Below are 1,153,433 nucleotides of genomic sequence, written 5' to 3' on the forward strand. Positions count from 1 at the left end.
GGTAAGTTATAGCATTTAATGCTTGAATTAAGAAAGAAGAAAGTTTCCAAATCAATAATCTAAGCTTCTACCTTAATTAGCAAAAATAAGAATTAGAATAACAACAAAGCATGCAACAAAAAGGAAAAAAAATTAGAAGAGCATTAATTAATGAAAATTATAACTTTTAAAGGAAATGACCATTAATATTGATAAAACTTTAGCCAGGCAGACAAAGCAAATATAGAGACACTAAAACAACATCAGGAACGAAACAAAAGCCATCACTACAGACATTGTAAACATTGAAAGGACAAAAAGAAATATGTAGAGCAAATCCATGCACATAAATTAAAGAATTTAGATGAAATTGAACAATGTCTCATACAAGATGATATGGATAACCCGAATAGTACTATATATGTTGAATAAATTCATTTCATCATTGAAAACTTTTGAGAAAAGAAATTTCTAGAGCCAGATAGGTGCACTTGAGAATTCTCCCAAACATTTAAAGAAGAATTAACAGCAATTTACACAATCTCTTCCAGAAATATAAAGAGAAGGAAGCATTTCCCAATTCATTTCATGTGGGTAGCATTACCCCAATGTTAAAACCAGGAAGTACAGAACAAAATAAAATTTTAAAATGACAACTACAGACTAATAAACCTATGATCATAGAAGCACGATACCCAACAAAACATTGTCAAATACAATAATAAGTAATATATAAAATGTATAAAATACAATAATAAGTAATATATAAAAATAATATATAATACCATATGAGCAAGCGGGGTATATCTGAGAAATGCCAGACTGGTTCTATATTTGATAATCAATCAATATACTCCACCATATAAAAAGACAAATAATTTTATCATTATCTCAATTGAAGAAGAAAAAAATATTTGAGGAAATTCAACATCCATTCATGTTAAAAACTCTCAGAGAATGAGAAATAAAAATGGACTTAATCTGATAATAAGCATCTCCAAAAATCCACATCTTATATCAAATTTTATAGTGAAAGACAATACTTTTCTCACAAAATCAAAAACAAGGTAACATGTCTATTATCACTACTCCTAGTCAGCACTGTATTGAATTTCTTATGATTGGAATAAGGCAAAATAAATTAATAAAAGGCATATGAATTGGAATACCATATTCCAATGCTATGTTCATACACTGGCATATTCAAGAATGAATATGTTATTTTTTTTGCCAAATTTAACTACAGATGTAAAAAATACCAATAAAAATCACAGCAAGAATTCTGTAGATACACAAAACTGATTTAAGGAGTTTATGGAAGGACAAAGGGAATTGAAGGAATATAAATACAGATCAATGGAACATAATAGAGAGCCCAGAAATAGAGCCACTCAAATACGGCCCAGGGAGTTTTTACAAAGGTCCAAAGACTATTCAATTGAGAAATTTTGTCTTTTTCCCTAAATAGTTTTGGATCCTAGATCAAAATTGTAAATGAAAACCTGTAAAGCCTTTACAAGGAAACATAGGATAGCATATGGCCTGCAGTTAAGCAAAGATGTATTATATATGGCACTTGGAGCATGATTCATAAAAGAAAAAATTATATATTTTAACTCCTCATTATTAAAAGCTTTTGCTTTAAAAAATACCATTAAGAGAATAAAATTTCAAGCTATGGATTGGAAGAAAATACTTGCAAATCATATATATGTATATTATATCCAGAATATATATAAAGGACTCTCAACACTCAAAATTAGAAAAAGTACCAGATTTTTTAAACAGGCACAAAACATCAATATACACTTCACCAAAGTTGATATATAGATGACAAATAAGCACATGAAAAATTATGCCATATCATTAGCCACTAGAAAAATGCAAATTAAAAGTGCAAGACACTATAACATAGATTTGAGAATGGGTAAAGTCTTAAAGCATATACCTCAGCAAGGATGACAAACAACTTAAAACTCTCATGAATTGCTGGTGTGAATGTAAAATTGTACAGCCACAGTGGGGAATAATTTGGTAATTTCTCATAAGCATACACTTAGCATGTGGCTCAGCAATCCCTTTTCCTGGGAGAAAAAGAAAATTACATTCCTACAAAACCTATAAATTAATGTTAATATTTGCCAAAACCTGGAAACAACCCAATATTCTCCCGTGGATAAATGGATAAACAAACTCTGGTGCATCCATACAGTAGAATATTACTCAGCAATAAAAAGGATTGAAGTTGTTATACACAACTTCGATGAATTTCAAAGGCATTTTGCTGAGTGAAAGAAGCCAATCTCAACAAGATGCATATGGTGTTACTCCATTTATACAAGGCATTCTTAAAAAGACAAAGCTGTAGTGAAGGAGATCAGATGAGTGGTTGTCAGGGTTAGGTGTGGGGGAAGGATATGACAATAAATGAATAGCATATGGAGTCTTTTTGTGGGGATAGGGTAAGGGAACTGTTCTATATCCTGATTGTAGTGGTAGTTACAATAATTTATGTATGGTTTTAAATGCCTAGAATTGTACACCAAGAGATTAAAAAAAAACGGTTTTAGTATGTGTTAATATAAAATCATAAAATTAAAAAATAAAGCTGGAGTAATTATAATGTCATAAAAATGATTTCTTAAGAAGGAACATTACCATGGCTAAAGAGGGGTAAAAGAAACAATTCACCAAGAAGTCATAACAATCCTAAATATGTATGAACTCAAATGCTGAGCTCAAAAATATATGAAATAAAACTGATAGGAGAGATAGTCAAAACTACAATTATATATGGGGAGGTTAACACTCCTTTCTGAGTAAATTATCAACAAATTAGAAACTCTGCAAGGATACAGACAGAACTAAAAGACTCTGTCAACTTGATTTAATTGGCATTTTCAGAATATTTAATACAACAACAGCAGAATGTATATTATTTTAAGTTGCACATGGAATATTCACCAAGATAAATCATAATAAAACTCTTAACATTTTTAAAATAATTGAAATTATATAAAGTATATTCTATACCCATAGTGGAATTAAACTAAAGTATATATAACAAAAGAGATATCTATATAGTCCCAAATATTTGGAATTAAATAACATATTTTACTAATCTATGTTTCAAAAGAAATTATTAAGGCAAATTAATAAATATTTCACTCTGAATGAAAATGGCAATACAATATAACAGAATTTGTGAAATTCAACTAAAGCATTGCTCAAAGGGTAATTTATGTGATTAAATGCTTACATTAAAAAGAAAAAAAGGACTCAAATTAATAATCTAAGCTTCCGGCTTAAAAAAGCTATAAGAAAAAAAAACCCAAGCTGAGCAGGATGGGCATGATATAAGTAAGAGTTGACATCGATGGGATTGAAACTAAAATAACAAAATTAATGAAGCCAAACTGTTTTTTTGAAAAGAAGCTTAAATTTCTGATGCCAGTGTGAGAAATCAAAAACAAACAAACAAACAAAAAAGGTGACTGAGAAGCAATTGCTTTTGGACACAACTTAACATATGGGAAACTATGCATATAGAGATAGGGATATATGATATAGGAGTTTACAGTAAGGGCTAAAATAACAGAACACATAATCAGGTTATTGGCAGGAAAGTCTGGTAATAAATCTAGGATTCAGTGCATTGTACAGATTGACATCCACACATATAGATAAATGTTTGTGCAAGGAGCATGGTGAAGTCCACATTTGAGGAAAAGTCTTCAGGCACAAAGTTTTCTTAATGGTGCTTATGGAGGACTCTAGAGTTCTTGTGGTTGGGTGTCAGGACCAACTGCCTTGACAGGAATTAAAGCGTGCTGAGGGGCAGGACTCTCAGTTTGCAATCCTCACTTCAACCAGACTGCTCTGCCTTCCTATGTTCATGGATTGGATTTCTGTAGAACGCAGAAGTTGGAATAAGAGGTTATATATCTAAAAATTTGGCAACCACTGCTCACCAGGTAGATACAGGATGCATGATGGAGAGCCAGCCTACAGGTTCATGGACCTAAGATTGTCTCCTAGGCCCTTGCTCTGTTTATCATGAGAAACTTTAGTTACCGCAGAACATTCAGCTGCCTAAACCAGAGATACTAGATTAGAGAAGAGAAGTTTCAAGTTATTGGTGGGTGTGAGCTCAGCTTTTGACAAAGGATGTCAAAAGTATAATCCTAAAAGTAATTTGTGGTAGTAGAAGCTAGATTGCAAACTCACAATATATATCTGTTCATAGAAAATGAGCCGCAACTATACAGGCATGGATAGAGGCGTGTATATATATATTTAAAGAAACACAGGAAAACTTTCCTTGACTGGTAGATTTCTAGGTGAGTAATTTCTAACTTTAATCTTTACTGGACTAATTAAGCTTTGTTTGACAACTGCATTTGCAGAAGAGGAAAAGCATGTAGACTGCTATCTACAGAAACACTTGAATTCACATAAACTTATGGGCTTGGATAGCCTTTATTGATTCAGAGTAACCTAATTAATCTCCAGCCCAGGCCTCTCTCCTGATAGTTCAGACACAGGTTTCCTACTGCCCACTGCACAGCTCCACCTGGGCAACTCATAGAACGTCACTGTTACATGACTCACACTGATCTCATCCATACCACCCTTTCTCATCTCTATTCCTAACTCACATCACCACTATCTCTCCTCCTTTTATCCTCAACCTCAGCTAAGAGGAACAGCATATACTTAGTCCAACTTTCAGAACTCGCAATAATTCCCCACCAATTTGCCATTCATAACACCTAAATCTCCCTCAAGTTTGTCTCTTCCTCACCTTCTACCCACAGCAGGAACAGAATCCCTTATCCTTTTATTTTATTTTCCTTACCAAATGTCCAATAAATGTTCGCTGAAAGAATGAACAAATGAGTGAAAGAAGGGAAGAGTAAAATACAAGAGTGTCACATTTGCTGTTTCAAAATGTGGCGCCTGACACTGCCTGGGCCTTGCGCTTTCATGGAAGAAACCCAAGGTGGTTCAACAACTCACCTAACTCCTAAATTTCCAGGGAAACTATCACTTTGAGTGTCATTAGGGACATTTTTCTTCTCAGGTCCAAACATTGTCTTGGAGCTGGGGATACTGACAACTAGATGGTATATGATGGGTCCTGCTTTGGACCACATACAGCCCCATCAGTTTAACAAGGAAGTGTACAATTTCCCCGGGCTTTCCAACCACCCTGTAAATATCTGTACCTTGGGTCATCCTGATATCCCAGATAGTAACTGTTGGCAACATGGCCAGAAACCTTAACATGGGACACCCACACTCTTGTATGCCAGGAGGGTATGAGGCAGCCTTAGGTGAGGACCACATCTTGCTCATTTTTCAAGACACCTGCCCCCAACCCTCTATCTGCAGAATCACTGAAGTCATTAGTCCCAGGGCATTCCCTCTCCAATTTTGTCCTCCTTGTAGCTGCACACTCCTTTCCATTCATTGCTTATTTGTGTTCCTGGCTTGTCTCCATTGTCAGTCAACAGTCACCAATCCACTCACATAGCCCTGACCTCTATGGAGGGTATCCAATGTACTCCAGGGAGAAATACCAACTTCCAGCAGGTACACAATTATGAGACACTGGCAAACATGCACTGGACCACTAGAGTAGTCAAGAGAGGTGGCTCACCCAGAATGAGGCAGGGAAGCCAGCTATACTCTTCCTGCCAGTAGGTTGGATGAATTCTAAAGTAGGGTGGAAAGTCTGACATGCTGCAGCTCCATTCATACAAATTTGCCTAATCAGACTACCCTGTAACTTGTGGCTGAAAATGACCATTCGGAATTTTCCCAAGCGTATTCATGCAAGCTATCTTGTACTAACCCTCTGCCCTCATATTCCTCAACTTTTCTCCCTTTGGTTCATTCTCCCAATGAATGTGTTATGATGAAGTGTGGATTCAGAGGTCTAGGTGGCAGCCTGCCTTAGGCTCCCTTGACTCAGTTTTGCATCTTTCTTTCATGGGGCATCTCATGGACTCTGGCAATTGCTCTTGCCTAGATCCTCCTAGTGCCACTCATTAGCTGTGGGTGTCCATCTGACCCTGTTACCTGGCTCTTGGTAATACCATAAAGTAGAAATCTTGAAGTAGGAATCTGGTTGACATTTCAGAATTTTAATTCCCATCCAGAAGAATCCTGTTACTCAGGGCAACACTGCATAAATCCAGCTTTATATGGCTGAGGGATTAAGTTACATTTCTGCATAACCTAGTTAGAAAACAGGGAAATAAGTAAACTAACAGTGAGATACATCTTTTCACCCATAATTTTGACTAAAATTTAAAATATTTAAAATTTTAAATTTTAGCAAAAAGTTTGTGAAAATGTAGAATATTCACAAACATTCAATTGTGAAAAGATTAAATGGCTCAGTATTTTTCGAATAAAATTTCAGCAATATTTATAAAATACATATATATATCCACATCCTGTCCACTAATCCAATTTCCACATTAACATAACTTTCCTACAAAATTATGCACATTTCTCCAAGATATTAAGTTCAAAGATGTTAATTTCAGTTCTATTATTCATAGCAACAGATGGGAAACAAATTCTGTATTCATTACAGGGAGAACAGTTTAAGTGATTATGGCACATACATACTTTAGAATTCTAGTCAGGAGTTACAAAAATGTGATAGATATGTATAAGCTATCATGGAAAGATCCTGCAAAGAATTTATTAAGTGGCAAAGGCAAGTGAGAGAGCTATGTGTATATCATGGCCCATTATATTTTTATAGATATATCTATGGAAAAGGCTAAATAGAATCATCTTTAAAATAAATACAACAGATATGCAATTGTGGTTAACTCTGAAGAGAGAGATGAGTTTTGGAGGAACGTTTTAACGGGTAGAATTTTTATTTATCTGTAATGTTAGAATTTTTTTTTTTGCAATAAGAATATATGCACCATTACTTTCTAATTAAAATGTTCAATACATCTAACAACAAAAATAGTATCAATGTATTAGTCAATTAAAGTAACTGCCAGCTGTTGGAACAGACAAAACCTGAAATTTGACTAGCTTAGCACAGCAAAAGTTTATTTTGCGTGCGCATAAATTCTGATGAGGTTTGGCAGGGTATCTCCACTAACAGGTGGCCCAAGGACCCAGGCTGCTTCCATTTTGTAATTTCACCATCTTAATATGAGGATGCTATGTCTACTGCTGAATGGAAGAGAAAGTATGAGAATGGCATTCAGAATGGCATTCTTGTTCCTTCCTGAGTACAAGTGGACTGGCGATGTAGTCTTCCCTTGTGGCCAGGAAGGAGAGGAAGACAAGATACGGGTGAGAATTTAGACTCTTTCCCATACACTTTACATAGTAGATGCTCAATAAAGAGTAACTATAATAATGCGTTATAACAAAACCCGTCCTCATTCTTGGAGAAGTTTTTGATAAGGCCAAATTTGCCTTGAAATTCTCCAAAAATTTCAAGTGCCTGCTATGCAGCAAATGATTCCAAATACAGGGTAATGTCTAATATTCAAGGACCGCTGTAAATCTTAGCAGGGAGAGTAAATCTTGCTTCATACAATAACATTTTTCTGCACTGTCTTTGCAATAAATTCTATAATCTCAGAAGGCTGAAGAATATTTTTCCTTTTAATATGTGGTCAAAATCTTAACTTGTGAGTCTCCACTACCCTCCACATGACAGAATATACCTGCTCACCTGTACAGGTTCCTTTTTCAGAAAACCAGCATTTTGCTGTGGGGCAGGTTCATAAACAATAGACAGTGGAAGTAAATTATTATTATTTTAATACATTAGTATATTTTCTAAGGAATCTGTATTCACCTCCTTGACGGATTTTAGGAATTCAGCTTCTATAGATGTTTACTTATACAGTGATTTCTATGATCTTTCCTCATCTATCCCTTATTAGCAAGGCTTTAGACTACCTAGCTTATTCAATCTGGGTATATGTTCAATGACTAGTTTTAAAGAAGTCAGTCTATTAAAATCTTACTCCAAATATCGGTATTTTCAAAAACCACTCTCTAACTTCAGGGTTACATCCCAAAAGCCTGTAGTGCATCTGAAAAATCAGATTCTACTCACCATCTATTCTGGTTTAAAACTGTTTTATACCCCAGAAAAGTCATATTCTTTCAATCCTGATCCAATCTTGTGGAGACAGCCATGCTCTATAATTATGATTCTTTATTGTAATGTGGAAACTTTTGATTAGGTTGTTTCACGGAGATGTGACACACCAAGTTGTGGGTGTGACTTTTTGATTAACTGGAGATTTGACTCTTCTTTTTCAAGGTGGGTCTTGATTAGTTTACTGGAGTCCTTTAAATGGGGAAATGTTTTGGGGAAAGCACAGTCAACATAGATACAAGCGTTTGGAAATCAAGACAGAAGTAACCTGGGTGCTAAGCAAGGACTCACAGAAATAGCCAGTATCTGACAGAAGAAATCTCCCGGCCTGGGAAATGCTAAGCTAAGAGATGGAACCTGAAGTTTTGCCCCATAGCAGCTAAATGTGGACCCACAGATGCTTAGAGAGGAAATCATTAGAATCAGAAGTTAGAAGCAACGAAACCAGGAACAAGGACAAGTAGCCACCAGTCACATGCCTTCCCAAGGGATAAGCATCACCGTTTCTTGTGAGTCAAGGTATCATTCTCTGGATGCCTTTGCTTGGACATTTTTTAAGGTTTTAGAAGTGTAATCTTGTAAGTTAATAAATCCCCTTAATAAAAGCCATTCTATTTCAGTTATATTGCATTCTGGCAGCATTAACAAACTAAAACACCATCTTATTTGGAACATACTTTAAGCATGTGTTGAAGACGCCCTGGGATGGAGTGAGCAGGTGCCTAAATGCCATTGTATGATTTTAACTTTTACTTTAAAGTGTCTGTTGCTACCAGGAAAGTTCCAATGTGAGACATGGGACAGCCAGGTGTCTTCTGTAGAATAAAATTATGGTCTATTCCAGGGGGAGTGCAGGTGATTCTGGGCTCTTCCTCTGGGAGCAGGACACAGAGGAGGAAGGCACGTTCCAGAATTGGATAGGAGGGTACTCTGGGGTAAACCAGAGGAAGGGCACTGTTATGCAGGAAAGTGCTGGGAGTGGATAAAAATGCCTACTCATGGGAAAATTCACTTCCCAAGGAACCATGGGTCTCTGAAAAGTACCCCAAGAAAATAAAGTCCACAGACAATCCAAAAATGGTGTTTTATTCTCATTTTCACATTCCTTCTTTAGGCCATCTTCTAATACCCTGGCTACAGGGTGGCCACATAATGGAATAGTAGGGAGTAAAATTAAGAAACAGAAGGTCTGCCTCAGGCTAGGGGTGTGAACAGCATGAACTTTAGTTGAACTCAAACCAGGAAGCTAGTCTCAGCTCTGTCACTGTCACCATGATCTTGGACAAATTTCTAAGTGTTATGAGCTTTAGATTCTTCATCTGTGAAATGGGTTTGATAGACCTCGTCTTGTAGGATTGTTGGAATATATGTTATGCATGTAAAACACTTGACGCACTGCCTGAATATGCTAAGGATTTTAATGATTGGCAGTTGTTTCTAACATTATTTTGATTCCACCCATGCCCGCCCCCCCCCACCTGCCACACACACACACACACACACACACACACACACACACACACACACACACCGCCGCTCTCTCTCCTCTGGACTTTTTTGGCATTTTTTATCTAGGACATCTCAGATGATATATTATATATTATATCCTCTTAAATGACTTATTGAGTGTGGGGGAGTCCTCCTTGTCTGGCTACAAAACAAAGCTCCTAGAACTTGAGTCAAGAACCAGCTGCTTCCCTCCTTCCCAGCTGCTCTTCCATTCAAACCACTATTTCCATTCATTTCACGTCCAACAACAATCTAGTCCTTCTGAGAGTTATTAAAATGGCTTTTTAATGGAATGTACTCTGGCTTTCCCAGGCCAGGGAAAAACCTGTCAGCCTAGTGGCTTGGGTGTCATTTCAAGAGACTATCACCATCATTTCTCAGGAAAGACTTGCAGATGATGTGTATAAATACCTAATTCCTGTACTGTCAACTTCCCTGGGACAAAAGTGCAGGGCATCTTCCATATCTACCATAAGTGGAGATTTCTCTCTGGCTTAGCTATGAGCTGAAAGTACGTGACTGCTAAGAGTGGTTTTTCACTCCAAGTTGTTCTCTCACCTCTAAGTCACACCACCTGAGAGTGGCCCCTGCCACTTAAGTTCAAAGTAACTCCCAACGAAGAAACTACAGTTTCCTAAAACTGCAAACCACCTTGGCTCAGGACATTTACACTTGAATGCACTCACCTGGAGCTCCTATCTCCTCAGTCCTTCATTCTACTTGTTTTTTGTGTCTTAAAGGATATCTCACCACCTTCCTTATCTGATTGCTGTTCCTAGAGTCTACCATGCTATGGGCAAGGGGGTGTGTCCTGCTTGTACTGTTTCTACACCCAGTCCCTCAAAAAACCAAAACAAAACAAAACAGTGTTTTCCAAGGAGCAGATGTTCAATTAAGGTCTAGGGAATAAATAAGCCAGTGATCACGGGCTTTAATTTATGAATATTTCACTTCACCTACATTCTTGAATAAGTCAAGTAATGCCAGGTTATGTATATTTAATTTTAAAGAAAAACAGACACAAAGAAATATGAAAGCTCAAAAGTCAGCCATTAAAAATATTTTGCCCCAATTTCTTGTACCCCTTTATTTTACTGCTGGGGACTACCAATTTCCAAGGATATTCCTATTCCAATGCAATCTTATCTTGTTTCAGATCTCAAAATGAGATGGAAGGTTTCCAATGTCCATCTTTACAACTTGGCAAAACTATTAAACTTGATATACATCAATAAATATGCAACTAAAATCTGATATAAATTTTGAGTCTCAAGATAATGAACCTTCTATTAAAAGGAACATTTGAAAAATACCAAAAAAAAAAAAAGATAAACCTTCAAGTTACCTATAGAGAAGAGGGAAATTCAGTGTTATACACTGTGTTCCACAGGCCCTACCTTGACCCTCCTTAGAAAGATGACTGCCTTCTTCAAAAACAGAGTGAAGAATATGCTTCAGGCTTTACTTGTGCCTGGAGAAGCTGCTGGCCAACACAGAGCAACAAACACAGCAGCAGTACTAACTGCGGGGGCAATTCTAGCCTGGGCTCTCTCTTTCACAACTTCAAAGCCTCCTTATACCAGGCAGAGAATATACTGGGGTAAGTCCCACTGATCTTGGTGAAAAACCCCAGGACCTTCATCTTGTTGATTTCTGCGTGGGCCCTGGGACCCCACAGGAACTCATAGAGAGGAGGATCACTGCCAGGCGTCTGCTGGTACTCCAGGCAATTTTCCTGCACCAAATCTCTGGTGAGGAGTTTCCTGGACTCTCAATAGATGAAATGCTCCCTCCCTGCATACACTCTTAGCATATTCAGTAAATCCCAGACCTCCTCCTCAGGGGCGCAATTGCCCTCCATGAAGATCACACCCAGGACAATTATAAGAAGGCCATTCAGCATCTCATTGTAGGTGAGGTCCAGTGAGTTGAGGAAGATGTAGGAGTGCATGGTAGGGTCTAATTTCTTCATGTCAAAGCCATAGGCTACCTCCATGAACTTAGAAGCTTTCTTGAAGATCATAGGGAATTGGTTCTTGTACTTTTGGAGGACAAACTTCAGCATTTCTTCTTTTGTGACAGGCAACTTCAGTCATACTTGATGAGGAGGAACCTCACCAAATCAGTCACTTCCTCATCTAGAGGGTCTTTTATTGATGATGCAGCATATGTTGATTCTTTACTTCTTAAGCTCTCATCTGATGTGTTCAATAAAGTGTTGGAGAAGAAGGAAGAGGGGAAGAAAGAGGTTGTCTGAAGACTCTGAGGAGTACTTGATATCACAGCAGCTGGCTCCTCCATTTCCTTAGGGGTGTCTAGAATCAAAGAAGAGGGAGAGGAAGAGGAGGTGGACAGAAAGGAGAAGTGAAAGGAGGAAGTGGGAGAAGAGGAGCCCTCCTCCTCCTCAGCTGCCAGGTCCTGTGCAGCTATCAAGTCTTATATCTCGATTTGGATCTGTAAGTCTTTCTCAAACATGTACTGTGGATGCTTTGGAGAATGAGACATGATGACTCTTGTCAGTTCAGCATGCAAGAGTATGGGCAGGAGGGTGGGAAATGGGGACCCACAGGTCTGAGAGAGAGAGAATATGTGAGAAGTGTGAGTAGATCAACTCAACGTTCTGACAAACGCTGACTTACAGGTCTTTTCTTTAAGTGATGCTCGAGGGCCTTATAGGGCTCCTGTGTACCTGGTTGGCCTGCACCTAAGAATCAGAAAGAGGAAGTGAGAGGACTCTTGAGAGTTCAGCCTGTGGCATATCCCATGGCTTACAGGGCTGACAGTAAGATGAGTGGGGATTGGGTTCTGTGGGGCCACCTGTATTCCGGGGTAGGTGTTGGCTGTGGAAGACATTCAGGGTGCTCACCTTGACTCCTGGCAGTGCCTGAGCCTCTTTCACTTTTCTGACCTAAGGATGAGTGCTACAGATCAAGGCTATCTTCTTCCAGTTCCTTGAGCTCCTAAATGAGGAACTGAGGGGCACTTCATGCTGCAGATTGCAAACCCAGTCCTGGGTCGCCCAGTACTGACATGAGTGGCAGGAGCAAACTCTGTGAAGTCTGTACTGCTCTGGGGTGGATGGTCCCTTCAGTCCTCACTCAGTGTCTTTACCTTTCCCCTTGTAGGTTTTGGTCCCCACCCCTCTGCTGACCTGAGGCAAAACTCTTGGAAAAAGAGCTGACATTCTTAAGATCAATGAAGAAGGAGTGAAGGGATACCACACCCTGCCAATGTGCCCAGGGCCTCCCAAAGCTGAAATCAAAGGCTCTCTTAACTCTGTAAGGGGACCATCTGTATTCGAATTTGGAGGGGGTTCCCCTAAGACCTTACAATGATGCTTGGCAGAGTCTGGGACTCTTTGCTCTATTAACCTGATGTGACTCCCTCAGACCAAGCTCTAACCTCCCTGAGACATACATCTTCACCTTGTGAGTCACAGCTATGTGGGAAGTAAGGGATTGTCACAATTGGCCAACCCTGCGTGGGTTCTCCCAGGGCTAAGAAGAAGAACCAGTTAAACTCTGTTGTGTCCCTTCTTTTCTGGGGTATGGGATGTGGCTTTAGTCCTCAGCAAGGGTCCTTACCCTAACTCCAGGCCAAATCTTGGACTTCACCCTCTTAATGACATGTTATCAGCTCTTTAGGCCAAGGACATTACCTTACTAAGAACCTCCCCATACCCTATTCCTCAGTGTCCTCACGTTGACTCTTGGCAGTGCTTGTAACTATTCTCTCACTTGGCAAGTCCTAGGGTTGACATTTGCCACTAGGGCCCGTTTGGATTGGGGCTCAATATAACTTAAGGGCAAGACTGATGACCTTTCTACCTGAGATAAGAGATCCTTTCAACATTCCCACAATGTCCTTTCCCTGTCATCTGGGAGGACCTTGGAATCCTCTAATGATCTGGGACTGAGAGTTCAGAACAAGGCCCTCACTTCCCTTATATGCCCCCCAGGCTACCCATACATGAGGTTTCCCAGTACTAACAAGAGGAGCAAGAAAAGGATGTGTTCTAGGTTGCTAGCTTCCAGAATGCAATATACCAGAAATGGAATGGCTTTTAAAAGGGAAATTTAATAAGTTGATAGTTTACAGTTCTAAGGCCAAGAAAATGTCCCAATTAAACAAGTCTATAGAAATGTCCAATCCAAGACATCTGGGGAAAGATACCTTGGTTCAAGAAGGCTGATGAAGTTCAGGGTTTCTCTCTGAAGTGGAAGGGCACATGGCGAACACAGTCACAGTTTCTGTCTCATTTGGAAAGGCACATGGTAAACACAATCAGGGTTCCTCTCTCATCTGGAAGGGCACATGGCAAGCATGGCATCATCTGCTAGCTTCTTCTCCTGGCTTCCTTGTTTCATGAAGCACCTCAGGAGGCATTTTTTTTCTTCATCTCCAAAGGTCACTGGCTGGTGGACTCTGCTTCTTGTGGCTATGTCATTCTGTTCTGCTCTCTCTGAATTTCCTTCATTCTCCAAAATGTCTTCTCTTTTATAGGACTCCAGAAACTTATCAAGACCCACCCAAATAGGTGGAGACATGTCGTCACTTAATCCAGTTTAACAACCCTCTTGATTAAATCACATCTCCAGGGAGATAATCTGATTATAGCTTCAAACGTACAGTATTGAATAGGGATTATTCTGCCTTTACGAAATGGGATTTAGATTAAAACATGGCTTTTATAGGGGACATACATCCTTTCAAACCAGCACAGATAGGGTGCCTTTCACCAACAATCTTGCCTGGGGTTTTCAGAGCTGACAGCATGGGCAGCTTTCTATGTGTCCCTTAAAGGGCTGACATGAAGATGGGCTCATTCAACAAAACCTCATCTCCCCCAGTCTCCTAAAGCATAAGTCAGGATATACCATATCAGGCTTCCTGCCCAGTGCTTCTCCAGGCTAAGAAGGGGAAGGATAGCAGGAGGAGGGCCTTCCACTTGTGATGGGAAGACCCACAACCCACTGACTCCTGGTACTACTGGGCCTACTCCTTCAGAATGAGATGCAGGCCCTTCAGACCAAGCAACTTGCTACCCTGAGACAACGAAGGCAGGAGGAAGGGCCCACCACTCCAGTCCACCCTTGCATGGTACCTCCCAGAACTGACAGCATGGGCCGGGTAGTTTCAGGGGAGTTCCCACTGTGGGAGGTAGGGGTATCTTCATTCACTCTCAAGGTATTCATGATTTCTAACGGCCTGGGACAGCTTCCTTTCCGCCAATCAAAGAACACCTTTAGGTCCAAGGCCCCTATCTGCATGAGATCAGTGAAGGGGAAATGAGGGGGAAAGGCAACTCTAACTGAGAATCTTGTGCAGGACCTTCCAGGGCTGAAGGCACAGGTGGATTTCCATGGGTTTCTCTCTGGGGGTACAATAAGATCCAGCTTATGGCCTCACCTCGATGCCTGTCAAAGCCTGGGACTCTTCCTTCTGCTGACCTGAGTCTGTCCCATCAGACAAAGCCTCACCTTCCTCATACCCTAAGGCTGAGACAGGAACCCGAACATCTGGGGATCCTGTCTGGGCCCTCGTGGGGCTGACAACAAGGGCCAGTTTCTCTGAGGTCCCTTCTGTCCGGGTGGAAAGCCCTTTCAATCCTCCCTCAAAGTCCTGGGGCCCTACCTCTACTCATCTGAGTCAGTCCGCTCAGAGGAAGCCTCAAATCAATAAGACCCCAAGGCGGAAGTCAGGATCCGTCACTTCCGGTGTCTTTTTCCAGAACCACCCAGGCTGACAACAGGGGAGAGGGGAGCTGGAACCTGTGGGATCCCTGTGCTCTGGGGTGGGGTGGGGGCGGGGGGGTGAGGGAAGGGGGGGGCGGGGGTGAGGGAACATCATTTCTCCTCAAGGTATGCACATTTACTCCTGACAAGGCTGGTCCCCCGTCCCTCAGACCAAGACCGTCATCTCTATGAGTCCCTGTCGCAGAAGTGTGTGCGCCTGGGGGTGCCTCTGCCAGAAAGCCCCAACCTAGATTCCCAGCACCGACAGAAATGGTGGATCTTGGTGGTGCCCCTTCTCTGTCTGGGTCCTCTCAGCCCCCCCAAAGGGGTCCTCACCTTGATGCCTGTCAGGGCCTGGGACTCTTCCCACTGCTGACCGGAGTCAGTCCGGTCTGAGGAAGCCTCAAATCAATAAGTCCCCAAGGCGGAAGTCAGGATCCGCCACTTCCGGTGTCTTTTTCCAGAACCACCGAGGCTGACAACAGGGGAGAGGGGAGCTGGAACCTGTGGGATCCCTGTGCTCTGGGGCGGGCGGGGGGGGGGGTGGGGGGTGGGGGGGTGGGGGCGGGTGGGTGAGGGAAGGGGGCAGGGGGGGCGGGGGGGCGGGGGGGGCGGGGAGGCGGGGGGGGGCAGGGGCGGCGGGGGGGCGGGGGGGTGAAGGAAGGGGGCGGGGGGGGGGCGGGGGGTGAGGGAAGGGGGCGGGGGGGGGGTGAGGGAAGGGGGCGGGGGGGGTGAGGGAAGGTGGGAGGGGCGCGAGGGAACATCATTTCTACTCAAGGTATGCACATTTACTCCTGACAGGGCTGGTCCCCCGTCCCTCAGACCAAGACCGCCATCTCTATGAGTCCCTGTTGCAGAATTGTGTGCGCCTGGGGGTGCCTCTGCCAGAAAGCCCCAACCTAGATTCCCAGCACCGACAGAAATGGTGGATCTTGGTGGTGCCACTTCTCTGTCTGGGTCCTCTCAGCCCCCCCAAAGGGGTCCTCACCTTGATGCCTGTCAGGGCCTGGAACTCTTCCCACTGCTGACCCGAGTCAGTCCGCTCAGAGGAAGCCTCAAATCAATAAGACCCCAAGGCAGAAGTCAGGATCCGTCACTTCCGGTGTCTTTTTCCAGAACCACCCAGGCTGACAACAGGGGAGAGGGGAGCTGGAACCTGTGGGATCCCTGTGCTCTGGGGGGGGGGGGGGGGCGGGGGGGTGAGGGAAGGGGGAAGGGGCGCGAGGGAACATCATTTCTCCTCAAAGTATGCACGTTTACTCCTGACAAGGCTGGTCCCCCGTCCCTCAGGCCAAGACCGCCATCTCTATGAGTCCCTGTCGCAGAAGTGTGTGCGCCTGGGGGTGCCTCTGCCAGAAAGCCCCAACCTAGATTCCCAGCACCGACAGAAATGATGGATCTTGGTGGTGCCCCTTCTCTGTCTGGGTCCTCTCAGCCCTCCCAAAGGGGTCCTCACCTTGATGCCTGTCAGGGCCTGGGACTCTTCCCACTGCTGACCTGAGTCAGTCTGCTCAGAGGAAGCCTCAAAGCAATAAGACCCCAAGGCGGAAGTCAGGATCCGTCACTTCCGGTGTCTTTTTCCAGAACCACCCAGGCTGACAACAGGGGAGAGGGGAGCTGGAACCTGTGGGATCCCTGTGCTCTGGGGTGGGGGGGGGGCGGGGGGGCGGGGGGAGGGGCGCGAGGGAACATCATTTCTCCTTAAGGTATGCATATTTACTCCTGATAGGGCTGGTCCCCCGTTCCTCAGACCAAGGCCGCCATCTCTATGAGTTCCTGACATGGAAGTGTGCATGCGTGCGGGTGCCTCTGCCAGAAAGCTCCAACCTAGACCCCCAGCACTGACAGAAGAGGTGACTGTAAGTGGCGCCCCTTCTCTGTCTGGGTGCGAGGTCCTCTCAGCCCCCCTGCCCCCCCAAAGGGTTCTCACCAAGACGCCTGAAGGGCTTGGAACCTCTCCCTCTCTGACCTGAGTCTGTTCCCCTAGAAGAAGCCTCACCTTCCTCACACCCCAAGGGTGAAGTCAGGAAACATTACATCCCAGGACCTTCTCCAAAACGACAGAGTGTGGGCAAAGTTTGGGTGAGAGGGAAACTCAGCCTTCCTCAATGTCTTTATGTTTGCTCCTAATAAGGCTTATAACCTAAGATTGTCAGTCTTTGTCTTGACCAACTTTCATGCCTTGCTCTCGGTGTGCCTCTCTCTGCTACCTCCTCCACCTTAACTATGTTGAAATTAATTTTGCAACCGTTAGTCAGCCAGAAAATAAAAAGGTAAAAAAGACAATTTTAGATCCTAGCTATTCCCAGTTATCAATTTCCCCTTGACCTCACCCTCCCCCCTTTTGCCAGATAGCTTACTGGTGTTTTTCCGTTGTCCTTACCCTGACCATAAAACTTATCCAGTAGTCTTCGTTCCTTAGAGTTGAGTTCTACTCTCTCTCCCTATCAGGGTAGCGATAAAATCATGCTTGCCTGTTTCATAGTGATAGGTGCGGTTTTTCTTTGACAGAGCCTTTCCTTATTCTGGTCTGAGGATGCTTCCCAGTGGCCACATCTCCCATATTCTTGTGATCCCCAAAAAGGAAATGATGGGCAATGGCACCTGTGACTGAGAATCCTGTTAGGGGCTTGCCAGGGCTGACAACAGGGCAATTTCTACGGAGGCCCCCTCTGTCTAGGGTGAGAACTCCCTTAGAGCTTCCTCAAGGTCCTCTCCTTGACACCTGGCAAATGTAATGACTTTCTTATGACCCGAGCCTTGCCATTCCAATCAAGGCACTTACCCCTCTTGGACCATCTACTTGGAAGTCAGGGGACACTGCACCCAGCCACCCTGCCCGAAGGGCTGGCAGCAGGTAGGAAGCTGGATTCTGCAGGATGTCCTTTTTCTGAGTTTGGGGTCTCCTTAGTGTTCTCCATCAGAATCCTCACTGTGACAGCTTGCAGTGCCCAGGACTCATCTCTCTGCTGACCTAAGTCTACCCTGTGCAGACCAAAGCCCAAATCTTCCTGAAATTTTGAGTAGAAATAAGGCATGTGTGCTCAGTCTCATTGTTCTGTCTGGATTCTCCAAGGACAAAAGTAGGTTGGAACTGGATTCTCTTCTGTTTTGGATTGAAGGGACCTCACAGTCTGCACGCTTGAAAGTCCTCCTCTTGGCTCCTGGTACACTGATTAAATACTATCAGGGAGATTCCACTTTCCTGCTAACTCTAAGCATTGCCATCTGCAACGCTTGCAAAGAACGATTTAAAATCTTTCCTCCTTCCTATCCTGTCATCAGCCCTCTATTACAGCTTAGGGACCTTGCTAATTTCACTTTGCTTCCTACCTTAAACACAAGTATCTCCCCAATATTCATTCTCCCCCAGGGGTTTTTCATGTTTTGTTGCTTAGATTTTATTGTTGAGATATATATATATATATTTCATTCTCCTTTCTTTCCTTTTCCAGGCTTGATTTTGAGAGCAGAGGCAACAGTCTGAATTTTATTCTCCTTTTGTCAGCGACAGGTAATGTAAATCTGTAAACAATTTAATAAGAGTTGACATCTTTCAATATTTACTTCCCCAATGAAGAATAGCATGTGCTGCTTCCCTATCTGAGAATATGGTACACTGCTCTATTTATCTAAGACTTCTTTTACCTAAACGAATCCGTAAACTTTTGTGGTTGTCTCCATTAGGTAATTTTTTGATTCTGTTGGTATTGTGAATGGAGTGATTCTATTACATATTCTAATTAGATATTGCTTTTGTCTGGCAAGGCTTTTGATTTTGTTATAGTGTCCTTCCGTATATTAACTTTCTCAAGTCTCATTCATTTGATATTCCATATGCCTTTTCTTAGAATTTTCTGCAGAGGTGTTTATGTTATCACCAAATATCATCTTTGTCTTTTCATCTTTGTGTTCTCATTTGGTTTTTGAATGCAGAAAAGCTAGCCTCAAAAAATGTTGAATAATTTTCCATATTTTTGCTTTCTTTGGTTTTGTAAGGGTTTATATAAGATGGTATTTAATTCTTTCTGACCTTTTGATCTAACTGGCCTTCAAAAATGCCTTGCTGTGTAAGGATAGTTTGAGCTTTGAATACAGCTTGTATTTGATTAAATTTTTCTGTTTCTTTATGGAGCTATTTGGTCATTGACTTGTTTTTTCAAATTTAATAGCATTACATTTATAATAAAATATTTTTATTACAGAAATTCTAAAGCATATCCATAAGTAGACAAAACATTATAATTATAATAAACCAAATATACTGACGCTCAGCATCAAGAATCATCAAAACATGGCTGATCTGGTTCCAGTTATACCTCTACTTACACCTCCCCCCACACACCATTTTTTTTCTTTTCTTTTTTTTCCTCATCTCCTGATTCCCAGGCTGGTTTAATTTTCTCCCTCAGATCATACTAATTAATCTAAAAACTAGGAATATACACATGAAAAAAAAACCAATTAGAGTTGATAAGTCACACAAAAACTAGAAAATAATAAAAAAACATAAAAGGAAATTGGTAAGTGGCATTATGCCAACAATCTAAACTTAGCTAAAGACAAAAAAACTTAGTTGCTTTACCAAAGCTGCAGGTATTTTAGAAAATACCAAAGAAATTAACAGCTTATACAAATAGATTAAAAACTGTTTAGATGGAAGCATAAAATTAAAACTATTTCATTTCCTGTCAAAGAGTTCTTCCAAAATGCCAAATCTGCTAGAACTCATGTTTTGCAAAACTGTTTTAAGGTTGAATCAAATGTGATATCATTTTTAGACTGATCCATGTTGCTCTTTGTTTGTTTGTTTGTTTTTTTAAAATCAGGTTTGCTTCATAGGTGCAGGGATATTAGCAGATGCCTGCTCAAGGTACGCCAAGGACCCTTGAGGGATTTCAGCAGGCTTTTTGTGCTGTCCACTAATGCCATCCAGCACTTGCTGCCAATGCCTCAGTTTTGTCAAATGTTTCTGAACCAAGGCATCTTTCCACTGTAATTCATTCCCTAATTCTGAGACATCCTCTTTGATGACTTGTTCTGGTTTCTGGACAGATAACTGTAATCTTTTTTGTAGGAAAAAACATTCTGTCTGTCTCACAATATCCAGAAATTTCTGGATACACTGATCAACAGCAGTTTCAATTTCCTCCTGATCAGTGCCATTGACATAGTCCTGACTCACCAGAGAAGCAAAACAAGCCTCCAATTCATCCACCAAGGTACTGTTAGAGATTCTCGGAGCCCCTGGCATAGTCTGAAGAAGCAAAGCCCGGCCCAGGAGTCCTGGCAGGGGCGCCAGGGGCACGGGTGGCTGCCCAGAGAACATGCCACCTAGCTGAGCCGCCATTTCTGGAATGACTAAGAAGAGACCAACTACAAACCATTTCTGACTTCAGAAAAATGTAAGGCAAATCCAAGACATCTCTAAGAATTTTAATATGCATTTCTAAAAGATAAAGATTCTCTTATACATCATAAACCCAATAAAATTATAAGTACTAAAAATTTAAGTAAATAAGTCATCACTATAATCAAATGTCCAGCTATTTTTAAGATTTACCTGAAATTCTTATACTTTTTTTATTAGGGAAGTTGTGGATTTATACAACCCACATGCATAGCATATAAGATTCCCATATACTACCTTATTATTAACAACTTGCATTGGTGTGGAACATTTGTTACAACTGATGATAGCACACTTTTATAATTGTACTGTTAACTACAGTCCATTGTTGAGCCTAAGGTTCAATGTTCCTGTTGTGCATTTCCATGGATTTTTAAATACCTTTTTGTTAAACATTTTTTTATTGTGTAGCATATCATATATGCAGAAAAGTGACAGATTTCAAAGTACATTTTTTTCCATGGGTACCTTTTAATAAGTAGTTTTAGAGCAAAATTGAAAGTAGGGTGTGGGTTATGTTCCACAATTTCAGGTATTTCCTTCTAGCTGCTCTAATACATTGGGGACTAAAAAGAAATACCAATGTAGTAATACAGTAGTCATACTCATTTGTTAAATCCAGTCTTCTCTGTAACACCTCCTCCATCTTATTTGATCTTTTTCATTTTTTAGAGTTATCTAGGCAATGACCATTCTAACTTCCTCATGATGAAAAAAGGTGTTGATATTATGGGGTAAGGGAATGTGTTCAGTGATCAACAATTTGTTGATGTTCTGGGATAGAATGGTACCTCTGGGTTTCAGGGTTTCTCTGGCATCGGAAAATTCTGGAGGTTTTAGGTTTCTGAAAAATAAACTGAGTGAAATTTTGAAATCTTTATAACATCTCAGAGAGATCCCTGGAGTTTTTTTTAGGGTTTTCAGGAATACTATTGGTTGGGGCTTGGCATGCATAGCAGTTTGCAGTATCTAGTGGAAGCTTGCATAAAAGTAACCTTCAGAGTAACTTCTTAACTCTATTTGGAATCTCTTAGCCATGGATACCTTATTTTGCTTCATTTCTTTTCCCTCTTTTTTTTTTTTTTTTTTTTACATGGAAGGCACAGGGAATTGAAACTGGGTCTCCGGCATGGCAAATGAGAATTCTACCACTAAGGCATTGTCACGCCTCCCTTTTCCCTCTTTTTTTAAGAAGGCACTGTTAATCCCATGATGCCAGGGCCAGACTCATTCCTGGGAGTCAGGTCTCATGTTGTCAGGGAAACTTATATACCTGGATGTTATGTCCCACACAGCAGGGGAGAGTAATGATTTTATTTGCAGAGCTCGGATTAAAGAGAGAAAACCCATATCTGAGCCACAGAGAGGTTCTTTGGAAGTGACTCTTAGGCTAATTATAGGTAGGCTCAGCTTACCCATTACAGAAATGAATTTCATAAGTGGAAGCTTCAAGATTTATGGCTTCACCTATTAATTTAGGAGTCTCTAATGCTTGAGAGAGTATAAGAAATTTCCCAAGTGGGGAAGTTTAATAGTTCCATATTTTTATTCTCCAGTCCTCTAGGAACTTTGCAAATGCTTTTAAATTATCTGTCCAACATGTTTTGGAATGTAGCAGGGTATTACATTAATCTATACAGCATTACAAGATCTCATTCCCTATTCTAGGCTCCATGTAATTAGGTTGTTTAAATGGATTGGCCAAACAGGTAAAAGTGTGTTATAGAAATTTTACACTTTTGACAAAATAATCATGACTTCTTTGGTCTCACACAGAGGGTGAAGTTTTAGAATAACGACATTATCATCCTATGCCCTATATTCTGATTTACCTTAGTCTCAACCAGATCATCTTTGTCCTCATCTCTAATTGAATTCTGATACCTTTTTCGGTTTATTTGACAGTTGCTGTATGGATTAATGCTGACTCTCAGAGCTGCAGAACTCCAACTCTAAGTCTTAGTTGTTACACAAGTATCTAAAGTTCCAGGGAAATACCAAGTTATACATGTTGAACACAGCATCTCAGAATTTAGAAGTGACACTTAAAATTTAGGAATAAATGTGACTGCTGTAAGAGCTTACAATCTAGGCCCTAATTTTCATATAAGTATTTTCTAAATGAGACCGTGCAATATTTGTTCTTTTGTTTCTGGCTTATTTTGATCAACATAATGTCCTCAGAGTTCATTTACCTTATTGCATACCCCATGACTTCATTCCTTTCTGTAGCTGCACAATATTCCATCTTATGTATATAACATAGTTCAACCTTTCACTCTTCAGTCGATGTACCCTTTTGGCCACCTCCATCCATTGGCAATTGTGAATAATGCCGCCATAAACATCAGTGTGCAAATGTCTATTCAAGTCCTTGCTTTCAGTTCTTTCAAGCACATTCCTAGTAACAGGATTGCCTAATCACATGGTGACCCTATGTCTAACCTCCCATGATTTTACTGCATTGTACTAATTTATGTATATGATTTTACTACATTGTACTCCCATGATTTACTACATTGTGCTAAGGACTGCACCATTCTGCTACCCTACCAGTATTGAAAAGTTATACCTCTTTCTCCACATTCTCTCTAGCACTTGAGTCTTTCTGTTTGTTTATTTATTTAGTATCTGCAGATTTTGTTCAAATATATTCACATAGCATATATTCCATCTAAAATAAGCAGTCAGTGTATCACAGTATCCTCACTTAGTTGTACAATCATCCCTCCCAATTTTAGGCAATTTTTATTGCTCAAAAGAGAAAAATACACCCACACCAAACAGAAAACCCAAAACTCCCCTTAAATCTTATCAACCCCTAAATATTTACCCTTATTATTTTTGTTTCACTGGGAAGGTATTCCTGTGAAATATAGGTCATAACATGCAATAGGTAGTTTTCCCCTATACTCGTCTATTATTAAATCTTTGTACAAGTGTCATACCTTTGAACTTGTTCATACAAAAATTTATTTATATCAGTAGTGTTAAGTGGTGAAATACATGGCTATAAACAACCCCTTTTAAACATATTCATCTGACCTGCAGCAGTATTACTTATAATCCTAATAATTTTCTCAGCATTTGCTTGTCTGAAAATTTTAATATCTCTCACTTTTGAAGGACAAAATTGCTGCATTAAATGTTCTTGCCTTGCAATTTTTCTCTTTCAGAATCATAAATATATCATGCCACTGCCTCCTCACCTCCAATGTACCTGTTGAGTAGTCTGAACTTAGTCTTGTGTGACTTCTGTTGTATGTGTTGAATCACTTTACTCTTACTGCTTTCAGAACTTTCTGCTTCTGTTCTGCATTTGACAGGCTGAATTATATGGAGAGGGTCTGTTCGGATTTATTCTATTTGAACTTCCATGGGGTTCTTTGAGTTCCATAATTATGTCTTTTATAAGGATTGGGAAGTTTTCCCCTATCATCTCCTCAGAAATCTTTGCAGCCCTTTATTCTTCTGTTCTCCTTCTGGAACACGAATGGTTGTTTTATTTGTGCACTTCATCCTGTCCATCATTTCTCCAAAATCCATTTCAAAGTTTTCCATCTTTACACCATTTGTTCTTTTGTGCATTTGCATTCATTTGCCTTGACCTCTCTTTTGCTCAGTCTTTCTTCCACCTCTTCATACTGCTGTTGAGTGTCTGTAGTATATTTTTAATTTGATCTACAATATCTTTCATTCCCATAAGACCTGCTATTTTTTCTATTTATTCTTTCAATTTCTTTTTTATTCTCTTCTGGTGTTTTATTGTTTTCCTTTATGCCTTTAGCCAACTATTGATGGTATTTAGGAAATCATGTTCATACAAATCAGATTAGTTCATATAAAACAGATTAGTTGTTCCAAATTATGTGTTTCCTCCAATGTTTTAATTTGGTTATTTGGCTTGTTCATATTTTCTTGCATCTTCAGAAGCCTAGTGATTTTTTTCTTGGTATCTCGGCATTTGATTATTTTGATAAGATTATTTTGAAAGTCGATTTCTATTGCTTGTCTAAGATTTCAAATTTGCTTAGGCTTTCATTGAAAGTCTCCTTTTGCCCTTCGTTTGTCAGTGACATCAAATCTCAGCAGGGAGCTCATGCAAGAGGTGCCATTTTAATTGAAAACATGAGAGAAAGGCAGCAGATGATGTCCTTGGGCCCCCTTCTTCCTTCAGGATCCCCTCTCCCTGACTGCGTCAGCTGGCTGAGATTGATCAAGATCATTTGCAAATCCAATCAAGGCTACAGGTCTCCATACACACTGAAAGCCACCAACCCTGGGCATAGGGAATGAGAGCTGGACAATGTGTACCTCTGTGGAAAACTCACTTGTGGGAATGGTGGGTCTGGTGATTCCCAGTCTTCTGCATGGAATGCTCTTGGGCTGTGGTTGTGGGTTTCAAGTTCCCCCACCCTTAGCCAGCCTGGGAGTGCTTGGCTTTGTGACATGGCTCAACCCCTCATCCCCACCTCTTTGTCTGTGCACACCGTGGGTGCTGCAGGCTTCCGTGGAGAAACAATAGAGGCAGTGGGACCAAGAGTGCTTCTTTTGCTGGTCAATTGCCAGATCAACTCTGTTCTACGTATCCCTCCTCCTGAGGGAAGAGCCCCCCAGTTTCACCAAAACCAGGCTCCTACAGCCACTTGCCTCAGAAATTGGGGACAGGCATAATATCCCACAGCAAGGTCTCTGCGAACGTAAACCAAGACTGTTGGCTTCTGGGTTCTCACAGGGGATTTTCCAGTTACTGAGCTTTGAGAGAAGATCACCTAAGCTAATACAGAGGTGGGAGAATGGGAGTGCACCATTCCTTTGGAACCCGCTCCATCCTGCCCAAGATGCAGTCATGACTGAGTAAACTCAATCCATCCTTTCAGTCCTAATTTGTCTGCTTTTTCATCCAGGTCATCCTTATCTAATGTCGAAGTGCCTCTTTGGTCATTCATACCCTGGAACTGTTGTCTTGGTCATTCTCTGTCTTTTTTCCAGTCATTCCATGGAGCAGGGGTGAACTCAGCCTATCTTATTCTGCCATATTTCTGAAAGTCTCCCTTCATGGATTTTGTACAAATTTTTATTCAGTCACCCTATACACAACTGAACATTTCCCCTTTAAATCATTTACAGATATATTTATATATATATATATATATTCATTTACAGATATATATTTTGATGTTGTTAATTATGTGCACAATATTGTGCTACCAAGACCACTATCAATTACCAGAATATTTCCTTCATTGCAAATAGGAACCTTGCACAATTTAAGCCTTAACTACCCATTCCCTATCCTCACCCCATTCTCTGGTGACCTATATTCTAGTTTCTGGCTCCATGACTTTGCGTATTCTAATTATTTTGTATCTATGAGATTATGCAATATCTGTCTTTTTGTGACTGACATATTTCACTCAACATGATGTCTACAAGATTCATCCCTGTTGTCACATGTATCAGGACTTCATTCCTTTTCCATGGTTGAACAATAGTCCATTGTATGTATGCATGGCATTTTGCTTATCCATTCTTTGGTTGATGGACACTTGGGTTGCTTCCATCTTTTGGCAATTGTGAATAATGCCGCTATGAATATCAGTGTGCAAACATCTGTTCAAATCCCTACTTCAAGTTATTTTTGGTATATAGAAGTGGGATTGGGATTGTCAGGTCATATGGTGTTTCTATACTTTCTGAGAAACCACCTGACTGTCTTCCACAGTGGCTACCACCATGTTACATTACCACCATCAGTGAATTGCTATATCAGTTTTCACACATCCTTTCCAGCTCTTGCAACCTTTTTTTTTAATAGCAGCCATTCAAATGGGTATGAAAACTGGCATCTCATTGTGGTTTTGATTTGCATTTCCCTGATGGCTAATGATGTTGAGTGTCTTTTCGTGTGCTTTCAGTTCGTTTGAGAAATGTCTATTGAAGTATTTTGCTCACATTTTAAATGGATTGTTTGTGTTTTTGTTGTTAAGTTCAAGAACTGCTTTTTTATTTTTTGGATAGTAAACCTTTATTGAATATATGATTTCCAAATATCTACTCCTGTTGTATAGATTTTACTTTTAGTTTCATGATGAAGTCTTTTGAGAAACGAAAGTTTTTAGTTTTGATAAAGTCCCATTTGTCTATTTTTTCTTTTGATTTGGGTGTAAAGCCTAAGAACCATTGCCTAACACAAAGACCCAAGGTCCTGAAGATTCTTCCCTACAATTTCTTCTAGGAGTTCGATGTTTTGGCTCTCATATTCAGTTTTTTTGAGTGATTTTGGAATCAGGTATAAAGTGGGATTCCTCCTTCTATGTTTTCTGCAAATGGAGATACAGTTTTCCAGGCAACATTTGTTGAAGAGACTATTCTTTCTTGTTTGAGTGGTCTTTGGCACTCAACAGTCAGTTGGTCATAAATGTGATGATTAATATCTGAGTTCTCAGCTGGATTCCATTGGTCTATGTGCCTGCCCTTGTGCCAGTACCATGTTTCTTTGACTACAGTGACTTTGTAAAAAGTCTTAAGATCAGGCGTTGAGTGTCCTCCAACTTCATTCTTCTTTTTCAAGATGTTTTTAGCTATTTGGGGTCCCTTATCCTTTCATATAAGTTTGATTATTGGCTTTTCCATTTCTGCAAAGAAGTTTGTTGGAATTTTAGTCAGCGTTGCCTTGAATCTGTAAATTGCTTTGGGTAGGATTAGTATCTTCATGACAGTCTTCCATCCATGAACATGGGATGTCCTTCCATTTATTTAGGTCTTTAAAAATTTCTTTTAGCAATGTTTTGCTGTTTTCTTACATCTGTTGCTAGATTTATTCCCCCATATTTAGCTACTTTTGTTGCTATTGTAGATGGAATTTTTTCTTGAATTATTTTTCAGTTCATTCATTGCTTATATAAAGAAACTTTACTGATTTTTATTGTTTTGTTGAACCTTGACACTTTGCTGAATTCACTTATTAGCTCTAGGAGCTTTGATGCAGATTTTTTGGTACTTTGGCATATGGGCTCACGTCATCTGAAAAAGGTCAAAATTTTACTTATTCCTTTTCAAATTGAATGTCTTTATTTCTTTTTCTTGACTAATTGTCCTGGCAAGAACTTTCAGTACTATGTTGTATAACTGTGTGACAGTGGACATCCTTGTCTTTTCTTGATGTGATGGAAACTAGGTCCAGGACAAGCATGCCACATTGACATATTAAACTAGGCAAATTGATACAGGAAAATGTTTATTAACAATAAGCATCCTGATTAAAAAATGAATAAAAGAATAAAATTGAATAAAGAATAAATGAACAAAGAATGAAATGAAAAACCACAGAAGCATAGTGATATAAATAAATGATTGAATAAATGGAATATAATAAAAAAGTCTCCAGTGCAGAATATCACATTGTCTACTGAGTTACTTCATCCTCAAAGAACCTCAAAGAGCCAGAGCCTAACTCCTCATTCCTTAAGTTTGGGCTGCACATATGACTTCCTTCTAAAGATTACAGTATGAAAAGGTGGAAAAAGAGTAACTTTACTTTTTAGAAATCTGTTAAGCACTATCTCATACAGATGATGAAGTTAACATCAACAATGACAAATCATATTCACACTTTGTACCCTGGATATGCTCTGATAAAAATGAGATTTACCTTTGTGGTATTCTTCCACTACCCCAGTCTAATCATGGTAAAAAGATCATGCAAATCCAACAAGAGGGTTCTTCTCCAAAATATGTTACCAGTCGTCTTCAAATCTCTCAAGGTAATCAGAAAAAAAGGATATTCCAAGAAAGTCACAACTAAGAAGATCATCAGGGTGAATGATGTCTAAATTTATTATGGTATTCTGGAGGAAACCCTAAGACAGAAAAAGGAAAGTTGATAAAAAAAATGAGGGTATTTTGAATAAAGTGTGCTTTTTGTTAATAATAAAGCATCAATATTGGTTCAATTGTTGTAGTAAGTCAAACATATTATGACAATTTTCACCCTCTCCGGACCCAAACCCTATTTTCCTGCCACTTTGTTCTATTTAGTATTTATTTATTTATTTTAACTTTTAAAAAATTGTATAATATAATGCATATGCAAAGCAAAGAAAGAAAAAAGCACTAGTTTTCAAAGCACTCTTCAACAAGTAGTTACAGGACATATGCCAGCGTTTCTCATGGACTTCCATACCATCATCTCAGATTTTTCCTTCTAGCTGCTCCAGAATATTGGAGGTTAGAAAGAATAAATATTTTTCTCTCATAACAATCGACTTGTTTTTTTCTTTTTTTTTGTGGAAAATAACATATATACAAAAAAGCAATAAATTTCAAAGTGCAGCACAACAATTAGTTGTAGAAGAGATTTCAGAGTTTGGTACCACAATTTTAGGTTTTTACTTCTAGCTGCACTAAGATACTAGAGACTAAGAGAAATATCAATATAATCATTCAGCAATTTGTTAAACCGGACCTTCTCTTTAGAACTACATCATCACTTTAAATCTTTCTCCAACTCTTTAAGGGTATTTGGGCTGTGCTTATTCTAAAATTTTCATGTTGGAAGAGCTGTCAAAAGTAAGGGGTAGGGAGATGCAACTATCTGATGTTCTGGAATGGCTGGCACCTCTAGGTTTCAGGACTTATCTAGTCCAAGGACCCATCTGGAGGTTGTAGGTTTCTGGAAAGTTACACTAGTGCATGGAACATGTGTAGAATCTTCTCTCTTGTCCTAGGTATTCCTTATGACAGGCTGTAATGATTTTGGTTAAGGTTTGGCAAGTTATGATAGGTAGCAATGTCTAACCTCCAGAGTAGCCTCTCAACTATATTTTAACTCTACTGATACTTTATTAGTTATACTTCTTGTCCCCCTGTGGGTCAGGATGGCATTGTTGATCCCATGGTGCCAGGGCCAGACTAACTCCTGGGAGTCATCTCCCATGCCACCCGGGGGACTTTCACCCCTAGATGTCAAGTCCCACATAGGGGTTAGGGGAATGATTTCACTTGCAGAGTTGGGCTAAGAGAGAATGAGACCACATCTGAGCAACAAAGAAGGTCTTCTGGAAGTAACTCTTAGGCAAAGCTACAGATAGGCTAAGCTTCTCTGCTACACATATAAGCTTAACCAGTGCAAGCCCCAAGATTAAGGGCTTGGCCTATTGATATGGATGTCCCTAATGTTTGACACAGTATGAGGGGTTTCCCAGGTGGTAAAGTTTAATAGTGCCATATTTTTTCTCACATTTCTCAAGGCACTTTGCCAATAAGTTTTTCTTTTTTAAAACATGGGCAGGCACTGAGAATCGAATCTGGATCTCTGGCATGGCAGGCAAGAACTCTACCACTGAGCCATCATTGCTCACCTTGCCGATATTTTTTGATTATCTGTTTATATTCCTGGGATATATCCAGGAATTACATTAAGCTATACAGGATTAAAGGCCTTCATTCTTATTCTGGGCTCCCTGTGTTTTGATTGTTTAAATGGGCTATCTAGACAGGTTGAGAAGATTATGTGCTACAGAAAATGTAGGTTCTGGACAAAATAAACCTTTCTTTCTTTGGTGTCAAAGAGTAGGTGAAGTTCTAAAATATGTACAATGTCTTCTTTAACCTTGTGCTCTGAATTACCTTAATCCTAACCTGATCACCTTCATTCTTATCTCTGAATACCAGGTTATTCATATATAAAACGGCCTCTAAAAATCCAGAAATAATAATTACTATTCTGGACAATATGTGACTGCTACAAAAGTTTGCAGTCTAGGGCCCTGTTGTCTTATAAGCATTTTCTAAGTGAGACCATACAATAATTGCTCCTTTGTTTCTGGCTAATTTTGCCTCACCAGTGTCCCATAGGTTCATTCACAATGTTTCATGCCTCACAACTTTGTTCCTCTTGTAGCAGCACAACATTCGATCATATGTATACACCATCATTTGCCAATCTACATCACAGTTAGTGCATCCTTCAGCCACCTTTACCATGGTCATAAATGTGGAGTCATACAGCATCTATCCTTCTGTGTCTGGTTTATTTCACTCAGTATTATGTCCTCAAGGCTCATCCACCTTGTCCTGTGCTTCAGGATGTCATTTCATCTTACTGCTGCATAATATTCCATCATATGTATATACCACATTTTGTTAATTCACTCGTCTGTTGATGGGCACTTGGATTGTATCCATTTTGGGGGGATTATGAACAATGCTGCTATGAACATTAGTCTGCAAATGCCTGTTTGTGTCACTGCTTTCAGCTCTTCTGCGTAATATACTGAGTAGTGCTATCACCAGGTCATAAGGCAACTCAATACTTAGTTTCTTAATGAACCGCCAAACTGTCCTCTATAGCAGTTATACATTATACATTCCCACCAGCAGTGGACAAGTGTCCCAATTTCTCCACATCCTCTCCAACATTTGTGGTTTCCTGTTTGTTTAATAGCAGCCATTCTCATAGGTGTGAGGTGGTGTCTCATTGTAGTCTTGATTTGCATTTCCTTTTTAGCTAATGAAAATGAGCATCTCTTCTAGTGCTTTTGAGTCATTTGCATTTGCTCTTCAGAAAAATGCCTATTCATATCTTTAGCCCATTTTATAAATGGTTTTTTTGTTCTTTTGTTGTTGAGTTGCATGATTTCTTTATGTATATAGGATTTCAGACCTTTGTCTGATGTGTGATTTCCAAATGTTTTCTCCCACTGAGTTGGATGCCTCTTCACCTTTTTAGCAAAGTCTTTTGAGGTGCAAAAGCATTTGAGTTTGAGGAGTTCCCATTTATCTATTTTTTCTTCTGTTGCTTGTGCTTTGGGCGTAAAGTTTAAGAACTTACCTCCTATTACAATGTCTTGAAGATGTGTCCCTACATTTTCTTCTAAAAGTTTAATGGTACTAGTTCTTATATTTAGGTGTTTGATCAGTTTTTCTTTCTTTCTTTCTTTCCTTTTTTCTCTTTCTTTCTTTCTTTCTTTCTTTTTTCTTTCTTTCTTTTTCTTTCTTTCTTTCATTCTTTCTTCCTTTCTTCCTTGCTTCCTTTCTTTCTCTCTGTCTCTCTCTCTCTCTTCCTCCCTCCCTCCCTCCTTTCCTTCCTTCCTTTCCCCTTTCTTTCTTATTTATTTTATTTTTTTTTTACTTTTTATTGTGTAGAATAGCATATACACAAAGAAAGAAATTTAAAAAGCGATAGCTTTCGAAGCACTCTTCAACAAGTAGTTTCAAAACAGATCCCAGAGTTTGCCACGGGCTATCATATGATCCTCTCAGGTTTTCCCTTCTAGCTGTTCCAGGATATAGGAGGTTAGATGGCTTAAATATTTTTTATCACCACAACTGTTTTGTTGTTGTTTCTTTTTTGTGAAAAATAACATGTATACAAAAAAACAATAAATTTCAAAAACAGCACCACAGTTAGTTGTAGAACATATTTCAGAGTTTGGTCTGGGTTACTATTCCACATTTTTAGGTTCTTACTTCTAGCTGCTCTAAAATACTAGAGTCTGAAAGAAATATCAATATAATGATTCAACAATCATATTCACTTGTTAAATCCTATGTTCTCTGTATAACTCCACTATCACCTTTGATCTTTCCATCCCTCTCTTTAGGGTTGTTTGCACTATGGTCATTCTAACTTTTTCAAATTGGAAGGGTCTGTCACTAATATTGGGTAGGGAGATGGAACTATCTGATGTTCAGAGAGGCTGGGCCCTCTAGGTTTCAGGACATATCTCGTCCAGGGACCCATCTTTAGCTTGTAGGTTTCTGGAAAGTTACACTAGTAGAGGAAACCCTTGTGGAATGTTATATAGTGGCCTAGGTGTTCTTTAGGATTGGCTGGAATGGTCCTGGTTGGGATTTGGCAAGTTATGATAGGTAGCAATATCTAATTGAAGCTTGCATCCTGAGTAGCCTCTTGACTATTTGAACTCTCTCTGAAACTGATACTTTACTAGTTACACTTCTTTTCCCCTTTTTGGTCAGGATGGAATTATTGATCCCGTAGTGCCAGGGCTGAATTCATCCCTGAGAGTCATCTCCCACGTTGCCAGGGAGACTTTCACCCCTGGATGTCATGTCCCACATAGTGGGGAGGGCAATGATTTACTAACTGAGTTGGACTTAGAGAGAATGAGACCATATCTGAGCAACAAAAGTGGTCTTCCAGAACTAACTCTGAGGCATACTTATAGGTAAGCTAAGCTTCTCTGCTACATACATAAGCTTCACTCAATTAAGCCTTAAGATCAAGGGCATGTCCTATTGATTTGTGTGTCCCTAAAGTTTGACACAGTATCAGGGGATTCCTTAAGGGTAAAGTTTAATAGTTCCATGTTTTTTCTTCCATCCCTTTGGGACTTTGCTAGTACTTTTTGATTATCTGCTTAATATACCCTAAAATGTATCCAGCCATTACATTAAGCTATACAGGATTAAAGGACTTCTTTATTTTTCTGGGCTTGCTGTGTTTCAGTTGTCCAAATGAGCTATACAGATAGATTGAGTTAGATTATGTGCTACAGATAATTTTGGCTCCAGACCAAATAAACCTTTCTTCCTTTGGTCTCAAAGAGTATGTGTGGTTCAAAAATATAGACATTGTCTTTTTTACCCTGAGTTCTGAATTACTTTAACCCCAGCCTGATCAGCTTCATTCTCTATATATCAATTTATATATATATATAAAATAGCCTCTTAAAATCCAGAAATAAAAATTACCACTCCAGACTAAATGTATCTGCTATAAAAACTTACAATCTAGGCCCCTGTTTTTTTTAAGCATTTTCTAAAATAAGCCATACCATTGTTCTTCTTTTGATTTCTGATTTATTTTGCCTCATCAAACATCCCACAGATTCATTTACATTGTTGCTTACCTCATGACTTTTTTCCTTTTTTGTAGCAGCACAACATTCGTTCATAAGTATACGCCATTGGTCGACAATTTATTTCTCAGTCAGTGCGTCCTTCAGCCACTTGCGTTCATCAGGGATCATGTATCATGCCCAAAGCCCACAGTCCATCAACACTGTCAATTATAAATAATTTCATTGTTCCCAAGAGGAAGAAAACCAAGAAACACACCCTCACCAAATAGGAAATCTAAACCTCCTCTTAACTCTTATCCTTCTCCCATTATTTACCTTTGCTGTTTCTGTGGTAGTGCTGATGTTTTCCTTGTAAACATAGCCCATAGCATGCAATAACAGCTTTCCCCTGGTACCCTGGACTTAAACACTCTTTGTTCCTAAACAGGTCTAGTTTATATTTGATCAGTGGGACACGTAGGTCTATACAACCCCTTTCAACCTTGTTAATCTTCAATATGGTTATATTACTTATAGATATACTAGAGAACCATATTCACTTTTATCTATTCCCTTACATTGGAGGTCAGCCTCATTAGCTAACCGTTCACCCATCTCTAGCTCATATGTATCTCTAAGTCCCTTATATTCTGTATTATGAGCCTTTATTTTACCTTTTCCATGGTCATAAAAGTGGATTCATGCAGTATCTATCCTTTTGTGTAAGGTTTATTTCAATCCACATTATATCCTCAAGGTTCATCCCTCTTGTCTTGTGTTTCAGAACATCATTTCATCTTACTGTTGCATAATATTAATTAATATGTAGTGTCTTTCTTTGTCACTTATGATGTCTTTACATTTAAATTCTATTTTGTATGATATTGGTACAACTTCTCCTGATTTCTTTTGGTTACAACTTCTGTGGAAAATCTTTTTCTGTTCTTTCACTTTCAATCTATTCGTATCCTTGTGTCTAAGATGAATCTCTTGTAAGCAGCATATAGCTGGATTATATTTCTTAATCCATTCTGCCAATCTGTACCTTTTAATTGGTAAACTTAGTCCGTTAACATTCAACATGATTACTGAAAAGGCATTTCTTGAATCTTTTCTTATCTTTTTAATTTTGTTTATCAGAAATATATATTCTTTTCCCTCTTTCTTTTTTTATCCTTTAAGTTACCTTTACTGGTCCTCTTCAATTCTGTGCCCTCCTCCAGACCTCTCTCTCCTGTCTTTTTTTTTTCAACGGACAGAACTAACTTTAATATTTCTTGTAGGGCCAGTCTCTTGTTGACAAATTCTTCCAGGGTTTGTTTATCTATGAAAATTTTAATCTCTCCTTCAGTTTTGAAGGACAAATTGGCTGGGTAAAAAATTCTTGGCTGGAAGTCTTTCTCTTTCAGGATCTTAAATATATCATTCCACTGCCTTCTCGCCTTCATGGTGCTAGTTGAGTAGTCTGAACTCAGTCCTATGTTGTTTCCCTTCTGGATGGCAGATTGTTTTTCTCTTACTGCTTTCAGAATTTTCTGTTTCTCTTCAACATTTGACAGACTGATTAGTATGTGTCTTGGGAAAGGCCTACTTGGAAATGTTCTGTTTGGAATTTGTTGGGATTCTTTGACTTGTATATTTATGACCTTTATAAGGGTTGGGCAGCTTTCCCCCATTATACCCTCAACTACTCTTCCTACCCCTTTACTCCTCTCTTCTCCTTCTGGAACACAAAAGATTCTTACATTTTGTGCTTTGTTTTGTCTATTATTTCCCTGAGATGGAATTCAAATTTTTCTTTCTTTTTTGCCATTGAATGTTTGAACATTCAAAATCAGTTATCTTGTCCTCTATATCGCTTATTCTTTTTCTGTCTCTTCAAATCTGCTGCTGTGTGCTTCTGATATGTTTTTTGTTTGGTCAACAGAGTCTTTAATGTCTGTGATATCTGCAATGTTTCTATTTATTCTTTCAAATTTCCCTTTCTGTTCTTCTTGATCTCCTTTATGTCATTAGCCAATCCACTTATTTTATTAAGTAGAGTTATAAGAACAACATTGATTAGTTGTTCCAACGTCTGTGTCTCCATTAGCATTTTAATTTGCTCATTAGGCTATGCTTTATCTGTCTGCATTGTGATGTTCTATTGTTTTTGTCACATGTAAATATCTTGATTGATTTACTTTGGGAATTGATTTCCTTTAATAGTCTAAAGCCTTGTGTTTGCAGGGTGGATGTGTAGCCGGGGCGGGACATAACAGTGCGGTGAAGCATTGCAGCACAAGTATAGTCACAGGTTGGGTAGGCTGGTGCTTGTGTACATGGGTGTCCAGCAGCCAGGAAGGATGTAGCTGTGTAGGTGCACAGGGCTGGGGGTCATAAACCTGGTGGGCACTGGTCTAGGATGTGGGGCCCTTTGTGTGTATGCACGGAGCTATGGCAGTGAGTCGGCATTAAACCTTCATAGGCAGGGGGCGGATGTAACTTGGCTGCGCAGGTCAGCGCTTTCTCAGAGCTGGGAAGTATGACTGAGGGTTATGCACATATGCATGTCTAGGAGTACTGTAAACTGATGTTCCCAGAGCTGAGGGGCATGACTTGTTCTGCACGCATGCACAGGTCTAGGAGTGCTATAACCTGATGCGCAGAGTTCGGCGGGTGGGAGGGAGTTTGGGGTGGGGCTGTGTGACACTATAGGCAGGAGCGGGTGTAGCCTGGGTATGGAAGTATGTTCCCACAGCCTTTATGCACTGGTGACAGCTTGCAGGGGGCTGGGAGGGGGAAAGAGTCTTCGGGAGGGGTGCTGGAAAGGTGGGTTGGGCTGCACTTGGGGTGGGGGTGGGGGATGAGTACATGTGCTCAGGGTTGGTGGGGTGGGGGCACTTGGAGCGTGGGGAGTGGGGGCGGGTGATGGGATTCAGGTGCCTGGGGTGTGGGTTGGGTCGCAGATCATGCATGGGGCTGCACTGATGAGCGTAGTGTGTTCAAGGAACATGGCTTGGCTTACTTTCCAGTTCTCATCTTCCCACCCGTGCACTCTTGTGGGCTCTGGGCTTCCACATTAGGTTCCAGTCCTTTGCTTCTCAATTCTTCAGCGCCTGCAACCAGGGCTGCCCTATGTGTTGCAGAAGGCTCTCCCAGGTCAGCTGCACTCCTGAATAGCCATCTCAGTCACCCTCCCATCCCTTCTCCAACTTTTCCTTGGAGCAGGGCTGAACTTGATCTACCCTGTTTAGCCATCTTCCTGGAACCCCTGTCTAATCAGTTTTATTGATTCTTCCTGTTTTTTTTTTTGTTGTTGTTGTTTTCTCCAATTCATTTATTTCTGCTTTAATCTCTGTTATTTTTCTTCTACTTTGCTGTTCTTTCTCTAATTCCTCCAGGTGATCAATTGAATCCTCAATTTTGTTCTTTCTTCTTTTTTAGTATAGGTATTTAAGGCAATAGATTTTCTGGTCATCACTGCCTTTGCTACCCCTCATAAGTTCTGATATGTTGTATTCTCATTTTCATTTATCTCCAGATATTTGCTGATTTCTCTTGCAATTTCTTCTTTGACCCACTGATTAATATTTTAATCTCCATATATTTGTGAAGTTCTGGTTCTTTAGTGGTTCTTGATTTCCAGCTTCATTCCATTTATTAAAACCTGTTTTGTGCCCCACTATATTATCTATACTGGAGAATGTTCCATGAGCACTAGAGAAGAATTTATATCCCGGTGGTTTGTCATATTATATATATATAATATATATATAATATAATATATATATCTGTTAGCTCTAATTCATTTATCACTTTGTTTAGGTTCTGTTTCCTTATTGATCCTCTGTCTGGTTGTTTTATCTATAGATGAAAGTGGTGCATTGAAGGCTCCCACTATTTTTGTTGAAACATCTATTGCTCCCTTCTGTTTTGCCAATGTTTGCCTCATGTGCTTTGGAGCTCCTTCTTTGGGAGAATAAACGTTTTTTTTTTTTTTAATTTTCATTTCTTGTTAGTGAATTGTCTCTTTTATTAATATGTAGTGTTCTTCTTTGTCTCTCATGGCATCTTTACATTTAAAGTTTATTTTCTCTGATATTAGTATAGCTACCCCTGCTTTCTTTTGGTTACAACTTGCATGGAACATCTTTTTCTATCCTTCCACTTTCAATCTAATTGTATTCTTTGGTCTAAGATGAGTCTTTTGAAATAGCATATAGATGGATCATATGTTTTAATCTATTCTGACAATTTGTATTTTTAATTGATGTATTTAGTCTTTTATTTAAAGTTATTACATTGAAGGCAGTTCTTGAATCTACCATCTTATCCTTTGGTTTTGATTTGTCAGAGCTGTGTATTATTTTCTCTTTCTCTTTCTTTTTATCCTTTAAGTTTCCCATATTGGTACTCTTCAATTGTGTGCCCTCCTCTAGACCTCCTTTTCCTGACTGGTTTTTTCAGCCAACAGGACTCCCTTTAGTATTTCTTGTAGGAAAAGTTTCTTATTAACAGATTGTATTAGTTAGGGTTCTCTAGAGAAACAGAATCAACAGGGAACACTCGCAAATATAAAATTTATAAAAGTGGCTCACGTGACTGTGGGAACACAGAGTCCAAAATCCACAAGGCATGCTGTGAAGCTGACGATTCTGATGGAGGGTCTGGATGAACTTCACAAGAGAGGCTCACTGGCTGAAGCAGGAAGAGAGCTTGTCTCTTCTGAATCCTCCTTAAAAGTTTCCCATGATTAGATTAAGCATCACTCATTGCAGAAGACACTCCCCTTTGGCTGATTACAAATGGAATCATCTGTGGATGCAGCTGATGTGATCATAATCTAATTCTATGAAATGCCCTCATTGCAACAGACAGGCCAGAACTTGCCCAACCAGCCAAACAGGTACCACCACTTGGCCAAGTTGACACATGAACCTGACCATGACACAGATTCTATCATTTGTCTTGACATTTTAATCTCTTCTTCACTTTGGAATGATGACTTCACAGCTTTTGTTTGAACATTTAAATATTTTATGAAGTGCTCAAAATAGATAATTAATACCCCTAAAATACTAATTCATCCCAATCAGTACTACTTCCTCACACTAATCATAAGTAATGCATTCATTCATTAATCATTCATTTATTTTTGTCAATACATATATGTTAAGAACCCAGCATGTGCTAGACTTTGTTCTAGGTACTCAGGATAAAGAAACCGTGCCCTTTTGGATTGTATATTCTAATGGATGAGAAATGCAAGAAAAAGAAACCAAATAATTATAAGTTTTATGAAGAGCACTGAGGTGAGGAAAATCCAGATGGTTTGAGTCATTGTAGAGCCTATTTTAGATAGGTTGTCAAAGAATGCCACTCTGCATAGATGACATTTGAGCAGATACTTGAATGAAGTGGGGGAAAGAGCCATCTGAGATTTAAGGGAAGAAGATTTTAGGCAGAGAGAGTAGCAAGGATAAAAGCCCTGAAGCAAGAACAAACTTGACATGTTCAAGGGAATGTATGCTGTTTAGTATGACTAGAGCAACATGGAATAGGTAGGGAGTAGGAGTTGATAACTCAGGAAATAGAGAGGAAATGAATAAATAGGGGCTTGTAGGACATGGAAGGAGTTTGGATTATAGTCCATGTGTTGTAGGAAGCCACCAGGGAGCCATGAAAAGGGAAATGAACTAGAGAGACTTACATTACAAAAATAACATTTTCTAAAAACGCATCAAAATTCAATTAAGAATTCATCATTGGGATTCCCTTTGGATTATGCATCACATTCATAGTTACATTTCTACCAATATAAATTCTTTGTTCTTTGATGGTAAATTTGATGTTTGAAAAATATTTTATGGTTAAGGCTTCTGAACCAGATATTACCATTTGATGGGGAACATTTATTTTAAATATGAAGAATATTTTAAGGTGATTATTGTAGCCAACTCTAACAGTGATATGGAATTAAAGTCATTTTGGCAGCTAGTTATTGTATGTTTTCTAAGTACCAGACATTGTGCTGTTGTGCGATACAGGAAAGAAGGTGCATGAGATACAAAAGTACACAAATACATAAATCACAGGGCAGAAACTATGTGTACAGTAGAGGTACAAGGAAATACCTGTTTTCCTAAAAGGAAGAAGTTAGAGCTTTCTGTATCAGGATAGGTTCTATGATGAGACAGAACTTTGGCATAAATCTTTAAGGCTGGTGGGGGGAAATGGAAATGGCAGGAAGATAGATAGGTATAGAGGCAGGAATCCACAAGGTCTATGTGGGCACAAAGATTAGTCCCAGTGGTCAAATTACAATGCTAATGGAGAGAGGGAAACATACTTGGTAAGATAGTTGGGAATCTTGCTATGAAGTACTTTTAATATGTGAAATGATCCCTTCTTAATTTCTTAGGCAATGGAAAACCATTGAACTTTTTTGAAAAAAAGAGGCAGCAAAATTAGAATGTTGCTTTGAAAAAAGAAATATCATTGTATAAACTGGATTAAAGCAAGAAGAGTGCAGATAAGAAATCATTGTTGTAGACCAGAATGAAGTAGCATGGGCTTGAGCTAGAATGTTGCTAGCAAGAAAGGAAAGGAGGCATAAGTAGCAAAAGATAACACAATTACTGATAATTGGACCAGAAGGAGGGAAATGAAGCTCTCAAAATACTTGAAAACTTGAACCTGAAATAAGATTTAAATCTGGAAGCATCATGATAGTCTTAACATATATAGGATTTTAGTGGAGGCTGTGTTATTCAGTGATGTGATGGTTAATTTCGTGTGTCAGCTTGCCCAGATTATGGTATCCAGTTGTTTGGTCAAGCAAGAACTGGCTTGATTACAACTGAGAATATTCTGTGGATTTAAATCATCAATAAAAGTTGATCGCATCTATGGCTAATAACATCTAAATTCAACTGATGAGAGATGTCTCATCCAATCAGGTGAAGGCCTTAAAGGGAAAAGTAATGATCTCAGCAGTCAGAAGAGAGAATTTCAACATCTACTTCAGCCAGCCAGCTTCTCCCAGGAAAGTCACTGAAAACTACCATCAAAATTTCAAGCTTATAGCCTTCCCTGTGGAATTTGGACTTGTCCAACCCCACAGTCATATGAGATAATTCTTATAAAAATCTCATTATATGGATGTGGATACATAGCTCCTATTGGTTCTGTTTCCCTAGAAAATCCTGATTAATATAGTTTTTGTTCTGGGAATGGTTCTCAAGAAACAGATTTTACGGATAAGATTGGTTCTGGGGTTTTTAGAATTAGTTCCCTAATCTGATAGACACAAAGGGACTAATGACTCTATTTCTAACAATGAAGATGGCATTGATAGTCCATGGGGTGATTTGGAATGGAGATATGCAAAATATCACCACTGGATATGGCTACTCAAATACCCAGACAAGGCTCTGGGTGAGTGTTGTTGACACTATAACAGTGTTTTGTAGAGTCAAAAGTTATAAGGATGTTGGCTGCTTGTTACTAAGTATACTAGATACAATTGTTAAAGAAAAGGATGAGCTCAAGGTTTCACATTCCAACTTAAGTGCCACATGAAGGATGTGAAAATTTCTGTGTGCACTGAAAGAAAATCTTACTTATGGTAGCTGCAGACTTAAGATTTCTGAAATCCAGGCCCAAAGTCTCATTATGTAAGTGGCTAAATTGCAATGTAAATTAAATTCCCAACTTTTTGTAGTATCTACTTTAAAACGAGGTATTGATGGAAAGGAATGGGATTCTGAAAATTGGAATAAGGACATATAGATTGATAATGATGGTTCTAGAGATACCGAAACCCTAGATTTTGCTGAGTATTTGCCAGATTAACCTTTAATGGTCTGCCCTGAAGAATCAGCCTCCCAGCATCCAGTTTGACCTGATGAGCCAGCCCCCTGGTCTCCAGTCTTCTATGACGAATCTGCCATCAAACCTCCACCTGAAGAAATTAACCCTTCTGTGCCTGATAAATCTGTAACTACCTCCCTTGAGCTAACCTCCCTCCACTCCCTTGTCTGGAGAGATTAATCCTCTTTCATCAGATGAAACTTCCATGTAATACCCTGAAGTAGTTGTTTCCCAATATACTTCTAATTCTTCTAATGATCCAACCCACCACGCTTCTTTTCTTCCAGACCTATAATAGACTAAATTTGCAGCAGACCCCAAAAGGTAAGTTGCAAAGTGTGACCCATGAGGAGGTAAGATACACTCCAAAAGAACTGCATGCTTTTTCCAATTTATATAGACAGAAATTGAAATACGTGTGGGAATGATACTAAGAATGTGAGAAAATGGTGGGGTGAACATAAAGCTGGATAAGGATGAATTTATTGATATGGGCCTACTAAGCAGAGATTCTGCATTCAATACTTTAGCTTGAGGGGTTAGAAAGGGCATTGACAGTTCCTTTGTGTGACTTGCTGAAGCATGGATCAAAAGGTGGCTGGCATTATCTGAGGTAAAAATGCCAGAACTGTCCTGATATAATGCAGATGAGGAGATCCAGAGGCTTAAACAGATTGAATGTTAGATGGGACTATTCATGAAAGACCTGTTCACATACCCCAGGAATGTCCAGAGGACACATTTTTTATTGGAATTTTGAGAAATAAATGAATGAGATTAGTTCCGTCATCCTTGAAGAGCTCTGTAGTCACCCTTCTTTATAGGACAGATACTACTGTAAGAACAACGACACATCCCCTGGTACCTGATATGTAGCTATTTACCTGTCAAATGCTTTTTTTCTTAATTGCTGTTATTAAGAGCACCAGAAACAGTGCTTTTGGCTAGCAACGCCAGCAGTATGCATTCACTCACTGTCCTACCTCAAGGGTGTATTAACTCCCTAGCCTTGTGTCTTCTTGGGAAATAGTTTTTGGTCTGATATTGGGCCTTAGGCAAGACTGAACACTTACTCATGAGCCACCAAGTTACTATGAGAGTTGCCTGTCTTTAACCGGGTGTTGTCTGACCCATTAAGCCATAAAGTTGGACACACACAGCAGCGCTCCATCATAAAATGGATGTGGTATGAATAAGATAAGGCTCAAACAGGTACAGAAGGGACAAATAAATTTCATAAGGAAGTGGCCGATATGCTCATAGCTCCCTCTCCTGTCACATGATTTTCTCTTTCTTAGCCTACATCTATGGCCTCTTAGAGAGTTTCCTACGTTCAGCTGACTAGAAAACTGAGGCCTGGTTTACAGATAATTCTGCATGATATCACCTGAAGGAGTATAGCTGCAGCACTATAGCCCCTTTCTGGAACATACTTGAAGGACAGTAGTTAGGGAAACTCCTCTGATCAAGAAACCCACTTCACAGGAACTGAAAGGGGAATGGGTACATGCTCATGCAATTCACCGGTCTTACCATGTTTCTTACCACAAACTTCCTGAGTAAAGGATTGGGTTACCTCACCAGATAAAGAACCATGGCTAGGTGAGCTGCTTGCAGAGGATAATGAGAATTTGAAATCGGTAATAGAAGAGAGTAGTTATTAATATGAACTACGACTATGTGACTATTACAGAAATGGGGACTGTAACGGTTATGAATATTTTTTCCTTGTTTTGTTTTTAGTGTGTTTGTATACCTTCTTAAAGCAATTATTTTTGTTTTCTTCCCACTCTTATATGGCAAAAGTTGCATTAACTTCATGTCATAGTAATTAAGTTATGGGATATCAAGTTTAAGAGTGAATATTACCCTAAGACTGGACTTATTCTGTATCCTGGGGAAAGTTAGTGCCTTTCAGATTGTATGCAGGACAGTTGAGTATTGTTAAGCGAAAATTTGAATGTTGCTGTTTTTATTTAGAGTTTAAGTATGGTTTAAGGAGATGTGCATGGGTGCTGAGTAAACAAGGGGTGGACTATGATGATTAAGTTCACATGTCAAGTGGGCCAGATTATGGTGTCCAGTTGTTTAGTCAAGCAAGTACTGGCCTGATAGTTACTGTGAGACTATTTCGTGGATTTAAATCATCAGGAAGTTAATTGCAACTATGGCTGATTACATCTACTGAGGAGATTCCCTTGAACAATGAGAGAAGTCTCCTCTAATCAGCTGAAGGCCTTAAAAAGAGAAATGATGATTTCAGCAATCAGAAGAGAGAACTTCCATCTCTATTTCAGCCAGCCAGCATCTCCTGGGAAATTCGTCAAAAACTTTCACCAGAATTCCCAGCTTGTGGCCTGCCTTACAGAATTTGAACTTGTCCATTTCCACAGTACCTGAAGAAAATTCTTATAAAAATTTCATAATATTTATATATGTATTTACCTCCTGCCAGTTCTTTTCCCCTAGAGAACCCTGAATAATACAAGGGAAGAAAAGCCTTCAGTTTTGAAAACAATGTCTCTGATGCAAAGGCAGACCATCTGCTATCTCTTGCTGTGTTTTGCTGCAGAAATTTAATCTGCGGTGTAGAATAGCATAGCTAAGAGCTTGGACTCTTTACTCTGATTACATAAGTTTGGATTCTGGGTCATCCACTTACCAGCTGTATGGTATTGGGAAAGTTGGCTTGCTTCTCTGTGCCTCAGTGTCTGGATCTTAAAAAATTGGGAAAATAATTGCATATATTGTGGTTGTTGTGAGGACCAAATGTTTATGTGTGCATATATATCTCTATACATACATACTATTTATATCTATTGTATGTCTATTATGTGTAAACTTCACATGTGTGTTCTAATTTAACACACATACTTGATCCTCATACAAAATCTCCATACTTAAAACAGGGCCTGGCACATGGTAAATATTTTTATAGTTTTTGCTATTATTTGTTATTTTTGGTCCTCATATCGTCAACTACATAGTATTATAACACTCATAGGAGTGGGAGGAAGAAAGGTTGTCATTAAAGGAGGAAGAGAAAGCATAGTTAAAGAGAAGAATAAAACCAAATGAGAAGAGCAGTACAAATGCTACAAAAAATTACAGGCACATGAGGAGAGAATAAAGGATCCTGGATTTGGAAATCAGAGAAAGCGCTTGGTGACATTAAATAGTTCAGTTTCAATAGAGTGATGTTGGTAAAAGTCATATTTCAAAAGGTTAAGGACAACAACTGCATTCAAGAAGTAGAGAAAAGAAAGCACAGTACACCTTTTCATAAATTTGAACCCAAGAATATAGATGCATCTAGGGATATTTTGTATTATTTAGAAGACAAAAAGAGAGTTAATTATGATTTTAGGAAGAAGAGAAGAAGGTATTGACATAAGAAAAATTGAAGAAAAGGGGAATGCGGTGGTTTGAAGCTACATGCTCCTTAGAAAATCATGCTCTTAATTTTAATTCATTCTTGCGGGTATGGATCCACTGTAAGTAGGACCTTTTAATGAAGTTACTTCTGTTAAGAAGGTGTGGGCCACTTGAATTAGAATGGGTCTTAATCCTATTACTTGCGTCCCTTATAAACAGAAATTCCGACAGAAAAAGTCATAATAAGTAAGTGGCTGGATATTAACAGAAACCAAAAGAGAGGGAAGAGACCAGAAGATGCTGCCATGTGTCTTGCCATGTGATAGAGGAGACAAGGAATTGTTGGCAGCCAGCTCCAGAACTCCACAATCTCTGGAGAGAAAGCATCACCTTGATGAAGCCTTGATTTGGACTTTCTTTTAGCTTAAAACTGAACTCTAATAAATTCCCATTGTTTGAGCCAACCCATTGCATGGCATTTGCTTGAGCAGCCTAGGAAACTAAAACAGATTGTGAGAATAGAGAGAGTGGGGACAAAGACAGAACAACGAGACATTATCAGATAGTGAACTTAAATTTGAAAAAACAGGAAAATGGAATTTCCTCAAAAAATGAAGGTGAAGAAAGAGGGGAGAGGTACTTGATGGCTTGATTTTGAGAATGAGGTGGGCTAGGGACTTCAGAAGACAGACAGAAGTTTGGCAACAATTGCTGAGGGACAGGGGAGAAATACTCAGAGATAGAACTAAAGTCTGGCCAAGGGACAGGAAGAGGTTAACTCATATTTAATACCAGCAATTCTAAAATGTCTTAGGCAAAAGAAAGCATTAATGGAAAGAGTGTACATTGTCCCAAGTATGCTGCTTTGGAAAAGTAACAATTCAATACTCAATTTTTAAAATATTGCTTTGACAAAGTCACGTTGCTTTATGTTTTCACCAGATGCTAAAGAAAGTATATCAGAGTTATAAAGAAACAGACTGTTTTCTTTTACTCATTCTAGTGAAAAATCATGTATCATGCTAATGAAGAAAGCAAACTGTGGGAGTTCTTATCCTGGAGTCTGTGGATAGAATACAAAGACTCCATGAACTTGGGTGAGAAGAAAAAAAGGCTTCTTTAGCTCTATTAACCTTTAACAGAAATTCAGCATCTCCTTCCAATATGAATGTAAGCAACAAGTGCAGTCATATTAGCAGAATGTGTGTCATTTTCATTAAAATAAATCACAGCAATTTTCATATCACCTTACAGTTATTACAGATATCTCAAAATATTTATATTCACTATTATTTTGGACTTGTGGTAGTTATTAGATTCATCACTAGATACTGTTATTTAAAGCATTAATAAAGAAGTGGAAGTTACTATAGCATATATTTATTTTTTAATAGGTTGGTAACTGAAATTAAATAGATTTTTTTCCTTTGGAATCATATGTATCTTATTTTATTTACTCAATAATATTCTTCTGAGAAGCCTTCACCAGACTACCACAGAAAAAGGGTAAGAAGACCTCGATTACTCAAACAGACCTAGCTGGCAACGCTGGTTCTTCTTCTTCCTAACTGTGTGAAATTGTGCAAGTCATTTAATCTTCTTTTATCCCTTTTCCCTCATATATTAAACAGACGGCAGCATCACAAAACTGCCTGCTTCTCAGATTTGTTCAGAGGCTTACATGAGCATCTATATACTAAGTGCTTCACACGTAAAAAGTGCTCAAGGGTTGTTGCTATTTTTTTTTTTGCGTTTTTAAAATTAGTGTAGTAGGTTTACAGAAAAAATATGCATAATATAGCATTCCCATATACTACCCCCATTATTAACACCTTGCATTAGTGTGCCACATTTGTTACAACTGATGAAAGAATATTATGATTTTACTATTAACTGCAGTCCATACTTTACATTAGGGTTCACTGTTTGTGTTGTACACAATACTTTTCATTACTGCTTATGCTGGAGCAGTGGTTGTTGAGTGTTGGTGCACAGACTACTGGATGATTTCAGACTGATGTGGAGTACACGTTAAACACATAGTTTCCTCTTCTCCAGTCCACCATTTCTGAATCAGAATATGATCACCATGAGGGTGGCTAGATTCGTTCTTTGGAAAGTGGACTGGAGAACATTGCCCAATAACCATTTCCACTGAGGTGGGCCCATTTTTCATAGTCACTGGGTATGGGGACCTCCGTTTATTGGAGCTACAAGTACTTAATGATCCAACAATATGATGAGCAGGGAGGGAGAAGAATAGATGGTAGTGGAGAACTGAGATGGAAATATGGATATTGGACAGTTGTTTGGAGAGCTGGAGTGGTCCAGTTTGGCCTGGAAGCTGAGTTAAACCTGTAAAGATAATCAACAATGTAAAGCAGCTTCAGCTCAGCTCACAAAGTTTCCCTAGCAGGCAATAACCTGAGGAGTATATGACAGTGATTACAGATAAGCAGGTATAAATTCATCTGGTGGATTTTAGTTCTGCAGCTTAGCTTCCTCATAAATGCCAAGTTCTCTAAGCTTTGCTTTTTCACAGCTTCATTTGTTATTTAAACCAAGGTAATATAAGCACACTTCAAGAGTCTGTGATTCCCCTGAAATTATTTGCAAAATTCAGTGTAAGAACTATTCATTGCTTGAGCATGAATTTTTTCTCACCAGAGGGTCCATGCCTTTCTTGCTATTCTCCAAGGAACTCCTGACCTACCACATCAGGTCCGCTTAAGTATTCTCAGGGTCAGGGTGTTTGCATTTGCATTCACTTTTCTTTCTCCCTGGCATAGCTATGACAGCAATGAGAGTCAAATTGTAGTATAATTTTTGTTTAAAATTGCTCTCTTGCTGGTGTTCAGTGAATTCAGAATTAAAGTATAGGTAAGGATTCTGTCATCTTCTTCAAATATATTAACATTTTTACTTTGGAAAGAAAGTTTTCGAAGTTTTAGTAGAAACATTTTGAAATATTATAGAAAGGCCTTCTAAATTAGGCAGCACTAAATTTGCCTCACCAGTGGCCTGGATCAGCTCTATTCAATCACTTCAACTCCCTCTCAAAGCTGTGCCCCAATGTCCAGCATTGTATTATGTATGCTATTGGGGTTTTTAAACTTATTTTTCCTTTCTCAATTCTGAAAAAACAAAGCCAACTAATAAAAATGGATTCATCCAGCCACAAGGTCATGGGTGCATCTCTCAGAAAGGCTGGGCAAATGGCCGGGCCTGATGTCCAGCTATCATATCTTGGATCTCTTGAATGCCCTCTGGAGTGCTTTGCTGAGTGCCTATCAATACTATCATTGGTTCGGAGAGTCTCTTAGAGATGTGAAAACCCTCCAAAGACATTCTAATAGCTTACTTGGATGCACTGTCTTATCTTTTTATTCAACCTCTCCTATAGTTCTATTTCAAATGTACTTATAAAACCACATTTAAAACATGGATGGCAAAATAAATAGGATGATGATACACCAAAAATTCTCCCTCAAGCACAGATTTTAGAGAATAAAAGAAACTAAAATTAATTATTTTCTATTTGACTGCAGGTTTTATACATGGTCCATGAAATAGATATAGAGCATATAAACATCAACTTCATGTGGCTAGTTACACTTTGTTCCTGTGTGTAGTCACAGACAACATGTTGGTATCATCCACACCAATTGTAGTGCCTTACGCACATTATGAGATTAAAAAGCTGTTGAACTACCAGTATGACTAGGTTGTTTCAATTAGATGCGCCTCTTACACTCAGCCCTCTCCCAGAAAGAAAGGATACTACTCTCTTTGCCCCCAAGGATTCTTCTTTTTTAAAAAATATTCATTGCAGATGGGTATTTTGTCTTATATAGTTAATATCCAATTTTATTTTTTAAAGTACATTAGTCAGGACCCAATTACAGCTCTGTAAGACCAAAGAAAATGTATATTGTCTTCAGTATAGTTCCAGTTCCCAGCTACTTTTTATTAATTCAATATTTATTTAATAAATATTTGGGGAACAAATGAATGAAACAATGGATGAACGATAATTCATTTTCCATATCTCCATGAAAGGATGTTCTAGAAACAAAAGTTCTCTAATGAGAGGTATTAAAACATCTCTCCAATCAACCTTAAGGTCACTCAATGAATTTCAGCTTCTAAATCTTTCAGTTGAGGACATTGTACCTACCTAATCAAATGGGAAAAAGATGCACAGAACACAAAGATAATATAATGATCAATAAATAAAACCCATCTCATGGTCACAGACATCTTGCCCTGTCCAGCTAGTCTCAACTGTACACTGCTGGATTAGCAGACAATTACAGGATGTGGATGTTTCAATATTACCTGTCTTGTCATCTATTAAAACTGTATATCTCCTCTGTACCATAAGAAATCTCAAAATCTAGACTTTCTTAATACAGGACATTATGGAATACTGAAAACCAGGTTCCAACATCTGAAGAGTTCAACTAGGGAAAGAAAGAAATGGGCTCTGAAACTCTTGAATAGCTACCATTTTCCATGCAAGAAAAAATATTTTTTAAAAATCTTTAACATGGTTTGTGTGAGCTAGGGCCTACCGTATCTTTAGCTGTAGATCTCCTTCTTACTTATCATGCTCTAGCCCTTGGTGCTTTTAATTATTGTAAACAAAGAAGCTCCTTGCCAGTTCAGGGCTTGTGTTCTTGTATATGCTTCTCAGTGTTCCTGTATAGGCTTCTCACTAACATTCATCACCTGGGTAACTCCTATGAGATTTCAGGTCCAAGCTTTAAATTACTACCTCAGAAATTAGTTCCTTGACCACTCTCATCTTCTTAACTTCGACCTGGCATGCTTATCTATCATAACTCCCTGTACTTTCTCTTCAAAGAACTTATCACTAACTGTAATCATCCCTGTGCTTGAGTGTATAGTTCAGTATTTTCTTTCTTAGGCTGTAAATTCCATGAAATCAGGGGCCATAACTGTTTTATTCACACAGCATCTAGCACACTGCCTGAAACACAATTGGTTTTTAATAATTATTTAAGTTAATGAGTGAATAAATTATCTGACTCATGCAAACCAGATTCAAAAGCTACTGTCTCTGTCAGTTCATCTCTACAGAAAACCAAATTCAAATCTATCCCTGTGGGATGGATGTGGAATATTAATATAAACTGATACTCTTGTTGTTCAAATTTGGATAGTCTTTTAGCTAAATACACCTATCCCAGTGCCCAAAAGAAAATAGAATTCTTTACCTTTATTTCCTAGGAAATATAATAATAAGGGGTAGAATTCAATATACCCCATTTCTCCCATTCTTTTAGCTCTCCCTATGTCTTTTGTTTTTGCATGCTGTATGACAGGGTCACGTCTCATTATTTTTCCATGTGAGTATTCCATTATTGCAGCATCATTTCTTGAATTTTTGTTTGTTTGTTTTTTGTTTGTTTGTTTTGCTTGTTTCTTCTGTTTTGGAGGAAGTGCATGGACCAGGAATTGAACCCAGGTCTCCCACATGGCAGGCTATAATTCTACCACTGAGCTACCCTTGCACCCCCTTCTCCCTATGTTTTACCTCTTAAAACCTCACCAGAAAACACTCTCAAAACACAGCCTGAATAGTGCTTTTCCTTCACTCTTCTCTTATTTATTCCTATAGCTCTTTTTTTGTGTGTCTCCTAATCTCCCAATTCTTCAAACCAATAGTTCAGAAATATGGTTTCCAAAGACAGGTCTCTCAGAAAGAAGGGGGGAAGAAGAGTTTAGCAGCAAATAAATTTTCTTCAGCAGGAAGAATCCAAGGATTACCCTTGCCATATGAGTTCAAATGTACACCAGTAGATAAGAGGCAATATTAATAACATTATAAAAACCTGACCTCCAGATGTAGAACAAATAACCCAAACTGGGTTGAATTAAAATTTTCACAAGATGATCATATCTTGTGAAATATCTGCACAAATATATTGTCCAGAGGTTGGTTTACCAGTAGACTTTTGCTTCAAAGCCCCTAAATTTCACTAAAGGTTTTAGGTCATGTAATTGTATACTCAGACTTAAGAGAGAGGGTATATATAGTATTAATCAAGTCTGTGGAAGGCAGTGTGATGCAGTGGGAATTGACATAGCTATTTGAGTCAGACTGACCAAAATCCCATATATGCCAGTTACTATCTTGGAAAAATTGAGCAAGAAATTTAATCTCTGTTTCTTCCTCTTTAAAGGGTCATAATGCTACATACCTCAATAATTACCTTGGAGTTAAAAATAATGTGAAAATCTCACATATTTAAAAATATTAGTAAATTGAATCCAGCAACATATAAAATTAATTATACACCATGACCCAGTGATATATGTCCCAGGAATGCAAGATTGGTATTACATTGAAAAATAAATTGATGTAATATACTATATAAATAGATTAAAGAGAAAAATACATCATCAGTTTTATAGGCACAGTAAAGAGCCTATAAATATTTATTTATGATGTCTCAATAAAATAGGAGTAAAAGGAAATTTCTTTATCTTGACAAATGGCATCTATGAAATACCTACAGCTAACATCATACTTAATGATGGAAGACTGAAAGCTGTCCTCCTAAGATCAGGAACATGACAAAGATGCCTACTCTTGCCAATTCTCTTCAACCTTGTGCTGGAGTTTGTAACCAGAGGGACAATTAAGCAAGAAAAAGAAAGAAAATAGGCATCTAGTTTGAAAAGTAAGAATTTAAAGTACCTCTACTTGCTGGTGATATTATCTTATGTACAGAAAACCCTAAAGAATCATTAATATCATAAGGTTAATAAATGAGTCCAGTGAGGTTGTTAATACAAGATCAATATATATAATTCAATTGTATTTCTATACACTAGCAAAGAACAATCAAAAAACAAGATTAAGAAAACAATTTAATGTGTAATAGAAACCAAGAATGTAAACACTTAGGAACAAATTTAATCAAAGTGGTACAAAATTTGTACAATGAAAACTACAAAATATTATTGAAAAAATTTAAAGACCTAAGTAAATGGAAAGATACTCCATGTTCATTGATTGGAAACATTAAGATTGTTAAGATAATAAGCCTCTCCAAATTGATATACGTATTCAATGTAATCCTTATCAAAATTCCAATTCCAATTTTTGTAGAGATGGACAAGTTGATCCTAAAATTCATGTGGAAATGCAGCGAATCCAGCATAGCCAAAACAAAATTGAAAAAGAAGAACAAATTTGAAAGACTCACACTTCCAAATATTAGAACTTACCTCAAAGCTACAGTAATCAAGACTACATGTTACAACCATAAGAATAGACATATAAATCAATGGAATAGATTTATTCAGAGTAAACTTATACATCTCTTTTCATTTGCTGAAGCTTTTTGAATGCAATATACCATAAATGGGTTGGCTTTTACAATGGAGATTTATTAATTTAAAATTTACAGTTCTTAAGCCATGAAAATGTCCAACTCAAGGCATCAATAGATTGATACCTGGACTCTGAAGAGAGACTGCTGGCATCTGGGACACCTCTGTCACATGGGAAGGCACATGACTGGTGTCTGCTGGTCCTTTCTGCCTGGTTTCATTGCTTTCAGCTTCTTGTTCCAGTGGCTTTCTCTCTAAATTTCTGTGGGTTCTCTCTTAAATTCTCTAGGGATTTTCTCCCTGAGCTTCTCTTGGGCTTCTCTGAGTTCTCTGGGCTTTTACTGTGTGTCCTTTATCCTCTTATAAAGGACTCCAATAAGGGGATTGGGACCCACTTTGGAGTTAAAAATAATATGTGAAACTCTCATATATTTAAAAATATTAGCAAATTGAATCCAGCAACATATGAATGAGGTGGGTCACATCTCAATTTCAATAGCCTAATCAAAAGGTTTCACCCACAATACGTCTCCACTCCCAGGAATGGATTAAAAGTACATGACCTTTCCTGGGGCATATAACAGCTTCAAACCAACACAGCGTCTCTGATCCATTGACTTCAGGCAAGGTTGACAAGGATTGTTGAATGGGGAAAGAATAGTCTTTTCAAGAAATGGTGTTGGAATACTTGCACACCTACAAGTTAAAAGAATGAGTTTGGACACCTTTTATGGTATAAAAATAATCCCAAATATATGAAAGACTTAAATATAAGCACTAAAGTATATAAAGGTTTTAGAATAAAACGCAGGTTTAAATTTTTTCATGTCAGACTAAAGGACAGTGTTTAGATATGACAACAAGCAATCAAAAAAAGAAATTGGAGTGTATCAAAATTAAAATGCTTTGTATGTCAAAGAATAGTGTCAAGAAAGTGAACAGAAAAATGGGAGAAAATATTTGTAAATCCTATGTCTGCTTAGGGTCTAATATAGAGAAGATATAATGAACCTGAACTAATCAGCAATAAAAATGAAAATAAACTAATTAAAAATGGGCAGTGGATTTGAGTAGACATGTCTCCAAAAAAGATATGCAGATGGCCAATAAGCACATAAAAAAAATCTTGGCCTTATTGCTCATTAGAGAAATGCAACTCAAAGCCACAGTGACATACCACTTCACACCAACAAAGATTGGTATAATCAAAAAATGCAGAGGATAAAAAGTGTTGTCCAAGATTTGGAGAAATAGAAATTCTAATATATTGCTGTTGGTAGTGTAAAATGGTCTAGACTTTGTACATATATGATTTGGAAGATCCTTCAAACAGAGTTACCATATGACTCAACAATCCCATTGCTAGGCATACGCCTAAGTCATTTCAAAGCAAGTGCTCAAGGAAAAACTTGTACATGACTGTTTACAGCAGAAGTATTTGTATTAGCCAAAATTGGCTATTTGAAGGCCTCTGTTTTTATTTGCAAATGAGTTTTAAGAATGTCTTGTCAATTTCTATAATTAGTCTGTCATTACTTTGATAAGGGTTGCTTTTGATCTATAGATCAGTTTGGGTTGAGTTGCCATGTTATCAGTTCTGAGTCTTCCAAATCATCAACTTTGTAAGTTTTTATTTTTAATGATTTTGGATTTTTTTTTACATTCAAGATCGTGCCTATAAAACATAGCAGGTTTAAGACATTTCTTGGAGATATTGTGAGCTTATTTCCAGACCACTTCAGTAAAGCAAACATCACAAGAAATTGAGCTACACAATTTTTTTGGTTTCCTGGCATGTAATAGTTATGTCTACACTACACCATAATCTTTTAAGTGTCCAATAGCACTATGTCTAAAAATTAACGTAACAATTAAGAAGTAATTTATTGTTAACAAATGCTAACCAATCTGTTTGTCTTTAATTAGTTTTTATTGTCTTATTGTACTGGTTAAAAGCTCCAGCAAAATATTGAATAAAAGTGGTTAGAACAGACATCTTTTCTTTGCTCCTGATTTTATGAGGAAAAATATTCAGTCTCTAACCATTAAGTATCATATTAGCTGTAGGATTTTTTGTAGATACACTTTATCAGGTTGAGGAAGTTCCCTTGTATTCCTACTTTGCTGCACATTTTTGTCATGCAGGGATGTTGAATTTGTCAAATGATGTTTCTGCATCTGTTGAAATGATCATGTGGTTTTTGTACTTTATTATATTTGTGTGGAGTACTGAATAAATTAATTTTCAGATGTTAAACCAATCTGCTTTCCTAGAATAAATCCAACTTGATCATGATATACAATTCATTGTATTTGTTGCTGGATTGTTTTTGCTAGTATTTTAAAATATTTTCAATTTTTATTCATATGAGGTATTAGTCTATAACTTTCTTTCTTTGTGATGTCTTTGTCTGGTTTTGTTATCAGGATAATATTGGCCTCATGGTGTGAGGTGGGAAGTATTTGTGCCTGTTTGAAAGTATTATCATGCACCCTAGAAAAGCCATGCTTTAACCCTGATCCAACCTCATAGGAGAAGCCATTTGTTTTAATCCTGATTCAGTACTGTAGGTTGGAATCTTTTGATTAGATTTTCTCCAGGGAAATGTGACACACCCAATTGTGGGTATGAACTTTGATTAGATGTGACTCTACCTATTTCAGGTGGATCTTGACTAGCTTGCTGGAGTCCTTTAAAAGAGGAAACATTTTGGAGAGAGAGCCAGAATCAACAGAAAGAACAGAGCCTAGGGAAAGGAGAGAAACTACAGAAGCCTCAGAGCCAAGAGAATTCACGGCAGAGCTGATAGATATGGACACGTGGAGAACAGAGACCTGGATGTTTGGAGATGCTTGGGGCCCAGCAGGCATTGCCACGAGATGTTCAGCAAACCAGAACCTGGAGACAGCCATGGGAAGCCAAAAGAAGGAAGCCAGCCCTGGGGAAGTAAAGTGAGGAAACTCCGCAAGAACAGAGTTTGAAAGCAATGGATCCTAGAAGCCAGAGACCAGTAGATTCTAGCTACGTGACTACCCAAATGCCAGAGGTGTTTCTGATCCATCGGACATTCTTGAGAAATGGTAACCTCTTGTGGGTATCTTAATTTGGACACTTTCATTTCCTTAGAACTGTTAACTTGTAACTTATTAACTTTCCCTTTTGTAAAAGCCATTCCAGTTCGGGTATATCGCATTCTGGCAGCTAGCAAACTAACACACTCCTCTTCTATTGTTTTTTTTTCTGGATGAGTTTGTGATGAATTGATGCTTCATTAAATTGATTAATTTGATTGATTGAAATTTCCTTAATTATTTGGCAGTATTTGCCATTGAGGTAATCCATGCTTGGCCTTTCCTTTGTGAATATTATTTTGATTACTAATTCAATCACTTCACTTGGTGTAGGTCTATTCACATTGTTTCTTCATAAGTCAAATTTCAGTAGTTTGTGACCTTTTATGGATTTTTCAACTTCATCTAAATGTCCGAATTTGTTGGCATAAAATCGTTCACAGTATTCTCTTATAATACTTTTAATTTCTCAAAGATCATTAGTGATGTCCTCTCTTTTAGAACTGATTTTAGTAATTTACTTTGGCTCTGTTTTTCTTGATCCCTCTATTTTGTTGCTTTTTGCAAAGAACTAACCTTTCATTTAATCAATTTTATCTGTTTTATATTTTTCATTTCATTGATGACCGTTGTGATTTTATTTTCTTATTTCTCTTTACCATGGGTTTAGTTAACATTTTTTCTAATTTGCAAGGTAGATGCTTAGCTTATTGGATTGTTAAAGATTTCCATCTTTTTTAATATGGCTACTACAGCCATACATTTACCTCTAATCACTGCTTTAGCCATACTCTATCTATCCTGATGTTTTGCTTTTGTTTTTATTCATATTAAAATATTTTCTCATTTCCCTTGTGATCTTCTAAGGCCCATGGTTTATTTAGATAGGTGTTGCTCCTCTGAATCATCACATTAATATTCAAAACCATTTATGGACTGTTGCAGTGACTTATGGTCTATTCAAAATGACCTATGAATATCTTCAGAATGTGTCATGTTGCAGTGGTGGGTTATCTCTGATTTTGTCATGCATTAAGAATTGAGTGAGGTAAATCAGCCCAATGGCATGTTCTATAAAGTAATGAAGTTATGATGTGAAAGAAACCTACAAACCCCAATATACTGTTTTGTTTAAAATAGATGGGCAATGTATCCAAAAAGGGTTTAATATCCAGAATATATTAAAAATCATACAACTCAACAATAAAAAGACAGACAATCCATTTTAAAAATGGGCAAAAACTTGAACAGGGATTTATCCAAAGAGAATATACAAATGGCCAAGAAGCATATGAAAATATTTTTAGCATCATTAAATATTAAGGACAAATCAAAACCTCAATGAGATGTCATTTCACAGTCATTAGAATGACTACTATTAAAATTAAAAAACAGAAAATCACAAGAGTTTGAGAGGATTTGGAAAAATAAGAACACTTATTCTTTGCTCATGGCAATGTAAAACATTGCAGCTGCTGCGGAAGACAGTTTGGCAGAATTACCATGCGACAGTTTGGCAGAATTACCATATGGTCCGGCAAAATCTTGCTGCTAGGTATAAACACAGAATAAATGAAAGCAGGGACTCGAACAGATATTTTTTCATTGATATTTTATTTACAATTGCCAAAAGATAGAAGCAACCCAAGTGTCCATAAACTGATGAATGAATAAACAAAATGTGCTGTATACATGTGTGCCAGTTTGAAATTGATATGTACCCCAGAAAAGCCATGTTCCTCTTATCCGGATTCAATGTTGTAGGATGGAATTTTTGGTTAGGTTGTTTCCATGGAGATGTGGCACATCCAATTGTGGGTGTGACCTTTTGACCAGACTGAGATGTCTAATCATGGTGGGTCTTGTTTAGTTTACTGGAGTCCTCTAAAAAGGTAGACATTTTGGGAAAGCACAGTTGCTTCAGGGCCAACATGGTTGCAGACACGGCTACAGATGTTTGGAAATGAAGAAGCCCCAGGAGATGCCAGGAGCTAAGAAAGCAAACAGAAGCTAGATAAGAACTAGACCCAACAGAGACTCAGAGGTTTTAAGATTCAGAAGAAAAGGCCAGAAGAACTCACAGAATCCGCTAGAGCCAGTTGAAACCAGAAACCAGGAGAGGAGCCCAGCAGATGTTGCCATGTATCTTCCCATGAAATGCTAAGCAAGCCAGAACCCAGAGTTTGCCCTGGAGAAGCTAAGTGAAGGGCCCTCAGTTGTTTAGAGAAGAAACCACTAGAATCAGAAGCACAAATGAACGGGAAGCAAGGACCTCAAATACCGGCCATGTCCTTCCCAGCTGATAGAAAAATTCCAGATGCCATTCAGCCTTTCTTTGTAGTCAAGATATCATACTCTGGATGTCTTAGTTTGGATATTTTTAAGGCCTTAGAACTGTAAACTTGTAACTTAAAAAATCCCCATTGAAAAACCATTTCATTTCTGGTATATAGCATTCCAGCAGCATTAGCAAACTAAAACAACATACTATGTAATATTATTCAGCCTTAAAAAAGAATGGAGTTCTAATTCATGTGACAAATAGAATGAACCTATAAGACATCATGTTGAGTAAAATAAGCCAGGTACAAAAGGAAAAATAATTTATGATCTCACTGATTTGGAATAATTAGAAAAAACAAAGTCATAGTGTCAAAATCTAGAATATTGGTTACCAGGGACTGGGTTGGGAGTAGGGGATGGGGATTTAATACTTAAATTGCATAGAATTTTTTGGGGGGTTGATTTTAAAGTTTTGGACATGGATGGGGCTGATGGTAATGCAACATAGTAAATGCAATTAACAGCACTGAATTACATATGTGAATGTGGTTAAAAGGGGAAATTTAAAGTCAGATGTATATTACTAGAATAAAATTTAAAAGAAAAAGCATAAGACTATACATCAAAGTGAATCCTATTGTAAATGATGGATGATAGTTAATAGTTCAATTATAAAAATGTTATATCATGAATTATAACAAATGTACAACATTGATACAAGGTGCTAATAGCAGGGTGGTATATGGAAAAATAATACACCCTAATGTAAAATATGGACTATAGGAATGATAGAATTATAATATTCTATCATCAATTTTTAAAAAAGCACCATGCTAATGCAAAGTGTCAATGACAGGGTTAGTATATGGGAATTCTGCATTTTCTGCATGATTTTTCTGTAAACCTACAACTTCTCTAATAAAAAATAAATAAAAATAAATTGGTTGGGAATGGTAACAAGGTCTGTGCCCCTCCTATACAACAGCCTCAGAAACCAAAGAGTGTGTTAAAACACACTTGGGAATCCAATAGAAAGAGAGGGTGACCAAAATACTGTCTTTTCCATAAATTTTATGACATGGGTGAAAGAGACTTTTTAAATGATTTTTTTATTGTGAGATATAACATACGTACAAAGAAAAGGAAAAAAGCAATAGTTTTCAAAGTGCACTTCAACAAACAGTTACAGAACAGATTTAAAGGTTTGTTATGGTTCACCATTCTGCTATTTCAGATTTTTACTTCTAACTGCTCCAAAACACTGGAGGCTAGAACAAATATCAGTATAGTGATTGAGCAGTTGTACTCGTTTGCTCAGTCCTATTTTCTCTGTTATAACTCCTCCTTCTCTTTGATTCTTCTCCCAATCTATAGGGATCTTTAGGCAATGACCATTGTGACTTTTTGATGTTCTGAAGGGGTGTCAACACTAACGGATAAGGGATAGAATTAGTTGATAACTTTGGTGTATTAGTCAGGGTCTCTAGAGAAATGGAACCAAAAAGAGAGATATGCAAAATATGAGATTTATGAAAGTGTCCCATGCAACCATGGGAATGGGAGAGTTCACTATCTGTAGTGCAGCCTGTGAAGATGGAAGCTCTAATGAAGGGTCTGGAGGAACTCCAAATGAGAGGCTTGCTGGCTAAAGAAACAACAAAAGAATCTCTTATTCCCCTTAAAAACATCTAACTGATTGGATTATGACATTGCTGTAGGCATGCCTTAGTTAATAGCAGATATAATCACAGAGTGTCAATCAACTGACTCATGATTCAATAAACAAGCCATGAAATATTCTTGGAGTAAAGGGTAGGTAGTGCTTGCCTAACCAGACAACTGTGCATAGTCATTTGGCCAAGTTGACACCAAAACCTAACCATCACTTCCACCCCTTGCCAATTTGGCAGCTATACATATTACCTAGAAACATGCATCATTTCCAAATAGAACACAATAACAAAGCTATGTTTCACCTAACAATACTCAACAGTCCTGCGTAAAATTGGAAATGTACTACATCCAGTTTAAGGGTGCATGTCCGTAGGTAATATTTACTCTTAAACTTCATATCTTATGACTTAAATATTACAGCATGAACAATACAACTTATGTCATATGATAAGATGAAAACAACAGATTTCCTTATGTACAAATGCAAACACACTCATAACAAAACAGGGAGAAAATATTCATACAATCACATCCGCAATTTTGTAACTGGTCATGCAGCCATAGTTTATCACTACCTTCTTCTACTACCCATTTCATGTTCCCCTTTAGCCTCAGTAAGCACTTCAGCTGAACATCATTCTTTGTCAGGTGGGGTGACCCAGATCTTCATTCCTGAAGTTTCTGGGACATTGGTAATGCTGCCTGGATTGGGTGGTTGAAGTATTCCATTGAATTTAATCACAGGGCATGGTAGTACTAAGAGATGCCTTAGGGGTCTCCTGTATTTCAGGAAACCCCTTCTTTATCTCCATTGTATAGTTGAAGTCCTGTTTCCCTTTAACAATAAGGTTCAATCACCCCTGACAAAACAATACTCCTCTTTTCTGCCTGTAGATTCAGGGGCATGAGAAGCCCAAAATGACCAGGTGGCATTAATAATTTCCAGATCAATGAAATTGTTGTGTCTCCTGGAAGGAGTGCTCCTATTTTTGGAAGTAAGACCTGTAGACCAGCAGAGCTTAAGGTTTAAAGGACAGTAAGCAAAATTTTTCCGAATGGATCACTAGGGGTGATAGTATGTGCTGTCATTCCCATTTCCACCCCTTGATTCTTGGACGTGTGAATCCTGACTATGGGAGAAACAGCACCATAGAGTGGAGGCTAATTCAGAGCCTACCCAGCCTCCTGGAGAACATCGTCCCAGGCCTACAAAGTATTGCCAACTAGTTGGCACTATAATTGGGTCTTCAAAAGGCCATTCCACCATTCTATTAATCCAGCTGTCGCTGGATCATAGGGAAAATGGTAAGACCAGAGAAATGATGAGCATGTCTGTGCCCATTCCTATGTTTCATATGCTGTGAAACGGGTTCCTTGATCAGAAGCGAAACTGTGTGGAATACCATGACAGTAGATAAGGCATTCTGTAAGTCCGTGTACGATAGTTTTTGCAGAAGCATTGAATGCAGAGAATGCAAACCCATGTCCAGAGTATGTGTCTATTCCAATTAGAAAAAAGTGCTGCCCCTTCCATGATGACACTGGTCCAATGTAATCAACCTGCCACCAGATAGCAGGCAGATCACCTCAAAAAATGGTGCCATATCAGGGCCTGAGTGTGGGTTTCACTGCTGGCAGATTGGGCACTCAGCAGTGACTGTGGTCAGGAAGGCCTTGGTGAGTGAAAATGCATGTTGCTGAACCCATGTGTAAGCTCCATCCTTACCACCATGCCCACTTAGTTCAGGAGATGATTGGGCAATGGCAGAAGTAGCTGAGGAAAGAGGCTGACTGGTATCCACAGGATGGATCATCTTATCCACTTGATTATTAAAACTTTTCTCTGCTGAAATCACCTTCTGGTGAACATTAACATGGGCCAGAAATATCTTCAAGTTCCTTGCTCACTCAGAAAGGTGTGTCCACATACCTCTTCCCCAGACCTCTGTCAACAATTTTCCAATCATGCCCTTTTCAAATTCCTGAGCAACCAGGCAAACCATTAGCAACAGCCCATGAGTCAGTATACAAACGTACCTCTGGCCAGTTCTCCTTCGAAGCAAAATGAACAACCAGGTGCAGTGCTCAAAGTTCTGCCCACTGGAAGGATTTCCTCTCACCACTGTTCTTTAAGGAAACCCCAGAAAAGGGTTATAGTGCTTCTGCTGTCCACTTCCAGATGGTCCCGCATATACCATCTGTAAACCAGGCCCAAGTTTTCTCTTCCTCAGTCAACTTAATGTAGGGAACTCCCCATGAGGCCATAGCTCTGGTCTGGGAAATAGAAGGTAATGTGGCAGCAATGGGGACCATAGGTATTTGAACCACTTCTTAATGTAATTTATTTGTGCTTTCAGAACCTGCCTGAGCTCTATCTCTAATATCCATTTCCATTTTATGATGGAATGTTGCTGGGCATGCCCAACTTTATGGCTTAGTGGTTCAGACAATACACAGCTGATGACTGCAGCTCAGTTCTCATGATAACTTGGTGGCCCATGGTTAAGCATTCCATCTCTACTAGTGCCAAGTAGCAGTCTAAAAGCTGTTTCTCAAAAGGTGAGCAGTTTTTTGCAGTGGATGTTAAGGCTTTGCTCCAAAATCCTAAGGGTCTGCATTGTGATTCTCATATAGGGTACTGCCAAAGACCCCAGACAGCATCCTTATTTGCGACTGATACTTCCAGCACCATTGGATCTACTCGAATATATGACCCAGATGACAGAGCAGCTTGCATAGCAGCCTGGACATGTCGCAGACCCTCCTCTAGTTCTGGTACTGACTCAGAACTACATCCACTGTTATCCTCCAAGTCCCTATCTATTTTCTGCACAGGCCAAATAGGAGAGTTGAAAGGGGATTTAATGGGAATCACCACCCTTCTTCCTGCATTTCCTTAAGAGAGGCACTAATCTCTGCAGTCCCTCCAGGAGTATGGTATCGCTTCTGGCTCACTAGTTTGCTAGCTAGGAGCAGTTCTTGTGACTTCCACTTGGCCTTTCCTACCATAATAGCCCTCACTCCACCATTCACAGAGCTGTTGTTGGGATTCTACCAGTTGCTGGGTATGTCAATTAAAATTATGCATTCTGGAACTGGGGAAATGACCACAGAATGAGTCCAGGGACCCCCTGGATTCATTGTGTGACAGACTTGAGCTAAATCTCCATGGACCATCTAACCTCCTGTTTTTATTTGCAAGCTGCTATAGTGTGATATACCAGAAATGGAACAGCTTTTAAAAAAGGGAATTTATGAAGTTGCTACTTTACCGTTCTAAGGTTGTGAAAATGCCCAATCTAAGGCATCCAAGAAAGATAACTTGGTTTAGGAAGACTGTTGATATTCAGAGTTTCTCTCTCAGCTGGAAATGTACATGACAAGATCTGCTAGGTTTTTCTTCAACAGCTTCCTTGGGACTCTGTCCGTTCTGTTGACTCTGTAGTTTCTGGTGGCTCTTATGGCTCTGCTGGCTCTCTAGATTTTTCCAAAATGGTTCTCTCTTAAAAGGCTCTAGCAAGCAACCTCACTTTGAATGGGTGGAGACACATCTGAATGGAAACCATCTAATCAGAAGTTACCACCCACAATTGTGTGGGTCACATTTCCATGAAAACAATAAAAATGATACCACTCAGCAATATTGAATGAGAATTAAAGGACATGGTTTCTTCGGGGGTACACAATAGATTTAAATCGACACACCTCCATAAACCCTTCTCTGACTGTTGGGCCAGAGTGACATTTTGGGTCTCCTGGAATTAGTGTCACTTCTGAGCCAGGATCTAATAATCCCCAAAATATCTGATAATTCCCCTTTCCCCAGTGCACAGTTACCCTGGTAAAAGGCCATAGGTTTCTTTGGGGAAGGTTTGGAGGAAGATTAACAGTATAAATTTTAGGTAATGTCAACGAGTCCTTCCCCAAGGATACTTGGCCCTCCACTCATCTGAGGGACTCTGGGTCTATAAATTGTCTCAAGGTCTGGGAATTAATTAAGAAGGCATGACTCTCTGCTTTTGTAATTCAAGCTAGACTTCTGTTCACTTGACCTAGAATATTTCTGCTTATACAGCTCAAACAAGAATTTGGTAGACTTCCCCTCTATTTTACTTCTAGGTACCCCATGATCTACTGAAAGTCAGGTTATTCTGATTGCTGCTTTGAGTCTGCTGTTCATTCTGGTGGCCACATCAACCTTGTCTATGGTGACCAACTGTTGCCACATGGCTTCTGCAAACTCGAGTTCCAATCATTCCCATTCTGTTTGAGGATTCCAACTCAGTGATGGCAGTTCCCACAATAATATCTGACCTACAGAGAAGGGTGACTACAGAGCTCTTCAGGGATGATGGAGCTAGTTTCTGAATTTATTTCTCAAGGCTTGGGTGAAAGATGTGTCCTCTGGACATTCCTGGGGTTGGTGAGCATATCTTCCATTATAAATCTACTCTAACATTCCTAACTCTCTAAGCCTCTAGATCCCTTCATCTATATTATACCAGGGCAGTTCTGGCATCTACCTCAGGTAATGTTGGTCAACTTTGGATCCATGTTTCAGCCAACTGTCCAAGCAAACTGTTAATGCCCTTTCTAACCCCTTGAGCTAAAATATTGAATGCAGAATCTCTGCTTAGTGGGCCCATATCAATAAACTTCTCTTGATCTAATTTTATTCCACACTCTTAATGTCCATTCCCACACATGTTTCCCTGATTTATGTCTATATGGACTGAGAAACTCATGCAATCCTTTTGGAGCATAGTGTACCTCCTCATGGGTCACACTATGTACCTCAACTTTCAGAGCCTGTTCAGACTTTAGTCTAGTGACAGGTCTTGGAGACAAGAAAGGTATTGAGAGTGGGTCATGAAAAGAAATAGTAGTGTCTCTTAAGCAATTATGTCAAGGCTTTTCATTGCAGTTTCATCTGGTCGAACAGGATTAGTCACTTATAGAGAAATGAGGACTCTCTCCCCAGGGGAGGTGGTTACAGGGATAGCATGCAGTGATGGATTAATTTCATTAAGTAGAGGCTGGATGGCAGACTACTCTGAGGAGACTTGAGGTCAGAAAGCTACTTCCTGAAGGTAGACTGGATGTCAGGAAGCTTTTTCCTCAGGGCAGTCCATTACACACTAACAAAATTCTGTTAAGGTGTCAAAAACACCCTCACTGGGAGCTTTGCATTGTATAAGTGTACAATTAACAAAATCAAATGGTGATGTTTTGCATATCTGTGTTGACAACTCACTCCATGGACTGTCAGTGCTATTTTGCTTATTGGAAATAGAGTCATTAGTGCATTTGAATCTAATCAGAGTAGAAAATCAATTGCAAAAACCCATTTTTAAGATTTTGTTTCTCAAGAACCACTCCCAATTCCAAGCTGTATTAGTCAGGGTTCTCTAGAGAAACAGAACCAACAGGAGATATCTGTAAATATTAAATCTCTCTTAGCCATTACAGGTGGTAAGAGAGATCAAATACAATCAAGAGGCTATTCTGGAGGCTACTCTTATGCAAGCTTCAATTAGACAGTGCTAATTGCGATGGTTTGCTAAACCTCAACCAGCATTACTCCTGTCAACTTTTATGAATATCTGAGGCTCTATCTGAGACCCTATAAAAGTTTCATACACTAGGTTTACTTTCCTGGAACCTACAATTTCCAGAGGGACCCAGGCCAGATAAAGCTGGAAACCCAGAAAGATCAGCCCCTCCAAGTGTGTTGCTTATGTTCTGGTGTCAACTTGGCCAAATGATTATGCCCCGTTGTCTGGTCAGTCAACTGCTGGCCTGACCATTGCTGTAAGGATATTTCATGGACGGTTGATTAAATTATCAGTGAGTTGATCTCACCTGTGGATGATCACATCTACGATCAACTAAGACACGCCTCCCACAACTAAGATAAGCCAATCAGTTGAACATTTTAAAGCAAGAAGAGAGATTCTTTCAGTGCTTCTTCAGCCAGTGAGCTTCTCCTGTGGAGTTTGTCCAGATCATTCATCAGAGTCACCGGCTTCACAGCTTGCCCTAGAGATTTTGGACTCTTTCATTCCCATGGCTGTGTGAGATGCCTTTATTATAAACCTCATATTTACAGATATCTCCTGTTGGATCTGTTTCTCTAGGCAACCCTGACTAATGCAGCTTGGTTCTAGGAGTGGCTCTTGAGATATAGAATCTAAAACATGTGCTTTTACAATTGATTTTATACTTTGAATAGAGTCAGAGGCACTGATGACTCTATTTCTAATACTCAAGATAGCACTAATAGTCCATGGGGTGAGTTGGCAAAAAGAGATACTCAAAATATCACCATTTATTACTGATTCTATATGTAGAATGAAATGATCATATGGTAAGAATGTTTGTGTTTGTTTGTTGGTATGTTTAATAAATAAAATAAATTTAAAAAATGTATCACTATTAGATTCTGCTAATTGTTCACTTGAATGAGGCAAGGCTCTAGGTGATAATGTTTTGACACCTTTACAGAGACTTGTGGAAGTAAGAGATCAAGTGATGTTGGCTGGTTGTTGTCAGATATGCTGGATACAGTGATGAGGAAAATGGATGAAGCTTCAGCAACATATGAATGATTTAAAATTTCCATGTGTGCCCTGACAGAAAATCTTACTTCCTGTGGTCGCAGACTTGAGATCTCTGAAAATGAAGCACAAAGCCTCTTTGTGCAAGTAGCAGATTTTCAATATAAACCAAAATCTCAACCTTGCATGGTGTCTGCTGTTAAAATAAGGGTTTTGATTGGAAAAGAATGAAATCCTAACATGTGGGATGGGGTCGTATGGCTTGATAATGATGGCAATGGGGGCATAGAAACCTTGGAATCTCCTTAGTCTTTGAAAGATATACCAGTAATGGACTTTCTTGAGGAAACAGCTGTCCATCTTCCAGCCTGCCCTGAGGAAACAGCCAACCAGTCTCCACCCTGACCTGAAGAAAGAGCTTCCTGACCTCCAGGCTGCCTTGATGAAACAGATTCCTGGCCTCCAGTCTGCCCAGAGGAGTCTGCCATCCAACCTCCAACTAAAAAGTTGAACCCTCCAATACCTGCTAAGCCTGTAACCACCTCCCCTGGGAAAACAGCCCTCACTCCTCTGTCTGGAGCTACTAATCCTGTATCACCAGATGAAATTGGAATGAAATACCCTGAAGTAATTTGCTTGAAAGACATTATTAATTCTTTTCATGACCCAGCCCATCACCCCTCTTTTCTTCAAAACCTATGACCAAACTAAAGTCCCCAGAGATCAAAGGATCTGGAAAAGTGAGGTACAATGTGTGATCCATGGGGAGGTGCATAATACTCGAAAAGAATTGCATGAGTTTTCCAATCTGTATAGACTGAAATTGGCAGAATATGAATAGGAATCGATATGAAGGGTGTGGGATAGTGGTGGAAGGAATATGAAGTTGGATCAAACTGAATTTATTGATATGGGCCCACTAAGCAAACCTTTCACATTCAGGGTTGTAGCTTGAGTGTTAGAAAGGGCATTAACAGTGTATTTGGATGGTTGGCAGAAATATGGATCAACAGGTGGTCAACATTACCTGAGGTAGAAATGCCAGAACTGCCTGGTATAATGTTGATGGGGGGATCCAGAAGCATAGAGGAATTGGAATGTTAGAGTGAATTTATGATGAAAGACCCAGGAATGTCCAGAGGACACATTTTCACCAAAATATTGAGAAATACATTCAGAAACTAGCTCCATCATCCCTGAAGAGCTTTGTAGTCACCCTTCTCTGTAGGTCAGATATTACTACAGGAACGGTCACCGAGCTGGAATCCTTAAACAGGATGGGGATGATTGGATCCTGAGTTGGAAGAAGCCCTGTGGCTACTACTAATCACCATAGGCAAGGTGGGAGTGACCACCATAATAGACAGCAGAATCTAAGCAGCATTTAAAATAATCCGACTCGCAGAGACTTGTAGCATTGGCTAGCAGATCATGGGGTACCTAGAAGTAAGATATATGAACAGACTACTAAATTCTTATTTGCAGTGTATAAGCAGAAGAATCCTAGGTCAAGTGAACAGAAGTCTAACTTGAATTACATAAACAGAGGATCATGACCCCATAATCAATTCCAAGCCTTGAGATAGTTTACAGGCCCAAAGCCCCATAATTGAGGGGAAGGCCAGGCACCCTTTGGACAAGACTCTGAACACTGCCAAAAATTTACACTTTTACCTTCCCTACCAGCCTTTCCCAAGGAGACATAGGACCTTTTACCTGGGTGACTGTGCACAGGGGAAAAAGAAATGATAAGATATTTTGAAGATTATTAGACAATGGCTCAGAAGAGACTCTAATTCTGGTTCATTAGTCAGAGCAGGGGCTTATGGAGGTCAGGTGATCAATGGAGTTTTAGCTCAGGTCCAGTGGGTCCCTGGACTCATTCTGTGGTCACTTCCCCAGTTCTGGAAAGTATAATTGGAATAAAAATAATTAGCAACTGGTAAAATGCCCATATTGGTTCTCTGACTCATGGAGTGAATGCTATTATGGTAGGAAAGGCCAAGTGGAAGCCACTAGAACCCTCCCTACCTTGCAAAGCAGTGAATCAGAGGAAATACTGTATTCCCAGAGTGACTGCAGAGAGTAGTGCCACTATTAAGGACTTGAAGGATGAAGGGATGGTGATTCCCACAACACTCCAATTCAATTCTTCTATTTGGCTAGTGCAGAAAACAGATGGTTCTTGGAGAATGAAAGTGGATTCTCATAAACTTAACCAGGTGATGACTCCACTTGCAGCTGCTATTCCAGATGGGGTATCATTGCTTGAGCAAATCAACACACCCCCCTGGTACCTGATATGCACTCTTGATCTGGCAATGCTTTTTTTTCAATACTTGTCAATAAGGGCCACCAGAACAGTTTTCATTCAGCTGACAAAGCCAGGAGTAATGCGTCACTGTCCTGTCACAGGTGCATATCAGCTCTCCAGCCCTATGTCATCATCTTGTTAGCAGGGACCTTGATCATTTCTCCCTCCCACAAGACATCACACTGGTCCATTATATAGATGATATCATCTTGATTGGGCCTAGTGAGAAAGAAGTAACAACTACTCTAGAAATATTGGAAAGGCATTTGCATGTCAGGATGGGAGATGTATCTAACAGAAATATAAGGGCCTTCAACCTCAGTGAAATTTCTATGTGTCCAGTGGTATGGGGCATGTCTAAATATTCTTCTTAAGGTGAAGGATACATGGTTGCATTTGGCCCTCCTATGACAAAAAAAGAGGCACAAGGCCTAGTTGAACTCTTTGGTTTTCAGAGACTACTTATTCTTCATTTTGGTGTGCTTCTCAAGCTCATTTTCCATGTGACCACAACACCTGCTAGTTTTGAGTGGGGGGTGGAACAAGAGGAGGCTCTATGACAAGTACAGGCTGCTGTGAGAGCTGCTCTGCCAACTTGGTCCATATGAACCAGCAGATCCAATGGTGTTGGAAATGTCAGTGACAAATAGAGATGCCATCTAGTACCTTTGGTAGGCTCAAAGAGAATCCCAATGTATACTCTTGGGATTTTGGAGTAAATCCTTCCCATCCACTGTAGATAACTACTCTCCTTTTGAGAAAAAGATTTTAGCCTGTGGCTGGGCCTTAGTAGAGACTGAATTCTTAACCACAGGCCACTAAGTTACCATGAGACCTCAGTTGCCAATCATATGCTGTATGTTGTTTGAACAATTAAGCTATAAAGTTAGGAATGCCTAGCAACACTCTATGATAAAATGGAAATGGTATATTAGAGATAGGGCTTGAGCACTTCCTGAAGGCAAAAGTAAGTTACATTAGGAAGTGGTTCAAATACCCAGGGTCCCCACCACTGCCACATTATCTTCTCTTTCCCAGACCAGAACCAGAACAGAGCTATGGTCTCTTGGGAAGTCCCTTTTAATTAGTTGACTGAGGAAGAGAAAGCACAGGCCAGGTTTACAGATGGTTCTGAGCGATATGCAGGGACCACCTGGAAGTGGACAGTTGCAGCACTATAACCCCTCTCTGGAATGTCCTCAAAGGACAGTGGTGAGGGAGAACTGGGAAGAGGTGTCTTTGTATACTAACTCCTGGGCTGTTGGTAATGGTCTGGTGGGATGGTCAGGGACTTGGAAGGTGCATGACTGTTAAACTGAAGACAAAGGTCTAGGGAAGAGGTATGTGGATCGACCTTTCTGAGTGAGCAAAGAACGTGAAGATATTTGTGGCCCATGTGAATGTTCACCAGAAGGTGACTTCAGCAGAGGAAGGTTTTAATAATCAAGTGGATAAGATGCTCATGGTGGGGATAAAAGTCTTCCTCTTTTCCTAGGCACTCTTGTCATTCCTCAATGGGCTCATGAACAAAGTGGACATGGTGACAGGGATGGAGATTATACGTGGGCTCAGCAACATGGAGTTCCACTTACTAAGGCCAACCTGACTATATAACCACTGCTGAATGCCCAGTCTGCCAGCAGCAGAGACCCGCACTTAGTCCCTGATATGGCACCATTCCCCAAGGTGATCTGCCTGCTCTCTGGTGACAGGTTGATTATATTGGACCGCTTCCATCATGGAAGGGGCAGTGATTTGTTTTAACTGGAATAGACACATACTCTGGATTTGGGTTTGCCTTCCTTGCATGCAATGCTTCTGCAAAAACTACCATCTGTGGACTTTTGATATGCCTTATCCACCGTCATGGTATTCCACACAGTATTGCTTTTGATCAAGGAACCTATTTCACAGCAAATGAAGTGTGGGAATGGGCACATGTTCATGGAATTCTCTGGTCTTACCACGTTCTCCATCATCCAGAGGCAGCTGGGTTGATAGAATGATGGAATGGCCTTCTGAAGTTCCATTTATGGTGACAAGTATGTGGCAATACCTTGCGGTGTTGGGGCAGTGTTCTCCAGGAGGTTCTGCAGGCTCTGAATCAGCATCTGTTTTACAGTATTGCTTCTCCCAAAGCCAGGATTCATGGGTCCAGAAAGTAATGCACACTATCACCCCTAGTGATTCACTTATAGCATTCCTTCTCCCAAAGCCAGGATTTGCTTTCTGTCTCTGAAACCTTACATTCTGTTAGTCTACAGGTTTTAGTTCCAAAAGGAGGAGTGCCCCTTCAAAGAGACACAATGATGGTTCTATTGAACTGGTAGTTAGGACTGCCACCTGGCCACTTTGGGCTTTTCATGGCTCTGGATCAACAGGCAAGGAAGGGGATTACCATACTGTCTGGGTGATTCATCCTGACTGTCAAGGGGAAATAAAACTGCAACTACTCAATGGAGGTAAAGAAGACTTTTTCTGGAATACAGGATATCGATCCTCTAAGTACTATCATGCATTGTGATTAAAGTCAATGGAAAACTGCAACAACCCAATCTAGGCAGGACTAACAATAGTTCAGAAATTTCAGGAATATACATTTAGGTCATGCCACCACGGAAGGAACTGCATCTGGCCTTGCTGAAGGTAAAGGAAGCATGGAATGGGTAGTGGAAGAAGGTAGTGATAAACATGAACTGTGACCATGTAACAAGCTACAGAAATGAGGACACTGATGATACTATGTTTCTCTCCTTGTTTCATTATGAATATGTTTGCATTTATATGTAAAGGAAATATCTCATTTTTCTCTTACCATATGACATAAGTTGTTTTGTTAATGTTATAATATTCAAATTAAGAGTAGATGTTACCTAAGGACTTGCACTGTAATCTGGAGAGATGTAATATATTTCCAGTTGTATGCAGGACAGTTGAATATTATTAGGGGAAACATATGTCTGTTATTCTGTCGTATTTAAAATTTAAGCATGTTTCAAGGTGATGTGTATAGCTGCCAAGTGGACAAGGGGTGAACTGTGATGGTTAGGTTCTGGTGTCAACTTGTCCAGGTCATGGTTTCCAGTTGTCTGCTCAGGGAAGTACTGGCTTAACCACTGTTGCAAGACTATTTCAGGACTGCTTGATAAACCGGAATGCTGGTTTATTAATCATCAGTGAGTTGATTGCAGCTCACTGTGTCCCATAAATGTGATAATTTAATCAGTTAAAGGCTTTTAAGGAAGGATATAGAATTTTCCCTGCTTCTTCAACAAGTAAGCCTCTCCTGTGAAATTCTTTGAGACCTTCATTGAAGATGTCAGCTTTGCAGCCTGTCCTTTGGATTTGGGATTCTTCTATTCCCCTGGTTGTGTGATACAACTTCATAAATCTCATATTAACAGATATCTCCTGTTGGTTCTGTTTCTCCAGAGAACTCTTACTGACACACTACTGATGCCTTATTTTATTATACTTCTTTTCCCACATTTGTTCAGGAATATGTCGATCCTAAAGTGCTAGGGCCTGACTCATTCCCAGGAGCCACATCCCACAATGTCAGACAGACTTTCACCCCTATGTCATGTCTCATGTAGGGGGAAGGGTAAAAATGCAGAGTTGGACTCAGAGAGACACAGGCCACACACAGTTGAGCAAAAAAAGGAAAGAGGTTTCCTGGAAGCAACTCTTAGCCTTCATATAGATAATCTTAGCTTCTCTGCTAGAGAAATAATTTTCGTAAGGGCAACCCTCAAAGTAAAGGGCTTGGCCTAATTTCTTGCGAGTCCACAATGGTTGAGAGGGTGCCTGGTGTTTCCCAGCTGGGGAAGTTTAATTGTCCCATATTTTTTTACCTTAGATTCTCAAGGGACTCTACAAATACTTTTTAATTATCAGCCCACCGTAGTCTGAGTTTTATCCTGGTATCACATTAAGCTATTACAGAATTACAAGATCTCATTTTCATCCTGGACTCCAGGAGTTTGGTTTGTTTAAATGAGCTATCAGCAGGTCAATTTAGATTACGTGTTACATAAAATAGAGGTTCTAGACATAAAAACCTTTCTGCCTTTGGTCTCATAGAGTAGGTGAGGGTCTATCATATTTTACCCTGTGTCCTGATTTACCTTAGACCCAGCCAGAGTTGCTTTGTTTTTATCTCTAATTGAGACCTGATCTCTTTTTTCATTACTTTAACTGATATTTTGTATAGATCTGTTTTCAGGGCTGTAGCCATCCATTTCTTGGTTTTAGGGGTGAGAGAGTTGTTCAAAGTTCCAGGGAAATATCAGCTGATACACATATGGCTCACTGTCTCAGAATCTAACAATACAATCACATTTTCAGCTTCAATACAAAAAGTATTTGTCCTTTTGTGTCTGACATTTCACTCAGCATTATGTCTTCAGGGTTTATCCATGTTGTCAAATTCTTCTTGTGGCTCCTAGACAAACAATCTAGGCTCCAATTTTAAGTATTTTTCTGAAAGAGACCTTAGCATATTTATTCTTCTGTTTTTTGGCTGATTTTTCACAACACATAGTTCGGTTTGCTTAGCTCATTGCATGCTTCTCAACATCCTTCCTTTTTGTAGCCACACTATATTCCATTATATAAATGCAACACAGTTCACCATTCTGATTCTTAGTCTTTGTAAACTTTGGCTCCCTCCACTTATTGGGCATATCGGATAATGTTCAAAATAAACAAAGCATTTCTTACAGTATCTTCACTTGGTTTTACAATCAGCAACACTCTCAATTTTAGACAATTTTCATTGGCCCATAGTGATAAAGAACCAATAAGCAAGTCATCAGATATCAAGTCAAAACTATCCCTTATCACTTAGGTGTCCCTGGGAGTGTGGTGGTACTGTTGATGTCTTTCTCTTAGCTACTTGCCGTAGCATGCATTTTTTGTTTTCCAGTATCTTTGTCCAGTATCAACCTTTGAAATAGTTCATATAAGAACTTATTTATAATTGTAGATTTAATCAGTGGGATGAAACAAGATGCCTGGAGAGAAACCTAGCAGATATCTCCATGTTTGCCATGTGCGTTTCCAGTTGGGAGAGAAACCCTGAACTCCGTCGGCCTTCTTGAACCAAGGTGTCTTTCCCTGGGTGTCTTAACTTGGACATTTTCATAGCCATGCCTTAATTTGGACATTTCTATAGACTTGCTTCAATTTGGACATATTCACAGCCTAGAACTGTAAACTTTCAACTTAATAAATTCTCCGTTTTGAAAGCCATTCCATTTCTGGTATATTGTTTCCTAGCAGCTTGAAAATTAGCAAAGACATCTATAGCTTGCTTCAGTTTTGCCAGTGTTTGCCTCATGTACTTTGGAGCTTCTTGATTGGGAGTATCAACCTTTCTGATTGTTATTTCCCTTGGTGAATTGTCCCTTTTATTAATATGTAATGTCTTTTTTGTCTCTTATAGCATCTTTACATTTAGGGTCTATTTTATCTGATGTTAACATAGCTACTGCCACTTTCTTTTATTATAGCTTGCATAGAACATATTTTCCATCCTTTTATTTTCAATCTATTTGTGTCTTTGGGTCTAAGATGTGTCTATTATAAAAGAATATAGATGGATTATATTTTTAAATTCATTCTGCAAATCTGTTTCTTTTGATTAGTGAAGATTATTCCATTAATGTTCAAAGTTATTATAGTAAAAGCAATTCTTGAATCTGCCATCTTCTCCCTTAGTTTTTGTCAGATCTATATATTCTTTTCCTTCTCTGTCTTTTTATCCTTTAAATTAGCTTTACTGATGCTCTTGAATTCTATGCCTTCCACCAGACCTCCCTCTTCTGTCTTTTTTTGCAGCTTACAGGATTCCCGTTAGTATTTCTTGTAAGGCAGGTCTGTTGTTGACTAGTTCTCAGTCTTTTTTTTTTTTTTAAGATTTTAATACCTCTCTCAATTTTGAGGCATAACTTGGGTGAATAAATAATTCTTACTTGGAAACCTTTCTTATTCAGGATCTACATGTATCATATCACTACCTTCTTGGCTCCCTGGTGCCTCTAGAGTAATCTGAACTCAGTCTTAAGTTTTTACCCTTGTATTTAGTAGATTGCTTTTCTCATGGTGCTTTCAGAACTTTCTGCTTCTCTTCAACATTTGACAGTTTGATTAATTTGTATCTTTGAGTAAGTCTATTTGGATTTATTCTATTTGGGGTTCATTGGACCGCTTTCATTTGCATATTTTTGTTTTATATAAGGGTTGGGAATTTTTCACCAATTATATCATCAACTAATCTTCCCAGCCTTTTACTATACTCTTCTCCTTAGGTGAAGCCAATGATTCTTGTATCTGCATGCCTTTTATTGTCTGTCATTTCCCTAAGATCTATTTCCATTTTGTTCTGTTTTTCTTGTCATTTGTTCTTTTGTGCACTCTAGTTCAATTGTTCTGTCTGCTAGCCCACTTATTCTTCCTTCTGCTTTTTCAAATCTGCTATTGTGTGTCTGTAGTGTATTTCTACTTTATCTTTCATCTCTGTGAGATTTACCATTTTTATATTTAATCTTTCAAATTCTTCTTTCTGCTTTTCTAATGTCATTTTGATATTTATTTATATTTATTTCTTTATAAATATCCTTATGTTGTTCTGTATGTTCCAGTTTTCTAGTTGCTGGAATGCAATATACAAGAAACAGAATGGCTTTTAAAAAGGGGAATTTAATAAGTTGCTAGTTTACAGTTCCAGGGCTGAGAAAATCCCCCAATTAAAACAAGTCTACAAAAATGTCCAATCAAAGGCATCCATTCAGGGAAACATACTTTGTTTCAAGAAGGCCAATGTAGTTCAGGATTTCACTTTCAAGTGGAAGGGCACATGGCGAACACAGTCAGAGTTTCTCTCTCATCTGGAAAGGCACATGGTGAACACTGTGTCATCTGCTAGCTTCTTCTCCTGGCTTCCTGTTTCATGAAGCTCACCAGGAAGAATTTCCCTTCTTCATCTCAAAGGTTGCTGGCTGGTGGACTTCTGCTTCTCGTGGCTATGTTGCTCTGCCCTGCTTTCTCTGAATGTCTCATTCTCCAAAATGTGTCCTCTTTTATAGGCCTCCAGAAACTTATCAAGACCCACCCAAATGGGTGGAGACATGTCATCACCTAATCCAGTTTAACAACCACTCTAGATAAAATCACATCTCCAGTGAGATGATCTGATTACAGTTTCAAACATACAGTATTGAATTGAGATTATTCTGCCTGTATGAAATGGGATTTAGATTAAAACATGGCTTCTCTAGGGGACATACATCCTTTCAAACCAGCACACCGTATTCTGTCTTCCATCCTGTATTTTGATTTGGTCATTTCTTTAGGTCATTTCTGCTTGGATTTCCACATACTTTGTGATTTTTGTTGCTTTAGAGCATTTGATTATCTTAATAAGGTTATTTTGCAAGTTGGTGTCCTTCACTCCTCTAAGTTTGAATTTATTTGGTTTTCTGTTGAAGGTTCCCTTTTGTACTTCATTTGTTAGTAATTCCCCACCAAACCATGGCTTGGATCTCATGGAGGGGATATAATTCTATGTTAGGGTCTATTAAAAGCTAGGCAGGGGCAGATTTCTCCTGCTATGCTGAAGACCTGGATTCAATTCCTGGTGCGTGTCCATGCAAAAAAAAAAAAAGAAAAAGAAAAAGCTAGGCAGGTGTGCACTGGTAGTTCAGTGGCAGAATGCTGCTGCCACATGGGAGACATGGTCTCAATTCACAGCCCATGCATCCCCCTCAAAAATGATAGTAATAATAAATATGAAAAATAAGTAAATAAATAAAGACACTTCAATAGTAGTAGACCTCAAAGTCAAAAGGATAGACCCCAAGACATATTGGGAAGTACCTCAGACAGTGCCCACAGAAGAGAGAGAAAAATTTTAAAAATAAATTAATAAAAAGTAAAAAATATAAATGAAACATCAATAAAATATAAATATATAAAACTATGAAAAAAGAAAAATTAAAATAAAAATAATAAAAATATATAGAAAAATATAATACAAATAAAAACTAGGTGTATAGGGAGGGCAGACTGCATTTATGACCTCTTTCTAGCAGGTGGCGCTCCTGAGGAACCTCCTTCCTCAGGCCCTCCCCTCCCTGACTGCAGCAGCAGGTTAGGGAGATGGTGTGCATGGCACAGGAGGTGGTCCCAGCCCTCAGCAGCAGAACAGGGGAGCTGACAGCAGTGCCCGGGGGAACAGCTGATTTGTAAGACCCAGCAGATCTGCTGGTAACCGTGCCAGATGGTTATTTGAAGTGCCTGGCAGATGACAGCTTCCAATGTCCAGGGGCACAGATTTTCATGACAGATTGCTAAGGCACACCTTCAGGTTCCCCGTGGGTGCTCTTGGTTGCAGAACTGTGCAGTGATGTTTCACCAGGCTGGAATAGAGGTTTAGTTAGCAACCTCGGATTTGCTCTTCCCCATGTGCTGCAGGCTACCCCAAGGGGTGATCATGGCCAATTAGACCCACCCTGCTCTCCCCATCCTGATTCCCTCTCCTTTTTCTTCCCCCCAAAACCCTGAAGACCTTCTTAGATTACTCACTCCCCAGGACCAGTCATTCTCTCCTTATCCCTTATCTTGTCCCATGGACCAAGGATGAAATCAGTCTACTTCACTTCACCATCTTTCCAGAAGTCTCAGTGAATCAGATTTTATTCAGTGATTTACTTCTATGAGAAATCACCATTTATTGAGTGCTAGTATATACTGCACAGTGGTCATCGTTTTTTTTATTCTATTTAATCCCCACAAGCCAATGAGTCATAAATCATTACCATTCTATTATGTATGAGTAAGTGAAGCATAGTAATTTGTCCAATGTAAATGAACTTCAGCTTCTCATGCAATGAGGATGCAGCAACCAAATTCAGAGGAAAAACTAAAGATAGCAACAACAGAAACTGCCTATAATTTAATAGCAGAAAACTACCAAGTCATGCACCAAGTCAGTGTAAAAATTTTAGTACACAGGCCTAGATTTCTGCTTTCCCTAGTAACTAATGCACTCATTTTTGGGTTGTTAAGATATTATTGAACCAGAGTAGAACAAATGTTTTGTAAAAGTAAATTATGAGGTGTATTCAGTGGTGTTATGGTCTTGGAGGAGAAGCAATTCTAGAGAAGTCATGGTAAATCAGTGTAAGAGAGGCTGTGTGTTAAGTGAGGTGTTCCAAACCTTCTGGAAGCTTACTTGGATATATGTTTATGAATTTTCATCTAATTGTCCCTTCATGAGCTCACAGGAAGGCAAGACTGCTAAGAAAATGGGTCTCATCATTCACAGAGTACTGCTAAGCACAGATATACGCATATAGTAACAACTCACTTTTTGTTAGTTCCTGTCACTCAGATTCTCTCAATTGCCAGGGAGTTTAGGTTTGCAACAAAGTATGATAGAAAATCACTGTAGATTTCTGAATCGACGAATGCATTCTCATATCAGTTAAGAAAAGAATGGGAAGTAACTGGAACACATTTGTGCAGGCACTAGTAAGAGAGAAACAAAGATTTAAAATTTTTGGAAATTCACTACTGATTAAGTATTTAAATATGAATCTGAAATGGTATAAGGGCCAAAAACCATAAAATAGGTGGAAATCTACTTACCCATTATGTGCTATGAGCTATGAGACTTCTCTGTTTCTCAGCATGTAGCAGAATCATTGAAGTATATATTTTCAATATATGCTTGTTAAATGAATATGTCAGGCACTGTCATGAATATTTTAAATTTCTTACCTCATTTAATTGCTTTGATATGCCTGTCATGTATGTATTTTCATCATCATTTGACAAATGAGAAAACTGAAGCACAGAAAAGATTTTTGGTCATTCACATAGTTAATGGCAGGGCCATAATATGACAATGAATATGATTGACTATAAATGCTCTTTCAACTAAATAATTCTATCACCCAGAGTCTTTTCTCTCCCTATAAATGCTTAATACAGCAACAACAAAATAACTCAGACATAGTCACTAATCCCATTAGTTTCTAAGAAATATTACACTATACACCATAACATCTACAACATGGCATTAAGTTAAGGAAATTTGTGTGTTTAACCTGCATTTTTTTTTTTTTTTAGTATTTGAAGGTTAGCATCTAGAAACTGAATGTCAGTAGTGATATATACACTTGGATACATTTTCCCCTCAAACATAACTAAAATTTTGTCAATATATAAATTTTTATAGGAAATAATGACAATCTGAAATAAAAGTATCTGATAATGTCCGCTCAGCAAAACTAAAAGTTTAATATTCAGATAAAGAATGTTAAAGATAATTTATTATGTGTTTTATACCAAAGCACTCTAAAAGGCTTTGCTTTTCTTTCTGGGTTCTTTTTGTTTATTCATCATAAAACTCTTCTCATTTATCACCATAACCATATTTGTACACAACCAAAATCTGTATGCAAGTTTTGCACTCAAAAGAAAATAAGCTTTTCAGTTTCAGTTTAATTTAGTTCTTTATTTGTATCTAAATCAAATTATAAATACATTTATAAAATGTCACTGGCATTAAGTGCAAAATTTTGGAAAATTATTTTTAAAATTTCCTACAAATCATCACTTTATATTTTTCATAGATAAATTGAACTATTTATGAAAAAGCACCTCAAGCCACTTTTTTCCCCTGAAATGCTGATGCAGAAGAACTTGCAGTGGAAATATTAACGAGTAAAATATTACATCAGTGAACATATAATATGACACAAAAGGGGTGAGATGGTTAGCAATTTTAAAGCTTACCAATAACTTTGGAGCAATAAAATTTTTAGTGAGCTAATGTGTAAATAATATTCAGATATATTAAGGGTATGTTTCTAAAACTTTCCTGGGATACTCAACTTTATACTTGAAAATACTGAAATTGGTTTATGTTACTTCTAAATTAAAGCTCCTAAGTAATATAAATACTATGTAGGTATTTAAAGGTAGAAAAATCATCCAAATAGTTATCCAGAATTGCCTAATAAATCAGAGATTGAAAATATGAAGGATAAATTAATAGACATGGTGGGTTGAGTGAGAACACCTGATACATGTGTAATTAAGGTCCCAATAGATAATAGAGAATGGAGTCAAGGAAATTGTCAAAGAGATAATAAAACTTTTCCATAATTTTTTAAAGACTCCCAACTTCAGATTGATGATCTCCACACATACTAACCAGAATGCTGTAAATGAAAATAAATCCACACCTTGACACATTATAGTGAAACAGCAGTATATCGGACACACTGATATCAAAACATTCAAAGAGGAAAGAGAATTGACTTGTAGCAATTAGATTGAGTTATGACTTTTCAAAAGCAAGAGAACAGAAAGGTAGTGTAACTGTCAACCTACAGTCATATACCAAGTTTAAATATTTTTCAAGAATCAGGGTCAAATAATGGCATATTTGTATAAACAAAAGTGAAAGAATTTTCTGCCAAATAACCTAAATGCCATTGAAACGATATTGATAAATGATTTGTGGTGTACTCATAAAACTGAATATTGTACCACAGTGAAAATGAATGAACTACATGCATCCAGATGACTAAATTTTAAAATCATAATATTGGAAGAAAAAATAATATTACGTATTGGTTTATTGATTTGCTAATGCTGCTGGAATGCTGTATACCAGAAATGGAGGAATTTTTATAAAGGGAATTTATTAAGTTGCAGGTTTACAATTCTAAGGCATAGAGTTGCCCAAACTAAGACATCCAGATAACAGTACCTTGACTCAAGAAAAGTCAATGGGTCCAGAACACCTCTGTCAACTGGGAAGACACGTGGCTGGTGTCTGCTGGTCCTTTGGTTTCTGATTTCAAAAGCTTCCCTGGGAATATTTTTTTTTGCATCTCCAGACATCTGGGTCTCCTGTTGGCTCTGAGCTTTTCCAAAATTCTTCCCCTTTTAAAAGATTCCATTAAACTAATTAAGATGCACCTTAAATGATCAGAGTTACTTCATCTAATCAAAGGTCACACCCACAATGCTGAATCAGGATTAAAGGATCATGGCTGTCCCCACAAGATTGTATAAGGATAAATGACATGGCTCTCTGGGTTACATAACAGCTTCAAACTGGCAGATATGGTATGATTTAATTTATACAAAGTTCAAAATTAAGGTCAACTAAACAATATATTGTTGAGAGGTAATGACGTTGTAAATTCCACAGAGAAGAGCAAGGAAACAAGTAATATACAGCTCATGATGAAGGTTACCTCTGCATGGGGAAAAGAGGGGATGACACTGGGGAGGCACATAGTGGGCTTCCCATGTACTGGCAATGTATTTAAGAGTTCTTAATGGGTTTGTTTGTTTATATTGTATATTTATGTGGTATACACTCTTTAAAATGTATATTTAAAAATTAGGACAAACTAATGACCAAAAAAGCTGGTAGAGAATTCCTTCTATGTGGGCAAGGTTTATTAATCAGTGAATTTGGGGTTTGGATGATTGGGCAAGGAGCATGCTGGGATTGTTCTAAATGGAAGAATGTTGCGTTTTTGCTCTTGAGTCATTCCCTTTTATGAGAGAAACTCTAATTTTTCTATTGGAGGTGTAAGTCACTGGTAAGAGTATTCTGTACATAGAGTGAGATGGGGTTGGAAGGAAGCTTATTTTCCCATACAATTTTTTTTTTATTAACGGAAAAAAAAAAGAAATTAACACAACATTTAGAAATCATACCATTCTACATATGCACTCAGTAATTCTTAACATCATCACATAGATGCATGATCATCGTTTCTTAGTACATTTGCATCGGTTTAGAGGAACTAGCAACACAACAGAAAAAGATATAAAATGTTAATATAGAGAAAAGAAATAATTACCTTCATTTTATTCTAATACCACATTCTTGCCTTAGGTTGTTTCTAGCATTTCTGAGTTACAGGTCTCTCAGGTATTCTTTTTTGTGAGGGGAGGGGGAGAGATTTTATTTATTTATTTTTAAAAATATGTTTATTGATAAAATTTAACATATAAACATTCTTAACATGCAAACATTCTGTACCTAATATACAATCAATAGCTGATAATATCATCACATAGTTATGCATTCATCACCATGATCATTTTTGAACATTTGCATGACTCCTGAAAAAGAAATAAAAAGGAAAAAAGAAAAAACTCATACATACCATACCCCTTACCCCTTCTTCTCATTGACCACCAGTATTTCAATCTACTCAATTTATTTTTTAATTTTTTAAAATTTTTTTACATGGGCAGGCACCGGGAATCAAACCCGGGTCTCTGGCATGGCAGGCGAGAACTCTGCCTGCTGAGCCACCATGGTCCTACTCAATTTATTTTAACCTTTGTTTCCCTATTATTTGTTTATTTTTTATCCATATATTTTACTCATCTGTCCATACCCTAGATAAAAGGAGCATCAGGAACAAAATTTTCACAATCACATGGTCACATTGTAAAAACTATATCATTATACAATCATCTGCAAGAAATAAGACTACTGGGACACAGCTCTACAGTTTCAGGTACTTCCCTCTAGCCACTCCAATACACCACAAACTAAAAAGGGATATCTATATAATGCATAAGAATAACTTCGAGGGATAACCTCTTGACTCTGTTTGAAATCTCTCAGCCACTGACACTCTATTTTTCCTCATTTCTCTCTTCCCCCTTTTGGTCGAGAAGGTTTTCTCAATCTGTTGTTGCTGGGTCCCAGCTCATGCCAGGATTTCTGTCCCATGTTTCCAGGGAGGTTTACACCCCTGGAAGTCGTGTCCCAGGTAGAGGGGTGAGGGCAGTGAGTTCACCTTCTGGTTTGGCTTAGAGAGAGAGAGAGGCCACCATCTGAGCAACAAAAGAGGTTTTCTGGGGGTGACTCTTAGGCCTAATTTTAAGCAGGCTTAGCCTATCCTTTGCAGGAATAAGTTTCATAAGGGCGAACCCCAAGATCGAGGGCCTGGCCTATTGATTTGCTTGTCCCCACTACTTGCAGGAATATCAGAAATTCTCCAAATGGGAAAGCTGAATTTTCCCCCTTTCTCTCCATTCCCCCAAGGGAACTTTGCAAATACTTCATTATTCACTTTCCAAATCACTTATTTTAGGTATTCTTGAGGCAAGATGAGCTCTTTCCTTGTCTCAGTGTTGCTCTAGTTGGATGATGTATACACAGTGCATGTATTCACGTATGAAACAAAGGAAAAATGTGTAGCTAGCTACTAATAATGAAGGATTTCAGTTGTTCGAATTGGCTGATGGTAAGTCATTCCTCTGTGTGCACATAAAAATATGTACCACAGCCTAGCAGCTTTACATCCCAGATTGATGGATGACCTGACTTCTCTGGAGAGGTCAGCCTGCAGGGGTCATAAATTCATACATCAGATTCAGATCACCCTTCCAACTATATTCCTCTAAGTCTCTAAAAAAATTCTATGTATAAACCTGGAACTTTTGTTTTTTCTGTCTCTCCAGCCACCTTGTGAACTAGACACTTGCTATCATTCATTTAGATGATAAAGCCTATTCATGAATCAAATGCTGCATTTCTCTATGCTTCTCAAAATGCATGTGCAATGGATGTCAAGAAAAATAATTTACTCTCAAAATTATAAATGGTAGAGAAGAGGCAATAATTTAATACACTCCACAATGTGCATGTCAAATAAATCTAGCTTTTAAAAATGAACTCAGAATGACTTTCTTTGCCACCTATAGTAGTAACAATCAAACATTTAAGACTTTTAGTCTAATAAACTTAGAACATTCATTATATATCTACTACTCTAGAATAGAGGAAATGTCTTAGAGATGTTTATGAAGTCTAAGAGTGTAAATTGAAGGGTTTCTATTCCCAGATTTGCCAGTGATTCACTGTGTGAACTGGAAGAAGTCACTTTCATGGGAGTAATTTAAGTCTTTATTTATATTTCTGGAGCGTGATACGCTGAAAGGAGAATCTAGATATGGAATACATTAGACACATAAGGAATCTCAAAGTCCACAAATAATAGTGAATGTATTTCCTCCTTCAACAAAGGTGACTCTTCTACCAGCCTGTCTCCTGAGGTTGTTGAAATTATTGTCCACTTTAGATTGTTAGTTTTTAAATTCGTAAAAGATTAAGTGCTATAGAGAATTTGGAAACGAAAGAACAAAATGTCCATAATCCCAATGAATTATTGTCTTGCCTTATTTACTTATAAAAAACATTTCATGCTTTTTTATTTTTATAATTTCAACTTGTAATCTAACTTTAATGGCTATATAGCATTCAATCAAGTAATTTTACCATATATAAGTCATTCCCCTATTTCTGGACATTTGTATGATTTTCCATTTTTGAATCACTTTAGGATCACTGTGTTTCTGTTGAACTACCAGACCAAGCATCAAAACGCAACTACAGTCTTTAGCACAAATCCGTACATATATTCATACAATAGCAAGCCTCTATTCACTACTTCATCATCACATAGTATATTGGCATGTTACCAGACAAAAAAATAACACTTCCCTTTTATTCAGTATTTTTCAGCCTTCTTAAACACGGGGTTCAATTAATTCTCCCACACTGAAATCCAAATTCAGTCAGTTTTCTCTTTTAGTTACTATGCTGGTAGCAGACCCTGTCCTCAGCATGATCACATCCCATTGGAGAGTTAGCAAAGGAGATAAAAAAGGAATTGTGCAATCTCAAAAACCAAGAAGTGAGCATCTTAGGCAAATACTACAGAGAGGTCACATCAAAGAAAAACTGATCAGTACCAGACAATTAATATATAGTTATTGAATTTGTTAAGATTAGTTTAGGGGTTGGGGGTATTGTAGTGAACAAAGTAGAGTCCCTATACTCAATGAACTTATATTCTAATTGGGGCAGAAATAAAATAAACATGCAAAAAATAAATTTAAATGATTTTAAGTATTAAGGGCTACAAAGAAAGCGAGTTGAACTTTACCTCGGGTGGTCAAGAAAGACCTCTTCAGAAAGGTGCATTTTGCTTTGAGACCTGAAGATGGATTTGACAATTAGGTGGTCCTTGCTGATCTTTCAAAGTAAAGTTTAAGCTAAGTGGTAAGGATAGAAGTCAGAAAGGAGTATGTCGAAGAAAGAGTGATTGGTATAGAATAAGAAACAAAGATTTGAAACTTCATTCTAGAAACTTATCTGGGAAGGAAAAACAAGCTAGTGGAGAAAGTAAAGTTAAAGGAGTCTTTTGTTGTAGTCGTTATTTCAATTTTAAATCTTTATTTAAATTGTCTGTGAACCATGTGAAATAAGCAGTAGAAAGTAGATGTTGAATACACAGAAGAGGAAAAATAACCAGTGAAGCAAGGGCCATTCTCAAACCCATTGAATAGAATGACTCATTTATTAAATATTTACTGAATATTTTTTGTTATTTATTTGTTTTGTTCCTTGTGTTGTTTTATTAGGTAAAATCATGTTACTTCCCATTCATTCATTTTGCAGGAGAACTCCTGCTGACATATTAGGCTGAATTACAACCAGGAATGCGAAACAAAAAAATGCTGAACAGTCAGTTTAGATGTGAAGATTTGGGATGGGGTAGGCAATCTCTAAAAAGAGGCATAAGAAAGGATTACTTCTACGGAAATCTTTTTAAAATGGAAATGTAAGTAACAATACCAAATTTGTGAAATGTTCTTAAAGAAGTCTGGACAAAATTTGCTACATTGAACAAATTCCAAGTAGTATGTTTTTACACATTTTCCTAAGATTGTATTCTTTTAACAGAAGAATTTTTAGTCTGATGTTTGACAGCCAAGAAATACCAAACTTGGAAATTATTCATTTGTAGTATCGTAAACCACTAAAGAAAAATGATCTTTCACCTCTGAGAAAATTAGTAGCTAAAAAAATATCTTTCTTTATTAGCTTTTAGTTTGTGATCCAACAAGTGATAAGCTAATTACTAACTGACAATCACATTGTAAAATCTCATTTAATTTTCAAGAAAACATCTTCATGAAATTATCAACACTAGGAATGATTTAAGAAGGACAAAGTTACATGTACTATAAGACTAAAACATCAGTGGGGTTTTGGCCAGCTTTATTTCAATCCCTTAACCTTACCACCAATCATTCAACAGTAAAGGAATGAGTTTCCCGCACAAGTCCTTCAGTAGAAGTTTTAGAATGCACATTCTAATCAGATTAATCTATGCATTATATTTTTGAGAAGATAAAATCATTTTTATTGTTCTGAGTACAATATGTTAAAAGTCGGAGTTTCTTAACAATAAAACAATAAAAATGACTTTTTTATATTCTGAGTACAATATATTAAAAGTCAGCATTTCTTAATCTCACCACCATTGACATTTAGGGCAGGATAATATTTGTTCTGCCCTGTGCATTACAATATGCTTAGCAGCGTCCCTGACCTATATTCATTAGATGTCAGTAGCATCCCCCCCAACAGCCATTTAAGGCAACCAATAACGTTTCCAAACATTACCTAATGTCCCCTAGAGGGCAAAACTGCTCACATTTAAGAACCACTGGGTGAAAAGGAGGCATTAATCCTCTATGGGAGATGTTGCTAAAGACATTAAAATGCTAGTACAGTATTTTATATATTAGAAATTCACATAAAAAACTCATATTTACAAAATAAAATGTACAGAAGATATAATGAATGAATGTTTGCTTTTTTTGGATAATGGATATGTTTAATCAACACCATGGGGGGTTGGAGGCTTAACTCCTTCCCTGTAATTAGAGAAAAGATTCATTAAATTCTCTTTAAAATGGAAATGTGTTATCTAGCATATATTTGCAAAATATTAGCGTAAGAGCCATTCCTACTTGAAGAACTCATCAGAATCACTCAGAAGTTTCCACTTGCAATAACAAGATTATCCAACGACTCAGTCAAGGCCTCTGCGTGCCCACCCTATAAGGTACACAGATATGAAACCCAGGTTCACACTGTAAGCATCAGACCATTTCTCCACCAATTTTATCACAAATCAGTAGTAAAGTTAACAAACTAGATGATATTTAATAATTCATAGGCAGCAAGTCTTGGACTCCAAAAGAGTCAGGAAACAGGAGATAAATATTGCTGCCCAATTACTCTAAGAATGATTAACCTATTACTAATTGTCAAAGGTCAGGAAGAATGTATGAGCTTTCCAGATAAATAAAGGAATCTAGCTACATTTTCCCAGCTGCTCATTAAGCATTCTGCCCAAAGAGGAGGTTTAATTAGCCTAACAACATATGGGTTTTCTGAAGGCTGTTTTAAAGAAGGAAACAAGGCTGTTGTGACTCAGAGCAGTAAAGACCATGCAGCCTACAAAGGGCCCTATAATCAATTCATTTTATATGAGCTGTTTCTGCCAGATAGTGACTGTGGCTGCCTTCATTCGTTGTGACTACCAATGTTCCCATCAGATTTGCCAGCTCTATGAGAAGATGGTAAATATAGAACATCAGGTGCAGTGAGCTTCATGGGGCTGTGTTATATACATGCAGGAAGCTGGGGAGCTGTATGAGGCTGTCAAAGTAAATGCTTCTAAAAAGGTTTGTTACCAATCCCCACAAGCCAGCCAACCACAGGCCAGAGATTTAGCTCTCTAAGGAAGTGCTGATGCAATTAAAATGCTTACACAGATATACCTGTATCAACCTGCCAAGTGTGTGCAAATTACAAGCCTCCTGGGTCTCCAGTGCTTTTCAAATGCAGTGACATATGGCCCCTAGCATGGGTCCAGCAAACTGACTCTTGGTATGCTTTGGTGGATGTTGGATACAAGCACATTGTTTCAGCTTTAGCTCAGGCAACTGTAACCTGTACCTTTCTTCCATGCTACTCAGGTGTATCTCCACTGGGCCTTCGTATCATTCTAAGCACATTCTCCTATCAAAGTTCCTGATACCCATAATTGTAGCTGTTTATACACCCACTTAACTGTGAACTCTGTGAGGGCAGAACTGTTGTCATACTTCACTTCTGGTACCTTTCACCAGGTCTGATACATAGTAGGCTGTCTAAAAGTGATGATTGAAATATCTAACTGAACTGCATTTTTATGTCTGGGTCCTCTAGCACATTCAAGACTTTCTGTTTTATACATCCCATTTTATGTCTCAGTTCACAAACTCTAGGGGACAAGAAATATAATCTTCATTATTTTCTACAATTCACCTCATAACTACCATTCTGCTAGGGTGGCAGAAAGTCAATTCAGAGATTTCTACCTCTTTCCCAGGGCTTGGAGATTTATATAGAGTGAAGTTTTGTGTGTGTGTGTGCGTGTTTTGTCTTACTAATTATTTGCCTGGCATCTTTTAAGACATAAATCATTCTATCCATTCCCCAGCTGCAAAAGATGTATCCCTAGTGTCTATCCCATGGCTGTCTATTGTCCAGGAGCTCTCTTTTCAACTTCTAGTGAACTCACAGGAACACAGAAATACTGCCTTCCATGATATTTTTTGCATGGGCAGGCACCGGGAAATGAACTCCATGCTATTTTTATTTTGGGCGGTGAAATTCCCTGAAGTGTCTAAGCATAGTTTCTCTGGAGTCATTCTGTCTCTACAATAATGGAGCATAGCTTTGACCACCATACCTTTACCTCCTGGCTCTTTTGTCCCATAAAACAATCTGAGGATTTTGCCCTCTCTCTTATATTTTGCCTGGATAGCAGGAGGCATGACTCCTCTCTGAGAGCCACTAATATTTATACCTTCACTGATTGCCATCAACTGGTTTCTTCTGCTAGGCTGAAAAATTCATTTCTGGTTTGATAACACAGGAGCTTTGCATTTACTCAACCTAAATTTCAGAAAAATGTAAGGGATGATTCAGGTTTCACAATGTGTAAGTGGCAGAGCAGAAACTTATCAGACTGAATGACTCCAGAGTTGATGCCATCACCAGTGTACCCTAGACTCAAAAGGGATATCTCCCAATTCATTGATCTTTTACCCTCAAGAATTACCTTTTGTAGAGATTTTGCTTTATTCTAATGGAATGTCAAGTGTGGAAGTGTGACATCAACACAGTATACTGCATAGTTATATTTCCTCAGAAAATCTCCCATGTAAAGAATGAGCAGCAAGACTTTCTAAGAAAGCAGGCAGACATAGTGCAGACTCGTACAATCTCTTACAACAAAACAGTTCAAAATTGACAGAAATAATTCACATCAATATTAAAACTTGGGAAAAATTGGAGTCTCATTCAATACAATACATACATCTAGAGGTATGATTCAGATACAAAATAATTTGGATTAGGTTGAAAGAAGACTCAAGAAATCATGTATGGCCCCTACTACCACCTTGATCCAGATCTCCTAGTTAGAGATGGACATAAATTCACCTTGAGCAGTCCTGGGAAAATGCATAATGTATTGTGTGGAACCCTTTTCCTTACTACAAGTCACAAGCACTACACGGCCAAATGCTGCAAGAAATGCAAATCCATACAACCTCTGAGATTGCCTACCTACCTACCTTCCTACCAACTACCTACTTGCTTACCTATACTTCCTTTTCCTTCTGGCCAGATAGAATGTCCAAGAGAAATAGAAATAATCTCCCGAGAACAAGAGCCATAACCAGAGCTTTCTGAAGAGGAGAAATACATAAGTATACACAAAACAAAAACCCAGTCAACTCTGTACTTTTCTCAGAAAATTGGATTCCTTAACAGAACCATGAAGGGGACTCTCCAACAACAGATCAGATTATTCTCCCTAGCATCGAGTAGCTGACCTCAGTTCTAGGACGCCAACAAAATGAGAGAAACCAGCAACTAAGGAAAAAATATCTCTAACTGAAACTCCATATGCCCCAGAACCCCCCAAATTGCCTTTCAACAGCCCTTCTCATAAAAGGGCTGAAAGACCGAACAAAGGATACAAACAGCAAATCAGAGCTATTCAAAATGTGTACCAAGGCGCTAGTAGATAAATGCAGAGCTACAGACCAGTTTTGGAAGCTGGGATATGTTTGAAGCCCCTGAGAAACTGATAAAAGACAGATTCCAAGTCTCCAACCTGAATATTTATTTGGTAGTTCTGAGTGGGGATTTCTGTACACCCATATTTGCAAGCAACTTTTCAAAATGAAGGGAAGGAGTGAAGCCAACTGTTGGCCTATAAACCAGCAAAGGTGTCAAGAATAATGTGTGCACACTATATGGGGTCTAATAAATGATCCCCATTCAAACTAAATCAGAAGAAAAGCAAATAATAACAGCATGTGACCTATGTGCAAAATTTTTTACAGTGGGGGAGTGCAGAAATCAGGAATATAGCAAGCACAGGTGGCTAAATGGTATTTTTTTTTTACCAGCTTCTACAGTGGTGGCTGAAGGAATAAAAAGATCATAGATGATATTTAACAAGCAGATAAAATGAAAAAGGTAACTCTAGAATAAATCAGAAAGAATAAGGAACATTATTAATCCTGCAAGAAGTTGAATCAGTGGCATAAAGTTTAGGTTTGGAAAGCTTTAAAACAATGTAAAACAAAAAGGCCAAAGAGATGAGCATGTTAGCTATAGAAGAAAAAGAAAGCACGCCCAACTTTAGGATCACTGGTTTAAATTGGCCTACTAACTGTGGAAATAGACTGAAATTGGGAAGATGTTGAAGTGCAATGACTTCTTCAATTTAACATATTATGTTTCTTGGCTGTTAGACTCAATCAAAACTTATTTTGAATATAGATTTAACAAGAAGTAGTTACAAGATCCTGATCCAATAATTGACTACTCTCAACCTCAGCTTTTTTGCCTGCAAATTGGAGATCAGAAGAGTGCTCATTTCACAGGGTTCTTGTGAGGGTTGAATGAGACGTGTATGTAAAACACTGAGCAATTTCAAAGAAAGGTCTCAATGGTTGTCAGCTAAATGCTTTTATACCTAAAAGTGATCCTTGAACATTTTAAGTTGAATATACTATTTACAGGTATAAAACGCAAACCTAGTAGAACGAAAAAATAGTTGAAACCTTTAGTTTCACTCAGATGGAAAACAAATGAAACATAAAAGGGCAAATAAAATTTTAAAAAATAAAGTGAAGTGAGTGAAAACAAACATGCAAGTCTTAATCAGCACTACCATTTAATTAGACAGATTTGCATTTAGGTAAATTAATATCCAATAGTATTCTGTTTATACAGCTAAACACAAAACTCGTAAAGTAAAGTGACTCAGATAGGTTGAAAATAAAGGACTTTGGCAAAAGTTTACCAGATAATATAAACAAGAGTGGAGACAGACACCAGTTTCTTTAAAGGGCAAGATCTGGAAATGGCATAGTTCTATTTACATCCCTTTAGAACTCAGTCAAATGGCCATATCCAGTTGCAAATAGGCTATGGAATGTCTTGGCAAACATAAGAGCCAGAGAAAATACAAGAGTTCAGGTGGTAGAGAAAGAATGGTAAGGTGGACAACTAGTGTCTCTCACTCACGTGTATTGCCATTAAATTGGGAATAAAACAAGGGTGTTTTAGGAACTAGTACTTCTCATTATTGTGGAAGTACCATTCAATGAAATATAATCAGGGCTCAGTATAGTAGACACGGGTAACAGAAAGTAGAAGAAAACAACATCACTATTTATAGATGCTATAACATTACACCTGGAGAACTCTAAGAGAATCAACTGAAGAAATGTTAGAATCAGTAAAAGAGGGAAGTAAAATAGCAGAATACGTTTTTTGAAAAGAACTATAATTTATTCTAATTAAACAATAATGACTTAGAGAATATATAGGCATACCTAAGAGGTAATGCAGGTTTGCTTCCAGAATACCTCAATAAAGTGAATATCAAAATAAAATGAGTCACACGAATTTTTTTCTGTTTCCCAGTGCATATAAAAGTTATGTTTATACTATATTGTAGTCCATTAAGTATGCAATAACATTATGTCTAAAAGCACAATGTGCATACCTTAATTAAAAATACTTTGTTTTTAAATCCTAACTATCATCAGAGCCTTCGGCGAGTTCTTAACTTTTATTTATTTATTTATCTAATCTATTTATTTTTACCATCACAATCAACTTTTTTTCTTTTTTTGTGAAAAATAACATATACACAAAAAAGCAATGGGTTTCAAAGCACATCAAAACAATTAGTTGTAGAACAGATTTCAGTGTTTGGTTTGGGTTACAGTTTCACAATTTTAGGTTTTTACTTCTAGCTGCCCTAAGATACTAGAGATAAAAAGAAATATCAATATAATGATTCAGTAGTCAAATTCACTTGTTAAACCCTTCTCTGTATAACTTCACCATCATCTTTGATCTCTCTTACACTCTTCAGGGGTATTTGGGCTATGCCCGTTCTTACTTTTCATGTTGGAAGGGGCTGTTGATCATATGGGATGGGAGATGGAACTAGCTGATATTCTGGAGTGGTTGGCCCCTTTGAATTTCAGGATTTATCTGATCCAGGGACCCATCTGGAGATTGTAGGTATCTGGAAAGTTGCCCTCATGCATGGAGCCTTTGTAGAATCTTATATAACACCCTAGGTGTTCTTTTAAAAAAAATATTGAGAAATTTTCACACACATACTTTCTATACATGGTGCACAATTAATGGCTCACAATATCATCACATAGCTGTACATTCATCACCATGGTCATTTTTTAGGACATTTCTATCACTCAATAAAAAGAAAAAAAAGAAAAAAGAAAAAACTCGTACATACCATACACCATATCCATCCTTCTCATTGATGACTAGTGTTTCCATCTACCCAATTTATTTTAGGCTCTGTCCCCTCTATTATTAGTTTATTTATTTTACATATTTTTTACTCAACTGTCCATACTCTGTATATAAGAAGTATCAGAAACAACGTTCGCACAATCATACAATTACATTGCAAATGTTATAGCTTTATACAATCATCTTCAAGAACCTAGGCTAGTGGAACACAGCTCACCGGTTTCAGGTACTTCCCTCTAGCCGCTCTGATACACTATAAACTAAAAAGGGTTATCTATATGATGCATAAGAATAACCTCCAGGTTAACTTCTAGACTCTGATACCCAGCCACTAAAACTTCATTTTGTCTCATTTCTTTCTTTCCTCTTTTGGTCAAGAAGCTTTTCTCAATCTCTCGATGCCAGATCCTGGCTTATCCCAGGCTTTCTGATGCACATCACCAGGGAGATTTATACCCCTGGTAGTCATGTCCCACGTGGAAGAGAAAGCAGTGATTTCACATGCTAAGTTGGATTAGAGAAAGAGGCCACATCTGAGTAACAAAAGAAGTTCTCTGGGGATGACTCTTAGGCCTAATTTTAAGTAGGCTTAGCCTATCTTTTGCAGGAATAGGTTTCATAGGGGGAATCCCAAGATCGAGGGCTCGGCTTATTGATTTGGTGGTCTCCACTGCCTGTGAGAGTATTAGAAATTCTCCAAATGGGGAAATTGAATATCAACTCCATTCTCCCCATTCCCCCAAAAGGACTTTGCAAATACTTCTTTATTCACTGCCCAAATAGCTCTGGAATTTATTGGGACATCACACTAACTTGGACAAACCAACAAAATCTCATCCGCTATTCAAGATTCCATGTACTTAAACTGACCATAAAAGTTAAGTTAGCAAATGCACTAACCAAAATAAAAATTTTGCACCAAATAACCATCTCTCCCTTTAGTCTCACCCAGAAGTTGAGGTTTTAAAATATGGATGATAGCATCCTTTACCCAGTCTTCTGGTATACTTTAATCCTACCCAGATCAGCTTCATTCACATCCCTAGTTGAAATCTGATCCTTTTTTCAAGTTTTGAAGCAGTTCCTGTATGGGTTACTGGTCACTTTCATAGCTTCAAAGCTCTAACTCTGAGTCTCAGGTATCACATAAGTGCCCAAAGTTTCTGGGAAACTCAGTATCTCAGAATTTAAAATTAGCAGTTACACCTCAAGAATATATGTGGCTGCCATAAAAGCTTACAGTCTAGGACCCTCTACAATAAGCCCCAATTTGATGATCCATGCTCTCAAGTTTAGTTCACTGAATTTTAATTTTTTTGGTTTTTTTTCCCTTTTCTTTTTGAATTTTTATATTATAGTTAGGCCATATGATTGAAGTATGATAATATTTGTCTTTTTTTCCTGACATTTCATTCAACATACTGCTGTTAAGGTTCATTCACCTAGTTCATGCCTACAACTTCATTCTTCTTGTGGCTGCTCATCAGTCCATTGGATGTATACACCATACTTCCAATTCCTCAACCTTTTCTATTCCTCAATTGTTATACCCTTAGGTCACCTTCATTCATTGTGGATCAGGAACACTGCCATCATAAACACCAGTGTGTAAATGTCCATTTGTGTCTCCACATTCAGTTCAGCTGGGTATACACAGAGTAAACGGGTTTCAGGATCATATGGCAAATCCACCCTTAGTCTCCTGTGGAACCACCACACTGCCATCCAAGGGGCTGCACATCTCATTTCCCTACTGACAGTGAATAGAAGCACCTCTTTCTCTGCATTTTCTCCAGACCTTCTCTTTGTTCATTTTTAAACAGTTTTATTCACACATCACACAAGCCTGACTAAGTGTATTGACATACCTTCATCACGATATTCTATCTGAAGACATTTCCTTTCCTTCCACAAAGAATCCATACCCCTTTCCCAATCACCCCACCTGCCTGTTAACATTTAATTTGGCATAATGCCTTTGTTACATTCAGTGGAAGCATATTACAATATCACTGTTGAATATAGGCCCTAGCTTACATTGATTGTACTTTTCCCCATATACCATCTATTTTCAACACCCTGCAATAATAGCATTCACTTGTTCTCCCTCATGCACAAACATTTTTAATTTGTACATTGAATCACTATTATTGTGCACTCTAGGCATTTCTAAATTATAACATCTCAGTCTCAATCTCTATCTTTCCTTCTGGTTTCATACATGTCACCAACCCTTCTCCCTCTATCATACTAACATTCAGTTTCATTTAGTATGTTTATATTATAGTGCTACTGTCAGATAGTGTTATGCTATACATTTCTAAATTTTTTCACTCAGTCTTGTTGCACAATCTGCATTCCTTCTGCACCCAATTGTCCAATCTTTACCCTGTACCTATCTCCTGCTAACCTGTGTTCTTAATTTTGATTATCCAAGATCACTCATTAATGTTAGTTCATATTAGTGAGACCATACTATATTTGTCCTTTTGTTTTTGGCTAACTTCACTCAGCATAATGTCTTCAAGGTCCATCCATGTTGTTACATGCTTCATGACTTTATTCTCTCTTACAGCTGTGCAATATTCCATTATATGTATATATCACAGATTGTTTCGACACTCATCCATTGCGTTGATTTGAAAGGATGTATGTACCCTAGAAAAGCCATGTTTTAATCCTAATCCCATTTTGTAAAGGCAGCCATGTCTTCTAATGCATATTCCGTATCGTATGTTTGAAACTGTAATCAGGTCATCTCCATGGAGATGTGATTTAATCAAGATTGCTTGTTAAGATGGATTAGGTGGAGGTGTGTCTCCACCCATTTGGGTGGGTCTTGATTAGTCTACTGGAATCCTGTAAAAGAGGAAACATTTTGGAGAAAAAGAGATTCTGAGAGAGCAGAATGATGTAGCCATGAGAAACAGAGTCCACCAGTCAGTGCTATTTGGAGATGAAGAAGGAAAATGCCTCCTAGGGAGCTTCATGAAACAGGAATCCAGGAGAGAAAGTTAGCAGATGACACCGTGTTTGCCACATGCCTTTCCAGATGAGCGAGAAACCCTGACCTTGTTTTCCATGTGCCTTCTCACTTGAGAGAGAAACCCTGAACTTCATCAGCCTTTTTGAACCAAGGTATCTTTCCCTGAATGTCTCAGATTGGACATTTTTATAAACTTGCTTTAATTGGGACATTTTCTTGGCCTTAGAACTGTAAACTAGCAACTTATTAAACTCTCAGTTAGCAAACTAGAACATATATTGATGGGCATTTGGGCTATTTCTAAGTCTTGGCAGTTGTAAATAATGCTGCTATTAACATAGGTGTGAAAATGTCCGCTTGTGTCCTTGCCCTCATGTCCTCTGAATAGATACCTAGCAATGGGACTGCTGGGTCATATGGCAAATCTATACTTAGCTTCCTGAGGAACCACCAAACTACCTTCCAGAGCAGTCATAACATTTTACATTCACACCAACAATGGATAAATGTGCCTTTTTCTCCACATCCTCTCCACGCTTGTCGTTTTCTGCTATTTTTTTATAATGACCATTCTAGTGGGTGTCAGATGCTATCTCATTGTCATTTTCATTTACAGTTCCATAATAGCCAGTGAAGTTCAGCATCTTTTCATGTGCCTATTAGCCATTTGTATTTCCTCTTCTGAGAAGTATCTATTCATGTCTTCTGCCCATTTCTAAATTGGGTTGTTTGTCTTTTTGTTGTTGAGTTGAAGAATCTCTTCATATATTCTGGATACTATACCCTTATCTGATATGTGGTTTCCAAATATTGTCTCCCATTGTATAGGTCGCCTTTTTACTTTCTTTATTTTTTTTTCAACAAAAAAGATACATGGAACTACATCAAAATTAAAAACGTTTGTGCATCTAAGGACTTAATCAAGAAAGTAGAAAGACAACCTACAGAATGGGAGAAAATATTTGGAAATCAAATACTGATGAGGGTTTCATATCCGGAATTTATTAAAAAAAAACTTATACAGCACAATAACAAAAAGACACATAATTCAGTTTAAAAATGGGTAAAAAAGACCTGAATAGACATTCCTCCAAAGAAGATCTACAAAGACCAATAAGTACATAAAAAGATGCTCAAAATCATTAGTCATAAGCAAAATGCAAATAAAATGTATGGTGAGATACTGTGATTGTTAAGTTCATTTGTCAATTTGCCTAGGTAATGGTGTCCAGTTTGGTCAAGCAAGCACTGGCCTGATTGTTCCTGTGAGGACATTTCATGGATTTATAGCATCAGTAAGTTGATTTATTCTATGGCAGTTCTCCTTTTAAGACCTTCTACTGATTAGATGAGGCTTCTCTATTGCAGAAGGCAATCTCCTCAGTTTTTTGTAGATGCACACAGCCTTTTAATTTTCTTGAGAAATGTCTTTAATGCACTAAAGTGTTTAATTTTGAGGAGTTCCCATTTATTTATTTATTTCTTCAATGTTCATGCTTTGGATATAAAAGCCAGGAAACTATCTCTTATTATAAGTTTTATAAGATATTTCCCTTTATTTTCTTCCAAAAGTTTTATGGTCTTAGCTCTAATATTTAAGTTTTGGATCCATTTTGAGTTACTATTGTACAAGGTGTTAGATATGGATCTTATTTCATTCTTTTGCCTATAGATATCCAGTTCTCCAAGCACCATTTACTGAAGAGGCTTCTGGGTCCCAGGTGATTTGGCTTGACTGCCATATCAAAGATCAAGTTTCCATAGAAGAAAGGATCTATATCTGAACACTCTATGCGATTCCGTTGGTCAGTATATCTATCTTTATGCCAGTTCCATGATTTTTGACCACTGTAGCTTTATAATATGCTTTAAAGTCAGGTAATGTGAAGCCCCCCACCTCATTTTTCTTTCTCAAGTTATTTTCAGCTATTCAGGCCACCCTGCCCTTCCAAATAAATCTGGTTATTGGTTTTTCTATTTCTGCAAAGTAAGTTTTTGGGATTTTAATTGGTATTACATTGAATCTATAAATCAATTTGGATAGACTTGACATTTTAACTATATTTTGTTTTCCAATCCATGAACATAGTATGTCCTTCCATTTATTTAGGTCTTCTATGATTTCCTTAATCAGTTTCTTGTAGTTTTCTGTGTATAAATCTTTTAAATCCTTAGTTAAATTTATTCCAAAATATTTTATTCATTTGGTTGTTATTGTAAATGGATATTTTTTCTTGATTTCCTCCTTAAATTGCTCTTTACTAGTGTATAGAAGTGCTTTTGTTTTTTGGGTGTTGCTCTCGTATCATGCCACTTTGCTGCAATCATTTGCTGTTCTAGTAGCTTTGCTGTGGATTTTTTGGGATTTTTGACATATGGCTTCTTATCATCTGCAAACATCAGAGTTGTATTTATTCCATTCCAATTTGGAAGCTTTTTACTTCTTTGCCTTGTCTAATTGCTCTGGCTTGAACTTCTAGCACAATATTGAATAACCATGGTATTAGTGGACATCCTTGTTTTGTTCCTGATCTTAGGGGGAAAGCTTTCAGTCTTTCCCATTGAGGATGATGTTAGCTGTGGGCGTTCATATATTCCCTTTATCATGTTGAGGACATTCCCTTTTATTCCTATCCTTTGAAGTGTTTTCATCAAGAAAGGATGCTGAATTTTGTCAAATGCCTTCTCTGCATCAATCGAGATGATAATGTGTTGTTCTGCTTTGATTTGTTGATATGTTGTGTTACATTAATTGATTTTCTTATGATGAACCATCCTTGCATATGTGGAATAAATTCCACTTGGTCATGGTGTATAATTATTTTAATGTGGTGCTAGATTCTATTTGTAAGTATTTTTTTGAGGATTTCTGTATCTATATTCATTAGAGAAATTGGTCTGCAATTTTCTTTTCTCATAGTATCTTTGTCTGGCTTTGGTATAAGGTTGATGTTGGCTTCACAGAATGAATTAGGTTGCTTTCTATCCTCTTCAATTTTTTTGAAGAGTTTGAGCATGATTGATATTAGTACTTTCTTGAATGTTTGGTAGAATTCACATATGAAGCCATCTATCTGGACTTGAAATTTTCTTTTCTGGGAGCTTCTTGATGACTGATTCAATCTCTTTATATGTGATTGGTTTATTGAGGTCGTTTATTTCTTCTTGAGTCAATGTTGGTTATCATGTCTTTCTAGGAAGTTGTCCATTTCATCTACTTGGTCTAGTTTTTAGCATATAGTTGCTCATAGTATCCTCTCATTATGTCATTTATTTCTGTGAGGTCAGTGGTTATGTCTTCTCTTCCATTTCTGATTTTATTTATATGCATCCTCTCTTTTTCTTTTTGTCAACCTAGCTAAAGGTTCATCTATTTGATTGATTTCCTGAAATAACCAAATACTGTTTTTGTTGATGTTTTCTACTTTTTTCATGTTCTCAATTTCATTTATTTCTACTCTAATCTTCATTATTTCTTTACATTTGTTTACTTTGGAGTTAGTTTGCTGCTGTTTCTCTGTTTTTTCCAAGTGAACAGCTGATTTCCTGATTCTTGCTCTTTCTTTTTTTGAAATACTGGCATTTAAGGCAATAAATTTCTGTCTTAACACTGTCTTTGCTGCATCCCATAAAAATTTTAATATGTTGTGTTTTCATTTTCATTTGCCTCAAGATATTTACTAATTTCTCTTGCATTTTCTTCCTTTACCCACTGGTGGTTTAAGAGTGTGTTGTTTAGCCTCCATATGTTTGTGAATTTTCTGGCCCTTTGCCTGTTCTTGATTTCCAACTTCATTCCATTATGATGTGAGAAAGTGTGTTGCATTATTTCAATATTTTAAAATTTATTTACACTTGTTTTGTGACCCAGCCTATGGTCTATCCTTGAGAATGATACAGGTGCACTTGAGATAAATGTGTATCCTGCTGTTGTGGGATGTAATGTTCTGTAAATATCTGTTAAGACTAATTCATTTATTGTATTATTCAAATTCTCTGTTTCCTTATTGATTCTCTGTCTAGAAGTTACATCCATTGATGAGAGTGGGGAACTGAAGTCTCCAACTATTATGGTAGAAGTGTCTACTTATCCCTTCAGTGTTGTTAGTGTTTGTCTCATGCATTTTGGAGGACTCTGGCTCAGAGCATAAATATTTATGATTGTTATGTCTTTTTGTTGAATTGTTCCTTTCATTAAACATAGTGTTCTTCTTTGACTCTTTTAATTGCTTTACATTTGAAGTCTAATTTGTCAGATATTAGTATAGCTACTCCTGCTCTGTTCTGATTGTTGTTTGCATGAAATATATTTTCCCAAACTTTCACTTTCAACATATTTTTGTCCTTGGTCTAAATTGAGTCTTCTGTAGGTAGCATATAGATGGATCCTCTTTTTTAATCCATTCTGCCAGTCTGTGTCTTTTGATTGGGGAGATTAATTCATTAAAATTTAGTGTTATTACTGTAAAGGCAGGACCTTTTTCTACCGTTTTGTGTTTTGGATTTTTGTGGCATAATTTTATTCTTGGCCTGGTGGCTTAGTCTCTTTCTCTCCCTCCCTCGCCATTTTGGCACGTCCGGTTCTTCTATGCCTCTGAATTACAAGCCTCACCGGCAACTAGTGATGATGCAGCCTTGTCTCTTTAACCCTATTGGTCTTCTCCGTAGTCCTCCACCTACCCAACATCCTCTGCTATGGGTACACTCAGGAACAGCATCTGTATGGTCACAGTCACTCATCCGTCCTCCCTGTGTGATTGGCTACCCTCCCCTGGAGGCCACGCCCTAACTCCACCTCTCCTCAAACTGTATATAATCCAGGGCTCGCCGAGCCTCATGGTCTTTAGCTACTGGCGGCCCTGGCATAAGCGTCTACCAACAATAAAGCTACCTTGCTTCATGCCTTAATTGACTTGGCCTCCAGTCCTTTAGACCCGCAGCGAGGTCTCCTGCGCACGCCCCTTGGACCCAGACCCCCGGCTCGAGCCCCTTTTCTGCGTGTGGCAGTGTCGTCTAGCAAGCAGTGAGAAGCTGAGGAGTAGAGGGTCCCCGATAGTTTAGCAGTTAAGCCAAACCGCAGATTTTATGTGTCATACCTATGTTTTCCTCTTTTTATCTTTATTGCTATTGTTCATTTCTACACTGTTCTCCAGACCTCTCTCTCGCACCTTTTCCTGTCTATTGTTGTGCTCCCTTTAGTATTTCTTGCAGTGCCAGTCTCTTGCTCACAAATACTCTCAATGATTATTTTTCTGAAAATGTTTTAATTTCCCCCTCATTTTTGAAGGACAATTTTGCTGGGTATATACTTCTTGGTTGGCAGTTCTCTTTTAGAATGTTAAAAATATCATACCTCTGCCTTCTTGCCTGCATGGTTACTGCTGAGAAATCCACACATAGTCTTATTGGGCTCCCCTTGTATGTGATCGATTGGTTTTCTCTTGCTGCTTTCAAAATTCTCTCTTTCTCTTTGACATCTGATGGTCTGATTAGTATGTCTTGGAATATGTCTATTTGGATCTATTCTGTTTGGGGTACACTGCAATTCTTGAATCTGTAATGTTATGCCTTTCATAAGAGATGGGAAATTCTCAGTGACTATTTCCTCCATTAGTGTTTCTCCTCCTTTTCCCTTCTCATCTCCTCCTGGGACACCCAGAACACGTATATTCATGTGCTTCATGTTGTTATTCATTTCCCTGAGACCCTCCTCATATTTTTCCATTCTTTTTCCTATATTTTCTTTTGTGTGTTGGATTTCATATATCCAGTCTGCTGTTTCACTTATCCTTTCTTCTGCCTCTCCAAATCTGTTGTTGTAGGTTTACATTGGTAATTTTTTTTTTATCTCTTCTACATGCCTTTCATTCTCATAAATTCTGTGATTTGTTTTTTTAAACTTCCAATTTCTTCTTTTGTTCACCCATAGCCTTCTTTATATACTTCCTCAACTCGATGGTTTGATTTTTGATGAAGTTTTCCGTGTCTGTTTGAACATCTTGGATTAGTCATTTCAACTCCCATATCTCATCTGAATTGTTGGTTTTTGCCTTTGACTGGGGCCATATCTTTGATTTCCCAAATATGATTCATTATTTTTTGCTGGCATCTAGGCATTTGATTTCCTTAATTAATTTATTTTGGAGGTTGTTTTCACCCTTTTACCTAGGATTTTCTTGTTGCATGTCTCTGTTCTTTATCTGTTCTTTGGCATTCAGTTCAACTTATTATAGATTTCTGGCATAAGTTCTGTTTAACTTTCAGAGTTTTTCAGTTTTTGTTTTTCTGTTACTTCCCTGCCTATAAGTTGCCTTTGTTTTTGAGAAGGGTCTCCTCAGATATTATAGACCCCAGTCAGATTTTCCCAGACCAGACTGGCCTCCTATCTGGAGGAAAGAGTCACCAGCATCAGTTTTCCCTGAGGCTGAGATGCAGCATGTTTTCAGACTTTCCTAAGGAGCCTCTGGGTGATGTTTTTCCTATCTTGCCCAGGATGTGCACTTTTCTGCCTGTTATCTTCCCACCAGTGAAATGTGATGCAGTAGTTTTAATTTCATCAGACTCTCCATGCCAGGGGGACATTGAAATAGAGAAGAGGTTATAGGTTGGCATTAATTGCTTCAGTTTTCCAGGCCCTGGGGCCTGAATTCCTTGAGGGAGGGATTCCACATGAACTGAGTCCCATCTGTTTTCTTAGGAAAAGTGGTACAGCCTTTAAGACGTTAAATCCTTTCACCTGACTGGTTACTTTGTCTCTCAGAGGAAGTTAATTCTGCCCTTGCCTGGGGCAGAGATGGTGACTGAGAAGGCTTCCAGTTTTATTGAATGAGCTGTTAAATTATAGAAACAAAGCAAACAAAGCAAATCCTTTTCAGAGTAGGACCCCTGATCCTGACTGGTCAATCAAGAGCTTAAGTTGCTATGTGGCTTTATGTATCTCCAGGCTCTATGTGCCCCTCCCCCACCTTATTAGGGTCCAGTCCTTTTCCATTATTTTGTGCTGTCTGACTCATGAAGCCTCAGGTTTATTTTTTCCTTTTCCGTCAGCCCTCACCCTTCTCTGCTGCGGCAAAAAGTCCTTGTACCTTTAGTGCTTATTCCAGGTTTATCTGTGCTGAGGGCCTATTTTCAGTAGTCAGAATTTGTTACTTAGTTTCACAATTGAAACTTAGTTGAACTAAGACTTTGCTGCTAGTAAAGTCTATTTTCTTAGTTCTTGAGGAACCAGGATGCCATGCCCATGGGGGAGGGTGCTGGCCTCCATGGCTTAGGGGACATACAGTTCTGAGTGGGGTCTCAGCTGGTCCAACTTGTCTAGAGTGCTGTACAATGTGTGTCCAGTCACTGATGTAGCCCGAGCAGCTGTTCTGTATTATTCCTAGCAATTTACTAGTTGCTCTGGAGGACGAACTAAATTCCACACCTCCCTAAGCTGCTATCTTGCCCCACCCTACTGGTGATCCCTAGGTGTTCTTTAGGATTGGCAGGAATGGTTTTGGTTGGAGTTTGACAAGTTATGATAGGTAGCAATGTCTAACTGAAGCTGTCATAATAATAACCTACAGAGTAGCCTCTCAGTTCTATTTGAACTCTCTCAACCACTGATACCTTATTTGTTACACATCTTTTCCCCCTTTTGGTTAGGATGGCATTGTTAATCCCATAGTGCCAGGGCCAGACTCATCCCTTGGAGTCATCTCCCATACCACCAGGGAGACTGTCATTTCTGGGTGTCATGTCCCATGTAGGGGGAAAGGCAATGATTTCACTTGCAGAGTTGGGCTTAGAGAGAGAGAAACCATGTCTGAGCAAAAAAAAAAAAAAGAGGTCCTCTGGAAGTAACTTTTGGGCATACCTATAAGTAGGCTAAGCTTCTCTGCTATATACATAAGCTTCACAAGAGCAAGCCTTAAGATCAAAGGTTTGACTTATTGATTTGGGTGCCTTTAATGTTTAACACAGTATCAGGGGTTTCCCTGGTGGTAAAGTTTAATAGTTCCATACATTTTCTCCCACCTCTCAAGGATCTATGCTAATATTTTTTGATTATCTGCTTAATATACTCTGGGATGTATACAGGCATTACATTAAGATATACAGGATTAAAGGCCCTGATCCTTATTCTGGGTTCCTTGTGTTTGGATTGTTTAAATGATCTATCCAGACAGGTTGACACATTACATGCTATAGAAAATTTAGGTTCTGGACAAACTAAACATTTCTTCCTTTGGTCTCAAAGAGTACATGAGGTTCTAAAATATAGATAATATCTTCTTTATCCCTGTATCCTGAATTACCATAATCCCAACCTTATCAGCATCATTCTTATGTCTAAATACCAGTTTATATACATATAAAATAGCCTCTGAAAATCCAGAATTAACAACTACCACTCCAGACTAGATGTGACTGCTATAAAAGCTTACAATCTAGGTACCTGTTTCCTACAAATATTTTCTAAATGAGAGCATGCAACATTTGCTCTTTTATTTCTGGCTTATTTTGCCTCACCACATGTCCCATAGGTACATTCACAATATTGCATGCCTCACAACTTCATTCTTTTTTGCAGAAGCACAATATTCATTCATAGATACACACCATCATTTGTGTATCTACTTCTCAATCAATGCATCCTTCTGCCACCTCCATCTATTGGGCATCATATGTAATGTCCAAAGTCAACAGTCCATCAACACTCTCAATTTTAGATAATTTCTTTGTTCCAAAATGAAAGATAACCAATAAACAAACCCTCACCTAATAGGAAATCTAAACTTCACCTTAACTCATGCCCCTACTCCCCTTATTTACCCCTGGTGTTATTGTGGTACTGTTAATGTTTCCTGTTAAACATAGTCCATAGCATGCAATAGCAGTGTTCCCCCTATACCCTGAACTTATATCTCTTTGTACAAGATTCGTACCTTTTTAGTATTTCATGCAAGAAGTTATTTATATTTGAAGTGTTAATCAGTGGGGCACATGGGTCTATACAACTCCTTTCAATCATGTTCACCTTCAGTATGCTAGTATTACTAATAGACCCACTAGTGAACCCCCTTCACTTCTATCTACTCCCTTACATTTAAGTCACCACATGAGCTAACCATTCACCAATCTCTAGCTTCCGTGTATCCCTAGGTCCCCTATACTCTATATTATAAGCCTCTGATTTTACCTTTACCATGGTCATAAAAGGAAATCATACAGTATCTATCCTTTTGTGTCTGGCTTATTTCATTCAGCATTATGTCCTCAAGGTTCATTCATATTGTTATGTGTTTCAAGACGTCATTTCATCTTACCACTGCATAATATTCCATGATTTTGTATATACCAAATTTTGTTAATCTACTAGTCTGTTGATGGGCATTTGGATTGTTTCCATCTTTTGGGAGTTATGAGTAATGCTGCTATGGACATCGGTGTACAAATGTCTATTTGTGTCACTGCTTTCAGCTCTGCTGGGTATATACCGACTAGTGGTATTGCCGGTCAAAGGAAAATCCGATATTTAATTTCCTAAGGAAACACAAAAGTGTCTTACATAGCATAAGTGTTCCACCAGCAGTGGATAAGTGTCCCAATTTCCCCACATCCTCTCCAACATTTGTAGTTTTCTGTTTGTTTAATAATAGCCATTCTTATAGATTAAGTGGTATCTCATTGTAGTCTTGATCTGCATTTCCCTTATAGCTCATGAGAATGAGCATCTCTTTATGTGCTTTTTAGCTTTCTGTATTTGCTCTTCATAAAAATGCTTATTCATATCTTTAACCCATTTTATACTTGGGTTGCTTGTTCTTTTGTTCTTAAATTGTATGATTTCTTTATGTATACAGGATATCAAACATTTATCTGATGTGTGATTTCCAAATATTTTCTCTCATTGAGTTGGCTGCCTCTTCACGTTTTTGACAGTCTTTTGAGGCACAAAATTATTTGATTCTGAGGAGTTCCCATTTATCCATATTTTCTTTTATTGCTTGTGCTTTATGTGTCATTTATTAAGCTATCTCTTATTATCAAGTCTTGAAGATATTTCCTTACATTTTCTTCTAGGAGCTTTATGGTACTGATTTTCTTACATTAGGTGTTTCATCCACTTTGATTTAATTTTTGCATATTCTGTAAGGTAAGGGCCTTCTTTCATTTTTTGGTTATTGATATCCAGTCCTCCCATGCCTATTTATTGAAAAGACTGTTTTGTCCCAGGTCTGTGGATTTGGGGACCTTGTCAAAGATTAGCCAAACATACATTTGGTGGTCTATATCTGCACTCTCAATTCAATTCCATTGGACAATAGTTCTATCTTTGTTCCAATACAATGCTGTTTTGACCACTGTGGCTTTATAATAAGTTTTAAAATCAGAAAGTGTTAATTGTACCAATTTGTTCTTCTTTTCTCAGATGCTTTTAGCTATTCGGTGTCTCTTTCCCTTCCAGATGAATTTGGTAACTTGCTTTGACAAATTTCAAAGTTCGTTGTCAGACGTTTGTTCGTTACTGCATTGAATTTATGGATCAATTTAGGTGGAATTGACAACTTAACTATATTTAGCTTTCCTATTCATGAGCAGGAAAGGTCTTTCCATGTATTTAGATCTTTTTTTTTAAATTTCTTATAGCAATGCTATATAGTTTTCTGTGTACAAGTCCTTTAGATCCCTATTTAAGTTCATTCCTAGATACTTGATTAATTTAGCTATTATTTTGAGTGGAATTTTTCCCTTAATTGACTCCTCAGTTTGGTCACTGCTTGTGTATAAAAACGTTACTGATTTTTGCACATTAATTTTATATCCTGCCAACTTGCTGAATTTATTTATTAGCTCAAGCAACTTTGGTGTAGATTTCTCAGGATTTTCCAAGTACAGTATGATGTCACCTGAAAATAATGAAAGTTCTACTTCTTCCTTTCCAATTTGGATACCTTTTATTTCCTTTTCCTACCTGATTATTCTAACTAGAGCTTCTAGTACAATGTTGAGTAATAGTGGTGGCAGAGGGCTTCCTTGTCTCATTCCTCATCTTAGGAGGAAAGATTTCAGTTTCTCCCCATTGAATACAATACTGGCTATGGGTTTGTCATATATGTCCTTTCTCATATTGAGGAAGTTACCTTTGATTAATACCTTTTCAAGTAGTTTTACAGAAAGAATGTTTAATGTTTTTCTGCATCAATCAGGATATCCAAATGAGTTTTTCTCTTTCAATTTCTTAATGTGCTCTATTATATTAATTGATTTTCTTATGTTGTGCCACCCTTGAATTCCTGGAATAAACTCCATTTGGTCATGGTGCATGATATTTTTAGTGTGTTGTTGGATTCTATTTGCTAGTATTTTGAAAAGAATTTTTGCATCTATGTTCATTCGGTAGATTGGCCTGTAGTTTTCTTTACTTATAGCATCTTTAACTGATTTTGGTATCAAAGTGATGTTAGCTTCATAAAATTTGTTAGGTAGTGTTCCTTTTCCTCAATTTTTTAGAAAAGTTTAAGCAGAATTGGTGTAGTTCTCTTAGGAAAGTTTGATAATATTCCCTTGTGAGACAATCTGGCCCTGGGCTTTTATTTGTAGGAAGATTTTTGATGACTGCTGAAATCTCTTTACTTAGGATTGGTTTGTTGAGATCTTCTATTTCTTCTTGAGTCGGTGTAGCTTGTTAATATGTTTCCAGGAATGTGTCCATTTCATCTCAGTAGTCTAGTTGGTTGCATATAGTTGTTCACAATATCTTCTTACAATTGTTTTTTTGTTTCTTCAAGTTCTGGGTAATGACCCCCCTTTCATTTCTGATTTTGCTTATTTGCGCCCTCCCTATTTTTTTCTTCATCAACCTTGCTAGTGGCCAATCAATTTTATTGATTTTCTCAAAGACCCAACTTTCAGTTTTATTGATTCTCTCTATTGTTCTTTTGTTCTCACATTCATTTGACTCTGCTTTAATCTTTGTTATTTCTCTTCTTCTATTTGCTTTAAGGTTAGTTCGCTGTTCTTTCTCAAGTTTCTCCAAGTGAGTAGTTAAGTCCTCTATTTTTGCTCTTTCTTCTTTTCTAATTTTGGCATTTAGGGCAGTAAATTTCACTCTCAGCACAGCCTTTGCCACATCCCTTGAGTTCTGATATGTGTATTCTCATTTTCCTTCATCTCCAGGTAGCTACTGACTTCTGCAGCAATTTCTTCTTTAACCCACTGTTTGTTGAAAAGTGTGTTATTTAATCTCCATATATTTCTGTAAGTTCTCATTCTTTGGTGATTATTGATTTCCTGCTTCATTTCATTGTGGACAGAGAAAGTGCTTTGAATAATTTCAATGTTTTTAAATTTATAAAAACTTGTTTTGTGCCCCAGCATATGATTTATCCTGAAGAATGTTCAATGAGCTCTAGAGAAGAATGTATATCCTTGTATTTTGGGGTGTAACATCCTATATATGTCTGTTAGGACTGGTTCATTTATCAAATAGTTTAAGTTCTCTACTTCCTTGTTGATCCTCTGTCTGGTTGTTCTATCTATACAGGAGTGGGGTTTTGATGTCTCCTACTGTTGTAGTTGAAATGTCTATCGCTCCCTTCTGTTTTGCCGATATCTGTCTCATGTACCTTGGAGCTCCTTCATTGAGAGCATAAACATTTATGATTGTTGGTTCTCCTTGGTGAATTGTTACTTTTATGAATATACAGTATCTTTCTTTGACTCTTATGATGTCTTTATATTTAGAGTCTATTTTGTCTTGAATTAGTAATAGCTACTCCTGCTTTCCTTTTGTTACAGCTAGTGTGAAACATCTTTTTCCATCCTTTCACTTTCAATCTATTTGTATCCTTGCTCCTAAGATGAGTCTCATATAAGCAGCACATAGCTGGATTGTATTTCATAATCCATTATGCCAATCTGTATCTTTTAATTGGTAAATTTAGTCTGTTAGTATTCAAAGTTATTATTGTAAAGGAGTTTCTTGAATCCACCAGCTTATCCTTTTATTTATTTATTTTTTGTTATGTCCTTTATAAGAGTTGGGTAGTTTCTTCCCATTATGTCCTCAGCTAATCTTCTTAGCCTTTTACTCGTTTCTTCTCCTTCTGGGATACAGATGATTCTATTTCTGTGTTTTGCTTTGTCCATCATTTACCTGACAGGCAGCTCAAATTTTTCCATCTTTTTTGCCTTTTGCTGTTTTGTGTGTTTGAAATCAGTGGTTCTCTCCCTTAGTTCACTTAATTATTTCTTCTGCCTCTTCAAATCTGCTGCTGTATATCTCTCAGATATTTTTAATTTGGTCTACAACATCTTTAATCTCTGTGATACCGGCTGTTTTTCTATTTAGTGTTTCAAATTCCTCTTTATGCTCTTCTAGTGTCTTCTGGTTCTCCTTTATGTCATTACCCATCCTGTCAGTTTTTTTCTTCTTTTTAATTTTCCATCAATTTTATTTAATATTTGATGAACATCTTTGATTAGTTGTTCCAAAATCTAATGGACTATAACTTGGTCATATAGCCCAAAATAAGATGGGCTATAATTTGATCGTACAGCCTATCTGCGTTTTCATATGCTCAGTGATCTTCTCTTGCCTTTGAGGGCTGTAAACATCTTGATAGGATTACATTGGAAGTTGATTTCACTCAATTGTCCAAAGTTTAGCATTTTCAGCATGAATGTAAACCAAGATGTGGGGCATGTGGAGGTATATCTGTGCAGTGACGGATTTTGGCGCAGGTATAGGCATGGGTTCGAGATGCTATGCTGATACTTGTGAGCATGGGTTGCAGGCGCACAGTTTTGGAGGTGCAGTGCAAGGCCTGTGGAGGCGGGGTGCAGCTCAGGCAGGCCTTGGAGTGCAGGAGCAGGGTGCAGCATGGAGGATACAGAGGTAGGGCACAGTGGGATGTGACTGGGAGGGGGGCTGTGCAGATGCATGGGGGCCGGTTTGCAGGCAGGCCATGGGTGGGCACATGGAGCTTGGGAGTTATCAGTATCAGGATATGGGGTACGGGTCACTGAAGTCGGGGCACAAGGTGACAGGCAAGGATGCGTCCTTGTGCAGGGGGAGGAGTCCAGGGGTTCAGGATGCAGTTGCGTGAGCATGTAGACCTGAGTCACAGGTTGCAGGGATTGTAGGACGTGGGTCGGGGGTGGTGATGATGGGTGGGCCAGGCCTTGGCATGGGTGTACAAGTGTAGGGAAGATGGAAGGGGTGAACACGTTTCCTTGGCAGGGGCTACGTAGCATAGTGGTACACATGAGCACCTGCAAGTTGTGGGAGCAGGGCACTTGTGCAGGAGGTGGGGCAAGGGTGTGCACGTGTGTGGAACAAGGGACTGGGGTGCAGAGGTCAAGAAGTCAGATTGCACACAGGCATAGGCTCCTGGCACGGATGACGTGGCTTTGAATATGTCTGGTGGGTGGAGCACTGGTGTGTGGGGGTGCACAGAGCTCAGGGGCAGCAGGCCAAGGTCAATCTGTGTAGGCTGGGGGCAGATTGACCCAGATGCTCAGGCCAGTGCTTGTCCAGAGCTGGAGGGCGTGACAGGGGTACGCGCATGCGTGCACAGATATGGTGGGGCTGGATGCTGATGTACTTATTCGCAGAACTCAGTAGGGTGGGATGGGATTGCATGACTGTATGGGCTGGGGCAGGAGGTGGCCCAAGCATGACAGTGAGCACCCCCGCAGCTGGGATTTGTAAGCAATGGCCTGCAGGAGACAGGGCGGGGGAGGTGGTATTGTGTGGGCATCTTGGGAAGAGTAGGTCAAGACTGTGTGCTTGCGCTGGAGAGGTGGGTCAGACTGCCCCAGCAGACCCTTGGACGGGGCAGGTGTGTGTGATGAGAATGCATGGTGGGGAGTTGGGGCGGGGGTGCTTGGAGCATGATGGGGGGTGGGTGATGGAGTTCATTTTTGTGGGTTGTGGGGGAGTCGTGGATCACATGGTGGGGTCCCTCGTGTGAAGGGTAGCATGTTCAAAGAACACAGCTTGGCTTACTTCCTTGTCCCAATCTCCCTATCCATGATCTCCTGAGGGCTCTGGACTTCTGTTTCAAAAGGGTGCATTAGGCTGCTTGCACTAGCTGGATGGTCTCAGGGTCTGTACATCTCAAATTCTTCAGCTTTTGCAACCAGGGCCTCCCTATGTTGTGTAGAAGACCTTCATAAGTCACTTACTCCCTAGAATCTCTGTCCCAGTCCCCTTCCCATCATTTCTCTAGCTGTTCCTTGGAGCAGGGGTGAACTTGACCCATTTTATTTTGCCGTCTTCCTGGAATTCTGTAATCTTTTTACTTGTAGACGGTCTCACCTCAGTGTTGATGGATGCTGACTGATTAGGATGGTGATTATTGAAGACTGGGATGGCTGTGGCAATCTCTTAAAATAAAGTAACAGTGAAGATTGCTACATTGATTGACTCTTTGTTTCATGAAAGATTTCTCTGTAGTATGCCATGCTGTTTGATAGCATTTTACCCACAGTAGAACTTCTTTCAAAATTGGACTCAATCCTCTCAAACCCTGCTGCTGCTTTATCAACTAAGTTTATGTAATATTCTGAATCCATTGTTGTTATTCCAATAATGTTTATAGCATCTTCACCAGAAGTAGAGTCCCTCTTAAAAAAATTACCTTCTTTGCTCATCCATAAGTAAGGACTCTTCATCCATTATTGTTTTATTGTGAGATTGAAAAAAGTCAGTCACTTCATCAAGCTCCACTTCTAATTCTAGTTCTCTTGCTACCTCCACCACATCTGCAGGCTTCAGCTACTTCCTCCATTGATATCTTGAACCCTCAAAGTCATTCATGAAAGTTGAAATCAACTTCTTCCAATCTGCTTTAATATTGATATTTTGACCTCTCCCATGAGTCATGAATATTCTTAATGGCATCATGGACAGTGAATCCTTTCCAGAAAGTTTTCAGTTTCCTTTTCCCAAATCCATCAGAGGAATCACTATCTATGGCAACTATAGCCTTACAAAATGTATTTATTAAATAACAAGTCTTGAAAGTCAAAATGACACTTTGATCCATGGCTGCAGAATGGATGTTGTGTTAACAGGCCTGAAAACACTAATCTCATCATACAGCTCCATCAGAATTGTTGGATTACCAGGCACATTGTCAATGAGCAGTAATATTTTGAAAATAATATTTTTCTCAGTGCAGGAGGTCTCAACAGTAGGCTTAAAATATTCAGTAACCATGTTGAAAACAGATGTTCTGTCTTCCAGGTTTTGTTGTTCCATTTGTAGAGCACAGGCAGAGTAGACTTAACATAATTCTTAAAGTCCCTAAGATTTTCAGAATGCTAAGTAAGCATTGGGTGCAACTTACAATCACCAGCTGCATTAGCCTTAAACCAGAAGTCAGTGTGTCCTTTGCAGTTTTGAAGCCTGCCATTGACTTCTCCTTTATAGCTATGAAAGTCTTAGATGGAATTTACTTCCAATATAAGGCTGTTTCATCTATGTTGAAAATCTGTTGTTTAATGTAGCCACCTTCATAGATTATTTTAGCTGGATCTTCTGGATAACTTGCTGCAGCTTCTACATCAGCACTTGCTATTTCACCTTATGCTTCTATTTTATGGAGTCAGCTTCTTTCCTTAAATCTCACAAGTTCTGGAGATAAAGATGTGGACATCTTTAGGGGGGTATTTTTCAGCCCACCATAGAAAATGACATTTAACAAAGAGACTTGGCAAATCCTACATGGCTGTGAAGAGACAGAGCCTTTCCCAGACCCAGGCCTTGTCCGCAGTTAGTGTTGAAAAATTGTAGTAAAGGACAGAGTTGCAAAGCTTTGGACCCTGTTCTAGTTTGCTAGCTGTTGGAATGTAATATATAAGAAACAGAATGGCTTTTTAAAAAGGGGAATTTAATAAGTTGCAAGTTGACAGTTTTTAAGCCATGGAAATGTCCCAGTTAAAGCAAGTTTATAGAAATGTCCAATCTAAGGCATCCAAGGAAAGATACCTTGATTCAAGAAGACCGATGAAGTTCAGGGTTTCTCTCTCAAGTGGAAAGGCACATGGAAAACATGGTCAGGGTTTCTCTCTCATCTGGAAAGGCACATGGCAGACATGACATCATCTGCTAGCTTCCTCTCTAGCTCCCCAGGAGGTGTTTTCTTTCTTCATCTCCAAAAGTCACTGGCTGGTGGACTCTCTGCTTCATGGTTCTGTGGCATTCTGAAACTTCTTGCAAAATAGTTCTTCTATTATAGGATTCCATTAAACTAATCAAAACTCTTATAGAATGGGTAGAGACACATCTCCATCTAATCAAGTTTAATGCACACGGTTGATTAAGTCACATCTCCATGGAGATAACCTAACTAAGTTTCCAAACTATGGTACTGAATTGGAACTAGAAGAAACCTTTGTTCACACAAGATTGATTAGGATTAAGACATGGCTTGTTTATACAAACCTTTTCAAATGAGCAAGAGCCCAAACTCATTTATTAAGGCCCTGATAAATGGCCCTGATCTGGCCAGAAGCCTTTATTTCCTTAAGCTGAGTGGCAATATAACTTCATGGTTAAAAACCATGAAGCTCTGGAGTCAGATAAATCTTGTTTTGATGCCCAGATCTGCCATTTATTAGATGAGAGACCTTGGTCAAAATACATGATTTCTCTGTGTCTCAGGTTCCTAATCTGTGAAGTGGGAAAATAATAACACCTACACTTAACAGATTAATTGTAAAGAGTCAATGAAATATTGCCTATATAGCATAAATTAGTATATATATTTTCAAAAAGCTGCAGCTTTTTGTTTATTTATCCTTAAATTTTGTACATTTGCCTTTTAAATCCTGTAGTAAATAAGAGTAAGATCCTGAAGGAGTTACAAATAAAAAATACAATAGTACTGGTATTTATATTTACCTATGTGATTATCTTTAACTGAGACCTTTATTTCTTCAGATAGTTTCAGTCAATTGTCTAATGTCCTTTCCTCTCAACCTATAGAACTCCTTTTAGCAGTTCTTGTAGGGCCAGTCTAGTGATGATAATGTCCTTAAGCTTTTGCTTATCTAGGAATGTCTTAATACCTCCCTCATTTATTTTTATTCTCACCATACAGTCCATCCAAAGTGTACAATCAGTGGCTTTTGGCATAATCACACAAATATATATTCACCACTACATTCAATATGAGAACATTCTTATATCTTCCAAAGAAAAAAAAATCACCTATTCTTTATATTCCCCTTGTGCCAGTTTGAAGGTATTATATACCCCCCAAAAGCCATGTTTTCATCCTAAGTCAATCTTGGGGACCAGCCATTTCTTTTAATCCTGAGTCAATAAATTAGGTTCAAATCTTTTGATTAATTATCTCCATGGAAATATGACACACCCAATTATAGGCATTAACATTTACTTAAATGGAGATGTGAACACACACATTCCATGTGAGTCTTGATTAGATTACTGAAAATCTTTAAAAGAAGAAACATTTTGGAAAGAGTCAGAAACAAACGAGGCTAGAGAAATGAAAGAAGCCTCATAACTGACGGAAACTTCACAGCAGAGCTGACACAGATGTGGACACATGAAGAACAGAGACAGGGATGTTTGGAGATACTTGGAGGAGCCCAAAAAATGTCACCATGAAATGTTAATCAAGCCAGAACCTGGAGAGACCCAAGGGAAGCCAAGAAATGAAAGCCAGTCCCAGAGAAGTAAAATGAGGAACCTTCACAGGGCCTGAGGCTAAAAGCAATGGAGCCAAGGAACAAGGAACCAGCATGCTTTCCCAGCTGACAGAGGTGTTCCAGATGCACTAGCCTTTCTTGAATTAAGGCATCTTAAGGTTCCCTTAGTTCAGATATTTCCATAGATTTATAACTGTAAAATCGTAACTTATTATATTCCTCTTTATAGAAGCTGGTCCATTTCTGGCATACTGCATTCTGGCAGCTAGCAAACTAACACACTCCTGTTATTGACATTCAGCTTTGCTATAGTGCTTTTGCTACAATTAATGAAAGAATATCACAGTGTTACTGTTTACTATAAACCTTTGTTTGCATTAATTGTAGTTTTCCTAAATAACACCCTATTATTAATACCTTGAAATAATGATGTATGTTTGTCCTAGTTCATGTAAGAACTCCCTTATATTTATACAATCAACCAACATCATTTTCTACTCTAGGTTTTGCTAAGTTATGCAGTCCAAGGTTTTATCCTCTAGCTTTGCTTCTGGTGAAACGCTACTCTAACCTCCTTATTTCAATCATACTCACACTTTGCTTTGTTAATTACACTTACAGTATTGTGCTACCATCACACAGTGTTGTGCTATTCATTTTTGAACATTTATGATTAACCTTATTGAATAATCTCTATTCTTTAATCATCGATTGCAAAATTTCTGTTCACTTTCTATCCCCTGGTTACCTATGCTCTTGATTTTAATTCTGAAAATTTGCTTATTATAATTAGTTTATATTAGGGAACCAATACAGTATTTGGCCATTTGTTTCTGGATTATTTCACTCAACGTACTGTCCTCAAGTTTCATTCACCTTGTTGCATGTCTCACGACTTCATTTCTTTCTGCAGCTGCACAATATTAGAACATATGTGTACACCAGTTTGCCCTCCCACTCATCGATCAATGGGCACTTGGGCCACCACCCTCCATCAGCAATCATGGATACTGCCACCATAAACATTGGAGTGCAAATGTCTATTCATATCCCTGCTTTCAGTACTTCTGAGTATATGCCTACTAATGGCATTGTGAGATCATATGACAATCATATATTTATCCTCCTGTGGAACTGCCTCATGCCCTCCAGAGGAGTTGCACTATTCTACTTCCCCACTTACAGTGAATGGATATAGTTCTTTCTTCACATCTTCTCTAACATTTGTAGCTTTCTGTCTATTAAAAAAAAACAGTTTATTCACACACTATTCAATCCATCCTACGTGTACAGTCAATGACTCCTGGTATAATTACATAGTTATGTATTCACGGCCACAATCTATATGAGAACATTTCCATTTCTTTTGAAAAGAAAGAAGAAAAAAGTTCCATACACTTCCTTTATAGTCCCCTCTTATTGATATTTAGCTTTGGTATATTGACTTTAATTACAATTAATGAAAGAATATTACTGCAGTTATTCTTAATGGGCTATTTCACTCAGTTTTGCAGCTAAAAATGTTAAATCAATGTCCATTTTTCATTAAACATTTTATAATCTGGTGTTTTTCTTTCAAGATAAGAAATCAAAGAGACCATACACAATAAGAATGATCATGTTTTTTGAGCCTAATTTAGAGGTAGGATTTTCATTTTTGTAGCCTATAAAAAAATCACCTCCTTAACAAAAGAGTTCTTTCTCATTACTATAATCCTGTGAAAAAGGTATTTTTTATCATGAGGTTGCTTCTGTGGAACAAAAATATTATAACTTGTTCTCAGTTACTTAAATTCCGGGAAGAGAAATGACCCAGACTATGCAGCAATTCAATGATTCACTCAAAACAATTTTAATTAGTAGATTTCAAAACGTATTCTTAGAATTTGGGGTCCCTTTCAGTTTTTAATGGTCTCTTTTTAAATCTTTGTACATACTTGTTTTCACCAAGAACTGGACAAGCAATGATTAAAGCCTCTTTGTTCTCCTTATGGTCGCATTATCTCATGTATAAAGTTATATTCAAAAAATATTTAAGCACTTTTTTTGCATAAAATAGCCAGGAGTGAGAATACAAATCTCTATGCAGTAAATTGAATTAGAATTCCTTCTATTTGTATTACTATATACATCTCAAGAAGCATATCAGGACATAGTACCTTCACAATCACAATCACCCACTTTCTTCAGGGTAATTAATGCAGGACAGACACATGGCATACACAAGTCAGACTTACCTTTGGTGCTGTTTTACATTGTCTCTTTCTAGTTATTCAGTCACTTTCCACGTCTCTTCTGCATTTGGTGCAACCTACATCCTGAGCTTGGCTCTACCATAGTTTAGACTGTAAAGAAAGCTCCTGGATGGGTGGAATGTTGTTTTAGAATTAAATTGTTCTTGGCTTGTAGGATTTCACTTTGATTGTTTTGACTTTGGGTTCTATTCTTTTCAGGCTATTGAACCACATTTATCATGTTGTTTTTTCAGAATTACCTTGACTTTCATAAACATATCAATTTACATTTTGACTCCAGGTTTCCTTTAAATGTGGAATTGCAGTAGCCTCTCATTTGGCATGACATTTAGATTTCTGAGTCTCACCCTGAAATTTGTTTCTTATGGGCTTTTGACTCCCTGGCTGATTTCTGGCCTTTCTTTTATACAAGAACTCATATTTTTGTTCCGTATCTGCTTTATGCTTCAATTTGGCTATCCAGATTCACAAAAAGTCCTCAACCATGTGCTCAGGCACCCAATAATACACCAATCACAGATAGGTAGTTTCAGAATAGAATCACATAGGTTTCAGTGACTTAACTAAAGCTAAAAGGAAATCTATCCTCCTCACAATATTTCTCCAAACCTTAGATGGAGGGGTTGTATAGATCTATGTATCCCAATGATTAACACTAGAAATATGAGTTAATTCTTGCAAGAATTACTTCAAAGATATGAATCTTATATAAAGAGTGTTTAAGTCTAGGGTACAGGGAAAGAAAACTGCTATTGCACGTTATGAGCTATGTTCAAAAAGAAACCATCAGCACTACCACAGCAACAGCAGAGGTAAATAAAGGGGGAAGGGACAAGGGTTATGAGGAGGTTTAGATTTCCTACTTGGCAAGATTGTATTTATTGGTTTTCTTTCTCCTGGGAATAATGAAAGTATCTAAAATTGAGAATGCTGATGGACTGTAGACTTTGGGCCCTCTACATGATGTCTGATGAATGCAGGTGGCTAAAGGATGCACTGATAGAGAAGTAGATTGGAGAAGGATGGTGTATACTTATGAATGAAGATTGTGCTGCTACAAAAAAGAACAAAGTTGTGAGGTACACAACGATGTGAATGAACATGTGGGGCATTTGGTGAGACAAAACAAGCCAGAAACAGAAGAACAGGAATGGTATGGTCACCTTTAGAAAATGCTCATAAGAAAACTGGCCTAGATTGCAAGCTTTTAGAGCAGACACAATAAGTCCAGAGTGGTGATTATTATTTCTAGATTTTGAGAGGCTGTTATATATATATAACCTGATATTTAGAGATAAGAATGAAGCCGACCAGGTTGGGTTTAAAGTAATTCAGAACATAGGGGTAAGGAAGACAGTGTCTATATTTTAGAATCACACATACTCTTTGAGCCAATGGAAGAAAGGTTTATTTGGTCTTGAACTGAAATTTTCTGTATTTCATAATCTAATTCAACCTATCTGTATAGCTCATTCAAACTATTGAAACACAGGGAGCACAGAACAAGAAAGGTCCTTTAATCCTTTATAGATTATGTAATGCCTGGATACATCCTAGAGTATATTAAGCAGAAAATCAAAAAATATTGGCAAAGTCCCCTGAGAATGGAAGAAAGAATATGGAACTATTAAACTTTACCATCAGGGAATCCCCTGATAATGTGTCAAACTTTAGGTACACCCAAATCAACAGGCCATGACTTCTATCACGAGGTTCACTCTTGTGAATCTTATGTAAGTAGCATAGAAGCTTATACTACCTACAGGCATGCCTAAGAATTACTTCTGGAGGACCTCTTTTGTTGCTCAGATTTGGCCTCAGTCTCTCTAAGCCCAACTCTGCACGTGAAATCATTGCCCTCCTCCCTATGTGGGACATGACATCCAGGGGTTAAAGTCTCCTTGGTGAAATGGGAGATGACTCTTAGGGATGAATCCAGACTGGGCACCATGGGATCAACAATTCCATCCTGACCAAAAGGAAGGAAAAGAAGTGTAATTAATAAAGTATCAGTGGCAGAGAGAGTTCAAATAGACTCGAGAAGCTACTCTGGAGGTTGCTCTTATGCAAACTTCAGGTTGACCTTGGTGCCTATCATAACCAGCCAACTCCAAACCAGGACCATTTCAGCCAATCCTAAAGAACATCTTTGACAATATACAAGATTTCAGAAGGGTTCTATGCACTAGTGTAACTTTCCAGAAACCTACAACATCCAGATGGGTCCATGATCCAGATAAGTCCTGAAACCTAGCCCAGCCTCTCCAGAACATCAGATAGTTCCATCTCCCTACCCTATATTAGTGATAGACCCTTCCAATATGAAAAATTTAGAATTACCATAGCCCAAACACCCCTAAAAAGAGCTATGGAAAGATCAAGGTGATGGTGAAGTTATACAGAGAAGATAGGATTTAGCAAATGAATATGAATGCTGAATCATGATATCTCTTTTAGTCTCCAGTATTTTAGAGCAGCTGGAAGTAAAAACCTAAAATTGTGAAATTATAACCCATGTCAAACTCTGAAATTTGTTCTACAACTAATTGTGGTGCTGTGCTTTGAAATTTATAGCTTTTTTTGCATGTTATTTTTCAAAAAAATGAAGGAAAAAAGTAGATTGTGATGATAAAAAATAAAATATTTAAGCCCTCTAGCTTCCTATATTCTGGAGCAGTTAGAAGGAAAATTATGAGAGGATCGTTTGGTAGCACATGACAAACTCTGGCATCTGTCTTGTAACTATTTTTGAAGAGTGCTTTGAAAACTATTGCTTTTTAATTTCTTTGCTTTGTATAAATGTTATACTATACAGTAAAAAAAAGGTAAAAATTTAAAAAAGAAGAAAATCTTACGTGATCTTCCTGCATTCCGTTATCTCTTTCACCTCATCTCTTATATCTTGCCGCCTTACTTACTATGATACAGAGGCATTGGCCTTTTTCTAGTCTTGACGTGGCAGCTGTTTTTTGCTTTGGGACCTTTGTGCTCACTACTCTTTCTGTCTAAGAGGCATTTCCAGCAGAATTTTCTATCGCCTATTTCTTCTTATTTTTTCAGGACTCTGCAAAACTGATAGCTCTTCAGAGAGGCCTTCTTTGACTACCCAGTATAAAGTATTGTCTTAGTTTGCCAGGGCATATATGCCAAATATCATACACAGGTTGTCTTAGCAACACAAATTTATTGGTTCACAGTTGTGGAGTCTAGAAATCCAAAATCAAGATCTTGACAGGCCATGCTTTCTCTTGGAGTCTGTAATGTGTATGTGATATTAAATAATAATAATGATAAATAAAATTAAAGAGTAACAAAGGAAAATTTCCCCAAGGGAAAAACACTTAATCTGAGAATACTTATGAGTTAAGAGTTAATCAGGTAAAGTAGGGAGATGGTATAGCATGCCAGGTAGCACATAACAAGTGCAAATTCCCCAAAGTAGCAGGAAAGCTCCAGCACATTCAAGTAACTGAAAAGACTTGTGTGGTAAGTGGGAAGGGGGATGGCATGGCAGCAGATGAGCTTGGAGATTTACTTATGTGACAGATCATTTCACTTCCTATTTAGAATATTCTGGCTTATGTTCCTGTTTAGTATAAATGCAGTAGCAAAATTCACACTTGTTACAACAATAAGACTCCATTCTGGCAAAGGTGCAGTGAACAGGCATACGCATTCATTACTCTGTGTGTTCATTCTCTGCACTACATTATCTTCCTCACCTACCTTACCTACTAAGCCTTTTCTCAGAGCTCATATCTTTAATGAAGTCTACCTTGGTCTCTCTATTTCATTCTGCAACCATTCAAATCATTCTCCCGGCACTGCCAACACCCCCCTACACACACACACATCTTGCTCTAGTTTTATTGTAATTTCTTTGCTTTCATTGCATTTATCACCCTCCGGTAGACTCTAAGCAGTGATTACTTATTATTATTGATGCTTCTTTATCTGGCACCTCCCATTGGAATGCGAGCTCCAAGACTCCAAGAGGGTAGGGAGTTTTGTCCCTGTCTATTTTGTAAATATTTGTGAAGTAAATGAATGAATGAATGTATGAGTGAATTTGACCAAGAAATTCTGCCTCTTTGGATAATTCTAAATAGAAAATGTAAAATACAAAGCAGTTGTATAGAAAGATTATAACACAGTTGGTTGTAATTGTGAAAATGTGGAAACAAATGTCTAATGTTAAGAAAATTCAAGGTAAACAGTGCTTGAAATGCTATTTAGACATTGCAGTTGTTTTACTTTGGGTCTTTAATGAAATAATGCCATGGATATCTTCTTATAAAAAATAGCAAGATAAGCAATCATACATTCAAATGGTTCCTAAATGTATTCATTCACTCAAAAGCTTTTTTTTTTTATTGGGCATCTCACTATAGGTGCTGGTGATATGATAGGGAAAGAAACAGACATAACTTCCAGCTATTGTGGATCTTACATTGTAGTGTAGGGAAGCAGCCAATAAACAAACAAACAAAAATGTGGCATAAAAGCAGAAATCGTAAGTTTAATGAAGAAAACTAAGTGCCCTTTAATAGTAGAAAGTGATAAGGTGTGCTGTTTTAGATAAGATGGTCAGAGAAAGCTTCTCTGTGGAAGAGTAGTCACTGAAATAATGTAGGGAGTGTGACAGAAACCTCTAAGAGGAAAGCAATCCAGAATGAAGAAATAAGAAGTACAAAGACTCTAGGGTTGAGAACAAGCTTGGCATGTTCAAAGAATCACAAGAAAGCATTTATAGCTGGACCAGAGACCAAGTTAGAAAGTGGTAGAAAATGAATTTGTAAAGATAAGCAGGGGCCAGATCATGTATAACTTTGTACACCATGATGGATAATTTTGGATTTCATTGTAGTTGCAATGGGTATCCAACAGTGGGCTTTGTGCAGGGGAGTAAAGTGAACTGACTTATGATTTAACATTTATGATATGTAAGTCTGACAATCTGCATTGAAAATTAGGGGCAAGAGAAGAGCAAGGAGACTAGTTCAGGCTATTGCCTAATATAGCCATGTTGTGATGCTTGCTTGGACAGGGAAGATAGTCATAAAAAACTGTGGCAAATAAGATTTGGGATATTTTTTTGAAGATGGAAACAACAGGACTTGATAATGGAATGGCTATAGGAGGTTAATAAAAGAGAATTATCAAAGACCAATTCTGGTCTCTGAGCTGAGCAACTGGGTGAATAATTGTTCCGTTTTCAATTAATGGTGGCAATGAAAAGTGTAAAAATAGGTTGTCTATGGTTAGAGGGACAGTAATGGAGTTCTACTTCAGGGAATTGTCAGAAACCTCTTAGTCATCCAAGTGGATTTTTCAAAGAGGTAGTTGAATTTGAGGGCCTGAATTTAAGAAGATAACTCTGATCTAGATTTATAAATGTGGGAGTCATCAGTAAATTGGTGACATTTAAAACTGGGAGACTGGATGAGATCACCAAGGGAGTGAGTAGAGATGGAGAAAATGTCTGATGGCTAAGACATGGGGTCCTTCAACAGTTAAAGTATGGGCAGAAGAGAAGGAGCCCAAAATGGAGATGGAGAAACAGCCAGTAAGGTAGGAGGAAATACAAGAGGATAGAGTATACTGAAAGTCAAGTAAAGAAAGCATTTTGAAACAGAGGAAGTGACTAAATGTGTCAAGTGCTGCTAGTAGCTTAAATAAGATGAAGAATGGAAATTGTCCTTTTTATTTCAGCAATGTGAAGCTTACTGTATATCCTTGACAATGAGCAGATTTGACTAGTGATGTTCCTGTGAGAATTGCTGAATGAGTTCAAAGGAAAATGAGAGGACAAGAAATGCACACAGGAGAAAAATGGGATTATAGCTGGAAATGGATGTAGATTCAAGAAAAGATTGTTTTGCAATGGAAGATAGTACAACATATTTCTTACTGATTAGAATGACCTGTAGTGAAGGAGAAAATAATAGTGTAGACGAATGGAGCTAATTTCAAAAGAAAAGTCCATAAATAAGGGAGATGGGATGGAATCCAATGCATAAGTGGAGAGTGTTCATCATTGATAGGAATAAGGTCAGTACATCTATTGTAATAGGAAAAAGGCAGAGTAGTTGAGTGGATTTGGGGGCAAGCATATGCAGAAGTTCTCTCTTTTAACAGCTCCATTGAAATATAATTAAAATACTATAAAATTCATCCATTTAAGGTGTACACTTCAAAAGTCTTTAGTATATTCACAGAGCTGGGCAACCATCAGCACAACCCAACTTTAGAAAAGTTTCATCACTCTAATTAGAAGCCCCATACCCATTAACAGTCACTGAAATTCTCTCCTCTCCAATCTCTGGTTATCATTAACCTACTCTGTCACTATGTATTTATCTATTCTGGATATTTCATAGAACTGGAATTATATAATATGTGGCCGTTTGTGTCTGACTTCTTTCATTTATCATAAGGTTTTCAAGGATCATCCATATTGGAGCATGAATCAGTACCTCATTCCTTTTATGGCAGATTAATTTTCCATTGCATGGATGTCATGGTCAGGTTCATGTGTCAACTTGACCAGGTGGTGGTAACCGTTTGTCTGGTTGGGTAAGCACTGGCCTGTCTGCTGCTATGAGGACATTTCATGGACTTAAATCAGGACCACATTGGCTGCATCTACAGCTGGTTGCATTTGCAATCAGCTAAGGAAAGTGTCTTCTGCAATGAGTCATACATACTTAATCTAATCTAATCTTTCCAGAAGGCTTTCAAGGAAAACTCAGAAGAGACGATTACTCTTCCTACTTCAGCCAGCAAGCCTCTCTTGAAAGTCTGTTGAAGACCTTCATTGGAGCTGGCAGTTCGTGGCCTGCCCTAAAAACCTTGGACTCTGTATCCCCACAGTTATGTGAAACATTTTTATACATTTTATATTTACAGATATCTCCTGCTGATTCTGTTTCTCTAGAGAACTCTAGTTAACGCAACTTGTTACCAGGAGTGTTTCTTAAGAAACATAATCTTAATAATGGGTTTTTACTATTGGTTTTCTACTCTGACTGTACTCAAAGGCACTAAAGACTCTGTTTGCTGTAGTCAGAATGACACTGCTAATCCATGCAATGAGCTGGCAAAAGAGATAGTCAAAATATCACCATTGGATTCTGGTAATGCTTCGCTTATATGAAGCCAGGATATGGGGGATAATGTTTTTGACACCTTTATGGAGTTTTGTGGAATTAGGAGGTATAGAGATGTCAAGTGGTTGTTGTTAGATATGCTATATACACTGATGAGGGAAAGGAATGAGCTGAAGGCTTCAAATGAGAATCTTACGCCCCATATGACAGATGTAAAACTTTCAATGAGTGCCCTGAAGGAAAATCTTATTTCCTATAGCTGCAGATTTGAGATCTCTGAAAATCAGACTCAGTGTCTCATTGTTAGGGTAGCAACTTTACAACATAAGCTGAAATCTCAACTTCGCTGATGTTTGCTGTTAAAGTCAGGGCATTGATCGGAAAGCAGTGGGAGCCTGAAAAATGGGATGGCAACATGTGGATTGATAATGATGGCCACAGAGAGGTAGAAATCGTATATCGTGCTAAGTCTTTTCTAGATAACCCTATAATAGTCCATCATGAGGACATAGCTCTAGACAGCCCTGAGGAGTTGGCCACCCAACCTCCACCTGAAGCGATTAACCCTGAAGTGATTACTCCTGGTTCACCAGACAAAATTGTAAATTAATGCCTTGAAGCAATTGGTTTGGAAGATACTTCCAATTCTTTTCATAACCCACCCCCACCACCCCTCATTTCTTCCAGACATATAACTAAGCTAAAATCCTAACAGATCCCTAAAGGTGAGGTACAAAGTGTCACCCATGAGGAGGTACGCTATACTCTAAAATAACTGCGTGAGTTTTCCAATTTGTATAGACAGAAAACAGGAGAATATGTGTGGCAATGGATTTTAAGGATGTGGGATAATGGTGGGAAGAATATAAAGCTGGATGAAGCTGAATTAATTGATATGGGACCACTAAGCAGAGATTCTACATTCAATATTATTGCCTGAAGGGTTGAAAACGGCATTAGCAGTTTGTTTGGATGGTTGGTTGAAACATGGATCAAAGGGTGGCCGACATTACCCGAAGTTGAAATGTCAGAACTGCCCTGGTATAATGTAGATGAGGGGATCCAGAGACTTAGAGAGATTGGAATGTTAGAGTGGATTTATCACGGAAAATCTGCTCATACACCCCAGGGATGTCTGGAGATGAACCATTTACAAGAACAGTGAGAAATAAATTTGTGAGACTACTCCATCATCCCTGAAGAGTTCTGTAGTTGTCCTTCTCTGTAATCAGAAATTACTGTGAGAACTGCTGTCACTGAATAGAATCCTTAAACACGATGGGAATAATCAGAACTCAAGTTGGCAGAAGCCAGGTGGCAACACTTAATTGCCAAAGACAAAGTGGACGTGGCTATCATAATGGACAGCAGACTCAAAGCAGGAGTCAGAATAATCTGACTCTCAGAGATTGTGGCACTGGCTAGTCAATCATGGGGTACCTAGAAGTACAATAGATGAGCAGTCTACTAAATTTATATTTGAGCTGTATAAACAAAAGAGTTCTAGGTCAGGTGAACAGAAGTTTAACTTGAATTATGAAAACAAAGAGCCATGGCCCCTTAATCTATTTCCAGGCTTGAGGCAGTTTGCAGACCCAGAGGTCCTTGAAGGAGGGGGAGGCCAGGTCCCTTTGGGGGAGGACCCTGTTACATTGCCACAGAGTTATACTGTTAATCTTCCTCCAAACCTTACCCAAGGAGACTGATGGCATTTTGCCAGGGTAACTGTGCATTGGGAAAAGGAAATAATCAGATGTTTGGGGGATTATTAGACAGTGGTTCAGAAGTGACAATTCCAGGGGTCCCAAAATGTCACTCTGGGCCATCAGTCAGAATGGAGGCTTATGTAGGTCAGGTGATCAATGGCGTTTTAGCTCTGGTCCATCTCACATTCTGTAATTATTTCCCCAGTTCCAGAATGCATAAGTGGAATAGACACTTTAAGCAACTGGCAGAATCCCAACACTGGCTCTCTGACTCATGGAATGAGGGCTACTATGTCAAGAAAGGGTAGGTGAAAGCCACTGGAACTGCCCCTACATAGCAAATAGCAAATCAGAAGCAATATCAGACACCTGGAGAGATTGCAGAGATTAGCGCCACTCTTAAGGACTTGAAGGATGGAGAAATTACGTTTCCCACCACATCCCCATTCAACTCTCCTATTTGGCCTGTGCAGAAAACAGATGGGTCTTAGAGGATGATAGTGGATTATTGTAAACTCAACCAGGTGGTGACTCCACTTGCTAAGCTGCTGTTCTGGACATGGTATCATTGCTTGAGCAAATAAATACATGCCCTGGTACCCAGTACGCAGCTATTGATCTTGTAAACACTTTTTTCTCCATAGCTGTTACTAAGGACCACCAGAAACAGTTTGCTTTCAACTGGCAAGGTCAGCAATATACTTTCACTCTCCCACCTCAGCAGTATATCAACTCTCCAGCCCCTGTCCACAGGGAACTTGATCATTTCTTCCTCCCACAAGACATCACACTGGCCCATTATGTTGATGATATCATGTTGATTGGACCTAGTGAGCAAGAAGCAACTACTGTAGACTTACTGGTAAGGCATTTGTGTGTCAGAGGATGGGAGATAAATCCAACAAAAATACTGAGGAATTCCACCTCAGTGAAACTTCTAGGTGTCCAGTGGTGTGAGGTATGTAGAGATATCCATTCTAAGGTGAAGGGTAAGTTGTTGCACCAGGCACCTCCTATGACTGAAAAAGAGGCACAATGCCTAGTTGATCTCTTTTGATTTTGGTGACTACATATTTCTCATTTGGGTGTACTACTACAGCCCATTTATTGAGTGACCAGAAAAGCAGCTAAATTTCAGTGGGGACTTGAACAAGAGGAGGCTCTGTGACAGGTCCAGGTTGCTGTAGAAGTTGTTCTGCCACTTGCACCACATGATCCAGTCAATCCAATGGTGCTGAATGTTTCAGTGGCAAACAAAGATGCTGTCTGGAGTCTTTGGCAGTTCCCTATAGGAGAATCAGAAGGCAGACCGTTAGGATTTTGGAGCAAAGCCTTACCATCTCCTGCAGATAACTACTCTCCTTTTGAAAAACAGCTTTTGGCCTGCTGCTGGGCCTTAGTAGAGATTGAACGCTTGACCATGGGCCACCAAGTTGCCGTGAGACCTGAGTTGCCTATCATGAGCTAGGTGTTGTCTGACCCATGAAGCCATAAAGTTGGGCATGCACAGCAGCATTCATCATAAAATGGAATGGTATATATGAGATAGGGGCCAGAAAAGATCCTGAAGGCACACTTAAGTTACATGAGGAAGTTGCCCAAATGTCCATGGTCTGCACTCCTAGCACATTACCTTCTCCTTCCCAGACCAGAGCTATGGACTCTTGGGGAGCTCGTTACAGTGAATTGACTGAGTAAAATTCAGGTCTGGTTTACCAATGGTTCTGCATAATATGCAGGTACCACCTGAAAGTGGACAGCTGCAGCACTACAACCCCTTTCTAGGATGTCTCTGAAGGTCAGTGGTGAAGGGAAATGCTCCCAGTGGGCAGAGCCTTGAGCAGTGCACCCGGTTATTCATTTTGGGCGGGAGGAGAACTGACCAGAGGTGAATTTGTATACTGATTCATGGGTTGTTTCTAGTAGTTTGCCTGGATGATCAGGGACTTGGAAAGACCAAAATTGGAAAATTGGTGACAAAGAGGTCTGGCGAAGAAGTATGTGGATAGACCTGTCTGAGTGGGCTAGAAACATGAAGATGTTTGTGTGCCATGTGAATGCACACCAGAAGGTGAATTCAGCAGAGGGAGGTTTTAATAACCGGGTGGATAAGATGACCCTTTCTGTGGATACCAGTGAATATCTTACCCCAGCAACTCCTGTCATTGCCCATTTGGCTTATGAACAAAGTGGCCAGGGTGGTATGCATGGGCTCAGCAACATGGACTTCCACTCACCAAGGCTGACCTGGCTACAGCCTCAGCTGAGTGCTCAATCTGTCAGTATCAGAGACCCACACTTAACCCCTGATATGGCAGCCATTGTCCAAGTTGATCAGCCCACTACGTATTAGCAGATTGATTACATTGAACCACTCCCATCATGGAAAGGGCAGTGATTTGTTGTAACTGGAATAGACACATACTCTGGATATGGGTTTGCTTTCCTTGCACACAGTGCTTCTGCCAAAACTACCATCCGTGCATTACAGAATGCCTTACCCATCATCATGCTATTCCACACAGCATTACTTCTGATCAAAGAACCCACCTCACAGCAAATGAAGTGCGGGAAGGGGCACATGCTTATGGAGTTATCTGGTCTTACTATATTCCCCATCATCCAGAAGCAGCTGGATTGATAAAATTGTGGAATGGCCTTTTGAAAACTCAATTAGAGTGCCTATTATGTGGCTATTATTTGCAAGGCTGGTGTGATGTTCTCCAGGAGGCTGTGTATGTTCTAAATCAGCATCCACTGTATATTCCTGTTTCTCCCATAGCCAAGATCCATGGATCCAGGAATCAAAGGATGGAAATGGGAGTGGCAACACTCTCTATTACCCCTAGTGATCCACTAGAAAAATGTTTGCTTCTTATCCCTGCAGGCTTGAGCTTGGTCTATAGATTTTAATTCCAGAAGGGGAAGTGCTTCCACTAGGAGAAACAACAATGAATCCATTGAACTGGAATCTAAGACTGCCACCTGGTTACTTTGAGCTACTCATGCCCTTGGATCAACAAACCAAGAAGGGGATTACTTTACTGACTGGGGTGATTGACCCTGACTATTAGGGGGAATTAGGACTGCAACTACACAGTGGAGGTAAAGATGAGTTTTATTGGAATTCAGGAGATCCTCTAGGATGTCTCTTAGTACTATCATGCCCTGTGATTCTGCCGGCACTGCCAACACCCCCCTACACACACACACATCTTGCTCTAGTTTTATTTTAATTTCTTTGCTTTCATTGCATTTATCACCCTCCAGTAGACTCTAAGCGGTAATTACTTATTATTATTGATGCTTCTTTATCTGGCACCTCCCATTAGAATGCGAGCTCCAAGACTCCAAGAGGGTAGGGAGTTTTGTCCCTGTCTATTTTGTAAATATTGTGAAGTGGGATATTATTTCGAGAAGTTCTCTTTCTATTACCTCTACTTTTTCTGTGAATTTAGGAATCAATATCATCAGCTGAGAGAGAAGGGGGGAAGGAGTTATTAGGAAGTCAGCAGACAAATGAGAAAGCATGACATAGAATTATTTGAGAATGGAAGAGTGAATGTATTAGGGATACATGTTAGGATTATAGGCATTTTTAACAGCCCAGTCGAAATGTGTGATCATGTATATAAAGAAAGACTGGTCAATATGTTTCCTATTTTTTTCCAGCCACTTTTCAGTAGCAGGCATGATCATAATGTCTGTTAGGATAAAGTTTTCACCATTCTTTAACAAGATAAGAAAAAAAAAAGGACAATATTGACAGTTTCTCATGTACTTTTATTGTATTGAAATGTTTTTTAATCTGAGATTATATAAACCATTTCTACACTATAGTGTTAAAGTTTCTTTTTATAAAATGACAGTGATAGAAGATGATAGATTTTTTTCATTACTGTTGATATACAAATGTTTATTTCTGTTTTGTTTTTACTTGGCAAATGAAAAGTTGGTGATTTTATGCTGGCTCTCCTATGTTTTAAGTTGTCTGAGAAATCTAAAATCTCATATCACAATTATAGCCAACTTACACTGGCTATATAAAAAATATGAACAGAATACCAATTGAATAAAAAAACAGTGAAATTTTAGCAGTGGTTATCTCTGTGTGATGATTTTATGGGTGATTTTTAGTTTCTTCTCTATGTTTTAATGTGAAATTTTACTTCTCTATAAAGACCACATTTTATGAAAAATTAAGTGTTTTCTTCAGAATCAGGAGTAGCTAGAAAATTTAACGGGCTAAACACATTATGAAAAATACCTAATGATATTTTGAATAGTTAATTAGCCTTAAATTTTGTCTCCTTTTCTAAAATTTAATGTAGCATAGTGTCTAATATTTTTCTGTCAATTCTACTGTAGTTCAAAATTCAGGTTGCTTTCTCTATGCACTGCTTAATTATCTAGTGTCTTAAATTTCATTTACACTTAATGGCTGCCTTGTTGTTGGAAGAATACATGCTAACTTGAGAATATGCTAGTAATATAATAGATGACCATCAAAAGTTTTCTGCAAAAATAATTCCCCGACTTGATATAAGCAGCGTTAGAAACGTTTTAGCAAAGACATGTTGCAACTAAAATAAAAGGAAAGTTATTAGAGGCTAGCAAATGGTAGTTTGAAAGAGTTTGCATACTGAAAATAATCTTTCAGAGTTCTGAAGTTTGGAGAAAAATAAGATTGAACTATAGGAAAGAATAATTGAAGAATTAGACAAACCGACTCTAAAAATAGGGCAAATTGGTCACTTTATTCATTTTGCTTTAATGCTCAAAGACACAGAGCCATGTCCTCATCATTACTTACTGATGTGACCAATTTAAAAATTCTTGTTGGATAACAACTAAGGAGGTATATAGTTCACAAGGTTATTTAATTAACTGTGAACAATAAAGACATAAATTAAGACTTTGGGAGACAGGGGTCAGTGAAATACTCTTCAAATGAAAGGTAACTTACTCTTGTCATTGCTTTGCTCATCATTGAGTGGAAAATAACCAAAGAAAGATGAAAATTATCATGCCCAACAAAGCAAGTAAGATATGACCTGACAAAATGATGAGGTCAATAAACTTAATATTCAATTCCAGTTAGAAAGATCTTATCATTCTCTCATTCATTGTTTTATTAAGTTTTGAAAATAATCTGCCAGACCAATATTCTTGGGCAATTAATGTTTAAAAATCTTTGTGTTAACTTCTAAGTCACCATCCTCCATTTGGTGGAAACACTTTCATCTATACTCTCTTCCTCATTCCTTATGCCCAATTGGTTGCCAGTTTCTGATGATTAAATCCATGCGATATATCTCACAAATCCAGCTCTTCAATTTAGTATATCTTCACCAGCTCACATACTCATTACACCTCTCTGAGAATACATCAACTAAATTATTCCCTGTTTCTCTTATACCTTCTAAACACTCCATCTTACACATACTGATTCTCCTCATTTTACAGTAGAAATGATCTTATTTCCATCAAGAGAAAACTACTCATCATATACTATGGATACACTCTACTCCCAATTTCTCAATGAGTCTGTTCCTACAGTTTTTACATCTTCTTGCTGAAGATCTCCTCTACTGGATTATTGTCATCAGACTGTCATCACACTCAAGTAACTTCTCCTTCAACAAAACTCCCATAATCCAACAGCTACCTCCAGCTACTATCTCCTTTTTTACTTACCCATTTTCTAAAGAGTTATCGTCACTTTATATCACAATTCCAATTCCAATTCCAACTATGGTTCTATTATCACCATCAACAAGAACTATATATTTTTAAAGCTTACAAACAACCTTCTTTTTATTTGGGTAGGTAGCAAATGAAAGATGCCATGAAAGACTCCACATTCACCTTGAGTTTTTCCTTCTTTATTGCCCATTTCTTTTCCATTGTCTTTCCTAGTTCCTTGGACTCACTATATATGGAATTTTTTAGGTCTGAATCCTGAGGCCTGTTTTCTACACATTAATCCTTGGTCTCATTCGTTTTCATGCATTTGAATGCCACCTACATCCCAATGAATTTCAAATTTATTTCTGAATTGCTGACCTCTCCTGAGCTGCAGTCTTATACAAAAATTGATTTGCTGTCTCCTCTTGGAAATTTCATGGACGTCTCAAATTTAATATGTGTAAAAGATTAAATCTTGATTTTTTATCCCAATATCCCCACACAGTCTTTCTTATCTTAGTAAATGATCCCATCAACCAGTCAGTTGTTCAAGCCAGAAACTGTATGTCATTCTCAATTTTTCCATTTCCTCCATCCATCATATCCCACAAAATCGATCATCCACTTATCCCCTTCTGCACTGCTCTTGCTCTGGACTAAGTCATCAACATTTGATATCAGGAACCCTAAAATAACCCATGCATCTATCTTCAGCCCTGACTTATCTTCTGAGACAAATTACTAAACATCAAAATAAATATGTGCTGCTGATTGTCGTTTTATTGTGGCTCTATAGACATCGTTTAAAAAGAACACACCCTAGTACCTGTAAATTTAGTCATTTTACGTGAATTAGATGTACATACTCCTGAAGAACATAGTAAAACTTCTCAAAAATTTAGAAAATTGCATTCTACTAGGTATACATGTGACCTGTAAACAAAGGGCAGTTTAGAACCTTGTCTGAAGTATTTGCGCCTCTCAGAAAATTAGTATTTTCAATTCTTAGAGAACTGTTTACTTATTGAGACTAAACCTGTGTGATGATGTTTATGTTCATTGTAAGGGAAGTACTTTTGAAATTGGCTCAGTGTTTATTTAAACCTCATATGATGGATCACAACTGTATTCATATATTTCTTGTTAATTTTTAAAAATTTTTATTTTGAAGTAACTATAGATTCACATACAGTTGTAATAAATTCTTCACAGAAGTTTCATGTTTTACCCAGTTCTCCCAAATAGTAACAACTTCCAGAACTATAGCACAAATATCATGGACTGCATTATGTTGATATGGTCAAGACACAGAACAGTTCCATCAACAGAAGGATCCTTCATGCTGTCTATTTATAACCACATCCACTTTGCTCTAACTCTCACCTCCTCCAAAACCCATGGAAATCATTACTCTGGTCTCCATTTATATAATTTAGTCATTTAAATAATAAACAAATGAAATTATATAATAAATAAATAAATAACCTTTTGGTTTTCACTTTGTTTCACTCACATTATTCTCTGGAGACTCGTCAACATTGTTGCATGTATCATGGTTAATTCATTTCTATTGCTGAGTAATATTCTGAGGAGTGGAGTGGATCTACCAGTTTGTTGACCCATTTACCCATTGAAGGACATTTGAGTTGTCTCCTGTTTGGGCTATTATAGCATCTATGAATGTTCCTTTACAGATTTTGTGGGAATATAGATTTCATTTCCCTTGAATAAATGTCAAAGAGTGTAAGGTGTAATTGCTGGGTTGTATAGTAGTTGCATGTTTAGTTTTGATGCTGTTGTTGTTTGTTTGTTTTTAAGAAACTGCCAAACTCTTTTCTATGATAGTCATACCATCTTACATTCCTGCTAACAATGTATTAGTTATTAGCTTCTCCACATCCTCGCCATCATTTGGTGGTGTCACTATTTTTTATTTTAGCAATTCTGATAGGTTTTTAGTGCTATCTTATTATGATTTTAATTTGTATTTCCCCAGTGGTTAATGATGTTGAACATCTTCTCACGTGCTTATTTGCCATCTGCATTTTTCTCTGTAATTTTGTATTTTGAATCCTCCTGCGAACAAGCTAAGTTTGCAATATGTCTAGATTTTGAACTTGAATTATGACTTTGGAATCATAAGGTGTCTGAGAGGCCAAAAGAGCTTTAATTTAGCTTTTTCTTCACAGAGTTGTAGTATCAGTTTATCAAGTCCTTCAGTAGATACTACCTCGGTCAAATTAATGGTAGAAAATCTTTATATAAGAAAATTTCAGGTCAAAATATTTTCTGTGGGTAAAAAGTAATTCAAGCACCATTTGCAATTTTTTCTCTGCTTTTAAAATGACTTAATTAGAGGGCCATGAAGGTAAAATGATAACATATTGTTAGGCAGTTCCAAAAGTTTAGGGAAATGGTTTTAAATAACATGAATCAATGATAATCCATCATTAGCACAGAAATGGAGTGGGAAAACTTAGCCATGAGCATATTTGCTCATGGATAGCTTGTGAAAATGTTCCCAGCAAGATGTCTGTGAGTTAGTGCATAAAACATTGATCTTCTGTTAATGGGTGGTTAGTATTCTTATCTTCTGGGATGGTGGTTGAATGAATGGTATGATTTAGCAAATTCAGATTTCACCCATTTCCTCTGTACTACATAGCTTCTGCAAGATCTATATGAAATACTAATAGGTGAGACAGGAGAAAGGCAAAAAGAACATCATTCCACTTTTTCTAAAACTCATAAAAAACCTTATAAGTCGTCTGTTTTCCAATCTGCTGACCCACCTGTATTTCCTAAATCTCATTTCAATCCATTTACATAAGAATTTTCTCTTCTGAGTATTATTTGTAGCACTACCAGTAAAGCCTATAGTCCATTGTTTACAATCAAGTTTCTTTGTAAGCAAAAGACTGCATATCAGCACCAAAAATCTGGTATAAAAATATCTTACTAAGCTTTGACTACCATAGCCTGTGTAGTTAAATGGTTTTCACTAGGAGTCATTGTCTAAAGACCTCTTTGAGCATTAGATGCTAGGTGAACAGTTGAGTTGAAGATATTTTAATCATTTGTATCTAGTTATTTTTAACAGTAAGCTTAGATAACATTTACTGAATAATATTCTCCCTGCTAGGCAATGTGTTGATGACTATATAGACATCATATTTACTCACCACCTCAATCCTATGAGATCAAAATTATTATCTCAATTTTATACATGAGAAACCCAAGGCCCTGAAAGATGGTTATTTTTCCAGGGTCACACATTTGGAAAGTAAAAAAGCTAGTCTTGACTGCCTTTCTCCAAGTCCATACTTTGGTTTGCTCTGATTAATGATGAGTAGTTATCCCAACAAACTCCCCAAGTCTGGATGGGTGGGTGGAGACCGTTGCACAAAATCAACTTTAAAGTCAATTCCGTATTCTTCACCAAGTGGAAACCCCACAGAAAATTCAAATGTCTATCTCATGTCTCCCTAAAAAACAGACATTTTACCTCCTCCTGGATTTGTTGATATTTACCTTGGAGAAAAAGAATTTGTTTTTGTCTAAGACTGGATAAATCTAAAACAATGTAAATGGTAAATCCTCCATTAACACACATGCACACACACATGTATACAACCAACAAATATATGTTTCATATTTATTCACAGATGTTGTTCTCAAACTGCCTCCCCCCAAATCAGTCATCTGTTGTTAAAACAAAGTGTGGGTGTGGTGTTTTATAATAGTTTTTGAAGGGACGCAACCTCTTCCTAGAAAGCTATCATTTAATACATAGTGAGGGATTCTGCAGATCTGTGTAAGAGTGAAGAAAGGGGTAAAGAAGGCCAACTATGCCTTACTTTCAGAGAATTTTGCTAACAATGTGATTAACTGTTTTATTCCTTTGACTAAAGGTCATCATTACCTTGAAACTTCTATACGTGATGCATACACGTTCCATAAAGATTTTATTTAGTTCAGAAAGATTCACCCCAATAAATCAGTGCTAGAAACCAATAATAATGCAGTAAAATCTTACCAAAGGCCAGTAAGATGTAGTAATCTTAAGATACACACCCAAGCCCACACAGCTCAGGGGCTCAGCAGAAATACGAACTGAGGCATCCTGACAGCAGAGCACTGATACTTCTTCCCCTCCCTGCCCTACTATGTGTGTGTGTGTGTGTGTGTGTGTGTGTCCCCACTGATTTATAAATAAAAGAAGAACCCCAAATGCAGACTAACACAGTGCAGAAGAACATAGTAAATCCATATCCTCTGTCTTAAAATCACAACCCGGTCTCAACCAAACATTTTACATGGCCACTGCCATATGTTTATATGGCCAATGTGTTCCTTTTTGCAGACGGTTCATGAAACACATATTCACTGCCTATGAAAGCCCTGTGAAGAGGAAAGCTGACACTTAGCAAAACAATAACCGGAACAGTCAATAAGAGCCCCCATGATAATAAAAATGGGTAAATGTTGCAGAATTTATGAGGAAAAAGTATTCAGAATCCAATTGAGTTTAAAAACACTGGTCTTATAGTTCCTCCAGAGGTCTGTAGGGTATCTGTTATTGATATTAGTTGTTCCTGCTGAGGAAAGAAAAAATACATTCTGTTGCAATTTCCTAGTTGTGTATCATAAATATGATACACTGGGTTGGCATAAACAGTGGGAATTTATTTGTTCATGGCTTCTGGGCTAAAAAGCCACTTCCTCACAAGGTGAGTATCTTCTGGCTGGCCAGAAATTTTGGGGTTTTTGACTTTTCCATCATATGGCAGTGCACATGGCAGTGTCATTTCCTTTCTCTTCTGGGTTGCATTGACTTCCAACTTATGGCTGTTCCCTGCCACTTCTCTTTCTGTGTCCAATTTACTTGGGTTATGAAGATTTCAGCCATACTGGATGTAGGTCCACCCTCATTCAGTTTGGGCACCCCTTAACTGATAAGATCTTCAAAGATTTGTTTACAAATGGGTTCACATCCATAGAACCAGGGTTTGTGACCTGAACATGCCTTTTGTAGGGGACAGTATTCAATCCCAACAGTCCTCTCTCTGAATTCCATACTGATGTTCTTCTTGCTTGCAGAATACATTAACTCCATCAAAACACTCCGAAAGCTTGAAGTTATTTTAATAGCAATTCTAAGTACAAAGTCTCTTCAAAATCATTTATGAGCAGAGTTCATCCTGGGGCAAAATTCCACTCTCTCTGTGGTCCTGAGAAACCTAGACAACAAGTTATCTGCTTCTAAAATACAATGGTTAGATTGGCTTAAGATAAACTTCTCTGTTCTGGAAGGGAATAACTGGAAGGAAAACAGGGGTTACAGGTACCAAACAAGTCTGAGACCCAGCAGACAAACTTCATTAGATCTCAAGATCTGAGAGCAATTTGTGATTTGATTCTTTGTCCTCTGGGCTTGTTGGAGCTGCAGTCTCACCCCTTTCAAGAGGCTATGCGGTGACCATGCGCCCCTAAATACTGGAGTGTATGTCCTGCTTTCTCCAAGCAATTAGAACAGTGGCCAGGCTCTGAAAATTGCCTGAACAATGGGGTGCAATGCTTGCCCCCTCCAGGTGCCAGGGCATATGGCAGATGTTCTGCCTCCTTCAAGTGTAGAGGCAGAGTTACCCTTTCCACACACATGAGTGGGCCTGCTCTCATGGCCCAAGGAGATCTCTCGAGTCCCTTCCTCGGTCTCCATGATTCTGCCCTCAAAGTTACTCTTTGAATTCTTTGATCTTCTTTGTCCTTTTCAGGCATTGCTTCTGCTCACAAAAATTTCACAAAAAAACTTGTTGGCTTGAGTGTAGTTCTAGGAGTTCCAAACCATCAACCAATAGAATGTTCCAAAAATCCTTCCTGAATAACTTAATTTCCAATCTTGATTTTCACAGAAATGGCCTACTAAATCTGATTTTAGCCACACCTTCTTAAACAAAGGATAGATAAATTAAGCCCTCATATGGAACCCTGTTCTCTGAAGAGTAACTTTCTGAAAGCTTGACGAGGTCTCTAATAGAGCCATTTCTAGCCTTTGTCTCAAAGCACACAATTTGGATAGGTTCAGAACTTTCAAAATCATCAAATGCTGATTCCTTTGTTCTTAAGAGATTAATCTTCAGCTTATCCTTTTTTTTTCTTCATTTTACTATAAGCTGCAAGGAGAAGCCAGGCTGCACCTTCCATACGTTTTACAATCCCCTCAACTGAATATACAAGTTCATTGCTTATAAGTACCACTTTCAGTATGATATCAGAATAAAATTGCATCAAGTTTTCTGCCACTTTATAACAAGAATCACCTTTCTTCCAATTTCTGATAACACGTTCATCATTTCCTGCTAAGGCCTCAATGAAAGTATCTTTAATGTCCATGTTTCTACCAATAGCTTCTTCAAAGAACTCTTGGCTTTTTCTATCAAGTGCTTCACAATTCTTTCAGCCTCTGTCCATTTATCCATTACCCCAATTCCATAGCCCTTTTCAAAATTTCAGGTATTTTAAAGAGCAGCGCTCTATTTTCCAGTACCAAAAACTGTTTTAGGTTCCTATGCTGTTAAAACCAATACCATAGAGTGGGTTGGCTTAAACTGAGAATTTATTGGCTCATAGTTTCAGAGGCTATAGGGCTAACTTCCTTCTGGCAGAATGGCAATGTTCCTTGGCATTTCTGCCAGATGACCATGCACATGGTGATATCTTCTCCTTTCCCTTCTAGGTTCAACTGACTTCCAGCTCTGGCTGCTTCCTGTGGCCTCTGTCTCTGTTTCTATGTTCTTTGTTTATATAGACTTCACCCATATTGGGTTAAAGCTTACCCTCCTTCAGTTTGGGTGCACCTTAACCAAAACAATCTTCAAAAGTCTTATTTACAAGTGGGCTCACACACACAGGACAAGGGGTTGAGAACTGGAGATGCTATTCACTCTCCAACAATTCCCTTTTAAAACAAAGAGGGAATAAAAAGAACTTCATAAAAGGGAACATGCAAATATAGATGTATGTTAAAAGGAAAAACAAACTGGCTTTGGCTGAATGGCCTGATTTTGTGTTTTAACAGATGCTATCCAAGGTTATCATTACATCTGCTTTAAGTAACCACTTGGGGATAGTAAGATTTCAAGAGCTGTAGTATGATTTAAACTATGTATACAAGCATTTGTCCCAAGTATGTTGACCTTATTTTCTGGGGCATGTGGTCTGATCAGTCCAAATATATTTCTGAAGATGACAAGAAAAAATATCCACTTGAGTTTGACCTCTTGCAAAAAATCTAACCTGCATAGACATGGTGCCTGTGTGGTAGAGGGATATATGAAGTAGAGTTTGAGGATTTGGGCAAGCTATCTATATTTATGATTTTGCTGTAAAGGCCCTCCATAAAGAAGGAAAAGATAATGATAAGCCCAATACAGAAGGAAAGGAGAGAAAGGTAGATTTAGATTGGTTAATTTGAGTTATGCTCCAGATATGTACTGTCTTAAATGCCTACCCTTTTTCATAAGTGACTTAATGTGATACGGAGCTATGTTCTGAATACAGAAAGTCCAAAGAGTCAGATTTGAGGAATAGGGAGAGAAAGGATCAGTATTGGCAGGGATGAATTTTCTTTAGTGCTTACCTCTTAGTATTCTTTGAGTAATATAATATTCTCCACTTTCTAGATAGAAAAATTAAGGCTTTGAATTTGTGTGAAATCTTTCTGTAACCAAGGAGAAGTTTCAGGATTTTTGCAAAAAGGAACAACAGGTACTTCTGGCAGTGATGTGTACAGATTGACTTCAAATACTTCCAACTTATTCCCAGATTGGATTATATCATTTTCTAAAATGCTTTCATAAGTTCCTGTTCTCTTACCTATGAACAGAAGATTAATTAATAGTAATAATATTTTAATGCTCATTTTCTCCTAGGAGACTAGCTTGTAAATTTTGTGCAGGTGGGGCATTGTCTGTCTTATTCATTATTGTATCAGTAGTACTCAGTACGGTTACTGGCACAAAATAGACACTCAATAAATATTTGCTGAAGTAATTAATGGGAGCAATAGATTGAATGTCAGACTGGGGGTAAAAGGAGAAGGAGTTATGTAGTTTCCCCATCTTGTTTGCTCTCAAAAAATGAACTCATCATGTCCCTGCCAACTGATTCCACCATCTCTACCACTCACCCGAATAGCAGACATTCCTGGGTTCCTTTCTCATTAAATACCATCACTAGCCACTCACTCAATCTAGAAACTTTGAAATCTTGCTTGATTTCTCCATTAAATCCTATAATGGTTCATCCTCCAAGTCATGTCAGATCTAACCATCCTTCAAGATCAAACACCAATACCACATCTTCCGTGAAGTTTTATACACGAAGGCAGAGAATGCAGGAAAAAATATTACTATGGTTATTTAATTCTCATGATATATAGTATTTACTCCATGGTATATATTATGTACATTATATGCATATACATGTATGTGTGTGTGTCTGTCAGTCTAGATATATATATCATCTGTCTTTATAAAGCACTCCTCCCAGAAAAAGTTCCTTGGATGCAAGAAAAATTATTGACATACATAATTAATTATCCAATCCCCAATTATAGCTAACACTTAAGAAAGTGTTTTACACATAACTAATCACTAAATAAATATGTATTGAGTATATTTTTGTTTATTTTTATTTTATTTTTTGTTTTGAGTATTTTGATTTGTTAAATTACTTAACAAAGATCAAGTTTATTTTCAATACAAATCACTGTTAATGTTCAGTAAGAGGACTGTCAGTCCTTCATTATTCTTCATTGTAGAGAGAACATCTTTCATTCGCATTATGATTAAATTAGAGATCCAGAAATATTGAGTAGGGCCTTGAGTCATATAAAGAAATATTTATCTCACCTAGGCCTCAGATTTCCAGTGGAGTCCTAGGATGACTCCCTTGGGAAAAGTTTCAAAGATGACTCAGTGTTCAGTGTTCACAACACATTTGAACATTAATAGATGAGACTGAGGGCCTGTAGAAACATGGTACATTCCTGAAATTCCCTAAAAGTAGAAAGAGTTTGCCAGTTGCAATAGTTCATTTGTCTTTACTGCATGTGCTCAATTACTCTTCTTTATGAACTCATCAATAATGTACCAATTCTAGAAAAGCCAACTGTGGTTTTTTGTTTGTTTGTTTTTATTTTGCTTAAACACCTTGGTTTAAAGACCTAGCATTCAAAAGACCCTCATTGGATACCTTTGAAGATATCTAAGGTATGATTTTCTATCATGAAAATTGGCACTTAAATGGAAAGAGCCAAGTGAGTGGGCAATGGTAGTGCAGTGGCAGAGTTTTCACCTGCCATGCCAGAGACCTGGACTCGATTCCTGGTGCCTGCCCAGGCAATCAACAAAAAAAGGAAAGAGCCAAGCAGTCATTCTACCTTTCCTGTATGAACTGTATTTCAAAGTAACTAAATCCTCCTAATCGTGGAAAGAAAGCTCTTCTTACACAGGACAATTTGAACTAAGAAATATGGAAGGAACAATAAAATTAGAAAATCATCATTTTACAACCCTGAGTGAAATAATTGATTCAGATAACATGCTAAAACCATTGCATGACAACTTGATGAGGAAATTTTACAATGGAGCCATCAGGGTACAGCCCTGGAACCGGCTGATCAGTGTTAGCTTCACTAACAGTGGGACAGCCAATCATTGTGTGATTCCTGCTTTGATGCAATAATGTGCCCACAGCAGCACCAATGAAGTATTCTTACCAAAAATCTCAAACCGAAATCTAATTAAACTTCTAGGGATAATTTCCATAAGCAGTCAATATGGAAGCTGAAATACAACTTCAAAGATAACACACAGAAGCAAACAGTCAAACCAAGAATATTCAACATTGTACAGGGTAAGTACCCGTTTCTGCAGTGGGTCATTTTGTTGACCTCTTTGCTTTTGTGTATGTGTGAACATTTTTTAAACAAAAATATTTTCAAAGTACAGGTTATGTCTAGATAGAACGCAATGCAAAAGAAACAGTTGAGATAATTTTTCTCATTTATTTATCAAGCTATTAAAAGGTACAAAATCTGGCATAGAAGATAGACAGACCTTGGAAACCATGTAGGCCATGCTTGAATTCGAAGATTACTTAAGTTTCCCACTTGCTGATATTTTGTATGTTGAGTTTCTGCAGTGGCGAACCCTCTCTTTTCAACTCATGTTAGAAGCCTATTGGAAACCAGAAGATGGAACTGCTGGTCAACTGAAACCACCTCCACTTGTGCATGGGATGAGCTTACAATCTCATTGGACACAAATGAGGCCATGGTCTTTGGGCATATTATTTCATTTAATACTGAAAAAATCAAGACACTACTAAAGGGATCACATCAGGATGAGAAATTAAACAGATTAACAGCTAGGTTAATTGCTAATAGAACCCAAACTACTGTAAAGGTTAGATCCCCAAAAGAGTGTATCACCAAAAGTGTAACAGTGAGATTTTATGCTAAAATTACACTGATAAATGCTGCCTATGAATGTAAAGCTTCTTGTGGATTTATATCCAGCAACTTGTTTTCAGACAACATACAAAGAATATTATCTACTTCAAAATTGTTTCCTGTTGCTGAGAAGATAGAAGAGTGACTGCTGGATGTAATTAGAGGTTGTGTGAAAATTGTACAAGACAAATCTGCTTACTTGGAGAATGACTGGGGGTAATGTGAAGGATTTTCCTCTGCTTGTCTACATCCAAAAGGCCAGGTGAGTAGGAAAAATGAAGTCAAAGAATCCATGCCACTCTCTTCCCAGCCCACTTAGCTATGGACTGATGCTTCCAATTCAGTTCATGAACCCAAATCAACACATTCTAGCAGATCACCGGATATCCTATTGACAGTTGATGCTGAGATCTAGAACTTGCCTTCCTATCTTAGGCCCTTGTCATTCAGTCAAGAAGGCTTACTGAGAACTGTTAGATATTAGGTGCTGTAAGCCTGGAAGTGAACTCTGATCATGCAGATGCTTACTACTGTGACCACCGGATATCTACCTCAGGACCTAAGCCATCATGTCTTCTGGGCCTAGAGGCCTGCACAAATCCTCCTATCCAGCCATATCCACTTGGATAGGACTGCTAGTTATTTGGTCCCTCAATACTCTGCTGAATGATCTCATCTTGTCACCAAGGCCTTCTTTGACCAAAGCCCTGGCTCCATGTCACTCCTATCCCACTCCCCTATTTTATTTGTCTCCATAGCTTTTGCAATCACCTAAAACACTATATGCTTTACTTATTTATTCATCATCTGTCTCCTCCTACTAGAATATAAACTATATGAGGGTAGGGAGTTGTATCTCTTTTGTACCCAAATGTATCTCCTTTGATTGCCACAAAGTAAGCATTCAATAAATAAAAAGTCAAATGATCACATCATAAAAAACATTAACTGGAAAGAAAATTGGAAAGAAGGAAAAGGGGTACAGAACCATCAAGGAGAAATGAGAGGGGAGAATTTATGCTATCTTTTCTTTGTAAGAAGCAATCACTCTAGTATCATGAGTGAAAATATAAGCTCTGGGGCCAGCCAGATTTGGTTTGGACTTACAGCTCTGTCTCATAAATTAGGTGGTTAAGGCTTTCTGAGCTTCAGACCTTCAAATTCTTCAAATTCTTCTTCCTACTTCTCTGCCTCTTCTTTATCTTTCTGTTTTTCCCTCCAATTGATGTTTTCTATAATTGGATTAGCTATAACATTCATTAATTCAATTTGGGGTTATTTTCAGGATTACCTGAGAACACATTCGGGTATCACTTATAATGAGTTCCTGGCACATAATAACTAATCAAGAATTAATGGCTTTCATCATCATTATCACCTTTGTGGGGATATCTAGGAATCAAATTGAAAGAAAAATATGACTCTGGGCAGTGCTGAGGAAAAATAGCAAGGAAAAAGGCACAGCACCACCAAGAAAAACTGAAAAAATTGTGAAAAGACGTAGAAATTAAAAAGGCTTTTGTTCTGAGAAGCATTTCTTTACATGCACAGCCTTTATAAACTTCATTCAACAGGAACATGACAAAACACATGAAGGATTATAGCGGAGTTAACGGAAATATCACAGATTTATTGAGAGCCATAATTTAGTTTCAGAAGCAATTGGCAGTTAGGTGTGGTGTGATGACCTCACAATTGTAAGCAATACCAAGTGCTATCATTTGACTTGCTCACAAACCATCCATTATAAACTTGGTTAGTATAAAATTTCCCCTTACTCTTGTTAGCTTTGTAATAACAATAACTGTCTTGATAAATTACTTATGGCATTATTCAAGTTCATGGACTTCCATTTGTTTCCATGATTCTAGCAAAACTATGACACAAGAAACAAATTATTCTAATTGCTTCTTGGAGCCCAGATGACACATTTTTTGTATACTATAACTAATAACTCCACTCTATTGTTTTTCCAATCACCAAGGCCATGAACTTTTATTTTCTATGATGCATATTTTTAAGAAGCAAGGAAATTGAAAGAATCTTAAGAAATCTGCATATATATATATATATATATATATATATATATAGACAGGGAGAGAGATAGAGAGAGCAATAAGGTATGTGCTTGTTTGAAACCGTTATGTACCCCAGAAAAGTCATGTTCATTTAATTCTAATCCAGTCTTGTGGGGACAGACCTATTGTTTGGTGGGACCTTTTGATTAGGTTGTTTCCATGGAGATTTGACCTTGCCTATTCAAAGTGGTCTTAATTCACTTACTGGTGTCCCTTAAGAGAGGTACATTTTGGAAAGCACACAGACGTTTGGAGATGCAGAAGGAAAAATGCTCCAAGAGATGCCAGAAGCTGAGAGAACCATTTGAAAACAGAAGCTGCAGGAGAAAAAGACAGCAGAGATCACCTTGTGCCTTCCCATGTGACAGAGGAACCTGGATGCCAGCTGCCTTTCCTACAAGAAGATATCCTATTGTTGGTGCCTTAATTTGGACATTTCCACATCCTCAGAATTATAACTTGTAACTTAATAAATTCCCTTTATAAAAACCAATCTGTTTCTAGTACATTGCATTCTGGCAGCATTAGCAAGCCAAAACAAAGGGTAAACATTTATTTCTGAAAGTCCTTTCAGAATTAATTGCAGCAAGTAATTCTTCCAGACCAAATTATAACAGTAAAACATTAGCTTGCAATAATTTCTCATACAATATTTTTTCAAGTTTATTGCTTGTGGGTGCCTAGAAAATGGAGAAAAGCAATAGGAGAGGCTGAGTCAACAAGGGAGGAAGTGTAAGGATGGCAAAGTGGGAATAGTGAAAAAGTAAGTAACGAAGGAAGGAAAAAAGGTAAATAAAAAGGAATTGGAAAAGGCTAAGTGGACAGGGACAGTGAGGGCCAGCTCCCAGGATTCAATCACTCATCCATTCTTCCAATACTAAGTCACTCCTATATATGAGGTAATGTAAGTACTACAGAGATGCCTCCTTGTGAGAAGGATCAAGCCCGTATACAACTAGGATATAATAAAGAACATGAGGAACTCAAGAGAGGTTTAGGGTATATCTCTGGGATACAAAGGAGGGGCAGATCACAAAAACTGCAAAAGATAAAGTGTCTCTTTTTGAAAGAAGTGACATTTTAGTTGAACTTTGATGTTTGGGCTTCGGACTTACAAGTACTGACAGAACGTAGCAGGGACTGCTAGGTAGAGGATACAGTAAGACCATTGTTATAGAAGTAAAATATACAGGAAACAGTATGCTCAGAGGAGAGGGGGTGAATGAAAGCTCATAGTAGGAAGACACTAAGATTGGAAAAGTGCACTGGGGCAAAATATAGGGGATCTCAAACACGAAAACCATATTTTTTATTCTTTCAGGAGTCACTGCTTTTGAAAGAGGACCTGGAGTGGGATACGAAGATAAAAGATTAACTATACTTGAATTAGTTTTCTATTGCTACAAAAAAGTTATCACAAATTTAGTAGCTTAAAACAACACAGATTTAGTAACTTAGTTTTCTGGGACAGGAGTCTGGGTATGGCTTAGCTGGATTCTCTTCTCAGGGTATCATTAGGCTGAAATTAAGGTATAGCCTAGGGCTGCAGTCTATTTGAGGCTCAGGATCTTCTCTCAATATTATTCAGGTTTAGGCAGAATCCAGTGGTCACAGGACTGAGGACCCCATTTTCATGTGGACTGTCGACCAAGGGCTCCTCTCAGTTCTATGAAGCTGCCCACATTCTTGCCTCCAACTTTCAGCCAACAACATCGAACTTTTTGCAAACTGAAACTCCCTGTCAAATCTCTGAATTCCTTAATCTCTGACCTCTAGGCCCAGATAAAAGCCTCTGATTAGTCTGGCCCACTCAATTATTCTTCCATCTTAAGGTCAACTGATTAAGGACTTTAAATAGATCTGCAAATTCCTTCACAGCAGCACGTAGGTTAGTGTTTGACTCACTGGGAAAAGCAGAACCTTGATGAGGCATCTCAGAATTCTGCCCACCACAGTATCCAAATCAGCCATTTATTGTCACTTGTTTTCACACTGTTAAATAGATCATGACAGTTTGTACACACATGTACACACCTTAAAACTGTTCATTGTAATTGCAACTACTTCTGATACAAAGACATTTCAATAAAAGAAAATGCATGCCATCATTCAGGTTATAGTTTCTATCAGATTTAAATTAAGTAAAATTTTGAACATTTAGATTGAGGTGATTCATAATTGCTAGAGTATCTCAAATTAATCGAAATATGTTCAGCAATATGTTACTTGAGAAATTAAAAATATGGCATGCTGAATGCAAAAAAGGAACTAGATTTTATTGGCTTGAAAATCAAATACTGTACAAAACAAAGATGGATAGATTGTATGAGGTCATTTTTGGGCTTGTCAGAGTGCAAAAATGTGATATGCCTCAATAATAAGTATAGGATTATATCATAATATGAACAATTGCCCAAAAGCAGTAAGTATATGTTACTTGCAAATTAGTTTCCCCGAAAGCGATATACCACTTTCCATTGTGCCTATTTATGGTGTCATATGAATTCATATTTATCACCTAAATGATCTTCAGTTATTTCTTATAAGATCAGTTGTTCTGTGATATTCCTGTTTACTGAGGAAAAATTGAGTTGGAAAGCAAATATGTATAGAGGCGCCCAACTCTCCATGGCACACGTGATTAGAAAATGAGTGGCCATGTGTATTTCTTAGGCAGTGCTACATTGTTTCTTAGATGGTTTTTCTTCTTCACAGATTTTTGATTCATGAGTGAATAGCTGATTTTAGATACATTTAATTTACAAAACAGGCTGTATGATATTACATGCACTTCCCCAGCAAAACGAAATTTGCCTCGTGAGCAAAAAAATAGTGAATGCATATGGAATCATTAATTTCAGTTCATCTCTCCAATCTGGATCTTTGAAATGTTCATGTCATTTGTCTTCCTAATAAATAGTAATCACTGTGGCCTGACCAATCAAGCAGAAATTAATATCACCCATGAAAATCAGCAATCTGATAAATGGAACTATATTCCATAGCTTTTACGTGTGGACATAGCTTATAGCTCATTAGTAGTTAAATTTTAATATCTATTAAAAAGATCATTGGTGTTTATATGACTATACTTCCTCATATTTTTAATAGAAGATTTTAAAATTTGATGCTATTATTTAACACTCACAGACTTATGACTGTAATTATACTCTTAACAGAGAAAAAATGTGGCCCTAGCTCAGGTTTCAAATATTTTCTTAAGTGTATGTATATCTATTTCTGTGATCACTGATTAAATTAGACTATTGCCTGCAGTGGTGGCCAGACTGGGTTTTTAAACCTTATAACAAGAGACCTTGAGATATTGATAGTGAGAGCATAGGTATTATAGAAAAACCAACATACAAGAAACAAAACAAAGCAATAATAACAAACAATGGATTTGGAAGCTTACAAAATAAATAAACATGGGTTTATTTCACTGATATAATTATATTGAAAAGAATGAGATTTTGGACAACTATTTCATTCGAGCTTCATGAGGATGTCTACCCTGCCTTCTTGATGGAATTGTGAGGTCAAAATGAAAACATATGTTGAAATTGTCTATAGTTATTTATGTGCTTCATGGAGAGATCATATTATATCATATACTTGACACATACATCAAAGATAATTTTTCAAATAAAAAAAATAATTGGCCACGATTCCAAACTTAATGGATATGAATATGGTGCTCTGAACTAAGTTTGAATTATAAAATATGGACACACTGGTAAGCAGTGGAACAGAGGAGGTGAGAGAGGGTCAACGGCGCACACTTAACATGGTTCATGATCATTTTCTGGACCTTAAAACAAAGCTATCAGATGATCAAATAAGCAGCCACATATTAAATTCATTTTTTGCTGATTTCTGAACTTGTTGTGTTCCATTAATTAGCTTCCCATTCTTGTTCGCTGATATAATTTTAAGATGTTGAAATCCATTATTTGGCTTAATGCATAACAATTTATTTTTGGTTTGGGAATGGTAAGATGCCAGTGACACTTGATTAGCTACTTCATTTGAATAGCCTTAAAATAGATGTGCTAACTCCACAAAGTATTTCATACATCTCAAACTCTTGAGATGAGTTGGATCGCTTAGTTTTAAAACTTCAGCTATATTGAATTAAGGCTCACCCTCATTCAGTTTGGGTACAATGTAACTAATAACATCTTCAAAGGTCCTATTTATAAATGGATTCACACCCACAGGACCAGGGGTTGTGACCTGAACATGCCTTTTGTATGGGACATGATTCAATCCCCAACAGTCCTTGAAATAATTCTTCCATTTGAGCAGAAGATGGGGCAAAGAATGCCTTAGGACCAAGTGGTTAACTTAAGACAAAGTAGTCATACTCACAACAGCAAATTTCAGTCTTGTTATGCCAGTAGAGTTACAGGACCAAATTATACATTTCTCCTCCATCAAAACTGTCTCAAGAGAAGGATTAGAATAGGATTGGTATGGTGCTGCCTAATTTAAATGATTATCAGAGAATATCTGGGCTTTCAAATCACTCCAAACTATGTAGTAATAAAATTGTGGATTAGATGTCAAACCCCAGGGAAACTTATAATGAAATGCCAAGAATTAGAGAACATTTTTTAATATTTTCTAGGTTAAAGACACTGAAAATAAATGTGTGTTCTCTCCAGACTTGAGACGACACAGAGGCTTAAAAGGAAGAATAGGGTTCAATATTACCATTTTTCCTATGATCCTTTATAGAAAATTTCTACTATATCTTATTGTCTCAAATATATTTGGCTAAGAAGGTTGAACAGAATATTGAATGTGAATTTTAATAGCTTTCTATTTTTAAAAAAGAAGCAGGTAATGTATGCTGAATTTTTGGAGAAACATACAGAAATAAAGGCCAACAGTACACTCACTTTTGGAGGTGTTTTTCAAAGTTTTCAACAGAGAGTGCTCTGAGAATTAATTTGCTCTCCCAGCTCTCTCTTTAGGCATGAATACTTCTGAAATTTCTGTGAGAATGAGATGCAGTGGGAGAAAAATCAATCATAGGAAAGAGTGATTTTGTCTTTGATTTCTAACACTTTTGTAACATGTGCATTATTTTTCACAAATATTTAAATTAGAAACAAAGACTTTGCTCACTTTGGATTCAGTCAGCTATCATTTTATTCATATATAGTGGATTATATATTATGGCAACTTATTTGCATCTCTCAAAAACACTAAAGGACCAAATATGCGGATCCTCTTTTATAGGTAACTAATTGAGGTGAGACTTCTGTTTTTATTATGACTTAAGAGAAAGAAAAACCTAAGGTACAAATGTACAGCATTGTTCATACAAAAACAAAAATATTTCCATGAATAGTGTGCCAATTTGAAAAGATTTATGTACCCTAGAAAAGCCATGTTTGATCCTAATCAATCTCGTGAGAGCAAGTTACTTCTAATCCTTATTCTGTACTATAGGTTGGAAATGATTAGCTTATCTCCACAGAGATGTAACTCAATCAATTGTGAGTACTAAACTTGATTAGATGAAGATGTGTCTCTACCCATTCTTTGTGAGATTTGATTAGTTTACTGGGATCTTATAAAAGTGGAGACATTTTTGGAGAGAACGTTTTTTGGGAATGACGAGAAAGCCACAGCAGAGCCGAGCAGAGCCACAAGGCTGACAGAACCAGAGTCCACCAGCCAGTGACCTTTGGAGATTCTGAGAGCCACGAAGCGGAATCCACCAACTGGCAATCTTTGGAGATGAAGGAGAATTCCCCTGGGGGACCTTCATGAAGCAAGAAGCCTGCAGAGAAAGCTAGCAGTGACACCATGCTCACCACATGCCTTTCCAGATGAGAGAGAAACCCTGACAGTCTTTGTCATGTGCCCTTCCAGCTGAGAGAGAAGTCCTGAACTTCATGGGCCTACTTGAATCAAGATATCTTTCCCTGGATTCCTTAGATTGGACATTTCTATTGACTTGCTTTAACTGGGACATTTTCATGGCCTTAGAACTGTAAATCTGTAACTTATTAAATTCCCCATTTTAAAAGTCATTCCATTTCTAGTATATTGCATTTTGGCAGCTAGCAAACTAGAACAGGCAGTAACACCCTTGAGAGAAGAAAATTAGGTATTATCTTTAGCTGTATTATCATGTTCCTAACTTCACTTTAATTAAAATTAATACTACTTCTTAGGTAGACAGACATTTGTAAAGATCTGGAATTTAAGAATGAAATTAGAGACAGAAAAGGAAGTTAATATTGCTTAATGGTTAAAATCATGTGGTCTGAACCCAGGCAGCTTATATTCAAAATCCACTTCTGCCGCTCAGTCAATGCATGACTTTGAAAAGATGCTTAGCTCACTGTGCCTCACTTTCACTTTTGTGAAGTGAGGAAAAACAGGTAGAGAGGAAACTGAGGGAATTGGGTTGAAAAGGTAATCATGGGTTTATTTCACTGATATAATTATATTGAAAAGAATGAGATTTTGGACAACTATTTCATTCGAGCTTCATGAGGATGTCTACCCTGCCTTCTTGATGGAATTGTGAGGTCAAAATGAAAACATATGTTGAAATTGTCTATAGTTATTTATGTGCTTCATGGAGAGATCATATTATATCATATACTTGACACATACATCAAAGATAATTTTTCAAATAAAAAAAATAATTGGCCACGATTCCAAACTTAATGGATATGAATATGGTGCTCTGAACTAAGTTTGAATTATAAAATATGGACACACTGGTAAGCAGTGGAACAGAGGAAATGGTACAGGGGAAAATATGTCACAAAAGTAAAGGGAAAAAATAGGAAAGACCATAGGATGTCTTAGGTTTTTTAAATGGTAGATTCCAGAGGAGGGGAGTACTGATGATATTTTAGGGCACCAAAGCAAGTTACCCTCTGTCTACTTTTCCACTTCTCTCTGTTTCTGTTAGGGAGTAACCAACAAAGATGTATAGCCCAAGGAAGGGGCAGTGCATATACACTTTGAGTCAAATAGCAGGAAGACTGGCAATATCCTGAGAGACAGGGAATACTCCAGAAATCAACACATCCAGAAACACATCCACCTCCTCAACACTATCTTGAGATAGGCAGTATTTACCAGAGAAATCATACAAAGGCTATCAGAGATGCTCAAATGCAAAGATTAACACTCAATTACACATCAAATATTTGAAGAAATACAGCAACATGAAAGGAAAGACCAGTGTCACTGAGAAGGATATTGTATAGCTAAGAAAAGAAAGTTAAGGACACAAATAGAATAATACTTTAGATAAAATATAATTATTATGTATGGAGATATTTAAGAATATATTTTAACTAAAGTAGGGCAAGATGGCAGTATAGGAAAGTGTGGAATTTAATAAGTCCTCTAGAACAGCTCATAAATAGATAAAAACTGCCTGGAACAACTGTTTGGGTGATGTCTGTGACTGGATCCCAGTCTGGGATGCATGGAAAGGCTGAGATCACAGCACAGAACTGTAAGTGAAGCAGCCAAACTGCAGAGGCTATCACACCTCTTGCACTGGCATGGCAGGCTCTGTTGGAGACACTTTCCCATGAGAAAAAGAAGTAGTCTCTAGTAAGATCAAGGGAAGACAGCTCAAACAAGCTCCAACTGTGGTTTTAATGAACATATTTGGACTACTGAATACCAGCTCTGGGCACAGATAAACCATTAGCAAGCAGGAAAAGAAACTAGAGGTCTCTCCCAGCAGAGAGGAAGCAGGGCAAATGGAAAAAAACACAGAGACACTTGGAGTCAGCCAAGCTCAGAATACTGGAAAAGAGCTGTGCCCCCCCAAAAGGGGCACAAAGAGCTGGGTACCAACTTTGGCTCTTCACTGGGGGCTGGGACTGGTTCTGAAAAGTTATTTCATTTTGTTTTTTAACTATTCTAAGTAGCTCATTACAGAAAACTTCAAATATTTTCAATTGTCAACACTGACCCAGGCAAGCCTGGAGTTAAGAAGTTCTGAGAGACCAAATAACTAGTCAAGTAAAAGAGATAATTTCCTAAAGATTATATCTTCCCCAAGAAAAGGAGAGTAGGCCCAGCTGAAGTGGTGGTCCTCAGTCAGAGAATTCAGACTATAGGGGCTGGAAAAGAGAAACAACTTAAGCCTGACTTCTACCTCAGCCTCTGTTTCAACCATGCCTCTGGCAGGGACAGGGTCTTCTAAGAATTAAATGCACTGCACCACTTTATTCTGGTGGGGAGCTGCAGGCTAACAAGTGCCTCCTGCTGGTAAACATAGGAAAAACACACATGGTAGAAGCTGCACAGTAAAGTCTGACAACCTCCTGCATCTTATGCTCATGGAATCTTGATACTGATTACACCCTCTTCCCCCTGAGCCCTGGGTCAGCCTGGTCTGTGAAAATAGATTGGGTTCAATCATATATGGGGAGATCCTCCTTTAAGAAAGGCTCCATATAGGCACAGCAAGAACCAGACAAACAAGAGCTGAAAAATTCTGATCAGTTAAACAGAAGCTATGTTACAGGTCTAGAATAAGTCGAATTAAATGCCAAAGCACAGATAGAGAACAAAGCCAACCAAAAAGAGAACCCTACAAAAATAACTTCCAGAATAAATTAATGAAATCAGATGCCTGACACCAGAAAAAACTTATGAGTCATACTAGGAAAAATGAGGATATGGCCCAGTCAAAGGAACAAACTGACACTTTAAACAAGGTACAGGAGTTGAAACAATTAATGAAACATCTTCAAACAAGCATGACAAAGCAATTAAAAGCCAAATCAACAGGTTGAAGGAAGATAAGGCAAAAGAGATGGAGGATATAAAGAAGATATTGAGTGACGATAAAAAAGAACTCGAATGCTTGAAGGAACACATGACAGAATTTATGGGAATGAAAGACACAATAGACGAGATGAAAAACACTTTGGAGTCCGACAACAGCAGATTTAAAGAGGCAGATGAAGAAGGCAGGGCACCTGAAATTTTACAACACAAAATAGCACATGGGGGAAAGAATGGGAAGATATCACCAGGGTCTCAGGGAATGGAATAACAACATGAAGCATACAAATATACATGTTTTAAGTGTCCCAGAAGGACCAGAGAAGGGAAAAAGAGCAGAATGAATAATGAAGGAAATGCCCTTACAGACTAGGGGCATGCATAACACCAGAAGGAAAGATAGAAGATAAAGACTGGTACTGTATAACTTAACAAAACCTAGAGTTGACAAAAATGGTGATTAAATGTACAAATATAAGAATGTTATTACATGAGGGAGAATGAATAATGTCAAGGGTTCAAGGTGTTGAAAATGGGATGGCATACAAAAAACATACAATCAATGAAAACTAGAGTATACTTTTCAGTAACATTGCAATATGCATCTATTAAATGTAACAAAGAAAATGAACCAAAGCTAAATGTCAATAAGAGGGAAGTATAAGGGAGGGATATGGGATTCTCGTCGTTGTGTTTTTTTCTCCTTATTTTATTTTTTAAACTTTTTATTGTTTTTTCATCTTCTTTCCTTGTGGATGAAATAGAACTGTCATCATATATAGATTGTGGTTGTGAACGCATAGCCATGTGATTATACTGGGAACCATTGATTTTTTAGGATGGATTGCATGGATTGTGAATAAAACTGTTTAAAATAAACAGAAAGATAAAAGTGCCATAGAAAACATGGAAAGAAAGATATATTTATTCACTGTTGGTATGGAGTAGAATGGTGCAGCCCCTTTGGAGGGCAGTGTGGTGTTTCCACAGGAAGCTAAGCATAGAGTTGCCATATGATCCTGCAACCCCATCGTGTCGATTAAAAATTATTATGTTCCCCAGAAAAGCTATGTTTCAATCCTAATCCAATCTTGTAGGGGCAGGCATTTCTTATACTGATTCAATATTGTAGGGTGGAAAGTTTTGATTAAATTATCTCCACAGAGATACGACTTGCCCGATTGTGGGTGTGAACGTTTGATTAGTTGGAGCTGTGATACCACCCATTCCAAATGGGCCTTGATTCATTTATCAGAATCCTTTAGAAATGAAATATTTTGGAGAGAGAGCAGAGAGCAGAGCCAACAGAAACACTTGGAAAGAAGTTGTTTCAGAGCAGAGATACAGATATTTGGAGATACCTAAGTCCAGCAAGCATTGCAGTGTGCCTTCCCATGAGATGATAAGCAAGCCAGAACCTGGAGAGAGCCAAGGGAAGCCAACAGATGAAAGCCAGCCCTAGAGAAGCAAAGTGAGGAACCCCCACAGGAACAGAGGCTGAAAGCAACAGAGCCCAGGAAGCACGGAATCAGCAAATGCCAGCCATGACCCTTCTCAGCTGAGAGAGGTGTTCCAGATGGCATTAGCCTTTCTTGAGGGAAGGTAACCTCTTGTTCGTGTCTTAATTTGGAATTCTCTCAGTTTAGAACAATGAATTTGTAATTTATTAAACTCTCTTTTTAAAAGCCATTCCATTTCTGATATATTGCATTCTGGCAGCTTAACAAATGAATACACCCATTATTAGGCATACACGTGGTATAGCTGAAGGCAGGGAGATGAATGGACATTTGTACTCTAGTGTTTGTGGTAGCAGTATTTTCAATTTGGAATGGATAGAGGTGGCTTAAGGATACATCGAAAAAAGGGCAAACTGTGGTGTACAAATACAATGGAATATTGAGTGGCTACAAGAAAGAAGGAATGAAGTTGTGTGCATGCAACTAGGTGAACGAACCTTGAGGAGAGTATGTTGAGTGAAATAAGTCAGAAACCAAGATGCAGAATATAATGCCTCACTGATAGGAACTAACTATAATTGTGCAAACTCTGAAGATTGAATCTGAGAGCGTAGGCTATCAGACAAAATCTTATTGTAAAAGTTCCTAGATTGTAAACTCTTACAACAGTTCCCTCTATTTCTGAGTTGTAATGGTTATTTCTAAATGCTGTGATGCTGAACTCTTAGTGTATGGCTTGGTCATCCTCTGGAACTCCAGCTATCTTGGTGACATCTGAGACTCAGAGCTAAGGTTATGCAGCTATTTAAGTCAGCATTACCCCATAAAGCAACTGTTTAAAATACTGAAAAAGAGATCAGGCTTCAATTAAAATATTAATTAACCAGATCTGGTTATGTCTAGCATAAATTAGAATACAGGGTAAAGGATGATATTGACCGTGTTTTAAAACTTCAGCTTCTGAGTGAGACCACAGAAAGAGATGCTTATTTGGTGCAAAATTTATAATTTCTGTAGCATACTGTATAAATTAACTTGTATGCTCAGTTTATTCAAACAACACAGTTACATGGAAAATTGAATAAGGAGTGAGATCACGTTGTTTTGTATAGGTTAGTGTGATGCCCCAATACATCCCAGAGAAATCTGAGCAAAAGATGAAAATATGCATATTTTCAAATTCCCAGTGAGGGACTGGATGAAAATGTGGAAATATTAAACTTCCCCAACTGGGAGAGACTAGATATTCTCATAAGCACTGGGAAATACTGTATTAGTTAGGGTTCTCTAAAGAAACAGAATCAACGGAGAACACTCGCAAATATAAAATTTATAAAATGTGTCACGTGACCTCAGGAATGCAGAGTTCAAAATCCGCAGGGCAGGCTGTGAAACCGATCATTTTGATGGAGGATCTGGTCTAAATCCACAGGAGAGGGTCGCCAGCCGGAGCAGGAAGAGAGACTGTCTCTTCTGAATCCTCCTTTAAAGGCTTCCAGTGATTAGACTGAACATCACTCATTGCAGAAGACATTCCCCTTGGCTGGTTACAAATGGAATCAGCTGTGGATGCAGCTGACATGTTCATGATTTAATTCTATAAAATGTCCTCATCGCAAAAGACAGGCCAACACTTGCCCAACCAGACAAACAGGTACCACCACCTGGCCAAGTTGACACATGAACCTGACCATGATAGTCCACTCTTGTCAACTTGGCAGCTATAGAAATCACATTAAACCATACCAAATTTCTAAATAAAAAACATTAAAACTGGTATGTTTTTCTTTCACCTAATAATATTCAACTGTCCTGCATACAACTGGAAACAAATTAACGCTCTCCAGAATAGGGTGCAAGTCTTTGGGTAATATTCATTCTTAAACTTGATATCTTACAATTTAAATAGTATAACATAAACAAAACAGCATTACAGTCCTTGTTTCTGTAACTGATCATGTGGTCATAGTTCATGTTTATCACTACCTTCTTCCACTACCCATTCCATGTTTCCTTTACCCTTAGCAAGCACTTCAGCTGGCTGTGAATCTTTGCTTGGTGGAGTGACCCAAACCTTCATTCCTGAAGTTTCAGAGCCACAGGTAGTCCTACCTGGACTGGGTTGTTGTAGCTTTCCACTGATTTTAATCACAGGGCATGGTAGTACTAAAAGATGCCCTAGGGGATCTCCTATATTCAAAGAAAATTCTTCTTACCTCCATTTTGTAGTTGCAGTCCTATTTCCCCCTCATAGTCAGGGTTAATCACCCCAGCCAGTAATGTAAACCCCTTCTTTGCTTGATCATCCAGGGTTATGAGTAGCCCAAAGTGACCAGGTGGCGGTCTTAGATTCCAGTTCAATGGAATCATTCTTGTTCCTCCTGGTGGAAGTCATCCCCCTTTTGGAACTAAACCTGTAGGCCAGCAGAGCTCAGGGTGGTGGGGACAGGAAGCAAAAATGTTCCTAGTGGATCACTAAGGGAAATACTGAGTGGTACCTCTCCCATTTCCACCCCTTGGTTCTTGGATCCATGGATCCTGGCTATAGGAGAAGCAGCACCATACAGCGGATGCTGATTCAGAGCAAACATGCTTCCTGGAGAACATTACCCCAGCCCTTCAAGGTATTGCCACCTAGTTGGCATCATAATTGAGTTTTCAAAAGACTATCCCACCGTTCTATCAATCCAGCTGCTTCTGGATGATGGGAAACATGGTAAGACCAGAGAATTCCATGAGCATGTGCCCATTCCCACACTTCATTTGTTGTGAAGTATGTTCCTTGATCATATGCAATACTATGTGGAATACCATGACAATGGATTAGGCATTCTGTAAGCACATGGATGGTAGTTTAGGCAGAAGCCTCACATGCAGGGAAAGCTAACCCATATCCAGAGTATGTGTCTATTCCAGTTAGAACAAATCGCTGCCCCTTCCATGAAGGGAGTGGTCCAATGTAATCAACCTGCCACTATGTAGGGAATGGTGCCATATTGGGGGCTGAGTGTGGGTCTCTGCTGCTGGCAGATTGGGCACTCAGCAGTAGCTGTAGCCAGGTCAGCCTTGGTGAGTGGAAGTCCATGTTGCTGGGCCCATGTATAACCTCCAACCCTACCACCATGATCACTATGTTCATGAGCCCACTGGGCAATGGCAGGAGTTGCTGGGGAAAGAGGCTGCCTGGTATTCACAGAACAGGTGATCTTATCCACTTGGTTATTAAAACATTCCTCTGCTGAATTCACCTTCTGGTGTGCATTCACATGGCACACAAATATCTTCATGTTTTTAACCCACTCAGAATGGTCTATCCACATACTTATTCCCCAGACATCTTTGTCACCAATTTTCCAATTATGGTCTTTCCAAGTCCCTGACCATCCAGCCAAACAATTAACAGCAGTCCATGAGTCAGTATACAAATGCACCTCTGGCCATTTTTCTTTCCAAGCAAAATGAACAACCAGGTGCACTGCTTGAAGTTATGCCCACTGGGAGGCTTTCCCCTCACCAGTGTCCTTCAAGGACAAACCAGAAAGAGCTTGTAGTGCTGCAACTGTCCACTTTCAGGTGGTATCTGCATTTCATGCTGAACCATCTATAAACCAGGCCCGAGTTTTCTCTTCCTCAGTCAATTCACTGTAAGGGACTCCCCAAGAGGCCATAGCTCTGGTCTGGAAAAGAGAAGATAATGTGGCAGGAGTGGAGACCATGGGCACTTGGGTCACTTCTTCATGTAACTTACTTGTGCCTTCAGGATCTGCTCTGGACCTATCTCGTATATACCATTTCCATTTTACAATAGAGTGTTGCTGCACATGCCCAACTTTATGGCTTGGTGGGTCAGACAACACGCAGCTCAGGATAGGCTATCCAGGTCTCATGGTAACTTGATGACCCATGGTTAAGCGTTCAGTCTCTACTAAGGCCCAGTAGCAGGCCAAAAGCTGTTTCTCAAAAGGAGAGTAGTTATCTGCAGCAGATGGTAAGGCTTTGCTCCAAAATCCTAAGGGTCTGCATTGTGATCCTCCTATAGGGGCCTGCCAAAGACTCCAGACAGCATCTGTATTTGCCACTGACACTTCCAGCACCATTGGATCTGCTGGATCATACGGCCCAAGTGGCAAGGCAGCTTGTACAACAGCCTAGACCTGTTGCAGAGCCTCCTCTTGCTCAGGTCCCCACACAAAATGAGCAGCTTTTCTGGTCACTCAATAAATAGATCAGAATAGCACACCCAAATCAGGAATACATTGTTGCCAAAATTTAAAGAGACCAACTAGGCATTGTGCCTCTTTTTTGGTCATAGTAGGGGCCAGATGTAGCAACTTGTCCTTCACCTTAGAAAGGATATCTCGACATACCCCACATCACTAGATACCTAGAAATTTCACTGATGTGGAAGGCTCCTGTATTTTTGTTTGATTTATCTCCCATCCTCTGACACCTAAATGCCTTACCAGTAAGTCTAGAGTGGTTTCTACTTCTTACTCACTAGGTCCAATCAACATGATATCATCAATAGAGTGGACCAGTGTGATGTCTTGTGGGAGGGAGAAATGATCAAGGTCTCTGCGGACAAGATTATGTCATAGGGCTGGAGAGTTGATATGCCCCGAGGTAGGACAGTGAAAGTACATTGCTGACCTTGGCAGCTGAAAGCAAACTGTTTCTGGTGGTCCTTACTAATAGCTATTGAGAAAAAGCATTTGCCAGATCAACAGCTGCATACCAGGTACCAGGGGATGTATTGATTTGCTCAAGCCAGGATTCCACATCTGGAGCAGCAGTTGCAATTGGAGTTAACACCTGTTTGAGCTTACGATTATCCAATGTAATCCTCTAAGACCCATCTGTTTTCTGCACAGGCCAAATACGAGAGTTGAATGGAGATGTGGTGAGAATCACCACCCCTGCATCCTTCAAGTCCTTAAGAGTGGCAGTAATCTCTGCAATCCTTCCAGAAATCCAGTGTTGCTTCTGATTTACTATTTTGAAAGGTAGGGGCAGTTCTAGTGGCTTCCACTTGGCTTTTCCCACCATAATAGTGCTCACTGTGCGAGTTAGAGACCCAATGTGGGATTCTGCCAGTTGTTCAGTATGTTTATACCAATTATACATTCTGGAACTGGGGAAATAACAACAGAATGGGTCCAAGGGTCCACTGGACCCACTTTGAGATGGACCTGAGCTAAAACACCATTGATCACCTGACCTCCATAAGCCCCCACTCTGACTGGTGGACCACAGTGACACTTTGCGTCCCCTGGAATTAATGTCACTTCTGAGCCAGTGTCTAATAATTGCTGATCATTTCCTTTTCCCCAGTGCACGGTTATCAGGGTAAAAAGCCACCGGTCTCCTTGGGGAAGGCTTGGAGGAAGATTAACAGTATAAATTTGTGGCAGTGTAACAGGATTCTCCCCCAAAGGAATCTGGCCTCCCCTTCATTTAAGGGGTTCTGGGTCTGTAAGCTGTCTCATATCTGGAAATTGATTAGAGGCCATGACTCTGTGTCTTTGTAATTCAGGTTAGACTTCTGTTCACTTGACCTAGAACTCTTTTGTTTATACAGCTCCAACAAGAATTTAGTAGACTGCCCTTCTATTGTATTTCTAGGTACCCCATGATTTACTAGCCAATGCCACAAATCTCTGCATGTCATATAATTTTGACGCCTCCTTTTAGTTTGCTGTCTATTATAATAGCCACATCTACCCTGTCTTTGATGATTAAGTGCTGTCACCTGGCTTCTGCCAACTCGGGATCCTGTCATCCCCATTGTGTTTAAGGATTCCAGCTCAGTGACAGCAGTTCCTACAGTAATATCTGACCTACAGAGAAGTGCAACTACAGAGTTCTTCAGGGATGATGGCACTAGTCTCACAAATTTATTTCTCACTGTTCTGGTAAAAGGTGCATCCTCTGGACATTCCTGGGGTGTAAGAGCAGGCTTTGCATGACAAATCCACTCTAACATTCCAATCTCTCTAAGCTCTGCATCCCCTCATCTACATTATGCCAGGGCAGTTCTGACATTTCAACCTCAGGTAATGTCGGCACCTTTTGATCCAGGTTTCAACCAACCATCCAAACACACTGTTAATACCTTTTCTAACCCTTCAAGCTATAACATTGAAGGCAGAATCTCTGCTTAGTGGGCCCATATCAGTAAATTCAGCCTGATCCAGCCTTATATTCCTCCCACCATTATCCCACACTCTTAAAATCCATTGCCACACATATTCCCCTGATTTCTGTCTATATAAATTGGAAAACTCACACAGTTCTTTTGAAGTATAATGTACTTCCTCATGTGTGATACTTTGTACCTCCCCTTTAGGTGCCTGTTGGGACTTAAGTCTCGCTATAGGTCTGGAAGAATGAGGTGTGGTGAGGGTAGGTCATGAAAATAATTAGGAATATTTTCCAAGTCATTTACTTCAGGATATTCATTTGCAGTTTCATCTGGTGAAACAGGATTAATTACTCTGGGACTAATCCGTTCAGGAAGAGGTTGGGTGGCCAATTCTTCAAGGCAGGCTGGAGGTGGAGTGGCTATGTCCTCAGGGCAGACTATTACAGGGTTATCCAGAGAAGACTCAGCACGACCTAGGATTTCAACCTCACCCCGACATCATTATCAATCCATATGTCACCATCCCATCTCTCAGGGTCCCACTCCTTTCCAGTCAATGCCCTCACTTTAATGGCAGACACCATGCAGCATCGAGACTTCAGTTTACACTGTAAAATTGCTATTCTAACAATAAGATTCTGAGTCTGATTTTCAGAGATCTCAAGTCTACAACTACAGGAAATAAGATTTTCTTTCAGGATACTCATAGAAGCTTCTACATCTGTCAGATGGCACTTAAGCTTCTCGTTTGAAGACTTAAGCCCATCCCTTTCACTCCTTAATGTAGCCAGTGTATTTAACAACAACCAGCCAGCATCTCTATACCTCTTATTTCTACAAAACTCTGTAAAGGTGTCAAAAACATTATCCCCCAGAACCTGCCTTTCTACAATCAAAGCATTAGGAGAATCGAATGGTGATATTTTGACTATCTGTTTTGCCAACTCACTCCATGGATTGGGAGTGTCATTCTGATTACGGGAATCAGAGTCCTTAGTGCATCTGAGTCCAGTCAGAGTAGAAAACCATTCATAAAAACCCATTTTTAAGATTCTGTTTCTTAAGAGCCACTCCTGGTACCAAGATGTATTAGTTAGGGTTCTCTAGAGAAACAGAATCGACAGGGAACACTTGCAAATATAAAATTTATAAAAGTGTCTCACGTGACCATAGGAACGCAGAGTCCAAAATCCACAGGGCAGGCTGTGAAGCCGATGACTCCAATGGATGGCCTGGATGAACTCCACAGGAGAGGCTCACCAGCCAAAGCAGGAATGGGACCTGTCTCCTCTGAGTCCTCCTTAAAAGGCTTCCCATGATTAGATTTAGCATCACTAATTGCAGGAGACACTCCCCATTGGCTGATTACAAATGGAATCAGCTGTGGATGTAGCTGACGTGATCATGACCTAATCCTATGAAATGTCCTCATTGCAACAGACAGCCCAGCGCTTGCCCAATCAGATAAACAGGTACCACAACTTGGCCAAGTTGACACCTGTCCCTAACCATGACAGTCATCATCATCACAGGTTGAAAAGAAGTAACACCCTAGTAAATGTGTACTTTCTTACTTGAAGGATATTGGGTGCTATTAAGTATATACTTATGTTTGTAAAACAATAGTCATTCCTCCCATTAGTGAAAGCTAAAAGTAGCTGTATACACAATTAAAATTACTTGAACAAAAGCTGTTCTATACAGAAACACTGCTTAAAATAGATAGAAAAGAGGTTCCAATGAAAAGTTTGTTTCAGCATTGGTTTGAATCTGTTGTGAACCCCAGAAAAGCCATGTCCATTAATCCTTATTCAATATTGCTGGGTGGTATCTTTTTTATTGTTTCCATAGAGAAGTGACCCACCCAATTGTGTGTGGTAACTTTTGATTAGATGGTTTCCATGGAGATGTGTCTCCACCCATTCAAGGTGGAGTTGCTTTCTGGAGCCCTTTAAGAGGGAACTATTTTGGAAAAAGCTTCACAGCCACCATAACCGACAGAGCTAACAGAACAGACAGAGCCCCAGGGAAACTGTTGAAGAGAAAGCTAGCAGATGTCACCATGTGCCTTTTCAGCTGAGAGAGAAACCCTGAACGTTATTGGCCTTCTTGAGCCAAGGTATCTTCCCCTAGATGCCTTAGAGCAGACATTTTTATAGCTTTGCTTAATTTGGACATTTTCATGACCTTAGAACTGTAAACTTGCAACTTAATAAATTCCCCCTTTCAAAAGTTGTTCTGTTTCTGGTATATTGCATTTCAACAGCTTGCAAACTAGAACATTGTCTAACACATAATATATGTTATTCATATAAGAATAGAGGAGAAAAACATATACCTAGAGAAGTCAGAAATAAAAAAAAAAGAAGCGAGACTAGACTGCAAAGTCTGTGTAAGCAAGTATAAACTTAATCCCCACCAAATCCCTAGCTCCCTTATTTCATCTGTCTCCTAGTCTTAGTCAAAGCATCTCTTTCTTACTATGTAGAAAATCTGAATTCCTGACACAGATTGCAAACATCACTATGCTATTTCGTTGAAAGAAGAGTGGCTGCACTTTTCTGAATAAATCATTCATTTATTGCATCAATATGTGTAGTACTATAATGAAAAGAAATAATGGGGCAATTTTGGATTGCATTTCATAAATTCAAATTTTCTATATTCCATTTGATGTATCTTTTAGGTATAGCATATGCTATATCATAATCCCTCCACATTTTAATACGTGGGATGCTACTTTCATTTTTCTTTATGTCTGGAATAAAATAAAACAAAAACAAAGAGTTAGTGTTGGTATAAATTGAATAAAAGAGCAACAGATAATAAGTATATCATATATTCATTTTTTAAATCTGACAATTTTGAGTTTATTGTTCATCACCCCGCCCTTTGCTTTCCCTCACTTCTGCCCCTTCATTGGTATAGATTGAGGTGGTTCAGCCCCATTAGAGTTGAAAAATGCCCCAGTGGTCCTGATGTCAATACTAAGGGAGCATGATATGATGAAAATAACATGAACTGTAGAAGTCAGGTATAGTAAAATGTTTAATTTTAGTATCTAGATGATGAGTATAGGAGTGTGCAAAGTACAGTTCTTTCAATTTTTCTGTACATTTGAAAATGCCCATAATAAAATATTAGATCAATAAGGTACATGGTTCAGGTAAGATTAGAACTCAGAATTGACTATGGAGGGGCAATGTGGAGGTAATTTGAGACCTCAGAAAGGAAAACTTTGGTGAAGTGGTGGGAATGCATGCCTGGTTGGAACTGATTCATGAGAGAAGGGGGGAAAAGGAAATTTAGATAGCAAATTTTGGCAACTTTTTTGAGGAGCTTAACTGTAAAGGGGGGCAGAGAAATGGGGCATTAGCTGGAGGTGCTGAGGGAGAAAGATGATGGGAGAAATGACAGGATGTTTAGATGCTAATGGGAATAATGCAGTAGAAACATAAAGTATGATGATATAGGAAAGGAAAAGAATTGCCCCTGAGTTGGCATTGGTGGATAGAATTTTGTGTGTAGGTAGAGGAATCGCATTTAACCTGGAAAGTTCATCTATATCAGTAGAAGGGAAGCAGAGAATATGGATACAGATTCGGGTAGATGGAGGAATGAAGTGGTGGGAGCTTGTGAAAGTCCTCCTTTGATTACTTGTATTTTATCAATGAAAGAGGAAACACAATCATCGATTGAGGGTGAGGCTGGCAGGGTGGGGGATGGATATTTTTAGGATTTGTGACAAGAGGAAAACATGAAATAGTCTTCTTGGAGAATGGGAGACTTGATGGACTAGGAAAATGGAAAAGAGTTTTTTAGGAAACATCCTAGAAGTTGAATTGCTGGGTTAAACAGTATGCACATACTTTTATTTAGATTTGCCAACTGACCTCTATAGAAGTTGTATTCATTCATACTTCTACAAATAATATATGAGCGTATAGGTTTCCCTGCTTTTTTGCCAACACGCTGTATGTTATCAAGCATTTTGATATCTTTCAATTTGACAGTTGAAAACCCATATTTTTGCTTATTTTTAATTTGCATTTCTCTTATTATGGAGAAGGTAAGCATCTTTTCATATGATTAAGTCAAAGGTTGCCCAAGAAAATTGGATATTTCCAGGTAATCACCTCTCAGTCTGATTAGGGAAAAATTCTCCCTTCTTCATCCATGACTAAACCTACACTGGGACCTAAAGCCAGTGTCAGAGAAGCATGGGGGTGGAAAAGGTCTTAGAAGAAGTCTAAGAGGAGGTCATAGGTTTTGCTTAAGTTCACACACACACACACACACACACACACACACACACACACACAGACACACTCAAAGAAGCAAGTTAGTGATAGATTAAGAATTGTAACCCAGGGCTTCTGATACCCACCCAGGCCCAGGAGCTGTTCTCAATGCTTGTTAAAGACACAGGCTTTGGAGCAGGCAAGAGAAACATTCATACCTGAGCTGCAGGAAGATGAATGAGCCCATGGGTTTGTGATGGATGGGAATGAATGAGGAGTGGTATGGTCCTACCAGGTGTTTATTAAATATGGGAAGGAGAAAGAAAGGGACTCTTTCTAGGAGGGATGGAAGCTGAAAGACACAGTGATGACCTTCTGGTTGATAGAGTTTTGATTCAAGTGGTCTTCCCAGTTACAGGAGAGAAAGCCAAAACAGAGGAAAAAACTGCTAGAAATGCTGCACACAGGACTCCATGTGTGATTGTACAATTTATGGATGGCAGTGGGTAATATGGACTGCACTTCAGCTTGTGTTCTGGTTGCTGAGCCATGAGACCACAAGAGAGGGTTCTCATTTCTAATATGTCCCATGAAAAGTTAACATAATTTGTTAACATAGAGGGGTATCTTTTCCTAATCCCTCACTCCAGAGGGACCTCCTTTATTTAATGTGCACAAAGATGCTCTGTAGGCTATGGTAACCCCATTGGTGCCCTCTGGAACCAGGCCACACAATGTCCCTGGCATTAGCAATGGGATCTCATCCCCTCCTAGATCTTCAACTTCACAGCCAAAGTCATATAGTCATGTTTGGACGATATGGTTGGAATCAAGGTTTTCAGTTGTGCCAACCAAAATGAAAAGAAAGCAGCAATCCCTAAAGAGAAAGTTCAGTTTACAGAGATGGAAGAGTATAGTATTTAATTTTGGAGCAAATGCTCCTTTAATTATTGTGCTTTATGGACATGGTTGATAATCCACAATCAAAGACATTCACACAGTGTACAAAAGGAGCCCTGGCCTGCATTTTCCTTTGAAAACATTCTAATCTCATTGAATGTGAGTGAAAAATGTCAGTAATGCATCATTTACCTGAGTGTTTTGAAGAATATCCTTGTTTTCGTTGCTCTCCATTTTTACTATTTGCCTTGGTTAGTGATCCATTGATGTTTATGGGTTCTGCAAAATATTTGTGAATATTTGTTATTTCTAAAAAGAGACTTGTAACAGTGAAATCCGAGTACCTCAGGATGAAACTTTGTCTTCCCCAAAGGTTAACATTCTCTTAAGCCCCTTAGTTTTCATGTTACTTTTCACTTACCTAAATAAACCAAGTGAAAATGAAGTTGGCATTCCATTAAAAATACACAAATAAAAAAATAAAAGAACTTTGGGATCTTGTCCATTATTCAAATATTTTTAGCGCTTTTGTCATACATATAAAAACAGATGTTTAGCTTGTGTGGCTAACAGCCTTGTCTATCCGTTGAACCAAAATGCACTGCTTCCTTCAGAATTCTTAAGATGAGCTTCTAATATGAAGTCAGCACCTGTCACCATGATGATATTATGTCATAGACCAAGGCAGCCAATGGGTGATGAAAAAAATGAGAGGGAACTACAGGGTTGTTTGGGGGGGGGCTGTGTATTTAAGGAGGAGTGTTACTAGGTCTTTGCTTTCAGGGAGACTACAGTTCAGTAATTGGAGGCAGTCAGAAAACTGATCATTCAGAGTGACACAAATCACAAGAAGCAAATAGAGGAAGCCGTAGAATGTAAAGAGTGGGGGCGTTCTGTTCAAAATTCCAGTCCTCGCTCTCCCACTTTAGTTGTTGTTCATGAGCATGTTACTAGCTCTCAGAGCCTCAGTTTTTTAATCAGTTTTTTATCTGATAGTACCTCTCTCATGGGGTTATTGTGATTGTTACATAAGACAATTGAAGTCAAGTTTATAGAGCAATGTCTGGCACTGAACAAATGGTAGCTTGCTATTATATATGGTAATATTTTTATCTTAATAAAGTAACAACTCAGTATACATGTAACCTCTGAGATGCTATCCTGAGACCTAGACCCAAGTGGCTGCCTCCCAGAGTTTCCTTTAAAGAGACAAATAAAAGAATCCAAAACTGTGAAAATGAGAATAAAAGGTAGATGACATAGAAAGAGGTTGCTAGCCCTTAAGCTTGTTCCTGTCCCATCCAGAAATTCTGACTGTACACAAGGCTGTTTCAAGCTGCCCCTCTTCCACAACCACTTAGAAGACTGTGGAGCAGTAAATGTTTAGACCCTTCCAAAATCTACTGAGATTAGGTAGAACACCAAAAGTCAAGTCTATTCTGCAGAATGTAGGGATGGTCAGTATAGGATCCACCTGACAGTTGAATATGGAAGCTTCCTGCTTTATTCCTGCTACACCCTATTCCTGGTTTCCTCCCATCTTCTTTTAACTGTGAAGGACCCATGTTAAACTTGGTCCTCACTCTGTTTTTGCCCTGAATTCTCAGAGTTCTATCTCTGTCCCACTCCTTCAGATTTCTTTGTCTTAAGACTTGGAACGTCCTTGCTGTTTCTTGTCCTTTCTTTTTGACTTGGTTTTGGATTGGTGATCTGCCCATGGGTGCAACCAAAGAAACCGAATATATGTATGTAATTGTGTGTGTGTGTGTGTGTGTGTGTGTGTGTATACACAATTTTAAGGAATTGGTTCACATGATTGTGATGATTGTCGGAGCTGGCAAGTCTGAAATCTTCAGGGCAGGCTCGCAGGCTGGAAACTCATGCAGGAGCTGACTCTGCAGTCTGCAGGTTTCTTCCTCAGGAAAACCTCAGTTTTGCTCTTAATGCCTTTCAACTAGTTGGATGAGGCCTACCCAGATTATCAAGGTTAATCTCCCTTTCTTAAAGTCAACTGATTATACATGCTAATCACATCTTCAGAGCAACATGTATATTAGTGTTCAATTAATTAACTGGGTACTGTAGCCTAGCCAAGTTGTCAAATAAAACTAGCCATCACATCCAGTTTCCTAAAATTATCCCAAAGTCTAATGAGAACCTTGCTCTCTTCGACCTGATCATTCCCTTGGATCTAATATGCTATGCACCCAGCCTAGCTGACTATCTCTACCAACACACAAGGATATAGCTCTGTATTAATGAGGTTGATAGAGATGTAGAGAGTGGGATGTGTCAGGGACCATTTAACCTTAGTCTCTTATTTTATAATCCCTCTGGAGTTAGAGATAAAGCTTAAGTAAACAGTTGGGCTTGAGATGAGGTAATTAACGCCCTACTGACGATGCACTGTTGATGTATTTCAGATAATCAAATGTTGGGAATCTTCTAGTCTAGTCATTTCTAAACCTGCCTATATATCCTAATCCCTTATGGAATTTAAAAACACAGAATTTCCAGGGACCATCCCCCAATATTCCATATCAATAAAGTGAATACTGAGTATCTGTCTTTTATTTTTCCAAATTTTAACTTTTTAATTATGAAATATATATATGAAAAAGCAATAAATTTTCAAGTACACTTTTTAACAAGTAGTTATAGAACAGATTTTAAAGTTTGATAGTTTGGTATGGGTTACAGTTCCAAGATTTTTTGTTTTTTCTTCTGACTACTTCAAGACACTGGAGACCAACAGAAATATCAATGTAATGTGCATATCTGTCTTTTTAAGAAGCTCCCCCAGGTGATTTTGATGCATAAGCAGCTTTAGGAATTGCTGATATAGTCTTCCCCCCTTATGTGACTGAAAAGGAAATTGTTACAAGAATCTTTCAACGGACCTGTACTGTTTATCCATTTTGTCTTTCAAAGTGCTTCCCTTATACCTGAGAAAGGGCTTCCTTTAGGATTGTTTCTCTGCCATAAGATTGATTATGCATTTCACTTTTCTTTACTTCCTCTAGTGAGGCTACAACCTCCCAGAGACTGGCTCAGTCTCATTCCAGAATCTGGGACCAGTCCTGCCCCCATATATAACACTGCCTTGCTACAATCCTGATTTTTCCCATAACCCCTAGTCACTTTAACTGAGTGCTTCACTTACCTTATGCCTTCTATGACTAACAGAATCCTTGTGTAGTGTAATGTCACTGGAGGCTATGTTTGGATAGAAGCAATGGTTGGAAAATTCAATTGATAGCTCTTGTATGCAATGAAAATTACATATAGGTATTATATTCTTAGATTTCATAGGCATTAGCTTGCAAACTCCCCACCTCATCTCCTACCTTCTTTTTTTATCATTTGATTTAAAAGAAATTAGAGTTAGTTTTCTTACAACACCAGGCATGGTAACATCAATAGCTCGTGATACAACTTCCAAGAAATGTGGCTCCAGTTCATATTTTCTGAGTGGACTCTTCATTTTATCAGTACTTCTCCAGACATTAGCTTTTCTTTTCCCAGGACTCTGAAATGAGTCCTGGGAATCTCACCACGCTGTAGGAGTGGCAATTGTGGCGATGCCATTGAATCTGTTAGTATGTCCATTGTTGCTGTTCTCTTTGCTCCAAATGAAGATCCAAGGAACAGCTCCAAGTCCCTGTCACTATTTCTAAGGAGGACCAAGTGTTCTCAGACCAACAGTTCCTTTAATGTCCTGCCTTAACAGTCCAGTCTCTGATTACTGTCTTTGAGGGCTTTCCTAAAGAGTTTATGGGCTTCAAGTATTTCATTTAAAGTGGATTGTATTTTCATTTTGGAATGATTTATGTCACATGTAGAATAGAGTCATTCTTTCCAGAACTCTCCAATGAAACTATTCAAATCTTAGTTGGAAATGGTGGCACAGTCTATCTAGAACATGAGAGTAGGTTTTTCTTCTCCTGCTGTCCTTTCACAGAATTGGCATCACAATTACACTAGTATTGGGAAGTTTCTTAACTCATTATAATAGTTCATGAAAGAACTTATTTCATATTTGGACCGTTAATCATGAACACTGTCCACCACAAGATTCACTGTGTTATACATTCTCATTTTTAACTTCCATCTTTCCCTCTGGTGACATACATGACTTTGAGCATCCCCTTTTCACCACACTCACACATCATTCAGCACTGTTAATTATTCTCATGATAAAATGCCACTGTCACCTCTGACATATCCAAAGTTTTAAGTTCAACTTAGTTAAGCATTCTGCACATATTAAGTAACTGTTCCCCATTCTTTAGCCTCATTCTAATCCTGATAGCTGTTTTCTATATTTAATGTCTATGAGTTCACATATTATAATTAGCTCATATCAGTGAGATCATAAAATATTTGTCCTTTTGTGTCTGACTTATGTCACTTAGCATAATGTCTTCAAATTCATCCATGTTGCTGCATACTACAGGACTTCATTCCTTCTTATGGCTAAATAATATTCCATTGAGTATATGTATATCATTTTGTTTATCCATTCATCTGCTGATGGACCACTGGGTTGTTTCCATCTTTTTGCCACCATGAACACTGGTGTGCAAATGTCTATATTTGCTCCTGCTTTCAGATCTTCCTGGTAGATCCCAAGTAACAGAATTACGGGGTCATAAGGCAACTTTATACTTAGCTTCCTGAGGAATTGCCAAACCATCCTCCACAGCAGCTGTACCTTTTTATATTCCCACCAATGGTGAATAAGTGTCCCAATTTCTTCACATCCTTTCCAACACTTGGGGTTCCCTGTTTGATTAATAGCGGACATTCTAGTAGGTGTGAAATGATATCTCATTGTGGTTTTAATTTGCATTTTCCTAATAGCTAGTGAAGCTAACCATCTTTTAATGTGCATGTTAGCCATATGTATTTCTTCTTTGGAGAAATGTCTATCATGCCTTTTCCCTTTTTTAACTTGGGCTGTTTGTCTTTTTGTTGTTGAGTTGTAGGATTTCTTCATATATACTGGATATCAAACACTTATCAGATATGTGGTTTTCAAATATTTTCTCACATTGATTTGGTTGCCTTTTTACCCTTTTGACAAATTCCTTTGAAGTACTGAGGTATTCAATTTTGAGGAGTTCCATTGACCTATTTTTTTCTTTCATTGCTTATGCTTTGGGTGTAAAGTCTGAGAAACTACCACCTATCACTATATCCTGAAGGTGTTTCTCCACATTTTCTTCTAAGAGTTTTATAGAACTGGTTCTTATATTTAGGATTTGATCCACTTTGAGTTAATTTTTTAATAATGTGTGAGATAGGGATACTTTTTCATTCTTTTGGCTATAGATATACAGTTCTCCCAACACCATTTGTTGAAGAGACTGTTGAGTCCCAGTTGAGTGTGATTGGGAGCTGTATCAAAATTTAGTTAGGGAATGGTGGCATAGAGAGGTGTGGAATTTAGCTAATCCTCTAGTAAATAGCCAGGAACTGCCTGGAACAACAGTTTAGGAGACTTCAAACAGTGGAATGGCTCAGAATTGTAAGTCTCTCAAGGCATGCAGGCTGGCACCCCTCCCCAACTGGCAAGAAAGACTGTCTTGGAGTTGGTTCATTAAAGGGAAAAAGAAGTCCTCTCTACTAGAAGCAAGGAAGGTAGCTTAATGAAGTTCCAAGTGTGGAATTAATTAACAAATTCAGAGTGCTGCCTATAAGCTCCAAGCACAGATAAACCTTGAGCAGGCACAAAAGCAACCGGCAGGTTTTGCCCTGGAAAGAGGAGGAAGGGTTGACAGCAAAAAAAAACAATAAACAAAAAAAACAGCAGTCTTTTGGAGTTGGACAAGCTAAAATACTGGAAAAGTGCTGGGCCCCAAGAAGAGGGGCACATAGAGCTGGGTACCAACTCTGGCTCCTTATTGGCAAAACTAGAGGTTGGATTCCTGCTCTGAAAAGGATTTTTTTTAACTTCTTAATGACCCTTTAGCTAGAACAGTGGGGATTCTCAGGCTTCAGCACTGCCTTAGGCAAGGGCAGATCCAAGGTACTACTGAGAGACAAAGTAACTAGTCAGGGGAAGGAGATAATACATTAAAGGGCATATCTTTAAGTAGTCTTTACTGGATACAAAAGAAGGTAGGTCAGCCAAGCTCTGATTGTGGTTATAATCCAAGAAGAGAGGAGGAAGGGCTGATAGGAAAAAAAAAAAGAAATAAAAAAAGAACAAAGATGGAGGGTATCAGAGATGGCCAAGCTCAGAGTCCTGAAAATGGGCTGAAACCCAAGATGGGGGCACATAGAGCTAGGTACCAACTCTGGCTCTTGATTGGCAAAATTTGGGGGCTGGGGACTGGCTCCAAAAAGGGATTTTTTTCTTTTCTTTTCACCTTTTTCAAAACTATTCTAAGTAGCTCACTAGAGAAAGCCTCAAGCATTTTCAATTGTCATTGAGACCCAGGCAAGGGCTGAGTTAAGATTGATCTGAGAGAAAAAGTAATGAGTTTAGTGGGGGAGATAGTCCCCTAAAGGGCATGTCTTCTGTAAGGAAAGGGAGGTGAGGCCCAGCTCAAGTGCCAACTCTCTTTCAGAGAATTCAGGCCCCAGGTTCTGGGAATCAGAAACAACTTAAGCTTGCTTTCTAACTCCCCCTCTGTCTCACTCTAATACCTGGCAAGGACAGGGCCTACTGAGAATTAAACACAATGCATCACTTTATGCTAGTGGAATCTGTGGCCTGGCAAGCACCACCTGCTGGACAGGATAGAAAAAATACAGTCTCGAGGCTTCATAGGGAAGTTTAACAACCTGCTGGTTCTCACCCTCAGGGAAACTTGATGCTAATTGTAACCTCCTCCTGAGACCTGGGCCTTTCTGGTCTAAGAAAATCTGATTGGGGTTGATCACATCTGGGGAGACTGTCCTCCAAAAATGTTCTATATAGGCAAAGCAAGAACCAGAAAAACAAGAGGTCAAAAATTCTGATCATTTTAAGAGAAGCTATGCTAAAGATCTGGAATAAGTTGAACTGAACACCAAAGAACAGATAGAGAACAAAGTCAACCAACATGAAAACCCTAGGTGAGAGACTGAAAATGACCTCCAGAATAAACTAATCAAGGAAATCAGATGCCTGGACACCAGTAAAAAATTATGACTCATACTATGAAAAACAAAAATATGGCCCACTCAAGGAACAAACACCTAAAATGAGATACACTAGTTAAAATAAACAATCAAACAAGTTCAAACAGACATGCAAAATCAGTTCAAAAATCAAATAAACAAGTTAAGGGAAGTTATGGCAAAAGAGATGAAGGATAAAAAGAAGACATTGGCTGAACATGAAGAAGAACTTGAAAGTGAAAAAAAAAACAAATGGCAGAACTTATGGGAATGAAAGGTGCACTCGAAGAGATGAAAAAGAAAATGGAGACCAACAACAGGAAATATGAAGAGGCAGAGCAAAAGATTAGTAAACCATAGGACAGGACTTCTGAAATCTAGCACACAAATAACAGGTAGGGAAAAGAATGGAAAAATGTGAGCAGCCTCCCAGGGAATTGAATGACAACATGAATGCACAAATATATGTGTTATGGGTGTCCCAGAAGATGAAGAGAAAGGAAAAGGGGTAGAAAGAGTAATGAAGGAAATAGTCACTGATAATTTTCCATCTTTTATGAAAGACATAAAATTACAGATCCAAGAACATAGCATAGCTCAAACAGAATAGATCCAAATGGATCTACTCCAAGACACTTACTAATCAGATTACCAAATATCAAGACAAAAAATTCTAAAATCAGCAAGCAAAGAAAAAGTCCATCACATACAGGGGAATCTCAATAAGACTATATGTGTGGATTTCTCAGCTGAAACCATGGAGGTGAGAGGCAGTGGTAGGATATATTTAAGATACTGCAAGAAAAACTGCCATCTAAGAATTCTATATCCAGCAAAACTGTCCTACAAAAGTGAAGTAGAGTTTAAAATATTTTTAGACAAACACTGACAGAGTTTGTGAACTAAGAGACCTGCTCTATAAGAAATACTAAAAGAAACAGTACAGGCAGATAGGAAAAGATAGGAGAGAGAGGTTAGGAGAAGAGTGTAAAACTGAAGACTATTAGGAAGTTAAAAACAGAGAGGGAGAGAAAAAAAACGATATGACAAAAAATCCAAAAGACAGAATAGTAGAAAAAAGTACTGCCTTTACAGTAATAGCATTGAATATAAATGGATTAAAATCCCCAATCAAAAGACGTAGAGTGGCAGTATGGATAAAAAACAAGACCTGTCCATATACTATCTACAAGAGACTCACTTCAGACCGAAGGACAGTAATAGGTTGAAAGTGAAAGGCTAGAAAAAGATATTTCATACAAACAACACCAAGAAAAGAGCTGGGGTAGCTATGCTCATATCAGACAAATTAGACTTCAAATGTAAAACAATTAAAAGAGACAAAGAAGGACACTATGTATTAATAAAAGGAACAATTAACCAAGATTAAATAACAATCATAAATATTTATCCACCAAGCCATAGTGCTCCAAAATGTATAAGGAACACACTGGCAACACTAAAGGGAGAAATAGACACCTCTATAATAATGGGTGGAGACTCAAATATACCACTCTTATCAATGGCTAGAACATCTAGACAGAGGCTCAATAAGGAAACAGAGATGTTGAATAGTACAATAAATGAACTAGACTCAAATGACAATTATAGAGCACTATACCTCACAAGAGCAGGATACATATCTTTCTGAAGGAATCATGCATCCTTCTCCAAGATAGAACATGTGTCAGGTCACAAAGCAGATCTCAATAAATTTGAAACCCTTGAAATTATACAAAACACTTTCTTGGATCATAATTTAATGCAGTTGGAAATCAATAACAGGAGGAAAATTGGAAAATTCACAAATATATGGAGGCTAAACAACACACTCTTAAACAACCAGTGGGTCAAGGAAGAAATTACAAGAGAAATCAGTAAATATCTTAAGACAAATGAAAATGAAAACACAACATGTAAAACCTTATGGGATGCCACAAAGGTAGTACTAAGAGGGATTTTTTTTTGCCCTAAATGCTTATATTAAAAAAGGAGAGGAAAAATCAAGGAATTAACTGCTCACATGGAGGAACTAGAGAAAAAAACAGCAAACTAACTCCAAAGAAAGAGGGGAATGAATAACAAAGATTAGAGAAGAAATAAATGAAAACAAAAAAGAGAATCAACAAAACAAGAAGTTGGTTCTTTGAGAAAATCAATAAAATTGATGGACCTTTACATAGGCTGACAAAAGAGAGAAGATGCAAATAAGTAAAAGCAGAAATGGAAGAGAGGGGACATAACTACTGATGCCACAGAAATAAAGTTGATAATAAGAAGATACTGTGAGCAACTACATGCTAACAAACTAGAAAACTTAGACAAAATTGACAACTTCCTAGAAAAGCATGAACAACCAACATGGATTTGAGAAGAAATAGATGACATCAACAAACCAATCACAAGTAAAGAGATTGAATCAGTCATCAAAAAGCTCCTCTCAAGGGATACAAGGGCAGTTCAGTAGTAGAAATCTCGCCTGCCTTGTGGGACACCCGAGTTCGATTCCCAGTCCATGCACTTCCGCAAAAAACAAACAAGCAAAACAAAACAAATGAAAAACAAACAAATTCAACAAATGGTGCTGCAATAATAGGATACCCACAGGGAAAAATAATGAAATATGACCCCACTATGCAGCATACAAAAAAAGCCCCCCCCACAAAATTCCAGGACCAGATGGCTTCACGTGTGAATTCTTCCAAGCATTCAAGAAAGAATTAGTATAATTTCTGCAGAAATTCTTCCAAAAAGTTGAAGCAAAGGGAAAAGTACCTAACTCATTCTAAGCAGACAACATCACCCTAATACCAAAGCCAGACAAAGATACTACAAGAAAAGAAAATTACAGACCAAATCCATTTAATGAATATAGGTGCAAATATCCTTAAAAAGATATGGAAATAGAATCCAGCAACACATTAAAAGAATTATGCACCATGACGAGGTAGAATTTCTTCCAGGTATGCATGAGTGGTTCTATAAAAGAAAATCAATTAATGTAATAAATCAAAGCAGAAAAATCACATGATCATCTCAGTGGTTGCATAAAATGCATTTGACAAAATTCAACATCCTTTCTTAATGAAAGCACTTCAAAAGGTAGGAATAGAAAGAAACCTCCTCAACATATAGAGGGAATATATGAAAACCCACAGCCAACATCATCCTCAATGGGTAAAGACTGAAAGCTTTCCCAAGAAAAACAGGTTCAAGACAAGGATGCCCACTGTCACCATTGTTGGGCAACATTGTGCTGGAACTTCCAGCTAGAGGAATTAAATAAAAAGCAATAAAATGCATCCTAATTGGAAAGGGAGAAGTAAAACTTTCAATGTTTGCACATGATATGGTGTAGTGTATGTAGAAAATACCAAAAAATATACAGCAAAACTACTAGAACTAATAAATGAATAAAGCAAAGTGGCAGGACACAAGATCAATACACAAAAATCAGCAGTGTTTCCCTATACACTACTAAACAAATAATGAGTAGTCTGAGGCAGAAATCAAGAAATAAATCCATTTTCAATAGCAACCCCAAAAGAATAAAATATTTATGAATTAATTTAACCAAAGCCACAGAAGACCTATACACAGAAATCTAGAAGAAATTGCTAAAAGAAATCAATGAACACCTAAATAAATGGAAGGACTTACTGTGTTCATGAATTGGAGGAGTAAATAGTTAACATGTCAATTCTACCCAAATTGGTTTATAGATTCAATGCAATATAAATTAAAATCCCAACAACTTACTTTTCAGAAATGGAAAAACCAATTATTGAATTTATTTGAAAGGGTATGTTGCCCTTAATAGCTAAATACATCTTGATGTAGAAGAATGAAGTTGGAGGCCCCATGCTATCTAACTTTAAAGAATATTAGAAAGCTACAATGGTCAAAATAGCATGGTACTGGCATAAAGATAGATATACTGACCAGTGGAATTGAATTAAGTGTTTAGAAATAGGCCCTCTCATCTATGGACAATCGACCTTTGATAGAGCAGTCAAGCCAACTCAGCTGGTACAGAGCAATCTCTTCAATAAATGGTGCTTGGAGAACTGGATAGCTATATCCAAAAGAATGAAAGAGGACCCATGTATCACACCTTATACAGAAATGAACTCAAAATAGATCAAAGACATAAACATTAGAGTAAGAGGATAAAACATTTAGAAGAAAATATAGGGAAATATTTTAAAGATTTTGTGATAGGAGGTGGTTTCTTGGACCTTACACCCAGAGCACGAGCAATGAAAAAAGAAATAGACAAATGGGATGTCCTCAAAACTGAACACTTTTGTGCATCAAAGGACTTTGTCAGAAGAGTAAAAAGGTAGCTTATGCAATGGGAGACAATATTTGGAAACCACATATCAGATAAGCGTTTAATATCCAGAATATATAAAGAGAACCTACAACTCAACAGCAAAGGACAAACAGCCCATTAAACAATGGGAAAAAGACATGCACAGACACATTTCTGAAAGAGGAAAAACAAATGGCGAAAAACATATGAAAAAATGCTCAACCTCACTGGCTGTTTAAGGAAATGCAAATAAAAACCACAGTGAGATATCATCTTAACCTACTAGAATGACCATTATAAAAAAAAAAAACAGAGAATTACAATTACTGGAGAGGATTGGAGAAAGAGGCACACTTTTTCACTGTTGGTGGGACTGTAGAATGGTGCAACCACTCTGGAGGGCAGTTTGGCAGTTCTTCAGCAAGCTGAGGTTAGAATTGCCATATGATGCAGCAATCTCATTAATAGTTATTTATTCGGAGGAACTGAAGACAGGGCCATGGACATTTGCATACTGATGTTTATAGCAACATTATTCACAATTGCCAAAGGATGGAATTAGCACAAGTGCCCTCGAAGGGATGAGTAAATAAACAAGGTGTGGCATAGACATATGAAGGAATATTACATGGTAGTAAGACAGAATAAATCATGAAGCATGCACCAATGTGGATGAAACTTAAGCACATTATGTTGAGTGAAATTAGCCAGAAACAAAAGGACAAATACTGTATGGTCTCACTTATATGAACTAATAATAATGGGTGAAATTTGAGAGTTAAAGTTGAGAACACATGTTTTCAGGAGTAGAAAGAGGGTAGAGATCAGGCATTTAATCCTGAAGGAGTGCAGAATGTTTAACAGAATTGATTTTATAGATCCAGAAATGGATAGCACAATACTATCTGATAGTAGCACAATATTGTAAGTACAGTGAACAAAGATGAGTGTGAATATGGTTGAAAGAGGAAGACTAGGGGCATGTATGATACCAGAAGGAGAGAGAGAAGATAAAGACTGGAACTGTTTAATTTAGCAAAACCCAGAGTGGTCAATGATGGTGATTAAATTTACAAATACAAGAATGCTTTTACATGAGTGAGAACAAATGCATGTCAACATTGCAAGGTGTTGAAAATGGCATAGTATGTGGAAAAATACAATCAATACAAACTAGGGTCTCTAGTTAACAGTAACATTGTAATATGCTTCCACATGTATGTGGGAAAAATATAGTCAAGGCAAACTAGAGTCTACAGTTAAAAGTAACATGATAACATGTAACATTGTAGCAGAAACATTGTAATATCCTTTAACAAAGGCAATATACCAAAGCTAAATTTTAACAAGAGGGGTATATAAGGGAGGGGTATGGAATTGTTGGTGTTGGTGGTGTTGTTTCATCTTTTTATTTTATTTTATTATTTATTATTTATTTTTTATTTGCCCTTTGTTTTTTCTTCCTCTTCCTCTTTCTTTGCAGAAGAAATGTAAATGTCCTCATATAAACTTTGGTGGTGAAGTCATGGCTATGTGATTATACCTGGAACCATTGATTGTTTACTTAGGATGGATGGCATGGTGTATGAAAAAAGTAATTTAAAAAATAAACAGATACAAGTGGCAGTGAAAATTTGGAGAGAGGGATGTACTCTTACTTATTTACTATTAGTAGGGAAGCAGAATGGTGCAGTCCATCTAGATGGCAGTATAGTGGCTCCACAGGAGGCTAAGTATAGGTTACCCTATTATCCTCATTATCAGGTATATATATTTATATATATTTGGAAGAACCGAAAGCAGGGACATGAATGGACATTTGCACACTAGTGTTTATGACAGCAATGTTCACAATTTGCAATGGATGGAGGTGGCCTAAGCATACATCAATTGGTGAATGAAGGGAGAAGTGTGACTACAACTAGGTGAATGGAACCTGAGGACAGTATGTTGACTGAAATAATTCAGAAACAAAAAGACAAACATTATAATCCCTCACTCATATTGGCTAACTATAATGTGCAAATTTTGAGAATTGAATCTGAGAGCATAGTTTATCAGGTGAAGGTTTATTGTATAGGTTCTAAGATTGTAAGCTTTTACAGCAGGCACTTCTACTCCTGAGTTTTAGCAGTTATTTCTAAATTCTGAGATGCTGAGCTCTTTGTGTATAACCTCATCATTCCTTGGAACTTTGTGTATCTCTGTGACAACTGAGACTCAGAGCTAGAGTTCTGCATCTTTGAAATCCCATACAGCAACTGTTAAAAAGCTGAAAAGGAGATCAGACTTCAGTAAGAGATATAAAGGAAACAGATCTGGGTAGGGCTAATGCAAATTAAGCTAAGGGGTAAAGGAAGATTTTAACTGTTTTATAAAACTTTAACTTCTATGTGTAACCAAAGGAAGCAATGTTTATTTGGTGCAAAATTTATATTTTCTCTAGCACATTAATTTATCTTGCATAATCAGTTTATTCGAACACCATACATGGAACCTTGAATAGGGAGTGAGACCTTGCTGGTTTGTACAGATTACTGTGATGCCAAAATACAACCCAGAGTAATTTGGAAAGAGAATAAAAAGTATTTGCAAAGCCCCTCTGAGGGACTCAAAAAAAAAAGGTGGAAATATTAAACTTCTTCACCTGGGGAATCCCTGATATTCTTCCAAGCACTGGGGACTACCAGTTTGATAAACCAAGCCCTTAATCCCGGCCTTGCCATTATGAAATTTATTCCTGCAAAGGAGAAGTTAAGCCTATTTATAATTATGCCTAAAAGTCACATTCAGGGAACCTCTTTTGTTGATCAGATTTGGCCTCTCTCCAAGTCAACTCTGCAAATAAACTCACTACCTTCCCCCCATGTAGGACATGATTCCCAGGGATGTAAATATCCCTGGCAATGTGGGACATATTTCCCAGGGATGATCCTTAATGTGGCATCATGGGATTATGAAAGCCTTCTTGACCAATATGGGTAAGAGAAATGAAACAAAATTTAGTTTCTGTGGCTGAGAGACTTCAAATAAAGTTGAGAGGTCATTCTGGTAGTTATTCTTATGCATTATATAGATACCCCTCTTTAATTTTTTTAGTATATTAAAATAGTTACAAAGAAATATCTTAAACTGTTAAAATGTAATCCAGTGGCCCTGATTCTTGAAGACAATTGTATAACTGTATAACTTTTACACTGTGACTGTGTAACTGTGAAAATCTTGTATGGCTGACACTCCCTTTATCCAGGGATGAGTAAAAAATAAGGACAAATAAATAAATAATAGGAGGGATAAGGGACATGGGATGTTTGGATATTCTTTTTCATTTTAATTTTTATTCTTACATGTATTTTTTTGAGTAATGAAAATGTTCAGAAATTGATTGTAGTGATGAATGCCCAACTATATGATGATACTATGAACTACTGATTGTTTACTTTGGATAATTATATGGTATGTGAACATATCTCAAAAAATTGCATTAAAAATCACTTGACTGTAGATCTGAAGTCTATGACTGAGATCTCAATTTGATTTCGTTCATCAATATGTTTTTCTTTATGCCAGTAAAATGCTGTTTTGACTACTGGCTTTATAATATGCTTTAAAGTCAGAAAGCACGATTCCTCCCACTTCATTCAATGACTCCCACTTCATTCTTCTTTTTCAAGACGTTTTTGGCTATTCAAGGCCCATAACCTTTCCAAATAAAATTGGTAATTAGGTCCTCCATTTCTGCAAAGGATTTTGTTGGAATTTTGATTGGTATTGCATTCAATCTGTAGATCAATTTAACAACATTTAGCCTTCCAGTCCATGAACACAGAATGCATTTCCATTTATTCAGAACTTTTGATATCTTTTAACAATGTTTTGTAGTTTTGTGTGTACAGATACTTGGTTAGGTTTGTTCCTAGAGCTTTGATTCTTTTAGGTACTACTGTAAATGGATTTTTTTTCTTAATTACCTCCTTCAATAGCTCATTACTAGTGTATAAAAACACTACTGCTGTTTGTGTGTTGATCTTGTATTCTCCTACTTTGCTGAATTCACTTATTAATTCAGGTAGTTTTGCAGTCATTTTCTCTGGTTTTATATATATAGGATCATGTGATATGCAAGTAGTCACAGTTTTACTCTTCCTTTCCGATTTGGATGCCTTTTATTTATTTTTCTTGCCTAGTTTTTCCAGCTAGAACTTCTAGCATAATGTCAAATAACAGTGGTGATAGTGGGCATCCTTGTCCTCTTCTAGATTTTAAAGGGAAAGCTTTCAGTCTCTCACCACTGAGCATATCAGCTGTGGGTTTTTCATATATGCCCTTTGTCATGTTGATGATATTTCCTTCAGTTTCTGACTTTTGAAGTGTTTTTATCATGAAAGGATGCTGAATTGTGTCAAATACCTTTTCTGCAACAACTGAGTTGATCATGTAGATTTTCCTTTCTGTTAATATTGTGTATCACATTCATTGATTTCCTTGTGCTGAACCACCCTTGGAACCTGGAATAAAGCTCACATAGTAATGGCGTATATGCTGTTGGATTCTATTCACAAGTATTTTGTTGAGGATTTTTGTATCTATATTATTTTCAGAGGTTGGTCTGAAGTTTTTTTCTTGTAGTATCTTTATCCAGCTTTGGTATCAGGGGTAATGTTGGCTTCAAAGAATGAGTTAAGTAGCTATTTTAGTTTGTTAAATGCTGATAGAATGCAATAAACCAGAAATAGAAAGGCTTTTAAAAAGGGAATTTATTGGTTACAAGTTTACAGCTCGAAGGCCATAAAAATTTTCACACTAAGGCACCCAGAGAAAGATACTTTGACTCAAGAAAAGCCAATGTCTGTCACATGGGAAGACATGTGGCTAGTGTCTGCTCATCTTTCTTCCTGGTTTCATTGTTTTCAGCTTTGGATGCCACTTGTTTCCTCTTCAAGTGTCTGTTGGCTTCCACATAGCTCCTCTGGGGCACAACTCTGGGTTCTGGCTTGCTTAGATTTCATGGGAAGGCACATTGTGATGTCTGCTGGGCTCTGTATCTCCAAATGTCAGTGTCTAGGCATCTTCTCTCTCTGTCAGCATGCCAAGCATCTCCAAATGTCTGTACCTTTGACAGCTCTGAAACAACTGTGTTTTCTCCAACATGTCTCCCCTTTTTAAAGGACTCCAGTAAACCGATGAAGACCCACCTCAGATGGGCAGAGTCACATCTCCATCTAATCAAAAAGTTTCACCCACAATTGAATGGGTCAATCTCCATGGAAACAGTCTAATAAAAAGTTTCCACCCTTTAACCCTGAATCAGAACTAAAAGGCATGGCTTTTCTGGATGTAGAAAACACTTTCAAACCAACACAGTTGTTTTCCTCTTCTTCAATTTTATGGAAGTGTTGAACAGGAATTGCATTAGTTCTTCTTGGAATGCTTGGTAAAATTTGCCTATGAAGCCATAGTCCTTGGTTTTTCTTTGTAGGCTTTTGATGACTCATTTTATCTCTGTACTTGTGATTGGTTTTTTCAAAGTCTCTTATTTCTTCTCAAATCAATGTAAGTTCTCCAGGTGTTTGTAGGAAGTTGTCCATTTCATCTATGTTGTCCAGATTACTGGCACACAGATGTTCATAGTAATGACTTATGATCTTTTAAAAAGATATTTTAATTGAGAACTCTTCACAGACATATAGTTCATACATGGTATACAGTCAATGGCTCATAATATCATCACATAGCTATGTATTAATCACCATGATCATTTTTAGAACATTTGCATCATTCCAGAAAAAGAAATAAAAAGAAAAAAAACCTCATAAATCCCATACCTCTTACCCTTTCCTCTTTGACCACTAGTATTTCCCATAAACCATAAACTAAAAAGGAATATGTGTATAATGTATAAGAAATGACCTCCAGGATAATCTCTTGACTCTGTTTGAAGTAACTGAAACTTTATTTTCTCTCATTTCTCTCTTCTCCCTTTTCATCAAGAAGACTTTCTCTGTTCCTTGATGCCAGGTCCCAGCTCATCCTGGGAGTTCTCTCCCACATTGACAGGGAGATTTACAACCCTTGGAGTTATGTCTGACATAGGGGAGAGGGCAGTGAGTTCACTTGCTTAAATGGCTTAGAGTGAAAGGCCACATCTAAATGGCAAAAGAGGTTTTCTGGGTGTGACTCTTAGGGATAATTATAAGTAGGATTAGCTTCTCCTTTTTGAGAATGTTTCATAAGGGCACATCCCAAGATCAAGGGCTCAGCTTACTGAATTGGTTGTCACCACTGTTTGTGAGAATATCAGGAATTCCCCAGATGGGGAAATTGAATATTTACTCCTTTCTCCCCAGTCCCCCAGAGAGGCTTTGCAAACACTTTTTTTATTCTCTGCCCAAATTACTCTGAGATATATCATGGCATCACACTAACCTATACAAATCAACAGGATCTCATGCCCTGTTCAAGATTCCATGTAATTATGGTGTTCAAGTAAACTAATCATATGAGTTAAATTAAATAATGCACTACACAAAATACAATTTTGCATCAAATAAACATGCCTTTCTTTAGTCTCAGAAGTTGAAGTTTTAAAATATGGACCATATCATCCTTTACCTTGTATTCTGATTTACCTTAGAACTATCCAGATCAGCTTCATTCATATGTCTAGTTGAAGTTTCATCATGTCTTTTTTATTTCTTTGGGGTCTGTGGTAATGCCCTTGTCATGGTCAGGTTCATATGTCAACTTGGCCAGGTGATGGTACTTGTTTGTCTGGTTGGGCAAGTGCTGGCCTGTCTGTGGCTATGAGGACATTTCATAGAATTAAATCATGATCACGTTGGCTACATCCACAGCTGATTTCATTTGTAATCAGCCAAGGGGAGTGTCTATTTTAATGAGTGATGCTTAATCTAATCACAGGAAACCTTTTAGGGAGGGTTCAGAAGAGAGAATCTCTCCTCCCACTTCAGCCAGTGAGCCTCTCCTGTGGAGTTTGTCCAGACCCTCCATCAGAATCATCAGCTTCACAGCCTGCCCTATGGATTTTGGACTCTATGTTCCTACAATTACATGAGACAGTTTTATAAATTTTATATTTATGAATATTTCCTGTTGATTCTGTTTCTCTAGAGAACCCTAACTAATACAGCCCCCTTCTTGTTGCTGAGTTTATTTATTTGCAGCTTCTCCCTTTTTGTCTTTCACAGCATAGCTAAGGGTTTATTGATTTTATTGGTCTTGTGAAAGAACCAACTTTTGGTTTTATTGATTCTCCTTATTGTTTTTTTCCTCCCCATCTCATTTATTTCTGCTCTAATCTTTGTTATTTCTTTCCTTCTGCTTGCTTTGAGATTAGTTTGCTTTTTTTTTCCAATTTCTCCACTTGTTCAATTAGGCTGTTTATTTTAATTCATTCCTCCTTTTTAATGTAGGCATTTAGGGCTATAGATTCCCTTTCACTACTGCTTTCACTGCATCCAATAAATTTTGGTATGTTGTGTTCTCATTTTCATTTCTCTTGAGATATTTACTGATTTCTCTAGCAATTTCATCTTTGCCCACTGATTTTTTAAGTGGGTATTGTTTAACTTACATATATTTATGTATTTTCCAGTTCTCCATTTGTGGTTGATTTCCAACTTCATTCCATTATGATCAGAGAAAGTACTTTGTATAATTCCAATCTTCTAAAAATTATGAGGATCTATTTTGTGCCCCAGCACACAGTCTATCCTTGAGATTGTTCAATAAGCACTTGAGATTACGTGTATCCTGCTGTTTTGGGATGCAGAGTTCTATGTGTGTCTGTTGGGTCTAGTTCATTTTTCATATTATTTGGGTTTTCTGTTTCTTTACTGATCCTGTATTTACTTGTTCTATCTGTTAGAATGAGTGGTGTGTTGAAGTCTCCTGCTATAATAGTAGAACCATGTATTCCTTCCTTCAATTTGGCCAGTGTTTGCCTTGTGTACTTTGGGGTAGTTCGATTAGGAGCATAGATATTTATGATTATCATTTCTTCTTGTTCAATTGCCCCTTTTATTATTACTTTTTAAAATTTTTATTGTGAAAAATAGCATATATACTAAAAGCAATAAATTTTAAAACACACCAAAACAATTAGTTATAGAACAGATTCCAGAGTTTGGTATGGGTTACTGTTCCACAATTTTAGGTTTTACCTTCTGATGGCTCCAGGACACTGAAGACTGACAGAAATTTCAATATTATGATGCAATAGTCATCCTTATTTGTTAAAACTTATCTTCTCTGTTATAACTCTACCTTCTTCTTTGATCTTTCTCCTAATCTTTAGGGGTGTTTGGGCTATGCCCATTCTAACTTTTTCATGTTGGGAAAGGGTGTTCATAATATGAGATAAGGGCATGGAACTAGTTCGTATTCTGGAGAGACTGGCCCCTAGGGGTTTCAGGACTTATATGGTCTAGGAACCCATCTGGAGGGTGTAGGTTTCTGGAAAGTAATAGTACATGGAGCCTTTGTTGAACCTCAGATAAAGCCCTAGATGATTTTTAAGGTTGGAAAGAATGGTTTTGATTGGGGTTTAGCAAACCATGATAAACAACAATATCTAGATGAAGCTTGTATTAAGAGTTGCCTCCACAGTAGCCTCTCAACTCGATTTGAATGCTCTCAATCACTGATACCTTACTTGTTACAATTCTTTTCCTCCTTTTGGTCAGGAAGGCATTGTCAGTACCATGGTGCCAGGGCCAGGCTCATCCCTAGGAGTCATATGCCATGCTTCCATGGAGACTTTCATCCCTGGATGTCATGTACAGGTGAAGGTAAGGATTTTACTTGCACAGTTGGGCATAGAGAGAGAACTTATCTGGAAACAAAGGAAGTCCACTGAAGGAGCTCTTAGGCATAACTAAACCTTAGCTTCTCCACTTCATAAATAAGCTTCGCAAGAGTAAGCTTCAAAATTAAGGACTTGGACTATTGTCTTGGGAGTTCCTGATATTTGAGACAGTGTCAGGCATTTCCCCAGTGGTAAAGTTTAATATTTCAACGTTTTTTTCCCATCTTCAAGGGATTTTGCCAATACTTCTAAATTATCTTTTTAACATACTCTGGGACGCATCCAAGCATTACATTACATTAAGCTATGCAGAATTACAAGCCCCTATTCCCATTCTGGGCTCCCTGTGTTTGGATTGTTTAAATCATCTACCCAGACTGGTCAAATTATATTATGTGCTACAGAAAATTTAGTTTTGGACAAAATTAACCTCTCTTTCTTTGGTCTCATACAGTAGGTGAAGTTCTAAAATACAGACAATGTCCTCCTTACACCTGTATTCTGATTTACCTTAGTCCTGATCCAATCAGCTTTGTTCTTATCTCTAATTAAAGAGTGTTCTCATTTTCAATTTCATTAACAGTTGTTGTGTGTGGCAATGCTGACTTTCAGAACTGTACAACTCCTACTCTGAACCTTATGTGACACACAGATAACCAAAGTTCCAGGGAAATACCAGGTTGTACCTATATAGCACAGCCTCTCAAAATCTAGAAATAACAATTACAGCTCCAGACTTAATGTCACTGATATAAGGGCTTACAATCAGGCTCCAATATTCTTATAAGCATTTTCTTAACGAGACCGTACAATATTTGCAGTCTGGCTTATTTTGCATCACATCATGTCCCACAGGTTCATTCCCCTCATTGCATGCCTCATGGCATCATTCCTTTCTTTAGCAGCACAATATCTGATCATATGTATACATCACAGTTCAACATTCTACTTCTCAGTGAGTACATCCTTCACCCACCTCCATCTATTGGACATCATGTATAATGTTCAAAGTCAATAGTCCATAATCTCACATCATCCTCATTTAGTGGTGTAATCATCAACACTCTCAATTTTAGACAATTTTCATTGCTGCTGACAGAAAAATAACTGAAAAATACACTCTCACCAAATAGACAATCCAAACCTCCCACTAAATCTTGTCCCTACCCCCACCATTATTTACCCCTGGCATCGCTGTGGTACCATTGATGTCTTCCTGTTAAACACAGCCCGTACCATGCCATAGTATTTTCCCCCATACCCCAATATTATAAACTATTTGATTACGATTTATACTTTTGAAGTGGTTCATGCAAGAATTTATATTTGTAGTGTAAATTGGTGGGATATATAACTCTATAAAACCCTTTTCAATCATTTCACCTTCAATATGGCAGTATTACTTGTAGACCCGCTCATGAACTGCCTTCACGGCTATTCATTCCTTTACATGTAAATTCAATCTCACTAGCTAACCATTCCTCCTTTTGTTATTATATAGTGTCCTTTGTCTCATAACATTTTTGTATTTAAAATCTATTTTCTCTAGTAGCAGTATAGCTATATCAGCTTTCTTTTGGTTAGTACTACGTGGGATATCTTTTTCCATCCTTTCACTTTCAACCTATTTACATCTTTGGGTGTATGATGAGTCTCTTTAAACAGTGTGCCAGATTGAATCTGTGGTGGACCCCAAAAAGCTATTTCCTTTAATCTTTATTCATTATTGCTGGCGGGGAGCTTTTTGATTGTTAACATGGAGATGTGACTCACCTGATTGTGGGTATTAACTTTTGATTAAAGGAAGATGTGACTCCACCCATTCCAGGTGGGCCTTGACTAGAATTCTTTAAAAGAGGAAAAATTTTGGAGAAAGTCATTATTTTTAGAGCCATGAGAACTACAGAGCCCATGCAGCCAGAGACCTTTGGAGGTGAAGAAGGAAAATGCCTGTGGGGGAGCTTCATGAAACAAGAAGCCGGGGGAGAATGCTAGCAGATGCTGCCATGTTTGCCGTGTGCCTTTCCAATTGAGAGAGAAACCCTGAATGCTGTCAGCCTTCTTGAACCAAGGTATCTTTCCATGGATGCCTTAGATTGGACATTTCTATAACCTTGCTTTAGTTGGGATATTTTCACAGCCTTAGAACTATGGATTTGCAACTTAATAAATTCCCCCCTTTAAAAGCTGTTCTGTTTCTGGTGTGTTGTGTTATGGCAGCTGACAAAATAGAACAAACAGCATATAGAAGGATTATATTTTTAAATCCATTCTGCTAGGGAGTTTAATTCAATAACATTTAAAGTTATTATTGTAAAGGCAGTTCTTGATTCAACCATCTTTTGTTTTTTTTAAATACATTATTTTTATTTAAGAAAACAAACAATACACTTAGAGCCACAAAAATGGATATCTTAATTAGCTTAGCTATTGGCATATTTAAATGAAGTATCCAAACAATCATTGTAAAATCTTGCTGTTTGCGCAGTAAGTTTTATAAATCAATTTAAAATTAAGGCAACAAGGAAAAAAATCTACAAACGCAGATGCCAAAGTTCTTAAGCTCTAAATATTAAACACTAATTTAAATACTATTTGATCAGAGGTCAAAACTGTGAATGTTCTCAAAATACCAAGTAGAAAGTTATTGCAAATATCTACATTGCTATAGTAATGCCAATGTTACTAAACATTTTCCTGATTTCAGAAAAATACGAAGATACAATTATTTTTATAATTAACATATGAAAATCTTAAACACCTAAAATGGATGTCTTATTTAGCTTATCCATAGGCATATTTAAATAAAACAGCTAAGTAATCACTGTAAAGCCTGTTTGTACAATATGTTTCATAAACAATTTAAAAATTAAAGCAAGGAAGGAAAAAAAATCTATAGATACAGAAATCAAAATTTCTTAGAGTCTAAATATTAAATGCTATTCTATATACTATTTAATTAACTATAAAAACTGTGTGTGTTCTCAAAATATCAGGTAGAATGTTATTGCAAATATCAGATTTGCTATAATAATGACCTATGTTACCAAGCATTTTCAAATTTTTTACTCCAGGAATTCATTTTATCTAATATTACTATAGCTGCCTATAGTTTTTATTTTACCTTTTTTTGTTGTAAAGTATAACATATACAAAGGAAAGAAAGAAAAAAACAGTAATTTTCAAAGCACACTTCAACAAGCCGCTACAGGATAGGTCCCAGTGTTTGTCATGGGCTAGCATTCCTTCCTCTTAGATTTTTCTTTCTAGCTCCTCCAAACACTGGAGTCTTTACCAGAGTCATATAATGGAATCATAAAATATCTGTCCTTTTGTGTCTGTCTTATTTCTCTCAGCATTATGTCCTCAACGTTCATCCACATTGTCATATGTTTCAAGACATTATTTTGTCTAAATGCTGTATAATTTTCCATCATATCTATATACCACATTTTGTTTATCAACTTGTCCAATTGATGGGCACCTGGGTGGTTTCCATCTCAGCCATTGTGAATAGTGTCACTATGAACATCGGTGTGCAAATGTCTGTTCATGCCACTGCCCTCGACTTTTCTGGGAATATACCGAGTATTGGTATTGCTGGTTCATGGGACAACTCAATATTTAGTTTTCTGAGGAATCACCAAACTGACTCCCCAGCCGCTGAACCATTATGCAGTCCCACCAGCAGTGAATACATGTTCCAGTTTCTCAAAATCCTCTCCAACATTTATAGTTTCCTGTTTGTTTAATAGCAGCCATTCTTATAGGTATGAGGTGATATCTCATTGTCATCTTAATTGGCATCTCCCTTATAGCCAATGAAGAAGAACAGCTCTTCATGGCTTTTCAGCCATCTATATTTGCTCTTCAGAAAAATACCCATTCATTTCCTCTGCCCATTTTATAATTGGCTTGTTTGTTCTTTTGTTCTTGAGCTGTCAATTTATTTGTGTACACAGGATATCAAGCCTTTATCCGATATGTGGTTTCCAAATATTTTCTCCCATTGAGTTGACTGCCTCGTCATCTTTTTAACAAAGTCCTTTGAGGCACAGAAGCTCTTGATCTTAAGGAGTTCCCATTTGTCTATTTGTTCTTTCACAGTTTGTGTGTTAGGTATAAAGTTTAAGAAGCTGCCTCCTATATCATATCTTGAAGATGTTTCCCTACATTTTTTCTAGAAGTTTTATGGTTCTGGCTCTTACATTTAGGTCTTTAATCCATTTTGAATTAATTTTTGTATACGGTGTAAGGTAGGGGTCCTTTTTCATTCTTTTGGCTATTGAAATCCAGTTCTCCCATGCCCATTTATTGAAAAGAATATTCTGCCCCACTTCAGTGGATTTGGGGACCTTATCGAAGATCAAATGTCCATAAATCTGGTCATCAATCTCTGCACTCTCAATTCTACTTCACTGGTTAGTCCTATCTTTGTGCCAATACCATGCTGTTTTGACCACTGTGGCTTTATAGTAAGCTTTAAAGTCAGTAAGTGAGAGTCCTCTCACTTCACTCTTCTTTTTAAGGATATCTTCAGCTATTCAGTGTCTCTTTCCCTTCCATATAAATGTGATAACCAGCTTCTCCAAGTCTTCAAAGTAGGTTGTTGGGATTTTGATTGGTATTGCATTGAATCTGTAGGTCAGTTTGAGTAGAACTGACATCTTGACGATGTTCAACCTTTATATCCATGAGCATGGAATGTCTTTCCATCTATTTAGGTCATTTTTATTTCTTTTAGAAATTTCTTGCAATTTTCTGTGTATAAGTCCTTGACATTCCTGTTTAAGCTTATTCCTAGGTACCTGATTCTTTTTTTTTGTATGCTGTATGGCGGGGGCCACACTTCGCTCTTTTTCCTTGTGAGTATCCCATCATTGCAGTACCATTTTGTTCAATTTTTGTTTTATTTTTCTTTGTTTGCTAACATCTCTATAGCTCTTATTTCTACAAAACTCTGTAATGGTGTCAAAAGCATTATCCCTCAGAGCCTGGTTTCATACAAGCAAAGCATTAGGAGAATTGAATGGTGATATTTTGACTATCTCTTTTGCCAACTCACTCCATGGATTGGGAGTGTCATTCTGATTATGGGAATCAGAGTCCTTAGTGCTTTTGAGTCTAGTCGGAGTAGAAAACCACTCATAAAAACCAATTTTTAAAAATTCTGCTTCTTAAGAACCGCTCCTGGTACAAAGTTGTATTAGTTAGGGTTCTCTAGAGAAATAAAATCAACAGGGAACACTTGCAAATATAAAATTTATAAAAGTGTCTTACATGACCATGAAAATGCGGAGTCCAAAATCTGCAGGGCAGGTTGTGAAGTGGGTGATTCTGATGGAGGGTCTGGATGAACTCCTACGAGAGTCTCGCAAGCGAAAGCAGGGAGAGAGCCTGTCTCTTCTAAATCCTCCTTAAAATGCTTCTGGTGATTAGATTGAGCATCACTCATTGCAGAAGACACCCCCCTTGGCTGATTACAAATGGAATCAGTTGTGGATGCATCTGATGTGATCATGATTTAATTCTTTGAAATGTCCTCATCGCGACACACAGGCCAGCACTTGCCCAACCAGAGAAACAGGTACTACCACTTGGCCAAGTTGACACATGAACCTGAACATGACAACTACCAATTTAATAGTCTGAGCCATTGATATTGCAGCCTTTATGAAACTTATTCCTGCAGAAAAGAAGCTAGGACTAACTAATTATATCTGAGTCCCCCTCAGAAACCTCTTTTGTGGCTCAGATGTGGCATCTCTCTCTAAGCCAACTCTGCAGGTAAATTTACTGCCTTCCCCACTGCGTGAGACATGATTCCCAGGGGTGTAAATCTCCCTGGCAATGTGGGACATGACTCCTGGGATGAGCCAGGACCTAGCATCATGGAATTGAGAAAGCCTCTTTGACCAAAAGGGAGAAAAAAATATGAAACAAAATAAAGTTTCAGTGGTTGAGAGATTTGAAATCAAGAGGTCATTGTGGAGGTTATTCTTATGCTTTCTTTTATGGTTTGACCATGTGATTGTGAAAACGGTGTGACTGCAACTCCCTTTATCCACTGTATGGACAGAAAAGTAAGAAAATAAAGACAAAAAATAAATGTATAATAGGGGGGCATGGGGGTATAAAATATTTTGGTTGTTATTTTTATATTTACTTTTATTTTTAATCTTACTTTTATTGTTTTTGGCATAATAAAAATGTTTAAAAATCTATTGTGATGGTGAATGCACAACTATATACTATGAACCACTGATTGTATATTTTAAATGATTATATGGCATGTGAATATATCTAAATAAAATTGCCTTAAAAATAGCAAAATGAAACTAGGAAAAGTCCTGAAATTTTGTGCCAGAAGATGTGGGATTCTAATCTGGGCCCCACAGTCCTAATTTTTAGCTTCTTTTAGTCACATTAGCTTTCTCTCTTTTAAATTTCTGGAAAAAATTTTGACATGTTTGGTCTCTACAATTTTTTTCACTCTCTTTTCTTTTTTCTACCTTCTACTCATCTAACTAAAATATTTAAAAAATAAAAGTTAAACTACATTTAAAAAGAGTATACTGTATCTGGAAAAAGGAATCAATTTATGATTTTGTAAACTAGAATACTGATAAAAAACACAGACCGCAGGTAAGAGGTTTAATAGACAAGAAGCAAAAGCACACAAAGTGAAGAAGTACATATATAAGAAAAGGCATAAGTATATAAAACAAGATGATGGATCCAGAATTTCTGATTTGACCATGGGATTCTAGAAAGGAGAGATTGTCAAAAATCAGGAGAAATGAAGGTATGAAAAGAAGCAAATATTATAAATAATAACAGACGTAAAGGTCCCCATAATAAAGAAATGAGGCTATAAAATGAAAGAGCATAATACTTCCAAGCAGGTGAACTGAAAAGTGCCCCCTCTTTTCTTCCCATAGCAGTGAGACTTCAGAATACCAAGAATTCACAAAACCCCAGGCAATCTGCCAGAGAGGAAAAATACTTATCTATAAATAATGAAACTATTTTCAATTTATGCTTCTCACTGGCAACTTAGCAAGAAGTCCATAGAAGAAAGCATTCAAGTTTTTAAAGAAATAAAATTGAAGTGTATCTATACATTCAGCCCATCAATAGTTCAATAATTAAGGCGAAATAAAGGTATTTCCAGACATGCAAACATCTCAAGTTAACAACTCACAGGTCTTCTCTGAAATAATTGCTAGAGCTAAAGGAAAATAAATCTAGGAAAATGTTTTGTTCGATGAAGCTGCTGGAATTCAATATACCAGGAATGGGTTGGTTTTTACAATGGAGATTTATTAACTTACAATTTAGAATTTGTAGGCTATGAAAATGTTCAACCCAAGGCATCAATAGTATGATAGCTGGACTCTGAATACAGGTTGTCAGCTTCCAGGAAACTATCACACTGTAGACACATGGCTAACTATCTGCTGCTCCTTCTCCCCTGGATTTCATTTTTTTCAGCTTCTGGCTTCAGTGGCTTCTTGCCTGTTTTTTCTGGGACCTCTCTTAACTTATCTGGGGATTTTTTCCTCCAAACCTCTCTGGGGCCTTTTTTGTGTTTCTTTTATCTTTTTATACAAGTTTCCAATGAGAAGATTAAGACCCACCTTGAATGAGGTGGGTCACATGTCAATTGAAATAACCTAATGTAAAAATCCTACCCACCCACAGTAGGTCTACACCCACAGGAATGGATTAAAAGAACATGATCTTTTCTGGGCTATATATCAGCTTCAAACCATCACAGAGAAATAAGTAGGAATGAAGAAGCAATAGTGGCCAACAAAACCAATACATCTGTGTTATGTCTAAATAAGTATTGATTTTAAAATACTCAAGCCTAAATAAGTATTGATTTTAAAATAGTCATAATAGTGTAAAAATAAAATATCAAATAATATCAGCATGGAATAAAACAGAGAAAGTAGAAGAAATGTAAGGAAGTAAAAGTATATATGCGTTCTAGCATTGTTACAAGGGGGATATAGGTATTTATTAAATCTAGATTGTAGAAAATTACACAAGGTCATATATGTGTATTGAAGTTAAAGGATAAACACTGGAAGAATATAAATATAACTCTCAAGCCATTGATTAAATGGGAAGTGAATAACAAAAACCTGAAACCAACTAAAGGCTTTGAAAGAGGAAAATGGAACATATTGAAAGCACTGTAACAAGAGGACACAAGTAAGCTTGCAAGAATATGTCCCAGCATGTTAATAATCAGAAAAAACTTAATACTAAGTTTAGTTAGTAAAATATATAGACACTCAGATGAGATTAGGAAAATAAAATCAAACTATGACTTTTATAACACAAATAAATCATTAGACAAAATAAATTCAAGGTAAAATCATTTAAAGGACCTAAGAGATATTTCAAATTTATAGATTTTAAAAAATTTTAATCTACCAAGGAGAGTTTTAAGAGCCATGAATCTTTATGCACGTAACATTATAGCTTTGGAATACATCTAGGAACATCTAATAGAAATAGAATGTGAAATATTGAGAAAGTAATAATTGCAGTGGGAGACTTGAATGCATCCTTCTTCGAAACCAGTAAATCAAGTAAAGAAACATAAGTATGTAGAGAATTTGTATAACTGAGTTAGAAATTTAAATTTATAGAGATACGGAGAATTTTGTGTCACGCAAACAGAGTGTACATATTCATTTTAAACAAATATGGAACAGTCACTAAAGTTAGCTGTTTGACTACTAGTATCTCTTCAACAAAATTCAAAAGACAATATCATGCAGGTCCTCTTCAGCAATCACATTTAAATAAAATTATAAAGTGATACCAAAGAGGTAGCCAAGATAAATCTATGTATTTTTAAATTGTCAAATAAATAATAACTCAATATACATATATGCATTCACATGCATGCACATGTATTTCAAAAAACTCTAAGTTAAGAGAAAATGGGAAAAATATAAAGTATTTAAAGTAAATAAAATGGAAGTATTATATTTCAAAAGAGAAGGGATAAGGGGTAATTAGAGGTTCCTTATTTAGACTTAAATGCTTTTTTGGACACGAAAACAAATTAAAAATAAATCAACTAAAATTTCAACTAGGCAAGATAGTAAAATAGTTTAAAAAGCAATCTAATGAAGGTAGAGAAATTAGTGAACAGACTACAGAAGGAAAATAGTAGAACTGATGAATAAAATTAGACTGTTTATTGAAAATAACCAATAAAACAGACAAAACTCTGAGAAATAGAAAACAGAGAAAGGCATACATAACCAGCATTAGTGATAAAAGCAGAATCTTAATTATTGGTAGAGAAGGAATATGAAAAAATTTGAAAATCATTTAAAGAGCATTGTGTCCACCCTTAAAGAAACAAAATGGTTATTTATGAAAAAACTAAGATCAGGTATAAAATCAGTTTCATCTCGAATTAAATCCTGACTTTACCATGAAGTAACCTTGAGTGAGTAACTAGACTCTCCAAATCTCAGCTTTCATTATCTATAAAGTGGATATAATAAGGCACCTATATTTTTCTATTGCTGTCAAACAAATTACCACAAATTTAGCATCTTTAAACAATGCAAATATATTACTTCACAGTTCTGTAAGTGAGAAATATGGGAGGACTTAGCTGGTTTCTTTACTCTAAATCTCATAAGGCCAAAATCCCGGTGTGAACCAGCCTGGACTCTTTATCTGGAAGCTCTAAAGCAGAATCTGCTCCAAATTCATTCAAGAGGTTGTCAGGATTCAGCTTATGAGATTGGGGACTCTGTTTCCCTGTTGGCTGTCAGCCAGGAACTTCTTTCAGCTCCTTAACTCTGCCTGCACTCCCTATCATATTTCCCTTTGTATCCTCAAAACCATTAAATATGTTGAGTATGTTGAGATTGTTCATTACTAGTGTATAGAAACACTGATGATTATTGGATGTTGATCTTATACCCTGCCACTTTGGTGAATTTGTTTATTAGCTCTAGTAGCTTTGTTGTGGACTTTTAAAAATTCCCTGTGTGTAGGATCCTGTCATCTGCAAATATGGAGAGTTTTGCTTTTCTCTTTATTATTCTAATGTATTTTATTTCTTTTTCTTGCCTAATTACTCTGGCTAGAACTTCTAGCACAATGTTGACTGACAACGTTGGCAGTGGGCATTCTTGCATCATTCCTGACCTTAGAGGGAAAAAAATCAGTATTTCACCTTTAAATACGATGTTATCTGTGTTTTTTTTTTAATATATATGCACTTTATCATGTTCAGAAGTTTCCTTCCATTCCTAGTTTTCTAAGTGTTTTGACCAAGAATGGGTGTTGGGTTTTGTTAAATGCCTTTTCCGTGTTAATTGAGATTACATTGTAGCTTTTTTATTTCTTCTATTAATGTGATGAATTATATTAAATGATATTTTTATGTCATACAACCCTTGCATACCTGGGATAAATCATACTTGATCATCATGTATAATTTTTAGTATGCTATTGCATTCTGTTTCGGGTATTTTCTTGAGACTTTTGCATCTGTATTCATGATGGATAGAGGCGTTGATTTTCTTTTCTTGCAGTATCTTTATGTGGCTTTGGTATTAGGGTAATGTTGGCATCATTGAATGAGTTGCAAATTGTTCTCTTGTTCAGTTTTTTGGAAGAGTTTGAGCACTATTGGTGTTAATTCTTTGAATGTTCAGTGGAATTCATCAGGGAAGCTATCTGGTGCTGGGTTTTTCTTTTTGGGGAGGTTTTAATTACTGATTCAGTCTTTTAACTTGGTCTGTTGGGAGCTTCTATTTCTTCTTGAGTAGGTAGTTTGTGTTTTTCCAAAAATTTATCCATCTCATCTAGGTTATCTAATTTGCTGGCATATAATTTTTCATAGCATACTTTTATAATTTTTTTTTGTTTCTTTGGGGACAATAACAGTTTATCTCTTTTAATTTCTGATTTTAGTTATTTGTATCTTTTCTTTTTTTTTGTCCTTGCCAGTTTAGCTGAATATTTATTGATTTCATTGATTTTTTAAAGAACCAACTTTTCGTTTTGTTGATTCCCTCTATTGTTTTTTAAATTCCCCATTTCAATTATTTCTGCCTTAATCTTTATTTCCTTCTTGTTGCTTACTTTGGGTTTTTTTTTTTTCTAGTTCTTCCAGATGTGAGGTCATTCTTCCTGTCCTTTTTTCCCTTCTTCTGTTTTCCTGGAACTCCTATATAATTGGAACTCTTTCTTCATTTTAATGTAAGCATTTAGAGCTTTTCTATCCTTCTAAGAACTGCCTTTGATGTATCACATAAATTCTGATATATTGTGTGTTCATTTTCATTCCTCTCAAGATTTTTTTCCTGATTTCCCTTGGATTTCTTCTTTTTACCCATTGATTAAGGGTATGTTGCTTAACTTCCACATATTTGTGGATTTTCCAGTTCTTGCTCTGTTATTGATTTCTATCTTCATTTAATTGTGGTACAAGAATATACCATGCATGATTTTTTCCCATCTTTTCACATTCTGCTTACTTATGCCTTTGTATTTAAGATGAATCTCTTACAGACAGTATATAGTTGGGTCATGCTTTTTGAAAATCCACCCCACCAATCTCAAAGCTTAATCCATTTACATTTAAAGTCACTAATGATAATGCAGGATTTTCTTCTGCCATTTTTCTATTTAGTCTTTGTGAGTCTTATACCTTTTTTGCCCCTCAATTCTTCCATTAATGCTTATATATTTATTTATTTATTGTATTGCCCCATATTGAGTCTCTTCTCATTTCTGCCTGCCTATATTTTTCAAATATTTTACTTGTTGTTACCATGCGGTTAAAATTTAATGTCATTAATATAGAACAATTATATTTCCTTTGATACCAACTTGTCTTCACAAGCATGCACATACACTGCTTAATGCCCCTCCATTCCCCACACCTTTTCTTGTACTTGTTACAAATCATACCTTTGTACACTGTACGTCCAAAATCATACATTTGATCAACACTTTCATGTACTTTAATTTTAGCACCTGAGGGAAATAAGAAGTGGAGTCATACACCAAAAATGCAATAAAATACTACTGGCATTTATAATTATCCAAGTGATTACTTTTGCTGGAAGTCTTTCTTTCTTTCTTTGTGCAATGTTAAACCACTCTTTAATGCCCTTTCCTTTCATTCTGAAGAATTCTCTAACATTGCTTGTAGGGCATGTTTAACATGCTTTTAGTAGTAGCATGTCTAGTGGTGATGGAGTCTATCAACTTTTGTCTATCTGAGAATGTCTTAATCTCTCACTCATTTTTGAAATAGTCTCATTGGATATAAAATTCTGGGCTGGCAATTGTTTTCATGCATTATTTCCACTGCTTCAATATTTCCATCCATTGCTTTTTTGTCTCCATGGTTTATGATGAGAAATCGGCACTCAATAGACTTGGGACCCCCTTGTATATTTTACTTTTCTCTTGCGGTTTTCAGAACTCTCTCCTTGTCTTTTGCATCTGATAACACAATCAATATATTTCAAGCATCTTGTCTTCAAATTCACTGATTCTTTCTTCTGCCAGCTCCAATCTGCTTTTGAAATCCTCCTGGGCATTTTCCATTTCAGTTATTGTGGTCTTAAACCTAAGTAGTTCTGTTGGATTCCTTTATACAGTGTCTATCTCTTGTTTAGACTCTCGTATTATTCATTCATGTTTTCCTGATATGCTTTAGTTCTTTCTCTGGATCTCACTTCATCTCATTGAGCATACTGAGTATTTTTATAGCATCTTTATCTGGCATGCTCACAATCTAGTCTTCTTCATTGATGTTTTCTGGATTTTTCTCTCTTCCTTTGGATGGGCTGCCATTTCCTTTTTCTTTGTTTGTATTATAGTGCTTGGTTGCACACTGTACATTCTAATATTTTATAATATTAACTCCTGTTTATTTCCTGAGATGCCTAATTGTTGAGCTTGTAAAAAGCACTTGATATGACAGAGTGTTTTTGAGTGTCAGGAACTAACAAAACCACGCAAACCTAACAAAACCCACCATTGCAGTCTTACTCTCTGATGTTCTCCATCAGAGTTCAGCTCTCCTATCAGGAAGGTCAGCCCAGGTCAAATGCCAAGTGAATTGTCCTCCCTGTCTTTTCTAGGCCTGTGTCTTGCCCTGGTCTTGTGCTTTTAGTAGACTTAGGAGTTCCCCTATTTACATTGATTTGAATGCCCTCTTTTCCTCCCAGGAGACAGACTTTCTCCCTTTCCTGGGTGTTCCACTGTTGGATTTAAAGCAGTTAAGCCTTTGCCACATGATGCCTGCCTCAATTATTTCTTACATTGCTTTAGTTGGCTCAAGCTGCTCTTGCCTGAAAGGCAAATTCTGGGAGTGGAGGTACATCAGAGAGGAGTTTCCGAAGTCACTCTTTCCTAAACAGAACAAGGCCAGGGAACCACAAAATGAACCCTGGCAAGCTCCAAGCAGGAGAGGGGATGGATGAGAAGCCAGGAAGAGGGCCAGGATCTTCTTCCACCGCTCCCCAAAGCTGTACATTCTTAATCTGACTGCCAATGCAGCCATTCAACTGTCCTCGGCAGCTGGGAGGAAAGATACCATTTTTAAACCTCCTCTGCTGCCTTTGGTAGAGGTTGGAATAATGGCTGTCATCCAGTGATTCAAAGTATCTAATCAAAAGCAGTGATCAGCAATAAGTTTGTGCCCCCAACTGGAGAACTGGATTTTTATGTTCCTTTCTGGCACCAACAATTTATGCCAAGGATTGAACCCCACTGATGTCTCCTGTGAGAAAGTAAGGGATAGGTGATACTAACTGCCATTCTGAGAGGGCAATTTACTGGTATTTGCTGAAATTTTCAAGCCTCTTCCTCCCTCACTTTCTTGGATGCTTTGCATTGTTTTACTGAACCCTAGAGTTTAGAAATAGTTGATTCAAACAGTTCCTACCTGTTTAATAGTTGTTCTTATGGAGAAATTGTTTCCTGGAGTTCCTTACTTTGCCACCTTCCACAGTTCTTCTTGATTATTTTTCATTCAATTTTATTCTAAATCTTATAATAAATAAAGAATGGAGTTAAACACTGAGCATAACATTCCAATGGGTTTTGCATTCACCTTTGCTGGTGATCTTCCTTTCCTCATGCTGCTCCCAAAGTCCTATTCCTGTCCTTTCCTTTGCACCTATATAACTCCCCTTAGCATTTCTTATAGGGCAGTTCTCTTGGTGACAAATTCTTGTAATTTTTGTTTATCTGTGAATGCCTTAAACTCTTCTTCAGTTTTGAAAGGCAGTTTTCCCAGATAAATAATTTTTTGCTAACTGTTTTTCTCTTTCAGTACCATAAATATATTGTCTGATTGTCTTCTCACCTCCTTGGATTCTGATGAGAAATTGGCACTTAGTCTTACGGAGGATCGCTTATGTGTGACTAATCGTGTTTCTCTGGCTGCTTTCAGAATTTTCTTTTTATCTTTGGCATTTGACACTTTGATTAGTATCAAATTAGTCTTTGAGTTGTTCTATTAGGGCTTATCCTGTTAGGAATTTGTTGCGATTATTGGGCATTACATTTATTTCTTTCATAAGATTTGAGAAATTTAGGCCATTATTCCTCAATTATTCTTTCTGCACCCTTTTTTCCCTTTTCCTCTTCTCCTAGGACTCCCATAATGCATATGCTGGTAGCTTTAGATTTTCCCACAGGTCCCTTGGCCTCTGCCTATTTTCTTCATTCTTATCCTTATCTGTTCTTCTGACTATATGATGTTGATTATCCTGTCTTCTAGTTTGCTGATATTTTCTTCTGCCTATTCAAATCTGCTGCTGTTTAGTGAATTTTAAATCTCCAATATTATGTTTTTCATCCTCATAAGTGCTGAGTGCTTCTCTTTAAATTTTTCAATTGTTCTTTTTGTTCACACATCATCTTCCTTATAATCTTTAGTTCTGCATCTAAATTTAGTTTATCTATTTTTTCTTTAGATCTTTGGACTGAACATCTTTGACTAGTTGTTCCACTCTCTGTATTTTCTTTGAAGTTTAAATTTGCTTCCTTGAATGAGCCATCTCTTCCTATTTTTTTTATAGCTTGTGATGATTTCTTGATGTCTGGCATTTGATTATTTTGATGTCTTAACTCTGGAAGTCAGTTTTTCCCTCTTGCCTAATGCTTTAGTGTAGGTTGGCTGTATGATCAATCTTTGATCCAGCCTCAGACCTTCTGAATAACTAATTTTAATTTTGGGAATCCTGGAAGGAGAAAATTTTGTAAAAATAAAATATATTTCCTACTTTTCAGAGGGTTCTACATAGAAACTTTAGGTTCAAATATAACCACTGTTGTACTATTTAATGGCAAGAAACTAGATCAACCACAAAATATTTAAAAATATAGAAGTGGATAAATAACTGCCAGACATATGGAATTTCCAACCATTAAATTTTGTATCATGAAGACTTTAATGACATTACAAATAAATTATTTTGAGATAATGTTAACTGAAATGTATAATGCTGTCTAAAAAGGTAAAAAAAAACTACATGTATGTATATACATACAATTTCTATTCCCTAGATATATATACATGCATACAGATAAAGATAGATAGATAGAAAGATGATAGGTAGAGTAGAAATTATACATGCATTAGCCAGGAAGTAAATGTTTAAAATTACTTAAGATGGTTATCTCTGGGATAGGATATTGGTGAATTTTTTTCTTGTTCTTTATACTTTTGATGTATTTTAATTCATTTTCAAGGCACATGTATTATTTTATCCTAAAATTTAACTTTTGCGTTCAACAAAATGAATGAATCTCAAAGGCATTATGCTAAATGAAAGAAGCCAGATACAAAATGCTATATACTGCATGATCCAAATCACATGAAATTCTGGAAGAGGCTAACTTATAGGAATGAAGATAGATCTCAGACTTCCAGGGACTGGACATAGAAAGAGGGAACTGAATACAAAGGGACATGAAAGAAATTTTTGGTGTGATAGAAATGTTGTAAAAGTGGATTGTACACTGCTTTTTAAAATTTACAGAATGGTAAATTCATATAGGGTGAATTAACTGGGTGTAAATTATACCTCAATAACTAAAACTAAAGCTAAAATATTGCTTTGATTTGTTTTAGTGGCTCAAATATAGAATATTTAAATGTCAAAGAACACATCAACCCTACTTACAGCTTAACAATACTTATTATTTAACAGATTCTTTAATATTACAACTCTATTTTTGGTATTTTCCAATTAAGGAACTTGGCTAAACCTAACCAATCAACCAGTTATACAGCCAACAGAGGCAATAAGACATAGAAGAATGATGCTATCCCCAGGCAGTGTCCTTCAGAGACTTGGTATAACCTGTCTCTGTCTGTTGTTGGCTGTTCCTTCACTCTGTTCTTTGTTCTTATACCACAGTGCTTCTATCTCACTCTCTCTCCCTCTCCCTCTTCCTCTATTTCTATCTCTATCTCTATCTCTATATCTCTATCTCTATCTCTATCTCTTTCACTCTACCTCTTGTTCTGCACATCCTTCAGTAAGTCACCCATCCCAGGTGACCATTTGTTGCATTGCACTTTCTGGGCTCTTTAATATAACCCATTTGAAACATACACATTTGGACTGCCTGAAGTGCATTCATCTGTAAACATTTTATCCACCTGCACAAGAGATAAAACACAAAGAGAGCAGCCCAAAGGGCATCTCATTAGAGGTTTAATCACATAGAATTGAGGACACTCAGTTCACTAAAAGGAAGTCAAATGTTGTCTCCACCAACATCCCTATTGCTTGTCACCACTATAATTCCAACGAATGCATTAAGTCCCTTCTCTTTGCTGGCAAATAACTTTATCTTAGGTGCATGGTAACCTACACTGTTCTCAATTTCTTACCATCTACAGATAGCAGTGTTTGCTCTTCTCTGGGAGACTGGAAAGCGCTCAAAGGATTATAACCTAATAAGAGAAAGTAGAAAAGGTAAGGGTGCTCAGCTTACCTGTACAACAATCTAGAGCACTAATGAAGAGTCAAACTGCTCATATATTTCTCATTTGAATGGTTAATTAAGAAAATGGTAAGGGAAGAGATACATGAACCTCATATGACAAATTAAAACTCCAACTTAGTGCTGACATTAATTTACCATTGCTTTTTCAGCAATATGAAAACATTACACTATATTACTAATATTTTAAATTCGTTTTCATGATAAATTTCATATTTAGGCCTAAAATCCATATATAGAATTTATTTTCGCCATAAAACTAAATGCTAGGCTTAAAAAATAAAGTTTTAAAAGAGTGTTTTAAAAAACCAGTGCCATTTTTCAAGTCAGAATGAATGCATTAATTGTATTCCACTATGCACAATTCAACAAATTTCAGTTTGAAAATGTCAAGGATAAATAGTCTTCAAATGCTTCCATTAAATAGACAATAACCATAGCAGCAGTGTATAGTTTAACTCTACCTATATTTCTGAACTTATTTCTTAAAAGTAAAATGGTATTCAAAATGAAATTAGAAATGTGAAACACATAAGCTTACTATACACTATTCATAGAGAGATAAGAGTATTTAAAACAAATACATAATATACCTCCTAATGCATTGCATTAGCGATACCTCCTATAACTGCAACGGTTTGCAAAACCCCAAATGACATCGTTCCTGTTAACCCTAAAGAACATCCAGGGCTCTATCTGTGAACCTACAAAAGTTTCACACGTTAAGTTTACTTTTCAGAAACCTAAAGCCTTTGCTGATTCTCAGACCAGATGAGTCCTGAAACCCAGGGTTGCCAGTATCTCCAAGACCAGCAACCAGTTCCATTGCCTTATTCCAAATCATCAACACCCCTTTTCAACATGAAAAAAGTTAGAATGGGCATAACCTAAATATCCCCAAAGATTGGGAGAAGGATCAAGGGAGAAGGAGGGGTTGTAATAGAGAAGACAGAATTTAACAAATGAGTATGGTTAGTGAATCATATTGATATTTCTTTTAAATCTCCTGTGTCTTGGAGCAGCTAGAAGGAAAAATCTGAAATTGTGAAACTGTAATCCACACCAACCTTTGAAATCTGTTCTATAACTACTTGTTACAATACACTTTGAAATTCATTTTGGTATGTATATTCTATTTCACAATAACAACATTAAAATGCAAAAAATGGCTTTTACTATAGCTTTTATTGTTGTAACATTTTATACCTTGAAATTAACTGTCTCCTAATTTACAAAGTTCGGGTCCACAGCCCTTTAAATCCACAAAATATTATCTATATTTTACGAATGCATATTGAGGAAAATATAGAAAAGACTAAAATGTCGTCTAGCTCTACCACATAAATTTGAAGTGGGACGAGAACTTACAGATCATCAAATCCTACATTGTGATTTTACAGTTAGTTCCATCAGCCAGGATTTTTAATGGTTTACTGAAGCCCCTTCTCAAATACCAGTAGAGATGATTAGCTTATGTGGGAAATATTTTAATTGAAGTGAAGTTTTTTCTTCCTCTACTCCAACCCCAAGATGAAGCTAAAAAATTTGCCACAGGAGAAGTTTGAAATTTTGAAATAAGAGAATTTACCAAACAAGAGGTCCCAAATCCCTGAGAAATAGTTTGACTTTATGAAAGCACTTTATCAGATCAGATGATATGTAGAACATATGGAAGGTACTACACGAAATGGCAGTACCACTAAAGGCAGACAGACACATCTCACATTCAAAAACCCGTCCTTTTGAGAAGAAAAAAATCATACACTAAACTGAAGCCACCTGGTTGGGATCATTATTTTTTAGCCCCACTGTCTGAAAAATTAAACAGTCTACCCATGAGTTCTTTTCTCTATTTCTCTAGAAAACTACAGTACATATTGTCATGGATAAAAGCCCTAATTTTTCAGTAACTAAAAACCCACATTTGGTCACAGGGAAAGTCACATTAAGAGATTTTGATAACTGGGTCTAGCCTATCTCATAAAGCATTGGTAGAGAATACAGAAAGCCTGACAGGGTTCCAAAAGAATACCCTATTGCAACTAATAACTATTATTTAAGCCATATTATTTTAATTAATTAATTTTATTTTCAAAGCAATGAAAAGAAAAGGGAATTCTGGAGCCATATCTTATGGACAGGGTCAAGAATGTTATCCTCACTTTCACCATAACAACAGTAATTGAGAGGCCAGAGGCACAGCAGACTGTAAGGAAGAGAAAGTTAAAATGTGAACAGGCACCTCAGTTTTTAGTGTCAACCTGTTGTGTTTGGGTTCTCAGCACCATTTCCCACAATTTCATCCTGGATGTACCAAGTTTCAGCATATATCTAAAAATGTATGTGAAAACCTTTGCCAGTTTTCTTTCTATAATGTTTTTTGCATATTAAAATTCATGCCTGAGACTGAATTATCAAGCAAACAGTTCTCTAAAACATGAAATTATCAGCACAATTATATTCTAAACAACTGCATTTAAATATGTCATTTATAAGTCAAAAAGAGCATTTGTGTACCCATAGTAGTTGATCAGTAAAAGTTCTTCCTTCTGAGAATTTGGCACAACAGGCATAGGCTGGGCGAGAATAACCATTGTGCAGTGGTAGAAATAACCCCGGAGTGACATCCCAGAGGCCTGGGGAGTCTGAGTTCTGTGGATAACTTGTTTGTAACCCTGGTCGAGTCACTTCCCCTTTCTGAACCACAGATTTCTAACTTTAGAAATAATAAAGTCAGACTGTCTTTGAAAAGTAATGATTGTCAAATTTTCTTTTACATCAGATCATTCAGGGAGCTTGTTAAGCAAGCATTTCCCTGGGCCCTGCTTAAGATTAAGTCAGAATGGAGTATGGCCCAAGGATCTGCATCGTTATAAGAGGCAAGAATCCTCAGATAACACTAAGCAAAATACTGTTCTAAATTCTTTTCTTGATTAAAAATTCCTTAACTCAATGAAGGATAGATGGGAAGTGATGACTTTTGAAGAAAGGAAGAAAGTGTTATTGCGATTTACGGTAGTCGGTCATAATTAGTTGGTAGAAGCCATATATACAAAGTGTATTTATCAGCAATACTAAATCCTAATGACAATTGACAATACATTTATATGAAAGATCTCCTGATGCATTAAACTACTACCAATTTTCTGGCACTGGTGGCTGAATGTAAATATATTGACCAAGAAAACAGTTCAAACTGTTGACCTGTGCAACAGCATAGGATTAAATGTGATATTCATTGTATGTGATTATGATACTACACAGCCATCCATGCCATCCACATGATTGAGGGTTCTAATTTTATTCAGTAAGGGAGATTCTCCTTATGAGTTTCTCTATGACTAGTAGGATAATTCTGAGAGGCTTCTGCATGGTGAGGCTGCCCAAAACCACAGGACAGAATGCAACCACCTACACTTAATTTGGGATCTTGACCTCAAAAGTTCTACAAAATGGTGGTTAGCGTGACTCAGCATATATAGATGTCAGTGTCCTTGAAGTGTCTTATTTATGAAAGAGATCAAGGTAAGAATTCACAGTTCATACTCCCAAGAGCAGGAGAATTCATATCATGTTTTACAGCATTACTTTGATCTGAGTTAAAATAAATCTGGTCTTCTTACCTCTGTGCCTTGGTTAACCCTCTTCTCTTAACTGAGAATATCTTTCACCAATTTTTACTTGTGTTAGTCCATCTCCTTATAGATGGTCCAACTTCTCAAGACCCTGTTATAACTTGCAAGGTAGAAATAACCTCTACCATTAAACTTCTATAACACTGTGATTGCACTCTCTCATGAAACTGTTACCCTTTGTGGGCTTTAGTTTATTCATCTGCGGAAGACTTTTAAGATCTAGCTCTTTGGCCATTTGTTGTTTTATGATTTTTTTCGTAAGGCTATAGTTATAACTTTGTATTAGTGTTATTGATTTATTTCTTATTTCCCTCACCATATTCTTAGCTCAATAAAAGCAGGCTCTGTTTTTTATTTGTTGCTATATCTACAGCAATTCACTTAAAATCTGGATTATAATAGGTACTTAACCAATGCATACTGAATGATGGATGGATGGATAGAGTAACTGGACCCCAATGATAAGAGGTAAAAATCTTCCTAGGATTTTTCTTTGACTAGAAAGTTACCAATTTGAATTTAAGATTTTTTCCACTCAGTTATATGGGATGAAAATCCTGTTCAGAGATGAGGCTGTCATGAAATAAGCATGCTATTGGCAAAAATACAGACTAAGAAATTAATGGCTTCTCCACAAGATTGAATCCTGAGTGCTGAGAAGGAGTTTGTGATTCCAAATACAAGCACGGGAATAGTTTCCAAAGTTAAATGCACAAGTTGAAAGTCAAGCAATTTAACTGCCGTCTGATTGTTCTTCAAACCCTCTCTGCAGCGGCAGTTCTATTGCACTGAGGTATTGTGTAGCACGTGGTGAAGCCTGCAGTGAATATGCCTACAATTGTCCTGCTTCCCAAGGGGGTAAAAGTGAATTCACCTGGGACCCAGTTAACTGCCAAACAGTTAAACCCATCCCAGTATGATGCTGGCAAAGTCCTTCAAGTATACTACTCAATTTTATAGCTTGGGTTAGAACTGTTATGATTTTCACGGGTACATTTATGTTTGGTAAAGCATAAAATGTTCAAGTATTGATTATATATATATATATATATATATATATATATATATATACATCTCACCAAGAGTGATGAACTCATTGATGTATTTAGTTTTCTTTGCCAAATAGCAAATAAAAATACTTTGGCAAGATGAAAAGAAAAATCCTACCATTAAAGCATCATTTTTATATGGTTTGTTTAAAGAAGAAAAAATGTTAATCTCTATTTCCATCTGTCTCCCTCTCTCTCCTTTATTTCTCTCTACCTCTCTGTTTTTTTCTCTGTCTCTCTCCTCCACACACACAAATATGCATGCACACACACTAGCACACACACATGCACTCAAAATTGGGTAGATTTTGAGGTGTATGAAACCAAAAATAAGTTTGGAGATATTGGTTTACAATTTATTATCCAAATTGTGAGATCTGAAAGAGATTAGACAATGAAATGTCAATCATCTTATATTTGATATACATTTATGAGCCTAAACATAGAAATTATTCAAAAGGATGTGCTTTAGACATTGTAGATTTATATTCTGCTTTTCACAGATATAGACTGTGGTTGTTTTTTATTTTTTTTTTGCATGGGCAGGTACCAGGAATTGAACCTGGATCTCTGGCATGGCAAGCGAAAATTCTGCCACTGAGCCATCATTGCCCCCCCCGGACTGTGGTTGTTAATGATCTTGTTATTTTACAAAAAGCAGTTAAATTGAAGATGAAATATAATTTATTGCTGCCTTTATTTATAAGGTATTAATAAATACCAAAAACATATTTGTATGGAAATATATATGTGTATATATTCACACATATTCTACACAATCCTTTTTACAGAATTCATTCTTAATGCTCTTTAGTATAAGTGGGAAGATTCAATTTTTTAATTTACCACTAAATATGATAGGTAAATACAGTGTAACTAACTTAGGTACCTAACATACTGCTAAAGCCTAGGCAGATTATTCCCTGAAATTAGCTATTAGTAGAAAGTTACTTCAGATCTCTGTATATATGATTGCTAATATAAATTCAATGGAAATTCAATTTTATTATGAGTTTTATATTATAGTGAAGATTTTTTTGATTGATCAGACTGGGGAACCTCATTAGGAAAATTACCTTGGAATCTCAGGGAGAAGTACAAGCCCGAGGATCTGAACCAGGGGTAATTAGTGGGTTTAAATCAGCCACCAGCACTAAATTAGATTGGATTACAACAAAACTTTAATCACTTAACTTTCTATTCATCTCTGGGTTGGTAATTTCCCGTGCATGAAATACCTACTTAAGTATACATGTTTTCAAATTATTAAGGACAGTATTCTGCTTAAAGTATCATACTGTGGGCATTTAGTGTTATAAGGATTAGCATTTGGATTCACTGAAAAGTAATAAGTTACTGTGCTACTACTACCTCATCCTAAGTGATGTGAAGAATATACATTGATGTTTTATTGTGCACCTAAATGTCTGACATTATGGCAGGAGCTGGGAGGTTTATGGTGGGAATTATGAATCTATCAATCAAAAATTAGTATATACATATATATATAGTACATGTAGATACAAACATATATAATTACTGTAATCAGTATTAAATACTTTTTGGTTCCGCACTGTGATAGATGCACACAACAGACTCACTCGTGAGGAAAACCAACATGTGCTTGGCTCTTATGGAATTTTCTGTATTTGGGGAGGGTAGATGTTTAATCAAATGTTAGAAAGGATTTTTCCAGAAGAGCAGGGGAATATAATAAAAGCAGTGATATTTGAGGTGTTTATGAATTGCATGTACATTTTTAATCTTGTATACAGAAACATGCTATTCTTTATATACAACCCTATTACTGACCTGCAGTCATAAATGGGGTACACACATAAGGATTGTTTTTCTACAGCTGAGATCAACATTGAATTACTGCTCAACTTCAGGTACTTTCTTACATAAGTAGACACATATATTTACAGAGTAACTGGACTAAATTAAGGCCATGACAAAGTGTGAAGCCAGAGATTAAATAAGCAACCTGTGCCCCTTTGGTTCACTTTAATCAAGCTAATTACCAAATAGCTGAGTATGTGGTCGAGTGGGACATGCAGTGGGTTAACGAACTTTCATGCATTATCACTTTTTATTCTCTAAACAAAGCTTAAAAGTAAGGAATGCTGGTGCTATAAATCCTATTTTATAGGCGAGGACTCAAACTCAGAGTAAGTAGTACATTCAAGGGCTAACCACATGAGTTATTTGCAAAACTTGAAGCACAAGTCTTCTGCCTGTGATCCCTGCTCTCGTATAACCCAAATTGCTATTCATGTACTTTGCATCACTGCATAAAAATGCTAAGTTTTATGTATGTTAAGCCTTTTTAGGTGCGTTCTATCACAGAAATCACAGGATGAGAGTGCTTCAACACAAAAATAAAAATTCCATTAAAATTCCTAAGCTTGAAATATTTATTTGGTAGTGCTCAGGACTGGGTAAGATAAGAAATAATGCAATACATGCTTGTCAGAGATATTATTTACTAGAAAGTAATGAAATGATACTTTCTTGGATAAAATTCTATTCTCGGTTCTACAGAGTAAATGTCAGTCAGAATCTTTTTTCCTGCTTGCTACTATAGGCAAAAAAAACTTGCATGTTTAAGTAACAAATTCAGTAACCTTCGGGTTATATAAGTTTATGCCCCAAATGAATGAGAGAATCAATTTGCATATATCCCTTCTGAGAGTGGAAACTAGATAACTAAAAACATATATTCTGTGGTTCAGATATCCATAATACAGAAGAGCAAATGGGAAGTAGTAGGTTTACCACAAAGACAGAAGGACCACCTGCTTAATAGCAACTCAATGAAGATAACTGTTGTCATTCTGGATATAATTCACATTTAGTATAACTAAGCCAAGTAACTCTAGAAAATGGTTCTTAAGTGTGCATGTGTGCACGAATGCATGTACACATATTTGTTTTTGTTTTTACATATAATAAAAGTAACACTCATTAGAAATATTTGGAAACTAAAGTTAAAGAACAAATAGCAATTCTACCATTAAAAAATAACTGCTACTGACTTTTCACTGTATTTCCTTCCAGATCACCAATTATGTATCTGACATTTCTCATGTATTTCATAATGATTATTTCCTTGCTATTACATATTCTTTAGAACACATACTCTAGCATATTTTAAGTATGCCGATATTGTAGGATGTTATGAATTTGTCCAGTTTAAAGAAATATTTGCCTAATTGATAGGTTGTGGCAATTATCAAAGTGATTTACATTTAATTCTTTGATTAATAGTGAAGGGGAACATGCTTCCAGATGTTTGCTGATTATTTACATCTATTTTTGTTAAAAATGTTCTTAATCTGTTTTAAGTATATTTTATTCTCTATATCAAGAAACAAAATTTGCTTCTTATAGATTTTGTCTAGAAACAAAATAAAAACTTAATTATTGAGAAAATATATTTGTAACATATTTAGTAGATAAACTATAAAGATGGTCTCATGACAAAACTTCCAGCTTGATGATTTATGAATTTTGTTTCTTTGCAGCTAATTTGTATAACAAAGGCCACCTTTCCAAACTCAGCTTCAGAGTTTAATAGTTATAATAGGGATGCTGTTGAAACCAAAGGTTGCGAGAAGAACCATTGTACCCAGCTACTGTAGGCAGACAATATCAGCTACTGAAATCCATGTGCAAAACTTGAATCTTTTTCCCCATCAAAGATGCAGACTGCTGTTCTTTCTTACTCAGATTAACATTTAAATGTCTCCAAAAAGGACCTATGAATCAGAACGTGATCTTTATACCAGTGATTCATCTTAGAAATTTATTTCTGACACCACAAGATTGATGTTTTGTAAAATGAATGAATTAAAAATTCTTCATGTGGCATATATACAAAAATCTTTAAATGATGCAAATTTTTCTATATTATCATTGTTTCTGTCAGTGATCATTATATTAATTATTAACATTTAATATAGCATTTGTTTTGTTTGAATCTCACAGCAACCCAGAGAACTTAATAGGGGAAGTGTTTTTATATTTCTTTTATAAATAATGAAATTGAGGTCCAAATGATATGATGTAAAATCCCAAGATCATTCAGTTATTAGTAGCTGAGAAGAGGCTCAAATAAAGTCCTCTGACTGCAAATCATTTGCTGCTTTTTCTTTGGCACTATTGTCCCAGCCTCCATACTACTAAATCATTGTTAGGTTATTATAACTATCACATTTGGCTTATAGGTGATTAAGTGTCCTTCTCTGTTTACCGCCAATCTATGAAAGCCATCAATCTTTATTAAGACATAGAAGGTGGCTGTTTTCTTTAGGAAACATCTTAAGGGAACTAAGAGGGCAGAGATATCCTTTCAAAGGAAAAATGCAGAGGACGAGTCTCTGGATTAGTCTGACTTGTCATATTTTTCAATCTAATGGTTTCATGGCATTGTTCATTCAGTTGCCTGTCCTGGAAAGTGCTCTCTCTTTCTCTCTCTCTCTTTCTCTCTCTCCTCCTTTATCTTTCTTTCCCCATCTCTTCTCTCTCTCTCTCTCTCTCTCTCTCTCTCTCTCTCTCTCTCTCTCTCTCTCTCTCTCTCTCTCTCTCTCTCTCATCTCTATCTCTTCTACTCCCCACTATATTACTTATTCTCCAAGACCCACTTCATACTCTGCCAACATTTCCTATCATCTGCCAGAAATCGAATGTGTTATTTCCTGCCTCTGAACCCATACAACAGTTAATGAGTATTATTTGTATTAAAGACCTATATGAGTGTGTTATTTCCTTATCTAATTGTAAAATATTTGAGGGGTGAAGACTAGTATATGTAAATGCTCAATATTATTAAGGAAAATAATAATTTAAGGACCTCCTGGCATAAATAACTGAAACAGGCATCTGGTACCGTAAAATGAGTTACAGTTATAGCCCTAGAACTTCCCATAAGCATTAAAGTACCTCCTACATGTGTAATGTTAGTACAGAGCTGAGAACAACCTCCAAAGATATTTATAAACTGTAGCGGGGGCCCTTGAGAATATTATTACATTTCTAAACTGCATCCAACCTTGACTTCATGACTTCTTCAATTCTTATTTCTCTAAATCTAGTGGTGGCAATGTGTGCCGTTGCCTTTTTTTTTTTTTTAAGATTACAGTGTTTAATGCTTATCAAGGTAAATTTCTACACTTAGTAAGATAGCAGATGAGTTAGGAAAAATATGGAACGCTTCACGAATTTGTGTGTCATCCTTGCGCAGGGGCCATACTAATCCTCCCTGTATCATTCCAATTTTAGTATATGTGCTGCCAAAGCGAGCACACTGTTGACTTTTAATTTGACCTTTCTGGCCTCTTAAATGTGTGCAACAACATATGTTTTGTAGATAGCAGCAATAGAAGCAGGAAAACACAGTTCACAAGTTGCTTTATGATTTACACTAGAACACTGTGCTGCTTTTCTGACTTCCCCAACATACATCTTCCACACCATGAAGCACCAATTTGAAATACACAGTAATAGTGTTGGAGTTGTTAATAACTGCTTGAAAAGTTGATTGCAGTGTGACTTGACTGCCTAAGCAAGAAATTATATAGAAGAACAAGATTTCTTCCCCTTCCTAGGCCGCTATTAATTCATCTGTAAAAGTGAGGAGTTTTATTAGATCCAGGGTTTCCAAGCCTTTCTGTAAAGCAGAATAACCTAGGGCAATTTTTTAAAAATACAGGCTTTTATCCTCTCCCCATTCTCACAGAATGAAAATCTCCAGATTATTTTAATGTAGGGTTCACAGATCCCCGTTGAGAAACACTGGACTTAATGATCTCTAAGGTCTCAGACATCCCTATTGTTTTATGATTTATAATATGTATTGTTGAAGTCCAAATTATAGTAAAATCCTCTTTTATCCATCTAGAATCATCAAACAAGGGAAAGTATTTAACTGAGCATCAGGAGACATGAAATCATGGATTTCCATGACTCTTTATGACCTTGAAGAAATGCTGCCTTTCCACGGCTTCAGTTCTCTCGTCTTTAAAATAAAATATTTGGATTGCATGATAATCAAATCTGTGGAGACATCCAAGTTATACCTGAACACAATAAGTGGGGATGAATCCAAAATAAAGACTTGTGTCACCAGGGGAAGGCTGCTGACTACCTCCCAGGGGTACATTTCCTACAATCATTCCAGAGTCTAGCACCTGGACCTTAACCTTACCAACTCAGAGATCTGAGTCTTAAGCACCATTAGAGTGATCTGTTGCTCGATGCATGCATTCTCATTGTCCCAGTTCACAAGACTTAGCAGAAAACCAAATTGCTAATTTGGAGTGAAGACTAACAGGACACTTTAGTTGAAGTATTCTTCCCTATAGACTTTCCCTATATTCTTTCCATATACTCTATGCAAAGGCTGTATTAGGAAAACCAACCTCTAAAGAGAAAATCAGGAACTCGATTATCATGAGAAATATAATTTAAAAATGACTCTGATGGCAGTTTCTTCTTGAAAGCTTGACACTTCTATTAGACCTAACAAAGACAGCTAGATGAATTGACAAAAAGTTCAAATTCTTCCATGCTTTGATTTTAAATTCTATTTAACCTTTCCAAAATTAGCTCAGAAACTAACATTAACTTTAACTTGAAGGTGGGATCCAATGTAGTTGGATTTTCAGAAGCTGAGGAAGACAAACACAGGGGCAAGAGTAGTAAGAAATGAGTCTGAAGGCTCTAGGTTCCAAAACAATGAATGTAGACTGAATTTCTAGGCAACGGAGGTCTGTTGAATATCAAATTTCAGTTAAGTGTCATGTCCGTGATATAATTGAATCAGAGTCCATTGGGGCGTCTTGGAATGTTAGTCAATGAATACTTCCAAATGTGCGGCTGGTAAGCATTCAAAGGGTTTTCAGGTAATATCCTGGCGGAGTATAGTAGCAAAATATAAAATCTAAAAATGAGTAGATCTAGCAGTGATTAAAATTCAAAGAGAGAAACTATTTCAAGTTAAGTAAAACTTGAATATGGAAGTCAATTTAAGTTACTCTCACTGACCAAAATGTGGTGCAATTTTAGCAATGGACCAAAAACACTTCAATTATATAAAAATACATGAATTCATAATGGTGAAAAACCCATTAGTTTCCACTGGTAGTTGTTAAAGTAGTAGCCTTTTATTCTGAAAATGGATAAATAACAGAAAAATCAATCATTTATCCTCCCTGCTTGGATGGTCAGCATATCAGGAGAACCATTTAATTTATAAGGAAGAGTTCTTCTTTACAGAAGAGCTTATGGGAAATACCAGGGATAGACGAACACATTAAATGAGATCATGAGGAAGCATTCTGCCAAATCCAAAATGTGAGTTAATCTGTAGGACAAATAACCTGGTTTCTCCCTCAATAAATTGGATGGCAAGCAAGGGAGAATAGTTAGAGAATAAAAGATTCTTATGAAACATAAAAATGAAATATAATATCTAGATCTTTTTTGGATCTTGATTCAAACAAACCAACTCTAAAGGGGTATATGTATTTTACACAATTGGGGAAATTTGACTATAGATGATATTAAGGAATTCAATTAAATTCTGAAGTTAATTTTGGTAATGTTAGGTATGATAATGGCATGGTAATTATATAAAATATTCTTAATATTCATATCAGAGATATACATTTAAGTATTTTCTGATAAAATGACATAATACTAAGATCTACTTTAAAGTTCTCTTGAAACTAAAATTTAAAAGAATAGTAGGGGATAAATGAGTTGTGTCCCATATAGTGATAATTGTTGAGGATATATGATGGGTATGTGGTGCTTAATTATACAGCTCTCTTTACTTTTGCATATATTTTCAAATTTCCATAATAAAATTTCAAAAATTATTGAATAGGAAGCAGAGATGAATCTGACTAGACCAAAACAGGTGGGGACTTTGTCCCAGAGATGTGGCAGAACAGCAAATCACAGGTAACGGATAAGATTGTGAGAAAAGGAAGTTTGGTTGCTGACCTGATCTCGAAGTTAATGGTTGTTTTCAAGTCTTTCGGAAATACTCTGTTCCTCTAGTCAGTTTCCTATATATTTCTCAAGGTTATTTCAAACCCTTTCCAGTTCATAGAGTACTTATCACTTTTATTTTCAGGGCAGGAGCTTATCTTTTATTTCACACAAAGAAATAGAAGTTTTACATAGGAAGTATCTTAACTTCCTGGCCTCAAATTTATAAAAACTAGTGATCAGTACATATACTTCTGTTGTTCTGTTTGTTATAATACGTAGATGTGTTCCTTATTTTATGAAAGGCCAATATTTTGACTTATATTTTTTATTCCAACTAGCTCTCACTTTCTTCTTCTCAGAACCTTTCAATTAGAGCATTAATCTTATTTGCAGATGTCCATCTTTTCCATAAGTGTTTGAACACACATCCTATCCTTCATATATATATGAATTATATATATATATACATATAGTTTCTCTTTGGACTCCATATTGCCTATAAATATCACTTCTTTCTATATTTAACTTGGTACTCATAACTGTTGAATTAGTTTTCTATACACATTTTCTCCCCTTCTTTAACTCCCATTCTCTCCTCAACTATAGGGAATACTTATGTTTTTTACTTCTAACATCTCTCCCTCAATCTACAAATTCAGTTATCTTCATCTTCAATCCATTGTATTTATGGAGTATCTCTAAATCCAACTAATTTATCTGTATCCCTCGGATAATTCCTCAGTATAAGCCAACATTATTTCTTACCCGGATGATTGGAAAAGCCTATTCTTTACAATGCTGCTGTAGTGATCTTCATAAGAGATATTTGATCATATCAGTTCTTTATTTCAAATACTTTCTACTGCCCTTAAGTTAAAATCCAAACCCCATAACACGGCTTTCACATCAATTCATAATATGGTTCCTACTTACCCCTAAGCCTTATCTCTCAATAATTCTCTCTTTATTATATACTATAGTCTCATTGATCTCATTTTTTGAACCACTCCTCACGTTACTCTTTACTATAAGTTCTTCTCATCATTCAAATTTTATATTAAATATAGATTATTTTGGAGAAAACATTCTGACTTTCCCTAACTCCCACTGTTACCCTTTCTAAATATTTGCATGGAATGCAGTACTTTCTCTATCACAGCACTTGTCACTCTGTATAATGCTTGTGTACTTAAATGCCACTTTTCCTATGTTGTGTACTGTTAATTCTCTCTTTGCCAGTGTCGACTCATTCTCTATCCCTTTCCATTTTATTCTGTATTTCAAAAAGTTGACCTGTATGCACTGTATTGCTTGAGTTTCCTTGCCCTGCAACATTCAGCTGGGCTTGGCCAATATAAAGTGTAACCTTCATCACAGCTTGGAAATTCTCTTTCTGTCTTTTGTTCATTGTGCTATCTACAAATATATAATACATGACAGTCTGACAACAAATGGACACAAAATAAACGTTATTTAAAGGAAAACAAAGAATAATAGATGGAAAGACTTGAACACAATTTAACATTCATCCCTCATTTTAAAAGCAGAAAATGAAAATTCTAACAATATATGCATATAACGTGTTTTAGAATGCCCATTCTTTAGCCAGCTTCATTGTGAAAGTGAAAAATTAGGCACATTTTTATCTTAAAAGTAATGTAGAAAAAAAGAGTGCCTACTGTTACCAATGTCATTTAACTTGTTCTAGCAAAATAAATGATATAAAAATTGGGAAGGGGGAATATTATCATTTTACTAGTAAAACTGTAATATAAAAATGTCATATCTCCCTAAATAACTTAATACATCAATGTAATTCTATTCTATAGCTTGACAAAATAATTCTAAGGAATAAACATATGAGAATTGACATATGAGAATAGGTCAATTATGAAATAAGAGGTGCAGAATTTGCCTTGATAAACCATAATATATAGTTAAAAATGCATAGTTATTAGGATAATTTCATGGCTAATAATAGTGTACTATGTAATTTGGTACAAACTTCCTGCTAGAACCAACTACAAATTGTGTACTATGTGTATGTATATACATTAAAGGAAACACTAAAGGGTTATTAATTTCAGTAGAAAATAATCCCATATGAGAGCTCAGATTTGCAAGAAGGAATGGAGTGCAAATAAAAGGTAAATAGTTGAGTATACCTAAATGAATTTTGACTGTCTAAATATTTATTGTTATATTTTGTGCCATTTAAAATAAATTATACATATATATGATAAAGATAGAAATGATAGATGACAGATAGAAAGGAACACATAAGGCAATAAAGGCAAAGAATTTAGGGGGGAATACGTGGAGTTAAGTGTTTAAATGCAAAGTGTTTTTTTACTATCCAGGAAAATACACTGGATATTTCAGCAGTGCATTTTGTAATTTCTAGACTAATCCCCCCCGAATTATAAAAGGATATAAAGGAGAAAATGAAATGATAAAGTATACTTGATAAATTTTAAAAAGCAAGAAAAATAAAAGAAGAGCATAGTAAAGGTAAGACAATTATAAAGCAAATAGTGAGCAAAAAAAATCCCAAATATTTAATTTCATTAAATGTAAGCAAAATGAATATTTCAAATAAAAATCAAAGACAGACAGGATATAAAGAATCAAACAATAACTAAATGGTGGTTTATATTTAAAAATATAAAGATACAGAAAGTTGATAGTAAAAAGACAGTAAAAGATAAATTATGTGAGCATACAATATATATTAATATATATTACTGAAGTACATAATAAGTAGATTTTAGGAAAAATTCATTATTCAATAATTCTAAGTGGATACATCCAATAACACCCTCAAAATATAAGAGCAAACATGACATGATTGAAAGAGGTATAGGAAAACACATAATCTTTGTCAGATGTTTTTAAACACCTTTCAGTAACTGTTACAACTAACAGAAAAAAATATTAAGAACATGGAAGATCTGAACAACTTAATTGACAAACGTGACTTAATTGCCCTATATAGAACACTGAACCCAACAATTTCAGGGTAAATATTCTCTTTACTGTATATTTGCCAAAACTATACATATACTGGGCTATCTTGCAAGTCTCAGCAAATATCAAAGGAATACAATTATATAGAATATATTCTGTTACTACAGTGACATTAATCAAGAAATAGATAATTAAAAGATCAATGTAAATGTATGAAATATAGGTAGTGTACTTCTAAGTAACCCATTGTTTAATGAAGAAGTCAAAATGAAATTTAGAAAATATTTGGAACTGAATGATAATAAAAATGCTAAATATCAAAACTTGTGGGATGAAGCTAAAGCTAATCTTGGGGGGTGGGGGTGGAATTTAAACCTTAAATGCATACAATAGAAAAAAGACCTAAATGTTAACGACTTAAGTATTCATCACAAGAAGTAAAATAAACATCAAGTACACTCTCAAATCAAATTAGAGAGGATGTAAGTAAACTTTTCCTTTTGTCCTGGAATTGATGACTGGAACTCAAAGCTGAGGACAAAGGTTCTAATTGATTCACATTCTAAAGAGAGGTCAAAATTTAAGTAAGCCATCAACTCGGAGACCTTACTAATGAGTAGCAGTATAGGCCCTATAGAAACAATTGCCCACCTAACCCTTGCAAGTACCCTGACATCTCTAAAAGAGGAATGGAGAGGGTAAAGGGAAAGAGTCAATGGTGTCATTGGCTTTGTGAAGAATGAGGAGCTCATGGCTAGAGTTTCTGTCCTTTCCCTCCTCAGGGATGAGGAAGGACAGTTGAATGATCTTCTCCTGGAAGTTAACAGAAGTTACAAGAAACTCAATCATAGACACTGATATGTGCAGTAAGGTAAGACTGCCACTTCTTTGACCAGAGGAGTTCTGCTGAGCTGCAGAATCTTCAGGCACATATGGTGCTGTTAAATGAGCGAAATCAATGTTCTAGGGGGATACTTGATAGAATTCATCACATGTCCCCTGAAATTTGAGGATGCACCTGAATATGGAAAGTTATACCCACTTCTTGTCTGGAAATTTATGAACTGAAAGGATTGGTAGAGTCGTAATCCACATCAACTTGGCAAGGAAGACTTCGGGGTAATAGGCTAGAATAGAAAACTGTATTTGGCTTGCTGAGACAACATTGAAGAGGATGCCAGTAGCTTCCATGGCTGTAGGTGAATGAGTATAGAGGTTAGAGGTGGGACAGAAGCTGTTGGGTTACCCAAGCAGGTACTGATTTGAGAGATGCCCCAACTGGAGAGAGGACTAATGCTGATAGGTGTCAAAGGGATACAGGGATGTCTCTCTCTGAAGAAATCCTAAGTGACCAAGGAACATGGATAAAGCTGAAGAACATCCAAAGGCACACATTGACTATGGGAAGACTACAACACAAGAGTCGGCCACCAGCAGATAAAGGTAAACCAAACAAAAGCAAAACCAAGGATGCTTCTCGTGAACCTACAGATGAGTCCTGGCCAACTGGTCCCTCCCTGAGTTTTTCACCCTAGAAAAGCCAGGCTCATAGAACAGAGGAGGAAGTGGTGTCCCTAAGCAAGTCCAAAGATGGTATGGAGAGCAGGGTACTCTCTAGTCTCCACATCTGGCACCTCAGAGCAATGGTAGGGCCTGTTTTGTGGCAAAGAATTGAGATAAAATTAAATTTAAATTGAGTTTCAGATTGAAATGATAAAATCTATTGGCCAATACCAACCAGAGAGTAGTAAAATTTACCAAAGACATCATTTATGGGTGGGAACAAAAACTTCAAAAGCAGTGATTGAGAAACACAAAATTATTTCAACTCTATCATCTCTAAGAGTTCTCAATAAATTGGGTACAATAATTATACTTAGTGCAAAGAAAACTTGCCATGTATAAACACAAGCGCACTAAGTTTCAATAAGTCCTTGGCATGAGCAAATAAATATCTATGTATTTATGACTATCCACCCATAATCTATCTGTTTCTATCTATCATTTATCTATTTATCTATCTATTTATCTTTCTCTCTATCAGAGTATATAATCATTAGCAGACAGAACATATTTATAAATACAGAATAAGGAGAAGTATGACATTACCATTTAGTGATCACTTACCATGGTGCCAGGCACTGGGCTAAATACTTATGCAATCTTTACCACAACCGTATGGGGTAGTTATTACTTTGTAGCAATGAGAACAGAGGTTCAGGTTGGTACAGTGATTCATTTGAGGGCCAAAAGTTTGTATGTGATAGAAGCTGGGCCTGAGTCCAGGATTATCTGATTCCAAAGCCGATAGGACCAACCACTTGAAAATGGAGGATGGCTTCTGAGTATTTAGTTGTCTGCCTGGAAAACATACAGCCATAACTGAGTGTACCTTATCCTCATCCCCCTTTCCCTTAAGGAAGCCAGGAGAAACACTGATAAGAAGAATGCCGTTTGATTTTTTGCAGTATCACAAAAACAAGAAGTCAGTTAATATTGCAGGAAAATTTGTCAAGCTTGGGGAATAGTTAAGATATGTGTCTTTTCCAAAATAGAATGCATCTTTATAGGGGAAAGAATCACAGTCTGCATAACCCAGTACCTCTTTCCCCTAGATTCAGGGATTAGAAAACTAGGGCTCAGACACCTAATCCTGCCCACCACCTGTTTTTGTAGAGCCCGAAAGCTAAGAATGTTTTTACATGTTTAAATGGCTGAAAAAAAATAGAAAGCTGAATAACATTTAATTAGTCAAAAATATATGAGATTCAAATTTCAGAGTCTATAAATAAAGATTTTGTAAGAACACAGCCACAGCCGTTCTTCTGTACATTGTGTATGGCTGCTTGTGCACTACAACGGAAGAGTTACATAGCTGTGACAGGGATCAAGTGGCCTGAAAGTGTAATGTTTACTATTTGACAGATTACAGAATATGTGCATGAACCCCTGCTCTAGACAGTTCCTTGAAAATAGTTGACAAATGCTCCATTTCTCACTTACTGTTTCATATATATTAGCATTGTAAAGGCTCAGGAAAGTCCTACAATTTTTATGAACTTCTGCCATGGACGTCCTTTATTTCTTTTCTTTTTCTTTTTTTTTAATTGACACTTCTTATCTTCCCATAAAATAGAATCTGAGGAATACCACTGTGAGAAATTCTGAATTAATCACTGACAAATTCTTATCCTTTGGCTCTTTTTTTTTCTTATAAAGTCAACACAGAACATTTCTCTACTCTTATGACATTACTTTAAATAAAATAAATGTCACAGCTTACTTTGCATTGATTTTGTGTGTTCCTTCTGATTTTTTATTAAAAAAGTAAATGAAATCAACTTACACAATGATAAATAAGGTCCAACTGTCTATTAATAAGAAATTGGAAAGGTTTTCTCAGATGTTACAAAAACTCTATTTAGTTCATTTGCCACAAATGGGACAACTGCAATGAAAGGCTGAAATTATAAAGTTCTCAATATTTTTTAAAAAGTGCTTATCAAATTCAAATGTGGATTACCCTGATCTTTTATTGTATCAGGATGTTCATTTTTATGAACTGTGTATAAGATTGGTTCATTACATGCAGTGATGGAAAGAATAATAAAGAATATTAATTTTCATTTTTCTTCTGCCCTCAAGCAAATTTAGTTTATGAAGTAATTGAAAAAAATTAAAGCAAAATATGGAAACTTTATTGCAATGAAATCAAATACCTAGCTTATGGAAAACTTTTGCAGAAATTAATTTTGCTCCCCTTCAGTTCAATAACAACTTTGGAAAGAACAACTTCTGAGACATCAACCTTGTGAGACCATTAATGGCACTTTATCAGGATGTTATCTGGAACAATCACATTGGAAATTCTCCTAAATTGACAATAAACTCCCTGAAGTCAGGTTTCATGCTTTATAGAGCCTTGTAGCACTTTTGGTACTTAGCACAGCGCTAAATGCAGGGAAAAGTACTTGGTCACTTGGGTATTTAACAAAATCGATTTCCTTTATATGCCAATTATATATTGAAATTATCATGACATCAGATTTAAGGAAAAATAACTTGCTATGTAATTACAGAATCCTGATTCTTAGAAATATTCAACAAATTTATGTTGCCTAGTAAGATATTGTATAAGTATTTTCCTGAAAGTGAGTTTTACTTTTATTTTGTAAATAAAAGGCCAATAATCTCTCTGCAGCTTTCATTTTCCATTATTAATGGGGGAGGGTGGAGGTCGAAGAGTACATAAGGCACTCAGTGGCATTTGTAATGTTTTACATCTCAAATATCAGAGAGATCTGAAGCAAATGTGGTTTAATGATAAGATCTGATAAAACTACACAAACAATATAAAATAGAAAGTAAAATAAAAATAAACTAAAGACAACAGCCACAAAATCCAGAAAAACTTCTTCTCCATACCCTCTTACTTGAAAAAAAAAACCTTTACCTTGTATGTATGTGTGTATATATATCTTCTTTTATAAAGAAAGAAAAAATAATACATAGCTAAAAATAGCTTTTGTATTTTACTGTTTGATAGGTTTTAATTTTTCTTGGTACCACATTTTTAGGAATTTGTATAGGAGACATTTCTGATGTGTGACTCAATCAACAAATAGTGTATTATCATACAGACACCAAAGTATTGTAGAGGTTTTTGGGTCAGTTTACAAATCCTTCCATATGTGTTATTCTAAATGAACAAAGACAAAAATGAACAAACAGCTGAATATTATGTCCCTTATGCAATTTTGATTTGCAATTAATGTCTAATCAGTGTAATTTTAGAGGCCATAGCAAATACATTAATGAAATTATTTTAACTTTACTGTTCCTCTCCAGAATGTTTTAATAGTAATTTCTATGAAGAAAACCATATATGTTTATTATGCTTTATCTGGAATTTTCATATTTGAAACTGTCTACACAAGGGAAGAACTTTCTTGACTAGAACTGCTAGCACATGTGAGAATGGTAGGCAATGTCTCAATTAGAACAATTCTCATTGTGGTGGCTTGGAGTTATGTACCTGAGAAAAACATGTTCTTAAACATCATCCATTTCTGTGGGTATGAACTCTTCTAAATAGGACATTTTGATGATGTTACTTCAGTTAGAAGGCGGCCCTATGAATCAGTCTGAGTCTTATAGGAAAAGGCACAGAGAGGGAGAGAAAGACAGAGAGAGCAGCTAGAAGCTGAATGTCTCTGAAACCCGAAAGAGAAAGGAGAAGCCAGGAGAGACCACCATGTGCATTGCCATGTGACAGAAAAGCCAAGGACCAGGGATCACCAGCAGCCAATGCCAGAATGCCAGGGTATTCGGGAATAAATCATCTCCTTGATGACACACTAATTTTGGACTTCTTTCTAATCTCAAAATTGTGAGCTGATAAATTCCCATCGTTTAAGCCAATCCATTGCATGGTATTTGTTTCGGCAGCAGCTAGGAAACTACAACATTTACCTAAGGAAATCACGTGTCAAAATGTTGTCTGAAAGACACTGGATTCAGATGTCTGGAAAAAGGCAATTCAGGCAAAATGGTCAATTCATACCATATGAAGACTGATATGAATATGGGCCATGTTCTTTGTGAGGTGATCATAACTATATTAAAATTGGCAAATAGCTTAAGAAAATCTTGTTTAACTGATAGCTTTTGGTTATCTGTGGGCCACAGGTCAGGTGACAGTAGTTCAGTGGGAAGCTACAGGCTTCTTTGCACAAATTGCTTTAGGGAAGGGTTTTAGAAAAGTCATTCCTGAACCGCAGCTCTTGCCCAACAGTGGGACCCTCTGACACCAATACCTGTATATGGCACACTCAGATCTTGTGTCAAACGTTTGGATGCATTTTCATTTGTTTTTGTAGAAAACTAGTATCATTAATGGTAAGTGGCATGTAAAGACACTGCAAATGGACAGGAGAGAAATTTAAAACTGGAATTGAAAGCCAGAAAGTGTCAAACAAGGACCGCCCAGATATAGGCATAGGTGTGATTAGTTAAGGAGACTATTAAAGCTGGACCATATTTCTAGCTCAGCAACTTTCATGATCTCTCACACCCAGGTGAAAATGTTGACAATCGCTTAGGAGAATAATTGAGTTATCTTCTCATATGGAAGAAAAGACAGCACCCTGTGCTTCTGAAGACTTGGCTTCTATTCCCATCTCTGCAATAGACAAGCTGTATGAAATAATGCAAGTCAGTCTCCCAGATATCCATTTCCCCACATGTGAGGCTTGTGAAGTTGAAAAGGTGATCTCAAACATCCTTTATGTTCATGTTCTAACCTGTTTCTCAGGGCTTACTTTGTGAGCAGTTTCTGATCTTACAGGTCAATGGCTAGTACAGAAGTGAACTTATAACAAGCAATGATTAACTAATAATAATAATAAGAAGAAGAATGAATGAATGAATGAAATATATACTAACTGTAAGTACAAGGCAAGTTCTAAAGGCACATATAGTATAAAGAGATCTTTAATTTGGGTTATTGTGGGACAGAAAGGAAGTGCTCAACATTTGACAAGAATCTGAAGAATTAAAATATGTGAAGATTTTGATCTGTACATAAGGAACATTAATGTGTCTAAAGGTGGGAAAAAAGAGACCAGCAAATATATGGACATTTTAGGCAATGATATTTAGGATATGGTATGTGTCTGGTCTGGCCTGGCTATCAAAACTATGGGAGCTAATCAGACAGAACTTGAGTGTGAACCCTGGCTATGAAACATATTGGCTACATTTTTTGTAGCCTCAAATATTCATTCTCAAAAATGGAGGTAATACCATGAAACTCAAAGAACGGGTCTTGTAAAGAATAGGTAATATATGTAAGAGACTGAGAAGGGCTCATGGCACATAGTAAGTAAGCAAAACATATATTATCATCATTAATTTTATCACTATTAATTTTATTTAGAAGGATAATATTGAAAAAATAGTTTGGAACCAAATATAGTTATTTTTATTAATGCTATAATAAATGACATGACTTCTATACAATAAGGAGCTATTGAGTGTTTTGAGTAGCAGACCAAGAGAAATATAAATTGACAAGATTTAAAAAAGGAAAATTGTATACCTCTGCTGAAAATTCGGTCATCAGTGAAGTAGAAACACTCTATTCTTTAAAAGAGTCAACCAATCTAAAAAAGTCTCCAGTGATAAATATTAATAGAACACATCTCAACTGTCATTCAAGTCCCTTTCCTTTTTTTCCCAGTTACAACCTCTGTTGTACCAACTTTTGCAACATTCATTCATGGTTCATCCATGGTAGTTCCTTTGCAGTATGCAAAAGGTAAAGTGATGAGAGAAAAATTTATGATTGGCAGTCAAATTCAAAGTGAAGAATCCATAGCAACCTCAAGAGATCACCTCGAGAATTGTAGTTTTGTTTTACTGTGGCCATCATAAACACAAAGTTTGATAACAAGAGCATTTGCATAAAAAGATTATGTATTTTTTCAGTAGTCATTCTAGCAAAGAAAAGATAATACATAAGTACTCCGTGCTTCAATCTGCTTTGAAAAGTCCTTTCTTTGTTGACCTATCCCAAATATACTGACATTTATTAAACTCTTCAAGTATGTTTTCTTAAAAAAGAATCAAAATGAAGAGAGATCACAAAAAAGATTAATGTATTTCACTGAATAACAACTGTCATGGTCAGGCTCATGTGTCAACTTGGCCAAGTGGTGGTACCTGTTTGTCTGGTTGGACAAGTGCTGGCCTGTCTGTTGCGATGAGGACATTTCATAGAATTAGATCATGATCACGTCAGCTGCATCCACAGCTGATTCCATTTGGAATCAGCCAAAGGGGAGTGCCGTCTGCAATGAGTGATGCTTAATCTGATCACTGGAAGCCTTTTAAGGAGGATTCAGAAGAGACGGGCTCTTCCTGCTTCGGCTGGTGAGCCTCTCCTGTGGAGCTCGTCCAGACCCTCCATCGGAATCATCAGATTCACAGCCTGCCCTGTGGATTTTGGACTCTGGGTTCCAGCAGTCATGTGAGACACTTTTATAAATTTTGTACTTGCGAGTGTTCCCTGTTGATTCTGTTTCTCTAGAGAACCCTAACTAATACAACAACTAAACTACTTTGAACTTATTTTGAAAACAAATAAAATTAAATGGCAAATAATAAAGTCAACTACATTTTCATTTCATAAGAACTGATAAGAGAAAGACAAACCTGCAAACAAATAAATGAGGAACATGAAATGAACAGCTAATTGAACAAAGTGAAGTAATGTGTTGTCAGTTATTTAAGAAAATATTCAGCTTCACCAATGGTAAGCATACTTGTTTAATGTGCATAGCAACTGCACAATGTTTCTTGTTATACATTTTATATTGACCAAAATCTACATCCTTGTTCCTATCCTTGTTTATTTTCTCAGTCAAAATGGAGGACTAAGTTCATCATAAAACCTCCTGCCTTATTGCAAATACAGAAATATGTTTTCTTTCTTTTTTCTTTTAAAATTTCTCACTGCATTGAATTACAGGGTAAACTATCAGTGAGCTAGAGAGAAGGCAAACCCACAGCACAAAATGGTAGTTAAAGCTGAAAGATCTCGGAGTCAGCATGCACCGGGGACCAGATTTTGAATGTCCTGAAGGAACACAGAGTGAACTCACCCCTCAAGTTGTTGGATAGCAAGACCAGTCTCCTTTAAATGAATACAGGATCTAGAAGCCCACTTTCTTCTCATGCTAAGGAGCAGACATACTTGTCCATGTATCCAAGGTTTTTGGTGCACAAGAAGGAGTCTGAGACACTGCCAAGAGATTAGGAACCCAGTTTGTGCTTCACACATAAAGGATGACTAGAATTGTTTTTTATCAACAAAAAGAACTCCAAGTTGCTAATGTAACACCTTGTTTAGAGTCTTAAAATACAAAACATGAACTGAAGCAACAAAGACACCACCTAATGTGGAGGCGTATATATGAATTAAAATAAAATCAAAACAACCCAGTCCAATAGGACCTCCATCAAATATTAAAGGATAGTGACTTTTGGTCAACCAAGCCAGTGTCATAATACTCCAGAGTGTCATTTCCCCACAGAAACTTTAAGCAACTAGCAAAACAAGCAGACATATCATTGTTAAAGCTCTAGAAAACAATTAAAGAGTAGCGTTAACTGAGTGAGTCTGAATCAAGAAAATGCAGCTTAAAAACAGTAGGAGAGGGGATGTAAGGGTAGTTCAGTTGTAGAATTCTCGTCTGCCATGTGGGAGACCTGGGTTTGAGTCCCAGTCCATGCACTTCCCTCCAAAATAAACAAACAAACAAAACAAATAAAAATTGAACAAATGGTGCTGCAATAATGGGATACTCACATGGAAAAATAATGAAATATGATCCCGCCATGCAGCATACAAACAAATAAGAAAAAACATAGGAGAGGTTCACAGCACCCTTGACATTGCCTCCCCCACCCCTTCCCCAGCATGATTTGTAACCAGCTTGTGCTTTCATTGTGGGTCCCTGACCCTGAGAGCATAGAGCAACCCTTATGCACACACTGGGGTGCTTGTATGTTTATGCCAGTCTATTGGGTGGCAGCCTGAAAGGCTGAACCAGGAAAACACTTCTCTGTCTTACCCTCTCAAAGCTTGCCCTCCAGTCAGAAGCAGCTTGCAAACAACTAAAACAGTATAAGAAACAATTGAGTCAAAGCATCCCGGAGCAAAGGAGTAAAAGCTTTAAGATATATAATACAGCAGCCTGGATGAAGTGAAAGCCTATTTCAAAGCAAGTAAGGACACATACCATTCCAATAAAATGGGAAATTTCTTAAGACTATAAGCAAGCCCAAAGCCAAGGCAAGATACTGGCTCAGGAGAGGACCCTGCACTTCACTTTTGACTCAGGTTGCTATTATTGAAATCAAGGCTAAATTCTGAAAGAGAGCATCAGTAAATGCAAAGACAATTTACAAAGACTGCAAAAGGTGTTTTTTATACTGGTTTGTTTGTTTTTGTTAGCTCCTGGCACTAGAGAAAATTTCTGTCATATCATCAATAGTAACAAACTTCAGAAACATGCAGTTTAGGGACTAAATCCCAGAGTCAGAACTCGATATATTATAAATGTACAGTGTTCAACAAAAGATTAGAAGACAAAGAAAGAAACAAGAAATGATGGTTCATTCAAAGGAAAAAGAAAAAAAAATTCAGAAACCATTAACAAAGACTTTGGAAAAACTAGACAAAGACTTAAAAAAAAGATCTTCAATATTAAGAAGATAAAGGAAAACACAGAGAAGAATTAAGGATACCAGGAAAATAATGAATGAATTATATGAGGATCTTAATACAGACAGACATTTTAAAAGTAAACAAGCAGAAATCCTGGATTTGAAGATCACAGTAACTCAAATGAAAAATTCCTTAGAGGGTTTCAATAGTAGAATGGAGTTTGCAGAAGAAAGAATAAGTGAACTCAAAGACAGGACAAAAGAAATTATATAGGCTGAGGAAAAAAATGAAAAAATATATAGTGAACAGAACCTGAGAGACATGTGGGACACACCGTCAAGTGTACCAATATATATACTGTGAGAGTCCAAGGAAGAAAAGAAGAGGAAGAAGGAATATTCAAAGAAATAGTAAGAGAACTTTCCAAACTAAAGGAAAGACATGAAGACTTCTGGGGAAGGTGGCAGAGTGAGAAACTCCATCACTTAGTCCTCCCACCAAAACAACTATTAGGCAGGAACTGTCTGCAACAACTATTTTTTAACTCCAGAGGCCAGAAGACCACCGTACAGCATGCAGGGAAGAGCAGGAGGAAGAGGCAGATAAATTATGGTAAAGAGCTGTAAATTTCTCTCTCTCCATACCGTGGCTAAAATGCCAGTCCCACTCTTGTGGCAGGCCATTAGAGGGTCCAGTACCTGGCTAGCTCATTAGTGACAGAAAGGGATATAAAATTCCTCTTTCCTAAGAACAGAGGTGGGCATGGCTAATTGCTGATCATCACTTTTGATTAGCAAATTTGGATGGCTGGATCCTGGCTCTGAGAGCAACTCTTGTTTAAATCCACCCCAGCCAAGGACAGTGGCAGCTATTGTTTCAAACTTCCCAGGACAGGGGCAGAGGTAGTAGAGATTTAGACACAACATTTCCTCAGGGTGCAAGGAACAGTAAATGCAACAGGGCTGCACTTACTAAACAGCCAAGGAAAGCTCATATTTTGTGAGCCATCAGAGAAGCTTTTGGAGCCCTTTTTTATCCCCTCCCCAGGGTACTTTGAATCTAGTCTACCCTTCATGGGTCCCTGGCCCTGTTGTGGCTGGGAAAAACTGACTTGTGAAAACCACCTCCAGGGTGACCTTCCAACCAGAATTTAGCTTCCAGCAAAAAGCAGTATGTGGCAAGGTAAGGAGTGCAAAAACGACACTGGAGGACAGTCTGGGGCAAAGACCTGCCAGCTCAGAGAGGGAGAGCTGTCTCCTGGGAAGCAGAGGGGACAACTAAACTCTTGAAAATGGGAACTCCAAAGCAACTAACAAGCAAAAACCCAGGACAAGACAGAGGCCCAGAACGACAGAAAAACTCACCACACTGCATTCCCCTGGGCAGACATTCCTGATGGGAGAGTTGAAGCTCATGAAAATCTGTCTTATCACCAGCTGGAAAAAAAAAGCAAGAAAGAGACATCTCAGGGAATAAATACTATAGTTAATATTTTTAAATATTAAAATATACAGCATACAACAAAAGAATACAAGACAAAGAAATAGTAAATGATGACCCATCCATAGAAGACCTTAAAGATTCAGAAAGCACCAATGAAGAAGAAAAGAATGTGGACATGCAGAACAAAGTCTTTAAGAAATTATCTTAAAAGTGCTCAAAGAGAAGAAGGAAATATAGAGAAAGAATTAAAGGACATTAGGAAAACAACTAATGAATAATATGTGAATGTAAGTAAAAAAAAAGAACCAAATGGAACTAGTGGAGTTGAAGACCACAATAACCGAAATGAAAAATGCCCAGTAGGATTTCAAAAGCATATTGGAGGGTTGGCCATGGTGGCTCACTGGCAGAATTCTTGCCTACCATGCCGGCGCAAGCCCATGTAAAAGAAAAAAAAAAAAAAACAGATTGGAGCTGGCAGAAGAAAGAATCAGTGAATTTGAAGACAAGGAACTTGAAATGGGTCAGGCTGAGGAGCAGAAAGAAAAAAGAAATATTAAAAGAGAAAATATCCTTAGACAGCTATGGGACACCATCAAGTATGCCAATATATGCTTTATGAGAGTCTCAGAAGGAGAAAAAGGGTAAAAACTGGCAGAAGGAATAGTCAAAGAAATAATAGAGAACTTCCCAAACATATCAAAATACATGAATATGCACATCTAAGAAGCTCAGAAAACACCAAACAGGATAAATATGAAGAAAAATGCAAGCCATCATATAATGATTATGCTATGGATGCAAAAGATAAGGAGAGAGTTCTGAAAGCTGCAAAAGAAAAATCAAAATGTTACATACAGGAAAATCCTGTATTATCTGTAATTATTTTAAATGTAAGTGGATTAAATGCTCCATTCAAAAGACAGAGATTGGAAGAATGGATAAAAAAGCACGGCCCAACTATATGCTGTCTGCAAAAGACTCACCTTAAACTCAAAGACACAAGTAGCTTGAGAGTGAAAGAATTGAAAATATATATACCATGCAATTAGTAACTAAAAGAGAGTTAGGTGGCTATAGTAATATTGGATAAAATAGATTTAAGTCAAATAATTGGGATCCACATTGGAACGGAAGATGTAAGGCTTTCTCTATTTGCAGATGACATGATCCTAGATATAGAAAATCCTGAAAAGCTCACAATAAAGTTATTGGATCTAGCAAACGAATTCAGCCAAGTGATGGGTTTATAAGTTTAATATGCAAAAATCAGTCATGTTTTTATATACTAGTAATAAAGAATCTGAAGAGGAAATCAAGAAAAATATTCTATTTACAGTGCCAACCAAAATAATCGAGTATCTCAGAGTAAATCTAAGCAAGGATGCAAAGAACATGTATGTGGAAATCTATAAAACTGCCAAAAATAAAGTCAAAGACCGAAATAAATGTAAACATGTTCCCTTCATGAATTAGAAGACCAAATACTGTTAAGACGTCAGTTCTACACAAATTAATTCACAAATTCAACACAATCCAGGTAAGATTCCAACAGCCATGTTTGCAGAAATGGAAAACTCTGTCAACAAATGTAAATTGAATGGTGAGGGGTATCAAGTAGCCCAAACCACTCTGAAATAGAAAACAGAGTTGTAGGACTCAGAAGTTCCAATTTTAAAACGTATTACAAAGCTACAGTAATCAAAACAGCATGGTACTATACAATAGACAGAAATATATTATTCCATGAAATCAAATTGAAAGCTTAGAATTAAACTCTCACAACTATAGCTAGTTGATATTTCACAAGGGGACCTAGTCCACTCATTGGGAAATTAAGTCTCTTCAACAAATGTTGCTGTGGAAACTGGTTATCCACATGCAAAAGAATGACAGCAGACCCCTATCTCACACCATATGCAAAAATTAACTCAAAATGGATTAAATAATAAATATAAGAAGCACAACTATAAAACTCCTAGAAGATGACATAGAGAAGCATCCAGAGGACTTTGTGTTAGGCAATAGTTTCTTAGATATTACTGCAAAAGCATGAGTAACAAAGGAAAAATAGATAAATTGGACTTCATCAAAATTCAAAACTTGCGCATCAAAGGACTAAATCATGAAAGTAAAATGACAACCTACAGAATGGGAGAAAATATTTGGAAACCACATATCCGATAGTGGTTTAATATCCAGAATATATAAAGAAATCCTACAAATAAACAATAAAAGACAACCTTATTTTTTAAATGGGCAAATGTCTTCAATAGACATTTCTTCAAAGAAGATATGCAGATGGCCAGTAAGTACATGAAAAGATATTCAACACCTACTGGTGTACTTAGCACTTGTTTTTTTTTAATTCAACAAATGGTGCTACAATAATGGATAGTCACATGGAAAAAGAACGAAATGTGACCCCCACCATATAGCATCCATAAAAAAATACTCAGCATCTTTAACTTAGGAAAATGCAAGTGAAAACTACATCCATATAATGGCTATTATTAAAAAATGGAAAATGACAACTGTTATAAATGGTGTGGAGAAAAATGAGCACTTATTCATTGCTTGTGGGAATGTAAAGGATGCAGTAAATGATGCAGCTGCTGTGGAAAACAGTTTGGCAGTTCTTCAGAAAGCTATTACATATTGCCACATAATTCAGCAATCCTGTTAATTGGTATATACTCCAAAAAAATTAAAGCAGGGCCTCAAATGGATATATGCAAACCGATGTTCATAGTGGCATTTTCACAATTTACAGAAGGTGGAGACAACCAAAGTGTCCATCAACTCTTGAATGGATAAGCAAAATGTGATATATATACACACCATGGAATATTATTCAGCTGTAAAAACGAATCTGATACATGCATCTGTCATATCTGATACATGTAACAGCAGTGAAGGAGGCACCATTTTTTAAATGTCATGTTGAATGAAATAATCCAGGCACAGAGGATAAATATTTTAGGATTTAGCTTATATGAAATACTTAGAACAAGCAAATTTATAAAGTCAGAAACTAAGACAGAGTTTACCAGCAATCAGGTGGTGGTAAGGAAGTGGGAGTTAATGCTTAATTGGTACAGAGCTTCTGTTTTAGAGGGTGGAAGACTTTTGGTAATGGATAATGGTTGTAGGGTACAACATAGTTAATGTGTTTAACAACACTCAATTATATATTTGAATGTGATTAAAAGGGGAAATTTTAGGTTATCTTAATGTTATTAGAATAAAAATGTAAAAAAATGCATAAGACTGACAACACAGTGAATATTAATGTAAATTATGAACTATAATTCATACCACAATTATAATAATATTGTTTCATCAATTCTAACAAAATTACCACACTAATGCAAAGTGTTAACCATAGGAAAAGCTGTGTATGTGAGGAGGGGTATATGCGTACTCTGTATTCTGCTTGCTTTTTCTTTAAACCTACAACTTCTTGTTATTGTCTCCTTTTCATTATATCTATCGTATTAGGCTTGAAGCATTATCTTATTGTTTTTATTTGTATTTCCCTAATGACTAATGATATTGAGAATCTTTTCATATGACTGTTGGTCATCTACATACCTTGTTGGAGTAAGTATTCAAATCCTTTGCCCATTTTTAAATTGGGGTATTTATTTTGTTATTTTGAGTTTTAATTGTTTTTTTTTTATATTCTAGATCCAAGTCCCTTATCAGATATATGATTTATAAATATGTCTCCCATTCTGCAGGTTGTCTTTTCACTTTCTTGATGACATCCTTTGAAGTACAAACTTTTTTTATTTTTGATAAAGTCCAATTTACCTAATTTTTCTTTTGATGCATGTGTGTTTGTGATTTTGTCATACTTAAGATGTTGATGCCTAATCCAAAGTCTGGAAGACTTACACCTATTTTCTCATAAAATTTTTAGAGTTTTAGTTCTTACATTTCGGTCTATGACCAATTTTGAGCTAATTTTTGCGTATGATTTTAGATAGGGATCCAACTTCATTCATTTGTGTGTAGATTTCAAGCTGTTACAGTCATTTTAAATTTCTGTTTGAGCTAATTTTTGCATATGATTTTAGATAGGGATCCAACTTCATTCATTTGTGTGTAGATTTCAAGCTGTTACAGTCATTTTAAATTTCTGTTTGAATGGTAAAAGTTAAGGGAAACTAGTTAAAGAATAGAATGAGGAAGGGTATCTTCCTATCTAATAGAGAGGGAAATGGAATAAAGCTCATCAATCTAATATGAAATGGGAAAAGAGAACAGAAGTGATGAAGAAGCATGATAAATAAAAGCACAAATTAAAATATCTCAGTAATCTCAGTAAAGGGAAAGAAATTACGCATGCCTCTTAAAAGATCTATATTCAAATTTGAACAAAAATAATTAGGTTATAGATTATGCACGAGAGTCAGAATAAAACAAAATGACAGGTTTACAGTAAAATATTTCAGGAAATTACTAACAAAAGAAAGCAGAGAAATTTTAATATCAACAAAACAGAGCTGAAGATGAAAAGCATTAAAAAAGGAAGATATTCCATACTGATAGAGGAACAATCCACTAAGAATATAATAATAATGGATTGGTATGGGGCACATAACACAGACTTGAAAATATAAAACAAAAAGTGAAAGAACTGCTATAATTAATATCATATGTGTTTATATATACTCAACTTTATATTACAATAAAATAAGGGGGCTTCAAAATCATACTGAAAAATGGCAAAATGGTGTGAAATACATCAGAGATGCTATTTTCTCTCTGCAATTTAACAGTCTTAAAAATAGTTACTAATACAGGTGTTTCCAAATTTGGGAACAGGTGGGTGTTTTAGTTTCCCTGCTTCTAAAACAAATACCATAGAATGGGTTTGCCTAAACAACATGAATTTATTTGCTCATGAGTTTTGAGGCTAGAAGTCCAAAGTCTAGGTGTCAGCAAAAGAATGCTTTCTCCCTGAAGACTGTGGGATTCTGGGGCTTGCTGCTGTATATCCACTGTCCTTAGCTTTTCTGTCAGATGGTAATCTACACTGTGGCATCTTTTCCTTTCTCTTCTGGGTTCCATTGACTTCCAGCTTTTAGCTGCTTCCTGTGGCTTCTCCTTCTGTGTCCAATTATTTTTGTTATGAGTACTTCAGCCATATTGGATTACGGCCCACCCTCATTCAATTAAGCCACATTTGAAATAACAACATCTTCCAAAATCCTATTTACAAATGCAGTCACAGCCATAGAGTCAAGAGTTGGGACCTGAACATGCCTTTTGTGGGACACATGATTCAATCCCTAACAGTGGGAGAGGAATGCAAGAGATTCACCTAGAGAGCATGCAAAGGCTACAAATTTTGAAATTAAATGTGGGGCGATGGTATCTATATTTTTAAATAGCTCTGTTGAGGGTTCATATGCAGTCAGCCTGGCATTGGACATTTGGGAACTATGATTTAGGGTAAAATTTGGTCAGGCATTAATTACTTCCTAGAAGTTTGTAAATTTGACAACTTAAAAATATATCATTTCACAATGAGAAAATTGAATCCCAGAATGATATAGTGAGCTGTTCAATCTTATAAATAAAAAAACAGAAAAGTAATGTAAGATTCGTGTTTATGAGCTCTATTAGGCCTTGACAGATTTTTTCTGACCATGACGATCATCACTAGACTGAAAATATTACAACTCAACCAAATTTTTAATTCACATTTTTATAACTTGGATCTACATAAATTGGGGCAAACCTTTATTAATTTAAACCTACATTCCATTTAGAAAAACAGCATATAATGCTTCCCAGTTTTCCATAAGAATTGAAAGTGAAGTCATTCAAAAAGATTTTTGTTCAAAATCCATATACTCAGTAGCTGTTAATAACGTACAGCTTCCTTTAAAACTTTTTATAATGAAAAGCTTTTAAAATGATTAAAATGGTCTCTTGATTCAGACAGCTAAAAATGAAATCACAGGATGTTTTCCAGAACATCTGCACATCAGTGAACACACAAATGGAATACTTAAAATGGCTCTCCTATATTGGTAATTGCATCCACCGTGTATGAACATTCTGTCTGTTATCCTATCTCATTCCAGCTGACCCTATAAAATTGCCTACCAACTCCTACTTGCATCTGCTGATATACATGACAGAAATTTTATTGAACAAAGGACAAAGGATGACTCACAATCAGAAAATACTTTTAGACATGATAGACCACATTCAAGACTTCAGGGATCACAGTTTAATAGAAAAAAAAAAACATACCCTGGGAAAAGTATGATAAGTGGCTCACCTTTATGGCACTGAGAAATGTTATATACAAACTATGTGTGTGATTCTGAATCATTGAAGGAACTTTTTAAAATTACAAGTCCTCCCCTAGATAAATTCTAGGTACAGCCATGCCACCTGTTGAACACTGCTGCTATAGAGCAAGATATTCTGGGTCTTTTATTTCCTTGATAGCACACAATTGATATGCACCCATTAGTGACTGCTGAAAAATAATTATCCACTAATGTATTCATTTAATAAATATTCACTGAGTGCCCACCCTTTGCCAGTACTGTTTGAGCAACTTCAGCTGCAATAGTAAACAAACATGCAAAAATCCTTGCCTTAATCTAGTTCACAATTAGTGTTATGGCTATAAATATCTCTTATTCTAAGTGGAATATAATATTTAATTTCACAAAATGTGCATTGTATTGTTTTAATTTTCAAACAAATATAAATTTTCCATTCATACAGATCTGAAATCATACTAAACACTCTGTGACACTCAATGGTAGCTGTGCTGGTTTGAAATTATTATGTATACCCAGAAATGCCATGTTCTTTGAATATAAATTTTGGGGGGCAGACTTATTGTTGGGTGGCACCTTTTGATTAGGTTGTTTCCATGGATATATGATGATTGTGTGTGGGATCTTATAATTAGGCTGTTTCCATGGAGATGTGACCCTACCCATCCAAGGTGGGTCTTAATGCACTTACTGGAGTACTTTAAGATGGAGACATTTTGGAGAGAACACAGATGCTTGGAGAACCAACACAGGCATTTGGAAGTGCTAAGAGAGTTGTTTGAAACCAGAAGCCAGGAGAGAAGGACAGCAGACTTTGCCATATGCCTTCCCATGTGACAGAGAAACCCTGGACATGATTAGCCTTTCTTGAGAGAAGGTATCTTCTTGTTGGTGCCTTAATTTGGACTTTTTCATGGCCTTAGAATTGTAACTTTTAAATTCATATATCCCTTTTATAAAAGAAATCCATTTCTGGTATATTGCATTTCAGCAGTGTTAACAAACTGAAGCAGCAGCCGCTAGAAAAATCAATAAGATGACGCCAACCTTAATAAATTTAATCACAAAAGCTATAATTGCTCACTAAATTAATGAATTCTCAGTCTTTACTTTAGACTAAAACAACCAGGATTTTAACCACCTTTATGTAGTGCCTACAATTTAATTATATGTCTGGGTGCACTTATTATGCTAAAGGAACATCTTTGAAAAGTGGCATAAAGCATATTCATGTTCATTTAATCTTATTTCAATGGAAGCTGAGAATGAGGCATTTTTGAAAAGTGCATATCCTTCTGAAATAAGTACCTATTTTGAAGTTTGTGAAATATCTGTATTAGGGAAGACTGACAGTTATAATGAGACATGTCTGCACACTAGGAATCTTAAGAATTAGGCAATAGGAATTGCAGTTATTGACTTCTGTTGCCTTGATGGGAAAAGAAGTTTGAAAGCAAATTTTCCAGAGCCTTCAGAAATAATAAATTGGCTAGTTTGGTTGTCATTAATTGATAATATTTAGCATGTCTTGGAGTCATTTGACACCAATTTTTATTCTTTAACTGGAATTTGGAACATATGCTTCTAAAAAATTCCCACTTTTTTTCTGCATCTCAAAATGTAAACTACCTGGGCCCAAAGTACACTTTCACCATTTTACTAGCTGCATGACCTTAACCAAGTTACTTAAATGGAGAGTCTCAGTTCCCTGGGATCACTTAAAAGGCTTATGGATGAAACAATTGTTTTATAGGCATACAGAAAATACATAGCTACTTGCATATCATGGATGATTTTTTAAAAACATGATGTTGAGCACAAGTTGCAGAAAAATATATATGATTTCAATTGTATAAAATCAAATGCAGGCAGGTGGTGCGATTGTGGCTCAGTGGCAGAATTCCTGCCTGCCATGCCAGAGACCCAACCAAGTTTGATTTTTAAGATTCTATTTCTTAAGAACCACCCCACTTCTGGTACCAAGCTATCTTAGCTAGGGTTCTCTAGAGAAACAGAATTAGCAGGAAATATCTGTAGGTTTATAAAAATCTAAAATTTATAAAAGTGTCTCATGTAACCATGGGAACATACAGTACAAAATCTATAGGGCAGGCTGTGAAGCTGACAACTCTGATGAAGGGTCTGGATAAACTCCACAGGAGAGGCTAAATCAGGAAGACAGACTCTCTTCTGATTCATCCTTAAAAGCTTTCCAGTGATTAGACTAAGTGTCACTCATTGCAGAAGATCTTCCCCTTGGCTGATTACAAATGGAATCAAGTATGGATGCAGCCTATGTGATCATGATTTAATTCTATGAAATGTCCTCACAGCAACAGATAGGCCAGCACTTGTCCATACAGACACATGGGCACCACCACCTAGCCAAGTTGACACATGAACCTCACCATGACAACAGTTAAACATGAAATTCATGTTAACAGCTCAATTCTGATCAAGCACAAATTAGACTGATTCCTGGCATCAGTGCAATGTGATGACATCACGCTAAATATCCTCTCAGCAATAGTGTTTGAGCATGGAATACTTAGAATTTTATTTCTTAACAACAGCAGATTTTCACATTTGTAGGAATAATTTCTAGGTCTCCAAGCATGTCCATCTACTTTATATCCATAGGCTTGCGTGGGTAGACCAGCTGTTGGTCAGTCAGATCCTTTATACCTATAAATTCATCATAAGTGCTATCCATGTGCATCCTTTTTAAACACTCTAATATGCATTGGATATTATCATAATTTAAACCTCTCTTTCACAGAGAAAATAATTTTAAAGCACAGATGAAAGTACAACTTATAAAATCGGATTTGGGGTTTCCCTCCCTTGGGCATGCCCACATTAACCTCTCTACCGTGTACTTTTTCTTTTTAATAAAAACTTTACTATTTATTCCTACTGGCCCTCTCATCTGTAAATTCTTTCACTTTTGAGACCATAGAACCTGGATCAGGGCTCAGCTAACACCATTGCCAGCAGGGCACGGTTACATATTCTGGGAGCCTGCCAGGAGTGATTTCAAAAGATCCCAGGAGAGCAGCATGTTCCACATAAGACACTGGCTCTTGAGACCTGCATTTCAGTTACAGAGGAGAAAGCAGGGAGAGACTGAAATAAGCCATAGTCCTAGGTTTGGCTATGAATGGTAAGCCCCCTTGGGGCCACTCAGGGAAGAAGCCACTGAGAAACTGTCATTGATCTGGAGAGTTGGGGCACTGGAAGTGGGAGTGTCCCCAAAGAGCAAAGGAGCCTGAAGATGGAGAGAGCTTCCAGGGCCCTGTCAATGAAGCAGAAAGCAGGACATTGGGTCCCAAAGTGTGTCAAGCCCCCAAGGAGGGGGTGAAGTCTCTTCAAGAGCCCTGTTGGCCTCCCCTGACCAGGACTGCAGGGACCTGGATCCAACAGCTCTCCCAGGATCTCACCAAAGAATATTGAAATCGCAGAGCCCCAGGTGTCTCTAGACTGAGTACATCTAAACAAGTCTGTCCATCTGTGACATATGTTTGAAACAGCTCAATCTGGATAACTTCTAAAAGTGGCATCCTGATTCAACTGCACAACAGGACATAGGATGGCTGTGCTCTCCATATTCTAGTGTCACAGGGACATCATTATATGACAAAATAAATAAACAGGGGGGCAAAGCAGCTCTAAGTGAGCCAGAACATACTTGCCTTCCTCCAAGTGCTATTGTTTTCTCATTTCTCAACATTGCAAGCTGCAAACCTGTAACCTCCCATTCTCATGCTCAATGACTTATGCAGAAGAGGCAATGGAAAGATTGTAAGAGTGGTTGGATGGGATAAATTATAACATAACAATATGTTTGTATTTTCCAATATCCTCCAACCCTTCCAACATTGTGAGCAATTATGCATATTCCTACATGTACTCTCTCAACTTTGAAGATATAAAAAATTCATCCCAAACTCCCTTTAAGATTAAAGAGATTCTTGCCTGCCATGTGGGAGACCTGGGCTCGATTTCCAGCCCATGAACTTCTCCCCCCCAAAAAATCAACAAATGGTGCTGGAATAATGGGATAGCCACATGGACAAAGAATGAAATGCGACCCCCGACACAGTTTACAAAAAAAAAAAAAAAGAGTAAAGAGATTGAACTTGTTCAGGGAGGGATTGAAGCAGGATAAAATAGTACTACTGGAAGTTCCTGGTTTCCTATTTAGCTCTGAAAGAGTTAATATACAACTCCTAGCCCCTTGTTTCTTATCTACCTCCAAAGGAACTAATGCAGAGCTGCAAACTTTCTGGGACAACAAAAAGTTTCCCTAAAGTCCCCCATCTGTAAATAATTGAATCCTCCCCAAAACATAAAAGCATGTAAAATTCTGGGCCCAAAGCAAATTCTTAGTTAATAATAAGAAGCCTAGGGTCATGAAGATTGTGAACCATTTGCCCAAAGACAAATTTCAGGTATGTGGCAAAAAACCTTGAATTCTGCTAGCTATCTTCTCCTAGAACAAAGAAGACACCTAGTATTCTAAGGTTGTTATAGAAACCTGCCAGTGGTAAAACTTTCCTATAAAACAAGCAGGTGGATTCCATTCAGTGTGTGCCCCCACCTTGGGCCTGCCTGCGGTAACCTCTCTAATGTGTACTCTCTCTTTTTAATAAACTTATTTAAAAAAAAACTTTGCTACTTATTCTTAAAAAAAATGGATTTGGATTCCTAATAATTTATAGTTTTAATAAATAAATTGAGAAGATGCTCTTTACCACCCTTTTCTGGTGATGTTGTTTTGAGTTTTGAAGCAGTCTTATTTCCAAAAAAAAATTAATCCCTTTTTTGCGGTATGATTTTTTGTAACAGCCTATTCATAACATTTGAGAATGCAGGTGCAGTCAATTCATCTTTTCTAAGCTTCTGGTGGCCTCTTCAGAGCTCTCCAATTTTGGAGAAATAGCATATAAATTTTCTTTTTGTCTTCTTTTTTCCTTCATTTTAACCCTTAATGTATTACCAAATTAGACAAGGACAGTTTACTTATGCCACACTTTCAAAATTTGATTGACTCCAAGACAGGTCAACATTTTAGTATCTGGCAGCAATGATAGCCATCTGTAGGCATATGTCTAAGAATGGTAATGATAGCCATCTGTTCTAGTTTGCTAGCTGCAGGAATGCAACACACCAGAGATGGATTGGCTTTTAATAAAAGGGGATTTATTTCATTAATTCTTCAGAGGAAAGACAGCTAACTTTCAACTGACGTTCTTTCTTACGTGGGAAGGCACAGGGTGATCTCAGCAGGTCTTCTCTCCAGGCCCCTGGGTTCCAACAACTTTCCCGAGGTGATTCCTTTCTGCATCTCCAAAGGCCTGGGCTGAGCTGTGAGTGCTGAGATGAGGTATGCTGAGCTGCTTGGACTGTACTATGTTGCACCAACCAATTAAATCAAACATCATTCATTGCAGCAGGCACATCTCCTAGCCAACTGCAGATGTAATCAACAACAGATGAGGTTCACATGCCACTGGCTCATGTCCGCAGCAATAGAACTAAGCACATTCACCTAGCCAAGTGGACACCTGAATCTAACTACCACACCATCCTTAGCTACACATGTAGGCATATGTTTAAGGAGGCTGGCTCCTTCAGTTTCTATAGAGTAAAAAATCACATCAAGTTCTTCTGCACATTTTGGGGAAACTGAAAAGTGACCCAAAACTTGCATTACGAAAGCCTCAGTATCACAGGCAAATCACATCCCTTTATAGCAGGGTCATGTTCAAGTTGAGTAGGATGTGTAAAATATAGATCTTTTAATTTTCTTTGGTAAGAAGTTTATAACAGAAAGGAATTTGCAAAAATTTACCTTTGCACTGTCTGCTGACTATGCAGATAGACGAGCAAAGCCTAACTTGTATCTTTTGTTTCATGCTTTCTGCACTTTTATTAGAATCTTCTTAGAAATCAAGAAGACATTTAGTGTTGTCATGATTTGAGACTGCAATTGATATGCTGCAGATGTCATGGTCATTGGTTAAAAACTGGCAGAATCATCTCTACACTGTAAGGGACCAACATACCCACTCCCAAACTCCTTAGTTTGTCCACAGGACTCTTTAATTGCAACCTCTAAATTAAGAAATATAACTTTACTTAGAGTTATAGAGCCACCATGGGAGTGATACAATAATAGGAATTCATTCATATAGTATGTCCAGGTTAATTCACTAGCCATTGTGTTTGACAAAGCATTGGTGTCTTTTTGGGAGACTAAAAACTTCGTAGTGATTTCAAAGTATTTGACTGCCTCATTTCAGACTTGTGAGATTCAGTCTCCATATGTGCTTTCACACCTTGTTCCCACCATGCCCAATCCCAATTTTTTTCCTGCATATTTCCCAGTATATTCTGCTTTGGTTATTTACCACTCTCATCTAGTTGCTTGAGTCCTTCCATCTGTTATTAAGATAATAGTCATTTAGCCTTCTTTTTCAATGATGTCTGCATCATGACAGTGGTAATACTGTAATAATCCCATTGTCATTATCAGAACTCTTAGAAAACACGGTCCGACTAGGCACAATGTTAAAAGTTAAACTAGGGAGGGCCACGGTAGCTCAGTGGCAGAGTTATCGCCTGCCAGGCCGGAGACCCAAATCAGATTCCTGGTGCCTGCCCATGCAAAAAAAAAAAAAAAAAAAAAATCAAACTAATGCAATCTGGCTACAGAACACTGCAGGTAATTTACAGATAAAAGTCAAGGATGGACTGTTAGTGTTCATGATGACCATGAATTTTGCCCACATAAGTCATTTCAATGGTTGAATGAGACAAGAATGCATGATCCATTATTGTGAACCGCAGTTCATAGTTGTCAACATCAGTGGTCAGAGGAAAGAAAAAAAAGGAAAAAAAACAAAACAAAACAACAGCAGCAGAGACCATGGAAGGCAGGGAATTTATTCCTTAGCCACTTAAAACTAGAAAAAGTGTTACATTCAGCCCCTATTTTTTAACTGCCATAATGGTTTTGTTCTTTTTCCTTCACCTATCTCCACCCATAGGAAACTGGGACTTTTCACATCTTGGAGAAGAGGTTCCCCAGTAGGCAGAACCTTTAGAGAACCAGGACAGTCCAGGGCAAACCAGGAAAATAGTCTCCCAAGTGACAAGTTAAAATAAGCATTGCTCGCTTCAACCACATTTCTTTTCTAGTGAGGTAAGTGAGACTTAGAAAGAGCAAGAAAAAGTTAAACAAGAAATTAGTGCCAAATCTAGCACTGTTTACCCTATATTACTGGATCCCAGGTTAAAGCTCTTGGCAATATTCTAACTACGTAGATTTGATTGATCCAAACCTGGCGGCTGGCTGAACAAAATTGAGGGGTAGAGTAAAAAAATAATGGCTATATAGGCAAATAATTGCGATCTGGAGAATTAATTTCTGTTCACCTTTATAGAGGGATATAAAATTAGAATGGAACATAACAAGTAAGTTCCTGTTGAACAATTATTTGAAAATGTTTGAGGCTTTTGACCAGCATTAGTGTAAAAATTCACTATATACATATTCCATATATTTAAAGCAAAATATTATTCTTACCAAATATTTAATACTAGCTACCTACCACTGCTAGCAAAGATAAACTACATTTTTAGGGGAGTAAATGGCATAAAATATTAGATAATAATTTCCACTTTGAATATAGTGAAAAACATTTTTAAACTACTCCTAAGAGAAAAGTAGTGTGAGAATTTTTTATTAATGTATATGTGTGTGTATGCATGTATGTGTGCTGATTTGACGTATTAGCTATATATTCAGATTAATACATAACTATTTCTTTACTGCCATGTTTTGGCAGCCTTCCCATTCCTTCCAACTTTCACCTGCATGAAATCGTTTTTCCCTCAGGCCTTGAGCTCCTACTAATCTGGCCTCAGAAATGCAATTAATTTGGAAGCATGAATTGGAACAGCCTGGATCCTTATTCCTCCACTAGTTGAACTCTCCCGTGCGGTGGTCACGTTGATACAGTCTCAATTCCCCTCGCCAGCCCACTGGGTTATGGCTGTACACCTTCCCTAACCCGTCACATGACCACTTCATCCATACCAGGGCACACCGCAGCATTCCAGAACATTCTTTCCTGGCCCCATTTCCCTCGCTACACACATTTCAGCCCTACTTTCACACCCATACAAACATAACGGTGCAGTCATCATGCTATGATATTCTTTCCCTTAAACCTCCTTTTTAAAAAATGAAACCCCTGCTCTGCCATCCATTCACTCTCTCTTTGCTCTCCCAAAATCACAATTTCCTCTTTTCCAAATCTCTTACTAACAATCAGATTTTGAAGCCCTTGGTTCTGACCCTAGATTGCTCTGCACTTCAACTGAGCCATTCTTAGCTGCAATCATTCATTGAGGTTATAGAGCATGTGGATTAATAATATAGACCAGATCTATGCTACTTGGGTTCAGATTCCTTCTTCTCCAACTTCCTAGTTCCAAGACCTTTGTCAAAGTTACTTCACTTATCTCTATGCTTTATTTTCCCCATTTATAAAGTGATGATTATATCAGCTGTCATGTTAGGCTGTGGTGAGGATTAAATGAGATAATCCATGCAAATCACTCATGTACCTAGTACATAATAAGTGATGAATAAATTGTAGCTATTAATAATTTGTTCTTTCTACTCTTTCCATGCTACAGTGCTAGGTGACACAGGTCATCTTTGTAATTTGAAGGTTTTGCATGGTTGGGTTGCAGCACTTTAGAAATATGCTCTAATCTATTCATTCTCTGGAATACATTGCCAACAATATTTCATAAAACGAAGTTAAATCCGAGTCACATTGATTGAAGCAATATCATAAGAACTGCACTAATCCAGGACATCTTTAAAAATAATACAATTGAATCAGTAAGACTTGAGTTCTAATAATAGGGCTATCAATATCTGTATGAACTTGAACAAGTCACTTAAACAAAATGAGTTGCAAGTTCCTCATTTGATAATATGAGGAAATTGAAATCATTTCCATAAATCTTTATCAAGCATTTGCTATGTGCCACTGTCTGCAATAGATGATTTATATACATTACAACATTTATCCTTATAGCAGTTCTGTGTAATAGGAGTGGCTGTCCCCATTTCATAGCTGACAAAGTTGAGGCTCTGCCTATCTTTCTGGGTTAAGAGGATCAAGAGCAAAATGTGAAAGTACTTTATAAACTAAAAAGCACATCCCAAATAAAGTATTCCTTTAAAACCAATGCATTTGTTTTGACAAAGCTCATCATTTCAAAAATTAAATTCTTGTCTGCCCTTTCTCCCAGTGTTTTGATGGGAAGTAAGAATAATCAAAACCATTGAAAATTGTTTCCGGAACAATTGTTTCATCATATCAAAATGATCAAATTATAGTTTTTACAAGACCTTTAGTGAAATATTTTTAAAAGCTTTGAAAAAAATTAGTTTTATTTTAGATAAACGTCACTATTTTAGAAACCTATATATACCATTCAACCTTTATACCAGAAACTAAAACAGTTAATGTTTAAATATATTTCAAATTTTGAGAACTTTTCTTCTGATGTGAAAAGAAAAGAGATCTTTGAAACCTGTTAATTAAATTTAAGTAATTTTTAAAAACAGATGTCGGTAAAGATTCATGCAAAATTGTTTTACCTGGGATACAGCCACATGCTCATTATTTACCACGTGGGGATTTCCCCTTAGAAGAAGCTTATGAAATAGATAGCAATCCAAAAGTGACGTCTCTTTGCCAAGGATATTCAGCTATTTCTATTGAATGTGTCACTTTTAAATTTGATGAATAGCAAATATGAAGTAATAATATCTAATGTGGGAAAATGAAGCCACCCAAGGAACAAAAATGATAACTATGTGTTTTTTTTTAATATCCTAAAGAGTTCATAATTGGGAATATTTTTGATGATGCCTCAATTCTGAGTTGTGACCTGTAATTCCAGTATGCCATTTCAGATTGACCCTCCTTTATGATGAAATAAAAAGTAATAAATCTCAGTTATAAATTTTCCATCCTGAAAATACCAACATGAATATGTAAGTATATATTTATGGGCAATTGGAATACATTTCCTACTAATACCATTTAAAACTCTACAGAGGTCCACTGGGACTTGGGATTTGGCCTGCAGAAATCTGTGATAGCAAGTTTAAGCACTTGTAGGATAATGAGAAAATTTAAGCATTATCAATAATATCATTCAAAGCAGTATATTACCAATTCTTTAATAAAAAAGGAAATTCCTGCTGATCAAGTGTTATATAGCTTAAGGCTCATTTGGTGGGGATGTAATGGCGAACTCCTAATTTATGCTCTTAAGAGTTCGTTTCAATATTAACCTTTTATGATTTCAATGAGGTCAGAGTCTTAGTAGAATGAGGTGAAGTTATTAAAACTTATAACTTTGTAATATACACATCTCACTATGTATCTCACTGTTCCCCCCCAGAATTGAAATTTCTTTCAATCTGAAATGGTTTCCCAGTTCATATTTATCTTTAATATGAACTTTGGCAATTAGTTTACTTTCATAATTAATGACATTTTCTTCCAGAAATAATTGATGTCAATCTATGCAAAATAATACAAAAATACCTTTCTATATTAGCAACCCAGAGGCCTTGTAGGAGTATGTGAGTGTGTTTTACAATTTCTGTGTAGTTTTAGTATCACAAACCATAACTTCTTTTCCCAGTGTTAATTATTAAAGGAAGTTTTGCAGGAATGCTGCCAGTACTTTCTGAAGGTCAACTGAGAGTGAGTCTGTGGCATGGCCAGATAAGAGAACACTGCCTAGAGCTGTGCTATTCACATCATTAATCAGAAGGTAAGGAACTTAGAAGAAGCAAGCATGAAAATATGAGTTATATGGGTTAGAGAAGAATGCACAATCCCGTTTAGTAGAGTATGAATATTTCCATACATCTGCTACTCCTAAATCAGTAATAGCTGAGGATAAAGCTTGATGAGCTTTTTAAATAAAATGGTATTCTTGTTAATATATGCCAAATCTTTCTGAAGCAGGATCCGAGGCCACAGTAAGTCACCACTCCAAATAGTTTTAGGAAAGGCATTACTTTGAATTTTGAGAAACTATATGGGTTGGCACATAAATTTATTTAAAGATGACTCACCATGAAAGAAATAACACACCACCAAAAATTTCATGTTCCTCTGAACTCTCATATAACTTTAGCTATTTAGGGGGTTCGGATGGTTGAGTAATTGCTATGTGGAAATATAGTGAAGTTCTACTATATCCCAGGTTGCTTTGTTTACTAATTAATTTGTTCATCACACATACATAGAAGCTACTGAGGTAGGGTTTGCCAATTATTTCCATTTAACAGATGGGGAGAATTGAAGAATTTAAAATAACTTGTCCAACATCACAAAATCTTTAAGTCACTTTCACTAGAGTAAAGTGAGGGAGTTATATGATCTTGAAGATCATTTTTGATTCTCACCAAATACACCTTTATACAAGTTCTTCCCTCTACTGCTGTTCCTGGTCTCACCTTTTCTATATACCTTGCAATCCCTTGCCTGTTTTCATATCTCAACTTTCACCTTCTCTGACTAACCTTTCCTATGTAAGTGTTCCTTTCCCTATGTCTCAATTGTAATTGTACTTGGAATTTACCTCCAAATGTTGTAAAACTAAGTTTCTGCATGCCTAGGAAATAACTGAGCTGGTTTTGAATTCTGGTTTTACCATTATCATTAAGAAAATCCTACTGCCCTATATATTGCATGTTGTCACCTGTAAAGAAAGGGATTGATCCAACTGACCTCTAAGACCAAAGATTGTCAAGCTTAGAAGTTATTGAGGTAGAACAGTCTATGTCCATAGAAAGTTCTTATGGGCACATGGCTTGCATTGGGTTTTGTTGGTGTACATTTGCTGTAATCCTAAGACATGATGCCTTTAAGGATAGAGGAAACAATTTCCAAGTTAGTGTAACACTGTATTATTACAAGAGAACCCTTCTGGTTAACAAATGGAGAGAAAATTTTTAGACACAGCAATCCAAACAGCCTCTTGATGGGGTCTTCCTTCTTCTATGTTCAGATCAGTGCAGCCAGCAGCCAGAGGAAGCCATCAGATGGATTTGGAAGGCCTACACCACCGGTAGTTTTGCCTCAACCTGGTCAGGCTGCCCTACTTGCTCCAGGGATTAGATAATTTTCTTAATGTTATCATACTGATTTGCCTCTTTAGAACAGATATCTATCCAGAGCTCATATTTGCTACCTTTGAGTTCTGCCTCTCTAATTGTAATCAAATTTGGCAGGGCCTTGGTGGTACAATTTTAAAAGGAATCTAAACAAGATATGGACATTGTTTTTAAAGAATTAAATGTTTTGAGAAGAAGAAATATGCAAGTTTATACAAAAGAGCTTTAAGTTTTACAGGCTGATCATTTTTAAAATGTTCATTTTATCGTTTCTTCTATATTTTACACATGATAAGAAAGAGAAAAAGACAGTATATGACTTCCAAGCTGGGGTAAAGGAGTCCTACTTCTCTACCTTTGGTTTTCCAAATGTTTCACCATGACTGACATGCAATTACAATTGCACTGGAAAAATATTCACACGTCGCTATGTGTGCTGAGCCATCTGACATAAATCCTACAAAGGAAAATGTAGTTTAACAGCTAAACAGATGTTTTCAATCCTAGTTGTGCATTAGAATCACTTGTGGGTCTATTCAAAACATTCCAATGCAGAAACCCCGGTTCTTAACTATTTTATCAGAATTTCCTGAGATGGGACTCCAAACATCAAAATTTTGGTGGATCTTTCCAACCTGGAGTTTTCAGTTCCTTAGCTCTTGTATCATTATTTCTTTGATAATCCTGCCTCTCCATTATCTCTGCTTTCTCTTTCAACCTGTTGTCTACACTGTATCTGGCTTTCTGGAATGCCTGATGCTCTTTGAGGTGCCTGCTCATATTCAAGAGTAAAACCAAATGCATGCTGATTGTGAGCTGTTTGCAAAGATGAAATTACATGATGGTCAAGTGGTAAATTGACCTTTTCACTGGAGGACCACTGAATATCAGTATCTGGAGATCTTTTTCATGGGGTCAGTTTCTTAAGAACATAATTCATCATTATGCAGGAGTGACATAACGTGATGTTTTAGGAGGAGGAAAGAGAGAGAGAGAGCTGGGAGCCTCATCATTCAGTATGTACATTTCACTTAATTAGTTTGCTTTTCACTTAGTTTCTCAACACTACGCTTTAGATATTAGATATTGCATTAGATATCCTAAAGTCTGGAGCCTCTTGAGTTCAATTTTCAGGAATAAAAATTTGGTCTCTAACTTGGGCGGTGGGTGAGCAGAATGTAGATAGTGTACGGCTATGGCAAGGGGAGTGGAGGCCTGGATAGTCATCAGCTCTAACCATAGACTTTCAACAAGTCCTTCTGTTTCCAGTCCATCTCCTTATCTTTGCCTTCTGCAATATCGGATACCTCTAAGATCTGATCTTTTCTGCATTCTGTGTGGCAAATCACCTCACCTCTTTTTAGGTCTGCTCCATGTTGGCATTTTTATTAGTTCTTCCACTTAAAAAATCAATCACCACTCTTCTATCCACATGTAGGCTTCTTTTGAATTTGATCTTCCTCCATTAGAATATAAGCTACACAGATAATCAAAAAGTATTGGCTAATATAACTTATGTGGAGAGCTTAATTGAACACTGTAAGTATATGGAACCTTGAATAAGGCATGAAATTTTGTAGGTTTGTCCAGAATGATGCCCTGATAAATCCCAGAGTGATTTAAACAGTGAATAAAAAAGTTTTTATCTTGCATCTATGTGATGATGTTAAGAATTACTGATTGCATATGTAGAATGGTATGATTTCTAAAAAAAAAAAAAATGGACAACACAATACTACCTAATTGTAATGTAATTATGTTAAAACACTGAATGAAGCTGCATCTGAGCTATAGTTTTTTTTCTTATATATTTTTGTATTTTTATTTTTATTTTTATTTTTTCTCTATATTATCGTTTTATTTCTTTTTCTGTTGTCCTGCTATTTCTTTTTCTAAATTGATGCATATGTACTAAGAAATGATGATCATACATCTATGTGATGATATTAAGAATTACTGATTGCATATGTAGAATGGAATGATTTCTAAATGTTGTGTTAGTTAATTTTTTTTAATTAATAAAAAAAAAAAAAGTTTTTGCACAGCTCCCTTGGAGGAATGGCGAGAAAGGAGGAAATCTCAACTTCCCCAAGTGGAGAATTCTTGATATTCTCACAAGCAGTGGGGACAACCAAAGCAACAGGCAGAGCCCTTGATCTGGGAGTTTGTTCATATGAAACTTAACCCCACAAAAGATAGGCTAAGCCTACTTAAAATTAGGCCTAAGAGTCACCCCCAGAGAACCTCTTGTTGCTCAAATGTAGCCTCTCTCTCTCTCAGCCAACACTACAAGCAAACTCACTGCCCTCCCCTTCTCTATGTGGGACACGACTCCCAGGGTGTGGACCTTCCTGGCAACGTGGGACAAAAATCCTAGAATGAGCTGGGACTCAGCATCAAGGGATTGAGAAAATCTTCTCGACCAAAAGGGGGACGAGCGAAATGAGACAAAATAAAATGTCAATGGCTGAGAGATTCCAAACAGAGTTGAGAGGTTATCCTGGAGGTTATTGTTATGCATTATATAGATATCACCTTTTTAGTTGAGGTGTAATGGAGAGGCTGAAGGGAAGTGCCTGAAAATGTAGAGCTGTGTTCCAGTAGCCATGTTTCTTGAAGATGATTGCATAATGATATAGCTTTCACAATGTGACTGTGTGATTGTAAAAACCTAGTGTCTGATGCTCCTTCTATCTACCTTATCGACAGATGAGTAAAGCATATGGATTAAAAATAAATAAATAATAGTGGAAACAAATGTTAAAATAAATTTAGTAGATTGAAGTGCTAGTGATCAATGAAAGGGAGGGCTAAGGGGTATGGTATGCATGAATTTTTTTCTGTTTTCTTCTTATTTTTTTTCTGAATTGATGCAAATGTTCTAAGAAATGATCATGATGATGAATATACAACTATGTTATGATATTGAGTTATTGATTATATATCAGGAATGGAATGATCATATGGTAAGAATATTTGTGTTTATATATTGTTATGTTGAATAAAAAATGCAAAAAAAATAAGAAACACAAAGAAAAAAATAGAAGTATTGGCAGGGTAGTGTAATGGTGGCTCAGTGGCAGAATTCTCACCTGCCACGCCGGAGACCTGGGTTCATTTCCCAATTCCTGCCCATGTTAAAGAAACAAAAAACAAAAATGTATTGGCAAAGCCCCTTGAGGAATGGGAGAAAACATATGGAACTATTAAACCTTACCATCAGGAAATCCCCTGATACTGTGTCAAACTTTAGGGACACCCAAATCAATAGACCATGCCCTCGATCATGAGGCTTACTCTTGTGAAGCTTATATAGGTAGCAAAGAAGCTTAGCCTACCTATAGATATGCCTAAGAGCTACTTTTGAAGGACCTCTTTTGTGGCTCAGATGTGGCCTCACTCTCTCTAAGCCCAACTCTGCAAGTGAAATCATTGCCCTCCCCCTATGTGGGACATGACATCCATGGTGAATGTCTCTCTGGTGGCATGGGTGATAACTTCCAGGGATGAATCTGGCCCTTGCTCCATGGAATGAACAATTTCATCCTGACCAAAAGGAGGAAAAGAAGTGTAACTAATAAAGTATCAGTATCAGAGAGAGTTCAAATAGAGTTGAGAGGCTACTCTGGAGGTTGCTATTATGCAAGCTTCAGTTAGACATTGCTATCTATCATAACCTGCCAAACCCCAATAAGGACCATTCCAGCCAATCCTAAAAAATACCTAGGGAAATATATAAGCTTCCACAAGTGTTCCATGCACTAGAGTAACTTTCCAGAAACCTACAACTTCTAGATGGGTTCCTGGACCAGATGAGTCCTGAAACCTAGAGGGCTCACCGTCTCCAGAACATAAGCTAGTTCCATCTCCCTACCCCATAGTAATGACAGACCCTTCCAACATGAAAAAGTTAGAATGGCCATAGCCCAAATACCCCTAAACAGAGAGATAGAGAGATCAAAGTTGATGTTGGAGTTATACAGAGAAGGTGAAGTTTAACAAATAAATATGATTGCTGAATCATTAAATTGATATCTCTTTTAGTCTCTCATATCTTAGAACAGCTAGAGGTAAAAATTCTAAAATAGTGGAATTGTAATCCATGTCAAACTCTGAAATATGTTCTACAACTAATTGTGGTGCCGTGCTTTGAAATTTATTGCTTTTGTGTTATTTTATTTTTTGTGTTATTTTTCACAAAAAAAAAAAGAAAGAGAAAGTCGATTTTGGTGATAAAAAATATTTAAGCCTTCTAGCCTCCTATATTCTGGATCAGCTAGAAGGAAAACTCTGAGATAATCTTATGGTAGCCCATGACAAACTCTGGGATCTGTCCTGTAACTACTTATTGAAGAGTGCTTTGAAAACTATTGCTCTTTTTATTTCTTTGCTTTGTATGTATGTTGTACTATACAATAAAAAAGTTACAAAAAACAAAGAATATAAGCTTCATTATGGCAGCAACTTTTGACTATTCTGCCCACTGAATTATTCACAGGTCCTTGAAAAGTGCCTGGCACATAGCAGGCATTTAGTATGTATTTTCGGAATGAATGAATGAATGAATGTTGAAATCTCTTTTTTTGTTGCTATCACCTCTTATAGTCTCTTTGTCCTTGGGTTTTATGCAATTTTTATTCCTTTACTGTCATTTTAGCATTGTTTCTGAAGAGAGATATGGTAAACATGAGAGTTAGTCTACCATGCTTAAGTTTTGCTCTTTTTCCAAGGTGATTAAATTAGACTTCCTGAATATTCTCTGGGAGATCATCAAAAGGCTTCATTTCTTTGACTCCCTATTAGTTATATCCTTAACCGAGTATAGCCTTTGCTGATTTCCCATACATCCCAGTTTATTTTCTTAGTACTATATTCATCAAATAATTCATTCATTTATCTACTTATCTATCTATCCATTTATCCCTTTGCAGACTCATTTATTTATTCAGTTTAAAAACATTCAATGAGGGCGGGCCACGGTGGCTCAGCAGACAAGAATGCTTGCCTGCCATGCCAGATGACCCGGGTTCGATTCCCGTTGCCTGCCCATGTAGAAACATTCGATGAGCACCTATTCTGTCAAATATCTTTGCCAAGCACCAGGAATACAGTAATGCACCCAATATAGGCCATGCCCTTGAGATGCTCACACTTCCTGAAAAGCAGTCTGTATTGTAGTTGAGAGGAGAGACCCTTCAGCACTGTATTTCTAGCTAGCACATGCCTAGCCCCCTGCTTCTAATGATAGAATCAATGCTTTGTCCAGATCCCCATCCACTAAAGGGCTCTCAGTGGGTAAAAGGGAAGGAGCACGCCCCGCCCCACCATCTAAGCATGTACATGCACACACACGCACACACACCCAGATCAAAAGAAACTTTCCACCATTATTGCAGATAAAAGCTACTTTTTAGACCAAGAAAATACTTTTCCTTAAATTGCCATTCCTTCATCTCTATTTCTTGATAGAGGAAGCAAAAATAGGTACCATGTTCTAGTTTGCTAGCTGCCGGAATGCAACACACCAGAGACAGATTGGCTTTTAATAAAAGGGGATTTATTTTGTTGATTCTTCAGAGGAAAGGCAGGTAACTTTCCACTGAGGTTCTTTCTTACGTGGAAGGCACAGGATGGTCTCTGCTGGTATTCTCTCCAGGCCCCTGGGTTTCAACAACTTTCCCCGGGGTGACTTCTTTCTGCACCTCCAAAGGCCTGGGTTGAGCTGCGAGCGCTGAGATGAGGAATGCCGAGCTGCTAGGCTGTGCTACGTTGCGCTCTCTCATTTAAGCACCAGCCAATTAAGTCAAACGTCACTCATTGCAGCAGACACGCCTCCTAGCTGACTGCAGATGTAATTAGCAACAGATGAGATTCACGTACCATTGGTTTGTGTCCGCAGCAACAGAACTAGGTATGCTCACCTGGCCAAGTTGACAACTGAATCTAATTAACACATATGATAACACAAAAGCAAGTTGTTACAAAGTAATGGATTCAAATTCTTACAGCAAATAATGAGCAATGTTTCTTAGTTGTACACCCAAGCAGTCTCCTGCCTGGCCACTTCACCCCAGCTTCCCTATCATGAGGTTGAAGCTTCCAAAAAAGCAACAGAGAGCCAGCCGGAAGAAAATCAACAGACCATTTGGAAAGCATTTTTTTCTTGTTGTAAAGGATTAGAGAACAACATTTAGAGCAGTTTAAACTGAAATGAGAATAGTGCTTCTACAATGATAGCTTTTCATAAAAAAACCTATCTCCTCATCTGCAAAGATGCTCTAAAAGGCCCAGAACCACAACAAACCACAGATTTGATAGACCTTATGCTAAGTAGAGTGCTGATACACGAAAACCAGACTTTTAATAACAGGGAAAAGCCTGCTGGGTAACCCCAGTCTGAATATTTCACCAAACAAATAAGAAGAACCCCAAACAGAAGTTACTAACTCTGAAACTAAACACTGAATATTCCTGTAACCAACTATTCATTTATGTATTCATCAACAAACCTTTAGGGGGGTTCCTTGCTGAAACAGGGTAGGGAAATGGGAGAAAAAGAAATTTAGAATCAGACAAATGTGTATTCAAACCCTGTTCTTTCACTTACTAGTGTGTGACTTGGAGTAGTCATTTAACCTCTCTAAACCTTGATTTTCTCTTATATTAACATGGGGATTATGATAGCTTTGTTACTTCACTCGGTTGTTATAAGGTTTAAATGAGATAATGTATTAAAGAGGGTCAACAGTAAATATATTTGCAGATAATAACCTGAATACACAGCTGGTTCAATCAATCTGCAAATATAGTTACCAAACGCTAAAGTCATATATACAAAAAAGAGAGATTTAGGCCATATCTAAACTTCAAGCTTAAACCTGTAAAGTGGAATTGCCATCTTTACTCTGTGGGTGTTCTGCAGAATATATTACCTTTGAGAACATAATCATTTTGGTCTTATTGTATCATTTATCATATAAAAGTTCTATGCCTGCTCAGGATTTGCCTTGGCTCTGAACTCTGCTCACTGTTACTCACAGGAATTCCTCATACTTTCCGTCATTGATGTCCTATATTTCCTTCAGGCTCCCAAACTTTGTCTCTTTATTAATGTTTTATTGAGGCTTTTTTCTTCCAAAGGCTGGCAGGTTTTGTGAAAGAGATTCAGCCAAGCATTCAGTTAAAACAGAAAGCTAAGGAAAGCAGCTCTGATCAAGGGATGGGGCCAAAGAGATGAAGGTCATCAGGGATGCTGGTTGCTCTGGGATAAGAAGTAGAATAGGGCGGGCCGCGGTGGCTCAGCGGGCAAAGTGCTTGCCTGCTATGCCGGAGGACCTCGGTTCGATTCCCGGCCCCAGCCCATGTAACAAAAACGGAGAAACAGAATACAATAAAACAAGAAAATGTTTAAAAATGTTTCCCTTTCTTCCTTCCCTTCCTTCCTTCTCTCTGTCTTTCCTTTAAAAAAAAAAAAAAAAAGAAGTAGAATAAAGAACTGAGAGTGAAGAAGAGGAAATAAGCTGTCAATAAAAGAGCACTCAAAGAACTCTATTCCAATTATGGAGTACTTGTTATATGTAAAAGATTATGGGAGCCATTTACAGTCAAAACTGACCTATGAAAGACGTAGCGGCATTATGTATCTGAACTATTTCCATGTGAGAAATAACCCTCTATAATCAAACACCAGGTGGTAGATATATGAAAGGCAAAGCATGTAGCAAGAGGTAGTATAATGAAATACTAAGAACAATAAACTTTTCAGGAGACCTTACTTTTAGCACTGTTTTGTCATTTTTGATGTTATAATGCTATTTTGGACGAGCCCCTGTCCTCTCTCAATTTTAGGTTCTGAACTGGAGAATCTGGATAATGAGCCCTGCTTATCTCACACAGCCATGGTCATTACGTATAAGATATACGCTATAGTAGTTAAAGCTATGGGCTCTAGAATTATGGGCTTGGCCTCCAAACCGGGATAACCAGCTGTGCAATCTTGGGCAAGTTATCCACATTTTCAATCTTTCAGTCCCTTTGTTTATAAAATGGGGATAATAGAAGAAATCTCATTAAGTTTGTGGAAGAATTAAATGAATACATGCAATGTTTTTGGATTGTCTAGCTTATATTGTTCTATTCATTTTTCTTATAATAGCTTATTTAGCTAATAGTGGGAAAGAATGTTTGAAACACCATATAAACACTGTATAAGTGTAAGGGATAATGCTTATTAAAATTAAGCTAAATTTTACATATTTAATTAATGATTGTTATTCTTTTCTGTAGCATTTTATATTGTGAACGTAGTTAACATTCACATTGATAATTGAGAACCCCTTAATTTTGGCTTGCTATTGCTGCAGAATGCAATATACCAGAAATGGATTGGCTTTTACAAAGGGGATTTATTAGGTTACAAATTTAATTTAAAGTTCTAAGGCCATGAAAATGTCCAAATTAAGGCATCAACAAGAGGATACTTTCACTCAAAAAGGGCTGAATGCTTCCAGGGTTTTGCTGTCACGTGGGAAGCCACATGACAATGTCTCTTAGTCCTTCTCTTCTGGGCTGGTTTCCAAAAGGGCTCTCTCAGCTCCTGTGGGTCCTTCTGGATTCTCCTGGGGATTTTTCCCTCTCTAAGCCTCTTTGGGACCTCTCTTAATTTCTCCAGGGCAAATTCTGGATTTCATATCGTAGCTTAGCATCTCCTCCAGCATTTTCTGTCCCCAAGCCTCCTTCACTTGGTCTCATCTCTCTCTGCTCTCTGTATTGGTTCTTCAATCACCTGTATTTTCTCCAATGTATTTCCCTCCTAAAGGACTCCAGTAAATGGATTAACACCCACCTTCAGTGGATGGGTTCACATCTCCACGGAAACAACCTAATCAAAAGTTCCCACCCAATAATAGGTCTGCCTCCACAAGATTGAATTGAAAGAATGTGGTTCTCCTGAGGTACATAACAGTTTCAAACTAGCATACCCTAACCACAGAAAAATATGAATTCACTCAAATTTTTGGGTAGATATATTAAGCATCATTCCATTGTCTTTAAACATGAGTTATTATTATTTTTTAAATTGTTTTTTGCTAATTTTAATTTTTAAATATTTTATTGTGGTCACATAATAACATAAAATTTGACACTTCAATCTTTTTAAGTATACCATTCAATGACACTGCTTACAATGTTATGCAACCATCACCACCATCCATTACCAAAACTTTTTCATCACTCCAAACCAAAATTTTCTTTCTGAACAGACTCCCTGATTTTCTGCTTTCCTCAATCTCAGCCCCTGCTAACCTCTAATCAACTTTCTGTCTCTTGAATTTGCCTGTTCTAGTTAACCCATATAAACTGAATAATACAATATTTGTTCTTTTATGTCTGGTTTATTTCACATAGCATAATGTTTTCAAGGTTCATCCATGTTGTAAGATGTATCAGAACTTTATTCCTTTATATGGCTGAATACTATTCCATTGCATAGATAGACCACATTTAGTTTATTCACTCATCTGTTGATGGATACTTGGGTTGTTTCCACCTTTTGGCTATTGTGAATAATGCTGCTGTGTGGTTTATGAGTATATGTCTGAGTCCTTGTTTTCACTTCTTTTGGGTATATACCTAGGAGTGGATTTCATTACCTTTTCTACTTAGCTGAACCTGCCCATACTTCAGGACTGAGTGCTTGCTTAGTAGCAGGGGTATAGGAAATAGCTAGGCATGTTTTCTAAGTATTCTCCAGAACTTCTGGGAAAGTTGGTGACATACAAGCAGACTAATTGGATCTCCTACCCAATAACCATTAAAAGGTACAAAACAAAGAAATCCCTACAGAGACCAGGAAAAGTCGCATGCCCATTCTACAAACTTCAGATAATACTGGTCGGTATAACACAATATGGACCAAATAGAGCGAGTATACCAGCATCCATACCAGACTCTCCAGTTCTTGAACACCATATAGTACTTTTGTGGAGTAAGTGGAAAAAGTCCTTAAAACTTCCAATCATAGCTCCCATTTTGAGGTATGGGGACTGGAGGCAAGGACAGTTTGCAAGAAATACTGAGTACAACCCACTTGGATTTTATTCCTTGACTTCAGCTCTTTAGAGCTAGGGCTAGAGAAACAGCCATATGATAAACATGTCACCATTTTCCCCTTACCCAACTTCTTAAATGAAAGTGGTTAATCTTGAGGCAAGCTCCTTTAGAGCCATAGGTCTTAAAGTATTGTACAGAGAAAAGTATGTACTGACCCTTTAAAAATTTATAATTTTGGGATATATATATATGTGTTATATTTCTTAAAAATGAGAAAAATATTTACAAATATAATTATAATGGGACAAACACCTCTAAAATGACAAAATAAAAGTGCGAGATATTGGGGATCAGCAAGGAGAGGCAAATATGAGTGTATGTGCATAGGTAGCAATCCATTCTTCCTTCAATGCCTTATAAGGGAGGAGCTGCCTCTCCTAACTCTGTCTCAGATCTCTTTCCCCTTCCACCTTCCAAGGCAATTAACTTGTAAAATATCCACTCTTCTATACTTTCAATTATATCATTGATCTGTCACATCTACTTTTAAATATGTTAACACATCTTTTTCCATCCTAACCTTTGTCTCATCCTAATTCTGCCCCCCTCACCTCTGCCTCACTTGCAAATCATTCCACAGCTCACTTCTCACTGCAATTGGGGGTGTGTTCCTACCAGTTCTCTGAAATTGCTTTCGTAAGCTCATGAGTAATCTTACATTTCTCAGTCTTCTGACCTAGCCACTTCTCATTGTTCCCTGAGCAAACTTATCCACTCCAATGAATTCAATTATCATTCATGACATCAGTTCTCAGTAAGATCCCCACAGGGAGCTATCAGAATATCCATAAGTGCATGGTGGGGAGAATGTGTAGTTTGAAAATGCACATTTTAAATAGCAATCTCTTTTTAATACAGACTACTGAATATAAGGTCCAAAAATATTGGATAGTAGGGAAATTTAAAGGATAGAGTAAGAAAGCATTGCAGGGGTTATGTGTTTAGAAATGATGGAAAACACTGATATTAATGAGAAAGAATCTCAAATCAGTACCATTCATTTAGACCACTCTTTTTACTTCCAGTGCTAATACTGAGCAGCCTAACAGACGTCCATTTGGAAATCTCAATGACACTGCCAATTCAACTGTTCAACATGCATGTATTTTTCCTGGATCTCATTTTTCTTCCTCTGTTCTGCAGCACAGTGAATTGCAAGACTGTGCAACCTCTCCACCCGTTACGCAAGCCAGAGCTCTGGATATTATGGTAGGGTACTTTCCCTCCCCTCTCTCCCACATAAAGTCACCAAATATACCACTGCTTTTTTTTTCCCTTTCATAAATTGACTTACATACTTTCTTGGCTCTTCTTTAACAACTGTATGGAAGTATAATTTATAAACCATAAAATTCACCATTTTGTAACTGACTTTTAGTAAGTTTACATAGTCATGCAATTGAGAACAGAAATCTAGTACTAGAAAATTTCAGTCACCCCTCACCAAAATCCCTTGTGTCCATTTGCAATTATTTCCTATTGTTCCTGACCTTAGCCCTAGGCAAAAAATAACGTGATTTGTCTCCATAGATTTGTCTTTTCTGGGCATCTCATATAAATGAAATCGTACAAAATACAATCTTTAGAGCCTAGTTGCTTTCCTACAGTGTAACATTGTTGAGGTTTCTCTATATTGTGCTGTGTATCGTCTAGTTAAAAGTTTTATTAATTTTACTGATCTTTTAAAAAACCAACTTTTGATTTCATTGATTTTCTCTATTCATTTGTTCTGCCATTCATTTAACTCTGCTTTAAACTTTGTTATTTACCTCCTTGTATTTGCTTTGGGATTTGTTTGCTGTTCTTTCTGGAGTTCCTCAAGGTGAGCAGTTAAGTCTTCAATTTTTGCGCTTTCTTGTATTTTTTTGTTGTTGTTTTTTATTTGTTTGTTTTTGCAAGGGCAGGCACTGGGAATCGCACATGGGTCTCCAGCATGGCAGGCAAGAATTCTGCCACTGAGCTACCATTGCACTGCCACTTTCTTGCTTTTTAATACGGGCATTTAAACAATAAATTTCCCTCTCAGTGCAGCCTTTGCCACACCCATACATTCTGATATATTGTACTCTCATTTTCATTCATCTCCAGATAGCTACTGATTTCTCTAGCAATTTCTTTTTTCATTTCTTTAGTTTTTTTCTTTTATTTCTTCAGGGTCTCTGGTAACACATCTTTTCTCATTTCTGACTTTGTTTATTTCCATCCTCTCTATTTTCTTTGTCAGTCTTGCTAGTGGCCCATCAATTTTGTTCATTTTCTCAAAGAACTAATTTTTGGTTTTAGTGATTATTTCTATTGCTGTTTTGTTCTCCCATTCATTTATCTCTGCTTTAATCTTTGTTATTTCTCTTCTTCTATTTTCTTTGGTGTTAGTTTGCTGTTCTTTCTCAAGTTCCTCCAGGTGTTCTGTTAAGTCCTTGATTTTTGCTCTTTCTCATTTTCTAATATAGGAATTTAGGGCACTAAATTTCCCTCTCAGAACAGCCTTTGCCATATCTCATAAGTTCTAATAAGTTGTTTTCTCATCTTCATTCATCTCCAGACAGCTACTGATTTCTCTAGCAATTTCTTCTTTGATCCACTGGGTGCTTAAGAATATGCTATTTCATATCCATATATTTGTGAAAGTTCTCATTCTGTGGTGGTTAGTGATATACAACTCCATTCCATTATGATCAGAGGAAGCACTTTGAGTAATTTCAATGTTTTTAAATTTATAAAGACCTGTTTTGTGCTCCAGCATATGATCTATCATAGATAATGTTCCATAAGCACTAAAGCAAAATGCATATCCTTGTGTTTTGATGTATAATGACCTATATATGTCTGTTAGGTCTAATTCATTTATCAAGATGTTTAACTTTTCTATTTCCTTGTTGATATTCTGTCTGGTTGTTTTATCTATAGAGGAGAATGGTGTATTGATGTTTCCTACTATTATTGTTGAAACATCTATGGCTCCCTTCATTTTTGCCAATGTCTGTCTCACGTACTTTGGAGCTCCTTGATTGATAGCATAAATATTTATGGTTGTTACATCTCCTTGGCAAATTCACTCTTTTATTGATATGTAGCGGTCTTCTTTGTCTCTTATGATTGCTTTACATTTAAGGTCTGTTTTGTCCAATATTAGTATAGCCACTCCTGTTTTCCTTTGGTTACAACTTGCATGGAACACCTTTTTCCATCCCTTCACTTTCAATCTGTTTGTATCCTTGTGTCTAAGATGAGTCTCTTGTAAGCATCTAGCTGGATTATATTTCTTAATACATTCTGCAAATCTGTAGCTTTTAACTGATAAATTCAGTCAGTTAAAATTCAAAGTTATTACTAAAAAGGCATTTCTTGAATCTACCATCTTATCTTTTGGATTTTATTTTTCAGAGCTCTATATTCTTTCCCCTCTTTCTCTTTTTATCCTTAAGACAGATAATCTAATCAGAGAAAATGGTAAGGAAAAAAAAAAACTTTAACCTGCATTTCACAAAAGAGACTAACAAATGGCTTATAAATATATGAAAAAATGTTCAACATTGTTATTCATCAAAGACATGCAAGTTACTGCCATGATAAGATACCACTCTACACCTGTCAGAATGGTTAAAATTAAAAAGACTCAAGATATCTAGTGTTAGCAAGGATATAGAGCAGCAGGAATTCTCATATTTGGCTGTTGGGGAGGTAATTTATTGCAACCACTTTGGATAACTCTGGTGTATCTACTTAAATTGAACATGTACTTCCTGTCTTCTCTCCTGTTGTCTTCTCTTCCAGAAACTGCTGATTTACACTTCTCTGGCTTATTTCTTTTAATAAGGCCTCCACTAATATAAGGCCCATTCTGATTCGGTTTGACCATACTTAAAACAGTATCATAGAAGATCCTATTCAGAAGTGCAAAGAGGCCTATTTATAAATGAGCTCACAATCTCTGGGATACAGTTAAGATTTTGAACATGTTATTTTTTGGGGTACATCATTCAGTCTACCACACAATCCAAATGTCTACCAACAGTAGAATGGATAAATCAATTGTGGTATGTTCATATAACACAGCAATGAAAATGAATGGATCACTACTTTAAAAAATAATATGGATGCATGTCACAAATATAATTTGAGTAAAAGCAGCAAGTTACAAAAAGAAAATTTTATATAAAGTTCAAAGTAGGTAAAATTCATCTATTATATTGGAAATTAACGTAGTGATTAACCTGACAGAGGAACGTGAAGGTAGTAACTGGGGAGATCACAAAAAGGACCTTGGGTCTGCTGGTAGACTTCTATTTCTTTACTTGGGTCGAGATTTAATAGATATGGTCAATGTGTGATGATTAATCATCAGTTTGTCCACTTATTTGTGTACTTTTCTGTATGAGTACTACACTTCAATAAAAATTATTAAAAAAAACACTGGACAGGTTTAAAAGAACATTAAACATAACAAAAGATAATTTATTTAATTTATTATAAATTTAGAATGAATTACTTAGAACAAAGCATAGAAAGTGTGAAAAAGGCTAACAGACATGCAAAGAATTTGAAAACCGACTTATGTCCAATAAACAAAACAGAAAGGAAGCAGCATGGAAAAATTAATAAGACTTTCCTTGAATTGAATCCTTTTATTCAGAAATCATAGGCACTGCCACATAGGATGAATAAAAATGAAACATTAAGATATATATCAGGGAAATTTTAGAAGACTAAAGACAATGAAACCAAAGAGAAAACAGAGATTACCTCCAAATCACAATAGATTACTTAACAGCAACATTTAAGAGCCAGATAAGGATTTCCAGACAATAAAACTCCGAGAAGCATTAAGACTAGCAGATTCCTACTCAAAGAAATACTAAAAGATTCAATTCAAAAGGGGGGAAGTAAACCAAGATGGAAGAGCTGAGAAGAGAGAAGTAACGAGGAGCAAAGCAATTTAAATATATGCGGATTATACAAAACAAGAATGAATTGTTTTAAATAACAATATTTATATTAATAATGATTACTTTGGACCTAAGGAATTTTCAAAAAAGTAAATACTGAAAAGTAGAAGATAAACAGAAAATTTGAACAGACCAAAATTCATTATAAGAATTGAATTACCAGATAAAAAACAAACAAACAAACAAACAAACAACTGTTTCTCCCTCAAACAAAAGCTCTGGGAGTTTTAAACACATGGACTTCCAAATATTGAAGGATTAGATAATCTTTTCTTTTAGAAACTGATCTACAAGGTTTTAAACGACAAAATGCTCTCCAAATTTTATGAGGCCTTGATTAAAAAAAACAGTTAAAAGTAGTACACAGATATAATCAGTAATTCACAATATCATCACTATAGGAATGTTTGCATTTATTTGGTGTTTTTTGTATTTAAAAAAATAAATTAAAAAATGTTAATTTCAGAAAAAGAAAAAAAAAAGAAATTTACCCATGCAGAAGCAAACAGGAGAAAAGATTGCAAAAGGGGAAAAAAAAAGATGTTTTTAACAACGAAGCAGGATTGTCCTTATTTAAAATGCAATATAGGAGTAAGAAACTAAAATTGTGGAATTGTAACCCATACCAAACTCTAAAATCTGTTCTACAACTAATTGCTGTGCTATGCTTTGAAATTTATATATTTTTTGCATATATGTTATTTTTCACAAAAAAAGAGAAAAAAGTGATGATAAGAATATATATATTCCTTCTAGCCTCCAGTGTTCTAGAGCAGCTGGAAGGAAAAATCTGAGATGATGTATACCATTTCAGATGTATGGTAGCCCATGACACACTCTGGGATCTGTCCTATAACTACTTGTTGAAGAGTGCTTTGAAAATTATATTTCTTTCCTTTCTTTTCTTTGCATATATATATTATACAATAAAAAAGTTTTTAAAAAAAGTAGTACACAGAAATAAATCTTTAAGTCAATTGCATTTATGGACGCTGAAAGTAAAACACTAAGCATATTATAATCAAGCCAAATTCCTCAAAATATATGCATACCCCAAAATAATATGTACATATAATTATAGAAATCATGTGTTTCTTATACCAAGGTGGCTTTATCTCATGAATATAGCATTTAAATTAAGTAAATCATTTAACTTAACTCAGTATGCTAATATATTAAAAGAGAGTAATCACAGAATCATCTCATTAAGTTAAGAAAAGCATTTTGTAACTTTCAACACCAATTCCTTTTACAATGGTAAGAAAACTAGGAACAGAAAGCAAGCTCCTTAACATGATAAAGGGTAACAACCAAAAGCCTTCAGTGAACATCATACTTAATGAAGAAGTGTTAGATGTGTTCTCTTTAACATCAAGGATAAGAAAAGAGCATCTGGTGACATTTTCTGTATTCAACATTGTACAGGAGGTCATAGCCATGACTGTAAGATGAGAAAAATAACTAAAATACATAAGGATTTGAAAAGAAAACAAACCTCAGTGTTCCCCAACAGCGTGATTATTTCTGAGGAAAATAAAAGAAAATCTGCTATGAAACCATAAGTTCCAGTGAGAAAGTTACAAGAATATAATGAAAAATAAATTGCAACCCTAAACATCCCAGAGTATACAGATAATACAAAAGTATTGGCAACATCTCTTGAGGAATGGGAGAAAAAATATGGAACTTTTAAACTTTACCACTGGGGAAACTCCTGATACTGTGTAAAACATTAGGGACACCCAAATCAAGACCAAGCCCTTTATCTTGAGACTTGCTCTTGTGACGCTTATGTATAGAGCAGAGAGGCTTAGCCTATCTATAGGTATGCATTAGAATTACTTTGGGAGGACCTCATCTGTTGCTCAGATGTGGCCCCTCTCTCTCTAATCCCAACTCTGCAAATGAAATCATTGTCCTCCCCTCTACGTGGGACATGACATCCAGGGGTGAAAGTCTCCCTGGCAACATGGGAGATGACTCCCAGGGATAAACCTGGCCCTGGCACTGTGGGGATCAACAATGCCATCCGGACCAAAAAGGGGAAAGGAAATGTAAAAATTAAAATATCATTGGCTGAGAGAGTTCAAATAGAGTCAAGAGGCTACTCTGGAGTTCATTCGTAGACAAGCTTCAGTTAAACATTGCTGTCTATAACAGCTTGCCAAACCCCAACCCAAACCATTAGTGCCAATCTTAAAGAACACCTAGGGTATTATATAAGATTGTACAAAGGTTCCATGCACTAGGATAACTTTCCAGAAACCCACAACCTCTGCATAGGCCAGATAATTCCTGAAATGCAGAGGGGCCAGTTTTTCCAGAACATCAACTAGTTCTAGCCTCCTATCCCATATTATTGACAACCCCTTCCAATGTGAAAAATTAGGATGGACATAGCCCTAATACCCTAAGGAATGGGAGAAAGATCAAAGGTAATGGTGGAGTTATACAGAAAAGTCAGGGTTTAACAAATGAGTATGATTGCTGAATCCTTATATTGATACTTATTTTAGTCTCCAGTATCTTAGAGCAGTTAGAAGTTAAAACCTAAAACTGTGGAATTGTAACTAATACCAAAATCTGAAATCTGTTCTACAGCTAATCGTTTTCATGTGCTTTGAAATTTATTGCTTTTTCATATATATATATTATTCTTCACAAAAAATTACATGATATATGAATATATAATATGTATCAATTAAAAATTAAAAAACAACCAGAAAACATACCTTTGTAAAAGATGCTGTTAGCACATGTATAAAAAAACACTATAAGATACATAGGAAAAAATTAATAGAAAATAGGCAAGTTCTTTATGGAGAAACCTATAAAATATTATATGAAATTATAAATTATACCTGAAAAAAAAGGAAATATATACCATACATTAGGATGAAAAGATTCAGTATACTAAAGGCATAAATTGTCCATTAAAATATACATTCAATGCAATCTTATTCCAGATTACAGTGGGGAAGTTTTCATAGAACTTGAGAATAACAAGCAAAAAGCCAAGTATAAAGCAAGACAATTTTAGAAAATTAGAAAGTAAACAAATAAAATAAAGGGCTTTCTTTATCAGAGGGCAAGTTTTATTGTAAAGTTATAGCACCCAAGACAGTAAGGAACGGGGACAAAGCAGACAAAGAGCCCATTGGATCATAGTAGAGATCAGGAGCAAACTCATGTATGTATGATGCCTTGATATGTGATAGGTGAATGTTACAAACCAAGGAGAATTAATGGAGCATTCAATAAATGGTGTTGTACAACTGGTTGCCCATGTGGGGAGAAAAACAGATCCCTACCTCAAAACCATGTGCAAATGTCAACTCCTGATGGATTACAGATGTGAAAAGAGATGTGAAAAGTAAACTACTTAATTTATAGGAGTAAACAAAAGACTATACCTTTATGGTCTCATGGTAGGAAAAAATTTCTTATAAAAGGCAAAGAAAAATTCAAAGCATAAAGAAATATATTGATATATAGTGCTGGACAGCTTTGAAATTAAAAAATGTTGAGTACAAGGGATGTCAGGATAGTACAGTGGTAGAATTGTCACCTGCCATGCTGGAGACTGGGGTTTGATTGCTTGTCCATGCACTTCCCCAAAAAATAAACAAGCAAGCAAAACGAACAAAAACAAACATATAAACAAAAAAAAAAAATCAATAAATGGTGCTGCAATAACGGGATAGTCACATAATAAAATGTGACCCCACCATAGAGCATACAGAAATAAAAAGAAAAGTTGAGTACAACTAAATCCAGCATAAACAAAATGAAAAAAACAAGCCACAGACTCAGAGCAGATATTTGCAATGCACGTAACTGGCAAAGGCATTCTTAAAATTCATTCAAAACAATGCAAGTTAAAAATGACAAAGGCTATGTAGAGGCAAATGATGTGAGACCCAAATGGAAAATAAGCATATGAAATGATGCTCAACTACACTAGAAATCAGGGAATTGTAAATTAACATTATAAATAAGATAGGACAAAAATAAGAATGCCTGACAAAATCAAAGTATTTGCAGGATGTAAAGGAATTTGCATGTACTGCTGGTAGAGGTATAGATTTCTATAAACAATAGGAGAGAAGTTTTTGACAAGACCTACTAATGCTAAAGATGCATTCATACTATGCTCTAACAAGTTGTACTCCTGTAAAATTATCTAATGCAAGCATTAAATATAAAAGAATGTTCATTGCAGCATTGTTATTAACAATGTAAAATTTCAACTAATAGAAGAATGAGTAAATTCATTGTCGTTCAACCACAGACTAGTCAGTAAGTGCCATCCTGTCATATGCCCAGAAGTCTGGAAATATTTGGTGAATAGAATTGATTATCAAATTGGGTATAGGTAGTTACCATATTCAGGATACTACTATGCAGAATGGAAGGGGAAGTGAACAAAGGAGGGGTACAAAGAGGGCTTCAATCTATCTTCAATGTATTATTTTTTGAAATGAAAAAGGGAAGCCTGAATATAATATAGCAAATATTGAGAGTTAACAAAACTGGATGGTAATTACCCAGGAGTTCATTTTACTTTTTTATGTAGTTGTCTAAATGCTTGGATAACTTAAGACATTTTAAAATATGAAAAGAAAATTTTTTTAAATTAAAAGCTAATTACTGTATTCAAGAAGAAAGAAAAAATACTAAGAAACATAAAGGTGAAATAATCTCAGGCACAAAGATCATTGAAATAATTATGAGTACAGTTCTAATGTGTTTTAAAACCTGAAAATCACCCATATTCTCCAGAAAATATAAATTTCCTATGTTAAGTAAAATAAATCAACCATCTAAAATGGTATCTCCAGGAGTGACCTACTTTTATGAGAAGCAATAGGAAATTTCTAAAGAGTTAAAAATACAAGTGGGGCTTTCGGGGGAAAAAAAAAAGGTGCTTTGCAAAAGTTCCAGTTTAAGCCACATTTGGGAACAAGTTGTTTTCTGACCAATAGCAGTAACCTATCAAAACAGAAAAGCCTGCTGTAATAACCAATCTATGATCATTTCCTACTTTATAAGACCCTCCTTTATAATAAGGAATCTAAATATCAACCAATTACTGTGAGTTCCCCTTTCAAAATCCCTTAATTCCCTTTATAAACCAATGTAACTTGCTAATTATTTTGAGACTACTCTTAACTTCAGTTTGAGATCCCCCACTCAAGCAGTTTCTCTTTCAAAAAGCTCATTGTATTGAATTTTGATTATTGTCAGTGACTCAATGTCGCTTGACACCAAAAATAAGAGACAGAAAAAAGAAATTGACTAATTACCACAGCATTAACTGATGAAAATATGAGAGATACATTTTCTTAATTCCCCAAAATTGTTAACACCAGATGATTTCACAGGCAAAACTACAATTTTGAAATCTGGATACTATCATTTTCATACATTCAGTGCCTTGAAAAGGAATATGTTAAGGGTTTTACATTGTTATCATGCCCACTTTGTAAATGTTGAAACAAAGACCAAATTTTTATCCATCTTTCTCTAGCTACAGAGTTCATCCTTTAATCCCTATATTTGCCTTGTAACTTTCACACATTTTAAACTGTTTCAGAGTATGGAATGACAAGGAAGCATTTCCAGAGTATGGAATGACAAGGAAGCATTTCCAATTGACCAGGATTTCCTGGTCTTCTCTTTTCTCTTTTGGATTCTTGCTGACTTCCTGCTTCTGGCTCTTCCCCATGGCTCTTCTCTATAAAGCCTCCAGCAACCGTATTATGACCCACCCTCATTCAGTTGGGCTTTACTAAACTAAAAATGACATCTTTAAAAGGACCTATTAACATGGATTCATACTCACAGGGACACAGATTTAGAGCAAGAACATGTCTAAATCAGGGCATATAAGCAAACTACTACAATCACTATTATTTAAAAATGTTTTAAAAGTGCTATACATTTAGCCAAAAGAAGAAAATAAGATTTTACAATTTTGAAATGAAGGTCATGGTAAAATTAATATGTAATGATTAATGTCATTACTTTATACCAATAAAGCAAAGTTAAAATATAATGGAAAAAATTCCATTTACAAAAGCAATCAAAAAGAAAAAGGAAAGGAAAAAATATATATCAGTGAATAAATTTAACAAGCACTGCAAAAGTACTAAATGAAGAAAACCACAATATAAAACTTTGCTGAGGGAGATTTAAAGCCAAAGACTTGAATAAAAATAGGAAAACATAGAAAAGGCAGTAATCTAAAGATGCCAGTTTTCCCTATCTCTATAAAAAATATTGATTCAAATGAGATTTTTTTTTCACTTTTCACAAATACATCCAGGAAAAATATTAGCAAAGAGCATGAGGAAGCTCACTGTCGGGAAGCGTGTGGGAGGTGGCCATGTTGATGTGCAATGTTGGAAATGCAAATTGTGCCAGCTTTTTAAAAGGGCAATTAAGCATCGTGCTTTCTTAACAAATTCAATATGTGACTCAAACTAAAAGCTCCATGTTTAACAGTAAAAACATTTAAAATATCAAAATTAATTTAAGAAAGAAAAGAAGGATGCTTTTTATTTTTAATTGTTTTGAAAGTAATAAATAATGTTTTTGGACAAGACAACAAAGTAAAAGTTTTAAATACCAACAATGAATGTGACAAAAAAGAACGTGGCAGATGGAAAAATTATTATATCATTAATAAAACGTTTATAGAACTAAAACAAGCTAATATAATTGACTGGGTTTTTTTTTTGTGGGGGGGGAATCTTGATTTAGATTCTAAAGTTCATCTGGAAGGGAATGAATGATATTAGACAGATAAATTCTGGGTAAAAAGAGTAAAGGTATGGGATTTGCCCTGCCTGGTGTTAAAATCTATTCTAATGCTACTGCAATTGAAATACTGTTATGAAAATGCACAGAAAGAACAATGCAACAGGCTAAAATATTTAGAAATATATCCAATCATATTCTATAACTAAGTACATGACAAATTCCAGAAGCTTTGATGAAAAGGTGTAAACAGTAAACCATTTGGGGGGCAAATGTTTATCTTCTTGGAACAGTAATAGTAATAAAACTAAGGACAACTGATATTCATTATATACTTAATATTTTCCAGTTTCTGTGCTACATTTTTTGAATGGATTATTTCATTTTCATATCAAGCCTATGAGTTATGGAGTCTTATTACTTTCTTTATACTGGTGAAAAAACTGTTTCCTAGAGGTTGAGTCTTTACTCAAGGTCACTCTGTTATTACGTGGTAGAGCCCAGAACTTAATACAATTCTTTCTTACCACAATGCCTAAGCATTAGCTGCTAAGCTCAATTACTACCTCACTCCAAAGCCCTCAAATAAATTCCTGGAGGATCAAGTGTTTAGATGTTAAAAATAAAATTGTAGTAGGAGATATGTGTGATTTTTTTATGATCTTGATATAGGCAATGTCTTCTAAGCCTAACTACTATATTTAGAAGTCATAAAAATTTGATAAACGTGACTACATAAAAATGTAAAGCTCCTTTTCTGCTAAAATAGCATTAAAAAATCAAAAGACAATCTGGAGGAAAGTATTTGTAATGCAGTTGGAAGAATAATTTCCTTAATATTCAAAGAGCTTGTGAAAATCTAAACTAAAAATAAATGAATAACATTATCTAAATATGGAGAAAGAACATGAAATACCAAATCAAAAGTAGGAATTGAAAAAGGTTATTTAAAATGACAAGATGTTCACTTTCACTCATCAAAAATGTGGATTAAAATGGAATATTTTTCACCCTTCAGATTTTTCTTTTTTTTTGTTTCACATGGACGGGCACCGGGAATCGAACCCAGGTCCTCTGGCATGGCAGGCAAGTGTTCTTGCCTGCTGAGCCACCGTGGCCCCCCCCTTCAGATTTTTAATGAAGAAAAATATCAACAGCAATGGAAGAACATGAGGAAAACCCACTCTTAGAAAAGGTATAGGATATGGGCATATTTATGGTGTGATGATGGGAAAAGAACTTATTTCAGATTTTCTGGAAGGGCAATTAGTGTTGTGCCTCAAAATTTCAAATTTTACATATTCTTTAGCTCAGCAGATCTTCTAGGAACATCTCCTAAGAGGATGGTAGCAAAAAAAAAAAAAAAAAAAAGGCATAAAGTGCATGTCCACACCAGAATTGGTTTAAATAGGGAGAATTAGGTAACAAACAACCTCAATAAAAAATCAAGAGAAGATTGGCTTCGTAAAATCTAAAGCTATGAAAGAAAATGCTTGGCAGCTCCAAAAAGGGTACTGTAAAGGGGCATGAAAATGGGTCTACATTACTTTGTTGAGTGAAAAAAACAAGATACAAAATAGCATGCATGGCATGCCCACATTTGTGTAAAACTGTATGTAGGTGTGTATACACGTGTTTCTATATGTGAATATGTGACCCACCCAAATTGTGACCTTCTTCTTCCCTTGTTAAAGCCTATTTCCACAGGGTGTCACAGTCAAAGAAACAACAGGACTGTTATCATATCAAATATTTCAAAACCAATTTTAATCTTTATCTCCTTTATCTCCTACTTTGGGAAAAATGCCATAGTAGAGAATACATTCATAATGCATAGCAAAACTTACTACATACCTCTGCTTCCTCTTTTTATCTCTGTTTTCCTCTAGTCTCCGTTGCTTCTTCAATTCACATATATGGAAATACAGCTTTAGAAATCACTGGTACCTCCTGTGTTACAGGCTTATGAAAGAGAGAGAGAGAGAGAGAGAGAAAGAAAGAGAATTTTCATTCTCAGTTTCTTTCCCCACGTTTCCAAGAGGCAGGCTCATAATGCATTAATATGGCAGCTCTTCTATTAATCAGTTGGAGGTGGTAAAGAGATAGGACAGGGTAGGGAAGGCCTGGGCAGATAAAACCACAAATATAGCTACAAAAATAAATAAAACACATAATCTCAGCCATAGCTTCCTTGTTATTTCCAAAGGAAGAAACCACTTATTTGGGGGATATTGCAAGGCTTTGTACTTTACAGTGTTCTTAATACAACAGTCAGTTCTACAGCATTAGAAAAAGCTTCAAGCTATCGCTTTTCTGGGAGACTTTCTTATATATACCATAAACAGTCATGGTAGGTTAAGGAACTGTGACTTCATGTGGAATTACTTCAATTATATGTGGATATTTCTATGTGTTTTTTACAAGATCAAAATGTCTTAAGCTTGGCTATTGACATTTTGGGCTGGCTAATTCCTTGTTATGAAGGGCTGCCCTGTTAATTGTAGGGTACATAGCATCACCCTAACTTCCATTTATTAGATAACAGTAGCACCACCCACCATCACCACTACCAGGTCATGACAATCAAAAATGTCTGGCAACATTGCTGAATTTGACCTGCGGAGCAAAATTGTGCCCCTCTGAGAACCACTGGAACTGACACAGGTCTTTTGGTGCTCATCTTTTTACGGTGCATAAGACTATATATATATATAAAACCTTTTTTTCTTGTACCATGTTAAATTATGTTTCTAATTTGTAAAATAATGAAAGCAGATCATGTCAAATGTACGTTAATGCTGCAGTTTATTCAATAGGTACACATTCATGTTTAAAATTCATAAAAAGCTGATAGATAAAAATCATAAGAAAAATGTCATTACAAGAAAAAGCTGTACTAATAAAAATGTTATATACAACTGAAACATTTAAATATCAGGATTGTGGAACTGGCAGAGGTCAGCTAAAACCTATTTAGAAATATTCTACAGGGAAAATGGAGGGCTATTCAATTTATTTTTCAAACCTTTAGTTGTTTCTTTCTTTCTTCAAGGCAGAATATGCCTAAATTCATAGTGGGCTTTTTTTCCTGTACTATTCTACACTGATGGAATGAATAAGAGAATTGCATTAAGTCCCTAGTGAATTCACCATCTGCCCAGGTCCTCTGAATATTTTCTAAGATGGATTTCACTGAACAGGTAAAGTTGAAGGCATTGCCGAATAGAGAGAATCATTGAGAATATGAAATAAAGAGAACACACTAAACTTGCTAGTTTAGAAGCCTGTACTGAAAGGCTTGCTTTGGGGGAATTCTTCAATGTACCCAAAGCCTTCCTCTTGCTTTTAGAACTTCTTACTGTGAAGAAAATCTTTGGTGACACACTGGCACCTAGTTCATCTTCAGCACTGTAAGCCACTAGATTTATTCAACAACAAAACTACAGAAAAGTGTCGAGTCTTATGGTAATCCCCTCATTGGTGGCAGTGGACATGACATCCATAAGGAAATCTTGCAGTATACGGACTCAAAGCTAAGCCTTAGTTGAATAGTTGTGACAGGGTTCATCTTCGTCTGATTTCTAGGATACTTTCATGAGACTGTTGCATAACCCAATCAAATATTCCAGACAGGCGATTTGTCCATCTGTTATCTGTAGCAATGCATGAGAGTTCTTCATTCCCTTCTGCCTCCCACCTTTTATAAAGTATTCTCTTTTAAGCAAAAAATCTTCTTGAAAATCTTTGTGAATTTCAGAAAAAATCAATGAGTTTGATTACTTAAAATGTAATCCAAAGTAGATTTTGATGCATGCATATATACATATTGGCCGAGATGCTATGGTTGGGACACACAGTTAATTAACATGAGGCTCAGGAGTGTGTTCTCTTTGTTAAAGCTGCATTAAAATTGTAACAAATGGACAAGAATAGGAATTTAAATCTATCCTACTATAAAATTTTTAATCATTAAGGCTTTTTTCTGTTTCTATCACATTCATTATAGTTATATATTTAAATAGCCATTGCTGTTCTTAATAAGCTGCTGCCAAAAGTCCACCCATTTGTTTCTTCAAATTCTCAGCTTAATTGAGATGATAAAGATTGAACGAAGCAGATAAACTCTGCTTCAGTAAAGAGACATCTTTGGGCTGAACATGTGCAAAATATATTTCTTAGTATATTGGTTTAAACAAGAGAGGAGAAAGTATTGACCTGCCACCACCCCACACAAGCGTCCTTCTGTGTTGCATAATAGAGACAAGAGGTTAGCAAGCTTGATCCATGGGCAAAATCAAGCCACCTCCTGTTTTGGTAAATGAAATTTTATTGGAATTCAGACATGCCCATTCATTTACATATTGCCTACTGCTCCTTTTTCTCTGTAAAAGCAAAGATGAGTAGTTAAGACAGAGCCCAGGTGGCCTCCAAAGCCTAAAATATTTACTATCACTCCTTTGCAGAAAAAGGTTACCCGCTCCTGGTATAGACTATTCAATGGAAGGGCCAGAAGGATAATCCAATCCCCTTATTTTATGGCGGGGAAGATAATTGAGGCCCAGAGGGAGTTCATGGCCTAACTAAAGTCACACAGTTTATCAATAGCAAAGTAGTTCCTAGAAATCATCCTTCTCAGTGCCCTTTGACAAAAAAGAGTACTGCCTCAAAGAATTATAACTAAGGTCCACAGTTCTCCAGAATTCACACTTCTGCCTCTTAGACATCATAAAATTTTTGGCTTTTAGATAGATGAACAACAATAAAACATCTCTAAGCTAATGCTCTCTCGCTTTTTTTTCTGGAGATTAAATGAGACAACGAACATATGTGTGTAGCCCAGAACCTGCCATGAGTCAATTTCCTTTCTACTTTCATTTTTCTAGATGAGGAAATGAAGGGCTCACAGGTATTGTGACCTGTTTTGAAGCTAAACTTGCAGTGAGTGTTAAAGATAGTCACCCTCAAGACTTAGGATTCCAAGTGCAGTCTTCCATCTACAGTGCCAAAATTAATAATTCAAGCACTGGATCAATGGGCCTTAAGAATCAGTTGGTGTAACTGTCTTTTATACCTGTTGATAAGCTATCTAGAAATATCAAGATAATAATTATGGTTTCCTCATTGGCCCTCTTCAATTAGAGTGAATAGCTTCCCAAAGGCCACCACATACAGCTCTCCTTCAAAAGTAGACACCAGCAGCTGTGTGTGCACTTAACTGGGAGTATGAAAAGTAATCTGCCACTTGTACTGTAATAGCCTATGGTAAGTAAGAACAGGAAATAACAATCTTGTTTCCAGATGGGATAATTGTTTCCCAGTGGGAAGCTGCAACTATTGCAGAGCACAGCACAGTACATGTTCATCACAATTGACAGTCATCTGAGCTGAATAGTGCAGAGAAAGTGGTAGTCTTGAATACTGCTGGTAAAGTATAAATTCACAGGATATTTCAAGACAGCAAATTGGTGCTATTTGTCAAGAGCTTGAAGTATCCATTGTTGGTGACCAAGTAATTTCACTTATAGGAATTTATAAGCTCTCTGACTATTCTAAGGGAATAATCAAAGAAATGCCAAAGGAGTCATGCACAACATTGCTAAAATAACTGCATTATTTATAAATACAAGAATGTAGAAACAAAATGCCATTCAGATGAGAGCAGCTAAATAAGATATGGCACATCTATATAATGAAACACAGTGTGAGCATTATACACCGTAATTTCAAAGCATATTTCATAGTATGGACAAATTATCAAACGTAATGTAAGTCATAAAAGTGGTATACAAAACTCAACATGCAACATGACTCTAGTTTTGTCTTAAAACTGTAAAGATAAAATAATAAAATGTTAACACTGGCTATATCTTGGAGGCAGAATTATAGGTGAATTTTAGCACCTTTTCTGTATTTTTTCAAATGTTTCTAAAAATATATTTGTGCCATTATCATGATTTTTCAACTTTGTACTTAAATATAATACATGTACAGAAAAGAGAGCACATCAGAAAGTTTTGACAAATTGAAGGTAACTGGCGTCATGATCAATAATCAGAGCGTCACCAGTTCTGTAAAAGCTCCCTTGAGGTCCTTATCACTGACTAACCTCACCTCCCCAGAGTAGCATTATCCTGACTATTATCTACCCATAAAAAAGTTTTTCCTATGTTTCACAGTTCGCATGAATGGAATCATACGGCATGTACTCTTTTGTGTCTGGTTTCTTTGGCTCAACTATTTAAATTGGATGTTTCTATTTATGTCTCAGTACAAAAAAGAGGGAAAAAATTCAAGTTGAATATAGCAATTTACCCTTCCTGTTTGATGCAATGTTCTTTGTAAATGAGTAGTTCACACCACGGCTACTCTTTCTGAAAAAATGTTAGCATTATGCACTTAATGGTGAAATACTCTTCGCATCATTCTAAGTGGCTAAATTAAAAACCGATACTAATAACAGGAACAACAATAAGTAAGCCATAAAGTTTTATAAAGGAAAAAAAATCTGTGGAAATTTATTTCAAACTTGTGCATTAGAGTCTAAGTGAAGATAAATTGGTTGAAAATAAGGTAAATCAATATATTGAATTTAGTAGCTATTGTTATTATATGCTTTTTATATGCTACACATTTTACGTATGCTGTCTAATTATTTAACCTGCACAATAAGCATGGAAGTAGATGTTATCATTCCCCTAGTACAGATAAGAAAACTGGATCTCTGGGAGGTTTTCCACCCAAAGTTGCTCAAATAGTAAATGGAGTGTCCAGTGTTTAAACCCAAATTTGTCTGATTTCAAAGTACGGGCTCTATCTACTATGATGCTTACTATTAGCTATGTCAGAAAAATGTATTTTTGCATCACAAGCTTGCCACTACTGATATTCTGAGCCAGATAACTGTTAGTTGGTGCTGAAGGCCTGTCCTGTGCAGTTCATGATGTTTAGCAGCCTCTCTGGACTCTACACATTAGATTCTAATAGTACCCTTCTCCCCAGCTGTAGCAATCAAAAACATGTCCAGACATTGTTAAATGTCCTTGAGGGATGTTTTAATTTGCTAAAACTGACAAAATGCAAAATATAAGAAATGGGTTGGCTTTTACAATGGGGATTTATTAGCATACAAGTTCACACTTTGGAGACTGTAAAAATGTTCAAATCAAGGCATCAACAGGATAATACCTTCTGCTCAAAAATCAGCTACTGGCACTCCTCAGCACTTCTGTCACATGGCCAGGCCCATGGTGACATCTGCTGGTCTCTCCCTTCTCTCTTGGGTTTTGTTGCTTCCCACCTCTGGCTTCAGTGGTTTCCTCTCTGACTTTCTGTGTGTCCTTGTCACTCAGCTTCTCTGGCTTTTCTCTCTTTTTACTTTTCTGCTTGTTTCTTTTAATTTCATTTAAAAGTTTTTCCAGGGCCTTTTTTTTCCCTGTGTCTTCACTTTGTCTTTTATCCTCTTATAAAGGTCTCCAGTAAGAAGATTAAGATCCACACTCTGAATGAGGTGGGTCGTTTCTCAACTTAATATCTTACCCACCAAAAGATCCTACTTAAAATGGGTCCACACTCTCAAGAATTAATTAGCCTGAGGAACATAATCTTTTCTGGGGTATATTCAGCGTCAAACCACTATAGGGGCTGTGCAATATCACCCTCAGTTGATAACCATTCCTCTGGAGCAAGGATGACTAGGGTTAAGCAACTAAAAGAACTATGGAAGGTAAATGATTAGTGAAATGATTTTCTTTCATTGAATATTGAACAAATCCTGGTAAATCTTGACTAACTATGATTAAAGGGAGAAAGTGCCCCAGATTAGCCAAGTCAATGGCATATGTGTTATCTATATTCAGCAATTGTGCTCCTTTTTAAAAATACTGCCTTCCTTTCCTACATTCCTTTGTGAATTCTAAGGTTTAGTTAGTCCTTGAAGGATTATCTAATTTGGGGTGAGTAGAAAGTTGAGGGTGAGATACAGCTGATGCATTGGTGCTGCTCTGGCTAAAGAAGTCCATCTTAACTCAGTGGATCTTTCACTAACTTGAAGACAAGTTAATGTTTTGCAGAAAGATTCATAGCTGCGACCATATTGTTGACACATGTCCTGACTACAACCAGACTGACACAATAAGAGACATGGACTTTGGATAAAGTGAGGATAAAATGTGTTAAAATGTTTAAAGTAATTAACACAGTGCCTTGCTAACAGTAAGTGCTCAATAAATGCTGCTGGTTTCTGTGAATGCTCCGTAACTATGGTAGGCTATGGCCAGGACAGCTGATTTAACCCTTGAGGATGCCCTCTGGCACAGAAAAAAACTGAATAGGTTAATTATGTCATGGGCCTATCAGGGATCTCTCTATAGGATAATAGCATAGACTCTTGAGTACTGAAGTGCTCCACTTCCCTTCTGTGCCCTCAAGTCAAAGTTTAAGCAGTGTTAGAAGTAGTGAACCTGCAGTCGTGCACTCCTCTGGCCTGGCTGATTCTTCAATTGTTACAGGCTACTGAGTCTACCATGCCCAAGTTTGCTTTTCTTAGAAACAGGGTCCTTGACTTGTACCCTTGATCTTCTGTATATCTTAAGTGTTGCTTGTCTGCTGGTTCAGTAGTAAACTGATGTGAAGGTAGCATGAGCCATGTTTGAGTTGTTATTCTCACCAGACTTTGAAAATTCAGCCCTTGTGGTTTTGCCTAGCTCCATCCATGGGGTCTTAAAATAACTTGCTCTCACTGGCAGAAAGCAGAATCAATATAACTAGGGGGAAAACATGTCAAAGTCAGCCCTTTGGAGCTATCTGAATGACAAAGGCTTAAGATGTGTTAGCCTGTACAAGTATCTTTGCTTTTTGTTATATAATTCTTACTTTGTTAGCTCCTTTGATTTATCTGTTTGTTTGTTTTTATTTGTTTTTGGAGTGAAAGTGGGGGCAGAATTTTTATTTTAATAGCTAAATTGTTCCACTGGGTTTTAAGTGATCATTGTTTGTCCATTTCTATGATGGAGGAACAGAGATGAACTCCGTCCTGTAACATTATTTATTTTCTTAAAATTGTTTTGCTTTTTCTTGGATTAATCCAGTTATCCTTGTGGCCAGCCTGATTGTTCCACCTGGGTTAGGGTAGCAAGACTAGAAAGCACACTTCAGTAGGCTGGATGGATTTGGGTTCCCAATTTATTATGAGCCAGAAATCTAGCTTGTCCTGCAGTACTTTTTTGCCACTATTATGACATTCTTGGCATAGCCCTTCAACCCCTAATTCATATGGCCATTAGTTATCTTTCCTTGTTCCCAGCAGCAACTAAACCAACTCTATAAAAAATTGCTTTACTCATAGATAAGGGCAAGATGGCAGCTTAGTGAGGTGTATGTGGGATTTAGTTCATCTTCCAGAGCAGCTAGTAAAAAGCCAGAAACAGTACAGAACAACTGCTAGGGCTACATTAGTGATGGAACAAACAGCATACACCAGTCTGGACAAGCTGGACTGGCTGAGACCACAGGCAGAATTGTAAGTCCCCCAATCCACAGAGTTCAATGCCCCTCCCCAATGGTTGTAGTGGCCTGGCTCCCCGAGAGGAAAGGAAACAGGATTTATTAGCAGCAAGGGCTTAGCTCAATCAAGCCTCACTTGTAGAATTAATTAACAAATTCTGACTAGTAAAAATAGGCCCCAAGCACAGAGAAACCTTAAGTAAGCATTAAAGGTACTAGGAGGTTTTGCCCCAGCAGAGAGGAGGAAGGGCTGATGAAAAAAAAGTGAGGGTTTTTTTATTCAGACAGCACAAAATACTGTAAAAGGGCTGGACCCAGGGTTCTGGGAAGATGATGGATTAGAGGGTTCCAGGAAGATGGCAGAATAGTCATCTATTGGTCGAGTTGAACCCTACTCCAAGGAACAGATAGAGAAAGGATGGGAAGTTGACTGAGATGGCAACTCCAGGGCATCCATGACCTGGGAGGGAATTCTACATCACATAGGGAGGTCGTGGTTAGAAAAGCTGAAGAACTGAGATGCCGAGAAGTGGATACTATCCAGGTGGTTCCAACAGCCTAATGCACCCCTTACCAAAAGGAAGGCCTGAGCGCTCAGGAATGTGCGGATGGGGAGAATGGGACTAGGAATGCTCTACCTCTGTGTCTCCACCACATACCCATGGCCCTACATCGCACTTTTGCAACCCTGTGACCTGCACCCATGCTCAAAGACACCAGTGTAAAACCCACAACCTGTGCCTATACCTATGCTGCAAGGAATCACTACACTTTTGTGCCCCGCCCCATGCCCAGCATCCTGTTCCACATCCATCCCACAAATACAAAGCTTTAGACTACTGAAGGAAATCAACTTACAAAGTGAACTAATCAAGATATTTACATGCCATGAAGACAACAGATCACTGAGTATATCAAGATCCAGACAGATATAGTACAGCCTAATGACCAAATTAAAACACCAGAGGAGATACAGATTTTCGAACAACTAATCAAAGATGTTCATGTAACTGCTAAATCAAATAAATGTGACAGCTAATGACATAAAGGAAATCTGGAAACACTAAAAAAGTATAAGAGGAATTTGAAAGGATAGACAGAAAAAAACTAGCAGATATCGCAGAAATTAAAGATGTGGTAGACCAAATAAAAAATACACTAGAGACACACAAGAGCAGATTTGAAGAAGCAGAAGAATGAAGAAGCGAACTAGAGGACAGGATGACTGATTTCAAACACTCAAAACAGCAAATGGCAGAAAAAATGGAAAAATTTGAATTGGATCTCAGGGAGATGATGGACAAAAAAAAATGCACAAATATAAGAACCATTGATGTCCCAGAAGGAGAAGAGAAGAGTAAAGGTGTAGGAAGATTAGGAAAAGATATAATGGGGGAAACTTCACAACTCTTATAAAGGACATAAATATGCAAATTTTAAAAAAGCCTAGTGAACTCCAAACAGAATAAATCCAAATAGGCCTTTCCCAAGATACATACTAATCAGCCTGTCAAATGTTGAAGAAAAGCAGAAAATCCTGAAAACAAGAGAAAAACAGTCTACTTCACACAAGGGAAACCACATAAGACTGAGTTCAGACTACTCAACTGGCAATACAAAAGCAAGAAGGCAGTGGTATGATATATTTAAGATCCTGAAAGAGAAAGACTTCCAGCCAAGAATTCTGTACCCAGCCAAATTGTCATTCCAAATTGAGACAGAGATTAAAATTTTCACAGACAAATAAATCCTGAAAGAATTTGTCAACAAGACACCGGCCAGAGAAGAAATACTAAAGGGAATTCTGCCAGTTGAAAAGAAAGACAAAAGAGAGGAGGGCAGATAATTGAAGTGTACCAGAAAGATAACTTAAAGGATAAAAAGAGGTGGAAGGCAATGAATGCATTTATATGAAAAACAAAATCCAAAGGATAAAATGATAGATATAAAACATGACTTTTCAACAATAACTTTGAATGTTAACAGATTAAATTTATGCATTAAAATATACAGATTGGCAGAATGGATTAAGAAATATAATTCAACTCTAGTCTGCTTACAGGAGACTCATCTTAGACATAAGGATACAAATAGATTGAAAGTGAAAGGATGGAAAAAGATGTTCCATGCAAGCTGTAACCAGAAGAAAGCAGGGTAACTATACTAACATCAGACAAAATAGACTTTAAATGTAAAGACATCATAAGAGACAGAGAGGGACACTATATTTTAATAAAAGGGATAATATACCAAGAATAAATAACAATCATAAATGTTTATGATATGTATCATAAAATGTTTATGTATGTGATAGATATACTACCATATTAAAGGTATACGTAGTTGAAGGGGGTTGTACAGACTTATGGGTCCCACTTATTAACACTACAAATATAAATAAGTTCTTGCATGAACTACTTCAAAGGTATGAATCTTGGACAAAGAGTGAATAAGTTTGGGGTATGGGGGGAACGGCTATTGCATGCTATGGGATATGTTTAACAGGAAAAAATCAACAGTGCCACAGAAACACCAAGGGACAAGAGTTAAGGGGAGGTTTAGCTTTTCTATTTGGTGAAGGTGTGTTTATTGGTTAGCTTTCTCTTGGGAACAATAAGATTATCTAAAATTTTAGAGTGTTGATGGACTGCGGACTTTGGACATTATACATCATGCTTAATGAACACAGGTGGCTGAAAGACTGAGAAGTAGATTGGTGAATGATGTTGTATACATATGATTGAATATTGTGCTGCTACAAAAGGTAACAAAGTTGTGAGGCATGCGACACTATAAATGAGACTTCTGATGAGGCAAAATAAGCCAGAATCAAAACAGCAATTATTGTATAGTCTCCTTTAGAAAATGCTAATAAGAAAACAGCTCTTTTGCAATCACATTTTGTCTGGAGGGGTAATTATTATTTCTGGACTTTTAGAGGCTATTTTATTTATGCATAACACAGTATTCAGAGATAAAAATGAAGGCAATCAGGTCAGAATTAAAGAAATTCAGAACATAGGGGTAAGGAAGATATTGTATATATTTTAGAACGTTACCTACTCTTTGAGAAGAAAAGAAGAAAGGTTTATTTTGTCCAGAACCAAAATTTTCTGTAGCACATAATCTAACTCAACCTGTCTAGATAGCTCATTTAAACATTTGAAGCACAGGGAGCCTAGAATAAAAATGAGAACCTTTAATCCTATATAGTGTAAAGTAATATCTGGATATATCCCAGAATATATTAAGCAGATAATCAAAACGTATTGGCAAAGTTACTTGAGGTATGGGAGAAAAAATATGAAACTATTAAACTTTACTACTGGGGAAATACTTAATAGTTTGTCAAACATTAGGGACACCAAAATCAGTAGGCCAGCCCTTTGATCTTGTGGCTTGCTCTTGAGAAGCTTATGTAGGTAACAGAGAAGCTTAGCTACCTAGAGGTATGCCTAAGAGTCGCCTCCAGAGGACCTCTTTTATTGCTCAGATGTGGCCTCAATATTTTCTCTGCAAGTGAAATCATTGCTATCCACCCTACCTGGGAGATGACATTTAGGGGTGAACGTCTCCTTAGTGGCATGGGTGATGACTCCCAGGGATGAGTCTGGTCCTGCCACCATGGGATCAACAATGCCATCCTGACCAAAAGGGGGGAAAGGAGTATAACGAATAAGATATCAGTGGCTGAGGGAGTTCAAATAGAATTGAGAAGTTTCTCTGGAAATTGCTTTTATGCAAACTTCAGTTAGACATCGCTATTTATCATAACTTGCCCAACTCCAACCAAAACCATTCCAACCAATCCAGAAGAACACCTAGGGCAATATAAAGACTCTACAAAGGTTCCATGCACTAGTGTAACTTTCCAGAAACTATAACCTCCAGATGGGTCCCTGGATCAGGTAAATTGTGAAATCTAGAGGGGCAGCTAGTTCCATATCCCTACCCTTTATTACTGACAGCCCTTCCAACATGAAAAAAGTTAGAATGGGCATAGCCCAAATACTCCTAAAGAGTGGAAGAAAGATCAAAGATGATGGTGGAGTTATACAGTGAAGGTATGATTTAACATCCAGTATGATTGGTAAATGATTATAGTGATATTTCTTTTAGTCTCCAATATCTTACAGCAGCTAGAAGTAAAAACCTAAAATTGTGGAATTGCAACCCATACCATACCAAACTCTGAAATCTGTTCTACAACTAATTGTTGCAATGCGCTTTGAAATTTATTATTTTTTTGTATATATATTATTTTTTTACAAGTAAAGAAAAAAGAGTTAATTGTAATGACAAAATATATTTATTCTAGGTAGCCTCCAATGTTCTGGAGTAGGTAGAGGAAAAAATCTGAGATGATGGTAGGTAGCCTATTTCAATCTCTTGGATCTGTCCTGTAACTACTTGTTGAAGAGTGCTTTGGAAACTATTGCTTTTTTCTTTCTTTGCTGTATATATGTTATATCATATAATAAAAAAGTTTTTATAAATGCCCCCCCCAAATATATCTATTCTTACATTTCGGTGTTTTTTATTTGTTTTGTTTTCACTGAGAATTATCTAACAGATCTATCGCTGCTAGGTAACCATCCATTGTGAATACATTTTGTATATTATGAACGATTTGGACCATTTCACCAATAGATATTAGTTCAGTCAATTTAAGATTTTGATTTTAGTTCTCCCCATTCATCCAAATCAATTTGACTGATTAGACCTCTCTGTAGACTGCCTGCCTTTTGGCTTCCTGATTCATCAGAATGCTGCAAACAGCTACATCCTGCCATGCCCCTTGCCCACCACCATAAGAACATAACTGATCTTTTGGCCTCCAAAATGGTAGGACTATATATGCAATAATATACCATCACACTCACTTCACTTTGGAAGTGTAATATAGATAGCACCAATTCCATATTCTTAAAGGAGAAAGGGGGGACCAGACAGGTACCAAGCCAGAGAGATAAGATAGAGGAAGAGATTGAGAAACTCTAAGGCAGATGCTATTAAGTTGTCTTTTACCAGGGAGAAAGAGTATAAAGAGCTTGAAGTTGCCAGGAAAGAAGAGAGCTAGGTAATGTTTGTGAGATTAGGTCCTTCTTTTTTGCTCCTCTTTGTACATTACTCTATGTTACAATCATTTCCTCTGTAGCAACAGCTTCTCTTTGGCCCCTGTTGTACCAGGAAACGATTCCTGCAGGTTTTGCCACCCTCTTCCTCTAACAGTAATACACAAGGGAAGGGAAATCTGCTTAGCTCTTCTTAAACCAGTTACCTTCTGACACTCCTGGGCTTCAACCTCAGACCGATAACTCAAGTGTTAGCTATTGCCACTCAGGATTTTGTGCATCCTAAAAGACCTGAGGCAATTTAACCCACCCCCACCTCGAGCCCAAGCTAATTTTGGGCAGGTTGCAGTTATATCAGGGTTTCCAAGCTCAGCATTAGTGACCTTTGGGGTTGGATAATTCTTTGTTGTGGTGTTGGGGCTGTCTTGTGCACTGAAGGATGTTTAGCAGTACCCCTAGTCTCTACCCACTACATTCCAGGAACACCCGTGCCCATGTTGTGAGAACCAATGATATCTCTAGATATTGACAAATGTCCCCTGGGGTTCAAAACCATCTCTGTTAGAAAAACACTGGCATATATTGATGGAAAGACAGCAAGGATGAGGCACGAGTGGTGGGTGTGGTGAGGGGCCCTTTTGTCCTCTGCACTCATGGAATCAGGATCCCATGTGTACAGCTGGAAGTGCATATCCTGGATGCAGTGTGACTGAGAACTAGGTAATGGCTGCCCCTAGAGTGAATTGCTGAGAGGAGGCTGAGCCATGGCCTGCACTTTTTTTGGCTTCCACAATTACAGCTGTTGCTAAATTCAAGGACAAGTTGACCGGCCTTGTCTGGTTGCTCCATGTTTCCTGATTAATTAATAACTGTATTTCATCAAAACTATCAAATATTTCCCCAGTGTGGTATTGTGGCAAACACGACATTTCAACATTAAAAATTGAATCAACTTTTAAGTAAATTAGCTATGTGCTGAGATGTGGATGCACTAGAAGGTCTATTTAATTTTTTTATTGAGAAGTTATGGGTTTATTAAACATTTGTGTATAAAATATATGATTCCAACAAACCACCCACCACCGACACCTTGCATTGGTGTGGAACATTTGTTATAATTGATGATAGCACTTTTCTATAATTGTATTATTTTTTCTAACAGCAGTTACCCTTGTTACAATTGATTAAAGATTACTGAAATAAAATTATTGACTATTGTCCACAGTTTATAGTAGATGTCTTTTCTCTCATAAAACACACTATTATTAACACCTTGAATTAGTGTTATACATTTATGATAATTCATAAAAGAACATACTTGCACATTAAATGTGGTCCATCATCTACAACAGAGTTTACTGTGCTGCACAGACCTATGTTTTACCTTATAATTTTTATTCTAGTGACATATACGATCTAAGATTTCCCTTTGTAACCATTTAAACTATATAATTCAGTGCTGTTAATTATACTCTCAATAATGTGCTACCATAACCACCGTCCATTTCCAAATCTTTACAATACACCAAGTAGAAATTCTGTACAAATTAGTTTGCATCCGCTCTTTATTCTCTAACCCCAGTCTACCTCCTGTTGGCCTATACTCTAGATTTTAACTCTATGAGTTTGCTTTTTCTAATTAGTTCATATCAGTGATATTATACAATATCTGTCCTTTTCTGCATGACTTATCTTACTCAGCATAATGTCCTCAAGATTCATCCATGTTCACCTACATCAGGACTTCATTCCTTCTTAATGCTGCATAACATTCCATCCTGTTTATATAGCACATTTTTTAATCCATTCATCAGGCAATGGGCAACTTAAGTTATTTCCATCTTTTGGAAATTGTGGATAATGTCTCTATGAACATTGGTGTGTTGGTTTGGAAGCTGCAGGAATGTGATATGCCAGAACTGGAACAACTTCCAAAAAATGGAATATTGTAAGTTACAAGTTTACAGTTGTAAGGAAGGAAATGTGTCCAAATTAAGGCAACAACAAGAGGTTACCTTCACTCAAGAAGTACTGATGGGTCAGCACCACCTCTGTCAGCTGGTAAGTCACGTGGCTAGCATCTGCTGGTCCCTTGCTCCTGGGCTCCATTGCTTTCTCTGTCAGCTTTAAGGCTCTTTCTGCTCAGTCATTTCTGACCCTCTCCAAAATATTTCCTCTTTTAAAGGATTCCAGTAAAATAATCAAGAACCACCTGGAATAGGTTTAGTCACAACTCCATCTAATCAAGAGATCACACCCACAATTGGGGGTGTCACATCTCCTTGGAGATAATCAAATTGAAAGTTTCCAACCTACAGTATTGTATCAGGATTAAAAGAAACAGCTGCTCCCACAGGTTTGGAACAGGATTAAAACATAGCTTTTCTGGGGTATATAATACTTTCAAACCAGCACAATTGGTGTTCAAAAATTTGTTCAAATCCCTGTTTTGAATTCTTCTGTGTATATATTTAGCTGCAGAAGTGCTGGGTAATATGATAATTCTATACTCAGCTTACTGACAAAGTGCCAAACTGTCTTCCACAGCAGCTTCAGCATTTTGCATTCCCATCAACAATGAAATAGTGTTGCTATTTCATCACATCCTCTTCAGCATTTGTAGTTCACAGTTTTTTTTAATAGTAACCATTCTACTAGGTGTGATCTTACAGCTCCCTTGTAATTTTGATCTGCTAGTAGCCATTCTAATGGGTGTGAACTTGTATCTCATTGTCATTTTGATTTGCATTTCCCCAATAGCTAGTGATGTTAAGCATCTTTTCACGTATTTTTTAGCCATTTGTATATCTTCTTTAAAAAAATGTCAATACAAGTCTTTTGCCCATTTTTAAATTGTGTTGTCTTTTTGTTGTTAAGTTGTATGATTTCTTTATATATTTTGGATATTAAAGAATTATCAGACATGTGATTTCCAAATAATTTCTCCCATTGAGTAACTTGCCTTTTCACTTTCATGGCAAAGTCCTTTGAGGTATAAAAGTTTTTTATTTAATTTTGAGGAGGCCCCATTTATCTTTCCTTTCTTTTTTGCTTGAATTTTTGTGGAAAGTTGAAAAGCATTGCATAAATCAAGATCCTGAAGATACTTTCATACAATTTCTTCCAGGAGTTTTATAGTCCTGGTTCTTACATGTAGGTCTTTGATCATGTTGACTTAATTTTGTAATATCATGTGAGATAGGGGTCCTCTTTTATTCTTTTGCATACAATATCCAGTTCTCTCAGCATCATTTGTCAAAGACACTATTCTGTCCCAGTTGAATGGACACAGCAGCCTTGACAAAAATCAGTTGGCCATAAGTGTAAAGGTCTATTTCTGAAGTCTCAATTTGATTCCATTGATCAATATATTTGTCCTTGGGCTAAAACAGGGCTGTTTTACCACTCTACCTTTGTGATGTGCTTTAAAATCAGGAAGAGTGAGTAGTTAAACTTTGTTCTTCAGTTTCAAGATGTTTTTGGCTATTCTGTGCTCATTATCCTAGGAAATAAATTTGATAATTGCCTTTTCCATTTCTGGAAAGTGGGCTATTGGAATTTTGACTGAGATTATATTGAATCTGTAAATCATTTTAGTTAAAATGACAGTTTAACAATATTCATTCTTCCAAATCATGAACTCACAATGTGCTTTCACTTCTTTAGATTATCTTATTTCTTTTAGCAATATTTTGTAGTTTTCTGTGTACAAGTCCTTTACATCCTTGATTAAATTTATTCCCAGATAGTTGCTTCTATTCGTTGGTATTGCAGATGGATTTTTTTCTTGATTTCCTCCTCAGATTGCTCATTACTAGTGTGTAGAACACTATTGATTATTTATATGTTGGTCTTGTATTCTGCCACTATGCTAAAGTCATTCACAAGCTCAGGTAGCTTTGTTGTAAATTTTCGGGAATTTGTGTGTATAGAATCATGTCATGAGCAAATAGTGAAAGTTTTAATCTTCTTTCCAATTTGCATACCTTTTCTTTCTTTCTTTCTTTCTTTCTTTCTTTCTTTCTTTCTTTCTTTCTTTCTTTCTTTCATCTCTCTCTCCCTCCCTCCCTCCCTCCCTCCCTCCCCCTCCCTCCCCCCTCCCTCTTCTCTCTCTCTTTCTCTCTCTCTCTCTCTCTCTCTCTCTCTCTCTCTCTCTCTCTCTCTCTCTCTCTCTCTCTCTCTCTCTCTTTCTCTTTGCCTAACTGCTCTGGCTAGAACTTTCTTGAAAATGTTGAGTAAGAGTGGTGATAGTGGGTTTGTTTTTTTCCTTGTTCGAAAACAGGTTTTCAGTCTTTCACCATTGATTATTGTGTTAAATATGGATTTTGCATATATGCCCTTTATCATGTTGAGGAAGTTTGTTGCTACTTCTATTTTTCTAAGTGTTTTCATTAAGAAAGGATGCTGGATTTTGTCAAATGCCATTTCTGTGTAAATGGAGATGATCAGAGAGTTTTTCCCTTCATTCTATTAATGTGGTGATTTTCTTAAATGTAACCACCCTTGCATAGCTGGAATAAAACCCACTTGGTCATGGTGTGTAATTTTTTTAATGTTCTTTTGGACATGATTGCAAGTATTGGGTGGAGGATTTCTGCTTCCATATTCATAAGATAAATTTCTTTCCTTGTAGTATCTTTATCTGGGTTGGGTATTAGAATGATGTTTGGGTCATAGAATGAATTAGGTAGTTGTATTAGTTAGGGTTGTATAGAGAAAACAGAATCAACAGGGAACACTGGCAAATATAGAATTTATAGAAGTGTATCACGTAACCACCAGAATGCAGAGTCCAAAATCTGCAGGGCAGGCTGTGAAGCTGATAATTCTGATGGAGGATCTGGATGAACTACACAGGAGAGGCTTGCCATCCAAAGCAGGAAGGAAGAGAGCCTGTCTCTTCTGAATTTTCCTTAAAAGGTTTCCAGAGATTAGACTGAGCATAACTCATTGAAGAAGACACTTCCCTTGGGTGATTACAAATGGAATTAGCTGTGGATGCAGCTGACGTGATCATGATCTAATTCTATGAAATGTCCTCATTGCAACAGACAGGCCAGCACTTGCCCAATGAGACAAACAGGTACCGCCACTTGGCCAAGTTGACCCATGAACCTGACCATGACAGTCCACCCCTTGTCAACTTGGCTGCTATATATATATATATATGTCACCCTAAACCATACCTAATTTCTAAATAAAAAACATAAAAGCACACATTTTTCTCTTTCACCTAACAATGCTCAACTGTCCTGCATATAACTGGAAACACAGTAACTCTGTCCAGAATAGAGTGCAAGTCCTTGGGTAATATTCATTCTTAAATGTGATATCTTACAACTTAAATAGTATAACAGGAACAAAACAGCATCACAGGCTTCATTTCTGTAACTGATCATGTGGTCATAGTTCATATTTATCACTACCTTCTTCCACTACCCATTCCATGTTCCCTTTACCCTCAGCAAGAACTTCAGCTGGTCATGGTTCTTTTCCTGAAGTTTCAGACACATTGGCAGTCCTGCCTGAATTGGGCTGTTGCAGTTTTTCATTGATTTTAATCTCAGGGCATGGTAATACTAAAAGATGCCCTAGGGGATCTCCTATATTCCAAGAAAACTCTTCTTTAACTCCATTGTATAGTTGTAGTTCTATTTTCCCCGATAGTCAGGGTCAGTCACTCCAGAAAATAAAGCAATCCCTTTCTTGATTTGTTGATCCAGGGGCATGAGTAGCCCAAAGTGGCCAGGTGGCAGTTTTAAATTCCAGTTCAATGGAATCATTGTTGTTTCTCCTGGTGGAAGCACTCCACCTTTTGGAATTAAAACCTGTAGAACAGCAGAGCTTAGGGTCGCAGGGAGAGGAAGCAAAAATTTTCCTAGTGGATCACTAGGGATAATAGTTAATGGTGCCACTCCCATTTCCACCCCTTAGTTCCTGGACCCATGGATCCTGGCTATAGGAGAAACAGCACCATACAGCGGACGCTGATTCAGAGCATACACAGCTTCCTGGAGAACATTACCCCAGCCTTTCAAGTTTTTGCCACCTAGTTGGCACCACAATTGAGTTTTCAAAAGGCCATTCCACTGTTCTATCAATCCAGCTGCTTCTGGATGATGGGGAACATGATATGACAAGAGAATTCCATGAGCATGTGCCCATTCCCGCACTTCATTTGCTGTGAAGTGTGTTCCTTGATCCGAAGCAATGCTATGTGGAATACCATGAAGATAGATAAGACATTCTGTAAGCACACAGATGGTAGTTTTGGTGGAAGCATTGTGTGCAGGGAAAGCAAACCCATATACACAGTATGTGTCTCTTCCAGTTAGAACAAATCACTTCCCCTTCCATGACGGAAGTGGTCCAATGTAATCAACCTGCCACCATGTAGCTGGTTGGTCAACTCAGGGAATGATGCTACATTGGGAGCTGTATATGGGTCTCTGCTGCTGGCAGATTGGGCACTCAGCAGTGGCTAAAGTCAAGTCAGCCTTGGTGAGTGGAAGTCCATGTTGCTGAGTCGATGTATAACCTCCATCCCCACCACCATGACCACTTTGTTCATGAGCCCATTGGACAATGACAGGAGTTGCTGGGGAAAGAAGCTGAGTGGTATCCACAGAACAGGTCATCTTATCCACTTGGTTATTAAAACCTTCCTCTGCTGAAGTCACACTCTGGTGCACATTCATATGGCACACAAATATCTTCATGTTTTTAGCCCATTACGAATGGTCTATCCACATACTTCTTCCCAAGACCTCTTTGTCACCAATTTTCCAATTATGGTCTTTCCAAGTCCCTGACCATTCAGCCAAACCATTAGCAACAGCCCATAAGTCAGTATACAAACGCACCTCTGGCCAGTTTTCCTTCAAAGCAAAATGAACAACAAAGTACGCTGCTTGAAGTTCTGCCCACTGGGAGGATTTCCCCTCACCACTGTCCTTCAACGACACCCCACAAAGGGGTTGTAATGCTGCAGCTGTCCACTTTTGGGTGGTACCTGTATATCATTCTGAACCATCTGTAAACCAAGCCTGAGTTTTCTGTTCCTCAGTCAATTCACTGTAAGGAACTCCCCAAGAGGCCATAGCTCTGGTCTGGGAAAGAGAAGATAATGTGGCAGGAGTGGAGACCATGGGCATTTGGGCCACTTCTTCAAGTAACATACTTGTGCCTTCAGGACCTGCTCTGGCCCTATCTCGTGTATACCATTTCCATTTTACAATAGAGTGCTGCTGTACACGCCCAACTTTATGGCTTGGTGGGTCAGACAACACCCAGTTCTGGATAGGCAACTCAGGTCTCATGGTAACTTGGTGGCCCATGGTTAAGCGTTCAGTCTCTACTAAGGCCCAGTTGCAGGCCTAAAGCTGTTTCTCAAAAGGAGAGTAGTTATCTGCAGCAGATGGCAAGGCCTTGCTCCAAAATCCTAAGGGTCTGGATTGTGATTCTCGTATAGGGGCCTGCCAAAGGCTCCAGACAGCACCTCTATTTGCCTCTGACACTTCCAGCACCATTGGATCTGCTGGATCATATGGTCCAAGTGGCAGAGCAGCTTGTACAGTGGCCTGGACCTGTCACAGAGCCTCCTCTTGCTCAGGTCCCCACTCAAAATTAGCAGCTTTTCTGGGCACTTGATAAATGGGCTGGAGTAGCACACCCAAATGAGGAATATGTTGTCACCAAAAACCAACTAGGCATTGTGCCTCTTTTTTGGTCATAGAAGGGGCCAAATGCAGCAACTTATCCTTCACCTTAAGAGGGATATCTCGACATACCCCACACTACTGGACACCTAGAAATTTCATTGAGGTGGAAGGCCCCTGTATTTTTGTTGGATTTATCTCCCATCCTCTGACACACAAATGCCTTACCAGTAAGTCTAGAGTAGTTGCTACTTTTTGCTCACTAGGTCCAATCAACATGGTATCATAAATTTAATGGACCAGTGTGATGTCTTGTGGGAGGAAGAAGCGATCAAGTTCCCTGCGGACAGGATTATGACATAGGGCTGGAGAGTTGATATACCCCTGAGGCAGGACAGTGAAAGTACATTGTTGATCTTATCAGCTGAAAGCAAACTGTTTCTGGTGGTCCTTACTAATAGCTATTGAGAAAAAGCATTTGCCAGATCAATAGATGCATACCAGGTACCAGGGGATGTATTGATTTGCTCAAGCCATGATTCCACATCTGGAGCAGCAGCTGCAATTGGAGTTACCACCTGGTTGAGTTTACGATTATCCAGTGTCATCCTCTAAGACCCATCTGTTTTCTGCACAGGCCAAATAGGAGAGTTGAATGGAGATGTGGTGAGAATCACCACCCCTGCATCCTTCAAGTCCTTAAGAGTGGCAGTAATCTCTGCAATCCCTCCAGGAATTTGGTATTGCTTCTGATTTACTATTTTTATATGTAGGGGCAGTTCTAGTGGCTTCCATTGGCCTTTCACACCGTAGTAGCCCGCACTGCATGAGTTAGAGAGCCAATGTGGGGATTCTGCCAGTTGCTCAGTATGTCTATATCAATTATACATTCTGGAACTGGGGAAATAACTACAGAATGGGTCTGGGGGCACAGTAGACCCACTTTGAGACAGACCTGAGCTAAAGCTCCATTGATCACCTGGCCTCCATAAGCCCCTACTCTGACTGGTGGACCAGAGTGATGTTTTGTGTCCCTTGGAATTAATGTCACTTCTGAATCAGTGTCTAATAATACCGAAATATCTGATCATTTCCTTTTCCCCAATGCACAGTTACCCTGGTAAAAGGTCGTCAGTCTCCTTGGGGAAGGCTTGGAGGAAGATAAACGGTATAAATTTGTGGCAGTGTAATAGGGTTCTCCCCCAAAGGACCCGGCCTCCCTTTCATTCAAGGGCCTCTGGGTCTGCAAACTGTCTCGAGTCTGGAAATTGATTAAGAGTCCGTGACTCTGTGTTTTTGTAATTCAGGTTAGACTTTTGTTCACTTGACCAGGAACTCTTTTGTTTATACAGCTCAAACAAGAATTTAGTAGACTGCCCTTCTATTGCATTTCTAGGTACCCCATGATTTACTAGCCAATGCTGCAAATCTCTGCAAGTCATATAATTTTGACTCTTGCTTTGAGTTTGCTGTCTATTATGATAACCACGTCCACTCTGTCTTTGGCGATTAATTGCTGCCGCCTGGCTTCTGCCAACTGGGGATCCCATTGTCCCCATTGTGTTTAAGTATTCCAGCTCAGTGACAGCAGTTCCTACAATAATACCTGACCTACAGAGAAGTGCAACTACAGAGCTCTTCAGGGATGACGGTGCTAGTCTCACAAATTTATGTCTCAGTGTTCTGGTAAAAGGTGCATCCTCCGGACATTTCTGGGGTGTAAGAGCAGGCTTTGCATGATAAATCCACTTTAGCATTTGTATCTCTCTAAGCCTCTGCATCCCCTCATATACATTATACCAGGGCAGTTCTGACATTTCAACCTCAGGTAACATTGGTCACCTTTTGATCCGTGTTTCAACCAACCATCCAAACAAACTGTTAATGCCCCTTCTAACCCCTTGAGCTATAACATTGAATGCAGAATCTCTGCTTAGTGGGCCCATATCAATAAATTCAGCCTGATCCAGCCTTATATTCCTCCCACCATCATCCCACACCCTTAAAATCCATTGCCACACATATTTCCCTGATTTCTGTCTGTATAAACTGAAAAACTCACACAGTTCTTTTGGAGTATAACGTACCTCCTCATGTGTGATACTTTGTACCTTACGTTTAGGGGTCTGTTGAGACTTTAGTCTAGTTATAGGTCTGGAAGAAATGAGGGGTGGTGAGGATGGGTCATGAAAAGAATTAGAACTATCTTCCAAGCCATTTGTTTCAGGGCATTCATTTGCAGTTTCATCTGGTGAAACAGGATTAATCATTCTAGGGCTAATCACTTCAGGAAGAGGTTGGATGGCCAACTCTTCAAGGCAGGTTGGAGGTAGGGTGGCTATGTCCTCAAGGAAAGCTATTACAGGGTTATCTAGAGAAGACTCAGCATGACCTAGGGTTTCAACCTCACCCCCGAGATCATTCACAATCCATATGTCACGATCCCATTTCTCAGGGTCCCACTCCTTTCCGATCAATACCTTCACTTTAATGGCAGACACCATGCAACATTGAAATTTCAGTTTACATTGTAAAGTTGCTACTCTACCAATAGGATTCTGAGTCTGAGTTTCAGAGATCTCAAGTCTACAGCTACAGGAAATAAGAATTTCCTTCAGGATACTCATAGAAATTTTTACATCTGTCAGACGGCGCTTAAGCTTCTCATTTGAAGACTTAAGCCTATCCCTTTCACTCTTTAATGTATCCAGTGTATCTAACAACAAACAGTCAAAATCTGTATACCTCTTATTTCCATAAAACTCTGTAATGATGTCAAAAACATTATCTCCAGAGCCTGGCTTTGTACAAGCAAACATTAGGAGAATCGAATGGTGATATTTTGACTATCTCTTTTGCCAACTCACTCCATGGATTGAGAGTGTCATTCTGATTATGGGAATCAGAGTCCTTAGTACCTCTGAGTCCAGTCAGAGTAGAAAACCATTCAAAGAAACCCATTTTTAGGATTCTGTTTCTTAAGAACCACTCTTGGTACCAAGATGTATTAGCTAGGGTTCTCTAGAGAAACAGATTCAACAGGACTCAGTTATATTCTGACTCATGTAGGAATTAAACAGTATAGTTTTTTTTAACAGTAGAGTTTTATATTGAGGCTACATTACTAATAGGTTTTGCATTTACCCTTTTAGTTACCTTACTGAATATCATTATTTCTTCATACTATTCCCAGCCATTTTCTCCTGTTTTTTCCTTTCATCTCGCAGAACTCCTTTAGTAATTCTTGTAGGGCAGGTCTTTTGTTGAAAAACACTTTCAAATTTCTGTATATCTGTGAACATTTTAAACTCTTCCTCAGTTGTGAAGGATAGTCTTGCCAGATAAAAAAATGATTGGCTGGTAGTTTTATCTTTCAATACTTTAAATATATCATAACATTACCTTCTCACTGCCATGGTTTCTATTGGGAAATCAGAATATAATCTTATTGAGAATCAGTTGCATATGATGAATCTCTTTTCTCTTGATGTTTTCATAATTCCTTCCTTATCTTGGCTTTTCACACTGTAATTGGTATATTTGTCAGAGTAGGTCTTTTTGGATTTATTCTGTTTGAAGTATGTTATGCTTCTTGGACATGTATATTTATGTCTTTCATAAGATTTGGGAAATTTTCAACCATTATTTCATCAAATAGTCTTTCTGCCCCTTTTCTCCTCTCTTGACCTTCTGGGACACTCACGTGCTCACATTTGTGAGCTTTGAGATGTCACTCAAATCCCTGAGTACCTGCCCAATTTTTTCTATTCTGTTCTCTATCTTTTTTTCTGAATGTATGATTTTAATTGTCCTGTCTTCTAGTTTACTGATTCTTTCTTCTGCCTGTTCAGATCTGCTTTTTATGCCTCTAGTGAATTTTAATGTCTAATATTGTGCCTTACATCCCCATAATTTCTGTTACGTTTCTTTCTATATTGTGCCTTACGTCCCCATAATTTCTGTTATGTTTCTTTCTATACTTTCAGATTCTTCTTTATTCTCACCCAGTGTCTTCTCAATATCTTTTATCTCTTTACCCATATTTTCACTCATCTCCTTAATTTTATTTAGGGTATTTATTTGAAGTTCATTGATTAGCTGTTTCAAATTTTGCATTTCCTCTGAAATTTTAATTTATTCCCTTGACTGAGTGTATCACTCAGTTTCTTAGTATGGCTTGTAATTTTTTTTGTGTGAATGTCCAAGCATCTAATTTTCTTGATGAGTTAACTCTGAATGTCATTTCTCCTTCTTGTCTAGGGTTTTGTTGTTGATTGTTTTGATGTTAAAACTCTTCTTTAATGCTTAGTCCAACTTATCCTGGACATTTAAGTATAGCTCTTGTTTAGTTGATCAGATTTTCTCAACTCTTTTTCACCTGACTCTTGGCCTGGATATGTAGTACATTTTTTAAGATTGCACTTCTGTGTAATTATTTCACCTCCTGGAAGGAGATTCCTACCTTTGTTTTTACCCCAAGAATCTCAATCTCTTCTGTTTGTTTTTGTGAAGAATTTTCTCCCCTGATCCTGTGATATGTTTAAATTCTGTCACTCACTCTGTGCCTATTTTCCTTATACTTTGCAGTTCTGGACTCTCTTATCTTATAGCAGTTCAGTTTACCCTCCCATAATTTTTCCTCTTTGAAATTTTCTACTTCTACTTTCTTCCCTGTTAAGGTATTCCACCCTAGTGAGCCAGGTGGGATCAATCCATGAAGGTGGGTCACTCCAGAAAAATTCGTTTTGTATTTGGGTGGTCCAGCTGACAGTAACTGTATTAAGTAAGTACACCACTTGGCAACCAATGTCTCACTATTGTCTTTCTCTCTTAATTTTTCCCTTGCCCTGGGGGCCCTATTGTATGCAGCACACTTCAGTGGCTTGTGTTCTCCCCTGGGTCTCTTCTGTACCTAGATATACCTGGGGTTTTAACATCCTGCTGTGAAAGTTTTTATAGCTTGTGTTCCTGATGGTAGGTTGAAAGGCCCCACATCACTGACTCTGTGAATTTTCTAAGTTTCCCGGGACTGAGTGAGTGGGATGGAAGAGGAACAGTGGTCTGGAATGGGAGTTTCTTACCTGACATTTTTTCTTTCTTTAAGTCAACATTTGTGGAGTCCTTCTCTAGTTTCTACTGTCCTCCAGAGATTTAAGCAAATGGGATTTTCCTTTTCTTTACTGAATCTCTGAGGAAAGTTTTTCAGGGGATGTCTTAGGTCACCACATTGATCCTTGCATCTATAAGGTCTATTTTTAAATTTAGCCAAGTTAGATTTTGTTTGTAGTGTCCCATGTAGAGCATTAATGGAGTTTTGGAGGATCCCAGGATCTTGCAGAGGGGAAAAATGAAATAACTTTGGTAAGTTTACACCTCTTGGGGCCTGTTAGCATCACCCTTGCTGTCTCAGTAGCCACATACAGCTCTGACTACTCTGCTCACACAAACATAGTCATCTTTTTTCTCATGGATCCCAGAACATGGTTTTGGCATCCTTTCTTTAATCCAGCATTGTGACTTTTTTTTAGAGAGTCAAAGGTCATGAGGTAACAAAAGTGAGTTTCTACAAGGAGGTCTTAGCATGACAGAAACCTTCATTTAAGTTATGGCTCTCTTTTCACTTTTGCTTTAGACAAGGCTCTTAGTCTCACTGAGCTTTACAGAACCCATCTACAAAAAGATATGGCTATGCATGCTCTATCTATGTAACAAGGTTTCCAGAAACAGCAAATAAAATATTTTGTTAGTGGTAAAGCACTAGGTAATTTCCAGGTGTTCCTTGTTATTACTCTAAGGTGTTATGTTTGATGTGAGGAATATAAGAAAAAAATTCATACCTTACAGGAGGCTTGCTCTTTCTGAAAGCACTTTTAAAGACAGGTGTGGCTCTGCTTTTACCTTTGGAATGCTATGATCTTCTCAATCATGTGAGAAATTAGCTTTTTAGGCCAGTATGAAATTATAAAGTATGATAATTGAAAGATAATCTAGTCCAATAGGAGCTAAATGAAGTTCAAAAAAGTAAATAGCATATTTACGCCCTCACACTTAATTAGTGACAGATGCAGTACCTGAACTGCATCAATATTCCCTGGTGGATTCTAATGTGGACCGTATCATTTCTACCTAGGTCAAGTCTCATCTGATCACCTTAAGGCACTTGCTGATCCACTTGAAAAATAAAGAAAAATAAAGGGAAAATATTTCTAAATATAATCACCAATTGGCATTGTTGACAAGGCAGAACACTTAAATCAATTCCTGAACCCTGTGATGTCTTCTCAGTGTATGAATTCTAACCCAAAGGATGAGAATTGATCTCAGAGGCTTGTAAGCATCACTCCCAATTTTCCTATTTAGGATTAATCAGGAATTGGATAGCAGTAGGATGGGGCATGGTTTAAAGACACATTTAATCTTGGCTTTGCTTTTTGGTTTCCAAAGTGTTCTTCATTCATGATTGGCTCTACTACCTGTCAGGGGCATAGAAGAAAGCCACTGCTGCACAAGCATTCAGGCTAAGATCTTACCTAATGTCCCATCAGTTCTCTGGCTCCTGACTTCTCAATTTCAAATGAGCTAAATTTTATTATTGTTCACAATTCAAAGATGAGCAATAGAGGTTTAAAAAGGCTGTCACCTAACAAGAAAGCTAGGAAGTGGCAGAACCAGACAGAATTCAAACTCCAATATTCCTGACTCTAGAGCCTAAAACAGATAGATTACATAGATAGATGAGAGTTAGAGAGATAATAGATACACTAATATATATATATATGCAAATAAATATGATATAATTCTAAATCCTAAAATTATGAAACTACTGAAAAAGTAGAGAAAAATGGGCAAAAGGAAAGAGCCTGTGACAGGGCATAGAAACACATCCACAAAAAGTACTTGTTGAGTTCTGGGAACACCAAGAAGATTGGGGAGGTGGAATATCATAGTGGGCTCTGGAGTCAGACTAACTGGATTCAATTCCATACCTTTTCATTTACTGATGAATAGTAACTTGGCAAATTGCTTCATCACTTTGAGCCTTGTTCATCCTATACGTAAAATAATAATAGTAATAATTCCTTAGGTTTTGTGAGAATTAAATAAGATAATCTTACTACATTTCCCTAGTTCAGGGAAGGCTTTTCAGCCTTGGCTTCACATTAGACTCCACCAGGGAATATTGATTAAAGTGCCTATAATATCACCCCTGGCCCAGAGAGCCTGATTGAACTGAACATTTTACTGTTCTGAAATAACATTCATAACATATATAATTTCCAAAAAATCAGTGCAATGCATTAAATTTAAAATAAAGGACACCTAAAAAACGCAATTATATTTTTAAATGTATTTTGATATGCAGATGTTCTGGCATAACCAGACTAGAAAATAAAAGATGATATCATAACATTTTTAAAATTCCCCTTGGGAGAATCATGACCACTTATGGGACCTACATTCCTAAATAAATGATCTGTGTTGCATACATTAGATTGCATTCCCTTGGAGATATTCAAGGACTTGGGATGAGAAATTATCTTCATTCTCTACTACATCATCAAGTTATCCCTCTTGAGTATATCATTTCTATCAGCAAAGAGGTATACTATTATTTCTTCTACTCTAAAGAAAAAAAAAACACCTCTATTGAACCCACAATCCTCAGAGTTACTGCATCTTTTCTGTATCCTCCATAAATGAAAAGCTCTTGGGAAAAAATTCAATACCTCCTGTTCCTAATTAGTCTCTCTTATTTCTCTCTCAGGCCTTACTCCAATCAGGTCTTCACCTCTTCCTCTCTCCATAGAAACTGCTCTTGTCAAGGTTTCTAAATCCACTGTTCAATACTCAGATCCCATTGTTTTTGACCTATCAGCAACAGTTAACCCATATTTCTCCCTTCTCCTTGAAATACATTCTTCACTATGCCTTCAGAATACCACACTCTCTTGGTTTTTCTCCTATCACTTGGCTAGTCTTTTGTCAGTTTTCTTTGTTGATTCCACCTCATCTTCCAGAACTATAGATGCTGGCATTTCCTGGGGTTCAGTCTTCTCCATGTACACCCATTCCATAGGTGTTTTCAATCTGCCTGAGTAGAGTTTTGACTCCAAAATTTATATCTCCAGTTTTCCATCTTTCTGTCTGCTCCAATAAAAACTTTGGAATCATCAAACAAATCCTCACCTAGCAGTTAAAAGCATGGACACTGTTTAAATCCTGGGTCCACTACTTACTAGCTGTGTAACATGGGCAAATTACTTATCTTCTCTGTGCTTCCATCAACAAACATTTATTTAACAACACCCTCATCAGTTTCAATGGCTAAATGAGCTAATATTTACAAAAACTTCAATAGTATTGGATATATAATAAGTGCATTATACGTCAGCTACTATTGTTATCATTATTGTCCTTAACTTCTTTCCTGTTATCACACTTCAAATGTAATTCATCAACAAATTCTGTAGTCTCTTTATCAAAATACTTCTAGAACTGGCCAACATCTTAACACCTGTACCACTACCATCCTTGCCCAAATTATCATTTTTTTCTCACCTGTATTATTTTGATAGATTCCTAATTGATTTATCTGCCTCCATCCCTACCTATCTGCAGTTTATTCTGCACATGGCCTCCAAAACAATTCTTAAAAATTCATCACAACACTCTTCAACTAAAAAATTTGCAATGGTTTTCCAGCTCACTCAAAGCAAAAGCCATTATCTATGTGATCTGAACCATGCCATCTCTGTGACCTTAACTTCTAATATTGTGCCTTTTTAAACTCTCTTCTCCAACCAATAAGTCCTCCTCATAGTTCAAGTATATTGCTGCCTCAGGACCTCTGCACTTGTTGTCCATTATTTGTGGAGAGCTCTTTCCTTAAATATCCACGTGACTTATTCCTCATCCCCTCCAATTTTTTCTCAAATATCAACTTATATGTGAGGTTTCCTTTGAATTGAAGTTTAGTTAATAAAATGTTAATTAACTATAATTCAATTTAATTTGAATTAAATTTTAATTAATAATTCCTTGAATTATTTAAAACAGCAACCTCTCAGCACTCTTTGCCACCTCCAACTTTATGCCTTATCTCCTCTAAGTATGATGTAGTATGTAGTTGGCTTATTTATTTTGCTTTTTACTTGCCATCCCCTGATTAGAATGTAAGTTACAGGAGGGCAAAGAGTTTAGTGTGTATGGTTCACTGCTCTACCCTTTATGCCTAAAACAGCATATGATCCCAAGTAGGAATTTGTAATTATCTGTTGGATGGATGAATGAATGAATGAATAAACAATGCATGGAAATCACTACAATTGTTCCTGGAACATAGCAAATATATATAGGCTAACAGAATTATTAATAACAGGTTTATGAGTGAAGCTGGAACATGGGCTATATGTGTGAAGGGGTAGATGGAAATTTTAAGTAGGAGAAAGATGTGATGACATTCAATTTTTAGAAATGAGAACTAAAATTTATTGAATACTAATCTATTATCTCAGTTAATCTTTCAAACAACCCTGTGGTACAAATAATTCCATTCCCAATTCACAAATCAGAAAAATAAGTCACGTATCATTACAGTCACAACATAGGTGGCAGAGATAAAATTTTAACCCCAGGAGTTTGTGTCCATGCCCCTATGTTTAATCATTATTTGTTTACTGCCTCTGCACTGTAGCTTGAGTACCAGATGGGTAGGTGTCTATTTTATGGGAGACAAGAGAAAATAGATACAGTGGCTTTGAAGTTACACCTTACTGAGTAATCATTTATCTATTCCATAAGCACTAAGAAAATACCGATGAATACAGCCTTTTTACTGCCCTCCTGACCCAAGGTTTGGCAAGGGGAAAGAAAAACGTAAATAATTTTTGATGAGCTATGTGATAAATGGTGTTTTACATGTATTTATGAGTCTCTAAAGAAATGTAAAGAAGAACTTAACTAATGACCAGCTAAGTCAAGGTGGCTTTTCTAAAAGAATGACATTTGAGCTGTATTTATAGGATAATTAAGAGTTTATATTGACAAAGATGGTAATAGCATTCCAAGGAAAAGACAAACAGCATGTGCAAGTAGTGGAACTGATAAAGATCATGGCCAACTCAAGAACTTAAATAATTCATCTTTCTTAATAACAAGGTTTTCTTGTCATTTCTCAGTGAAGGAATTTACATAGGAAAATAGCGTAATCAGATTGGCAATGTTGAAAGATCCTGCTGGGGTTGGTGTAGCATTTAGATTGAAAGGGAACGAGATTACAGGCGGGACCAGTTAATTTCCTTCTGTGCTATATTAACAGGAAGGAAATTTGAAGGCCAGAATTGTGTGAGTAGCAGAAGAGATATAGAGTTAGGGCTAGCATTTAAGAAATGTCAAGGATGTTGCAGCAATATGATGACTTAATGGACATGGTAATAAGGGGAAAGAAGGAATAATGGGTGATGCTAGGGGAAATTACATAAATGGTATTGCCATTCCCTGAGGTTGGAAATGCAGGAAAAGGTTGGGATTGAGAAAGAGGTATTTCCTTTAGACATAATGAACTTGAAATGCCTCTGAGATCTCTTGGTAGAGATAACCAGAAAACTGCTTTAATATTACAAAATATGTAAACATATTACATGAATCTCTACCTTATATCAATAGTCAATATCATAGGCACTTGAGAAACACTACATGGTGAATGATAGAACTAGAAAATGACCATTTTATATCCTCTATGGAAATGTTCAATCTAGACAAGGATCATTATTGAATGTTAATTAGATAAAAAAATCAATAGGAAATTGGAGTTCTTATGGTACCCAATTGTCACCTCCTCAGATTTTGACCACTTTCTGGTCAAAAAGTGGAAAATGCACCTTTACAGTGGAGGAATCAGGATGTGACTACCTTAACCCAGTAATCAAACTTAACATCTCTAAAAGTGAGAAAATTAGATGGCACATGCCTACCAATGTGATGTTTGGCAGCCAGTGAAGTGTGTTTCTCAGATCACCCTTCAAGAGAGAATCTGCTGTGGCTGACGATTTCCAGCTGACAAACTTTCAGAGTTCACCAGAGTGTTTACACTGAGATCATATGCTCCCTGGTCTACTTCTAGCCAACATCTGGACAAGACAAGGATGCTAGAGCCAGGCCATTTCTGTACAACACAAGACTCCTCTAATAGGCAATATTTTCTCAGGGGAGACCAATCACTGTAGTCTAGCCAAGGCATTCTCAGAGCCATACTGCATACCTGAGAATGTTCCTAGCCCAACCTCCTTTCTTCCCTTTCTCCCTTCAATGATGTCAGATCTGCACAGGGATCTGAGGTTCTCTCCACCTACTCTCATTCTCTCTTTCCTCTATTTTCTTCATAAGCATTTTCCCCAATAAATCTTTTGCACTTCTAATTCTTCATTGACTTTGATTCCAAGAGGACCCCAAATGTCACATGATACAATATAAAGTACTCTTCTTCAAATTTTTTACAACTAGAATCCAATAAAACCTCTAGACTGAATGACTGGTTTACAAAAAATCTAAAAGAGGAACAAGGCAAAAGCCACCATGAGGAAACAATCCCAGACAAACCCAGAAGGTGGAACATTTTTTCCAATGTTATTTAAAGATGAGTCTTGAGAGATTTAGCAACTAGATATAATGCATGGTCATTGGCTAGATGTATGTTTGAACATACCATCTATAAAAGACATTTGAAGCAAATTTAAATATGAACTGGATATTAGAAGTTATTAAGGAATTATTTTTACTTTCATTATCTGTCTTAATATTATTGTGACATGTGGAGAAAATACAAATTTTTAGAGATGCATGCCAAATTTAGGTACAAAATATGAAAATGTCTATAATTTTCTTTAAAATACTTCAGAAGATAAAAATATAGATTAGGCAAATATGGAAAAATCTCTATGGGATATTGTCCTTAAAATAATTAGAAAAATAAACATGCCTGCACTGCTATTAGTTAGCTTTACTTGAGAAATTGTAGCCAATAAAATAAAACTAATGTTAACAGCAATAAAAAACTGTTTATAGTGCTTACTAGGTGTCAGGCACTCTTCTAAGCATTTTGTGTAGACTGCTTTATTTGATCTTTAAAACTAACTTATGATGTAGGTAATTGTATCCAAATTTTGCAGAAAGCTGAGGTAAAGAATGTAAAGCAATTTGTACCAATTAGCTGTGTTGGTTAGGTTCATGTGTCAACTTAGCCAGGTTTTGGTGTCCACTTGCTTGGTCAAGCAAGCACTGGCCTGAATGTTACTGTGAGGACATTTCATGGGTTTAAATCATCAGTAAGTTGATTGCATCTATGGCTGATTACATTTAAGATCAACTGAGGAGACTGCCTTAAGCAATGAGAGATGTCTCATCCAATCAGTTGAAGTCTTTAAAAGAAGAAGTGATGATTTCAGAAGCCAGAAGAGAGAATTTCCATCTCTGCTTCAGCCAGCCAGCTTCTCCTGGGGAATTCATGGAAAACCTTCATTGGAGTTGCCAGCTTACAGCCTTCCCTAAGGACTTTGGACTTGCCCATGCCCACAGTTGCATTAAACAATTCCTATAAAAATCTCATAATATTTACAGATATCTTCTGTCAGTACTATTTCCCTAGAGAATCCTGACTAAAATTAGCACAGCAGGTAAGTGAAGAAGTCATATTCAAACACATGTACTCTGGCTCCCAAAAATGAATGAATGAATTAATAAATGAACAAACAGTGGTGCTTAATTTACCATGTCAACTTGACTCGGTTATGGTGTGCCATTTTTTGGTCAAACACTGGCCGAGATGTTGCTATGGAGGTATTTTATAGATAGGGTATCTATGTGTTTTTTTTTGTTTTTTTTAATATAATTTTATATCTCTATGCACCATACAATCAATCCAAAGTATGCAATCAATGGGTCACAGTATAATGATATAGATGTGTATTCATCACTGTGATCATTTTTAGAAAATTTGTATTACTCCATGAAAAGAAATAAAAAGAAATATGAAAAATCCCATAAATCCCATGCCCCTTATCCCTCCCTCTTATTGACCACTAGTATTGCAGTCTACCTAATTTTAAGACTTACAATAGAGGTAGGTCAACTAGGACAGTGTAGTATTGACACATATATATGTACATATTAGTTGTTCAAAACAAAACATCCCAAAGTAGATCCATATAAACACAGGCAACCAACCTTTTTTTTTTTGCAATATAGTTATAAAATCATGCAATCATTATCAAAGATCAGGGCTACTGTATTACAGTTCAACAACTTCATGTATTCCCTTCTGACTACTCTAAAACACTAGACACTGAAAAGAAATATCTATATTTTGAGTCAGTAGTCACAGTCATTTGTTAAGTCTTAATTCTCACTTACACCTCTTTCTTATTGATCTTTCTCTCCATCTTCATGGATACCTGGACAATGACCATTTAACTTCTTTGTTCTGGAAAGGGGGTTGACCATCTGCAGTAGAGGAATAAACCTGGTTTTTGTTCTTGGAGAGGCTGGTACCTCTGGGATTCAGGATTTAAGTGACTCAGGATCATTTTGGAGGCTTTAAGTTTCTGAAAAAATGAACTTACTAAGAAAAACTTTTATAGAGATTTAGATAGAGCCCAGGGCAGTCCCCAGGGTTTTTAGGAATACTGTTGGTTGGGTCTTGGCATACTGTGATAGTCTGCAACATCTGGTTAAAGCTTGCATAAGAATAATCTCCAGGATGACCTCTTAACTCTATTTGAAATCTTTTAGTCACTGAAACTTTATTTTGATCCATTTCTTTGACCCTTTTTGGTCATTCTCGGTCCCATGAGGCCAGGGCCAGACTCATCCCTAGGAGTCATGCCTCACGTGGCCAAGCAGACTTAGATACCTGGGAGTCATACATGTCCCTTGCCTTCCTCTTTCAACCATACTTACCTACAGCTTTGTTCATTATTCTTACAATACTATGAAACCATCACATAGTATTGTGGTATCCATTTCTGGACCTTTACAATCAATCCTCTTGAACGTTCTGTACTCCGTCAACATCATCAAGTGCCCAAAGTTTACCCTCTTTCTATCTCCTGATAACATGTATTCTCACCTTTAACTCATAGAGTCTGCTCATTATAATTAATTCATGTTAGTGAGCCCATACAGTTTTTGTTCTTTTGTTTCTTGATTATTTCACTCAACATAATGTCCTCAAGTTTCATTTCAGCTGTTGCATGCTTCATGACTTTATTCTGTCTTACAACTGTGTAATATTCCATCATATGTATATAACACAATTTGTTTATCCACTTATTTGTCGATGAACAATTGGACTGTTTCCATCTCTTGGCAATCGTGACTAATGCTGCTATAAACATCTGTGTGAAAATGTCCATTTGTGTGCATGCTTTCAGTTCTTCTTAATATATACCTAGTAATGAGATTGCTAGATCATACATCAATTCTATATTAGCTTCCTGAGGAACCACCAAACTCCTTTCTACAGTGGTTGCACCATTCTACATTCCAACCAATAGTGAATGAGTGTAACTTTTTCTCCACATCTTCTCCAGCACTTGTATTTTTCTGTTTTTCTGATAATCACCATTCAGAAGGTGTGAGGTGATATCTCATTGTGGTTTTGATTTGCATTCCCCTAATTGTTAATGAAGTTGAGTATGCTTTCATATGTTTTTGAGCCATTTGTATTTCCTCTTTGGAAAAGTGCCTGTCCATGACTTTTGCTCATTTTTTAGTTAGGCTGTTCATCTTTTTGTTGTTGTGTTGTAGGATCTCTTTATGTATTCTGTATATTAAACCCTTGTCTGATATGTGGTTCCCAAATATTGTCTCTCATTATGTAGGCTTCCTTTCTACTTTCCTGACAAAGTCCTTTGATGCAGAAAAATGTTCCATTTTGAGGAGATCCCATTTATCTATTTCTTTTTTCATTGCCTGTGCTTTGAGTGAAAGGTCTATTCTACTTAAAATACCACCTCTTATCATAAGATATTTAAGATGTTTCCCTACATTTTCTTCTAAATGTTTTATGGTCTTAGCGCTAATGTTAAGGCCTTCAATCCATTTTGAGTTAATTTTTGTATAAGGTGTGAGATAGGGGTCCTCTTTCATTCTTTTGAATATGGTTGTCCAGTTCTCCAAGCACTATTTGTTGGAGAGGCTGCTTTGTCCCAGTTGAGTTGACTTGGTTTATATATATATATATATATACACACACATATAATTTTACTTGTAGATTATGCTTTTACAAACCAACAAACTATAAAATTAACTGTGTGTCTTTTTGAACATACGGTTCTGTATGTTAAAATGGTTATGTCTACCATAGTAAACAACAAAACATTTAGGAATAACCTCAGTTAAATTTTACATTTCTTGTAAGGTAATGTATAATTTTCAATTTTTTCCAATCAAACTTCCATTTAACAATATTTTTTCTATAACTCACAACATCTCTAATAAAAAACTATAAACAAGAGATTGGCAAAAATTATTCAAATATATACATCTGGAAGAATATGTGATAATAACAAAGATAATTTTGATAAAGAAGGTTGATCTTAACAGACATCAAAAAGTATTGTAAAGATACAAAAAACAGTTTGGTACTAGCAGAGGAATATCCAGCTGATAGGAGCACAATACAGAATCTTGATTTAAAAATAATAATATGTAATTTAATATGCAATAATGTAGCATTTAACATCAACATGAAAAAGATGATTTATTCAATAGGTGTGTTTTGATTACTGGTTAGCCATTCGGAAAAAATAAAAATGTTTTTTTAACTCACCCCTTACCCCAAAATAAATGCTTTAATCTAAATAATTAAACCAAAGAATTAGGAGGAATAAATATAAGTGATTGACCACTGATTATCTTTGGGTAGAGAAGATATTTCTAAGCTTATAATGAAAATCAAAAAGCATAAATAAGGTTAACGTATTTAAATATAAAAATAAAACCTCTATTATAAAAAACAGAATACAGTGAGTGAAGCTATAAATAGCAAAATGAGGGAATATTTGCAAAACCAGTAACAGACAAAGTGTTAGTATCCCCAATGCATAAAAACATTTTCCTTTAGGGTATGATTACCCCATGAGGATACTGGCAAAAGCAATTTATAAAAGAAAAAAAAAGGAAAACAAATACGAAAATTTTACAAACTATAAGGTAATTGAAGATAATTTCTCATTTATGACACAATTGCTGAGCACCTTATTGTTCCTACTTGCTGGTCCCTCTATCTGGAATATGCTTTCCCCATATTGTCCCTTGGCTTGCTCTTTCTGAAGATAAAGTATCACATTCTTACTTAAGAATTCCCTGACCATAAGCCCAATTTAAATATGTCCCCTAAAATGATCCTACTTAATCTCTTCTTTACAAATTATCACTATCTGAGTTTATTTTGCTCACTTATTTATTTCTTATCTATATCCTCCAGCTTCCCAAGAGCAGATCAACATCCCCAATGCCTGAAATATGGCCTGGATCATAGCAGATGCTCAATAAATATGTGAAAAATCACCAAATGAATATTGGCTATCCAAGATTCCTTCTAACTGTAAGATTTGTTGTTAATAGTAAGTAGAAATATGAAAAGTATGGAAAACAAGCTGGGGTAAGATTTGCCAAAATATCTGCTTCACGTACATTAACAGAGTACACACAAAACAAAGAGTACTTGGGAATTTCTCTGCAAAAGGAAATATTTTCCGAAAATTAGCAAAATTTTAAAGGGTACTTTTTACGTGATTTATTTCACCCTTGTTATACATGAGCCCCTCTCTTCTAGTTTAGCCAAATATTCATTATCCAAGCAACAATTTCGAACATTTGATGGGAAATTTTGAGCAATATCTTCAAAATCAAACCTATTTGACAGATTAGGAGACACAAATTTCCGTGGTTGTATATGGAATCATGTGACAACATTTATCAAATTAAATTTTTAAATATTTCTTGGTAGATAAATGGACACTTAGGGCTTTTGTCTGATAGAACTAGAAAAAAATATGAATGTTTTCTATGGAAACCTTGGGGGAACTGTGGTGGGGTAGATGATTTCACCATGTTAACAAATGGAAAAGCACTGACTAATGTTATTTTCTGTGTTCTAGTGAGATAACACAATTGCAATCCAGTGGGTTTTAATGAGTTTTCACTTATGATGCAAGTGGGTACATTTGCATGCCAACTAACAGAGACCAAAAATATATTTTATGTCATCATGTAGGAGGAGAAATGCCTTCTGTACTGCATAAAGAAGAAGGAAAGTAGGTTTATGGACTACTTTCTTCATTAAAGAAAAATGATTGAGTTCAGTTAGCATATTCTTAATACGATCTGAGAATGAAGAACTGAGTCCAGCGGCTCCAATTTTATAAGAGTTTGCTTTTTCCCCTAGGTTGAGCTGAAGCTAAAAGTTATGATGGTTGAGACTTAGTTCATAAATTCATCGCCAGAAAGAATGGCAAATAAATTGAATTTAGAGACTTTTCTTGATAATTATATTCAGACATATGAAAATTTACCTATATTTTGTTTCAAGTGATGGTTTGCATGTCACCATGCACCTTTCCTTTTATACATCTTTTTAGAGTTTCATTTGTGAGTAATAGAAATTTTGCTTTCAGCTACAAAAGCTTAAAAGAAAGAGGATTATGGCTGTGTTAAGAGTAAACGTTTAAGAAATCCTACTTGCAAAGTCAATAAGAAAACCTAAAAGATTTATAGTGGATTCTGTAGTCTTTGCAATGCCTTCAGAACTGCAGGTCCCAAAACTTCTTTTGGAATCCTAATCTCTGCAAACTTCTAACAAAAACACAAGGTCATTATAATTAAAATATAAGCCAGAGTATTCATTAATACTTTGTAATTGCATAGAATTCAGAAAAAGATGGATCTTTCTTGGATTTATTCTAAGAGGATTTGGTTATTCAAGCATCACAAGGACTTTTGGTTGCTGTTTTCTTCTACCTGGCTGGTGATCTTACAGCAAGAATCCCAATGTCATTGCTACAGTGAGACTCTGGTATATTGTGAAAATATAAAAGCATTGTGCTTGGTTTTTTCTTTCAGTATTAGAAATGCTCATCATGCTTTTCAGTGTATAATCAGTTGGTGTCAGATTTATACATTTAGCCCAAACAAGCAAATAGTACTTGGTTTAGATAACTGTAGTACTTCTGAAAAGATGGTGTGGTGATGATTTATTATAATTAGAATTATATATTATGTTGTGCTAAGTAAGATCTCAATTTCAAGGAAGCATCCTTCCATAAAGATAAGCCTTGCTTATTTGTTTATATATTTAATTTTAGTTTGCATTTGAATAGCTACGTTTTCCTTAAAACAGGACTCCTATAAAATGTGGCTAATAACCTTCTATTCTCCAACTTGATGACTATACTTGATAAGTATGCTTAATAATTATGTCATTGCCCTTATTAGATCCCTTCCATGCCTGCAGCTCCACCCCTCTCCCTGACTCCCTGCGTCACTATCACCTGTGGGATAAAGTTCAATTTCCTTAGCATGTACTACCAAGACCTTTCTTAACTCACACCATCTTTCTGACCTAATCCCTTGCAACTTTCTCCCTTGATGTTACATGCTACTGTCCACTCTTTGGATCCTACTCTGATTTTTAATTCAAGTCTGCTTTCCTTTGCGTAAACTTCCTCCTCTACTCAGGTACCCAACACCAATGTCTTCTCTTCAGTGAAAACCTTCCTAACTAAAGTGCACCTTGTACCAGACAGTACTAGTTGCTCTTCCTTCTGATAGCTCTAAGCATTTTCTACAGGTCTCTGCTACTGCATTTCTCCCATTGTGCTTTTAATTCATTTAACATATCTGCTTCTCCAGCCAGAATGTAAACACCTTAAATTTCAGACAAGAAATATGTCCTTAGCCATCTTTTAATCCCCTAGTGTGGGTGCCACAGAACTGGCACCTAGTGGGAGTAAGGTTTGCTGACTGATTGGCTGAATGAATGAAATGCTGTTCCTTAACCCACTTTAATCAAAAGAGTGGATTCCTGGAGTGGGAACTAGAGTAAGTGAGGCAGTGCCTTGGGAAATGCATAGATATGATTGGTTTCATTTATCTGGTGGATCAAGAGGCAGCAAAGGTAAAAGGGGAATGTTTTGGAAAGAGGAAAGCACACATTGACAAATTCTGCGATGTCTAAGTGCCCTCACTCCGTAATAACTTCCCCACTGCACACCAAGATATGCTTTGGAAAACTATTGTGTTGATACTTGAAATAAAAAATGTTCTCAACTTGCCATCCAATTTCTATCAGCATCTCTCTCAGTTTTTGTCTTTGTTTCAGTCTTATCCCATTCAGGATTAAGTTCATATTTTGTGTCTCCAGAGCACTCTGGAATAGGCATACTATCTCACTGCTCACATTCATCCACTTATTCAAGAAATCTCTCTTTCCTATCACTCTATGAGAGTAGGGCCCTCTTAAGGTCAGGAATCTGTCTTTTATCTCCTTTAATGGGTCCAGGACAAGGTATTACACAATATAGGGACTCATCATATAAACACTTAATTACAATGATCAGTGTGATCTGGTTAGCATGTTAGTTAAAGGTTTGTTCAACCCCTTTGTTGTAAATTCCACTTTTCTCTGTCAGTAAGCTGGGAAATGAAAGACGGCATGGATGAAGGTGAAATTTGGTTATAAGGGCTATAATGGAATGACATAATTACATAGACCAACAATATGGAACTATCGCCATTGAGAGCAAATGTGTATACTGATTATTAATGACACAGTGAACATTTGCATGTCACTCAGAAGGAATTCAGTCCACACATCATTTTCCTCTAGTCAGAATGATTGATACAGGGTTCAGCACATAATCTAGGCAGATACAATCAAATAAATCTTGTGACATTTGCTGGAACTGCTTGCACAAAGATGTGTACCATTTCCCACTAGATAGGAATTTGGAGTATGCAGTCCTGGGGACTGGAAATCCTGGAAGCTGTCTTGCAAGCACCTGATCATGGAGCCAACATAGAGGAATGGGGCCAAGAAGCAGGAGAGATCTTGAAGACATAATTTAAGATCCTTTATCCAGGCACACCAGAAGGCAGATATAACCTAGAATTGGATTATTTGTAACAATAAGTTCCATGTTTACTTAAGTTTGAGACAAATTTTCAGTAACTTTTTGGAAATTGAGACAACAGCTCAATAACTTTCGGTAAAATGGGTCCTATCATGCACATAAGTATAATTTTGATATTAATGACCATTGATTAATATGCACATATAACACAGATTATGTTAAATAGCTTGCTTTAAATCTCAGTTAATACTGTCAACCCTATTAGTCAAGTTCTAGTGTTCCTGTATGAGATAAATAAATTATTTTATAAGTGCTACTTCTGCTAATAATAATAATAGCAGCTATCACTTATTGAGCATATAGAGTTTCCCAGCCATTACACTAAGATACGCAAATACACGCATACACGTACACACACACATATATATGCATATACATATTACTTGATCATTATAGAGCTAACTGAGGTGGACGTTATCATTTCATCAAGGAAATGGAAACTCAGAGAGTTTAAATGACTTGTCCAAGGTGACACAGCTAGTAAGTGATAGATGAGAAACTGAAATATTGCGTGATTAACCTTTATTTGAAAGCTATATTCATATTCAGGAGAATTAGATTCCATTCCTATGTCCAACCCTTATTAATTCTTCAAGTCACTTCATTTCTCTGGGCCCTACTTTCTTTATAGTAAAATGGGCTAATAACGCAATACATTTTTTACCTTCCACAGATGTTACATTGCTCAAATAGGAAAGTGAATATAAAAGCAAAACATAATACCCCATATAAATTTAATTTGCTCTGATTTTTTAAATTTAATAGTAAAAATGGAATTCACATTTAGATCACTAAGCATATCAAATCAAGCAATAACCGTTAATAATAACTTTTATTACTGTTTGGATGTTTTAACATTTGAGCTAGAGTTTCAGTGACAAAATAAGAAATTCACATTTTTCCTCCCAGTTTTCTATTGTTTGTCAATAGGGGATCTCCAGCCCATCACTTAATGTTAGACATGTGTACACATTTAAATTAGTATAATTCAGTTTCTCACAGAATGGTGCCATACTGTGCTACTTGGTATCAATTATTTCTTCTTTTAAAATTCTTTATTCCGCAAAGGCTTCATACCACAGGGACACAGATTAAGACAAAAAACATGTCTAAATTTGGGTACAAAATTCAGTCTGCACATACCACGTCCCCTACCCCTTCTACCCTGTTCTATCATCTTTTTGTTTTTCCACAGTATTTATGACATTTTAACATGCTGTATAATTTAGTGACTAAGTTTATTGTTTATTTTCTAATTCTTGTCCCAGAAAGGGCAGAGATACTATTTTTGCTTTGTGTACTGATGCACCACAAATGTCTAGTAGTGAGAAAGAGAAAACCAGTTCATGATATTGAGGACCTGGCATGGTACTCATAGCTCGGGCTTGGTATTCTCCTGTTGAACATAAATAGTTTCACAAAACAGCAACCTCAGACAAGGACAATCTGTGAGTATGATGAATAGGACAAAATCAAGACTTCTCTGTAATTACATCTAAGCCCAAACAAAACATGAACATTGTGCAAGTCATAACAATAAGCAAACATCCCCTTCATTTTGGCTGATATGAGTGGAAGCTGCTTTTCCATCAATTACACTTTGCCCTTGCTCTAATCTGCCCTTGTTCTCTATAAGATGTATTACGACATGCAATCATAGAATTTCCCCTGCTTTTTTACAGGAGACTATTATACTAGGTGCACAAAAAAAAATCACTGAAAGAATAGTCTGTTCTCCCCACCTAAGTAATAAAGGTCTAAAGTCATGACTGCTCCAGATATGGACAAAGTTTTAACCCTTACCATTCTGCATGAAGCAATGTTAGAGCTCTTTGGCCTTGAAGATCGTATTTCCTCATCTAGTGAACACAGTGAATTAGTGACAATACCCTTTTCACTGCCTCAAAATACTTTTCAACTTTCTTGTAGCTTATATATATGTATCCAAGTCATGGTATGCACAAGCTGAGATACTGATGCTGGAACTGAAGACCCAAACACCAAGCTATCTTATGAGCCAGGACCCTTCAGTGTATATGGGGAATACTGAAGATCATAAGCTCAGAAGGGCTCAGGAAGAGGCAAATAAATGGTGCAGAAGATATGATACAAAAGACAAAGGAAGGGGGGGTGGGTGCGAGGGTAGTTCAGTAATAGAATTCTCACCTGCCATGCGGGAGACCCGGGTTCGATTCCTGGCCCACGCACTTCCCCAAACAAACAAACGAAATAAACCAATAAAAACAAAAAAAACAAAAAATTCGACAAATGGTGCTGTAATAATGGGATACTCACATGGAAAAAAGAATGAAATTTGACCCTGCAATACAACATACAAAAAATCAAAGGAATATGATGATGGTAGATGGTTTATTCCACCTTTCTTAATAACATTTTCTTCAAACTGGGGATATTTAGACTCTGAATGGGAATATGTAGATTTATTGACATCTACAGTTAGGAGGTGCCTGATGCAGGGACAATATTTATAAGACTGTGCCAAAAGGTATCGTTTTTTGGCGTATAAAAATATATCAAAGATTGATGACTTGGAGTGGATGAATGAATAGGTGAATAAATGAATAAATGCCTGGATCCAGAGCTTACACTTGACTAACATCAAATGTTAGCCTCTCAAACACAAAAGCATGGTAGTAGAATCTGGAGGCATACAATGACTGTCTAAATCTGATACATCTTTAAGGACAGGCTTGATAGCAAAATCTAATGTATCATTGAACTGGGTCAAAATTATCTGGATACTTACCTCAATTATGTATATTTTTTATTATGTTTGTATTAACTCATAATTATAGTTGGATGGAGAAGGAAAATCCATGAGTAGTAAGAGAACTTCTTATACATGTTAGATTGACTGATATTTTAAAAGAAAGAAGGCACTATGAGGCCTCAAGAGGCAAGATCAGGACCCTGGGAGGGTACCTATGGAGCGTGCTTTGGGGTCATTGAAGGAAGAAGTTACTCACAGATATGTCTGTTCCAAGCTGGTCTAGGCAGCCCTCTGAACACTGTGGGCTCTCTGTCCCTGGAAGGAATTAAACTGAGGCAATGTATTCCACTTGGCAGGGAGTGACCTAGAGGAGGTTCAAACACTAGAGCTAGAGTGGAGGAAGATGGCACTTCATGCCTCCTTCCTAGCCTGGAAATCTATGAGACTTAAGAACAAAATGAAAAGTAGCACCAATTGAAAAGAAGTGAAGCGATTACACTTTGTACTTGACCTCATGCAATTAAGAAAAATGACTTTGAGCAGAGCAGCTATTTTTTCAGTTTCTTTGGCAGTTCTCAGGTACCTAATGGCCAGAAGGTAAGGACTATTAAAAATGCCTACTTCACCATGGAGTTAAAAGAAACTTCCTTAAAATGAGTCACCTCTGTAATGTTCTTTTGCCTGGGAGCACAACTGCTATTTGGCAACTTTTCATCTTTACTTTTCATTGATTTGTTGGACTTGATTTAAAATTACCAATTTAAAGATGATAGTTTAAAAAATTGTAGCATATTGACTAATACCCAAATGTAAAAATGCATAATGAAAAGTAGTCTTCAAATTAGACAAGAAAGGGTGGGATGGGAGGGTGTTGGTGGGGGATGGGACTCCTTTCTGACTGCCCATCTTGTGCCAAGCCCCATGCTAGGCATTCCTCATACAGGATCTAATGCTCATGGTGATGCTGTAATATCAATATGTTTAATTCCATCCAATAGAAACATACACTGGTACAAAAATAATGTAGCTCACATTTATTGCATTCTAACTCCCTGCTGGACCCTGGCCTAAGCACATTGCACACCTTACCATATTTTATTCTCGTGGCAACAGCAGAGGAGAGGGATGATTTTCACAGCCCCATTTTACAGATAAGGGACTAAGATCAAGAGAGATTAGACAGCTTGGCCATGACCACACAGATAGTAAGCAGAATTTGAATTTGAATCCAAATTTCAGAATTTGAGTCCAAATTTCTTTTGTTCTAAAGTTTATTATTGAAGGCTTAAAATGGATGGAATCAGAGTTTTAAATCTTGCTATTTTCATGATTGATTTGAACGTTGGGATGGAGGAGAAAAGAAGGCCATAGGTGAAGTAAAGTAGTGAAGTACCAAAGGCCAATGCTCAAGAAACGACATCTGCTATGGTTTGCTAAAGCTGGTGAAAGGCAATGTACCAGAAATGGGATGACTTTTAACAATGAGGATTTATCAGCTTACAAATTTACAGTTCTAAGGCCATGAACAATGTCCCACCTTAATGCATCAACAGGACAATACCTTCTTTGAAGACCGTTACTGGCTAGCTTGGGCTCCTTTTTCAGATAGCAAGGCACCTGGTAATATCTGCTGGTCCTTCTCTCCCTAGTTTCATTGCTTCAGCTTCTGGATTCAGTGGTTTCCCCTCAGCTGCCCTGTGTGTGCTTCTCTGAATTCATCTCTTAGCTTCTATATGTTTTATCCTCTTATAAAGGACTCTAGGAAGGAGATTAAGACCACGCTTCACATCTCTATTGAAAAAAACTAATAAAAGGTCCCACTTGAAACAGACACCTACAGGAAAGGACTAAAAGAACATGACCTTTTCTGGGGTGCATAACAGCTTCAAACTCCAAACATCTATTGCAAAATCACCCAAAGCAAAGAGGCATCTGAGTATGAAAATGAATACCTTACAGCTGGGTCCTAGATGAAATTGAGACGGCACTTGCAAAAATTTCCTAAGCATTGTAGTTTCTTTTTGATGTCAGCTTGAGAACCAGAGAAAACTATTGAGGATTCAGAGCAAAGTGTAGATTTGAGGGTGAAAAATAGCCTGGAATGAGGCCAGATTCCTCTTCTGCCTCAGAGCTGACTGAAGTGAGCATTAGGAAGGTTCCTACTTCCTGTTTTTGATAGCACACAGATTAGGATTTGTGAGAAAAACCCTTTTATCCTGTTCCTATGTTGTTCTTTAAAAAATCATCATAAAGAAAAAAAAATCCCTAATTACGACACAAATAAAAAAGCTGGCTCTATGTTTGGTCCTATGAATTACATGGAAAATCATTTGCAAAGGAATCCTACCAGCAACCACAGCTATAGATTATAGGGCATGGGAGATGCAAGGTGGGTGTTTAAAGAAGCAGTAATATGGCATGTGCAAGGTGGCTGAAAATGTTCTCCCACTAAGAGAGCACATCCTTAGGGGCTGTGAGCTATCTTCAATTAAATCACCAGGCCTACATGGAGTACTTGCTCCAGCACCTTCTCTACTAAGAACAAACAGGACTTTGGTAAAATTAAGGCTCAGAGTAGAGCAGTTAAAATGATTAAAGTCCCCGTGGCTAAAGTTGAAGAATTCAAGCCGAGCTTTAATGCCCCAGCCCTCAAACAGCAAGAGCAGCTGGAGAAAGCAAATCAAAATTGCAGGAGCCTTGTTAAACCGTGAATAAACAAGCTCTCAGAGGCCAGAAGAAAAAGCAGGATAAGGTAAGCCACAAAATTGAGTGAGCTACCTTGTCATTATAAACAGAAATAGAATCAGATTGCACTAAGTGGAGTTTTCACCTCAGGCTACTCAAGCCCATCTCTGGGTTTGGTCTCATTGTCAGTAGAAGTATTATAACACGTCTTCTCTATAGAGTTGTTAGGTACAAATGAAAGTGTGTGTTTAAAGTGCTTTAAAAATTGTGAAGTGTGTTAACATGGTTGTGAAAAACACTTGATCCTTATAGCTCTGATCTATTGATTTCTTCTCAAAATAACATTTTCTTTAAGGCATAATCTGTACAGAACAGCCAAAATTAAATGCTTGGATTATTTTGTTAACGCTTACATCCTCATAAATTCAATAAGGGAGTGGTTAAATTTGTATTGGAGAGAGTCACTCAGTGAAAGCTCTGTTCTTGAATGCTAGGAGAGGGTAGAACTGAACTCTGAAGCTGTTGCACCCCTGGCACTGGGGCACAGCCTTCAGCCAATCGGCTTCCAAAACAGGACACAACACCAGAGGTCAGGCTGCAATCATTTTATTGTGCTGCACACTAGGGCACAAAGCTTAATGAATGCCTTTGCAAGGCGGGACCAAAGGAGGTACAAACAGCCGCAAGTTTTATACATAGCAGGATGAGGAAACGCTCAGGTAAGAGATCATGGACCAATCATAAAACAAGTTAGAAACGATAACCGTAATTGGGGCTAACTGCAGACAAGTTGTTACTGAGTTATTGACCTTTATACTGCGCAGGCGTGAGGGGTTTTCCAGCTGGCGTTCGAGACTGCCTCGTTTGGGGTTAATGGCTGCCAGCTGACTATAGCTCATTTTGGTCGCCTCTTGCAGACTCCACAAAGCAGACACTGAGATATCCAAGTGGAGGACTCTGTTGACTGAAAAGGGGAGGAAAAACCAGAGAACCCAGGACACCCATGAGGAGATCAAGGCAGTAGGGGGAGAGGGGATGGAGGCAGGTTCCTAACTAGCTAAATAGATATATATATGGTGCCCTATCTATAATATGTACATCAGTATGCTAAAGAAAGCTAAGAACATAGCTTTCAAAGAACATAAGAAATTTTCGTAGATCAGTATGAAAGACCCAAGATCTATACCAGTAATTCAATGTGCTAAGGTCAGAAACAAGTTGAACTATCTATTTAGTTTAACTTTCACTCCCTCAGACAAGTCTTTTCTGAATTCTTATTCCACCCAATCTTAATCATGCTCCCTTGCTATCTCGCATTGCGCCCTTTCCTTTTGCTTCACATTGTCAATCAGTGTGTAATGATGTTTTCATATGATTATTCATTTAATATCTTCCCTCCTCCTCCATTAACCTATAAGCTCCTTGAAAGCCCATAATGGATTTGTTGAATGAATAAATGGACTAAATAATATGGCCAATATCAGACCATGTACAAGGGCTCTATATTGAATTGACAGCTCAAGGTTAGCTGGGGCTTCCATTAAAACATGGTGAGGAGCTTAACAATGCAAAGGGAAAACAGTATACTTCCCGGTGCAATTGATGCATAGTTACTAGTCACAATGCTTGCCTAGATCAGTGTTTCAAAACTTTTCTGATGAAATGAATCACCTACAGGTACATGTTAAACATGCAGATTTCCAGACCCAAAGCTCACTAAAAACCACTAGAGGCCAAAGATTCAGTTTATCTCTCATCTCCACACTGCTCTAAATCCGCAGAAACTTCCGTTGTATATCCTGGAATGCACTGTCACTAGTGACATCTACTTTGTTCTCAGTTTCCTCTCTGAGTGTTTATTTTGTAATCCAAAATATATGTGTTATATGCTGCAACCCAAATTTAGATAACCCTTCAGATTCCTCATTTCCCTTTAGCTCTGTAACTGAAAGCTGTTCTCTTCCTCACATGTCTCATGTTCTAGTTTGCCAGCTGCCGGAATGTGATATACCAGAAATAGAACAGTTTTTAAAAAGGGAAATTTAATAAGTTACAAGTTTACAGTTCTAAGTCCATGAAAATGTCCCAATTAAAGGAAATCTATAAAAATGTCCAAATTAAAGCACCATAAAGAAGTTACCGTCACTCAAGAAAGACCGATGAAGTTCAGGGTTTCTCTCTCAACTGGAAAGGCACATGGTGAACATGGTGACATCTGCTAGCTTTCTCTCTAGGCTTCATGTTTCATGAAGCTCCAGCAGGGGTGTTTTTCTTCCTCATCTCCAAAGGTCTCTGGCTGCATGGGCTCCACTGCTTCTTGTAACACTGCTCTGTTGCTCTTTCGTTGTTCTGAAGCTTTCTCCAAAATGCTTCCTTTTTAAAAGGATTCCAGTAAACTAATCAAGCCCCACCTGGAATGGCTGGAGTCATATCACCCTCTATTCAAAAGATAATACCCACAATTGGGTGAGTATTATCTCCATGGAGATAATCTAATCAAGCTTCCAACATACAGTGCTGGATAGAGTTTAAAAGAAACGTCTGCCTCTGCAAGATTGGATTAGGATTAAGTCATGGCTTTTCTAGGGTGCATAAATCTTTTCAAACCAGCACACCTCATATCCATGGACTTGGAATAGTTGTCCTTCTTATTAACTGCCATTGGCAAACTGTTTATTCTGCCTCTCATTTCAAAACTCCTGGCTTCCATAAAGTGCAAGCCATCAAATCACACCAATTCAATTCCTATCCTTGCTATAAACATAAAGGTCTTCTCAGTCCTTGTCATGGTTAGGGACAGGTGTCAACTTGGCCAAGTTGTGGTACCTGTTCATCTGATTGGGCAAGCACTGGCCTGTCTGTTGCAATGAGGACATTTCATAGGATTAAGTCATGATCACGTCAGCTACATCCACAGCTGATTCCATTTGTAATCAGTCAAAGGGGAGTGTCTTCTGCAATTAGTGATGCTAAATCCAATCATGGGAAGCCTTTTAAGGAGGACTCAGAGCAGACAGGTTCCATTCCTGCTTTGGCTGGTGAGCCTCTCCTGTGGAGTTCATCCAGGACATCCATTGGAGTCATCGGCTTCGCAGCCTGCCCTGTGGATTTTGGACTCTGCATTCCTACGGTCACGTGAGACACTTTCATAAATTTTATATTTGCAAGTGTTCCCTGTTGATTCTGTTTCTCTAGAGAACCCTAACTAATACATCTTGGTACCAGGAGTGGTTCTTAAGGAACAGAATCTTAAAAATGGGTTTTTATGAATGGTTTTCTACTCTGACTGGGCTCAGAGACACTAAGGACTCTGATTCCCGTAATCAGAATGACACTCCCAATCCGTGGACTGAGTTGGCAAAGGAGATAGTCAAAATATCATCATTTGATTCTCCTAATGCTTCGCTTGTACGAAGCCAGACTCTGGGGGATAATGTTTTTGACACCTTTACAGAGTTTGGTAGAAATAAGAGTTATACAGATGTTGGTTGGGTGTTGTTAGATGCACTGTCTACATTAAAGGGTGAAAGGGATGGGCTTAAGGCTTCAAACAAGAAGCTTAAGTGCCGTCTGAAAGATGTAGAGGTTTCTATGAGTATCTTGAAGGAAAATTTTATTTCCTGTAGCCGTAGACTTGAGATCTCTGAAAATCAGACTCAGAATCTTATTGTTAGAGTAGCAACTTTACAACGTAAACTGAAATCTCAGTCTTGCATGGTGTCTGCTGTTAAAGTGAGGGCATTGATTGGAAAGGAGTGGGACCCTGAAACATGGGATGGTGACATATGGATTGATAATGATGTTGGGGGTGAGTTTGAAACCCTAGACCATGCTGAGCCTTCTTTAGATAACCCTGTAATACTCTGCCCTGAGGACATAGCCGCCCCACCTCCAGCCTGCCTTGAGGAATTGGCCACCCAACCTCCTCCTGAAGGGATTAGCCCTAGAGTTATTAATCCTGTTTCACCAGATGAAACTGCAAATGAAAGCCCTGAAGCAAATGGCTTGGAAGATATTTCTAATTCTTTTCATGACCCACCCCCACCACCCCTCATTTCTTCTAGACCTATAACTAGACTAAAGTCCCAACAGACCCCTAAAGGTGAGGTACAAAGTATCACACATGAGGAGGTACGTTATACTCCAAAAGAACTGTGTGAGTTTTCCAATTTATATAGACAGAAATCAGGGGAATATGTGTGCCAATGGATTTTAAGAGTGTGGGATAATGGTGGGAGGAATATAAGGCTGGATCAGGCTGAATTTATTGATATGGGCCCACTAAGCAGAGATTCTGCATTCAATGTTATAGCTAGAGCAGTTAGAAAAGGTGTTAACAGCTTGTTTGGGTGGTTGGTTGAAACATGGATCAAAAGGTGGCCAACATTACCTGAGGTTGAAATGCCAGAACTGCCCTGGTATAATGTAGATGAGGGGATCCAGAGGCTTAGAGAGATTGGGATGTTAGAGTGGATTTATCATGCAAAGCCTGCTCTTACACCCCAGGAATGTCCAGAGGATGTACCTTTTACCAGAACAGTGAGAAATAAATTTGTGAGACTAGCACCATCATCCCTCAAGAGCTCTGTGGTTGCACTTCTCTGTAGGTCAGATATTACTGTAGGAACTGCTGTCACTGAGCTGGAATCCTTAAACATAATGGGGATGACAGGATCCCGAGTTGGCAGAAGCCAGGTGGCAGCACTTAATCACCAAAGACAGGGTAGACGTGGGTATTATAATAGACAACAAACTCAAAGGAGGCATCAAAATTATATGACACGCAGAGATTTGTGGCATTGGCTAGTAAATCATGGGGTGCCTAGAAATACAATAGAAGGGCAGTCTACTAAATTCTTGTTGGAGCTGTATAAACAAAAGAGTTCTAGGTCAAGGGAACAGAAGTCTAACCTGAATTACAAAAACACAGAGTCACGGCCCCTTAACCAATTTCCAGACTTGAAACAGTTTACAGACCCTAAGCCCCTTGATTGAAGGGGAGGCCAGGTCCCTATGGGGGAGAAACCTGTTACACTGCCACAAATTTATACTGTTAACCTTCCTCTAAGTCTTCCCCAAGGAGACCGACGGCCTTTTACCAGGGTAACTGTGCATTGGGGAAAAGGAAATGATCAGATATTTCAGGGATTATTAGACACTGGTTCAGAAGTGACATTAATTCCAGGGGACCCAAAACGTCACTCTGGACCACCAGTCAGAGTGGGGGCTTATGGAGGCCAGGTGATCAATGGAGTTTTAGCTCAGGTCCGTCTCACAGTGGGTCCAGTGGGCCCCCGGACCCATCCTGTAGTTATTTCCCCAGTTCCAGAATGTATAATTGGCATAGACATACTGAGCAACTGGCAGAATCCCCACGTTGGTTCTCTAACTCGTGCAGTGAAGGCTATTATGGTAGGAAAGGCCAAGTGGAAGCCACTAGAACTGCCCCTACCAAGCAAAATAGTAAATCAAAAGCAATACCGTATTCCTGGAGGGATTGCAGAAATTACTGCCACTCTTAAGGACTTGAAAGATGCAGAGGTGGTGATTCCCACCACATCCCCATTCAACTCTCCTATTTGGCCTGTGCAGAAAACAGATGGGTCTTGGAGAATGACAGTGGATTATCGTAAACTCAACCAGGTGGTAACTCCAATTGCAGCTGCTGTTCCAGATGTAGTATCATTGCTTGAGCAAATCAATACATCCCCTGGTACCTGGTATGTAGCTATTGATCTGGCAAATGCTTTTTTCTCAATAGCTATTAGTAAGGACCACCAGAAACAGTTTGCTTTCAGCTGGCAAGGTCAGCAATATACTTTCACTGACCTACCTCAGGGGTATATTAACTCTCCAGCCCTATGTCATAATCTTGTTCGCAGAGACCTTGATCGTTTCTCCCTCCCACAAGATATCACACTGGTCCATTATATTGATGATATCATGTTGATTGGACCTAGTGAGCAAGAAGTAGCAACTACTCTAGATTTACTGGTAAGGCATTTGCGTGTTAGAGGATGGGAGATAAATCCAACAAAAATACAGGGGCCTTCCACCTCAGTAAAATTTTTACGTGTCCAGTGGTGTGGGGCATGTCGAGATATCCCTTCTAAGGTGAAGGATAAATTGCTGCATCTGGCCCCTCCCACATCCAAAAAAGAGGCACAACGCCTAGTTGGTCTTTTTGGATTTTGGCAACAACATATTCCTCATTTGGGTGTGCTACTCCGGCCCATTTATCGAGTGACCAGAAAAGCTGCTAATTTTGAGTGGGGACCAGAACAAGAGGAGGCTCTGCGACAGGTCCAGGCTGCTGTGCAAGCTGCTCTGCCACTTGGGCCATATGATCCAGCAGATCCAATGGTGCTGGAAGTGTCAGTGGCAAATAGAGATGCTGTCTGGAGCCTTTGGCAGGCCCCTATAGGAGAATCACAACGCAGACCCTTAGGATTTTGGAGCAAAGCCTTACCATCTGCTGCAGATAACTACTCTCCTTTTGAGAAACAGCTTTTGGCCTGCTATTGGGCCTTAGTAGAGACTGAACGCTTAACCATGGGCCACCAAGTTACCATGAGACCTGAGTTGCCTATCATGAGTTGGGTGTTGTCTGACCCACCGAGCCATAAAGTTGGGCGTGCACAGCAGCACTCTATTGTAAAGTGGAAATGGTATACACGAGATAGGGCCAGAGCAGGTCCTGAAGGCACAAGTAAGTTACATGAAGAAGTGGCACAAATGCCCATGGTTTCCACTCCTGCTGCCACATTACCTTCTCTTTCCCAGACCAGAGCTATGGCCTCTTGGGGTGTTCCTTACAGTGAATTGACTGAGGAAGAGAAAACTCGGGCCTGGTTTACAGATGGTTCAGCACGATATGCAGGTACCACCCGAAAGTGGACAGCTGCAGCATTACAACCCCTTTCTGGGGTGTCCTTGAAGAACAGTGGTGAGGGGAAATCCTCCCAGTGGGCAGAACTTCGAGCAGTGCACCTGGTTGTTCATTTTGCTTGGAAGGAAAACTGGCCAGAGGTGCGTTTGTATACTGACTCATGGGCTGTTGCTAATGGTTTGGCTGGATGGTCAGGGACTTGGAAAGACCATAATTGGAAAATTGGTGACAAAGAGGTCTGGGGAAGAAGTATGTGGATAGACCTTTCTGAGTGGGCTAAAAACATGAAGATATTTGTGTCCCATGTGAATGCACACCAGAGGGTGACTTCAGCAGAGGAAGATTTTAATAATCAAGTGGATAAGATGACCCGTTCTATGGATACCAGTCAGCCTCTTTCCTCAGCAACTCCTGTTATTGCCCAATGGGCTCATGAACAAAGTGGTCATGGTGGTAGGGATGGAGGTTATGCATGGGCTCAGCAACATGGACTTCCACTCACCAAGGCTGACCTGACTACAGCCACTGCTGAGTGCCCAATCTGCCAGCAGCAGAGACCACACTCAGCCCCCGATATGGCACCATTCCCCGAGGTGACCAGCCAGCTACATGGTGGCAGGTTGATTACATTGGACCACTCCCTTCATGGAAGGGGCAGCGATTTGTTCTAACTGGAATAGATACATACTCTGGATATGGGTTTGCTTTCCCTGCACGCAATGCTTCTGCCAAAACTACTATCCGTGGGCTTACAGAATGCCTTATCCATCATCATGGTATTCCACATAGCATTGCTTCGGATCAAGGAACACACTTCACAGCAAATGAAGTGCGGGAATGGGCACATGCTCATGGAATTCTCTGGTCTTACCATGTTCCCCATCATCCAGAAGCAGTTGAATTGATAGAACGGTGGAATGGCCTTTTGAAAACTCAATTATGGTGCCAACTAGGTGGCAAAAACTTGAAAGGCTGGGGTAATGTTCTCCAGGAAGCTGTGTATGCTCTGAATCAGCGTCCGCTGTATGGTGCTGTTTCTCCCATAGCCAGGGTCCATGGGTCCAGGAACCAAGGGGTGGAAATGGGTGTGGTGCCACTCACTATTACTCCTAGTGATCCACTAGGAAAATTTTTGCTTCCTGTCCCTGCTAACCTGAGTTCTGCTGGCCTACAGGTTTTAGTTCCAAAACGGGGTGTGCTTTCTCCAGGAGAAACAACAGTGATACCACTGAACTGGAAGTTAAGATTGCCACCTGGCCACTTTGGGCTACTTATGCCTCTGGATCAACACACCAAGAAGGGGATTACATTATTGTCTGGGGTAATTGACCCTGACTATCAGAAGGAAGTAGGACTGAAACTACATAATGGAGGTAAAGAAGAGTTTTCTTGGAATATAGGAGATCCCCTGGGGCGTCTATTAGTACTACCATGCCCTGTGATTAAAATCAATGGAAAACTGCAACAACACAATCCAGGCAGGACTACTAATGGCTCTGAAACTTCAGGAATGAAGGTTTGGGTCACCCCACCAGGCAAAGAACCACGGCCAGCTGAAGTGCTTGCTGAGGGGAAAGGGAACATGGAATGGGTAGTGGAAGAAGGTAGTGATAAAAATGAACTTCGACCATGTGATCAGTTACAGAAACGAGGACTGTAATGCTGTTTTGTTTGTGTTATATTATTTAAGTTGTAAGATATCAAGTTTAAGAATGAATGTTGCCCAAGGATTTGCACCCTATTCTGGAGAGATTTAATGTGCTTCCAGTTATATGCAGGACATGTTGAGTATTGTCAGGTAAAAGAAAAAATGTGTGCTTATTTGTTTTCATTTGGAAATTAAGTATGGTCTAAGGTGATATATATATATATATATATATATATATATATATATATATATATGTGCCAAGTTGACAAGGGGTGGACTGTCATGGTTAGGGACAGGTGTCAACTTGGCTAAGTTGTGGTACCTGTTTGTCTCATTGGGCAAGCGCTGGCCTGTCTGTTGCAATGAGGACATTTCATAGGATTAAGTCATGATCACGTCAGCTACATCCACAGCTGATTCCATTTGTAATCAGTCAAAGGGGAGTGTCTTCTGCAATTAGTGATGCTAAATCCAATCATGGGAAGCCTTTTAAGGAGGATTCAGAGCAGACAGGTTCCATTCCTGCTTTGGCTGGTGAGCCTCTCCTGTGGAGTTCATCCAGGCCATCCATTGGAGTCATCGGCTTCGCAGCCTGCCCTGTGGATTTTGGACTCTGCATTCCTACGGTCACGTGAGACACTTTCATAAATTTTATATTTGCAAGTGTTCCCTGTTGATTCTGTTTCTCTAGAGAACCCTAACTAATACAGTCCTTCTTTCCATTTATTGTGAAATTTGGCCCATTTCTAAGCATGTAACCATTCTTTGTGACATCTACTTCCATACCTTAGACAATTTCTCCAAAAAATGTGATCTTTCTGTTCTAATGTCTTCAACTCAAATGAGCTTCTCATTCATCTCACTTCAATCATATATGTCTATGGTCATTCCTTAGACATTGGCATTACTTATATGTACCCCTCTTCAAAATATCAATTTTAAATGTCTCATTATCTGGCACTTCCTATCCTTCTAAGTACTCTCTCTAGAGCCCTGAAAATAATAATTATTCAACCACTGGGACTGCCAATCCGTTGATTCTATTAATGATTCATCATTAAAGTCACTTCCTAGTATTCAACCTCAAGGTTCCACCACTGTACTGCCTTCCCCCATCCTACTTCTGTTTACAGCAAAGCCCTTCAAAAATGCTCTCTGTATCTGTTATCTCTATTAATCTCTTGAGTTCACTTCAGTCAGGCTTTTGTTACCATCATTCCAATGGAACACTTCTTGTTAAGGAGGCCAATAACCTCCCTCTTATCAAATCCAATGCTCAAGTCTCATTTCTCAGCATATTCAACCAGCAGTGGTATTTGACATAAAGGACCACACCCTCTTTCTTGAAACACTTCTGCCATTTGAATTCTGGGCCACAACTCTCTTGTTTCTCTATAATATAATTCTACTCCAGAAATTTCTCCTAAATTCCAATGTGTATATCAAACTTTCTACTTGACTTCTCTATTTTTATGCTTTATAAGTTTCTGAAGCCAAACGTGGTCCAAACCTGATCCCTCTGTGGTAACTCCCCAAAACAAGCTGCTCCTCCCATGATCTTCTTCATTTCATTAAATGCCAATTCCATGCTTGTTATGGATTGAATTGTACCCACTAAAAGATATGTTCAAAGTCCTAACTCCTACTCTTATGCATGTGTTCCTATTTGGATCTAGAATATTTGAAGATGTTTTTAATTAAAGGAGGCCAAACTGGACATTAGGGTGGGCCCTAATCCAATATGATTGGTGTCTGTGCCAGTTTGAATCTGTTGATGTACCCCAGAAAAGTCATGTCCTTTAATCTTCATTCAGTATTGCTTGGTGGGAGATTTTTTTATTGTTCCCACAAAGATGTGACCCACCCCATTGTGGGTGGTAACTTTTGGTTAGATGGTTTCCATGGAGATGTGTCTCCACCCATTCAAGGTGGGGTTGATTACCAGAGCCCTTTACGAAGGAACCATTTTGGAAAAAGCTTTAGAACCACTAGAACTGAAAGAGCCAACAAAACAGACAGAGCCCCAGGGAAGCCATTGAAGATTCCTGGAGAGAAAGCTAGCAGATGCCACCATGTACGTTTCCAGCAGAGAGAAAAATGCTGAACATCATCGGCCTTCTTGAACCGTGGTATGTTTTCCTGGACGCTTAATTTGGACATTTTCTTAGCCTTTCCTGAATTTGGACATTTTCAGTCTTAATTTGCAACATAATTAAGTTCCCTTTTTAAAAAACTATTTTGTTTCTAGTATCTTGCATTCTGGAAGCTTTTTCAAACTAGAACAATGTCCTTATATGGAGAGGAAATTTGGACACAGATAAAGAGAGAAAGGCAGAGAATATAATTATGTGGTAAAGGCAGGGACTGAGTTATGCCAAAGAATGCCATGGATTGCCAGCAAACCACTGCCAGAACCCTTCAGAGTAAACATGGCCCTACTGATACCTTGTTTAGGACTTCAAGCCTCTATAACTGCAAGACAATAATTCACGCTGTTTTAAGACACCTAGTTTGTGTCACTTTTGTATGGCAGCCATAGCAAACTAAGACATATGCTTCCAAGTGCATTGGCTAAAAACTTGGAATCATCTTTAACTTTCCTCTTTCTCTTACACTCCACACTCAATCCATCAGCATATCCTGCCAGGAAGACCTTCAAAACACGTTCAGAATCTGATGACTACCACCATGACCCTGGTTCAAACCATCATCATACCCTACTTGAATTACTTACTGTAACAATCCCCCAATTTGCCTTCCTGATGCCACCATCTGACACCACCACCCCCTAATCTATTTTACACATTTTAGTCAGAGTTTTCTTCTTGGATTAATAGGAGATATGATCCCTCTCCATGCTCAAATCCATCAAATGTCTTATCATACCAAGAATAAAATTCAAAGCCCTTAACTTAGGCTGTAAGACCCTCCATGAAAAATGGCACCTGAATAAATCCCTACTACTTATCTCTTACAATGCTCCTCCTCATTCACTTTGTTCATATAGCAGCGGACTCCTTGCTGTCGATTGAATGAACCCAGTACACACTTTTATCGAGGGCTGTGCAATTACTGGTCCTTCTGCCTGAGACTCCCCTCCCCTAAGTAACCACATGGTTTGCTCGAGATTTCCTCACATCATTAAGGTGTCTGCTCTAAAAGCACATTTTTTGAGAGAATTTTCCCAATGCCCCTATGTTAAAATAACCCTTGTCATTTTTTATCCCCTTAACCCATTCTATTATACTTCAGGCATTGATAACCACCTGACATATTATGTACTTGTTTGTGTACTGTTTCCCAACTCTCTAAAGAATGTAAGTACTATGTAGGCATGCATTTTTTTGCCTGCCTTGTTCATTCCTATGTTTGGTACATAGTAGCCATCCAATAAATATCATTAAATGAATGCATAAATAAAAGATCAAAGAAGATATCTTTCAATTGAAAAAATATATTGCAGCAAAATAATTATGCAAATAATAAAATTATAGTGTGTAATAGATTTAATTGGTAAATTAGTTTAAAATGCACAAATTTTTTTTAAAGAATCCAAGGGTAAAATTGTAGAGCTAATAGCACAAAATGTAAAAAGTCAGTATAAATTCTGAAAGGTTGATAGTTGACATTGGTAAGCAGAGTTTTAGTGCGAATTCTTATTCCTAAAGACTGATGAATATTAGCTCTATTCCAAGCGAGTTAGTGGAAGTTAGATGTTATACAGCATAACTGAATTACTCCAGAAAATATAACACACTTGTCAAAAGACAATGTGGTTTCTACATGGGGAATCATGTTCAGCTAATCAGAGTGAGTTTTTGGTGTGGATAACTAATAATATGAACAAAATAGAACAAACATATATCAGTTATTTTTATTTTCAAAGTGCTTTTACATAATCTTCAAATGAAATTATCATAAAGTTGAGAAGAGTACTTTCATCATGAATTCAGAATTACCTTAGAGACAAGAAACATAGATGGGGAAAATTGCACTGTACAGGAGCTACAAATAGAAAAATTACCCAGGGATCAGCCTAATCCCATTGCTTTATAAATAAATTGAAGGAAAGAATGCAATTAACACTAGGCCCTTCCGGTGGCAGTGAGATGCCAAATTGGCAGGGGAAAAATACAGAAAAATTGCATGAGGCCGTATAAAAAGGAAAAAAAATTTATGGATAAATTTCCACATGGACAAGAGCACAGAAAAAATTCACACTACCTTATTTCAAGCTTTGAGTTAAGATATTTTTACTATAAGAGCACTTATGGGCCTTTGGATCCTGTTCCATAGAGCCAAAATATGCCTAGAAAATAGTAGGTTTTATTAGAAAATGTATTAGAATGAAACAAAATCTGACATTCTACTGACATATAGAATTCTGGTGTGTTCACACCAGGATCATATCGTTGAAGTCACTAAAATCTTGAACGGGGTGGAAAACTAGGTTGTGGCCATGTTCACCACTTTGTAGTATGTCAAAGTCACTGGGTACCTTGATGCTTGAAAACAGTTTAGGGCAAAGTAAAGGGAATTGTGCTATAGATAGCAGGTAACAAATCTGTTCATATATTTGATGATTTTTTTTTACATGGGCAGGCACCGGGAATCGAACCCAGGTCCTCTGGCATGGCAGGTAAGCATTCTTGCCTGCTGAGCCACCGTGGCCCACCCTATCTGATGATTTAATGAATGTCTTCCATGTACCAGATACCCCAAGTTATAGGAAAATATTTTTCACTGAATATTTCCATCCAGGAGGGGAAATACAGAAATGAACATGACATAGTCCCTCTCTTCACAGGCCACCAGGTTAGGAGGGTCACAGAGTAAACATGTAATTATAACATTATCCTGCCAAATATGTCTGCAGATATTTTTTTGAACCCATCCATTTATAGTTCCACTGCCACTATACTAGATTAGGTCACCCTGCTAACAGTTGCCATCACTGAAAGAGCCTCATAAGAAACATCTTCCTCCTTAAACTCTTTTCTCCTTCTTATACGTTTTGCTTACAATATCCACAATAATATAAGAATTAAATTATAATCATGACTCTCTCCTGCTTTCAATATCATCCTACTTCTACACCCTGATTTACAATAACCTGCATAATATGGGTTCTTGCCCTTCTCTCCTGTATCATCTTATGCTATTCTCACATTTAAGAAAAAATACTGGCCTTTTCTTTGCTACTCTAATATATACCAATCTCTTTCCCACCTCAGGGTGTTTTCACATACTGTTTCCTCTGCCCCGAATTGTTTTTTGAATCCCTCTCATCCTTCCAATCTCAGTTTACATGATACCTCTTCAAAGAGTACTTTTCTGTCCACTCAGCCTAAACTGGCTGCCCTGTCCCTGTTGGTCTCTATCATGGCACTGTTGCCTCCTTTCATTGACCATAGTGCAATATATGTGTTCATTTACTTGTAACTGAACCGAAGATCCACTGGGCCAGATACCACATGTGTCTTGCTCAATTTTTTTTTTAACCCCTAGAATGTACCATTAATACCTACACTTGAAAAGTTCTATATAACTTGTAATAGGAAAATGAATAAGTGAATATGATAACTTCTATAATAATGATGTAGTGCCTCTCAGTTTAAAGAGCATAATTCATGGAATATCTTTATGTATTTATATATTTTGAATAGAATTTCACATTAAATTAACTCTAAACACAGGAAAACAGAGAAAGGTGGAAATTGACCATCATATGACTCTTTATTACCTTAACAAGTTAAGACAGCTGAAAAAATGCTTAGCTAACTCCATGGATAAGTAATGAGAATGGATTATTAATGGAAATGGAGATGTAATCCTAGCCTTTGTGCTATGCTATTAGGGAGAGAGATATACTCTTGAATAGCATATCTCTTAGTTCCCCCATTGGTCTGAAATTGGGCAGGAAAGAATCTTTTTTATGATCCTATAGTCATTATATTTTCTACCTTTGCTTCCAATTTTCCATAATGTCTAACATACTTGTAAACATTTACATCTACAATCAAGGACATGTTTATTTAAAGGTAACTGTCCAGTGAAGAAATCTAAAGAGTCTAAGATTTAGAAGAATTATGTTTCATTTCATTGTTTTTATTTATGACAGTCATATTAAAATCTTAAGCATACTGTTTCAATATTGCACTAAATCAGACAAACCTCTATCACAATTCCAGTTGCAATCCCTCTGAGCAAGAAAGAGTTTCTCAATTTGGTGTCTCCCAGATTATTTGTGCATTCCTATCTTATGAATTCCATTCATTCAGAAAATATTTAGTAAGTTTCTACTATGGTCAGGCCCCATATTCAGCATATTTTAGACTTTTATATAGACAGCCTAACTCTGTGTCTACTCTCCTTGATTGAAGAGCTTGTAGCTAATCTTCTTTTCCTGCATTTCTATCTGACAGAACTCCTTACTTAGTGCTTGACATATATGAAGTGCCCGATAAAGCAAAGTTGTTTGAATCAAAGCAGTTCCTGTAAGAAAACTCCCATGAGTTTTGTTTTCTTCAGGATTGCCGCTGTGCTTAAACTCTAAAATCACCTGAAAAAAAAAAAAGTAAAACCACTACTGGTGAGTGTCTAGCCTCACACTCACTGCTCAGTAAAACGCATCTAGAAGCAGATTTAATAAATATAGGATCCTCACACTGACATTTCAAATTAGGAATTCGGTCAAAATAACCTTTATGATGTCTTCTAAAACCATTATTCTAGCACAGCAAAATTGCATTTCTGAATAACTGCTCTCTTTTAACCTGGAAAATGTGCTGAACCTAATTAGACTCTATTGTAGCAAATTAAAATGGCAGAGAAAAACAGCTTTTAAAGGCCCTTAATATATATTTGTATAATAGTTGTTAATGGCTCCTAAGGTTCTGCTAGAGAATTTCAAAGTACATTTAATGCTTAAAATGACCCAAGATTTGGATTTACATAATAAAGCTTAACAGATCACATGGGGAAATTAAAATCCTCTAGGTAAACTATGAATTTTAAAAGTCTCTTATTAAAAGTGGATTCAAAGGCCAGACAAACACTTTAATGACTGACGTGGTGATTTGGGCCACCAGGTGCTTTTTAACAAGTACACCTTAATTGTTCAATCTCTGCTATAATTCATTTAGTTTTAATTTCACCAAAAAATGTAAAAGAAGATTGCCAACGTATTCTAAAACTATAGAGTACACCCAGTTTGGGCAAAACGGATGAACAAATTCTAATCAGTCACAGAGGCAATGTGTTATAAAGGAAACAAATATAAGGTGATTTTCCCTTTACCATTTAAAAAAAATCATGTGTATGTGTGTATTTTCAGAAACAATTTTATTTAAATTAAGGTGATCAGATAATTAGGTATAAAGGGACTTGTTGCATTGATGTTGTATGCATAAAGCTGGCTTTATTTAGGCTATCTACTGTTTCTTAAGACTCTGGCTTCATTTCCACTATTTTGAATGCTTTGTCACAGCTGTAAAATGAAGTCTTTATACCCCCAACACAAGAACTGTTAGTTTCCTCTTTTTTTAATGTAACCACCAAAACTCAGCTATGTAGAAAATGCAGCATACTTCATCTTATGTTTTCTGTTTAAAAGGCAATTATTCAACTTTTATATACCTACTTTGAATAGAATTTACCATCGATTACTTGACTAATGGGGTGAAACATCCTTCTGTTTTAATTACACGATTTCTGATTACTAAATATTCAGTTCCTTCCAGTCACTGTGAACCTGAGTACCCAACTCTACAGAGAGGCATCCTGTTTAGAAATATTAAATATCTCAGAGCTTGAACACGACTTGCACTCTAAAACATCCCGCTAGATTAATCCAGAGAATTCTGCATCTCTAAATTCACAGCAGGATTTTGTTTCATCTTTTAAATACAGGTTGTACTATCTATAGTATTACTTTCCAGAGGTCTCTGACCAAGTAATAAGCCAGTGAGGAATTGTAATTGCATACTAGGAAACATATCTCCTTGTAAGATCTATGCTGAGCCAATTTAAAAATCACTTTTGCTCTCCGTAGAAGTTTTGCAAACAAAACTTTCTCAGGCACTCACACTCAAGAAGTTACTCTTATGTGAAAAGAGAATGAGACTCTGGGAATCCTGAAAAAATTTCTGGAATGAGCGTGTTGATGGGGCCAGAACTTCTTGGGACCGCATTCATAATCCATCCTGATCAGTTCCTGACGACACACCATAAATAGCCAGATCGATTGGTTACATTATGGAATTTCCTTTACCTGTCTGCCCTTGCATTTATGGAATGGGCTCAAGGTAACGGAACAAGACTTTAAGTAAAGGTATCATCACTGATTAAGGAAAATGAAGTGGTCTGATGTTTTCTCACCAGCCTGCTAAAGATTTGCAAATGCTGAAAATGAAGAAAAGTGTACAGCCTCCGAAGAGACTATGTATGCAATGTTTTCTGGTTGTCTATAAAAAGGCAAATATAAAGAATTTATTTTACTTAAAAAACAAATCCCTGCTTAGCAATTTGGGAATGGGGATTCCCAAATCCTCATTTGAGAATGGGGCGAATGTAATTTGAGAGTGGAGGGAATGAATACTTGCTATAATGAGTTACATGAAAAGGATTAAACTTGTGACTGTCCAAGGTTTTCAGGTAGTTGCCCTTGAGAAATGAGAGAAGCTTTGTTACATGATATGATTCAAAATGAATTAAAATTGTAGTTCTCTAGAAATTTTGTAGAAATTAATGTTACTTACAGAGTTTGGGAGATGTGCATGTATGTGTGCATCATGAGATTTACCACACCTGATTCTCAGTCTAAATATAGCACTTAGGTTATGTGACTATCCTGGTTTTAAAATATAAATTCTTGCGTCCCGGGAATTCCCTCAGTCCCAGGGAAACTGAGACTGCTGGTCATCCCACCCATGGAATACATCGGTTATGGAAATGGCGATACTACATTAAGTTAAAAGCCCACCATGTTTTTGAAGTATAAGAAGAATATTTTAGAAATTTCACAAAAATATATGCCCAGTAAAACTGAGAGAAGGGACGTCAACAGACATTGTGCATTATTCACAGCTGCCAAAGCTGTGTCCATCAACTGATGAATGGATAAACAAAATTTAGCATATACATACCATAGAATATTATTCAGCTGTAAGAAGAAATGAAGTTCCGATGCAGGCGAAAACATGGATGAATCTTGAGGGCATTATGTTGAGTGAAATAAGCCAGACACAGAAGGACAAATATTGTATGATCTCACTGATACGAAATAATTAGAATAAGCCAACTCATAGAGTCAAAACCTAGAATATCAGTTACCAGGGCATATGTTTTCACCTTCATTCTCTGCTTGGATAACCAACATTTCAGGAATACTATATCAGCATCAACCTCGTGCTGGTTCTGCCAAAACCCTGGTTTAAAATCACCTTTTTTGGGGTTCAGAAAGAATAAACCACAAGAGATTTTAAAAGCTCCTCTAGCAGAATTCACTAACATAATTCTTCTCAATAATTCCTGATGTACAATAAACCTTCAATAAGTATTTGTTGAATACAATAACTTAATGTTCCCACTTCAAACGACTCAATTTGTAGCAACCACAACATGGTTGATCCACATAATCTGATTTATTTTTAAAATACGTTTTTGTAATTACTAGCATTCATTCCATGTTCCTTTTTCCTGGTTGTGCCTGGCACTTTGTCTGATATATATAATAATAATAAACTCCTTCCTTAAGCACTTACTACTCTAAACAATGTGCTTGAAGTTTTATACACATTCTCTAATGCACACAAGAACGCCAGAAAGAAAGCACGATTTTTATTACCACTTTTACAAATAAGGAAACTGAGGCCCAGAAAGATGAAATAACTTGTTCACGTTTACTTGGAAGAAGTTAAATTTAGCTCATCTATATTCTCCTAAATACATAGATACATTGTCTCTCCAATATATTTCTTAGATTCATTCATTCATACAACAAATATTAGTTGAGCACCTATGTTCCAAACACTGAGCATTTAACAGTCAATTCTATAGATACAGGGGAGGTTTTTTTGTATGCTATATGACAGGGTCACATTTCATTATTTTTCCATGTGAGTATCCCTTTATTGCACCAGCATTTGTTGAATTGTTTGCTTGTTTGTTTTTGTTGGTTTCTTTGTTTATTTTGGGGGAAGTGCATGGACCGAGAATCAAACTCGGGTCTCCTGCATGAGATAAAGCTTTTTCCACATAGAGTCAGAACTCTGATAGTGGGACTGACAATATATACTTATGCCGTATCATAGCAGTCAATGATAGGGGCCATGAAGGCAGATTACATTAAAATAATTGAGAGTTCTGAGGTAGAGGGCACTGGTGTAGATTAGGTTGTTTAGGAAGATCTCTCTGTGGATGTGATATTTGAGCAGAGGAAAGAACTGAACAAACGAAGGTGTGAAAAGCATCCCAGGCACAGAGAACAACAGAGATGTGGGTCACCAAGTGAGAACACATTTGGTAAGTTCAAGGAACAATAAGAAGGTCAATGTGACTAAAACCCAGTGAGTAAGGAGAAGAGTGGTAGGAGTCAGTCATAATGTAGACATCAGTGTTAGGACAGGATGCTTTTCTTGATAATGATATGTTCCGATAAGGCATACAGGCAAATTTTCCTGAGTAATGTTAATGTGAAGGAATTTAAATAAATTAATGTTCCGATTGAACAGACTCATTTAAAACCACAAATGAGAATAGTAGAAGAGGAAAGGAATTTAAAAGGAATTATGGAGGAAGTACATTAAACTTATCAATATATGAAGACTGGTGAGTGAATGTGGAGGGGATTATATGAGCCAATGTAGATTAACATTTTTGTTCAGGGATCAGCAAAGTTTTTCTTTAAAGGACTTGATAGTAAATTTTTTGGGTTTTGTGGGTTATACAGTCTCTTTTGCAGCCACTCAACTCTGTCCCTTCAAGGCAAAAGCAATCATAGATGATAAGTAAATGAATGGGTGTCATTGTGTTCAATAAAACTTTATTGACAAAAGCATGTGGGACAGCAATATTGTAAGTCCACTGAACAAAGCTGACTATGAGTATGGTTGAAAGAAAAAGGTGGTGTATGTCACCAAAAGGAAAGCTAGAGGATAAAAACTGGGACTGTGTAACTTAGTCAAACCTACGGTGGACAATGATGGTGGTTAAATAAACAAATATAGGGGGTGTACAGGTGGTTCAGTGGTAGAATGCTCGCTTTCCATGCAGGAGACCTGGGTTCAATTTGTAGACCATGCACCCCAACCCCCAAAAAACACAAATATGGGGGAATTCTGGGAAGATGGCAGAATAGCTAGGTCAAGTTCACCCCTGCTCCAAAGTACAGCTAGAGAAGTGATGGAAAAAAGACTGGGAGAGTGATTCTAGGGTGTAAGTGACTGGGAGGGCCTTCTACACCACATAGGGAGGGCTGGTTGAAAAAGCAGAAAAATCGAGACACAAAGAACAAGAGATCGACCAGCCCACTTCCAGACAGAGGCCTGGAGCCCTCAGGAGTGCATGGATGAGGAGGCAGGGACAAGGAAGTAAGCCAAACTGCTTTCCTTGAATGTGCCACCCTCATGCACGTTGCCCTTGCGCTGTGAGCCATGACTCCCCTCACACCCCATGAAACTGAGCCCTGTCACCCGCCCCCCACCAAACTCCGAGCATCCCTGCCTGACCTTCGCCTCACACCCCTACCCCAAGCATATGCACAAGCCTGTTCCAGCCAGACCCACCTCCCCTGGACCCCCACCTCCCACTTCCTGTCCCTTGCAGGCAGTCACCCACACAATGGGGCTGCAAGCACTCATGTTCATACACAGGCCACATCCGTATCCAGTCGATACAGTCCCTAAACCCTGCCCAGCCCCCAAGCTCTAACACACTTACATGGACAACAGGCCCCCCAGAAATGTGCACGTGCATGTGCTCACTCATACTATGCCCCCTCAGTTCTGGGCAAGTGTTGACCTGCATATTTGGACCACACCCACCCCCAACCCATGCAGGCACAATCCAACCCCACTGCCCTGAGATCTGCTCACATGCACACCAGGCCCCTGCCCCCTATACTTGTGCACTGTAACAACCATATCCTCTCTGCTGGGCACCCACATATCTGTGCATGGACATCTTGACCCCTGTACTCCACTCCCCATGCCCCACACAAGTGCACAATTTTGCCCCGCCACATAGCACAAGTGTCCTTCTCCCACACATGGTGTGCTCTGTTGCACTTCTGTGCTACATAACCTCTGCTCTGCACAAGCAGGCACCCTTATACTAACCCATGCCTATACCTATGGCCCTGCCCAAGGGCCCAGCCCTTGAAGAAAGAGCAAAAATAGAGGACTTAACTGCTCACCTGTAGGAACTTGAAAAAGAACAGCAAACTAACCCCAAAGGAAATCGAAGAAAAGAAATAACAAAAATTAAAGCAGTCTTAAATGAATGCATGAACAAAAGAACTATAGAAAGAATAAATAAAACCAAAAGTTGGTTCTTCAATTAAATTAACATGCCACTAACTAACAATGCTGATGAAGAAAAAAAAAGAGGGAGGATGCAAATAAACAAAATCAGAAACGGGAGGTGGGTCATTAACACAGACCCTGAAGAAATTTTAAAAAAATCATAAGAGGATACTATGAACAGCTATATGCCAAGAAACTAGACAATTTAGATGAAATGGACAAATTCCTGAAAACACACAAACAAGCTATAATGATTCAAGAAGAAATAGAAGATCTCCACAAACAAGTCACAAGTAGAGATTCAATCAGTCACCAAAAATCTTCCTACAAAGAAAATCCCAGGGCCAGAGGGCTTCACAGGGGAATTTTATCAAACATTCCAAGAGGAACTAACACCAATCCTAATCAAACTGTTCCCAAAAAATGAGGAAAAAAAGAACACTACCTAACTCATTTTATGTAGCTACAATCACCTTAATACCAAAACGGGTAAAAAATCTACAAGAAAGGAAAAGTACAGAATGATGTCTCTAATGAACATAGATGGAAAAATTCTCAACAAAATATTAGCAAATCGAGTCCACAGTACATTAAAAGAATTAGACACTACTCCCCTATGGGGTTTATACCAGGAACTCAGGGATGGTTCAACACAAGGAAAACAGTTAATGTAATACAGCACGTTAACAAATCTGAAGGGAAAATTCGTATGGTCCTATCTATTGATGCTGAAAAAGCATTTGACAAAATTCAACATCCTTTTTTTTATAAAAGCACTTCAAAAGGTAGGAATCAAAGTTAACTTCCTCAACATGGTAAAACACATATATGGAAAACCCACAGCCAGCATCAAACTCAATGGTGAGAGGCCGAAAGCTTTACCCCTAAGATCAGGAATGGGGCAAGGACGCCATCTATCACCACTATTATTCAACATTGTATTAGAAGTTCTAGTGAGAGGAATTAGGCAGGAAAAAGAAATAAAAGGCATCCAAATTGGAAAGGAAGAAGCAAAACTTTCATTATTTGCAGATGACATGATACTATACTTGGAAAATCCTTGATTACTTGAGCTAATGTATTCAGCAGTGTGGCAGGTTATAAAATTAATGTACAAAAATCAATAATGTTTCTACACACAAAGAAAGACCTAACTGATGAGGCAATTAAGGAGAAAATTCCATTCAAAATAATAACTAAAAGAAGCAAGTATCTAGGAATGAACTTAACTAGGATGTAAAGGACTTATACACAGAAAACTATATAGTATTCTTAAAATAGATCAAAGATTTAAATAGGTAGAAAGATATTCCTTGCTTATGGATATGAAGGTTAAATGTAGTTAAGATGTAGATTCTACCCAAATTGACCCAACAGATTCAATGCAGTATCAATCAAAATCCTAAGAACCTACTTTGAAGACATGGAAAAGCTAGTTACCAAATTCATCTGAAAGGAAAAGATACCCCAAATAGCTAATAGCATTCAAAAAGAGAAGAATGAAGGGAGGATTAACACTCCTCAATTTTAAGACATATTATAAGGCCACAGTGATCAAAACAGCATGGTACTGGCACAAAGATAGAAGAATTGACCAATGGAATCGAATTGAGAGCCCAGAAATAGACCACCAAATCTATGGTAAACTATCTTCAGCAAGGCCCACCAATCCACTGAACTGTGACAAAACAGTTTTTTCAATAAATGGGCATGAGAAAACTGGATATCCATAGCCAAAAGAATGAAGGAGGACCCTTACCTTACACTGTGTACAAAAATTCACTCAAAGCAGATCAAACACCTAAATATAAGAACTAGTACCATAAAGCTTCTAGAAGAAAATGTAGAGAAATGTCTTTAAGATCTAGTAATAGAAGATAATTTCCTAAACTTTATACCCAAAGCACAAGCAACAAAAGAAAACATAGATAAATGGGAACTCCTCAAAATCAAATGCCTTTGCACATCAAAAAACTTGGTCAAAAAGTTGAAAAGGCAGCCAAATCAATGGTAGAAAATATTTGGAAATCACACATCAGATAAAGGTTTGATATTCTGTATGCATAAAGTAATCATACAACTCAACAACAAAAGAACAAACAACCCATTTATAAAATGGGCTAAGCATATGAATAGACTTTTTTTTCTGTAGAGAAAACACAGATAGCTAAAAAGCACATGAAGAGATGCTCATTCTCATTAGCTATAAGGGCAATGCAGATCAAGACTACAATGAGAAACCACCTCACACCTATAAGAATGGCAGCTATTAAACAAACAGAAAACTACAAATGGACAGGATGTGGAGAAATTAGGACACTTATGCACTGCTGGCAGGAATGTATAATGCTACAGCTGTTTTGGAAGATAGTTTGGTGATTCCTCAGAAAACTAAATATTGAGTTTTCCTATTGCCTGGCAATATCACTAGTTGGTATATACCCAGAAGAGCTGAAAGCAGTGACACAGAGATTTGCACACCGATGTTCATAGCAGAACTATTGACAATTGCCAAAAGATGGAAACAATCCAAATGCCCATCAACAGATGAGTCAATTAACAAAACATGGTATATACATAGGATGGAATATTATGCAGCAGTAAAATTAAATAATGTACTGAACCACAGGACAAGATGGATGAGCCTTGAAGATTTAATGTTGAGTGAAATAAGCCAGACACAAAGGATAGATACTGTATGATTCGACTTTTATAACCATGGTTAAAGTAAATTCAGAGACATAATATGGAATATAGGGGACCTAGAGTTACACAGAAGCGTGAGATAGGTGAACAGTTAGCTAATGAAGTTGAACTTAATTGTAAGGGAATAGATAGAAGTGAAGGCAGTTCACTAGTGGGTTTATAAGTAATGCTATCATATTGAAGGAGAACATGATTGAAAGTGGTTGTATATATTCATATGTCCTACCAATTAACACTACAAATATAAATAAATTCATGCACAAACTACTGCAAACGTATGGATCTTGTACAAAGAGTGCATAACTTTGGAGAAAAAATGCTATTGCATGCCATGGGCTATGTGGAACAAGAAAATATCAACAGTACTGCAGCAATACCAGGGGTAAATTATGGGGGCAAGGACAAAAGTTAGGGGGAGGTTTGAATTTTCTATTTGATGAGGGTGTGTTTATTGGCTATTTCTCTCTTGAGAGTAATGAAATTATCTAAAATTGAGAGTGTGGATGGACTGTTAACTTTGGACATTTTTCATGAGGCCCAGTAGATGGAGGTGGCTGAAAGATGCGCTGACTAAGAAGTGGATTGGTGAACAATGGTATAAACATATGACTGAACATGGTGGTGCTACAAAAAGAAACAAAGTTGTTAGGCATGCAACGATGTGACTGAACTTGTGGGACTTTTGGTGAGGCAAAGTAAGCCAGAAACAAAAGAGTAAATATTGTATGATCTCATTTAGAAAATACTTATAAGAAAACTGGGGCCCAGATTGTAATCTCTTACAGCAGTCACATTTACTTCATAGTGGTAATTGTTATTTCTGGATTTTGAGAGGCTGTTTTATATATGTGTAGCCTGGTATTTAGATATAAGAATGAAGCTGATCAGTTCGGGACTAAGGTAATTCAGAATATAGAGTTAAGGAAGACATTACCTGTATTTTAGAACTTCACCTACTCTTTGAGACCAAAGGAAGAAAGTTTTATTATGTCCAGAGCATAGGTTTTCTGTAGCACATAATCTAACTCAACCTGTTTAGATAGATCATTTAACAATCCAAACACAGGGAACCCAGGATAAGAATGAGAGTGTTTAATCCTGCATAACTTAATATAATGCCTGGATACATCCCAGCGTATATTAAGCAGATAATAAAAAAAAAGTACTGACAAAGTACCTTGAAGGATGGGAGAAAAATTATGGAACTATTAAACTTTACCACTGGGGAAACCCTGGATACTGTGCTGAATATTAGGGACACCCAGGTCAATAGCCCAACTCCATGATCTTGAGACTTGCTCTTGTGAGGCTTATGTATATAGTGGAAACACTTAGCCTACCTATAGGTATGCCTAAGAGTCACCTTCGGAGGACCTCTTTTGTTGCTCAGATGTGGCTCTCTCTCTCTAAGCCCAACACTGCAAGTGAAATTGTTGCCCTCCCCCCTATGTGGGACATGATGTCCAGGGATGAAAGTCTCCTTCGTGGCGTGGGAGAGAACTCCCAGGGATGAGTCTGGTCCTGGAACCATGGGATCAACAATGTCATCCTGACCAAAAGGGGGAAAAGAGGTGTAACAAAAAAGGTATCAGTGTCTGAGAGAGTTTAAATAGAGTTGTGATGCTACACTGGAGGTGACTCATATATGTTTCAGTTATACATTGCTACCTATCATAACTTGCCAAACTCCAACCAAAACCATTCCTGCCATTCCTAAAGAATTTCTTGGGCATTATATAAGATTCTACAAAGTTTCCATGCACTAGAGTAACTTTTCAGACACCTACAACCTCCAGATGGATTCCTGGACCAAATACTTTCTGAAATGCAGCCCTTCCAGAATATAAATTAGTTCTATCCCCCTATCCTATATTATTGAGAGTCTCTTCCAACGTGAAAAATTTAGAATGGGCATAGCCCAAATACTCCTAAAGAGTGGGAGAAAGATCAAAGTTGATGGTGGGGTTATATGGAGAAGATTGAGTTTAACAAATGAGTATGATTGCTGAATCATTATACTGGCATTTCTTTTAGTCTCCAGTACCTTAGAGCAGCTAGAAATAAAAACATAAAATTGTGGAATTGTAGCCCGTACCAAATTCTGGCATCTGTTCTACAACTAATTGTTCGATGTACTTTGAAATTCATTGCTTTTATGTTTATATGTTATTTAAAGAGAAGGAGGAGTATAATAGAGAAGATAGGATTTAATAAATGAGTATGACTGCTGAATTATTAAATTGATATTTCTGTTGGTCTCCTTTGTGCTCGAGGAACTAGAAGAAATTATGAAAAAATCATGGAACTGCAACCCATATCAAACTGTTCTGTAACTACTTGTTAAAAATCACTTGGAAATTTATTGCTTTTTTGTATATATGTTTTATTTCACAATAAAAAATTTATAAAAATATACAAATATAAGAAACTTTTTACATGAATGAAAACAAATATATGTCACTGCTAGAAGGTGTTAATAATGGGGTGGAATATGTGAAAATACAATTAACGCAAACTAAGGTCTATAGTTAACAGTAAGATTGTGATAATCCTGCATTAAATTAACAAAGGCACTATATCAAAGCTAAATGTCAATAACAGGGGATGTAAGGGAATTGATTCTTTTTTTTTATTTTTATGGAGGAAATGGGAATGCTCTCATATTGACTGTAGTGGTAAATGTATAACTACATGATTATACCAGGAGCCTTTGATTGTCCACTTTGGATGGATTCTATAGGGTGTGACTAAAACTGTTTTTTAAAAAACAAAACCAGTGGGGGGAAGCAAGTGACAAGCCAAATTTCACCCATGGGCTATAATTTGCTGGTTCCTGCTGCAGTTGGAAGATATAGTTCCATCAGAAACTCTTTCCTTCTCTGCTGCATCAGATCTTTACTTATTCCCTCCCTTGACAAAGAGAAGTATGGCACAAAGTTGAAGAAAATCGAAAAATGAATGGCTCCAAAAGAGTATCTTGTATGAGATCGTGTCAGAGGGCAGAAATGTGGTTTGACTAAGCTTTGTATCCTCCCAACTAGCATAGAATCCAGAACCTGTATATATTCATTCACTTTTAGTAGAATGTAATTGCCTATTTCTGTCTTTAATTGGCCACTTTAATTTTGCCCGCATCACTTCCATCATTATCATTGTCAAGACAGCATTTAATGAGTGCATGTGAAGGTGTTGTGCTATAAGCTGTGCCACACACAATAAACAGATAATTTCTGCTTCAGCTGTTGGCAAAAAGACAAAGCATCTTACAAAGGTAATATTGATATTCTTGAAGTTCCATCAGATGGTGTCCCATTCTTAATCTTGCAGACGGAAGAAACAGCTCCCCGTCTGAGGAAAATGCTTAGCCACTTAACCAAGGTCTACCTTTTACCTTTTAGGTTTGACCCAAAGCACTGAGGCCTCTCTCACCATGGTTTACCTGGATGGCCTGGGCCTGGATATATTTATGTTTTCACCCCCTCTACTTATTTAGCCCTAAGATAGCCTCTGGAAAAGCATGCCTAAATTCTGCATCTAAATCCATTTCCTTCCATTCTATAAAATGATATGCTTCTTTCTTGAGGGATGAAAGAAGCAAGAAACTAAGTAGTATCTTCAGGCCCTACTCATATTGTAAAAAAAGCAATGTTGATTCATATTTAAAAAAATATATTTCCATTAAACTGAAAGTGTTTTAACTAGAGAGAAAGGCTTTAGTTAGCAGCAAGCTTGAAACTAGTCCGTGCCCAATGGTGGGGGTTTGAACAAGTGACAGTTCTGGTGAGTCAGGAAGAACCAGAAAGAAGAAGCATTTAACATCCTTAATTTAGTTTGCATGAGGGCATTATTTATTAGCAGAAATAAGAGAAGAATTTAGTGTTCTTAATACAGTTTTTAAAAAGGACTCTATGAAAAAACAAATGAAGATAAGGCAAGTCAAAAGACTGAGAAATGGATCCTCCTTTTGGGTAAATGGAAATTAAAGGGAGGTAAGTAGAATAAATAACAAATATTTTAAAAACCCAAATTTGGATGTCAACATAAAAATCTTTCCTTGGTTTGGTAAGGAGGAGATTGAATACATCATAGAATAGCAAAGTGAATGGCATGTTTAAGAAATTTTACCACAATGTAGGGGCAGAGGATGAAGAAATGAAAATGATGAGAGAGTTTTGCGGATAAGGGCATATACAGGTAAGGGGTATTCCAGAAGGAGAGATCAGAACTAATAGAACAGAAGCAAACTAATCAAGGACAACTTTTGTGAAGTGATGAAAGAACTAAATAACTACTTTGAATGTTCTCATCAGGTACCCAAGAAAGTTCAATGAAAATATGACTATATGAAAACATATACTGTCAAAATTTTTGAGGCACAAGCATTTAAAAAATCCTACAATCAGTATAGCAGGAATACAAGCTATCCTCAAAGGAAAATAAATCAGGCTTTTTTCAAATGTCTCATCTGAAACACTAAATGGAGAAAATGATGAAACAATGTCTACAGAGATGTAAATACTGCAATCCAGGACCTTTATATACAATTAGAACCCCAATAAGATTTTCTGAAATTACATGAAATTTATGCAAAATAATTGTTATATTAAGCAAAATTTTAAATTGCATGAAGGAGAAAAAATGGAATAAAATGACTGGCAGTGAGCACTTAAATATTTAAGCCTATATATTTCCCTTGTAAACATTGTCACAATAACAAAGACAAGTACATTTTAAATATTATTGAAAGAATAGATACATAGTGTAAAATAATGACTAATTAACAATAACATGGATCAAAAAATCTTCTGAATTATATTAACAAAGATAAAAGACAAGTTGAGTGAAGCAATGTGGTGCAAATGTGCATCAAATTCTGTAATTTAATTATGAAAGATATGAGTCCACTTTGGACTATAACAATGAAAGAAAATGGATTAAATAAAGGTTTTGGAAAAAGTAAAGGTAACATCTAGCAGCATTTTAGAAGTAGATAGTCCATTGAAAATCCTGGAGAATATTAAAAGGAAATAAATTTTAACAGGTAAAAGGCTGAGAGTAGTGAAAAGAACAAGGTGGAAGAACAAAGCACAAAATAAGAGGAGGTAATTAAGTCAAAAATAAAATCACATCCCCTTGATTTTCAAATTTACCTATTTATAAAATAATAATTAAGATTAATCTGGATTACATTAATGCAAGGATTTGAATTAAGGATCTGGCCATTAGAGAAAATTCACTTGAAATAAAACCCATTTGTTCTGGCTGTTTCTCCACCTATTCCTCCATAAGCCCAAGATGCTCCACCTAGACGTTAAATTATTGAGACTTTAAGACTTTATTTCAGCCCTTCTCTCTTTGCCATATGTAACTTCTCCCTATATGATCTTGTCTACATTCACAGCTTCTATATATTTAAAACTATGAATTACCAAAAGAAAATAATTATAAATTTGACTACATTACATAGCAGAAAATCTGTTCGTAAACAGATCTCATAAAGACAATTAAGAGACAACACACAAAATGGTAGAAGATATTTTCAATGCATAAAATAGAAAAAGGATTATTATCCAAGATATTATAAAACAGCATCAAGAAACCAGTAAGGAATAGGCAAACAACTTGGTAGAAGAAAGACTCAGGAGAAAATGTGCACAGTCATTTCACAAAATAGGAAATCCAAAGACATGTTCAATATTATTCATTGCAGCACTGTTTGTAATACTGGAAATATTTTAAAAATTCTAAATGCCGCCAAGTAGAGCAATGAATAAATACAGTGAGGTACACACACAATATAGAGCAATGTACACAAGTTGCATAAAAATGAAATTATATATACTAACATGGTTTGTTACGCAAGAATATATTGTGTGTATTTAAAAAAGAACCCACAGTAAATGAAAAACTCTATATTTTCTACATGTATACACACATACACAAACACATATATTAATAGAAAAGAAGAGGGGATAGGGATGAGTGTGATAGTGAAAGCTGCCCTTAATTCTATCTTTAATTTTTCAATATCTTACAAAGTAAATGTAGTGATAAATTTAAAAAAGAAACAACTTTAAGGAAAATGTGATTTCAACGAATTTCCCAAAATAAAGTATGAAGTTTTATGATAATGTAGAGATAGCTTAAAAGTATAAATAACTGGGATAAAGGGATGTAATATCCATCAAGCAAAACTAGGTTTTGCATGGAAAAGAACAATTTCAAAATTTTTAAATAAAAATTATGATCGCTGAAATAAAAATAAATTTGTTTAGTATACTGCAACAATAGCTCAGTGGCAGAGTTCTTGCCTGCCATTTCAGAGACCCAGGTTCAATTCCCAGTGCCTGCCCATGCAAAACAAAACAAAAAAAAAAACAAATTAGATTTTATAGGCTAAATAGAAAAATAGATGTACCTAAAACATAATTTAATTAACCAAACGATTAAACAGTAGGGTTTTCCCAATGTACAAAAACAAAGGGTACTGGAGTGTTAATTGTTATTTCTGGATTTTGAGGGGTTGTTTTCTATATGTATAACCTGATATTTAGAGAAAGAGTGAAACTGATCAGGTTGGGGTTAAGGTAATTCAGAATACAGAGTTAAGGAAGACATTGCCTATACTTTAGAACTTCACATATTCTTTCAGACCAAAGGAAGAAAATAATCTAACTCAACCTGTCTGGATAGGTCATTTAAACAACCCAAACACAGGGAGCCCCGAATGAGAATGTGATCCTTTAACCTGGATAGCTCAATGTAATGGTTGCATACATCCCAGAATATATTAAGCAGATAATCAAAAGGTATTGGCAAAATCCCTTGAGGGATGGGAGTAAAATTATGGAACTATTAAACCATGACAGGGGATACTCCAGATACCGTGCCAAACATTAGGGACACCCAAATCAATAGGCAAAGTCCTTGATCTTGAGACTTGCTCTTATGAAGCTTATGTAGGTGGCAGAAAAGTTTAGCCTATCTATAGGTATGCCTAAGAGTCAATTCCAGAGGACCTCTTTTATTGCTCAGACATGGCCTCACTCTCTCTAAACCCAACTCTGCAAATGAAATTGTTGCCCTCCCCTCTACAAGAGACATGACTTCCAGGGATGAATATCTCCCTGGTAGCGTGGGAGATGACTCCCAGGGATGAGCCAGGCCCTGGCACCATGGGATCAAGAATGCCATCCTGACCAAAAGGGGGGAAAGAGGTATAACGAAAATGGTTTCAGCGTTTGAAAGAGTTCAAATACAGTCGCGAGGCTACACTGGATGGCACTCTTACACAAGCTTCAGTTAGACATTGCTACGTATCCTAACTTACCAAACCCCAACCAAAACCATTCCTGCCAACCCTAAACAATTCCTAGGACATTATATAAGATTCTACAAAGGTTCCATGCACTAGGGTAGCTTTCCAAAATCTACAACCTCCAGATGGGTCCCTGAAACAGATAAATCCTGAAATACAGAGGGGCCAGCCTCTCCAGAACATCAACTAGTTCCATTCCCCTGCCCGATATTATTGACAGCCCTTTCCAACATGAAAAAGTTAGGATGGGCATAGCCCAAGTATCCCTCAAGACTGGGAGAAAGATCAAAGGTGGAGGTGGATGTAGAGAAAGTCAGTTTAACAAATCAATATGATTACTGAAACATTATATTGATTTTTCTTTTAGCCTCCAGCACCTTAGAGCAGCTAGAAATAAAAATATAAAATTTTGGAATTGTAACCCATACCAAACTCTGACATCTGTTCTGCAGCTAATTGTTGTGATGCACTTTGAAATTTATTACTTTTATGTTTATATGTTATGTAAAGAGAAGAAGGAATATAACAGCAAAGATAGAATTTAATGAATGAGTATGACTGCTCAATCATTTTATTTATATTCCTGTTGTCTCCAGTGTCTTGGAGCAACTAGAAGAAAAAGCAAGAAATCATGAAACTGTAACCCATACAAAACTCTAAACTCTGTTCTATAACTACTTGTTAAAATGTACTTGGAAATATATTGCTTTTTTGTATATATGCTATATTTCATAATAAAAAAAACTTAAGAAAAAAACAAAGAGTAAACACGTAGAAAAATTACTACAAAAGTTTAGACATTCATGACAGATCCAGAAGTGTCAACATCCATCCTTACTGGTCAGAAAGAACAAAAGAAGTTATAATTTTAAAAAAGTCATAGAATTGGATACAGACATGAGTCTGGAGTGAAACAGGTGACCCTGTTGTAGGATGAAAAGAAACTTTCACAGAAGGTTTCTATCATATTTTACAGAGTGAAACATAGAGATGATTTGTCCTTGAAACATCTGGGCCTGTTGTCATCATTTTCTAATTATTGATCTGTATGTTACATCTAGCCCTGGTTAGGCATAATATATTTCCCAGAAATAAAAGGAACTTTGACCAATAAATTAATTTACTAATTTCCTCACCCAGTCTTCCCCATCTCAGTAAACACCACCACCATGACACTATTTGCTCAAGCAAGCAATTTAGCTATCTCTTGAATTCTCCATTTTTGTTATCCATAACATCCCAACCACTTGCAGCTCCCATTGACTCTACCTACAAAATATTTGTCATATCTACTTCTTTCTGCTTCCAGAATTAACAACCTGTTTGAAGCCATCATTACCCACCTGCAATAGTGCTATACACTTCTAACTGGTCTCTGTTTCCGTTCTTGCTCCCTACGGTCAATGTTCCCTAATGGGCCAGAAGATTATTTTTTTAAGTGGTAAAGATTATGTTACCCCTCTGCCTAAAACTTTCTAATGACTGCCTGTTGCCCTTAAAATAAAATTGAAATATCTTACCATAAACTGCTCTGTCTCTCTGACTTTATATCATAATTCTCCCCCTTGCTCCCCAAACAACACAAACATTGGCCTACATTTCATTCCTCAAATGCACACACACACACACACACACACACACACACACAAAAGAACACTGTTCTTATTATCCTGGCTGTTCTTGCTGCCCGGAATGGCTTTACCTTGCTCATTTGTCCTTCAGTTCCTAGCTCAAAGTTCATCTTATAGAAAGGTAATCCTTGGCAACTTAAGATAAAATTGCTCCCACTTACTGCCTTAATTATCTAGCCCTTTGTAGATTTTTTTTTTTGCTTTCATAGCACTATCATTTAGAATGTTTAATAATTTTGCTTTCTTTTTTATATTTTCCTCTTGAGTGGAAGTTAATCGAGAAGCAAAACATTATTCTTTAGCTTTGAACATATATCAGTCCTCACATAACCGAATTTCAGAAAACAGGTGTTGTGTTCTTTTTCAGTCTTCCTTATCCAGTTTAGACAATCCCTATTACTTCAACCAGTCTGAAATTTGTTCTAAACTGAACAGTTTTTATTTTTCATTATTCATCTCAGACATTTGCACACCCCCAAACTGAGAAGATTGCTAGTTACTGTTGAATAGAATGAAGTACTGTCTATCTCATTTTAGGCTCTATACTTTTATTTATGAAGCTGAAGATAGCATTCGCTTTTTGAGAAAATGACATAAATTGTACTGTGACTCAGACTGAGTTTACCGTTGACATTAAGACCAGATGTCTTCTACAAAGTACTGCTACTAAATGTTGCCTCACAATATGAATGCATGCATTTTTTTTATCCCAAGGCTGTGGATATATATTAATTTTTGTTAAATGTCATCTTGAATTATTTGGTCCACCTGACCTGTCAGTGGACCTGTCAGTGTATTTTTGAATTATGATTCACTCACATAAACTAATTGTTCTCCCTTATAATTTCCCATTATCCAGGGATTTTATGAACAAAGACTCAACTTCTTTATCTAAGTCACTGATACTAATTATGTCCAGGATAAGGTTTTGGCTATTGTCCAGTGGCATGCAAATAAAAACCTCTGTTCTGTTGGATTGCAATCCAATCAGCTTTATTCAACCAGATGGAAACCTAATCATGCTTATATTTCTTTATGTTGTCTGCAGATGAGAAAGCTTTTCTGAATGAGCTGCAGAGGTCTATATGTATTTTGTTTTCTGTATAAACATCATCTAAAATGCCATTGAAATATCTGATCATCATTATAATTAACAGCAGTTTACATTTGTGGAGGACTTATAATGTGCTTTGCAGTATGCTAAACATTTTAGATACTATGTTTGTTTTAATCCTCCCCAAGCCCTGCCATATATGAATTTTTCTCACATTAAAGATGGCAGAACCAAGGCTCATGGAAATTAAGTACAAAAGAATTACAATTAATCCAAAATAACTTATTTTTTAACTTAAATGTATTTTCATTGATTGTAAGCTGTGTGCCCTTATATTCTTAAAGCAATGTTTTGTTATATAGCTCACTCTCAAAATACTTTGAAAATCCAAATTATACTTCCTAAATCAACAGTTTTATCTACAATTAAATGTCAAAGTACTGAGGAATAATACCATGAAACATATAGACATGTTAAAGGAGATATGTTGCTGCTTCATTCTAGAGGAAGTCTCTTGCCATTTGCATAAGCTCATAAAAATCACCACCCCGCTACTTCAAGAGAACCAATAAGGAATCTATAGTACCTCCTGATTTAATGTTTGTGACTCCATGAAGCAGATGTTCACTTTTTATGGGACTTAAGTGCAAATCTTATCTCCTGCTATTTACTGACACTAGCTCAGATTTTTTTTAAAGGGCAGCCTCTTTTTCATCAGCCATCAGAACTGAGAGCTTTATCAATGGTTTACTGATCCACACAAAGCATGGAAGGAATGAATGAGCTCCAGTTGCAAGATGAGCAGAGTGTGAGGATTGAGTCAAATGGAACTAGCAAGAATTGTGCTTTCAGAGCATTAAAAAATGTAGAAATACTGCTTTGCCAAACCCCTGTTTTATTAACCTTTATCAACCACTGATAAACTAGGACATGATGGAATTTTTTAACTTTCCTGTCAGCAGCAAAAGGGTAATGCTTGTTGTGATTGCTATTTAGCAAAAACCTGGCCTCTCATTCCAAAAGGTCTCAAATTAGTTTCATTCATGACTGATTAGAAAGCACAAAGATTACAGCATTTTTATTTAACACCTGTGTCATACATAGGTGAGGAATGTTACTTGCTCTTGATACAGAGTGATTTATGAATGTTGGTAAATAGTTGGCACATTATTTATTACAACTGAGTTAATGTAGAAAGTTACAGGGCAGTCATTGAGAATGCATTAGAGTCTAAATGAAAATGATGAAATTCTGCTTTTCCCTGCTTGACTCCTTATTAATAGTTTCTGACATTTCCTTACATGGTTATTTCTTTTTAAACCCTATGAATGAGAACTATTATTTTACTCCAGTGACAGCATAATCCAACATGTGAGGGTGCAAACAAACATACCACTTTGTATAGGCCTAAAGGAATTTTTTTTTCAGAAAAGATCGAAGGCAAATTTCTATTTCAGACTTGAAAGCTTCCCAAGCTGCAGGCTTTAGTGAGATATATTATAGCAGTGTCTAGAACTCCAGGTTTACAGCCAGTCTTCCAGGATTTGACTTCTAGCTCCACTGATTGTTAACTTTTCATCTTTTGCCTTGATTTTCTCAATAACAATATTATACCTACATATAAGGCTGTTGGGAGGAAATTAAATATTTTAATTAATGGCATTCATCAGAGTGTTCATTGTTACTGTCACTAAGGAGAGACCACAGGAATGAGTGATCTAGATCCTAGTTCTGGCTTAGCTTTAACATTTTTAACCTAGTTGACCTGAGCAAAGCATCTTACCGGGTCTCAGGCTCCCCATCTGTAGCTTGGGGATAATAATGCATATCTCATAATGTTGTTTGAAATTTACATGAAATAATTCAGGTAAAGTACTTAGCATAGAATCTGGATTCAAGCAAGACTAGGTAGTAGCATAAACAGAATTTTTTTTCATATGAACCACTTAAATGTTTGCCAACATGAATGAAAAAAAGATTGCATTTCCTGGATTACATTGAATTAAGTACCATGGGGATAAATTTACCAGTCATTTCATGCTTCTTCCCTGAATCATCTGTTATAGCCTTTGTTTCTTTATTAGCTTATTTTTGTTTTCATCTCGATTTTAAGATTAAATTTATATGTATGTAAAAATATGTGTGTGTGTCTATATGAAACTTTTGCCCATTGAATGTTGTTCAAAATACTTTTTCCCTTAATTTGCTATGTTTTGTAATCTAGAGATGTGTGTTTATTTAATGAAGACAAACCTATCCACTTTTTGCTTTACAGCTCCAGGGGGCTTTTTTTGTCATCCTCAGGAATGTCAAGAGTTAAAACACTCATGTCCTAGATTTTCAAGTACATTAATGGTTTTCAATTTTTGTGCTTTGGTCTTTAATCAATCCAGAATCTATTCTTATATTTTGTGAAAATGCTAACTACAATACTTTTACCATAACATGGGAAAACAATTTCTCCAGTACATTGGATGCACAGATAATTGTTTAACATTTTGGGGTTTTTTTTTTTGCATGGCCAGGCACAAGAAATTGAACCTGGGTCTCCAGCAGGGCAGGTGAGAATTCTGCCACTGAGTCACCATTGCCCGCCCAACATTGTTTTTTAAATTCAACTTTATTATAAAAGAAATATATTAAAGTCACTATCTGAATTCTTGGATACCACAAATAGTTTGTTCTAATAGGCCATTTTTTGCTACTGTTTATCTATTTTATTTTGGGTAGAGCAAGTTCCCATTCAAAGTTCTTTAATATATCCTATCTTCATCAATTGATTCTTCCAGATGAATATTATTTTTAGTTTATACATTTTCCAGTGACTTTTCAAATAGTCAAGGAATTTAAAAATTATTAAAACTCATAGTATACAGTAACAAATAAGAAAATGTTAAAATACTGACTTCATTTATTTAGTCCACATAAAGGCATCATGGTGGCTACTTAGTTTCCAAGATGATATTATATAATAACCACCATAGTATAAGTATGAAGTTCAGAGTCACATTGCCTACATTCAAATTCCAGTTCTGCCATTTATAAATGTGGATGCACAGAAAAATTATTGATGATTCAGTTTCCTTGTCTATAAAATAGTATTTATAGTAGTACCTTTGTCTCAAGGTATATTAAATGAATTGGCACATGGAAATACCTTAGGAAAAATTACTACAAAGAGTAAGATTGATTGTAAATGTTGGTCAAATGAAATAACTGCTTAGACAATTTATTTTTCCTTCCTATATATAAAATGAGAAATGCTCTCTAAAGGCACTTAACGTTGATTGGAAATTCTAACCTGGAGTTTAACAATTTTGCCACTGAATGTATTTGGGGTGTGAGGGAGACTCAAATTGAGGCCCTTTGGTTGAGTTTCCTCAGGACATATAGAACAAAATGTTCCTTTAAAATATTGTCTGGAGATTTAGAGCCTCAAACATGTTTCCCCCCCAAGTCATCACATTTATTAACTAATATCTCTGTTATATTTATAGAGGCAGGAGCTTCTAGAAAAGTTCTTGCCCTGCAAAGGGATGAATTTCTGTGTGCGCTATTTCCAGGTCACCTTAGTCTGTCCTCTAATGCTGACCACAGATTCACATTCTGCTTGATAATATCTTTGAGGCCAACTTCCTGAAATGGTATTTTTTAACTTTAGGAGCATTATAGAATAGAGTTACTTTTAAAAGCACAAGACCAAAGTGTGCCATTATGTACAACATAATTTGGCTACTCACCATCCCCAAGGGTGTTCAAGGCAAAAGTATTTCAGAGGGAAGTAAATAATAGCCATCATAGTTGTCATTTGTTGACTTCTGACTGTATTCTAGTCACTGTACATGATATACATTATCTAATTTAATTCTCCTAGATTCTGTCATGTCGACATTATCATCTCCTTTATACGAATGAGGAAAGTGAATTTCTTAGGGCAACAACCAGCAAGTTTCCTAACTAGGTTTGACTTTAGACCAAAATTTTGTTTTGATTTGTTCCTTTGTCTTTTGACTCTTGTTTTTTTTTATTTTCTCTTAAATAAGACCCAGTATATTTATTATCCATATTTATTAGAAAGCAAAAAATAAGTTTGGATCCTTATACCATACAACATAAAAGTACAAGTCTGCATGGATTAAAGATGTAGTTATTAAACTACTACTATTAAGATATACAATTTTTAAAAGACCTGTATAAGCTAGGCGTTAAGAAGACTTTAGTGAAAATAGAAAATTTAGAAACAGTAGAGTAAAGAAGGACATATTTGAATACCTAAAACTTAAAATATAATCATGTGACAAAAGTTAATATAAAACCAAAAGACAAATAATATATAAAGGAAAATATATTTGCATCACACATCACAGGCAAAAGTTTCATATCTACAGTATGTAAAATTGTTCATTCTTATTTCTATTAAAAACAATTAAAAATTATATAAAAGGGCTGTACATAGAGGGAGAAATCAGCCTGATCAATGAACAAGGGAAGTTACCAATCTCACTAACAGTCTTGGGCTTTGAAATTGAAATAACAAAGGAGGATCACTTTAAGGCCACTAAATATGGTATCACATATTGCTGAGAAGTAGTGGGATTAACATTTATTCTCATACATTTGCTGAGGAAAATCTGAAGAATTATACCCATTTTGGAACTCAATCTGTCAACATCTATTAAGATTAAACATCCATGTAAATTTCTATTTAGCCAAGACATTTCTGAGACACTATCCCTTAGAACTAAAATATATACATATAACTATGAATATGAATGTAAAAAGAAACATATCTAAAGCATGATTTTTCTGGAAACATATACCTTCTTTAATAAAAATAATAGACAAGAGTAACATATATGTGAGTGTATATTAAAAATCAATTGGAACATTATTCATCATATGGTCAAAACACTGGAATCAACCTGAATGGTCTCAATAGGGGAATGATTTAATAAATTATGGCTCATTCAGATCACTGAATTTTATATAGCTACTTTAAAAGTGTGTTAAGTCTATACCAGATGATAGGGATTTCTATAATGTATTGCTAAATGAGATAACACAAGATGCAATAAATGGTATAATAATGTCACCTATAAGTTTTCATGCATTTTTACATGATCATGGCAAAAGATATCAAAAGACATATCAGGCATTTAACATACCAGGCTTTTAACATTGAGCTTCCAGTGGAGGAGGGGTTAAGGAAATGCAAAAATACTGTAGAAGAAAACATTTGCTCTATATATTTAAAAATAAAATATAATATGATCCAATTTATGTAAATGCATATATACATGTTTATATGTGTGTACAGCCATTTATGAAAAAATAATTTCAAAAATCATGCTTTTCATGGGGTGATTTATGTGTTTTAGGTATTTCTTTCTACTTTCTTATAAAAAGTTTTTAATGAGAAAACTTTTAAAGGACTTTAACATTTTCTAAAGAAAATATTATGGTGCAGGCTAGTGAAATGATCCAGTATGCTATACAATGATTTAGTCATTTACTCCTCCAATCATTCATCAAACACAAACTAAGTAGCCACCATGTTGCAGAAATTTTATTAGGTGTTTTAAGGTGGTTGGCCTTACAAAGATAAGTGAAATGTTCTCCTTGCTCTGTATTATTATATACTGGGGAGACAAACATGTAAATACAAGTATTATTCTAATACTTGTTCTAATACAAGTATTGGTAAGACCATAAGAGCAACTAACTCTGCCAAGTTGGGGAGTCAACATTTAAGCTTAGCCTTTAAGAATGAGTAAGCATTCATCAGTCACCATCTCTAAGTGGAGAAGAGAAAAGTAATTCTTTCAAACAGGAGAAAACAAAATCTATTCTTATTTCACATGTTCATCAGGGATGTGCAGGAGGCAGTAAACAGCTTGTTAATTATAATTCTAAATGATGATAATGTGTAAAGATGTTCAAATACAAAAAGAGGGAAAAAAGCATCAAGAGACTCGGAGATTTGGGGAGAGTTCTGATCAGGAAATAATAAAATTAAAAACCTGCGTGGAAAATGCAAGCATATTTGTCTAGGGGAAGAAATACTCACAACTGCATTTAACGGAAGGAAGCAATCATCAAAGCAATCTGACTAAGCTCAGTAGGTTATGTTTGCAGTTAGGAAAGAAATATAGATTGTTACTCATTTAGACCCCTGTGGAACAAGGTTGGAAGGGAGAGGATTGGTGTTCACGTGACAATTCACTGTGTAGAAATAGAGAATGCTAGAGTTCAGCCACTTCCACCAATTTGCTTTGTAAACTAAGTGTAAACCATACAGAGCCTCTAATTATGATACATCTAAAGGCCCCAATATGCCTGAGCATTGAGCATAGGTACACAAAATTATTCGTGAAAAATATTTCAAGAAAAGCAAGCAAGGGTGCAGTAGTCATGGGTTAAGAGCAGCTCACATAAGACATGCTAGTTCTTTGTGAATGAAGGAGAAAGAAGAAAGAAGGAGCTTTTATTTATTTTTTGTTACTAATGACAATAACAGCAGCTGTGTTATCAAATGCCTATTTTAAGTCTAATATAGTGCCAGAGGTTTTAGACAAATTATCCCATTCAATCCTCAGAATAACTCTAAGCTATATATGCCATCATCATTCCCACTTTACAAATTAGGAAACTAACACTCAAGAAGTTACATAAATTTCTCAAGGTCAAATAGCTTGTAGGTGGTGAAGCTTTTAATTGAGATCTGTCTTCGAAGCCTATAGGCTCTTAACTGCTATCCCTGACACGCAAAATTGACCAGTCCTTGAGTTAAATATTCTCTTTACAACCCTAGTCTCAGCCTCTCTGTCACCTCTCTGATCCTACATAGTCTCAGAACATCCAATAATCTTTCTAAAGAATACATTAGATTATATCACATCTTTTCTTCAAACTGTCCAATCACTCCTTACTACACATAAAATCTATCCAAATTTTTACCCTGCTTGGCTCTAGGTGATGTGATTTCTGCCTGCCTCTCCCATAGTATTTATCTGTCACCATTTTTTCTCTTCTCTTACTGTGCCCCAGTCATACTCTCCCTTCTGTTCTTCCTGAACACATTGTTGGTTTTGTTCTTACCTCACAACATTGCTCTTTGCTATCCCTTCTACCCAAAATGCCTTCTTTGAAATCATGACACAGCTGACTCATTCTCATTGCACAGGTCTTAAATTAAAATCAACTCCTCTGAGTGAATTTTCCCATACCTGGGCAGAGGCTTGCATGATTTGAACTTTCTGCTGGCCCCAAAAAAGATAGCATCAATAGTTCCTTTTCAACTTACACAGATGTGGGCCATAAGGGGAGGAGGAAGTGGTGGAGAGTAGTCAAAGATCAACAATGAAGTCAGATACTTTATTATCATTCACCCCTGATGTCTGACTTTTGATTGAAATGTGGCATGTTTCATTTAATTGAATTTGAACTTGCTTAAGCCATTTATAGCTCTCTCTCTCTATGAGGCCTACAGCTTGAGACAAGAAAGAGAGTTGAAAGTTCCACTGAATGCCTTGTTCAAGAATTCAGCATTATATATTTTAAGAGAAATGAACTTAGCATTATATACTTTAAGATAAATGAGTGCCCTTAGCACTTTGTGAGACTGTGTTATTACTTTAATGTGTTCAAAGCATGTGTGGTCATGATTTATGTTTTAGGTATCTATGATGCATGAGATGTTCAGAGTTCTTTACCTCAAAAGGGTCAAACTGGGATACAGAATCATTATTGCTGCCATTTCCCAGACCAGACTGCTAGACCATTGGAAGTGGCTCAAAAGTCAGTAAATACTTACACATGAAGTCAATTCTTGGGCAAGGTATACAGTGCTAATATAACCACCTGAAGTTCGACCGGGTGTTCTTATTCTTTATCAGGAATATTACAATTAAGGGATGCAAAGCAGCAGATCTACTGTGAGTTCAATCATGTGAAAAAGGCATTGGTGTTAGTCAAGGTTCTCTAGAGAAACAGCACCAACAGAAGAGATCTGTAAATGTGAGATTTATGTGTCGCATGCAAGCATGGGACTGAAAGAGTCCAAAATCTATAGGGCAGCTCTAATGAAGGGTCTGGACAAACTCCACAGGAGAGGCTCACTGGCTGAAGAAACAGTAAAAGAGTCTCTCTTCTTCCTTAAAAATTTCAACTGACTGGATTAACTCATTGTAGGAGACACACCTTAGTTGATCGCAGATGTGATAAGCCACAGATGCAATCAATTGACCAATGACTTAATATACCAGCTTTCTGGTTTAGCAACCAGTCATGAAATATCCTTGCAGCAATGGTCAGGCCAGTGCTTGTCTGACTGGATGCCTGGGTGTAATCATATGGTCAAGTTGACACCAAAACCTAACCATCACAGTCCACCCTTTGTCAACTTGGCCACTATACACATTACCTTAAAACACACAATCTCCAAATAGAACACAATAAGAGACATCTGTTTTGCCTAACAATACTCAAATGTCCTGCATAAAACTGGAAACGCACAATATCTCCCCAGAATAGGGTACAAGTCCTTAGGTAATATTTAACCTTAAATTTCATATCCTATGACCTAAACACTATAACATGAACAATACAACTTGTGTCATATGATAAGAGAAAAATAAGATATCTGCTTATGTACAAATGTAAGCATATTTATAACAAAACAAAAGAAATATTCATAAATCACAATCCTCATTTCTGTAACTGATTGCATGGTTATAGTTCATATTTATCACTTCCTTCTTCTACTACCCATTCCATGTTCCCTTTACCTTCAGCAAAAAGTTCAGCTTGCCATGGTCCTTGCCATGTGAGATGACCAAGACCTTCATTCCTGAAGTTTTTGAGTCGTTGGTAGTCCTGCCTGGATTGGGTTCTTGCAGTTTTCTCTTGACTTTAATCACAGGCGTGGTAATACTAACAGACACCCTAGGGTATCTCCTGTATTCAAGGAAAACTCTTCTTTACCTCCATTGTGTAGTTGCAGTCCTATTTCCCCTTGATAATCAGGGATCAGTCACCCCAGACAGAATAGTAATCTTTCATTCCTGAGGATTCAGTGGCATGAGAAGCCCAAAGTGGCCAGAAGGCACTCTTAATTCCCAGTTCAATGGAATCATAGTTATGTCTCCTGGAAAGAGCACTCCTCCTTTTGGAATTAAGACCTGCAGACCAGCAGAGCTGAAGGTTTCAGGGACAGAAAGCAAAAATTTTCCTAAGGGATCACTAAGGGTGATAATGGTGCCACTCCAATTTCCACCCCTTGATTCCTGGATGTGTGAATCTTAACTATGGGAGAAACAACAGCATAGAGTGGGTGCTCGCTCAGAGCATACACAGCACTCTGGAGAACACTGCTGCAGCCCTGCAAGGTATTGCCACCTTTGGAACTTTAATTGGGTCTTCAAAAGACCAGTCCACCATTTTATCAACCCAGCTGCCTTTGAATGATGGGGAACATGGTAAGACCAGTGACTTCCATGAGCGTGTGCACATTCCCCCACTTTATTTACTGAGAAGTACACTCTTTGATCAGAAGAAATGCTGTGTGGAATACCATGACTGTGGACAAGACATTCTGTAAGTCCACATATGGTAGTTTTGGAAGAAGCATTGCATGCAAGGAAGGCACACCCATATCTGGAATATGTGTCTATCCCATTTAGATTAAATTGCTGCCCCCTCCATGGTGGAAGTGGTCCAATGTAATCAAGCTGCCACCAGGTAGCAGGCTGATCACGTTGAGAAGTGGTGCCATATAACGGACTGAGTGCGGTTGTCTCTGCTGGCAGATTGGGCACTCGGCAGTGGCCTTAGCCAGGTCAGCCTTGGTGAGTGGAAGTCCATGTTGCTGAGCCCATGCATAAACTACATCCCTACCATCATGCCCAGTTTGTTCATGAGTCCATTGTGCAACGATAGGAGTGACTGAGGAAAGAGGATGACTTGTATCCACAGGACAGGACATTTTATTCACTTGTTTATTAAAACCTTCTGTTGAAGCCATCCACTGGTGAGCAGTCACATGAGTCATAAATATCTTCAAGTTCTTTGCCCACTCAGAAAGGTCTCTCCATATACCTCTTCCTCAAACCTCTTTGTCACCAATTTCCCAGTCATATTACTTCCATGTCCCTGACTGTGCTGGTGTGAAAGGATTATGTGCCCTAGAAAAGCCATGTTTAATCCTGATCCAATCTCATGAAAACAACCATTTCTTTTAATCCTTATTCAGTACTATAGGTTGGAAGCTTGATTAGGTTATCGCTACAGAGATGAGATTCACCCAACTATGGGTATTAACTTTTGATTAGGGGACATGTGACTCCACCCATTCCAAATGGGTCTTAATTACTTTACTGGAACCCTTTAAAAGAAGAAGCATTTTAGAGAAAGCTTCTAAGTCTTGAGAAAGCCATGAGAACTGCAAAGCCAGAGCCATGAGAACCACAAGAGCCCATAGGGGAGCTTCATGAAACAAGAAGTCTGGAGAGAAAGCTAGTAGATATCACCATGTTCACCATGTGCCTTTCCAATTGAGAGGGAAACCCTGAACTTCATCAACTTTTCTTAAGTGAAGTTTCTTCTTCGTGCCTTAATTTGGACATTTTTATAGACTTTCTTTAATTGGAACATTTTCATGGCCTTAGAACATAAACTTGCAAGTTAAGAAATCCCCCCTTTTGAAAGCTATTCTGTTTCTGGCATATTGCAGTCTGGCAGCTAGCAAAGTAGAACACTGATCATCCAGCCAAACTATCGGCAACAGCCCATGAGTTAGTATATAAGCACATCAGCACCTCTCTGGCCAGTTCGTCTTCCAAGCAAAATGAAAAACCAGATGCACTGCTCAAAGTTCTGCCAACTGGGAAGATTCTCTTTCACCACCGTCCTTCAAGGACATCCCAGAAGGGGGCTGTAGTGCTGCAGTTGCCCATATCTGCGTGGGCCCTGCGTATCATTCAGAACTGTCTATAAAGAAGGTCCGAGTTTTCTCTTCTTCAGTCAGCTAACTCTAAGGAGTTCCCCAAGAGACCATAACTCTTGGGGAGAAAGAGAAGGTAATGTGGCAGGAGTGGCAGCCATGGGCATTTGGGGCACTTCTTCAGGTAACTTACTATGCCTTCATGACCTGCTCAAGGCCTCTCTCTAATAAACTGTTTCCATTTTATGATAGAGTGATGCTGTGCATGCCCTAATTTATTACTTGGTTCATCAGACAACACCCAGCTCCTGATAGGCAACTCAGGTCTCATGGCAACTTGATGGCCCGTGGTTAAGTGTGCAGTCTCTACTATGTCCCTCACTGAAAGATATTGAGAAAAAAAAGCATTTGCCATATCAATAGCTGTATACCAAGTATCAAGCAATGTGTTGATTTGCTTAAGCAATGATACCACATCTGGGATAGTAACTGCAATTGAAATCACCACCTGTTTAAGTATTATCACAAAGTTGGAGTATCATAAATCCACTCTCTGCCTCTAAGACTCATCTATTTTCTGCACATACTGAACAAGAGAGTTGAATGGGGATGTGGTATGAATAACCACTCTTACATCCTTAAAGTACTTAAGAGTGTCACTAACTTTGCAATCTCTCCAGGAATACAGTATTACTTCTAACTTACAATGTTGCTAGGTAGTGGCAGTTCTAGTGGCTTCCACTTGGCTTTTCCTAACATAAACTTCACTTCACAAGTCAGAGAACCAAAATAGGGATTCTGTTAGGTGCTGAGTATGTCAATTGCAAATATGCCTTCTGGAACTAGGGAAATGACCACAGAATGGGTTCTGGACCCCACTGGAGCCAACTGTGATTTGGACCTGAGCTAAAACTCCAGTGACCATCTGACCTCCATAAGCCTACACTTTAACTGGTGGACCAGAGTGATGCTTTTGGTCCCCTGGTATTAGTGTCACTTCTGAACCAGTGTCTAATAGTCTCCCAAATATCTGATCATTTCCTTTTCCCCAGTACACAATTACCCTGGTAAAAGGCCATAGGTCTCCATGCGGAAGGCTAGGAAGAAGTTTAACATGTAAATTTTAGGTAGTTCAAAGGGGTCCTTCCCCAAAGATACCTAGCCCTTCCCTCATTCGAGGGGCCCTGGGTCTGTAAACCGACTCAAGTCTGGGAAATGATTAAAGGGTCATGATTCTCTGTTTTTGTAATTCAAGGCAGACTTCTGTATACTTGACCTTAAATTCTTCGGCTTATACACCTCAAACAAGAATTTGGTAGACTGCCCAACTATTTTACTTGTAGGTACCACATTATCTACTAGCCAATGCCACAAGTCTCTGTGACTCAAATTATTTGGACTGCTGTTTTGAGTCTGCTGTCTATTATGGTGGCCACACCCACCTATTCTATTGTGACTGACTGTTGCCACCTGACTTCCACCAACTCCAGATCCAGTCATCCCCATTGTGTTTAAGGATTCCAGTTCAGTGACAGCAGTTCCCCACAGTAATATCTGACCTACAGAGAAGTGCAACTGCAGAGCTCTTCAAGGATGATGGTGCTAGTTTCACAAATTTATTTCTGACTGTTCTGGTAAAAGGTGCATCCTCCAGACATTCCTGGGGTGTAAGAGCAGGCTTTGCATGATAAATCCACTCTAACATTCCAATATCTCTAAGCCTCTGCATCCGCTTATATACATTATACCAAGGGAATTCTAGCATTTCAACCTCAGGTACTGTAGGCCACCTTTGATCTATTTTTCAGCCAACATCTAAACAAACTCTTAATACCCTTTCTAGCTCCTTGAGCTACAACACTGAATGCAGAATCACTGCTTAGTGAGCCCGTATCAATAAATTCACCTTGATCCAACTTTATATTCCTTTCACCATTATCCCACACCCTTAATATCCATTTACACACATATTCCCCTGAATTTTGTCTATATAGACTGGAAAACTCATGGAGTTAGTTTGGAGTATAGCATACCTCCTCATGGGTCACACTTCGTACCTCATCTTTCAGGGCCCTTTGGAACTTTGGTCTAGTTAAAGGTCTTGAAGAACAGAGGGGTGGTGAGAGTGGGTCATGAAAAGAAATAGAAGTGTCTTTCTACCAATTACATGGGTGGGAACTTCTGATTAGATTGTCTCCATGGAGATGTGACCCACCCACATTCTATTTATTAAGAGAATAAAAACAGAAAACGCAGAGATACAGATACAGAGAGCAGAGAGATGAAACTAAATGAAGGATGCAGAGTGAAAAACAGCCCAAGGATGTTAAGAGAAAACCCACAAGACACAGACAACTCAGAGAAGTGTGCCCGGAGAAGTAAGCATGGACACACAGAAGCTGTAAGCAAAGAAACATGGGAGCAAAGGACATGCAGATACCTTCCTAAGTGACAGAGGAACCCCAGAGGCCACTGGCCTTTATTTCATGAAGGTATCTTGTTGATGCCTTAATTTGTATGGGTTCACTGCCATAAAACAGCAAAATTTGTAACCCAATGCATTTGTATTGAAAAAGCTAACCCATTTCTGGTATATTGCATTCCTGCAGGTTTAGAAAACTGAAACACCTGGCAAGGGATGGAGGAGGGGGAAGACCAGTATATTTTGGAAGGTACAGATTTTGTTTCTTCCTTAACAAGGAGTCTTCAGTAGCTTTTCTGAGCTTTCAGGGCACTGTTTCCATGATGAGAGGCATAATGGGCAGCTGGGTACAGAGGGTCATTGGTTCATGGCTTATAAAAGCCTCTATTTCTAGAAAGCCCTGGTATGTGGTCAGAAACTTATATTACAGTGACATATATTGTGGGGCTTGGGAGGTACAGTTTCTTCTATTAGAAGCCTCAAAGCAACTTATGCTATTATGGGTGGTACAGAGACTCCAGAAAGCATTGAGAATAGGGAACTAAAGCCTCTACACTGAAGAATTCTCAGGGTGACATTAATGATAGTGCTTGTTGTATTCCAGTTTGGACAGATTCTAGAACCTTTTGTTGGAGGAACCCCACTCAAGGTGGGCCAATTTGCAAGAAAAAGCATAAATGGGCTTTAATAAATTTCGTAAGTGAAGAACATGTTGCCACCAGAATCCAGAAATGCCTAAAATGTATTGGGCTGGCTTTAATGATATGGGTTTTGAGACAGTTAATAGCTTTTTCATGATGGTGTCAGGGATGTAGCAGCTCTTTGTCAACCAAATAATTTTCAGGTACTTAACTGAGATGATGGTGGGACTTTGAACTATGTGTGGGCCAATGGTTCACCCCCTTTGCCTGAGCTCTCTTGTGAATGTTTGTATGTCCTGAATAAGTGCATCAAATTAATGTCCACAGTGAAGGATGTCATCACTGCAATGTCACACCTATGCCCCCAGAGAAAGTTATATACAGTGAAAATCTTTCCTGCAAAGATTGAGCAATGACATGGGGTTGCAAGTTATGCCATGCATAGCCAGTTAAGGTGTACTGTGTCCCTTTGAAGGTGAAAGTAAACAGACTGAGAAGCTGTTGAAATAAGCAGTGAGCATAACATATTAGACAAATCCATGACTGCGAAGTATGTACTAGTTAATGATTGGATTGCCAATAATTTCAATAATATTGGATACGGGCCTTAATGGGTGGGACCATGAGATTAAGGTTATGGTAATATAATGGGAGGCACTGTTCCTTCTTCCTAGTTTTAAGAACAGGTCAAAGTGGAGTATTAAATGAGAAGCAGTGAATATAAACCACTTCTCTAAATAGGTCTTGTATAATGGGTTTCAGTCTTTGAAGACCCAGGTTTAATTTAGGTTTGGTATTTTTCTAACTCGGGAGAAAGGTCCATGGGCTCACTTTTCAAGGCATTTGCAAGTGCTAAAAGCTTAATTTAATACTCATTGGATCAAAGAATTCATGCCCACTATCAGATATTTTAGGACAATGGATACTAGGGCTATGGGGAAAGTAGGCAAGGCAATAGTTCTGATGGCTAAGATTAGGTACATCACCTGATTGTGGCACAATAATGTAAGTACACTAAATGAAGCTGACTGTGAGAATGATAGAGGAAGAAGGGTTGGGGACATGTATGAAACCAGAAGGAAAGATAGAAAATAAAGACTGAGATGGTATAATTAGAGGAATGCCTAGAGTGTACAATGATAGTGATTAAATGTACAAATTAAAAAATGTTTTTGCATGAGGAAGAACAAAGGAATGTCAGTATTGCAGGGTGATGAAAATAGATGATTATTCATATTTTAAAACTTCAACTTCTGTGTGAGACTAAATGGAGAAATGTTTATTTGGTGCAAAATTTACATTTTGACTATTGCATTTCTTAATGTAACTTATATAGTCAGTTTAATTGAACCCCACAATACATGGAACATTGAATAGGGCATGAGATTTTGGGGGGTATTCCAGGTTAGTGTGATGCCCTGATAAATCCCAGAATGATTTGAACAGTGAATAAGGAAGTACTTGCAAAGTCCCCTTGGGGGGATGGAGAAAAAAAGGGAAAAATTCAAATTCCCTATTTGGAGAATTCCTGATATTCTTACAAGCAGTGGAGACAACCAAATTAATAGGCTGAGCACTCAATCTTGGGGTTTGCCCCAGTGAAAGTTATCCCTGTAAAGGATGGATTAAGCCTACTTAAAATTATGCCCAAGAGTCCCCCATAGAGAACCTCTTCTGTTGTTCAGATGTGGCCTCTTTCTCTCTAACCTGGCACAGCACGTGAACTCACTGCCCTCCCCTCCACATGGGACATGACTCCTGGGGTGTAAACCTCCCTGGCAATGTGGGACAGAAATCCTGGGATGAGCTGGGACTTGGCAACAAGGGATTGAGAAAATTTTCTCAACCAAAATTGGGAAGAGATAAATTAGACAAAACAAAGTGTCAGTGGCTGAGAGATTTCAAACAGAATCTAGAGGGTATCCTAGAGGTTATTCTTATGCATTATATAGATATCCCCTTTTTGGTTTATGGTGTATTGGAGTGGCTGGAGGGACATACCCGAAACTGTAGAGCTGTGTTCCAGTAGCCATGTTTCTTGAAGGTGATAATATAATGATATAGCTTTTGTAGTGTGATTGTGTGACTGTGAAAGCCTTGTGTCTGATGCTCCTTTTATCTATAGTATGGATGGATGAGTAAAAAATATGGGTAAAAAATAAATAATAGAAGGAACAAAGGTGAAAATGAATTGAGTAGATTGAAATACTAACAGTCAATGAGAGGGAAGAGTAAGGGACATGGTGTGTAAGAATTTTTTCTTTTTTCTCTCTTTTACTGGAGAGATGCAAATGTTCATAAAAATGATCATGGTAATGAATACACAACTATGTGAGGATATTGTGAACCATTGATTGTTCACCATATGTAAAATGTTTGTATGTCAAGAATATTTATATGTTTGTTGTGTACAATAAAAATATTTTTAAAATTCGGTACATATATTTGTCTCTATTTCATGTTCAGCAATTATTCTCGTGTTTTTATCAGTTTGCCTAGATATGGAGCAAAAGGGGGGGGCGAGAAAGCCATGTCTTAAAAGCTATCAGCAGGGGCTGCCAGTGTAGTTCAGTGGTAGAATTCCCACTTGCTATGCAGGAGAACTGGGTTTGATTCCCAGTCCATGTACTTCCCTAAAACAAATAAATCAGAAAAAAAAAATTCAACAAAAGGTTTCTGCTACAATGGGATATGCACCTGGAAAAATAATGAAATGTAGCTCTGCCAAATAGGATTTTTACAAAAAGGTATCAGCAGCCAAACAAAAAATGGAGTCAGAATCCTTTTGCACACTGCTACCCCACACGCCTCACACCTTTCCCAAAATGAGTCTCCTTACTACACACACACACACACACACACACACACACATGCACACACACAGAGAAGCAAGTCATTTTCCTCCTTGCCTGTAGGATAAAGTGTCAAGGAGGGAAATTTGTCTTCAATAGACAATCCTCACCCGGCCCTGAATCCCAGTGCCTGGCTAATTGTGGACCTGCTGGTCTGGACTCCAACCCTGAAGGACTCCCCTTTTTTCCCTCTTCACACATTTGCCTCTTCCCTTCCTTCCTCCTTCCCTCCCCACAATCAGAGAACTCAGACACACACACACATATCACCTTTTCACAAAATTTTCATTTTATTTTAATCATTCCCATTTATATGTCTTGGTGCTATAAGATTTGGGCTATTTCTCTGGAGACAGAATACGCAGCTTGAGATCTCTGGGTCTTGCTCTGTCTAAGGTGTTACTTGGAGTAGCGGTTTTCTCTAGGCTTTCTTGTTCTTGATCTGGCTGATTTTGATGCATTTGCATTCTTTTTCTGGTAACTGCCTAATATTTTTGACTTCTTTGCTCTCTTCGGCTTTCCTGAACTATGTTGAACGGCAAATTTTATCTTCGTGACAAGTTCCTTTAACTGGAAGGGAAACAGAGTGATATGAGAAAGACATTAGTTTGGAGGGAGTGAATGGGGGCTGGATGAGAATAAGGGCTTTACAAGAAGAGCTGGGGCTTATGATGGTTTTTTTTTGAAGTTAAGCCAAGATCTTTTATTAATTCATTTATTTTACTTTAAAGCTTTAGCACATAAAAGTAATTAAGTTTTACTTTTAAAAACAGTTGGTCAAACTGATGGGGAGAGAGAGAGAGATGGAAAGGGGGAGAGACAGAGAGAGAGAGAAATGGATAAAGAGAGAGACAGAGAGATGTAACACAGAAAGAGAGACAGAGAGAGAGAGACCGAGAGAGGCAGAGAGGGAGAGAGCAATGGAGAGAGAAAGAGATAGAGAGAGCGACAAAGAGAGAAAGAGAGAGAGGAAGACAGAACGAGAGACAGACAGAGAGAGTGAGAGATATAAAGAGAGACAGAGAGATGAAGACAGAGACAGAGAGAGAGATAAAGAGAGAGACAGAAAGAAAGAGACATACACAGAGAGACAGAGAGAGAGGAAGTTAGGATGGGTTTTTGCTAGGCAAGGGCAAGTAGGAAGTTTGGATTAAGTCAATGAGAAAGAAAAGGATTAAAAATGGTAAAGTTATCTGACCTTTTCACTGTCCCTGATATTCCTGGAATCAGGTTGACAGAGGTTATTCACCTCTTCTTCTTTGATGTTTGAAGTTGGTTGTTCCACATTCCTGCTTCGATCCTGTGGCTTCTCAGTCACCTCTTCCATTTTGTACCAACAATGGTCTACTCCCTGGTCTGCTGACCTCCTTATATATACTCTCTCAGGACAATAACTGGCCACACCCTTCACTTTGTTTGGTCACTAGTCCACTACTCATAGCCAATAGTAGCCCTCAAGTGGCTTAGACATCACAAAGAACCACTCCTGACAATTCTTTGCAGAGGGTGGTATGTAGGGAAGGCCAAAATTTTCTGGTTAGAGATAATAGGTATTTTCTCAACATCTGCCTAAACAGTCTTCTCAAAATTGAACTTTCACCCCTCTTCACCTCCACATGTTCAATTCTGATGTTTCACATGGCAGGGATAGGGTACTTCCTCTAATCTATTCACCATGGCCGCCCCTATTCATTGGTTCATTCCATTGTCTCCCAGTCCTCACCAATACCTGCATGTCTTACCTAAAATTCCTCCAAGTTAATATGATCATATTTAAGTCTCAACAGAGATATGAATCACCCCACTTACCTTTAACAATGGTCTTGAAGACCATTCACTACTTGTCAATTACCCAGACAACTTTCCCAGAGTGTGTTTATATGTGTATGTTTGTTTATATACATATGTGCAAAGTCCTCTCTACACTGATCATATTTTCAAGTTTCTTCTTTCAGAGAACCTCAAATGAGCATCATCAGGATTATACTCTCTCTTATATATACTCTCTCAGGACAATAACTGGCCACACCCTTCATTGTATTGGGCCTCCCCAATGACAATGGTTGAGTTAACCCTTGGTCTCTGCCAAATGAGTTTCTCTCAGTAACCCTAAGGATCAAGTTATTTTTTAGTGACAGAGGCATAACATACGTAGCAGCAACAGAAGCATTTTGTAAAGTGCTATAGTGAGTCACCCCCTTTTAGGAGTGTGAGTTCAGCATACCACATTGTAACTTGTTCTTCTTCAACACAATTGACCATATGGTAGGCCTGCATATTGCAGACTTATCAGTCTTTCCTTTGTACTCTTTATAGAATGGAACTCAACCTCTGGTCAATTCAACACCACGAATTGTCACAAGGCAACAGTTGTTCTCTTGGGCCTAGTGTCAGTCACAGCTTATGCTGAAATCAAGACATTCAATTCAATCTGATACACACTGATAGGTAACAACTAAGACACATAATCCAGGGCACGTTAAAGAGGGCTGCAATCCCATAATCTTCTCCCTAAATACTAATATCTAAACTTCCAATTTAAGTCAGTTAAATCTATAAAAGAGGCTCAGTATAACATGGCAAATGTAGCAAAAAAAGCTCAGCTCAAAGCACAAGCTAGCCAGCAGGCAGTACCTCAAATTATATGTGCACCAGCAGGCTGAAAAGTCAGTTAGCAAGCCAAATACAAAGAAAGACCCCCCAGTGGTGGTGGAGAGTACCTAGATATCCTGTTTACGGCACTAATTATTGCATCACTCCACAGAGGTAGATGGATCCCACCCAAAATTTTATTTGGATGTCAGGATTGATAATGTTGCACATACACACCAAGAGAGTATGAAAAGGTTTATTTGTTACTCACTGTCATCGTTTGCTAAAGATGCTAGAATGCAATATACAAGAAATTGATTAGTTTTTACAGTGGGGATTTATTACGTTAAAATGTACAGTTCTAAGGCCATGAAAATGTCTAAATTAAGGCATCAACAAGAGGATACCTTAACTGAAAAAAGGCTGATGGCATCTGGGATTCCTCTGTCACATGGGAAGGTGTCTGCTTGTCCTTCACTCCCAGGTTCCAATGCTTTCAGGTCCTGTGTGTCCATTCTTGCTTTTCTGGGCACACATCTCTGAGCAATTTATGCCCTGCTGGTCTTCTTTTAGCATCTCTAGGACATTTTTCTCTCTTTGGGCCTTCAGTTTTTTTATCTCTCTGTTGGGGCCCAGGTCAAGTTTTTCATGAAGCAGGCCTCTGACTACTGGCAAGGTCACATCAGAGTAATCTTGGAGGCACAGCCCCTTGGTCACCAGTCAGATGAGGTCCGGCCTGGGTTGTGCCTTATCTAATCTAGTCTTACTGTGAGAAAGTTCTGCCTCTGCAGTTTCAAGCAAGCTAATTAATATTCACTCTGTTCTCAAGAAAATTCTGTATCCCTATTCATTATGTCAAAAACCTCCTCATGTACTGTACTGCCTTATCTAGATTTCTGTTGTTAAACAATATAATATAAACTTGTGCTGGCTTCTTGTGGTCATTTTCATTGAGCTCAGTCAAGCAATGAACCACCTAGCCCCCGCTTTCTCTTAAACTATGTGTTGTGTTTTTACTCAATCTCCCATTGACCCTACTGACCTTGTTTGAACAGTTGCTTGAACTGGACTTGGCAATTGGAGCCCGAACAGGGACCTGATAGGGGAACTCTTAAAGAACCAAGTAAGGCGACTCTCAAGGGAAGTCCACGACAAATACTACAAAGAGGTACTAAGAGCTACAAAAAGGTAAGGAGTGAATTGAAGGTATTTTAAGCTAGGTGTAAAAAATGGGGAATTCAGGTTCAGCAGAAAAGAAACACTATACTCAGATGAGAAAATCTATGCTGTCTACTAGGAGAATCCAATTTTCTCAGTCTCAGTTAGAAACTTTTCTTAGTCACGTACAGGATTGCTGCCCACGGTTTCTAGAAGAAGGTACAGTTAATCCTCAAACTTGGGCAAAAGTAGGAGAACAATTAAAAAGCAGATAAGACCATTTTAGTCCTAAACATACTCCTATATGTACTTTTACTTTGTGGATGTTAATTCGTTATCTGCTTTCTTCAGATCATGAAAGTGTCAAAATGGCAGTCAGTGCAAGAATCTTTATCCTCTGTTGCCATTATTGACCCTCCTAATTCTAGAACAGATGATAAAATGGGGAAAGATGGTAAGGCAGGAATAGATGATGCCCTTCCTCTGGCACCTCCTTTTCTTCCTTCAGCATTTCCTGGTCCACCTTTAATGACTTATCCTGATTTGGCCATGCTTTCTATGAAGGAGATACCACCTAATTTATGTTATGATACTGCTCCCCTGAATGTGGGCCCTTCTCATATGAGAACGCAGTGACCCAGGGGAAAAGACATTACCTTTTTTAATGAATATCATGGCCCCTTTGTAACTGCTCCTATATTTCCCACTCCTCCTCCTCTGGAGAAAAAAATTTACTCCTTTAGAAAGCATTTTACATGCAGCTAGAGAGAAAGGGGAAGACACAGTCAATTTTCAAATGTTTCTTATATTTGAAGGACTTCATTCTCAGATCCAGAGTCAGGGTCAAAGATATCATGAACTTATTTCCATTTAAAACTTTAAAGGAATTAAAAAATGCATGTACCCAATATGAAGCAACACCACCATTTTCTTTGGCTCTTTTAGACTCTCTGCTCAATGGCAATCCCTTAACTCCTAAAGGTTGGACTATTTTGCCAAAGCCTGTCTAAATGGAGGAAACTATTTATTAAGGAAATCTGATTGATATGATAAATGTCAACAACAGGCTTATAGAAATAGGACAAATAATATTCCCATAACAGTGGAAATGTTAGTAGGGACTGGTCAATATGAACAGTTAAATCAACAGCTTCAATTTGAAATTCAGTGTTATGAACAGTCTGCCCAAGCAGTGGTTATCGCTTGGAAACATTTGCCTACTAGAAGAATAAAAACAATAGATATTAGCAAGGTTACACAGGGCCCAGAGGAACCATATGAAGACTTTGTTTCAAGGTTTTTTCAAAATGTAAGCAGAATTGTAGAGGACCCTGAGGCTGCAGATGCTCTAGTCAAACAATTGGCCTTTGAAAATGCAAATAAAGCCTGTCAAGTTGCTATTCCTCCTTATAAGAAAACTGGAACTATCTCAGACTATATCAGGCTATGTTCTGAAATTGGACCCTCTTACATACAGGGTATAACTTTGGCTGCAGCCTTGAAAGGGTCCTGTTATCTAATTGGCATCAGAGAGGGGAATGTGAAAGAGCTCGTTTCAATTGTGGTAAACCAGGACATTTTGCTCTGGGAATGTAAGGATAAAATTCCTGATCTTTGTCCCCCAGTGTGGAAAAGGAAAACTTTGGGCTAATGAGTGTTGATCTCTAACTTGCTTCTCTGGTCGGCCTGTTACTCCTCAGCAGGGAAACTTGCAGAGGGGCCTGCCTTGGCCCCACCAGACAGCAAGGGCTGTAACAATAAATCCACTTGCAATGAGGCCAACTTATACCATGCCAAAGGGAGCCCCTCCTCTGATAAACTCTCCACCAAACTCTGCATCACAGACCTTTTCTGCACAACCACTGGAAGTGCAGGATTGGACCTCAGTCCCTCCTCCCAAGTCTTACTCCTCAAATGGGGCCTCAGGTGATTCCTATAGGAATTTATGGCCTTATTCCAAAAGGAACAGTGGGATTAATTTTAGGAAGGAGAAGTATGTCTGCTTGCGGTTTGCAAGTCTATCCAGGAGTTATAGATGCTGATTAGGTAGGGGAAATTAAAGTAATAGCCCAGGCTAATTACGAAATTGTGCAATTGCTAACGGATACCTGTTTTGCACAAATTGTTTTAGTTCCTCTTATCAAAACCTCAAATAAAATTCTATCTCAAAGGCAAAGAGGATCAAATGGTTTTGGATCTTCAAATTCAGTTTATTTGGCACAAATAATTAAATCAGAAAAGCCAGAACTAGAGCTCTTTATAGCAGGAAAGCCTTTCAAAGGCCGTTTGGACACTGGAGCTGATCTTTCAGTAATATCTGAGCAACACTGGCCTTCTTCATGGCACAAAGAAGAAATGGCTGCCAATTTATAAGGCATTGGAGCTGTTACTAACCCTAGTCAAAGCTCTAAACTTCTAAAATGGCAAGACCCAGATGGACAGCAAGAATGGTTCCAACCATATATTCTTAAAGATATTCCTTTAAATTTGTGGGGACAAGATGTGCTTGGAGGCATGCATGTATTACTTGTTAGTCCAAACAATGCTGTCATAACTATGATTGTTAAAACAAGGATTTATTCCTGCCCAAAGTCTAGGAAAACATCAACAAGGTCAACTTTATCCCATTCTGGTCTCACAGAAATGTGATCAATCTGGCATAGGGTTTTCTTCTCCCTCTACTCCATTACAGCCTTTTTAGAGGCGGCCTTGATCAAAACCCCTACTCAAAGGAATGCTGATAAAATTACATGGCTTTCAGATAGTGCAGTTTAGATAGATCAATGGCCACTAAGAGGGGAAAAATTACAAGCAGTCCATGCCTTAGTAAAAGAACAATTATCAGCAGGGTATATAAAAGAAAATAACAGTCCTTGGAACTCTCCAATTTTTGTTATTAAAAAGAAATCAGGAAAGTGGAGATTACTTCAAGACCTTAGAGCAGTTAATGCAACTATGCAACCCACGGGGTCATTACAATCAGGCCTACCTTCACCAAACATGATATCTTGGGACTTTCATTTGATAATTATAGACTTAAAAGGTGCCTTTTATAGCATTCCCTTGCATCCAGCAGACACTGAAAGATTTGTTTTTTCAGTGCCGCAACTTAATTTTCAAGCTCCTGTTATAAGATATTGTTGGCAGGTGTTGCCTCAGGGCATGACTAATAGTCCAACTTTATGTCAAAAATATGTGGCAGCTGTTATTTTACCTATTAGAGAACAATTTCCAGATTCTTATATTATCCATTATATGGATGATATCTTGGTGTTTTGTAAAGAGCCAAATCAATTATTAATTATATTTAGGTATCTGGAAGAGAACTTGAAACAATCTCATTTATTGATAGTACCTGAAAAGATTTTTAAAAAATGGCACCTTACCAAAACTTAGGTTATATAGTGGATGGCCAAAAATTAAACCTCAAAGATTACAAATCAGGACTGCTTCTCTTATTACATTAAATGACTTGCAGAAACTTTTGGGAGATATTAATTGGCTCCGGCCATCCTTAAAGTTAACTACCTCAGACTTAAGTCCTTTATTTGAAATTCTCGTGGGTGGCATAGATCCCAGTTCTCCTAGACAGATTACCCCAGAGGCAGAAGCCTCTCTCTCTCAAGTTAATCAGGCTATTCAATCAGCACAATTAATCCCTGTGAATCCACAACAACCTTGTTTTTTAATTATTCTCAAAACTCCATATCTACCTACAGTGGTGTTATAGAAAATCTGAGGCCCTCTTGAATGGATTTATTTACAATACATTCCGCATAAATCTTTATTATCTTATTTTGAGGTTGTAGCTATTTTAATTGCGAAGTGCCGACAGCACTTTGCACAGTTCAATATCAAAGAGCCTGATAAAATTATTGTACCTTATGGTTCTCAACAACAACCTTGGCTTTGGGAAAATTCTGATCCTTGGCAAATCAGTCTAGCCAACTATCCTAATAGTATTGATAATTATTACCTACCAGATAAATTACTCCAATTTTCTCAACATCGTAATTATATTTTTCCAAAAATTGTTCAAACTCTCCCTATACCTGCTGCTTTAATAGTATTCACTGATGGCTCTCGAACAGCAGCAGGATTTTACAGTGTAGAAGGCTCTCAAAAACAAAATGTGTCTTTTTCTTCTGCCCAGGAAGCTGAATTTTATGCTATTTGCATGGCTTTAAATTATTTTCCTTCATGACCATTAAACATATATAGTGATGGCCAATGCTCAGTACATGTTTTCACTTCTATTGAAACTGCTACATTAGGTCATGCATCTTCACCTCAAATATTTACATTATTTACTACATTACAAAAGCTTCTACATGCCCAAACTTCTTCAGTTTTCATTGGACTCATTCATTCTCATACTCAACTGCTGGGGACCCTCGCTGCTGGGAATGCTATGGTTGATCATATGTTAGCAAATGTCATTTTTATTGAAGTAAACAATTAAAAAGCTGCTCAACATTCACATTCTAAATTTTGTCAAAATTCTGAAGCATTAAGAAAGGAATTTAAAATTACTAAAGACCAAGTACAGTCCATTGTAAAAAATTGTTATTCTTACATTCCTTTTCAGTCAGTTCCTCATTTTGGAATTAATTCTCACGGCTTAGGGCCTAAACAATTATGGCAAATGGACGTAACTCATTTTGCAGAATTTAGTTGCGTGTAATGGGTACATGTTACTATTGACACTTACTCTGCCTTCATTTTTGCTACCTGCCAATCTGGGGAAAGCTCAAAACATGTTATTTCACATGGCTTATCTGCATTTCCCATTATGGGAAAACTGACAGCACTCAAGACTGATAATTGCTCGGCTTATGCAAGTCATGGTTTTAAACAATTTTGTATAAATTTTCATATCTCTCATACCATAGGAATTCCACATAATCTACGAGGACAAGCCATTATTGAATGAGCTCATCGTTCTCTTAAATCAATGCTTGAAAAACAAAAAGGGGGAGAATACCTTCCTTCCCCTCAACGAAGATTAGCTTTAGCCCTTTATACTTTAAAATTTGTAAATCTTAATAACTCCCTCACACCAGCTGAAACTCATTTCCAGGGAACACTCACACATCCCACAGCATTAGTACGGTAGAAAGATTTACAGGCAGTTCAATGGGAAGGACCTGATCCTGCTTTAATGTGGGGAAGAGGTTATGTTTGTATTTTAGAGAAGATGCAGAGCAACCATTTTGGGTCCAAGAATGCTGTGTGAGACAGGAATCTGGAGCAGCAGAACAAGCCATTGATAACATGGATGGAGAAGTTGACACTAACTGTCCAGAACCAGCAGAAACACTGCCACCCAGCTGATGATTAATATTTAAGTTCCTTTTAGCCAAAAAGTTTTAATCCTCTGCCCTGTACTTATATAAAATATATATGTATAAACTACATTTATCCAAAAATAACCATGACTTGTATTGGGAGCAGATCTGATTGTAAGAGCCGAATGCAAGGGAAAGACGCATTTGTGGAGTCTGTTCTGTTTACCTGATGTTGCCATTGCATGCGACTGATGTTTTTGTGTGACCTTGGTAAGAAACAGTTAAAATATGCACTCTAGCTAGGAGGACTGGCTACCCTCCTGGAAGGAGGTGTACTTTGATAAAGACATTTAGGTCCCAGGAAACTCCTCTCGGTCCCTAGCCAATTCCCAGAGAACCAAACTGGGCCCAGTCACATAAGCTAATTGGAATTTGGCCACTATTGTATGAAGATATTATAAAAAATACATGATCTCTTAAATTTAGAATTAATCAAACTGGTTATACATATTTTAGCAGGAACAATTGTTTTTAATTCATCCTCACCAGAAATGTGATGTTCTAATTGTCAATTATTTACCTGTCTTAGTTTTTCTATTTCTAAAAATCAGACTTTTCTTCTTTTGAGAAAGTATCTTGGAGTATGGCTTCCTGTGAACCAAATTTGACCATGGCAATCTTCATGTAATATATATGTTTTACCCAAAGCTTTGCAATATGTGTTTAAATACAGTAAAAGATTTATTGGTACTTTAATTATGGTAGTCTTGGGAATCATAAACCTCACTACTACAGCTGCAGTAGCTGGAGTGGCTGTAACAAAAAAAATTTAAACTGAACCTTATGTGCAAAAATTGCATGAGAATGCAACAGCACTTGTTGTGCAATTGAGATATCATCCTGCTTGGCCCCAAAAAGATGACTGGTTAGCCAAAGATGGGTAAGATTCCTCAGAGGAAGAACAACCTAAGATAGGCACAGTTGCAAAGGGGTCATCAGGAGAAAATTTGGGAAAGCCCCAAAAGATGGCTAGTTAACCAAAGAGGGTAAGATTCCTCAGAGCAGGTATAATCTAAGACAGGTACACAGCTTCAAAGGGGCCATCAGGAGATAACTTGGGACTCTTCTTAAAGAATAAAAAAGGGGGAGATGTTGGAGCCCAGGTCAGGTGTTTCATGAAGCCGGCCTCTGACTGCTGGCAAGGCCATATCAGAGTAATCTTGGAGGCATGGCCCCTTGGTCGTCAGTGGGATGAGGTCTGGCCTGGGCTGCACTTTATCTAATCCGGCCTTACTGTTAGAAAGTTCTGCCTCTGCGGTTTCAAGCAAGCTAATTAATGTTCACTCTGTTCAAGAAAATTCTGTATCCTTATTCGTTATTTCAAACACCTCCTCAGGTACTGCACTGCCTCATCTAGATTTCTGCTGTTAAACAGCGTAAAATAAACTTGCACTGACTTCTCGAGGTCATTGTCATTGAACTCAGTCAAGTAATGAACCACCTAGCCCCCACTTTCTCTTGAACTATGTGTTGTGTTTTCTCTCAATCTCCCACTGCCCCTTCTGACCCTGTTCGAACATCTGCTTGAGCTGAACTTGGCATCTCTCTGTACACTGTATCTGTCCCTCTGAGTTTCCTGTTTTGTTTTTTTTTTTCTTTTCAGAGGACGCTGGTAAAAGGATTAAGACCCACCTTGAATTAGGTGTGTCACATCTCCATGGAAACAACCTAATCGAAAGATCCTCCCCACAATGGGTTTTCACTCACAAGAATGGATTAAAAGAACATGGCTTTTGTGGGGTGCATAACAGCTTGAAATGAGCACACTCATATGATGACATTTTCTAAGGAGAACAGGGCTACCACCCAAGAATGCTCAAGAATAGCTTGAAAGAGCAGGGAAATGAGACTGGCTTGGTTTTTGTGGCAGTTGGGGGCAAAACTTGGGTAAGTGTTCCTACAAGTGGGTCAGGATTTGTGTAATTACATTTTCTTTCAGCCCCAAAGGAGGGAGCCCCTGGAGTTCCTTTCCCACTTGCCCAGATGTGAAGCAAAATGAGCAGAATAAGTGGTGGGACTTGAGAGTTCTCAACATACAAACATCAGGAATGGAGGCAGACTCTTCATTACACATCCCTTTTGCAGAACACTGTTATATAAGTGCAAGATGTTCTAGCACAGTCTAGAAATTTCATAACAATTATAACCAAGCTTCTCATTTTGTTCCGGGTTTAAACTGCATTTTTCTAGATCAGCATTTTCACAGCTATAATCCTTTCAATATTCAAGTGGCTTAGAATTATCTTGATTCATCAGCAAAGAAAAGTCTGAAGAAAGAGAAAAGACTGCAGGCATCAGCAGTTCCAAAACTCTGTCTTCAGGAACCCAGACCTTATTGCACTATATCCTGAATTATATGGGACTTCTTATATATCTCCCACTCAGCTGGAGCTTTTAAAAGCCATAATAATTACAAAAACTAACATTTATTAACCAACAACTAAATGCAGAAATTATACTAAGTATTTACATACATATTTAATCCTCAACACATTCCTATTGAAGTAAGTGGCAAAAGAGCACTTTTTGACAGCTTTGCTCATACTACTGAGGCCATATCCATTCCAACTGTAGAAGCAAAAAAGAAACAGAGGAGGGAACATAGTAAATACTTACAAGCCAGACTTGGAAGGGCCATAGATTACTTCTGCCCATATTTCATTGGCAAGAATTCAATAGCAAGACCTAACTGCAAGGGAGGCTGAAAGATGTAGGTTACTCAGAAGAGCAGACCCTTAATGTTGGAACATGACTAGCAATCTCTACCACACACTTTATCCCCAGTACTTAGAATAAAACTTGAAACATAGTGCATGGTCACAAAGTTATAAAGTTTATGCTTTATACAAAAATATTAAGTACCTCTTGATAAGAGATATGAAGAGCAAAAAAACAAGAAACTAAGGTAAGCAATGGTTTCATAAATAAGATACTACAAGTATAAGCAACAACAAAAGAATAAATTGGACCATACCAAAATTTAAAACTTTTGTTCTGCAAATGACACCATCATGAAAGAGGAAAGACAGCCCAACAAAATGGAATGGAATATTTGAAAAACCACATATCTCCTAAGAGACTTGTATAAAGAATATCTATTCTTTCAATTCAACAATAGAAAGAAAATGACTCAATTTTTTTTAAATGGGCAAAGAATTTGAATAGTCATGTGCTCGTTTGAAAGGATTATGTACTCTAGAAAAGCCATGCTTTAACCTGATCCAATCTTGTGGGAGCAGCTGTTTCTTTTAATCCCTATTCAATAATGTAAGTTGGAATCTTTTGATTAGCTTTTCTCCATGGAGATGTGACACACTCAATTTTGGGTATTAACTTTTGATTGGAGGGAGATGTGACTCCACCCATTAGAGGTGAGCCTTGATTAGTTTACTGGAATCCTTTAAAAGAGGAAACATTTTGTAGAAAGAGACAAAGTTGCAAGAAAGCCCTGAGAATCACAATAGCCCACACAGCCAGAGCCCTATGGCGATGAAGAAGGAAAATGCCCTTGGGGGAGCTTCATGAAACAAGAAGCCTGAAAAGAAAGCTAGTAGATGTCACCATGTTCACTATGTGCCTTTCCAGTTGAGAGAGAAACCCTGAACTTCATTGGCCTTTCTTGAATGAAAGCAACCTTTTGTGAGGTGCCTTAATTTGGACAGTGTTGGAAACACTGAACATTATCGGCCTTCTTGAACTTTTCCCTGCTGCCTTAGATTGGGCATTTTTATAGCCTTGCTTTAATTTGAACATTTTCAGGGGCTTAATACTGTAAACTAGCAACTTGATTAATTTCCTCTTTTAAAAGCCATTCTATATCTGGTATACTGCATTCTGGCAGCTAACAAGCTAGAACAAGTCATGTCTCAAAAAAACATATACAAAAGGCCAATAAGCAAATGAAAAGACACTCAACATCATTAGTCATTAAAGAAATGCAAATAAAATTCACAAGGATCTGCCACTTTCCACCCACTAGGATGACAAGGAAAAAATAAAGCAAAAATAAGTGTTGGCATGGATGTGGAGAAATTGGAACCCTCCTGCAAAAATAGTGGTAATGTAAAATGCTTCAGCTTCTGTGTAATATATTTTGTGAGTTCCTCAGTAAGTTCAACATAGAATTACCATATAACCCAGAATTCAATTCCTAAGTATGCACACAAAAGAACTGAAAGAGGTGATCACAAAATACTTACACATACGTGTCCATAGCAGCACTATTCACAATATCAAAATATGGAAACTAACCAAATGTTCATCAATAGGTGAACGGACAAATGAAATGCTGTGTACCCATACTCATATCCATATTATTCAACCATGAAAGGAAATGAAGTATTGATACATGCTTCAGCATGGCTGAACCTTGTACATATCACGCAAAGTGAGTGAAGCCAGCCACAAATGATTATATGTTGCGTGATACCATTTAAATGAAATTTCCAAAATAGCGAATTCTATAGATAGAGAAAGAAAGATTAATGCTTGCCTAAGGACTGGGAGTAGGGAAAATGAAATGATAGCTAATGAGTATGGGATTTCTATTGGGGGGTGGAGCTAAAGTACTCTAAAATGACAAACCTGATAATAAACTTAAAAAAAAAATTGAATTATACACTTTAAATGGGTGAGTTACCTGTTGTATATTTCAATAAAGATTTTAGCAGAAATTTTTAAAAGAATGAAAATTAACATATGGAATTGATTTGCAAAGACTTGGTAATAGTCCAGTCATGAATTTCTTACCAATATCTGTAAATCTGTTCAGGAGAGATTTTATGAGAATCTGGGCATCACCTAAGTTACCTGGACATTGGCGGAAGTTGTGAAAGAGTGCTAAAGCAACATTTTATGGCACCATGTTTAGAAGATAGACATCGTCCCTGCTTTTGTACCCAGGAAACCCCAAAGCTGTAGGCTTTGCTGAATATCCTTAGTATAGGCATTGCAGGTCACATGATGGACAGTAAACTGGATGAGTTAGCAGTACAGAAACAAAGAGTCAGACTAGGAAAGGAAGAACAGGGAAAAGATAGTTATAATGTATTGGCTGTGACTGAGAGACTAATTTGTGGGCACATAATTGAGACAAAGGGAACACTTTGAGGGTTTCCAGCAAAGAAACCAAGGTCTGGCAATAACACCATTGAGGAACATGATATTTTGGGGTTTAAAAAAGGAGTAATCATAATGACAACTAACCTGTCTAGACAGCTCATTTAAATAGTCAAAACACAGGAAACCCAGAATAAGAATGAGGGTCTTTAATCCTGTATAGCTTAATGTAATGACTGGATGCATCCCAGAATATATGAAGCAGATGATCAAAAAGTATTGGCAAAGTTCTTTGAGGGATGGGAGAAAAAATATGGCACTACTAAATTTTATCATCAGGAACTCCCCTGATACTGTGTCGAACATTAAGGACACCCAAATCCATAGGCCAAGCCCTTGATCTTGAGGCTTGTTATTGGGAAGCTTATGTATGCAGTGGAAAAGCTTAGCCTACCAACATGTGTGCCTGAAAGTCAACTCTGGAGGATCTCTTGTGTTGCTCAAATGTGGCCTCACTCTCTCTAAGCCCAACTCTGCAAATGAAATTGTTGCTCCTGTAACTGGGACATGACATCCAGGGGTGAAAGTCTCCCTGGCATCATGGGAGATGACTCCCAGGGATGAGTCTGGCTCTGGCACTGTGGAATGAACAATGCCATCCTGACATAAAGGGGGAAAAGAACTGTAACAAATGAGGTATCAGTGGCTGAGAAATTTCAAATAAAGGTGAGAGGCTACTTGGAGGTTGCGCTTATGCAAACTTCTCTTAGACATTGCTACCTATCATAACTTACCAAGACCAATCCAGCCAATCCTAAAGAGCACCTAAGGCAATATATAAGATTCTGCAACAGTTCCATGCTCTAGGGTAACTTTCCAGAAACTTACAACCTCCAGATGGGTCCCTGGACTAGTTAAGTCCTGAAACCTAGAGGCACCAGCCTTTCCAGAACATTAGATAGTTCCATCTCCTGACCCCTTATTATTGACAACCCTTCCAACATGCAAAAGGTAGAATTGGCATATCCCAAATGCCCCTGAAGAGAGGGAGAAAGATCAAAGCTGATTGCAGAGTTATACAGGGAAAGTAGGGTTTAACAACTGAATATGATTGCTGAATCATTATATTAATATTTCTTTTAGTCTCCAGTATCTTAGAGCACCTAGGAGTAGAAGCCTAAAATTGGGGAATGAAACTATGAAATCTGTTCTGAAACTATTTGTTGCACTGTATTTTGAAATTTAGTGCTTTTTTGAATATATGTTATTTTTCACAAAAAATAAAAGTGATGATTTTATATTTATATATTCCTTCTAGCCTCCAATGTTCTGGAGCAGCTAGAAGGAAAAATATGAGATGATGGTATGGTAGCCCATGCCAAACTCTGGGATCTGTCTTATAACTACACGTTGAAGAGTGCTTTGAAAACTATTGTTTTTTAATCCCTTTTTATATATTTTATATTATACAATAAAAAAGTTAAAAAATAATAATGACAACTAATATTTTATATAAGCTTGCACTGGGGCAAGCACTCTTCAAGACATGTCACATATGCTTCCTTAATCCTCTTAACAACTTTATGATATTGATAATTGTCACCATTTTAAGCATGAGGGAAATGAAGTGCAGAAAGGTGAATAAACATGGCTAACAACATTTAGAGAGCAAATGGAGGACATGGGATTCAAATCCATACATTCCAGTCTCAAAATCTGTACTCTTAAACCCATACATATGTGGTAGTCACAGACTGAGTGGGATTGTCTATGTGTGATACATTTGGCAATGAGTTTAGGGAGGAGAAAACCACACTGCTTAGAACGGGTTGATGGAAATACAGAATGAGGAGGCTGTTAAAGCCAATAAGGGTCTAAACCACGATTGCTGAATAATGATTTAGGTAATAGCAGTTTTTACAGATATTTTCTTAGCATTTATTCATATTAGTCATGATTTAGGCCCAGGGGTTCAGCAGTGAAAAAAGAAACATGGCCTCTCTTCTCATGTACTTCACATTTTCCTTGGCAATACAGACAATATATAAGTAAATCATGAAATGTACAAGATAATTTCAGATAGTGTAAAAATGATGAACAAAGAAAAAGATGTTAAAATCGTCTTGGAGGAGAGGCTAATTTAAATCAAGCAGTCCAGAAAGGGTACTCTGGTGAGAATATATTGCAGTGAATTCTTGAATGTTTTAAAAGGTAAAGCCATGTGAATTTCTGTAGGAAAGGTTTTCCAGGTACAGATTGCTCCATGTTAAAATAAGCCTGACATGCTTAATAAATAGAAGAAACCCAATATGGCCAGAGTGGAGTGAATAAGAGGAAGAATAACACGTAATATGAAATAAAGTAGGAGAAGAAGGCAGGGCCCAGCTCATTCATGGATTTATAATCTCAAGTTAAGAGTTTGGATTTCATTTATTTATTTTCTTAAGCATTTTTATTTTGAAATAATTTGAAACTTACCAGGCAGTTGTAAAATAATACAAAAACCCATACAGGGAACTCCAATACACCTTCACCCCTAGATGCCCAGGTCTACCAATTTTAACATTTGCCCTATTGTCTCTCAATCTATTTATCTATCTGTCTATCTACTTTCTAAGAATATGAGATTAAGCTGTATACTTCATGTTCCTTGAACACATAATATTTCCATGTGCATTTACTATGAAAAGGATATGCGCTTATGCAACCACTTCAGGTGCAGTTATCAACTTTGTATTCATCAGGGTTCTCTAGGGAAACAGAACAAACAGGAGATATCTGTAGTTATGAGATTTTATAAAAGTATCTCATACAGCTGTAGGGATACAAGGGTCCAAATTCCATAGAGCAGGCTGCAAGCTGGCCACTCCAAAAACAATTTTCAGTGAACTCCCCAGAAGAAGTGACTGGCTGAGTTAGAAATGAAAGTTATAATGAAAGTGTCTTTTGTCTGCTGAAGTCAACACTTCTCCTTCAAAGCCTTCAACTGATTGGATTAACATCTCTCATTGCTGAATATACTCTCCTTAGCTGATTGGAGATGCAATCAGCCATAGATGCAGTCAACTTATTGATGATTTAAGTCCATGAAATGTCTTAACAGAACAGTTAGACCAGTGTTTCCATGACCAGAAAACTGGATAGCATTACCTGGACAAGTTGACATATGAACTTAACCACCACAAAGTTCAAGAAATTTAACATTGATATGAATCTGCAAGTTTCGAATCCATTTTTTTCACATGTCCCAATAATATTCTTTTGGGCCTATTCTCCTCCATTTTTAGATCCACTCCAAGATGATGTTGTATTTTACTTTAATTCCATGGATAAACCACTGGAATCAGTGACTTACTTATTAAATAAGGAAGCTAAGTCATCAAAGTCTTGAAAAAGAACGCACTGGCCACTATGGAATGGTGGGAAGAAGTTAGAAACAGAAATGGCAATTTAGAGGCTTTGCAATAATCAAGGCCACATTATATTTTGAGTTGGTTTAGGGTTATAATATAGGAACTTTAAAAAGTTTTCCTATTTTGGTATCTATGGCAGACTTGGAAATGGTCCTTCAGAAGATATCTAAGTCTTAATCACTGGAAATGTACTATTAACTTATTTGGAAAAAGATTCTTTGCAGATACGTTTAGGTTAGTAATCATGAGATGGTGAGATTATCTCACATTTCTGGGTGGGCCCTTAATGTAATCAAATGTATCATTCTAAGAGGAAAGCAGAGAGCTATTCAATAAGAGGAGAAAGCCAAGTGAAGATGGAGTGTAAAAAGTTTGATTATGCTGGCCTTGAAGATTGGAGTTATGGGGCACAAGCCAAGAATGCTGGCAACCACCAGAAGCTGGAAGAGGAAAGGTACGATTCTTCCCCTAGAACCTCTAGAAGGAGCATGTCCTCAAAAATATCTTGATTTTAGCAGAATGATATTGATTTGGACCTTCTGGCCTCCAAACCTATGAGAACTTTCTGTTGTTTTAAGTCATCAAGTTTGTGGTGTTCGATTATGGCAGCTGTAGACACCTAAGAAAACTAATACTCACCTAAGAGGACTCCATGGGCACCAAATACCTCACGGCAGAGCCATATTTCAGTGAAAGCAAGAAGATTTAAGTTAACATTGAGAGAAAAAATGAGAAGTTTTTTGAGAGTTTCTTAATGGTAGCCTATGAGTTTCAGAGGGCAGAAGAGAAGGTTTTATGGTGCTGGGGAGAGGGTTGGGTCTAATTTGTTATGTGTAGAAATATATGGGAATAAGGGTGCAGGTAATGATGGTTGATCTGTGGGGTCTTGACAAGTAAAATTGTTGAGCTAAGATGAAATTAATTCTGATAGTCTCAGAAGCAGGTGACTAACTAGCTCAAACTACATATTAGAGTATCTGGAAAAAAGAACTAGTTAGGATTGTTCTTTTCTGCAAACTTGGGCTGATATAAAATTCTTGGAGGTGAGTAAAGCCCTCCTTCTTGGGGATTGCTCATTTAAAACTGACCTAAAGATCTGAATAAGCCAGAACCAGCAATAGAAACATACCTGGTCTAAATGCCGTGGATTCTGCATGATGACCCAGCTTTCCAAAGATGAACTAATAAGGACATCAAAGATGGCAAATTTGAAGGAAAGGACTATCTGTCCTCAGGAGTGAGCATGTGTATGAGAAATATCAGCAGCATATTCTAAAGTCAGTGGGTTGCTATTATAGGTAAATGGAGCTATGCACTATTCTCAGACAAACCAACATAACTTCAGATATGTGGCACAGAGGTAGGTTCCAGCACTTACTGGGAACTTGCAAAGCCAAAGTTAAGTAAGCAGGGCAGTGAAAAGAGGACATTATTCCAAAGCAGGAATAAATTAACTTAAGCTTTCAAAATGGCAAGGAGGAAAAAATGGAAAAGAAGTAAATGAGATGTTTTTTTTCCTAACTTTGTCTCCAGGAAGAAGCACTTGGAGCTTTATTTCCTACGTAAATTTACTTGCTAAACCTCCGGGGAGCGCCTCAATGGGAAGATGTTCTCACCTGAGTATAGTTATCCACAAACATTTAATCAAAATCATTGCTTCATGTTGCTTACATTAAAAGGTTTTTCTTTGTCATTGTCTTTTAAAAGAAAAATTCTTCACACTTATAAATCTTGACTCAGAACATCAATTTCAACCTGCCTAAGGAAGTTTGGGGCTACACCTCCCTTCTGGGAATCATCAATGCCCCAGAGAATCAATTTGAGGACTGTTGTGAAAGTGTTTTTCTTTCCAGTGTTTATCTAATGGAATATCTAAGAATGGAGAGCAGACGGGGGCAATGCAATCTTATGATTCATTTTCTTCCATCAAATGCATCAAGTGTGCATAAGTATGAAGGCAAGGGGATGGAGAGCTTTAATTAAACTCCCAATAGAGATCTAAGCCCAAATTCTGGATAATTCCCTTAAAAACATTTCAAGTTAGGCAGGATATTTAACCACTCTTACCTGTGTCCTTGTCTCTAAAACATAGAATAATGCTTCAAAAGCCTGTTGTAAAGATCCAATGCCATGACACATGTAGAGGGCACAGCACAGTGCCTAGAACAAAGTAAATGCTCATTAGGGGCTATTATTATTATTTGCTATTCATTTACTACATTACTTTAGTCTATTAAAAACCAATGCAGGACAAATAATTGAATTACAAGCAAGGAATTGAATATGACCAATAAATCATATTGTTTAAAAGCATAATTTCTGCCAATAGATAACAATATGACTTTGAACACATTCACTTCTCAGTTTCCTCATCTGTAAGACAGAGATAATAATAGCACCTACCTCATATATTGTTAAGTGTATGTGAAATAAGCTATTTGACTAAGCCAGTCCAATGACTGACACATAGAACTTTTCAGTAAAAGACAGTTATCACTAGGGCTATCAAATGACAGAATAAGATGCTCTAATGTGGTATTTCCAAATAAAATCATTGCGCAAATAATAAAAACTGGCAGAGCCATCATCCTCAAAAATTCAGTAAAGGGCTAAAGATTTTCAGTGAGTTAGTGAGTGTTAAATCAGGAAAAGACAGGTTCAAAAAGAGTAAGAGAAGCCCATGGTGCCACCCTAGCCCTTCCACAACAACTTCCTCACCATGTGCAGAACCAGCCTGCACTTCCATTGTGGGTCCCTTGCCCTATTACAGCGGGATCCGAGTAACCACTATGTGCATACTGGGTGTTGCATGTTAGTGAAAATCTATCAGGTAACATCCTGAAACAATGGACAAAGAAATTCTGGTTTTAGAAAACTCTGGCTCACCCTCCCAGAACATGCCTTAGAGGCATAATTAGCTTGCTTGCAGGTAAAGCAGTGTAAGAAACAAGCCAAAGTGGCTTGGAACAAACTATTACCTGTTTTAAGAAATACAGTAGAGCACCAAGGAGGGAAGGAAAATATATTTCATAAGGAAAATAGAAGGCATTGGAATTCCTGTAAGGCCACTAGCTGCCATAAGCCCAGGACAAGACACAGGCTCAGTAAGGAACTTCACTTTCACTTTGGGCTTATCTTCATGATAGGAGGGCTAAACTCTGAAGGAAAGCATGAGCAAATGCAGAATCAATGTATAAAAACTGGGGAAGGTGTGTTTTACCATTTTTGTTTGCTTTGTTGGTTACATAAAGAAATCTTTGTCATATCACTAGCTAGATACAAACTCAAGGAACAGACAGCTCAGAGACTAAATCTCAGAGTTAGCACATTATATATTATATATATTTAAGACTTCATATATTATATATACACAAAGTGTAGCAAGAGATCACAAGACAAACATAAAAGATGGCCCATCTGAAGGAACAATACAAAAATTCAGAAACCATCAATGGTTTATTTGAATACACTGCACAAAGACTTTTAAGAACATAATTCTCAATATATTCAATCAGGTAAAAGAAAACATAGAGAAAGAACTGGAGGATATCAGGAAGAAAATGATGAATGAACAGTATGAGACTCTAAATAAAGATGTAGAAATTTTAAAAAGGAACCAAACAGAAATAATGGAAGGAAGACCACAGTAATTGAAATGAAAAATTCCCTTGATGGTTTCAACAGCAGATCGGAAGTGGCAGAAGAAAGAATCAGTGAAATTGATAATAAAATAATCGAATTGATTTGAGATAAGGAGAAAAAAGAAACAAAGAATTTTAAAAACTGAACAGAGTGTAAAAGATCTGTGGAACACTAGCAAGTGTGTCAATAAATCAATAAATGCATTATAGGAGTTCCAGAAGTAGAAAAAGAGAGAAAGGTGCAGGAAGACTACTCAAACTTTAATTAAAGAAAGGAATGTATACATTCAAGACCCTAATGTATCCCAAACAGGATAAACTCATAAAAACCCATACCTAGACTCATAGTAGTCAAACTGTCAAACACAAAGAACAAGAAAGAGAGTTCCAAAATTTGTAAGATAAAAGCAACATGTTACATACAGGAGAGCACCAGTAAGAATAGTTTCTGGTTTCTCATCAGAAATCATGAATACAAGTAGGGATTTGGGGCAGTATTTAAAGTACTGAAAGAAAGAAATTGCCAACCAAGATTTAATATCTGCTGATACTGTTTGTTCAAAAATGAGAGACAGATTAAGACATTACCTACTAAAAAAAAATCTGAAGGAGTTCATCACTATTAAACCTCTCTACTCGCAATGCAAAAGGGAGTTCTTCACACTGAACCAAAATGACAGTGAATTGAAATGCCTAAAAAAAAGAAAATCTCTTGTAAAGGTAACCATATAGTTAGTTATAAAAGCCTATAGTATTTTATTATATATTTTTAAATCTCTTTGGAGATTCAAAGTATAACAATATAATTTGTAACAAAAACCACAGAAAGGTGGGCTGAGTGGAGGGCTATAACAGGTGTATGATATTGAAGTTATCAAATAAAAAGTAATTGTTAAAGATTTACAATGTTAAATTTAAGCCCCATGGGCACTCCAAAGAAAATATCCTAAAATATTTACAGCAGAAGATGACACATTACAAAAAACCAAATAAACATAAATGTAGGCATCAATGGAAAATGGAAGGATAAATATGGTATAAGGCTTGCAATGACCAAATGGCAAAATGGTTGAAGAAAGTCCTGTAACATCAGTAGTTAATTCATACAAAAAAGGATTAAACTCTCCAGTCAAAAGATAGAAATTGGCAGAGTGGCTATAAAAGCATACCCCACTTGTCAGCCTTTTTTCAGTCAACGAATCTATCTCTGGATTCCTTAGTTTGGACATTCTTATGGCCTTAGAACCGTAAACTTCCAACTTAATAAATTCCCTTTTTAAAAACCAAAAAAGCATAGCCAACAATATGTTATTGACATGAGAGTTATCTTAAATTCAGTGACACAAGTGGGTTGAAAGTGAAAGTATGGGGGAAAATACACTAGCAAATGTATCCAAAAGAGAGCTTGGGTAACTATATTAATATCAGATAAAATAGACTTTATGCCAAAAACTCTTATGAGACACAAGCCAGGTCATTATATACTGATAAAGGAGTCAAATAAAAAAGAAGACATAGCAATTATAAATATATCTGCCCCTCACGGCAGAATTCCAAAATATATGAAGCAAATATTTGTTCATGTATTTGAAGGGAGACTAGAAAGTTCTAACTTAAGAGTACTAAACATCAATACACCACTTTCAATAATAGACAGAACATCTTGACAAAAGATCAATAAGGAAATAAAAAACTTGAGCACTACTATAAATCAACGAGATCTGACCAACATATATAGAAATATAGAACACTTAAAACAACAGAAGCATATGTAATATCAAAAAACAAGTGTTGATAAAGTTAAAAATATTGAAATCATGCTATATATTTCTTCTAACATAGGGGAGATATATAACAGAAGGATAACTGGAAAATTTATAAATATGGGAAATTAAACAAGACACTATTATACAACCAATGTGTCAAAGAAGAAATCACAAAGGAAATGAGGAAATATCTTTAGGTGGTTGAAAATGAAAACACAACATACCCAAACTTATGGGATGTAGCATAGACAGGGCTGAGAGGAAAATTTATGGCCCTAAATGCTTATGTTTATGTTTTATGCTTATGTTAAAAAAGAATAAAGGGTGGTGCAATGGTGGCTCAGTGGCAGAATTCTTGCCTGACGCATCGGAGACCCGGATTCAACTCTCAGAGCCTGCCCATGCAAAATAAATAAATTATTAATTAAAGAGATCTAAAATCAGAGATCTAATCTCACAATGGAAGGATCCAGAAAAAAAAAGCAAACTAATCTAAAGGGAGCAGATAGAAAAAAAGATTTGAGGTGAAAATAAATGAAATAGAGAATGAAAAAGCAACAAAGAATCAATGAAACCAAAAGTTCATTCTTTGAACAAATCAATATGATTAACCAACCTTCAGCTAGACTGAGAAAGATAAAAGGAGAGGAGATGCAAAAAATAAACATCAGAAATGTTTACTCTCAGCTATTAATTATAATATAAATATAAGTATAAAATAAAATATATTTTATTATAAAATAAAATAAATGTTTACACTCAGCTATTAATTGAGATTTAAGTATACATCTATTATTAGTAAAACTTTATTTTCTTGATCAGGAAATGTCTCTTTTAAGCATCAGTAAATTATTAAAAAAAAAAAATGAAAGGAAGGACTTTACTATCGACTCCATAGGGAAAAAAGAAAGATCATAGGAGAACACTATAAACAAGTGTACAATAACCTAGATGAGACAGACAAATTCCTAGAAACAGATTGCATGTTTCTTAGACACCTACTACATGCACTGACTGAAACAGTAGATCTCAACAGACCAATAACAAATAATGTGATTGAATCAGTAATCAAAAACCTCCCAACAAAGAATAGCCCATATTTATACGAGTTTACTGCTGAATTATATCAAACATTCCAAGAAGATTTAACACCAATCCTTATCAAATTCTTACAAAAATTGAAGAAGAGGAAACACTTCCAGACTTTCTTTGAAGTCAACACCATTCAAATAACAAAGCCAAAGACATCATAGGAAAAGAAAATTACAGATCAAATCCTTTATTAATACAGATGCAAAAATCCTCAATAAAATCATAGAAGGCCAAATCTAACAGCACACAAAAATTATACACCATGATCAAGTGAAATTTATCCCTGGTATGCAGATGTGGTTCAATATAACAAAATTAATGTGACACACAATACTAAGAGAATGAAAGGGAATGACATAATCAACATGGAGACATAAACAGCTACTGAAAAATCTCTTCTCAGAAATTTATCAATAAAAAAAGAACAGTTCTGAATTATCCAGAAATCTGGAGGAAGATATGGGTGGGAGATGGGCCCTACAGATTCCAAGTTGAAGAAGTAGAAGAATATCAGGCAGGAAATTTCCATACTAGACAGGCCAGTCTTTTTCCCTCCCCCTCACTATGTCTCACAGCATGGGATGAGCAGAGAAATAGCAGTAGGGACTCCTCCCAATGGGAACACACAACATGTACTCTCTCAGAGCTTTGGGAGAGACCCTTACCTGTTGGAGACCTGGGGGACAGGGGAGAGTATTTCAAGGCTCAGGTAAAGGCAGAGCGTCTGAGATAATGTGTACAGAAGCCAACTCTGGGTCTGAATGTTCTCACCCCACCCCTGTGAGAAATGGCAGCGAGAGACCTGATCTCTGCCTAGGGGAAGGCTAAAGACTGACACAGCTGGGGGTCTACTCTGCCACAAATAAAATGAGGGTCACAGACCAGTACTGAGTTAGATTTTGGCTGGCAAACAGAGGGAAAACTGCAGTTTCAGTCAGACCTGGAGAAACCAAACCAGCTCTCTGAGGACAATTACATTATCAAACAGTGCCATCTGCTGGGAAGAATAAAAAGTGCAAAAAAATTCAATGGCTTTTTCAGAGACTACCCAGAAAATTATTTCAGGCCAACTGAAGGGGGTCTAGATTGCCTGTAGGGGAACCTCCCCACCTCTTTTAGGCTGAAAAGTACACGTGAGCCTATTGTTAAAGCAGTGTTCTAAAACAAACCCAAGACTTGCAAGACAGTGAAAAATACAGCCCCAGTGGAAGACAGCAGATTTGTTTTACCCACAGGGAGATTGCTGTGGTGCCCATCTCTGAGTAGGTGCCTGGTTTGGGGCATGAATCTAACAATGGCCAGTGAGTAGATGAACAGATGAAGAACAAAGCCAAACAACAAGGAAACCCTGGTCAAAAGAGATAAAATGAGCTCTAGAATAATCACTAAGCAAAAAAATAAGCCTCAACACCTATAGAAAATCATAACAGATCTTGTAAATCAGTTCAACAATTTGGAGGAAAATATGGAAAAATTTGACCACGGTCTCACGTTACTGAATGACAATATGAAGTGCATGAATGTATGTGTCATGGGTGTCCCAGAAGGAGAAGAGAAGGAAAAAAGGGCCGAAAGAATAATGGAGGAAATAATCAATGAAAATTTCACAACTGTTATGAAAGATGTAAAATTATATGTCTAAGAAGCACAATATACCCCAAACAGAATAGATCCAAATAGACCTATGCCAAGACACTTACTAATCAGATTGTCAAATGTCAAAAACAAAGAGAGAATTCTGAAAGCAGCAAGAGAATAGCAATCCATCACATACAAGAGGTAGATCATAAGATTAGGGGCAGATCTCTCAGCAGAAATCATACATGCAAGAAAGTGTGGGATGACATATTTAAGATACTGAAATAGAAAAACTGCTAACGAAGAATTCTATCTGACAAAACTGTCCTTCAAAAGGGAGGGAGGAAAAAAAAAAAAGAAAATAGGTGAGGGAGAGGGCAGTGTGACTGTGGCTCAGTGGCAGAATTCTTCTCCGCTGTGCCACAGACCCTGGTTTGATTCCCGGTGCCTGCACATGAAAAAAAAAGTGAGGGACAGTTTTAAATATTTACAGACAAAAAGACACAGAGAGCTCTGAACAAGGGACCTGTTTGCTCTACAAGAAATACTAAAGGGAGCCCTACAAGCAGATAGGAATAGCCAGGAGACAGAGGTTTGGAGAATAATGTAGAAATGAAGATTAGCTGGAAAGGTAATGAATAGAGTTAAAAGAGACAGAAAAATAAGATGTGCAAAATTTATCCTAAAAGGAAAAATGGTTGAAGAAAGTACAGCCTTTGCTGTAGTAATATTACATGTTGTATTATTTTGCAAGATGTTGGAATGTGATATACCAGAACTGGAATGGCTTTTAAAAATGGAATTTAATGTTACATGTTTACAGTTCTAAGCCTATAAGATGCTCAAATTAAGGTATCCAAGGAAAGATAGCTTAGTTCAAGGAAGGTTGATGGGTCAGGAGCATCTCTGTCCACTGGATAGTCATGTGGTTGGCATCTGTTGGTCCCTTGCTCCTGGTCTCAGTGCTTTCAGCCTCTGTTCTTATGAGCGTTACTAACTCTGCTTCTCCAGGGCTGGCTTTCATCTCTTGGTTTCCATTGGCGCTCTACAGGTCCTGGTTTGCTTAACATCTCAATACAATGTCTGCTTGGCTTGAAGCATGTATCTCTGGTCTCCATGTGTCAGCATCTGTATCAGCTCTACTCTGTCAGATCTGAACCCTCTCTGAAATACTTCCTCTTTTAAAGACTCTAGCAAATTAATCCAGACCCACCTGGAATGGTTGGAGTCACATTCCCACGTTATCAAAAGGTCCACCCACAATTAATTGTGGTCTGTCACATCTCTGTGGGGATAATTTAATCAAAAGTTTCCAACCTATAGTATCAAATCAGAATGAAAATAAATGGCTGCCCCACAAGTTGAATCAAGATTAAAACATGGCTTTTCTGGGGTACACAGATGCTGATGGATTAAACTCCCCAATCAAAGGGCATAAATTGGCAGAATGATTAAAAAACCCTTATCCTGTACATACTGTCTACAAGACTCACTTAAGATTCAAGGACAAAAAAGGTCAAAAGTGAAAGGCTGGAAAATGACAAGTGCTGGAGAGGATGTGGAGAAAGAGGCACACTTATCCACTGTTAGTGGGAATGTCAAGTGGTACAACCACTGGGGAAGGCAGTTTGGCGGTTCCTCAAAAAACTGAATATAGAATTGCCATATGACCCAGCAGTACCATTGCTAGGTATCTACTCAGAGGACTTAAGGGCAAAGACACAAATGGACATTTGCACACCAATGTTTATAGCAGCATTATTTACAATTGCAAAGAGATGGAAACAGCCAAAATGTCCATCAACAGAAGAATGGCTAAACAAACTGTGGTATATACATACGATGGAATATTATGCAGCTTTAAGACAGAATAAACTTATGAAGCATGTAATAACATGGATGGACCTAGAGAACATTATGCTGAGTGACACTAGCCAAAAACTAAAGGACAAATACTCTATGGTCCCACTGATGTGACCCGACATTAGAGAATAAACTTGGAATATGTCATTGGTAACAGAGACTATCAGGAGATAGAAATAGGGTAAGATAATGGGTAATTGGAGCTGAAGGGATACAGACTGTGCAACAGGACTGGATACAAAAACTCAGAAATGGACAGCACAATAATACCTAATTGTAATGTAATTATGTTAAAACACTGAATGAAGCTGCATCTGAGGTATAGTTTTTTGTTTATTTGTTTGTTTATTTTTATTTCTTTCTCTCTATTATCATTTTATTTCTTTTTCTGTTGTCTTTTTATTTCTTTTTCTAAATCAGTGCAAATGTACTAAGAAATGATGAATATGCATCTATATGATGATATTGGGAATTACTGATTGTATATGTAGAATGGAATGATTTCTAAATGTTATGTTAGTTAATTTTTTAATGAATAAAAAAAATAATTTTTGAATATCCCTTTAAAGCGAACTCCTAAAGTTGAGGTACCATGACTTTTAAACAGTCTGTATATGGGTATCAAATCTGTATAGCTACATTAAAAATCTTTTCAAGTTAAAAAAAAAAAGCGAAAGGTTGGAAAAAGATATTCCATACAAACAACAACCAAAAAAGCTTCAGGGTAGCTTTATTAATATCAGGCAAATTGGACTTCAAATACAAAACAATTAAAATAGACAAAGAAAGGCACCACATATAAATAAAAGGGACAAATCATCAGGAAGGCATAACAATCATAAATACTGATACACCGAGCCAGAGTTTCCCAAAATACATCAGGTGAACACTGAAAACCCTGAATGAAGAAGTAGATACTTTTACAATATTCGTTGGAGAATTCAAAACACTACTCTCATCAATGGATAGAACATCTAGAAAGAGGATTAATAAGGAAACAGAGATCTTGAATAATATGATAGATGAATTAGATTTAACAGATGTTTACAAACAATGTGCTCAACAACAGCAGAATATACATTCTTCTCAAGTGCCCATGGATCATTCTTCAGGATACACCACAATTTGGGGCACAAAGCAGGTCTCAGTAAATTTGAGAATATTGAAAAAAAAAAGCATTTTCTCTGATCATAATGGAATTACATCGGAAATCAATAACAGGTAGAAATGTAGGAAATTCACAAATTTATGGAGGCAAAGCAACACACTCTTAAGCAATCAGTAGGTCAAGGAAGAAATTACAAGAGACATCAGTAAATAGCTAGAGGCAAATGAAAATGCAAACACAACATATCAGAAGTTATGGGATGCAGCAAAGTCAGTGCTGAAAAGGAAGTTTTTTGCCCTCAATGCCTATATTAAAAAAGAAGAAAAAGGAAAAATTGAGGAATTAGCTGCTCACCTGTAGGAACTAGAGAAAGAATATCTAACCAACCCCATAGCAACAGAAGGAAGAAATAACAAAGATTGGAGCAGAAATAAATGAAGTTGAGAATAAGAAAACAATAGAAAGAATCAATAAAACCAGAAGTTGGTGTTTTGGGAAAGTCAATAAAATTGATGGATCCTTAATTAAGCTGAAAAAGAAACAAAGAGAGAGGATGTAAATAAATACAATTTTAAATGAGAGAGGGGACATAACTATTAACCATGCAGAAATAAAGGAGAAAATGAGAGGGTACAATAAACAACCATATGCTAACAAACTAGTCAACTTAGACCAAATCAACAACTTCCTAGAAAAGCAAAAGCAACAAACATTGATTTGAGAAGAAATAGACCTCAACAAACAATCACGAGTAAAGAGATTGAGTCAGTCAAAAAAAAGAAAGCTCCCAAAAAGAAAATTCCAGGACCAGATGGCTTCACATGTGAATTTTACCAAATATTCAAGAAATAATTAGTACCAATCCTGCTCAAGCTCTTCAAGAAATTTGAAGAGGAGGGAAAGCTACCTAACTCATTCTGTGAACCAAACATGACAGAAATACCAAAGCCAGGCAGAGATACTAAAAGAAAAGAAAATTACAGACCCATCACTTTAATGAATATGGATGCAAAAAATCCTCAACAAAATACTTGCAAATCACATCCAGTAGCACATTAGTAGAATTATACACCATGACAAAGTGGGTTTTATTGCAGATATGCAAGGGTGGTTTGACACAAGAAAATCAATTAATCTAATATACCACATCAATGCATTAAAGAGAAAAAACAGCATGATCATTTCTATTGATGCAAAAAAGGCATTTGGCAAAATTCAGCAGACCTATATTGATGAAAACACATCAAAGGATAGGAATAGAAGGAAACTTCATCAAAATTATAGAGAATATATGAAAAACCCACAGTTAACATCATACTCGATGGAGAAAGACTGAAATCTTTCCCTGTATGATCAGGAATAAAAAAAGAATGCCAATTGGCACCATTATCTTTCAAAATTGTGTTAGAAGTTCTAGCTAGAGAAAGGTCATCCAAACTGGAAAGGAAGAAGAAAAGCTTTCACTGTTTGCAGATGGCATGATACTATATGAAGAAAATCCTGAAAGTACAAAGTACAAGTATAGCAAAATGTCAGAATACAAGATAAACACATGAAAATCTGTAATGTTTCTATACACCAGCAATGAGCAATCTGAAGAGTAAGTCAAGAAAAGTTTCCATTTATAATAGCGACGCAATTAATCCAACATTTAAGAATAAATTTAACCAAGGACATAAAAGATTTATACACAAAACAGTACTAATGTTTTCTAAAAGAAATCAAGGAAGACCTAAATAAATGGAAGGACATTCTGTGTTCATGGATTGGAAAACTAAATAAGATTAAGATGCCAATTCTGTTCAAATTGATTTATAGATTCAATGCAATAGCAATTAAATTCACACAACAACTTACCTTACAGAAACAGAAAAACGAATAATCAAATTTATTTGAAAAAGTAGGTTGCCCTGAATAACTCAAAATATCTTGAGAAAGAAAAATGAAGTGGGAGGTCTTGCACTACATGACTTTAAAACATGTTACAAAGCTTCAGTAGTCAAAACAGCATGGTACTGGCATAAAGATAAATGTACACCAGTGGAATAGAATCGAATGTTCAGAAGTGGACCTCCCATCTATGTCCAATTGATCTTTGATAAGGTAGTCAAGTCAACTCAACTGGGAAAAAGGGTTCTCTTCAACAAATAGTGCTTGGAAAACTGGATATCCATATCCAAAAGAATGAAAGAGGATCTTACACCTTATACAAAAATTAACTCAAAATGGAACAAAGACCTAAACATTAGAACTCAGAACACAAAACGTTTAGAGCAACTAGATAAATAGGATCACTTCAAAATTGAATTTTTGTGCACCAAAAAACTTTGTCAGGAAAGTAAAAGGGAAGCCTATGCCATCGGATACAATCTTTTGGAACCACATATCAGATAAGGGTTTAATTTCCAGAATCTATAAAGTTATCCTACAAGTCAACAACAAAAAAGACAAACAATGCAATTAAAAATGGACGGACACTTTTCCAAAGATGAAATACAAATGGCCCCAAAACACATGAAAATTTGCTCAATGTCACCAGCCATTCAGGAAATGCAAATCAAAGCCACAATTAGATATCATCTTATCATCTCACACCTACCATGATTTAAAAAAAAAAAACAGAAAATAACAAGTGCTGGAAAGGATGTGGAGAATAAGACATTATTCACTGTTGGTGGGAATGTGGAATGGTGCAACTACTCTGGAAAGCAGTTTGGCGACTCCGCAAGAAGCTAAGTATAGAATTGCCATATGATCCATACCATTACTAGGTATATTTTTCCAGAGGAACTGAAGGCAAGGACACAAATGGACATTTGAAAACTGATGTTTATAGTGGCATTATTCACAGTTGGTAACAGATGAAAACAGCCTAAATGTCCATCAACAGACAAGTGGTTAACAAACTGTAGTATATATATATAATGGAATATTACACAGCTGTTAGACAGAATAAAGTCTTGAAGCATGTAACAATGTGGATGAATCTTGAGGACATTAAGCTGAGGGAAATTAGCCAGAAACAAAAGAACAAATACTGTATGGTCTCACTAATATGAAGTAACATTGATGAATGAACTTTGAGAGTTAATGTTGAGAACACAGATTGTCAGGAGGCAGAAAAAGAGAAGATTCTGGGGATTTGATGCCAAAGGAGTACACAGTGTTCAACAAGACTGATCGCAAAGACCCAGAAATAGATAACACAATACAATATGATTGTAGCACAATATTCTAAGTACACTGAATGAAGCTGAGTGGGAGTATGGTTCAGGGAGGAGGTTTGGGGGCATGTGTTGCACAAGAAGGGACAAATGAGGGTAAAAACTGTGATGATATAACTTAGTGATGACCAGAGTGAACAATGAATGTAATAAAATGTCTCATTTAGATTGTGGTTGTGAAGACATGGCTATGTGATTATATCAGGAACCACTGAATTTTTTTACTTAGGTTGTATTGTATCATGTATGGATAAAACTGTTTAAAAATGAAAAAGATATTATCTCTACTGAATGCACGGGTGGTTCAGTGGTAGAATGCTCACCTTCCATGCAGGAAACTTGGGTTTGATTCCTGGACCATTCACTCACCCAAAAAAATGAATAGAGAGATACAAGAGCTGGAGAAAATGTGGAGATAGAGATTTACCTATCCACTGTTGGTAGAAAACTAGGGTGGTGCAGATTTTCTGGAGGGCAATATTGTGGCTCCAGATGAGTCTCAACATGGTTGCCATATAATCCTGCAGCTCCATAGTTAGGTGTATACTTGGAGGAACTGAGAGCAGGGACATGAATGGACATTTGCACACTGCTGTTAATGGTGACAGTGTCCATGAATTGCAATGGATGGAGGTGACCTAATGGTACATCAACTGAGGAATAGAAGGGAGACCTGTGGTATATACATATAATCGACTATTTCGTAGCTGCAAGAAGGAATGGAGTTGTGAGACGCAACTCAGTGAATGAACCTTGAGAATAGTAACTTCTATGAAACAAATCAGAAATGAAAAGACAAGTATTGTAAATACCACACTAATGTGAAATAACTATAATATGCATACTCTGCAAATTGAATTTGAAAGTATAGGTTATCAGGTGAAGTCCTCTTGCAAAGGTTCCTAGATTGTAAGCTCTTACAGCAGTCACATCGATTCTGGAGTATAACTGTTATTTCTAAATTCTGAAATGCGGAGCTTTTTGTGTATAACCTGGTCATTCCATGGAGCATTGGGTATCTGTGAAATACCTGAGTTCAAAGCTAGAGTTCTACAGCTATGAAAGTCAGCTTATCCCATGCAAGAACTGTTAAAAACACCAAAAACTGGCCAGTGTGATGGTGGCTCAGTGGCAGAATTCTCACCTGCCATGCCAGAGACCTGGGTTCGATTCCCGAAGCCTGCCCATGCAAAAACAAACAAAATCAACAAAAAAGTGATCAGACTTCAGTTAGAGATATGAATGAAGCTGATCTGGGGAAGACTAAGGTAAATCAGACTTAAAGGGTAAAGTACGATATTGACTGTATATTTTATCTTCAACTTCTGTGTGAGGCCATGGGAAGGGATGTTTATTTGGTGCAAAATGTTTTCTTCTGGTAGTACACTATCTAATTTAACTTCTGTGCTTAGCTTATTCAAACACTATAATTATATAGAATCATGAATAGGGAGTGAGATCTTGTTAGTTTGTATAAGTTTGTTTGATGCCCCAATATATCCAAGAGTAAACTGGGCTAGAACTTTAAAAACTGTTTGCAAAGTCCCCTTAGGGACTGGGGGAAATGGTGGAAATATTAACCTTTCTTGCTTGGGGAAGACTTGATATTCTTGCAAGTATTGGGGCTTTCCCTTATGAAACTTATTCCTAGAAAGGAGAAACTAAGCCTACTTCTGCACCATTTGGCATTCCCACCAACAGTGGACAGATTTTTGAATGTTGATCTTGTAACCTGCTACTTTGCTGTAGCAAACTGTAGCCAGTTTCCATGGCTGAGATATTTCAAATAGAGTCGAGAGGTCTTTCTGGAAGTTATTCTTATGCAGTATATAGATATCTATTTTCAGTTTTTGGTGTATTGCAGTAACTAGAGGAAAATATGTGAAACTGTAATCCAATAACCTTGATTCTTAAAGATGACTGAATAACTATAGAGTTTTTAAGGTATGAATGTGTAATTCAATGAAGACCTTGTGACTGACACTCACTTTATCCAGTGTATGGACAGATGAGTAGGAAAAAGAAGATAAAAATAAAAATATAAACAACATGGATGGTTGGAGGTATGGGATGTTTTGGGTGTTCATTTTTACTGTTTTTTTCGATTTATTCTTATATTTATTGTTTTTAGAGTAATAAAAGTGTTCAAAATTGAATTGTAATGATGAATGCACAGCTTTACGATGATACTGTGAACCACTGATTGCATACGTTGGATGATTATATCTCAGTAAAAAATGATTGAAGAAAAAGAAAAAAAAATGAACACTCCTGAACATGACAAAGGACATATAAGAAAAACCCACTGCTAACATCATACACAATGATGAAATACTGTAAATTTTCCTTCTAAAATCAGGAAGACAAGGACCAGCCCACTGTCACCACTGTTATTCGACGTTGTACTGGATTTTCTAGCTAGAGTAATTAGACAAGTAAAAGGAATAAAAGGCACCCAAATAGAAAAGGAAGAAGTGAAATTTCCCTATTTGCAAATGACTTTTCCTATATACAGAACACCCTGAAAAATCTACAACAAACAACTAAATTTAATAAACAAATTAAGAAAATTGATGGAGTACAATATCAACATGCAAAATTCAGTATTATTTCTATACACTAATATTGAACAATTCGAAGAGGAAATGAAGAGAAAATTTTAAATTACAATAACAAATAAGAGAATTAAACATTTAGGAATAAATTAACAAATTAAATTAATAAATAAAGGATGTAGAGGGCTTGTGTATGTAAAACTACAAAAGATCGGTGAAATTAATCAAAGAAGACCTAAATAAGTGTAAGGACATTCCATGTACATGGATCAGAAAACTAAATATTGTTAAGATGTCAATTCTACACAAAGCAATGTACAGATTCAATAAAATTCAAATAAAAATTATAACAGCATTCTTTACAGGAATGGAACAGCCAATCATTAAATTCATAAGGAAGGATAAGGGGCCCTGAGTAGAAAAAAACATCTTGAATAAGAAGAATGAAGTTGGAGGACACAGACATCCTAATTGTAAAGTATGTTAGAAGTCTACAGTGTTCAAAACAGCATAGTGCTTGCATAAGGACAGACATATAGACCACTAGGATTAAATAGAGAGTTCAGAAATAAAGCCATACATCTAAGGCACCCTTGACAAAGGTGCCAAGTCCACTCAATGTTGAAAGAATAGTCTCTTCAACAAATGGTACAGGAAAAAATAGATATCCATATGCAAAAAGAATGAAGGTGAACACCTATCTCACACCATATACCCAAATTAACACAATATGTATAAAAGACCTAGATATAAGAACATATACTGCAAAATTCCTAGAAGAAAACATAGGAATTATTTCAAGGCCTTGTGTTAGGTAATATTTTTTTAGCCTTTACACCAAAAGCACAAACAAGAAAAGAAAAAAAAAAAGATAAATGGAACTAACTCAAAATTACAAACTATTGTGCATCAAAAGTTCTTCATCATGAAAGTGAAAAGACAACCTATAGGATGTGAGAAAAGATTTTGAAATTATATACCTGATAATCATTTGATATCCAGGATATATAAAGAAATCCTACAACTCAACAACAAAAAGACAAACAACCCAATTAAAAAATGGACAAAAGACTTAAATAGATATTTCTCCAAACAAAAAGGGGCTATATGGGTATTATGTATTTTCTAAATGATTTTTCTGTAAATTCACAACTTCTTTAATAAAAAGAAACAAAAATAAAAAGTTAGTTTTTCCTATCTTAAACCAAATTTCCCACATTTTCTAATCCCCACAAAAAGTCACTTGAAATCTTTATATGTTAACTATTTTTATTTAAAATGTCCAAATTTTCCTGGAAGTTGCTTTCAGTAGTGTTTCACTGAATATTGTAAGCTGCTATAATGTCAATTATTTCAAAAGGCTGCATTTTTATTTCCACTGCTATCTATCAGTAACTTTTTTAATGTTATAAGCCATTGAAGCTGATTTATTCAGTAGGTTTTCCCTTTTTCTAATCAGCCATTGGTACATCTTTACCCCTCTCTTTGCCTACCAGTAAAGAAAATTATTCATTGAAAAGTGAGTGGAACAACTATGATTCAATTAATATGGCTGAAAAAGATGGAAATTTCTACCAACTCCTTCAAGATTGTATTATTGTGAAGTCTGCCAGTCTCTTGGGTTTTTTTTTCCAGATTTGCTCAAAATCGGTGACCTTAAATAAGTAAAGAAAATATAAAAACAAGGTGTTAAAGAACATGTCAAGATTTGCTTGGAAATCAATACACAGTTGCTTTCGATATAAAGAAAGGAAGATAAAACCTGCACATAACCCTTGCTAGAACAAATCCATTTATTTTCCCCGGGATTAAACAGAAGAACAATCGTAACACAGCTATTTATCATCCATCTAGATGTGTGATTCTATTATAAAAATATATGAATCCTGCTATTTCATCCTACAAATAGAAACACATTCAATGAATTTAAATATAACCATATGAACTTTTATAATCAAGTTTAAACTATATTATAGTGGAATAAAATGCATTTTTATATTCTGCAACTTTATTGAAAAGCCAGCACAGAGGTGACCATCAAAGTCTCTGACTTCACAGGCAGCTTTCAAATTGCACTTTGGCTTGGAATTTTAACTGCCTTTAATTTAACAAAAACATTCACACAAGCAAAACATAAATTATAGGTTATTTCAAGGGAAGCTGTGCCCTGTAGCAAGTCTCTACATAGGGAAAAGTACAGGCCAAGTGGATTGCCTTCTTGGCCAAGTGTTGCTGCGTGACAGACCACTATGAGAATTTTAACCCTCAGAAGACATGTCATGTTGGTGCTTCTGGAAACAAGCCAAATTGAAGGTCACAGAAGTTGCTCCTGAGAGGAGAATCTCTGAATTTTAAAGACTCACCTTGGTCTAGAAAACCCAGTAGCATTATTTCTTCCCATCCTTCCTGTATTCCATGTTAAATCATCAGGCTGCAGCAGCCCTGGGTCCACCCTACTGCCTCCTTGGCATTGCCTCCTCTGAAATGCCTCTCGTCTGTTCTTTTGCTGGGCCGTGCCAATATCAATGTCGTGCTGCTAGCTTCTCTCTGAGTCCTCAGGACCACCTCATCATGCCCCCAACACCATACAATTACCCCGAACACTTTCTTCATGCTAATTAGAAAGAGCTAACATACACTGAGCTCTTAGCATGTGTCAGTCACTATTCTAAGCACTTCACATGTATCAGCTTAACTGATCTTCTTAACGACCCTAAGAAGAATGTTTTATTATTAGCGCTATTTTAAAAATAAGAAAACTGAAGCTCACAGAAGTTGATTTCCCAGAGGACACAGAATGAGAAGGTAGCAGAGTTGGTACTTGTAATCAGAATTTATGGCTCACAATTGCATGCAACACTGTCTCATTCTTTTTTACCCCTGATTGTCAAATGATCCTTGAGCGAAATATTATCCTTTGTAGTTTTACCTAGCAGGGCACTCCACTCCACCAGAGCTGATGTCATCCACGGTGTCATGAGGGTGGTGGCCGTTAACATTGCAGCCCAGACTGGGCTGAATCATTTTCACTTTCACAGAGCGTTCTCTGAGTAAAGATCAGTGCTGTATCTGTTGGGCAATTTGACAACCTCATCAGAAAGTGATATTGCCTTTGTGCTTAATTTTTTTCAGCTTCTTTCTGTTTCTGGGTGATTGCTTATGGGTGTTGATAATCAGGGCGGAGACAGAAGACACCACCTCAATTTGGGCTGTCTGTTATGGTCAATTTCACCATAATGAGAAAAAATTTAACAAGTCATTTGTGAGTAATTAATCCAACTATATTACTAACTAGAATATTTATCTGAGGTTCAATAGTCAGTTACACTTTCAGTTTTGGGAGTTGCCTATTAAAATCTTTGACACATTTCCTATTCAGATATTTGTTTTGTTTTTTTTTAACAGTTTTGTACTTTTATTAAAGAAGTTGTAGTTGTGGATTTACAGAATATCATAATAAAACATAGAATTCCCATATACCAACTTATTATTAACATCTTGCATTGGTGTGGAACATTTGTTGCAATTGATGTTAGCAGATTTTTCTAATTTAATTTTAACTGTAGTCAGTGGTCTAACTTAGGGTTTACTGTTTGTGTACATAGTTCCATAGATTTTTTAAAAATTGTATTGTATTGTTACTGTATATACAAAATAACATTTCCCCTTTTAATCACATTCAGATATATATTTCAGCATTGTTAATTACATTCATAATTTTTGTGCTGCTGTCACCATAATCTGTAACCCATTATGAAAATATTTCCATCAATCCAAATAAGAACCTTGTACATTTTAAGCCTAAATTTTGCATTCTCTATACTCACTCTGGTAACCTTTATTTTAGATTCTGACTTTATGAATTTTCTTATTCTAATTATTTCAATTAATTGAGGTAATACAATATTTGACCTTTTGCGTCTGGTTTGGTTTACTCAACATAATGTCCCCAAAATTCATCCATGTTTCTGCATGTATTAGGATATAGTTCCTTTTTATGACTCAATCATATTCCATCATGTGTACATATCACATTTTGTTTATCCATTCACTGGTCAACGGACACTCGGGTTGTTTCCATCTTTTGGAAATTGTGAATAATGCTGTTATGAACATCAGTGTGAAATGTTTTGTGCTCATGTCACTGCTGTCAATTCTGGGGTGGATACCTAACAGAGGGATTGCCAGATCATATGATAGTTCTATATTTAGCTTTCTGAGGCACATCTGTCTTCCAAATCAGCTACACTATTTCATATTGCCAATAGCAGTGAATGAATGTTTCTATTTCTCCGCATCCTCTCCAAACTTGTTATTTTCAATTGTATTAATAGGAGTCATTCAAGTGGGTGTGAAGAGGAATTTCATTGTGGGTTTGATTTGCATTTCCCTGATGCCTAATGATGCTAAGAATCTTTTCATGTGGTTTCTGGCCATTTATATGCCTTCTTTGGATAGATGTCTATTCAAGACTTTTGTCCATTATTAAATTGGGTTGTTGACCTTTTTGTTGTTATGGTAAAGGTGTTCTTTATATATTCTGGGTATGAAACCTTTGTCTAATATATGATTTCAAAATATCTTCTTCCATTGTGTAAGTTGGTATTTTAATTTCATGATAAAATCCTTTGAGGTGCAAAAGCGTTCAATTTTGATGATATCCCATTTATCTGTTTTTTCTTTTGTTGCTTGTGCTTTGGGTATAAAATCTAAGAAAGCATTGCCTGACACAAGGTCCTAAACATGCTTTCTTACTTTTTCTTCTAGAAATTTAATAGTTCTAGTTCTTATATTATGGTCTTTGATCCTTTTAAGTTGATTTTTGTATAGGGTGGGAGGTAGGGGTCTTTCTTTATTTTCCTTTTCCTTTTTTTATTTTTTTTTCTAACCGAGATCCAATTTTACAAGCACCATATTTGGAGGAGACTATTCTTTCTCAATTGAGAGGTCTTGGCCCCCTTGTCAAAAATCAACTGGCCATAAATGTAAGGGCTGATTTCTGAGCTCTCAATTCTATTCCTCTAGTCTATATGTCTGTCCTTGTGCCAATACTATGATGTTTTTATTAAAGTTGCTTTGTAATAGGTTTTAAAGTAGGGAAATGTGTGTCCTCCAACTTTGCTCTTTTTCAGCATGGCTTTAGTTATTCTAAAGGTATTAAGGGTATTAAGGGCCCCTTAGTTTTCCATATGAGTTTGATGATTGGCTTTTACAATTCTGAAAAGAAGGTTGTTCGAATTTTGATAGAAATTGCATTGAATGTATACATTGCTTTGGGCAGAATTGACATCTTAATGATATTGAGTCTTCCAATCCATGAACATGGAATGACGCTCCATATGTTTAAGCCTTCTTTGTTAGTTTGGCAACATTTTGTATTTTACTATGTACAAGTCCATTACATAGTTTAGAATTATTGTTAGATATTTGATTATTTAGTTCCTGTTGTTAATGGATTTTTTCTTGATTTTTTCTTCTGTTTGTTCATTGCTTCTCTATGTTAACACCACTGATTTTGGAGTATTGATCTTGTACCCCACCAGTTTGCTGAAATCATTTATTAGCTACAGGAGTACTTTATTGTGGATTTTTCAGGATTTTCTGTACACAGAATTGTGTCATCTACAAATAAGGAAAGTTCTTTTTTTCGTTTCTTTCTTTCAAAGTTGGATGCTTTTATTTCTTTTTCTTGTGTAATTGCTCGGAAAAGAACTTCCAGTACAATGTTGAATAACAGTGATGACACTGGGCATCCTTGTCTTGTTCCTTATCTCAGAGAGAAACTGTGGTTCCTTATCTCAGAGAGAAACTTGGCCAGGTGATGGGGCCTGGTCGTCTTGTCAAGTAAGCACTGGCCTATCTGTTCCTATGAGTACATTTCATGAACTTAAATCATGAGCACACTGATTACATCTGCATTTGGCCAATGGGAGGGTCTTCTGCAGTGAATGATGCTTAATCTAATCACTTGAAGTCTTTTAGGAGAATTCAGAAGACAGAATATCTCTTCAGTTCAGCCTGCCAGTCTCTCCTGGGAAGTTCATGAGGTCCTTCATTGAAGCTGTCAGTTCATAGGCCTGCCCTATAGATTTTGGACTCTTCTATCCTCATGGTTGTATGAGACACTTTTATATAACCCATATTTACAGATGTCTCCTGTTGGTTCTGTTTTCTTGAGAACATTATCTAATACAGCTTGGTAGCAGGAGTGGTTCTTGAGAGACAAAATTCTAAAAATGGGTTTTAACAATTGGCTTTCTACACTTAAAAGTACTAATGATTCTATTTTCAGGAATCAAGAAATTATCAGATATTTGGAGGATTATTGGACACTGGTTCAGAATTGACATTAATTCCCGCAGACCGAAAATGTGACTCTGGTCCTCCAGTTAGAGTTGGGGCTTATGGAGGTAAGGTGATTGATGGAGTTTAAATCGTGCCCATCTCATAGTGGGTCCACTGGGTGGCCAATTCAGTGATTACTTTTCCAGTTCCAATGATTCCATAATTGGAATCAAGATACTCAGTAACTCGCAGAATCCCCACATTGGTTCCCTGACACGTAGAGTCATAGCTATAATGGTAGGAAAGGCCAAGTAGAAGCCACGAGAACTGCTCTTACCTAATGAAATAGCAAATCAGAAGCAATACCATATTCCTGGAGGGATTGCAAAAATTGGTGCCACTCTTAAGGACTTAAAGGATGCAGGAATGGTAATTTCCACCACATCCCCCTTAAGTTCTCCTATTTTGCTTGTGCAGAAAATAGATGGGTCCTGGAGGATAACAATGGATTATTGTAAACTTAGCCAGATTTAACTCCAATTGAAGCTGCTGTTCTAGATGTGGTATCATTGCTTGAGCAAATCAACACATCCTCTGTTACCGGGTATGTAGATACTGATCTAGAAAATGCTTTTTTCTCAGTAGCTCTCAGTAAGGACAGAAATAGTTTGGACCACCAGAAATAGTTTGCTTTCAGCTGGCAAGGCCAGCAATATGTCTTTACTGTCCTGCTTCAGGGATATATCAATTCTCCAGCCCTATATCATAATCTTGTTCACAGGGATCTTGATCAATTCTCCCTTCCACAAGACATCACACTTGTGGTCACACCATAACTTGATGATATCATATTTGAACTTAGTAGCAGCTACTTTACACTTATTGGTAAGGCATTTCTGTGTCAGAGAATGGGAGATAAATCCAATAAAAATACAAGGGCCTTAGTGAAATTTCTAGGTGTCCAGTGGTGTAGGGCATGCTGAGATATCCCTTTTAAGGTTAAGGATAAGTTACTGCATCTGACCTCTCCTACAACCAAAAAATAAGAACAACTAGTTGGTCTCTTTGGATTTTGGAAACAATATATTGCCCATTTGGTTGTGTTCCTCTGGCCCATTTACCTAGTGACCAGAAAAGCTGATAGTTTTGTGTGTGGACCTAAACAAGCAGAGGCTTTGTGATGTATCCAAGCTGCTCTGCAAGTTGTTCTACCATTTTGACTACATGATCCAACAAATCCAATGCTGCTGGAAGTGTCAATAACAAATAGAGATGATGTCTAGAGACTTTGGCAGGCCCCTATAAGAAAAGCACAGTGCAAACCCTTAGGATTTGGGAGGAAGCCCTTATCATCCTCTGCAGGTAACTGCTCCTCTTTGGGGAAATAGCTTTTGGCCTGTGTTTATTTTGTAAGCTGCCGGTATGTGATATGCAAGAACTGAAATGGCTTTTTAAAAAGGTGAATGTAATAAGTTACAAGTTTGCAGTTCTGATCTTATAAACATGTCCAAACTAAGGCATCCACTGAAAGATACCATAATTCAAGGAAGGTTGATTGGTCAAGAACACCTCTTTTCAGCTAGATAGTCACATGGCTGGCATCTGCTGGTCCCTTGCTCCTAGGCTTCATTGTTTTCAGCCTCTGCTCCTGTGGGGTTCCTCACTTTGCTTCTCCAGGGCTGGCTTTCATTTGTTGGCTTTCCTTGTCTCTCTACAGGTTCTGGCTTGCTTAACACATCATGGTGATGGCTTCTGGGATCCAAGCATCTTCAAACATTCGTGTCTCTGTTCTCCAGTTGTTGGAATCTGTGTCATCTCTGCTCTGAAGATTCTATCGGCTCTTTCTGTAGGTTCTGACTCCCTCCAAAATGTTTCCTCTTTTAAAGGATTCCAGTAAACTAATCAAGACCCACCTGAAATGGGTGGTGTCACACCTCCATCTAATGAAATGTTCACACCCACAATAGGCATGCCATATCTCTGTGGAGATAATATAATCAAGCATTTCATCTTACATGATTGAATCATGATTGAAAGAAATGGCTGCTCTTCCAAAATTGGATCAGGATTAAAACATGGATTTTCTGGGATACATAATACTTTCAAATCAACACAGCATGCTACTGTGACTTAGTAGAGACTGAACACTTAACCACGGCCACCAAGTTACCATGAGTCTTGAGTTTTCTATCATGAGCTGGGTGTTGTCTGACCCACCAGCCATAAACTGGGTGTGCACATCAGCAGTTCATCATAAAATGGAAATGATATACACAAAATAGGGCCTGAGCAGTTCCTAAAGCCACAAGTAGGTTAGAAGAGGAAGTGGCCCAAATGCCCATGGCTCCCACTCCTGCCACGTTATCTTCTCTTTCCCAGCCTAGAGCTATGGCCTCTTGGCAAATTCCTTAAAGTGAGTTGACTGAGAAGGAGGAACCTTGGATTTGGTTTACAAGTGATTCTGCAAGATATGCAACTACCACCCAAAAGAAGACAGCTGCAATACTGCAGCCCCTTTCTGGGATGCCCTTAAAGGACACTGGTGAGTGGAAATCTCCCTTTGGGCAGAACTTTGAGCACTGCACCAGGTTGTTCATTTTGCATGGAAAGAGAACTGGCCAGAGGTGCATTTGTGTACTGACTCATGGGCTGTTGCTAATGGTTTTGCTGCATGGTCAGGGACTTGAAAGGAGCATGATTAGAAGATTGGTGCCATAGTGGTCTGGAGAGGAAGTATGTGGACAGACTTTCTCAGTGGGCAAAACATGAAGACATTTGTGTCCCATGTGAATATGCACCAGCAGATGACTTCAGGAAAGGTTTTAATGATCAAGTGGATAAGATGACCCATTCTGTGGATATCAGTTCGCCTCTTTCCCCAGCCACTCCTCTCATTGCCCAATGGGCTCATGAACAAAGTGATCATGGTCGTAGGGATGGAGGTTATACATGGGCTCAACAACATGGACTTCCATTCAACAAGGCCCACCTGGCTACAGCCATTTCTGAGCACCAGCAGCAGAGACCCACTCTCAGCCCCTCCATGTGGTACCATCTCCTGAGGTGATCAACCTGCTATGTACTGGCAGGTTGATTACATTGGAACACTTCCATCATGGAAGGGGCAGTGAATTCTTCTAACTGGAATAGACACATGCTCTGGATATGGATTTGCCTTCTTTGCACACAGTCCTTCTGCCAAAACTACCATCCATGGACTTACAGAATGCCTTATCCACACAGCATTTCTTCTGATCAAAAGAACTCACTTCACAGCTATTAAACTGTGGGAATGGGCACATACTCATGGAATTCTCTGATTTTACCATGTTCCCCATCATCCTGAAGCATCTGGGTTGATAGAATGCTGGAATGGCCTCTTGAGGGCTCATTTACAACCCCAACTAGGTGGCAATACCTTGTGGGGCTGAGGCAGTGTTCTTCAGGAGGCTGTGTATGCTCTGAATCAGTATCCCTTTGTTGTTTTTTCCCTTTGCCATAATTCCTTAATCCAGGAATCTAGGAGTGAAAGTGGGAGAGGCACCACTCACTATCACCTGTAGTGATCCATTATGAAAATATTTGTTTCCTGGCCCTACAACTTTGAGCTCTGCTTGTCTATAAGTCTTAGTTCCAGAAGGAGGAGTGCTTCCACCAGGAGACAAAACAATGATTCCATTGAACTGGAAACTCAGATGGCCACCTGACAGTTTGGGCTTCTCATACCCCTGAATCAACAGGCAAAGGAGGTGATTACTTTATCTGTTGGGGTGATTGATTCTGACCATCAAGGGGAAATAGGATGGCAACTACACAATGGAGGTAAAGAAGAGTTTTGCTGGAATACAAGAGATCCCCTAGGTATCTCTTAGTACTACCATGCCCTGTGATTAATGTCAAAAGGAAATTGCAACAACCCAATCCAGGCAGGATTTCCAATGGTCTAGAAATTTCAGAAATGAAGGTTTGGGTCACTCCACCAGGAAAAGAACTATAGCTGGTGGAGGTGCTTGCTGAGGGTAAAGGGAACATAGAATGGGTAATGCAAGAAGGTAATAAAAAATATAAACTATGACCACGTGACCTGTTACAGAAACAGGGGCTGTAGTGGTATGACTAATTCTTCCTTGCTTGTAATAAATATGTTTGTATTTTTACAGAAAGCAAATGTCTTTGTTTCCCTTTGTATCTTAACCCCTTTATCATATGACATAAGTTGTATTGTTCACGCTATAATATTTAAGTATAGGATATCATGTTTAAGATTGAATATTACCCAAAGACTTGCACCCTATTCTGGAGAGATTTCGTGCATTTCTGGTTGTGGACAGGACCATCGAGTATTGTTAGGTGGAAAAAAAGTGTCTATATTGTTTTATATTTAGAGATTAAGTATGGTTTGAAGTGATATGTGTAGCTGCCAAGTTGACAGGGGGTGGACTGTGATGGCTAGGTCCATGTGTCAATTTGGCCAAGTGATGCTGCCTAGTTGTCTTGTTGAGCAAATACTGGCTTATCTGTTGCTGTGAGGACATTTCATGGACCTAAATCATGAGCATGTTAGTTGCATCCATGGCTGATTACACCTGTAGTGGGCAATGGGGTGTGTCTTCTGTAATGAGTGATGCTAAATCTAATCACATGAAGGCTTTTAAGAAGAATTCAGAAAAGGATATAGCTCTGTTTCTGCTTCAGCCAGAGAGCAGTTTTTCTCCTGGGAAATTTATTGAGGGCCTCCTTCATCAAAACTGCTAGCTCATGGTTTGTGCTACATATTTTGAATTCTTCCACCCCCAAAGCTGCATGAGACACTTTTACATGTCTCATATTTACAGATATATCCTGCTGATTCTGTTTCCTGAGAATTCTAACTAAAACAGAAATCTTTCAGTTTTTAACCTCAAATAGATGTTTCCTGTGGGTTTTTCAAATATGTCCTTTATCATGTTGAGGAAGTTTCCTTCTAGTTCTATTTTTCTAAGTGTTTTTATCAACATGGATGCTGGATTTTGACAAATGACTTTTCTGTATTATTGGAGATGGCCACATGTTTCTTTCACTTCACATTGTTAATATGGTGTAGTACATTAATCGATTTTTGTGTGTTGATCATCCTCGCATAATTGGGGCAACATCCATTTCATCATGATATGTAATTTTTTGATGAACTGTTGGATTCAGTTTTAAAATATTTTGTTGAGGATTTTTACCTTTATATTCATTAGAGAAATTGTTCTGTAATTTCCTTTTCTTGTAGTATCTTTATATGGTCATCAGGGTGATGGCCTCATAGAATGACTTAGGTAGTGATCCCTCTTCTTCCATTTTTGGAAGAATTTTGGCAGGGTTGGCATTAATTCTTCTTAAAATGACTGGTAGTATTCACCTGCAAAGCCATCTCTCCCTGATTTTTCTTTGTTGGGAGGCTTTTTATGTGATATACCAAAAATGGAACAGCTTTTAAAAGAGGGAATTTATTAATTGCAAGTTTACAGTTCCAAAGCTTTGAAAATTTCTAAATTAAAGCAATTATATAGAAATGTTCAATCTAAGGAATCCAGGGAAAGATACCTTGTTTCAAGAAGGCCAATGACATTCAGGGTTTCTCTCTCAACTGGAAAGTCACTTGGTGAACATGGCTATGTATTCTAGCTTTCTCTCCAGGGTTCTTGTTTCATGAAGCTCTCCCAGGGGTGTTTTCCTTCTTCATTTCCAAAGGTCTCTGGCTGTGTGGGCTCTTGTGATTCTCATCATTCTTTCCAAAATACTTCCTCTTTGAAAGGATTCCAGTAAACTAATCAAGACCCACCTGTAATTGGTTGAGTCACATCTCCTTCTAACCAAAAGTTACTACCCACAATCGGGTATGTCACGGAGGTAATCTAATCAAAAGATTCTAACCTACATTATTGAATAGGGATTAAAAGTAACAGTTGCTCTTACAAGATTGGATCAGGATTGAAACATCTCTTTTCTGGGGTTCATAATCTTTTCAAACCAGCAGAGTGTGTTTCTAGCAATTTGTTCATTTCATTTAAGCTTTAAAATTTGTTGGCATAAAGTTGTTCATAACATCTTATAATCATTTTTTGCTGTGGGGGTCACTGGTAATGTTCCCCTCTCATTTCTGATGTTATTTATTTGCATCTTCTCTCTCTCTTTTTCTTTCCTTGGCAGTCTAAATAAGGGTTGGTCAAGTTTATTGAATTTTCAAAAGATTCAAATTTTGGTTTTGTTAATTCTCTCTACTGTTTTTATTTTCAATTTTATTTATTTGTGTTCTAATTTGTTTTTTTTAATCCTTCTGCTTGCTTTTGGGTTTGTTTGATGTACTTATTTTTAGTTCCTCAATGTATGCAGCTAAGTCTTTGATTTTAGCTTTCTTTTTTTTGGGGGGTGCATGGTCCAGGAATCGAACCCAGGTCTCCTGCATGAAAAGCAGGCATCTAACCACTGAACTACCATCGCCGTTTTCTTTTTTTAATGTAAGTATTTAGGTCAATAATTTTTCCTTCCAGCACTGCTTTCATGGAAATCCATATGTTTTGATATTTTTTGTTTTCTTCTTCAAGATATTTACTGCTTTCCCTTACAATTGCTTCTTTCATCCACTGATTAAGAGACTGTTTTTAACTGACATATATTTGTGGATTTTTCAGTTCTCTGACAGTTACTTGTTTCCAGTTCCATCCCCTTATGATCAGAGAAGATGCTTTGTATATTTTAGAATCTGTATAAATAAATTGAGTCTTGTTTTGTGACCCGGTCTATCCTGGAGAACGTTCCATGAGCCCTTGAGAAGAATGTATGTCCTGCAGTTGTGGAGTGCAATGTTTTGTAAATGTTTCTTAGGTCAGGTTCATTTATTTTTAATTCAATTTTTCTGTTTCCCTATTTATCTGCAGTCAAGATGTGCTAACGATCAACAAAAGTTGTTTATTGAACTCTCCAACTATTATTGTACCAATGTGTATTTCTCCCTTCAGTTTTTCCAGTGTTTGTCTCATGTATTTTGGGACATCGTGTTTAGTGCATAAATATTTATGATTATTATTTCTTCTTGGTGGATTTGTCCTTTTATTTATATATGGTGTCCTTCTTTGTCGTCTATAATGGTTTTTTATTTAAAGTCTATTTTTTCTGAAATTAGTATAGCTATACCCTGACTTGATTATAACCTGCCAGGAATTTCTTTTCCAACCTTTCACTTACAACCTATTTCTGTCTTTGGGCCAAAGGGGAGTCTTTTGTGAGCAACATATAATTGGATCATGACTTTTTTATCCATTCTTCCAACCTGTGTCTTTTGATTGGTGGGTTTAATCCGTTAACATTCAGTGTTTTTACAGTAAAGGCAGTACTTACTTCAGCCATTTTGTTATTTGGCTTTTATATGTCATCTCTTTATTTTGTCTTTTTTTCCTTTATTGCAACCTCCTTTTCTCCATAGTTAATTTTTTCTGATGCATCCAACTGATTATCTCATTTCTGATTCTGTATATTTTAGAAATACTTTCTTTGTGGCTACCCTAGGGTTTATATTACACAACCTATATCTAAAACCTACCAATTTGAAAAGATACCAACTTAGCTTCAATAACATGCATGTTCTCAGCTCTCATATCCCTCTGTAGGTTGTTTTTGTTACACTTTACCTCTTTATATTTTGTAAGTCCTTTATCAAGAAATATGCCTTTTTCTGTTTAATTTTATTCTGACTCTTATATGAATTAAAGATTAGAGTTGTACATTGAGGGTACAGTACTGATGAGTATTGCATTTGCCCTTTTAGTTACCCTTATTGAAAATCTCCATTTCTTCTTCACCATACTGCAAACTTATCTCTCTTGTCTTTTCTTTACAACTTGAAGAACTCCCTATAGCAATTCTTGTACAGAAGTTCATTTGTTGACAAACTCTCTCAGTTTCTGTCATTTGTAAATATTTAAAGCTCTCCCTCATCTTTGAAGGACAGTTTTTTTCAGGTAAAGTGTTCTTGACTGGTACTTTTTCTCCTTCAGTACCTTAAATATATCATATGGCTGCCTTCTCACTTCCATGATAGCTGATGAGAAATTTTGGAACTTAGTCTTATTTAAGTTCTCTTTATTGTGATGAATCACTTTTCTGTTGTTGCTGACAGAATTCTCTCCTTATCTCTATCATTTGACATTATGATTAGCATATGTCTCAGAGTACGTCTATCAAGGATTTACTCTGTTTAGAGTACACTGCATTTCTTAGTTAGGTATATTTATGTCTTTCATTAGAGTTGAAAAATATTTGGTCATTATTTCCTCAAATAGTCTTTCTACCACCTCTCCGTTCTCTTCTTCTGGGACACCTGTGTAGCATATGTTCATGCACTCCATGCTGTCACTCAAATCCCTCTGATATTGCTGAGTTTTCTCAATTATTTTCTGTTTTTCTGACTCTATGATTTTGATTGTCCTGTCTTCTGGTTTGCTGACTGCTTCTTCTACCTGTTCAAATCTGCTGTTGTATGACTTTAATGTATTTTTAATCTTTACTATTGTGACTTTCATCCCCCAATCTCTGTTATGTTTATTTTTATTCTTTCAAATTCTTCTTTATGCTCACACATTATCTTCAAAATATCACTTACCTCCATATGCATATTTTCCTTCATCTCCTTGAAGTGATTTAGAAAGTTTGTCTGAAATTCTTTGACAATTTGTTCCAAATTCTGTATCCCCTTGAAGTTTTGATTTGTTACCTTGACTGAGATGTCTTTTACTTGGTTTTGTAACCAGGTGGTGATAAGAAAGATTTTCTTTCACTTCAGCTCTCTTCTCTGGAAGGTCTGCCTAAGTACAATGCAATCTGAAGTTTTCTCTCTCTCTGGGTCTATGCCTTGTCCTAGGCTTTTTCTTGTTAGTCATTTTAGAATTCTCCTGTTTTAGGAGTTTGGTTGTCCACTCTGTTTCCCAGAAGGTATAATTCCCCCTCTCCTAAGTTTGAGATCAGCAGACCTTTGCCCCAATACCCTCTGCCTCTATACATTACTTATCTCAAGCTGCTTTTGCCTGGAAGGCAAATTTTGGTAAGTGGGGCACACCAGATATGACTTTCCCAAAGCAGTCTTTCCCATCTAAAACAGGCCAGTGAACTTTCCTCATCATCCCCCAAAGCTGAGACAACTGTCCTGTGCAGCCCTGAGGAATCATAGTGACCCCAATCTCTTCTGGCATGGGCTTTGTCCCAGATTGGTTGGGTGCCCTCAGAACCAGGCCCCCAGTGACCTGAAGTTGCTAATCAAAAGTTGTCATCAGTGATCAGCCACGCCCACTCCTAGTCTTGAGAAAGAGGATTGTTATGTCCATTTCTGTCACCAGTGAGCTAGACAGAGACTGGACCCCATGGCCGCTGTTGATAGAATAGGGGATGGGCACTGGTAACTGCTATGTGGAGAGACAAATTTGCAGTTCTTTACTATAATTTATCAACCTCTTTCTCCTGCTCTTCCTGGATGTTGTACAGTATTTTTCTGGTCTCCATAGTTTCAATCAGACAGTTCCTGCTTGTTGAACATAGACATTTATGTTTATCTTATTGTTTTCTAAAAGATCTTTATATATTAATCAATACTAGTATGATCCATACATCACAATTTTTTCTGGTTATGTACATTTCCATTTTACCTACGCTTTTATAGAGAGAAGTTATAATTGTTTTATGCAAGAAAGGACTTGCAGTTTTGAAGCACACTTAATCCACAATGAGAAGAAAATAATAATATCAATAGATTTTTTTAATTCCTTTTTGACTTTCAGTACCCTTGTGGACAATAGTAACAGTAATGAGAAGAATCTAAGCAGCAGGCTGCTTGGAATGCCCTCATTATAGGTCACTTCATGAAGGGCACAAAGAGAGTGGATTTCTACCTTTTTCCCAATAGTTCCTTCCAGATGCCGAAAGGTGGAACAGGTGATATAATATATATTTATAAACATAAAATTCTATAATAATTTAACCCAAGTCAGTAGAAGAATAGGCAGGCCTTGGGACCCAGATTCTTCATCTGAAGCCAGCAGAATCAAGCTAATTCTTGTATATAAAACCCCAATTGTTTTTATGAGGGTCTCATTGCTTTGCCAGTGGCACAAATTACACCAAACTTCCTCCTTATATCATGCCCCAAAGTGGAGTTAATTTTACCAAGGGTTGCTTTGCCTCATTACTGTTTACTTCAGGGCCCAGCAAACTTTTTCTGTAAAGGATCAGAGAACAAGTACTTTACCCTTTGGGGGACATATGGCCTCCTTCGTTGCTGCTGCTACAAATGGTTTCTTCCCTCCTCCTCCTACCCCTCCATACCTTTCTTTCCACTCTCTTTCTCTTTTTTTTCACATTTTAAAATATTTAAAACAACTTCTTAGCCCAAGAGCCATACAAACAGCCCAAAGACTAAGCCTCTGGCTTACTTTATTTACTTGTGATTTTTCATCATTTAATTCCATTAACCTGGAGAGTGGAGCATGATCAAGTATATAAATATTTTTACTCATGGTCATTTCTATTCACCACATGGCCACCTACATGTTCACTGCTTTTATAGGCAGTTCAGGTTACATGTGACCTGTGGACTCTCAGACAGTGGTGTGCTGTGCCAACTCAAACTACTTTGAGAGGACAGATTGTGCACATGATTCCCCAAACAGATGTATAGTAATAACATGTTAGTACCTTGAAATCTGCCACAGTGGCCATATTTACAAGATAGAAATAGGTGAATGCTACAAATCACAGATTTATTTATTTCCAGAGAAATTATTCCATTTATTTAAATGTTGTTAGACCAGAATACTACTGTTCATAGGCCTGAGATCACTCTCTTTTTCAATTAAGACTCCATAAAGGGCTGGGAGGCAAGCAGGTTTAAGCAGAAAGGCAAACAGCTGATGACCATAAATACCTGGTGAGAATAGATGATTCTCTCTTGACCTAAGGTATGAAAGAAAATTCAGAATTCATAGATAAAATTCTCCCAGAACATAAGAGAGGATTACCTAGGAGCACATTATGCATTTCTGAGCACAGGCCAGAAAGCATTACTACAATTTCTGTGAGATTAAAATAGCTGGTGGCCCTTCATCCAGACCTGATTTCAGTTGAGAGTGTACAAGAATTAAATGAATAATATTGATTAAATTCTTGGGCACTTCAAACTGAGTGAACAAGTGTTGACTAGTGCTTGGCACTTAGTTGATAACCAATAAGCACTTTGAATAATCCAATCAATTGATCAAGCAAGGATTTTATTAGTAAAATAGTAGAACTTTACTAAATGTGAAGAGTAATAATGACATCATAGCGGTATAACCATCGGAGCCTAAATTGGGTCAATTTAGCTATAAACATAAAAAAATTAAGAAAAAAATAAATGTAAATGGTTATTTAATGGCTACCATGTGATTTTCTGCTTTTAAACCAATTATTTTGATGCCACATTGCCATGATAAGACTTCAATACATGCTACCTAGTAGAATGAGAAAGGGTGGAACTTGCAAGGAAGGGGCATGGGCAGACCTCATTCACAGCTAAATTGATTTTTTTAGAATAAGTGACTGAGCAAAGTGATATAAGCTTGCTGTGGCAGCAGAGAGCCTTAAATAACTTTAATGAGCAAAACAAAGGCCTCAGTGTGCCCCTCCAAAGTCATAGGTATTTATTTTTTCTGAAAGCAGCCTCTAAGGTTTATGACAGATACTGTGTAAAAGCTCTGGGGCCATGTTCAGATAGCTAACAGCAATTTACTTTTCCCTTTGTGTTGCTTAAAAACACATGGTCCTCAGGTATTTCCTGAATGCTATTTGTTTGATACACCTTACTGCAATTTAGGAAAATACATTTTCTTGTACTCAAAGCTAAGACAAAACCTCCGATGGCCAGATAAATGGGACAGGTTTGGTTTAAAATCTAGCTGGTCAAAAATGGTTTGACTAAACTCATTAACAAAACTAGCCCAAGCATATGCAATGTTATTTTATCTCATCATTTGGAATAGGCACTTAGTAAATGGGCCACAATGTGTCATCAACTACCCAGTCATTTTGGTCATTAGAAACATCACCAAGGAAATTTCCAGGATCTCAGTGAGGACTGTAAGACTCACAAAGAAGCCAAACAGGGTTTATGTGTATTTTCTCTCTCATCCTCCTTTCCTTACATAGTGCTTAGCACTTAGTTCAAAACCAATAAGCATTTTGAATAAATCAATCAGCCAATCAAGCAAGCAGTCACAAAACACTCACTAATGGCTTGCTTTGGTGTCACTGTCATGGGAAAGCTTTCTTTCATTCCTGCAGTCACCCTTCAACTCTTGGTTCTTTGATTATACAGACAAGACAAAAAGAAAAAGGAGAAAGAGGTAGGTTATTGTATCATTATAGAAGCATTTATTCTAACAAAGTAAAAAATCATAATGTAAACTCAGAAATGGTTCTACCATAATTTATTTTGGTAGTCAAAACACACAATGTTAGTCAATGTAAAGGTAAATTGTATATTGTTTATAGATAATGTCACATGCAATTTCTCTTTGCTAGCAGGAATTAAAAATGTCATATTTAATTCACATATTCTTATTCATTCAGGCCTTTCTGATGAGCAATTCCAACTTCTGTCTCCAAATACATTAATCACCTTTTATGTGTTCTTTGGCACAGTGACATGCCTAAAGCAAGTAGGTGGAAACAGATTTTGCAAATGTCATTGGGATGTGTTTTGCCAAGCTCTGAATGTATTACTTAATGGCAATACTAAGACAGATGATATAAGTGTTTTAGCTGAAAGGAATTCCTTCCACTCAACTATAAATAATTAAAAGTGTAGTCAACTCTGTTTCCATAGGTATATAATACCTGTGAAATGTTATCGCTATTCTGCACCCAGCTGTGTTCTCTAACATTCTTTTTTCAGTACTGGAGAAACAGACTTGTACAACTTCATAAGTACATTATATTATGCCTTGTTAGTGATTGTGATAGATAACATAATTACTCCTCAAAGATCTCCACATCCTATATCCTAGAACCTGTGAAATGAGGTGATTATTCCTGATTTATCTAGGTGAGTTCAATGTAATCACAAGTATCCTTAAATGGTGAAGAGGGAGACAGAGAGATGGCATCATGAGAAAGACCCAACTGCCTTTACTGGCTTTGAATATGGAAGAGGCCTAGAACAGAGGCAGCTTCCAGACAGTGGAAAAAGCAAGGAAAGAGATTCTCCATTAGAACCTCCAAAAAGAAATTCAGGACTGTTGACACTTTGATTTTAGTCCAGTACAAACCCATTTCAGACTTCTGAACTCCAGAACTGTAAGATAACAAAATTTTTTAAGGCACAAAGGTTGTAGCAATTTGTTACAGCAGACGTAAGAAACTAATACAGTGACCCACTTAGATTCCCAATGAGAGTGTGGATAAAGAGAAAAAGAAAGAAAATGACACTGTAAATTTTCTCTGTAATGAATTCTAGGTTACAAAATCATTAACCAACTAGGGATGCTATTTTGTTTAATCAAAGGAGACCTTAAAGCTATGGAGGATGGTAAACATGATTTCTCATCCGTTAAGAAAAATAGCTATACCATTACTTCTGACTATGTTTGGGGAAGAAATTGAAGTGCAGTTGCAGTAGGATGAGCCCTCATGCCAAAATAGTACATTTAATGGAGCATTTCCTCGTAAAAGAAAAAGTAGCTCTTTGAGGAAAAGATCTTCTGTAGAGGCAGTGTGTACCAACATGAGCATAGGTTAGATTTTACTAATTTAGATTAGACATATATTAGTTTAGATTAATATTAGTTTAGCCAAATTCAGCTCAAGTTACATAAACAATTCCATGAAAATCAAGCAAAATAAAGCTTTAAATCAGTGTATTCCTTGAAGCTATGATGGATATGAAAACAGGAGTTTACATGTCCAGTGTTTCAGTCTACCAAAGCTTCCAGAACGTAACACATCAGAGATGGATTGGCTTATAATTAAAGGGGATTTATTTAGTTGAAAGCATAGTTCTTCATCTGGCTGGTGCAAACAGCCTAACGTGGAAGCCCAGAACCTTTAGGAGTGCATGGATGGGCAGACTGAGACTAGGAAGTAAGCCAAGCTGCATTCCTTGAATGCGCTACCTCACCAGCACAGAACTGCAACCCGCGACTCAGCCCACACCCCAAACACCTGAACCCGGTCATCTGCCCACTCCCCACACTCCAAGCAGTCCCACCCCACCAACCTCTCACGGGTGGATCGCCCCACAACCTGAAGCCCAACCCAACTCTCCTGCATAAGTACAGTCCCACCCCATGCCCTCCTGAGCCCTACATCCCAGTCCCTGCCCCTGCAGTTGGTCGCCAGTGCATAAAGGCTGCTGGTGTTTACCTCCATACCCTGGCTACACTTGCTCCCAGCCCCATCTTGCCCCCCTGAGTTCTGTGGCCCTCCCAGATCTGCGCATGCACATGGTCTCCAGTCATGCCCCGTCCCCAGCTCTGGGAAAGCACTGACCTGTGCAGCGGGATCAAATCTGCCCCCAGCCCATGCAGGCATAACAGGGATCTATTGTCCTAGCTCTATGCATGCACACAAAGAGCCCTGCACCATAGAGCAGCACACACCAAGGCCCTGCCACCCAAACCCATGCACTTGCCCAGCCACATCTTCCCCTGTCACTGGCACCCATTCTTACAGGCACCAGCATAGCACCCCAACCTGTGCCAATACCTCTGTGCTGCACAAATCATGGCACTGTTGTGCCCCACCCCAAACCCTGCATCCTGCTACACACACCCTGCAAATACAAGGTTTTAGACTACTGAAAGAAATCAACTCCAGAGTAATCCAACCAAGATTTTAAATGCCATGAAAACAACAGAAGATCACTAAGCATATCGTGATGCAGACAGAAATATTCTAGCCTAACCATCAAAGTAAAACACCAGAGGAGACACGGACATTGGAACAACTCATCAAAGATGTTCATATAACTCTACTAAATAAAATAAATGGGATGGCTAATGCCATAAAGGAGATCAAGAAAACAGAAGAAGGGCATAAATAAGAATTTGAAAGAATAAATAGAAAAATAGCAGATATCACAGAGATTAAGGATCCTGTAGACCAAATAAAAAACATACTAGAGACACACAACAGCAGATTTGACATGGCAGAAGAAAGAATAAGCAAACTAGAGGACAGGACAACTGTTTTTGAACACTCAAAACAGCAAATGGCAAAAAAGATGGAAAAATTGAATTGGATCTCAGGAAAATGATGGACAAAACAAAGTATAAGAATATAAGAATCATTGGTATCCCAGACAGAGAGCAGAGTTAAGGGCTAGGAAGAATAGTTGAGGGTCTAATTGGGGAAAACTTCCCAACCCTTAAAAAGGACATAAATATAGTCAAAGAAGTGCAACAAACTCCAAATAGAATAAATCCAAATAGGCCTTCCCCAAGACACATACTAATCAGTCTGTCAAATGTTGAAGAGAAGCAGAAAATCCTGAAAGTTGGAAGAGAAAAACAAATCTGCTACATACAAGGGAAACTACATAAGACTGAATTCCGACTACTCAACTGGCACCATGGAAGTGAGAAGGCAGTGGTATGATATATTTAAGATCCTGAAAGAGAAAGACTTCCAGCCACGAATTCTGTACCCAGTCAAATTGTCCTTCAAAACTGAGGGAGAGATTAAAATTTTCACAAACAAATCCTGAAAGAGTTTGTCAACAAAAAACTGTCCCTACAAGAAGTACTAAAGGGAGTTCTGCCAGTTGAAAAACAAGACAGGAGAGAGAGGTCTGGAGGAGGACACAGAATTGAAGAGTACTAATTAGGGTAAATTAAAGGATAAAAACAGAAAGCTGGAAAAGAAAAAAAACTTATAATTCTTCAGAGGAAAGGCAGCTAATTTTTATCTGAGGTTCGCTCTGTCACATGGGAAGGTGCAGGGTGATATCTGCTGGCCTTCCCATCTGGCTTCTGGATTCCAACAGCTTTCCTGGAGCGATTGTTTTCTGCATCTCCAAACATCTGGGCTGAGCTGTAAGTGCTGAGATGAGGCTTACTAAGTTGCTTGGGCTGTTCTATGTTGGGCTCCCTTCAGACCTCACTGTCTTTTCAGCCTCCAGCTAATTAAATTAAACATCACTCATTGCAGTAGGTACTCCCCTTAGCCAGCTGCAGATATAATCAGCCATAGACGAGTTTCACAAGCTAATGGTTCAAGTCCACAGCAACAGAGCTAGACACTATCATCTGGCCAAGCTGACACCTGAACCTAGTTACTACACCCAGATGGAGATGTGTATGAAATCAATACCTCTTTAAATGTGCTAAGGAAGCCTTCATGGAAGTGAGAAAGAGGGTATCCATTAGGCTAAAAGAAAAGTGTAGTAGTCATTATAGTTATAAAAGAAGCAGGAATGAAATGATTGCTACCAAAATAAAGACTTGGAAAGCAACTCATAGTTTTGAAATATGGATCCATTCAAATATTCTAGACCTGTGAGAAGAAGTCATTAAATTCTAGGAAAGGAACAGAAGTGAGGTGATATACAAGGCAGTCCTAAGAAAGATAGTACATTGGAGGAAAAAAAAGCACACTGAAACCCATCACCTGAGTGAGATACTACATCTCAGTCCCTGCAAAAGACACTTGCTTCTATGTTCTAGGTGAAGAAACAAGCCTCAGATATTCCTCTATTCATGTAAGAAAAGATTTGAGGAATTTAGGGAGCTCCTTGATAGTAACCTCATTCAAAGTGGCAGAGAGGTAACCTAACGCTTGACTTTATGCTCAAAGTCAGAAAGTGTTTAACTAGAGACAGTACAGTAAATGGAAAGAACATCTGGGTATGAAGCAGAAGACCTGGGTTCTTGTTCTGACTCTGCCACCAACTGGCTGTGTAATTGTCGGTAAGTCACTTCTTTCTGGATCTCACTTCCCTCTTCTGGGACTCAGATCTTGTATCTGGAAAGTGAGGGGTGTTACGATAAACTGAGAAAAGGTATATATGGAGAAAACATGCTTCCACTAGCCTCTGTCCTAAACACAGCAGATACTAATAATGGATCTTATGGCACCCTTTTCCCTGAGTCCAGAGATGAATCTTCAAAATACTTAATTCAGCAATCCAGGCAGCTGCCACCAGGCCAGCAGAGTCAGCATGCACAGTGAAACCCATTTGCCTTCCTTGGAAAGGATCTCTAAACTGCCTTCCAGTTCCAAGAACATATGTTTCTATAATTTTCTGTTTTAATGACTCCAATCCTAGCTGTTAATAGTAGACTTGATAAAGATTGACCCTCTCGGGCAATTTCATTGACTCATTTCTCCTAAGAGTCCTTTTACAAGTTCTTTTGAAAATGAGGAATGGACGAATATTTTGAAGTGAGAATAGTGGATATGGTTTATAGGGTTTCTCGAGTTAATGAGAAAGAAGACAATCCACAAAGAATCATGAGACCAGTGATTGTTTAATGTTGGTACATCTGGCCTAAATCTGCCTCTGTTGTGCTACAGAAAAAGGCAGCTATTGAACAATAAACATAGAGATAACTACAGACCTAAGAAAGAGAGAAAATGAGCAAGAGCGTTGATATTTAGTTGTACTCTAAACTTAATTAGAAGTAGGAGAGCTGCTTATGTCCAAGAAATAAGGAGGCAGCACAGTGTGGTGGGAAAAGCAGAGGTTTTGGAATCAGACAGAATTAAATTCAAAAGCAGCACTGCCATTTGCTTTCTGTGTGAACTTAGGCAAGTCACTGAGCCTTTCCCACTTTAGGTCATCATATTTAAAAGTGGGACATAATAGCTACCTTGTAGGGTTGCTAGGAAGATTAAAAATGATCATGATGTTATTAATGTCCATAAAAAACTTCCAGCACCCTGTTCACTACATAATAAGTGCTCAATAAATGTCAGTTTTCTTCTTTCTTCCCTTCCTTCCTTCTAAAGTGAAAACATTGTTTGAAGAGCCTTTACTTATGTAAACATGTAGCTCTAAAGACTGCTGAGATGGATTTTTTAAATTTACTAATAACTTTAGAAACTACTTTTTTTTTGATGTAAAGAAATCACTGTCAGATTAACTGCTGCCTATAGAGCCTTTCTGCATATTTCTCCCAAGGTGAAGATTAAAAATTGGAATAAGCTACAAAAATGTAGCTCAGCCCTGAGAAAATTTGATTGAGCTGGGATTTTCTGATTAGGTCGGTAACATAAAAATGTTATTTGATGTCATATAAAATCTCTGGTAGTATTTCTACATCACGCTGAATTTAAAAGGCAAATAATAGTTCATATTAACCAACTAAAGTGGGGCAGGAGTTTGAAAATGTGACTTGCAGACTTTGTGGGTTAGATGGTCAGAGAAGGAGCAGAACACAGTATCTGTCCTTAGAATTATGGACTTGTCACAGGATACACTGCAGCATTGGCCAACAGGACCACTGGTAGTTTCCAAGACACATAGTGATGTCCCAGGAATTTACTATACAAATACAGGAACACAAGCAAAGAATAAAAAATGATGTCTCATGAAATCCCTTAATTCTTGATAAGAAATGGAAAAATGCAATCCCCAGCATGGCATAGCCTGTATTAATAAGAATCGCATCAGAGGCCAACTAGAGTAGCTTAAGATTAACCCTGCTCCAGGGAAAATTAGAGAAGGGACAGGAAGGCTACTGAGGCAGCAGTTCAAGAGTGTGGCTAACCTGGGAGAGCCTTCTGTACCATATGCAGCAGTCCTGGCTGCAGAGGACAAGGAACTGAGAGACAGAAAGCTGAAACCTTGTGCTGAGGCACGGGAGTACATGGACTGGAGCTCAGGAATAAGAAGTAAGTCAAGCCGCATTTCTCGGGCATGCTACCCTCACCACCGCAGCCCAGTGACCGGTGACTCACTCCACACGCCCATGCACCTGAACCCCATCACCCCCTCCCATTCCCCATATACCAGGCGACCCCACCTCACCAGCCCCACAACCCCACCACGAGTCCAGCCCAATCCACCTCTCCTGCACATCTCCAGAGCACTACCTCCGCCTTCCTATTCCCTGCAGGCTGTTGCCAGTGCATAAAGGTTGCAGGCACTAACCTCCATACCTAGGCTACCCCTGCCCCATATCCATAGTGTCACATAGTGTCACCCCACCCTCCCTGAGCACAGCATATCCCTTATGGCACTCTCAGGCCTGCACATGTGCATGGGCCCCCAATCATGTCATTCGGCTTTAGGAACCACACTTTACAGCAGACTTAGAACCATGCATGTGCACAACCCTCAACCTCACTTCCCAGCACTGAGAAAGTGTCAACCTACACAGCCAGGTCACATCTGCCCCCAATCCATGAAATCCAGGTCACATCTGCCGACCTGTGGACACAGCTCTATGCATGTGCACAAAGCGTCCTATGCTTTAGACCAATGCACACCAGGGTTACACACCCCAGACTAGGGCACCCGCACAGCTACATCCTCCCTGGCCACTGGACACCCATGTCCACAAGCATCAGCATGACATCCCCAACCTGCACCCATACCTGCCCTGAAACAAATCACCATACTGAGTGCTCCACCCCATGCCCTGTTCCTGCTGTAAAATCATCCCATAAACACAAAGCCTTAGACTACTGAAAGAAATCAATTCCCAAAGTAAATCAGTCAAGATATTTACATGTGATGAAAACAGCAGATCACCAAGCATATTACAATACAGACAGATATAGCCCTGCCTAATGACCAAATTAAAACACCAGAGGAGACACAGGCATTGGAATAACTAATCAAAGATGTTCATACAACTCTACTTAATAAAATAAGTGGGATAGCAAATGACAAAAAGGAAATCAAGAAGACAGTAGAAGAACACAAAGTAGAATTTGAAAGAATAAATAGGAAAAAAATAGGATTAGGATTAAAACATGGCTTTTCTAGGTCACATGCATCATTTCAAACCAGCGCACATGCATATCAGGTCTAATTCATTTATTCCATTGTTTAGGTTCTTTATTTCCTTGTTGATTCTCTGTCTGGTTGCTCAATCTATAATGGAGTTTGGTGTATTGAAATCTCCCGCTATTATTGTTGATATGTCTATAGCTCCCTTCAATTTTTCCAATGTTTACCTTGTGTACTTTGGAGCTCCTTGATTGGGAGCATACACAACTATGATTGTTATTTTTTCTTGGTGAATTGCTCCTTTTATTAATATGTAGTGTCCTTCTTGGTCTCTTATGGCATCTTTACATTCAAAGTCTATTTTGTCTGATATTAGTATAGCTATTTCTGCTATCTTTTGGTTACAGCTTGTGTAGAAGATCTTTTTTACATCCTTTCAATTTCAATCCTTGAGTCTAAGATGTGTCTCTTGTAAACAGCATAGAGATGGATAGACTGACAGTTGCTTTTCATGAAAATACATTGAAACATTGGGTTTATATTAGAACCTAGTGATGAAATGAAAATAATATGCTCTATATCTTGATCTCATCAAATCATATTTAATTTGAATCAAATTCCATGGAGCCATGATTTAATCTAGGTTCAAATATTTTGGAGAATAGTGCAAGTATCTATACAGATGATATCAAAGAGCCAGTTGGTATTATGGGCTCTACTGACAAGTTTATTCACTGACATAGTTGAATAAAACATGTCACCAGAGACTGTTTTTATATTAAAAAGCTTTGGAACAGTCCTAGCAGCAACAAAATGCCTTAACTGCTGTTATTTATAAAATCATGAATTTTTGTGCTCCTTTTGGATAGAACAACAACAACAAAAGAAAATGGTTTTATGTAACACATATTGTACCTCATTCTTCTTCTTAGATCATGGGAAATATGAAAGTTAGTTCAAGATTATAGAAACAAGGTGTGTGGCTTGGAGATAGTACCCAAGAAAAACATGTTCTTAATCTGAATTCATTCTTGGGTGTGTGAACCCATCCTATATAAGACATTGTGATGAAGTAAGTACAGTTAAGATGTTGATCAATTGAATCAGGATGGATCTTAATCCTATTATTGGAGTCCTTTATAAGCAGAATGAAATTCAAACACAGAAAGAGAGTCATGGGAAGAAGTTGGAAGTCAACAGAACTCATTGAAGGCTGGAGAGGCCACTGTGTGCATTGCTATGTGACGAAAAGGCTAAGGATCTAAGATCACTGGCAACCAGGCACAGAATGTCACAGTTGTTTGGGAGAAAGCATTGCCTTACTAGTGCTTTGATCTTGGACTTTTTCTCTTAGTCACAAAATCTTGAACCAATAGATTTCATTGTTTGAGCCAATCCTTTGTATCATATTTGTTTCAGCAGCCAGGAAATTAAAACAGAAGATATGAATACTATTAGTAATGAAAGATTATGTCCTGGAACTGGTCCAAAAGAGAGTCAAAGCAAATTTACTTGCAGGGCTGAGTATAAAATTCACACACTATTCATAAGAAAAAAATGAGAATAATTTATAAGAAAATGTTGGTCTTATAGCATAAATAACAAAAATATTTACAATAAAGAAATTTGAAATAAGAAGTTGTCTAGCTCTTTTTAATGAATGTGTGTTCTACATCCCTAAATTTCACATTTGGGACAGATATCAAACTGATTTTCACTTAGCTCGGAAAATGAAGTTTTTATTTAGCTTGAAAGACTTTAGTAGTACAAGACAGACTTTTAGCTATTTTGCCTTTTTCCACATATGTCCCCTGGCCCATCCCTCAAAAAAGACTGCTCATGATACTTTCCTATTTAAAATCTTCCAAGAATTAGCCATAACCTTCCAGACCAATTCAACAAATTTTAGGAGGGCATTCAAAATTTTTTAGCATGACATTCAAGGTCTTCCAGTATTTGGCCCTAGCACAGTTCCTGCCATTTCACATTCAATTCACCACAAATAGTGAACGTTTTAAAGTTCCCAAGTAGATCTTATTCTCTCTTGTTTCTTTAGAACTGTGCATGTGCCAAGAAAGCCCTCTCCCTTTGAGCTAATTCCTACTAGTCTTAAAAGTTTATGCTCAAACAAGAATCTCTGTTACTCCTTCTGAAAAACTTTCTCTATTCTCCAGTTCTGGGTTAAGTGCTGCACATGTGCTCCCAGATCAAGAATGGAAACAAATTTTATTCCATAAGTACAAGGGAAAGTCTCTATCATTGGAACTTAAAAAAAGCTAACTGTACACATAATTAAATACTATGACTTCCTAGTGGAATGGAAAAAGCTTCCATTGGAATTGCATTTCAATGTGTCACCTACTCAGTGAGGTTGTAGTGAAGAAAATTTACTCCCTCTTGTAAGATGACCACTTACAGAGGGGTGATATGTTTTGAAAAGTCAAAATTAGAGTTCATCATCTGTATAAGTAAACAGAATATAAGTCTCCTCAATAGTAAGAGCAAGTACTGATGATTCAATCAACAAGACTAAGAGATCATAATGGTAGTAAATGTTTTTGCTGTAAACACACTGCATGTGTTATGAGACTCTGAAGCATTGAATTTAAAATAAGAATGACTCTTTTCTCTTTTCTTGGGAGACTCAACACCTAATTTCGAATTTTTGCTCATCCCAGTTCTAGTCTCACTCCTCACTATCACTTAAAAATGGAAATAGCATGTAAATCAGCCTACAACTATCACACTATTTTCCTCTTGTGAGAATGCATCACTACCATTTCATTTCTATTCAGTTTTTCAAAATCCTATGTGTCTCATAAAATATAAAATTTCTGTAAATGAGGCAGGCCACAGTAGCTCAGCAGGCAGAGTTCTTGCCTGCCTGGAGATTCGGGTTTGGTTCCTCGTGCCTGCCCATGCCAAGAAAAAAAAAAAATCTTTAAATGATTTACTCTTGAAATTAGACTGAAATTTCTACTCCATGCATATAAGTGAAATCAATATGGACAGTTGCACATGTAGAATTCTTATATGTGAAGAGTTTGATATCAAAAATTGGTTGAAGACACATAGGAAAGGGCTAAAAGACTTACCCTAGGCTAAATTTGCAAAGATACGCTTATTTGGTGAGTGCTTTATCAGGAAATGGAATTAATATTATGGGTGTTCTAAACTCCTAAAGTTTTGACATCACCACTGATTAGAAAGTCTAGGCCAAGCTTGATATACAGCTTCAGGATGGAAGAATCAACATATTTCCAAGGGTTAAGATCTGGATTCTAGCCTAAATTACATACTAATTAGTTGGCTGAATCCACTCTTTGGATCTCAATTTTTCTTCTATAGCACAAAAGCATTGGGTTCTACAATCTCTATGGTCACTTGTAGCTTTAATACCCTATGCTAGAAATATAGTTGCTCTTCAACACCTTCTATTTTGTAAAAATGTAAACATTGATCAAGGGTGTTCAAAGTCATGAATTTCTACATACTAGCATACTAACTACTAACAGATAAAAATTACCAGGCACATGCTGTGTGTAACACACTCTGCTAAGAGCTTTACACATATTAATTCGTTTCCCACAATAACCCTGGGAGGTATGTGCTAGAATTAACTCTAAGAAATTTGATCTAGATCACCCAATTAGGAAGTGGAAGAGTCAAGATTATCAAAAGTTAATTTACTTTTTATTTGAGAAGTTTTAGGTTTGCAGGAAAATCATGCAGAAAACACAGAGATCCCATATATCCCTCCATCCCCCCACACAGTTTGTCTATTAGTAACACTTTCAATTAATGTGGTAATTTTGTTACAACTGATGAAACAATATTATTAAAATTATAATATTAACTATAGTCCATAGTTGACATTAGGGTTCACTGTTCTGTATACTTTCTAAAATTATTATTCTATGAACATATACACAACCTAAAATTTCCCTTTCAATTGCATTCTAATATATAATAAAATGGAATTAATTCCATTCGCAACATTGTGCTACTATCACTACCATGCATTACCCAAAGTTTTTAGTACCAACAGAAATTCTGTACTGATTAAATATTAATTCCCTATTCCTTATTTCCACCCCAGACCCTGGTAACCTGTATTCTTTTTTCTAACCTCATGAATTTATTTATATAAATTATTTCATACCAGTGAGTTCATATAATTTTTATCCTTTTGTCTCTGGCTTGTTTCATTCTCTATGATCCCTTCAAAGTCCACCCATGTTGTCACACATATCAGGGCTTCATTTCTTTTTATAGTTGAACAATATCCCATTATCTTTTTATATACTGCATTGTGTTTATCCATTAATCTGTTGATGGATACTTTGGTTGTTTCCATCTTTTGGCAGTTGTGAATAATGCCATTGTGGTCATCATTGTGTAAATATCTGTTTTAGTCCCTGCTATCAATTCTTTTGAGAATATATCTAGAAGTGGCACTGCCAGACCACAGGATTATTCTATATTTAATTTTCTGGGGAACTGCAGAAATGTTTTCCATCACAACTGCACCATTTTTCTTTCCTTTCAACTATGAAGGAATATTCCTAATTCTTCACAAACTGTCCAACACTTGTTATTTTACATCTGTTTTTTTTACAGTAACCACACTATTGGATGTGAAATGGTATCTCATTGTGGTTTTAACTTGCATTTACCTAATGGCTAACGATATTGAGCATCTTTTCATTGCTTATTTGGCCATATGTGTATCTTATTTAAAGAAATGTTTATCCAAGTCTTTTGTTTAATTTTATTCAGTTGTTTGTCTTTTTCTTGTTGTGTACAAATGTTTTTTAATACACTCTGGGAACTTATCAGATATGTGGTTTCCAAATATTTTCTCCTATTCTATAGTGTTTTTTTTTACTTTCATGATGAAGTCCTTTGAGGCACATAAGTTTTTAGCATTGATGAGGTCCCATTTACCTAGTTTTTCTTTTGTTGTTCGTATTTTTCGTGTAAAGTCTAAGAAACCGTTACCTAAAACAAGTTTCTGATTATGTTTCCCTATTATTTATTCTAGCAGATTTATAGTTTTGGTTCTTATATTTAGGTCTTTGGTCCATTTTGAGTTAATTTTTGTACATGGTGTGTGCAGGGATTCAAATTTATTTTCTACATATGAATATCCAGTTTTTCAAGCAGCACTGGTAAAGAGACTATTCCTGTCCCAATAGCTGAACTTGATACCCTTGTAAAAAATCAATTGGCCATAAGACATAAGGGCTTATTTCTGAACTGCCAACTTGATTCCATTAGTTTAAATGTCTAACCTTATGTTCTGATTACTCTAGATTTGCAATAAATTAAAAAATTTGTAAGTGTGAGTCCTCCAACTTTGTTCTTTTTCAAGATGTTTTTGGCTATTTGGGGCCCATTACCCTTCCATCTAAATTGAAAGATCAGCTTTTCCATTTCTGCAAAGAAGACTGTGGAAATGTCAATTGGTATTGCATTGAATCTGCAAACTATTTTGAGTAAAATTGATATCTTACCAATAATTAGTCTTCCAATCCATGAATACAGAATTTCCTTCCATTTATTTAACTCTTCTTTGATTTTGTTCAGTAATGTTTTGTTTTTTCCATGTACTGTTCCTTTATTGCCTGTGGTAAATTTATCCCTGGACATTTTTTCTTTAACTAGCTATTGTAAATATATTTTTTCCTTATTTACATTCAGCTTGTCAATTATTGGTGTATAGAAACACTACCAATTTTTGAGGGTTGCCTTGAATCCTGCTACTTTGTTGAATTTGTTTATTAGCTGTAGTAATTCTGCTCTGGACTTTTTTGTCAAATGCCTCTTCTGCATCTATTGAGGTGATCAAGTGGTTTCTGTCCTTCATTCTATTAATGTGGTTCATTACATTAATTTATTTTCTTCTGTTGATCTACCATTGTATGCTTGAGATAAATTCTACTTAACAGTGGCATATAATTCTTTTAATATGCTGGTGCATTCAGTTTGCTAGTATTTTCTTGAGGATTTTTCCATAAATATGAATGTCTATAATTTTATTTTTGGTAATATCTTTATTTGTTTTGGTATTTGGATGATGTTGGCCTCATAGAAAGAGTCAGGATGTTTTCCCTCCTCTTTAATTTCTTGGAAGAGTTTGAGGAGGATTGTTATTAATTCTTCTTGGAATTTTTGGTAAAATTCACCAATGAAGCCATCTGGTCCTGGGTCTTTCTTTGTTGGGAGGTTTTTTATTACTGATTTAATCTCTTTACTTCTTATTACTCTGTTAGTTCTTCTATTTCTTCTTCAGTCAGCATAGATAGTTTGCATGCTTCTAGGAATTAGTGTATGTCATCTAGATAATTTAACTTGTTGGCATACAGTTCCTCACAGTATCCTCTTATAATTAATTTATTTTTGTGGGCTTAGTAATAATGTCTCTCTTTTCAATTCTGATTTTAGTTATTTGTGTACTACCTCTTTTTATCAGTCTAATTGATCTTTTCAAAGAACCAACTTTTGGTTTCACCGATTCTCTCTATTGTCTTTTTTAAAAATTGCCTGTTATTTATATTCACACTACTATTTCCTATTTATTCCCTTCCTTCTGCTCATGTTCATTTATGCTCCTTTTCTAGATCCACCAACTGTAAGGTTAGGCCTCTGGTTTGAGGTCTTTATTCTTTTTCTTAATGTAAGCACTTCAAACTACACATTTACCTCTCTGTTATGCATTTTGTTTTGCTATGCTGTGTTTTTGTTTTCTTTATTTCAAGATTTTTTCCTAATTTCCTCTGTGATTTCTTCTTTCAACCATGGGGTGTTTAAGAATGTCTTGTTTAATTTGCACATATTTCTGAATTTTCAAGTCATGTTTTACATATTGATTTCTAGCTGCAGCCCATTGAGGTAGGAGAAGATACGTTGTATGATTTCAATATTTGTACATTTCTTGAGTCTTGTTTTGTGACTAATATGTAGTTAGATTTATTTTTTAAGCTGTCAGAATGCAATATACCAGAAATAGAATGGCTTTTATAAAGGGAATTTAATAAGTCACAAGTTTACACTTCTAAGCCTATGAAAATGTTCAGACTAAGGCATCCAGGGAAAGATATCTTAATTCAAGAAAGGCTGGTAGGTCTAGAACACCTATGTCAGCTGAGAGGGCATGTGGCTGGCATCTACTGGTCCCTTACTCCTGGGCTCAGTACTTTCAGCCTGTGTTCCTGCAGGGACTCCTCACTTTGCTTCTCAGGGGCTGGCCTTCATCTCTTGGCTTTCCTTGGCTCTCTCCACGTTCTGGCTTGCTTAACATCTTATGGGAAAACAGAAGGCAGTGTCTGCTTGGTTCCAAACATCTCCAAACATCTGTGTGTCTGTTCTCTGAAACAACTGTTCTCCAAGTGTCTACATCTGCTTTCTCTATTGGCTCTGTCACCTCTCTCCAAAAGGTTTCCTCTTTTAAAAGACTCCAGTAAACTAATCAAGACCCACCTGGATAGGGTAGAGTCACATCTCCATCTAATCAAAAGGTCACACCCCCAACTGGGTATGCCACAGTTCCATGAATATAATCTAATCTAAAGTTTCCGCCTAATAGTATTGAATCAGGATTAAAAGAAACAGCTGCTCCCACAAGATTGGGTCAAGATTAAAACATGGGTTTTCTAAGGTACATAATACTTTCAAACTGGCACAGTTGTCTATCTTGGAGAATGACCCATGTTCACTAGAGAACTATATGTATTTTTCTTCTGTTGGGTGAAGTTCTATATATGTGTGTTAGGTCTTATTGGTTTATACCATTCTTCAAATATTTTATATCCTCTTTAATATTCTGTCTAGATGTTTTATCCATTACTCAAAGTGGTGTATTAAAGTCTCTTATTCTTAAATTAGAATTATCTATTCTGCTTTCTAGTCTGTCAAAGTTTGCTTCAGATATTTTGAGGCTCAGCAATTAGGAGCATATATATGTATTTATAATTTTATGTATTCTTGTTGAATTAACTCCTTTTCAGCAAATAGTGTCCTTTCTGTCCCTAAAAGCAGTTTTAACTTATATTAATTTAGTTACCCCAGATTTCTTTAATTTACATTTTTCATAGTACATTGTAACGTATTTTTTGTTGTGTAACACTGCTTTTTCTTTCTTACAGGTTCCAAAATGTAAATAAATAGAAAACAATAATAAATCTGTTTTTGTAAATGCAGTGAATAAATATATAATTTGTAACAAGTACAACAAAAAGGTAGCAGGATGGTGGAGTATAGGAACAGTGTATGTATATGTTGACATTAAATTGTCAAATGAAATTGCAGATTTAGGATGTTTAATTTATACCTCATGGTAACCAAAAAGAAAATATCCAAAAAATATGTATGGAAAGATATGAGAAGGAGAACAAAATGGTAAAATGGAAAAAATCAAATAAATATGAAATTAGGCATAATGAAATAATTGAGGGTTAAAAAATATATCAGAACGTATAAGACCAAATAGAAAAAAAATGGCAGAAGAAAGTCTTGTATCATCAATAGTTACTTTAAATGTGAATGGATTAAACTCTCTAACCAAAGGGTAAAGAATGGCAGAGTGAATTAAAAAGTATGACCCAACTATATGCTGTTTACAAAAGTTTCGCTTAAATTCAAAGACTCAAGCAAGCTGAAAGTGAAAGGATGGAAAACACGCATCATGCAAATAGTAACCAAAAGAAGTTGGGGATCATTCACTTTATGCATTGTGCTTGTGTCTGGGCCTATGCTTGCTTTTGACATTAAGAAGTCCCCCATTTACAAAAATACAAATGTCCCCTCTACTCCACATTAAGTAGACCCCCATCCAGGTGTTCTTTTATATATCTTGAAGCCAGTAATACTTTCCCTTAGGTCCTCTTGACTTCATAACTTTCACACTGCTTTAGCTGTCCACAAACTGCTTCTGTCTGCTGGACAAGTTCTGGTAAGGTGTGCCTGCAATGAGTTTCCTGGTTCATTCTTTCAGGCTGCCTGCCACTTGATAGGTTGGCACCAATATCCAGTCACCTTAATATAAACATGGTGTTATTTTGTTCTATCTGGAACAATGCCAGGGATCCATAATGGGAACAAAGGCCAGTTCACACTGTGCTAGGGAGAGATGGGGGAGAGTCCAGCAAGTGTACCATGAGCTTCTCCTATTGATTCTAAGCGGTTTTCTTGACTAAGCACTTGTTTCTGACTGGAAACTTTTAACTGTTTACTGGAGGTTTGAAGATGATGGCTCTTCCAGCTTTTGCTGGATGGTGAAATATTTTGTGGTGCACAGTCCTCTGGAGCATCTTGCACTGTCTTCTTGGTCCCAAGACTCCAGATTTTAACCTGGTCCATGATCTTTCCTTTATGCAATATTGTCTCTAATGAAGTTAACAGGGCAAATACTAATATGTGCCATATTAAATAGTCAGAGTTGTGCTACACTTGACAATTTAATGAGTTTTCCACAAGTGTGTGAAATAAGTAGAATAGATAATATTATATCCACTTTAAAGATGTGGAATTGACACTGAAAGTGTTAATGATTTCCCAAATGTTACTCCCCGGCATTTCAGCCTTCTTTCCTCTACCTCTCTATGCTTTCTAATAAAGGAGGCTGCAATGTTAAGTTCAGGTTAACAGGTATTCATACAACAAATATTTCTGGAAAGCTTACATGTTCCAGGCACTCTACTAAGTGTAAACTTAATAAATTGGTCATTTTTATCAGCAGAAATGCATGTACTGTTTCACCAATACTCATCACAGATGGGTTTCCAGTAAAGTGACTTCTGAGTAGACACCTGACAAAAATGAGAATACACATATGGTACCTTGGGGAAAAAAAATCCTTCCACACAGAAGAATGCAAGGGAACTGAAATGGGCTCATGCATTTCATTATTAGGATTTCAGGTTGGCCAATGTGATTGGAACAGAGTGATCCAGGAGAAGAATTCAAGCACTGAGGTCAGAGCCATGATATGTGATCAGCTCAGGTACAGCCTTGTCAGAAATTGAGATTTTACTCTCTAATCAATTTTACTTATGGAGTTTTCATGAAAGGAAAGACATGATCTGGCATAAAACATACTGTCACAGATCAAGGGTAAAGGAAATAATCTATTGTCATTATTATTTTTCCAATTATTCTGCAAAAGCATTTTACTGTTGCCCCAATGCTTTTTCTCAAACTTTTTAGCTACTTGAATTTATAACAACTTTTTTTTAACAGTTGTCAATACTTAGACTTGTAAAGTTTCTACCAGTTCAGGTTTAGAGATAGTTTTTCTTTATTTTTTCTCTTTCTCTTCTCTTCTCCTCTACTCTTCTCTCTTTTTATCTCACATCCATACTCTTTTGTCCTTTCTTCTTTCCTTCTTTCTTATTTCTTTCTTTTCTTCCCTCCTTTCTTTCTTTTTTGTAATTTTTAGATTCATCCTGGGACATGAGATGATAAAGTACCAGGTCTGATATCTGAAAACAGGAATCCAAGACCCCTGTTGCAATAAGGGTTGAAGAACATGATAGCCTACAATCAAAATCTAAAAATATAGGTTGTTTAAACTAACGCTCAGGATTATGGTATAGTGGGCTGTAGGTAGTCTCCAGAATCTATATTTTAATCAATGGCAATGTATTTCTATACACTAGTTCTAAAATGGGATAATGGCTTTGATCAGTGGTTCCCAATGTTTTTGGCCATATGACAAATGATGCACTCACATAAAATATAAATAAAGGGCCTTTGTGTAGAATAAATAGGATGCAACATATGTGCATTTCTCAGCAACCTGGTTATAAGTACATCCATTCCTCTTCCACTAATACAAGCATATTGGAATGCAAGTGGGTGTGAGAGAGTGACATTTTATTGGTATAGTGGATATGCTAATATACTTGGCCCAAATACCTGCCTGAATGAGAAATGGTATGCCATTTTTCCATAATTGAACTTAATCTCCATATGACAAAAACTGAACTAAATCAATTTAAGATCTCTGTCATACCCTCTAGGGCTGTTACCATCTGTCATCTCCTGAGATGTGCATCATCCCATATGCTCTTTAATGGTTGATTTACCCAGAACACTGCTGTGTTATGCCTCAACCCCAACCCCAGAGTTCTCCGGTTCCAACTCTAATACACTTCCATTTTCCTCTTATGGCCATGGGAAACATTTAACTACTTTCCTGCTCCATTATGATTCCTTAAGAAACAAAATAGGGATTTTAGAGGCCCTTTATTGCCTGTGTGTGATTCTCGGGCAGCACTGCAACTGCTCTGTACCAAAATTTAGTTCATAGAAACTCTGTAAGACTGTCTCAGGTCCATCTTCCCAGATATATCATTTGGTTTTTCTTCAACTCCTCACAAATCTGAGCTGGAGGAAATTTTGCCTCTTTCATCCTCTCAGGCATACGAACTAATTTTCATTTCTGATTCCTAAACTTATTATGGGTTTCTATCATACTGTTATTTCCCACCTATCCCAATACTCAGTATGGACATGGGTTGGGGGCTCAGGGCTTAAGACTCCATCTAAAGGACCAACAATATAGATTTACTAATCATAGATTACTGTATATAAACCTTCATTCCATATTTCATGGCTGGATCTTTATATGATATAATCAAAACATGCATATCCATTAGGATAGTCTAGTTTATACAGCAAAAGCAAACAAATCCAAAATCTTAGAACTTAATATGACAAAGATTTGATTTTTAATTACAGTAAATATAGAGGGTTAGCTGAGGGATCTGCCCCATGTCATCAATTTGGTAGCCAACTAGTAGGATAGGCACTATCTAAATTACATTCTAGTAAGTGTGGCCAAGGAAAAACAGAGCTATGGAGGTATTACATTGGAAATTTAATATTTTGGCCAAGAAATAACAAGTGTCATTTCTTCTAGAACTCATTGACCTGAACAAGTCAGGACACTCATTGTACTTTTCTACTCAATTGGTATCACACTTGACATGTCCAGTGAAATGTAAGTGGAAATAACATAGCAAAAATTGTAAAAGCCACTGCATGTGTCTTCGTGTTCTAATTCTCTTCTGTCACAAAGCTGGAAATACCCTATTTCCTCTTTCAGCCTGAATCCTAGAATGAAGTTATTATTGATAAACCTTTACTTTTCTAAGCTATAGATGTTTGGGTTATTACTGTGATATAACTTGTCCTAAGCTAACTGATGCAGCCTGTAAGGGAGGAGAACTGAAATATTTGGTGAACAACATTAATGACTTCCACAGCAATAAAGGTTATCTCTGAGTTATCATAAATTTTCTATGCTCTGAGCACCTGGATAGAGTAATTGCGGCCTTGGAAAACCTACTTAAACAATCAACTGGATATGAATCAAAGAATTGATTTTATAGGTAGTAAAACATAAATGGTGTTTATATAATTATGATTCTTAAATATTGTTCACTGTGGGACAATAGTGTGATTAATTAAATTTCTTTCACTGTGGGCCCAATATCAGATTATCAGTGTCACTCTCAGGAGCATATTTCTAGCATTAGGTTCAAAGAGATTCTCCCTTTTTGTACTTCACCAATTGATTCTACCATAGATTCAACCACTTCAGTCAGCTTTTTAGCGATAGTGGTCAACCTTGAAAAATAATCTAAATGTTAGTACTTAAGTACTTTGGTGGTGGAAAGGGGTAAGAATTGGCACAGGAAGGATGCAAGATAAAGGAAAGCGGAATTGTGCCAATTTGAATCTGTTATGTATCCTGGAAAAGCATGTTCTTTAATCCTCATTTAATATTGTTGGATGGGATTTTTTTATTGTTTCCATGGAGATGTTACCCACTCAATTGTGGATGGTAACTCTTGATTAAATGGCTTCCATGGAGATGTGTCTCCACCCATTCAAGGTGGGGTTGCTTACTGGAGTCCTTCAAGAGGGAACCATTTTGGAGAAAGCTTTAGGGCTGTCAGAACCAACAGAGCCCACTGAGCTGGAGACCTTTGTAGATGCATAAAGAAAATGCCCCTTGGGAAGCCTTATGAAATCAGGAGAAAAAGTTAGTTGATGTTGCCTTGTGCCCTCCCAAATGAGAGAGCAACCCCAAACTTCATCAGCCTACCTTTGGAGTTAAGGTATCTTTCTCTCTATGCCTTAATGTGGACATTTTCATAGCCTTACAACAGTAAACTTGCAACTTAAAAATTCCTTTTTTAAAAGCCATTCCATTTTTGTTATATTGCATTCTGGCAACTTTTACAAATAAAAGAGGAATTACTAATGCTCAGTGGAGGATCTCAAAATAATGATGTATTAGTTACAATGTGCCAAGTCATGGGACTTTTAGCACAATTGAATAGTTGCAATGAGACCTACAGCCTGCAAATTGAAAATCTTTACTATCTATTATCTGTACAGAAAATGTTTGCTGAGTCTTGCACTAAATTGCGACATAAAAATTAATCATAAAAATTAGCCCCAGGATAGAAGTCATCTAATGAAAGAAACAAAGGATGTTTTCTTCCTCATAATATATGTTCATCATGGGACTTGGCTCCATTTTATCACTCAAAACAACTAAGCTACCTAAGTATCCACCATCTTATGATGCCTCCATATTAACACAAGCTTTCAGGGTTTGTTTCTAGAAGAAGAGAGCACATGGAAAAATTTCATGTGTCCTTTTCCATGCTTTGGGCTGGAAGTGAAACATTACTTCTGCTATAAACCTTCAGCCAGTGCTATTCACATGGCCATGACTAACTGCAAAGTGGGTCAGAAGCACAGTCTTCCAATGGTTCCATAATGATCCTTGAAGTATAAGAGAAGCATATAATAGTGATCACAAGCACTACCTACCACAAGTGAAATAACGACATTGGGAGGAAGGTGGAGGGACAGGAATGGGAGGCTGCCAAAAATCTAAATGCATATTGTTCATTGCTGGAATTCAATAGATGATATCTCAAGTTGTTAAATAGCAGTGTAGCGATATTATGTACGGATAAAAACTCAGCATTCAGAAGTAATAAAAATAGAAAGTCAAGAAAGGGGTTTCTTCTGAGGCAGAGGATTGGGGGAGGAGAGGTGTGGGCATAGCATCATTGTATTTCATTACAAACCTTTCTATAGACATTTAGGGTTTTCCTTGTTTCTTAACTAAAAGCACGTATAATTGATGTTTTGTTTAAATTGCATCATGCTGCACAGTAATATACAATCTGTCCATGTTGGGTCATTGTCCATTTAAATTGCATCACATCTGATAAGATTTACTTCACTGGTCTACTAACAATCTTCTCTTTTCTCATATTGCTCCCTCTAATTAATCACCCACACTTTTGCCAGAATGATCTTTGTACAGGGCAATTTAATTAATTCCCTCACTTCCTTAAATTTTTTTCTAGATGCTCTGGAAGAATAAAATAAACTCAGTGGTATGTTGACAAATGTTTAACAACTAGCTCTCAGAAGAAAAAAAAGAAGCCTGAACTTCTAGTGTTTGCTTGTATGAGTGGTGTAAATACTCTCACCATGACAGATCTCTAATTACCAAAGTGATGTTACTAAACACAGAATTGAGAAGACATGCACAGTAGCACACCATGCTGCAGTACTTCCACCATGCAAATATAATAGATATATTATTTGTCTATAACACAGTCAATAGTAAAGTGGACTAAAATAATTGGAAGTCATTAGTTTTAAGTAATTAACTTTCTTTTAATATGCTTAGCTCAATTGTAATTTTTTAAAAAAGTCAATTTTAATTATTAAATTATTAAAATTGATAATTATATTATTGATAAACTAGCTTATGCAATTCCAGCACTTCACTGTAAATCCTTTTAATGTGAGCTGCAAGAACCTTTATGATCCACCCCACCTTACCTTTAGAGTCAATTTCATTCTGTATTTATATTGTAAAGAATGATTAGTGGTTCCCTAAGGATGTCAGGATTTTTTTTTTATTCTGTGAATTTATTGTTTCCTTTGCCAGGACTGCCTCCCTCAGTTTATTATGATAATGGAAAAGTCCTAATAAGTATCTGGGATTCAACCAATGAGTGATGTCAATGAAAATGACAGGAAAGGACCTCCAAAAATTAACTCCTCTATAAAAGCAATGGGAGGCCAGTGCAACACTGGCTCAGTGGCAGTATTCTCGCCTGTCATGCTGGAGACCCGGGTTCAATTCCCAGAGCCTACCCATGCCAAAAAAAGAAAAGAAAAGAAAGAAAAACAATGAGAAAACTGGCCAAAATTGATAAGAATCAAGTTTTTAAAAAATCTGGAAATTAACCAGGTTCTATAAGAATCTGGAATGTGAGGAGCATTTAATCAAGATAAATGGTTGAATCTTGGTAAGAAAAGCAAGATTCGTGGTGTTTTATCTTGCCCTATTCCCATACACCACTCTTCAGATCTGCAGGAAGATTAAAAACTAACAGCCTGCATTCACAGTAAAAACCTGCAGCTTGTATTTGATCTAACCTGGAACACACCTGTAAGAAAAGCTTCTTCCCAGGGGATGTTTGTAGGAAACCATTGTAGGAAATTGTTTAACTTCAAGACTGCCTGAGGAGGTAGATAATAGTTGGGGTGAACAATAGATTATCTAAAAAGTGTAAAAGGAAAAGGTGGGGTGTGAGATATTCATAGTGATTTCAGAAAGGTCTGACATGTTCCTGGGAATCTAGGAGATCAAGCACATGCCAGAGCTCTATGTATAGCCAGGGTTATATGCATGCACAGGAAATACCTGAGACAGCCCTAAGCAACTGTGCCTGAACTTGATTGAGGCTTTGTGAAAAGAGGAAGTGCATGTAGGCTAAAGCACACACAGACACACACATATACACAGCCCCTCAGCAAAGTCTGGTTCAGTGCATTAGAGGAAATCTCTGTGCAATCGTTAGCCAAAAATAAACTATTTGAGCAAAGATTTTGAGTGGTTGCAGATGACAAAGAATATAGATTTTACAGAATATTTCAGTAAAGTCACTAAACAATTGATAATCAAAATAAAAACAAATAGCAATAAAATCAAGCCCTGGGGAGAAGAGAGAATCTGAATTCCAGAGTTGCTACATTACATTACTTAAAATATCCTGGTTTCAATAATTTTTTAAAGATGAGAAAAGAAACAAGAAAGTATGACACATACAGAAAAAGGAAAAAAGCAGTCAATAAAACTGTCCTTGAAAAAGCACAGACATTGAACTTTCTAGACAAAGACTTTACATCAGCTATTTTAAATACGTTCAAAGAGCTAAAGGATACCACGCCAAAAGAAGTAACGAAAAGTATAAAAACCATGTCTCACCAAATAGAGTGTATCAAAAAGAGATCAAAATTATCAAAAAGACAAAATAAGAATTCTGAAGTTGAAAAGCACACCTGAAGTGAAAAAAAAAAATTACTAGAGGGGCTCAACAGCATATTTGAGCAGGCAGAAGAAAGAAATGACGTACATGAAAGTAGGTCAATTCAGATTATCCAGTCTGAAGAAGAAAAAGAAAAAAGAATAGAGAAAACTGAATAGAGCCTCAAATTCTTGTGGTGCACCGTTAAGCATACCAACATTCATAATGATAGTTACAAAAGGAGAGATAAAATGGAAGAAAGAATATTTGAAAAAATAACGGCTAAATAATCCCAAATTAAAATTTAAAAGCATTAATTGAAACATATCAGAAGCTGAATTAACTCCAAATAGATAAACACAAAGACGGTCATACCTAGACTCTCTATAATCAAATTGTCAAAAGTCAAATACAGAGAATCCTGAAGTCAAGATAAAAGCATACCATTCCTTGTAAGCAATGTTCAATAAAATCAAAAGTTAATTTCTCATCAGAAACCATGGAGTCCAGAAGGCAGTAAGATGGCATATAAAAAGTACTGAAAGATTGAAACAGTCAGTTGAAAATTTACATTCAGCAAAGCTATCCTTCAAAAATGAAGGAGAAATTAACACATTGACGTATAAACAGTGTAAGAGAAGTCATCACAAGAAGACTTGCCCTATAGAGGGAAGTCTTTCGGTCTGAAATTAAAGGACACTAGAGAGTAATTTAAATCCACGTGAAGAAATAAAGAGAATCAGGAATGGTTATTACATAAGTAAATATAAAAGACAGTGTAAATTTTCTTTGTAAGTCTTTGGACTCTTATCTTATTTAAACAACTGTTTAAAATGATAGCTATGAATCTGTGTTGATGGGCACACAATGTAAACTGCAATTTGTATGACAATAAGAGCTGAAAGGAAGAAGGAACAAAGCTATAAAGAAACAAAGTTTCTATATACTATTGAAATCAAATTGGTATTAGTTTGAAATGGAAGGTTATATATTAAGACGCTCATTACAATCCCCAGGGAAATCACTAATAAAATAACTCAAAAATATGTAATTAAAAAAATGAGAAGAGAATTAACATTGTATGCTATAATGCATAATTAGAAATTAATGGAGAGATAGAGGAATAAAAATTAAGTAATAAAATGGCAGATATATATCCTATTTTATCAGCAGCATTAAATATAAAGGATTAAATAATCCAAGTAAAAGGCATAGATTGTCAGGGAAGATTAAAAAATAAGCATAATACAACTATATGCTGTCTGCAAGAGACTCATTTTAGATTCAAAGACACAAATAGGTTGAAAGTGAAAGGTTAGAAAAAGGTATGCCATCCAAACAGTAACCAAAGAAAGATGAAGTGCCTCCAATAACACTAGATGAAATGGAATTTAAGACAAAAATTGTTAATAGTGACAAAAAATATTTTATAATGCTAAATATTCAACCCATCAAGAAGATATAACGATTAAAAAAGCACTTGTTTCTAATAATAGTGCCCAAAAAATAATGAGGCATAAACTGACAGCATTGAAGGAAGAAATACACAATTTAATAATACAAGTTAGAGAGGCTAATACTCCACTTACAATAATGGATATAACAACTTTCTTGACCTTCTTTCAAGAAGAAAATTGAAGACTTAAGCAGTATTATACACCAACTACACCTGACAGGAATATATCCAACACTCCACCCAACAATACAAGATACATTATTTTCAAGTGCTCTTAGAATTCTTGAGCATACTCCATTTATTAGGCCATAAAACAAGTCTTGATAAATTTGCATGCAGAGATCGTTCTATAACCAAAAAGGAATGAAATCAAATATCAATAGCAGAATGAAATTTTGGAAATTCACAAATACGTAGAAATTAAAGAATATACTCATAAGTAAACAAAAAGAATTTAGGAAGCATTTTGAGATGAATGAAAATAGAAATACAACATAGAAAAACTAGAAGATCTTGCTTAAATAGTGTTTAGAGAGAAATTTATAGCTTTAAATAACTATATTAAGGGGAAAATCTCAAATCAATAACCTAACTTTCTATCTTAAACTATAAAAGAGCAAATAAACTTATCAAGCAGAATCAAGGAATTAATAAAATAGATAAAAAACAAAACAGAATAGGAAAACAGCATTAAAAATACAAAACCACAGTTTATTCTTTGAAAAGATCAAGAAAAATGACAGATCTTTAGTTAGAATGACTAAGGAAAATAGTGAATATTCAAATTACTAAAATCAGGAATGAAAGTGTGGAATTGAAAACACATGTTCACACAAAAACTTGTATACAAATGTAAAAGAAGCATTATTCATAATAGCTGAAAAGGAGAAACAATGCATATGTTCATCAGCTGACAAATGAATAAATAAATGCTGTTTATCTGTGCAATGGAATATTATTTCACCATAAAAACAAATGGAATTCTGACATATGCTGCAACATCCATAAAGTGTGATGACAGTATGCTAAGTAACACAAAAGGCCACATATATTATATGTCCCTATGCTTATGAAATGTCAAAATAGGTAAATCTTTAGACATAGAAAGCAGATTAGTGGTTGTCAGATACTGAGGAGAAGGAGGAATAGAGAGTGAGTGCTAATGGCTATGGGGTTTCCTTTTGGGGTGATGAAAATATTCTGAAATTATATAGTGGTATTGATTGCACAACTTTGTGAATACACCAAAAAAATACTCAGCTGTATACCTGATGTTATGCTAAGTATAAATAATAATAATAATAATAATCAGCCAAAATATATCATCTATGTGTAATCAGTATTAACAACCTCCAAGATTAGTCAATCCTCTGTGTTTCCATGAAACTTACTAGATTCTATTTATTTCCTTGTCATACCACATACATGCTATGCTGTAATTGCCTGCTTACTTGTCTGTCTCCTCCACTATTTCTATCAAACTGTTATCTCCCCAAAGGCAGGGACTGGATCTTACTTGTCTTTATATTCAGAGAAAGTACAAAGGACCTGACACATAGTAGGTCTTCATAAATGATTGTGAAATGGATGGATAGCTTTTATGATGCAATTCATTAGCTTCATTCTTCTGTGTGTAATATTAGAGATCAGTCATAGAAAAAAAATATGACAAATGAACAACATGAGAAACAAAGTCTATATTAAATTCCCACAATAGTAACAATTCCTACCTAGAATTGAATATCATTATTATTGTTGCTATTATTAATATTATTGTTTCACATTTTTAACAGACATTTTGCTTTGAAATTCTTCTATGTCTTGTTACCCATTTTTACAGTAGATATTTTCTTTAAAGGTCTGGGTTTGTCATCATTGAAAAGGGTGATTGGAAGATGTTATGTGCTGTATTGTGTCTCCCAAAAGACATGTTCAAGTCCTAACTCCTGGTCCTATGAATGTGAATTTATTTAAAAATATGATATTGGAAGATAAGATTAGTTAAAATGAGGTCAAACTGGATTAGGGTGGGCCCTAATCCAATATGACTGATGTCTTCATAAAAAGGGGGAAATTGAGCACATTGAATAGAAACAAAGAAGGAAGCTGTTTCAGTTTGCTAAAGTTGCCAGCATACAGTATACCATAAATGGATTGGCTTTTATAAAGGGGATTTATTAAGGTGAAAGTTAAAATCCTAAGGTGATAAAAATGACCACATTAAGGCACCAACAAGAGGACAGCATCTGGGTTCCTCTGTCACATAGGAAGGCACATGGCAACGTCTGCTGGCCCTTTGTCCTGGGTTTCTTTGCTTTCAGCTCCTGATTCTAGTGGCCTCCTCTCTCTAAGCATCTGTGGGTTCTTTCTTAGCTTCTCTGGGGCAAAGTATGGAATTCATTTCTTAGCATCTCCAAATATCTGCATCTGTGTCGGCTCTCCAAGCATCTGAAATCTCTGCTTTCTGTGCCAGCCCTTTTAAGGACTCCAGTAAACTAATTGACTCACCTTGAATGAGTCACATCTCCATCTAATCAAAAGGTCACACCCATAATTAGGTGGATCATATTTCCATGGAAACAACCTAATCAAAAGATCCCACCTCACAATAAGTCTGGCCCCACACGGTTGGATTAGGATTAAGAGGGCATGGCTTTTCTGAGGTATATAAAAGTTGCAAACCAACCGAGAATCCATGTGATGACTGACACAGAGATTGAAACCCAAAGATTGTCAGCAAACCACCAGAAGCTAGGAAGAGGCAATGAAGAAGATTTCACATTTTTCAGACTTCTAGCTTCCAGAACTGTGAAAAAATAAATTTCTATTGCTTCAAGCCACCCATTGTTTGGTACTCTGTTAGCCGCCCTAGGAAACAAAGACTGAAGAACTTGCCACTTTTTCTATAGGAGTCAGGAAGAAATATGGAAACAGGACTTTTAGTCTGATTTCATGTTGTGTCTTCTATGTAGGAGTATCTGAAGCATCAAAAGTGTGAAGTTCCACAGTTTTTCTACCTCCCACAACACCTTATCCACCAGCACACAAGCACCTGTGAAATAAACCACTCTCTCTTTCAGCCTTTAATTAGCCAGCTAGTTCCAGGCCACCTTTATCTAAAATGTCACGAATCCCTCAACAAACTCCCATTTCATATCTCCCTTCCTTGTTTTACTTTTCCCTCTATACCAATTATAAAACATAGTTTAGATTTTATTTATTTATTTGTCTTGTTTATTGTCTAGCATGTCATTAAAAGGTAAGACAAAGCGTGCTTGTTTTTTCTCACTGTTGCATACTATATACAGACCTTAGAATAGTATTCTAAGTGCACTAGAATAGTCCTTCACTTATAGAAGGTATTCAACAAATACTTATTTAATGAGTATCATTAAATGAACATATAACAAGCAAGAGAGAAGTCCCAAAGTTTGCACAATTATTTTTGGACGGGGCATCCACCCATATTAACTCAATTGAGTATTTTATGATTAGGAATATAGGAAACAATATAATAAAGTGTAAAACTAAGAAAAGGAACATAAGAATAATGGAAAAGTGGTAACATTTTAACCATTATATAAGATATTTATCCTAAAGGAGCTGAGATCATTTGGCAACCTTCGTACTTCACCAAGAGCATGAGAAGAGGATAACTTATTCTGAAAAAAAAATCCTTTAAAAGAAATAGTTTTGCTGAAAAATAATTCCTGGAATGGAGTTATTCATGTAAATGTGCTCTTGAGGCACCTGACTTTGGAGGTCTCAGATTTCATGAAGTTTGCTTGAAAGTTTGCATCATTTTCCCCGTTTGGTGTAAGAGAAGAAAACAAGGGTTTTAGTCGGAAAATGCTAACACTATATATTTCCTAACTATGCAATCTTGGGCAAACTACTTAACTTTACTGAGCCTCACTTTTTTCACTTATTAAATCGTCTAGAATACCTACCTCTAACAATTTGGGAAATTCAAGATATTTAAAATGTCCAGAATGAGTAGATCCACAATAACTGACAGCTATTATGATTAGTTTTACATGATTATTTTATTGCCTGCAATTATACACAAGGCTGGTTTGGGGGTATTCACCATTGTTCCCTTGACAGATTTGCATCTATTATAGGTAAGGAATCTTTTTTATTTTTTCTTTTTTATAAAACTACCAAAATGCAAACATTGTCTCATGGATAGGCCTATTAACACTGTGGGGAAGTGCACTTTTAGATTTAACTCATAGGGTAACAATTTGAACAAAGGAATTAACTTGGTTTCTGTGCTGGGTTATAAGAACTGTAAAGGGGCAATTCTGCCTTGCTAACGTTTTTGATAATTAGTGCATTGTCAGGTTGATTGGCAAACTTAGTGATGTGGGTTTCTTTCTCTGCGTTTGAATTAAAATGCAGTTTAATTTAAATGTCATCCAAAATAAATTCTTAAAAAGAGAAAAATCTGAAATGATTTTATTTTGGCACATTATAATTACATATTTTGTATTACTCCTTCATTTCAATCTTCTTTGAGGTAGAGAAGTATAATTTATAAGTATTCCATCTTATAAATCAATTTACTGTAATCAAAAAAGATGAAAAATGTTGACTCAAGGAATTAGCCCAGTTACCTTCCAAATAAAACTTACTTATTTCTAGTTTGTTATACAAACATGTTACTGCTCCCTTCAGGGTAGCTCTGAGAGCAATGGCGTAAATGGAATAAAACCAGTGTGTGATCACAGGTTGTGGGGTCCTTCTTAGCGTCTTTTATAGCCATGATATGCCATGATTTTGCAGAGAACATTGATACAATCTACCGCTGAAACATACATCTTTTACAACCAATACCAAAGAGGTTATATGTAATAAATCACCTTATACTAACCTGGCAAAGTGAAGATTTGAGAACAAGCTTCAAGATAAGACGTCTTCAGTATTAGGTAGCAGATTATTTTTATCTTAATTGATAAATTTTAATTCAGTTACCATTGACTAAGCACCTGCCATGAGCTAGGTGATATTTTAACTGTGTCCATGGGTGGAATTGTGTAGGACAGAGCTGGACAAGACATGACCCCAATTATCAAGAGACTTTCAGCCTGATAAAAGAGATGAGCGTTGTGTTTTCAATCACGATTTATAAATCTCATATTGTGCTGATTTGAAGCTGCTATGTACTCCAGAAAAGGTCATGTTCTTCTAATCCATTCCTGTGGGTACACACCTGTTGTGTGTGAGAACTTTGATTAAGTTGTTTCAATTGAGAAGTGACCCAGCCCATTCAAGGTGGGTCTTGATCCTTTACTGCAGTTCTTTATCAGAGGATAAAAGAGAGATGAAACCAAGAGAATTTAGAGAGAAAAGCCCCAGAGAAGCTAATAGAGGACCCACAGAGGAAGCCACTGGAACCAGAAGCTGAAAGCAACAAAACCCCGGATAAAAGGACCAGCAGACACCAGCCATGTATCTTCCTGTGTGACAGGGGTGTCTCAGATGCCATTTGTCTTCCTTCAGAGATTATAGCATCCTATTGATATCATCATTTGGACATTTCCACATCCTTAGAACTTCACATCTGTAAGCTAATAAATCCCCTATCTGGTATGGTTATTGGATGAGGAGATTGAGTTCTACGTTGCTAAAATGAAATGCCAAAGGTCACAGATCTGTAGCACACCCTTACTTGTTTTTCATATTCACTCCCCCACCCCCACACTGACCACTTTCTGAAGCAGCTCCCTCCCTGATTAGGTTGCAAAAGTTTCCATTTATGTTTACTCTGATCTCCGAAATCCCCACCTACATACCTCACAGGTAAATTCGTATTTTTTTACAACTTCAGCCAAGCCAGCCTTAATTGGCTTTAACCACCAAAGTATGTACCATTAAAAAGAAACTTTAACCTAGGAGAAAATTTTGCCTAATTATACTAACAAAAATCGTACTCACTGAACTGTAGCCCAGATGTCTTGTTTTGCTGATGCTATGTTTTGAAACTGCACCTTGTAACTGGACAATAATAAGACAGTTCATGACTGGCCCCACTTGTACCCCTTATCTTGTTTTGCCCCTTGAACTTGAGTGCCTTTGCAAGTAGCTCCCTGAAGTCATGCGCCCATGCATGTAATCCCTTATTCACGAATATAAGTAAGCCCAGAACTGAACACCCCAAATTCGTAAACAATCTTGCTGAACCAAATCAGTTCTTTCTTCATCTTCAAAGGTCTCTGGATGTGTGGGCTCTGTACTTCTTTCCAAAATGGAACACCCCAAATTCGTAAACAATCTTGCTGAACCAAATCAGTTCTTTCTTCATCTTCAAAGGTCTCTGGATGTGTGGGCTCTGTACTTCTTTCCAAAATGGTTCCCTCTTGAAAGGCTCCAGTAAGCAACCCCACATTAAAAAAATATTCAAAAATCTAGCACCTACATCACAGATCTAAAAAGGGATGAGCAAGAAGAACTCTTTTTTTACCGTTTTATAAAAAAGATCAAGAATAATGCAGGCTTGCTTTTTTAGAAAAAAATATTTACAAAGATTTATAAAGAAAAATGTTCAATTCGTTAACTCTATTTCTATAGACAAACACAGTTATAGCAGCCTGGTGGTGTATCCCTCCACCCCATTCTCCACCTCCTGCAAATATAGTTGAGACATACATATGTGTATGTGACTATTTCATTAATCATATTGAGGTATGCAATTATTTCAGTATACATTTGGATGTTTTGACAAATGTATGCACCCATGCACAAATCATAACAATCAAGATACAGAGTTTTTCACTAACCAAAAAAAAGTTCCTTCGTGCTTTTTTGTCATGATAAATCCCCTCTATCCTTAGCGCCAGACAACTACTGATCTTCTTTCTCTCTGATAAATTAGTTTAACTGTTTTAAAGTCTTATATAAATAAGATCATGAAATATGGATTAATTTGTGCTTAACTTCTTTCACTCAGTATGTGTTTGATACCCATTCACATGTTGAATATATCAGTAGTTTGTTTCATTTGAATGCTGAGTAGAAGTCCATTGTAAATGGGCGTATCATAATTATCCATTCACCGTTTGATGGACTTTTGAGTTGATCTCAGTTCCTGGTTATTATAAATAGAGCTGCTTTGCACATACATTTATATGTGTACATGTCTTGATGCGGGCATATATTCTCATTTCTACTGGTAAATCAATGGTCTATAAAGTAAATATATGTTTATCTTTATTTTTAAAATTTCAAACTCTTTCACAAAATTATTATAAATTTACACTTTCTCTCCACCAGATCATGAACATTCTGGTTTTTCCACATCCTCACCTGTACTTTTAATTTTTAGTGGTTTTCTATACTATATTCCTAATAGATATGAAATAGTATCTCATTATGATTTTAATTTGGACTTCCCTGATGATTAAATATTTTGAGTAGCTTTCATGTATGCATTGGCCTTTCTATATCTTCTACTGTAAAGTGACAATTCTTTTGTCTGGTAAATATATAGTAAATATTTTCTCCTAGTGTGTCATTTCATTTTCTTGCTGGTGTGGTTTAAAGAGCAGAAAAATTTAATTTTGATGAAATTCAGATCATCATTTTTTTTTCTTTTATGGTTCACATGTTTTGCATCCCACTTTAGATATCTTGAGTTTCACAATGTTGCAAACATCTCATACATTTTCTTCCAAATCTATTTGTGGACCCTCTATTCTCTTCCATTATTTTATTTTTCTACCCTTATGTCAATACCACATTGTCCTGATTGTCAGCCTTATATTAAATCTTGAAATCATGTAGTGTAAGTCCTCAATCTTTGTTCTTTTTCAAAATGATTTTACTAATCTGAGTTTTTTATTTCCATATTAATTGTTGCATAAGTTTGTCAATTCCTATAAAGAAGGCTGATGAGATTTTAATGTGAACTGTTTTGATCAATTTTGGGGAAATTTACATATTAACAACAATGTGTTTTACAATCCATAAACATGTGGTATACCTCTCTATTTAGGTTTCCATTAATTTCTACCAGCAGTTTGCTTTATAATTTTTAGTGTACAGATTTTACATATATTTTGATAAATTTACTCCTAAGTATTTCATGCTGTTGTAAATGGAATTTTCAAAAATTTCTTTCCACTTGCACTTAGCTAGAAGATAGGAATATTTTGAATTTTGTACATATTGACCTTTTATCCTAGTAGAGTTCTAAATTCACTTACTAATCCTAGTAGCCTTTTTGTATATTAAGATCTTCTGCATGAATAATGATGTATTCTGTGAATAAAAACTTTTTAATTGTTCCTTTTGAAGATGTATATATCCTTTTTTTCTCTTTAGGTGTTGCACTGTTGTGCAACGTTTAGTACAAGTAGTGAAAGTAGACAGACGTGCCTTATCTACTTATCTTGATCCTTATCTTAGCCACAAAGCATTCAGTCTTTCATCATTAGCATGGCATTAGCTAAAGTTTTTTCATAGATGCATGCCATTTATATGGTTGAGGTAATTTCCTTTGGTTCTTAATTTGTTGAGAATGTTTTCTCATTAAATAAGTTGAATTTTGTAAACACTTTTTCTGCATCTATTGGGATGATCATATATATTTTTTGCTTTCTATGTCTCTTAATAGGGTAAACTCTACAGAGAATGATTTGTAAATGGTAAATCCATCTTGCACTACTGAGATAAATGACATTTTGACATGAATTATTCTTTTTATATAATGCTGTGGTTTCCTAGTTGTGTTTTTTACTTTGGTTTCGGACTTAAGGTATATTAGTTTCCTATTGCTGCTTTAGAAAATCACCCACAATTAGTGGGTTATAACAATGCAGACTTGTTACCTTACATCTCTGGAACTTCGATGTCCAAAATGGGTCTTATGGGCCTTAAAATCAACATATCAGCAAGGCTACATTCCTTCTGAAAGCTTTTGCCTTGCTCTGCATCTAGAGGTTGCCTACATTCTTTGGTTCATGGCCCCCTTCCACCAATCACGTTACTCCAACCTCTGCTCCAGTAGTGTCAGCTCTTCTGCCTCTCCTGCCTTTCTCTTTCCCTTATACAAATCCTTGTGATTATATGTACCTGTACTTGGAAAATCGAGGGAAAATACCCTATGTCAAGACCCTTAACTAAATCACATAAGCAAAGTTTCTTTTCTTTATTAGAGAAGTTGTGGATTTACATAATCATCGTGCATAGAGTATAGTATTCCCATAAATCACCTCACCATCATCATCTTGCATTGGTGTGGAACATTTGTTACAATTGATGATAGCACATTAGCAATGTTTCTTTGCGCATGGAAGATAGCATTCATAGGTTTCAGGGATTAGGTCATGGACATCTTTTGGGGCCCATTATTCTTTCTACTACACAAAGTAATGTTAGCTTTATAAAATGAAATTTGGAATGTTCTCTATACCTCTAATTTGTGAGAAAATTTATATACAATTTTGCATTATTTCTACTTTAAATTTTGACAAAAATCAGTAGTCACATCATCTAGGTCTGGAGCTTTCTTTGTGGCAAACAGCTTAATTACAAATTCAATTTCTTAAGTACGTATACCTCTACTTAGAGTCAATATTTCTGACAGTGCTTGTTTAGAAAGCTATGTCATTCAAGGCATTTGTTAATATTATCTAAGTTACAAAAATAGTGTCATAAAGTTGTTTAAAGTATATCCTTAATTTTTTAATGACTATGGAATATGTGGTAATGTTTCCGCTTTCATCTCTGATATTGATAATTTGTTTTTTCTGTCTTTTTCTCCTAAAGAATGTGTAAAAAGTCTTCAAAACTTACACTTGTAGTCATCATTTCAGGCCCTCTTCTTTACTTTGTACATATCAAATTATATCATTTTCATCTAATAAGAAGAATTTCCCTTAACATTTTTGAAAATTAGGACACCTGTTGAAAATTTCTCTCACTTTTTGTTTATTGCTTCTGAAAATATCTGTACTTTTTTTCTTATTTGAAATATAATTTCAATGGATATAGAACTCTAGGTTGACAGATTTGTTTGTATGTTTCGGGACTTTATAAATTGTGTTAGTGTCTCCAAGCTTTTTTAATTATTGACAAGAAGTCTGAAATAATTCTTATTTTTGTTCCTCTACCTGTAACATGTCTTTATTTCTCCCTTGTTTTTAATCATTTCTCCCCCCACTGGTTTTAGCAATTTAGTTATAATACACCATGATTTATTTTTCTTTGTGTTTATCCTCATGTGTGTTATTGAACCCTATGGTTCTGTGAATTTGCAGATTTCATCAATCCATAAAGGGTTTATCTATCATTTCTCAAGTAATTTTTTTGCTGCCCTCTGGCTCTTCTCCTTCTAGGATTCCTAAAATACGTATATTGGATGGTATAACATTATTCCACTGGCCACTAGCGCTTTGTTATTTTTTAATTATCTCTTTTACAATACTTTTACTTGTAAAACGTATCCAATGTTAGTAGGATAATGCAGAGACTGTTCCCATATATCCCACACTTAGTTTCTCCTATTGTTAGCATTTTACACTAGCATCATACATTTATCACAACTAATGAACCCATACTGATAGGTTATTTTTAACTGAACTTCATATTTTATTCAGTATTCCTTAGTTTTTGCCTGCTGTCATTTTTTTCTGTTCCGGGATGGTATGCAGGAAATCACTTGTACCATATATATTTCTTTGCAACTTGCTTCTCCAATTCCCACCCCTTTGAAAAGCATATCAAAGATATATTATAGATAAAATTCTGCTTAATTTGATTTACTAGCTGGTTAATATTTTATAACATATATTCAGTATTATGTAGATAATTACCCTACTTTTAGTGAGCATTTATGTTTTTTCCAGTGTGTACATACCTGTGAAGGTAGCGTTTTTTGCCCCTACATATAACACTGTATTTAGCTATTTATTGTAACATCCATATACCCCCAAATTTTTATTGAGATACTACTATGTGCCACGCACTATGCACTAAAATAGTAATGGTTCCTAATGCTACAATCATGAAAAAAATTCAAAAAGGAATTTCTGGAAACAAGTATCAGGACCATAATTCTAGTAGAATTACATTCTAGAAGAATCAGTATATATCTGTGAAAATATCTCATTTATTGTTTGAATAAATATACTGTGTGTGTGAAAGTATCCTGTATTGTTTTTCTATTTTGTGAAAAATAATATATATATAAAACAGCAATAAATTTCAAATCACATCACAACAATTATTTGTACAACAGATTTCAGAGTTTAGTATGGGTTATGATTCCACAATTTTAGGTTTTTACTTCTAGCTGTTTTAAAATACTAGAGACTAAAAGAAATACCAATATGATGATTCAGCAATCATACTCATTTGTTAAACATTACCTTCTCTGTATAACTCCACCATCACCTTTGATCTTTCTCCCACTCTTCAGGGTTATTTGGGCTATGCCCATTATAACCTTTTCATGTTGGAAGAGGCTGTCAGTAATATGGGATAGGGGGATGGAATTAGCTGTTGTTTTATGTTGTTTTGGGGAGACTGGCCCCTCTGCATTTCAGGACTTATCTGGTCCAGACCCATCTGGAGGTTGTAGCTTTCTGCACAGTTACCCTAGTGCATGGTACCTTTGTAGTATCTTATATAATGCTCTGGGTGTTCTTTAGGATTGGCAGGAATGGTTTTGGCAAATTATGGTGGTAGCAATGTCTAACTGAAGCTTGCACAAGAGTGATCTCCAATGTATTCTCTTGACTCTATTTGAACGCTCTCAACCACTGTAATAATGCATTTTTAATCATAAGTTTATACACTGTGATTCTGTAAGTCTAATTTCAAATTACTCTGTAACTGGGGAGTGAGATCTAGTTGCTCCATACATTTCATTTCCTAGCACACCTAGTTAAGGTGTTGATAGAAGCAATGGGTTGTAGGTAGGTTCTGGAATAGGTAGTATATGGTAATAAAAAAAGAACAAAAACCATGAAACTTTCTGATTGAAGAAATACATTCACAGAATTTCACATTTGTCACCAGCTTTACACAGTATGATGAAAATGGAATATAAGGAACCATATCTTCTCTGTTGATAATTTTTACTCTGTTCAATCTAAGACCTGGAAAGGGCAGGCTTATAAAAAGGAAAATAAAGTCAAGGCTTTTAATTTGATCTGGCTTTGAAATACAAATCTCAATCATATCATAATTCAGTGTTTATTCATATATTTCATATATTATCCTTTAACATCACTCGTTACTATTTTAATGGAAAAATAGTGCATTTTGAGAAAAAAGTAAGTAGAATGGCATTAAAGCCTCTTTCAGTAAATTATTTGCCGCCCAATTTTCCTTTTTAATTTACAAAATCTTGATTCTATATTGTTCATTACATATTAGGAGTAAAGACAAGTTTTGAAAAGGGAAAGAAAGGGAGCAGCAAGAAGAATTCACTAAAATGAATTTTTTGTCTCAGGCAACTTGTAATACTAGGTCAACAATTCAAATAGGCTATCATTTTTTAGAATTTACTATGTGCCAGGCAAACTATAGCTTTATAAGCGTTATCTTTTAAAATCCTTAAGAGCGCTGTATAAAGTAGTTACTCCTATTATCCCTATTTCACATATGAGGGAATTGAGGCTTAGCAAGGTTAAGTAACATGCCCAAGTTAATACAGATGGTAAAAGGTAAAGCCAGATTTCAAGCCTGGGTTTTTGAGAATTACTTAGTCTTAATTCTTCCCCTCTGTGTTCTACCCCATCTATATAAAGTTTATGTAAAAATGATATTCTTTTTACAGGGAATAATTGTTTCTCACGTTTAGCTTCCACTGAATATTCCCAGAAGAAATGTTTTACATAATGCACATGGCATCTATCCTTGGCTAGGGGTTGATCCTATGGCCTTGGTGGGCTATTTCCCTAAGCCTGTTACTTCCTTTGGAGGTGAACGGGGTATGGTGGGGTGGGGTCAATGAATGGGTTAGGAACCTGAAGATTCCTTTAACCTAAACTCTGCCTTTCATTGGCCTGGTACTTTTGACTGATGCTTAACATTACTCCCTATCCAGAAGGAAGAAAGAAGACTCCTGTTCACAAAGATCAATGTTGAGACCTTTCCCAAGGTCCCATCATCATCTTGGGTTTCAGTCTCTTCCACTCTAAAGGAGATGAAAAATGTTTTAATGCTCTCTGCTTGGATTGTGCCTAATGCTAGGCTACACTCAAGAGATTCTAAGACAAATATGTTACAGTCCCTTTCCTAAAGAGTAGTGCATACTTCACTAAAAGCAACAGACACTAAAACAAATAATTAAAACTGATGGATGGAATATGGCTATGAAAGAAAAAGTTTTAAGAGAGTACAGAGGAAAGAATGAATAATTTTGCAAAGAATTCAGGGAAAGCTTCAAATAAAAGGTGATATTTGCACTAGACCTTAAAGAGTGCTAATGATAATGATAATAAACAAAAATATTTGCTGAGTATTTATGTGTCAAACACTCTGTTAAATGTTTCATTTACATTATATACTATAGTTTCAGCAAAACATAAACTGATTCTTATGATCATTAATTTATAGACTCAGAGTCACTCAGTACGTCACATAATTGGGATTTAACCCTATGATTCCTTAATTTTGATGAATAAACATTGACTTAGAGTCTGTTATAGAGCAGTGGTTTTCTAGCAGGGGTAATTTTGCCCTCTAGGGAACATTTGGCAATGTCTTGAAACATTTTGTATTGTATCAACTGGAGATTTTCTTATGCTATCTAATAGGAAGAAGTCAGAAATGCTGTTAAAGGTCATACAATGCAAAGGACAACCTTCAATTATTGGGTCCAAAATGTCAATATTGGTTGACAAACCTTCTTGAGGTTGTGAAATCCTGTTCTCAATGCTTATGATATAAATAAGCATTGCCCCTGGGATTATACTATTTTCAATGCATAGAGAAGATAAACAAGATTAATAAAAATATATATATTGTGATAATTGCTATGAAGAAAAATAAAACAAGTTATGAAAAGAGAAATTGTGCTATTTTAGAAAAGATGTCAGAAAATACCTTCCTGTGTAAGTGATACCTGAGCATATTGAAATGAAGGACCAAGTCATGTAGATATCTAGGGAAGAGACAATGCAAAGGCCCTGACAAAAAACATGCTTTGCATGTTCTCGGAGCAGAAAGAAAGTCAATGTGTCTACAAAGGAACGAAGAGTGCAGATAATGCTAGGAGATGATGACAGGGAGTCAGTGAGAGGGAAAATCATGCAAGACTTTGTAATCCATTCTTTGGATTTTATTCTATGTAGTGTAGAAGGCCATTGGAGGGTTTCAACAGGAAACTAGCATAAAGAGATTTACAGTTTAAGCATAACATCTTAGTTTGCATGGGGAGAATAGTGCATTTGAGATATTCCTCTTTCTATTAGTATGTCTTTATAAGACTCCAAAGTAATCTTCTACTAAAAAAGAAGTAAAAATGCTGAATTAAAAGCAATCTTCTTAAAAAATACTGAAAAACTGACAAGGTAGAATTTATGAGGCTAGATTATAAATGAAGGCACAATTTCTGAAAACAACAAAACAACTTTCTTGTAAAACTGGGAGAAATTGAGCTTGGTTTGTATGGTCTCAGAGGCTCTGGGGAGCAGAAGGCAATGCCATGGGCTTTTGAAGGATGGGGAGTAGAATGGGGGCACTATTTCCATAAATCTTAAACCTCAGTTTAAGAGTCAAAGTAGAAATAAACCTCACCCCACACTATATTTATACCTATAGGGCAGGGAGAAAAATTGCCTTAGAAATAGGTAAAGAAGAAGGGGAGAGAAATATAAGATTTTATGACCCAAAGTTGGTCCTCATATGTATTTGAAACCCAAATTTACATTAATTGAGTGGGACCCCCAAAATGCAAGACATGAAATTAAAGTAACACTGGACTCGTAATGCCCCCAGACACACCAGATGTAAATCAATACACATTCATATATTCAGGCCTCAGAAAATATCAACCAATAATTTTCTGAGGAAAAATAATAGCATACCATAAAAAAATCACTTAACAACCATAATAAAAGAGTTGAGAGAATTTAAACGTAGCTTGTGTTCTATAGCCATTGTATTTTACAGAGAGAGAAAAGGTATTAATTATCTTCAGAATTTGAAGAATGAAGCATGAAGTGTGTAATTTCTAGGATAATCACTAAAAAGTAGAAATATGCTATACTTGCAAACCAATAGAATAAATGGAAATATAAAAATTCTTGATTCAAAAGTATCAAGAAAGAAGGCTAAAAGAAATATAGAACAGCTGGTAGAAACAGAAAACCCAAAATAAAATGGTAAGATATGAATGCAAATATATCAGTCATGACATTAATGGATTAAATCATCTTGTTAAAAGGAAAATACTGTCAATCAGGATTAAAAATTCTAACTAGATGTTCTTTATAAGAGACATCTAAAATATAAATAAATTGAAAACAAAATGGTGAAAAAAACATATACCAGACTAATTATATGCAAAAGAAAAAGAATAGAGACATACTACATCAAACAAAATAGACTTTAAGGCAAAAAGCATTACAGAGATTTTTTTTTCTATTTTGTTCACTGTACCTAGAGCAGCACCTGGCATGTAGTAGATGTTCAATAAATATCTATTAAATAAATGAGGAAATTAACTTCTTAATGATAAAAGGTTTAATTCATCAGGAAGATAAAACCATTTTAAACTTATATGCACCTAAGAATATACTTTTGAAATATGTAAAGTAAAAGTTGCACTATGCAGAGGAAAAGACAAATCTGATGAGAGATATTTTAATATACATCTCTAGGTTATCAGACAAAACATATCAGTAGGATATAAGTTCTTAAGAAAAGACTATGAAAAGTGCAAGGATGGCAATGGAGAGAACAGTTAGGATACTTTTATAAAACTTCAGATTTAAGATGATGTGTCTTGGACTGGGGTGTTAATCATAGAGTTGGTAAAAAGAGTTGAAATGTTGGATATATTCTGAAGGTAGAGGACACAGAATTTTCTGATGATGAGATGGATGTCTGAGAGAAATAAAGGAGTAAAACATAACTTCAAGGTTTTTGACCTGAGCAACCAGGTGAATGGCATTGCATTTACTGAGATGAGATAAAGGAGCAATTAGAAGGAACTCATTGATATTAATTCATTAGAATAAGCAGAGCTGCAAGCTGTTTCTCTTCCATTCCCAACCAGGGCAAGGCTTCTGCATATATTCCAAAACTGAACAGTTTCAGCCCAGCCAAAGCATTCTGTCTTCTCAGAGGCACAAATCCATCTTAGTTAAACAATGTCACATTAGAGCCATCGTGGTGAAAGCCACTTGGGCTGCCGGATCTTGGATCTCTTTGTGGCCACATGGAGTTAGGTGGGCCTCTGCAAGAAGTGGCCAAAGCCTGAAGGAGGATGAAATACTAGGGGGAGCCAATACCCAGGACAAAGGGGAGTCTTAGAGGCAACCACTACCCACCTCAGGGGGGCAGTTGCTGGGGTCAGAGGTTGCTGGCGTTACCATCATGGTGGTGGTGGCTGGGGTCAAGGTGGCACCTACAGTCATTGGAACAAACCCAGTAAGCCCAAAACCAATGTGAAGCACATGGCAGGTGCTGCTGTGGCCAGGGCAGTGGTAGGGAGCTTTAGTGGCTACCTGATGGGGAATGCCATGAGCAGGCCTCTCTTACGTTTTGGCAATGACTATGAAGACCATTACTGTCATGAAAGCATGTTCCGTTACCCTAACCAAGTGTACTACAGGCCCCTGAACTACAGCAATGAGAATAATTTTGGGCATGACTGTGTCAACATCAACATCAAGGAGCGCATGGTCACCACCACCACCATACGGGAGAACTTCACAGAGACCAATAAGATGATGGAATGTGTGGTGGAGCAGATGTGCATCACCCAGTACCAGAGAGTCCTAAGCTGTTTAAAACCAAGGAGGGTTGAGCACAGTCTTCTTCTCCCCTCCTGTGGCCCTGTTCATATCTTTACTTATTTTCCTTATAGTTAGATAAGGAAAGTCTTCCCATTTGCCCCATCTCTTAGTTTTTTACCACATTGGGGGAGGGGTGTCTCCTTGCAACCCTTTCAGTAGTGGTGTCATTCTAGATTCTTTCTTTGTCACCAATAGGTTAATCCACCTGGCACTGATGGGCACTGAGAAATGTAGAGTAGACACAGGATGCTATTTATCCAAGCACTCTTTGATTAAGTCCTTAATAGTTTGATGCTAATACCAAGCTGATAAGACTATAACAGCAAATAATTCTTGGCTCGTGTAGGCTTCTTTTTTATCTAGCCAGACTAGATAAAACAGTTTTAAATGCCTAAAGATCACCAGCCATTCCCCAGCTAAAACCCAGTAGACAAATGCCCCACTTAGCAATAGTTTTATAGCAATCTGGAGAATATTTTTATCTATTCTAAGAAAAACTGGGTTCATTTTCCTGCTCAAACAGCATTTCCACAAGATTTGGAAGGAGGTCACATGATAAACATACAGAAAAAAATTTAAAATCCTTAACTCTTGGACTGTAGGCTTAGCACGGGGCAAGGATGGGGAAGGGGGTCCTGTGTTTGTAGAGAACTGTGACTGCCCTTTGCATGTTGTGGTACAGGATACACTGCTGCTGTCACAACAGAGTAAATATTCATGCAACACTGAAACTCTGGCCACGGGACATTTTCACAGGGAATGAATCCAATTAATGTGTATATAAAAAGCTTCTGTGATCCTTAGGAAGCAGTCTTCCATTTTGAACATGTAAAACATCTACATGTAGCATTCCTTTCTACAGTACCATAAACTACAGGTAAATAAGGCAGCAAATAATTTAATTAGATTCTGGGTACTGAAGACAGACCTCCTTTGTTCATTTAGCTTGTGTGATGGATAATTCTGATGTCAAGTGATGAGGCCCAGTTATCTGGTCAGGCAACAAATGGACTGATCATTCTTGCAAGGATATTTCATGGCTGGTTGATAAACCAAAAGGCTAGTGTATTAGATCATTAGTCAGTTGGTTGCATCAGTGGCTATCTTGTTTTTCTCAAGTACGATGTTCTATAAATATCTGTTAGATCTGGTTCATTTATCATATTATTCAAGTTCTCTGTTTCCTTGTTGATCTTCTGTCTAGGTGATCTATCTCTTGATGAGAGTTGTGAATTGAAGTCTCCAAGTGTTATCATAGAGCTAATTATTTCTACCCTCAGTTTTGTCAGTATTTGCCTCATATTTTTGGGTACCATGGTTAGATTTCTAAATATTTATGACTGTTATTTCTTCTTGGTAGATTGCCCCCTTTATTAATATACAGTGTCCTTCTTTGTCTCTTATGATAGCTTTTGCATTTAAAGTCTAATTTGTCTGATATAGCTCATTTTGGTTACTATTTTCATAGAATATCTTTTTTTCTCCATTCACTTTCAACTTTTTGAGTCTTTGGGTCTAGGGTGAGTCTCTTGTTAAACAGCATAGTTTGATCATGTTTTTAAAATCCATTCTGCCAATCTATCTCTTTTGATTGTGGAGTTTAATACATTAAACTCTGTGTGGTCAAGTGAGAGCGAGTGAAGTGGACTCACTGCTCAAGGACAGAAGTTTCCTACCTGACATTTTTCTTTTCTTTGATTCAGCATTTGCGGAGCCCTTCTACAGGCTTTACCATCCTCCAGAGCTCTAAGCAACTGATATTTGTCCTTCCATTTTCTAAATCTTTGGAGATGCTTTATCACAGGATGTCTTACATCACCATGTAGATAATGTCACTCTCCATATAAATGTGAGTATTGTGTTTTCCATTTACGCAAAGAAGATTGTTGGAATTTTGATAGAGATTGCATTGAATCTATAAATTACTTAGGATAGAATTGGCATTTTCTCAAGATTTAGTCTTGTAAACCATGAACATGGAACATCCTTCCATTTATTTAGGTCTTTTTTATTTCTTTTAGTGATGTTTTGTAGTTTTCTGAGTACAAGTCCTTTAAAGCCTCGGTTAGATTTATTCCTAGATGTTTTGATTCATTTAATTTCTATTTTTAATAAATTTTTTTCTTGATTTCTTCTTCTGATTATTCATTTATTGTGCATATAAGTTCTACTGATTTTGGGGTGTTGAACTGTACTCCAACATTTTGCTCAAGTGATTTATTGGCTTTAGTAGCTTTGTTGTAGATTCTTTGTTGAAGATAGAGAAAGTTTGACCTCATCCTTTCTAATTTGGGTGTCTTTTATTTCTTTTTCTTACCAATTACATTGGGAAGAACTTCCAGTACAATGTTGAATAACATTGGTGACAGTAGGTATTCTTCTCTTGTTCCTGATCTTAGACGGAAAGTTTTCAGTCTTTCACCTTTAAATAGGATGAGAGCTGTGCCCTTTTCATACACACACTTTATCATTGTTGACTAAGGTTATTGCTATACTGGTGTTCTAGGTGTTTCTATCAAGAAGGGGTGCTGAATTTTGTGAACTGCCCTTTTCTCCATCAATTGAGATAATCATGTGTTTTTTCCTTCATTGTGTTAAGGTAGTGTATTACATTAAATTATTTTCTTATCTTGAGCCAACCTTACATACCAGGGGTAAATCTTACTTGGCCATTGTGTATTATTCTTTTAATATGCTTTAGGATTTGGTTTGCTATTATTGTGTTGAGGATTTTTGCATCTATAATTCATAAGTGATATTGGTCTGTAGTATTATTTTCCTTTGTGATCTTTATCTGGCTTTGGTAGGAGGGTGATTTTGGCCTCATAGAATGAATTAGGAAGTATCCCATCTTCTTCAAAGTTTTGATGAGTTTAAACAGAATTGCTGTTAAGTCTGTTTTAAATATTTGGCAGAATTCCATTGTGAAGCCATCTTATCCTGGGCTTTTCTGTTTTGGGAGGTTTTTGATGACTAATTCAATCTCTTTACTATTAATTGTTTTGTCTGTATCTTCTATTTCTCCTTAAGCCAATGTAGGTAGCATGAATTTTTCTAAGAATTTGTCCATTTCACTTACATTATCTAATATATTTGCATACAGTTTTTCATAGTATCATGTTATAATCCTTTTTATTACAGTGAAGTTAGTAGTAATGCATTCCTTGTCATTTCTGATTTTCTTTATTTGTAGCCTCTCTCTTTTTTTCTTTGTCAGTTTAGCTAGCTCAAGTTTTGCCAATTTTATGTATCTTTTCACGGAACCAACTTTTGGTTTTGCTGATTCTCTCTATTGTTTTTTGTTGTTGTTGCTTTGTTTCTGATTTCCTTTATCTCCTCTCCAATCTTTGTTATTCCTTTCCTTCTGCTTGCTTCGTGTTTAGTTTGCACTTCTTTTTCTAGTTCTTCCTGGTTCGATCTATGATCTGAAGTCTGTATCCTTTTTTAATTTAAGCATTTACAACTGTTAATTTCCCTCTCAGCACTGCCATTGCTGCATCCCTTAAGGTTTGGTATGTTGCATTTTCATTTTTATCTACCTTACCCATTGGTCACTTAAGAGTGAGGTTTTTTTTATTTCCAAGTGTGTGTAAATTTTCCATTTCCCCACCTCTTATTGATTTCTAGTTTCTTTCTTCATGGCCAAAGTATATACATTGAATGATTTAAAAAAATTTTAATTTATTGCAACTTGTTTTGTGACCCAACATATGTTCTAACTTGGAGAATGATCCACATACACTTTCGAATAATGTGTATGCTGTTTTTCTCGGGTGAAGTATTATATATAGATATAGATATAGATACAGATATAGATACAGATATAGATATAGATACAGATATAGATATTTGTTTGATCTAGTTGCTTTACATTGTTGTTCAAGTCTTGTATTTCCTAATTGTTTGTATACTTTTTTAACATCTATATCTTCATATTGTATGAGAAAAAACATAGATTAATCCTTACCTTTTATGCACTTGCATTTTAACACTTGTAGGGGGTAAGAAGTGGAATTACATACCAAAAAATACACTACAATAATGGCAGTTATAATTACCCAAAGGATTACCTATTCAACAGGTCTCTATTTTCTTCATTTCAGTACTGTATAGAACATTCAGGCAGAAAGTCGATAAGGAAATACAAGACTTGAACAATAGTTTGAACCACTGTCTGATGTACTTTCCTTTCAGTCTGAACAATTCAATTTACTTGTACGGTAGATTTAGTGGTGATGCACTAAACTTTTGCTTATCTGGGAATGTCTTAATCTCCCCTTCATTTCTTAAAGAAAGTCTCATTGGATATAAAATTTTTGGCTGGTAGTTTACTTTCAGCACTTTCAGTATTTCAACCCATTGTCTTTTTGCCTCCATAATTTTTGATGCAAAGTTAGCATTCAATCTAAATGGAGTTCCCTTGTGCATAGTGTGTTGCTTTTCTCTTGCAGTTTTCAGAACTCTCTCCTTTTCCATTACATTTCATGGGTAGGTCAATATATAATGGGGCATATTTTTCTTGATGTTTATCCAGTTTGCTGTTTTCTGGGCTTCTTGAATGTGCATATTTACCTCTTTTGGGTAGTTTGGGAAGTTCTATGACATTATTTCTTTGTATATTCCTTCTGGCCCTTTTTCCATTTCTTCTGCTTCTGGAACTCCCATAACATATATATTTATATGCTTGATGGTATCTATGCTGATTTGAAAGGAAGTATGCCCCCTAAGAAAAGCCATGTTTTAATATAAATCCCATTTCATAAAGGTAGAATAATAATCCCTATTCAATACTGTATATTTGAAACTGTAATGAGATACCTCCCTGGTTGATGTGATTTAGTCAAGAATGGTTGTTAAACTGGATTAAGGGATGACATGTCTCCACCCATCTGGGTGGGTCTTGGTTTATTGGAGTCCTATAAAAGAGGAAATATTTTGGAGAATGAGAGATTCAGAGAGATCAGAGAATGCTGCAGCACCACAAAGCAGAGAGTCCACCAGCCAGCGACCTTTGGAGATGAAGAAGGAAAACGCCTCCCAGGGAGCTTCATGAACCAGAAGCCAGGACAGAAAGCTAGCAGATGATGCCGTGTTCGCCATGTGCCCTTCCAGCTGAGAGAGAAGCCCTGACTGTGTTCACCATGTGCCTTCTCACTTGAGAGAGAAACCCTGAACTTCATCGGCCTTCTTGAACCAAGGTATCTTTCCCTGGATGCCTTTGATTGGACATTTCTTTAGACTTGTTTTAATTGGGACATTTTCTCAGCCTTAGAACTGTAAACCTGTAACTTATTAAATTCCCCTTTTAAAAAACCATTCAATTTCTGGTGTATTGCATTCTGACAGCTAGCAAACTAGAATAGTATTCCATAGGTGGCTTAGGCTCCTTTTTCTTTATATAATTCTTTATTCTTTCTGCTTTTCAGCCTGACTCATTTCAAGTGTCTTTTATTTGAGTTCAACTGATTCTTTCTTCTGCCAGCTCCAATATGCTCTTGAAACCCACCTGGGAATTTTTAATTTTGTTTAGTGTGGTCTGCAACTCCACTGTTATGTGCTTTTTAAAAAATTTCTGTCTATTTATGAAGTTTCTCTATTGCTCATTCATTTTCCCTGATATCCTTTAGTTCTTTCTGTCTATTGTCTTTCAACTCCTTAACCATTTTAAGACCATTTTTAAAGGTTTTTTTCACTATGCCTCCATTCTGGCCATTTTCTTTGGTATTTTCTGGAATTTTATCTTCTTCCTTTTAATTGGCCATGACTTCCTGTATCTTTGTTTTTCTTGTACTCTTTTGTTGCACACTGCTCATTTTAATGTTTTGAAATGTTGATTATGCTATTTATTCCCTAAAATACATGTTTCTTTATTTTGTAACCAGATGGTGATAGGACAGAGATTTTCTTGTGCCTCAGCCCTCTTATCAGGAAGGCAAAAGAGGATTTTCCCTGTACTTTTGGACCTATGTCTTGTACTGGGATTTTTCCTATTAGTTATTTTGGAATTCCCATGTTTACAGGAGCTTTTTGTCCCCTCTGTTTCCCAGAAGACGGACCTCTCTCCTCTGGGTGTTTGAAGCCAGCAAACCATTGCTCCAGATTGTACACCTCTGTAGTTGTTTGTACTTTTTTGTTTTTGTTGTTTCAAGCTGCTTTCATCTGGAGGGCAAATTCTAAGAAAAGGGGCATGATAGAGATGCCTTTCCCAAATCAGTCTTGCATAGCTGAAACAAGGCCAGGAACACACAAAAGGAGCCCTGACTGGCTCCTAAGTGCACTAGGGTGTGTCAGGAAAGGCATCAAGAATTCATGTATGGCTCCTAAAAAGTGAGCAAGCTAATGCAGCCCTTCAATTTACTGTTTCCCACGGCACTAAAGAAGCATAGCATCTTTATTCCCCATGCCACAGTCTTTGTACAGGATGGCTTGCAACAATGACTGTCCCAAGTACTGGGCCCCCAGTTAGCCAAACTTGCAAATCAAAAGCCAAGTTAAGAGAGTGAGGTGTGAAATTTAGTTCATCCTCCAGAGCAGGTAGTAAACAGCCAGGAACTATATAGAAGTAGGGAAACATAAGTGACTGGGCACACATCATACACTGATCTGGAATGGGTGGGTGGCTAAAATTCCACAGAAAACTGATAAATATCCCAAGCTGTGGAAGCTGACATTCCTTCCATATGAGCACAGCAGTCTGGTTCCCTGAGGGGAAAGGAAACAAACCTTATTAGTAGCAAAGAGTTAGCAAAAATGAAACTCCAATTGCAGAATTAATTAACAAATTCTGACTACTGAAAGCAGACCCTGAGCACAGATAAACTTGGACTAGGTGTGAAAGGAGCCAAGAGTTTTCACCCTGGCAGAGAAGGCCAGCGCTAATAAAGAAAAAAGAGGCTTTTTGAGCTGGATGATACAAAATAATGGAAAAGAGCTGGACCCCAAGAAAAGGGGGCACATAGAACCTGGGAACACATAGAGACACATAACAGCCCCAGCTCTTGTTTGGTAAACCTGGGGAGTGGAGGACTCCTGCGGAAAAGGCTTTTTCTCTTTGTTTGAATTTCTTAACAATTCATTAGATAGAACCTCAAGCATTCTGAGGCACCAGCATTGCCCCAGGTGAGGGTGTAATTAAAGCATAACTGAGAGACAAAGTAAATAGATTAACTATTCCTTAAAGGGTGTATCTTCCCTAAGAAAAGGGGGGCAAGACCCAGCACAAGTGCAGGCCCTCCTTCATGGAATTCAGGCCCAAGGGCTAGAAAAAAGAACTAATCAAAGCTCACCTGTTACTGGCAGGAGGAGCCTGCTGAAATTAAAAGCACTGTATCACTTTACGCTGGTGGGAAGCTGTGGGTAGATAAGCACCACATGTTGGCCAGGATAGGAAAAGCAAAGAGTCTAGAGGCTTCATATGAAAGTCTGACAACCTGCTGGGTCTCACCCACAGGGAAACTGGATACTGGCAACTGTCTACTCCTGAGGCATAAGCTTGCCTGGTCTGGGAAAATCTGACTGGGGGTGATCATATCTGAGGAGACTCTCCTCAAAAATAAAGGTCCATATAGGTAAAGTGAGAAAGAGAAAAACAAAGACTGAAAAATTCTGATCAGTTAAATAGAACCTATGCTGGAAGTATAGAATAAATTCAACTGAATGCCAAAGAACAGATAGAGAACAAAGCTATCTAATAAGAAAAGCCTAAGTAAAAGAGTGAAAACCACTTCCAGAAAAAAAAAATTAAAAAAACAAATGCCTAGACACCAGCAAAAGATAATGAATCACATTAGGAAAATTGAAGATATGGCCCAGACAAAGGAACAAATCAACACTTCAAATGAGGTACAGGAGTTGAGAAAACAAAGATAGGATGTTTGAACAAACATGCAAAATTTCATAAACTATCAAATCAATGAATTGAGGGAAGATATAAAGAAGACATAAACATAAAGAAGAACATAAAGAAGAACCTGAAAGTTTGAAAAAAAATAATTGCAGAACTCATGGAAATGGAAGGCACAATAGAATAGATGAAAAAATGGAGAGTTACAACAATAGATTTGAGGAGGCAGAAGAAAAGATTAGTGAACTAGAGAACAGGACATCTGAAATTTGACACACAAAAGAACAGATAGGGAAAAGAATTGGAAAATATGAGCAGGGTCTCAGGGAATTGAAGGACAACATGAAGTGCACAAATATATGTGCTATGTGTGTTTCAGAGAGAGAAGAAAAGGGAAAAAGAACAAAAAGACTAATGGACAAAATAATCACTGAAAATTTCCTGTCTCTTATGAAAGAAATAAAATGACATATCCAAGAATTGCAGTGTATCCCAAACAGAATAAATGTGAATAGACCTATAGCAATACACTTACTAATCAGAGTGTTAAATGTCAAAGACAAAGAGAGAATCTTGAAAGCAGCAAGAGAAAAGCAATCCATCACATTCAAGGAAAGCTCAGTAAGACAATGTATGGATTTCTCAGCAGAAATCACAGCAGTGAGAAGGTAGTGGTGTGATATATTTAAGATTCTGAAAGAGAAAAACTACTAAGCAAGAATTCTATCTGCAGAAAAACTCTCCTTCAAAAATGAGGGGAAGATTAAAACATTTTTGGACAAACAGTCACTGAGAGAATATGTGACTAAGAGACTGACTCTACAAGAAATACTAAAGGAAACACTACAAGCAGGTAGGAATACACAGGAGAGAGAGGTCTGGAGAAGTATGTGGAAATGAAGACCATCATTAAAGATAAAAAGAGAAAAAAATGGACATGACATATAAAATCTAAAAGGCAAAATGTTAGAAGAAAGTACTACCTTTACAGTAATAACATTAAATTTTAATGGATTAAACTCCCCACTCAAAAGACATAGACTGGCAGTATGGATTAAAAAACAGGGTCCATTTATATGCTGTCTACAGGAAACTCACTTTAGACCGAATGACAAAAGTAGGCTGGAAGTGAAAGTATGGAAAAAGATATTTCAGGCAAACAACAATCAGAAAAGAGCAGGGGTATCAATATTAATATCTAACATATTAGATTTCAAATATAAAACAAAAGAGACAAAGAAGAACACTATGCATTAATAAAAGGAACAATTCAACAAGAAGATATAATAATCATAAATATTTATGCCCTGAGCAGAATGCTCCAAATTCCATGAGGCAAACACTGACAACACTGAAGGAAAAAGTAGAGACCTCTACCATAACAGTTGGAGAATCCAATTTCCTGCTCTCAACAATGGATAGAACATGTAGACAAAGGATCAATAAGGAAACAGAGATTTTGAATGATACCACGCAAGAAGTAGACTTAACAGTCTACTGTTAGTTTACAGATCCTTACACCCCACAGCATGAGGATACACATGTTTTTCAAGTGCTCATGGATTATTCTCAAGTATAGACAATATGCTCAGTCACAAAGAAAGGACCAATAAATCTTAAAGGATTTAAATTATACAAAACACTTTCTCAGATAAAAATGAAATGAAGTTGGAAATCAATAACAGTCAGAGGGCCAGAAAATTTGCAAATATATGGAGGGTAAACAAGACACTCTTAAACAACCAGTGGGTCAAAGAAGAAATTACAAGAGAAATCAGTAAAAATCTCAAGGCAAATGAAAATGAAAATGCAATACATCAAAATATATGGATGGGGTGCAAAGATAGTTCAGCAGTAAAATTCTCGCCTGCCATGCAGGAGACTGGGTTTGACTCCTGATCCATGCACTTCCCAAAATACAAATAAGCAAAACAAACTAACACACAAAAATTTAAAAAATGGAACTGCAATAATAGGATACTCACATGGAAAAATAATGAAATACGACCCCACCATACAGCATACAGCAAACACACTGCTGATAGTGAATTTTATTGCCTTAAACATTTATATATATATATATATGAAAGAACAAAAATCAAGGAATTAATTGTTTACCTGGAAGAACTAGAGAAAGAAAATCAAACTAACAACAAAACAAACAAAAGGAAAGAAACAACAAAGATTAGCACAAAAATAAATGAAGTTGAGAATATGAAAACAATAGAGAAAATCAATGAAACCAGAGGTTGATTTTCTTTGAGAAAATCAATTAAATTGATGGACCCTTAGTTAAGCTGACAAAGATAAAGAATGAATGCAAATAAATAAAATTGGAAATGAAAAAAGGGACATAAGCACTGACCCTGCAGAAATAAAGGAGGTAATGAGAAGGACAATAAGAGCAACTATATGTTAATAAAGTAGACAACATAGATGAAAAGGACCACTTACTAGAAAGGCATGAACAATAAACATTAACTCAAGAAGAAGTATATGACCTCAATACAACAAATAGTAAGTAAAGGGATTGAATCAGTCATCAAGAAGCTCCAAACAAGAAAAGTCCGGGACCAGATGGCTCCACCTGTGAATTCTTCCAAACATTCAAGAAAGAATTAGTACCAATCCTGCTCAAACTCCTCAAAAATTTGAAGAAAATGGAACTCTACCTAACTCATTATATGAAGCCAACATTACCATAATACCAAAGCCAAACAAAAATACTATAGGAAACAAAATTACAGACCAGTCTCTTCAATAAACATAAATGCAAAAATGCTCAACAACATACTTGCAAATTAAATCTAGCAGCACATTAAAAGAATTATACACCATGGCCAAGTGGGATTTATTCCATGTATGCAATGCAAGAAAATCAATTAATGTAATACACCATATCAACAAATCCAAGCAGAATGAGCACATGATCATCTCAGTTGGTGCAAGAAAGGCATTTGACAAAATTCATCATCCTTTCTTAATGAAAACACTTTAAAGGACAGGAATTAGAATGGATCTTCTTCACACAATAAAGGGAATATATGAAGAGTCCACAGTCAACATCATCCTCAGTGGAGAAAGATTGAAAGCTTTTCTTCTAAGTTCAGGAAGAAGACAAGGATGCCCACTGTCATCCTTGTCTTTCAACATTGTGATAGAAGTTCTAGCCAAAGGAAATGGCCAAAAAAAAGTAATAAATGGCATCCAAATTGGAAAGGAAGAAGTAAAACTCTCACTGTTTGCAGATGATATGATACTATAAGTTGAAAATCCTGAAAAATCTACAGCAAACCTACTAGAGCTATAAATGAGCAGAGCAAATTGGCAGGGTACAAGATTAACACCCCCAAATCATTAGTGTTTCCTTACACTAGTAATGAGCAATCTGAGCAGAATATTAAGAAAATCCATTTACAACAGCAAACAAAAGAATCATAAATTTCAAAATAAATTTATCTAAGGATACAGAAGACCCATATGCAGAAAACTATAAGAAATCACTCAAAGAAATCATAGAAGACCTAAATAAATGGACAGGCACACCATGTTCATGGATTGGAAGACTAAATATTATTAAGATGTTAATTCTACTCAAATGATATATAAACCCAATATAATACCAATTAAAATTCCAACAACCTACTTTGCAGAAATAGAAAAACAAATAACTGATTTTTTGGAAGGGCAGGGTGCTCTGAATAGCTAAAAAATATATTAAGAAAGAAAAATGAAGTGAGAGATCTCATGCTACATTACTTTAAAGTACATTACAAAGCAGCAGTGGCCAAAACAGTATGGTAGTGGCATGAAGATAGACATACTGACAAATGTAATTGGATTAGGTGTTCAGAAATAGATCCTCTCATCTATAGACAATTGGTCTTTGATAAGGTGGTCAAGCTGACCCAACTGGGAGAGAGCAGCTGCTTCAACAAATGGTGCTTGAAGAACTGGATATCCAAATGCAAAAGAATGAAAGAGGATCCATATTGCACACCCTACACAAAAATGAACTCAAAATGGATCAAAGAGCAAGACCATAAAACATTTAGAAGAAAATGGAGAAAAATATCTTATAAATCTTGTGATAGGAGGTGATTTCTAAGACTTTACACCCACAGCATGAGCAATAAAAAAATACATAAATGAACAGAAGCTTCTCAAAATGAAATGTGCTTGTGCATCAAAGTAGTTTGTCAGGAAAGTAAAAATGTACCCCTTGCAATAGGAGACAACATTTTCAAACCACATATCAGATAAGTGTTTAATATCCTGAGTGTATAAAGAGATTCTCCAAATCAACAAACAAAAGACAAACAGTAGTCATTAAAAAATGGGCAAAAGACATGAACAGACACTTCTCAGAAGAGGAAATACAAATGGCCAAAAGACACATGAAAAGATGGTCAACTTCAGTGGCTATTAGGGAAATGCAAATCAAACCCATGATATATCATCAGACACCCAGTAGAATGGCCATTATCAAAAGTAACAGAAAAAAACAAGTGCTAGAGAAGATATGGAGAAAGAGTCACACATCCATTTTTTTCGTGGGAATGTAAAATGGTAAAACCACTCTGGAAGGCAGTTTAGTGGTTCCTCAAGAAGCTAAGTGTAGAATTGCCATATGATCCAGCAATCCCATTACTAGGTATATATTCAGAAGAATTGAAGGCAAGGACACAAATGGACATTTGCACACTGATGGAAACAGTCCAAATGTCCATCAACAGATGAGTGGCTTAAGAGGCTGTGGTATGGAACATTAGGCAATTGTAGAACAGAATAAAGTCATGAAGTATGTAACAATGTGGAAGAAATTTGAGGACATTATGATGAATGAAATTAGCCAGAAACAAAAGGGCAAGTACTGTATGGTCTCACTAATATGAACTAACATTAATGCGTGAATTTTGAGAGCTAAAGTTAAGAACATGGGTTATTAGGAAAGAGGGAAGAGATTGGATATTTGGTGCTGAAAGAGTACAGAATGTGCAACAGGACTGATTGTAAAAATTCAGAAATGGATAGCACTATACTATCTGATGGTAGCACAATAATATAAGTACACTGAACAAAGCTGAATGTGAGTATGGTTGAGGGAGAAAGGCTGGGGGCATGTATAACAAGAGAACAAAAGATAGAGGATAAAGAGAGATAACATAACTTATGAATGCCTTGAGTGGACAATTATGGTGATTAAAGGTACAAATATATGAATGTTTGTGCATGGGAATGAACAAATTAATGTCAACATTGCAATGTGTTGAAAATGGGATAGTAAATGGGAAAAATACAATCAAAGCAAGCTAGGGTCTGTAGTCAACAGTATCATTATAATATGCTTCCACTGAATGTAACAAAAGAATTATGTCAAAACTAAATGTCAACAAGCAGGGGAAAAGGGGGATGGGTATGGATTCTTTGTGGCAGAAAAGGAAATGTCTTCATATAGATTACGCTGGCAATTGCACGGCTATTTACTTAGATTGGAATGTATGATATGTGAGTAAAACTTTAAATATTAACAGAGAAATAAGTGCTAGAGAAAATGTGGAGAAAGAGATGTACATATTCACTATTGGTAGGGAAGCTGAGAGAAGCAGCCCCTCCAGAGGGTGGTGTGGTGGTTCCCACAGGTGGCTGGGGGAGGGGGTTTGTCATATGATCCTGCAACCTGTTGCTAGGAATATAATTGAAGGAACTGGGAGTGGGGACATAAATGGACATTTGCACATTGGTGTTTATAGCAGCAGTGTTCAAGATTCACAATGGATAAAGGTTGCCTAGGGTATGACAATTGAGGAATGGATGGGGAACTGTGGTGTATTTATACAATGGATTATTAAGCAGCTGAAAGGAGGAGTGACGTTGTGAGGCATGCAAATAAGTGAATAAATCTTGAGAACAATATGTTGAATGAAATGTCAGAACAAAAAGACAAGTACCACGCCTCACTCATATGGACTAACTATAATATACAAACTTGGAGAACTGAAGTTAAGAACATGAGTTATCAGCTTGGGGCCTATTGTAAAGGGTCCTAGATTGTAAGCTCTTACAGCAATCATGTTTATTCTGGAGATGAACTGTTATTTCTAAATTCTGACATACTGAGCTATTTGTGTATAACCTGGTCATTCCCAGAAACTTTGGATTTTTATGTGACACCTGAGACTAAGTCTTAGAGCTCTGAGGCTATGAAAATCAGCATTACTCCATACAGAAACTGTTTAAAAAGTTGAAAAGGTAATCAGACTTCAACTAGAGACATGAATGAAGCTTATCTAGGTAGGACTAAGGTAAATCAGAATACAGGGTAAAGGATGCCATGGTGCATAATTTAGAACTTCAGCTTCTGTGTGAGACCAAAGGGAGAGATGTTTATTTAGTACACAATTTATATTTTGGGTAGTGCATTATCTAATTGAACTTGTATGTCTGTTTATTTCGACACCATCATTTCATGGAATCTTCAATATGGCATTAGATCTCGCTAGTTTGTACAGGTTAGTGTGGTGTCCCTATATATCCCAGAGTAATTTGGACAGAGAATAAAATAGTATTTTCAAAGTCCCCTTACGGAACTGGAGAGAAAGGAGGAAATACTCAAATTCCCTATTTGGGGGAGTTCTTGATGTTCTTGCAAGCAGTGGGAACATCAAATTCGATAGGCTCAGCCCTCGACCTTGGGATTTACCCCTATGAAACTTATTCCTGCAAAGGAGATGCTAAGCCTACTTGTAATTATGCCAGAGAACCTGTCCTGTTGCTTAGATATAACCTCTCTCTCTAAACAACTTGGCAGGAGAACTCACTGCCCTCCCACCTACATGGTACCTAACTTCCAGTGGTGTAAATCTCTCTGGCAATGTGGGACAGGTGTCCTGGTATTATCCAGGACCCAGCATCATGGGATTGAGAAAGCTATCTTGACCAAAAGGGGGAAGAGAGAAATGAGACGAAATAAAGTTTCATTGGCTCAGAGATTTCAAACAGAATTGAGAGGTTACACAGAGGTTATTCTTATGCATCATATAGATATCCCTTTTTAGTTTATAGTGCATTGGAGTGGGTAAAGGGAAGTATCTGAAACTGTTGACTTGTCTTCCTGTGGCCTGGATTCTTGAAGATGATTGTATAAAGATATAACTTTTACAATGTGACTGCATCATTGTGAAAACCTTCCTGTGGCCTTGATTCTTGAAGATGGTTGTATAACTATATAAGCTTTTACAGTGTGACCATGTGATTGTGAAAACCTTGTGTCTGATGCTCATTTTATCCCAGATATGGACAGATGAGTTAAAAAATGAGAATAAATAAATAAATAATAGAGTGACAAGGGATCAAATATATTGGGTAGATGGAAATATGAGTGGTCAATGAGAGGGAGGGGTAAGGGATATGGGATGTATGGGCTTTTTCTTTTGCCCTTTATTTCTTTTTCTGGAGCACTGCAAATGTTCTAAAAATGAGCATGGCGCTGAATACACTACTATGTGGTAATATTGTAAGCCATTGATTTTATATGTGGATGGACTGTGTGTTAAGATTTCTCAATTAAAATTAAAAAAAAAAAGCCATGTTCAATTATTGTCCATGCTCACCTCTAGTCTTGGGGAGGAGGACTTTTACATCACTTTCTGTCACCAGTGAGTGATCCAGTGACTGATCTCCACAGTGGCCTGCCGCTGGAGTTGGAGATGGTTGCCAGTACTACTTAGAGATCAGTTTATTGGTATTTAGTATAATTTTTCAGCCTCTTCCTTGGATATTTTTTGAACTTTTTATTGTGTAATATAACTTACATACAAAGCAAAGAAATAAAAAAGTAATAGTTTTCAAAGCTCTCTTCAACAAGTAGTTACAGGACAGATCCCAGAGTTTGTCATGGACTACCATATGATCCTCTCAGATTTTTTTCTTCTAGCTATTCCAGAATATAGGAGCCTAAAAGGCATAAATATTTTTTTATCATCACAATCAACTTTTTTTCTTTTTTGTGAAAAATAATATATGTTCAAAAAAGCAATAAATTTCAAAGCACAGCACCACAATTGGTTATAGAACATATTAAAAAATTTGGCATGGGTTATGATTCCACAATTTTAGATTTTTACTTCTAGCTTCTCTAAGATACTGGAGACTAAAAGAGACATCGATTTAATGATGCAGCAATCATATTCGTTTGTTAAATCCTCTCTTCTCTGTATAACTCCACCATCACCTTTATTATTTCTATCCTTCTCTTTAGGGATATTTGGGATATGGCCATTCTAACTCTTTCATGTTGGAAGGGACTGTCAATAATATGGAGCAGAGAGATGGGACTATCTGATGTTTTGGAGAGGCTGGCCCCTATATGTTTCTTGACTAATCTCATCTATTCCCCGGATATTTTGCAGTGTTCTTCTGGATGCTGAAGTTTCAAACTAGCTACTTCAAATAATTCCTGTCTGTTTAATAATTGTTCTGGTGGAAACATTGAGTCCTGTTAATATACAATAACATTTTGTATATTTTTTGCAATATACAAAAAACTAGTTGGCTTTTAACAATAGGGGTTTATCAAGTTTAAAATTACAATTCTAAGGTCATGGAAATGTCCAAATTAAGGCATCAGTAAGAGGATATCGTCAATGAAGAAAAGTTAATGGCATCTTGGGTTCCTCTGTAACATAAGAAGATGTCTGCTGTCTTCCCACAATCCTCTTGTTCTCACTTTCTCTTTATTTGCATTGCTGCTACAACAATACTACCCAATATGTTGGATTAAATATTAATTTATTGGCTCACATTTTTGAGGGTAGAAGAAGTCCAAAAATCAAGATATTGGCAAAACTTGCTTTCTCCCTGAAACATTAAATATTCTGGTGCTGGTTGACAGCAATGGGGTTTATGGACTGTTTGTTGGGGTGTCATGGGCAATGCCATCTCCTTTTACCTGCTCTTCTACTTTTTGCTTACTTACAGCTTCTCCTTGTGCCTTTCTCTTGCTTCTGGCTTCTGGTTTCTTCTCTTTATAAGACCTCCAGTAATATGGATTAATCCCACCCAGTGGGGCCATAACTTAACTAAAAATAACATCTTCAAGACAATTTATTTACAATGCAGTCACCTACACAGGAATGAAGACTAAGATTAAAAACATGTCTACTTTGGGATACATACTTCAATCTAGCACACTCTTGCTCACACTCATGAAGCCACCTGTGAGCTGCCTTATGGAAAAGTCCACTTCACAGAAATTGAGGGCAGCATCCAACTAATAGCTAGTGATAAACTGAGTCCCTCACTCCAATGGATCATGAGTACGTCAATCCTGCTAACAACCACAGGTGTATCGTCTTCCGAGACCCAGCTTTGGGATTACTGCAGTACAGGACTGCACTTCGAGTTCAGTCTCAGAGAGACCCCGAATTAGTGGACTCAGCAAATGTTTCACTTTGCTAAAGGAGCAGGAATGCAATATACAAAAAACTAGTTGGCTTTTAACAATAGGGGGTTATCAAGTTTAAAATTACAATTCTAAGGTCATGGAAATGTCCAAATTAAGGCATCAGTAAGAGGATATCGTCAATGAAGAAAGGTTAATGGCATCTTGGGTTCCTCTGTAACATAAGAAGATGTCTGCTGGTCCTTCACTCCAAGGTTCCATTGCTTTTAGGTTCCATGTGTCCTTGTTTCCTTCTCCAGGGCCTCTTCTCTGAGCTCTTCGTGTCCTGTGATTCTTCTGGTAGCATTTCCATGATGTTTCTCTCTCTGTGTGTTCTTCATTTGGTTTCTCTCCTCTGCTCTCTGTATGTGTCTCTGTGTTTTCTGGTTTATTCTATTTGTAGAGAATGGCAATAAAAGGATTGAGATCCACCTTGAATTGGGTGGGTCACATCTCCATGGAAACCTAATTGAAAGTACCTACCCACCAATAGTTCTGCCCCCACAGGGCTGAGTTAAGACAACATGGCCTTTTCTGGGGTACATAACAACTTCAAATCAGCACATAAGCCATGCCTAGGATCATGACCTACAGAAACTGTGAAATATCAAATGTTAAATGCCATTGTTTTAAGCCTAATATTTGGAATAATTTGTTTTGCAGCAGTAGATAACTAATACAATGGAAAAGGGAAAATTATTTGATGTTTACTGTTGTCATAATGCATTTAATAAAATAGAATATTGATTTCTCAATGAGAAAACATAACAAATTAGGATTTGATACATACCTTTTCAATGATAAAAACTGTCACAACTAATAGCCAATATTGTATTTAAAGATAGTGTATAGGAACTTCAATTGAAATCATGAAATGAATCATTCTATGTGTGGGGTGAAATAGCATGTCACTTGGGAAGAAATATAGAGTAATTGTATGTTACATCATGGGCCAAAATCAATAACAGCAAATTAAAAATTAATTGCTTAAAATTATAGAAATATGAGAACAAATTATAGGTGAAAATTTGTGTAATATTTAATTAGGAAACTATTTCCTAAATATGACACTAAAGGAAGAAACCCTAGAGAACATGACTGATATTTGACTGCATAAAAGTATACATTTTAGGATGTCAAAAAATGTACCTTTGAAAAGTTAAGAAGAAGGTGGGCCATGGTGGCTCAGCAGGTAGAGTTCTCACCTGCCATGCTGGAGACCCGGGTTCAATTCCTGGTGCCTCTCCATGCAAAAAAAAAAAAAAAAGAGAAAAAAAATTAGAAGAAAAATGACCAATAGTAAAAAATTATTAGAAATATCTATGTGGTAATAATCTTGAAAATACTTTTTTTTCAAATCAAATTATATGCAAGAGAGCTTTTAAAATAAGGATTAATGAGAAAAAATCATACCCTACTAGATTAAAGCAAGAGCATATACAGCAAAGGTAATTACACAAGTATAGTCAGATTAATGATGCATGTGTAAAGATGTGTCATAGGGAGTATGTATCAAGATTTTATGTGTTTTCCTACACTTTCCAGTCATTCTTATAATTAGATTGGGACAAGTTCTCAACTATGATTAGCTCTGGGTAATGGACCATGAGCAGAAGTGACACAAGTTCAGGTTGAGGCAGTTCTGCCCTCATATGGCTTCTCCATCCCTTTGTTCTCCTCCATAGGGACCTTGGAAACTAGGTGTTAACAAGGCAGTGAAAAGGAATTAGGGTGCTGGAACTCTGAGGCATTATATGTAGAAGAGTCTTTTCTCACCACAATTGAATTTTAATTTATTGACCAGCACATGTGTGCTGTGCTAAACCACTGAGATTTCATTATTTTTTGTTTCTTGGTTCATTCAACACAGCTTAGCATTACACTGACTAACACAAAGTCAATAAATAAATCTTCGTATTTATCTAGCACCATAAATAATAAAGATGACATTTTAAATTAGTGGCAAAAGAATGAACTATTCATTAGTGGGAAAATAGTTTAACCAAGTCCACAAAAAAATTCAGACACATTGCAATAGTGCATTTAAAATAAAATGAAGCACAGAAGAGCTAAAAAGTTTAAATGAACATATTGTCAGGTCTCAGAAAAAGAACTTTACATATAAAATGGACTCTATAACCTGGGGGCTTCTCAGCTTCTTTCTCTTAGCTTCTTTCCCTCAGCTTCTTTTGCAGACCAGATATGGCAGCAAGATAAATTATCACAAGGTTTACAGCTAAGAGATGTTTGAGAGCCCCAGACATACTGACACCGCACCTATCAGAAGGCCTGCTTGATAACACTTGTCAGTACATGAAGCTGCCCATCAAAGGAGAGCAGTGCATCAGAACCCCAGCCACAAATCAGATCATAAGTCATTGAGCCCCCATCCAATCATGGGATGACACACCACCTAGTGGGCACCCTCCCCTCCCACCATAACTTCCCTTTTAAAATGCAGTTCCCAGAAAAAGAAGCCAGAGGCATTTTCTTTCTTTTCACCAGCAGATTTCCCTGGCTCCTACCTGCCTTTCCCACCTGCTTTCTCCCTGCTTTATCCCCCCCATAAATCTGTTAAACTTTGACTCACTGTCCTGTGTGGATTCCTTAAGGACTCTGATCTAACACATATATGTGACATATTTCTTCTTTTGTCCATTTTTTTCTCCTACTTAATCAATTTTCTTTTATACAAGGCACTAATTATTATGCATGGATGTAGTGCCGTCCAATGTTAGATTGCAATTATAATCACTATTTCTTACCCCTCCCTGAATCTTTTCCATGTGACCTTACCATTTGGCTTTGCAATTCCTCTCACCATTCAGTCGAAGTCTATTTGCCTATCTCTTGAAATCGTTGCTTTGACCAACAGAATGCAACAAAAAGTCATGTGACAATTCTAAGCCTCGGTGTAAAATTTATTCTGTATAACAACTTGCCTAATCTTGCCTTCCATTGTCACTATGAAAACATGTCCAAGTTAGCACACTGCTCCTAGAAGTAAGAGCAGAGCCAAATCTCATGTACATGAGCAAGCCTAGTCTATATCAGCTGAACCACACAGACATGTGAGAAATAATTGTTATTGCTACAAGCCACTGGTTTTAGGGTGATTTATTACACAGCATTATTGTGGCAATAAACTGATAACATGCTCCACCAAAAAACCTAACCGTCATTTTGCCTTACGGATATTATACTTCTATGATGGATGTATAAAGAGAGACTTTAATTCTATGTTTTCTATTTCACTGGAGAAGGAAGAATGGGAGTCAGGATGAGAAGTTTATTGTCCTAGTCACTTCAAAATGAAATTCAGAATGCATAGAAATCATTTTCCAGTTTCCTGACTGTTAAGTAAGACCTTGGGATAAATTAAGATTGGACAGTGATAGAGCAATGAAGCAAACACTTCACTTCAGGCTGGTGGGTTTCTCAAGCAGCAAAATGTTTGTCAACCCTGCTGCAAACAGCAATACTTTTATTACCATAGGCAAAAATTTGTTCCATATTCAGGCAATAGATTATATGTTAGCTTTAGTTTGTATTGTCCTATGAATTTCATCACTTTTTCTGAAGTTCTCTGTATATTTTGGTGGAAAGATAGGAGAGAGAAATTATCTTAGTCTGGAAGTCTTCAATTATATTGCACATCAGTAAATGTTCAAATGAAAATAATTCAGCCAGGCAGGACTGGGAAAGAGTCATCTCTGTATATAGGTTGGCAAAAATGGAAAGAATATAGGAATCTATACCAAAGCTACAAAGTGGACATGAGAAAAAGGAAAGTGTACTTTAGGAGGAAAAAAACAAGTCAAAGAAAATGAAATACTATTGTTTAAATCAAAAGGTGTTCATAATGGTGTTCAATCAAAAGGTGCTCATGAACTCTAATCCACGTTTTGCTAAATTTAAGCTTATAGTATGAATAGCAATCCACAGAACACCAGAAGACTTCAATAGTCATTGCCATATTTTTCCACTTTTAATTGGTATTCAAAATATTCCTTTTAATTACTCAAGCATGCATTTCTCTATTACCAGTTCTGATCATGAAATTCCCTTACTTAAAATTGCTTCATTTCCTCCAGTTGCCTACAGAATAATGTCCAGAAGTTTGGGCATGACATATGAGATCTTCAAAATCTGCAGTGTTTCCAATTAGAAGCCCCTTGCAACTTCAAAATAATCTGACAAATTTTACTTCACTGCCCATCTGATCTGACATCAATCCAAATTGGAATATGTGCTGTTCCATTGGCTTGGCCCTAATATCTGCCTCTGTACACTTTTTTACATTGTTCACCCTGCCTTTGATGATTTTCCCTCCCCCTTATTGCTTCATATTCAAGTATTACTTGTTCCATTCAAACTGTTTTTACCAAGAAATGGATTCTGGATTTTGTCAAATGCCTTTTCCATGTCATTTGAGATGAACATGAGTTTTTCCTGCTTCGATTTGTTAATGTGCTGTATTACATTAATTGTTTTCCTTGTGTTGAAATGCCTTTACATACCTGGAATAAGACCCACATGATTATGGTATATAATTCTTTTAGTATGCTATCGGGTTTTATTTACAATATTTTTTGAGGATTTTTGCATTTATATTCACTAGAGACTGTTTGTAATATTATTTTCCTGTAGCATCTTTATCTGGCTTTGGCATTAGGGTAATGTAGGCTTCATAGAATGCATTAGGTAGAATTACCTCTTCTTCAATTTTTATAAAAGTTTGAGTATTAATTCTTCTTGGAAATGTTGGTAGAACTCACCCAAGAAGCCATCCAGTCCTGGGCTTTTCTCTGTTAGGAAGTATTTGATGACCATTTAAATCTCTTTACTTGTGTTTGCTTTGTTGAGGTCTTCTTATCTCTTCTAGAGTCAGTGTGCATTGTTGGTGTGTATCTAGGAAACTGTCCATTTCATCTAAAGTTTCTAATTTGTTGGCATGTAGTCCTTCATAGTATTGTCTCACAGTCTTTTTTATTTCTGTGGAGTCAGTAGCAATGTTCCCCTCTTTCATTTCTGATTTATTTATTTATGTCTTCTCTCTTTTTTTCTTTGTCAGTCTGTCTAAGGACTTGCCAGATGTATTTATTTTTTCAGTGAACCAATTCTTGGCTTTGTTGGTTCTCTATTTTTTCATTTCATCTATTTACTCTCTAATCTTTGTTATTTATTTCCTTCTGCTTAATTTAGTGTTAATTTACTGTACTTTTCCTAGTTCTTACAGGTAGGCAGTTAGGTCTTTGATTTTAGTTTTTTCTTATTTTCTAGTATAGGTGTTTTAGGGTCATAAATTTCCCTCTCAGCACTGCCTTCACTACATGCCATGAATTTTGATAAATTGCGCTCCCATTTTCATTTGTCTCAAGATATTTACTGATATCATTTGTAATTTCTTTTTTCACTCTTTGATTGTTAAAAGTGTGCTGTTTAGGGTGGTGCAATGGCGGCTCAGTGGCAGAATTCTCAGAGCCTGGGTTTGATTCCCGGAGCCTGCCATTACCAAAAATAAAACAAAAAAAAGAGTGTGTTGTTTAACTTCCAGACATTTTTTAAATGTGCCAATTCTCTGCCTGTCATTGATTTCCATCATTTTCCTTCCATTGTGGTCAGAGAAACTGCTTTATATAATTTATCTTTTAAAATTTAATGAGATTTGTTGTGTGATCAAACTTCTGAACTATCCTGAAAAATTATCCATAAGCTCTTGAGAAGAATGTCTATCCTGCTGTTTGGGGAACTTCTGTAAATGTTGGTTCATTTATAGTATTATTCACATTCTCTATTTCCTGATTGATCTTCTGTCTAGATGTTCTATCTACTGATGAGAGCGGTGTGTTGGAGTTTCCAACTATTACTGTAGAGATATCTATTTCTCCCTTCAATGTCACCAGTGTTTGCCTCATATATTTTGATGCACCCTGGTTAGATTAATAAATATCTATGATTGTTATTTCTTCTCGGCAGATTTTCCCTTTTGTTAGTATATGGCGTACTTCTTTGTCTCTTATAAAAGCTTTTGAGTTAAGGTCTATTTGTCTGGTGTTAGTATAGCTACCCCAGCTCTTTTTTGGTTACTGTTTTCATAGAATATCTTTTTCCTCTATTCACTTTCAACTTTTTGTGTCTTTGCATCTAAGTTGAGTCTCTTGTGTTCAGCATCTTGGTTGATCATATTTTTCAATCCATTCTACTACTCTGTCTTTTGAGTTTAGTCTATTAACATTCAATGTTATTACTGTAAAGGCAGTAATTACTTCAACCATTTTATCCTCTGGCTTTTATAGATCATATCTTACTTTTGACTCTTTTACTTTAATCCTTTCAGTTACCCTTACTAAGATTCTTCATTTCTACACTCTCTTCCAAACCTCTCTCTCCTGTCTTTTCCTTTCAGCCTGTAGCACTCTTTTTTATATTTTTTGTGGGGCAGGTCTCTTGTTTACGAAACTCTGTTTTTCTTTGTCTGTGTATATTTTAAACTCTCAGTCATTTTTGAAGGATAGATTTGCCATATAAAGAATTCTTGGTTGTAAACTTTTCTGTTTTAGTAACTTAAATATATCAAACCACTGCCTTCTTGCCACCATGGTTTCTGATGAGAAATAGGAATTCAGACATGGTGTGTCCCTTGTATGTGATGAATCACTTTTATCTTGCTGCTTTCATAATTATCTCCTTATCTTTGGAATTTCACATTTTGATTAGTATGTGTCTCAGAGCAGGTCTGTAAGGATTTAGACTGTTTGGAGTACTCTGTCTTTTTTGGACATGTACCTTTGTGTCTTCCATAAAACTTGGGAAATTTTCAGCTATTGTTTCCTCAAATACTTTTTCTTCCCCCTTTCTCTTCCCTTCTCTATCTGACACCAATGACACATATATTTGTGTTGTTCCTCAATTCCCTGAGATATCGCTCCTTTTTCCCATTCTTTTCTCTGCAAATTTTGGATGTCCTGTTCTCTAGTTTTCTGATTCTTTCTTCTGCCTCTTCAAATTTTCTGTTGCATGCCTCTAGTGCATTCCTTATCTCTTCTATTGTGTCTTTCATTCCCAAAATATCTGGGGCTTTTTTTTGCATGCTTCCAAAATATTCTTTATGTTAATCCAATGTCTTAATATCTTTGATGTCTTTTGCCATATTTACCTTCATTATCCTAAGTTGATCTAGGAGATTTAATTGAACAACATTGATTAGTTGTTTCAAATACTGGATCTAATTTCAAGTTTTAGTTTGTTCCTTTAGCTGGGCCATATTTTCCTGTTTATTATTATGGCTCATAATTTTTTACTGGTGTCTAAGCATCTGATTTTCTTGATGAGTTTACTCTGGAGGACTGTTACTGTCACTTGCCTATGGTTTTCTTGTTGATTGATTTTGTGCTAAAGCTGTTCTTTGACACTTTGTTAAACTTCTTTCAGACCTTTAGAATAGCTCGTTTAACACATCAGAATTTTTCAAATCTTTTTCATCTGATTCTTGGGCTGTGCACATGATGTGATTTTTGAGATTGCACTACTTGTGTAATTGGTCCACATCCCATAGAAAGCTTCCTTTACCCTGTTCCTCCTTTAGGAATATTAATCTATTCTGTTTGTCTTTTATTTGTTTCTCTGTATTTTAGACACTTATTTCATTATCTCTAGATACTTTTATCTGGAAGGCTAAATCTGGGAGGAGCATCTCCTTTGAACGGAACTTCCCAAGTCAGATTTCCCAGTCAAAATAGGTCCAGGACCCAAGAAAAGGGTATAGATCAGTTCTGAAGTGTCCTGGAGAGAGACCCAGATGAAGACTAATCTCTATAACATTTCCTTGATTCCGCATTTTCCTGTCTTGCCCAGTCAATGGCATCCCTCTTCCACCTATTCTCTGCAGCCTTAAGGTGGTGTCATGTCTTTAAGTTTCAACAGACACCACCCCTGCTGGGAGCATGGTTGAAACAGAGTTTGCCAGAAACTTTTGGCCAGGGAAAGTATTGCTCTAATCTGAATTCTCTAAGCAACAGCTACACACTGTGCTGGGTTGAGTCCCCCTCCCCCGTTTCTTGGGGAAGAGCTGCCCTTCAGCAACCTGGACCCTGCCTCCCAGAGAAGTTTTTGTGTCTCTCAAAGCAGTTTCACTTCTGTTCCTGCTGAGGGTGGGGTTGAAATGGAGGATGCCCACTATTCTCTGTCCTGGTTGGGTTGAATCTGTAGCTGCTCTGGGAGCTAGAATTCAGCACTCTGAATTTGCTAATTAAAAGCCACAGGCAGTGCCCAGGCTTTTCACCCCTGCCCCTTTCTTGGGGAAGTGATATCCTTCAGCAAACTGCTTCCTGCCACCCAAGGAGTTACTGTGTTTCACAATATGCAACACTTCCTTCCCTGTCAGAAACAGGGTTGAAACAGAGTCTGATGGCTTGTTTCTGTCCTGAGAAGGTTGTAGATTTAGCTGTACCTACAGCTGGCACACATCAGTCTGAATTTGCTAATGAGGAGCTGCAGTTGGTGTTCTCCACTTCTGTTACTGGAGAGAGAGTGTCTATATCCAGCCACGGCATGATTCAAGAGGCAGCCTGCCAGGCCAGTGGGAGATGGGCATCAGCCTCCACAGTGCAGAGAGATCTTCTCATAGATCTTCACCTCAGTCTCTTCCTTCTCTTCATCCCTGGATAATGTACAGTGTTCTTCTGGTCTTCAGAGCCCCCCCAGTGAATTGTTTCAGACAGTTTCTGGCTGTTTGCTAGCTTTCTTGAAGGACTAAATGAATCCTAGACGTCCCTATTCTACCATCTTGGAGGGAAATGTACTTATTTCTAAAGCATCAACAAAACCATTCCTTAAAGTTTTCCTTAATGCTTCTGGATGTTCTTCTCAGAACTCCAATAACACTTCATCTTTTATGTTCTTTGTTTTGTAGTTATTTGTAGCTGCATAAGATCTCCCCCTCTAGGCTGCTAAGTCTTTGGTGGAAGGATCTAAGTCTGACAAAGCCAAAGAAATATTCAGCATATACATAAGCAATTTATACTTCTTGAAAAGTTCTAAGTACTCAACAGTATTTCTAGTCTTCTCTGTTGTTTGGGGAAACATATGGGAGAACAGGGTTGTTGGGGAATACAGATGGACCAATACACATAATAAGGCTTGAAGCATGAGTGGGAGGAAGAAGACATGTTAAATGGATTATCCAATGTACCCTTTCATTCTTTCTTCCTTGCCTTATTCTTCACTATTTCCCATTTGAAAGCAGGGTCTTTCATAGAAACATTTTTCCTTATGTAGGAGCACAAAAAGCAGGAGCACAACCTGCTTATTACCAACAAGGTTCTATGGAGTACTAAACTAAGCCATCAAGTACTGGCAGATTCTCCCATGTCATCTGGCAAACCATCATTATACGTCAAAGCCCAAATGTGCTAATCTCTACTGTATAGTTCTTCTTATGACAATTAGACATACTCTAATGAATAAAATGAAAGTTAAAATTCCAACAAGGCTTACAATGAAAGTCTTAAGTTTAATAAGAGGATGGAGGGTGGAGGAAGAGAGGGGGTGGATGAGAGAGGTGAGATAGTGGGATAGATCACAGAGGGGTGGCTCCTTGCAGATTCTATATAAACTGTGTTAGCATAATCAGGAACAATGTAATAATCAGTCTCAAGGGGAGGACACAAGCTAACTAAACTCACCTTAACTAAAGCAGAAACATCTGTGCCACTTTAGAAATGGTAATTCTAACTTCCTAGTAGACTAGCAACACGAAAACATGCAACAGAACCACAGCATGCATGATCTGAAAATTCTTTGATCATTATATTCAATCTTCTCATCTTACAAAGGAAAAACTTAGATGAGGAAAGGAGAGTGGTTTTTGTAAGGTCACAGAGCTAGTCAGTGAGAGAATTCAGAACATTATTCAAAATTCCTGATTCTTAAGTCAATAAAATACAACTGTAAGTCATTATCAATTCACCGAATATTTATGGAGTATTCACTATGTTCATGCAATCAGTCACAAAGAGGAAAATGTGACCTGGGAACCTGATTATAGCACACTGACAGTATTATTTCCCTGAGGGATGACCAGCAGCTTACCTTTTTTTCTGGGCTAGCCCAAGTCCTAGTTGAAATCTCCTCCAAACAGGAATAGCAACAGCAAAATGTTTGTAATCAGCTTCTTCTTTAAGTCATTTTAAAATCCGTTTTCTCTATAGAAGTGTTGTCTAACAGAAGTATAATTCAAGCTACACATGTAATTTAAAATTTTCCAGTAGCCACGATAAAAATGTAAAAAAGAATCAGGTGAAACTAATTTGATCTCCTCCATATGTAGCCAATATACAGATTTTATTAATGACATTTTACACCCTTTTATTCATACTAAGTCTTCAAAACCAAGCATGTAGTTTGCACTTACAGCACATATCCATTTGAACTAGCCACATGTCAAGTGCACAAGAGCCGAATGTGACTAGTATATGCTCCTTAGCATATAACTAGAAAAATCAGTCCCTTGTGTATTTCTGAAAAAGCAATTAAAATTCAACCAAAAATATTATCTTAATAATCTAATAAATTACAAAAAGAGGGGCATGCTTTTCCATATGGATTCTTAAGACCTCCAATTAAGTACCCTTCTTCCTTAGTTATTCTATGCCAAGCTTGAGCCCACAGATCACTGAAAAGGTTAAATGAAAAGAATCAAAGAGAGCATTAAAGTAAAAAGTTGCATTAAACCCAATAGGCTTTTAATGATTTCTGGCCTTCATTTATTCTGAGTCTTTATAATTGTTATTAAACATTATTTTCACAGTGGCAGGTCAGAACAGAGAATAAGAAGATGGTAAGACATTAGGGACCAAACTGTACATTCCAAATTAGTTTTTATTTTTCTTCAGAGCATTATGAATACTAGTTTTTCATCAAAAGAAGATCATTTTACATGGAAGGGAAATATCAATCACTCTAGAGGTTACAAGTCCATTAGTTGTTCATAATCTAGTTAATAGATGTTCATCCTCTATAACTTTGGAGAAATTCTGTTACAAAATTCAAATGCAACATATCTGCATCCTAGCCACAATAACCACATATTTCTGGGCCCAATGATCCAAAATATGACTGAACAATATCACAGAATCTTTCAACTCAGAACTTTCTAAACGATCCAAAAACTATGGTCATAGTAACTATAAATCAATGAATAATACAACAAATTCTGGATCCCGGGAAGAAGTGGCCTGGCATTTCAGTAGCTTCCAGGAGAATTTATTTTCTGCAGACTTGTTAAAACACCATGCACTTAGAGGTACAGTTTTCTTAACTGTCACTCTAAGACATAAATGTTTTGGGAAAATAAGGCACAAACTTTGGGTATTTCTTGAATTTTTTACCTTGCTTCGTACATTGCCACTTCAAGAAATATCACTTTTCTTTTCCTGAAAAATTTTAAAGCATATTCTTTGATTTCCAGGTCTCTGGGGAAAAATAGTACTTAACTTCTCTACTGCCTGCACTTTTAAAATGTGCTTCTCTAATTTCTAGGAGGGAAAACATTGACTATTTATACCCAAAACAGTTTCAAATAACTAGAGTGCATTTAAAGAAAATGCCACAAGGTTTACGTTTTTGGTTTCCTAGACTATTCCAGAATATATCATGAAATGGGTTGGCTTAAGCCATGAGAATTTATTCGCTTACATTTTCAGGCCAAGAAAATGCTCAAATTAAGTCATCATCAAAGCGATGTTTTCTTCCCAAAGACCAATTGCCAGTGATCCTTGGTTCCTCTGCCACATGGCAAGGCACATGGCACATCTTCTGGTGTCTCTCTCCCTTCTCTTCCAGGTTTCATTCATTTCAGCTGCTTGCTTCCATGATTCGTTCTCTCTCTCTCTCTGTAATTATTCCATTTGTAAAGGACTCCAGTAATAGGATTAAGACCCGTCCTATGTAAGGTGGGTCATACCTTAACCCCATCAAAAAGTACTACTTACAATGGGTTTACACTCACAAGAATGGATAAAGTTTGTTTTTCTGAGCTGTAAATAACTTGAAACCCCCACAATTACTTTTTCAGAAGTTTATTTACAAATTGGGGTTTCTTCAATTTTGCAAACCTGAGTGTGCAACTGTTTGGGTACAGAACGCTGTCAATGGTTTTGTTCACCATTTTGAAAATTCTGCCAATTATAATTTTACCTGGTGGCATTTACAGATTGGACGGTGTCCTAAAGAATGTAGACAGGATGGTGAGGGGACTTAAATGATTCCATGTAAGGAATGGCTGAGGAAAATTAGGAGAGATTGTGGAAAGATGTCAGATTTAATAATTTTTCACCTATCTCTCACTTCCTAATTCCAATCCAACTAACAATTCTCTCTCCTAACCAGACTTGCTGCCAGGGCAAAAGACCTATGGGGTCAAGAGACCGTAAAAACTAAGCCCCAGCTCTGCTGGAGTCCTCTCAGAGAAATTTGGATCATGCCATTTCTGTCCTCTAGTTCAGATTTGAGCTTGGTAACAGCTGCCAAGATCTGGGGAAGGTAGGAGCTACTGGAAAATCTTTTGGTCAGAGGAGATCAGTCAGTCTTCCTAAAGGATGGCCACTGGTTTCCAGAGATCTCATTTTGCTGAAGAAGCTTAAAAGCTGGGGTGAATTTTCTACACCCATAATGGGACACAGTACAAATTTTTATAACTGAGGATAACAGGAGCTTAAATTCTTTCTGCTGCAACTTTGACAAGACACTGATGATCTCCTGGGTGGTACATCATCATGAGAAAAGAAGGGAAAATAATAATTAGTTTAAGACGATCCAGTGGCCAGAAAAAAATACTCGACAGAGCAATAGGAACAGGAGATTGCTAGTGAAATAAATATAAATATTAATAATAACAACATTAAAAACATTCAATTTCAACATGATAAAACTTGTGGAACATCCTAAAATATCAGCTTTGAATTTAAACATTCATTTGATGAAATGGAGAGGATGATTCCTAATGAAACCTAGACTAAATGCCTGGACAATCAGGTAGAAGGAAAATCTAAAAACACAAGATGAAAATAAAATAAGATATTATTTGGATAGAAAAACTAAGGGACTTTGAATAAAGATAATAAAATTAATAGGAATTACAGAGATAGGTGCATACTGCTGTGCTTGCATGCAGAAAGGGAGGGGGCATGGCTCCAGCTCCGGCGGAAGTGGAAGGCGGTAGGGTGGGGCCACCCAGCATCCTCTTTCCAGTTGTTCCCCATTGAGGCACTGGGGAAGCTGAAGCAGTTCGATGCCTACCCCAAGACTCTGAAGAACTTCTGGGTCAAGACCTGCGAGGGCGCTTCTCATGCTGTTGTTGTTTCTGTCCAAGCTGCAGTATTATTCACCACTGAGGTGCATCCTGAACTCTACGCAGACAAGTCATGGGGAGATAAACTGAAAATCAGCATCAATGTCATTTTTCTGTGCATACAGCAAAAGCAGTGCAAAGAGGAAAACTTATTGCCCTAAATGCCTATATCAAAAAAGAAGAAAGAGCAAAAATCAAGGAATTAATTGTCCACTTGGAAGAACTAGAGAAAGAACAGCAAACTAACCCCAAAGCAAGCCAAAAGAAAGAAATAATGAAAGTTAGAGGAGAAATAAATGAAATTGAGAATATGAAAACAATTGAGAAAACCAACAAAACCAGAAGTTGGTTCTATGAAAAAATCAATAAGATTGATGGACCCTTGGTGAAGTTGACAAAAAGAAGAAATGAAATCAATGGAAGAAATGGAAGAAGAGACATAGCAACAGACCCTGCAGAAATAAAGGAGGTAATGAGAGGATACTATGAACAATTTTATGCTAATAAACTAGATAATGTAGATGAAATGGACAATTTCCTAGATAGGCATGAACAACCAACATTGACTTGAGAAGAAATAGATGACCTCACCAAACCAGTTCCAAGTGAATAATTTAAATTAGTCATTACGAAGCTCCCAAAAAATAAAAGTCCGGGACGAGATGGCTTCACATGTGAATCCTACCAAACATTCAAGAAAAAATTAGTACCAATCCTGCTCAAACTCTTCAAAAAAATTGAAGAGGAAGGAAGGCTACCTAACTCATTCTATGAAGCCAACATCACCCTCACACCAAAGCCAGACATAGATACTACAAGAAAAGAAAATTACAGACCAACTCCTCTAATGAATATAGATGCAAAAATCCTCAGCAAAATTCTTGCAAATTGAATCCAGCAGCACATTAAAAGAATTATACACCATGACCAAGTAGGATTCATCCCAGGTATGCAAAGGATGATTCAGCATAAGAAAATCAATTAATAGTAACACACCATATTAACAAATTAAAGCAGAAAAACCACATGATCATCTTGATTGATGCAGAAAAGGTATTTTACAAAATTCAATATCCAGTCTTGTTGAAAACATTTCAAAGAATAGGAATAGGAGGGAACTTCCTTAACATGATACAGGGAATACTTGAAAAACCCACAGCTGACATCATCCTCAATGGGAAAAAGCTGAAAACTTTCCCCCTAAGATCTGGAACAAGACAAGGATGTCTACTATCACCATTATTATTCTGCATTGTGTTGGAAGTTCTAGCCAGAGCAATTAGACAAGGAAAAGAAATACAAGGCAACAAAGTTGGAAAAGAAGAAGTAAAACTCTCACTGTTTGCAGAGGATATGATACTATATGTCAAAAACCCCGAAAAATTTACAGCAAAACTACTAGAGCTAATAAATGAGTATAGCAAAGTGGCAGGTTACAAGATCAACACCCAAAAATCTGTAGTGTTTCTATACACTAGTATTGAACAATCTGTGGGGGGAAATCAAGAAAAAAATTCATTTACAACCACAACCAAAAGAATAAAATATTTAGGAACAAATTTAACTAAGTATACAAAAGACCTATACAAAGAAAAATACAAGAAATTGCTAAAAGAAACCACAAAAGACCTAAATAAATGGAAGGGCATACCATGTTCATGCATTGGAAGACTAAATATAGTTAAGATGTCAATTCTACCTAAAATGATTTACAGATTCAATGCAATACCAATTAAATTCCCAAAAACTGACTTTGCCAAAATAGAAAAACCAACAACCAAATTTATCTGGAAGGGCAGGGTGCTGTGAATAGCTAAAAATATCCTGAGAAAGAAAAATGAAGTTGGAGGTCTCACACTATCTGACTTTAAGGCATATTACAAAACTACAGTGGTCAAAATAGCATAGTCCTGGCCATAAAATAGATATACTGATCAATGGAATCAAACAGAGTGTTCAGATATAGACCCTCTCATCTATGGACAATTGATGTTTGATAAGGCAGTCAAGCCAACTCACCTGAGAAAGAACAGTCTCTTCAATAAATGATGGCTAGAGAACTGGATATCCACATGCAAAAGAATGAAAAAGGATCCATATCTCACACCCTATACAAAAATTAACTCAAAATCGATCAAAGACATCAACATTAGATCTAAAACTTTTAGAAGAAAATGTAGGGAAATATCTTATAAATCTTATAATCGGAGGCAGTTTCCTAGTTCTTACACCCAAAGCACAAGCACTGAAGAAAGAAATGGTAACTCCTCAAAATTAAACACTTTTGTGCATCAAAGATCTTCGTCAAGAAAGTAAAAAGACAGTCTACACAATGGGAGACAATATTTGGAAATGATATATCAGATGAAGTTCTAGTATCCAGAATATTTAAAGAGATCAGTCAATTCAACAACAAAGAGACAGACAACTCAATTACAAAATGGGCAAAAAACATGAACAGACACTTCTTAGAAGAGGAAATACAAATGGCTAAAAGGTACATGAAAAGATGCTCAACTTCCCTGACTATTAGGGAAATGCAAATTAAATCCACACCCACCAGAATGGTCATTATCAATAAAACAGAAAACAACAAGTGCTGGAGAGGATGTGGAGAAAGAGGCACACTTATCCACTGTTGGTGGGAATGTCAAATGGTAAAACCAGTGTGGAAGGCAGTTTCATGGTTCCTCAGGAAGCTAAGTATAGCATAGCCATATGATCTGGCAATACCATTGCTAGGTATCTACTCAGAAGACATGAGGGAAAGGACACAAATGGACATTTGCACACCAACGTTTATAGCAGCATTATTCACAATTGCCAAGAGATGGAAACAGCTCAAATGTCCATCAATAGATGAGTGGGTAAACAAGCTGTTGTTTATATGTATGATGGAATATCATGCAACTGTAAGACAGAATAAAGTTATGAAGTATGTACAACATGGATGGACTTTAAGGACGTTATGTTGAGTAAGATTAGCCAGAAACAAAAGGAGAAATACTGTATGGTCTCACTGATATGAACTAACATTAGTGAATGAACTTGGAAAATTTCAGTTACGAACAGAAACCATCAGGAAATAGAAATAGGGTAGATATTGGGTAACTGGAGCTGAAGGGATACAGATTGTGCAACAGGACTGATTATAAAAATTCAGAAATGGATAGCACAATACTATCTAACTGTAATACAATAATGTTCGTACACTGAATGAAGCTGAATATGAGAAGGAAAGAGGGAGGAGGGCTGGGGGCACAAATGAAATCAGAAGGAAAGATAAACAATAAAGGCTGAGATAGTATAATCTAGGAATGGCTAGACTGTACAATGATAGTGACTAAATGCACAAATTCAAAAATGTTTTTGCATGAGGAAGAACAAAGGAATGTTAATATTTCAAAAATATAAATAAGTTAATCTCTATCTGGCTCTGAAAATTGTGGCTCAAGGACTAGCTGTAAATAAATGTGTATAGCCACAGATCCACACCCATCCATTTACACACACTCTATGGTTGCTCTAGCCCTACAATAGCAGAGTTAAGCAGTTGGGAAAGGGACCATTATCTTCCACAAAGATGAAAACTTTACTATCTGGCACTTTAGAGAAAAAAATTTCTGATGTCTGTTGTACAATAATAGAAAGAGATTTCTGATAGGTAGGAAAAGGTAAACAAAGCAAATATGAACTGAAAGAATGCAGAGGTAAGAATTTTAATTTTGAAAAATGGACATTATATACTGGTAAAAGGTCAAAAGATTAAGATGATTATAAAATGACCACAAACATGTATACACCTAATAATACACCTTTGAAATAAAGTTGGTGATGAAATACGCAGGAAAATAAGCACATCAAGAAATGGTATGTGGAGATTTTAATAACATCCCTATCAGACACTAGGAGTTATTGTTGTATATTTGTTTATATATTTTAAAATTTCATGCAACAAACAACAAATAAACTTTTCCTCAAGCATATATAAAGTAACTTTACACTATGCTGCTTCACAATAGGCATCAAACACTTCACAATTATGCAAAACCTTTAACTCATCACCTTCTCTTCTAGGCATTTGTCTTAAGGAAATAGACTTGCACACTAGTATATTTTAACAGAATGTTCATTGCAACATTGTTTACATTAGAAAAAAAATGGTAATAGCCCACAGTCATACAGGAGAGCATTGGTTAGATAAATCATGCTGCATCTATATATGATTGTGGCCAGAAGAGCTCATGGAACTCCCTTACTTGCACATGAATGGAAAATTACTAGGTCGTATCCAGGCATATATAATGGAAATGGAAGGTGTATAACCTGAGGCACAGGTCCAACATCTTGTCCACATAACAAGGTTGTGAATATATGTGATGCAATCAGAATTTTAGATCTGGAAGTTTAAACTTTGGACTTGGTAATTATGCTTCTTGAGTTGAAAACTGATTGTATTTCAGGGTCATGCATGAAAGTTGGGGGCACTGATGTAGTCTTTCTGGCGGAGAACAGGATGAAAGCCTTAAAGTTCTGTGGGACAGGGCTCCATGGATCTAACAGATTCGTGCATCTGTCACCAACTTGTCCCTACCTGTCTTTACAAAGAATAGATGGGGATATTTGTCCTATATCAGATATGCCCTATGCCTTTCTAGTTCTCCAGTCCTTTTCAGCTTGATAAAACCTATAAGTGGAAACAACAGATACATGAGAATTTTATTTCCAACATTCCTCCATTCCTGTCCTGGTTTCCTTGGACCAGAGCTGAAAGCATCATTACAGGGCAAATGATGCAGCCATTAAGAATGATGTTAGAAGAATCTTAAATTCTTAATAGCAAAAGTTTATGATATATTAAAGAAGCAAGGATTGAACAGTATTATAGAATGAGATCCTATTAAATTATAGCTATATATTTAGACACAAACCTAAGGAAAGTAACTTGAAAAATGCATACCAGCTTGACTGTACTCCCCCACCAGATGATGGATTATGTGTTTTTCCTTCTTTGTGGTTTTATATATTTGCTACAATTAGGGCAATGAATATGTATAATTTTGGAAATCAGAAAAAATTGACATTGTTACATAAATGTAATTCAATAAAAACAATAACTGCCATAAAATTAATGTGTTTCTCATGGTAGTTCTTAATTAGCCTGCTTTTCTCAACAATATGCTGGCAGTCTCCCATTGAGTTTGATGGGAATTATAAAAGCCTATGGGGGAGGGGAAGAATTTATTTGATTTCTAATTTTAACAATGTTGTCATAGATGATTTCTAATTTCTGATTATAAAACCAAAGTACGTTGAATTTATCTAGAAGCACAATTCATATAAATTAGTTTCAATCCATAAAATTAAAACTCTCATTTTCAACAAATAAATAATTCAAGTCAAAATAATTCAGAACAATTCATTTTAATCCTTAAGATTAAAACTCTTCATTTAAAATTAAAAATATATGATTCCCATTAAAATGCTGTCTTGTTTGGAAAATACAGCCTAGAGCCCTACAGTGGGAAAAATAACAGACTGAAGAGATAGATGCACTAAATATCTCATTGTGAGTTGGACAAGTCAAATTTATCTGTATCTTTTATATCTGAATATGACTATAAATTCAAATGATAACACATACATTTCTAAACAGCAGTCTTCTAAAATATATCACCATTCCCAGAGCAGGTCAAATTTTCCTCATGTATGAAATGAAAGAATTGGAATAAATGATCTCTAACTCTTTAATAGGGTGTTTGTTACCCTACAGAAACATCAGATCCATAACCAAGTCTGTTCTAATATCCCATTCATATACAGACATTTAAAAAATACTAACTTTAGAACAAATTTGCCTCATGTAAGAATCCCTTTCATATCTCAAGATGAGCATCACCAATCTGATTGATGGGCACATTGAAGTTTCCCTGCAATTTTAAAACAAACCATCCTCACGCAGATGAGTGCCTCTTGCTCTACAGAAACAATAATTCTTTCAAAGAATCTCTCTAAAGAGTCCTGTCAGTTGGACTCTCATTAGCGCTTCATAGGGTTTCTTAGGCATCATATCTTTAGAGAGGTCTCCTATACATTCAGATGTATTAGTTCACATCATAATTTTACCTATTAGCTCTGTAAGCACATTTGTACAGAGGCCTCCTTTACAAATAAAGAATTTCATTCAACTGTTTTCCAGAAGTATCTAACTGTTGCAACCATTTACCACTTTACATTAATGTTATCAAAGTATGCTATGTCTAGTTCTGATTTCTGCAAAGCAAAACTAAAATCGAAACCCATTAAGCTTCAATTAATTTAAATTACATTAAAATTCCTGATTAAATCTAGGTGAATGCTATCATAATAATTCTATACCTGTGATACCAATAAAATGAACATTTTACATTTAAAATGCTCTCCAGAACAAGAGTTCATGGCTTCCAAGAACATTGTATTATTATTATTATTTTTTTACATGGGTAGGCACCAGGAATCGAACCTGGGTCCTCTGGCATGGCAGGCAAGCATTCTTGCCTGCTGAGCCACCGTGGCCCACCCTGTATTAATTATTTTAAAAGTTGAATTGAGTGCCGGAGACCTGGGTTTGATTCCCAGAGCCTACCGATGTTTAAAAAAAAAAAGTTAAATTGAATGTCTAACACTACCCCTCACAGTCAGATTAACATTTAGTGAATTCAGCATGACTACTGTCACCCTATGACTATCAACTGAACTAACACATGGTTATCTACTTCTTTAGCATTTTACAAATGAAAACTAAAATGCCCAGTTTTATTCTTTTTTGGATGTGATTTTTCTCTTGAACTTATCCATGAAATGAAAATTTCAATCTACCATTGCTTGATACATAATCTAATTTGGGTAACATTTTTCTCTTTTTCTTTATATCACACAATATTCTTACTCCTTCATTATTTTTTAAAGTATGTAATCAAATGTAATATTTTATTTTAAGGGTAAATGCTATTATGCTGATAAATAGTCATTGCATGACTGAATGTTTTTCTAGTGGTTAAGTAACACATTTCTTGATTGCTAAACATCAATTTTAGAAGGCATGTAAATTCTTTTAACCTAATTATTTCAAAGTTCGTGTAATGGTGGGCCTCTGCCCAATCTGCAGGGTACAACAGTGGAAATAACTTTGAGGTTAGGGACACCAGGTCTAAGATACTGAGGCTTTTGGAACCCCTTCTCAGGTTCCCCTCTGTCATCACTAACAAAGTATTTTGTGTGTTGCCTTGGCATCCATCTTCCTTTGGCTAAGTCAGTTGCCTCAGAACTGACCTTTGGCCTAGGTGATAAACAGCTTTCCAGCCCTGCGGCAGAAATTACCCCACAGTCCAAACCTACATCTACAGCCACCACCCACACCACCTATACACCTTACTCAGAACCCACAGCTGCTCCCAAATGATAAGCTTACTATTCCCATCACCCTCAGAAACCCAATCCCCTTCCTGACCCACACACATTTGCTTTAAAATAACCAATCCTTAATTTCTGCATGAAATTTACTAACCTCCAACCCTGAACCATAATGAAGGCACAAGCCCATGGGTCCTTGTCACCCTGTCTGCATGCTGCCCAACTGCTGTTTGAGCCATCCAAGCTGATCTTACTTCCCATAGACTCCTAATGGCAACCCCTCTCTGGGACCTGTGAGTAACAAATTCTCTTTTCTCATGCTTGATGGCCTCAATTTCCTGTTGAGCCTCCCCTGGATTCTGCTCAGACCCAGATTTAAAACCCAATTTAACTAATTCAGAACACCCCAGAAACTTTTGGTAGTGTGGGGCTTGAACAGACTCTATAAGTAGGTGTTTCCATCCAGAGAGACTGGTTAGGCAACGTTGAACAAAAGTTGACATAGCTTTAAAAATAGCAAACTGTTTCTGGCAGCTGTCAAGAAAGTATTGCCATGGGCTCAGTCTATGGTTAAGAAGGTGCCAGAGGGTACTGCAAAAGTAAACCTTTGAAGCCAAATACTCAATACTGCTTTGTAGACCCACACACATTTGCTTTAAAATGTGTGTGGGTCATATGGAAATGGCAAGAGTATAAGGTTAGATGTCTTGCTCTGCCACCTTTACTGTTTGAAGACAATCTTGCTCACTGTTTGTGTTTAATCTTCCTGAGCTGACCTGGAACAATAAAACAGTGTAACCTTCAATCATCATCAACATCATTGGTCAGAAAGCTTAGATTCAAACATATACAGGTCAGATGTTTTTGTAATGGCCACCATTACAGGGGAGATTACTCTAAATCAAAAACAAAAACTCCAGCAAAAGTCTATTTATTTCAAATTGTATGAGTAAAAGCCAATATACCATTCATAAAATGGTAAGTGTGTAGTAGACATTGGTTGTGTTGCCCAGATTCCCCTTCAAGGAAGTACTTGCTGCTCACCTTCAGGGAAGTTATCAACACTCAATTTCTAGCTGTCAGCGCTTTCAGGGTCTGCCTCAGCAACAGAGAACACAGTCTTCCCAGAACAGTCTGCATTCAGTGACTGAGCAAGGTGGGGATAGAAATGCTTGGCCAGTCTGGGCTAATACAAGGTATTGCTGATAGATAATACTCCCGCCAGAGCTCCCTGTGAGGTGGAGTGAGGCTTTGTGTGGCTTGCATGACAGTTCAACTTCTGCCCAATATCTTGCTTCCTCTCCTCTCACAGCTGTTGATCCTTAATAAATATCTTAAACACCAAATACTCAATTTCAGAGTCTATTTCTGGATATTCAAACCCACAGCAATGTATCATGTGGTTTATATATATACACATATATATGCATACATATCTGTATGCGCATGTGTGCTATAATTTCAAATTCTGTTTCTGGCATTAAGACAGACTATCTAGTCTCAATTTCTCTCCACTGCAAAACAAGTAAAACTGGTGAATAAACTATTTTTAAAGCTTTTTGAATGTATCACCATCAAGAAGATGATGAAAATACTGAGACCAAAAATAAAGTATAGGTCCTACTCCAGGCAGAGAGTCCAATAGAAAACTTGGTATGAACTTCTGAAGTACTTAGGGAAGAATATTAGAACAGCAAAATAATTTTGAACTGGCCAAGCCTCTATTTAAAGATGTTAGAAAATAGGGAGCGAGATATATGATAGATTGTGTAACTGTCCACCAAATGTTTCAGTAATTCTCCCTAGTCCTCTGCTCTGTTGAAGGATATATTCCTATTACATTGAATTCAGGAGAGGCCATGTGACCTAATTTGGTTAGTTAAATGTGGAAAAGATGCATGCCATCTCTGATAAGATGATTTAATAGAGTGATTAACCATTTTTCCTTTTCCTCTGCCATGATGACTGGCAGTATTCCAGAAAGAGGATGCTCCATCAGCCTGTTTCTGGGAGAAAAGATAGCATAGCATAAAGCAATAGCCAAACCAAAATGTACATATAGCATGAGTGAGGAATAAACCTTTACAATTGTAAGCAAATGAAATTTCGGAGCCATTTGACACTGAAGCATGATCTTGCCAATCATAAAAAAGAAATTTAATTTTATTCACCTACTAATGCTGTCCTTGTCTGAGTTAATCCTCAAATCAACCCTAATAATTATTCCAGTAGGTGCTTTGTTTGAAAATAACAGAAACCAACTCTGATAAAAGAAAAACAATTTAGTAGAGAGATATCAGCTAACTCTGAGAATAAAGGAGAGGAGTAGAGAACCAAATTCAAAGAATGAATGAGAACAACCAAGGGTTGAGGAACTCAAAAAGAGTCACCCAAGAGAAGCAGTCTGATTAGACCTCATCAATGAACATTTTCTGTAACACCAATGGATTTAACCTCTGCCACGAACACTGCAAGTAAGTCTGGACTTTCTCTATGCCTTAGTATTGCCTTCTGAAGAGTGATTGCTTTTAGTAGAAGTATCCAGGCAACTAAGCTTATATTCCATATCAATGCCAACAAGTCGGTAATAAGAATATCTCCTTCCAGTGGAGCTTCAGGAGGAAGAAGTAAGGCCCTGCCTCATATCTCTCTTTGGATCACCCAAAAAAAGGTTATTCAGATATTGGGAAGTAAAAAGGACTGATTTAATATTATTTACTGAACACACTTGAAAAATTTAAGTTTGGAAAATTTAAATGAACAATCCATGAAAAAACATCAGTAAGGACCTGCATAAGTTAGAATGCTTTTGGCTGTAAGTAACCCAAATTCCCAGTTCAAATAATAAGCCATTTGTTATCTCACACAAAAGGTATTCCAGATGAAGGACAAACTTCTGGATTGGTTGGATCAAAGTCTTAATGATTTTATTACTTCTTATAATTTTTTAGTCTTGCTGCAATATCAGCTTCATCTCAAGGCTAGTAATCTTCATATTGTAAGATGGCCTTGGAAGCAATGTAGTTAGATAATTCTTTGTTCATTTTATGTAAGAGAAGTTCCATCATCCTCTCATACCTTCTGTCTAACTGGATCAATTTGCATCACATGTCTGTCCCTGACCAATAAGCATCACATGCCATGTGCTGACTAACTTAAGTCTGTGTTCTTAAACTCATGGCTCATTTGACAGGCATTGCTGTGTTTGAGTGGCTTATCATCCACCTCTGAAGCTAAGAATGAAGGGAACATTTTTTTTTCAATCGTGCAGGAGGTCAACCTTAAAGAAAATCAAGGTCCTCTTAAGAAGAAAGAAGGGAGAAGTAGGATCTGGAGGCAACAAATATCCATGTTTTACTACTACTCATATATACATTTTCAAAAGTGTTCACACCAAGAGTTCCAGGAATATGGTGGAATAGGATAGGTTGAATTCACCCTTGCTCCAAGGAACAGCTAGTAACGGGATGGGAAGGTGACTGGGATGGCAATTGGAAGGTGTGGATGGCATGGCAGGATATTCTACACCACATAGGGAAACCCTGATTGTAAAAGCTGGAGAATTGAGAGGCAGAGATACAGAGATTGTCCATCTAGTTCAAATAGCCTAACACACCCATTTCCAAATGGAGGACCAGAGCCATAAGGAGTGCATGGACAGGGAGACACAGACAAGTAAGCTCATAGGCGCCAGCTTAGTGTCCTCAAACCATGCTTATACCTGCGTTGCAAGCCATCACTGCACTGTTATGCCCCACATCTTGCTCGACATCCATCCCACAAATACGAAGCTTTAGTCTACTGAAGAAAATCAACTTCCAAATAAAGCATATAAATAGTATCAAGATATTTATATGCCTCAAAGACAACATAAGATTACTAAGCATATCATGATGCAGACAGATAAAGCACAGCCTAATGAGCAAATTAAAACACCAGAGGAGACACAGACTTTGGAACAGCTAATCAAAGATGCTCATTTAACTATACTAAAAAAAAAAAACGGATGGTTAATAATATAAAGGAGATTTAAAAAGTCTCTAGAAGAGCAAAAAGAGGAATTTGAAAAAATAAATAGAGAATACCATATATTACAGAGATTAAAATTGCAGTAGACCAAATCAAAAATATACTATAGAGAGCCAAGATGGTGGCTTAGTGAGATGTGGGATTTAGTTCGTCCACCAGAGCAGCTAATAAATAGCCAGTAACAGTACAGAACAACTGCTGGGGCCACATCAGTGACCGGACACACAGTGTACCCCAGTCTGGACCAGCTGGACCAGATGCAAGTCCACCCATAACCATAAGTTCCCCAAGCTGCAGAGGCTGGTACCCCTCCCCCACAGGCTGCTTCCCAGAAGGGAAAGGAAAGAGACTTTACTAACAACAGGGGCTGAGCACAACCAAACACCACTTGTGGAATTAATTAACAAATTCTGACTACAAAAATAGGCCCACAGCTCAGTTGAACCTCGAGTAAAAGCAGAGGTCTCTGGTTTTTGCCCCGGTGCATAGGGGACAGGGCTGTCAGAAAAAGAAAAAAGAAAAAAAAAACAGTTTTTGTTTGGATCTGGAAAGGTCTGGGCCCTGCAGGAAAGGAGGAGGGCACATAAGACCTGGAGATACACAGAGCAATGTACCAAATTAAGCTCTTGATTGGCAAACCCGAGGAACAGGGTCCTGCTCTGAAAAGGATTTTTCTTTTTCTGTTTTGTGGCTGTGTTTCTATGGATTGATTACTTTTTTGATACAGCTACAAGGCTTCTCAGGCTCCAATGCCCAAGGCATAGGCACAAGCAGGCTTGCTTGAGAGCTTCTCGGGAGCCTGTGGCTTCCCCAGGAGAGGGGTGGGGCCCATCTCAGGTGGAATCCCTCCCTCAAGGAACTCAGACCCCAGGGTCTGGAAAAGGGAAGCAATTAAAGCCAGCCTACAACCTCTCCTGTGTCTTCACCATGCCCCCAGCAAGGAGAATTGGCTGAAGTTAAAGGTACCGCATCACCTTATGCCAGTGGGACCTGCAGGTAGAAAAGTGCAACATACTGGGCAGGATAGGAAAAGCACAGAGTCCAGAGACTTCGTAGGAAAGCTTTTTAATCTACTGGGTGTCACCCTCAGGAAAACTGATGCAGGTGACTCTTTCTTCCTGAGAGGAGACCAGTTTGATCTGGGAAAATCTGACTGGGGTCTATAATACCTAACTAGACCCTCCTAAGGGGTGGGGGAAAGGTACCATACAGGCAGGGCAAGAAAAAAAAAATAAGAACGGAAGAATTCTGATCTATTAAACAAAACCTAAACTAGAGGACTAGAATAAGCTGAATTGAATGTCAAGGAATAGATACACAACAAAGTCATCCAGCAAGAAAATACTAGGAAAAAATAAGTGAAAACAATCTCCAGAATAAACTAATTAAGGTAATTAAATGCCTAGAAGTCAGCAAAAAATCACAAGTCACACTAGGAAAATTGAATAAATAGCCCATTCAAAGGAACACACTAACGATACAAATGAGATACAGGAGTTGAAACAATTAATTCAGAATGTTCAAACAGACATGGAAAACCTCATCAAAAATCAAATCAGTGAATTGAGGGAGGATATAAAGAAGGCAAGGAATGAACAAATGAAGAAATTGAAAGTCTGAAAAAACAAATCACAGAACTTATGGGAATGAAAGACACAGTAGAAGAGATGAAAAAAATCAATGAAAACCTACAATGTCAGATTTCAAAAGGCAGAAGATAAGACTAGTGAACTGGAGGATGGGACATCTGAAATCCAACAAGCAAAAGAAAATATAAGGGAAAGAATGGGAAAATATGAGCAGGGACTCAGGGAATTCAATGACAACATGAAGTGCATGAATATATGGGTTGTGGGTGACCCAGAAGGAGAAGAGAAGGGAAAAGGAGGAGAAAATCTAATGGAGAAAATCTAATGGAGGAAATTATCACTGAAAATTTCCCAACTCTTATGAAAGACTTAAAATTGCAGATCCAAGAAGTGCAGCGTACCACAAAGAGAATAGATCCAAACAGAAGTACTCCAAGACACTAATCAGAATGTCAGATGTCAAATAGAAAGAGAGAATCTTGAAAGCAGCAAGAGAAAAATAATCTACCACATACAAGGGAAGCCTAATAAGACTATCTGTAGATTTCTCAGCAGAAACCATGGAGGCAATAAGACAGTGGGATGATATATTTAAGATACTAAATGAGAAAAACTGCCAGCCAAGAATTCTATATCCAGCAAAACTGTCCTTCAAAAATGAGGGGGGAATTAAACATTTTCAGACAAAAATTCACTGAGAGAATTTGTCACCAAGAGACCAGCTCTGCAAGAAATATGAAAGAGAGCACAAGAGACAGATAAGAAAAGAGAGGAGAGAGAGGGGTGGAGAAGAGTATAGAAATGAAGACTATCAGAATAGGTAAAAAGAAGAAAAATGAGATATGACATATAAATTCCAAAAAGCAAAATGGTGAAATAAAGTACTGCCTGTACAGTAATAACACTAAATATCAATGGATTAAACTCCCCAGTCAAAAGACATAGACTGGCAGAATGGATTAAAAAACAAGACCCATATATATGCTGTCTACAAAAAACATATCTCAGACCCAAGGATAAACATAGGTTGAAAGTGAAAGATTGGGAAAAGATATTCCATGCAAATAACAATCAGAAATTAGCAGGAGTAGCTATACTAATATCCAACAAATTAGACTTCAAATGTAAAACAGTTAAAAGAGACAAAGAAGGACACTATGTATTAATAAAAGGAATAATTCAACAAGAAGACATAAAAATCATAAATATTTATGCACCAAGACAGAATGCTTCAAAATACATGAGGCAAACACTGAAAACCCTGAAAAGAGAAATAGATACATCTACGATAATAGTTGGAGACTTCAATTCCCCACTCTCATCAATGGACAGAACATCTAGACAGAGCATCAATAAAGAAACAGAGAATTTGAATAACACAAGAAATGAGCTAGATTTAACAGACATATATAGAACATTACACCCCACAACAGCAGGATACACCTTTCTCTCAAGTGCTCATGGATTATTCTCAAGGATAGACCATATGCTGGGTCACAAAGCAAGTATCAATAAATTTAAAAAGATTGAAATCATACAAAACACTTTCTCAGATCATAAAGGAATGAAGTTGGAATTCAATAATAGGCAGAGTGCCAGAAAATTCACAAATATATGGAGGCTCAACAACACACCTTAAATATCCAGTGGGTCAAGGAAGAAATTACAAGAAAAATCAGCAAATATCTCAAGGCAAAAGAAAACTACAGACCAAACTCTCTAATGAACATAGATGCAAAAATCCTCAACAAAATTCTTGCAAATCAAATCCAGCAGTATATTTAAAAAATTATATACCATGACCAAGTAGGATTCATCCCAGGTATGCAAAGGACGATTCAACCTAAGAAAATCAATTAATAGTAATACACCATATCAACAAATCAAAGCAGAAAAAAACACATGATAATCTCGATTGATGCAGAGTAGGCATTTTACAGAATTGAACATGCTCTCTTGTTGAAAACATTTCAAAGAATAGGAATAGGAGGGAACTTCCTCAACATGATGCAGGGAATATATGAAAAACCCACAGCTAACATCATTCTCAATGGAGAAAAACTGAAAACTTTCCCCCTAAGATCTGGAAGAAGACAAGGATATCTACTATCACCATTGTTATTCCACATTGTGTTGGAAGTTCTGGCCAGAACAGTTAAACGAGGAAAAGAAATACAAGGCATCAAAATTGGAAAGGAAGAAGTTAAACTTTCACTCTTTGCAGATGATATGATACTATATGTAGAAAATCCTGAAAAGTCCACAGCAAAACTACTAGAGCTAATAAATGAGTATAGCAAAGTGGCAGGTTACAAGATCAACACTCAAAAATCAGTAGTGTTTCTATACAGTAGTAATGAACAATCTGAGGGGGAAATCAAGAAAAAATTCCATTCACAATTGCAACCCAAGAATAAAATATCTAGGAATAAACTTAACTAAAGATACAAAAGACCCATACAAAGAAAATGCAAGAAATTGTCAAAAGAAATCACAGAAGACCTAAATAAATGGAAGGGCATACCGTGTTCATGGATTGAAAGACTAAATATAATTAAGATGTCAATTCTGCCTAAATTGATTTACAGATTCAATGCAATAGCAATTAAAATCCCAAAAACTTACTTTTCGGAAATAGAAAAACCAATAACCAAATTTATCTGGAGGGGCAGGGTGCTCTGAATAGCTAAAAGTATCCTGAGGAAGAAAAATGAAGTTGGAGACCTCACACTACCTGACTTTAAGGTGTATTATGAAGCTACAGTGAACAAAACAGCATGATAATTGCACAAAGCTAGATATACTGACCAATGGAATCGAATAGAGTGTTCAGATATAGAACCTCTCATCTATGGACAATTGATCTTTGATAAGGCAGTCAAGACAACTCACCTGGTACCGAATAGTCTCTTCAATAAATGGTGCCTAGAGAACTGGATATCCACATGCAAAAGAATGAAAGAGGATCCATATCTCATACCCTTTACAAAAATTAACTCAAAATGCATCAAAGACCTAAACATTAGATCTAAGACCATGAAACTTTTAGAAGAAAATGCAGGGAAAGATCTTTTCAACCTTATAATAGGAGGCGGTTTCCTAGACCTTACAACCAAAGCACGAGCATTGAAGAAAGAAAGAAAGAAATGGGAACTCCTCAAAATTAAACACTTTTGTGCATCAGACATCTTCATCAAGAAAGTAAAAAGACAGCCTACACAATGGGAAACAATATTTGGAAATGATATATCAGATAAAGTTCTAGTATCCCGAATATATAAAGAGATTGTTCAACTCAATTACAAAATGGGCAAAAGACATGACAGACACTTCTCAGAAGAGGAAATACAAATGGCCAAAAGGCACATGAAAAGATGCTCAACTTCCCTGGCTATTACGGAAATGCAAATCAAAACTACAATGAGCTATCATCTCATACTCACCAGAATGGCCATTATCAATAAAACAGAAAACAACAAGAACTGGAGAGGATGTGGCGAAAGAGGCACACTTATCCACTGTTGGTGGGAATGTGAAATGGTACAACCGCTGTGGAAGACAGTGTGATTGTTCCTCAGGAAGCTAAGTATAAAATTGCCATATGATCCAGCAATACCATTGCTAGGTATCTACTCAGAGGACATCAGGGCAAGAACACAAACAGACATTTGCACACCAAAGTTTATAGCAGCATTATTTACAATTGCCAAGAGATGGAAACAGCCAAAATGTCCATCAACAGACAAGTGGCTAAGCAAGTTGTGGTATAAACATACAATAGAATATTATGCAGCTGTAAGACAGAATAAAGTCATGAAGCATGTAACAACATGGATGGACCTTAAGGACATTATGCTTAGTTAGATTAGCCAGAAATAAAAGGACAAATACTGTATGGTCTCGCTGATATGAACCAACATTAGTGAATGAACTTGGAGAATTTCGGTTGGTAACAGAGATCATCAGGAGATAGAAATAAGGTAGATATTAGGTAATTGAAACTGAAGGGATACAGATTGTGCAACAGGACTGATTTTTAAAATGCAGAAATAGATAGCACAATACTACCTAACTGTAATACAATAATGTTAGAACATTGAATGAAGCTGAATGTGAGAATGATAGAGGGAGGAGGCCTGGGGACAGAAATGAAATCAGAAGGAAAGATAGACAATAAAGACTGAGACGGTATAACCTAGGAATGCCTAGAGTGTATAATGATAGTGATTAAATGTGCAAATTTAAAAATGTTTCTGCATGAGGAAGAAGAAAGGAATGTCAATAAATCAGGGTGTTGAAAATAGATGGTAATTAATATTTTAAAACTTTAATGTGTGTGTGAGACAAGCAAAAATGTTTATTTGGTACAAACTTTATATTTTGACTAGTGCATTTCTGAGTATAACTTATGTGGACAGCTTAATTGAGCACCATAGTACTTGGAACTTTGGGTAGGGCATGAGATTTTGTAGGTTTGTCCAGAATGATACCCAGATGAATCCCAGAGCGATTGAATAGTGAATAGGGAAGTATTTGCAGAGTCCCCTAGGGGGAATGATGAGAAAGGGGGAAAATTCAACTTCCCCAAGTGGAGAATTTTTGATACTCTCACAGACAGTGGGGACAGCCAAATAAATAGCCCAAGCCTCCAATCTTGGGGTTTGTTCATATGAAACTTAATCCTGATTCCGAAAGAGATAAGCTAAGCCTACTTAAAATTAGGCCTAAGAGTCACTCCCAAGAGAACCTCTTCTGTTGCTCACATGTGGCTTCACTCTCTCGGCTGACACAGCAAGCAAACTCACTGCCCTCCCCCTCTCTAAGTGAGACATGACTCCCAGGGGTGTGGCAATGTGGGACAGAAATCCTAGAATGAGCTGGAACTCAGCATCAAAGGACTGAGAAAATCTTCTTGACCAAAAGAGGGAAGAGCAAAATGAATCAAAATAAAGTGTCAGTGGCTGAGAGATTCCAAACAGAGTTGAGAGGTTATCCTGGAGGTTATTCTTACACATTGAATAGATATCACCTTGTTAGTCAAGATGTAATGGAATGGCTGGAGGGCACAGTCTGAAAATGTGGAGGTGTGCTCTGGTGGCCAGGTTTCTTTAAGATAATTGTATGCTGATATGGCTGTCACAATGTGACTGTGTGGTTGTGAAAGCCTTGTGTCTGATGCTCCTTTTGTCTACCTTATTGATGGACAAGTAAAACATATGGATTAAACATAAATAAATAATAGGGGGAACAAATGTCAAAATAAATTTAGTAGATTGAAATGCTGATGATCAGTGAAGGGGAGGGGTAAGGGATATGGCATGTATGAATTTTTTTCTGTTGTCTTTTTATTTCTTCTTCTGAATTGATGCAAATTTTCTAAGAAATGATCATGATGGTGAATGTGCAACTGTGTGATGATATTGTGAATTGCTGATTATATATGTAGAATGGAATGATCATATGTTAAGAATGTTTGTGTTTCTTTGTTGTCATATTTTTTAAATTTAAAAATTAATAAAAAGAATTAAAATAAATAAATAAATAGACTAATATATGGACAGATGAGTAAAAAATATGGATTAAAATAAATAAATAATAGGGGGAACAAATGCAAAAATTAAAATATATGTATATATATATATAGGATAGATAGAAATACTGGTGGTCAATGGGAGTGAGGTATAATGGGCGTGGTATGTATGGTTTGTCTGTTTTTTGTTTATTTCTTTTTCTGAAGTGTTGCAAATGTTCTGAAAGATGATCATGGTAATGATACACAACTACGTGATGATACTGTGAGCCATTGATTGTATACTATGTATGTAATGTTTGTATGTTAAGAATGCATGTGCTTGTATGCTGTTGTATCAATATAAATAAATAAATAAATATAACATATAAAAATACACTATAGACACACAATACAGATTTGAAGAAGCAGAAGAAAGAATAGGTGAACTAGAAGGTAGAGCAACTGATTTTGATCATGCAAAAGAGAAAATGGAAAAAAAGATGGAAAAAATTGAATTGGATCTCAGAGAAATGATAGACCAAACTAAGTGCACAAATATAAGAATCACTGGTGTCCCAGAAGGAGAAGAGAAGAGTAAAGGGATAAGAAGATTAGTTGAGGATATAATGGGGGAAAACTTCCCAACACTTATAAAGGACATAAATATGCAAATCAATGAAATCCAACAAACTCCAAATAGAATAAATACAAATATGCCTTCCCCAAGACATATACTAATCATTATGTCAAATGTTGAAGATAAGCAAAATATTCTGAAAGTGACAAGAGAAAAACAATTTACTACATACAAGGGAAGCAACATAAAACTGAGTTCAGACTACTCAACTGGCACTATGGAGCTGAGAAGACAGTGGTATGACATATTTAAGATCCTGAAAGAGAAAGACTTCCAGCCAAGAATTTTGTACTCAGCAATCTGTACTTCAAAACTGAGGGAGAGATTAAAATGTTCAGAGAAAAACAAGCCCTGGAAGAATCTGTCAACCAGAGACAGGCCCTACAAGAAATACTAAAGGGCTGAAAAAAAAAAGACAGGTGAAGGAAGTCTGGAGGAGGACACAGAATTGAAGTGCACCAGTAAGGGTAATTCAAAGGTTAAAAGGAGCTAGAGGGATGGTACATGGTGGTTCAGTGGTAGAATGCTTGCCTTCTATGTGGAAAACCTGGGTTCAATTTCCGGACCATGCACCACCACCACCACCCCCAAAAAATAAGAGATAGAGGGAAAAGAATATACAGATCTGACAAAAAAAAAAATCCAAAGGATAAGATGGTGGATTCAAGAAGCACTTTTACAGTAATAACTTTGAATGTCAATGGACTAAACTGACCACTTAAAAGATACAAATTGGCAGAATGGATTAGAAAATAAAATCTAGGTGTATACTGCTTACAAGAGACTCATCATAAAAACAAGGATACAAATAGATTGAAAGTGAAATGACTTAAATAGATGTTTCATGCAAGCTGTAACCAAAAGAAAGCAGATAAAGCTGTACTAATATCAGACAGAATAGACTTTAAATGTAAAGACATCATAAGAGACAAAGAAGGACATTATGCATTAATAAAAGGGACAATTCACTAAGAAGAAATATCAATAAATGTTTATGCTACCAATCAAGGAGCTCCAAAGTATATGACAAACACTGGCAAAACTGAAGGGAGTGGTAGACATCTCAACAACAATAGTAGGAGACTTCAACACACCGCTCTCCTCTGTAGATGGAAGAACCAGATAGAGGTTAAGGAAGGAGACATAGAACTTAAAGAATTTGATAAATCAATTAGACCTAACAGACATATATAGGTTGTTATACCCCAAAACACCAGGATATATATTCTTCTCTAGTGCTCATGGAACTTCTCCAGGATAGATTATATGCTGGGATGCAAAACAGGTGTTTATAAATTTAAAAACATTGAAATTATTCAAAGCACTATCTGATCACAATGGAGTGAAGCTGGAAACCAATAACCATCAAAGAACAAGAACTTTCACAAATATATGAAGATTAAATAGCAAACTCTTACAAACCAATGGGTTAAAGAAAAAATTGCTAGAGAAATTGGTAGCTATCTAGAGATGAAAGAAAATGAGAATACAACATAAAAGAACTTACAGGATGCAGCAAAGGTTATGCTGAGAGAGAAATTTATTGCCATAAATGCTTATATTAAAAAAGAATAAAGAGTAAAATTTGAGGAGCTAACTGCTCACCTGGAGGAACTTGAGAAAGAACAGTAAAGAATCAAACATCTAGGAATGATCTTAACTAGGGAAGTAAAGGACTTGTACACAGAAAACTAAATAACTATGCTAAAAGAGATCAAAGAAGATCTAAATAGGTGGAAAGACATTCCATACTCATGGATATGAAGGTTAAATACAGTTAAGATATAAATTCTACCCAAATAGGTCCACAGATACAACACAGTATCAATCAAAATTCCAACAATCTACTTTGAAAACTTGGAAAAACTAGTTACCAAATTCATCTGGAAGGGAAACAGACCTGAAATAGCTAAGAGCATCATAAAAAAGAAGAACAAAGTGGAAGGATTGATGCTTCCTGATTTTAAAACTTATTATAAAGCCACAGTGGTCAAAACAGCCTGGTACTGGCACAGAGATCGAAGTATTGACCAGTGGTATCAAATTGTGAGTGCTGAAATAGACCAACAAATCTATGGACAACTGATTTTTGACAAGCCCCCAAATCCACTGGACTCAGACAAAATAGTCTTTTCAATAAATAAGCATGGGAGAACTGGATATCAATAGCCAAAAAGTGAAAGAGGACCCTTACCTCCCACCCTATAGAAAAATCAATTCAAAGTGGATCAAACATCTAAATGTAAGAACTACTACCATAAAGCTTCTAGAAGAAAATATAGGGAAATATCTTCAAAAGACTTTGACAAAAAAGGTGAAGAGGCAGCCAATCCAATGGGAGAAAGTATTTGAAAATTACACATCAGATAAAGATTTGATATCCTTCATACATAAAGAAATCACACAACTCAACAGTAGAAAAGCAAGCAACCCAATTTTAAAGCGGGCTAAAGGTATGAATAGACATTTTTCTGAAGAGCAAATATAGATTAGTAAAAAAGACATGAAGAGATGCTCATTCTCATTAGCTGTAAGGGAAATGCAGATCAAAACTACAGTGAGATACCACCTCACACCTATAAGTATGGCTGCTATTAAGCAAACAGGAAACTACAAATATTGGAGAGGATGTGGAGAAATTGGGACACTCATGCACTGCTGGTGTGAATGTATAAGGGTACAGCCACTACAGAAGACAGTTTGTTGGTTCCTTAGGGAACAAAATATTGAGTTTCTCTATGACACAGCAATACCACTACTTGGTATATACCCAGAAGAGCTGAAAGCAGTGACACAGACACTTGCACACCAATGTTCATAGCAGCTCTGTTCACAATCACCAAAAATGGAAACAATCCAAGTGCCCATCAAGAGATGAGTGGATTAACAAAATGTAGTATATATATATGATGAAATGTTATGCAACATTAAGACGAAATGTCATCCTGAAGCACATGAAAAGATAGATGAGACTTGAGGACATAATGCAAGGTGAAATAAGTCAGACACAAAAGGATAGATACTATATGATTTCACTTTTATGACCATGGTAAAAGTAAAATAAGAGGGTTCTAATACAGAATACAGGGGATCTAGAGATACACAGAAGCTTGAGATGGGTGCACAGTTAGCTAATGAGGTTGAACTTAATTGTAAGTGAAAAGATAGAAGTGAAGGTGGTTCACTAGTGGGTCTATGCATGAACTACTGCAAAGGAATGAATCTTGTACAAAGAGTCTATAATTTGGGGGTATAGGGGGAAAATACTACTGCATGTTATGGGCTATTTTTAATGGGAAAACATCAACAGTTTCACAACAATACCAGGAAAATATAATGGGTGGGGGATAGAGTTAGGTGGAGATTTGGATTTTATATTTGGTGAGGGTATGTTTCTTCTCTTGGGAACAATTAAGTCATCTAAAATTGACAAACTGTTGACTTTGGATGTTATACATGCAGCCCAGCAGATGGAGGTGGCTGAAAGACGAAGTGACTGAGAAGTAGATTTGTGAATGATGGTGTATACATATGATCAAACACTGTGCTGCTACAAATAGGAATGAAGTTCTGAGGCGTGCAACCATGTCAATGAACATGTGGGACATTTGGTGAAGCAAAATAAGCCAGAAACCAAAAAACAAATATTGTATGATCTCATTTAGAAAATATTTACAAGAAAATTGGAGCCTAGATTGTAAATTGTTATAGCAGTCACATTTAGTTTGGAGGGGTAATTTTTATTTCTGGAGTTTGAGGAGCTGTTTTATATATATATATATATATATATATATATATATATATATATATAACACGTATATATATGTATATGTGTATATATATATAACCTGGTATTTAGAAATAAGAACAAAGAAATAGAAATAAGAAAATAAAACAATTAGGTCAGAATTAAGATAACTCAGAATAAGGGTAAGGAAGACCATATCTGCATTTTAGAACTTCACCTACTCTTTGAGACCAAAGGAAGAAAGGTTTATTTTGTCCAGAACCTACGTTTTCAGTAGCACACAATCTAACTCAACCTGTGTGGATAGATAATTTAAACAAGCCCAGAATAAGAATGAGAGACTTTAATCCTGTGTAGTTTAATGTAATGCCTGGATACATCCCAGAGTATATTGAGCAGATAATCAAATAGTTTTGGCAAAGTCCTTTGAAACATGGGAGAAACAATGTGTAACTATTAAACCTTACCACTGGGGAAACTCCGCATACTGTGTCAAACATAAGAGGGACCAAAATCAAGAGGCCAAGCCCTTGATCTTGAGGCTTGCTCTTGTGAAGCTCATGCATGTGGCAGAGAAGCTTAGACTACCTATAGTTGTGCCTAAGAGTCACGTCCGGAGGACCTCCTTTGTTTCTCAGATGTGGCCTCTCTCTCTAAGCCCAACAGTGGAAGTGAAACCATTGCCCTCCCCCCGCTATGTAGGACACGACATCCAGGGATGAAAGTCTCCATGGTGGTATGGGAGATGACCCCCAAGGATGACTCTGGCCCTGGCACCATGGGATCAACAATGCCATCCTGACCAAAAGGAAATAAAAAGTGTAACAAATAAGGTATCACTGGCTGAGAGAGTTCAATTAGTGTTGAGAGACTACTCTGGAGGTCACTCTTATGCAAGCTTCAGTTAGACAGTGCTATTATCATAACTTGCCAAACCCCAATCAAAACCATTCCTGCCAATCTTCGAGAACGCCTAGGGCATTATATAAGATTCTACAAAGGTTTCATGCACTAGGGTAACTTTCCAGAAATCTATAACATCAGATGGGTCCCTGGCCCAGAAAAGTCCTGAAATGCAGAAGGACCAGCTTTTCCAGAACATCAACTAATTCCATCCCCCATCCTATATTATCAACAGCCCCTTCTAACATGAAAAGTTAGAATGGTCATATTCCAAATATCCCTAAAGTGAGAGAAAGATCAAAGGTGATGGTGGAGTTATACAGAGAAGGTAGGGTTTAATAAATGAGTATAGTGCTGAATCAGTATATTGATATTTCTTTTAATCTCCAGTACCTTAGAACAGCTAGAAATAAAAACCTAAAATTGTAGAAGTGTAATCCATACCAAACTCTGAAATTCATTCTACAACTAATTGTTGCAATGAATTTTATTGCTTTTTTGTATATATGTTATTTTTCCCAAAGAAAAAAAGAAGAAAAAGAGAAGGAAGAGTATAATAGAGCAGATAGGATTTAGCAAATGATCATGACTGCTGAATCAGTATGTTCATATTCTTTTTGGTCTCCAGTGTCTTAGGACAGCTAAAAGAAAAAATGAAAATCATAGAACTGTAACCCATAGTAAACTTTAAATCTGTTGTAGAGCTACTTGTTAACACATACTTGAAAATGTATTGCTTTTTCGTACACGTTATTTTTCACAACTAACAAAAAAGTTAAAATTAAAAAATGCTCACAGCATCATGAAATGTACTCAACCCTACCTGAAGGGAAGCAACTTAAAGTTCTTGATCACTGCATTCAACTCCAAGTCCAGGATCACTAGGAGACACACCAGTGGCATATTTTATCCACCCCAAGCACACTGACATTACTTAATAGTGTAAGAACAGAATAACTGCAATTAAAAAAGGCAACAGTGTCTCTTTAGTAGACAAGAGTATCAGAAAAATGAAGTGGCAACTCTTCCATATGATATATTATATCCCTCTAGGAAAGAATGAAGACAATGATCTGTCCTGGATCCCTGGTTTTGTTCTCTGGGAAAATATACCTCATTGTTGTTCCTCCAAAGACAAATCTTGGCTGAGCATTTTCCAGATTTATCCTTATAAGAATATCATTACCTTAGCAGTCTACTTCGTAATAGTGCGAGCATAGAAACCAAGAGATTATAGTTGCTAGCTAGGATTTCTATTTCTTTGGCAGTATGAAAAGCTTTAAAATTCAGCAGGCTTTTAGCCTATTTGCTTTTAATCAGTTCTACCTGATCTTGTCAAGCCATAGCCTTTGAGTGTGAAAATACCTCTTTCCTTGTTACAACTTTAAAAGGGCCACATTCAGCTTAAGTTGAACTGTTATAGGACATTCATTAATGCAGCAAGAAGTAGCTAATGCATTGCAACATCATAAAATTTCCTCAAACAATGCATTCTAAGTAGACACAAAGTCTGCATCCTAAAGTAAAACATATGATAGCTTAACAAAATGTAATTACCTAAGTCATCAACAATTTACCATTGATTCATTTAATGATATTGAATATCTAGGGCCTAGTTCAGCTGTTGCTGCTACAATGCTACCTGACATGAAATATCTTGGAGGCAGACAAAAATACTCATTATTTTCCTTCGCAGGTCTGTGAGTCTGCTGAGTATGTTATGATTCAAGCTGCAGATTAAGTTTGTCTCTGCTTTGCCACTTGTCTTATTTTGGGACTCAGGCTTAAGGACCAGCAGGCTACCCAAGGCATGATCTTCCTGTTGCCAATCGCAATAGCCAAAAGGACAAGCCCCACTATACAAGTACATTTCAAACCTCTCCTCACGTTACATCTGCAAACACCTCATTGACAAAAGAAAATTAATGGCCAAGTCCAAAGTCAAGGGATTGGGTAAACATAATCCACCCATCATCTGGCCATGGCAAGAACATGGATGAATAGTACTACTAGAGGTGACTGAAGAATGAGAACCAGTAATTTAATATACCACATCTGCTACATATCAAGTGTTATTATGAGCACTGAGGATGCAGCAGTGTACAAAAGAGATTAAACCATTGCACTTCTGGATTTGAAATTCCAATTGAGCAGAAGAATAAAGACAATGAGCACAATGAAAATAAATTCATAAAATGTGAAAAGTTTTAATGGTAGAAACTTGCTGATGGGTAGATAGGTGTTCATTCTAAATTCCTGTCAAACGTGCAATATGTTTTAAAATTGTCAGAGTGCAATGGAAAAATAAAACAGATTAAGGGGTTTAGAGAGGTGTATCTGTTTGTGCTATTTTGGATAGGGTGGTCAGGGAAGCAACTATGAAGAGCCAACTTTTGAGCAGAGAACTGACTGATGTGAGAAACAGATGCAAACAGAAATCTAGAGTAAAAGCTTCCAAGCCAAAGGAATAGCAAGTTCAAAGGGTTTTAAGATCATAGAGAACATGGCATATTCTAAGAGCAGTAAGAAATGTAGCATAGAGTTAGGAGAGTGGTAGCGAATGACTCCAGGGTGTTAGGCAGCAATCAGATCACATAGCGCCTTGTGGCCATGAGAAGGACTTTGTCTTTTCTTTTAAATATATTGGGTAGTATTACAAATGTTTTAATATAAAAATATTTGTGTACATTTTATTTAACTCATTTACAAGGAACCAAATGGAATAGAAAAAAACTTGGTTCAAACAGCATTTGAAAAACCTTGACTTACATAGTCAGGAAGAAAAATAATAACTTTAAGACAGCTAAGTTAGATATATGGTTGTATAACTTTCTACAATAAAATAATGCCATAAAAATTTTGAGTCTAACTTTTCTACTAGACTGCAAAACTGTAGCACATTATCAATTTCTGTAGGTTAACCTCTGATATTACAGGGTTCTATAATGACTTCAACATTAGCAATTGTGGATGATAGTTATATAAATGTGACATCAAACTACATTCAAGAGTGTCATTTGAGAGTCAAGCAAGCTTCTTAGACTATGAAGTAGCATATTATCAACATATAAATCAGTTAATATTTTGTGATTTTCCAAGGTTGGGATAAATTATTCTATGATGGTTAGGTTCTGGTGTCAACCTGGCCATATGATGTGCCCAGTTGTTTGGTCAGGCAAGTATTGTACTGACCATTGCTGCAAGGATATTCTGTGATTGACTGATAAACTAGAAAGCTGACTTATTAACTCATCAGTCAGTTGATTGGAGCTATGGCTAATTACATCTGCAATCAACTAACGGAGTGACTCCCACAAAGGAGATAATCCGATCCGTTGAAGATTATTAAGGGAGAAGAGAGAATTTTCACTATTTTCTTCAGCCTATGGAGTTCGTGGAGACCTTTCATCGGAGCCGCCAACTTCACAGCCCATGGCTGCGTGAGACACCTTTATAAATCTCATATTTGCAGATATCTCTTGTTGGTTCTGTTTCTGTAGAGAACCCTGACGAATACATTCTGTACATTGGAGATAGCATCATATGACTTTGACTTTAGAGGTGTCTATCTTCTGTTGTGTAGAGGAGGGACAACAGAAGGCAACGTCCAAGTCATTTGACCTCTTAGGAGACCAGAGCACTAGTACTGATGAGAGGTGGTGGGAGCTTGGAAAAAGATGGTGACAATGCAGATGGAAAAACTGTAGAAGGACTCTCAATATAATTTGAATGTAGAGTTTGCAAGAATTGCATATATGTGTCCATATCAACATATTTCTTTGTAAAACCATAAGCATTATAAATAGCTTCCAAGGCTTATCAATGTGGGGACAGAGGCCAATTCCAAAGTACTCCTCTGGTGGTTTGGAGCTGTATATACTCCATAAAATCATGTCTTTAAAATTATTCCATTCCTGTGGGTGTAAACCTATTCTAAGTAGGACCTTTTGATGAGGTTACTTCAGTTAAGGCATGCTTTAGGGTGGATTTTAATCCTCTTGCTGGAGTCCTTTCTAAACAGGGTAAATACAGAAGAGAAAGAGAAGAAAAAGAAGAGAAACAAGAAGCAGAAAATGGTTAGGAAACCTCCAGAAGAGATAGCAGTGTAGGGAGCTACAGGATTCACTCCTCCTCCAAAAAACAGCTAGTGTACAGGCAGAAATTGTCTGAAACAACTATTCTGGGGCTCAGGAGGCCAGCGGAGCACTGTATAGCATGCAGGGAAGAGCAGGAGGAAAAGACTGAGAAACTGCAGTAAAAAACTAGGACTTGCTCCACCAAGGTGGTTAGCACCCATCTCCCACCCCTGAGTGAGCTACCTTAAATGTAGTCAGTCTCTGGCTGGCTGCTGCAGATATGGAGGGATGCGGAAGAACACCTCCTCAAAAACAGGTAGGGCATGGCCGAGTACTGATCACAACTTTTGACTGGTGAATTTATACCACTGGATCCCAGCTCTGACCATGGTTTTAGACTGCCCAGGACAATATAGTGAAGCAGGAATTTGAATTCAGACAATTTGTGTCCAGAATCCATACTCTTAACCAGGAACCATCACTGCTGGTCAATGATAGATATCTCATATGTATTATGTCCCAAACTAATTCCTGTTTTCCTCACACCCAAACTCGTTCCTCCAGAAGATTATTCTGTCTCAGTAAATAGCAAATAGAGATGTTTAGAACAGAAATATTGGTATCTTCCTTAATTCCCTACCACTTCACATAACCCATATCTGGCTCACTGCCAAATCCTGTTAGCTCTAATTTCAAAATGTATCCTTAACCTGACACCTTCCACTGTTACCACCCTGATCCAAAACACCATCAGCTTTCATTTAGAACACTGCAATTGCATTTTACCTTGGCTCTATGTTTCTATACAGGCCTCACCCTTTCAGTCTGTTTTCAAGCAGAACAACTAGAATTATTTATTTGAAACATAAATTAGATTGATTCGTTGTTCTCCTTTAAAAAACTTCAGTGGATTCTCATCTTGCCCACAGTAAAAGCTACAGAATTTTACTTGCAGTGGTTTATGAAGCACTGACTGGTATTTCCCTTAATCTTTCAGAACTCCCCTCCAACTACTCTCTTATTCACTCATTCTGATTTACCCGTTCTTGCTTCTTGCTATTACTGGGAAACATCAGACTGACTCAGGACTTTGAATGTGGTGTTTCGTATTCTGTGCAGAAGTATTATGTACCACATAAAAGCTGTGTTTTAATCTTGATTCAATCTTTGGGGACAAGCCCATTTCTGTTAATTCTGATTCAAAATTGTAATGTGGAAATTTTGATTAGATGGAGATGTGACCCCACCCATTTCAGGTGGGTCTTGATTAGTTTACTAGAGTCCTTTCAAAGAAAAAACATTTTGGAGAGAACTGACAGGAATGACAGAACTGACAAACTTCAGAGCAAAGCTGACACAGATGCCAACACTTTGAGAACAGAGACACAGATGTTTGGAGATGCTGGGAGGTAGCAGATATCACCATGTGATGTTAAGCAAGCCAGAACCTGGAGAGAGCCAGGAGAAGCCAAGAGATGAAAGCCAGCCCTGGAAAAGCAAAGTGAGGAACCCCCACAGGAACAGAGGCTGAAAGCAATGGAGCCCAGGAGCAAGGAACCTGCAGATGCCAGCCACGTGACTACTCAGCTAACAGAAGTGTTCCTGACCCATCACCCTTTCTTGAGCTAAGGCAAACTCTGGTGGGTGCCTTAGTTTGGACAATTTTATAGGCTTAGAACTATAAACTTGCTAACTTATTGTCAACCTATTAAATTCTTCATGGTTCACTCCCTCATTTCCTTTAGATCTTTATTCAGATGTCATTTTTCCACTAATGTTTCCTTAGTCACCCTGCCTAAATTTAAACCCCATGTCCACCAGTGCACTATCTCTCCTACATGTGTTATTTTTCTAAATTGTTTTTATTTATCTTGTTTATTGTTTATATCTTCCCATTAGAGTGTAGGCCCTAGAAGAGTAAGGATTTCTGTTTTTTTTTCTTTGCTGCTCTATCCTCAGTGTCTAGAACAAGATTGGCCTATAGCTGGCACTCAATGAATATTTGCTGAAAAAGTAAATGAATGATGCGAAATAACTGATTTTTACAATACAAATTTTAGGCATAAAGTCAGGTAATATGGGTTTTCCCTTAAGTTATGGATTCCCTTAGGCTAGTCAGGCTTTTCCACAGAAATAGAACCTTGATATATATATCAAGGCATTTGTATAAGAAATTGGCTCGTAGCCAAGAGAGCTGGCAGGTCCCAACTTCATAGGGAAGGCTGCAAGCTGGAATCTCTAATGAAGTGACGTTGAAATCTTTAGCTTGAATTCTCCAGGCGAAGCTGGCTGACTGGAAATTCTGGCAAGAACAAATGCTGAAGTCGATTCAGAAATTCCTATGAGCTCTGAAACCTTTAGTTCTGGCTTTGAAGACCTCCAGCTGATTGAATAAGGAGAGTCTTTACATAGCTGAGGGAAATCTCTTTTGTTGATTATCAGTAGATACAACTGACTGTAGATACTATCATTTGATTACAGATGCAAACCCCATCTATGAAATGCCCTCACACTAGCAAGCAGGCCCATACTGGATCAAAAAACTGGACACCATAACTTACCCAATTTTACACGTGAAACTAATGAACACAGATTGAGAGTTATGAAGTACCTAAGTGATACCATCTTCCTTCCTCCAGATTTCTGTCTCATTTCAGGTTTGTAGTTCACATTACTGTAGACCTTCACTAACTTGGAACCAAACTCATGGAGCAAATTGAAATCTACACACAAAGCTCTAACTGGTTTAGATAAGTATAGACATTCCATTGCTTTGTAAAATTATGCTTACAGGGAATTTCACAGACTATATCTCTCTAACTCCTAAATTGGGACCCCTGAGATCTCAGATTCTTGTAAGTGAGCTGTTTGTGCCTTCTTTTCATCTTTTCAAACTCACAATTCAACAGTAGACAAAGTATTCAAAGGTACTCTAAGCTCTCTCCTTCCAAAGTATATAAACCTCTGAACTGTAAAGAAATAAATAGAAGGAAAAAATCTTCATTAATAGTGAATTATTGTGGCAGGCCACGGTGGCTCACTGGCAGAGTTCTCACCTGCCATGCCAGACACCTGTGTTCATTTCCTGGTGCCTCCCCATGTAAAAAAAAAAAGTGAATTATTGGCAGGTGCACAGGTGGTTTATTGGTAGAATGTTCACCTTTCATGAGGGAGATCTGGGTTTGACTCCCTGACCATGCACCCCTCCTCCCCCCAAAAAAATGAATTATTGGAATGCAAGGGTAGTTCAGTGGTAGAATTCTCGCCTGCTATGCGGAAGACCCGGGCTCAATTCCCAGCCCATGCACTTCCCAAACAAAACAAAACAAGCAAGCAAACAAACAAACTTAAAAAGAAATTCGACAAATGGTGCCGCAATAAGGGGATACTCACATGGGAAAAGAATGAAATGTGACCCCAGTCATACAGCATACAAAGAGGAAAAAAAGTGAATTATAAATGTATAAAGAGGAAAAAAAAGTGAATTATAAATGTTAAGTACAGATTTAAAAAACTTAAAATGTCCATCTTTTTTGATCTCTTAATTCTATGAAGAGATTTTCAGCTGAAATTATTTTTCATACTTAAACGACATGGGTATGGGAATTTAAATTGAACTCTCTTAAAGATAGAGCCTTTATGAAAACTATGAATAGCCTTTGCACACATCTTCATAAGCCACTTGCATAACAGCATTCATTTCAATGGAAGCATTCAAATCTTATATTTACCACCAACATTGATGGAATTCAGTTACCATTTTAATATAAATACACATCATAGAGCACCTAATTTAGCAGGGAGTTGGCATGAAAGAATATCTGCTGCAATTTTAGGACTGGTGCCTCTGAGTACTCTATAGAAATCTCTTTATTAAGATGTTCCATTGTCGTATTATTTGAGCTTGCATTTTGGTCTTACAGCGAGAAGGCATAACTGACCCAGAAACCATTTTGTGATTATCGGAGAATGATTGCTGTGAAAGAGTAAGTGAGGTGTTTTTGGTCTGCTTTAGGATTTTTAGCCTTAGACTGCTGAAGTACAGCAGTAACTGCTGATCCAGTTAGTAACCTATGAAGGGAAATGAAAATTGTGATCTCTGGGAGATACTGGTTCTTTCCCTGCCTGTCGTTAGCAAAAACAAGTTTTATCAAATCCAGATTTGTTTAGTCATTTGGAGACCTCAGTGGGCTTTAGAGTTGCTTTCAAGATGTGCTTACATTGATTATTGATTTCAAAGTGGGAAGATCCAAGGGAAAAATAGCACTCTGGGAACTTTTATCTCTATCGATATCATCTTAGATTGAATGGACACATTTTTTTCAGGCAAATAAAATTTGTACTTTTTTTTTAACTGGAAAGGACTTTAAAGATCAACCAGCTCAAAATCCACTTAATACAGTAGAAAAACAGGTCCAGAAAGGTTAAATGACTTATATATAGTTCATGGTATACACAATTAGGACATAATCTAGATATTCAGACTCCCAGTCTAGCCTCTTTCAATTAGCCAATTTACCAAAAATATATTGAATACCAATATTATATCAAAAGTTAGACCTGTGAGAGACAAAGAAATGATCGTCATGTTTCTTGCCTTCTAGATGTTTCTCAAAACAAACCATTATTCTAATCACACCACCTTACTCAGAGATTACATTAAATATCCAGGTTGAAAGTTACACAAAGTAAAGAGGCTGAAATTTTGTCAAAATGCTTCTGGACATTCAATTTGGTAGTTTTCCATCCCACCCCTCTAAAGAAATAGAAATGATGAGGTTATGATGTTTATCAGGGAAGCTCATTAGAGATTCAGTGCCCAGGTTTTTTACTGGATCCTGGTCATGTAGGCACCTGTTGCCTAGCACCCATAAAAACTCCATAGTCCCAAAATGAAATAAAATATACATTGTAAAACATACACATATATATAGATATAGATATAGATATGGATAGATTGTACAAACAATTTAGACAGGGTAAGAGAATTATTTTTGTAACTGCCCTCCAAGTTTGAAAGTATTTAAAAATAAGAACTTTAAAAAATTCTAAAAGTAAAAAAACCCTGCCAATGTAACTTATCACATCAATAGAATGAAGAAGAGAATCTATCTATCTATCTATCTATCTATCTATCTATCTATCTATCTATCTATAAACATATATATGATCATTTTTATATAGGAAGTAAAAGTATTTGATAAAATTCAACACTCATTTATGATAAAAACTCTTAATAAATCAGACGTAGATACCTAGATTGGAAATTCATCATCCCATTAAAGGCTTCTATTAAAACCGAAGGTGAGTATCATACTTAATTTTGAAATATTCAACAGTTTTCCATAAGACAACAAAAAAGGAAACATTTTATTGGAGGTCCTAAGCCAGTGCAATAAAACAAGAAACTGAATAAAAGACCTAAATTGGGGGAAGAGAAAAGTAACCTCTATTAACAGACACAATTGATTACTTAGAAAATTTTAAGGAATCTACAAAATAATTAGTAACACAAAAGAGTAAATTTAGCAAGTTTACTGTATCCAAAATCAATATAAAAATGTGATTGTTACAGAGTTTCTATTTGGTGTCTTAATTTCTTAGGCTTCTGAAAGCAAATACCATTAAAAAGGTTGGCTTAAACAATGGGAATTTATTTACTAATGGCCAGAGTCTGGAAAAATGTCCAAATCAAGGCCTCATCGAGGTGACACTTTCTTCTTGAATTCCAGCTGTCAGTGATCCTTGGCTTCTCTGCCGCACGGCAAGGCACATGATAGTATCTGACGGTTTCTTCCTTCTGTTGCAGGTTTCATTGCTTTCGGCTTCTTATTTCTGTGACTTTTCACTGTATATGTTCATTCTTTTTATACAGAATTCCAGTAATAGGATCAAGTCCCATCCTGAATGAGGTGGGACACAACGTAACTGATATAACCTCATTAAAATATCCTACTTGCAATGGGTTTATACGCAGGAATTGATTAGATTTAAGAACATGTTTTTCTGGGGTAACTTCAAACCACCACACTCCACCCTCTGGACTCCAAGAAGACATGTTCTTTCCACCCACAAAATACATATATTCTATCACATCATCCCAAAACCCTTAGGTTATTTCAGTAACAATGATAATTAAGAGGTCTGATCAAAATCAGTTTTAAATGTGGACTGTTCTGGGCACAATTCCCCTCCATCTTTGGATGTGTGAAACCTAGAGAAAAGTTATCTCCTTCTTATATGCAATGGAGGGATAGGCATAAGATAAACATTTTCATTCCCATAGAGAGAACATGGAAGGAAAACAGGATTCACAGGCTCCAAACAATTCCAAAACCCAGCATGATATTCTCCATTAGATTTCAAGGTCTGAGAGTCACCTATGGAAAGAAATCTGTCCTCTGGACCTGATGTAGCAGCAGCCCCAACCCTTCAAGTGCTTGCACAATGGCTATGCTCTCCTGGAGCACTGGAGTAAATACTCCAATATCTTCAAGCCAGGCTCTCTGCAAACCCTGGGACATAGGGTCAACACTCATCAAGTACTGGGATGGTGGCCAGAATGTCTGCAGTTCCAAGGGAATCTGAGAAAACTTGAGTGGTCACACTTTTCTTGGACAATGGGGCAGAAGGCTCACCCTTTCCAAACGATGGAGCATGCTCACACTTTTGACACACATGGGTGGGTCTACTCTCTTGACTTGAGAAGATGTCATTGCTCCAGACCTCAGCTTCCGTGGTTCTGCCTTGAACTCATTTTTCCTTCAATCTGTCCCTTTTCTATTCTTTTTAGTCCAGGCTGGTGGTGGTTCCATTTATACAGATCTCACAAAAAACTTTTTGGTTTCATATGTAGTACACAGGGGTCCAAATCAACAGGTGAAAGAACTTTCTACAGCTCTTCTCTGGATAACTGCATCTCCAATCCTGACTTGTGCTGAAATAGCTGACTGGTTCCATGTTCAGTTAAACCTTCACATGGAGCGCTATTCTCTGGGGACTTGTTTCCAGAAACTCAGAATTTTCCAAACCATCAATTTCTGGTTTTTCTTTGCCCAAGAGTTCAGTTCATATCTTATCCTTTTCTTCTTGCATTTTACTATAAGTTGCAAGGAGAAAACAGGTTGCACTTTCTACAGTTTGGAAATCTCTTCAGCTAAATATCCAGGTTCACCACTTTAAAACTCTGACACTTTAAAGCAAAGCCCACCTTTCCTCCAGTTCTCAATAACACATTCATCATTTTCTTCTAAAGCCCATCATAAGTACCTTTACCTTCTACATTTCTACAAGCAGTCTCTTTAAAGCAATGTAGGCCTTTTCCATCAAGCACCTCACAATTCCTCCTATTACCCGATTTCAAAGAAGTTTCCACATTTTCATTATTTGCAATGGCAGCACTCTACTCTCCTACCAAAATTCATTTTTAATTTCCTAAGATTCTGAAAACAAATACCATTCAACGGGTTGGCTTAATAATGGGAATTTATTTGCTCCCAGCTAGAGTCTGGGAAAATTTCCAAATCAAGACATTATCAAGGCAATGCTTTCTTCCTGAAGACCATCTGTCCGCAATCTTTGGCTTCTCTGCCATATGACAAGGTACATGGTGGCTTCCATTGGTCTCTCCTTTTCCGGGTTTTGTTGCTTTCAGCTTCTTGCCTCTGTGGCTTTTCTTTCTTTGTATACATTCCTTTTATAAAGGACTCCAGGAATAGAATTTAATCTCATCTTGAATGATGTGAGACATACCTTAATTGCAGTAGCTGTATCAATAGAAACTACTTACAATGGGTTTATACCCACAGGAATAGATTAGATTTAAGAAGATGTTATTCTGTGATATATACAGCTTCAAACCACCACACAGAAGAATGCCAAAGGGACCTTCCGAAGGCTTCTAGCCATGCTTTCTCGTGAACATTTCAAAGAGATATTTGCCCAACCTGACCAACATGCCAGCCAGCCTCCAGAGGTTGATCAAGTGGGTTGTCTATCTTACTGATGTTTCACCTTTTCATATACGAAATGTCTCTCCAGGAAGTCATGGACATGAGAATCTGTTTTGGCAGAACTCAGGGCACGCAGATGCAAAAGGGCCTAGTTCAGGTTCTTCCGTAGGGCCATGGTAGTTTCTATGATGTCCAGGATTTTGCCTCACTCAACTTGGGAAGGCTTCTGTAAATATTAGAAAATGGTGTGGTTGCCACACTGGTTTTGCATCTTCAAGAGACAGTTCCCTCACACGTCTCCTGTACCAATAAGGAGAAATGGTTCACATATTCCAGAGTCATCATCTCAGTTAAAATAGAAGCCCAGAAAGTGATAGAAAAAGTAAGCTTGCAGTTACGGGTTGACCAGACAGTGGATGGAGGCCTCTACTTCTGATGAATAATTCTGATGAATCTGGGAGCTCATGGTTGGTCGAGAGTGAAGAGCTAACTACAAAAAACAACAAAAACAAAAACACCAGTGTTAGCTGATCTTGGCAGCAGGGATGGACAAGAAGATGTTCCCAGAAGTGGTAATTGGAAAGTTCAAAGGTGAACTGAGGCTGAAGAAGGAGAGATAGTCCTTAAATCTGTTCCAACAAAACACTGTTGAAAATAATCATAACCAAGGCTTTTAATCCCCCAAACCACCTTCAGTCTTCTCCAGTAGCATTCAGGGCATTGCAAAAGTAGCTACAAGCAGCAAGCATCATTCAGAAATATTTTAGGGAAAGCAAAGGCTCTCAAGCTCTTGTTGCAATTTCTGTATTATTTGGACATTGGATTCCTAAGTTTAAAAATGCTTTCCATTTGCTTTGGGGTGGTGGAGAAATCAAGAAAAGATTGATATGATCCCTGTTTAAAGATTCAGAAGTTCTTAAAATTTATGGTATAGTGTAAATCCTATCATTTTGCCTACTTAGTAAGGTTGACTAAAATCAATGTTGTGGCCTAGCAAAAAAAAAAAAAAAAAAAAACCACTGTTGAAGCAAAAGACAAATCCATGGGACCAGGGGGGAAGGCAGTTTTAAAATAAGCATTTAAAATACCATTTTCAATTGTATTTAAATGAGTAAATACTTATGAATAAAATGAATGAAAGATGTGCAGAACCTGTACATTGAAAATTAGAAAACATTACTGATTAAAGTTAAAGAAGACCTAAATAAATAGAGAGATAGAGTATATTCATGGATTGGCTATTTTAATATCATTAAGGTGTCGGTTCCCAAATTATAAATTCAACACAAACTCAATCAAAATCATAGCAGGTTTTTTGGTAGAAAATGACAGCCAAATCCAAAATGTATATGAAAATGCAAAGTGTCTAGCGTAGCCAAAATGATCTCAATATAAACAAGTGCAAAGTTAGACTTACACTGTATGACTTTCAACTTACTATAAATCTACAACAAGTTCATAATACTGTTATTTGGTGAATTATTGATGAGAGAGCTTTTTACTAGAAATGGAATGTTTTATATCATGAAATATTGAATTAACATCTTTTTTTGCCCCTATTGTTTCCAGGACAGGCTATTAGGTCTTTTATATATTATATAAAAGTCTTCAAAATAATTTTACAAAGTAGATGTTATTGTCCTCACTTTATAAATGAGGAAATTGATGCTCATAAAGCTGACCACCAATTAACTAATAAGTGATACCGTCAGATTCAAACCTATGTTTGAGTCCAAAACCCATGTTCTGTGTACTGCATTGCACATGGATAATGTCTGGATTATGGTGTCAGGCAGACTTGGGTTCAAATTCCAAATGATTTACATATTACCCATTTGACCCTAGACAGATTACTTAACTCTTCTCAGCCTTAGTTGTCTCATCTTTAAATGGGGGTAATAGTGCCTAGTAAGTATACTCTTATGCAAATTATTGTTATTTTTATTAATAGCTACCATTTATCGATCAGTTACCACATACTTTTTTGCAAAGCATGTTCATTGAGCAGTGAGCAAACAGATACCTCTGCACTAGACTAAGGTAGGGAGAGAGAAAAACTTTCCCTTTTCTCTCTCTGTCTAGTTACTGTTTATAATGCTTTCTGCCTTCTCTGGCTGGCTCTCAAAATCATGAAGCATAAAAATTCAGAGGCCTAAAGAAGACCAAGTTATATCTTGGTTTCAGGCATAAGTATGAAGAACAAATAGCCTTTTTGGTTAAATGGGTTTTCTTGAGATTTTCCCATCCCATGGAAAAGGTAACTCAAGACTCAGACTCCGAGTGTACACTAGCAAATTATTTTTGGAATAGAATGGGCAGAAAATTCACAAGTGTCATTTGTGCTCCAAACTGTCATGAGGCATGCTGAGATTATATTGCTTGCCAAACATAAATGGTTAAAAATATGGCTCTTGATCTTGAGAAAATAGATAATTAGCTGAGGGTTGTCTGCATATATCTAAACATCTAACAACACCATAAATTGAACTTTCTTGACTTCTCAATGCCACATGTGAATTTATGAATCCAATTAAATAAAATTGTGATTTGTTTCTCTAGAACATTATAAGAATTAAAGCCTTTCTGAAATAGAGATTATGATATGTTTTAAGAACAAATATGCCTCCCCCTTCAGAGATACTGTGTGTCCATGGGGTAAGCAATGGCAAGAGAAATCCCACCACAACAAGCACCTGGACCAAGAAGTGCTCTCCTTCACCACCAGACCTGAGACTCCTCTCTTCCATCCAGAGACACTTTGCAGCTGGAAGGCACTAGCAAAGTGGATCATGCTACAGCTAGTGACCAATCAAGTCTTGTAGGCAATCAAAAGAGAAACCATGTGTAAAAGGATCTAATGCACTATCTGTTATATAATGCACACTGGAAAAAAGTTAGTTCCCACACTAGTTTGTCAGAGACCAAACATGAGTAAAACTTGGCACCTTCCTTTTAGAAGGTCATAAGCCAGTGGAGGTAAATCATAACACAATATAATAAGAGGAAATGAATATACAAAGTGCTAGAATAGTACAAATGACATATTGATTAATTGTCATGGGGACATAAAAGGTGAAGTCTCATGCGAGGGGAGATATGTGAGGTGGATGATAAAGGGTGAGAAGCTGTTGGCAAATAAATAAAAGGACTGGAGTGAAATGAGGGGATGGGTATGTCAAAGCAGAAGCAAAGAGGTATACCAGGGCATGGCATGTTTATGGAAAGGCAAATAAATTTATATGATTGAGTCAGGCAGATAATGAGGATTGGACAGGGTCAAATAACAGCAGGTATCAGGTCATAGATGGTTTTGTATGCTATACTAAAAGTTTCAAAGTAAGAACAAGCATGCTAGCATGTTAACTGTTGCCACTGTGTAGAAGATGAATTGAAGTAGAGAGCTACCAGAGGTGTGGAAACAAGTTATTTAGAAATGAATTGCATTAACATTGATAAGTCATTAAGTCTAAACTAATGAAGTAACAGGAAGAACAGAGGAGGAAATAGATGCAAGAGATAGTAAGAATTTGGTGACTGTGGTAGAGAGGATAATGGTCCCCCAAAGATGTTCACTTTCTAATCTTAAAAATTTGTGAATTTTATCTTAAATGTCAAAACTGTAAATGCAAAATTAAAGTTGCGGAGGAAATTAAGGTTGCTAATCAGCTAACCTTAAAATAGAGAGATTATCCTGGATGGGTCCAATCCGATCTCAGAGGTACTAAAAAGTTGAAGAAAAAGGCAGAGAGTTAGAATCAGAGAGTCATAAACTTTGGACTAGCATCAATAGTACCACCTTATATAGCTGATTATTAAAAAGGAAATTAAATGTGATATATATAGTTTTCTACTACATTGCAATCAAGTTCACTTGAAAAAGAGTCCTGATAAAAATTATATGAACTCTTCTTATCCTAAACCACGTCATCCTTATACTCGCACTTGATTTAGAAAGTACGGTACATAAAGGTGTCACAGATTACCCAGTGTCATGATTTATATGCATTTATTTTGATCAAACTACTTTCCCTCCTTTTTATATTTTCCATTTGACCTAAGCTATATTTGATTGTTCTGCATTCATGGCTGTTCTACTACACTGAATCAATGTACTAAAATCTAAAACAGCTTTATTTTAGGTGAACCAAAAAATAGAAATTTAATTAGTGAAACACAGGCCACTAACTCTACTTAATAAATAAATGCATGATAATTAATATCCACATTGATCCTATATATATATATAGCATACAGAATTGAAGAAAATAAAAATCTAAAAGTATGATTCACCTTGTTAGCATGACTTTTGCTTAATAAAATTGGCCTTGTAGTCCCAGAATCGCAACTATATTGTGAAAGGTGAATGGTCATAAAAAGTACAGATTAATGCACAGGGGTTTAAATATTAAAAACAAAACGTTTCCAAAATATACCCATCATTAAAAATAGGAAGTTTGTACATTTTAAACCTGAACTTCTTATCGATGATGGTAGTACAACATTGTGAATTCAATAAGAGCATCAAGATATATATCTGAATATGATTAAAAGGGGAAATGTTAGATTGTGTATATGGTAACAATTATTTTTTTAAAAAAATCAGTGGACCTACATTACCCAAACAGTGAACCCTAACTGTATAATGGGCTTTAGTAGTAGAAATGAATGTGCTATCATCAATTATAACAAATGCCCCACACCAATGCAAGTTATTTTTGGTGGGGCAGTGTATGGTAATCTGCATTTTATGGATGATGGCTCTGTAAACCTGCAACTTTCTGAATAAAGAAAAAAGGAAAAATGAGAAGATTTAAAGCCTGATTTTAGTAATTAAGGACAAAATGTTTTTATATTGCAGCTGATTTATGTACATAGACAATAAGCAGAAAAAAAAAAACAAGGGCACCATTTAAACACTCTCCCATAATGGGAAGAGTAATCTGCATATTAAACACTACTGCAATAAAAGGTCAAGGTTACAGTGAAAATGATTAAAACAAATACATTTATGGTTATATACATACTTCTTGTGCATAAATAAAACTAATTACCCATATGAAATATTATTTATTTAAAAGTTTGGTCTAAAAGAACTACATATTTGTCAGTATGTAATTGATGGGATTTTAAACGGGATTGATAATTGTAAAAGAGTAGAATAAAATATTCAGGTCTATATGGTGCAAACCAAAATAAAATTTGTGCCTTTATTCTGGATACACCTGATGAAAGCAGTTTATGGAAGGTAGATCCAGAGATATTATTCAGAATGATTCACAGAGCAATAGATAGATGGAAAATAGGAAAGGGTGGTTAACAAATAAACACTTCTAACATTCTTTTAACAGCACTTTTAGTGGTAAGAAATGGAAAGGTTGGGGAAGACATTTTTAAAGCTATTTGAAAAGATGTTGGTTGAGCGTTCTTCTGAAAGAATGAACAATCTGAATCTTCATATTCGGAATGTCAAATATCAGGTAGCATACATAAAAATAAAGCCACATCTAAACATATTTCAATGAAACTAAAGAACACTGAAGGCAACAAGATCTTAAAACAACTAGGATAAGAGCCAAATAATATACAAAACAGCAAAATGTAAAACATGTCAGTCTGCTTATCAACAAAGTAAGAAGCTAGAATACACTTGGAGAACATCTTCAAAGTGCAGAATAAAGAGATATGCCATAGATTTATTCTAATAATGGTCACAATTTTTCATACCTGTTTATATCTAGGCCATTTAGTAGTTCCCTCTCACACTGGCTGTATACGTGAGCAGCTTTGGCAAAGGGGGGTAGCAAACTTGATACAGGCAGAATATGAAAAAGAATGTACTCTTTTCTTCCCTCTCTTTCTCTCTCCCTCCCACCCCCTTCTCCCCCTCTCCCTCTGACTCTCTTTCCCTCTCTCTCTGTACTAGAATCACCATGAGAAGATTCTTGGTCTAGACTGATGGAGAATGGCATCAACTAAGGCTACCAACAGCCAGTCAACCACAAGACATGACTAAGTTCCAGCAGATAATAGAGAAATTGAACAGAGAAGTTAATCCCAGATCATCAAAACTTTACAAGTGAAATATAGACTCATGAGCAAAACTAAATAGTTATTTTATTAAACTGATATGTGAGTGGTTTGTTATGCAGCATCATTGTAATAGAAACTGGTTATCAGAGTTTTGTATCATTGTTGTTTAAAAAACTTAAAATCGGGGACTCAGTGAAAGCAGCAAAACAAGGACTTCTGAAAATTCTCTCCTCTTTAAAAGCAATAAAAATACCGGCAAAATTTATCAAAAGCAGTGCTTCCAGATTTCTTGGAATTAACGAAAGACTTGTAGTAATCCAGGGAGCATTTATTCAATAAAATCAACTGATCTCAAGAAAAACAGCAAGCTTTGAGCCATATAACTTTCCCTATTCCCACTCCCCCGTCCCATTTCTGTGATAACCCTGAAAACCAACAGCTCACAATCACAGAGAATACTCTAGCAGCCACTAGAAGGGACAGAAGAGGTTACAGATCCTCCAAAAGCCATTCCCAGAACATTTCCATGTTTGTTTACCTGTCTGGTGGTTCTACAGAAGACCTCATTCCAGGCTGTCTATATTTGACCTGACGTAAAGCTCACCCAACAAGAACAGATTTTTCCCTGGGATAGTCTGTCAAAAATTATTTGAAGCTTGGGCCCAGTTTCTAACATCACCTATTACTTTTTAGGGTCTTCATCTGAAACAAAGGCTATTTAGCACGTTCTCTTCAGTCCAAGGGCTAATTTCTTTTAATGAGGATGCAATCATTTATGTTTATGAATTATTCTTGAAAAATAAAATACCCCACTCCTATGATCCTTTTCACTAAAGTTACATTCAGTTCTTTTTGTCAGGATAGGTTCTCCCAAGTCATATATATATTTATAAACAATTGAAAATTTCCAGAAATCCCAGTATTTCAGCACCTAGACTAATCTCCCAAATGGCCCCCTACACTTTAGACAGAAGGAAATTTTTTAAGATGTTCTATCTTTTACTTTTGGGTTTTGAAAAATATTACCTCAGGTCTACCCATAGTGTCAATACTTCCTCTCTTTCTGCATAACCTTCAAAAGTTACAACTACCTTTTCCCCAAAAAGCTTTCCCAGGCCATTTCAAGCCTCATTAATTTTTTCCTAATATGAATTTACAGACTCTACCACTTCTTTTGGTTTCTCTTATACTGACATATAAACGTTCATTCACTTAGCAGTCCATTTTCTCAAGTACCTTAAAACAACAACTGTTTTTCATACTTTTCCCTTTCTTTTTGTTCTTCTTCTTCTTTTTTTTGGTATCACAGAATGTCCAGAACAAAGGCTCATAATATGTGCTTGGTTTTTCCATTTGCTACCAAGTTATAACTTTCTGGTCCTCTTTCCCACTCCAGCATTTTTTACTGAGCTCTCCCCTCACACCTAAAACTTCCTTTTATCTCACTAGCTCATCCATCATTCAACCAAAATTCACACATACACTTATTGACCTATGAATTCTGAGATTCTATAATGCACTAAACAAAAAGAACTAAATACAAAATTCCTGATCTTGGTAATTGGTTTTCGGTTGTTCTGCCACTTATTCCTTTATAATTCCTCTTTTTAACCCTCTTCTCTCTCCTCAAAGTCTAAAGTAACTTTCTAACTGGAAAAAAAGTTGAAGCAAGTGTTGAACATTACACCTACCTAAAGCATTGTATAATGGTTGGGACAAGCAAGATGCTAACAAAATCTTAAGAAGGATGTAACCTAGTGCTAGCAAACGTAATATAATTACTGAATCATTATCTAAATGCATTCTAAATGTATGATATATTGTGATGTAGCCAGAAACCATTATTTGTAACTTGTAAATCACTGAACTGTGACCTAGATGACTTGTTTCTTTGATGATGATACTATATTTTATAACTGTATAACCTTTACCCTGTGACTGGGTAATAAGAAGATAATTCATAACTGGTTCAGGATGTATCCACTTATCTTGTTTTGTGACCCTAAAGTCTGATACTCTTGTACATAGCCCCTCAGTGTTTATTCATTAAGTAACAGGAGCCAGCCCATAACTGACCAAACCAGTTCTAATCAGAGTTCACTTTCACCTAGCATTCATAATAGCCTAAACCTTAAACTTCAAATAAGCTGAGTGCATAGTCAATCTGCCCAAACTCAGAGATTAGACCATCTCTAACATCCTCATCTAGACCTGCCTGTCTCTGTTCAAATGTTATTAAACACTGAAGCTTTCTCCAGTTCAGGGAGACAGATTTGAGGAGCAATCCTATCTTTGCAAAGCTAACCTTTGCTAGTTAACTTTTTCTCTTTTCAAAATGCCTGTGTCACTTAATTGACTCTAGTGTGCATCGGGCAAGGATTCCCTCTTGAGCAACAAGGAAAACCTGGAGAATGAGATAGTCATGGGAGACTTTGAAAAGCTCTTATGTATTTCTGAGAACAGAGAAACCAACAAATATGCATAGGACTGTGTTCATGCCCTTGGCTGTGCGCATGTTCAGGATAGACCTTAGAAGGCCCTAAGATCTCACTTCTGGCTAACTCTGTACAAGCAGGAAGGAAAGGCTGATGCCAAATTATAAACTGCCTGGATAAATGTTGAAATCATGGCCAAGGCATACATAGAACCCCTCAGCAAAGACTGGGAGATTTAAACTTCCAAGCACTTAAGAAAATAACCGCCCATTCATACACTGACCACTAATCTAATCAAACAGTGACACACACACACACACACACACACACACACACACACACGGCCACACATGATTAAAGACTTTACAGAATTTGTTCAGAAAAATCATTAATAAACACCAATAATAAAGAGCATAAACAAAAATCCCTGGGGAAGTTTGATGGTTAGGTTCTGATGTTATCTTAAGCCAAGTGATTATACCCAGTTGTCTGGTCAGGCAAGCACTGGCCTGACCTTGCTGCAAGGATATTTGTGGCTGGTTGAAAGACCTGAAGACTGGTTGGGTTAGTTAGATTCAGTTGTCAACTTGGCCAGGTAAGCATACCTAGTCTTGTTGCTGCGAACATAATCCAATGGTACTTGAACCTCATTTGTTGCTAATTACATCTGCAGTCGCTAGGAGGTGTGTCTGCTGCAATGAGTGACGTTTGACTTAATTGGCTGGTGCTTAAATGAGAGATTGCAATGTAGCACAGCCTAAGCAGCTCAGCATTCCTCATCTCAGCACTTGCAGCTCAGCCCAGGCCTTTGGAGATGCAGAAAGAAGTCACCCCGGGGAAAGTTGTTGTAACAGTGGCCTGGAGAGAAGACCAGCAGAGATTATCCTGTGCCTTCCACGTAAGAAAGAATCTCAGTGGAAAGTTAGCTGCCTTTCCTCTGATGAACTAACAAAATAAATCCCCTTTTATTAAAAGCCAATTCATCTCTGGTGTGTTGCATTCCGGAAGCTAGCAAACTAGAACACTGGTATATTAAATCATCAGTCAGTTGATTGCATCTGTAGCTGGTTACATCTATACACCAGCAAGGTAATTCAATCAGTTGAAGGCTTTTAAGGAAGAAGAGACACTCTTTCACTGCTTCTTCAGCCAGTGAGCCGCTCCTGTGGAGTTCATCCAGACCCTTCATTGGAGCTGCTAGCTTCACAGCCTGCTCTATGGGTTTTGGACTCTTCCATCATCATGGATGTGTGAGACAACTTTATAAATCTCATATTTGCAGATCTCTCCTATTGATTCTGTTTCTCTAGAGAGCTCTAACACAGGAAGGGAGTCATACTGTATTATTATTATATTATAATGTAATAGCCCATAGTATTGGATTATTACCACATTACATTATTTGAAATGTCCAGTTCTCAAAAAAAGTGGTGACATGCCCATAAATTCCCATTACAATACCACTTTTGCTTGTATTCACAAGTTTAATCTGTAATATTCTCAGTATCATTAAGGTCTAATTATTTTTACATTTCCATTATAATATTTCATGAATTACTGAGAAGTATGTTTATTGCTTGACTTTGTTATAGACCTCCAAATTAATTGCATTGTGATCTTTAGTACTTCAACTGAAAACTCTTTACCAAATTGTTTAAATCTCCTTCCAAGATTTTCACTCTCAGAGGTCTACTCACCTGCTATAATCTTGACTGGTTGCCCTTTATGCTTGGTTCAAAGTCATTATCTTAGGGTCTACCTATAGCATCTTGTGTTAGATTCTATTTCTCTCTCTCTTGTATTATGTCTCCTATTCTGTGTGTTCCACCTCTTCTTATTTCTTTGTTTATTTCTTCCTTTTGATAAAGAACAATCTCTGGTAGCTTCCTGAGAAAAAGTGCACAGGAGGATAAAATTCTTGAAAACTCACATTATCTGAAAATGTTTTTTTCTACTAATACATTTGATTATTAGTGGAAAACATATTTAAAAAATCATTTTCCTTCTGAATTTCCACAGCATCACTCCATCAATTTCTGTATCCCAGTGGTGGTGCTGAAAAATCTTAAGCCATTCTGATTCTTAAACCTCTGTGCTTGTGGATTTTTCTCTTTGTTTCCAGGGTTTTGAAATTTCAGAATAAAATTTCTTGCCATGAGTTTATTTTCATCTATTTTGCTGGTTCTAGACTTTTAATCTATAAATAAACATACTTAACATTCTGAGAATTTTTCTGAAAATATTTTGTTGACAATTTCTCCCCCCCCAATTTTATAGTTCTCTTTCTAAAACTCGTATCATTGAAAGATTGAAGAAGATATTCTTAGAGAAGAAGGGAGAGTCAAACTGATTCTCTCTGTGTGTGCGTGCATACACATATACACACACATATACCTTGGAGTCAATATATCAGAGTATGAGATTTTCATATTTTAATCATCAGAAATGTTGCTGCATTTCTTTGTGTTCACACCCAGTGTGACCTGAGGAAGGAAAATGAAGAGGCCAAAAATTAGACTGAATGGGTAATAGTTGAAAGACACAAGTGCTATCCCCTCCAGAGCTACTGCTATGCAAACCTTGAAATTCCAGGCAAGTTAACTTGAGATTCAACATTCTCTGCAGCTATGTACAAATGAACATATCTGGGCTAAACCCTGCAGATGAAAAATGAGTAGGACATAGTACTGGACTTCAATGATCTACCAGTCTAAAGTGGAGAATAACTAAAAGCACTATAAGTGGAGGGACATATAAAGTGCTGTAGGAGCCCAGAAGAGGGATAGAATAATTATGGCAAGGAATATCATTGGGGAAGATGGAGACTTTAGGTTCAGAGTATGCTTCTACTGTTAACATTTGAAAACAATCAAGAAATATAAATCAATCTTTATGAAGTAACATACCTTCTTGAGGATCTGATGAAATACATGAAACCTCTTCCAATAAAAATGTATATAACACATGTACACATACATGCATATTTTCCTTCCTAATTCAAAGTGTGCACTTCAACAGCTCCTGCTCTAGAAGAAAGAATAGGAACTTTTCAGGCAGATCAGAAGGGCAAGGGATTCTAGCAGAAGAAAGAGCATGTGTAAAAACTTGGAGAAAAAAAAAAACTGTGCCCTATTGGGGGAACCTCACATAATACAGTGTGATTGGAGCATAAGCTGGAAGGAGAATTGGGGTTTGTGTAAAATGAAAATAGAAGATAACCAGGGATAAAGTATGAAGTAACTCAAATGTCAGTCATGCCGCTTTGTTTCCCCAGTGATAAAGGCATGATTGATAGAGAATACGCAGGGCATGTCAACTCTCCGTTAAATGTTAAAAATATAACTGGAAGAGCTGGTGCCCAATGAATACGAGTTGATATTCTGGGAGTGTGAAGTTTCACTGGTATTCACAGTAGGTGTTAAGCGTGGAGTATTCACATCTCAGGCCTACAGCTTTATGAGAGGAAAAAACAATTTTAGAATGAAACCAAAAGCCCCTGAATGACCGTATCAACTATTCAATTTGATATCCTGCAGCAGAATGGCAATCTTCAATGGATTGTCATTGTTCTGAACACAGGCTGCAAATTAGATTTACCTGTAGAGCTTTCAAAAGGTATACCATGCCTGAAACCCACCCCAGACCAGCTGAATCAGATTATATGGGGATGGTGTCTGGACATCTACATTTTTTTGAAAGTTCTCCAGAAAACTTTGTGCAGCCAAGATTAAGAACTACTAAATTAAGAAAAATACCCCACAAAGATAAGTTCTTACTTACTAATCTGTTGTTTTCATGCAACATTATATACCTAAAAAATGTAAAAACAAAAAAATAGACCCATAGTTGATGCACTCTAAAAATAATTTTTAAGCCAAATTTGAAAAATGATGTTTGCGCATTGAATTCCTTTCCTAAGCTGCCAAGAATGTCACATGAAGGACTGCAGAGGTGGTGAAGGGAGTCTGAACAGCATGCTTGGGGTCACTGTCGGGGCCTGCAGGCAGCCAGTCTGTGCTGGAAATGTTAGATTGGGGTTTTTCACACTTTACAGTCTCAGCTCTTGAGTAAGCTGCCTGAGGCTACTATTGTTCTCTTGATATCTTGCAGCTCTATCTGACAAAAAGGCTACATACATCAACAGCTTTTTGCTAAGGGTCTTGTGATTAATTGAATGGCCTTTTAGGTGGACAGTTCTGAAGACAAGAGTTTCCCTATTTTGACTCAGGCAGTCATGGGAATCAGTTTTGCAAAATATTCAGCATCACAACAGCTAATAAGTCATCCATTGCCTTAGAGAAAATATACCAGACCCAATATTTTAATTTTTGTTACACACAAACAGTATATAGGTTTGCAATCAATCATTTCATATATTCTGTATTCTGTTTAATTCTGAGCGTAGAACTGCAAGAAAAATGGTCACACAATGATTTATTCAACACATATTTATAGACCATATCCACTATTCAATATGATATCCTGCAGCAGAAAAGCAATTTTCAATGGATTGTCATTGTTTTCGACACTGGCTGCAGATTAGATTTATCTGTAGAGCTTTCAAAAAATATACCATGCCTGAAACCCACCCCAGACCAACTGAATCAGAATATATGGTGATGGTTCCAGAATATATGGACAGAATAGATGGATACTATGTGTCCAGAACTATGCCAAGTATTGAGATTAGAAAACATACTGTGCACCTGCCCTCAAGGTGTTCTCATATTCTACTAAATGAAATAACTACATATTCAAGTCATAAAAAATCCATTAGAGAGGTAAACTTAAAAGAAGTAGGTAAATTTATAAGATGGCATGATCACTTATAACCTGGATAAATTAGAGCCAGGTCTTCAAGAGCAATAATTGCCAGTATGGAAACTTTACAGGAAACTCTCTAGATAAAGGAGAGCCATTTTGCAGAATTAAATCATAAAATCAGAGCTACAAAAAGGTGTATAAGGCTAACTGCAGTGTATAAAATGCATTGACAGGAGAAAAGGAAAGACGATGCCTTAGGAGTTTTATAAATGGCTAAAGTAAGAGGTGATGGTGGCTTGAGAAAGGGAAATGAAATTAAGGAGGAGAAAGATGCTAGAGAATAATCACATAGGTGAAGTATACAGGAATTAGCATGGGTTTTCAAGTTAAGATTACTGTGCTGGTTTGAATCTGTGGTGTACCTCAGAAAAGCCAGGCCCTTTAATTCTCACTCAATATTGCTGAATGTGAGCTTTTTGATTACCTATGGAGATGGGACCTACCCAATTGTGGGTGGTAACTTTTGATTAGATGGTTTCCATGGAGATGGGTTTCCACCCATCCGAGGTGGGGTTGCTTACTGGAGCCCTTTAAGAGGGAACCATTTTGGAAAAAACTTTATAGCCCACTCAGCCAAATACCTTTGGAGATGAAGAAGGAAAAATGCCCCTGGGAGAGCTTCACGAAACAAGCAGCCTGAAGAAAGCTAGCAAATGTCACCATATTTGCCACATGCCTTTTCAATTAAGAAAGAAACCCTGTATGTCATCTGCCTTCTTGAACCAAGGTATCTTTCCCTGAGTGCCTTAGATTGGACGTTTCTATACCCTTGCTTTGATTTGTACATTCTGATAGGCTTAGAACTGCAAACTCACAACTTAATAAATTCCCATTTTTACAAGCTGTTACATTTCTGGTATATCCCATTCCAGCAGCTTGCAAACTAGAACAGTTACTAAAATAATTGTGGGACTATTAATGGTCGTCTATCTGTCATTTATTCAACAAAGCTTTAGCGAATAACTTCTGTATATGAAGCATGGTGCCAGGTGCTCGGGATACAGCAATGGACATAAGACAATGGGCCCTACTTTGACAGAACTTCAACTACTTGAAAAGAGAGTGACAGGCAGGAGTGATTATTGGCATGATAAAACTACTTTATTTGGGGAAGAAAGTGAAGTACTCTCTTGGGAAGTATTGTTTAAGTAGAGGCCAGAAGGATAGGAAAGAGCCAACATTGAAGAAGAGGGAATAGCAAATATAAAGGCTCTGAAAGGAGACAATCTGGGCATATTACTGGGCTTGAAGAAGAGGCAGTTGCCAACATGTTGAATGATTCTGATAAGTTGAGTAAAATAAAATTAGTAAAGTGATCATTGGTTTTAATAACACTCATGTTACTGTTGACTTTGATGAAAAAAGTTCCAGTTTGATTAGGAGGACAAAACTGAATTGGAATGAATTGAAAAGGAAGAGGGAAGAAATTAGGGAAATAAAAGGTATTTAATAGAGAACAGAAATTAGGGGGTAGCTGAAGGAGGATTACAGTGGGAGAACTTCTAGTGAGCTAAAGTGGTATAAGATTCTAGATCATGTCTGTACACTGAACTGGTAAAGAGGAAGAGTTAAATGTATATGAGCAAACGAAACTGGGAGCAGGGCATGATGACTTCTGGTACCTCTAGTGCACTCTGATCTTCCAGTTGGATTGGACAAGCGGCTGAGTTGATTCTTTCCCCGAATTGGGTTCTACTCAAGGGATGATGGAGGAGGAAACAGCAGGACATTGGGAACTGCAGAGGAAAGTAAGGATATTGAGCACCACAGTGGTGAAGAAGGGTGTTAAAAAGTCCTGGTCAACAAACCCAATGCTGCCTACTTTCTAGTCTGGCTTTGCTTCATCCCTGTCACAACTTGGAATAAAATAAGGATTTCTTCATTTGATCTAACCAAGTGCTACTAGTGGAAGTGGGGTACATATTCTGTGTCTCTTTCCCCACCTTCAAAAGCCAGCTCAGTGAGAGCAGAGTGTTATTGAACCAACCAATATAAATTCTAAAATATTTTGGCAGAACTACCAATGCTTTAAAAATGAAAGTCAATCACTCGGGTTCGATTCCCTGTCCATACACTCCCAAAACACAAACAACAAAACCAACCAACCAAACAAAAATTCAACAAATGGTGCTTCAACAATGGGATACTCACATGGAAAAATAATGAAATGTGACCCCGTCATACAGCATACCAAAAAAAACCCCAAAAGTCAATCAAGAACATTTTAAACATCCCACACTTTACATGCATTATCTCATAGAAAGAAGGATATTTCAGGACCAAAAAGCAGAAAGGACATAATATCAGAATTAAAAACAAATAACAAACCTAGCTTCATGGAAAATCTCTCTACACACTTTTCCTTGTTTTGGATAAAATTCTGCCATGGATTGGTGAAAACATCATCCTGGACTGATGTCAGTTTAGAAATAAGTGTTACGAAACCACTGGACTGGATGACTCACAAAATCTCTTCCATCTCAAATTCTATGAGTCAGTTCATAGTAATAAAAAAAATGTCATATTGTAAGTTTCCTAGTCATGCTCTATTCAATGCTCTCATATATAACTTTCCACGAAGTCACCTTTGCAGTTTTCCCAGCCGTATGGATCTAAAGCAATGCTCTGCCATTTGTATCAGTTTCAAAGTCTTCAGAAAGCCCAGAGCACGTACAATAAACACCTCTTGTAGCACAAAATTTAATAGCAGGTTCAACCAGCTTGAATGTTGATTCAGACCTCAGTAATTACACTTCTTTCTGTACAAATCCAAAATGAAAAATGCATTAATTTTCAAAGAACAGAAGGAAAGAACTGAAAGAAAAAAAAACTGCCTTGCCAAAAAAAAGGAAAACATGAAAGAAAGGTTCCTAGTTAGCACATTCTGGGTACTTTTGTTTCTAAAGCATTCAAATAACCTAGTCTTTTTGAGCACTCTTAAAGATATCTGTTAAAATATTATCAAATAGGGTAGTCAGAAGATGATTTAAATTATTGCAGGTGAACACTAAATATCAGAATTATTACTCACTTAATGAGCGCTCTAATCTGTTGGCACATGCCTGGTGATGATGTCTATCTAATTCTATCAGCAAAGGCCTGGAACAATGTGTTTTCTACTAGGGAGTCTACTTTATTGAATTCTCTGCCTGTCCTAATTCTATATATTTCCAATTAGCTGGCCTACAAAGTTGACAGTGGAAGGGGATTGTTTTCTGACAGGCTAACATTTTATGGCTAATGGCTTTTAAATAAGCAATTGAGTTTGCAGCATTCGGTTCTTGTTATGTTTTACTGGTTCCCGTACTTTAATTTGGTATATGTTATTTGGCAGGGCTTCTTGGCAGGAGCAATTTTAAAAAATGGAATCAATAAGATTCACCATGATGTTGGTATGAGCACTCCAAACTTAGCTTTCAAAAAAAAAACTAGGTTTTGGCTCTTTCCAGAGCCCTGCAAACAAAATGTGTGGATTCTTTGGGCTTTCCTCCACTGTAGCTTTTTGAAATCTAGTTCATGTTCCTCCAACATCCGAATCTGCCTTTCCCTAAACAGCCCCCTCTCAGACCCATGCACTCATCTTCTCTCTCCCTGAAAAAATTAGGTCCATCCAATACGAAAGCCTGAATATAGCTTGTTTTACTCTTTAAATTTTCTTTCTGCCACTTTCTAAGGCATTGTCTATTATTAGGGTCTTAATAAATCTTTGTTAAATGGCAAAATGAATGAGTTTAGTCTCTCTTCCTTCTTCTCTACTTAAAGAGAAATTCCTCCCTTTCCCAGCCTAACACTTCTCAATAATTAAAATCAATCTGATTTGATCCCCTCTCACCTTCTTCAGAATCTGGCTGCCTCATGTATTCATTCCTTCTTAGTCTAAATGCCTTTCATCTTGATTTCTCCATTGACCATTTAGTGACTCCCTACAAATACATGGATATCTCAGATTCATTAAGCATTAGTCTGAGGGAGGGAGAGAGTGGTGATTGGAACTCTGCACATGCATGGGCTACTGGGTTAGGTGGTGTTTTAGTTTGCTAGCTCTTGGAAAGTGATATACCAGAAACAGAATGGCTTTTTTAAAAGGGGAATTTATTAAATTAGACATTTACAGTTCTAAAGCCTCAAAAAGTGTCCTATATAAGGTAACCAGGGAAAGGTACCTTGGTTTAAGAAGACCAATGAAGTTCAGGGTTTCTCTTTCAACTGGAAAGGCATATGGTGAGCATGGCATCTGCTAGCTTTCTCTCCAGGCTTCTTGTTTCATGAAGCTTCCCTAGAGGCATTTTCCTTCTTCATCTTCAAAGGTCTCTGGCTGTGTGGGCTCTGTGATTCTTGTGACTCTCCTGCTCTCTCCAAAGTGCTTCCTCTTTTAAAGGATTCCAGCAAACTAATCAAGACCCACCTAGAATGGGTGAAGTCACACCTCCCTCCAATCAAAGGTTACTACCCACAATTGAGTGTGTCACACTTCCATGGAGATAGTCTAATCAAAATTTCCACATTACAATTTTGAATCAGGGTTAAGAGAAATCGGCTGCCTGCCAAAGACTGAATCAGGAGTAAAATATAGCTTTTACGTGGTACATAATACTTTCAAACCAGCACAGGGTGCAACATTTTATTGCTTGATATCTAGGTGGTAGTGATAAAGGCATTTATCTTTTTTACAATTCACTGAATTATATTGCTTTTTGTGCCCTTTTCTATATCAGTGTTTTATTTTGCAATATAAAGGTAAAGGTAAAAAGAAAAGGAGAGAAAAGAAAGGAAAGGAAGATAAAAGAAAAGGAAAGGGAAAGAAAAATACTTGAAGAGCAAGAAATATTGGTAATCATACTGAAAAGTGGACAACTGTAATGACTCAGTAGCAAAACGTTTTGCCAGTCAGGCAATTTTCCATATTTTTCTACAACAAAATTGAAGAACGATTTGCAGTTGTCAAGTATATAGTTTTGGGTATGTAACTCACAAAGAGTTCAAAAAATTAAATGACATTACTTTAAAAGTAAAAAAGAAAACTTCATTCATTCCCAAATGCTAATTCATTGACACTTTCAGCCATACACACAAAAAATCAAAGTACAATTGCTGACTCATTCTAGCAATAAATAACAATAGTCATCTATGTTTATAAGATTGCATACATCTGGGGAGGTAACTGTTCCATATATCTCATAAATAAATGCATTTTCAATAAATTTTCAACTAAAATTACGTTTAGTAATTATTTTCCAAATACCTTTAATAATTTTTTTCAATCAATTATAAACTCCTGTTAACTGCAGTGCTAACTCAACTCAGAGAAATGTTAACACTGAGAGCCTTATGGCCACTTAAAACTTTTTTAAAAAGTCATTGCTATGCTTATATTTACATTTTGAGAAACTAATAGTAAGTGGTTCATAAAGGACTTCTAAACATTAAAAATCAAAGGCCTTCTATGGAGGAATCTCACAAATATAATGCTTAAAGGTAAAATAAATGAAGTCACGAAAGAGTGCGTACTGTGTGACTCTCTTCATGTAAAGTGCAAAATCAGACAAAACTGATCTATATCGTAAGTTGGCAATTCTTCCCTGTAAAGGGCCAGATAGTAAATACTTTAGGCCTCATGGGCTGAATGGTCTGTGTTTCAGCAATTCAATTCAACTGTTGTGATGTGAAAAGACCAAAAGGCAAAGCATAGATGAAAGGGTATAGCTGTGTTGCAATGAACTCTATAAACAACTATGGGAGGTCACATTTGGTACATGGGCTGCAGTTTTCTGACCCCTGATATATTTAGTGGTCCTACATACCTGTGGCACGATCAAGAAAATCAAGGATATTATTAAATGAAAGTCAAGTTATGGTTAGTTACCACTGGAGGAGAGGCAGAGTTACCGGTGCCCATGGGCACACAAGGAAAGTCTAGAAAGGCAGTAATTTTTAAAACTATTTTGACCTCAGTGGTTATTACATGGTAGTTCACTAAATGGATATTTGTTAGGCTCTACATACATGTTTTATGCTTTTTTCTGCATAGAATATTTTACAATAAATTATTTAAATGACTCTTCCATTTCAGAACATATTGTTAAATGGCACTCTACAAAAGTTAAATGCGTATGTCCCTCCCTTGGGCACACCCACGTTAACCACACTAATGTGTACTTCCTCTTTTCAATAAACTTCACTACTTAATTCCTACTGGCCTTCTTGTGTCTAAATTCTTTTAGGTTTGAGACTGTAGAACCTGGGTCAGGGCTCAGGTGGCACTATATCCAGCAAGGCACCAGTCAGATATTCTGGCAAGCCAGTCAGGAGTGATTTCAAAAGATCCCAGGAGAGGGTGGTGCAAGGGCAGCTCAGTGGTGGAGTTCTTGCCTGCAATGTAGGAAGCCCAGGTTTGATTCCTGGAGCCTGCACATGTCACACACAAAAAAAAAATCCCAGGAGCTCAGGTAAGATACCAGCCTTCAAGACCTGCATTTCTGTTTGCAGGAAATTGCAATCAGAAATTTATCTTCAAACAAAAAGACTTTTAGAAGAAAGCCAGAGTGCATCTAAACAGAATCTGTCCATCTGTGACATCTGAAACAGCTCAATCTGGATAATTACTAAAGGCGACATCCTGGCACCAGACCCTCTCAAATTCAACTGCACACCAGCACATAGGATGACTGTCCACACTGGAGTGTGATTGGGACATCATTATATGAAAAAATAAATGAACAAGGGGGCAAAGCACTCAGGGACTTATGTGGAAAAGGTGGCGTAAATATTGTAAGAGTGGTGGGATGGGGTAGATTGTAGCATAACAATATGTTTGCGTTTTCCAATATCCTCCAACCCTTCCAACATTGAGAGCAATTATGCATATTCCTACATGTACTCTCTCAACTTCGAAAATATAAAAAATTTATCCCTCAACCCCCCTTTACGAATAAAGGGATTGAACTCCTTCCCGGTGGGATTGAAGCAGGATAAAATAGGATGACTGTAAGCCTCTGACTTCCTATTCATCTTTGAAAGAGTTAACAGACAACTCCAAGTCCCTTTTTTTTCTTTTCTAGCTCCAAAAGAACTAATACAGAGCTGCAAACTTCCTGGGACAAAAATTACCCTAAATCTCCCAACCTCCCCAAACCATTGAAACCTCCCCAAGCCATAAAAACTTGTAAAATTCTGGGCCAAAGCAAATTCTTAGTTAATAATAGGTAGAATAAGGTCATAAAGATTGTTAACCAATTGTCCAGAGACAAATTTCAGGTATATGACAACAAACCATGAATTCTGCTGGCTATCTTCTCCTAGAACAAAGAAGACACCTGGAATTCAAAGGTTACTATGGAAAACTGCCACTGGTAAAACTTTCCTGTAAAACAAGCTGACCCACTCCACTCAGGGCATGTCCCTCCCTTGGGTACGCCCACGTGTTTACCTCTGTACTCTCTCTTTTAAATAAGCTTCGCTTTTTTTTTGGTACGCTGTATGGCGGGGTCACATTTCATTATTTTTCCATATGAGTATCCTGTTACGGCAGCACCATTTGTTGAATTCTTGTTTGTTAGTTTTTTGTTTGCTTTGCTTGTTTGTTTTTGGAAGGAAGTGCATGGACTGGGAATCGAACCTGGGTCTCCAGCACGGCAGGCAAGAGTTCTGCCACGGAACTACCCTTGCATCCCCTAAACTTCTCTTTTAATAAACTTTACTACTTTACTAAAAAACAAAGAAACAAACAAAAAAGTTAAATGAACTTACTTTTCTGCCAATAATGTATAAATATTTTCCTTCTTTTACACATTCAACGAAACAGGTTGCTAATCTTTTTGACTTCGAAATCTCACTTTTAGGAATTAATCCAAAAAACTAATTGCCTAGGGAAAAATCATGTTGCACACGGAAATTAACCCCAATGATACTCATCATAGCAAAATCCTGGAAACACCCTGACAAGCCACCAGTAAAAGATTTGTGAAATAAATTAAGGGACACCATATTTCCATTAAAATCTATAGAGTAAATACATAGTTACTGAAATGGAGACTCTATCATTAAATGAAAATGAGGATTAGAATAAAAACTGTGATTCAGTTTCCAGCCTGTGCTGGAGTTTCTCCTTCTACAAATGTTTTTCTCTTCTTCAATCTAAAATATTCAAAGGCAAAAATTCAGACAGCAATAGTGATTTGGTTTACTTTGTATCATGAATCAAAATGTTGCACTGTACTTGGTCAAGAGGACCATGCAGAAGAATGTTCTGATTTATCATGCTTGTTTCCCTAAGGATGATAAAGTAGCTGATCCAATAGTTTAGACACCATCTTCCCTGCCTGGAGGCAATAAGCCAATACAATATAAAGCCCCTCCTTCTGATGTGTCAGCCTTGGATAGAGAGACTTGGAAAGCTTCGTTCTACTCTGAGTACATTATAAGATCCAATTTTCAGATAGGGAGAACTGCTCTAAATGTTTTGAGGCCTGGGTACAGCCTGAAGTTTAGAACACACCCATGACCTCAGGAAGATGTCATGAAACTAAATGCTTATCCTCTTGATCTCTCTGAGACAGAAAAAAGGAGGATGTGTAAAGGGGATCCACACAGCTGAGCCATGATCTGAGGTGAGCCATTAATATTATAATCACAATAAATAGCATTCATCCCAAAGTGAAGCATATCTAACTCATGAGTCTTTTATCAGGGACCAATGTGTAGGAAAGAAATAGTGGGCAATATTGTGAGATTGATCCCATTTTTCTCATTCCTTTTTCCCCTATGCATAAGAAATGAGATTATTTTCTCATGTCTCATTTTAAGACTTGAACTATTGGAATGAGGTATGAAGAACTAAAATATATTACAAATTTATTCATAGGTAAATGTCTGCAAGAATGCTTAATGAAACTGGTTATTTTTCTGTATCGTTGTATTTAATTTTCTTTTTAGTTTATTCTTGACAATATTTTGTACTTTTTAATATAATAAGCAAGTATCGAGGCATTAAAGCTATTTTTAAAAGACTTTCTCCTGATAATACCATTCCTTAGAACTATTTCTCTCCTTCCTTTTTCAGCTTATCTTCTTTTCCTTCCTATTGATTGATCTCTTTTTCAATCACACTCCCACTCCTACCACTGCACTGAAAAGCACTCTCCAAGGTCAACCTTATCATAGAAAATTCCTCAGTCCTCATTTTCTTTGACAGCTTTCTCTAGCACCCAGCATAGTCAACACCTCTCAGCTTTGCAAAATGTCTCCCATGGCTCCTCATTTCCTTGTTTTTCCCCCTCGCTTTCTACTTGCATCTCTTCCATCTCTTTGACTAAGCTTTATTTCCTCTGCTGGTTGGAAAATGTAACTCCCAGCCTCAATCCTTAAAATGCTGCACTTAGGTATATCTTTCAGAGTCATTACCTCCCCAGTGAATTATTCTCCAGACTCTATCACCTTTAGGAGTGTTCACTGAGGTTTACCCCCACCCCTATAACTGCCATTCCCACTGGGATATCTTGACATCATCTTAAAGCAAACATACTTGAAACTATATTTATTTCCCAGTTTTCCCTCTAGACCTCCCTCATTCTTCCCATCAAAGTAGATCATAATTTTATTGCTTTTGCAACAGCCTCCAGCTAAAGACAAAGAGAAGGCACAAAGTGATCTTTGGCTACAGTAAAAAGGTCAAAACAGAACGAACAGTGAGTCTAAGTACAAGAATATTTAGTATTTTAGGGCTTATTTCATAAAAGAAATCAGACCAATGTATCATGATGTTAATTTAAGTATATCCATAAAATTAAATGTAGCACCAATTTTGGAGTCAGTGCGTCTGGAGAGAAATGTGCTCATTACCAATTTTGACACTTTTTCTTTCAAATCATTTAGATTCAGAACCATGGAGAGGTCTTATTCTTCCCTGTTCTTTAGCCCTCTTATCCTGTCGTTCATCACTCACTAACTCTTGTCATGACTTCTTTAGTGTCCTTCTTTGTCTACTACTTCTTAAAAAATTTCACTTCCACAAAATACCTAACTCAGGTCTTTTTCACTTTACACACAGACAAGCAACATTCAACTTTTTAACTGATACTATTTGCCTCCCATTCACTTACATTGTATTCTTTACTCATGAAGTTAACCTGCTCAAAAAGTTATCTTTGGCACTTTGTTGCATACAAGAGGGAATGCATACACCTGAATATTTAAGGCTTTTAGAAGTTGATCAAAAACTATTTTTCCAATCTTATCCACCACTACTTCCCTTTACAATTCTTTTTTATCAGCTTTTGATAAGTGCTACATATGAAGGAAATAAAAAAGGTACATAGATAGAAAAATAAACACCTGGAAAGCAGGGGTGAGGCAGGATCTACTTAGTGAGTGTAGAAAAAGAATGGAGACCTTAGGACCAATGTTTAACAGTTGAATAAGTGAGAAAACAGTAAAGGAGAATCAGAAAGGGAAGCCAGTGAAGTAAAAGGGAAACCAGGTTAAATTTGAAATTATCAGAGGCAAGGGAACGGCCTGCAGAAGAGACCACACAGGCATCAGGTTATTTGGACAATTTAAATGAAAGCATGGACATCAGATCCAATCATACAATTTATATCAACAATATGAATGATAATATTTTAAAAAGGAGAATTGAAGAGATCCTTGCATGCCCTATTTTCTCAGTTTGGCCATGTGGTAGATATTGTAGCTTCAAAGACTATGAAGATGAGGGGGCAGACCTTTCTTATATTTAAGGAACTGGGCTCATCCAAAAATGCCTTGAGACAGTTACAAGGATTTCCATTCTATGGTAAATCAATGCAAATCCGGTATGCAAAAACAGATTCTGATATAAAACTAAAATATGTGGCATGTTTGCTGACAAAGAAAATAAACAAAAACAGAAAAAAAAGCCAAAAGTGTGGAAAAGACTGCAACAACTGCAAATAAAAAGCTTGGTCTGGGAACAATAAATTCAAATAACACCCAAGGAGACACAACAACAAATCCTCAGGTTCCTGATTATCCTCCAAACTGTATTTTATTCCTAAATAACTTAACAGAAGAGACTAAGGAGATGATGCTATCCATGCTGTTTAATCAGTTTCCTGGTTTTATGGAAGTCTATTTGGTATAGAAGGCAGGACATTGCTTTTGTTGAATTTGAAAATGACAGGCAGGCTTGTGCTGCCAGGGATGTATTACAAAGTTTTAGGATCACACCACCCCATGCCATGAAGATCACCAATGCCAAGAAATAACACTTGGGACTGTCTTCTTTAAAGGACTTGGTGTCATTTGTGGTGTTTGTTTTGATAACATTTTGGTCAGGCCATTTTTAATAGCTGAGGACAGGGCATAGTGAAAGTAAAATGTTTGTGAAGGACTTAAATATTATCCAGCCTTTCTTTAGACTTAGTGAGCTGTGGAATACAAAGGCCTTAATTTTGTATAATAAAATTTGTTTGTATTAAAACATAGGCAATGGAAGAATTCCAGGAAAGAGGGCACAGCCAACTGTGTAATTTGCTGTTGACCTTGGTAAGAGCAAGATTAGTGGAGTGGGCAGCTAGAAATCTGGGGTGGGTTAGGAGAGAAAGGAATTAAAGGACTCCAGTTGTCTGGATTAAACCTGATTTAGTTGGGCTACACCTTAATTGAAATAACACCAACACAATTCAATCTACCACAGTGGATATGCAAAGCTTTTGAAGAGAGAAGGTATGAAAACAAGGGCTCAAAAAGAGTGGAAAAGTGAGATTGCTATTGAGCGTGGCAACAGTAAGAATAAATTTGAATTTTGAGAGCATTACTTTAAAGTGAAATTCACCTTAAAATGGAACCAGAGTGCCTGTTTGTTTGATTTTCTCCAGCTCTGAGTAAAGATAAGTAACCTGAAGGAAAGCAATGAGACAAAACTCCACGATTTCTGACTCTTAGGCCAATATTTTTTCCATTAAGACATTACGAATAATATTTTTGCTCTAATTTTCCTCTAGAAAAATCACAGTTCTGGTTCTAATTGAATACGATATTTTCTTCAAATTAAAAATTATGCATCTGAAAGGAGAGTGAATAACAATATGAATTGTAAGACACTGAACAGGTTTCCAACATGAAGCCACTGGTAACCTGTATGCCAATCAGCATACACTTCTTCCTGTAAATATTGCAAAATGTCCATATGCTCATGCTGTAAGAGCCCTCTTTGAGCCTTGTAATCAGGCCAGTGGACCATATTGTCATGCACAATCTAACCTCTTTCCTTTTGGCCCCCAAAAAAGGACAGCAGGCTGATAAAGCCAGAGCTAATTAGCACCCTGTGCATTTTGCCTTATGCTTAGAATGCTTAAAGGAAGCTACTTTTTTTTCTGGCTGATGACAAAATAGAATCAATCTCTTTACTCTCTGATCTGAGTCATGTATCAATCATAATGCACACTGAGAAGCAAAAAGTATATATTCTTATATTTAAAGTAGTTTGTGTCATGTGTGTGTATATTTGTACATGTGTGTATTTAGCACCACAGTATAATGAAAAGTGTAAATAAAGGGAGAGTAATTGAGGGAAGAAAAGTCAGGGAAATGTGACCTACAGCTGTTCCTGTAGAGGCAGAATAGGTAGCCTTAAAAGCATTCTCTGGTTTCAAAATGCCTGGGTCAAATCCTGACTCTGACAGTCACGTAACCCAGGACAAGTTTTTTGGATCTCAGTTACCTTATTTTAAAAGCAGCAACAGTATCTAAATTAAAAGGTCCCTGGGAAGATTAAATAGATTGTATTTTTTGTTGTTTGCAACACTAGTCTTTACTACCTGGGAGATGCTAGGCAAGTCATTTACTCACTTTAAGTTTAATTTTCTTATCAGCAAAATTAAGTGCTATGGTTTTGTAAAGTTTTTCGTCTCATGCAGTCCTACAGTTTCTGGCATTTTAACAATATACTTTGCAGATTTGTGAGGAAAATTAATACTGTATTTGGTATAGAACTCCCTTGAAATTTCCTCTGTTTCTTATGCCTATGTTCTCACCAACAGCCAGATAAATTTAGTATCATTTCCATTGATTCAGGGATGTACTATGTGAACATGGAAAGCAGATATGTTTTCCTAAGAATGCATCCACATTAGTATTCTAATTGGCTTGCGTTCCCTGAAGCCTTCTCAGTGGATGGCAAAGAGTTGTACAACCAACAGAGGTAGGTCTGCACAATGACCTGCAAGCACTGGTCTTACCCAGAGAGCTAAAGGGAGTTTTAGAAATGTTACTACCGAAAAGGACACTAACTGAACGCTCCTCTCCACTTCTTGTCTTCTCTTTCTTCACTGAAAAAGCTTGGCTTTACCTCCATAAGAGCAAGTCTGTGTTTTCTTTACTCTTGCCAGGCACAGAATCGGGCACAAAATAGGTCTCAAAAATGTGTTAAAAGTGAGAAAGGGAGAGAATGAATGAATAAAAGGCCCATTTGATCTTTTGTCTCATCTTTCCTCTGCATTGAAATCAGTTTCCATGATCCAAATCATTTTGGGTAGCACTTATTTGGATATGATAGAGTCACTGTAATAAATAAGTTTGTCTAATCAGTTCCTGGGAAAAGTTTAGAAAGCTCACAAGAAATACAAATTATTCACAATGCTTGGATTACCACCTTTGTCTGTAGCATAAGATGTTTCTTCTTTCCTCAATATTTGCTGCCCCCAGCTCCCTTCATATCCACAACACATGCACCCATACACATGCACAGTCTCTATCTGCAATAAAAACAGCACTTCAGCAGTGATGAAAAGACATATATTCAAAATGCTAAGGGAGAAAGCAAAACAACAAAATGCAGGTTCAAACTTAAGACTCCAGGCTATTGTGTTCCATGTGGTTACTGACCTTGCAAAATAGCAAATACAGATGCCCAAAGATAGTCTTATCTCTCCGCTTTGTGGTTTGTGCAGCCAAGAAGATTAGAAAGAATAAGTGACCAGAACAAGGAGCTGACCAGCAAACATATAGAAATTTGTAATCAGTGAAGAAAAAACTTTCCCCAAGTTGCAAGATTTATCTTTTTTTTTTTTTTTCCTTTTTTAAATCCTGCATTTCAGAGCAAAGCCCAACAGAGCTGTGTAGCATCCAATTGTAAACAACTGAAATCACTATCAAATAAGATCCTGGTTCTTGGTTCAGAAGGAGAGAGTCAACATACTGCAAAAAAAAAAAAAAAAAAATGGGGGCATGTCCAAAGAATCATTTGGACGTGAAAAGTCTTGCAATTATTTTTTAAATACACTTTTTTGGCTTAACCACAATTTCACAAATATGCAAGTCATTAATAGTACAAGTTGTTTTTTGTCTCTGAAAGATAATGTTATCTAGCAAAAATCATTTGCTAGATTGATTTCTGTGATAGAGAAGTAAAACTAAAATGAGACATGGGATGTCATTCAATACATAAGACATTAAACTAGGAGTCACAAGACCTGGAATCTAATCTCAAATTAACTCAGCAATGTCTTTCGGACCTAAATTAAACCCATGCTCCCTCTCAGTGATTTCTCTTTCCCATGAATAAAATGGGGGCAGGGAGTGGAGAGGTATATTCAGTGAGTTCCCTTGTAGGTATAAAATTTAATTTTTAAAAACATCCTTCACATTTACAGAACACTTCTTAGTTTAAAAAAGTTTTCCATATGCATTATGTTATTTGATCCTCAAGACAATCCTGTAAGATAAGAGTTATTATCCCCATTTACAGATGAGGAAACTGAAGCTCAGAGAGTTTAAAGAATTTTTCCCAAACCATGTTGCTGGTATGTTGCAAGTCCAAAATTTTCTTACAACAAACTCAGTGCTCTTTCAACTATAGTACATTGACTCTCAAATATTTAATATTTACTGCAATCTGTATACCATCTCTCAAAGTTTAGACTATTATATGACCCACACTTAGTGAGGCAGTAAAGCAGGACAGAATTTCGTTGGAATGGAGATGATCTGTTCTACCAGAAAAAAACAAAGTCTGAATATTAGCCAACATGATTTTATATTTTCCTGACAATGCTTTCCAGCCAAAGAACACTAAGAACACACCTGTAGGTGAAAAAGTTGGGTTCATTACTCATTGCAATTGGACAGAATACACATCATAGGAAACCATGAAGAGTCTCATTAAGAAGGTGACAGAAGGACTTGTTATAGGATTTGGGTTGGTATTAGTTGATTTTAGGGAGAGTTTAGAGAATTGAGGCTTAGGCTCGATTGAATATTGTCAGGAAGTATGGGTAATTATGTTTGGATACCTTAATAAAGCTTATTTATAGGGAGAGAATTCTAGAGCATGGGTGAAACTGTAATTGGCAAAGAAACAGAAGTCACTCATATAACCCAGGACGGAGAAGTTTATTTATTTGGGGACTTTCAAAATGTTCGTATTTTGTCTGTGCTTAGGCATGATTTTTGAATGAGTCTATTGCATCTTCATCCATCATGGTGACAGAGGGGCCTTGTTTGATATAATGTTGTATGGAATTTTTTATGTGATAGGTAACCTTCTAGAAACACCAAAACCTCATTGATAGTACCAGGTCAGCTCTCAAATGTCAGGAATTTCTTTTCTTTTTCTCAAATACCAGAAAAATACTTTAGTGCTTTTCCCTGCAGCTGGTGAATGAGGGGAAATATTTTTAAATGAAAAAAAGAGAAGGAGGTATATTTTTCATCAAAAGATACTTTTAAAGCATTATTTCTGTATGGCCAATGTATGAACATCTGCAAAGTTAAAACATAAATAAGAAACTGTAAGGTAATAATTACAATGTATATAATAAACAGATGGCCATATAAAGTGTTCATATAAATTTAAAAAGCGAAACCAAGCAACCCAATGGGAAAAAGAAGTGGATAAGAACATTCAATTTATAGGTTAATATCTACAAAGAGATAATAATAAAAGTATTCAACTTCACTATTCATCAAGGAAATACAAATTAAAATGAAAAGATAATTTTCTTCTATCAGATTGACAAAAGGCTGTGAGTATTAAGAAACATTCCTAGAGTGTTGGTTTATAAGTGAACATTGATAAAACCATTTTGTAGGATATTTTATCAATTCCTATCAAACTTTTAGGGGTCTATCCTATAAAATACTCACATATGTGCAGAAGGACATATGGTTCAAAAATATTCATTGTAACATTTATAACACTGAAAATATGGTGCAAACCCTTATGTCCTTCAGTTATGAATAGTTAAATAGCAAAAAAAAATGATGCATCAATACTATGAAGTTCTATGCAGGCATTTCAAATAACTAGATAAATCTGTATATCACACATGGAAAGAAATCAAAGATAAAGGGATTTGATGGTAAAGTTCATGTTTCAACTTGGCTAGATTATGTTGTCCAGTTGTGTGGTCAAGCAAGCACTGGCTTGATTGTTACTGTGGGGATATTTCATGACTCCAAATTATTAGTCCATTGATTGCATCCATAGCTGATTACGTCATAATCAACAAAGGAGATTGCCTTCAACAATGAAAGAAGTGTCACCCAATCAGATGAAGGCCTTCAAAGGAAAATTGATGATTGCAGGAGTAGGAAAGAAGAATTTCTGTCTCTACTATAACTCCTGAGGAATTCATTGAAACTTGAGTTTCCAACTTCCAACCTGCCTTACGGAATTAGAACTTCCCAATCCCTACTGTCAGTTTTTTTCTCTGAAGATCCCCGACTAACACAATTTTCAGTTTGGAAAAGTGGGGTGCTACTATTATAAATACCTAAAAATGTGGGAATGGCTTTGGAATTGGGTAATGTGTAGAGGCTGAAAGAATTGTGAGGTGTTTGACATAGAAAGCCTCAATTTCTTTGAAGAGACTGTCAGTAGAAACATGAACATTAAAGCTACCACTAATGAGACCTTAGAAGGAAATAATGAATATGTTACTGGAAAATGAAGGAAAGGTGATCCTTGTTAGAAAATGGTAGAGAACTTGGGGAAATTGTATTCTGGTGTCATATTGAAGGCAGAACTTGCAAGTGATGAATTAGGATATTTAGTTGAGATTTCCAAGCTAAGTGTGTAAGTTGTAGCCTAATTTTGCCTTATGATTTATGATAAACTATGAGAGGAGAAGGATAAGAAGAGATCAACCTCTTAATCACAAAGGAACCACAAATTGATTTTTTTGAAAATTCTCAGCCTATCCTAGTGCTCCAAGACTATGGCCAGAGTGGCTCTATAAGGGACATCCCTGAGCTTCCAGGAAGTGAGTCCCCAGAGGACAGGTATCCATGTGAGGGCTTCATTGAATAACCCTTTACTAAAGAGGTTGTGTCTGAACATGGATCCAGTTTGATATCTCAGAGAAAGTCAGAATTGGAAATGCAATTACCCAGGAAAAATCTATAGAATTTTCTATTGTGTGATTATTTGGATCTCCTAGGACAGCCGACAAGTTTTTTGCAAAATTCATGTGAACAGAAGCAATTCATGAAAGGACAGAAAAGGGATAAAATGAAGGAAGAATGATTTCAATGGCAGAAACATGGAAGCTGATTTCTGAACAGAAGAGAACTTATCAGGCCAAGAGAGCAGGCCCACTCTATGCCTGTACCACCACTATAATTTGAAAGTAGGTAACTTATTTTCTTGGTTTCATAGGTCCATTGGAGAGGAATTTTCCCAAAAGACAGACTTTACTCATAACTGATTTTAAATGAGATTTTGTAATTGACATTGTTCTAAAATGGCTTAAGGGTTGTGGAATGTTGTGATGGAATAAATTTGTTTTGAATATGGGAATAATATGTCCTTTTGGGGGTCCAGAGGGTGGATTGGGGTGGGTTGGAGTTATGTGCCATGGAAAATCTTGTTCTTAATCTTAATCCATTCTTGTGGGTGTGAATTCATTATAAATTGGACATTTGGATGAGGTTACTGCAGTTAAGGTGCAGCCCAACTGGAATATGATGGATCTTAATCCTATTACTTGAGGCTTTATAGAGAAGGCTACACAGAGAGAAGTCATGGGAGAAGCAAGAATCTGAAGTCAATGGATCCAGGAAAATAAGGTAAAAGCAACATTGTGCACATTTTCATGTGACAGAAAAGCCAAAGATCAAGGTCTATCATCAGCAGGCAGCCCTAGAATGCCACAGTCTTTGGGGAGAAATCAGTGGCTTACTGACGCCTGATTTTGGACTTCTCCTAGCCTCAAAAACATGAGCCAATAAATTCCTGTTGTTAATCCAACCCATTGTATGGTATGTATTTCAGTAGCTAGGAAACTGATACAAGAGATAAGCAAGAAAATCAATTTACAAAAGAGGAATATAATTTCTCATTTATGTCAAGATATGTATGTATATATCAATTCAGTGTATGATTATAATTATATATGGTGCATGTGCATGAATTTATTTTAAATGAGTACTAAATTATATTTAAGTGCACATACTAACTGCAAATTGATTTCCCATGAAGAGTGGTAATGCAGTTGAACTGTGGGAAAATAGAAGGTGGTGAGAATGGTAGGGATGTGCATTTTTTCTGTAAAAACATCTGTACTGCTTGAAAATATTATAAAATTTATATTTTCATAATAAGAAACATAACTACTTGGGGAAGTTTTAGCCAATATTGAGAACTGGGAGTCCAGTTACTCTCCTGGCAGAACCAACTAAAAAATAGGAAGATATACGAGAAACAAAAATCTTCACATACTGGAGATCAGCTAGTGTGAGAAAGTAATATAGGAGAGAGGAGAAACAGAGTGAAGACATGTGATTGCTCCAACTACAACCTGGAAAGAAATTCCAGAATGCATGACAAAGAGATAGAATGCAGGTGGCACCCAGTAATCTCCCTGAAAGGAGAAGACAGAGCTGAGAATCTATGGAAGGCAATGAAGACTATAAGAAATATTAAAATAAGTATTTTGTGAAGAAGAAATAGCAACAACAAAGGCAAATGTTTTAAAGCAAAAGGATAGCCAAGACCAAGTAGCCTTTATTCCATGTATGAAAGCCTGATTAAACATTCAAAAATAATTAATGTAATCCATCACATCAACAGACTTTTTCTTAGTTTATTAATTCTGATGGAATGCAATATACTAGAAATGGAATGGCTTTTAAAAGGGGAATTTATTAAGTTACAAGTTTACTGTTCTGACGCAATAAAAGCATCCAAACTTGGGCATACAGAGAAAGACACCTTGACTCAAGGAAGGCCAATGTCTGTCACATAGGAAGGCATGTGGCTAGTGTCTGCAGTTCCTTGTTCCCTGTTCCACTGCTTCCAGCTTCTGGTGCCAATGGTTTCCTCTCTAAGCATCATGGGCCTGTGCTTAGCTCCTCCAGTACACAACTCTGGGTTCTGGCTTCCTTAGCATGTCATGGGAAGGCACATGGCAATGTCTACTGGGCTCTGCATCTCTAAACATCCGTGTTTAGGAGTCTTTTTCTGTCAGCATTCCAAGCATCTACAAAAGTGTGCATTTGTGTCAGATCTGAGTTTTTCCCAAAATGCTTCTCCTTTTAAAGGACTCCAGTGAACTAATCAAGACACACCTTAAACAGGTGGAGTCATATCTCCATCTAATTCAAAGGCCACTCCCACAACTGGGTGTGTCACATCTACATGGAAACCATCTAATCAAAATTTCCACCCTGAGCAATAGGTCTGCCCCCATGAGATTAGACAGTGATTAAAACATGGCTTTTCTAGGGGTACAAAATAGTTTTGAACCAGTCAAGGCTAAAGAAGAAAAATCATCTGATCATATCAATAGATAAAAAAAATAATTGAACAAAATCTAACACATATTCATGATAAAAACTTTCAGCAACTAGGAATAATGTGAAATTAAGATGGGACAGCCCTTAATTTGATAAAAGACACCTACAAAAAACCTACCCACAAACAGCATTTCACGGAGAGAAACCAGGAGCTTTCCCCTTAAAGTTAGGAATAAAGAAAGGATATCTCCTCTTTCTATTCCTATCTAACATCATACTGGAAGTTCTAGCTAATGCAATAAGACAAGAAAAGGAAATAAAAGTTATACAGATTGGGAAAGAATAAATAAAATGGTCTATATTTATAGATGATATGATTTGTATATGAATAAAATACCAAAGAATCAACAAAGGAATTCCTGAAATTAATATGAATGTGTATATATATATGTGTATATATATGTGTGTGTGTGTGTATATATATATATATATATATATATATATATACCTGAAGACTGTTGCCTCTGTTATCTTTTTTGCCTTAGAACATTCTTCCTCCATGTATTTACTTGCCTCGCCCTCTTATGCCATTCAAATGTCTCCTGTTCATAGAAGTCTTATCCTCACCCATTCTTCTGTCAACTCTCTACTCTCTTTATTTTTATTACTAGAAATACCTGAAATTATATATTTGTTTGTTTCTGGTCTGTAAGTAACAGGAGGGCAGGGTCATTTGCTTAGTTTTATTCACCCCTAAATCACCCAGTACCTAGGAGAGTACTTCACAGATAGAAATGTTTCATTAAACACTGCTGAATGAGTGTATGAATAAAGTTTCGTTGAATTAATAAACTAAAAGTGTATAGAAATTAGCAAAAATCGAGGTTACGTATATTTTTAACTGATAACTGTATCTACAAACTAAATGTAGAGACAATAAGAGCCAAAAACAGTCAAAAGCAGCAAATTCTCCTCTCAACAAGACATGTCATGAGTATAAATAAATAAATAACCCAACAATTAAAATGTAAAAAATTCAGAAGATGATATTATAAAAATCCATATTTTAATTGTAAATAAATTCTATACTTATTAATGTCTTCAATTTGCTAGTAAGCTCTGACAAAATCATTTCAAAATTCATATTACAATAAAGAAAGGAAACAATTCAACCCATTTTTTTAATCATCATAAATATATTTGCACATAGATTTGAAGATACTTCTCAGATGTTTTTCTCATGACTTTTTTTCAGACACAGAAAGCCAATGAGCATTTTCACAGAAAACTTGTTTTTTAATAAGTTGGATGTTGATTGTGCCGGTGTGTGAATGAAATCTGAGCGGCTACCAACAATCCTTGAGGTTTGTCTTCCAGGGCATATATTATTGAGTCCAAGCACAAGTCTCAGGTATGTGACTACCTTTTCAATACCAAAACTGTGAAAGTGCCTCTCTGATATTCCTACAGTCATCCACACAAGGATTTAGGCTATAAAAATATTCCAAAGTGATCCAACTGTGATTTCTATTTTTGTACCAACCAGCACTAAGTAATCCTCAGAACGGTTTGTCCTCCAACTTTTAATAGGCAATGTTTCTTCTAGAGAAAACTTAAGAATGATTTTTTATGAAGCTTGGGTAGAGATTTACAAAGCACCCACACAAAGCTATTTCAAAATTTTGGAAGGGTGTGAATTTTATTACAGAATTCAAGGCAATTTTTGAAAACTGAAAGTTCTTACCTCCTTTTCTTCTAGTCCCCTCATTTTATGGATGAGACAATATAGAACACAGAGAAGGGAAATTATTTCCAGCAACTCATAAAGCCAAATAAAGAGTTAACAATAGAAACTATTAATTAATAGAACTATTAATTAGAATAATAGTAGAATTATTATTCTCCGAATCACTTCTCCCAACTTTGCACTATATCACCTAATCTATTCTTGAGTTAAAAGTAGAAAAAAATAGCAGGAAGTGTCCAAAGCAGTTTATTGACTTTGAACTAATTATCCTTTTTAAGCCTAGGAGAATAAGCAGTGTCATTCTATTTCACAGTTAACTATAAAGTAAATATTTTTCTTAAGCAGAAATGCAGAAACCAAGTCCTGTGCACAGTACCATTTTCCAGAATATTCCTGATGAAAAGAAACTGGAATGAACAACACTGGCTGTTATATGAAGCATATGACAAGTTGGTAAATGCTTTTGATCCTTCCAACAGGAAAGAAAATGGAGTAGGTGACCTCCATAAAACTGTGGAATAATACCCACGTCCCTCCACCCTGGGAGTCTGCTTTTTGCGTGTGAACATAAAAGGAAAGCAAAATAAATTAAGCCACTCATTCATGTATGGCTGAGCAGAGTATATGTAATGAATGATGTCACAAATGAGAGGGTCAGATATGAAGTCCATCATCAAGAGAAGAAAGTCAGCTAATTAAGTTAGGGAAGAGATTTGGGATGAAAGAGACACCGTGAATAGCATTATGGGCTATCAATTCTAAGAGACTAAGTGAGGTTATATGCAATTTCACAGGGACAAATACAATGTCCTGGGCTTGGCTTCAACACTCAAATGTACAATATGGGAAGAAATGCCTTACTAGTAGTCCATTCAAATGAGATATAGGGATTTCAATTGATAGTCAATGAGTCAATTAGTAATTAAAACAAAAACTAATGTGATCTCTGGCACATCTATCGAAATATGATATCCATAATAGGAGAAATTCTAGTAAGAGGTACTATTCAGTGAAGAGCAAGCATATTCAGTACAGTCTTGGAGAAATTATTTACCCTCCAACATGCCTCAGTTTCCTCACTGGGCAAATGAGGACAAAAATATTTGCCTCATAGGATTGCTATTTTGGATTGAATGAGTTAATGCATGTGAAGTGGTTGACAAGTGCCTGATGCCCAATAAAGCTTAGTTGTTATTATTATAAGCATTATTATTATTATCATTCAGTCTATTCTAGCTAACTGAATTTAGTGACACTTTTTTTAAGGGGCATGGATTAACTAGGAATTGTACGGTAGAAAGTGACCAGGAATGTGGAAATAAAAACACTTAAAGCTGCATCAAATAAGTATCACTTATGGGAACCAGCATGCTTAACGCTGAGAAAACATGACTTGGAGTATCGTAGAAACTGTCATCACATATCAGGAAGGCTGTCATGTGGAAGAGAAGCCAGATTTGTTCTGTGAGGCCTGAGACAGTGATAAAAACTACAGGGGAACAGGATCTGATTTAACACAAGAAAGACTGTTCTAATCAACAGAACTATTCACAGATGGACCACCTCGGGAGGCAGAGAGTTCAAGCATTGGTTGGATGCTTGTTTGGCTAGGGTTTTGAAGAGAGGGTTTACACATCAGATGGTTGGGTAGGACTAAATGACAGCTAAAATTCAGTTCTTTCCAGGCATGAGGTTCTATAATCCCACGTCAATTCTCTAAGCACACTTCAGTGGACAAGCCAGTCTAATAATTTCTGACCAAAAATAGTCTGCAGGGAAAAGAATTTCCATTATCTTACCACCATCAACATTCTACAATGCAAAACTAAGACTGTGGTTAACCAGATTAGCAATATAGCCAGAAACTTTGAATTACAGAATATGGTGATCCACAGGAAAAACTAATCTGAGAGTGATCATAAACAGATGAAAAGCTGTTCAACCTCCCCCCAAACCAGCAAAATGCACATTTACGACAATGATTTAATTAGTAATGTTTTTTAAGGTTTAATAATATTATGGGCTGGTGTGGAGGAATAGGAACCCTTATGTACTGTCGGTGGGAATATAGATTGGCATTCCTTAGTATCTGTGCTAGAACACTCACGCAAAGCAAATGTGGACAAAGTTGTCCATTGCAGCCTTGTTTACTGATAATGAAGAAAAAACTCTCCAGGTATCCATCAATAGGTTATGGGTAAATAAAATGTGGTAGACTGATACTGTGGACCAGTATAAAAGTGTATAAGTAGATCTTTATGCACTGACTGGAATATCTGCAAGACTCATAGTTAATTGATGAAAGTAAGCTGTACAACAATACATACAGTATGTGAAACAACTGAAGTAAAAATACACATAAATCCACAAAACAAACTAAACATTTCTATAGAAACATGAATATTTTTGTAAATGGCTAGAAAAGGGATAGACACTAAAGTATTGGGAAAGGAGGAAGTATTAGTTCATCAGGCAAAGAAGTTTTAGTTCAAATACATAATGTTTGAAATGGCTACAATGAGAAATTTTCATGTTCTGCTTGTGAATTTAGCGATAAATATTTGAAATGAATATGAGAGAAAACTAGGGGTGGTAAAGAGACTACAGCTGGTAAGGAGACTAGAGATAATTGATCCAGCCACTTCATTTTATAGAGGTTTAGAATTGCCAAACAATTTGTTCAAAGTTCTCTAGCAATATAGTAGTAAAGTCAGGACTGCAGACCGGTTGTAAAATAAGAAGACACAGGATTTAGGGTCAAGATATTTGCATCTGTCGTCCCAGTATAGACACACACTGGGTATAAGACCTTGGGGAGCACATGTACCCTCCACAGTTTTTTTATTCAGGATTTATTCAGTTGCAAGAAAGAGAAATCCAACTTAAATAACTGAGGCATAAGGGAAATATGTCATCTCAGAAAAGAAGAATGGAACACACCTCAGGCACAATTGCATTCAAGAACACAAACATCTTCAAGACTATTTGCATCCTTCTTAAAACATCATTAAGCACGCATTGGTTTCATTTTTTCTCTCCACAGAACCCTGTATCCTGTACTTCTTCGTGGACTAAAGAAGGGATACCCCAAATAAAAAGAGTTTCTGTGATCAAAAAGGAGAGAAGAAGTTATAACAGGCACAAACAAAATTATCCATGGCTTTAATACAGGGTTGATGGAAAGAGCAAATAAGAACACTTATGGGATGATACAGTAGACCATATAGTACAATGCTATATAATAAGAGTTATTAAACCAGGTATCTCAACTCCTAGAAAACTATAATTTACACTATGCCATACTGTATCTTTGTTTTGGTAAATTATCATTACTGATGTCCTCACTCTGGTCTTCTTCCCTCCACTCCTCTGACAGTGTTTGCAGCTCATTTTTCTTACTTTGTCAATGTCTGATGATGGTTATTGCATTCCTCTTAAAATCATTAGAAAATGTTCATTACAAAATGTTCTTCCTTCAAAGCGTTGGTGGTAAAGGAGGGAATATATGCAAATCTAATATCAGTGGCAACATTAAGAGAAATTACCAGACCAGAACTTATTTCTGAAATAATGGCCCTCAAGAACATACTGCCAAGGCTGTGCCTTCTCTTGTTTTTGCTGCTCCCAGGATTAGAGAGCCAATTTCTTTACAGCACCATCCCAGGATCATGCCACTGTAGCGTTCAATTATCTGAAGGAATTGCTTTGAACAGTCATCAACATATGAAATAAACTGTGAGTGTCTTAAAACTTCTCCAAGAAGAAAATCCATGAAGACCTAGGAGGCTTTATTTTCCCTATTTCTATGTGGGCACTAAGCACTAGCTAAAATGCTAATATTGCATTCAATTAGATCTTCCAAGTCATTTCCTTCTTACCTGATATTCCCCAGTTCTTTGCATTTTGCAGGAGGGTAAGGACATAAAGCTCTAATTTACTGTCTCTCAGCAACTTCTACAAGTCTTATAAGTCTCAAACACTAATTTACTACAGGCACATGCCAGAATTTATAACTCTTACGGCCAGTAACTATTGTGATAGCTTGATGAAAATATGTCAAATTGAAGACAGCTCAGAAGAAAAGAACCAGAATGATAAGAAGTTCAAATCTAACATGTTAACTTTTATTTCTCAGCCTCAATCCCCATTTTCTTCCACTTTCCCCTCTCCCAAGATGAAAATATCTTTTCCAGTTAGTCAACAATGCCAAAAACATTAATAATAACCGAGGTTCATAGGGCCTTGTACCGTCAAAGCATTTTCACATGTATTAGCTCACTGATCTTCGTTGCAGGATTCAATGGATTAGGTGATATAGAGATTATTGCTCCTATTTTTGAGATGAGGAAATTGAGACTCTAACAAAGAGAAAGGCTTAAAGTCACAGAATTAGTAAATGCCAGAGCCAGACCTTACTTTCCACCCTAATATTTGTCTTATCACATCATTATACCACTCAACAAACATTTGATTACCCCTTGTGTTCTGAGCTTTGCAAAGAATAAATGGCATAGAACCTGTGATGATTTGCTATGTATTCCTCAGTATCCGAGGGAAGAGTCTAAACACAAGAATTTTATGATGAATTAGCTGTACAAGAATGACTTTGTTTATCCTATTCATTGCAGTCTCCCCAGTGCCTAAAATATACATGACACGTGGTTGGCACTCAATAAATATTTACAATGAATAGGAATAAATTAATGAATGAAGGACCATATAAAGGATGAGATAACAATAACAATAAATACAAAATAATGCACTGCCATGAACTCAAGTGCTTAGAAGATTGTCATTCTTCAAAATCTTCCTTAAAACAGATTATGCACTACAACATTTAAAGGGTACAGACCTGGGGCCAATCAAAACCCTAGTTAGATCTGTGGGACCTTGAGAAAGGTTATTCATCTCTTTAAAGATCAACTCATTCATTCATTAAACAAACATTTATTGAGAGTCTATTATGTGACACACACTGTGAGGGGATAATAATAATCAGCTCATAGAGTTGCTATGATGATAAAATAAGACCAGATATATAAAGTGTTATATACCAGATATAGCAACCAGCATACAGTAAGCATTTGATATATGGTGGATTTTATTTGTACTATTACATCTCTTAATACTCACTTCCTGGAGACACCCCAGATAATTGAACAATTGAGGTTACAGAATGAACAAACTACTGTACCTACCCAATTCCAGAGCTAAACAAACCAAAATCCATCTTTGAATAAAAAAACCAACATAGGTTTGCACTTGAGTCCAACACACCAGTTCTGCTGGTGTTGGAATGGGATTTCTTACTTGGCAGCAGCCACTGACACTGGATGTGCTGGCTTGAAAGGATTATGCACCCTAGAAAATCCATGTTTTAATCCTGATCCGATCTTGTGGGAACAACCACTTCTTTTAATGCCTATTCAATAATGCGGGTTGGAATATTTTGAGCAGATTATCTCCATGGAGAATGTGGGTCTGCCCATTCCAGGTGGGTCTTGATTAGTTTACTGGAATCCTTTAAAAAGAGGAGCCATTTTGGAAAGATCCAAAGAACCACAAGGCCGTGACCCCATGCAGCCAGAGACCTTTAGAGATGAAGAAATAAAATGCCCCTGAGGGAGCTTCATGAAACAAGAAGCCTGGAGAGAAAGCTAGCAGAGGTCGCCATGCTTGCCACATGCCTTTCCAGTTGAGAGAGAAACCCTGAACTTCATGGGCCTTTATTGAGTGAAGGTAACCTCTTGTTGGTGACTTAATTTGGACATTTTTATAGACTTGCTTTAATTGGGCCATTTTCATGGCCTTCGAACTGTAAACTCGCATTCTGGCAGCTAGCAAACTAGAACACTGGGGGAGGCAGGTATCACAATAGAATATTTTAAATAAAAGAAATAGAAAATTTCTATGAAGAAATGTTTGGCTGGAACTGGGATATTTAGCTTGGAGAAGGCTGGAGGGTAGGAGTGGGGAGGCACTGGCAGATAGGAAAAATATCAGAAGAACTGTCTCCAAGGGCTGTTAAGGGGAAGAGGTCTAGAATTGTTCATTATTACTCTAAGAAGGGAAGATTTGGATAACTGCATCGAGAAAGAAAAGTTGGATTCATAAAATGGGACATGATTGGATTGTTAGCAGACACATTAGGGAAAGGGATGGCTGAAAAGAAGTTTAGAGGCTCCCATCAAGACAATATATGAAAAAAAATTAGATGTCCTTTGAATAGTCTGACTGGCCTTAGAAAGTGGGTACATTGAGCTGAAATAAGCATATGGGAATTGGGTCCTAAGCCCTATTAAGGTGAATGTAGGCACAAATAGGAAGATTTAACAGATGTATAAACAAACTTTAGGAACTCAAATTCAGTGCTGTTTGAGCGAAGAGAAATTATCAAAACCAAATAAATGAAATTCGATATCGACAGTCAGTCCTGTCTTCCTTTGGGGACAGAGGAGTGAGGTGAGGAGGAGGATTTACCAAAGTCCTTTGAAAGCAGCTTGAATAGAAAATAGCTTAATGATAATTATGGCACCTTACAGTTTTTTGCATATTCACATATATCTTCTCATTGAGCCGACAGCAAAATGGTTACATTGTAAATACTTTTTGAGCATTAGATATAATTGCTGCACAATATTTTTTATCTGCTTTTATTAAGTAATCCGTAACAACAATCCAGTTATTCTTTTTCACTGCTTTATTAATCCTTCACTTTCCCACCAGGAGAACAGACAGGTAAAAGTTTTTTCTGTGTACTGCCAAATCTTATCTGAGCATCTCTGTCCTTGGGAATAGGAGAATCATAAAAGCACTGTAAAAAAAATTAACAGCATTAGAAAACTGTAGGGGGAAAACAACATAAAGGAGAGATAAGATAAAGGTTCCTAACAGAGGAGAGCATGTTATAAACAAGCCAAATCAAAAATCCTCATTAATCAATAAGGATGAATGCCAGTTTAAATGCAGCAGGAAAAGTTGCTTCAAAAGTGTCTTTCAAAGATAGTTTGCTTCCTAAAGTGGCCCATGATATCAAATGAAACATAGGCTATAAATGACATCCAATGCAAAGGTAAGAACAATTTATTGAAAAAGGACTTTAATGGAAAGAAATATCTCAGGATTACGCACACTCTAGAAGCATCTTCCATAAATGATTCTACTGATATAGAAAGAAGAGTGTTAGCCTTGATCATTGCAAATTTTCATGTGAGACCTAAAGAAGAGATTTACAACTCCTGAGGATTTCAACTTAGAATCTTATCCTAGACATCACTGTATCAAGTGTATATATCAACCTTGGGTGTGTTCTTCATAGGCAAAAATCAGCTAGAATAAGATAAACTTCCTGAAGTCAATGAAATGTCTTGAGACCATAACTTGAACCATTCCCAAGTATTTTTTGTGGCTTCATTTATCTCAACACATATTGATTGAGTTCAAAAGACATACAAAGGAAGTGGTCTTTGGCTTATAAGCAAATACCACATGAAGATGAAGAATTCATGTACCCAGAAGTTGAGATATACTAATCTAGTATAAAATGGGCATAAGCTTAGACAGGTCTGAGAACTGATATATTATAGTGAGTTTCATAACAGAGGTACAATGAATTGTTGTCTGTCAAATGTCACATGAATATAATCTTAAATTATAAACCAAATAACTGCAAATGTAAGTCAAGAAAGATGCTGAAAAGAAATATTGTGCCAAGAAATATAATATCAAATTAGAGAGCAATGAAAATCCATCTCTAGAGGCTTAAGAGAAGTATGAATGCTTCTAACTTTTAACATTGACAACAAACTTACTGAGAGAAATTAAATGACTGACTTTTTTTAATATTTCAACAGACCCACAGCTGTTACCTTTGGAATATCTAATAAGACAAATGTCACACACTTACTAGAATAAAATTAAACACATTTTCCAAAATATAAGAGAATCATATTTGCTTTGACTCCTGAATCATTTGTCTAATGAGGATCTTCATAAGCGATGGGTGGTTGTCAAATTACATGTATTACCAGGAAATTTTTTGGACAGTCCAAGGTCAGAGATTCTGAAACAGAAACCTAAGCTATTGTTACTGACAAGTACCCAGAAAGACCATCTTGTCGTTTCAACCTTATCTGATTTTCCTGGAGTTCACTCAATTACTCTCAGTTATCTTTAATAACTGTAATACTCATTTCCCTTGAACCATGAGAGGCAATAGAGCACAGTGCTTATGAGTATTGGCTTTGGAATCAAACAACTCTAGGTTCCAATCCAGACTCAGACATCTATCAGATGTATAACCTTTGGAATAATAATTACTTAACCTCCCAAATCTCAATGTCCTCATCTACAAAATATTAATAAGAATAAAACCTACCAAAAGAGGTCTTTATTGAGAGGATTAAATTAAATAATGAAAATAAAGCACTTGACACAGTGTCTGCTTCATGAAAACACTCAATGAAAGGAAGTTATACCTATATTTAATCATAAGTGATTCTCCAAGCAAGAATCTGAAACTCAGAGAAAAGTACTTTGCCCAAGATGTGTAGAGAGACCAGTGAAGTTTCCAGTTCCTATAATGTACCATACCATGTGGCTGTTGAGAACCATGTACACTAGAGTTACCTAAACCTAGAGGAAATAATATAATGGGAGCAGCGATTTATGCTGAGCATTTAGTGCATTTCTTCAGGTACATAAGGGGAAAGAGGATAGGTGTGCCAAGTAACACACACTGTATATACTTGATACATTTTATATTCAGTCTGACTGTCTATCTATCATCTATCTATCTATCGATCTATCCATCCATCCACCCACCCATCTATTTATCTATCTAACTATATATCTATCTATCTATGCCAGTTTGAAACTGTTGTATACTCCAGAAATCCATGTTCTTTAATCCTGATTCAATATTGCCGGGTGGGATCATTTTGATTAGGTGGTTTCCATGGAGATGTATTTCTACTCATTCAAAGTGGGTCTTACTCTGCCTACTGGAATCCTTTAAGAGGGAACCATTTATAAGAGAGCCTACAGGAGACCCAGATGTTTGGAGATGCAGAAAGAAAATGCCCCCCAGGGAAGCTGTTTGAAACCAGAAGCCAAAGGCCAAGCAAACACTGCCACTGCCTTCCCAGCTGATCGTAGTGTTCTGTACTTATCGGTCTTTCTTGAGTCAAGGTACAGTTCTCTAGATGCCTTAGTTTGGACAATTTTATAAACTTAGAATGTAAACTTGCAACTTAATAAATTCCATTTTTAAAATTTGTTCCATTTCTTGTATATTGCATTCTGGCAGCTTTAACAAACTAAAACACTATCTACTTATCTATCTATCTATCTATCTATCTATCTATCTATCTATCTATCTATTGCTTCTTGTTTAATTAATATAAACAAAACCTAATTCAAAAATGAAAAATTAAAAAATAATCTGATAAGCATAGCTAATTTAACATCAATTGTTTTCAGAAGGTTTAGAAAATATTATTTGTAAAAAAGTTTTTACAGTGACTTTAAGAAGAAATTAAAAGTCATAAAACTACATTTTTTCTTTATAAATGTGCCAGTTTGAAAATAAATGTATTCCAGAAAAGCCACGTTTTAATCCTGATCCAATCTTGCGGAAGCAGCTGTTTCTTTGAATCTTCATTCAGTATTGTAGGTTGGATAATTTAGATTATCTCCATGGGATGCGGCATGCCCAATTGTGGGTGTGATCTTTTGATTAGGTGGAGATGTGACTACATGCATTCCAGGTGGGTCTTGATTAGTTTACTGGAACCCTTTAAAAGAGGAAACATTTTGTAGAGAGCTGACAGGAACAACAGAGCTGACAGAAACTTCAGGGCAGACCTGACAGGAAGAAAACAGAGACATGGATGTTTGGAGATGCTTGGAACCCAGCAGATGTTACCATGAGATGTTAAGCAAGCCAGAATCTGGAGACCCAAGGGAAGCCAAGAGGTGAAAGCCAGCCGTGGAGAAGCAAACTGAGGAACCCCCATAGGAACAGAGACTGAAAGCAATGGTGCCCAGGAACAAAGGACCAGCAGGTGCCAGCCATATGACTTCCCAAGCTGACAGAGGTATTCCAGACCCATTGGCCTTTCTTGAGTGAAAGTAACCTCTTGTTGGTGCCTTAATTTAGACACTTAATTCCTTAGAACTGTAAACTTGCAACTTACTAAATTACGCTTTTTAAAAGCTATTCTAGTTCTGGTAACCTGCATTCCGACAGCTTGCAAAGTAATACAATAAAGTTTATAACCACAGCAATTAATAGTTGTACCAAATAATAGGTACTATGCTAAGCACTTTCTATGTATTAACTCAATTAATCTTCAAAAACTAGGTAGATACTATAGACACATTTTGCAGATGAGGAAACTGTGAAGTGTACTGCCAGAACTTGAGGAGATATCTGTCTAATTCCATGGCCAAATCTCTTACCCTCTGCAACAATGTTTCTCAAAAGTGGTACAAGAGCCATGAATACAAGAAATCTAGGCTGAAGGTTGGCGATTGGGTGGCAAGAAGAACAGTGCTTATTTTTTTAAAAAAATGTCTAGAAAAAAATCTACATGAGCTTGGATTTAGGGATGAAGTTTTAGATATAAGACCAGAAGCATAATCCATCAAAGAAAAAAATGTTAAATTGTGACCTAGTTCCCAGGCTAAGGCAAATACCCCGCATAAGCTGGCTTAAAAAATAGGAATTTATTGGCTCACAGTTTCAGAGGTTAGAAGACTTGTTTCCTCTTGGGGTCCACAATGTTCTACCTGGCCAAAAATCTTGGGGTTCCTTCAATTTTTAGCAATATGGCCATATCCTCTCCTTTCTCTTCTGGGTTCCCTTTAACTTGCTGGTTCTGCTCCTCCCCATGGTTTTCTCTTTATAAAGCCTCCAGTAATAGGATTAAGACCTATCTTCATTCTGCCAAAACTTAACTAAAAATAACATCTTCAAAAGGCCTTATTTACAATAGGTTCACATGCATAAGAATGGGATAAAGATTAAGAACATGTTTTTCTGAGGTATATTATTCAATCTACCACAAATTGGCAGTTACGAAAAATGAAAACTTCTGCTTTGTGAAAGATCATTTTAAAAGATTGAAAAGACAAACCACGGACTGAGAGAAAATATTTATAAAACATATATTTGATAAAGGACTTGTCACCAAAGAGTATAAAAAACTTTTAAAGCTCACCAATAAGAAAATAAACAACCTAATTAAACAACAGACAAAATATCTCAACAGACACCTCTCCAAAGCAGATGTGCATATGAGAGTAAGCATATGTAAATATGCTCAACATCATTTGTCATTAGAGAGATTCAAATTACAATGAGATACCATTAAACACCTAGAAATATGGCTAAAACCTACAAAAACTAACAATACCAATTGCTGGCTAGGATATAAAGCAACAGGAACACTCATTCACTGCTGGGAATGTTACAATGGTAGTCATTTTGGAAGACAGCTTGGTATTTTCTTAGAAAGCTAAACATAATCTTACCATATGATCCAGCAATTGCTCTTTTAGGTATTCACCCAATTCATTTGAAAACATAATGGTCATGCAAAAAAATTGCGTGTAAATGTTTACGGAAGCTTTATAATTAGCCAGAATGGGAAGCAAACAAAATACCCTTCAATATGTGACTGCATAAACAAACTGTGGCACATCCATTAAATGGAATATAATGCATCAATACAAAGAAATGTTATCAAGCCTCAAAAATGCATAAAGTAGTCCTAAATGCATATTCCAACTAACCTAACCTAAAACGTTATATACTATATGATTCCAACTATAAGACATTCTGGGAAAAGCAAAACTATAGTGACAGTATAGGTTCTGAGGAGAGGAGGGTGTTGAATGGGTAAAATACAAATGATTTTTTTAATAGCAGTGGAATGATTTTGTATTGTATTGTAATGGTAGATACATGACACTACACATTTGTCAAAAGCTACATAATTTTACAGCACAAAGAGTGTATCTTAATGCTTGAACATTTTAATAAATCATTTTGGAGGACAGAAGATCCCAGCATGGAATGTAGACTGTGACAAAAAACATGTAACTGTATTACAAATTTATGAAACAACCTCACTGAAGGAAATACTGGAGGGAGGCGCTGACGTTAATAATTTTGGAAATGAGTCGATACTGTAAGACTAAAGGCAAAAGGAATGATATATAAAAGCATTAGTTGGTAAAATTATTTCCCATGGAAATTAACAATTGTTAAACCACTCTACATGTATTCAGGAATTGAATAATTAGGTAAATGGAGAGTGGATGGTGGGAGCCAGGCTTCTCATTTTCAGAGTAGATTACAGACAAGCAAGGGGGAAAGCTATGTGGTAGTGAATTAGAGTTGAAGACATCAGCATGGACACATTTTCTTAAAGAGATACAGATGGATATATATAGACATATGTATAGATATGTGTATATATCCCAGGTTATTACACACACAGGTACAAACACACACACATTTTCTTGTTCCATTAGCTGAGAGGATCTATAAGCAATAGAATCCCAGCAGCAACAAACACATCTAATACCCAGATTTTGGTTTCAAATAGTATTCTCCAACAAAATGACCCAGGGTTCTTTGGAGGAATGACTGATCCTAGGACTGAGGCAAGAAATATACAAAATGAAATTGATCATCTTGTAGTGTCAAAAATAGAGTGCTTACAAAAATAAAGGGAAAAAAAAAATCCCACAATGTTGGGGATGTGTCAAAGGGACATAAGGGCCATCTGAAAGTGCCCCAAATGGTCAAAACCAGAATGGTATAAGCAATAAAATAAATACAATAGCATTGGATCATAACTCAGCTTATAAAATAAATTTCCATGAATATTTATACAAATAAATGATAAAGTGATAAATGGGGGAGAATAGAAAAATATCCCCTGCAAAATAATTTTAAATAATTTAGATGGATATTCCACCCTCAAAGAAAAGGAACTTAACTCCCAACTCCTTAAGTGTGGGCTGCATATGGTCACTTTCTTCCAAATAGTACAGTATGGAAAGGAGGAAGAAACGAATAATTTTATAGTGGGGAAACCTAACAAACACTACTTCCTCCAGATGTTCAAGGTCATCACTGACAGTGACAAGTCATGTTGATATCATGTACCCCTAATATATACCCTTTGGTCTTCCTCCTACAACCCATTACTCTAATCTACTCATGAGAAAAACATAAGAAAAATCCCAGTTAAAGTAGATTCTACAAAATTCCCTTACCAGTACTTCTCAAAACTATCAAGGCCATCAAAAAAAGAAAGAAAGAAAGAAAGAAAGACAAGGAAAGTCTAAAAACTATCACAACTATCACAACCAAGAGAAGTCCACAGAGACATGATGACTAAATGTGATGTAGGAAACTGGATGGGATCCTGAAAGAAGAAAAGGACATAAGTGAATATTATGTAAATCAAAACTAAGTATAGGCTTTAGTTAATGATAACATACCAATATTAGTTTATTAATTATGGCAAATGTGCCATAACTAATGTAAGATGTTAATACTGAGAGAAATGAAACTGAATGATGTGATACAGGGACTCTTTATACTACCTTAACTATTTTTCCGCAAATCTAAAACTGTTCTAAGATTAAATTATTAAAAAGAAAAAGATGTCTAGGGTCTAGACCAGGTAACTGAATCAGAGTTTTCCAGAGTAGGAATTGGGAATCTGCATGCTAAGCTTGGCTCCCAGGTGCATCTAATGCCAACTGAAGATTGAGAACCACTATTTACAATCTATTTATCTATATTTATATTTATATCTAAATCTATCTTTCTATTTCCTAAGGATGAAGCTTAATTTAGATAGGGAGCAGTCCTAGCCTGGCTGCCACCTTTCCCTAAGATCCACAAATATGTCCTGTGCTCAGGAGCATGTGTGTCAGCCTGGCAGGATAAAACATAATCCTTTAGTAGTTAAGAGGACTGCCAGTACAGAACTTCCCCTATTTTCTCACTCACATGTAAATACACTGGGGACAGTCTGATTAAGGTGGGTATGTTTCACGACATCCAATTAACACCCCAGTGGCACATCTGTCCCTGGCAGGGAGGGAGAGGAGCTCCTCCACTAGGGCAGCATATGAACACAAGAGAGGGGTCCTGGTCATATAACTTCTCCCTGCATAGGCCACGGATTGAGACATGCTGGCCATGGGAAGCAGACATTCACCAGTGAGGCAGACCTTGCTCTGTCTCTTCTCTATGTGAGTAAAATGTTGTTCCATTCAGTTCTGGGTGTGTCATGCTTCTGTTGGCAATCTGACACTTGTATTGAAGTGTGTTCTTCTTGCTTTAGTTGTCTGTCCTTCTGAAGGACATTAACAGTAGTAAATGTAAAATACTGCATTTTTGCATAAGAATCATTTTCAATAGTGAAAAAGAGGGAGAACTGGCTGGAGCACCATTCCTACAAGGAAGGATCTGGGGGTTTCATACAGCATGAAATAAGTCAGGGTGAAAACCAGCAACGTGCTGCAAGATGTCAAGCCTGGAAATATCAGCAGAAAGTGCAATGCTACTGAATTCAGTGTATACTAGAGTAAAGTTAGTCTACCCGATTCCATTCTTGTGGGTCACAACTTTGGGAGGTAGGGACATTGAAAGAAAAACCAGATGTTCTTAACCTCAGATCTACAAACAGACTTCAAGAAGATCATCAATATCCTGAAATAATTGTAAATTTAATGTTTATGTCCATATATTCATTTTTGCAAAACAGAAAGCCCTTACATTCCCTCAAAATCCTCGAAGTATTCCCTTATTTCCATGACAATTAAGAACAATGGACCTACTCCGTGTCTTGAGGAGTACAATCATGATGGTGTGGGAGTCTAGAGACTTTCCTTACTCAATAATAAGATACATTCTCCTGTTATGTGCATCCTTAGACCACACCTTTCTGGAAATTATAGGTAGTATCTGGTACCATCAAATTCACAGAGGGCATTCCTCTGTCATTACAGATAGTTATTATGCATATAACAACCAAGAAAAGTTATCTATTTGTCAAAAAATGTTCAATAAAAATGCAATACAGTGACTTGAAGCTCATAACAAATATTACTTGATGATTATGAAATACCTTTCATTTGATGTTTCAATTGAGTCACATATTCTTTATATACATAATGATCCTCAACTTCCCAGAGAGTTAAGGTAGGTGATTATGAAGTTCTGGGACTTGTTTTACACTTGCAGATCTAGACAATGGCTACTATGGATGTTGGTAAGAATGTAAATCGGTGTTTTGTCAAGAGGTGTCTTCTCTTTCTGTAGCAATTTTCTTGCCTCGCCTTCACTCTTCTTCCCACTTCAATTATGCTTCCCTATTATCACAGTTGAACACAATGATCTCCCTTCTCAGTGCCAACAATCAAGCAGCTGAAGATTGCCGGAGGAAATTTGATGACTTCTACTAATTTCACTTTAACAACACTCAACAACGAAGAACTTGTTGAGACAGCAATCCCACTATACTTCTCTGAACTAATTGCTGACTCTCTTTTAAAACACTTTCTTCCTCTGACTTCTAAATACCACATCCTTGTAGTTTTCTCCTCTTTCACTGGTAGCTCCTTCGCACTCTCCTTTGTTTGATCCTCCTCTTCCTCGTCTTAACCCTTAAATGTAGGAGTGTCCTATGGCTTTAAATACCTTCATGTCTAGGCTTAAATGACACCCCCCAGAGAGACCTTTACTGACTTCTTAATATAAAGCAGATCATCCTGTCATTGTCTATCAAAGCATGTTTGTTGTCTTCACAACATTAATCACATCCTGAAATTTATTTACCCATTTGTTTGATTCTGTGTTGTTGGTCCCTGGCCCTCATTGGACCATGAGGTCTTCCTTAGGATGGAAAATATCTCAGTGATCTGTCACAGCATCTACCACAATGTGACAAACAGTAGCAACTTAAGCAAACAATTGTTCTCAGATCCCAGGGCCTCTATGTTATTCAGTAGATCATGGATGAACCTGGAGAATCTGCATTTCTTAAAAATAAGCAGCCTAGTTATTCTGATGCAAGTGCTTTGTGAACTATCCTTTTAGAAACAAAGGCAAAGGGGATAAAATTTTTAATAAAATGAATATCTCATTACTCATTTGAAATTTACTGGGGCCTACCATGTGCCAGACACTATGCTGGCCTCAGCCAAAGAGTCAGTTGTAAAGTCCACATGAAGGTAGAAAAAGGAAAGAATCCTAACATATCAGGAAGAAAACACGTTAAATCGCATAGAACAGATAAGACCAAGGGATAAAGCGAACAGCCCAGAAGGACACAGGTTAAGACTTTGGTTTTCTGATAAAATAATATCTAGCTAAAATGTGAGAAAGGAGCTTTCATATTGATATTTCACATCAGGTTTCCTGGACATTCTAAATAACAATTTTGCTTTTTGAGTCTTTGTTTAGACACTGGATAATTATATCATCACGTGTACTTCAAATAAGTGCTTTCAAACTCTACAGGATGCAGAAAAATCATGTTGGTAAAAAGAAGTTTCCAAAATACCCTGTTTCAGTGGGTAATATTGTAATGTCTTATCCTCCAGCATCCCCCTTTTTTCTTCACTGATTAGATAGTACAATTTTCATGTATATAAAGCTCAGTAAAACTTTTTTAGATAAGGAAAACTAAAAATCTATGATATTTACACCCAAATTAAAGCTATTAAAATAGATAGGCCTTTTAAAATATAAGAACCTTAAGGCATCACTGTCAGAAATAAGCAATTATAGGACTTGATTTTTAGCCATAGTTCCCAAAATACACTTCTTTTGAATTTTAAATAATTCTGAGTGTTTTGCTTTGTTTTGTTTTAACTTCATTCTTTCATGCATTTCCATTGAGAGAAACATGATAAACTTGACAGAATGTTGCAATGTTAATATCATTTGGTCAGTCCATCATTCAGAAATACTCATTGGGGTGGTGTGACTGTGGCTCAGTGGCAGAAGTCTCGCCTGCCATGCTGGAGACCTGGGTTCAATTTCTGGTGTCTGACCACGCAAAAAAAAAAAAGAAAAAAAAAACTCATTGAACTCCAAGTATGTGCCAGCAAGTATGTGCCAGGCCCTGTCTTAGGTGCTAGCGGTACAATAGTGAACAAAACAGACAAAAATCCATGACTTCATGGAGCTTCTATTCTAGGGTACATGTGGTAAGAAGGTAAACGAAGTCAAGTCGAATTTATGTCAGATGGTAATAAGTATTATACAGTAAAGCAGGGATAAGGTGGTGAGTGCTGCTAGGGACATTCAAATTTTAAGCAGAAGTAGCTAGAGAAGACTTAACTGACAAGATGACATTTGAGGAGAGCCCTGAAAAAGACTAGGGAGAGAGCCATGCAGGAATCTGGTGGAAGTCCATTCCAGGCAAGATGGATGATAAGTGTAAATATACTCTGGTGGGAGCACATCTGGCATACTCAATGAAAAGCAAAGAAGCCAATGTACTGGAGTGGAGTAAGTGAAGGAGAAAATTTTAGGGAAGTAGGTAGCAAGAAGATTATGAAGACATTATGGTAAGGCTTTTCTTCTGATGGAGAGAGGAAATTTTTGGATCATTTTTAGCAGATCAGTAACATAATCTTTCAGAAGTATCATTGTGGCTGTTATATAAGAAGAGACTATAGATAGGCAAATGAGGAAGGATGTGGTCAAGTTAGGAAGGTATTGCTATAATCTAGGCAATAGAGTATGGTCTCTTGGACCAGGGTGGTAGTAATAGGAGTAATGAATAAATTTATAGAGGGTCCAAGGACTTGTCCCTGGAGTAACCGAATGATTAGAAATGGGCACATGGACGAGGAGTCATCAAAAGATACTGAGAAGTAACGTCCAGTGAAGTATGAGTAAAATCAAGAGAGTACAGTATTTTTGAAACAAAATGAAGATATGCTATCTAACAGGAGAAAACGATTACATCAAATGCTGCTGAGAACTCCAATTGGATGAGTACTGACAATTGGCTTTGGGTTTAACAACATGGAGGCCATTGGTAACCTTTATGAGATCCGTTGTGGGTGGAGTGATGAGCTGGAAAAGACTCAAAGACAGTAACTATAGTTTTCATTTTCAAAGATTTTTTTTCTGTAAAGAAGAAAGAGAAGTGGAAGCATCTAGAGAGGAAAATTAAATCAAGGGAACCATTTTGTTTTGTTTTATTAAGATGGGAGAAATATTAGAAGATTAGGTTCATGAAAAAGATAGATCAGAGAGGGAAAATATGATACAGTAAAGGAAGAATATAATTGCAAGAAGGATGCCCTGGAGTTGGTGAGAAGAGATGGGATTAAGTGCACAGGTGGAAAAGGTGGCTTCAGTTGGAAGCATGTCCATGGTTATATGGTTAGAGAAGCTATTTGGTAGGAAGATGTGGTGATGGTGGCTTGAGGAAAATCTCTTCCAATTTGTTCTATTTTTTCTTATAAATAGGAAGCAAGGTGTAAGAAGTGGATATTTGATTTTTGTAAAGGGAAAAGGCATCAAATAGTCATCTAGAAGGTTGGAAATGTCAATGGAATAAACAAATATAGCATAATTGCCAAGCAGCATTAAGGACCCATTTGAGGCTAGTGATCTTGAATTTAAACTGAGACAAGTTAACATGATTATATTATTTTCTGAAGCCATTTTTTATTTAACCAGATTGGATTTTGTCAAGTGAGTATGATTAACAAGAGAAAGGCAAAGTTGCTGAACATATTGTGTGGGAGTGATTTTAATGATGGACCATGTACTCTAAGCTCAATATGGAAGTTAGAATATATTTGGAGGCAAGGAGGAGATGATGGATAGAATAAAGATGGTAGAGTCACTAGATTGGAGGCCCAGTGGGGTTAAAAATTTTATTATTAGGATGCCAGCTAAAAAAAATTGTTGTTAGGATGCTGGTCGATTTGAATGATTGAAACCGAGGTAATGGAGGGTTGCAGTTGTTCAGTGTGACAAAATAAGTTATGACCGTAGGAACAACTGACAAAGTTGGTGAGGAAAACAGCATTAAGGAACATGTCATGAAGCTGAGAGGTCAGGGTTTTGGAAAGACCACGGACATGGATATTGAGATCACCAAGAATTAAAATAGGGATGGTATTGACAAGAATGATAGTGTGTCATGAGTTAAAACATGTAAAATGGCTGATGAAGAGTAAACTGGAATATGGAGGCATAATCTAATGAGGCTCAAAGTTGTAAGGAGGATGGAAGGAGAGTAGTCTGCCAACAACAATGAGGAGTAAGGAGAAGAACACTCTCCTACCTCCATGTTCAATGGCAGTTGGGGTGCGATAAACAGAAAAATAATCCACCATTTAAAAAGGCATCAGGGGAGCTGTGACATTAGGGTAGAACCAGATTTCAGTTAGAATAAGGAGATAAAGGAATCAGTAAGAAGAAGATGCTGAGGATAAATAGAAATTTACAGACTACTGATCCTGATTTCCAGAGGGCATGGTAGAATGTTTTCAGGAATTGAGAGGTGCTGTTAAAATGCGGATGTGCAGGATGAATATGAATATGGAGATGAGGAGATCTGAGGTTTCTGTGGTTCTGACATAAAAAAGAATAATGAGGCAAAGTGGAATTAGTCCTGATGGTCCCAAATCAAAAGATTGGTGGTAAAATTCTGAGCATTGTTGAGCAGAGAGGAAAGGTGGTGGTTTTACTTGTGGGCAGGCTTGTTTGGGTTTTATTCTACTCCTTCAACTTCATGATTTTCCTCACAATATGGGATTTCTTCCTTTGGACATTTATTTTTTGCTGTGGATGTTTTTATAGTGAGTAAAAAAAAACAGCACCTGATGGGCTCATTATGATAGGTCCATGTTTTACTATACAGTCATGTAGAATTAAATGTAAATCCATTGAAAACAGGATGTACACTGGGAACATTCACTCAAAAACTAGTTTTTCCCATAGCATCTTCAAACTTTTCCATCAAGGATTTCAGGTTGGCTGGTGCGCCAGTTTGAATTTGTTGCTTGCCCAAGAAAAGCCATGTTCTTTAATCTTCATTCAATGTTGCTGGGTGGGATCTCTTTGATTTTTCCATGGAGATGTGACCTATCCAATTGTGAGTGGTACCTTTTGATTAGGTAGTTTCCATGGAGATGTTTCTCCATCCATTTAAGGTGGGGTTGCTTGCTGAAGCCCTTTAAGAGGGAACCATTTTGGAAAAAAGTTTCAGAGCCAACAGAGGCCACACAGCCAGTGACCTTTGGAGATGAAGAAGGAAAATGAGAAGAGACAGCTAGCAGTTGTTGCCCTGTGCTTTCCCAGCTGACAGAGGGGTTTTGGACAGCATCAGCCTTTCTTTCTTGAGTGAAGGTAACCTCTTGTTAGTGCCTTAATTTGGACATTTTCATGGGCTTAGAACTGTAAACTTGCAGTTTAATAAATTTGCCTTTTTAAAAGCAGCCCCATTTCTGGTATATTGCATTCCAGTAGCTTAAAAAAACTAAAGCAGCTGGTTTAAGCCAATAGGAATAATTCTGACACATTGCCTCAATGTTCCCTTATCTGTTCAACTTATTGTCAGATCTATCCATTTCCTCAGGCCTTTGACAACAGTTCCAACAATTCCTTTAGGAAGCCTAACTGGGAAAAAGCAAAGCTCTTGGTCCAGCTCAGTTTGACCACAGAAATCCATTACTCACTGTTGTGATTAGTGGGCCCCCAAGAGATATAACCACATTATGATCCTTGCAACCTGTGAATGTTACCTTATTTGGAAAAAGAGTCTTTGCAAATGTAAAAAAATGTTAAGGATCTTGAGAGGAAGAGATCATCCTGGATTATCTGGGTAGGCCATAAATCCAATGATATGTGTCCTTATAAGAGTAAGGCAGAAGGAGATGTGCAAAAAAAGAGAAAGTAATTTGACCAGGGAGGCAGAGGTGGATTGAAGAAGGTACAAGCAAAGGAATAATAACAGCCTGTAGAAGCTGGAAAAGACAAAAACAGACTGTCATCTAGAACCACCAGAGAGACTGCAGCCCTGTAAACACCTCGATTTTGAACCTCTGGTTTCAAAAACTGTGACAGAATAAATTTATCTTGTTGTAAGGCACCCAGTTTTGATGATTTGTTAAAGAAGCTACAGGGAATTAATATATTCACCCATCAGATGTCACCCCTCTCCCAGATAAATTCATTTCTCACTTACATGATATATTTATTTGATGCATACCAAATGGAAGCATGGTGTGGCAGTGCCTTTGAAATCAGATAGACCTGGGTTTGAATTCTGGCTTGACCATTCATTAGCCATAGGTTTGGGCAAATAATTATATTTCACTGATCCTCAATTACTTGTTACAATAAAGATAGGAATGTTTTGCAAGATTATGATAAGGATTAGATATAATGTATATGTTGTGCTTAGCATAATGCAGGCATTTAGAAATGTTACCATAGTCAGTGCTCAGGTGGTCCACATTAGTGATGCTAAAATGACCAAGGAATTGATGACCATACATACTTAAGTAGATCCTCCCAATTCTGATTCTAGCACACAACCCCCCAGCAAATGCATTTGCATTTTCAAGGCCAAGGAAGGCCAACAATTGCTGGTCAGCCAGAAGATACCACCTTGGGAGAAAACAAACCTTGAGCCAATAAATTTCTGTTGTTAACCCAACCCATTGTATGGTATTTATTTCAACAGCTAGAAAACCAAAACACTGCTCTTTATCAATAGTTCTTAAAACAAGAACCCAGGAATTTAAATTCTAATCTTTAACTCTGAGGCATACTTGTGAGGGTACTTCTGGACAATTCCAGCAGTCTTTATCTACTTCAATTGCAACCTCTACAAAAAGACTTAACATGCCTCCTGAGATACACAAAGATCTAGAACCAAATGCAGAACATAAACATTTTCATCTTTATGAAAACTTCGTCGTCACCGGGCCATTAAGAGAATTGGCACTGGACTGCTATTTTTACAAAAGAGGACCATTTATCCCAGAGATTTAAAAGCCACTTTAGCAGCAAAATATTGTGTCGGCTAAAACCAAGGCTATATATTCTATGCCTACTTTCCAGAGAAATTCTCTGCAAGACAATTTCTCCTGTAGTGTATAACCAGATGTTCCTAATGTACCAAGAGATTGCATCAAAATGGGCTTCAGACTATTGTTGGGTTCTTCAAGCACACCTGCAAGTATGTTTTTAAAGTATTGACTGGAGTTCATAATTGACAACGGCTTATTTTTCAGCGATTTGGGGTTTATTTATTGTCAAGAGATATTTTTCAAGTTCTGCCTAGCAATGCCTTGATATGAGAGGATATCAAGAGATTATTCATTGACATCACTACCAAGAAGGTCAGTCATTTCCCAGCATTATCTTAGCTTCAAGACTACATAGCCACAGAAACTGAATCTCTCAGAGGCAGGACTCTGGTATTAGAGTTATTAGAGAAAAAGCAAAGTAAAGCTCAGTAAATAGAAATTTTCTTCTGTGTTCTCTTTCTAACTCCTAAAAATGTGTCAACTGCCACGGAATTGGTCAAAACATTTCCCTCATATCCTCTAAAATAATCCATTTTAAGTGCTAAGGAAGTAATAGAAAATGGAAAGATTCAGTCTGATGTGAATATGTGTGTGTTCAGGGGAAAGAGGCTGAGATCTGGGAAGGCTTTGAGGAAGTAAAGAGTTTAACCAGACCTTCAATTAGCATATAGCAGGATGTCATTCAAATACTTGATACCCATTTGAAATTTTAGAAATTTCTATGAATTATGTTTTCCTTGTATGGTTCTGAAAGCAGAAGTTTTGGAAGTAGTAAAATATTATTAAATATACAATGTTTGAAAGACAACAACACATATAAAATATGCTCTCAAAATTTCTTTTTCCCTGGGTGGGCCGCGGTGGCTCAGCGGGCAAAGTGCTTGCCTGCTATGCCGGAGGACCTCGGTTCGATTCCCGGCCCCAGCCCATGTAACAAAAAACGGAAAAACAAAATACAATAAAGCAAGAAAATGTTTGAAAATGTTTCCCTTTCTTCCTTCCTTCCTTCCTTCTCTCTGTCTTTCCTTTAAAAAAAAAAAAAAAAAAAAAAAAAAAAAAAATTTCTTTTTCCCATTCATATATATGAAGGTAGCTACCATCCCAGAGGCAGGTATACTAGCTCCCGGCAGAGTGTAGGATTGCATCCAGAATAACTTTTAATGCACCTTTAGAAATTTTATACCTAAAACAGTACAGGCAAAGTATACTTACGGAAACCATTTTAACTGTTCCACTGTTGACTGACCAGTCAAAGAAATGGAGAAGTAGAGATAAAAAGAAAATCAAATAAGTATGAAAGAAGGAGAAATAGCTTCAAAACAGTCAAATTGTTGCATATAGACATAGCCTTGTTTTGACATTTTAAAAACACCATTATATTTCTTTTCTCCAAAACCTTAACCTCAATCTTAAATCAATGGCATTTCCTAATTTCCCTGTAGAGGTAGCATGGACCCCACATTTTCAGTGGTAATGCAATGTTGTTTATTTATTTTTCTTTTTCAAACACACTTCTATCTCTAGCAGACAGTTTAATGTTATCATTGACAATAAAGTGATATGGAAAATAGAAGCTGTGTATATCATTAGTAAATCTCAGAAAGATCTGCACTCCCAGCTCTCTCCTTGCTCACTACTTTTCTTTGGTAAATTTAAATAAGGAATTAATTATGGTCCTCAGAATGCTGAAATGCTTTAGGAAAGGAAGTCCTTATCTTCTTGCCTTTGCAGAATGGTTAGGACCTGCCCATGGCCATCTCCTTCCCAGTTGCATTTTTTAGGATAATGATGCCTCAATTGCATGATGTCCCCCAGGCACTGATTATCTCATGCAACACCCTCTACTACAATGCTTGTTTCAAGTCATTCATTCATTCATACATTCACACAACAAATACTTCGTAGTGTCTACTTGGTGTCAGATGTTGTAGGTAGGGATATAATGGAGAATGAGAAAAACAAGTCCCCTGCCCTCACAGACCTTGTATTCTAATATCAGCCAATAAATACAACTAATGACATAAATGACTATCATTATATAACATATATAATAAATTTTATATAAAATATATAATGAATGGTCCAAGGGAGAAATACAGCATTCTGTGTTTCTTTAACAGGGTAACTAAATACAGTTTGGAGTGGGGGTGGATCAGTTAAGGCCACTATGTGAAAACTATATTTATGCTAAGATCAGAAGATTGTTGCAGTTGGCTAGATTAAAAGCGGTGGATAAAATCGTTCGAGGCAGAGAAACAGCATGTGGGAAGTCTCTGTGGAACGGAACATTTTGGCAGATCAGAAATGAAGGAAAGGCAGTTAAACTGGAGCTCAAAGTGTGAGGAATAGAAAGGAAGAGATTAATTCAGAGATTTGGGGAGGGGGAGGGCAGACGTTTCACAGTCATGACAAGCAGTTTGGATTTTTCCAAGTACTTGAGGTACTTCTAGAATTAGATGAAATAAAGATGATCGTGCTAATTAACTTGCGAAAATGCTTTATGCAAGCTATCTGAAAATAACTTTAACAGAGAGTAATATATAATGCACCTTAAGTAAGTAAATGCACATCAAAATTGAAATGCTTCATGTATCAGTAAAATTTGTATATTTTTCTATGGCCATGTTATTGTGTTTATTGATCACAATATATTGTACTATATTGCTTTACTCTAATACATTTTTCCCATTCTTAGGTATTTTATTTAATGCAATTAGTCAAGTTTAAGGTATAGAAGTTTATGCACTACACTTGTTTTTGGAATTTCAAAATAATGTAGAAAATACCTGGTGTCACATTAAATCTGTTCTACAGATATTTGGAATTTTGTTTTTTGCTTTGGTTTTAATTTTGATAGGCCTATCTTCAAAATGGCTGGGGCATTTGTAACTTAGATGTAATCTAATCATAATTGTCTCCCATGATCTACATGTGGCTATGCATGTATGCATGTTCATGCATTTGTGTCTGTGTGTATGGGACAGAGAAACTATGTCCAAATGGACATTTACATATTTCTGCATTCCATGACCAAAAATAACACTCACAGTGAACTGGAAGTGTCAAGGTATGACAAGGATAGATTCAAAGCCAAGGATGTTATCCTTACTGAATACCCATATAGACTGGCATGTAATTTAAAATATTCCGCCAACTACTGACATAAGGTCAGTGAAGGACATTTAATTGAAGCAGTGTACAAAGAACAGAGTTTATGTAAATGGGACACATAGGTTCAAGCTCTTATATTGCTGCTCATTAAGTATGTGTTTTGGGCAAGTCACTGACTCCTTCTGAGCCTCAGTTTTCTTATCCCTAACATGGGTATAATATTAGAACCTAGTTCATAAGGTTGAAATGATGATCAAACTGGATAATATTCAAGTAATTATTAAATATTTTATTAAACAATTATTAACTATTATCAGCTTAACTAGTATTGAATTTCTTTTAAACTATTTATTAAACATAGCACTTTCAATTATTACTAATATTACTAATCTTGCACTGATTATTTTCTTCATCTAGATTAAATTGAAAGTGGACATGGTTTAATCCCATGGCTATTTAAGTCGTACCAGAGCAGAGTAAAAGGAAAACCTACGTTTTATTTATGAAAGAAATATAATATTCGGACCTAAGCCTAATAAAATTGCACAAGCAATAAAAATACAGACCAATATCCTGGGTTTAGGTGCAAAATTCCAAACTATATTAGCAAGCCATTTCTATATGTACATTTTTAAAAAAGGAAATAAAGAAAGACGTAATGACTAAATGGGATTTACTCCAGAAATGCAGGGATAGTTTAACATTAGGAAATCCATTATCCTTCATTTTGATAACCCTAAGGAGAAAAATCTTATGATTTTCTTGTTCAGATGTTGAAAGGGGACTGAACAAAATTTAATACCATAATGCAGCATAATTCACACACACAATACATCAATATATGTGTATGGAAATATCTGTAAGTGGAGAAACGTTATCGACTGTCTTACTTTGCCAGAGCTGCTATGACAAATACCACGTGATAGGTTGTCCTAAACAGGAGGAATTTATTGGTTCAGCATTCAAAGCTAGAAGTAACCTAAATTCAAGATGTCAGGAAGGTTTGCATTCTCTCAGAGTCTGTAGAACTTTGGTACTGGCTGCAGATCATTCTTGGGGCTATTTGGCTTGTATCTCTGCCTTCCATTACAAGGCAATGTCCTCTCCTTTTGTCTTTTCTTCTGGTTTCCACTAACTTCCAATTTCTCCCTGTGGCCTTCTCCAACTTTTGGTGTTTGGTTTCTTCTGTTTATAAGGCCTCTAGTAATACGGATTAAGACCCACCTGGTCACACCTTAACTAAAACTAACATCTTCAATAGTTCTATTTACAATGAGCTCACACCCTTAAAAATGTTGATTAAGATTAAGAACATGTCTAAATTAGGAATTCAGCCCACCACAGGGGCAGTCTCATTAAGGAGAGAAACAAGGGGAGGATTGTCACTACCTCCACTACAATTCCATGTTAAAAGATAATGACTAGGTGTGTGAGAAATGAAATAGAAGTTCTGCATCTAGGAATCCTGAAAAAGTAAAGCAATAAAGAGAGGATTATCCCTACTAGATATTAAAACACACACTAAAGTTTCTAAAATTAATATTGCACAGTAATCTAAAGAACAGTTTTATGGACTTTTCCATAGGACAAATGGAATTTTATAATGATAATCATATCATATCACTGAGAAAAAGATGAATATCTCAACAAATGGCATGGGACACCTGGATAGCCATTTAGAAAAGAATAAAATGAAATAAAATGGATTATCACACAAACTGTGCTAGAATAAATACCAAATGGAACAGAGATTAAATGCCATAAAATTGAAGCCCCATGAGCACTAAAAGAAAACATGGTAGCATTCCTTTAAAACTCAAGTATGGAGAATATCTACCTATAACATAAACTCTAGAAACAATAAAAAAGAATGATTAATTTACATAATAATGAAAAAGTTATAAGTTTACAATTCTAAGGCCATAAACATGTACAAACTAACCAGAATAAAAATGCATCTTCACTGAGTTGGTGTGAGTTTCAAATAAGAAAATGAATATGAAGGTAAGTTTTAAAATTTCAAATACTATTTGCATTTTAATAGCCATTCTTGTGAATTTCCTTCTAGTATTATTATGTTTATTTTTATGTGCTGACCACCCTTTTTCCGGTGACACTTCAAATCCACAGATCTTGTTATCTTTCTACCAAGACATAAAACTCTACCCTGACACTAAATCTTACATCTCTATTTTGCCAAATGATAGCCAGTGGAGAAAAGAATGGAGCTAAAGAATTTTAACTGCGAGACAGGGTACTGAGCAGTTTCATTCTTACATCAGTTCTGAGAAAGAGATATAACTATCCTTATAATGTAGGTATTGAAGTCTCGAAACAGAGAAGTCAAGTAAGTAGCCTACGGCTCCCTAAATAAGTCTACAGCAAAGCTAGGACTGGGATCAAAGTCTATCTGATCACCAGCCCATTCTCACTCACCTTTTGTGCAAGGAATAATCTATTATCAGCTCATAACCAACCAATCTGCCTATCTATGGGCATCTATCTATCTCTCCTACCATCCATTCTCTGATGCTACTTTCACCCCCTCCTCTTTTGATTCCAATGAATCACAGATTTCTTTCTATTTACCATATACACTGTATTGGTAAAATCTCTCACATATGTAGCTCCTCTTCTAAACAGATGACTAAACTTCTTCCATTTTTATTCATGCTACACAAAGGAATAAAAAATTGTTCCAAATATTGACTGTGTAATAATTGAGCTTATTAAAAAAAAAGGCATACACACAGACACATACAGCTGTAGTTAGAAAGTATTCTAAGCCATTGATATTTTGTTATTTACCCTTAAGATTCTCTCATTTCTCCCCCAAAGTTAGTTCAACCTTTCCCGGGGCCATAGACTATCTGAACATCAGAGGCAAGAACAGATAGTACAAAATGCTGGCTCTGAAAATAGACATTCTGAAAATAATGTCAGAAATTATCTAGGAACACTCAGGTACAATTAAAACACAAGAGTCCTATGGAAATGACCCATGAAATGTTAAAATAATGAAGGGGGCTCAGACTTGACTCAGATCTGGAAAATAGCAAGAATGCAATATACAAGCCAACAAAATTGAGTGATTTCTGCCAGAGAAAATGCTGTTTGAGCTGGAGTGAAAGAGGCATAGAGAGTTGACCTATAACTATCCTTACTGAAGAAGAGCAGCCTTACTAATAAGTAGACAAGATATTGAAAGGATCCCAGGAACACTCCCTCGGGAGGGAAGGGCCTGGAAAAGAAAATGGCAAGAAACTCTCATCAGGAAAATATTGCCAGGAAATGGATAAAATTGGTGACCCATCTTTTCACCATCAATCTAAAAAGTTATGAAAGAATCACAACTATAGCAACAGAAGAACAAATCAGAGATATGTGATTTAGAGATATGTAGGCATCAAAAGAAGCTAAAATATGAGCTGGCAGGACTAGGCAAAGAAGTAAAAATAAACAAAATAACACAGAAATGAAAGCCAAATTAGAAGCAACACAAATAACAACAGACATTGCTGAAAATATTGTAAAGGACATAGAGAAAAGGATTGAGAAAAGTAAGCAGAATGAAATGGAAATGAACAAAGCATTTAAAAAGTTTGGAGAAATTCAAAATATGGAGGGCTGGCAAAGGACAGTTGATATAAATATATAAGTATATCTATAAATATACATACATGTGTATTTGGGCAGGCTGCAATGGCTCAGCAGGCAGAGTTCTCGCCTGCCATGCTGGAGACCTGGGTTCAATTCCCGGTGCCTGCCCATGCAAAAGCAACAACAACAACAAAATACATATATATACACATGTATATTTTAAGAAATAATTAAGGAAAACTGCATAAATGAATAAGCCTTGAATCTACATATTAAAATTTCACACCATGTTCCACAAAAAAATTACAAAGAATGACACTGCAATATATCCTATTCAAGTATAAAGAAAAAAAAATTCCTCTGGGAAAATCACTTAGTGAAAAATATTAGATGCTCTCAGACTCCTCCAGAATACCATTCCATGTTAAAAGCAGTAAAGCAATGAAAGAAAAGAAAGTGTGGCTCACGAATTCCACACATAACTAAACTGTCATTCTTCTTCAAACACGTAGAGCATATACTTCCCGTGAGTTCTTTTTGAAGAAACAACTAAAAATAGAAAACAAACTTCAGTTAACAAAAAAAATAAATTGAAAAACTGGTCAAGATGGTGATACTGAATCCATTTTTCTGCTGTATTAAGATTAGAACAAAGATGTGCATTATGGTCACAGGAAAAAAAAGACGTAAATGTTATAAACGCTGACAACATAGTAAAGATATAACTAAAAACGTGGTTGAGGGTCAAATATATCATTCACAACTGATAAATAATTGAGGTATATGTATATTTGAAGGTTTAAACACTAAGAGAAATAATACAAGCAAACAAATTGAAAAGTGCAGAGATGGAAGAAGGTAGAAGAAAGTGGAAACATGCCAAGTAATTTCACAACACCCTGAAGCATCATAAGGAAAGTAAAAAGCAAACGACAAACTGGGATAAATATTTGCAAAATATATTACATATCCTTAATAAATAAAGGACATCTGAAAGTTGGAAAGAAATATCAACAATCCAATTGAAAAACTGGCAAAGAATTTAAAATAATAAGGCAAATCCATAATATAAGAATTTCCATAAGACAAATAATCCGGTTTCCTCAACATATAAATGTCAGGGCGGAAAAAAACAGAGGGAAATTTATCAATGAAAAGAAGGCTAAAAGATAAATAAACTAAGTGCAGGGACACTTTTTTTTAAGGTCTTACTTGCTAGAAAAATATACTGAAGTACAGAAGGATGAAATGATATCATGTCTGATACTGGATTTAAAATATTCCATTAAAAAATCATAAGAATAAAATGGGATGGAACTCTTGTGAAGCTCATGTAGGCAGCTAAGGTTAGCCTACCTATAGGCATGCCTAAGTCCTTCTGGAGGACCTCTGTTGTTTCTCAGAAGTGGCCTCACTCTCTCTAAGCCCAACTCTGCTAGTGAAATCATTGCCCACCCCACTATGTGGAACATGACATCTAGGGGTAAAAGTCTCCCTGGCGACGTGGGAGAGGACTCCTGGGATGAATCCAGACCTAGCACCGTGGGATCAACAGTTCCATCCTGACCAAAAGGGGGAAAAGAAGTGTAACTAATAAAGTATCAGTAGCAGAGAGAGTTCATCGAGTCAGGAGGCTACTCTGGAGGTCACTCTTATGCAAGCTTTGGTTGGACCCTGCTACCTATCATAACCTGCTAACCCCCAACCAGGACCATTCCAGCCAATCCTAAAGAACACCTAGGGCAATATATAAGATTCCAGAAGAGTTTCATGTACTAGAGTAACTTTCCAGAAACCTACAACCCCCAGAGTGATCCCTAGTCCTGATAAGTCCTGAAATCAGATAGTTCCATCTCCCTACCCCATATTCAGAATTGCCATAGCCCAAACACCCCTAAAGAGAGGGATGGAAAGATCAAAGGTGGTGGTGGAGTTTCACAGAGAAGATAAGATTTAACAAATGAATATGAATGCTGAACCATTAAACTGTTACCTTTTAGTCTCCAGTATTTTAGAGCAACTAGAAGTAAAAACCTAAAATTGTGGAATTGTAACCCATGTCAAACTCTGAAATATGTTCCACAACTAATTGTGGTGCTGTGCCTTGAAATTTATAGCTTTTCTGTATATACGTTTTTAGTACGTATGTTTTGTAAGGATAAAAATGTATTTAAGCCCTCTAGCATCTTATATTCTGGAGCAGCTAGAAGGAAAAATCTGAGAGGATCATATGGTAGCCCTTGACAAACTCTGGGATCTGTCCTGTAACTACTTGTTGAAGAGTGCTTTGAAAACTATTGCTTTTTTTTTTTATTTCTTTGCATTGTATATATGTTATATTATACAATGAAAAAGTTAAAAATTAAAAAAAAGGTTAGAAAGAGAGACACTGTTCAAGCCCAAACCAAAGCACCAAGAAAGTTGAAAAAAAAAAAAGGGATGGATGAAGCAAATGTTAGTAACTTTTAATCTGGCAGATGCATCTATGGGGGTTCATTACACTATTCTATTTCTGTTCATGTTAAAAATCGAATTATGTACATCGAAGTGAGCAATTCTAAAAACTTTGCATGACAATGCAATTATCTGTGCCTAGGGAAAAAATAAATCAGAAATACCATAATTACTTCAATTGCCATTGAAATAAAATTTCCCTTGCTCTTTTTTTACTGGTATTCTTTGTCTTAAAACAAAAGCTTCAAAATAAAGGCATATACACAGCCTGTATGCCCATCTTTTATCTTTTGAGTTGACTGATTGATTCTAAACTGACTTCAATTAAACCGATTTTATCAAGACTTTGACTAAAATATGAGTATATTATCACAATCTGAAGGTGAACTTATTGGTAATTTAGGGAGGGAGAGGAGAAGGTATAAAAGTGTTGTGGAGTTTATCAAAAGAAAAATGCATTTGCTTTTGATCATAACTGATACAACTGGTGAGGGAAGAGAGGGGATGTACAAATATTACTATATCTAGCTATTCTCAACCACCCTTTGCAGCATCTCATTACCCACCTCCCAACTCATCCAGGGGAGGGCTTCTGCTCCAATAACAAATCTTGCCATGTTGTTCATAATTACTTTGAGCAAGCTGTTACCCTCCCCTGGATAATTGCTGTGTAGAAATATTTTAAAAGCCTCAGGACAATTTGAAGACAAAGGAACAAATTCTGACAGAGGAATTTCAAGCAGGAGGACAAAAATATCCCAAGGGAGATGATAGACTTTTCCTTAGGGCAGGCGGAGGTTTACGGGCATCATTTAAAGCATTGTTAAAGGATGCCAAAAAGCTATCTATGTTTAGCTGTAAGTGGGCATAAGTAGGAAACATCCTTGGTCTCCTCAGTAACGTAAACTGCTACCAAACACTTCTTGTATAAGAAATGTACATTTCAGATCCCAATGCTCCATGGCCTAGCTCTGTGGTGCAGCTCATATGCTGCCTTGGCAGTCTCCTCAGTGATGGAAAGAGATGTCTTCCTTCCTCACAGACCATCTGCTAACCTGGCTTGTGGTGGAGTGTAGTTTTCATCTATTTCTATGTCCTCAACTTCCAGCCCAGAAAGGTCTCTCCCAGATTCAATCACAGCCCAGTTGCCCTTCCTGGGCCTGGCCTGTGGATAGATACCATCATCGTTCTAGCTGGAAGGCACCACGTAAGCATAAAACTGGAACCACTTTGACAGCAAGGACCGCAATCTCATTCACCAGCATATCTCCAGCTCCTCACATGGATAAACGTTGAATTAATGGCTGATTCTGGGTCTCACTGGGTCCCTTACCCAACTTTCAGCTCTTGTTCACCCCTTCCCCAAACTCCACTTCAACGTCTTTCTAGTGAGGGGGAAAAATGTGATTATCTGGCCTCATACATATCATGTCCCGTATTTAATCTGCCATCTCTTCCAAGGGGTGTTTGGGTGCTACCAGAAGTGATGGACGAATCCAAACCAGTAGTACTTTTTATTCAGGTTTGGAGGAAGCAGCTCCCCAAAGAGCCCCAGGTCTCATCCCCACCCAGGCCTCAACCTCCTTTGCTAAGATGTATCCACCTCTGTCTCCACAAACAGCTGTCTTCAGCCCTAGAAATCACTCTTGTTCTGGACTTTGTCCATTCACTAGGTGAAGTGGCTTTTGTTCGGGCTCCACTTCAGATGGCAAAGAATAAATGGGTTCTTGTCATGCTCTCGTATCTACTTACTAAGTCTGCTCTGCTCCTGTTTATCTCTGACCTTCTTCCTACTTCCCATACCTGGGAAGTGACTGTGTGATGCTTGGAGTAAGAGTAAAAGACCATTCTTGTTTCAAGAGGCCTTAAGTAATAAGGAAATGTGTAAGTCTGTGGTGATAATATATAACTATACGATGATACTGTGAACCATTGATTGTGTACTTTAGATGATTATATAGTATGTGAATATGTATCTCAATAAAACTGTATAAAAAAAGAAAGAAAGAAGAGGCCTTAAGCAACAAAGAAATGTATAATCTAATTTAAGTATAGGTCTAAGGTAGGGCTTGGGCAGATACAGATGAGAACTTTGGACCCATCAAATGCTCCTGAAGCGTCCTGGCTGTCAGAGGTAGTCCCCACAAACTTCCAACAATTTTTCTCTGCCTTGAACTCAATGATTTCATCAACGGAAACTGCCTCACAAAGATAATCAGACTGTCCTCAGGGCCCACTCTAACCCTCATGGCCTCCGAGCCCTCCACACCCACAAAGGCAGCCCAGCAGAGTCCAGATGGTAGTACAAGGCTCAGTTCAGGAGAGAGCCAAGCATCTTGCCAATTTGTAGAGGTAGGAATCTGGGACACATGTACAGAAGGGGAATCTAAGGGTATCTGAATGTTAAAGGTGGGCTATATTAATCACAGGTGTGGACTTATCCAAGCTTTAACTCAAGCACCTGAAAATAGCATTAAAACAATGTTACTTGGATAACTGAAGCCTGAACTCAGCTGCAGCTCAGAAGCAATAAGGAGTAGTGTCCAGAACTTCCCTGGCAGTGTTGAGAAAGGAATCCAAAAGGGATCAAGGAAATAGGAATGTTGTACATGTATCCAGGTCTACGCCTGTGGTACAAGTCTAATTATTAATAGCCTCCCCTTTCACTCTCTAAACTGTCCGTGTGTGGGATGATGTGCCACCTTATCAGCCACCCATGCCACCCTAGAGGGCCCAGAGGACACTCCCTTCACCAAGGCTTTAAGAAATACCTTGGTGAGGAGAGCACCAATATCCCTATAAAGCCCCGTGGTGGCTGTCTTCCATGCCTTACAGATGACAGTAAGGAATGCTGTAACCAAACTGGGTTACCTGATCTCAGTGGGAATACAGGAAGCCAGAGTAGAAGGGAGAAAGATCAGTGATAGCACTTAATCATTAAGAGACAATAATTTCTTTTTTTTTTTAGTAGTGCTTGATATTTATTGAAAAGAATGAAAAGGTTTTTTCCAGGTAGCACTGAGGAGGAGGGCTGAGAGCCTGTTTTCCTTCATTTGGTTTATTTTTAGTTTTTTGTCCAAATGCATACATCTGTGGGACCGCTGCAATTTTGGAAGAAAAATGACAAGTGTGCAAGACTGGGTGCGCAGGAGAAAAAGAATGTCACGATTTGGCTACCACGTATACGAGGCCCCTGCAGCAATCTAGTGGGGCAGGGGAGGACTCTGGGAGTAGGTAGGAAACAAAACAGGCTGAAACACTAGCCCTCTTCTGGGGTTGGTGGGCTGTCCAAATCAGCGTCCAAGGAGGTGTAGCCAACTCAGGCAGCTTTGAGGTTGGTCCTTATCTCCAAAGGCGATGATCTGTGGCGATGTGATGTGTGCAGGTGAAGTGGCAGCGTAGGTCTCTGGGCAGATGCAGGCCTGGCAGCAGCACCGCTGTGGTGTTGTCTGTCCAGTGTGTCGCAGGGACCTGGCCCACCACTGGGGCTCAGGACACAGTCCATATTCGCAGGGGAGGGGTTCTGGGGCTGGCAGAGTGGAAAGGCAGGTAGAGCACTTCAGAGCAGCAGGTAACTGGAGCACTCCTTTGAACAAAGGCAAGCTCTACGAGGGGACTGGGCAGGGGGAGGGAAGAGGGCCAGAGCAAGAAGAGGAGTGTGGCGGCTTCCAGAGAGGGGAAAGAGGAGAGGAAGGAGAAGAGGAGGAGGGTGGCGGCGACGTGCGGGGGCATCTAACCCCCTACCCTAGGCCCTGGGCTCTCTGGGCCTAGTAAATGTCATCTTCATCGTCATCGTCGTCGTCTTCGCCGTCATCCCAGCCAAAGTACTGCTTCATCTCATCGAGGAAGGCCCGGTAATCACCAAGGATGGGGCTGTCCATCTCGATGTAGGGAACCACCCACTCCTCGGCTTCCCCGCTGAGGAGGCTGATTAGGAATGCGACCTTCATGGCGTCGTTGCAAAACCGGTTCTCGTTCACGAGCATGTAAGACGCCGTCTGCACGATAAACTCGGGGAGCCGGGAGCTCTCGCCGTTAAACGTTTCCGGGAAGGGCACCGGGCAGCTGGGCGGACGTACCTGGCGCAGCAGGCTAGCTCTCTCGCACACCAGCAGCCGCAGCTGCTCCATGAGCTGGCTGTTCTCGATGCTCAGAGCACGATGCCGCATCAGGAGGGCGTGCAGCAGCAACACCAGTTCGTCCACCATCGCGAACCGCTCAGAGGGGTCCACTCGATTCGGCTCGGTCAAGGTCCACACAGAAGCCTCGCAGGAAGTGCGTGTCCGCCGAGACGCGCCGCCAAGAAGGGCGGAGGGTGGTGCGCGCCGGGGGCCAGGCGGCTGCGCAGGCCCCGCCCACAAGGCCTCAAGGGCGGTCGGCGCGCCAGCCCGGCGCGAGGAGGGTGTGGTCAGAGGAGGGGCCGGCCGACCCTGGGAACCGCCGCTGAACTGCAGCCAAGCCCCGAAGCGGCGCCCTGCTGGAACCCAAGGACCCAGAGGGCAGGAAGACCTTACTTCAGAGGGCAGACCCGCTCAAGTTGAAAAGATTAGCCATCCCACCGCACCTTCGACTGCCTCGCACAATTCAGTTTTCTTTCGTGCATCTGCGGACACCAGATTCCATTTGCGTGAAGTTCTGTTAACACATTTCCCTGCTTTTGAATATAGACTCACCCAGAAGATTATCGATTTGGCCCTACTGACCACAGAAGTGCTTGTCTTGCGGGAGTCACAAATCCTTACAGAGACATGAAGAAAACGGTATTTAAGCAGGGACTTTTCTGGAGTTAGAAAATAATGTTGTACACTTCCTCCTTTTTAACTTTTTCTTAATAGTGCGGTATAAAAATTTCTGCAAAATCAGCATCTGATAATCTTTTGCAGGCAGACTTTATTTCATAGTCTAATATTAGTAATGCCCCTCGACCACGGGTATTATGCATTTCTTAGCAATGAATAAGCTGCTTGTGCTTCTAAATGATTTTGCGTTTCTTCTTTGAATAATCACATTCAAACTTGTTGAGCAATTCAGTTGGCCCACGACTTTAGAATGCACATAGCGTTTTGGCTCTGCTTTTTAAAATAAATCGCCAATTTAATCACTTCTTATCACTTCCACTTCCACTACCCTGATTCAAGCTTTCGTTTCTTACTCAGAGGGCTTCAAATGATCACTGAGCTTTCACTCTTGATCTCTGACAGTCTATTCTTCACGGAGTAGCCACAAAAAGCCTTCGCACAAAGGTCATATCCCATCACCCACCCTGCTCAAAACCCTCCAACAGTTTCCCCTCTCAGAATAAAAATCAAAGTCCTGGATGGCCTCCAGGGCACTAACTTGTCAGTGACTGGCCACTGGCTCTCTCTGACTCACTCCAGTCTCTTCCCATCCCTAGCTCTGCTCTAACCACACTGTCCTAGCTGATTCTTTTTGTTTGTTGGTTTGTAAATATTTTTATTGAGAAATCTTCATACACATGCATTCCATACATGGTATACAATCACATACATACATTCTATACATGGTGTACAATCAGTGGCTTACAATATAATCACACAGTTGTGTATCCATCACCATGGTCGTTTTTAGAACATTTGCATCACTCCGGAAAAAGAAATAAAAAGAAAAAAGAAAAAACTCACACAATCCAAACCCCTTACCCTCCCTCATTGACCACTAGTATTTCCATCTACCCAATTTATATTATCCTTTGCCCTCCTATTATTTATTTATTTTTATCTTTCTTTTCTTTACTCATCTATCCATATCCTGGATAAAAGGAGCCATCAGCCACAAGGTTTTCACAATCACACAGCCACATTGTAAAAGTGATATCTTTATACAATTGTCTTCAAGAATCCAGGCTACTGGAACACAACTCAACAATTTCAGGTACTTCCCTCCAGCCACTGCAATACATCATAAACTAAAAAGGGATATCTATATAATGCATAAGAATAACCTCCAGGATAAACTTTCGACTCTGTTTGAAATCTCTGAGCCACTGAAACTTCATTTTGTCTCATTTCTCTCTTCCCCCTTTTGGTCAAGAAGGCTCTCCCAACCCCCTTGATGCCAAGTGCCAGCTCATCCCAGGATTTCTGTCCCACGTTGCCATGGAAATTTACACCCCTGGGAGTCATGCCACACATGGGAGGGAGGGCAGTGAGTTCACCTGCTGAGTTGAGTGCCTTCATTCTTGCTATTTCCTCTACCTTGGAAGGATGTCTCCCCAGTTAGTTTTGGAGTAGATTTACCTGACTACTCCGTCTATTGGAACGCCTGGCCCTCTGCTACTTACCCTGCTTCATTTTTCTACATAGCACTAGTTACACCAGTGGCCATCATATTATGTAGCACTTTTATCATTTTATGACTCCACCTTTAGAATGTAATTCCATGCAGACAGGGATTTTGCTTTGTTAGCTGTAACTGTCCCTAAAGCTGAGAAAAACCTAAGGCCCAGAATAGGTGCTCCTTGAATGTTTGGGTAGGGAAGGAAGCTCAGGGTACAGGTGTAAAGATAAAAATTAGAAGTGATGGTTGCACAGTATCCAAAAATACTCTTTAAATTATCCCATATGTTCTATCTGTAATCATGAATCATTCCAACGTGAAGTGAGAATTGGCATAATAAAAATTGCAACTGGATATTTTAAAACCTTGTTCAGTCTTTTGCTATAGAACTGAATGGTCACCCCTGGAAAAGCGAGGCTGGGAGAGAGGAGAGAAACAGGGTCAAGTTTCAAGTAGCAAGGAAAAGAAGAGTCATTAGGAGAGAGGGTGGGCAGGGAAAAGAAGAAGTAAGTGGGAATGTGAACCCCTAGCCCTCCTGTGATATGATCTACCCCTTCCCCCCTTAGACATAAGCTCCTTGAGGGCGGAGCAAAGGCCCTCTCTCTTTCATCCTTTCATCTTCATCATCTGAAAGTGTTACTAGGTGTGCCATATATGTTCAGTGGATGGAATAAAGGGATCTGAAATGTTGGGGGGAAGATTTTTGGCCATCCTGCACATTCACAGGTCAGATTAGACAAGAGCCTGGCTGGGGTAGAGGCAAATGTCCAGCTCTACCTTTTAGGTCCAGGCTCTGATATGGAAGAAATGCCCAGGGTTCTACTCCCAGGAACACACAAGCTGTGACAGGTACTGGGCCGTGTGACTGACCTGGGCTGTCAAATCAACCCATGCACAAAGGCCATGTTACAGAGGTGGGTACTACACCCTATTCTTATTAGACAAGGATACTGAGACCCAGGAGTTACTGACTTGGCTAAGGCCAGGTATTGTAGTTTGCTACCTGCCAGAATATGATATACCAGAAACAGAACAGCTGTTTATTATTATTATTATTGTTTCATTTTTAAATACCAAAAAACACTAAACAAAAGCAAACATTCTTATTTTGATCATTCCGTTCTACATATATAATCAGTAATTCACAATATCATCACATAGTTGCATATTCATCATCATGATCATTTCTGAGAACATTTGCATCTATTCAGAAGAAGAAGTAAAACTAAAACAGAAAAAATATGCATATATACCACAACCCTTACCCCTCCCTTTCATTGATCACTAGCATTTCAGAACAGCTTTTAAAATGGGGTATTTTATAAGTTGCAAGTTTGCAGTTGTAAGGCCATGAAGGTGTCCCAATTAAAGCAAGTCTATAAAAATGTTCAAATTAAGGCACCAGCAAGAGGTTACCTTCCCTCAAGAAAGGCTGATACAGTTCAGGGTTTCTCTCTCAACTGGAAAGGCACATGGTGAATATGGCGATGTCAGCTAGCTTTCTCTCCAAGCTTCCTTTTTCATGAAGCTCCCCCGGGGGTGTATTCCTTCTTCATCTCTGAAGGTCTCTGGCTGCCTGGACTCTCTGCTCCATGGTTCTTTCCAAAATGCTTCTAAGACCCACGTGGAATGGGTGGAGTCACATCTCCCTCTAAACCAAGGTTAATATCCATAATTGGTATGTCAAAGCTCCACATAGATAATCTACTCAAAGAATACCAGCCTGCATTATTGAATATGGATTAAAATAAACATTGCTGGGCGGGCCGCGGTGGCTCAGCGGGCAAAGTGCTTGCCTGCTATGCCGGAGGACCTCGGTTCGATTCCCGGCCCCAGCCCATGTAACAAAAACAAAGAGAAACAAAATACAATAAAACAAGAAAATGTTTAAAAGATGTTTCCCTTTCTTCCTTCCTTCCTTCCTTCTATCCTTCCTTCCTTCTCTCTGTCTTTCCTTTAAAAAAAAATAAATAAATAAACATTGCTCCCACAAGATTTGATTAGGATTAAGCCATGTCTTTTCTTGGGTGCATAATCCTTTCAAACCAACACACCAGGACTCAAAAATATTGGCCACATTGTACCACAACCCAGCCTCTCTGACCCTAAAGCACATGCCTTTCCACTGGACAAAATTAATGCACTGGGCTCCTGGGAGTCAAGCATGTCTTTTGGGGACCACAGATGAGGCGACTGATGCTGCTCTCGTCCTCTTCCTCCAGCCCCATGGCAGAGAGGGAGTCAGAGAAGAAGCTAGAATAGGTGCTTTGAGATCCTGGAAGACAGAAAATTCCCTGGTCATAAATGGACACAGAGCAGAGAAGTGACTTTGGGAGGTGCTTCCTTGCTTGGGGGGAAGGAGATAAGACAGGTGGCTGAACAGGGACTGCTGGGGGAGCAATAGGGAAGAGATGAATAATATTAGTGGACGGGATTTATAGAACCCTTATGCTCATGTTCACAAGCTACCAGGTTCCCATGAGGCTCTCCTACATGAAGGCAGGGGAATGGATGACTAGGAAAAAGAAATACAAAAAACCCTAAAACCATCCAGCTAGGCCCTAAATGAATTCCTGATCAACAGAATCCTGAGCGATGGCAGTTGCTTTAAACCAGAATGTTTGGGGATAGTTTGGGGCATGGCAGTAGATTACTGAAACATGGAGAAGCTGAGGCTATTCTAAAGATGAAGGCATGAATCCCATATCAGAGGAACTGACAATGTTAAGAGCCTACAGTCCAAAGGCATATGCATGTGTGTGTCTGCGTGGTTGGGTTAGCATCTGTGTTCACACGGACATGAACATACCCCTACTTTCTACCAGCAATGATGGTACTTGTACTGAGCACTGGCAATGCTACAGTATGACAAAGATAGAACCAAAACCGAGACTGTTTTCTCCACGGAATTTATATTTATATGCCTACCTAAAGGCAGTGAGGCACACTTCAGGAAAGTACTAAAGAAAGAATAGAATTTTAAAAAAGAGGAGTCCAGGCTTCAAGTCCTCATTCTTTTGCTTACAAACTGTGTGACTCTGGCAAATCATTTAATCCTGTTTCTCAGTTTCCTTACTAACAAATGATGTATAATAATAGGCTCTAAAGCATAAGGCTGCAATGAAGAGCAAATGATATAGCCTAAAAGTATTGGAAAAACTGTAAAACATTATACAAAGACTGCTATTTATTTTTCACTTGGGAATTGTAATTTAACTAGAACTACTATTTATTTTTCACTTGGGAATTGTAATTTACTAGAGTTGCAGTGATTGTAATACCTGAATTTTAAGTTTAATGTGCAGCTAGTTTAGCTGTCTCATTTTATTCTAGTATCTATACGTTTAACTATGAAATTTAAAATGCAAAAAAAAGGTTTCCTTTTGAATAAGAGGGATCTGGAAAAGTAAAAAAAAAGTTTCATCTTGGCCTTGCTTTTTGTCAGTTCCAAATATTCTGTTCTTATAATGATATGACATAAGTTTTTAAGGGAAAAGAATCCATCACCACATTCCATAATCCGACTTGTAACATTTTCCATTTTCTCTATCAATCTTGTGAGAATCCATGCTACATCTGGGAGGTGGATAAACAATCTTCTCCGAAAATAGAGACAGTTGTATTTCCAGAAACCTCCTTGCACCCCTGTACCACCTAGTGGCTCTACCAGGAGAGGCCAGCAGCCCCAAGGACATCCAAGATACAAGGAACAGTTTCCTCTCAGCCCTGGTTGCTACTCTAGTCTGCCTCCATCAGAGTTCCAGAGTCTGGTCTGCCCTCAGCTGTATCCAAGAATTCTCTCCTCTCAAGTCACCTACATTTTCAACAGGAAAACCACCGAAGTGTTACTGTGGTTTTTTCCTCAGTGCATTATATCAGAAGGCACATAATGTAAATTTGTTCCATTACTGATGGTAGTAACTTTTATTAGTTGGTGAAGATGGTTTCTGTTAGGTTTTTCTATTCCAAAGTTGAACATAATTATTTTGTACCTATTAAGAAATATTTAATATTAGTGTGCATTCTACTCCAAAGTAGAATTTTCTATATGTCTTATTAATTGATTTTTTATCAGTATGGACTTTTGGATTCCTGTTTTGTTCAGTGGATTACAATCTATTACTACAGTTATTCCTGTTGATGCTAAGAATGTCTCAGATCAGCCCAGTAGAAACGTTTTTAACTGGCTCCTGTCTCTTGATTTTTAATAAAATATTCAGTGGTTTTATTATGAAAATATTGTGAATACGTATGTGTTTATATTCACTCACACAATATTGTGGTATTACAGAAAATTTCTTGAGCTTTATGTAATTTCAGCTCTACAAACTACATTTTTTAAAACTTTTTACAACTCAAAATTTCCCCTTTTAGCTAATATCAATTGTAAAATTCAGTGGTGTTAATTACAGAAATCAAAATCTCAGGGCTAGGAATGCTAATTGCTATTGGTATTATAGAGTTATAGTGGTGTTAATTTCAGAAATCAAAATCTCAGAACTAGGAATGTTTATTGCTATTGGTACTATAGATTTTTCATTTCTGGAAAAACCACTGTGCTGGTTTGAAACTGTTATGTACCCCAGAAAAGCCAAGTTCTTTTAATACTAATCCAATCTTGTAGGAACAGATCTATTGTTTGGGATGGGATCTTTTGATTAGATTGTTTCCATAGGGATGTGACATACCCACTTGTGGGTGGGAACTTCTTATCAGATCATTTCCTTGGAGATGTGAGCTCACTCATTCAAAGTGTCTTAATTAGTTTATTGGAGTCCTTAAAATAACTGATACAGAGAGCAGACACCTGAGCACAGATGTTTGCAGATGCTTGGAGAACGGATATGGAGAGCAGAGAAATGAAACTAAGATATGGGTGTCTGGAGATACAGAAGACTCCAGAAGCCCCAGGAGGTACTAGAAACTGAGAGAGCCATTAGAAACCAGAAACCGGGAGGGAAAGACAGCAGATGTCACCATGTGCCTTCTCATGTGATAGAGGAACCTTGAACAGAAAATCAGCCTTTCTCCCATGAAGTTATCTTCTTGTTGGGTACCTTAATTTGGACGTTTTCATGGCCTTAGAATTGTAACTTGTAACTTAATAAATCCCCTTTATAAAAGCCAATCCATTTCTGACATATTGCATTCCAACACCTTTAGCGAACCGAAACAACCATATGTGGAAAAAATATGAACCTCCAACCTTATCTCACTCCATAAACAAACATTAAATTCAGATGGATTATAGACCTAAAGTTAAAGATGAATCATGAACCTTCTATTCATAAAAGAAAATATGTATATAGATTTCATAAAATTGAAAAATATTTCGTGCATCAAAAGACACTGTTAAGAAAATAATAAACAAGTCACTGATTTTATACACAAATACACACAAACACACAAGGACTAATATATTTTAGAATATATAAATCAAACATATGTATCAAGAATATTAAATATATAAATAATTCCTACAAATCAACAATAAAAGGGCAACCCACCCAATTTTTTAAAATAAGCAAAAGTCTTGAATAAACTAATACATAAAATAATGTATAGGATTGGCCAATAGACACATTGAAAGACACATAACATCATTTGCATACGGGAAATATAATAAGATGCCATTTCATGTTCATTAGAATGGCTAAAATAAAAAAGACAATCCAAATTTTGTTGAGGATGTGGAATAACTGGAATTCTCATATATTGCTGTAAGAATGTAAAATGGTATAGCCACTTTGAAAAACTGCTCGATAGTTACTTTATAAAGGTAAATATATATCTGCCCTATGGTGCAGCAAATCTGTTCCTGGAATTTACTCTAAAATAAAAACAACATGTACTCACAAAATATTTCCACCAGAATGTTCATAAAGCATTGAAAAGAACTCAAATGTCCATTAACAGAAGAATACATAAAACATTTCCTGGGACATCCTTATAATCAATTTACTCAGCAAATTACTAGTACATACAACATGAATGAATTCCAAAAGCATTCTGTTGAGTCAAAAAAAGCCAGACACATGAGAATAATATACCTGTATGTTTCAATTTGTATGAAACCTAAGAACAGGCAAAACTGCTCTATGATGATAGAAATCAGTAGAAAGGTTTTCTGGGGATAGAGGTGTAAGGAAGGTTGATGGTAAAGGGACACGAAGGAACTTTTTGAGATAGTGAAATCTTCTATATCTTTACTAAGGTAGTGCTTACATGGTTCTTTACACTTGTTAAGTCTCATCAAACTGAACAGGTAAGATCTATGCCTCCTAATTTATGTAAATAAACTTAATTTTTTTAAAAAAAGATTGTAAAGTATTGCCTTTAAAGAACTTACAGAAAGGAAAACTGTGATGAGAATTCTAAACATAATAAAACTGTCATTCATGTATGAAGACAGAACATTTTTAACACCTGGAAAAGAACTTGTGGAATGTATTTCCTATGAGTCATTTTGAAGTTCCTGTCAAAGCCCAAATTTGAACTATATCTCTCAGGGACCATTCAGGTAAAGCGAAACCACTCTCTGCATAGAGCTCTCTTTTTGTATAAACCATATGTGCCCAAATTTCAGTTATCAGGGTTTAGTTTACTAACACCACTCTCCAACAACATTTTTCAAAGTTCAGTTACTACGTGCCTAAGTTTACCAGGGCTGCTATGACAAATACCACCCACTGCTTGGCTTTACAACAGGAATTGATTGTTCAGTTTTGGAAGTTAGAAGTTCTAAGTCAAGGTCTTGATATATCACATTTTCTTCTGTAGCCTGTAACGTTCTGGTGTTGGCTTGAGGTTCCGTGGCTTGCATCTCTGCCTCTATCACATGGTGATCTCTCTCTTCTTGTTCGCCTCCTGTGGCTTTCTCTGACTTCTGGCTTCTGGTGACTTCTGACTTCTACTGACTTACTTTGTCTAAGTTTTCTTTGCTTATAAGGACTGCATCATATGGATTAAGGCCCACCATGATTCAATTGGGCCTCAATTAAATAGAATCTTTGAAGATCTTGTTAACAAATGAGTTCCCACTTAAATTATTAATATCACCTTCAAAAGTCCTCTTTACAAATGCATTCACACCTGCAGGGACATGGATTAAGACTTGAATGTTTCTCTTGTGGGGTACATGATTTAATCCCTAACACCCCAGCATATCAATTGAGTAATTACCCAAAGTCCAGATTTTCCTAACTCTTCAGTCCATGCATCATGGTGTAAATAACAGATAAACCTCACGATGTATCAGTCATGTTACTTCTTTCAAAGTCTGTCAGTTATTGGACATTACACACCTGATATGCAGTTCACACACAGACAGCAAATCATATTAATTATGTTGCCTCCTTGTTTCCCAGTGATAAAGCCACACGGCATTTGACAAAACTAGATAATCACAAGATGGAATTGGCCATTAATAGTCTGACAAAAAATTTAAATATGACAGAACAATTACAATTTTCCCCAATTGATTGTTACTATTATTTTTCACAATTTCAGCATGCATGGTTATTTTTATTGTCTGGCATTACCATGCAAAGAGGTTTAATATAGGGAATTCAGGTTTCATATAACCAACAGGAGAGCTCAGGATAAAGGTCATAGAATCCTCCACAGATAACCACCAACTGAAGCACCAAAGATAGTTCTCATGAGCTTGTCTGGGAAGCTGTTGTGATTTTCAAGCGTCTCAGAGACACTCCCAATAGCATCTCCATATGCCACAGCAAAGCAGGTGTTTCTTGAGAACTTATTAAGAAGCTCCTGTGAATCTCACTTCTATGTATCTGGTACAACAGCCTGCAGAGTATAATAGACTCTTCTCTTATACTTCCTGAATCTTGTGCATGTGCCTCTCATTGGCAAACTTTAATCCTGAACCGTTTAGGGAAGGGAATTCTGGGACATTGTTTTCTGGCTTCTTTTCTATAATACGAAGTAAATCTTAAAGTAGCTTGGTATTATGGTAGGCAGAATAATGGCCACCCAAGATGTCCATACCCTATTTCTTAGAAGCTGTGAATATATTATTACCTTACATATGAAAAAAAAAACTTTGAAGATGGAATTAATGACATCATAAAATATGGAAATTATCCTGGATTATCTGGGTGATTACATGAACCCTTAAAAGTTGAAAAGGGAAGTAGAAAAGTGAGTTTGAGATGCAGGAAGGATTCAGATTATTAGAGCGACTGTGATCTACCATTGCTGGCTATAAAGATGGAGGAAGGGGGCTACAAGCCAAGTCATGGTGGCTTCTAGGAGCTGGGTATGGCCTTTTAGCTAACAACCAACAAGGAAATGGGGACCTCAGTACTATAATCACAGCTACCTGAATTTGCAGGGAAACAATTCTCCCTTAGAGTCTCTAGAATGCAGTACAATTCTGCTGACACCGTGAATTTTGCATAATGGGAAACATGTCAGCCTTCAGATCTACAGAATGGTAAGATAATAAATTTGCATTGTTCAAACCACTAGGTTTATCAGAATTTCTTACAGGGGAAATAGAAAACTAATTCAATGGTCATGCTGAGTTGATAACAGGCTCCAGAAAAACTAAGATGATACATGGGGAATACGGCAAAAAGACTAACAGTAAGGAATGAATCCATTGAAATGTAGAGCAAAAACTGAAATGTATGTGGGGACTATGATTACAAGTAAAACAATATAAATTCTTGAAATCCTGATAATGTAAAAGTGATGTATCTAAACTGGCTGGGAAGAGAACTAGAGTAAAATGGCTATAACTGAGTACAAATTATATTATTTAAATTTGATAAAGTAACATGCATATCCATATGTTTGGGAGTAGTAGAAAGATGGAAGAAAAAGGCAGAAAAAGTGGAAATATGCTAATTCCATGATTGTTCATTGTGGGCAATGAATACTAGCTAAATTAACAGAGAATTAAGTGTGCTGCTGATAAGTAATGAATGAGTACTAGATTAAAAATGTAACATTTCCAAAGCATCAGAGGAAAAACACACAAAAAAAGCAAAGAAAATATTTTAAAGACAATAAATACAGAAAGTGTAGCATAAAATGAAAAAACTAAGTCCATAAATGCCCACATTCCAATAAATAAAATCATCTAATCACATTATTGAAAGATAAAAGCTTTCAGTTCAGATAAAATAGCAAAATACAACATATCTAAAACAAAGCGACCGTGGTAGTTGGGTTCAGGTGTCAACTTCCCCAGGTGATGGTACCTCGTTCTGTTGCTGTGGATTTGAATCATTTGCTCGTGAAACTCATTATGGCTGATTACATCTGCAGTCTCTAAGGGGAGTGCCTTCCACAATGAGTGAGGTTTAATTTAATTCATTGGAAGCTTAAAAAAGAGAGCTCAACGCAGCACAGCCCAAGCAGCTCAGCATACCTTCTCACAGCCCTCGCAGCTCAGCCCAGATGTTTGGAACCCGGAAGCCAGGAGAGAAGGCCAGCAGACATCGCTATTTACCTTCCCATGTAACAGAGAACCTTAGATGACTGTTAGCTGCCATTCCTCTGAAGAACTATAATTTTAACTAAATAAAAGCCAATCCATCTCTGGTGTGTTGCATTCTGGCTACTTTGGCAGACTGGAACAGTGACTGAGAAACATTGATGCAATGATGGCAGAAGTTACACTATGCAAATAGAAACAATAAAAGCAAGGTTCGAAATTTTAATATAAGGCAAAATTGAACTTAGGGAAAAGGACATTAAAATAAAGATCTAAAAAGTATGAAACGCTAAGGGCCAAGTAATACAGGATTGAAAATATTAGTAGTGTGGGGTTTCAATGCATCCCTTTCAGTCCATGATAGAGCTAAGTGGGAAAAAAAAAATTAAACACTTAGAAGACTTCCGTAGATTGTCATGGCCCATCTGTTTACCATTGTCACCTCATTTTCTCATCTAGAAAATGTGCAGGCTAACGAGTAAGCCTTGCTTCTTCAGGACGTCCTGGACATGAAGTTTCTGTGGGGCGTGGGGGGGGGGCGAGTGGGCAGGAATCTTGTTTATTTACTTTACTAACAGATCCTTTATGCATACATGTTCCCAGTTAAGCAACTCTAAGAGAAAAATAACTCTCTTGAAAAAGGGCTTACATGGAAGGAGTCTGAATGGCCATGCTTTGAACATGCTTACCCCGGACCAATAGCTATGACAAGAGGGCTGTGGTATTATAAATTGTCCAGCCTAATTTAGTGGTGCATTCCCTGCAGACATGAAAGAGACATCATTTTGATACTATCATCATGACCATATGAAGTAGGCATTTCCAAAGGAGCAAGAATAAAGGGGATGGGAAGGTGTACTGCAAGCTTACCTAGTTTCCAGAGTCACCTACACCAGCTGAATTCTTTATTTAGAGGTAAAAGAGTAAGCACCATTTGTGCAAGTCATGCTCTCAAAAGAATGAAGCTGTTCTATAATCATGAGTTCACTCAAAAGAGCAATGGTGAAAGCAATACTTATTATTCTATTGATTAAAATGTGCCCTTATCTGGTATCATTTTTCTTTTCGCATGGGCAAGAACCAGGAATCGAACCTGGGTCTCCAGCGTGGCAGGTGAGAATTCTGCCACTGAGCCACCGTCGTACCCCCCTATTTGGTATCTTTTAAAAATCCAATTGTTCTCTACTCTGCCTTTTAAGATCTCCCAATCGAGTAACTTTTCATGTAAAATCAGAATTATTTTTCTATCAAGTACTTAAAAGAAAAAGACACTAGACTATACCCTGAGGGGGGTTGGTGGTCAGGAATATCAGGATCTTTACTTGCACATTCGTACACCCTTGAAAACCTGGTGATTTGTCTCCCATTTTTGGATTGATGCATTTTGGCAGCCTAGTATTGCCCTTAGAAATGATCAACACAATCCTAAAACATGGCAAACATTTGAGATAACACTCTGGGGTTTAAGCTAGTCTTCTGTGAGATGTGGTTTCTCCTTGCATTTAAGAGCTACTATTTTTCTTGGCCTCAAAGAAAATAAAAAATCATATTTTAGAGGCATAAACAACCTAAATAAAGTCAAAGCACTCAGTTTTTCTATATTTAAAAGCCCTGCATTTCTATGCTTCCATAAACAATTGCCAACAAACCCTTCAGTTAGGTGGCCATGTTTGTGAGCAAAGTAAAGCAAAGCAGCAACTTAGAGCATTTAGCACGAATCCTTATATAACAAATTAAGCTAGATATGCACATTGTTTCAGTGAAAAGCTGCTTTATGTGATTTTTCTGATAAGAAGTCCATTATGAACAGAGAAAAATACTAAAGTCATAGAAACTGCTAATAGTTTTTGAAATAAAATTAACTCTTATCAGACATCCAAAAGAAACCACTGCAAGACCATGATAAATCATAACCTTCCAACAGCAGATCCCTAGGCTCACAGAAAAAATAGGATGGATACCTTGAATGTACTCTACGGAAATACATTTATGATGGACAGTTTCGATACAAAACACATGCATTCATTCTGTTGTGATGAGACCTGTTATCTTATTAAAGCAGCTCAATGGCAAAAGGAGCTTTATGATTTGACTAGGACATTAGTAAGAAGTGAGGACAAGAGCACTGTGTGTCACCAGGGTACTGATGAAGGAGGACTCTCAGGCATTCAAATGACTTTAAAATTTACTGCCTAATAATCTCATGGAAGCTTACAACATTGGGCCTGGAAGGGAGTTTAGAAGTCCTTAAATCCAAGGCTCAGAAGTTGTAGATTAGTTCCATTAACAAAAGTAGAAGGTGAAAGTTACTAACAATGTGTAAGAAGTTGTAGGCACTTGTGAGGAGATAACTATCAGTCCAAGTGAATGTGTTTGGAGGATGGTTATGGGTTTCTGTGCTTTGATACCTTGCTGTTATGTAAGGAAAAGTGCAGAGTTGCCTTATGTACCTTGGGGCCCAGGCCACCAATGTCATGCTCATCGCATTTCCAATCTACATAAGGTCTGTGTGAAAGGATCCTTAGAATTAAATGGCGGACTTTTCTGGATGGGTTCTCATTTTACATGTGGACCTTTTTATGGTCTCCTTATCTGTTTGGGTGAAAAAACTGCATTCGAAATACCACTGCTTTTCTGACTCCCCCCTCTTTTAGTTTATTTTCATTTTGCTTTCCCTCTAGTTTTGTTTATTTTGAAAATTCCAGTTTGTCATACCTTGGTCAAAAAGAACAAAGACATAAGAAAGTTCTTTTTTCTTCTTGTTGTTTATTTCCAAGCCAGAATAAAGTGTGTATAGGTTACTCTTGAAGAGGGATATAATAAGAAAAGTAAATCTTTTCTTATGTTTATGTGTTTGGGGTCCACACACATATAAAAAAAAAGTAAAAGAAAAGTATAATAATAAGAAAAGTAAAAAGAGAGAAATGCCCAGGGGAAGGCTGAAACTCAGAGTGAAAGAAGAGAGGCCCACATCTCCAACCTCTCCCGTGGGCTTGGAGAAATTGCTTCAGAAACTGGCTCCAACCTTGGAAAGTTTATGAAGGGAAGCAACTGTAGAATAGTGGTAAAAACAAAGGAAATAATAATGGATGGATTTAAGTTAGAGTGCTAACCAGGCCATATGATTTCAGGTAAGCCATCTGACTTCTCTACCACAGCTTCCCCATTTGTAAAATACAGATAATATTGCCTAACTTGAAAATATATTTACATGTATTAAATAAAAGAATGCATACGAAAGTAATGTGTAGGCAATAGACATTTAATAGATGTTATTATTATCATCGTTATTTGAGCGTGGGTTAAACAGCATTTCCCCAAAGCATCTTATATTAGTTTCTTGGACAGATTGTTCTTGACACAGAAATGTTTATGTGTTTGGGGTCCATACATATATTTTTAGCAATCAGCTTTGGACTAGCAATCAGCTTTGGACATCAGTCTTTCATCTGATTTTTGTCATAGAGGGAGGCCTCTCCTATCAGAAACCATAACTTTCTGCGTTCACTATCATTAGTGGCTACTCTAGAAGTATTCACACTGTGAATGACATGCCTGATATCTGTCACAAATCTAATCTAAACTACCCAGTTGAGCTGGAACTAAATTACCTTTTCACAAAATGAATCATAATCCTTACTAATACACTTTGAATGTTGTTCATTATGCTTGTAATTGTGGCTGATTCATTTATTGAACTATTTCCATCTAATTGGACACACTCTAAACAAGCCGACCTGTGGTAAATGCTCCTTACCAATCTAGTACCCTAATAGTGAGCTTGGGTGTATTTCAATGCCAGGAAAGTTTAAGCTCTAATAATCTTGTGGTCCTTTGTGTAAATCCCATGTGAACATTTTCTCTCATTTTTCTACTTTGTGAAAATCTGATTTTGAGTTAGTTCAGGTGGGAAGTTTATTTTCTGCTTGTGAGGAATTGGATTTCAATTTCAAATCTGCTCCAAAATGAAATGGCATTTAATAATCACATATTACTTCCTATTATGGGCCCATCAAAAGCACAACTTTCTACTACTGATAACCATTTGCAAAGAAGGAAAGGAATGAAAAATATGGATTTGCAGTTCAGAATAAGAAAAATGTCCAAAAGAGATTTCCATGAAATCTTCCTGTATCAATAAAAACATCAACCTCAATTCAGGGAACATAACTGGCTTCGTGAACTGAAAATATTACTTTACCTGGCTAAGCCCCACTTTCCTCAACTGCAAAATGAGAGTGGGAGCAGATCAGGGGTTCTGACTTCTATTACTTCTATTTCTGTTGTGGAGAAGTTTACACCAGTCTCATTCCTTTGTCGGTCATCTTCCCCTCTCCCATGGTTGCTTTAAAGATATTTTTTCCTTTGTGGTTGGTCAGTAGTTGAATTACTATCTAAGAGTAATTTCTGATTTATTTATCTTATTGTGATTCATTATATTTACAGGGCCTGAGGATTCATGATCACCAATTCCAGAAAAGTAGTTGAATATTGCTTCACCCTATTCCCTCTATTTTTTCTTCCTTCGATGTGTTTGGGGATGTGTTATTCTACCCTCCATGTGTCCTAAGCTCTCATTTACATTTTCTATCTCTGTATTTCTCTAAAATAAAATCTGGGTAATCTTTGCACATGTATCTCCTAGTTCACTAATTTGAAACAGATTATATAAGATGTACCCAATACATTGTGATTTTAATTTCAAAGGCCATATTATTCATTTCTAGAAATTCTATTTGGTTCTTTTCAAATATACCCACCTCTTTTCTTTTTTCATATTGCCTTGTTTCTTATGGTTTTGATTCCAACTTGATCTTTAACTATTATAAACATATTTATTTATAGTCTTTCAGGTTATTCTAAAAACTACTAAGTGGTTGGGGAAGTGAGGTAAAACAATGAAGACTCCATTTTGCTGTATCTGCTGATTCACACTCATGGTAGATTGTTTCCTCCTGTGTTCTAAAAATTTGGATTGTGAGTCAAACTTTCTGTAAAGCTTTGTATGGGAAATTGTGGGTTTTCTTGGCTGGAGGCATATCTCTTCAGGATGGTTTCATGTTTGCTGGTCCCTGGTGCCTTAGGTTTCCAGGTCTATTATAACAAATACCAAAGACTGGATGGTTTAAACGACAGAATTTATTATCGTTCAGTTTTGGAGACTAGAAGTTCAGAATCAAGGTATGTGCAGGTCATCCTTTCTTTAAAGTCTGTAGTGTCCTGGCGGTGGCTTGGTGCAATCCTTAACTCAACCTCTGCCTCCATCACATGGTGACCTGTCTCCTTTTGTCTCCTCCTCACTCTTCCTGCTTAATCCAGTTAAATTGGAGTAAGGCCCACTCGGACTCAGTTGGCCTCATCTTAATAAGATCTTAGAAGAACTTATTTAAAAATGAATATACACCTACAGGCCCCAGGGTTAGGACTGGAACATGACTTATTGGGGTACATGATTCAATCCACAAGACAGGGATAGTGTCAGCTTACCACCAATTTTATGCTAGTTTCTTGGCTTGGGGTCTCCTGTATCACACCAGTAGAATGTAGTTAACAAAAATCTAAATGTATGCACACCTAGGGTTTTGAATTTTTAAGAATGGTGTTTTGAAACCCTTTCTACCAGAGACATGAAGAGACAAAATTTCTGTTTCATCGTATCCCTGGGCTTTAGGGGAGGTTTGTTTCATATTGTTTTGTATATTTTCCTTCTTTATTTTCTATAGTCCATGTTTAGTTGAAGGTGTACCTCTTCGAGTGTCCTGGCTTTAAATAAGCATCTTACTTCACATCTCACCTGTCCTCAGATGGATGTTGAAACCCCAACACATAGATTATTGACTGATGCTCACAACTCATCACTCCAGTCCCTTTCATCATCAGAACATTAACTCATGTAATTCATGCTCTGAGTTTCAGATTTCCCTCCTTTCTGACACCAGAGGATTTCCATGAGCTCAATTATGTACGTGAGAGAATTTTTTTTCTACCAAATGTTCACTACAAGAGCATTTTCAATTTTTTTATCAGTCATTTTGCTGAGATCAGCAGACTAATTTTCTACTTGGATGTGTGTCTTTCACAATAGATTAAGAACCTCTCTGAGAAATAGATTTAAGATTTCGTGGAGGGGCTGCAAGGGTAGCTCAGTGGTAGAATTCTTACCTGCTCTGCAGGAGATCCAGGTTCGATTCCTGGCTGGATGCACTTCCCAAAACAAGCAAACAAACAAAGAAAAACAAGCAAACAAAAATTCAACAAGTGATGCTGAAATAACAGGACACTCACATGGGAAAAGAATGCAATGTGACCCCTGCCATACAGCATACAAAATAAAAGAGATTTCATGGAGGGTATAACAGGGACATTCTAGGCCATGAGAACACAATGTTCAAAAGCATGAAATTAAAGTTTATGCCATGTTCCGAATCTTCCAGTGTAGTTTGTGTTTTGGTTATGTGAAGATAGGTAGAGGAAGCTATGAGAGGTGGCAATTATGACAGTCATTTTATGTGTAATAAGGAATTTGGGTTTATCTACCAAAAAATTAACATCGTTGAAAGGATTTCGGCCTTGTAATGCTGATTTGCATTAAAGACACATTTCTCCAATTGCTCTGGGGCAGGATTGAGTATGAGAGAAAACATGAGGTGGAAAGACCAGTGGCATTGCCATATATATATATAGTCTAGGAAAGAGGAATTTTTAGTCTGCCGAATTGGCAATACTACAATTTGACCTCTTGGTTTCTTAAGCACACAGAACACCTTATAGGAGAATATTTTGTCTATATATATACAACCAATACCCCTTGAAATTTAGATAAAACTTGGTGTGTGTATACATTCAATAAGTCAAGAATGACTACCAAATTGATTCAACAAAACAACTTGCTTTTCCACAGCCACAACACCAAGTCCTTCTGAATCATACTTATCATTGCAATTGCACAAGATGAAACTGAAGTTTAAAATAAGGAAAAGATAATGGCTTTCCTGAGGCAACCTAAGCCAGAAAAGTGGCTGTATGCTTGTCTGCAGGAATGCTGCTCCATTCTGGAGACCTTCAGCTCAGCGCTATAAACTATTCTGGCATACTGTGTCTCTAAGCAAATTGTTTGGATGGACATTTAGCAACCTCTATTACTTATTAAGGGTGCCAGTGTTCTCTTTCTCATCAAGGTACATGCAGACCTAAAGTAACATCCTCCCTTATGTAAAAACTCACTGTCTTCCCCAAGGATCCTACAATGAGTGATTTCTCTAGGAAAGATGCCGGCTATCAAGATCAGTGTGTTTTCTGAAATTCAGTCCCATTTATCCTCCAGTGAATACCTCTCAGCACACTCTCAGACTCACCTGTCTCAACCAATTCCCTTGGTTGTCTCATGGCCCAGAGATCTAGTAGTGTCTCAACGTGCTTTAAACTCTTAAAACAGCTACCAAAGACAGGTGGAGTCCACACTGGTCTGTTGAGAAGGAAAAAGGTTATATAAAAATATACCCAGGTGGGCTCAATATGACATTTTCTTTCAAATATTCCTCACTTGTGGTCTGCCAAACATTTCAAGAGTATTTTTCCTTTTTACCTTTTTTGGACAAGGCTCCTCTGAATAAATGAACTGTATTAAAAACACAATGAATAGGGATAAGATAAGCTGTTATAGTTAGTAAGTAGGAAAAACAAAACACTATTCATATATTGTTTATTCACCTAACAATGTTGTGATTACTTCAAAAAAATTCGCAAGGTCTCCTTATTTATCCCACTCATGACTTTAAGGTTCATCAACAATTCATCCCTTTTTTAAATGATTTAGAATGATGGTCATTTTGTTTTCTGTTATGGATACTGTGTCAAGAATAGGAAGTTTTCCTTTAGAATAAGTTACCAGCAGCGTTGAGCAGTGATTTTCCTGGAAGGAAGAACATAGCACACTTAGCTGGTTGTGATGATCATGGAGAAAAATCAAGTATCTCTGCATCACACTTATGGCAGGCTGTTTTCAGTGGCAGCAAAGAGTCATTACCTGCTAGCACAGAGGTTTGTTCAGCCTCTGATGAAGAGGTTGTTTTCTGTAAGTGCTATTCTTTGAGCCTATGTGTACCTCTCCTTTGTGTATTCATTCAGCAAATATGCATTAAACTCTTAACATTTACCAGCTCCATTTGGTGATTTGGAGCAAGAGCACTGGAGCTGGGCAGCCTGTGTTCAAGTTCTGTTTCAGGCAATTATTGCTCTCTGACTATGGGCAGTGTACTTAATCTCTGTCTTGTTCTTCTTATCTGTAAATTGGGACATGGCTGGGGTGGTAGTGAGGGAAGTTATTTGTGAGATTATGGACAATGCTTTAGAAATGTTTACAAACACTCCAACGGTGGTTATTATCACCAGATACTGTGCTAAGCATTGAGGATATGGCGGAGAGCAAGAAAGGTATGTTTCCTGCTCTCAGGGACCTAGCAGTCCATTTGGGGAACCAAATACCTAAAGAAGCAAAACAGTAAAGTAAGTGTGGTGAGTATTTTGAAGCTGGAAGTTCACGGATTATGGGAAACTCTATGAGGTGAACCTTACACATTCTTGGGTAGGTAAAAGAGACTTTTGAAGAAAGATGACATCAAGCTAAGATCTCCGAAGGATGATTAGAGTTAGAAGACCGTATGCATGCAGATAGGTGTGCATTTGTATAATTGGGGTAGGGAGTTCAAGCAGATAGAAGCTCATGTATCAAGATCTGAAGCAGAGGTAGAATAAGGTGCAAGGAAGAAATGAGCATGTTTGGCAGGGCTAAGCTGTAAAACTATTGGAGTGCTAAAGTCTTGTAAGGAAAAGGGCAGGGAATGAAATTGGAAAGGTAAAGGAACATGCAAGCTCTGATTAGCTAGCCTTTTAAGGGTTTTAACTTTTCCCTGGGAGCAGTGAGGAACCTCTGAAGCGTTCTAAGGAAGGAAATTATATGGCTTTTTGAGTCACCAAAATGGCATTCTGGTTGAATTGCAAAGGATTCATTCATCTATTCAACAAATATTTATTAAGTGTGTATTGTGTACCAGATACTATTCTAGGCCTTGGGAATACATTGGCAAACAAAGCAGGGGAAAAAAAAAAGCTTCAATCATTATAGGGTTAGATTGTGGGGATTGGGGGGAGTGAGGGTAAGCATAATAATTAAATAAATTATATAGTATGATAGAAGCACTGTGGGAATTATGAGTGCTGGGAAAGTCTTGGAATTTTATATGGGCCTCATTTGGGCATTTGAGCAAAGCCTTTTATATTTTAATTTTGTTTCTTATTTTAATGTGCTGCCCTTCAAAAACATGCAGAAACTAAAAATAAAAATTACATCTAGATGCCACCTATCACAAGGTTCTCTGCAGTTTATTGTCCCAAAGAATCCTGGAATTGAGCCACAGAGTATTAAATATAATGGTACTTTATGACAACAGGAAACTTAGTGGGAAAAAGATTGGATTTGGAATGTAGAAACCTGGTCTAGTTGGCAGGGCCTTGATTGAGTCTCCAGTTCCTCCCATTTAAAATGAGTGGGCTATCACCAATTTAGGTATAAGCATGTGGGCTTAGACTTTAATTAGCCAATCATTTAATTAAGCACCCATTATGTGCAAAGATTTCTAATAGAAAACAAGAGCAAGCAAGGTAAATTTCACCTTACTCTATGATGCCTAATTATTTTGCAAATGCAAAATGTGGTTTTCATAAAGGAATGGTGAGGATTGTCTCAAGCAAGTCTGTAAAATAAGATTAAACTGGTCTTTTTTTTGGCGGGGGGGATGGGAGGGGGAGAGACCCATTCTTTCCTGGCTACCAATTAATCCCTGACAAAAGTTTAACTGACAATTTATTAGTTACCAATTAAAATATTTGTTGATAATTACAGTGTTAACTAATAATTAGGGGGGTGGTCGATAATAGGTCAAGTTTTGAATACTCCTAACACATTTGCATTGTTGAAGGGAATAAAGGGGTGGAAGGTGATCCAAATAACATGTTTATATTTTGCATTTCCTGTCCTATCATTTCATTGCCCAGAAATGGAGAAAGTGTTATTTTTTAAGGTTGAGGGATGTTGTCCAACTGCACCTCAGCCCCTTTCCTATTGGTTTCACATTGCAACTGCCTTGGCACATTTTCTTTACAGAATATTGAAAATGAAAAGAAAAGAAGGAATAAAATGTATTAACCATTGTTCTAAAAGAAACATACCTGGCTGGAAAACAAAAACAATAACAAAAAATAAGAGCAGCAAAAGCACCTTGTCAACTTCTATTTTTCCCCAGCTTTAACTCAGATCCATAAATCATCACATTCCCTAGTATTAGTTACTCCGGTGACTTAGTGGATTCTGTGACGAGACCATCACAGCTGAGGCAGGTATCTTTGAAATCAGCCAAACATCAGAACTGATTTTATGCTGCCAGGTCTTGTGGAAAATCCAAACATTTAACAATACATGAGCCATCTCTAGCACAGTTTAACTTTTCTTTTTTTGGAGGGGAGAGCGGGGGTTGGAGAGGACTGCAAGAGAAAGGAACAGTGGTTATCTTTAACCAATGGTTGGAAATAGCTGCTGCTTCAGAGCTCAAATCACACTCACTTCAGAAACGCCATAGTATATAAGTGAGATAGCTATGGATCCTGACCTTTTTCCCAAAGGACCAGGTAATACCTCAGAGGAAGAGAAATCTTTATGTGTGCTATGACTTAAGGCCCCATTTTCAACATTTGTTCAAACATTTATTCTGAAGCAGCAGCCCTTTTAGAACAGGCTCTTTGCAGCTTTCAGTCTCACCTAGTCTTCCTAGAGGAAGATGGGGACCATCACTCGCTGTGGCTTTGTCAACTCTGGTCAGCCTGCTTCATTGCCCTGTTTGGATGCAGCAAATATAGGTTACTGGGGTGGCATCTCAATGAGAAGTTTTTCCGCTGGCAAAAAAAAAAAAAAAAAAAAAACAGCTGGGAATGATGTCGTATTCTACCAGGAAGAAGACAATGACAACATTCTTAGTAAGACGCTCTCCAGAACTGGCAAGAAACTTCATTCATGATTCTTTCCATATAGTCAACAAACTGTACTGAGTACCTGTTATTATCAGGCTTTGAGCTCAATCAATGCAAGTAATAGATAGGTAAATATTAAGCCATCACTGCCACCTAGGAGCTCATAGTCTAATGTGCAAGACAGACAAGCAAACAAACAATTGCAACACAGTATTGAAAGGATTCTTTTTACACTGATTACTCCAGTAATCACAACTTGCTGTGGAAATATGTTTAAAGGGGACCTAGCAAAGACCCAGCTGTCATTTGACAGGGTTTAGGGAAGGTTGCTCCAAATGTAAGGCCCTTTATTCATATTCGGGAGTCTCCTTGTCCTAGTGTCAGGGGAAGTCAGTTATTTAACTAATTATTTAAGCCAATATTTATTGTGCATTCTCTATAGTTTAAGCACTGTTTTAGGTATTAGGATAATGAACCAATTAAGAACAACAATATATGGTCTAGTGGGAACAGATAGACAATAAAAAGTACAAACAAGTATAAAAATCTATTAGAGGTGTCAAAGTGTTAAAGAAAAAAGTAAAGCAAGCAAGGGGAATAGGAATGGCCCATGTGTCAGATGGTGGGGATGGGGATATGCACATTTTAAATGCTTTCACTTGGGGTAACAGATTGAATTCTGGCCCCCGGAAAACATGTACTTAATATTAGTACATTCTTGTGGGCCTGGATCCATTTTAAATAGGATCTCTTGAAGATGTTGCTTCAGTTAAAATGTGGCCCATCTGAATCAGGTTGGGTTTTAATCCAGATTACTGGAGTCAATTACAAGTAGAATGAAATTCAGATATAAAGAGAGAAAGTCACATGAAGAAGCCAAAAGTCAACGGAACCTAGAGGCGAAAGGAGAAGCCGTCTTTATGTGCACTGTCATGCGACGGAAAATCCTAGACCAAGGATCACAAGCAGCCAGACAGAACACCACAGTCTTCTGGGAGAAAGCATCACCTTGACGACACCTTGATTTTGGATTTCTCCTGGTGCCAAAACCTTGAATCAATGGACTCTCATTATTTAAGTCAACCCATTGTATGACATTTGTTTTAATAGTCTGCAAACTAAGAAACTTGTATTGAGATATGAAGCCAAAAACTCTATTTTAAGCAGAGGAGTAATGGAATCTGACTTCTATTTCAAGAAGGTCACACCATTGTGACAAGGATAGATTTATAGGTCCAAGTTTGAAATTTTGGAAGCTACTACAATAATTAAGAAGAAGAAGAATGAAGACAAGAGAAGATATTGGCTTGGATCAATTATTAACAATGGGAATGGTAAGAAGTGCTCAGAGTTTATGTATGTGTGTGTATGTATGTTAAAGATATTGCTTAGAGATTTTGAGGAAGGATTACATTTCAGAGAGGAAAAAGAGAATTCAATGATGACTCCAAGATTTTGTACTAAGCAACCAGTATAAAGGGAACATGGGAGAAGATGAAGAGTTTAGTTATATATATAAGACTTAGCTATTTATCAGCCAAGTGGAGATGTTGATTGGACAGATGGATGTGAGTCTGAGCTCATGGGAGAACTTAGAAGGAGAGATATAAATTTAGGAATAATCAGCTAATGGATTAATATAAAGACCTGAGGCTGCATGAGAGCACCTAGGTAGTGAGTGAGATAAAGAAAAGATACAAAGAGTGAGCCATATGACACCATAACATTAAGAGTTTGGGAAGATGATCAGGAAGATGGTGGAATAGGATAAGCTGAGTTCACCCTTGCTCCGTGAATAAGAAAAGTGACAGAAAAAATGACTAGGACAGCAGTTCCAGGCTGCAAGTGTAGAGAGGGTCTTCTACACTATATAGGGAGATCCTGGATGAAGAAGTAGAGAAATTGGGACAGAGAATATCATGACTGCTCAGCTGTGACCCCACTGGGGACAAGTGGCAGTGTACAGGAAAGTGTGGGATCTGAAGGAGTGGACACCCCTACACCTCAGCCTACCCCTGCAGGTAATCTTTGGAGATCTTCCCTCACAGTTCCACAGCCAGGAGCTCCCATGGGGAAGCCAAAGCCAGCAGACTTGCTTTCCCAGTGCACAGAGACAATTTAGCCAGTGCAGAGTGTCTGCTCCCAAACTTTAGACAAGCTTCTTGAGGATGCCCTTTTCTTTTGACAAAGACTGTAGGGCCCTCCACCTAGGAGGAGGGAGAGATGCAGAATGGAGCTTGTCTGACACCTTGCTGGAGAATGAGACTTACTGGATCCCAATACCACTCCCCTTGCCCTACGGAAGCCCAAACACCTCAGATGTGCACAGACAGAGAGGTGGGGACAAGGAAGTGTGCTGAGCTGTGAGGCTCACACCAAGCCATTAGTAGGGAGCCATGCACTGAGCTATGAGCCACAGCAAGCCGCTAGCCCCCAGGCATGTCTGAGTTTACTGTGAACAGAGGCAGCTGAAATACCCAATCTGACAGCCCAACATTATTCCAAGTGGGAGCGTGGGAGTCACCAGACCCATCAGACCCACAAGTGGAGTCTCCACAAGGCTGCACAGTGCCCAGCCCCAAGCCCCAGAGTTGGTGGCTTTCAGTATGCACCGAGACCAGCAGTCCTGGCTGGAATCGCATGCAGGAAGGCCAGCAGACATGGCTGGAATTGCATGCAGGAGGGCCAGCAGATATGGCTGGAATTGCACCAGGTCTCCCTCAAGCTCAGCCAGCTTCCACAGTTGGGGAGGGGCAGGCCTGAGGGAAAGAGGTGGCCCAAGACTATTATCTGCTGGGAAGAAATGGAAAGTGTAGTCTGCCAAACTACCTATCTGCCTAGCTTTTAACATATCTACAAACAAAATTGCATCACCTATGGGGTCCCAGGTCTGGTTTGGCAGAGCATTACTTATCAAGATCATCAAATGCCTCAAAGCCAACAGAAAATCACAAAGCACATAAAGATGAAGGTAAATATGGCCCAGCAAAAGGAATAAATTAAAACATCAGAGGATACACAGAATTTGGAACAATGAATCAAATATACTCATACAACTTTACTAAACATATTCAGTGGGTTGCCTAATGACATAAGGATATCAAGAAGACACTAGAAGAGCATAAAGAAGAATTTGAAAGACTAACTAGAAAAATAATAGATCTGGTGGAGAGGAAGATTATAGACATAATTAAAAATATACTAGAGACACACAACAGCAGATTTGAAGAGGCAGAAGAAGAAATAAACTAAGTAGAGGACAGGACAATTGAATCCAAATGTTAAAAAGAACAAACTGTAAAAAAATATGAAAAATATAAATTGGATATCAAGGAAATGATGAACAACATGAAGCACACAAATCTAAGAATCGCTAGCGTCGCAGAAGGAGAAGAGAACAGTAAAGGACTAGGAATATTAGTTGATGAGCTAATTCAGGGAAACTTCACAACCATTATAAAAGACATAAATATTCAAATAAAAGAGGCCAAATGAACCACAAACAAAATAAATCCAAATAAGCCTACTCCAAAGCACATACTAACCAGACTGTCAAATGTTGAAGAGAAGCAGAAAATCCTGAAAGCAGCAAGAGAAAAGCAATTCATCACATACAAGGGAAATCACATAAGACTGAGTTCAGACTACTCAACAGGCAACCTGGAGGTGAGAAAGCAGTGATATATTTAAGATCCTGAAAGGGAATAACTCCCAGCCAAGAACTCTTTATCTAGCTAAGTTGTTCTTCAAAAGTCAGCAGGAGATTAAAATTTACACAGGAAAACAAGGGCTGAGAGAATTAAGTAAGAGATCAGCCTTATAAGAAATACTAAAGGGAGTTCTGTCAGCTGAAAAAAAAGAAAAAGACAGGAGCGGGAGTTCTGGAGCAGAGCACATAATTGAAGGGTACCAGTAAGGGTAACTGAAAGGATAAAAAGAGAAAGAGTGAAAAGAATTGTATTAATTAAGGTTCTCTACAGAAACAGAATCAACAGGGAACACTTGCAAATATAAAATTTATAAAAATGTCTCACGTGACCATGGGAAAGCAGAGTCCAAAATCCACAGAGCAGGCTGTGAAGTTGACGATTCCGATGGAGGGTCTGGAGACTTTCTGATGGAGGGTGGAGAGGCTGGCCAGCTGAAGCAGGAAGAGAACCTGTCTCTTCTGAATTCTCCTTAAAAGGCTTCCAGTGATCAGATTAAGCATGACTCATTGCAGAAGACACTCCCCGTTGGCTGATTACAAATGGAATCATCTGTGGATGCAGCTGACATGATCATGATTCGATTCTATGAAATGTCCTCATCGCCACAGACAGGCCAGCGCTTGCCCAACCAGACAAACAGGCACCACCACTTGGCCAAGTTGACACATGAACCTGACAATGACAAGATTATATAGATCTGACTAATAAAATCCAAAGATAACGTGGTAGATCCAAGTACTGCTTTTAAAGTAATAACTTTGAATGTTAATGAATTAAACCCACCAATTAAAAGATGCATATTGACAGAATGGCTTAAAAATATGTTGCATCTACATGCTGCTTATAAGAGACTCATAATAGACACAAGGATACAAATAGATTGAAAGTGAAAGGATTGAAAAAGATGTTACATGCACATTGTAAGCAAAAGAAAGCAGAAGTAGCTATACTGATATCAAACAAAATAGACTTTAAAATGAACTATGTCAGAGAAGACAAGAAGGACACTACATATTAATAAAAGGGACAATGCACAAGAATAAATCACACAAAAAATGTTTAAGCTCCTAATTAAGGAGCTCCAAAATACATGAAAGAAGCATTGGCAAAACGGAAGGGAACAGTAGATGTTTCAACAATAATAGTGGGAGCCCTCAATGCACCACTCTCTTCTATAAATAGAACAAACAGAAGATCAATAAGGAAATAGAGAACCTAAACAATGTAAATGAATTAGATCTAGCAGGCATATATAGGTAATTACAGCCCAAAACAACAGGATACACACTCTTCTCTAGTGTTCATGGAACATTCTGCTGGATAAATCATATGCTGGAGCACAAAACACGTCTTAATAAATATTAAAAGACTGAAATTATTCAAAGCACTTTCTCTGCCCACAATGGAAGGAAGCTGGAAATCAATAACCACCCAGAAGGAGAACTTTCACAAACCTGTGGAGATTAAATAACACACTTCAGTGGGTAGAATTCTTGCCTGGCATGTGGGAGAGCCAGGTCCAATTCCTGGTCCCTGCACTTCCAAAAAAAAAACAATCAAGCAAAAACAAACAAAAAATTCAACAAAGTGCTGCAATAGCGGATACTCACATAGAAAAATAATGAAATGTGACCCCGCCGTATAGCATATCAAAAAAAAAAAAAATCAGCAGGTAGTTAGGACAATATATAAGATTCTAGAAAGGTTCCTTGCACTAGGATAACTTTCCAGAAACCTACAACCTCCAGATGGGTCCCCAGACCAGATAAGTCCTGAAACCTAGAGGGCCCAGCCTCTCCAGAACATCAACTAGTTCCATCTCCCTATCCCATATTATCAAAAGCCCCTCCCAACATGAAAAATTTAGAATGGACATAACCCAAATACCCCTGAACAGTGGGAGAAAGATCAAAGGTGATGCGGAGTTATACAGAGAAGGCAGTGCTTGCTTAACAAATGAGTATGATTCTTGACTCATTATATTAATATTTATTTCAGTACTCAGTACCTTAGAGTACCTAGAAGCAAGAACCTAACATTGTGGAATTGTAACCCATTCCATACTCTGAAATCTGTTCTACAACTAATTGTTGTGCTGTGCTTTGAAATTTATTGCTTTTTTTGCATATGTTTTTTTCACAAAAAAAGGAAAAAAATGTCAGTTGTGATGATAAAAGAATGTTTATTTGTTCTAACCTCGTATATTTTGGAACAGCTAGAAGGAAAAATCTGAGATGATGGTATTGTAGCCCATGACAAACTCTGGGATCTGTCCTGTACTACTTGAAGAGTGCCTTAAAAATTATTGCTTTTTTCTTTATTTATTTTGTATATGTTATATTACACAATTAAGAAGTTTTTAAAAATCAGTGGATAAAAGAGAAATTGCTATAGAAATTGGTAAATATCTGGAGATGAATGAAAATGTGAACACAACAAATCAGAGAAACAAAAGCAGTGATGAGAGGGAAATTTATTGCCCAAAATGCCTATATTAAAAAACAAGAATAAAAAAAAAAAAGCCAAGAATGAGCTAACTAACCTCAAAGCAAATAGAAGAGAAATAACAAAGATTAAAGCAGAAATAAATGAATTGGAGAACAAAAAAACAATAAATTCAGTATTTGAGAAAATCAATGAACCCCTAGCTGGAATGACAAAGAGAAATAGAAAGATAACAAAATCAGAAATGCAAACAGGGTCATTAGTATGGACCTACCCTGAAGAAATAAAAATAGTCATGAGATGATACTAAGAACAACTATATGCCAACAAACTAGACAGCATAGATGAAATGACAAATTCCTAGAAACCCGTGAACTACCTCTATTGATTTGAGAAGAAACAGAAGATCTCAATAAATCTATTACAAGTAAAGAGATATAATCAATCAACAAAAATCTTCCTACAAAGAAAAGCCAAAGGCCAGATGACTTCATAGGGGAATTTTTTTTTTTTTTTTTTTTTTTTTTTTTTTTTAAAGGAAAGACAGAGAGAAGGAAGGAAGGATAGAAGGAAGGAAGGAAGGAAGAAAGGGAAACATTTTTAAACATTTTCTTGTTTTATTGTATTCTGTTTCTCCGTTTTTGTTACATGGGCTGGGGCCGGGAATCAAACCGAGGTCCTCCGGCATAGCAGGCAAGCACTTTGCCCGCTGAGCCACCGCGGCCCACCTCATAGGGGAATTTTTGTCAAACATTCCAAAAAGAAGTAGCACCAATCCTGCTGAAACTCTTCCAAAAACTGAAGGAGAAGAATGTTATTTAATTCATTTTATGAAGTAACATCACTCTAATACCAAAACCAGATAAAGACACTTCAAGAAAATGAAGCTAGGAGTCCATTGATTTTATTGATTTTCTCAACCTCCCTAGTTAACATAGATGCAGAAATTCTCAACAAAATACTAGCAAGTTGAATCCAATGGCACATTAAAATAATTATACATCATGACCAAGTTGGGTTTATCATGGGAATGTAAGGGTGATTCAACACAAGAACAGCAATGAATGTAATATAGCATATTAACAATTGGAAAGGGAGAAACACATAGGCATAGTGATTGATGCTGAAAAAGCATTTGAGAATATTTAGAATCCTCTTCTGATAAAAACACTTCAAAACGGAGGATTTCAAGGAAATTTCCTCAATATTGTAAAGGGCATATATGAAAGCCCATAACCAGCATCATATTTAATGGTGAGAGACTGAAAACTTTCCCTCTAAGATTGGGGACAAAATAAGTATTCCCATTCTCACTACTATTATTCAACATTGTACTAGAATTCATATCTGGAGTGATTAGACAGGAGAAAGAAGTAAAAGACATCCAAATAGGAGAAAGCAAACAATAAAACTTTCATTATTTGCAAATGACATGATACTGTACTTGGAAAATCCTAAGAAATCCACAACAAATCTACTTGAGCTAATAAACAAATTCAGCAAAGTGACAGGATACAAGATTAATGTACAAAATGCAGTAACATTTATATACACAAGCAATATCTGAGGGGACAATTAATTAACAATTCCATTTAAAACAGCAACCAAAAGAATCAGGCATCTTGGAATAAGACTAGGGATATTAAGAACTTGTACACAGAAAACTACAAAACATTGCTAAAAGAAATTTTAAAATGACCTAAATGCTCATGGATAGTAAGGCTAAATGTCATTAAGTGCCAATTCTATCCAAGTTGATCTACAGATTCAATGCAATACCAAACAAAATCCCTACAACCTAATTTACAGTCTTGGAAAAGCTAGTCATCAAATTTATTTGGAAAAGAATGAGACCCCAAATAACTAAAGAGATCCTCAAAAAAAAAAAGTGTGATGGGAGAATTATCATTACCTCTCCTTCAAGCATGTTATAAAGCTACACTGTTCAAACATCATGTACTGGCACAATGACAGAAGTAACAACCAGTGAAATTGAATCGAGAGAGCAGAGATAGACCATGAAATCTATGGAAAACTCATTTCTATAAGGTGCCCAAATCCACTGAACTGAGGCAGAATAGCTTTTTCAATAAATGGGCATGGGAACATTGGATATCAATAGCCAAACAATGAAAGAGAACCCCTACCTTACATCCTATACAACCTATTAATTCAAAATGGACTAGGGATCTATATATTAGGGTCAGTTCCATAAAACTTCTAAAATAAAATGCAGGGAAACATCTTCAAGATCTAGTAATAGAGGTAGCTTCTTAATCTTTACATCTAAAACACAAGTAGCAAAAGAAAAAATAGATAAATGGGAACTCCTTCAGATCAAGAGCTTCTGTGCCTCAACAGACTTTGTCAAAAAGGTGAAAAGGCCACTAATTCAATGGGAGAAAATATTTGGAAGCCAGATATCAGATAAAGGTTTGCTATCCTGCATACATAAAGAAATTAAACAGCTGCATAGCTGAAAAAAAAAAGAAAAGAAAAGAGCAAACAGCCCAATTATAAAACAGGCAGAATATATGAATAGACACTTTTCAAAGAGCAAATACAAATGGCTAAAAAACACATGAAGAGATGTTCATTTTCATTAGCTATAAGGGAAATGCAAATCAAGATGATAATGAGCTATCACCCCACCCCTATAATTATGGCTGTTATTAAACAGATGGAAAACTACAAATGTTGGAGAGGATGTGGAGAAATTGGAAAACTTATTCAGTTAGTGGGAATATATAATGGTGCAGCCGCATGGAAAACAGTTTGTGATTCTTCAGAAAACTGAATATTGAGTTGCCTTATGACTCAGCAATACCAATACTCAGTATATACCCAGAAGAGCTGAAAGCAGTGACACAAACAGACATTTGCACGCCATTATTCATAGTGGCACTATTCACAATCGCCAAAAGATAGAAATCTTTCAAGTGCCCATCAACAGATGAATGGGTAAACAAAATGTGGTATATTCATACAATGGAATATTATGCAGCAGTAAGATGAAATGAGGTCCCGAAGCATAGGACAATGTGGATAAACCTTGAGGACACAATGCTGAGTGAAATAAGCCAGACACAAAAGGATAGATACTGTATGATTTAGCTCTTATGACACTGTAGAATATAGTAGACCTATAGATACACAAAAGCTAGAGACAGGGGAAAAGCTACCCAATGTGGTTCAACTTAAATGCAAAGGGAATGAATAGAAGTAATGGAAACTAATTAGTGGTGTTATAAGTAACATTACCGTATTGTACCTGAATATGATAGAAAGGGATATATAGTGCCATGTTTCCCACTGAATAAATCTACATTATATATAAGTTCTTGTATGAACTATTTCAAAAGTTTGATACTGAACAAAGAGTCAATGCTAGGGGCATATGGAAGAAAACTAAAAATGCACGCTATAGCAAATAGTTAATAGGAAGACATCAACAGTACTACAGACTACCAGAGGCAACTAATTGGGAGAGAGGGACATGTGATAAGGGGTAGTTTTGATTTAATATTTGGTGACATTGCGTTTATCAGTTCTCTGTCACTATGGACCAATGTAAATTGTCTAAAATTAAGAGTGCTGCTGATTGTACAACCAAGTGAGGACACTGAGGGACATGGTTTGTTCATTTTGGGCATTATCAATGATGCCAAATAGATGGAGGGAGCCAAAGGGTACAGTGACCGGGAAACAGAACAGTGAACTGTGATACATTTATATGATGGAATATGCTGCTGCCACTAAAAGAAAGGATGTTGAGAGGCATGCAAAGAAGTGAATAAACCTTGGAAACAATGTGTTGTACAAAATGAGCCAGAAGCAAACAAAAAAACATGCTAAAGTCTCTTTCGGAAAATCCTTATATGAAAATTAAAGCCCAGATTGTAACCCTTATAGCAGCCACACTTAGTCTGAAGTTGTACGTGTATGCCTAGATTCTAAAACACTGAGCTATATGTATATCTGCAGGTATTTTCTTGGGACATTGAGTAACACTGTAACACCTAAGACCCAGAAATGGAGTTCTATAACCCTGAAAGTTAGCATAGCTATATTCAGTAACAGTTAAAGTAATCAAAATAGAGATCAGGCATCAATGAGAAGTAAAAATGAAGCCAGTCTGGCTGGGACTATGATAAATCAAAATACAGGGTAAAAGAGGATAGTGTATATATTGTAGAACTTAACCTACTGTATGAAACCAAAGACAGAGAGGTTTATTATATCTAGAACCTAAATTTTATGTAACACATAATCTAGATCAACCTGTCTGGATAGCTCATTTAAACAACCCAAACCCTTAGAGGCCAAAACGAGAATGATGCCTTGTAATTCTACATAGCGTAATGTAATACCAGGATACATCTAAGATTATGGTGGGCTGGTAATTAAAAGTATTGGTAGAGGGTGATGTGATGGTGGCTCAGTGACAGAATTCTCACCTGCCATGTCAAAGACCCGGGTTCGATTCCCGGTGTCTGCCCATGCAAAAAAAAAAAAAGTATTGGTAGAGTCTCTTGAGGGTCTGAATGAACAAAAACAGTGGAGCTATTAAACTTTCCCACTCCAGTTAACCTCTCAACCATTGAGGATTCACAAGAAAATAGGCCAACTCCTCGATTTTGTGACTTTCCTTTATGAAACTTATTTATGTAGTGGAGAAGCTAAGGCTACCTATAGTAAGGCCTAAGAGTTACTTCCAGGAAGCCTCTTTTGTGGCTCAGACGTGGCCCCTCTCTCGCTAAGCCCAATTCTGCAAGGCAAATCCTTACCCTCCCCACTACATGGGACATGACATTCAAGGGTGAAATTCTCCCTGACAACATGGGGCTTGACTCCCTGGTCTGACATGGGGTCTACAAAACCTTCCTGACAAAAAATGGGAAAATAAGTGTAATAAAATAAGGCATCAGTGGATGAGTTATCAAATAGAGTCAAGGAGCTATTCTTATGCAAACTTCAGTTAGATAGTGCTAATTTCCATGGTTTGCTAAACCCCAACCAATATCACTTTTGCTAACTCTTTTTTTTTTCATGTTGTTTGAGCATTTTCTAATTGGATTGTTTGTTTCTGTACAGTTGAGTTTTCGAAATATATAAAAGTTTCATACATTACATATAAATATATAACTCTTAAGAACACCGAGGGCTCAGACAGACTCTATAGAATTTTCGTGCACTAAATTTTCTTTCTTGGAACCTATAATTTCCAGAAGATTCCTAGGCCAGATAAACCCTGAAACCCAGAGGGACCAGCCTCTCCAAGATTATTAATTAATTACATCCCCCTACTCTTTAGTGTTGACACCCCGTCTCAACATGAAAAAATCAGAATAGGCATTGCCTAAAGATTCTTATAGATTGGGAGAAGGATGAAAGGAGATGAAAGTGTTATAACAGAGAAAATAGGATTTAACAAATGAGTACCACTGCTGAATCACTATATTGATATTTTTTCTAGCCTCCATTGTTTTGGAGCAGCAGAATAAAAAATATGATATAATGAAATAGTAATGCATAAAAAAAACTTTGAAATTTATTCTGCAACTACTCGTTGAAATGTACTTTGAAAATTATTGCTTTTTCTGTGTATATATGTTCTATTTCACAATAAAAATGTTTTAAGTGAGGGAGAGATTAAAATTTTCGCTGACAAACAAATGTTGAGATAATGTGTTACCAAGAACCAACCTTACAAGAAATACTAATGGGAGCTCTGATGGCCGAAAACAAAACAAAACAAGCGTGAGAGGTCTCGAGGAAGTCACAGAATTGAAGAGTATTAGTAAGGGTAACTTAAAGGATGAAAAGAGAGAGGGAAAATATATAGATCGGACAAACAAAAATCAAAGGATAAGATGGTAGATTTAAGAACTGCCTTTACAGTAATCAGTTTGAATGTAAACAGACTAAACTCACCAATTAAAAGACAGATTGGCAGAATGGTTTCAAAAATATGATCCATCTCTATGTTGTTTATAAGAGACTGATCTTAAACCCAGGAAATAGAGAACCTAAATAATGTGTTAAATGAATTAGATCTGATATAGATCATTACACCACAAATTACCACAGTACACAGTCAGTGCTCATGGAACATTCTCCAAGAAAGATCATATGCTGGGGCACAAAACAGGTCTCAATACATTTTAAAAGATTGAAATTATTTAAAGCACTTTCTCTGACCACAATGGAATGAAGATGGAAATCAATAACTACCAAAGAACTAGAACTTTCACAAATACGTGGAGATTAAATAACACACGCTTAAACAATCAGTGGGTCAAAGAGTATTTGCTAGAGAAATTGGTAAACATCTGGAGACAAAATGAAATGAGAATGCAGCACATCAGAACTTATGGGATACGGCAAAGGGAGTGCTCAGAGGGAAATTTATTGTTCTAACTGCCTATACTAAAAAACAAGAAAGAGGACAGGCCATGGTGACTCAGCAGGCAGAGTTTTTGCCTGCCATGCCAGAGACCTGGGTTCGATTCCTGGTGCCTGCCCATGAAACAAAAAAGAAGAAGAAAGAACAAAAATCAAGGACTTAACTGCTCACTGCTCACCTGGAGGAACTAGAGAAAGAAGATCAGCATGAAGAATTATTTTAAAATTGTAAGAAGTTACTATGAACATCTATATGCCAAGAAACTAAACAACTTAGATGAAATGGGCAAATTCCTAGAAACACACAAACAATCTACATGACTTGAGAAGAAATAAGACTGCAAGAAACCAATTTAAAGTAAAAAGATTCCATCAGTCATCAAAAATCTTCCTATAAAGAAAAGCCCAAGGCCAGATGGCTTTACTGGGGAATTTTGCCAAACATTCCAAAAAGAACTAATACCATTACTGCTCAAACACTTCCAAAAATCTGATGAAAAAGGATCACTATTGAATTCATTTTATGAAGCTAACATCACTCTAATACCAAAACCCGATAAAGATACTACAAGAAAAAAAAAAAGCTATAGGCCAATCTCCCTAATGAATACAGTTTTAAAAATTCTCAAAAATAAAAGTACTTGCAAATTGAATCCAAGGGTACTTTAAAGTTATAAACCATAAGCAAGTGGGATTTATTCCAGGCATGCAGGGATGGTTCAACACAAGAAGATCAATCACTGTGATACAACATATTACCAAGTAGAAAAAGAAAAAAAATTGCATGATTATCCCCATTGATGCTGAAAAAGCATTTGACGAAATTCAGCATCCTTTTCTGATAAAAACATTTCAAAAGACAGGAATAAAAATGAATAAAAAATAAAAATAAAAAACCAAAAGATAGGAATCAATGGAAATTTCCTCAATATGAAAAAATGCATAAATGAGAAACCCACAGTAGTATCATACTCAGTGGTGAGAGACTGAAAGTCTTTCCCCTAAGATCAGGAATAAGAAATGGATGCCCACCGTCACCACTATTATTCAACATTGTGCTAGAAGTTCTAGCTAGAGTAATTAAGGAAGAAACAGAAATAAAAGGCATCCAAATCAGAAAAAAAGTAGTGAAACTTTCATTATTTGCAGATGACATGATACTATACTTGAAAAATCCTGAGAAATCTATGAAAAGATACTTGGACTAATAGACAAATTCAGCAAAGTGGCAGGATAAAATATTAATGTGCAAAAATCAGTAATGTTTCTAAGTTACTTAGAAATTTAAGAAAAATTCCATTCACAATAGCAACTAAAATAAGTAAACATCTTTATAAACTATGTTTATAAAGGACTTATACACAAAAAACTATAAAACATTGCTAAAAGAAATGAAAGAAGACCTAAATAGGTGGAAAGACATTCTGTGTTCATGGATAGGAAGGTTAAATGTCATTGAAATGTCAACTCTACCCTAATTGATCAACAGATTCAGCACAATACCAATCAAACTTCCAACACCCTACTTTGAAGACTTGGAAAAGCTAGTTATCAAATTTATTTGAAACGGAAGGGTCCTTGAATAGCCAAAAAGATCCTACAATAGAAGAAATAAGTAGAAAGACTTACACTTCCTGATTTTAAAGCCTATTATAAAGAAACTAGTCAAACTAGCATGGAACTGGCAGAAAGATAGACGTATTGACCAATGGAATAGAATTAAGAGTATGAAGACAGACCACAAAATCTGTGGCCAACTGATCTTCGAGAAAGTCACCAAATCCACTGAACTGGGACAGAAAAGTCTTTTCAGTAAATGGGTCTGGATATCCATAGATGTAGGAATGAAAGAGGACCCCTACCTCACACCCTACACAAAAATTAACTCAAAGTGGAACAAACACCTAAGTATAAAAACCAGTACCTTAAACTCCTAGAAGAAAATATACAGAAATATCTTCAATCCCTGTTATTAGGAGGTAGCTTCTTAGCCCTTACATCTAAACCACTAGCAATGAAAGAAAAACTAGATAAATGGGAACTCCTCAAAATAAAATGTTTCTCATACCTCAAAGGACTGTGTCAAAAAGGTGAAGAGGCAGCCATTTCAATGGTAGAAAGTTTTGGAAACCATATGTTTGATGAGGGTTTGATATCCAGAATATATAAAGAAATCTTGCAACTCAACATCAAAAGAACAAACAACCCAATTATGGGCAAAATACATGAATATTCATTTTTCCAAACTGCAAGTACAAATGACTAAAAGCACATGAAAAATGTTCATCTTCATTAGTTATAAGGGAAAAGCAAACCAAAACCACAATGAGATATCATCTCACACTTACAAGAATGGCTGTTATTGGGGGTGCAAGGGTAGTTCAGTGGTAGAATTCTTGCCTGCCATGTGGGAGATCCGGGTTTGATTCCTGGTTCATGCACTTCCCAAAAAACAAATAAGCAAGCCAAACAAACAAACCAAAAGAACAAACACATAAAAATGCAAGAGATGGTGCTGCAATAAAGGGATACACACATGGAAAAATAATGAAATGTGATCCCACCATACAACAGACAAAAAAAATGGCTACTATTAAACAAACAGGAACTACAAATGTTGGAGAGTATGTGTTGAAATTGGGACACTTATGCACTGCTGGTGGGAATGTATAATAGTACAGCTGCTATGGAAGACAGTTTGGTGGTTCCTCAGAAAACTACATATTGAATTGCCCTATGGCCCAGAAATACCACTACTTGGTATGTTCCCAGAAGAGCTGAAAGCAGTAGCACAAACAGACATTTGGGCACCTATAATCTTAGTGACATTATTCACAATTGCCAAAAGATGGAAATCATCCAAGTGCCCATCAACAGATGCGTGGGTAAACAAAATGTGGTATATATGCACAATGGAATATCATGCAATGGTAAGAAGAAATGAGGTTCTGAAATATATGACAGCATGGATGAAACTTGAGGACATAATGCTGAGTGAAATAAGCCAGGCACAAAAGGATACAAAATGTAAACTCAGAGTTTTAAAATGCTGGAGATAGACAGAAGCTAGAAAAGAGGGAAGAGTTACTTAATATATACAGACTAGTTAACAAGACTGAACTTAAAATATGGAAATGGATAGAGGAGATGGCAGTTCACTAGTGGTTTTATACGTAATAGTGCAACATTGAAGGTGAATATGATTGAAAACAGTTGTTTATAGCTGTGTGCTTCACTGATTAGCTACAAATATAAATAAGTTCTTGCATGAATTACTTCAAAGGAATTGCACTTGTACAATGGGTTAACATCAGAAGGGTATATGGGAAAAACTACTTATTGCATGCTATGCTCTATATTTAACAGGAATACATCACTAGTACCAAAACAATACTAGGGGGCAAGAGTTAAGGGGAGTTTTAGATTTTCTCTTTGATGTAGATGTTATTATTTTTCCCTATGGAGCAATGAAAATTGTCTAAAATTGAGAGTGATGATGATTGTACAACTAAATGAGGATACTGTGAAACATTGCTTATTTTGCATAGCATATATGCTATATGAATATATCTCACCAAAATCTGCAGATTCAAAATGAATATACAGAAAGATTCAAGTGCTAGAAAAAATGTGGAGAGAGAGATATACCTAGTCAATGTTGGTAGAGTAGCAGAATGGGGCAGCCCCTTTAAGGATAATGTAGTGGATCCACAAGAGGTTAAATATAGGATCGTCATATGATTAAGCAATCCCATTATTGGAAATATACTCAAAAGAACTGAAAGCAGAGACTTGAATAGACATTTGTAAATTGATGTTTATGGCAACATTATTCATGATACCCAATGGATGGAGGTGGCTGAAGGGTTCATTGACTGAGAAGCAGAAGAGCGAACTGTGGCATATACGTTTGATGGAATATTGTGCAGCTAGAGAAAGAAACAAAGTCATGAGGCATGCAATGAGGTGAATGAACCATGAGGATATTATGTTGAGCAAAATATGCCAGAGGCAAAAGAACAAATACTGTACGGTTTCTTTTAGAAAATACTTAAAAGAAAATTTGGGCCTGGATTGTAAGCTCTTATTTGCACTTATTCCTGAGCTTTAAGTATTATTTCTAAATTCTGAAATGTTGTGCTATATGTGTATGACATGGTATTTTCCTGGAACTTTGCATACCTGTTGACACTTAAGACTCAGAGTTGACAATCTGCACCACTTGTAAGTCAACATTGCTACATTCATCAACTATTAAAGAAGTAAAAAAAGAGATCAGGCTTCAATTAGAGTTAAGAATGAAGCCGATCTTGTTAGGATTAAGTTAAATCAGAATACAGGATAAAGGATGGCAGCATATTTTAGAACTTCACGTACAGTATAAGATTAAAGGAAGAGAGGTTTATTTTTTCCAAAACCCAAAATTCCTGTAGCACGTAATATAACATCATTTCTGGCCAGTTCAATTAAACAACCTAAACACATAGAATAGGGAACAAGGTCTAGCAATTCTTTAATGTAATTTACATCTGGTAATGTAAAACCCAGATACATACCATAGTATTTTGGGCAGATAATTAAAAAGTATTGGCAAAGTCCCTTAAGGGACTGGAGTAAAAACATGGATCTGTTAAACTTTCCCACGTGGGAAATCCCTGGTATTCTCTCAAACATTAGAGACTCCCAAGTTATTAAATCAAGCCCTTGATCTTCAGCCTTGCTCTTGTGAAACTTATTTCTGTAATGGAGATGCTACGCCTATTGCCATTCCTAAAAGTTACTTCCAAAGGATTCCTTTTGTTGTTCAAATGTGGCCTCTCTCTCTCTAAGCCCAACTCTGCAAGTAAAATCATCAGCCTCCTTGCTATGTAGGATATGACATTCAGAGGTAAATAAATGTAGCAAAATAAGGTATCAATGACAAAGAGATTTCAAATAGCATCAAGAAGCTATTCTGGAGGTCACTCTTATGCAAACCTCAGCTAGATATTGCTAATTGTCATGGTATGCCAAGCCCCAACTAACAGCAATATCCAGGGCTTTATCTCTGTTTCACTCACTAAGTTTATTTTTCAGATACCTCGGCCAGATAAGTCCTGAAACCCAGAGTTTCATCTCCAAGAGCATCAATCAGTTGCATCATTCTACCCCGTAATGTTGACATCGCTTTTCAAAATGAAGAAGATAGAATGGTCATTACCCAATATCCCTAAAGATTGTGAAGATGATCGAAGAAGAAGGAGGAGTTGTAATAAGGAAGAAAGGAGTTAACAAATGAGTATTAATGTATCATTTTAATCTCCAGTTTTTTACAGCAGTTAGAAGGAAGTTCCTGAAGTTGTGGAATTGTAATCCATGTCACACTTTTAAATTTTTTCTATAACTACTTGTTAAAATGTACTTTGAAATTTATCACTTTTTTGTATATATGTTAATTTCACAATAAAAATGTTTAAAAAATGTATCAACCCCAATATGTCTTGAATGTTATTGACTTTGCTTTTTCCCAGACGCAAGCAGAGAATATTAGGGGTGACATCATTGTATGCATACAATATATTTCAATTCCCCATTTGTAATGCAGTGACAGTTTCAGTGCCATAAAAGTATTACACTATTAAATATTTAACTAAGAAATTATGAAAAACATAATGGAGAATAAAAGAAATAAGTATCTATCATAACAAAATTGTTGTCTTTTATGGTTGATTCTGTTTATTTTTCTGTGACTGAAGAACAAATTATCAAATATGGGCAGATGGTCATTAGCATAATCCATAATGCCAGAAGACAAAGCAATGCTTTGTATCTATCACCTTTGATTAGTAGCATAATGTTTATTAGACTCTGTATAAATAACACTAAGTAACAGAATATGAGCTTTGACAAAGCAACAGTTTGTTTTCAATAACAACAATAGCATCAATTCTATTAGGAAATAAAATGAAGAAAGAAAATATTGTCCAAATTCTCAACTATAGATGAAAATGTGGGTGTTTCTGTTTTGTTCATACCAAGGGCACATACTCAGTATACAGCAATCCATTTAGATAAAGAATTGACGTTACCACAAAAAAATCTTCTTTAATAGATAAAACAAATGAGGCTTTCTAACATAAAACCAAATGGCTTAAGGGATAAATCTATACCTGTGTTTGATGGAAATTTTGTACTTTCAAACATGGTGAGCTTTGGAATTCTTGCCTTAAATTTCACCTAATGGACTCTTCGACAGCCTTTACTCTATGTGGTTTCCTTAACTTCCATTGCCCCTCCACTCTAATTCCCACCAGGAAGGAAAGAAATCAAAGGCCACAGACAACAAAGCCTAAGGAGCCTCCATCCTCAGGATTTAAGATGCTCCTGTGGCTTAGATTGGCTGGCTCACAGCTAATAGCAAATTCCGGTGAACATCTTCCCTAAATAAAATCTCTGTAGGAAGAGTGGGCAAAGCCTATAAAAGATGAGACTGAAAGTACTTTGATTCTACTGGAGTACAAAAATTACGACCACTTTTATAACCTGCATGAAATAGAATAAAATACCAGTAAAACTGCAACGTGAGAAGTTTAACAGCGACTGTGTCAGTTGAGATGACTTATTGTAAGGAAAACAGAGAAGGATCTGTAAAGGGAAAAAATATTATAAGTGATTGGGGGAGTCTTCTAATCAGCACTTAGTGGCAACTGTTCTTTTCCCCTATCTATATCCAGAAAGGAGCCATTTTGTAAATATATTGTGCAGCAAATACATTTGGCAAATGGCGTTGACAGAGCCATGTTGCATCGAAGCAGAGTTGCAGGACCAGCATTCCATAAATATGCAAAGATAGCAACTAGAATCATAGAACTATAAAGACAGGATGTTGAGCATCTGCCATTATATTAAAAAAACCAACTCTCTGTAGTTAATATTTAGGAACATAATGACCAGATCTTTCAGACTAAGTAAAAACACCCCTCTCACTGTCTGCAGCACGTCTTCTAAAAACCTCTTTTAAGCTAAATAGCATGTATTTCATTCTGATCATGAGAATTATATATACTTTTCATGGAAAATATGTGAATACATGAAAATACAAAGAAAATAAAATCTTAACATCTGGTAACAAAAATTTTCTTTATTAGCATATATTTATCCAACCTTTTTCCTTTGTGAATGTGAGTGTATGGGTGTGTTTGAAAAACTAGATCATATTTCAAAAACAGTTCTGTATCTTTTTTAAACTTAAAGAATATTTCCTATGTCATTAAATATTTGCCAAAATATCACTGTTAATCAATACACAGTATTCAAATTTTTCCTACAATAACTATTGATATTCAAAATTAAAAATATTTTCTGTATCTATAATTATTCTTTGGACTGGTAACTAATGTAATGAGATGGTAAAATGAAATATGTGATATACATTTAGAATATGAGACAAAATTATTATTTGCAGATGTTATGGTTGTGTAGCTTAAAGAATAAAATAATGAAGTAAATTAACTATCAGGATAAAAAGTTTAGTAAGTTGGCTAGAAACAAGATGAGTTTTGTTTTACATTAACATATGCGATTAGAAACGGAAATGGAAATAAAAACAGTCCATTCACAATTGCCACAAAATCTATAAAATGCCAAGGGATAAATATTCTCAGGGGAAATTAAAAGAACATGTTGAAACTGCATAAAAAGAACTGATTGAATGGATAGGCATATTATGGCCCCTGGAGAGGAAGACAATATTATAAAGCTGCAATACATTATTAAATCAAAATTAGGTTTGTGTTATTTGGATTGGAGTCTCAAAAAAATTATAGAGTATGATCGATGTGGCATAAGATAAAATGTAGACCATGTGGGTCACATGAAAATCATTTTGGACGCCTCTGGGAGCCACCTCTAGGAGTTAGGCAAATTCCTTCTAGACACAGAAGTTCAAGAGACCCATGTGACTGCTGATCAGTAAAGACATATAAGAGGCTATGGAGAGAGTAAACATGTAAACAGCAGATCACAGGATCAAACATTATGAATCACACATTTTGATTAGTAATTATGATGATTTTCTTATCTGAATAACAATTTCTAAGATTAAATTGCTGAGATTTATTTATTTAGTGATAGTTGATAATAAATGTGCTGAGCATTAGAGTCAGTTTTTACATATGTTGCAGTTTCAATCAAAATCCAGATGGAATTTTAAAAATGAAAAGTTCTTATGGCAGAAGAAATAGGCAACAAGTATCAAGAATTTTTTGAAGAATATTGTAGAGACACTTGACCTATTAGATATCAAAATATATTGTAAAGCCACTATAATCAAAACAGTACAGTATTGACAAAAATAGTCAAATGAATGAGTGGAACAGAAATGCAAGTCAAGGAACAGATTTATGTATTTACAGTGATGAAATATATTAAAATGGGGGTGGAAATCAAAGGGATGAGGGAACAAAGGATTATTTAAGAATATAAATGGGTCCATTGGATAAATATTAAGAAGAAAATAAATTTGGATTCTTACCTACATATGTTTGGGCATGATTAAATAGAAAGAAAAAGAGGTAACAGGAGGAAATATAAGGAAATAGTTTATAAATTCAGAGTTAGTAAGGGCTTAACAAGCAAGACAAAAAAATCCAAAAAGGTTTAAAATTTGATCACAGTAATCTTATGAATATTAAATATTCTACCTGTCAAAAAAATCCTAAAACATTCAAATGCCAAAATACAAGAGGAAATATATTTAACATGCAATCATCAAAACACTCATATCTCTAATACACAAAAATCCTAAAAAATCAATAATCATTTATTCTATAAAATATAATTAATATAATATAAAATAGGTGAAGAATGTGAATACACTATCCACAGACTTTTAAAAATAACCAATACACATAGGTAAAGGAGTGTAACATCACTATTTAAGGAAAAGAAAATTGAAATATTAAGGAGATGTGAAGTTTTGAAAATTAGAGTGGAAAATTAGAATATTTGATTACACCTAATTGTAGAGAAGAACAATATCTCACAGATACTGGTGGGAGCATAAATTGTCCATTTTGGAAAGTATTTGGCAATATCTATTAATCTATTAATATTTTTCATATCTAGGAATCCATCACATTGCTATAAGTTGATACATGTAAATGGATACTCATTGTATCACCTTGAGTTTGCTAGACTTTGTAAAAACTTTAAATGGTCCAGAAATCTTTGAAATCACTTGTCTTTCTGAGCCAAAATTGTTGACATTTAAAATTTTATCCAGAAAACAGGCATCCATCCAAATTAGTCACAAGAAAAAACTACCTATTTGACCAAGGCAGTTAATTCTTTTGTAAAATTTATTAGAGTGCAATAAGCCTCATAGAAACACTTTCTTAAAGTTTCAGGGGTAGACATGAACATTAAGGGTAGACAAAAATTTTTTAGTCTGAATCATTATTAGATCTTTTGTCCAGCTTCATCCCTTTATTTCTCTCCCTATGTGCAAATCTTTACATTTGGGTTCAAAATTTATGATACCTATGGGCAATGTGATGGTGGCTCACTGGCAGAATTCTCCCCTGCCATGCCGGAGACCTGGGTTCGATTCCTAGTGCCTGCCCGTTAAAAAAAAAAATCTGTTAGACTTAATAGGATAGTGTGATTCTAGTCTTCCTCTCATTTGCTTCCTGCACAGCTGAAAAAGACAGATGATGAACACAACTATTAAAGAAGTCCTGTCTAGCAATGTTCTCGATAAGTCAATACAGTTATTTTGAGTTACATTACAATATCACTGGTACAAGTTAAGTCTTCTGAAAACATTGGTTGAAACAAGGAGCAAATATTCCTCATTGAGAGGAAGGGAAAATTAGGAACATGAGGTGGGAAAATAGGTAAACCATTAATCCAGTTATGTGTAGTATTTGTTCACTTAATATTTTTCTCCAAACATTTGCAACACATATTGTGTCAGGCACTGTTTTAGTTTGATAAAGTTGCTCAAGCACATTATACTAGAAGTGGACCATCTTTTAACAATGGGGATTTATTAGTTTACAAGTTTAGAGTTCTGAGGCCATGGAAATGTCCAAAGCAAGGCATCAGCAGGATGATACCTTCTTTCTGAAGACAGGCTGCTGAAATCTGGGACCCTCTGTCGCATGGGAAGACACATGGCAGCATCTGCTGGTCCTTCTCTCCAAAGATTTGCTGCTTTTAGCTTCTGGCTGCTCTGTCTATGAATTTCTCCTGAGACTCTGAGTGTTTCTCTCTTTTAGCTTCTGTCTCTCTTAGCTTCTGTGTTTTCTCTCTATCTTGTGCTCTTATAAAGGGCTCAAATAAGAGGATTAGGATGCACCTGCCACATGCCTCAACTGAAGTAACATAATTAAAAGGTCTCACCCACGATAGGTCTTCACTCACAGGAATGGATTAGCTTTAAGAACATGATCTTTTCTGGGGTCCATAAAACTTCCAAACCATCAACAGACACCGTTCACCTATTCAAAAAAATCTTTATTGAGTACCTATTATAAGGTATTATTAGAAGCACTGATGATACAACAATGAATAATAAAGATGTTGGATTTTACACTGCATCAGGAATTCCCTAACTCTTATATGCAACCTAAAGGTTTTTCCAGTATGTTTCAGAAAAAAATACACTCCTAATAGCTCCTTAAAGTGTCAAGTTTGTTTAGAATTCATTCATTCAATCAACATATATTTACTCAATGCTTAATCTGACCTGGCACTACTCTAGGCAATGAGAAAGAGTAGTGAATGAGAAAATCAAATCCTTTTCCCTCCAGCAGCTTATATTTTAGAAACAAGATAATTTCAGATATTGGTACATGGTATGAATAAAATAACACAGATTGTATGACAAAAGCAACTGGACAGAGGGAACACAGCTAGTGTGATCAGGGAAGGCCAAACTGCAGAGATGACATCTGAGCTGAGAAATGAGTGACCAGAAGGAGCCAGCCATGGAAATATGTTGGCAAAAAGCTTTCCAAACAAAGGGAACAGCTTCTGCCAGAATGAATTAACTTGATGTGTTCTAGGAACAGAGAGGGATAAAGTCTTTATGCCAGTTTGAAGATGTTATATACCCCAGAAAAGCTATGTCCTTTTTCCTGATCCAATCTTGTGGGGCAGCCATCTTTCTTTTAATCTTGATTCAATATTGTGGGATGGAAGCTTTTGATTAGATCTTTTCCATAGAGATGTAAAGCATCCAATTGTGGGTTTGACCTATAGATTAGATTGAGATGTGACTCGCCCATTCAAAGTGGGTCTTAATTAGCTCATTGGAGCCCTTTAAAAGAGGAAACATTTTTGAGAAAGCTCAGAGCTGACATAGTTGTAGACATTTGGAAATGCTTGGAGCACTGACAGAGAGACCAGACACCTATACACAGATGTTTCGAGATGCAGAGATGTTGTCATGTCTATTCCCATGAGATGCTGTGCAAGCCAGAACCCAGAGTTGTGTACCAGAGGAGCTAAGTGAATGTCCACAGACATTTACAGAGGAAACTACTGGCATCAGAAGCTGAAAGCATTGGAAATGGGAACAAGGACCAGCAGACACCGGCCACATGCCTTCCTATGTGACAGACACTGGCCTTTCTTGAGTCACAGTATCTTTCTTTGCATACCTTAGTTTGGAAATTTTACTGCCTTAGAACTGTAAACTTATAATAATAAACCCCCTACCAAAAGCCTTCTTGTTTCTGGTATATTGAAATCCAGCAGCATTTACCAAACTAACGCAGTCATCATTAGAAGGACTGGTAAATGATGAATTTAGAAGGTGGCAGGAGGCCAGATCATGTTGGATATTGTAGGATATGGAGCATACACTGGGAAGTCATTGGAGGGTTTTGAATAAGGGAGTGATGGAATCAGATTTACAGTTTCGGAAAATCACTCTGGCTTCTCTTTAATGAATTGACTATAGGGGGCAGTAAAGGTGAAATCAGTTTTGCAGTACCCCAGATGAGATGTAGTTGTTTGAACTAGAGTGAAAATAGTAAAGATAGTAAGAAAAGGTTGAATTCAGGATATAATTTGAAAGTACAGTGTTTCCTGGGTCCTGAGACCACCCTGTGTTTACTGATTTGTTACAAGGGCTCATGAGGTTTAATAGCAGTTTATACACATGCCTAAGGTTTATTACACTAAAGTATACACAGCAAAAGCAGTGGGAGAAAGATACACATTGGCCAAAGTCCAGAGAGTTCTAGCACAGAATTCTAAGTCTTTCCCAGTTTGGGCCACACAGTATGTGCTATCTCTCTATTAAGAAACTACGGGAACATGATTAGAATGTTTCTGCCTAGGAGAGCTCATTCCAGGCTCAGGGTTTGAGAACTTTCTGGGTGGCTTATCAAGTAGGCACATCCTGCTACACAACTAGTCGTGGCAATTGAAACTCAGGACCCAAACAATGGAACCAGCTGAGTATCGTCATTCTTGATTTTTGTGCAAATAAACCATTTAAGTTTGTGTAACACAATCCATTGCTCCAGGTATATAGAACAAAACATCCATCACTGACAAAAAGAATATTGTGAAGGTCATGTTCCCAGGTCAATAATGATTCCAGATTTCCCTGGACACATGCAAGGAGTAAGCAACCACACTTGCTATGTTACCTCTCACCTCACATAAAGTCAAAAAGATATCCTAAGGAACGGGGTGTAGGATGTGAGATAAAGAAAGGAATCAAGGGGGGTTGTGGCTTGAGTAACTAGAAGGATGGAGTTGCTATTTCTGAGATGAAGAAAAGTTGGGAGACAGATTTAATGGAGAGAAGGGAAGATCAAAAGCTCAAGTTTTGCACATATTAAGTTTGAAATACTTATTCGACTTCTATGTGGAGATGACCTCTAGAAAGTTTAGATACATGAGCTCAAGGGAGAGGTGAAAAATGAAGATATATGTTTGAGAGTCATTGCCCTATGGAAGTTATTAAAACAATGGTTCTGATTGATATTATCTAAGAAAATTGTGTGGATAATATGGTGGGCCAGGACCATGTTAGCAGAGGAGGAGCCAGCAAAATATGATAAGGAGAACCAATGTGATAAGAAGAAAAGAGAAGCAAAGAGAAAAGATTATTCTAGAAGGCAGTGATCAGCTGAGCTGAGGAGTGATTTGCTGCTAAAAGGTCAAGTCACTGAGGCCAAAAAATAACTCTTCGCTTTTGCAATTTCTGGGTCATAGTAACCTTGTTAAGAATCTCTCAACTGAATAGTGGAAATAAGAGTCCAGCATAAAAGAGTTGACAAGATGGTGAAAGGTGAGGAAATAAAGTGAATATAGACAACTCTTTGAGGCAGTTTGCTTTGAAGGGGAACAAAGACATGAGGATGTTGTTGAAGTGTGTCAGATATCGAATACCATTTAGTCTTAAGATTAAGATATAAGAGAATATTTATATGCTGGTGGGAATGATCTAGTAAAGAGTCAGGAAAAGAGGAAATGTACGTGTGTTATGGGTTGAATTGTGCCCCCCCCCAACCAAAGACATGTTCAATTCCTAATCCCTTGTCCCATGAATGTGACCCTAATTATAAATAGGATCTTTGAAGATGGCATTAGTTAAAATGAGGTCAAACTGGTAAAGGGTGGGCCTTAATTCAACATAACATGTAACAGAGAAATTAGGATTCAAAGGATGATGTTGGTTACTGAATCATATTCCCTTTTGCTTTCTAGGATATTGGGGTAGACAGAGGGGAATACTTGAAATTCCTAAACTAAAATTCAGATGTCCTGATATCTGAAATGATTGTAAAGGCCCTTATCTTGTGCCTTTGTGATTGTAAGAGTTGTTACGCCCTTTTTTTCTGGTCATTTTCTTGTAAGGCCAAGGCCTTAATTCTAATGAAATCAGCCATTAACTAGCTTCAGCCCCTGACTTTTGTAAATCATATCGGCTAGACTCTGCTGTTGAAAGATAACTTTTCTCCCTTTTGGCTTCTACCTTTAGTACTGAAGTGATAGCTCTTCCTCCCCTCCTTTCAATTTATGTTCTCCTATTGAAATGATAATGATAACACTGTCTCTTTTTCTGCTTTGAATTTGCTATTCGAAATTATCTCATCTGGCCTTGCTAAAATCCTTAAAAACCTTGAAAAACCTTGACAGAATTTGGGCCACTAGGCCATCTGCTCTCCTACTACTCGCTTAGTATAAACTCTCTTTGAAACCCTGATGTCTCAGGAATTGGTTGCTGAGCACATCAGGCAAAGTAATCCATGGCCTTTGTCCAGTAATAACTAGAATCTGTATAAGAAGGGAAGAATTGAGCACATTAGACAGACCACAGATAGAAAGTGATGTGATGACTGGGGCACAGATTGAAGCCCAAGGATTGCCAGCAAACCACCAGAAGCTAGGAAGAGGTAACAAAGGATTCTCCACTATGGATTTTGGACTTTTAGCCTCCATACCTGTGAGACAATAAAATTTCTGTTGTTTTAAGCCATCAATACTTGGTTCTAAAAGCTGGTGGTAACTCCGGGGTCAAGACCTCATCCCTTAGTCAGAAACGAATGAGTGAAGATTTAAGCACATAGCTGCCTGCGTAACCAGAGCACAGACATTAAAGATCCCCTCCCCTAATCCAACTCTTGTGAGACTCTGCTAACCAAATCTCATGAGAATGTCTGCTGAAACCCCATTGCAACTAAAGCTCATGTGACTCTGTTAAACATTATAAACCACCCCCTTTGCACTCCTGCTCCTTTTGGGTTTTGGGAAAAGTTCTGACTTTCATTTCCTCTTACAGCTGCCATTGGTAAGAATCTTCTCTTGTTAGTAAGTCCCAAGTTAAAACACCTGGGTAATTTTCTGTCTAGCATGTTCTCTGGTCTCGGGGTTAGGCTAGGCTGGAACAAAGTCCCCAAAAACTAAGACAGGACAGAACCTTGAGAAGAGGAGAAGGAATGGGGTAAAGAATTCAAGTGCAGTTTGGGTCTGAAATAAGAACATTTCTATTCCTCCACTGACATAGAAGAGCAGGTAGAGAATGTCAGTGGAAACACTCATAGATTACTATATTTCATGGTGACAGTCATGGAAGTTCTCGATTAATTGTTCCTCTTTTCTCACTGAAGAGAGAAAATATTATCATTTGAAAGTGAGGCAGGGAAAAGAAGGTGATAAAAGTAATTTGGGAAAACAAGAAAGCATGCATATTAGTAAATGCTGTTCGATTACCAGACAACATGGGAAGATAAGGGAGTTCCCATCTGATTGTTATGAAAAAACACCTTGTAGACAGGGTAGTAAAAGAAGACATAGATAGTAAAGCTATGTCCTTTGGATTTTTACAGACCTACGTTCAAATCCCAACTCTACAGTTTACCGTGTGAACCTAAACAAATTACTTAATATTCATGGGCCTTGCCTTTTGAATTTGCAGCAACAGGGTTGTTTGGGAGATTAAGTCAGATCAATGCAAAGAACTTTTCACGGTGCCTAGAACTTGCTGGAACTAAATAAATGGCAGTTTCCGAGACCATTGTGTTTTCTCCATCTGTGGAATCTTGCATAGTACCTTGCCATGTAGCAAGTATTCAGTAATTTTTTATTTAATGAATGAAATAATTGAATGGAAAATGAATGGTCTGGGATGCATGGGTAGTTCAGTGGTAGAATGCTCGCCTTCCATGCGGGAGACCCAGGTTCAATTCCTAGACCATGCACCCAGAAAAAAAAAAAAAGAAGAAGAAGAATGGTCTGCTCAGGTGGAAATTTTCCTGTGATCAGAAATTAGGGGTTGCAAAGAGCTTAATTTAAAAATCTAAGGCCCTGTGATACAAGTACAAGGGGAAATGTCCTAGCATTCCAAATTAGAATAGACGGGTGAAAACCTAAAGCCAAAGAGCTCCTGCCATTCTCCTTGCTAATTGCACTGTGCCCCCACTTAATAAGGGATTCTGCAGTACTTCCTGGTACTCACTTTGTGGCTCCACTTAGTTATCTGCCCCAATGATAATGAATAAAGTGGATAAAGCTGTTATCAAAGATGATGATGGATGCTTTTGTAATGATAATTTCTGATGGAGTTGGGGCAAAGAATATAGACTGTCAAGTGTTAGAAAGGGCCTCAAATCATACTTTACTTAATCTTTCCACCAATGCACTATATGCACACACTCATATACATTCTATCATACACATCCTCACAAGTCTCACATACTCATACATATATGGTCCTCACACTCACATATGGTCCTACACATCACACTCATTCACTCACATATTCTCTTACATGCTCTCTAACATCGAAACACACAGTCTCACACGTCACATACCCGCTGTCTCAACACATGCCCTCTTACAGGCATGGTCACATACTTTCTTATAAACTCATACATATACTAACCCAATCACGTGCACTTGCACTCACCCATACTCTCACATTCATACAGCCATACATTCAACACATTCACACAGAAATACTCACACACATAAGAGACTTATTACTTTATTAATTGTTTTTTTTTTTTGCTATGCACTATTCTAGCATGGAAACTATATTAAGAAAAATATAAAAGTCCTTTGGAGTCTTCATTCTAGTCAGAGGAGACAGACAATAACCAAACAGATGATACACTGTTCACAAGAAAAATAGAATGCTAGGGTGGTCTTTACAGTACATTGGTCTGGGAGATTTTCACTTAGGATGGAATTTGAACAGAGACATGATGCAGTCACATTCTGAAAGTACAGGTGACAGGACTTGCTGACTTATTGGAAATGAGGCATGAGAGAAAAAGAGGATTTCAGGATGATTTCAAAGACGTTGGAAGGATGGAGTTGCCATTTACTGAAATGAAGAACACAGGGAGTAAGTCACTTTATCACTGGGGAAGAGGAGGTAGTGCAAACCACTGGTTCAGTTTGGACATGAAAAATTTAAGGTACCTATTGATCACTCAAGCAAAGATGCAAGATTAGGAAATGTATACATGAGTCAGGAATTTAGAGCTAATTTTTTTTTTACTGGGTATTCATTAATTCATTCAATTCAATAAGTACTGAGAACCTCCTCTCTGCTAGATTTAGAGAGGCAGAAGTGCACAAGACCAAGTCTTTGCCCTTGTAAGGATTATATTCTGCTAGGGAAAGACAGACCATATACATTTGAAGTATATTGCCTAATATAAAGGTAATGATAAGTGTTAGGATGAAAAACCAAAACAAAATTAGATGGTTGATACTATACTGAACGTCTTTCATTCGTTACCTCATTTAGTACACCTAACAGTTCTGCAATGAATATTACTGATATCATTACCAATTTACAGTTGGAGCAGGCACCCTCCCATATATTAATAAGTTGAGGTGGAAATGGCAAATGATTGAATGCATCTGACTGGACAAGAACACCAAGGCTTCATTGTTGAGACACTGGCATGAATCATTTTATTTTATCCCCAAGCCAATATACCTCTCTACCTACCTGTCTTAAGCCTGAGAAGTAGCCACACCACAGCAAGTGGGCACCAAAATATCACCTGAGGCTCTAATAACATATCAGATTAGTAATGCAACAAATGAAACCATGAAAAAGAAAAATCGAATAGCTCTTGAAATTTGAACAGATTTACAGTTTACAAAGCTACTTTACTTAGGTAAAATTTTCCTTGAGTTACACAAGCCCAAGGTTTAATATAGAAGTTCATTCCTCATTTCATTGATCCTTGTACTACCAGCTTCTACAAGTTGCCAACTAGTCATGGTCTCTACCCCTGATCTGCACCTCTTCATCCATTGAGCACACTCATCTCTGCTGGAGCCCACTGTCATTTCCATGGAGGCTGCCATCTCTCCCAGAAAATATTCCCCAAATCAATGTATTTGAGCAGAGCTCTGTACCACATTTCTTTACTGTAGTCCCAAAGCATTACTGCTCAGGCTCCAAGATGTTACAGGCTTTTTAGTGAAACATCCTTGAAAGTTTTTATTCCCAGTTCCCTATGTCCTCTGGACTCAGGCATAAATCTGTTGGCAGGAGGGGGACAGGATGATGTTTTTTCCCTTGGTATCATGGTCCTAAATAAAAGGACACACAAAAGAGTAGCACTCCTGGCCTTTGTGCACAGGACAACGAAAGTCTTAGCTCAACTCAACAATTCTTTCTCCTTTTTAGATAACCCACCAGAAGCAAATATTCTTTGTTCTGCCACACTGTGAATTTTATAGGCGTAGGTCCCCACTGGAGGTGGTATGCTTCATTTTGTTTAGTGCTGCCCATGCCTAGGTAAGTCTAGCTAATTCTGTGATGTAGTTTTAGGAAGTTCATTTTTGCTGCACATGTGGAACCATGTTCTCCAAACCCAGTTGTTTTTAGTAATAAAGATGATATTGTTTATCTCTATCTGTGTATCCCTGTTAGTTCCCAACTCAGGTGGGAAAGAGGTGTTCCCTTTATTGAGCCCACCAAACCCCACAAATTTCATGGAATCTGGGCTGGAGAGTATTTTCAGTGACATACTGTCCCCAAAATAACTGCTCCTCCCCTACCACTGTATTCTTATCACTGGGCTAATATTGGCTGTCCTGTCTTCCTTACGGGAAATTAAATGATAAAGATGTTTACAACTTCATGCTGAGCTTTTCATTTCTTCCCTGTTTCCTTTAATAATGTTTTGAGGACACACGTTTTGTTCTAGGTACTGTTCTAAGCTCAGATGATGCAAGAGTAAATAAGACAAACATAGTATCTACTCTCACAAAGCTTCCATCTAGTAGTCTAAAAGATATTAATGAAATGAACACTTCAGTGTATAGTATAAATAAAATAAGTGCTAAGAGATTTTATAACAGAGATCTCTGATATAGTCTCAGGGATCAAATTCCCTATGGAAGTGTTCCTTGAGATCTGAAGGATGAGTTGGAGTTAACTAGACAGGGAGGTGAGGAAGGAGAGTGTACCTTAGGCAAGGGAAAAGGAACATTCAGAGGCCCTCTCATGGTAGTGAGGTGATTTGTGCACCACCTCTTCTAATCCTCTCAATAAGCCTTTCTGCAAAGTAGCCTTTCTGACTCCCATTTTACAGATGAACAAATTAAGGCATAGAAAGTTACTTGCTGCATGACCATGAGTAAGTATTAGAACTAGAATTTAAAGCTAGTTTCAGTGTCTCTAAGGCAGCGGTTCTCAACTCGAAATTATTTTGCCCTCTTGCCCCACCCCAGCCCCAAACCCTTCCTTGCCCCAGGGCAAAGCCTGTAGTCATTTTTAGTTGTCACAACTGAGAAGGGGTTTGCACTACTGCCATCTAGTGGGTCGAAGCCAGGGGTGCTGCTCGGCATTCTAAAAACACAAGAAAACCCCAGGCTCCTACAGATAAAGAATTATCCAGCCCAAATGTGAATAGTGTCAAGGTTGAGAAACCCTGTGTTAGTGCCAACACTCCTAACCCTTTCACAGTTCTACCTCTCTCCCTGGAGGATTCTCAGTCTCTTCTGCAAATAAATTTCTGGCCAGCCACCTCCAATTAGCTACACATATCCAGTGGGGGGCACATATTAAACTTAATCAGGGTCCTTTGCTACTTGGAAATGATCACAATGGCCCTCCCCAGCATTGTATGATCAGTTCCAGAATCGGAGGTTAAATAACATGCCCTGGGTCTAAGAACTTTGAGTGACAACAAAATTGAGACCAACTCTTTTGAAACTGAATCTGGTATTGTTTTCCCTTCAAGGGACAAATGCTTCCTTTCAGCCTCAAGTAGATAACTGGCAAAAGATGGAGACGCAGGTCTGGAACTGAGCTGCGGGGATGCTATGAAGAACTTGTCAAGCTTTGTGTCTGCATTATTTTTTGAGTGTGAAAATCAACCCAGTGATATTCAGCTTGAATTCTTCTCTTGTTAGCCTCAAAGTACGCCAGCCACACAATCTGCTGTTTATGTAGAAAATGTATCAGAAGAGAAAAGATAGCATCCACATGCGAACATCTGCTTGAAAAATTCATTTCCCCATTAACCATACAATTGAATGAGAAAAACATCTGTGCTTGCTATTGTAGATGTAATCATAAACCCCTAATGTAGCAACAGAACATACTGGAAAATGGACAGAGGATGAGAAACAGGAGAAACCCATAGCTACAGCGTCAGAAAATAATGGGTCAGCAGTTTGGCTCCCACACTGAATTTTCTTGCCTTCACCTTTTAAATATGACACCATCTGTAGGGCACAGCAAGATTGCAAGCTGGCAAATAATGCAGGAGGCATAGCACCTCAAGCTCAAATACAACAAGGCAGCTCGGAAGAGGTAATAAATAAGGCAGAGGAACCCCAGAGACTGTAAATTGACAGCAAATACACGCTAAATATTTGTTGGCAGGATTTCAATGTTGAGGCAGACTTAGAATCATGGAATTAGGGAATGTTGAAAATGTCAAAGTTGAAAGGCCCTTAGGAAACTGAGGCCCAGAGAGGGTGTGACTGCCCAAGGTGACACAGCTACTTAGTGGCAGGTGATTCTGGAGAGTTCCAGGGAAACATTTTTTTTTTCTCAATCTGACAAGAGGAGGAATATTTCACAAAACTTCATCAGCTTGAAAGCATAACTGTGTTACAGCAATATAAATTTGTACCTTGATTCTGGAAGCCAGAATCCAATGCCAAGTAACCATTTTTGACCAAAAGTGCTGCATATAGTTCCTCCACTCAGGGTGGAATAAAAACACCTATGAGGTCTCAGCAAGGGACAATGTATATTTGTTTTGAAAACAAATATCAAATATAAATGCAGAACTGCTGCTGGTCAGCTGCCAGTTTTAAAGTATCATGCAACTTTGATCTGAAGGTGGGAATAAAAGGAAATCAACCAGGCCCAAGGCACCTCTGGCTACACTCTGTTCATTGGTCAATTTGTAGAGTCTAGTGAAGAAGTTTCCATCTCAGAAGTCAGGGACCTTGTCATTGGCTTCTGGTTCTGCCTAGAGTAGCTTGACCTTGGCTAACACAGCCTACTGGACATTAGCCCTCTGAGGCTTCTTTTCTCCTTGGGAGAAAGGGATAAAGAGAAACAAAAGAGAGGAGAAGAGAGAGAAATATATGGAAAGAGATGGTGGGAAGAAGCAGGGTTATCATCCCTCCCTGCCCCATGTTCCACAATTACTTCCAGTGAGTTATGGAATCCAGACAATACCCTTCTTAAATTCAGCTTTGTCATTTGTGGCCATTCATCTCTCTTCTTTTGTGAGATTTCAGTTCAATTTTTGTGTCCACTTTTATTGGGCTGTTTTTTTTTCTCCTTAATGAATTGTAAGAGGTATTTCCATATTCTGGATGCAAGTATTTTGATATAAGTGTTATGAGTGCTTTAGTATTGTCTTCTAAAGAGCAAATTTTTAAATTTTGACATCAAATGTATCATATTTTACTTGAAGTTTGTGCTTTTTGTGTGTTCTATCTCTGAAAACCTTTGCCTGCCCCAAAGTCACAAAGATTTTCCCTTGTCTTTTTCTAAATGTTTTATAGTTTGTGATTCTACATTTAAGGCCATTCGGATGCCATTTACATTTAGAATCTATTTAAAACTAACTTTTCCTTATGGCAAAATGTAAACGTTGATGCTCATTTATTTCCTTATCTATAACCACTTAATCCAGCATCATTTGTTGAAAAGACTATTTTTCTAGTTAGCAAGCTCCCGGAATGCAATAAACTAGAACTGGAACAGCTTTTAAAAAGAGATATTTAATAAGTTACAAATTTACCATTCTAAGGAAGTGAAAGTGTACAAATCAAGGCACCAACAATAGGTTACCTTCACTAACACCCCTGTCAGCTGGGAAGTTATGTGGCTGTCATCTGCTGGTCCCTTGCTCAGGAACTCCATTGCTTTTGGCCTCTGTTCATATGGAGATTCCTCACTTTGCTTCTCTGAGGCTGGCTTTCACTTCTTGTCTTGACTTGGGTCTCCCCACATTCTGGCTTGCACATATCATGGCGAAGTCTGTTGGGCTGCAAGAATCTCCAAATATCTGTCTCTGTTCTCCAAGCGTCTGCATCTGTCAGCCCGGCTGTAAAGCTTTTATGGGCTCTGAGGCTTCTGTCGTTTCTATTGTTTCTGTCAGCTCTGTCATTCCTAACTCCCTAAAATGTTTCCTCTTTTAAAGGATTCCAGTAAGCTATTCAAAACCCACCTGGAATGGGTAGAGTCATATCCCCTTCTAATCAATGCTTACACCCACAATTGGATGAGTCTCATCTCCATGTAGATAATCTAATGAAAAGCTTCGACATGCAATATTGAATCAGAGTCAAAAGAAAAGGTTGTTCCACAAAATTGGATCAGGATTAAAACATTGCTTTCCTTCTCTGTTATTCAGGGCTAACTAATAAAAATAGTTAATAGTTGTCAAGTAACAATGGGTTCAAGCTCTTCATATATATTAACTCACCCTATCCTCATAATAGCCCTATATTTCTGATAGCCCATTTTTCTGATGCAGAAACTTAGAGAGTTTACGTAACTTCCCGAAAATCACATAATTAAATGGCAGAGTCAGGATCTCAATCCAGATTCACTTGGCCTGCAAATTCCTGCTCTTAACCACCACAACATGCCACCTTGTAGACCTTCAGATAGAATATTCCTGCATGTTTGGACTGGTAGGGTTTTTAAATGCAATTTTATTGAGATATATTCGCGCACATATAATCCATCCAAAGTATGAAATCGATGGCTCACAGTATCATCACATAGTTGTGCATTCATCACCACAATCAATTTTAGAACATTTTCATTACTCCAAAAGCAGAACTAAAATTTAAAAGGAAAACCCAAAACATCCTATACTCCATTGCTCTATATTTTAACAATTTTATCCACACACCATACAATCCCTTCTAAGTGCACAATCCAATGGTTCTTGATGTAATTACATAGTTATGCATTCACCACTACAGTCAATTTGAGAACATTATCATTTCTTCAGAAGACAAATATCCCATATCCCTTATATCCCCTAACATTGACATTTAGCTTTGTTATGGTGCCTTGTTACAATTAATGCAGGAATATAACAATATTACTGTTAATTATAGACCTTAGTTTACATTAATTGTACTTCTTCTATATACCATACTATTATTAACACCTTGTAATAGTGTCATATGTTTGTTCTAGTTCATGTAATAGCTTTCTTATATTTGTACAATTAACCGCCATCATTGTCCACTCTAGGTTTCACTAAGTTATGCATTTCCAGTTTATATCCTCTTGCTTTCCTCTGGTTACATACATGACTCTAGCATTCCTCTTTCAACCATACTTATTGCAGTTTTAATTTGTAATATCCTATTGGCTAGCGCAGTTGAACATCTTTCATATGTTATTTAACCATTTGTATTTCTTCTTTATAAAAGTGTCTATTCAAGTCATTTTCCAATTTTTTTTTTTAATTTGGTCATTTGTTTTTTCATTGCTGAGTTGTAGGATTTCTTTATATATTCTGGATTTTAAACCTTTATAGGATATGTGGTTTCTGAATGTTTTCTCCCAATGCGTAGGCTGCACTTTTTCTTTCATGGCAAAGTCTTTTAATGTGCAAAAGTATTTAATTTTGAGAATATACCATTTATCTATGTCTTCTTTCTTTTTTTTTTTTTTTTTTAAAGGAAAGACAGAGAGAAGGAAGGAAGGATAGAAGGAAGGAAGAGAGGAAGAAAGGGAAACATCTTTTAAACATTTTCTTGTTTTATTGTATTTTGTTTCTCCGTTTTCGTTACATGGGCTGGGGCCGGGAATCGAACCGAGGTCCTCCGGCATAGCAGGCAAGCACTTTGCCCGCTGAGCCACCGCGGCCCGCCCTCTATGTCTTCTTTCATTGCTTGAGCTTAGGGCTTAAGGGCTAAGAAATCACCTCCTACCACAAGATCTTTAAGATGTTTCCATACATTTTTTTCCTAGGAATTTTATGGTCCTAGTTCTAATGTTTAGGTCTTTGACCCATTTTGAGTTAATTTTGAATAAGGTGCGAGATAGGGGTATGTTTTCATTCTTTTGGATATGGATAACAAGTTCTATAAGCACCATTTATTTGTTGAAGAGTCTGTTCTGTCTCAGTTGAGTGGACTTGGCTGCCTTGTCAAAAATTAGTTCTCCATAGATGAGGAGTATATTTCTGAACTCTCAATTTGATTCCATCGGTCGATATGTCTATCTTTAGCAAAAATATTTTCTATTTTAACAAAATAGCAAAACACGCTGTCTTGACTGCTATGCTTTAAAGGCAGGTAGTGTCAGACCTCCAACTTCATTTTTCTTTCTCAGAATGTTTTTAGCTATTCATGGCACCCTGCCCTTTCAAACAAATTTTATTATTTTTTTCTATATATTCAAGGCAAGTTGTTGGGATTTTGATCGGTATTGAATTGAATTTATAGATCATTTTGAGTAGAATGGACATCTTAACTCTGTTTAGTCTTCCAATACATGAACAGAGTATGTCTTTCCAATTATTTAGGTCTTCCTTAATTTCTTTTAGCAATGTTTCGTAGATGTCTTTGTATAGGTTTTTATGTCCTTGTTTAAATTTATTCCTACAGAATCAGTTTTTTTCCTGATTTCCTCCTCACATTGCTAATGACTGGTAGTATAGAAATACTACTGATTTCTGCATGTGGAGCTTGTATCTTACCACCTTGCTGAACTTGCTTATAAGCTCTAGTAGCTTTGTTGTAGATTTTTGGGGACTTCTACATACAGCATCATGTCATCTACAAGTGTGAAAGTTTTACTTCTTCCTTTCTAATTTGGATGACTTTTATTTCTTTTTCATGCCTAATTGTACTAGCTAGAACTTCTAGCACAATACTGAATAACAATGGTGACAGTGGGCATCCTTGTCTTGTTCCTGATCTTAGAGGGAAATCTTTCAGCCTTTCTCCTTTCTCCATTGAATATGATGCTAGCTGTGGGTTTTTCATATATGCCGTATATCACGTTGAGGAGGTTTCTTTCTATTCCTATCTTTTGATGTCTTTTTTTCAAGAAAGGATGCTGCTTTTTGTCAAATGCCTTTCCTGTATCAATTGAGATGATCATGTGATTTTCCCCTTCAATTTGTTGATACGGTGTATTACATAACTTGATTTTCTTGTTTTGAACCACCCTTACATATTTAGAATAAAACTCACTTAATCCTGGCAAATAATTCTTTTATGTGCTGCTGGATTCAATTTGCGAGGATTTTTGCATCTATATTCATTAATAAAATTAGTCTGTAGTTTCCTTTTAGGGTAGTATCTTTGATTGACTTTGGTCTTAGGGTGATATTAGCTTCATAGAATGAATTAGGTAGCTTTCCCTCCTCTTCAAATTTTTTGAAGAGTTTGAACAGGAATGGTACTAATTCTTCCTGGAATGTTTGGAAGAATTCACATGTGAAACCATCTGGTCCTGGGCTTTTCTTTCTTAGGAAGTTTTTTATGATGATTCAATCTCCTTACTTGTGATTGGTTTGTGGAAGTCTTCTGTTCGTTCTCATTTCAATGCAGGTTGTTTATGCTTTTCTAGGAAGTTGTCCATTTCGTCTAAGTTGTCCAGTTTGTTGGCATAAAGTTGCTCATAGTATCCTTTTATTACCTCTTTTATTTCTTCCGGGTTGGCGCATTGTAAGTTAAAGATGAGTTGTCACACACACAACATACTGACAAATTTAGCAGTCACCTCTTCTGTCAGAATACAATGCCTCTTACATTTCCTCAATTCTGCCCTCTATCCACTTCTGAGTTTTATCACCCAAAGCCCATGGGAGAAAAGAAGCATTCTGGAACTTTGTGCAGCTGACTTAGAATTTCCATGGGACTATTTACCTTTACAAGAGCAATGGTTTCCATATGACAAAGTGACGCCATTGGGTCTTATTTTGATTTGAATTTCAAGAAGAACAATACATGCACAATGATTCATTTTGAGAAGCTTTTATGACCTAGCCTAACAACAATAAATAATTCAGAATTGTCATAATAATCCTTTTATGTTTAATCTTTATGAACTTCAATATGTTTTCACCACTGCACTCTCATATGATTTTCAGAACTTTACAAGATAAGCAGAGGAGATGCTTATCCCCGTTTTACTGAGGAAGAAACTAAGAATCACATGGGGTTAAATGACTTACCCAAGTTCACACAGCGTGTATGCAGTGGAACTAATATTGAACCCCAGGTCCTCCGATGGCTTATTACTACTTTTCAAATCAAAACCCACTAGTACTGTGATCATTGTTTTTAATATTATGGCTCAGGAGGGTCATTTGGCACCTCTAGCATCATGAAGGTATCTAAATATTTTCTTTAATAATTCTTTACCCAAATTTCAAGCAACCCAATACTGCTTTCTTGATCACTAGGGAAGAGATAGCTGTTTCTATGACCTTTAAAGGAAAGCTACTTTAGCAGGCTTTTCAAACAGAATGGGCCAAAGGGAAAAGATTCCTAAAAGGAAGAACATGTTACCTTGAAGAGTAATCAATTATGCGAATGGTTTCACTGCCTGTTATACCAGGGATTATGCTTCCATTTTTCATATTAATGTTCTTTATGTTTTTCAATTAGTCATGGCAAATTACCTGTCCTTCACCTTGGCAAGGACAACTCAGTGGGCCTTGGCAGAGAATTTTCCAAGTTCTGTCTGGTAAATTCTTGCTCAAATTCTCCTTGAGGCATTAATGTGCAATTTTTTTGAATGAACAAATGTGTTCCATTTGACACTATCTCATTCATGTAGGAAATTACCTATTGAAAAAAGGAGTTGGATGATTTTGCTTTTTTTTTTTTGCAATGATGCATTGCAAAAATAATTTTAACTTAAATATGAAAAAGAATTGGAACATTAAAGACAATTAAATTCATTCAATGCTTCTTAGTCATTCTATCAGAGAGGACTGGTGATATGGAGCATACAGAATAGCAGATACTCCAAAATCCATGACCGCCACCATTTCCCCTCCCCAGTCCCCTTGAAGTGCCTCTCTCTAGTCCACTGTCCTTCATATTTCTGAGTATTAAAATGCTTAACTAGCTGAATATTTAAAGCAATGCTTTTTTTAGAGCAGTTTTAGGTTTATAGAAAAATTGAGATGAGAGTTCAGAGTTCCCATGTACTTTCTCTACCTCACACACAGTTTGCCCTATTACTGGGGTACATTTGTTACAATTGATGAGCCAACATTGATACATTGCTATTAACTGAAGTCCATAGTTTACATCAAGATTCATTCTTTGTGTTGTACAGTTCTAAGGATTTTGACAAATATGTGATATCATGTATCCACCATTAGGATATCAAACAGAATAGATTCACTGACCTAAGAAAAGCCCTGGGTTCCCTCTATTCATCCATCTCGATCGCCACCACTGTTGTTTTTACTGTCTAACATTTTGCCCTTTACAAAATGTCATTTAGTTGGAGTTACACCGTACGTAACTTTTTCAGACTGGCTTCTTTCACTTCATAATATACATTTAAGGTTCTTCCATATCTTTTTGTGGCTTGATAGTTTGTTTCTTTTTATCACTGATTAATATTTCATTGCATTCATAATATTCATTGCACCAGTTTTTTAGCCAGCCATCTATTGAAAGATATCTTAAGTTGCTTCCAATTTTGGCAAATATGAATAAAGCTGTTACAAACATGCATGTACAGGTTTTTGAGTGAACATAAGTTTTCAACTGATTTGGGTAAACACACACAGACACATGCACACCCAAAACCTAGGAACATGATTGCCAGATTGCATGTTAAGCTTCTGTTTAGTTTCTTTTTTTAATAAACTGACAAAATGTTTTCCAAATTGGCTGTACCATCTTTCATCCCTATCAGCAATAAATGAGAGCTCCTGTTACTTCTCATCCTCACCAGCATTTCCTGTTGTCAGTGATTTGGATTTGAGCCATTCTAATAGGTATGTAGTGGTACTAGCTGAATTTTAATGTGTTTACTTCTCATTCCCCACCCCCCTCATCCAGTCTGTGAGACCTTTTAGGTCAGGAAAACTCTGTCTTAATTAGGATTGAATCTGTAGCTCCCAGCACACTGTGCAACACAGAAATAGGTGCTAAGGAAGTGTAGAATGAATTAAACCATTTGCCCTTGGAAAACACTAGTATATCCTGGTTAGCTACAGCCTTACCTTACAATTTAGGCTTTGCTTGGATGAATATTTAATTGTGTTGCCTTCCCATAATCCTCTCTGGGTAGGGAAAACAAATATTGCCTCTACCCTTGAGGAGCTCACAGTCTAACTGAGCTCTGCCAAATCTTACCTTTCAAAAGGCCATGTGGTAGCCTCCCTTTGAAGTAGGTTGCCAGAAGCTGTCATTTACCTTTCTTTTTGATATGATCCTTAAGATTGGCAAGCTCCCTCCAATGTTACTAGAATAGAGTCTTAGAGGTCAAACATTTTGAACCCACGGACTGTTCAAGCCCTTTTGAAAGATACCTGAATATGGGAGAGAGGAGGCCTTGTCTTTCAAAAACAGCCTGATTTTATTTTATTTTGTAATCTTTGTTTGCTCTTGAGAGGGTACTGGAGAAACTCTAACCCAAGATCTACCCACAATTATATTTCTGGTTTACATCAGAGGATAATTAAACACCTTTACACTCCAATTTCTTTCCTAGTGTAATTTTATGACTGGGGTGTGTGTGTGTGGGGGGGAGAACTCTCTGATTCTGCCTAAAAATATACAAGTTATTATTAAACCAATATCTCCAATGTTGTAATCCCTCCTTGTTATTAATAATTAAATTGCAGTCACCCAGGTATAGAGCTATAAAAGAAAATGTTATTATTAGTTCAAACTTTAGATTAATTAAACCCAATAAGTGACATAAAAATAGATTTGAAAATATCTCTAATCTTCATGCATTGTGCAAAAAATGAATAAAAATAATTTTCAGTGAATGAATGTTTATTTGACTTGAGACATAGCTAAACTACAAAAGGCATAAATAATAGCCTACAAGGTCTCTTTCTAGAGAAGTCTTTATGTGACACTTACTACCTCTATGGTAGCATTTAGAAGCCACCAGAGCAATACCAGAATTCTAAGAAGTTTGAGATATTGTCTGGCTTACTCAGCTTTGCTACAAAGTGTTATTTACCCAAGATACGTTGTTTTCTAGAGATTTCCAAGAAACAGACCCTCAGTTACCCATTCTGGCTGCTTATTCCACCATCATTCATAAAGGCCCTTCCTAAGCGACAAGTGGTAGAGAACGTGGAAAAATTGTGTTCTGATGTTGCACTGAAAGTGGGAATTATAAGCAATGAATCTGGATATTTAGTCGAGGAGATCTCAAAGCTGTGTTGAAAGCACAGCCTGGAAAAGGATAAGCTCAGAACTGAACTCTTAAACACAAAGAAATCAGATTTTGATGGTTTGGAATATATTCAGCCTTTCCAGACAGTGTACTCTCAGGCTAAGTGCAGAAGGGGCCCTATCGGCAACCTCCCTGAGGTTTTGGAAAGTGACTATTCAAAGAACTAGGGTCCATGTAAGTGTTTCACTGAACAACTCTTTGCTAAACAAGGTATAGGGTGAACATGAATTCAGTATACCATTTCAGTGGAAGTCAAGATTGGAAATGCATTTATCCAGACAAGATTTCTGTAAAGGTCTATTGTCTGATGGTTTAGAACCACTAAAACTGTACACAAAGCCCACAAGGTTTTTTCAAAATTTGCATAGCAGAGTCACTGCAAACAAGGACTGAAAGGGACAGAAAAGGGGCAAATTGAAGGAACAATGACTTCAAGGACAGAACCATGGAAACAAAGGCCTGGACTGAAAAGATCTTCTCACTCCAAGATAGTAGGCCACCTACATGTGTAGAGAGGGCAGATCTACCCTTGGGTTTATAGGTGCCAGGCTCTTTGCCCTTCCTCTCAGATGGGACGTGCCTTGTACCCATTGTTCAGGGAAAGTACTATCATCCTCACTCTGTGAGATGCTGGGGTCTGTGCCCCCACTTTTTCAGAGAGCCAAGCTGACATCCCAATGCTCACAGAGGGTGTGGCCCATGTCCCAGTCATTTATCGAGAGCCTGGCCGCCATTCCTATACTCAGAGAGGGTGGGGCCTTTACCCCAGTATGCAAGGGGAGCATATCCACTGCACAGGTACATAGAAGGGGTGGGGCTGATGCTTCATCACACCCAGATGACAAAACATCAATCCGCAGGTGACACTCAGATTTTGAAATCTAATGGAACTTGCTTTTCTGGGTTTAGACTTGTTTGGAACCCAAGTTCCCTGTTATCTTTTCAATTCCTGCCTTTGGACTGGGAACATCTATCCTATACCTATTTCACCATGTGTGTCTGGAGTGGTTAACTCGTTTTTTAGGTTTTATAGCTACAGAGATGGAGAGGAATTTTTCCCCAGAAGAGACCACTATTTTTCTTCATTAGCTAACTTTTAGATTTACAGAAAAATCGTACAGAGAATACAGAATTCCCGTGTACAACCTCTTCTTATGAACACCTTGCATTAGTGTGGCATATTTGCTACAATTGATAAAAGAATATTATTATAATTGATACTTTATACTTATTATTGTTACTGAAATGACTTAAGGTTTTTTAGAATGTTGTGATGGAATGAATGTATTTGGCATGGGGGAAGAACGAGTCCAGAGGGAGGACTGTTGGGGAGTGAAACATGTCCCCCACAAAAGGCATATTCAGGTCCCTACCCCTAGTCTTGTGTATATGAACCCATTTGTAAATAAGACCTTTAAATATGTTATTAATTAAGGGGTGTCCAAACTAAATGATGGGCCTTCATCCAATATGGCCTTTATAGAAAAGGAAATTGAACACAGAAGGAAAAGCCATGGGGAGCAGACAGGAGCTGGAAGTCAAGGGAACCCAGAAGAGAAATGAGAACATGCAACAATGTACATTGCCATGTGACAGAAAATCCAAGGACCAAGGCTCATCTGCAGACAGCACCAGAATGACATTGTCTTCAGGGAAAAAGCATTGCCTTATTGACACCCTTGTTTTTGGACTTCTTGCCTCAAAATTATGAGCCAATAAGTTCCTCTTGTTTAAGTCAACCCATTGTGTGTTATTTGCTTAGCAACTAAGAAACTAAAACACCACAGAAGTCCAGAAGAAGGACCAATTAATACTGACTGATATGGTTTTTGGGAGAGATTTGTCTCAGATAAGGAAGTTTTAACGTTAAGCAGTTAGCTCCCTGTACTATGTACCAATCTTGTTATTCTCACAGTCCCTTTCTAAGGGAAACCTCTTTCTGTAGCTTTCTGCTTATGAAAGCATCATTGGACTGCTTCTTGAGCAAGGAATAGCACTGTTTGAATCAGAAGAGGATCATCCAACATGAGGATAGCTAACTCCATTAAGTAATTAGCTAGGCAATTCAAACTGTTCCCAGCTAGAAATTGATTCTGTAAGAGAGTCTTCTTGTTGCAAGCAGAATAAAATATTAAGATTTAAAAAGAAAAATCCAAAATACCATGAGAGAGCATGGTGGCCCAGAGGAGCCAAGCATCAGAGCAGAGTTGCTATGCTAACTATAATTCCACAACTAAGGGTAATCTGTGTGAGACTGTCACTTTCTAACTAATAGAACTGAATTAGCCCAACTTGACATTACATTGTAAAGATGCCCACCTGGGTCAGGAGAAGCATAGGCTTTGATTAGAGTGCTCCCTTTTACCATTGCCTCTTCTCACTAAACCTGAACATTTCTTCAGCAATGTTAAATTTACTGTGACACGCAGCGTTAAAGAAACCTGCCCCAAGTGATGCTGTTTGCTATTAGTTTCAAGAAAGTTGTTTTAGGTCACTTTCTGAGCGGATGTTCCAGATTTATCCATACAGATATAAACCACTTGAATTCTTTTTTAGGGGAATGGTAGTGTCAGATATTCTCTATTTGCCCTTCCAGATCTATTCACTGCCTTTCTCTGACTTGCTTTAACTCCTGCCTGACTCTCTGGTGGAGTGACCTCATTGGATGGCTCATTCAAGCTCCCTTATCCTCTGTCTTCTAGCTGGGGATTCAGGCCATGGGATGTTTTGGAATGTGAATAGAGAGAGCGAGATTGGACAGTTAGCGGTGGCTGTGTTGCTCCACCTAAAGCTACAGCACCTGTGGGATGGCCATTCTTCTATAGCTCTCACTCAGTTCTAGGATCGGTTTCCTCCCACTGTTCCTTTAGATCTAGTGATGGCAAGGCTTCCATCCATTGCTAGTTCAATAAGGGTTCAGTATTGCTTGTTGGCTACTTTGCCTTTAAATGTTCCATCATTAAACTCTCTTGAAATGCTCCTTTTGAATGTGCTGTCTCTTTTTTGCGGCATCTTGACTCAGGGAACTGGGCAATTTTAACTTAACTGTGTCAGTGTTGGACACCTATTAAGTGTCTCTCTTCCTTAAAAGTTCCAAGTGACAGAAAGCACCAACAGGTACCTCTTATTCCTGTTACAAAGATTCTGTGTATCTTTGTACCTTCCACTTGCAATAAGTACCACCCCTAATATTTTTTCTTCAAAAATTTGCTGAAAGCAGGAAGCTCAGTATGGGGTGGCCATATGATCCAGCAATCCCATTACCAGGTGTGTACTTGGAAGAACTGTAAGCAGAGAAACAAATAGATATTTGCATACTGATGTTTAATGTGGCATTATCCAGGCTTGCTAATTGATGGAGGCAGCCCAAGGGTCTATCTATTGATGGACAGAAGGATGAACTGTAATAAGCACATAACAATGGAATATTTTGTGGCTGCAGAAAGGAATGAAGTTGTGAGGTATGCAAGATGTAAATGAACCTTGAGGACATTATGTTGAGCAAAATAAGCCAGAAATAAAAAGACAACTGTTATATGGTATCACTAATATGGATTAACTATAATGAGCAAACTTTGAGGGTTAAATTCGGGAGCATAGGTTACCAGGAGATAAAAAGTGGGCATCAATAATTAAGGAGTTCACTAATGAATCACTAAGATTCACTGTAAAGGTTCAGAAATGAATAGCACAATACTGTGTGAGAATAGCACAGTACTGAAAGTGTAATTCAGAGTATGAGTGTGATTGAAAGAGAAAGGCTAGAGTCATGTATATAACCAGAAGGAAAGCTAGAGGATAAAAACTGGGACTGTATAGCTTAGCGAAACCTCGAGTGGATGATGATGGTGGTTACTTGTATAAATATATGAGAGTTCTTACATGAAGTAGAACAAGTGTATGTCACTATTACAAGGTGTTAATAATGGGGTGGTATATGGAAAAATACAATTAATGTAAACTAAGGTCTATAGATAACAGTAATATTGTAATTTTCTTTCATTAATTGTAACAAAGGCATTATACCAAAGTTAAATGTCAATAATAGAGGGATATAAGGGGTATGGGATTTTTTCCTTTGGAAGAAATGAGAAGGTTCTTATATTGATTACAGTGGTGGATGCATAACTATGTGATTATACCAAGAGCCACTGATTGTACACTTAGGATGGATTATATGGGTATGAATAAAACTGTTAAAAATACAAAAAATTCTTGAAATAATTTTTAATGAATAAATGAATTTGATCTCTACAATTAATGACTGAATAAAGGTTTTCTGATATTTTATATACACCATTTTAATTTGTGACAAAACCCAATAACGAACAACCTTGGTAGTAACCTAAAGAATGCAAACTAAAACAACAATGATTCTAACAACATTCCAACCTTATTAATTTAACAAATTCAGACCATAAAGCCAAACGATACGGTTGTAGCAAGGTTATTTACTAATACATTGCTAGTAACTGTGTAAATTGGCATAGCCCATTTGAAAAGTAACATGACAATATACATCAAGAGCCAAAAAATACTAACCAGTAATCCCACTCTTGGGAATTTTTCCTATATAAATAACTGAGAAGAAGCAAAAAACCACATGCACAGAGATGAAGCGTTGTCTCTAACAGGAGCAAAGCTGCAAAAAATCTAAAATGCACAACACTGGAGAACTGATTAAGCACTTTGCAGTGCAACTACCTGAGGGAATCTCTGCTCCCATCAAAACATACTTCCTACAGGGATGACAATAAAAGAGACAAGGGTTTCACATAAATATTAAGGTAAAGAAGCAAAATATATATGCCAACAAAGACCAAAGTGATTATTGTATGCAAGGATGAAATGCCCTAATTAGATGTGATAGAAGGAAACGGATGATTCCTTTATCTTTGTCAAATGCTGCTTTAATTACATTTACACAATAAAAAACCATGGTGATGTCAAGTTTTGTTGAAATGCTAGTTCTAACAGGCCACGAGTAGTGCTAGAATATTTCCCCAAATCCTGAGGGGAAAAAAGTGTTTCAGTGGTTTTATTGTAGCAGCTTCTATGACAAACAGAATTGATGGCAGCAGACTATGAATCCATGAATAAATATATCCGAAAATTTTCTCTCCCCTCTCTCATACAAGTGGTTTTCTGTGCTATACCTGGCACCTTGTTGTCATTACTGGTATGGCTGATTGTGAGTGTTGTGCTATTGAATGACTGAAACATGGCAAATTAACTTGATGTGTTGTGATTAATAACATTTTCTCCAGAAGAATGAGTTTTCAATGGATGGAAACAGTTGAAAATGCATATTATTGAACCACAGCTCCACAACTGAGCCTCTATCCTTGCTTAGCAACCCTTTCACCCATCCGTAGAGAATCCTGCCCAGCTCCCAGTTTCTTCAGGCCTCTTCTCCCAACATCCGGTGCCACCAGATTCTCTATTCACAGACTTAGTCATTGAAGACAAAATCTGGCATTGATCATGGGTAATGTGAACAGTACTGGGACATCTCAGCAAAGTACCTCATTGTTCATGCACCCTTACCCTTAGGCCAGGGTCATCCCTCATAATTTGATCCTTTTTATTTTTGAGTTTGAATCACTATATTAATAATATATCAAGTTCTCCGGCCACCTCAGAAGCCCCTGTCTTGTTCTATTCAATATGCAGAAACACAGTCCAATCTCTGAACCTCAATCTAGGGTTTGTGATGCTGCCTGAGCAATAGCATCCTACCAGGTCCTCATGACATTTAACTTGCCTCCAACCTCAATCACCACCACCAAGTGCATCTGAGGATCACCAGAATTTGAAGAAAATTCTGAGATTTCTAAGAATGCAGATACACCAGCTCCACACCCTCTTCTCTGGGAAACAGGGTCCAATAGTTTGCATTTTACAAGGTCCCTGGGTTACTCTGAAAAACACTAAGGTTTGAGAACCATTGTTCTGCAGAGCAGTTGGAGGGATATACCCAAAATACAAATCTAACCACATCATATCTCTGCTTTCAATGGCTGGTCGTCTTGCAGAATCCTCCAGGACCTGTTTCCTATGTGCTTCTCTACCCTTTTATAGCAACCTGTCATTCCAGTAATACTGAATCACTCACTGATAGTTTTCTACACCCACCATGCTGTCATATGACTCTGTTCCCTTGCTCATAGATTGTCATCAGGGTGAATGCCCCCTCTTTAAAACCATGCTACGTGTCTGGTAGCATTCATATAAAACCTTTACATACCACACACATGCACACACACACACATGTACACAAAACCACACTGTCCTCCGACAGTTAATTGCTCCCTCTCTATCCTTATTCTGTACCTAATACTGTTACTGCATTTAACTAAGAGAAAGCACACTCCTTAGTTATTTATATATCTCCACCATTCGCCTTCCATTGCTACCCCACCAACCACCAACCTGTAAATTCTTCAAAGGCAGGATCCTAACTTATTAATCTCTGTATTCAGAGTGCCTAGTACAAAGTAGTGGCTCTATAAATGTTGACCAGAGTTTAGTGGCACTCCTTCAAGGACCTACAATACAATTGAATTGTTCCACATGCTTATTTATAAATGATCTCTCAATCTCTTACCTCCTGGCTTCCATGCATGCTGCTTTATTTCCATAAAGTTCAATTATGCCATGTTTTAGTTTGCCAAAGCTGATGAAATGCAATATATCAGAAATGAGTTGGCTTCCACAATGGGGATTTATTAACTTACAAACTTGCAGTTTTTAGGCCATGAAAGTGTTCAAATTAAGGCATCAACAGGAAGACACCTGGACTTGGAAGACAAGCTGCAGGCATTTGGGACACCTCTGTCACATGGGAATGCTCACGGCACATTTGCTCATCTCTCCCTTCTCTCCCAGGTTTTGCCACTTCTGGCTTCAATGACTTCCTCTCTGATCTTCTGCATGTTTCTCTCTTTCAGCTTCTGTCTCTCTCTCTCTTCTGTGTGTCCTTCTCTGTAAACTTCTCTGGTTTTTTTTTTTTCTCCCTTTTATCCTCTTATAAAGGACTCCAGTAAGCAAATTAAGACCCAAATTGAATGAGGTGGGTCACATCTGAATTGAAATAACCTAACCAAAATTTTCCACCTATAACAGGTCTATGCCCACAGGAATGGATTTAAAGAATGTGATCTTTTAGGGAGTACATACAGCTTCAAATCATCACACTCCACATGACAAAATTATATTCATTTTCTAAGACCCTCTCACCCATCTCTCAACTTGTTTCTTTGTACCTCTATTGTTTTGATTATCGTGATCTGTTTATGATCATAGTTAAATGAGGGCCTATAGTTGTCTCAAACCTATCTGTTTAGGTCTTTACTTGGCACAGTGATTGTTGCATAGCAGATGATCAACAGATGTTGAATTTACAACTGCTCAGAGACACAGTTCTCTTTTTCAAAGGTCATGAGATCTTATGTGATTAGAAGCCTAAAAATGGTTTCCTGTTTCCAGTAATGGCTGAAAAATATATGTGACTTTGATTTTAAAAATGGGAGAGCCCCATATCAGCACCTGATGAAATACTTCAATGTGATCCCTCATTTTAGGATTTGATAATTCTCAGAAGAAATTAGAACCAAGTCTTCATGGTACACAGGCCACCATTCTGAAACAAAAGTACTCTTTTTGATTTGAAGACAAAAAAATGTTATCTCAATCTTTGAAAAGGCCCAAGAAGATATTTAAAGGCATTAAAAGCTCCAAAACAGTTGGTACAGATGGTTTGCTGGAACACATAGCCTTAGAGGGTGTCAGTCTTGGATTTAAATTCTGACTCTTCCACTGAAGAATTGAGTGATAGTGAGAAATACACTTCATATCTCTTTGTTTTCACTAATGCCTTCCCAGCATCAAGAAAAACAATGAAAATAAATTGTGAGATAAAAATTTTGAAACAAAGAGATTGATAGAGCTGCTTTATGTGTTTTCAAGTTTCAATCTGTTCTATTGGTTGAACAAATAATATTTAGGGGTCTCCATGTGTAAGCCATGTGCTGGAGGCATTGCAAGAACTAGCACAGACCCTGCCTTCAGGGAATTCACATTTGAGGAGGGGGGAATTCTAGGTCAGCACTGAGTCCAGCCACATAAGGTAAAGAATTTGCCCACACTCAGTGGCATAGAAAACAGGTACAGCTGATGACATGAACAACAAAGCGAGTACATGCCACAGTTCCTTTACCCTGGAAAATAACCCACCGTGGCAAAGAATTTCAAGCTTTTCATTCCTGAGTCATCAGAACCATTGTGTGATCCCACTGAACACCAAGGAAGACCCTGTCCCAACCTTTTCTAAAGATGGCTGCCCAACTTTCTTCTCCTTCTGTATAATTTTAACCTACTCTGAGCATCCATCACCAGAACTAAACAAAGAAGGGCCACCCTGTATTGTTCCTGGGTGAATAAACTCTTCTCTTGAAGTTTTCTATTCAGTCACGGTTGGTGAACCTAATCTCTCAGGACTGCATTTAGTGTAAAAAAGACAGAATTCACTGAAACTCTATATTGTTTTTTGAGCCCTAGAATCCTGAACAATAAGGCAGTCAACACAGTGCTGGCCTCTCAGGATTACAGTATAAAATGAAGTTGATCAAATCCTCCAGGGAATCATCAAGACAGACCACATTTTAGGGACGTTATAGTTGTAAGTCAGGGCTTAATAGGAGAGTAAGCTGTGTGGCCTTTCAGGTCAACCAATTACTAATTTTCATTCTCAAGTAAATATTGTAAAATGGTCATGACAAATGAAAAATATAGCATGAGTAATCGCTTTGCTTAAAATTCAAGAGGAAAATTAATTCGACTATTGCTCTACTTGAAGTGCACAATTAGAAAAGTTTTGGAAAAGCTCCAACTGACAGTTTCAATCTTAGTTCTTCAAATAAAAGCTGATATATTTTTAGGCAGTAGAATTGACTAAGATATAAGTAGCTTGCAGTTAAAAAAAATTGCATTTCTGGTGGTGGTAAGTGAATTACAGGAGAGACAAATGCTGTAGTTAAAAATTTGAAGCAAACAACAACTCCCTTCTGCATGGAGCAGATTCAAATAAGCAGGAGTCAGTAAGACATCTGCCTCATTTATTCTGTTCTTGGCTAAATGGCTGAGGCTCAATTCCCAGTTTGAGCTGAAGTCATCCGTACGCATGGTACAAGCAACAATGTCCACCAACCACCATCCTGAAAACAGTGGATTGTAAAAGCTCCAATTTCTAACAGTAGTTACGTTAGTTTCCCTAAAAGTGAAAAAATGATGAATGTATCCCTAAATATACAATATTTAGTCTTATCAACAGGATTTTTTCAGGTTTAATGGAAAGGATTCTGCTGTTTAAGAAATGTGAAAAATATTGCTCCATGGCACATGCTCTTCTCTTGGTTATTAGCAACTCTACTTGTTAACTTCTTTTCTATCCCTCAAGGCTCACTTAGATTCCTCCTTTTCCTTGAACCATGTTCACAGTGACTTTCTTATTCCTTTGCTTTCTATCCCCTTGGGTTATAGTCTAGTGCTTAGCAGGCTGTACTAGTAGCCATGCAAGGATTTATCTGTCTTCCCTAGTAAATAATAAGGTCCTGGAAGAAAAGGAACAGGATCCCTATTCCACTTCCAATATCTAAAATAGTTGCTAATACATCTTGCTGAATAAGATTCCAGAGTTAAAAACATTCTTTAAGCCAAAAAACACTGTTTTTTTTTTATGTAATGTATTTAAAACTGGTTGCATCAGCATGGATAGTGAAGAAATTATTTCTGAACCATCCAACTGGCCTTCTAAATCAGAAACCAATCAGCTATAGCCCACGAATGCAGCAGTGCACACTGAGGGGTTACAGTTAGGAGTCTCTGTCAATCACATCCTTCTAGAAGGCCCTAGTTGGTACATTTGACAAATTCATGGTTGGGTAAGTTTGGAGATTATTCTGTGGCTGATCTTGTAAACAGGGCTTCTGTGTTGAAAGAACTCCATCCTTAATTTCTGGAGACATTTCTGGAAGGGAGAGAGCAAATACAAATAACAAAAGAAAAATTCTTGTATTTATCTCTTTTTTAAGGTCCCCGATATCTATTTCCTTTGAAAATACCAGCCTAAATAGCACTAACCTATCCTTAGAATAAATTAAGAAAGTAAATTTGTTTGACATGTGTTTTTTTTTAATTATCACAGTCATTGCACTGGTTCCACTAGACCATGGGGCCTGATCATTGATTAAATACATGTCTATGCATTCAGCCAAGCTAATAAGTTACGTAGCTTCATCAATAACTCTGCAGCTGGATCTCTGAAATATAAAATTGGATCAGCATGGTATAACGTCTGTTAATAAAATATGCAGAAAAGTTAGCAAAAGTGTACACCCTTAGTATTAAACTTGGAGACTCAATCAACCATAAAGGCATGATTATATAAGTACAAGGCTGACTAGATGAAATGTGTCATATGAGCAATGTAGTGTGCAACAGTACTCTCAAATTTCACCCCTTTGTAAATAAACTTATCTGACACACTGCAAAACTGGATGAATAAGGAAGAACGGAGATCTGTCCATGTGACATTTATGCATCCTTTGGAAGCAGAAATTCTTTCAGTATTGTTCCTTTGCTCCTGAGATCTTACATGGCAAAATACTGACTTGCCACGAAATTGACAAAATCGTACCTAAATACATGCACAATTTAGCTAGAATTAAGCATTGCTCAAAGAATTATTTCCTAACACCCTTTTTTAAAGTTTGATATCTTTGGTTAAGATAGGTAGGACCGTTCCACCTCCCTACTTCGTCTATACATACAGAATTTTTTTAAGGCTATTAGCTGGCAAGCATCAAGAAGGCTTTAGTCTAGAAAACTATTTTTGAGTTCTTAATAATTAAACTATTTTCCTTGAGATTAAGTGATGAAATGGGACCACAGTACTGCAACACAGGTATTAGATTTATTAATTCTTGGAATAACACGGGGACAAAGGAAGCTGGCCTCTTTCCCTTTTCCATCAAAGACAGTATCTTGTCATCATCATTCACCCTTTGACATCTCCATTGAATATTGATGGAATATACACACAATTGCATGGAAACCTAAACCTTAACTGGTTTGGGGAATTTTAGGTGTATGAATAAAATCAGGATATTTAACACTTTCTTCAGTCTGGATCATCATTTTACAGCATTTCTCTCCTAAGGATTCACATTTTTCTTGAAAAGACAACTCTCAGATACCCACATATAAGAAAAAAATGTCTTTCGACATCACATTTATATTTTCATATCAACAACTTCTGGTCTTTTTATCCTTCCAATTCCTAGATTAGATACTCCCAAATTGATCATATTCATTGTGTAGAGATGCAGTATTCTTTCCTAGTGAAGCTGAGTCTTGAGCAAAAGAAGAGAGTTTCTACTGTTCATTTAATGTCATATGATGCGTTTGGTAAGGAACGTAAACATGATCATTTGCTTATAGCTTGCTACATACAGAGATTTGTACTAAAATGGTAAAATTACTGCAACATCATGGGGTAGAGTGCCAAAAAATTTGTTTTAGTTTCTTATATATTATCCCACTTCTTTTAATGTATGCTACGCTACGCTTCAGCTTTTTTGGTTTTTTTTTGTTGTTGTTGCTCTTTTTTACTCCACTGAATTTGGTTATATGCATTTCTATTGGTACCTGAATAGCATCAATTATGGGTGCTAAGTGTGGCTTTGTTGTTCTATTCCTCTCTCCCCTGTCCTGGATGATCCACTCCAGATTCATAGTAGACAATACAAACAGCATGCTATAGAAACTGTTCTGAACCTCATGCGATAATCACAACAATGAGCTCAGACTTTACCCAGTCCAAGGTCCCTAATATTTGGGATTTCTTCCAAAGTAGTGATGCCAGAGTAGACCAGTGACACAACGTATAAACACCACTGCTTGACTTTTATCTAATGCTGATACCAACAAAATCAGTTAAGTGCTTGGAAATTCTCTCAGGAGCATAGGCTCAAATGAACACATTTATACATAAATCATGTTCTTCTCTACTTCTGGACATCGTTTTATGCAGCATATACCCCTCCTCAACTCCTCTCCAGAACTTCCGTCAAGGAGGAGCTAATTAAAACATGTGTCACGCCAGACCCAATTACAGTTTACTTTATTTACATGTAGTTTGCTCATTTTAATGTGATTAAATATAAAGTGGGAGACCTAGTACTAAGGCAACTGAAAATGAACTATGGGGTAGCTTTGACCAAGACCTTCAACTTCATCTTTTCAAATTGTCACTCTGCTCTTGATCATCAGCATTCTTGTCATTAAAAGAATACAAGCTATTCTTCACCTCTGTCCATTTACTCTGTATGTTTATTACTCTTCCTTGTAGGTATCTTGTCTCAAGTTCTGGCTGACCTAAATAGTCGGTTCTCAATTCATTAATTAAACTCCTTCTATTTATATTAGCTACCCCAAATGGCTTTTCCCTCCTTTTAGTCAATAGTTTTCTTTTTGATCTATATTTTCTACTTAACATGTCCAATTATTGAATGAAAAGATCTCTGAATTACTAAACACTGTACATTTAATTCTAGTTTTCAATAAATGCAACTACAAATAACAAGTCCAAGTAGTAATGGTTACTATCTGAGAGCAAGAAAGGCATTTCAGAAAACAAAAACATGTTGTTGTTGTTGTTGTTTTTTGCCGATTTAAAAATATGGCAGCAATCAATATTTTTTGGAGACTACAAGAAAGACAATCAAAGGATTAAAAGATGATCAAAGGATTAAAAGACAAGCCTAAGAACTTCTTCACGTTTTCCCTAAAATTGGTTTCAAAATTGATTGAATACTTTCAAATACATAGATCAGAATAAGAACTAATAAGTTCCAGAGAGTAGTTATATTCCAAGCCATATACTTAGCTGGCATGAAATAAAATGAGTGATTAAATTTTAAAGAATAAAATAAAACCACGTGAAAAGATTTTAAGCAGCCCTTCTAAAAGAACTCCTGGATCAAAGCAGAAAAAAAACAGCAAGTACAAACTATTTGGAAAAAACAATGATAAAAAGACTGCATGTCAACACTTTTGAGCTGCCATCAAAGCTATATAGAGAGGGAAAGTCGCAGCTTTAAATAATTTTATTATTACATGTCATTTTCTTTCTTTGAAACCCTCACTCAGCATTCTACTCATGATGCTGAAAAATGACACTATTGAAACATCTAGAAACAAAAACTGAATCATTTAACGCAAAAACAAAATCAAAGGTAGGAAGAAGAAGCCAATAATGATGAAGGCAGATAGTAATTTGGATAACATAAAAAGACAGCAGTAATTAATAAATCTAAGAGTTTAGTATTACAAAATACTAAATAAATAGACAAACCTCTGGCAAGCTTAATCCATCTCAACATTAGCAACTGAAAGTTTGGGGAGGCAGTCCTTTAAATGTTTTAAAAACATATTCTTTTTTTTAAAAAAAAATACTAGTCATGATGTAATGTTGAGATATAAAGATCTCAAGGAAATAATAACTTTTTAAAATAAAAATTATTAAATCTTACTTAGAAAGTTGAAAATCTTCATTAGACATGTAAAAAATTGAAAAAGCTGTCAAAGAATTCCCTCAAAAAAAGCAGTAGATTCCAATTATTTTATTGAAATGTTATCATATATTTACTTAGATTAGAAAACAGCTGGACCTGGTTACAGACTTGGCATCTGTGCCAAGAAGATTCAGGCTGCACACCTAACACAGCATTCTGTACTGCGTCTCACACCTTTGGATTTAGGTCCTTGGATTTTTCATATCAATGAAAGGAAAATGGCAGAACCTAGAAGGAACAAATCCTTAAGAGCATTTAGGGAAAATGGTGAGGGTTCTATGTTTGCATGGACAAATTTTATTCATTGTTCAAGCCTCTCGCATGAAGAGATGTTTATAGGTTTAGACTTGTCACCTTTGCAAAGAGGCCACATTTGAAAAGCTCATCTTGGAGTCCTCTGAGTCTTCACATAGCCCTCAAATGAACCTCCTGGTAGGCTATGAGGATACAATGGGGAGGGAGTCACATTTTGGTGGCAAACTTGACCCAGCGTGACTCTCAGGCGCAGAAAAATAGCAGAAGCACAGAACTCAACTCAGCAAGATGATCTACCATCGTGCTGATCGTCCTCACACCACCTCCAAAAATATACCTGACAGATAGCTAGGTTACATACAGAGGCTGGTGCACCTGCCTCTACATGAATATAGGAACATGGACCACTGAATATGTAGAACATTCCAGAGCCTGATCCAGAGCCCAGCAGGAACTTTTTTAATGCTAACTTGAAAGGCAGTTCCCAAAGAAGAATTAATGCATTCTATTAATGTGGAAAAGATTATCCCTGATGCTTCTCTTTAATGGCTTTGCTTCACAGACTCTCGCTGAGGTGTGGAGACTTTGGCATCACTAATAGAAATATGTCCATTTATAACAAATGTGTTATTTGCAGCTCAGCTGTCTCCCTGGGAGGCACTTTGTGTTGACCCTGGGAAGGAGGAAGGTGAAATAGATGGCTTGCTTTTTACTTTATGAAGGTGTTATACAACTTTGCCAAGGTCCTTCGTGAATGGCACTTGCTTTATTGTACGTGTGGTGACACCAATTTAAATCTTGGTCCCAATGAAGTAAAGGTTCGTGTTGATTTTTCAGACGATAAAATCAGTTAGAAAAGCAAATGAGAAAACATGAAGTATTCTCCACATAAAAACACAAATAAACAGTATCATGCTTCTTCTTTTCCCTATTAAGAATGAAGGAAGAACTCCTTAGATCCTCAAATGAAGTTATAACACAGCTGAAGTTATAACATTTTTTGTAGCAAAAAAATTACTTTTTATGTTAGAATAAATATAGATATATTATGGAGTAGAAGTTTTTTAACTGGAGTTCTTGAATAATGAGAAGTTTTCAAAATATTTAGGGGCATACCCATTAAGTCCAGCAGGAGTATATATTTTAATTTCTCTGTCATTAGCAACTGTGCTTGGAAAAGTTTTCAAATCACTGCAATTAATACAATTCTCCAATCCCTGGGAAGTCTTTGGGGATTTTAAGCCATGCACTATTTTTTTCCTCCCTTTTTCTTGCAATGCCGTTTTATTGAGATATATTCACGCATCAAATCCATCCAAAACATACAATCAATGGCTCACAATTTCATCACATAGTTGTACATTCATCACTATAATCATTTTAAAAACATTTTCATTACTCGAAAAAGCCCAAATATCCAATAGCCCTTATGTCCCCTATTATTGACCTTTAGCATTGATTTAGTATATACAATTTTGTTCTGATGCAATCTTTATCAGAATATCTTTATAAGAAAAAGCTTTTGTGAAATGGAATTACAGTTGGTGAACTTGGAGACTAGAAGCAAAATCCCTGTAAGTGGGCAAGACAGTTATTTAGTTATTCTTCTGTGTTTATAAGTGAGAATCATGCGGCTCTGAGATGTAAAATGACTTGCCCAAGAGCACACATCTAGTAAGCACATGCCCAGTGTGCTGCTTCATGCCAAGACCACAGGCTGTTAAAGAGCCTTTCAAGGACCACATCTGAATCCTCAAATGATATGTCGTGAGACTACTTCTGAGAACAGATTGATCTGAAGTTCACAGACATTGTCCCTGAGAGAGAAATCTCTTCAATGTTTCACCTTGTTCTTGGAGGGTCAGTAGAAAGATAGGAGAGCAAAACAACTTACTTAACCCGGAGATTAAAGGTTACCATTACTTCACTCAAAGCTTTTGCCTGCTGCTTCTCATTTAAAAAAATAATAATAATAACAGTAATAATGAAAATAACAATAATTAAACTCTCTCACATAACTATAATAAGATAATAATAAAAATTAAATTCTTGCCTTTATGTTCTTAATATGGAGCAGGTTTTATGTTAAGTGCTAACCAAGCCTAACAAATTCAGGAAGTATGCCTTGGAGGAGGTCTTAAAATAAATAAAAGGAATCTGCCTGAGAAGAAGGTAAAGAACATTCTAGGCAGATAAAATAACATGCAAAAGTATGGAAGAATAAATAAGCATGTATATTGGTAGAAGTACAGTATTAGAAAGGTTGAAGAGGTAGGATGGCGCCAGATCACGAAAGAGGTAAGGAGTTTGTACTTTATTCTAAAGAAAGCAGAGAATGATGGGTGTTTTTAAGAAGGGTGCTATCATGCTAAGATTTCCTGGTTCAGAAAAGTATTCATGGATGAAGTGGAAGGTGGAATGGAAGGATTCAAGAACATGGAGACAGGAGGAACAACTGAAAGCAGGAAACCAGATTGGAGGCTACAATAGTGAAAATAGCAATACATGAGTAATAATGATACCAGTGGTTATCATTTATTGAACCCTGGTTATGTCCAGATACTGTGCTAGAGAAACACTAGTAAATAAAGGAGACTTTGTATGCAAGCTCCAGAGCTGAGTGCCTGATAATTGAGTTTTAAAAAATCTTTCCAATTGATTTCCATTTTTAAAAATAAATTTATTAAGAAATGTTCACAGACATACATCCAGGCAAAGTCTACAATTAGTTGCTCACAATAACATCACATAACAGTTCATTCTTCATCATGATTATTTTTAGAACATTTTCATCACTCCAGAAAAATAAATCAAAAGAAGGAAAAAATTCATACATCCCATACCCTTTACCCTTCCTTCTCATTGACTACAAATATTTCAATCTACCCAAGTTTTTAACCCTTTATCAGCCCTATTATTTATTTTTTAATCCTTACTTTTTTTACTCTTCTGTCCATACTGTGGATAAAAAGAACATTAGATACAAGGTATTTCACAATCATAGTCACACTGTAAAAGCTATAAAGTTATACAATCATCTTCAAGAATCAAGACTACTGGAACACAGTTCAACAGTTTCAGGTACTTCCCCCTAGCCAATCCAACACACCATAACTAAAAAGGGATATCTACATAATGCATAAGAATAGCCTCCAGATTAACCTTTTGGCTATTTGAAATCTCTCAGCCACTGAAACTCTATTTTGTCCCATTTCTGTCTCCCAACTTTTAGTAAAAAAGGCTTTCTCAATCCCATGATGCCAGGTCCTGGTTCATCCCAGGAGTCCTATCTCACATTGCCAGGGAGATTTACACCCCTGTGAGTCATAGTCCATGTAAGGGGGAGGCCAGTGAGTTCACATGCCCAGTTGGCTTAGAAAGAGAGGCCATATCTGAGCAACAAAAGAGGCTCTCTGGGTTGACCCTTAGGTACAATTATAAAGTAGGCTTAGCTTATTCCTTTGCAGGAATAAGTTTCATAAGGTGTGTTAACCAGGGTTGTCTAGAGAAACTGAACCAACAGGAGATAACTGTGAATATGCGATTTATAAAGGTGTCTCACACAAACATAGAAATGGAAGAGTCCAAAATCTTTAGGGCAGAACTTGAACTCCTGTAGAGTTCATCTGGACGATGAAGAGTCCAGATGAACTCAACAGGAGAGACTCATTGGCTGAAGAAGCAGTGAAAGAGTCTCTCTTCTTCTTTAAATGTCTTCGCTTGATTGGATTATCTCATTGTGGGAGACACGCCTTAGTTGATCTCAGATGTAATCAGCCACAGATGCAGTCAACTGACTGATGATTTAATACACCAGCCTTCCAGTTTATTAACTAGCCATGAAATATTCTTGTAGCAACTGTCAGGCCAGTACTTGCCTGGCCAAACAACGGGGCATAATCACTTCGCCAAGTTGACACCAGAACTTAATCATCAGAGGTGCAAACCCCAAGATCGAGGGCTCAACCTATTGAAATGGTTGTCTCCACTGCTTGTGAGAATATCAGGAATTCCCCAGATGGGGAAGTTGAATATTTCTTCCTTCCTTCCAAGTCCCACAAGTGGACTTTGCTAATAATTTTTTATCACTGCCTTATTTTCTCTGGGATATATCACAGCATCGCACTAACCTGAACAAACCAACAAGATCTCATGCCCTATTCAAGAATCCATGTAATTATGGTGTTCAAATAAACTGTCCACACAAGTTCAAGTAGGTAATGTGCTACCCAAAATATCAATTTTGAACCAAATAAACTTCTCTTCTAGCTCAGACAGAAGTTAAAGTTTTGAAATAAGTTTTAATCATCCTTTACTCTATATTCTGATTTATTTTAGTCCTATTTATATCAGCTTCATTCGTCTCTCTAGTTGAAGTCTGATCAGTTTTTCAACTTTTCAACTGTTTTTGTTTGGGGTAATGCTGACTTTCATAGCTTCGGTGCTCTAATTCTGAGTTTAAGGTGTCATATGAAGACATGAAGTTTCAGGGAATAACCAAGTTATTCACAAATAACTCAGTATTTCAGAATTTGGAAATAACATTTATACCTCCCGAATACATGTGACTGCTGTAAGAACTTACGATCTAGGACCTTTACAAAGGCCCCAACCTGATAACCCATGCTCTTGGCTTCAATTCTCTGAGTTTGTATATAATCGTTAGTCCATATGGGTGAGGCATTTTTGTCTTTTTGTTTCTGACCTTTTATTCAACATAATGTCCTCAAGGATCATTCACTTAGTTGCATGCCTCACTCCAATTGATTTTTGATCTAGGTTCTGAGCTAGGTTTGGGGGACTGCTTGGCTAGAGCACTACCTGCTAAACCTCATCTGTAAGTAGCATATTGTAATTAATTCAATGAGTATTGACTAAGCTCCTACAATGCATCATATTAGTTGAAAATAGGAATAAAACAGTGAAAGAAAATAGACAAGGTTCCTGGTCTTTTTTTTGGAAATTGCTTCCCAGAAAGAAGAGAATTGCTCAGGGCACGGGGGAAGGAGAACTATTCTAGATTAGGTAACTAGTGATGGCTTCTAAGAGGTGTTAGGATTTGATCTAAGAAGAAAAGTAAACAGCAGGAAAGCGTGAGCAGGAGCTGGTCCATATATTACTTGTTTCTAAGCATATGCTCATCAGTTGGCCATATCGTATATATCACATGCACGTTTGTTTATTTGCAAATTGATCTTTCTTCCAAACTCAAACTTAATGTGTGAGTATACATACAGGCATGCAGGAGCACACACACACACTGCATGTATGCATTCATACACACACAGAAACACACATTCATCTTGCACTGATATATTTAAAATGGCAAATTTTATTTCATATAGAAGTTAACTTTGGATAACTTTACAGAAGTCTACATTTTCCAAACGTTATTTCTACAAATGTTTTGGAAAAGCAATGCCATTTTTAGCATGGACTTTTAGAATAAGCTACTAATAATAAACTTCAGGAAATAAAAATTCTTGTTATGAATTTCTAGGGTGTGATCGAAGAGTCATATAATCATAATATTAGTGACAAAAAACCTAAAAATGATCGGTCATGCTAAAAGCTGTAATATTTTTTCCATTTAAGGGGGAATAATTAGTTTGTGCACGTTTTTAAATCAATATTAGAAAAAAAAACATGTCCTAGAATATAGAAAAATTTCTAACACAAATAGTCACAAGTACTTCCTTGGTGGTTCAAGAGAAACCTAAAAGAAGTTTTGTGATTAACCCTGAATCTTCAAAATAAAGACACATGGGTTATGTTCTTAATAAACCTTTATGACATATGCCAGTTTACCATTTAAAATACATATATTCCATGGGATAAGAAGTTGCCACATAATTTATCAACTAGTAAAAAATTAGTTTTCAAATATATTGCAGAATGCAAATGGATTTTATATTTATTTTCAAAGGGTCTTGAATATAAATAACCTAATGCCAAGATGCAAGCCATTAATTTGTACCCATATGTATCTCGTTCTTACAAAGAATTTTCCCTTTTGATATTTGTTCTATGTGAGAATGCCCAGTAGAAAATGCAAGCAAGATATGAGCAGTAATTATATAAACATTCAGAAAAATGATTCAATTTAATATTTGAATTGGAACAAAACTGACACCTTGTATAATTTGGTGCTATTGTGGTAATGTAGAATTCAACAACCATTTGAGTGCCTAACAATAATAGTAGTAACAGCAATTATGATAATGGTAGTTAACATTCATGGAATACCTGTTATAGTACCAGATAGTGTGCTAAATGCTTCATATGTATGATCACATTTATTCTTCATTATATACAACCCTTAAAGGTAGGCACCATGACTATCCCCATTTTGCAAAGGAGGAAACTGAAATGAAATATTTTGTGGAAGATCATATAGCTAAGAAATGTGATTTGAGTACACTGCCTCAGTACTTAGCATACTCTACTGTTTTCTATGAGCAAGCACTGGGCTAAGTGCTAGAGAAGGCACAGTGATAATACTGCTCGTCTCTCAAAAAACTCCCAATGTTGTAGGTGAAGAGAGATCCTGGCATCAATATTTTTGACTCAAAAAGTAGAATGCAGTAATTACCAGGATAGAGTTCTTCATTTGCCCCTAGTTGGTTCTTTTAGAACAAAAAATGATGATTCCAAATAAAACAGAGTAAGTTGGATGCATTGCTTCTGATTGGAGAATACAGGAAGACTTATGGAGGAGGTGAGAGTTGAGCTAGATTTTCAGAAATGGAAAGGACACACACAGGGAAATATGAGGGGAAATGAAATGCCAGCCAGAGGGAACCTGAAATGGCATGGAAATGAGAGTGCAGAAAAAAATTCACAAAATTTATTAATTCATTTAACAGTTATTTATACAAAGCACACTATGTAACAGGCACTGTTGTAGATCTGGAAGACACAGTTGCAAAGATTTTCAAAGACCTGAAATCAAAGAATTTCATGCATTCTAATGAAAAGAGACAGTCACCAAAACAAATAAATGAACAAGATAAAGATCAACTAACAATAAATAGTGCACAGAATTAAAATGTTATGGAAATAGACAGAGATGGAGTGGGGAGCTACTTAGATTAGGTGGCTATAGAAAGCATCTCTAAAGACATTGAATAGGGTAAAAAATCTTCCAAGAAGGGAAAACAACATATAATTGGGAAGAATTAAAGCATGCAACAAAGGCGAATACCACTGGGTGCTGGTCCTCTTAAAATTTGAGTAAATAACCTACGGTTGCCTTTTAACTGTTGTTCGATCACCGAAACAACACTATAAGCACGCACACGCGCGCGCGCACACACACACACACACAGAGGCGAGCACAACAACCTTTATTATAAATGGGTAGCCTACCGCAATGGTGCTTTTAAAAATGACTTGCCAAAAATCAAGGAAACCTTATAGTCTCTCCTTTGTTTTGGCACTGACTTCTAGCAACCATAATTTACTTATATTAGTCACTATAAATAGCTCATCAAACAGATAAGTAATTTCGTTGGTGGTGAAGTCAATCCAATCATCATTGAAAGTTCAAGATTAAAGATCAAAATTTTTCAAAATACAGAATATATATATATATGTGTATATATATATATTTATTTAATTATTTTTACTTTTTATGTTGAAATGACTTCAAACTTGCAGGACAGTTGCAAAAAATACATAAACCTCACAGAGAGAACTCCAGCATTTCCTTACCTCCCCCAGATACCCAGATCCAATAATTTTCACATTTCACCACCTTTGCTGTTATCATTCTATATATGTATGTATGTATGCATGTATATATGTATTTATCTATCTATCAGCAATCTGTTTTCTGAACATTTGAGGAAAGGTTGTATACATTATAATCCCTGCACACATAATTCTTTCATGTACATTTCCTACTAAAAAGGAGAGTCACTTATGTAATCACCTTAAGTGCAGTTATCAAGATCAAGGACTTTAGCATTGATATAAAGCTTACAGTCTACTCTTCATTTTTCCTTCTGTTTCTACATTGTCCTTCTAAGCCTTTTCTCCTCCATTCTTAGATCCCAACCAGTATCGTGTATTATATTCAATTGTCATTGTCTCCTTAGTTTCTCCTTTTTTCTTCAGTGCGGTTAATGACATCCACAATGTTGCACTACCCTCTGCATCATCCATTACTAGAACTTTCCTTTAAACTGCCCCCCAAAATCCCTGCACTCATTTTGCCTTAAGTCTCCATTGACTCTGCTCTGCACCCCAGGTAACCTTTACTCTACTATCTTCCTCTATGAGTTTGCATATTCTCTGGTATCTTCTTTGTATTTAAATTTAACATGCTAAATCTGTAACAATCTTGTTTGCTTTGAAACCAATTTAACTTCAATAGCATATATAAATCATATTCCTATACCCTTGTGTCCCCCTTTTGTAGTTCTGTCACAAATTACATTACTATTCATTATAAGCCCCAAATCATCGATTTGTAATTACATTTTATGCATTTGCCTTTCCTATAGGAAATACAAAGTGAAGTTACAAATCAAAAATTAAAAAGTAGTGCTATTTATATTTACCTATGTCATTATCTTCTCAGATATCTTTTTATCTTCATGTGGCTTCATTCAATTGTCTAGTATCCCTTCTTTTCAGCCTGCCGAATTCCCTTTAGCATTTGTTGTAGGGCCAGCCTTGTGGTGACAAACCTCCTCAGCTTTGGTTTATCTGGAAATGTCTTAATTCCCTCCTCATTTTGAAAGGCAGTTTTGCCAGGTATAGAATTCTTTGTTGGCAGTTTTTGCTTTCAGTACTTTGAAAATGTCTTCACACTGCCTTCTCATGTCCATGGTTTCTGATGAGAAACTGGAAATCTTATTGTGGGGCCCTTGTAAGTAACACGTTGCTTTTCTCTTGTGGTTTTCAGAATTCTTGTTTTATTTTTGGTATTCAGCAATTTGATTATAACATGGAGCAGAGTCGGTCTATTTGGGTTTATCCTTTTTGGAGTCCATTGAGTATCTTGGATGTATATTTTTATACCTTGTAATGAATTTGGGAAGTTTTCAGTCACTATTTCTTTGAGTATTCTCTTTCCTCTCCTGAGACACCCACAATGCATACATTGTTACACTTGGTGGTATCCCATAAGTTCTTCAGGTTCTGTTTACTTTTCTTCATCCTTTCCTTTTTCTGCTTTTCAAACTGGATTATTTTAATTTCTTCTCTTGAAGCTTATTGATTCTTTCACCTGCCAGCTCAAATCTGCTATTGAATTGCTCTAAGAAATTTCTAATTTCTATTACATTAGTCCTCAGCTCTGTTTGGTTTCTTTTCATGATTTCCATTTCTCTACTGATATCCTCTTTTTGTTTATCTATAGTTTTCTGGATTTCCTTTAATTATTTGCCTATACTTTCCGTTCTCTCTTTGAGCATATTTAGAACAAATTTTTCTAAGTTTTTATCTGGAATTTTCCAGATCTAGTCCTTCTCATTGATAGTTTCTAATAATTTATCCTTCTCCTTTACCTGAGCCATTGCTTCTTACTTCATTGCATGTTTTGTAATTTTTTGTTGAAACATGGACATTTTGATATTTTAATGTGTTGTCACTGGAATTTAGAATCTGAGGTATCTGTTCTTAAGATTGTATCCAGTTAGTGTTATGATGGAGCTTTCCTTGAATGCCAGGAGCTAACAAAAGAAGGAGGAGGAAGAAGAGGAAGAAGAGAAAAAGAAGCAGCCACCGCAGTCTTTGAAAATTGACCAGTGCCAGTGTTCCCCTTCAGGGCTTAGCTATATAATGAGTTTAGAGCATAGCTCCAGGCCAAAGTGTAAGGTCCTCCTGGCCCTTTCTGTGCATGCATCTTGTCTTGGGCCCTACGAATTCCTCTATTTATATATTAACAAGCTTCTCCCTTTCCTAAAAGAAACAGGTTCTTCAAAGTCACAGGCACTGCTCTGTAAATCCTTCAACCAGCAATCCATTACCCTAGTCAGCCAATTGACTGCTCACCCACAGTGCTCTGTAAGAGACTTCCATGAGCTGCCTTGCACAAATAGGGCATAATAGATTGGGCTGGATATATGTGTTCTCAGTAAATGCATAAAGGTTATTCTTCTCCCTCCCAAACCAGAACCAGGATCCATACTGGGAGCTTAGGTCACCTCACTGAAGGTAAGGGGTACAGGAGGGACTAGCATGACACCAAGAGATCGTATCAATTTTAAGTAGGTGTTTCTTGATTTGGCACTTGTCCTGTTACTGCAATCCTTTAACTGTATTCTGGAGCTTTGAGCAAGCTGCTTCTTCCATTGCAATTGGTTGGTCAAAGCTTCTATGGAGGAATGGGGCCCTGAAGCTTCTCACTTGACCATCTTGATTGGGACTGGGCCACACGAGTATTTTTAAAAGTTTGATTCTTTTTCAAACTGTTTAAAATACTTTTTATAAACCTGGTACTTCTAATTACAAAGTGACATGCTACACCCACTCACTGATTTCAGGGTTCTTTCAGTGCATCTTTTAAGCATGCAGAATTTATTAGATGTTAAATGCCTGGAGCATGAGGTTCTTCAGTTTCTTATTTTTAATTATTTTTTGAATTTTGTAATTTGGTCTGGATTTAATTTGAAAAAATTATTCTCCAAAACATAATTTAAAATAATGAATACTCAGTGTTACTTTAATACATACTAGAGTATAAGCCAAATTTACCGATGGGTAAGCATGTTAAGTAGAGATGTCATTTAACCCCCCAAAAGTTTGTAGTCAGTCAACATGCAGATTATTCTTCCAAAAAACACATATTAAGAATCTATTAAGAATCATTGCCCCCCAAATCAGTGTCTGTGTTCTTTGGTTATTGCCTCCTGATTTCATTTTGCTCTTGACCCTTAGTATTGTGGAACTGATGGAACACAAAACATCTTTAGATGCTGAGCAGGTCATGTCTCTGAGTCATTTTCCATTGAGGCTATTGCACATTGTACTGAGTGGTATCCTGCCACTCAGTACCATCTAATTCTTTTTATGGCTGCAGCCTTATTCTACCTTCTAGCTTAGATTCAGTTCCTTTCTTTGTTTACATAAGATTATAATCTTATTGTAAGGACCATTTATTTTATAATTATTTATTTATTTATTCATTTATTTGCATGTGTACGTTCTGAGAATCGAACTCAGGTCTCTGGCATGGCAGGCGAGAATTCTGCCACTGAGCCACCATTGTACCACCCAGGAACATTTATTTTTAATCTCATATCATCTAATCAAGTAGTTTTCTCTTAGGTGGATGCTGAATTAGCAGGTAAGTAATCCATATTCTGTACAAAAATACAGAAGAAAGTTTCCTAAGTTAAGATTTAAAATAATGTAACTCTAGGCTTAGGTAGTTTACTGTCTCACACATGACAAGTGGGTTACTTCCCTTACCCAACATAAAAATCTTAAGTGTGCATGCACATAATTACAGATCCTCATATTCATGAAGCAAAAATTTATAGAACTGAAAAGAGAAGTTGATAAATCAATGTTTGTACTTGAAGACTCAACAATTCCCCTTCACTAATCAATTGTACAAATAGATCAAAAATTAGTAAGGCAGTAGGAGACCAGGGAATCATCATCAACCAAATTTACTCAATTTGCACTTATTTAACACTCCAATCAACAACAGAATATACTTTCCTTTTCACTGCACAAGAAACATCCACCAAAATAAACCATAATCTGGGTCATATAACAAACTAAAATCATTTTAACTGGAGCAAAAGAAGTAGAAGTATGTTCTTGGACCATGATAGAATTAAACTAAAAATCAATGAAAGAAAGATATCAGGAAAATCTCCAAATATTTCAAAATTAACTAAAACACTTCCAAATATCAAAAAAAAATTGCAGGGGGAATTGGGAAATATTTTGAACTGAATAAAAATTAAAATGCAACATATCTAAATGTGTGGGGCTAAAGGAGTACTTAAAGGGAAATTTATAGCATACAATTAAATGTGTATATTAGCAAAGAAAAAAGTTCTAAAATCAATAACCTAAGCTTCAGCCTTAAGTAGCTGGAAGAAAGAGCAAATTAAACTCAAAGGAATCAGAAGACAGGGATTTTTAAAGTACAAGCAAAAGTCAGTGAAATTAAGATTAAAAAAAAACAGTACTGGAAATCAATGAAACCAAATCTAGTTCTTTGGGAGAAAAATCAAACTCTTGATAAAGATCTATGTAGACCAACCAATAAAAATGAGAAGATATCAATTTTAAATATCAGGAGTGAAAGACCTTACAGATATCAAAAGGTTAAATGATAAAAGTCAGGTAAAAAAAAAAAAGCCTATATACTTCATGATTCCATTTTCTTGAAATTCTAGAAAAGCAAACAATAGGGGTTAAAAACAGATTAATGGTGGCCTAAAGATGGTGCAGGAATAGGGATTGATGGAAAATGGGCATGAGGAATCTTTATAAGGTGATAAAAATATTCTAAAATTGAATTGTGATTGTGGCATAGCTCTGTAGACTTACTGAAAAGAATTAATTGTATACTTAACAGTGGGTGAACTTAATGTCTTTATAAAGCTGATTTTTAGAAGGTACAATTAAGTAAGTGAAATTGAAATCCACAGAATGGGATGAGATATTAATTTGTTTTCTCTCTCTCTCTCTGTCTCTCTCCACACATACACCTGCACACATACTACAAAAGACACATAGCCAGAATGTATAAATAACTCTTATAAATCAATTTAAATAGACAGAAAACCCTATAGAAAATGGGCATAATACTTAAAGAGGATATCCATGGACAATAAGCATATGAGAAAATGAAAAAATAAGCGCATAAAAAAGGTGCTTAACACAGTTAGTCATGAGGGAAATAGAAATAAAGACTACAATGAGATACCACTTTACATATACCAGAATGGCTCAAATTAAAACAGATGAAAATATAAAGGGTTGACAAGGATATCGAGCAACTGGACCTCCCAGGCTTTACTAGAATGAATGTAAATAGGTACAATCACATTGGAACTCTTTGGAAGTGTCTCCCAAAGCTGACACTACTTAAATTCTAGGACTCAGCAACTTCACCCCTACATATGTACCAAAAAGCTACGTATGCGTATGTTCACTAAAAGACAAGTACAGGAATGTTCAAAGTAACACTACCTGTAGTAGATAAAACTAGAAACAACCTAAATGTTCATGAGTAGTAGAATTGTTAAGTAAAAATTGTGGCATATTAATACAATAGTATACTACCCAACAATGAAAATGAATAAACTACTGCTACAAGTATCAACACAGATGAACTACACAACCTTAAGTTTAATTGAAAGAAATCAAACACTAAAGAGATAATATCGTACAACTCAATTTATGTAAAATTCAGACACTGGCAAGTATAATCTATGGTGATAACGTTTAAGATAGACATTACCTTTGGGATGAAGGGATAATTTCTAGGAGAGGACACTAAGAACACTTCCAGGGTATTGGAAATGTGTTATTTTCTCTTCTGGGTGGTAATTTGCAGAAATAAATTTACTTCTTATTATATTTCTTATTTTCTGTAATATGTCATTTTAATTAAACAATTTTATTTTTAAAAGTATAATAGTTCAATAATTTCAATAATTAATTTAACCATTTATCTCCCCAGCTCAGCTTACTTATTCATAAATATTTATAGTATTTGGCCACAAATATTTTAAGCATTCTTCCAATTCTTAAGGTGATAATATATGTAGACTTTTGCAATATCAAAACACAAGTTTCACAAATTATTCCACTACTTTTCAGCTTATGAAAAGCCTTATTTCAACAAGACAAGCTTCAAAATCATCAAAAGTCTATCTTTGACCCTTCCACTTGACATTATATAATAGCAAAGTTAAGTACTGTGACCGATCTTCATCAAGAAATTTGAAGAACTGGCAGTAATAGAAGCTTGGGCTGGAGTGCAATTTACAATCTTGGCATCCCTTCTTGGATGTTCTCCAACTCCCTTCTGGTATCTCTGGCACAAATTCCCTCCACAAAATGGAACCAAGTAGCTCCAACCATAGTGTGCTTTAATCTCAGTCTGTTGAATGCCCTTCCTATCCATGGTCACTCAGGAAATGTGTCTCTGCCTAACCTTTGCATGCTGGCTCCAGTGTAGATTCTTTGTCTTTATATCTTCTCTGTCCATCCTAACCAGAAACAATCCTAAAATTAACGTATGTCATGTGGACTCAGCAAGCTTAGAGCATATGGGAGCTCTTGGGGGATATTTTTTTGTGCTTCTTGCTGACATCTTCTAAATAAACAACCAAAAAACAAAATGAAAGCAAAAAAGTGTCAGCCTATCAAAACAATCTACTCACATTTTTTAAGTCATAACTATAGACTTACTGTTTGATTGTTTAATTAGGAAACTCCTTGTGAAGGATTTCCACATGATGCAGCAGAAACTACTTGATAACTTCACTTTGATTTTTCAAAACATGTCGAGAACATACATGGCTGAAAAATAATTGCTGGAGTTAATTGTAATACGTGCTACATCTCAGTGTTTCCTCGAACTTCAACATTTACAGTGGAGAAATCAAGTGATTCGTGGGGCTTGGGAAAATTGAGTGATTAAAGGTAAAGGTTGTTTCAGGTACATGATTTTAATTACAAAATGCTTCCATTATTATTATCTCCTTTCATCTCCAATGTTTCATGACCCCTCATTTAACAAATGTTCATTGAACACTTATGTGTACAGGGCCTGTCCTAGGTACTGAGGCTACCTGCAGTATTGTATGCATTGAGAATAAAAAAATAAAGAACAAAGATAAAAGTCCCTGACAGGAAGGGGCTTCTACTGGGTGGATGCAGACAATTACAGATGAGATAACAGATGAAATAAATAGTATGTCAGATGGGTCACAAAGTACCATCAAGAGAAAAAAATAGGGCAAGGCCTTTAGGGAATGCCAAGGGGCCTATTTTAAATAGGGTGGTCACAGAAAGTGCTACTGAAAAACAACATTTGAGCAATGTTGGTGATTGAATCATGTCTTCCATAAAGACATGTTCAAGTCTTTATCTTTATTCCTGTGGGTGTGAATCTTTTTGTAAATAGAGACCCATTTGTAAATATTAGTTAAAATATGATGTCATCAGTGAGTAGGACCTTACAAGATCCTATTTAAATGAGGCCAAATTTAATTAAGAGTGGGCCTTAATCCATACAGCTAAAGCCCTTATAAGGATAGAAAATCTAGCAGAGGCATAGATAATTGAGTATGAGAAGTAGAAACCAGAAGAAGAATTCATGCAATGTAGGTAGAGATGCAAGTCATGCAATGTGGGTAGAGATGCAAGTCAAGAAACCCGAAGGATTACAGCAAGTCAGCACCAGAACGCTATAGACCCCTGGAGAAAGCATGGCCTATCAAGTCCTTGATTTTTTACTTCTAGATTCTAAAACTGTGAGGCAAAATATTCCTGTTATAAGCCAACCAGTGTGTGGTATTTGTCATAGCAACCCTGGCAAACCAAAACATAGATGTGCTGGAAGTCATGGAGTAGAGCTATGGTACTACCTGGCAGTAGAGCTTTCCAGTCAGAGAAAGCAATGACTATAGTAGTCCTAAATTGGGTATTTGTTTGTTTGAGCAGCAGCAATGCAGATAGTAAAATGAGATGTGGTGGGGTGCAGTAGTGTTGCAGAGAGAATAGAAATGATATAGTAGGGTGTCAGGACATGGAGAGCCTGTGGGCCACTGTATTAGATTGCTAAGGCTGTCAGAAAGCAGTATAATAGAAATGGAATGGCTTTTTAAAAAATGGAATTTAATAAGTTACAGGTTTGCAGGTCTACTGCTGAGAAAATGTCCAACCTAAGGCACCAACCAGAGGTTACCTTCACTCCAGAAAAGCTGATGCCATCCAAAACACCTCTGTCACCTGGGAAGGCATATGGCTAACATCTGCTGGCCCCTTGCTCCTGGGCCCTGTTGCTTTCCGCCTCTGTTTCCTGCTGGCTTTCCTCAATTAGCATCTGTAGGACTTCACTTAGCTCCTCTGGGACACAACTCTGGGTTCTGGTTCGCTTAGCATCCAATGGAAAGACACATGGTGATGTCTGTTGGACCCTACATCTCCAAAAGCTGATGGCTCAGTCAGCTCTGAAGCAACTATTCTCCACGTATCTGCATCTGCTTGGCCAGCTCTGAAGTTCCTTCAAAATATTTCCCCTTTTAAAGGAGTCTAGTAAACTAATCAAGACCCAACTTTAATGGATGCAGTCACATCTCCATCTAATCAAAAGGCCACACCCACAATTGGGCATGTCATGTCTCCATGGAGATAATCTAATTAAAAGTTTCAGGACTGCTTACTAAATCAGAATTAAAAGAAACAGCTGCTCTCACAAAATTGGATCGGGATTAATACATAGCTTTTCTGGGGTACATAGTAGTTTCAAACTGGCACAGCCACTTCAAGGTCTTGGGCTATTTTTATGAATAAAATGTGCCCTTTAGCAACACAATCCAACTTCTTCTCCATTTTGTACTTCTTGGGCAAACACTTTCAATATAATATCTGCATAGTTGTGATGAGGGAGATTTTGATCTTTTCCTGGTCATTTGATGGATGTCATTGATCCACATCATTGTGAAGAGCAGACTGTCCATCCCTCATGTTGCTGCCTTAGTGATGTTTCAATAACAAAAATTAAATTCAGCAACAAAACCTGGTTGTGACTGCTGAGCAAGACCAGTACTTATGGGTTTTCAAGGAGAACTGAGCAACTGTATAATTGGTATTAGGAAAGATGCATGAGCCTTAAATGAGTCAGGAACAAGGAAGAGGAGGACAAGCGGACCCTGCAGAGAGCACCCATAATGCAAATAAAATCTGACTTCACACTCTACTTCTATGCCACTTACCACTTCCATCACTGTCTACAGAGGTATAGCAACACTGAGTGTGGTGGTATAGAGCTGTACATACCCCAGAAATGAATATTCTTAAATTTAATCCATTATTGTTTGTGTTAAACCCATTGTAAGTAGAACTTTTTGATGAGGTTACTTCAGTTAAGGTGTAGCCCAACTCAGTGAGGATGGATCTTAAGCCTATTATTGGAATCTTTTATAAAAGAATGAAATTCAGAGAGAGACAGAAAGTCACAGAAGCAACAAGCTAAAATCAGTTAAACCTGGAAGAGAATGGAGAAGCCAAGAGAGGCTGCCATGTGCATTGCTATGTGACAAATTAAGGACCAAAGATTTCAAGCAGCCAGACCCAGAGTATCACATTCTTTTGACAAAAGCATCACCTTGATGGGTTCTTGATTTGGAATTTTTCCTACTTTCAAATCATGAGCAAATAAATTCCCATTGTTTAAGTCAAACCATTTCATGGTATTTGCTTGAGCAGCCTAGGAAACTAAAATATTGAGCCAGGATTTCTGCCTGACCACAAGTAAACCTTGCTGGTAAGGTTAAGAAGCTTTGGCTTCACCTTAAGGCCAATGGGAAACGACTGAATGGTTTGTAACTAAGAGTTAATGGAACCTAGTTTTGTTTCAGATACTTCACAAAGATAGCAGTGAGAAAGATGGATTGGGGAGACGGAGAGGAGAGAATGACAAGCACAGAAAAGTGGCTGATACTGATGTAAGGTGGGATTATGAGTGAAAGAAATCTTAACACTCATCACTGTTATAGCAAACCATTTCAAGAAACAGCATTATAATAAAACTGTCATCCCTTTCTATATATATTAAAAGGATGGGTCACATGAGTCAGCTGTGTTTTCACATGCAAAATCATTATTCCTGACAAATGGGAGTATTGATAGATATGATGGGGTCCATATGTGTCATTGTCTCTAGGAAGAAAACTGCATGCAGTTAATATCAGCACAGGCCACTGCAGAAAAGGCTATAGGTGGATAGTTTGCAGGCTAAGTTTATAATCTGCCTCTCCCAAAATATCTTCCTCTGTGTTTGCCTTAACAACCTGGTTCAGAGTAGAGTAACATTTCTAACTGACTACATCATGTTCTCTTTAAACAAATCTGGAGGTAAAAATGACCTTTGAAGAGAATGATAGGGAGATCTGCTGGATTTCCCAGAAAAGGCCAGATTTACATCTGATGAAGTGGCACAATTTCTAACAATCACTAATACCACCCCCTTTCACATTTAAAAGTGTCCTTGTTCAGATGACAATCAATGAGATCACACCTTATGATTACTTCAAGATGCATAAAAATAATACATACCATAGCTTCTCAAACCTAAAGGAGGAATTTTGCAGTTCCATGGCTATTAAAGAAGTAGTAAAAATATTATGGATCTCAAACCATCTCTTGATGGCCCTGTGGCCCTGATTAAAGGAAAATCCCTGATTTTACAGAAGAAAAAAGCATGGTGAATACAAGCAGTATGTCTATTCCAATGTCTCCAAGTTATACTGGTTTTGTTGATATTTAGTGATGAAATGATTTTGGTGAGGGCTGTGGTTTAGTTCTGGGACAAGAGCTCATGGTACAAGCAGCATAAGAAAGTTGTGACTAACATACGAAGGCCATCAGCTTCAAGGGGGAAGGAAAAGGAGTTTGGACTCAAAGTAAGATGCAGAAGCACTTAATTCTTCCAACAGCTCCCAAGATAAGGGTAGTTATCCACATTTCATAAATGAGGACTCTGAGGGATAGATAACTTAATGGACAAATCTAGCCAATGGTGGCAGAACCGAGGCTTGAAACCCAGTCTGGTTCTCTCCTTGACTACATAGCCCTCCATTCAGGAGATTCTATACATCTGCTTCCCCAGGAGATAATTGGCCAGGTAAGTTATCAGGTGGTTTTTTTCAAACTCTTTGCCACCAACCCATCACTGCACTACACGGTGTCAAAAGAAAGTAGGGTGAGCTGGTGAGGGCAGACAGAAGCCAGGAGTCCAGGAGCCTGGGCTTGCCATCTTATTGCTTGTCTTCAGAGAGTTGAACACTGCATTGTCTCAGAGGGTTTCAATAACTTCAAACAATTACTTCCACAAATGTAGTTTTTAGCATCGAGTCTTACCACGTTTTAGAGACAAAAGGTCAAATTAGTTTTATGTAATGATTCTGATGTCTATCAGATTAATGAATCCTGAGAAGTCTCTCATAATAAATACTATTTATTCCACTCTATAACATTGCCGAACACGCACATACTAGATGCAGAATTTGGAACATAAGTATAAAGCTCTGTAGTAGTTTTGGAAAAAGTAGTGTGCAAACAGTAGGGGACTTAGACAAGATGCAGACAGTGTAATAAACAGCTGTGATTTCACTAGATCAAAGGGAATATTTTGTGTGTCAACAAGAATGAAGAAACAGATACAACTGACAGCAGAGGCTGTGCAAAGGCCGGTAGTTTTCAGATATATGGTACACATCACACCTCTCACTGTGAATATGCACATTTTTCTCACACAAAATAGAGATAAAGTGTTTTCCTGAAAGTTCCTTAGGTTAAATACTCAAGAACAATTTGAAAGCAATGTAATCAAATCTCAAAAAGGAAAGGATCTGTATTTTTGTCATAGTCACATGTGTCGAGACAAGATGAAATTACAAACAGGTCCAGAGACCTCAGTGATGGTAGTTCTTCCATTTTCTGATGGCATAGAAGTAAAAAAGATTTGTACTCTTCCCAACCACTCAATCTTCTTTTCAAGTGAAAAGAACGTGACAATGAAAGCACAGCTTCCTTCCCATTAGTGCCAACAACTTCACTTCTGTTTTTTCAAAATTGTCTCTTAGGAATTCTAGTTATAATAAGTGCTTTGGGCACCAAGCATTTTCACTGAAAGCAAAAGCTATAATTTTTATAAGAAGTACAGTCTTCAAGTTGAATTTAATATGGTTGAGAGGCAAAAGAGAAGAACTTAATATATCAGCTTATTCTATGCAAATCATAGCTGCTGGGCAATAATTAGGAGTTATAGAGTAAATGTCTTCTGTTCATAAGACAGCTTTATATATGGATTATATGAAAGTTGGAAGGTTCTATTTTCTTGTTAGAAGGACAGTCTGCAGCAAGCTAAATAAGATGAGAAAGAATAAGTTTCTCTATTTGAATGATACAGGGGACTCAATTTTCTGTTTAATGCCAACCAATCTTGAGCTGTACCATTTGGCCCTAGCTGGACAGTAGTTCTGAACCAGCTTTACAGGTTTGAAAAGGAGGGACACTGCTGTCTTAGAGGTCCCTATCTCCTGACCTCTCTCTCTGATTATGGCTCTAATGCCCATTCCATGGAAAGAGCCTCATTTTCTTTGTCTAGAAATTGGGCCCAACTCCTTCCTTAGAAGACTTTTTTGAGAATTAAGTGAAATCACAATACAAAATGCCTAGCTCTTTATAAATAGCAGCTGCTGATATCATTATCAGTATCACTATTGTTATGAAGGGAAGTGGGTAAAAATCACAATAAAAGCAGAGACAGGAAGGGCCTCCAGGAGGTTTCCAAAATAGCAAAACAGAAAGGACATAATGTCAGAACTACAAAGAAGAGAAAAGATTAACGACCAGCCCTCAACATTCTGATTGAACAGCTGTGGGATTCTGACCTTCTGAAAACAGCATCCTCTGGCACTATTCCATTGTGACAAAACAGGCTCACAAATGTTCCTCTATCATTTGAAAATCACCACATTATAAGTGTAAAATGATAGGCATGTTCACAGCATCATCCCTTTTATTTTCTGCAGTATACATTAGCAGGTCTCTTCCCAATTTCTTTTTCTTTAATGGGGAACTTCACCTTCTTTCATGACATTCCTGTTTTGCTGCTTGACATGTAAAGCTTTTACTGAAAGCAAAGTACAATTTACTGCATAGAACATTTCTAAATTACAGGTTGTGTATGAAACTGAGGTTGCCATTTTAGAGGTACAAATCTCAGAACCAGAGGAAAATAACAGCAAACAATAGCAGTTGGTGACGCAGATGCCAAACAAACCAGAGGTAATATTATGATTTCCTTTTTAATTCTCTTTTCTGGATAAATCCTTATTTTCACTAAATCTCTGTAACTCTGTACTCTGCTTTTAGATAAGAACCAAAACAAACCTAACTCTTAGCAGAGAGGAGTGGTGTATCTTCTGGAGCACATACAATAGATGGAGGACACAAGACGTTGTACTAAACACTCTATCCAGTATTCTCTTCTGGTTAGTCAGTAATGTTTTCTTGTCTCCCTCCTGCTGAATGGGGTCTAGGAAGGGAGGCACAAGTTCTGGTTAGTCAAGGGCTCCTAGAGGAAGTGCGTTTCATAAAACATAAATCAGATCCCATCAGTCTCCCCACCACCCCTGCTCAAAAGTCTCCAGGGGCTTCTCAGAAACCTGGAATGGAAATCAAATCCTTACAATGCCTGCCATTGTCCCCTATGATCTGGCTACTGCTGACCTCTTATAACTCATCTTCCCTCCCTTCCCCTCTGGCCTATGGTGCTCCTGTTTCACTGCCCTTGCTCCTATTCCTCAAACGAGTTCAATTCATTTCCACCTGAAGGCATTGGCACTAGCTGATTCCTCTTTCTGGAAAACTCTTCTCCTAGAATATCATGTGATTGGCTTCTTAGCATTCAGGCACAGCTCCCCTGTCACCTCCTCAGAGACAGCTTCCCTGGCCACAAAGAAAGTAGCCCTGCCTTGTCACCACATACCATCCCCTTGTTTTACACTCTTGCCCAGTATTTATTACTCTGTGGTATTTATTTATGTGTTCTAAGCTGCTAGAATGTAAGCCTTGTGACAACAGAGACAGTACCTATCCTAATGGCCATTATATCCTCAGTGCCTAAAAGAGCACCTGGCAGACTGAGTGGGTACTAAATAATATCTATTGATTGAGCAAAAGGGTTTGAATTTCTAAACCACAGCTTTAGATCCCAGATGGATGGGATCTCTTGTAGAGTTAAAGTGTGTCCCAAAGACATAGGGATATACATAATTGTTTTAAACTTAATGTGATAAAAAAATAAGAAAATATGACCTAATGAGAACAATGAAACCAGTTATGTACTAAGGGAAACAGAAGTCAATATCCGCCCGCCCCCCCCCAAAAAAAAAGAAAGAAGAAAAATGTGGGAGATTATCAGGATTAACATAAGAAAAGTATTCTGAAGGAATTTAGAACTTCCAATATCTATATGCCAACATGCCAAGCATAGATAATAAACAGAGTGAACATATGTTTCAAGAAATAATGTGGTGACAATGATCTCATAAGTAACATCAAGTTTTGTTAGGTTGAGAATCCAGACTAGAATCCACTGTAGACCAAGAAATAACAAATTGAGCTGCAAGGCAAAAAAGGCAAATATTTGGGGTCTCAGAATTACAATTCGGGGAGCACAGATTCAGGTAATAACCCAAATTGTGTCCTGTCTTTGTGCTCCCAGGCAATGGATTTTCAAGAAAAAGATGATTACATGAATTACGTGTGACTAATTGATATTCAGGATGCTTCCAAAGTCCTTCAGGTTACTTTACTGAGTTCTTTATCTTGTGGTTTTGTGTATGGTGCCTGGATATTCTTAGGGTTTTAAGGAACATTGTTGCTAAAGGCTTGCATACAGTGGCAGTTTGTGATATCTGGCTGGGATCTGCATAAAAGGGACCTCCTCCAGCATGACCTCCAGACTCCTTTTTAAATGTGTCAGCCATAGTAATTCTATTTTGCTTTATTTCTTTCACACCACTAATAAAAAGGACTTCCCAATTCTACATGTCTGATACTTTGCAGTACTCACCAGAAAAGCATTTATGGAAGGATAACAGGAGAGAAATTATGTATAGTTTCCCAGAATGTGGTAGATGTGCCATTAGTCATATGCAGATTTACCTTCATAATGTGTAGACATTCCTTCTTGCCCAAATAGGCCAAGCAGTAGAATCCAGGAACACTAAAATTCTGGTCAATTTCAGGGAAGGTGAAAGGTTTTACAACCTGGGGCAGAACTGTCCATAGCACTGGGGTTTGGAACAGTCAAAGTGAGCAGAGCGAGCAGTGAGTACAAATGACTAGGTTGGCGGCTTGGCACATGCCTGGGATGCATTTCCCCAACATGCATATAGTGGTCTTGCTGTCTGTTCCTGGGTCCTGTGCATCCTCAGCTGTTGTGGCCCAGGGGCCAAGAACCTTCCTAATATGGGAATGATACCCAGAGCAAATGACAAAGCTGCTTTGACCAAAAGTAGAGAATGTAAACAATCTCCCTGGAAGGAGAAGAATGTAATCATGGGTGTAAAACAACATTGGAGTATCTTAGTCTCAAACATTAATCTTAGTAAAACATCAGGTCTCAAGCCCCTTTAATTATTATACTAAAGGCCTGATGTCTTCCTACTATATGGAGGATCTTTGTTCTAAAATCATATACATATTACCCCCTTTCACTCCTATCCCTTGCAGGGCACTATCCCTTCAGATAGCTGCCTCCAGAGAATCTTTCCTGTTCATAAGTCTTAATAAATCTAAGTCTACTTTTGTGCCTGGCATGTTTTTCATTCTCACAGCAGCATCAGCTCATGCTCTGCATGAATTTGGTCTGGGCCCAAACACAAGTTTTCCACCCAATTAAATGTAGTTATGGAGAAAAGTAATCACTGGTTTAGGGAACAACTGGGGCAGGCTCTTTTACTTATTTTTTTTAATTAAATTTTTAAAGGGAAGAGTATAAAGACACATACTAAACAAATACAATACTTATGGATAATGGATAATGTGATGATTGTAATTATAATTGACATGATATTTTAAAAGATATTATCGAGATTTTTTTCCCTTTTGCCTTTGCTTACTCATTTGTCTGGAAGGAAATTATGATTCACTACAGAAGGAATAAAATAAGAAAGAAGGATATTAGTTAACTTCTAACACAGTGTGTTAGTCTCTTGCAGCCAAACTCTTGCTTTTTTTTTGAAGATCAAATGTGCCCCCCAAAACAGGTTGAAAGAAGAAATATTCAAAGGAACCACGGAGATAGTGCCAAGCTGGAAGCCAGATTGCATTTGGAATTCCTTGACAGGTTGGAGACATGTATCATTGGAGAGTGTACCCTGGGTAGTAAGGTCCGCTCATGCCTCAACTGTGCTGAATGGTTCTTGGACTGTGCTGAGTTTGAAGCTTCTCCTCAAAGGGGATATACTACCCTCATTTCCATACCAAAACACACAAAGCTAGAAAATGCCTATCTGGAGACACAAACCAGTGGGGAGAAGCCAGGTCTCCCCTTCCCCACAGAGATGTTCTACAAATGTGTCCAAGCTCACGTTCCCTCCTGCCATGGACAGCCCTCTCAAGTTCAGCACTGCTTCGACAACCACATGGGGGTCGTATTTTGATCAAATCAACTCTCGTAGCCAGTTGAGTCAGGACCTTGGAATGTTCACAGACTGCTAAATGCCAGCCTTGAGCCTTTAGAATGACCAGTGCCTTACTGTTACTTGGTTACTGGGGAATATCCCACAGTCACTCCTCCATAGTCTGGGTCTAGATCCATTTGTGTCTTATAGCTCTTTTTTTTTTTTTTAACCTAACATACATTTTTTTTATTAATTAAAAACTCTTGTTTTAAGATAAGAATTTCAAGTTTCCTTGCCCTCCTTTCTTAATGTTTAGATCACAGAGATTATAGTGTAGAGAATATTTCCTACATTACCAGGAATCAGAGAGATGGATGTGACATGAGGAATATAAGAGAAAAGGAAGGGGCATAAAGGACAGTGGTATAGCATTCAGATATGTTTCAACAAGTAAAAGTAACACTGAGCATAAAGAAGGATTTCTTCCTTCACTTCCTATTTGGCATGCTAGGAAGCAGTCAACCTGGGGCCTACCTGCATCAAATTACCATTGGCAGGGCAGTGTGGTCAGGCAAGGGAGACTCTGTGATGTGGCTTCCTCAATCCTCTCTTGATTCATATATGACATGAGCAGGGAGGGGATTTGCCATGGGAACTACTATGGCAGAGCAAGGTAACCCTACCACAAGAAGTGAGAGCAAACAAGTAATAAATGGGGGCTATACAAAGGACATGCTAAAGATCTCTGTGGTCTGAGTAAGATAAGGCCAGCTGAGTCAACCAGGGAGAAGTCCAAAACTTGATCAAACCAAGGGAATGCAGAGTGCAATCTGAAGACTTCAGAATAAATACCAGCTGGACAAGCAACTACAAGGTGGACCAGAAATATCACCAAGTGACAAGAGAAACGAGAGGACTTTAACTTTGTACCTCTCACATAAGTCACATAAATGCCAGCACCCCTGCCCGTCTTCCCATATGTCATTCTTTAAATGAGTTGGAATGGAGAGTTGGAAGAATGAGAAATCTGATATGTTGAGAATTTTTTTTTTCCCTAGAGGGGCTAGGCATTACTTTAAATAGCTCTTTAAATTACTACACTTCAATAATGTTGAAGCAGAGAGAACTAAAAATCATTTTCCCCAATAAGCAGTAATTGAGAACTTGAGAGGAAGACTAGGAAAGTTTCAATTGAAAACAAGACAGTGACTTGTTTTCCTCACATGAGATGTGTTATGAAAGACTTTTGTGACTCTGATACATGAACTGATAACTGAAGTTTGGGAAACACTGGGATGAGATTATGACAGACCAGTCAGCAGGCAGAGGTGCATTCCTGAACTAAAATCCCCAAAACATCCACAGGCCAGCTACATTTCAGATGGAATCTTCAACTTTTCTGGAAAACAGTTGGAAATACAATTCAGTAAAGACCAAAATATCTAAAAGGTCTTTACTTGCTGCACTGAGAAATTCCTCTCCAAGATGGATGTAGAAGCAGATAAGGGACTTTCTACTATTTAGACCCACATATGAACAAAATGGAAAGCTTTAAACCCTCATAAAACATAGAAGAAAATAACCATATTCTTTGAGCGAAAATTATTATAGGCAAAAGTAAAGCTTTAATTCTCATCATTCATATGACTATAACCAAAATTTCCAAAAGTTAGTTCTGTGAAATACTAGTCCTAAGAGGTTCTCATTGTAAAAAGAATTCTGTGATCAAATATTTGGGGGAAATTTTTTCATACAGTTTTTCTGTCTTGAGGATTCACAATTCATATAACACCCCATGCATACTAACCTTTCTGAGAATCTTAATTCTATTTAACAGGGTATTTTCCAACTTATGTAGCTCTGGAACATTTTTAAAATATGAAAATAGTCATCAGTTAGAGTGATGTTAATGAAAATAGTGACTTAGGCAGCATCAAGGATCTAACCCTCCAGAGAAACATGGAAAAATCAAGCAGAAATGATCAGAACCAGCTTTGTTAGAACTCTGTAAAAATAATGAACGGTTTACAGTAACCAAGAAAATGCTGAAACATGAAAAAGCCACTTAAAATGATGCTGGGAAGGCCATGTAGCACTTTTCTTACCCTTATCAACCCAAGCCTCCTGAGCTTGGTATTATCTTGAATGTGGCAGCTTGCATTCGCAGTGTGTGAACCTGGTCCCTGGTTCTGGAGCAAACAGAGAGGACCTTATTCTTTAATAATTGGTTTGTCTGTTATAACATTTCTGGGGGCCACCTGGAGGACTGAAACATGGTGTTTACTTTTATTTTGTCTGATTCAGAACATGCTCAGGTGGAAAAGCAGCAGGAGCCTCAAAAGTATTGTGAGGCAAATGAATAACTTCTACCAAGTGGTGGTGGTGGGGGGGATTACAATTGAGGCAAACAATAGAGGGACAAAAGCCCGGTTGGAAAGCTAAGGAGAGAGTTTCTTTGAGAAATTAAAGCATTTGAAAATGTCTGCTTATACTGGGGAATTTAAAAAGTCACAAACATTCCCAGGGCAAGACACATGCTCAGAAAAGGTCTAAGAAAACCCTAAGCTTCCACTAGGATCAGCACAAACTGGATGCAAAGACGAAAGCAGAATTGTAAACATCTTGGTTATATATTGAAAAACTGCCCTGCCACAAAACCACTCTGCAAAGACTAAGAGCCTTGGGTTTTGTTTGTTTGTTTGTTTTTGCCTTTCTATATTATTTTGGTGCTGGAAATCAAGGAAACTTTTATCAAAACACTAGCTGAACACAAACTAAAGGAACAGAGACTTTAGAAATGACATATGACAAAGAATATTGACTTTACAAAAATAATTTTCAAAAGTCACTAAACAAATAGCTATAGCCAATAGCAAGCAGAAATGCAAACCTTGGAGAGAGGAAAGAATATGATTTATACCATAACCACATTATAATATTCAAAAGGTCTAGTTTTCTATGAAAAATTTGAAGTATGAAGGAAATAATAAAGAATGGCCCATTCAGTGAAGACAGTAGCAGAAATTGTCCCTGGGGAAGCAGACATGGAACTTACTACACAAAGACTATAAATCAACTGTCTTATGCCCAAAGAGCTAAAGGAAAACAGAAAAGCAATTTATGGGATAATACTTTGATAGAAATTATAAAAAAGAATGAAACAGAAATTCTGGAGCTGAAATTTTGCTAACTGAAATGATATGCTCACTAAAGGGTAACAATAGCAGATTTGAACAGGCAGAAGAAAGAATCAGTTAACTTGAAGATCAGTCAATCGAAAAATGAAAAAATGAAGAAAAATGAGCAGAGCTTAAGAGACCTGTGGGACAACATCAAGTGTACCAACCTGTGCATAATGGAAATCCAAGAAGAAGAAGAGAAAGAGAAAGGGAGAAAAGAATATGAAGAACTAATGGCCAAACTCTTCCCCAAATTGATAAAAAGACATGAATCTACACATTAAGTAAGCTCAAGAACTCTAAGAGGAAAAATACAAGAAGATCCACACCTATAAACAATGTAGTCAATCTGTCAAAAGCCAACACATAGAGAGAATATTAAAGGCAATAAGAAGGAATTTATTCAACACATATTATTATTAATCAGATAAACTGCAGATTTCTCAGAAACTATGAAGGTCAGACAAGAGTGGGATGGTACTTTTAAAATGCTGAAAAAAAAATCTGTTAACCAACAATTCTATATCCAACAAAACTATTCTTCAAAAATTAAGATGAAATGAAAACATTTTCAGATAGACAAAATGGATGTAGGATATCAGTAAAAGACCTGCCTTACCACAAAAGCTAAAAGCAGTCTTTCAGGCTGAAATGAAAGAACAATAGATAGTAACTCAAAGCCATATGAGGAAATAAACTCTGGTAAAAGTAACTACATTGGTAAATACCAAAGTCAGTATTACTGTATTTGGTTTGTAATTCTTTTTGTTTCATATATTATTTAGAAGACATATGCACAAAACAATAATTATAAATCTATTTTAATAAGTACCTGATATATAGAGATATAATTTGTGATAATAACAACAAAAAGGATGAAAGAGATGACACTGTATAGGAGCAGAATTTTTGTATGCCATTGAAACTGATTTTCTATCAACTCACAATAGATTTTTCTATTAGGGTGATAATGGAAATCTTTATGACAACCACCAAAAATATCTTTAAAATATATGCAAAATTAAATTAGAAAGGAATTAAAAATGCACCACAAAAAGTCAATTAACAACAAAAGAAGGTTGAAATGGAGGAAATGAGGAACCAAAGGGATAAAGCATAGAGATAAATAGGAAAATGACAGAAATAAGTCCTTCCTTATCAGTAATTACTTTAAATGTAAATCAATTTAACATGCCAATAAAATGGCAGAGATTGGCAGAATGGATTTAAAAAACAGAGAAAAAAAACTATGTGCTGAAATCTGTTCTACAACAAATTGTTTTGCTGTGCTTTTGAAATTTATTGCTTTTTTCTGTATATATGTTATTTTTCACAAAAAAGAGAAAAAAGTCTATTGTGATGATTAAAAATATACACTAAATTCTGGAGCATCCTGAGGGAAAAATCTGAGATGATGGTATGGTAGCCCATGACAGACTCTGGAATCTGTCCTGTAACTACTTGTTGAAGAGTGCTTTTAAAACTGCTGCTTTTTTCTTTCTTTGCTTTGCATATGTGTTATATTATACAATAAAAAAGTTTAAAAAAAACTATATGCTGTTTACAAGAGATTGAATTTACATGCAAAGTTGCAAATATGTTGATTTTTGACAAGAGTTCTAAGATGGGGACAATATAGTCTTCAACAAATGGTGCTGGGACAACTGAATATCCACACATAAAGGAATGAAGTAGGACCACTATCTCACTCCATATACAAAAATTAATTCAAAATAGACCAATGACCTAAATATAAGAGCTGAAACCATCAAACTCATGGAAGAAAACATAGGGATAAATTGTCATAACCTTGCACTTGACAATGGATTTTAAGATATGATACCAAAAGCATGAGCAACAAAAGAAAAACACATAAATTGGACCTCATAAAAATTAAAACTTTTGTGCTTGAAAGATGTTACTAAGAAGGTGAAAAGAATCTACAGGATGAGAGAAAATATTTGCCAGCCATATATATGACAAAGTCCTAATATCCAGAATACATAAAGAACTCAAATCTCAACCAACAAAAAGACAACAAACTCAATTTAAAAATGGGAAAAGGACTAAAATGGACATTTCTCCAAATCATATATACAAATAGCTAACAAGCACATGAAAAAATGCTAAGCACCGTTAGTCATTGTTCTGTTTTGAAACTGTTATGTACTCCAGAAAAGCCATATTCTTCTAACTCAATCTTGTGAAAGCAGACGTTTTGTCGGGTGGGATTTTTTATTAGATTATTTCCATGGAGATATGACCCTGACTATTCAAAGTGGGTCTTAATTAGTTTACTGGAGTCTTTAAAATACCTCACTGACAGAGAGAGCTCAGAGCTGACTCAGAAGAGAAAGATGAAACCAAGACACAGACATTTAGAGATGTTAAGCTAAGAGGTAAAATCCAGTTTTCCCTGAGAAGTTAAGTGAGGGTCCACAGAAGCTTAGAGAGGAGGCCACTGAAACAAGGAGCTGAAAGCAATGAAACCTGGGAGCAAAGGGCCAGCAGATGTCATCATGTACCTTCCCATGTGACAAAGAAACCCTAGACACCATTGGCCTTTCTTGAGTGAAGGTATCCACTTGTTGGTGCCATAATTTGGACATTTTCATGACCTTAGAACAGTAAATTTGTAACCTAATAAATCCCTTTTGAAAACACCAATCCATTTATGGAATATTGCCTTCTGGCAGCTTTAGCAAACCAAAACAGTCATCAAGAAAATATAAACCATAACTACAATGAGGTGCCACTTCACACCAACTACCATAGCTGTAGTAAAAAAAAAAGATAGAAAATAACAAGTGTTGACAAGGGTGTGGATAAAGTGAAACTTGTGTAGAATGTTGGCAAAAATGTAAAATGATTCAGCCACTATGGAAAACAGTTTGGCTATTCCTCATAAAAATATACATAAAATTACCATTTGAACTGGCAATTCCACTTCTATGTGTATACTCAAAAGAATTGAAAGCAGGAACTGCAACAAATATATGTACAGGCATGTTAACAGAAGCATTATCTGTAATTTCCTAAAGATAGAAACAATCTAAGTTTCCATCAACAGATAACGGATTAACACACTGTGTTGTGCACATATATGTTTTGAAATTATTCAGCTATAAAAGGAACTATGTACTGAGACATGCTGTCATGTCAATGAACCTCAAAACTGTGCTAAGTGAAAGAGGCCAGACACAAATGGTCATGTGCTATATGATTCCATTTATATGAAATATTCAGTATTGATAAATCCATAGATACAGGAAGCAGATTGCTGGTAATTCAGGTCTGGTGAAAGAGGGAAGGAGGAGTGACTGCTTAATAGCTACAGGGGTTATTTTGGGGATATTGGAAATGCTTTGGACTTACATAAGAGATGCTGGGGTTGTACAACATTGTGAATGTTCTAAGTACCACTGAACTGTTCACTTCAAAATGGTTAATTTTATGTTATGTAAATTTTACCTTAATATAAAAATGCTACAAATGCATACAAACACCACCACCACCATTGACATATAATGTAACTTATGTTCCACATAATACAATTTAGAAATGCTGCATTGTTTTTTAAATTAAAATAGAGCATGATTTCATGGTTTCAGAGACAGAAAGAAAGGTGACTCCAGATGAAGTTTTGGAAGCAGTGGCAACACCAACTTTAACTCTGCCTTCCTTCATCAGAAGCTCCCAAAATTTACTGTTAAATAAAGGCACCATTCTTCCTGTAGCAATGCAGTTGAGATGAATCCTCTAGCAGTCTCCAACCTTCCAAGTAGATTGCTACCTTCATTCCCTTTTATACAGAAGTTCTGAAGCTGCTATTGAATATGCAAATAATGTAATGTTTAATAATCATAATCGGAGGGATTAGCAGAAGTATTGTAGGAAACTGTTCTAGTTTGCCAGCTGCCAGAATACAATATATCAGAAACAGAACAGCCATTAAAGGGGAGATTTATTAAGTTGCAATTCCAAAGTTCTGAGGCCATGAAAATGTCCCAACTAAAGCAAGGCTATGGAAGTGTTCCTTGGTTCAAGAAGACTGATAACGTTCCTAGTTTCTCTCTCAACTGGAAAGGCACATGGCAAACATTTTGGCGTCTGCTAGCTTTCTCTCCCTGCTTCTTGTTTCATGAAGCTCCCCTAAGGGTGTTTTCCTTCATCTCCAAAGGTCTCTGACTGTGAAGACTCTGTAGCTCTTTCCAAAATGGTTCCCTCTTCAATGGCTTCAGTAAGCAACTCCACCTTGAATGGATGGAAACACACCTCCTTGGAAATCATCTAATCAAAAATTATTATTCCCTATTGGGTGAGTCACATCTCCATGGATAATTTAAAATCTCCCACCCAGCAATACTGAATGAAGATTAAAGGTCATGGCTTTTATGGGGTCCACAAATTCAAACCAGCACAGAAGCCAATGTATGGCAAAATTATCCCTGATCTTCTAAAATTAGAAGACTTTATACTGCACAAATGGCAGCCCATATAAACATGAGGGAGAGCATCTCCTAACACAATGCCTAGTATATGGTATTCCTCTATTAAAGATGGGATTGATGAATGCCAATCTAAGAGCAAATACATTTCTTATGGTAATAATGATGCTTGTTGTCTAAGGTCTAGGTCCCATTGAAGGTAAACAATCTGGATCTTCCTCAAAGGAATGTGGTTTGAGTCTTTTTCTTTCTTTGGGTGTAATGAAAAGACAAAGCAAATAGGAGACTGGGAGAGGGCATTGGATGTCTTATGTGTAGATGAAGAGAAATGGGCTTCTGAATGGGAATAGTGACTGAGACCTGTGCCCAAGACACATGAAGTTCTTCCATGAAGCATCTTAGAGTGGAAGGAGCTTAAAATGAGTGTAGCTGTATGGACAACTTCTGGAGACCCCTCAGCTAAGTGTTGAGTCTCTTGGCGGCCATCATGACATACAGTGAGTGTAGCACCTAGTTACAAGAGGAAGGGACTTAGGTAAGGAAAATCTTCAGCAGTAATGACAAAGGAATGATGACCAAGATGCTGTAATCTATTGCTCTGTGCTATTCAATTCTGGCATGACCCAAAGATGGTGAAGAAACCAATGAAAATAGGGACTTTATGAACTTTTCATCATGCTTGGGAAGTTGAAGTCTTGAAGCCAGATTTTATTTTATTTCAGAAAATAAAGGAACACAATTCCTGCACCTGAAAATTCTCTGGAGAATTTTTCATATTTGATCCTCAGGACAATTCCAGAAAAAGATCATTAGTGACCACCTGGTCATTATTTTTTCAGCTCTTGCTTTTTTTTGTACTGGCTGCTTCAAAAATTTTCACCAAAGTTATTTTAAATCTCACCATCAAATTGGTCGCTTGAATTGCTCTAATGATCTCCTTTATGAAGTCACCCCTGAAAGATTGAATATTGTTATTCTCACCCTCATCCATCCTCTTAACTTTCTATGAAAGTTACACTGTACATGGTTCTTGATCTTTAAGTTTTACTATTAAAATCAATTTACTGTGCTTTGGTTTGAAATTTTGGGGGCTAGGAGAAGCTCTGACCCAGAGCATTGTAGGTGAAGGTGAGGTGAGGAGCATTTACGTACATCCTTAGGTGAATATCATGAGCACTCACGTTTGGAATCACCAATATAAATTAATTGAGAAACTCAACAGTTTGCTCTCTTTAGAGCACAATGCTTTCATGCAATTTTACATACATTCTTGAACAATTCTATTCTATCTGCTTAATTCAAGTAGAAGCATAGAGGTAGGGAGGAAATACTTTCTCTACAATCTTAGGTAAACAGGTGGGTAACTGACTGCAGGATTGAGTAAAACTGAGTACAGCAGCTATGCAGATAATCAAACCTCCATAGGTTCTGGCATAGATATAAACTATACAAGATTGTAGCTATCTCTTGGTGGTGGGATTAAAAGTGATTTTAATTTCCTTCTTTTTACCCATCAGTGCTTTTCTTTCAATGAACAGATTTCACTTGCACAGTAAGAAGAAAATATAAATAAAAGAAAATTGAAAATTGCTCAAAATGCTAGCATTAAACTTAAGCTTACAGCTATGATGAAGTAACTGAAACCAAGCTTGCCCTCCTGCCATAAACAAAAAAAATATATGAAACAGCTGTTTCATGTATTAGACAACAAGCAACTTAGAAGCCCACTTCCCAAGGGGGCTTATAGAAATTCATTATAGAAATTAATGATGGGGTGTACAATTGCCCCAGCTCTCATTTGGAGGTACTTTCAGACCGTGGTGCAGGTTGAAAGAAAACAAGCAGAACATGGCAATTTTTCTTAGTTGAAAACATGGATATCAAAATTTGGAAAGACTTAGGCACATGGAATTTGAGGGGAAAGGTACTGGAAAGAAAGGGGCAATACAGAGAATGAATTTCAGAAATTTTCACTTGGGTCTTCCTGATGTTATGCAATACTAGAATGTGTTCATGGAAGGTCAAATTCCAAGTGATGGGCAATGTGCTCCTAGAGAGCTGTATTCTTAATTATTTACAGAGCTTATAACAGCTAGAAGGCATTCAAAATATGACTAAAAGTGGAGATACCTTGCTGAACAACTAAGGCATTCAGTACAGATTCTAGGAGGTAAAGCTTTAGTAAAAGTTAAAATAGATTTAGAATAAAGGCTACAATTGATCATAAGGAGATCAATGGAAGGTTTAAATAAGTAACAAACAGAACTTTTAGAGATTAAGAATACAATATTTGGAATAAAATATGCAAAATCAAAAATTCAAAATCAATTTCTGAGACAGTATTCAGCAATTTTAATACATATATAATTATAGTCAATATGAGAGAAGAGGGAAGAAAAATAGTTGAAGAAATAGAGGATGATTTTTTCCCAAACTTGATGAAAACCATAAACCCAGAGATACAAGAAGCTTAACAAACATTAAGTAATGTAAACAAAAAGAAAAAAAACAAAAACACACTAACTTTTCAAAACAGAATTGCTAAAAATCAATGATGGGGTGATGTCATCAACATGGTGATGTAAATAGCTGTTGAAAACCACTCCCCAGAGGTTTACCAAATGAAAGCGCAATTCTAATTTGTTCAGAACTCTGAATAAAGGTATAGACTGGAGAACAATCCCACAAATGCTGAATCAAAGAAAGAGAAAAACGTCAGGTAGGAAACTTCTGTCTCAGACCAGATGGACCTCTTCCCCTCCCCTCACTTGGTCTCACACAGCTAGGGAAGTACACAGAGGTGGCAGCTGGGATCCCTTCCACCAAGCAGGGACACAAACTATAAAACCTCTCAGAGCAGTGACACAGACCAAAACCCACAGGGTCCCATGACAGGACTTAAGCCACTCAGGAGGGTTGAATACAAAAGGGCAACAAGGAAGAGCTTCAAAAATGGAGGATCAAGGAGGGACCCACAAAATCTTCCCAAAAAACAACCAGGTAGTAAGTCATAAAATAACCAACTCAACTGTTTGGGAACCCAGGGATCAAGGGAGGACATTTCAAGACCCAGGTCACTGAGGGGCAAAGAGTCTGAGAAAATGTGGAGAAAGACTATGCTTCCAGCACTAGGTCCTGGTGCCCATCCTCCACCTTTGAGGAAAAAGCAGCTGAAGCCTTGATCCTTGCCTGGGTGATGGTGGTAGACTGGGGCAGCTGAGAGAATCTTCTGTCACAACTAAAATGTGGAACACAGCCCAACATTGAGCAAATCTTGGGCAAAAAAGGGAGGGAACAGGAACCTCACAGTTCAGCTTCACCCAGTCAGATATTGCCTGGCTCCAGGAAATAAATAGCTTCTGAGGATGATTATGTCATGAAAAAGTGCCATCTTCTGGGCAGGTGGGAAAGTGCAAGGGAAAATTACAGGGCTATTCTGAGCTTTTTCATACCCTATTCCATGCCCATCCAAGTTGGTCTGCATCTCCTGCATGGGTACCCAGGCCTGTTTTGGCTGAGAAATACTGACAGTCCAAATGTCAAAACACAGGTAACAACTATACCCTAGACAACAGAAAGAGATCAACCTTCAGAACAGACCCATCAAGATAATTAGACCACCAAATATCAGCAAAAAAATCACAAGACATACTAAATCTCAAGAAGAAATGGCCCAAAGGAACAAATCAAAAACTTGGAGGAGACACAGAATCTGGAACAACTAACAAAAGATGTGCAACAAAATCTACTCAGTCAATTTAAAGAAATGAAGGAAGATGCATATAAAAAGACAAAGTATATTAAGAAGCAACTAAAAGAGCATAAAGAAGAATTTGAAAGAATACATTGAAAAATAACAAACATTATGGAAATGAAAGACACTGTAATGAAATTAAAAATATTTTAGAGGGCGAGACATGGTGGTTCAGCAGGCAGAGTTCTCGCCTGCTATGTTGTCTGGAGCTTGTGTCAGGCAGCTATTGGAGAACTACAATACAGACCCTTAGGATTTTTGGAGTAAAGCCTTACCATCCTCTGCAGATAACTATTCTCCATTTGAGAAATAGCTTTTGGCCTGCCTCTGGGCCTGAGTGGAGACTGAATGCTTAGCCATGGGCCACCAAGTTACCATGAGACCTGACTTGCCTGTCATTGAGCTGGGTGTTGTCTGACCCACCAAGCCATAATGTGTGTGCACAGCAACACAGCATCAGAAAATGGAAACAGTATTGAGGAATATGGCTTGAGTAGGTCCTGAAGGAACAAGTAACTTACAGGAGGAAGTGGCCAAAATGTCCATGGCCTCCACTTGTGCCACATTATCTTGTTTTTTCAAGCCCAGAGCTATGTTCATTTTGGGTTTCCTTACAATTAGTTGACTGAGGAAGAGGAATTGGGCCTAGTTCACAGATGGTTCTGCATGATATGCAGCTACCACTTGAAAGTGGACAGCTACAGAACTACTGCCACTTTCTGGGGTGTCCTTGAAGGACAGTGGTGAGGGGAAATCCTCCCAGTGGTCAGAACTTCGAGCAGTGCACCTGGTTGTTCATTTTGCTTGGAAGGAGAACTAGCCAGAAGCACATCTGCGTACAAACTCTCAGGCTGTTGTTAATGGTTTGGCTGGATGGTCAGGAACTTGGAATGGTTTGGCTGGATGGTCACGGGCTTGGAAGGAGTATGATTAGAAAGTTGGGGACAAAGAGGTCTGGGGAAGAGCTACGAAAATAGATTTTTCTGAATGGGCAGAAAAAAACTGCCATGAAGATATCTGTGTCCCATATGAATGTTCACCAGAGAGTGACTTCAGCAGAGGAAGGTTTTACTAATCAAGTAGATAAGATGTCCTATTCTGTGGATACAAGTCATCCTCTTTCCTAGGCACTCCTTACATCGCCCAAGAGGCTCATGAACAAAGTGGGGATGGTGGTAAGGATGGAGATTATGCATAGGCTCAGCAACGTAGGCTTCCACTCACCAAAACTGACCTGGCTACAGCCACTGCTGACTGCCAATCTGCCATTAGCAGAGACCCACACTCAGTACCCAATATGGCACCATTCTCCAAGGTGATCAGCTTGTTACCACGTGGCAGGTTGATTACTTTGGACCACTTCCATCATGGAAGTGGAAATGATTTGTTCTAACTGGAATAGACACATACTCAAGATATGGGTTTGCCTTTCCTGCATGTAGTGCTTCCACAAAAACTACCATCCATGGACTTATGGAATGCTTTATCAATAATCATGTTGTTCCAAACAGCATTGTTTCTTATCAAGGGACCCACATCACAGCGAATGAAGTGTGGGAATGGACATATGCTAATGGAATTCTTTGGTCTTACCATGTTTCCCATCATCCAGACGTAGCTGGGTTGAAAAAATGGTGGATTGGACATTGGAAGAACCAATTACAGCACCAACTGGTTGGTAAAACCTTGAAGGGCTGGGGCAGTGTTCTCCAGGATGCTGTGTATACTCTGAATCAGCGTTCACTCTATAGCTCTGTTTCTCCCATAGCCAAGATTCACAGGTCCAGGAATCAAGGGATGGAAATGGGAGTGGCGTCACTCACTTTCTTCCCTAGAGATCCACTGGAATAATCCTTGCTTCATGCCCCTACATCCTTAAGCTCCGTAGGTGTACAGATCTTATTTTCACAAGGAGTTATCCTACTAGAATACACAACAATGATTCCACTGAACTGGAAGGTAAAACTGCCACCTAGCCACTTTGGGCTTCTCATGCCTCTGAATCAACAGACAAGGAAGGGGATTGCTGTACTGGCTGGGGTGACTGATCCTGACTATCAAGGGAAGTAGGACAGCAACTACACAACGGAGGTATAAACGAGTTTTCCTGAAATACAGGAAATCCCTTAGGGTGTCTCTTAGTTCTAGCATGCTCTGTGATTAAAGTCAATGGAAAACTGGAACAATGGAAGGACTACCAATGGTTCAGAAACATCAGGAATGAATGTTTGGGTCACCCCACCAGGCAAAGAACCATGGTCAGCTGATGTGCTCGCTGAGGGTAAAGGGGACATGGAATGGGCAGTGGAAGAAGGTAGTCATAAATATGAATTATGACATGACCAGTTACAGAATCAAGGACTCTGATGGTATGAATAATTCCTCCTTGTTTTGTTATTAGTATGTTTTATTTGCACATAAAGCAAGTATCTTGTTTTCTTTTTATCATATAACATAAGTTGTATTGTTCATGTTACAAGTATGTAAGTTATAGAATATAAAGTTTAAGAGTGAATGCTACCTAGGACTTATACCTTGTTCTGGAAAAATGTAGTGCATTTCCGGTTGTACACTGGACAGTTGAATATTGCTAGGTGAAACATATGTCTGTTATTGTGCTCTACTTAGAGATTAAATATGGTAAAAGGTTATGTGTATAGCTACTAAGTTGACAAGGGGGACTATAATAGGTTCAGGTGTCAACTTGGCCAGGTGATGGTGCCCAGTTGTCTGGTCAGGCAAGCAAAGGCCTAACCACTACTTCAAAGATATTTTGTGAATGAATGATAAACCAGCAGGCTGGTTTATTAAATCATCAGTCACTTCATTGCATCTGTGGCTGATTATATTTACAATCAACTAAGAGTGTGTCTTCGGCAAAAAAGAAAAAAAAATCCAATCAGTTGGATTTGATCCAATCAGCAGAAGACTTTTAAGGGAGAAGAGAGAATTTTCACTTTTTTTTTCAGCCAGCCAGCCTCTCCTATGGAGTTCATCAAGACCTTTCGTTGGTGTTGCCTGCATCATGGCTTGCCCTATGGATTTTGGACTCTTCCATCCCCATGGTTGTGTAAGACATTTTTCAAAATCTCATATTTATACATATCTCCTGTTGGTTCTATTTCTCTAGAGAATTGTTATTAATACAACTTGGTAGTGAGAGTGGTTATTGAGAAATAGAATCTTAAAAATGTTTTTCTTCCAATTGGTTTTCTACTCTGATTAGATTGAAAGGCACTAATGACTCTATTTCTAATAATCAAGATGGCATCGACAGTTCATGGTGTGAGTTGGCAATAGCTACATGCAGCATATCAACATTTGATTCTGCTGACTGTACACAAATGAGGCAAGATTCTGAATGACAGTGTTTTTGATACTTTAACAGAATTTTGTGGAGTTAAAAGATACAATGCTGTTGACTGGTTGTTCTTAAATATGCTGGATACAGTCGTAAAAGAAGGGGATGAGATGAAGGCTTCAAATTTGCAGCTTAAGTGCTGTATGAAAGATGTAAAATTTCTATGTGTGCCCTTATTCCCTGTGACCACAGACATGGGACCTCTGAAAACCAGACCAAGAGTCTCATTGTTTGAGTAGCAGATTTATAGCATAAACTGAAATCTCAGTCTTACAGGGTGTCTGCTGGTAAAGTGAGGGCATTGATTGGAAAGGAGTGGGATCCTGAAAATTGAGATGGGGACATATGTATTGATAATGATGGCAGTAGGGGCATTAAATCCCTAGAGTCTGATGAGTCTTTCTGATATAAACTTGTAATGGTTTTCCCTAAAGAAGCAGCCATCAATTCCTAGCCTGCCTTGAGACAGCTGCCCAATGTCCAGCCTGCCTTGAGGAAACAGCTTCCTTAACTTTAGTCTTCCCTGAGGAGTCTACCATTCATCCTCTACTTGACGAGATTAACCCTTCAGTGCCTGTTAAATATATAACCACCTCCCTTGGGGAAACAGCCCTCACTCTTATGTCTAGGAGATTATTCCTATTTTACCAGATGAAACTCCAAGTGGCTTGAAAGACACTTCTAATTCTTTTCACGACCTGCACACACCACTCTTTTCTTCCAGGCCTACAACTAGACTAAAATCTTGACACACCCTGAAAGGCAAGGTATAAAGTGCGACTCATGAGAAGGTATGCTATGCTCCAAAAGAACTACATGAATTTTCCAATTAATATAGACAGAAATCAGAATATTTGTGGAAATAGATATTAAGGGTGAGGGAAAGTGGTTGAAGAAATTTTAGACAGGATAAGGCTGAAATTATTGATATGGGCCCTCTAAGTAATGATGTTTTTAATTCATTGTTGTAGTTTGAGGGGTTAGAATGGGCACATGTTCATGGAATTCTCTTTCTTACCATGTTCCCCACCATGCTGAAGCAGATGGATTGATAAATCCAGCTGTCTTTTGTAGCAGCTGAATTGATAGAACCATTGCCTTTTGAAGACTTAATTATGGTGTTGACTAGGTGGCAATACCTTGCAGGGCTTATGCAATGTTCCTCAGTAGGCTGTGTATGCAAGGGATCAGCATCCAATGTATGGTGTTGTTTCTCCTATATCCAGGATTCACGGGCCCAGGAATCAAGGGATGGAAATGGGAGTGGCACCATTCGCTATCACTCCCAGTGATCTCCACTAGGAGAATTTTTTTTTCCTGTACCTGCAGTTTTGAGCTCTGCTGGTCTACATGCCTTACTTCCAAAAGGAAGAGGGCGTCATTGGATGTGATCAATTGCAGAATAAAGATAACAGAGGAAAGAGTCAGTTAACTTGAAAATTAATCAATAGAAATTATCTAATAAATTAAAAGTGACTCAGAGACCTGTGAGGCCATATCAAAATGTGTTACATTCATGTCATTACAGTCTCAAAAAGGAGAATGATACTGATGCAAAATATGTTGAAGAAATAATGGCTAAAAGCTGCCAAAATTTGTTAAGGGACATAAACTTACACATTCAAGAAGCTCAGAAAAATCCAAATAAGATAAACTCAAAGAAAAGTTAAACCAGACATAACATAATCAAATCCCTGAAAACCAAAGATAAAGAAAAAATCTTGATAGCCACATAAAAACAACACATTTCATATACAGAAACAATAATTCAAATGACAGATTGTTTCTCATCAGAAACCCTGGTAGCCAGAAGACATGGAACATCTTTAAAGTGCTATAAGAAAAAATAAAGAAGAATACAAAGTGTCAAGCCAGAATTCTACGTCCAGTGAAAATATTCTTCAGGAATTAAAGCAAAATAAAAATAATCCTAGATGAAGGAAAACTAAGATCATTGACTGCAAGAAAATCTCTTTCAAAGAAATGCTAAATAAAGTTTTCTGATTAACAGAGACTGATAAAAAAAAGAGAACTTGGGGCGGGCCGCGGTGGCTCAGCGGGCAAAGTGCTTGCCTGCTATGCCGGAAGACCTCGGTTCGATTCCCGGCCCCAGCCCATGTAAAAAACAAACAAACAAACAAAATACAATAAAAAACAAGAAAATGTTTAAAGATGTTTCCTTTCCTTCCTTCCTTCCTTCTCTCTGTCTTTCCTTCCTTTCCTCCCTCTCTCTAAAAAAAAAAAAAAAAAAAAAAAGAGAACTTGGAACTTTAGTAATGAAAGAAGAACAACAGAACGGTTTCATATCTTGATAAATAAATCACACTATTTTTTTCTCCTCTTAAGTTCTTTAAAATATTATTCAGTGTTGCAAGAAAAAAGTATAACACTTTCTAGTGGAGTCCTCAATGCATGCAGATGCAATCTAAGATAATTGTTACTTAAAGGGGGAAGGTAAATAGACCTACATGGTTGTAAGACTTCTACATTTCACCTGAGGTGGTAAAATATTAACTCTAAGTTGACTGTGAAGGTTGGAGATGTATATTTTAATTCCTTGAGGAAACACTAGAACAATAATATGAAGAAATACAGCCAAAAAGCTAATAAATGAATTAACATGACTACTATATCTAGATATATCTAAATTATAGATTTATGTTTTGGGTTGCTAAAGCTGCTGGAATGCAGTATGCCAGAAATGGGTTTGTCTTCACAATGGGGATTTATTAACTTACAATTTACAGTTCTTAGGCCATGAAAATGTCCAACTCAAGGCATCAACGGGATGATACCTGGACTCTGAAGACAGGCTGCCAGTATCCAGGACACCCCTGTCACATGGGAAGGCTTCCCTGGGGCTTTCCTCTGTGAGCTTCTTTTAATTTCATCTCTCTCAGCTTCTCTGTGTCTTCTCTGAGCTCCCTGTCTCTCCCTTATAAAGGACTCCAGTGTGAGGATTAAGACCCACCTTGAATGAGGTGGGTCACACCTCCATTAAAATAACCTAATCAAAATGTCCCACCTACAATAAGTCTACATCCATAGGAAAGGGTTAAAAGGATACAATCTTTAGCAGGATACTTAGCAGCTTCAAACTACCACAGTATATAATTATATACTTATATAATATATATTTTATATTATACATGTTTGCGTGTAAAACAATTCAAGCATTGTCAAAAATGTGCAACAACTGGAACTCTTGTACAGAATGCAAAGTGGCACAAGTCACTTTGGAAAACAGTTTGGCAGTTTCTCAAAATGCTAAATGTGTAGTTACCATATCCTCCAGCAATTTCACTCCCAGGTATTTTCCAAAGAGAAATGAAAAAGTATATCCATCAAAAGCAATATACCAGAAATGGAACAGTTTTCAGAAAAGGAATTGAATAAATTGCAAGTTTACAGTTCTAAGTCCATGAAAATGTTCAAGTTAAAGCACTGATAAGAGGTTACCTTTACTCAAGAAAGGCTGATGCTGTCCAGAACACATCTATCAGCTGGGAAGGCACATGGCTGGTATCTGTGTAAGTATCTGTGGGCCTTCACTTAGCTCCCCTGTGACACAACTCTGGGTTCTGGCTTACTTAGCATCTCATGCAAAGGCACAAGGCAGCATCTGCTGGTCCCTGCATTTCCAAATGTCCGTGTCTAGAAGTCTGCTCTCCCTGGTGGCATTCCAAGCATTCCCAAACATCTGGGTCTCTGTCAGATCTGAAGCAGCTATTAGCTAGGGGCCTCACATACATTACTTCATCTAATTCTCTCAACATCTCTTGAGTTAGGACTTATTACCCTCATACCACTGATGAGAAAATGGAGGCTCCAAAATGTTGAGTAACTTCTTCAATGTTATAAATATACTGAGAGTCAGAGATGGAATTTAAATTTAGATTTGACTGTAATTCTGTACTGTCTCTTTAACTATGTGCCATAAATTTTTCAGTCCTACAGCTGATAAAAAATTGAAGATAGAACCAAGGGAAAATAGGCTAGAGATTGCTATTTTAATGATTTTGGGGGATATAAGTACCAAGTTTGGAGACTAATATAGGGGAAACATGAAGGAAGAAAAACTAAATAGCAAAAAATGTTTAAAATTTTAATCAAGCAGGTTTTTTTTTTTTTTTTTGGTATTCCTAGGTCCTTGTTTTCCCCTGTGTAATTTATAAAAATAAATATAATTTTGGGCATGTTTCTTGCCCAAAACATTGCAAAACTAAAAAAACATTTTAATTAAAATGGAGATTATTTTCAAAATATTGCTCAATGGTAATTGAACTTATAAGAATATTCTCAATTCCTATAATTGAGTGTGTGTTTGTGTATATTTGATGCACCATGATGTAGTTTCAATTTTTATTTAAATTTGCACTCTATTTGACTTATTTTCATTCCATTGCTTGCTCCCTTGAGACCAGGCTCACTTCATAAATTCTTGTTACATGAGTTGTTTGGGGGGAAAAGTGTGTGCCTTTATCGGAGATTTTGTGTTGCTCCAATTCAAACCTCAAAATCACAGTATAAAGTTTAGCTTTATTCTCATAACTTTTACTGAAATACGGTTAGTAGGACCTAAACCTACCAAGCTCAGATCTTGATGGTAATCAGTAGAAAAAAGGTCTGTTTTTTAGTATAACCACACCAACTTCAAAAGTTAGAAACAAATTTCTAAAAGTTTACCTTCCCATGCACATTTGTGTTCATATATGTAAAAATATATGATTTAAAAAGCTAGTTTCATTATAATAATAATAATTTTCATCATGGCAAAATGAGAGAGGTCTTAGTATGTGAACTGCATTTTTAAATAACAAGCCATGTATAAATGCCCTGGGAAATTTCCTTTCCCTCAAAAAGGAAGTTATATATAGAATAGTCAAATAAACTTATTTTATAACTGTTATATTGTTTCTAAACAAAAATCAATGATGTATGACCCATAGGCTTACGTGCCAAATTTCATTTCAGATCCTAAATATAGTTCCCCAATGCCCCTGGCTAAACCTTGTTTTATGATTCCTGATTGTTGTAGCATAATACAAGGAAATCCAATCTCCACAGAGATTGTAGCTTTCTTAAAGGATACTTTAAATAGAAGTGGTCTTAAGACTTTTTAAGTTCTTGCTAAAATTCCATTCAGTTCATTGTTCAGGGTAAAAGAATTAAGAAAGGTCAGTGAATGTATTGATTGTGGTGGTCCCAATTAAGTTACATAGACAGCCTTTTTTCTTGCCTAATATTGTCATCCCAAATGAATGACTCAATTTAATCAATTCTGATAGCAAAATAAAAGAGTGAGAAAGTGGTTATTCATGGTAAATGGATTTTTAGTGACACTATCAGCTCAGTTTTTATGACTATCTCTCCAAATCCAGGAATATTCAGCAAAAAATATTATCAAGCTGAAGTTCCCAAAAGACAAGCAAATATAACATCTGTATTCTTTTTTATATCATTTCTTCATTTTAATTTAATAAAAACAAGAATCAAACAAAAAGTCAGTCATATTACTGTATTGCTATAGACTAAAAGCCAATCTAAGTGTCATAATGGCATGGAAATTATTTTTACAAACATTAAAATTTCACCATTGTTTTAATTACAGCATACAATTCCTCTCTAAATGAATTATATAATAGAGAAATAAGTAACAGATAATTCAAAAACTTTCTCTTCAAAAAGACTACTAGGGGAATATTTATGAGTGAATTTGCAGTTTAATATGTCTGATTTTCTTTCCAAGTCTCATTGTGTGCATCTTTCTTACTACAGCTACATCTGTAGTTTGATCTCATCAAATCTTAACCTCAAGTTATAGTTCTATCCCTACATACACTGGAGCTAAGAGTGATAGATAATAAAAATAGTTATAAGTATAAAGGGAAGATTTTAGAGAAGAGTGTGTATATTTGTGCTTTGGGGTGCAATGACCTATATATGTCTGTTAGGTCTAATTCATTTATCAAATCATGGACATTCTCTGGGATAGATCATATGCTGGGGCACAAAACAAGTCTTTATAAATTTAAAAACATTGAAATTACTTAAAGCATTTTCTCTGATCACAATGGAATGAAGCTGCATCTCAGTAACCAACATAGAACAAGAACATTCACAAATACATGAAGATTAAATAACATGCCCTTAAACATGTCAAAAAAGTGGGTCAAAAATAAATTGCTGGTGAAATTAGTAGCTATCTGGAGATGAATGAAAGTGAGAATACAATTTATCAGAAGTTAAATACAATTTAACTTCTCTGTTTCCATGTTGATCTTCTGCCTGGTTGTTCTACTTATACAAGAGAGTGATGTTTTGAAGTCTCCTACTATTATTTTTGAAACATCTATCATTCCCTTCCATTTTGCCATTTTGTGTCTCATGTTCTTTGGAGCTCCTTGATTGGGAGCATGTATATTTATGATTGTTATATCTTCCAAGTGAACTATCCTTTTAATTAATATATAGTGTCCTTCTTTGTCTCTTATGATGTCTTTACATTCAGAGTCTATTTTGTCTGATATTAGTGTAGCTACTCCTGCTTTCTTTTCATCACAACTTGTGTGGAAAATCATTTTCCATCCTTTCACTTACAACCTATTTGTATTCTTGTGTCTAAGATGAGTCTCTTGCAAGCAGCATATAAATGGATTATATTTCTTTATCCATTCTGCCAATCTGTATCTTTTTTTTTCTTTTTTGGCATGGGCAGGATCTAGGAATTGAAGCCAGTTCTCTGGCATTGCAGGCGAGAATTCTGCCACTGAGCCACCATTGTCTGCCCACCAATTTGTATCTTTTAATTGGTGAGTTTAGTCCATTAACATTCAAAGTTACTACTGAAAAGGCATTTCATGTATCCATCATCTTATCTTTTTCATTTTATTTGTCAGATCTATATATTCTAGAATGTTTTTCTCTTGCTGCTTTCAGAATTTTCTGCTTCTCTTCAACAGTTGACAGACTGATTACACTGTGTCTTGGGGAAGGCCTTTTTGGATTTATTCTGTTTGGAGTTCTTTGGGCTTCTTTGACTTGTATATTCTTGTCCTTTATAAGGGTTGGGAAGCTTTCCCCCATTATATCTTAAACTACTCTTCTTAGTCGTTTACTCTTCACTTCTTCCTCTGGGACACCAATGATTCTAATATTTGTGTGCTTTGTTTTGTCCATCATTTCCCTGAGATCCAACTCAAATGTTTCCATCATTTTTACTATTTGCTGTTGTGAGTGTTTGAAATCAGTTATCCTGTCCTCTATATCACTTATTCCTTTTTCTGTCTCTTCAAATCTTTAATTGTGTGCCTCTAGTATTTTTTTTTGTCAACAGTATCTTTAAACTCTGTGCTATCTGCTATTTTTCCATTTATTCTTTCAAATTCCCCTCTATGCTCTTCTACTGTCTACTTGATTTCCTTTATGTCGTTAGCCATCTGACTTATTTTATTAAATAGAGTTATATGAACATCTTTGATTAGTTGCTCCAACATCTGTGTCTCCTCTGGTGTTTTACTTTGGTCGTTAGGCTGGGCTATATCTGTCTGCATTGTGATATGCTTAGCAATCTTCTGTTGTTTTCATCGCACGTAAATATCTTGATTGATCTTGATTGAGGAATTGATTTCCTCCAATAGTTTAAAGCCTTGTGTTTTGGGGGTGGATCTGTAGTAGGAGAAAGATATGGGGTGGGGCGCAACAGTGTGATGATACATTGCAGGGTAGGTATAGGCTCAGGTTGGGGATGTTAAGCTGGTGCTTTTGAATGTGGGTGTCCAGCAGCCAGGGAGGATGTGGCTGTGCAGGTGCATGGGTCTGGAGGCCACAACTCTGGTGTGCACTGGTCTAGATTGTGGGGCTCTTTGGGTGCACATGCAGCGCTATAGCAATGGGTCAGTGTTATGCCTTCATGACCTAAGGGTGGATGCAATCCGGCCTCACAGGTCAGTGCTTTTTCAGAGCTGAGAAGTGTGACTGTGGGCTTTGCACATGCACAAGTCTAGGAGTGCCATAAGCTGATATTTCCAGAGTTGAGGGGCCTGAGTGGAGGTTGAGCATATGCACATGTCTAGGACGACAGAAAACAGATGAACAGAGCTCATGGGGGTAAGGATGAGGTTGTACGACACTAAGGGTGGGGATGTGTGGCCTGGATATGGAGGTAAGCAAGTGCCTGCAGCCTTTATGCATTGGCAACAGCCTGCAGGGAGCAGGGAGGGGGAGGTAGTGCTCTGGAGGGGTGCAGGAGAGGTGGGTTGGGGTGCACTTGGAGTAGAGATGTGGGGCGGGGGTGCTTGAAGCATGGGGAGTGGGGGCTGGTGATGGGGTTCAGGTGCGTGGGGTGTGGGGTGAGTCGCCGGTCACAGGGCTGCACTGATGAGGGTAGCACGTTAAGGAATGCTGCTTGGCTTACTTCCTTGGCTTACTGTGCTTCTGTGCACTACTGTAGACTCTGCTCTTTCACGTTAGGCACCAGTTTTCTGCTTCTCAGTTCCTCAGCCCCCATAACCAGGGCTGCCAGGTGCAGAAGGCTCTTCCAGGTCAGCTTCACTCTTGAATCACTGTCTCAGTCACTATCCCATCCCTTCTCTAACTTTTCTTTAGAGCAGGGCTGAACTCGATCTACCCTATTTGGCCATCTTCCTTAACTGTTTCTTAATGTTTAACGCTCTGGTCACAGGTTTTCATGGAATTAACCTTGGTGAAAGATAATGAAAGCAAAGAACCAAGAGAATACATGCAGGAATGTGCATAATTATTGACAAATTTGGAAGATTTTTTGGGGTATTGAAAAATGTGAAAACATTATTATGTTGTAGTCTACACGTTCCCAGTAGGGTTCAAAGGTTGACTCTTCTAAAAAATACTCTCCAAGCCCCTGGGCCCCCTCCAATATAATATCAAAGAGAGCACAATTGTTTACATCTTATTTAGCTTACTTCTGGTTTATTCTGAGGGTTTCTATTTCTTTCAAGAACAGTACCATTTTTTCACTCTCCATTGTACAAACACTTAGAATCATTTTTTGATCTCCTTTGTTCATTTTTTATCTTGTCAATCATTGCATTCAATCACTCAATGCAAGTCAGTGGTGATACAAAGATAAAAAAGACATGGGAAATTCCCTGTATAACTTCCTATCATCTCCTTGTACTCTTTCCCATGCTCACTCCCTCCAGCCTCACAGACACTTTGCTGTACCTCCAGCAGACTAACTGCCCACATTCTTTAAAGTCCTTGACCTTTCTATTGCTTCTCGGGGTTGTGGCTTGGAGTTGCATACCCCAGGAAAAAAATATTCCTAATCTTAATCCATCCCTGTGAGTGTGAGCATATTGTAAATAGGATCTTTTGATGAGATTGCTTCAGTAAATTATTGCCCAACTGAATCAGAATGTGTCTTAATCTTATTATTGGAGGCCTTTTAGAGAACTCTACAGAAAGAGAAGCTTTAGGGAGCAACCAGAAGGTAGAAGTCAACAGAACCTGGAAGAGAAAGGAGAAGCTGCACCATTGGCATTATCATGTGATAGAAAAGCCAAGGAAATTCAAAGATTGCCACCAGCCAGAAGTTACTGACTCCTGGGAGAAGCAAACTTTCTAACATCTGAAACTGAATTAATAAATTCCTGCTGTTAAGCCAAATCATTGCATGGTATTTGTTTTAGCAGCCGGGAAACTAAAATATCTCTGTTTTGAATGCTTCCCCATCCTGCCCCTATGGTTTACTCCTTTATATCTCTAGGTCTAAGCTGAAATTTCACCTTAACATAGAGGTCTTCCCATAACTTTCTATCTCATGCAGCACTCTCTTTCCTTCTTCAGTGCTTTCCAGTTCTCCATAGCATCTGTCACCATCTATATAGTTACAAGATATATATATAGATAGATGGGCACACACATACATACACACACTCATTTTCCAACCATATATCCCAAGAAGAATGTGATAACAAAGAAAAAAAATTTCCTTTTTCTTCATTTCTGTCTCCCAGCCCCTGGAACAGTGACTGACCTGAGGAAAACACTCAATGAATATTTGTTGAACAAACAAATAATTACATTTCCCTGTCTGTCTATGCAGCTATATTATGAAAGCCTCAAAAGGGAAAAACTATATCTGTTTTCACCATTCCATCCCCAGTGCTTTGCAGAGGGCCTAGAACACTGTGAGTATGTAACAAAGTTTGGTAGAGTGAGAAATGGATAATCTGTTACATTCCTATAGATCAAGCTGCAGTATGAGGTTGAATTGTTTCTTTTGCTGACCTCAAATTTACCCATCCTCTTCAACTCCCCACTGAGTAGTTGCTTTATTATTCTGTGGGCACCCATTTTCCTTACATGATTGCCTTACCAAAACTAATCTAAAGTGAATATGGCTTTATTCTCTGAGGATTGTTTCCTCCCAGTCCTTGGTATCTGCCACATTTTTGCACTTGATGAGATACTTGTAATTACCTTGCAAGTTAGGAGGAATAATTTCATACATGTGAACACTATCACTTTGCAGTGTCTTGAAAATGCTATTTGAAGCAACGCAATTTTTAACCAGAGAGATCTAAAAATACCCTCTAAGTGTAAGGCTAGCTAAATGAGTTCCCCAATCAAGATTTCACAAGTGATTACAAAATTGGATACATTTTGTAGTTGAGTTAATAGACTTCCTTTTATAGGATATGTAGTCCTTCATATCCAGATCATGCTTTCTGTTTGTTCTTTATGGTGTCAAACACATTTTGACTCTCAATAAATAACATTCAAATTAAGGCCATATAAACTCGAGCATTAATAAGTCCAATGAAGTTGTACTTGACTCTGTCTTTTTTACTCGCAAGTGTATGCTAAAGAGATTGTAGCACAATGCAGTAAATCTGATTCATTGGTACTCTGTACTTTTTCTTACAGAAAGACTAAGAAATGTTTATAATCTGTAAGCATCAGAAAGGATACAAATAAAAACAATAACAAAAGAAAAGTTGCTGTAGTACAGATCACAATGACAAAGTAGTAAGTCAGAATTACAAGGCCATTCAGTTTTAAATATTCTTGAGGAAACACTCTGTCCTGGGAGAAGACAAGGGAGTTGACCTCCTGACTCCATTTCACAAGGATTTTCTCTTTCCCATCAGTCTATCTGCCACAGTAGCTAACTGTAGGAGAGGGAAAATTGCCACTGTAATCATATCATTTCTTCTCTGGAGTATTGATTGTTGTATAACAACAAAAGAGTACCATAGTTATACCTTTGTGTTCCTGTGATTTGAGTTCAACCTATCTATAATTGCACATACACTCTGTTTCATAATCTATTTCAGAATATAGTTTAACATTTCTCAGCTGTACCTTCTGAGATCCTTATAAAGTCCTAGGAAAAGGTCCACTTTAGTACTACAGGCTCCACCATCTATTCGGTATTGTGTGTTTCAAATAATCTTATTTTCATTCTCACAATAACTGTCTGAGGTAAGTGGAAAATAGCCCATTAAAAATGATGAAACTAAGAATCAAAAAAAGCTAAGTCACTGCACAAGGCCATACAATCATCAATTGCCCAAGCCATGGTTCAAAGTCCAGTACACCTGACTCCAAAGTCCACACTCATTCCAGAACACCATAGTGCTTTCAAGTACTGTAAAAGAATATTGCTTCAGTTTATTAAATGCTGTGAGAATGCAATACACTAGAAATGGAATGGCTTTTAAAAAAGGAATTTATTCAGCTTGTAACTGTGCCTTCCATGTAAGAAGGAACCTCAGTTGAAAGTTAGCTGCCTTTCCTCTGAAGAACTATATGTTAACTAAATAAATCCTCTTTTATTGAAAGCCAATCCATCTCTGGTGTGTTGCATTCTGGCAGCTAGCAAACTACAACAGATTTGGTACCAGAGAAGTGGGGTGCTGCTGGAGTTTGCAAATACCAGACAGAACAGTCTTTTGATGGATAAGGGGACGATTTTGGAAGAACTGTGAAGAGAATGATGGAGAAGTCCCGGAGTGCTTGAAGAGACTATTGGTGTAAATGGAACCACTGCCAATCTGAACAAAGGGGGAAACAAAAGGGACAAATTGGAGTTTGCAGAGTGAGAACCCAGAAGCTTGGGTCTGAAGCCAAGAAACCTCAACCAAGAGAGTGGACCCAACCATATACATGTAGGGGGTGAGTTTACCCTGCAGGGTGAGGATGAGTCTCCCACCTCATTGCAGTGGAAAATTCATGCAGCCTCAGGCTTTGGAGAAGGTACAGCATGCTCCTTGGGGGACTGGGGAAAGCCTGGCTGCCACTACATGGAGGGGTTGAGCGTGGGCCCCAGAAATGGCAGAGAGTCCAAGTGTGGCCCCAATGCCTGGAGAGGGTGGAGCTGAGAAAATAGTGGTCTCCTCAATGTCCCCCAAGGTTTATTCAGAAAGAGGCAGGCCACTGCATAGGCCCTTGGAAAGGGTGGGACTGCCACTTTCTAAAGCTAAAGGATAAATGACTTTCAGACTTTGAAATCCAATGGTGTTTGCCCTGCAGGTTTTCCTTCCAGTTTTTCCCTATGGATCCTGTGACTGTCCCTCCTTTGCATATTGGCACCAGATAACCTGTTTTGAGATTCATAGATCCACAGCCAGAAGAGAATTTTTTGCACTTCAATATTGTTTATGGTGATGCGTGTAGTTGCCAAGTTGTCAATGGGTGGACCTGTGGTAGTTAGATTCTATTGTCAACTTGGCCAGGTGAAGGAACCTAGTTCTATTGCTGTGGACATGAGACAATGGCATGTGAACCTCATCTGTTGTTGATTACATCTGCAGTCGGCTAGGAGGCATGCCTGCTACAATGAATGATGTTTGATTTAATTGGCTGGTGCTTAAATGCTCAACATAGCACAGTCCAAACAGCTTGGCATACCTCATCTCAGCACTCGCAGCTCAGCCCAGACCTTTGGAGATGCAGAAAGAAATTACCCTGGGTAAAGTTGTTGGAACCCAGAGGCCTGGAGAGAAGGCCAGCTGAGATCACCCTGTGTTTTCCACATAAGAAAGAAACTCAGTTGAAAGTTAGCTGCCATTCCTCTGAAGAACTATACATTAACTAATTAAATCCTCTTTTATTGAAAACCAGTCCATCTCTGATGTGTTTCATTCCAGGCAGCTAGCAAAGTACAACAGCATGGCACATGGCAATGTCTGCTAGACTCTGAATCTCCAAATGCCCGTGTTCTAGTTTGCTAGCTGCCAGAATGCAATACACCAGAAACAGAACAGCTTTTAAAAAGAGAAGTGTAATAAATTGCAAGTTAAGAGTTTTTAGGCCATGGAAATGTCCCAATTAAAGCTAGTCTATAGAAATGTCCAATCTGAGGCATCCAGGAAAAGATACTTTGATTCAAGAAGGCTGGTGAAGTTCAGGATTTATCGCTCAAGTGGAAAGGCACATGGCAAACACAGTCAGGGTTTCTCTCTCAGCTGGAAGGGCACATGGTGAACATGGCGTGATTTGGTAGGTTTCTCTCCTGGCCTCCTGTTTCATGACGCTCCTCAGGAGGTGTTTTCCTTCTTCATCTCCAAAATCACTGGCTGATGAACTCTCTGCTTCATGGTGCTGCAGCATTCTCTGCTCTTTCTGAATTTCTTGCTTTCTTTAAAATGTTTCCTCTTTTATAGTGGAAGAAGCTAGCAACAGAATGCAATACATACCAGAAAAAGAATGGCTTTTAAAGAGGGAAATTTAATAAGTTGCTAGTTTACAGCAACAGAATGCAATATACCAGAAACAGAGTGGCTTTTAAAAAGGGGAATTTAATAAATTGCTAGTTTACAGTTCTAAGGCAGAGAAAATGTTCCAATTAAAACAAGTCTATAGAAATATCCAATCTAAGGCATCCAGAGAAAGGTATCTTGGTTGCAGAAGGCCGATGAAGCTCAGGGTTTCTCTCTCAAGTGAGAAGGCACATGGCAAACATAGTTAGGCTTCTCTCTCATCTGGAAGGGCATATGGCAAACACAGCGTCATCTGCTAACTTCTTCTCCTGGCTTCCTGTTTCATGAAGCTCCCCAGGAGGCATTTTCCTTCTTCATCTCCAAAGGTCGCTGCCTGGTGGACTCTGCTACTCATGGCTAGGTCATTCTCTGCTCTCTCAGAAATCTCTTTTTTCTCCAAAATGTTTCCTCTTTTATAGGATTACAGAAACTAATCAAGACCCACCCAAATCGGTGGAGACATGCCTCCAGCTAATCTAGTTTAACAACCACTCTTAATTAAATCACATCTCCAAGGAGATGATCTAATTACAGTTTCAAACATTCAATACTGACTAGGGATTAGAAGAAACGACTGCCTTTACAAAATGGGATTAGGATTAAAATTCAGTTTTTCTAGGGTACATACATCATTTCAAACCAGCAGGTATAGGATTCCAGTAAACTAATCAAAGCCGACCTGGATTGGGTGAAGATAGTCTCCACCTAATCCAATTTAATAAACACTCTTGATTGAATCTCATCTCCAGGGAGATAATCTAATTAAAATTTCAGAGCTACAATACTGAATAAGGATTAGAAAAACAGCTGCCTTTGCAAAATGGGATTAGGATTAAAACATGGCTTTTCTAGGGTACAAACATCCTTTCAAACCAGCATAGCCACTGTCTAGGCATCTGCTCTCTCTGCTGGCACTTCAAACATCTCCAAATGTCTGCATCTCTGTCAAGTCTGAATTCTTTGAAAATGGTTTCCTTTTAAAGGACTGCAGTGAGTGACCCACCTTTAATGGGTGGAGATACATCTCCATAAAAAAAGTCCCACCCAAACAATAGGTCTACACCCACAGGATTGGATTAGAATAAAGAACATAGCTTTTCTGGGGTAAATTACAGCCTCAAACCATCCAAGTATCTAAGCCAGGAAGGTCCAATAAATGGTTGCCTTCATTGCTCTGGTGCTCTGTCTGAGTAGAACCAAAGAACTACATCTCTTTGGGTATGGCACCCTGTGTACATTCATGTGCATTGTTCCATTTAATCTTCACAATACCACTATAAGCTATTACTCCTGTTATAAAGATGAGACAATTAGAACTTGACAGGTTTAACTAACTTGCTCTGGTTCACACAGCAAGAAGCACAGCAAAATATATATAATCAATCCTCCAACTCCAATTTCTGTGTTTTGCCACTGTGTATCTTCCTTTGTTTTGCTATTTAACTCCATCTCTCCCTGTATATGTGTGCACATGCAATGTATTTTTTCTCTTTAATTAGGCTATAAGCTATTAGAATGTAGGGATTGCATTTTATTTTATTATAAATCACATCGTACCTTGTACATTGTACTCAACAAATGGAAACATATCTTTATTGGCAATATGAAAATGATTTAATAGAAATATTAAATCAAAAGTGATTTCTACAAATATATGGAGAAATGACACAAGTCACTCATGATACTACAAATGTTTTCAATATGGACTCATATTTTAACACAGAAATCAAGATAAAACAGCACCAGAAGTGTTTTCCCCAAAAAGCAAATAATTTAAAATAATAATTTGCTATAAACTGCAGTGTAGTATAAATAAAAAGTGGTCTATTAAATTTGAGTTGACATTTAAGAATATGAGAGTTATTCAAAGGAGAAAGCCATGACAAGAGGAGATAATCTCAACCTTTATGATAAATATAAGATTAGTAACCAGTCAACAATTAAAAGTAGAGTCAATGAGTAAAACATATTTTTTTAAAACTCTGAATGGAATATGACTGATCTAAAAGTGGTTTCTGTCACCAGAGCCAAAATTATTTTGTAAAATTAAAGGATGCAAAGATCAAAAAGAAATTTATATAGAACTCAAAATACAGGCATTTTATTTTTAGCTCAACATAGCTGAAGCACATTGTACAAGAGAGAAATTTGCAGCCAAATAAACTAATAACTGGGCCACATTTTGTGCATTAGCTGCATATGGTATCAAAAGAATATATGCAAGTGTTCCATATTACTGAAAGGCATCAGAATGTTTCATGGCTTATCAATAGTTCAGCCCAATACATGTATATCATGCATTTGTGTTTCAAAATTTCATGCAAACTTTTGTGAAATAAAACAAAATCAGTTCTTGGTAGAAGATAAGGAAATTGATCTCAAATGAGTTGTTCAAAAAGCTGCCAATAGTTGAATGAGAAGCTGTCTAAGTGTGAATTTATTCAGTGAATGTAAAATCATGAAGGAGACACATGGAATGATTCTCTTGATTCTGAGATGGTAGGGGCAAAATGAAAATTCATTGCCCTTAGCTAGATCATACATGAATCAATAGAATGAAATGAAATCCTGGTAACTGACTTCTATTAGAAAAATGACTGTTCTTTTTGTGAGGTCTACCATCACCATTTTCACATTCAAATAGCCCCTACTTCAGACACACACAAGCTTACATCCTGTGAGCAGAGGGGGTGAGAACACGAATTTATTACTATCAGGCATTGGAGTTTCAGAGATAGCCTTGGTATCATTGTTCTGACTCTTGACTCCTTGATCATCTGTTTCAGTGTTGAATGCTGCTGGAAATGCAATATACCAGAAATGGGTTGGCATTTATAAAGAGAATTTATTAAGTTATGAGTTTATAGTTTAAGGCCATAAAATGCCCAAACTAAGACATCCAGAGAAAGATACCTTGACTCAAGAAAGGCTGATCAGGGAAAGCACATGGTTGGTGTTCACTGGTCCTTTGGCTTCTGGCTTCAAACAGCTTTCCCAGGGGTGTTTTCTTTCTGTATCTCCAAACATCTCTGTCTATGTCATCTCTGAAACTGTTTCCAAAATGGTTCCCCTTTAAAGGACTCCAGTAAGTGGATTGAGACCCACCTTGAATGGTCAGAGACACATCTCCATGGAAACCATCTAATCATAAGATCCCACCCACAATTGGGTGGGTCACATCTCCATGGCAACAACTTAATCAAAATACCTCACTAAAATATTAAATCAAGATTAAAGAACATGGCTTTCTGGGGTACACAACAGCTTCAAACTTACATACCATAGAAAACCCACTTCAATTCTAGCATTTTATCTCTCTTGCCATCCATATCCCAACGCTCTTAATCTCTCTTACCTCTGTGCCTTTGTACTCATTGTCTTGGTGAAGAAATTCCTTCTCCTTAATTCTTTTAAATTAACATAATGTAAAAGTGGCTTTTTGGGGGGTATTGAGTTTTAGTATTATGAATTTTAACACCTGTAAACAGTTATATAACCATCACCATGTGAAGATAGAGAATTGTTCAATCACTCCAAAAACTCCCTAGTGCCATACTTTGGAGTCACATGCTTGTTCCACTTCTCAGCCCTAGCAAACCAATGATGTATTCTCTAGGAGTACAATTTGGTATTTCTGAGAATGTTCTCTCAATGGAATAATGCATTAATATCTCACACATTTTGAGACTAGTTTCTTTCACAGTCCATAATGTCTTTCAGAATAATCCAAATTGTGAATCAATATTTCATTCCTTTTATTGCTGAGCAGGATTCCATTTTGTGGAGGTACCACAGTTTATTCAATCATCCACTGAAGGACATTTGTACTGTTTTCAATTTAGGACTATTATGAATAAAGCTGCTATGAACATTTGTCTCTAAACCTTTGTGTGAACATCAGTGCAGTAAATTGAGTAATGGTCCCCCAAATGTCCATGTCTTAACCCCTGGAACTTGTGAATATGTTACATTACATGGAAGAATGGATTTTGTATGTGTTGTCAAGTGAAGGATCTTGGGATGGAGAGATTATTCTGGGTAATCAAGGTGAGCCCTGAATATGATCACAAATGTCCTTCAAAGAGGAAGGCAGAGGGCAATTTACTGCTGAGAAGACTAAAAAGCAGTGTGACCACAGAGGCAAAATTTTAAGTGATGTGTGTACAAGTCAAGGATCACCACCAGAAGCTGGAAGAAGGAAGGAACGGATTTTCCCCTAGAGCCTCTGAAGGGCGTGCACCCTACTGGCACCTTGATTTTAGTCCAGTGAATGTGATTTCAGATTTCTGGCCCCCAGAACTCTGAAAGAATAAACTTCTGTTGTTTTAAGACACTAAGTCTGTAATAGTTTGTTACAGCAACCACAGGAATCTAGTACAGCAACTCTTCATTATTCTGGGATAATCACCCAGGAATGCAATCACTGGTTTATTTGGTAGGTATATATTCAATTTTAAACGGAATTTTCAGATTGTCTGTACCATTCTGGTTTCCATCAGGAATATATAAGAGATTTAGTTGTTCTGCATTCTTGAAAGCACTTGATATTATCAAGATTTTTCATTTTATCCATCCTAACAGATGTGTAGTGTTATTCCATTGTATATCATTAATTTGCATTTCCCTAATGGCCAATGATTGTGAACACTGTCTCATGTGTGTACTTTCCATCTGTATATTCTTTTTAGTGGAGTGTCTGTTCTAGTCTTTTGTTCATTTTCCAATTGGATATTTTGCTTGCTTTTAAACTTCAGTTGAGTTTTGAGAGCTTATTATATATTCTATATAGCACTCCTTTTTTGAATACGTCATGTGCAAGTACTTTACACCATTCTGTAGCTTCTCTTTTCATCCTCTTTACAGGGTCTTTTGCAGAGCAAATGTTTTTAATTTTGATGAAATTCAAATTATCAGTATTTTCTTTAGTGGATTTCATTTTAGGTGTAATTCCTAAAAACTTTTCATCTGCCTCAGAGAATTTCCCATTCTCAAAGAATTTCTATATTTTCTTTTAAAAGTTTTATGTTTTACATTTAGATCTATGATCCATTTTGAGTTAATTTTTATGGAAGAATGAAGTTTAAGTCAAGCTCCATTTCTTTGTCTATGAACGTCCAATTTTTGCAATAACATTTGCTCAAAATGTTATTCTTTTTCCTTCAAATTGTATTTGCAACTTTGTCAAGTCCAACAGCTGTATTTGTGTATGTCTTTTTCTGGACTTTGGACTCTATTCCATAGACCTATGTGTTTATCCTTCCCCTGATTCTACACTCTCCTGATTACTGTAGCTATATTAAAAGCCTTAAAATCATCTAGTGTGATTCCTCCAATTTATACTTCTTTTTCAAAATTGTTGATTATTCTAGCTTCTTTGCCTTTTCTTTTTAGAAATTTGTAAATTAACTTGGCTATATATACAAAGAATCCTGCTGGGATTATTTTTTATTAAAGAAGTTGTGGATTTAAAGAGCAGTCATAGGTAAAATACAGGATTTCCATATACCACTCTATTATAATATGCATTGGTATGGGTCATTTGCTGCAATTGACGAAAGCACATTTTTAAAATTCATAGATACTTCATTAATTTCTTTATGTCAATGTGGGAAAAATTGACATATCTGCTATGTTGAGTCTTCCAATCCAAAATCACAGGACATGTCTTTCCATTTATTTAGATCTTCTTTGATTTCTTTCATCTACATTTTTTAGTTCTCAACGTAAGGATCCTATATATGTACTGTTACATCCATCCATGATATTTCATGTTTTTGTAGTGATTGTAAATGGTATTAAGTTTTAGATTTTAGTTTCTAGGAGTTCATGGTCAATATACAGAGATATGATTGTTTTTTATATGTTGTATTCTTTAATGCTATGGAACTATGATAGCATTTTTTTATTTGTTTTATGAATTTTTTTCAGGTTTCTTGGTATTTTCTACATAGACAATCAATTTGATTGTGAAGAAGAACGCGTTTTATTTCTTCCTTTTCAATCCATATGCCATTCATTTTTTTTCTTGATTTACTGCACTGGCTAGGCATCCATTATGATAATTAATAGGATGTGAGAGTGGACATACTTGCATGTTTCCCAGTCTTGGAATGAAAGTGTTCCTTCTTTCACCATTAAAAATGCTAGTAGCTGTAGGTAATTTAATTGGATGAATAATTTCCCTTTACTCTTAGGTTGCTAAGAGGTATTACCATGGGTAAATGTTGAATTTTGTCAAATGCTTTTTCTGTGTTAATTGTTAAGATCATAAGGATTTCTCTTTTTCTTTTTAGACTTAATTGTGACTTGCGTTGATTAATTTTTAAGCATAGAACAAATCTTGTATTCATAGGATAAACCATGCTTGGTTGTGATGTATTATCCTTTTTATATATTGCTGGATTTGGGTTTCTAACAATTTGTTACATATATATATTATTTTACTTTATTTCTTTTTTCTTTTTTTAGCATGGGCAGGCTCCGGGAATTGAACCCGGGTCTCTGGCACGGCAGGCAAGAACTCTGCCAGTGGCAGAGCCTCCATTGCCCACCCAATTTGTTACATATTTTCGCTTCTAATTTATAAAAGATATTATTGGTCTATATATTTCTTTCATTGTGCTTCATTTGTCTGGTTTGCTAAGTTGGGAAATGTTCACTTTTCTATTTTCAGGAAGAGAAGGCATTAAATTGAAGTCATTTATTTTTTAAATGTTTGATAGAATTTGCCAGTGAAAATATCTGAACCTGGAATTTACTTTTGAAAGCTTTTAAATTACAATTTAAAATATTTTAAAAGGTAACTGCATAACCAGGTTATTTATTTCATCCTGGGTGAATTTTAATAGCATGTTTTTTTTGATGAACTTGGTTAATTAATCTACGTCATCATATTTATATATAAAATTTGTTTGCAGTATTCCTTTATCATCCTTCTAATGTCTGCAAGGTCTCTACTGATATCCCCTCTTTCATTACTGATATTGATTATTATTTTTTTCTTTCTCACCCTTTTTATACTTTACACTATTATTGATTTTTCAAAAACTCAGATTTTTGTTACACTGATTTTTCTCCATTATTTTTCTTTTCCAATTTCATTGATTTCTATCTTGATTATTTTCTTTCTTCCACATGCTTTGGATTTAATTATTTTTATCTTTTTCTATTTTCTTAATGGAGAAGATTAAATTATTTATTCAAAGACTGTCTTTTTAAATATAAGTAGTTATAAATTTCTCTAATAGTGCTGCTTTAGTTGTATTCCACAATTTTGATTTGTTCTATTGTATTTTCATTTTCAACCAGTTCAAAACATTTTATAACTTTTCTTGAGACATACTCTTTGACCCGTGTGTTATTTAGAAGTGTTTTGTTTAATGTCCAAGTATTGAAAAATGTTCCTGTTTCTTTTATTGATTTTTAGTTTAATTTTTTGTGATCTGAACACACACTTTATGTAATTTCAAATTATTAAATAATGCAGGGTATGATCTTTCTTGATGAATGCTTCATGTGCACTTTATATATATGTATATTCCACTCTTTCTTGGGTGGATTTTTCTATAAATGTCCATTATATAGAGCTGCTTGACGATGGTGTTCAGTTTTCTATCAGGGGTCAGCAAACACTTTTTTTTAAAGGACAAGATAGTAAATAGTTTAGGCTTTGTAAGCCTTATATGGTCCCTCTCACATATTCTTTATTTTTTATTATCCCTTAAAAATATAAAAACAATTCTTAGCTCACAGGTCATCCAAAAACAGACTATGCAATGGATTTGAGCAAGAACTATAGTTTGCTGATCTTTGTTTTGTATCTTTGCTGATTTTTTGCCTACCAGTTCTATCAATATTGAGAGAGGAATTTGAAGTCTCCAAACATAATTATGGATTTTTCAGATCTTTCCATTTATGTTTAATACATTTTGGAGCTCTAATATGAGATGCATACTCATTTATGATTGTTATGTCTTCTTAGTGAAGTGACCCCTTTTCCATTGTACAGTATTCCTCTTTGATAATTTTCTGTCCTGAAGTCTAATTAGTCTGATATTAACATAGTCACTCTAGCTTCTTTTGCTTAATGTCTGTATTTGCATAACTTTGCTAATCTTTTTACTTTTTAGTTACATATGTCACTATATTTAAAATGGGATTCTTTTCAGAAACCATATAGTGGTTATTTTTTAAATTCAAACTGATAATGTTTGTCTTATTAATTGGTGTCTTCAGACCATTTAAATTTAATGCATGTATTGATATGCTTCATTTGGGGTCTACTGTTTCTTATTTTTTTTTTTGTTCTTTTCTATTTCCTGTCTACCCTGTCTTTTGGGTTATTTGAACAATTTTTAATATTCTAGTCTTATTTATCTAATGTGTTTTATTATATTTCATTGTATGTATTTTAATTGTTGCCATTGAGATTCCAATAGGCCTACTTAACTTTTCATAGTGTACTTAAAATCAGTATTTTACCATTTAAAGTGTAATGTAGAAACCCTACCATCATAAATATTTTTTGTCCTCCTACTTTTTTGTCACAATCATTTGATATTTTTCATCTACGCACTTGAAAACTTCACCTGATAATTTTTGGTTGTACCTCACAGACATTGGCTAAACCCTACTTGTTCCTCAGGTCTCAGTTTATACTTCATTTCCTTCAGAAATATCCTTCTTCAGACCCCCATAAATTAAGTTTAGGTTCTCTTAGTTGCAGTCTCATGATACTTAATACTGCCCCTAGTATAGTACTTCTAATTCTCCATATTATTGCTTTTGAAGAATTTGCATCCTCACCCAAAACTGTAAGTTCCATAAAATCCGTGCCACTCAGGCTTACCATCATATCCCCATTGTTTAACAAAGAGCCAGACATGGAGAACTTGATTAATTTATTCCAACTTTGATTCAATTACTCTTTATTGATCACTTAGAATCAAAGTTGAAGTAACTTTTTTTTACCTAAACTATAACCCAAAAACTCTTCATTCCAATCTTAATTGTGGTGATGATTTAGCCTTAAATAACCAGAAAAAGTGTCATTCTAAATTTCACATACATTTAATTCGCCAGCACCCAGAAAAATGCAGTAAATGTCTATTATTAAACAAGGATTGTACAAATGGGTTTAACCATTGTATCTTGTTATGCAAGGATATTATAACTGACATTGTTTCGGAGTCAGGCCTCTCTAGAAACATTGAGTCTATTCAAGGGCATAAAAAAATGCAATATGAGGTAAAAATAATATGCTAGAGATATAACATCAGAGGACAGATCTATTGAACTAGAAATACAAATTTGAGTATCATCACTATATAGGTATTATATAAACTCATGATAATGGCATGGATGTGCTTAGCAAAGAGAAAAGATCCAAGGACTGAGCCTTGGAATCTTCTAGTTCTTTGAATTTGAGTAGACAAGGATAAACCTTCAAAGGAAACTATAAAGGATTAGTCACTGCAGTAGGAGTAAAACCATGGAATGTTGATTAAATGAGATTTTTCTACCTAAAAGGATGTTAGACTTGTAAAATAAATGAATAATGGAAAATAGGTCACCCACACTCAGTTCATAGCAGAACTTGGTGGAATATATTTATTTCATCAAGGGACAATTATCTGAACAGTAATACAGGTAAACTCTTGAAAGTTATCTGCATAATGTACTTTTGTCATTAGAAATGCCTTTCATAGAGGATATTTTAAAATTACAATTCTTGGCTACATGTAGTAAATAAAGCCATCTTTGGTGGATGTCTGCAATAACCTAAACACTCTAAAACATCTATAAAATTACTTTGGAACTATCTAGAGTACTATAATTGCTTTTGCATATGTTCTGCAGATTTCCAGCAAAGGTTATATCAAACAATGTAAGCACAGTATCTTGTAAATGCATCTGAAAAATAATTTTATTCAATCATTTTGAAATGGGATTGAAACAACATAGCAATTGAGATGAATTGTTTAAAAAAGCATATTACTGTCTTGTTTTCATTAGTTACACCAAAAGAAGCAATAGCCCATCATCCAACAATTCTCAAGATACTCATTACACTGAAAATTCTGAATCTGATTAAAATTCTGAATAGACTTCAACTGAAAAAATAACCATGAAGAAGAAATTAACCAAGTAACCAGTACTCTTAAGAATAAAACCTACACCACTGTTCTAGATTGCTAGCTGCTGGAATGCAACACACTAGAGATGAATTGGCTTTAATAAAAGGGGTTTTATTTCATTAGTTCTTCAGAGAAAAGGCAGCTAACTTTCAGCTGAAGTTCTTTCTTATGTGGGAAGGCACAGGGTGATCTTAGTTGGCCTTCTCTTCATGCCTCTGGGTTCCAACAACTTTCCCCGGGGTGATTCCTTCCTGCATCTCCAAAGGCCTAGGCTGAGCTGCGAGTGCTGAGATGAGGTATGCTGAGCTGCTTGGGCTGTGCTACGTTGAGCTCTCTCATTTAAGCACCACCCAATTAAATCAAACATCATTCATTACAGCAGGCACACCTCTTAGCCAACTGCAGATGTAATGAGCAATAGATGAGGTTCACGTACCATTGGCTCATGGCCACAGCAACAAAATTAGGAACCTTCACCTGGCCAAGTTGACAATGGAATCTAACTACCACATATCCACCCCTTGTCAATTTGGCAACTACACGCATCACCTTAAACAATATTAAGGTGCAAAAAATTCTCTTCTGTCTGTGGACCTATGAATCTCAAAACAAGTTATCTGAAGCCAATATGCAAAGGAGGACATTCACAGGATTCAGCTTTTCATTTCCATAGGGAGATATTGGAAAGAACGCAAGAGTTGCAAGACTCAAACAGTTCTGAAAACCTGCAGGGCAAACTTGATTGGATTTCAAAGTCTGAAAGTCATTTATCTTTCGGTTTTAGAAGGTAACAGTCCCACCCTTTCCAAGGGCCTCTGCAGTGGCCGACCTCTTTCCAAATCAACCTTGGGGAACATTGAAGAGACCACCTTTTTCTCAGCTCCACTCTCCAGGCATCGGGGCCACACCTGGGCTCTCTGCCATTTCCAGGGCACACATAACCCCTCGATGTGGTGGCAGCTAGGCTGTCCCTGGTCCCCAAGGAGCGCGCTATACCTTCTGCAAGGCCTGAGGCTGTACAACTCTTCCATTGCATACCTCATCCTCTGCCTTCAGGGCAAACTCACCCTCTCCATGTATATGGGTGGGTCCACTCTCCTGGCTGGAGGTTTCTTGGCTTCAGACCCAAGCTTCTGGGTTCTCACTCTGCAAACTCCAATTTGTCCCTTTTGTGTCCTCCTTTGTCCAGATTGGCAGTGATTCTGTTTACACCAACAGTCTCTTCAAGCACTCCAGGACTTCTCCACCATTCTCTTCACAGTTCCTCCAAAATCTTCCCCTTAGCCATCCAAAAAAACCATTCCAACATATCTGGTACTTGCAAACCACAGCAGCACCCCACTTCTCAGGTACCAAATCTGTTCTAGTTTACTAGCTACTGGAATGCAACACACCAGAGATGTTCTGGCTTTTAATAAAAGGGGATTTATTTCATTAGTTCTTCAGAGGAAAGGCAGCTAACTTTCAACTGAGGTTCTTTCTCATGTGGGAAGCCACAGGGTGGTCTCTGCTGGTCTTCTCTCCAGGCCTCTGGGTTCCAACAACTTTCCCTGGGGTGATTTCTTTCTTCATCTCCAAAGGCCTGGGCTGAGCTGCAAGTGCTGAGATGTGGTATGCTGAGCTGCTTGGACTGTGCTGCATGGAGCTCTCTCATTTAAGCACCAGCCAATTAAATCAAACATGAGTCATTACAGCAGGCATGCCTCTTAGCCGACTGCAGACGTAATGAGCAACAGATGAGGTTCATGTACCATTGACTCATGTCTACAACAACACAACTAGGTGCCTTCACCTGGCCAAGTTGACAACTGAATCTAACTACCACAACTACCCAGCATCTTAGTTTTCCAGGGCTGCTATAAGGAATACCACAGACTAGGTGGTTTAAACAACAGTAATTTATGGTTGTTTTGGTTTGCTAAAGCAGCAGAAATGCAGTATAACAGAAATGAGTTGGCTTTTACAATGGGGATTTCTTAACTAACAATGTATAGTTCTTAGGCTGTGAAAATGTCCAATTCAAGACATCACCAGGATTATACCTTGACTCTGAAGACAGGCTGCTGGCATTCAGGACACCTCTGTTATGTGGGAAGGCACATGGTCAGTGTCTATTGGTCCTTTTCTCCAGGGATTCATTGCTTTCAGTTTCTGGCTTCATGGCTTCCTTTTAGCTTCCCTGTGGTTTCTCATAGCTTCTCCAGGGCTTTTCTCTAAACTCCTCTGGTGATTTTTCTGTGAGCTTCTCTTAATTTCATCTCTCAGCTTCTTTGGGGCTTCTCTGAACTCTCTAGGTGTTTTCTGTGCTTTATCCTCTTATAAAGGACTTCAATAAAGGCATTAAGATCTACCTTGAATTGGCTCGGTCACATCTCATTTGAAATAACCTAACCAAAAGTTCCCACTCACAATAGGTCTGCACTCACAGGAATGGATTAAAAGAGCATGGTCTTTTCTGAGGTACATAAGAGCTTAAAACTGCCACAATGGCCTCAGAAGTTTTTTAGGATAGAATTCCAAAATCAACATGTAGGCATGATCATGCTTTCTCTGAAGTCTACACTTTCCCTAATGACTAATAATTTTGAGCATCTTTTCATGTGTGCATTAACTATATCTTCCTTTGTTGAAATGTCTAGTCAACTATTTTGCCAGTTTTGGGGAGAGTTATTTGTCTGTTTATTTTGAGGTGTAAGAGTTTTTTGTATATTCTAGATACAAGTTTTCTATCAAATAAATATTTTGCAAATATTTTCTTCCACTCTGTGGCTTGCCTTTTTTTGAATAAATTTTTATTTGGAGATAATTTCAGATTTGCATGTAGTTGTAAGAAATAATGCAGGTAGATCACATGTACCCTTTACCCAGTTTACCCAATGGTAATTTATTGTAGAACAATAGTGCAATATTACAACCAGGATATTGACATTGATATAGTCATATAACAGCACATTGCCATCACCACAAAGATCCCTCATGTCATCTTTTTATAGCCACACACCTCTTCCCTCTCCTACCCTCCCTTTGCTTAATCACTGACAACCAGTAATCTGTTCTCCATTTCCATAATTTTGTCATGTCTGAAATGTAGTGAGAAATTAGAGGCAAGCAGATTTTTTTGTTTTGGTAATGGAGTAGAGTTAGAGACATCAGTATGAATACATGCTTAGCTCTATATAGATACTGATTGCCATGCATAGTAATATTTATAGATATGTATCTATACTCAGGTCAGTAAAATATGAATATTTCCTTTGTCTTTTAGCTGAGAAAGCCAAAAGAAATGACACCCCAATATCAACCAGCATACTTAGTGCCCAAATGCTGGTTTCTAATATCATCTAATAATAAAAGGAACCAGGAATTTTTGGAGAAACAACTGATTCTAGGACTGGTGCAGAAAATATTCAAGATGAACCTGGAGCATCTTTTAATGTAAAAAAGAAAGGAAATGCTCAATCACACATGCACACACACTGATAAGGGTACATCAAGGACACAGGAGTCAACTGAAAGAGCTCCCAGTGGCCAAAGTAGGAACAATTTGTGCAACACAATAAATAATGAATGTTACATTATAACCCAAATTTTAAAGTTAAAACCCATGTATCTGTACTTATTAAACTTATTTAATAACTAAATAAATGGGAAAGAACAGACAATTTTCAAATACTCTAGGTAGATACTCCACCTTCAAGATAGTGGAACGTAATCCATCAGTCCTTAAGAGTGGACTGTGCATAGTGACTTCCTTCCAAAGATTACAATATGAAAAGGAGGGTAAAGGGAATAAATTTCCAGCGGAGAAACCTGATAAATACTACCTCAGCCAAGTGACCAAGATTAACATCAACAGTGACAAGCTAAATTGATAGAACGTCTTTGCTATGATATGACGAGAATGATCTTTACCTCTGTGATATTCCACCCCAGCAACGAAGTCTAATCATGAGAAAAACATTATACAAACCCCAATTTAGGGATATTCTACAAAATATTTCCCAAATACTCCCAGAAACTTTCAAGGTCATCTAAAAAAAAGAAAGTATGAGAAATTGTCACAGCCAAGAAAGTCTAAGAAGACATGACGATTAAATGTAACATGGTATACTGACTGGATCCTGGAACAGAAAATGGAAATTAGGTAAGAATTCAGATAATCTGAATAAAGTAGGGACTTTAGTTAATAGTGATGTATGAATATTGGTTCCTCATTTGTGATAAATGTACCATACTAATGTAAGATGTTATAAGGGATACTGGATGTGGGATATAGAAAAACTCTACTATCTCTGCAACTGTTCTGTAAATGAAATATATTCTAAAATAAAATTTATTTAAAAATTTCAAAAACAATTGCTTTCCTATATATCAGCTATTAACAAGAGAAAATTGAATTTTTAAAGTACCATTTACAATAGCACAAAATTGAAATACTTAAGTAAAACCCACAAAATATGTACACATCTATATGCTGAACTACAAAATCGATGAAAGGAATAATATGACAAGTAAATGCAGAGATATACCATGTTCATAAATTAGAATATCCAATACTGTTAAGATGTCATTTCTTTGTAAAATGACCTACAAATTCAATACATTCTGAAATAAAACAGCACTGGGATTTGTTGTACATATAGATAAGCTGATTTTAAAGCATAATGGAAAGCCAAATGAATTTGAATAGTCAAGAGTTTCTCATTACTTGATTTCAAGTCTTAATATAACTATTTTAATCAAAACTATATGATATTGGCAGCAGGATAGACACATAAATCATTAGAAACAATAAAGAACCCAGAAATAACCCCACAGAAGTTAGTCAACTGATTTTTGGCAAAGATTCTAAAGCAATTCAATGGGATAAGGATAGCGCTGTCAAAACACAGTGTAAAGCAATCAAGTAGAAAATGTAAAACTATAAAATGTTTAGAATAAAACATGAGAAAAATATGTGACCTTAACTTAAGCAAAGTGTTCTTTAACTTTGACACAGAAAGCATGATCCATAAAAGAAAAAAAATGCTAAGTTGTACTTCTTCAGAATTATAATTTGTTTCCCTCTAGAAGACAATATTACGAGACTTACAAATCAAACTACAGATTAGGAGAAATTATTTGTGAATCACATATTTTGAAATGACTTGTATCCAGGACATATAAATAGCTAAAGAACTCTCAAAATCTCAACTATAATTAAACAAGCTATCAAATTTTTAAAAATGGACAAAATATTTTAATAGAAACTCCACAGCAGAGGGTATAGAGATGACAAATAAGCACATAAAAAGATGTTCAACATCATTATTCATTGGGGAAAGGCAACTTGTTTCAGATGTTACCTGAAGGTTCTTTGGGTGATGATTTGCAAATACAGCGGCCAGCTAGCCCAGAGTACATGAAAGGATAGTCTTAATAATCAAAGAGCTTGGCAGAGGAGAGGGGATAATGAGGAATGGGGGAGGGGGAAGCACATATGGGTCCTGGGCTCTTGCCTTTATTGTGACCCAGAGGGGAGGGATAGTGTTTTCCCATGGATGCTGGGTATTGGAGATTTCAAACTATACGCACAAAAACAGAAGCAGCAAGGGCTGTTTGGAGCATCTGCCCCCCCCCCCCCCCCCCCCCAGTAAATTATACGGCATGAAAGGGTGGAAGGGCCTTTCAGGAGAAGCAGCAAAGCAAAGGCACTTTTTTTTTTTTTTATCCCAAACCATATGGAGGTGCAGGCCTTGCTAACTGCTGTTATGCCCAAAGCAGGGATAACTGCAGTGGTTACTTAGAAGGGAAACTTATGACGAGGCCAGGCAGGATAACAAGGCATCAAACATAATTTCTTTATACCATTACAAAACTATAATTAGGTACCACTACACCTCTATTGGAATGGCCATGCACCAACCACGCTAAATTTTGGTAAAGACAAAGAACAACTAGAATTCCCATATATGGCTGGCAGACACATGAAATGCTTTCATAAATCATTAATCACATGCTTATCATATGACCCAGCAGCACCATTTTCAGATATTTATCCACATTAAATGAAAACCTGCATTCTCAAGAAATATGCATGTGAGTATTTACAGCAGTTTCAACTGTAATCATCAAAAATTGGAAACGATCCAAATGTTTCTCAACTGAAGAATGCTTAAAGAAACAATGGTACTTCCAAAGACTTGAATACTGCTCAGCTTCAAAGAGAAATCAATTATTGGTAAGATTCTATGTAAAAATAAATATCCAAGATCAAGGAATATATCAGGGTTGAAAAAATATGCCAGCTGAAATAAAAGATTCAGTAGAAGGAAAACAAATTAAAACCAATGAAAATATTCCAGGACACACAGACCTGAGAACAATGATATTTTTAAACACACACACACATATATCTACATACATCAGCTTGAAATTTCAGGATATCAAGGATAAATAGTAGATCCAAATATTAAAAGGAAAAATATTAAACCATAAGGAACTCAGGCTTCTCATCAGCAACATTAATTTCTAGAAGATAAATAAGAAAGACCTTTCAAAGTTTTTAAAGAATGTGATTTTGGACTAAGAATTCTATACCCAAACTATCAATCAAAGAGGAAGACAATGCATACATTTTCTGTCATACAAGGATTGAAAAGTCAAGTTCTCTTATTTGCTTTATAATGTAAGATTCTTTTATGATTTGTAGCAAAATGATGGTGTAAATTGACTGAAAGAAAGACTGGGGGGTTTCAAAAAACAATAGTGTCAACCCAAGAGTAAAACAATTCCCCAGAATAACAACCAGTCCCTGGGAAAAAACGTCTCAGGGAAGAACGAAAAAATATATATATATATTCCTTAAAATAGATAGCATTAGGCAGAGATTGGTAAATGTAAAGATATAACAAAGGCTCATGATGCAAAAAAAGAAATAAAATCTAAAGGAGAAAAAAAGTGATGCTTTAAATATGAGGCAAAATAGATTTGATGCAGTTACTTGCCCATTCTTTTATTAACTTTTTATTCTGAATTAATTATAATATCATAAGAAGTTGTGAAAATAGTACCAAAAGGTCCCTGAACTTTCACACAATCTACCCCAAGGGTCACATTTTAGGTAACTATAGCATATATTCAAAACCAGGAAATCAACATTGACCCAATACTAACTAGACCACAGACTTCACATGGATGTCACCAAATGTTAATATACTTATTGTGTGTGTATCTGAAATTTTATCAAATGTGTAAATTGCTGTAAATATCACTACAATCAAATTGCAAACTACTTCCTTGTGCTTCTCTTTTATAATCACACAGACACACACCCCTAACCTGTGGTAATCACTGAATACCATCAGTATAATTTTGTCATTTCAAGAGTAATGTATAAATGGAATCATGTGGTAACCAATCTTCTGAGATTGGCTGTTTTCGCTGGACATAAAGTCCTAAAGATCCATTCAAGTTGCCACATATATGAACAGTTCATTCCTTTTCATGGCTGAGTACTATTACATTATATGGATGTAGCACATTTTATCTATTCATTCATTGAAAGATATTTGTGATGTTGCCAGCTTTTGACTTTCACAAATAATGCTTCTGTGAACATTCTTGTATAGGTACAGAAATTGTCATTTCTATAGGGCAAATGCCCAGCATGCAATTGTTAGTTCACATATTAAATGTGGGTTTCATTTTATAAGAATCTGCCAAACCATCTTCCAGAGAGGTTGTAACATTCCACATACCGCCAAGAATGTTTGATAGATCCAGTTGCTCTGCATTCTTACCAACTTTTCGTATTTTCAGGGTTTTTTAATTTGGTTTTTAACCATTTTGATATGTGTGTACTATTATCTCACTGTAGTTTTAATTGGCATTTTCCTAATGGCTATTGATTTTGAAAATAATATCATGTACTAATTGTTACCTGTATACCTTCTTTGGTGAAGTGTTTGCTCAAATTTGTTTGGCCTTTTTTAATTGGATTGATTGTTTTCTTACTGTAGAGTCTACACAGTTCTTTGAATATTTTGGATATGAGTCTTTTGTTGTATATGTCATTTGCAAATAGTTTCCACCAATCTATGGCTTATCTTTTAATCCTCTTAAAAGGGATTTTCACAGCTCAAAAACTATTCATTTTGATAAAGCCCAATTTATTAACCCTTTCTTTTATGGTCTGTGGTTTTTGTGTCATGTTTAGAACTATTTGCCTACCCCTAGATTATGAAAATTTTCTCCTATAGTCTATTCTGAAAATTATAGTGTTATGTTTCACATTTAAGTTCATGATATGTTTTGAGTTAATTTTTCTATTAAGTGTGAGTTTAGCTTAATGTTCGATTTTTTTGCCTATGGGCATGCAATTGCACCAGCACTATTTGTTGAAAAGGTTATCCTTCCTCCATTAAATTGCTTCTGCACCTTTGTCAAAATTTAGTTGGGCATATTTGTGTGGGTCTATTTCTGGGTTTTCTGATATGTTCCATTGATCTATGTATCTATCTCTCCACCAATCCCCTTCAGTATTGGTTACTGTAACTATATAGTATGTCATAAAAACCAGGTAGTATGATTCTTCCAACTTATTTTTCACAGTTATTTTGACTGTTCTAGCTCCTTTGCCTGTCCATAAAATTTTATATCCAATTTATCTATTTCTGCAATGAATTCTTTTGTTGTTTTGATAAGAATTGCATTTTGTAGATCAATTTAACAGAAAACTGACATCATTACTATGTCGACTCTTCCAACTTAGGAATATGATATATCTTTTGATTTATTTAGATCATTTTTATTTCTTCCATCAAACTTTTTTAGTTTTTAGCAAAGATTTCATGTATATTTTTGTTAGATTTATACCTAAATATTTAATTTTATTGCTATTATAAATAGTACTGTTTTGAATTTTTCTTCCCAATATTTCATTGCTAGAATATACAAATATAATTGATTTTTTGTGTGTATTGGCCTTCTAGCTTGTGAACTTGTTAACCTCATTTATTAGTTCTAGAAATTTTTTCCCTCATTCCTTGGGAACTTCTACATGGACAATCATGTCTTTCCTTGTCTTCTTGCAGTAGTAAAGATTTACAGCACTGTGTTGAAAAAGAGTAGTAAGAGCAAATATCCTTGCTTTATTCCCAATCTTATGGATAAAGTATTAAGTGTTTCACCATTAACGATGATGTTAGCTGTAAGTTTTTTTGTATATGCATGTTATCAGGCTGAGGAAATTATCATCTATCCCTAGTTTGCTAGAGTTTTCATCGTGAATGGATATTGCATTTTTATCAAATGCTTCTTTTGCATTAATTGATGGTGTATCACCTGTGTTTTCTTCTTTAACCTGTTGATATGATGGATTGCATTGATTGATTTTTCAATGTTGAAACAGTTTTGCATGAGAGAATAAATATCATTGTGATGATGTATAATTCTTTTTATACATTGCTGTACTCAATTTGCTAATTCTTAATTGAAGATTGATATATCTATGTCCACAAGAGAGATTTGTTTGTAATTTTCTTTTTATGTATTGTCTTTTCCCAGTTTTGGTATCCGAGTAATGCTTACCTCTCTAGTGCAACTTAAATCAAATGAGAAACTATCCAAAGCAAAAGTCACTTTAACCTTGATGTTAGGAATATTTCCTTTGATTGTTTTGGGGATTAAAAGAGTGAGTATATTGATGAGAAAATATAATGTTATCATAGGGTTTTTGCTAGCAGAAAACAGTATCTAAGTAGTCATAATAAATCAAACATTGTTGACTGATTTTCAAAGTTTGGATTCAGTCTATTTATAATGCTCAGAAATGGGCTGTGGTTATTAGACAGCTGTAAATGTTCACTTTGATAATATAAAAAGAAAAATATATCTTAAGATGATGTACAGACGCAACTGATATTTAAAAGAACAGGAGAAAATTGTGGTTGCTCTAAAACCTTGAGGCAAAAGATTCTATTTTGCCTAAGATTATTGAGAAAACAGAAAAAGTGAAGTCTCTGTATTTGATGAAACATAAGTGAAAAAAAAACCGTTGGGATATATAACCATAAAAGTGATAACTTTAGAGAAAGTCAGTAACTGATTATTTCAACCGAAAGGGTGGAATGTATCCAGGCATTATTATTCCATCAAGTCAAAAGAATAATTTATGGATCAAAGGGATTTAAAAACTCAAAAATCATATATAAGTGGATTCATGGAAGCAAGGGGTTAGTAATGAATTCAGTCCCCTAAACAATGTTTGAATTCTGCCTATAACATCTCTGTAGGATGCATCTCCATATCTTCTCATTATTGATCCTTAATCCAACCTTAGTATCATGAACCAGTTATGATACACTGGTTTGTGAGGAAGTAAAAAAGGAATGCAAACAGTTCAGTGGCTTAAAATAATAAGGTTTATACCTTGCTACCACCGCATGTCCACAAGTCATCTTGGAGCTCTCGTCCAGTTTATGCTCACTCCAGGACACAGGCTAATGGAGCAGTCACCACCTGAATCACGGCCAGTTGCTATGGCAGAAGGCAAAATAGCTCTGGCGGATCTTGCATTAGTAATTACACACTCCTGCTCCTAAATAACGCGCACATCTCTCATTGGCTAGAACTAATTACATGGCCACTTCCAACCACAAGAGGGAGATCTCAGGAAATGGATAGAAATATTTGGTAAACAACGCAAATGGTTACGACAGAAAGTAGTCCACTCTGTCTTTATTATGACAGACTTTCAGCTGTTTGAAAATATCTCAAGTCCCTCCTGAATTGTTCCTTCTCCTATAAATAAATCATTTTCTTTTTTTGACATAGGCAGGCTCTGGGAATCCAACCCAGGTCTCCGGCATGGCAGGCGAGAATTTTGCCACTGAGCCACCATTGCAGTGCCCTCTCCTATAAATCTTTGAGCTATGTAACAAAACAATTTTTAAGATAAAGACCAAAAGGAAAAAAAAAAGAAGGAAAGAAACAAATAAAATATTTTATTGTGACAAATCATTGTCCTTTTTAGCTTTTCTGGAATAGCTGTATTTACATAGAATAGCTTGTGATAATTTGGAGTGAATAACGTTTATTGTATGGAATAACTGCTGATATCTATTCAATTGAGTATTTCCTTTCTTTAGTAATATGTGCTTAGAAAAAGAACAAGGAACTATTTTTAAATTAAGAGTCTTTCCAAGATGACTGGAGTGGAGCAAAACAGTGTTCACCTTTCACTAATATTAATTTAGCCACAATGAACTGCCCTTATTGTTTTAACTTGATTTTGTTTTGCATACACCAGATGTCACAATATGGCCTCGTGTATTTTACTTCAGCATTAGAGACAAAATGAAATGGCTACTAGGTTTCTATAAAGTGGTCAAATAATAAAAGAAATGGCTTGTGAATTAAGGAGACTTTGCATTATATAAGTCTTCCAAGTTGGTTTAGATCAGTAATTCCAAGTAGCCAACTGAAGTAGAAAGAACATCAGATAGTGCCTTTACAAGGCAGCCATATCACCCAAATGACTGAAAATGTTGCAAGTTCATGGTGTTAAAAGTTATTTTTTTTAGTGATTTGATCCAGTCTCACTTCCCTAATACAATCTCCTTTTTGCAAGTGACTATAGGTATACTTATCCCTTAGTCAAAGAAGTTTCTTGTGTAAATCTGACACCATGTATTTATAGGGGAATTAATGTTAAACTTGGTTGAGTTACATCACTATAATTATCAAGTATAAAGATAATTATTCAGGCAATTGCAAGCTTAAATCCATTGTCCTTCACCTATTACCTATGCTCTTTCTTCTATGCTCTTGAAATGCTATCTCTTAAGAAAATAGAAGTGGCTAAATGTATCCAGTCAGGATATGCTCTATTATGCCGCAGTAATACACAACCTCAAAATCTCAGTAACTAGAAACAATAAAGCTACATTTCTCATTCATGCAAAGTCTGCTGGTAATATGATGCCAAATAAGAAAAGCAATTCAAGTAAGTATATGCCAGACTTCAAGATCATTCAAACTTTAATGGTATAATAATTAGCAAAACATATGCATTAGGTAAGACTATTTTAAAATATAATTTAAGACAGTGGTCACCTTTAAGAAGCATAGTGAGTATACAGGAATTCATAATATTTTTATTCTTTATACCATATATATATATATATATATTGCATACATTTTGGGCATGTATGAACTATTTCATAAAATAGTTCTCCAAAATGGTACATTTCAAATGAGAACATGAATTTTAAAAACATTTTAAGCATCTTATTTGAGAATGATAAATAATGATAGCTAGAGATACTTATAGTACTTAATTGAGATAAGAGTTTAATCCTGGATCTCCCCAGAGTAATTTTTTTCCATAAATTGTATGGACAGAGTTTACTATTTTGACGGGCACAATAAAGGCAGTACAAGACTGAGGTTAAGAACATGGAATAGAGGCAAAATATCCTAGATTTAATTCAAATTATATCAAGTATAGATACCAATAAAATGAATGAAGCTGTAAAGATATGTTAAGACTAGAAGAAATGTGGCTTTGCTCCATTGTAAATTTAAACTACAGTGTTAGCCTATGGTCATCACTGGAAAAAGGAAAGGGGGATTTCTTTGATATGGTTCTAAATGGAGACACTTGAGCAATGGCAAGTGCACAGGATTCCAGAGAGTGCCATCAGTAGGGCATTTTTTTTTATCCCCATGAAAATCTGACATAAAAGCAGAGTCTTGACATGCATCCAGTAAAATATAGTTTTCTTGGAGAAGTTTCAAACCTAATAATATCTCCTTGCAAACAAATCTTCAAGAGAACAGAAATATGAAAGATGTGTAATACTTCTAGATTTGGATCTCCCTGAGGTCAGAGAGCTATATTTTATCTCAAATGAACAGGGAAAGGTACATGGTAGGTGCTCAGTGAATGTTTGTGAAATGGCATTGAATTGATACAAGTTAATACTATGTATTTTAAGCTTTTCCATATGTGCTGGTTTGAAGCTATGTACCCCAGAAAAGCCATGTTTTAATTTTGATCTTATCTTGTGGGGCCAAACCTATTGTTTAGCATGGGAAACTTTGATTGGATTGTTTCCATGCAGATGTAACATACCCAGTTGTGGGTGTGGCATTTTGGTTAGATTCCTTCCATGGAGATGTGACACACCCAATTATAAGTGTGGATTTTTGATTAGATGAAGAGGTGACTCCACTCATTCAAGGTGGGTCTTGATTAGTTTACTCTAGTCCTTTAAAAGAGGAAACATTTTGGAGAAACCTCACATGCAGATGCTTGGAAAACAATTACTTCAGAGGTGACAGAGACTCAGATGTTTGGGGATGCTTGGAGTGCCAGCAGAGAGAGCAGGTGCCTAGACACGGACACATGGAGATGAAGAGCCCAGCAAATGTTGCCGTGTGCCTTCCCATGAGATGCTTAACAAGCCAGAAACCAGAGTTGTGTCACAGAGGAGCTAAGCAAAGGCCCACATGTGCTTAGACAGGAAGCCAGTGGCATCAGAAGGTGGAAGCAACGGAACCAGGAACAAGGACCAGCTGACTCCAGCCCCATGCCTAACCATGTGACAGACATCAGACTTTCTTGAGTTAAAGTATCTTTCCCAGGATGCCTTATTTTGGACATTTTTGTGGCCTTAGAAATGTAAGCTTATGACATAAATTCTCTGTATAAAAGCCATTCCTTTTCTGGTATATTTCATTCTGTAGGCTTTAGCAAACCAAATCACCATAACGTGACTTTTTATTACATTGTTTTTAAAGCTTGTATGGATCTCAGGCTCATGGACCAATAAAGATTTTCTTGACCCCTAGAGAACAATGGTGGAAAAAAAAACAATTTGAAACTTTTCCCCATCCTTTAATCATAGTGCTGATTCAGTTATTCTTGTGGTTTCTAACCCTTTTCAATTCAGTAGTCTAAGCACTTACTGGGTATCTAGGACAAGTCCAAGCAGAAGATATATGAGTGAACAAAATAGACAAAATTCCCTGCTTTTATGAGCTTACAGTTTGTCGGGTCCCTACATGCTAACCATCCTGAACACAGGATGCTTTTCTGATTTACAGCATATCAGAAGGACATAATTATATAGACTTTCAGCAATACTGTTATGAACAGTGGGGAAAAACATGGAGACAGTTTATGATACATTAAACTGAAGCAGAATCAAAAAGGGCATATATCCTTAATAAACAAACTAATGTACATAATAATGATACCTATTATTGAATACTTAGTACTAACTGTTACAATTTATGGAGCATTTTTAAAGCACCATGGACTTCATCTCATTGAATTCCTATAATAAACCTGGAATGGGATTACTATTATTTTCCCTATGTTTCAGATGGGGGCACTGAAGCTAAAAATTGTGAAGTGTGGTAATTAGGTTCAGGTGTCAACTTGGCCAGGTGAATGTGCCTAGTTTTGTTGCTGTGGACATGAGCCAATGGCATGTGAACCTCATGTGCCTCTGATTACATCAGCTGTTGGCTAGGGGGAGTGCCTGCTGCAATGAATGATGTTTGATTTAATTGGCTGGATGCTTAAATGAGAGAGCTTGATGTAGCACAGCCAAGCAGCTCAGCATACCTCATCTCAGCACTTGCAGCTCAGTCCAGGTCTTTGGCGATGCAGAAAGGAATGACCCTGGGGAAAGCTGCTGGAACCTAGGAGCCTAGAGAGAAGGTCACCAGAGATTGCGTTGTTCCTTCCTGTGCAAGAGAAAATCTCAGATGAAAGTTAGCTGCCTTTCCTCTGAAGAACTAGAACATTTTTTAACATGTGCAGGCACCGTGAATCGAACCCAGGTCTCTGGCATGGCAGGCGAGAATCCTGCCACTGAGTCACCATCGCATCGTGCTGCAGGACTATACATTTTAAATAAATAAATCCCCTTTTATTAAAAGCCAATCCATCTCCAGTGTGTTGCATTGTGGCAGCTTTGGCAAACTAAAACAGCAAGGGTGGGAGAAGAAAATGGAGGATCTCTCCCAAAGGCACAGAGGTAGTAAATGGCATCGTTAGAACTCCAAAATCAGTGCTTACCCCAGCAGAGAAGTCAATGAACTACAAAGATGAATAAGACACCAGAGTTCCTGCTCTCCAGGGGCTCGTAATGAGCTTTCTAGGGTTATACATGAATAAAAACAATAACATTTACCATGCACTGACTATGGTCCCAATGCTCTGTTAAGCAATTTAAATATGCTTTATTTCTCTTACTACTTGCAACAAATCTCTCAAATAAGTACTGTTATTATCTTTGTTTAAAGATGAGGAAACTGAGGCTCAGGGAGTCAAGAAAAGTTAAGCAGCTAATAATAGATCCAAGAACAAGAATTGGGTCACATAAAGAAATACAAATACATTTTGTGTTACAATGAAGCGATTATGGGTGACTTATTCCTTTTTGAAAATTGTCTTTTATAACATGCTGTTCTAGTTTGCTAGCTGCCAGAATACAATATACCAGAAAAAGAATGGCTTTTTTTTTGTTTTTGCTATTCTGTATGGCAGGGTCATATTTCATTCTTTTTACATGTGTATCTTATTATTGCAGCACCATTTGTCGAATTTTGTTTGTTTGTTTTTGTTGGTTTCTTTGTTTTGTTTTGGGAAGTGCCATGGTCCAGGAATCGAATCCAAGTCTTCTGTATGGCAGACGAGAATTCTACCACTGAATGACCCTTGCACCCCACACCCTTACCAAGAATGACTTCTTAAAAGGGGGTATTTATTAAGTTGCAAGTTTACAGTTCTAAGGCCATGGAAATATCCCAATAAAAGCAAGTCTATAAAAATGTTCAAATTAAGGTACCAACAAGAGTTGGCCTTTCATTTAAGAAAGGCCGATGAAGTTCAGGGTTTCTCTCTCAACTGGAAAGACACATGGTAAACATGGCGATGTCTGATAGCTTCCTCTCCAGGCTTCCTGTTTCATGAAGCTCTCAATGCTCTGTTAAACAATTTAAATATGCTTTATTTCAGGGGTGTTTTCCTTCTTCATCTCCAGAGACCTCTGGCTGCACGGGCTCTCATGGGTCTTGTGACTCTCTCAGATCTCCGTTGCTCTTTCCAAAATGCTTCCTCTTTTAAAGGATTTCAGTAAGCTAATCAAGACCCTCTTGGAATGGGTGGAGTCACATCTTCCTCTAATCAAAGGTTAATACCCACAATTGGGTGAGCCACATCTCCGTGGAGATCATCTAATCAAGTTTCCAACCTAAATTACTGAATAGGGATTAAAATAAAATGTCTGCTTCCACAAAATGGACCAGGATTAAAACATGGTTTTTCTAGGGTACATAATCTTTTCAAACCAGCACACATGCTTTCATCCAGTTTCCAGTAGAAAACAAACCACTCAAGGAGATGACATCTTGTAAGCCATTCTCTACCTATGACATCGTTGAGCTATTTGTTCCACATGCATTAACTGCTAACTCCATCCATGTAGACCTCCCATCCTTCTACAAGTGCAGCCATCCACACCTCAAGGCAGGTGAACTCAAGAACAAACAGTACTTATTTTGGCTGTCACCCTCATGGACTCTCTCCCCAGTCACCCTGATTCATTTCTCAGCAACACGTAAAGGAGCTCTTCTGCTGTACCTTAAGGCAGGCTTGTCTGACATTATTATTTATGAGTTATATTTAATTACACTCCAGGAAGAGAAAATACAACTGAGAAATTATACACACACACACACACACACGCATGCACACATGCACACACAGATACATTTTACCCATTCTCTGGATATGGAGATTAAAAGAACATCAGACAAGAGCATTCACAAATATATGGAGATTAAATAACACACTCTTAAACAACCAGTGGGTCAAAGAAGAAATTGCTAGAGAAATCAGTAGCTATCTGGAGATGAATGAAGATGAGAATGCAACTTATCAAAACTTATGGGAAGTGGCAAAGGCTGTGCTGAGAGGGAATTTATTGCCCTAAATAACTATTTTAAAAAACCAGAAAGAGCAAAAATTGAAGATTTAACAGTACACGTGGAGGAACTTGAGAAAGAACAGCAAACTAACCTAAAGCAAATAGAAGAAGAGAAATAACAAAGATTAAAGCAGAGATAAATGAATGGGAGAACAAAAGAACAATAGAAAGAATCAATAAAACCAAAAGTTGGTTCTTTAAGAAAATCAATAAAACTTATGGGCCACTGGCAAGACTGACAAACAAAAAAAGAGAGAGGATGCAAATAGACAAAATCAAAAATGAGAAGAGGTGCATTACCACAGACTAAAGAAATAACAAATCATAAGAGAATACTATGAACAATCATACACCAACAAACTAGATAACTTAGATGAAATGGACAAATTCCTGGAAACACACAAACAAGTTACGCTGACTCAGGAAGAAACGGAAGATCTCAACAAATCAATCATAAATAAAGAGATTCAATCAGTCATCAAAAATCTTCCTACAAGGAAAAGCCCAGGTCCCAGTGGATTCACAGGGGAGTTTTACCAAATATTGCAAAAAGAACTAACACCAAGCATGCTCAAACTTTTCCAAAAAATTGAGGAAAAAGGAACTCTAGCTATTTAATTTTATGAAGTTAATATCATTTTAATACTAAAACCAGGTAAAAATGCTATAAGAAAGGAAAATGACAGGCCAATATCCCTAATGAACATAGATGCAAAAATTCTCAATAAAATATTAGCAAAGCAAATCCAACAGCACATTAAAAAAATTATATACCATGACCAAGTGGGATTTATAACAGGAATACAAAGATGGTTCAAAGCAAGAAAATCAATTAATTTAATACAGTGCATTAATAAGTTGAAAGGGAAAAATCACATAATCATCTCGATTGATACTGAAAAATCACTAGGAAAAATTCAGGATCCTTTTCTGATTAAAACACTCCAAAAGATGGGAATCAAAGGTAACCACATCAATATGATAAGGGGAATATTAGAAAAACTGATAGCCAGCATCATACTCAACTGAGAAAGACTGAAAGCTTTCCCCCTAAGATCAGGTCCACTGTCAACCTTACTATTCAACATTGTGCTAGAAGTTCTAGCTAGAGCAATCTGGCAGGACAAAGAAATAAAAGGCATCCAAATTGGAAAGGAAGAAGTAAAACTCTCATTATTTGCAGTTCATATGATCCCATACTTGGAAGATCCTGAGAAATCTACAGGAAAGTTGCTTTAGCTAATAAACAAATTCAGCAAGGTGGTGGTATATAAAATTAATGTGCAAAAATCAGTAACATTTCTATACACAAGCAGTGACCTAGCTGAGGAGTCAGTTAAGGAAAAAATTCCATTCAAAATAGCAAATAAAAGAATCAAATACTTAGGAATGAACTTATCTAGGGATGTAAAGGACTTGTACACAGAAAACTACATAACACTATAAAAAAAAAATCAAAGGAGATCTAATAGGTGTAAAGACATTCCCTGTTCATGGATAGGAAATCTCAGTATAGTCAAGATGTCAATTCTCCCCAAATCAATCTACATATTCAACACAGCACCAATCAAAATTCCAACAAATTACTTTGAAGATTTGGAAAAGCTAACTACCAAATTCATCTGGAAGGGAAAGAGACCCCGAATAGCTAGAAGCATCCTAAAAAAGAAGAACAAAGTGGGAGGATTAACACTCCCTGACTTTAAACTTACTATAAAGCCACAGTGGTCAAAACAGCATGGTACTGGCACAAAGATAGAAGCACTGAACAATGGAATCGAATCGAGAGTGCAGAAATAGACCAACAAATCTATGGTCAACTGATTTTTGACAAGGCCCCAAAATCCTCTGAACTGGGACAAAATAGTCTTTTCAATAATTGGCCATGGAAGAACTGGATAACAATTGCCAGGAGAATGAAACAAGACCCTATCTTACACCCTACACAAAAACTAACTCAAAATGGATCAAACACCTAAATATAAGACGTAACACCACAAAGCTTCTAGAAGAAAATGTAGGGAAACATCTTCAAGACCTAGTAATAGGAGATAGTTTCCTAAACTTTATTCCCAAAGCACAAGCAACAAAAGAAAAAATAGATAAATGGAAACTTCTCAAAATAAAATGCTTCTACATCTCAAAAGATTTGTCAAAAAGGTGAAGAGGCAGCCAACTCAATGGTAGAAAGTATTTGAGAATCACATATTGGACAATGATTTGATTTCCTATATATGCAAAGAAATCATACAACTCAACAACAAAGGGAGAAACAACGCAATTATAAAATGGGCTAAAGATATGAATAGGCATTTTTCTGAAGAGCAAATACAGATGGCTCAAAAGCAAATGAAGAGACGATCATTTTCATTGTCTATAAGGAAAATGCAGATAAAGATTACAATGAGATACCACCTCACACCCATAAGAATGGCAGCTATTAAACAAAAAGGAAACTATAAAATGTTGGAGAGGATGTGGAGAAACTGGGAAACGTATGCACTCCTGGTGGGAATGTATAAAGGTGCAGCCACTGTGAAAGACTGTTTGGCAATTCCTTAGGAAACTAAATATTGACTTGCCCTATGACCCAGCAATAACATTACTTGGTGTATACCCAGTAGAGCTGAAAGCAATGGCACAAACAGACATTTGCACACCGATGTTCACAGCAGCATTATTCACAATCGCCAAAAGATGGTAACAAACCAAATGCCCATCAACAGACAAGTGGATCAACAAAATGTGTGTGTGTGTGTATATATATATATATATATATATATATATATATATATATATATATATGATGAAATATTATGCAGCAGTAAGACAAAATGACATCCTGAAGCAAATTAAAAGATGGATGAGCCTTGAAGATATAATGCCGAGTGAAATTAGCCTGACATAAAAAGTTAGATTCTGTATGATTCCACTTTTATGACCAGCATAAAGGTATAATCAGAGGCTTATAATAAAGAATATAGGGGACTTAGAGATACATAGAAACTAGAAATGGGCGGACCATTAACTTATGAGGTTGAACTCCAATGTAAGGGGATAGATAAGAGCAAAGGTGATTCTCTAGTGGGTCTAGAAGTAATATTACCATATTGAAGATGAACAAGATTGAAACGGGTTGTATAGACCTATGTGTTATACTGATTCACACTAGAAATATGAATTAATTCTCATAAGAACTACTTCAAAGATATGATTCTTGAATAAAGAGTGTTTAAGCCCAGGGTACAGGGGCAAAACTGTTATTGCATGCTATGAGCTATGTTCAAAAGGAAACCCTCAACACTACCACCGCAACAGCAGAGGTAAATAATGGGGTGAGGGACAAGAGTTAAGAGGAGGTTTAGATTTCCTATTTGGCGAGGATGTGTTTATTGGTTTTCTTTCTCTTGGGAACAATGGAATTATCTAAATCTGAGAATGTTGATGGACTGTAGACTTTGGGCCTTCTACTTAATGCCCAATGAATGCAGGTGGCTGAAGGATGCACTAATGGAAAAGTAGATTGGTGAATGATGGGATATTCTTATGAATGAATGTTGTGCTGCTACAAAAAGGAACAGAGTCGCAAGTCATGCAATGATGTGAATGAATATGTGGGACATTTGTTGAGACAAAATAAGCCAGTAACAAAGGTAAAAATCATATGGTCACCTTTAGAAAATGTTTATAAGAAAACAGGGGCCTAGATTGTAAGCATTTAGAGCAGACACATTAAATCTAGAGTGGTGATTAATATTTATGAATTTTGAGAGGATGTTTTATATATATATATGTATAAAACCTGGTATTTAGAGATAAGAATGAAGGTGAACAGATGGGGTTAAAGTAATTTAGAACATAGGGGTAATGAAGACAGTGTCTATATTTTAGAACCACACATACTCTTTGAGACCAATGGAAGAAAGATTTATTTGGACTGGAACCAAAGTTTTCTGTAGTGCATAATTTAATTCAACCTATCTGTATAGCTCATTTGAACAACTGAAACACAGGGAGTACAGAATAAGAAAGAGGTCCCTTAATCATGTATAGATTATGGTAATGCTTGAAAATATCCTAGAGTATATTAAGCAGATAATCAAAAAGTATTGGCAAAGTCCCCTAAGGGATGGGAGAAAGAATATGGAACTATTAAACCCTACCAACAGGGAATCCCCTGATACTGTGTCAAACTTTAGGGACACCCAAATCAATAGGCCATGCCATCAACCATGAGGCTTACTCTTGTGAAGCTTATGTAAATAGCTGAGAAACTTAGACTACCTAGAGGCATGTCTAAGAGTTACTTCTGGAGGACCTCTGTTGTTGCTCAGATGTGGCCTCAGTCTATCCAAGCCCAACTCTGCAGGTGAAATCATTGCTCTCACCCCTATGTAGGACAAGACATCCAGTGGTGAAAGTCTCCTTGGCGACATGGGAGATGACTCCCAGGGATGAATCCAGACCTGGCACCGTGGAATCAACAATTACATCCTGACCAAATGGGGGAAAAGAAGTATAATTAATAAAGTATCAATGGCAAAGAGAGTTCAAATAGAGTCAAGAAACTACTCTGGAGGTTGCTCTTATGCAAGTTTCAGGTAGACCTTGCTACCTATCATAACCTGCCAACCCCAACCAGGACCATTCCAGTCAATCCTAAAGAACACCCAGGACAATATATAAGATTCCAGAAAGGTTCCATGCACTGGAGTAACTTTCCAGAAACCTACAACCTTCAGATGGTTCCCTAGTCCAGATAAGTCCTGAAACCTAGCCCAACCTCTCCAAAACCTCAGATACTTCCATCTCCTTAGCCCATATTAGTGACAGACCCTTCCAATATAAAAAATTTAGATTTGCCATAGCCCAAACAACCCTAAAGAGAGGGATGGAAAGATCAAAGGTGATGGTGGAGTCAAACATAGAAGATGGGATTTAACAAATGAATATGAATCCTGAATAATTAAATTGATATCTCTTTTAATCTTCAGTATGTTAGAGCAGCTAGAAGTAAAAACCTAAAATTGTGAAATTGTAACCCATGTCAAACTCTGAAATATGTTCTACAACTAGTTGTGATGCTGTGCTTTGAAATTTATAGTTTTTTTGTATAAATGCTATTTTTCACAAGAAAAGAAGGGAAAAAGTCAATTGTGATGATAAAAAAATATTTAAGCCTTCTATCCTCCTATATTCTGGAGCAACTAAAAAGAAATATCTGACAGGATGACATGGTAGCCCATGACAAACTCTGGGATCTGTCCTATAACTACTTTTGAAGAGTGCTTTGAAAAAAACTATTGTTTTTTAAATTTCTTTGCTTTGTATATATGTGATACTATACAATAAAAAAAGTTAAAAATGAGCATCAGAGCTTATAAGCAACCTAAAATGGTTGATGCAGAAAAGAATGACTAAGGATCAACAAAATGCAATGACATGAACACTTAAACTGCCTAACATGAGGACATGTACTCTCAAGGGTTACCATGACTCCCAAAAGTACTTCATGAAAAGGTAGGGGGAAGCAATTAAATATGTCTACATTGGAAATATTTTGGAGAACAAAAAATCATTATTCTTTTAAATCCTTAGAATATGACAACCATTTAGAATTATTAACTACTGTTCTTTTATTAAAAATGTTAAAACTTAGGGCAGTGCAATGGTGTTTCAGTGACAGAATTCTCACCTGCCATGCCAGAGACCAGGGTTCAATTCCTGGAGCCTGCCCAGGACAAAAAAAGGAAAAAAATTAAAAAGTGAAAATCTTATGTCCATGATGGACTGATATGTGAAACGAATAGAAGAGGATAAAATAGAATAGCTAAGGAGGACCACAGAAATCATGAAACTAAGCTGGAAGGAATAAAATAGCATTTCCAGAACCTTAGTGGCAATGCTGAAGCAACACCTTCTCTACTATGGTGTAATATGTGGACATACATTCTACCACACCCTTTCCAAACTACCAAAATAGAGCCATAATCTGAAAGTCATCACCAACTAATGATCAAGGAAAAATCTACAGTTTGAGCAAGTACTTTGGCCAACAAAATTTTAAATGAAAACATAATTTATCAATTTGTTGATATTCCTTTCATTGAAAACTGGATCAAATTCTAGCCATCTAGAATATAAAATGTTAGAGCTAGAAGAGAATTTCTTTAAATGAGAGAGTAGAGTTTCATTATGGGAGTTCACTGACTTGTCCGAGGATGCAAAATGAGTGAGCATAGACGGACTAACACTCTGGCCTCTAAGTATGTTACTTTTCCCTTTAGTAGCTTCATTTGTATGTTTCTTTGGATTTTACAGAATAAGACCAGAAAGATATGTTCTTTAGCAAGCATTTGAAGAAGGCACCGCTTGGCCTTGTTTCCCCTGCCCTTGCTCTCAATATCTCTCCCCAAATACTCAGCATTCCTATCCTGCTCACAGGTGCCATGCTACTGCTATTCTCCCAGTTCAATCCTTCTGAACAATGTTCCATGTTCAAAACCATTGTCACATTTATCAGGGATACTTAACAATCATAAAAAACTATGCACTAACCTATGGTGCCCCAAAATACATGAGGCAAACATTGACAACACTGAAGGGAGTAGTAGAAATTTCTTCAATATTAGTTGGATACTTTAATACAAGACTCTCATCAATGGATAGAACTTCTAGACAGAGGATCAATAAGGAAAGAGAGAGCTTGATTAATATGATAAATGACCTAGACTTAACAGATATTTACAGAACATTGCACCCCAAAACAGCAAGATATATATTATTCTCAAGTGCTCAGGGATTATTCTCAAGGATAGACCACATGTTGCAGCAGAAAGCAGGTCATAGTAAATTTAAGAATACCAAAATTATACAAAGTATTTTCTCGGATCATAATGGAATGAAGTTTGAAATCAATAACAGACAGAAGTCTGGAAAATTCACAAATTTATGGAGACTGAACAACACATTTTAAACAATGAGTCGATCAAGGAAGAAACTACAAGAGAAATCAGTAAACATTTTGAGACAAATGAAAATAAGAATACATGTCAAAACTTATGAGATTCAGCAAAGGCAGTGCTGAGAGGGAAACTTATTGTATTAAACACCTATATTAACAAGAATAAAGAGCAAAATTCAAATAATTAACTGCTTATTTGGAGAAACTAGAGAAAGAATAGTAAACCAACCCAAAAGCAATGGAAGGAAAGTAATAACAAAGATTAGAGCAGAAATAACTGAATTTGAGAATATGAAAACAATAGAGAGAATAAGATGAGATGTTGGTTCTTTGAGAAAGTCAATAAAATATATGGACCCTTAGCTAGGTTAACAAAGAAACAAAGAGAGAGGATGAAAATAAATAAAATCAGGTGGGAGGGTAAACATAACTACTGACCCTGTAAAATTAAATGAGATAATGAGAGGGTACTATGAGCAACTATATGATAAAAAACTCACAATTTAAATGAAATTGACAACTTCCTAGAAAGGCATGAAGAACCAACATTGACTCAAACCAAAATAGAAAGCCTCAACTAGCCACTCAAAAGCGATTGAATCAGTCATTAAAAAAAAAAACTCCACAAAAAGAAAAATCCAGGACCAATTGGCTTCACATGTGAATTCTACCAAAGATTCTGTAAAGAATTAGTACCAATCCAGCTCAAACTCTTCAAGAAAGTTGAAGAGGAGGGAAAGCCACCTAATTCATTCTATGAAACTAATATCATCTACTACCAAAGCTAGGCAAAGACACTAAAAGAAAAGAAAACTACAGATGAATCTCTTTAATGAAGATAGATGCAAAAATCCTCAACAAAATATTTGCAAATCAAATTCAGCAGCATATCAAAATGATTATAAAATATGACAAAGTGAGCTTTATCCCAGGTGTGCAATGGTGTCTCAACCAAAGAAAATGAATTAATGTAATACACTACATCAACAAATTAAAGAGGAAAAAAAAACAGGATGATCTTGAGTGATGTAGAAAAGGCATTTGACAAAATTCATCATCTTTTCTTGATGAAAACAATTAAAAAGGTAGGAATAGAAGGAAACCACATAAATACAATGAAAGGAATATATGAAAAACCCACAGCTAACATCATACTCAATGAGGAAAGACTGAAAACTTTTCCCCTAAGATCAGCAACAAGGCAAGGATGTCCATTGTCACCATTGTTATCCAATGTTATGTTGGAAGTTCTAGCTATAGCAATTAAGAAAGAATAAGAAATGAAAGACATACAAATTGGAAAGGAAGAAGGAAATCTTTCACTGTTTGCAGATGACATTATCCTGTATGTAGAAAATCCTGAAAAATCTACAATAAAAGTACTAGAGCTAATAATAATAGTGCAAAGTGGCAGGATACAAGATCAAAATACAAAAATCAGCTGTGTCTCTCTACACTAGCAATGAGCAATCTGAGGAGGAAATCCAGAAAAAAAACATCTGTTTACAATAGCAACCAAAACAATCAAATATTTAGGAATAAATTTAACCCAGGACATAAAAGACACATATGCAGGAAATGACAAAACTTTGCTAAAAGAGGTCAAGGAAGACCTAAATAAATGGAAGGACATACTATGTTCATGTATTTGAAGACTAAACAGTTAATATGTCAATTCTGTGCAAATTGATTTCTAGATTCAATGCAATACCAATTAAAGTCCTAAAAAATTACTTTACAAAAATAGAAGCACCAACAATCAAATTTATTTGAGAGAGTAGGGTGCCCCAAATAGTTAAAAATGTTGTGAAAAAGATAAAGTGAGAGGTCTCACAGTACCTGACTTTAAAGCAAATTACAAAGCTTCAGTGGTCAAAACAGCATGGTACTGGTATTAAGGTAGCTGTACTGACCAGTGGAATAGAATTGAGTATTTAGAGATGAATCCTCACATCTATGGCCAATTTATCTTTGATAAGGCAGCCAAACTCACCATTTCCAAGTACATGGGTGGGTCCACTCTCCTGGCATGAGGTTTCTTGGCTTTAGAACTTAGCTTCTACCTCTGAAGTCATTTTTCCTTCAATCTGTTCTTTTTCTGTCTCTTTTAGTCCAGACTGGCAGTGGTTCCATTTATAAAGATCCTGCAACACACTTGTTGGTTTTCTATATAAGATGCTGGGATCATAACAATAGACAATAGACACTTCCAAAAATCCTTTATGGATAGCTCCATTTCCAATCCTGACTTTTACTGAAATGGCTGACTGATTCCACGTTTAGTTAAATGTTCATGTGGGGCCCTATTCATTGGAGTCTCACTTTCTGAAAGTCCAGAATTTTCCAGACCACGAATTTCTGTTTTCTTTGCATTGAAGAGTTCAGTTCTCAACTTATTTCTTTCCTATTGCATTTTACTATAAGCTTCAAGGAGCAACCAAGCTGCAATTTCCAGGTTTAGTTTGGAAATTTCCTCAACTAAGTATCCTGGGTTGTTGCCTTTAAATTCTAACTTCCAAGCAATACTAGTACACAATTCAGCCAAATTCTCTGCCACTTTAAAACATGGGTTGTTGGTGGTGCATGGGTAGTTTAGTAGAGGGTGCAAGCATTGTTCAGCGGTAGAATTTATGCCTTCCATGTCAGAGACCTGGGTTCGATTTCCGGCCCTTGCACTTCCCAAACAAACAAAGAAATGAAACAAACATACAAACAAAAATTCAACAATGTGAAGAGATACTCACATGGAAAAAATTGAAATGTGACCCCCACCATACAGCATACAAAAAAAAAAAAAAGGGTTGCCTTCATTCCAGTTTGCAATAACACATTCTTCATTTCTGCCTAAAGCCTCATCAGAGGTATTGTTACAGTCCACATTTCTACTAACAGTCTCTTCAAAGCATTCTACCCTTCTCTATCAAGCACCTCACAACCCTTCCAGAATCTTTCCCTTATCAATTTAAAAGGCTGTTCCCACATGTTTGGTATTTGAAAAACTGCATCAGCACCCTACTTATCTGATACCAAAATCCATATTAGTTTGCTAAAGCTGCCATAATGCATTACACCAGAAATGGAATGGTTTTTAAAAAGGGAATTTAATAAGTTGTAAGTCTACATGTCTAAGGCCATAAATATGTCCAAACTAAGGTATCCAGAGAAAGATACTTTGACTCATGGAAGGATGATCTGGGAAGGCATATGGTTAGAGTCTGCTAGTCCTTGTCCTCAGTTCATTGCTTCCAATTTCTGATGCCAGTAGTTTCCTCTCTAAGCATCTATGGGCCTTCATTTATTTCCTGTGGAACACAACTCAAGGTTTTGGCTTGCTTAGCATCTCATTGGAAGGCACAGGGAAACATCAGCTGGGCTCTGCCCATGTATAGGCATCTACTCTCTCCATTAACATTCTAAGCTGCTCTAAACATCTGTGTATATGTCAGCTCTATAGCAACTGTTCTCCAAGCGTCTGCATCTGAGGCTTCTTCAAAATATTTCCCCTGTTAAAGGAATCCAGTAGACTAATAAAGATCCACCTTGAATGGATGGAGCCACATCTCCATCTAACCAAAAGTTCACACCCCAGTTGGGCATACTACAGCTCCATGGTGATAATATGATCAAAAGTTCCCACCCTATAATACTGAATCAGGATTAAAAGAAACAGCTACCCCCACAAGATTGGATCAGGAATAAAAGATAGCTTTCTGGGGTACAAAATAGTTTTAAATCATCACAAGCAGGGAATCTGAAATAGCTAAAAATATTGTGAGAAAGAAAAATGAAGTGGGAGGTCTCATGCTACCTGACTTTAAAGCAAATTACAAAGTTATACTGGTCAAAACAGCATGGTACTGGCATAAAGGCAGGTGTACTGACCAGCAGAATTGAATTGAATTTTTAGAGGTGGGCCAATTGATCTATGATAAAGCAGTCAAGACAACTCAACTGGGACACAGCAGCCTCTTCAATAAATGGTGCTTGGAGAACTGGATATCCACATCCAAAAGAATGCAACAGGACCCATATCTCACACTTCATGCAAAAATAAACTCAAAATGGATCAAAGACCTAAACATTATAGCTAAGACCATAAAATGTTTAGAAGGAAATGTAGGAGACTATCTCAAGGATCTTGTGATACACAATGCTCTCCCAGATATTAGGCCCAAAGTGCAAGTAATGGAAAAAGAACTAGATATATAGGATGACTTCAAAATTTAATGCTTTTTTTCCCATCAAAGAAATTCATCAGGAAAGTAAAAATATGGCTTTCACAATTGGACACAATATTTGGAAACCACATATAAGATAAGGGTTTAAGATGAGTAGAACATATGGAATAATAATGAATAATGGGGGAACAAATGTTAAAATGAATTTAGTTTGAAATGCTAGTGATCAATGAAAGCGAGGGGTAAGGGGTATAGTATGTATAATCTTTCGTTTTTCTGTTTTCGTTTTATTTCTTTTTCTCTTGTCTTTTTATTTCTTTTTCTGAATTGATGCAAATGTTCTAAGAAATGATGAATATGCAACTATGTGATGATATTGTGAATTACTGATTATATATGTAGTACGGAATGATCATATGTTAATGTTTTTGTTTGTTTGTTGTTAGTTTTTTTAATTAATAAATAAATTTTTTAAAAGATAAGGGTTTAATATTCAGAATATATAAAGAGAACTTACAACTCAACAACAGGAATACAAATAACCCAATTAAAAAATGGACAAAAGACATGGACAGACACATTTCCAAAGAGGAAATGCAAATGGCTCAAAAACGTAAAAAGATGCTCATCATCACTGGCTATTAGGGAAATGCAAATCAAAACTACAAAGAATTATCTCTCACACTTACTAGAATGGATATTATATTTAAAAAAAAGCAGAAAATGACAAGTGCTGGAGAGGATGTGGAGAAAGAGACACAGTTATTCACCATTGGTGGGAATGTAGAATGGTGCAACCACTCTGAAAGGTAGTTTGGCGGTTCCTCAGAAAGCTAAGTATAGAATTGCCAGATGATCCAGCAATCCCATTATCAGGTATGTATTCAGAGGAAATGAAGGCAAGGCCATACATGGATATTTGCACTCTGGTGTTTATAGTGGCATTATTCATGATTTCCATGAGATGGAAACATTCCAAATGTCCATCAACAGATTAGTGGCTAAACAAGCATGGTATATACATACAATGGAATTTTACACAGCTGTAAGGCAAAATAAAGTTATGAAGCATATAACAAAGTGGATGAACCATGAGGACATTAAGCTGAGTGAAATTAGCCAACAACAAAAGGATAAATATTGTGTGGTCTCACTAATATGAGTTAACAATAATGAGTGAGTTTTAAGAGAGAAAGTTGAGAACATCAGGTTATAAGGAAATAGAAAGACAGTAGACATTGGGCATTTGATGCTGAAAGAGCACAGAATGTTCCACAAGATTGATTGTAGAGATCTAGAAATGGATAGAACAATACTAGCTGATGGTAGCACAATATGGTAATTAAACTGAATAAAGGTGAGTGTGAGTATGGTTGAAGGAGGAGGGCTGGGTGTATATATGACACAAGAAGGAAAGATAGAGGGTAAAGATTGCAATGGTATAACTTAGTGATGCTGTGCCAGTTTGAAAGTATTATGTGTCCTAGAAAAGCCACGCTTTAATCCTGATCCAATCTTGTGGGAACAACTGTTTCCTTTAATACTAATTCAATAGTGTAGGTTGGAATCTTTTGATTAGATTATAACAATGGAGGTATGACTCATCCAGTTGTGGGTATTAACTTCAGGTTAGAGGGAGATGTGACTTCACCCATTCCAGGTGGGTCTTGATTAATTTACCCGAATCCTTTAAAACAGAAAATATTTTGGAGAGAGTAAGAGCAGACAGAAACCTCAGAACCAAAAGAGAGAGCAGATGTAGACGCTTGGAGAACAGTTGCTTCAGAGGCACGGATGTTTGGAGATGCTGAAAGCAATGGCGCCCAGGAACAAGGGACAAGAACATGTCAGCCACGTCACTATCCAACTGACAGAAGTGTTCCTAACCCATCAGCCTTCCTTAAATTAAGGTGTCTTTCTCTGGATGTCTTAGTTTGGAATTTTATAGGCTTAGAACTATAAACTCATAACTTATTAAATTCCCTTCTTTAAAAGCCATTTCAGTTCTGGTATATCACATTCTGGCAGTTTACTAACTAACACAGATGCCTAGGTGAACAATGAATGTGATTAAATTACTCACATAGATTTTGGTGGTGAAGGCGTGGCTATGTGATTATACTGGGAATCATTGATTTTTTAACTTAGGTTGGGTTATATGATGTGTGAATAAAACAGCTTAAAAATGAGCAGAGAGTTACAAGTGATGCAGAAAAAAATGGAGAGAAAAAGATGTACCTATTCGTTGTTGGTAAGGAAGCTGAGAGGTGCAGCCCCCCTGAAGACAATGTGTTGGCTCCATAGGAGGCAAAAGGTGGGATTGACATATGATCCTGCAACCCTGTAGTTAGGTATATACTTGGAGGAACTGAGATCAGGACAGGAATGGACATTTGCACAATGGTGTTTATGGTTGCAGTGTTCACTATTTGCAATGGATGGAAGTGACCTAAGGGTATATCAACTGAAGAATGGAAGTGGGAACTGTGGTGTATACATACAATGGAATATTGAGTGGCTGCAAGAAAGAATCAAGTGGTGAGGCATGCAACTAGGTGAATGAACCATGGGGATAATATGTTAAATGGAATAAGCCAGAAACAAAAAGATAAATATTAGTATACCTCACTAAAATGGACTAACTATAATGTGCAAACTCTGAGTATTGAATTTTAAAGTATAGGTTATCAGGTGAAGGCCTATTGCAAAAGTTCCTAGATTGTAAGTTCTTACACAGTCACATCTATTCTGGAGTTGTAGCTGTTACTTCTGGAGTTGTAAACTGTTATTTCAGCTTATTGCTGAGCTCTTTGTGTATAACCTGGCAATCTCCTGGAACTTTAGATATTTGTGTGATACCCGAGACTCAGAGCTAGAGTTTTGCTGCTATGAAAGTCAGCAGTACTCCATATAGCAACTGTTAAAAACACAAAAAAAGTGATCAGACTTCAATTAGAGGTATGAATGAAGCTGATCAGAATTTGACTAAGGTAAAGAAGATTGAAGAGTAAAGGATGATATTGACTCTATTTTAAAACTTCAGGGTGGGCCATGGTGGCTCAGCAGGCAAGGATGCTTGCCTGTCATGCCAGAGGACCTGGGTTCGATTCCCGGTGCCTGCCCATGTTAAAAAAACAAAACAAAACAAAAAAACTTCACCTTCTGTGTGAGATCAAAGAGGAGATGTTTAATCGGTGCATAATTTATAATTTTGGAGGCAAACCATCTAATCTAATTTGTATAGTTTACTTATTCAAACATGATAATTGGAAACTTGAATAAGGAATGAGATTTTGTTGGTTTGAACAGGTTGGTAGGATGCCCCGATACGTCCCAAAATTATCTGGGTAGAAGATTAAAAATTATTTGAAAGGTCCTTTTAAGGGACTGGGGGGAAATGTAGAAATATTAAACTACTACACCTGGGAAAGTCCTGATATTTTCACAATCATTGGAGACAGCCAATTTGATGTGACAGGCCCTTGATCTTGAGGCTTGATCTTATAAGACTTGTTTTTGCAGGCTAGAAGCTACACCTACTCATGCTTATGCCTAAGAGTCACCCCCAAAGAACACCTTTTGTTGATCAGATGTGGCCTCTCTCTCTAAACCATCTCCACAGATGAACTCAGTGCCCTTCCCACTATGCAGGAAATGACTCCCAGGAATGTATATCTCCTTGGCAAATCGGGGCATGAATCCCAGGGATGAGTCTGGCCCTGACGTCATGGGAGTGAGAAAGACTTCTTGAACAAAAGAGGAAGAGAAATAAAACATTTCAGTGGCTGATAGATTTCAAATAGAGTGAGAGGTCATTCTGGAGGTTATTTTTATGTGGTATATACATACCCCTTTCAGTTTTTGGTGTATTGGAGCAGTCTGAGGGAAATACCTGAAACTGTAGAACTGTAATCCAATAGCCTTGATTCTTTAAGATGATTGAATAACTATAGAGCTTTTATGGAGTGACTGTGTGATTGTGAAAACCTTGTGACTGACACTCCCTCTATCCAGTGTATCAACAGATGAGTAAGAAAAAAAGACAAAAATAAATAAATAATATGGGGGAGGGGAGCTGTGGGATGTTTAGGGTTTTTTCTTTTATTTTAACTCTTATTCTTATTTTCATTTTTTAAGTAATGAATATGTTCAAAAATTAATTGTGATGATGAATGCATAGCTATATGATGATCCTGTGAACCACTGACTGCACAATTTGGATGATTTTGTGGTATGTGAATAATAATATATCTCAATAAAATTGCATTTAAAAAAACACTGTCATTCCACTTCCCAGGGTGGCTGCACTTTTTTACATGTTGAACATTGTAGAATTCCAGGGGACATGGTAGTTTTGCACTGAACATTTCAGCTAAATATGGTGGTTTGCTATGTGCTAGATACAGGCAATGCAACCTAAAGCAAACTAGGCCCTATATTACTTTTTGGATTTGCAAAGTTGTTTTATTTTGTTTCCATTCATTTTCCTGGTAATTCCCAAGAGTGATTAGAGCTCAGAGAGATAGGAACTCTCTTATACAAAGGTACTATAGTGTGGTGGGAACAAAAACTGGCACAGATTTTCTGAAGAGACCTATGCAATATGTAAATCTTTAAATATTTCTATATCCTTTACTTGAGCAATTCTACTTCTAGAAATTCATTCTAAAGGAATCATCACAATGACTCACAAAGTTCATTAAGCAAAGATATTTATTGAAATGTAATTGATAATTGCAAAACTTGGAAATGCCTCAGGGTCCAAAAGAACAGGATAAGTTAAATAAACTGATTGTTATTTGTATGATGGAATACTATGGAGCTATTAAAATCATATTATTACATAATGGACTGGACATCAAAAATGCTGATGAGATATAAAATAAGAAATTGAAAGAAAAATATGATACATCCAGTAGATCAAGACTGCAGTATAAGATTATCTGGACAGACATTTCCTCACAGAATCTTTGAACATCTAGTAAAAATTGGCAGTCATCTTCCTTAAAACACCAGACAACTTTTACAGTAACAGAAACAGTTACAGTAACTCAGTGAGTGCCAAATCAAGAAAACACAGCTTTAAAAATGGTAGGAAAACCTCATGTTGCCCTTGCTGGCCTTCCCCTAGTTTTCTGCACCTGGGGTGGGCTGCAATACAGAGGTCAGAGTGGAACTTTAAGGAGGACCATGCTCCCACAATTCCAACTGCATATTGGTTTGAGACATCTTCCCACTCAGCTCTATAGCTGGGAGTTTTGTGGAAAACCCAGAAGCCAGCAGACTTGATATATCTATGCACAGAGACCCTTCAGAGCACAGTGCTTACCCCCCATCCCTGAGTCAAGCAACTGTGGGAACCTGGTTTTGAATGAGACTGGGGAGCCTTCCCCTCAGGAGGAGGGGGAACACAGATCTGATCTGATCTGATAATTGGCCTGTGAAAGAGACTCCCTGGGTTCTACTGCTTCTATCTTTTCTCCATGGAGGCCTGGAGCACTCATGGCATGCATGGGTGAAGAGCTGGGGACAAGGGAGTGAGCCACACTGCACGGCACTCCCAGGCTGGCTGTTGGCAGGAGTAGTTGAAATACTGAGTTCCACAACCCAAGGCCATTCCTTGCAGAAGCCTGAGGACGACCAGACCCATTGTGTCAACAAGTGGATTCTCTGCCTATGTGCACACTGCCTAACCCTCAGCCTCAGAGTTGGTGGCTTTCAGCACTCACTGAGACCCACAGACTTGACTGGCTTTGCATCTGGTTTGGTCCCACCCCAACTAACTAACTTAGTCAGGGAAAGTCAGAACTGAAAGAAAGAGTTGACCCCAAAGCACCATCTTTGGTGGAGATGCGGAAAGTGCAGTCTTGAAAACTGCCTTTCTACCCAGCTTTTAAGAGATCTTCAATTAGAGTTGCACCTCCTGCATGAGGTCCCAGGCTTGGTCTGGTGGTGAATTACTGACAAATCAAGTGCGAAAGGTGACCTTCCATGCAAAACCATGCAACTACAAAATCTTAGACAACTTTAAAAATAATCTTATCTGAGTTTCAGGAAGATGGTGGAATATGATAGGTCAAGTTCATCCTTGTTCCAAGGGACAGCTAGAGAGGTGATGGGAAGACAACTGGGACAGTGGTTCCAGGGCATAAGTGACCTGAGAGGGACTTCTACATGACATAAGGAGGCCACAGTTGCAAAAGCTGAAGAATTGAGATGCAGAGCACCAGAGACCATCCAGCTCGTGCAAACAGCTTAATGTGACCTTTTCCAAATGGAAATCCAGAGCCCTCAGGAGTGCACAGACAGAGACATGGGGACAAGGAAACAAGCAAAGTTGCATTCTTAAATGCACTACCCTCATGCATGCCTCCCCAGTCCCATGACCTGTGACTACCCCACACCCCATGCAACTGAACTCCATTACCTACATCACCCACTGCATTTCAAGTGCCTCCACCCTGACACCCCCACTGCAATACTCCACCCCACACTTCAACCCTGTGCATGCCTGCCCCAGCCCAACTCACCTCTCCTGCACAAGTTCACAGACTTTCCCTGCCCCTCTTGATACCTGTGCACCAGTGCCCAGCCCCTCAACCCCTAGCTCCATCTCCCTGCACCCTGCAAACAATCACCTGCACATACGGGCTGTGGGCATTCACATTCATGCTTAGCCTCACCTGTTGCAACCGATACAGTCACGCAACCCTGCCCCACCCTACACCCACTCTCTGCACATGCATACATCAGTGTCTAGCCCACCCAGATGCACACACGCACCCCTGCCATGCCCTTCCCCAGCTCTGGGCAAGCACTGATCTGCACACCAGGCCACACCTGTCCCCAGCCCATGCAGGCACAACTCCACCCTGTTGTCCCTGAGTTCTGCACATGTGCACACCAAGGCCTTGCTCCTTAGACCCCCGCATGAGCACAGACACATCCTCCCCCCACGAACACATGCATCCATGCACCGACTTCTGGACCCCTGCACCCCAACCATCAGCCCCACACACATGCATAGACTTGCCCAACAACCCAGAACACATGTCTTACTCCTACAGCTGGCAGGTATTGATGTGTGCATCTGTACCCTGGCACACCTGTATACCCGGGCCAGGGCGCTGCCCATCTGACATCAACCATCCGTGACCCACATCCTGCAACTGCTGCAACACATTCCCAGCCCTACATACTCATGCATTTGCATCACAGCCCCCCTCAACCCCTTTCCCTGTGCAAGGACACACCTGAACCCTGCCCTCCCTGTGCCCTGACCTCTGTGCCCTATATCCCACACCCTGATACTCATGACCTTCATGCTCCATGTGCCCACCCACATCCTGCCTGTGTACTAGCCTCCATGCATCTGCACAGCCCCAAATACTATCTCTGTGTCCACCACAATGCAACCTGCTACTGCACTCCAAGAACTGTATGAAGTGCACCCCAACCCCAAGGCCCCCACACCACCACCTGCACAACTCCACACCCTGCATCACATGCTCACAGGCAAGAACATAGCATCCCTGACATGCACCTATGCCCGTGCCACAATACATCACTACACTGTTGTGCCATGCCCTGCACCCTGCATCCTGCTCCAACTCCATTCTGAAGATACAAACTTTAGACTACTGAAGGAAATCAACTTCCAGAGTAACACAATCAAGATATTTACATGTGTCAAAGGCTATGGCAGATCGCTAAATACATCAAGATGCAGACAGATGTACCCAGCCTAACGGCCAAATTAAAAGATGGTAGGAGAGACCAACCTTGGAACAACTAATCAAAGATGTTCATATAATGCTAAATAAAATAAATGGGATGGTTAATACATAAAGGATATCAAAAAGGCACTAGAAGAGCATAAAGAGGAATATGCAAGAAGAAATAGAAAAATAGCAGATATAACAGAGATTAAAGATCCTGTAGGCCAAATCAAAAATATACTAGAGACACACAACAGCACATTTGAAGAGGCAGAAGAAAGATAAGCAAACTAGAGGACAGGACAACTGATTGTGAACACATAAAGGACCAAATGGCAAAAAAAGGATGGAAACATTTGAATTGGATCTCAGGGAAATGATGGACAAAATGAAGCACACAAATATAAAAATCATCAGTGCCTCAGAAGAAAAGAGTAAAGGATCAAGAAGATTATTTTAGGATATAATGGGAGAAAACTTCCCAATCCTTTTAAAGGACATAAATATGCAAATCAAAGTAGCCCAATGAGCTCCAAATGGAATAAATCCAAATAGGTCTTCCCAAAGGCACTTACTAATTACTGGATCAAATGTTGAAGAGAAGCAGAAAATCCTGAAAGCAGCAAGAGAAAAACAATTTACTTACAAGGGAAACCATGTAAGACTCAATTTGGACTACTCAACTGGCACTATGGAGGCAAGAAGGCAAGTGGTATGATATATTTAAGATCCTGAAAGACAAAGACTTCCAGCCAAGAGTCTGTACCCAGCCAAACTGCCCCTCAAAACTGAGGGAGAAATTAAATTTTTCACAGACAAACATATGCTGAGAGAATTTTTCAATGAGAGAGTAGCCTTACAAGAAATTCAAAAAGGAGTTCTGCTGATTGAAAAAAAAAAAAAAGACAGGAGAGGGTGGTCTGGAGTAGGACACAGAATTGAAGAGTGTCAGTAAGTGTAACTTAAAGGATGAAAGGAGAAAGAGGGAAAAGAACATATAGATCTCACAAAATCCAAAGGATAAGAGGTTGGATTCAAGATATGCCTTTACAATAATAACTTTGCTAATGGACTGAATTTACCAATTGAAAGATACAGATTGGCAGAGTGGATTAAGAATTATAATCCAGCTATATGTTGCTTACAAAAGACTCATCTTAGACACAAGGATACAAATAGATTGAAAGTGAAAGGATGGAAAAAGATGTTCCATGCAAGCTGTAATCAAAAGAAAGCAGAAGTAGCTATAATAATATCAAACAAAATAGCCTTTAAATTTAAAGACATCATAAGAGATAAAGAAGGACACTATATATTAATAAAAGAGACAATTCACCAAGAAGAAATAACAATCATAAATGTTTATGCTCCCAATCAAGGAGCTTCAAAGTACATGAGACAAACATTGGCAAAACTGAAATGAGCAATAGACCTTTCCACAATAAGAGTAGGAGACTTTAAAATACCACTCTCCTTTATAGATAAAACAACCAGATAGAGGATCAACAAGGAATTAGAGAACTTAAATAACTTCCTAAATGAATTAGACAATACAGACATATATAAGTTGTTACACCCCAAAACACCAGGATATACATTATTCACTAGTGCTCATGGAACTTCTCCAGAATAGAACATATGCCGGGACACAGAACAGGTCTTCATAAATTTTAAAACTTTGAAATTATTCAAAACACTTTCTTTGATCACAATAAAATGAAGTTGGAAATCAATAACCATCAAAGAATGAGAACTTTCACAAATGTATGGAAATTAAATAACACACTCTTAAACAACCAGTGGACTGAGCCACAACCTGGGTACCGCTTGAGATCTTTGGGTGAACAGATTTCTTCATGCTGCAGACTAACAATGGACACCTAGAAGGACATGCAACCACCAAAGCAGCAGTCAGTGACCTAAATCTGTGGAGACTGTCACACAGAAAATGAAATAAAATCCAGGGATCCAATCAGATGCAGTTAAGTGGATACAGAATAAGGTACAAGAAAAGGATAAAAAGAATGGTGGTTTTTGATGCTCAATGAAACATGAATTTGGATAACATCTTCTTTTGCAATTGTATTTGCCATTAATGTTTCATGTTGTTGTATAGTTTTTGGTTAACATACTTTATGAATACAACTACAATATACATAATTTCATTTTCTCTCACTTTTTAAACCATATTGCAATTAGATATCTGTTAATGCTTTGTAGAAAGAAATTGTTATTTGTTCAATTGCATGACTTATAATTTATTTTATTGTATATTTAACCTGACACGTGGTAAGGTTAGAATTGCTTTTCCTAAACCATAGTTTTAATCAAAACTAAGCATCACTGTGTCTTTTATTGAAAATACAGGTTTCTAGAGTACTCTGAGGGTTTGACTAAGTATATTCCTTGGAAACTACAGTTTACAGAGTTTGTAAACTCGGTAGCGTCATTTGGTACAGAGTATTCCAGTGTATTTGCTGTCAGTGTACATATATCATTTTTACTCCTATTTTTCATGTATTACTTGATACAAGACTTTTTGGATTTCTACATAATGCTTGATTATTTTTAAAATCTTGTGAGAAAGAAGGGAAATTTTAATGATTATTTTCTAAAAGACATAATCAACCCCTAGGAAAGTAAATGAATCAGACTCTTAAGCCAGGTGTGAATTCCTGTGTATAGTCATTTAATATGTTAAAAAAAAACCCTGCTTACAGAATACGAAAAGAATGGGAATTAGTTTACACTAAATTATTGGATAAATGTTTAAATCTTTTGCCTCAATCTTAAGAACATGGAATTGATACTCACACCTGTACTCCATCTATTCCAAGATTCCATCATTGTGGAATGTCATGTCAGCCTCCTTAGCATTCATTTTAAAGATTAGATATATTCCAATTTTGCTAATAGCCATGTCTGCCTCTTTTTAAAGAATGCTTCCTTGATCCAGGCTTTTCTTTATCTGTGATTGTTTAAATTTTGTGATTCTGGTATGTTCCTTTTTTACTTTATCCTTTTCAAACAAGGGAATCCTAATATATATACTATCCCCTTATGAGCGCCCCTTAAACAAATAAATCCCAAGTGTAATGTAATTACACTTTTCTTAACTGTTCTAATTCATCCTGGGTGTTTTGTGCGTTGATAGGGTATTTGAATATCATTATTTGGTTAACTAGGTGGAAGGGTTTAATAGAAAAATATTTCAATTGGAACTCAAGACCTATGTTTTCAGTCAGTCCCTTAACCTCTTTGTGCCCCTTTCATGTGCAACATGTAAGTAATTTGATCTGTTACCTCCCTGGATATTTTTATGAAAAAAATGATAAAATAGACATAAAATTGCATTTAAAAGAGTCTTTTGAACAGTGCTCTATAAATATAAGAATCAGTAAATTTGAGCTTGAAATTGATATATAACTTGGCCCTTACTGAACTGCTTACAAACAACTATGAACACCGAGTGAAAAAGCACCAAATGGAACTTAGAATTGTTAAGTTTCAGCCTTGCCACTTATAAGCTTAATTATTTTGGATAACTCATTTCTTTTAATTTCAGTTTCATTGTCAAAGTGGAGGAATAATGATGGTCAGTGTGGTGAAGTAAGAGTGTTTTGAGAAAAGCTGTCTTGAGAGATGGATATTATGAAAAATTAAAATATAACAGATGAAATGAGAAAAAAACAGTCTTAAAGAATATAAAATATATAGATACATGGCTGAGAAGAGATAAAAGCAAGTTGCCTCCTCCTCATATTCACATATGCACATATATCCCCACCTCTCCCAGAATAAGTTCAAAGTTAGTCAAGGGGGAGTGCTGTTATTTGAGCAGAGGCCTAAGGATTAGAAGGAGATAGTCATTGGAAGATAAAAAAGAACATGTCTGAAATAGAGAAAATAGGGTACAACGTGAGCTTGTCTTGTTCCCACTTCAGAATGAAGCCCATATGACTGGAACTCCATGAGGCAGGAGAGAGTGGGAAAAGACAAGGTTACAGAGGTAGGGAAGGGCCAGCACCCTTAGAGCCTTGTGATGGGAAGCCTTTCTGGGACGTAAGCAGGATATTAACATGTTTAAGACTTAAAAGATCACTCAGGCTATTGTGTGAGAACGGATTGTATAGAAACAAGAGTTGCAGTGAGGAACCAGTTATGAGACATCTATAATAGCTCAGATTAATAATCATGGTGACTTGGTCAAGGTGGTAGCTGTGAAGGAAGTGAGAAGCAGCTGATTGTGAGAAGTATGTTTAGAAGTTGTACTGATAGGACATATTGATGGATTGGTTAGTAGTTAAGAGCTCTGTAAACAGCATGGGCTTTGACACAAGGCTTTGGGTCTGGATGCCCAAACTGACCCTAGTTAAGCTGGGTATGTCACCTTCCCATGCTTTACTTCCTTCATTTGTAAAATAGGTGTGAAATAATAGCACCCACTTTAAAGATTTGTTTTAATATCAAATGAAGTAATCCATATGTGGTGGTTTGAAACTATATGTATCCCAGAAAAATATGTCCTTAAATGTAATCCATTCCTGTGGGCATAGACCCACTTTAAGTAGGACATTTTGATGAGGCTACTTCAATTAAGGTGTGACCCACCTCATTCAAGATGGGTCTTAATCCTCTTACTGGAGTCCTTTATAAGAGAATGTAATTCAGACACTCAGAGATAGCCAAGGAAACAAGAAGCTGAAATCAACAAAAACGTAGAAGAGACTAGCAGATGCCACCATGCATCTTGCCATGTGACAGAGGAGCAAAGAATTGCCAACAGCTGGTCTTTGGGGAAAAAAGTACTGCTTTAATGATGCCTTGATTTGGATATTTTCAGACCTTCAAAACTGTAAACTAATAAATTTCCACTGTTAAAGATAAAAAAAAAAAAAAAAACAGTGGGTCAAAGAAATAATTGCTAGAGAAATTGGTAGCTAACTGGAGATGAATGAAAATGAGAATACATGTCAAAACTTATTGGATGCAGCAAAGGCTGTGCTTAGTGGAAAATTAATTACCCTGAAGACCTATATTAAAAAGGCAAGAAAGAGCAAAAATTGAGGACTTAACTGCTCACCTGAAGGAACTTGGGAAAGAACAGCAAACTAACCCTAAAGCATATAGAAAAAGAGAACTAACAAAGATTAAAGCAGAATTAAATGAATGGGAGAACAAAAGAACAACAGAAAGAAACAATAAAAGCAAAAGTTGGTTCTTTGAGAAAATTTTTAAAACTCAATGGACAACTAGCAAGGCTGACAAAGAAAAGGAGAGAGAGAGGATGCAAATAAAATCTGAAATGAGAGGGGGGTCATTACCACAGACCCTGAAGAAGTGAAAAATATCATAAGAGGACACTATTAAATACTATACACCAAGAGACTAGACAACTGAGATGAAATGGTCAAATTCCTGGAAACACACAAGCAAGCTCCATTGACTCAAGAAGAAATAGAAGATTTTAACAAACCAATCACAAGTAAAGGGATTCAATCAGTCATAAAAAATCTTCCATCAAGAAAAGCCCAGGGCCAAATGGTTTCATAGGGAAATTTTATCAAACATTCCAAAAGAAATAACATGAATTTTGCTCAAACTTTTCCAAAAATTTGAGGAAAAAAGAACACCACCTAACTAATTTTATGAAGCTAATATCATTTTAATGTCAAAACCAGGTAAAGATGCTATAAGAAAGGAAAACTATAGGCCAATTGCCCTAATGAGCATAGATGCAAAAAGTCTCAATAAAATACTAGCAAATTGAATCCAGCAACACACTAAAATAATTATACCAGGAATGCAAAGATTTCAACATAAGAAAATCAATTAATATAATACAGCACATTAACAAATCAAAAGGAAAAAAATCACACGATCATCTTGATTGATGCTGAAAAAGCATTCAACAGAATTAACATCCTTTTCTGATAAAAACACTTCAAAAGGTAGGAATTAAAGGTAACTTCCTCAATATGATAAAGGACATATATGACAAATCCATAGCCAGCATTGTACTCAATGGTGAGAGACTAAACACTTTTTCCCTCAGATCAGGAATGAGACAAGGATGCCCTCTGTACCACTGTTACTGAACATTGTACTAGAAGTTTTAGCTGGAGCAATCAGGCAGGAAAAAGAAATAAAATGCATCTAAATTGGAAAGGGAGAAGAAAAAAAATTTATTTGTAGATGACGTGAAACTATATTAGGAAAATTGTGAGAAATCTAAAGCAAAGCTACTTGAGTTAATAAACCAGTTCAGCAAGGTGGCAGGATATAAAATTGATGTCCAAAAATCAGTAACATTTCTATACAGAGCAACGAACTAACTGAGAAGTCAAGTAAGGAAAAAATTCTGTAAAAATAGCAATTAAAAGAATCAAATATCTAGGAATGAACTTAACTAAGGACATAAAGGACTTCTACACAGAAAACTACATAACATTGCTAAAATAAAACAAAGGAGATCTCAATAAGTGCAAAGACATTCCCTGCTCATGGATAGGAAGGTTAAACGTAGTTAAGATGCCAATTCTACCCAAATTGAACTATACTTCCAATACAGTACCAATCAAAATTCCAACAGCCTACTTTGAAGACTTGGAAAAGCTAGTTACCAAATTCATCTGGAAGGGAAAGAGACCCTAATTAACTAAAAGCATCTTAAAGAAGAAGAACAAAGTGGGAGGATTCACATTTCCTGATTTTAAAATTTATTATAATGTCACAGTGGTCAAAACAGCATGGTACCTGCACAAAAATAGAACTATTGACCAATGAAATCAAATCAAGAGCAAAGAATATACGACCAAATTCATGGTCAACTGATCTTCAACAAAGCCCCCAAATCCACTGAACTGCGACAAATTAGTCTTTTCAATAAGTGGGCATGGGTGAAATAGATATCAATAGCCAAAAGAATTGGCTTACCTTACACCTTATACAAAAAATTAACTCAAAGTGGATCAAACACCTAAATATAAGACCCAGTACCATAAAGCTCCTAGAAAAAAATGTAGGGAAATATCTTCAAGACATTATTAAGTTGCAAGTAAAGAAAGACTATGAAAATGTCCAAATTAAGGCAGGGCTATGAAAATATCCAAGTTAAAGATCCAAGAAGAGGTGATCTTCACTCAAGAAGGGCCAATGAAGTTCAGGGCTTCTATATCAGCTAGATGGCCACTGGTGAAGTCTGCTAGCTTTTTCTTCTAGCTTCTTGCTTCATGAAGATCCCCCAAGGATAGATTTCTTCTTCATCTCCAAACTTCTCTGGCTGCCTGAGCTCTAAGTTTTTCTAAAAATAGTTCTATCTTAAAGGGCTTCAGAAAGCAACCCTACCTTGAATGGGTAGAAACATATCTCCATGGAAACTATCTAATCAACAGTTACCACCCAAAATTGGGTGGAACATATCTCCATGGAAACAATTAAAAAGATACCACTCTGCAATATCGAATGTGGATTAAAGGACATGACTTTTCTGCAGTACAAATTGATGCAAACCAGCACAATCAGTAAAGGTAAAAAAAGAAAAAAATTAATTAGATATGACATATAAAATCCAAAAGGCAAAATGATAGAAAAAAGTACTGCCTTTACAGTAATAACACTAAATGTTATTTGGAATAAACTCCCAAACAAAAGACATAGACTGGAAGAATGGATGAAAAAACAGGACTGACCTTTATGCTGTCTACAGAAGACTCATTTTAGACTTAAGGACAAAAGTAGGTTGAAAGTGAAAGGTTGGTAGAAGGTATTTCATGCAAACAACAATCAGAAAAGAGCAGGAGTAGCAATACTAATATCTGACAAATTAAACTTCAAATGCAAAACAATTAAAGAGACAAAGAAGGACACTATATGTTAATAAAAGTAACAATTCAACAAGAGGACATAACAATCATAAATATTTATGCACTGAGCCAGAGTGCTCCAACATATATGAGGCAAACACTGAACACTGAAGGGAGAAATAGACACTTCTACATAATAGTTGGAGACTTCAGTTCCATGCTTTCATCAGTACATAGAACATCTAGGCAGAAGATCAATAAACAAACAAAGAATTTGAATAATACAGTAAATGAACTAGACTTAGCAGACATTTACAGAACATTAAACCCCACAGCAGGAAGATGCACATTTTTCCCAAGCACTCATGAATCATTCTCAAGGACAAACCATATTCTGGGTCGCAAAGTAAGTCTCAATAAATTTTAAAAGACTGAAATTACACAAAAAACTTTCTCAACTCATAATGGAATGAAATTGGAAATCAATAACAGGCAAAGACCAGAAAATTCACGAATATTTGGAAGCTAAACAATACCCTCTTAAACAACCAGAGGGCCAAGGAAGAAATTACAAGAGAAATCAGTAAATATCTCAAGGCAAATGAAAACAAAAACAAAACATATCAAAATTTATAGGTCATAGAACAGGGAGTGCTGAGAGGGAAATGCATTGCCTTAAACATAATATTTAAAAAGAAGGAGACTGAAAAAAGAAGGAAGAGCAAAAGTTGAGGAATTAACTGTTCACTTGGGAGAACTAGAGAAAGAACAGCAGATTAACCCCAAAACAAACAAAAGGAATGAAATGCAAAGTTTAGAGCAAAAATAAATGAAATTGAGAACATGAAAACAAGAAACTGAACAGAACCAGAAGTTTGTTCTTTGAGAAAATCAAGAAAATCCGTGGACCTTTAGCTAGAATAACAAAAAAAAAGAGGCAAATAAATAAAATCAGAAATGGAAAAGGAGACATAACCACTGGCCCCTCAGAAATAAAGAAGGTAATGAAAGGTTAATATGAACACAAAGCACAGAAATATAAGAATCATTGCTGTCCCATGAGGAGAAGAGGAAAGGACTAAGAGGATTATTAGAGGACATAATTGGGGAAAACTTCCCAATCCTTATAAAAGATATAAATATGCAAATAAAAGAGGCACAATGATCTCCAAGTAGAATAAATACAAAACGACATACTCCAAAAATGCAAATTAATCAGACTGTCAAATGCTGAAGAGAAGTGCAAGAGAAAAGTCATCACCACATACAAGGGAAGCCACATAAGACTGAGTTAGACTACTCAGTTGGCACCATGTAGGTGAGAATGCAGTGATATATGATATATTTATATCATATAAAAAATGATATGTTTAAGATCCTGAAAGAGAGACTTCCAGCCAAGAATTCTGTACACAGCCAAACGGTCCTTCAAAACTGAGGGAGATATTGAAATTTTCACAGACAAACAAATCCTGAAAGAATCTGTCAACACGAGACCAGCCATACAAGAAATACTAGAGATTTCTGGCAGTTGAAAAAAAAAGACAGGAGAGAGAGGTCTGGAGGAGGACACAGAATTGAAGAGTACCAGTAAAGATAACTTAAAGGATAAAAAGAGAAAAAGAGAAAAGAATATATAGATCTGACAAATAAAATCTAAAAGATAAGATGGTGGATACAAGAAATGCCTTTTCAGTAATAACTTTGAATATTAACACCAACCTTAATTAAAATATACAGACTGGCCAAATGGATTAATAAACATAATCCAGCTATATGCTGCTTGCAAGAGACTCATCTTAGATACAAGGATACAAAGAGATTGAAAGTAAAAGGATGGAAAAAGATGTTCCATGCAAGTTGTAACCAGAAGAAAGCAGGGGTAACTATAATAATATCAGATAAAATAGACTTTAAATGTACAGATATCATAAGAGACAAAGAAGGACACCACATATTAATTAAGGGGAAAATTCATCAAGAAGAAATAACAATCATAAACGTTTATGCTCCTAACCAAGGACCTCCAAAGTGTATGAGACAGACATTGGCAAAACTGAAGTGAGTGATAGATGCTTCAACAATAATAGTAGGAGACTTCAATACACCACTCTCCTCCATAGATAGAACAACCAGGCAGAAGATCAACAAGGAAATAGGGAAGTTAAACAGCATGATAAATGAATTAGACCTAACAGACATAGATGGGTCAATACAGGATATAAATTCTTCTCTAGTGCTCATGGAACGTACATCAGGATAGATCATGTGCTGTGGCACAAAACAGGTCTTTATAAATTTAAAAACAGTGAAATTACTCAAAGTACTTTCTCTGACCACAGTGAAATGAAGTGGGATCTTGATAACCACCAAAGAATGAGAACTTTTACAAATAAGTGGAGATTAAACAAGATACTCTTAAATGACTAGTGGGTAAAAGAATAAATTGCTAGAGAAATCAGAAGCTATCTGGAGATAAATGAAAATAAGAATACAATATATCAGAGCTTATGGGATGTGGCAAATGTGCTAAGAGGGAATGTTTTTGCCCTAAATGCCCATATTAAAAAACAAGAGAGAGAGCAAAGATTGAGGACTTAATTGCTCACCTACAGAAACTTGAGAAAGAACAGCAAACTAACCCCAAAGTAAATAGAAGAAGAGAAATAGCAAAGACAAAAGCAGAGTTAAATTAATGGGATAACAAAAGAACAATAGAAAGAATCAATGAAACCAAAAGTTGGTTCTTTGAGAAAATCAATAAAATTGATGGGCCACTAACAAGACTGACAAAGAAAAAAAGAGAGACGATGCAAATAAACAAAATCAGAAATGAGAAGGGGTGTATTACCACAGACCCTGAAGAAATAAAGAAAATAATAAGAGGAAACCATGAACAACTATATGCCAACAAACAAGACAACTTAGATGAAATGGACAAATTCCTGGAAATACACAAACAAGCTACTCTGGCTCAGGAAAAAACAGAACATCTCACAAATCAATCACAAGTAAAGAGATTCAATCAGCCATCGAAAATCTTCCTACAAAGAAAAGCCCGGGGCCAGATGGCTTCACAGGGGAATTTTACCAAACATTCCAGAAACCAATCATGCTCAAATAACACCAATCCTGCTCAAATGCTTCCAAAAAGTTGAGGAAAAAGGAACACTACCTATGTCATTTTATGACGCTAATATCATTTTAATACCAAAATGGGGTAAAAATGATATAAGAAAGGAAAACTACCAGCCAGTCTCCCTAATGAACACAAATGCAAAAATTCTCAACAAAATACTAGCAGATCGAATCTAACAACACATTAAAAGAATTATACACCAGGACCAAGTGGGGTTTATACCAGGAATGCAAGGATGGTCCAACACAAGAAATCAATTAATATAATACAGTACATTAACAAATCAAGGGGGAAAATCACATCATCTAGATTGATGCCAAAAAAACATTTGACAAAATTCAACATCCTTTTCTGATGCTGAAATAGGAATCAAAGGTAATTTCCTGAATATGATAAAAGGCACATATGAAAAACCAACAGCCAGCATCATAATCGATAGAGAGAGACTGAGAGCTTTGCCCCTAAGATCAGGAATGAGACAAGGATGCCCACTGTCACCACTATTATTCAACATTGTGCTAGAAGTTACTAGCTGGATCAATCAGGGAGGACAAAGAAATCAAAGACATCCAAATTGGAAAAGAAGAAGTAGAACTTTCATTATTTGCAGATGACATGATACCATACTTGGAAAATCCTGAGAAATCTATAACAAAGTTACTTGAGCTTATAAACAAATTCAGCAAAATGGCAGGATATAAAATTAATGTGCAAAAATCAGTAGTATTTCTATACACAAGCAATGACCTAACTGAGGAGACAGTTAAGGAAAAAATTCATTCAAAATAGCAACTAAAAGAATCAAGTACTTAAGAATGAACTTAACTAGGGATGTAAAGGACTTGTATACAGATAACTACATAACATTGCTAAAAGAAATCAAAGGAGGTCTAAATAGGTGGAAAGACATTCCCTGCTCATGGATAGGAAGACTAAATATAGTGAAGATGTCAATTCTACCCAAATTAATCTACTGATTCAATGCAGTACCAATCAAAATTCCAACAACCTACTATGAAGACTTGGAAAAGCTGGTTACCAAATTCATCTGGAAGGGAAGGAGACCCAAAATAGCTAAAAGTATCCTTAAAAAGAAGAATGAAGTGGGGGAATTAACAGTTCCTGTATTTAAAATTTATTATAAAGCCACAGTGGTCAAAACAGCACGGTACTGGCACACACATAGAAGTATTGACCAATGAAATCAAATTGAAAGCGCAGAAACAGACCAACAAATCTATGTCAACTGATTTTTGATAAGGCCCAAAATCCACTGAACTGGGACAAAATAGCCTTTTCAACAAATGGGCGTGGGCAAACTGGATATCAAGAGCCAAAAGAATGAAAGAGGACCTTTACGTTACACCCTATTCAAAAATTAACTCAAAGTGGACCCAACACCTAAATATAACTAGCACCATAAAGCTTCTCTAAGTAAATGCAGGGAAAAATCTTCAAGACATGTAATAGGAGGTAACTTCCTAAACTTTACTCCCAAAACACAAGCAACAAAAGAAAAAACAGATAAATGGGAACTCCTAAAAATCAAATGCTTTTGCACATCAAAAGACTTTGTCAAAAAAGTTAAGAGGCAGTCAACTCTATGGGAGAAAATATTTGGAAAACACATGTCAGACAAAGGTTTGATCTCCTGTATACATAAAGAAATCATGCAACTTGAAAACAAAAGAACAAACAACCAAACTATAAAATGGGCTAAAATATGAATAGGCATTTTTCTGAAGAGCAAATACAGAGGGCTCAACAGCACATGAAGAGATCCTGACTTCTATTAGCTATAAGGGAAATGCAGATCAAGACTACAATGAAATACAACCTCACACCTATTAGAATGGCTGCTATTAAATAAACAGGAAACTATAAAATGTTGGAGAGGATGTGGAGAAACTGGGACACTTATGCACTGCTGTGGGAATGCATAATGGTACAGCTGCTATGGAAAACAATTTGGTAGTTCCCTAGGAAAGTAAATATCCAGTTGCCCATGACCTAGCAATAGCATTACTTGGTATATACCTAGCAGAGCTGAAAGCAGTGACATGAACAGACATTTGCACACCAATGCTTATAGCAGCATTATTCACAATCGCCAAAAGATGAAACAATTCAAATGCCCATCAACAGATGAGTGGATTAACAAAATGTGGTATATACATATGATGGAATATTATGCAGCAGGAAGACAAAATGATGTCCTGAAGCACATGACAAGATGGATGAGTGTTGAGACATACTGCTTAACTCATTAGTGGGTTAACAGTAATAGTGCCATATTGAAGGTAAATATGAGTGGAAGGGTTTGTTTAGAGCCAGGTACCTCATTAAATAGCACTACAAATGTAAATAAGTTCTTGAATGAACTACTTCAAAAGATTGACACTTGTACAAAGAGTTAATGTCAGAAGGGTATATGGGAAAAATGCATATTGAATGTTATGGTCTATATTTAACAGGAATATGTTATTAGTACAACAGCAACACTAAGTGTAAATAGTTAAGGGGATTTTTGGATTTTCTCTTTGGTGTGGGTGTGCCTGTTCCTTTTCTCTTTGGAGCAATGAGAGTTGTCTAAAGTGGAGACTGATGATGATTGCACAACTAAGCGAGGATACTGTGAAACATTGATTGTATATTTTGGATAGAATATATGCTGTATGAATATATCTCTACAAAACCTGCAGATTCAAAACAAATTAAACAGAAATATTAAATTGCTAGTGAAAATGTGGAGAGAGAAGTATATCTATTCAGTGTTGGTAAGGTAGCAGAATGGAGTAGCCTCTCCAGAGGATAATGTAGCAGATCCAGGGAAGGCTAAATGTAGTGTCACCATATGATTAGGCAATCCCATTACTAGGCATATTCTCCAATTGAAAACAAGAACTTGAATAGACATTTACACACTAATGTTTATGGAGGCATTACTTATGATACTCAATGGATGGAGATGGCCAAAGGGTACATTGAGAAGCAGAAGGTTGAACTGTGATGTGAACATAGATGGAATATCATGCAGCTTCAGAAAGGAATGAAGTCATGAGGCATGCAATGAGGTGGATGAACCATGAGAACATTATGATGAGCAAAATATGCCAGAAACAAAAGAACAAATATTGTATGGTCTCTTTTAGAAAATACTTATAAGTAAACAAGGGCCTAGTTTGTAAGCTCTTACATCAGTCACATTTACATCTGAGTTTTAGTGTTATTTCTAGATTCTGAGATGCTGTGCTATATATCTATAACCTGGTATTTTCCTGGAACTTTGGGTACCTGCGTGACACCTAAGACTCAGTGCTGGATTTTTAAAGCTCTGAAAGTAAGCGTTCCTACATAGAGCAACTGTTAAAGATGCTGGAAAAGAGATCAGCCTTCAATTAAAGATAGGAAGCTAATTTGGTTTGGAATAATGTAAAACAGACTACAAGGCAAAGGATGATATTGTCTGTATTTTAGAACTTCACCTACTGAATAAGGCCAAAGAAAGAAATGTTTATTTTGTCCAAAACCTAAAGTTTCTGCAGCATACAGTCTAACTTAATTTGTCTGGCCATTTCAGTTAAACAACCTAAACACATGGAACCTGGAATTGGGAATGAGATCTGGCTATTCTGCATAGCTTAATATAATATCCAGATACATTTCAGAGGATGTTGGGCATATAATTTTAAAGTATTGGCAAAGTCCCTTAGGGACTAAAGAAAAAATATGGAACTCTTAAACTTTCCCACCTGGGAAATCCCCAATATGCCCGCAAACATTAGGGACTCCCAAGTTAATAGGCCATGCCGTTGATCTTGAGTCTTGATCTTATGAAACTTAGATCTGTAATGTAGAAGCTAAGCCTACCTATAATAATGCCTAAGAGTTACTTCCAGAGAACTGTTTTTATTCCTTATATGTGGCCTCTCTCTCCAAGCACATCTCTGCAAGGAAAATCATTTACTTCCTCACTATGTGGGATGTGACTCCCAGGGATGAGTCTGGTCTTAGCACTGCATGATCAACAATGCCTACCTGACCAAAACAGGGAAAAGAAGTGTAACAAAATAAGGTATCAGCGGCTAAGAGCCTTCAAATAGAATTGAAAGGCTATTCTGGAGCGTAGTTTCTCTTATGCAAGCTTCGGTTAGATATTGCTAATTGACATAGTATGCCAAGCCCCAACCAACAATATTCCTGTAAATCTTAAAGAATACCCAGGGCTTTATCTGAGATTTTATAAAAGCATCACTCACTAAATTTATTTTTCAGAAATCTACAACTTCCAGATCGTTCCTAGACCAGATAAACCGTGAACCCAGTATTACTAGTTGCATCTCCCTATCTCATAATGCCAACACCCCTTTTCAACTTAAAGGAGTTAGAATGGCCATTGTCCAAATATCCCTAAAGATTAAGATTGCTAATCCCAATTATTGTTAATAATAGGGAAAACTGAATGTGTGAGGTGGTATATGAAAACTCTATATTTTACGCAGGATTTTTCTGTAAACCTACAACTTCTCTAATAAAAAAAAAATTTTTTAAGGGTTATGTAGCATACAATCCTCCCTAGGCTATTTTATATACAAAATACATTCTTAAAAAGCACAGAGGGAATTATATTTACATAATATTTAGCAATAGCTGTTTCTGAATATTAGTAACCATCTTTGAATGGGTTTACAGATGATTTTAATTTATTTTTTATACTTTTGAGTACTTTTCAAAATTTCTAACATAATACTTTACTTTTACAATGGGAAAAATTTTCCGTTGTTCACATATCCTCCCAGCTGTTTGTTGTACTGTAAATATAACCAAGTGTATCTGAATAAACCATCTATCTAGGGATATTTGCCTTTCAGTAAGATATCTACAAAGCAAAATTTTAATGCAAAAAAATGAAATCTGTAACAGTGGGATTGCAGGCAGTAGAAAAAGGTTTGGAAAGAAAGGGAACACTTGTGTGCCCTTAAATCACACCATAAAGATTAAGTTGTCCAGTTGCAGATATAAATCTTCCACCCCTGTGACACACACGTCTTGGACTGCATTTTTTTTTCTGCAATCCCAAAAGAAAATTCAACTTAGAATTTTCAACAAATGCTGGTACAATCCTGAGTACAGAGTCTCAGCTTAGATCACAAATGAACATTTGCAACAAGGTTATTTCAGGCAACTTAATGACCCAGCAGCTCAGCAATCAAATCAATTGCTCAGTACCCAACCTTTAACTAGACAAAAATCTATACCCCTGACAAATCAGCCCTCCTTAAAACATTCTATTAAAAAACACACACACACACAAATGGATTCTGGAGCATGAACCACTATGAGACACCAGTATGACCACCATACAATTTCATAAAATATAAAATAACTTTTTCTCTCCCCTAAATATATCTTTACATCTACATAGTCAGTCCCAAACATAACAATCAAGCAACTAAACCTATACAAGGAAGGCTGAGTCTCCTCTCCTTTTTACACTAAATATAGCTTACTGAGGAAGGGTCACAGAATATGGATTAATTGCCCTCTTTGCTCTAGTAATGATGTATGTCTATATTACTACTTTTCAGAACAACAATTTTCTCCACTGCAATAAATCTAAAGAAAGATATATCATGCGTTTGTCACTAAAACATATTGCTATGGTGTATTTTCTGCCACATAGGTAAATAGAACTCTTTCTGGTTATTACAGTGCTGCCATAAAAAGGTATTGTTTAAAAAGCCATATAGCCAGGCAAGTATTCATCATTTTCATAATGTGCAGAATGGCTTTCTCATAAATTTCCTTGATAGGACTGGTCAATACAGCCACTCCTGAAACCTATAGCAAAAACACGCAGCCAGCATCCTAATTAGCAAAAGGGCTCACGCAGCCTTCAAAGCACCCGTTTCTCTTTACACGACCTATAAAATCACTGATACTTTTTCACAGAGTAACAACCAAATGCCATTTCTTTTTTAAAAACCGCTTCTTCTCTCTTTCTTGGGAAGTAAGCTTCTGCTTTAAGAATTGTCCTTGTGAATCTGTAAACTGAAAGCACCACTGGCTTCCTGAAGGGAGAACCCTGCTTCAGTTTCTCTTCAAGTTCTGTACTTGTATCAATTCTGAATGAGGTTTGAGTCCTTTGTTTATTTATTCTAAAAAGGTGATATCTATATAATGTGTAAGAATAGCCTCCTTTATTTATGAATTAGCATTTAAGATGCCAACAGATGGGCTCCATATATGAATGAATGAATGGCTTTCATAGAGTTCATCTTCCTGATTCTCTCCAATTGTCAGGCACAGCAGGTTCTGGAATATTGAACAAGCTAATGGAGGTGCCATACTGATGCACTGTTGCAGTTAGGAATAGAACATTAAGCACAGAGTTCTTTAAGTATTTGGTTGCAAGCACATATCCTCAATCCTAATAAAGAAAGAACAAAATGTCTCAATATCTCATTGTAACAGTTAATAGCATTAAATACCCCCCAAACTAACATTGTAAAGTTGAGGGAACAATGCATTACATAAAAACCAAATGAATGTGGAAATATTGTATTCTCTGTAGCCCAACCAATATGTCTCTTTCCATAGCAATTAAACTTCTTGGTTTGAATGTGATTTGGGCTTTCTAAGGAGTTTAGTACATTTGCATGTGCATATTAAAGTATGAAAATACAATTATGACCATGTAATGCATTTAATGTTCAGTCAGTTGGATTATCTTCTGGTCTAAAACTCTAATATCAATTTAAGATAGAGAACAGGGTGAGAGAGAGAAAAAGGTATTTAGGACTATAATTGAAAGCTAACAGGATGTTTCATTATTACTCAGAGATGAACCAATTCCACTTATAATTTCACTGGGAGAAAAAAAGAGTGCTTTATGTTCTATTAATTCTGAAGAAGTTTTTATTGTTTATAATATTTTTGTAATATACTCTGTAAAGGTAATAAATTGAGTCATTTTCCATTTGGTTTTCACACTCTATCTAATCAGTTTGCAAATAATGAGGAGCATTATGAAGTGGCAATGCCATCCTGAATACACATGGAAACAGCACCACAAATCTGCCTGCCTATTACTTTCAGTGAAGCTAATAATCAAAAGTGCTTCTTATAAAAAGTACCGCATATTATAGCTTCAGTGAATTCAGAGGTCATCTCAGAAAACTGCTATGCATAACTGTTCATGAAGGTCAAAATAACTAATAGAGCATGGGATGTACCTTCCCAAGGGAAGGGAGATTTTTCAAATATTACAGAGGTCCATGAGTCCGTGACCCAGCATTACTGCAGGGTGACAGGACAAACCCAAGGGCAGTGTGATGGTTAAGTTCTGATGTCCACTTGGCTAAGTGATGATGCCTGGTTGTCTGGTCAGGCAAGCAGTGCCTGACCATTGCTGCAAGGATATTTCGTGGCTGGTTGATAAACCAAAAGGTTGGTGTATTAAATCATTGTTCAGTTGATGGCATCTGTGGCTGATTACATCTGCAATCAAATAAGGTGTGTCTCCCACTAACGAGATAATTCAATCTCGTTTAAGGAAGAAGAGAGACTTTTTCACTGCTTATTCAGCCAGCAAGCCTCTCCTGTGGTGTTCCTCCAGACCCTTCAACAGAGCTGCCAGCTTCACAGCCTGCTCTACAGATTTTGGACTTTTCCATTCCCATGGTTGCATGAGACACCTTTATAAATCTCATATTTACAGATATCTCCTGTTGGTAATTTTTCTCTAGAAAACCCTGACTAATACAGCTTAGTACTGGGAGTGGTTCTTGAAAAACAGAATGTTAAAAATGTTTTTGGACAATTAGTTTTCTACTCTAATTAGACTCAAAGGCACTAATGAGGGGGTGCAAGAGTAGTTCAGTGGTAGAATTCTCGCCTGCCATGAGGGAGACCTGGTTTCGATTCCTGGTCCATGCACTTCCCAAAAAAACAAAGGAACAAGCAAAACGAACAAGCAACAAACAAACAAAGAAACAAAAATTTAACAAATGGTGCCACAATAACAAATACTCACATGGAAAAATTATGAAATGTGCCCCTGCCATGCAGCATACAATAAAAAAAAAGTACTAATGACTGTTTCCAATAATGAAGATGCACTGACAGTCCACGGGTGAGTTGGCAAGATTGATACGCAAAATATCACCATTAGATTCCACTAATTGTATACTTGTATGAGGTAAGTAAGCCTCTGGGTGAGAGTGTTTTTGACACCTTTACAGAGTTTTATGGAGTTAAAAGGTATAATGATGTTGGCTGGTTGTTTTTAGATATGCTGGATACAGTGATGAGGGAAAGGGATGAACTGAAGGCTTCAAATGTGCCACTTAAGTGCCATATAAATGATGTAAAAGTGTTCGTGTGTGCCCTGAAAGAAAATCTTATTTCCTGTGGTAGCAGACTTGAGATCTCTGAAAACCAGACACAGCCTCATTGTGCGAGTAACATATTTACAATATAAACTAAAATCTCAACCTTGCAGAATGGTCTGCTGTTAAAGTAAGGGGTTTGATTGGAAAAGAATGGGATCCTGAAACATGGGATGCAGATAAATGGCTTGATAATGATGGCAATGGGGAGATGGAGCCCCTGGAATCTGCTGAACCTTTACTATATAGACCTATAATGGACTACCCTGAGGAAAGAGCTTCCTGACCTCTAGCCTGCCTTGAGGATACAGCTTCCTGGTTTCTAGTCTGCCCAACTTCCACCTAATGACATTAACCCTTCTATCCTGCTAAACCTGTAACCACCTCCCCTGAGGAAACAACCCTCATTCTTCTGTCCTGAGTGAGTAATTCTGTTTCTCTAGATGAAAATGCAATAGAATAGAGTTATAGCCTCTTAGGGAGTTCCTTACTGTCAGTTGACTGAGGAAGAGAAAACTCAGGCCTGGTTTACAGATGGCTCTGCACGATATGCAGGGAGAAACTGGAAGTGGACAGCTGCAGCATTACAACCCCATTCTGGAATGTCCTTAAAGGACAGTGGTGAAAGGAAATTCTCCCAGTGGGTGGAACCTCAAGTGATCACCTAGTTGTCCATTTTGCTTGTAAGGAGAACTAGCCTGAGATGCGTTTCTATACTGACTCATGGGCTGTTGGTCATGGTTTTGCTGGATGGTCAGGGATTGGAAGGAGCATGATTGGGAAATTGTTGACAAAGAAATCTGTGAAACATCTATGTGGATAGAAGTTTCTAAGTGCGAAAAGAATATGAAGATATTTGTGTCCCATGTGAATGCTCACCAGAGGGTGACTTCAAAGAGGAAGCTTTCAATAATCAAGTGGATAAGATGACCTGTCCTGTTGATACAAGTCATCCTCTTTCCTTAGTCACACATGCCATTGCCCAAGAGACTCATGAACAAAGTAGGCATGGTGGTAGGGATGGAGGTTATGCATGGGCTCAGCAACATGGACTTCTACTCGCCAAGCTTGACCTGGCTTCAGCCACTGCTGTGTGACCGATTTGCCAGCAGCAGAGACACACACTTAGTTCCTAATATGGCATCATTCCCCAAGGTGATCAGCCTGTTACCTAGTGTCATTTTGATTACATTGGACTATTTCCATCCTGGAACAGGCAGCAATTTCTTCTAACTGGAATAGACACATACTCTGGATATGGGTTTGCCTTCCCTGAATGCAATGCGTCTACAAACACTACCATCCATGGACTTAAGAATGCCTTATTCACCATTATGCATGCAGCATTACCTCTGATCAAGGAACCCACTTCACCGCACAGGAAGTGTGGGAATGGGCATATGCTCAACCCAGGCGGCTGGGTTGATAGAATGGTGGAATGGCCTTTTGAAGACTCAATTACAGTGCCAATTTGGAGAGAATACCTTGCCGGGCTGAGACAACATTCTCCAGGAGGCTATGTATGCTCTGGATCAGCCTCCACTGTATGGTGCTGTTTCTCCCTTAGACAGGATTCATGGGGCCAGGAATCAAGTGGTGAAATGGGAGTGGCACCACTCACTATCACCCCTAGTGATCCACTAGGAAAATTTGTACTTCCTGTCCCTGAAACCTTAAGCTCTGCTGGTCTACAGGTCTTAGTTCCAAAAGGAGGAGTATTCCTAGCAAGAGATACAACAATGATTCCACTGAACTGGAAATTAAGACTGCCACTTGGCCACTTTGGGCTTCTCATTGCACTGAATCAACAGCCATGAAAGAGGGGTACTGTTCTCTTTGAGGTAATTGATCCTGCCTTTCAAGGGGAAATAGTACTGCTACTACAGAATGGAGGTAAATAAGAGTTTTCCTGGAATACAGGAGATTCTCTAGGGCATCTCTTAGTACTACCATGCCCTGTGATTAAACAGCCCAATCCAGACAGGATCATCAATGGCCCAGAAACTTAAGGAATGAAGGTTTGGTTCACCCCACCTGGCAAAGAACCACAGCCAACCGAAATGCTTGCTGAGGGTAAAGGGAACATGGAATAGTTAGTAGAAAGTAGTGTAAATATGAACTTTGACCACATGATCAGTTACAGAAATGAGGACTATGATTGTATGAATATTTCCTCTCTGTTTTCTTATGAGCATGTTTGCATTTGTACATAAGCAAATATCTTGTTTTTCTCTTACCATGTGACATAAATTGTATTGTTCATGTTGCAGTATTTAAATCACAGGATATAAAGTTTAAGAGTGAATGTTACCTAAGAACTTGCACCTATTCTGGAGAGATATAGTGCATTTTGATTGTACATAGGAGAGTTGAGTATTGTTAGGGAAACATATGTCTGTTATTGTGTTCTATTTGGAAATTAAGTGATTTCAAGGTGATGGGTATAGCTCCCAAGTTCACAAGTGGTAGACTGTGATAGTTAGGCACTGGTGTCAATATGGCTAAGTGATAATGCCCAGTTGTCTGGTCAGGAAAGCACTGGCCTGTCCATTGCTTCAAGGATATTGCATGGATGGTTGATAACTAGAGGGCTGATGTATTAAATCATCAGTCAGTTGATTGCATCTGTGGCTGATTACATCTGTGATCAACTAAGGTGCATGCCCCACAAGGAGACATTTCAATCAGCTGAAGGCTTTTAAGGAAGAAGAGAGACTCTTTCACTGCTTCTTCAGCCAGTGAGCTTTCCTGTGGAGTTCATCCAGAACTTTCATTAGAGTTGCCAGATTCACAACTGGCAACATGGGTTTTGGACTCCTCCATTCCCACGGTTGTGTGAGACACCTATAAATCTCATATTTACAGACATCTCCTGTTGACTCTGTTTCTCTAGAGAACTCTAACTAATGTGGACAGTTAGCTCAAGAAACGGAGGAACTGATCTAAATAATTAGAAGTGACTAATACTGCTCTGCTCCTTCACTTACATTTTTATGTTTCCCAGCTGTATTAGCTAGAATATTGTTCAGTTGTTGTAATAGACAAATATATAATAATAGTGGCTTAAATATTACCTTAAAATCTCAGCTTGGTGGTTCAGGCTAGTATGGGAGCTCCACAACAATCAGGGTCCAGATCCTCCTATCTCATTATTCTGCCTTCTCAGCATAGGTTTTCCAATTTATGACCTAAAATGACTGTTCTCACTTTGGCCAAAGCTTTTGCATTCCACCCAGCAGGAAGAGGGCAAAAAATGAAGGAGAGGGCACACAGAGTTATGGGAAAGGGAGCACAAATTTATGTGCATACCAAGTATTATCTTTAGATGGATCAAACAATATATTACATAAATTTATGCACTATTCTATTATAAATATAAATGTATTTTAAAGTGTTCTTTAATTCTGGACAGCATTTTATCAAACGGTTATTTTCCCAGTCAGTAGATACTAATATGAGCTTCATATTGGGAAGAGGAAACCGAAATTTAGAGAATTTAAATGACCTGTCCCATATTTATTCAACTATGCAGCGGAAGACTTGGGATTCATCCCTAAGTCTCTGTGAATTCAAAGCTCATATTTGTCCACTCTATCATATGAGTAATGCTGTTAGTTTCTTATAAAGTTCAACAAAGATGATGAAAAACAAACTATAAGCACTGTGCAATCACACTTTTTTACCATTGCCTGTACTAAGCTAATTAAAAAGAAGTTTCAAGAAAGATTTCTCATACCTGACTAAGGCAGTGGTGGGTAGAACAGGTCAAGAGAGACCAAATAGGAAGAAGGTCAGAGACAAAGTTTCAGGCTTTGACCATCAAGAGCTTCTGGCTACAGGGTAAGTCTAAAAGATTTAGAGAGAATGGCAAGGACTAGCCAGCTCTAGCAATCAGTACAAGAGTCCACTAATCTAAGGACTAAGTGTCTCAGCTCAATTCTAGATGGCCCATTTTTATTTTCCCTGCTCTACCTGAAGGCCCAAACGTCACATTACTATACTGGATGGAGTTATGCTTTAGATTCAGACACACTCAGGTTTGAACTCCACCAAGTTCTAGCTGGATGACATGACCATGCTAGTGTACTCTTTCCAATACATTACACATATAATATAGCTAACATTTATTAAGCAATCACTATGTGCCAGAAACTATGTTAATTGCTTTCAAAGCATTACATTTTCATCCTCAGTGCTGGGAGGTAAAATACTATCTTTATCCCATTTTACAAATGATGAAAATAATGTCTGTGGATGATGAGTGATTTCTCCACTTATCATCACATGACTAATAAGTGGCATGGGAAAATTTAAATTTAAGCCTATCGGACTTCAAAGTATTGTGCTGTAAATTGATGAGGTATATGATGGATTCTAAGTTGTGTTTTAAGAAAAGTACATTTTTGGCACCATGAAAAATGGAGAATAGCCGACTAGAAACCAGGAGATCAATTATAGGACTGTTGCAATGGATATAGGGCAGCAGCAGAGGAGTAAAATGGGGGAAATATACAGCACTTATTGCTGATATAGCAGCTACAGTACCAGGTAAGGGAAGGCTAGGAAAATGGAGACACTATTAAAAAATATAGTAACACCCAAAAGGAGGAAAATCACATTTGTCGTATGTAAAGCAAAGCAGATGGTACCCAGGAGATGAGGAAGGTAGGGAGAAAATTAGTTCATTTCCATACATGTGGAATTGAATTTTTGAAGGGGGTGACCTGTGCAGCTTTTTTGCATTTAACATAATAGGAAATGAACAGATTATTTTCTAAATTCAGCTTCTGTGATGATAAGGTACCATGCTGGATTAACTTCATATAAGTAAATTTAATTGAAGGATTTGATAATCCTCGTTCAGCTCCTCTCAGAGGATCTTTGTGCATATTTGAGGAGAAAGATCTGAAAATGCCTTGTAAAGTGCAACATGATATGCAAATAAGAATAATTAACATCCTTTAAAGATGTCAAATAAGCAGATGGATACTGGGTGCCAGGTGTTCAAGGACAGAATCAAGCCAAATGATAAAGACCTAAGATTTATCTTAGAAGGATATTGAGTGATAGGAAACATTTAATTTTTTAACTCCCTTATTTTTATAACATGAAAACAAATCACATTGAGGCCAAGACAAAGACATAGGTATCAAACTATCACTGATTTGCAAAACTGATTTTGCACCTAACCTGCAATATGTAACACACCTTCTAAAGAAGTCACAAAGGCTAGAAAGCATTCTATTTTCTTGGTCTTTTAGGAAGATATATATATATATATATCCCACTGGGCAGTAGGGGACAAAAGATAAATAAATATACATATATTTCCCTTAAAATAGCTTTTGCAGATTTAAAAATAAGTATTGCATTTGCTCATTAAAAAATCTTTGTGGGAGAATTTCCATTGAAAGGAGCATATTTTAAACAGCTATGAGGAAAAGGTAATAGGTGGAGATTTATTACTCCATAAATACGCATAATACAGTGTAGGAAGGTTACATAGAAAATTAACGCATGAGTAGAAGGAGTTAATAAGCAATCGAAAGTACATCTCCTAGCTACATAATGAAACAGCAGAAAGTAATCATTATTTAAAATACATGGCCTAAGTAAAATGAATAGTGTCATTTTCATAATGTCTTTGTGGGTTATGAGCCAAATCTTCCCTAAGAAAATGAAAAACTGTAAATGAAAAAGTCACTCAGTCTCCTGAAGCTTCTCTCATATGTAGCTATGCAATTAGCCATGGATAATATCCAATTGTTTCTAAACTATCTGTATCTTTGCACACTGAGGTAAAGCTTTCCACAGAAACATCACTCACAGCAATGCAGGTAATGATCTATTTCAAACCTTATTTGTGGATGAGGAAACTGAGCTTTAGAGAGAGGAGGCAAGTTGTCCAAAATCACACATCAAGATGGTAGAGCTGGGACTAAAGCCCAACGCTAATTTCAGCCCACCACACTGACATATCTATATTTTTGGTTTCACGTACTGTTTTTTCCTACCAAATCATATGAAATCTGAAATGTTGGTCTCAAAATGTATTCTGCTTCAAAAAAAAACATAAGTCAAATTTCTTTCTGTCTGGTATGCCCTCCACCTTTTCAGTAAGAAGAATGAGCAAAATTAAACAGATTTTAAATAGTCAAAAGTTACATGCTGTGGGTGACCATGCCAACCGAGCCAGCTGCGTCATCATTTGGCTTTTGTTCTTGGAAGAATGGAGGGCAAGAAAACAGAATGTCACTCCAAATCACCCAATGAATCAACAATTGAATATACAGAATTTAAATTTTTAGAGAATATGATGCTACATGGCCAATGGATTTTTTTATTTTACAGTTTTATTTTCCCCTTTTGTAAACTTGCTTGATTGAGGATATGTTTAAAATCAGAAGCTGATTATTTTCCTCATTTAGACCGTATCCGAAAGAACAAAGACAGAAAAAGGCAAAAATCCTTAACATTTCTAAAGCTAGGGGATAACTTGATTATAATGGTCTACTTATTGTGAGAAAATAATTTAAAAAATTAAATAGTTTAATAACAATTCCTCTAAAAATGCTCATTAGTATATTCTTGAGAAAAGATATATGTGAAATTCTATAATCTTGTTTATTATAAAAGATAATAAATATTTGATTTCCCAGGGACCAGTCCTGCTTAATACTTAAAGAATTTGTACACTCAGAACACAGCGAACCAATCTGTGATCTTTTTTCTTACAATGCTAATAACCACTTTGGCTGTTTTTAAACAAGAATGACCATTTGCTTCGGCATTATGTAGGCTTGACCTTGAATGTCTCTCCTAGCAAAGAAACAGCTTGTTTTCATGTTTTTAACAACCTAAAATTCAAATGTTTGTCAAACAAAAATCCATTAAGAAAGAAGGAAATATGTTATAGAATTTTTAAAGATGTATACAAACTACACCTGCTATTAAAAATACAGATTGGGGGGACTTTCTTTTCTGACTAAAATGAAGGACTAGGAATCAGAGGTACCTTACTTCTTAAGCACAGGAAAGCTGTGATGGGCCCTACAGAGAAAGTAAATGCATGTGATAAGCTTCTTTCAGGCATAAGTTACAGTGCTGTTGTCCATGAGCTCAATGCTAATACATCAATATCTTATATAATGAGCTCCAGTTACCCACCTCCACAACAATGCAATTTGTGATTAAACTTGCTTAAATTTATGTCCAAACACTTTGCTTAAATGTTGCTCTAAAATGTTCTCAGGGCAACAATACTGTTGCTAAATGGGGTTTAATATTGACATGTCTAAAATGTTGTTGAAACAAATGACTTCATAGGGGATCATTGTATGTGAATTTAAGAAGGAAGCAGAAAATTTAAGGGGTCCTCTCAGTTTTCTTGAGCTGCTGTCATAAATACCACGCAGTAGGTTGGCAATGGGAATTTCCTGGCTCATGGTTGTGATGCTAAGAGAAGTCCAAAACTGAGGAATCAGCAAGGCAGTGCTTCCCCCTACCCCCATTCTGGGTCTGGCTGCTATCTTTGGGTACTTGGCTTTCTGTCATATGGCAATGCAGATGGAGGCATCATCTCCTTAGTTTTCCAAGTTACACTGAATTCTAGTTTCTGTACCTCCACATGGCTTTCACTCTATTACTGAATTTCTTCTGCTTATAAAGGCCTCTGTGAATCCATTAAGGTCCATCCTGTTTCACTTGGTTATACCTTAACTAATATAATATTTTCAAAATCCTATTTACAATGGGTTCACACCAACAGGAAAGTATTCATATTGAGAACATATTTATCTGAGTTATGTAATTCAACCTATCACAATCCACCCGATGGACCCTAAAAGACAGGTTCTTTTCACATGCAAAAGACATTCAGTCCATCTCAACATCCCAAGAGCCATTTCAGTAACAAAACTAAGTACAAAATCTCACCAAAACTGGTTAAGGGCATTGTACATCCTGAGGTAAAATTCTCCTCCATCTGTGGATGTGGAAAACAAGTCAGTATATAATGTTGGGGCAGGAATAAGACAGACATGTCCTTGTCAAACAGAGAAATTGGAAGGAAAGCAGGGGTCACAGGACCCAAGCAAGTCCAAATTCTAGCACAGCAAACTCCATCAAATCTCAAGATCTGAGAGCCACATGTCGCTTGATGCTTTGTTTTCTAATCCTGCTGAAGCAACAGCCCCACCCTTTCCAAGTGCTTGCACAACAGCCATGCTCTCCTTGAATACTGGAGCCTGGGCCCCACCCTTTCCAAGCACTGAAGTATTAGCTTCACTTTGCCTGAAAACTGGGGTAGAGGTGCTACCTTCACCAAGCACTGGGGTGGCAGCTGAACTCTCCCCATACAAGTTTCAGGGCAGATGGCCTGCCCCTCCAAGTGCAGGGACAAACCACCCTTTTCACACATGTAGGTGGGCCCACAATTATGATCCGAGAACATCTCTTCATTCAGAGCTCAACTTTCGTGGCTATGCCCCTAAAATTACTCTTCTTTCAATTCATCCATTCTCTGTCTTCTTCAGTCCAAGCTGGCAATTGTTCTGCTATAGAAATTTCACAAAAGCCTTGTTGGCTCTACATGCAATTCAAGAGGCTTTAAGCCATCAGATAAAAGGACTTTCCACAGATCTTTCCTTGATAACTGCATTTTCAATCCTGACTTCCAGTAAAATGGCTGACTGGATCCATGATCAGGCACACCCATTTTAGCAAAGGGTTTGTCATTTACACACTTATATGGAGCCCTGTCCTCTGGAGACACACTTTTAAAACCTCATGGGGAGTCCCTGAGCTTTTGTAAAGTGAGACTAAGGCTTCTGGCCCTAGTCTCAGAACAAACCATCTGGATAGGCTTAAAAGTTTCAAATTCATCAATTTTCAGTTTCTTTGTGTATAACAATTCAATTTTCATCTTATCCCTCTCCTCTCATGTTTTACCATAAGCTACATGGAGAAACCAGCATTCACCTTCCACACTTAGCTTGGAAATTGCCTCAGCTGAGTATCCAAGTGCATCACTTGTGAGTTCTGCCCTCTATCTCACCTCAGACCATAATTTCACCAAGTTCTTTACCACTTTATAGCAAGGATCACCTTTCCTTCACTTTCCAGTAACCTATTCATCAATTCTTTCTAAGGCCTCATCAGAGGTACCTTTAATGCCCATATTTCTACTGGCAGCCTCTTCAAAGCAATCTAGGCTTTCTCTGTTAAGCACCAATTCCAAAGCTGTTTCTACATTTCTTAGTTATTTGTATTAGCAGCACCCTGCTTTCTAGTACTAAAAACTGTCTTAGATTCCCAGATGCTAAAATTAATGTCATACCATGCATTGGCTTAAACAATGTGAATTTATTGGCTCATGATTTTGACATTAGTAGAAGTCCAAATCAAGTCATCTCAGAGTGATTCTTCCTGAAGACTGTGGCATTCTGGAACTAGTAGCTGGTGATCTTGGTGTTTGGCTTTTCTGTTATGTGGCAATACACGTGGCAATGTCCTCTTCATCCTCTTCCAGGTTCCATTGACTTCCAACTTCTGGGTCCATCCTGTGGCTTTCTCTCCCTATTACTGAATTTCTTCTGCTTTTAAATGACTTCAGTGATCAGGGTTAAGATCCAATCTCAATTACTTGAAGACATTTTAACTAAAAATAACATCATCTTCAGAAGGAACTATTTATAATGGGTTCACACCCACATTAATAGATTAAGATTAGAACATGCCTGTTTCCTAGGGTACATAAGTCAACCTGCCACATCAATAATAAGCAACTAGAATATATCATAAAATATAAGATGCCGCATGCAATAGCAATAAAACCTATTAAATAGCTAGGTGTTAAATAAACCAAAATACACAAGATTTCTATAGAGAAAGGTTTAAAATAGTATTAAAGGATAACAGTGATAATTTAAATAAATCAAAGCCTAGTCTATATTCTTAGATTGAATGCTCTAATGTTATAAAGAGACTATTCTCCCCAGTTAATCCATACTTTTATTAATGCAGTCCCAATCAAAATTCAAGCTGGACATTTTGAGGAACCCAGTAACTAGGCTAAAGTTTATATACAAGTAAAAAGGTGAATGAATATAGTCAACTTTGAAAAAGAAGAGCAAAGACAGGCCTTGATTCATCAGATATCAAGGCATCACAGAGTCGTGGTAATAATAGCACTATCGTACTGTATCAAGAAGAGACAAATAGAACTTCATATCCAAGAACAGTAACACTATCAATCAATGAGCAAAGGTCAGATTACTTAGTAGATGGTGTAAAGAAATTTGGCTCACCACAGGGAAGAAAGTAAATCGTATTCCTGTCTATACTATACGTGACAGTGGACTCCAATGATGTAAAGACCTAAACATAAAGGTGAGAGTTTTAGGTCATAGGAGATAATGTAAGAAAATATTTCCAAGAATCAGAAAAAAAATGCCCCCCAAAAAACCAAATCAGAAACTATAAAGAAAAATTGCATTTTATTACATCAATGCTAAGGATTTCTGTTAAATGTAAGACACAATAGATAAAAGTTAACAGACCAATTGTAGGTTGGCAAAGATTGATATATACAAGGAAATCCTGCAAATCAACCCATTAAAGACTGCAGCCTCAGTAAAAATGTTAAAAATAGGCAAAGACTACAGGCAACTCATCAAAACGGAATCCCCCCAAATAAGAAATCTATAAAGACATGCTAAAATTTATTAGTAATTAGAGAGATGCAACTTAAAGCAGCAGTGAGATGCTATTGAGACAAGCAATAATAAGAAAACTGGATGACGTGAGAGTTGGAGAGAGGAAGTTTTAGGGACTCAAACACTGCTGACAATATGGAATTCTGGTGCAGTCATTCTAGAAAACAATCTAGCAGCCTTTAGTTAACTTATGTATATGTATGCTTATGACCCAAGAATTCTGCTCCAAGGTACATATAGCTCACAGTCATTCTCACATAGATCTAAGGGAATACATATTAGGATGTTCATGGAAGAGTTGTTAGCAATGGGAGAAATTTGGAGTGAATCTGAGTGACCATCACTGGGGGGAGTGGATATGTAGCACATGGGAGATGCACACCATGTAATAACATGCTCCAGATAGCAGCTCATTAGATCCACATACAGAAACCTACATAGAACTTAAAAAATACAGTGCAGAAGGAAAAAGAACAAGTTGTGTAACACACCAACATTTGTTTAAGCTAAAAATGGCTACAAAACAACACTCAGTTTACATTAACATAAACCAAAAATAAGGATATATATTAAACACAATAGAATGGATGCCTATGGGAGGAGTTGATGTGAGGAATGAGCATAAAAGGAACAAATACATGAGTAAATTCATAAAATAAGAGATTAAGTAAATAGAATTACTAAATTGGTAGACTTAGAAATACTGTAGATGTATGAAAACACAGATGAAATAAGAAGACTGCAAAATTCTACATTCTTATGACCACAGAAATAAAATGAGCCAAGGATGTAGTTAAAAACTGACCAATTGGAAAAGAGATCTCTGCCGGGAATGGAAATGTCAGTTTTGGTTGTCCCATAATTACTTCCTCTTAGCACCTATGATATTATAATGAGCAAAATCATAGCAGCAAAATCACTTGTATATTAAGTATACATAAATGGTTAGAGAGACAATTTGTTTTGGGCAATTGAGTCAATTTTTAGCGGATTTAAATAAGAAGCAAAGCGTGCAATTATATGGCAGAGGACTAGTAAATAAGAGTTCTGTTCTGAATTGGTCTATTCCAAAAGGGTCTTAGGCACTGTGTATTCCTATCATTTCCTCCACTGGTGAGGTCAAAACCAAAGAAATAACCCAAGAATCAACATCTTTCACAGGCTAAAGTAAGTAGGAAAAAGGACAATAATAATTCTTTTTTTATGCTTCCCCACATCTTTTAGGATTGTATTCCATGAAATTATTGTCTGTGATTTCAACATATTCAATTACCTCCCCACTAGCTCCTTTCTATCTTCCTACAAACATAAGGAAGCTTTCTTTCACTACCACACATAATTCTCCCTCATCCCTAATATCCTCTTCAACAGTTTCCCCATCCCTTTTCTCTTCTTCTTTACATAAAAATTATTTTTAAAAATATCTGTATCCCAATTGGGTCTCTAGGACCCAATCATACACTATCCACCTTGATCACCAGCAATCTGAATTCTGCTTATGTACTCAAACATCTCTCTCAGATGTCACCAATAACCTCCTTTTTCTTTGCATGTGCAGGCACCGGGCATCGAACCCGGGTCTCCGGCATGGCAAGTAAGAACTCTGCCACTGAGCCACTGTGGCCCACCCCGTCACCAATAACCTCTTATTTGCTATATGTAATATTTTCAGTTCTATGTAACGTTGCACAATTGAACATTCTCTTTTGAAAAATTCCTCCATTTTGGTTTTTCACAACGCCTCACTAAACCGTTTTTCTTCTACCTCAATAACAGCACTCTATTCTTTAGCAAACATCTCATACTCTGTCCACCCCTCCATATGTTCTCCAAAGTCCTGTCTTCACCACATTCTCTCCTATGTCCCCTTACTGACTCCAATAATGCCAGCTATCCTTTTTGTGCCTTACTGAATATCTGATAGATAGTATTCAAAATGTTGTGAAATGAATGACTTCCAAATCTATAAACTTTATATTCATTTCTATCTCAATTCCAGGATCTTTGACCATTTTTATTTATCTAGTCTTCCAGAATTATCAACTTAATATATCAACAATTGAAAAACTTATCTTCCCTCCACTAATTCCATCTTGTCCTTCAGTCATCTAGACGTGAAACCTGAGAGTCATAATTTATCATCTATGACCTTACATGTATGATTGCATTTTAATGCATTGTATAGGTGGGCTAGAAAATAGTTTCCCAGGCTGAGAAATCCAATTGTAACAATAAGCAAAGTTAAACTGACACATGATTAGATAAATACCATTCAAAAGAAGAAAATGTTTCCACAAGTGTGCAGCTAATCCATTATAATACATATGAAAATAAGCAAAGAAAGACATATGAACCATGAAACTGTAGAAGACAAGCTGAAGTATTATTAGCTATCTGCAGTGGAATGAGTGTTACTGAGAACATTAAACTTAACAAACGTGACGTGATCCTTACTAAATTCTTCCTTGCCTCTGGCCCTGCCCACGAATTTTCCTTTGATAAAATTCTATTTGTTTGAGTGTATGAATCCATCTATTTGATCAGAAAAATTGAAGTATCCTTGGCAGACCACAATATTTTATTAGCTGAGGTGCTGCAATCAGACAGGATGAGATTCAAACCCTTTCTCTGTAGCTTGCAAGCCACAAGAGGTCTAGTAAATCTTGTAAGCTCTACAAGCCCCTGTTTCATCGTTTGTAAAATGGAAATCATGATATTATCTATTGCATAGAAATTTTGTTAAGTTTAATAGAAACGGTTTATAGGAATCTCCCAGCACTGGGGGACTATATGCAGGAGTACAGTAAGTTTTGTCCCTCCACAAAGCAACTAAAAACCTGGCAAAAATATCAGAACCTAATTCTGCAGAACTGAAATCTGGTAAAAAAAAACTTGCAATGATCAGGGCAAAGTTTAATAAAGAAAGAAGCTGCTGTATTGTGGTACAAGAATACTTGACCCTTCCAATTGCCTATCTACCATCTTCCTTTCCCTAGATTGGTGGGTTCCATGAGAATAACAGCTCACATTCATGGTGGAGGTAGCTGGTGCCAGAGGGAGCAACATGGACCTTATTCTCTAAGAATTGTGGCTCCATATTTTGATTATTTTGACCAATCTGGTGGTTCCCTGAATGACTGGATCTAGGGCTTGCCATGATCTTGTCACACATGGAACATTCCCAGGACGGGGGTTTGAGATGCTTGCACCAAAATCATTTAAAAGCAAAAATATTGACCATAGCAGTCTGAGGTAGGGATATCAGTCAGGATAAACAATAGACAGACTGAAAAGTGTTGGAAGGAAGAGCTTGGGACAGGAGATACATGGGGGAGGAAATGGCTTTTAAAACCTCTCATGAATAAATGGAAATTGAGAAGGCCAGGTACAAGCCCAGGGCTGAATAAGTACTCAGGAACAGTCTGAAAGTAAGCATGCTCAGAAAAAGCTCATTGAGGTTTTATGAGGCATGCAAACAAATAAGAAGTTGCTAAGTTTTAATATCTAGTTGATCTCCTGACTTCATGCCAGCAGGAGGTGAAGGGAAAAGGCAGAATTCTAAAAGACCTGGCTAAGCATTGAAAGAGTGCCCCAACAGATTTCAGCCAGTCTAAAAAAACCTGAGAGAGTACTTTTCTTTTCTTCTTTTGGCTCCAGTTGTTTAAGGAAATCTTATCAAAACACTAGCTGACCACCAAGGTAAGAGAGCACAAAATTCAGTAGGCAAACATGAAAAAGAATGCAGACCTGTAAAAATAGTTTTGAGAAGTCATAAACAAAAGAAATCCACAACAATCAGCAACACAAAACCCAGGGAGTGAAGAGAATATGATTTCCAGAATTGCCACATTGTAATCTTCAAAGTGCTCAGTTTTCAATAAAAAAAATTATGAGGCATGCAAACAAAGTATGGATCACCCACTGGAAAAATAAATTAATAGAAATGGCCCCTGAGGAGGTCCAGACCTTAGACTTACTAGACAAAGATATTACATAAACTGTATTAAATATGCTTAAAGAGTTGCAGAAACTAGGGGAATTGTGTCTTACTGAATAAAGAATATGAATAAAGAGGTAAAAATGGAAAGGAACAACATAGAACTGAAAAGTACAATAATTAAAAAGAGACATTCACCATAGAAGCTGGCCAGCAAATTTGAGAAGGCAGAAAAAGAGTCAGGGAATTTGAAGATGGGTCAATTGAGATTCTCTGGTATGGGGCCAGAAAAAATAAGAATGAAGAATAATGAACAAGACCTAAGGAACTTGTGGGACACCATCAAGTATACCAATATATAAATGAGGGCCCCAGAGTAAGAGGGAAGAGAGAGAGAAAGAGGCAGAAAGAACATTTGAGTAAATATTGGCCAAAATTTTCAAAAATTTGATGAAAGATATAAATCTACACACCCAGGAAACTCAACAAACCCCAAGCAGTATAAACTCAAAATTATCCACACCAAGATGCATTACAGCCACAGTTCCAAAACACAAACAAATAACAAAACATAAAAGCAGAAAGAGAAAAGCATCTCATAATACAAATGGGACCCCCAATAACTATAGTCCACCTTTTATTTCAGTAAACATGGAAGCAGAAGACAGCAGGATGATATTTTTTAAGTGTTGAGAGAAAAAAATGCAAACCAAGAATTCTGTATCTGGCAAACTAGCTTTCAAAAATGATGGAGAAATTAAGATATCCCAGATAAACTAAATTTGAGGGGGTTTGTCACTATTAGACCTGCTTTAAAAACATCCTAAAGGGAAGCCTGCAGGAAGACATGAAACAGAACTAGAAAACAACTAGAAGCCATACCAAGAAACACAGAACAATGATAAATGCAGATATAAAGGTAAATATAAAGGGTTTATTGTTGCATGTTTTATTGTTACTCCTTTTCATTTTTCCTATATGGCATAAAAGATACATATTTTAATATAATTATGCATCTATGTTAATGGAGAAGCAATGTATAAAGATATAGTCAGTGAAGATAACACAAAGGATTTTGAGGTAGCGATATTAGGAGCAGAATGGTGCATACTATTGAATATCAGTTGATAATAATTCAAATATAATTGTTATAAATTTAAGATACTAATGGTATTCCTCAAGGAAACCACTGAGTAAAGAACTTATAAATATGCAGAAAAGTAAAGCAGAAAAGAGTCAAAATGTTACACTAGAAAAAATTAATGAAACACAAAAGAAGACAATAAGGGAGCAACTGATAATCAAATAAGTTCTTGATTATCAAATAAGAAATAACAAAAGGGGAGGAGTAAATCTTTCTTTATTAATAATTTCTTTAAATGTAAATTCTCCATGAGAAGGCCCATATTGGCGGAATGGATGTTTAAAATATTCAACTTTATGCAGTCAACAAGAGACCCACCTGTGACCCATGTACACAAATAAGTTGAAAGTGAAAATATGAAAAAAGATATTCCGTGCAAATAATAACAAAAAGAGATCTGTGGTGGCTATATAAATGTCAGGCAAATAGATTTTAAATCAAAATTATTACAAGAGAGAAAGAACTACATTATAAATTGATGAAAGTCTCAAACCATCAGCAGATACAACAGTATGAACATATACACACCTAATAACAGAGTCCCAAACATTGGAAGCAAAAACTGACAGAATTTAAAGAATAAGTATACAATATTTAAAAAATAGTTGGAGACATCAATACTCCATTTTCACTAATAAATAGAACAACAAGGTGGACAATCAATAAGGAAATAGAGAACTTGAAGGCTATAAACCAATTGGACCTAGCAAAGATACACAGACCATGACACCCAACGACAACAGAATACATATTTTTCTCAAGTGCACACAAAAAATTCTCCACCATAGACCTTACGTTACACCAAACAACAATTCTCAATAAAAATTAAAGTACTGAAATCACACAAAGTATCTTCTACATGCAGAAGAGAATGAAATAGAAATCAATAATAAAATGAAAATTGGAAGTGCCACGAAGATGTGGAAAATATAAACAAACTATTAAGGAAAAATGGACCAAATAAAAAATTAAAAGAAATTTAAAAACACATTGAGATAAATTAAAACAAAACCACAATATAACAAAGCTTCTTTGATGCAGTGAAGGATATTTCAGAGAGTCAATTAGAGTTATAAGAGGCCTATGTTAGAAAAAAGACCCCCAGGCCAATATACAAGCTTTACACCATAAGGAACTAGAAAAAAGGAAGAGCAAGCTAAATCCTGAGCTAGAATAAGGAAGGAAATAATGCAGAATAGAGCAGATGGAGGGACTTTCTGGGAAGATGGTGGAGTAGAGAGGTCCAGGACTCACTCCTCCAAAACAGCTAGTGGACAGACAGGGCCTGTCTGAAAGAAATGTTCTGGATCTACAGAGAACAGGAACTCACTGTACAGCATTCATGGAAGAATGAGATGAAGAGGCTGAGAAGTTACAATAAAGGACTGTGAGTAGTTAACTCACTGGTGGCTGCATGTACCAATACCCTACTCTCGAGGCAGGTCACCTCAGGATCTGGTCCCTGGTTGACTGATGAGGACAGAGAGAAATGTGGCAGTACTCTTCCCCAAGAATGGAGTTGGGGGAGTGGCAATGACTGAGCACTGATCACAGCTTTTGATTGACAAATTCAGATCCCTGGGACCTGTCTCCAAGCAGCTATTTTACCATGCCCAAGACAGGTACCACCACAGGTATTGTTTCAACCCTGCTCCCAACAGGGGTGAAGTCAGTGGAGGTTTAAAGACACAGTATCTCCTTAAGGTTGTGGGAAAAGTTTGCTGAAGGAGACCATCCGCTGGGAAGTCCATAAAATGGAAGTTTGGGGAGCCATCATAAAGACTTCTTTTTTTTAGCATTTTTCCTGGCCCTCTCTCCAGGAATCTTTTAAACTATTTCACGCCCCTTTCATGGGTCCCTCTTCCTGTTTTAGCTGTGAAATGCAGATGCAGGGAAGTCTTCTTTAGAATGACCTTCCTCTCACAATTTGCCCTCCAATCAAAGGCATCAAAAGACAGTGAAAGGATTGTAAAAAAAAAAAAAGAAAAAAACACTGCAGAGGCAAAACAGAAATAAACAGAACACATCAAAATTCCCAGAGAAGGAAGAAGAAAGGAAGTTTCCTCCTGGGGGTGAAACAATTGCACAAATAGTGCAATCTTAAAAATCGTACCACATACCCAAGGCAGGAATTAAAGCTGAAAATATCTGATCAATTAAATGCAAGATATTCTAAAGTGTAGAATAAATTGAACCAAGTGTCAAAAAAGAGCCTTGAAACAAAGCTAATCAACCACAAAACCCCAGGCAAGAGACAGAAACTGAACTTCAGAGTAAACTCTTCAACATGATCAGATACCACATGACTCCCAGAGTTGTATATGTTCCTGGCAACATGGGACAGAAATCCTAGGATGAGCTGGGACTCATCATCAAGGGACTGAGAAACCCTCTCAATCAAAAGGGAGAAGAGAGAAATGAGACAAAATAAAGTGAGTGAGATCAAAAGACATTCCTTGCTCATGGAGGTGGAAAGACATTCCCTGTTCATGAAAGGTAGAAAGATATTCCCTGCTCATGGATAGGAAGGCTAAATATAGTTAAAATGTCAATTCTACCCAAATTGATATACAGATTCAACAGAGTACCAATCAAAATTCCAACAACCTGCTTTGAAGACGTGGAAAAGCTAGCTACCAAATTCATCTGGAAGGAAAAGAGATCCCAAAAAGCTAAAAGCATCCTAAAAACAAGAACAAGGTGGGAGTATTAACACTCCCTGACTTCAAAATCTATTATAAAGCCACAGTGGTCAAAACAGCATGGTACTGGTCCAAAGACCGAAGCATTGACCAATGGAATCGAATCGAGAGTGCAGAAATAGACCACCAAATCTATGGTCCACTGATTTTTGATAAGGCCGCCAAATTCTCTGAACTGGAACAAAATAGTCTTTTCAATAAATGAGCATAGAAGAACTGGATATCTATAGCCAAAAGAATGGAAGATGGCCCCTATCTTACACCCTATACAAAAATTAACTCAAAATGGATCAAACAACTAAATATAAGAACTAACATCATAAAGTTCCAGAAGAAAATGCAGGAAAATATCTTCAAGACATAGCAATAGGCAGTAGCTTCCTAAACTTTACACCCAAAGCAGAAACAACAAAAGAAAAAAATAGGTAAATGGGAACTCCTCAAAATCAAATGCTTCTGCACCTCAAAGGCTTTGTCAAAAAGGTGAAGAGGCAGCCAACTCAATGGGAGAAAATATTTGGAAATCACATCTTGGACAAAGGTTTGATTTCCTGTATATACAAAGAAATCATACAACTCAACAACAAAAGAACAAACAACTCAATCATAAAATGGGCTGACGATATGAATAGGCATTTTTCTGAAGAGCAAATACAGATGGCTCAAAAGCACATGAAGAGATGTTCATTTTCATTCGCTATAAGGGAAATGCAGATCAACATTGCAATAAGATACCACCTCACACCTATAAGAATGGCTGCTATTAAACAAACAGGAAACTATAAATGTTGGAGAGGATTTGGAGAAATTCGGACACTTATGCACTGCTGGTAGGAATGTATAATGTTACAGCCACTGTGAAAGACTGTTTGGCGGTTCCTTAGGAAACTAAATATTGAGTTGCCCTATGACCCAGCAATAGCACTACTTGGAATATACCCAGAAGAGCTGAAAGCAATGTTACAAACAAACATATGAACACCGATGTTCATAGCAGCATTTTTCACAATCATCAAAAGATGGAAACAAATCAAATGCCCATCAAAAGATGAGTGGATCAACAAAATGTGATATATGTATATATAAGATGGAATATTATGCAGCAGTAAGATGAAATGATGTTCTGAAGCACATGACAAGATGGATGAGCCCTGAGGACATAATGCTGAGTGAAACTAGCCAGATACAAAAATAATTCCACTTTTATGACCATGGTAAAGGTAAAATCAGAGGCTTATAATACAGAATATAGAGGACTTAGAGAAACATAGAAGCTAGAGATGGGTGAAAGGTTAGCTAATGAAGTTGAATTCCAATGTAAGGGAATAGTTAGACATGAAGGCAGTTCTCTAGTGGGTCTACAAGTAAATTACTATATTGAAGGTGAACAAGACTCAAAGGGCTTGTTCACCCACGAGTCCCACTGATTAACACTAGAGATATAAATTAGTTCTTGCAAGAACTACTTCAAAGGTATGATTCATGTACAAAGACTGCTTAAGTCCAGGGTACAGGGGGGAAACTACTATATCATACTATGGGCTATGTTTAAAAGGAAACCATCAGCACTACCACAGCAACAGCAGAGGTAAATAATGGGGTGAGGGGCAAGAGTTAAGGAGAGGTTTAGATTTCCTATTTGGTGAGGGTGTGTTTATTGGTTTTCCGCCTCTTGGGAACAATGATATTATCTAAGATTGAGAGTGCTGATGGACTGTGGGCTTTGGGTAATATACATGATCCCTGATGAATGCAGGTGGCTAAAGGACACACTGACTGAGAAGTAAATTGGTGAATGGTGGTGTATACTTATGAATGAATGTTGTGGTGCTACAAAAAAGGAAGGAACTTGTGGGCATGCAACGATGTGAATGAATGTGTGAGACATTAGTGAGACAAAATAAGGCAAAAACAAAAGAACAACAATGGTATGGTTTCCTTTAGAAAATACTTACAAGAAAACAGGGGCCTAGATTGTAAGCTTTTAGAGCAGACATATTTAGTCTGGAGTGGTAAATATTATTTCTGGATTTCAAGAGGCAGTTTTATGTATATAACCAGATATGTAGAGATAAGAACAAAGCTGATCAGGTTGGGGTTAAAATAATTCAGAACACAGCAGTAAGGAAAACAATGTCTATATTTTAGACCACACATACTCTTTGAGACCAACAGAAGAAAGGTTTATTTGGTCTGGAACCAAAATTTTCTGTGGCACATAATCTAACTCAACCTATCTGTATAGCTCATTTGAACAACTGAAACACAGGAAGCACAGAATAAGAAAGAGGTCCTTTAATCCTGTATAGCTGAACGTAATGCCTGGACACATCCTAGAGAATATTAAGCAGATAATCAAAAAGTATTGGCAAAGTCCCTTGAGGGATGGGAGAAAAAATATGGAACTATTAAACTTTACCATTAGGAAATCCCCTTATACTGTGTCAAACTTTAGGGACACCCAAATTAATAGGCCATGCCCTTGATCTTGAGGCTTACTCTTGTGAAGCTTATGTAGGCAGCAGAGAAGTTTAACCTACCTATAGGTATGTCTAAGAGTTACTTCTGGAGGACCTCTTTTGGTGCTCAAATGTGGCCTCACTCTCTCTAAGCCCAACTCTGCAAGTGAAATCATTGCCCACCTCCCTATGTGGGACATGCCATACAGGGGTGAAAGTTTCCCTGGTGACATGGGAGATGACTCCCAGGGATGAATCCAGCTCTGGCACCATGAGATCAACAATTCCATTCTGACCTAAAGGGGGAAAAGAATTGTAACTAATGAAGTATCAGTGGCAGAGAGAGTTTAAATAGAGTTCAGAGGCTGCTCTGGAAGTTGCTCTTATGCAAGCTTCAGTTAGACATTGCTACCTATCATAACCTCCCAAACCCCAACCACGACTATTCCAGCCAATCCTAAAGAATCCCTAGTGCAATATATAAGATTCCACAAGGGTTCCATGCACTAGTGTAATTTTCCAGAAACCTACATCCTCCAGATGGGTCACTGGATGGGATAAGTCCTGGTACCTAGAGGGGCCAGCCTCTGCAGAACATCAGATAGTTCCATCTCCTTACCCCATATTATTGACAGATCCTTCCAACATGAAAAAGTTAGAATGGCTATAGCCCAAACAACGCTAAAGAGAGGGATGGAATGATCAAAGGTGATGGTGGAGTTATACAGAGAAGATAGAATTTAACTGATGAATATGATTGCTGAATCATTAAATTGATATCTCTTTTAGTCTCCAGTATCTTAGAGCAGCTAGAAGTAAAAACCTAAAATTGTGGAATTGTAACCCATGCCAAACTCCTAAATATGTTCTGCAACTAATTGCAGTGCTGTGCTTTGAAATTTATTGCTTTTTTGTATATTTGTTATTTTTCACAAAAAGGAAAGAAAGAACGTTGATTGTGGTAATAAAAAAATATTTAAGCCTTCCATCCTCCTATATTCAGGAGAAGGAAAAATCTGAGAAGATCATATGGTAGCCCATTACAAACTCTGGGATCTGTCCTGTAACTTCTTGTTGAAGAGCGGTTTGATAACTATTGCTTTTTTATTTCTTTGCTTTGTTTGTATGTTATACTATACACTAAAAAAGTTAAAAAAAAAAAAAAAAAAAACTGGAGTTGGTATATGGTTCTATGTGCCCATGTTTTATAGGGCCCAGCCCTTTTCCAGTATTTTGTTTTTGTCCAACTCAAAAGCCTCTGTTTTTTTCCATCAGCCATGCCCCCTCTCTGCTGGGTTGAAAACTTTCAGTTCCTTTAGTGCTTACTCAAGGTTTGTCTATGTTCCACGCTTGTTTTCAGCAGTTCAAACTTGTTAATTAATTCTGAAATTGTAGCTTAGTTGAGCTACCTTCCTTGCTCCTAGTAGGGTCTACTTATTTTTCACTCGGGGAACCAGCCAGCCATGCCTGTGAGGGAGGGACGTACAATTCTGTGTGGGACCTCAGCCATTCCACCTGCTCCAGATTGGTGTATGATGTGTATCTAGTCATTGAAGTCCCACAAACAGTTGTTCCATACAGTTCCTGGCTACTTACAAGCTGGTCTAGAGGATGAACTAAATTCCAGTCCTCACTATGCCACAATCTTGCCCCACCTCCTAACTTATTCCATTATTCTGGGCTAATACATTCACACATATGTAGCAATTTCAATAGGCTGTCTTATTAGTATTTACTTTGGTTTATGAATAGGGTGACCACAATTCATGTTCAGTCTTAATTTATGCCAATTTTCCTGCTTTTAATGATCAGTAACACCCTATTTCATTAGCAAAAGTGATTCTGCTTGTACAACGAAGTATATGGCCACCCTATTTTTAAAGGTGATGGTCTTGGGTTGTGATACTTAGTACCCTGGTTATCACGACCATCATCCACATTTTACATGGTTCAACTTCAGTACCATTTGAAGAGGTTAGTACGTCTCCAATATGGTTCCCTGTTAGAGGAACAATTAGATAGCATATATAGATATTGCATTGGCATTCAAACTAAGATTCATCTGCTATAAAATATATACTACACCACCTCTGTAAGCCATTAGAAAAGCTGGTTTTTAAAGAATGACAAAGGGACAAGTCCAATACGAAGACTGTGAATCTGTTCAAAAGAGGTCAAGGACATTTTAGATTTTCCCAGCTCTAGTGAAGGATAACTGAGTCCAGGGTAAATCTACCTTACATAAAAGTAAATGCAATCTCATGAACATAAATGTTTTCCTGAGACCCCATGGAGCATGTTGACCTGTCTTCATTGTCCCCTAAGGTGAACAAAAATGATAAAGTAAAAATCTCTTTGCAAGGTAGTAATTGTTCGCATTCCAGGGTGGTAACCACAAAGAAATGTGTTTCCCAATTGTATCCTATTATATATATTTTTTACTTTTCACCTTCACACTAACCTCGATGCACTGCTGCTTCTGTATCATCTTAAATGTAGCAAACTACCATTTTAGCTGATTTCCAATTTCACTGCTGCTTCAAAAGCTTGTGTGCCATTGCTATCCTTGGGAGTTTTATTAATGGAAGAGATAAGTAAGAAGAATAAAAGAATAATCACAAAATTTCTCTTTTTCCCAAATCTCCTTCTTCAGTGCCCCTTTGCTTACATGGGTATCCTGCTACTAAGTTATAAATAACAGAAAGAATGTTCTTCCATAAAATTAAGTTATAGGACATCTTTCAGAATCAGTACCTGTGATGATTCATACATCAGGTTAATAAAGCTAATTTTTCCTAAGGGTTTCATACAATGGAAGATTATTATTTTCTCCCATAATTTTCATTTACTTGACTAGAAACAATTTGAAATGTTCAAGGTTGGTAGTTAGTGGTGAAAACGAGTGAATGGCTATGATGTAATTATAAAAGTACCCTAGATAATCATACAATATATAATAATATAATAATAGAGTATGCTGTTATTTGGCAAACAAAAAGTAGAACATTCAGCACTCCACATAATTACTGGCCCTTCCTGATTAAGGAGTCTTGCTTTGAGTCCTGTTGCTTTCAGTCAGTTCAGAATTATGGTCTATGAAATTGAAGGTCAGTCATTGAATTTAATGCTCTGGTTACCTGGTGCTCCTGCCTCAAAGATATTTGCCCTAAGAAGAAGGAAAATCTGTGGGATAATTTTTCCGTGTTTCTCTTTGAAACGCCTTCATAGACTCTGGGAGAAAAACATGTAATAGTACAGAAACTCTTTCCAAACATTTCTCTTCACATGAACGATTTTTTGTATATGGCTGTAACTAATTAAAACATATAGCAAGTTTATAAAAATATAACACTAGCTTGACATGCTCTCATTACTCTCCATTACCTTCCACATTCAGCACAAATCCTTCATACTGATATTTAAAGAAATTTCACATAAAAATCCAACCATGAATTCCAAACTTATCACCCATTACTTGCATTTGATAATTTTTGAGCACTTACTATGTGCTTGGAATAGTACTTGTGCTATAAGGGAAAGAAAGCAATCAAAACACAGCTTTGACCCTCAAAAAAATTGCAGTCCATTAGAAGAATAAAGACATACATAACTCTAATACCCAGTAGAAAATCAAGTTTTTTAAAAAGTAAGTATAGCTAAAGTAAAATGCACAAAATAATTTCAATTTAAGATGAAGGAAACATGCTTTATTTATCGCTATTTCTTACAGCGATGACCTATTATATTAATGACATTTTATATTTACATCTTAATACGAGAACTCAAAGTTCTCCAGAACAGAAATGACTTATATCTATAAACCCTTTTTGTCATACAACACAATCAAGTTGAGAATTTTATCAGTCAGAAATACCTCTCAGTTGATCTTTTACTGGTTGCCTGTATAAAAATAATAATGTCTAAATTAATGATTCTGTGACAGTACAAGAAACTGCTATCCTTTTGGCAATACAAAAAAAAGAAGATTAAAACCTTATAATGGTACAGCTGGCTGAGACAGATGGGAAAACTAAAGTCCAGTGAGCTAAAACAAGTCTCTCTGCATCACACAGCCAGTGGCAAAGCCAGGATCAAAAACCAATCCTGAGCGATGCACTAAGAATGGTGAAGTAGGAAGGTCCAAGTGTCCATCTCTTCCCTGAAGCAAAGATTAAGCTGTCAGAATCAAACTTTTTGGAACTCTGGAACTTAATCAAAAACTTACAACAACCAATGGAGTGCTTAATGAAGAAAGAAGTTGATGAATTTCATTCAAATTAGCGCTGTGCCATTTTTGCCACCTGCCTACCATTCCCCAGCTTGGTGGCAGCTGTGGGGATAGTGTGACTTGCTGCTACGAAAGGGGGCAATGTCCACCTTATTCTCCAAGAATTGTGGTTGCGCATCTTGACATGTCTGGATGTACCCTAAGAGAACTGCTCAGTGACTTGCATTTGTTTCCCTCCCTCAGAACTTTTTCAGGGCTGCAGCAGCCTCCCAGGCAGTGATTGTTGAAAGCACTTAAAGGCACCCACTAGCCAAAGCTGCCTGCAGCAAAACACAACAGAGAAAGTAGCGGAAAGACTGAAAAGCCTAGAAAGGAAGAGGCTGGGGGAGGAGATATATGGGGCAATTAAGGGTTTTGGAAAGCTCCGGTACATAATGAGGAGGACTTGAATAGACCATTTCTCCAAAGAAAATATACAATGAGCACGTGAAAAAATGTTCAAAATCCTTAGTCTTTAGGAAAATGCAAGTCAAAACCACGTGGGAAACCAACTTACACTGAGTATGATGGTTATCATAAAATGGAAAATAACAAGTGTTTATGAGGATGTGGAGAAATTAAAACTATCGTACATTATGACTATGTCATATTTGAAGTGGGTGATATAACCTTCAGCTTTATGAGACCTCATTCATTTGCTTAAATATCAGTTTCACACCATTTACATGTAAGAAAAGGAAGGAATTGTCAAAGAGGGAGTATTAAGCAAAGAGTGCTAGCATTTATGGAGTATATATATTTTTCCCCAAATTATCTCATTTAAGCCATCAAAACGTCTTCATATTTTAAGCCATATCATCTATTTTTTTTTACTTGGAGTCAAATATTTATTCTCTAAAATAGTAAATAACAGTATAAAACACAGAAGAGATAAAGACAAAGTAATCATATCTCTTTTATATGCTAATAGTTGAAGAATGTATTGAAAGGAGTAACTTCTTTCAAATGAGACTCAAAAAGAGCTGAGACAGTTAAAGTTTACCAGAAAAAAATAATGTGTCTGTAAATATATTTCGAAAGTCTCCAGTATTCTTCAGATTTTGAATTCCTTGAAGATATTATTAGAAAATTTTGCATATCATTTTTATATTACAAATGTGGAAACAAAGTCAAAGAATTACCCAAGTTCACTAGAATCACTACAATCAATGTATTGTAGTAAGTAGGAGTGTTAGGATTCAAATCCGTGTCTGTCTATTATATGAAAAAAATGAGAAATTTATCAATCTAAAATTATACCCAGGCCAAGTCCATGCAGCCAAAAACATCAGGATTTGAGGATTCTTTTCTTGCAATTCTTCACTTTGAGGATTTATTTTCAGGTAATGCCCATCTGGACATAGTAAATCTGAAATTAATAATTCAGCAGTCACTTTCAACAAAAAGAAGGAACATGAGAATACATTTTTTTCTAGTGCTACATCCAGGATCTCTTTTCTTTTAGGCATTTTAAAAAGCAAACAAAGGCTCTCTTGGTCCAAATCTGCAAACAAAAAGGGGCCTAGAATTGGAAAAGAGAAGAGGCTTTCACGAAAACTTGACAGAAAGAAAAGGACAGAACAAACAGTGGCACAATTTCAGTTTAAAATATGTGTTCATGATAGGTGACATCTTTTCTTTTGATTTCTCAGAAAACAGCATAATCAGCCTATTAGCCATGATTTCATAAGCCTCAAACGAATTTGGCTTCCTAATTATTCTTTTATTTGATAAAATAAAATGAAGATGACAATGCTATTTCTTGCCATTTCAAGTTTTAATTCAGTGACCAAAATTAGCATATACCTCTTAGGAATTTTATCCACTAATGTCATTATTATTTCTTTATGCTATCTATTTTTTCTAAAATTGTCTTTGTTCAAGGTCACTGAATTTCATGATTGTATATTCAGAATTGATGTTGCTATCCTAACAATATTAAATAATTCAAATATAGTGTCCATTTACAATCAAATTCACCTTCAGATTCCAATTTATTTTTAAAGTTATTCAGTCAACAAGTTATTTTTCTTGTAATCCACACAGTGCTGTGAGTATAAATTTACTAATTAAGTCAACAATTGGGAACCATTGGAGGAAAATGAACTTCATCTAAACTCAGTGGCAGAAAGCACTTGAGTTACCATTGCAATTGACCTTGCATCTATAAACAGAAGAGAAGACTGCACAATAATTACTATTTACAGCAGTGTGGTGGCTTGGAGCTGTATATATCCCAGGAAAAAACACGTTCTTAAATCTAATCTGTTCCTGTGAATATGAACCCATTGCAAGTAGGACCTTTGGGTGAGGTTACTTCAGCTAAGGTGTTACCTACATCAATCAGCATGTATCTTATTCCTATTACAGGAGTCCTTTATAAATGATGAAATTCAGACAGATAGAAAGAAAGCCACAGAAGGAGTAGCCAAAAGCTGAATATCGACAGAATCTGGAAGAGAAGGGAGCGATCAAGAGAGACTGTCACGTGCCTTGTCATGTGGCAGAGGAGCCAAGGATCACCAGCAGCCAGACCCAGAATGTCAGTCTTTGAGGAGGAAACATCACCTTGATGATACCTTGATTTGGACTTTTCCCTAATCTCAAATCAGGAGCAAATATATTTCCATTGTTTAACACGACCCATTTCATGGTATTTGCTTGAACAACCCAGGAAACTAAAACAAGCAGCAACCCCACAACAAAGTACATGCCAGTCTGAGGATGAGAACAGGTAAGGTAGATAGCCATGATTCCAAGGAAATCTCTAAACGTTGTCCACAAACACTTCCATTAACTGATTGCTGAGTCCTGAAATTCCACTATTAATTGATTTCTATTTTAGTTTATGGCTGTGGAGTCTATTAAAACACTAATGCTTCTGAAAGAGGTCATGCTTTAAGCTTAGTCTTCCTAATGGTGTTCATCATATCCTATCTTGAGAGCAGGACTAAATAAAGGGAAGGAGGAAAACTGAGTACACCGATATCTGAGAAAAGGAGACAAGGTCCAAAATATAAATGGGAGACCAGAGATGCTGGGAAGAGGCCTAATTTTCACTTGGAATAAAAACCCTTCCCCAAATAGAAATCATAAAAGACATGCAAGTTACGCTGGGGTAAGTTTCATTTAGGGCTAAGCCTAATGCTATGGTTTTGTTTGAGAATGAGGGAGGGGGAGAAAACTGACACCAAACACCTAATGTGTACCAAGTATTGCATACCAAGGTACTTGGTTATAACCATAGTTACTCCTAAAAGTCAAAGGGAGAAAGATCAATTAGGAAACTACTGAAATAGTCTCTACCAAAAGAATAAAAAACAAACAAATCAAAGCACACACACATACAACAAAGGCTAAACTATGGCAGTGGTATTGAAAGGTTGATTTCAATGTAATCTAACTTGGTGACTGGTTGAATGTGGAGAGGTGAGGAAAAGGGGAAGGGAAGAGAAGTGCCAGGTTTGACTTGGAAGACTGAGTGAGTATAGACGGTGACATTAACCTCAAATGAACTACAAGAGTTGGTGTAAATTAGGCAGGAGTTCTTAATTTAGAATGGGACAGGATAAGTTCCTGTCATTTCTGTGATAGCCACTTGGGGATACCTGGAGTTTAGAGAGGGATCTTAAATTAAGGTAGAGATGTGGGAAGTACTAGCTCAAAGTTAAAACCAGGAAAGTGGATTAGATAATTTGTGAAAAGGGTGATTAATAAGATAAGGACTTCTAATAAGATGAATAAAAGTAAGGACATCCAAGCCCTACAAAACAACATTTTAAAAAGAAGACAAGGTCTATAACTGCTTGTTAAGTACTACTTTGAAATTTATCACTTTTCTGCACATATGTTATGTTTCGTGATAAAAAGAATGTTTTTTAAAAAGCAGGATTCAGTGAAAGAAATTGAGGACAAGCATACAGAGAGGTAAAAAGAAGAGAGTAGCCTCATGGAAGCCAAGGAAAGATGATTTCAGGGAAGGAATGAGCCACAGTGTCATTTGAAAGAACATTATCAGTAGAGTGATGAAACAGAAATCTAGAAGCTAGATTTCAATGCTTTGAAGAGTGAAAGGTGTGTGGGATAATGAAATGATGCTTTCTAGAAGCTTGGCTGAGAAGGAGAGGAGAAGGGTGGAGCTGTTGCTAGAGGGAGGATGTTGGGTCAAAGGAACTTTTTTTCTTGCTTTTAGTTTTCAGTTTAAAAGGGGAAAAGCCTTGATATTTTTATAAGAATAGTGGAAGGAGTAAACAGGAAAGCATAAGCTTAGTATATAGGAGAGAGAGGAGATAATATATGATTCCTAAAGGAGGTAAAAGGGAATGGAATTCAAAGCATAGGTAGAATGAGATACCTTAATCTGAACCTGTAAGAAAAAGAAAAAATAATGGTTTATAAGTGTGGAAACAAAGTTTGTATGTGGGAAGTCAAGAAAATGAAGGCACTTATATTTGATGAGGTAGAATGGTAAACCTGAGAAGAATGAAGAAAGTTCAAATAGTTGCAAAGATGAATGTAATAGATTGACTTTTCACCCTTTCCTTCATCCACACTTATGCCATACCTTTCATAAGGGCAGAATGTACATTGATGCCCAGTGATTTGGGACTCGGCCTTGTGATGTGCTTTAGCCAATGGAATGAGGCAGAAATAACATCTGAGCTTACACCTTGCCAGGCCTCACCTGCTTCTGATTGCCCTCTTGTGCCTCTGCCACCACTATGAAAAGAGTGACCCCGGGGTGGTTGTTCTCACTTCAACCTGGACCCATAATGAAGCACATGGAGCTGAACTGCCCCAGCTCCCATGCTACTGAAGCAGCGTCAACCAGACAATGCACAGATCCATGAGAATAAATGATAAATTTAAGCCACAGAGTTTGGGGGAGGATTGTAACACATTATTGTTCTGAATGGAAAATGGAAATGATGCCTGATCAGCATGGAAGTCTCCAGGAGCCAAGAAACAAAACTTATAGTCTAAGGCTGGTTATGTATGAAGAAACACAATTTTACATGAGATAACAGATTTCTAGAGGAACTCTCAAATTCCTCTTTTAGGCACATTTTTTTTAATTATGGTAGTATGAGAGCTCCAGAGTCTTTGGAAACAGACAGGTCTGGGTTTGAGTATTAAATATGATATTTACTTGTTATGGGAATGGCATCAAGTCAGTAAGTTGCTTAAACCTCCCTGCACCTCAGTTTCCTCAAACACAGAATGAACAAAATTGATAGCTGGATAAATAAAATAATGTTCAGTATAATCCTTTGGCTGAAAAATGCTTAGTATAGTCTTCAATAATTAAAAAACTGTTTGGTATAATCTCTTCAATCAAGCAGTCTTGAATTATTTTAAGCATACAAAGTCCTTTTGAAATGTTTGCTGTTGGTCTAACGTCAATAAAAAGAAAGCTTACTCTCTGTTCCCAGAAACCCTCCCTTGAGTTACCTGTAGGAATGAAACATAGGAACTAATATCACCTTCTTCCTCTTGAAGGATGAGACCAAAGGCCTAAATGGTAAACGAAGAAAGAAGGGCCTACCCGATAACAGGCTATGCTGATCAAGCAAAATGAAACAAGTGACCATTATTCAATTCTAATGAACCTTGTGACTTTTATTTCATAATTTTTACTTTTATTTTTTGCTTTCTTCTCAACCTTTGCTAATTCTTTGTCTCTTTGGGGTTAAAAAAGTCCAAAGCGCCCTTCCCACTCTGAACTGGTCTTGGTAAGTTTTTCCTCCAGTTCCTTGACGATACATCTTCAATAAGCTCACCTTCTCACCAAGATAAAGAAACTTGTTTCTCTGGTTGACACGGGATCAAGTGGGCCTGACTATTTAGGACCATGTTTTCTAATGGTGACAAAACCTACCCTGCCAGTTTGTTGAGGGGATATATAAACTGATTGGGGTATCTTTCCCAGAGGAGATGCCCCATAGATGTTAGCTCTTTCTTGGATCTTATTGCAAGGGTACTGCCATCCTCACTTAATGTACCTTCAGGCATAGGAATTAAAGAACAACCAGAACAACAAAGCAGACTGCCTCCTGACTTGAATTTCTAAGAAGTCTCTATGTAACAGAAAGTTTTATTTCCCCCAAAGGCAGCAAAAATCTACTGCCTATTAGCCTTTATTTTAAACACATGTAGATTGTTCCCCCCTTCTCTTTTGTCATTATTGCAGCAAATATACCCTTACTCTGATTCCAGTTTTTGCAGGAGTCACTGGGCTGCCTTCCCTACTGCCCTATATTATTTCTGTCCAGGCTGGACAGTAGGCAGTCTGTGTGAGGGAGTGGGGAAGGATCCCATACCCTCTGCCACCTGCCCAGCTGCAGGAACGGATGCAAACAGGAGAAGAATGTGAGGAAGGATCATTTTTATGGATCTTTTCTCTCAGCAATTTTCTTTCTCCCTTCAGTTCAGCAGGGGCCATGTTGAGGGTAAGAGTGGAAGAATAAATGGCTTCTCTCTGTGATCTATTTTTGTATAACATGTTATACTCCTACCCCTCTCCACCTTCCTCTTTTATTTTATCAGTTTTCCAAAAGAGAAGCAAAGGTGAAAGATTAGTATAAGGATCTGTGTGTCAAACAGAGCAAATAATGGTTCTGAGTAAGCTGTACTAACAATAATAGTAATTGCAATAATAATAAGCAAGCCTTAGCATTTTTCTAGCTCTTACAATGTATCAGGGACTATTAAAAAGGCTTTCCACATATTATTTCATTGAATCCTCATATACACCCTACTGAGTAGGCAAAGGATTATTCCTATTTTACAGAAAGGAAAAATGTAGGACAGAGAGGTTATAGAATATATGCCAGATCACACAGCTAAGAAGTAATGGAACTAGGCTCAAACCCAGTGTCAGAGCATACTCTCTTATTCACTGCCCTAAACGGATGTTATACCACTCTGCCGTACTTAAAAACAGCATCCTGATTAAGTGTGTGAGCTCTAGAGTTAGATTTTCTAATTCCCATCCCTTTTACTAGTTGTATGATGTTCTGCATAGGATTGTTGTAGACATTAAGTGAGTTAGTGTACACAAAGTACTTAAAAGAGTGACTGGCAAAGACGAAGCACTCACTGAATGGTGGGGCTTTTGGTATTTCCTAGAAGAGCCAGCAGTCTCATTCCTCATTTGCCATGAAAAATGTTCAAATATGGTGGAGTCGATCTGCAGCATCTCTTCTATAAATTGAGGGTTGATCAGATCTCCAAAGCATCATTTCCCTTAAATGCTAGAGGTCATAGAGTTCCTTGCTATTCAAAGTGTAGTGCATGGAACCAGTAGTACGCACATCTCCTGGGAGCTTCTGAGAAACAAAAATTCTCAAGTCTCGTCCTGGACCAACATTTTAATAAGATCCTTTTGTGATTAATTGACATATTATCGTTTGAGTTTGCAAAGGTCTTCTAGAGCACAGTGGTTAAGGGCACAGGCTTGGGATTCCAACCCACTTGGATCTGTCAATTGCCAAGTTCTGTCAATTATAAGTTCTGTGATCTTTGAGCAGATTCCTCAAGTGTCTGAGCATTGTTTCTTCGACTATGAAAAAGGAATAAAAATAATACTATCTCCCAGAGCTGTGGAGAGGATTAGCACACAGGAGGCATCCAGTAAACAAACATTATTGTTATTATCACCATCAGAGTTCCCCACAAGGTAGAGACAGGCAGTCTAGAGTCAGCATATAAGAGAGGGAGTACTTGGGGATAGATCAAGCCTGAAGGGTCACAACCTAAGATATTTTCTTGAACCAAAGTGGATAGGCAAAGAGATTAAAAGACGTGGGGCATGGAGTTGAATGAGCAAGGCAAAGAACTCATAATAAAAATAAGTTGAAAGTCAGAAGACAAGAGAAAAAGAACTAGGAGCAGAGTGTGATGCCAGGTGCAGAGACAAAACCTAGTCTACATCGGTGGGCATGTGATGAGATACATTTGGCTGGCATGGCCAGAATAAAAGCAGCTCCTTGAAGTCACTGCATGGACTCCAGAACAGTCTCAGAACATGGTGAACCTGATTTACAGAACCCCCAAGGACATCATCTTATGCTTAATCTCTCCTGGAACAACCAAGTTTCAGTTTGCTGAAGTGGAATATAACATACCAGAAATTGGTTGACTTTCTTTTTTTTTTTTTTAATACATGGGCAGGCACTGGAACCGATCCTGGGTTCCAATGCACCTGGGTTGGCTTTTACAATGTGGATTTATTCATTTACAAACTTGCAGTTATAAAGTCGAGAAAATGCCCTAATTAAGGCATCAATAGGACTATGCTTTTTCTGAAGAAATGCTGTTGGCATCTGGGGTTCATCTGTCACATGGGAAGTTACATGGCAAGCGTCTGCTGTCCTTCTCTCCTGGGTTTCGTTGCTTTCAACGCTTGGCTTTGGCGACTCTATCAGCAACTCTGGGGGATTCCTCTGAGATTCTCTCTGAGTGTCTCTCTCTCAGCTCTCTTGGTTCTTTCTGCCTTTTTATCCTCTAATAAAGGAGTCCTGCAGGAAGATTAAAACCTACCTTGAATCAGCTTGGCCACATCTCAAATTGAAATAACCTAACCAAAAGGTCCCACCCATAAGAGGTCTATACCCACAGAAAAGGATTAAAAGAGCATGGACTTTTCTGGCTCTTCAAACCAGAACAAACCCCATAAAGCAATGGTTCCATGGGTGCATTAAAGGAATGTATCCCCAATTTCTACATGCATTTATCCTTTCCCTTCTGCTTTAGAATCCATGACATTTGACTAGCATTAAACAGAAGAACTTTCCTGGATTGGCAGTACAAGGAGATAGTTTTCTCCAGCCCATCAGACTGAAAAATATTTAGGCTTCCTAAAGGAGAGAATCACAACATCCCACGGTTTAGTTTCTTGCAAATATTACTCCCTATGGGTTAATGTGCCACTGATATGGCAAAAGAAAAAGAAACCCCTCTAAGTAGCAGCTTGTGCTTCTTTTTTATTTATCTTCTGCAAAAGCTGATTTACTGTGTGTTTCTTCCATCTGGCAGGAAGCTAATCTGAATATGAATCAATCTTTGCAAAAATAACTACAGGAAATTTTAGACATTCATAACTTAACAAATTTTCCCCCTTTTTAACAATAGCTTTTTTTTGTCATTCTTTCAGCCGAGCAAAATTTCTCAGTTGAAATGAAAGATGATTATTTTAGGGACTGTGCCACCTCATCCTGAATGCCTTCTATACTGCTATGGATTCACGTAGCTCATCTTCTAGGTATCTACACATAAATGAATAATTATTGTTATCCTGAGCAGTTTTAATCATGAGAGGAAAAACATATTAATGCAATGTTCACAACTTGATAAGCAATATGACAAAAATCAATTCATTCTCAAATATCTGATATCTCTTTCCTTGCAGTACATTTTGTAATAAGGCTGTTTTCTTCCAACACTGGCTGTACCATCTAATATTTCGGGTGCTGATAAAAAAAATGCAACAAAGAAAACTTTAAAAAACCTCTGGGCTTGAGTGCTTAGCAAGTAACACTGGCTATTTTCAAAATCAGTGCTTCCCAACCTTTCATGCCTCCTGGCACACCTAGAAAATGTGCATGTTAGTAAAGCACTCTGGGATAAATGGAGGAGGCTACTTGGGCAGGAGGTAACCAGCCCAGGGGCTCCAGCTGCCTCAGGTCCCATCAAGCTACCCCAAGGCTAAGGGGGAATAAGTATCTTGGCATATCTGTAATTCATTTTAGGCAAATAAGCTCTGTCAAAGCTAATCTTTTTACATGGAACAGGGAATTGCAGAAAACATATATGCACACCACAGGAAAATGGAAGTCACGGCATACAGATTAATACATTGAGTGTCTTTGGAAGACTTCACAGGCAAGAGCTACATGGCCAGGTTACTATATTTTATCAAGGATGACTGGCTAACCCAGTACTCACTCACCAAACTATGTTCTATAAAATTCTAGTATTCCATGCAAGATTAATTGATACTAAAGTAATTCCTCCCTGTGGTTAAATAATTTTAAGATATACTGGGTTGCATAGGTTTCATTACTGTAGGGCTTCTGGAATTCTTCCATAGGCTAATGTGATTTATGAATCCCCTAGAAGGAGATAGAGCTGATCTGCCATATATGATGTATATATTACGCATTGCACAATTCTAGGAGTCACCAGTCACACTGAAGACTATCACATGGCATCCATTTAAGCATGTATAACCTATATATGGCTGCATGAGGGTACAGCCTGTAATGTTTTCCATGTATTTTTGACCAATGTGATGTTTGTCCAGAATACCTGCCAATATCTGGTGGAACATGTTTGGTTCTATATAGACTCCCTGATCCTCTTATTCATTATGCTGCATTTCAGGGATCCCATGTTTTAAATAGCCCCACTTCTTTTCCCCAGGCAGACCATGCATACTCCAGTGAGGAAAGAACCTGGACTTTGAAGTCAGATACATCTGGGTGCAATACCAGTTCTACACTTAGTTACCACCTCTAGACTTAGGCATTATCTCTAAAATAGACATAGTTATACACATCTTGCAGGGTAATTGTGCAAACTAAATGGGCAAGCATCTATGGAACCCAAGCACCATGCCTGGCACATAGTAGTATACAACAGTACATCTCTCCCACCTCAGTGCAATTGCTCATGTTGTTCCGCCTACCTGAAATATACAACAGTACACCTCTCCCACCTCAGTGCAATTGCTCATGTTGTTCCGCCTACCTGAAATGCTTCCCTAGGCTGGATCTGCCCTGGACAGCCCATCGCTTTCAGGAAGTTGTCCCCGATGCAATTGCTCCCTCCTTCAAACCTCAGCAGCACTTTGTCTGTGGTCCTTTCAAAGATATATTTAGCACATTTTTTTCTGATATTAGAATAATCAAGGTCCATTTCTCATCCTCCCTATCAATAGATTGTGAAATCTTGAACATTGTCTTGTTCATCTTTGATCCTCACCAGAACCTGGGATATCTTGGTCACTCAATACTGTTTGTAGAATACAATTGAATCAAAATAATAAACTCTCCAGCAAGTACCTAGTATTTTTTCACTGAGGAGGTAAGGATAATCACTTCTGGGTCGACCGCATACACATTATAGGGTGTGCCAAAATGTGCCTGTTTTTATGCAGAGACAGAGAAAGCCATGAAGTTATATTTTATATAACAGAAAGAAAAAATACTGAGTTGCAAATTTCACAGATCAGTTGTACAATCAACACCTTCTGTAGAGTCAAAGCCTTTATACATAGGGATAGTGCCAGAAAGTCTAATCATCACTTGCAAATTTAAATTGAAAGCAAATACATTAGAACAGCACCCCAGACTCGAAGATTAATATGTATAAAAGCCCTGTATTGTGAGTTCTCTAGAAGTACAAATCTATAGTAAATATTACCCTAAACCACTTTAGAAAAGTCTATTAAGATAATGCATTTGCTTACATTAAAATGTATACTATTTAAGTATATTTAGACAACCTGTGTTTACATTAATAAAATATGCATGATCCATAGCAGGCATTATACTTTTTTCAAATTCTCATGCTAAATTATTTTAAAGGAAAATGTACACTGCAAAATAAATTATACAGTAGCTTTTCAAAAGAATTTTGTTATGGGAATTCAAGACAAATGCAAACACATAAGTGGAGTATACTTATCAACAGGGATTAGAGAATTCAGGAGGAAAACCCAGGAACAAGAAACTCTTCCTCTTTAAGTGTGTTGGAACAAAAACATTTTAATTATGAATTTCCTAGTTAAGACTCACACTTCCATTCTTTAATAGGTGCTTTGGCCCTTATGCTATTTAAAGAAATCAGAAAAGCACAAAATTGTGGTTGTTGAAGGTTTTCTTTACTTCCTTAACAAATGGTTAACTTCCATTATAATATGAATCAAAATATTCCAACATACATAGGTGGTCATAATAATCTATTATAAACACTTAAATGGTCTGTCTCTAGAGTTCTAAAGATTTGGGGGTTTCAGATAATGTAACAGATATGCTTGCAGTATCTAGCAGTGTGTGGACACAACCTTTGTAGCAAGCTAATAGCTGATTATTAAAGCAATCTCTTCAGCACAGATATAGAAAGATACTATTGTAAGTGGTGGTTGTTTCTGTAATCACTAACCAACATTTCATGTGTTCTCACTATTTGCCAAAAATATGCTAAAAACTTTAACCACATTATCTGTGTAGTAAAGAAACAAATGTTGAAACCAGGAGGAGAAAAGAGAAAAGAAAATGAAAACTAATATTTTGAAAGACAAGATGGAAAAGGACAGCAAGATAAAGGCAATCTGGCTAGCTGGTGAGAGACGCCAGGATGATGCTGACATAGATGAATTATACATGAACTCAGGTATGGCCCTCAGCTTTGAGTGTTCAGAGAATTTGACCTATGTATTCCTTCTCTGAAGACAAATCTATGTAGGGAGCTCTGCTAGTTTGAAAAAGGCCATGTTCATTTAATCCATTCCTGTGGGTGCAGATCTGTTGTGGATGGGACATTCTGGTTAGGTTGTTTCCATGGAGATATGACCCAGCCCATTCATTCCAGGTAGGTCTTAATCCTTTACTAGAGTCTTTTATGAGAAGATAAACACAGAAAAAGGCTAGAGAGCTTAGAGAGAGAAACTCTCAGAAAAGTTTGGAGAGCATTTAGAGAAAAAGTCCCTGGGGAGCTGGGAGAAAAAAGTCCCAGAAATGCTAAGAGAGGACTCACAGAAGCTCAGAGAGGAGGCCACTGGAACCAGGAGCTGAAAGCAATGAAACCTGGAATCAAAGGACCAGCAGATGCCGGCCATGTGCCTTTCTAGCTGATAGAGGAATACCAGATGCCAACAGCCTGCCTTCAGAGAAAGTGTCATCCTGTTGATGCCTTAATTGGGACATTTTCATGGCCTTAGAACTATAAATTTGCAAGCTAAAAATCCCCTTTGTAAAAGCCAACCCATTTCTGGTATATTGCATTCCAGCACCTTTAGCAAACTGACACAGCAGACAAACTTTAATCAGAAAACTACTTGGTGAACTTGGATGCAGAACAAAGAAATAGGATGATCTTGAGAGATAGATAGTTCATTCAGGCCACAGCGAAGTCCAGAAAGGAGAATAGATAAAGCCATCTGGGACACAGGAGATAGTACATGCGAAGTCAAAAGAGGTCAAACAGTACAATGTGTTTCTGAAAGAGTAAAGATCTTGAGACTGGCTGGAACAGAGAAAATGGAGCAAAGAGGTATGATGGAAAACGGGACTGCAACAGTAAGCAGGGCCAAATTGGAAAAGGCTTAGGATTTATCTTGAGTGCAAGGAAGACCAAGTTTTGGATTTTAAGACAGGGACTGAGTTCTTCTATTCTTCTGGAGGCCTTTTGGAGGAAGACAACAGTGAATGCAAGGAAAACAGAAGGCTGTTGTAACTGGCCCCAGTGAAAGCTAATGCAGATCTAAATTGAGATTTGTCTCAGGGATTGAACACCTTTATAACATTGGTTCTCTGAGAAAATGTTGTCTGCATTGAAAACTATGGACTTAGGTAAACATTACATTTGGTATTCTATTTTGATACTCAATACATTGGGAAATTGGTAATAGCCCATATTTTAAAACAAACACTGTAGTGCAATTTTATGTTTACATGAAACCATATTTAGTTCAAAACAAATAAAATTAGGAAATAAATTTAAAATATAAATGATCAAAAGAAAGGTTTATGAACATTCATTAAAAAGCATAGGTCACAGTTCCAAAATTAAAAATTAGTATTGCATTTATTGAAAATAACCTTATAACTCCACCTAGGCTTTTTCTGTTTTTCCTTTTCATTCTCTATTTCCATGGAAACTGCCAGCTAATACACTTTTCTTCTTCCCTAAGTCCTTGAGCACATTCAATTCTTAGTTTATTGAGAGTTCACAGATTTCCAACATTTTATTCAACAGAGACAAAATCTTCCCAATTTTGATTATAGAATTTGCCAAATAAAGATGCTTGAGCATTCAACACATTATTCAAAATATTAAACCCTTGTTGTCAAGTATTTTCTAACATGAAAATAGAAAATTAATATTTTAAGTATAAATCCTGCAATGTGTTTTTTGTATGATTGCACAAGAATGAATATTAGAACTTTCAAAAAATAAAACAAGAATAAAAACAAGAAAGCTTCTAGTGTATGTGTTTGTCAATGCTTGTGTATGTTTAACAACACACCTAACAGGAGAAAAATAAAATAAATATAAATGAGAAATAATAACATCAGAATTAGGCAACATCCAAACACACACATCATTTTGTGAGGAAGAACACTGATTCAACCAATTGCCATCGACAGCACCCAAATGCCATCCCCAATCCTCATGGGTAAGCGTAGATAAAATTCTTGTTACTTAAATTTTAGAAGTAATAATGGTCCTCCTTACCTTCTACTTCATCTACAGGATGTTTTAAGAAAAAAACACACAGAGAGATATTTGTCCTTACCATTTAAAAATGAGCAAATTATATCAGAACATGCATAGCAGCTTTACAATAGCAAAAGCTGGGAACAGCCCAGGTATTTGTTAATAAGAGAATGAACAAACAACCTGTCAATCTGTGACCCATCCATATAATGAAACACTAGAGAACATTTTAAAAGAATGAACTATTGACATTGACCAACAACATGGATGAATCTCAAAAACAATACGTTCAGGAAAAGAAGCCAGACACAAAAAGTGTACATACTCTAAGATTCCATCTCCAGGGAGTTCCAGAAAAAAGCAAAACTAATCTTTGGTGTAAAAAGTCAAGACATTGGGGCCTGGGAGCAGGGGGGAAGGGAATTGACTGGTAAAGGGACAAGGAGGAAATTTCTGGGGGCGATGGAAACATTTTTTATTTTAATAGGGGTTAGGATTACAGAGATACATAAATGTTTCAAAAATCAATGAATTTGTATGCTTAATTGTACATAAATTTTACATGAAGAAAAAAACCCTGATATCAAACTCCAGTTAATGTTATGTTTGTTGAAATATTTAGGAGTAAATATACTATTATCTGCAACTTATTTTAGAATGCTTCAAAAATGAGATGAGAGCCACCAAACTGTCTTCCACAGTGGCTGCACCATTTTGCACTGCCACCAATGAAAGAGTGTTCCTATTTCTCCACATCCTCTCAATCACTTGTAATTTTCTTTTATTTTTTAATAGCAGCCATTCTAATGGGTGAGAAATGGTATCTTGTTCTAATTTTGATTTGCATTGCCCTGATGGCTGATGATGTTGAGCATATTTTCATGAGCTTTCTGGCTACTTGTATATCTCCTTTGGAGAAAAGTCTATTCAAGGTCTTTTGCCTAGTTTTTAATAGGGATGTTTGTCTTTTACTTAAGTTGAAGGATTTCTTCATATACTCTGGATATTAAACCTTTAACAGGAATGTGGTTTCCAAATATTTTTCCCATTGTGTAAGTTGTTGTTTTACTTTCATGATGAAGTCCTTTGAGGCACAAAAGTTGTTAATTTTGATGAGGTCCCATTTATCTATTTTTTCTTTTGTTGCTTGTTCTTTGGGTATACAATCAAAGTTAAAAATAGTATTATCATCTGACCTGGCAATCCCACTACTAGATATACACCCCAAATAACTGAAAGCAGGGACTTGAACAGGTATTTTCACACTGATGTTCATAGCAGCATTATTCACAATCGCCAAAAGATGGACGCAACCCAAGTGTCCATCAACTGATGAATAGACAAAATTTGGTATATGCATACAACAGAATATTAAGCCACAAAAAGGAATGAAATTCTGATAAATATGACAACATGGGTGAACCTTGAGGACATTGTGTTGAGAGAAATAAGCAAGAAACAAAGGACAAATATTATATGATCTCACTGACATGAAATAATTAAAGTATAAAAAGGCTCGTAGAGTCAGAATCTAGGTTACCAGAGATCAGGGCGGGGATAGGTAATGGGAATTTAAGGCTTAAAACGTACAGGGTTCCTACTTGGAACGATAAAAACGCTTTTGGTGATGGGCGGTGGTAATGGTAGCACAGCATTATGAACGTAATTAACAACACTAAAATACATAATTGAATGTGGCTAAAAGAGTTAGGTTGAATGTATGGTAACAATATTAAAAAAAAAATCCATGGACTACACTACACTGTGAATCCGATTGAAAACATTGAACTACAGTTAATAGGACAATTATAAAATGTGCTTCCACCAATTGTAACAAATGGTCCACATCAGTACAAGGTGTTTGCAGTATGGTGGTGTATGGGAATGTTGCGTTTTATGCATGATTGTTCTGTAAACCTGCAATTTCTCTAATAAGGAAAAAAAGAAACGTTAAAGAAAAAAGATGAATTGATGAATGGATAGTCAGTTGGGTTGATGGATATGTATGTGATAAAACAAGTATAAGAAATTGTTAATGGTTGGAATCTAGAAAGTGGGTAATGCCAGTTATTAATTTATTGCCTCATATCCCTTAACACACCATTCTTGGCCCCATTTGTGATTTTGGAGCTGGATTCTGCAACTAAATTTGTCCACCTGGTTCCCTGTATCACTCTGCCAATAGTGGGTACTGGAAGGTGACTGCAAACCTGGAGATGGAAAAAGGGACTCCCTTACTATTTTTTACTACTCTTTTTTTGCATGGGCAGGCTCTGGGAATCGAACCCAGGTCTCTGGCATCCAGGCGAGAATTCTGCCACTGAGCCAGCGTTGCACCATCCTTTACTGCTTTTAAATGTGCCCCAACAGCAGTGAGTAGCTTGGATGTGGTTGATTCCTGCAGTGTTCACCATGATGGTAGGTTGTTTTGGTGGCCTCCAGCGACTTTCTTCTTCATTATAGTTACAAGCTATTCTCACTGTCTTGGTGTGACCCCCAGCAAGTCTCTTCTTGACCCACAGCAGCAAAAGTTATGCCCGTTGTGGCAACCACAACCTCTCTTCAGATGCCTGAATCTCAACCTCATGGGAAACCTTCCTCTAAGTTCTCTGTTTCTTCTTGCTCATTTTCCCCTCGGTCCTAGAGGTGTTAGCTTCTTTCTAGCAGTTACTATTCCTGCTATACATTTATCATCTTAGTAGAGACAGCCCTTGCTTTGCACCATTCTAATATGCATGAATTTCAATTAGCACAGATAGTTAAATGACACCAGTTCCCCTACAACACAATTTGAATTTCAATTACAAGGTGTCTTGGTTTGCTAAAGCTGCCGAAATGCAATATACCAGAAATGGGTTGGTTTTCACAATGGGAATTTAGTCACTTACAATTTACCTTGAAAATGTCCCAAGTAAAGCATCAACAGGATGATACCTGGACTCTGAAGAAAGATTGCCATTGTCTGAGACACCTCTGTCACATGGGAGGTCAGACGGGTTGTATCTGCTAGTCCTTCACTCCCCAAGTTCCTTTGTTTTCATGTTCTGATTTCAGTGGCTTTCTTTCTGAGCATCTATGGGTCCTCTCTTAGCTTCTATGGGGCTTCTCTCCCTTTGTGAGCTTCTCTGGGTATTTCCCTCTCTCTGAGTGTTACTTACTCTAAGCTGTATCTGGCTGTTTCTCTCTGAGCGCTCTCCAAATTTTTCTGCTTCTTGTCCTCACGTAGAGGTCTCCCATAAAGAATTAAGACCCATCTAGAATTGGGTGGGTCACATCTCAATTGAGACAACCCAATCAAAACGTGTCACCCGCAGTAGATCAACACCCACAGGCATGGATTAAAAGAACATGACCTTTTCTGGGGTGCATAACAGCTTCAAACCACAACCACACAACTGCATAAAGTACAAACTCGGTAGGTAGCTTTTCAGTTCCCAAATCACTACGCAAATAACAGATACACATTATGGCCAATGACCAATCATGTCACTTCTTTCAAAGTCTGTCTATAATTGGTCATGGCACATCTGTTACTCAGTTCACCGACAGACAGTAAAGTGTGTAGCTGTGTGCTTCCTTGTTTCCTAGTGATAAACCCACATGGCATTTTACAAAGCCAAATAATATAAAGATAATTGGTTGACAAAATGAAAGTATAGCAAAGAAAGGAAAGAAGATAATGCTTGAAGAGAAAATTTAATCAGAATACATGGAGTTATAGAAGAAACAGCTGAAAATGGGAATAGTGTCACTGCCACCACTCAGGAGACTGTAGATATGCAGCCAGAGAAACTTATTGAAGATGAACTCACCAAGATAAATGAGGAATGTGGTTGTGATGAAAAGGATGAAATTGCACCACAGAAAATGACACCGGAAAAAAAAATTCACATTAAAGGAGTGCTCAGAGATATTTCACAGTACTGAAAGTGCAAAGGATAAAATGCTGGAAGCTGATCTAAACTTAGTAAAGAGTATGACAATTCACCAAGTTATACTCTGTGCTATAAGGTATATGAAAAAGAAGATAGGTGCTGTTCAAACTACTCTTGATAACTTTTTACAAAGGAATAAGACATTTTAATTTTCATATTTCTAATGTTTTAGATTACAGGGTATGTATTTAAATACATAGTAATTTTCTAGATTTTTTATTCCCTTATACATTTATAACAGACAGTAACAGAGTTCTGAATATTTTGATAAAACTTAGAGGTCAGAGAACAATCAGAATTTTCCCTAGTGATTTTTAGGATCATTTTGGACAGTTAGATTTTACACAAACAACATTCTTTTATATAGTTAACAAATTTTTTATTAAGTTTCTCTCTTCAAAATTCTGATGTGGTTGCTTATCTCTTGACTGGTTATTGACTTGTTAAGTGGGTGTAAGAGTGTTGATTGTATAATCCTTTCAATTCTACTATAGGCTGAAATTTTTCATAATAAAATATTGGAAACAAATCAAAAAAGCAAGTTAGTGCATTCAATCTCCAGGAAAGGAAAAGGAATGAAGAAAAACTACCTTATGCAATGAAAATAAAAACAAATTTTTTAAAAAAATGAACAATAAAAATGGAAAGGGTAGCAACGGATGAACATAAAAAGGATACAACCTCATGCCAAACACTTCAAAAAAGTAATGGTCAATGGAACAAAAAAAAAGATCCTGATTATCTAGAGTGACATAGCAAAGAGTTTGGCCCAACTGTCACTCTGCAGTGGTTGTCCTGATAGGAAAAATGTTAATAAAAGGCTAGAAATTCTTTCTAATATCTGTTCATCTGTTCAGAATCAGACTGTACCAAATCAAATGCATTAAACAGCCACCCCAAAAAATCAAGTTTTAATTTTTGAAAGTAGAAGCTTCTACTTCTGCCTTCAGGGATTCTTCAGTCATCAAGACAAGAAAAATAAAGGGCATTGTCTTAGTTTCCAAGCTGCTATGACAAATGTCACACAGTGGGTTGACTTAAACAACAGGAATTTATTCCTTCATGGTTTTGGAGGTTGAAACATTTGCTTCTCCCAGGAACAGTAGCATTCTGGCTGGCTGGCGTTCCTTGAGATTCCTTAGCTTTCCCACGGCATGGCCATGTCCTCTGCCTTCTCTTCTAGGTTCCCACTGACTTCTAGCTTCCAGCTCCTCCCTGTGCCTTTTTCTATATGTAGCCTCCAGTAATGGGATCAAGATCCATCCTGATCCCCAGTTGACCACACTTAAACAAAAAATAACATCTTCGAAAAGTCGCCGTGGGATTAAGATAAAGAACACGTAACTCAATCTACCATAGGAATTTTTTTTACAAATAAGAAATATGTTAACTGGCTTCAGATTTCTTGGTAATAACATTCAGTATGAAGGAACTGTAAAAACAGAAAACCCTTACAAAAACTACTTGATAATGAAATGTAGCCAGTAAAGAATATAAATGGACAAATCATGGTAAATGTAGGTACAACACTCAACAAAAGATCAGAGAGCCATGTCCACAATCCTGAGAGGGGGAAGAAAACATAGCATATAATTTTATAATTAGTCAAATTGTGCTTTGTATATAAAGGCAAAAGGTGGGGTGCATGGGTAGTTCAGTGGTAGAATGGTCACCTTCCATGTAGGAGACCCAGGTTCAATTCCCAGACCATCACCCACCCCCCCAAAAAAAAGAAAGAAAAGAGAAAAAGGCATTTTCAAGAAGGCATGTATTCAAGGGAAGCCATGAACCCTACCCTGAAAAAACTAATTGATGATACAATCAGCCAACTGCGAGATTAATCAAAATATAGAACTTGGGGATGGAGAAGCTGTGGCCAAAGAGCTGATGGTAAGTACTGAATGCTTTGAAATAAAGAACTAAAAATAAGCAGTCAAGGGAATTAGAATTTTAGTGTCAATTTAAATGCTAATAACCTTGACAAAATAGCTAACAAGTACTGACTGAAAACCTGGTGTGGAGCCTTAAAAAATAATAATGCTTTGAATAATCTTTTTGCTTAACTTTGACAGTTTGTTTTTTCAGTCTTACTCTGATTTCTTTCTCTTCAAATAAATTCAAGTTAATTTTAATGTTCTACTTTTCAATTTTAAAATGTCTATACAGTATAATTTCATTTTTGTAAAACTATTATATGGATTTGTATATTTGATGGTTATTTCTGGGTAATGGGCTTCAAGGTAACTTCCCCCTTTGTTGAACTTCTATGTTGCCAGATTTTTAAAAAAATGATAAGCAAGAATTTATTGAAATAGCAAAGCCATTTCACAAAAAGGAAAATAAAACATACAGGGACAGGCTTTCCTAAACTAACAACATAAAAATAAACAAAATTGAGGAAAAATGTTTAAATCCCTTCAGAGAACCTACTATAATGAAGCTTCGATTTACAAGCAATTTGGTGCTAATTATCATTCTCATCAATTTACAGAAAATATTGAACCAGTCAATGGTCAGCCTATCTAACTGTTGTATGAGAAATTAAGTATGAAAAAGTAAAGAAATTCCATTTCTTTAAAATGATTTTATGGATTAGAGTTATAACAAATTTAGAAGACACTTCCCTCATTGAAACTGGTGAAAACTTGCTTTATTGCTGTTCTATTTATTGAATGGTTGAAGATAGCCATTAATCAACATTTGAAATATGTAGCTAGTTTCAACTGCCAGTAAAAATATCAAATGGATTCTTAAGAAATCTTATTTTTCCTTATAATAATGTCCCACATTCGATCAAGCAAATACGTTAGCCTATATCCTATCCACTTGTCAAAAATCTCTCTGAATTATTAAGATCTGTGCTTTTCCATCTTTGCTGTGCAATTTCACCAACTCTGCAGGGATCTTGGCTATGTGTTTTTATTCATTCACTTGCTAAATAATTTCCGTGGAGTCACATAACTGTGGGCAAATCAGAAAAATTCTCTGTTCAGGGCACAATTATGCCCAATTCCCTTAAATTACTTTTGGCAAACGGTGCTGGCTTTTACAATAGTTTTCAAACATCTAATAAGTAATTGCTTGTAATTGTGCCATTGTCTGATAGTGAAATGAAAGAGCAGGTCCTGTGGTGCAGCTGAACCCCTCCATTTGTGTTATGCTGCAAAGCTTTCTGGCCACAGGACTCCTCCTGACTGTCATACTGTGGAAATTGCAGGGGTTCGCTGCAATAGAAGCTTTTAACTTACAAAGAAGTGCCAAGAGGAAAAAAGGAACGGGATTATGTAAATGAGTCTTGGCAGCCAAATTCTGTTTCCCTTCTTACCTGACAGGACTGTGTGCTCACCATGGAAGAGCCGACCACCTTCTCTGGAACCTTAATTACACAGTAGCCTTAATTTCATTCCCCTAATTTGGTACACTGTGAGGAGACTCTCTCACCACTTGAGGCAATGGCTGGGCCCCATGGTCACTGTGCCTTCTTGATCCTTCTCTGGAAAAAGCAGTGTGAGAAATCAACAGACAAGATGCTATTTCAGGCTTTGTTCTGGATTATTCATTTGTTCATTCATTAATCAAATATTTATTGAGCATTTACTATGTGCCATGCTCTGGCCTAGTTCCTACAGATTCAGTGATATGGACAAGAGCTCTTCTTTCTTATAGTGTACACTTCACTGGGGTAGATAAAGAAGTAACTACATGATATGTCAGGTTGTATTTAATACTGCGAAGAAAAATAAGCCAGGGTAAGGAGGTTAGAGAGGGACTGTGGTGGGGATATGTGTGTTCAGTGATATGCCAGCTATGGAATGGACACAAAAGTTAATTTATTGCAAATTCTTTAGTAACATTTCCTAGTTTGCACTGGAAATACTCCTATCAGGAGCTTGCAACCATATGGAAATGTGATCTGTCTCCTCCAGAGTGTCATTGTCCTTCTCTTAAAACCCTTTATCTAATGGTTTATTTATGTATAACCAATCTCCCCTACTAAATAGGAATCACTTTCAGATCCAAGACTATGATCTACTCATCTTTGCATCCCTCCCATGCTTTAGCAATGAACTTGGGACAGGGTAGGTGAATATCTGGCAGCGAATATCTGAAGAAGGAATAAATGAAATGAAGCGCATTGTATATAAGTAGCTTTGGGTACATTTTACAGATGAAGAAACTCAGGCATAAATATATTTTATCTCTATATGTGGCATAAGATGTGGATTTGGTTTACTTGTGGGGCATAGATGTTTCTATAACACAGAAATAAAGTTTTGTGAGGCTGTCTCTTTTACTTAATAAACACTATCCCTTGAGCCTACCATAGTTTGCCCAGCTGGGTACATGTATGTAAGATTTCTAGCTTGCTCTAAAAAAAGAAATAGAAATTAAAAAGCAGAGTTGATTACTTGGATATAACCTCACAAGTCAGGCCACAAAGGAAAGCAAGCCTCAAGGGCTGGTAGAAAGCAAAGTAAGTGAAACGTGATTTTGTAGGCTGGAAACCAATGGGGCAAACCCCTTCCTCTATTCTTGATAAAGTGAACTGTGGATAATTCTGCCCTGAACATCTATCTAGGATGAAATGGCTTGGGGGAAGTCCCATTTTTGCAGCTGAACTTGTTCTTAAAAGAGGCAAATGATACATTCATCCAACCCCTAAGATCAGTTAGAGATTGGTAAACAAACCCAACTTCAGGGAATTATTGTACCATAATATTGAAATAATGGTATTTGGCATCACAGACCTGGGTTTAAATTTGAGCTCCACAAGTAACTTGCTTTGTGATTTTAGGCAAGGTACTAAGCTTCTCTTATCCTCTGCTTCCTCATAAATAGTGAAAATTGTTTTCAGTTACGCAGTGAAAGCTTTGCTATAATAATGAACAGCCTTGAGAAATTTTACCTCAGAAATTTCTAATCCGGAATCTTTTCTGGACCACTTGAGACATCTCGTAGAATCTCGGTTTTTGTATTCATTAGAGTAATACTTGCCAGATTGTCTAAAAAATAGCCCTAAATTTTCAGTGGTCTAACAAAATAAAAGATCATTTCTCATTGACATCATAGACAGATGCAGATTAGGGGGCTCTCCATGACAGCCCCCCTACCATCTTGTGGTGCTGCCATTTGAAAAATTGGCCTCTATGGGCTGCATGAAAGGAGAAGAGAGATTGTGATTCATCACACAGAAGGTTTTATGGCTACTCTTAGAAGTGGTGTATTTCTTTTCTGCATGCATCCTGTTGGCCAGAACCTAGTTACATTGTCTCAAAAGAACTGTAAAGGAGACTGAAATATAGTTTCCATATGTGCCCAGCAAAAAGAAATATAATTGGTGAGCATCTAGGCCATCTCTGCAAGTCTTATTTCAGATAAAGAGAGTTTCAAGGTATAGAATCTATCCATGTCAGTTTTATTTCTAACTTTATAAGTGTATATTAATTCAGAAAGATTTTCAAATGCCCTTTTCATCCAAGTCCCCAGCACTATTAAAGGCATGCTTCTGCCTCCAAGGTTGACTCTATTAGCCTTGGAGGAAATAATTCTGAATAAACAAAGTTAGCAAGGAAACCTTCCATATAGCATCAGTCAAATCCTACTACCTGGCAAGAAAGACCAATTAACCTGGTTTCCCCATTTTCACTAGGACTAAAAGTGGAACTGATCATCTATCATGAAAAAGCCAATTCTGGCAGTATGGCCAACCAGAAAATAAATGACTTACAATTTATTAGATGGTGTGTTTTTTAAGAGACTACTCTTAAAATTATGCATGACTGTACCATTTCACCAAGAGAGCATACTTCTAGGAAAGATACATTGGCAAAAAAATGAAAAGCTATGTGCAAGACCATTCATTGCTGCATTATTTATCATAGTAAAAGGCTAGATACACTCCAAATAGCTATCAATAGGGGGCTGTTTGAATAAATTATATTATATTCATCACAAGGTGAAGAAAAGCATTTCTATCATACTAGTGTTTAGCTAAGAAGGAGGGGGAGCATCTTGTCATTCCAGAACTCAAGGAAGTTGGATTGTTAGGATTGTGTCAAAAAAAAAAAAAAAAAAATCCCAAGTATGAACCTGAAGATGCTCCCACCGACCAAAGTTAGAAAAATTGAGCTATCAATTAGAATAATTATTTCAAATGATTAAAAATATCAAACATGTTTAAATCAATGCTTTCACAGTGATATCTAAAAAAAATCACTGTTTACTTTTAGTTGATGCTAGAAAACCAACTCAATATATAAAATCAACTTATAGTTTAAAAATGAAAGCATAAAACCAAAAAATCAAAAATGTTTGAAGAGAAAAGTAATAAGATGGAGAGTATAGGAATAGAAAATATATTTCTTTGAATATACATTGATTTGTCATTTTGACTTTACACAGTTTTTAAAAGTTAAATTCCAAAATAGGCAGTCCGAACACTTAAAAGTCAAATGAAACATGTGAATCTAGCTATACATGAGGTTGGTGAAAAACCACACATATAAGAATTATTTCAAGGGACTTTTAAAAAAATATGCAAAAGGAAAAAAGAAACTTCAAAAATATAAAATTTAATTAAACTTTCAGAAATCACATGCATGGGGTCATGCTAGATTGTTATTCTAAAACTGTGGTATGTGTATTGTGTGATGAAACAAATACCTATGCAACTGGGAAGTGGAATTCTCAATGTGAGAGAAAGGAGGTGCAAAGGGAAAAGGTTAACTGAAACCTGTAATCCTGAATTTCAACCAGAAGATCCGTGTGAACTCATAACGTGATTTATTTTAAAGAAAAATACTTCTTAAATCTGCCCACTGTAAAGACCTAGAAATAATAGCCAACCAAAGAGCAATGAGAGCCCAGAATGTTCACATATTCTTTAAAAACTATTTAGCTCTAGAGAAAAGCAGGGATCTTTGGAAAATAGAAGATAATAAGTCTGGGACTGGAAGTGAATAACCTGTATGCGACTTAAACACACTGTCATACAAGAGGGATAGGAAGCTATCAAAGACTACTGGGATCACAGCAAAAAACCTCAGATGTTAAGTTTGTAAGGATCCCATTGGCCAAAGACTGGACAATCTGAACCTCAATAAGAATGATTTCAATGAGTTAAACTGCATTTAACTCATATGTTCATAGCGATACCAAACTATTTCTTTGGTCAATGCTGAAGGATGTTAGAGAAGAACTTATTCATTTGAAAACTGGTAAATAAAAAGAGGACGATCAAATATTTCCCCTGCCTTTCTTAAATGAATTGTACCATTGGAAAACTAAATAGTAGGTGAGAAGAATGTTGACCTTTATAGAAGTATTCCAGCTAATAAATGCAGAAGGAATGATGAAATTATGTAGCTATTTTACAACCCTACAACAAAATAATAGAGGTAGGTATTGACCATCAATGGATGCACATATCACAAAAAAGAGAGGCAACCTAGTGAAAATTGAGATGGCACATCCTACAATCCCACAGTTCCAGTCCTAGGCATATATCAAAATGGATCTGGTACATGTGTACCTCAATATCCATTATTTATAATGGATAAATAAACAGTGATAGAGTAATACAATGAAATGCAATACCAGAGTGAAAACATATAAACAACAAAAATTGAGGAGAAATAAAGAGAAAAGCAAAGAAGAATACATTCAGTGTAGTTACATTTTTACAAAGGTCAAAACAAGCAAAATTAACCAATACATTGTTTCAGGACACAGATACTTGTGGTATAACCATCAAGCAATTTAAGAGTGAAGGCATATGAAATTGGGAACATACCCAAGGGGTTGCAAATATACTGCTAACATTTTATTTCTTAAATTGGATAGTAGGTATATTTATTTCTATTTTATTATTATTCTTTAAATAGGGTTTGTGTATAATATATGTATGTATGTGTCTTTATATTTAGGTGCACATAAAAGAGGTCTATATAATGGCTGATATATGATATTTAGAGAACACATATTTGAAAAAGAAAAAAATGACTAGAATATATTGAAAGAAGGCACATAAAAGTAAATGATCAACTGAAGTTGTTATAAAGCTGCAATGAGTATGCAGTTATACATCCCTGAAACACTTCAAGAATGATCCATTCACCAAATGTTTACCAAGTGCCTAGGTGATGGGTGACGAGCACACAGTGACAAGCAACAAATACACAATTTCTACTGTGTATGAAAGGAGAGAAACGGTGAACTAGAATGTGACTCATACATGTATAATTACAAACTGCAATAAGGGTATTAGCATAATGACCATTATTTACTGAGTTGGTTCGTGTCAAGAACAATGGTAAAGGGTAGATTTACTATTTTACAGATGAGAAAACAAAAGCACATCTATGTTGAGCAACTTACCAAATGTCTAATAGCTTATAGTGAAGCAACTGTGAATCAAACCCAGGCAGAGCAACTGCAGAGCCCAAGCTCCATACTGAGTGTGCTGGTTTGAAACTGCTATGTACCCCAGAACAGCCATGTTCTTTTAATCAATCTTGTGGGGGCAGATCTATCGTTGGGTGGGACCTTTTATTTTAATTAGGTTGTTTCCATGCAGATATGAGACCTTTGGATTAGTTTGTTTCCATGGAGAAGTGACCCTGCCTATTCAAGGTAGGTCTTAAATCACTTACTAGAGTCCTTTAAGGGAGGAAACATTTTGGAGAAAGCTCACACACAAATGTTTGGTGATGCAGAAGTTGCTGAGAGAGCCATCTGAACCCAGAAGCCTGGAGAGAAATGCAGTATTCATCATGATGTGACCTCCCATGCGAAAGAGATAGCTCGGACATGATCAAACTTTCTTGAAAGAAGGTATCCTCTTTTGGGTGCCTTGATTTGGACATTTTCATGGCCTGAAAATTGTAACTTATAACTTAATAAATCCTCTTTATGAAAGCCAGTCTATTGCTGATATATTGCAATTGTATATCCAGCAGTTTTAGGAAACCAAAACATATTTTGATACCAGAAGTGGTATGCTATCATTCTGTAAATACAAAAAAAAAAAAAAAAATGCTGGAACAGCATTTTCAATGGATAAGGGGAAGATTCAGATAGAATTGTGAGGCTCTGATAGAAAAGGCCTGAGTTGCTTTGAGCGGACTGTTGGTAGAAAATGAACATTAAGAATACTTCTGGTGAGGCCTTAGACAGGAATAATGAATGTGTCATTGTAAACTTGAAGGAAGGTGATCCGTCTTTGAAAGTGGCAGAGAATTTGGCAAAACTGAGTACTGGTGTTGAATGGGAGGTAGAATCTGAAAGTGATGAGCTAGGATATCTAGCTGAGGAGATTTCTAAACTAAATGTGGAAAATGCTGCCTGGCTTCTCTTTGCAGCCTATATAAAATGCAACAAGAAAGAGATAAGCTGAGAACTGAATTCTTGGGTAAAAAGAAACCAGAAACTGAATATTTGGAAAGTTCTGAGCATTTGGAAAATGAGTTCCCAGAAAATAATGCCCCACATGAGGATTTAAACCAGGATTAGAAATGGAGTTGTCCAGAAAGGACTTGTGGAAAGTCCTATTGCCTGATGATTGTGATCGCTGTATACTACATGGAGAACTGACAAGAATGTTGTGTAATCTGTGTAAATGGATCCACAGCTGGTCTGGACTAAAAGAGAAAGAAACAGGACGAATTGAAAGAAAAATTACTTCAGAGACAGAACCATGGAAGATAAGGTCTGATCCGGGAAATCTTGGGCCAGGAGAGCAGACCCACACATGCATGTGGAGAATGTGAGTTTGCCCCAAGAGGAGAGGGTGGGCCCTCTGTTTCATTGCTGGAGAAAAGTGTTAACTCCTCTGGCCTTAGAGAGGGTGGAGCACATTCCCCAGGGATTCAGGAGAGACTAGGACCCCCCCAAACTGTTTCAAAGGGGTTGAATGTATGCCCCAGAGATGGAAGAGTCCAGGTGCCACCCAGATGCTTCAGTAGGGTGTGGTCGAGAACAAAGCTGTCCTCCAATGCTCCCCAAGGTTGCAACTCTCACCCCAGTGTTTGCAGAGAGCAAGGCTACTGTATAAGTCCTTGGAAAAGTGGGATTGCTGCTCTCTCAAGCCCCAAGGATGAAACATCATTCTATAAATGACTCTCAGACTTTGAAACTGAATGGAGTTTGCCCTGATGGTTTTTGAAACTGTTGGAGTCCGGTGACCCCTGTTTTTTTTCCAAATTATTATTATTCCTAAGGAAATGGGAATGTTTATCCTATGATAGTCCCTCCTTTGAATATTGACAGCAGATAACTTGTTCTAAGTGTCACAGGTACATGGCCAGAGAATTTTGCCTTAGGTAAAACTATGCCAGTAATTCATTTTGATAAGGCTTTGTACTGTTTTGTACCTTGTATTGAATTTATATTGTTAATGAAGTGGTTTAAGGCATATTGTGATGGACTGAACGTATTTTATATATAGAAAGAACATGTCTTTTGGGGGTCCAGAGGGTAGAATGTGCTGGTTTTAAACTGTTTTGTACCCCAGAAAATCCATGTTCTTCTAATCCAATCTTGTAAGGGCAGAATTATTGTTGGGTGGGACATTTTGATTAGGTTTTTCCATGGAAATGTGACCCACCTAGTTTTGGAAAATATCCACTCTACTACTCTGGAGCTCAATGCTGAGAGAAAAGTATAAGCCATGATACTTGTGAAAGAAGTTTTGCTGAGTTTAATGACAGATAAGGAGTTTGGGAGTGTATTAACTATGAAGAAGCCACTTTCTATGGACCTGTGGGCCCATTTTGGAAAGAGATAAGGAACCAGAAAATCATCAGGGGAAAACATTAATCCTTAGCAGGAACCTTTGAAGCTTATTGCTAAAATGCAATAGAAAAAAGGCTTTTTGTTTTGGTGTTTGTAGTTTTCCCCCTTAGTCATTGCTTATTCTGTACCACATACCTCTTGAGACCCCTCCATCTCTCCCCCCAAAATTCAATGAAAAGTATCAGAAGCAACTACAGAGAGAACTTCAAAGTTCAAAGCTAAAAGGATGAAATAGACAAATGAGGTACTTACTATGAAACGGAGGTTTACATCCTAAAATCTTACTATGCCTACATTTAGAACATATAAAACCAAACATGTTGGCATGTATTTTGCAGTAAAGCTTGGATTCACTTATAGCATGTTCTTTTCACTTTTTAGCAAAGATATATAAAATAAAAGTTACACCCCTTTCAAAATTTATTTTGTCAAATATTTTGAATACTGTTGACACTTTAGAATACTTTTTGGAGAGTGAGGTATGTTTCAAATGCAGACCAGTTTGCATCAGTTATGATGTTCTCCTTATCATCTGGAACATTTTTAAAAATCTCTTAAATTTTCAAATTGTTCAATAATTATATTCCATTATTTAACCATTAATTAACCAACATGGCTATGATAAAGAGGCCAAGATTTATATAAAATGATGTTTTAGCTAAAAAAATTAATCCCCCATTATTTGTCATTTTAAGCAGAAAATTCTCACTCTTGCACAATTTAGTGGCCAGGTAAGATGCTTAAGGAAAAGAAACACAGTCATAAAACATGGGCAAACTGTCTTGAGGAAGAGAAGCTGTCAAAAAGGCTTTAGTGAGCATGTGAGGAGGACCAGACTATGCAGTCAGGAAATCAACATCTGCCTCCAAGTAAGCCATAAAAATGCAATCACAGTTGAGAGCTAAGCTGTGTGAAATATAAATTGAAATAAATTCATGTCCCCTTAAAGTGTCAAAACTTTCCTTTTTTGTGTTCTAGTTTTTAATGAATGGATCCCACAAAATGATTAAACATCTAAAATTAGCATTCTCTGTTTGTCAGCTAACTCCTTGCACAATACTTAGGAATACGGCATAGGCTGGAATTCTATACCTGGGTTAGAGGGTCTATTCTTGACCAGTTGCTGCCCATTGGTTGTACCCGAAAAAGTCTTTACTAGTCCTTTCTTCTTTGGCTATTACCATTCTTGGCACAGTTCCTCTGGCCACATTAGGGATAAGTGCCTCCAGCAGGATAAAAACAGGCCTGAAGCCTAAGGGTGAGCAATTTTTCATCTGTAACATACTGTAGTGTTAGCAAGGGGATAATTATCTTCACCAATGAAATTGTATTTTGAGAAGGCCAAGAGAGGATGGAGGGGGGCAACATGAAGGAATAAATAGATCAGTTCATTTGTTTCCGCTTCCCTGAGTCAGCAGGTCTGTTGTAACATAAGGGAACAGAAGCCCTGACAACTCCCAGATCAGTAGAGTATATGTAGTTTAAACAAAATCCAGCAATGCACTGAGATATGGCTGGTCTTGAAAAACCTGCTTTTCCTCCACACACATAAAAATACCAACGACTCAGCTCCCACCCCTCAGTTGCTCTACATCTCAGTGTCTGCCTTTCACTTCCTAACCACTTATTTTCAGAGCTAGTATACAGAAGCTGTCATGCTTCATGAAATTGCACATCTCTCTGAGCTGCAGATACTTTTCTAGTATTGGTTGAAACTAGGGAGTGAAGACTATTAAAACTGCAAGCTTCCCATTGAGCTGAATGCACTGTCTGGACTGTAAAAAGGCCTGATGATTTTGAAAGAGTCGAGAGAGTCTCCCTCGAGTTTATCAATGGGCAGAATGAAGCAGCCTGCCCGTCTCCCTGCTCATCCTCTGGCATTTTATCGACTGAAGCAGTAGGTCTTATGGAAAATCTCTGTTTTATTTTTTTGGCTACTGAATCAAATACCACACGAAGGGTTGCCTTAAACAACGGAATTATAATCTAAGGCTAGGAGAGGTCCACAACGGAGGCATCAGCAAGGTGATGCTGATGCTTTCTCTCAGAAGACTGTGGTGTTCTGGGGCTGGCTGCCAGTGATCCTTGGTCTTGGGCTTTTCTATACATAGTGATGCACATGGTGGCCTCTCTGTTCCATTGACTTTCAGCTTCCAGCTGCTCGCTGTGGCTTTCTCTTTCTGTGACCTTCCCTATAAGGCCTTCAGTAATAGGATATAGACCCATCCTGATGGAAGTACCTTTCACTTAACTGAAGTACCCTCATCAAAAGGTCCTATTTAGAAGGGTTCACACCCACAGGAATAGACTGAGATTAAGAACATGTTTTACTAGGGTAAGTAGCTCCAAGCCACCACATTCTCCTGTTATTTCTTGTCTAATTATCACATGTGCCGGTTTGAAAGGATGTATGTACCCTAGAAAAGCCATGTTTTAATCGTAGTCCCATTTTGTAAAGGCAGCTGTTTCTTCTAATTCCTATTCGGTACTGTATGTTTGAAACTTTGATTAGATCATCTCTCTGGAGATGTGACTCAATCAAGAGTGGTTGTTAAACTGGATTAGGTGGAGACATGTCTCCACCCATTCCAGGTAGATCTTGATTAGTTTACTGGAATCCTATAAAAAGAGATAACATCTTGGAGAAAGAAGGAGATTTGGAGGGAGCAGAAGAGAACGACATAGCCACGAGAAGCAGAGAGTCCACCAGCCAGTGACCTTTGGAGATGAACAAGGAAAATGACTCCCAGGGAACTTCATGAAACAGGAAGCCAGGAGAGAAAGCTAGCAGATGATGTCATGTTCGCCATGTGCCCTTCCAGCTGAGAGAGAAACTGTGACTGTGTTTACCATGTGCCTTCTCACTTGAAAGAGAGAAACCCTGAATTTCATCGGCCTTCTTGAACCAAAGTATCTTTCTCTGAATGCCTTTTATTGGACATTTCTATAGACTTGCTTTAACTGGGACATTTTCTTGACCTTAGATCTGTAAACTAGCAACTTATTAAATTTCCCTTTTAAAAAGCCATTCCATCCCTGGTATATTGCATTCTGGCAGCTAGCAAACTAGAACACCACACTATAGCCCCAGAACCAGAAATGGCTTGGTATCATCCACAACCTGCAATTCCCTATCAAGAGAACATTCCATGTCTTGGAACAGTATATCAAACCCCATCCCCAATCCTTCTGCCCACGCACAGTGTCTGAATCCAAAACACTGATATGAAAAATTACAAACTCTAACCCATTTCCAGTCTACTGTAAGTCTAGGCTGAGGCTGCATTACTGTCTAACTCTAGAACAAGAATTATATTGTAAATCACTGTTAGAACAGAGTAGACAATTAGGAATAGAAAAAGTAAATGAGGAAGTGGGCAGAATAAACGTAGATGTGTTTACAATGCAGTCTTAGTAGAGAGAAAAAAATTCTTAAAATGGCACTGTCAATGTGGAGGAGACAACTGAGTTTCTGATAGAGATAAATGACAGTGGAAAGTCATCACAAGTGGAGCCAACACTCTTTCCTTGGAGTATGTGGAGTGGAAGATAAAGAATAACCAATAGACAAACATAGGAGGAGACTCTCAGAAAAGTGCCCACCAAGAGTACCAAGTAAATTTTGCTCAAGAGTTTTCATCAAACAACTAATATCTAATGAACACATTCTATTTCAGACATTGCTCTAATTATTTTACATGCATCAACTAATTTAATCATCACAACACTCTGAGACACAAGTGCATATTCTTAACTACCTGTGATAGATTGAATTGTGTAACCCAGTGTGTTAGTGTTCTCTAGAAACAGAAAACCAGGGAGAGAGAGAGAGAGAAAGTATTCTGAGACTTTTTATTAGCTCATGCATCTGAGGGGATGAGTAATTCCAAATTCTATAGGGCAGGCTTCAAGTTGGGAAGTCTGATGAAGATCTTTGATAAATTTCCCAGAAGGAGCTGCTCAGCTGAAGTAAAGATGGAAATTCTCTCTTCTGACTTGAAATATTCAGTTCTCCTTTTAAAGCCTTCACTGATTGAATGACACTTCTTCAATTGTTCTTTAATTGTTGAAGGCAGTCTCCTTGGTTGACTCTAAATGTAATCAACCACACATACCTTCAACTAACTGATGATTTAAATCCATGAAATACTCACAGTCGCCACCAGACCAGTGCTTTTCTGAACAAACCACTGGACACCATATCCTAGCCAAGTTGACACATGAACTTAACCATCACACCTAGTTTGGACATTTTCTTGGTCTCAGTCCACATTTTGGTGGGTGCAGAACCATTGTAAGTAAGATCTCTTGAAGATGTTGTTTCAGTTAAATTGAAGTATAACTAAATAAGGTTGGGCTTTAATCTGGATTACTGGAGTCCTTTATAAGAAGAGTAAAAGCCAAATGGAGAGAGAATCCACAGAGAGCAGCCAGAGCTGGAAGGGAAAGGAGTAGATGACACCATGCACTGCTATATAATGGAAAAGCCAAGAACCAAGGATTACCAGCAGCCAGCCCCAGAATGCCAGTTTTCTGGGAGAAAGCATCAAGTCAAAACCATGAGCCAATATGTTCCTATTGTTTAAGAAAACCCACTGTATAGAATTTGTTTTAGGAGCTAGGAAAAGAAAACACTTTCCCACTATAATCTATATCAGAGGTCAGCAAACCTTTTCTGCAAAGAGTCAGATAGTAAATATATTTGGCATTGGTGGGCAAGTATCCATGTCTTTTCCCAGTTGCTCACTTCTGCCTTTATAGTGTAACAGCAACCATAAACTATATGTAAATTAGTAAAGCCTGGGGGTAGGCTTTTTTGCAAGGGCCATAGTTTGCAGACCTCTGATTTATATTTCTGGGGCCCCTTGTTCAGAGACACCTGTTGTCAGTACACAAAAACGGCAGCTTGTAGATAATGGAATTTTTCTCCTTCTGTCAGACGTTTTTGTCTTGGGGGTCTGCATCACTGAGGCAGTTTGCTTTATATATGCAGTGTGTTCAAGGAAGATAGCTGTGATTTATGAGAGCCAATGGACCCTTTGCCTCCAAAAGGAATGATTAAGACATTAAGAAAGGATCCCAACCTTACCCCATGTCAGGCTAGGGAAGGAAGTACAGGTGTGGCATCTTCTGAAAGGCTCTGAGAACCACCCCTAACAAAAAAATTATAAAGACAGAGCCCATCAAAATACTTTCCTAAGAACAATGTCATTTAAGAAGGGTTTTGATGCAAATATTGGAGAGAAACATCCTTATAATATTTGAAGTTTACTAAGCATGTATATTAACTTTCTCCTACATCTTAGGGTCAGGCAGTATCATTTGAAGTACATCATCAAGAATGCATACTCCAGAGGTGGATGGTTAGCATCTGAAAGATCCTAAATCAAAGCTCCTCACTCAGTAGAGAACTACTGCAGCCTTCCAAATGTAGCTATCAAAATTTGCACCAGAGGATTGGTTAGTTTGTAGAAGGCTATATGGTTGCCTGGAAAAAGTTTACTTCAAGACTCTCCCAAGGGTGACTAAAGAATTTGGCAAGACCACATAGCTTTACATATTCAGTTCTTTGGGGCCTTTGCCTTGAAGAAAATCTTTCATGCAAAATACTTTGCGCAAGTGCCTGAGAGGACCTAAAGGGAGAGAGAGCAGGATGGAACTGAGGAAATGAGTATCAGGGCAATCTGTGGGCTTATTGGATCTACTGTAAGCTAGATTTTGACCATGACCCCACTCTAACCAGGGGTCTATGATGTGCTTCAGATCTGTAGATATTAGTGTCAAATCAGACCTTGTGACTAATAGTCCTTGAAATGTATGGTTACTCCCTTTTTACCTGTGTGCAGTTAGCAAAGTAAATGAACAGAGGTCTGTTTGGGGAAGGAGCAGAGGAAACATTATGGTATTATCTTGCCACAGTGTAGCACGTTTCTTCTTCATAGCAACGCAGCCGCCTCTTCAGACAGTGGGCTCTGGGTCTGAAAACTGGCTCAAGTTCAAGAACCATTCAAGGGACTGTGACTTTTCATTGGGTCTGATGTGCTCAGCCTCCAGCTAATCAATTCTTGCTTTCTTTGATTATATGTATTAATTGATATTCTCATTAACTCCCCATCTATTTTGTCCCTAGGGATGCTTTATTCTATTAATTACTTCCACAACTCTATGGAGAACAAGCCTCCTTCATTGCCATTCTGACCTGGCTGTTCATGACCATAATTGTGACTTCCTGGATTCTGCCCATTAAGCCCCACCATTTGGCCACTACTGCTTTATGGCTCCATCATTGCCATTACTATCAATAAGCCAAGTTCTGAGACAGGCTCTTCTACCTTCACCCCCAGCCTGCAGGGGAAAATCACCACTGAACATCTGAATGAGGTTGCTGCTCCTTCTACCAGCATATTCTTGGTGGCCTTTCCGTGGAACATAATTAGATGGTAGTCTGGCCTTATCTTATCCACTCCAGAATTCCCACTTTCCTAAGCCTTTCAATTCTTTTGCCCACTGTCTACCATGACAATTTAGGCATTTCAACTTAGCTCATCATAAGCCATGCTTTCTCCAAGCTTCTAGGAGGTACCAATTCAGTAAGTCTATAGCATTACCTAAGATTCTTACTAGGTTATTAAATTCAGTATTCTGGGAGAGTGCCCCAAAGTCAATTAACCCTTCCTTATGGTCCAGCCTCTTTGGTCAAGTATATTCAAAATCCAGTTCCACAGGTTCCTCAGTTGTTGCTGGTATGTGAGGGCTAATTCTTGGCACTCTTCCAAAGTATAGTATCTTACTATTATCAGGCCCAGCACAGTTCCTACTGGATTAAGATGTGATAAATCTGAACTTATCAAATAGTGAATCAGGAGATGAGGTGGGGAAGATACCGAAGGGCTTCCTACTGCTTTATGGGGTAAGGTTTCGGTAGTAAATTCTGGCAGAGAGGCTGGTAGGGTGGGGGATGGAGTGACAAGTGCTTTAGCACTTGATAAGGAAAAGCAAGCCACCTCTGCAGTCTTTTAGGGTTGTGGACCCTGGGGATCCAAAATGTTCAGGGAATCCAACTATATCTCCTCATCTTATATAACAGCTTCTTTTCATAGAAAATATTCATAATGTATATAACTAATAAATTATTTGTATTCAGATTTTATTTTTAAAAATTGTTACAAATTATAATAGCCAGACAACCTGGCCAATTAAAATGGGAATGATTTATACAGACACCAAGAAGCTAAACAAATAGTGAGACCTTCAAGAAAAGAAGATCAATTCCACTAGTCATCGGTGAAATAAAAATTAAAACAACAAAGAGATACCACTATACACCTGTTAGAATGATTAAGTTAAATTTTCATACACTGATGGTGGAAATGTAATGATTGTAAAAAAAAAAAGAATGCAATTGATAAGCTGTTAAAAATTTAAACTAACACTGCCATAGAATCAGCAATTCCACTCCTAGATATTTACTCCCCCTAAATTAAAAAAAATATGTCTACACAAATGTTCATAGCAAATTTATTCACAGTATTTGAAAACTATGACCAAGCCTACCATCCACCAGTAAGTAAATGAGCCAACAAAAGCATGGCATATCCGTACAATGGAATACTACTCAGCAAAATAAAGAAGGAAATACTAATATACGCAACGACATGGATAAATCTCAAAATAATTTTGTTATATGAAATAAGCCATACAGAAAAGAGAACATACTGTATGATTCCATCGATACAAAAGTCTAGATCTCTAAATGACAAAAGGCAGATCCGGGCTGGCGACAGAGGAAGAAAGAGACCGCAAAGGGGTATGAAGAATTTGGGAAGGATGATGGAAATATTCCATGCATTGATTACGACAGTGGTGGCTTTATGTGTGTACACAACTGTCAAATTCATCTATGGTACATTTTTAAATTGATGTGATCTATTGTATATAAATTATGTCTGAAAAAGCAGATTTAAAAAAATTTTCACTTCAATGGCCCAACAGAAATGAGCTGTTTTAGTAGATTCTGAGTGACTAGGCTGGTAGACTTTCTGTTCAAATGCACGTCCTAATGGCTCTGATGCACACCTGCCCTAGGGTTCACTGTAATTTAAACTGCAACCTGAAACATGGTCAACTGGTTCAGATCCCTCACTATTTAGATGAGCAATTGAAACCCAATGAGAGGAAAGGACTTGTCCAAGGTCACAAATCCTGTTACTAGCAGAGCAAAGTCAAGAATTTGGGTCCCACATTATCCAGTGCTTTTTTCCCTTTATACTTATCAAATTGCATAGATGTCAGAAAGTAATAAGCTGACAAATAGATATCTCTGCCTGCCACCAATAAATGTCATTAGCAGTCATGTTATAGTGCAACATTGAATTTAGAAGTAAGTGGCCTTGAGAACAGCTTTTAGGACCCTGAAACATAGCTTGTTTGTGACTAGAAGAACCACAGTATATTATCTTTAATAGATTATTATGGTTCTAATTCCAGTGCCTTCAATTTAAGAGCCACTAGGGTAATTAAGCCCATAATTAAACCGATATCATTGGCAAAGGTAAGTATCTGTAATGTAAACCTTGAAAATCAATTTTTAAATAAGAAAATTATATAAGTATAAACATATTACTCCAAGAATTCACCATTAAAATGCACTTTTATCTATGCTGATATTATCAGAACATCAAACCTGGCCTTTTGTATTATTACTTTGGACTAGAGGAATTTGTCTCATCACATATCATGCAATCATTCCAGCTCTACCATTTCATTTCTTCTAACACCTCAAGCCATGTGTTCCTGTGTTCCATTATGGGATCTAATATTTCTCTTGCATGGAGATAACTCTTGCAAATAATGCTAGCACACTTAATCACATCATCCCCTTCAAATAAAAATTAAAACATTTTCTCATGTAATAATCCTCCCTTGTCCCCAAATTAGTTTTCTTTTATGCTTTTTAGCAATAAAAGCAAAATGCTTCCAAAGTGAACAGGTTTCATTTGGGCCATGTGCTTTGTCTCCACAAGGCAAACTCAAAGTAATGCCCCAGTGTATGGTGCTTAGGTTTCCTGGGGCTGCTGTAACAAAGTAACAAACTAGGTAGCTTAAAAACCATAAAAATTCTAGTGGCTAAGGATCTAAAATCAAGGTGTCCGCAGGGCCCTGCTTCCTTGGAGGAATGTAGGAAAAATCTGTTTCATGCCTCTCTACTGGCTTCTGATTGTGGCTTGCCAACAATTCATGACATTCTCTGTCACCATTGTCACATGGCATATTGTTTTCCCCTGTCTGTGCCCAAATTTCCTCTTCTTATAGGAAACCAGTCATATTGGATTAAGAGCTCAGCTTACTTCAGGATGAACTCATTTTTACTTGTTTAAATAAGGTCACATTCTGAGGTACTAAGACTTCAACAGATCTTTTCCGAGGACACACTTCAATCCATAATAGATGGGGTGGAAAATTATTCCTTTCTTTGCTTCCACACAGCTGCCCCTTTTCCCTTATTTCTCTGTGTCCTGCTTCCTCTCTTGTCAAGGCTAAACCTGGCTGATGTGACCCTCTGGTAACTGTCTCAGAGCAGACCTGACCTTGCATGCAGCAAGTTACTTTTAAGCCTGCTCAGAGGAGCTTCTGGAATGGTAAATTGCAGTATTAACAGATGCCTGGGACTTCTTTCCTTTTTGTGAAAAGGTTAAACCTCAAATGAAAAAAAGAGCTAAATCATTCATTTAATTACTTGCAATCATTCTAGATTTCTCCTTCTAAACTGGTCTCTTACCTACAAATATGCAAACATTAGCCAGCATCTACTTACATGAAATCTGCATTTGAATAATTAGAATAACACTATTGTTATTCCAAGGCAAGAATATTTTCAGATGAGGATCAAAATAAACACAGACATACCTGGTTGAAAAATCGTGTGGGAAAAATGTAGTTTCTAATCAAAGGGCAACATTTCCTTAGAAATTTTTATTTTAAATGGACAATGTTGTACACTCAGTCAGATACCCATACTTTTATCCAAAGGATATTGCTGTTTTTAGATAGAAAATAATTATCAATATTTAAATATAGACAAACCATGCAGACAGATGTTGCTGTTTCTAAAATATAAGATGGAAGAATTTGGCAAGGCAATAAAACTCTGCATTCTGTAATGTTTTTAATACTGCATACAAAATTATTTTTTTCCAAAAGGCATAGACAAAATATAACTTGATAAGGTTAGGTCGAAGGCCCTGCCTCCTTATCTCTGCCCCTCAAATTCCTACCATTCTCTACAGAGAAAATTTAAGAAAAGAACAATTCAAGGTTGAATCCAGGAAAACCATTTGGGAGAGGAGGCAATAAAATGAGAATTTTATAATAATGTTTGATGCTGAAGCCATACACCCAGAACATACTTGGAAGAATGAAAGTGGGGATTCATTGGGAATAGAATCATGCACAGGGGAATTTAGGAAGTATATATATATATATATATATATATATATAATAATTATTAAATCCTTATAGTTAATTTATTGGTTCTATTTAATTTTTCTCTGATTCACATACAGATGTTATCTATGTTTTGTAAGACCTAGATTACTTATTTCTAAAGTATGGGTTGTATTAGTCAGGGTTCCCCAGGGAAATTTGTGTGTGTGTGTCTGCGTGTGTGTGTGTGTGTGTGTGTGTGTGTGTGTGTGTGTGTGAATATTATGAGATTATTATGGAAATTAGCTCACGCAACTGTGGGGAGTGGTAAGGCTGAATTTCACAGGACAGACTGCAAGTTGGCAACTCCAGTGAAAGCTTTGATAAATTCCCCAGGAGAAACTGGCTAGGTGAGATAGAAAGATATTCTTCTTTCTGAATGCTGAAATCATCCGGTTTCCCTTTAAGGCTTTCAAATAATTGGATGAGACTTCTCTCATTTCTGGAAGGCAATCTCCTTTGTTGATTGTAGATGTCATAAGCCATAGATGCAATCAATGACTAATGATTTAAATTCATGAAATACCCTCATAGTAACCATCAGGACAGCGCTTGCTTCACCAAACAAGTAGGACCATTACCTAGTCAAGCTGATACAAGAACTTAACTATCACATGGGTTTAAAAGGTTGCAATTTTCACCAGTATTTATAAAATCTAAATTTTTAATTTCTATCTTTCATTTTCAAATAGAGCCCTTCTGAAAATATTCTTGGAAGTCAGATACACATAAGAAATTATGTTTTGGGTTCAAGTAAACAGTCCATGCTAAAGATATAGCTCTTCAGTAAAGAACCAATGGTTCTCTATTAATGGGCCCCACTGTTGAGACTGTGCAGTCTAGAACTTTTCATATTTACCAGGACCCACCCGCTCTTTCTGCTTTTGATACCAGTGATTTCCTACCAATGTTTCTCAAACTTGCTTGCTAATAAGAATCACCCAGGTTGCTTATTAAAGTCACACATAACCAGGCTAAGTCCCTTGGTTGAGTCAAGGCCAGAAACTTGTGTTTGGAACAGGCACCCCAAGTAATTGTTATGGACAATTACCTTAAGTTACACTTTGAGAAACACTAATAAGGAAACCATCATTCATTCCAAAGGTGAGGGACATAATTTGGTACCACTCTCAGCCTTAACCCTTACTAAACAGAATCAGTATAAGTACTTATCAGTATAAGTTCAAGAGGAAATAATTTTCAGTGAAACACTGCTGGCCTATTGAAAGATACTACATATTGAACATTGATTGATGTAAACACTGGAATTAGATGCTGTCATCAACTCCGGACAGCTATGTCTCATACCAGAATTTTCCCTAATGCTATCTTGCCTGTAACAGGTAGACTTATCCCAGTTTTACGTATCCCAATTACAAAAATCTCATAGGATCTAGCCTGATTAGCAATCACTACTCCAAAAAGAAAGGTCAGATTTCACTTCGACTTAGATTAGAACTGTTATGGCATTTCTAGGTTCAGAGTAGTTTATTTGAACGAATCAGATATGAAAGAGGGTCAAGTGATAAGAATCTCTTCAAATGCTGAAAGCTAGGTGATAGAGAAATGTATAAAAGAAGTAAGCTGCTTCCTGCAGAGGGGGCGGAACTGTTGAAAGGAACTATAAGTCTGACTCATAGAAAGGCTAAATATATTTTGTGCTACATGTAGGGGAAGGAAATGTCTTTCTGAATGGTATGAAAAGACTCTGATGGGTAAAAAAAGATGGTGTATGCTGTGGTGCATGGCTCCATCAATTGTTTGAATGCAGAGGAGCATAAAAGTATTATGTGAAAGTTTCAAAACAGCTGTGTGTCATGGATGGCTTCTTAAAGGCCATCATCCTCTTTTTATTACTTTTACCAAACCCTCTCACATTGCAGCAGAAAGAGTGAACTATCGCTGACCACAGGTGCAACAGTTTTCTCAGATAGGCTTCTGCATCAAGAAGGTAGTTACCAGGGAAGCCAAACCAGATAGGAAAAGCCATAGTGAGGAAAAACATTTTTACACCACAGTTGGCACTATAGGTCTTTTTCTTATCTCCAGAGATAATACTGATTTCTAAAGAACTAAAAGTTGTAAATGGGTTAGCTGACAAATAACAGGTGATAGGTCAGCTTCTGCAGAACAGCAAATCATGGCACAGCCCAACTTTTTAACCCCTTGCCATTTATGTATTTATTTCATACACCATTTATATTATTTTTGTCTAATTATAAAAGCAACATGTGAGCCTTGTAAGAAATTCCTGGTCACTGTTCCTCATTCATTGAAGACTTTGGCACAGAGCATGGGTAGAAATAGAGAAAAGGGTCAATGAGGAATTTTATAAGATCAGCTGAGTGTTGCTGGAGAATTCACCAAACCTGCTGGCTAGGTGTATAACACTATAAATTCCTAGTCGCTATGTAAGAGATAAATAGCTGTTCACAAAAATTTGTTCTGCCTTTATGATATGGAATTTGAGAAGGAAACAAGCAATCCCTGACACTGGAGACCTGGCCTAGTACTGTCAGGTGAACCTTGAGGTTGCTAGGAGGTGGTCTGTCACTCAGGGCTGGACCTTGGTGTTCCTCTGCTGAACATAAACAATTCCACAGAATATCAACATTAGACTGTGATGCACCAAGACAAAAGTAGACTTCTTCATAATCATGTCCCAACACAGACAAAACAGGAACATTGTCTAAGCCACAAAAATGAGCAAATATTCCCCTGCACTGGCTAATGTGAGTGACTGATGCTGCTTTTATTTATTACAGCTGTAGCCTCATTCTAGTCTTTACTCTTCCTGAATAAGATTTATTCAAACACCCAATCATAAATTATCCACTTCCTTACAGCATCCAATCCAGAGCAAAGCAATTCTTCCTTAAACCATCTTCCAAATCGCCTAACTCAAGCCCAAATCCAATAAGATGTCTTTTCTAATACCCTCTCACTGAGAGCACCCATGTTCTCCACTGGCACGTGTTCTCTCTCACTTACAATGAGTAATAAAACCAACATTTTCAACTACAGGTGTTGGCCTATGTTCTTTGGCTTTGACAAATTGCACCTGAGAAAGCTGCTGCCCTTGCAGCTAAATGTGGCCATGTGACTAGTTCTAGCCATCAGAATTTAAGTGGAAATATTGTGCCCTGCCTCTAACAGACTTCTGAAAAGGGCTGTACCTCTTGCATGAGACCCTGGCCCTGGTTTGGGAGAGAAAGCCTAGAAAGATCCATCGAGGTAAGGAAAAATTGAAAGAGATGATGATTACAAAATGTCCATAATTGTTGAAAGTTATGAATTCATAGATGCAAGAACAACAACTATGCCAAAAGAATATACACCTTCAAAAATACACACCTAGATACTTAGTTGTGAAATTGTAGAGCACCAAGGGAAAGACAGATACATTCTTCTCAAGTGTTCAGGGGACATTCTCCAGGATAGATCAAATGCTGGGGCATAAAACACGTCTTTATTATTTTAAAAAAGATTGAAATTATTCAAAAACTTTCTCTGATCATAATGTAAAGAAACTGGAAATCAATAACCACCAAAGAACCAGAACTTTCACAAATATATGGGCATTAAACTACAAGCACTTAAACAATCAATGGGTCAAAGAACAAATTGCCATAGAAATTGGTAAATATTTGGAAATGAATGAAAATGAGAATACAACATATAAAAACCTATGGGATGAAGCAAAGGCAGAGCTCAGAGGGAAATTTATAGCTCTAAATTACATTAGAAAGCAAGCAAGAGCTAAAACCAAAGACCTAACCGAAGAAACTAGAGAAAGAGAAGCAAACTAACCCTTGAGTAGAAGAAAAGAAATAACAAATATTAAAACAGAAATAAATGAATTGGGCAACAACGACAACAAAAAAAACAATAGAATCAATAAAACCAAAAGTTGGTTCTTTGACAAACCCTGAGCTAGACTCACAAAGATAAAAAGAGAGAAGGTGCAAATAAATAAAATCAGATAAGAGAGGTGGTTATTAACCTGGACCCCAAAGAAATAGAGAAATCATAAGAACAATTGTATGCCAACAAATTAAACAACTTAGATGAAATGGACAATTTCCTAGAAACATGCAAACAACCTATACTTACTCAAGAAGAAATAGAAGACCTCAACAAACCAATCACAACTAAAGAGATTAAATCAGTCATCAAAAACTTTCCTACAAAGAAAAGCCCAGAGCCTGATGGCTTCACTGGGGAATTTTACCAAACAATTAAAGAAGAAATAACAATATTGCTGCTAAAACTCTTCCAACAAATTGAAGAAGTGGGAACACTACCTAACTTATTCAATGAAGCTAGCATCATTCTAATATCAAAATTTGACAAAGATACTACAAGAAAGGAAAACTATAGATGAAACTCTCTAAAGAATGCAAATGCAAAAATTCTTAAGAAAATATTTGCCAGTCGAATCCGATGGCAAATATAATAGAATTATACACCACAACCAAGTGGGGTTTATTCTAAGCATGCAAGAGTGCTTCATCACAAGAAAAGTAATCAGTGTATTACAACACATTAATAAATTGAAAGTGAAAAATCATATGCTAATCTTGATTGACGCAGAAAAAGTGTTTGACGAAATTCAGCATCCTTTCTTGATCAAAACAGTTCAAAAGTTACAAAGCAAAGAAAACTTCCTTAATATGACAAAGAGCATATATGAAATACATACAGCCAGCATCATGCACAACAGTGAAAGACTGTTACTACTATTATTCAATGTTGTGCTAGAAGTTCTAGCTACAACAATTAGGCAAAAAAAGCAATAGAAGGCATTCAAATTGGAAAGGAAGAAATAAAACTCATTATTTGCAGATGACATGATCCTGTATTTGGAAAATCCCAAGAAATCTATGACAAAGCTACTTGAGCTAATCAATTCAGCAAAGCAGTGGGATACAAGTTTAATGTGCAGAAACAGTAGTGTTTATATACACTTATAAAGACCAAACCAAGGAAGAAATAAAGAAAAAAAAATCCATTCACAATAGCAACTAAAAGAATCAAGTATCTAAGAATAAACTTAACCAAGGATGTAAAGGACCCATACACAGAACACTGTAAAACATTGCTAAAAGAAATCAAAGACCGAAATAAGTGGAAAGACATTCTGTTTTCATGGATAAGAAGGCTAAATGTCATCAAGATGTGCATTTTACTCAAATTGATCTACAGATTTAATGTAATACCAATAAAAATTCCAACAACTTACTTTGCAGACTTGAAAAACTTATTTGGAAGAAAAATTGGCCTCGAATAGCCTAAAATATCCTAACAAAAGACAAAGTGGGAGAACTTATATTTCCTGACTTTAAAGCTTATTATAAAGCCACAGTGGTCAAAACAGCATGGTGTTGGCACAAAAATAGACATATCACTCAATGGAATTGATTTGAGAGTTTTGAAGTAGACCCTCAGATCTATGGTCAATTGAAATTAACTCAAAGTGGATCAAAGACCTAAATATAAAAGTCTGTACCATAAACCTCCTAGAAGAAAATATAGGGAAAGATCTCTAAGGCCTAATGATAGGAGGTACCTTCTTAGACCCTATACCCAAAGTGCAAACAATGAAAGAAAAAATAGATAAATGGGAACCCCTCAAGAATGAATACTTCTTTGCTTCAAAGCACTTTGTCAAAAAGGTAAAGAAGTAGCCAACTCAATAGGAGAGATTATTTGGGAACCATATATCTGATATATAAAGAAATCCTACAACTCAACAATAAAAGGACAAACAACCCAATTATAAAATGGGGCAAAATATATGAGTAGACATTCCTACAATGAGGAAATACAAATGGCTAAAAAGCACATGAAAAGATGTTCATCTTCATTAGCTATAAGGGAAGGCAAGTCACACCACAATCAGATACCTCCTCACACCTATAAGAATTGATGCTATTAAACAAACAGGAAATTACAAATGTTAGAGAGGATGTGGAGGAATAACAACACTTATTTACTGTTGGGGAGAATGTAAAATGGTCCAGCCACTGTGGAAGACAGCTTGGGGATTCCTCAGAAAATAAATATAATTGAATTGCCTTATGTCCCAGCAATTCTACAACTTGGTAGAAGAGCTGAAAACGGATATTTGCACATTGATGTTCATAGCAGCATTATTCACAATTGCCAAAAGGTGGGAAGAACACAAGTCCATTAGCAGATGAGTGGATCAACAAATTGTGGCATATGTGTATGATGGAATATTACGCAAGAAAATTAGGCAATGAATGAGGTCCTGAAGCATCTGACAAAATGGATGGAACTTGAGGACATAATCTTGAGTTCAGTAGGCTAAACACAAAAGTATAGAAATTGCATGAGTTTACTAATATGAACTTAGCAAGAACATGTAAACTCAAGAGTCTTAAAATGTAGAAGATAAGGAACCTAGAGATAGTCAGAATGCTCTAGAAGGGGACTGGTTACCTAATATGTACAGAATTGTTAATGAGGTTGAACTTAAATGTTTGGGGATGGATAGAGGAGATGGTAGCTTGTAATTGGGATTATAAGTAATAGTGACATATTGTAGAGGAATTTGATTGAAAATAGTTGTTTAAAGTCATGTATGCCACCAATTAACACCACAAATATAAATAAGTTCTTGAATGAAGTAATACCAGCATACAACACTTGTTCAAAGAGTTAATAATAGAGTGTAATATGGGGAAAATTGCCTATTGCAAGCTATGGACTCATGTTAACAGTAATGCCTTGAAATGCTTTCATCCACCATAACAGGTGTACCACACCAACATTAGGAGTCAATAATAGGGGGTGTTAGGGATACAGGGTGTTTTGGGTTTTCCCTTTTTGACTATCTGTTATTTTTCTCTTTAGAGCAATAAAATTGTCTAAAATTAAGTGTGGTGATTGTATAATTAAGCGATGATACTATGAGACATTGATTGTGTACTTTGCAATGAATATATGGTATTTGAATATATCTCAGTAAAATCTTCAAGAAATTGAACTAGCCAATTTGACAGTAGAGAAACAATAGGCAATGATCTGAAAAACAATAGAATATTAGGGATGAAAGGGATCGTCACTACCTAATGCTAAAAAAGTAATAACAAGGTAAAAAGAAAATTTTAAACTTGTATATGGCTAATAACAAAATTTTCAAAACAGTAAAAGCACAAACAAAATACCTACATAGAGAAAATAGCCAATCCACCATTACAGGAGGAGACTTTAACCTCTTCTTCTCAGAGACTGGGTTATAAAAGATTAACAATACAATGAAAAGTCCTGATTTAGTAGATATACATAGAGAGCCCTATACTGAACAATCATATAATAAAACCTTTTTCTCAAGTGCACCCTATATATATATATACACACACATATATATATAAAGTATGTACTGAGACATAAAACAAATCTCACCAAATTTCACATATCATACAATCCACATTCTCTGACCATAATATGATTAGGCTAAAGATCAATAACTTTAAAATTTTAAAACTATTTTTAAGAAGAAATTACAATTTAAATTTGAAAAAGTACTTGGAACTGTATAGTCCTGTCACCTTCAAAGATTTGGAATTAGTCATTTACAATGTTCTCAATAAGAAAACATCAGGCCCAGATAAGTTTACCAATAGATCCTACTAAACTGTTAAGAAATACATCTAATGTAGTTTTTCCGCAGACAGAAGAAAGGTAACACTCTAAAACAAATTCTGTGTGTTACTAATATAAAGGTTACATAAAATCTGAGCTAGCAAAGGCATTACACTTATTAAAATTATATGTTACTGTCTTTCATGAACATTGATATATACTGTACACACACAACATATACTTAATTCAGTAGTGTGTAATGAAAAAAAGAGTTGGGTTTATCTAAGGAGTAAAATAATTTGACAGAAAAATACCATATCCTCATTAATAGATGCAGAACGAAACCTCTTTTTTTAATTCAATACACATATTCATGAAAAAAAACTGAGTAATTAGCAATAGAAGGGAATGTCTTACTCTGATATAAATAGCATCTTTAAACAGGAGCGCCTATATATGAAACAGTATACTGGAAATCTGAGCCGGCACAATCAAATGAAAAAAAAAAAAAGCTAAAGTATAAGAAAGAAATAAACAAACCTTTTATCATTTGCTAATAATACAATCACCCCACCCAGGGAAACCCAGGGAAGGTACATAATTATTATAATTAATAAGAGTTCAAGCAAGATGGCTAATGAAAACATCAATATGCAAAAGCCAATTATAATTTATAACCAATAACAGAAAGCAATTTTTAAAAAGCAGAAGGTAAAGTAAATATATACCTTCAAATACATTTGACGACAGCTGTGCAATCTTTTAAGTAGAGAAATTATAAAACTATACTAAAACTTTTAAGAAGTCTAATTAGAGAGCTGTATCATACTCATAGATAGAAATACTTATAATGATGTCAAAACTCTGCAAATTAAGCTATTTAGTCAATGCAATTTCAATGAAAATCCCAAAAGGATTTTTTTGTGAAATTTGACAAACTAATTGCAAAATTTATGTAGAAAATCAAAATGAAAAACAAAAAATACCTCTGAAAAAGAATAAACTAAAAGAATTGCCCTTCCAACTCTAAGACTATGAAACTATAGAAAATAAGATGATTTGCTGTTATATAGGGTTATTCAGGTTGACCTATAGAACACAATATTGAAACCAGAAATACACAGCCACACCTTCAATAAGGTGACGACTCAAAGATGAACTTAAGCTGTAGAGAAAACAATCACAGAAGATCTAAGATGTGAGAAGATACAGTGAGAAATTACTAAATGTGAGGTAAATCTAAACACATATAAAGAACAATAATGACTAAATTTGTAGTGTAAAAATAGGACAGAGCAAAATTACAAAATACTGGTAAACTGCTTTTTTTCATGGTGCCTTGGAGATGGCCAGCTGCCTCAGCATGAATTTGAACATCGACTGCCTGAAGCTCATTTAAGCAGACGATGAACGCAAACTACGTACCTTTTATGAGAAGCAAATGGCTACAGAAGCTGCTGCTGACACTCTGGACGAAGAGTGGAAGAGTTATGTTGTCACAATCAGTGGTGAAAATGACAAACAAGGTTTTCCCATGAAGCAGGACATCTTGACCCATGGCCATGCCTGCTGCCTTTTACTAAGTAAGGGGCACTCCTGTTACAAACAAAAGAGAAGTGGAGAAAGAAAGCTCAAACTATTCAGGGTTGCATTGTGGATGCCAATCTGAGTATTCTCAACTTGGTTATTGTGAAAAAAGGAGAGAAGGAAATTCCTGAACTGACTGATGCTACTGTGCCTCATCACCTGGGGCCCAAAAATGCCAGTAAAATCTGCAAACTTTTTGATCTCTCTAAAGAAGAGACTGTCTGCCAGTATGTTGTGAGAAAGCCCCTCAACAGAGAAGATAAAAAACCAGGACCAAAGCACCCAAGAGTCAGCATCTTTTACTCCACAAGTCCTGAAACATAAATGTCAGCATATTGCCCTGAAGAAACAGCGTACTTAGAAAAATAAGGAAGAAGCTGCAGAATGCATTAAACTTTTGGCCAAGAGAAAGAAGGAGGCCAAAGAAAAATGCCAGGAACAGATTTCCAAGAGATGGAGGCTGTCCTCTCAGAGAGCATCTACCTCTAAGTCTGAGTCCAGTCAAAACTAAGATTTTCTAAGAGTTAAATAAATAAGATCAGACATTAAAAAATACTGATAAACAGTGCCATGAAAATGTATATGAACTAAATAAAATGAACGGGAAAATATGGGCCTGATTGTGTGAACTTGGCAATCATTAACCTTTCTGAATCCTAATTTGCTTATTTAAGCACTCAATAAATGTTGTCTCAGAAAAAAATACCCTGCAAAATGGAAGACCTATCCTTTCCAGATCTAATGTTCTATGCCTTTTTAAATTAAATTGCGTCATTGAAAATGCATACCTCTTGGACAATTGGCCTCAAGGATATTTTTTATAGTAAAATTTATTTTCCAACTTTCTTTTGTCAAAATCATTATAAAAGCACAAAAGAAAGCCTTAGGGGGAAAAGAACCTAGAGAAATAGCAGTGTGAAAAACTGAAAAACGAAGTGAGCATCACTTCTTTCAAAATGAAAATCCAACCAATTTTTTTACGGATTTTTTTCCATCTTTAAGGATTCACCAAATTCATCCTTTAATGAAGAGAGAGAACCTGGGTGTTAGCTCCTATTACGTTGCTACTTAACAGCAATCATTTCTCTCCCCACTTTATTTTTTCTCACCAGATGCTAAGCAGGCATATCACCAAGACGGTAGTCTCAGAAATGTTTAATGAGCTCACACATCCTATTCTCCTATTCTGAGTTGAAGTTGGCCCACTACTCCCAACCCATGGCCATCTTTCATAATTACCATCACTTCTGACCCATCTGTCAGGAGCATAACTTTTTACTCCCAAGACAGCCCTGGCCTAGGCAGAAATACACAGCTTTTTTTGTTGCATATTTCATTTCCCTTCTCTGCCATTAAAGACTGTTATACTATTATTGTGCCTGACAAATATAACACAGCAGGTATCGTGACACCCCTCAGAGATGAACATTTTTGAAGGATTTATGTCATAAGAAAACACACTAACAAATACAGCTGAACAGATGGATCCTGATCACAGATTCAGAAAGGTTGAACACAGCAAGTACTGAAAATTGATACTTAACTACAAAGTGGCAATCTTGGTTCAGAGAAGAGTAGGTTGCCACAGACATTGGGCATATTTTTGAACCATGGAAAGAATTTCACAATGCTCCTAATTAATATATATACCTCTGGTTGCATAGAGCTAGTCTATAGTGAGTTTTCCTCTGATTTATTTAACTCTTCAATACCATAAACTCCTAAGCAATACCTATGTTCATGTAGAGGTAATAAATTTTCTGCAATGCTATTAAACATTGTTTGTACTTCAGAAATGTCAGTGATATTTGCCGTTCAAACACTGTGTTTCATGCCATTTCAAAGGTGCAGTTGTTAGTGCCAAAAATATTCATGTTTTAAAAGCCTCTCTCACATAAATGGCTCAGGGTCAAAAGACAAGAAAAATCTCTGTTTCATCCTTAGTCTTTTCAAATGCGTTATATAAAAGAATGTCAGAAAGAAAATATGTCCTGGAAGACTTGCCTTCTTCATAAAATAAAAGGAGGACTTAGATTCATCTTAATTTCCATTTGTAGTGCATAGAAGTCTTTCTCCACTAACAAGTTTCAAAGCATAAGTAAAATCATTCCATTCAATCAAAAATTAATTTAGGTAAACACTGAGGATAATATTGTGATTTTGATGGATGGTGACAAGAAAATAATCTCCTCCCTAGAAACTTGAAGATGTACATTTTATGTAAGACATACCCTCACATCCTGAGTCCATGCTTTCCACTTAAATCCCAGACCTTTAAAGAACTAACTGAAAATAAAAGCTCTTCAAATATAAGAATCCAAGGGGTTGACCAGAAGCCCCATTGCCTAAGCTTATGCATGCATGAGATATCAAACCATTGGACCTAACATCTCATTAACATTTACTGTATTTCACTAAACAGAACATTTTAAAAGCCATTATTCATTCATTGGATATTTATTGAGGAGGTGCTCAGTGCCAAATATAGCATTAGGCACTGGAAAAAGAGCTGTGAAGAAAATGTGAAAGATCCCAGTATCTAGAGAGCTCACAATCTATTTGGTAAAGTAAACTTTAAACCAAAATGTTAAGTGGGACACATGCTAAAAGAAAGAAATCGAGATTACTTTGAAAGCATGTAACAGGGAGCCTGGACTGGCTTTAGTTGGCTTGAAAATATAGCTGCATACTGACCATGTGCCAGAGTGGGGACTGTCACTAGTAGCTGTGACCAGGGAGACAACAATATAAGAGCTAGGCAGAATTCAACCAGATGTCATCACACTATCTATAAGAATTGCAGCTCAGGGAGGAATGTATGGAAAAAGTACTGTATTCACTCAGGTAGTAGAAATGAGTTCAAACAAGTTAGTTATGAATTTTGTGGACAGGGCAGTTTGATGACTTCCATCTTTTCAAATTAGATGGTGATGGAAGAATGATATAAGGGTACAGCTAGAACTTTATGAGAAACCAACACCAGCTGAAGAATATGGACATAGAGAGCCCTGAAACCATAGTTACTATAGAAGGAGTCCAGTTTATATAACTGTGCAAAGTTAGAGTCTCCCTGGAACACTGTTGCCTCTGGTAGTGCATCTCACTCTCAAGTTTCTGGCTCATAAGTGACCTCACTTCATTTGTCTTAGATCCCAAGCTGCTCAGACAAATATGACACAGTGGGATTGGCTTAACAACAAAACTTTATTGGATCATGGTTTCAGTGGCTAGAAGGCTTGCTTCCTCCCGGGATTTGTAAAATTCTGGCTGGCTGGCATTCCCTGGGGTCTTGAGTTTTCTATCACATGGCCACATCCTCTCCTTTCTCTTCCGGATTCCACTGACTTCCAGGTTCTGTCTCCTCCCCATGGTTTTCTTTTAACTCTGGCTTCCAATTTCTTTCTCTCTATAAATTTTCTAGTAAGGTTAAGACCCAACATCATTCAATTGGGCCACACTTTAACTAAAAGTAACATCTTCAAAAGGTTTTATTAACAATGGGTTCACACCCAAAGGAATGAGATTATTATCAAGAGCATGTTTTTTCTGAGGTGCATAACTCAACCTACCATAGCTTGTAATGACAACCCCAGTTTCTTGGAATGGTAGACCTAGCTGTCCTGAGATGATGCCCTACTTCTCCAGCAACTAAATATCTTTCAAACCTTAGGGAGATTCAAGGTAAAACATGCAGATATAATGAAGTGAGTCAAACCTGAATGTCAACTTTTGAATGTTAAATTCTGAACAATATGTGTGGAGTTGGTATTTAATGTGCTTGTAATATTTATGAGAACTTGGCATGTTTAAGAATGACAGTTTAACCAGAGATGATAGACAAGCTTCAATTTAAAAGATTTCATTAATTTGTGATTTTTCATCAACAGATGTAAGATATTTTGACTACATTTATTTTTTAAATGTAATGAAATGTTTAAGAGAACTTGAGGTTCTTTATATTTAACAAGTTTAATGAAATGTGTAAGAGTTGTTAAAGCAATTAGTAAGGTTGTGCTTCTTGGGATCAAAGATTTGTTTTGTCATGAGGGTGCAAGGGTAGTTCAGTAGTAGAATTCTTGCCTGCCATGTGGGATACTCGGGTTCAATTACCATGCACATCTCCCCCCAAATAAAAATTCAACAAATGGTGCTGTACTAATGGAATACTCACTTGGAAAAAGAATGAAATGTGACCCCCACCACACAGCATACAGAAAAATGGTCAGGTATTTTAAGTATATGAAATTTTAAAATGGACTTTGAAATGTTGAAAGGAATTGAGCACCTAGGTTGACAAACAGGAATTCATTTAATTAAGGGGAATTTAGACTGTTTAGCCTTAGTTGATCTAACATTAATCAAAGGTTGCTTTGAGGGTGATTGACAATACATACCATATTTGAGGTTTAGGCAAAATTTTTTAAGTTGAATTTAAAGGACCGGAGAAAACTAGGTTTTAGTTTATAATTTAATAAACTAATTTAAGACCAACTAACTGGAAATAGTGTTTCCTGTATGGAAACGGTACCTCTGAGACATAAAAATAATTCACCCTGATGGAACCTTATCATTTTCCCACAGACTATATTGGTCACAATCTCAGGGAACGATATGCTTGCCTATATCAAGAACAGACTATTAGCGGCAGATATGAAAGTCTGGCTACCCAAGATGCATTTCTCAACCCCATCTCCCTTGCCTGTCTTCCAATATAGAAGTTGGAAGAATAAAAGTCACTTCCCTTGTCTTCTTCACAGTGGTAGCTTGTAATTCAGTTGTGGCCAAAAAGACAGAAGCAGATGTTATTGAAGACCTTCCACTTTCCTGATAGAAGAGGTATATGCAGAAGGAGAGCCACTGATGTAGTCTTTCCCCCTTCTTTATTCCTTGGAAGTCTTTTGAAGTGCCAGCCTCTGCAGCAGCCATCTTGTGACCATGAGTTAAGAAAACACAACCGAAAAGTTGCACACAAAGAATGACACAGAAGAAAGATAAAAAGAGCCTTGGTTAAGCTTCCAGACCAGCAATGAGGTCAACTGCCTCTGGCTTTTCTTATTACTAAACATTAAATATCCCTTATGTTTTAAGGCACAGCGAGTTGGTTTTCTAATACTTTCAGTTAATGGATCCAACCTAATAGATGAACTGGATAGGAGGACCTCGTAGGATGAAGACAGAAAAAAATGAAGAAGAGAGAAAGGAGCTGCACAAGCCAAGGTCCCACCACTGTTACCATGCTCAGAAGCTTAAAATAAACTGCAAGGGAACGTAAGAGAGATTAAGAAAATGTGAAAGAAAATGTTTTAAACCTGAATGTGGCTGGATTTTTAATTCATATTGTCCAAGGCATCACAGATGTGGACTAAGTTTAGCTGGAAGAACTACATTAAGGTTTTATTGTGGTTGTTCTGGCGGTTGTTATTGTCTTCTCCTGCCATAAGGTAGACTGAACACTTGACATATAACATAAATTCAATAACAGGAAAATGAAGAAAGTTATGTTTTTTCATATTTGAGTCTGTGACTATGAAATTCACACTGGCTACAGGTCTTCTCTGGCAACTCAGATCTTAGAAGGCCACCTTATTGGCATGAATATTCAGGAGAGGAAACTTGACAGATGAATGTTTCCAAAAAATACTAACAAACTCACATTAAATGCATAAATATATTGAGTCCCTACTATGTGTTCAGCTCTGCTCAAGCTTGGTTTTACTAATTTAGTTTATACATACCACAAGAGGTGAGCATGAACTTGATCTAGAGGGCCACTTTCCCAAGACCATCAAAAGGCTAAAGTTCAGAAAAGAAGCTGTTCTAGTTTGCTAGCTGCCGGAATGCAACACACCAGAGACGGATTGGCTTTTAATAAAAGGGGATTTATTTTGTTGGTTCTTCAGAGGAAAGGCAGCTAACTTTCCACTGAGGTTCTTTTCTTACGTGGAAGGCACAGGATGGTCTCTGCTGGTCTTCTCTCCAGGCCCCTGGGTTCCAACAACTTTCCCCGGGGTGACTTCTTTCTGCATCTCCAAAGGCCTGGGCTGAGCTGCAAGTGCTGAGATGAGGAATGCCGAGCTGCTAGCAGTGCTACCTTGCAATCTCTCATTTAAGCACCAGCCAATTAAGTCAAACGTCACTCATTACAGCAGACACGCCTCCTAGCTGACTGCAGATGTAATTGGCAACAGATGAGGTCCACGTACCAAGGTTCACATACCATTGGTTTATGTCCGCAGCAACAGGACTAGGTATGCTCACCTGGCCAAGTTGACAACTGAATCTAACTAACACAGAAGCCAAGCACTGATCCAAAAAGAAGGCAAAAATAAATGTTCTCCTTCCTTTCTTTTCCATTACTTAAATTGTATAGGTTTTACCTCTCACCGCACTGATCTCTCCTATTCTTTACTTTTATTTTATTTTTTTATTTTTCTCTTATTCTTTTTTAACTGCCTGAAAGAGAATATATGTTGTCTTTTCTCATGACCTGACTGAAATCAATGAACATTTCTGCTTATGTGCTTTGATACATCCTTGGAACATAAGAAAAGCACCATGAGGGGAAGAGGAATTTCAGATATTGTGGAGGTGGGAAGCATAGAAAAGCAATCCCATCAAACCTGATTTACCCAAAAGAAGTGAAAGATGGTGCCCCACAAAGTCTAGCCCAGAGGGGTTTTATTGTTTTAAAATTTTATTAAAATTGAAGTATCTGGATTAGTCATCCTCATCATAGATATCATCAACTCAGAAAGGAAGCCTGAAAGTTTATCCATTGATTTTGATTTGGCTTTATCAGTAAATTGCAAACTCTTGTTTATCTAAGCATTTCCAAAATTGCAGAGTAAGCACAATGAAATATAAACCATTCTGCATTTGGATTCAGTTCGTTCATTAACTTTGACAAGAGCACATTGTATTTTGGTTTCTGCCAGAAATTCATTCAAGAACAGTTCAATAAATAGAGCAGATGGAGCAATGAATCGATGTAGATTGTTGTAAAACTATAGAAGTAGCTATTTCCAATTATTACAAAGTACTTTTGGTGGCCTGCCATAGATTCAGATGCTTTCCAATTATTAACTTAACCTTTACCAATTGGGTGGCACTTTGCCAAGCACCACTTCAGGCCCATAGTTCCCATTCTTTGTAGACACCCCCTTTGTTACATTCATGTCCCATATCTACTCCTCTATTCACACGTGGTATACTTACTCTTTAGTAGGAATAGAGATGGCCATCTGCTTGTAATGACTTTCTCTACATCATGTTTTTCTTTGTAATCGACATTGAGCATTTGAAAGTACATATGAACTATATGGCATAATTTATCTTTTGCACTATCTAACGGAATAAAAAAGATAAAGTGGGGTGGGTTTCTGATATTAAATATATATGTAGTATAGATAAATAGAAAAAGATATGGGATAGATTTATTTCACAGCTGTATGCATATATAGACATCTATAGATAGTGGGAAAACTAATCAATTAACTGGGATAAGTGTATGTAGTATTTTTTATCTTACAAACATCTTTCAAACCTCTTATTCATTCATTTATTTGACAATACTGATAACTTACTTATGTGTCAGGCACTGTTCTCGGCACAGGGAATATATTGGTAAACCAAAAACATTCAAAGATCCATTTCCTTATGAAGTCCAGTGCCATGGTCAGGTTCATGTGTCAACTTGGTCAGGTGGTGGTGCCTGGTTGTCCGGTCAGGCAGATGCTGGCCTATCTGTTGCTATGAGGACATTTCATGGACAAATCATGATTGTGTTGGCTGCTTCCACAGCTGATTGCATTTGTAATCAGCTAAGGGGAGAGTCTTCTGCAATGAGTGATGCTTAATCTAATCACTGGAAGGCTTTTAAGAATGATTCAGAAGATACAGTCACTCTTCTTGCTTCAGCCAGCAAGTATCTCCTGTGGAGTTTGTCCAGACCCTTCATCGAAGCTGCCAGCTTCACAGTCTGCCCTACAGATTTTAGACTCTTCTATTCCCACAGTCGTCCAGCTAGCCTCTCCTGAGAGTTCATTGAGGACCTTCAGTGGAGTTGCCAGCTTGTGGCCTGCTCTATAGACATTGGGCCTTTACATCTCTACGGTTGCCTAGCTAGCCTCTCCTGAGAGTTCGTTGAAGACCTTCATGCAGCTTGTGGCCTGACCTACAGATAATGGACTCTATGTTCCCATGGTTATGTGAGACACTTTTATAAATTTTATATCTATGGATATCTCCTGTGAATTCGGTTTCTCTAGAGAACCCTAGCTAATACACCCAGCAAGAGGAGATATCTAATAAAAATTAGTCCCAGTTTATACTTGTTGTCTTGGCATAATTATTAATAGCACCCACTTTCACTCTCAAAAATTGCCCAGTCAGTACTAATTTGTATATGGTCGCCTGATAAATAAGCAAAGTATGTATTATGTTAAACAACAAAGAGTGTTATGGAAAAGGAAAAAAAAAGTAGAGCAGAGTAAAAGGGTTAAGAAAGTAACATTTGAGCAGAGACTTGAAAAAAGTATGGACGGATGTTAGCCATGCAGCTCTCGGTATAAAGAGTATTCTTGGCAAAGACAATGGAAAGCAAAATCCCTGTGGTGAGATTATGCCTATTATGGTTGAGGAATAACAAGAAGACTGGTGAGGCTGGAGCAGAATGAATGAGCTATGAAGTTCTTTGAAATCTATTTTTCCTTTATTTGTTTTCTTTTGTTTTTTTTTTATTTTTCCTTTATTGAATATGAGGTGAATGAGGTCAGAGTGGTAATGGGAGAGAGCAGATCATAGGGGAATCTATAGGCCAACATTAGGAGTTTGGCTTCAATTCCTGTTGAAACAATGAGCCACTGAAGGATTTAGAGCAGAGTAGTAAGTCCCACTAACATCTGCCTTTACCTTGGTTGCTTTGTTCAAAATAGAGTTGGGGGGAGGAAGTTAGAGCAGGGGCAAGCGTGGAACAGGATGACCAGTTGGGCTCCTGTTACAATAACATTTCTAGGATAAAAATGCTGGTGGTTGGACAAGGATGATAGCTGTCAAGTTGGATAGAAGTAGTTAGATTATGGGTAAATTTTGAAGGTAGAAACAGCATTTTTTATTTAAGAAATTATGGGTTTATAGAACAATTATGCATAAGATATAGAATTTCCATCTACCACCCTATTATTAACCTCTTGCACTGGTATGGAACATTTGGTATAATTGATGATAGCACAGTTTTATACTTGTACTAATAACTATAGCCATAGATTTAATTTAGGGTTCACTTTATGTAGTGCATTCTCATGTTTTTGTTTTTGTTTTATTTTAGAGACAACATTTTAATGAACATTCACAACAATCCTGAAAGGTATATAATAAATATATTATTATCATTACCATTTTACAGATGAAAAATCTAAAGATCAGGGAAGTTGTAGCTTGGCTAAGGTCACACACTAATCACATGGGAGAAAGAGCATGGGAGCTCAAGTTTCCTGTTAGTCTCAGACTATGATCACAGTGATTTTCAAACATACCAGATATGTACAACAAACATGGGATTTCTTCATCCCAGGTTCCAAAGGAGGTTCTACAGCAGAAAAAGATGAGAATGCCTTCATTGACTTCATCTTGGAATTCAGCCCAGAAAACATGCTAACAGTTACATCTATTCTCAGATGGGATGATTTTGACTGACGTGATTCAATGACTTATACAATAAGGACATGGTTTAGTAGCCTTTAAAGAATCAGCACCGTATAAGGAAAGAGGAAAATAATGGACAAACCTGGGTAAGCTGGGTATTTATCACAATTTACCTAGTATCTACCTCTTGAGGTTATTGAAAACATTAAATGAATTAGAAAACACAACAGGTACATTTTCACCTGATGATTCCACTGCCTGGAATCCTCCTCCTCTGGATCTTTGACTGGCTCTTTCATATTGTTTGGGTGTTTGCTCAAATGGCCTTTCCTCAGAGAGGCCTTCCTTGGTCACCCAGTTTCATTTACTTCAGATAAATTACCACTATAGGAAAGTAAAATAATATTTATTTGCATATTTATAGTCTCTCCCCCTAACTAGAAGGCAAATTTTATGAGGACAAGAACTTTAAATTTTTCATCATTCTATCCCCAGTGTCTGGTACACAGTGGCCCTCCAGAATAATTGCTGGAAGAATGAAGCTTGCATTCCTCTCCTGCTCACTCCTAGGTCATGAGACATCAGTTTACTTTCATGCTCTGGGCGCTTTCCCTCCTCAAGGTCTTGATACCCAGAGCATGCTTCTTCCCACTTTTTGTCTAGTGAACCTCTACTGATTTTTCCAGTCTCAGTCTAATTGGGCAGTTTCTTAGAGAGGTCTTCCCTGAACACAAACTAGGTCAGTTCCCACTAATATAACTTGCAAGAGCACAATGTAGTTTACCTTTATAGCACTTACCACAGTTTATAATTAGTTAATCACTTTGGTAATTATTTTGGTTTGCTAAAACAGCCAGAATGCAATATAACAGAAATGACTTGGCTTTTAACAATGAGGATATGTTAGGTTACAAATTCACAGTTCTAGGGCCATGAAAAGGTCTGACTTAAGGCATTGAGAGAGATACCTTTTCTGAGGGAAGGCTGATGGCAGCTGAGGTTCTATTGTCATATGGGAAAGCATGTGGTGATGTTTGCTGGTCCTTCTTTCCCAGGCTCTGGTTTCAAAACACTCAGTTTCTCTGAGTCCTTCTTGCTTCTTCTAGGGTGTTTTCTTTCTCTCTTAGCTTCTCCTAAATGTCTCTGCTTTTTATCCTCTCATAAAGGACTCCAGCAAGGGGATTAAGATCCACCTTGAATGGGCTTGGTCACATCTCTGTGGAAACAACCTAAGCAAAAGGTCCCATCCACAATATGTCAGCACCAACAGGGATGGATTAAAAGTACATAAGCTTTTTCGGGGTGTGTAACAGATTCAAACCAACACAAGTGATGAATTGTTTAAGATCTGTCTCTTCAACTGGAACGTAAGTCCTATGAATTCACTGCTGTTTATATCCAACAGTAGACACTCCATAAATGTATACTAAGTGGATAAAGGAAGAAACGCATGCATGGGCAGGAAACTCAGCACATATTATAGCATCCCTGCATGTTTATTAAAAACCCAAAGAATTTAACTTAGATAAAAAATGATCCATTTCCAGAAAAAAATGTAAATGGTGAAAATACATACTTCCCCTTGCACAAGCAGGAAGGATTCACTCACTAACAAGGCAAAGGTGTTCCAGTCATGTGAGTAAATTGGTAATCCAAAGGTACTTTCAAAATATTGTCCAATGGGCATGCAAGTAATTTCTCCTGAAATTGTTTTACTTGTTGATCTTATTTTCTTTAAAGTTTTCAAAAATTCACTGAGAGAGCTTGCACTCTATGTAACTTCTTATAAACAAGTGTATGGTTCATTGGCTCCAACTCTGAAAACTGCTCCAATTTCATTATGAGGCTACAGAGTGAATGTAACAGCTAACTAGATAGCTATTCCTCAACACAAGAATAAACTCCATTACAAATCGTAATACTTGAGTCCTAGGCCTTCTGCATAGTGCCCTCTACACTTCAGTAGTAGAGGATCTAGGGAACTACACAGTTCACTTGACATTTATATGTTCACTTGACATTTGCAGGTGTACTTGACATTTAAGATTAAAATCTTGCCCTTGGCACTAAATTGACTTAAAAATGAGAGATACTGAGAGAGGGGAACATTTTTCCTAAATAAGGAGGGAGCCATGACAATAAAACTTTATAATTCACATTCTTCCTTTACTTAACAGAAAAAGAGCAGTATTTACTGGGTTCTGCCCTCCATGATGCCTATTAGCGATGGAAGCGACATGTATCCATTTTGTCATACTTTGGTGAGTTGTCATCCTTTGTTAAAGCATAGAAAATTGAAATATTGGATGTCTTACATGGTATATACTTATGAACTTTAGTCAAGTTGTACCAAATCATCCTACCTCCTTAAGCACTCCCAAACCCCCTAATCTAAAATCCTTCCTCAAAATTTTATCTTCTCTCCCACAGAATCCTATGGTATGCTAGCTCAGTGAAGAGCGGGGGGAGACAAATAAAGACATTTAAGGGTGCTAGGATTATTGAAAATTTACAGGAGACAATGATTTAGGCCACTGTTCTCACTTCACGAGATTTGAATGATTTACTTTTTTTCTCTTTAATTTTATAGTTTATTATCAGAATTGAAGTGGTCATTAAGTTTATTTCTTGCCCCTTAGACTAGGAGTCAACAAACTGTGGTCTGCCTGTGGGCCAAATCGTGCCCTCCATATCTTTCTGTCAATAAAGTTTTATTGAAACACATCCATGCTCATTCTTTTATGCAGAGTCTGTGGTTGCTTTCATGCTACAACATCAGAGTCAAGTAGTGGCAACAGACACAACCTGTCCTGAAGAATTAAAGATGTCTTTAACCTTTAAATATAAGCTGTTTTTAGTCTGCTTAAAATTTTTATAAAACTTAGCCAAATTGTCTCCACTCCACTGTAAAATGTATTCCACTTTAAACAGAGGATACTGAGCATAATTTTAAAACATTGTATGAAATGCCTGGGCTTTGGGGTTCAAACATAGACTTGACAAGGCTTGTGCTAATTACGTTCATAATTATATGAGTAATTCATTCATAACCCAATGGGCATTTAGATATGGTCTTGCAACCTCTGGGGCCTGTTGGATATTTCTTTTAGGTTTTCCTCTGAACAACTTCTGTATTCCCAATAACTTGTCAGTCATGGTTCCTCCTCACTAACGGAAAAGTTGAGGTCACATCCTCCATTCAGTGGCAAATTTTCTCACTAACCTGCTCACTGGTACTGTTTTAATCTAGATCAAGGCTCATGCCTCCAAATAAAAGCCAATCAACATTGGAACCAGATGTGTTGCCCCTGCCCTGAGCAACAGAAGGCCAGAAACAGAGGTCACAAAAGACATTGCAAAGATCTAAAGAGTAGTTATGCATTGATCAAAGAATTTTACCAATTTACTTAACCATCTCTTGTAATGACTTTCTCTTTATTTCAATGAAACATCTAGAGTGTCGCTATTCACTATATGAATTGGAAGGGCTGGGAGATAGAATTTGCCTCATTGTACTTTTGCAAACAATGATAAGTGAGATTTTTCATATCAGTCACAAAGAGGATCCTTTACTCCTAGATTTCCTGAAACAGTTAGAATTAATGCTCTTGAAATATTTGAGAAGCTTTTCTGATTTTTCTCTTCTTATGTTTGTTTGCTTAGCTTTATTTGGGGGACGAGGAATGGAACAAAATTGTGGCAAAGGTGCATCTCTCTGCTGACATGAGTATTCAGAAGGTATTTGGATTTTCTGTTATCTATGGAAAACCAAAGAAAATATAATATATTCTAGCAATTTATTTGTTCTCCTGATAAACAGTCTTATGCCAAAAGGCTTTATAGATCCCTCAGCTCTATAACTGCTGAATTTAGCCTCATCACCCACTCATTCTTTTGAAACCTCATGCCAGGCTTCTCACTGTCGAGAGTGGAGCCCTTCCTCCTTTCCTCTTCACCCAATGTCCAAAGAAGTCTCCTGTCTGAATTATGAAAGCCTGTCTGGACTATGAAAGCCTACTAGAGACCACCCTGGCTTGGTCCCAAGGAAAACGTGGTATTGCAAACCTAACAGCTCTGTCCCTGTGCTCCAAAGGGTGATTTACTGGTGAGTGAAACATTCTGGCTCCCACTCTGCTCCTGAAGGGCTAGCTAATCCCTTTAAACAGAAATATCATCACCCTGTTTTCAGAAGCTAAGTCTGGAAAAAGTTTGACTACTCCCTCTCCTGGCAGGCAGCATGTAAAGTGGCTGCCTTAAGGCAAGTAAGTCCTGGAGCAGACCTCCACATTGCATTACTTCAGTGAGCACTATTCAAATTGTATTCTATGTGAACAGTGACCTTTTGGAATCATGCTGTGTACAACTTGCAAAACCATACTGTGGTAAGCAGAATAATGGCCCTCAAAGTTGCCCCTGTCCCGATCCCTAGAAAGGATAATAAGTAGTTTCTATAGAATAGACAAACTATGGTTGCAGATGGAATTAAGGTTGTTAATCATCTGACCTTGAGATGGGAGGAGATTATTCTGGATTATCCAGATGGACCAAATATAATCACAAGAATTATTTAAATATGGAAGAGGGAAGCCAAAGAGAAGGACAGAGTGATGAAATGTGAAAAGAACTTGCCCCACCGTGGCTGCTTTGAAGATGGAGGAAGGGGGTTGGCTTAGTTTGCTAAGCTGCTCAAAACAAATACCATGAAATCTGTCGGCTTAAACTATGGGAATTTATTACCTCACAAGCTTACAGTTTTGAAGCCTTGAAAATATCCAAATCAAGACATCATCAAGATAATGCTTTCTTCCTGAAGACTGTCTTTCAGAGATCCTGGACTCCTGTGCCACATGGCAAGGCACATGGTGGCATCTGCTGGTCTCCCCCTTCTCTTGTGGGTTTCATTGTTTTTGGCTTTTTGCTCTCTAAAGGACTCCAGTAAGAAGATTAAGACACATCCTGAATGAGGTGGGTCACATCTTAACTGAAGTAACCTCATCGAAAGGTCCTGCGTACCATGGGTCTATACCCACAGGAATGGATTAGCTTTAAGAACATGATTTTCTGGGTTCCATACAACTTCAAACCACCATGGGTTCACCAGTCACAGAATATGGGCAGCCTCGAGAAGCTGGAAAAGACAAGGAAACAGATTCTCCCCTAGCACCTCCAGAAGAAACACAATGCTGCTGACACTTTGATTTTTGTCCATGAAGACTCATTTCAGATGTTTGACATACAGAACGGTAAGATAATAATTTGCGTGATTTTAAGCCACTAAGTTTGTGACAATTAGGACATTAATACAGCAAGACAGTGGCACTGCTCTGGAGTCAGACAGACACAGGTTTTCACTAGGTAGTGCCTACTGCATACTGTAGGCCTGCAGTCACTTATCTGCAGTTCCAAAATCCAAAAACTTTGAAAAATACAAACATTTTGCAACTTACTTGGCAGCAAAACCTGACTTGACCAGAACTAACATGGAGCTATTTATAGTCTTTATTTTTTTCACTAGATATGACTATTGATATATTTCAATGCATGAATATTAATGTATTTGATTATGTGGTGCTACCACACACCCTGCTGATGATATTATGTAATATATGTTATATATACCATATATATTTTCCAAATGCAACAATTTCCAAATTTTGAAATACATCTGGCCTCAAGGGCTTCAAATAGAAGACTAAGGACCTATAGCAGTAAGACTCAGGGTAATTTATTTGAGTTCTTTAAGCCTCAGTTTCCTCATTCACATGTACCAAGCACTCAATAAGTGTAATAAAAATTAGGTATTACTACCACTCCTATTTTAGCTTGCTAGAGCTAACAAAATGCAATATACCAGAAATGTGTCGGCTTTTACAATGCAGATTTACTGATTTACAAGCTTACAGTTCTTAGAGTATGCCAACTCAAGGCGTCAACAGGTGATGCTTTTTCCCCGAAGACTACCTACAAGGTGATCCTCAGGTCCTCAGTCACATGGCCAAGCACATGGCAATGTCTGTTGGTCTCTCCCTTCTCTCCCAGTTTTGTTGAGTTCAGCTTCTGGCTTCAGTGGTTTGCTCTCTTCAGCTTCTCTGGGACTTTGTGTATGTGTGTGCATGTGTGTGTATGTGTGTGTGTGCCAAGGTTTCTCTCTTCTATCTTCTTATAAAGAACTCCAGTAATAAGATTAAGACCCTCTCTGAATGAGATGGGTTATGTCTCAACTTAAGATCCTATTCACCAAAAGATTTTACTTATAATGGATCCACATCCACAATAGGTTAAATTTAAGAACATGATATTTTCTGGAGTGCATAACAACTTCAAACCATCACAACTTCCCTTCTCTCTTTGCGTCACTCCTTTCCCCTCTTGGTTCTGCTTGTATCCCATCCACACCTAATACATTCTATTATATTTCAGGGCCCACTATATACCAGGTACCTGGATCCCTGTATTCTCTTCTTGCTGAAGATAACCATAAAATACCATGGTCAATAAATGTACAAATTTAAAAAAGTTTTTGCATGAGGAAGAACAAAGGAATGCCAGTATTGCAGGGTGTGGAAAATAGATGGTCATTCGTATTTTAAAACTTGAACTATGTGAGACTAAAGGGATAAATGTTTATTTGGTGCAAAATTTATATTTTGACTAGTGCATTTCCTAATTTAACTTGTATGGTCAGTTTAATTGAACACCATAAATATGTGGAACCTTGAATAAGGCATGAGATTTTGTTGGTTTGTCCAGGTTAATGTGATGCCCCAATAAATCCTAGAGTGATTTGAACAGTGAATAAAGAAGTATTTGTAAAGTCCCCATGGGGGAATGGGGAGAAAGGGGGAAAATTCAACTTCACCATTTGGAGAATTCCTATATTCTCACAAGTAGTGGGGACAACCAAATCAATAGGCCTAGCCCTCAATCTTAGGGTTTGCTCCCATGAAACTTATCCTTGCAAAGCATAGGCTAAGCTTACTTAAAAATATGCCTAAGAGTCACTGCAGAGAACTTCTTTTGTTGCTCAGATGTGCCCTCTCTTTCTCTAAGCCGACACAGCAAGCAAACTCTGCCTTCCCCCCCCCTTACATGGGACATGATTCTCAGGAGTGTAAACTGCCCTGACAACATGAGAAAGAAATCCTGGGATGAGCTGGGACTCAGCATTAAGGAATTCAGAAAATCTTCTCGATGAAAAGGGGGAAGAGAGAAATGAGACAAAATAAAGTGTCAGTGGCTGAGAGATTTCAGAGTCAAGAGGTTATCTTGGAGGTTATTCTTACTCATTATATAGATATCCCCATTTCAATTTATGGTGTATTAGAGTGGTTAGAGGAAAGTACCTGAAACTGTAGAGCTGTGTTCCAATAGCCATGTTTCTTGAAGATGATTGTTCTAGTTTGCTAGCTGCCGGAATGCAACACACCAGAGACGGATTGGCTTTTAATAAAAGGGGATTAATTTTGTTGGTTCTTCAGAGGAAAGGCAGCTAGCTTTCCACTGAGATTCTTTCTCACGTGGAAGGCACAGGATGGTCTCTGCTGGTCTTCTCTCCAGGCCCCTGGGTTCCAACAACTTTCCCCGGGGTGATTTCTTTCTCCATCTCCAAGGGCCCGGGCTGAGCTGCAAGTGCTGAGATGAGGAATGCCAAGCTGCTAGACTGTGCTACATTGCGTTCTCTCATTTAAGCACAAGTCAATTAAGTTAAACGTCACTCATTGCAGCAGACACGCCTCCTAGCCGACTGCAGATGTAATTAGCAACAGATGAGATTCACCTACCATTGGCTCATGTCCACAGCAACAGAACTAGGTGCTTTCACCTGGCCAAGTTGACAACTGAATCTAACTACCACAATGATTATATAACAATATAGCTTTTGCTATGTGAATGTGTGATTGTGAAAACCTTGTGTCTGATGTTACTTTTATCTATGGTATGGACAGACGAGTAAAACATATGGATAAAAATAAATAATAGGAGGAGCAAAAGTTAAAATAAATTGAGTAGATTGAAATACTAGTGGTCAATGGGAGGGTGGAATAAGGGGTATGGCATGAATGAGGTTTTTTCTTTTTTCTTTTTTATTTCTTTTGCTGGACAGATGCAAATGTTCAAGAAAAAGATCATGGTGATGAATACACAACGATGTGATGTTATTGTGAGCCACTTATTGTACACCATGTATAGAATGTTTGTATGTCAAGAATGTTTGTATGTTTGTTTGTTGTGTACAATAAAAATATATTTTTTAAAATACCGTGGTCAAAATTGTCTGCAGCAGACAATCTATGAACCCAACAGACAAGTGGAATATACTGGTCAAAGGATCAGGGTACCAGTGGGAAGAATAAACTTGTTTGCTAAGCAGAGGCAAGCAAAAGGCACTTTCAAACAACATTTTGCCTCCTATAGAGCAACTGAAAACAAAAAATTGCATGAACATGGTTTCTGGTCTTAGAAGCTTATTAAAAAAGGCAACCTACAAGATCAGAGACATCATAATGATCTTAGAATGTCACTGGGAAGAAAAACTTTTTAAGGTATCTGTTGTCTCAAATAACTCAACAAACATTTCTTAAACACCAAGTGCTAAGACTCTCACAAGCATTCTTTCATTCAGCCATGACATTGAGGTGGCGCAGCTCTTATGAGGCCAATATTTAATTGAATTGCAGAGAGGTGAAGTGACTTACCCAAGGTGACACAGTTGCAGAATCAGGCTTTGAACTCTGGTTTATCCAGTCCAATTCCTGTGTTCATCATATAACTTACATTCTTCTGCTATTTAGCTTTTTTGTCAAAAAGATGCCTCTTGATTGGCTGAAGTAGTAGATATAAGGGAACAAAGAGTTCAACAGGAAGGATTAGAGAAAAATTCAAAACATATTTATATTCTTTTCATTTCCTGAAGCCTTCTTTCCTTGGCAGGATGTAATTAGCTACAGGCTACACATAGCCACTTTCCCTCAAAATAAGAAAAAAATATTTATCTTCTAATTCTTAGAAAGAGTACATTCACTCACCTTAAACTAAAATGAGTGATGTTCTTTAAAACCATTGAGCACAACTGAAAAATAGGGCAAAAGCTCCTTTTCTTTGAGCTCCTCACTCTTTACACATGCAGATCACACTCCTTTGAGATGCTGATCTTTTCCCATGATGCACTCAGCTGACAGAAAGACAAGCTTACTGCACAGAAATGCCAGTTGAGTTGACAAGCAAATTCCATCAGTATGCAATGTTTACACAGTACAGTTTATCAACAGCAGTTCACACAGTCTGCTGTCTTGGATCAGAATTCTAATTAAGCCTTAAATTTTCTGGGTTCAGATTAATTCTTATCACTGAGGTCTTAGACATTTTGTTATAAAAATCTGGAGTTTTGTTTCTCTGCAAAGAAAACAGAATATAATGCATTACCAGCTTGGTCTGGGTGGTTGTTTATAAACACTGTGGTACTGTCTGTTGAATGAACACAATTCCTTTTGATATATCTAGGATTTTGTTCATTAATTGCAAGTTTCTATGGATGCTGAGGATGAGAGAACTGTACTGTTTTGGAGTTGCCTATCCTCCAACTGACATACGAAATCAGTGGACTTGTGAAACAAATGTTGGTTGTTGGTGGTCATGATTTTTGAGCTCAAGTTACAAGTATTTCCATACCACAACAAAAAAGGACTGTATTGGTAAGTATACAGCAACTAGTGTCTAAATTCAGTTTCTACCTATTACAACTTTTAATGTGTTCTTCAAAGGAGACAGCTGGAAAGCCAACTGCCAATTCCACCTCTTTGAGTTTTTATCTCTTGGACAAATTTCACCATCTCTATCACAAAGGCACAAATGAAGCTTATGAAGTGCCAATTACCATGGAGCAGCACTATTGTAGTCAATACTTTCCCCTCCCTTAGTTCAGACTACGTATCACCCACATTATCACCTAAGATGCTTTATTGGAAAATAAAAAGAAATGATTATCAGTAACCCTTTTCCAGAATTAGAAGTGGCAGAAAAATAACATATTTTAGAGCTCCACTCTTAAAAGGCAGTTTTGTTTCCATTGCTATTCCTAAATTATGCACTCTGATGACAGTTCCAAAGCCGAGAGGTACAAGGGGAAAGGTGATTCCACAACACACAAAAGGCTTGTTGTTTCGTCTGAGACCAAAAGGAAGGATTCCAAAGATTCAACAGGACGTGGAGCCTGGGCTTGCTAGAGAGAGACGTCTTATCCAGGGAATTTTGAAGGGCCAGCAGGAGCATCCACAATTGGAGGTCCCATTGAGTGTCATGGGCACCTGATAGGAGTCCCACTGCAGGGAAACAGAAGAGTGTTGTGCTTCAGTGTTGTGTTGTGAGATGCAAACAGAGAGGCATAATTTCATCTCTGCAAAGACTAAAGTTTAGAGAAAATTCCAGAATCATTCCAGTTATGTTGGATACTGCCAAGGATTTCATACCTCAGTGAAAACAAGTTTGGATTGGCAAAATAACATGACGCATCCTCCTTTTGTAGCACTAAACAGCAGTTTAAAATAATGAGGAGGCCCCATATGTACTGGCATGAAATTATCTTCACAATATGCTGATAAGGGGAAAGTAAGTTAACAGAATACTATAGATAGAATGAACCTATTTACATATATAAACAAGTACCATCAGGGTATGTGGTACATATGTGTATGTCTATATAGAGAAAGGCCTGGAAATACACATACCACACTATTATTGACTGAAGCCCCCTGAAGAGTAGGAGGCTAAGAGCAGGGAACTTTCATTCACTGTCTTTTTAAAAAAATTAATGAGATGAAAAATTATAACAAAGTTACCACACTAATGTGAAGTGCTAATAAGGAAAACTGCATGTGTGTGGGGGGGGGGGTACATGGGAATTCTGCATTTTTTGCATGATTTTTCTGTAAGGCTATCACTTCTAAAATAATTTTTTAATTACAGTAATGGAAATATATCTGACATATTGTTAAGTGAAAAAAGCATATCATACTGAAATATGTGTAGTATGATCTCTTCTGTACATGTACAATGATATATTTCTTTGCTTGTATCTAACTAAAAGATTATCAGGGAGAAGAGATACATGATGTCAAGCAAGTATCAGTGATTTCCTCTGGGCAATAAAGGAGGATGGGAAGTGCAGCAGGAATGGGGTTGATAGGTTGGTGGGTGAAAAGACATTTTCACTGTTTACTATGTACAATTTTGTATTATTTATATTAGCTATGTATACATTTATGAAATTTTTATTTTTTTGAAAACAAATTTGAAAAAGAACATCCCCATGTCTGCAAAGTTTCCATTCTGGGCCCATCTGTAGATCACCTGAAAATCCACAGATGCAAAACCTCAGAGTCAGTCAGCTGCAGCCCCCCCTCCCCTCACTTGAAGGATGGCTCAATCTGCCTAGGGTCAAGCTCACTCACTAGTTAATCAAGGCTTTCTGATGCCCTCATATGCAGAGATTCACAGGGAAGAATCAGTAGCTGAAGTTCCAATGACAGTTGCTACCCAAACATTTCCCAAAACACACATACACACACGCATACATTCCTACTACAGTTTTCTTGGAGCTCTGTACAAATCCTTGTACAAAATCGCTGGGGCTATAGGCTTTGGTGCCTTAGTCTGTTGGAGCTTTGGATGACTAGTTAAACTCAAATCCGTCTGCCCTCATTTGAACACATCCCTAGGAAATGGCTTGCTACAATACACATTGTAGATCAAATGGCACATTGCTTACACAGATAGCTAAGGCACAAGGTAGGGTTGCCTTCAAGCAGCTGTAATTTGTACCTCTTCTTCATAAATAAGGAACCTGTGTGTTTTCTATAGGCACACAACTCTTTCAAACTGGGCGTATTTCTTCTGGAGCTGTCTATATTTGGGGCACTTTGTGTCTCCTGGGGATAATTGTAAGTCAACAATTTATCCTGAGTGAAGATGGCTTTAGCACCACTGTTGACTCCAGTTGTTTTATGATGTGTCACATTTTCAGACAATACAATTCTGGGGAACTGGTATAAACAAAGTAAAACCAATTTTTTTTAAAAATAAAAATAGGGGCCAGACTTTTGAAAAGGACATCCAGGAGGCTTCCTTTGGGATCCTTCCTAGAATTTTAAAAATTATTTAAGGTAGAAAATTGAACCATCTGTCCCATTCTATCACAAGACACTTATTTGTTCACTTGATCATGTAGCACTTCATTCATTAATAAAACAATGTTTTCTGAGTACCATTTATTTAACAAGCATTTACTGAACAGCTCCTATGTGCCAGGCATGAAATGCAGCACTCTCTATGTGTGACAGTACAGGTTATAAATGCTGGGATGGTGGGAAAAGTTTCTTCTCAGCCCTCACTGCCATCCTGCCTCTTCATGTATGATTTATGGGTCTGGATTCATTTTCAATATGTAAGGCTTTCTTTAGGGGGTTGGAAACCTCAGAAATATCAAATATAGCCAACTTGGTTCAATTAGCTTTCTTGGCTTCCCCACTATCCATTCCTTCATAAGGAATTATCAATTATATATATATATATTGAGTTCCAGACATGGTGTCAGACTTTAGGGATATAGTGGTGAACAAAACATAAACAAGATTCTAGCCTGTAGTACTATCTAGTGGAAGAAATAGCTATTGATTAAATAACCACACAAGGACTATGAATTCCAACTATGATAAGTACCCCAAGAGGTGCATTGTGCCCCATATCCCTACCCCCACCTTCACAAATGTAACCAGAGCAACTACAATTTAATCTATTTTATGTATTGGGATTCTAGTAAGATCTAGTTAGGGATGGGATTTGATTATTTAAAAGTCAGAAGGCTACCACCGTATGACATTTAACTTTGTATTATTATTTTGACTTAAGATTTTCCTTTCTACTGATTCTTCACAAATAAGGTCTCAAACCTGAGATGGGTTTTCTTAGAAGTTATTTCGTAATCTTCATGACAGCTTCTTATTTCCCTAGGAGCTTAGATTCCTCATTTTAAAATAACTTCCTCTATTATTCTCATCTTTCACTACACCCCAAATGAATTCTTCCCAGTGAACAAAAGGTAAGCTAGAAGGAAATTCATCTTATTGACTTCCTGACTTCCAACACTAGGAGCTTGTTTCCACTGCAAAACCAATTCATTTTTGATGATAGAAATAACCTGTTATATTGCTTTAAGAGCAAGTGCCAACCCTCCCATGGCCACCCCATTTAGGAGCAATTGTATTTTTTATATAAACGAAAATCCTCACCTTCAAGTCAGTGGAGATTCTTTGGTAGAGACCAATCATGATATCACGCTTTTTCTATCCCCTTTGTAAGCAGAAATAGTAATTCCTTACACTAGTGTGGATGATACATTTTATAAAGCACTTCAAATGCACCATCTCATTTAATCTTTAACAACTCATTGACTTACAAACAGCCTTTGGAAATGGCACAACCCAACTAGCCAGCTACTTTCATCAATGCTTTACTTTGAGTTTTGAGGCTGGCAATTAACCAGTGGTACTGTACATGTGAAAAAATTATAAACTGCTAATGAATAAAAAACGGGATGGAGTATTTATATATTTTCTATTTTATTTTCAATTAAGTGCCCTCACCTCCAATTTTCTACTTATTATGTTGTTAGGAAATGGGATTATACTGTCTGCAGGCAAAACCTTAAAGAAGTGTATACTGATTATTTAAATATTCTCTTCTGGCCAAACATGCTACTATAACTAATCAAACTGCATCCATACCGTCACTATTTATATAAGATATTGAGGTAATCCCATGCTTCTCCTAATTGTTCTAAAGTTTCTGAGCAGATAGTACAAATTGAATCCTACTGAAAGGAACTGCGCCCCCCCCCCAAAAAAAAAATCTATGCCCATGTCCAATTTTCTGGAACTGTGAATGTTATCTTATTTGGAAAAAAGGATCTTTGCAGATGCAATTATGGACTTTGAAATGAGATCATCTTGGATTATACAAGTGGGCCCTAAATCGAATGACAGTTGTCTTTATAAGAGAAAGAAGACACAAAGACACAGAGGAGAAGGTGCTGTAAAGAGAGAGATAGAGATTGCAAAGATGCAATCAAAAGTCTAGGAATGCCTGGAGCCACTAGAAGTTGGAAGACGCAAGGAATGGAATATCCCCTAGAGCTTTCAGAAGGAGTGAAACCCAGCAGAGACCTTAATTTTGGAATTCTGGCCTCCAGAACTGTAAGAGTAAATTTCTGTTGTTTTAAGCCACCCAGTTTATGGCAATTTATTTCAGAAGCCACAGGAAACTACTGTGTTAACCAAGTGCAGTTTTCAAGTCATTATGTTGAAAGACTTATAGCCATTATTCACATTAAAATCTGGACACTCACTCCATTCTTACCTGTAAGGCTAAACAACTTTTATCACCATGGAGCAAGAGAGAAGTTTTAGCCTTACCAAAATTGTACTTCTACTTTGGAAACCTTTTGCAAACTCATCAATGTTTTTAAATTCAAGGAAGAAGAACTCAATTTTCCACTATTAAATCATCATAAAGAAATTACTTATTTCAAAGTACTTGATTAAACCATGTTACTTCGGTTTGCTGTAGAAAATGCAATGTGTCTATGAGTTTCTAAAGAAGAAAAACATCTAAAACAATCACATTAAATATTGGTGCATTATCATGTGTGCATGCTTCTGAAGTATTCTCTATTTAATCTGACCAGTTTTTATTGCTCTGGTTCAGTTAGCTAGAGTGTTTTATGTTAGATACTGTATGGGGAAGGCAGTTGTTTCAATAGATCATTAAATTATCCAATTTGTATACTTCCATTTTAGCTGGGTTTCACACCTGATATTATTTGCTGTATTATTTGTACATTGTGTAAAAGAGCAGTGGAAAGATAAAAATGATTTTCACTGAACACTATTAATATAAATTTGAAAGAAAAGAGCAGCTAATCTATCAAAGTTCACTAAATATAAAGCCCTTCATCATATTGTGCTATGAGACACTTACTCCAGAAAAGAAAAGCCTCTTTTAATATAGTTTATAACTGTAATCCAGGTACTAGAAAACATTTCCCATTATAGAAAGAAATGTGAATGTAAATTTCATCTGCATAAAAAAGGTCAGTGTATTATTTTACTTCAAAATTTGCCCAAAACACCATGTGACTATTTTCACTTTCAAAAGATACAGCAGGAAAAAAAAAGGTACAGCAGATCTATTTGAATTCTTATTAATTACTTCAATCCTATCTGTTTTTGATAGGTAGGAATTATAGAAGGAGCAGCCAGCCTGATATTAGAAAACCCAGATATTAGTCCTAGCACTGCCAGTGTGTGATCTCAGTCTCTCTAAACCCAAGACTCTTAATCCAAAAGCATGAAGATCCATGTACCTACCTCAAAGAGTTGACACCAGAGTCTCTGCCTATTGAAATTCCAAGTTCCACTCCTTCATTAGTAAGGTCATCATAGCCCTGAGTAAAGCAGTGCTTCTCAACTGAAGTTGCATGTTGGAATCACCCAGGAAGCTGGGTTCACTCCCAAGATCGGGAATTGATTGGTTTGGTGTGGGGCATGGTATTGGAAAACTTTTAAAGAAACCACCCCCCAGTGATTTTATTTCGCTACCAAGGTTTAGAACCCCTGCAGTAGAGCTTTCTTCAATCCATAGCAGCTGAATTTATCCCAATCTTTTTGATACTCTCAAACTAACCAAATTCTATTTAAGTGATTTTACCCAAACAATTGAAGTGCTTCATACTCTCTGTACAACACCTATTTTGGTGCCACCCTTCAGTTACTGCTGAAGAGGCTGGCATTTTCCAAGAGTTTTATGACATGCCAAGAAAATATTAAAATTAAATTAACATGAAAATATAAATGGGGGAAAAAGATTTCCAGAGTACAGATTTCCAGTAATAAGAATCATTACCATTATCCCCATCTTATTGATAAGAACATGGAGGCACAGAGACATTAAGCAAATTTTCCATAATCACACTTTGCAAGTGGTTGAGGTGAAATTTGAACTCAGTTCATCTGGTCACAAGGCAACAAGGCAGTACTGTCCCATCGAAGAATGACTCCTACCAAGTAAATCGTATGCTTATGGAAACTCAGTTGGGTTTGTTCCCAAGCCTATTTATGCCTTTTGTGTTATAATTACATAATTTAATTAAATGTTACATATTCACGAACCCCATCAAAAAAAAATGGGTGAGTGCAAATAAGCAAGAATTGCTATTTCTATGGAAACTGAGATGATTGCTTTGGAGGGGAATTCACACACACACACACACACACACACACACACAAATTGCTGTGAAATTAAGTTTGGGTGAGGCACATATAAATTATTTATTTAAAAAAATCATTAAAATGTAAGATTCTGTGCCCAGACTTCTTAGCAAATAGCTTTTATTTAATTTCTTGTTCCAGTTTAAAGAAATTAACACTGTAAGTCATAGTTAAAGCATTATGGATGTGGTGATGCAAGAAAGAGGAGGGAAAATTCATTCACTAGACCCGTAATCAAAGAAAAGTCCTCAGACCTGCATCAAAAGCTGGGCAAAGTATGTGCAGTTATTTATTTAAACTAAAATAAAGTGTTTCACAGATGCGGACATGATGTTTCATGATTCCACAATTTAAGCAAATTCTTAAACTAACTGACAGACCAGTAGTACACATAATGTTGGAAAACAGTCTAATAGAATAGAATATCCTTTATTGTTTAGCATTGTAACTGTCTACTTACAAACCTGGTCCCCTCACCTGACTATGAGCGCCTCAAAGACATGGATCCTGTGTTAGTCACCATTTTATGATCAGGCCTAAAACAGTACCTGGCACAGAGTAGAAATTCAATAAATGTGAAAATGAAATGAGCTCATGTGTGTGGGAACACATTGAAGCTGTAAGGTACTGTACAACTGTGGTTCTACTTTGAATGGACACACATATCAGGGATTTATGGTTTCTTGAGGCAGAATCCCAGAAATACAGCTAACTCCCCCAGGATTAATCATCAATGTCAGCAGAACCTGGTAGTTAAAGCAGATCTTCAAGTAAGACAGACCTAGTTTTGAATCCTAGCTTTACAGTTTACTAGTTGGATGAACTTGGGCAAGGTACCGAAGGCCCTGTGCATCAGATTTCTCATTGCAAAATAGACATTATCATATAAATACCTACCTCAAAACATACAAATGTCCATCAGTTGAGTTTTGATATGGAATAAATTCTAAGCAAGTGAAAAAATTGTAAGTAGCTAAAAAATACAGTATGACACCATTACTATTTTTTTAAAAGAGTATCAGTGCAACCTTGTATATGCACAAGAAATTTCTAGAAGGATAAGAAAATATTAAAATATATTTTAAAATATTAAATATATTTTATATGACTTAAAAATATACTAATGTGTGCATATACCACATTTTGCATATCCAGTCATCTTTTTGTTTGTTTGTTTTTACATTGGCAGGCACAGGGAATCGAACTTGGATCTCCAGCATGGCAGGTGAGAATTCTGCCACAGAGCCACCATCACACTGCCCTCCAATCATCTTTTGATAGATCCTTGGGTTGCTTCTACCTTTTGCCTATTACACATAATGCTGTTATGAACATGCAGTACAAGTATCTGTTTGAGTCTCTGTTTTCAATTCTTTTGGGTATGTATCTAGAAAGTGCAATTGCTGGGTCCTGTGGTAATTCTATGGAGTTCTGATATATGCTACAATATCAATGAAACTTGAAGACATAATATTGAGTGAAATAAGCCAGACACAAAAGGACAAATACTGTATGATTTCACTTATAGAAATACCTATAATAAGCAATTCATAGAGATAGAAAGTAGATTATCAGGGGACAGGGGAGCAGGGAGGAATCGAGGGATATTGCTTAATGGGTGCAGAGTGTCTGCTAACAGTGATGAAAAAGTTGGGTAATGGGTATTGGTGCTGGTAGTGTAAATGTAATTAATACTAATGAACTTACATTTGAAAATGGTTAAAATGGGAAATTTTGGAGTTGTATATATGTTACCCTGATTTTAAAAAAAGCTTTTTTTTAGAAAGATAAATCATTAACATTATGTTAAGGACTCAATAAAAACATTTGTTCTGCGTTAGGTAAGGAATTTTTATTTCTGAGATTGCATGGTTACAAACACATTTTCTAGCTGTCAGAATTACAATTTCCATGAAGGACTATGTGTTGTCTTGGTAATCATTTTCCCTCCTGAACATAGTCCAATATCTGGAAATAAAAAAATGAAACACTGTGAATGTTTGTTCAATGGCATGTATTCTGACGAAGGTACTCATACATATTGTATGGTTAACTGACCAATGTAGCAGTTAGTTTAAGAATTTAAAAATAGGGGGGGAAATATGTGATTATATTTGTGGTGTAGGATTAGGAGGGAGGGGCGAAGGGAGATCTCATTTCCTTTATTTAAAACTTTTATCATGCATAGCATATATAAAATTTATAACATCTACACTTTCTATTATGTAAAATGCTAGTTCATTTTTTATTTTGTACTTCAGAGGTTTGTTGTGAAGACTGAGCCAGTGAGATGATGCTTGTAAAGGGATTAGGAATATGCATGACACCTCCTAAATACTCACCACTGGTGGTGGTGGTGGCAGTGCAGCCCAATGAGACAACTTGGGCTTGCGTTCTGGAGTAAGATGGCTGCGTCCAAATCCCAGTTTTGCTGAATACTAGCTTGATGATCTAAACAAGTTATCAAATTATCCAGTTTGTGTTCTTATCTTTAAAGTAGAACTGATAATTGTATCTACCTTCTGAGCTCATATCTATTTATTCAAGGCCCTCTATCCAGTTGTGTTCAATTTCAATGGTATATTAAGCAATGGAATGTATTTATCCTCTGATCTATCTGACCCTAGGGCTGGAATTCTTAATACCCTCCTATACTGTTTACAATCTTATAAAGAAAACTAAACATGAACAATAAAAAATATATATTAAAGGTGACATATTGAATAAAAGAGATGTGGAGCCAGAAGATTTTAATTCAAATCTCAATCTCCTTACTCTGGAGCCTTGTAAGAGGGGCCCCAGCCAAGCTACAGAAAGTAGTTAAGATATGGAGAAGTGGTTGCACAAGAGAATGCTAGCAAAAAGTTCTATTGCATAACAAAAAAACAAGAAAAAATTCATTAACAGTCAGCTTGGGAAAGCAAGCTACTGAAGTTCTAAGGTAGAAGCAAAACCACGCTAAGCCTTAGAACAGGGATGTCAAATTCAAAGCATACAGTCAATTCTCCCAAGAATATTAATCAGGACATTCTTTACTAGTACGTATGGACAAGGTCTCAAAAGCCTTCTCAAATCAACACCCCAGGTTGTAGACTGGAATTGGCCAAAGGGATCTATTTGCCACCCTGCATTAGAGTCACAAAACAGTCTGAGGAGATTCTATAAGGGCTGGGGCATTTGGCCAGGAATATTGAGCCTGAAGGAAGAATGGCTGGGCAGCAAATTAATAATGGTTTCAAAGAATAGGAGGCAGTTCAGTGGAAATTGGTAGATGTTTGGCATTATAAGATTAGCACCCAGAGTGACTTCAGGCCTATCATTTGAAGAAAATCAACAGTTACAGGCCCAACCATTCTTATCTGAAATTAAAATCTCTACCAGAATAACCATTATAATAAATATGCTCATTTAATACACCTGGCATTTCTATAATAGTTTTACAATCAACATAATTTCACATCAATCATGAACGGTAGTTTGATTTTCTTTGCTCTCGCTACCCCATGAACTAGGCCATGCAGATATTATCAGATTCTGATGTGTCAACAAATGCCCTGGTTGCAGAACAACTAAGGGACTTTTCTCAGAACACACATTAGGCCTGTGGTGGATGTGGACCAGGATCCAGGATTCCTGACATTCAAGCGCAGATTCTTTCCTTGAATGTCAATTCAAGGTGAGGCCGGTTGACTGGTGAAACAGGCTGGGGGGTGGGCAGGCAAATGTAGGTCATTACAGTGAACTGATGAGTTCATTTTGTTTATGTCTCATTGAAACTTCCTGTTGCTCAAGCCCCAAACCGAGGAGTCTCCTCAACTCCACTTGTTTTTTCATACCCCATGTCTAGTCCATTAGAAAATTCTGTTTGCTCTCCCATCAAACTATATCCAGGATATGTCCATTTTTCATGCCCTTCGATACTACTATCATCTCTCATCAAAAATTATGTCAGTCACTTCCTCACTAGCCACTTTCCTTCCATACTTTCCCTACCCCAGTCTGTTCTCAACAGAGCAGCCAGAGAGATCCTTTGAAACCCCAAATCACATCATGCCCTCCCCTGCTCAAAAGCATTCCATAGCTCCCCATGTCACTCAGAGTTCAAGCCAAAGTTTTGATGGTAGCCTATGAGACCTACATGATCCATCATACTGCCCTGCATGTGGTTTCTCTAGTGCACCAAATACCATTCCCTCTTCTGGCCTTTACAGGGACTGGGCTCTCTCTCTGGCATGCTCTTCTCCAAGAATCTGCATGACCTTTCATCTCACATCCTTTAGGTCTCTCCTCAAATGCCACCTGATCAGAGAAACCTGCTCTGACTACCCTATTTAAAATGGGCTTCTTCTCCCTACCCCAGTGTTCCCTATTCCTTCCTGCTTTTTTCTTCCATAACACATATCACCATCTAATATAGGAAATATTGTCCTACAGGTTTTGCTTCTTTTCTGTTTCCCTACAAGAACGTAAGCTCCATCAGGGATTGTGATATCTCCAACACCTAAAACGGTGTCTGATATAGAGTAGGTTCTCAAGAACCATTTGTTGAATAATTTTTAAAAGTGGATTGAAATGAGTACCAATACTGTTCCCGTATTACAGAGGAGGAAATAGAGGGTATTAGAGTTTAAGTGATTTGCTTGGGGTCACTCATCTAGTAAGAGAGGAGTCAGGAATTCAATACAAGCCTGAATGCCTCTACAGAGATAACATCCTTTTTTCTCTTCTCCTCCTCCTCCTCCTCCTTCTTCCTCCTCTCTCTCTCCACCTTGCACACACAAAGGCACACACACATGAATACCTGCAAATTTTCTCAGTGTCATGTAAACAATCTCCTAAAAATACAGTAAAGAATTAACTAGAATAAGCTCCATCAACTAAAGAGGAAGAAACGAAGAGCTCATGCAGAAAGATGTGATGGAGGGGAAAACTAAGATGCTATGTAAAAGAATCCAAGAGGCTCTGGAGGCAAGGATCAAGCTTTTACGTCTACTTGGAGCAAATTATTTCACTGAGATAGTATTGTGCATTTTGTCCTCTCTGCTACAAAGTTCAAAAAGAATAAAAGGTATTTTGAATTCCTTCCCCCACGAGATCCTTGCAAGCATTAAAATCTGCCACCCCCTTTGGTTCAGGTCAGAAAAATTAAAAAATTAAAGCACGGAAGTTCATTTTAAATAGCTTTTATATCTTCATATACTCATTTTAGCCAATAATGACTATCTTGACATTCCTGACTTCACTATAGGACTCCACTCTCAAAAAGGACGGTATGCTCGGTTTAACACTCTGCAGTTACTAATAATATTAATATTTTGAATAATATTATCTTTAAATTGTGTTTTGTAACATTCAATAGAAAAGAACATCATCATATGAAATTTCTTATGAACCAAATATTAATGAGGAAATTGAAGATAAAGCAAAAGAATGTATAAATAAGCATTTTAAATTATGTACAAATAATGAAGCCACTTTCAGTTTCTCGTACAATCTCCACAAGTTACAGGAAATGCCAGAGAAATCATTAAAATACCATTGTTTAAATTCATATCCAGAATTACGAAATAAGCCAGAAACAAAAGAACAAGAATGGTATGGTCACCTTTAGAAAATGCTTATAAGAAAACAGGGGCCCAACTTCAGGGAAGATGGCCAAATAGAGTAGTTCAAGATTAGCCCTGCTCCACGGAAAAGTTAAAGAAGGGACCACAGGACGACTGAGGCGGTGATTCAGAAGTGCAGCTGACCTGGAAGAACCTTCTGCACCACATGGGGCAGCCCTGGTTGTAGAGACCAAGGAGCTGAGAGGCAGGGGCTGGAGCCTGGCTCAGAGACATGGAGGCCGCGGGAGTGCAAGGATGGGAACCAGGGACTAGGAAGGAAACCAGGCCGCATTGCTTGAGCGCTACCCTCAGCAGCGCAGTCCCTGTGACCAGCAACTCACCCCACACCCCACACACCTGAACCCCATCACCCGGTCCCATTCCCTGCGCTCCAGGTGTCCGCATCCCACCAGCCCCCAGTGCACATACCTGCCCCACACCCCCACTCCAAGTGCAGCCCAACCCACCTCCCCTGCACCCCTCCTGAGCACTACCCCCCCTACCTGCCCCCTGCAGGCTGTTGCCAGCACATAAAGACTGCAGTCACTAACCTCCATACCCAGGCTACCCTGTGTCGCACAGCCTCACCCCGCCCTGCCCCGCCTGAGCCCTGCGCAGCAAATTATAGCACTCCACGCATGTCCACAGGCTCCCAATCACACCATTCAGCTCCGGGAATGGCACTGTGCAGCAGTCCTAGAACTGTGCATACAAACAGCCCTCAGCCACACTTCTCAGCTGAGAAAGTGCTGACCTGTGCAATAGGGTCACATCTGTCCCCAGTCCACGACCGACCTGTTACCACCACTCTATGCATGCACACAAAGGGCCCCGTGCCTTAGACCAGTGCACACCAGGGTTATGCCCCCCAGACCAGTGCACCTGCAAAACTACATACTCCATGGCTGCTGGGCGCCCACATTCACAAGCATCAGTGCAACATCCCCAACCTCTGCCTATACCGGTCCTGAAACAAGTCACTGCAATGAGTGCCCGACCCCGTGTCCTGCTCCCTGCTGTGCAACCATCCCGCAAAAACAAGCCTTAGACTATTGAAAGAAATCTAATCCCAAAGTAAATCAATCAAGATATTTACATGCCACACATACAGGAGATCACTAAGCATATCATAATATAGGCAGATATAGCCGTACCTAATGACCAGATTAAAACACCAGAGGAGACACAGATGTTGGAACAACTAATCAAAGATGCTTATACAACTCTACTTAATAAATGGAATAGCAAATGACATAAAGGAGATCAAGAAGACAGCAGAAGAGCATAAAGAGGGATTTGAAAAAATAAATTAAAAAATAGCAGATATCACGAAGATTAAAGACTCTGCCAACCAAATAAAAAACATACTATAGGCGCACAACACTAGATTTGAAAAGACAGAAGAAAGACTAAGTGATATAGAGGACAGGATAACTGATTTTGAATAATCAAAACAGCAAATGATAAAAAAAGATGGAAAAAATTGAATTGGATCTCAGGGAAATGATAGACAAAACAAAGTGCACAAAAATAAGAATCATTGGTGTCTCAGAAGGAGAAGAGAGGAGTAAAGGGATAGGGAGAGTAGTTGAGGATACAATGGGGGAAACATTTCCAACCCTCATAAAGGAGTTATATATACAAGTTAAAGAATCCCAAAGAACTCCAAACAGGATAAATCCAAATAGGCCTTCCCCAAGGCACATACTAATCAGTCTGTCAAATGTTGAAGAGAAGCAGAAAATCCTGAAAACGGCAAGAGAAAAACAATCTACTACATAGAAGGGAAACCAAATAAGAGTGAGTTCAGACTACTCAACTAGCACCCTGGAGGTGAGAAGTCAGTGGTATTATATATTCGAGATCCTGAAAGAGAAATACTTCCAGCCAAGAACTCTGTACCCAGGCAAATTGTCCTTCAAAACTGAGGGAGAGATTAAAGTTTTCAGTCGAAGAATTCCTGAAAGATTTTGTGATAAAGAGACTGGCCCTACAAGAAATACTAAAAGGAGTCCTGCTGGCTGAAAAAAAAAGACAGGATAGAGAGGTCTGGAGAAGGGCACAGAACTGAAGAGTACTACATTTCTAGTTTGCTAGCTGCCAGAATGCAACACACAAGAAATGGATTGGTTTTCAATAAAAGGGGATTTATTTAGTTAACATATAGTTCTTCAGAGGAAAGGCAACTAACTTACAGCTGAGGTTCTTTCTTACCTGGAAAGGCACAGGGTGATCTCTGTTGGCCTTCTCTCCAGGCCTCTAGGTTCCAACAACTTTCCCCAGGGTGATTCCTTTCTGCATCTCCAAAGGTCTGAGCTGAGCTGCGAGTGCTGAGATGAGGTATGCTGAGCTGCTTGGGCTGTGCTACGTTGAGCTCTCTCATTTAAGCACCAGCCAATTAAATCAAACATCATTCATTGTAGCAGGCACGCCTCCTAGCTGACTGCAGATGTAATAAAAAACAAATGAGGTTCACATGCCATTGGCTCATGTTCACAGCAAAAGAACTAGGCACCTTCACCTGGCCAAGTTGACATCTGAACCTAACTACCACAACCACTAAAGGCAATTTAAAGAATACAAAGAGAAAGAGGGAAAATAATATATAGATCTGACAAATAAAACTAAAAAGATACACTGGTGGATTCAAGAAATACCTTTTCACTAATAACTTTGAATGTTAATGGACTGAAGTTACCAACTGAAAATGCAGATTGGCAGAATAGATTAAAAAACATAATCCAGCTATATGCTGCTTACAAGACACTCATCTTAGACAAAAGGGTACAAATGGATGGAAAGTGAAGAGATGGAAAAAGACTATCCATGCAAGTTGTAGCCAAAAGAAAGCAGGAGCATCTATATTAATATCAGACAAAGTAAACTTTAAACATAAAAGCATCATAAGAGACAAAGAAGGACACTATATACTAATTAAAGGGTAAATTTGCCAAGAAGATAAAACAATCATAAATGCTTATTTTCCCAACCAAGGAGCTCCAATGTACATGAGGCAGAGATTGGCAAAACTGAAGGGAGTGATAGATGTTTCAACAATAATAGTAGGAGACATCAATACACCATTCTCCCTTATAGATAGAACAACCAGGCAGTAGACCAGCAAGGAAACAGAGAAGTTAAATAGCTTGATAAATAAATTAGACCTAACACATATATCGGTCATTGTACACCAGAGCACAAGGATATCTGGAATCTGCCCTGTAACTACTTTTGAGGAGTGCTTTGAAAACTACCATTTTTTTTCCTTTACTTTGTATATATGCTATACTATACAATAAAAAAAGTTAAAAGTAATTTACAGTCAAAATTAAACTTGGACTTACCTGAAACTGATTTAAATGAAGTGTCAAATTTTTTCAGAAAAGTTGTTCCATGAGAATCAGTATCTCTAGATGTACTAAAATGTCACAGCCTACAAAATACTCTTAACAGGGCAGTAACAGTGTGTACTAACAGAAAGATCCTTCTTAAATTTAAAATTTATCAAAAATTATTTTACACTTTTTCATTTGCAGTGCACGAATTATGGTGCTTTCAATGATATCCATCAAAATGAAATTTTGGAAAGTAAAAATTTTGATAGAATAATAAATGAACTTACAAAGAGCAAGCCAGGAAAACCTTGCGGTCAATCCATATATCACTTTAATAAAGCATTATTATTTACTGTATTATATACGATTGTGAAACCAAAATATTATTTTTTCATTTTGTAAGATTATATTGTTGTTCCTGTATCATTACTGCCCCTATATTTTTTATAATTAATAAACTATTTTTCAAAGGAAAAGCTATATGTTTTTGTATTTTAAATGGCACTTTCTCCCTGCTTTTTGAACAGGGGCCCTGAATTATTTTACACTAAGCCTTGCAAATTATGTAGCTGTTCTTGTTTCAGGGCTATTCCACCCCTCCTCACCCCTGCCACACACACTCACACCTAAATAAGTAAACTTCTCCTTGTCTTATATCTCATTTGATTTGGGCCTAGTTTTCAGCCAGAGACTGATAAACTGTTTCATGCTTAGATGCTCTAAATTGATAGTAAATTGTTTCAATATGGGTAGCCAAGATCTCCAGTTCCTAGCACAGGATCAAACACCAAGCAGATACTTGATAAATGTCTGTTCAAATGAGTGTATAACAGAGGACTTTAAGACTCCCTAGCACACTTTTATTGGTTTTCTTTTTTCGCAATAGTCACCTTATTGGAAAGTTTTTTCCAGACCTTCTCAAATGATGATGTGAAAGGTAAAGTCAAGTTACTTATACTCTAAGCAGGCAAGGACGAAGCCTATCTCATTTTCCAATATTTCTTGCATCTAGAGAGTTGCCTGGCATGCAATAAATATTTTTGCATAATAAATAAGTAAATGGAGCATATGTAGACCCCTGTTTCACTTTGGTCTCAAATTGTATTTGAATTCTGACCTGTGCCTTCCCAAATAGGCTGGAGCCTCACACTTATCCCAAAGACACTTACCACAAGTAAAGGATAGTCTGCCTTTTTAAACGAAGCATAAAGCCTTCCCTGAATTGTACAACAAAAGATTCCAAAAAGAGAGACTCCAGGAAGAAAGTCAGTCCCAAAAGGAGCTCAACTGTCAGTCCCGAACTCCTTCCTACCTGCTTCTTTTATTTTCCCAATGAGAGTTTCTCACTCCTGTTCTTACTCTCACTATCATTCCAGTGTCTCTCATTAAAACTTACCATCTACATTTAGACAAGAACCCATTTTGGTAACACCCTTTAGTTACTGCTGTACAGGCTGGCATTTTCCAAGAGTTTTATGATGTGCCAGGAAAACATTAAAATTAAATTGACATGAAAATACAAGTGAGGGAATAAAGATTTCCAAAGTACAGTTTTCCAGTAATAAGAATGTCAGTGAATCAGAGTTTGACTAAATCTCGAATGACCTGATATAATTATATTCCTCCAAACCTATTTAAGGAATATCTTTCCTTCCCAGCTCCATGTCTACCTCCCAGCTTTTAGATACCACATTGTTTCGTAATCTGAGAGGCCTTCACCCCAATCCCCAACATGAAACAAAGATTTGCCACATCCTCGAGTGCTCCTCAGACCTACCTAGTTCCAGGGATGAATAAGATTATTGACTAAGGTACAAAACACTACTGCTTGTAAGACTAGGTGTTTGCCCTAATTTTAAAGTTCATCCTATCACAGAAAAAGAACTGATTTTGCAAAAGCCCAGTAACTTTCTGCAAAATTCCATAATAGCAATTTTGACATATAGCACTTGAAGTACAAATATTATGTAAGCACATATTGAGAAGGGGGTGTCAGAAATAAAATGATGTGGGTTATGGAACTCAAAGAATTCCAAGGTATAATAAAATAAAAATCCTTACTGGGGTCTGTTTCACTTTACAAAGGCTGCCAGAATAAAATACACCTGACATGGCTTGGCATTTATAAAGGGGATTTATTTAGTTACAAATTTAATAATTTGGGAATGCAACCAATGATGTCTACTGAGCATCTCTCCCAGCTTCTGGGTTCAAATGGCTCTCAGCCAGGCATTTTACATTTACTATGGGCATAAAAGAGGAGTCATACAGTATATATCATATTGTGTGCGGCTTATTTTACTCAGCATTATGTCCTCCAAGGCTCATCCATCTTGTCATGTGGTGCAGGATACTATTTCATCTTACTGCTGTGTAATATTACATCATATGTATATGCCACATTTCGTTGATACACTCATCTGTTGATGGGCATTTGGATTGTTTCCGTCTTTTGGCAATTGTAAATAATGCTGCCATGAACACTGGTGTACAAATGTCTGTTTGTGACACTGCTTTCAGCTCTTCTAGGCATATACCAAGTAGTGCTATTGCTAGGGCATAAGGTAACTTGATATTGAGTTTCCAAAGGAACCACCAAATTGTCTTCCATAGTGACCGTACCATTATACATTCCCACCAGCAGTGGATAAGTGTCCCAAATTCCCCACATCCTCCGCCAAATTGATAGCTTCCTGTTTGTTTAATAGCAGACATTCTTATAGGTGTGAGGTGGTATCTCATTGTAGTTTTGATCTGCATTCCCCTTATAGCCAATGAAAATGAGCATCGCTTCAGGTGTTTTTGAGCCATCTGTATTTGCTTTTCAGTAAAAATGCCTATTCATATCTTTAGCCCATTTTATAGTTGGATTGTTTGTTCTTTGTACTTGAGTTGTATGATTTCTTTATGTATACAGGATATCAAACAACTGTCTGATGTGTGATTACAAAGTATTTTCTCCCATTGAGTTGGCTGCCACTTTACCTTTTTGACAAAGTCTTTTGAGGTGTAGAAGCGTTTGATTTTGAGGAGTTCCTATTTATCCTTTTTTTTTTTCTTATGCTTTGGCTGTAAATTTAGGAACCTACTTCCTATTACTAGGTCTTGAAGATATTTCCCTTCATTTTCTTCTTGAACTTTATAATGCTAGTTCTTCTATTTAGATGTTTGATCCACTTTGGGTATATTTTGGTATACGGCTTAGGGTAAGGGTCCTCTCTCATTCTTCTGGCTATCGTTATCCAGTTCTCCCATGCCCATTTATTGAAGAGATTGTTTTGGCCCAGTTCAGTGGATTTGGGGACCTTGTCAAAAATCAGCTGACATTGATTTGGTGTTCTATTTCTGCACTCTCGATTCAATTGTATCGGTCAATACTTCTGTTTTTGTGCCAGTACCATGCTGTTTTGACCACTGTGGCTTTATAATAAGTCCTAAAGTCAGGAAGTGTTAATCCTCCCATTTCATTCTTTTTTAGGACATTTTTAGCTATTTGGGGTCTCTTTCCCTTCCAGATGAATTTGGTAACTAGCTTTTCCAAGTCTTCAAAGTAAGTTGTTGGAATTTTGATTGGTACTGCATTGAATCTGTAGATCAATTTTGGTAGAATTGACAATTAAATTTAACCTTCCTATTCATGAGCAGGAAATATCTTTCCACCTGTTTAGATCTTCTTTGATTTCTTTTAGCAATGTTATGTAGTTTTCTGTGTACAAGTCCTTTATGTCCCTAGCTAAGGTCATTCCTAAGTACTTGATTCTTTTAGTTGCTATTTTGAATGGAATTTGTTCCTTAACTGACTCCTCAGTTAGTTCACTTTTTGTGTATAGAAGCATTGCTGATTTTCGCACATTAATTTTATTTCCCAGCCCTTTGTTGAATTTGTCTGTTAGCTCAAGGAACTTTGTTGTAGATTTCTCAGGGTCTTCCAAGTATAGGATCATGTCATCTGCAAATAATGAAGGTTTCACTTCTTCCTGTCCAATTTGGATGCCTTTTATTTCTTTCTCCTGCCCGATTGCTCTAGCTTGAACTTCTAGCAAAATGTTGAATAATAGTGGTGATGGTGGGCATCCTTGTCTTGTACCTGATCTTAGGGGGAAAGTTTCAATCTCTCTCCATTGAGTACGATGCTGGCTATCGGTTTATCATATATTTCCTTTATCATATTGAGGTAGTTACCTTTGATTCCTATCTTTTGGAATGTTTTTATCTGAAAAGGATGCTGAATTATGTTGAATTCTTTTTCAATATCAATCAAGACGATCATGTGATTTTTCCCTCTGGATTTCTCAATTTGCTGTATTACAGTAATTCATTTTCTGTGCTGAACAATCCTTGCATTCCTGGTATAAACCCCACTTGGTTGTGAGGTATAATTCTTTTAATGTGTTGCTGGATTCAATTTGCTAGTATTTTGTTGAGAATTTTTGCATCTATGTTCATTAGGGAGATTGGACTGCAGTTTTCCTTTCTTATAGCATCTTTACCTGGTTTTGGTATTAAAATAATATTAGCTTCAGGGAAGATGGCGGCTTAGTAAGACGCGCGGATCTTAGTTTCTTCTCCAGGACACCTACTAGGGGAGTAGAAACGATACAGAAAGCGCCCAAAGCCACAACAGAGATAAAAAAGACAGCGTACCCCATCCTGGAACGGCTGGCTGGCTGAAAGAAGCAGCTCGGGTGAGATCGCCGAGGCGCGCGGGCCTTACCGGGCGGGGTGGCAAGCGGCCGGAGTTACTCCCTTCCCCCTTCCCGGGCCGGCTGGGAGAATTGGAGAGGCGGTCCCCTGAAACCAAGGCGGCTGGCGCCCACACCACGCGCAGCCCCCGGACCAACTGAGAGAATTGGATCGGAAATCCCCAGGCCGCGGAGAACGGTGACGGGTGGGGGAGGCCCCTTCCAAACCCGTGACTCCCGGGGAAAGTGCACTCTCTCGGGCGGGCCGCTGCCGCTGGCGCCCTCCCGCCACGCTTGTTGCCCAGGGCCGACTAGGAAATTCGGACGGGCTCTTTCCCTGGCTGCGGCGACCAGCAACCCTCCCTGCGTTCGGACCCCAGGCCGGCTCAAGTCGCTTCGGCTAGCGAACCCCCAGGACGGCGAGAGTTTTCCAAAGTTTAAGGTCCCACAGCACCTTTTACTGGTGGGACCCGCAGACAAACGTGTGCCACGAGCGCCACCTACTGGGCAGGATAAGAAAAACAGAACCCAGAGATTTCACAGAAAAATCTTCCAAACTTTTGGATCCAATACCCAGGGAAATCTGTCTAAATGTGCAGATGCCAACAGAAGATAACGGATCACGCTCAAATAATTGAAAATATGGCCCAGTCAAAGGAACAAACCAATAGTTCAAATGAGATACAGGAGCTGAGACAACTAACGCTAAATATACGAACAGAAATGGAAAACCTCTTCAAAAACGAAATCGATAAATTGAGGGAGGACATGAAGAAGACATGGGCTGAACATAAAGAAGAAATAGAAAAACTGAAAAAGCAAATCACAGAACTTATGGAAGTGAAGGACAAAGTAGAAAAGATAGAAAAAACAATGGATACCTACAATGATAGATTCAAAGAGACAGAAGATAGAATTAGTGATTTGGAGGATGGAACATCTGAATTCCAAAAAGAAACAGAAACTATCGGGAAAAGAATGGAAAAATTTGAACAGGGTATCAGGGAACTCAAGGACAATATGAACCGCACAAATATACGTGTTGTGGGTGTCCCAGAAGGAGAAGAGAAGGGAAAAGGAGGAGAAAAACTAATGGAAGAAATTTTCACTGAAAATTTCCCAACTCTTATGAAAGACCTAAAATTACAGATCCAAGAAGTGCAGCGCACCCCAAAGAGATTAGACACAAATAGGCGTTCTCCAAGACACTTACTAGTTAGAATGTCAGAGGTCAAAGAGAAAGAGAGGATCTTGAAAGCAGCAAGAGAAAAACAATCCATCACATACAAGGGAAACCCAATAAGACTATGTGTAGATTTCTCAGCAGAAACCATGGAGGCTAGAAGACAGTGGGATGATATATTTAAATTACTAAAAGAGAAAAACTGCCAACCAAGACTCCTATATCCAGCAAAATTGTCCTTCAAAAATGAGGGAGAAATTAAAACATTCTCAGACAAAAAGTCACCGAGAGAATTTGTGACCAAGAGACCAGCTCTGCAAAAAATACTAAAGGGAGCACTAGAGTCAGAACCAAAAAGACAGAAGAGAGAGGTATGGAGAAGAGTGTAGAAAGAAGGAAAGTCAGATATGATATATATATAATACAAAAGGAAAAATGGCAGAGGAAAATATTATCCAAACAGTAATAACACTAAATGTTAATGGATTGAATTCCCCAATCAAAAGACATAGATTGGCAGAATGGATTAAAAAACAGGATCCTTCTATATGCTGTCTACAGGAAACACATCTTAGACCCAAAGATAAACATAGGTTGAAAGTGAAAGGTTGGGAAAAGAGATTTCATGCAAATAACAACCAGAAAATAGCAGGAGTGGCTATACTAATATCCAACAAGTTAGACTTCAAATGTAAAACAGTTAAAAGAGACAAAGAAGGACACTATATACTAATGAAAGGAACAATTAAACAAGAAGACATAACAATCATAAATATTTATGCACCGAACCAGAATGCCCCAAAATACGTGAGGAATACACTGCAAACACTGAAAAGGGAAATAGACACAAATACCATAATAGTTGGAGACTTCAATTCCCCACTCTCATCAATGGACAGAACATCTAGACAGAGGATCAATAAAGAAATAGAGAATCTGAATATTACTATAAATGAGCTAGACTTAACAGACATTTATAGGACATTACATCCCACATCAGCAGGATACACCTTTTTCTCAAGTGCTCATGGATCATTCTCAAAGATAGACCATATGCTGGGTCACAAAGCAAGTCTTAACAAATTTAAAAAGATTGAAATCATACACAACACTTTCTCGGATCATAAAGGAATGAAGTTGGAAATCAATAATAGGCAGAATGCCAGAAAATTCACAAATACCTGGAGGCTCAACAACACACTCTTAAACAACGAGTGGGTCAAAGAAGAAATTGCAAGAGAAATTAGTAAATACCTCGAGGCAAATGAAAATGAAAACACAACATATCAAAACTTATGGGATGCAGCAAAGGCAGTGCTAAGAGGGAAATTTATTGCCCTAAATGCCTATATCAGAAAAGAAGAAAAGGCAAAAATGCAGGAATTAACTGTTCAATTGGAAGAACTGGAGAAAGAACAGCAAACTAATCCCAAAGCAAGCAAAAGGAAAGAAATAACAAAGATCAGAGCAGAAATAAATGAAATTGAAAATATGAAAACAGTAGAGAAAATCAATAAGACCAGAAGTTGGTTCTATGAGAAAATCAATAAGATTGATGGGCCCCTATCAAGATTGACAAAAAGAAGAAGAGAGAGGATGCAAATAAATAAGATCAGAAATGGAAGAGGAGACATAACTACTGACCTCACAGAAATAAAGGAGGTAATAACAGGATACTATGAACAACTTTACGCTAATAAATACAACAATTTAGAGGAAATGGACGGGTTCCTGGAAAGACATGAACAACCAACTTTGACTCAAGAAGACATAGATGACCTCAACAAACCAATCACAAGTAAAGAAATTGAATTAGTCATTCAAAAGCTTCCTAAAAAGAGGCGGGCCGCGGTGGCTCAGCGGGCAAGAGTGCTTGCCTGCCGTGCCGGAGGACCCCGGTTCGATTCCCGGCCCCAGCCCATGTAAAAAACAAACAAACAAACAAAATATAATAAAACAAGAAAATGTTTAAAAATGTTTCCCTTTCTTCCTCCCTTCCTTCCTTCTCTGTCTTTCCTTCCTTTAAAAAAAAAAAAAAAAAAAAAAAAAAAAGCTTCCTAAAAAGAAAAGTCCAGGACCAGATGGCTTCACATGTGAATTCTACCAAACGTTCCAGAAAGAATTAGTACCAATTCTCTTCAATCTCTTCAAAAAAATCGAAGTGGAGGGAAAACTACCTAATTCATTCTATGAAGCCAACATCACCCTCATACCAAAACCAGGCAAAGATATTACAAAAAAAGAAAACTACAGACCAATCTCTCTAATGAATACAGATGCAAAAATCCTCAATAAAATTCTAGCAAATCGTATCCAACAACACATTAAAAGAATTATACATCATGACCAAGTAGGATTCATCCCAGGTATGCAAGGATGGTTCAACATAAGAAAATCAATTAATGTAATACACCATATCAACAAATCAAAGCAGAAAAATCACATGATCATCTCAATTGATGCAGAGAAGGCATTCGACAAGATTCAACATCCTTTCCTGTTGAAAACACTTCAAAAGATAGGATTACAAGGGAACTTCCTTAAAATGATAGAGGGAATATATGAAAAACCCACAGCTAATATCATCCTCAATGGGGAAAAATTGAAAACTTTCCCCCTAAGATCAGGAACAAGACAAGGATGTCCACTATCACCACTATTATTCAACATTGTGTTGGAGGTTCTAGCCAGAGCAATTAGACAAGAAAAAGAAATACAAGGCATCAAAATTGGAAAGGAAGAAGTAAAACTATCACTGTTTGCAGACGATATGATACTATATGTCGAAAACCCGGAAAAATCCACAACAAAACTACTAGAGCTAATAAATGAGTACAGCAAAGTAGCAGGTTACAAGATCAACATTCAAAAATCTGTAGCATTTCTATACACTAGTAATGAACAAGCTGAGGGGGAAATCAAGAAACGAATCCCATTTACAATTGCAACTAAAAGAATAAAATACCTAGGAATAAAGTTAACTAAAGAGACAAAAAACCTATATAAAGAAAACTACAAAAAACTGCTAAAAGAAATCACAGAAGACCTAAATAGATGGAAGGGCATACCGTGTTCATGGATTGGAAGACTAAATATAGTTAAGATGTCAATCCTACATAAATTGATTTACAGATTCAATGCAATACCAATCAAAATCCCAACAACTTATTTTTCAGAAATAGAAAAAGCAATAAGCAAATTTATCTGGAAGGGCAGGGTGCCCCGAATTGCTAAAAACATCTTGAGGAAAAAAAACGAAGCTGGAGGTCTCGTGCTGCCTGACTTTAAGGCATATTATGAAGCCACAGTGGTCAAAACAGCATGGTATTGGCATAAAGATAGATATATCGACCAATGGAATCAAATAGAGTGCTCAGATATAGACCCTCTCATTTATGGACATTTGATCTTTGATGAGGCAGTCAAGCCAACTCACCTGGGACAGAGCAGTCTCTTCAATAAATGGTGCCTAGAGAACTGGATATCCATATGCAAAAGAATGAAAGAAGACCCATCTCTCACACCCTATACAAAAGTTAACTCAAAATGGATCAAAGATCTAAACATTAGGTCTAAGACGATAAAACAGTTAGAGGAAAATGTTGTGAGATATCTTATGGATCTTACAACTGGAGGCGATTTTATGGACCTTAAACCTAAAGCAAGAGCACTGAAGAAGGAAATAAATAAATGGGAACTCCTCAAAATTAAACACTTTTGTGCATCAAAGAACTTCATCAAGAAAGTAGAAAGACAGCCTTCACAATGGGAGACAATATTTGGAAATGATATATCAGATAAAGGTCTAGTATCCAGAATTTATAAACAGATTGTTCATCTCAACAACAAAAAGACAGCCAACCCAATTACAAAATGGGAAAAAGACTTGAACAGACACCTCTCAGAAGAGGAAATACGGATGGCCAAGAGGCACATGAAGAGATGCTCAATGTCCCTGGCCATTAGAGAAATGCAAATCAAAACCACAATGAGATATCATCTCACACCCACCAGAATGGCCATTATCAACAAAACAGAAAATGACAAGTGCTGGTGAGGATGCGGAGAAAGAGGCACACTTATCCACTGTTGGTGGGAATGTCAAAGGGTGCAACCACTGTGGAAGGCAGTTTGGCGGTTCCTCAAAAAGCTGAATATAGAATTGCCGTACGACCCAGCAATACCATTGCTAGGTATCTACTCAAAGGAATTAAGGGCAAAGACACAAACGGACATTTGCACACCAATGTTTATAGCAGCATTATTTGCAATTGCAAAGAGATGGAAACAGCCAAAATCTCCATCAACAGAAGAGTGGCTAAACAAACTGTGGTATATACGTACGATGGAATATTATGCAGCTTTAAGACAAGATAAACTTATGAACCATGTAATAACATGGATGGACCTAGAGAATATTATGCTGAGTGAATCCAGCCAAAAACTAAAGGACAAATACTGTATGGTCCCACTGATGTGAACGGACATTCGAGAATAAACTTGAAATATGTCATTGGTAACAGATTTCAGCAGGAGTTAGAAACAGGGTAAGACAATGGGTAATTGAAGCTGAAGGGATACAGACTGTGCAACAGGACTAGATACAAAAACTCAAAAATGGACAGCACAATAATACCTAATTGTAAAGTAATCATGTTAAAACACTGAATGAAGCTGCAAAACAAAAAAAGTTTTGTTTTGTTTTGTTTTGTTTTGTTTTGATTTTACTATTATTACTTTTATTTTTTTCTCTATATTAACATTCTATATCTTTTTCGGTTATGTTGCTAGTTCTTCTAAACCAATGCAAATGTACTAAGAAATGATGATCATGCATCTATGTGATGATGTTAAGAATTAATGATTGCATATGTAGAATGGTATGATCTCTAAATGTTGGGTTAATTTCTTTTTTTCCATTAATTAAAAAAAAAAGAGAAGGGATAATTGGAGCTGAAGGGATACAGACTGTACAACGGGACTGGATATAAAAACTCAGAAATGGACAGCACAATACTACCCAATTGTAATGCAATTATGTTAAAACACTGAATGAAGCTGCATGTGAGGTATAGGTTTTTTGTTTTTGCTTTTTTTGTTTTTTTTTCTTTCTATTATTGGTTTAATTCTTATTCTGTTGTCTTTTTATTTCTTTTTCTAAATCAATGCAAATGTACTAAGAAATGATGAATATGCAACTATGTGATGTTATTAAGAATTACTGATTGTACATGTAGATTGGAATGATTTCTAATTGTTTTGTTAATTCTTTTTTTAATTAATAAAATAAATAAATAAATAAATAAATAAAAAATAAAATAATATTAGCTTCATAAGAATGAATTAGGTAGTGTTCCGTTTTCCTCAATTTTTTTGAGAAGTTTGAGCAGGATTGGTGTTAGTTCTTTTTGGAATGTTTCATAAAATCCCCCTGTGAAGCCATCTGGCTCGGGCTTTTCTTTGTAGAAAGATTTTTGATGACTGCTTGAACCTATTTAGTTGTGGCTGGTTTTTGAGATCTTCTATTTCTTCCTGAGTCAGTGTAGCTTGTTTGTGTGTTTCCAGGAATTTATCCATTTCATCTAAGTTGTTTAGTTAATTGGCATATAGTTGTTCATAGTATTCTCTTATGATTTCTTTTATTTCTTCAGGGTCTGTGGTAATGCATCCCTTCTCATTTCTGATTTTGTTTATTTGCATCCTCTCTATTTTCCTTTGTCAGTCTTGCTAGTGGCCCATCAATTTTATTGATTTTCTCAAAGGACCAACTTTTGCTTTTATTGATTCTTTCTATTGTTCTTTTGTTCTCCCATTCATTTAACTTTGCTTTAATCTTTGTTATTTCTTTTCTTCTATATGCTTTGGGTTAGTTCACTGTTCTTTTTCAAGTTCCTCCAGGTGAGCAGTTAAGTCCTCGATTTTTGCTCTTTATTGTTTTTAAATACAGGCATTTAGGGCAATAAATTTCCCTCTCAGCACAGCCTTTACCACATCCTGTAAATTCTGATATGTTGTATATTAATGTTCATTTGTGTCCAGAGAACTACTTATTTCTCTAGCAATTTCTTCTTTGGCCCACTGTTTGTTAAGAGTGTGCTATTTAATCTCCATATATTTGTGAAAGCTCTCATTCTATGGTAGTTATTGATATCCAGCTTCATTCCATTGTGATCAGAAAAAGTGCTTTGAATCATTTCAATGTTTTTAAATTTATAAAAACTTGTTTTATGCCCCAGCATATGATCTATCCTGGAGAATTTCATGAGCACTATTGGAGAATGTATAACCTTCTGTTTTAGACTGTAATGACCTATATATGTCTGTTAGGTCTAATTCATTTATCAAGTTGTTTACCATCTCTATTTCCTTGTTGATCTTCTGTCTGGCTGTTCTATCTATAGAGGATAGTGGTGTATTGACGTCCCCTCCTATTATTGTTGAAACATCTATCGCTTCCTTCAGTTTTGTCAATGTCTGTCTCATGTGCTTTGGAGCTCCTTGATTGTGAGCATAAACATTTAGGATTTTATTTCTTCTTGGTGAATTGTCCCTTTAATTAGTATATAGTGTCCTTCTTTGCCTCTTATGATGTCTTAACATATAAAGTCTATTTTGTCCGATATTAGTATAGTTTCTCCTGCTTTCTTTTGGTTATACCTTGCATGGAACATCATTTCCCATCTTTTCACTTTCAATCTATGTGTATCCTTGTGTCTAAGATGAGTTTCTTGTAAACAGCATATAGCTGGATTATATTTCTTAATCCATTCTGCCATTTTTAATCTTTTAATTGGTGAGTTTAGTCCATTAGCATTCAAAGTTGTTACTGAAAATGCATTTCTTAAATCCATCATGTTGTCTTTTGAATTTTTTTTTTGGATCTATATACTCTTTTCCCTCTTTCTCTTTTTATCCTTTAAGTTATGCTTGCTGGTAGTCCTCAGTTCTGTGCCTTTCTCCAGACCTCCCTCCTCTTTTTTTTCAACTGGCAGAACTCCCTTAAGTATTTCTTATAGGGCTGGTCTCTTGTTGACAAATTTTCAAAGAATTTGTTTGTCTGTGAAAATTTTCATCTCTCCCTCAGTTTTGTAACACAGTTTGTTTGGGCACAGAATTCTTGGCTGGAAGTCTTTCTCTTTCATGATCTTAAATATAGCATACTACTGCCTTCTCACCTCATAGTGCCCGTTGAGTTGTCTGAACTCAGTCTTAGGTGGTTACCCTTGTATGTATTAGATTATTTTTCTCTTGCCACTTTCAGGATTTTCTGCTTCTCTTCAACATTTGACAGAGTGATTATTACGTGCCTTGGGGAAGGCATATTGGGATTTATTCTGTTTGGAGTTCATTGAGCATCTTTGACTTGCATATTTATGTCCTTGATTAGGGTTGAGAAGTTTTCCCCCATTATATCCTCAACGAATCTTCCTAGCCCTTTACTCTTCTCCTCCTGGGACACCAATGATTCTTATATTTGTTTGCTTTGTTTTGTCCATCATTTCCCTGATATCCAATTCAAATTTTTCATCTTTTTTTGCCATTTTGCTGTTTTGACTGTTCAAAATCAGTTGTCCTTTCCTCTAGTTCATTTGTTCTTTCTTCTACCTCTTCAAATCTGCTGTTGTGTATTTCTAGTATGTTTTTATTTGGTCTACAGCATCTTTAATCTCTGTGATATCTCCTATTTTTCTATTCATTCTTTAAAATTCCTCTTTATGCTCTTCTAGTGTCTTTTGGTCTCCTTTATGTCATTAGCCATTCTATTTATTATATTCAGTAGAGTTATATGAACATCTTTGATTAGCTGTTCCAATGTCCATGTCTCTTCTAGTGTTCTAATTTGGTTCTTAGGCTGGGTTATATCTGTCTGAATCATGATATGCTTAGTGATCTTCTGCTGTCTTCATGGCATGTAAATATCTTGATTGGCTTACTTTGGAAATTGATTTTCTTCAGTAGACTAAAGCCTTGTATTTATGGTATGGATGTGGAACATGATGCATAGCGCTTTGCAGGGCACAACAGTGCAGTTATGTGTTGCAGCACTGGTATAGGTGCAAGTTTGGCATGCTACACTGGTGCCTGTGAGTGTAGGTGCCCAGCAGTGGGATGATGTGGCTGTGCAGGAGCACTGGTCTGGGGTCCAGACCCTGGTGTGCTGGTCTAGGGTGCCGGGCCCTTTGTGTGCACATGTACAGAGGTAGGGGAGCAGGTCAGTGTTAGGCCTGTATAGTCTGGGTGGATATGGCCCGGTTGTTCAGGTCAGCACTTGCCCAGAGCTAGAGGTATGACTGGGGGCTATGAGCATGTGCCGATTTGGAGGGCCATGTGAACTCCTGCACAGAGCTGGGGGGGGTGTTGCAGTACTCTATGGGCTGGGGGGTGGGTGTAGCCTGGGTATGGAGGTAAGCACCCACAGCCTTTATGTGTTGGCGACCCCGTACAGGGGGCAGGGACAGAGAAGTAGTGCTCTGGAGACTCGGGTCATGACTGTACTCTTGCAGATGTGGATTGGACTGGCATAGACGTGTGCATGCTTGGGGTAGGGGTGTATTGGCAAGTAAACACACAAGAGGTTGGCGGGGTGGGGGCGCTTGGAACACATGTATGAGGGTGGGTGACAAGGTTCAGGTGCATGGGGTTGGGTGGATCACGGGTCATGGGGCTACATGGGTGAGGGTAGTCCATTCAAGGAATGCGGCTTGGCTTACTTCCTAGTCCCTGACTCCCTGCCTCCCCATCTTTGCACTCCTGAGGGCTCCAGGCTTCCACATTAGACTATTTGCACCAGCCAGACAGTCTCTGGCTCTCTGCTTCTCAGTTCCTCAGCTTTTGCAACCAGGGCCTCCCAATGTGGTATAAAAGATCCTCCCAGGTCACTTACACCCTGGAATTGCCATCTCAGTCACCTTCCCATCCCTTCTTTAGCTGTTCCTTGGAGGAGGGGTGAACTCGACCTATCCTATTCTGCCATCTTTCCACAATCTCTGGATAAATGACTATTTTAACAAAAACTCATGGAATCAAATTGCTGCATGAATGAGACATTTTATATTATGGTCCAGCTGGTAAATGGCAACACTTTCAAAGCAATGTTAAAAATTTGAAATATATTGAAATAATTTTATAAATTAATATTGTAGCTATGAGATGTCTAATCCTATCATCATTCTCCTCTGGAAATACTCTGTACCATCTTATTTTTCTAAGCATTTTATACGAAAATATGATGCATTGTTCTTATCAAGCAGGATACTTTAGGAGGAAATAAGTCGATTTATTAAATGATTAGCATGCAAATAGAGGGAAGTTATGTCCTTGCAGAAGATCTAAAATTGTTATTGGGAGAAAAGTGATATTCACATTTTAAATACTGTAACAGAAATTACAGATGCCAGCTACATTCACAATAATGGTACAATTATGTCATGGATTAGATGTGGATATGGTGCTAGCATTTTTAGTGTGAGAATAATTTTGGAAATGTAAATATGAAAAAAACCTATGAGGATTTAGAAAGGCCAGATAAAGCACAAAATAAATTCTGGCTAAGGTGTAAGAGAGTCATTCTTGGAAAAAGATACATAACGTAGATTATGCATGACCTAAGAGAAAAAAACCACACAGAAGGCTCTCAGCAATGAAAATGGAGATATTGATACACACATTTGCTAAATACCCAGGAGTGTCAAGTACGATATTGGACATATAAAAATGCCAAGTGCTCCTTTCTGGGCATCAAAAAGAAATATCATAGTATCTTTAAAGATAAATAAAGCATAAGGCAGTGAGTTTTGTTTTAATAAAAGGTATGGTTGCAGAGACCATGGAAATTTATGACCAAATAAGTTAGTGACCAAATTGGCTCCTCTTCCGATATAACCACAGAGAAGCTCTGTCTCTTTGAGATAGAAAAACAATCAAACAAGCCAACAGAAAAGAAATCCTGCAGCTTTGGGATGACATAAAAATAATGTTTTGCTTATGTCCTCTTTCAGAATAGCCATAATGGAGGGAATAAATCTGACAATAAGCTGAAGCTTCAGATATGAAAGAAGATAACTATCTTAAAGTGCTTTGTAGGTAGCAAAGAATTACTTGAGAGATAGCTATAGTTGTTATAATGCCATTTGACTTCCACGGTGCTTTCAGAATCCTGTTCCACTATGAGCCACGTGTTTTCACATATCTGGTATCTCATCTAATGCTCAAATGTTAATCATCCCCACTGGAAACAGAGGTTTCAAGAGAATAAGTGACTTGCTTATGGTCATGCGAGCCAGTAACTGGGTGGAACCGGAGGTCAACTCAGGTGCCCTGATTCCCAGTGCATGTACCTGACTGCTAGATCTCTATGTAGTTTTTCCTCAATCTTGTCTTTTATTACTCGGAAGCCCTCGTTGGCTCTAAGTAGCAACCACTGAATTGTACTAGTCTGCTCAAAATATACATACTGACTTGAGTTACCATTTTTTCAGATTCTTCTAATCAATCATTCTTCCCCGTTTAATTATTATTTTGTCCTTCTCCCAAACAGTCCAAATCCTTTTAATCCTTTTTTAATAAGAACAATGAACCAAAAATATTGATTAAAATTCTGGCTTGAAAATCCAGCATCATTTCAACCAACGCAACAAACTGAATGTAGTTGACTTCTGAGGCGATGTTTAACTCCTAATGTGTCTTTCCCCGAGGATTCAAAGCTGCTGAAGATAGAAACTAATTCAAATAAAAATGCCCCCTGAGAACAAGAGATGGTTGGATTTATTGAGCGTATACCCTGTGAAATAAAACTGCAGCTTTAATAATGACAATCAGATCTTTCCTTCAAGTATTTTAAGTGCACTTAATTCCTCAACTTAAAATTTGCTACTGTGTGACTTTCCAGTCCCCACATTTCATGTTCAACTTCATATGAAATATTTGTTTTATGCAAATAGGAAAATAATCCTTCTAGTAGCTGAAGTAAATATCAAATATCTCAGCCCTACTGAGAACGAGAACTAGCAAAACTGCAGGATTTTCCTCAGGTTGGTAGTGGCATTCAGAAATAGTCTGGGATGATAAGGGACAAATGAGGTGAAAGGGAAATTCTTCCTCCTTTTCTACTGAGAGACAGGAAGTTGAACTTCTTCTTAAATAAGTTAAGTAATTAAGTGTTTACAATTCCAAATCTGGACCATTGGCCCCTACTCCATTCCATGATATCCGTACAAACCATCTCTGTGAAAGGCAGCACCGAGAAATGAGATGCAAACCCGGGCATATCTTGACTTTCACTCCAAATATCCTAAAGGGTCATTCAAATGGTACCCTTTTTTCAAGACCAAGGTTATGGCTTTTGTTCCCACATTGTCAATTAAGGTTTACTCATCTCCCAGGTCTCTAATAGAGCTTCTAACCACAGATGACCCTCTTTCAAACGTGTACAAATGGCCAAAAAGGCTGATTGAGACTGCGAAAGAAATATTCAGAATAAGAAAAGAAACAGGTAGCACAAACTATAGCTAGAGGCATAGCCTGGAGGTGTCTGTCACCCATGTCTCATACCATCCTCTATTTAACTAATCAGAACACAAGTTTCATAATGAAAAGATTCTGAGATTATATTTCATTGTTGCTAAAATGTCAAAATGCCAAGCTCATATCTAGAACAAGAAAAAATTACTTGTTAATTCCATTAACCAAATATTTATTCAGTGTCCACTATGGTTCAAAGTCCTGTCCTCAACATTGGTGATACACTTATCAATAAGACAGGGACCTGGTCCAGAGAAGCATTCAGCTTAGTGGGAGGAAGAAGCTGTGAAATCTAAACATCTGTTTATTATAAAGCAGTGAGAAGTGCTGGCCTAAAGGGCAAAAGGCAGTCAGAATACAAAGGAGGGAGGATCTGAGAAGGTTTTTGCTGAAAGGAGACACATTTAGACTACTATTTGAAGTCAATATCACTGGAGCAAAGACATCAATCAAACACAAAATAACCCAGAGGGCAGCTAGAGATCCCCTGAATGGAAATAGAACACACTAACTGTAACATTTTTTATGCGTGTTAGCAAGATCAAGTCTAACCCTGGGATCCCTAGACTCTGTTTGAAACCCTCATGCATCATAAGCATTTCTGTGCTCTTGAATTTGCTGTGCAGCCAGAACCACAGAGTGGTTGGGCAGGAGAATAACTTAGTGGAAATCATTTATCTGCTCAGGTATCAAAGAACTGGGTACTAACAGTATCATGTTTAAAGGAGCAAGGTGCAGAGAAAGTAAAACTCCCTGATGAGTTGTTGATTACATAAAAGCAAGAGGACAGTTTGCCAGAAACTTCAAATCCAACTGCTGCTAACCAGTAAGATAATATGTAAAACTAACACATAATATGTGTTATATGGACTGGTCCTAGCACTTACAGAAGAGATCATGGCTCCCCCAACTCATAGATCAGGCTCTCTGAAATGATCTACAATTCTTAGAGCATTGAATGAAGAATCATAAGGCCATGTAAGCTTGAGTAGAACATTTCTTATCTGAATTTCAGTTTTACAATATATAAAAGAAACTAGTAATACCAAATTCTCTGAGTTATCCCAAGCACTAAGTGATACTAGTTGTTGTGAAATATTGCCTGAACTACAATATCACTGCTCTGCCATACCACCTTCTCAGAAATTTGCCAATTTTCTCAGGAGACAGAACTTACTGTCAATTCTGCCCCACTGAGGAATATCATCAACAATGGAAACTCCTCCAAGAAATATTAGAGCTTCTTTAAATTATTAGTCTCTTATCATCCAGTAACTTCTAGAAAGTCTGTCTATGTATCCTTGAAAATTGGTCCCAGCGCTCTGGACAAAAATTCACATTTTACTTAAAAATAAAAGTAAGAACTATCCAGTGCAATAAGGCAAGAAAAATAAATAAAAGGCATATACATTGGGAAAGAATAAACTTAAACTATCTTTATTCATAGATGAAATGATTGTCTATGGAAAATATCAAGGAATTTTTTTTAAGTCCTAGAACTAATGTGTGAGCTAATAAAGTTGCAGGATACAAGGGGATGCAAGAACAATATACAAAAGCCTACTGCATTCCTATATAAAAGCAACAAACTGGAATTTGAATTTTTTTAAAAAATCCAATTATAATATCACCCCAAAATGAAACATGCAGACATGAATCTAAAATTAATGTGCAGGGTCTGTATGCAGAAATAACAAGGTACTTATGAAAGAAATCAGATAAGTGCTATGTAATGGAAAGATGTTCCGTGTTCATGGACTGGCAGACTTAATATTAATATCTTAATCATTACTTCACAACTTCATCTAAAGATTCAACACAAACTTGATCAAAATCTCAGCTAATATTTTGTAGCTATCAACAAACTGATTATAAAACTCATATGGAAATGCAAAGGATTTAGAGTGACCAAAGTAACTATGAAAAAGAAGAACAAAGTTGGAAGACTAACATTACCTGCTATCAAGATTTATCATAAAGCTAAATTAATCAATGCAGCATGGAATTGGTATAAAGATGGACCAAAAGATTAAGGGAACAGAACAGAAAATCCAGCTCATTATATATGGACAACTAATATTTAATTAAGACACAAAGGTAATTCAACAGTGATAGGATGGTCTTTTCCACAAATGATGCTGGAACAATTGTCTATCCTTATGCAAAAAAGAGAGGTGGGGGAAGAAGAGAAGAGAAGAGAAAGAGAGAGAGAAAGAAAGGAAAAAAAGATATCAGCTCTAACTTCACACAATATGCAAAAATTAGCTCAAAATAAATCGTAGAGCTAAATGTAAACCTTAATTCAATGAAACTTCTAGAAGAAATTATAGGATAAAACTTTTGAGGTCTTGAGTTATGACTCCAAAACACTAAATCCATAAAAGGGAAAAATGATAAATTGGACTTCATAAAAAAATTTAAAAATATCTTCTCATCAAAAGACACTAAGACAATAAAAAGATAAGCCAAAGTATGGGAGAAAATATTTTCACTCACATATCCAATCAAGTACTTGTATCTAGTGTATATACAGAACTCTCAAAACGCAAAAATAAGAAAACGCAATTTTAAAAATGGTTAACAGATTTGAACAGATACTCCATCAAATAAGATATGCATATGGCCAATAAATACATGTAAAGATGATCAACATAATTAGTTATTAGGAAATTGCAAACTAAAACCGCAATGATGTACCACTATATACCTACTAGAATGGCTAACGTTAAAAAGAATGACCAAAGTAAGTGTTGGCAATTGTACTCTAATCTTTTCACACTTCCATTCTCACAACTGTCCTAGTTCAGATGCTCATGAACTCTTGTCTCCACTGTTACAATTTCCTGACATTTTTGTAAAATGCAAATCTGATTGTTTCACTCTCCTGCTCAATATTCATAGTTGACACCACACTGCTCTCATGATAGAAGTCCATACTCTTCAGTGTGATTGTCATTGCCCTTTCATAAACTATCCTGTGCCTATTCGGCCACCCATATCTATGTCACTCTTCCCCTTCATCAATAAGTTCCACCCACACTGACTTAGCTTGCTTTAAAAAAACGGTATCTTAGGTCTCTTTCCCTTTATGTATTTTATGCAGTCATCATGCAAAACCATGTTATATTTCCTGAACACAGTATTTCACTTGAAGCCTCAGAGTCTAAAAATCTACTGTTCTCTCTGTCTGAAATGTCCTCTCTTCTGGCTGACTTTTGACCATTTCTTATGATTCTGTAACAGCATCAGTTCTGCTGTGACTCAATCTTCTAAGCATTATCTCTTCTGAAATCCCATAAAACTTTGTTTCACCAGTCTGCAGCACCTCTTTCAGTGTATTATAAAGACTAATTTACATGTCTGTCTCACACTATGCTGTGAGCCCTTTAAAGATGTGGATTTTGACTTTTTAGATTTAGTGCCTACCAGAGTGCTTAAGTCATGTTGTGTGGTCAGTAAATGTTTGAGAAAGATGAAATTTACTTAAACATAATTTCATCCACTTCTACTTTTTAAACATTCTTTCTTTTTATATGCTTAGGTCGTCCTGAGTGTAGAGACGATGTGCTGGCCTGAACAACAAGCTTAATTATCTGACATTTTTCAGTATAAAAATAAGAAAGGACCATCAAGTGTCATCTTGCTCACTCTCTGTGGGTTGGAACGGAGCTAGATGGTCTTTTTTAAAAACTGAAGGTTTAATAAAAATGAAAGAGCTTTCCGATTTGGAGGAGAGATCTCTGACTTGAAATTACTTTCTACAAGAAATAAAAGACAAAGCCAGTGAGTTTTTCAAAGTGAAATTTTTGTATTTTCATTTTTCCTTAGCTGTCTTTTAGCCCAAACTGCTTTTGCTTCTCTGGTTCATTAGCATCATCCCAGACAGGTTCAGACAGTTGAAAAAAAGAGGAATTGAAGGTATCCTTTTCCCTATATGGAGTTTTCATAAAGTCCTGGCTTTCAGTTTCTCTTGCTGTCTGTTTTCAAAGGCCTTTGCCATTTGTAAGACGTCTGAACATCTACATTGAGCAAATTACATAAGAAAGAAGGCTGGGTGCTAGAAAGCGGAGAAATTATTTTTAGGCGCAGTATTATGGTGTGAAATATTTATAGCTTGGCTGCAGCTCTGAATGAATGGACAATTGCTTTCTCCAGGAGACTTCTATGTCCTTTTTGTCATAGTCACACATTACCTTCAAACAACTACCTTAATACTCCTCTGAGGAGATCCACCTCACTCTCCCTAACATGTTTGCAAAGGCATTTTTCCAGTGGGGTGATTGTGTTGTTAATATAAATCTGGACCCTACAGAAATGTATTTTAGATTTTGTTATTATTAACTTAATTGTTCAAAATGCTCCTCCCAGCCCTATGAGAGGACTCCTTTTAATTAGGAATGGTTACAAGAAGTCTGATCCAACCTTAGGCAATAATTATGTGGCCAAGGCCCAAATTTGCCATTTCTTACATGCCACCCAGGTCCATTTAAAAGTATTCTTTGAAAACTGACATGAGAGTTAAATTTTAGATATGCAAAGGACCTTGGGAGTAGAAAAATCAGGTTTGTTTATGCCCAGAAGTTCTAATATTAGGAGTGAAGTAAACACTGTCCGAATGTCAGCATATTCTTTCTATATAGTCAAACTGAATTGAGATCTAGTATACTTTCTCAAGAATAATGGTAGCCCTAGGATTTTCATCTAGGAGAAATTTAGAAATGGCATTCTAGTTGCAACTGGGTGACCAAGAGACTTAATTGGAAGCTATATATGAACATCAATTTAAATGAGACTGTGAAAACATCATTATTCCATATAAATTAATTGAGAAAAGATGATGGACACTGGGGGGGGGGAGCTAAAGGTCCTAAAGTCATTTCCTATACTGCTGCTACTCAAGGTATAGTTGGATTCTCCATAACAGAAAGTGCATCACTTTTTGGTGCAATTAATGGAGAAGAGATCCTTTCTTAGAGTTAGATTCCATTCTTTTGTGTTTTAGTGAATTTACTTTTTAGAAAGTAGCTTGATCTCTATCACTTCATGATATAAATTCTAGATATAATTCTTAAGCAATTACTCTATTTTAGGGAGGGAGAGATTTGAATATTTCACTTCCTGCCAATTATGAGTATACACAAAAAACCCAAATGAGGTAAAGAAAAGAATAAAAGGCAGGTGTTTCTCATACAATTTTACACAAGAAGAAATTGAAGGTCAGGTGGCCTACAGTTATACATCTAACACAGATGATCCTGATAATATTTTATAGGAGGAAGAAAGCAAAGCTTATGGGCCTAACATACTAGTAGAACAAGTAAGGTAATGATCCCCTTCTTTATTATTAAAAAACTTACTGGGGAAGTTGTGGATTTGCAGAACAATTCAGGATTCCCATACATCTCCTCACTACCAACAATTGCATTGGTGAGGAAAATTTATTATAATTGATGATAGCACTTTTTTGTAATTTTACTATGTGTTTAAACTATAGTTACATTTGATACAATTAATGAAAGATTATTAAAGTAGAACTATTAACTATTGTCCATGGTTTATGTAGGGGTATTTTCCCCCATATTGCCAACCTATTATTATTTTTCCATGCATGTCTTTATTTTATTACCCATCTTTATTGGATAAAGGTGGTGTCAGTCACAGATTTTAACTATCACATGATCAGTTGATAAAAGATACATAGTTACACGAACGTTTTCAAAAGATTAAGGCTACTGGATTACAGTTCAACAATTTCATGTATGTCCTGTTGGCTACTCTAATACATTAGAAACTAAAAATAAATATCCATATAATGAGTCAATAATAATAATCGTTTGTTAAATCTAACTTCTCAGTTACAACTCCTCCCTCTCATTTGACCATTCTATTAATCTTTAAGGATATTTGGGCAATGACCATTCTAAATTCTTCATGCTGAAAAGGGGTGTCATAATTATGGGGTAGAAGAATGAAATTGGTTGGTGTTTTGGAGAGACAGGTACCTCTGTATTTCAGGGACTATTTGGCATAGGAGCAATCTGGAGGCTTTAAAGTTCTAAATAAATAAACCTAATAAGTAAAACTTTTATAGAGTGTTAGATAGAGTCCAGTGTATTCCTCAGAGTTTTTAGGAATACTGTTGGTTGGGGCTTAGCGTACTGTAGTAATTTGCAATATCTGGCTGAAACTTACATAAGCATAAACTCCAGAGCGACCTGTCAATTTCATTTAAATCTCTCAGCCACTAAAACTTTATTTAGTTTCACGTCTAGTCCTCCTTTTGGTCAAGATGGCATTGTCAATCCCACAATGCCAGGGCCAGGCTCACCCCTGGAGTCATATCCCACTTAGAGGGAGGGTACTGAGCTCATTTTCAGAGTTTGGCTTAGAGAGAAAGGATGCATCTGAGCAACAAAAAAGGTTTTCTGGGGGTGACTCCTAGGCATAATTATAAGGTAAGCTTAGCTTTTCCATTACAGAAATAAGTTTTATAAGGGCAAGCCTCAAGATAAAAGGCGTGGCTTATTAAATTGGGAATCTCTAATGCTTAAATATCAGGAATTCCCCAGGTGGGGAAATTAAATAGTTCCACATTTTTTCTCCAGTTCCTCAAGGGTCTTTACAAACACTTTTTTATTTTCTGCCCCCAATACTGTAGAAGGTATCAGGGTATTACAATAACCTGTACAGTATAACAAGATCTCATTCCCTAGTCTAGATTCCATGTAATTATGTTTAAATAAACTGACCAGACAGGTTAAATTAGATACAGTGCTACAAAAAAAAATTAAATTTTGAACCAAATAAACATCCCTTCCTTTGATCTCACATAGGAGTTGAGTTTTAAAATACAGACAATATCATCCTTTACCCTGTATTCTGAGTTCCCTTAGTCCTAACATGATGTGCTTCATTCATTTCTTCAACTGAAGTCTGATCTCTTTTTCACCTTCTTTAAGTTTCTGTGTGGAGTAATGCTGATTTTCAGAGCTGCAGAACTCTAACTCTTGAGTTTCAGATGTCACACAGATACCCAAAGTTCCATAGAATTACCAGGTTTAGAAAAAAAAGAGCATAGCATCTGAAAATTTAGAGATAACAATTAAAACTCAAGAATATGTGTGCTGCTATAAGAGCTTATAATCTAGTAACCTTTATAATGAGCCTTATTGAACATTCTGTACTCCTTAATCATTAATTGCCCAATCTTGCCCAATCTCTGCCCACTGTCTATCTCCTTATAACCTGTGCTCACAAACTTCTCAGAGTTTACTCACTATAGTTAGTTTATATTATTGAGACCATACAGTATTTGTCCTTTTGTTTCTGGTATATTTCACTCAACACAATGTCCTTAATGTTCAGTCACCATGTTGCATACTGTTTTGGTTTGTTAAAGCTGGAGGAATCCAATATACCAGAAATGTAATGGCTTTTAAAAAGGCAATTTATTAAGTTGCAAGTTTATAGTTCTAAGGCTATAAAAACATTCAACCAAGGCATCCAGGAAAAGATACCTTGGCTCAAGAAAGACCAATCACTCCAGAACACCTCAGTCAGCTGAGAAGACATGTGGCTGGCATCTGCTGTTGTCTTTGGCCTCTCATTTCAAACAGCTTCTCCAGGGGCATTTTCTTTCTTCATCTCCAAATATCTCTGCCTGTGTCAGCTCTGCAGCTTTTCCCAAAATGGTTCTCTCTTAAAGGACTCCAGTAACTGACTGACCTTGAATGGGTGGACACATCTCCATGGAAACCACTTAATCAAAAGATGCTGCCCACAATTGGGTGGGCCATATCTCCATAAAGACAACTTAGTCAAAAGATTCCATCCAACAATATTGATTCAAGATGAAAGAACATGCTTTTTCTGAGGTACACAACAATTTCAAATTGGCAAACATGCCTCACAACTTCATTCCTTTCTGCAGACACACAATAGTCCAACATATGTGTACACCACAGTTTGCCCTTCTGCTCATCAGTCGATGGACCCTGGGGAACCCTCCATCCATTGGCAATCATGAACAATTGCACCATAAACACCTGTGTGCAAATGTCTATTTGTGTCCTGGTTTTCAGTTCTTACAAGCATATACTTAGTAACAGCATTGCAGGATCATATAGCAACCCCATACTTAGCCTCCTGTGGAAACACCATATTGCCCTCCAGTAGGGCTGTACCATTCTACTTCTCTACACACAGTGAATAGGTATATCTCTCTCTTTACATCTTCTTTAGCACTTGTATATTTCTGTTTATTTCTTAAACAGATTTATTCACATACCATACAATACATCATAACTGAACAAACAATGGCTCCTAGTATAATCACAAGGGTATGTATTCACTACCACAATCTATATGAGAAAATAGAGGAGTCAATTAAGGGAAAAATTCTATTCAAAATAGCAACTAAAGTAATCAATTATCTAGGAATTAACTTAACTAGGGATGTGAAAGACATGTACATGGAAAACTACATAACGTAGCTAAAAGAAATCAAAGAAAATATAAATAAATGTAAAGACTATCCCTGCTCATGGATAAGAAGGTTAAATGTAGTTAAGATGTCAATTTTACCCAAATTGACATGCAAATTCAACACAGTACCAATCAAAATTCCAACAACCTACTTTGAAGACTTGGAAAAGTTAATAACCGAATTCATTTGGAAGGGAAAGAGACACCGAATAACTAAAAGCAGTCTAAAAAAGAACAAAGTGGGAAAATTAGCACTCCCTGACTTTAAAACCTAATACAAAACCACAATGGTCAAAGCAGAATGGTACTGGCACAAAGATAGAATCATTGACCAATGGAATCGAATTGAGAGTGAAGAAACAGACCACCAAATTTATGGTCAACTGATTTTTGACAAGGATCCCAAAACCTCTGAACTGGGACAAAATAGTCTTTCAATAATTGGGAATGGAAGAAGTGGATATCAATAGCCAAATGAATGAAAGAGGATCCCTATCTTACACTCTACACAAAAATTAACTGAAAGTGGATCAAACACCTAAATATAAGAACTAGCACCATAAAGCTTCTAGAAGAAAATGTAAGGAAACATCTTCAAGACCTAGTAATAGGAGGTAGCTTCCTAAACTTGAGACCCAAAGCACAAGCAACATAAGAAAAAACAGATACATGGGAACTCCTCAAGATGAGATGCTACGAATCTCAAAAGACTGTCAAAAAGGTGAAGAGGCAGCCAACTCAATGGGAGAAAATATTTGGAAATCACACACTTGTGTGACATCCTGTATACATAAAGAAATTATATGACAATAAAATAACAAACAACCCAATTACAAAATGAGCTAAAGATATAAATAGTCATTTTTCTGAAGACCAAATACAGATGACTAAAAAACACATTAAGAGATGCTCATTTTCATCAGCTCAAAGGGAAATGCAGATCAAGACTACAATGAGATACTACCTCACACCTATAAGATGGGTGCTGTTAAACAAATAGGAAACTATAAATGTTGGAGAGGATGTGGAGAAACTGGGACACTTACACACTGCTGGTTGGAATGTATAATGGTGCAGCCACTATGTAAGACATTTTCGCACTTCCTTAGGGAAACTAAATAGCGAGTTGCCCTATGACCCGGCAATATCACCACTCAGTATATACCCAAAAGAGCTGAAAGCAGTGACTCAAACAAACATTTGCTCACCAATATTCATAGCAGCATTTTCACAATCACCAAAAGATGGAAACAATACACATGCCCACCAACAGACGAGTGAATTAACAAAATGTGGCACAGACACACAATAGAATATTATGCAGCAGTAAAATAAAATAACATACTGAAGCACATGACAAGATGGATGAGCCTTGAGGATATAATGCTGAGTGAAATAAGCAAGACTAAAATGATAGATACTGCATGATTCTACTTTTATGATCATGGTAAAGGTAAAATAAGAGGCTTATAATACAGAATATAGGGGACCTAGAGCTTCACAGAAGCTAGAGGTGGGTGAACAGTTAGCTAATGAGATTGAATTTAAATGTACAAGAATAGATAGAAGTAAAGGTGGTTCACTGGAAGGTCTATAAGTAATATTGCCATATTGAAGGTGAGCATGAGTGAAAGGGGTTATATAGAACGATGTGTCCCACGGATTAACACTACAGATGTAAATAAGTTATTGCATGAATTACTGCAAAGGTATGAATGTTGTACAAAGAGTGTTTAAGTTCAGGGAATGGGGGTAAATTGCTATTGCATGCTATGGGCTGTTTAACAGGAAAACATCAACAATACTACATCAACACTGGGGAGAAAATAATGGGAGGAGGGACAAGAGTTAAGGGGAGGTTTGGATTTTTTATTTGGTGAGGGTGTGTTAGTTGGTTCTCTTTCTGTTGGGAACAATGAAATTGTCCAAAATTGAGAGTGTTGATGAACTGTTAACTTTTGACATTATGCATCATACCCAGTGAATGGAGGTGACTGAAGGATGCAGTAACAGAAGTAAATTGGCGAACAGTGGTGTATACATATGATCAAATATTGTGCTGCTACAAAAACAAATGAAGTTGTGGTGCATGCAACATTGTGAATGAGTTTGTGGGTCATTTGGTGAAGCAAAATATGCCAAAAACAAAATAGCATATATTGTGTGGCCTTTCTCATTTTTGAAGGGTAGTTTTGCCAGATACAGAATTCTTGGTTGGTAGTTTTCCTCTTTTTCAGTATCATAAATGTATCATGCCACTGCCTTCTCACCTCCATGGTTTCTGCTGAGAAATCCACACTTAGTCTTATTGAGCTTCCCTTATATGTGATGGATCGCTTTTCTCATGCTGCTTTCAGAATTCTCTCTAGTCTTTGGCAGTTGACAATCTCATCAGTAAGTGTTATGGAATAGGTTTATTCTCATCTATACTGCTTGGGGTATGCTGCACTTCTTGTACCTGTAATTTCATGTCTTTTTAAGAGTTGAGAAATTTTCTGTGACTATTTACTCAATTATTCTTTCTGCCTCTTTTCCCTTCTTTTCTCCTTCTGGGACACTCACAACAAATATACTTGTGCACTTCATGTTGTCATTCAATTCCTTGAGATCCTGCTCATATTTTTCCGTTATTTTCCTTATCTGTTCTTTTGCGTGTAGGATTTCAGATGTCCTATCCTCACTAGTTCACTAATCCTTTCATCTCTCTTCAAATCTGCTGTTTAATGTCTCTATTGTGTTTTTCATCTTTTCTTTTGTATCTTTCATTCCCACAATTTCTGTCTTTTTTTTGGCAAGCTTCCAAGTTCTTCCTTATGGTCACCCAGCATCTTCTTTTTATTCTTTATCTCTTTTGCTACATTTTCTTTCAACTTGATTTGCTTTAGAAGATTTGTTTGAATGTCTTTAGTTAGTTGTTTCAATTACTGTATCTCATCTGAAGTTTTAGGTTGTTCCTTTGACTGGGTCATATCTTCATGCTTCCTAATTTGATTCATGATTTGTTTTCTGGTATCTAGGCATCTGATTTTCTTGATTATTTTATTCAGGAAGTTGTTTTCTCTCTTTTACCTATGTTTTCTTGTTGGTTGGTTTTGTTCTTTAAGTGTTATTTGGCATTTGGTTCTATTTATTCTAGCCCTCCAGCAGAGTTTCTGTTTAACTGATCAAAATTTTTCAGTTCTTATTTTTCTGATTACTGTTCTACCTATATGGAAGTTTTTGAGATTACATTGTTGGGCAGCTGCTTTACCCCCAGGAAAAAGGTTTCTTTTCTCTTCCTCATCAGGGAATGTTGGTCTGCTATTTGCTTTGTTTTTGGTCTCTATATGTTTTTAACACTTCTTTCATTATTTGTGGCAACTTTTACCTCTAGATCTGGCTCTAGGAGGAGAGTCCACCTGATAAGATCAATCCCAGTCAGGTTTTCCTGGAGAAGAAGGCCCAGGACTCATGAAATGGCTGAAATCAGTAATAGGGTTTCCTGGGGATGAGACCTAGCAGGATGCCAGTCTTTCCTGTGAAGCTTCTTAATTCTCTGTTTTTCCTGTTCTGCCTAGCAGATAGTGTTTGTCAGCCTACTGCACCCCACAGGCATAATATGTTACTGTGCCTTTAATTCTCTGCAAACCCTGTCTTTGCCAGGAGTGTGGTTGACCTAGAGGCTTAGGGGAAGGTGGGCTTAAATTGTTTCTGTTTTCGACTTCTGGAGAAGATGGCGGCTTAGTAAGACGTGCGGGTCTTAGTTCCTCCTCCAGAAAAGCAACTAAAGAAACAGAAACAATACAAAACAGCTCCCGGAGTCACGACAGAGACCAAAAAGACAGCGTACCCCATTCCGGAACAGCTGAACGGGCAGGGAAAATCTGCTGCGGTGAGATACCCGAGGGGCGCGCGTTTTCCCGGCCGGGGTGGCTGGCGACTGGGGTCCCCTCCACACACGTGGCTCCCCGGTCTGACTGGGAACGTTGGATAGCGGGGCCCTCCCGTCACGCTTGGCGTTTCGGGCCAGCTGGGCAATTAGGACCGGCACTCTCCCAAGCCGCGGTGGCCAGCGACCCCCGCCTCCACGTGCGGTTTCCCAGCCGACTGCCGTGCAGACAGACGAGCGCCACGAGCGCCACCTACTGGGCAGGAAAAGAAAAACAGAGCCCAGAGATTTCACAGAAAAAGCTTTCAACCAGCTGGGTCCCACACCCAGGGAAATCTGATCAAATGCCCAGACACCAGCAGAAAATAATGGATGACGCTCGGAAAATTGAAGATATGGCCCAGTTAAAGGAACAAACCAATAGTTCAAATGAGATACAGGAGCTGAGACAACTAATGCTGAATATACGAACAGAAATGGAAAAACTCTTCAAAAACCAAATCAATAAATTGAGGGAGGACATGAAGAAGACATGGGCTGAACAAAAAGAAGAAATAGAAAATCTGAAAAAACAAATCACAGAACTTATGGGAGTGAAGGACAAAGAAGAAAAAATGGAAAAAACAATGGATACCTACAATGGTAGATCTAAAGAGACAGAAGCTACAATTAGTGAACTGGAGGATGGAACAACTGAATTCCAAAAAGAAACAGAAACTATAGGGAAAAGAATGGAAAAACTTGAGCAGGGGATCAGGGAACTGAATGACAATATGAAGCGCACAAATATACGTGTTGTGGGTGTCCCAGAAGGAGAAGAGAAGGGAAAAGGAGGAGAAAAACTAATGGAAGAAATTATCACTGAAAATTTCCCAACTCTTATGAAAGACCTAAATTTGCAGATCCAAGAAGTGCAGCGCACCCCAAAGAGAATAGACCCAAATAGGCATTCTCCAAGACACTTACTAGTTAGAATGTCAGAGGTCAAAGAGAAAGAGAGGATCTTGAAAGCAGCAAGAGAAAAACAATCTGTCACATACAAGGGAAACCCAATAAGACTATGTGTAGATTTCTCAGCAGAAACCATGGAAGCTAGAAGACAGTGGGATGATATATTTAAATTACTAAAAGAGAAAAACTGCCAACCAAGACTCCTATATCCAGCAAAATTGTCCTTCAAAAATGAAGGAGAAATTAAAACATTTATAGACAAAAAGTCACTGAGAGAATTTGTGACCAAGAGACCAGCTCTGCAAGAAATACTAAAGGGAGCACTAGAGTCAGATACGAAAAGACAGAAGAGAGAGGTATGGAGTAAAGTGTAGAAAGAAGGAAAATCAGATATGATATATATAATACAAAAGCCAAAATGGTAGAGGAAAATATTATCCAAACAGTAATAATACTAAAAGTTAATGGACTGAATTTCCCAATCAAAAGACATAGAATGGCAGAATGGATTATGACCCAGTAATACCACTGCTAGGTATCTACTCAAAGGACTTAAGGGCAAAGACAAAAGGGCAAAAACACACCAGTGTTTGTAGCAGCATTATCTACAATTGCAAAGAGATGGAAACAGCCAAAATGTTCATCAACAGACGAGTGGCTAAACAAACTGTGGCGTATACCTACGATGGAATATTATGCAGCTTTAAGACAGACTAAACTTATGAAGCATGTAATAACATGGATGGACCTAGAGAACATTATGCTGAGTGAGTCTAGCCCAAAACTAAAGGACAAATACTGTAAGGTCTCACTGATGTGAACCGACATTCGAGAATCAGCTTGGAATATATCATTGGTAACAGAGACCAGCAGGAGTTAGAAACAGGGTAAGATAATGGGTAATTGGAGCTGAAGGGATACAGACTGTGCAACAGGACTAGATACAAAAACTCAAAAATGGACAGCACAATAATACCTAAGTGTAATGTAACTAGGTTGGAACACTGAATGAAGCTGCACCTGAAATATGGTTTTTTGTTTGTTTGTGTGTTTGTATCTTTTGTTTTTGTTTTTTTCTTTTTCCTTTATATATATATATATATATATATTATTAGTATTATTATTTTAATTCTCTTCTCTATATTAACATTCTATATCTTTTTCTGCTGTTTTGCTAGTTCTTTTCCTAAATCGATGCAAATGTACTAAGAAATGATGATCATACATCTATGTGATGATACTAAGAATTACTGAGTGCATTTGTAGAATGGAATGATTTCTAAATGTTGTGTTAATTTCTTTTCTTTTTTTGATTAATAAAAAAATAAAAAAAATTGTTTCTGTTTTCCAGCTCTTGACATTGAATTCTCTAAATAATAGTTACAATCTGTGCTGGGCCTTGCCCCCCACACACACCCCTTTCTGGGGAGCAGGGAAGAACTGCTCTTCAGCCACCTGTTCTCTAAAGGCTATATAATAAAAGGAAAGAAAAAAAATTGTTCTCAAAGTCAGTCCCCAGCACCCCATATTTGCCAAGGAAGCAATTCATCCCCATAATGTGTATGTATGTACAATTTGTGTTGTCATTCAATTCCCTGAGATTCTGCTCAATTTTTTCCATTCCTTTCTCTACCTGTTCTTCTATCTGTAAGATTTCAATTGTCCTGCCTTCTAGTTTGCTAATTCTTTCTTTTGCCTGTTCAAATCTGCTGCTGTACACTCCTAGTTATTTTTAATCTTCATTATTGTGACTTTCAATCCCATAGTTTCTGTTATGTTTCTTTTCATAATTTCAAATTTTTCTTTATGCACACACAGTGTCTCTTAATATCCTTTATCTCTTTACTTATATTTTCCTTTATCTCCTTGAATTAATTTTGAAGATTTGTTTGAACATCTTTGATTAGTTTTTCAAAATTCTGTATCTCTTCCAAATTTTAATTGGTTCCTTTGACTGAGCCATATCTTCCTGTGTCTAAGTATGGCTTATAACTTTTTGCTGATTTCTAAGCATCTGATTATCTTGATGATTTTTCTCTGAAAAAATCTTTGAAGATCAGTTTCTCAGTCTTGTCTAGGGTTTTTGTTGTTGATTTGCTTTGTATCAAGGTTCTAATTTGACATTTGTTTCATCAGTATTTCCCCGTGAAAACAGGGCCAGGGCCCACGGAGGAAGTGCAGACCGGTTCTAATGGGCCTTGATATCAGGAAAGATGCCAAAAGCCTTTTTGTCAGCCCTGAGGCTTTGCTTTCCTGGCCTTTCCAGCAGATGGTGCTATTCCACAATCCATTCCCTGCAGCTCTAAGAAGGCAGTGTGTTTTTCCGACCTCCACAGGCTCCACCCCTCTCAGAGGCAGGGTCAAAGCCATGGTGCAGAAGTCCCTGTCCAGGGTGGACTAAAGCAGCAGGACCCAGTGGTCTAAATTCAAGGACCAAAAGACATACTCTGTACTCAGCCATGCCCCACTTCCACATTCTGGGTCAGGAGTGCTTTCACATTCCTCTCTGCAGCAGCTAGCCAGGGACTAGATCCAAGACTATTTGTCTTGATACAGGCTGCTTGGGGGATGTGTGCCAGGACCATGGCAGAGCAAGTTACTCACAGGTTTTCACTGCAATTTCTCAGCCTCTTTATCCTGCTCTTGTCTTGATATTGTGCAGTGCTTCCTTGGCCTCTGGACCCCAAGAGCAGTTGTTTCAGATAGTTTTTGCCTGTCCACTAGCTGTACTTGGAAAAAGAGTGAGCCTTGCAGCTCCCTACCCTTCCAATTTTCTGCGGATGCTCACTGTTTAAACTCAAGTAGGTTTCATTTTAAAGAGGTGTGGAGGCTGGTTAAGGTTCCACCTTTCCTCAGAGAAGGCAGCTCATGCCATCCCTCTGCCAACACTTACCAATTGAAGCATTCAGCATATAAAATACCTTAAGCATTTTAAAAACATGTTATTGAGGAAGATGTGCAGCCTATAGAAAAAAAAGTGGAAACGATATAAAGAAACCCATGTACCCATCACCCAGTTTCAATTGTTACTAACTCATAGCCAATCTTGTTTCACTTATACACCCTGTATTAGTTTTATGTTGCTTTGTAGCAAGTCACCACACCTTTAATGGCTTAGAATAACACTAATTTAGTCTATCATAGTTTCTGGAGGTCGAAAGTCCTGGCGTGGCACAACTGGGTTCTCTGTTCATGGTCATATCAGGTTGCAATTAAAATATTGGCTGGAAGACCTGTTATCACAAGCGGGCTTAGGGTTCTCTTCCAGGGTCATGTGATTGCTGGCAGAACTTACTTCCATGTGGTTGTAGGACTGAAATCTCCATTTACTTGCTGGCTGACAGCAGGGGTTGCTCTCAGCTCCTGGGAATGGCATTTAAATCCTTGCCATGTGTTCCCATCCCTAGGCAGTTCACATTTATTAATTTATTTTTTGTTTACTTTTTCAAAGACGCAGGAGAGCATCTACTGTGGCTTTTTTTCTTCTTTGTATGATTATCCTGTTCATGTCAGGTCCACCAAGGAAAATATTTTAGTAAAAAAAAAATCTTTTTTGCCATATTACATACCATGGGTATTGGAATGATATCCTATAATAGCCACAGGTCTCAAAAACACTCCAAGAGAGGAGTTTATACAGGGCATGAGTTCAAAACAGTTGAAACTGGAAGCCATCTCAGAATTTTTCCTGGCCTTCCCACCAGATTATTTTGAAGCAAATACCTGACATAATATCATGTAATTAATAAAAAAATTCTGCATAAATCTCTAAAATATCAAGATAAGTGTTTATGAAATATATATATTTTAATCATAACCACTGCACTATTATGATACTCAAACTAATAGTAATTCATCGATATCAGATATCCAGTCAGTGTTCAATTTTTCCCTTTGTCTTAGTATTTTAAAAGTTTGTTCATAGCAAGATCCTAACCGTCTTCAAATACTGAAGTTGTATGATATGTTTCTTGGATCCCTTTAAATCTACAGGCTCCACCTCCATTTTTTGCCCCTTGCAATTTATTTGTTGAGGAAACAGGGTCATTTGTCATGCAAAGTCTCCAAATTGGAATTTTTGTTTTTACTATTAAACTTTTTATTTTGAGATAATGATAGATTCACAGGCAGCTTTAAAAAATAATACGAAGAAGTCCCCTATAGCCTTTGCCCAGTTTCCCCAATAATCACACCTTGCAAATTTATAGTAAAATATAGTTAAAACAGAGAATATTTCCATCACCACAAGGATCCCTCATGTTGCCCTTTTATATCCACACCCACTTCACTCCCTAACCTAACCATCTTTAATTCCTATCGATCATTAATATTTTTTCATTTCTATAATTCTGTCATTTCAAGGATGATAGATAAATGGAATCATACAGAGTGTAACCATTTGAAATTGGCTGTTTCAGTAAGCAAAATTCTCTGGAGATTCATCCAAGTTGCTGGGTGTATCAATTCCTAACTCCTTTTTATTGCTGAGTGGAGTTTTATAGTATAGATATAGCACAATGTATTTAACCATTCACCAATTGAAGAACAGATGGATTAGTTTTTGGCATTTATGAATAAAACTGTTACAAACATTCATTTACAGTGTTTGTGTAAAAATAGGTTACCATTTCTCTGGAATAAATGCTGAGAAAAGTAATGGCTAAGTCATGTGTACACTTAATTTTTTTAAGAATTTTTTGAAGTGTTTTCTAGAGCAGCTGTACCATTTTACATTTCCATCAACAATATATAAATGATCAAGTTTCTCCAAATCCTTGCAAGCATCTGCTGTTGTTACTATACATATTTTAGCCCTTCTTATAGGTGCATTGTAATAGATTATAATGGTTTTAATCTGAATTGCCCTAGCAGTTAGCATACCTTTTCATGGGTTTATGTGTCACCTATATATACTCAGTGAAATGTATCATCATATACTTTGCCCTTTCTTTTTTTCTTTTTTGTTTGTAAGCATTTTTTTCTTTTTTTTATTAATTAAAAAAATTAACAAACAAAACATTTGGAAATCATTCCATTCTACATATATAATCAGTAATTCTTAATATCATCACATAGTTGCATATTCATCATTTCTTAGTACATTTGCATCGATTTAGAAAAAGAAATAAAAAGACAACGGAAAAAGAAATAAAATGATAATAGAGAAAAAAAAACTATACGTACCATACCCCTTACCCCTCGTTTTTTTAAGCATTTTTTAAGTTACCTTTTTTTTTACACCTTACCCCTCCCTTTCACTGAAACTAGCATTTTAATGTACTAAATTTATTTTAACATTTGTTCCCCCTATTATTTATTTATTTTTAATCCATATGTTTTACTCATCTGTCCACAAGGTAGATAAAAGATGCATCAGACACAAGGTTTTCACAATCACACAGTCACACTGCAAGAGCTATATCATTACACAATCATCTTCAAGAAACATGGCTACTGGAACACAGCTCCACATTTTCAGGCAGTTTCTTCCAGTCTCTCTGTACATCTTAACTAAAAAGGTGATATCTGTTTAATGCGTAAGAATAACCTCCAGGATAACCTCTCGACTCTGTTTGGAATCTCTCTGCATTGACACTTCATTTTGTCTCATTTCTCTCTTCCCCTTTGCCCTTTCTTAACTGAATGTTTGTCTTTGTGCTGTTGAATTTTGAGAGTTATTTTTACAATCTAGATATGAGTTCTTTCTCAGATATGTGATTGTGAATATTTACTCCGAGTTTGTTACTTGTCTCTTCATTCTCTTAACAAGGTCGTCTTTAGAGCAAAGGTTTTAATTTCTACGAAATGCAATTTGTGAATTCTTCATTTTCTTGCATTGGAATTTGGTGTCAAGAAAAGAACAAAAGGTGAAATAAAGTTTTTCTTCGAGATACAAAAGCTGAAAGAATTCATCACAAACAGATGTGCACTAAAAGAAGTTTTAAAAGAAGTCTTCCAAGCAGACAGAAAATGCTGCCAGATAGAAATCTGATTCTCTACAAAGAGCACCAGAATATGCAACTGCATGGGTAAATACAAAAGATGTTTTCTTATTTTGTAAATGTCCTTAAGAGATCATGGACTGTTTAAACTATAAATAATAACAATGTATGCAGGGGTTTCTAACATATGTAGAAGTAAAATTAATGCCAACAATAATTAGCCTAAATCCTGCAAAGGTAGAATTGGAAGTGTTGCTATTGGTGTTTGTGTGTCTGATTATTCTAAGTTCCAGTGGGCAGGACTGTCAGTTTTCCTCTTTATATCCCAGGTCTTAGCACAGTGACCAGATGAACCTACCTATACAAGGAATTGTTTTTAATCTCATTATTTAAAGTATAAAGACAGGATGATTAGAGAGCTGCTATGAACACCAAACAAATTACCCTTCTCTCTTCCACATAAGGAACTCTTATATGAATCATTTCACCTTCTGTTTTTCAAGGTAAATAGACTATATATCGTTCATTGATTTGGTTGATTAGGCAATCTGAACATCAGTCAAGGGGACTTATGTCTCATGTTAGAGGAAACAGAGGCAACAGATGAAATTAAATTAAGCCAAGTCCCCTGCTCTTGTTAAGGGGGACTTAAACATGACCTGAGAATACTTTCAAAAGAAGGATGCATGGGTGAAATTCACATAAGGTCCTCGGCATTCTTTGGTACTGAAAGACTACCATGGAAAGGCAGGAGCAGGGAACTTTTTGCGGAGGAGAGCTTGAAGCAGGGCTGGGAAGGAAGTCGAGACAGGGATGGAGTTCAGCAGGAAGGAAACACTTGCGCAAAATCTTAACAAAATCCTAAGAGAGGTGGTGAGGTGGAAGGTTGGATAGAAGGAATCCTTTCCTATGCTAAGAATACAGAAAAGATGACTAGGGAAAGACAGTGTATACACGCACATGTCTAGATCTAGGTTGAGGTGACGTATGGGGAGCAATGAGGAATAGGGGGAAACAAGAAATGGGATAGTGAAGTATGCTGCAGATGAAGAGGTTTACATGCCACAAGTTGTTGGCAGTGCTGGTGAGACAGAAAGCATAATTGGGATTCAGTAATTCAGTGCATTGGACAGACTGACATCCACACAGTTACATTCCTGTGCAGGAGCATGATGAAGTCCATGTCTGAGGAAGGGTCTTTAAGCACAAAGATTTCCATCTGTACTTAGGGGAAACTCTAGAGTCCTCTGGTTGGGTGTCAGGGCCAATTACCATGAAAGGAAAGAAGAGTGTTGAGTGGGTAGGATTCTGGGCTTACAACCTTCACTTCGGCCAGACTGCTCTTCCTTCTTATGTTCTTGGATTGGATTTCTGTGGAAGGCAGAAGTTGGAACAAGAGGTCCTGCATCTAAAAATTTGACAACCACTGTCCACCAGTTAGATCCAGGATGCATGATGGAGTCCTGAGCAGTTTACAAGGTCCGAGATTGTCTCCAGTGCCTTTACTCTGCTTGTCATGAAAAACTTGAGTTACTGCAGAACTGCCAGCTGCTTAAACCAGACACACTAGGTTAGAAGAGATAAGTGTCTGGGTATTTGGGGTGTAAGCCCAGCCTTGGACAAAGGATGCCAAGAGTGGGGTCTTAACCTGAAATAGCACATGTGAGATAGAAAAACTCATGGCATGTAATTGTATATATAATACAAACCACAAATATACAGATATATGCTTATGCACGTGTGTGTGTGTGTGTGTGTGTGTGTGTGTGTTGCTTTAAGTGTAAGAAAGTTTAAAATGTTTTCTGATTGGATTTCTGGATATTTTCTGCCTTTAAAGTCTTCCCTAGATTTATTAAGGTTTCTATGGTTGTGACCATGTTTGCAGGAGAGGGAATGGCATTCTATAGCTGGTATCTGTGCAACACTGGATTATATCTAAACCTATGGCCTCAGATGACCTCTACTGACACAGCCTAACCCAATCTCCATACCATGCCCCTCTCCTAAATAATCAGACCCCCTGGAAAGTTCCACTTGGATAATGACAGAACCTCACCACCTACCATAGCCCACACTGGCTTATCTTCCACACCCTTCCTCATCTTTACCCTAAACTCAAATCACCACCAATTCTTCCTACTTTATCCTTCATCTCAGCTTTAGAAAGATAGCTTCCACCTTATCAAAAACCTTCAGAAATCATTAAAGAAACCCCATAATTTCATAATTTCTCACTTACTAAAACACTGTCAAATCTGTCTCCTCTGCACCTTACACCAACCATGGCCTGAATTAAGTGCCTTGTCACTTTCTTTTGTTAAGTAATTTGGTGTTTTTACTTAATGTATGTACCTCCTTTGCTAGAAGAAGGAAAGAAGAAAGGAAGGAAGGAAGGAAAGAAGAAAGGAAGGAAGGAAGGAAGGAAGGAAGGAAGGAAGGAAGGAAGGAAGGAAAGAAGGAAGGAAGGAAGGAAGGAAGGAAGGAAGGAAGGAAGGAAGGAAGGAAGGAAGGAAGGAAGGAAGGAAGGAAGGAAGGAAGGAAGGAAGGAAGGAAGGAAGGAAGGAAGGAAGGAAGGAAGGAAAATAAGTAGGAAGGAAAGTGTTGGCAGGGTTGGTTCTTTTTGGAGTCTCTGAGGCAGAATGTATTCCAGACTTCTTTCTTAGCTTCTGGTGACTGCCAGCAATGCTTGGCATTTCTTGATTTGTAGATACTTCACTCTAATTTCAACCTCAGCCTTAATCTTGATTTCTCCATGTGCCTTCTCTCCTACTCTTCCATTTTAAGGACTCTTGTCATTGGATTAAGGCCCACCCAAATCCAGGATGATTTCATTTGAAGTTCGTTAACTTAATTACACCTGTTTCCAAATAAGGTCACATTCACAGGTTCCAGGTGGACATATGTTGTTGGGGCTACTATTCAACCCACTGTACTTCCACACCCAGATGCCCACTTTCTCTCCTTCTGATCCCTTCTCTACCCTATGCCAAACACTGAATTCAGAGGTTTGACTGCTAATCTGCCGTGGGCCGCCTGGTCTAAGTTTTGCATGTGGTCCTTTTATGAACGCTGTCAATTGCTCACCCCTCAATCCTCTGAATGCTACAGATGTCCTGTCTGACCCCATTCCCTGGCTCTTGGTCATTCTGACAGAAGCCTTGTTTGTCATAGTAAAGGGGAACTGTTGACAATTTGGAATTTTAAATATTTTAAACAATATCCAATAATGTTATTCTGAACATCATTCAGTAAATCCAGCTTTATACGTTTGAAGTATTAAGTTAATATTCTGTTTAATCCAATTAGAAAATAAGGAGGCACAAATTAAAATAACAGTGAGAATGTTTCTTCACCCATAATTTTAGCTAAAATGTAAAAGATTGATCAAATGAAATGGTTTGAAAATGCAAGATATATATTATTTTGTGAGAAAATGAATGGGTACTACATTTTGGGAATAAAATTTGTTAATATTCATAAAAATTTAAAATATTTGCATCCTTTACATTTTGACCCAAATTTCCATGTTAATATGTTTTTATCACAAGAAAACACACATTTGCTAAAGAGTTCACTTTCAAAGGTATTGATTTTGGTTCTATTAATCAGAGCAATAAATGGGAAATAATTTTATGTACCCATCAGGAGAATAGTTTAATTAGTGATGACACACACATATATGAGAATTCTAGGGAGTAGTTATGCAAGTGAGGTAGATCTATAATATGTTGTCATGGAAAGATCTTGCATCTATTTTACCAAGTGGCAAAGGCGAGTGGCATGTATAAAAACACACAATATATTTTCATAGTGTTTCTATCTACAAAAAGCCCAGAATAAACATTTTTTTCTTTTTTCTTTTTTGGTATGGGCAGGCTCCGGGAATTGAACCCAGGTCTCCAACTAGAATAAACTTTTAAATAATACACACCAGATTGCTAGTTATGATTAACATTGAGGAGGGGGCTAAATTATGCAGGAACTTTGTGAAGAGGAGTATCATGATTTACTTGTAGTTAAATTTTTTTTTTTGCAACAAGAATATGTTCTGTTTCAGTTTCCTGGGGCTGTTGCAACATAGCACCACAAACTAGATGGCCTAAAACAACAGTTTAGGAGGCTAGAAATCTGAAATTGAGGTGTTTATAAGGCCGTGTTTTCTCTGAAGTCTATAGGGTTTGGCAGTGGGTTGCAGCAATCCATGACATAAATTGCTCTTTGCCTCTGCCACGTGGCCATATCCTCTCTCTGTGTAAGCCTAATTCTCTTCTTATAAGGGCATCATTCATATTGGATTAGGGTCCACTCTAATCCATTTTGACCTCATTTTAACTGATAGCATTTTCAAAGATCCTATTTCCAAATAGGAACACATTCATCGGGTCAGGAGTTGAACTTACCTTTTGGGAAGGTACAATTCAACCCATAACATATGCACTACTACCTTTGTAAGTAAAATACTCAAATATGCCTAACAGCAGAAAAAATAAATGTGTATTAATGAGTCTAAGTAACTGTTAGCTGATGGAAAAAGCCAAAATCTGAAATTTGAATGGCTTAACACAACAAAAGGTTATATTCTGTGTGGATGAATGCTTGTGTGGGTTGGCAAGGGCTCTCTGTTATCAGGTGATCCAGGGATCCTGGCTACTTCCATTTTATAGTTTCACCATGTCAACATGGGGTAATCATGTTTGCTGCCAAATGGAAAAGGAAACATGGGAATGACATTCTGGCTCCTTCCTAACTACAATAGACCAGTAACGTAATCTCCCCATGTGTCCAGAAAGGACAGGAATGTAAGATGTGGGTGAAAATGTACAATTTCTCCCATATACTGTCACATAGTAGGTGTTCAATAAAAAGTAACTATTATAATGTGTTATAATGACAGCCCTCTTCATTTCCTGGAGGAGTTTCTAAGGAGGACTAATTTACCTGGAAATTATACATTTTCCAGGCCTTACTATGTGACAGGGCACATCTAATACAAGATTATTGTATTAGAGCACAACAGCACATCTAATTTTCAAAGAATTCTTTAAATCTTATCAGGGGGGTTCATCTTTATTCACTCAATAGCACTTTTATGCATTGTCCTTTTAATAACTTATATAATCTCACGAGGTTGAGAATTTCTCCTTCCTGTTAAAGCATGATCAAATTAGCTTGTGTGTCTCCCCTAACCTCCACATAACTGAATATGACTGAAAAACTGCATGTGTGCTATCTGGTACATTAAAAACCAAGATTTCCTGTGGGGCAGGTTTCTAGATGAGAAGCAGTGGAAAGATGGTTAACCTTTTTTTTCCCTTTTTAATCAAAGCTAGCATGTTCACCAAAGAACAATTGTTCACCTCCTAGGAGGACTCCAGGGCTTTTAGGGATTCACCTTCTTTGGATGTTTACTTGCACAGGGGTTTCTGTAGTCTTTCCATATATACCATTTATGAAGGTAGCTTTGGTTTTTGATCACTTAGACAAGCTCATTCACCTGTGTGTGTTCAGTAACCAGTTTCAGAGAAGTAATCCCATTAACGTACTACTACAAGTGTTAGGGTGGTTTCAAAACCCTTTATCTAACATCAAGATTACCTACCAAGGGCGGGCCGCGGTGGCTCAGCGGGCAAAGTGCTTGCCTGCTATGCCGGAGGACCTCGGTTCGATTCCCGGCCCCAGCCCATGTAACGAAAACGGAGAAACAAAATACAATAAAACAAGAAAATGTTTAAAAGATGTTTCCCTTTCTTCCTCTCTTCCTTCCTTCTATCCTTCCTTCCTTCTCTCTGTCTTTAAAAAAAAAAAAAAAAAAAAAAGATTACCTACCAAGAACCGGTAGGTTATGTGCAGAAGTAGCCTATTTAGAAAATACTTTCAGAGTGTGTTGAAGATGCTCAGGGGGTGGGCAGATTGGTATGATCATGTATTGATTTCCAAGGGCTCCCAAAACTAATTGCCACAAACTGTGTGGCTTAAAATAACAGAAATTTATTCTCTCATATTTCTAGAGGTGTCAATGGAGTTAGCTCCTTCTGGAGGCTCTCACAGGGACTCAGTTCCATGAGTCTCCTAAATTCTGGTGGCTACCAGCAATCCTTGGCATTCCTTAACTTGTAGACAACCACTTTCATCTCTGCTTACCTCTTCACATCTGTATCTTCCCTGTGCTTCTCTCTGTGTTAAATCTTCTTCTCTTTTCTTTTATAAAGATACCAGTCATTGGATTTAGGTCTCACCCTAAATCCAGAATGATTTCATCTCAAGATCCTTAACTTAATGACATTTGCAAAGACCCTATTTCCAAGAGCACATTTTCATGTACTGGGGATTAGAAGTTGAGCATATCATCAAATTTTGGGTCACGTTTGCTTAATAGTTTATTAGGGATTGAATCAGGTCCCCCTCAAAATGGGATCTTCAAGTCCCAATTCTTGGTTTTATAGATGTGAAGCCATTTGTAAATAGGACCTTTGAAGATATTATTAGTTAAGGCGCATCTGGTGGGCCTTAATCCAATATGGATAAAGTCCGTATAAGCAAAGGATATTGGACAATGGAAAGAGAAGCCATGTGAAGCAACCAGAGGCTGGAAATTAACAAAATCTGGAAGAGAAAAAAGACACCGCCATGTGTATTGCCATGTGATGGAAAAGCCAAGGAACTACAAAGATTGCCAGCCAGCCAGAAGATACTGATGCCAGGAAGAGGCTAGCCTACTAGCCACTGAAACTGTGAGCCAATAATTGTTAAGCTAATGCATTCTATGGTACTTGTTTTGACAGTCAGGAAACTAGTATAGAGTCCCTTCCTCAATTTATCTCATTCCTCTCGCATATGACTATAAACAGCATGGATCAACCAGGTCTCACCTTCTATACATTGTTTGGAAATATCCTTAGCTAAATATCCAAGTTCACTGCTTGCAAGTTCAGCTTTACACCTGATGGTTTCTACTTCTTCAGCCAAAATTTCTGCCACTTTATAAGGATTAACTTACTTCCACTTTACAAAGATGAGTTCCTCCTTTCCTTCTGAACCCTCATCAGAATGTCCTTTATTATTCATATTCCTACCAATCATTGGTCAAGTCAATTTAAGCTTTTTTGATAATGTACCTCAACATTTTTCCAGCCTGTATCCATTACCAAATTCCAAAGCCACTTCTACATTTTGAGATATTCATTAAGGCAGGACCCCATGTCCTGATACTGAAGTAGTATTTGTTTCCTAAGGCTGCCATAACAAATTACCAAAAAAAAAGTGGCTTCAAAGAACAGAAATTTGTTCTATCACAGTTCTTGAGGTCAGAAGCCTGAAATCAAGTGGTAAGCAGAGTTGGGTCCTTTTGTGGGCTCTGAGGGAGAATCTATCCCATGTCTCTCTCCTAGTTTCTGGTGGTTGTCAACATTTCTTGGCATACCTTGGCTTGTAGACACATCACTCTAATCTCTGCCATCATCTTCATACTCCCTTCTCCTCTGCATCTTTGCATATGCCAAATATCCCTCTCCTTTCCCTTATATGAACAGCAATTATTGGTTTTAGGTTCTAACCTTAATCCAGGATATCATCTTGGGATGCTGAACCTATATGTACAAAAACCCCAATTCTAAATAAGGTAATATTCACGAGTTCCTGGGTTAGGACTTTGATATATCTTTTGAGGGAATCACCATGAAACCCACTCCAGATCAAGGATTTAAACACCACTGTCCAAAGTGAACTTTTACAGCAAAAGAGCTGTTGTTGTTAGAAGCATTCCAGGGTGATAGATGGAACAGCCAGAGGCCTTCTGTGGTGAGTAGGAATGTTCTATGCCAGGGGGAGGGCATGTAATTTGGTGTTGTTCCATTGGGAGAAGGATGCAGTCCTTCAGAGGAGGTGGCAGCAATGAAGAGGTGTTCAGCAAGCCAGGTTCCAGATTTGAACAGGGTGGCACACTGGGGAAGACCAGGGGGAAGCACTGCAATATGATTATGTGCTGGGACTGGACAAAGATTTTGACACCTGGGCTAAATCAGCTCTCAGGGAACTTCAGGGTTCAGGGCAGGAGGACCCTAGGTAAATATAGACCGACAATCTCCAAGTTGTGTTTTATTCTTGTTGTCACTTTACTCCTTGAGGCCTGTTTTTAGTATTTTGGCCACAGAGTGTTTCTTTGTCAGATGAGAGATATTATAGACTAGTGAGCAGAAAATGAATTAAAACACAGAACATCTGCCTCAAGTGTGGGAACAGCACATGCTCTAGATGAACTCAGACCAGGGTTCCATTCTCAGAACTGTCACTTACCAGCCAGCAGTTACAAGCTTTATGTCCTTCATCTAGTAAAATGGGTTTGATAAACTCTGCTTGTAAGACTGTTGGAATGTAAATTATGTAAAGTTCCTGGTACAGAACCTAGCTTACATTGTCTCTTTAATAATTGGAAGTTGTTTCTGATATTTTGACCCCAGTCCTACCACTCTCTCCTCTGGGAATATTTTTTTTTTGTTATCCAGGACATCTCAGAGAATATAGCTCAACAGGACGTGGAATGCTGAATCAGCCCCAAATGTTGTTTGGTAAATATAACTCAGAAAATTTTCTCTTTTATAGGATATATCATTATTTAATGCAGATGTGGGGGAGCCTGCTGCTAGAATTTGAATCAAAAGCCAACTCCTTCTCTCCCTCCCAGTACAAAAGCACAATATTCATTCATTTCACCTTCACCAAAAATCTAGCCTTTGCTTAGTTTTAGCCAAATTACACGTAACATGACCTTATTAAAATGTCCTTTTAATGGAATAGGATCTTGCTCTCCCAGGTCAGGGAAAAACCTGCCAGCCTAGTGGCTTCTGGACACCACTTCAAGGGAGTGTCACTTATTTCTCAGAAAAGACTTGCAGATGATGTGAATAAAACACCTAATTCCTGTACTATCAACTGCACCAGGCCATGGCCACAGGGCACCTTCCATACCTCCTGCCGCAGGTGGAGACTGCACTCTGATTTACCCATGATTTAAAATAAGTGTTAATAGCAAGTTTTTCATTCTAGGCTTTTCTCTGAACTCCAAGACACACAGTCTGAAAGTCTGCCCCTGCCACCACCCAGCTTAACTTAAACATAACTCCCAAAGAAGGAACTGCAGTTTCTCAAAGGTGCAAACTTTCTTGGCTCAAGATATTTAGACTTGACTGCTCTCACTTGGAGCTTGCACCTCCTCACCCCTTCTTTTCACTTGTTCTTTGGGTCTTAGAGGCTATTTCACCATCTTTCCCAACTGATTGCTGTTCCTAGACTACCATGCAATGGGCAGGGGGTGTGTCTCACTTGTTCAGTTCCCCACCCCACCCCCAACATAGTGTCTTCCAAAGAGCAGATGCTTAATTAATTGTTGAGGAAGAAATAAACCAGTGAGCAGAGGCTCTAATTTATTAAGATTTAATTTATCCTGCATTCTTGAATAAGCAAAGCAAATCCAGACACATACCTTTAATTTTTTAAAGGAATATGAGAATAGAACCATTTTATTTTACATTTTTTTGTACATTTCCAAGGAAATTCCTATTCCAATGCCATGTTATCTTGTTTCAGAGCTCAAGATGGAAAATTTCAAATGTGTTTTACAAAATAGCAAGACTGTTTCTCTTAAATCTGAATAACAGCAACAGATGTGCAACCAATGTCATTTATGAATTTAGATTCTCAAGCTAACAAAACCTTCTATTAAAAGGAACATTTGAAAAAATACCCAAAAGAAAATATAGATAAACATCCAAGTTGCCCATATAGAAGAAGGAAAATAGATGTTATACACTGTTCCCCAGGCCCTGTCTTGACACTCCAAGACATAGAAAGATGACTGCTTTCCTCAAACACAGAATCAAATATTTGCCTCATCTTCACTTGTGCTGGGAGAAACTGGCCAAAACGGGGCAACAGGCTTAGCAGCAGTACTAGCTGCGGGGGCAATTATAGCCTGGGCTCTCTCTTCCTCATCTTTCAAAGCCTCTTCATACCAGACAGAGAAACTACTAGGGTGAGTACCACTGATCTTGGCGAGAAACTCCAGGACCTTCATCTTGCTGGTTTCTGCGTGGGCCCTGGGACCCCACAGGAACTCATAGAGAGGAGGGTCACTACCAGGCACCTGCCTGTATTCCAGGTATTCTTCCTGCACCAGATCTCTGGTGAGAAGCTTCCTGGGCTCCCCATAGATGAAGTGCTCCCTCCCTGCATACACCCCCATCACATTCAGTAAATCCCAGACCTCCTCCTCAAGAGCACAGTTGCCCTCCATGAAGATTGCACCCAGGATAATTAGCAGAAGGCCATTTTTGGGCATGCTCTGGTTATTACTCAGCATCTCATTGTAGGTGAGGTCTACTGAGTTGACAAAGACATAGGAGTGGATGGTGGGGTCCACTTCCTTCAGGTCAATGCCACAGATCACCTCTATGCACTTACAGGCTTTCTGAAAGATCATAGGGAATTGGTTCTTATACCTTTTGAGGACAACACTCAGCATTTCTTCCTTTGTGACAGGCAACTTCAGTCGATACCTGATGAGGAGGAACTTCACCAGATCAGTCACTTCCTCATCTAGCGGATCTCTGGTTAAGGATACAGCATATGGTGATTCCTCACTTCTTAAGCTCCCTTCTGATATGCTCAATAAAGCGTTGGAGAAGGAAGAGGGGGAGGAGAAGATTGTATGAGGATTCTGGGGATTACTCAGTATCACAGCAGCAGGCTCCTCTATCTCCTCAAGGGTGTCTGGGATCAGAGGTGAGGAAGGAGAGGAGGAGGAGGAGGAGGGATAAGAAAAGTGAAAAGAGGAAGTGGGAGAGGAAGAGCCTTCCTCTTCCTCTTCCTCAGAGGTCAGATCCTGTGCATCCAGCAGGTCCTGTATCTCAATTTGGATCTGAAGATCTTGCTCAGGCATGGAGCATGGACGCTTTGGAGAATGAGACATGATGACTCTTGTCGGGGGTAGCACGAAGGAGTATGGACAGAAGGGTGGATGATGAAGACCCACAAGTCTGGCGGGGAGAGAGAGAGAATGTGAGCGGCCTCAGCTGAGACACTCAACCTTGGCAACTCTGGTAAAGGCTGACTTACTGGCCTTCTCTTTAGATAGTGCTCAAGAGCCTCACAGGTTTCCTGTGCTCCTGGTTGGCCTGCCCCTAAAAAAAACAGAAGGAAGTGAGAGGGTCCTCAGGTTACCAGGCTTCCAGAGATGATAGGAGAGTGAGTGGGGTTGAGTGCTTTAGGCAATCCTCTGTTCAGGGGTGGGTGGTGGCTGTTGGCAGACAACGTTGTAAACAACTGACTCGTGGCAGTGCCTGGGCCTCCTCTGCTGCACTAAACGAAGAACATGTGCCTCAGACCAACCCCTCAGCTCCTAGTTCCTTGAGTCCCTCAGGCTGCAGACTGCAAGCACAGTCCTGGATCTTCCAGCACTGATACAAGGGAAAGGGCCTTGTAAGGTCCCCACCGTTCTGGGGTAGATAGTCAGTGCTCAATCGAAGTCCTGATCTTTTCCCTGGAAAGGCCTATTGCTCACTCCTCTGCTGACCTGAGACAAAACTCTCAGAATAAGGGCTGAAATTCCTGAGACCCAAGAGGAAGTAATGAGGAGATACCACATCCTGCCAACGAGCCTAGGGCATCCCAGGGCTGAAAGCAAAGGCTGGCCTAACTCCTCAGGGACTTTACCTGTACTAGAATAAGGGAATGTCTCCCAGATTCTCACATTGATGCCTGGAAGGATCTGTGACTCCTCCCTCTGCTGTCCTAGTCTGGCCCCTCAGACCAAGGCCCTCACCTCATGAGACCACCAGTAAGGAAATGAGGTCACACTACATCTGGCCACCATGCCCCAGGACCTCAGGGCTGTCAGCATGGTAGGGTAGGAGTAGGGAACCTCTTTCTTAGGGTGAGATTCCTTCCTTCAGTGTCCTTACCTTAATTCCTGATAAGCCCTGGGACTCGTTTCTTTTGCTGACCTGATGTCACCCCTCAGATCAAGGTCCTCACCTTCCTGAGACCCTTAAGACAAAAGTAAAAAGGCACCACAATGGGTCACCTATGACCAGGGATTACCAGGGCTGACAGAAGGGAAGGGGGTGTTTCTGTGGGGCCCCCTTCTGAAAGATATGGAGGTTACCCTCATTCATACTCAATATATTCATATTTGGACATGACAGGGCCTGGATCCTATACCTTCTGCTAACCTGAAAATGTGTTCCTCAGTCCAGCCCCCAATTTCCCTAAGACTCCAGACGAGTTAGAGGCTATGCCTGAAATGCCTTCTCTGAGCCTTCCAAGGTTGACAGCAAAGGCAGGTTTTTGTAGGTGCCTCTCTGGCTGAATGGGAAATTCCCTAAGTTCTCTCAGAATCCTCACCTCCAATGCCTGTCAGAGCCTGAGCCTTCCTTCTCAGAAAAAGTCTCACCTCCCTCAAATCCGAAGGGTAAAGTCAGCAAATATCATATTCCAGGTGTGACACCTGGGGATGAGGGGCTGGATTCTGTGGGGCCCGCTGTGTTCCGATGGGAGGGAAACTCAATTCTCCTCAAGGTATGCATATTTACTCCAACAGAGCTGGGGGTGCCTCCATTCTGAGGATGCTTCCTTCAGGGCATCGAGGGAAAGGGCACCTCTAAGAATTCTGCTTGGACCTCACAGAGCTGATTTCAGGGGCAGGTTTCAGTTGAATCTACTGTGTTTGGGTGGGAAGTCCTCTCATTCCCCCAAAGGGGTCTTCACATCGACACCTGTCAGGACTTGGGCCCCCCTGCTGACCTGAGTCTATCCCTTCAGACAAGCCTCACCTCCTTAACACCCCAAGACTGAGACAGGAACCGCCACATCCGGGGACCCTGCTCGGGCCCTCCCAGGGCTGACAGCAAAAGCCCAGTTTCTCTGAGGTTCTGTGTATCCGGGTGAAAAGCCCCTTCGATCTTTCTTAAAGCTCTGGGGCCCTCCCTCTGCCGACTTGAGTCAGTCCCCTCAGAGGAAGCCTCACCTCTGTCAGACCTGCAAGGCGGAAGTCAGCAAGAGCCACTTCCAGTGACTTTTCCCAGAACCCCCCAGGCTGACAACAGGGAAGAGGGGACCTGGAATCTGTGGGATCCCTGTGTTCTGGTGGGGTTGGGGGAGGAGGGAAGGGCGGGGAGAGGGGCACGAGGGAACATCATTTCTCCTCAAGGTATGCATATTTACTCCTGACAGGGTTGGTCCCCCGTTCCTCAGACCAAGGCCGCCATCTCTATGAGTCCCTGACATGGAAGGGTGCGTGCGTGCGGTGCCTCTGCCAGAAAGCCCCAACCTAGACCCCCAGCACTGACAGAAATGGTGGATCTCAGTGGCGCCCCTTCTCTATCTGGGTGCGAGGTCCTCTCAGCCCCCCCAAAGGGTCCTCACCTTGATGCCTGTCAGGGCCTGGGACTGTTCCCTCTGCTGACCCGAGTCTGTCCCCTCAGAGGAAGGCTCACCTCCTTCAGACCCTAAGGCTGAGTCAGGAACCGCCACATCCAGGGACCCTGCCTGGACCCTCCCAGGGCTGACAGCAAGGGCCAGTTTCTCTGAGGTCCCTTCCGTCTGGGTGGAAAGCCCTTTCAATCTTCTCTCAAAGTCCTGGGGCCCTACCTCTGCTGACTCCAGTCAGTCCCTGTACAGCAAGCCTCACCTCCGTCAGACCCGCAAGGCGGAAGTCAGGAACCGCTACTTCCGGTGCTTTTCCCAGAACTCCCCAGGCTGACAACAGGGGAGGGGGAGCTGGAACCTGTGGGATCCCTGTGTTCTGGGGGGGGGTGGGGCGGGGGGGTGAGGGAACTGGCTGGGGGGGGGGCGGGGGGGTGAGGGAAGGGGAGGGTGGGGGGGTGGGGGGGTGAGGGAAGGGGGGAGGGGCACGAGGGAACATCATTTCTCCTCAAGGTATGCACATTTACTCCTGACAAGGCTGGTCCCCCGTCCCTCAGACCAAGACCGCCATCTCTATCAGTCCCTGTCGCAGAAGTGTGTGCGCCTGGGGGTGCCTCTGCCAGAAAGCCCCCACCTAGATTCCCAGCACCGACAGAAATGGTGGATCTTGGTGGTGCCCCTTCTCTGTCTGGGTCCTCTCAGCCCCCCCAAAGGGGTCCTCACCTTGATGCCTGTCAGGGCCTGGGACTCTTCCCACTGCTGACCCGAGTCAGTCCGCTCAGAGGAAGCCTCAAATCAATAAGACCCCAAGGCGGAAGTCAGGATTCGTCACTTCCGGTGTCTTTTTCCAGAACCACCCAGGCTGACAACAGGGGAGAGGGGAGATGGAACCTGGGGGATCCCTGTGCTCTGTGGCGGGGGGGGGGGGGGGGGGGGGGGGGGGGGGGGGCGGGTGGTGGGGGGGGGGGGGGGGTGGTGGGGGGGCGGGTGGTGGGGGGGGGCGGGGGGGGCAGGTGGGGGGGGCGGGGGGGTGAGGGAAGGGGAGGGTGGGGGGCGGGGGGGTGAGGGAAGGGGGCAGGGGGGCGGGGGGTGGGGTGGGGGGGCGGGGGGGTGGGGGAAGGGGGCGGGGGGGCGGGGGAGGGAGAGGGAAGGGGGCGGGGGGGGGCAGGGGGGTGAAGGAAGGTGGGAGGGGCGCCAGGGAACATCATTTCTCCTCAAGGTATGCACATTTACTCCTGACAAGGCTGGTCCCCCGTCCCTCAGACCAAGACCGCCATCTCTATGAGTCCCTGTCGCAGAAGTGTGTGCGCCTGGGGGTGCCTCTGCCAGAAAGCCCCAACCTAGATTCCCAGCACCGACAGAAATGGTGGATCTTGGTGGTGCCCCTTCTCTGTCTGGGTCCTCTCAGCCCCCCCAAAGGGGTCCTCACCTTGATGCCTGTCAGGGCCTGGGACTCTTCCCACTGCTGACCCGAGTCAGTCCGCTCAGAGGAAGCCTCAAATCAATAAGACCCCAAGGCGGAAGTCAGGATCCGCCACTTCCGGTGTCTTTTTCCAGAACCACCCAGGCCGACAACAGGGGAGAGGGGAGCTGGAACCTGTGGGATCCCTGTGCTCTGGGGCGGGCGGGGGGTGGGGGGGGCGGGTGGGTGAGGGAAGGGGGTGGGGGGGGCGGGTGGATGAGGGATGGGGGCGGGGGGGGCGGGGGGGGGGTGAGGGAAGGGGGGCGGGGGGCGGGGGGGGTGAGGGAAGGGGGCGGGGGGGGGGTGAGGGAAGGGGGCGGGGGGTGGTGAGGGAAGGGGCGGGGGGGGGGGGGGGGGGTGCGGGAAGGGGGCGGGGGGGTGGTGAGGGAAGGGGGGCGGGGGGGGGTGGGGGTGCGGGGGGGGTGGGGGTGCGGGGGGCGGGGGGGTGAAGGAAGGTGGGAGGGGCACGAGGGAACATCATTTCTCCTCAAGGTATGCACATTTACTCCTGACAAGGCTGGTCCCCCGTCCCTCAGACCAAGACCGCCATCTCTATGAATCCCTGTCGCAGAATTGTGTGCGCCTGGGGGTGCCTCTGCCAGAAAGCCCCAACCTAGATTCCCAGCACCGACAGAAATGGTGGATCTTGGTGGTGCCCCTTCTCTCTCTGGGTCCTCTCAGCCCCCACAAAGGGGTCCTCACCTTGATGCCTGTCAGGGCCTGGGACTGTTCCCTCTGCTGACCCGAGTCAGTCCCCTTAGAGGAAGCCTCAAATCAATAAGACCCCAAGGCGGAAGTCAGGATCCACCACTTCCGGTGTCTTTTTCCAGAATCACCCAGGCTGACAACAGGGGAGAGGGGAGCTGGAACCTGTGGGATCCCTGTGCTCTGGGGTGGGCGGAGGGGGGGGGGGTGGTGGGGGCGGGTGGGTGAGGGAAGGGGGCAGGGGGGTGGGGGGTGAGGGAAGGGGGCGGGGGGGTGGGGGGGCGGGGGGGCGGGGGGGGGGCGGGGGGGCGGGGGGGGGTGAAGGAAGGGGGGAGGGGCGCGAGGGAACATCATTTCTCCTCAAGGTATGCACATTTACTCCTGACAAGGCTGGTCCCCCGTCCCTCAGACCAAGACCGCCATCTCTATCAGTCCCTGTCGCAGAAGTGTGTGCGCCTGGGGGTGCCTCTGCCAGAAAGCCCCAACCTAGATTCCCAGCACCGACAGAAATGGTGGATCTTGGTGGTGCCCCTTCTCTGTCTGGGTCCTCTCAGCCCCCCCAAAGGGGTCCTCACCTTGATGCCTGTCAGGGCCTGGGACTCTTCCCTCTGCTGACCCGAGTCAGTCCCCTTAGAGGAAGCCTCAAATCAATAAGACCCCAAGGCGGAAGTCAGGATCCGCCACTTCCGGTGTCTTTTTCCAGAACCACCCAGGCCGACAACAGGGGAGAGGGGAGCTGGAACCTGTGGGATCCCTGTGCTCTGGGGTGGGGGGGGGGTGGGGGGGGTGAGGGGGCGGAGTGAGTGAGGGAAGGGGGCGGGGGGGCGGGGGGGGTGGGGGGGGTGAGTGGGCGGGTGAGTGAGGGAAGGGGGCAGGGGGGGCGGGGGGGGGCGGGGGGTGGGGGAAGGGGGGGTGAGGGAAGGGGAGGGGGGGGGTGAGGGAAGGGGGCGGGGGGGCGGGGGAGTGAGGGAAGGGGGCGGGGGGGGGTGAAGGACGGTGGGAGGGGCGCGAGGGAACATCATTTCTACTCAAGGTATGCACATTTACTCCTGACAAGGCTGGTCCCCCGTCCCTCAGACCAAGACCGCCATCTCTATCAGTCCCTGTCGCAGAAGTGTGTGCGCCTGGGGGTGCCTCTGCCAGAAAGCCCCAACCTAGATTCCCAGCACCAACAGAAATGGTGGATCTTGGTGGTGCCCCTTCTCTGTCTGGGTCCTCTCAGCCCCCCCAAAGGGGTCCTCACCTTGATGCCTGTCAGGGCCTGGGACTGTTCCCTCTGCTGACCCGAGTCAGTCCCCTTAGAGGAAGCCTCAAATCAATAAGACCCCAAGGCGGAAGTCAGGATCCGCCACTTCCGGTGTCTTTTTCCAGAACTACCCAGGCCGACAACAGGGGAGAGGGGAGCTGGAACCTGTGGGATCCCTGTGCTCTGGGGCGGGCGGGGGGGGGGTGGGGGGGTGGGGGGGTGGGGGGGGTGGGGGGGTGGGGGGGCGGGGGGGGCGGGTGAGTGAGGGAAGGGGGCAGGGGGGGCGGGGGGTTGGGGGGGCGGGGGGGTGAGGGAAGGGGGCGGGGGGGGGGTGAGGGAAGGGGAGCGGGGGGGGGGGTGAGGGAAGGGGGCGGGGGGGCGGGGGAGTGAGGGAAGGGGGCGGGGGGGCGGGGGAGTGAGGGAAGGGGGCGGGGGGACGGGGGAGTGAGGGAAGGGGGCGGGGGGGGGGTGAGGGAAGGGGGGCGGGGGGGGTGGGGGTGCGGGGGGCGGGGGGGTGAAGGACGGTGGGAGGGGCGCGAGGGAACATCATTTCTACTCAAGGTATGCACATTTACTCCTGACAAGGCTGGTCCCCCGTCCCTCAGACCAAGACCGCCATCTCTATCAGTCCCTGTCGCAGAAGTGTGTGCGCCTGGGGGTGCCTCTGCCAGAAAGCCCCAACCTAGATTCCCAGCACTGACAGAAATGGTGGATCTTGGTGGTGCCCCTTCTCTGTCTGGGTCCTCTCAGCCCCCCCAAAGGGGTCCTCACCTTGATGCCTGTCAGGGCCTGGGACTGTTCCCTCTGCTGACCCGAGTCAGTCCCCTTAGAGGAAGCCTCAAATCAATAAGACCCCAAGGCGGAAGTCAGGATCCGCCACTTCCGGTGTCTTTTTCCAGAACCACCCAGGCTGACAACAGGGGAGAGGGGAGCTGGAACCTGTGGAATTCCTGTGCTCTGGGGCCGGGGGGGGGGGGGGGGGAGGGGGAGGGGGGGAGGGAAGTGGGGGGGAGGGGGAGGGGGGTGAGGGAAGTGGGGAGGGGCGCGAGGGAACATCATTTCTACTCAAGGTATGCACATTTACTCCTGACAGGGCTGGTCCCCCGTCCCTCAGACCAAGACCGCCATCTCTATGAGTCCCTGTTGCAGAAGTGTGTGCACCGGGGGGTGCCTCTGCCAGAAAGCCCCAACCTAGATTCCCAGCACCGACAGAAATGGTGGATCTTGGTGGTGCCCCTTCTCTCTCTGGGTCCTCTCAGCCCCCCCAAAGGGGTCCTCACCTTGATGCCTGTCAGGGCCTGGGACTCTTCCCACTGCTGACCCGAGTCAGTCCGCTCAGAGGAAGCCTCAAATCAATAAGACCCCAAGGCGGAAGTCAGGATCCGCCACTTCCGGTGTCTTTTTCCAGAACCACCCAGGCTGACAACAGGGGAGAGGGGAGCTGGAACCTGTGGGATCCCTGTGCTCTGGGGAAGGGGGGGAGCGGGGGGGGGGGAGCGGGGGGGGGGGGGGAGCGGGGGGGGGGAGGGAAGGGGGAAGGGGCGCGAGGGAACATCATTTCTCCTCAAAGTATGCACGTTTACTCCTGACAAGGCTGGTCCCCCGTCCCTCAGACCAAGACCGCCATCTCTATGAGTCCCTGTCGCAGAAGTGTGTGCGCCGGGGGGTGCCTCTGCCAGAAAGCCCCAACCTAGATTCCCAGCACCGACAGAAATGGTGGATCTTGGTGGTGCCCCTTCTCTGTCTGGGTCCTCTCAGCCCCCCCAAAGGGGTCCTCACCTTGATGCCTGTCAGGGCCTGGGACTCTTCCCACTGCTGACCCGAGTCAGTCCGCTCAGAGGAAGCTTCAAATATATAAGACCCCAAGGCGGAAGTCAGGATCCGTCACTTCCGGTGTCTTTTTCCAGAACCACCCAGGCTGACAACAGGGGAGAGGGGAGCTGGAACCTGGGGGATCCCTGTGCTCTGGGAGGGGGGGGTGAGGGAAGGGGGGAGGGTCACGAGGGAACATCATTTCTCCTCAAGGTATGCACGTTTACTCCTGACAGGGTTGGTCCCCCATCCCTCAGACCAAGACCGCCATCTCTATGAGTCCCTGTCGCAAAAGTGTGTGCGCCTGGGGGTGCCTCTGCCAGAAAGCCCCCTAGACCCCTAGCACTGACAGAAATGGTGGATCTCGGTGGTGCCCCTTCTCCGTGTGGGTGGGAGGTCCTTTTAGCCCTCCATAAGGGCCTCACCTTGACGCTTGTCAGGGCCTGGGGCCCCTCCCTTGCTGGCCTGAGTCTGTCCCCCCAGTCGAAGCCTCACCTTCCTCACACCCCAAGGTGGAGTCATGAAGCATCACACCTGGGGACACTGCCCATAACCTGTCAGGGCTGAGAGCAAGGGCCAATTTCTCTAAAGTCCCCTCATTCTGGGTGGGAGGTCCTCTTAGTCCCCTCATAAGAGTCCTCACCTAGTTGCTTGTCAGGGCTTGCGACTCCTCCCTCTGCTGACTTGAGTGCGCTCCTCAGAAGAAGCCTCACCTCCCTCAGACCCCAAGGTGGAAATCAGGAAACACCACATCCGGGGACTTTGCTGGGGACCTCCTAGGGCTGATGGGAAGGGTGGGACAAGGTCTGGTCCGGAATCTATGTAAGTGCTGTGTGTTCTGGTGGAGAAGGGAACCTCAGTCTTCCTCAATATATTCATATTTCTCCTACCAGGGGCTAGGAGCCCCTTCCCTCAATGCTTCCCTCCGGCCAAAGCCTCCTTCTCCATGAGACCTCCAAAGAGGAACTGAGGATGGGTGGGTGTCTCTGAGAATCCTTTTCAGGTCTTCTCAGGACTGACAGGGGCAGAGCGGGTTTCTATTGGCCCCCTCTTTCTCTGGGTGGGAGGTCCCCTCACTCCTTCCTCAGGTTCCCTACTTTGACACCAGGCAGGGCCTGGGTCCCCACTTCTCACCCGATCAGAGGTCCTTCAGACCTCTCACCTCTCTGAGACCACCCCCACCCACCCTACAGGGAATTCAAGAAACACCATATTGGGCCACCCTTGCCTGCAGCTTCTCAAGGTTAACTGCAGGGGCAGGGCATGGCTAGGGGCCCCTTTACCTGGGATGGGTAAAACCTTTGGTCATTGTCCCGGGTCCTCACCTTGACTCATGGCTCTACTTGGGCTCCTTTCTTCTGTGGACTTCAGTCTGGCCTCTTTCAGAACAAGGTACACCCTAACTCTGAGACTGCCAGGTGGGAGTGAGAGCTCACCATATCCATAGACCCTACCCCAGTGACTCTGAGCTTTCAGCAGAGGGAGGGCAGAGTTGAGGTCTCATGTCTCTTAGGATGAAAGTTCCCTCAGTTCTCATTCATGTTCCTCATCTTGATTCCTGACAGAGCGTGGGTCTCCTCCCTCTGCTGACCTAATGAAGCTCCCGCTACTGACTTGACTTCACCCCACAGTCCAAGGCCCTCTTCTCTCTGATGCTCTGGGGAAAATTCAGGATGTACCACATCCAACCACTATACCCAATTGCTACCCAAGGTTGACTGCAGGGGCATTGCTGGATTCGCTGGGGGCCTCCTCTGTTTGGAGTGGGGCCTCCACTGTCCTCTCTTAGGGCCTTCTCCTTGATGCCTGGAAAGACCTGGGCCTTCTCCTCTCCTAACCTGAAGTCGGACCCCTTAGACTAACAGCATCACTTCTCTCTGACCCCAGGTGGGCATCAGAACTATGTCCTGGAGACTCCCAGGCTGACAGCAGTGACAAGGCACTGCAGGTGCTTGTTACTTTTGTGGTGGAAGTTCCCTCACTTCTCTCACAGGGACCTCTCCTTGACACGTGGAAGGGCCTGGAATTCCTCTCTGGGCTGATCTCTGAGTCTGCACCCCTCAGACTAAAACACCCCCACACTCTGCCGAGACACCTGAGTTGGAAGTGAGAGGGAGTGTACTCAGCCTGACAGCCCAAGTTGTGGTATCCCAGTGTTTACATCAGGTTGGTAAGGGATTCTATTTGGTCTCCTCTGTTCTAGGGTGGGTGGACCTCTCAGTTCTCACTTTTGAATCTCCTTATCTTGGCTTCTGGATCCTTGGTTAAATGTTCTCTGAGAGTTGCCCCCTTTTCTGCAGGGTCTGAGCATTTGTCCATCTACAACCCTTGCAGAGAAGGGGTGTAGGTCCCAGGCTAGGTGCGATATGGGGGAGCTGCATTGCCCATGACAGGTGGGGAACTGTTAGAGAACAGAAACTTCATGGGGTCAGCCACACTCAGACATTGGGAACCTTTTGTTCCAACAAATTTATTTTCTATATGTAGGAGGTTGGACATGATTTGAGGAGGTCTTTCTCTTTTGAGATCATTCATCATTGCTTTGTCCAGTGCAGTGATTTCAATTTTTGTAACATTCATAGTAAGAAATATATTTTACATCTCTACCAAGTGTGTATGTAGGTATTATATATGTATATAGTTTCATGAAAGAATACCTACTCTTACCTATTCATTAGGATACTCCCTATTCTACTTCTATTCCATTCTTTAGATAATATTAAACTGAATTTTTTAAAGGCTAAGTTCACACACTAGAGTAGTTTCATGTAGCTATTAGTATAGATTCTGCACTTATACAGCCTCAATTAACCCTGTTCTTCCTGCTGTACTGCTATTATCCCAAAGCTACTGGTATCTGGAGTCTGAGGTGCTACCTCACATTTCTACAACAAAGCAGGGCAGAAGTTTAAAAACTTTCCTTCTACTTATAATGTCATTTGCCATCTTTTGCAGGCTATGGGCCTTCCAATCTTCATGTCCCCTAATTCCCCAACCCAAAGAGAAGTACCAACTCAACACAGTCTCTGGCTTCTCCAGGAATCTCTCATATTCTGTTGTTTGGATTTTGTTTCTAATATTTTTTTCATTCTCCTTTCTTTTGTGTCCCAGGCTTGATTTGAGGAGCAGAAGACAGCAGCCTATGCTTAATGGACATTTTGGCAGCTACAGAAAAGGCACTGAAACTGTAAGTCATTTAAAGAGAATTGATATCTTTACAACATTCTGTTCCCCATTAACAAATATGTTACTGTATTTATTTGGGGACTTTTCTGACCTGAATCCATCACTAAACTTTTATAGTTGCCTGCATAAGGATTTTGTACATTTTTCTGAGGCTTCTTCTTAGAGGATCTTTGGATTTTGTTGCTGTCATGAAAGGGATGTTTTCTCTTACACATTCTAATTGGTTATTGCTTTTATATGGCAAGCCTCCTGATTTTGCTGTAGTGACCTTACATACATTATTTTTTCAACTCTTTTATTAATTTGGATATTCTACATAACTGTTCCTTAGAATCTTCCACCTAGTTGATCATATTGGTAACTATATGTCATCTATTTCTTTTCATTAGTCATACCTCTTATTTACTTTGTTATCCATAACTCCGGCTTTATGTTCCATGGCAGCTTTGAACAGTAGAGGTGATAGCATGCATCTATGTCATGTTTCTGACTTTATTGAAATGGCTCAAATATTTTACATTTAACTATGTTTGATGTAGATTTTCGGAAATGGAGTTTCCTTTCTAATCTTTGCTTACTAAAAATTTGTACCATGAACTCATGTTGAATTTCTTTCAAAGGCTTTTTCTGAACACATTGATGTGATCAAACACTTTATCTTTTTTAATTCGATAATGTAGGGAACTACAATCGAAAATAATTTCTAATGTTAAATCACATTTTCATTCTTTGGACACAGCCTATTTGTTTATTTAATTCACTGCTATGTTGAATATGTTATTAGTTTATTGAGAGTGTTTGCTGCTATATGAGTGGGCTTGGCACAAGGGTTCTTTTCATGGGGGATGTGCTGGTTTGAAAGGATTTATGTAGCCTAGAAAAGCCATGTTTTAATCCTAATCAGTCTTGTGGGAGCAACAGTTTCTTCTAATCCTTTTTCGGTACTATAGATTGGAAACTTGATTAGGTTATCTCCACAAAGATGTAGCTCAATCAAGTGCAGGTATTAAACTTGATTAGACGGAGACATGTCTCCACCCATTCTACATGAGTCTTGATTAGTTTTACAGGGATCCTCTAAGAGGGAGACATTTTTGGAGAGAATGATTTTTGAGAACAACAAGAAAGCCACAGCAGAGCCAAACAAAGCCATGAGGTCAAGAGAACTGCAGAGTCCACTAGCCAGCGACCTTTGAAGATTCTGAGAGAGCAGAGAACGAGACAGAATGCTGCAGAACTATGAAACAGAGAGTCCACCAGCCAGCAACTTTTGGAGACGAAGAAGAAAAATGCTTTCTGGGGAGCGTCATGAAACAAAGAAACTGGAAAAGAAAGATAGTAGATTTTGCCATGTGCCCTTCCAGCCAAGAAAGAAACTCTGAATGTCATCAGCCTTCTTGAACCAAGGTATCGTTCCTTGGATACCTTAGTTGGACATTTCTATAGACTTGTTTTAATTGGGACATTATCTCAGCCTTAGAACTGTAAACTAGCAACTTATTAAATTCCCCTTTTTAAAAGCCATGCTGTTTCTGGTGTATCACATTCTGGCAACTAGAACGGGGGGGTGGTTCTCATTTTGATTTTGAATCCAGCAAAGCTAGCCTAGGAAAATGAGTTGAATAGTTTTCCATCTTTTTGTATGCGTTTAGAAGAGTTTATAAAAGATGGTATAGTAGTTTGAAGTTGTTATGCACCCCCAGAAAATGCGATGTTCTTTTAATCCATTCTTCTGAATGCAAATATTTTGTAGGTTGGACCTTTTGAATAGATTTTGCCTATTGAAATGTGACTCACCTTATTCAAGATGGTTCTTAATCTTCTTATTAGAGTCCTTTATAAGAGGATAAAAAACATACAGAAGCTAAGAAATTAAATTCAGAAAAACACCCAGGGAAATTTAGAGAAAAATCCATAGACTGAGAAGCTAGAAGCTGAAGCAATACACCTGGGAGAGAAGGACTAGCAGACAATGCATGTGCCTTGCTATCTGACAGAGGAGCCCAAGATCAAGGTAACTGGTCTTCAGAGAAGGTATTGTCTTGTTGACTCCTTAACTGGGACATTTTCAAGTCTTAGAACTGTAAAACTGTAAACTAATAAATCCCCGTTATAAAAGCCAACTCATTTCTGGTCTATTGCATTTCATCAGCTTTAGCAAACCAAAATAGATGGGATTTAGCTTTCCCTGACCATTTGGTAGACACTGGCCTTCAAAAATGCTTTATCATGTGTAATAGTCGGGGTTCTCCAGGGAAACAAAACGGACAGGAAATATGTATATATAATGTAAATATTATGAAATGTATCATAGGAATTGTCTGACACAACTATGAGGATTGGCAAGCCCAAATTCCATAGGCAGGCCATAAACTGGGAACTCCAATAGAAGTTTTTATGAATTCTCCAGTAAAAGTTGGCTGGCTCAAATAGAGATTGAAACTCTTCTTTCTGACTGCTGGGATCATCTGTTCACCTTTTAAGGCCTTCTCAAGTCTGGATGAGAATTTTCTCATTGCTGAAGGCAAGCTCCTTTGTTTATAGATGTAATCAGCTATAGATGCAATCAACTGACTGATTATGTAAATCCATGAAATGCCCTCACAATAACAATCAAGTCAGTGCTTTCTTGACTAGACAACTGGATATCATAATCTAGCCAAGTTGACAAGTGAACTTAACTATCACTTCGTGTAAGGATGACTTGAGCTTTGAATATAGTTGCAGTTTGTATTGTTTGATCAAAATTTCCCATTTTTAGAGACCAGTTTGGCCCTTTTTTTTCTAAAATGTGACCCATTTCACCTAGGATTTCAAACTTAATGGCTTCATATTTATAATAAACATTTTATTACAGAAATCCTCAAATATGTTTACCGCTCAGATCAGTATAATGAACCCAGTGTACCTGACATTCAGCATCAAGAGTCATCAATACATGGCTAATCTGGTTACAACTATACCTCTACCTACCTCCCATCTCTGCCTAGGGAATAATTTAAAGAGAATCCAAAACTTCATCTCTAAGAATTTTAGTATGCATTTCAAAAAATAAGAATGCTTTTATAAATCATAAACTTGTACCATGCATTGTTAAAATGTAAATAAACATGAAATGTAAATATCATGAAATGTCCCATTATTTTTCATTTTTAACTGATGGTCTTTTACATTTAAAAAAATTAGTCTCCTTGAATTGGTGTCCAAATGTGGCCTACACACTGTAATTGTTCATATGTCTCTTAAATCAGTTTTAATCTATAGATTCCCCCATCACTTCTTTATTCTTGCTATTTTTTTTTGCATTGTTAAAAGTTCTTATTTCTCATAGTCTGGATTTTGCTGATTATAACACTTTGACATTCTCTAACATGTACTTTGGTGGCTTGTATTTCTTTAAATTGGTAGTTAGAGGCAGAAGCTTAATCAGATTGTGTTTGTTTGTTTGTTTTGTTATTGCTTTTTGTTGTTGATTTTGCAAAATCGATCCATAGGTGATGCTAAGTACCTGTACCATTTTAGGTTCAACATGTTATTCGTTTCCTAGTTTCTTGAATTTCTTGAAGGCATATATATTTACTTGGTCCTTTTCTGCTGATGTTGGCAGTCATTGGTGATCATCACCTTCATCCATTAAACCATTAAGGGTTGCAGAATGCTAATTCGCTCATTGTTGCATTCCATCTAAGTTTATTAGCTGAAATACTTCTAGATGTAGAAATCTTTGTCCACCATGTGGTTATCTTGAGGGAATGGTATATTTATATTGTTCTCTTATAATATTTAAATTTCCGCTGCATTTATATTTTGTAAATTTTATTTAACTTATTTTTATACATGCTTTTTAACTTAGTAGTTGATAATTTTTGCAAGAATTGTCTATGTGATAAGTGTTTTCAAAGATCTGGATTTCAGCATTTGGCTGTACTGTTTTCTATTTCATTATTTCTGCATAATAATCTTCATTATTTCCTACCTGTACCTTTTTAAGTTTAATATGTTATTGATTACATAGCTTCTTTAATTTCCTGAATATTTTAAATATTTATTGTTTTCTAGTACATCTATTTAAGGCTGTATTTTCCCTCTGAGTAACACTTGGGCTGTATCACACAGGTAGTGTTATATAACTTTACATGTATTTCTTGAATTTTTTACAAGTTAAATGCATAACTCTATTATTTATGCTGTTAGAATTTTTCAATTTATATTAAAAACCAAAGATGCATAAAATTCTTTTTGCAAATGCTGCAAAGAAGATGAGAGAAATAGAAAGTTACTTGGAGGAGGCTGCAGGGTTCAGTGGAATCTTATTTTGTTTTATCTTTGTTATAGAAAAGACTTTAGTATATTTAACTGCTGGTGACAGAATTGGGTAAATCCCATGAAAACAAAGAATTTTAATGCTGGTAAATTAATCAGTGTAATTGACCACATCTAACAGTCAAGGATCATCCAGGAAGATAGAAATAACTGCAGATATTTAACACAGAGGGAATTTAGTGCAGGGAACTGGTTACATGAATGATTGAGAAGCCAAATAGGGGAGAGTTTGGGCACACAGTTATTAACAATATGGAGAAGTCACCCCTGTCTGTAGGCTGCTAGGACAATGAGGGGAGATAGTGTTACTGGAGCTCAGGAGCTGAGTTCTACTGAATCTGGAGCCATGATGGAAGAGTTTGATGGGCACTGGAGCCATGGAGAGTAAGCAGCCATTGAATGAGAAGCCACCTGGTATAGAGGAAGAAGGATAAAATCTCTGGCTGCTCCATCCTCCTGGAGTTCTAATCTTGGGATACCGTTACCTGTTGCTTGAACTGCAGTGGCAGCCAATGTTGGAAATCCTAGAACTTTCAGCTTGCAGGAATCAGTCCCTATATATTACAACAGGATGAGTGCGGGATGGATCTGAGGGCAAATAGAACAGGCATACCGCATTGACATATTAAATGAGAAAAATCATTTCTAAATTGATTAGTAAGAGTGTCTAATAATCTATCCTGTCTCCATTCCCCACCTCCCCAAGCCCATGGTAGGTTAGATGCCCTTCTTTGTGCTTCTCACCCCTTCTATGCTCCCTATTCCCACAAAGCATTAATTTCAAAGTTGTAATTAATAGTTTACTTTTCTGTCTCCTCCATTTGACTAGAAACTCTACAAGTGCAAAAGCCCCATATCTCTACAGGTCTCCATATTGCTTGGAGCATGTGTGTGTATAGCAAATATTTATTGTTGAATCATTTGATTTGCCAATGCTTTTGAATTGTTTAATAAATCTTTCACACAAATGTAAACATAAAAATTGATGATGACAACTGTTTTCGTCTAGTGATATTACCCTTTTACTTGAAGTAATTAGTCATCATCTAAGCTAGGAATTGCATCATTCTCAATGTTGACCTGTCAATGCTTTAGGAACAGAATCTTAGAAACCTATCAAAGGTGGGATGCATAGAATGTATGAAACATATATGTTGATGGCCTTAAGGAAAATATCTTGAAAAGTTAGTTTTCTTTTTTCCCACAAATTATTTTAGCAATGGAATTTTCTCAAATACAGTGAGTAAAGCTGTAGAGTTATAGACTTGTTAATCTTGTGACTGACAGAGTATATTTCACCCAGCATTTAATAGAAAATAAACAAGGCCACATACGCTGTGCATCCTAAGTGACCTTAGCATTGCACGGCTATCTAACTGGAAAGGAATTCTCTCTATAGTACCCCATTTCCAACATTTAGACCATAAACTCATAGATTCAGATAATTAAGAAAGGGACCATGAGGGTCATCTAAGATAGTCACCCATTGAACTTTTAGATGCTCTAGCTGTTAGAAAGTTCTTTATATAAAGCCCTAAACTGGTTGCTGTGTAAACATTTATTGACTAGTTCTAGTTCTGCTTTGTGGAATCACACTGAGTATAGCTAAGCAACTTCATGACACCTTCAAGTGTTTGAAAATAGCCAACATGCCCTCCTCACATATTTCTCTTCCAAGATAAACATATACTTTGCTTTCAGGGGTTCCCCAAATAGCATTGTGTCTGGACCTTTGCTTTCCATTATAGTAGCCGCATACTAAGGCGACTATTAAAATTAAAATTTAAGTTAATTTAAATTAAACTTTCACTTCCTCAGTCATACTAACCAAATTTCAAAGTGCTCAATAGTCATTTGTGTCTAGGTAGCTACTGCATTTAAAAACACCAATAGAGAATATTTCCATCGTCATCACTGCAAAAAGTACTAGACTGAAGATTTCAGTGTCCTGGTATCACTCCTCTGGAAACTCTATATTTTTTGGTTTTTCCCCATAGACCATTGTATTATTGACTCATGGTTCAACCAGAGAAGTGGAAATGCTAGTGTCTACATCTTCAACTAAAAAATAGTATTTTTTTCTGTGAAATGCAATGATCTATATATTTAATTTCTATTTCTAAGCCTGAATATTTGATTTTCAATGTTGCGGCAGTTTTCAAAACCAGTGATTCTAAACTCTTAGAAGAATTCTAATAACTCCTTGATATGCATTGTTGCAATGCCCATGTGTATGCTTTTATCTTATAATAATTGATTGACAAAATTAATTGTCTGAAAGTAGACAGCTCCTGCCCTGGAATTCAGTCCAAAAAGTTAATATTTGTGCAAATGCTGCAGGGATGGGCTCTGGGGGCAGATGGGCAGACCAACCTTCAACCTTGGGTCCTAGCACTCTCCCCAGTGTGAAGCACCACCTCATCTGCAACTGCTGCTGCTGCTGCTGCTGCTGCTGCCACCAGCACTGCCTCCAATCTAGGCCCAGGCCCAGGTCCAGGTCCAAGCCCCAGCAACCTCTTTGAGAGCTCATGGCACTCTGACTGTACCAGGCATGCACTTGTGCACTAGTAAGCCATACCAACTGCCTGGTGTGCACATTTCATTGCTCCCTATCAATGGAGTCTGTGGTCTATTGCCCATGCCTGATCTATCTCCAGTGCACATGTGTGTGCTCCATCATCCCATCAGGCTTCCCTTACAGAATATGAGGTCAAAGATAGAATTAAGAAATTCAAGATGGCAAGAGCAGAGCATTTCACCAAGCAAGAGGTGGCATGCCATAAAGACAGCCCTGAAATAAAATTTAAAATGAAATGAAATATCCACTTCCTTAGTGAATATGGAAAGGTCTATCAGGAAACTATTCTAACAGCAGAGATGAGAGGTCATTATAATATTAACTAGGGCATTTTTTAGTAGGAATGGAAAAGAGTGAACAGATTAGAGTGTTTCTTTGGAACATTTTTTTAATAAGTAACAGAAACCCAAGTCTAACTTTATACAAAAAACAAAAGTTAATGGCTCCCATAATGAAACCAACAGATTAATCTTTTCTCAGAACAGTTGCAGCCAAGGCCTCAAACCCCATCTCATTGCCTATCTCATGTTCACATTCATTCTCTTGTGGATGATGGAGCACACACATGTGCACTGGAGATAGATCAGGCATGGGCAATAGACCACAGACTCCATTGATAGGGAGCAATGAAATGTGCACACCAGGCAGTTGGTATGGCTTCCTAGTGCACAAGTGCATGCCTGGTACAGTCAGAGTTAGCTGCTCTACTAGAATAACTTTGATTGGGAGGAAGAAGCAATTTCCCCAAAGAAGAGAAAGATGTTTCCAAGAGGGAAAGAGATTCTGGGTCAATAAATGAGGCAATGTACACTATAGAGAAATAGTCTCTAAACAAATGGAATACTCTTTCCAACATTTTAAAAATTTAGGGAAGGCTTCATAAGGCAGTATCTTATTTCTGCTAAGTGGAAGAAGGTAAATTTATACCTTACTTTTGCTGTTCTCGAGCTATTCTTCTGGTATGAAAAAAGGACATGTCAAAGATGATTCCCAAAGTCTAGTAGTAGAGGTTTTTATTATCTACTCCTTTGGATTAATCACTCCTTTGTTTACCATCATGAAAACTGATAATTAAGAGTTAACTACAGATCCCAAAAACATATACCCAAATAAAACAACAACAAGAACAAAAACAGCAGTAGAAAGCTCCTCACTCAGAATATCTACATATATTTGTTATTGGTAATTTATAATATTTATGCTTTGTTAACATATTTATAAATAAGAAAGATGAAGGCTGGAACCAGAAATTAGGATGTTCCTGTCACTTTTGGAAAGCTGGCTTGGTCATATTCTCCCCCTTGGACCCACAGGAGCCACGTATATGAGAATCCAAAGAATGCTGTAATGTATCAAAGATTGGATGCTAGATAGAGCAAGGTGAAGTAAGATTTTTTTTAATTCGCTATGTGAGTAAGCAAAATGGAAGCACTTTGACAGATGATAGGGGTAGAGGGTTACTAACAAATGGTAAATTGACCTTTACCCAGTTTAATTCACCCAAACATGCCGAGCATTCTTCTTGGAGCACAATTCTGACCAGTTTTGACTTTGCCTTGAAAATCAAATTTTCAATGATGAAAATAGATGGCCATTCATATTTTAAAACTTCAACTTCTGTATGAGACTAAAGCAAGAAATGTTTATTTGGTACAAAATTTATATTGTGACTAGTGCATTTCCTAATTTAACTTATACAGGCAGTTTAATTTAATGCCATAAGTACATGGAACCTTGAGTAGGGCATGAGATTTTGTAGATTTACCTGGGTTACTGTGATGCCCGGATAAATCCCAGAGAAATGTAGAAGGTGAATAAAGAAGTATTTACAAAGCTCCCTTGGGGAACTGGGAAGAAAGGGGGAAAATTCAACTTCCCCATTTGGATAAATCCTGACATTCTCACAAGCAGTGGGAAGAACCAAATTAATAAGCCAAGCCCTCAATCTTGGGGTTTGTTCCTATGAGACTTATCCCTGCAAAGGATAGGCTAAGCCTACTTAAAACTAGACCTAAGAGTCACCCCAGAGAACCTCTTTTGTTGTTCAGATGTGGCCTCTGTCTCAGCCAACACAGCAAGCAAACTCACTGCCCTCCCGCCTCTATGTGGGACATAACTCCCAGGGGTATAAACCTCCCTGGCAACATGGGACAGAAATCCTACAATGAGCTGGAATGAAGCATCAAGGGATTGAGAAAATCATCTCAACCAAAAGGGGAAAGAGAGAAATGAGACAAAATAAAGTGTCAATGGCTGAGAGATTCCAAACAGAGTTGAGAGGTTGTCCTGGAGGTTATTCTTACATATTATATAGATATCTGCTTTTTAGTTTATGGTGTATTAGGGTGGGTAGAGGGAAGTTCCTGAAATTGTAGAGCTGTGTTCCAGTAACCATGTTTCTTGAAGATGATTGTATAATGATATAACTTTTGCAATGTGGTTGCGATTGTGAAAATCTTGTGTCTGATGCCCCTTTTATTTACGGTATGGACAGATGAGTAAAAAATATGGACAAACGTATAAACAGGGCAGGCCACCATGGCTCAGTGGCAGTGTTCTCACCTGCCATGCCAGAGACCCGAGTTCAATTTCTGGTGCCTGCCCATGTAAAAAAAAAAAAAAGTAAACAAATAATAGGGGAAACAAAGGTTAAAATTAATTGAATAGATTGAAATACTAGTGGTCAATGAAAGGGAGTGGTGAGGGGTGTGCCATGTATGAGTTTTTTTCTTTTTTCTGTTTTCTTTCTTTTCCTGGAGAGATGCAAATGTTCAAAAAAATTATCATGGTGATGATACACAACTATATGAAGATATTGTGAGCCACTGATTGCAACGATGACAAAAATGTTTATATGTCAAGGATGTTGGTATGTCGGTCCATTGCTTATAATAAAAATATTTTAAAAAAAGAAAATCAAATTTCTTAGGCTGGTGAAATAATCAAGCCTCAGCCTCATCTCTTCCATACCTCATAAAGTCATACATGGGCTGTTCAACAGACCACAAGCACTCATTTCCTGGCAGCATTTTGTCCTTCTAGTGCTATCACAGTTTGCGTGGGTTTGGCATGATTTGTGCATTTGTGAGTGTTCCCTTCTTAACTGCACATCCCAGGATTAAGTGCACAGCTTGACACATAAATACTCAGGCGGAAATGAACTAAGATAGGGATGCCAATGATTGATTTCATCAGCAGCATTCTTCCTGCCCCTCCTCACCACACTATTCATTGTGCTCTAAGTCTGGATTGCACAGTGATGGGCAGAGGGGACTAACTAGAACACGCCACCTAAGAACATAGGAAATGGAGAAAGGCCACATAAGCTTCATTCTGACACTTAATGGCATTTTATTAGAAACAACTAGATACTTAAAAATTGCACCCATTTGTTATTACAGCTTTGGAACACTTAATTCCCAGTTTTCTTTCTATACTAAAATGTGACATTGTTTATATCCCTTGGAACATCTTATACAAACTCTGCTTTTTTTCTCATGCAAATTCAGTTTCTGTGGCGCACGTACCTAATTATACTCGATGCATTTTCACTTGAGAGTATTTCTTTCTCCTCCTATTTATTTCTGATATTTTATGGAAAATCACTTAAGTAATGAAACCCTTTATTTCCAAGCATATCTCCTGGCAAAAAAGGGTAGATTTACAGACAGTGTATAAATTCAACATAATGAATTCTCCCAACATACTAATATTTACAACAAGCAGACACATATTGCCATGCTTATAAGACAACATAAAATTCTCTAAAACCCATAACACATCACATGTACAACGGAAAGGAACTCTAGGTAGCTGTTTCCTCATGGCAAAAAGAAAAAAGCAACAAAACAAATTCCAGTTGGTATATCAAAATAATTATACCAGGACAGTGTACTAATTTCAAATAAAGCTCAAATGTTAAAACTGCCAGAATAACAGAAAGGTTCTTAAGAAAAATGCTACAGAATTCCCCTGGAGTCTGAACTAATTTCTCTCTCTCATGTTATTTTCATTGTATTTTTATAAAACTTTAAAAACTATAAGTGTTTATTATGGAAAATACAAAAATATGTAAAAAAATTTTTTAAATGCATCTATAATATACCACTCAGGGATTAAATGCTTTAAAACACTGATGTATTTCTTCCCAGTCTTTTTTCCCATGCAAATACAGAAGGTGACCTGTTCTCTAATGTAATCAGTCAAAAAAGTTTAAAAGAGAATCTAAAGTTATACTAAATATTTTAATATAAAACATGAAAATGTACATTTCCTTGCCAGTTCTTTGATGTAAGACCAAGGTATTTTCAAGGCATGTCCATTGATTGGGCAAATTCTGTTACTCTTTCTTATGAAACCCCCACATATAAGGAATTCAGACTATAATTTCTGATTACATTTCCTTTGAATTGGAGCAAGATCTTTAAAAAGCACTTGCCAAACAATCTGATAGAAGCCTTCTAATTTTTATAATTGTGTTTTTTTCCAAATCTTTTCATTTCCTTGCTGTTCTAGTTTGCTAGCTGCTAGAATGCAACACAACCAGAGACAGACTGACTTTCAATAGAAGGGGATTTATTTAGTTAATGTATAGTTCTTCAGTGGAAAGGCAGCTAACTTTCAACTGAGGTTCTTTCTTACATGGGAAGGCACAGGATGATCTTTGCTGGCCTTCTCTCCAGGCCTCTAGGTTCCAACATCTTTCCCCAGGGTCTTTCTGCATCTACAAAGGCCTGGACTGAGCTGCGAGTGCTGAGATGAGGTGTGCTGAGCTGCTTTGGCTGTGCTACGTTGAGCTCTCTCATTTAAGCACCAGCCAATTAAATCAAACATCATTCATTGCAGCAGGCATGTCTCCAACTGCACATATAATCACCAACAGATGAGGTTCACATGCCATTGGTTCATGTCGCAGAAATAGAACCAGACACCTTCACCTGGCCAAGTTAACACCTGAATCTAACTACCACACTTGCTCAAACCTATTTAAACAGGTTTCTTAAGAGGCTCAATGTTATTGGATCTTGCCAACGCCTTTTACTCTAGCTTTCGTATAAGAAAAATGCTTTCTGTTTACAGTTACATCTCATTGAGTTTTATGACATTTAATTAAATAAATAATTGCATTAGATTTAATTAGCTTAATGATTCTTAGTAAACATGCAACTCAACCAGTGGGAAAGTAAGCACAATGGTATACAGAGAGTTACCTATCACCATGAGCTTTATACGTCCTCCAAGTGCTCTAAATTTCAGAGGAAGCGGATACCGCTCCGAGGTCACATAACAGAAATTCTCTTATGTATTTTTGTTATGAAATGGTGATTAGAATATATATTACTTCCCTAACTGGATTAAAAGTTGTTTCTAGTCAATAATGTCATCAAATAACATTTTCAAAGCAAAATGTAATGATGATCAATGCTGAATACTTGGAAACAGAAAAATCACAAAGTAAAAATGAACCAAAACAACTTTACTTACTAGGCTGTAATAGCTGCCAACAAAGTATTTAAAATGATATTTTAATGTTTTTTTTTGGCCAGCAGAATTAGTGATGTTTATAATATGTTTTCACATTTTTTGCAATTTATTCCTCAAATATGAATTTTTATGCATATGAAAAGCATAGAGAGTGTTATAATGAATACATTATGCTCACAACACATCTTATGAAATAAAACATTATAGATAGTGAAATCTATATGAAGTGAAATCTACTATGTCTTATTTTATATCAGTCCACGTTCCAACAGGAAGCATGACGACACACTCCATGTAGGGTCATTACAGGAGGATTTGTTGAAAAGGGGACTCTCTTCAATGGTGTTGGTATAAGATAACCACAGTGGATCTTGCAGAAACTTGAGACTAGTAGCTACTAAGCTGTCAACACCATTAGACCCAAAGGGATAGGAAAGGGAGAGGTATATGGAAACTAAGGAAGAATCGTATAAAATTGGCCATCTTGAGAATAGCAGAGACCTTTGGTAAAGGAACACAGTTTGAGGTGGCCCCATAGAGAGGCAGCCAGAAGAATCCTCATGCCTCCCTCTGATCTACTAAGTCTTCCCATTATCTAAACCCAACTTGAAGTCACAGAACATGAAGTGCACATTGCTACAGTCCATAAAGGTCCACCCGCGCAGAGCACAGTGGGGAAGGCAGAGATTTAATGAAGAGGCAGATACCAATTACCCAGCATTTTTCATCCCACTCCATTCCCCTCCCTCCCTCCACAGATGTATCACTCGTCTGAATTTGGTGTTCATTGTTTCCATGAATGTCTGTATACTTTTACTATATTTATATGCACCCATGCATGTACAGCATACAGTATTATTTAGTTTGATAGTTATTAGAGCTATTCACCAGATAGTTTAGGGATTTTCCCTTGAAGGCACATGCTGAGATTGAACGCCCCAGTTCCCTTAAAGTTCAGTGTGGCTCTATGACTTGTTTGGACCAATGAAATACAAGTGGAATGAATGTGTCACTTGTAGGCAGAAGCTTTAAGACCTACCATGCAAGTCACTTTAACTACTTCCCATATGTGGGATGATCAGAAATGCATGTGATGAGATGAATACTTTATCATTGTGGTTCCTTGAGTGACCCATGAGCAGAACCCTCCAGATAATCCATGTAGGACATATCAGGGCTTTAAGCCACTGAGATTGTGGAGGGTGTTAAGGCAGTATAACTTAGTTTATCCAAACAGATACATTTTGCATTGATTTATACTTTTCATAAATGGTATTCTACCGTACTTATCATCCAGCAACATTTGCCTGACATTTTTGAGATTCACCCATCTGATGCATGTGGCTATAACACATTTCACATGTGAGTATACCTAATTTATTTCTCTGTTCTCCCATTGTTGAACAATTAAGATACTTACATTTTTTGTATTTCACTAAGAATGCTAAAATCAACATTGTGGTGCATCTATTCTGTGCAGATATGCAAGAATTTCTCTAGGGAATACACCAAGGGGAGAAACAATGTACTTTTATGCCATTCAAAGAGTTACAGATCTGAAGGAGACTTTGATCATGGTGAACCATGGTTTCCACAGAAGGGTTTTCAGAAATCTTTGCCTTTTAGGAGTATGACTCCTGCCTTTCTCAGGACACTAAAATACTGTATTTAGGAAAATTGTATTTTTAAATTGGTCTGACATTGAGAAGATCAAAGGCATCCTTAAAAATTAAATAGACTCACTGTAGAGAATAATGACTATATACACACAAAAATAGCATTAATTATTTTTAAAAATGTCCACCAGAAGAGAAGACAAATTGATATAAAGAAAAAAAGAGAGTTTAATTTGGAGTAGTATCTTGAATTTTCTTTTCATGGATTTTCTTTTCATGTAAATTTTTAACTCATTCAAAATTATTATCAGTGAAGATAGCTTGTAAATAAATATTGAGCAGCCAGTCATAGGTCAGATACTGATAAGAAAACGGTTCTTTTGCATTTTTAGTCTAGATAATTAATATCAAACAATTACCATCATGAAGTTTAAGACACGGTTACACAAACATCTCTCTTTTTCTACACTTTCTCTCTCACATGTACCCACACACATGCACACACATACGTGCCAAGCTTCATTTCCTCTATAAAAGGGCAATCTGATTCATGAGTTTTGTTTTTTACACACACGCGCAACAAAAGTGTTAAGAAACAGAGAAGCATTCTGAAAATATTTGAGCAAGAAAAGAAAATGCCCCCAGAATATGTCACATACATTTCTTTGGAACCTATCACAGAAATACTGTATTAGGTTTCTCCAGAGAAACAAAACCAATATATATATATATATGAGAGAGAGAGAGAGAGAGAGAGATTTATTATGGGGATTGGCTCATGCAACCATGGGTTTTGGCAAGTTCAAATTCTGTAAGGCAGGGTACAGACTAGAAACTTTGTGGAAGATGAAGCTGTATTTCTCAGGAAAAGTTGGCTGGCTGAAGATGAGGCAGAAATTCCCCTTTCTGACTTCTGAAATCCTTATTTCTCCCTTTAAGGCCTCCAATTGATTGGTTAAGGAGACTCCTCATTGCTGAAAGCATTTTCCTTTGTTGATTGTAGATGCAATCAACTGACTATAGATGTTAATCCATCTATGGAATAACCTCCAGAGTAACAATCAGAACTGTACTTGTTTGAACAAACAACTGGACACCATTACCTAGCTAATTTGACACATATAATTAACCATCACAAATACTCTGTAGTAAAATTTGCTATTTGTATAGGTGACAAGTATTCCAGACTGTACTATCAAGGACATAGTGTAGTAAACAGTTCTACGGCACCAAAGACCCTAGAATGAAGTTCTGAGGATAATTGGAAAGGTTTCCTCAAATGATAAAAGCAGTTTATGGTATGGTGTACTATTACTCCAGCTGCATTTTATGTATGGGTATTGAAAGATTCTGGAACGATATACACCAAAATATTAAGAATTGTACTCTAAACACTAGGATTGTGGATGCTTTTAAGTTCTGTTTTTTTCTTATCTACTTTTCTTACATAATTAAATATTAAAATGTATTGGAGATTACTTTTAAATCACTTGAGTTGAAAACTTTATAATGGTGGGAGAAAAAGGAAGAAAGAAAATATTTTCTTTGCCTCCATATCACTCTCTTGACTCTCAGTGTAGGGTTTTCTTCTTATCTTCATTCCTTTGAATCCAGGCTAGGACAGACTCTCCTCCATAACCTATTGTACTAATAGGAGGAAAAGCCAAATGAAGGCCTTCCCTCTTTCTTTTTAGACACACCCTCTCTCCCTTTAGGGTTGTCTGAAGCTCAGAAGAACAAAGAAGGCTGATGAGGCAGATACAAGCTAGTCATAAGTAGAGAAGGAGAGTCCATCCAAGCCCTAGGCACAGCCTTATCACACCAGCATGCCTCACTTCTTGATAGCACTCTACAACATCCAAAGAGTTTGTGTATGCATTTTTTTCTTAATAGATTTTAGAGCTAAATAGAACCTACAGACAAATCACCTCATCTTACAGGTGGAAACATACCTAGAGAAGAAAGCTATTTGTCTAAGTTCAATCAGTAGTAAATGTTAAATCTGAGACTAGGTCCATGTGATAAATGAAAGGTTAGAAATGAGGCTCTGGAGTTGTATTAGTCGGGGTTCTCCAGAGAAACAGAAACAACAGAAGTTGTTGTATGTGTATGTGTACACACACACACACACACACACACACACAGATATATATATAGAGAGAGATTTATTATAAGAATTGGCTCATGTGACCATGGAAATTGGCAAGTCTGAATTCCATAGTGCAGGCTGCATGTTGGGAACTCTGGTGAACGTTTCAATGAATTCCCCAGGAGAAACTGGATGGCTGAAATAGAGATAGAAATTCTTCTAACTGCTGAAATCATTATTTCTCCCTTTAAGGCCTGCAACTGATCGGATGAAACTTCTCACATTGCTGAAGGCAATCTCCTTCATGGATGCTAAACATAACCAGCCATAGATGCCATCAACTGGCTAATGATTTAAATCCACAAAATACCCTCACAGTTACAATCAGACCGCTGCTTGGTCTGATTATCCAGTTATTTAACTGGACAGCATAACCTGGCCTAGTTAACACATGAAATTAACCATCACAGGAGTGCAATAGACATGAGTTCAAATCCCAGCTTAAGCTTTTGCTCATACAGTAGTAAATGGAGCTAATAACAGCACCTACCTCAAAGGTGAACTGAGAACAAATGAGTTCAGGGAAATACTTTAGCATACAAAGCCTGGCACATTGCATGCACTAAATAAATGACCAGCAGGAGTTAGAAACAGGGTAAGATAATGGGTAATTGGAGCTGAAGGGATACAGACTGTGCAACAGGACTAGATACAAAAACTCAAAAATGGACAGCACAATAATACCTAATTGTAAAGTAATCATGTTAGTTCCTTTATTTTTAACACTATTGTGATACAATTTCACTGCTTTTTCCAATGACATCAGCTTCTGCTAGCCTCTTGTTTTAGTAGCTCTTTTCTAAGATGAGCTCACATCTTTGAAGTCTCTTGGTCACCCCGGCCAAATGAAATATTACTCATTAACCTTCATTGCCCTGTGTAAGACCTGTCACTTGGCAGCTGACATATTGACACTTGCTCAAATTTCAGTTGTGATGCACCCACTCACAATCCTTCTCTTTCAAAGCATTTCATTTGTAGTTACTTGAGGGCATTTTGACATCCTGTGATTTCCAAAGTCAAATAAATAATTGCTCATTTTTCTCCTGAGCTTTCATGAAATGTCAAAATCATTATAGAAACCAATGAGAAATGTGTGACAAATTTACCAGTAGCCCACTGCATCTTCATTACCCTGTATTTCTAGTCAAACACTGGATTAATGATATAAGGAGAATGCTTTGACCTAAATTCAATTTTAATTATAATAGTTAGGATACAATGTTTTTCATCAGCTATTTACTTCTGTTTGGAGTTAGAGTTCATTTGGGTGACATAGTCAGGACTGAATTAGGACCTGGGGAATGTGGAGGGGAAGAATACCCGGATAATTTATTTTAAAAATAAAATTTTGTCCAGTAATGTCAATCTCTTCCCCGAAACATTTTTTGCAGGCTGGTGAAAAAGTGTCACATTTTAGGACTGTAATTGTTCAACTTTTCTCACTCTTGGCTACCTTCTGATGGGAATTCTAGTTCATAGTGACATGTATACAAAGTGGGCTGCAGTAGAAAAAGAAAGGAACAGCCCAGCAGAGACCTTGAATAATCCACAATATTGAAAATTATGAATTCGTTGTTTTGAAATGGAGAAATTCCAAGCCATGTATCACTGTGGGAAAGTTCCATATTCCAACTGCTTTTCCTGTTGTAATGAAAGAGAAAATAAAGCCATCAAAGTCACAGGTGTGGCCAGCTGTAAAGTAGAGAATCAATAATGTCACTTCCTGAGAACTTACATGGTTCACTACTCAAATTCCTTTACAACCAATATGCCATGCATGTACTTTCTAGAAAAAGGCACCTGTTTGGTAGTAAACACATCTCAATAGGGATCATTACATAGTTAAAATAGCCATAGACTGAAAATATGCAGAACTGTAGGACAGTTTTAACAACTCCACTAACCATGTGGCCATGAAAAATTCACCATGCCTTTAATCTCAGTCTCCTGGAGTGCAAAAATGGATTTGACAGCATGGATGCAATGCATGAGAAAGTGCCTTAGCAACCATGAAGCACTTTATAAAGGCAAATGAGGATTGTAAAATAATCAAGGCTCTAAATATTTATTATATATTCAACACTGTGGGCAGATCAAGAAAAAGCATTGAAGTTGATCTCTGTCCTCATGGTGCTTCCAGTAATATCGGAAAGACAAGACTGCTAATGTTAATGAAGCAACTAAACTTCAACACTAGACAGCAAGTAGTTGACCAATGCTTTGAATTTGAAAACATATTTGCAAGAGCCATCTTATTTGCTACTCCAAATAACCTGATGAATCAGGTAGGATTATTAAATCTGTGCTCATTTAACAGATGAGAATCAGAATAAATGAGTTACTTGCCCCTTGGGGACACATAAACACAAGACATAATTCATGTCTTCCAAGACCCCATAAAATATAATTTCTTTAGTCAGGCATTCAGACCCCCATTAAGCTCAGTTAAGTGGTACAGGCTCTATAACTTCTGTAGAAATTCCAAGAGGGGATAAATGGTTGAGGAATAAGAAGAAAAATAGTCAAAGAAGTCTATATGAAGGAAGCACTCCAGAAAGCTAGGTAGGATTTCAGTTGGCTTAGAAGCTATAAGAGAGAATTCATATCCTAATTACGTGGGATGGAGGTGGGTTCTATTCAAGCCACATACACCCATCAGAATTTTATATGGCCCTATTACCACCACAACTCTGAGAATCTCTGCAATGTGAGCTGCCATTTTTGAAGTGTGCTACTGTAGAAAAAGACAAACCACCTAATCATAGTTCAACTCCCTTGCCTATCTCACTCATATACATATACCATTCCCCACAAAATAGGCTGTCCTCCCTTTCCTTGGAAACTTTAACTTGTGCATTTTATAACATTAAAAACAGCATTATTTCATTGACAAAGATATTAGTAAAGACCAATAGGCATTAGTGACCATCCTTCCCAAGAAATTATTTCTGCAGTACTGTTAATGAAATCAAATGGCTTAATTTAATCACAAGCCTTCAACTCTTCAAATCAAGCATCTCTCTTTATGGAGTGATGGTGACAAAACTGGCAAGAGAAAGAGTATTAACAATTCTGTAAGAATTTCAGATACTCCTTCAATTCCCCAATAAAATTTTGATAAGCAAAGCAATTACATTTCAATAAGAGAGCAAAAGACTGTATTGCACTGTTTCTAGCAGCTGTGCCTGAGGTAGTTGTCAAAATTCATATCCATGTCCTGAACACTTCAGGAAAATTCCCAGAAGGTCTCATTGTTAGGGCTGACCAGATCACACCTGCCTATCATACCATAAAGTCTGCCTATCTAAATTTGAATTAGCTTAAGGTGAAGCATAATGCTATAGGGTACAGATTTCTGACAGAGTTCTGCATACTTTTGGGCTGCTTTGGAGTTCTTCAAAGGTACACATATTTTCAACTGAACTGAATTTAAGAAAAAAATGCTTAAATATTTTGAAACTACAGTCATAATATATTCACTCAAACATACCATGTTTGAGCACATTGGAAACCACAGCTGTTTTTCCTTATAAAGTACAGGAGACCAGGTTTGGGGCCAGACCTCAGAAGAAAGATCCTCCTGTCAGATCTAGCATGGAGTTGAACTTCTTGAGCATGCATCATTGATTAGGGAAGTTACAGGTTTTCACTTGCCTTTTTACTTTAGGCTGGTGCAGCTCTCCTTTCATAGCATTGTACAAATGAGAAGTGGATCATGGAACGCATGTGCTAGGCCCAATTAAATGCAAGGCAAGGCAGCGTAGCATCTACCAGTGCTATCACCCATTTCAACATGATAGTCCGTTGTGAAAATTACAAAAGTACACATAATATAGTAAGTTATGAGAGCATCATCATATTATAGAATGTTGCAGCAAACTTTAATCTGTAGGGGATTCTTAATCAGACAGATATGATGTGGCATGTGAGTTGATAGTGATTCCAGTTGAAAATAAAGATGACCTTTGCTATTCTTCTTTCATGCTTCAGAATCAGTTGAATTGAAAAGTCTTGAGATTTCTGGCAAGCTGTTTAACACTTGTTACTCTTTGCAACTAGTAGAGGTTTTAGGATTCACCTGAATTTTCTCAATACTGTGTTTTCAAAACACAATTTATTAATAAATTGGATGAGGAGGCTGACATATGGCTACCAATGTCATGCAGAAGTTTGATGTCTAATTTCATCTTTACCAAAATAAGTTTCATCAGTTTCAACAACTGACATTATAATAAATGCTATGATGCAGAAATTATAAAATAATAATAATACATTTTATCAGTATTTTATTCCTTTTCATGACTGAATAATATTCCATTAAAAGAATATACCACATCTTGCTTATCCATCCATCACTTGATGATCATTTGGGTGTATCCATGTTTGGGCTATTATTATTTGCAAGTTTTTGGATGGGTGTGTTTTGTTTTGTTTTTAGAGTAAGCAGGCAGAAAATTCATTAGATACACATATAAGTGGACATGTGGGCACTCCTGCAAAGACAGAGGTGAGGGAAGTGAGAGGCCAATAATGCATGTTTAACCAAAGTTTTTGTCTGTTTTCCATACCCAGGTGAATAATAAAATTTTGTTTGTAAACAAAATGTTCTTCTACTTGAAGGAAGGATGGAAAAGAAGTAAGAAAGGAAAAACAAAAGGAGGAAGGAGGGGCAGGGAAGGAGGGAAATGAAAGAGAAGAGAAAGAAGAGAGGGAAATTTTGAAAACCACTGGCCAAGTTATAATACTGGCCTGTAAGGCCAGAGCCATGAATTCTAGTTGATTCTTCATAGACATGCTGTGTTTCCTTGTGCATGTAAAATTCTCTCCACTTAAAACCTTGAGTTTCCAAACTGTAAAACCCATGAATTTAGCAAAGATTTACCAAGCACTACTCTGAACCCAGAACTGTGGCCAGTGCTGAGAGTACAGTGCTAGGATAAACAGGTATATCCCATGCCTTCACTGAGCTTATAATCAGTGAGAAAAGAAAGCTAGAGAACAACCAGGTTAAATAAATATATAAAACTATCATTTGAGAAAAGAATTGTGAAGGTGGAGAGGAGCTTTCTGTGGTGAATAATCAAGAAGAATATACATATGGATCTCAAGAAGACCTTACTTTTTGAGGAACTCTGAGAAGGAGGCAGCCAAGTAAAGCTTGAGGGCAGGAGTGAATGAAGTAGAGCCAGAACACACTTTGGGAACATCAGGGACTGAGACTCAAAGAAAGAGCCTGGTGTTTCCCAGTAAATGAAAGGAGGCCGAATGTGGATCTAGGGCCAAAATGAGTTTGCATAGTTAGACCAGAATATGGGTTAATGTGGTGATAGAGATGGCTTTCCTATCTCTTATCAGAGACTATCTCTGGAGCTCTGGATGTAGAGCTCAAGGATTTTAACTAATTCATCCAAAGTTGCAGTGCTAGTTAATGGCAGAGATCAGGATTCAAAATTGAGTCTGTTTGGCCCCAGAGCCCATGTAATTTTTTTGAATGTTTAATTTTAAAAAAATTTTTAATGCAATTTAAAGCATAGAAACCATTTGAAGTGTACAATAACTGGTTCGTAGTATCATCACATGGTTGATATGCTCAATTTTTATCTCTACTTTTGGATGACAACTCCAAAATAATGTATATTATCCGGTTCATACATATTATATCGCTAAAAGGTTTCATTCTGACAACACTGAATGTCATAATGACTGTTGATTTCATAGGTCACTACAAAATGCAAAATAATTTGATAATTTGTTTCCTTTGACTCAAATTATATTGCAGAACCCATGTACTTCACCATGCTAAACTGCCTTCCCTCCTTTCTAAGAAATGGTCCTCAGACTTCCTAGAAGCTTAGGTGCAAATTGACTATTGCAGGCTCACTTGATGATGCAGCAAGGAATTTTTCTGTGACTGGTGTATTCAGTGCGCAGAGATTCAGGGCTCTGCTTTCCTTTGAAAGTTAGGAAATGCATATGTAATCAAACCTACACAGGCTTTAAGGCCCGCAAAAAGCATCAAATATGCACACCCATGTATAGCAAGACAATTTTTTTAGTTGTCCTTTTGTGCGAAGCTCCATTTAATGAGGTCATCCCTTCCTCATAGCCTTAAAATCCACAACCTTGCTGCAGTTTTGTGGCAACAGGATATTATGTGAGACCTCAGAGCTACTGGCATTTGGCATAGAGAGAGAGAGACACCTTGGGTAATCAGAGATGAAGCACCCCAGTTATGTTACAATAAAGCATCCAGTTTAACAGAAGGACTCCGCTTTTAGTTTTCTTGCATCCAGCATGGTTCATAGGTACACAGTACATTTTGGTTTCCATCCCCCATTTCTCCAGCTTCCTAGAGCTTTAGTCTCTGTTTCAGGTATTCTGATTCTATTTAGTCCTCTACTGCTCTCTCCCACTAAGTACCTTCACCCTGTAACTCAAGTATGGAAAAGTATCCTGGAATACATAGCAGCCTTATTATTGGAAATGTAGAAAGAAATGGTGAAGTTAATATGTAAAGTCTACTTGTGCTAGGTGAAAGGTATCACGCTACATGTAATTTTTGGTGTTAACTAAAATCGAAAGCTCCAAACAAACTTGTCATATACATTTTATCTGCATTGCCTATTTTGCTTATGTTATCTGTTTTTGCTGTTAAGCTTACCTAGTGAATTTATAATTTCCAATAATTTTCAGCTCTGGAATTTCCATTTGGTTTTTTTTTTATAGTTTCTATTTCTTTGCTGAAATTTCCTATTGCTTAATTCATTGACAGCATATTTTCCTTTACTTCATTAATCATATTTATAGCAGCTTTAATGCCTGTTTCTGATAAATTCAACATTTGTGCAATTTTGGGCTGGTTTCCATTCCCTGCTTTTTTCTTTCTTGAGAGCAAGCCACATTTTCTAATTCTTTGCATGGTACATAATTTTGCATTGTGTCCAAGTCATTGTCAATATTTTATTGTGAAGATTCTTAATTCTTTCCTTTTTGTCCAAAATGTGTTAGTGTTTTGCTTTAGTTGACAATTAACTTGAATGGGCTCAACTGCAGAATTTGTCTCTTGGACTACAGCTCAAATCTCACTTTCATTTCTTTCCTTTCCTTTTTGAGATCATTATTTCAGCTGTTTTGTGTCTATGCTCCATATATAAGCCCCAGCTCAAAACCTTGCAGTATCTTCCTGAATAACTCAATAAAAAACCAAGTGATCTACATAACTGCATATTCTGGGCTCCCCTTTACAACTCTCCTTTCATCTTCTTTTACTCTCCCCCTTATTCACTTCACTACATGCCTGATGTGATGAAGGAACCACAAAATCAGTAAGGATGTTCACATCGTAAGGTATTTATAATACGCTTTTTCCCTCTGCCTCCAGATAAAGTACTCCTTCACTACTTTAAATCTGAGATCAAATATCACCTTTTCATTACTGCAGCTTTCTACCCCTAACCTCCATAGTACCAATTTTCTTTCCCCCACTTTACTTTTGCTTTGTTTGTAGCACTTATTACCTTCCCACATACTATATATTAATTATTTTGTATGTTTATTTTCTGTTGCCTGTTCCTCTCACTATGTAAAAACCTTTGTTTTTTGTTTATTGCTGCATCCCCAGCCCTATGTCAGTGTCTGGAATAGAGACAGTTTTCAGTATATATCTTCCAAATGAATAATGAATGAATAAGTTAATAAGTATTCCTTATTTCTTACATGGAAAACTACACACATTTCTTGCAGAAAGCGTTTGAAGAAATCTTTATTAACATTGTTCTCAGGCACTAGGGACATTGACCCTCTTTAGTGATGACAAATATTCTTAGTTTAAGAATGAATATGCTTTTTGGAAATTGCCAAAATGTGTATCAGAACCTAGAAAGGTCAAAAAAAAAAGGTGAATAAGCTGAAAAGTTTCATTTTAGCTTGAAAATATAGGGTGGGCAATGGTACAATGGTAGTTCAGTGGCAGAGTTCTCGCCTGCCATACTGGAGACTCGGGTTCGATTCCCGGTGCCTGCCCATGCCAAAATATATCCACATAAATATGTATATATATATAATCATGTTTAATTCTTTAGCTCACAGACAAGCTTTGAAGCAGTTCCCAAAAAGGAGTTCCAAAAGCATTTCATGTGTCTGCTGCATGATTAAATTGTTGTATAGGTTTTCCAATGGAACAGATTCGGAGCTAAGGCTTCGAATTTTTTTCTTATTTTTCTGTTGCATTGTTTTGTGTTCACCTTCTGCAACATTGCTGAGATAGAAGTCGTCACTGAATTTACATTGTATCGGACAGTTCAGCTCTTGATCCCAATCAGATGTGAGTAGTATAGAGCAGAGTGTTGTCAGAGCATGTGGGCCTATTGAGTCCAGTGGAACTGGAGAAGAAAACTTTGTCTGAGGAGACTTGATTCCACTGAAGCTGATGGTAATGGCAGGGTTACTCATTAACAGGGAAACAAAGTTCATTTAGGGTCAACATTAAAGAAAGTTATTCAGTTTATCTTGTTTTAATTTGACTTCTGGTATTCTAAATAGTGTATATTTTTGTTATTAATTATTTGTATTATAATCCTACAGTGTATTTGAAGTACTTTCTAAGCATGCAGTGGTGTTTTATTTTCATGCCTATAGTCATCCTACCTTTTCTCTGGGTGATGAGTTGCCATATAATTGCACTTCCTAGTTATCCTTAATTGGTCACTTATCAAATGGGATAATAACCAACTGATTTAACACTATGGGTGCTTATTAAGCAGTCCTTCCCAAGACTGGGTGAATTAGAAAAACACTGCCCTCATTTAGTTAATGGCTTATTTTGCTGTCTGCTCCACTGCCTTTATTCTGCACCTTTTTTTTGGACTTTCAGCAATAGTATATGTAAATACAACTATTTACCTTTGTACTTTGGCTGTCAGGAACCTAAGAAATGAGTGCTCAATCCTTGTCATAGATGTTTCTAATTCTTTTTCTTGATACCATAAAACAAGGACATAAAATAAGTTTCATCTCAAGTATCAACACAGTTTATAATAGCTACCTGGTGAACTGTTTTGAAGGAGATTGAATAGCTGGGTCTAGCTCAATGGGGAAGCATGCTGTTGGTGGTTTGAAGCTGTATGTACCCTAGAAAAAAAACATGTTCTTCAATTTAATCCATTTCTGTAGGTGTGAACCCATTGCAAATAGGACCTTTTAATGAGGTTACTTCAGTTAAGACGCTGTGCCCACACCTCAGTCGGGATATGCTTTAATGCCTTAATCCTATTACTAGAGTCCTTTATAAGTGCAGTGTAATTTAGACAAATAGAGAGAAAGCCGTGGGAAAGCTGGACATCAACAGAATGCAGAAGAGAAGGGAGAGATGAAGAGATGCCTCCAGATGACTTACCATGTGACAGAGGAGCCAAGCCAGACCCTGAATGCTGGTCTTTCAGAAGAAAACATCACCTTGATGATGTCTTGATTTGGTCATTCTTTGAACTTCAAAACTGTAAGCTAATAAATTACTGTTGTTTAATCCAACACCTTTCATAGTATTTGTTTGAGCAGCATGGTACCAGGAAAGTGGGGTGCTGCTATTGCAAATAACAAAAACTTTGAAAATGGCTTGGGAACTGGGTAATGGGGTAAAAGTTGGAAGAATTGTGAGGTACTTGATAGAAAAGGCCTGGATTGCTTCGGAGACACTGGTGATAGAAATATGGATGCTAAAGGTATTTATGATGAGGCCTTAGATGGAAATGATGAATGTGTTATTGGAAACTGGAGGTGATGCTTGTTTTAGAATGGCAGAGAACTTGTTGAAATAGAGTTCTGACATCAGTGGAAAGCAAACTTGAGAGTCATAAACTTGGATATTTAGCTGAGGAGATTTCCAAGCTAAGCATGGAAAAAGCAGTCTGATTTCTCCTTGCAGCTTGTAGTAAAATGCAAGAGGAATGGGATAAATTGACAACTGATCTCTTGGGCACAAAGAAGTTGAAAATTGATGGTTTGGAAAATCCTGAGCTTCTGAAAAGCAGGTCCCCAGAGAATAGTGCTCCATGTGGTGGTTTAATTGAACATGGAACCAGTCCACAATCTCCATGCAAGTCAGAATTGGAGGTACAGTTATCAAGGAAGGAAGTTTGGAAAGTTCTACTGTCTGATGGTTTGGGCCCCTAATACTATATGCAAAACTTACGGGTGTTTTATGAGATTTATATGAAGTGAACTAAAAGGTACAAGAAAGGGACAGTTTGAAGGAAAAATAATTTCAAGGGCAGAAAACTATAAGCTAATTAATTCCCATTGTTTAAGTCAACCCATTTCATGGTATAGAGCAGCCTAAGAAAATAAAACACATATCATCATTGAATTAATTATGTCTACCGTTGGCATGTGATAGGAACGTTTCAGGACACATGATAACCTTGTTTGAGGCCACAGGGACAAAAGCAAAAGACATCAAGAAAAGGACAGAGACGAGAGTTAAGGTATGAGAATAACTATTTCCTTAACCTGAGAATTCTGAGCCCATGAACTTTTGGATGACTGCATTTTTCCCAAAAGAACCACATGGTTCTGAGCACAGTGGTCAGAGTTGGGAACTGAGTGGAGGCAGGGGTTCATTCACTCTGACTGGAAGTCTCTTCCTACTGGAAATCCAAATGCAATAGATTTTCCTTTTGTTCAGTTCCCTGGGTAACACAAGGAAACATGGCCCACCATAAATCAAGGCATTATAGCTTGAGATATTACTATTTAAATGCTTCAGCCCAATACTGTTTGCATCAAACATGCATGAAAGACATAATTCATAAGACTTTTAAAACACCATTTTCTGATACTTATAAATACCCCAGTAGGCAGCTATTTACTATTCAAGGACATTTGCCAGGGTTGGGTACCTAATCTTCATTCCTAAGGGACCTGAGCTCCCTCTGGCTCTGTATAGTTTCAGTAACCACCTATTTAGCTTTACCACTGAGCATTGTAGAACAAGGTGGGGGAACTGTGTTGGTTTGAAACTGTTATGTACCCCAGAAAAGCCATGTTCTTTTAATCCAATCTTGTTAAGGAAGACCTATTGCTGGGTGGGGACTTTTGATTGGGTTGTTTCCATGGAGATATGACCCCACTCATTCAAGGTAGGTCTTAACCTGCTTTCTGGAGTCCTTTAAGAGACAGACATTTTGGAGAGAGTTCAGAGACAGAAATGCATTGAGAGGAACAAGCAGAAACACACAGAAGCCCAAAGACCTTTTGGAGAAAAGGGCCAGCAGACATCACCATGTGATTTCCCATGTGACAGAAGAAATTCCGCATGCCATCAGCTTTTCTTTAGAGTCAAGGCATCTTTCTTTAGATGCTTTAATTTGACATTTTCATGGCCTTAGAACTGTAAATTTGTAACCTAATAAATCCTCTTAATTAAAATCCCCTTTATTAAAAACCAGTCTATTTCTGGTATATTGCATTTTGGCAACTTTAGCAAGCCAAAACAGATTGTGGTACAGAGAAGTGGGATGCTGCAATTTGCAAATATCAAAAATGCTGGAATGGCTTTGTAAATGGATAACGGGGAGATTCTAGAAGGATTGTGAGAAGTTTAGTAGAAAGGGCCTGGATTGCTTTGAGGAGACTGTTAGTAGAAATATGGATGCTAAATGTATTTCCAATGAGGTCTTAGAAATGATAAACGTGTTATTGCAAACTGGAGGAAAGGAAATCCATGTTTTAAAGTGGCAGAAAATTTGGCAAAATTGAGTACTGGTATTAGATGGAAGGTAGAATTTGAAAGTGGCAATCCAGGATACCTAGCTGAGGAAATTTCCAAACTAAATGTGGAAAATGCAGCCTGGCTTCACTTTACATTTTATAATCCTGAGCTTGTGCTTGTTGTGCTTGTTAGTTGTTTTGGAGTTCCCCTCTTTATAGAGGTTTGAACGCCCCTTTATTTCCCAAGACACAGACCTTCCTTTTCTGGGTATTTAAATCAGCAAGCCTTTGCCCCAGACTGTCCACCTCTAAAGTTTCTTACCTTCCTTTCATTGTTTCCAGCTGCTTTTGCCTAGAGGGAAAATTTTGAGAGGGGGAGGCACACTGTCAGTCTTTCCCAGCCACAACACAGCCAGGACCAATGAAGGGTGTGTAGAAGGGGTCCAAAGTGCTCTGGAAAGGGGACCAGAAAGGGTTCCAGGAACCTCCTCCATGACTCTCCATATCTTGGATTTCTTGACCTTCCCAGCAAATGCAGGCCTTGAATTTGTCCCTCACAGCTGTGAGGAATCATTGCATCTTAAGTCTCCTCCACTACTACCTTTTTCTGAGATGGTTGGAACAATGGCCACCCTCAGAGCTATGGCCCCTATGATCTGAAGTCGCTAATCAAATCTGTGATCAGCAATTGGCTGTGCCCACCCCCGGTCTTGGGGAAGAGGATTTTTAAGCCCCTTTCTTCCCTGGTGAGCTAGCCAGGAACCAAACCCCATACAGGACTGCCACATGAGTGGAGGATAGGTACCAGTAACTGCCCCTCAAAGAGAGCAATTTAATGATCTTTACAGTAGTTTACCAATCTCTTCTTCCTGTTCTCCTTGGGTGCTGTACAGTATTATACCAGCTTTAGGAGTTCCAAAATAGTTGTTTCAGACAATTCCTTCTTAGTTGCACTGTTGGAAGGACTGAATCTTAGAGCATCCTACTCAGCCATCTTCCCACAATGCCATCTCCCCAAAAATTGTATTGGCACCATCCTACTCTTGGCCCTGCCCTAGCCTATACTGCACTCCAAAATTTAACCATAAGATTGGAAAGGTTCTTTGCTGTCCTCTCCTAATTCCTGGAAACTATCCCACCACTAATTTGATCAACTAATGCTATCTATAGCTTGTGTTTTACTTTTTGCTAACCATTCATCATTTGGAAAGAAAGTATGTCAGAGTATCAAACATTGAATACCTAGAGTTACTCATCATCCATTATCAGTAAGCAGTTTACTTTCAAGATGATATGTAGAGTCCCAGACTAGCTATGCGACCAAGCCCTCAAACAATTTATACATTAAGAAACCTAAAGTTGTTCTTGTCCTCTTTCTTAATATAGAGATAAATATGCTTACTAATATGGGCATAGACTCTAATTAATTAGCCAAAAATTGCACTATATAGAAATAAGCAATATTTGTATCCCAGAAAAAATACTGGTGGTAGTTAAGAAATAATAATTATATTCTCATTTTCAGTAATCAGAAAAAATGGCTTGAATAGAATAGATGAATGGTTTACCACAGCCGAACAGAAATCAAAGTAATTAGCATAGTATAAAAGTTCACTTTAGAGACATGCTATTTTTAGGGCTCTATTCTTATAAATATCCTAAGAGAGCCTAGACTAAATAGAGAAAGAAATAAAGAAAACTGCCATAAACCGCTTCAACTACGTCTTCTGAATGTAGACCAAAATGTCACTCAAACCACTATATACATAATGCAAACCAGTAAAGCCCACAGATTGCAAATTTGTGTCTTGAAGAGAAGTGATTTCTGAAGTTAAAAACATCGTTAAGAAGTCCTGGCTAATTTAAAGAGATGCAAGGTATTCTTCACAACAACTTGAAAAGAACTGACTAAAACCCATTGTCACAGAAAATAAAGAGTTCATTAATTTCCCATCTCCTGAAGGTAGAAGTCATTTGACTATAAAACAGACCATCCAAGCTTAAAGGTTTATTATTTACTAACTGCTACTAAATAGCTCAACATTGTTAAACAGAGTAACAAGGCACAAAATTCAAAATGAAATAAAGTCATGTAAACAGAGACTTTCTGGATATTGGTTCAAATAAATACACATCATTCCCCAAATAGAGACATAACTCTGAATACCATAGCATTTTTTTAATACCATCCCAGCCAACAAGAGATCAGTATGGCCAAGGTCAGAACAGTAGCTCCAATGCTGCAATTTATTTTGAACATACTGTACATTGCAAGTTTCTTTTGTGAAACATGACCACGGTAGAAAGTGTTTTAAAACGCAAATTGAAATTATGTTACTGCTGGAAGTACTGCCCCTATAGCCATAGTTGGAAACCAAAACATAATCTAGGAAGGCATTTCCAGATGTTTGCTGAACATTTCCACTTGTGTGCCCCATAAATATCTTCAATTCCGTATGTCCAGGCCAGATTCATTGTCTGTCCCCTCCTTTGCCAAAAAATAAGAGAGCAATAAAACAAAAATTATATATTTTAAACTCCTCTCCTTCTCCTTTGTTTCTTATCTTAGTGTGTGGTGTCAACCTTCTTCCAATTGTCCATTCTAGACACCTGGGAGTTGACATGTCCCTCTCCCTCACTCTTATATTCAATCCATCACCATGTCCTCTTCTGCCTATGAAATAGCTCTAATTTGCTCTGTTTTCTCCATAGTCTGGACAAACCTAATTCATCATCATCTCTAGCTCCTCTACTGCAAAAGCCTCCTAACTGGTCTCTATCATTCATTTCAGACTCCTATTTATTTTCCATTACGAAACCAGAGAAATTTTTTTCATAAACAAAGCTCTGGTCATGTCATCCTGTTACTTAAACCCTTCAGTGGTTCCCCATTGCTCGTAGGAGAAAAAAAACATTCCATGGTCCTATTATTTTCTAGGCTTTTGTGACAAATACCACACAATGGGTTGCCTTAAACAATAAGAATTTATTGGCTCACAGTTTTGAGATTAGGAGACATTCAAAATCGAGGCAAAATGATGTTTCCTCCCCAAAATCTGTAATATCCTGGTGCTTTTTCATCACATGGCAATGCACATGGCAGCATCTACTCCTTTCTCTTCTGGTTCCATTGACTTCCAACTTCTGGATCCTCCCTGTGGCTTTCTCTTAACTCTGGGTCCCAGTTTCTTTCTCTTTAAAAAGCCTCCAGTAATCCAGATTAAGACTCAAGCCTCATTCGGTTGGGACATACCTTAACTGTAAAATACCTCCAATAGATCTTATTTAAAATGGATTCATGCCCAAAAGAATGCAGGTTAAGATTAAACATGCCTAAATTTTGGTACATAATTCGATCTATCACAGCCTCTGAGGTTCTGCATGGTCAGTTTAAGGGGAGGAACAGGTATTACAGAATTTAATCAACTCAAGTTACATCGACTCAAAATGTGATAAAAAGTTGAAACCTGTTATAATAAAAATTAGCTCCTGATGATACTTGGAAGACATCAAATGAATCCATGACGCCTAGGGCTGCAAAACTATATACCAGTTAAAATACGTGGGCTTGGGGTCACTACTGACATAGCAGGTCAAATTCAAATAATTAGAAGGAGCTTAACATTTTCAGTGGCGACTTTGTCAGAACCACGCAAAAAGCAGCACCTCTCTAATTTCTGACTAAAATCCGTAATCTGTAACCATATGATGGTCACAAGTCCTTGACCAAGATAGTAACTCTGCTTTATCAGTTGGGTAAGTGATTTTGCAAACCCAGTAAGGTTACTAAATAAAATATAGGACACCTAGTTAAATTTGAATTTCAGCTTCTGAAAAATTTTCACTGCTTATTTGACTTTCAAATGTAACTGGATATCTTATATTTTTATTAGTTAAATCCAGTAACCCAGAAATCCAATGAGGTGTAGAAATAAGCATATAACAAAATAATTGAAGGTAATCAAACCATAGTAATATCTTTGTTTGCAGTTTAGGAATACATTTTGAAAGTACTACGATAATCTGTGTATGTGTTTGTAATGTATGGTATTTAAAATTAGATAACAGAAACTGACCTATTAGAGACACTAAAATTATACTTTTTATTTGAAATATTTAATTATCATTAGACTACTGAAAGGGATAAGATAATTTTATTACATTTGTATACAAGGGTTCAATGCTTACCACAATCTGATTTATTAGCTTTCTAATTTTGGCTTATTAGATTAATAAGCATTACTAAAAGGTTTAGAAACATTTTGCTTGCTAGGTTTGTAATATTGGCCTATTGAACATTTGGCATGTTTGCGGGAATCTTATTTATTAAATTTCTAAATGCATTTAGGGTAGAGATTGAAGGAGAAATCTGTTAAAAGTTAATCAAAGAACATGTGAAAGTGATTTTAAAAATTATACAAAAATACTAGGTTTATAAATAGAACAACAAGATTTTAAGTTCAACTTAAACGCTTAAAGAAAAGCTAGATTTTGAGTTGGGTTTTCTTTTGATCCTACTGCCCTAAAATCAATACCACCAGTCAAAAATACCACTCATAAACAAAAAGCTTATCAGTTTTTTTGTGTATTACCACATTAAATGCAATGGAGAGCAAATTGAAAGAATGTTTCTAACATGAAATAAAAGACCAAAACAAACAAACAACTCAGTGGAAAGAGACAATCCATAAAATCGAAAACATTTCCAAATATTGATCAAAAGCCTTAGAGATTCGAGCCAATATTGCGGCCAATATATTTTTAAAAGAATAACAACAATAATAGGAGACTAAGAAATACCTCTCAAAAGTTTAAAGCAAAATTGACAAATTTTAAAATTCATTAGAGAGGATGGAAGATAAAGTTGAGAAAATTTCCCAAAAGTAGAATAAAAAACAAAGAGAGGAAAGGTAAGAATTTTAAAGAATCAGTTGAGGAAAACCAACATTCAACCAAGAGAAATTTCAGATATAGAACACAAGGAAAGCAAAACAAAGTTCCCAGAAGCAAAGGATATGTTTCCATCTTAAAAGAACCCACTGACTATCCACTACAAACAATCATATCAAGTGTTAGAGCAGGATAAAGACTTGTTTAGAGGCACAAATTATTGAAACACATTTTCCCCCATGAACCCTCTCAGCAGGGTATATGAAGATGGACTGCACCAAAACAAGGAAATCATCTAAGACTAAGTAAGAGAAGGGATCCAGGAAACTAAGAATCAATGTAGGGAAGAGATGAAGGAAATTCCCCTAGACAATGGTGAAGGAAAGCCAGAGGATGGCAGGTGTAGAACAGGCTTTGAGAGTAACCAGTCAAGATTGAAGGAAGGAAAGTAGGAGATGGAGGACATGAAAAGTTGAGAAGAGAAAAGAGAAAGAAGAGTGGAAGAAAGAAGAGAAAGAGGTGATAGAAGACCTGATATGTTTGATTGTATCAAGGAATTTTAGCTATATGGCAGAGTTTAGGGAACATTTAATTAGCAGTATATAAATAAAACAAAGAAGTAGGAAACAAGAGATATTAACTCTATGGAAAGTAAAGTTGTACAATTAAGGACTCGCAGTCTCTATATGGCTTACCTATGTACAATATTTGCACAATAAAATTAATATTTTCATAGTTAATATTGATTTTTAAATCATAATATAACTATTGAAAGAATGGAAGTATTGCTATGGGGGCTTTCCATAATTGGCAGGTATGCACAATGTCTCACATGTAAAATTTGATACCTGTAGAAGCGTTAAACTATGTAATGTAATACTTGATTTGAAAAATGAACTTAATTTAAAAAAAAGAGACTGAGTGCCTAACATTGTGCCTTGCACAACGACTGTTTGCTGCATGATGAATCATAGATGTGTTCCCCATTTTGTGGGCAGTGCCCCCCTGTAGTTTTGTTTTGCTTTGTTTTACTTTATTTTTTTTTATTTTTATTTCTTTTATTTTTTATTTTTTTATTAACGGAAAGAAAAAAAAAAGAAATTAACACAACATTTAGAAATCATACCGTTCTACATATGCACTCAGTAATTCTTAACATCATCACATAGATGCATGATCATTGTTTCTTAGTACATTTGCATCGGTTTAGAGGAACTAGCAACACAACAGAAAAAGATATAAAATGTTAATATAAAGAAAAGAAATAAAAGTAGCAATAATAGTAAAAAACAACAACAAGAAACAAACAAACAAGCAAACAAAAACAAAAAAACCCTATAGCTCAGATGCAGCTTCATTCAGTGTTTTAACATGATTACTTTACAATTAGGTATTATTGTGCTGTCCATTTTTGAGTTTTTGTATCTAGTCCTGTTGCACAGTCTGTATCCCTTCAGCTTCAATTACCCATTGTCTTACCCTGTTTCTAACTCCTGCTGAACTCTGTTACCAATGACATATTTCAAGTTTATTCTCGAATGTCCGTTCACATCAGTGGGACCATACAGTATTTGTCCTTTAGTTTTTGGCTGGATTCACTCAGCATAATATTCTCTAGGTCCATCCACGTTATTACATGGTTCATAAGTTTATCTTGTCTTAAAGCTGCATAATATTCCATCGTATGTATATACCACAGTTTGTTTAGCCACTCTTCTGTTGATGGAGATTTTGGCTGTTTCCATCTCTTTGCAATTGTAAATAACGCTGCTATAAACATTGGTGTGCAAATGTCCGTTTGTGTCTTTGCCCTTAAGTCCTTTGAGTAGATACCTAGCAATGGTATTGCTGGGTCGTATGGCAATTCTATATTCAGCTTTTTGAGGAACCGCCAAACTGCCTTCCACAGTGGTTGCACCCTTTGACATTCCCACCAACAGTGGATAAGTGTGCCTCTTTCTCCGCATCCTCTCCAGCACTTGTCATTTTCTGTTTTGTTGATAATGGCCATTCTGGTGGGTGTGAGATGATATCTCATTGTGGTTTTGATTTGCATTTCTCTAATGGCCAGGGACATTGAGCATCTCTTCCTGTGCCTCTTGGCCATCCGTATTTCTTCTTCTGGTAGGTGTCTGTTCAAGTCTTTTTCCCATTTTGTAATTGGGTTGGCTGTCTTTTTGTTGTTGAGTTGAACAATCTCTTTATAAATTCTGGATACTAGACCTTTATCTGATATGTCGTTTCCAAATATTGTCTCCCATTGTGTAGGTTGTCTTTCTACTTTCTTGATGAAGTTCTTTGATGCACAAAAGTGTTTAATTTTGAGGAGCTCCCATTTATTTATTTCTTTCTTCAGTGCTCTTGCTTTAGGTTTAAGGTCCATAAAACCGCCTCCAGTTGTAAGATTCGTAAGATATCTCCCTACATTTTCCTCTAACTGTTTTATGGTCTTAGACCTAATGTTTAGATCTTTGATTCATTTTGAGTTAATTTTTGTATAAGGTGTGAGATACGGGTCTTCTTTCATTCTTTTACTTATGGATATCCATTTCTCTAGGCACCATTTATTGAAGAGACTGTTCTGTCCCAGGTGAGTTGGCTTGACTGCCTTATCAAAGATCAAATGTCCATAGATGAGAGGGTCTATATCTGAGCACTCTATTCGATTCCATTGGTCGATATATCTATCTTTATGCCAATACCATGCTGTTTTGACCACTGTGGCTTCATAATATGCCTTAAAGTCCGGCATCGCTAGACCTCCAGCTTCGTTTTTTTTCCTCAAGATGTTTTTAGCAATTCGGGGCAACCTGCCCTTCCAGATAAATTTGCTTATTGGTTTTTCTAATTCTGAAAGATAAGTTGTTGGGATTTTGATTGGTATTGCATTAAATCTGTAGATGAGTTTAGGTAGGATTGACATCTTAATTATATTTAGTCTTCCAATCCATGAACACGGTATGCCCTTCCATCTATTTAGGTCTTCTGTGATTTCTTTTAGCAGTTTTTTGTAGTTTTCTTTATATAGGTTTTTTGTCTCTTTGGTTAAATTTATTCCTAGGTATTTTATTCTTTTAGTTGCGATTGTAAATGGGATTCGTTTCTTGATTTCTGCCTCAGCTTGTTCATTACTAGTGTATAGAAAAGCTACAGATTTTTGAATGTTGATCTTGTAGCCTGCTACTTTGCTGTACTCATTTATTAGCTCTAGTAATTTTGTTGTGGATTTTCCTGGGTTTTCTACATATAGTATCATATCGTCTGCAAACAGTGATAGTTTTACTTCTTCCTTTCCAATTTTGATGCCTTGTATTTCTTTTTCTTGTCTAATTGCTCTGGCTAGAACCTCCAACACAATGTTGAATAATAGTGGTGATAGTGGACATCCTTGTCTTGTTCCTAATCTTAGGGGGAAAGTTTTCAATTTTTCCCCATTGAGGATGATATTAGCTGTGGGTTTTTCATATATTCCCTCTATCATTTTAAGGAAGTTCCCTTGTATTCCTATCTTTTGAAGTGTTTTCAGCAGGAAAGGATGTTGAATCTTGTCGAATGCCTTCTCTGCATCAATTGAGATGATCATGTGATTTTTCTGCTTTGATTTGTTGATATGGTGTATTACATTAATTGATTTTCTTATGTTGAACCATCCTTGCATACCTGGGATGAATCCTACTTGGTCATGATGTATAATTCTTTTAATGTGTTGTTGGATACGATTTGCTAGAATTTTATTGAGGATTTTTGCATCTGTATTCATTAGAGAGATTGGTCTGTAGTTTTCTTTTTTTGTAATATCTTTGCCTGGTTTTGGTATGAGGGTGATGTTGGCTTCATAGAATGAATTAGGTAGTTTTCCCTCCACTTCGATTATGTTGAAGAGTTTGAGGAGAGTAGGTACTAATTCTTTCTGGAATGTTTGATAGAATTCACATGTGAAGCCGTCTGGTCCTGGACTTTCTTTTTAGGGAGCTTTTGAATAACTAATTCAATCTCTTTACTTGTGATTGGTTTGTTGAGGTCGTCTATTTCTTCTTGAGTCAAAGTTGGTTGTTCATGTCTTTCCAGGAACCTGTCCATTTCATCTAAATTGTTGTATTTATTAGAGTAAAGTTGTTCATAGTATCCTGTTATTACCTCCTTTATTTCTGTGAGGTCAGTAGTTATGTCTCCTCTTTCATTTCTAATCTTATTTATTTGCATCCTCTCTCTTCTTCTTTTTGTCAATCTTGCTAAGGGCCCATCAATCTTATTGATTTTCTCATAGAACCAACTTCTGGTCTTATTGATTTTCTCTATTGTTTTCATGTTTTCAATTTCATTTATTTCTGCTCTAATCTTGGTTATTTCTTTCCTTTTGCTTGCTTTGGGATTAGTTTGCTGTTCTTTCTCCAGTTCTTCCAAGTGGACAGTTAATTCCTGCATTTTTGCCTTTTCTTCTTTTCTGATAAAGGCATTTAGGGCAATAAATTTCCCTCTTAGCACTGCCTTTGCTGCGTCCCATAAGTTTTGATATGTTGTGTCTTCATTTTCATTTGCCTCTAGGTATTTGCTAATTTCTCGTGCAATTTCTTCTTTGACCCACTTGTTGTTTAAGAGTGTGTTGTTGAGCCTCCATGTATTTATGAATTTTCTGGCACTCCGCCTATTATTGATTTCCAACTTCATTCCTTTATGATCCGAGAAAGTGTTGTGTATGATTTCAATCTTTTTAAATTTGTTAAGACTTGCTTTGTGACCCAGCATATGGTCTATCTTTGAGAATGATCCATGAGCACTTGAGAAAAAGGTGTATCCTGCTGTTGTGGGATGTAATGTCCTATAAATGTCTGTTAAGTCTAGCTCATTTGTAGTAATATTCAGGTTCTCTATTTCTTTATTGATCCTCTGTCTAGATGTTCTGTCCATTGATGAGAGTGGTGAATTGAAGTCTCCAACTATTATGGTATATGTGTCTATTTCCCTTCTCAGTGTTTGCAGTGTATTCCTCACGTATTTTGGGGCATTCTGGTTCGGTGCGTAAATATTTACGATTGTTATGTCTTCTTGCTTAATTGTTCCTTTTAATAGTATATAGTGTCCTTCTTTGTCTCTTTTAACTGTTTTACATTTGAAGTCTAATTTGTTGGATATTAGTATAGCCACTCCTGCTCTTTTCTGGTTGTTATTTGCATGAAATATCTTTTCCCAACCTTTCACTTTCAACCTATATTTATCTTTGGGTCTAAGATGTGTTTCCTGTAGACAGCATATAGAAGGATCCTGTTTTTTAATCCATTCTGCCAGTCTATGTCTTTTGATTGGGGAATTCAGTCCATTAACATTTAGAGTTATTACTGTTTGGATAATATTTTCCTCTACCATTTTGCCTTTTGTATTATATATATCATATCTGACTTTCCTTCTTTCTACACTTTTCTCCATGCCTCTCTCTTCTGTCTTTTTGTATCTGACTCTAGTGCTCCCTTTAGTATTTCTTGCAGAGCTGGTCTCTTGGTCACAAATTCTCTCAGTGACTTTTTGTCTGAGAATGTTTTAATTTCTCCCTCATTTTTGAAGGACAATTTTGCTGGATATAGGAGTCTTGGTTGGCAGTTTTTCTCTTTTAGTAACTTAAATATATCATCCCACTGTCTTCTAGCTTCCATGGTTTCTGCTGAGAAATCTACACATAGTCTTATTGGGTTTCCCTTGTATGTGACAGATTGTTTTTCCCTCGCTGCTTTCAAGATCCTCTCTTTCTCTTTGACCTCTGACATTCTAACTAGTAAGTGTCTTGGGGAACACCTATTTGTGTCTAATCTCTATGGGGTGCGCTGCACTTCTTGGATCTGTAATTTTAGGTCTTTCATAAGAGTTGGGAAATTTTCAGTGATAATTTCTTCCATTAGTTTTTCTCCTCCTTTTCCCTTCTCTTCTCCTTCTGGGACACCCACTACACGTATATTTGTACGGTTCACATTGTCCTTGAGTTCCCTGATACCTTGTTCAAATTTTTCCATTCTTTTCTGGATAGTTTCTGTTTCTTTTTGGAATTCAGGTGTTTCATCCTCCAAATCACTAATTCTATCTTCTGTCTCTTTAAATCTGTCATTGTAGGTATCCATTGTTTTTTCCATCTTTTCTACTTTATCTTTCACTTCCATAAGTTCTGTGATTTGTTTTTTCAGTTTTTCTATTTCTTCTTTATGTTCAGCCCATGTCTTCTTCATGTCCTCCCTCAATTTATCGATTTCGTTTTTGAAGAGGTTTTCCATTTCTGTTCGTATATTCAGCATTAGTTGTTTCAGCTCCTGTATCTCATTTGAACTATTGGTTTCTTCGTTTGACTGGGCCATATGTTCAATTTTCTGAGCGTGATCCGTTATCTTCTGCTGGCATCTGGGCATTTAGTCAGATTTCCCTGGGTGTTCGACCCCACAGGTTGAAAGATTTTTCTGTGCAATCTCTGGGTTCTGTTTTTCTTATCCTGCCCAGTAGGTGGCGCTCATGGCACACGTTTGTCTACGGGTTCCACCAGTGAAAGTTGCTGTGGGTCCTTTAACTCTGGAAAATTCTCGCCGTAGGGGAGGTTCGGCAGCTGAAGCATCTTGGAAGAATGCCAGCCGGCCTGGGGTTCCGAATGCGGGGAGGGTCGCTGGCCGCCGCAGCACGGGAGAGCGTCCGGCCGAATTAGCTAGTCGGCCCGGGGCACCAAGCGTGGCGGGAGGGCGCCAGCTGTCGCAGCCCGGGAGAGTGCACTGTTCTCAGCCAGACGGGGGAGTCACGTGTTTGGAAGGGATCCCCCGGTCACTGTTCTCCGCAGTCTGGGGATTTCCGACCCAACTATCTCAGTTGGTCCGGGGGGCCTCGCGTGGTGGGGGAACCAGCCGCCGCGGCCTAAGGGGACTGCCTGTCCAATTCTACCAGCTGGCCTGGGAAGGTGGAAGGGAGGGACTCCGGTCGCTTGCCGTCCCACCCAGGAAAGCCCATGCCCCTTGGTGATCTCACCGGAGCTGGTTCTCCCAGATAGTCGGCCGTTCCAGGATGGGGTACGCAGTCCCTTTGATCTCCCTCGTGGCTCCGGGAGCTGCTCTGTATTATTTCCACTCCCCCAGTAGCTGTTCTGGAGGAGGAAAGGTGAGGGCGGCAAGGCTATGGAGGCTGGTGGCGGAGGAGCCAGTGAAAGCGGGGGAAGAGGGCACCATGGTGGTTGGAGAGCGGCCGGAGCAGGAGGGGGAAGAGGGGGGAGAAGGAGGGCGGGCGGGTCGGCTGCTGCGGGGCGTGGGTGCCGCGCAGCGGGCCGGCGGAGAAAGAGGGGGGAGAAGGAGGGCGGGCGGGTTGGCTGCTGCGGGGCGTGGGCGCCACACGGCCGCTTTGTTTTACTTTAGCAGCAGGAATTTATTGGCTCAAGGATTTGAGGCAAGGTGAGGTGCAAAACTGAGGCATCAGCAAGGTGGTACTTTCTCCCCAAAGACTGGCATTCTGGGGCTGACTACCAGGCGAACCTTTGTCCTTGGCTTTTCTGCCACAACGCAGTGCACATAGCGATGTCTTTTTCTTTTTCCTCCAGGTTCCACTGGCTTCTGGTTCCCTCCTGTAACTTTCTCCCTCTGTGTCTGAATTGCATTCTGCTTATAAAGAACTCCAGTAAGCCGATTAAAGCCACCCTGATTCAGTTGGGCCACACCTTAATTGAAGTAACATCTTCAAGAGATCCTATTTAGAATGGGTCCACACCTGCCACAGTGTGGACCAAGACCAAGAACTTGTCCATGCTAGGGTACACAATTCAACCCACCATAACCCCTAGAAATGTTCTTGCCAAAAACTAGAATGACAATCCAATTGAGTCTCTATATTTAGCTTTTAGTTTATGGGAAATATGGGCTACCAAAGTAAATGGCACCATGAATAGGCAACAGATAAATGTAGAATGTAGGTAGTTCTCTAGAGACAAATCATCTAGTTTTTCCAACAAATTAATGACATGAAAGGGGGGGACTATGACAGAATAAAAGTATCTGAAAAATATAACACGAACAATAGATGCACAGTTTGACAGCCAAAGGCACTTTAAAAAAAGTGCCTTTTTTTATTCATCTCTTGAAAATTTTTAAAGGAAGCCCATAAACACAGTTCACAGCAATATGTTAGAACCTCTTTGCTCTCATATCCCCTTCTCTCTCACCCCATATACACTTCTGCATACTTCTCCTTAACACTCCACTGTTTGTGCAGGGCCAAAATTTTGCTGCCAACTCCTATCCTCTCAGCACTGGATTACTAGATAGATTGAGCTTCACTCCCAACAAGAAAGGATGCTCCCTCTCTGGGATGGGAAAAGAGGATGGAAATTAGGCTGCTCAGAGAATGATAAGATTATAGAGAGAAAGCGCTGAGCACCCCTCAGCCAAAAAAAACATCCCCTCGTCCTCTTTGAACTCACTCTTCGATATCTTTTGAAATTTGAAATCTTTACCAAGGCAGCTGATCCAGATAGCCAATCAAGCCCCTAGTTCATTAGGTTTGCACTGCATTGACTCTTCCATTATCAAAATAATCACTCAATGACTGGGGTTAGGTACCTGAGTTAGAATCCAGACTCTTCTAGGTTCTGGCTACAGGGCATTACTCAAGAGATTTCATTTCTTTAAGTCTCAATTTCTTTATCTGTGAAATAGAGTTGATGCTACCAATTAAAAAGGGTTGTCATAAGCAGTTAGTGATTTTCTTGGGAAAGCATGGGTAATGAGGCCGTGTTCCTCTTTAAAAGAACTCGAGGGTTCCTGTTGCCTCTAAAATGAAGTCTGATACTTCAAAGAACTCCACAGTTTATTCCTAGCCTTCTATTCTTTTTGTCTGTCCCACTACAAACCTATGGGCATTTGACAATCCAGTCATATCAGATTATTTGCCATTCCCCAAATGCTTTCACATACTTAGTCTTTGCTTAAGCCTTCACCTGTAATACCTTTTAACCCTCATCCCCATTCTTTCAGTCCTCACCTCACTATGTCCATCTATAGCAAACCCACCCATTCTTCATTGCCCAGCTCAGACTATACTTCCTCCTGCAGAATTTCCTAGATTTCAACAATCACAAGTCATTTCCCATTCCCCCAGTATCCCCACTGCACTCTGTAACTATTTTACCACAAGTCTTGGTACATATTTGCTGTTCCTTCCAGACCAGTGTTTCTTAGGGTGTGGATCAAAACTACCTGGGGTTCTTGGTAGCAGTTCTTATCCCTGGGCTCCACAACCTATGAAATCAGAAGCTCAAGCTCCAGGGTTAAGTGCTAAGAATCTGCATTCTCACAGGCTCTCCAGGGGATTCTTAGACTTATTAAAGCATAAAAGCTTTTTCCTTATGTTGGTCACACCTTACTCTTTTGCAGGTTCTTGCCCCCTTTCCCTTCCTGCTGCCTAAAATATAGTAAGCATTGAAAAAAGAATTTAGGATGGGCAATGGTGGCTCAGTGGCAGGGTTCTCTTCTGCCACGCTGGAGATCAGGGTTCAATTCCCGGTGCCTGCCCATATTAAAAAAAAAAAAAAGATTTAAACATTCATTTAATGTGGCCACAAGGGAATCTTGGAACTGTAGTCATAGCTGCAAATCTCAAGAATTCTCCAACAATCTTCTACATCTTAGTTTTCAGTGGATTTCCCTTTAAAGGCAAGGGAAAGTATTCAGAGATCTTAGGGATATCAAAATGTGTCATTCTCCCTTCTTTCCACACTTCCTGCCGCACTATCAAATTTTCCAAAATATATATAAAAGGTGTAGCTTTTAAAATCTACTACCCTAAAAAAAGAACTCTATAATGATTCTTAATCAGAATAATGTCTTTGCCCTTACTCCCTGCAGCTTTTAATTTCTGTACACTATATTTGATCAACTGGACCCCTTAATTTAGTGACATTTAAATGATCTTGAATTAGATTTCCTGGAACACTACTCCTAATAAGTAACTTTGCAAGATAATACCGGGTCTTATTAGTTGCAAATCATGCCTCCAGTTACCACTTGCAGCTTCTACACCATCCTGAAAAATTACCTTATTTAAAGAATTTTCTTTCAATTTTGTCAGAGTTTGTGAAAATATGCAACCATCAGAGTTTTTACATTTTGGCCAGAATAACATCAAGCAAATATGACATAATAGATAAAAGGCTTCTTTCTCATCCTTAGTGCAGAGTGGGTTCAAACATCCTAAGCAAATATAATAACATTCCTTTAGTATTTTTATTGTATTACTTTCACATATGTCATTACATTTGATTCTCAAAATGTCCCTGTGAGGTAATAAAGCCACTATTATTGATTCGCTTTTATAGATGAAAAAAATGTGCCTTAAGGAAATCATGTGACACAAAGCAGACCATCAGACTTTAAACTCAAATCGTGTTTGACTATATTGGGAGTTCTCAAGCCATTTGGAGTGTCACAATTAGGATAAAATATCTTAAGGACCAATTCTCCACCTGTCCCCATCAATTCAAGACCCCACTCATCACGTACTGATAAACTGCGGCCTTTTCTGTTCCCTGCAGGTGCTTTTCAGTGTTAGTGAAATCACACACTACAGACAGCATCCACATCACAACATACAAAGCCAGACCAACCTAGATTTCTTATTGGAAAAGATGACAAAATACAAGTTCCTGTTCATGAACTGCTAGGCTTGCAACCTTATCCCCATTCCTACAAAGGAAGCACACGCAAGTCCTGGCCTGCCAAAAAAGAATGCCTCTAAGACGATGGTGCCTAATTATTTGAGAAATGCAGCAAGATTACATGTTCTCACTAAACGCTCAGGAGCTTTACCTAATTAACAGATCATTAAGATCCAATGCATTGACAATTCTAAAGTAAACACCATCTCACCCTATATTACTCTAAAGGCAGTAAGCAGAACCAAGGAGGTGGTGGTTTCATGCCAAGTAGGAAGACCTCAAGAAAATCACGTGAAGAGCTTGATATGAGCCCCTTGGGGTTTAGAGAACCTAGAAACTGATGCCTGCTGTCATCTGGCAGTCTAAAGATGAAAGGGTAGAGTAGAGTGCAAATACTGGGCTAAGGGGGAACAGCTGGCATGGCCAGAGTTTGGTAGGCAAAGTGCTTTGAGTGTGAATCATCTTGGAAAGGCCCAGTCCAAGAGATCTGATCGCCAGGGCCTGAGTTGGCAAAAGAAAGTGTACATCAGCTCTACTTCCATAAGCAGGGGTTGAGGAGCACTGGGGGTGAAATGCAGTCAGTTCAGAAGGTGTATGGCCCATGATAGAGATGGTATAATGGAATATCCTCATGGGAGGGGGTAAATCCAAAGAACCATTAAAAGCACTTTACAAGAGAAAGCCAATTTTGGAGCATATGCTACACTCATAGCACACCATGCAAGACTAATCTTGCACCAATCAAGTAAAGTCTTGTCAATTGCGTCCACCCTTTCAAATAAGCCCAGATGAATTCAGAAGTATCATAATTGGGAAGAGAAGAGGGTGGGAACTGAAAGGAATACAGAAGTGATAGACTATTCCCCCTTTGGTGGACTCTGTGATTTGCTGCCCAGACCTTTCTTCAGGAATGAACATACTTCCCCATCAGCTGGAGTGCAGTCAGTTGACAGCTCTCATCTGTCAGCTCTCTTATAGGGATTGCCCCAGCTGAAGAAAGCCACCTTGTCCAATGTCATGCCACCTCCTAAAGGTGGCCCTCATCCATTGACTGATAAATGCAGGTATAAAGGCCTGCCCCCCTCACCGGCTAGTGAGGGGAGGCTCATTTCAAAGGGTCATCCAGCTTCAGAGCTCCATAGAAAGCTGGCTAAGACCTCTGCTGAGATATACTACAGCTCAACCTCTCCCTCTGCCCAATCTTATTTCCTTCCTCTCCCTTTCTGTCCACAGATATTGATCTCCAGAGCACTCTTTAATTAACCTCAGGTACTAATCTCTATCTCAGAGTCTGCTTCCCCAGAACACAGCCTGCACAGCTCCACCATCCCCATCATACCCTTTTGAGTTTGTGGGAGGCTAGAAGTTATAAAGGAGGAGAAGCACTTTAAATTCGAAGAGGTTTAAGTTCTAGTTTTTATCTAACTAGAGTTTTTAATACTAAGGATTGTGATTATTCATTAAAAACTCTAAGCAACCAAATAAAGCTATGGGATCTACCTCAGATGTGGTCCAAGAATAGGAAGAGAGCTCTTATGGAATGGGCTTGGATGTCACTATGGTAAGAAATTAAAGTTATTTCATGATTTGTGATTTCACCCAGCTGAGTCCAATGGTTTCAATAAACCAGTTACACAGGTCACACCACGGTTTTCCTGGTGTCTCAAGTTCCATCTTCTCTGACGTTCAATTACGGAAATGATTACTGTTACCTTCAAATCAGTCTCCTTATGAAGCCATGCAGTATTGCAGGGATACTATCAGAACTTAACACGTACTTGTCACTCATCTGGATGAGCTTTCAGAGTCTGAGGATTTTGCTAGCTTGTTTGTTTGTTTCTTCTCAATGGTGGCAACTTTTCATTCTGAGCCCATTTCAGATTGCTGCAAATATGTTAGAGTGACTAAACCATCATGGGGATAAAAGGTACAGGAAGATTGGGTTTGTTTTTTAATTATTATTTCTTTTCTGGAATAATGAAAATAAGTCTTGGGAATGCACGCACAACTATGTGATGATACTGTGAGACAGTGATTATATACTTTGGATTGTTTGTATAGTATGTGAACATATTTCAATAAAATTGCAAAAAAAAAAAAAGTGAATCAACCAAACCTTCTAATCAAGTATGCAATTTCATACTTGAAATTGAATTTTTCTCAGTCTAATGTACAGTTTAAAGTTACAAGAAAAATGTCCTCATTTTGTCTGCATAACTGCCTTTAAAAAGCAAGAAAAATTCTGAATATATTTTGAACAATAGGGGGATCTTTAGGATGAGATAAATAGTTTCATTTGAATATCTAAGTTCTGTTATCCAGGCGTCATATCTCTTAAATTATCAACTCCACTGCTATTTGATAGCTAATTCAGCAGGGTTTTAAAAACGGAAAGTGATCACCAGGTGCTACAAAATACCAGTGATGCCAAAAGAACAGCAAAGAAAGTTATTCCAGGCAAAATTTCACACGAGGATTTACAGCAAGCAGCCCTGTTAGTTTTCAGTTAGCCCAAAGCAGAATTTGGGGGTATTATAACTCGTAAATGTCACCCCTCTCCCACCCCCAAAATGGGTCCTTGTACTATGAAGTATAGCAAAATGTATTGTAAGGCACAGCAGATGTTAGCTTTAGGAAGTAACAAAATGAGATTAGGGTAGGAAATCCATTCCACTGGAATTAGTGAGAGTAGCACTCAAACCCCCCAAAACCTGCATCTTTGGGCTCTGAGGACCAGAAGGATCCAAAAGAACCGGATGAGTTGAAAAGAGGTTGCTTTCATTCTTCTTTCCCATGAGGGACTCAGATCTAAACATTATCCATCTTACTGTTGCCCTCAAATATCAGAATGAAGTTAAAAAATAAAAAGATGTACAATCATACCCTTTCCCTGATAAAGTCAAGGGCATGCATCTACTAGGAAGAGAAAATAAAGCACGGGGTAAAGAAGCAGATGCAAATTTTAGCACCTTAACCTTAATGTGGAGCTTAGGGGTTTGAAAAATCTGAAATCAAGATAAGAATATAAACAGAGTCCTGTTTTCCTCTACAAAGTAAACAGCAAGCATTCACAAAGCAGCTACATCAGGTTTGACATTGGATTTAGCATCTCAAGGATTAGAGAAATGAATGAGAGATAGACCATGCCCTTGAAAATCTCACACTACAGAGACAGAAGGGGACACATAAAAACAAAACAGTGCAGTGCATGGTTTAATGGTTCTATAATAGCAGTTATCACTACCATATTTTGTAAAGAATTAGGCGGGGCATATTGTAGTTAAAACATTGACATCATCAACTCATAACCAGGACCATTATTATTTTGAATCTACCTATCCCTGTCCTAAAATACCCCAAATGAGCCACGCCTGCACTCTTAAAGTGTTCTGCTTCATTAGAGGACTACATTGTTTTACAAACCGAAGTATCACACCAATCTTTAAATCTCCATTATGTGTACAAAACCTCAGAAGAGATCTCAGAGGTGCTCTTCACATTAGCTAGATACATAAACTTCTGAAACTCAAGCTATGTTTAGAAATGAATAGCTCTTTGACAAAGAAATAAGAGGAGGGAGATGTTTGTTTCTAAGTAAAATGTGACACTATTACATCAATCCATCCGGTCTCCCGGGATTCCTAAAAGAAGCTAAGGTGTCAGAATATGTCATTACCTCTTACTATTTCTGTCTCAAAGAAATGAATTCAGTATTTCAATTATATTCTTCCCTATGGGGCAGGTTAGCTAATGTATCATTCATTAGAAAAGGAATTAAAATTAAAATGCTACCACTTTGGTAATTTTCTCTAATTTTTCATCAATGAAAATAAGAAAAATGAACTTTGCAGAAAGAGCAACACATAGAGGTCTCAATCACTTACCTCCCTCAATTGTGAGCCATTAAACATTTTAACATGATATCCATTTGGAAATTTGGCTCTAAATGACAAACTTATTTGGTTGCACAAGCGATACAACCATCCAGTGTTTCCAACCTTAGCATGAAAGGGCTTAGAAGCTTGCTCTAGTTAGCAATAGGTTTTAGGAATCTTAGTTTTGTCAGGGCTGTTTTAACAAAGCACAACAGACTGGTTGGCTAAAACAACAGGAATTTATTGTCTCGCAGTTTTGGAGGCTGGAAATTTGAAATCAAGATGTTGACAGGGCCATGATTACTCTAAAATCTGTAGGGTTCCTGTGATGGCTTGCCAGCAATCAATATCTGCTTCTGCCATATGGCCATCTCTCAGTCTCTGCATCAGTCATCTGTCTGTCTGTTCATATTTCTTCTCCTCATAAGGACTCTAATCACATTGTATTAGGACCCACCCTAATTCTGTTTGTCCCCTTATTAACTAATAACATTTTCAAGGACCCTATTTACAGATGAGTTCCTATTCACAGAACTGTGGGTTAGTAGAACCTAAACATGCCTTTGTGGGAGGCATGTTTTAATCTATACCATAATCCATTTCATACTTAATGATACATAATCCAAGGGAGTGTGGAAGGAGGACCCTCTCCTTCCCAAGATTTCATAGAGAACACACGTTCGATATGGCTTATATCTGGCCCCTCAGACCTCACCCCAACCCCCAATGTAGGGGGCATCCTTGCATTGTCCCATTGTCTGAAGTCTGTGTCCTCAATTACTGTGACAACTTATGATACTATCATCCCAGCTTTGGTCCTTGTTACATGTCATTATACTTACAGTCACTTTAAAACTTAGACCTGAAAGTTTACCATTTTCCAGTTCTGATTTCTTGCTTTCTTCCTTAACTATGATTTGGTTATACCCCATGTGCTGGTCTGAAAGGATTGTGTACCCTACCTGAGAAGCCATGTTTTAATCCTTATTCATCATGTAGAGGCAGCCATTTCTTTTAATCCTTATTCAGCATTTTGGATTGGAAAGTTTATTAGATTATCTGCAGGGAGGTGTGACTCTGCCCATTCTAGATGCATCTTGATTAATTTACTGGAGTCCTTTAAAAGAGGAAGCATTTTGGAAAGACCAACAGAACCACAAAAGCCAGGAGAGCCCAGGCAGGCAAGAGACCTTTGGAGATGAAGAAGGAATATGCACCTGGAAGAGCTTCATGAGACAAGAAGCCTGGAAAGAAAGCTAGCAGATGTCGCCATGTTCATCATGTGCCTTTCCAGTTGAGAGTGAAACCCTGAACTTCAGTGGCTTTCTTGGGTGAAGGTAACCTCTTGTTGGTGCCTTAATTTGGACATTTTTGTGGACTTGCTTTAATTGGGCCATTTTCATGGCCTTAGAACTATAAACTTACAAATTAATAAATGTCTCCTTTTAAAAGCTGTTCACTTTTGGTATATCGCATTCCAACAGCTAGTAAGCTAAAACAGATTTTGGTATCAGAAAAGTGGGTTTCTGCTGTGGTTTGCAAATACCAAAGATGTTGGAATGGCTTTTTAAGTGGATAAAGGGCAGATTCTGGTGGAGTTGTGAGGCACTTGATAGAGAAGGCTTAGAAAGCTTTGAAGAGACTGTTGATAGAAATGTGGACTCTAAAGATAACTTCGATGAGGCACCAGACAGAAGTGAGGTGTGTGTTGTTGCAATCTGGAAGGAAGGTGATCCTTGTTTAGAAATGGCAGATAGTCTGGCAAAATTGGCTAGTGGCTTCAGCTGGAAGGCAGATTTTAAAAACCATGAACTTGAATATTTAGCTGAAGAGATTTCCAAATTAAATGTGGAAAGTGTAGTCTGGTTTCTCCTCACATCTTATAGTGAAATGCAATAGGAAAACATAAAGCTGAGAACTGAACTCTTGGGTACATAGAAACCAGAAATTGATGCTCTGGAATATTCTGGGCTTCCAGGAAGGGAGATCCCAGAGAACAGTGCCCCATGTGAGGACTTAACCAAATGTGGAAACAGTCAACCATTTCAGAAAAAGCCAGGGTTGGTGATGGGGTTATCCATCAAGGATTTGTGGCAACTCCTTCTGTCTGATGGGCATGATCTGAGGCTGCTGCATAGAAAATCAACAAGAGTGTTGCAGGATCTGTATAAAAAGAACCAGTGCCAGTCTGGACAGAGAGGGACAGAGAAGGGACACATTGGAGGAAAAATAACTTCAGGGAAAGAACTATGGAAGTTAAAGTCCAGAGTCAAGAAACATCAGGCCAGGAGAGTAGACCCACCCAAGAACTTTGGAGAAGGTGAATTTGCCCTGAAGGCAGAGGGTAGGTCTTCCACCTCATTGCAGTGGAAAGGTTGTGATGCCTCAGGCCTTGGAGTGGGTGCAGCACATTCCTTGGGGATTAGGGAGAGATCGTCTGCCACCACATGGAGGGGCTGAGTGTGTGCCCTAGGGATGGCAGATAGCTTGGATGTAGCCCTGATGCTTGAAGAGGGTGGAGCCGAGAAAAAGGTGGTCTCCCCCGTGTCCCCCAAGGTTGCATTCGGAGAGAGGCAGGCCTCTACGTAGGCCCTTGGAAAGGGTGGGACTGCTGCTTTCTAAAGTCTTGAAGATAAATGAATCTCAGACTTTGAAATCTAATGGAGTTTGTCCTGCAGGTTTTCAAAACTGCTTGGGACCAGTGACCCCTGTGTTCCTTCCAATTTCTCCCTATGGAAATGGAAACATGTATCCTATGACTGTTTCTCCCTTGTATATTGGCAGGAAAAACTTGCTCTGAGTTTTTCAGGTCCAGAGCCAGAGGATAATTTTACCTTAGGACAGACCATGCCTGTAACTAACTTTGAGATATTGTGCTGTTTCTGACTTGTATTGCATTTATATTATTGCTGAAATGGTTTAAGCCTTTCTGATATTGTGATGGAATGAATGTTTTATATATATGGGAAAAGCATGTCTTTTTTTAGGGTCCATAGGGTAGAATGTGCTGGTTTGAAAGGATTATGTACCATAATGTATGTACCATATGGTACATTTCTACGTGTCATAGAAAAGCCATGTTTTAATCCATCTTGTGAAAGCAGACATTTCTTTTAATTCCTATGCAGCACTGTAGGTTGGAAACACGATTAGATTATCTCCAGGGAAGTATGACTTTGCTCATTCCAGGTGGGTCTTGACTAGTTTACTGGACTCCTTTAAAAGGGAAAGCATTTTAGAGATAGCAACAGAGCCACAAAAGCCAGGAGAGCCCAGGAAGCCAGAGACCTTTGAAGATGAAGAAGGAATACAGCCTTAGGGGAGCTTCATGAAACCAGAAGCCTGGAGAGAAAGCTAGCAGGTGTCTCTATGTTCATAATGTGCCTTTCCAGTTGAGAGAGAAACCCTGAACTTCATTGACCTTTCTTGAGTGAAGGTAACCTCTTATTGGTGCCTTAATTTGGACATTTTTATAAACTTACTTTAATTGGGACATTTTCACAGCCTTAGAACTGTAAACTTACAAATTAATAAATTTCTCCTTTTAAAAGTCATTCTATTTGTGGTATATTGCATCTGGTAGCTAGCAAACTAGAACACCCTCTGGTTCTGCTATTTCAGAAATGCAAGTAGAGTCCCTACCAGTGGCACTAGAGAGCTGATGGCCCAGGAAAGATCAATTCATACTTAACATGCGTGTATGCATGCAAATAAAATATTTATATAATGGGCTGTTCCACATTTAGTTCAAATATGCCTTCATGTTACAGAGACATTTTCTAGAAAGTAATTTGCAAGCATTATTGTCCAGATCCTACTTAGATTGAACAAAAGATACCGTAGTCTATCTACCTCACCAATTCCCACCTCTCAATAGAAGTTAAACTCAATATAATTCAGTAAGCACTGTTAGAGAGGAAATAACTTTTCCCCACTTCCAATTTCAGCTTGTTGGGACTGTTTCCTAAGCATATTCCTGGTCTCTGTTCCTTTACTCAGTATACCCTTGGTAAGGTGTTTTGGTTTGCTAAAGCAGCTGGAATGCAATATACTTGAAATGGGTTGGCTTTACAATGCTGGTTTATTAACTTACAAGCTTGCAGTTCTTAGGCTGTGAAAACATCCAACTCAAGGCATCACCAGGATAATACCTGGACCCTGCGACAGGCTGCCAACATCTGGGACATCTCTGTCACATGGGAAGGCACACGGCCAGTGTTTGATAGTCCTTCTCTCCTGGGTCTCATTGCTTTCAGCATTGTCTGCTCTGTCTCTTGGCTTCTCCAGGGCTTTTCTCTGTGAGCTTCTCTTTGTGTCTCTTTAGCTTCTCGGAGTGACATTCTCTCTGTGAGCTTCTCTTAATTTCATTTCTTAACTTCTGTATGTGTTTTGTCCTCTTATAAAGGACTCCAGTCAGAGGATAAGGGCCCACTTTGAATGGGGTGAGTCACATCTCAACTGAGATAAGCTAATCAAAGGGTCCCATCCACAATAAGTCTGCACCCACAAGAATGGATTAAAAGAACATGGCCTTCCAACTAAATGGGAGAAAATATTTGGAAATCACACATCAGATAAAGATTTGATATCCCATATACATAAAGAAATCATACAACTCAAACACAAAAGAACAAGCAACCCAATAGTAAACTGAGATAAAGATATGGATACATTTTTTAAAGAGCAAATACAGAAGGCTAAAAGCATGTGACGAGATGCTCATTCTCATTAGCTAAAAGGGATACGTAGATCAAGTCTACAATGAGATACTACCTCATACCTATAAAAATGGCTGCTATGAAACAAACAGGAAACTATAAATGTTGGGGAGTATGTGGAGAAACTGGGACACTTATGCACTGCTGGTGGGAATTTGTAATGGTACAGCCACTATAGAAGACAATTTGGCAGTTCCTTAAGAAACTAAATATCAAATTACCCTGTGCCCCAGCAATAGCACTACTTGGTACATACCCAGAAGAGCTGAAAGACACAAACAGACATTTGCACACCAATGTTCATAGCAGCATTATTCACAATCACCAAAAGAGGAAAACAATCCAAATGCCCATCAACAGAACAACAGACAAGTGGAATAACAAAATGTGGTATATACATATTTGGAATATTATGCAACAGTAATATGAAATGATGTATTGAACCACATGACAAGATGAATGAGGCTTGAGGACATAATGCTGAGTGAAATAAGCCAGATGCAAAATGATAGATACTGTACGATTCCATTTTTATGACTATGGTTAAGGTAAAACCAGAGGCTTATAATACAGAATGCAGGGGACCTAGAGATACACAGAAGCTTGAGATGGGTGAACAGTTTGTTAATGAAGTTGAACTTAATGGTAAGGAAATAAACAGAAGTGAAGGTGGTTCACTAGTGAGTCTATAATTAATACTACCATATTGAAGGTGAACATGATTGAAAGGGGCTGTATAGGCTTATGTGTCCCACAATAAACACTACAAATATAAATAAGTTCTTGCACGAACTAGTGCAAAGGTATGAATCTTGTCCAAAGAGTGTATAATTTCGGGGTTTGGGGGAAAATGCTATTCCATGCTCTGGGCTATGTTTAACAGGAAAACATGAACAGTACAACAGCAATACCAGAGGTACATAATGGGGCAAGGGACAAGAGTTAGGGGAAGTTTCAGATTTTCTGTTTGGTGAGGATGTGTTTATTGGCTATCTTTCTCTTGGAAACAATGAAATTATCTAAAATTGACAGTGTTGATGGATTGTTGACTTTGCACATTAAACATGAGACCCAATGATAGATGAAGGTGGCTAAAGATGCACTGACTGAGAAGTAGATTGGCGAACAATGGTGTAAGCATATTATTGAACACGGTGCTGCTATGAAAAGGAACAAATTGTGAGGCATACAATGAACCTGTTGGACATTTGGTGAGGCAAAATGAGCCAGAAGCAAAAGAGCAAGTATTGTTTGATTTCATTTAGAAAATACTTATAAGAAAACTAAGGTTTACATTGTAATCTCTTATAGCAGTAACATTTCATCTGGTGTGGTAATTTTTATTTCTGGATTTTGAGGGGCTGTTTTATATATGTATAACCTGGTATTTAGAGATAAGAATGAAGATCATTCGGTTGGGATTAAGGTAATTCATAATACAGAGGTAAGGAAAATGCTATCTGTATTTTTACTTCACCTACTCTTTGAGACCAAAGAAAGTTTTATTATGCCCAGAACCTAAATTTTCTGTAGCACATAATCTATCTCAGCCTGTCTGGATAGATCATTTAAACAGTCCAAACACAGGGAGCACAGAATAAGAATGAGGGCCTTTAATACTGTATAGCTTAATGTAATGCCTGGATACCTCCCCGAGTATATTAAGCAGATAATAAAAAAACTATTGGCAAGGTCCCTTGAGATATGGGAGAAAAATTATGGAACTATTAAACCTTACCACCAAGGAAACCCCAGTTACTGTGCCAAACATTAGAGACACCCAGGTCAATAGGACAAACCCTTGATCTTGAGGCTTGCTCTTGGGTGAAGCTTATGTATGTAGTGAAGAAGCTATAGATATGCCTAAGAGTCACTTCCAGAGGATCTTTTTTGTTGCTCAGATGTGACCTTTCTCTCTCTGAGCTCAACTCTGCATGTGAAACCATTGTCCTCCCCCCTATGTGGGACATGACATCCAGGGATGAAAGTCTCCCTGGAGGCATGAGAGATGACCCCCAGGGATGATCCTTGCCCTGACATTGTGGGATCAACAATGCCATCCTGACAAAAAGGGGGGAAAGAAATGTAACAAATAAAGTATCAGTGGCTGAGAGAGTTTAAATAGAGTTGAGAGGCTACATTTGAAGTCACACTTCTGCATGCTTCAGTTAGACATTGCTACCTATCATGACTTTCCAAACCCCAACCAAAACTATTCCTGCCAATCCTAAAGAATACCTACGGTATTATAAGATTCTACAAAGGTTCCATGTACTGGGATAACTTTCCAAAACCTACAGCCTCCATATGGCTCCCTGGACCAGATAAATCCTGAAATGCAAAAGGGCCAATCTCTTCAGAACATCACTTAGTTCCATCCCCCTATCCCATATTATCAACAGCCCCTTCCAACATGAAAAAGTTAGAATGGGCATAGCCCAAATACCCCTAAAGAGCAGGAGCAGTTATACAGAGAAGGTAGGGTTTAAAAAATGAGTATGAGTGATTGACTCATTATACGGATATTTCTTCTAGCCTCCACTACCTTAGAGCAGATAGAAATAAAAATCTAAGATTGTGGAATTGTAACTCATACCAGACTCTGAAATCTATTCTACAACTAAGTTTTGTGACATACTTTGAAATTTATTGCTTTTATGTGTATATGTTATTTAAGAAGAAGGAGGAGTATAATAGAGAAGATAGGATTTAACAAATGAATATGACTGTTGAATCATTATATTGATAGTTCTGTTGGTCTCCAATGTCTTGGAGCAGCTAGAAGAAAAAACAAAAAATCATGGAACTGTAATCCATGCCAAACCTTAAAATCTGCTCTATAACTACTTGTTTAAATATACTTAGAAATGTATTGCTTTTTGGTTTATATGTTATATTTCACAATAAAAATAATTCTAATGCCAGACTGCAAAGTGAAAAAACTAAAACAAAAAAAGAACATGGCCTTTTCTTGGTTTCAGAACACCACAGGAGGTACAATGACTTATCTGATTGGTAAATTTAGAAAGATCAAGCTCAGCTCTGGCATCTTTCTCCTTGCTGACAACTGCCTCTTGTTCTTCCAAGGACTCTTCCCTTTTTTTTTTTGCATGGGCAGGTACCGGGAATCGAACCTGGGTTTCTGGCATGGCAGGTGAGAACTCTGCCTGCTAAGCCACTGTGGCCTGCCCACTCTTCCCTTTTAAGGGAGAAGGGATTTCCTGGTTTAGTGTAGCTGTGACTATGTGGCAAAATCAGCCTAGTTTAGGGGCTTATTATTAGCAAGCCCAGTTAGCAAACAGACCTAAGGCCACTACCTCCAGGCTAGCTTCTAAGAATAATGAAGGTGATATTTTGACTTCACGTGTCATTTCTTTGATTTGTCAAATTATTCCCAACTTGGTGGGGAAGAGGTGTATTTCTTTAGAGAACTTAATAATCATTACATAAGGCCAAGGTTTTTCTTGTCTTTTCTGCTATATGTGTCTATCCTAATAGGTTAGTCAAAAAATTTACTGGCTAGTGAAATGTGAGGGACGGATGTTGGGAAGCTTCTGGGAAAGACTTTCTCACCTTTTAAAAGAGCCCTGAGGAATGAATATTCTCTCCTCAGACTCCTGGGGATTTTTTGTCAGCCTACTGTTCTTGGAGCCACTACAGGTACTTTCTACCATTAGAGATTCATCTGAGGTTGAAGATGATCAAGTGAATGGGTGGAAAAAACTTGGACCCTTGAGAGTATTGCTACATCATTGCGGTACCAACCTATAACCACTTGGCTCTTGAACTTTGTCTAGTACACAGTAATACATTTCTTTATGGTCTAAGCCATTTAGAATTGAGCCTTCTCCTGGTTGAGGTGAAAATCTCCTAACTGATAGATCAGTGAGAAAGACAGTTGCTTGCATATATTCTAATGAGGAGAAACAGCACTAAACATGAACACATAAAGAGATTAGATAATTTTAGGTGCTGATGTATGTTCTGAAGAAGACAAGATGGGATGATGTTGTTGTAGTGACTGGAAGGCCTACTTTAGATTGGGTGGTCAGGGAAGGCCTTCCTGAGGAGAAGTTAACAGTTAACTTGAGAACTCAACCATGAGACAGAGCTGTCCTTCTGAGAAGATGGAGGAAGGAGGTAGAACACGCTGATAGAAAGAACAGCAAGTGAAAAGAGGTGGAAATGAGACAGTTATGTTCCTCCATCAAAGAGAAGGCCAAGTGGCTGATATATAGCCAAGGTCGGGGAAGTAGAAGGAGACGTTAGTGAGAGCAGTAGAGGCCAGATCATGGGAAACTTTATAGGCCATAAAAAGGAGAACGGATTTTCCTTTGGTTGCTAATGGGAAGTGCTTAGAAGATTTTAAGCAGGAGCATGATAGATCTGATTTATGTTTTAAGACATTCACTTTGGTTGCTGTGTGTAGGATGAATTTTATGGGAGAAGAGTCAAGTGAGGGGACAGGGAAGACAAATCTGGAGGCTATTGCAATAACTCAGCAAGAAACAGTGATGTCTTGGACTGTTGGGGTAGTAATGGAAAATGATGTAAAGTGATCAAATGTAGAAAATATTTTGAAGATAGAGAGAACTCACAGGACTTGCTGATATGTTAAATGTAATAAGTAAGAGGAAGAGAGGAATTGAGGGTGATTCCTAAGTTTTTAGCCTGAACAATGGGTAGATCATGGTGCCATTTTCTGAGGTAGGTAAACCATGTTGTAGAGAACACTTGGTGAGGGAAATCAACAAATATTTATGGAATGAAAGAAGAAATATTTTAACAATGAAGTTTTATTATACAAACAAATTCGGTAGGAATTATGTATACACTTACTAAAACTTGTACTAAAGTGTATGGGTAGTCTCATTTGGACTGTACTACGTGCATACCTTAAAGCTTAGTTATCCAGAAAAGTTTCTTAGTTATCCAGAAAACTTAGGCCAAATATTATTGGTGTAAACATAAACCATTCTACACTTCTAACATTTACGAAAAGACATGCAACAAAGTAAATTGATGGTAATGGGGATAAACCATATTAATTTAAATTTTTAAAGCAGGAAAACTACACCCAACTCAGGACAATAATAAAGATGAAGATGGTCTGCTGACCAGGTGTACTTCCTGAAAACCATGGGGATTCCAACAATCATGGGTGTGTGAACATGCTCGGTGGGAGCTTTACAATGTTGCTAAACACCTACTAGACTTCTTGATAGAATCCTGAATTTGAGTCCCTGGACAGCAATGTACTAATGTTTGTTTATGAATACCAAGCCTTGGTAACCTTTAACACCTTCCTTAGGAAGTTAGAATGGGTAGCCTGTGGTCATACAGAAAATGAGAGTTCTATAATCTTTTGTCATTTGCCTGAGCAATTAAATAATGGATTTGCAAGGGGACACATTCAAATCCCCTCAAAACGATTCTCATGGCCCAATGTTGAGCCTGAGACCACACTGTGAGAACCTCTACCGCAGTGATGCACTTTCAGTAGGTTTAGGTACGACAAGCAGGAAAAACTCAGCATCCATTTCAAGGGTCACTTCCTCTCTTTAGCCATTCTCAAACACCCATCCTCAACAACCACTCTCTTCTCTGAACTTTTCTATCACTAAATGCTTATGTCACTGCTTTGGCCATCTGGTATTTCTGTGTCTTACTCCATATTTATTTATCTTCCCTCCCCAACTCAATAGCACTTTCTTGACACTCAAAGGCCCATATGGCAAATCTCATTGCATGCTAGCCTATAGTAGGGACTTAATTTATATTTGTGGTTGATGTGGTGATGTCAACGCACATGCTACATGCAAGTTCTGCCCAAGATGAATGTAGTGGTTAGGGATTTCCATATCTTCCTGGGCCTCTGTCTTGTTCTGGGCTTTGGTTGTTAGTTGTTTTGGAGTCCCCCTGTTTACAGGAGTTTAGTTGACTCTCTGTTTCCCTGGAGACAGACTTCCCTCTCCAGGGATTGAAGCCAGCAGGTTCTTGTCCCAGAATGTCCATCTCTATAGGTTTTCCTTTTTGTTGTTGCAAACTGCTTTTGCCTAAAGGGTAAACTATGTCTGGGGGGTGAGCTTGCTAGAGAGGACTTTCCTTATGTCAATCTTTCCCACTCAAAAAGGAACAAGGGACCCACTGAAGGGGGCACAGACTGGTGCCACATTGCCCTGGGAGGGGTCAGATAGGGCACCAAGAACTTCTCTTCTGCTCTCAGAGCTGAGCCTCCATCAATGGATCAGAAGTTGCTAATCAAAAACCATAATCAGCCATGCCCACCCCTGGCCTTGGGTGAGAGGATTTTCATCTCCCTTTATGTCATTACTGAACTAGCCAGGCACTGGACCCCAGAGTGTCCTGCTGTGATAGTAGGGAATGGCCACCTGTGGGTGCCTTTTGCTGCTGCATAGAGAGAGCAATTTATTGTTTTTTTACTATAATTTAACAGCCTTTTCCTCCTGCTCTTCCCTTCTGGTCTCCAGAGTTTCAGAGCAGTTATTTCAGACAGTTTCTGTCTGTTTAATAATTGTTTTGGTGGAAGGACTGGGTCCTGGAGCTCCCTACTTAGTTATCTTCCCACAATCTACCCATGTGCTGTATTTTTGAAATCCAGTAAGCACGACTTATTTGGTGAAAAGCAAAGAGGAGATATGGTAGTACCTCCTAAACAGAAAACCTACCACTATGAAAATTTGTATTTAATTATGTTTCTCACAAAGATCCAATGAGCTAATATTTGTAAGCATGAAACATCTAATAAGAAACCTATAAAATAGGCTATTTTTCCAGTTCCATTACTGACCATTTTTCTGTTTGTATTAAAATCTTATTCGTTTATTACAACCATAACTGCTTCTCAGGAAACAATGGGTGATTCAATTTGTCCAAGTGAGTGATTATGTGAATAACACATTTCCTCATATGGGTTCAGTTGACCTCAATATTTGATGCTTACTAGAGAAATAAATAAGTGCAGTTCAACAACGAGCTACTGAAAGGAACTTCTATAATAAATTTTATTAATTTCTGAAACATTATTGGATGAAACAGGAAAATGAGCCATGGTACGTTATGAAAATCTTAAATTCAATGTGTCAGAACTGGAAGATCTCTTAATAACTGTGCAGTCTAACCCCCACTGTTCTCCTTGCATATGGGTTGGCCTTGCGGTTTGCTTTGGCTAATGGTACATTAGCAAATGTGATGCAAGCAGAAGCCTGAAAAGCACTTGCAAATCAAAGCTTGCTCTCTTAAAACGCTGACTGCCATATAAATAAGCCCAAGTTAGTCTGCTGGATTATGAGACCCAGTCACTTGGCATCACAGATGACACCCAGACATATAAGGCCATTGACTACAGCTATGAATGCTCCCAGCCAATATCAGCAGAACTACCTGGCTGAGCCCAGCCCAAACTGCCAACCCACAAAACCGTGAGCTAAAGAAATCATCATTTTGTAGAATTTTCATTGGAAAATATTTTGAATGTAGAATACCATTGTAAGGAAATAGACTTTTGATATATCAAAAAGCTATCACCTAGGGTCATAGGCCTTTTTTGATAGCTCAAGGATTTGATTTGAAAATATTATTTTAAATGGAAGCACATTATTTATTTTTGTATATTCTTCCTGAAAGGTGATATCATTCCTATGAATGAAAGGGAGACAATTCAGAAATTCTTGAGCCTCTCAGGTCTGGCAGGATTCTATCTTGCCTGGATAATTTCAATGGCAACCATGCCCCTACAAGGGATTTTAGGAGCCAACAGAAGCTGAACTGATACTGACTGGGTATGCTCTTAGTTTGGGTATCCACTTTGCTTCCAATAAGATTTGGTATTCTTGCATAAATAAATCAGGACCATATCTAATCTTATCACATGTGCGAGTGCTCTTGTATATAGCATCTTCCACAATCCATAACCCACCTGAAATTCTGTAGTTGGTATTTAAAATGGGACTGAAATACAGTACTTCACCAGCACTGTCATTCTCAAATTTGAGAAGAGTTGCTGGTAAACCGAAAGAAGAAATGTTGATATGTAGCTAACTGGGTGGAAACTCAATAGCCTAAACAATGAGAGTGCTAGATGATTGTGGATGTCTTTATGGTGGTGGTGGGGTGTGCTCTGTACGGGATGCTATGTCGGCTTCATCATCTGTTCCCTTAACTAGAATCAAATGGTCTTAAAAGATAGTTAAAGAGGATTGAAAAATTAGAGGAAGAAGAGGATACGAGTAGAATTCAGAAAAAAAATTCAAAAGAAAAAATTAAAGTGTGTAAGTGCTTAAAAACCAAATACTCTGCTTTACCATGTTAGAGGTCATTGTTTTTCAGAAAAACACCCTTAGAGAAGGTATGGCCTTGGATCACTGTGATTTGTATGAATGTATAATAAGTGATTTAGTGTTATTTCTTTTTAATTCAGAAAAATTTTTTTACAGAAGAAAGGTGATTTCTAAGTGGAAAATAATAATATCAAATTGAAATGGTCTTGAGAAAATTCAACTAAAGCATTAAATAGCAACTCCTGTGCCTCAGGCATGCTTTTCTTTAGGAATCAGACAACCGTGCTGGTTTGTAGCCAGGTGGGATGAAAGAGGTTGGCAAGATACCCAGGAAAAGAAACAAAACTTTTTTTTTCCCATAATTTCTCTCCAAGGCTAGATAACGGAGATGGGATTTTTCACCTTTACCTTCTCTGCCATATTAAAATGTTGGCTTGAAGCCTTGGCTTTTTGTGTGACTACTGAGCCAAGCACAAGGGTGGTAGATTGCAGTAGCATGTTTTTAACTGCTTTCAGAATCCTACCTTTCTTTACATAAAGATGCTTCTTAAGAGATCAAAATTAAAAAGCAAAAAGGTTTTCATATTTGGGAAAATTTCACACGAGGTATTACAAATTGTTTTTAAAACAAAGACAACTGTGGAAAAAGCAATCTGAGATAGGGAAGGTCAGAGACATCAGGTGAATAATAGCCCAAGCTTCTCCCCATCAGGGAGAAACGTGCGTGCAAAGTGGAGGGGTGAGGAAATAAATTATGGACTAAAATGAGAAACTTCCCAGAAAATAAAGCCTTAGAAAAGGAACAACAACTGTAGGCCCATTCCAAGACATATTGAGAATGGGGTCAAAATAATTTCCTGTCATCCTCCAGGGGATCATGATGGAGAAGTGGGTAACATTCTCAAGGAGAAGCTAAGAACATATCATGTTCTGGGCCCTGCCCAGGTCCAAACACAGAGCTCAATGTCCAATGCAAAACCATAATATGCAGCACTTTATGATCTCATTGGTCCCTATGGTAAATTGCACTAATGACTCCCATCAATCTACACTCTCTGCAATGTGACTTTGAAGTTTCTCACATCAAAAATAGAGTCTGTGTCTTCAATCCCTAAGTCTAAGTTAGCCCTGTGAATTGCTCTCACCAGTAGAATGTGGCAGAAGTGGTTGTGTGCCAGTTTCACCTCTTGGCCTCAAGAAGCCTTGCATCTTTCCCTATTCTCTCTTGGATACTGGCCATGCCATCAGAACAAGCCTATGCTAACTTAGTAAGGATGAGAGACCATGTGGAAAAGTTCCCAATTGTCCCAGCCAAGACCATCTTAGAGCAGCCTAGAGCCGGATGACTCCCAAATATGTGAGAGAGCCCAGTTAAGATCAACACAACTGGCAGCAGATGCTCAGGACCATCCAGATGAGACGACAAAATGTGCACACTTATCCTGTATATTTGTGTTCCATAATCAGTGGTTATTATTTCATGTCACCAAGTATTGTGTTGATTTATTGTATAGCAATAGCTAACTGATACATAAATTGGTAACTTATCTGAGGCACTGCCAAAACAAAAACTTAGAATATATAGCTTTGGGACTGGATGACCAGCAGAGGACAGGAGAAAACTGGCAAGCAAACTGATAATGAAGGCTGAAAATATGGTGAGAGAATTATTAGAGACTGAAGACATGTCAACCTGTGCAATGTAGTAGTGAAACAGTTGGAAACATGTTGCATGGGGTAATTTGGAAGATGGAAAACGTTCCTAAGGAATTTCCTTTTGGCTAAGGAGAACTCCAGTCAGAATATTTAAAATGTCCCTTGGTTATTCCTAGCTCTGCATGAAACGGCACATCAAAGACAAGATGAGAGAAAGAAAATAACTAGCCAGTTTGAAAGCAGAATTCTGCTTTCAACCCAGAACTTCCTGGGTTGAAAAATAAACTATCTCCAATCCCTCAATCCAGTAAAATATCAAAGAAGGGCAATGCCCAAAAGATATGGTGTCCTGATGAAGATAAAATTAAAGCTGTTGCTGTGCAGCACTGTGGTAAGACCTCCAAAAGAAGTAAAGTGGTATCTAGTAGTAACTAGAGAAAAGGGTTTTCAATAGCCTGTTTGGAAATGGCCAAGGACCATAGAAAAGAAAGAATATCTGAGATATTCCTAGAGGGCAAAGCCAAGGGCCATGGAGAATAATGAACTGTGGTGCCTCTTATGGTGATCAGAACCAGACCCTAATCAAGGAACATTCTTTGCCCCCCGAGTAGGTGGCTTTGACATCCCTTTCTTGAGAATTCAGAATTATTGCAGAATGGTGACTGTTTATTATGTGCCTCACATTCTTCTTCTTTTTAATGGGAGGACTTATTGTGCTCATCTTGCCCATCTTGCCATTATGTGTTGCATATGTGGAGGGCAGGTTAACTTATTGGAAGGGGTATATGTTTTGCATGTTGGAGGGATGAGGATAATTGGAGGCAGGAGATGGACTTTGGCCAATTAACTGCACCAATGGCCCTTGTTGCAGGTCTTCATATTAGAGGGAAATTTATCTCCCCATACCTTGTATATAGGATGGTGTCATGACTTACTTTGGCCAACTGAATGTGGCAGAACTTCTGCTGTGTCAGTTCTGTCTCTAGACCTTACCTCCTCTTTCCCTCTTGGAACTGTACCATACCCTGAGAACAAACCTTGGCTACTCTGTTGGAGGATATAGATGGGAACCTGGTTATCACAGTAAAGCCCAAAATGTGTGACAGGCCCAGCCAAGATCAACAGAACCTCTTTCTTGACCTACAGCTGACTGAAGATGCATAAGTGAGTCTAGCTGAGATGGGACTCTAGGCTCATGAGCAATGCTAAAGGATTATTATTTTAGGCCACTAAATTTTGATGTGATTTGTTATGTTTCCATAGTTAAACAAAACAGGCCCTATCCTTCCAAGTAACCTGGAAGAAAGTGATTTTATATTTCTTTTTGGTGATGATCAAGTTACCACTAAACTTAAAATTACAGCAATAGTACATCTTCATCGAAAGAAGTTGAATCTTTCCATTAAAAATTACAATGTCTGTTATGCCCTTGTTCTTATAAGAAACCATGTAAACAAGGCCACAACTTGGCTGGGTGGGACGGGGACAAAATGGAATGAATGTCAATGACCATAAAATTGCACTTGAAATCTGTTATCTTAATTTTCTGGTGTTTTATAAGTTGGTGCTTACAGCAAACAAACAATACTGTGAATTATACAAATGTGCAGAAAGCATCCCACACAATTTCTGGATAAAAATATAATTGTCTGATAATTTGTGATATTCATGTGGCTACATTTTCTCATATACTTAAATGCCATTTGCAAAGATGGACCGGTACAATACTTAGATAAATAATATCTGTATTTATCTAAAGGTCTTTAGGAAATTGGGAGTTCAAAACTAAAGCTGCCTGCAGTTAAAAAACAAACACTAGTTGCAGTAAAAATGAAGCATTAAGGCAATTTTTAGACAACTGTATGTTATTCTATTTCAGCTATGTTATGTCCCCTGCCTTTGTATGCTTTGAAGGAGGATGGGAATTTTTCTTTGCAGATAACTGGGGTTTGAGTGTTAGTGGTGAAGATTGTCTGGATTTACATAACTTGTGGCCATTTTTTTGGAAATTTTTCAATAGAGAAAAAGCAGGTCGCTAAATTGGAAGTAAATATTTAACATTGTAATTTGAACACATGGTTTGGTTTCATAATACAAAGCATGCTTTGATAAAGTCAATAGAAAAGGAGAAAAACTGGTAGCACAAACACAAATAAAAGACTGGGTTGATAAGTTCTCATATTAAACCAGATAAAAAGAAATGGTGTCTTAATAAGCAATGTGAATATCACCTTGTTCTACCCTGAGCACTCACAGGAAATAATTTCTGCTCTTAGCGTCCTGTGTTTAGGCTCTCAATTTTTCACTATAAAGAAACTGGGGTCCTTAGATAGTAACATGCTTTAAAATTGGCCTGGAACTTACTGTTCTTTTCAGGAAGCAAGAGTGTGTTAAAAAATGTTTGGACGTTGTGACAAATGAGCCATCTTAAAATGCCCCCCATTTGCCTGCAGCAATTTGAACATTCAAGAAAGTGACTATGGTTACTTGGAACAGTTGAGTCTCTGAAAGACCAAAAGGCCATAATGATGCTCAAAAGGGACAACATGAATTAAGAAACAAGTTATAAATAATATAACTAGATTGGAGTTCAAGTACAAAAAGTAAATCACTGAATCTAGGTATCAACCTCCACTAAAGGGCAGTACTTGGATCTGTGAAAAAAGTGCACGTGTGATTGTGATCATGCGACAAACTCAGTATCAGGACCTCCTGAGACTGAATCTTAAATCAAAATATCTGTATTTTCTCAGCTACCAAAAACTTGGAGGCAGGTATTACTTGGACACTTGGGCACATTTTTTTATTCTACAGATGAGGACTGGGCCATTTTGATACTGAGCTTGGTTCACAATGGAGGCACTTACATTGTCTTAAGTTCTTTCTGAATAATGAACCAAGACCCACATATAATAAGGTGGTCAAGTAGCAGTGAGTTTAGATGTTGTATCCAAGCTTTGTGGAGCTACACCTCCCCAGGGATCTAAGGCACCCAAGAGAAGCTTTGTTGAGATATGAGAAAACTCAGACTTTGTACACTCTTCAGGAAAATAAAATACGTAAGGATTCTATTCAGTAAAAATTAAAAACATATGCAAGAAAGGAGACTTGTTCTCTTAGAAAGAGTGTTTAACAAAGTAACCAGGAAAATGCTCTGTCACAATGATTACTAATATGTGGCTATGAAACTAAGTAAACTATTAAGTAAAACTCTTAAACAAGAAGAGGCAGGGATATTTCTACCCTAGAAGATATTTCTAGGCCTAAACCAGAAGAGGCGTAAATGTTTCATTAAAACAGAAATATTTTAAAATCTAGTAAAAACACCATGGTTCAGCAAGAATTCAGCTTTGTCCTCTCAGCAGAAGGCCACTTCAGGAGGGCTGCATTGCTTGCATCTGTATTCCCAGCTGGGGGCTGTGGTCTGAAGAAGGTGGAAGGGGAAGTATGCTGAAGACCATCTTATGGGTGGATAGGAACTAGCTAAAGATAACTCATAAATTCATGACATTGATCAGGAAATGTTAGTTTTTTCAGTGCCTACAGTTGGCAGACCCCATCCCTAGCTCCACTCACGGTAAGAAGGGCCAGAGTAACAGAAATGGGAAACACAAGCACTGTTGGGGCCTTAGACTTGGGGCAGCTGATAGAAACTTCCAGAGGAGCTCAGGATCACGATCTAAATGCTGATATGCCACAGTCAGCTTGCAGGAAAATGACAGATTGACTTTCCTCTGCTAGGGAGGATTCAGAAACTACAAAAACTGGGGAAAATCTTGAATTGATGAGGTGGTAATCAGTGTTGTTACTAAGGAAGAAGTGTAAGGAAACCTTAGGTTCGGGGTTTGGGGTTATTATCGAGTTCAAAGTTGTTGTCTTAGGGTTTTAAGCTAAGATCAAAATGTCTCTCTTCAAGAAATATCAAATGCTTGAGGGTTTCAGAGTCAGAAAGGAAGTCTGTTTGCATGGTGTTATGACCATGGGAGATGTTTCTGCTCCCTGAAGATGCAGGTGTTCTTTGGTGGAAAACTATTAAGACAAAATACCACATCAGTTAAAAAAGTATGGTTTCTCCTGTGACAAATATCTAGACTCTTAGTAATTGGAATTCACTCTGAGAAAACATACGGAAAAAGTAGAAAACAATATGAGTCACCATCAGGGAACAAATATTACTTTATCTAGTGAGGAAATTAGTCTGACTAGAGTGGTGGGGGCAGTCTGTAGGGAAGTAGAGAACAGGGCTGATTATGTAAGGAAGGTCATGGGAGACTTGGATTTAGACAATTAGGTATAATTAGGAAGCCAGAATTTTACGTTTTTGAGGGACATGTGGAGCCTGTTGTTTTAAGGAGATTAATCTGGTAGCGATAAACAGGATGGACAGGAATAGTGAGGGATTAATAGGTTGGTGGAAGGATCTAGAATCCAGAGGATGACAGCCTGAGCAAATGGGAGTGAGACTGGTGAGGAAGGAACAAAATTAGACACATTTAAAAGCAAGATTCTTTTCTTTACTTTTTTTTTTATTAATTAACGGAAAAAAAAATTAACCCAACATTTAGAAATCATACCATTCTACATATGCAATCAGTAATTCTTAACATCATCACATAGATGCATGATCATTGTTTCTTAGTACATTTGCATCGGTTTAGAAGAACTAGCGACACACCAAACAAAGATATAGAATGTTAACATAGAGAAAAGAAATAAAAGTAATAATAATAGTAAAAAAAAAACAAAAACAAACAAACAAACAAACAAACAAACAAAACCTATAGCTCAGATGCAGCTTCATTCAGTGTTTTAACATGATTACTTTACAATTAGGTATTATTGTGCTGTCCATTTTTGAGTTTTTGTATCTAGTCCTGTTGCACAGTCTGTATCTCTTCATTACTTTTTATTACAATGGTATTATGTACTCACTATAAAAGTTTGAACAATACAGAAGTATATAAAGTAAAAATTAAATCATATATTAATGTAAGCACTATGAGAATACAAGTGGTATTTCAAATTGCTAAACCATTATAGGAAAAAAGAGGACATACACTTTGACACATCTGGCAGGAAGAAAAACAATAAAAAAGTAATATTACAGAAAAAATGAATGAATATTTCAAAACTGTACTAAGTGCTAAAGATTTCATTGTAAATTAAAAGGCAGACATTCTCAGATGGAGTAAAATCAAAGTCTCATTATGGACTGTTTTGAAAAGTTACACGTAAAAGAAGACAATACAGAAAAGTAAAAAATATTAGGAGAGATGAAGATATACCAGATAAATACCAATAAAAAAATAAAGTAGTTGTGACAAAGAAAAATGAAGGCAAAAAGCATTGAATGTACAAAGAAGTTACCTTTATATTTTGAACAAATATAATTCAATAAGACCGTCGTAAAACAAAGCACTGAAAAAGAGTTTCAAATATATAAAGCAAATAAAGTTAGAAATAGGAGACTGGCAAAACAATGATCTGGGAGATTTTATATGCTTTTATCAGAAAATTTAGATTAAATAGACGGAAATAGAGCATATAGAAATTAGGAAATTATGGAATTTAATTTAATATGTAGAAATATGACATAGTATTACCCCAACAAAAAGAAACTACACATTCGCTTCAACTGCCCATGGCATATTTAACTATTTTGGGGGGGAGGGAGAGCAAGCACCAGGAATCAAAGCCCATGGAATATTTATAAAAATTGATCACAAACAGGACACCAAGAAAAATGTTCCAAAATGTATAATTCATGCAGGAGATATTCTCCATCCATGACAGAGTAAAAGTTGTAATTAAGGGGGAAAAAAGAAAAACAAAACAACTAAAACTGAACCACTTTGAAATAAATACAATTCTAAGTAACTCTTGGAATAAAAAAATAAATGAAACTACAGATGAGGTGACAAATGAAGGAAAATGAAATGACTGAATATGAAACTATGGGATACAAAGATATATTCAGAGGAAAATTTATAATTTAAATTAATCAAATAGAAAATAAGAAAGATTGAAAAGTAAACTAAGCATTCACCTGAAGAATCTGGAAAGCAAACAAAAAGAACCAAAGAATGTAGAAAGAAGGAATTAACAAAAGTTAAAAGTGATATTAAAAAACATGGGTTTTTAAGAAAAGTACTTAATGAAAATAAAATATACATATCTATGGAAAGTCCTATCAAGAAAGATAATAAAAAGAGACATAGCCACATAAATACAAATTAAAACAGAAAATATTAGGTGCGACTTTTAATCAATACATTGGAAAATTCAGAGAAGTGGGTGAGTTTTATAGCCAAACTGACAAAACTGAACCAAGAAGAGGTGGGGAATTGGATAGATTAATCAGTGAAGAAATTCAGAGTTACATTTCTACCCACCCATTCGCCCAGACAACCACCAGGACAAATTAGTTTTATGTCTAAGTTACACTAGAAAAAGAAAAAAAATCAAGTTCATTTCACAAGGGTAGCATAATCCTGATATCAAATAAGGAAAAGGACACCATTCAAAGAAAAACAATAAACTAGAGTTTACCCAACAAGTGTGTTTTGGCACCCTGGTGTCCCACGGATAGGTTATACGAGTTCTGTGATATTTATTCAGTTAAGGCTTGGGACTGCCAGGCAGAGCCTGAGAATCCAGTTGCCTCTGGCCTGAGCATCTTGTCCATTTGCCCCTGCGCTACTATATGAACAAGGTAAGAAGGTACTGTTAATATAGAATTTTATGTCCTAAATAAAGTATTGACATAGCCACAACACTACTACCAAGTCAGTTTCATTCTAGGCAAGCAAGTACAGCTCAAAATGAAGAAATCCATTAACGTACTTAACTGCATTAATAAATTAAAGAAAATAACCATATTGTCTTCTTGATAACATCTTGGCAGATGCCAGAAAAAGCTTTCTATACCCATTCCTGTTAAAACTGTAAGTCAGTCAGAAATAGAAGGGCATTTCCACAAGTTGACAAAAGGTGTCTATCAGAAACAATAGCAATCATCACATTTTAGAGTGAAGCAAGGAGGCATTTCCATTTAAGTCAAAAACAAGAGAAGGACATCTGTTATTTTTTAATCAACATAAATCTGCATTATTTGGAAACCACAGTTCTTTACCAATGTGTTAAAAGAAAAAGCATCAGATACAAATATTAGCAAGGAAAAGACAAACATTTCATTGTTTACAGCTGACATGGTTGTATGCCTAGGAATTTAAGATAATCAACTGAAAAAAAAAACAGAGTTAGGAACAGAGTTTATTAAGATGCCTGGATACAAAAGTAAATATTCAAAATCAAAAGTTTTTCTATACACTATCAATAATGAATTTCTAAATGCAATCATCCTTCATAAGGGCAATAAAAATTATAAAAATACCAAAGAATAACCCTAACAATTGTCTAATATCTAAATGGTAAATACAATAAAATTAAATAAATGGAGACAGACACAATGTTCCGAGATGCAAAACTTAGTATCATAAATATGTCAATTCTTGACATGATAATAGAAAAGATCTGAAGCAATTCAAGGAATTTTTATTTTTATAGAAGTTGATGAGTTGATTCTAAAATTCATCTGGAAAAAGAAAATGCACAAGAATAGCCAAGAAAATACTGAGGAAGAAAATAATGACGAGGGAGCAGCCCTAACAGATTTTAAAATACACTATAATGCAATAAAAGCAGTGAAGACTTATTCAGTAATAGACAAATATCATCATCTGTAAAGAAAAAAAACATGAGACAAACCCCCATATAGCTCAGGATAAAAAGGGAATTCTAAGCTGGTGTGGAAATAATAAAATTCAATATACAGAGAAAGAAAACTTTTCTGGAAAAATAAACTTAGATCCCACAAACTTTCTACCACATATGCACACAAAAACAATTCCAGCTGTATTAAAATTCTAGGCAATAAAAATATATAAGATATTGTAAGAAAATAAGGAAAATATTTGAATACTTGGGGTGCAAGAGCCTAGCTAAGTATGAGACAAACCCAAAAAACTATAAAGGAAAGATAAAAGCATTTGGCTACATAAATGATTAAATCTTCTTCCTGGCAAATGGCACCATGAATAAATGTAAAAGACAACTGACAGACATTTTCAATATAACAGACAGAAGGATACCAGCTCTAATATCCAAAGATCTCCTACAAATCATAAGGCAAAAAGGCCAACGATACAAATAGAAAAATAGGTAAAAGGTATGAACAATCAAATTTTCAAAAGAGGAAATACAAATGGCTAATAAATATAGGAAAAGATGCTTAACCTTATTAGTGATGAGGGAAAAATAATTTAAAGAAATGGTATTGGATTTTCCATCCAACATAATGATGAAAATTTAAAAGAATGATAAATGTCCAGCATTCCAAGAGGGCAATTTAGCTCAAAGTCCTTGAGATAGCAATTATAATTCTAGGGAGTATAGCTATAAAAATACTTGTAAAAGTGCAAAAAACGATAAACAAAGATGCTTTTTATAGCATCATCTGTAATAACAAGGTTGTAAACAACCTAAGATCTGTCTTATGGAAAGCATTGAATAAATTATATACCACGTGCTGCTATGCAATTCCCTATAGCTGGTAAAAAATGACTTTTTATTGAGTGGGCAGGGGTAGCAGGGTGTAGAATAATATAGGGTGGTTTCCTTTTGAAAAACATGTAAGACTATAGGCACGTAAACAGAAAAATGACGGGGGAGAAAGAAACCAAAAATAATAATTTGGGAAATGGGATTGGAAGGAGGATATTTTCATGTTCTACTTTATGTACTGCTGCAGTTTTTACATTCTACAATAAGCATGTATTACTTCTGTAACAGAAAAATACTAAGCAATGTACATTCACCCTATAAAATTTGGATATTAAAAAAACTATAAGGAAACAAAAAAGCATTTTTAATCTCACTACATAGAGGCAATTATTGTTAACATGTTGATACTATTCTTTAGAGGCCCTCTTGTCTTTTTGTTTGTTTGTTTGTTTTACATGGGCAAGTACCAGGAATCGAACCTGGGTCTCCACCATGGCAGGCGAGAATTCTGCCACTGAGCCACCATCGCACTGCCCTCTTTTGCCTTTTTAAACATATTTTAAGACTTTCTCTATGTAATTTGGAGTTTTTTCTCAATGAATCTAATATTGCATTTTCCTATGCCGCTAAAAACACATTAACAGGAAGTTTAATGTCTTTTTTTTTAATTTTGAGAATAATGCATGTCCAAATTAGAAAATTTAGAAAACATAGAGGCAAAAGAAAATAAAAAAATCACATGTAACCCCACCATCCAGAAATTACTTAAGAAAAAACTAATGAACCTCAAGTGTGCAGAATTGAATTAATAATAACCCTTAGAACCTTAGACCATGCACACAATCTCATTGATTCAGGCATGGCTGCCTTTTATTTTTATCCATTTCTTTGTTATTTTATTTAAATTTAACAATAATCATATAATTATTAAAGAATTGATGATATGCTTTTAATTATATCATGAACACCTTCCTACCCACCAAAGTGAGCATGGGAGTACCAACAATAACTTACATCCACCTATATAATCCTCCCCTATTCCCACTCACTATCCTTAGCACCATCCTGAAGTTTTTGTCTGCTCTTCCCTTGCTTTTAAATAAGTATTTAATCCTATAGAAATAGATATATGCCACAAGAATATAATGCTTAATTTTACTTATTTTGAATAATATAAAAATCATATCCTATTATATTTAATCATCTTAATTCAACATTAGAGAAGTAAAACCTACCCACATTATGTTTAGTTGGAATGCATTCATTTCACTGCTGTATAATTTTCCATTTGTGAATATACCATAGTTTATCTATTCTCCTTTTGGGATTTTTACTATTAACATTTTAGTGTATAGTCTTCCAGTTATTTTTCTTTGAGGGCATTTATATAGTTTCCTTTCTACCAAAGTTGGATATTATACATAATTTCATGTGACCTTTTCTTCTCAAATGAAATCTTGTGAACATAGTCCCATGTCAGTAAATATGCTTCAATGGTATAAATTTAAATGGTTGCATAGTATTCTAAGATGTAGTTACAAAAGAATACCATTTAACTACCCTTAATCCCTTGATATCTGGATTACTTGCAAATTTTTGCTATGATAAACATTAGGATGTACATTGGACCAGCAACTTCCCTCTTAGGGATTTATCTAAGTAATAGCTGAAAAATTTGCATGCAAATATATACAGGGCCACCATGTAGGAAGATGAAGTTTTTGTTTGGCAAAACTAAAGATCAATGCAAGAACTGCTAACTCCTGCACCCATTCATAAAAAATGGCTTTCTCACTTTTATAGGAAAAGTTGCACAACCTGTGTGCTCATCACAGCAGCTTTTATAACACCAAAAAAATGGAAGGAACTAGAAACAGGCTAGCTGGATTCAAATCCCAGCTCCATAGTTTACCAGTTGTGTCCTTTGGACAAGTTATTTCAGTTCTCTGCACCAGTTTCCTCATCTGTAAAACGGGGATAATGATAGTACCTACTTCAATGGGTTGTTGTGAAAATTAAGTGAGTTGATACATGTAAGGACCTTAGAACAGTGCCTGGATGAAGCAAATGCTATGTTAGGTGTTACTTATCATTATTAATATTTATATTAATTAGTCATATAAAACCAAACAAGGAAAAATTGATGCTATTAAAAATGGACAAAAACATTATAAGTTAACTTTATCTAAAATAATAAATGGTCTCCAAGTGGGAATTTTTCCCATTAAAATAAAAAAAATTTCACCTGCACCTAAACACAATTAACTATTTAAAAACTATAAGCATTAACAAAGTAGCAAAGCTTATCACAGCAATCCCATCTGTGTGTTTATTCCATAGAAACTGTTTTATGAACACTATCTTTAAAAGTTGTAGAGATTAAACACACATTCCTAATAGCAAAAACACTATTAAGCTGCAGTGAAGTTGGTGCATAAGATCTGGTCTATGAGAAGGATGCCCTATTAATTTGTTTTTGAAGCTAATTCTTGACACTGGAAATATTAAATTTGGAAGACCTAAGCTGTTCCATCTGAACATGGAAAGGTCTGGATATGGGAAAACTAGATTTGAAAAGCCTAAACCTGGGAAAGTGTTGGAAGACCTGAACTATGGAATATATTAGAATACCTGGATATCGCAGACATTGGAAGACCTGAACGTTAGAAGACCGGAACACTGGAGACATTGGAAGGCGTGGATATTGAGCCCACTGCTGGAAGACTGGGTAGTTGTTGGAAGACTTGAAGATGTTGGAAGACGTGGAGATGCTGGAAGATGTGGAGATGCTGGAAGATGCAGAAGTTGGAAGATGCAGAGATGCTGGAAGATGAGTCAATGCTGGAAGCCCTGGATATGCTGGAAGACCTGGAGCTGTGGAAAGACATGGATTTATTGGAAGACTTGGCTTAGTTGGAAGACATAGTCTTTCTGGAAGACGTGGTTTTGTTGGAAGACGTGGCTTTTGTTGGAAGACGTGGCTAGGTCGGAAGACATTGATTTGATGGAAGACGTGGATTAGCTGGAAAACGTTGATTTTCTGGAAGACAAATTTTCTAGAAGACCTGGAGGTCTTCAGAAGACGTGGATTTTGTGGAAGACATAGCTTTGTTGGAAGATGTGGAATTGCTGGAAGACATGGATTTTCTGTAAGTCATGTTTTTGATGGAAGACCTAGATTTGCTGGAAGCTATGGATTTGATAGAAGACTTGGATTTTCTGGAAGACCTGGAGGTTGTTGGAAGATGCAGATTTTCTGGAAGACGTAGCCATTTTGGAAGACGTAGATTGCATGGAGACCCGAATTGTCCGGAAGACCTGGATTGCCTGGAAGACATGGATTTGCTGGAAGATCTGGAGTTTATAGGAAGATATGGATTTTCTGGAAGACATGATTTATTGGAAGAACTGGATTTGGGGGAAGACATGGATTTTTCTGGAAGACATGCATTGGCTGGAAGACCTGGATTATCTGGAAGACCAGGAAGTTTGGGGAAGACATAAATTGTCTGGAAGACATGGATTGACCAGAAGATCTGGATTTGGTGGAAGACGTAGATTTTTCTGGAAGACATGGGCTGACTGGAAGACCTGGATTTGTTTCCGGAAGACACAGATTGACTGGAAGACCTGGAATGATTGGAAGACAGATTTTTCTGGAAGACGTGGACTGGCTGGAAGATCTGGATTGTTGGAAGACCTTGAAAGTATTGGAAGACTTGCATTTGCTGGAAGACACAGATTTTCCTGGAAGATGTAGATTTTCTTGGAAGACATGGATTTTCTTGGAATATGTACATTTTGTGGAAGACCTATAAGTGCTGGAAGACTGGATTTGCTGGAAGACTTGGAGGTTGTTGGAAGACGTGATTTGTCCAGAAGACATGGATTGTTTGGAAGACATGGATTTGAGGGAAGACTGGGATCTTCTGGAAGACCAGGATTGGCGGGAAGACCTTGAGGTTATTGGAAGACTTGTAATTAGCTGGAAGACTTGAAGTTGCTGGAAGACATGGAGTTGTTGGAAGACCTTGACACTGGCACCGCTGGAAACCCTGGACATTGGAGACAGTGGAAGCACAGGATGTTGGAGACATTGGAAACCTTGAATTTTTGGAGACAATGGTTACTCTGGACATTGGAGGCTTTGGAGGCCCTGAATGTTGGAAGTCATCGACATTGGAAGCCATATATACTGGAAGCCCCAGACACTATAGATATTGCAAGTTCTATACCTTGGTACCCATAAACATTGGAAGATATGGACAATGAGGACCTTGATAATGGAAATCCTAAAATCAGAAGCCCTGTATGTTAGAGATATTAGAAAGCCTAGATATTGATGTATTTATGTTAAAATATTGAATTTGGAAGAATTACATTTTTTCTGATGCTGGAAGTCAAGGATGTTGGCAGACTTGGATATTAAGAGATCTGGCTTTTAAATGATGTGGATTTTAAGAGACCTTGACATTCAGACACTGGGGGAAAGGGTTGGAACACCTGAATGTTGGATGATCTCCTTATTGTATATATTGAAAGATGAGCATTGGAGAAACTGACAATCGCAAGACATTGTAAAGTCAAGATTGTGAAGACCTTAAAAAGATGTAGGAACTGGAAGATGTAGGTGCCAGATGATTTTGGGAGAGATGGATTTGGATACTATGAAATACATGGACTCTGGAAGACCTATAGATATAGGAAGATTGGGACAATAGAAGACGCAGAAGTTAGGATTCTGGACCCTGAAAGACCTGGACATTTAAGATCATTTGTTGAGAATATTAGAAGACTTAGACTTTTAAAATCCCAACCTTAGAGAAATTAGAAAACACAGGCATTGGAGATACTGCAAGCCAGAGATTGGAAGACACGGATATTGTAGCATTTAAATCTGGCAAGTGAAGCAATGGAGCTCAGAAAATCTAATGTTGAAAAATTGAAAGGCCTAATCTTAGAGATACTAGAAGGTCTGGACATTAAAATGCCATGTTGAAAGACATTGGCAATGTTTAAAGACTTTCATATTAGGGCCTAGATATTATATTAAAAGATACCATGGGGGGTGCAAGGGTAGTTCAGTGGTAGAATTCTCACCTGCCATGCAGGAGACCAGGGTTCAATTCCTGGCCTATGCACTTCCCCAACTCCAAAAAAAATAATTCAACAAATGGTGCTAGAATAATGGGATACTCACATGGAAAGGGAATGAAATGTGACCCCCCACCACACAGCATACAAAAAAAAAAGACACCATAAAATTACTCTAAGAGTGTTTATGACTATGGCATCTCTTCCACTAATAAGAAACAAGGAAAGGATATTCCAAGAAGATGACAAAATGGAATCAAGAGAAAAAAATGGAATCAGGGAAATTCAAGTAAAATCAAATAGTTTGACTGGGTTGGAATATATCTTCATAGTCTCAATGAACTGGCCTTCTGGGGCTTTATGAATTGACAGGATGAGAGTGGGATTTTATCAAATAACAAGAAGTGTCAAGGCTAGGGGACTTAGTTGGTTATAGATCAGAGGTCAGCAAATTTTTTCTATAGAGGATCAGAAAGTAAATATATAAAGTTTCTAAGGTCATACAATTGTATATACTCAAGTCTATCATTGTAGCACAGCCACAGACAGTGAGAAAATGAGTGGGTGTGGTTATGTTGCAATAAAATTTATTTAAAACAAAACAGATGGGCTGGATTTGGCCCAAGAACCTTCGTTTGTGAAGCCATTTTTAGGTCCCCAACTAGGGGACGGTAAATTTAAGTATGTTCCAGGATATCATTCCCATCCAGGCTCAATCTTAAATAAAGATACTACGTAACATGATGATACCCAGGAGAGGAGCCTGCAAGAACTTAAGAATGGGATTCTGATCTCCTGTTGTTTCAGGGACCCTAATGGGAAGCCTTGTATTCAGAGTCACAATCAAGTGGGTTGCATTTAGGGCTCCAGCCAAGAAGACTGGGGTTCAGTAGGGAAGTCCTAGTCTAGTAGGTTGGAGGCTTAAGAAGAAATTCAAGTAAGAAAGGAATAGAGAGAGAGACTACAGCTTGGTAAGCTCATTCCAGGCACCCAGGCTTCAGGTAATAAGTCTAAATTATTATCCTATCCACCAGAGTTTAAGGGACAAGTTCAAGAGAACAGAGTTTTGCTGCACGCAGAATGTCCTTAGTATTCATGTAAGGATGAGAACTGTCACATATATTACAAGAATGAGAACAATGGCAGACAAAACTGCTAAGGTACACCAGGACTGGACCTTGGTTTAAAGGTCAAATATTGGAATATAAAGTCAATGGGCCACCACTGAAGGATGTTGAGCGAGTAAGTTTCAGGGTCAAAACTGTACCCAAGGAAAGTTAATTGGGCAGCAAGGACTACTGGGTATAAATACTAAAACACCAAAGTCTCTAAGTTAAAATGCTGAAAGGGTTGAGATGTGAGTAAAGAGGGCACTGTAATCACCCACATGAGTGGTAATAGGGGCTTGGACTTAAGCTGTGACAGTTCTGCTAAGCAGGCACAGCATCCGAGTTATGATGGCTACTCAGCATTCTGAATACCACTATTTTAAACTTCTTGAATTCCATCACAAAATACATGAAATACAGAGAAGTTCAGAAGTGGGATGTGAGGAATCATTCTCACCTAATAAGATTGCTTACACTTATCCAATTTTTTTCAAGAGCAGCTGAGCTAATAACTTGGTCGTTGAAACAAATTAGGTCCTACATATCCTGATCTTTACTCCTAATATCACAGAGTGACTTTAATTATCTTAAAAGTGGATCCAAATGGATGAATTATTTTGTAGAGACTAGGAATACATCCATGTCAAGAAAAAAAGAAAATCATTGCCTCTAATGACTAAATATCATGCAATGATAACCACGTTATAAATATAGCACAGAGAATCACTGCAGGTCAAAGAGTAACTTAGGGACAAAGGAACTATTGCTTCAGATATCTGTCAAAAGCAAACAATATTAAGATTCATTTTTTATTCTCTCTCTCATCTTAAAACCACCATGCCTCCCTTATATTGAGAGAAATTGGAAAATAAATATTAAAATAGTAAAAATACAGAGTAAATTGTATTCTACCTCTATGATTTATATTAATGTTATAATAGTAACAGCGACAATTTGAGTGCTTAATATGTGCCAGGCACTGTGCTAAGCATTTCATCTTTATTTAATCTCATAGCAATTCGGTCATGCAGTGTTTCTGACCCCGTTTTACAGATTAGAAACAAAAGCCTGGAATAGTTAAGAATCATGCCCACAGTCACACAGCTGATCTCCGGCAAGGAGATTTGTTGAAAGCAGGTCCTCCAAAGCCTGGGCTCTATGCTAATTCCATGCACCTCAGTAAGTGCAAAGGTCATACCGCCAGAGCAAAGCATCACTCACCCGAACAGAAGGAGTTCCCAGCCCAGCCAGTGCAGACAAGAAGTTAGTGGCAAAGCCCTCACTCTAAGTCCCATGTTTGCAATGATGATGGGTGAATTCTATCTCTGGCTTTATGTAGCAATGCAAGAAAGATGACATTCAACCTCTCCAATGCACTAAGATTTATATTTAATTTCTCAGTAGTTGTTATTCAGGCTAACAAAATGTATCTTTTCTTTTGTCTCTCTTCTATTTGACTTTATGATCTCCAAGAACACATACACTCCATTCATAGCACATTCTATTTATTTCTAAATTCTTAGATGAACAACCAGAACACACTGACATCAAAGCCCATTAAAAGGTAAGACTCTGTAAAGTTCAGTGATCAATGTATTTCACAGCACAAACACTGTTCACACAAGCTATTAGACTATACACACTGTAGAAACCCTGTGTTAGCATTCAGGTGGCAACAGCTATGTAATCCCAATGTTAAGTTTAAAGAACCTTCTCTGCATTTTGAACTTAAAAGATTTTAAACAAACAAAATATTCTTTTTAAATGAAATGCTAGTTTTCTAATATTTTCTCCAAATTCCAGCAGCCTGGACTGCCTATTCTCCCTGCCCTACTCTTTTCTGTTTTCTTTTTACACAGTGTTAAATATGCCTGTGAAGAAGGACGTTTCCATGCACTTCATAAGACTGAGCATAAAAATTTCCCCAAACCATGTGACAAAAGAAAAACACCCTCCACCCAAACAATGCATAAAATATACTAACAGAAATTTCAGCTTTCAATTTGGGGAACCATTCTTAACTTATCCAAGAACCAAAAAACACCCATTTACATGACAACATTGTCATTAAATTCTATTTCTACCATTTAGGTTATACCAAACTTTTACATTTTCCTCTAAGTTCTGCTGACATGTTAAACTCAACCATGTTAAAATAGTCCATCTTTTATCCTCATTAATGATACTTCTTAGATTATTTTAATTGGTTATTGCCTTAAACAAGAATTAGATTTCTTCCAATATTTTATTTCAAATGACCTGGGGGACCTAGACAAATAAATGTTTCCATCTATCAACCAAAGTCTAGGCATTCTTATGGCAACTAGAATTATACAATAGTCAGTTTCCCATTCTACTGTTTTATATTAAGAGTATATAAAATTTAAATTCAATTAATTTTTTTTTATTTTGTCAAATTCTTGTCAAACTTTGAGAACAAAAATTGCCAAGGCAGGAATCTCAATGAATGGTAAAATGATCAGGAAAGCTCATTTCTTTAAATGTATGGAGAACCAATGCTTACACTGGTAAAAAGAAAACTGATATTTTACTTCTAGGCATTATTAGGAATAAGCAAATTATCACAGACCCTTGAAACAATGAGCATACAAAGTTCACTGCTTTTGTTTATGAAAACAAAAGATACGAAATATTAAAGCATTTTACACACGATATCTATGCATTATTATTTTCCCCAAACCCTAGAACCCAGAAGTAAAACCACAGTTATCAGAGAAAAAGACACTCCCAAGAAGTACTCTCTAGTTTTCCCTTCAAAAAGTGGATGCTACATTTTCATTTTTTTTCCTACAACACCTATGTCTAATTTTCTTTTCTGCAAGGGATTAAAATATGGCAAGTCCCCCAGGCACAATTTTTAAAATAACAAGAATGCAATGCTCCTACTACTCACCTTTGGTCTCTATGCAAGGGCTTAGGTGCTCTCAAAGCCAACCAGTGAGGTTGCTGTGCCTTTCTCCCAAGGAAATAGCATCAGAGAAAGAAGGACTTTAGAGACCAGTTGGTCTTATCCTCTCTTTTGACAGATAAAGAAGACCATCCATTGGACTCTTGGGAGAGCACAAACTTGAAATCAAGGTTTCCTAGCTCCTAAGCCCACTCTCATTTGAATTATCTAGCCAGAGAGCAGTGGTTTGCAACCCTAGCTGTATAAAGAATCATTGAAGAGCTTCCAAAATATACAGAAGTTGGTCTCATCCTTGATTCAGCAGGTTTAGGGGTAGGTCCCAGAAATCCAGATTTTTAAAAGCTCCCTGAAATGACTCAGAGGTACCACCAGTATTGAGGCCCACTGTGTTCCAAAGCAAGGGCAAACGCTCACCTGGCATGCTAGTGTGTCACTAGAGCCACAGCACCCTACAGTGGTTTTCACCCCTCATACACCTCTTTTGAACTTATGGAAGAATATATGTCATTGCAACTGGAACTATGCAAGCCAGCCTTTTTAATCTTTTAATTTTTTTTCCTTCTCCCTGATCACTTCAAACTCAGATATAAGTAGTCTATCATCCAGAACTCCAGCCTGAAGAGAATTCACAAATCCAACCCCTCCTTCCACATCTCAACTCGAATGGGCTTCCTCCATTATTCCCTGGTGTCATTTTTGGACAAGGGTGGTTTAAAGACAGCATTTTCTCACTACTATACATAAACAGCAACATTCCAGTTGTCTGCATGTTTTCTCAAGCTTAGAAGGTCTCCTTTTGGCAAGTACATGCCAATGAATTATCTTTCTCCCTTTATCTATGCAAGTTCTTCGTACATCATTATCAGCATGACTGTGGTGCCAATGCTCTGATGCAGGCGCAAAGAGTAGTTAATACAGAACTGAATTAACAAATGCAGTTAATACCAAAAATCTTGAATGCACAACAATATGACGATGCTGTGAGCTATTAATTGTATACTTTGGATGGATTATATGGTATGTGAATATTATTTCAATAAAACTGCATTTTTTAATAAAGGAATGCATCAAAGTATTCATGGAGAAATGGCCAGCAATGTTTGGCTAGTAAAACTTGCACTTAATAAATTAACAAATTATGCTGTGGTGTTAAAGTAAAAAAAAAAAAAAAAGCCAAAAAGCAATGTTATTCAGACTTCCTACCCGTTATTTCCACAATAACGTCCAGCTGAGTTCAAAATGGATGTTAGGTGGGAATGTGTACCAGTAACCAAAAGAACAAGCAGATTTGTCATGTCTTTGTCAAGAATTCTTAGAACGAGATATGAGCTTCATATCTCTGGCTTTGTCATATGTTTTCCTCTGTTAATTCTGCTTAGAAAAATGCAAAGATCCAAAATTAAAACAACAACAACAAGAATGTTTGTAAACCAGTTAAGTTCAATAAAGCAAATATATGAAATTATGGAGGGAATTTAAAAAAAACAAATCTGGGAATAAAGTCTCCACCACCTTTAAGTAGTAGAAAGTATCAATATTCTTTTTCTAGGAGATAGTCAACCATTCAAATCATCAAGGAAGGCAGGATATGAGAATAGACAATACCTAAGGAAATGACCTCTAGCAGCTTCTCCTCCTTGATCAGGTACAAAGTAATCTCAAGAATCCATTAGGACATCAAATATTCTGCTTTTCTGTGACTGGCCAACAGCTAACTTTTATACAATTGCTGAAAAACAAATTAACTTGTAACCAACTATTTAAAAGGAAGGACTTGGGTCCTTTCTGGTTAGAGAGCAAATTAGGCTTAATCATTATTAAAATTTAATATCAGGATCCAGAGGACAAATTCAGATTGTCAAGCCAGGTGGAGTAGCCCCCTCCCCAGGTACTATACAATTGAGTTCCTGACACCCCCATAGTACCGGAACTCCTGTCAGAGGAATTTATGACCATTTGGAGAAATAGGGTCAGGGAAGGAAGTATTGAAAGCCCAGACAATTGGTTTGTGTGCTATAATACAACACTAAGTAAAGTGAATCTTAGTATTATTTTATAAATTTTACATTAACAATAGTGGATATCAGGCAATTAGTTTCTCTAATCTCTGATCTCAAGGTGAGGACAATAATGTATCAATGAAGATTGCGGTCATTACAGTAGCAATAGGAGGAAAATAGAGAAAATGGGATTTTGTCTGCAGATAAGAAAGCTCAGTCTTTTGCATCACTTTCATCCTCCAGCTCATAGATCTCCACTACATCGCCAGTGCTGTCAGGAGTCTGAATCCCAAATTTCAGCTCTCTGCATGCAGAGTTTCTGCTTCCTGCTCGCGAAACAGGTTTAGATGGGTCAGGGCTCTTCTTCCCTGTTGAAAGAAGCAGAGACAAAAGACTTATTGGCCTTCATGTGAAGGCTTCTTATTACTGATTTATAGGGTTGTTGGTAATCATTTAAGCCTTGCCTGAAGATCAGTATATAATCCACCGAAGGATCTCTTTCCTCTTAATCACCCCAGCGATTTGGCTTGCAGAGTAGCCATTTCACCAATCTTCAAGTTCTGGATCTTAACCTACCCTGACCTCTCTCATCAGCTTCTGATGCAGTCACATCTCTGAAATATTTCTCAACTGTCTCCTGAGGGTATCTAACAGTTCAGCAATATCATGCAACTGAATGTCTTCAAATCCTTCACTCCCTAACCGTTTCGCAGATGCTACGATATTTTCAATTTCTTCTATCACTGGAAGGCAACCTTCAGAGTCAGTTATGACCTTATTTCAAAGTTTCTGCCCGGCTCTATTAAAGGTTGACTTTTTTATTCCTTCCACTAATTCTTGTGCTATTGCTTAAGCATTACAAATGGTGAAGTTTGGGCAAGCTACTTGCACAGTAAGTTGCAGATTCTCTTGCATAAGATCGGCGTGGTAGTCAAATATACCCCAAGTGTAGTATATCATGAACATTTTAGTACTCCCAGATGCATGGGCTGAAGGGAGGGAGCGGTGTTGGGGGTAATGGAGATGACTTGAATGCAAAGGTCAGCATTTAATATGGCACTTTTGTTGGTAGGATCAGTGTCCAGAATCAGCAAAACTTTGAATTTGAGATTCTTTTCACTTAAATATACTTTCACCTCAGGAACCAAACTGTTCAAAAATCAGTACAAGAAGAGTTTCCTGGTGATGTGTATTTTCTGGTTTCCCTTCATGAAAACAGAAAAGTGTTTCCAACATTCTCTTTTAAGAGGGCAATGATTTCAGAATCTGTGAAGCAACATGGGTTTAACCAGAAATTCACCAGAAGAACTGGAGCAAAGCAGAATTTTGAGCTTGTCTTTTCCAGACTTGAAGCTCTGGGTCTTTTTCGTATCCTTTGTGATAGATGTGCAAGTTGGCATGTGCTTCCAGAACAGGACTGTTTCATTGGCATTGAAGACCTGTTCAGGAAAATAGCCATTTTCCTCAATCAGGTTCTTCGGGAAGTCAGGATATGTTGCAGCAATCTCATAATCGGGTCCCTCCACCAGCAACTTAATTTCATACAGACTATAGCATTTCTTAAATCTATCCAACCACCCATTACTCAAAATGAAGGTCATAACTCTTTGTCCAGATCAAAATTTAAATTTGTATTTTGGTGAGGCTTGCTGATGGATTATGCATACAGAAAGAAGCCTGTTCAGCCTTCTCTGTTTTAGAAAACACAAATGCAAATCTCTTTCCATTTTCTCTAATTTGGCATTTGGAGCTATGTATCATTTTCTCAATGATTCTGCAGTGCCCCTCGATGCACTGGCCCTAATGGCCTTCCCATTTTACTTTATGGTAAGAATCATCAATTCATTAACACCCAACAAATGCCCTACAGTGGTATTGGTGTTGCCATTATCAAGCATTTCAAGAACTCTCATTTTGATTGCTGTGGACATCACCCTTCTGGCTCCCTTCACTCTTCTTGTATTTCCATCACCCACCTTCTTGGAGGCCATATTCTGACCCTAATTTATGCAAATATACAGTTATGGAAAGTTTATATCACTGAGCAGCACACAAACCTAATATGCAATATTTAAGAAGCCAACAACAGCCGTCACAAAACAAATTAAAAGGGTAAACAGTTTTTGTTTGCTGACACATGTATGGAGTCAGTGGCTGCGGAGGGGACAAGAGGCAAAAGAATAAAGGTAGAAGCAAGTGACGCAAATATCAGCCTTATCACAGGCGAGTCAGAATAAAAAAAAAACAACTGAAAAAGATGGTAACTTGAATTTGCATGTACTTGTTCTAAAATTGTCAAAGGTATGGACCAATTAAAGTTAAACTTTGGTTGAGAACAACTTGCAGTTATGAAGAGATCTCAAAACTCAGGACTCAAGGTCAAGCTACTGGTTCGAAGCCAGAAGTACAAATATCACCATCTAGGAGAAAACAGATGCAAAAATAGGAAGTGGAGTCAGGAACAAAGGCAATCTGAAAAGAACCTTACAAGCTAGTGAGAAAAACAGAAATCTGGAATAATAGCAATACATGCCTAATTGCCCTTACAAAAGTTGTACCCATTTGCATGCTCAGTAACAGTGGATGTGAATTTTTTCTCCCCCATATGCTCATCAGTACTAAAGTTTATCAGCCTCTGTATTTCATACCAGTCAGAAGATGAATGAGGTGTCTCATTTTTGTTTTAGTTTTTATTTCTTTAATCATCTTTCTACATGGCGAGCATTTCCATGTCCTCATCGTTAAAAATGTATTTCTTACTGATTTATAGGCACTATTAGCAATTAGGGAACTCTGTTATAAACACTTTTCTACAGGCTTATTATTAGCTTTTAAATTTTACTTATTTTATCTATTGACATAATGATGTGTCAAATGTTTATGTCGTCAAATGTTTCATGCCTTGCTTTGAAAAATCTTCTCCTTTCTGAGATAAGAAAAATATATTCACATATTTTCTCCTAGTATTTTTATAGTTACATGTAGCATTTCAAGGAATGAAGGGAAAAGTGAGCTACTCAAGAAAAGATGGTGGAATAATGGACTGTTGTCTGGAGGCTTCTCTCAGTAGTATTCCCCCTCTATACTAGAGCCAGAAGGCTTCTGATGAAGTCTGAGACCCATGAGGACTGGGCTGGGGAGCTCGAGCTAATCCTAGTTGATCCCTTGATTTCTCAAGGGATCAGTGTAACTTGATGGGCATGTTTCCAAATGAATGGATAAGTACTACACATTTTGCTGGCTCTAGCTACCAATTTAGTACCAATTGATCCTCCCCTGACTTAACATCAACTAAGTAACAGTACCAAGCCCTCAAATCTCTCATCTTCTGCCAATAGTTTCTAGTTAATAAATAAAACATCACTTAAGAGTTTGAGGGCAAATTTAAGCATGAGTTGGCTATTAAATTCCATTTGCTAACTTTATTAGGTGCCATAATGGCACTGTGGAAATATTGGGTGGGTGGGGGGGGGACTGAAGCAAATACATTGTGTAAGTAAAAAAATGATATCTGTCTACATTACTACAGTGCCATTATGGCACCTAATATTGTGTTATCCTGTCATTTATTTTATTGACTATAGTCGAATCTGGCTGGTCGATATGTTCATTGTATTCTTCTTTCTATTTCCCCATAGGTTTGAAAATTCTAACAGTGAAAGGTTAGTGTGTGTGTATGTATGCATGTGAAGTAGCAGTTCTATGATTCTGGCTACATTTTAGGTACTATTCCATATGTGTCAGTGGCTTCTCCTGTTAAATGTAAGATGAGTTACTACTAAGAAACAGTTGATCATTGGGGAGAAAACATTTTAAATGAAACATTTTCCCCAGTGAAAACCAATAGATGAAATACTAAGACATTATGAAGTCTGAATCACAATATCAATTTAAAGGTAAGATTCATAATTTTCAACCCTTCTCTTTCTCCACTGAAAGCACTATCTTCCAATGAATTATATCTTTGGATATCAGACTGGTGTAAGAGGGTGAATTCTCCATTGCCTCAAAGCCCGACTTTCAAACTTCACGCTCTTAACCATTACTACATACTTGAAACAAATGACTTTAAGATCTTTTCTTTGTAACTCTTAACTGCTCCGAAGTCACCATTACAAAAGAGGCATCCGGTTAAATTACAGAGGGAGAGGCCTTCAGTGCTGTAAGTAAATTAGTATTGACCCAATTGTTTAATTAAATTTCTACAAATATTAGTTAAGCCTAACAAATTTATTTCAATCCTAATCCTGCTCAGAATCACATGGATTGCTATTTTATCTCCAGCATTTTATTATACATCTTTTTCTGGGGCAAGTCTTATTACTTACTCCCACTGGATATAAGACTATATTTTACTGAATACCTACGAGTTGAAAACGGAATTGTAAAATCTACGCTGCAGCAGGTGAATAATCACTCCCATTTTCATTCCTTCAAATAAATAATATAATATACATTCGTATGTTAATTTTCTTTATTTGAAAAATGTAATGTCATCTCTAGGGGGAAAGTCCTAATTGCTTGTGTTCTAAGCAATTTAGGGTTCTAATACTGATATTGATTGCTACATTGAGTTTTTGCTCTCGCAATTTTAATCTTCAACAGCAAAGACAGTTATGAAACATCACTTTCCTTCTATGGTTCCCGGGTCATTCAAAATAGGCATCCTTAAATTCTTAATAATAATCTATTTTTTCGATTAAAATGTCATGGAATGTCGTCCATATTTCTTATTGCGTCGAGGTTTTTTTTCATGGCTCTGAAAAATTCTCCACCAGTCAAAACGGCTTCTATGTGACAAAAGTGCCATCTGCTGGAAACTCGGAGAAACGGCTAAACTCGGGCGGCAAAGAAAAGCAAAAGCAAATGCCAATTGCGGTGCGCCCAGTCGGACAATGCCAGCTCACCCACAATTTCTTCTCCTTTCGGGATAAGCACAAAGTTAACTTAATAGCTCCTCAGGGGAAGCAAACTCGTCTTAGAGGTCGGTGATTGGATACGTGCCCTTTCCTTCCTGATCTTCTGGGAGGCTGGCGATGTGGTGCTTTAAGAAGAGCACAACAGATCTGAACAATAGCTTCCGGATCTCCTCGTCCCTCTCCTTCCTCACAACCTTATTTTCCCTGGCCCTCAAAAGACCAAAGGAAGCGTCTAGTGAGGAAGGAAATCCTGTAAAGAATCCAGCGACCCGGGACCTAATCATCCCAACCTGGGATACACCCAAACCAGCTCCCACGCCTGGGCTGGTAGCGCAATCTGTAGCCCCCCTTACCCGCAATAACAGCGAACAACACGGGATCAGCATAAAATGGCCCTAGGGAATAATGAGGATTGAAAGGCACTTTTAGGTGAACCCCTGGGCAGGGTGTGTAGCCGCCTGCTGGGAGAGTTAATTGAGGTAGAGGGGAAGATGCGCTGTAAATTCTTGCAAATTCAGACTAGATTGCAATCCCATCAAATGCACCTAGAGAGGTACAAGGCGTGTCCAAGTGCAGAGGCCTCGTTCTGTGTACGAAACAATTTCAAAAAGCCGTTCCGCATTACTTATGGTTCCTTTAAAGCTTTTAAATCCAAAGCAATCACTGAATGGGTTCAAGCGTTCTAATTAAGGGAACTCAGCTTCCCTTTCTGCTTTACTTCTTAGGACTTTAGGTGTTTTTAACGCAGCGATTTGCAATCCGGGGCCCAGGCTCAAGTTCTCACGTTGTGTCTCCTACAAAGAGACACACACACAAAATCCCCCCGCCTGGGCGATTTACTCGGGGATGCGCTGTTTGAAACACGGAGAGCGGCGGGTGAGGGTGCGTGTGAAGCCGTCTTCCGCACACGTTGAAAACCCAGCCACAGAGGTCCAGGGCGCGGGACCGCGGAAGAAGGAAGGAATCACTTCGGGTTTGATTTGCAGTGCAGTGCCGGGGAATACGGTGCGGCGAGTGCAAACCAAATCCTGCAAGTGCCGTGTCGGACCCGGTCTTTATTTAACACTGCACATTTCGCTCATCACGGAATTTTTTCCAGTAATTTTGAGTTGTTAGAGATCGCTTTAAAATCTTTATCTTGATTACCGAGTGTTTTGGCGAACCGTAAAATTTTGCCCCCGAAGCGAATGCCTTAATCGACGTGCCCTAGCCCTGGACCTGGGGACATGAACACGAGTTGGCAGCTAGAAAAAGGGGTAGAAGGCACCCCAGAGTAGGCGGCCTGCCCAGGGAGAGGGAAGGGGAGGAGGCCAAATAGGTGGTCTCCGACTGGCTGTCTAGAAGCTGATGGTGCCCCACTCGGGCCTCTTGTGGCAGCGCCCGCAGGGAAACCAACTCAGTTACAAAGGAAAAAGGGAAGGAGGTCGGCTTACCTGGGTCTGGCTCCACCGGCCCCCGCAGTTAACTCTCCTAAGCCTCCAGGCACGAACTGCTCCCCTCTAGGGAGGAAGCCTCTCCTCTTTGCAGGCACCTACTTTCCAGCAGTACCCGTCTGGACCACCAGGATCAAGGGGTCGCTATCTGGAGACATCTGCCCCGTCAGATGGCCTGGCCAGCACTTGCCGACATCTGCTCCTGGTCCCTGGTGCCCGTAGTCCTCCACCTGCAGGGATAGCAGAGCCCTGTGTAGTCACTTTCCCACCTGGTCGCCGGGTGCCGGGACACTTCTTGAGTTACGTCATTCAACCCTCCCACCCCCAACCCCATTGGGTCTCGCATCCACTGTGTGATGACAACGTGATAGGAGACTCTACAAGAGACTGTTATGCAAAAGCGGTTAACAGGCTCCTGTGCACTGACTCAAAAATCTTAAAGCCTGAGAAGCATTTTAGATTTGAGTGCAATTTAGCATTCCAGGTCTTTCGTGAAAAGTCATGAAGCAAACAAATATGCGGCAGCATTTAGTACCAGTAGGGCAACCAGACAGGTACACCCCCCCCCCCATTAAAGCAGGCCCTGTCAATTGCTGCATATGCAACTGTCCATCAAAGGATTGAGAAGCAAGGAGTTTCTGGTGGCAATAAGGCCCCAAGCAAGCCCCACTCACAGAACACCAGCACAGGGATGAAGGAATTGGATAGTCTTTCCCACCCAACCCCTTTATAAGATATCAAATTTCCCTGAAGCTCTTTGCAAAAAGGGCAAGTGCCAGTCCACTGAATACTGGTGGGTATCTTAGGATGCACTTAAAATTGCTCATCCAACAGTAGCCTGACAGCCCAAAATGTAATATATATATATATATATATATATATATATATATATATATATATATATTCCTCCAGAAAAATGGATGTAAAATGGCACACGGTTGTTTTAATGTGTTCCAGTGCATGGAAAGCCACCAGGGAAGTGCAAATGTGTATTTTCCTCAAATCCCTAAAAGCCTATCTCCCTAGGGAGTCTTGTCTTCAATGCTTTGGTTATTTTTAAGGTCTTAATAACTGAGTGACAGTTGAGTCTATAAGTACAGCAGGAAAGATAGTATTGCTAGAACAATCTTATTTACAAGAACAGACTTCTGGACTTGGCAACTAAAAATACAGGGCATTCAGTTACAATTAAATCTCAGATAAACAACAAATAATTGTTTAATTTAACTATGTCCTATGCAATATTTGGGACACACTTATACTTAAAAATGTCTTTGTTTATTTGAAATTCAAATTGCACGGGGCGCCTGTATTTCATCTGGTGCCTTTAAGAATAGTGCAATGACTACTCGAAATCTTTTCTCTGTGTTCTTTACAAGCAAGACACAAACCTCTACTGAGAGGCAAGGTAAAAACTGCCACATACATTTTAGTGGTTTATACACAATAGAAAAGTCATAATCCCTATTGAAATACTTATTATGCAAGCAGTGAAAAACTTGAGATTGGCAATCTGATAGAAAAGACTCAAGAGTCTTTTAACATTCACTGAGGGATCTGTAAACTGCCCACAGGTCAAATCCAGTCTGCTGCCGTTTTCTTTTCCTACAGTCTTTGAGCTAAGAATGGTTTCTACATTTTTAAACGGTTGAAAAAATATCAAAAGAAGAATAATATTTTGTGACAAGTGAAGTTTAAACAAAATTCAAATTTCGGTGTCCATGAATACGGTTATACTGGAACACAGCCTCGCCCGTTTGTTCTCCTACTGTTTAAGGCTGCTTTCAGCAGAACTGAATAGTTGCAACAGTGACCTTATGGTCTGTAACACTTAAAATATTTACTAACTGGCCTTTTACAGGGCAGTTTGCCAATCCTTGATATAGATGAAGCCATTCCCCACAAAGTGGTGTTACAAATAATTGCTATGTCTATTAGCCAAAAGTCCTAGTGGGCTAAATATTTTTCTTATTTGGCAGAAATACTTCATTTAGCTGTCCCTGTTCTCATAGTTAAAAGAAAAAGACCATGATTTCATTAATATAAAGTGTTTGTAAATTCCAAACCAATGGCATTTGAATGAGACTTTTTTTAATGATACAGGTTGTCTCTGCTTTTCTTGACTTCTAATTCGCCCTTTGTCCACCGCAGACCTGCCTTGTAAACCAGAATATTGCTATGGCTTTTAGGTCTCTAATCCATCAATATTCTACCTAGTAGCTCTCCTGCCATCTAGTGGGGAAAGAGATGAGTGTATTCATTCAGTCAGTCATTCCTTCACAAACCCTGACTAGCTAACAAAAAGCTATAGAACATTCGATGATGATGATGATGTTGATCATGATGGTACAAAACATTTCCCCATATGGTATTTTAATCAATCCTCCACCACAATGCTATGATGTAAGCAGTCCTGCTGTGCCTTATTTTTTTCAGATGAAGAAACTGAGTCTGAAAGAACAGCATTGGCCAGTTCAAGTTCATACAGTAGGACTCTAACCTAAGGGCCATATTTCTACCTTTGAAATTGGGTTCCCTTGTTTCTACCTCACGTCTGAGATCCCTTTAGCATGTGATCCCTTTAGCATTACTCTCTGAATGTTTTTTTTTCCCCCTGTGAAAAGTTTTGAAAGTCACTATTTGCTACAAACACTTTTAGTCTAGAAACTTTCATGGATAGTCTTTTAAAAGAAACTCAGATCCTCCAAAATATTCCCTCTCAAGAAAAAAATTCTAAGGAGGCACGTATGATTTTTTTTTCTGGGAAATGTTAATTAATGCTTGTCAGAAACAGGGTATTAGCTTAGATCCATTTTCTAATGGAAGTTGCATAAATTGGGCAGGAGACACTTCAGGCTTGAATCTCAGAGGACTGTGTGAATATTGGCAGCACATCTGCCAATAGCCACCTTTAAATCCTATTTTGATTAAGATTTGTAATAACTGCTTTTCCAATGCAATATGATGCCCTTACTTTTCAACTTCCAAAATGATGTTGGCATAGAGCTTTGAGAGTATAAGGCACAGAAGTCTCAAAAATAGATCTATTTTAATTGCTTGGTGTCTGAGACACTTCCAGGGGCTTCTGGTGAATTTGCAAAGGGACCTGTGAGCTTGCTGTGCTAATGCTCATTTGAGAAGAGAGATTTGCGGGCTCTTCCAGTACATTCTAAGGTGCATTTGTCATGTAAAAGTGGCCTATGCGCTTAGCACTGACCAAGAACCAGAGTTCATAAACCAAAAGCTACGCATGAGAAAGAAGCATGTTTACAATGATGTCCATCTGCTCAATCTGCCAGGTTTGAAACACAGAGAGAATAAACTAGACCCAGGGCCAGCTGCTAAATGAAGCTATGTGTTGAGTGTGTCCATAAATACACAGAGGGACAATGCGAGAAAGAGCAGTCTCCACAGCTTTGTAGAAAGGTGTTGCCAGGCTGTGCCTGTTTCTTGTGAACATGCCCCCTGTGGGAACACTTTAGTATTACTTGCCAACAGCTTCACTTTCATATTAAACTGTCAAGGTGAGGTAGGGGTGTGAAAATTAAGGCACCTGGGACATAGAATTAAATTATTTTATTGCTAGAATTAAGCAAATCTTAAGTTTAACCACAGGTGAGCCCTACTGCTTGCAAGCTCTGCTGCTGATGCAATTTGTATCCGATGGAGACCCTCTCTGAAATTCTCTTGTTCGTACATGGTCCTGCACCGATTTCATCGGTTGCCTTCATTGTCTAGGCTGTGAACATTCTGATTGGGCTATTTCTAGCTGCTGAGGCCTGGTAATTTGTGTGGCTATCATATGGCTCAGTTCAGGTATACCTTAACAATTGTTCAAAGAGGATGGTACTGAACATTTCTTTCTAATAGCCCCTGAGGTTCATTCCTGGTTTTCTCAAGCAAGTCAGATTATCCTAAGCATGTCCCTACAAATCCACCATGCAGGAATTTTATTCTCAACCTTTCCTACTTGCTTCATTTTATATCAGAACTATTACCATTACTATTACATCTCACAACAGTAGGTGACACATAGATACTGTTTCCTCTTGCTAGGCACTGTTCTAGGTGCTTCACGCATATGCTCGAAACCAGTCCTCATTGACTGTACCTGGGAGGTACAGTATTAGTGCCATCCCCATTTTACAGATGTGAAAATGGAGGCCCAGAGAAAAGACTCACTCAAGTTCACACAGCACAGAAGTGGAGGGGCTAGGATTTGAACCTAGGCAATCTGATTCCAGAGTCCTTACTTTTAATTTAGATTTAATTATTATTGCCTCAATCTGAAAGTACAGTTCAGCAAAAGAACAACGCAAGTCCCCACTGCCTACTCAATAAAGTCCACTGACCCATTCAGGACCTTCTGTGACCTGGCCACATCATCTGTTTTCCTCATACATGCCACCAGCCAACCTCATCCACTCTAGTCCCTTCAAAAGACTCACCAGTAAAGCACCACGCCTCTCTTCATGCTGTTCCTTCTGTTTTAAGCCCTCCTTCCCCTCTTTCTCCACCAAACTTTTACTTATCCTCTAAGGTCCTGTGCCAATGTCCCCTTTTCAGTGAATCCTTCCCTGAGGCCCCAGCTGAAAGTAAACACATCCACTAGACTGTAAACACACTAAAGAAAACCAGCTCAATCTCTGCTGCAATTATGACCCTGCCCTTGGCTTCCCTAAAGATAAGAACCCCTACGCTCCCATGGCACTTCGTCTTACCTCAGTTAGCTGGAGTATATACCCTTACCCTAGCATGCTGTCACAAGCTCTCTGAGAGAGACAGTGTTTTATTTGTCTCTGTATCTCCAGTCTAGCATATGCTCATGTGCTTCTTGAATGAATGAACGACTGAAGTCCTTCCTGAATCCCCCCAGCTAGAAGCAGCCACTCCCTTCTCTGAGCTCCAGTTGCTCTTTGTTCTTCCTTGGACACTTATGGACTCAGTGATAGTTTCTAAATGAATGAGTCATCACAATGAATATAGACCCTTAAAGCTGAGCTCATAGATGGTTCAAAAGAATGAAGAAAAGAAGGCTGAGCAGGATGGAAATTAACCATCCCAGCTAAAGTGAGGTTTGTGTGGTAGGAAGGGCTGTGGGCTACTAGGCCTGTCATACCCAGCCAAGTAGCCATCATTTATCACTGCCTCTAGGGGGGTGCGTAGTGGTATTAGAGACAACTCATTATTCTTTACTTTGTCACTGTAGAAATTAGAACAAATATCAACAACTGCCAAGAGAAGAGGACAAAGTGGTGAAAATCTATAAAAGACAGCATGCTAGCTGCACAAATCCTAGAAAAAATAATCTGTGTGTTCATTTGCAGTACAATTATATCCCAATCCTAGTATTCCTTTCACATCACATACACTCAAAACAGCACCTGGTAAAGTAAGAAAAGTAAGTGACGGATTAAATGCATGTATTATAACACAATGTAACAGAGGTTTGAAAAGACCATAAAAAATGTGCATCTAAAAGTTATTAATAAGTCATTCATGGGCCATGGATTCATAAGTGCAAATAAAACTCCTCAGAATAAGGTAACATTCAAAACTGGGTTCTTTATAGAATAACCCAATTGTAAGATTTAAGGGAGGAATGAATATCTATTATGCATCAAGTACTGTACTAGATGCTTGAACCCACATTACCTAATTTATCCCTCCAGAAATTATGCAAACTCCTTTCCCAGAGTGCTGATAAGCAAGTGAATTGGAATCCTGTATCTATGTGTCCTCTTCATTATTCTGCCTCTCTTAATATTCTTATTAAGAATTCACTGCGAGTGTAACACTTATTGGAATTCTTCATCAGAACTCTTTAGTCTCATCCCTCTGCACCACAAACAGCATTTCAAATGCTATCCAGGCCAGTTAATGGAATTTTGGAGAAGCATTCAATACGTCTAAAGTCCAATTGATCAGTATTTCTCCCACTCAACTATCGTCGATGCCATCAGAGATATTACTTTGCATACTTTAAAGCTTTTAAGCTATGCAGACTAGTCTTTTTAATGTTTTTTAATCTTCCCCAAGCCCAGTTTTAGTAGCCCAATGACAGAAAGCCAGTCCTGGCAAGCCAAATGGGCTGGGTTCCAAGGGGTCAATAATGAGCTGGTGCCTTGCTGCCCAGTGGCCAATCACCATCGGGAAATCTGGAGCCCAGTTCACCTCCAGCCTTCCATTGATGAAGTGGCCAACGGTTCTATGGCCAGAATCATTTTTCCATGGCTGTGGTAACAGTTCTTTCCAAGCAATCTTAGAAATGAGAGTGAGAAATGCAACCAGCATGCAGATGGGGAGTTACTGCAAATGTTTATAGGCATTTTCAGATTAAAGGAAAGTTTGTAAAAATGTATAATAAAATTTAAGCGAGTATCCATGATCGGTTTTGAATACACCAAGCACTTGCCAAAATGGCACAACTAAATTCTTTTCAAATTAAATGAACATGAAAGAACAATAATTAGGCATGCAATTATCCATAAAAAATGTTTTTAAGATTTGTAATTATGCCAAATTGCAATAAAACACCATGTTGATTTAAAAAGCCATTAACGAAGTTGAAAATAAAATAATGGTATTGCAAATGTATTTTGCCTCATCCTGCCCAGTCAGGAGGGCATGGGTTAGGCCGCGCCTGACTTTGAGGCCCAGCTTAGGGCAGCACTGGCTGGATGGGCTGGGCCTTCGCCTCCCTTGCTCTCTCTGCGTGTGTTTTTCTCTTTCTCACTTTGTCCTTGCCACATGTAAGTGGGCCCATTATTCTTTCCTTCCTCCCCCTAGTCTCTCAGGTTCTCCATCTATACCCAGCATCTATTTTATGAAAATAAAAAACTTTGGTAGATAAATTACCTAGGCTTTGGCAATTAGTTACCCTACTAAATACTGGAATTAATTCAAGTTACTGTTTCCTGCCTGTTTTCTTGATTTTTAAGAACTGAAGTGCTAAGGAGAAGGCCCTTTGCTCTCGAGGACCTACTGAGGGTCAGAGCTAAGGCTGTTTCAGCACAGCCTCACTTCAGTCAGTGGGTGCCCAAACTGGGGGCACGCGTGTTTCTAGCTTTCATACAATAGAGTCCTAGCTCTTTATGTTCCCACCACACATGGCCCTACAGAAAAGCATAGATGAAAGACCACTGAGTGGTATCAGTTGAATTAAAACATAAGGAGGAGGAGATCATTATTTTTAAATGATCCCCACCCAATTCTAATGGATATCCCAGGCTGAGAAGCACCAGTTTGGATGGATTCATCCTTGAGAGGTTTATAAGTAACTGAAACTCGGACTGCAAGCAGAAGGAGGAACTCTCTAACCAGGACTGCCCAATAGAAATAGAATACAGGCTCTACATATAATTCAAAAGTTTCTAGATTTCAGGTTAAAACATGGTGAAAAGAAACAGGTAAATTAACTATTTTGTTTAACCGAATATACCCGAAATATTATCATTTCAATGTGTAATCCACACAAAGTATCATCATAATGTGGTTAATACTTTTTATTTATATGAACTCTTGGATATGTAGTTCATATTTTACACATAAAGCATAACCTTGGTAAGGACAGCACAGCTCTACAATCCAAAGCACTCTTCCCACCACTATCAGGAGAAGCAGATTGCTACCCCCTCTCCCATAATGGGTATGACTTTCAGCTCCCTGTTGGCCACTGCTCCAAAAAGGCATTCTATACAGCAATAAAGAATGAATATTTCACCCAGGTGTAGACTCCCAGAGCTGGAAGGGCCTGTAGAGATTTGGTCCAACTCTTTTATCTAGTAACAAGGATATGAGAGCCAAGGGTGGAAGACTTGCCCCAGATTCTACTGATAATTAGCAGCAGCACAGAGACTGGTAGCTGAAAAGATCGCTTCTGCCCTGATTTTCTCTTTTTATCATTAGCGAGAAAGTAGTTTTCTAATGTTGAAGAAAACAAAGCAATTGACCTTCTTCTAATGCTTAATAAGACCCAGAAAATGATGTCACAAAGAATTCAAACTGATTTCATTTAGCCAAATTTATCAGAAGCTTTTCATTTTATGTTAAAATAAGAAAATAACTAATTTTCATTTTGTCAAGTTTGTTTTGTTTTGTTTTGTTTGTTTGTTTTATTGCAAACAGCTTTGGACAACTTATATGATGCCCCCTCAACTTTCCATGTCTGCACACAAAGAATGAGGTGGTTAAAAGGCCAAATTAACTCAGGAGGTTCCCAGTTGACTAGCATGATTTCTGAAAGCATCCACCCGTTTGGTGGGAACAATCAGACAATTCATTAACAGACCTGTGTAAAAGAAAAGGTTTGGGGAGTGGTAGAGGCCACAGAACTCTTCTTTAGTCTCTCATCTGTTTTGTTTTCTTTTGGTTTGTTTTTGATGAAAGTGAGGTCAGTAAAGGGCAATTAAATAACAATAGCAAGCTGACTAATAATTCAGGAGTTTGTGGTAACTAAAAAGTCTTCCAGATAAAAACATGTGTGTGCGCACACACACACACTTTGTAACTATCAACATGTGCCTCCCTCACATGCAGTTATGTGCACTAGACAGAGCTATCAGTTGGTCTGTTTGGGTCCTTCTTTGTTCCCCTGATTGTTCTCTTCCATGATTTGTGCTGGGATTGATCTAGAGACAGTTCACCCCACTCAGTACTGACTTGTCTGTGGCTTGTCACACCACACAACTGCACAAACAACTACCATATGGAACCAGTGCTTATATCATTCATGCACTCAATAATTGACTGGGAACCCCTATAGAAGGCATCGAGCTAGGCACCCCACGTGATACAAAAATAAAGGAGATACAATGTCTGCCCTCAAGATGCTGAAATATATGGGGAAAGGAAGAGAAAACTAGTTGAAATACATGACAAAATCTAAATCCTCAAACACAAGCACTATGCAATACTAAGGGAGATAGCACATCTTTTTACAGACCTACATTTGGTGAAATGCCGGCACTTGTTATTAGATCACTTAGAATCAACTCGTATGGGAAAGGGACCAATAGAGGAGAGAGGGAGAGAAATAAGCAGTTTTGATAAACTCCAGCATTTGAAATCAGGGCTTAAAGATGAAAGTTACAGTCTTATTAGCTTCCACAACAAGGGTGTCCTTTTTTCTTGATCCTGTTTTACTTGCCTAGAAGTGAGAAAATCCCCATATGCCCAGAGAAATAATACATTCTTGCATGTTCAAGTTTACATACATTACATTATATAAATTGAGCATAAATTTTTCAGAAAGAGGAAAAGACCTGTGGCTTTCCCAGTCAATGATACATTTGCAAGACATTCAAATATTTGTACAGAGAAAGCAAAGGAATCATCATTCTGGGGCCTGCATAAAGCCCACTTAATCTGGCTGCATTCATGCAACATATTGTGAAGACACAAGCAAATGGAAAAAGGGCCTTGACTGCTCCTGGCAGTCAAAACAATAGACCCAGTGAAGACAGAGAAGCTCTTCCCCGAAAGAAACTCTAGGGGCATCCTTCCCCCCACTCCCTCCTCTTGACCTTGGAGCTGATAAAATGTTGAGGTTTTCTACTGAGTATGCAGAGCTGGGAATGCCAGAGATTACTGGAGACTTTTTTCTTTTGGGTGGTGGGAGGGTTGCATTTGAACTGTGCCTTGAAGAATGGGATGAGTTTTGTGAACGGCCCAATTGAGGAAAAGGTGTGTTCTAGGCAAAGGCAGTGGTATAAGAAGGGAGAGAGGGAGAAAAAGCTCAAGAACCATGTCAAATATCTATCTAGCTATCTCTCTGTCTCTATGTATATATACATATATAGAAAGAAAGAGAAAGAAAGAAAGAGAGAGAGAAAAGCTCAGGAGCCATTGCAAGGAACTCTGGCAAGCCCATTACAGAGGCTGAGCCACAGTTCTCCTTTGGAGACTGGAACAATCAACCCCAAGGGATTCGGGGAGGGGAATGAGGATGATGCAGCAAAGGTGAAGAAACAATTGCAAATATCTCTCCTGACCTGGGCCAAGTTTCTCTCACAAAACTGTTTCAGCTCCCTTTTGTCTTTCTTAAATCCCCCACAGAATAATGAGGGCTGTGGGGGTAGATGTGTAGAGGGTTTTCTGAGGTCCTGCGGAGAACTGAATAATGGAGCCTAGCAAACAAAAGTGCTTTTTCAAAAGTCCTTAATCCCAAGAAGTTTAATAATATTCACAAACACAAGTTTAAATAAAAAACTTGAAAAGCCAAAACAAAAAAGAAAAAAAAAGCCTGCTACATTAATAAAGCATTAGCGGACTGTAATAAGGTTTTGATTTAATCTCTTTGGGAAACCTTAATACCCTGCATCAAATTCAAAGCTAATCTTATATCCTCTGAAATTCCACCTCAGCAAATTATTCATCCAGCCCATGGAAAGACATTGAAGCCTCCTCAAAAATATATACTGCCCACTCAATGAGCAAGCCAGGTGATGTTTTCTTATTTTCTATAGCATGCATCTCAAGTGATCATTTCCCAGATTTAACAGTCCTCTAACAATAAATTGTGAAACTTAAAATATTTTTCAAGTAGGTGCCCAAGATACTTTCTCCCTTCCTCCTACAGTCACTCCCTCCCCCTCCCCCACTTCTTCTGGTAATTTGTGGACACTGTGAGTCTCTTTCATCCCTCGGGCACAGGCTGGCTACTGTGTGCTTCCCTCTTCTTGATTATCTGAATCATGCACTCAGCCTCAATTTGCGCCTCTATTCTGGCTCCTCAAGTTTTTTGGGGGGGAATTGATCTCAAACTCATTGCCTGGATGGGTACGTGTATGGTTCAAATCAACCCATTTGACTCTGCAAGTGGTAAGTCTTTCCCTGCTATTATTCATTCTTTTACAAAAGTGTGCCAATTTGTTTATCTTCAAGCAGTGGTGGTGGTGGTGGGGAACGAATGTATCACAAAACTCTCCCATCCCCCTGGTACCCAGAATGATCAGAGAATGGTGTTAGAACATTTTCAATGTCAAGAAAGCTTCCTGTCCTTTAACTATAGTTATTTGGGATGTATTGTCTAGACCGTTGTCTCATATTGTAATGTTATGGGGCTGTCATCTAAAAGCTTTTTGGGAGTTGGGGAAACCACCTTTTTTATACCCAAGAAAAGTGATCGATTCTAAGAAATAGGTTATAATCTGGTTCAGCTGAATTATCCTTAGCTTTATCAAATATAGCAAAAAATGTCCGCAAATTCTATCCAAGAAACAGGAGTATACAATAAAATCTCTAGTGTTAATAAATTAACAATGATTATTATTGGTTATTATTAATAAATTAATACTAAATATGTGAGATATTGTTTCCATATCTGAAATTACTTCGCTTATTATTATAATTAACTACAATAATACCTCACAGTTGTATATCACCTTAGATTTCTTAATGTATAGCCCCATATATTTCCTCACTTGTTCTTACAATTCACCATGTGAGATAGGCAATACAAATATGATTGCTCTTCCCATTTTACAGATGAGAAAACTGGTAATGCGATAAAGATTATTCACCTAGTTGATGGTGGAATTTGATTTCGAATCCAAGTTTTCTTCCTTTTGTTTGACGTGTGTGCTGCCAGTACACAGTGATGGGTGCTTATCTGGCACTCAGTAATAAGGTGCTTCTGAATGCCAACGGAAATCAAATGAGTAGAAATTCTGTCAGAGAACTTTCCTTTTACTGGATAGGATAAGGGATGAGGAAGAAGCTGACATTAAGTGTGAAAAGATTTGTACCACTCCCAAATCAAGTGCTGCAATTTAAATGAAGTGGGATGAAATACTTTTGCTGCCTTATGACTTGACTTTGTCTAAACGAGAGGTATATTTTCGTGAATATTTAAATTAACACATGTAAGCTCTTCTTTTAATAACGGTTCATTAAAACAAAGAGTGAGGTGTTTTCTTTAGGGGTAGAAGTCAGTACTTTACATTCTTCTATCCCAGATTTTTTTTTTTTTATCAGTGAAGAGGCATGAAGTGTACTTATGCCCGCTTAACTGCATAAGACATTGTCATCCATTCTATACTCTGCTCCAGGCAGACTGTTGGGCAGAGAAAGGGAGAGCAGGGTTCAGGGTGGGTGTTGACTGTACCCAAACAGGGGGATTTGTTGCCTACAGGCCAATTCTGCTTCTTCACAAAGAAGGCAGCTCTTAGGGAAGGCAGTTGGCCACAGCCGTCCCTTTCTGCAGTATCCAAGGGAGAAATAAGTTCAAAAGCTGTACAACTGGCCTCGTGTGCTCACAATTACTGCCCTGCTCTGCATGAACAGACTGGGGAAGATGCAATGCAGACCGAGGCCAGAGATCTCCAGAGTTTGAAAAAATACAAAGTCCAGTTCACCCAACCCTTTACTAAATAATGTTTCCTTTTTTTACACTTACTAAATGGTTTAATAAGAAAACTCTTGTGTGTTTACTGTGTGGAATTTTGGGAAATGCAGAAAAAACGTATTTATCTTTCCTTTTCAAAATGAATCCAGTGTTGCATTTGAAGGTTACATGTTCTCTCCTTCATAAAGCTCAAAGGCAGAGGAAGGAACCAGTTTTGAAACTGGCTTTCGAATTCAACAGATGCTGTGTGGGTGAGGACACAGTTGCAAGGCAGAGCCTGTAGGAAGTCCAGTCCCAGGAAAGGAGGTACAATGCAAGCTAAGTCTTCATCAGCTACTCCCAGCAATCACATGGTTGTTCTTTCTAAAACATTCCAAATTCCAAATAGCCCATCCCCTTTTCATCATAAATACATTTGCACCAACACCCCTCTTGTTGTAATTTTCAGTTTAACCCTTGCATGGAGTTTTAATTTCATAATTCTAAGAGAGTCGTCACTGTGATGTGTCCCGAGTGAAAAAATCTACCAAGAATGTGAACGTTCTCAAAGTTATATCCCACTAGAACCTGCTCTCATTCAACTATATGAAGCATGAATTCCCAAAATCTCAAGCACATCTTGTTTATATTTCACTGAGAATTATTACTTACTAGGGTTTGTGGTCAGAAAGCACAACAAAACCCAATTCACCAAATATTTTCTTATCCTCCACTTTGTTATTTCCTGTGTCACCATGACCTGGTATTCAGTGATTGAAAAGCTTTTGGTCAGAAGCTTTGGCTCTCCATTTAGTTCTTAGTGAAACATTGCTGGGGCACCTTTCCCATGGTGATCTGACGATGCAATCTGACTGTCAGTGTCACATGCTCAATAGAGGAATGATGTTCTGCTTAAGGGATGGGTGGTCAGGCTACACCAGCACACTGTGCAGGGCTTCCTGGACACCTAGACTGTTGAGAGGAGGCAAATGAGGGTCATGGGGCCTCAAAATCATCAAATTGGGGAATGGCTGAGTGAGACATAACTAGGCAGAGATGAGTTAAAGGAGACATTGGAGAGTCTTCAAAGATCAAAATAGCCAAGTAACAACAGGTTACTTGCTCCGGAGACCAGAACCTGTACTCCAGTGAGGCAGAGTTCAGGCCAAAAGGAGTCAAAACTATCTGAAAAAGATGGCCAGGGATGGAATCAGCCAGCTCAGGAAACACTGAACACCCCAGTCCTAGAGATGTTCAGGCAAATGGAGGAGAAAATTATTATTGGGGATTGCAAAACTAAGATGAAGAAACAGGTATAGAAACGACCTTAAATGGTCTTTAAGGGTTCTTTGCAACTCTGAGACTGTATTATCATCTCCCCCACTCTTGTCCTGTCTCAACTGGGGTCCTAGGGAAAGCACTGGAAGTCTTCTTATATTGTACAGGAAGTTATCGCCTAGCTCCCAATCTAACTTCCTTGACAGATGTGGTGTCTTTTGATTGGTCTTGGAACACAGTAGGGATTTCAGGTAGTGCTACATGTAACTCAAAAAAGCTGAGATTGACCTGAGCTGGGCTTGACTGCGAGACCTGAGTTAGCTATACGCACTTGCTCAGGTAGCCTTTATCCAGCTAGTTCAGGAGCCCCACTCCCAGAGCCCCTTCCCCACTTCATACCTTTTCACACACAGGCATCACTGTGCCTGCCCGCAGACATGACCTTTGTGTGTGGTTGCCATCTCCTCCCCACAAGCTCCCTGGTGCTGAAAACCTCTCAAAATACACATGGTCAGTAGTGAAACTCGAACCCCCTTTAGCACAAATGCAGTTGTACAATCAGAACCCTTATCCCCTGTGTCCAGTCCTGATCTAGGCTGTCACTCATCCTCCCTATCCAAGTTGCTAGGCAGGTGGAAATCTCTGTTTTGAACCAATCACAGCCCTGATCTTAGCTCTTTGCTATTGGTTCATCAGGTCTGCAGCCCTTGCCGTAGCCAGAACCTAACACGCAGACTCAGGTGTAAAAAAATAAAAATGATACAAATACACCCCAGCTGTCTCTTACCCTGCATTCTGAAACAACGCAATAATCACACCCATTTTCCAACAGAGATACACACTCGATTACACTCTATCATCTTAGCCAGGAATCAAACAGCCTTGCCTTGGACATTCACTTCTGAAAATCTTCATTTTTCTCGCCTCTCCCACCATGCAAAAAAAAAACCAAAAAAAAAAAACAAAGCCTCCAACAATCTCTAATATTACCAGTTCTACATAATCAATGAAAACCTCAAAATTTTATCAGCTCCAAGGTCAAGGGGAAGGGGTGGAGGGAAAGATGGCCATAGACTTTCTTGTGGAGAACAGCTTCTCTGTCTTTACTGGGTCCATTGTTTCAACTGCCAGGGAGCAGTCAAGGTCCTTTTCCCATTGGCTTATATTTTCACAGTATGTTGCATGAATGCAGCCAGAATAAGTGGGCTTTGTGCAGGCCCCAGAATGAAGTTTTTTTTTTTTCCTTTCTCTGTGCAAATATCTGAATGTCTTGCAAATGCATCATTGATTGGGAAAGCCATATGTCTTTCACTCTTGCTGTAAAAATTCATGATCAATTCATATGAGGCAGTGTAAAATTGGTCATGCAGGAATGCATTACTTGTAGGTATGAGGAGGGATATATGGAAACACTACTTTCTGCATGACTTTTCTATAAACCTACAACTTCTCAAAAATATATTACTTTTCTGGGTAGATGATGATTTTCATACTATTGTGCAATTAAGGCAAAATAAGGGGGGGGAACCCTTGTGTGGGAGCTGATACATCTTAGTTGTTATCCTTAAGCCTTGATTTCAAATATTGCAGTTTATAGAAACTGCTTGTCTCTTTTCCCTATATGTCCCTTTCCCACACACATCTAGTCAAAATGATAATATAGATAGAAAGATGGTTTGCCAGATAGGCAGATGGATGTTCATGTAGAGGTAGATATATATAAACATATATAGATGATATAGAGAAAAACGTAGATCTACAAATAAACATAATGGATATAGATATATAAATCCATAATATCAGTTTCTATCATAAGGAGCAAGAATCATACTTTCAGTTATTCACTGAATCCTTTGTCACTTTGTCACCTCAAAGTCACACTAATTACTTTCTGATGAGTATTTTAGATGGACATCTTGCCGTCAGGCATATGAACAAATATCAGGATATAGAATCACTGCCTGAATGCAAGTTCTGTCTTTGTGGGGTTTACATCAGTTGGCTTTTTTTGTTTATTTGCTTCCTTGCAAAAAAGATCATATTTCAACAAGAGAGGACACAATATGGAAAAGGAAAGCTAAGAAAATATCTACTTTGGTCTACAGGAGGGATGCTGGAAAAAGAAAGGCATCTCTTTCCCACCTTTGAGTAACCTGGATTTAATTAATGTGCAGATATAAGAGCATATATCAAATGACTGTCTATTTAATTATCCTCACTTTGCCAATAGGAAAGTCACTTATTTTAAGATTTTGACCTCCGTCTTTCATAGAAATCCCACTGGTATACTCTGCACTAATAAAGTAAAAAGTCCTACACACTAAAAATAAATGAGTAAATAGGGTGTAATATGTGACTTTTCAACATATTCAGTACAGAGCCTTTTAATAAGTTCCTCTAAGTAATCTAAACCATAATGCACCTGACTCAAAACATTTCCAGTACATTATCTGCTTTATAAAGTGCCTCTGTAAAAGCTTCCTTTAAGTATGATGCAAGCTATACATTTCATTTGTGAGCTACTATAAAAGGTTTCTACAAGAACTAAAGTGAGGCTAAATTATATTGTTTGGGATAGGGAATAGAGAGTTAAGGCTTAAAATGTAGAGTTTCTGTTTGGAATGATGGAAATGTTTTGGTAATGGATGGTGGTGATGGTAGCACAACATTGAAAACATAATTAACAGCACTGAATTATATATCTGATAATAGTTAAAAGGGGAAATGCTAGGTTGTATTTATGATACTATAATAAAAAAATTTTTTTAAATCCATGGAACTGCACAACACTGTGAACCAATCCTAAGGTAAACCATGCATTATGGTTAATAATACAATTATAAAAATGTGCTTTCATCAACTGTACCAAATGTACCACACTAATGCAAGGTGTTAATAATAGGGTGGGGGCGGGCCACGGTGGCTCAGCAGGCAAGAATGCTTGCCTGCCATGCCAGAGGACACGGGTTCGTTTCCCGGTGCCTGCCCATGTAAAATAAATACATAAATTAAGAAAATAGGGTGGTATATGTGAATCCTGTATTTTAAGTATGATTCTTCTGTAAACACACAACTTCTCTCATAAAGAAAAAAATTAAGTTGCTTGCCTGGAACTGCTCAAGGTGTGATGCACAGATCATTTGCCAGCTGGACAGAAGGGACAATATGAAATGAGGCAAACAGTCATCAGTTTTGCCCATCACTGACAGAGGATGTGACTAAGATATTTTGAATGGCATTGCTCTGTAGATTCATTTGATCTCTCTCCATTGCCTTATAGCAAAACCCTGCCATCATTTAAACAAGCTCCTCAGATGTACCACGGAAGTCACTGATAGGGAAACCAACATACATAAAAGGCACCTGGTATTTGTTGACTTCTTCAAGATTGCCAATGCCCTCTGCTCTCCCCCTTCACATCCACCTTGCACACATGGACACAAAAGATTCCCTTCCTAACTCAGACAATGGCACTTCTGAATTCAATTCAGGTCTGGACAAATAAGAAAACTTCTGTGGCAGTTGGAGATAAGCTGGCACCCTTGGCCATTCCCATACCCACCATGGATGTGACGGCAGAGGCCACAGCAAAAGGGCTCATGACTGTACCCCTGGGGCTCAGGGGACTTCCCAAATTGTACTGCCTCTGCCCTCTCCCCAACTCTCTAGCCCTGGCTGCATTGCCTTAATTTCCTCTAAGATGCCTTGGCCCAGCCCTTCAGTTGCATGGACCCAACTCAGCACCCCAGGACCCCATGCAGATGGTAGCCATCTCAGACACCATGCTGCAGAGGGGAATAAATAATCTCTATCATCTTTTCAATTTGTACAGCTCAGAAGATACTTCCATGGGAATTTTAATCCGATTCTCACAATTAACCTTATATGGGGTTAAAGAGGGCAGGTGCCATGTCACTGCCTTTTCACACATGAGAAATTAGAGATACAGCAAGATGCTCAAGGTCATATCATGAAAAAATGGGGAAGTCAATACTACTTCTACTACTATTATTCCTAACAACAGTAGCAGCTTACAAATGCTGAATGCTGACAGCAAGAATTCAGTGCACTTTAAGTTCGAAAACCAATGCTTCTAATTTAATTTCACAACTTCAGTTCATTCTCCACTGGCAAGTATTTCGTTATGAACAGGACCCACTACATAATTTGTGCATCCCAGTGCAAAATGAAAATGGAGGGTTCCTTTTTCAACTGTTTAAGACTTTCGAGACAGTGACAACAGAGCATTAAACTAAGTGCAGGGCCCTTCGAAGTGAAAGCACAGGTCATAAGCCTGAGAAGCCGGCCCTGCTTATTAACCCCCAAGAGATACCTAAATCTTGGTATAATGTTTAACTATAAGAACAAGGAAGGAAGCATGGTATCGATTCTTGTATTCTTCCCAGTCCATGAAAACGTTTGTTTTTTGTTACCTCTTAGTAAATCTATTACCTCATCACAATAATCAGAAGTGGGCCAAAATTCCTGGATGACAACTCTGGTTTTTGTGTCATGGATTTGTGAGATAAAAAGGCAACTATACTTACTTCCTGTGGAGTTTTCATTCATCTTGCTGAACCCTTTGACCACTAGATAAAGTAAGAACTAAGAAAGCAACTTGATTTCCATTCTCTCCCTTTTCTTGCCCTTCAGTCAAGACAGGATATGCTGATTATTATGTTCAGACTAAACTCACCCATGACCAGGAAAAAGTCTCCATCTGTTAGGCCAGTTATGGAGAACAATCATTGCCATTGAAGGCACAGTCCCAAACAAGACTGTGCCAAGTGGTTCTCACAAGAAAGACTAGACATTTTCAGTCTGGTGAGAGCCAGTTTGTTCCCAGCCATAGCCACTATCCATCAACCTTTTTCCCTAGCCCTCCCACTTCCCAGCTAGGAACAAAGAGACAAACAAATGCCAGGAAAAACATCAAGCAGCAATTAAGATGGGATTTAGTTCTGTCGTTGAAGAGCTCTATGATGGAAGTTTAAAGGACAGCCACATTTTGTGGTTTGGTAAATGTGATAATAATACACTGGGAAGGTGTTTTCACTAAACTGATGTCTTGGAGTTTGCCTTTCTGCCCTCCATAATTCTGCTTGACAAATGACTTACCATATTCAATCAATTGTAAGATGTACGTTTTTTTCACTTTTTAACATCCTCCCAGTCAGAATGCACCTGATAATCAATGGTGTCCCATAATCCCTGTTGGCTAGGAGGTAGATGAGAGATGTCATTACCTGTGCATGCTCCAATTTGGCTATGGCTGCTGTGGTATTATGGTATATGCTAGAAATGTATATCTAAATAAGTCTACAAGAGCTCATTCAGTAAGTATAAAATTAAAATTCTATGGGTTTGAAAGCATTATGTTATAGTTTCTCTGGAAGTAGTTTTTCTTAGTGTTACATTTAAAAATACTGTGCCTTTCAGTAAAAAAGGAGAAAGAAAGAAAGTCACAAAATGTTAAAAGTTGTTAAATTTGGGTATCTAGGTGAGCGGTATATTAGAGTTCTACGTATTTGTATTATTTTTACAAAGTCCCTGTCAGTTTGAAGTTATTTCAAAATCAAAAGTTTAAAAAAATACTGTCTTAGATGTGACAAAATACGTCATACCTTTGATACAGTGCAACATACACCACTCGAATTTCTGACAAAGTTTGAAAAACTTCATATGCACCCATTGAGAAGTTATCCTAAGTTCAAACTTAGAAAATTTCTAGCCACCAATAAAATACTAATTTTCAAATATCCATTATGGAGTTCTTATTTGTTTGTTTATCTGTTTTTCACTTTTTCCAGCTTACTACTAGAAGTACCATAACATGGAAATCCAAACACTAGTAAAAGGTACTGGTTATAACAGAATATCAATATACTGGACCAGATTAGTGGACAAATCAGTTTTCTCTATGGCAATGGTTTTAAAAGAATTTCCAATATAAAATTCTAGACCTGCACTGTCACAAAATGCATATAATGTGACCCACATATGTAATTTTAAATGTTCTGGTTGCAACATTTAAAAAGATTTTAAAAAACAGGTGAAATTAATGTTAATATGTTAATGAACTCAATATATACAAAATGTTATCATATATGCATGTAATCAACATAGAAATATTAACAAAATATTTTATTTATTTTTATCCCATCTTCAAATTCAAGTGTGTATTTATACTTACAGCATATCTCAGTTCACACTCACCACATTTCAAATGCTCAAGAGCTACACATGGCCTGTGGCTTGTGGCTCATGGCTGCCAGCCTGGAAAGTGCAGATGTAATCAACATACATATTTAGGAGCAAAATAATTTGATCCCTTCCGGAACATTTTGATCAACAATGATCAGTCATGGACACGATTGGCAGATATTCAAAAGCTGCAGCTACTACAATCAATTAATTAACTCAAGAATCACAATAATACATTGTCCTGGAGCAATCCAGCTGGAGACATCTAGAAGAGTGGTCTTCAAACCAGGCTACTGATGTGCAAATTCTTTTCACACAGTGCTATACTTGAGAAGGAATAGGCTGCAGGGAATCCACTTTCAGGTTCTCAAATTACGGAGGTATTCTTCCCTAAAATCAATTTGCCTAAGAACAATTTTTTCACATGTTTGAAGTATTATTTTACACTTCTTTATAATATTAAGCACTAGAATGTGTCATTAATTGCATTAATTGGGGAAAAATGTACCTCTTAACTAATAACGGTATATATTTTTGATGTTGATCCTTTTATATATAACTGGGATGTCTTCCAGTACTGCAAAATGTTTACACTGGCAAAACTTAAGCATGGAAATTGTATGTGACTTCTTTCAGATAAGATACATCATTCAATTAAGCTAGTTAAAATGTGTTTTCTCAAATTGTATCTGGAAATATCTTCTCCATAAAATCAATCCTCATTTTACTTTCTAATTAATTTTATATTTGCCACCTTTATTTTAAAAAATAAATTGATATGCTAGGTGCCAGACCAACAAATAGTTGCACTGTTTAGGCAACATATACTTTTGTCTTTCATAAAATGTATTTGAAAAGTTTGATCCTTTGGGCTAATAAAATTAATGGATTTCTGGGTTTTGTACATGATTCTTAGTTAATTATTCCCAGAAACCCAACACCAGAGTTCTGTGAACACATTCACACATATTTATCCAAGGAAATGAGAGCTGTCATCAGAGTCCTCATTTGTACATGTTGATTTACAAAGTTAGATATGTGTTGCATTGTTTAATTTGAAAATTGTGTGTTTATTATTATTTAATATTTCAATTAATTAAGAACGGAATAAAAAGGTCATTATATTTTAACCTAGGCTTTAGTATGTCAGTAATTTATCTAATATTTCTCTTAGTGATTTATCTAAGATTTCGCTTGGTGATTTTAATAATACTCCTCAAAATGCATATGAATAAATTTATTTCCTTTGAAAAAAGAAGTCAGGCATTTTATAAACAATAAATCTGATTTGGCTGATTATTTTGATATGAACATTACATGTGCCAATTAAATTATCTTTTCTCTAAAATTGGATGATCCAAATCTGCAGCCTCAAGGCTTTATATTTAAAGGTTGCAATAAGTTAAAGGCATTTTATCAAAAATTATAGTGGCAAGGGCATTTTGGCTGAAGTATTTGATTTTGATTTTCCCAAACTTTCTAGGTATATTGGATTAAAAATAATGTATTAAAATGACAGTGTAAGAAATATAATTATAATCATTTGATAAATCTCAGAAAAGCAATTTTGGTAAACTTCCCAGAAATTGAGAAAGTAAATGATGCATAAGCAAATTTGAGAAAAAATAAACAGCATCATTCACTTAAGGGATGTGTTCAAACCAAATTCTTATTTTCATTTTTAATAATTCCTTCTCAAAATATTTAATATTTTATGTTGTTCTGATAAACTGAATACTACTAATACTTTCATGATAAGTATTTTAATACTTGGAAACTTACAGTCACAGGGAAATTTATTGCAGTCCATACTTTTTTTTTTTTGCAGAGATGTATAGCATAGTGATCTATAAAAGGCATATAATAAAAATATACTAAGATAAATTATGTAGGAGAAGTAGAATGGAAGGGTGAGTTCAAGGAGACTGAAGGACAGTGTCAAGTTTCTGACTGTTAGAGAAGACCTTGTTTGTGTTTTGTTTTGTTTTTTTGCATGGGCAGGCACCAGGACATGGTTTTTTATTTGTTTGTTTTTAATCAACAATGATTATTAAATTGTTATGACATTGTTATTTCATTGAATGCATGAAAAATGTAAGGCAATCATTTCATTTAAAAGTATAAGTATTGATCATATGCTGGACCTTATAAGTGCAAATTTTTAAACTTATGATAAACCGTTTGAGATGCTAACTTCAAGATGTGTGGTTGGGTGGGTAGTTTTTAAAAATTATTTTAGGTGGTACATAATTAGAAAGTTTGAAGACCACTGCTATAGAACACAGACTCACTGAAGCCCAGAGGAAAATTTAGGGTGGAAAAGGAAATTTAGAAAGCAGAGCTTTTAAAAGTTTTCTGGACACAGTAGATACCACAATAACTTGATATATTCTAGCTTATTCACCAGGGTGGCTGTAATGGGTGACATTTGGGGGATGTTTCTGAGCAATTCATGACTACTGTACTTACTCAGTAAGGTCACTTTGGTGATGAAAGTGCGCTGAGCACAAAGCCCTTTTTCTCTTCTTTCACTGCTTCCATTCTCTCCTTACTCACGCTCTCGCTCTCAATCTTCCATTTTCTCCTATAAAAATGAAAATAATAATAACAACAAAAACAAATGACAAGAGCACATAATATTGTTTCAGGTCTTCCCATTTGCCTTTACCATCTCTGAGAATTTCAGAAATGATCTATTTTGTGAAGAGAATTACAAATAATGTTAACTAATGCATCTCTGCAATGTAGCCATGACCATGTAGTCTGACCATGAAAACCAAATGCTATCTAGCTAAGCAGTTCCAGTCTAACAAGAAATCAAGCAACCAACAGCCCCCTCCAAAAACAAAAACACAGTAGCATCTATGTTGTACAAGTACTAGGCTAGGCCCTTCATTTCACTGAATCTGAATCTGTACACCAGCTCTAAGAGATAGGTACTAACACTGCTCCCGTCTTACAGATGAGAAAGAAGGGAAATGATTGGCCCCAAAACACAGAGCTAATAGTTGTTCGAGTTAAGATGCGAGCCCAGATTTGGTTTGATTTAGTTAATGGCCATGCACTTCAATACTATGCTGTTTGATGTTTGAGTGGTGTGTTTCGTGTTTGTCTGACTATATATCTTTCTATATTTGGTTACACACCATGTTTATATTTCTATGCTTCTATGTGATTCCATCTAGGTTTCTGTGCATGTGACTGTGTGTGTACATTCACACTTACATGTGCACTCAAGAGGCACCTTGTAGAGCTCTTTCTGGTAGTATCCACATCTGTTTTTATGCACTTTAGTCAGCAGAGGAGTTCAACAGTGTTCATTCCCTCAAAGAAGCTAAGCATAAAGTACAATAAAAGTCACAGCCTCCTTTAAGAAAGTGATTGTGTGTCCTTTTCTATGTGGATGTGTGTCCCTGTGTTTGCGTATGTGTAACTTTGCTTTGCATGTGTATATGTCTATGTTCGTCTAATTCTGTATTTCTGTTTGTGGTTGAATCCACAAATGCATTTGCGTGTGTGTTGGTACCTGGATATCCGTGCGTGCTTTTGTATATTTGATGTACATTTAAGATTGAGTTTATCCATATTCATGTATACGCCCAGGTATTGCTTCATTGTGAACAAAGGAAAACATTTGTAGATCTTTGCGCATACTCCAATAGTGTATCTGTTGACATCTGAGGGTACATGTTTGTGCGTAGGTGCATTTGTGTGACTGTGGGCATCTCTGTATGTGCAGGTGTACATTTTTGTGAGTGTGTTTATGTGTGTGTTGTCTGTAAATACATGCATATATCTCTTACTTGTATATGTTTTGGGCATTATCTATGATTATCTGCTTGTATACGACTGGTGTCTGAGTATCCATCTGCATGTGCCTACATATGCAAGTGTGTTTATGGAGCTCTTCATGTTTATACACATGTTTTAATACAAAAATCTACAGGAATTCTATATCTAATACAAATACCTCATCTTATATCTATGAATCTGGGAGGGGTTTTTTGAGGGTGTCGCCATCTGAGTGGGTGGAATCTCGTCTTCTTTGGGGGCAATTCCCATGCCTATGTGTACATGTGTAAGTCACTGGGGCTGTACCTATATTCCTGTGTGTATATTTCTGGATGAGTCCATGTGTATAAGGCAGCACCTCTGTATGTACATGTTTAGTCCTCATGTTCACTGTTTGCAAACACTCATCCATGAGCTTCTGCTTGTCTGTCTGTATCTGTGTGTACATAATAGATATATGTATTTATCTGGGTAAGTTTGTGTGCCTGTACCTTTATGTTCTTGCCTATAAGTCTCTTTATTTGTGTCTAGATGCTTCCATGTCCCCACATGTATGTCTTGGTGTTCATCCGTGCATTTACCCAGCTTCCTTTAAACATGGATATCAGTGCGGCCATCTGCATGTCAACAAGGGTGTGTTAATGTGTCCCATCAATCTGCTGACATGTGGTGAATGCCTTTTGGTGAATCTCTGGGTGAGGGCACCTGAGTATCCGTGTGGGAATGTTATGTTGCTGTGTACATCTGAGAGCTCTGGATGCATGGAGATGCTTGCGTGCCTGTGTATGTCTCTGCCCCTGGGTTTGTGTGTGCGTGTGTTTGTGGTACATATGCCCATCTATGTTGGCATGTATACACATGACTATACACACAAGGGTCTGTGAAGGTGTGCTTCTGGGAAAGTGTACTTCACTCTACCGGTGTGAGTGCACATTTTTTGTCTCTGTGCACATGCCAAGAAACATGCATGCTGCTAGGTGTGTCTGTGTAACTCCGGGTTTGTACATGCATGTCTCTGGGTCATTGTCACATCTGTCTGCACATACACATGGTATGTCTGCATGTTTATCAATCTCTTTATATGCTTCTATATGCATCTGCACAAGCTCCTATGTCTATTTCCGTGTGAGCTTATATGAGTGTGGTTCATGTACTGCTCTCTGAGTGCACACACCTGTGTCTCTGAGAGCTTACCTGGGCTTCTGCATTGGCATGTGATGTTGCATGTGTCTCTTGTGAATCTGAGTGAGTCTGTGTGTGAGTGCAGATGTGTTTGCCTGAATGTATCTTTGCGTGGGTCTCTGGGCCTGTGCCCCTATATGCAGGTACATGTTTCTGGAAACAAAATATATATTCATCTACATTTGTATGCATCTTCTATGCATATACACACATCTCCATAAATGTCTACAGCACTACAACTGTACATGTACACATGTACAGCATATGGGTCCCTTTATGGGTCCATCTCTGTCTCACTTATGTGTGTGTACTTACATGCATCTTTGTGGACATGTGTATGTTTCCTTGTGTGGCTGTATATGTCTCCATTTGGGCATGCATTTATTTGTGCACATTTTTGCGTGTGTTTCCATATGCACACCTATGTGCCTGAGTTTTCCCATATGCATTTGTGTGCGTGTTTACATGCTGCATGAAAATGTTCATGCATGTGGTTTAATAGGAATATCTATGCCGTTTTGTGCATATGTAAATGGCCCTTGAACATGTGCGTGTTTAAAACCGTATCAGTCCCTATTTGTGTATCTACCTAGGAATGAATTTCTATGCTTTAGTGTTTGCATGAAGATGAATCTTTATGCTTCGATGGCCCTGTGTATCCATGGAAGCACATGCATGTGCACATGGATGACTATGCATGTCTATGGGGGGGTGTATGTCCATACACATGGGGGGGGTCATATGTGCTTGTCTAAATTTATGCAGAAAGGTCTGGGTGTGCCTGAGTGTGTATCTGTGCTTGTGAGCACATGTATGCCTCTAGGAGTATTTATATGGCTTGGAGTGTACAAATATTATTTCCATGGAGTCCACATGCCGTTCTGCATATGCATCTGTGTTTCTGCATTTTGGTGGTTATGAATCAATACACCATTCCCTTGGTGCTTATATCTGTATATAAATGTCTCTTTGTGCTTCTCTGACACTACAAGAGTCTCTAGTGTATATATTTATGATGAGATATTGCTATGTGCCTGTATCTGTGAGCACTTGTGTGTGCATAAGTCTGTGCATATGTGTGTCTGTGTGTACAGGTGACGGTCTGTGTTGGGCTTCTAGGATTTTTGTTATCTTGGTGCAAACATGTCTTTGGTTGTGGCTGTGTGAATGTATGGTCTGTTTACACCGGTAGGTCTGTGTTTATGTGTGTCATAGTGAACACTCGGGTCACTATGTATGTGTGCATGTGCATTCTGGTGTGTGTGTACATGTACATGTCTTCCAGAAAGCTTTTTCTGGTCACTGACATCTGCTTTTCTAGGTTACAGCCAGCATAAGGGGCTCAAGATTTTCTTCTTTGTCTTGAAGAGACAAAAAAAATAAACAAGAAAAGATGCAGCCTCAACTGAAAAATGTTGATTACTGAAGATGATTAACTATGGTTTAAAAACATGGGTATTTAATAATCTGAAGATAAAAAGCAGGTGGTTGCTCAGACCTTAACATACATCTGCCATCACGGGTAATTCTGCCTGAGGCCCTGGCCTGTACTCACGTCCTTTTCACCTTGGGCACTAGGCAAGGCCCTGTCACACCTTCTTCTTTCCCAAGCTTGCCCATCACAGAGGGCTCTGAAGATCAGAGAGGTAGAATGTCTTGTTTGGGGTCACATGGCTAATACATTGCAGAGGCAGAATTGAAAAGTAGGTCTGACTGACACCAAGCCCATATTCCTTCTACTGTACCCCAGGCCATTTGGATTACTTAATGTGCTCAGGCCCCAGCAGGAGAAAGTGTGGAGCTGGCAGTGGAACCAGGCATATCTGCCTCTGAACACTGTGTTCTGAATCTTGCTTCTTTCCTGAAATTGTCTCATTTAATCCTTGGAATATCCTAAAAGGAAGTATTTCATCCATGTTTAGCGATGGGGAAATCTACTCAAAGAAGAGAAGTAACTTGTCAAAGCTTTTGTGTGAGCCTGTGGGTCCTTTGTTCATATCCTATGGAGCAAAATGGTGTGTTGTTGGGGCACTTAATCCGAATTGAGTGAGTTTGTGCCTCCTGAAGTGAATCTGAGTGATAAGGAGTGAATGTACACATTGTGCTGCTTTTCTAGGTATAGTGAAACTTTTTGAGTATTGTGCAGCAAGTCTGAATATTACGAGGGGTATCGAAGATCTGGGGTAAATGTGGGTGTTTGGGGGTGAGCATGCATGCCTGTGGCTTATGCCCCTCTTCTCTGCATTGTGAAATGAGTCTGGGGTATAAGTCTAAGGACTATGGGGCAAGTCTGAGCATTTCAGGGCAAGCTTCTAGGTGAAAGGTATGTCTCTGAGTACTGGTGCAAGGTTAGATGTTGTGGTGTGAGTCTGTGTGTGCTGCAGAAGAGGTCTCTGGTTGTATGGCTAGTCTCTGAGCTGTGCTTCATGTGAAGATTGATGTGGTGGGGTGAATCCGAGAGTGGTGATAAAACGTCTCTTGGTTACAGGGTGAGTCTCTGTTATTGTAGGTTGGCCCTTTGCATTTTGGGGTGAGTTTTGTGGGGTGGGTCTTTCTGATAGGACTAGGTGTTATGAAGCAAGCCTGTGGGCTGTATGAAGTATTGGTAAATTATAGGTCCTGTGAGTGAGTGCCTTGTGGTGCCAGTCTGTGTCTAGTGGCACACAGGTGGTGTGTGGCTCTCTGCATTATGGGAGGCATTTCCAGGTGATGGGAGGTGAGTCTGTACATTGAAGGTCTCCTCTATGAATTGTGGGTCTTGAGAGTCCTGGGTGTCTATTGGGGGTGGCTGTTTTGTGGGAGTGATTCTGCATGCAGTGAGTTTTATGGCTGTGATTTTTTACATACTGCGTCCACTCTCAGGGGAATCTGTGGACTGTGGACAGGTCCTTACATTGTAGATGATCTAGGTGTGGTGTGGGTTATTCTGTACATTGTGGGCTAAATCTTTGAGTGATGGGGTGACACTATGTATCATGGGTTGAATCTCGAGGTTCTATAGTAAATCTCTGTGTGGCAGGGACAGTCTTTGCATTGTACTGTATGTCTGTGCCTTACACAGACTCTTGTGGAGGTTTGGAGGGGATCGGGTGTGGAATTGTATCTGTACATAGTGTGGCATTTCTGGAGAATGTGGTCCAACTCTGCCTGGTAGGAGAAGTCTAGGCTATAAACTGATTCTGGATGTGGCATGGGTTGTGATTAGGGGTAAGTATGGGTGTGGGGGAGCTAGTGTTTGTGCTGCTGGACTATTCTGTGTGCTGTAAGCAAATCTGCATGGTGATGCAGTCCTCTGTGCTGTGAACCATGTCTGTCCATTATTGAGTGTGTTTTGAGTTGTGGGTCTTTCTGTTGGGTGAATATTTATACTATGGGATGAGTTGTGGACGTACAAAGGATATGAAGGCAAATGGCAGGGTATATTCCTCAGTGTTTTAGGGCAATTATGAGTGTGTGTGCGTGTGTGTGTGTGTATATATATATATATATATATGTTTTTTTTTTTACATGGGCAGGCATTGGAAACTGAACCTGTGTCTCCGGCATTATAGGCATTAACTCTGCCTGCTGAGCCACCGTGGCCCACCCACAACTATGTATATTGTGAGGACTGTTTGCGTACGTGGGACATGTATTAATGTTGTGGGTTGGCGTGTGATTGTGAAGAAACTCTGTGTCACAGCAGAGTTTCAGTTTGGACATGTCAGCAGGGAGAATCTGATACAGTTGTGATTTGTGATTTGATTCTGGTGTTTTGGAATGAATCTGTACTCGGCAGCCAGTCTGAGCAGGGTGTGGCAATTTGGGCTTGTGGGGAATGTTTGTGTATTTTCAAAGTATTGTGTACATTGTAGGATGTGTCTTTTCATTGGAGAGTTCTCCAAGGTGTTGCAGAGGTGAGTATGTGCATTGTAGAATGTGTCTAGTTTGTGGTCAAAGGTGCTTTGCCAGGTGAGACTGGGTCGTTAAAGCATGTCTGGCAAGAACCATATTTACACAATGTGGATAAATCATGTCCCTGCTTGGCAAGTATGTATGTCCTGGGGCAGTTTTGGGTGTTGAGGGACATGTGTTTGCCCCTTGGAGCAATTTGTATATTTTGGGGTGAATCTCTGTATCACAATGCAATTTTGCATTTGTGCAGAAAACTTTTATGTCATAGGATACATCTGCCCATAGTAAGTTGTATCTAGGTATTGTGGGGCATGTTTGTAGATTATAAGATATATGTTAGTGTTGTGTGTCGAGGCTGTGAATTTGGGGTGATCCTGGATGTTTTAGATCTATTCTTAAGGCAGTGGGTTGTCTGTGGTAGAGTGAGGCTGTGTATCATAGGGAGATTTTTGTATTGCGGGACCTGTCTGGGAGTTACAGGGCATGTATTAACTTTATGGAGTGAGTCTGGGCCTTGTGGAGCAGGTCTGTTCATTGTAGACTGGGTATAGGTTTTGTGGGGCATTTCTATCATACTAAAAGGTAAGAATGAGTTTTGAGGCAGATCTGGGCTTTATGGCAATAATGAGTGCATTACAGGACAAGTCTTGGCATTCTGTGAAGAATTTTTGCATCGTGAGGTAAATTCATGTACTGCGATGTGATTCCATTGGCTATGGTGGGAGTCTTATGATGTGGAGCATTCCTAAGTTATAAAGTTATGTTGCCGAGCATGGTAAGTTGGTCTAGATATTAAGGGGTGAGCCAGTGAGTTATGGGAGAGTCTGGACATTGTGGAACTCATCTATATGTTTCACCAATGTTTTTTGGTGATGTGGTGCATCTACGTGTTTGGGGGCTTATCTGATTGCTGTGGTGCATTATGGCATAATTCTTTGCTTTGTGGGGTGAGTCTGCATTGTGAGATATGCTGTGTGGAGGAGTGAAAGTGTGTGCATTGTAGGATGGGTCTGGAAGTTATGGTAAATTCTGCACACCACAGGGGCAAGTCTGTTTTCAGGGGAAAGAGAATGAGCCTGTGAGTTTAAGGATAAGTCCAAATGTTACAGAGGAGGTTCTTTTGTTATGAGGGTGTACATTTTGGGAAATAGTCTTAAGTTGTTACGCAATTCTGTGTGTTTCTGGGGACCATTTTTTTTATGAGGTATGTTTTCAAATTAGGGATGTATTCAGGAGTCATGGGACTCCTGTCCCATGGGAAAGCTGTCCATTTTGGAATGAGTGTGTGTTTTGATACAATTTGGGATGTTGTAAGATAAGTCTTTTGTTATGGAATTCTATGCATTCTGTTGGGCTTGTCTACATTGTGAACATTATCGTTACATTGTAAGGTGGGTCTAGATATTGAGAGACAAATGTGAATTGTGGATTGATTCCAAGTGAGGTAAAATCTAGGTGTTATGCTACATTTGTTGTGGTGTGGGTCTGTGTGCTTTGAGTTGAATGTGAGTGTCAGGTACCAATTAGGGAGTTGTGTGGTAAGCCTGCAGTGGGAGGAGTCTTAGCTCTATGGCCTATGTCTGCAAATCGGGGGCTGTGATTGTGTACTGTGATGCAATTTTGTGCACCCCCTGGGGCAAATAAGAAAATTGTGGAATTAGTGTTGTGTGTTGTGATTCCTTTGTATCTCTTGCTTTGTGAGGGTGATTCTGGGTGCTATGAGGTCATGTCTTTAGGTTTTAAAATAAACTTGCAGCTATTTTTGGAGTCTGTGTGTTGTACTGTGAGTTTGGGGCTCTATGAGCAAGTCTGTGTGTTTTATATAGGCAAGCTGGGATTTATGGAGTTAGTATGTTGTGGGGCAAAAGTGTGTGTTGGGCAAATCTATGTCTTGAATTGTGAGTTGATGTGCAGGGATGTATTCCTGTGTGCTGTGAGAAGGGTCTGTTTCTGGGGGTACATCTGTATGTTGTGGGGTGTTTCTATGTGTTGTAGTGCATGTGTGTGCCCTCTGCGGCAAATCTTTACACCATGGGGTGAGTGCTTGAATGGTGCGATGCTTCTGTGCATTGTAGGATGGATTCTGTCTTGTGATGTGATTCTCTGTCTTGCTCAGAGGAGAGACCAGGGATTGCGGACTGACCCAAAGTGCTTTAGGGATAGTCTTTGTGCTTGCTGATGGACAAGGGTGTGTGTGTGCATTTTGTGGCAACTCTTTGTATCATGTGGCAGGTATTGTGAGTCAGTCTTATATGATGTAAGAGGAGTCTGTGTGGTTTGGAATGAATTTGTATGTTTGTGGGTATGTCTCTCTGTCTTGGGCAGTCTTGGCATTGTAGGCCATCTCCAGGAGTTGTAAGGAATGTCTGTATGTCCGTGTCAAGGTGCGGGGCGGGGGTGTGGGGGTGGGAAAGATGCATACTGATGCACATCTCCACATTATGGGAAGAGTCTGGTGACCAGAGATGTGTCTACCCACTGTGATTGCAGAGCACATCAGTGCCTTGTGATGTGAGTGTGAATTTTGTGAGAAGTCTGTATAGTTTGTTTGTGTTTGTTTATTGGGTTTTTATAAGTTTGTATACTGTAGTGAACCTGGAATTTGTGCGTGGGGGGAGGGAGTCTATACACTAGTTATATGGCATTTCTGGTTATTGTGGAGTGAATCTGGGCATTGTAGGGCAATTCTGAGGATATGGCTATTGGTTTTGAGGACAAAGTGAGGCAAAGAGGTATCAAATCACACTTGGTGAAGTCAATGTGTGCCTCATGAGCTAAGTCTATGCACTGTGGAGGATTCAGTGTGTCATGACGCAGCTCCGTGTTTTATATGAAGGGTTCTGAGGTCTTCCTGCATCATGGAGCATGTCTACACTTAGTATGGTCTACCCAGGGGTTGTGGGGCAAGTCTGTGAATTATGGGGCATAACTATGCAATATAGGGCATCTTGTGTTGTGGGAAAATGCAGCAATCCTGAGTGTTGTGATTCTAGTGTCTTCATTGGGATGACCGTGTCTCTGGTGGAACTTTGTAGAGTGAGACTGTACACTGTTGCTCCAGGTTGTACATGGTGGGGAAGTTAGTGTGTTGTGCGGCATGCTTTGTGCTACCAGGAAGGTCCATTTGTTGTAGGGTTTATCTGGGTTTGTACTTGTACATGACTGTTCTGTGAAATAAATGTGGGTAGATTATGTGGAAGTTTTAGTTGTAGGTGGCACATTTTGGCATCACATTATGATTCTCTATGTAAGGGATAAGCTTGTGAATTGTGTTCATGTTTGTTCTTCAAGAGGCATGGCTGCATGTTGTGGGGCATGTCTGTGAGTAATCTGCAAGCAGTATGCCAACTCCATTTGACTTGACGTGAATCTGGACAACCCAGTCAGATATCTGCATGGTAGAGGAGGTCTATGCATTATGGAGCATGTTTGGCATCATGGGGTGACCCTATGATTCTAGACTGTGTTTGATCGTTATGGGTTCCTGTGTATCTCTTGTGGGGTGGGGCTGTGTACATTGTGGGGACAGCTGATGGTGTTTGGAGCTTTTGCATCATGATGTAATTCTGTTCCCTTGGGCAGACTGTGAGTTGTGGGGTTGTCTGTGCATTGTAGGGTGTGTCCAGGTATTGTGAAGCTAGTCTGTGCCTGGTGGTGCAGAGTGGCATGTTGTGATTCCATCCTATACTTTGTGGAGTGAGTCTCAATTGCAGAGTCAGGCTAGTACATTGTAGGGCCTGTCGAGATGCTGTGGATCAGGTATGTGTGTTGTAGGTTTTCTGGCTAAAACAGAATAAGTCTTGATAAAGTGAAATTCATGTACTTCATGGATTGGTTCTACATGTTTTGCATGAATTCTTCATTTTGTGGAGTCAATGTGATGTGTGTGTGTGTGTGTGTGTGTGGTGTGCCTGCGATGGCCATGGTGGGGCACACCAGCTTTGTTCTATGACACTGTATATTGCAGATCATGTTTGTGGGAAAAGGACAATCTGTGCTGAGGGGAAAGTCCATTTTATGGTGCAAGGCTGGATCTTGTGGAGTGATTATCTACATTACGGAGTGAGTCTGGGCATTGTGGGCAATTTGGGGTGTATAGTTGACGTTTGTGGATTTTGACAGGAAGCTATGCATTATATTTGCAATCTTTACTCTGAGATAATTTGTCCATTAGACGGTGCTTCTACGAGGGGTGGGGTGAGTATGTGTTGTTATGGGTGTTAAAGAATTTCTGTACTTTATGGTGCAGGCTTGGTGTTGTGGGGTGAAACTGTGCGTTATGGGGCAAGTCTTTGTATCTGGGGGCAAGAATTTAAAGTGTGGGGTGAGTCTCTCTCTCATTGTGGGGTATGCCTTGGCATCGTGGGCAGTCTATGTGTGGCAGGCTGAGGCTACGCCTCGTGGAGTGAGTCTGTTATTCTAGATAATTCCGTGTGTATACTGAGATGACTTCCATAGTGGGGCATGGTTTGCATTGTGGGATATGTCAGGGGCTTATGGGGTGGGTGCATTTGGGATGAGCAGGTATCAGAGAGAATGGGTGTGTTGTGATATCATTCAATGCCTTGTGGGGAAGATGTTGGATATGGATGGGCTCTATCTGTTTGTGAGTCTTGATGTTGTAAGGCAACCTACCCTGTGACTCCTACCTGTATATTTTGGGGCAAAAATCTCCATTATGTCTGTGTGTTATAAGGTTGAGTCTCTGCATTGTGGGGCACACCTGAGGTTGTGTTGCCAGTCTTGCATTATTTGGGAAGTCGGTGTTTTGTGAGGTATTTCTGTATGTTGTGTAGCATGTCCATGTGTTAGGGAACACGTTTGCATGTAATGTGGCATATCTGTATATTGTGGAGTATATCCATAGGTTGTGAAATATTTCTGTGTGCTATGGGTTGAGACTGGGTGCCACAGGGCAGGTGTGAGGTTGTGTGGCAAGTTTTGGTGTTGTGTCACAAGTCTGAGTAGCAGATGGTAAATATAAGTGTCATGCAATGAGTCTGGGGAACCTGGGGTATATCTGTGCATTGTGGAGTTGTTTGTGTGCTGTCTGGAGCTCATGTGTGATGTGAGGAAAGTCTGATGTTATGAAGGCAAGATGCTTTGTGGGGCAAGTCTATGTGTGGAGAAAGTCTGCATGCTGTGGGGCTTGTTTATATGCCATTGAGTCAGTTTAGGCATTTTGGGGTGAGCCTAAGTGATTGCTGCATGGGTATCATGGGGCAAGTCTGAGGGATATGAGTCATATCTATGTGTTTGGTGGTTTGTGTTGGTCAGAATTTCTTCACATTGTCTGTGTGTGGTGCAGCCTTTTTTCGGCTGTGAGGAAAGTCATGGTACTGTGGAGGCAAGGCATTTTGAGGAGCAAGTCTGTGCGTGGCAGGGCATGCACACTTGGGGGAACACCAAGGGTCCTGGATGAAACTATGGTATTGCGGGCAACATCTGGGTTTTGTAGGGCAAGTCTTTGTATTATGCAGCAAGTCTGCATATTTTGTGGCTGATCTATATACCATGGTGTTTGTTCAGCCTTTATAGGTGCTGTGAGGCCAGTGTTTGTCTGGTGAAGGCATGGGGTGTTGTGTGGGGCTAGTGCATGTGTCAAAGGAGCATATGGGTAGGGTAAAGCAAATCCATGGATTGAAGAGCATGTCTGTGTGGAACAGGTTCTGGTATGGGGAAGCCATCAAGTGGAGTCTCTATGTTGCATGGCGAATCTAGATATTGAAGGTTGAATCTTGGTGATATGGGGTGAGTCAGAGGGATTTGGAAGGAGGCTGGTGGAATTGAGTGCATCTGGGTTTTGTGGGTGGAATTTGGGTTTGCATAATGAGTCTGTGTGATGCAAGGTAACTCTGAGGGCTGTTTATCTTGAGTCTGGATGCTTTGCAGCAAGTCTGCATGTTGTGGAGCTTATCTGTATGTTCTAGGCATCATCCACATGTTGTACAGCATTTAGGTACCCTGGGAGGGAAATTTTGGTGTCTTGAAGGCAAGGAAGTGTTCATGGGTCTGTTTCATGGTTATGGGGAATCTGCACATCGCAGAGCCAGTATGCCCACTGCAAGGCGAGACAGAGGCTGGGAGGCCGGGCTGCATCTTAATGGCATGGGTGTCATGGATTGAAGCTCAGTGGACCTGGGCCAGTTTGAGCATAGTGGAATATATCTGCATGTCATGGGATTTTCGTGTGTGCTGTCAGCATTTCTTTATGCTCCGGGGCAGGTCTTGACATATGGCAGCAAGGAGGGAGGCAAGCCCAAGGGCCACTAGGCGCATTTGAATGTGGCAGGATCCAAATGAATACTGGGAGATGAGGATGCATTTCAGAGAATGAGGCTAAATATTCAGGAGTATAACCTATGCCTTGCAGCATTTGCCTGTGTCTTGTATAGCATTGTATGAGGCAAGTCTGGGTGTCCTCGGGCAAGGTTAAGTATTGAATAGAATGTCCCTGTGTTTTAGGTCACATCCAAGTGTCGCATAGGCTGCTGAGGCTGCAACTGTTGAGTGAATCTGAGTGATACTATGTTTGTATGTTGGTGGGTTTTGTCTGAGAGTTCTCCAGCACTTCTGGGCACTGTGAGGCAAGCCTTGGTGTTGTGGGAGCAAGAAGGCATTCATGATAGCAAGCCTGGTGTTGTGTGGGGACAGATATGCATGTCATGAGGTAAGTCATGTTATTATGGAATGAACACGGGTAGTGAATGCTCTGTCTTTGAATTTTTTATTGTGTGTGTGTACTGTTTGATATTTCTCTGTTTTGTGAAGGGAGACTTTTCATTGTAGAAGAAAAAAAGTGTTTGTGGGACCAGCCTGCATATGGTGAAGTGAATCCATATACTTGAGGGGGGCACATCTGTTTAGTGTGGGCATTATCTCTGAGTCATTGGGTAAGTCTAGCCCTTTTGGGGTGAGTTTATGTGTAACAAGGCATACTGGTACACAATAGGGTTTACTATGTGTTGTCTGTGTGTTTTTTGTGCCATGTGGCAAGCCCTGATATGGGGAAGGCAAGAAAATGTTTTGTGTAGGCCAGTCTGAGAGTAATTTGGCTGGGGGCTCTGTCACCTGTTGTGGGGCCAGTCTGGCTATTGAGAGGCTCTGGAGTGACATGAGGTGTTTCTGGATTTGTGGGACAAGTTTGGATGTTGTAGAACAGGTCTGGTTGTCGTGGGGTGAATCTGAATGTTTTGAGATCGAGTCTTGGAGTTGTGGGGCAAAGCTGTGCATTGTGTGTTTGTCTGTGTCATCCCACATTTCTGTGAGAGGCTGTGATGTTGTTCAAATGCATGTCTTGATGTTGGCGAGGCAAGTACCTGCTTGTGGGATCAGTCTATGTCATCAGGAGAGTGTGTGTATTATGGGGCCTGCCGAGTGGTGTAAGTCATGTCACAGGGCATGCTACCTGTTGAGATGCATGTTTGGGTTTTACAGGAGCACTCTGTGTGTTGTGGGGCAAATCTGGATATTGAGGGAGCATATCTAGGCATTGCAGTTCTTTGCCTTGTGTTGTGCAGCATTTCTGTGCTCTCTGAGGGAAGTCCCAGTGTTGTGGAGACAAGCTAACATTTTGAGGGACCTTTCTATGTATTGTATGAAGACTTCAGGTTTTATCAAGCCAGCCTGGCTTGTCCTGGGGCCAGTGTGCCTGTTGCCCAGCAAGGCTGGGTAGTGTGGGTCAATCAGGGTTGTGAGGGAGCCCTGGATCTCAAGTGTTAGTCGAGGTATCATAGAGTCAGTTTGTCATGGTGAGACTGGGTGTCACAGGTGAATTTGGGTGTTGGGGGGCTTGTCTATGCATTGTGGGGCTTTTGGTGTGTTTTTCTCAGCATTTCTGTGTGCCCTCAGCTGAGTCATGGTGTTAGGATATCAAAAATGTACTTTGCTGTACCACAAATTCGAGGTGTTAATAATAGGGCTGCATATGGGAACTCTGTATTTTACATATTGTGTGCATGATTTTTCTATAAACCCACAACTTCTCTAATGAAAAGAAAATGTATTTTGCAGAGCCAGTCTATGTTGTGGGGAGAGTATGTGTATTGTGGGACATGCCCATGTATTTTGGGGAAAATCTGGGTATCATAGGGTGAATTTGGCTTCCATGGGGTGAGCCTGCGTGGCTCATTGCAAGAGTGGGTATTTGACAGCAAGTCTTAGTATTGTGAGGCATAGCTATAATTGTAGGGTTTGTCTGTTTATTGCCCATCTCTTCTATGTACTGTGAAGTAGGTGTTGGTGTTGTGGAGCAAGAAGTGTTTTGCAGGGTAAGTCATTATATTGTAGCAAGAATTTGTATATTTGGATGAAGGCCCATATACTTGGTCCCTGTTTAGATGTTCTGGGGCTAGTTTCTTGGGATGATGGCCCATTTTGGGGTGAGTATGGGTATAACGGCAAATCTAGATGAAGTGGGTATGTCTTTGCTCACTGAGACTGTGTGTGTTTTCCAGCATTTATTTCTGTTAAGGGTAGATAAGGATTATGTGGAAGCAAGAAAGTGTTTTATGGAACCAATCAGAGGGTAGAATCTGAGTACGCCCGTGTCTTTCAAGGCATGTCTTTGTGTTGTGGGTTTTACCCTGTATTGTAGAACATTGCCACAGTTGGTGGGCTAGGCCAGGGCTTGTGGTATGTGTGTGTCTACATGATGTGGGGTGGTTCTGGGAATTCTGGAGCAAGTCTTGATTTTGCGCACGTGCCCATGTGTTGTGGGGCCTATCTGTACATCATATTTTTCTCTGTTGCCCATCCTTTCTGTGTGCTGCTGTGAGGGACAGTTGTGGCGGAAGAGTTATTTTGCATGGTCAGGCTGTGTGTGGTAGGGAGAGAGTGTAGATTATGGGGCATTTAATGTGTTGGGGAGCCACTCAGGGTTTGGAGTAATTCTGGCTGTTGTGAATCAAGTTTGGGTGATGTGGGGTATGCCTGGGTGTAGCGAAGCAAATCTGTCACAGTGCACACATGTGCATTGTGATATTTTTTCCATGAGTTGTCCAACACGTTTGTGTTCTGTGAGGCAAGACTTTTGATGTTATAAAGGCAAAATGGTGTTTTGTTGCGTCAATATGTGTGCTGTGGGCAGAGCTGGTGTGTTTGTTCTGGAACCTACCATTGTTCCTTGTGTTGTGAAGGTAGTAGGTTCATCGTAGCTGAGTTGATGTGGTGTGATAACATTTCTATGTGTTGGAGAAGGCTATGCATTGCAGACTGTTTCTAAGAGTTTCAAAGTGAGTTCTTTATGTTGTGGGGGCAATATGATGTTCTGGCATGAGTCTGTGCATTTAATTGATTTGGAATGAGTCTTCATGTGGGATGAGTTTCTGTTTCGTGGGTCTTTTTGTGCCTTGTAGGATGTGCCCAGGTATTTCACAGCAAGTCCAGGTGTCATGTGGAGACTGCATGGTGTGCATTTCTGGATGGTGGGGGCTAAGTGTAGTCAGTATGGGTGTTATAAGGAAAGGCTGGTGACAGTGTTAGTGTTATGTGATTCTGTGCTTTATGAGGGATACTCTAGGTGTTATGGGATGATTCTAGTTGTTTGGGATTAAGTTTTAGTGTTATGATCCAGTTTCATGTGTAGTAACAATGACAGAAACCAAAACATCAGCTAACATCAATAACACTAATTCTCAGCCAGGCACTGTTAAAAGTGCTTTATGGCATTAACTCATTTAGTCCCCATAACAGTTCTATGAAGTAGGTACAGTTATCATTATTTTCAATTTAGAGATGAGAAAACTAAGACACAAAACCTTTCTAAGGTTATGCAATTAGTAGATGATACAAGTGGGATTGGTACCTGGGCAGTCTTGAGTCCTGGGTGTGAGCTCTAACCACTAGGCAGCACTGTTCCCTTGGTTTTGGGGTGTGATGGGCTTTGTCATATCTCTGGGCCTTGTTGGGTATTGTGTTGCACAGAACCAAGGTATTTCAAAATCTATCCAAGTGTTGGGGTGCTCCTCCATGTGTTGTTGGAGGGCTTTTGCTGGGAGGGAAGATATTGTTTTGCATCCAGTCTGAAAGCCGTGGTATGCACATTTGCACTATGCAGCAAGACTGACTGTTTACACTGTGGATTGAGTCTTTGCTTCACAGGAAAGATGTGTGTGTGGTGCTGCAATTCTGTGAGCCTTTAGAGAATTTTGTATATTGTGGGATGGGTCTACTTTGGAAGGTACTTTAACTTGTTATGTGTCTGGTTTCTGCATTATGGTGTGTCTCTGGGCCTGATGGGCTAAGTCTGGGTATTGTTGTACAAGTCTCAGTGTTGTGGGCCAAATGTGTGCTTTATAGCGGAGGGTCAAAGTTGTGATGCAATTCTGTGAGTTGTGGAAGAGCCCTGTGTGCTGAGGGAAGTGTTTATATAGGTGTTCTTGAGGCTAATCTGTATATTGGGAGGTGGGTCTGTGCTTTCTGGGGTGTCTGTGAGTTTTGATGTGTGGGTGTGTTGTAGAATATGTCTGTGCATTTTGCTTTGTAAGACAAGGTTGTTGTGTGCACGTTGTAAGATGAGTGTGGATATTTTGATGGGTTCCTGGGTGTTGTGAATTTATATTATGCTGTAGGGACAGTCTAGACATTGTGGATCAAGTTTTATATTATGGGGGTTGATTCTAGGCCATTTAGGGCTAGTATTTGCCTTGTTCCAGTCTGGGTACTGTGGGGGTGCGGTGGGTTCTTCATGTTGTGAGCCTGGCTTTGCCTTATGCTTGCATGAGTGTGGGTACTTGAACGCAAATCTGTGTGTTGTGGGATGAGTCTGTGTATGTGTTGTGCCTGTGATGCAGTGCAGTGGAGCTGAGGAGTCTGTTCAGAGGGTTAGGGGCTATCTCTGCATGGCAAGGATTACTTAAGGATCACAGAGCAAGTCTGGGCGTTGTGGGCATGTGGATGTGTGGTAATTGTGCTTTGAGGTGAGTGGGGTTTATGGTAAGTTGGGAGATGGGGGTATGTGGCTCTTTATGGGTCGAACATGGGATGGGAGTTAGGAAATGTACCATGGGGGATCTCTACATTGTCATGTGATGCTGTAAATTGCAGAAGTAATGAAGTTAGGAACATGTTTGTGAATTGCATGTGCATTTAAGTGTTAGAGAATTTTAAAATCTACATTTCATAGGATGTGTAATATAGGGCATATTCAAGTTGCAAGGAGTGTGTGTATGTGTTGTGTTGTGTTGTGTTTGTTAGTCTGTGCCTTGTGGGGTGAGGTTAGTTGTTATGTGTCCAGCCTGGGTGTTGTGAGAGAAGTTTGCATATCATGAAGAAGTTTGTACATTGTAGAACAAATTTCTTAAATGTGATGCAATTCTGTGCATTGTGAGGGTGTCTGATTAGGAGTCTGCCTGTGCATTGTGAGGAGCATCTGGTTTAGGGGTCTGTCTGCAGGGCATGTGGGTGTTGGGGGGCATCTGTGTGCTATTGAGTGTTGGAAGATGTTCTGGGGCTAGTCTGTGGATCATATGGTGAATTTTTTTGTGCTTTTTGTCAATTATGGGTATTTGGATTAAGCCCTTTTCAATCAAAGTTGTAATGGCATAGGTACTATTGTTATCTTCATCTTACAGAAGGACAAACCAAAGAACAGAGAAAATGTACTTACCCCAGGTGATACAATTAAAAAGAGATGGAACCTGGACTCAAGCCCAGGTAGCCTGGGTCCAGAGGCCTTGTTGGTAACCATCTGTTGTACACCTCTGTTGTAGGCCAGAGTCGTAGGTCAAAAGTGAGATAAGGCAAGTCTGTGCACTAAGAGGGGGAAATCTCTGTGTTGTAAGGGTAATAGGTATATTGTGAGTCTCCACACTGGAAAATGTATATGTGCACTGTCAGTTTTGCATTATAGAGTGAGTCTGTGTTGAGACACAATTCTGTGCATTGTGGAAGGCATCTAGCAATATACAGGGAGGCTTGGGAATTGTAAGGTGTGGCAAAGTATTGTGGGTGTGACTGAGTATGTTGTGAGCAAGTCTGTGCCCTGAAGTGTTCATCTATGCAGTTAGGATAAGTCTGGGTGTTGAGTGGTGCTTATGTGTGTTGTGGGGCAAGTATGTATATTGGTGGGAGAATCTGCATTTTGATGCAATTCGATGCCTCGTTAGGCCTATCTTGGTTTTGTAAAACCAATCTATGTGCTTTGAGGTAAATCTTAGAGCTGTAGAGCAAACAGTTACAGGTGTTTGGAGGCACAGATCTGCACTGTGTAGTCACATTAATATTAATGAGTGTGGTTTTTTCAAAGTGAATCTAGATGGCAAGCTTGTGTGTTATGACACAACTCTGTGCATTGTGAGAGTGGAGTGCTGGGTTGTGGGGTGTGTTTGCAGGTTGCAGGTTGTGGGCATTTTGTGTGCTGAGTGAGAGTATCTTGGATTCTATCTGTAAGGACGTGTCTGAGTACAGCGATGAAAAATCCAGTGCTGTGGCTTGAGTGTGTCTGCCATGGAACAAGTCAGCGCCTGGTGGGACCAATTTTTGTGTAGTGGTGCCGTGCTGTGCAAGTGAGGTGTGGCTATGCATTGCAGAGTGTGTTTGAAGATCTTGGAGGGTGGTGTGGTGATATGGAGCTACTGTGTGTGTTGTGTAGTAACTGTTTTTAAAGGGAGGGCCAGGTGTTATAAAACAAATGAGTGCAACCTGGGGCAAGTGTTTGCATTGTGGAGCAAGTGTTTTTGTTGTGAGGTGTAGAAGAAAATGGTGTAGTGTGGTACAATTATGTGTATCATGGCTGAGTACGCATGCTGTATATGTACTGTTGCTCTCTACATGGGGTGAACTTGACTTTTGTAGGATTTGCCTACATATGTGCACATGCGTCCCCTCTGGGGATGTGTCTGTACTTTGTAGGATCACATTGGATATTATGGGGCAGGTCTGTACACCAAGGAGTACAACTGTGGGTTACAGGGCAAGTGTGTCCCCTGTGATGGAATTCTGCACAGTGTTTAGGGATGTTGGATGCTGTGAGTTGTGTTGTGCTTTGTCAGATGTGTCCATGCACTATGGGACAAATCTATATTCTTGGGGACAGTGTTTGGTATTGTGATTTCTCAGGTGAGTGGGTATATTTTGTGATTACACTACTTACTGTGGGGCAAATCGTTGTCCTGCAGATTGAGTCTGCACTGTGGGGTCAATTAGTGTATGGTGATGCTAGTCAGAGTGTCTGGCAGAGTGCCTGGTGTGCGGGGTAGGGCTTGTCTGAACGCTGTAGGAGTCTGTGGATCTGGACAAATATGAATGACTCTCAGGTCGGGTCTGTGCATTGCAGGCTGTGGCTCTGCCTTGCCATCTGGGTCTGTGTGCTTTCACAGTGGGCTCTGTAAGAGAGTACAGTGTGTGCTTTGTGAGTTTAAGTTAGAGAATATGATGCAACTGTGTGATCTGAGAGGAGTTCATACATTGCACCTTGAGTCTGTGCATTGACAGGTGTGACTAGGTATTGTGGAAGAGGTTTTGTGCAAATCAACGTGTTTGTTTTGGGTGATTCTGGGGCTTTTAGGAAGCATCTTTAGGTTGTGTCTCTGTGTCCTGGAGAGAGTTGGTGTGATGGGGTGAGAGTCTCTGTGCTTGTGGGAGGGTCAATGGGACAGGAGAGAAGGAAATGGGGTGCCATGGGGAGAGTCTCTGGGTTTTGGGGTTAGTCTGTGGGTTGTGGGAAGAGTCTATGTAATTGGGATGAGTCTGTCTGGTCTGGGGAGAGTTTGTGTGTTTTGGAGAGTGGCATCTCTGTGCTGCAGGGACAATCCGAATGAGGTCGGGCATTGTCTGTGTGTGCGGGGAGGGGCTGTGTCCCAAAGGGTGAGCATTTCTGTCTTGGAAAGAATAATATATGCCCTGGGTAATGTATGTGTTCCATGCGGTTAGTCTGTGTGTGCCGTGGGCAGTCTGCGGTGGGAGCGGGGATTATTACTTCTGGAAGAGTACATGTGCTTTTGGGATAGTCTCGGTAGTGAGGTGAGTGTCAACGTGCCGTGGGACACGTTTTTGGCTTTGGGGCTTGTCGGCATGTTGTGGGGTGCCATGTATATGCGGTGGGAGGGTCCATGCCGTGGGGAGGATGGGCGCGATGTGGGGAGGTTCTGTGGGTCGTAGGGTGCATCTCCACGCTGTGGGAGGTTCCATGCAGTGTGGGGAGGGTTTTCACGCAGCTGTGAGGTGCATCTGCGTGCCATAAGGAGGGTCCATGTAGGGTGCATCTGTGTGCCGTGAGGAGGGTCCGTGAGCTGTAAGGGTGAATGTGTACGTATTTTGGCTAGTGTGACCGTTAGAGGGTGAGTTTGTACATTACGGCGCAAACCTATTTAGGGGTAAATCACCTCTAATATCTACAAAAACTAATAGGCAACATTTATATAACAGTTACTAGGCACCAGACAACTGCTGTGAACGTCCTATTATTAGCCCCATTTTACGTCTGCGGAAACTGCGACACTGCGGAAACTGCGACACACAGATCATTCTCCCATGATCACACGATTAGCAAGCGGTAGGGCCTTTGAAACTAGGCAGTCAGTCTCCTGTGCCCACATTGTCAAGAATCCCCCTCGGGGCGCTGAGGGCATCAGTGGCCTCAAACACTGGGAAGAAATTTCGATCACTGATGGACATAATGGAAGCAGTTAATCTGGGAGGAAGGAAAAGGCAGTGGCCCACAGCCCTTCCTGAAATTAAAAAAAAAAAAAAAGAAGAAGAAAAGCAATGCTCCCTATACAATTACTATGGCAGTTTGCCCCCCCCCACACCCCGCAAAAAAAAAAAAACTGACGTCATGTCTGCAGAACAACTCTTTCAGAGACTGCAGGGCCCCAAGACCCCTCCCTTGTCCCCACAGCCGCATTCTGCTACTGCAGAAGAGCGAATGCGCATGCTCTGTTGTGCTGCTGTTACCAGGGAAACCAGCCTCTAGTCATAAATCACACCCTGGGGCTGTGGCTGCGTGCCAGAGGAGCCTCTTGCAGTAAGGGGCAGACCAGCCCGCCTCCGATCCAGGCCCCCATCTTTTTTCCTTCTAGAATCCGTAAAGGCTAAACACCGGGATCAGAAGTCAATAGAGAAAGGAGGTTGTGTTGGGGAAAGGGGTGATTTTAATTGTCAAGTCTTTCTGTAAGCAACTTTAAACTCATCTCCGACTAAAAGTCTTGAACCTTCCACCTAGTGTGAAATAAAGAGGAAGACCATCGGAGTGTGACCTTATCTAGGAGAGATGGCGACAGTGGTGGTATTAACCGGGACTCATCCTGACTCCTTTCAATCCCTAGTTCAGACTAATGCCGCCAACAGGCCAGCAAATATTCTTTATTTCTGCTCCCCATACATTTCTTACATTTCCCTCTTACACCATTCTAGAAAATTCCAGGAACTGAGTCCAGACAGCTTTAACTCTCCGAGTACCTGAGGAGTAGAAAAAGAGATTGAAGGAGACTTATGACTAGCGCTAACCACGGGGTATCCCTTTTTTTTTAAAACACACCATCAGGATGTCAGGTGTGTCCAAGAGGAATAGCATATCTGGAACAGTGGTTTTATATATTCGGATTCCTCACTTGTAATTTATAAAAAGCGTCTGCTAAAAATAAAAAATTTAAAAGATTTTAAATGAAATCATCCTGATGAAAAACCACTGCCTTAAAATGCATGTGCCTAGGATTCTTCGAAAGCATAAACACGAACATGATGCTTTAGAATGCTGCAAGAAGGCAGGAATACTAGTGAGGGATTTTCATTTTGGGTAGAGAGAAAAATGGCTGACCTGTGGAAAGCGACACCCTATCTAATGGGAGAACAGTTGTTGTCATTTCAAATCAGTGGAAGAAGGTTGGATTATTCAATAAATGATGCTGAAACAATTGGTGACCTATTTGGAAAAAAAACAAAATTAGATCCTACTGCATACCATATACCAAAGTAGATTCCAGATGGATTAAAGAGTTAATTGTAAAAAATGAAGCAATGAAATGATTTGGGGAAAAATGCATATGCTTATCAAAGGAAAGAAATCACAAAATCAAAGACGGAGAGATGCAGATATCTAAAACTGTAGAGCTGCAAAATGTCAAAAAATCACCAGAAATGATAAAAATCAATAGGCAAACAACAATGGGGAAATATGTTTTTACTACAGATGATATATAAATCAGGCAATATGTATGGAGTGGGAGGAAATAACCTTAAACCAGTTCATACCATTTGATCCAGGAATTCCACGTCTACGAATTTATCCTAGGGAAGAAAAACCAGAAAAGCACACAGAGATTTATATGGAAGGATATTTCTTAAATTATTTATAATAGTAAAAAATACACATATAAGCATTCAATTATTAGACATTATAAACATTCAATAATTTGGGCGTTGGACATTTAGTGGGACAGCTGGTTCAAAAATTACGCATCCACACATGACATTTTTGTGAAATATTTTAAAATATGGGGAATTTCTTCCAATATATCGGTTAATGAGTAAGACAGGTTAAAAATTGTATATACTTATGATCCACCTTTTGTATATAAATATATGTTTATGAATGTATTTGCATATATTCGGTGGAAAGGGTCTGAAAATATTTAGGTCAATAGTAATTAACTCTAGGTTATGTAATTATGGATAATTTTATAGTAATCTTTAGAATTCTCCAAATTTTCTACAATAAATACGTAATATTTTTATAATAAGGGGAAAACGCAGCATTTTAAACAAGATATTTTAATAGGTGTTCTAAAGCGGTGGGAGCGCAGACAAGAAAATCTAGGAAAAAAGGCGATGGAAAATAGAATAAATGTACCAACGAATGCCAATGGTGGATCAAGCAAAACAAGCTTGTTGTGTACTACGTGAAGACTATGACTTTATTTGCATGTTCGTAGGTAGAGAATTCCTTATACAAGATGGAAAACTGTCTCCACCACAACCAGGGAATGGTCACATGTCCGTGGATGCATCAGTCCTGCTTTTTGCCGCAGTACTCTGCTCTGTCACCCTCCCTTTGCCTGCTCCCCCCACTGAGCCTCTCCAAACCGTGTTACCAGCAGACATATTCAGTTTGGAAATGGCCCATCTTGTGGACCATCTTTCAAGCTTCTTCAATCATAGTTTTCCTTCCTGATTGCCGTTTTGCCATCTAACGAAAAATCAATCTATCATCTAATTATATTTTTCTCCTTTCTTCCTGTTGAAGTGTCAAAACAATCTGAATTTCTAAGAAAAAAAAATGCCTCCTTTTTTCCCTTTTTTCTCTGGCAGAAACAGACCCATAAAAGTGATTTCCAAGTAAAAGGAGACATAAAAGCTTACACATTTTCAGGCACATTTCAGAAACAAACATAAAAGCTTTGCTTTTAGATGTCTCTGCTATCTTTCTCACACCCGTTTTCAAAGAAAGAAACACTGAGAACATTCTGTCATAACTGTTTGAATTGATGTCCCACAATACCATTTTTTTTCAAAATGAAAGCATAGCCACAACATTCATAATTTCTTTCTCATGATTTTTCTTCCCAAGACAAAATGTTCATTTTCCCATTCACCACACATGCATAGTTCACATGAAGCAATCGATTGTCTGAACATTACAGGCTGCCCAATTTTTTATTTTCTCTCTAATACAAAAATTCAGTTCCATAGTTTTTCTTAATTTTTAAAAAGAAGCATGGTATCCTTTTCTCCCCAGCAAAAGAACATTTTCCTCATTCTCTCTTCACATTCAATGAGAGAAGAAACCAGATGTGAAAACATCTTGAATCTTAATCCATTTCAACATGCCCAATTCAAACATCCTAAATGAGAGATACCATTCTGAATGCAATTTCCCATTTTAGTAGCATCTTTGTCTAATCTTACTTTGGGAACTGTCTTGCCAGAATTGCAAGTGGAAGTTCCTATATCTCCTTCTAAATTTGCCTTTTAAGAAATGAACCTTAAACTAGAAAAGTGACGGTGGACTCTGAAGAATTTAATTAATCCATTTTTTAATACCACTAATTAGAATAAAAAATTCCTACACAGTCCAGTATTATTCTCTTCAATCTTGCTCTAAAAGGCATAGCTTGGAAATATATTTTACAAGACATTTCTCAGCTACTTACCAGTTGCACACGCTCCACCTTTCCACCAGCTCTGTGGCTGTCGCACTGAAGGGTGGGGGGAAACAGCAGCAGTAGCAGCCACTTGAAAATGAGCTGTGCTCTGAAGAAGGGATTAGTCTTATGAAAAGAAATTAAATGCTTTGGGATTACCCTCAAAAATCCTCTGAAAACATGAAACAATACTAAATGTTAATTACTAAAAAGTGCATGCTCATCAAAGGACAGATTTTAGCAGCTAAATACCTGATCTGAAACACACTTAAATAGCCTTGATTTCCATGGGAACCCCTACAAGACCATGGTCTTTGGCTCTCCCGTCTCCTAGCAACAGACTCATGAATATGAGTTTTTACTGCAGTGGTCCTACTAGGCATTGGAGAACATTGACAAGGTCTGTTCTCTGGTGATGAGCATTAGCATGTTGTTGTTCAATATGTGTTTTCTACTGGTAAGTCATCAGGAAAGTCAGGAATTATATAACAAAGTCTCTAGGAGAAGATTCCTGATTCAATGACATTCTGCAGTGAAAAGCAGAATTTATTCTCGCCTCCTCCCTTGGTGCAGTGCAGTCAGTAGACTCCTGCAATGATGATGGAACTCAGTGAAAAGATACCTAACTTTCTCCAATCCCCAATTACACATATCCCCACAACTAGAAATCTGGGCCTTAAAGCAATGTTGCTATTCACTGTGCTCAGAGAAAAAAAATAATATACAGAATTCATCTGTATTCTTAATTCTGTCTGTTATAATCACCCCCAGCCATCAACCTGGTTCCTATAGATAAATTTCAGAAAAACAGCTGATGAAAAATAATCAGATCAATAACAGACCCATTTATTTACAACTATTGACATGAAAAATACTGACTACATTTTAAGGAAATAAGAGCAGGTTACTATACATAATGCTTACTTTTATATATTTTGTATATAGGAATGAGTATAAATAAAATAAGTCTGGAAGGATATATACCAAATACAACAGTGATTATGTCTGGGTTTTCTCTGCATGGTGGAATTTGAAGAGAATTTAAATGATTGTTCCTTTTGATTATTTTTTTAATGATTTTTATAAAATTATAAAATTGTTATATAATGCAGCAATTAACATGTGCTCCTTACTTAGGTTCTTAAAAAAAAACATCCATTCACCCTCCAAATACATGTTGAGCTTCACCATATTCAAAATACTGGGCTGGGTACTGGGAGCATAAAAATGAATGAAACACAGCCCAGTCCGCTTTTTGATGTAGCTCATAGTCTAACAATTACCACCCCCAACCCACAACTTCCATACAGGTTTCTAATATACAGGACATGTAGAATTGTTGCATTTCTGTATATGTTGCAAAATAGAGATGTTTTTCTAAAACTTTTATTCAATTTTTGGTCACACTTACAATTAGGGTTGTTAAATTTCTGCCCGAAAATATCAGAATCCCAGTTGGTTGAGGAACTGAAGTAATACATACATATTTTTTAATACATATACTTATTTGCACATCTCAACTGAAAGTGCATTTACTTTTACGGTACAGCCTTTATAACATTTTTACTTTTATTTTTACAAATATGTTCACTTCAGAACTACTATATAGCATTACATACCCTGTTTTTTAAACTAGTTTTACTTTTACCATATAGGCCACTAGACTGTTTAACAGTTCAGTTCAATACCAGATAATCAGAAAGCCTATTTATACTAAAAAATAATCAGTAGCATTTGCTGTATATTTATTGTATGCCAGGCACATTTCTAAATGATTATATATATATTCTAGCTCATTTAATTTCATGCAGTTTTTTTTCCTGAGAACAAGATGATGAAGTATTATCAACATCATTGTACTGATGAAGAAACTGCAGATATTAAGTGACGGTCAGGGATACAAACCAAGGTCTATTTTACCTAAAGCCCATGCTTTGTATCAGTCTATCACTGTATTTCAAACACCAAAGTTGGTCAGAATGAACTGGATTTTTTTTTTAGTGTAAACTCAAGTTATTCCGAATCAGTAGGCTTGGTGCAGAGGCCAGAAATTTTTAACTAATGCCATCACTTTTTAAAGCATTTTTTATTGTAAAATATACATATATACAAAAAGCAATAAATTTCAAGCTACATTTTAACAAGTAGTTTTAGAATAATTTTGAAAGTATGGCGTGGGTTACAATTACACAATTTCAGGTATTTCCTTCTAGCTGCTTTATGACACTGAAGACTAAAAAGATATTACAAATATAGTGATTCAGTAGTCATTCTCATTTGTTAAATCCCATCTTCTCTATTACAGCTCCTCCTTCTCCTTTGATCCTTCTCCCAATCTTTAGGGATATTTGGGCAATGGTCATTCTAACTTCTTCATGTTGAAAAAGGGCGTCGATATTATAGAGTAGGGGGATGCAACTGGTTGATGCTCTTGGAGAGACTGGTCACTATAGGTTTCAGGGCTTGTCTGGCCTAGGAACCATCTGGAGGTTTTAGGTTGCTGAAAAATAAACTTAGTGAGTGAAGCTTTTATAGAGTCTCAGATAGAAGTCTGGGTATTCTTTAGGGTTTCCAAGACTACTATTGGGGCTTGGCATACAATAACAATTAGCAATATCTAGCTGAAGTTTGCGTAAGAATGACCTCCAGAATAGCATCTCAACTCTATTTGAAATTTCTTAGCCACTGATGGCTTATTTTGTTACATTTCTTTAACCCCTTTTGGTCAGGTAGGCATTGTCGATTCCACAGTGTCAGGGCCAGGCTCATCTTTGAGAGTCATGTCCCACATTTCCAAGGAGACTTACATATCAGAAACCGTGTTCTATGTAGGGAAAGGGTAATGAATTTACTTTCAGAGTTGGGCTTAGAGGGAGAGTAACAATATGTCTGAGCAACAAAAGACATTCTCTGGAACTCTTAGGCATAATAACAGGTAATCTTAACTTCCCCATTACAGAAATAAGTTTCATAAGAGCAAGACTCAAGATCAAGGGCTTGGCCTATTAACTTGGGAGCCCTTTATGTTTCAGAAAGTATCAAGGATTTTTTTAGGTGGGGAAGTTTAATAGCTCCATATTTTTTCTCCAGTCCCTCAAAGCAATTTGCCAATATGTTTTAATTATCTGCCCAACATACTCTGCAATGTTTCTAGTTATTAAATTAAGCTATTCAGGATTGCAAGACCTCATTCCCAATTCTAGGTTCTGTTTAGGTTGTTTACCTGAACTGGCCAGACAAGTTAAGTTAGATTGTGTGCTACAGAAAATTTGCCCCATTTGGTTGTTTCTTTCCCCTCTATTTGGTTTTGATGCAAGAGGATCAAGGATCAAACTTGGGAAATCCTGACCAGAAAACCTAAATATAAGGTTATTGTCGGTATGTTATTGGAGAAGTAAATTCTAAAACTATATACTATAGGATAGACACATTCACACACACACACACACACACACACACACATTTTGTATATTGGTACTGTAAGTTTAGAGAAAATGAATAAATGCATTTGTATTTTTGGAGCCAGAGTTCTCATATGGGAGAAAGTACACATAAATATGGGACCAGACAAAGTAAAGATGATTCTGAAGAACTCCATGGTGATGGATTTGAATTGGAGTTGTTAGTATGAACTTATGATTTTCTGAAATATATATATATATATATATATTGTGCTGGTTTGAAAGGATGTATGTACCCTAGAAAAGCCATGTTCTAGTCCTAATCCCATTTTACAAAGGCAGCCATTTCTTCTAATTCCTATTCAGTACTGTATGTTTGAAACTGTAATTAGATCATTTCCCTGGAGATGTGACTCAATCAAGAGTAGTTGTTAAACTGGATTAGGTGGAGACATGTCTCCACCCACTTCAGTGGGTCTTGATTGGTTTACTGGAGTCCTATAAAAGAGAAGACATTTTGGAGAATAAGAGAGATTCAGAGAGAGCAGAGAATGCTGCAGCACCATGAAGCAGAGTCCACCAGCCAGCGCTTTGGAGATTAAGAAGGAAAGCACTTTTTGTGGAGCTTCATGAAAGAGGAAGCCAGGAAAGAAAACTAGTAGATGACGCTGTGCTCGCCACGTGCCCTTCCAACTGAGAGAGAAACTGTGACTGTGTTCACCATGTGCCTTCTCACTTGAGAGAGAAACCCTGAACTTCATCAGCCTTCTTAAACGAAGGTGTCATTCCCGGGATACCTTACATTGGACATTTCTACAGACTTGTTTTAATTGGGACATTTTCTTGGCCTCAGAACTACAAACTAGCAACTTATTAAATTTCCCTGTTAAAAATCCATTCCATTCCAGGTATATTGCATTCCAGCAGCTAGAAAATTGTAACATATATTTATATATATAATATATATATATATATTGTATATATATATATATATGACTAGTTCTATTCACTAAAAGAAGACAATAACACTCCAGTAGCAATAACAGATTTTAAGTTTCTAAATATCATTTCCCACTAAAAACAAGCAAACAAAAACAAACAAATAAGTACAAGGTAGACCTGGAACATCTTTTGTACCATAAAACAAGGAACCACTCAAATAATAATGGGACCATATTAAAAGGTCACAGATGATGGCTTAAAGGAGTTCCCATTACCCAAATCTGGAACAATTTTAGCATGAAAAAGAATAATGATAGTAGTTGTATTAGTTAAGGTTCTCTAAAGAAACAGAATCAATAGGAAACGCTCGAAAATATAAAATTTATAAAAGTATCTCACATAACCGTGGGACTGCAGAGTCCAAAATCCCAGGGCAGCTGTGAAGCCAACGATTCCGATGGAGGGTCTGGACGAACTCCACAGAAGAGACTTGCCAGCTGAAGCAGGAAGAGAGCCTGTCTCTTCTGAATACTCCTTAAAAGGCTTCCAGTGATTAGATTAATAATCATTCATTAAAGAAGACACTCCCCTTGACTGATTACAAATGGAATCAGCTGTGGATGCAGCCTACGTGATCATGATTTAATTCTATGAAGTGTCCTCATCGCAACAGACAAGCCAGCACTTGCCCAAGCAGACAGACAGGTGCCATCCCTTGGCCAAGTTGACACATGAACCTGACCATGACAGTAGTGGATTAGAACACATTTAATAAATAATAATCCTTAATTCCATAGGGTTAGCAAAAAAAAAAAAATGCGGGGATGGCAAGGTACTGGGAATTGAATCATATCTCCCATAAAAGGCATGTTCTTGTCCCAACCTTTGGTCCTTTGGGTGTAAACCCATTTGGAAATAAGGTGGCCCATAAACTAATGTGACTGGAATCCTTATTAGCAAAGGAAATTGGACTTGGAAAGAGAAGCCATGGGGAGAGCCAGAAGCTGGAAGTCAATGGGACCCAAAAGACTAAGAAGGTACCAACATGGGCCTATGTGACAGCAAAGCCAAGGAACTCCAAAGATTGCCAGCTACCCAAAAGACACCAACTTTGGGAAGAAGCAAGCCTTCTAGCTCAGAAACTATAAGCTAATATTGCCTTTATTAAGCCAACCCATTTTATGGTATTTGTTTTAGCAGCCAGGAAACTAATACTGAAGGGAAATCTCTTTCTTTATAAAAAATGAGAGCTAATAAATTTATAAGAAATGACGGAATTAGTAAACAATAATTTAGAATTCACCATTGTAATAACTGATGTAGGCAGGGAACACCAATGCATCCCAAATCATTAGGTGGAATGTTCGGGAACTAATTAGTCACAGGATTTTAAAATACCACTCATGAGTTACTAATTAATTACAGAAGAGGAGAAAGTACATTTATGATGGAGAGAACTGGCAGATGCCATTTAACTAACTGATTAAATTCATTATCAGAAATTATAGGACAAACTGACATCATATGCCTTCTGATAAAATGAAATAAATATATACATCACTTATGTAGCTATTGCCAAAATATTTAAACAGAATCTAATCATTAGGAAATAAACAGAGCAATCCATGTTGTGAAACATTGTGCAAGATGACTGGCCTGGACCCAATAAACTGTCATCGTCATGAAATAATTCATAAAGGGGGGGAGGGAAGCTGTTCTAGATTAAGGAATACTAAAGAGAAATTACAATAAAATGCAATTTGTGATACATGATTGAACCCTGGATAGAAAATGAAACAGCTATAAAATACATTTGGGGGACAATTAGGACATTTGAATATAGACTATAAATTAGACAATATTGGATCTATATAAAAGTTCTTTGGTATTATAATGTATGTTAACTGACTTGTTTTTAGGATACACAGGCTGAAGAATTGGGTAATGAAGCACCATAATGTCTATAAATTACTCTCAAATGTTCTAGAAAAATACTGTAGAGAGATCTAAAGCAACTGTAGCAATGTGTTAATAATTAGTAAATATAGGGGATGTGTAAATGGGTGCTCAGTACATTATTCTTTGAACTTTTCTGTAGATTGGACGTATTTTAAGTGAAAAATTATTTTTATTACAAGTTGAGCCATAGCCTCCAATATTCTGCAGCAACTAGAAAGAAAAATCTGAGACGATAGTATGGGAGCCCATAACGAACACTGGGATCTGTCCTGTAACTACTTGTTGAACAATGCTTTGAAAACTATTGCTTTTTTCTTTCTTTGCTTTGTGTGTACATTATACAATTAAAAAAAGTTAAACCAGACTAGATTGTGGGAAGATGGTGGAGTAGGGAGCTCCAGAACTCAATTCTTCCACCAGAACAGCTATTAAACAAGCAAAACTATCTGGGGGAAAAAACTATTTTGAAACTCCAGAAGCTGGAAGAACACTGTACAGCATAAAGGAAACAGCAGGAGGAAGGGGCTGATAAATTGCAATAAAGAACTTTAAATTGTTCTCTTTGAGCAGTGGCTAAAGGTACCCATCCCCCACTCTTGCTGCAGGCTGCTTTGGGGTCCAGCCCCTGTCTAGCTCATTGGTGAGAGAAAGAGATGTAAAAATCCTTTTCCCCAAGACCAGGGCTGGGCATGGTGATCACTGATCAGGGCTTTTGATTAGTGACTTTGGATTGCTAGGGACCCTGCACTGAGGGTAGCCATTGTTTCAATCTGCCCCTGATAAAGGCCATGGTGGAGGACACTTAAAGATGCTACACATCCATAGGGCTGCAGGACAGTTAGCTGAATGGCTGCATTTTTCTGGGCAGAACAAGAAAGCTCAACTTCTGGGAGTCATAGAAGAAGTTCCTGGTGCCTTTCCTCACCCAGTCCCAGGGAAGTTTCAGAGCTGATCTGCAGCCCCTTTGTGGGTCCCTGGACCTGTTTCAAGTAGAAAAGACTGGCTTAAGAAAGTCCTTTCTGGTGTGCCCCTCCTCCCAGAATTTTCACTCCAGGTAAAAGCATCTTTAGATAAGAAAAAGAGTGAAAGAAACTATAGAGGTAGACAGTCTGGGACAAAAGCCTGTTTGTATCAAACACCTGGGAGAGGGAGGTTTGTCTTCAGGGAAACAGAGGGACAAACTAAAATCCTGTAAACATGGAAACTCCAAAACAACTAACAAGCAAAAGGCCAGGAGAAGGCAGAGGCTCAAAAATATAGGGAAAATCCTGCACATGGCACTCACCTTGGGTAGACCATCCCAACAGGAGGGTTGAAACCCAAGAAAATCTCTGTTTATCACCAACTGGTTACAAAACCAAGAAACAGGCATCTCAGGGAATAAATTCCAAATTTAACATTTTTAAATATTACAACGTACAGTGTGCAAAAACAGAGTACAACAAACAAAAAAAAAACAAGAAATGATGTCCCATCGAAGGACAGAGGATAAAACCCAAGAAAGCACCAAGGAAGAAAACCAGAATATGGGTTTACCAAACAAAAATCTTAAAAGAAAATGATTTTAAAATGCTCAAGGAGATGAAGGAAAATACAGAGAAAGAACTAAAAGATATCAGGCAAACAGAATGGTCAATATAAGAATCTAAGTAAAGAGATAGAAATTATAAAAAAAGAAACCAAGCAGAACTACTAGAGTTGAAGAGCACAATAATTAAAATTAAAATGCCCAAGAAGACTTTGAGAACAGACTGGAGCTGGCAGAAGAAAGAATCAATGAACTCAAAGACAAGACACTTGAAATGAATCAGGGTGAGGAGCAGATAGAAAAAAGAATTATAAAAAGTGAAAACAGCCTTAGAAATCTCTGGGACACAATCAAGTGTACCACTATATGCATTATGGGAATTCCAGAAGGTAAAGAAAGAAGGAAAGGAGAAGGAGAAATATTCAAAAAAATAGTGACAGAGAAGTTCCCAAACTTAGAAAAATATGTGAATATGCACATCCAAGAAGTCTAGAGAACAATAAAAAGAATAATTAGGAAAAAAATACATCCTGTCTTATATTGATCACACTTATCAAGTGCAAAGAACAAGGACAGAGTTTTGAAAGCCACAAGAGAAAAAGCAGTATACTATGTACAAGAAATCTCAATTAGATTGAGTACTGATTTCTCATCAGAAACCATAGAGGCATGCAGGCAGTGGGTTGAAATACTTAAAGTACTGAAAGAAAACAACTGCCAGAAAAGAATGTCATATCCAGCAAAACTTTCTTTCAAAAATGAGGGAGGGGGCAGTGCAATAGTAGCTCAGTGGCAGAATTCTCACCTGCCATACAGGAGAACCGGGTTTGATACCCAGGGCCTGCCCATGCCAATATATATATATATATACACAATGAGCTGAAGCTGTAAGAATGGATACTGGAGGAAAGCTAACTTTGGACAGTGCAACGGTGGCTCAGTGGCACAATTTCCACCTGCCATGCCAGAGACCCGGGTTCAATTCCCGGTGCCTGCCCATGAAAAAAAAAAAAGATGAGGGAGAGGTGCATAGGTGGTTCAGTGGTAGAATGCTCACCTTCCATGCAGGAGACCCAAGTTCAATTCATGGACTGTGCAACCACCACCCCCCCCAAAAAAAATTATGGGGAGATTAAGACATTCCCAGGTAAATAAATGCTGAGGTTCTTCACCACTAGACCTACCCTACAAGCAATGCTCAAGGGAATTCTTCAGACTAAACAGAAAAAACACTATACAGTGGTTCAACATGCCATAAAGAAATAAAGACCTGCAGTAATAGTAAACATTTAGCTAATTATAAATGCCAATATTATTGTAGTATATTGTTTCGTATATAATTCCCCTTCTTAGTTGGTACAGGTACTAGAATGCAAATGCATAAAGTTTAATGCCAAATGAATCATTTTGGACATATAATAAACAAAGACATAAATGTTAACAAATACAAAAAAAGGGAGGGGAACTGAGGGGTATACAGAAAGTATATGCGCATGCTATTCAAGTTAACTTGGTATCAAACCAAACATGATTGTTATATATTTAACATGTTAAATTTTAACTATATGTTACCTGAAGGAAAATAGATGAAAAATCTATATAGATAGAAAAGAGTAGCCCACAATATGACACAACACAAGATCAAATAAATATAAAAGTAGTTATTAAATAGAAGAATTAGCAACAAAAATATTATAAAATATACAGAGGCTAAATAGCAAACTGACAGAAGAAATTCCTGCATTCTGAGTAATGACTTTAAATGTAAATGACTTAAACTCTCCAGTCAAAAGGCAAAGATTGGCAAATGGATAAAAAAAAGCATGGCCCAACTATATGCTGTCAGCAAGAGACTCACCTTAAATTAAAAAATATATGTAGGTTAAAAGCAAAAGGATGGAAAAATATACCATGCAAATAGTAACCAAAAGTGAGCTGGTATACCTATACTAATATGAGATAAAATAGGCTTTAAGTAAAAACAGATATGAGGAACAGAGATGATCATCATATACTGATAAAGGGGATTTAATTAGTTTGTTAATGCTGCCAGAATGCAATATACAAGAAATGGAATGGCTTTTAAAAAGGGAATTATTAACTTGCAAATTTACAGTTCTAAGGCCATAGTCTTAAGGCATCCAGAGAAAGATACCTTAACTCCAAAGAAAGGTCAATGTCTATCACATGAGAAAGCACATACATGGCTAGTGTCTGCTGGTCCTTGCTCTAGTTCCATTGCTTCCAGTTTCTGATGCCATTGGTTTACTCTCTGAGTATCTGTGGGCCTTCACTTAGCTCCTCAGTGACACAATTCTAGGTTCTGACTTGCTTAGCATCTCATTGGAAGGCACATGGTGAAATCTGCTGGACTCCAAACATCCCTATCTAGGCATCTTCTCTTTCTGTTGGCACTCCAAGCATCTTCAAGAATCTCTGTCAGCTCTGAAGCAATTGTTCTCCAAGCATCTGCATCCAAGGATTCTCCAAGATGTTTGCCCTTTTAAAGGACTTTGGTACACTAATCAAGACCCAACTTGAATGGATGAAGTCACATCTCCATCTAATCAAAAGGCCACACCCACAATCAAGTGTGTCATATCTCCATGGAAGCAAGCCAATCAGAGTTTCCCACCCTAAACAATAGGTCTGGCCCTACAAGATTTGATCAGGATTAAAACATGACTTTTCTGGAGTACATAATATTTTCAAATTGGCATAGGGCTTATTCAACAAGAAGATGTAACAATTATAAATACGTATGCACCTAACATCAGAGCCCCAAAATATGTGAAGCAAATACCGAGATATTTGAAGGGAGAAATCAATGGTTCCACATTAATAGTAGGAAACTTTAATATAACACTTTCAATAATGGATAGAACATTTACACAGAAGATAAATAAGGAAATTCAAGACTTGAACAATACTCTAAATCACCTAGGCCTATCATACATATAGAGAACACTTTACCCGACTCTTTTGGTGTGAAATTTTTATGTACTCCAGAAAAATCCATGTTCTTTTAATCCTATCTCGTGGGGGCAGACCTGTTGTTGGGTGGGACCTTTTGCTTAGGTTGCTTCCATGAACTGTGACTCTGCCAATTCAAGGCAGGTCTTAGATCCACTTCCTGGAGTCCTTTAAGAGAGCCCAGAGTATTTAGAGAAGCTAAGAAAGAAAATGTCTCAGGAAAAGCCAGAGCAACATCACTATGTGCTTTTCCATGTGACAGAGGAACCCAAATGCCATCAACCTTTCTTCAGTGAAGGTATCCTCTTGTTGATGCCTTAATTTGGATGTTTCCATGGCCTTAGATCTATAAATTTGTAACCTAATAAATTCCACTTTTAAAAATAGTTCATTTTTATAGATTATACGTTGTTCTTGAGTGCACATTCATCATTCTCCAAGAATAAACTAAATGTCAGATCATAAACCAAGTCACAATAAAATAAAAAATATTGAAATCACACAATGTGTATTCTCTGACTACAATAGAATGAAGTCAGAAATCAATAACAGATGGAGAAATGGAAAATTCATAACCATGTGGAAATTAAATGACATACTTAAACATCCAATGAGTTAAAGAGGAAATCACAAGCAAAATTAGGAATATTTTGAGGCCAATGAAAAAACAAAATAAGAATACAACATACTAAAATTTATGACATGCAGCAAAGGGATTGCTGAGATGGAAATTTATACCTCTAAACACCTATATCAAAAAGATGAACTGATAAATAAAAGCCAAAGAATAAAATGGTTGCAGAGGATGCTTTTACAGCAAAGACATTGGATGTTAATGGTTAAATTTCCCAATCAAAAGACACAGATTGGCAGAATGAATTTTTAAAATGATCTGTCTATATTCTGTTTACAAGAGACTCATTTTAGACCCAAAGGAAAAAGTGGAAGGATGGGAAAAGATACTCCATGCAAGCAATAACTAAAAAACCAATAATAAACCTGGTGTAAATATAATAATATCAGATGAAATAATGCAAAACAATTATGAAATAGTTGCAAAATAAGTGCAAAATTTTTATGAGACAAAGAAGGACACTGTATGGTAATAAAAAGGATAATTCACTAAGAAGAAATAGCAATCATAAATATTTATGCATATAATCAGGGCGTCTGTGTGACAGCTAAACTCAGATTTGGGGTTCTGCCATTCTAAAAGTCAGCATTGCTCCATATAGCAACTATTGAAGAAATTGTAAAAGAGAACAGACTTCAATTAGGGATAAGAATAAAACTGATCTTGTTGGGACTAAGGTAAATTAGAATATAGGGTAAAGGATAAATGGGATCTCATAAAAGTAAAAACTTTTGTGCCTCAAAGGACTTTATCATGAAAGTGAAACAACAACCTACACAATAGAAAACAATATTTGGAAACCATACATCTGATAGAGGTTTAATATCCAAAAAACATAAAGCAATCCTTCAAATTAACAACAAAAAGACAAACAGCCCAATTTAAAAATGGGCAAAAGACTTGAATAGACATTTCTTGAAAAAAAATAATTTCATATCTAGAAAGCCCATAAAAAGATGCTGAACATCATTAGCCCTCAGGGAAATACAATTCAAAATCACAATGAGTTACCATTTCACACCCATTAGAACGGGTGCTGTTAAACAAACAAAATAAATGTTGGAGAGGATGCATAGAAATAGGAAAACTCATTCATTGCTAGTGGCAATATAAAATGGTGGGGCCACTGTGGAATACAGTTTGGTAGTTCCTCGGGATGTTAACTATAGAACTACTATATGACCTGGCAATCACACTAAAAGGTAAATAGCCAATAGAATTGAAAGCAGGGACTTGAATAGATATTTACACACCAATATTCATAGTGGCATTATTCACAACTGTGAAAAGGTAGAAGAAATGCAAGTGTCCATCAACCAATGAATGGATAAATAAAAGGTGGTATATAAATACAATTGAAAATTATTCAGCAATGAAAAGGAATGAAATCCTGATACATGTGATAACATGTATGAACCTTGAAGTCATTTCTTCTATTGAATAAGTTCACTTATTTAAAACCATTAAAATAAGCAACCTCACAGTGTCAGAATCTAGAATATAGTTTATTAGGGAATGGGGTAGGAGTAGGGAATGGAAAGTTGAGGCTTAACATGTACAGGGCTCCTATATAGAATGATGGAAATATTTTAATAATGGATGGTGGTGATGGTTGCATAACTAGTGAGCATAATTAACAACACTGAAATACATATCTGAATGTGATTAAAGGGGAAATATTGGACTTTGGGAGTATGGCAGAATAGGGTAGGCTGAATTCACCCCTGCTCCAAGGAACAACTACAGGAATGACAGAAAAATTACTGGGCCAGCGGTCTTAGGGTGTGAATGACCTGAGAGTGTAGCAGGCAGGCCTTCCCCTCTTTCTGGTTTAGCTGTGCTCCCTGTGGAAAATCCTCAAACCCCCTCTCCTTGCAGGCAAGAGAGATAAGGCACATTTCCTGGTATAGAAACCCCCTCCCCTAGCCTTCAGGAACTGGTGAAGATAAACATAGGCAAGAGAAGACATTCCTGGGGTGGGGGCCCCTCAACGGTTTAGCTCTGGGCCATTCTCAACTTAAATCAGCCAACTGTTTACCTTGTCTTTAACATGACAAAGAGTCTATAAAAGCTAAGATTGCCTTTTGTTCGGGGCTCAGACTTTCAGAGGCTACTTTCTGAGCCCTACGGCCATAGCAAATAAAACCTGCTTCCTGAAACTATGGATCCTTAGTTTCAGCTTGTTCTAACTTCGGGAAATGTTCCTGGAGGCCTGCGGCCTCATTCCTGGTTTTCACACTACAAGAGGGTCATCTACACTATATACGGAGGTCCTGGATAAAGAAGTTGAGGAATTGAGACACAGAGAACAGAGTGAGTGGGCTCCATTGGGACTCCACTGGGGATAAGAGGCTGGACCCAGGAAAGTGCTGCCCCTGAAGCTAGTTTAGAATAACAGCCCCCTCAGCTCTGCAGCCTCAAGCTCCCTTGGCAAACCAGGAAGCCATCAAGAGTGCACAACCAGGGACATGGGGACAAGGAATCAAGCAATGGCATGCCTCACACACTCATGACTCAGCCCAACCCGAACAGCGCTCAGTCTCCCTGACTGCCGAGCCCCACCCCACCAGCACACCTTGTGTCCTGCCCTGTGACCCACTCCTGTGTGCCATGAGCACATGTACAGCAGCGCACCCACACCCTGCCCCCTGTGCCAAATGCCCAACCCTGAACTGCGTCCTACCCCCGCATCCCCCATGCAGTATCATGTGCCACACCTCATACTGTACTTTGCACCCTCATAGCTCACACCACTCTGTGTTCCCGCTTATGGTTTAAATTTTTTAAAACCATAAGAGGATACTATGAACAACTCTATGCCAACAAACTAGACTACTTAGAGAAAATGGACAGATTGTAGAAACACACGAGCAACCTACACTGATTAGAGAAGAAACAGAAGCTCTCAACAGCCCAGTAACAAATACAAAGATTCAAGCAGTCTTCAAAAATCTTCCTACAAAGAAAAGCCCAGGACCAGAAGTCTTCACAAGGGAAATTTATCAAACATTCCAAAAATAAGTAAAGCCAATCCTGCTCAAACTCTTTCAAAAAACTGAGGGAAAAGGAACACTACCTAGGCCATTTTATAAAGCTAATATCATTCTAATATCAAAACTGGGTAAAGATGCTACAAGAAAGTAAAACTAAAGGCCAATCTCCCTAATGAATATAGATGCAAAAACTCTCAACAAAATACTAGCAAATCAAATCCAATGATATGTTAAAAGAATTATACACCACGACAAAGTGGGGTTTATAGGAGGAATGCAATGGTTGTTCAGCACAAGAAAATCAATCAGTGTAATACACATTAACAAATCGAACAGGAAAAATCACATCATTTCAAATGATGCTGTAAAAGCAACAAAATTCAGCATCATTTTCTAATAAAAACCCTTCAAATGGTAGGAATTGAGGGACTCTTCCTTGGTGTGATAAAGGCATATATGAAAAACCCATAGCCAACATCTTACTCAATGGTGTGAGACTGAAAGCATTCCCCCTAAGATCGGGAAAGAGCCAAGGATGTCTGTCACCACTGTTACTCAACCTTGAACTTGAAGTTCTAGCTACAGCAATCAGGCGGGAGAAAGAAATAAAAGACATCTAAATAGGATAGAAAGAAGTAAAACTTTCATTATTTGCACATGGCATGATACTATACTTGGAAAATCTTGAAAAATCTACAACAAAGCTTCTTGAGGTAAATAAACAAATTCAGCAAAGTGACAGGATATACAATATTAATGGGTAAAAATCAGTAATGTTTCTATACACAAGTGATGACCTGAGAAGACAATTAAGAAAAAGGTTCCCTTCAAAATAGCAAATAAAAGAATCAAGTATCTAGTAATAAACTTAACGAGGGATGTAAAAGACCTGCACAGAGAAAACTACATAATGTTCCTAAAAGAAATCAAAGAAGATCTAAGTAGGTAGAAAGACATTCCTTGCTCATGAATAAGAAGGTTAAACATTGTTAAGATGTTGATTCTACCCAAATTGACCTATCGAGTCAACGCACTACCAAACTCCCAACAATCTACTTTCAAAACTTGGAAAAGCTAGTTATCAAATTCATTTGGAAGGGAAAGAAACCTCAAATAGCTAAAAATATCCTAAAAAATTAAGTACAAAGTGGGTGGATTAACACTTCCTGATTTTAAAGCTTATTTTAAAGAAATACACAGTGGTCAAAACAGCATGGTACTGCCACAAAGATAGAAGCATTCACCAATGAATTCAATTGAGAGTGCAGACATAGACCACCAAATCTATGGTCAACTAGTTTTCAACAAGGCCCCCAAATCCAATGAACCAGGACAGAACATTCTTTTCAATATATAGGCATGGGAGAAGTGGATATAAAGAGCCAAAAGAACTAAGACAGACCTTTACCTTACACCCTGTACAAAACTAATTCAAAGTTGTTAACATAGACACTGCTAGTAGGAATGTCAAAGACCTAAATATATGAGCCAGTACCATAAAACTCTTAGAAGAAAATATAAGGAAACATCTTCAAGACCTAATATAGGAGGTAGATTGCTAATGTTTATATCCATGCACAAGCAATAAAAGAAAAATAGATAAATGGGAACTCCTCAAAATCAAATGTTTTTGCACCTCAAAAGACTTTGTCAAAGAGGTGAAGATGCACCCAATTCAATGGAAGAAATTATTTGGAAATTACATATTGAATAAAGGTTTGATATCCTGTATACATAAAGAAATCATACAACTCAATAACAAAAGAACAAGTAACCCAATTATAAAATGGGCTAAAGCTATAAACAGATATTTTTCAAAAGAGCAAATACAGATGGTTAAAAAGTACATCAAGAGAAGCTCATTCTCATTAGCTATAAGGGAAATGCAGATCAAGACTACAATGACATATCACCTCACAACTATAAGAATGGCTACTTTTAAACACGAAACTACAAATGTTGGAGAGGATGTGGAGAAACTGGAACACTTATGCACTACTGGTCAGAATGTATAATGTACAGCTACCATGGGAGACAGTTTGGCATTTCCTTAGAAAGCTAAATATTGAGTTGCCCTATGACCCAGAAATACCACTACCCAGAAGAGCTGAAAGCAGTGACACCGACATTTGCACACAAATTATTCTGCAATTGTGCAGTATTATTCACTGCACACGAATTATTCTGCAGTTGTGCAGTATTATTCACAATTGCCAAAAGATGGAAACAATCCAAGTGTCCCATCAACAGATGAGTGAGTAAACAAAATGTGGAATATACATGCAATGAAATATTATGCAGCAGTAAGATGAAATGACATGAGTGAAACATAATAACATGAGTGAACCCTGAGGACATAGGCTGAGTGAAATAAGTTAGAAACAAAAGGATAGATACTGTATGATATCTCTATTATGATTTTGGTAAAGGTAAATTCAGAGGCTTATAAGAATATAGGAGACCTAGAGATACACAGAAGCTAGAGATGGTTGGATGGTTAGCTAATGAGGTTGAACCGAATTGTAAGGGAACGAATAGTAGGGAAGGCAGTTCACTAGTAGATCTATAAGTAATATTGCCACATTGAAATTGTACTGGTTGAAAAGGGTCATATAGAGCCATGTATCTCACCAATTAACAGTACAAATATAAATAATTTATTTCATGAACTACTTCAAAGGTATGAATCTTGTACAAAGAGTAGATGATAGAGAGGTAAAGGGCGACAACTACAGTTCCATGCCATAGTTCATATTTTACAAGAAGACATCAGCCATACCACAGCAATACCAGGGGTAATTAATTGCAGGTGGAGGGGGGAGGCAAGAGTTAAGGGGAGATTTAGATTTTCTATTTGGTGAGGATATGTTTATCTGTTATTTTTCTCTTTAGAGCAATGAAAATGGTTAAAAATTTGAGAGTGTTAATGATTATAAAACTAAGCGAGGATACTGTGAGATATGGATTGTTCTTCAAACATTATACATGATGCCCAATGGATGGAAGAGGCTGAAAGATGCACTGACTGAGAAGTAGAATGGCAAACTATGGTGTATACATATGATCAAATATTGTGCTGCTACAGAAAGAAACGAAGTCGTGAGGCATCCATTGAGGTGAATGATCCTGAGGGACATTATATGATGGAAAATAAGCCAGAATATGTATATATATAGTATGGTCTCTTTTAGAAAATACCTATAAGAAAATTGGGGCCTAATTGCAAGTTCTTACAGCAGCCACGTTTAGTCCAGAGCTGTAATTATTATTTCCAGATTTTGAGATGCTGTGCTATATATGTATAAGACCTAGCATTTCCCTGGACCTTTAGGTACCTGTGTGACACCTAAGACTCAGAGTCGGAATTCTGCAGCTCTGACGGTCAGCATTGCTGCATACCATAACTTTAAAAGAAACCGAAAAAGAGATCAGGCTTCAATTAGAGATGAGAACGAAGCCAGTCGGGTCAGGACCAAGGTAAATCAGAATACAGGAGTAAGTCGGACATTGTCTGTATTTTAGAACTTCACCCACCATATAAGATCAAAGGAAGAGATGTTTGTTTTGTCCAAAACCCAAATTTTCTGTACCACATAATGAAACTCAACCTGTCTGAATAACTCATTCAAACGACCCAAACACGTGGAGCCCAGAATATGAATGAGGGCACGAAATTCTTTATAGCTTTATGTAAATTCCAGATACATCCCAGAGGATGTTGAGCAGATAATTAAAAAGTATTGGCGAAGTACCCTGAGAAACAGGAGAAAAAATATGGAAGTATTAACCTTTACCACCGGGAAAATCCCTGATATTGTCTCAAACATTAGGGACTCCTAGGTCAATAGGCAAAGCCCTTGATCTTGAGGCTTGCTCTTGTGAAGTTTATTTCTATAGCGGAGAAGCTAAGCCTACCTATAGGCATACCTAAGAGTTACTTTCAGAAACCTCTTGCAGCTCAGATGTGACCTCCTTCTTTCTAAGCCCAACTCTGCAAGTAAAATTATTGCACTCTGTTCTAGTTTGCTAGCTGCCAGAATGCAACACACCAGATATGGATTGGCTTTTAATAAAAATGGATTTATTTCACTAGTTCTCCAGAGGAAAGGCAGCTAACTTTCAACTGAGGTTCTTTCTTATGTGAGAAGGCACAGGACGGTCTCTGCTAGCCTTCTCTCCAGGACTCTGGGTTCCAACAACTTTCCCCAGGGTGATTTCTTTCTGCATCTCCAAAGGCCTAGGCTGAACTGCGAGTGCTAAAATGAGGTATGCCGAGCTGCTTGGGCTGTGCTACATTGAGCTCTCTCCTTTAAGCACCAGCCAATTAAATCAAACATTATTCATTAGAGCAAGCTCTCCTCTCTTAGCTGACTGCAGATGTAATGAGCAATAGATGAGGTTCACGTACCATTGGCTCATGTCCACAGCAACAGAACTAGGTACCTTCACCTGGCCAAGTTGACAACTGAATCTAACTACCACATGTCCACCCTTGTCAACTTGGCAACTACATGCATCACCTTAAACGATATGAAGGTACAAAAAAGTGTCTTCTGGCTGTGGACCTATGAATCTCAAAACAAGTTATCTGGTGCCAATATGCAAAGGAGGAACAGTCACAGGATCCGTAGGGAGAAATTGGAAGGAAAACCTGCAGGGCAAATGCCATTTTTTTTCAAAGTTTGAAAGTCATTTATCGTTCTTAGGAAGTGGCAGTCCCACCCTTTCCAAGGGCTATGCAGCGGCCCGCCTCTTTCCAAATCAACCTCGGGGAACATTGAGGAGACCACCTTTTTCTCGGCTCCACTCTCTTCAGGCATTGGGGCCACACCTGGGCTCTCTGCCATTTCCGGGGCACACTCTCAATCCCTCCATGTGGTGGCAGCCAGGCTCTCCACAGTCCCCAAGGAGCATGCTGTACCTTCTCAAAGGCCTGAGGTGGCACAACTCTTTTACTGCAACGAGATGGGAGACTCATCCTCTGCCCTCAGGGCAAACTCACCCTCTCCATGTATATGGGTGGGTCCACTCTCCCGGCCGAGGTTTCTTGGCTTCAGACCCAAGCTTCCATGGTTCTCACTCTGCAAACTCAAATTTGTCCCTTTGTGTCCCCCTTTGTCCAGATTGACAGTGGTTCCATTTATACCAACAGTCTCTTCAAGCACTCCAGGACTTCATCACTCTCTTCACAGTTCCTCCAAAATCTTCTCCTTAGCCATCCACAAAACTGTACCAGCATATCTGGTATTTACAAACTGCAGCAGCACCCCACTCTCTGGTACAAATCTGTTCTTGTTTGCTAGCTGCCGGAATGCAACACGCCAGAGACGGATTGGCTTTTAATAAAAAGGGATTTATTTAGTTCTTCAGAGGAAAGACAGCTAATTTTCAACTGAGGTTCTTTCTTACATGGGAAAGCACAGGATGGTCTCTGCTGGCCTTCTCTCCAGGCCTCTGGGCCCCAACAACTTTCCCCGGGGTGATTTCTTTCTGCATCTCCAAAGGCCTGGGCTGAGCTGCGAAGGCTGAGATGACATATGCCGAGTTGCTTGGGCTGTGCTACATTGAGCTCTCTCCTTTAAGCACCAGCCAATTAAATCAAGCATCATTCATACAGCAGGCATGCCTCTTAGCTGACTGCAGATGTAATGAGCAACAGATGAGGTTCACATACCATTGGCTCACGTCCACAGCAGCAGGACTAGGTACCTTCACCTGGCCAAGTTGACAACTGAATCTAACTACCACAACCTCCCCCCTACATGGGGCATGACATCCAGGGCTGAAAGTCATCCTGGCAATGTGGGACAAGACTCCCAAGGATGAGCCTGGCCCTGGCATCATGAAATCAATAATTCCATCCTGACCAAGAAGGGGAACAGAAATAACAAAATAAGGTATCAGTGCCTGAGAGAGTTCAAATAGAGTCACGACACTATTCTGGAGACTATTATTTTGCAACATCAGCTAGATATTGCTGTTTACCATGGTTTGCCAAACCCCAATCATAACCATTCCTGTCAACCTTAAAGAACACCTATGACTCTATCTGAGATTCTACAGAATTTCAGGCACTGAGGTTACTTTCCAGAAAGCTACAAACTCCAGATGGATTCCTAGGCCAGATAAGTCCTGAAACCCAGAGGGGTCAGCCTCTCCAGAACATCAACTAGTTCCACCCCCCCATCCCATATTATCGACACCCCTTTTCAATATGAAAAAGTTAGAAAGGGCATAGCCCAGATATCCCTGAAGATTGGAAGAAGGGTCAAAGGAGAAAGAGGAGTTATAAAAGAAAAATAGGATTTAAAAATTGAGTTAATCATTATATTGATATTTCTTTTTAGTCACAGTGTCTTGGAGCAGCTAGAAGGAAAAATCTAGAATTGTGGAACAGTAACCCATGCCAAACTCTGAAATTTGTTCTATAACAAATTGTTACACTATGTATTGAAATTGATTCCTTTTTTGTATACATGTTTTGTATTTCACATTAAAAATGTTAGAAGGGGGAAATATTAAGTTGTATATATGATAACAATAAGCTTTTTTCAAAAATATAATGAAAGTGATAAAAGAGAATTTAAAGAAATAAATACTTGTGGAAAAATAAGCATTGCAAAATAATTATATTTAAAGTTATCATTCATATAAAGTTGTAATTAATTGCAATCAGGTTTGAAATGAGTCTTTTAGAAAAAGCGCTATACTCTAGCTTTCCATATTGACCGATATGATAAGTATTTGTCATTCATAGTAGGAAAATACTGATTTACCATGACTCTGAAGATTTCTAATGAACACTGAATTTGACAATTGACTCATTAGATATTAGATCCCTTAGCATATTAATTATAGTTAAAATAAATTTCCTGTCTGATAATTCTAAACTATCTGGCATATCTGACTTTGGTTATGAAGTTTACTCTGTCCTTAAGATTTTTTTTTTGCTTTTTAGCATACCTTATAATTTTTTTGTTGAAAGCTGTATATGATGTATAGGGTGAAAGGAACTGAGGTAAATAGGCCTTTAGGCTTAAGGTTTTATTTTTATCTGGTTAGGAGTTAGGCTGTGGGTACTGTTAGCTGTAGTTGTAGGTGTCAGAGGATAAAATTTCTTCTGGTATCCTTGCTTTTGTCTCCCTGTTGTCTTTGGGTTTCTCTAGAGACTGCTTCTTAAACTGGGTCTGAACCTTGCAGTCTTTTCAGCTGTTACCCACTGTTATTATACTGGACAACTATTGATGTAAAATGTGGGGGTAGAAAACATTTTTTATTGCGAAATATAACATATACGCAAAGAAGCAATACATTTCAAAGTACATTGTATCAAGTAGTTATAGAAAAGATTTCAGAGTTTGGTATGAGTTACTGTTCCACAATTTTAGGTTTTTCCTTCTAGCTGCTCCAAGACATTGAGACCAAAAGAAATATCAACATAATAATTCAGTAGTCATACTGCTTTGTCAAATCCTATCACCTCTGTTATAACTTCTCTTTCTTCTTTGCTCCTTCTCCAATCTTTAGGGGTATTTGTGCTATGTCCTTTCTAACTTTCTCATTTTGGAAACTGGTGTCAATAATATGGGATAATATGGATAGTTGATATTCTTGGAAAGGCTGGGCCCTGTGAATTTCAGGACTTATCTGGCCTAGGAACCCATCTGGAGGTTGTAGGCTTCTGGAAAGTAATCTTAATATGTGAAAGTTTTATAGAATCTCAGATAGCATCCTAGGTGTTCTTTAGGGTTGACAGGAATGGTTTTGGTTGGGAGTTGGCAAACCGTGATAGGTAGTAATATCTAGCTGAAGCTTGTATAACAGTAGCCTTCAGTATAGCCTCTCAACTCTATTTGAACTCTCTCAGCCACTGATACCTTATTTTGTCACATTTCTTTTCCCCCTTTTGGTGAGGAAGGCATTGCTCAGTTTTATTTTTATACCATATTAAGACAGGAAGGCTGGGTCAGGGGGAGTTGGGTATTTCCCTTCCTCCAAATCAATTAGACTGGTAAAATAGTTTTCCTTGAGGGTATGCCTTCACATTAAGGAGAACATAATGCTCTAGGGTATTTCTAAATGGTTATTTCTTCTCTGCCCCTAATAGAGAAGCACAGGGGCATTTTCTCTAAACTTCATGGTAGAAATCCTGGAGGTCAAACTCTTAAATGTGTGTGGTACCCCACCCCCACCCCGAGCCTGCTGCACCTAAGGTTGGGCCTCCAGGAGTTTTAATTTTTCAATGGAACCCACTCTCAGCCTCCAGCAGGTAGTCAATTGCTCTTTAAGTATTCCTATGCAATGCTGACCTCAATTGTGGTTGCTTCTAGTAAGCTGTGGTTCTCTGTATCTGCCTCTCTCTGGTTTTCAGGGCAGTGATTTCTCATGGGACCCCAATTCTCAAATGGATCTCAGAAGAGTTGTTGATTTTCGGTTTTTCACCTTTTTTCTTGTTGTGAGGATGGGTGTGAAGGCTTCCAGTCTCTTTAAGTATTGACCCATTAAATATTACTTTAATTTTACTGTAAAAAATAAAGGTATTTTTGCATCATCATATATCAATACAGTTAAAAGTTTCATTTTTGGATTTCGTTGTGGGGCACTGGCTTTGCCATGGGTCCCTGGACACCTCAGATGTCTCCACATGGGTCATGTGTGCAAGGCCCAACTGTAAGTTAACCTAAGTCCTGGCAGAACATCCTGTAATCTTCCCTGGAACATGGCAGGATAAGCAATTTTATAAGGAACTTTCACAGGGCCATTTCTCACCACCTCATTACCTTGTAGGATGGTGTCCTGCCAGGAAGCAGTTTCTTCACTGCAGTGAAGAATGGGCCTTTCTATCTTACCCTTTGTCTTTAGAGTACAATTTCAGAGTATAAAACCACTTAATGCATTATGGAAACAGTTCTATGACATATGACAGAGCAACCTGCTGCTCATGCCATATGTCATTTGGGCACTCTGGTTCATTGTCATCTTGTGGGACTAGGGATGGGGGTGGGGAGCTTATGCCTATGCCGTCTATATAAGTAATATATAGTATATGATATATATGCAATATATAATATATACTTATATAATATATAAGTATAAGTAATAAAATGTTAGCATCCTCTTGGGCTCATTGTCTCCTTACTGTCTGCATCTTTGACAGAGTGGCAAGGAAAACCTAGCAGCTCAGCTGCTTATAAACTTCTTGACTGCTTGGCACGGGTCCTATTCTTTCTCAATGGAATTGAGATAGTTAGAATTTGCTGACACTTTCTGATTTGAGAACCCTTTAGCTAGTAATATAAACTCTGATTTAAATAAATAATTTTTGTAACTTTTATGTGGTATATGATAAACGATTTTAAGTGAAGCACAATATAATGATTTATTAAAACTTGGCTCAATTTAAAAAATGTTTATCACATGTGAAAAATGACCTTTAACCTACAATTAACATTATGGCTAAGAAAAAAGAAATTAAAAACCTATCTAATGATCAAAATGAACATAGTAGCATGTAGCCTTCAGCTGAGTAATAAACCAATTTATAACTGAGTTATAGGCATACTCAGCTAAGCTCTACTAACTATCATGCAATGCACCCTCAGAGGCAGTCGAATGATTGCTTTTATAAAGGAAAACGAGACTTTCTTTTAAAAAAGAAAAAGGATTTAATTATCTCCTTTAAAGTTTAGAACTACTCGATCAGCTCCACAACCACTTCCACTAGCACTGGGAAGTTCTGCACTAGGGGAAATGGTGTCAAATAAATCAATGCCAATTGATCATTTAAAATAGGGTAGACAGTTTATGAAAATTTCCTCTGACAATCAGTCCATTCAATCTTATGATCTCCCCTTGTCTCACTTATCATCATCTCTAGCCTAAAAAAAACCCAACAGCTTCCTATTTAGGTTGTACCCTATGTCTATCATGCTCTTAACATAGCAACTAGAATGATTTTAACATGGTTTTATTGAGGTATAATTTCCATAGAGTGAAGCACTCAGATATTAAATACATAATAAGCAGGCCGAAAATGTCAGACTCTACTTTTTACAGAGCACTGGAATCTAGTAAAATAAAATTGCAACAAGGAAAAAGCTCGGTGAAGAAAGAAGCTGCTACTTTGCTGTAAGAGCGCTGTGGGGTTTAAAATTATCCAACTACCACCCCTCACCTACACCCCAGAAAGGCAGCAGCAGTGAGGATGCAATTTGTACTCCTGGCACATGTTCCTAGAGTCAGAGAGAGGAATTGGACCTTATCCTCAAAGAAGAGCGGTTGTGAATTTTGACCTGTCTGGTGGTTCCCTTAAAAACTGGTAGGTGGGCTTACATTTGTTTTGCCCAACTCAGAATGTTTCTAGGGTTGAGGCAGCTTTAGGTTTTTTGTTTAGGTTTTTGCTGAAAGGATTTAAAGGTACCAGTTTTGGCCACAGTAACCTGGGGCAAAAAACAACATAAAGGGCAAAGATTGGAAAGACCGAAGAGAGGGGGGAGGAAGAGGTTGGGAAAGGCGATACATGGAGGAATAAGGGCTCCTTCTTTTATTAGTGAATTGAGAAGGTCCAGCATTTGCAGGAATGTATACTCAGAAAAGGTCTGAGAGGACCCTAAGCTTTCACTTCAGACTTTGCAAGAAAGTTAAGGTGGAATTTTACACACCCTGGCTAAGCATCAAAGGAGTGTCCAACGTGGAGCCAACTTGCAAAGACTAGTTGAAACTTTTTTCTTTCTTTCTTTATTCTTTTATCTTTTTTATTTGCTTTTAAATTTTTTTGGCTTCAAACACTTAAGAAAACTTTCAAAACACTAGCTCTGACCACTAAGCTAACAGAACATAGACCTCAGAAGCACACATTATAAAGAATACAGACTGTAAAAATATTATATTACAAAAGTCAATAAACAAGCAAACAGCATCAACCCACAACAAGCAGTAATAAGAAATCCAGGCGGGGGGAACAATCTGATTTCCAGAGTTGCCATATTGCAATATCCAAATGTCTGATTTTCAACAAAAATTACAAGAAATACAGAGAAACAAGAGACTATGGCTTGTCCACAGGGGAAAAAAATAAATTAGTACAAACTCTCCACAATGAAACCTGGCCATTGGACTTAAAAACACCCACATTTTAAATTAAGTCTTAAATATGCTCCAAGAGCTCAAGGAAACCATAGACAAAAATTATAATTGTACTCAAACAAATTAGATAACTTAGATGAAATGGAAAAATTCCTAGAAACACAAACTACCAAATCATAGGAAATCTTTACAGACTTATAATAAGAGATTGAATACATAATAATAATAATAATAATAACAATAATAATAAAAATGTGCAAAATAGTAAATCCCAGGATAAAATATGTAAAGAAGAATTAATAACAGTCTTTCTCACATTCATCAAAAAATACAGAAAAAGAAGGAATGCTTTTCTGCTCATTACAAAAGGTGAGCATTACAGTGATACCAAAGATAGATAAAGAACAGCAAGTATAGAAAACTATAGACTACTATACTATAGACCTGTATATAGGTCTATACTATAGATCAATACCCCTTATGAACCACGGCTGCAAAATCCTCCACAAAATATTAGAAAACTGAATCAGTAGCAGATTAAGAGGATTATACATCATCACCCTGTGGGATTATCCCAGGAATGTAACAGTGGTTTAATATACCAAAATCAACTAAAGTAATATACCTCGTTGATAGATGAAGGGAATAAAAAACATGATAACCTTAGCTGATGCAGAAAAGGCATCTGATAAAACACAACACCCTCTCATGATAAAAACACTCAACAAAGTAAAAAAGGGGGACTTTCCTCAACATAAATAAAGAGCATTTATAAAAAATCCACAACTAACATCATACTCAATGAAAAACTGAAGTCAGGAGTAAAACAAGGATGACTGTTTTTACTATTTCCATCCAACATTAAACTGGAAGTTCTAGCTATATTAATTAGGCAAGAAAAAGAAATAAATGGCATCTAAATTGTAAAAGAAGAAGTAAAATTATCTTTATTTGCAGGTGAAATGGTTGTACCTATAGAAGATATTAAAGAATCCACAAAAAACCCCTGTTAGAGTAATAAATGAATACAGCAAAGTTGCAGGCTACAAAATAAACACATAAAAATAAGTTGCATTTCAATATCCTAGCGATGAACAATTCAAAAATAAAATAAAGAAAATTCCATTTGCAATAACATCAAAAAGAATAAAATACATAAGAATAAATTTAAGCAAAGAGGTGTAAGACTTGTACACTGAAACTACAAAACATTACAGAAAGAAATAAAAGAACTAAATAAATGGAAAGACATTCCATGTTGATGAATCAGAACATTTAATGTTGTTACGATGGCATTATTCCCCAAAGCAATCTACAGATTCAATGCAATCCCTATCAAAATTGCAACAAATATTTTTGCAGAAATAGAAAAGACAATACTAAAATTCATATGGAATACTCAAGGGACCCCAAATAGCCAAAACAATCTTGATAAAGTAAAACATAGTTGGACAACTCACACTTCCTAATTTCAAAATTTACTACAAAGAGCAGTTGCAAGGGTGGTTCAGTGGTAGAATTCTCACCTGCTATGCAGGAGATCCAGGTTTGATTCCCAGCCCATGCACTTCCTCAAAACAAGCAAACCAGCAAAGAAAGAAAAACAAACAAACAAAAATTCAACAAATGATGTTGCATTAATGGGATACTCACATGGAAAAAGAATGAAATGTGACCCCCACCATGCAGCATACAAAAAAAATTTATTATAAAGCTAAAATAATCAAAGCTGCATGATGCTGGCATAAGGGTAAGCATATAGGTAAATGAAATGCAAGTGATAGTTTGGAAATAAACCCATACAAAAATGATCAATTAATTTTCAATAAGGGTGCCAAGAACATCCACTGGTGAAAGTATAGTCTCTTCAACAAATACTGTGGGGACAACTGGATATCCACATGCAAAAGAATAAAACCGGACCTTTACCTCACAACATATACAAAAAAGAAACTCAAAACAGATCAAATACTAATCAATTTTGTTAATCTTTCCGAGACTCAATTTTCAAGTTTGTTAATTTTTCTATAGTTTTCTATTTCAATATTTTTGCTCTTATTGCTATTATTTCCTTTTCTTTATCTAGATTATTAAGGACAAGACTTAAATGATTGATACTAAACCTTTCTGCTGATTTAATAAAGCCCTCGTTTACCTGCATCACACATAGGGTTGTTCTGTTTTCACTTTAACTGTTCAAAACATTTTCTAAGTTCCATCGTCATTCCTTCTTTGACCTATGGGTTATTTAGCAAAGTGTTGCTTAATTTCCAAAAATTTGGGGAGTAAGATTCCATATATTTTTTGTTATTAATTTCTAACATAATTCCATTGTAGTCAGAGAACATAGTATATGTGATTTTAAACCTGTGAAATTTGTTGACCTAACTTGGTAATAACATTCCATATGAACATAGGGTAATGGGTACTCTAAAATTGTTGGGTATGGACTCCTATAAATCTCAATTTGCTTTATTTGGTGGATAGAATTGTATGAATATCATATATTCTTAATAGCTTTTCCCCTTCTTATTTTTCAGTTGCAAAGAAAGGAGGATTAAACTTTCCAACTACAATTATGGGTTTGTTTATTGTTCCTTTAGTTCTGTCAATGTTTACTTCATATATTTTCAAGTTCTGCTATTAGGTGTATAAAACTTAGGTTTATTAAGTCTTCCTGATGAATTGTTTTTTTTTAATCATTAAGAAATATGCCTAATGACATCATCAGCATGGCAATGGGAGACATCCCCTGTAAAAGTCTCCCCTCAGAATCAACAAATGAAAAGACAAATCTCACTTGACTACAATTCTGGAGGACAATAGAACTGGAGAAGAACTCCACAAATTCTAAATCAAAGAAAAAGAAAATTAATCTCCAAGACCAGGTAGGGGATTTCCCTCTTGGACTCAGTGGTCTTGACCCCTCCCACTCACTCAGTCCCATGCAGCTTGATAGTTGCATAGAGCCACTTAGAGAAGCAAGTTATAACCGTCATATATCCAAGCACAAGAACCCTGGTCCATATAGGTCCAGGGCATAATAAAGCTGCTCAGGAATGTTGCATATAAAAGGGACCCCAGGAGAATCAAAAGGGAAAGAGAGACCATAGCAGAACTGTTAGCAAGAGATGTACATGCTCAATCCGGTCTCTATTTGATGGACCACTTAATGCAAAATGGATTTTTTTGGATTCACCCCATCTGGGTTCTTAATAGGGAAGAAACCAGAAGCAGAAGCCTCACATAAATAAAAAAATGGAGTGAAACAAGCTTCAGTAATATAGGATGGGACCCACAACTGAAAAGTGGAAGAAAAAGTAGGCACTGAGTAAGGGAGAGAATTCATAAGAATCATAGAGGCTGGGGGAAAAGTTATGCAAAAAAATAAACAGCAATGATCAAGGTTCCTGGAGAAGGAACAGAGAGAAGGAAGTTTCTTCCTGGAAGTAAAAGAACTGTAAAAGAATTACAATCTTAAAATTTGTATCATATATCCAGGACAAGTAAATAAGAGCTGAGAAAATTTGAACAGTTAAAAATAGACTACTCTGAAGGTTCAAAATAAATTGGACCAAGGACCAAAGAATAGCCTTAATACAAAGCCAATCAACAGTAAAACCCTAGACAAGAGAGAGAAACTGACTTCAGTGTTAACCCAGCAAAATAATCAGATGCTCAGACATCAACAAAAAATTACAAACCATCCTAACAGGAAGACATAATTCAGTCAAGGAAACAAATCAAAACTTCAGAGGAGGCACAGAATTTGCAACAATTAAAGAAGTTTAAACAAATTTCTTAAAACAATGCAAGGAGATGAAGGAAACTATGGATATAGAGCTAAAGGACATTAAGAAGACAATGTGTGGGAGACTTCTGGGAAGATGGTGGAATAATAACAGATAGAACTCAGTCTTCTACCAAAAGCATCTAGAGAACAGGCAGCAACTGTCCAAAGCAGAGGTTCAGGGGCTCAGGAGACCAAGGAAGTACGACTGCAACATATAATGAAGAGCTGGATGAAAAAATGCAGAAACAGCAACAGAGAAATAGGGGTGAGTGAACTCAAACATGCCCATCCTCCATCCCTGAGGCCAGAAGATGTTCATCAGCCTGATTCTTGCTGGTTGGAAAGATAAGGTGCAGTCCTGGTTCAACCCTCTCAGTCCTACAATCTACAAGTCTTTCCACACAGGGGTCTGGAAGCCAGCAGAGATTCCATCATGGTGACCAGTGCCCATTCTCTACCAACAAGGCTGACAGCTTTGGGCACCTGGATGTGGAAGAGACAAGGTGGCCCTCCCATCAGGATAAGAGGGGACAACAAAATAGTCCTGATCTAACAGTTGGCCAGCTAGGGTGACCCCCTGAGTTGTGCAGCCTTGAACCAGACTTAAACTCATCTGGACCTTGAGGGGAAGGCTGTGTGGAATTGGTTGCTCAAAAGCGCCATCTGCTGGGAATACTGGAAAAGTGCAGTCTCAGAAGCTGCTTTCCTGGCCACCCTCTAAGACACTTCCAGATCTGCAACCCTTGTGTGAGACCCTGATTCTGGTTTGACTGGGAAATATTGATGAACCAAGTACTAAGTGAAACTTTCAATGTGAACCAAAGAGACAACAAAATCTTAAACAAGAGAGGAAAATGAACTTTCAAAATAAACATATCAAGATAATCAGATGCCCTGAAATCTGCAAAAAATTACAAAGCATATGAAGAAACAAGAAGCTATGGCCAAGGCAAATGATCAAATAAGTCAGAGGAGAAACAGAATTTGGAAAACTAACCAAAGATGTTCAAACAACTCTCCTAAGCAATTTCAACAAGATGGTTAAAGAAATAAAGGATACCAAGAAGATACTAACACAAATATATGAATCATAGGTATCCTAGAAGAGAAGAGAAGGGTAAAGAGCTGGAAAGAATATTTGAGGAAATAATTGTGGAATATTTATAAAATACCTAAAAATGCAAATCAGAGAAAGTCAACATATTCCAAATAAAATAAATCCAAATAGACCCACTCCAAGATACATTCTTATAAGACTGTCAAATGCCAAAGAGGAGAGAATCCTGAAAGCTACAAGAGAAAATTGATTCATCATATACAAAGAAGCCACATAAGACTAATGGCTGACTATTCATCAGACACCATGTAGGCAAGGAGGCAGTGGTATGATAAATAAGCTGCAGAAAGAGAAAAATTTCCAGTCAGGAATTCTTTACACAGGAAAGCTGTCCATCAAAAGTGAGGGGGAGTTTAAAGTATTTACAGATAAACAAAAGCTGAGGAAGTTTTTTAAACAAGAGACTGGCCCTGAAGAAATACTAAAGGGGGTTCTGCTGGCTGAAAAAAAAGACAGGACAAAGAGGCTTCAAGAAGAATATAGAAATGATGTTTAGCAGTAAGGGTAACTAAAAGAATAAAAAGAGAAAAAATAATAGATCTGACAAATAAATACCAAAGGATAAAATGGTCAAAATAAGGATGGCTTTTACAGTAATACCAATGAATGCTAGTGGATTAAACTCCCCAATCAAAAGACACAGATTGGAAGATGCATAAAAAAGATATGATCCAACCATGTGCTGTTTATAAGAGACTCATTTTAGACCCAAAGATACAAATAGGTTGAAAGAGGATGGATGAAAAAAGGTATTTAATGCAAACAGTAACCAAAAAGAAAAAAAGCTGGGGTAGTTATGCTAATAGCAAACAAAATAGATTTTAAATGTAAAAAGTGTCAAAAGAGACAAAAATGACTCTATATATCAATAAAATGGGCAATTCATCAAAAATACGTAACAGTCAAAAATATTTTAACCCTTAATCAAGGTGCCCCAAAGTACATGAGGAAATCCTGGTTGTTAGTTTGCAAGCTGTCAGAATGTGATATACCAGAACTGGAATGGCTTTTAAAAAGAGGAATTTAATAAGTTACAAGTTTATAGTCCTAAGCCTATAAAATTATTCAAACTAAGGCACTAACAAGAAGTTACCTTCACTCAAGAATGGCTGATGGGTCAGCAACACCTCTGTCAGCTGGATAAAGTCACATGGTTGGCCTTTGATGATCCCTTGCTCCTGGGCTCTGTTGCTTTCAGCCACTGTCCCTGTAGGGGGATCCTCACTATGCTTCTCCGGAGCTGGACTTAATCTCTTGGCTTCCCTTGGCTCTCTCCAAGTTCTGGCTTGCTTAACATCTCATGGTGATGTCTCTGGGCTCCAAGCATTTCCAAACGTCCATTTCTTTGTTCTCTGAAGTTTCTGTCATTTCTGTCATTACTGTTGTTTCTGACTCTCTCCAAAATGTTTCCTCTTTTAAAGGATTCCATTGAACTAATAAAGACCCACCTAAAATGGATGGAGTCACATCTCCATCTAATCAAAAGGCTACACCCAAAATTGGGCAAACCACATCTGTGTGGAGATGATCTACTCAAAAGTTTCCAATTTATGGTATCAAATCAGGATTAAAAGAAATGGTGCTCCCACAAGATTGGATCAGGATTAAAACACGGCTTTTATAGGGAACATAATATTTTCAAACCAGCACAACTGGCAAAACTGAAGGGAGCAATAGACATCTCTACAATAATAGTAGGATACTTCAGCACACCACTCTCTTCAATAGATAGAACATCTAGACAGAGCATCAATAAGGAAATAGAGAATCTAAATAATATGATAAATGAAATAGACCTAACAAACATATATAGATCCTGGCACCCCAAACCAACAAGATATTCATATTCCTCAAGTGCTCGTGGAACATTCTCCAGGACAGACCACAGGCTGAGGCACAAACACATCTTAATAAATTTTTAAAAATTTGAAACTATGCAAATCATATTCACTGTTCATAATGGAATGAAGCTGGAAATCAATAACAAACTGAGAACCAGAAATTTCAAAAATACATGAAGGTTAAACAGCATTCCCTTTGTTAATCAATGGGTCAAAGAAGAAATTGCAAGAAAAATCAGTAAATATCTTGAGATGAATGAAAACAAGAACACAACATATCAAAACTTTTGGGATGTAGGGAAATCAATACCAAGATGGAAATGTATAGGCCTAAATGCTTGCAGTAAGAAGGAAGAAAGAGCTAAAACCAAAGGTGTAACTAAACAACTGGAGGAACTAGGGAAAGAATAACAATCTAATCACAAATTCAGAAGAAGGAAAGAAATAACAAAGATTAGAGTGGTATTTTAGTTTGCTAATGCTGCCGGAATGCCGTACACCAGAAATAGACTGGCTTTCATAAATGGAATTTATTTAGTTACAAATTTACAGTTCTTTGGAGGAGAGGCAGCTGGCTTTCATTTGGCTTTCACTGTCACATAGGAAGGCACATGACAATGTCTACTGGCCTTCCCTCCCAGCTTCTAGGTTCAAATGGCTTTCCTGGAATGATGCCTTTCTGCATCTCCAAACATCTGGGCCTGAGCACCACTGAGCACTGAGCCTAGGTGTGCTGGGATGCTGAGCTCTCCTCTGACCTCTCCTTAAGCCTCACTCATTGAGAAAGGCATTCCCCTTAGCCAACCACAGATACACTCAGCCATATATGAAATTCGCATGCTGATTATTTAAGTCCACAGCAACAGAACAACGGGGACACCCTCACCAGGCCAAGTTGAAACCTGAACCTAACAATTACAAAATCTACCTCTTGTCGATTTGACAACTATACAGATCACCTTAAACCATACTTAATTGCTAAATAGAAAACAATAATGGACATATTTTTTTCACCTAACAATGCACATCTATCCTGCATACAATGCACTAAATTTTTCCATAATACAAAACACATTCATTTCATCACAAAAAGCCTTAAATCATTTCAGTAACAATACAAAAGCAATACCAATGCAAATAGTACACAATTTCATCAAAGCAGTAACAATATAAATATAATGCCAACTCAAAAATAGCATAAAATCTCATCAAAGTCAGTTATAGGCATGGTCTGTGTTTTAGTCAGGGAAATGGAACCAACAGGACAAGTCTGTAAATATGAGATTTATAAAGGTGTCTCATGCAACCTTGGGAATGGAAGAGTCCAAAATCTGTAGAGCAGGCTGTGAAGTTGGCAGCTCCAATGAAAGGTCTGGATAAACTCTATGGGAGAGGCTTACTGGCTGAAAAAGCAGTGAAAGAGTCTCTCTTTTTCCTTAAGAGTCCTCATTGGATTAGATTACCTCATGGTGGGAGACACACCTTAGTTGATCACAGATGTAATCAGCCATAGATGCAGCAATTGACTGATGATTTAATACACCAGCCTTCTGGTTTGTCAATCAGCTATGAAATATCCTCATAGTGATGATCAAGCCAGTGCTTGCCTGACCAGACAACTGGGCATAATCCCTTGGCCAAGTTGACACCAGAACCTAAACACCACAGTCTGTCTTGAGGCAAAATTCTCGTCTGGTTGTGGACCTGTGAACTTAGAGCAAGTTATCTGCTTCCTATGTACAAAAAAAGAACAGTCATAAGATAAATTATCCCATTGATATTGGGAGAAGTTGTAAGGAAAACTGTGATCACCAGACCTAAACAATTCTGAAGAACTGCAGGGCAAACTCCATTAGATTTCAAATTCTGAGAGTCATTTTTACTGAGGGCTTGAGAAAGCAGCAGCCCCCACTCCTTTTTCAAGGGCCTACACCATGGCCCTGTTCTTTCCAAACACTGAGATGAGGGTTGCAACATTGGGGAACACTGGGGAGACCAACTGTTTCTTGGCTGCATTCATCAAACATCTAGGTAACACCTGGATTCTCTGCCATCTCTGGGGCATAAGCTCAACACTTCAGAGTAATGGGGTGGCAGCCAGGCTCCCCCTAATCACCAGAGAATGTACTCCACACCCTCTGAGGCCTGGAGCACCAGAACAATTCTTGAACATCAGTGCAGAAGGCGCACCCTCTGCCTCTGGGATATACTCACCCCCTCAACATGACAGGTGGATCCGATCTCATTGCCAGAGGTGTCTTGGCTTCAGACCTTAGCTTTCATGGTTTTTCCCTGAGGACATTCTTCCTTCAATCCATCCCTTTTCTTCCAATTCCAGTGTAGACCAACAGTGGTTCCATTTAAGTAGGTCTTGCAAAAAATTTGTTGACTTGGCCTGTAGCATACAGGGATCAAAGCCATCAGACAATAAGACTTTCTAAAAATCCTTCCTGGATAATTCCATATCCAATTATGTATTGTCTTGTAATAGCTGACCGGTTTCATATTTGGATAAATCCTCACAAGGGGCACTGTTCTCTGTGTTCTCACCTTCAGGAAGCCCAGAATTTCCAAGACCATCATTCTGGCTTCTTTACACTTAAAAGTTCAGCCCTCAGCCTATCCCTTTCTTGTCATATTTTACTATAAGCTGCAAGGAGAAACAAGGATTCATCCTGCACACTCAGTAGTCAAGCATAACAGATCATTGAACTCAAATTCTCCCTTCCATCCAGTATGAGGATTCAATTTTACCAAACTTCCAGCTGCTTCAAACAGGGATTGCCCCTACTGATCTTCAAAGTTCCTTGTAAAGGGTGGGACTGCTGCTTTCAGCAGCCCTGAATATAAATGACTTTCAGACTTTGAAATCTTATGAACTTTGCCCTGTGGATTTTTGAAACTGTATGCGTCCAGTGAACCCTGTGTTCCTTCCTCCCTATGGAAATGGGTATATGTATCCTATGAATGATCCTCCTTTGTATGTTGGCAGCAAATAACTTGTTTTGAGTTTTTATAGGTTTAGAGCCAGAGGAGAACTTTGCCTTAGAATAGGCCATGCCTGTAACTAACTTTGATAGGAGTCTGTACTGTTTCTACTTTGCATTTCATTTGTATTGCTACTGAAATGGTTTAATGATTTCTGATATTGTGATGGAATGAATGTATTTTGTATATGGAAAAAACATGTCTTTTTAAGTGTCCGAGGGTGGACTATGCTGGTTTGAAATGATGTATGTACCCTTGAAAAGCCATGTTTTAATCCTAATCCCATTTTGTAAAGGCAGCCATTTCTTCTAATCCCTATTCAGTATTGTATGTTTGAAACTGTAATTATATCATTCCCTAGAGATGTGATTTAATCAAGAATGGTTGTTAAACTAGATTAGGTGGAGGCATGTCTCCACCTATTTGGATGGGTCTTGGTTAGTTTACTGGAATCCTATAAAAGAGAATGGCAAGAGAGAAAGCCAGGAGGTTCAGAGAGAGCAGAGAATGCTGCAGCACCACAAAGCAGAGTGTTCACCAGCCAGCACTTTGGAGATGAAGAAGGAAAACACCCCCCCGGGGAGCTTCATGAAATAGGAAGCCAGGAGAGAAAGCTAGCACATGACACCATGCTTACCATGTGCCCTTCCAGCTGAGAGAGAAACTGTGACTGTGTTCACCATGTGCCTTCTCACTTGAAAGAGAAACCCTGAACTTCATTGGCCTTCTTGAACCAAGGTATCTTTCTCTGGATGGATGCCTTTGACTGGGCATTTCTCTAGACTTGTTTTAATTGGGGGCATTTTCTTGGCCTTAGAACTGTAAACTAGCAACTTATTAAACTCCCCTGTTTCTGGTATATTGCATTCCAGCAGCTAGCAAACGAGAACAGGCATGCGACAATGTGAATGAACATGTGGGAAATTTGAGGAGACAAAATAAGCCAGAAGCAAACAAAAAAAAATAATAGTATGGTCCTCTTTAGAAAATGCTTATAAGAAAACAGGGGCCTAGATTGTGAGCTTTTAGAGCAGACACATTAAGTCCAGAGTGGCGATTATTATTTCTGGATTTTGAGAGGCTCTTATATATATATATAACCTGACACTTAGAAATAAGAATGAAGCTGAACAGGTTGGGATTAAAGTGATTCAGAACATAGGGATAAGGAAGACAGTGTCTATATTTTAGTACCAGATATACTCTTTGAGACCAATGGAAGAAAGGTTTATTTGATCTGGAACTGAAATTTTCTATAGTGTAGAATCTAATTCAACCCATCTGTATAGCTCATTTGAAAACTGAAACACAGGAAGCTCAGAATAAGAAAGAGGTCCTTTAATCTGTATAGATTATTTCAATGCCTGGATACATCCTAGAGTATATTAAGCAGATAATCAAAAAGTATTGGCCAAGTACCCTGAGAGAGGGGAGAATGACTATGAAACTAATAAACCTTACCATCAGGGAGTCCCCTGAAACTGTAACCACTTTTTGAAGAGTGCTTTGAAAACTATTGCTTTTCTATTACTTTACTTTGTATATATAAAATAAAAAAAATAAAAGATGAATGAGCCTTGCGTGCATAACACTGAGTGAAATAAGCTAGATACAATTTGGATAGATACTGAATGACTCCACTTTTCTGACCATGGTAAAGTAAAATCAGAAGTTTATAATACAGGATATAGGGGAATTAGAGATACACAGAAGGTAGAGATGGATGAATGGTTAGCAAATGAGGTTAAACTCAAATGTATGGGAATGGATAGAAGTGAAGGCAGTTCTCTAGTGGGTGTATAAGTAATATTACCATATTGAAGGTGAACAAGATTGAAAGGGGTTGATAGTCCTATGTCTCCAACTGATCAACACTGGAAATATAAATAGTTATTACAAGAACTACTTCAAAGCTGTGATTTATGTACAAAGAGTGTTTAAGTCCAGGGTACACTTAAGTGTTAAGTCTGGGGGTGGGTACAGGGGAAAAACTGCTATTGCATGCTATGGGCTACATTTAACAGAAAAACATCAGCACTACCACAGCAACAGCAGGGGTAAATAATGGGGGGAGGGACAAGAGTTAAGCGGAGGTTTAGATTTTCTATTTGGTGAGAGTGTGTTTCTTGATTATCTTTCTCTTTGAAATGATGAAATTATCTAAAATTCAGAGAGTTGATGGACTGTGGACTTTGGACGTTGTATATGATGCCTAATGAATGCAGGTGGCTGAGGGATGCACTGACTAAGAAGTAGTTTGGCGAATGATGGTGTCTACATATGAATGAATATTGTTCTTCTATGAAAAGGAAGGAAGTCGAGAGCATGAGGCAACGATGTGAATGAACCTGTGGCACATTTGGTGAAGCAATATAAGCTGGAAATGAAAGAACAATTATTGTGCAGTCTCCTTTAGAAAATGCTTATAAGAAAATAGGGGCCTAGGTTGTAATCCCCTATAGGATACACATTTAGTCTGGAGTGGTAATTATTAGTTCTGGAATTTGAGAGCCTGCTTTATAAATCCATAACCTGATATTTGGAGGTAAAAATGAAGCCGATCAACTCCCAATTAAAGTAATTCAGAACACAGGGGTAAGGAAGACATTGTCTATATTTTAGAATCACACCTACTCTTTGAGACCAAAAGGAGAAAATTTTATTCTGTCTGGAACCTAAATTTTTTATAGCACATAATCTAATGCAAACTGTCTGGATAGCTCATTTGAATGGTTAAAACACGGAGCCCAGAATAGGAATGAGGGTCTTTAATCCTGTATAGCTAAGTGTAAGGCCTGGATACATCCTAGAATATATTAAGCAGGTAATAAAAAGAAATGGCAAAGTCACTTGCAGGGTGGGAGAAAAAATATGGAACTATTAAACTTCACCATCAGGAAATCCCTTGATACTGTGTCAAACATTAGGGACACACAAATCAATAGACCAAGCCCTTGATCTTGAGGCTTACTCTTGTGAAGCTTCTGTAGGTAGCTGAGAAGCTTAGACTACCTATAGGGATACCTAAGAGTTACTTCTGGAGGACCTCTTTGTTGCTCAGATGTGGCCTCACTCTCTCTAAGCCCAACTCTTCAAGTAAAATCATTGCCCTCCCCCCTACATGGAGCATGATATACAGGGGTGAAAGTCTCCCTGGAAGTATGGCAGATGAATCCCAGGGATGAGTCTGGCCCTGGCACCATGGGATCAAGAATTTCATCCTGACCAAAAGGAGACAAAGAAGTGTAACTAATAAAGTATCAGTGGCTGAGAGTTCAAAAAGAGTCAAGAGGTTACTCTGGAGGTCACTCTTATGGAAGCATCAGTTAGACATTGCTACCTATCTCAACTTGCTAAACCCCAACCAAAACCATTCCAGCCAATCCTAAAGAACACCTAGGGCAATATACAAGATTCTACCAAAGTTCCATGCAATAGAGTAACTTTCCAGAAACCTACAACTTACAGTTGGGTCCCTGGACCAGATAAGTCCTGAAACCTAGAGGGTTCAGCCTCTCCAGAACATCAGATAGTTCCATCTCCCTATCCCATATTATTGGCAGACCCTTCCAACATGAAAAAGTTAGGATGGCCATAGCCAAAATACCCCTAAAGAGTGGGATACAAAGATCAAATGTGATGGTGGAGTTATACAGAGAAGGTGGGATTTAACAAATGAATATGATAGCTGAAACATTAAATTGATATTTCCTTTTGTGTCCAGTACCTTATAGCAGCTAGAAGTAAAAATTAAAATCATGGCATTGTAATGCATATCAAACTCTGAAATCTGTTCTCCAACTAATTGTTGTGCTGTACTTTGATATTTATTGCTTTTTTGTATATATGCTATTTTTCACACAAAAAAGTTGATTTGTAATGATAAAAAATGTTTATTCCTTCTAGTCTCCTATATTATGGAGCAGCTAGAAGGAAAAATCTGAGAGGATGGTATGGTAGCCTATGAAAAACTCTGGGATCTGTCCTGTAACTACTTGTGGAAGAGTGCTTTGAAAACTATTTCTTTTTTCTTTCTTTTGCTTTATATGTGTTATATTATGCAATAAAAAAGATTTTTTAAAAAGTGTATTTGAGCAAAAACAAGTTTTCTATCTGAAAAATTATTTTTACATGCAAGTTACAAAGTGCATATGAATGTTCTGGAAGCATCTTACAAGAAATTTCTATTTCTATATATGAAATCTTCCCTGACACCCTGACCCCACTGAGTTAATTACTCACTTTATGCCACTAATTAATAGTACTACTATTGTACTATTAATTGTTTGTTTGTAAGCTTGTTTGTTTATAAGCTTGTCTCACCAATGGGCCCATTAATTTCTTGATTAATGAAATAATGTAATATTCAATTTTATATCTCTAGTAACTCTCCTGATGCATAGTATCTATTGCTTTTCAATAAACATTAATGAATTACAAAAAGAAACATGAGAAGGCAGTATGTCTGGCTTCTGAATGGGGACCTTTGTGCCATATGCAATGAGAGAGCAAATTCAAAATGGGTGATGTTGAGAATGGCTAGAAGATTTTTGTTCAGAAGTGTGCCCAGTGCCACAGCATGGAAAATGGAGTCAAGCACTGGGCCAAGCAATTTGGCCAAGACTGGGCCAAATCTGCATGATCTCTTTAGGTGGAAGACAGGTCAGTCCCCTGGATTCTTTCACAAAGATGCCAACAAAAGGAAGAAGAGACACTGATGGTGTATCTGGAGAATCCCAAGATGTACATTCCTGGAACAAAAATTATCTTTTCTGGCATTAAGAAGACAGAAAGGGCAGACCTGATAGTTTATCTTGAAAAAGCTAACTAATAAGTAATTTTTGGCCACTGCATTATTTATTACAAAACAGAGATATCTTGTGACTGTTTTATGTGTACCATATGTTAAATGATCTCAAAAATCAGAATTCAGATCATGAAAGGCTGATAGGATATTTTTGTTGAACAGTCTGAGTTAAATAAGATTTTAATATAGTTAAATAAATGTGATAAATCTTTTTGAATTTTGATGGAATTCTAGTTCAGCAAGTGTTATCATTATTTCCCTCATCTAAAGATATAATTGGACATGATAGATTGAATTAGGAATGTTCAACTAATTGATCAATCACAAAGATGGTGAATGCCAACTTACAACCTATAGGAAGGCTTTTATACTTAGATTTATAGAACTGCTTTAGGAATATATTTACATACTAGGGAAATCCTTTCACTCTCTCATAACAGTGCAGGACTCACATGGGTTTCATTTGGGTTTCATCAGTCTGTTTAAAGGCAGGTGTTCAAAATCAGGAAACATCCATTTTATCTTTTTGGTCTTAACTGTGTCAATCTAATTATAATTCCCTGTTTCTGAAATGTTGCCTTTCACTTAACAAAAGACATTTTGGTGTGGTTTATATATAATACCCAATAAAGAAGACTCAACACATCTCATATTTTATAGATAATCTATGATGTTGGATTTTTAAAAAAGTCAGTGTGAAAACACATCCACTGTAAATGACCCAGAACAATTTTATTAAACTCATTTTTTGCCTATCGGTCAGATTCCTAAGTCACAATTTTCAGGATTGATTCAGTAAATTCAGTAGAGACTGCTTCTTACATGTTTTTGTATCCCCTAGTATAATTTGTTGGATAGATTTTAATTAACAAAAGTATGCCTCTGATGAATATCCAACAATGTCCTAATGCTTACAGGAAATAAAAGTAGAATTTAATTTTTTAAAAGTCAGTGTGACAAGATATAGTAGCAAGTTAAATTTTGTTTTTAAATTTCTTGCTATCTGTGCCAGTTTGAAAAGGTTTATGTACTCTAGAAAAGCCATGTTTTAATCCTAATCCCATTTTGTAAAGACAGCTGTTTCTTCTAATCCTTATTTGGAATTGTATGTTTGAAACTTTAATTAGATCATCCCCCTGAAGATGTGACTCGATCAAGAGTGGTTGTTAAGCTGGATTAGGTGGAGATGTGTCTCCACCCATTCTAGGTGGGTCTTGATTAGTTCATGGAATCCTATAAAAGAGGAAACATTTTGAAGAAAGCAGGAGGTTTGGAGAGAGCAGAGAAGAATGACAGAACCACAAGAAAGCCACAACAGAGAAAGCTGCAGAACCACGAAGCAGAGAGTCCACCAGCCAGCAACTTTTGGAGATGAAGAAGGAAAATGCCTCCCAGGGAGCTGGAGAGGAAGCTAGCAGATGATGTTGTGTTCGCCATGTGCCCTTCCAGCTGAGAGAGAAACCCTGACCATGTTCACCATGTGCCCTTTCACTTGAGAGAGAAACCCTGAACTTCATTGGCTTTCTTGAATCAAGGTATCTTTCCCTGGATGCCTGAGATTGGACATTTCTATAGATTTGTTTTAATCGGAAAATTTTCTCAGCCTTAAAACTGTAAACTAGCAACTTTTTAAATTCCCTTTTTTAAAAACCATTCCATTTCTGATATATTGCATTCTGACAGCTGGCAAACTAGAATAGATTTTGGTATCAGGAGTGGGGTGCTGCTGTGGTTTGCAAATACCAAACATGTTGGAATGGCTTTAAAAATGGATAAGGGGAAGATTTTGGAGGAGTTGCAAGGAGCTTGATAGAGAAGGTCTAGAATGCTTCGAAGAGATTGTTTGTAGAAATGTGGACTCTAAAGATACCTCTGACCAGGCTCTACACAGAAATGAGGCATGCACTATTACAGACTGAAGGAAGTCAATCCTTATTTTAAAATGGCAGATAATCTGGCAAAATTAACTAGTGGCTTTGGCTGGAAGGCAGATGTTAAAAGCCATGAACTTGGATATTTAGCAGAAGAGATTTCCAAATTAAATGTGGAAAGCACAGCCTGGTTTCTCCTCACAGCTTGTAGTGAAATGCAACAGGAAAGGGATAAGCTGAGAACTGAACTCTTGGGTACACAGAAACAAGAAATTGAAGTTCTGGAAAATTCTGGGCCTCCACAGAGGGAGACCCCAGAGAACAATGCCACACATGAGGACTTGGCCATGTGGAAACACTCAACCATTTCAGAGAAAGCCATGGAGTTATCCAGGAAGGATTTGTGGAAACTCCTTATGTCTGATGGGCATGATCCAAGGCTACTGCATAGAAAGCCAAAGACAGTGTTGTGGGATCTGTATAAAGAAAACCACTGCCAGTCAGGACTGAGAAGGACAGTGAAGGGACACATTGGAGGAAAAATAACTGCTGAGGCAAAACCATTGAGACTGGGGTCTGGAGTCAAGAAGCCTCGGGCCAGGAGAGCAGACACACTCAAGCACGTGGAGAGGGTGAGTTTGCCCCAAAAGCAGAGGATGGGCCTTCTACCTCATTATAGTTGAAGTCATGCCACCTCAGGCCTTGGAGAGGGTGAAGCACATCCCTTGGGGTTTGGGGAGAGCCTGGCTGCCACCACATGGAAGGGTTGAGTGTGTGCCCTGGAGACAACAGAGAGCCAGGTGCAGCCCTGATCCCTGAAGAGGGTGGAGCTAAGAAAAAGGTGGCCTCCCCAATGTCCCCCAAGATTGCATTTGGAGAAAGACAGGCCTCTGCATAGGCCCTTGGAAAGGGTGGGACTGCTGCTTTATAAAGCCCCGAAGATAAAAGACTCTCAGACTCTGAAATCTAATGGACTCTGTCTGGTAGGTTTTCAAAACTGTATGGGTCCAGTGGCCCCTGTGTTCTTTTCTCCCTTTGGAAATGGGTATATGTATCCTGTGACTGTTTCTCCTTTGTATGTTGGCAACAAATAACTTGTTTTGAGTTTTTACAGGTTTTCATGGTCAGGTTCACGTGTCAACTTGGCCAGGTGCTGGTACCTGTTTGTCTGGTTTGACAAGTGCTGGCCTGTCTGTTGCTATGAGGACATTCCATATAATTAAATCACGATCATGTTGGCTGCATCCAAAACTGATTCCATTTGTAATCATCCAAGGGGAGTGTCTTCTGCAGTGAGTGATGCTTAATCTAATCACTGGAAACCTTTTAAGGTGGATTCAGAAGAGACAGGCTCTCTTCCTGCTTTGGCCGGCGAGACCCTCCTGTGGAGTTCGTCCAGACCATCCACCGGAATCACCAGCTTCACCACCTGCCCTACAGACTTTGGACTCTATTTTCCCATAGCTATGTGAGGCACTTTTATAAATTTTATATTTATGAATATTTCCTGTTGATTCTGTTTCTCTAGAGAAATCTAACTAATACAATTTGGTACTACGAGTGGTTCTTCAGAAACAGGATCTTAAAAATGGATTTTTATGAATGGTTTACTACTCTGACTGGACTCAAAGGCACTAAGGACTCTGATTCCCATAATCAGAATGACACTGCCAATCCATTGAGTGAGTTGGCAAAAGAGATAGTCAAAATATCACCGTTCAATTCTTCTAATGCTTCGCTTGTACGAACCCAGTCTCTGGGGGATAATGATTTTGACACCTTTATGGAGTTTTGTGGAAATAGGAAGTATAGAGATGTTGGCCACTTGTTGTTACATTAAGGAGTGAAAGGGTTGGGCTTAAGGTTTCAAATGAGAAGCTTAAGTGCCGTCTGACAGATGTAGACATTTCTATGAGTGTCCTGAAGGAAAGTCTTATTTCCTGTAGCCGTAGACTTGAGATCCCTGAAAATCAGACTCAGAGTTTTATTGTTAGAGTAACAACTTTACAGCATAAACTGAAATCTCAATCTTGCATGGTGTCTGCCAATGAAGTGAAGGCATTGATTGGAAGGGAGTGGGACCCTGAAAAACGGCATGGTGACATATGGATTGATAATAATAGTGTGGGCGAGGTTGAAACCCTAGGTCATGCTGAATCTTCTCAAGATAACCCTGCAATAGTCTGCCCTAAGGACATAGCCACTCCTCCTCCAGCCTGCCTTGAGGTATTGGCCACCCAATGCCACCTGAAGGGATTAGCCCTAGGGTGACTAATCCTGTTTCACCAGATGAAATTGCAAATGAATGCCCTGAAGGAAATGGCTTGGAAGATATTTCTAATTCTTTTCATGACCCACCCCCACCACCCCTCATTTCTTCCAGAAATACAACTAGACTAAAGTACCAACAGGTCCCTAAAGGTGAGGCACAAACTACCATACATGAGGAAGTACATTACACTCCAAAAGAACTGTGTCAGTTTTCCAATTTATATAGATAGAAATCAGGGGAATATGTGTGGCAATGGATTTTAAGGGTGTGGGATAATGGTGGGAGGAATATAAGGCTGAATCAGGCTGAATTTATTGATATGGGCCCACTAAGCAGAGATTCTGTATTCAATGTTATAGCTTGAGGGGTTAGAAAAGGCATTAACAGTTTCTTTGGATGGTTGGTTGCAACCGGGACCCAAAGGTGGCTGATGCTACCTGAGGTTGAAATGCCATAACTGCCCTGGTATAAAGTAGATGAGGGGATCCAGAGGTTTAGAGAGATTGGAATGTTAGAGTGGATTTATCATGCAAAGCCTGCTCTTACACCCCAGGAATGTCCAGAGGATGCACCTTTTACCAAAACAGTGAGAAATAAATTTGTGAGACTAGCACCATCATCTGTGAAGAGCTCTGTAGCTGCACTTCTCTGTAGGTCAGATATTACTGTGGGAACTGCTGTCACTGAGCTGAAATCCTTAAACACAATGGGAATGACCAGATCCCGAGTTGGCAGAAGCCAGGTGGCAGCACTTAATCACCAAAGACAGGGTGGACGTGGCTATTATAATAGACAGCAAACTCAAAGCAGGAGTCAAAATAATCTGACTTGCAGAGATTTGTGACATTGGCTAGTAAATCGTGGGGTACCTAGAAATACAGCAGATGGGCAGTGTACTAAATTCTTGTTTGAGCTGTATAAACAAAAGAGTTTTAGGTCAAGTGAACAGAAGTCTAACCTGACTTACAAAAACACAGGGTCATGGCCCCTTAATCAATTTCCAGACTTGAGACAGTTTATAGACCCAGAGCCCCTTGAATGAAGGGGAGGCCAGGACCCTTTGGGGGAGAACCCTGTTACACTGCCACAAATTTATACTTTTAATCTTCCTCCAAGCCTTTCCCAAGGAGACCGACAGCATTTTACCAGGGTAACTGTGCATTGGGGAAAAGGAAATGATCAGATATTTCAGGGATTATTAGAAACTGGTTCAGAAGTGACATTAATTCCAGGGGACCCAAAACATCACTCTGGTCCACCAGTAAGAGTGGGGGCTTATGGAGATCAAGTGACTGATGGAGTTTTAGCTCAGGTCTGTCTCATAGTTGGTCCAGTGGGCCCTCAGACCGTTCTGTAGTTATTTCCCTAGCTCCAGAATGCATTATTGGAATAGACATACTGAGCAACTGGCGGAATCCCCACTTTGGCTCTCTAACTCAGGCGGTGAAGGCTATTATGGTGGGAGGCCAAGTCGAAGCCACTAGAACTTCCCCTACCTAGCAAAATAGTAAATCAGAAGCGATACTGGACTCCTGGAGGGATTGCAGAGATTATTGCCACTCTTAAGGACATGAAGGATACAGGGGTGGTGATTCCCACCACATCTCCATTCAACTCTCCAATTTGGCCCATGCAAAAACAGATGATTCTTGTAGGATGACAGTGGATTATCAGAAGTTCAACCAGGTGGTAACTCCAATTGCAGCTGCTGTTCCGGAAGTGGTATCATTGCTTCAGCAAATCAATACATCCCCTGGTACCTGGTATGCAGCTATTGATCTGGCAACTGATTTTTTTCCCACAATATCTGTTACTAAGAACCACTAGAAACAGTTTGCTTTCAGCTGCCAAGTTCAGCAATGTACTTTCACTGTCCTACCTCAGGGATATATCAACTCTCCAGCCCTGTGTCATAACCTTGTCCGCAAGGACCTTGATCTTTTCTCCCTCCCACAAGACATCACACTGGTCCATTCTATGGATGATATCATGTTGATTGGACCTAGTGAGCAAGAAGTAGCCACTACTCTAGACTTACTGGTAAGGCATTTGCATGTCAGAGGATGGGAAATAAATCCAACAAAAATTCAGGTGCCTTCCACCTCAGTGAAATTTCTAGGTGTCCAGTGGTGTGGGGCATGTTGAGATATCCCTTCTAAGGTGAAGGATAAGTTGCTGCATCTGGCCCTCCTATGAATGAAAAAGAGGCATAACACCAAGTTGGTCTCTTTGGAAGTTAGTGACAACATATTCCTCATTTGGATGTGCTACTCCAGCGCATTTATCGAATGACCAGAAAAGCTGCTAATTTTGAGTGGGGGCCTGAACAAGAAGAGGCTCTGCAACAGGTGCAGGATGCTGTACAAGCTGCTCTGCCACTTGGACCATATGATCCAGCAGATCCAATGGTGCTGGAAGTCTCAATGGCAAATAGAGATGCTGTTTGGAGCCTTTGGCAGGCCCCTATAGAAGAATCACAACACAGACCCTTAGGATTTTGGAGCAAAACCATCTGTCACAGATAACTACTCTCCTTTTGAAAAACAGCTTTTGACCTGCCACTGGGCCTTAGTAGGGACTGAATGCTTAACCTTGGGCTACCAAGTTACCATGAGATCTGAGTTGCCTATCATGAGCTGGGTGTTGTCTGATCCACCAAGCCATCAAGTTGGGCGTGTGCAGCAGCGCTCCATCATAAAATGGAAATGGTATATACAAGAGAGGGCCAGATTAAGTGTAAAATTTGTTTTTTAAAACATTTGAAAAATTAAAAGCTTTGTTTTATATATATATAAAAAAAGAGAGGGCAAGAACAGGTGCTGAAGGCACAAGTAAGTTACTTGAGGAAGTGGCCCAAATGCCCATGGTCTCCACTCCTGCAACATTACCTTCTCTTTCCCAGACCAAACCTATGACCTCTTGGGGAGTTTCTTACAGTGAATTACTGAGGAAGAGAAAACTCAGGCCTTGTTTACAGATGGTTCAGCACAATATACAGGTACCGCTGGAAAATGGACAGCTGCAGCACTACAATCCTTTCTGGCATGTGTCCTTGAAGGACAGTGGTGAGGGAAAATCTTCCCAGTTGGCAGAACTTCGAGCAGTGCACCTGGTTGTTTATTTTTCTTGGAAGGAGAACTGTCCAGAGGTGTATTTGTATACTGACTCATGGGCTGTTGCTAATGGTTTGGCTGGATGGTTAGAAACTTGGAAAGACCATTATTGGAAAATTGGTTACAAAAAGGTCTGGGAAAGAGGTTTCTGAGTGGGCTAAAAACATGAAGATATCTGTGTCCCATGTGAATACACACCAGAGGGTGACTTCAGCAGAAGAAGGTTTTAATAATCAAGTGGATAACATGACACGTTCTGTCGATACCAGTCAGCATCTTTCCCCAGCAACTCCTGTCATTGCCCATTGGACTCATGAACGAAGTGGTCATGGTGGTAGGGATGGAGGTTATGCATGGGCTTAGCAACGTGGACTTCCACTCACCAAGGCTGACCTGGCTACAGCTACTGCTGAGTGCCTAGTCTGCACGCAGCAGAGACCCACACTCAGCCCCTGATATGGCACCATTCCCCAAGGTGACCAGCCAGCTACATGATGGCAGGTTGATTTCATTGGACCACTCCCCTCATGGAAGGAGCAGAAATTTGTTTTAACTGGAATAGACACATACTCTGAATATGGGTTTGCTTTCCCTGCACACAATGCTTATGCCAAAACTACCATCTGTGGGCTTACAGAATGTGTTATCCATCATCATGGTATTCCACATAGCATTGCTTCTGATGAAGGAACACACTTCACAGCAAATGAAATGCAGGAATGAGCACATGCTAATGGAATTCTCTGGTCTTACCATGTTCCCCATCATCCAGAAGCAGCTGGATTGATAGAACAGTGGAATGGCCTTCTGAAAACTCAATTACAGGGCCAACTATGTGACAATACCTTGAAGGGCTGAGGTAATGTTCTCCAGGAAGTTGTCTATGCTCTGAATCAGCATCCACTGTATGGTGCTGTTTCTCCCATAGCCAGGATCCATGGGTCAAGGAACCAAGGGGTGGAAATGGAAGTGGCACCCCTCACTATTACCCCTACTGATTCACTAGGAAAATTTTTGCTTCCTGTCCTTGCGACCCTGAGCTCTGCTGGTCTACAGGTTTTAGTTGCAAAAGGGGGAGTGCTTTCAACAGGAGAAACAACAATGATTCCATTGAACTGGAATCTAAGATTACTACCTGGGCACTTTGGGCTACTCATGCCCCTGTATTGACAAGCCAGGAAGGGGATTACATTATTGTCTGGGGTGATTGACCCTGACTATCAGGGGAGAGTAGGACTGCAACTACACAATGGAGGTAAAGAAGAGTTTTTCTGGAATATAGGAGATCCCCTAGGGTGTCTTTTAGAACTTCCATGCCCTATGATTAAAATCAATGGAAAACTGCAACAACCCAATCCAGGGAGCACTGCCAATGGCTCTGAAACTTCAGGAATGAAGATTTGGGTCACCCCACTAGGTGAAGAACCACGGCCAGCTGAAGTGCTTGCTGACGGTAAAGGGAACATGGAATGAGTAGTGGAAAAAGGTAGTGATAAATATGAACTACAACCACATGATCAGTTACAGAAACAAGAACTGTAATGCTGGTTTTTTTCATGTTATACTATTTAAGTTGTAAGTTATCAAGTTTAAGAATGAACATTACCCAAGGACTTGTACCTATTCTGGACAGATTTAATGTGTTTCTGTTTATATGCAGGACAGTTGAGTATTGTTAGAGGAAAGAAAAAATGTGTGTTTTATTGTTTATTTTTTAGAAATTAGGTAGGGTTTAAGGTGATGGGTATAGCGGCCAATTTGGCAAGGGCTGGACTGTCATGGTCAGATTCATGTGTCAACTTGGCTAAGTGGCGGTACCTGTTTGTCTGGCTGGGCAAGTGCTGGTCTCTCTGTTGTGATGAGGACATTTCATAGAATTAAATCATGATCACGTAGGCTGCATCCACAGCTGATTCCATTTGTAATCATCCAAGGGGAGGGTCTTCTTTAATGAGTGATTCTTAATATAATCACTGGAAGCCTTTAAAGTAGGATTCAGAAGAGACAGTCTCTCTTCCTGCTCTGATCAGCGAGACTCTCCTGTAGAGTTCGTCCAGACTCTCCATCAGAATCATCAGCTTCACTGCCTGCCCTACAGATTTTGGGCTCTACATTCCCACAGTTACATAAGACACTTTTATAAGTTTTATATTTATGAATATTTCCTGTTGATTCTGTTTCTCTAGAGAACCCTAACTAATACACATGTCCAGAGTCAGAGCAGAACTTTGCTTTAGGACAGAACATGCCTGTAACTAACTTTGACATTTTGTACTGGTTTTAACTTGTATTGTATTTGTAATGTTACTGAAGTGGTTTAAGGTTCTCTGATATTGTTATGGAATGAATGTATTTTGTATATGGGGAAGACATGTCTTTTTTATGGTCCAGAGGGAGTAATGTGCCTGTTTGAAAAGATGTATGTACCCTAGAAAAGCCATGTTTTATATTTTATAAATCCAGACATTTCTTCTAATCCCTATTCTGTACTGTATGTTTGAATCTGTAATTAGATCATCTCCAAGGAGATATGACTCAATCAAGAGTGGTTGTTAAGCTGGATTAGGTGGAAATGTGTCTCTGCTCATTCAGTTGGGTCTTGATCAGTTTACTGGAATCCTATAAAAGAAGAAACATTTTGGAGAAAGCTGGATATTTGGAGAGAGCAGAGAATGCCACAGCACCACTAAGCAAAGAGTCCACCAGCCACTGAGTTTTGGAGATGAAGAAGGAAAATGCCTCTTGAAGTGTTGGCGAGGCAACTAGCAGATGATGCCGTGTTCACCATGTGCCCTTCCAGCTGAGAGAGAAACCCTGACCATGTCTGCCATGTGCCTTTCCACTTGAGAGAGAAACCCTGAACTTCATCGGCCTTCTTGAATCAAGGTGCCTTTCCCTGGATGCCTTAGATTGGATGTTTCTATAGACTTGTTTTAATTGAAATATTTTCATGACTTTAGAACTGTAAACTAGCAACTTATTAAACTCCCCCCTTTTAAAAGCTGTTCTGTTCCTGGTATATTGCATTCCATCAGCTAGCAAACAAGAACACTATCTTAGTCAGAATAAGTTGTAATTCAAGATTGTCTTTAAACTGCTATTCAAAACCATATAAAATTGTAGAGCCACTGAATTATGTGTGACTAGTCATGATGCTTTTGCCAAATCATTATAATGATTCAGGTAGAGGAGGAGGTCAGCACAAGTTTGTAAATTATGTGATTGTGATCATAAAGCTTAAGATGATTTTAATATTGCAGGAAAAAAGCATAAGAGAAATCGTGGGGATGAAAGGCAGAAAAATGGAGATCAATGACGTAATGGAGAATGCAACAGCATATTTTAACAGGCAGAAGATAGAAATAGTGAACTAGAAGACAGGACAAAGAAAATCATACAGTTAGAAGAAAAGATAGAAAAAAGAATGGAAAAAAATTAAGCAGTGTCCCAGGGATTTGAGTGACACCATGAAGCATCCAAACATATGCATTTTGGGTGCCTCAGAAAGAGAAGAGAAGGAAAAAGGGGTGTAAAGAATATTGTAGGAAATAGTTTCCAAGAATTTACCAATTCTTATAGAAGAGATAAATATACATGTTGAAGAAGCTCAATGTACTATGAACAGAATAAACTCAAATAGACTTACTCTAAGACATATACTAATCTGACGTCTATTGTCAAAAACAGAGAGGATTCTAAAACAGCAAGAGAAAGGCAATTCATCACATAAAAGTGATGCTCAATAAGACTAAGTGTCTTATAGAAAAGACACTTATTACTTATAGAAAACCATGGAGTTGTGACGGCAGTGTTATGATATATTTACAGTACAGAAAGAGAAAAACTGCCAGACAAGAATTCTTCTTCTAGACCAAATGTCCTTCTGAAATGAGGCAGAGTTTAAAATACTCACAGATAACATAAATTGAGAGAATTTGTCAGTGAAAGCCCTGCCTTCCAAGAATTATGAAAGGGATTACTGCAGGTTGAAAGGAGAAGACAGGAGAGAGTGACTTGGAGTACTATGAAGTAAAGATCTTCAGTAAACATAGTGAAAAGGTAAATGCATAATCCAGTAGTACTGTGCACTTAATATACAACTCTACTCTTTAATTCCTGTAAGAGTCAGAATACAATTGAACAAGAAAAGGGCATCTTTTCTGGTAATGTACGTGGAAAATACGATGAGGCAATGTGGGACAAAACAACATAAAAATGGTAAATGGGGGTATATGGGAGCAGAGAACATGTATGCTATTGAAGCCAAGTTGATATCTTTTTAGAACCTTATAGATGTAAGTTGTGAAAAATAAGCCCCAGGGTAACCACAAGGAAATTATTTGAAAACTATATAGACACAGGGCGAGCCACGGTAGCTCAGTGTCAGAGTTCTTGCCTGTCATGTTGGAGACCCGGATTCAGTTCCTGGTGACTGGCCACATTAAAATACACACACACACACACACACACACACACATACACATACACACACACACACACTGTAGATCAATTTGGGTAGAATTGACATCTTAATAACATTCAGCCTTCCAATCCATGAACACAGAATGTCTTTCCATTTATTCACATTTTCTTTGATTTCTTTTAGCAATGTTTTGTAGTTTTGTGTGTGTAAGTCCTTTACATTATTGGCTAAGTTTACTCCTATATATTTGAGTATTTTAGATTCCATTATAAATGGAATTTCTTCTTTATTCCCTCCCAAGATTGCTAATTACTAATGTATAGAAATGCCAATGATTTTTGCATGTTGATTTCATATCCTGGCAATTTGCTGTACTCACTTATTAGTTCAAGGAGCTTTGTGGCTGCTTTTTGGAGGATTATCTACATAGAGGAACATGTCATCCACAGATAATGACAGTTTTACTCTCTCCTTTACAATTTGCATGCCTTTTATTTCTTTCTCTTTTCTAATTGCTCTAGCTAGAATATTTAGCATAGTGTTGAATAGCAGTGGTGACAGTGGTCAAACTTGTCTTATTCCAGATCTTAGAGGAAAAGCTTTCAGTCTTTTACCATGAGTATGATGTTAGCAAACTGTGAACTATAATTAACAGTAAAATTTTAACACTCTTTCACCAATAGTACAAATGTGCCACATCAATAATTTGGGTCAATAATGGGGGCCACAAAGGTTATGGAGGGATATAGATTTTCTTTTCCTTTATTTTCTTTTCTGAAGTAATGAAAATGTTCTAAATTTGATCATGGGGAGGTATGCACAACTATGTGATGATACTATGAGCCAGTGATTGTACAATTCAGATGGTTGCATTGTTTGTGAATATATCTTTAAAAAATTGCATTAAGAATATATATACAGAAACATAAATGAGAAAAAAGCAGACACAGATGCATCACAAAGCACCAATTACACAGAAACAGAGATTGCAATAAAGGAAAAACAAGACAAAAATAAGATACGACATATAAAAATGAAAGGACAAAATGGCTGAAGTAAGTTCTGCCTTTACAGTAATATATCACTGAGTGCTAATGGATTAAACCCCCCATCAATAAAATAAAATAAATGAAAAAGCATGGTAACCATATGTTGTTTCCAAGAGACTCACCTTAAACCAAAGGTACAAATAGATTTAAAGAGAAAGATGCAAAAAGATAATCCAGGTAAATAATAACCAGAAATGAACTAGGGTAGCTATACCAATATTGAACAAAATAAATTTTAAGTCAAAGGCTGTTACAAGAGACAAAGAAGGACCCTATATATTAATAAAATGGTTAACCCACCAAAAACAGATGTAAAAATTTATGCACCAAACCATGGTGCCTCAAATTATAGGAGGCAAACACTAGCAAAACTAAAGGGAGAAATAGACATGTCTACAACAATTGTTGGAGACTTCAGTACACCGCTTTCATCAGTAGATAGAACACCTAGAAAGAGGATCAATAAGAAAACATAATAATAATAATTTAGTGATTTCCATTGTAATTTCTTTTTTGGTCTATTGATTGTTTAAGAGAGTACTTAACTTTAATATATTTATGGATTTTCCCAAATTTCTTGAAACAAATGAAAATGAGAACACAATATATCAAAATTTACTGGATATAATGAAGGCAGTGCTGAGAGTAAAATTTATAACCCTAAAAACTTACATTAAAAAAGAAGGAAAAAAAAGGAGAAAGAGCTAAAACCAAAAACCTAACTGCACACCTGGAGGAACTAAAAAAAGAAGAGCAAATTAATCCAAAGCAAGCAGAAGGAAAGAAATAACAAAGATTAGAGCAGAAATAAATGAAATAGAGAATAAAAAAAATAGAATTAACAAAACCAAAAGTTAGCTCTTTGAATAGGTCAATAAAATTGGCAAACCCTTAGCTAGACTGAGAAAAGAGATAATTTGTAAATAAAGAAAAATCAGGAATGAGAGTGGGGAAATTACTACCGACCTCACAGAAATAAAAAGGATCATTAAAGGATACTATGAACAACTATATGCTAGCAAACTAACAGCCTAGATGCAATGGAAAAATTCCTAGAAATATACATACTTAGACTGACTGTAACAGAAATAGAAGACCTCAACAGATCAGTCATCATTAAAGAGATTGAATTAGTCATCAAAAGCCTCCAAAATAAAAAGCCCAGGACCAGGGTGCTTCACAGGTGAACTGTATCAAACATTTCAGGATAAATTAATACCAGTCCTGTTCAAACTCTTCCAAAAACTTGAACAGGAGAGGACACTACAGAACACACTCTATAAGACCAACATTGTCCTAAAAAATACAAGAAAATTACCGACCAATTTCCCTAATAAATATAGATGCAATAACCCTCAACAAAATATTTGAAAATTGCATCCAAGAGCACATTAAAAGGGTTATACACCGTGATCAAGTGGGTTTTATCCCAGGTATGCAAGGGTGATTCAACCCAGGAAAAGCAATTAATGTAATATGTCACGGTTTTAGTTTCCTATTCTGCTTAAAGGAGATAGCATGAAATGGCTCAGCTAAATGAATACAAATTTATCACCTTAAAATTTTGAGGCTGAAATAAATGTCCAAATCAAGGCATCATCAAAGCAATGTTTTGTTCGTGAAGACAAGCTGGTGGAGATCTTTGTCTCCTCTGCTACATAGCAAGGTGCATGGTGGTGTCTGCCAGTCTTTCCCTTCTCTTCTGTGTTTTATTGCTTTCAGCTTCTTGCTTCTGTGACTTTATCTCTTTGTATGAATTTCATTGCCTTATACATGATTCCAATAGGAGGATTAAGACCCATTCAGGGGTAACTATGGCAGCATAGGGAGGTGTGAGGCTTAGTTTGTCCTCTAGGGAAGCTAGTAAATAGCCAAGAACTCTCTGGAACAACAGTTTGGGGGACTTCCATGACCAGACACACACCATGCACTAGCCTGGAACAAGTGGAAGGACC

General features: G+C 37.6%; 2 protein-coding genes, 1 long non-coding RNA gene, 1 other non-coding gene and 5 pseudogenes across 5 annotated transcripts; 3 read left to right on the top strand and 6 right to left on the bottom strand.

Moving 5' to 3' along the window:
• Positions 1 to 11,100: 11,100 nt before the first annotated feature.
• LOC143671691 (melanoma-associated antigen 10-like) lies at positions 11,101 to 12,151 on the bottom strand (annotated as a pseudogene).
• Positions 12,152 to 20,206: 8,055 nt separating this feature from the next.
• On the bottom strand, positions 20,207 to 20,731 carry LOC143671417 (mediator of RNA polymerase II transcription subunit 28 pseudogene; annotated as a pseudogene).
• Positions 20,732 to 161,835: 141,104 nt separating this feature from the next.
• On the bottom strand, positions 161,836 to 165,028 carry LOC143671251 (uncharacterized). The gene is made up of 3 exons (XR_013169521.1): positions 164,829 to 165,028; positions 164,600 to 164,686; positions 161,836 to 162,024 (listed from the first exon to the last, which is right to left on the bottom strand). It is a non-coding gene; the product is annotated as an uncharacterized LOC143671251 (long non-coding RNA).
• Positions 165,029 to 211,577: 46,549 nt separating this feature from the next.
• Positions 211,578 to 211,684, bottom strand: LOC143672231 (U6 spliceosomal RNA). Its single transcript, XR_013169700.1, has one exon. It is a non-coding gene; the product is annotated as a U6 spliceosomal RNA (small nuclear RNA).
• Positions 211,685 to 461,225: 249,541 nt separating this feature from the next.
• On the top strand, positions 461,226 to 463,338 carry LOC143671693 (major prion protein-like; annotated as a pseudogene).
• Positions 463,339 to 553,584: 90,246 nt separating this feature from the next.
• Positions 553,585 to 554,262, top strand: LOC143672190 (U2 small nuclear ribonucleoprotein B'' pseudogene; annotated as a pseudogene).
• Positions 554,263 to 598,707: 44,445 nt separating this feature from the next.
• LDOC1 (LDOC1 regulator of NFKB signaling) lies at positions 598,708 to 600,073 on the bottom strand. The gene has a single exon (XM_077146670.1). The coding sequence runs from the start codon at positions 599,951 to 599,953 to the stop codon at positions 599,513 to 599,515; it is 441 nt and encodes a 146-aa protein (XP_077002785.1). The 5' UTR covers positions 599,954 to 600,073; the 3' UTR covers positions 598,708 to 599,512.
• Positions 600,074 to 870,329: 270,256 nt separating this feature from the next.
• Positions 870,330 to 871,082, top strand: LOC143671694 (small ribosomal subunit protein eS6 pseudogene; annotated as a pseudogene).
• An 80,466-nt stretch (positions 871,083 to 951,548) lies between these two features.
• On the bottom strand, positions 951,549 to 961,507 carry LOC143671566 (melanoma-associated antigen 10-like). 2 transcript variants are annotated; one of them, XM_077146781.1, is made up of 5 exons: positions 956,949 to 957,065; positions 956,243 to 956,308; positions 954,058 to 954,142; positions 953,213 to 953,277; positions 951,549 to 953,133 (listed from the first exon to the last, which is right to left on the bottom strand). In XM_077146781.1, the coding sequence occupies exon 5, from the start codon at positions 953,064 to 953,066 to the stop codon at positions 951,975 to 951,977; it is 1,092 nt and encodes a 363-aa protein (XP_077002896.1). In that variant the 5' UTR covers positions 953,067 to 953,133; positions 953,213 to 953,277; positions 954,058 to 954,142; positions 956,243 to 956,308; positions 956,949 to 957,065; the 3' UTR covers positions 951,549 to 951,974. The 2 variants fall into 2 exon arrangements, with proteins under 2 accessions (XP_077002896.1, XP_077002897.1); XM_077146782.1 differs by lacking the exons at positions 956,243 to 956,308; positions 956,949 to 957,065 and adding an exon at positions 961,388 to 961,507.
• Positions 961,508 to 1,153,433: the final 191,926 nt, after the last annotated feature.

This window comes from Tamandua tetradactyla, chromosome X, assembly GCF_023851605.1.
Source record: "Tamandua tetradactyla isolate mTamTet1 chromosome X, mTamTet1.pri, whole genome shotgun sequence".
Classification (NCBI taxonomy): Eukaryota; Metazoa; Chordata; class Mammalia; order Pilosa; family Myrmecophagidae; genus Tamandua; species Tamandua tetradactyla.

Bases quoted from the DNA above. Each gene is read 5' to 3' on its own strand.
- LDOC1 (XM_077146670.1), bottom strand. From the start codon at position 599,953: ATGGTGGACGAACTGGTGTTGCTGCTGCACGCCCTCCTGATGCGGCAT.
- LOC143671566 (XM_077146782.1), bottom strand. From the start codon at position 953,066: ATGTCTCATTCTCCAAAGCGTCCATGCTCCATGCCTGAGCAAGATCTT.